The sequence below is a fragment of the Balaenoptera physalus genome, assembly GCF_965194825.1.
Source record: "Balaenoptera physalus genome assembly, chromosome: 9".
Classification (NCBI taxonomy): domain Eukaryota; kingdom Metazoa; phylum Chordata; class Mammalia; order Artiodactyla; family Balaenopteridae; genus Balaenoptera; species Balaenoptera physalus.
The window spans coordinates 57,766,909-58,862,661 of NC_138888.1; the positions used below are offsets into that span (position 1 = coordinate 57,766,909).

Here is a 1,095,753-nt window from a genome sequence, read left to right on the forward strand (position 1 = left end):
TGAAGAACGTGTATGTGTATCAGCCACACAGAGGGCATGAGCATCAGGTAGCTTTAGCCCCAGAATCACTGACCATCAACGGAAAGAACTAGGACCGCAGTGACAGAAAAGGAGAGTGTTCATCGTTTTGCCTCTCAATCCTCCACATCCTGGAGGAGCCAGGCCTTGAAGAGAGGAAGTGTCTAGAAGCAAACTATACCCTCAGAACCTGTGCTACTCCAAGACACCACGCACCCCTTCTCAAGTGTGCAGCGGGAAGTTGGTACAGGATGAAGTGGAAGTGAGCATTACAGTGGACTGACTCTAAAGAATTAAAGTGACTGGAAAGTTATGGAATCTATTCAAGGTATCATTAAAGGACGGAAAGGGAACACTCAATACTGAATGGTTAAAACAAGACCATTTTCGGTTTCATATCCCACCGTCTACTGAAGTCAGAGAGTTAAATGAACCTGCCTTTACAAATGTGTAACCTCACTGTTTTTGTACTTATCAATCAAGTCAGTTCTTTATAGGTAATAACAGAAATTCTATTTGGACAGTCTATTAACCTAAATGGGCCTCGTGAATTTACATCTTCTAGAAAGAAAAGAAAAAGAAATGATATCTATTTTAAATAATTTCCTTTGACTGGGTTGAGTCTTGCATTAAGGAGTGTGAGGAAGATAGTTGTCCTGTCTTGCATTCCAGTAACAGTTCTCCCTTTTTTTCATTTGCACATTGTTTCAATCTTATAAAAATGATAAATAGTATCCCATGTGTTAAAATAGTGTAGGACAGTGATCAACAAATCTGAAATCATAAGTTCCAGTAGTCTTGACTTAACCTTCTTATTTTCTCTGGTATGGGATTACAACCACAGAATATTCTAGTTGGTGGATGACCAAAGAACATATAGTAAACTTCTCACTCATGTAAGATCTTCCTTTCAACATTTCTGAAACAGGACTATCCAAACTTTATTTAAATATTTCCAATTATTGCGTTCCAATGGCAGCAATGTAACTGGAGCAGTCCTCTGGATACTCACTCCTCACCCCATGGGTCTGCATTCACTGTTGTTCAACAAAACGAATGCAAATGATTTGTGCTGGGGGGAGAGGTAGAGGGAAGGAGCAAGTGAGAAAAGATGGGGTTATTATGATATGGCACCTTATAACATATGAAGGTTTCTTCTCTTAATGGAATTTGGAACAGCATATTATCTAATTCTGCCGCTTGTTGGATTATTATGGTTCAAGGAGATCTCCTTGATTCTACCTGCAAAAGGTCTCTACCTTCTCCATTTCCTGTTACATTACATCAGGAACCAGTAAGGGCAGTTGTACAGAGGAATACATCCTAGTACCTGTTTCAAAAAGGAAAGGGGCTTCATACCTGTTTCCAAAGCAAACTAAAAACCACAGGAGGTAGCCATCCACCATTTAGAAGTTTTTTGTCTAGAACATTTTCAACATTTTTTTTTATTACTAAATAGAGATCTGCCTAGAATTTCCATTGTAGTTCACATGGATAGTAACTGAAATTTTTGGTCCAAGTAAAGCATACTATAAAAAGGTATGGAGTAAAAAAAGACTATAAAAAGTTATCTGGAATTAGAACTTAGAGTTGCATTTGATCTAGTCCTCCAATATAAACAGAAATTTTAAAACTGAATGTCTCCATATAAAGTTAAGCTTTAGTAGAGGAATAGAAATTGAAACTGAACTAATGGAAGGAATCTAGGGAAAAAGATGAGAAAGGATTATGGGAGCAGCACTTACTGGGGGCCCATATATGAAATAAGAATCTAGATTACTTTTCACTATAGGAGGTGCCATATGTATATTCAGTATGTAAACTAATGTATAGCATGAGGTTTATACATTTATATCTTACTATGTTGCTGAACTTGAATGATACAAAAAGGCAGGAATAGAGTAGATAGACATTTTTAAAATGTTATCATTCAGGGTAAAAATCTTTCCCTAGCGGTGTCCTACCAGGAATTTTTTCCCCTCTTTTTTTCCACTACACCGGGTAAGGGCAATATTAGGTAATAGGAGCTGGAGCCCTGATTTTGTCAACTAGTAAAAATACGGATGAAAGACTCTAGCTTGCCCTACTCGACATTTGAATCATTGTGCATTTTTACCAGGCTATACAGAGGCACTGAAAACCTTGTCTCTGATCCAAACCTTGAAAGCTTTTTATCTTTTATAAAATCTTTGATTATGTTAATAAAACACAATCTATAATTGGCCTATCTATGTTACTTTAGCATCTGGCAGTTTTACAGACTTGACTAAAGATATATGTTTAAAGCCCACTACTGTATAATTAAATGAAAGTCTGGCTTTATTCAAAAATGCAAATGAATTCTTGGCTTCTTCTCTTATACACTTTTCAATTATTTATATGTATTCCCCATTCATAGTGTTTTCTCTGGTCCAGAAACAATTCAATTTTAACACATTTCCAATTTGTTTAAAATTTTACAATAAAAGATGGCTTTAAATTATACAATAAAAGCATATTTCTATTGCTGGAAAAGGGTATAAAATACATCTTGTGATATGCAACTTGCCAAATCAGAAATGAATGAACAGACATTTCATTTTCTTGCATCATCTGACACAACTAGTATGTATGTATATTGGCAGGTGCTTAGATCAGATCTCAAAAGAAAGGAAATTATTTTTATAAGTTATTTGAAAGCAATAAATGAACACCTTTAAATTTCATCCATCCTTTAAATTCTAATCGGTCAAGAAGTAAATGTTTCCAATTCCACAGTCAACAGCAAGTAGCCAACAGAGAACATTTCTAGATTTCTACCTTCATCATCTGCAAGGGTTTTCTTCTAAACATCCTGAAAGCACATTCACTCTTTCAGAGTACACCAGAGCTTTTGCAGTTGCCTGAAATAGTTGATGCCTCCTTTGCTCTCCATAAAGGTTGACATCATGAGTTATTTATCTTTTGGAAAATGGACGAATGAAAGATGATAATATGTGTCATGACTAGTTGAGGCAATGAGGCAGATTTTATTTTTAAAATACTAATATTTTAAAATAACCAACAAAGATGTTTCCACTAACTCTAAATGGTTTTATTTATACAGCAACTGACTACTAATTGTGAAGTAACTGGACGCTACAAGCTGCAGCACCCAAGGAACTCCCTAGTGAGTTTTGGTCATTTTTAGCGCTGTTCAACTCATTGAAATGCTACTAACAATAATAGCGTGCTGATATTAAGCAAGTTATAAAAATACAGCACAACTTTCATACTAGTTGTTTTCCTTTTTATGCAAAATTAAATTAATAAAATAGAAGCATATTAATGAATACTGTATTAAATCTTATACATTTATAAAGTATAACTGTGCTTCTCTGAGGTAAACAGAATAAATTCAATAATAGGTCAGTTTAATTTCAATGGATAGATGAAGTTTGAAGAGTTTTCAAGGTGATGAAACCATGACCCAGAAAGACATAATTTGACAAATTAAGAACACTGGCAATGACAGAAGCAAATATTTTGGAAACAACTGAATAAGTGTGAACCATAACAGCCTAAAGTGTCAATGACAACAACATTGACTAGAGGCCAAGAATTAAATAAAACCTGTCTTTGATTTATAGTTGTTCTTGCTGTTCTTGTTTTTGAGCTCACTTGGGAAGATGATCTTACCTCATGCTTTTAGACATCGCTCCCTCTAGTCAAAAGAGCACTCAACCTCCATAAGACTTTAATTAATCTAATTTTATTCTCCAAATTGAGGATAATTTTCTTTCTGTGAAATGCTGTTAAATACTTGACCTGACTGCAACCTTAATATATCTGAATTTCTTTGATTTAAATAACCCAAGTATCCTGCTTGATATTCCTCAGATAGAGGAGGGATATTTTTATTATCACAAAGGTTTCAGGACAGTTTCCTCGGTGGTGGTCTGAGTGGTCCCTGGGCCTCCTACCTCAGAATCATACAGGTAGCTCATCAAAAATGGAGAGGCCTGGATCCTACTGCAGACCTAGTAGGTCAGACTGTCTAAATCTGGAGTCTGAGAATATGCTTTTATAATAAGTTCCCCAAGGAAAGCCAAAATCCGTTGCTTTCAGATATCACCTCCTTGGCCATTTTGCATTTCAGGACAATTAAACTGCTGCAGGTAATGAAATAGTGGAGAAAGAATTTAGGAGTCCTGTTATCAAGATTGGCTTACAAAGAACTATTGATCTAATACCCTATGTACTCCAACTCTGCCAAGTGTAAGCCCCTTAAAAGGCATATGTTGTTCTACCTTGAAGAATCCACCAAAAAGTCTTTTCATAAAAAAGTGTGGTAAAAATTTTAACACAGTTCAATGCAACTGCCTTTAACTATAGGCAAGGTTTATATCTGTTCCACTGAGATTATCTCCTGCCCAAGAAAAAACACAAAAAAATGTCTGAAATCTGGAGTAGTAAGTTGCTTCATTAATCAAGTTTTCTTCACCCTGCTTTATGCATCCATCCCCTTTACTGTACATCACTTACTGAACCCTATCATTACTAAGGACATTGACCTTCTCTTTAGGCTGACCTGATCTTGTGTAGGGTACCTCATCTTCCTGCTAGTCTGCTTTCTGCCTGTTGTCTTCCTTGACAGCTTCCAAACCTGTGCTGGTGCTCTGTTCCATGTGCACTCCTTTGCTAATCCTATCCACAGACACCCCACCTAAGTGGGTTCCCAGTAATAAAATATAAATACCCCCACAAAAAAGAGGGGGTGATATAATCAAGTACTTTTGTGAAACCTTGTATACCTTATATCTTACCTTCTCTGAGATATGTGCTCTACACATTAATGCTTTGAAGGAACTGAGAATTCTTACAGCAAGGAAAAGTCTATAACATAATCTAATCCAGTATTCCAGGTGAACCCTTTTTTGGATTAACACAACCATAGTCAGTGGGACTAGTGCTCCTCAGAACCAGCCTTAGGAAATACTGTTCTCTAGATATGTTGGAATCTCTTTGCCTTGTGCCCATGACCTGACTCTCTCCATATGGTGGAGGTTAGAACCCTGGAGTTGTTCTTGAATGGAGGCACATTCCTGGAGGCGCCTGCAAGAAAAGAACCTTCTTATCTCATGTGTATGTGAAGTGGTTCCCTGAGAAAGGGATATGGCATTTTAAACCATTCTCTCAAAATTGATTTTAAGAACTACTCCAAAAGACCAGGTAGCATATTCCCAGTGGAAACTGAGTTTTCTCATTTGATGTACAGACAAGCAATGTAGAACATGAAACACAATTTATATTCTTCCAATTTCAGTCCCATTCCAAACATTATGTCTGGCATCAAGACACTCTATAACTCTTAATTAGGAAAACCAAATGACTTTTTTCATCACAAATTTCTTTAAAAAAATAGTAGTAACCATCACAATCATAAGAAGGCACTTAGCAAGTAATATCATGATCAACAAATGCTACCCAAAGATATTCAGGAATAGATTATGGTTTCTTTTTTGTTTTTAATTCATACATTTTATGTGGCTTTTTACAGACTGTGGAGACTTTGTCTTTAAAACACTGCCTTTAAAATGTCCTTATTAAAAAAAAAAAAAAAAAGTCCTTATTTAAGTTACTAGATTATTTTAATAGTATCTGAAATGATGATTTGTCATAATGCTGTACTTCATTCAAATTTCAGACAAAACATTTCGATAGACAGTTTACCAAAAAGATAAATGTTTGCAATATTTAAAATGCCTAACTGCTAATCTATGGTGTTTTAATGGATCAGTAAAAAGGAAGGTATTTGCTTTTTTAACACAATAACCTTCAACATTATAAACTCTTGCTTATATAAGAGACTCCTTTCCTTAGGTAACACAGGTGTTCCAAGTTGCTAGAAGTCTTCTTCCCTGTAAGACCCACTTAGCAGTCCTCCCAGCCCATCCCCACCTTTCACTAACCATGCCTCCCATAGTTGTGGGAATCCCTGTGGGATATATGCATGGCTGTTAAATCAAGGCTGAATGTTAACTGTCCCCTTGGGCAGAAGCCCAGTCCAATCCTCTGCCCTGCTCTTCGGCACACAACCTCTCATTTCTCCATTCTGCTTGCACTTGGGCTATACCAGCTAACTTGCTCTTAACAAATTCCTTAAAAACACCGGCATGGGCCTGACTTTAACTCCCCAAAGCACAGATAAAAAGCAGACCAGAGTGCAAAATGAGACATTTCTCTAGTCTTTGGGAAATTTCAAATCACAAACAAAGATTAAAATTGGACTATAGATATGAAGGTCCTCAAGGTCTACAGGCTAAGACTCCAGCCATCTCCTTAGTCCCAGCCTGCCACGATGATGCACAAACTGGCTCTCCATTCCCCATGCCTGTCTTACTCCCATCCCAGCCACAAGCCCTTCACCATGGCTTTCTTTTCCCAAATTCTGGCTTTCTATTCACCCAGAGTCCCAGAAGAGACAACCTTTTTTTATTTCCTAACAGGAAAGATAATTTCTAATATGCACCTGTACCTGTACCTACAATTTAAAAAAAGAAAAATTATACTGTAAAGCAGAGAAATTTTGTTGCTCAATATCTTGAAGATCTGTATTTTAGAACAGCATTTTGACGTTACTTTTGCCAAAAGAAAAAGCCAAGTGACATTTTTTTTCTAAAAACAAAGGGACATTCTGCCCTTTTAGGTGAATTCAACCTTCTCCTGAGAAACAGAAAATATGCTGTCAACTTTAAAACAACAATTTCTCATGATTTTCTCCAACCAGCCATCAATTAAAAAAAAAAAAAAACTACTTGGATCCAGTTTCAGATACTGTTATATTAGAAAAAAAAAAAAAACATTAAATAAAGGGCTTTAGGGTTACTTGGTAACAATATATGGTTCTATGGTAATTATACATAACTCCTATACAGTGCTAGGTACTAATAATTCTAGCTGAACAATATATTAACATATTAACGTTAAACATCCCAAAATAGATACTATTAGTATCTCTATTTTATCTAAGTGAAGTTAGGCACAGAAAGGTTACATGATTTCCCATGATCACACAGCTAGTAAGTCAGAACTGAGATTCGAAACCAAACAGACTTGGGAAGCAATTTTCAGCCTCACACGTCTTGAGGACAGCTAAAATGTCAGGGAATATAACACTCTAATATGTTGGTTCTGTAGAAAAAGTATTAGAAGTTCAAAAGACTTGGGCTTTAGTACTTACAAAACTAAGTTTTCACTCAGTCCTTTTCTTTAGCTCAATTTAACCCAAACTGGTATTCTAATGCTAAAAGGTTTTTGGCAACTGACAACTATTAAGATCATTTTCTTCAGCATTGTGATAGTTAGAAAAAGAGCCTCCCAAAGATGTCTGTGTCTTTAACCCTTGAACCTGTGAATATGTTATGTTTCATGGCAAAAGGAACTTTGTAGATGTGATTAAGAGTGTGGACCAGGTGATGTGGAAGATTATCATGATCCTCCTGGTGGGCCCAGTCTAATGACACAGATCCTTAAAAGTTGAGAACTTTTCATGGCTGTGTCAGAAAAACACAATATGAAGACTTGATCAGTCATTATTGGCTTTGAAGATGGAGGAAGGAGGCTATGAGACAAGGAATGTGGTGGCACCTAGAACCTGGGAACAGCTATCAGCTGATAGCCAGCAAGTAAGCAGGATATCATTCCTACAACCACAAGGAACAGAATGGTGACAAGAACTGGGATAAGCAGGAAAAGGATTCTCTCCTAGAGCCTTGAAAAGAAATTCGGCCCTGTTGACACCTTAATTTTTGGTGAGACCCATAGCGGACTTCTGACCTACAGAACTGTAAGATAATGTGTTATGTCAGCAACAGAAAACCAATATAAGCACCCAGAGACAATATGTATGTGTCCACATGGCTTCATCTCCAGGATTTATGAACTGGGAAATGAGCTAACTCTTCTGCTTTAAAGTATATTAAAAGAGCTATCACTTCATCTCCACATTGTGTTATCCTGTTATATTTCTATGTCATATCATCCTGTTATATGTCTACAGTAATCCACACACAGTGGGCACACACACACCAGTACTAAAAGTACTACTGTTAAAAAAAAGTTATATGTCGCCTCTAACTCTCATCATAAAATGATTACCGACATAAACTTCATTACAAGGTGTCAATTTGTTGTAACACCAAAATAAAAAAGACAGATGACTTCTCATCAAAGTTAAAAAAAAAAAACAAAAACCTGACTTGTCGGGAATATCCTTGTGCTTTCCCTCAGGCTCCTAAGGACACTAAATCTGATCTTGGAGAACCCATATTTAATTCTTCCAGGTGTCCTTCAGAGAAAATGAAGGAATTGCATAGTGACAATCGAAGATTCTCTACATGGAGATAACCCGCTGCTGTTCAAAGATTAAATGCTAATTTCTCCAGGATGGGGTTGTAAATACCTCTCTCTCTAGATGAACTGGGCCAAAGCGTTGATGCACTGTATCATTCTTACTACATCAAAAAAGTAATCCAAACTGCAAAGGACTATTCTAGTTTATTTGCAACAGTTCCTGTCAGTGTTAGGAATGCTTGTTGCTACAAATTAGATTTTAAACTGGTGTTACATTACTAATATAATAAGTTTATTTTAGGATCTATTCTTCTACTCAAGAAGAAACAAACTTCAAGTTGAGGAATAACACCTATTCTCTACATTAGTTCTATCAGAATGTTCTATACTGGCTCTTAGGTCTATAAAATGGTTACTCTGGAAGAATGTCTCTTCTCCTTTGAACATGTGTCCATGTATAAACAGACCTAAAAGGCCCCAGGGACAGCACAGTGACACTCTGCTTTGGGGATATAAAGCTGGAGGGAAGCTAGGCAAGGCTTCAAAGAGGAGGCGATATTTTAACTATGGTTTCGAAATTGTCACGGCACATCTAGAAAACTGGGAGAGAAGGAAGTGACAGGAGAAATAGTAGGGGCAGAACGTGGAGGATGGCAGGTGAGGGTAAGAGCAAGCAGTATGCAATCTCCATGCTTCAAAGCAGAACACCCCTTAAAGTGTGAGAAAATGAGGCAGGCATTGAGGACACCCTGCAGGGAGCCTCTGTATTTTGGGACTTGCTCATTGGCCACCAGAAATGGTCCAATATAGTTGAAAAACTATTAATCTGAAATTTCCTATAAAGTTTATTTTTTGCATAGTTAAGATCCACCTGTAGGAATAATGATCACTATTAATGTCCAAATAAGCTATGCCTTCTAAAAAAGTGTTTAGTCTCTTTGTGAATAGAACTATAATGTGAATATACTAATGACAAAGATTGGGAAAGTTATTTCGATACAAGCATATCATAATGGATTTTCTTAAGCTGCATAGCAAAGGTATTTGTGCCTTCTAAATGGAAGACTAAATGGTTTCTTCCACATCAACAGAAATTATAATATATAATGTAATATATATGACATTACAAGTAAGTAAGTAACAGCTATTACTCTTTTTCCTCTTTGGACTGAGTCTCACATGCTTTAAAATGACAACATTAAAAGGTTCAATTTAGGTAATCATCAGAAATGTCAGCTGCCTTTCAAAGGACCCTTGGAGTCTGCCAAATTGGGCTAGAAATCATGCATGGATAGTTTTCATTACATGTGTGCTGACAGTTGCACTTCTGGTGAAGAAAAAAATCCATTCCTGCAAAGAAGGTGTAGCACGGGTGCCTTAGCCCCTACCCGAGAATAGCACAGAAGCAGAAGCCAGCAGACAAGGAAGGTTTTGTTTTTCCTATTATTAGGCCTCCAACTTTGAAAAAAATGACAACTTTGACACGTTGTACTTTTGTACTTTGTGAAAACTGGGGTTCGTAATCGCAAAAAAGATCCGGTTTAATATTTTAAACCAATGTCAACCATACTCTAGCTCTTCACGAGGCGTTCTCACCAGGAACTGGCAAAGGCCCCCCACTTTTTGCTTAAAGGCTCAGCCCAGTTACAGAGCAGAAGCGGGCCAGGTTTTACCAAGTGAACACCTGTGTGGGAGGCACAGAATACAGAGAAGGTCCTGGCCCTGATGGAGCTCTGTGTCCGCGCTGCCTAGAATCCAGGCCCATCAGCACTCAGAGAGCGTCACCTACATCACAGCCGCTCAACTGTGCACAGGTTGGGGGATGCCCCGAGGGAGGCAAAGGTGGCCCAAGTCCTGGGCCAGCAACCTTCACCTACCAGCATCCTCATCCTTCTGTCTACCCCACTCAGCCATAGGTAATCTGATCATTTTCTATGTGTATTAAAATGTGAAAAATATCAGGAACACTGAATTAAATGAATGAATAGTCCTATCAAGGAAGTATCTAACAAACCTGGCTAAAAAGAGATTGGTTCACAGCTTTTCACATGTTGTGATGGGATAAGTCAGTTGCATAATAACAATATGAACAATATATAGTGTTAATGTTAAGAATTTTCTGGAAAGTTTCTTTAAGAAAATTATATCTCCTCCCAGAAAGGAAAAAAATTATAGAATATAGGACAAAAATAAAATAATTTAATCTGATCATTTCAATAATATTCCTGTGTATTTAAATAACAGAAACCTATATTTTAATGTTTTAAAAACATACACAGTGTGTTTTTATGGAATACTTATTTTTCACAAAAGACTCTTTAAAATGATGGTTTAAGTGCTTTTGCATTTTGCCTTTCAAAACAAAATAATTTCGAAGTCTAACTATATTTTCATCATTTAAATAAAGGTATTATAGAAAGGTTTAATGATTTTAAACTTACTGTAAAACATTCTGCTCTCACATTGGATGCTCTTCACCTTTGCTTTCATTCAGAGTAGTTGCCACAGGATTCTGTGACATCCCAGGAGTTGCTGTTTAATCAAGCAAAGGAAATTATAATTTTCTAATTCCAGGTCAACTTTGTCGTATGGAAAGAAACATGCAAAGGAATAACCTTTTGTGAAGCACTAAAACCTTAAATATTAATGTAGTTGAAATTCTTAATTCAATAAAAGGGATGAAAGAACCCATTGGAGCATTTAGCAAGTAACCAACTAAAACTTGGCTATGTTCAGAGACCAAAGAATCTGTTCAGAGACCAAGATGGACACTTATTTCTAGAAGTTGAAAGGCAAAATGTTAATTAAGATAGGATTGGCAGCACAACTGGGGCACCTACCAGGCACCGGTGGGGGACCACGGACATCTAAGGGGATGGGAGGAACCCCCAGCGACCAGGTAGGATATGGGACATGGGGGGAGTGAAGGGGAAGGAGAAGTGGAGGTGGGATGGGACTGGCGTCCCTGAGGGGTGGCTGGGGGAGGGGAAGGGATCCTACGCCCGAAGGGGGAAATTGGGGAACCACTGGGAGGGCAGAGGATCAAAAGGGAGCATGGCCAAGTTTCCCCTGCCCACTTGGACCCCCAGGAACCTGCTGAGATCCTGGGCCTGACCCTCTGCCCACCAAGGCCCCCTCAAGCCATGCGGGTCCTGAGGGAGTGGGAGGAAGGGAAGGGGAAGCAAAAGTAAAGGCCGGACCTACAGGACCAGCACCCCTGAGGGGTGGCTGGGGGAGGGGAGGAGTTCCTACACCCAGTGTGACCCAGCCACGGTTGGGGGTCCAGCAGCAACCGGGGAGACCCTGGGGGAGACGGGGGTGGTGGCGAGGAGGAATGGAAGGGAAAGGGGCCAGCGCTTTCCCTGTCCACTTAGGCACCGGGGAGCCTGCTTGGCTCCCGGGCCTAATCCTCTGCCCTTGGATCCTCCCTCCTACTGTGCAGAGCCCAAGCCCTGCCCCTACGCCCCACCCAGGGCTCCACCTCTACACTCGGAGACCCCCTCCAATGTGCTGGGCCTAAGTTCCACCCACACACCCTCACTCAGGGCCCCACCTCCAAACTCCGGAACCCCACACTCCAGAGGCCCTCCTTTCCACGCGCTGCCTCTCCCCTTCTGTGCAGGTCCTAAGCAGAGGCCCCGCTCCATGCTTGAACGTCGCCCTGCCTAAGCCCCACCCCCAGGGCCTCTTCCGCTGTGTGGGTCCTGAGCCTAGGCCCCTACCCCACGCTCAAACGTCACCCCCCACCCTAAAACCCACCCCTGCCTAAGTTCCACACCCCCACCTAAACTCTGCCCCCATAGGCAAAGCTTTTATTTCTTTTTTCTTCTTTTAGATTGGGGTTCTGTTTTACCTTCGTGATTCATTTTTGTTGATTCATTTATATTTTTATTTTTTCTAATAAATCTTTCATTTACTAATTTTATTTTATTCTTTATACTTTGTTATTGTTCTCTCCTTTTGGCTTGTTCCCCACCCCACTTTTTTTTTCTTTTTTTTTCTGTTGTGGTTTTATTTTACCTTTTCTAGTTGTTTCAATTATATTTTAATTTTTCCTAATAGATTCTTTTATCTTTCTAATTTTATTTTGTTTTTTATTCTTTGTTATTGTACTACTCCTTTTTTTATTTTCCTTTTTTTTTTTTGCCGTGCCACGTGGCTTGTGGGATCTTGGTTACCAGGCCAGAGGTTGGGCCCGAGCTCCTGTGGTGGGAGCTCTGAGTCCAAACCACGGGACTTACAGAGAACCTCAGATCCCTGGGAATATTAATTGGAGTGAGGCCTCCCGGAGGTCCTCATCTCAGCCCAAGACCCGGCTCTATCCAACTGCCTGCAAAATCCAGTGCTGGATGCCTCAGGCCAAACAATCAGTAAGACAGGAATACAGTCCCACCATCAAAAAAAAAAAACAAAACTGAAATGACAAAAAAATATGTTACAGACAAGGGAGCAAGGTAAAAACCTACAAGACCAAATAAGTGAAGACAAAATAGTCAACCTACCTGAAAAAGAATTCAGAGTAATGATAGTAAATATGACCCAAAATCTCAGAAACAGAATGGAGAAAATACAAGAAACATTTAACAAGAATCTAGAAGAACTAAAGAGCAAACAAACAGTGATGAACAACATAATAACTGCAATTAAAAATACTCTAGAAGGAATCAATAGCAGAATAACTGAGGCAGAAGAACAGATAAGTGACCTGGAAGATAAAATGGTAGAAATAACCAAAAGGGAGCAGAATAAAGAAAAAAGAATGAAAAGAATTGAGGACAGTCTCAGAGACCTCTGGGACAACATTAAACACACCAGCATTCGAATTATAGGGGTCCCAGAAGAAGAAGAGAAAAAGAAAGAGCCTGAGAAAATATTTGAAGAGATTATAGTCAAAAACTTCCCTAACGTGGGAAAGGAAATGGTTAATCAAGTCCAGGAAGCACAGAGAGTCCCATACAGGAAAAACCCAAAGAGAAACACGCCAAGAAACTTATTAATTAATCAAACTATCAAAAATTAAATACAAAGAAAAAATGTTAAAAGTAGCAAGGGAAAAGTAACAAATAATATACAAGGGCATCCCCATAAGGTTAACAGCTGATCTTTCAGCAGAAACTCTGCAAACCAGAAGGGAGTGGCAGGACATATTTAAAGTGATGAAAGGGAAAAACCTACAAGCAATATTACTCTACCCAGCAAGGATCTCATTCAGATTCAATGGAGAAATCAAAAGCTTTACAGACAAGCAAAAGCTATGAGAATTCAGCACCACCAAACCAGCTTTACAACAAATGCTAAAGGAACTTCTCTAAGTGGGAAACAAGGGAAGAAAAAGACCCACAAAAACAAATCTAAATCAATTAAGAAAATGGTAATAGGAACATACATATTGATAATCACCTTGAATGTAAATGGATTAAATGCTCCAACCAAAAGACACAGACTGGCTGAATGGATACAAAAACAAGACCCTTATATGTGCTGTCTACAAGAAACCCACTTCAGACCTAGGGACACATACAGATTGAAAGTGAGGGGATGGAAAAAGATATTCCATGCAAAAGGAAATCACAAGAAAGCTGGAGATGCAAAACCCACATCACATAAAGAGACTTTAAAATAAAGACTGTTACAAAAGATAAGGAAGGACACTACATAATGATCAGGAATCAATCCAAGAAGAAGACATAACAATTATAAATATTTATGCACCCAACATAGGAGCACCTCAATATATAAGGCAAATGCTAACAGCCATAAAAGGAGAAATCGACAGTAACACAATAGTAGGGGACTTTAACACCCATTTACACCAATAGACAAATCATCCAGACAGAAAATAAATAAGGAAACACGAGCTTTAAATGACATAATAGACCAGATAGATTTAATTGATATTTTTAGGACATTCCATGCAAAAGTGGAAGAATACACTTTCTTCTCAAGTGCACATGGAACGTTCTCCAGAATAGATCACATTTTGGGTCACAAATTAACCTTGGAAAATTTTTAAAAATTGAAACCATATCAAGCATCTTTTCTGATGACAATGTTATGAGATTAGAAATAAACTACAGGAAAAGAAAAGTTAAAACAAAAATACATGGAGGCTAAACAGTGTGCTGCTAAATAACCAAGAGATCCCTGAAGAAATCAAAGAGGATATCAAAAATTACCTAGAAACAAATGACAGTGAAAACATGATGATCCAAAACCTATGGGATGCAGCAAAAGCATTACTAAGAGGGAAGTTCATAGGAATTCAAGCTCACTTCAAAAAATAAGAAAAATCTCAAATAACAATCTAACCTTACACCTAAAGCAAATAGAAAAAGAAGAACAAAGAAAACCCAAAATAAGAAGAAAGAAAGAAATCATAAAATCAGAGCAGAAATAAGTGAAATAGAAACAAATAAAACAATAGCAAAGATCAATAAAACTAAAAGCTGGTTCTTTGAGAAGATAAACAAAATTGATAAACCTTTAGCCAGACTCATCAGGAAAAAAAGGGAGAGGACTCAAATCAATAAAATTAGAAATGAAGAAAGAGAGCTTACAACTGAAACTGCAGAAATACAAAACATCATAAGAGACTACTACAAGCAACTATATGCCAATAAAATGGACAACCTGGAAGAAATGGACAAATTCTTGGAAAAGTACAACCTTCCAAGACTGAACCAGGAAGAATTAGAAGATATAAACAGACCAATCACAGGTAATGAAATCAAAACTGTAATTAAAAATCTTCCAACAAACAAAAGTCTAGGACCAGATGGCTTCACAGGTGAATTCTATCAAACATTTAGAGAAGAGCTAACACCCATCCTTCTCAAACTCTTACAAAAAGTTGTGGAGGAAGGAACACTCCCAAACTCATTCTATGAGGCCACCATCATCCTGATATCAAAACCAGACAAAGATGTCACAAAAAAAGAAAATTACAGACCAATATCACTGATGAATATAGATGCAAAAATCCTCAACAAAATACTAGCACACAGAATCCAACAACACATTAAAAGGATCATACACCATGATCAAGTGGGATTTATCCCAGGGCTGCACGGATTCTTCAATATACACAAATCAATCAATGTGATACACCATATTAACAAATTGAGGAATAAAAACCATATGATCATCTCAATAGATGCAGAAAAAGCTTTTGACAAAATTCAACACCCATTTCTGATAAAAACTCTCCAGAAAGTGGGCATAGAGGGAACCTACCTCAACATAATAAAGGCCATATATGACAAACCCACAGCAAACATCATTCTCAATGGTGAAGAATGGAAAGCATTTCCTCTAAGATCAGGAACAAGACAAGGATGTCCACTCTCACCACTATTTTCAACATAGGATTGGAAGCCACAGCAATCAGAGAAGAAAAAGTAACAAAAGGAATACAAATTGGAAAAGAAGTAAAACTGTCACTGCTTGCCCATGACATGATACTACACATTGAAAATCCTAAAGATGCCACCAGAAAACTATTAGAGGTAATCAATGAATCTGGTAAACTTTCAGGATACAAAATTAATGCACAGAAATCTCTTGCATTCCTATACACTAACAACAAAAGATCAGAAAGAGAAATTAAGGAAACAATCCCATTTACCATCACAACAAAAAGAGTAAAATACCTAGGAATAAACCTACCTAAGGAGGCAAAAGACCTGTACTCAGAAAACTATAAAACACTGATGAATGAAATCAAAGAAAACATAAATAGATGGAGAGATATACCATGCTCCTAGACTGGAAGAATCAATACTGTGAAAATGACTACACTACCCAAAGCAATCTACAGGTTCAATGTAATCCCTATCAAATTACCAATGGCATTTTTCACAGAACTAGAACAAGAAATTTTACAATTTGTATGGAAACACAAAGGATCCCGAACAGCCAAAGCAATCTTGAGAAAGAAAAACGGAGCTGGAGGAATCAGGCTCCCTGACTTCAGACTATACTACAAAGCTACAGTAATCAAGACAGTATGGTACTGGCACAAAAACAGAAATATAGGTCAATGGAACAAGATAGAAAGCCCAGAGATAAACCCATGCACATATGGTCACCTTATCTTTGACAAAGGAGGCAGAATATACAATGCAGACAAGACAGCCTCTTCAATAAGTGGTGCTGGGAAAACTGGACAGCTACATGTAAAAGAATGAAATTAGAACACTCCCTAACACCATACACAGAAATAAACTCAAAATGGATTAAAGACCTAAATGTAAGGCCAGACACTATCAAACTCTTAGAGGAAAACATAGGCAGAACACTCTATGACATAAATCACAGCAAGATATTTTTTGACCCACCTCCTAGAGTAAGGGAAATAAAAACAAAAATAAACAAATAGGACCTAATGAAACTTAAAAGCTTTTGCACAGCAAAGGAAACCATAAACAAGATGAAAAGACAACCCTCAGAATGGGAGAAAATATTTGCAAACGAAGCAACTGACAAAGGATTAGTCTCCAAAATATACAAGCAGCTCATGCAGCTCAATATCACAAAAACAAACAACCCAATCCAGAAATGGGTGGAAGACCTAAATAGACATTTCTCCAAAGAAGACATACAGATGGCCAACAAATGCGTGAAAAGATGCTCAACATCACTAATCATTAGAGAAATGCAAATCAAGACCACAATGAGGTATTACCTCACACCAGTCAGAATGGCCATCATCAAAACATCTACAAACAATAAATGCTGGAAAGGGTGTGGAGAAGAGGGAACCCTCTTGCACTGTTGGTGGGAATGTAAATTGATAGAGCCACTATGGAGAACAGTGTGGAGGTTCCTTAAAAAACTAAAAATAGAACTACTGTATGACCCAGCAATCCCACTACTGGGCATATACCCTGAGAAAACCATAATTCAAAAAGAGTCATGTACCACAATGTTCATTACAGCACTATTTACAATAGCCAGGATGTGGAAGCAACCTAAATGTCCATCAACAGATGACTGTATAAAGAAGATGTGGCACATATATACAATGGAATATTACTCAGCCATAAAAAGGAACAAAATTGAGTTATTTGTAGTGAGGTGGATGGACCTAGAATGTGTCATACAGAGTGAAGTAAGTCAGAAAGAGAAAAACAAATATCGTATGCTAACGCATATATGTGGAATTTTAAAAAGCGGTACTGATGAACCTAGTTGCAGGGCAGGAATAAAGATGCAGACGTAGAGAACGGACTTGAGGGCACAGCGGGGGAAGGGGAAGCTGGGATGAAGTGGGAGAGTAGCACTGACGTATATATACTACCAAATGTAAAATAGATCACTAGTGGGAAGCTGCTGTATAGCACAGGGAGATCAGCTGGGTGCTTTGTGATGACCTAGAGGGGTGGGATAGGGAGGGTGGGAGGGAGGCTCAAAAGGGAGAGGATATGGGGATATATGTATACATATAGCTGATTCAGCTTGTTGTACAGCAGAAACTAACACAACATTGTGAAGCATTTATACTCCAATAAAGATGTGGAAAAAAAAAAAAGACAGGATTGGCTATGAAAAAATTTAAATATCCTGTAAGAGTAAAATATGGGTAGACTATCTTAGCTAATAAAAATTATACACAGATTTATATAATATAAACATATAAATATTATATTTATATATATAAAAATATCAGGGGTGTTAAGTGCCATACTGTTAAGTTATATTACCATCCTGCCAGAATTTCTAAAAGCAATTTCTCCATTAAATATGCATTAAAGATATCAAGAATTTGTTTGTAATCAATAAGTGACTTCAAGAGGTACAAATTGATTAACATATGCTTATGCCTCACCAAGTTACCCATACCCTGTTACAATTACCTAGTTTATAATATTGATGCTGATATTAAAATTATGTACACAAGGAAAAAAACAGATATACACTCAGAATTTGCTCATAAGCTATACAATGGCTTAATTACTGGCAGTTCATATCTGCAGCTTAATAAGCATGTCATTTTACTCACTCACATACTTAGCTTCTCCTAAGCATACATACATACACAAACACCAGAATGTTCCCTTTAGAATTGTTTGGCAGTTAGTCCAACAATTCAGCTAAATCAAATGCCACATTTTTATCATAGCTTGCTTCAATGATGTGATTAACTTCACTATGCTTTGAGTATCCCCCAAATAATCCAGAAATAATCATCTAAACTCTGAATTTGTTCTCTAGCATTTTGTTTGTTTTGTTATATTTTATCTATGAAATTCATATTTTTTCTTGTCTGATTTAAAAACCTGAAAAAATGAAAAACTTTTAAGATTTAGATATAAAAGTATACATAACTGAAAATAAAACGTGTTAATAATGCAAGAACCCAAGATTTATGAAATAAGAACTATAGTAAGTAGCTTACATTCTTCTTTAACCTCTATTTTTTTTTTTTCCAAATTAAGGTTGTAGTCACACACAGATGCACACATGCACATACCAAATACACATTTGAAGTTGAATTATTATTTGCAATCTCTCAACAAAAATTTTGAGCAATTATTATGTGCCAAATACTGTTCTAGGCACGGTAGATACAGACAATGTTTATTTCAGATAATTACTGGTTATTTGACTAAACTTAACCACTCTGCTTTTTGGAATTTGATTTTCTGAACAACTCTAACTAAAGGATCCCATACGTCCCCTCCCCACACAGTCCCGCCACTGAGTAGCGTCCTGGACAAATAACATTCAGCCTAAGCAAGTTTGACCATAAATTTTTCCAAGAACAACATTCTATCTCAAACTGAAAATATTTCAATATCTAATTCTGGATTCTACTAAAGCAGCTCTGGTCCTAGGCATTCGTAATATCCTTTCCTATCAATTCAGGCTATATACAAACAAACATTATGATGCTAATGAAGTTTTCCTTTAGTGTTTCCTCAAACGTGCATGTACCTTTCAGCAATCCTCTTTTCCTTTTTAAAAATATGCCACTATTCCTGCCATTGCCCAACAAGCTAAAGGTATCTAGAGCCCCCAAGACCTGCTCTATTATAGAATTATCTTGTATTCCAGATCAAGTTCATGAATCAAACATGCCAAATTATCTCCTCTTTCAAATAATGGGAGTGTTTCTTAAGGGCCTGTTCTGTGTCAGGCCCCACACCAATACCCCTTTGGGACATCTCCGATGAATGGCAGCTCATCTGATAAACTGAGCTAATGTGTTAGTAGTTCCTAGTGGGATAATGGATTACTTTCACAATAATATATTACATGTTAATAACAGCTTCGTGGAGATAGTACCTTAATCCATAGAAATTACTGCAGTAGTTGAAATTTCAGGTACTAGGGCAAGCTTACATTTAAAGATCATTTCAGATCCAGAATGGACTTTCAAGACAGTCTAGTCAAACTCCATTTACAGAAACCCAAAAGTGTTACATGATCTCCCTAAAATCTGACATCTGGTTCCTAGAAAAATCAACATTTAACTTCCAGTTTTCTTGTACCCTAGCTTTAGAGTTTCACTTCTCTAAAGTCTTCACTTCTCAGGACAAACTACCAGCTTTTTAATTCAATTATATGTCGAGCAGACCCTGTGCTTATGGAGCTGTAATTCTGATTCTGATGAATCACATCCACCACCCAAAGTACTATAGTACAAGCAGATCACACACAGACATAAAACAAATTATCCTATCAAGTCATAAAGACCATTATTTTCTTTCCTACTAAACCCTTAATATATTTACATGGGACCACAAGATTAATGTGGGCTTAACATGTTTATATGAAGATGTTCAAATCAAACCATTATCTACCTGTATTATCCAGGTAGATGGACCACTAAACAAGAATTCAGAAAAATTATTGAGCCCTCAATCTCAATTTATAAGGATTCCACAAAATGTCCATATTCTATTGAAATTAACTTGGGAAGTATAAATTTAACCTAGGTCTAATTATTTTATGACATGGTACCTATAACACTGTTATAATAATAGACTGGCCCATGGTGTGCTAGAAGCAGGGAGACAGGAACAATTCAGCAGAGAATTGAGGCAATTAGAAAATACGTTAAAAAAAATAATAATAATAAGTATTAAAAACATGACTTCCCACTCCCAACCCCAATCTCCTGAGAATTTTGCCCGCATCCCATTCCAGTCATGCCAGAAGCACGTCTTGAATTATGGAATATTGTTTGGAAGAAGGGGGCTCAGCGTACAAAATACAACATATTGCTAAAATCATTGGAACCAATACAACCAGCTTTTCCAGACACATTATCTATCTTTTGTTTTTTCTTCTTTTTAGACATATAAAACACAGAGAGCAAAAACAAGCAATGAACCCACTTTACCAGAAAAAGTCTCTGCTCCCTTTTCTTACCCAAGCCTGCTACAACCTCACCAATCCCCTGCAGCCCATACACAACTCCCCAAAATAATAGCTCTATGCCTATTATCCCTAAATAAAGTATGGAAGACATTAATAAAATAGTCTTATGAAATTATTTCAAACAGCAATTAAAATTCAGAATTATATGAAAAAAATAAACATTAAAGAAACAACATTATTAAAAATAATACATTTATTGCATATAAAAGTTAGTGAATGCTCAGGTATGTCTGAAGAAATTCCAGGATCCTCAGCATAACTTGAAGTGTTTGTAAGAAAAGAATCTCCACAGTTTGAGTCTATGGAAAGTCTAAGAGAGTATAACTAAGCATAAAACAAGCCATTTAATTACTCAGACATCCTTGAGCATCCAGTGAATTCAGTAACTTCAATTTGCAGAAATAATTTTTAATATTAAAATATCAATGCCAGTTATCACTGGTACCTGCTCACTGATAGACTGGTGTATCTTGGGCTTCTCCCCCTTCATTTATTAGCTTTCTGTTAGCTTCTGCCCAGATACCTTCCTCATTCTTTTTTTTATGAAGAAAAAGAGGTTCCACAGTTAGAGCTAAATCTTAATCTTGGAGTGAATCCTGGACTTCTAATCATATGGAACCGACCATAAATTAAAGATAACTACAATATTTTTAACCTAAGAAATAAAAACAAAAACAAAACCCTAATGGCTTTAAAGATCTTGTAGTAACATGGGAAAATGTATATAATTTAATCTTATGTGAAAAAGCCAAATACAAAATTGTTTATGAAAAAATAAATGCATGAAAGAATTAGAAGAAAATAAAATAAATTTCTAATAATTATGTTAGGGGGTAAAGTTATAAGTGAGGATTTTTTTTCTTGTTTCTATTTTCCAAACTTTCTGTGATACCATTTCTATAATGAAAATGTTTAATTAGAAAAGTATATTGAATTATTAGTATATTATTAAAACCAAAATTTCCTTTAGGTCACCTTAAACTGATTATTATGTTTTACATAAAACACTATCCATTTAGTACAGAGTACTTTCATTCTGACTTAGCAATGTCAACATATTATTTTAAGAACAGAGAAATTGTTCACTCTATTTCACAAATGGGGTATGAGTTCATACCTTGAAAACATATTTTTTAATTTAAAGGGTTGAAAATAGTTCTGATGATTGGGCATTGTTGATCTGATTTTGAATCCTAAGGTAGAGCTAACACTGAATGTCAAAGAAATGTAGCTCTTATCAAATGAAGAATTATACAAATGTTCATAATCAATGTCTAAAAATGTTCAGACCCCACCAAATTTATACCAATAATACTAAATTCCTCCTTAGCTATCATCAAAAAGACCACAAATAACAAATGTTAGTGAGGATGTGAAAAAAGGGAACCCTCGTACACTGTTGGAGGGAATGTAAATTGGTGCAGCCACTGTTTTTTTGAGACATAGTATGGAGGTTTCTCAAAAAACTAAAAATAAAACTACCATAAAACCCAGCAATTCCACTCCCAAGTATTTATCCGAAAAAAACAAAAACACTAATTCAAAAATATACGTGCACCCCAATGTTCATAGCAGCATTATTTACAATTGTCAAGACATGGAAGCAACCTAAGTGTCCCTCAACAGATGAATGGATAAAGAAGATGCGGTATATATGTGTGTGTAAATATATATATACACACACACACACACACACGCACACATGCATACATACAGTGGAATACTACTTAGCCATAAAAAAGAATGAAATTTTGCCATTTCCAACAACATGGATGGACTTGGAGGGTTAATAAGTCAGATAGAGAAAGTCAAATACTGTATGATAGCACTTATTTGTAGAATCTAAAAAATAAAGCTAACTAGTGAATATAACAGAAAAGACTCACAGACACAGAGAACAAACTAGTGATTGTCAGTAGGAAAAGGGAAGGGGGAGGGCCAACTTAAGGGTAGGGGATTAAGAGGTACAAACTATTATGTATAAAATAAATAAGCTACAAAGATATATAGTGCAACACGGAATATAGCCAATATTTTATAATAATTATAAATGGAATATAACCTTTAAAAATTGTGAATCACTATGTTGTACACCTGAAAACTTATATAATATTTGTACATCAACTATACCTCAATTTTAAAAAATTTAAATTCATCCTCTTTGCGGAGCATTAAAACTGATGCTCTTATAATCCTCTCAAGCTCTGCCCAGTAGAGCTCAGGGAAGCAAATATAAATACCAGTGGTTCCTCCACAGAGAAATGTACTGGAACTTTTCAAGCACTACAACATACAGAGTGGAATTCAGTAAAAGCTAATGGTTGAATTGCACCCTCCAAGGGTTTAGTTTTCGAAATTCTAAAAAGAGCTCAGTATAGGGCACATTATACTAAGCAGTTTCATGGCTGGGCCCACAGCCGTAACTGGTTAGTCTCCTATTTTGAAATGTGAACATTTAAACAGAAGGCATAATACAGCACCAGTGGCTTGTCTGGGACAGCTGCACTAGCTTTCCCGGTCTCCCCTGCTGGGAAGAGCTGGCATGCTTGGCCATACTCATGTGAGGGCTACAGGTTGGACACTGGCAATCCTCACTGGTATCTCACGAATTTATATTAGGATCTCACAGAATGCTTTAAAAATGTTCCATCCCATATATCATAGATTATTCCACTGTCAATAAAATCCATGATTATAAACAAACAGCTTTCAGTATTCTGGAATTTTTAAAACTCTGTAGTGTTTCTTTGTCTTGAAGGCAAGTCAAAGGAACAAACCTGTTTTATATAAAATCAGATCCTTTAAATCTGCAGTTGGTAATGCTACCAATCTAAGAAGATGAAGGAGGAGAAGGGGAAGCGGGAGGAGACAGGAATGAAATACACCTGCTTGTGTCTGTCTGCAGTAGGAATAACTCAGTTTTGCCGCTCATACAAAGGTGAGTTCAGCTTCTCCGATTTTGCTTCCTTTATTGTTTCAAGTAACGATTATTTGGTGTTTAGCATTTCTTGATAATTTCCCTTTTGATGTCTTATGCTTTGTTCAAACAGTTGGGACTCCTCAAAGCCTGTTACTGGGAAGTAAGTTGATGTTTTATAGAAAATTTCTAAATTGTATATTTTTGAAGGAACATGTCAATGAAGCAAGAAGGGAATTTAATGCAATAAAATTTAACATATATGTGCTAAAGGGGTGCTTATAAAATCAAAGTATAGACATAGAGCACATGTACTGGAAGGGTCTACACATTTAATAACATAACCTTCTGGAGAGCATTCCCAATATGTATTTCTGATGAAAAAGATTACATTTGTATTGCTCTAGTGACTGGAAAATCACAAACAAATTAGACATTTTGAATGCATCATCACTAATAAGACTGTGGAAACCTTTCCTTATTAAATGAAGTTAACATTATCAATTTAAAGCACATTTCTGACAGTTCAAATACATTTTTTTGGCCATGTAACAGGTTTGCAAATATTAATTTCACATTTCTCTAAACCATAATAAGAACATAACATGAATATTTAAGAAGCTTAGCTTTGATTTAAATATATTTGCTCAGGATACGCCGGTAGCAACCGAAAATGCAGTGTAATACCCTCAAAGCTGGCAATTCCAAACTCATTTAAGAAAGCAGATAATATGGGTTGGCAGCATTAAAGCAAATAAAGTCAATTAATTTTTTTCTTAATTTGTTTCTTCTAGCTGGAAATTGCCAGGGATGGATAAATCTCAATCTTTTTAAATTGAGATGAATACAAAAAAGAAGTTACTGAGAAGGGACCAAAAACAAACAAACAAAAAGGATGAAAAAAGTCTAAAGCCGCTATTTTTTATTCTGATCTTAATAGGAGGTTACAGTTGAATAATAACGTTATCTACTGGAGGTCACTGAAATGTAGAGAGGGAAATCCATTTTGAAAACTTTAATATGTAGAAAGTCGGTACATCATTTCACAAGCAATACCCTAAACAGAAAGTTTTTTTAGCACTGTTATGTTAGAGAAAACCGCAATTTTATAGTAATTGAAAAATGCAAACTTACTGCAAAAATAAAACTGTCATTTTCTTTTATTACCGTTAATCATATGATTTGAAGTGTGATCCTTTGTTGAAGCTGAGACTATTAAGTGGTGAGATATTTCTACCAACCACACTCAGACAGTATTCTTAATGTTTCACCACCCTTCTTCAGCCCATTTTGGTTTACAATGGGACTGTAATACTGTTTTTCAGAAATAGGAAAGCAATAAAGAAGCACATTGAAATGGAATCCTAACTTGCTTTCCAATAAAAAAACAGTTTGCATTATTTAGTTTCTGCTTGAAGGCACTTCAATTTTTGATGCTTAGGTGACTCAACTTAGGTGTTGAGCAAACATATCTTTCATACTATGCCACCTTTTTAAGAAAAATAATCATAGAGTAAAGCTGTTTTGGAGGAACTTAAAAGCAATGTCTTATTTGATACTTTGAGAGCAATAGTTCTCAACCCCGACCACACATTGGAGAACTTAAAAAAAAAAACCCAAAACTCGGGTTTGCACTGCAACCCCAAATCAATTAAATAACAATGCCTTTGGGTGAGCCCTCAGGCATTAGAAGTTTGTTCAAAGTTCCCCAGGTGGTTGTAATATTTGGCCAGGCTTAAGAACCACTACTTAAAGAGTAAGTCATACTTAAAACATTAGTAAGGCTTTTTACTACTGCTAAATGAATGCCTCTAATCTTTAATTAAATCAGGGCATCATACCACACTGATTATCAATACTATAGCCATGTTTCTTGAAGAAAGTGTTTTAACATATGGAAATCTGTATGCTACACTTGCATATCCATATGCTCTGTTTCTATGTATATTTTTCAAAATACCATTTTATCCTTTGTGTCACTTTCACAAGAAACATGTCCTCCATATTTTATGAATTGATTAATAGGAGGGTATTTATTTCTATATACATAATGATTTAAAATTAATAAAAATATTATTTCAAGCTATAATTCACAGAAGACTATTTATTGAGATAAAGTATTGGATATTAGTTTGAATATTAGTGAATACTTGTTATACTTTAATAGGTAAAGTGGATATCAAGAGTGCCTCCATAGGAAGGTTAAACTAACATAAAACAAAATAAGCAGTGCAAAATAAAATTTCTAATATTTACTAAAAGAGTAATAAAAAGAAAACTGACGTTTGGAGGGCACATCCTCTGGCCAGTCACATTAAATATATTATTTCACCTTTCTTTTCTTTTTTTAAAAATTTATTTATTTATTTATTTATTTTTGGCTGCGTTGGGTCTTCGGTGCTGCGCGCGAGCTTTCTCTAGATGCGGCGAGCGGGGGCTACTCTTTGTTGTGGTGCGCAGGTTTCTCATTGCTGTGGCTTCTCTTGTTGCAGAGCACGGGGTCTAGGCACGAGGTCTGCAGTAGTTGTGGCACGTGGGCTCAGTAGTTGTGGCACACGGTCTTAGTTGCTCCGAGGCATGTGGGATCTTCCGGGACCAGGGCTCGAACCTGTGTCCCCAGCATTGGCAGGCAGATTCTTAACCACGGTGCCACCAGGGAAGTCCCTCACCTTTCTTTTTAAAAAAAAAATCCTAAGAGGTAGGTAGCACTCATCATCAGAGTTGAATAATGTGGTCTCAGAAAAATCAATAATTTATCCATGGTCACACAATAATTAAGTTCAAACATGGAGTGCAAATCCAGATTTTATTCTGTACTTTTTTCCTGCCACTCCATGCTATCTTCAAGAAAGGGAGCTTTGGTATGGCTAACTTCCATAAGACGACCGAAACAAATATCTCAAAAGAAATGCCATAATTAATTCAATTCCATTCAACTAATTTATTGACTGCCTAATATAATCAAGAGCTACTAGTAGCTATCAAAGATATAGGAGTGAAACTCATTTGACCCCTGCCTTCATATATATTACTACACAAATAATAATGGATGATAAAAATATATTAAGAGCTATGAGAGAACTATAAACCAGGAAGTACTATAGTAATGCAGACAGAGGAGAATTTTCCTGCATCAGGAATCAAGGAAGCAATGGGAATGACGATTGAGATCAACAATGAAGGTTAAGTAGAATTTCTGTAGGACAAAGGGGTGTGAAAAAAATGTGCAATGATTAATCTACAAAGGGAGATGGTTTAGAATGGTTTAGAGACTGGTAAGAAGTAGTGAAATCTGTCTGAAGTATAGAACACACAAAAAAATGGAGTGGGAGGGGAGACAGACATTGTCATGGTATCAAAACCAAAAGGTTTGAAAGCCACTTTAAAGATTATCAAGTAGTATATCCTCTCTTTTTACACTGAGGACACTGCAGCCCAGAGATGTTGAATGTTTCACCAAACATCACACCAGTAATAAGTGGTAGAGCTATACACAAAGATAAATCTCTTACTAGCCTTTTCTCTGTTCTCTACTCTATTCCATTTCATCCTCCCTCTCTTCTTCCCTCACTTTCTCCCTTGCTCCCTTTCTTCATTATTTTACATTTTTCTTTTTTCTTTCATTTTTTTTTCTTCTATTTTTAACAACACCATATATAAAGTACAGTAAATAGCATAATAAAAGGGTTGACCTAAATTATGTAGGCAACAATGAAAAGCCTGAGTAGTTACTGCCACACACATAGACGCCATTTACTTACTAGCAAAATAGTGTTTTCTCTTGTAGACACCACATCTTAAGCCAGCTACAGGCTGGATCAGAATCTCTGAAGCTGATCCTGAAATTACACTGACCCAGAATCACATCCTTGATGTGGTCTTGAGACCAACAGATCTCCGGCATATTCATTGGCTTTCAATCTGCCACTTTTTAAACTTCATGGAGTTAATAACAGCAACAAAGAAGAAATGTTACAATAACATATTACCATATCTTAATAAGGTTAATTCCCAAACTTACTGTGAATTCATTTAAACAAAGACTCCATAATGCCTCTTGTCTTTTTTTTACATTCACTCTCTAAATCTATTGCTACTAGAGCTGCAAAATTTCATGCCATCTGAATGACTTGTGATTTCCCAGATTTCTCTTATTTTCTGCATTAGAAGGCCATGAACTATACACTCTCCAAGTCATTACATACCTTACCTGAGTTCCAGAATGGCTTTCAATAGACTCAGTAATATTTTGGAGTCTATTAGTCAATGTACTGAACAGCAAATTTACTAGAGCAATTTATAAAGAACAAAGAGTGAAAGTTGGGACTTTCCTGGTGGTCCAGTGGTAAAGAATCTGCCTTACTACAATGCAGGAGATGTGGGTTTGACCCCTGGTCAGGGAACTAAGATCCCACATGCCACGGGGCAACTAAGCCCGCACACCACAACTACTGAGCTCACGCGCCTCAACTAGAGAGCCTGCGTGCTGCAAACTACAGAGCCCACGCACCCTGGAGGCTGCGCACCACAACTAGAGAAGAGAAAACCCACACGCCACAACTACAGAGAAGCCCGCACACCACAATGAAGAGCCCACATGCCTCAGCGGAAGACCCTGCGTGCCACAACTAAGATCCAACGCAGCCAAAAATAAATTAAATAATAAATAAAATCTAAAAAAAAAAACAAAAACAAAGAGTGAAAGTCATGATAATCATAATTTTCCTCATCATTTTTCCAAATTGGAAAATGTTCCCATTATTCAGCTTTTTTCCAAGTTTTATCTTTGTATTATTAGCCCCTGTCCTTCAAGAAAATCATGTTCACAATCTTCCTATCAGATAGTTCTTTTTTAAATTTTGAAATATTTAAAAAAGGCAACTGAAATATCTGGAAAGAATTATTTGATTAACAAATACAATATATACATTGTTCCACCACTGACACTAAGCAATATAAATTTTCAAACAAAAATACTTTAAAAGCCTCTCAGTTTAAATAATTCAACTAAAAAAGCTGTTATTTTCATGATTAATTGTATTTGCAGAAAATTTATTAGATATTTTGATTCATTCTAAAAATACTGATTAAAACAATTTATCCTAAATCTAAGTTATAATGATTGTTAATCAATAGCATAATTTCTTAAATGTCCTCACTTTGGCATTGTTGGTGTGCCAAACATCCAAGTAAAACAACAGAAATTCAGCTACTGAAGGACCTCAAAATATTCAAATGTGAGATATGTTGACAAAATATCTGCATACGTAATAAACCTTTTTTTGGCATAAGCATTGAAGTAAAATTAAGAAATTTTGAATATATTATATATAGATCATACACATACACACAAACACACATTCAGTACATAATTTCAAAATTGTTAAGTAAATTTTCACCATTTTGTTAGGAAATACATCTGTGTATGGCTGAATACAAATTCATAATATAGGACTAGACAGAATATGTCAAACTTTTCATAATCATAACACAATTAAAACCCCCTCAAATCTAAAACCCAAGCAAATTGATCTTCCTTCAATATCAGAATATCTATATTCCAGGCACTCACCAGAAGATCTACCCCTAAACTGATCATTATTTAATCTTTGTCAAAAGTGCTGCTGAGATAGTTGGCATGTCAAAGGGCCGGGCCAGCCACCAAAAATTAATATTGTCAGATAATTAATATTGCTCTCACAAAATCCCAACCACATTGCTTTTTAATATTAAGTCCTTGAATTATTAAAGGGAAAAAATCTAGAAATTACCAAAAGTGTTCCCAATAAAGCCATTGTTAAGGCTATTGTCCATTCTGTTGTTACTATTTCTTATAAACACCCTTTATACACATACGTATATACAAAAAAAGATGTCTTCATTTATCAGATTATTATATTACTGCTAAGTGTTTCATATTGCCCTGGCTTCCAGGATGCCTAGAACTAAATTATGTTTTGTGTTGATTTCAATTATAAAAAACATTAAAAATTATAGAGTAACATTAAACAAAAGGTAAACATCATTTTATACTCTTACAAACAAGGAATACACTCATTACCACTTTGTTAGTTAAATAACTATATTTTGTTTTTGTTATTGGCATTTATTTGCTTACTAATGAGATTTAAAATATTATAGTAAATCAATGTCATTTTTGTTTCTTATTAAGAGAATTTGTATTTCTTGGTATGGGAATTCACTTTCTTCATGTCCTTTGTCAATTTTTCTAATTACTATTTAAAGATTTTCTTTATAAACTTACAAGAACACTACACATAATGATATTTGATATATTTCTTTCAAATATTTTCTCTGCTTGCTTATCTTTTACCAGGCATTCAAATGTCCCATGAACAATTATTTAATAAGCAAGCTTCCCTTTTTCTCACCAAATGAATGATGCAACTTTTCTTACACATTAATTTTTTTCTAAAACTAAGATCGGTTTTGCTTTTATGTTCAGTTATGTTGATTTAGCAAAAATCAAATGTTTAATTGCCAAAACTATGTGAGCATGGATGATAGAATACTTATTTCTTTTATTTCCTAGACAAATTTTAATGTTTACTTTTATTTTTAAAAAGTTATTATAAGAAAGCCATTTAGGTAATTCAAATAAGTAAATTCATATTAAAATATTCTATTAAGATACAAATATTTCAATACATTTATCGCTATTATCATTGCTATTATTGTTGTCAAATCTTAGGTATTTTTTTGCCAAGAACTTTACAAGACTTTTTTTTTAATTAATTACTTCTCTCATATGGGAATTATGAGGCTGTTACTATATTAACGCATGAACCAGAAATAATAATTGAGAAGTTAATAATGAAAACAGACAATATTCATAACCTTTTATTTATATAAACTGACCTACTGTTTCAGTCTTTTTCTCTCTTATATCACGTACCTGAGTAAGGACTGTATATTTTAGAACTGGAAAGGACTTTAAATCATTTAGTCAAACTACCATTTTTCTGATGAGGACTTTGAGACATTGCAGTTGAAGTGGCCACTCTGGTAGAATAATCTCAGAACAAGAACCCACAATCTCTTTAGACTCAGTTTTCTCCCCACTCCACCATTAGCCCTGTCAATTCTACAAAAGAATAAAAAACACTGCAGTTCATGTGTTAAATTTCCAATTGAATCATTTAAATTGGCATTTTATATATATAATTTCTCTAACTGCTGATGTTGTATGAATTATGATTAACATCATTAATATAAAAATGTTATCTTTCTCAGCAAATAATTTTGATTCTTTGCATATCAAGAATAATATTTATTTCTACTACAGTAAGAAAAATATTAATGTGTCAGCAAACTACCTTAGCCTAGGAGATATATCTTTCAGGTTCAGTCAGTTGAACCCTGATTGTCAATGTCATGTATATGATATGCAGTTACTTATCCAAATTTGACATTATATTACATTTCAATTATTTTGTTTTTACCACTAGAAAGTAAATTCAATGAGAGCAGGGGATCAAAACATATCTGAGCTGTTTTCTATTGTAGTCTCAATAACTAGAAGAGTATATGGCACACAGTAGGTGCTCACTAAGTATTCATTGGATAAATCACTAGTACTTTGATTTTTTTCTCCTTGACTATAAGAAACATAATCTAATATATAATTTTATCAGTTGTCCTAAAAATCACTCATTTCTCTATTTCATTTGAACCTTATGAAATGCCTTTTTATATGTCAAAAATGGCCAAATATTAGTAATTACACATGGTTCAGTCTAATAGAAATAAGTCATGGAAAATTGGTTAAAATTTTTGGTATTCTTTATGTAAGCAAATATGTACCCATTTGTCAGCTATTTGAGGAATTAAGTATAAGTGAAAATCAAACAATTTCAAATCCGGTTTTTTTGTTGGTTTCTTGCTTTTGCCTTTGGGGTGTGTGTATATGTTAGAGAGACAGAGGGAAAGAGAGAAAAATAATCAGGGTTGATTACCTCCATAAATAAGAAAGCTATATATTTAAGACGTCCAAAGCTTTAACAAGCTTAAGTAAACTTCAATTCTTAGAAAATGCAACTTTAAAATAATAAATAAAATGTAAGCATTTGGATGGAAATATTTTCACAGTGTAGTTTCCACTGTGCATTGCACCTTGGTAACCTATTGACCCTAGCTCACCTTTTCTGCTTATTTGGAGCACTGAGGAGGAACCTGAGAGGGTGGACCGTACTATAAGCCAGGGATGGCCTCAGGGCCTCCTCAGATTATAAACAGCTTTCTAGCCTTCCACTGCTAGCTGAAGCCCAAGCTATTGAGTCTTACGTCTGTTTTTTAAATGAGTGCACAATTGTATGTTTTGGGGAAGGGGGCGAATTATGTCTGCTCCCTTTTCTCAGGCTATTTCTGTGACTTCCTGCCAATCTTTCTGTAGCTGTCTGTAGAACCTGCTTCTTCCCCTTCCCTTCACATACTTCAAATGGCTCATAAACCAGAAAAATCAGGCTTAATAAAGTAAATATGTTTTGGAAGTGTTTCTTTAATGTATAAATTTTGTGCCCAGCCATGTGATTACAGAGAAAAAGAAATTGAGGCCCAGAAAATGAACTTATTCCCCCAAGATTACTGCCTACTAACTTCTGGCTTAGTACACTTTTGGGGAAAGGATTGGTTCATGCAGTTTTTATTAACTAAATGTGGTTGATATTTAGCTCCTTTCTCATAAATCACTAAATAGTGCTTCAGCTCTCAGGCTTAGGTGTTCGTGCAAAATATAGTTATCAATTTATTTTGGTGCTGAGATATAAGGAAAATTTAATAGTTAAGATCAAAAATATATCTGATAAATAACTTATCATAAAATATAAAATACAAATTTTGGAAATAAAGAGATCAATGTCCAAACTCTTGTTAAGGAATTTGAGGATGACCTATGTAAAACAAAATAACCACAGCATATTCCATATCTGGTAGGCTAAATCTAAGCCATGCCTCTAGTTGACCTCAAATTCAATGAGCCAATGCTTGATCTGGCTTCCTAAAATAATTCAAGCCTGAAGTATAGTATATAAAGTCATGCTCACATCATGGTCACACTATACTTTGTGCCAGACTATTGGGTTCACTTCTAAGAACACATTTTTTTAATTGGGACATTGACAAAATATTCAAAGGAAAAAGAGAGGATGACAAGAGGTCTGGGAACTATTCTATCAAATGGTTTAATTAAAAAATCTTAAGTAATTAAAGAGAAATTATATTTAAACAGCTGTTCACATGCGATTGGGATTAGTCTTATTTGGCCAAATGTCAATTTGAGGATTTAGGGAAGGATTTTCTAACAATATGAATTGCCAATAAAGAATGGGCTCTAAAATAAGTAATGTCCCACCCATGTACAAGATGGACTTAAATGAAAATCTATCTGTGAAAGGTATTATAGAGAAGATATCAGAACTGAACTACATAGCAGGCAAGTTTCTTCTAATTTTGACATGCAGTCGATAGATTTCTAGAAATCTGTAAAACTTACTTACTACATATGTTAAAAAAAGATCCGAATATGTTAGGTACCCAATAACGAACCTAAACAAGTAAGATATATGACTACAGATCTCAAATTATCTATTTAAACTATTACTAATCAAAACTCCTGAGAGACCCATTGTTCCAAGAATATCAAGAAAGTAAATACAGAGCTCTTGGTAAACCTCTGTTTTGAAACAGATGTTATCTAAAGAGCAAAAAATTGGACTCTCTAAGAATTATTGGGTCAGATTGGTTCAAATATATTTAACTGGGAAGAGATCAAATTTATAACTTATAGTCTTCCATTGGAAATTTGTGTAAGGGGCACAACTTCCTTGGAGAACATATTTATAAACCTGAGAGGGCTTTTTCAAAGAATTTCCCTCCAAGTCTCTAAGATTCTGATTCTCCTTTGGCCCTCTCTTACAGCAATGAGAAATCACTGCTTCAAGAAGCTACTCTTCAGCAACGAAGACCCAAAAGTAAATAAATAAATTAAAAAAAAAAAAAAAGATCAGTAAGGAAGCTACTCTTATTGCAGGAAATGTGTTAGATCACTCAGTTGTGTTGAGGAAAGAATAAAAGTAGAGAACCACTGTGGCATACATATAAAGTCTTTTCCGTGTTCAATGTGTCATAGTTAAGAGCAAAGAGACAAAGTGATTGAAGTGATTCTAGTAAGGCATAGGTGGCATTTCCAAAAATTCCCCTACAAAACTACTAATACAGTCATATGTGTAGATTGTTTTTAAAATTGTTTTGACATTTAATCCAGTTGTCCTTCAAGGTTCAGGACTTTTAAGGACAATTTTGAAAATATACGGTTAGTTTAAATGAAGTTATTCTTCCAAAGAGGTAATGATAAAAGTGATCTATCCCTGTTTTCCTCTCCCAGTGTTTATTCAGAAATATGTCTTGCTAGCAAAAGCTTGATTACCTGATGTGATTAAGCTCCTTTACAAGACAGACCATCTTATGCTACTAAAACCATAAGATTCTTAGTGTACAAAAGAAAGATAAGGGGGCTTCCCTGGTGGCGCAGTGGTTGGGAATCTGCCTGCCAATGCAGGGGACACGGGTTCGAGCCCTGGTCTGGGAAGATCCCGCATGCCGCGGAGCAACTAGGCCCGTGAGCCACAATTGCTGAGCCTGCGCGTCTGGAGCCCGTGCTCCGCAACAAGAGAGGCCGCGATGGTGAGAGGCCCGCGCACCGCGATGAAGAGCGGCCCCCACTTGCCGCAACTAGAGAAAGCCCTCGCACAGAAACGAAGACCCAACACAGCCAAAAATAAATAAATAAATAAATAAATAAGACTTTCTCAAAAAAAAAAGAGTGACGGAAATATCCCTAAAAAAAAAAGTGACGTAAATATCCATTAAAAAAAAAAAAGATAATACCAATGAAGATGATAGGCATCAATGCCACTTTATATCTGTTTATAATAACACTGTATGATTTTACTCTATGTAAAAAGGATTTTATTCTTTGTAATGAAGTATAATAATGAACTGTATAGATAAACAGGATGAAAATTTCAGAAGTCCCATGAATAGCTCATAAACCCACAACCTTGTGCTATGAAGAGCATGCTTCTAAATTGGCAAAGTTTATCATTCATTTGAATTTGCATTCTGCCTAACTAGATACAGATCACTGGGTTAACTACTACAAAGGATACCAACACGATAGAATCTTGTAGGCCAGATCATCAGAGAGAAAGATTTACTCAGCAAAGCCAACAGAAACAAGCTGAGTGCTAAGTGGGAAGAGGTCACAAAGAAGAGACTAGTGTTTAAGTCTTGAAATTTGGAGAAGGAGATTACAGCCAGAGATCAGGATAAATGACACAGAGGAGGTGGTAAAGCATGAGATGTGACCATGGAATGACAATAATACTAAGATCTTACAAATGTAAAACAGTTTATACATATTATCTCAATAAGTCTTTACAATGTCCAGTAATTTAAAGAAGGAAAATATTTCGGCCTCATTCAGAGGCAAAAAATTACATAGCGATAGTTTCTATGTGCGCCATGACAGGAAAAATCCTGCAAGCCCTGAACCCTGGAGAGGTTTATCACAGCTACATTAGTGAATGATTCAGCTAGAGATGGGAAAAGTGGCTATGACCCAACTGCCATAAAATTGCAAGAATCTGTTGTAGAGTTAGTCAGTCAGCACTCATTTGGTTCCACAGCCCACATCAACTAAATTTTTTGGCCCATTACAAAAGAGGAAACAGACACAGGAGAAAAACTAGGGCTATGGAAAGATGAAAGAAAATTGGTAAAAGATCAAAGAAACAATGGATTCTAAAGTGGAAGCAAGTGCCCTTTTGAAATGGCTGTCCCTGGAGTACAAGCTGAACATTTAAGCAGATGAACCAGAATGAATAAGATGTAGAGGGCATATGAGAAGGACAGAAGGACTTGGGGGAGGAGATAAATAAGAAGTTCATTATGGGGGCACAAGGGGGAATGGAGAATGGAAAAGAGGATGGGATAAGATGTAGTGTTCACAGAAAGTATGTTCAAAGTTAGAGATCTTAAAAAATGATACTTTCAAGTAATGATAGAAAACGTAATCACAATGAAAGGCAGTTCAAACCGGCTGAAACGGAATAGAGACAAATGCTACTAGGTTTTAGGAGGTGAAAACAATGAAATACCAGGTTAGTCAAGGGTCATCAACGTGAGTACCATCTCCAAGGAAAATGGCAAGAGAAAGCCATTGAGGAAGACTAAACCAAATCCTTAAGTTACCGAGGAAGAGGAGAGCAAAACAGTAGAGATCAAGGATTATGCTGAGCCTGCTTCTTAGTTCTCAGATTTTTAGGGAACTGATGGAGAAGTAGGCTGCACTGGAAGGAATCCCAGGGATGTTGTCACATTTGGGGCAATTTAAAAAGGAGAAGGAAGAAATGTCTGAGAAGTTCAAGTCTGAGGATTAGTTTGTTCCCAACCGAATGAGACACACAGGTAGAAAAGTAGAGGCAACTGATAAATAGCAGATGGGGTGAAGGGATCCTGAGGGCTGATTGCAGAATGAGAAGACAAGAGGATATGGAAGTAAAACAGAGAAGCTTCATCCACAAGGGGCAATGCTTATGGTTCAGCAATAATACAGGGAGTGGTGAGTAGACAAAGTAGTTAATGAAGACTTTAGTACCATCAAACATGTGGGTCAAGTTTGTACCTTTTTTTAAAATCTGAAAATGTACAGATTTTCAACAAGAAAGAAGGACTGCAATTTCCAAATTGGAAATTCTTATTTAGTGAGCAAATTGTGTGGTTCCAATAACAAAATGCAATTAAGATAAACTTCACATGTAAATTGAAGGGATTTCGTAAATTTGTATCATTACCACCTTTACCACCAAAAGTCATCAGAAGCTAATATAAAACAATGTTTTCTTTTGTAATTCAGAAACCTTAGGGCTTCCCTGGTGGCGCAGTGGTTGAGAATCTGCCTGCCAATGCAGGGGACACGGGTTCGAGCCCTGGTCTGGGAAGATCCCTCATGCCGCAGAGCAACTAGGCCCGTGAGCCACAATTACTGAGCCTGCGCGTCTGGAGCCTGTGCTCCGCAACGGGAGACGCCGTGGCAGTGAGACGCCCGCGCACCGCGATGAAGAGTGGCCCCCGCTTGCCGCAACTGGAGAAAGCCCTAGCACGGAAACGAAGACCCAACACAGCCAAAAATAAATAAATAAATTAAAAAAAAAAAAAAAAAAGAAACCTTAATACATTTTATAAATACCCTGTAGTATTTTTTAAATCATATGGTCAAATTGCCAGGGTTTCATTAGCGATGAAATATTTTGACTAAATTGCATATATTACTTAATAGAAACCTACAATATTTCTAAATGAATAAAAACAAGTAAAACTTCCATCTAGACCTTATCTCAGAATATAGGATATGTTCTCCCTTGAGATGCAAATAAAGTAATTTAAAAATGAAAACATTTTCAAACTGAGATACTGAAAATTACACTGTAGTACAAATGGCTTCAGGTAGTAATCATATTTTTAGAGTAAGTAATCAAGAAAGAGAGAAAACTATTACCTGGCTTTAGTTTGGAGTTTTCCAAGTATATGCACATATTCAAAAGATTCATCCTATTAAAAGTTTCAGAAATAATTTTCATTGGTATATAATAAACAATAACCATTTTTAAAGTGATTTTCAAAAAACTTTCCTTGCATCCAAAATTTACTTGCCCATTTTAGCTTATTGTTGCCTCAGGAGATAAGGCTGAACAAAATTAAATTCTATGATTAAAACTCAGGAACATGTATCCACTCATTTGTTTTGAGGAATAATCACAATACAACCACATAATTTGTTTTGATATTTAATATATTTTGCTTTTTCCATTAATCACTGGATATTTTTAGTGCTTTTCTATATGATAGTATTCCTCTATGTAAATGGGAATTCAATTTAGTTTTTGAGATATATATTCTCCAAAATTTTTAGACACATTTTCCTCCTTTTATTTTCTCTTAAGTAAGCTGTTTGATTCTTGGGGGAAAAAAGCAATACTGCTGTTACTCACTTTTTAAACTCCACATAGGATGTTATTGGCTCCCCTTGTTCCTTAAGTACGTACATCTGTACCTTTTATTGAAGACCCCTTTCCTATTTTAGATGTTTATAAATGGGAATAGCCAATCTCAAACTGAACACTCTGTGATGCATTCTATTACACTGAAGAGTGATGAAAATGAAATAGTATAATGCAAAGAGAGGTAGTAGTAGAATCGAAAGCATTCATGTCTAATTCTTTTATAAACATTATAAGAAAAATAGTAAAACTGGAAAAATCTCATGTGTTGTTTCTTTGCTAGTTCACTCATGACTTGCTAACACCAGGCATGGTAAATATACTTAATCACAGAAATCCGGGAAAACAGTCTACACAGGAGGTGAAAACTATCACTCTCAGGCCAAATCTGTCCACTACTTGCTTTTGCAAATAGTTTTATTGAAACTCGGCTGTGCCTATTTATTTATGTATTGGCTGCTTTCATGGTACAAAGGTAGAGTTGAGTAGTTGCTACAAAAACCTTATGTCCTAAAAAGTTGAAAATATTTACTATCTGGCCCTTTACAGAAAAAGTTTGCCAACCCCAGGTTTAGGTTCAAAGGGTTCTCCATTAATCTGTCCTCTCATCACTCTTTTTGTCTTACACTTCCTTCTAAACCCAATGGTAGCATATAGAAAACATAAGTTTCTGGTATGTCTTTCAAGAAATCTGACAGCATGTCAAACGACTATCAAGCTTCAGGACATATCTGTGGCTAAAGCCAGGCTCCATGCTATATCCTTTCCTGCCATCTAGCAGACCTTGGAATCTCAGCCAAAGTTTCTTCCCTCTTTAAAATTATCCTCACCCACTCTTATCCCTTGAAGTTACCCCTCTCCCAAGAATTAGGAAAACTCTGCTCTGCTCATTCTTTTCTTGCATCTCCTAAAACACAAGTATTGACATCCTTTCACGACAAGAAGTTTCCCAAGTCGTTTTCTTGTACTCCGTAGTTTCAGCAACAAAATGAGGCCACAGAGACTTCTTACTTCATTAAGCTTTTCCCAGGCCTTAAAGCCAATCCAGGCAGAATTATTGGCCATCCACTGTTGCAGGAGGGTAGGTCACCTCCTAAAGTGGGTAACACCACGTTCTGGGTGGCACGGGCATTTCCAGTGTTAAAACGGAACAGAAACAAACTAATTGACAAATGAACCAAAAAAGATCCCGTTCTCTCACTAGAAAAATAACCTGGAGACCTTCTAGAAATACAGGAAACTGTGACCGCTTTATTTTTTCCTAATCTTATGGTACTGAAATAGAATCTGATTGACCAGACTTCCAGGAGGTACAGACTGGTTGGGCAGGGCCAATCCCCTCTAAAGCAGGAATCCACTAGAGGCAGGAGACAGACACTAGACTACACAGAAAGTGTCACTCAGTGAGAAGTGATATGTGGGGATACTGGTTTTTGGAAAGGGTTGAGCTTAGAGAACATCTCAAGGTATTAAGGTATGCAAAATGGAAGAGAGCTACAAGTCCTACCGTCTAACATTCTCCCTGCTGTGAATCTTCCAAAAAATTGAAAACAAAACCAAACAAAGAAACCAAACCACACCAAACCACAGCATTTCTTGTGGAACCTGGCAAAGAGGGTGAGTCTTTAGGTCTGAGTCTGATGAGGCCTGGGTTTTAAAGTTCCTTGCAGATTTGGGAGCGGGGGCCGGGGTGAAGTTTCCAGGGCAGACAACAGGAGGAAGTAATACATTGTAAATCTATGAAAAGGGCTTTGAGCTGCTCTAGGCCTTCAAACACAAATATGGGTAAATGTGTCAATATGTCCTACGGTAGAGAGGGGCCCCCAGTTGGAACCTGATCATGAATTTTAATTTCTTAAACTGAAAAGAGCTAGGAAATATAGTCGTTGGACAGCCTGCATGGGTTCAGGTTTTATTACACAGGCAGAAAGATATACGGCTTTCAGTTCTTCAGTCCAGTTACTTCCAACTGGGCATAATAATCTTCCTCAAATGATTTTCCTTCAAAGTTGACTGGTCTTAGAATTGGCTGATTAACCAGATTGACTTTGCAAGCATTTGTCCTAGGGCTCTTGTGGCTCCAAACCACTGGGTAAAGAAATAGAGAGTCAAGTGCCTCAGCAGGATTATTTTAATTACTGATTAATTTAATGCACTGAGCTAAATTGCAACTTTGTTCAGTTCTTCATAAAATCTAGTATTTCCCTCCAGTTTTTGTTGATATCAATTGGCCCCTGTCAAATAAGATTTGGTCCATGCTGTGCTTTGTACCTAATTCTGTTGAATTTCTCTGTATCTAATTTCACCTTGATTATTTCCTGTTGTTTTAGTAAAGTCTTTTTCAAGGACTTTTCCATGAAAAGGTCATCTTTATTTGATATTTTTTCTGCAGCTGTGTATGGGTGATTTTATATATATGTATTTCTTGGAAGTTATTTTTTCCACTGGCATCTACTAACATTTGTTCATTCCCTAGCATTTTCATAATCTCATTGAAATGTTCATTTTTCAATAACACCGTTATTGCCATAATTGTAGTTTTTAATCCCAGAGTCTCACTAATTGTCATGAACAAAATGAATATTCCCTCTCAGGAATCTTTTCAAGTATCTTCTTTACTCAGGACTCTATCTAAGGCAGAATGTTGCTTTTCTTTACAAATTGTATTTAAGTCAAGGTAACTAGGTATACCCATTTAACTCAAAATTTTAAACTAAATGTTCCTCTTAACATAATCTCATAACAGATAATGACCTATAATACCTACATCTCAGAGATTGTTTCTTGTTTTTGTTATTTCAAGTACTGTACATTGCATTTCCATTTTTAAATAAATGTTCAATATACATATTCACCTGTATAATGATGACTTTAACAAAGGAAGTTGAAAAGAAGAGAAATATTTATTAGAGTCAGAGTATAATGGAAAAAGCCCATGTGTTTGGAAATCAGAAAATCCTGGATTCAAATGCCTATTTGCATGAATTTAAGTAATCTCGCTTTAAAATTTAGTTTCTTGATCTAAAATTTGAGATTGGGGATAATTTTCCTATAGGGTTGTTGTGAGGATTAAATGACATATATGTATAATGGAGCCTATGAAGAATTAAGCGGCTGCCAGAACTATGGCTTCGTTCCAAGGCTAGAAGTCTCAAGATGTTCTTTCTGCATGAAGTTGTTACTTTGATCTATGGGTGTCCAGTGAAACCATCCCTGTTTTCTAGAACAAAATTAACTGGGCAAGGGATTGGTGGCCGAACTACAGACAAATATAAGTAAGCTTATCTCTGAGATGGGTTCCATGGAACAATGAATAGTAGGAATAATCCATATGATATAAACATATGTGAACCCAATAGGACCCACTTTCAGGAAGTAAACATGCTCACTGCAACTGGCGAAGTGGTTACCAAGCTCCACTGTATGCTGAAAGCAACTAAGCAATTGTTTAACATATAAATGGCCTATTTTACATCCCAGGCTTAGAAGTTCTGAGATAAAATTCAGACTCAAGGTAAATGAAACCAGGATGACTTAAAATACGCTAAACCTCATTAATTCTGTACACTTATCAACAACCTCAATAGTCATTGTTATTGTTGTCACAAAAATCAATAGAGCTACTGAAGTGTATACCGCCTTGTAAACATAGATGTGTCCTCTTTAGGCCATCGAATCTATTCCCAGGGATTCAATTTCTATCTGTATGGTGACAACTCCCAAAGTCCCCTTATTTGTGACTTTGTTGTAAAGCCTAATTTATTCTATCAGTTTACTGAGAAAAACACTAATAACACATGACATGTCACCTTTAAATGTTACTTTATATTTACTGGAAAGTAATGATGTCATACATCTATAAATTACAAATATGGACTCATTCTAAGAGTGTGCCAGGGACAAAAAAAGATGTTGATCACATGTTTGTTGATGGTGATCTCACAATGCGGGCTGCATTATTTTGGTTTTTCCAGAGGACCCTGTAATGGAAAGATCTATGTTCCATTCAGGAGTTCCTCAAAAACATTTATTTGTAAGTGCAATAACGTACCTATTCACAGGATACATTAGCCTTTGTAATTTTAAATCTCTCAAATAAAACTCATCTGAAGGACTAAAGCAATTAAATTAATGGCCAGTGTCACTTCAGAACAAATTGTTCTGATCAATTATGTCATTCCGTGAAAAATCAAAACCTTTCAGTTGGCTAAGATCAAAACAACAACAAATGAGTGCCTTCCCTTGAACTAACCAAACTGTAATCAACCTCTAAAGCTCACTTCACATCCCCCTTCTTCTATGATACCTTGCTAATCACTTACTTCAATCCGCGAGGACCACTAACTTTATTAGAATTACAATAAACCTTACTGCCTCTATAACAAATTTGGCACTTAATCAAAGAATACCCAGGTAAACCTTCATCTGATACATAAATGGAGACATGGAAAGACTTAGTGATCAAACCAAGGTCTTACAGCTGTTTGTGGCAAAATCAGAAAGAACTACTAGAGTTTATGGGGTTTCATGACGAGCTTTTTCCCCACTACATTGTATGTTCTCTGCCCACTGCTTTGTATTGTATTTCCTTTTCAGTATGTTTTTGTCTCTCACAATGAAAACATAAGTTATTTAGGGAAGAAGGATGGAGTGTGGAGGTGAGCTGGAAAGGAGATAAAGGGGGAAGTTTCAGGCATCTTGCTAGCTTCTTTACTCCTATTGTTTATTCTACTCACTACAGTATTCCTATAAATTATCTCTCCCTATTTTACAGGTAAGAATTTGAGGCTCAGAGAGATTATGCTAGTTGGCCAAAGCTACTCAGATGGCAAGGCGGACAGTATGGCCACTTTGGGAAAATGATTAGTGTTCTACTGTATGTACTGTAAAGAAATCACTGTCCTGTGCTTTCCCCATTCTCTCATATGTTAAGAACACATACCCATTTATTTATAGCACTCTCTTGTTCCTAAGAAATGTCCTATTAAATTACAATTTCCTAAAGGCATACTAACAGAAATAACAGAGAAATGGAGTAAGAAATTTTTAATCACAATATTTACTGTATAGCAACAAGGCATATAAAAGGGGGCTTTGAAATAAATGGAAATGGAACAGTCCTTTTTGTTCTAATTGGCACTGTTTTTGGCAGTTGTGAAGTACATTAGATGCTCACCACATTATAGTTCTATTATGTAGCTAGAGCATTATCAATAAAAGGCAAAAGAACATATTTGCTAAGATTTCCGTTAAGTAAATAGGCCTCATGAAGGAAGGCAAATGGACATTTTTGCTAATGCCTTTCCTTATGTGGGAATGGAATCAAACTGAAGATTTTTCTGAGAATGGAAATAAGCCAGTAATGTGGTCTGTTGACTCCTTACTATTGATAGCATCAAGTGACAGGAGTTGTATGCCTCTCCATCAGTCCTTGGTAAGTTTAGGGGATTTCTTTGCTAACTATTGGCTACAGTAAGGACACTGAGTTTTGTTTTTTTTTCATTTTGTTTACAAAATACAATATATATGTCCATACAGGTAGTTAAATCTGAAAGTATTTATATAATTACATGTACTATATTACACCATTATAAACTATATGAAAAATCTCTACTTTAAAACTACAAGATAGTCCATTTCTAATCTTAATTTAGAAGAAATTTACAATATAATTTTAAATCATCTGGGACTGTTTTACTTTAAATTATTATTGATTTTTACCCTGCCAAAAGCCCCTAATTATTAAAGAACAAGAAAAACTACAAGATCTTAAATTGGGTTATTTAGTTCTAGGAAAAGATTATACATGGTAAACCAAGAAGAATCTGAAAATTTGCAGAAGATACCAATTCCCCAAATTACATATTCTTTATCCAGACTAGTACTTGCTCCCACATAAAAATCTTGCTCCAGTAAGAGCAAGGGTAACATAAATCATCGGATCTAAATATGGAAGAAACCTAATTATTCACCACACACCCCCCCCTCTATTCAATCTTTGCCACAGAACATTTTTCTCAGAAGGCAAATGCTAAATGTCTCCATACATAGCCTTGCAGCTGGAAAAAAAAAAAAAAAGTACCAATGTCATTAAGAGTTCAGTACAGGAAAAAAAGCCATCATCATTTCAGTCAAGCCTTCTGTTTTGTAGAATATTCTAAGGTACTCAAAAAACATATTGTAGGAATATGACATACAAGAGCCTTCAAAAACACAGCTTGAAAAAATTTATCTCATAAAAACTAATACATAATTAGCAAAATGTAGCCATATAAATGTTTAAGTATTATATAAATACATCAACTTGTTCAAAAGTTTTACTCCTGAAGAATTCTGGGTAGAATCTATTAACAAATCTTATTTGACATGAACTAGGCAAGATCACACTTATAGCGACCCTTAAGTTGAATTTTGAAAAGGATAAACAATAGATCCTAATTTTTTAAAAAAATCAAGTGCACATTTTAATATCTCTATATGAAATAAAATAAGAATGGCAATAGACAAATTCGGAGCCCACTCTAATCATCCATGTGAGCAAAAATGATGAGTATCTAACTACGGATGTAAGAATAAACCAGATCCAGGAAACCCTGAGAATGAAGAGTCTTCAAGGCTTGGAAAATGTTTAGCCTTGAGAGGAGGGATAGGAAAAAATCAAAGACAAATCCAATATTCTGAGTCCAAGTAACTGGTGAATGTCAGTGGCATTAATAAAGGACATGGATTCTGGGAAAAAGAAAATGAATGCTGTTTGGGCACACGACTCGATGTGCCAGAGGAAATTTTGATGCCATGAAAAGAGGACAGGACTAGAGACAGATTTAGAAATCATGCATGTAAAGGAAATTGTTTGAGCCATTGGTAGAGAGGCAGTGGAAAAAGAAGGTAAAAAGAGAGGCCTAGAGGTGTCCCAGCACAGTGGGAGAGAAATGGTTTCCAGAACACAAGGAGAAAACTAGGAGAGTGGCTTAGTTGGGGTAGGGGTGGCCAGGCCATAGCTACATCCTGCTTTAAGGTATCGGTTTTAAACCCTCTCCTGTTGCAAAAAATAAATAAAAATCACTTGTGTGTCTTCATAATGTAGTTAATTGGAAATTGTCTAATTCTTGGCACAGTTCAAGCAGGATAGGTGGAGACTGAGTCCTGAAGGAAATGATCCCTGCTCTGAACAGCAGGAAGTGCCAGCATCAGACAAAGCTGAGTGGTCCCATGGCTCACAACAGCTACTGGGGACTTAAGCACAAGACAGCATTACCGCTGCCGAGTCACAGTATATTAAAAGAGAAAAAGAATAGAAAAGTACTTTCATGGTTCTGGATGAAAGCACTCAACAATCTGATCTAGAAACTGTTATACAGCAAAAAAAAAAAAAAAAAGAAAAGAAAAAAAATGGCACTGATAAAAAAGAAGAAACAATTTTAACTCTCTGAGACCTGGGACTATGTGATCTATTTTTTTATTTGAAAACGCAAGCTCAGTTTGAACAACCTAAATCTCTATGGACAGAATTTTCTTTTCTCCTCAGATTTCTCCTCAGGAGCTAAAATAGATTTGCCAAGTACGCAGGGTCCTCACAGCATAGTTGCATAGAGATAAGCAAGATATTGTCTCTGCCCTGTGGTTTTTGTTTTCCCTTCAGTGATCATGGTGACCAGCTGGGGAAAGATGTACCCCATTTGCCATGGTGCCTTCACTGACATGTCTGACAGACCCTCGAGAAAAAAGGGCAGCCCTCCACAAGGGATCAAGTATGTGATATATTAGATAATCACAGAGAGGTTAGGAAAATCCCCCTTCACCTATGAAAGGCTTTATCTCATTCCAAAAAGTGGTAGGAAAAGAATACGTTTTAAATCTCCATGTCCAGAAGGTGATGTTCAAACCATTAAGTTAAATTCAATAGAGCTATAAAATTTTACCCAAGATTCACAAACTTCTCAGAAAGGAAAATATATAAATGACTCAGCTTTTTCTTGTCTCTTCTCATAAAAAAAAAAAAAAATCAAATTAGTGAAAAACAAAAGTCTACATGTTAGCTCTTCTGTTCACAGAATCAGCCACCTACAAGGTACTTTAAAGTTTGAACTAGATGTCTGCTGATATTCAAAATCCCTTCAAGCTCTGATATTCTAGTATTCTGAGTTTGCCTGAGAAGAAGAAAACTTTTCTGAGAATCCATTTCTAGGGAGGTGTCCAGGGCCATGTCTCCCCTTAGGCCTGATTATAGGCATTCCCTCACAAATGATCCCAGGACATGTATTCCATTGCAACCTCTGGTTGGAGCTTTTGCTGAAGCCTCTAGAATTCTGCAGCCAGTGGGCCATCTCACGCACAGGAATAGGAAGCAAGCATGGAAGCCCCACTTTGTACTGTTTGCTTGCCATTGTCTAAAAAACCCCACAGCCAACTGTTATTCCATATTGAAGGGTGATCTATACAGCACATATATACCCCTGGATCAGTGGGCCACAGTAAAATGTAGGGCCACCATGTTGCTGTGACTGGTCACGCACTGTTTCTTCTAACATAGTAAAGAGGGACTTCTAATCTCTAGTCACTATTTTAAGATCTATTCCTGGCCTGCAACACTCATAAAGTGTTCCTTAAACTACTCCTGGGAGTAATTTGCATAGGCAACTGGTGATCATTAATTAGGTGACTGCAAACATAGGCGATAGAGGATAAATGAATGTAGAGCTTTCTCTTTTAATCACACCGCTCACCTCTAGATTCTGAGTGAAAAAGTTCTCATCCCCGTGGACCACCTGCTCTGTTGTGGAATTCTAAATAGAAAGCTGTATATCTTGTTCTTCAGCACACAGAAAACAGAGTTAAAACAATAAGAAAAAAAAAGTACCTGAGATAGGTAACTTTTGATGAAGAAAAAATTGAAGCTAAGTTTTAGACACATAGAAACATAGAAGAAACAAAAGTATAAATCTCTATTCTCAGGCATAATAAACATTTATTACACCCTTACCACATGCAAGTCACTGGGCTAAGCCCATTTTATACGTTGTCTCTTTTAATCCACATAACCATCCTACAAAGTAGTTGCTAATATTATCCTCATTTTATAGATGAGGAAATGGAAGCTAAAGAGGGTAAGCAAATTGCTCAGGCTCACACGGCCAGAAAAACAGCAAACCAGGACAGTCTGTATTCTTCTAGTCTTTTCAAACCTCGAGAAGTTAGATTGATTATTCAATCTTGCCAGAAGGCAAACCGGAAAGAAATGGAAACAACGTGTACTTCCCAAGTATTTTCTAGATGCCAGGTACTTTACTGGACACCTCACATACCTTTTTCACGTGACCCATACAACAGCCCCCAGGGTAGTTATTATTGTCTCCAATTTACAGAAAAGATCACTTGGGATTCCACCAGCCCCAAAGCCCTCCACAGCCTCTCTCAGGTCACCTTGTCCTGCCAGGAAAGACCCTCAGCTCTCAACTCAGTGTCTGTGCCTCAAACCTCAACCTCTGGCTCATTGTGCCGTCCAGGTTTCTCTCTCCTCCTCTTCCACCTCCTTAAAATCATAGAGGCTGGAAAGGGGGTGTCTTTTTTTCTTTCTCTGTTTCACATATTCTTCTTCTCTGGCTCTATAAAGACTTAATAGTGGAGAAGGTTCTACCCTCCTTTTGTTGATTTGCCAAATGGGAAGAAAAAGATATTTAGATCTCTTCTCAAGAAAATAGCCCAGTTTGTATAATTATTACTGCACTCTCTCATGCTACTCTTGAGTGACAGAAACTGAATATTTTCATGGTTTTTCTTAACAAATTCTAATCATCGCACCCTCCTATCACCCCAAGCAGATGGATGTTTTGATAGACCAGGATGAATTTGTTCCCAAAAAGGCAAAAGTGCACAATTATTTTTAAATGTCACCCTCAATACATAGGTACCAATCTCCTCTCCTAGAAGACCAGAATATGGAACCGAACCTTTTTCATCTTTGTATTCCTACACCATATTAGGTGTTGAATAAATGTTTACAGAGTGGATTGTTGTTGAGTGTTACCTGGGTAGGAAATATCACTTAGTCCAATGTCTGAAACTGATACCACAGTACAAATTAGTTTATCAGAATAATTAAAGAAAGATCCAAGAGATTAGGACAGTAGAATATAAACTCCATGAGAATGAGGAACTTATTTTTCTAGTAAGCACCTAGGACAGAGACAGGAATAGAGCAGGATCCTGGTAAATATTAGCTGAATGAATGCTTCATAAAGCAACTCTTCTTAGGGGAAGCAGAAGAGAAAAATCTAAAATATAATAAAATGCTGGAAGATAGGCCTGATTCAATCACGGGTAGGAAGCCCCAGAAGGCGGTTCTGAGGAAGTGGGGAGAAATATGAGAGCACATGGGGTGTCTGGAGAGAAGCAGGACAAGATCTAATGAGAAAAACAAAAATTACATAGACAAGATTCTTAATTGTGCAGAAGAGTTTTAATTTCTTTAACAATTGCTCACAATGAATTGTTAGCTTCCTGTATGTGGAAAGTAGAAGAGAATGAAGATCCTGCTTTTTTTATTTTAATTAACTGATTTATTTATTTTTGGCTGCATTGGGTCTTCTCTGCTGAGCGCAGGATTTCTCTAGTTTCGGCCAGCAGGGGCCACTATTCGTTGCGGTGCCCGGGCTTCTCACTGCAGTGGCTCCTCTTGTTTCGGAGCATGGGTTCTAGGCACATGGGCTTCAGTAGTTCTGACGCACGTGCTCAGTAGCTGTGACTCGTGGGCTCTAGAGTGCAGGCTCAGTAGTTGCGGCACATGGGCTTAGTTGCTGCACGGCATGTGGGATCTTCCCGGACCAGGGCTCGAACCCATGTCCCCTGCATTGGCAGGCGGATTCTTAACCACTGTGCCACCAGGGAAGTCCCTGGAGATCCTGCTTTTTAATAAGGAGTTATATTTTGTTGGGAATATGAACATGGCACGTTTACAGGACTCCTAGCACCAACTGTCCACATGTGAAGACAATGTGCATGGGATACACTAAACAGGCAGTGCTGTCATGTGCAGGAAACCTTATGCCCCTTAACCTAATTGAGTGCTGGAAATCTCTCCTCTTTACAAAGAATATTCAATCAATAATTATAATGTATCCATGGCAGGCCCAGTAACAAAGCAATGACATGTATTCTCATTTTTCAAATGGCCAAACTTATGTTACAGGCAACTTCGACTCTGGTAAATAATAACACAAGTTAAGTCTGTTTAGGTCAAACACTCTCCTCCACACATACACAAACACTCCAAGTACACACACATAAGATACAACCCTCCTTTCCTTGAGGAAGTCTGTTATCTTTTTCTCCCTTCTTTTTTTTTTTTTTTAATTTTTTTATTTATTTATTTTTGGCTGTGTTGGGTCTCCGTTTCTGTGCGAGGGCTTTCTCTAGTTGTGGCAAGCAGGGGCCACTCTTCATCACAGTGCATGGGCCTCTCACTATCGTGGCCTCTCTTGTTGCGGACCACAGGCTCCAGACGCACAGGCTCAGTAGTTGTGGCTCACGGGCCTAGTTGTTCCGCGGCATGTGGGATCTTCCCAGACCGGGGCTCGAACCCGTGTCCCCTGCATTAGCAGGCAGATTCTCAACCACTGCACCACCAGGGAAGCCCTTTTTCTCCCTTCTTATAGACCTGAGACCTTTTTATGGCTCCTGACCAAGAATTTTTCCAGGTTGCCACTGAGAGGAAAGATGTTAATTATCTACTTAGCACTTTCTTTTTAGACTCTCAGTAGTAAATGCTCTTCATTTCTCTGCCAAGGCAATTCTTGGTCTGTTATCAGAGCTCTAAGGTCCTTATGCCACCATTCTGACTTGCAGCTGTGAACTGCCCTGCTCAAAATACAAGGTAAGAAGGACAGCGCATACATAGTTAGGGTGGGCACTACGTCTCTCTTTAGTTAAGTGTTAATGAAATATTTTGGAGTGACAAGGGTATAATTTTTCCTGGTCCCATGTGAATTCTCTCTTTCATCTGCAGTACTGCTGTCTTCTTAACATGCCACTTACAAAAGCAAGGTTCTTGTATTAGAAATAACAGGCACATAACTAATTTTAAAGCATTTTGACTAAAAAAGATCTGATCCTGTTCACATGTGTCACTCCCACTGGATGCTGTTGGGGACAACAAGATCACCAAGACTTATACTGCTCCCAAGAGAACTTACAGTGAAATGACAACACACGCACAAAATTAGTATTTTAGACGTGGGGTGAGGTGCAAATATATATATGTTTAATTTTTGGTAAATAAGTCATTTGATTTTTCATAAGGCTTTATCTTAGAATTTCAATGTAGCAAACGCTAATAAGAAACCTAAGAATTTGAGAGGAGAAAGAAGAATCGTAAAGTAAATTTGAGAGAATGAGTTTGTGATGCAGTGGAAGAGCTGGGAGACATAGTCCAATGCAGACTAACGCTGGTCGGTGACTAACACTCACATTCCTTATGGGAGGAAATGATGGTATTGGATGTAATGGTTTCAACATTACACTCTGTTTTTAAACTCTATGGTTTTATGGATTCTCATTATATTTGCTTTTCGTAAAAAAACTAACTCATGGATTTTCATTCCTGCTTCGTTTTTTATAAAAGTGGAAGTTTTCAAATTGCTTGATCATGTTAATAATTTCCTTATGTAACTACAAGGAAGCTCTTTCAATTTCAATATACCTTCTTGTATTTTTTCAAAGCCACCATAGGCTTTTAAAAATCAAGAAATGGTAAAAAGTGATACTCTCATCTTACCAAGATTTAAAAAATTATTTTCCAAATGTTAATTTTTTGTAGTGACCCAAGCTTTAAGCTTTTTCTTTTGTGTTGACAACTGACTGACAAAAGGCATTCTCAGTTTTGCTCTTCTCATTTAATGCTGTAAAAATAGCTACCATCAGTGAAATGCATTTTCCTCACTTCAGAATGGAGGGAAACATTAAAACGCTGCATGTTAACAAGTGAAAGCTGTACTAAAGAATCTCAGGGCATAACTAGCCAACAGAGTTAACAACAAGGTAATCAGGCTCAAGAGAACCCTTGTTTTTTATTTTTTTTTAACATCAGTGATTCATGTTCAGAAATTATCATTGTGTGTTGGTTGGGTTCACATGAAAGAAAATCACTGACATTTTTGTTTATGGATGATCAAATGCAGACTATTACTTCCAACAGAAGTATTAATTCCTAATGAGCTAATTAAAGAAAAATGGATCATAGCAGAATGTATTGAGCAAAGGGTGTCTCCAAAACCACTTCTTAAGTAGGTAACCCAAAGGGTAAAAAATACTATATTTTGCCTCTGTGACCCATTAGATTACCCCAGAAATTTTACAACAATTTAAAGACCACCAATATCTTTTAATTACGAACTGTTGGCATTCACTGAATGAATGAATAAATGAATGATAGACAAATTGACTGCCTGACAGACTAAAGACAACCCACTAACAGACTGATCAATTCACTTAAATGAATCATTTAATTTTACAAAATATTTCAAATTTGTATTTCCTCACAGAATTCACAGGTAGAAAATACTACCATAACACAAACCTGGTCATTTATTTGCAATCAGTGTGCAAAAGTACTAGAAAGCTTAGGTATTTACATTCTTTTCCGGGGAAAAAAAAAAAATTGAATAGTGCTGGTTCAAAGTTATTCATTCAGCAAATACTGTCAGGCTGCCTACTAGGATAAGAGCACCAGGGTATGGAATCAGAGATGAAAAGCTTATGGTCTCTACCTTCAAGCAGGTTTTCTAGCTACTTAGAAAATCATACATAATTATATGTGTTCATGTTCAAAATAACTATAAAAAAGGCAGACAAATGTGTAACTTCCAAAATAGAGATATTTAGGAGGGCAATGGGATTTCAGAAAGGTAGAGCAATAAGAGTGAAGGTTGCATGTCATCTAGGTCTTCCTGAATACGCAGGAATTTCAACAAAAGCTCAATGAACAAGAGGAAGCAGAGTCGAGAGGTAGACACCTGGCCAGGGCTGACATTCTGTCCATATAATGCCTCAGTTTGAATATGGAAGTTGTTAAAATATTGAGATACTTCCATACTAGGTGGTAACTGGAAATATTTTCATTTCTCCATTTTTATTTTTTCACTACATATGTAATGACACATAACTTTACATAGATACATAAGTATCCTCATGTTGCTTCCTCCTTTTTTCCCCCCTTTTCCTTTTCTGTCTGATTCCTCCCTTTGGTCTTCCCATTCACATCCATATTTCCCACATATATCCATGCCTTTTCTCCTCCAGGCATTTGTGTTAACCAATCAACAGTCCTTCTCTGTATGCATATAATTTCATACAGAGCTATACCTAAAAATGCATGGGCACACATATACACATAGACTCATTCAGAACACACACACAGATATAACATGTGCACATATATTTACACATGGATTTTTGTCAGCTTTACAAAAAAAAGGAGGAAAATATTATGTATATATATTATACTTATTGTTTTCTCATTCAATAATATCTTTGGAAAACCCTCTAAGTCATCTGGTATAGTCCCAATTTACTCTTCTTAGTATAGATAAAATGTTACATGGCATGAATATATAATTTATTCAATGATTCTTTTTTTTAATTTAATTTATTTTTTTATACAGCAGGTTCTTACTAGTTATCTATTTTATACACATTAGTGTATATATGTCAATCCCAATCTCCCAATTCATCACACCACCACCACCCCCACCCGGCTTTACCCCCTTGGTGTCCATACGTTTGTTCTCTACATCTGTGTCTCTGTTTTTGCCTTGCAAACTGGTTCATCTGTACAATTTTTCTAGATTCCACATATATGCGTTAATATACGATATTTGTTTTTCTCTTTCTGACTTACTTCATACTGTATGGCAGTCTCTAGGTCCATCCACATCTCTACAAATGACCCAATTTTGTTCCATTCTATGGCTGAGTAATATTCCATTGTATATATGTACCACATCTTCTTTATCCATTCGTCTGTTGATGGGCACTTAGGTTGCTTCCATGACCTGGCTATTGTAAATAGTGCTGCAATGAACATTGGGGTGCATGTATCCTTTTGAATTATGATTTCCTCAGGGTATATGCCCAGTAGTGGGATTGTTTGGTCATATGGTAGTTCTATTTTTAGTTCTTTAAGGAACCTCCATACTGTTCTCCATAGTGGCTGTATCTATTTACATTCCCACCAACAGTGCAAGAGGGTTCCCTTTTCTCCACACCCTCTCCAGCATTTGTTGTTTGTAGATCTTGGGATGATGCCCATTCTAACTGGTGTGAGGTGATACCTCACTGTAGTTTTCATTTGCATTTCTCTAATAATTAGTGATGTAGAGTATCTTTTCATGTGACTCTTGGCCATCTGCATGTCTTCTCTGGAGAAATGTCTATTTAGGTCTTCTGCCCATTTTTGGATTGGGTTGCTTGTTTTTTTGATATTGAGCTGCATGAGCTGTTTGTTTATATATTTTGGAGGTTAATCCTTTGTCAGTTGATTCGTTGGCAAATATTTTCTCCCATTCTGAGGGTTGTCTTTTTCTCTTGTTTATAGTTTCCTTTGCAGTGCAAAATCTTTTTAAGTTTCATGAGGTCCCATTTGTTTATTTTTGTTTTTATTTCCCTTACTCTAGGAGGTGGGTCAAAAAGATCTTGCTGTGATTTATGTCAAAGAGTGTTCTGCCTATGTTTTCCTCTAAGAGTTTGATAGTGTCTGGCCTTACATTTAGGTCTCTAATCCATTTTGAGTTTATTTTTGTGTATGGTGTTAGGCAATATTCTAATTTCATCTTTTACATGTAGCTGTCCAGTATTCCCAGCACCACTTACTGAAGAGACTGCCTTTTCTCCATTGTATATCCTTGCCTCCTTTGTCATAGATTAGTTGACCACAGGAGCACGGGTTTATCTCTGGGCTTTCTATCCTGTTCCACTGATCTATATTTCTCTTTTTGTGCCAGTACCATATTGTCTTCATTACTGTAACTTTGTAGTATAGTCTGAAGTCAGAGAGTCTGATTCCTCCAGCTCCGTTTTTTTCCCTCAAGATTGCTTTGGCTATTTGGGATCTTTTGTGTCTCCATACAAATGTTAAGATTTTTTGTTCTGGTTCTGTAAAAAAATGCCACTGGTAATTTGATAGGGATTGCATTGAATCTGTAGATTGATTTGGGTAATATAGTCATTTTCACAATATTGATTCTTCCAATCCAAGAACATGGTATATCTGTTTGTGTCATCTTTGATTTCTTTCATCAGTGTCTTAGAGTTTTCTGAGTACAGGTCTTTTACCTCCTTAGGTAGGTTTATTCCTAGGTATTTTATTCTTTTTGTTGCAATGGTGAATGGTATTGTTTCCTTAATTTCTCTTTCTGATCTTTCACTGTTAGTGTATAGGAATGCAAGAGATTTCTGTGCATTAATTTTGTATCCTGCAGCTTTACCAAGTTCATTGATTAGCTCTAGTAGTTTTCTGGTGGCATCTTTAGGATTCTCGACGTATAGTATCATGTCATCTGCAAACAGTGACAATTTTACTTCTTCTTTGCCAATCTGTATTCCTTTTATTTCTTTCTCTTCTCTGATTGCTGTGGTTAGGACTTCCAAAACTATGTTGAATAATAGTGGTGAGAGTGGACATCCTTGTCTTGTTCCTGATCTTAGAGGAAATGCTTTCAGTTTTTCTCCATTGAGAATGAGGTTTGCTGTGCGTTTATCGTATTTTGCCTTTATTCTGTTGAGGTAGGTTCCCTCTATGCTCACTTTATGGGGAGTTTTTATCATAAATGCGTGTTGAATTTTGTCAAAAGCTTTTTCTGCATCTATTGAGATGATCATATGGTTTTTATTCTTCAGTTTGTTAATATGGTGTATCACATTGATTGATTTGCATACATTGAAGAATCCTTGCATCCCTGGGATAAATCCCACTTGATCATGGTGTATGATCCTTTTAATGTGTTGTTGGATTCTGTGTGCTAGTATTTTGTTGAGGATTTTTGTGTCTATGTTCATCAGTGATACTGGCCTGTAATTTTCTTTGTTTGTGATATCTTTGTCTGGTTTTGGTATCAGTGTGATGGTGGCCTCGTAGAATGAGTTTGGGAGTGTTCCTCTATATGCAATTTTTTGGAAGAGTTTGAGAAGGATAGGCGTTAACTCTTCTCTAAATGTTTGATAGAATTCACCTGTGAAGCCATCTGATCCTGGACTTTTGTTTGTTGGAAGATTTTTCATCAGAGTTTCAATTTAATTACCTGTGATTGGTCTGTTTATATTTTCTAATTCTTCCTGGTTCAATCTTGGAAGATTGTACTTTTCCAAGAATTTGTCCATTTCTTCCATGTTGTCCATTTTATTGGCATAGAGTTGCTTGTCTCTTATGATGCTTTGTATTTCTGCAGTGTCCATTGCTACTTCTTTTTCATTTCTAATTCTATTGATTTGAGTCCTCTTTCTTTTTTTCCTGATGAGTCTGGCTAAAGGTTTATCAATTTTGTTTATCGTCTCAAAGAACCAGTTTTCTTTGTCTCTATTTCATTTATTTCTGCTCTGATCTTTATGATTTCTTTCCTTCTACTAACTTTGGGTTTTGTTTGTTCTTCTTTCTCTAGTTCCTTTAGGTGTAAGGTTAGATTGTTTCTTGAGGTAGGATTGTATTGCTATAAACTTCCCTCTTAGAACTGCTTTTTCTGCATCTAATAGGTTTTGGATCATCGTGTTTTCATTATCATTTGTCTCTAGGTACTTTTTTATTTCCTCTTTGATTTCTTCAGTGATCTCTTGGTTATGTAGTAGTGTATTGTTTAGCCTCCATGTGTTTGTGTTTTTTACATTTTTTTTCCTGTAATTTATTTCTCATCTTATAGCGTTGTGGTTGGAAAAGATGCTCGATACGATTTCAATTTTCTTAAATTTACTGAGGCTTGATTTGTGACCCAAGATGTGATCTATCCTGGAGAATGTTCCATGTGCACTTGAGAAAAAAGTGTGATCTGCTGTTTTTGGATGGAATGTCTTATAAATATCAATTAAATCTATCTGGTCTATTGTGTCATTTAAAGCTTCTGTTTCCTTATTAATTTTCTGTCTCGATGATCTGTCCACTGGTGTAAGTGAGGTGTTAAAGTCCCCCACTATTATTGTGTTACTGTCAATTTCCTCTTTTATAGCTGTTAGCATTTGCTTTACATATTGAGGTGCTCCTACGTTGGGTGCATATATATTTATAATTGTTATATCTTCTTCTTGGATTGATCCCTTGATCATTATGTAGTGTCCTTCCTTGCCTCTTGTAACATTCTTTATTTTAAAGTCTATTTTATCTGATATGAGTTTTGCTACTCCAGCTTTCTTTTGATTTCCATTTGCATGGAATATCTTTTTCCATCCCCTCGCTTTCAGTCTGTATGTGTCCCTAGGTCTGAAGTGGGTCTCTTGTAGACAGCATTTATATGGGTCTTGTTTTTGTATCCATTCAGGAAGCCTGTGTCTTTTGGTTGGAGCATTTAATCCATTCACATTTAAGGTAATTATCAATATGTATGTTCCTATTACCATTTTCTTAATTGTTTTGGATTTGTTTCTGTAGGTCCTTTTCTTCTTGTGTTTCCCACCTAGAGAAGTTCCTTTAGCATTTGTTGTAGAGCTGGTTTGGTGGTGCTGAATTCTCTTAGCTTTTGCTTGTCTGTAAAGCTTTTGATTTCTCGATCAAATCTGAATGAGATCCTTGCCAGGTAGAGTAATTTTGGTTGTAGGTTCTTCCCTTTCATCACTTTAAATATATCGTGCCACTCCCTTCTGGCTTGTAGAGTTTCTACTGAGAAATCAGCTGTTAACCTTATGGGAGTTCCCTTGTATGTTATTTGTCGTTTTTCCCTTGTTGCTTTTAATAATTTTTGTTTGTCTTTAATTTTTGTTAGTTTGATTACTATTTGTCTTGGCATGTTTCTCCTTGGGTTTATCCTGCCTGGGACTCTCTGCGCTTCCTGGACTTGGGTGGCTATTTCCTTTCCCATGTTAGGGAAGTTTTCAACTATAATCTCTTCAAATATTTTCTCGGGTCCTTTCTTGCTGTCTTCTCCTTCTGGAGCCCCTATAATGTGAATGTTGGTGTGTTTAATGTTGTCCCAGAGGTCTCTTAAGCTGTCTTCATTTCTTTTCATTCTTTTTTCTTTATTCTGTTCCACGGCAGTGAATTCCACCATTCTGTCTTCCAGGCCACTTATCCGTTCTTCTGCCTCAGTTATTCTGCTATTGATTCCTTCTAGTGTAGTTTTCATTTCAGTTATTGTATTGTTCATCTCCGTTTGTTTGTTCTTTAATTCTTCTAGGTCTTTGTGAAACATTTCTTGCATCTTCTCGATCTTTGCCTCCATTCTTTTTCTGAGGTCCTGGATCATCTTCACTATCATTATTCTGAATTCTTTTTCTGGAAGGTTGCCTATCTCCACTTCATTTAGTTGTTTTTCTGGGGTTTTATCTTGTTCCTTCATCTGGTACATAGTCCTCTGCCTTTTCATTTTGTCTATCTTTTTGTGAATGTGGTTTTCGTTGCACAGGCTGCAGGATTGTAGCAATTATTCTCGCTCTTGCTGGCTGCCCTCTGGTGGATGAGACTATCTAAGAGGCTTGTGCAAGCTTCCTGAAGGGAGGGACCGGTGGTGCGTAGAGCTGGGTGTTGCTCTGCTGCGCAGAACTCAGTAAAACTTTAATCTGCTTGTCTGCTGATAGGTGGGGCTGAGTTCCCTCCCTGTTGGTTGTTTGGCCTGAGGCGAACCAGCACTGGAGGCTACCCAGCAATCTGGTGGGCTAATGGTGGATTCCAGGAGGGCTCAAGCCAAGGAATGCTTCCCAGAACCTCTGCTGCTATTGTCCTTGTCCCCGTGGTGAGCCACAGACACCCCCCCCACCTCTGCAGGAGACCCTCCAACACTAGCAGGTAGGTCTGGTTCAGTCTCCTATGGGGTCACTGCTCCTTCCCCCTGGGTCCTGATGCACACACTACTTTGTGTGTGCCCTCCAAGAGTGGAGTATCTGTTTCCCCCAGGCCTGTCAAAGTCCTGCAATCAAATCCCGCTAGCCTTCAAAGTCTGATTCTCCGGGAATTCCTCCTCCTATTGCCGGACCCCCAGGTTGGGAAGCCTGACGTGGGGCTCAGAACCTTCACTCCAGTGGGTGGACTTCTGTGGTATAAGTGTTCTCCAGTTTGTGAGTCATTCACCCAGCGGTTATGGAATTTGATTTTATTGTGATTGCGCCCCTCCCCACTGTCTCATTGTAGCTTCTCCTTTGTCTTTGGATGTGGGGTATCTTTTTTGGTGAGTTCCAGTGTCTTCCTGTTGATGACTGTTCAGCAGTTAGTTGTGATTCCAGAGCTCTCACAAGAGGGAGTGAGCGCAGGTCCTTCTATTCCACCATCTTGAACCAATCTCAATGATTTTCTTAATAGAAATTTACTGTATTTTCTTTCTTTGCCACAAAACACTGAAATAAAGAACCACTTACTTATGTCTTTACACATAGTGCATTTATTTATGTGGGATAGGTTCTTATGAGTATATTGCTTGTGTGTATATATTTAATTTTAATACATACTGCCAGATTGCTTTCCAAAAAGGCTGTAATGCTTCACATTTCCACCAGCAATGTATGAAAGTACCCTTTCCCCCACATCCTAGCCAGCAATATATGCAAAAGCTCTATTCTTTTTCTGCCAGACCGACGAGTGTGAAGTGATATACTGCTTATTTTCAATTTGCCTTTCCCTGACTGCTAGTAAACTTGAACATCTTTTCATACGCATATTGGCCAAGTGCCCTTAAAAATGAAGAAGCTCATTTTTTTCTTCTTTTTTAGGGATACCCCATAGGGCTTTTTAAAGTATACCTAAGAACAAGCTTATCTAGCCAACCCATGTGAGTAAAGTGGGATTTCCTCTAGATATTCAAAACTAAATCAGTCTGGAAAAGATACTCAGCTGTGTTCCATATAGAGTCATTGGGGATTTCCCTAGTTCCCACCTGAAGTATCTAAGTGTTCAATTTGGCCAAGGGTTTGTCTTGTGGGGTTGTGGACTGAGAGAAAGAGAGTAAGGCATGAAGACTGAAGTTCACCGGTGGAGTCAACCGGGTAGTCAGCACTGCCTTCAAACTTTTTATATTTAGCACGTGTAATAGTATATAAGCCCATCTGCTCTCTGGTAGGACACATCCCATGTGGTAATAAATTAAAACCAAGAGAGCACTGAGGTATTATGGCAGTATGAAAGTTCATATGAATTCCCATAAGAGCCATAAGAAAAAAAATCAAGGAAAATATAAAAAAGACTCTATACTGAGTTCTAAGAGGTGTCCACATATAGTCACACAATTGGTTTTCCTGGTCATGTTCTAATGTTGAAAAATTCAGGGAGGAATACACACATGACATTAAAATCATGTCATTTGATTTTTAATGGTAAAGAAGTATTTGTGGGCACTATATTGAGTTTATATTCAAAAGCGTCTTTTTTTTTTTTCTTTTTCTTTTGGTTTTTTACTAAGGAGTAGGGGTGGAGTAAATATGAAAAGCTGGGATTATTTCCTTCCAAGAATGTACTCGATGAAATTTTAAACTTGAATTGTTTCTCTAAAAGGACTGAAAAAGAAAGGAAGACTTCATCAGGTAGGACATAAAAGTGCTAAACATTGAGAAATCAGAGCCATAATGATGCTCCAAATTAGCTTCCCTGAGGAGGGGATTCTGGCCACAGCCCTTGTTAAGTGCTGTAATGTGTACTGAGTTAAATGAATTATTCATGTAATACTTGAACATACTCTGGGAATTTCTGACGACTCCAGGAGAAAAATATGATTTGTCTTTCAGGTGATAAGAAGAAACTGGATCCTGATTTCAAGCAAATAATACAATTCAAGAGCAGCTTGCACTGATTTCATAATCTTTAGAATCCACCCCCCTCCCCAGTAAAAGCAGAGAAAATATAATTTAATCAATTGGGTAAGAACCTGTGCTGATTATCTGAGCACTCTTCTGATATTCTCAGAGACGCGACTGCCATTCCTAATGCAGGATTTGTATTCAGCCTGCCTTTCTAAGTACACAACTGCTGTTATTTGTGTATGTGAATTATTTCTTCTATAACAAGGCTGGAATTACATTTGGGAATTTAATTCAAATTAAGTATTAATAATAGAAGCAACTTTTTTAATGTCATAAAAAGTGCCATTGGTACTTAAAACATAAATTGTCACAAAGCATCCTCCCTCTCCCTGCATACCTTCAGGTTCTAATCCCATCATTAAATTTTCTGTTAATTTATTTTCTAAGTTATTACCAATGGAATGAAGGGAATCCAAGTGAGAGTCAATGCTCATTTATTTGAAATTGCTTTAAAATTCTGTTTGTTTGTTTTTTTTTTAAAGAACATTCAGCTAATATTTACTCCCTTTTCTTTGGGAACCTGGTGGCACAAATGGCCTAAGGATGCTTTCAAAAAGAGCAGGGATTTATTCAAGCTGCATTACTTGTACTTAACTGCTATTTATTAAAAGTTGGCTAGTAAAGAATTAAGAAAATGAACCCAGGATGATAATAACTTCAAATAGTACTAAGCAAGGTAATGTTCTTTAAACTCTCAGGACTCATGCTTTGGTAAATGGAAGACTATTGGGAATGTCTCCCTTTGAGAGACAAAGAGTTAATGAACACATATTAAGGAGCTCCCCCATCCCACCCCCCGAACAATGGGAAGGTCCCAGTCACTGCTCTTCCTACCCACTGACCCTGCCTCCTCCTCTTCCCTCTGGGTGACTATTTCATAGACCCACCTCTAGGCTGCTAAGGGCAGAGCCATCCTTTATGTCATGCTGCACAGCTCACTGAAACGACACAGTTCTGGAATAAAGCACACCTTGCCATCTGCCCACAGAATGACACTCCTCAGAGCAAGAGGTAGCAGCAGATCAGTAGCTGGATGAACCAGCTGGCTGAAGGCTGACCAAGTCCTACCTTGAACATTCCTAGTTGTCTCATGCTGAAAAGTGGACTTTTGCACTCCTCCCACCGCCAGTAAGGTCTCAAAATGCAAGAGAGCCACCCCTAGAGGCAGGGTGAGGGGAGGGGCAGAGAAGGGGCCCAAGATGTCTGGATTCGATGGCACTGAGCACTGAGCACTGCCCCCCCCACCCGCCCCATTCCCACACACTCGTCCCTGGATCTGTGTTTGTTTCGCTTGGTCTTACCCACCCCTGTGATGGGAAGATAACCCTTTTTCCATTCTAATTTTGCCTCTGAAGACTCCTGTCTTTTGGCAGAGATTTAGAAAATCTAATAAAAATATAAATGTCACTAAAAAGAATAACTCAATATTTGTGAAAACTCTGTCCTTTCCAGTAAGGTATAAACTCTTTAAGGGCAGGAACAATGTCCATTTCTGTTCATGCTGTAAACCCAGTGGCTAAAACACAGCACCTGACACAAAGTAACCACTCAATAAATATATTAGGTTAACCAGTGGTTTTCAAATTTGCCTGGGTAAATTTGAAAACCACCTGGAGGTCTTGTTAAACCACAGGTTGCTAAGCCTCATCCTCAGTTTCTGATGCAATAGATCTGGGGTGGGATCTGAGAATTTGCATTTCTAATAAGTTCCCAGGTGGTAATGCTGCTGGTGGTTCAGAGACCACATTTTCAGAAACACTGCATTAAACCATATGAAATTATCATTTTTGTTGGTCCAAAAATGGCCAAATATTAACAATTTCACATGATTTAGTTTAGCATGTTTATGAGTTAATAGATATGAATAGATAGATAAATATAATGTAGGCATTTATATTCTTTCTTGAGCTTATTCCAGAAGCCAGCATAAACGCATACAGCAGGTTAGAGAGCATGGGCTCTGGAGCCAGAGAGACCTGCATTTAAATTCTCACTCTGACACTAGGTGTAATGCCCCAGATAACTCACTTATCTTCTTAGAACCTCAGTTTTCTTGTCTCTAAAATGGGGGTGATGGACTTGCAGTGAGGATTGAATGAGATAACATATGAAAAATACCTGCATTGTATCTGGCCTGTGGCAGATATTCAATAAAGAGTAACCATCATCATTATTAATTTCACCATTATTATTATTATCATCTTAACATTGGGCCACACTCTAGAAATTAGAATAACTCATGTTCTTCTATGCATTTTCTCTCTGTAAGAAGTAAACCAGAATTGGGAAAGGCTGCTTGAGGGTTATTTCAGAAGAGCAATGGTTCTTCATGCTGAGGAAAATATTCTTGTTATGGCATGCAATGCCTGCTCTAGGTTCGACAGTGGGCTTGGAGAATCCCACATCGCAATCATAGAGCAGCAAAATTCAACTAAATTCTACCAAAATTTATTGAAATGAAAGAATCAGAAGACTTACTATCAGAGTCTAACCCAGCTTCAAACTCCTCAATATCTGGAACATTTGGGAAAAGTTATTTAACTTTTCTCAGCCTGTTTCCTCATCTGTGAAAGGAGATTAAGAGCACCTACTTTTTAGGCTTATTATAGGAATTAAATAAATATTGTGTATGCAAATGCATACAAAATGCAAACCATTAAACAAGTATACTTGTGCAACATGCAATAAGACAGTCCAAGTTTCAACCACACTATCCCACTGTCCCTATAAGTCCACCTGTACGTGTCATACCTGTGTGTTGATTCAGAGTTTCTAAAATGTGGTCATTGTAGCTATACAATCTCTAATTATCTCAGGACCTCAGCCATCCTTCAATATTACCAGTGAGCCCAAATACCTCCACCACCACCCAACCCCACTGCACAGGCCCGTATGAGATTTTGGTAATTTAACTAAGCCACTAGTTACACAAAGAGTGAAAGAGATACACTGAAAATAGGATGATTATGAGTAAAAGGAAATGGAAGTGGGTCCTGCAAAGGTGGGAGGGTGATGGGAAAAGATCCTACACCCCTGTGAAGAATAGATCATATGATAGAACCAAGTAAAAGAAGTGAGTAAAACCAGCTTGCTGCCTAGGCTGAGGAAGACGAAAAAAGACAAGGCATTGGAGCTGTCACAGGGAAGGAATGAGTCAGAGAAAGGTAAGCAAGAGGGAAAACAATGTAAGTTGTATGAGAGGCTTTCTTCTTTCCTATCTTGGGTGCAGCTAACTCAGACATCTCTGCTCTTAAAGGCTAGGGAAATCATGTAGACATGACCACATTAAAAATAGCACATTCAAGACTTTCCAGTAAAGATTTGAAATCTCCTTGGCATGTCAGGGTGACCCTGCTACTGGAGCTCTCAAATAAATGAGAGGAAATGGATAATAACCTGGGTTTGGGGGCTCGTTCTCTTCTAGATCTCATGGCTGTCATTTTGCAGATGCTGTTTAGAGCAGCTATTTCTCATTCAATTGATGTTGAGGACATTGACATTTCCATTATAATAATTTAAGAAAAGAGGAACAAACGGTGATTGATGAGAGGGGATTAGCAGAGGGAACAAAGGCATCTCCTCTCCAACCCTCCCTCACCTGCCCAACCAGCACCCTCACAGAAAGCCTCAACCACCCCATCATGCTGCCTTGGAAAGACCACATGGACAGCTGCCTTTTTGGCCAACCAGTGTGAAATGAAACAACAAGAAAAGAAATGAAGCACAAGAGACAAGCATTTGCAACGCTTAGTCTCAGACTTTTGTAGGGTAGTATTTTGATTCATGGAAACTTGAATACAAAATTTTACAAACTTCAGTGGAAAAAGTATTTTCACCCACCCCTCCATATGTAGTCTGGTACCAGTCCATAAAAGGGTTGTTAAACTCTGCATGGACCACTTCATAAAAATAGGCTCTTTTATCTGCTGCCAGAGAGCAACAAAAGAGCTCTTGCGTGTCTGTGGAGATTCTAGGATGATGTTAGGATGGATAATAGAGAGACAAATACTTGCTAAAATACTGTCTGTTACTCCCAGAATCACTATAGCAATACCCAAGCCAAGCAGCTGAGAAAAGCCTTAACACACTATGCAATTCAAATGCAACCCATCACTGCTGCTGTAATTACAGGCGCCTGCCTTCCTCCTCTCAGATCTGTGGATAAAAGCCTAGGGCTGAATTTGTATCTCAGCTGCACAGAAGCCGAAGCTAGTAGTCAATAAACACAGAGGACTCTGCGTTTGACAGACAGGCTCTTGTAGGATAGACAGCTAACCTATTGTTCAACAGTTCGTCCACACTCAGATTATCAGGATGACAGAAAGGGAAGGGACGTTTTTGGATGCTCCCTAAATGCAAGGACTTTATTTCATTTAAGCCCCACAACAACCATAGAAGTGAGGTGTTATTATCCTTATTTTTTAAATAAGAAAAATGAGGCTCAAAGGTTGAGTCATTTGCCTCAGGTCGCACAGCTTTGTAAGGTGTGGAATTGGCCCTGGAATCCCGATCTTTCTGACCACATGTCCATGTCTTTTCCAGCTCAGTCTGGAATTGGGCTCCTGGCAATAGTAGGTTATTAGCAATGGGCTGTGGTGCTCATAACTTGTAAACTCTCAAAGGCTGACACATGGCAATTTTCAAATGATAATTCTGCACCTCCATCCTTTTAGGGGGAGGTAGAGTGATCAAGATTTAAGATTCCACTGTGGCTATATCCGTGTGCAGGCGGATCAGAAAATATTGAATGTAAGGGCAACCTAAAAGATTAAAAAGAGCACATCAGGGTTACTAGGGAAGGAATACTTAGGAAGGCACAGAGAGGCAAGACTTCGAATCTCTAGAATCTCTGTCTTCTTAAAATGGGACTGCAAACATTTGTGCTGAGGTTACACAGACTGTATTAGAGGATGGGGGAGAGTGCCCACCAGCCACGTGGAAATTTACCTTCGTACACAGATAAGTTATTCTCAGATTTTTGCTGTACTAACATTGAACCCACTTCCTTCTCTCTGAGCAGGCCAATTGGGATCTCCTTCCAGTGATGTAGGCTCCTCTCAAATATAGATCCCAGGAGAATCACCTCCAATTTCCCACTCTGTAGATCACAGCATCAGTCTATCTCAAAGGCTCCAGCCACATGTTTTTATACCATTTTACTAGGAATTTATGAAGCCTTAACATATCCAGTTTTTAAAAATATGATCTTAAATACATAGAAAAAAATAAATCTACTATTGAAAAATATGCCCTTTAAAGAAAAAATTGGGTAAAGCTAGCAACAAACCCTGAGGAATTACCCATTTCAAAATGTTGTTATGTGGAAGTGGCTTTGAAGTTCAATTTAATTTCCTGGAAGCCCCAAACAACTCTATTTCCCTACAGAAAATAACTAAGCATCAGGGATGATAATGTGATTAGTAAGTAAAACACCTGGAATTTGCTTAGCAAATCAGAAAGCAAAGAGAGGACTGCTGTGAAACTGCAGCAGTTCCTCCCCTGCCCAACCTCATCACCAGCGCTGAAGAGCCATCCTCATCTTCAGAAGTAGGCAGGGGGGTCAGGCCTGCCATTGTAGAGAAATACCCCACTATTTGTCACCTGCCTAAAGGCCTATTGGGTCCTGGTTGATCGTCTGGCCCCTCATGTTCCTGAAGGGCACCCCACTGGCCTGAAAAAAACCACATAGGACTTCTGGGGTGTGGAGGGTGTCCAATCATCCTCCTGAGAATAACATAATATGTAGACGCATCTGATCTAAATGAGCCTGAACCAATTACAGAAATGAATACTTTGTGTTGCAAAACTAATTAAATGATTGACCAATTGATTGATTATATTAACATTTAGGTTCTTATATGCCAGGCCCTTCACTAAGCACTATATGTGTTATCTCTTTTAATCCCAAGAATAACTTTATAAGGTGAATAATATTATCATCCCCATTTTATAAGTAAGGAAACTAAAGCTTAGGAAGATTCAGCAGCATGTTCCAATCATATAGCTCAAAAGCAGCAGAGCCAGGTTCAAATTCAGATATGTGTGAATCCAAAACCCAAGCTCATGACCTTATAATAGAAGAACTGGTTGATAATTAACAAACATCTATATAGTGGAAAGTTAAGACACTTAAAAAACCGTTACACAGGGCTTCCCTGGTGGCGCAGTGGTTGAGAATCTGCCTGCCAATGCAGGGGACACGGGTTCGAGCCCTGGTCTGGGAAGATCCCACATGCCGTGGAGCAACTAGGCCCGTGAGCCACAATTGCTGAGCCTGCGCGTCTGGAGCCTGTGCTCCGCAACAAGAGAGGCCGTGATAGTGAGAGGCCCGCGCACCGCGATGAAGAGTGGCCCCCACTTGCCGCAACTAGAGAAAGCCCTTGCACAGAAACGAAGACCCAACACAGCCATAAATTAATTAATTAATTAATTAATTTTAAAAAAAAGAAAACCGTTACACAAAAATACTTGAAAACAGAAAAATGTTCACAATAAAGTGTTAAGTGAAAATAAATTAACAAAACATGTATAGTACGAGTCAAGGATAAATCTCAAAATGACATTTATGGTGAAATAATGGGTGATTTTTAAATAATTTTTTATATATTTTCCATTTTCTACAATACCGTATTACTTTTTTTTTAATTTATTTGTTTATTTTTGGCTGTGTTTGGTCTTCCTTGCTGCACGCTGGCTTTCTGTAGTTGCGGCGAGCGGGGGCAACTCTTCGTTGTGGTGCACGTGCTTCTCATTGCGGTGGCTTCTCTTGTTGCCGAGCACGGGCTCTAGGCGTGTGGGCTTCAGTAGTTGTGGCTCACGGGCTCTAGAGCACAGGCTTAGTAGTTGTGGCGCATGGGCTTAGCTGCTCTGCGGCATGCGGGATCTTCCCGGACCAGGGATCAAACTTGTGTCCCCTGAACTGTCAGGCAGATTCTTAACCACTGCGCCACCAGGGAAGTCCCTACTATATTACTTTTATAATCAATCAAAATATTTTGTTTTAATTTTAAAAGGCTAGCAAATACAAACAAAATGATAACAGTGGTTTTAGTTGAATGGCACAATTATAAGAGGTTTTATTTTCCCTTTTACACTTTTCCATATTTTCCCAAATGTATCAGTACTACAGTGCATTACTTCATAACCACACACACACATAAAGTTAAAAACTCTAAAGAGCTGAGCTCCTTTCTAAAATGTTTAATTGGATGCCTGTGGCATAGACTACCAGTGGTCCTTCAATATTCATTCTCTATGTCTTCTACAGAAATAGACCCTGAGATTTTCAACTGGGCACATTTCCTGTAATAGGGCTTCAATTCCCAGCCTCCTGTTTGCCCAGGCGTAGCCATGTGCCTAAGTTCCTGTCAATAGGATATGAAGTAAAACGGTGTGTGCAACATCCAGGAGGTGTCCACCCTGCTGTTGGGAAGGTGCATGAGATCCCTAGAGCTCCACTTTAGACCATGAGAAAGTCCACACCAGATGCCAGATATAGACGCCAGAAGAGAGAGCTGGAAGCGGCATGGACCCCAGAAGGCTACAGATCCACCACACCATCCCTGACTTGTATGTGAGACAGAAGTACACATCTATCTTGTTTTGTTTTGTTTTTCTGGAAGGTGGGGTGATGTTTTTGTGATATGTTACTGAATCTACATCCTAACTAATACGGTACTTAAATACTTAAAATAATTTAGACTAGTTCTCTCTCTCTTTCTCTCGCGCTCTCTCTCTCTCTCTATATATATATACACACATACACACATACACATTTATGTACACACACGTGTGTGCAAGTGTTCATGAATATTTGTATATAAATATATGTGTGTGTGTATGTGAAATATATTAATGGCATCACTATGATTTGAGACAACAGGCCCAGCCCAGCTGAAGACTTCTGGAGTTAGAGCAGTGGAGAGAAGGAACACAGACAGCACAGCCATTCTAATAACTAATCTAACAACAAGAATGAAATGTCGGGACTTCCCTGGTGGTCCAGTGGCTGGGAATCTGCCTTCCAATGCAGGGGACACTGGTTCCATCCCTGGTCGGGGAACTAAGATCCCACATGCCACAGGGCAACTAAGCTCACACGCCACAACTAGAGAGAAGCACACACGCCACAACGAAAGATCCCGCATGCCACAACTAAGACCCGATGCAAACAAAAATAAATAAATAAAAAATAAAAAAAAAAAAAGAATGGAATGTCTGAGTAAAGGCCTCAGTAGATCACAAGTCTCAGAGAAAGATGCAAACAGCAGGCTTTAGAACTCTTTCCATGCAGATGCGGCTAGATGCCTCTCTTCATGTTAGAATAATTATTTACATGTTACTACTGTGTGCACTTGTCACACTGTTTTGCAATTTTCTTTTCTGTGGTTACCTATACCTGTAGATTATGAGATCCTGGATGCAGAGACCAGTTCTTTTTACTTTCAACTTCTTAGTGTCCTAGAGCCCAATACAGTGTCTGGCATAAGGTAAGCAGTTAAACATTTGTTAAATGAATGAACAAATAACACACTGGATTATTGGTTGCTTGTACAAACAGACCTAAATACTAAGGTATATATTACAAAGAAGCAACATATTACAAGGTATATATTAAAGTACAAACTCTAGATATTAGAGAAAGATCATCTCCAAGTATATATACATTTTGATAAGTTATATCAAACTAAAAGTGAATTTCAATATGGTGGATTCTTCAATTCTATCAAGGTTTTGAAATAAAATATTGAAACAGAGCCTATAGTATAGAACTGAAAAATATACATCTTACTGCCTATCAGAAAAAAAAACAGTATCATTAGGAACCTCTATATAATGTATTTTATAATAACCATATTTTGGGGAAATTTTCATATTTACTGAAATTTTAGTTATGTCTTGCTTTACAATTATTGTATTATGTCAATAATCAAAGAACTGGATCAGATACCAATGCTGAATAAATATTTGTTGAATTAAATGGAAATTTAAATCAAAAATGGAAGCAAAATTGAAAGAGTTGATAGGAGGCTTTTGGCATCCTCCCTACAACCACAGTATAAAGCATTACTTTATTTTCTGGTAAACAAATTTAGTTTTATCTCCCTTTCTTGAAGAATAGCACCAAAAGAGAGAGGGAGAGAGATTACTTATACTAAATACGGCTTTTGCTTATTAATACGTAGTGATCTTTTTATATTCGTTTAGTTCCCTTATAACATACGCAGCACAGGAGAATAAACAAATTTGAGCATTAAAATTCTCTCCACAGTTCACTTAGAAAATATGCTACTTTGAAATCTTAGCTAAGAGTCTATCCTTGTTTATATTAAAAATGCTGATGTAGTCTGGCCACCTGCTAGGCAATAAAAGATGTATAAAATTCAAAGAACTATGAGCAATTCACTTCCATTACCACTGCCTTGTGGCTGTCAAGTTTAGTGAAGTCAGAGACTCCGACCTAAAGCCAATAAATGAGTATCCTTGAATAAATGTAAATGTGTTAATAACATTATCTACTGTGTACATTTTTTCATATCCTATGCATATATTTAAATTTATCCTAAACAAATGGGAAGGTTAAAGGTATAATAATTCTAACTTATCACTGGATGAATATACAGGATTAAAACCTACTGTGAGTCTATCTCTGTTTTATAAATAATTTCATTTATATCATTTTTTTAAGATTCCACACGTAAGTAATATCATATGATATTTATTTACAAAACAGAAATAGACACACAGACATAGAAAACAAACTTATGGTTACCAAAGAGGAATCAGGGGAGGAATAAATTAGAAGTTTAGGTTTAACAAATACACACTAATATATATAAAATAGATAAACAACAAGGACCTACTGTATAGCACAGGGAACAATATTCAGTATCTTATAATAACCTATAATAGAAAATAATCTGAAAAAGAATAGATACATATACAAACGTATAACTGAATCACTTTGCTGTACACCTGAAACTAACACAACATTGTAAATCAATTATACTTAAATAAAATTCAGATAACAATTAAAAAAAAAAGCTTACTGTGAAATTCATGCCATAAAAAAGGATTTTTCATAATATGTCTTCCAGAGAACTGCACACCACCAGATACAATTTTTTGAAAGTACATATTTCCATGCTCTCAATCATTAAATCCCCTTTGAACTATTTTCATTAAAATAACTAACAATATTTAAACACATATTAGTAAACATAGTTGAGTCCCAATAAGAAAAATTCTGAGGAATAGTAAAGTTAACTCAATGAGCTTCTTCAATATTTATCTTAAAATTATCATTAGCACGTAATTATGATGATTTCAATACTTTAGAATCTCTAGGACTTTCCTGGTGGCGCAGTGGTTAAGAATCCACCTACTAAAGCAGGGGACATGGGTTCGAGCCCTGGTCCGGGAAGATCCCACATGCCGCGGAGCAAGGAAGCCCGTGCGCCACAACTACTGAGCCTGCACTCTAGAGCCCGCAAGCCACAACTACTGAAGCCTGTGTGCCTAGAGCCCGTGCTTAACAAGAGAAGCCACCGCAATGAGACGCCCGTGCACCACAATGAAGATTGGCCCCTGCTCGCCGCAACTAGAGAAAGCCCATGTGCAGCAACAAAGACCCAACGCAGCCAAAAATAAAATAAATAAAATTTAAAAAAAAAAAAAAGAATCTCTAACCAATCTATAATTGTGCCACTGTTAATGGAACCATCAATAAGGTGTCTCCTATACATAATTTTGTATAAAGTCTCCCAGATGGCAAGTTAAATTATAGGAATATACTTAATTAACTGATGTTTTACCTAATTGGCAATAAATATGGAAAACTCTTAGTTACCAATAATTTGGACAGATAAAGATATTATCAGTTTTAGTACTAAAGCAGCATATATAATTATTGACAATGTTCACCTGAAACAAATATACGAGCATTCTGGTTTCACTCCAAAAGTAGTGTCCAGATTTCAACCCTTGGCACCATGACCTAACAATGACCCAGATAGTATAGTCACAGCAATGGGCTGGGGGAAGGGTGGACACGGTTTAGTCGAAGGGGTTTCTAATGAACACCTAGGCTGGACTCTATTTTCAGCCCAGATTCTGGGCCATTCACACGTATTCATGGCAACTGAGTTGGGGTCTTCTTAACTAGAGCAGATGTCTGCTGGAATTTTTTTTTTTTTTTTGATAGATTTTGGGAAAACAACATTTTAAGATGATCTGTTAGGGGCGACTCTAGTAGGAGGTTGAGAGGGAAAGGTCCCACAACTATTCATCATCTTCGACATTATTTGTAAAACAACACCTGCTTAAGATTCCCTTGGGCGGTGGGGTCGGTTATGTGAGTGTAAATATTCTAAATGCTTAGGTTGTAAAGGATCAGTCAGCACATCAGGGGTATGCTGAGAGCCCAACATTGTGCGTGTTCTGAGAGGGATGATAAAATATCCAAGCCACAACCCTTATCTACAAAATTTACTCATTGTTTTACACAGCCTAGCCTTGATTATCAATTGCCAGTCCAGAAAGCTGATGCACCCACGCAGAGGAATTATAATTTTAAGGTCAAAAACTCCTTAGGATTAACTAGCTCAGTGATTGATTTTCAACCTGCCTGGGAGTTTTGTTTTGTTTCTTTTAAGTGCATTTCTTAAAGAGTTTTCTAAAAAAGTGAAGGCTCTACAACTATGCAGTTGTGGAACTACGCAGTTGTGAAAAATGAAACATTTTAAATCACAGAATCTCCAGGTTTGGGAATCAGGAATTTAAATTATTTAAAGCTCTTTCCATTCTGATGTGAAACAAGGTTTGGGAACCATTGATCTGATCAAACTTTCTTGCCAATGCTTGAATTTATTCTACAGAATCCCTATCGAAAATATACGTTTTGGAGGAGACAAAACAATCTAGATTTTTAAAAGGATAGTTGATGTATATGGAACAGTAAAAGGAAGAGAAATGCATCTTAGAGAACAAGCTGACGATGAGTCATTGAAACATCACCCGCAATCCCCAGGAAGGCTTCTTGAGGGATCAACCCAGAATCCTCAGGGAAAGATGACAGAATGGAATACTGCCCTGTCCTTCACCCACCGGAAGCAGGAACTCAACGGTAAGTTCACATACTCCAACATCAGTTCTGCTATGATGCAGAACTGCTTCCAGAAACCCCAAACCAGACTTAAGACAGGGAGTATTTTTCAACCTGCATTTAGGCCATTCATCCTTTGGATTATCATAAAAATTTGAGACTGCCTCTCCTTCATCCAACTCCTGAAAGTTAGAAATCAGTGCTCCAAAATCTCATTATCCTCAACATCCAGGAAATTTTCCTAATAAACTTCATATTCCGAAGTTTTAAGAACTTTTTAAAATTTTTCCAAATATACAAATGTATTATAAGCTGAATACACTTTCCAAATGGTCTGCTGGATGCTCTAATGTGGCACCACTGGTGTGGGGCTGAGGGGGTTCTTCATCTCTCTCTACTCACCTCTATGCTGCTTCCCCAACACTGGGTTAGAGCTTATAAAAAAAGAGCCGAAAGTAATTCAGAGGGGCCTTAAGGAAGAATGGTGAGGTGAGTGCTGTATGAGTGACACCAGAGTCTGTCGAGCCTTAAAGAGTAAGTCCCGGAAAGACTGCCTAGGACAGCTCCTTGATGAAGATGCCAACATCACCAGAGAAAAGTCCCCCTTTTCTATCCCAAACAACTGTAGTAAATCTGAGTGTTTGTGAAACTTTCCCGAATCAATACAGTCACTTGTGTACCTACAAAACTTGAATAATAGCTAAAAGTTCATAACAGGCAGATGGATGAAGAATTAAGTATATATAAAATCAGGCACAGCTTTTCAGAAAATGTTTTTAAACATAAATTAGAAAGACTATGCTGTTGTGAAAAAATCTTAAACCACCAGACTTAGCATGATTTCTTTGCTTATTATTTTGGCTTTTAGTTGTGATATGTTTCTTACTTATATTGTGGATATTTGATAATGCCAATTAAATTCCTGATATACAGAGAAGAAAAGGAAACTATGGACTTGCTCTTCTGTCAAACTACCAACTCAGAAGAAAGTTTGTTCTATTAGTCAATAATCCTTTTCAACATGTTCATAATCGCTTCAGGTGCAATCCAAGGAAGTCTATTCAAGAACAGTTTAGAAAAGACAGACTATTGCAAATGTTTATGCACATTTTAAGAAGCTGAATTAAATATACACAAGTGATAACAAATTTGACCTTGCTCTACACATACACAGTAAATGAACAACTACACCTTCAATCCCCAAAGTCCTTTTCTACCAATAAGCCCAGAGTTCTATGCATTTTCCTATTAATTCCAACATTATCCTTGGAAATTAGATAACAAGTAATACCCATTATACAGAAATAGACATCAAGACCTAATGAGATTTAATTATTTTTCCTAATTTACAGTCACTAGATGACAAAGTCAAGAGTAAAATTCCTAGCTCATACAGGTCTGGGGTCCTGAGTTCACGCAGAATTAGAAAATATCACTACAATGAATTCATTCTACTAAAATTGTTTTTAATTTTAATTTAATTTTAAATTCTGATTTGAAATAATTTTATTATATATTATATAAAATGATACAATTATATATATATATACACATACATATATATGTGTATATATATATATATATAGTTTCAGGTAATGGAACTCTCTTGGAATTAGACAAAAAACATTGAGGATGCCTTAGGGGGCAATATACTATATCCCTTAAGGAAGCTAAGGGTACTTTTAAATAGTCTTCCAATGCGTTCTCCTTTAGATTAACTGAAAACTTTTCCTTGCTTAATCATTTGATCTGGCCATGTGTTAAAAAGATATTCCTTTATTTCATTTAAGAATTTCACTTAAGAAGTATCCGTGATTCCATATTACTTAGTGGTAAAAAGAAATGAGCCATGAAGTCATGGAAGAACACAGAGAAACCTTAAATACCTATTACTAAGCTAAAGAAGCCGACTTATAAAGACTAGACACTGTATGATTCCACCTATATAACATTCTGGAAAAGGCAAAACTGTGGAGAGAGTGGAAGGATCTGTGGTTGTGCGGTGGCAGGGGGAGGGGGGGGGTGGGCGGGGAGATAAGGAGGGGCAAGTAGAGCACAAAGGATTTTTAGGACAGTGAAACTCTGTATGATACTCTGTATGGCACATACATGCCATCATCCATTTGCAAAACCCACGGAATGTACACCCAGAGTGGATCCCAGTGTAAACTATGGACTTTGAGTGATACTGATGTGTCAATGTAGGTTTACCAATTGTAACAAATATACCACTTGATAGTCGGGGAGGCTGCTGTCTGTTTAGGTGCAGGGGTCTATGGGAAGTCTCTATACATTCTGCTCAAATTTTGCTGTGAATCTAAAACTTCTCTAAAAAAAAAAAAAGTGTTTTTAAAAATCTGAAAAAAAGAAGTATCCGTGATTCCAGACCAAGAACTTCTTAAAGGTTTCAATGACCAAGGACAAGGGTGGGTCCTTTGCTTCCATTTCAATAACACAGAGAAAAGAGAGCCACTTATTCTTCATAAAATGTAAGCAGCAGACTGAGAAACCACTTGACTGCTTGTTGCAGCCCAAGTCAAGCCCATGCTTTCACTTTCAATTGCTTTCTAGGGGGTGACAAAAAGGAGAAGAAACCCTATAACCTAAATATTAAAGCTCTGAAAAAGCAAGGCCTTAACTATCCTCTGATAGGGCCGGTCCATTCCCTATCCCAAAGCTCACCTTCTTAACTTCTGCCTAAATTCCTTTTCTGGTTCTGAGTCTTCTGCCAATGATATATTTCCCTGTCTTCTTCCCTATCACACATTTTATTTTATTTTTTTACAGGTCCTAGCTGGAGTCTAATCTCGCCTATAAAAATGCAAACCCACAATAATCTCCTTTAAACAACATTGTATATATTTTCTGCACCACTCAATTTGTACTTTAATATGTATACGTCTTTTCTCTTTAATTGGATTACAAACTCCTTGAGGTCAGAATCTGGGTCTTAGAACTGTATTTGCCTGGCACACAATATGTATTCAATTACTATTTGCTGAATAAATGGATGTGGTCAAAGTTTTGGACACAGGGAGAAGAATACGCTGGCAGGCATGGGAGAGGGAGATGGAAGGAGCTACAGACAAAGGAGACAAAGAAAAGGGATAACCTATGGAATAATGTTCTATGAAAGAAAAGGTGGAAGAAACAAAGGAGGCAAATGTCTAGGGGAAGCTACCAGAACCAGTGACTCTTCCTAAAATTGATGCAAAGCACAGAGAATCAGAGGCTACCCTGGAAAAATAGCATAATTCACTGAGAAACATCACTCGACCAGCAGTCAGGATATTCATGTTTTGGTCTAAAATCTGACACTAACTAGCTGTGACCAGAAAAAGAGATTTAACTGCTCTTGGCAACTCATATCTAAACCTAGGATACTAGACTTGATCTCTAAAGGCCCCTTTGGCTCACATATTACATGATTCGATAGTTTTCCTTCATCTTGAAAGAGTTTTCATTTCATTTCTTCTGGGCAAGGAGGGGCCTGAATGCACTAAAAGGTATAATAAACAATACGGAGGCTTTCGTTGGTAAAAAGATGAGCAGGATTAAAAAGACAACATAAAATAAACCAAATGCCTATGATGATACCAAAGCAGAACATTTCTTTGATATTTGCATTGCTTATTTGATCATTTTAGCTGAGCAATATTCCCATTGTGATAGGTCAAGGACTCAGAGTGAGGCAGAGCTGGAGATAGAAGTGGGAATTAGAGGCAACACCTTTCAAACACTTGCTTTCCTTCAATGATGGAAAAGTACCTAGCTGATTTAAAAGGGTGTGAAAAGCATTTAAAGATCCTTTTGATTGGGAGGAGATATGTCAATGTAAGAATATCATTGACATCTGATTTCAAATCATCACATATGCTCAAAGACTTGGACTAATAGAAGCAAAAAGATCAATTTACAACGCATTGAAATGTCTGGCAGTAGAGCTAGAAAAGACTGTGTATCAAACAGCATTTGGCTTCCCTCTTTTTTCAGCCTCCCCTTCACATCAGTGCTAATCACTCAGCACTCCCTTAGTACCTGGAATTCTCTTTTGTATCTGAGCATCTCTATCACAGACAGAATCGACTGATCTAATAAACTTATCCTAACTTTACAGTCTAGGGACTATGTGCTCTCCCTTTCAGAATATACTTGTCTTAAAACAAGGCCCCGGAAGAGGGCAAATGCTAAACCAAAAAGAAAGACTGATAGAATTACATGTATCCGTGGGAAAAACATCTGAAAGCCACAACGTCCCCAGACCCTTTCAGATCTTTACACATAGCTCTGCTGTCCAGTGACCTGTCTCTACTAAAAGAATATTTAGTTTTTAATTAAGGAAGTGAAGGATTCAAGTCAATCAATAGGAAAATGCTATATTTGAATGCTGTGGTAAATGAAAAAGAGCCTCAAAGCTGAAATATAAAAATAAAATGGAAAATAAAAAATTCTGCAGAAAGATCTTAAGGGTCTTCTCTAACCTCCTATTCAGTTTTACCATATTAGTTTTATCCGATAAGCTAATTGTCACTTTGAAAATACAACAGTATAAAATGTTTGGCCCTAATGGTGTGAGGCAAGAGACAAAGAAGCCTACTTGTTCAGGGATCAATGAGGAGTGGGGACGTGGGGTGGGCTGGAGGGTGAAAACCGGTGACTTTGAGGCTACCTCCTAACCAGCTGAGTGCTTTCGATTTGGTCAACTTGTAATTTTTTAAACAATTTTTTAAATTATGTACAATCAAAATTGGGGAGATTTTTACATAAAAACTTGGGTTTGGGTTTTTTTTAGACTAATCAAAGGAACAGACAACTTCGAGAGGACAATTTCACAAGGCAAGAAGCAGTTGGAAGGAACCATCTCATAAGAGACTGAAGCTTGACTTTCACCATGTGAAAATGAGAACACTAAATGTGTTCTCAATGTGAAGCAAAGAATTGCCCTTTTTCCAGAGGCAGAAGGAACCTGAATGCACTAAAGTATGGTAACCTGAATGGATAAATTTCATTAAGGAAAAACAAGGGCGCGATTAAAAAGACAGCATAAAACCTAAGTCAGATACCTATGACTCTATTGAAACTGTAGAAGAACATTTTTTGAAATTATTTTTGCGGTTTCTCTAGTACAGATAAGCATTGCTTATAAGAAAAAATTGCCAAAAAGAAAACTTTTAAAGAAAAGTCAAATTTGTTCTTTTCAGTTACTGAAAAGAAACGATTCATCATCAACACTTACCCTCAATACCCTGGATCCTCTCAAAGAATTTTACATGTCTTTTGTTTTTGAAATAAGAAACATATGTAATTCCATTTATGAAGTGAGCTCTTAAAACTATTTCCTCTTTGAAACTTGGTCCTCAACCTAGGTTCACAGTATATGGTGAAGGTCTAAAGAAAGCTTATTTAACCTACATTAAATCTTGATAATGCATTAATGAGTCTTTTAAAGGGATAATTTTAATTCCCCAATCTTCAACCATAAAGACTATATAGTGCTAATCTGCCTTGCCCTTTCGATTAAACCTGTTAAGGGCGTTCTATTTAGTCAGCACCCGGAATGGGCCATTAAAATTCTTGTTCGGTAAGAGTTGTGTTCAGTGCTCTGTTGTTTTAAATTCCATTAAATCCAAATGCTCTTTATCGCCGCATGACCACCGTGACTTCAATCAGCCAATTTAATTACCTTACAAAATTGTCAGCAGAAGCAGCAAAGAAAAACAGGAAGCCCTATGACGTTATCAGATTGAAATCTTCCTCTTCAGTGTTTAATCTAGACCAATCAATAATGATGATGTGCACCTACTTCCTTCTCTTTCAGGGGCTTTTGACCTTACCTTTCATGCTAAGATTTAGGGTTTAAGATTCATTGGAAGCACTTCTAGTACCTTGATAACTGGATTACAAATTGAAAGTCCACAGAAGATAAAGCTTCACCACCCAAATGCAAAACAATCAACAATTCCATTTCAATACTTTAGACCATCCTACAGAGGAAAATTTTAGGATCTCCTGCAAACCCCAGGTATTATGGATGCAGTAGATTAAAGCCTTAAGGCTATTACAGTTGAAAGACAGTGAACTACTTTCTACTCTGATGTGTAAAAATGGACATCAACAATTTCCAGGGAATCAATGGAATTGGAGCTACAATAACACAGTAAAATCCTAAGAACAGAAAGAGAAAATAAATCCCTCTCACTTGAATTTCTACCACAAAAGAGCAAGACATTTATCAGAAATTTAGATAATTAAAAGAAAATCAAAGATTATGTCATCATTATCATAGGCAACCCTTTATTTAATGGTGAATAGACTTGAAAAGGCTCTGATAACCAATGATACATCCTGTGTTTGGTCTATGTTATGTTCCTCCTTTGTGTGGGAGCAATTCACATTAACTTTCCAGTGCTGAGTAAATGTTGAAACAGTGTCATTTGAGAATTCAGGACTGAACACACTGCAGTGATCACTTGAATTAAGCTAAAAAGCAAAAGGTGTCTATCTAAAGAAATGTCTACTGACATATAAACCCTTGTTCACTTCTTAAAGACAACCTCACAAAGCCAGAAAACATGTTGAGTCCCATGTGTCTTGGTGGAGAAGAGGTGCTATTTCTAGAGGACGAAAAGATCATTTTTAAGTCATTTTCTGAAACGAGTGTGCCTCCGTTGATGGATCACATCAGAGTTATTCTTTGAAGCTTTAAGAATAAGTGAGAACTTACGTGAAAAAACAGATCAGATTCTTTTTCTTTACGTTTCTTTTTTTTTTTTTTTTTTTTAGCGTGGCCGTTGTGTTGGCGATTCTTGGAAAGATTTCCCTCCCCTGCTTTCCAGAGCTCTGCTGAGCAGGTGTTCGGGCTTTATCTGTTTCAAACAGTAGCCGCTATTACTCCCGCACCCCCACCTCCCAAGAGCCAGTTTTCCAGCTTCCAGCTGTAACGCCACTCCCCCCCTCCCGCCCACCTCACCTCCTAAAGGAAGAAAAATCTCTTCCAAAGATCTTGTAGAGAGTGGCGGCTTCTAAGCCCAGCCAATTCATTCACACTCCTCGATATTGTAGCACATCTGCTACTAATGATTCTATCTGGGAGCACATGGGATAGCCAACAAACAGGGGGATTTCCATAGGCACACTTTGCGTCCCCTCTCACTCTGTGGGTTTTATAATCTGGGCTGTCCCTGAGCTGGCTGCCTTCACCTTTGGCTTGTGCGCAGGGAGGTGGCTAAGCGCTGTGCCATGGAGCCAGCGCACAGTGCCAAGGAGGTCCGAGCGCGTCTGGGGGTAGACCTCGCCTGGGAAGCCTTTTAGAAAAGCCGTCCTACTGGAACGCCGAAGAGAAAAGCTAGGTCGAAACATCTTAAGGGAATGAGTGGCCTACCACGATCTCAGCTCCTCTGAAAGGACTGTCTTGGAGAAGCTGCCCACGAGTTTGGGAGAAAGTTTGGGTTCCTGTCTTCGCTCTTGGCATTCTAACTGCCATTCCAGATAAGGAATTTGGAAAACCCGACCTCGAAGATCGTAAACAAGTGGTGGCTTGGGAAGTGATTGCTTAAAGAAGATGCCAAAGCCGCCCAACCCCCAAACTCCGAGACAGACTGCTAGCCCTGCGTGGAGCCCCGCCCGGAGCTGGCTTCTACCCCTTCCCACGCTTTCCCAGGAGCAGAGGTCGAGCGAGAAGAGAAGGGTGGCTAAAGTAGCAAAAGAAACGTTCAAGTACCTCGGAGCCACTGTGGTGCTGGGAGACCTTGGAACTGGGGCTCGCGCCTTCGCCCGTCCAGCCGCTAGCAGGGCCGGGCCGCAGCTGCGGGGAAACAAAGGTGCCTCATTTGCATTGCGCGGCGCCGCGGGCTGCCGGGCGGGAGCGCACGCGAGAGGCCCCGCGGGGGGCGTCGCAGGCTCCGCGCCTGAAAACGCCGGCCCCAGGACTTCTGACCTGACCTGGAGCGGGGAAACTGACCCTCTAAGTGTCCAAGATCCACCGTGTCCCCCGACAACGCGCCCGCTGGGTGGTCGCCCTGGAGAAGCCAAGCTGGGCCAAGCCAAGATCAAAGGCGGGGAAACTGCCACGACCCACCTACGGCGCGGCGCCGCCCGCCCGCGGGCGAGGAGCTGACCCTTGGCTGACCCTCAGGTCGCTCCCCCATCTCCCCAGGCTGCCTGCAAGCTTCGGGAAAGCTCCCTGGGGTCGGCGCTCGGGAAGACTTTCTCTAGGAGGTGTTTACAGAGCGGCTTCGGAGTAGCAGGCCCTAGTGGGCAGCCCCGAGGCCAGGCAGGGTGGGAGGGGGCGCCAGGACACCGGCGCTCGCGGATGCGACTGCAGGAAGTTTTCCTGGAGGCCAGAGAGGAGTCATTGTGCCAGAGTGTTGGACTTGCTTCGCTAGAGTGCTTTTGTCCGCGCGCGCGCGCGCGCGCGTGTGTGTGTGTGTGTGTGAGAGAGAGAGAGAGAGAGAGGAGAAAGGGAGAAAAAGATTGAGCACTCGGAAGATGGGCGGGGGTGGCGAGGGACTCGGCAAGTGTCAGCACCCTAGGCTGCTCCCCGATCCACACTCGTCGATAGGAGGACGCAGAGTCAAGTCACAGCCCTAGCAGGAGCGGGGGAAAGGCCAGCAGAGAGCCCGTGAAGGTGGTTTGCCACCACCTACGGGAAGAGGGCTTGGGGATGGGGCGGCCGCCGCGCGGGGCCCCGCGGTTGCCATAGCGCCGCCGCAGAGGCGCCCGGCGGCTGGCAGAGGCCAGCCACACCGGGGTCGGTGGGGAAGGGGCTGGATGCCACCTCCTCAGTAGAGGCGGCGGGTCTCGCCCGCACCCCAGGGGCAGCTGCTGCACCAACGATTCCAACCCCTTCCCGTCCAAGGCACTGGGCCAGGGAGGAGGCTCTGGTTCGCCTTTTCAGCTGAAGTTCAAAATAACCTTTCTCAAGAGTGGCTCATACGCGCGCAACCCATCTCCACCCCACTCAAAACATGTTCTTCCCAGAAGAAAATAAAACTCCTGCCATTGCACCAAAACATCCCCAAAAGGTAAATGTTCCAAAGATGATCATGTATACAGTCCTTCACCACAGCTCAGGTCAGAAATCAGAGAAAATGAATCTCCACGTGGAAGATGTTTGAAGTTAATGGAGAAAATAACAAGTTATCTAGAAACTGGGCTGCTGGTTTAAGGTAGCAAGGCACAGGTGGGAAGGTGTCTGCCTACTCCCCTATTTCTTACAGACATTCTTAGTAAGCACTGGTCTAGGAAAATGTATTTTTGTGTGTGTGTCAGCTCTTTTGGAAAGCTGCTACACACTCTGCTACAGTCGCCAAGATTTTTAATATGAAGATATGAAATGATCAGCGAATGTAACAATCTAATGATTCAGCACATATTATGCTGCAAGACCAGAGCAGCAATAATTAAATCTTTAGAGTATTGGTGGCAGTCTTCCGGCTCCCAGACTTCTTTTTTTTCCCCACCCAGTCCTCAAACACATTAAGACACACTCATTCACAAACACACTTCAGAAGACACCTCAGTATTCCAAATAAGTAGGTTGTACTACTCAAAATATTGGGCAAAACTACCAAACTGTAGCACTTACCATGCTTGAAGCAGAACAGCTGAACACACACACACATTTCCAGCGATACAGGGACCTGTTTAATCTCATCCAAAGAAACAAGCATTCCTGTGGACGCTTGTTGCTAAGAGCAACGTGCTTAAGTACCATCTAAAGGCATGAAGAAAGCAGGAAAACTACTACAGCAGGAATCCAGTTATAACTCATTGTCTTTTCTTGTCATTACCAGTCTTCTGGACTCCAGGTGTGTCTCTGTGTTGGTGGGGGAGGGAAGGTAGGGTTCCCTTTTTCAGTATGTGAAAGCATTCCTACCCTGGTTCCACAAAGCCTGAGATAGACGATGAATTTTATCATTATAGAAAAAGCATATGGGAAAAAGGCAAGAGAGAAGATACTGCTGACATAATAGGAAGTGCAGGCAATCACTCTTCGATTTAAATTTGACTGAGTGACTTAATGTATCTGCTTTTATCTCAAAGACATATACTCAGGATTATACGGTTTCCTGCACTCTTTGGTCTAAATCCACTCGAACTGTCAAAGGAGGCGCCCACAGTGGGAGCGTTTACCCTGCTGGCTTTCTCCTCTCTGGCTCTTATCTACTTAAGGGAACTTTCCCTGACTAGTTCTCCTACTGAAACTCCATTGGTCATCGAAAGCGGCTGAGCGTTGCCCACGCTTCATTTCCTCCAAGCAAATCTGACCAGCGTTTCCACCGGAGTCTCACGTTTAGCTTTTCCTTCGAGCCCCAAGGAAACCTGATTCCTTAGGAAAGCAATGGGTTCCCCTCATATAGAACTGCCACCTCGGCTTTTTTTTTATCATGCTACAAGTGAAATAAAGACGCAGACTCAGACTCCCATACACAGACTCCCTCCGCCCCAGTCACCACTGGTCATCATGTATTATTAGTCCAGGACGCGCAGTGAGAAACCTGTGAGAGGAGGGCTCACAAGTTTAAAACAAACAAAAACTCTCCCTCACGACGCTATTTCTCTCCAACAGCAGCCTCCCCTTGTTAAGCAGACCCTTCAACCTTACAACAATATCTTTAAAAGCTCCGCGTACCCATAAGGGGACCAGGGATTGAAAAACCGGTAGAATGAACCGAAAAGGCTCTCTGATGACAAATCAAAACGGTTAGCGCCTTTCACTTGCGGACCTGCCCAGGTCCCAGGCGGAAGCGGACAGACGCCAACTTGTCGAAGAGTTACCAGATATTAACTCAACAGCGGGGCCATCTGAGAGGCGTGTAGCCCCAGCGCGCACGTTCTTGGGGAAGGAGCAGCGGGCCGAGCCCGGGAGGCTCCCGGGGCGACAGGAGGGAGCGGCGGCGGTGGCCGTACCCCCAGCGTCATTACCGTCTCTGAGACTGGCTACCATGGGGACGTAACGCAGCCGCCACGACCACACACTGACACTCACTTCATCCTCCCGCGGCTGATTTTTTTTTTTTTTCAGTAAAGGGGTGGGGTGGGGAGAAAAGAAATGAAAAGCACAGCAGGTCCTTTCAAACCCTGGGAAGCGACCGGAGCAGTGAACAGGTCCAAATGCACCGAGCCCACCCGCCTAGAGGAGCGAACACGCCTGTTTACATCCGGCTGCCTCTGAGCCGGATACCAGGCGATGGAGAGGGATGGGGAATCTTACCAAATCTTAATACATGCGTGGTTCCTTGAGAATATCCAATCCACAGTAAGCAGAGCAGGAGTTTAATGGTGCGCCTGAAGACTGGATTACTTAGAATCGGGGAAATAATCTTCATGGTGTTTCTGTGTCCACACGCGCGGCACCCACTTCCCCGATCTAGCGTTAGGCTCCCGGTTCGGGTAGGAATGAGGATGCGTCGAGTGGTGGCCGCAGACACGATCACGGCATGGTCACAGAGAGAGGAAGGAGTCTCCGCTTCCCAAACCCATTAGCAATCGCTGCATGTTCTTCCCTCACTGCGCCAAGGAGCAACCTTCCACTGCAAGGGATGGTGGGACATCCATGTTAGTCGGGAAGCATCCGGGAGAAATCCAGCACGCACACCCCCAACGTCCGGCCGCGCGAGCCTGGGGAAGCAAAGGAGGAGGAAAATCAATAGGAAGCCCAGCCTTGGAAACCGCCGAGGCGTCGGTAGCGAGCCACAGTCCCAGCACAAAAGGCGCTTTGCTCTCAAAGGTTTTGCCAGGCCCTATTCTACTGCACTGCTGCACAGCTTCTGACGTGAAGCCAAGATTAAGTGAGAAAAATTGAGATAGCTGCTTGCCTCTTAAGGCTTCCTGCCAGTGAGCTTCCCAACATCTATTATGCAACCGATCTGGTCGCCCACCTTGAGCTGCAAGGAAGAAGTCGGATTTATTTGCGTGGAAAAAAAAGTGCTTTTATTTCCAGTAAGAGTCTTTACTAAGGTAGTGACTGATGTATGCAAGCGGACTTCCTACATCAACTGATGAATTTTAATAAATGACAAGCTAAGACAAAGTCACTTTGCCTAGGAGTTGTAAAAAAGGAAGTGGTCTAACACGGAGGAATTTACTGCAAATGTAAACTGTTTTTAGGCTGAAAGAGGGTCTTTTTATACTTTTAAAATTCTGCCCAGGAATTAATATAGATTGAAGTGCAATTGGAGAGGTGAAGATAGTCTTTAAAAACTTAAGTGGGATATTCCTTGATTACTACCCAGCAATAAAAACAGATTTCTGCAAGTGGCCTTTTAGGGGGGAAAATGTTGAATTAAAAGGAGGGAATCATATTTCCCACCCATTTTTACCTTATCTAAAGTAATTGTGCATATATTAAAAGACAATGCTATTTGAATGGGTGCAGCAAACTCCAAAGGCTTCAATAATTTATGCCCAAATTTCTTCTCACTTTGGTTTTCTGAATATCTGTTTCTTGAAGGGGTAAAATATGGAATCATAGCTTGAGCAACATTGAGTGGCACAGTTTTGTCTAAAAATACCTTATTATTTTCTAGTCTTCTGATCAGAATATTCAGAGTCCCCAGACAGTGACTGTCTTGGCTTTCACAAGTAGCAATTTATTCAAGAAAAAAAGTACAGAAATATATTCTCTTTTAACATAAAAATATATTTTATTATTGAAACAGGTAATATGCTGTCCTCCATGCATATAGATTAAAATACCCAGTCCTAATATTTTACATTAGTAAGTGAAACTAAGATGGATAGTGATAAATATATTACTATATATTAATATTTTTAAGTGATCAGGAAGCACAAAACGCAAATTGCTGGACGTGTATCTTAAAATTAATCTTTTTCATAACCAACTAGCAGGGCATAGGTTAATGCTTATGAAAAAATTATAAGATCATATCATATTTAAAGAATATCTAAATTTTAAGTAAGGAGCGATATGAGTACTATTTCTTCCAGATAGCAAAATTTTTAAAATCTATTTTAAATCTATTTTTTCTTAAGATATTATAAAATGCTGATTTGAAAATAAACCTACATTTTGCAAAGGCATCAAGTGGGCATTGATTTTTTTCTTTAAGATGGAGGCATAACTGCAGTGTCAAAAATAAGTATCATGAATGGCTAGTTCTGCAATGTAGCAGGCAATTCAATCAAATAATCTGACTATTTGAGCACTTTAAAAGGAACACCTTGTGCTAAAACCAAGGGTATCTAGCGACTCCTTCAGTCCATGTTTAAAATACCTCTTGTAAAGCATGTACAGCCCAACATGTCCTGTCTTGTATTTGCTGTCTCATTTATTCCATTCTATTTGTTCCTTTCCTTTTTGATCCTTGCAGAGATAATAAGGACTGCCAGGGCAACAATATTCTTATTTTTTCATCTGTCAATATAATTGATATCTACTACCAGAAAATAGCATGCTCTGTTGTGACTAATCAAAATACTGCAGTTTTGAAGTCTGGTTGGCATTTAACGGAACTTGAGAAAACAAAATGTACCATAACTCCTTGTTCATGTATTCTGTTAACATAATGGCATCTGACATTACAGTTGTAGCTTTTCTACTTAAAACTAGCATTCTAAACTATTTAGTTTTTGTGGGATTATTTATTGGGTGTCTAGTTGAAAAGTGAAAGATCAAGCTTCTAATTTCATGAAGTTCTTACACAGTAAATTAAGCAGTAAAAAGTCTATCACAAATTTTTCTTACTATTAATTGGTCCCCAAAGAACCAATTTTGCACATATGCTAAATTAGGCTCATTTACATCCATCAGCTAATCCAAAAGGCTTCAACACCACAGACAGCAACTCCACCTGTCCAACTGAACTTCTGCAAGACAGGAGACGACCTTTCTTCAGTACCGCGGACAGCGCTCCAGACGTCAATTTATTCTGGAGCAGTACCTTGAAAGTAGTACATTGAATGGGTAATGTGCCATTTGAAGTGACAATGTGCATATTTCTGCTGTACAGACTCTGGGAGTTTGAATTATTGCATTGTTCACATTGTCAGAAGGACTATTTTGTCAACTGTGTTGTGTGTATATTTCAGCGTGACTTAACTGGGATTGCTTAGCATACCCAGGATGTGCTAATAGCCATCCCTTTCCAGGGCATACTACTACAAAAGCCATTTACATTAACTGTGAGTTCCCTTATGAGCACTAAACTTCTTGTTTCTCAGTACAGAAAATTGCCTGAAAGACCACCAAAATTCAGAATACTGAATAATGCTGTCAATGTTCACTGGCTAAAGACATTTCTAAAATGTACAATTAGTTATTGCTTTAGAATTCTCCACCTCCAGATTTCCATCTGTTACAAGGGTTATCAGATTAATTCTCATTCTTTCTCATTAAACTTCACTCACTCCCAGGGCAAAAACAACAACAAAAACCCTAAAACTACCTCCCCAATACTTGAACAAAATGATTTGGTGGTGTAGAAGATGCCTTATAGTAAGGCAATTGTGAAGTTATTACAAGTTTCTCCACAATACTGGTACCATACATCATAGTTCTGGGGCAATATGAAGGATTGATAGAGTCATTATATAGTATTCACTGACCAGATTTAACTCATTTTTAAATTTGTCATTTGCTCCTTTCTCAAAGGAAAAAACAAACAAACAAACCCACTGTTTGATGTCAGACAATCGTATATATTTAGCAATAATGAGATTTACACACCTTATTCCATGGTTTCATTTGCTTTTTTTTCTCATTTTAACCATATGGCAACCTTTATTTCTAGAAGCCAAAGCTCTGTAGGTTCCAAGGTCAAAGCAGAGATGACAAACTGCAAATGCACACACATATGCATGCACACACAGGAGCTGTGTCTATAAGTAAGCCTCAAAAAAAAAAACAACAACAAAACCACATAGAAGGCTGACATGAAGAGATATCAAGCCTATGATAAATTAGCAAAGAACAAAATGCATTTCATGTTCATGCAGAGCTTGTTCCAACAACAACAGCAAAAAGCCATTAGCTTCATCTTGCACTCTATTTTTATATTTACTGACACTAATGACCTCTTATTCTTGGGCACCATTACTTGAGAAGCAATTTCAGTTTTCTATCCTCCCAGTGAAAATGAATCTTATTCTAGTTAGCTGCCACCTGCTGGGGCATGTACAAATGTGTAATAATCCTTACAGCACAATGTTTCAATAGACAATGCCTATACCTTTTGCAAGAAACAGCAATTACATATCCCAGGACAACTTGAATTTCAAAGATTCTTCCATGTTATATCTATATTTAAGTTTTTCACATGGAATTCTTTTTAAGAATTCCACTTGACTTGTCACTGAAGTCCTGCTGTTGTGTGACATTTGAGAAACCTCATCTTATAGTAACACCTGACCTATTCTTCCACACATGTGGCTTGTTGTATTGCAGCTAAGCTAAAATAAACAGCCTGTTCATCCATGGCATTAGAGGTGCCAGAGAATAATGTCAGAGCTCATATCAGTTAAAACCACACTGTTGCGTATTTGCACTTCACCCTTCCTAACTATGAATGCTATGCTATGCAATCCCTTGTGATTCTGAACACATTTCAGCTGTTCCACCAACATTCTGCTGCACTGATGATTAATGACATTTAGAGTTTTAATTAATTCTTAGATGCGAAAAGAAGTGTATCTTAATTAAGAAATTGAATTAGAATAGATTTACATGACCTGGAATCTTTTTTTATTTTTATTTTTTTTTAATTTCAGAGCTGTGCAATCTTAAACGGGTTTGAATAGAAGAAAACAAACAGGTAAGACTTCTAGCATCACTTATTTCTCTAACACCTTCCTCAGTGTGTTTCGTTTTGTTTGTTTAATTAATAAGTTCCTAGGGCCATTGGAAGCTGCCTTGGTGATTACAGGAATGGTTTCTATTAAAAGTTACAAGGTAATGAACTTAGACAAATCAAGATTGAAATTTCAGTGCCTGTCTTCCAGCAACTAAACTACAAACTAAGATTCAAATGAATCAATCATCTCGTGAAGTTAAAATAATCATTAATCCATAAGGTAATTTCTGATGACATAATACTTACAGCATGAAGATGAAGAAATGATAGAAGGTAATCTGTGCGTTACCAAAAGGATAGCAGTAGTAGTAAGTTGTCTAACATCCCTTAGTCCCTAAACGGGAAATCATTTTCTAAGAAGGCTCAGCTAGGTCCCCTTGTTTAGTAAAGAACTCCTTGAAGGTAAAAATACCGGAGGATGAGAGTCATTAAAAGTTCTTGACGTTTGTGATCCACCCTGGTGACACTTCTCCCCTCGCCCTAATGGGACGCCCTCCGAGTTTTTTCAGACGCTCTCAACACTGGCACCGGATAAAATGAATGTCTGTACTTCCTCAGCATGGAACTAGGGAGCATGGTTAATGGAAGAATGGGAGGATGGAAGGAAGGCTGGCTGGGGAGTTTGTCAGACCCGCAGGCAGACACACAGCTTCTTGCCATCTGTCTCTCTTAGCCTCGCGTGAGTCCCAGTAGCTGAGGCTACTTCCTGACCCGTCCACTTATTAAATTATTTTATGGGGAGAACGCGAGCGCCTGCAGGGGAATTGGCTGAAGCGAGCGGGACAAAGCCGCTCGCAGTGAACTGGTCCAGCGGGTGCCCCGAGCGCACCGGCTCCGCCGTGCCGCTGTTCGCCTTCTTCCTCTCCAGGCGGAAAATGCCCCTCGCCCACCCCGGGTCCCTCCTGTCCTCGTGGGAACAGACACCTCAGGAGGCAGCCCGGAGCGGAGCCCACCCGAGGGGAGCCCTTACCTTTCGCAGGGGGTGAGGTGGGCGGAGAGGGGGAGGGGTGGTCCTCGGGGAGGAGCAGCCGGAGGAGGTCGAGCTGGAAGTCTTCGACTCCCGGACGGAGCAGCGCAGCCGCGGGCGCCGAGCGCAAGTGACGGCGGCAGCTGAGACGGAGACCGTGAAGCAGCGGCGGCGGCGGCGGCGGCGGCGGCGGCTGAGGCGGCGGCGGAGACAGACACGCCTCCTGGCGGGGGTTCCTCGCCTCTTGCTTTAAAGGCGCCGCGCTCTTTTCCCCGCGGTCCGGGCACGCTCTGGGACGCCGCGGCCACCAGGGCGCAGCGCTCGCCCCTGGACCGCAGGAGCGAAAGTGCGAAAATTCTGGGCGCCCACACAGACCTGCACGTTATGAACTCCCCGGCCTGGACTTCATCCCCAGCGTACAGCCCTGCCTACTCTGAGATGGGGAGGCTGGGAATGTGATGCTTGGTTAGGGAGTGATGCAGATCGCCAAGGAATTTGCCTGGCCCTGGGTGGTTGGCAACACGTATAAGTAGCCCGAGCGCGTTTGGTTCTGAGTGGTGGCTTTCATACCTCTCCGAAACCATGGCAACGAAACTTCTCAGCTGCCAGGATTTGAGGAGCAGCTGGTAGTCTCCAAAGTGGCCCTTTTAGTCCAACTACTGCCATTTCCCTTTGAAGTCTACGGGAAAGAACTTGACCTGCGCCTCACCCCCACCTCTACCTCAAGTGCACCCTACCAATGCGCTTCCCCCTTGCTGCCTGTACCCCCTGAGACGTCTGAAGTCACGGCGCCCCTCTCCCTGCCTTCGTTTCTAAAAACAGAAAGGGACACTCCCGAGTGTAGGGGGCTGGGGGCGGGAGGGTCGGCGGACAGTCTCTGTGCCAGCCTGGCGCCTTAATGGCCGACGCCTCCTTTCTTCCCAGGTCCCTGACCTCCCAAATGAATTGCAGAAAGGAGTTGGGTTTGAGATCTGGTGGGCACCTAACAGGTTGGTCGCAGACTCAAAGGTTGGAGAAAGAAGCCTGGGGAGCATTCCAGGCCTGGCGGCCGCTGGTCTACATTCTACAGTCTAGAGGACTTCTTAAATAGGCCCGAGTTGGGGAAGGGCGCCTAAGTTCCCTAGTCTTGCCGCAACCCGGCTTCCAGGGAGGGGCCGCCGGAGGCGAGCACACCCGGCTCCCCGTGCTTCTCAGTAGAAACGATTAGCTTCTGCAAACAATCCCCGATCTCCGCTCCTCTGGGTCGGAAAAGTCAACATCTATTCAATACCGTTGCTATTTTATCCTCGGCCCTACACTATTATCTAGAGCAGAGACTTTGCAAGTTGCCCCCAGAGGAAGTTGGCGAGCAGCGATTCGCTGGGAGGTTTAAGTGAGGCTGAGCGGGAACAGGCCGGGCGCGCTCGGCCGGTAAACAATTTTCAACCGGGCTGTGTAAGGAAGGGGCCAGGTGAGATCCCGTGGCTCTCCTGAGTCCTCGAGCTGCCCTCATCCCTGGGGACACTGTAGTTTCTAATTCCCAAGGCCGCGGAAGTAGAGACACTCAGCGTCCCCAGGGACTGGTCGTCTGGGCTGGAGACAAGCGTTTGTCCTTTTGTTGCTTCTTCTCTGCAGGCCTGGTAGAGTTAAGCCCTCCTCCGCGCCTGACGCAGTATTGCCGCCCTCCACTCCCTGGGGCTAGCGCCTGACTCAGCCCAGCCCTGAAACTCGCAGAAACTCAGTCCTGACAAACCCTACCCGGCTCTCAAGCAAAACCACCAGTCTACCCTCTGAGTCACCAACTTCTGGCTCTCTTGCGCCCTACATGCCTATTGCGCCGGACCAGGTAGGGGAGACTCGGGTTTTAAAGAGGTTAAGGAGAGATGAGTTAGTGGCAGTGTAGAGTCCGCTAGTCATTTAAAGATCCCTGGGGTGGCAGGGAGGCTCCCGTAATTAAGTCAACAGCGGCCTTATTGTACGGAGTAAATAAATAGTCAATGACTCCATTGTACCTCGTGGAGCGGGCAGCCCAGACGCGTGACCGGCTCTGGGCGCCTGGGATCCAGCTGCTGTGACCTGCAGCCTAATGGGCCCTCCAGGCACAGCCAAGTTTGGGCCAGGCCCAGAAAAATACCCCATTCAATCCCATTCCCCCAGAGGAGTAATGAAGACAACTTGTCTACTGGCCAAAGACACTTTCCTTGTCATCATACAACTGGCCTCCCCACTTCCAGGGAGGGAGGAGCAAAACACTGGACACAGAGTAGATTCCAGTGCAAATCCCTGGGTGAAGGCATCCAGCTTTGTTTTGGTGTGACTCTGAGAGTGTGTCTCATTTGACTTTGTGATCAGCATAGGGTTTGGCATGTAGTAGGTGCTGAATGAAAGAATGAAGGGATTACTGGCTCCATCTCCCACCTTCCACCCTGTTGTCCCCATGACCACATTGTATCTGGGGAAGGAGATGCTTCAGACAACTTCCTCGAAGTGCTATGTGTGTGTTCTTAGAACCTTGTCATAAACTTGTTTTCCAACCTAGTCGTGAATTTCTTTTCCAGAGCAAACAAGACACACTTATAAAGAGAGAAATAATGGGCGCTAGCAAGAGCATGAGGTGCAGGAGGAGAGAGCTGGGAGGAAAGTGGAACAAATCAAAATTATGCATGTTGTTGACAAATTCATTTTCTAAATAAAATGTTATCTGGACCCTAATGAGAAAAGCAGACTAACAAGGGAGCTTTAGTCTATACACACCCATTTAAACCTTCAAAAAAAATTCTCCAACACTGTAAGATCTTTTCCATAATTTATTTCAGGATTTACGAGGAGTCAGATCCCAAGTCTCTTTGGAGGAGGCGGTGAATCTTTTTCTTCTCCATTTCCAGTCATCCTTAAGACCTGATCTCCCATATTTGAGAAGGTCACTGAGTCCCTCCTCTAGAATCGTATGCAGGAACCACCTCTCCATCTTCCCTCTCAGAGCGCTCTTAGAACATTAGCATGTCTGGGATTCTGACTCCTAAGGACCCAGCAGGGACCAGTGTGAATTCCCAAGCTTACTTACTACCAGGTTTTGTTTCTTACTGTTGGTCTGGTTTGTTTGAATTACCTGTATTCCTTCAATCGGAAAATACTATTGTGGATAACCTAGTCCAATGCCTTCATTTTACAAGCGATATAAACCAAAGTGAGAAAAGAGGAGTGACTTACTCAGGTTGTGGCAGAACTGAGACTGCATTCTAGCCGTGCAGACCAACATCAGCCTGTATCCTGCCATCCACTTTCAAAACTTAGAATCATATGAAGTTAGGACTATAAGTAACTTCAAGGACTTCTACTCCGTTTCAGGGTCACAGATCTTTCTATGAGGAAAAAAAAAACGTGCACGTGTGCACACAGCCTGAAAATTTTGCACACAACAATAGGAGATGCATGTAGCACCTGAAGCTCACTGTGGGCTGATGAGTCCCTCAACCCCAGGCTAAGAACCACCAACCTAGTCCAACAACATCATTTTACAGATGATGAAATCTAAACAAACAAACTTACTCAGAGTCCCACTGTGGGTTAAGGACAGTTCCAGGACTGGATACCTGGTGTCCAGACTAAAAGTTCCAAGGGGAACAGTGGAAAGGTTTTGGATTTGGAGATGTACATAGCAATCTGGAGATGAGAAGTGATACAGGATGACCTGGAAGACCCCAGGCTTCTTGTAAGGACTACGATAAATAGAGAGAAAAGGCAAGTTGGGGTTAAGCCTAAGGGTCTTCAAGGCATACGGTGGTGCCGGGTTCTATTATGTGTGGGGTGGCTGGGTGGGGTCATTCTTGGACCCTGTTTTTACTTCTGCTTGTGGAAGTGTGGGTCAGAGAAGGTCATGATTGCTGGACCTCAGAACCCTCGAGGCTTTTGCCTGCTATTTTTCCTAGAGGAGATGTCCCTCCATCCCCCAGGGAGGAAGGGGTGGCAGAAAGATACCTGGTACCTCCTCCAGTGCACTTTCTCCATCTCACCGGGCACCTAGGACATACGACTAATCCTCTTTATCCTGGATAAGACCGTATCCAGACTCAACAAGTCCATGAGACCTCCAAGTCACCTGAAATGAGTAAATCATTTGCTTTTATAAAATCAGTTCACTGTTTCACGTGTAAACCTGTTTTCATTTAGCATCTTCCACATTTAATGCATTCCAACTTTCTCAGCGTCAAAACTTACTCAGTCATTTCACTTTTGCCTGAACTCCTGAAATAATACCAAAAGCATAGTACTTCTCAAGTATTCTACTTGAATGACTTACAAATGTGTGAGCGTTCCAAAGATTCTCCCTCAACCTTCCTACTAATATAAGTTTTATTCTTGAGGTTACCTCGTACTGTCTCGCCTCCTCCTCCTCCTCACTACTATAGCCCCTTTCCCTCACCAATCTCTAAATGTCCAAGTCCTTCTTCAACCCTTAGCTAATTTATTTATTTTTTAGCAAGTATTTGTTAAATGCCTATTGTGTTTTAGGGAAAAAAACAACGAGGAAAAATGTAGGCAATATACTTTGTAAGATATTTCTTTTTATTTATTTATTTATTTATTTATTTTTGGCTGCGTTGGGTCTTCGTTGCTGTGCGCAGGCTTCCTCTAGTTGCGACAAGCGGGGGCTGCTCTTTGTTGTGGTGCACGGGCTTCTCATTGCGGTAGCTTCTCTTGTTGAGGAGCTCTAGGTGCGCAGGCTTCAGTAGTTGCGGCTCGCGGGCTCTAGAGTGCCAGCTCAGTAGTTGTGGTGCACGGGCTTAGTTGCTCTGCGACATGTGGGATCTTCCTGGACCAGGGCTCGAACCCGTGTCCCCTGCATTGGCAGGAGGATTGTTAACCACTGCGCCACCAGGGAAGTCCAATACTTTGTAAGATATTTCTAAAGACACATGGTAACTCCTATTAGCAAGACCATGATATTCCTGCTCCTCCTTTTGTAGAAAGCACTGATATAAAAGTAGGAGTGTATTGCACACAAGTGGCATCTTTTAGAGAGGTGTTGTACTAGAAAATATTTATTAGGCTCCCCGTCCCACCTGCACAAAGGAGGGAAGAAACCATACAAAGGCAATGAAGATCTTTAGGTGTATAGACACGTAGAGAGGGGTTCCCACTCTGGGTGAGATAAGGCACACAGGGACATGTTTCCTCAAAGCACAGGATCTAACTTGTCAGATCATGAAGGAACTGCCAAAGACATATCCTCAGGACCATTCCCCACCTACCCTTAGTCTCTACTCTTTCTTGGAAGCTTAATGCAAGGTTTCAGGGGAAGAAAACTGTTATTTATATAAGTCCTACTCTATTCTAGAACACTTTCATATAAAATATCACATATGACTCTTTGAATAGTCTTCTCAAATGTATAATTACTATTTTAAGGACGATAAAACTAAAACATAGAGAGGTATGTAACTCGCTTATGGACACACAGCTAGTGAAGGCAAAACTGGGATTCAAAACTTTGTAGTTTATTGTTCTTGCTGGCACATCAAAGGAGGCAGGCGGAATAAAGCAGTATGTGCCCCAGCTCTTTGTCTCTTATCCTGAGGGTTTCAAATGTTGTTATTAACTGTGAGGGATAAAGCCCAACAGTTTAGGCTGGGAATATGGAGGGCAGGAGAATATGGAGCAACTCGGGTTGAGCAGATTTGCTCCCTCAGAAACCCCTTGAGAAAAGGATTTGTCTGGAGCCAGAAATCAGAAGCAGTGGCCTCTCAGAGGGGAAGCCAGCTTAAAAGCAAGCAGAGGGCTCTTCCATTAGAGAGCCTTCGTTAGAGTCCAAGGAAACCCCCAGAACTTGATCTGCTCCCTTAAGGGTGTTCTCAACAGAAACTAAAGGATATCCTTTGCCAAGAGCGTAATTCTTGCAATAAGTGAAACTAAAGATAAAAACACTTCTGGTAATAACCATTCTTCCATAACAATAATACATAATACCTTCCTAGTTGTTCCTTCTATATGAGAATCTATACCTGCCAACTATTATACTAACTTTCTGACTGTATAGCTGTCCAGCACCCTCCAAGAACATTGTGTTCATGGGTTGTTCCAATGATAGGATAGAGTTCACCTGAATATGTGATAGGATTCAAGCAAACTTTGTAAACTGGTTCAGAATGTTGAATAGGACTCTATATTTAATTTTCATTCAGCACTGAAACATTCTGATTGATTGAGTATATCATAAAAGCAGTTGTCAGATACAGAATTAAGACTGTTTCCTTAATGGACCCTGCCTGGAGAGGTTATCCATGCTGTAGAAAGCTGTTATAGAGGGACTGACCAGGGTGCCAATAGGTTTTCCTCCTCTACTTTAATGTAGTGATGCTAATTAGTAGTTTTGAATCTCTTATTGCAGGTGAGCCCAGCTTCAAGGGCTGACATTCATTAAGGATATGGATACTGCTGACCTCCTACCTTTCACATACCTTCGGACCAAAGGATCACACGGGCTGCTGGATTAGGGCTGCCATGGGCTTGTTTGGACGTGCACTGTTGGAGAGCACGCAGCAGAGGTGATAGAATTCAATTATGGTTTTTAATTCTGTAAATTAAGCTTAAAATGAAAAGAAAATGACCAGTCAGTAGGCTAGCATGAAAATATAGGCCCAGACTCTGTACACAAAGGGAAAGTGTGTGCGAGTTGGAAAATAAACTTTTATTTTGCAATCTCTTGTCCCCACAAACTTTTAATATGTAATGTTTCGATCTGCTTCCAGATCAGTGTCCCTTTGTAAACACACGTGAAATTTGAGTACAAAGAGATGAACAGCAATGCATCACTTAGCTACATCAATATTTTATGCAGTTGATCATGTAAGAATCAGAAGCGGATTTAGCCTTCTCTGTGCACTGCAGGGACTAAGGGTCTGTTGACCACATTTCCTCTTCACAAACAGAGCTATCCAACCAAGACTTGTTTACAAACTGGAAATGTGCTCAAACACACTGTCCCTGATATTCTGTTTGCTCTTCTAGGCTAACAAATTGCTAACTTTAGAGTTATTTCTACAATACTAGATACATATATAATTAGGAAAATAGAAGAAACAAAGTCGTGATAGGGAAACACCTCTGATGATATCTGATCATTAGAAATTGCTATTTGGGGGGATAAAACACAAGAAATGTAGTAAGTTCTGTAATATTTTCCAATATTTACTAATTTTAAAGTAAGACATAGGTTTCATGTTTATATGCACTTCACTTTATTTATTTCACTATAATAAGGGACTTAGGAATCAAGATCCAAATGTCAGTAGCCAGAATTATTGAAAATGGTCTAAGTCAAAAGAGAGGAGAATCTGGGATTTGCAAATATTTTTTATTTATTTCTCCTCATTCTATACTTATAACAACCACTAAAGAGAGTCATGGGTTATATTCTCCTCACTTTATAAATAAGGAGCAAAAGTTTTAGAACAATCGTATGCATAGCAAAAACAACACTGCACTACGAGTTCCACCAACTGAACCTCTACTTAATTATAATGTCTTTGGTAATTCAGTTAATTCCTGTATGCTTCTGTTTTCTCATTTGTAAACTCTGGAGCAGGAATTTATTTTGAAATCTATGAGGTGCTGAAATTTTTTAAAAGTGATAGTTTCTTGACAGACCCAGGATCACATTATAGTCACTGGTGGAATGGGAGTAGTACCCAGCCTTCCAAAGTTTGACCATTATCCAGATGATGAAACATTTCTGAAATTAAAAGCTGAGCTGCAAAAAATATATAGTTCTTTGCTTTGATCTTTCATTCCCAGTCATCAGAAACATGCAAAACTCACAATCTAACTTGAAGACAAATAATTCTATAAAAAGAGACAAATTTTGTTCATTTAGCAAAAATCACTAAAAAAACTAATTTAATAATTCTTGGCTAAAGTTAATGTGTACAGGAAGTGGTACCCTAATAATTTTTTTATAAATATCACCCTGATCAAAACTCACTCAATATTTGGACCCAACTAATAAACATTTCTAGAGAAAATCATAGAACTGAGATATACTGAGTTGAATAGTGTCTCCCCAAAATTCATGTCTACCTAGAACCAGTGAATGTGGCCTTCTTTGCAAAGAGAGTCTCTGTACATGTAATCAAGTTAACATTTACTGATGAAGTCTTATTATCCCACAAGTATTATACAAAATGTAACTAATTTAATTACAAAGATTTTGTACTTTCTAACATGTAAAGCACCACATTATATAGTATATATCACATATTTTTGTGTCCATGCATAATTACTAGTTAAAATATTACAAAATTATTTCCCCAAACTTACAAACTTTACAACTGCTTTTTTTTTCAGAGATAGAGTTTGATAATTAGATACAAGGAATGATCACTGCAGACGGCTAAGTTTTATAAGTAAGCCTCTGTTTTGCTAGTGATTGGACAATTCCAGAAGATAGCAATTCCATCTGATTGTACCTAGAAGGGCTACGGCTTTTAGTGCATACACCAGCAGTACATTGCCCCCTTTGCTGTCGCTAAGACAAAATTATTGGAACATCCTTTATATTCTAATTATTTCTCCTTTTTCCCAAGATTACTCATTTGTCACCGTTTAAGGCTCTGGCAGGTGATCCATATTCAACTTTCTCCTATAAAATCTGATTGTGAAATTATAGTGTTACTTTTTTCTTGGTCCTTATACTCCTTTTAGGATTGAAAAAGGAACAGATCTTTGTTGAATAAATTACATGGAGACAGTCCACTAGGTGTTTTGCATATTTATCTCACTAAATCTTCCTAAAACAATCCTTCAAGGGAGGTATGGAGACTGACGTTGAGGGGTCTTCAGATCCTCAGTCTAGCCGTGATTGCTGAGCATAGTTCTGCTTACTTCTAAAGTTCAGATTCTTTTCACTCTACTCCCTAGGAATGGCTTTAATAACAAACAAACACCATTTTTTAAGTGAAACGTATTAGGTCAATAGGAGGCCTTCCCCTGGCTGAGTGTATACTTTGATAACATGCTTGGTTTCACATCAGTACTATCAGTCGATCTTCAAAATAGTGTTCTCCTATTTTCTATAAATGTGGTTTTATTCCAGAAGGACAACTCTCAACATTTTGAAAGTAAACTAATTTTCAGGGCTTTATCTCAGCATATTGTTGAAATGTCTTGTTTATATGTCAGTTTTCTTAGACTGCTTCATACAGAAAACAAAAAACAATTGTTGATTTTTTTTTTTCCTGGTTGACATACCCTTTAAACAGAAAGGAATACTAACTTTCAACTCCATTGACCCTATATAAACTCTTCAAGTTCAAAACTGATTTTAAGTTTGACACTTTCTATTGCCTGCAATAGAAAGGTGAGGGAAATCTAAGATTAGACCTTCAAGTGTGGGTAAGAAAGATGTAATTGATAGAAAACAGGAGATGTGTGCCCCCAGCTCACTTCTACTGCAAAATGAGAACTACCATTTTGGATAGAGATATTTTTAAAGACTGAAGAAAAAAATTCTAAGACTGTGATGAAAGTCCTCTTGTATATTTAACATGTTGATTAATTTATATACATCTATATATCCCTTAATGTAGAATTGGAACACATGATCTGAATATAAAACAAAATAATTGAAATCTGAAGTTTTCCAGAAAAATTTAAAGTTATATTTACAGAAGAATGCATAGTGTTTCCTAATTTAAGGAACAAGAATACTTCATAGTGTGGGAACTTGTTACAATTACATAATAATTTCTGCATTTACTCCTTAACCTTCTCTATCTCCCTTAAGAGTACACAGACATACAGTAATTTTTCTCTCTGTCGAAGAAGGTACTACAATTTCTAAAGCTGCCCATTGAGTGTTTCTGAGCCATAGTCAAAAGCTATTTCAAAATGAGGACAGATTTCTTTTCTCCCTGGGGACAGACAGCATGATGCTTCCTCAGCCCTGCATTCTAAGCCTTTTGTCCCTCAGATCTTGTTCATACTAGGCATAAAAAGATACTTCTTCCACTATTAAAATGCTGACAGCAATCAAGGTGGGAGTACCTCCATTTTTTATTCATTTCATGTTAAATTAAATCATCTGTAGTTCTGTAACAATGAATTTGGCCATACACTTAAAGAGAAACAAAATGAGTCCATTGGAAAAGAGACAACTACCAAATTGTTCTGATATGGGTCAAGAACAGGTCATTGTGAGTATAGTTGAATGTAATTATGACATACATACATAAAATCCTGGCATTGTCTCCACTCTCATCAAAGAGTGTGCAAAGAGGATGCTTTAGATACCAATGGTTACAGCCATCTCATCTGCCTGACCCATCACTGTGTTTTCTCAAGGCTGGCTTGAGAAAACCAGCTTCCCCTCCATCGTATTTGCATCTGTTAGAGTAAAACAACAATGCATTTAGTTATTGTTGCAGAGTTTTCCCAATATAGTGCCTTTTTCATATTCTCATAGAGCTTGAACAACCTGCAGATGAATTCTCACAACATCCCTTCAGACTTCCCATGTGGATTCAAACACAATATGCAATTATGTCATTTATATCAGTACAGAGAAACCAAGAAAGGTTAATGTTCCAATGCTTTTAACAGAGTTCTTTCTGCATCATACCATTTTATTTCTCTGTGAGAAAAAAAATGCAGTTATAGATGGTAATAAAAGAACTGAACCAAATAGGCCTGGATCATATTAGTGATACTGAGTCAAGCCTTGGCCCTCAGAAATATCCCTAACTTGCTACAATACAAGCACCCATGAAGCTACCAACATTCTTCTTCACTGTGTTTGGATTTTCTACCTATTTAACTTCCAGGATGGGATGGGGAGAGGGAGAAGGGAAAGTAATACATTTTGCATGCAAATCATTTGCTTTATAAAGAACAGCAGTGTTGATAAGTTTCAAAAATTTCTAATATTAATCCCATTTTGAAATGAAAATAAGAAAAAATATTTTAATAACTTATCTTAACTATTAGTGTTTTTGGTATGTGTCTATGTGTCTGTGTGTGAATTTTTTATTGGAGTCACATGGCCATTGTAGATTTCTCTCCCCAGGACCAAGATTCCAGTTTGTTGCTTAGAAAAGGCTTGAGTTTTGCCAAGAGCAAATGCATAAACATTCCTATAGCATTACTACTGTTCCCTGCCTGTCAACTGCCATACCAGGGCCCTGGCAAGGATAAGACTTCACACAAGGGAAGGCCAAGCAAACTTGTGGGTTTAGCAGAAGCCAGGGACTTACACAAGGACAGTTGTCAATGAGATACCAAGTTATGCAGCAGAAAGAAACATGGATCTAAGATGAGAGATGAAAATGGTACAGATGAACTTATTGGCAAAGCAGAAATAGAGTCACAGATGTAGAGAACAAACTTATGGTTACCAAGGGGGGAAGGGAGGGATGGGATGAATTGAGAGACTGGGATTGACATATATACACTACTATGTATAAAATAGATAACTAATGAGAACGTACTATTTAGCACAGGGAACCCTACTCAATGATCTGTGGTGACCTAAATGGGAAGGAAATCTAAAAAAGAGTAGATATATGTACACGTATAGCTGATTCACTTTGCTGTACAGCAGAAACTAATACAACATTGTAAAGCAACTAGTCTCCAATAAAAATTAATTTAAAAAATGAGAGATGAATGAGTAAAAGGAGGAGGGTTGACAGAACTCAAGTTCTGAGGATCAGGATCTCAATAAAGATGCAGATGTAGAGAATGGACTTGAGGACACGGGGTGGGGGGAAGGGTAAGCTGGGACAAAGTGAGAGAGTGGCATGGACTAATATATACTACCAAATGTAAAATAGATAGCTAGCGGGAAGCAGCCACATAGCACAGGGAGATCAGCTCCAGCTCGGTGCTTTGTGACCACCTAGAGGGGTGGGATAGGGACGGGGAGAGCGAGACTCAAGAGGGAGGAGATATGGGGATATATGTATATGTATAGCTGATTCACTTTGCTATAAAGCAGAAACTAACACACCATTGTAAAGCAATTATACTCCAATAAAGATGTTTTAAAAAAAAAAAAAAGATCTCAGCAGAAGAGATGGAGACACACACTTAGAGAACACTTGGGGCTATATCTAGGCACAGAGAGACTTGAAGTCAAGGGTAGGAATCCAGAAAATTAAAGATGGTACCCTCTTTAGCACAAAAAAGAAATGAACTATCTATGAAAAGACGTGGAGGAGTGGTGATTTTTTTGAAATGTATATAAAAAAATCACTGTGCTGTGTACCAGGAACTAACGGAGTGTTGTAGGTCAATTATACTTCGGAAACAAACAAACAAACTCACAGAAAAAGAGACTGGATTTGTGAGGTAGGGGGTAAAGGGAGAGGGAACTGGATGAAGGTGGTCAAAAGAGACAAAATCCCAGTTATAAGATAAGTAAGCACTAGGGATGTCATGTACAACGTGATAAATAGAATGAACACGGCTGTATGTTCTATATGACAGCTGTTAAGAGAGTAAATCCTAAGGGTTCTCATCACAAGGAAAAAGTCTTTTTTTCTATTTCTTTAATTATGCATCTATATGAGATGATGGAGGTTCACTAAACTTATTGTGGTCATCATTTCATGAGGTATATAAGTCAACTCATCGTGCTGTATACCTTAAACTTATACAGAGCTCTCTGTCGATTATATCGCAATAAAACTGGAAGGAAAAAAAAAAAAAAGACACCATTGAGAAAGTGAAAAGACCACTCAGAGAATGGGAGAAAACATGTGTAAGCCATATATTTGATAAGGGACTTATATCCAAGACATAAAAAAAAAAAACCTTACAACACAACAACAAAATGACAAATAACACAATTAAAAATGGGCAAATGATTTGAAGAGACATTTGTCCAAAGAAAATATACAAATAGCCAGTAAGCATGAAAAGATGCTAAACATTAGTCATTTGGGAAATGTAAACCAAAACCACAATGAGATACCACTTCACACCTACCATGATGGCTAAAATCAAAAAGTCAGATACTATATGTGTTGCTGAGGATGTGGAAAAACTGGAGCCTTCGTATATTACTGTTGTAAATGTAAAATCATGCAGCTGCTTTAGGAAACAGTTTGAGAATTCCTCAAAGATTAAATCCAGAGATACCATATGACCCAAAAATTTTACTCCCAAATATATATCACAAGAGAATTAAAAACGTCTTCACACAAAAACTTGTACAGAAGTGTTCATAGCAGTCTTACTCATAATAGCCAAAAAGCAGAAACAACCCAAATGTTCATCAACTGATGAATGGATAAAGAAATGTGGTAGAGCTACACATTAGAATATTATTCAGACATAGAAAGGAATGAACTTTTGATACATACTACAGCACAGAGGAACCATGAGAACGCTATGCTAAGTGAAAGAAGCCAGTCACAAAAGGTCACATATTTATTGACCCTTTGTATGAAATGTCCAGAATAGGCAAATCCATAGAGACTAAAAGGGAATTAGTGGTTGCCAGGGTCTGGGGGAAGGAAGATGGGGAGTGACTGCTAATCGGTACTGGGTTTCTTTTGGGGGTGATGTAAATGTTCTAGGATTAGATAGCGGTGATTGAGGCACAATTTTGTGAATATACTGAAAAAAATACTGAATTGTATGCCTTAAAAGGGTGAGCTTTATGATATGTGAATATTTCAATAAAGCTGTTTTGTTTATCAAATGGATTAAAGATCTAAATGTATTAAGACCTGAAACCATAAAACTCCTAGAAAAGAACATAGGCATGCGGAGCAACTAGGCCCATGAGCCACAAATACTGAGCCTGTGCGTCTGGAGCCTGTGCTCCGCAACAAGAGAGGCCGCGATAGTGAGAGGCCCGCGCACTGCGATGAAGAGTGGCCCCCGCTTGCCGCAACTGGAGAAAGCCCTCGCACAGAAACGAAGACCCAACACAGCCAAAAATAAATATAAATAAATAAAATAAATTAAAAACAAAGAACATAGGCACAACATTCTTTGACACAAATTGTAGCAATATTTATTTTTTTTGACCTGTCTCCTAAGGCAAAAGAAATAAAAGCAAAAATAAACAAATGGGACCTAATTAAACTTAAAACCTTTTGCACAGCAAAGGAAAACATCAACAAGATGAAAAGACAACCTATGGTTTGGGAGAAAATATTTGCAAAAAATATGATTGACCAGGGGTTAACATCCAAAATATGTAAACAGCTCGTACAAGTCCATACTAGAAAAAACAAACAACTTAATCAAAAAATGGGCAGAAGACCTGAATAGACATTTTTCCAAAGAAGACATACAGATGGCTACCAGGCACATGAAAAGATGTTGAACATCACTAACTATTAGAGAAATGCAAATCGAATCAACAATGAGATATTACCTCACATCTGTCATAATGGCCATAATTGAAAAGTCTACATATGTTGGCAAGGCTGTAGAGAAAAGGGAACCCTTGTACACAGTTGGGGGGGTATGTAAATTGGTGCAGCCACTATGGAAAATGGTATGGAAGTTCTTCAAAAAACTAAAAATAGAATTACCACATGATCTGGCAATTCCACTCCTGGGTATATATCTAGAGAAAACAAAACCACTAATTAGAAAAGATACATGCATCCCAACGTTCATAGCAGCACAATTCACAATAGCCAGGACACGGAAGCAACCTAAGTGCCCATCAACAGATGAATGGATAAAAAAATATGTTGTGTGTATATATATATATATATATATATATATATATATATATATATATATATATATATATATACACAATGGAATACTACTAAGCCATAAAAGAGAATGAAATTCTGCCATTTGCAGCAACATGGATGGACCTAGAAAATATTATGCTTAGTGAAATAAATCAGAGAAAGACAAATTCTGTATGATATCACTTATATGTACAATCTAAAAACGAATACAAATGAATGTATATGTAAAATAAAAACAGACTCAGAGATATAGAATACAAACTTGTGGTTACCAAAGGGGAGAGGGAAGGGAGGAGAGACTAATTAGGAGTATTGGGTTAATAGATACAAACTCTCCCTCTCTCTCTCTCCCTCTTTCTCTCTCTCTCTCTCTCTCATGTGAGGACACAGTGAGAAGGTGGCCATTTGAAAGCCAGGAAGAGAGCTTTCACCAGAACCCAACCATACTAGCACAGTGATCTCAGATTTCCAGCATCCAAAACAGTGAGAAAATAAATCTTCATTAAAGTCACCCAGTCTACGGTATTTTGTTATGGCAGCCTTAGCCAACAAAAACAGGTGATATCTTTCAGGTCCCACTTCTCCTGAATGAATGTTCCTAAAGACTAATCTAAATGGGGCAGGAGGTGGGGGAAACATAACCACTGCTTCCATTTAATCAGGTGTGTTTGTCCAATAGGCATCGCTATCCAGACAGAGAGCATAGTTTTTGTGAAGGGAGGGGGAGGACTAAGTGGTGGCTGAGTCAGGCGTAGGGGGTTCAATTCCGTGGTTAGGTTAGGATTTCCCTTCTTGGAGGGAAGTTCCATTACTTATAAGGTTATAACCGACTTTCTATTGAAAGTGTAGAAGGGTGGGAAATTAGGTAGGGAAACGCCCTAGATCTCCTGGTGTGGTGCTTCCCTTGCCTGGGGCTAAATGCCCTGACAAGCTCAGCATAAATGGATGGATAGCTCTACCTTAAAAGAAAAAGTTCTTGTTGTTTGGTCCCCCATTTATAACACAAAGCAAAGTAGTGTTTTTATATTTAAATGTAAAAACAAAAAAATTATATATATGGGTGTGCAAATAAATGTGTGTTTTTCCTCAGGGAGAAAAAAACATTCTGGTCATGGGGAGCCAAATTTGAGATGAGAGAACTGGTTAGAAATAAGGATCTCCTTTTGAGTGTGGGGAGGGGCTGGGAGAGGCGGTGCTTGACAAGTTGGTTGTTTGGGGCTGTTATTCCCTCACTACCGCTTCAGGGCTTCTCTGTGCCCTGCCCACACTTAAGGAGAGGCTGACACTGGTTAGTTCACAGGTGGAAGCCCGCGCTAGCAGTAGCAGTCACCTGAGCCCCAGAGCTTTGGTTTAAAAGACACACATGTGCACACAGCGGTTTGGAAATATGAGTTGGCTGGTCAACTTGAGCATGTTATTGGGGTTATTTTCTGGTGGGACTAGCATGTCACTAAAGCAGGCCTTTTGATAGATTAAAAAAAAGTTTTATTTAAAGCAAAACAAGTTTCGATTTTAATCATATTTGTAGGGTTTCTAAGTCTTTGTTTTACAGAATTGCCTGTTTACTTCAGCTGTCTCCTTCCCATCTCTGCTCTTGGAGGAAATGGGAACAGGAATGGAGTCAAAACACTTGTAATTTTGTATCCTGGTGTCTGTTCTCTGAGTGTGAAATATTCCCTTCCTTTGTTGAGATTCCTGAGGTGGTTTTTTTTTTTTTTTTTTCTTTTATAATAAAAACAAACCCCACCTTCGTCCCTACATTTCCCCTACTGTTTCTGGCTGGTTTTGTGTTGCTGCGGCAGGCGGGCTGTGGTTTTCTCTTACCATGGCAACTTCTAATTGCCATGTACAGTATGTTCAGAGTTAGGTAACGCCTTCCTTATTGTAAACAAACTGTGTTAAAAGCCCAGAGCAGCTCTTATAAATCAACCTAACATTTCATAAATAAATAAATTAAATTAAATTCCTATGTGGCAGATCTTGACCAAACTCTTCAATCACTGCTGAAGGCAAGAAAACGTATTTAGACATCTACAATCCAACTTGCTTTGGGAACAGGTACTATGTTACTCTGAATGAATACCTATTCTTCAGTATAAAAGATGTGAAAAATCTTTAAGAATATAAAAGTAACTAAGGTGGTGAGTGTACCCACAAGTCCCCTCGGCCCTTCTCTGTTAGGTGACAATGCAAAGGAAAATAGAGGAAATATGGATACATATGATGCTTTATTTGTTTTTAAAACCCTGTCATTAGAATCACTTCAAAGAAGAGTTGCCCTCCGGCTTTTCTATTCTTGTATTTGCTGAATAATTCCACACTCATCATAGCCATTTCCCACTTATTCTGACTCTTACTTCCAGAGTAACTCAGCCTCATCGTCAGTCTACATTCACAAGTTGCCCTAGTGGGTTTTTTTTTGCTCTTCCCTCAAGGGACGACGATCAGAATCTGGTGACGTGACCCAGGCAATTGCACGCGGAAGCTTAGTGAAGGGTCAGCGATAAAGGTTTCCCCAGCCCTTCCTGGCTCTACGGTCAGGGGCTGAGCGTGGAGGGTGGGCTCACGGTCCTGCCTCCGTGAAGCAACCTGTATGTACAAAGTAATAAGATCACTCCCTCTGCTTCTGCTAGTTGCAGTAAGAAAATGAAGCTCTGAAAATTCCTTTTGGATGTGATGCTGAGGATGCGAAGAACAATAATAGAAGCTAAAAAGTTCTATTTCAATTTCAATTAGAGGCGAATCTCGACATTCCCATAGGCATTAAAAGAAGTAAATCTGAGGACACCCTAGCAGAGAAGGAAGAGTGGGAAAAATAACATTCAGGGGCAAAGGCAGAAGTTAGAAATGATCTTGACCCCTAGGGTTAGCCTAATCTGGGGATCTCATGTTACTAAAGTGTCCCCACAGTGAAATGGCTGCCACGTCCTCCCAGCCCTGCATCAGCTTGCATTCTGTCTTCCCAAGATATCCTGTTCTAGAGGCAACCAGTCCTCCCCAGTGCTACAGTTCATTAGAATGACTACTTGTACTAGGGCCATGTATTGAGGGCCTACTAAGTGCTACACACATTCTCTCATTTAATACTTAGAGCAAACTTCAGAGAAGTCCTTACTCTGGCTTTTTCATTCAGGACATAGATTCTATGTATGTCGGCAACTAATTTGACTAAGGTCACAAGACCAGCAAGGATGAGAGATGGAATTTTACGCCACACTTCTAGAACTATAGCCCATTTAGCCAGAAGTATGTGGTGCTATGTTGGGATTATAACTAGTAAGCAATTTGACACATTATTTTATATTAAAATAAGCATGCATGGCTATCTTATATAACATAATGCCAATTTTATAAGGAGTTTAAGATAGGACGTGGGACTTCAAAGAAACTTCTAGGTGTATTAGACCACCATGGGCTCTGTCCCAGGTCCTCTTTCAGTTTCATTCTCCTATGTTGTTGGATTGAAAAGTATGGAGTACATTCCTTCCATGCGACTACTTTGACAGCAGAGTTTCAGCTTTTCTAAATAAATTTTCTGAGGAAAAATGGAAGAAAGCATGACAAATAAAAATGCAAAAGCTTAGACATAGGAGAATAATTTAAAATGTAGATCTTTTGTGTTTTGGCTGACATAAACTCCAAGTTCTCACTTCATTCCTGTCTCATTGGGCATAAGACTACCAGGCCGGCCAGCCTGATGTGGATTTGAGTTGCCATTGTGCTTATCTCGGAGGCTTTCTCAGGTTCTCCCCACAACCTCCTTCCTTGTCCCCTTTCAGGGATGAGCCCCACATCTGGCCCAGGCTCTGCTCCACTTCAGCTCCACAGCCATCCCGGCCCGAGGAAACACCAAATATCCCTACGACAAGCCACTGTACACTAACTCTACAGAGGACTTCGCCATCTGAAAGCCAGGGACACGGGCTTGCAGATTCCACCCCCATGATGCTTTCTTGTTACAGCTACCCCAGCACATAACTCACCCCTTTCCACCTTCTTCATTCCTTTGAACCATAACTATTAACCCCACCACTACTTGAAAATTAGCTCACCTTCCAATCTAAAAGAGCTCGAGAAGCTGGTCTCCTGAGCATTCCAATGGCTTCAAAGTCTGCTAACATCACCTAATCAGAGTCACTAACTCTTGACACTCTGGACCAGGCTATCACTACCTAGCAGGAGTGTTTTACCAAAGTAGGAAAATTTGGCAACTATAGCTGAGAAATCATAGGGCTTTACCCTAGGTTTTTATAATCGAGAAACCAAGTAAAAGCCTATCATATACAGTAGACATAGAGTTTTTAAAATGGAGACAAGATCTGGGAACACATGTCTGAGCCACGTGTCTCCAGAGGCACAGTCTCCTCTACCCCTTTTTCTGTTCTATCCACTGGGCTCCCATCAAAATCTCCAATCACTGAAACAGATCCTAAGGCAGTTTACGGGAAACGATGAATGAACAGTGAGCCCAAACGTCCTTCCCCAAATTAGAATTTACTAACTCAAATGAATCTCCTGTCGGTGAAGTAGGTGGAAGAGCTCCCCGTGCAGGCAGACAGGTTCTACTCCATTTCCATCACCACCTTGCAAACTAGTAAGGCCGGCAGCAAATTTCATGAAATCACATGGCCTAATGCCATTCACCTGCTGTTCTACCTTTTGAAAAAGGCTTCGTTCCCATCAGTAAAACAGTGAAAGCTGTCTTTCAGTAGCAAAGAATATATTTTTAAAACTATAGTGGAAAGTATCCAAATACAGAAGTTTTCTACCCCGCTTTTCCCTATTTTTGCTTTGCAGCAAATCCTATAATGAAAAACTGGAAAGAAATAACTCTTCATTGTCCCCATCCCTTTCCAAATGAATTTGCAAATCTTCTGGTCTGCCCTTCCGTCAAAAATTTTCTAGTTTGGAAAGCCTGCAAGATATGACCCAAATTCACCCCATTCTGCCTCCAATCACAAAAGCATAATACCCTTTCATTTTTTAAACGAACATGACTTTGGTGTAGAAGTTCTTTATGTTGATACAAATCTCATTCCGCAAGAAAACATGAATAGTCAATATTTCCTCATGTATCATGCTGTTCATCTACAATAACCAATTTATTCAGAGATTTATTATCTTACCCCAGTCCACTGCTTAGCACTGACAAAGCTGATAAGAAATTCACCGTATTTATGAAACTCCAACCCTTTGGGTTAGGTAAAAAAGGTACACATAAAGATGTGCAATAGCTATGTTTTTATATTACTGGAGATAGAATCACAGTGTGTTGAAACTGACAGAGCCACCTTACGGAGCCAAGTGTTGCCAAACCGGGCTGACGGTCTCCTGGGCTCCCACTTAGGAGCGCTTCTGTTAAACAGAAACTGTACGTACGAAAATGCTAAGTCCTTCATATTTTTGACAAGTATGTGTCAGTGTTAAGTTCCCATTAAATGCAAATTTGATCTTTTATAAAATCGTGCTTAAAGCTAATATCACAGAGCATCAATTAGACTTCTGTATGCTTTTAGGAGGCTGAATAATTGCATTCACTTCAAAGCTACCTTGTGATATGTATAAAACAGAAATTTCATCAAGTTTAACTAATCACAACACAAGTCAAATTCCATTCCCAATATGTAAATAAAGTCATCCCACTGTTGTTTACTTACTTGGTTCCTTTTTCCTCTGAAGAATTCTGGTCCCTGAAATCAATAGTAACTGATTTATTCTGCAGTCATGCTTTATTTACCAGGCATGAGAAACTTTGGAAAAAGGGAGGATTGCCCTTCTTTTAAACTATACTTTCAAACCTTAAAATTTTTTTAATAACATAATCTTACAAATATACTTTATACATTTCAGTTACTCAAAGAGCATGCATTATTCAATTAGATTTGAACCCTCTCCTCCTTCACTCTGCAAGGTTTGTAAAACAAGTATTTTCACTGAACAGAGGGGAAAAAATGAAAGCTCAAAGAAGTTAAATGACTTTCAAAGTCACTTATCTTGTAAGTGGAAGACACAATATCAGAATCTTCAGACTCCACAAAAAGTGTTCTTTTCGTCAATAAAGGCTTTTAAAAATATACTTAGCTCTCTACTTTATAAAATAGAAGTTTCTCAAAATATTTTTAAATTTTCTTGATGAATCAAAAATTTATGAACAACTGACAAACTGAACTATGCAGCAATATATTGCTATTTTCTGCTCTTTGAAGTATGAAAGATTGCTTTCCCCAACACTGTATAATTCCAGAATGCTGTGCTGTTCTAACTGGTGAGCTTTAGTCTTAAATTGGCACTAAGAATCCCTAGAGGGTTACTGAGTCATGCAGAACCTAACTTGCCCTTACACTAAGTGTCCTCAGAATACTGTAGTGTTTGAATGGGTATTTCTCTGTCTCTCCTCATTGTTATCTGGGGACACTCTCACCACTGATCACATGTCAGCAAGTTGTCCCACTACCATTTTAATACCCAAAGGTACTTCCAGTATCATCTTTTTCTGCTGTCCCTATTTTTCTCTGTCTCTGTCTTCTTTAGCCTTGCTAAGACTTAAGTCGTTACATTTAACATCCAGTAAGAGTGTTCCTTTCTTCAGTTTGATACATAATTACATTGCATTTCCTATTGCCTTTTTATCTTTGTATCTGTGACTCTTTTCAGCAATTTTTATCACTGTTCACACTTAGAATATATATATATATATATATATATATATATATATATATATTAATTTTGAGATTTGAATTTGTGCTTGCTTAAAATTGTGGTTACAAATAAGTGGAGATATTGTTGTTGTAAATAGAACAAATTATTCCAAACATATAATACTTAAATTGCTTTTGAATTAATAAAATGAAATAAAGTGATAACTCTCAGTGGTAGATAAAGTAACCCAAGAATATTTGTATCCATTTCGTTCCTGAGTGAAGACTGTGGAACATCGCTAGTGGAATAATGGGATCATGGAATGTTATGGTGTAGAGAGCTTTGGTGACCACCTGAATTAGGCCCTGAAGTTCTCAACCTCTTTTTCTGAATCCACAAATAAGATAATTCTCACAAATATTCCCAAGTTTATTCCTGGCACATAAGCTACACATCTATTCTTTTTCCCTCCTACTCAAAATTAGCATACAGGAATGAAAATTATTGTGAATGATATTATTCTAGGGATAGCTACCCTAAAATAAAATGTCAATCCGGGGCTTCCCTGGTGGCGCAGTGGTTGAGAGTCTGCCTGCCAGTGCAGGGGACACGGGTTCGAGCCCTGGTCTGGGAAGATTCCACGTGCCGTGGAGCAACTGGGCCCGTGAGCCACAATTACTGAGCCTGCGCGTCTGGAGCCTGTGCTCCGCAACAAGAGAGGCCGCGATAGTGAGAGGCCCGCGCACCGCGATAGTGAGCGGCCCGCGCACCGCGATGAAGAGTGGCCCCCGCTTGCCACAACTAGAGAAAGCCCTTGCACAGAAACGAAGACCCAACACAGCCATAAATAAATAAATAAACAAATACTTAAAAAAAAAAATGAGGGTTTGAAATGAACAAGACTTTCGCTTTGTATTGTATTTGATTTAAAAAAAAAATGTCAATCCTTGGCAAATTTGGCACTTTATGTACCATTAGAAACAAATTAATCTCAAAACACCTCACATAGACTTTGATATAGCAAAGTGTCGGAGATGAGAGTCCAAGTCTTTATGCAGAAACTGGGTTCCAGAGAGGGAGAGTGTCTTATCTAAGGTCACAAAGTAGGTGGTGGTAGTAGTGCTAAGGTTGGAGACCACCTCTTCTAGTCTACTGCTGTTCAGAACATATCATGCTGCCTCACAATTAAAATTTAAGACCATGATCTATTAAAACACCGAAGAAAGAAAACACTGAAGAAAGACAGTACAATGATTTTCAAACTGCACTATAATATTGGAGCAGAATATTATTTTTCTGCACAATGTAAGCCATAATAATTGTTTAAAAGTATTAATAGTGACAAGTTAACAGCCAGTGAAAAATTTTCACCATAGAAAAATTACCTAAAGGACAAAAAAAAAAAATTCCACAAAAAACTCTTAAAGTGCAACTAGTTAGCACATTTGCTATCATAAACATCCTATTTCTATGCCATATTAGCAAGAAAAGGTTCCAAAGCAAGAGCGTCATAATAATCAATAAATATGTATGTGATGAAGAGGTAATTTTGATACTGAACAAAGTTGTTTCCAGTAAGCTTGTATCTACATGCCCAAAGTAGCAGATGGAAAAGAAAACTGTCTTCTTGCAGACTGGTGCCTTCTTGCTGTAGACAGAGGGACAGGGACAGGGAGGGAGAGAGGTTGAGAGAGAGTGCACTCTGGGTCTCTTCTTATAAGGGCACTAATCACATCATGAGGACTCCCCACCCTCGTGACCTCGTCTAAACCTAATTACCTCCCAAGGGCCCCACCTCCTAACAGCATTACATTGGGGGTTAGAGCTTTGACATATGAATTTTGGGGGAACAAACATACAGTCCATAACAAGATCAAAGTGTTAGAGTTTGTGATTTAATGGCAGAAGTAGATTTTTATCACCAGCTAATAATCAGCATACTTACAGTACCTTTATATACATATATATATATATATATATATATATATATATAAAATACATATATATTCAAAAACACTACTTATAATTCAATAGAATGTGCCTTGCTTTTCCTTACAGGTGATTTTAATTCTGTTAGGCTATCTGCAGACAAACCGCTTGTCAGATACATGAAATATCTCATCTATTTCTCACACAGTTCACTTACCTGCAGTGATAAACCTTGTTCCACATATTCTTTGGGGGTGAAAAAATCACATTCTACTCTTCGCTTGATCCTGAAACACCTCCTCTATGCTCTGTTACCCTTTATGGGTGATGATGCAGATTATATATACATATATCACATCATAAAACAAGATACACTTGACTTGAAACCATTCTGGCATCAAAGCAGTGTTTAATGCTGCTCACTTATCTGCTCTTTTGACATAGGATAGACAAATCCTCTAAATAAGCCCAGCCCCCTTTTAAAGTGCAGCAAACCAGTACACCACTGGAAAACAATTAGGACAAATCAACAAAATTGGCGTTGCCAATAAGAATTGTGTGATTCATCTTGAACAAAGATCCTGAAGGGAAAAAAAAAAAATTGACAGAGTCACAGACTGCAATGGTGGTTTGAATTGCACCCTCACCTAGCAAAGAAAAAAACAATCTTTAGACATGCAAATAAACATTTTCTCCAAAAGTGAAAGGCAAATTTTGTAGAGATAGTTGAAGGTGAATGATTAAACAATTTTTGTAAAACCTGGAAAGCAGATTCATTTTTAGCAAGCTTTTTCTCTCGGTGCACATTAGGAAATTCAGAATGCATTTAGTATAAACAGATTTAAACGTAGTATGATTTGAAGTCTTAAATGTGCAGCTAAAATATTTAATGCTTCTATATATGTCAAGTACTTTGAACTTACAGACAACCATCAACAAATAATCATTAGCAATTCGTCTGGTGGAAAAAAAAGGAAAAGAAAGAAAAACATCTAGACTGTTCAATGTCTTAAAGACATGAATCTATTTTAGAAAGAGTTAAGTCTAATTGAGGCTGTTAAATAAATGGTAAGAAAATGTCTCAATTAAACTGTTTTGTTCTAAAGTTCAGCAGAATATATTTTATTCTTTATTAGCTTAGTATTCTATTAACTTGTGTTAATCTGATTACCAAAAAAAAAAAAAAAACCCTAACCACCCCTGCATAAAAGCCTGAGAAATTTAGTTATATTTACATAAAGTAATTTGAAGAATATTGACCAAAAAGGACATGTTAGAAAATAAATATTCCTTTATTCAAAACACCTTTGAATTCCAAATTCCAAACTTAATTTAAAAACTCAATACTTCAATAAAATTTGAGGAGTAGCAGTTCTAATATTTATTAGATATATATAATATTATATGTATAATACTCTAATAATATAGGGTATTTTAAAGGCATGAATTTTATAATTATTTTCAAATATATTCAACAAAACTAAAATATCAATTAACCCCATATTGAGTCTACTTTTAGTCATTAAATTCATTTCTTGTATATTATACTTAAGTTCATAAATTATTAATGTTTTATTTCTAAAACATTTAAGAAACTAATTTCAGAGTAGTTCAAAGTTCACTCAACTCCAGGTTTATTAATCTGTACCTTTAATAGGAGAATATTTCTAAGCAAAACAGGACAAACTTAGCCCCTGCCCACTTGTCTAAAATTAACTTAGATTTTAGGAATTGGTATTGGCGTGGTTTTATTTCCAAGAGTGTAAACTCCAAGAGGGTATTTTTGTCTGTTTTGCTCACTATTATATCTCTAGCATCTAGAATACTGTTGAGCACATGATGGGTACTAAAGTCTTTGTTGAATGTTGAATAAATATATTGTATTCCCAGCTCTACTCCTGGAGAGAGTCTGTTATTCTTTTCTCTGGAAGACAAAGGCGTGCAGGAGAGAAGTTCTGCAATTTGACTTTTTTCATATGGTCCAGACTTGTCTTGGTCTCAAAGTTAGTATTTTCTCCAGTAATTGCATGCTGTTATTTTCAGAAATAAGATTTTAGTATACGATGTTGCTTTTAATCACGTTGAATTGCAGGATCTTTTAGAATGCATGAAGTCACTTGGGTATACTTAAAGAAAAAAGCTCCTTGCTAAGCTTCCTCCTCAAGGAAGTTAACTGGCTAAGTGCAAATGTTCCAATTTATTCAGCGTAACCAGGAGACTGATGTGAGCTGGAAATTTTAAAAATGTTCCAAGGATTAGCATTTCAAAAAGACGTATTACTAAATCCTTTTTTTAACTCCTCATGCTCAATTTACTTTGAGAACATTTCTCAAACATTAGTAGAAATAAAATATTTCAAAAGATAAAATAAAGAAAATCACAAAGATTAGAAAGAGTCACTTTTTTTTTTTTAGCATATCCACTGACAGAAGTTAATAAGTAAAACACTGCTTGGAGTTCATCTCCTTTGAGACAATATATTTCAGAACTCATATAAGAGAGATCACATTGCACATTTTGTGATCTATTACCCAGAAATAATCCATCATTTTTTATTTCCCAGAAACTATGTTTAGAGATACTGTATACATTCTTTAGCCTGACTTGTAGTCCTGGATCTCTGTTAGATGACACCTAAAATAAGTTTCAGGAATGTCTTTACACTTACTGCTTCCTTTTAATCTTCTTAAAACTCAGTTTTGTGCTTTAAGAAAATTCATTCTCCTTGTTAAAAAATGCAAACATTAATGAAATATATGAGATAGAAATTGAAAATACCCAAGCCTCAAAATTTATAACTACTAACAGGTAATGAACATGCTTCCTAATTTCTTTTACTCCGCATATACTAAAATGTGTGTGTTGTGTGTTCAGACAGACAGCCATGTATGTATATTTTTACAAAAATGTAATCATACCAAATATATTGTGTACACACTATATTATGTACTATATTGTGTCCTTTTTGGCCTGACAACATATCTTGTAAACCTTCCCATGTCATTACAAGTGGATAAATCTCATTTTGTACAACAGCACCTACTATTTTATAATACTATAAAATATCAATATTTATTTAATACCAGACTGATATGTAAGTTTTCCTTTTTTTCCCCCTTCTTACAAGTGAACACTCTTTTTTTAAATATATATATATTTTAAATTAATTAATTAATTAATTTATGGCTGTGTTGCATCTTCGTTGCTGCACGCGGGCTTTCTCTAGTTGCGGCGAGTGGAGGCTACTCTTTGTTGCGGTGCACGGGCTTCTCATTGCAGTGGCTTCTCTTGTTGCAGAGCATGGGCTCCAGGCACGTGGGCTAGTTGTGGCTCACTGGCTCAGTAGTTGTGGCATGTGGGCTCAGTAGTTGTGGTGCACGGGCTTAGTTGCTCCGCAGCATGAGGGATCTTCCCGGACCAGGGCTCGAACCCGTGTCGCCTGCATTGGCAGGCGGATTCTTAACCACTGCACCACCAGGGAAGTCCCACAAGTGAACACTCCTGCATTTAGATCTTTCTTGTGTGTTTCTGTAAGATGAGTTTTCTAGAAATGGAATTTCTGGGTCAAAGGGTATATATAATAGCCAAATTTCTCTAGAAAAAGATGGTATCAAATGACTCTTTCACCAGTATGAATGAGAACATATTTCACTTCACATTTGCCAACATTAAGTATTAATATTTTTAATACTTGAAAATATTTTAGGTGATAAATATCTAATTTTAATTTGCATTTTAATTATTGCTAAAGTTACTGCATAGTTAATGTGGTTTATTACTTTCTGGATTATTTAAGTTGTTTATTTTCTAGTTTGGTTGTGAGATATATATATATATTGCCATAGAGATGGTCTGTGCCATGCTTAGTAAGACCTTCCTTATATACAAATATATACAACATAAATAGGTGGGAGAGTAGCCTCAAAATATTTAGCACTATCCCAACTTGAGTTTAGATTTATGCACTAAAATGGTAGAGACAGATGGATGATAGATAGATAAGAGATAATGCTATATATTCCATGTAACTGGTATGCCTATACTAGTATGTACAAACAATATCAATTCTGCACCTATGTTTTCTTTTATTTCTTTTATGGTTTAAATTTTTACATTTAAGTTTTTATCCACATGAAATGTATTTAGTATAAGGAGTGAGATAGGGACTATTAACCCGACCTCCCAAAAGGATAATTATTCTATTATCATTTATTAAATAATTCATTTTTATCCCGTGATATGAAATACATCTTTGTTTTGTATAAAGTGTACAGATATTTCAGGGTGAGAGTGTTTCAGAAAGACAAAGCAGCAGCAAGGAAGCCAGTGTGGTGGGAGAGGTGTCAGCTAGAGCAAGAGGAGCAGGAAATGGGAGGACTCATGCCATGTAGGGCCTCCTGAGCCACTCTGCATCTGAAGAATTTTTTACTGATTTCCTTTGCTTTGTTGGTTTATTTGCTTTGATAGCTAGGAATCGGTATAGATTTTTAAAAATCTCCCAGTTGATCTCATTCTTACTTGCTCATTTAATTGTCTTTTCTTTTCAGATCAATTTTGATCATTTATATTTTTAAAAAACACCTATTTTATCCAGGACTTTTCCCTAATTCATTAATATGGAAAGGTGCAAAGAAATCTCTTAACATTTGAAGTATTTCCCCTCAATTAATAGAATATTGTTTTTTTTTTTCATTCCTATTTATGCTTTGCTTTCCCTTTTTTTTCCTTCGTTGAGGTATCTAGTAGCTTAGCTTTTTCAGCAGGATTTTTTCATGAAGACAGCTCTTTGATTTATCCATGCCACTGCTTTCCTTTTTTTCTAATTTGTTAATTGATATTTTTATTTTAACAATTATTTTTCTCTGTATTCTTTGAGTATATTTTTATTTTCCTAATTTTTTGAGTTTGACATTTAAGGGATTCATTTTTACTGTTTTGTGTTTAATAAGTTAAATGTTTAATGCTTGGTATTTTCCTCTGAATACATTCTTAGCCATATCCTAGAGCTTATGATTTATAATGTAGTATCTTTATTTCCTAGAAATTCTACAATTGTTTTGTTTTGATATTTTCTTTATGTTTTGGTATTTTCTTTGATCTAAGAATTGAATTGTGAGCCAAACAGAAATTATTTTTCAAAATTAAAAAAAAAAAAAGAAATGAATTGTGCAGGAGGAGAAAGGTTTGGTTTTATGTCTGGGTTTTTTTTTTTTAATGTTTTCAGTTTTTCTTGGTTTCTTTTTTTTACTATAACCTCCTGTTTTATGGCTCTTTGTCAAAAATGTGGGTTTTTTAACTGCTTTTATTTCTTAAATCTTTAGTTTTTACATTTGTGGTCTGAGATTCTTTTAAAATTTTTAATAGGTACATTTACACTTAATAGTAAATCTGAATTTAATATTTAAAATTTATTCAAATACTTTTTCCCTGAACTGATAAAAATCATAGAATAAGCCAAAATCACTACTTTTCATTCATAAAATAAACTGAAATAACAACTTGACTTTAATGGATTGATCCGATCAATGCAATCAAATTCATTTACCCAATCCAACTGAGCCCCAACAATGTGTCAGGTATGGAAATGATTTTATGAATAAGAAAGTTGTAGGCAATTACCAAAAAAAAGAAGACAGAGGGGCACACACAAAGTCTGCTGAGAGAACACAGTAGGGAGAAATTAATTCTGAGAGAAGGATAAATGAAGGCAGTAGGGAATCATTGCCTTTCCTAACAGGATCTCCAATATATATTGCTCAACATGTCAGCCCACGACTGAGATCAGAAAAGACAAGGATTGCCTATATGTATATGCATGTATGTGTGTGTGTGTGTGTGTGTGTGTGTGTATATATATATATATATATATATATATATATAGTCTCAAAATATCATGTAGTCTGTGCTGTAGATGTCATGGTTTGGATCATAAACCCATGAAATATCTCATTACACATCTTCCAATGATGATTTTCTGGCAAGACATACTAATCTATTTCTCAGATAATAGCAACCCCCTACCCTGCTTCAACCCACACGACTGAAAAAGATATGTCTTAAGGGAATTTATATTTGAAAGTATGAATCTTTGAGGCCATACTAAAAGCTAGTATGAAAAAAAAGACCATCAGAAAGGGAAAATAGGTTTTATAAAACAAAATGGGACATTTCTCTTATTATTAAAACATGCCAACATGCCATGGAACTCTAGGGATTGTGGTGCTCAGGTGCAGAATAGCAAGCCTTGATTTGGCAATGGAAAATTCCATGAAGGGTCCAGTAATATGTTATGCTTCATTAATATAAGAATTTTTACATTTATACTGTGATTTTCACCCTTCATTATCCTAAAATGCTTTATTAACTGAAGCTACTATGAAGAAAATCTCACCACCACCTTGGGAGAAGCTCCTTGTGATATGTTTTTAAATTAAAATATCAAAAACAATTTTGTTTAAGGAAGGAAGAACAAAATGATACCTAAATAGAAATTTCATAAATACCTAAAGCCAGCAAATCTTAGCACCATCACATTTTAAGTTTAGACTTATACAGTCATTTATTTGCACTGAGAGTTAGGACAAAGGGCAGGACTGAGGTGATGGTTTAAGAGTGGATTTGGACATCTACCCTGCTGCTTGGCAAAATCCTTGAGTGACAATCTCTGGAAGACCAGATGTAAAAATGCTACATGACACTTCATACAATCTCTGTATGAGCAGAGTGATACAGAGTGATGAGCAACTCTAGTCTGCCCATTCCCCCGCCCCTGAGAAGTATGATTTAATTCTCCCCAGCCCCCTTCTCTTCTACCAAAGTTTTCTCTGATGCTCCTCACAGAAGAAATGTGGATAGATAACAGAGATAACAGCAGAGTCCTCTGCCTTCCCCTGGGCATGCTAGCAAAGGGGAGATCTCTCACCTCCAGCAGAAACATACACTCCATGAACTGAGGTTGCTCTTCCGTATTCTTGTTCTGAGCAGTCAGAGTTAGGGAGTCACACCAGTGCTCTTGGTTTAGGCTTCACTAAAGAACACATGGGCTATTTCCCAAGGTGTCTTCCCTGGGATAGAAGAAGCAGCCTCAGCCATAACAGGTTGTCAGGAAGCTGACGGCCGGTGGTTAGCAGTGGCAGGGGAAAGTGGTCAGAAGGAATGAATTGAGTCTCCTTGCCCTGACAGGGTCACTGTGATCACATCACCTCTCCAGGCTTCTCTTTTGAAGCAGGATAATATATAAAATGCTTTTTAGAGAAAGCAAATGTAAATTTTTATTCATCAAAAAAGCAGAAGATCAGACTTGATCTTAAAAGCCCTCTACTGCCACAGAACTCTAATTTTTCCAGACTTTGGGTGGGCTCTGTCCAGTGTGGTATCTAACACATACTTCCTCAGAACCAAAAACTATTTCCTATGTTGACTTTTCTAATAGCGTAGGAGTATGAGCTCTTAAGCTTATGAGTTGGGTGACCTTGGGCAAATTGCCTAATCACTTCTTGCCTACATGTCCCCACTTGTAAATGGGGAAAATAATCATACTTACTTCATAGGTTTACAAGGAAAGTGCTTAGAGTAGTAATTCATGTATGGAACGTACTTTACATAAACTGTTATTGTTAATGGTCAGGTTATACAAGGTATAATCAGATACACAGTTTTGAAAATACAAAGCAACAAACTATAAAAAATAATTACAAATCAAACTAACCACCCAGCAACGCTTTACAAATTTACATATTTAAAAGCAAGATGCCTGGCATTTTATTATAACCATTTCCCTTAATATAATGGGAGCCTTTTCTCCTATCATCATTAATATTTTCAACGATTTTATTACAGTCTTTCATATGAGGATATATTGTGATATAGTTAAATGCCCCTATTTAAGAAACAGACTGTTTCCAATCTACTATTTGAAAAACGCTAGGATAAATGCTCTTGTATACAAATATTGGACTAAATTATTGCTGTTTATTTACTCAGGATATAGTCTATGAATGAGATTTCTTGGTCAACAGAACTTATCATCCTCAGGGCTCTCTATACATAGCTCCCAATTGCTTTCCCAAAGGGCTGTCCTAATTTGGGGTGTGAGGGTCCTTATCAAACTGCACCCTATTCAGCATTGAATATTACCTTTACGTAATCTTTGTCAATTTGATAGATAAAAACTGTGTAAAACTAATATGTTAATTTGAATGTGTTTGCTTACAGTGAGATTAAACTTTGTCTTCTCATAGTTTTGTATTTCTTCTGTAAATTATCTGTTCATGTTTTTTGACCACCTTTTTTTATTATAGTATTTATGTTTTACTATGTATTGTTTTATTATATAACCCTTGGTCATATTTCCATAAAGTTTTCCTCACAATTGCTATTCACTCTTACTTTTTTAAAAAAAATTAATTAATTTATTTATTTATATTTATGGCTGTGTTGGGTCTTCGTTTCTGTGCGAGGGCTTTCTCTAGTTGCGGCAAGTGGGGGCCACTCTTCATTGCAGTGCGCAGGCCTCTCACTATCGCAGCCTCTCTTGTTGCGGAGCACAGGCTCCAGACGCGCAGGCTCAGTAGTTGTGGCTCACGGGCCCAGCTGCTCTGCGGCATGTGGGATCTTCCCAGACCAGGGCTCGAACCCGTGTCCCCTGCATTGGCAGGCAGATTCTCAATCACTGCGCCACCAGGGAAGCCCCACTCTTACTTTTGTTTCCAGTGATACTTCAGTTATTCAACAGGTATTTATTGAGTACCAACTATGTGCTGATCACTGCTCCCAGCTCTGGAGAAACAAGACAATATTTTCTACAAAGCAAATAGGATAGAGAAGTCCTTGATTTCACAGAACTTACAGTCTGGTCTGGGAAATAGATGTTAACCAAGAAAACAAGTGAGTAAATAATATAATAAATAATATTATAAAAGTGATGTTCAAATATCATGGGTCATTTTCACCTGCCAGAATACCACAATATAAGATATGTTATTCATTAATTATAAAGTCTAGGCAGTGTTTCTCAGAATAGAAAAACTAGAGGGGTTTTTCCTTGACAGTTTACAGGATAATAAATGCCTTCCTTTTCTTCCCAAAAGAGGGTTCTCAGCTCTAGCTGCACTTAGAAGCACCAGCCTTTTAAATTCCCATGCCTGCCCACCCCTCCTACCCCATAAATTGGTCTTGGGTGAGGGCTGGGCATTGCTGTTTTTTTTAAGCTTGCCAGGCAAGTCTAATGTGAATTCAGTGTTGAGAATAAAGGGTTGAGGAAGCACTTACTAGTGCCTTCCTGCTCTCTCAGCTTGAATACAAAGAGACCAAGACCTGGCTTTTATGTTAAAACTAAAGGCACTAAACTAGGTCACCTTGCGACAGTGCTGAGAGACACAACTCTCCTCATTCCTGAGTGAAATCCAGATGACTGGAAATCAGTCCTCAAATCGTCTGCTAATAGTTAAAGGGAAAGACTTTGAGAGTATGACTAATCCCATAACTGAAGATAAAACTAAGAGACATACAGGGCAGTGTGAAGGGAAAACTGAACAGCGAGGAGAGGTATATATACAGCACAGAAGGCTGTATTAGTCAGGATAGAAGTATATTACAGCATGATAACTAGAAATCCTAACTTTCAGTGGTTAAAAACCATAGAAGCTTATTTCTTGCTCAGGGTAAATTTCCTGCAAGAGTTGGCAAGGAGCTCTACTTCATAGTCACACTTAGAATTTTACGCTAACACATGAATTTAAACGCAAAGAAATAAAAGAAAATGAAAATCAAAGTACCATCTCTTTCCAAGTTGGGCCGATGCCAATAAGATTACTGCTTTTTGCTCTACATTCTCAAAAAGAATGGTAGCTTGTTGCTACTCTGGTACCTGAGTTGAAGTGCTCCTTATTTATTATTGTTAATGGTCAGATTATACCTCAAGGCAAAACTGGGCTTATTATTTCCTATCCAAAGCTGAATTCGGCAAGGGTAAATAAAGCTGAGTTAAACAACTTTTTATATATTTTGCCCCTGCTCATTAGGGCTATGGTTTAAGAATTTACCCATTCAATTAGCAACTCCTCGTCACATCTGGATGGCTGTAAGAGTGGTTGGTGGATGGAATTAAGAAAGAACTTGAAGGCACAAAGCCATTTACTCCTCCTACATAGTTCTTGACAATTATGAATAAGGAAGTAGCATGGAGTGTGTATTCTATTTTTCTAAACTGCTACTGTGTAGTGTATTATGTGGAAAAGACCAGACCCAACGAACTGTGTCACTCCTCCAAAAGAAAACATCAGGTAATACTGAAGAACATAGTTTTTAATATCATCATCTGATCTATGCTGACTCAAGTGGATGGTGTTGTATGGGGCATTAGTTCAACTGATTGAATGCCATGTTCCTGAAAAATCAGTCAATACCGTGATCCAAAGAAACCTCTTCCCCAAATCCATATGTGACTATCCACCCTTTGGAAATAAGAGCGGATGATATGAAAGAGGTTGGGTAGATTACTTCAAATACTTCCCCATTATCAGGAAAGGAAGTCAGAGTATGGACCTCTTCTAACTTTAAAAGCAACACTCCAGGAATAAAACAGTAGTCTTTCCCCAACTCCCACTGTGTTCTTGAAATACTCTGCGTGAAAAAATTTACTACTGAGGAATTTAAGACTATGTGGAAATGGGTTTAGGGAATTGATGACATGAGGGGACCTGTGAAAGCCCTATAAATATTTTTACATTAACCAAAATTAATATAGTGGATTAAACAGAATAGCAAGAACACACTGTATATCTTTCAATGAATAATAACTAACACTCTGCAATTAATTTCCATTTTCTTTTCCTTCCTTGCTGGAGTTATTTCAGGATATTCTGTCCCATTGTCTTATTGAGAAACTTATAATTGTCTTTGTTTTGTAGCAGCTTATAAAGTATACTGAAGAGGAGCCTGGACCCTCATAAAAAGTTCAACGTCTTTCTGCTCTTATGACCTACATTGTTGAGTTCTGCTTCCAGAAATCCAAGAAAACCAAAAGAATTTGTATACTGGACATATTGAGATGAAGGGGAAAAAAGCAGCAACAACAAAATTGTGGGCAATCTTGTAAGTTTTTCAATGTATTACAGAGGAGTAGATCTTATCAAGGCCTAACCCCTCCCCTGGAACATGCCAAAAGACCAGGAGACAAAGTTATTCAGGATTAGCTTCACCCATGAACCTAACCAATCACAGCATATTTTACCTACTTCCTACCTAACAGAGAAGGCTTAAGGCTATTTGCCTCATCTTCCTATACCTGTCTTAAGGCAACACTGCAAAACCCTCTACCATGCAGGGCTGGCTACCATTGTTTTATCTATCTCTATGTTAGAGAGATGAAAAAAATTCACTTCCTACAGTGTGGTGTTGGGTGCTTCCACAAGTGATGGACTAATCAATCTCTGTTTTTAACTTCTGCTTTAACCAAGAAATAAATATATGAACAAAAAGGAAAAAAAGAAAAAAAAGGAAAAATTACCGTCCGCTACCGAATGAATTGTGTCCCCAAGTTGAGATTCTTTCTCTCTCAATCTCTCTCCACTTGTCACGTGAGGACACAGCAAGAAGATGGCCATCTACAAGCCAGGAAGAAAGCCTTCACCAGGAATCAAACCAGCACCTTGATATTGGACTTCCCAGCCTCCAAAACTGTGAGAAATAAAGTTCTGTTGCTTAAGCCACCCAGTCCATGTTTTTGTTTTTTTTAAATGACAACTCAAGCAGACTGTCCCAGAATGATGATGTATCTTTCATAAATCTGTGGATAATTCTAGTATGTTTCTAAGGGTTACCATTTTTTTCTTCTTATTCAGAACCTGGGGCACGATACTGTGATACTGAGGAGAAGCAACAGAACTATCCTCCCCTCATGATTTCTCCCCTGCACCTCCCCTGGGGCTCCTTTTCTCTCCCAAGTCTCACCCTATTTTCTGCCACAAAATTGCTTCAACATCCACATCTCCTAAAACTGAAATTCTCCATTTGAGGAGGCACTTTTTAATTAATTAATTAATTTATTTATTTATTTATTTATGGCTGTGTTGGGTCTTCATTTCTGTGCGAGGGCTTTCTCTAGTTGTGGCAAGTGGGGGCCACTCTTCATCGCGATGCGCGGGCCTCTCACTATTGCGGCCTCTCTTGTTGCAGAGCACAGGCTCCAGACGCGCAGGCTCAGTAGTTGCGGCTCACAGGCCCAGCTGCTCCACTGCATGTGGGATCTTCCCAGACCAGGGCTCGAACCCGTGTCCCCTGCATTGGCAGGCAGATTCTCAACCACTGCGCCACCAGGGAAGCCCATTGAGGAGGCACTTTTTGAACCCAATTTTCAAGAGAAAGAAACTTGTATGGGGACAGACTAACTTAAGAAATTTCAACTCAAAAATCTGTTATGGTATTTTTTTGTATTATACATATGGTGCTATACATTAATAAGGTAAAATTTAATTTAACAGTATTTTCCTCAGATGGAAGCATTTGCTCTTTCCCTAACTTTAAGTAGACTTCAAAATTATGACTGATTCCTTTTTAATGTTATGTTTGAGAGGGTGAGGGCATAAAAATGATCTCACATTTTGATTTTAGAAGAAAAATTATTATTTTGTGTAGAAAGCCCTGTAGCCTGCATATCCAAGGCTTTCTCAGACACAGTCTGATGAACATGAACATGTTAAAGATATGATCTCCTTTGAGGCTGGACCTTGTTACTGACCCTAGGGAGAAACGGACTGTTTCAGGATACCCTTATGTGGTTCTGAGCTATGCTGCTACACTAACCTTGGTGGCTTAATTCTTCCTCTTCAAAGGAGAATTGGGGCCTCAAAGGAGAATTGAGGATTTCAGTGTTGCCCTCACACTTCATGGGTTCCTTGGGGTATATTATCCAAGCTGGACCTGTAATGGAATTCCTAGGGAAGCTTAGAGAAAGTCTGAAGCATGAGTTGGAGGCTCACAAAATTTAAAAATGCATTTATTGAAGACCTACTGTGTTTCCCTCACAATTTTTCTTCCCTTCTCTACTTGCAGGTAAATGCTCAGTTTATCAATTCATAGCTTCATTTTTCTTCAAAGGCAAATATTTTAATGAAATGATTTTGGTATCCTTCCTCTTCTAATAAGAAAAGGCAACATAATTTGAAACCTCTAATCCCCTTGCAAGAATCTAAGAAAATACTCAACTTATAAATCAACATTACTGCTAATCATTTCAAACTTTAAGGACTACCATTATGTTTGCTTCTGCATCTTCCTTTATGATTGTTTTCCATGTGTTTAAAGTGTTAATGACATTCATTGCTTTTGAGGTTTATCAGATTAGCACCACCATAACAGTTTATGGTGTTACATTTTATACGATTCACTTAATATAATTTTAATTATCACTGAAAAATGGCTTCTAGTCATAAAAGTGCTTTAAAAATTACAAGCTAAACCCACCCTAACTTAAAAGTCAGGGCTTGTGCTGTTAATAATTATTTTATAAAAGGAGAACATCACATGGCACAGTAGTTCGAAATTGAAATATTCATATTTTAAATAATAAAATACATTTAGAAATATAAAACTGCCAAATAAAATGGGGTCTTTGTGATAATGCTTTACGGCATTGTAGAAAATTACCGGTATGACAATTACAGGTTATTAGCAATGTGTATTATTTCAAGAAACAAGATTTAGTTTGGAATCTTGGCATTCAATCTCTATATGGTGCCTCCAAAATATTATAACATGATGGTGAAAACAGTGCAAGAATCAATTCTATGCTAAGCATTACGAGGATTGTACTTGCATAAAAGTTATACCTAATTTTGAATCGCCTACAAATAGAAACTCAATAAAAGCTTTAAATATTGACTCTGAGGAAACAATATTGCTAAGGATCTCCAAAAGATTTTGCCAATTTTTTAAATTCTAGAAGCTCATTTCAGAGGATATTATAAACAAAAGTATCAACTCTTTATTCCAATCAAAACCACTATATAAAATGGACATTTATTATTTCACATAACTGCTTCGACCTCCCTAAACTTGCTCTAGGATTACCTCTCTAATTTTCCTTAAATTACTTCCCCTACCTCTTACTAGTATGTTTTCCATTTCTCAATAACCCCCTATTACCCACCTCAATTTGCATTAGGTCTAATGCAAATTAATATATTTCAAGACTTTGTTCAAGTCTTGAACAAAACAAAACAAAAACAAAACAAAAACCCTCAAGATTACATATAATTCCTGTCTAGGGTTAGACAGTGCTGAGTCCTGAAAGGTTGGACAACAATGGCAGGGATTGAGGACATTAGTAACTTAGAATGTGAGATCGTGGGTCCAAAGGAAGATATGAAATTTGGAGATGAGCTAATCAAGGGGAAAGAACAGATAGGACCAAAATATGACTAGTCAAAGGTTCTAGACCTTACCTGAAATTCAAGACATCCATTCAAGCCGGGTGTTTGGCGACAGCAAAAGAGCGGGAAGACAAGTAGCCAGCATTTGAAAATCTGGGAACAGATATTGGAAAACCAGCTCTGGGAAGGTGGTTTAACAACAGAAAATTCACTCTCCTGGAGGTCTAGGGCAGGGATGGGGTGGCAGGTAGGGAGGGACTCATCCACAGAAGCCCCGTGGAAGCTTTATTATTGGGGACTTGAGGCATAAGAATTTACTTCCAGATTCACAAAACAGGAACTCAGATAACAGGTGCGGTACTGAGGCCAGAGTGGAGGCAAATACCCTAAGAACCAGAGTGGCCTAAGGCCTCGGGCAGGAGTCATCCTACACTGGGAGTTGGGAGACTCAGCCATAAACCGGAGAAAAGTTTTCCTTAGCCCAGTGAAGAGTTGACTCCCCACCAAAAAATAAGGACATAGAAACAAAAATTGCCATGCAATTTCAGAAGACCCCTGTTATTTCTGAAGTTCATCTGTGGATCCTTCGGTGGTACATGGATCCCTTTCGCAACAACTGGGTCTCAAGCTATGAGGTTGAAGCCTAGAAGACCATTGCCCTCCTTCCCTATGGAGCTTTCCACCTGCCCTAGTCTTGACTTCTGAACTCCTGTAGTAATTATTATTTCCCTCATTTATTCAACATTTAGAATATGCTACCAGTGTATAGTTTTTAAAATATATTCATGTTTATGAACTCCCTTTCCTCTGAAGTCCGAGACAATGTTTTAAATCTCTTTGCCCTTTATTTCCCAGGAGGCTGCCACACTGGGTATTGATAATAGTTTGCAGATGATGGTGAGTTTATAAGACAGGATGGGGAGAATTGGCAAATACATTGCCTTTGAAAATTCAAAATGTTCAACAACTTTGAGGGAAAGGGGTAAATGTATTTACCTTGAAAACTGGATATTGCTCCAGTGAGCTTCCAAATATCAGAGACACAGCTGTTCAGATTAACCAGATAAACTTTAAGTCATTGCCAAGAGAATCTCACAGTTCTCAATATTATGAGAGAGGGAGGAGGAGAGAGAGAAAGGGTGCAGTATGATTAACTTAAAATTATTTAAATGAGTAGAATTTTTATAATCATCTTTCAAACACATAGAAAAAGTGATTAAACACATTGAAAAGGGAAAATTTTAAGAGGCTTTAAAAGTGTATGATTAAGATGAAATGAATGGAAAGAAGAAAAAGGAAATGAGGCTCAAAATCAGGAAAGATTTTGGTAGCAGAGCCATTATCCTGAAGTATATAGAAGCGGAGAGCAGGATTAAAGATACTGTGAATAGACAAAACTTTTCATTGCCCCAGAGAACAGACTAGATTTCTGAGTTAATCTTTTCCCATCCAACTAGTGAGATGCTTTGTGAACTAATTGGTACTATTGTGGTTCTGAAAAACCTTGCTCTCATTTTGCTTGTAAGAGTGTCTGAAAGAATTGATGGTTTTCTATCTCAGGACCATATCTTCTTTTCTTTGGTGCTGGTGGCACCTCATATACTCACATTCATTCAACAAGCACACACGCACGTGCACGCACACACACACACACACACACACACACACACACAGCAGGAAAAGGAGTAATCTGTGTTCCATGTAGCTTCGAGATATGAACTTAGAGATACCTTATTTGCAACTTCTTGAGTACTGTCATGACTTACTTATGAGTCCTATTGATACTAAATGAAAAGACAGAGTCACCAGCCCCATAGTTAAGTTGTCTCACTAGTTGGCCTCGGTGACTGACGTATGTGTGCCCGGAGTACCGCCTGTGGACATGGAAGCTTCACTCACCTCATTTCCCCAACTGGGAAGGGGCAGATGTGTGACAATGGTAAGTTACTAAGGGCAAAGGGGAACAGGAGACACACTTGTAAAATGTACTGAAGTGTTACATAGTTGTATAATGTAGGCTGCAAGCAGCAGTCAAGGTAGATCTTAGAATGTAAATTCACAGGCTATTATGCTGGAAGGAACCTTGGGGCTCTCCCAGAACACCCTAACTTGCCCTCCTTAGATGAAGAATTTGAGGCCCAGTGAAGCAAAATCATTTGCCTGGGGTCACATGCCCTGGTCAGCAATGGTGCGTTGACTAACATTACAAACTTTTGGAGCCAAGGCTCTGAGAGACACGGTGTTAAAGGCAGTTTGCTAGCCAATCCCTGTAAAGATTTTCATGTAGAAAACAAGGGCAAGACTTTATGCAGGAATAATGGAAATATATGCTGGCTGCCAATACTTTTTTAAAACCCCTTTCAATTATATAGATATGCATTCTTCTTGGTAGTGACATCTTCAAAGAAGAGAGAGTATCACATAACGGTACATAAACTGAATAAGTATTATCGTCTTCACTCAAATCTCTCACTTAGCAACAGTGGCCCTACTAATTGAACTCAGCAGCTTTGCTCTACTCAGGGGAAGCCCCTGCAAATGCACGCTGCTTCCTGGTTTAAAATGCCACTTGCCCTCATTTCATTCCATTAGTCTCCTAAGCTCACATATATTCATTCATTCATTCACCCTCTCATTCAATAAACATTGTGTGTCTATGATGTTCCAGACACCATCCTACGTTATAGGAATAAGGAAGGTGACAAAATAGAAAAATCGCTTTCATCATTGGACTTAAATTCTGGTGGATACAATAAAATAGACAGAATATCACATGACTTTTATGAGGATGCACATTTACAGTTTAAACTATCTCTTACAAAAGGAAAGATTCACCTAAATGATTTTCTGCTGCCTTTTTTAGCCTTGTCATTTTATACCTGTCAGAGTAATTGCTAGATATTAGAAGTGTAATCATAACTGAGAATTTAAACATCCCCTATATTACAAACTCCCATTCAAAGAGCAAAACCATAATATCCAAATATGGTGCTTTTTCTCTTTTTTCACTGGGCAGTCCCATTTATATTTTCTATAAAGAATCACCATTTCTGCCTCTCACCTCAGAATAATAAATTATTTTAGGGAAAAGTGTAAAAAATTTTATTCAGCTATCTAGGAACCAGCCAATCCTAGCCAAGTTCAGGGTGATTTCAGTTCCTTTCTATCCCTCCCACCCTCCCTGCCTCTCATTCCTCCCAGCGCTTGTGTGATACCCAGGGCTCCATAGATGAAACTCTTGCTGTGACAGGGACAAGCAGTCACCTTCCCCTTGGTCCCTTCCCTGGAGCCCAGCAGATGGAAAATGTACCTTTTCTGTTTTCTGAAGATAATCAATAGAGATCCATACCCTGAATGTACCTCAGATCAGGTAGATGTGAAAAGAAATGAGAAAATATAATACTATAACCTCCAATACTCCAGTCCTTTTCATTTTGCTATAAGTGCTCTGGTGGACACAGATTTAACACAGAAGAAACTAAGATAAAACCTCGTGATATAATCAGTAAATAGGTTGCTTCACATTTATTAGCTTTGTTATTCTAATATACAATTACTAGTATTTTTCTATGTCCTCTAATTCCACTCTCCTAAACCTGATTTCCTGAGGAATATTAATATTAGATCACTGTGAAGTGGCGTATTATTCATAGGAAATGTAGTTGCCAACTAAACAACGTATCAAAATTCAAGTTTGATTTTTTAAAATTTCATGGTTTTATTGATTGCTCCTGAGATATGCTCGTGTGCCTCTGAAACCATAGAAAAGTGTAGGGGCCTGTGCTTTTCTTAATCAAAAAATATTTTTGTGGTAAATAGAATGCCTTTGGCCAAGAACTAGCATGTTGACTTGCATTCTGATGAAAATTTAAATAGCTGATTAAACTCCTCAAACACAGGATTTCTAATGGATGCCACTATCATTTTGCAAAGTAATTTAATGCATATTTAGTGCAATTATTATGTGCTCTCTTTTCAGAAGGAGACCCAGCTGTGATTCTGCAAGTGCAAGAAAGAGAGCAATTGGTATAAGGGCAGCAGTTTGTTGAGACTTGTGTGAAGAAGGTCTTCTGATCCTTGCTTCACTAGAGATATATAATTGTAGCTTTGAAAAAACCTCAATATGTTGCTACTAGATATTGTATGCATTTTGAGTAAAGCAGACAAACAAATGTAATATTCAATACTCAAGGACTGAAAAAATCTATCTGGAAGTTCCTATTGCTAATTAGATAAACACATCTAAATGAGCACACACCTATGGTGTAGCCCTTAGACTATGGAGGACCAAGTAAGCTAAAGATTTAGGATGGTTGGCAGAGTAATGCCTCATAACGCACGTGCGCACACACATGGAACAAATGAAGACTAACTGATGTCACTCTTTTTACCACTACGTGAATGAACCATAAACACATCTATCTTAATTAAGCCAAACAAAAATTCTTCTCCTAATTTCCAAAGATTTTGCTTTCCTCAGAAATTATCCCTGAACTCTCTTAAATTGAGTACTAATTTTAAAAAAATTTTATTATTATGAACTCTCACTTTATATTCTTCTAGTAGAATGTTCAGATCAGTTTTTGCAAAGAAACCATAGAAAACATGGTACTTCACAGAGAGAGAAACGGGAGATAGAGAGAAGCCAAAATAAAGGACGAGAAATATATTTTCAGATGAGAGTTAAAATGAACCTAACTAATGTTGTCTCGTAATTTATGTCAAGTTGACTGGAGTCTGCACCATGAACATATTCCAAGTTTGGTAGCCTTTTATGAAGAGAAAAAAAAAAAAAAGAGGCTTACTCCTTATATCATATTTTTCATGCTTTCTTTCTGTTGCTTTTAATGAAAATGTTATCAAATCTTTGCAGTGCATTTTGGCATCACTGACTCACAGCGCCTGGCCTGTGTGTGCACGCCTGAAGTAGCCTTCTTCCCATAAGCACCTGAAATCCGTTAGCACCAACTCCCCACCCAAGAAGCATAATAAATGCTTTGGTCCTCTGAACCTCACTTACATTGGCATGTTTAGAATACTAACTAAAACTATGCCAATTTCTTACCTCTCTTTAAATGAAATCCAAGATTAGCTATAGAAATGGAAAATAATTGGGAAAAACTGGTCTAGAAAATAATACTCTTCAACATAAATAATATTTGAGAAACATTAATATTTTGCAATAAAGGGAATGTAATAAAGGTGCCAGGTGCTATCTCTATCATTCCTTCAATCTGGTGCTTTACGGGGGAAAGACAGAGCTGGGAGGGAAGACAAGCTTCCCACTTTTTTTTTTTAAAAGGTTATTTTATTAACTAATTAATTAATTAATTAATTTTTATGGCTGTGTTGGGTCTTCGCTTCTGTGCGAGGGCTTTCTCTAGTTGCGGCAAGCGGGGGCCACTCTTCATCGCGGTGCACGGGCCTCTCACTATCGCAGCCTCTCTTGTTGCGGAGCACAGGCTCCAGACGCGCAGGCTCAGCAATTGTGGCTCAAGGGCCCAGCCGCTCCGCGGCATGTGGGATCTTCCCAGACCAGGGCTCGAACCCGTGTCCCCTGCACTGGCAGGCAGACTCTCAACCACTGCGCCACCAGGGAAGCCCTTCCCACTTTTTAAAATGGGAGAATAAGCAATAAAGAGCACCAAGATGTATATATATTTTTAAGTTGGGTTTACATTAGTATAAGAAAATGCACTAGGGCCTTGGGAACTTCTACAAGAGTTAGTCAGTTTAGTTGTTTGGATTTCTATGAATCAATCCTCTCAACCTACTGCTTGAAACCAAAAGGTAACCAGGGGCAGCCAAGAAAAAAAAATGTTGGTCCAGAGCTTCTATTTATCAGGTCTTTTCTTAACTAAATTCTCAGGGGATCTGCAACATTAAAACTTTGGAGTCTACATTTAATAACCACTGTTGACTTTTTCAGTGTTTATGTACTTGTTTATGCTTTTCAGCAGGAGCCTGGAGGGAAGAAAAGCATTCTTTCAGTAGCCCTCCAAGTAGCTCAGCTTTACTGGAAAGGAGAGTGGGAGCAATGGGGAGCAAAGAGGAGGGACAGACTTAAATGACTTTCCTTCCAGAGAAATCTGAGGCAGAATTTGGAGAGTTTTGCTCAAAGTACATCAACTTTAGAAATCCAACCTCAGCACTGAGAGGGAAAGAGAGAGGTTAAAGACTTAAAAGCACCGGGGTAAGAAACTGAAGTTGTTGTTTTTCAACTCCCTCTGAATTATGTTTTCACAGAATAATTTAATATGTGCTCTTGAAATGTATATATTGCAGAAGTGTCAGATACAGTCATATTCAGAACCAAAAATAACATTAAATTATTTGGCAGTCAATATTTGCGATTTTGCATTACAAGCTTCATTGCTCCATTTCACCAGTCAACTTCAATCCACAGTTTAGCAAGTATCTCTTGAAGCTCTACTGTCCATCTGGCCTTGAACTGTGAATGTAGGGGATGGATTAAAAAAAAACAACTGTGATCTGAGTTATGATCTACACCCTAGAGAAACCTACAGTTTAACTGAGATGTCTACATCCAGAGTTTTCCTACTGATTACGGGAAGGTTTGTCCCCTGTTCTGAGTGGACAGGAAATAGAGCTTCATCAAAGGGATTCTGTATGAAGAGTGCAATTCAGTGGCAGGCTGAACCAGTTCCACTGACTTTTCTAGTTTTTCATTCATGTTAATAAAGAGAGTTTTTATAGTTATCAAGAATTAGAGTAACAGGTTGTTCTGTGCTCTCTTGAGCTACAGGTCTTCCAGTGAGTCTTCTACAGCTTAACCCAAATTGAGTGAGTTCTACAACCGACATTATTTCTCTGCTGTTATCCCTGTTCCTGTCTTTCGTTTTGGTTTTTTTGGCAAGCAATTGTGATTGAACAAGGCAGTTAACCTGTGTGTCAGCAACACTGCTGGAAATGCTGTGTAGACACAAGGGAGGATTATCAAACTAGAACTTGTGATGCAAGTTTTAGAACAGCTTGAGGAATCTTCAAGAGAAAGGTCAAAGAAACAGGTAGTGAAAATCAACATGCATTCAGGGATTGGAGGAAGCCTCACTTACTAAGGGCACCATGTAATTATTGCAACTGGGGAGGACACACCAACAAATGCACCAACAGTAGCTGGAAGAAAGTATGGTTGGAGGTGCATCAGGATGTTGGGGATCTGAAGAGAAGAGTGATTACTAATGTGAGCTTCCGGGAACAAGACTCAGCAGAGCTGCACTACAGTAACCCTGTAGAGAGAGGATCTGATTTGAGTTCCCACTTCCAGGAATGCATCCCTCCCACCACCAGAGCCTGACTGCATCTTTTCTTAGGAGAACAGAGCAAGTTTCTGGTTAGGTATGCCCAATGGTAAAAGGGTTTTGAGCATGTACTCTGAATATGTGTAGATCTACATCTTCTTAACACAGAACACATTTAAAAGGATGACATAAAGATTAAATAAAAAATAATTATAAATATTCTCTTTAATTAATGGGACAAACATATTTTGCTCCTTATAATAAGTGTGGCAAAAGACGTTTGATCATTTTTTTAATTGGCTTAAACTTTGTGATTCATTTATTTGAAGGTCTGGTTTTTTAAGTCCAGTTTACCTGAATCCTTGATTTTATTTTCTATCAGAGTTGAAAAGATAGCTCAAAAATATATAGTTTGAAACAGAAGTGTATCACTAGCTGTGTTTACAAAATCACAAAACTCATTGCCATCTACCAAGTATATAAAAATTTTTTGCCAAAATTCAGAGCAAAATGTCCATCTTCCCTGATTTAATCAGATGTTCTTACATACAAATTGGAAGGCATTTTTCCTTATCTTTTAAAAACAAAGCAGTTCAAAATTCACTGAATAACTTCATTTGGAAGATTTTTTAAACCAGTTAGGGAATTCAGTTCCCCTGTTTTGTAAGTACATAGAGTTTGTAAATACAAGAGTTTTTATAGGTGACACATTATTTTCAGCAATAAAATCACACAGCAGTGGAAACATCTGCAAATATTCATTTTTGAAGGACTCTCGCTGTAGTGAGATTTTCTTTTTTAAGTAGCATATACTTTCTCACTTATTGTTTAAATGTCATCTTTACCTTTGAAAGGGACAGATTTGGTGGGATTTTTTTTTTTTATATCTCCTAGACAGCATACTGTTGAGAGCCATTTCCCTCACAAAAATATTTAGCAAATTTAAAATATTTATCTTTTCATAAAATAAAAATGTAGAACTTCTACACTTCAACAACTGTTTTAAATATTTTGCCACAAGATAAATGGCAAACCTCTGTGTGGAACATATTTTCAAAGTCATTCCACCTCTCACTGCAAAGCATTTAAAAATTATAACATTTTCGGGTCTTGCTTTTATGAAAATAATCACCTTGGTGGCAATATATGGCAAATAAACTACACTTTTGTCACGAGATAGTAAAGTCAAATGAGTGAGGGCAGCCCTGTCAACACCTCCATGTTGAGAAACTTCCATTTTTCCTTCAGGATGCCTCAAGGGCCTGGGTTACTGGCTGAGATGTCAAGGGTGTGGGATCCAGTGTGAACTCATATACGGATTATTAGAGAAGTTATACTTTTTATTTGAAAAGTAGTAAAGAGAAGCTCTAATTACTTTTTTCTCTGCTCTGATGAATGTCCTTGCACACTCCAGGGAGCAGAGCCACTATAAAGACCACTGTGCTGTGTGGTGCCTCTTTGCTGGAGTTTTCTGCACAACCATCAGCAGAGGAACTGTAGAAGAATAAGGGCAGGTTTGGGATTTGAACCCAGGGTGTTATAAGCTCCAGAACTCACCTTTAACCACCTCACACAGCCTTTGCAGTAGGGGGATGGGAATGACTGGCCTGCCCCACTTGCCCAGATGTATGTATGACAAGAGACAAAGTCAGAAGAGACCCACCTCCTAAGAACCCCGGTGTCAAAGAGGAAAGTGGACCGCTTGTTTCTGCCCCTGGACCGCAGAGACCTTACCATTCGTATAAGGACCAAGGAGCACACCAAACATTGACCAGAATATCAAGTTCTTCTTTCCTGGGTAGAAGGACTAAAAGGGGAGGTATATGAAGGAGTAAATAAGTCCCACTGACACTCTCCCAAATTGAAAGAATAAAGGGCAAAATCTCCCCTATGGGCTGAGCTTCCCTGTCACCTCTTGACAGTCAGGATAATTTCATGCAACCCCTTTGAGCCTGTGTCATCCCTCTGTAAAACAGAGATAGAATTCCCGCTGCCAGGGTGAAACGAACATGTTTAATGAAGTGCAAAATATTGTAACTATGGGGCTGGATCAGGTGGAAAGGAATGGAGAGGACCTTCACTGTCCTCAGTGGTTCCAGACACGGAAAACATCCAGTGCCTGCGCCTGACTGGTGGGTGAATCGAGGAAGAGAATACTTTCTAACTAAGGCAATCTCAAAGAAACTGGTTTTCAATTTACAGCTTGAGCGGGTACACCTGTTCCACCCACAGCCAGCTGTGCACAGAGAAAACCTAGTCCTGGATTGGGTGGCACCTGGGCTGCCTAGAAAGTTTGAGAAACAGTTCTATTTCTGGCCATCTCAAAACTCCCCAGGCACCCCTCCACAACCTGCAATTTACTCAGTGCTTTCCCTGGACTGCCTGCCTTCTCTTTATTAGTATTACATGTTATAAAGTTTTTAGAGATGCAAAGAATTCTCATTAACATCCCTTTTTGTCTTCCCAAAAGAGTTAACCAAAACATGACTCCCTTTCCTCAAGCTGTGGAAACCTCATTCAGCAAGGCATAAAAAAATGATACTCTTGTCTAAAAACTCTGTTTTTTTTCTATAAACCCCTGAACTTCACTCTTATAGAATTGCTTATGAAAGCTTCTTTCAGTTCAGTATTGCGTACAAATGATAAATGAAATGAATAGCATAATTCACAACGAGATATTTTGTAAGTCTTTTGCCTTTGCTAAGAGTCAGGACTCTGCTATGCCTCCCTTTATTAAAAGCTCCCAAATAACCCATCTTATTACAATTCTGGTGATCTGTATGTTATACATCTGAAAGGCAGATATTATGTAATGGATGTGAAAATAAACCAGATACAATTATGAATCAATTTTCTTTCTTCTAAAGCCACTACTCCGAGTTTCTCCTTCTCTTTACCATTATACGTCTGTGATGAGCAATGTCTCACTCTGTCATAGTCTGTAGCCTGCCTTCCTCTCTCATCACTGGACTGGAGCTGCTCTCTGGGAGATCATCAGCTGAAACTTCATCTATCTGAAAGTCATGGAACAGTTGACATTAACTCCTCTCCTAGAAATCCTCTCCTCCACTGATATCAAGCTCGTTTCTTCATTCCTTCTCACCCCTCCAGTGGCTTGTACACAGTTGCTTTTGCTGGCTCCTCTCCCTCAGCTCCAAGCCTTAGATGATCCACCCACAGGTCTCCCTTTGGCCTTGTTCCCTTGTGATCATTTTACAAATGCCCCCCTGGTTCGGCCCTTCTCATCTCTAACCTACAGTCCTTGTAGGTTGGGACTACCCTGTAGGGTAGACATAGTCCTTCATCTCTAACCTCGTCCTTCTGACTGGTCTGTCACTCTCAAGTTGTATTTTATTTTAATAACTTTTTCAGTTATTTCTCCCAAATATAGGCTAAATCACATCATTCACCTCCTTAAGAAACTCTGTGGCTTCCCAATACTTTTACAATAGTGTGTAAACCCCCTAGAGTGATGGCTCTCTCAAGACCTGATTCCAGCCATGCTTTCAGCCTCATTTCCCAGCCATTTCTGTGAGAATTCGTCTCTCAAGGGATGCCAGATGTCTTATTGTTCTCTGAGGGCACTGTGCAGTTTTCATATCTCTGTTCCCTAGAATGCTCCACCTGAAGAATGAATGGGATTTCAATAAAGCCCAACACAAATGGCCCCACCTCTGAGCAGCCTTTCCAAATGCTCAGTGAAAGTCCACCTATCCTGACTTTGGTCCTCCCCTCCCTCTACACACAGAGCATAGAGCCTGTCCTTTCTGCTAAAGCATTAGGTGACTGCAGCTTGTGTTAGTTGTCTACGTGCATGTTTAGCAAACGAGACTTTAAAATAGAAAATGCTCAATAAAATATCTAATACAGAATATTAGATTGTCTAATCTAATAATATCTAATCTAATCTAATCTAATTGTCTAATCTAATAATATCTAGATTAATTAGATATTAGACTTGCTGTAGGTTAGGGGGAAGGGGGGATAATTTTTTAAATTATATAAACTTCTAAAATAAAGGGCAAAAAATATTGTAACAAACACTAATGTACCATCCAGAAATAATAAATAACAAATGTTGACATTTTGTGTTATTTGCCACATTTTTAAAAAATTTAACAAAGCATTTCTGACACAGTGTAGTCCCCTTTATATATATCTATATATATATATATAGATTCACCTGAGTTCTTCATTTTTAATACTTCTTATATGCTCAATAATCCATAAGCAATGTTAGTATTGTATTATGCATTCTAAAAGTTTAAATAAATGGTAACACTATGTAACTTGCCTTTTCCACTCAGTATTATACTTTTGAGATCTGTCCATATTGGTGCGTATGGATCTAATTCATTCATTTGAATTGCTATGTATGTCATTTTATAAATATACCACAATTTATGTATTCATTCTGCTATTAATGGATATTAAATATTTCCCCAGCTTTCTGGTGGGGAAACAGTGTTGCAACGAGCATACTTGTATCTGTCTCCTCTGCATACATTCAAGTGTTTCTCTGGAGTATAGGCTTAGAGCAGAATTATTGGTTCACGAGTAAGGTTTGTTCATTTTCATTTCCAAATTTAATAAATATTGCCAACTTGATCCCCAAAATGGTGGTTGAAGATGGAGATATTTTAATGAAACTTGAATGTAACTGACAAAAGAAAGACTTATTTATGTCATCAATGATGTTCAGAGCTAACTAAAACACCAGGAAGTTGAGGAATACCCATAAATTTCAGGAATTGGCCTAATTTATAAAGGCACCAGTGTAAGCAGTTTCTGTGATCTTTCCTAGTATAAATTTTACCATTCTTTAACAAATATGAATCTTGATGAAAATCTCAAGTAAGCAAAAGCTGAGGCATTTCTCTTTTTTTCTTTAAATCAACTACATTTTGACGAATCTCTCTATTCTTCTTTTGCACCCACAACCCACCGAGATATGCAGAGCTTCCAGGAACCTACATAACATCAGGGCTCCCCATAGCCCTCTTCAGTGACTACTCTGGGCTCATCACTGAAACCCTTTGTCCCAGGGCGTGCAGGCCATTCAGAACTGGCAGCTTTGCTTCTCATGAGCCACGTGTGGAGCACAGGAATGTTTGTTGAAGCAGTGAGTCCCTGTGCGTAGGGTCCAGAGGACTCAGAAAACACTATGCAGGCTTCTGAGGCTTTTGCCCCCTCTGTGGGCCACTCTTAGGGAGTGAGAAGCACCTAATCTTGAGACTTTCCTGCTTTTGTCCTTTCCTCCAGTCTCCTGGAATCCAACACCTCTCTCTCTCTCTCTCTCTCTCTCTCTCACACACACACACACAATCTTTCTCCCTACCCATTTTCTTCAAAGGCATTTCTCTCTCTCTTCCTTCCACTCCAAAATCTTTAGAAAAATACCCATGGTTTATGATAACAAAGAACTTCTGTCCTATGCTCCGTGGGATTCTATAAATTTGAAACTTAAGTCCTACGTATTTCAGGGTCAACTGCCACTTTTTGTTGATTAACACAAAAGGTAATTAGGGATACCAATTATCCAGAAGCATTACTTTAATTAGATAAAGTAACTATTTTCTACAGGACTTGGAAGAAACATGAGTAAACCACTTCTTAAGCTACTGAGCAGTTTGGGGAGGACAGTTTTGGAATTACCAGTTCTCATTTCTTCCCAACTTTTCTCAAATACTTTGGGCACAGAGTGTTCAAGCTCAGAGTGAGCCCCCATGCAGGACAGTTACCAGCTAATACCAGTTGGCAATGCTCTACCAATTATAAAGAAATAAAAATTATTGGGGCTTAGACCTTACTATAGTTTTGTGAAAAACTGTTTCCAGACTATTAAACTGCTCAATTATTTAATTCTATTTTATTAATGAACAGTTGGGGAAAGTCAAGAAAATCAAGAGAAACCAACTATGTGATTTGATTCCCAGCCCAATTCACCTCCAGGTTTCCACATGTTCTTAGAGCTCTGGGTAGACACTAAGAACAGACTGTCAGGACCTGGTATATAACCCAGTGTGAGCCTTGCTGTAGCTTCTGCTGACCATACTCTACAATTTCCTTATGCACCCAGGTCCTAGCTTTGAGAGTTTCGAGATTGAGCTATACCAAGACAAAAAATAGGACTAAAGGCCAAAATCTTTTGTGAGCCCATCTGACTGAAAATGAAAGCCTGTGTTCTGCATACAAATTAGGACCTCTGGTGTTAAAAGTAGTCATCACTAACAAGGAACATGCATGTGGATGGCCATAATCTACTCACAATTTACATACCTGAGCCAAATTCTATATATCAAGTGGCAATAGTGGGTGACCATACCAGCTGACTATAAATTTCACTGCTTTATCTCACGCTAGGTCTCAACAAAAAATATGCAGGTGCGCTTTTCAGCTGCTTTGCTTACAGGCCATTAAAAATATTCTCTGGGGGTGAGGGGTCAGTAGAATTTGGGGGAGAATACAGCCCTGAAGGAATTATAACTCAGAATTGGCCTCAGCTCTCTTGCCAAGGCAGTGGCTTGGGTAACCATAAACATATGGCAGGTGACAGATCAATACCTCCTCTGTTGGTGAGGAATTCTGGAGGAACACCCAATAAATTGGTATTTAACTAAAGGAAGACCTTACTCTGAGAGAGTTATTTCTCAGCATATGGTATCTAATCAGGAGTGAAACTTTAAAAGCCTTTTTTGCAACAGGATGACTTGAGCTTGCTGGAATGAAGGAATCAAGATACTAGCCTTTTATTTTTTCTAAGATGACTCAAATAAAGAGATATCACTGAATTCTGTTAAAAATGACAGGGAAACGTACCTGTGAACAGAAGACACAATGAATCTAGTACATGACTTTTTTAGTACTTGACAAAAATATACCTCAGTTGCCCTTAAATACATACTTTGAAGATGGGAAAAGGGGTCAAGAGAACTGGGATCAGTGTTCAGTATTCAGCTAAGACAAAGAAAAAGTAAAGAGAGCCACCACTGCTTCTCACTCCACAGGATGGAATAAGTAACACTATGAGGCCAGAGTTAAGGCGGGGCGAGGTGCTAGAAGAGAAATCCACAGAAGTGGAAAATTCCTGGAAAGTTGGTAATAGTTGACCTCTGCAAGCCAACTTCTTATCCATTGGAAAGAAATCCTAGGACTGTTCCTATGTATATAAGAAAGAAGAGTGGGGCTGGGATTTAAAGTAGCCCACAGGAAAATATGCAGAGTAAGGGCAGAAAAGTTAGAAACCAGCAACCAAATAGAGAGTGAGGAGGGAAAGTCAAGCACTGAGGCAGAGCAGAAGATAGGAAAGTGTTTGTACATGAACACAAGTCTTTACACCTGTGCAAAACTGTTTAAACTGGAAAAACCACAAAGATGATTGGGAGACTGATGGGGGCAGAAGAGTTAGGACATCTAACTCTGTAGGGAGGAGAAACTGTCCAAGAGGAATAAACTTGAAGGAATAAGTGAATAGCAAGTACCAGGTGGAGAAAGATATTGGAAATAAAAAAGTAGCAACACTTAAATAGTTTATGAGCAAAAAAATAAAAATTGTAATGGAAATTAGACAATTCTTGGAAAAGAATGATAATAAACTTACACCATAGCAAAACTATGGTATGCAGGCTGAATATTCCTTAAAGGATGACTTATTGTCTTAACTGCTTAGAGAAAAAAGGTAGAATAAAAATTACTGAGTTAAGTGTTGTACTTATGAAGTTAGAAAAACAACAGTAGACTAAATTCAAACCATATGTAAAGAATAAAATAAATATGATACTAAACATTATAAAATAGAAAATAAAGATAAAATAGAAAGAATCAATGAATCTAAAATATGTTTTTTGAAAAGTCTAAGGAAGTTGACATAAGATTTATCAAGAAAAACAATATTAACAATGATAAAAGTCATAACTATAGAGAAAGTAAAAAAATTAAAAGAATATTATTAATGACTTTATGCTAATAAATGTGAAACTCTGAACAAAATAAACAGTTTTCTGAAAAAATAACTTAACAAAAATGAATCAAAATGAACGAGAAACATGAGTAAAACTAACCATTCAATCAGTCATTAAAAATCTATCAACTTCATCCCAGCTCGGTGCTTTGTGACCATCTAGAGGGGTGGGAGAGGGAGGGTGGGAGGGAGACACAAGAGGGAGGGGATATGGGGATACATGTATACGTATAGCTGACTCACTTTGTTATATAGCAGCAACTAACACAACAATGTAAAGCAATTATACTTCAATAAAAATGTTAAATAAATAAATAAAGTAGATAAGGAAAAATGCTATCAACTTTAATGCATTTTGAGTTTATTTTTGTATATGGTATTAGAGAATGTTTCATTCTTCATTCTTTTACGTGTGGCTGTCCAGTTTTCCCAGCACCACTTATTGAAGAGGCTGTCTTTTCTCCATTGAATATTCTTGCCTCCTTTATCACAGATTAATTGACCTTAAGTGCATAGGTTTATTTCTGGGCTTTCTATCCTGTTCCGTTGATCTATATGTCTGTTTTTGTGCCAGTACTATACTGTTTTGATTACTGTAGCTTGGTAGTATAGTCTGAAGGCAGGGAGCCTGATTCCTCCAGCTCCATTTTTCTTTCTCAAGATTGCTTTGGCCATTTGGGTTCTTCTGTGTTTCTATACAAATTTTACAATTTTTTGTTCTAGTTCTGTGAAAAATGCCATTGGTAATTTGATAGGGATTGCACTGAATCTATAGATTACCTTGGGTAGTATAGTCATTTTAACAATATTGATTCTTCCAATCCAAGAACATGGTGTATCTTTCCAGCTGTTTGTGTTGTCTTCAGTTTCTTTCATCAGCATCTTATAGTTTTTGGAATACAGGTCTTTTGCCTCCTTACATAGGTTTTTCCCTAGGTACTGTATGCTTTTTGATGTGATAGTAAATGGGATTGTTTTCTTAATTTCTTTTTCTGATCTTTCATTGTTATGGTCAATTGATTTTTGACAACTGCCATTACCATTCAATAGGGAAATAATGGTCTTTTCAACAAATGGTGGTGGGATAACTGGATATTAAACATATTAAAAAATGACTTTTGACCCCCTACCCCATACCATATACAAAAGTTAACTTAAAATAGCCTCCTTTCCCTGAGTTTTATTGACCTAAAGAGTTAATTTCCTTTATATTTTTTAAAGAAAATATTAAAAATCAACTCTCTCAAAAAAACAAAACAAAGAAACAAAAACCCTCAAAATAGATCAGATATCTAAATGTAAGAGCCTGAAGTATAAAACTCTTAGAAAACTTAGGTGTAAATCTTTGTAATCTTGGATTATCAACATTTCCTATGATTTGATAGGTCTATCAACGTTTTCAATCCTATTACATTCATTGCATTCTAACTTCAGAAACTATCCCTAATCCTGCCTATACCTCTGGTTCTTTGTCCCAGCACAGATTCATTTTGGACTATTATTCTTTGTCCTCAGACTTTACTGTGATAGTTATTTTCTAATTCTTGTCAATAATTAGACCTGTTCCAACCTTTCACTGAATACCACTCATGTCCCTCTCCCTTGAACCCCTAGGGCCCAGGGTCCACCATGAAATGTACATTCTGTTCCCACTCCAGAATATACTCTCTTCTAGCCCTCAGTTATATTTAAATATGTCTGACCATAGCTGATTGTTCATTACATTAAAAAAAAAAACAAAAACCCCAGACTTAAGTTAAGACACACAAATAGAATGTAAAATTAACTAAAAAGTTATCCTTTTAATTTTTCAAACTAGTGTTACTTAAGAAAAAAATAAACTACTTCATCTTTTAGGTGACTGATTTGTAAATTATAAAAGTAAATAAAAATTTTATTAAATATTTTCTAAAATTAAGAGCTGAACAATGGGGCTTCCATGCTGGTACAGTGGTTAAGAATCTGCCTGCCAATGCAGGGGACACGGTTCAAGGCCCTGGTTCGGGAAGATCCCACAAGCCGCGGAGCAACTAAGCCCTTGTGCCACAACTACTGAGCCTCAGCTCTAGAGCCCACAAGCCACAACTACTGAAGCCCACATGCCTAGAGCCAGTGCTCTGCAAAAAGAAAAGCCACCACAAGGAGAAGCCTGCACTCCGCAACGAAGAGTAGCCCCTGCTCACTGCAACTAGAGAAAGCCCGTGTGCAGCAACGAAGACCCAAAGCAGCCAAAAATAAATAAATTAAATAAATTTATAAAAATAATAAATTTTTAAAAAAGAGCTAAACAATGGAGAAAAATTGAATATTGACATTTTATTACATTTCCTCACTTATACATGAACTTTTTTTACCTTGTTTGTCATATTTCCTAGATTGAAAATTTGCAGTGTTTTCACCTTTTTCAATACGTATTGCAGTTTTAATAAGCTGCATTGAATATTTATAAACACAATTAAACATTCCCTATTGATTGGGAAATTAAGCCATGAAAGGAAGAATTAGAAATCGAATTCAGAGAGATAGTTATATATGTTTAGAATGCAAAGGTTTCTTTCATGAGTCAGACAGCCCATGAAACCAGTTGTAGATATTTCATATAAATTTTAGAGATCTCTCCTGGGCTAATGAGATCTAACAATAAATTTAAATTGTCTTTTTGGGAAAACAATCCATTAATTAAGCTATATATTAACACACATATCTTTAGTTTCATCTTTGGAAGTAAGAACTTAGTCTTTGACAGCTAAATCACCTACTCTTTCATTTTTAACATGAAGAAAATTTTAGGTTTCTAAGATGTAAACTGAGAGCTAACTGACTTACCAAGTTTGCATGGCAGGTAAGGTACAGAAAGAGGATTTAACATGAATCTTATAGATTTTGAATATCATACTTTCTCATGACATTATAAGGTTATAAAATATGGAAAATATTAATATTAATTTATACAGTGGAGCCAATGGCCTGAGAGTCAGGCTTAGTAGAAAATAAGAGGAACAAGTCCAAATGTAAGAGACCACAGAGGGATGATAAACAAGCTAAACAATACTATCTCTTTAGAAGACCAACAACCAAAACTACATTCTCCTTATGCTGAAGCAGTTTTAATATATCACAGAAGCTTCCAGCTCCAATTGCCTGACTCTAGTAATGAATATACAATCATTGTCTTTGTACTCATGAATCTATTTCTCTAAGAAAAAATACATCATTCAATCCAATTGCCTATTTAATAGATACTAGTAAGATATTACCCACTAAAAAATTGATCCTAATGGATTGTACTTCTATATAAATACATCAATCACTAACTCCTAAATCTAAGCAAGAAAACACCATATTCTGGGCAAAAGCAAATGACATAAAACACTCAACAATTACTGCTTCATAAGAAGGATTTGCCCCTAACTACACTTTCAAATCATTTATATGCTTTTGCTGTTCTAAAACCTGGTTACACATAAGAATCACCTGGAAAGCTTTTTTTTTTTTTTTTTTTTTTTTTAAAATAAAGCTTTTATTTATTTATTTATTTATGGCTGTGTTGGGTCTTCGTTGCTGTGCGAGGGCTTTCTCTAGTTGCGGCAAGCGGGGGCCACTCTTCATCGCGGTGCGCGGGCCTCTCACTATCGCGGCCTCTCTTGTTGCGGAGCACAGGCTCCAGATGCGCAGGCTCAGTAATTGTGGCTCACGGGCCCAGTTGCTCCGCGGCATGTGGGATCTTCCCAGACCAGGGCTCGAACCCGTGTCCCCTGCATTGGCAGGCAGATTCTCAACCACTGCGCCACCAGGGAAGCCCACCTGGAAAGCTTTTAAGAAAAATATTTATGCAAACACACCTTCAATAATGAATAGATCAGTCAGGCAGAAGTAAAGAAATAGAGGACGTGAACAACAGAAAAAACAAACAAACAAACCAAAAACAACTAGGTCTAGCAGACACATACAGAAGACTCCACCCAAATACAGCAGAATATACATTCCTCTCAAGTGCACATGGCACACTCTCCAGGATAGAACATAGGCTAGGCCACAAAACAAGTCTTAATAAATTTAAAAAGACTGAAGTCAGATAAAGTATCTTTTCGGACCACAAATGGAATGAAGTTAGAAATCATTAACTGAAGGAAAACAGGAAAATTCACAAAAATGAAGACTCAAACAATGCACTCTTAAACAACCAAAGGGTCAAAGAGAAAAAGGAAAAAAAAAGGAAAGTTAGAAAATACTAAGAAGCAAATGAAACCGAAAAACACAATATACCAAAACTTATGTGATTCAGAAAAAGCAGTACTCAGAGGGAAATTTACAGCTGTAAATGCTTACATTAAAAAAGAAGAAACATCTCAAATATATAACCTAACTTTACACCCTAAGGAACTAGAAAAAAAATTAGCAAACTAAATGCAAAACTAGTAAAAGGAAGGACATACTAAAGATAAGAGCAGAGATAAATGAAATAGAAAATAGGAAAATAATAAAGAAAAATCAATGAAACCAAAAGTTTATCAATAAAATTGACAAACTTTTAGGTAGAGTAACAGAGAACAAAAGAGAGAAGATACAAATAACTGAAATCAGAAATAAAAGTGGGGATATTACTACCAACCTTACAGAGATAAAAAGGATTATAGGATAATACTATGAATAACTGTACATCAACCAGTTAGATAACCTAGAAGAAAATGAAAAATTCCTTGAAACACAAAATTACCTAAACTGACTGAAGAAGAAATGAAAAATTTCAACATCTTTATAACAAGTAAAGAGATTGAATCAGCAATCAAAATCTACCCAAAAAATAAAAGTTCTGGACCAGAGAGTTTGACCAATAAATTCTATTAAATGTTTAAAGAAGAATTATCATAAATCCTTCTAAAACTCTTCCAAATTTGAAAAGGAAGGGAAAACTTCCTAATTCATTCCATGAAGCTAGCTAGCACTACTCCGATACAAAATCAGATAGGCATTACAAGAAAATTTCAGACCAATATCTCTTAAAAATATAAATACGAATCTCCTCAACAAAACATTAGTAAATCAAATCCAGTAGCATATTAAAAGAATTATTCACCATGACCAAGTGGGACTTAACCCAGAAATAAAAAGGTGTTTTAACACACGAAAGTCAATCTATGTAATACTACACATTAATAGAATGAAGCGGGGAAAAACACATAATCATCTCATTTGATACAGAGAAAGCATTTGACAAAATCCAACATCTTTTCACAATAAAAACTTTCAGAAATCTAAAAATAGAAGGAAGACTTCTCAACATGATAAAGTGTATTCATGAAAAACCCACAGTTTACATAATACTCAGTGGTAAAAGACTGAAAAGCATTCCCCTAAAATCAGAACAAGACAAGGATAAAGAATAAAGTCAGAAGACTCACATTTCTCAATTTTGAGCCTTAATTACAAAGTCACTACAATCAAGAGAGTATGGTACTGTCATGAGGACAGACATATAGACCAATATAGAATTGAACAGGGAGCCCAGAAAGAAACCCTTATGTATATGGTTAACTGATTTTGACGAGGGTGCCAAGAGCATTCAATGAGGAAAGGACAATCTTTTCAAAAAATGGTTCTGGCAAAACTGGATATCCACATGCAAAAGAAGGAAATCGGACCCTTAATTTACATCATTTACAAGAATTAACTCAAACTGGATCAAAGACCTGTACTTAAGAGCTAAAACTATAAAATTCTTATAACATTGGAGAAAATCTTCATGATGTTGTATTTGGCAATGACTTTAAGAATATAACACCAAAAGCACAGGCATGCAACAGAAAATATAGATAAACTGAATCTGTTCAAAATTAAGAATTTTTATATGTCAAAGGGTACTGCCAGGAAAGTGAAAGACAACTTACTGAATGGGAGAAAATATTTGTAAGTCATATTTGTAAAAAATACATACAAATAAAACTGTGTAAATTGTAAATCATATCTGATAAGACAATGATATCTGGAATGTAAACAACTCCTAAAACTCAACAACAAAAGAACAAAGAACTCAATTTAAAAATGGGTAAAGGGGATTGGAACCAAGATGGTGGAGTCGAAGGACGTGCTCTCAAACCGTCTTGCGAGAACACCAGAATCACTACTAGCTGCTGGACAATAATCAACAGGAAGACACTGGAACTCACCAAAAAAGATACCACACATCCAAAGACAAAGGAGAAGCCACAATGAGACGGTAGGAGGGGCGCAATCACAGTAAAATCAAATCCCGTAACTGCTGGGTGGGTGACTCACAGACTGGAGAACACTTATACTACAGAAGTCCAGCCGCTGGAGTGAAGGTTCTGAGCCCCACGTCAGGCTTCCCAACCTGGGGGTCCGGCAACAGGAGGAGGAATTCCTAGAGAATCAGACTTTGAAGAATACTGGGATTTGATTGCAGGACTTTGACAGAACTGAGGGAAGCAGAGACTCCACTCTTGGAGGACACACACAAAGTAGTGTGCGCATCGGGACCCAGGGGAAGGAACAGTGACCACAGGGGAGACTGAACCAGAAATACTTGCTAGTGTTGGGGGGTCTCCTGCAGAGGCAGGGGGTAGCTGTGGCTCACCGTGGGGACAAGGACACTGGCAGCAGAAGTTCTGGGAAGTACTCCTTGGCGTGAGCCCCCCCAGAGTCCACCATTAGCCCCACCAAAGAGCCCAGGTAGGCTCCAGTGTTGGGTTGCCTCAGGCCAAAAAACCAACAGGCAGGGAACCCAGCCCCACCCACCAGCAGACAAGTGGATTAAAGATTTACTGAGCTCTGCCTACCAGAGCAACAGTCAGCTCTATCCACCACCAGTCCCTCCCATCAGGAAACTTACATAAGCCTCTTAGATAGCCTCATCCACCAGAGGGCAGACAGCACAAGCGAGAAGAACTACAATCCTGCAGCCTGTGGAATAAAAACCACATTCACAGAAAGACAGATAAGATGAAAAGACAGAGGGCTATGTACCAGATGAAGGAACAAGATAAAACCCCAGAAAAACAACTAAATGAAGTGGAGATAGGCAACCTTCCAGAAAAAGAATTCAGAATAATGATAGTGAAGATGATCCAGGACCTTGGAAAAAGAATGGAGGCAAAGATCGAGAAGATGCAAGAAATATTTCACAAAGACCTAGAAGAATTAAAGAACAAACAAACAGAGATGAACAATACAATAACTGCAATGAAAACTACACTAGAAGGAATCGATAGCAGAATAACTGAGGCAGAAGAACAGATAAGTGACCTGGAAGACAGAATGGTGAAATTCACTGCTGCAGAACAGAAAAAAGAAAAAAGGATGAAAAGAAATGAAGACAGCTTAAGAGACCTCTGGGACAACATTAAACACACCAACATTCACATTATAGGGGCTCCAGAAGGAGAAGACAGCAAGAAAGGACCCGAGAAAATATTTGAAGAGATTATAGTTGAAAACTTCCCTAACATGGGAAAGGAAATAGCCACCCAAGTCCAGGAAGCGCAGAGAGTCCCAGGCAGGATAAACCCAAGGAGAAACATGGCAAGACAAATAGTAATCAAACTAACAAAAATTAAAGACAAAGAAAAATTATTAAAAGCAACAAGGGAAAAACGACAAATAACATACAAGGGAACTCCCATAAGGTTAACAGCTGATTTCTCAGTAGAAACTCTACAAGCCAGAAGGGAGTGGCACGATATATTTAAAGTGATGAAAGGGAAGAACCTACAACCAAGATTACTCTACCTGGCAAGGATCTCATTCAGATTCGATGGAGAAATCAAAAGCTTTACAGACAAGCAAAAGCTAAGAGAATTCAGCACCACCCAACCAGCTCTACAACAAATGCTAACGGAACTTCTCTAAGTGGGAAACACAAGAGAAGAAAAGGACCTACAAAAACAAACCCAAAACAATTAAGAAAATGGTCATAGGAACACACATATCGATAATTACCTTAAACGTGAATGGATTAAATGCTCCAACCAAAAGACAGAGACTTGCTGAATGGATACAAAAACAAGACCCATATATATGCTGTCTACAAGACACCCATTTCAGACCTAGGGACATATTCAGACTGAAAGTGAGGGGATTGAAAAAGATATTCCATGCAAATGGAAATCAAAAGAAAGCTGGAGTAGCAATACTCATATCAGATAAAATAGACTTTAAAATAAAGAATGTTACAAGAGACAAGGAAGGACACTACATAATGATCAAGGGATCAATCCAAGAAGAAGATATAACAATTATAAATATATATGCACCCAACATAGGAGCACCTCAATACATAAGGCAAGTGCTAACAGCTATAAAAGAGGAAATGAACAGTAACACAATAATAGTGGGGAACTTTAACACCTCACTTACACCAATGGACAGATCACCCAAAATGAAAATAAATAAGGAAACAGAAGCTTTAAATGACACAATAGACCAGATAGATTTAATTGATATATATAGGACATTCCATCCAAAAACAGCAGATTACACGTTCTTCTCAAGTGCGCATGGAACATTCTCCAGGATAGATCACATCTTGGGTCACAAATCAAGCCTCAGTAAATTTAAGAAAATTGAAATCATACCAAGCATCTTTTCTGACCACAACGTTATGAGATTAGAAATGAATTACAGGGAAAAAAACGTAAAAAAGACAAACACATGGAGGCTAAACAATACGTTACTAAATAATCAAGAGATCACTGAAGAAATCAAAGAGGAAATAAAAAAATACCTAGACACAAATGACAATGAAAACACGACAACCCAAAACCTATGGGATGCAGCGAAAGCAGTTCTAAGAGGGAAGTTTATAGCTATACAAGCCTACCTCAAGAAACAAGAAAAATCTCAAGTAAACAATCTAACCTTACACCTAAAGAAACTAGAGAAAGAAGAACAAACAAAACCCAAAGTTAGCAGAAGGAAAGAAATCATAAACGTCAGAGCAGAAATAAATGAAATAGAAACAAAGAAAACAATAGCAAAGATCAATAAAACTAAAAGCTGGTTCTTTGAGAAGATAAACAAAATTGATAAGCCATTAGCCAGACTCATCAAGAAAAAGAGGGAGAGGACTCAAATCAATAAAATCAGAAATGAAAAAGGAGAAGTTACAACAGACACCGCAGAAATACAAAGCATCCTAAGAGACTACTACAAGCAACTTTATGCCAATAAAATGGACAACCTGGAAGAAATGGACAAATTTTTAGAAAGGTATAAACTTCCAAGACTGAACCAGGAAGAAACAGAAAATATGAACAGACCAATCACAAGTAATGAAATTGAAACTGTGATTAAACATCTTCCAACAAACAAAAGTCCAGGACCAGATGGCTTCACAGGTGAATTCTATCAAACATTTAGAGAAGAGCTAACACCTATCCTTCTCAAACTCTTCCAAAAAATTGCAGAGGAAGGAACACTCCCAAACTCATTCTATGAGGCCACCATCACCCTGATACCAAAACCAGACAATGACACTACAAAAAAAGAAAATTACAGACCAATATCACTGATGAATATAGATGCAAAAATCCTCAACAAAATACTAGCAAACAGAATCCAACAACACATTAAAAGGATCATACACCACGATCAAGTGGGATTTATCCCAGGGATGCAAGGATTCTTCAATATACGCAAATCAATCAATGTGATACACCATATTAACAAACTGAAGAATAAGAACCATATGATCATCTCAATAGATGCAGAAAAAGCTTTTGACAAAATTCAACACCCATTTATGATAAAAACTCTCCAGAAAGTGGGCATAGAGGGAACCTACCTCAACATAATAAAGGCCATATATGACAAACCCACAGCAAACATCATTCTCAATGGTGAAAAACCGAAAGCATTTCCTCTAAGATCAGGAACGAGACAAGGATGTCCACTCTCACCACTATTATTCAACATAGTTCTGGAAGTCCTAGCCACGGCAATCAGAGAAGAAAAAGAAATAAAAGGAATACAAATTGGAAAAGAAGAAGTAAAACTGTCACTGTTTGCAGATGACATGATACTATACATAGAGAATCCTAAAACTGCCACCAGAAAACTGCTAGAGCTAATTAATGAATATGGTAAAGTTGCAGGATACAAAATTAATGCACAGAAATCTCTTGCATTCCTATACACTAATGATGAAAAATCTGAAAGAGAAATTATGGAAACACTCCCATTTACCATTGCAACAAAAAGAATAAAATACCTAGGAATAAACCTACCTAGGGAGACAAAAGACCTGTATGCAGAAAACTATAAGACACTGATGAAAGAAATTAAAGATGATACCAACAGATGGAGAGATATACCATGTTCTTGGATTGGAAGAATCAACATTGTGAAAATGAGTATACTACCCAAAGCAATCTACAGATTCAATGCAATCCCTATCAAATTACCAATGGCATTTTTTACGGAGCTAGAACAAATCATCTTAAAATTTGTATGGAGACACAAAAGACCCCGAATAGCCAAAGCAGTCTTGAGGCAAAAAAATGGAGCTGGAGGAATCAGACTCCCTGACTTCAGACTATACTACAAAGCTACAGTAATCAAGACAATATGGTACTGGCACAAAAACAGAAACATAGATCAATGGAACAAGATAGAAAGCCCAGAGATTAACCCACACACCTATGGTCAACTAATCTATGACAAAGGAGGCAAAGATATACAATGGAGAAAAGACAGTCTCTTCAATAAGTGGTGCTGGGAAAACTGGAAAGCTACATGTAAAAGAATGAAATTAGAATACTCCCTAACACCATACACAAAAATAAACTCAAAATGGATTAGGGACCTAAATATAAGACTGGACACTATAAAACTCTTAGAGGAAAACATAGGAAGAACACTCTTTGACATAAATCACAGCAAGATCTTTTTTGATTCACCTCCTAGAGTAATGGAAATAAAAACAAAAATAAACAAATGGGACCTAATGAAACTTCAAAGCTTTTGCACAGCAAAGGAAACCATAAACAAGACGAAAAGACAACCCTCAGAATGGGAGAAAATATTTGCAAACAAATCAACGGACAAAGGATTAATCTCCAAAATATATAAACAGCTCATTCAGGTCAATATTAAAGAAACAAACACCCCAATCCAAAAATGGGCAGAAGACCTCAATAGACATTTCTCCAAAGAAGACATACAGACGGCCACGAAGCACATGAAAAGATGCTCAACATCACTAATTATTAGAGAAATGCAAATCAAAACTACAATGAGGTATCACCTCACTCCTGTTAGAATGGGCATCATCAGAAAAATCTACAAACAACAAATGCTGGAGAGGGTGTGGAGAAAAGGGAACCCTCTTGCACTGTTGGTGGGAATGTAAATTGATACAGCCACTATGGAGAACAATATGGAGGTTCCTTAAAAAACTAAAAATACAATTACCATATGACCCAGCAATCCCACTAATAGGCATATACCCAGAGAAAACCATAATTCAAAAAGACACATGCACCCGAATGTTCATTGCAGCACTATTTACAATAGCCAGGTCATGGAAGCAACCTAAATGCCCATCAACAGAGGAATGGATAAAGAAGATGTGGTACATATATACAATGGAATATTACTCAGCCATAAAAAGGAACGAAATTGAGTCATTTGTTGAGAAGTGGATGGATCTAGAGACTGTCATACAGAGTAAAGTAAGTCAGAAAGAGAAAAACAAATATCGTATATTAATGCATGTATGTGGAACCTAGAAAAATGGTACAGATGAGCCGGTTTGCAGGGCAGAAGTTGAGACACAGATGTAGAGAATGGACATATGGACACCAAGGGGGGAAAACTGCGGTGGGGTGGGGATGGTGGTGTGCTGAATTGGGCGATTGGGATTGACATGTATACACTGATGTGTATAAAATTGATGCCTAATAAGAACCTGCAGTGTAAAAAAACAAACAAACAAAACAACTAATACTAAACTTTCATTGGGTTATTTGTATGGAAATATGTTAATATAAATGTTTCAGATATTACATGAAATTTCTAAAAATCTTATATTTGTATTTGTATGGAAATATGTATGGAAATATGTTAATATAAATGTTTCAGACATTATATGAAATTTCTAAAAATCTTATATTTGTATTTGTATGGAAATATGTATGGAAATATGTTAATATAAATGTTTCAGACATTACATGAAATTTCTAAAAATCTTATATGTTCTGGTATAATGTTATAAGTAATAATCCTAGTTATTACTTTAAAATGTATATCTCAGAAATAACTAATGTTCTTGTCAACTGCATTATTATGAACTTTCATCAAATCTTTAACAGTGGTCATTTTTAAGTCTTTTGTCATTTACAGACAGTTCTGGGTGTACTCTGATGCTTTTGCAAATATGTTCCTATAAAAGGCTTTCATCTTCAAGAAATTCATGGAAAAGACTCTGACAAGTACAGGTTTCTGGTAACTGACTGTACTGCTGAACTGAATGAATAAGCATTTTCAGAACTCTAATGAAAAACTGATGAACTCATAAAAGTGCTAACAAAAGATCAAGATGAAAAAAAAAATTAATTACATGGGACTGAGTGAACTGATGAGGATGAGTATAATTTTTGTGACTTTCTGTCTGAATTAAAAAAAAAAAATCCCACAAGGACTCAGAGGCAAAGAATATACAAATCAATTTTCACTGCAAAGTAAAGGAGCTGTTACAGTGGAGGATTACTGGACTGAATGTCAATATTATGACATAGTATGAGTGTGTTTCATGTTTGGTAATTGCAATCATTGTTGCTTTTGTTGTGGTCATCCATGTACAATGCTTGGTGTCAGTCTATTTATCTCTTGTAAAAATAAAATACAGTGTGTGTGTGTGAAAAAAAAAAAAAAAGAAAAGAAAAATTAGCCAGAAACAGAACAAATATTGTATGTAAAATGACAGAGTACACAGATGAGGTACCTATAACAGGCAAATTTATAGAGACAGAAAGTAGAATAGAGGTTGCCAGGTGCTGGGGAGAGGAGGATAGGGGAGGACTACTGTTCAATATGTACAGGGATTTTGTTGGGGATGGTGAAAATTTTTATAGATAGTGGTGATGGTCACACAACATTATGAATGTATTTAATTCCAATGACATGTACAGTTAATAATGGTTAATGTGATAAATATTATGATATGCATATTTTGCTACAATGAAAACGTATTATTGCAAAACCCAAACCAAAAACATTACATGAAAGGATAAGTATAGCCAAATATCTCTTATGAACAAAGATACAAAAATCCTCAATGATATGATAGCAAATCTAATCCTATAAAGTATAAAGAGAATTATGACCACAACCAAGTGGGATTTATTCCAGATTTGCAAGGCTGGCTCAACATTTAAAAATCAACTAGTGTAATCTACCACATCAACAGGCTAAAGAGGAAAAATTGCATGGTATACCAACTGATGTAGAAAAAGCATTTGACAAAATCCAACACCTATTTATGATTTTATGAGCAAGCTAAGAATGGAGGGAAATTTCTTCAACTTGGTAGAGAACATCTAAAAAATAAAAACAAAACCCAAAAACTAAAGCTAACATCATACTCAATTGTGAGAAACTGGATGGTTTCACTCCAAGATTAGGGAAAAAACAAAGAAATCCCTCACACCACTCTTATTTGCTATCATATTAGAAATCCTAGACAGTGAAATAAGATAAGAAAAAGAAATAAAAGGTATAAGGATTGAGAAAAAATAAAACTATCTTTGTTCACAAATGACATGACTGTCTATGTAGAAAATTCTAAAGAATCAACAAAAATATCCTGAAATTAATAAGTAATTCTAGTAAGGTCACAGAATACAAGGTAAATGCATAAATGTCAACTGCTTTCATTTATACCAGTAATGAATAATTGAAATCTGAAATTTAAAAGAATATCATTTGCATTAGCATCAGAAAGATTAACTATGTATGTATAAATTTTAAAAAAATGTACAGGGTCTATATGCACAAAACTACAAAACACTGATGAAATTGAAGAAGGTTTAAATAAATGGAGATATATTCTGTGTGTATGGGTTATAAGACTTAGTACTGTTAAGATGCCATTCTTTCCAACTTGATCCATAGATTCAATGCAATCTAGTCAAAATCCCAGTAAGTGATTTTGTCAAGATTGCTAAAGTGATTATAAAGTTTATATGGAAAGGCAAGAAATACAGAATAGGCAATACAACACTAAAGAAGAACACAGTTGGAGAATTGACATTACTGGACTTCAAAACATACTATAAAGCTACAATATTTGAGACAGTGTGGTATTGGTGTATTGGTGGGAAAAAAAAAAAAAAAAGACATCTTGAAAAGTGGAACAGAATAGAGAGTCCAGGAACAGACCCACACAATTATAGCCAACTAATCTCTGACAAAGGAGCAAAGGAAATTCAATGGAGAAAGGATAGTCTTTTCAATAAATGGTGCTGGAACAATTGGATACCTATATACAAAAAAGACACTAGACATAGCCCTTACACCTTTCACATAAATTAACTGAAAATAGATCATAGTCCTAAGTGTAAAATTAAAACTATAAAACATCTAGAGAAAAACATAGAAGAAATCTAGGTGACCTTGGGTTCAGTGATAAGTTTGCAGATACAGCGCCAAAAGTAGGATCCATTGAAAGAAAAATTGATGTCAGACATTATTAAAATTAAAAGCTTCTGCTCTGGAAAAGACATTGTTAAGATAATGAAAAGACAAGCCACAAACTAGGGGAAAATATTTGCAAAACACATTATCTGATAAAGGACTTCTACTCAAAATATACAAAGAACTCTTAAAACTCAGCAATAAGAAAACAAACAACCTAATTGAAAATGCTAAAAGGTTTGAATAGACACCTCAACATAGAAGATATTCAGATGAAAATAAACATATGAAAAGGTGACCAACATCATTTCTCATCAGGGAAATGCAAATTAAAACAACAATGAGATATCGCTACACATCTATTAGAATGGATAAGTTCAAAAATTGACAATACCAAATCCTAGTAAGGACATGGAGAAACAGAAACTCCCATTTACTGCTGGTGGGAATACAAACTGGTACAACCACTTTGGAGGACAGCTTGGCAGTTTCTTACAAAGTTAAACATAGTCTTATCATACAATCCAGCAATCAGGCTCCTAGGTATTTACACTATGAGTTGAAAACTTATGTTTACAAAAAAAAACCTGTACACGAATGTTTATAGCATATGTATTCATAATCACCAAAAATTGGAAGCAACCAAGATGTCTTTAAATAGGTAAATGTATAAACAAACTATGGTACAGTTATACAATGGAATATTATTCAGCAATAAAAAGAAATGAACTATCAAGCAATTAAAAGATGAGGAGAAAACTTGAGTGCATATTTCTAAGTGAAAAGTCTACAAACTATATGATTCCAACTATATGTCATTTTGGAAAAGGCAAAACTACAGAGATAGTAAAAAGATTATTGGTTACTAGTGGTTCGGGGGATGGGGGCAGGGATAAATTGGTGAAGCACAAAGGTGAAGCTTGTATTCTGCATGATACCATAATGGTGGATATTTGACATTGTGCATTTATCAAAACCAACAGAACTTTACACACAAAGAGTGAAGTTTAACATATGCAAATTTTAAAAACACATTTATATTGTTTTCAATAAAGACTCTAGATTATTGAAAATATTTTTTTAAATTCCATGCTTTCAGAGGTTTGCTAATTATTCCCAATGACATGGGAATTAAAAGTGATTGATGAGTATTCCTTATGAGGATTCAGATTTGGGGGCTGTGGTGGTAGGCAGAATGTCCCCCAAAGATGTCCACATCCTGATCCCTGGAACATGGGGAAATGTTACCTTGTATGGTAAAAAGGATTTAGATATAATTAAGGTTACAGAATTTAAAATAGGTAGATTATCCTGTATTATCTTGCTGGCATCAATCTAATCACATGAGCCCTTAAAAACAGAAAATTTTCTCTGGCTGAGGCAGAAGAGATGCAGCAGCAAACTCAGAGAGATTCAAAGTATGACAAGGACTCAACACGCTGGCTCGAAGATAGAGTGACAAGGAATGCAGGCAGCCTTAAGGGGGTAAGGGAAGCTCCAGCTGAAATTCAGCAAGGAAATGGGGACCTCAGTCCCAGCATTGCACGGACATGAATTCTGCCAACAACTTGAAGAAGTCTGAAAGCAGATTCTCTCCCAGAGCCTCTGGATAAGAGCTCAGGCTGCTGACACCTTCATTTCAGCTTTGTGAGACCCAGAGTAGAGGACTAAGCTGAACCCACTCAAGACATCTGGCTTACCCACCGTGAGATAATAAATCTGTTTTAAGCCACTAATTTTATGGTAATTTGTTACAGGAGCAAATTTTGATTTTGCCCGACTTGAAAAAAGCTTTTAGTTTAATAAAAGAAATGCTAAGAAACACTCAGAGTTTATACTCCTCACATAATGTAAAACAGAGCACCATGCAAGAAGATACCAGCGAAGAGAGGATTATATACATACTCCTAGACACTGCACTACCACTGCTATCCTGCTCTTGGGTATTAATTCATTCAATTCATTCATTCATTCAACAGATATTTTGAAATGGAAGATCCAAAAAGTCTTGAAAGAGAAAAACATGAAGAGAATAAAGCAATATAAATGTAAATGAAATAAGAAATCATCAGTCTTGATTCAAGAAGAAAAGAACAAAAGCATAGAGAAAGAACAATGAGAAAAGAAAAAATTCATGGTTATCTTACAGGTGGTTTAATAAAAATGTAACAGAAAAGAACAAACCTGACTCCATATTGGATCTATTCCCTTAGCTTTGTGCTCTAACCTTTGTGCTCTGTTGCCTGTGCTTAGTCATGCTGGCTTTGCACCTCTGTAAACGAATGTTGCCTAGAGCTTGAAATATACATGATAGCCCATTCTCAAGGCTCTGACCTTTAAAGATATAACACTTTTCCATTCATATAAAGATAAAAAGTTGCAGAACAGAAAATAACAATTGTTCTGTTGCAGATTTACAGGAACATTATGATCAGACCTACACGGACAGATGCAAGAACAAAGGATTCCAGCACCAAGAAGTTTGCAGCAACCTGCCACACCTCTCTCCCTTTTAGTATAAGAGAAGCTTGAATTCTAACTCAGGTAAGGTGGTTCTTTGGGACACTAGTCCACCATCTTTTCAGTCTGCTGGCTTTCCGAATAAAGTTGCTGTTTATTGCCCCAACACCTCATCTCTCTATTTATTCGCCTGTCACACGGCGAGCCTGGACCTGGTAACAAAAAGAGTGGTAGAGGTCTAAATTCTAGTTTCAGCTCTGCCTCTGGCTGGGACCAGAGCTTTAAACAACTTTATTAGTTTCACTGGCCCCTCGGTGAGCTGACAGAACTTTTCTAAATCCTTCCAGATTTCAAACTAATAAGAGAGAGAGAGAGAGAAGATAGTTGGGGAGTGCCTCTCTGGAAAAATATTCTTGTATTCATGAAGTCCTTCCCTCTGACATCATTACTATGGACTTTAAAGTATCTCAGAATAGTGTCATGACTTCCTGTGGGGGTGGGATGCACTTTGAAAAGGCAATTATGAAAAATCCAGAGAAAGCTAGGCTTTCTATGAAAACAGAAAGTGACTGTTTAAGACAAAATTCTTTTTAAGGGACTGAAGTGATACAAACGAAAACTAGACAATCATGAATATGATCTTTTTTCAGCAAAATGATAGCTCTCCGAAGACTTAAGAACTTAACAGACTATTGAAAATTGAGTTTAAATAGAAAGTTTCACCAGTTTGTTCTTCTGTACTGACATCTCATTCAATTACACTTTTAATTTAACTGTTATTGAGATAGTCTTATGCTAGCAAGTTGACAATTTAGTGGGGGTAATAAGGGGAATTCATTTCGGCCATTAACTACTCCCTAAAGGTTTCCATCTGAATGTTTCATCTCACTGAAACTGAAACTAAAGTTGTGTAAAAATTCCCTTAAGGGTAAACTGCAGGATTCTCTGTTTCTCTTTTTCTTTGAAAAGTTGGTTATGGCAACATTGGCAATGAGTGGGAAACACAATAAAGTCATTTACCTAATTACTATCATTACAAGCTTTAAATGAGAAACATGAGTGATTAAGACTTGATGTTGAAATCAAGGTTGTATAAGTTGTTGTCTGAGGACCTGCCAACTGCAGCGGAGAGGGTCTTCTCTCAGGCTGAGGAAGTGAGTTTTCTGCAACTATCTGAGTGTAAAAGGGTGACAAGGTCTTCATAGATCCATTATGCTAATGTAACCTGTGGTTGAATAAGACTGTAAACTGTATGCACATTATAACTTAAAAAATTCTGGCTTTCTTCATACAATTTGGATTTTTGAGAAATATTGAAGAGTTTAAGAAAAGAAAGCCCAGATCAAGGATACTAGGGAAATGGAATGAGTAAAGGGAAAGAAGTTGAAGTTATTTTTGTTTGTTGTCTTTGCTTTTTGTGTCAAATGCAGAAAATCATTGCCAGGATGGGTGTCAAGTTACTTACTTCCTATGCTTTCTTTTAGACATTTTACGGTTTCAGGTCTTATTTTGAGTCTTTAATCCATTTTGAGTTAATTCGTGCATGGTGCATGAGTGGTCCAGTTTCATTCTTCTGTGTGTGACTGTCCACTTTTCCCAACACAATTTTTTGAAGAGACTATCCTTTCCTCATTGTATATTCTTGGCTCCTTTGTCAAAAATTAACTGAGCTTATTCTGATGGGTTTATTTCTGGGCTCTCTATTCTGTTCAATTGATCTGTATGTCTATTTTTGTGCCAATACCATTACTGTTTTGATTACTACATCTTTGTAATATAGTTTGAAATCAGGAAGTGTGATGCCTCCAGCTTTGCTCTTCTTTCTTAAGACTGCATTGGCTATGCAGGGTCTTTTGAGGTTCTATATAAAACTTAGGATTTTTCTCTATATCCGTGAAAAAAATGCCATTGGAATTTTGATAGTGATTGCATTGAATATTACATATAAGTTTAATATTTCCTTGAGTTCTACATCTAATAATATTAGCATGTAAATCAGCAATAATAAAACCCTGAATGTATGTATCACTATGGTGTCTACAAAAAATTTTCATATACAATATATTATTTCATCTTCATAACAAAACTGTGAGATATTATAATGCTTACTTAACTAGTGGCCCATTAATTAACCATCTCAATTATTGAGAGTATGATCAAGCATCTGGAGAGAAGCAAAAAAACAAAACAAAACATTTTAATCAACTCAAATCAAGGTCTGAAAAGGCCACCTAATAAAATTTATCTACTCTACTATTAGGATAGCCCCTCAGTTTTACTCTGAACCTACCTATTATTACTTTGGGCACAACTCTAAGAAAATCGGGCACACCTGATTAGAAAACAACTAGAAGAGTTATGCAGCAAAGAAGCAACATGCTGCTATGATGTACACATTTTTTAAGGATAGTAATAACTGGTGTCTGATATTTGAAACACTGACACATTATTTTTATCTTAAAGCAGACTTATGACTGCAGGATGGGATCATTTATTGGAGGCACAAATGCCTCTGAGTTATTTTATCGAGTATAATACATTAATTCTAGCTATTCATATTTATTGACTTGTGCTGTTCAAACTACCTTATATATACATTATGAGGTAATGCTCACCATAGTACTATGACATGGGAACTGTTAGTATCCCCATTTTACAGATGACGAAACTGAGACACAGAGAATTTAAGTAACTCGTCCAAGGTCTTACAGCTAAGTTAGGATTCCTATCCAGATGGTCAAGCTCCAGAGCATATGTTTCTAACAGCTCTATTCTAATTCATATAATGACCCAACCAAAGGACAAATCTATTATATACAGTATACATGCTTTTAGAAAACAGGGAAATGGTTAGGTTTTTAAGAAACATTTTCTACAAAAATATTTTCACATTTTTAGTTTGTTTTTAAGTTTATACATTTGTTATTAAGAAATTAAAACTTCCACTCTTCAATAATACTAGGGGTTTTTGTTTGGTTGGTTGGTTGGCTGGTTGGTTGGTTTTACCGTATTTAAAATTTCTGGCTACCTACAGCCCAACTGTCCTGCTGGGAAGTTAAATAGCTAGAAAGACCCAAGTGAGAAACTATCTCTGACTACTTTATTAGGAGAATGGAAGAAAATAATAGGCAGTTCAGATTAATTTGAATTGATTGTCCTCTGTATGCTGGGTTTTACACATCAGGTGGCAGAGAGGAGAGTTTCCCCCAGCCCATGGAGAAGCTGGAGGTATACAGGTTCAGCTAAGGGTGGAAGTCCCAGCCCAGTCCCTCCTGGTGCCTGGAGATGTGGCTGGACTTCAGGAGTAAATGGCTGTATGAGGGTGACTACACAGTACCGTTCGCCTGGACAGGCCCCTTATAGGTCTGTTAAGTCAGTAGGGCCCCCGTTCACTCTCAAATGTATTGATTTGGATTACAAATTTGGTGTAGCTAGAAAGGTTGAATGCTAGGCACCAAGTTCCCAGGCCAGTCAGGTATCTTCGGCAACAGAAACAGAACAGTGGGCTTGGACCAGAAACATTTCACTGGCAACCAGTGCAGACTAGAGACCAGGAGCCTTCAGTGTCTATGAGGCCTCTGACCTTTAAGCTGGGGTGCTCGAGAATGTGGGCTTGTCTGTCATCTAGTAGAATGGGATTGGGGGAATCATTTTCATCTTAAAAGTAATAATAACATAATGTGAGATTTCTACACTCTGCACTTGAGAACAGGGCTGGCTTCACGGGCACGCACAAGGACCCATGGTCAGAAAGGCCTTGTGCTTGGTTTAGAGCTCTGTTGTTGCCATATTGAAATTCCTGGTTTTTGATAAAGGGACCCCACATTTTCATTTCATGTACTAGGCCCTGCAAATTATATAACTAGTCCTGTTCGTGAATATGCAGAGTTAAACTCACACCTACTACACAGTATTTTGGATACTTTTTATACCTCCACTCCACCTGACTTGAACCTTACAGCAAATAGTCAGTAAATCTTAAGAGCTGAGTTAAAATTACACACCAAATACAAATAAAATCTCACACCAAAGATAATTTTTCTTTTGTTTCACAATTTAATAATCTTGTTATCAGATTAAATTTTAGAGCACAAAACCTTCCAGGCAAAGTGGGTTAAAGAAATCCTTGTGGAAATGTGTATTTTTAAGCCAAATAATAATTGAATCCCTGCAGACTAAACAATATCACTTAGCAGCCTGCACAATGTGAAAGACTAAAAGCTTTTAATTAGACTTTTACTCAATAGGGGAGGAAAAAATAATTTAAAAGACTCAGGGCTAAAGCTGAATTGTTAGTTTTAACTTTGAACACAATGAAGAAACAATTTGACTAAATTAGTTTAGCTGTGCATTCATTAGCCTTTAATAGAAATGTGAATGAAAACTGACTCCAGATTATTGTACTTAGAGCCAGCTTTTTAATTAGTGATTGGCAAAATGTTTATCTAGTTTGTTGTCGGAATATTGAACCATCTACACAACAGGACTGTTGTAAACTTTCATGTAATCTTAATTGGATCTTTCAGGAGAACAAGATTTCATGTACATAAAATCACAAACTATAGTAATAAAGTTAGCTAATTTATATCAAAGTTGGTATTTAAAAAGAAGAAGTTGTGCTATATAGCTCACTGAGGTGGAGAAATGGTTAACAACTATTTAAACTTAGTTAAATGTGATGCTCAGTTGAACTTGGCCAAACCTTGGTTATGATTGGCTTTGAAGTTAGACAGACCTGGTTTCCAGGTGGCAAACGGGTTACTAATCCTATGATATTGGGCACATTAATTAGCCTTTCCGAGCCTCAGTTGCCTTATCTGTAGAATGGGTATTATGGTCTTAAACAGTCATTGTGAGCACTGAATATTCAAATGCTACAAAATTCAAAAGGTACAAAAGGGCATACAGAGAAAAGTCATCTCCCATTCACCATGAATAATGTGGCATTATGTGCATGGTTCAATAGGTTGCTAATATGTCATAATAATATTACATGATCATATAATAGTAATTTATCCTAGAGCTCATTCTATATCAATATACATAAAACTTCCTCATCCTTTTTAATGGCTACATGGATATACCATAATTAAAATAAGTAGTACCTTATTATCAGAAAATTAGCTTACATCCACCCTTTTGCAGCTATAAAGATCACTGAAGTTAATATCCTTAGGCATAGATTATTTTGACCCATGTGAGTATAGCTTGAGGATGAATTTCTAGAGGCAATATCGGTGGTGAAAGCATATGTGTATTTTTTTCATTTTGATAGATATTACAAATTGCCCTCCACAGAATTGTCACAATTTACATTTCTACCAATAACTGTAAGTGCTCATTTCCCTGCACGCTCACCTACACTGTATCATTTTTTTCAAAAATCTCTGCCAACGGGCTTCCCTGGTGGCACAGTGGTTGAGAATCTGCCTGCCAATGCAGGGGACACGGGTTCGAGCCCTGGTCTGGGAAGATCCCACATGCCACGGAGCAACTGGGCCCGTGAGCCACAATTACTGAGCCTGCGCGTCTGGAGGCTGTGCTCCGCAACAAGAGAGGCCGCGATAGTGAGAGGCCCGTGCACCGCGATGAAGAGTGGCCCCCGCTTGCCATAACTAGAGAAAGCCCTCGCACAGAAACGAAGACCCAACACAGCCATAAATAAATAAATAAATAAATAAATAATTAAAAAAAGAATTAAATCTTAAAAAAAAAAAAAAATCTCTGCCAATCTTACACATGAACATTTTCTCCTTATAGTTTCAATTTTCTTTTCTTTTATTGTGTGTGAAATTTAGGCCCTTTTTATATGTTTAAGAGTAATTCATATTTCCCCTTCTATATACTGTTTCTTCATGGTCTTGTCTCACATTTACTTTTTCTGAAATTTATTTTTTAGGAAAACTATATGTACTCAGAAAATCCACCCTTTGCCAATTGCATTTATTTTTATTCATTTAATCTTCTCATATTTCTTTTATTTTATGCAAAGTTATATAGCCTTTCTTTTATAGCTTAAATGTTTTATATTATCTCTAACAAACTGTCTCTTTCCAAGATTTTTTTAAAAGTCTTTCATGTTTCTTCCAGTATATTTCTGCTTTCACTTTTTATATTTAAATCTTTGAATTTGTTTTAGTTATCCACTTAGGTGCTCCAGCCTAATTTGTTGAATAATTCATCTGTTCACCATCAGAATACAATGTGATTTTGATCATATGCTAAAATCATTTATTAATAAATTGTATCTTTTTCTGGACTCTATTTAGTCTTACTGATGTATTTGCCTTGCCAACTGTTTTAAATTCTGTGGTATTTATACTATTCCATTATGTGTAACATAGCCAATTCATTACTACTCTTTTTTTCACATAAAGTTCAGAATCATATTATGCGTTCTAAAAAGATATTACTATTTTATTGAAATTAAGTAAATTTTCAGATTAAGTTAGAGAAAACAATACTCTTATGATTTTATGTCTTCCCACTCAAGAATAGAAAATGCCTTTTCTTTTTTCAGTTATAATTTTGGTATCTTATTAATATATTAGAGCTTTCTTTATATATGTCTTTCATATTTCTTATAAGTTTGTTACTAAATATTATGTTTTTTCTGTAACTGAATCTTTTTCTCAATTATATTTTCAAATTGGTGTTTATGTAACTACATAAAAATCTTATTAATTTTGGTTATTATTTTTATACAAAAACAGCCCTCAGTGATATTACTGGTTTTCTTACTGTTTGGAAATTATTTTGATTCTTTGGATTTTTCAGGTATGATATATCATCTATTGAGAAAAGGAATTATTTTATCTTTTGCTTTCCAGTTTTATATCTCTCATTTCTTTCTCTTATCTAATTGTTCAGCTTGAACCCTTCAGACTAAGTTAAATAATAGTGGTAAGAGTGGTTACCACTACACTAATGGACATGTTAATTATTTCACTGATTTGGAAGCTGAGATAGATTTATTTTATCAAGTTAAGAAATCATCTATCCAATCCTACTTTATTTTAAAAAATTAAATAAATATTGATTTTTTTCAACTGCATTTTTATTATCTTTATAAATAATCATATAATTTCTTTCACTGGAATTATTCATTTAGTGAATTTTATTGAATCATTCCTATGTCACAATATAACAATAGAAACTTTGGTCAAGGCCCTAAAGTGAGAGATAGCAACTACCTAAATGCGTGGTAAGACAGAACACTCAGAAGAACTTGCAAAAAAATTAGTAGCCTAGAACTAGCTACAGTAGAAAGACACCAGCCTCCTCCTCCTCATTGCTTACAAGTGTCTATCAGCAGTTATCTCTTCCTTGAGGAGAGAGGAATACAAGAAAATCAGAGTATCCATTTTACTTAAGCATGGACATTCTAATTGCTAAATTAATGCAATATTTTATTATTTCAGTGTGACCAGAAAAGTCATGGGACTGCTCCATGGACAGAGATTAAAAAAGAAAAAGCAGGCTCATTAAGCAAATTTCAGAGGACAGTAGCAGACAAGAGTAAACTTGCTTTGTGACTGAACCTTCAATTACAACTCTTCCTTTAGGCTGAGGAAGAGTCTGTAGCATTTTAAATTATCTTTATTTAATGACCCAATAGAATTCACCTCTGTTATATCTTGTCCTGGTGCATTTTGTCATGATGTTCTTTAATAACTTTCTCTCTTTCTACTATGGTAATTGGTTTGTTTAGAATTTCTGTCTTTCTAAATTCACTTTCAATAATTTATACTTATAAATTACATTTATATTTTCCTCCATTTATATTTTCAAATAGAGTCTCTGACTCATTATAGTCTCTTATGACTCTAATTTCCACCAAAGTCCTGGATATTTCTCTATTCTCACATAGTATTTGGATAAGCTATTGATAATAATTATTTTATTGTCTTCTTATTAATGCTATTGATATTGTCGCTTTTACTAAAACAGCTCTTGAGTTTTTGTTTAGCTATGGCACTTTTTGTTTTCTGATTTTAAGTCTTGTGTCTTTTTTCATTGTCAATTCCTTTCTTCTGTTCTCATTTAACCAATTTTTTCTTGGTTTTTTTTTTTTTTTTAAAGATAGCATTCCTTCTTTTTTTTTTTGGTATGTATGTATGTATGTATGTATGTATGTATGTATGTATGTATGTATTTATTTATTTATTTATGGCTGTGTTGGGTCTTCGTTTCTGTGCGAGGGCTTTCTCCAGTTGCGGCAAGTGGGGGCCACTCCTCATCGCTGTGCGCGGGCCTCTCACTATCGCGGCCTCTCTTGTTGCGGAGCACAGGCTCCAGACGCGCAGGCTCAGTAATTGTGGCTCACGGGCCTAGTTGCTCCACGGCATGTGGGATCCTCCCAGACCAGGGCTCGAACCCGTGTCCCCCGAATTGGCAGGCAGATTTTCAACCACTGCGCCACCAGGGAAGCCCTCTTGTTTTTATAACTTCTTGAGTTGGATGCTTTATTTTTATCCTTAATCTTTTAATTATATGGTTCTTAAGTGTATGTATTTTCTCTACGTACTATTTTAGCTGGATACAAATGGTTCTATTAGATAATGATATAATTATTATATTGAATAATTTTCTAGATATTCTGAATTTTTGATTGGGAGTTCCTTCAATCACAAGGGTTTTCTAAGTGAGTTTTAAATTTTCCAGTGATAGGATTTTTATTTTTTTAAAGAATTTATTATTTCTTTATTTCTTTATTAGCTGTGTTGGGTCTTCATTGCTGCACCCGGGCTTTCTCCAGTAGTGGCGAGCAGGGGCTACTCTTCGTTGCGGTGCGTGGGCTTCTCATTGCGGTGGCTTCTTTTGTTGCAGAGCACGGGCTCTAGGTGCATGGGCTTCAGTAGTTGTGGCTCACAGGCTCAGTAGTTGTGGTGCACGGGCTTAGTTGCTCCGAGGCATGTGGGATCTTCCTGGGCCAGGGCTCGAACCCATGTCCCCTGCATTGGCGGGCGGATTCTTAGCCACTGCAGCACCAGAGAAGCCCCTACTTTCTAGTTTTATTGTTTTATTGAACAGAAAATGTTGCCTTTATTCTTTCTACTTTTAGAAAGGTATTTAGTTTTTGACATGCATAATACATATTTTTAATATACTAGGAGGCTTTAAAAGAAGCTATAAGCTCTGTTTCTTTGAAGAGTGTGATATTTATTTATTTATACTCAATTAGACATAAATTATTGTTATTTGGTTCTTCTATGCCTCTACTTATTTTTCTTCTTTTTAATTGACACTTTTCTGAGAAATAAATTTAAATCTCCTGCTACCAATGAAATCCTGTCTGCATCACATTGTATTTTTATAATTTGAATCTTGTATTCAGTAAAATAAAAGGAATGAATAAATGGGAAAATCATAAAATCGAAAGCTGTTTTTTAAAAAACAATAAAATTGAGGAACTCTAGGTATATGAGACATACTGAGAGACATCTAAAAGAGAGAGAGGAAGAGACAGAGAGAACAAGGTTACCTCTACTGGATATGGAAGGGGGGCCATCACAACAGTTCCTAGAAATAATAAAAGAATAATAAACAGATATTAGGACTATATTTATGCCAATAGATTTGCCAACTTAATCAAGCAGACAAACTACTTGAAAGACAAAAAATTATCCAAAGTGATCCAAGAAAAAACAGAAATTCTGAGTAGCCATATACCTATTAAAGCATTTCAATTTACAGGTACAATAAGGAAAATCCCAGGCCCAATGGCTTCAATATGAATTCTATCGATCATTAAAGAAAGAAATAATACAAAAACTACATAAACTCTTTCAGGAAATAGAAGATATGGAAACACTTGCCAATTTATTTTATAAAGCTAGCTCTGCCTTGATACCAAGGTAAGACACAGATATTACAAGAATCTCTTATGAATATAGACATAAAAGCCCTCAGCAAAACATTATCAAGACAAATCCAACAATCTCTAAAAAGGTTACTACACCATGACCAACTACATTTTCCCCCAGGAATGCAAGGTTAGTTCAAGATCTGAAAATCAGTCAATGTAATTCAACATATTAACAAAGGAGAAAAACCACATGATTATCTCAATAGATGTTAAAAAAAAAAAAGCATTTAACAAAATTTGACATCCACTTATAAATTAGTAATAGAAATGAGCTTCTTTAATCTAATAAATGATGTCCACAAAAAGCCTTCAGCTACATCTTCAATGATTAAAAATTAAATTTTTTCCCTAATATTTAAAACAAGAAGGGAATGCTTGCTCATACCACTTTTATTCCACATTGCAAAGGAGATTATAGCCAGTGCAATAAGGCAAAAATAAAAAAAAAAAGAATAGGAACAAAAGGCATGGAGAAAGGTAAAAATATGTAAAAAAACCATTCTTACTCTAAGACAACATAATCCAGATTATGTACATTGAAAATCCTAAGGATCTACTAAAAACTACCAACATTATAATTCATAAGCAAATTAGCAAGTCCACAGGATACAAGGGGACTATAAAAAATCAATTGCAGTTGTATATGCTGACAATGAAAAACTAGAACTTGAAATTTTAATTATTACTATTTTCATTATATTTAAACATGAAATAATTAGGGGTAAATTTAATCAAAATACATGCCAGATTTGTACACTATAAACTGTAAACCATTATTGACAAAAACAAATGATCTAAATTGATGTAAAGCTATGCCATATTCATGGATCAGAAAGGCATAATATTGTTAAGATGTAATTTCTACTCATATTTCTACTCAGTCTATATATTCAACATAATCTCAATTAGAACTTCAGAAAGCTTTCTTGTAGAAATTGACAAGCTGATTCTAAAACTACACTGTAAAGAAGGGATCTACAAAAGCCAGACGAACATCCTGTTCAAAGTTAACTCTGGTAATCAAGAAGGGAATGGACTGGAGAGTGGCAGGTCTACACACAAAGAGAGGTTAGGGGACTATAAGTCCAAAGTAGAGGGCTTATTTTAAAAGTAGAGTAATTAAGACAGTGTGGTATTGGCATAAGAACAAACATACAGAATAAGGGAAGAGAGTACAGAAATAGATTCACTAATGTAACACCAAATCATTTGGAATAAAGGGGTCAAGGTAATTTAACAGGGGAATGGATACTTTTTAACAAATAGTAATGGAAAACTGGATTACCATACAGAAAAATACAAACCTCAATCTTACCTCACAACACACATGAAAATTAACTAAAATAGCTATAAATGTAGAAAACTATGTTTTAAAAAATTCTAGAAGAAAAAAATCTTTGTTCTCTTGGGATGGGAAAATATTTCTTAGGTCACAAAAGAAAAACTGATAACTGGATCATATAGAAATTTACAACTTTTGCTTTTCAAAAGACATTATTAAATATATATATTATATATATATGACCAAAGATTTGTACTCATATATTAGTAACTCTTACAACTTGTAAAATAATAAGAAATATATATTATATATTGGTCTCTGCCTCCTGTTCCTGCTAATATTTGATTTTTGATCCCAGTTTTCTGACACAGAGCTTCTAAATCCCTTGAAATTTCTAGGTTATAGAGACAACTTTTGTTCTAATGAGGTGACTCTTGGTGGGCTCCTGGATGGGGGCTTTAGAAAGACCAAGCCATGATTAGAAGCTTGGAACTTTCAGCTCTGCACCCCTTTCTCTGGAGACAGGAGAGGGGTTGGAAATTGAGTTAATTATTGATCATGCCTATATGATGAAGCCTCCATTAAAAATCCCAAAAGTACAGAGTTGGTGAACACACCCATGTGCCAGGAGGGTGGCACACCCCAACTCCACAAAGACAGAAGCTCCTGCATTCAGGACCCATCCAGACATCGTCCTATGTATCTCTTCATCTGGCTGTTCATTTGTATCCTTTGTAATAAATTGGCAATAGTAAGTAAACTCTTTACCTGGGTTCTATGAGCCACTCTAGCAAATTATCAAACCTAAGAAGAGGATCATGGGAACCTCTGATTTGTAGCCAAGCCAGACAGAAGATGCAGGTAACCTGGGACCCACTGCTTGTGATTGGCATCTGAAGTGGGGAGCAGTCTTGTGAGATTGAGCCCTTAAACTGTGGGGTATTCACTAACTCTGATTAGTGTCAGAATTGAGTTGAAATGTTAGGATACTAAGCAGGTGTCAGAGAATTGGTCAGTGTGGGGGAAAATCCACACATCTGGTATCAGAAATATTCTCAGTGGTGAGTAAAGACAATATTGCGGTGGCCAAAAAGTTCGTTCGGTTTTTTCCATACGATGGCTCTAGTAGCCCTTAGTTGTCTTTAACTTCATTTGAAACAATTTTGTTAGATTGTATTGTGACAGCTGTCATATCATTGTGCATTTAAAAAAAATCAAAATTGGTGAATTTTTGTGTAGCCATTTTAATATTGAAGATGGAAGAAAAAAAGCAACATTTTTGGCATATTATGCTTTATTATTTCAAGAAAGGTAAAAATGCAACTGAAATACAAAAAAAGATTTGTGCAGTGTATGGAGAAGGTGCTGTGACTGAACCAACGTGTCAAAAGTGGTCTGTGAAGTTTCAGGCTGGAGATTTTTTGCTGGATGACGCTCCACGGCCGGGTAGACCGGTTGAAGTTGATAGCGATCAAATCAAGACATTAATTGAGAACAATCAACATTATACCACGCTGGAGACAGCCGACATACTCAAAATATCCAAATCAAGTGCTGAAAATCATTTGCACCAGCTTGGTTATGTTAATTGCTTTGATATTTGGGTTCCACATAAAAAAAACCTTCTTGACCATACTTCCGCATGTGATTCTCTAACTTAAAGGTAACGAAAACGTTCCATTTTTTAAACAAATTGTGACAGTGATGAAAAGTGGATACTGTACAATAATGTGGAACAGAATAGATCGTGGGGCAAGTGAAATGAACCACCACCAACCACACCAAAGGCTGGTCTTCATCCAAAGAAGGTGATGTTGCGTATATGGTGAGATTGGAAGCGAGTCCTCTATTATGAGCTCCTTCCAGAAAACCAAACGATTAATTCCAACAAGTACTGCTCCCAAGTAGACCAACTGAAAGCGGCACTCGACAAAAAGCGTCCAGAATTAGTCAACAGAAAATGCATAATCTTCCATGAAGATAACTCAATACCTTATGTTTCTTTGATGACCAGGCAAAAACTGTTACAGCTTGGCTGGGAAGTTCTGATTCATCCGCCATATTCACCAGATGTTGCACCTTCAGATTTCCATTTATTTAGGTCTTTACAAAATTCTCTTAATGGAAAAAATTTCAATTCCCTGGAAGACATTTGGAACAGTTCTTCGCTCAAAAAGATAAAAAGTTTTGGGAAGATGGAATTATGAAGTTGCCTGAAAAATGGCAGAAGGTACTGAAACAAAACGGTGAATGCATTGTTCAATAAATTTCTTGGTGAAAATGAAAAACTGTGTTTTTTATTTTTACTTAAAAACCGAAGGAACTTTGTTGGCCAGCCCAATAAGTGTTGTCTTTACAACTTGATAAGAAAACAACCTGATAGACGGTAAATAAATAGCCAATAAGCACAGTAAAGATGCTCAACATCATTAATCATCAAGGAAATGAAAAATAAAGCTATAATGAAATCCAGTACATATCCACCAGGATGGCCAAAATTCAAAAGCATGATGCTATCAAGTCTTGAAGAGGAACTCATATAGAGTTACTGGGAATGCAAAATGATACACTACTTTAGAAAAGATTGAGAAGTTTCTCATAAAATTAAACATGCCATAAAACACAAAAATTCCATCTCTAGATATTTACCCAAGAGAAATTAAACACATGTTCATAAAAAATCTTGTTCAAGAATATTTACGCAGCTTTATTTGTAATAGCCAAAATATGGGAATAAACTAAATGTCCATCAATAGGTGAATGGGTAAGCATATTGTGGTATATCCCTACAATGGACTCAGCAAGAAAAAGAAACAAGCTACTGATATATGCAACAACAGAACTGAATCCCCAAAAGCAGTATGCTGAGCAAAAAAGCCAGATATAAAAGAATACTATATGATTCCATTTATATGAAAGTCTGAACACAGGAAATTTAGTGTATAGTGACAGAAATTATAGTGGTTGCTAGGGGCCAGGGTGGGAGGTGAGGACTGACAGGAAAGGGGCATAAGGAAACCTTTTGAGATGATGGAAATTTTCTATATCTTGATTGTGGTGATGGCTATATATGTCAAAACTCACGGAATGCTGCACTTATAATGGATCTTTTTTCACATAAATTATACATCAATGAAATTGCTATTTTGAAAAGTGAAAGCTGATTTTTTTATATTGGTGGTGAGACTGTATGTGAGTGATGGATGTTATATGAGGTGCTTGGTTTGCAGTGAGATTTTGTAGAGCAGATTCTAAGAGGAAATAGATTCTGGACTTTGGCTCTTATTAATTTCTTAACTTCCTCCTTTATTAGATAGGAATAATAGTATCATGTGAGGGAGAAACCACAGTGTTTGGGCAAATCAGTAAGGCTTCATGGAGTTAGTGACACTTAAACTTCTTTTATTCACAGGTAGGCTATCAACAGATGGGAGGAAGTATGCACCATTTGAAGCATAACACTGCCTTCAGCAAAGGAACAGAGATAAGAAATTACAGCCTATACTTGACAACTACTCCAGTTTGTATATGGAACGGCAAATTATTAGGAGAGATGTGGGAGATAAGACATCAAGAGGGTCTTGATTGCCAAAATACAGAATGTGGATAGTATAATTACTAATGGGGATAAATAAAAGTTCTTGACCCAGAGAGCGATTGATCAGAATTATACTTTAAGAAGAATATTCTGGTGATGAAAAGAATAATTGGAGTTTGAGAAAACAATTATCAAAATTCAAGAGAGTGGTAAATAGGAGTTTACAAAAAGTGGGACATCAAGTCGGATATAAGATACATCATTATTTTATGTACTATTCTGAAATAACAGAAAGCACTGCTAATTAAACTACAAAAGTCCTAATATACCATTAGTTGTAGGACACATTCTAGTTTCAGAGATGTTAACACTTGAACAAATACAGATGTCAGAATTGATGAAATATAATATAATGATTGTAATGAAAAGGAAGAAGAGATTAAAAGTTTTGGCAGAATATAACTGAATTACTAAAAGTAGAGTGGGAAAAGAAGGAATCAAACATGGAGCTAGATTTTTGGTTTTATTTCTTAATGCCAGTATCAAAAAATGGGAATGATTTCATTAGGGTGCCACTGGAACTTCTGGGGTGCTGTCAAAGAATTGGAAATGTGGACTAGAAATAGAAAGCGTGGTTGTTATTTGAGAGTGATATTTGAAAATCATGTACTTAGGGATAAGGTATTGAAGTCATGTGAATATGTGAGCTCACTAAGCAACAGAGAATATAGAAAGGAGAGAATAGGATTAGAGACACGAAGATACACTTTTGGAGGAGGAAAAAGGAACAAAGAAAACAGGGGAAAAAGAATTAGAGAATAGAAAAACAGTCATACTAGGATAGAGAACTCAGATCAGGGAAGAAAAAAGTTTCCAGAAGAATGAGTTGGTCATTGGTGTTAGTGGCTGTACAACAGTGAAGAAAGCTAACTACTGGAGAAAAAAACATGGTTCTGTTCCAACCAAAGTTAATCAAGTGAAGTTAAGGTTTTATTTCCTGAAAAATATTCTCAAAGAAACATGCTGAACAGATTTCATGTTCTTGCCTTTGTTTGAGAAACGTCCAGCATTTAAGAGGGACACATTTTGTTTTAAAAGCTAGTATATAGGTGTTAGAATCTGCCCCAAATTTTTAAAAGCGAATGCATGCACTTTACCAGTAATCTTCACTGAATCTGAAATATAGCTGTCATAATAACTTCTCTAGTTCTCAGTGCTGCAGATGGTCATTAGAATTTTCAAAGAGAAAAAAAATAAATGTAGCATCCAGAAATATAAAAACAAAGAGCAAAACATATCTCCAAATGAATAAATAAATATTAATATGAATCGTATTACAAGTACTTTCTAACAGAGGATAAAGATGTCTGGTGTATATTCTTCTGGAGCCATGAACTCTACCTGGTGACACCTTCTCAAAGGCAGCATATTTCCATTGGGAGGAAGCACCTCAACTTGTGCCAAGCTTCTCACTCACCCCCAAAACAACCTGCTTATGTCACATGAAGAAAGAGTGGGACTTTCTAGGTCCCTACATGTGCATGGACCTCTCTTCTTCCATGCCAGTTTTTTTTTTTTTTCCCAGCTTCTATTGTGTTTTTCAATGAGAAGAATAGCCAAGCATCCTAAGTCATCTTATTGCTGGACATTATGGCTTCTGAGGAAATGTTAAAGTTAAACCCATTTCTAGGACTATGCCTGGGAAAAGAACAGGAGGCTAGGGAGAAGCAAACCACTTTATTCAACTACCTCCACTCTGAATATTTCTATACTGGCAAAATCATAGTAAAATGAACATCAGGGGAAGCCTTGACGTAGAAAACGTAGCCTCAAAAAGTAGGGATGGAAACTAACATTTGTTGAGCATTTAAGTATGAGCCAGATCATCTGCTAGATGCTCTAGTGACATTTTAAAATTTTATTCTCTAAACTACACTGTGAGATGTGTATTATTGGTCCCATTTTACAGGTTCTCATACTGAAGACACAATAGGTTATTTATACCGTGTGACAAATCAAGATTTAAATTCAGGTCTGACTCCAAAATGTAGTTTGACTTTTCCCCCAACACAGTGTTGCCTGCTTGAATATGAGAGGAAGTGAGGACAGAGACCCGAAGCTATGTTTGGAGCATAGTTGACTGTGTATGTGAGGCCTCAGTCCTCTTTTTTGCCATCAGCTTAAGGGGGACATCATCTTCCTACCACATGCTTTCTGTGTCAGTGCTCTCCTGTCCACAGCAGAGAGGCACTGAACTTATCCGACCTAGAATTTAAACCAGTCCACACTTTAAATACTATATAAAGCACTGCTTTTATAAACTAGATAAACATACTTTGTTGTTACCTATTTCTATCTGCATGTAAATAAGACCCTAAAAGCCTTTTCAAATTATCTTTCTAATGGGATAAATGTGCCCCACCAGGCAATTTTTCTTGCTAGAAAGCCTCTGCTTTTTCTATTCTAATATGCTATATATTAACTTTTGACAAAGAACTGTAGAAATACAGCTGCTGTATCTCAAATTGCCTTAGGAAGGTGGGCCCCTAATGTGTGAAACAAGTATAACAATATCTACCTTCTAATATTGTTGTGAATATTAAGGATAATTTATTTATTCAAAAAATATTTGCTGAGCACCTGTTATGTACCAAGAACAGTTCTGGTTATGCAAGTCCACAGCACTATGCATGGCACATACCTGGTGCTGAATAAATAAGGGCACCGACCACATCTCATAGGATCACAAGAGAACAGAAAAGAAACTACGACTAAAAGGACAGTCCCTGACTTCTGAGAAGTGTCCTTTTTCCTTTGTGTGCTGGCAGCACAGTGATCACTGAAGAACAACTGCTATTTCATCAGTGGCTGCTGTGCCATGCTTTCTTTCCCTACGGCTACATACCTGGGTAACACACTGTTATATAAATGGGCCAAAGATGGCCTGTGCACATTGGCTTCTTTGTTGTTTACTTCCTCACAGCAGGCTAGGACTGTTATGCGAAAGCCTGCCAAACTCAAATTCTGACACATGCATTGGCTTTAAATACAGCCCCAATGAGCATATTTTTAGCCATACAGAGTCTGCCTGCTTTGCCCACCCCGTGACACTGCACCCAACATCTGCTAATCATAGATAAGTCACACTAAATATGCACAAACAACAACAAAAAACATGTGTAAGAAACTAGAGAATTGCTGTTCAATGGGTATAAAGTTTCGATTATACGGGATGAATTGGTTCTAGAGATCTGCTATACAACACTGCACCTGTGGTTAACAACACTGTACTATGTACTTAAAAGTTTGTTAAGAGGGTAGATCTTAAGTGTTCTTTCTAAAATTAAAAAAAAAAAAAATACAGGAAACTAGTCATAAGAAAAAAAATGCATGTTTCCAAAAACAGAATGATACCCTCCCTCACATACAAACACAAAATCTCTAATAAAGGACCATAGGCTAAATTTAAGCTTAAGACTAAAACAAATAAATTGAAAGAATTGGTACTTATTTTGCCACCTTACATACAAAGTTAACTCTACCTTATTAATATGCTAACTGTGGGCATTTGAGACACAGTAGCTGTATTTCCACAGTTCCTTGTCAAAAGTTAATACACAGCATATTAGAATAGAAAAAGTAGGGGGCTTTCTAGCAAGAAAAATTATGTGGTGGGGCACATTTAACCCATTAAAAATACCAGTTGAAAAGGTTTTAGGGTATTATTTACGTGCAAATAGAAATAGCTGATAATAAACTACATTTATCTAGCTTTTAGAAGCAATGTTTTATATAGTATTTTAAAATGTGGATTGGGTTTAAATTCCAGGTTGGCCACTTACTAGCTGTGCAGCTGGGCAAGTTATTTATCTTCTCTAGGCCTCAGTGTTTTGATCTGTAAAATAGAGAGAATAACATTTAGGATGGCCCATATGGAATTGCTGACATTCAACAGTTTTTGATCTATAAAGAGGGCAATTTCATGTGGTTTAATCTAATAATGAACTCTAATATGTATGCTGAGGGGATTATAGAGACAATATGTGAAGAGCATCTAGCCCACTTCCTGGAATATATTCAAGCCTCAGTAATGTTCCCTCACATTCCTCTCAATTCTCCATGGATGCTGCTGACCTTTACGTATAATCTGTCCTCAATTTTCCGTGTTAGTGAAGAGAGCCATGGGATGGAAAACCAAATATTACAAGTGATAATCATACACTCTAAGAGCTGAATTGGACCTTAGGTATAAATTGCTCCAGCCTGCTAATTTTTCAGATGAGGAATGTGAACTTAGTCGCTCACAAAGAACCCCATCACCATCCTAGTTTAGGCTCATGGTCTATAAAAGCCTGCAATTTTTCTAACAGAACCAGTCCATCAGGATATCACAGAATAGCTCTCAACCCAAAGTTCAAATGCCAAAACATCTGAAAGTGTCTCTTCATGATCATTTTAAAGTTTAAAACATAATCTAGCATCAGTGGCAATTTAGAGTGATATGAATATGCTAAACATTACAAACTGTAATCAGTTTGGTCACCAAGAACACTTATTAAAACACGTAGAGGGGGCTTCCCTGGTGGCGCAGTGGCTGAGAACCTGCCTGCCAATGCAGGGGACACGGGTTCGAGCCCTGGTCTGGGAAGATCCCACATGCCACGGAGCAGCTGGGCCCGTGAGCCACAACTACTGAGCCTGCAAGTCTGGAGCCTGTGCTCTGCAACAAGAGAGGCCCGCGCACCGCGATGAAGAGTGGCCCCCACTCGCCGCAACTAGAGAAAGCCCTCGCACAGAAACGAAGACCCAACACAGCCAAAAATAAATAAATAAATTAATTAATTAAAAAAAAATACGTAGAGAAAAAAAATCCCTAAAATAGAGCTAAAACATTAAATTAGCTCTAATTAAACAATATAGATTTAATATAGTTTCCATGCTACTTCCTCTGACTTTCTTTCCCTTATGTCAGCTATTCATATATCTTTGGGGCCTCCGAGGTTTACTTTTTCCATGCATACTTCAACATAATAATACAATATTCACAAAATTTTAAAAAAGAACAGGCCTCCTTGATTTTAGGCATGCTGTTGGTTTATATACTGTCACAGTGTATATACATGCTATATCTGAAATAAGAATACCAGCTGTTGGAAATAGTGGAGTGTCATGACCGCTTCAGTTAAGAAGTGTAGTCATTTGTTAGCTTAATTAAGACTGTAGGCTTTGATTCAGAAAAGTGTTGACTGGAGTTCAGTCTCAACTAGATTCCAAGCTGGCAAAAAGTAAACATATTAATATATGGTCACGAATGGCTGACAGTCTTGTAAAAGCCTGGGAAAAAAACAAGAAATTATTTTCTGGGTATGAAATATAAGCATATCATAATCCATTTTCCTTGCTTATACCCTGTCAGTGGTATTATTATATTACCTATGGAATTCAAATTGCAAAGCAATCTTTTTTTTGCTAATGTTGTACTACTGTGCCAGGTAGGACAACAACTCAGAAATATAAAACCACAACTACAGCGCATTTTCAATAAAGAGGAAATAATTGGCTAGGTTTTTATTTGGTGTATGTAGTAGGGTTGCTATCCATAGACAAGGGAAAATGTAAAGTGGAACAAATTAGAGGAAAAAAAAGAAAAAGTAAAAAATGGCCTCAAAGAGGACTCAGAGTTAACAAGGTCACCAAAGAGTCAGGATCACAGCACCTCTTTGTCATTTGTTTTCTCAAAGTGTAGTCAAAGGGTGCTTCTGGCTTTTGAGTTAAGACCCTGAAGCAATCCTAGCAGTACTTATCTCTGTACCAACTATGCTATGCTCACTCCCTAGCCTAGCTGGATATCAGTTCTTTTTTTTTTTTTTCTGATTAAATTTACAAGAATAATGCAAAAACAATTGCATTGTGAATTTTGCCTCTGATACCCTAGTCAACCAAATGTAAAAGTGGCATATGGCACAAAAGTAAGCTGCAGATGGCCCAACAGCAGCCGTGCACATCTGGCACATAGCTGTTTGATTTTGTATTTGCCAACTTGGAGAGAAGCCCAATAACAGAAATTCATTCATCTTCCTTCTTCTACAGGCTCAATGCTTCACAGCCACTCTTTTCACCCACATCAGTACAACCCCAAACAATCATGGTTCCCAGCCCTTCTAAAAGAAAAAAAAAAAAAATTACTCCGGCTCAGTTTGATGGTAAATAGTACCCAAGTTTTCTGATTTTACAACCTCTGTAACTAATTCAGAGCTTTATCTTTGGGAACTAGTTAGATAGCCTATAAAATGGAAGAACATTTGGTACAATGATTATATGGTGGTAAGAATACATTGATAGAAATTCAGAAATATCAATCTTCCTCCAAAAGCTTTGCAGCTAGATATTGGAATCAAGCTGCCAAGCTATTTTAAAGTTCACCCAATTTGACACTAGGGGTCCAATTGAAATAGAATGTGAAGAAATCACTCTTTGTTACAAAAATTATTTTATATGGTAGATAATTTATATGTTCTAGGGAAAGAGTGCATGCTCTCTTTAAGTATGAACTATCTGCGTAAGATGTCTGTGGTAGTTATTTTTGCTTATCTCCTTACATTTCCAGCTTTACCATACAATTTGCATTTACCTAAATATTCCATGATTCATCATATCTTCCTGTATTTGCATGTTTTTCACTCTACCTGAAATATTTGCTACTTAATACCATCTTATTCATCATTTAAAATTCAAAATATTACCATTTCTATAGATTTCTCTTCTTCCTTCTTTCCCCCAACTCCTAAAAATACCTCCTTTGTGTTTTCATCGTGCTTTGAGTACTTTTTAAAAAAATGCGCTCATCCTAGTTTATCACCTTTTTCAGTGTATTGGTTTGCTACAGCTGCCATAACAAAGTACCACAGACTGGGTAGTTTAAACAACAAAAATTTATATTCTCACAGTTCTAGAGGCTAGAAGTCAGAGATCAAGATATTAGCAGGGTTGATTTCTTCTAAGGTCTCTCTCCTGGGCTTTTAGATGACTGTCTTCTCCCTGTGTTCACATGGTTTTCCCTCTGTATATATCTGTGTCCTAACTGCTTCTTTTTATAAGTATACGAGCACAACCTCTAATGCATAACTTGAGAGAAAGATATCAAATCATTTCTTCTAGGAAAAATTAAACGGAGATGGAAGTTGAAGGTCAGTCCAAATCCATAGGTAGGAGAGGTCATAAAGAGGACATGTGAATAGCATGAGGGCACAGGATTAATCAATGACCTAGGGGCCTATGCAGTCATGCTGTCGTCCAGGCAAAGGATAATCATAAAAGGTAAAGAAGCTATTTTTACTGGGGATAGGGTAAAGTAGTGGATATTTTACCCTATTGTATTGGATAGCCACAAGTATTGGGAAACCAGGATACAAACCAGCAAATGTAGTTCCAGACAGAAAAAAGAATAAGTCAGGAATCCTAACACAGAAATGCAGGGCTATCACTGGTGCGAGCTTTTTAGTAGTCGTGCTCTGCATTAGTCAGTTATTACCACATGATGCTCAAAATTCATTGGCTTAAAACAGCAATCGTTACTCTTACTCAAGTATTTGTGGTTCGGCTAGGGGCTTACTCATCTGCTCTGGCTAAACTGGTCAGCTCCGCTTCAAGTTTTCCATGGGTCTAGGCTTATTTTCTCATTACAGGTTGGATCAGGGCAGCTCTGTGTATGTTCATTCTGGGACCATGCTGAATAGGCAGCATCTACCCAGGGGAGGTTCTTCTCATGGGGATAGCAAAAGTGCAAGAAGGCAAACTCAGTCATGCGAGTCCATTTCAAGCTTTTGCTTGCATATCTGCTAACAGCTCATTGGTTCAAGTAAGTCACAGGGTTAAGCAGAAAGTCAAGGTGGGAGTTCACTCTACCTTTAGTGGGAGGGACGGCAGTGTCACACAGCAAAAGCCACGGATACAGGGAGTAATGAACATTTGGGGCCAGGACTACAATCTACCATAAGCCTTTTGAGATCTTGAGGGTAGCTTTACAGGAGACAAAGAAGTTGCCTCTCAATCACTTCGTAAATTGTTTTATCTAAATAATTTTCTTTTAAAAATAACGTAATTCCTCAAATAATAAACAGAGAGATTTATGTTGTCATCACCACAGAATTATACAACCTGCCCTCAATTTCAGCTCCCTCCCAATACAACGCCTCACGTGCGGCTAAATTCTACTCCTCACCCAGCTCCCAGCATAGACACACTGTCTGTGTTAACATGCTGCTCTGTGCACTCACAGCGCTGTCAACTCTCTGGATCTTTGGAACTTCCGCACTTACTTTACCACGGACACGACCAGGTCTGGGCTATAACGTTAAGTGCTATTACTTGAACATCTAACACATCTGTGTACGACAGCACATAGTACGTACCAAGTAAATCTGTGTTGAATGAGAAGGAATGATGTCTTTGGCTTAGAGGCAGGCTTCTCAGATTTAAGGGGTAAGTCTAATCCTGGATGTCTAATGAGAATAACTTGAAGCTGGATTCATAAATTTTGATGAGAAAGTACTACTGGACCTTAGGAAGGCCCAAGAGTGGATCCTGCATCTCAGTGAATAGGACTTCTAAAGGACGGGTCACCAGGCCTCTGGATACAAAGTGAATGCAGTGACTGACCTCATTTTAGGTTCACATTTGGGCTCTTCTGGTCTACAGAATAATGTTTTTTTTCATCATTATACATCTTTACTAGAGCACCTAAGTGTTCCTTCAGGATAATTTTTTTTTGGTTTTGGATCCTTGGGATCAGAATATATAGGTTAAATTCACTTTGGGGAGGTCAGTGGAAAGTCTGAAACTGAATGCAAGTATATTGTTAACAACAGAAATCCTTCTGGCATTAGGAGTTAACTCAGGTCTATGCCTGTAGCTTGAGTGAAAACCCCAGATGATCTTCTGTATATCTGATAAATCAACAGAGGCAGTGGCAGACAGCTCCTATGGCCCAGGAGAAAGGTGTTGATGGTTCAGAGGAAGGTGGCTGAGGCATTGGGCCCCTTAGGAGAGATCAGCAGGGATCCTGAAAAACTTAATGTTCCTAAATTTGCTACGTTCTTATATGGTAGGTTATTGAAAGCACTAAAATAATGAAGGCCATATATTAAAACAACACTGGTATTCCAGTTTTCACCCTCCAAAAATATTGTTAAAGGCTTGTCTAAAGATAATACCCAGTTTGAGTGGCTTTTGAGGTGATCAAGCAGCAACTTAATTAGGCAGTTGGATAAAACCATCCAAACCCCTCAGCCCAGCTTTCAGGGCCTTGGCGATCTGCCCTCCCAGCCTCACCAGCCTCTTCTCATCCCAGAAGCATCCTTGTTCCCTGTGGTCTAGGTACTCCGGTATTGATTCTGAAGCTCTGAAACTCGAATATACCAAAGTCTTTCTCATCTCTCTGCTTTTATTTCTACCATTTCCTCTACTTGGAATTTTTTCCTAAAATATCTTCCCGTGGTGTCTCCATCTCCTCATGCAGGCCTCTGTTCAAATGCCATCTGCTGAGAAACGCCTTCCCTGACCATACTTCCCAGCAGTCTCCCCAACTCCACCCACCTTTGGTTCCTTCACTTGATTTTTCCTCATAGTCCTTATCATTCTCCAAAATTATCTGGCCTGTTAATATGTTTCTTGTTTATCATAATATTCTCTACTAGAATAGAATTCCCTCAAGAGCAGAGAGTCAATAAACATCTGTTGAATGAATAAATGCATGAATGGACAAAGTAATTCAAGCAGAACCTGCAGTAAGACTGATGCTGAACTTGAGACTATTGACAGAGGGTCCCGGCAGCCCTTGTTATAGGATTGATCCCAAAGTTTGATGTGGGACGGAATAATTAGAATTAGAATAATAATTATTAATAAATATCAATTCACATATATAGAACATTTACATGGGCCAGATACTGTCAAGCACGTTATATTCATTAACACTTAATCTTTAAATAGCCCTATTAGATAGGTACCATTTTTACCTCTGTTTTACAGGTAAAGAAACTGATAGTTACAATGGCTAAGCTACTTGTTGAAGGACTTTTGGAAAGTAAAGGGCACAGAGATAGTATCCAGAGATGTTTTATTTAAAGTGTAAGCCCAATGCTGCATCACCTTGCTACACACAGGCAACGCCTTTGCATTTCTAGCAATTATTCCACTAAGGTATGTATGTAATTACCTCATAGTTTTTCTTTTGGCTTCCTTCTCACTCCTTCTTTCCCTCATGCCACAGAGGACTTGAAATCTAGAATAAATCTTATTTCAACTCTCCCTTTCCATCCGGGGTCGTAAAGACCTTGCTGACCCACGAGGGTTCCGCAGATCTCTCCCTACGGGCCCCTAAGTCCTTGCAACATGGCCATTTCCTTTACTGTCTATTTTGGTTACTTCCTGGCAGTCATGCTTTCCTTGCCCATTACTCATGTCTACTGCTCTCTGTCACTGACTACTGAATGTCACAGAACATTCTAAAGAAATTTATAACCTCTTTAGTACATAAAATTAGATTGTCCACACATAAATTGGAAATTCCAACTTACTAGTGAATTTATTTTCTGTTTTGAGGACTTCAACATTCCCATCAGAGTCAGAGCATTTCAAATTGAAAGGAACATTTCCCAGGTAACCTCCAAGATTCTAATTTTTCATTTTGGTTCCTATACCTGGCATATACACAGACATTTAAATACCTAAATTCTACATGAGACAAGCATGTTTGTGATTATAGATTTGGGACTAAACTGTTTCTTCTTTTCAGCGTATCCACAAAAACAACAGAATGACGAGCAAAGAAATAACTGGGACACCAATTATCTAAGCAGAGACAGGGATTATACCTAGTGTCAATAGCAGCAGTGGTAAGGGCAACACTGGAAAACTGAGCTGAGGGTGGTCAAAACTAGGCTAGGTTCCTAGGAATTATTAATCCTGGCCTTGGAAGAGGGAACCATGGGATAGGGTTTTGTTTCAAGTGTCTACTAGTTCCAATCTATGTATTCTTTCTTCTAATTCACAACTCTAAATGTGGGCTTGTCCTTTTATTTTTGGTACATTTTCACATGGTTCCTTTAACGTAATATTTTTACATATGACTGGTTAAATATAAAGTGGCATGAAAATCAAAGTTAAATAAATAATAATCAAAAGAACAAAGCAAAAACAGTCCACATCAATAGGGCTTTGTAAGGAGGGGGCTTAGTGGTAATTGAGACATGTATTTGAGGATTGCTTCTGCAACCAAACATTGCTTCTCCAATGTTTCTCTGGAGAAACATCTATGTTCTAATCAGATTCTATCTTAATAGGAAATGCCATACATGAAATACCCATGTGTAAGAAGGTCTAAGGTGATGGCTCTGGAATTAATCCTATACTAAATCCACACATCAAACTCTGTGAACTTTAACTGAAGTTGGGAAAGACAATTTCAGAACCTGGCTGTAGGTGGGTAATTTATGATGTAGTGTGAAATAAAGAACTCTCTATACCTGAGCAACACAAAGGGATAAATTTACTGTCATCAATTACTCCTATACAACAGCAGGGTCAGCCTCTGCCCCCAATTACTCATGTGCAGAAACAGACCTGATAGCAAGAAAATCAACAGATCATCAGAGGTTGTAAAAGAAACCTGGAAGTGGACTGAGCAGATAACACTGGTCTCTCCATCCTCTGCCCTGGGCACCAGGAAAGCTCTGTGACCCTAAGAAACTCACAGTCAGGCTTTCTGAAATTCTGATTCTTAAAAAATGACTTGAGTTTGGTTCTCCTTATAGTATGTGTAAGGGTACAGACGAAGGAGATGCTGGAGCCTAATTGGAGTATCTTGCGCCTATCTTTTTTCTCCTGCGTTGACTGGAGCAGGTCAGGAGTGCTGTCTAGAAACCATAAACCTCTTGAATGAAGGCATTTTATGCAGCGGAAAAAGGTTTCACGCACCAGCTCAACAGGACTTAGCCTCTGCCTATACATGGTACACGCCAATTCTATCAAAGTGAATAAGACAAAAGATAGCTGTGGACTTGCCAAAGTTCAGGCCCAGTCTTCTCTCCATCCCCATGACCTATTTTCTTCCTACATGTTAGGAGTATGGGCCTGGACCAGGAGATATTGGTCACATCTTCTAACCTCTAAGTCAGTTATTTCCAACAGTGCTCCACTACCTAGGCTACCTCCTACTCCTTTGTTCAACCAGAGAATCTCTGAATTTATTAGAGTTGTAAAAATGGGATTCCAGGTAAGGCTTTATTAGAATAAAGTGTATGTGGCTAAAGACTTTGAAAATCACTGCAGAAGTGGGAGCTCAAATTTTTCTTTACTCCTCACTTCTACGTCTGAACTTCTCCTCTTGAAAAGATGAACAAAATGTAGTTCTAAGGAGACCATGAGGCCAGATTCTATGCAGGTACAGCTTTTAGTAAGTGGAATTATACATTGAACTTGAATAGAACCACTCTTTTGGAGGGACCTGTTTCCATTTTTCTCCACAGAGCTCTCCCCATTCACTCCCATTTAAGACGAGTTGAGGAAGTTAAGGAGGAGGGTGGAATAATAATACCTTTTAATAAGGAAGCCTTATGGGACCAGAGTGGTGTTAAAGGCAGGAGACACAAATGGGGCACTTCCACCAATGTGAGATGAAGTTCCCCTTTTCTTCTTTCCCAATTTTCTCTCCCTGTTTTTTGAGTGGAAACTAAGGGCAAAACCATATACGTATCTAGTGGAAGGAGAAAGCCTTTTTCTGCTTTTAGTCTGGCCCATTATAGAATGAAGGTAAAAATGTTCTTGAGGCTCACTTGTGATTTAGACCAGCTTCACTGGAGTAAAAGATAAGACAGGGGTTGGAGTTCAATGCTCTAGCTAGTGGTAATGTATATACACATTGCTTGGTGTCTTCTGAGGATATATTGCAAGGATGACAGAGCTATGATGAGTTCAAGATTTAGATTGAAGTTTCATGACCCCAGAGATTTTCCTTTAGAAGAAACATGAATAATAGAGTGGTCTAAGGGGCAGAGATCAACTTACAGAAGTGAGTTACACCCATTTAAAATGCCCACAGTGGCTAGAGACCTCTAGCCCGCTGGGACTAACTTGAAAAAATAGTCCCCAGGCAGACATAAATTTTCTGGAAAGATAGATAATCTAAATACTTTTTCTTGCCTTCAGCAATGTCTTCTGCCCCTAGTGAAAGGTTTAAATTCATCTGGTTATGGAGCAAAGATAAAAAGGCCTGATAGTTTGCAAGGATTGAAGAGTACAGTCAACATCTACTACATCCAAAGTCGAGGGTGGGCTTTGGGGATGTTGATTCAGGAGAAGTGGGACCTGGCAGGTTATCACCCGTCTTAGTCTGCTCAGGCTGCCATAACAAAATACCATAGACTGGGTGAGTTAAACAATAGAAATGCCTTTCTCACAGTTATGGAGGCTGGAAGTTGAGATCAGTGCGCCAGCATGGTGCGGTGTGAGTGAGAGTTTGCATTCTGGCTCGCAGACAGTCACCTTCTCCTGGTGTCCTCACATGGCGGGAGCGGGTGGGGACTCTGGTGTCTCTTCTTATAAGGATACTAATCCCATCATGAGGACCCTACCCTCATAACCTCATCTAAACCTAATTATCTCCCAAAGGTCTCACCTCCAAATGCCATCACATTGGGGGTTAGGGCTTCGATATATGCATTTGAGGGGGACACAATTCGGTCCATAGCATAGAGTTTCTAAATACTTATACTACTGTCATGTACCTATAAGCATGCAAAATACCAAAATTATTATGATGAAGCATTAAGAAGGAACAGGATTAAGAAGCCATCAGGAATAGAACTAAACCTTTAAGAGATGCAGCATGATTTAGTGAAATAAATATGGGCACTTGGAGCCGGGCAGATTTGTCTTGAAATTGTACTCCAGCACATGCTATCTCTGTGACAGTAGAACTCTGGACAAGGATAATACGAATTCCTTTCTAACAGAATTGCTGTGAATATTAGTGAAATAATGTATAAAACATCTAGCACCACGGCTGGTACTTAGTAACTACTCATAAATATTAATTTACCCTGTTGCCTTTTATCGTTAGGAGTGCTTTGAGCACAAATAATAGCAGCTTTGTCAGTAAACACAATTAATTGTCGCTCAAAATTAAGAAGTCTGGAAGTGTAAAGATCTAAGCCTGACACAGTAGCTCAACAATGCCCTCAAGGACTGTTGATATTTTTTCTCCACCACCTTAGCATTGTTTTATCAAACAAGAACATCATTAATTGATGGTCAAGAGAAACATGTGCATACTTGTACCCAGATAGCTTGTTATACATGTTTGTCACCTCATGGTCACCATGTGGCCAATGCAGCTCAAAGAATCATTCCTATATTCCATACAGGAAGGAAAAGCTCTGGGAATACCTGTTTATTTTATCAGGAAAGCAAAGGTTTCTCAGCTGCTTTCCAGTGAATCCCCTCTTAATGGTTCATTGGCCAGGTAAAATAGTTATCCTACCTGAAAGGGAGCCTGGAAAACCAGTGGCTTTCCAGCTTCTATAATGCATATGGTATGGGAAAAAGGAATTAGGAGTGACAGATAGGTTAGCCATCTGTGGCAGGCAGAATTCTAAGATGTCCCTCCAAATTCTCAACCTCTGTTGTACACACACCTTCTCTCAGTTACACAATCAAACTCTAATATAAGTACTGCAATGAAGGGATTTTTGCAGATGTAATTAAGGACCTGAATCAGTTGTCTTTAACAAAGGGAGATTATCTGGGTGGTTTTAAGCTAATCACATGGCCCTTAAATATGCCAAGAAGCCAAGGAGAGCTCAAGGCACCTTTCCTGGCTGGGTGATGGAGAAGGTCACAAGGCAAGGAAGGTAGCAACCTCAGGAGCTTAGAGTGCCCCCAGCTGACAGCAGGCAGGGACACGGGGACCTCCGACTATCACCTCAAGGAACTGAATTCTGCCAAGAAGAATGAGCTTGGAGGAAGATATTTTCCCCCAGACCCTCCAGGCAGGAACTCACTTCAGCTGATGTCTTGATTTCAGCCTGTGAGACCCTGAGCACAGCCATGCTGAGCTGGACGTCTAACCTATGGAATTCTGAGCTAATAAATGGGTATTGTGTCAAAGCCACTAAGTTTGTGGTAATTTGTTACACAGCATTAGAAAACTAATACACCATCCAGCACTGCCTACCACATCCACTGATTTTACTATTAAAATACTCTTATAAGAAGTATAACAAGTCATATTTATACAGTCAAAGTAATTTAGGAAAATAGTGCATAGGGAGGAGGTGAGAAATACTTTGAGGAAAAAGATGATACATTAAAGTCAGCAAAATGAAAAGAGGCAGAAACAAGGAGCAGTAGTGAGTTTTGACTGAAGTCTCTAGACTGGAACAATTTGAGCCTTAAACTTAAAAGTTCCAGGAAAATTAGACACTTAGCTAGTAAATCAAGTTTTCCTAAAATAAGGAAGCTTTAAAACTTAATCCAAAGGATGACAAAGTTAGCATTATTTTATAAAGCAATAACACCATCACTTGTCCCAAAAGAAACTCGGACATTAAACTAAGATATGAACTTGTCTATACTACGGTTTTACTAAAAAGGCCTATTCTACGCATCTTAAGAGGCACTATTATAAATTAAATTTACTTAGATTCTGAATAAAATAGAGCTTCAAAAGTCATAACTGATTACCCAACAAATATGCATTTAATCTAAATACATGTAACATCACTCCCCCTATATTCTAGTTATACGAATTAAAATACTGAGTGAAAAGCCACTAAGATAAACATGCAGTATCTATATCAATGTCAGATAAGTTGATCGCCATGGGAGCCTTTGACACATTTAGAAATGGAGAATCACTACTTGATTCCAAAGGGTCAACCAGAACCTTGACCCTGGGGCAGGTGAGAACTTACCAAACCTTCCCCTTTGCTGGAAAAAAGAAAACAAGCCAGCTGTGTCCACGATCCAATCAATCCCTGGCATCTTACAGAAAACACAGTCATTTGTCAGATTGACATCTGGATACTTTGAGGAGAGTGTGAACCCTAAATATCATTCAGCACATTAGGATTCTAGAAGAGAAAAGTAAAAATCACCCTGTCACTTGGTGGAACTGAAGGCTAGAAAAATTAAACTTCCTTGTGATTAATGTTAGTACCTTCAGCTTCCGCTCTGTCACCTACTTGTATGGAATCTGGGTTTACACTGTGGTCAGGAAGAAGGAGTTAAAGCACGCATCAAGGCAAAAACAGAGCAAGCTTTTAAAGAAAGATTGCTTTAACTCTTCAAAGAACCTCCCCTTTCACATACATCATGTCTCTTTCAGTGGCTGGCTCAGATCAGCGAGTATAATTAGACTGAATCTCTGGTGGCAGGGCAGGTGGCAGCTGAATGGCTAGAAAATTACACACTTTGCTGCTAGGCTGCCAGAAGCTCCCGTTTTCCTGTTTCTGATTTTGTTCTTTGAAAAAAATAAGTTTTTTTCAAAGAACAAATTGAAGTAAAGCTACATTCAGAATCATTATAAAATAGATAATTTTGTGGGAAGACAGTACATAAATATAAAATCTTGCTGAAAATGATCTGTAAGTTAATAAAATGTAATATTAATACCAACCAGACAGGGTAAAAAAGAAAAGTAGTGAGATCGATTATACACAACTATTTTTTTAAAATTATTTATTTATTTATTTATGGCTGTGTTGGGTCTTCGTTTCTGTGTGAGGGCTTTCTCTAGTTGCGGCAAGTGGGGGCCACTCTTCATCGCGGTGCGCAGGCCTCTCACTATCGCGGCCTCTCGTTGCGGAGCACAGGCTCCAGACGCGCAGGCTCAGCAATTGTGGCTCAAGGGCCCAGCCGCTCCGCGGCATGTGGGATCTTCCCAGACCAGGGCTCGAACCCGTGTCCCCTGCATTGGCAGGCAGAGTCTCAACAACTGCGCCACCAGGGAAGCCCTACACAACTATTTTAAGTTCATATAAAAATCTAATTGAACTTATTCCTTGCAAAAGTTGAAGGTAAGATCTTTACCCTTATAGTCTTTTTTTTTTTTTTTTAAACAGCTTTATTGGAGTATGATTGCTTTACAATGGTGTGTTAGTTTCTGCTTTATAACAAAGTGAATCAGTTATACATATACATATGTTCCCATACCTCTTCCCTCTTGCGTCTCCCTCCCTCCCACCCTCCCTATCCCACCCCTCTAGGTGGTCACAAAGCACAGAGCTGATCTCCCTGTGCTATGCGGCTGCTTCCCACTAGCTATCTATTTTACATTTGGTAGTGTATATATGTCCATGCCACTCTCTCACCCTGTCACATCTTACCCCTCCCCCGCCCCATATCCTCAAGTCCATTCTCTAGTAGGTCTGTGTCTTTATTCCCGTCTTGCCACTAGGTTCTTCATGACCTTTTTTTTTTTTTCCCCTTAGAATCCATATATATGTGTTAGCATACTGTATTTGTTTTTCTCTTTCTGACTTACTTCACTCTGTATGACAGACTCTAACTCCATCCACCTCACTACAAATACCTCCATTTCATTTCTTTTTATGGCTGAGTAATATTCCATTGTATATATGTGCCACATCTTCTTTATCCATTCATCCGATGATGGACACTTAGGTTGCTTCCATGTCCTGGCTATTGTAAATAGAGCTGCAATGAACATTGTGGTACATGACTCTTTTTGAATTATGGTTTTCTCAGGGTATATGCCCAGTAGTGGGATTGCTGGGTCATATGGTAGTTCTATTTTTAGTTTTTTAAGGAACCTCCATACTGTTCTCCATAGTGGCTGTATCAATTTACATTCCCACCAACAGTGCGAGAGTGTTCCCTTTTCTCCACACCCTCTCCAGCATTTAGTGTTTCTAGATTTTTTGATGATGGCCATTCTGACCGGTGTGAGATGATATCTCATTGTAGTTTTGATTTTCATTTCTCTAATGATTAATGATGTTGAGCATTCTTTCATGTGTCTGTTGGCAATCTGTATACCTTCTTTGGAGAAATGTCTATTTAGGTCTTCTGCCCATTTTTGGATTTACCCTTATAGTCTTAAGTAAGCATGTTTATTTTCATCCTGGAGACCTTTAAGAATTAGCTAAAATTATGAACCCTCTCCACATGATAAATATATGTGCACACATGGTGTAGTACCAGGACCTATAAATTCTAGAAACATTGGTTTCAAATCTTTTTCAATTAGAATTCTATTCATGATAGATGACAGATTTTAAAAATTCAAAAATATGAGAAAGATATACGAGTATGAAAGAACAGTCCATTCCTTCAAGAAGCGTACATCCCAAACTGGACAACTGTCCAAACGTGACAGTTCCTTTCTCAGAAGTAGTATCTAAGGTTGATGAAGGTGTGCTATGAGATAAATTAGGGAAGGCCTTCTTTCAAAGCAAGCTTTAAACTTAACAAGAGAGTAACAGAGACCAGTAAATTATTTAAGAAAAGGGATAGTGGGGAAAAATATTAGACAAGGCTTTACTAGATGAAGTAAGAAAAAGGAGGGGATGGTTACTTGAATGGAGGCAAGGGAAAGGACAGAGCATATATAAAGATGTACAGAAGGACACTGAAAGAGTGCTCTGAAACCAGGAAAGGACTCTGTTGCAAAGAGCAACAGATGGACATGTGAAAACTGTAAAGGGTGAGGATCGTTTTCAACGTGGTGTCAAAAGAAAGAAGCAAAGGAGTTAGAAGACATAAAGTTGATGGACAAGAAAGTTTATTACTTGACTAAAGAGATTAAGAAACACAAGGCATGGAATTCAAAAATAAATGACAAAGTTTAGAAATCATAAAAAGAAATGAGTGTCAGAGGCTTGAGGGTATGATAAATGAATAACTATTGTGACAATTTTTACAACTAAAGTCATTTCACTACTTGACTTATCTTTGCAAGGCTGTAGTCCAAACACGACCCAGGGGTTGTGGGATGGGAGGTGGAGAGACCCTTTACTGGTTGTTCTCACTTGCCTGGAAGAATCACCTTTCAATAGGACACTTTCAGGGATTTCCAGAAAATCTGCTTTGCATAGATATTCCCTAATATCCATGAGATATCCTTTGGTCTCTCAATTCATTCCCAAACAAGAATCCATGACCACACGAAGGGACGGATTCTTGCCCTCCTGAACCTCTTAATTTCTCTTCTTTATCTACTGGCTGTCTCTGATTGGAGTCAGCTTCAGTGATCTATGATCTCTCCCAAATCCATGTCTCCAGCTCTGTCTCTCTCTCAAGTTCTAGCTCTGTATTTGCAATTGTTTCAATTTGCCTATAGGAAGAGGTCAAGATCCCTCATCAGCATAGAGAAGATCTTCAGAATCACCTGTTGATCTCTCTGCCCTCATCACCTTCACCTCTTGCTCTGTATTCCACTTACAGCCAAACTCAACTTCCCCAAACACATGAGCAGTGTGCTCCTTCAGCCTGACCAGGAAAATCCTACTCGCTTTTTGCAGAGCTCAAATATGACTTCTCAGAAGCCCCTGCCCTCCCTATAGCACAGCTGTATATCTGCCTCGTCTAAGATGCTTTGAATCCCGAGACAAATACGATAACATGCTCACTTCTGCTTCTAATACAGGGCCTGCTATGCCTCATAAATTACTACAAATGCTGAAGCTTCAAATTCCTGTTTCAACCTACAGTTTTCCTTACGTACATTATTTTACCCAATGTACAGAGTATACATATGCCTCCAGAAAGAAATATGTTAGAATATAATAGGAAAGGATATTTGCCAGGTGCTTAGAAGTAGATAGGAGAGGAATTAGAAGCACGCATATTGTTTTGCCATATTATTTTCAGAGCAAATATCAAAATAATACTCTGGATATCGCATGACCTGCATTTTAAAAAATACAAATCCGTATGTAATCAAATGGATGGTTATCAAAGTCATGAAAGAACACAGAGGAAAATAAGGGCAGTTGGGATTTTCCTCCAATAATTAAACTAAGAAAGCAAATACAGTAGATATAAAGACATGGTCTTTGGCCAGCAAGAACTGACCATAACCTAATCAACATTATTGATATAACTGAGCTAAGAAAACGTCATTCAAAAAAAAAGATTGTGCAGCTATAAGAGCACAAAAAAAGATTGTCACAGAGGTAAACATCCACAATGGTAATACAAACACTTAAAGGAGAGAAGATACCTTTCCAGGCAGGCACAATCATAGACCTGACCCGGATGGAGTATTTCTGTTATATAGCTGGACACCATAAGCTCCTAAAGATGGTTGCTATTACACATCAAGTCCATTTAACTAATACCCCTCACTCTAATTATACCATCACTAATTCCAAGTAGCTGGTCTATAGAGAGACGGGGGCAAGTCATGCCAAGAGAAATACCTGATTTTTCTATTAGCTATATTTCTCATTTTAAATTAATAAGCTACATTCTTGTTTTTATACTGATCTTTTGTGAGGTCTGTTTGCATGATTGAACATGCCAGCATCTTATCACTTTGGAGTACAGATGAGATTGGATTTCTAACTTTACAAGGCTGTGTGCTAGGTTCACCAGTCATACCTAAGACACACCTTTTATAATTACATGCTTTCTTCCAACACAAATTACCCCAATAAAAAGAGGGAAATATAGAGCAATTGGTAGCAGTCTTAAGAAAACAATCTCCCAGAGAATGATGGTAACTGGGATAAGTTAAAGCAAAAAACCCTTAGACAAAGGTCAAAAGATCCATCTAAAATAAAAGAACAAGAATGGAGGAAAAAACTATTCCTCTGGATCCTGAGGTGTGATTTCAAGGAGGAAAAAGAAACAAAGGCAATGATGAACTCCAGAAGGATAAGTAATGAGATTATACACTTGGAATTGGTAATAAGGATGTGATTTTAATGGACCAGAAACTAGACTGCTGAGAATCTAAGAGAAAGCAAGACAAAGAAAAGGCAATAATATAAACCTTGTAATGCACAAGGAAAAGTGACACAGTAAGATTCACATCCACACAAATCTGAGAGCCTATATAAATCTGGGATTTTGTTCTCAGATCTACAGCAAACCATTTTGGTCACGTGACTGCAGACATGACGGTAAGCAGGAGATTTCGGAAAGGTAGTGGCCAAAAAAAGAAGATGGTGGTCAATGCTAATTATATAAAATAAGAACTAAAGTGGCTCTGCAATCCTTGTGTCTCACACCAAACCAGTTCCAAGAAGAAAAGATCAAAGTTTAGGTGGCAATACAGAGAATGTTGTATCCACTGTAGATAGCAACGCTAGGTTCCTGCTGATTTACTGCAATAAAATCAAGACTGTTGTGGCCTGTTTTGCACTCAAGTACAGATTTTGCCACCAATTTACGGGCAACTCAAGGAAGACTCTCAAACCCAAATTTAAAAGGTTAAGAAGCTTTTCTTTTACTGTAAATACTTGTGGATTCCTCTTACTGAGAGGGATGATGTTCACTGTTTTTGAAATGAAAATTTGAAGAGTAAGAGGATCAGTAACACATAGTTGGCAAAGACAATCTAAGATAATCTACTGACGTTGATCAGGATTGATCTAGCATTTAGTAACGCTTCATATTATAATTTAAATATAGAACTGGGATAAGCCCAAGCAGTTATTTGTTCTCTAAAATGGTCTCCTAAGGCAAGCAGTTCAACTTTAGTAATTTAATATTGCAAAGTTAAAGTGAAAATTATCTCCAGGTCTATTGAGAAGGTAATCCTTCATTGGCACAGGACCAGGCTGCCAAATGGGTCTTTTCCATCTTTTATTTCTTCATGGAGAGTGAAAATTCTGAGACCGTTCAACTCTTCTGGGATTAGACAAACATGAACAGTAAGCTTTCTAAAAGTTGATGAAACTCCCCTTAAAGCAAGGCCCTATGTTCTAACACATTAAAGCAGCTGAGCAAAGCTCAAGCTTTGTAGCACATTATGTGATGCTGAGCAGGGTCAGTGTTTTTATTTAGTTCCGCAGGGAGCTAGAGAAATGAGAAGAGAAGAAGATGAAACATACAACAAATATAAATTATAGTTATTTAACTACTTGCAAATATTAATAAATTGCTCATTCAACATTAAAAGTATATGGAGAAAAAATTGGAAACAATATTCCCAAGCATCAATTACCTACTTAACTACTTTTTCCTGAAGATCATGAGTCACTTTTAGACTTTCATGGCTCACTCCCTAGTAAAAGTCACAAACACACACACATAGACATACACAGACACACATATACAGAAACTGACACACCTCACAATACTGCAATGAATTTCACAGGCTTTATAGATCCATTGAAACAAAAACCACTGTATTTATCCTGGCTCTCTCCAAACCCCCTCCTATGATTAAATTGTGCTCTCTGTTCTTGCTATGTGTCAAACTTACTGGTAATTGCAGCCCATCAAGGTCTTACAAAACATAATGCAATTGTAGTTAGCAGAGGTCAAAACTCTGCCTGAGAATTTTCAAAATTCACAAAAAACATAGTTTCATTTAGTGAAAGCTAACGGTATATCACAATGAAATACCATTTCACACCTACTAAAACAGATGAAATTGAAAATACTAACAGCACAAAATTTTAGTAAGGATGTGGAGCAACTGGAACTGTCCTACATTGCTGGTGGAATTGTAAAATACTACAACTTTGGAAAACTCTTAGGCAGTTTCTTGTAAAGTTAAACATGCACCTATACTATGACCCAGTAATTCCATGCCTTGATATTTACTGAGGAGACATGAAAACATAAGTCCATACAGAGACTTGTTTAAAAAATGTTCATAACAGTTTTACTTTAAATGGCCAAAAAGTGGAAAACAGCCCAAATATTCACTGTTAGGAGAATGGATAAACTAAATGTACTATAGCCATAAAATGGAATATTACTCAGCAATAAAAAGAACAAACTATTTATACAATATGGATCCCTAAAAAACTACATTGGGTAAAAGAAGTCAGGCAGAAAAGAGTGCATATCATGTAATTCCCTTTATATTAAGAATAGAAAATAATCCATGGATAAAAGTCAGAACAGTATTTATCTCTTGGGGAAAGGATTGAATGAAAGGCAATCCAAGGGAATTTCCTGGAGTGTTAAAAATGTTTTATATTTTGAGTAGGGTGTGGGTTAAATGGAGGTTAAATATCTTTCAAATTCATCAAACTATATGTTTAAGATCTGTGCATTTCAGGGCTTCCCTGTTGGCACAGTGGTTAAGAATCTGCCTGCCAATGCAGGGGACACAGGTTTGAGCCCTGGTCGGGGAAGATCCCACATGCCACGGAGCAACTAAGCCCATGCACCACAACTACTGAGCCTCTGCTCTAGAGCCTGCGAGCCACAACTACTGAGCCCGCATGCCACAACTACTGAAGCCCGCATGCCTAGAGCCCATGCTCCACAACAAGAGAAGCCACCGGAATGAGAAGCCCATGCCCTGCAACGAAGAGTAGCCTCCGCTCGCCACAGCTAGAGAAAGCCCACATGCAGCAACAAAGACCCAATGCAGCCAAAAAAAAAAAAAAAAAAAAAAAGATCTGTGCATTTCACTGTGTATATATTATACCTTAATTTAAAATTTTTTTTTAAAATCTAAGGATAGACATCAAGCTTACTCTGAAACAAGAGAAACATTAAGAAAGAGGAAGAGCTTAGTGAAACCAGAAGGAAAGATCTAGAAGGAGGTAGCCAGGGACCTTACTGCAGGGACATTCTCCAGACAAATATAAGTCATAGAATCTGCATGTGGAACTCCGTCACGTATATTATCCAGCCTTAACCTATTTAGTTTTTTGTTTAATTAAAGTATAATTGACTTACAATATTATATTAGTTTCAGGTGTACAACATAGTGATTTGATATTTTCATACATGACAAAATGATCACAACAATAAGTCTAGTTACATCTGTCACCATACAAAGTTACTGCAATATTATTGGCTATATTCCCTATGCTTTTGCCTGTTTAATCTTAGATACTTCCTAGCACTTGCCTCTCTGGAACTTAATTCCTGGCTTTTAGCTCTGCCCAGTGGTACTCACAGATGATAATGAGTCCTTCCTCCAAGGGCTAGCATTTAAAATATTTATTGAGAGTCATCATGCCTCTTTAGTCTTCTCTCATCCAGTTCCTTACTTCAATTCATTTATATCCACCATGGAACCCAAGGCCCTTCTCCACTCAGATCCCTCTCTTCTTAACAGATCTCCATTTGCTAATGGGCTATGCTTTTATTAATTAATCTAAGTTTATATTTGCATTTTTGGAAGTCATGTCACTTTTTCAAATGCACTGCTACTAAGCCATGTTTCTCCTGTGCTATGCATGGGCAGCGGATCAAAATCACAGAATGTTAAAGGCAGAAGGTGCCTCAAGAATTGTCCAGTCCAGGGCTTCCCTGGTGGCGCAGTGGTTGAGAATCTGCCTGCCAATGCAGGGGACACTGGTTCGAGCCCTGGTCTGGGAAGATCCCACATGCCGCGGAGCAACTGGGCCCGTGAGCCACAACTACTGAGCCTGCGCGTGTGGAGCCCGTGCTCCGCAGCAAGAGAGGCCGCGATAGTGACAGGCCTGCGCACCGCGATGAAGAGTGGCCCGCGCTCGCCGCAACTGGAGAAAGCCCTCGCACAGAAACGAAGACCCAACACAGCCAAAAATAAATAAATAAATAAATAAATAATTAAAAAAAAAGATCAAAACAGAAGTAAACACTGGAATATTTAAATAATAAAAAAAAAAGAATTGTCCAGTCCAAACTACTCCTTAAACACCTGAAGAAACTGAGGTTCAAAGATTGATCAACCAGAAGTTTTCAGCAAGTTTATGAGGAAATCAGATCAACGTCCTGTCCTTGTTTCCCTATACTATAACATCTACTACTGCCACATGTGTAGTTTCAGTCTCTAATCTTTAGAACTTTTTGATCTTGCAAAACTGAAACTCTATACCCATTAAACAATTCCCCATTTTTCCCTCTCCCCAGCCCCTGATAACCACCATTCTACTTTGTTTCTATGAGTTTGACTATTCTAGACACCTCATATACATGGAACCAGACAGTATTTGTCTTTTGGGGACTGCCTGTTTCACTTAGCATAATGTCCTCAAGGTTCATCCATGTTACAATATGTGTCAGAAAGTCCTTCCTTTTTAAGGCTGAATAATATTCTATTGTATGAACATGCCACATTTTGTTTATCCATTCCTCTGTTGATGGACACTTGGGTTGCTTCCACCTTCTGGCTATTGTGAATAATGCTGCTATGAACGGGGGTGTGCTCAAATGAAAAAAAATTAATTATTTTTCTTCGTAGTTATAAATGATAATTATATCAGAAGTTAGCAAAACTAGAAGCCAATAAATCAAACATTATGCTCTTGGCAATAGACTAATAAAAGTTTCCATATAAAGTACAAACAGTCAATTTAACAGTCTTTACCAAGTTCAATATGAAAAACCCTGTACTTGCCAAATATATAATTAGAAGAAACTTTTAGAAAAAGAAAATAGTATGCTTCAGTTTTACATACATTATATATGTAAAGTTTCTAATTTTACTAAATTTGTTGAATAATTAAAAGCTAAAAGCAGATATAAAGCCATCACTTGAAAAGTATTCAATGTAATACAAGGAGTTATTTCCTTATTAATCACTGTAACTAAACTCCTTCAAAATAATTGTCCTGTGTTAATAAGAAAATATCTTGAGATTCATTCCACAGTGTTTTTGGAGAATAGCAGCTAAAGACTTTTTTTAAACTGTGTACACCGAATAAGAGAAATGATTTAAACATATGGCTAGTTCTGCAGCTATATCTTGGCAGATGGTTAATACTAAGTTTGAAAAACTGAAATGGAGTTTCTCACCATCTTAATATACCATGTGATGTTATGTACCTGTTTAATAACCTCTGTGTCTTTCTATGATATAGATTGTTTACATAATGGCTGTACGACACAGGATTATAGAAAATACGTGTTAAATATAAGAAAAGGAAGTGAAACAACCGTAACAATTTACCTCAAGAATAATAACACTCATTTACTCATAAAGTCTTTAAATAAAAGTATAGTAAACCTAATCACCTTATTATAAGTTCTGCTAAATCATGTCCCTCACATCCTACACATGTAACTCTTACTCTAAGGCAGGAAGCCTCTAACAGTAGTGTTAAGTGTTGTGGTTCTTCCACCCCTAGGTATATGATAGAGTTCTATGCCTCTAAAAATAATAAAACATCTACAAAGACCAGCCCCCTACCCAAGCCAGGCTCATGCGTTTACTAGAAAATTTTCCGGTTGGATTGTGATGTGGCCATAGAGAGGAAATTTTTAAATCTTTACCTATAGTCTGCATATTTTAATTTTTCATGCATCGAGTCTGAAAGTGTCCATTATTTCTGATTGTTCACACATGGAACAGACCAGAGTTGTACAAAAATTTGTTTAGGGAAATAAATATCTAATAGTTATAAAAAGGATTACTCACTGACATAAAGTAGCGAAGAAATTCCATTTGGTAGGAGACAAAAACACAAAGGTGATTAAATACATACAGCTGATTCTCACTATTTGCAGTAGTTATGTTCTATAAGGTTGCTACCAACGCTGAACTATTGCTCCAGGGAGAAATACAAGGTTAGGCTCCTATGAGCCTCTGGCCACAAAATTTTCATCAACCAAAACACCCCTTGCCATTATACAGGTTCATTTTCCAATGTATTTGTTAAACAAGCCAGTCTCATCTGTACTGAAAACCTGTTCTTCCACATAACCCTTTCTCTGTGTAACACTTCACAGGTATTTTTGAATTCTTTGGCAGCATCCTGATCTGCAGAACTTGCCTCACCTTCAGGTTTAACATTTTTCACACCATATCACCTTTTGAAAGGTGTGAGCCAGCCAGAACTAGCCAAGAAGGATTTAATATTTTCCTGACCCTGAGTAATATGACCATAAATTTCTTTGGCTTTCGGCATTTCAGCCTCACAACAATGCTATCCTCTGCATTTTGAAAATCAGTTGTCGTCTCATAAATCTACCAATATAGCCGCTTTTCCATAGCTTTATCACACACCATAGATGTTATTTTAGCACTGGAGCAGCCTCACACATGGATTGAAGAATTTCCTCTGGTTCCATCAGTCCCCAGACTGAGATCACCTAAGTCTAGCTACAGCCCCCAGGTTAAGTGTGATCCTGAGGCACTTGACCACTGTGGCCTTTATAATCTCCCTGACAGTAGGAGAAACTATTTCTGTTTTTTTCTCTCCCTATATAATCATAGACCAGAAATTCAAAGAAATAATTCCTAGAGGGGCTGATTTTTCTAATTTTCTAATTTTTTCAAGCAGCTGTATCACAGTAATAAAATAAACTGCACATATTTAAAGTGTATGGTTTGATAGGTTTTGACACATGGATAAACCCATGAAACCATCACTACAATCAAAATAATGAATATATACACACAAAAGTTACCTCGTATCCTTTTTTTTTTTAACTTTGGGTTTGTTTGTTTGTTTGTTTATTTATTTATGGCTGTGTTGGGTCTTCGTTTCTGTGTGAGGGCTTTCTCTAGTTGCGGCAAGTGGGGCCACTCTTCATCGCAGTGCGCGGCCTCTCATTATCGCGGCCTCTCTTGTTGCGGAGCACAGGCTCCAGACACGCAGGCTCAGTAGTTGTGGTTCACGGGCCTAGTTGCTCCACGGCATGTGGGATCCTCCCAGACCAGGGCTCGAACCCGTGTCCCCTGCATTGGCAGGCAGATTCTCAACCACTGCGCCACCAGGGAAGCCCCACCTCGTATCCTTTTATAATCCTTCCCTCCTACCCATCCCAGTCTCTCTCCCCATGCCTCCACTGATCTGCTTTTCATTACTATAAATTAATTTGCATTTTCTAGACTTACATATAAATGAAATCATCCAGTATGATTTTTTTCTTTGGTCTGGCGTTTTTTATTCAGCACAATTTTTTTTTTGAGATTCATCCATGTGGTTGTATATTTCAACAGTTCATAGCTTTTTTATTATTGAGTGGTATTCCATTGTGTGGGTATACCACAATTATTTGCTCATTGATCTGTTGCTGGACACTTGTACTGTGTCCAGTTTGGGGCTATGAGCATTCATCTACAAGTTGTATACGGACATTGTTGGGAAACAATGTTCAATGGACATTTCCACTTTTCTGTATGGGTCAGAGCTTTCTGAGCAAAGAACACTGGCATTTGTGTTAAGATATAACTGACTAGTATCCTTAAGGATAGAGACAACCAGAGAGATGTGAAGTCTTATCTCTCCCTAAAGACATTATTTATTTACATTTCAGAGGATAATGACCCTAGAGACTTTCTCTCCCCTCCCCACAGAGGCTTTGCTTACATTCAAACCTTGCTCTCTCTCTCTCTCTCTGGAAGGGAAAAAGGGACATATTTGCCAGCTGCTCTATATAAAATTCATAATTTTGGAATTCCTCTCCCGTGGTGAAAATCCCTCCCCACGCACAGGACCATTAGGCCCTCACTGTGTCAGTCGTGGATTATTGAGGCATGAAGAAATGGCACTAAGATGCTCTGTGAATAAATAATTGCTTTGTTCTCTGACCCAGCAACTTTGTGCTTCCTGTCAGGATAAATGAATAAAGATACAAAAACTTAACTGACATATGCTTTCATTTTTCTTGGATAAATAGCTAGGAGTGAAATAGCTAGATCATAAGGTAGGTGTATATTAAACTTTTAAAGAACCTTCCCAACTGTTTTATAAATTGGATGTACCACTTTACGTTCTCACAAGCAATATATGAGGACTCCCATTTCTTCTCATTCTCTCTAACACTTGATATTGTTGATCTTTTTTTACAGTAACCATTCTAGTAAACAGTTTCATCTCACTGTGGTTTTAATTTGCATTTCCCTAATGATTAATAATATGGAGTACCTTTTCATGTGCTTATTTGCTATCTGTAAATCTTCTTTGGTGATGTTTCTGTTCAAATTGTTGGCCCTGTTCAAATTTTTTCATTTTAATTGGGTGGTTTGTCTCATTACTGAGTTGAAAGATTTAGGTACATATTCTAGGATACAAGTCCTTTGTCAGATATGTGTTTGGCAAATAGTTTATCATGAAAGGGCTTGACTTCATGTTCATAACAGTGTCTTTTGAAGAGTAAAACATTTTAATTTAGAGTCCAACTTAGTAACTTTCTTTGATAGTTCATGATTTTTGTGCCCTGTTTAAAAAATCTTTGCCAAACCCAAGATCACTATTTTCTACTATACTTTATTCTAGAAGTTTTATATATTTACATTTTAAATTTAAGAATATGATCAATTGTAAGTTCATTTTTATATATGGTATAACATGTGGATCCAAGGTGCTTTTTTCTTTGCAAATGGATACTCAGTTATTCTAGCACCATTTCTTTCTCCATTGCATCTTTGTTAAATATAAGTTGTCCAACATGTGTGGGTCTATTTTTCAGCTCTCTCTTCTCTTCCATTAATCTAGTTGTCTATCTTTATTCAAATGCCACATCATCTTGATAACTGTGGCTTTACAACAGGCTTGAAATTAGTGTTAGCCCTTTAACTTTGATTTTTTCTGTCAAACTTGCTTTGCTTATTCTAGGTCCTTTGTAATTCCATACGAATTTTAGAAATAGCTTGTCATTTTAAAAGAGCTTACTGGTATTTTGACTGGGACTGCATTGGATCTATACACCAATTTGTGGAGAACTGGCATCTTAACAATATTGTGTCTTCTGACCCATCAACACACTATATCTCTACATTTTTTAGGTCTTTAATTTCTCTCATCAGTGCCTTTAGTTTTCAGTGTACAGACTGTACAACTCTTATTAGATTTATCTCTAAGTATTTTGTATTTTGATGCTATTATATTGTTTTCCAATTTCAACTTTGTCGCTAGTATATAGAAACACAATTGATGTTTGTATATCAGTTGCATATTCTGTAACCTTGATGAACATGCTCCTTTTTGACTAGTTACATTTGTGTGACTTTTTAGTTACTTTTATGTAGAGGCCATAGCTCACTGATACCCTTTCACTGTTTCCCATCTTTTCCTTGGTTTCATTTTGTATAGTTTCTATTGTGAAGTCTTCAAATTCATTCATCTTATCTTCTTTAGTGTCTAATCTGTGTATTTTTATCTCAGTGTTTTAATCATATACAGTGTATTTTTCATCTCAGACACTGTAGTTTTCATCTACAGAAATTTAATTTGGGTCTTTTAAAAAATATCTTCATGTTTCTACTTAAATTTTTGAAGATAAGGTCTACAGTTATAATTGTTCGGTGTCCTTGTCTGCTAATTCTAACATCTGTGTCATTTCTGAATCAGTTTCTATTGTTAATTTTTTCTCATTATGGGTTGTGTTTTCCTGCTTCTTTGCATGCCTGGTAATTTTTAATTGGATATCATACCTTGTTGGGTACAGGATATTTTTGTATTCATAAAAATATTATTAAGGTTTTTCCTTGATGCAGTTAAGTTGCTGGGCAACAGTTTGATTCTTTCAGGTCTTGCTTTTTAAGATTTGTAAGGAAGAGCTAGAGTCATATTTACTTTAAAGCTAATTATTTCCCTCTATTGAGTCAAGACTTCTGTGTACTCTATCCACTTCTCTGTGAATTCTAAGATTTTCTAGTCTGGCTTGTAGGTCTATTCCTAGTCCTGTAGTGAGCATTAGGTACTATTTCCTCTAATAACTTTGAATGGGTCTTTTCATAGCCTTAAATCCATTCCCTGTCACTGAAGTAAGGATACCCAATATGGTCCTGATTGAACTTGAGTGGCTTGGCATTAATCAGGTAACTATCCCGAGGCAATCATTGTGGCTTGGGAGATGCTGTGTTGTGTTTAGAACAGGGATTGAATCCCTGTCAATCCTAGGACCAGGGTGCACTCAACAGCGCCACACTACATGGGCTGAGAGTCAGGTAGAAGTGCCTCCCCAGGAGGTAATCAGGGCAGATGGGATGGCTAAGAGGAGAAAAATAGAACAAAACAAAACAAAACCAAAAATTGTACCTGTTATATGCTTATTATGAGAATTATGAGAAAGTCAGTAGAGAAAACTTTCTTTAGTCATTCAATTAAAAAGTTGTAGGTCTTTTTGTTTTCCTTCTTTGGTTTGTTTTGCTTCTGAGTCATTTTGTTAACAGTTATAGTTTCATAATAATTCAACTGAGATAAATTAATTATCTGGTTCAATATAATAAATGCTCTCTGTTCAAGATCATAAACAAAATACCCTTTTATTAATAAAATATTCCCAGTACAGAGAAAATACTAAGAAAATACTGAAAATAATAAGAAGCCTTGCCTTCATCATTAGTCTATAGTAAATTTTACGTCACTTTTTCAATTATTTAACTTTTCAAGATATATTTTTACAATTCTGTAAAATAAAGACTTTCATGATTTATTTTATACTAAGACCAGGAATATGCAAATGTATAGCCATTGTTAGTAAAGATTTCGAAAATTTATCTCGCCTTAAATTAATTTAAATAAGGTGACCTATCCCTTGTTGACGAGTGGATTTCACACTGCCTCTTGTCAACAGAGCAAATGAGGTGAAAGTACACATTTCTTCCCCCTTTATTTGTATTTCTAAATGATTTATGAGTAGGTAAACATATCCTAAGTAAGATAACAGCATTGTCATCAAAGCATATATTACTTATTTTTCAATGATCTTTTCTACATGTTCTAGAGTTTCTTTAAAAGTAGGATCACCATTAAAACATAATTAAAAAATGTTATTCAATATATCTTTCACTTTTTTTTATCATGAATGAGTAACAAGGAATCAAACAGTTTATATCAGAATCCTTTCTGTCTCCTAACTGCAGCTGTTTAAAGTATAAAATTCATTTAAAAACTTTCAAAAGTCGTGAACTAAGAGTTCTTTAAATCAAAATTCTGTGACATAAGTAAAGGTATATCTGCCTACCCTTCAGAATAATGCAATGCCTAACTAGGAAGTGCTAGCTGGAGTCACCTCTCTGGATGCATTTAATTTACACCTGACCTACTCCTCCTCACAAACCACCCCTAACTGCCAGTATAATTATATAAAGTTTGAATTACTTTTTTTTGCATGCATCAGTGCATCATTTCAGATACGCTTAAGCTTTCAATTTGTCCTCTATTATTTTTCTAAAATGTTAGTTCTTTGAAGAAAATGATATAGTAGCTCATCAAGTTAAATTGAATAATCCTTTTCATCCTATGGACTACATCAATGCAATCTATATGATTTTATTATTTATTTCTCATCTTAATGGATGGTGTTGATTTGCCTCTACTTACATTTTAAAACTACCTAAAACTCTTTTCAAAGCTATAAAAGAGTTTTTAATTATAGGACTCTTTCTGACTAAATTTACAAAAATAATGACTTAGAATGATAGTTGCTAAAACAATTAGCATTTTTTTCTGGTTTATTTTAGATGGCTACATAACGTGATTTTATTTTTCAAGATATTTTTACAAACTCTTCTTATTCACCTTATCTCACCACAGTGTCAACTGAGCTGAGTAGCAGCTACTCAGAAACTTACCACATAACCTTAAAAAGACTATTGATTTGTGACACAAACTCATCACCTAGCATGTTCTAAATGACCAGCTGTTAAAACATTAATAGATGATTATTTAATATATCCACTTAAAGATTAAGTATTCAGGCTCTGATATCAGAAACCCCAAACTTCCTTAAATGGATTAAATCTATATTTTGTTAAAGAGCAATCATAGAACTGACCAGGAATTCCAATTATGGCCAACATGAAAATATAGATACTGAATGTGAAAAAATTGAAACCATTAAAAACAGGTAGCAGGCAATGAAAGACAGTGATGCCTAAAAGACAGGAAACAAAGGAAGTAATTAAGCCTTACTATTGCTCCAAACCACTGTCTTGACAACATTTCCAGGCTGTGATCTAGGAAGGGGAACACAGGCAGAGCCTGGAAGAGTCGATAACTGAAGAGATAGAGCTGAGAGTTCATGGAGACCAGAGCAGATAGAGTTCTTAAGACAGAGTACCAGATATGAGAGAGCTACAAAGAAAAAGAGCCCCAGAGTTCTGAAAAGGGTTTCCCTCAACTATTCGAAGTACTGATCAGATCATGCATGCTAAGTACTGATCAGATCATGCATGCTAATTACCTGAGTCTAGAGAACGAATCATCTGAAAACAATAAAGTACCTCAGACAGGGCCAGAAAAAATGAATGATCCCACAAGTCAAGTTGGAATACTTCGTAATTCATGGGATATTTGGTAGAGTTACTTGAAGGGTATTGCCTCATTAGAGCAATGTTTGACCTCACATAACAAATCTTAAAAGCAAACCAAAAAAATCAAACTGTTCTCAAGTAACTTAACTACATTCTCGAACAAAGCTCAAGAATATTTATAATAATACAAAAATATTCAGTATAGATAATATTACAAGGTCTGGCATGCAATAAAAACTTACTAGATATGCAAAAGTATGGGAAAAAACAAGAAAACAAAATCTACCAAAATCAACCCATAACTGACATGGATGTTAGAATTAACAGACAAGAACATTAACAGAGTTATTAAAACTCTATTCCAGGGACTTCTCTGGTGGTGCAGTGGTTAATAATCCACCCTCCAATGCAGGGGACACAGGTTCGATCCCTGGTCCGGAAAGATCCCACAAACCACGGAGCAAGTAAGCCTGTGCGCAACAACTACTGAGCCTGTGCTCTAGACCCCATGCACCTAGAGCCCATGCTCCGCAACAAGAGAAGCCACTGCAATAAGAAGCCCATGCACTGCAATGAACAGTAGCCCCCACTTGCCGCAACTACAGAAAGCCCACGTGCAGCAACGAAGACCCAACACAGCCAAAAAATTAATTAATTAATTAAAAAAACCCTCTATTCCATATAAGAAGCTACAGAGAGATTTAGCTTTTCAAATAGAGACATAGAAGACATAAAAATTACAAATTAAATTCTAGAGGTAAAAACTACAACATATGACATGAAAAAATGCACTGGATGAGAATAACAGCAGACTAAACTTTTCAAAGAAAAATTAGAAGAAATAGCAATACAAACTATCCAAAATGAAAAAAAAAATGATAAAAAGACTCAAAAACAAATGAAGAGAGAATTAGTGACCTGTGGTACAATTTCAAGTGACCTAATATCTGTATAATTCAATTGTCCAAAGGTAAAGAGAGAGGAGAAAGGGCAGAAAATTAGTTGAGAAAATACTGGATAAAAAATTCCCAAAATTTATTAAATGTATAAACCCACACATCCAGAATATCTACAAAGTCCAAGTACATAAGAGACAAAGAAAACTACAGAAAGTCACATCACAATTAAACTTCTCTAAAAAGAGCATCACTATGGAAATAAATTAGAAATCAATAACAAAAGTATCTCTGTAAAATACCACCAATTTTTAAAAAGTAAATAATGCATCTAAGTAACCATGGGTCAAGAAGAAATCAAAAGGAAAATTATAAATAGTTGAAGTGAATGAAAATGAAAATATATAAAATTTGTGGGATGAAGATAAAGCAGTACTAGGTTAAGAAATTTACAGAACAAGGTGCCTTTATTAGAATAGGTGAAAAGGTTCAAATAAATCTCAGGTCTGTCTTATAAAACTAAGAAAGCAGAGTAAGCTCAACCTAAAGTAAGCAGAAGAAAAGATATAATAAATATTAAAGCAAAAAAAAAATCAATGAAATGAAAAATAGAAAAATAATAGAGAAAAACCAATAAAACAAAGAGCTAGTTCTTTGAGAAGATCAATACATTTAATCAAGTCCCTAGCCATAACGATCAATTAAAAAGGCCACAAGTTACCAATATTAATAATGAGAGATGTGCATCACTACATATTCTATGATATTAAGAGGATAATAAGGGGACATTATGAATAATTTTATGTTAATAAATTTGACAATTTTGATAAAATTGGACCAATTCTTTGAAAGAGACAAACTACCAAAGCTCTGTAATAGGACCTGAATATCCCTAAATCTATTAGAAAAATTGAATCTGTAGTTAAAAACATTCTTACAAAGAAAATTCCAATTTCAAGTGACCTCACTGGTGATTGTTTTCAGAAAACCAAAGGGAATACTTTCCAATTCATTCTATAAAGCCAACATTGACCTAAAAGCAAAATAAAGCATTACACAAAATTACAACTAGAGACCAATACCTCTCCTGAATATAGATGCAAAATTATTAACAAAATTTTAGCAAACAAAACTCAATAACATAAAAAAAGGGATAATACATTTTAATCAAGTGGCATGTAAACCAGAATGCAAAGTTTGTTTAACAACTGAAAATCAATAAATATAATCCATTATAATAGAAAACTAAAAGAAAAAAATCACATAATCATCATCCCTATTAACACAGAAAAATCATTTAACAAAATTCAACCACCATTCAACATTTTTTTAAATCCTTCAATAAACTAGGAATAGAAGGGAACTTCCTCAATATTGATAAAGAGTGTCTACAAATAATCCTACATGTAGCATCATACTCACTGGTGAAAAACTAAATGCTTTCTCCTTAATATCGGCTCTCTCAAGAAAAAGAAAGAAATGGTATTCGTATTTGAAAAAAAGAAGTAAAACTACCTTTATTCACAGATGACATTATCATCCATGTAAAAAAAATCCTATAGAGTCTAGAAAAAAAAAAAGAATTAATAAATGAGTTTATTAGGTTGGAAGATACAAAATAGATATGAAAAATATATTGTACACTAGCAGTGAACAATCAAAAATTGAAATTGGAAGAGATACAAGAAAGTTACTGTTTCTTCCCTCAGAAAATCTATGAACTTCTTTCTGGAGCATACATTTTACTCAAAATAATAAACATAGCTATTTTAATAGTTTAACTAAAGAGACACATTTTGGAAAAAATTTCGAAATTGGAAAGCAATACTGTAGAATCAAAAATGTGAAATAATTAGGGATGAATCTAACAAAAGATGTGCATGGTTTACACGCTGAAAACTAAAACACACTGCTATGAGAAGTCAAAGATCACCAAAATAAACAGAATGACAAACTGTGTTGATGAATCATAAAACCCCGTATTGCTAAGACAGCAATTTTCTGCAAATTGACATGTAGATTTGATGCCATCCCAATTTAAATCCCTGTATGCTTTGCTTTAGAAATTGACAACCTAATTTTAAAATCACATAGAAATACACAAGGACTTATAATAAGCAAAACAACTTTGATAATGAAAAGTTGGAGAACTAATACTACTTAATTTGAAGACTGACTTTAAAGCTGTAATAACGAAGGCAGTGTGATTCAGTGTACAGATAGAGAAATAGATGAATAGAACAGAATAGAATGCTATAATAGACCCACACATATATAAACAGCTAATTCTGGATAAACATTTAAAGACAAGTCATTAAACAATTATAATGATTTCTACAAATGGTGCTAGAACAATTCGATATCCATATGAAAAAAAATTGAACTTTGATCTATACCTTGCACTGTATACATAAGTTAGCTTAAAATGGATCATAGGGGACTTCCCTGGTGGTCCAGTGGTTAAGACTCTGCTTTCCAATGCAGGGGGCACAGGTTCCATCCCTGGTCGGGGAACTAAGGTCCCATATGCCATGGGGTATGGCCAAATTTTTTTAAAATAAATAATCTATTTGATGGCCTAAAATTGGTGTTTTAGGATCAATGGGTCAAAAAAAAAATGGATCATAGGCCTCACTGTAATACATTAAACCATAAAACTCTAGAATAAAACATAAGAGAGTATTTTTCTTAGATTAGGCAGAGACTTCTTAGATACAACAACAAAAGCATGATCCAGAAAAGAAAAATTGTTAAACTTGACTGCCTCAAAATTAAAAACTTCTGTTCCTTGAGAGACACTGAAATGAGAATGTAAAAACAAATCACAGACCAAGAGAAAATATTTAAAAACCTATATCTGATAAAGGACTTGTATCTACAATATATAAAGACCTCTCAAAACTCAATAATAAGAAAGCAGACGACCCAATTTTTTAAAAAAATGGGTCAAAAATTTGAACAGAGATTTTTTACCAAAGAAAATAAATCAATGGCAGGTAAGTATATGAAAATATGATCATCATTAAGCATTATGAAAATAAAAACTCAAATGAAAATGAGATGCTACTGCATATCTATTAGAGTGACTAAAACTAGAAACACCACACCAAGTATGATAAGTACACTGCTGGTGAAAATGTAAATTGGTACAACCACTTTGGAAAACAACTTGGCAGTTTATTAAGAAGTTAAAAGGATACCTATCCCATGATCCAGCTATTTCACTAATAAGCATTTACCTAAGAGAAATGAAAGCACATGTCCATACAAAATCTTGTGCATGAACGCTCATAGTAGCATTTTTTTTTTGCGATAGTCCAAAACTGGTAACGCCCAAGTGTCCATCAGTAAGTAAATGGATAAACAAACTATGGTGTATCCATACATGAGATTACTTACAGCAATAAAAAAGAATTGACACACACAACAGTATGGATGAATTTCAAAATAATTATGCTGAGTAAAAGGAACTACACAATACACACTGTCCAATTCCTTTTCAGTGAAAACTAATCTATAGTGACAGCAGGAAAGGAGTTGTCTGGGAATAGAAGGGGAGGGGCAGGATTACAAAGGAGCAAAAGGAAACTTTGGGGGATGATAGATATATTTACTGGGTATTTGCATGAGTCAAAATATATCGAACTGCACATTTTTGATATGTGCATTTCATGGTATGTCAATTTTATATTAATAAACTGTTTTAAAATTAAACAAAACTAAACAAACAAAAGACAAGTAGAGACCGGAAATTATCAGGTCTGTGTAGCACAGTGGATCTAGCTGGGCCTAAGGCGAGATCTGCCTCAGCACTTTGTAGTTCAGTGTGTGAATAAAAATCTCTGAGGAAGTTGTTTTAGGTTGGATTTACTGTCAATAGAAACAAAGGAAGTTTTAACTGATATAAAGTGTCTTTTTTATCTTATCCTCTGGGGTGAATTCTTAATCGTTCAAAATTATAACAATTACATTAAAAACTGAGATTTGACATAACCACTAAAACCCTACCTGGTCTCCCAAGGCCTTGCCTTCATATATGCTTCACTCCCAGGAACCACCAGGTAGAAATAAAGTGACTGCATTTCCTCTGCATCCCATGAGCTAGCAGTATCTACTGATGATAAATCATCACTGCTTTTATCCTAACTAGGTCTATTAGGGTTTAGCAAATAAAAATACAAAGATTGCATTGGACGTGCTTATACTAAAATATTATTTGTTGTTTATCTGAAATTCAAATTTAACTGGGCACTGTGTATTTTATCTGGAATCTCTAGGTGAGATAAATAATCCCAGATTTATATCTTTGACAGTTTATATCTATATATTTATATCTATATCCTGGAACTATTTCTGTTACCAAACAGAAATCATTTTAGGTATTTCAAGCAGAATGAGATTGAATAAAGAGAATTCTATACTTACAAATATGTTGGAAGGAAGAAAAATAAAGCTCAGAGAAGTTTCCTTCTATATCTCAAGTGTACAACTAGATTTTAGGAAATCTAGTGCTCGGGTCAGAAACTGCTAAAAACCAGTTCCACTGGTCATGGCTACCTAAAGGTAACTTATAGACTGGGAGAAAATATTTGCAAACCTCATATCTGATAAGGGGTTAATGTCGAAATCTCCAAAGAACTTATATGACTCATTAGCCAAAAAATAAATAACCCAATCTAAAAATGAGTAAAAGAAGCTGAACAGACATTTTTTCAAAGACATACAAATGGCCAACAGGTACATGAAGAGTGCTCAACATCACAAACCATTGGGGAAATGCAAATCTAAACCACAATGAGCTATCACCTCACACCTCTTAGAACGTCTATTATCAAAAAGATAAGAAATAACAAGTGCTGGTGAGGATGTAGAGAAAAGGGAATTCTTGTATACTGTTAGTGGAAATGTAAACTGGTATAGCCATTATAGAAAACAGTATAGAAAGTTCCTCAAGAAATTTAAAACAGAACTACCATATGATCCAGCAATCCCAGTTCTGGGTATTTATCCAAAGGAAATGAAACCAGGATCTTGAAGAGATATCTGTACTCCCATGTTCATTGCAGCACTATTCACAATAGCCAAACATTAGGTATGTAAACAACCTAAGTGTCTGTTGACGGATGGATGGATAAAGAAAATGTGAGATACACACACACACACACACACACACTATGGATATCACTCAGTCTTAAAAAAGAAGGAAATCCTGCCATTTACAACAACATGGATGAACATGGAGGGAATTATGCTAAGTAAAATAAGTCAGAGAAAGAAAAAGAAAAATAGTACATGATTTCCCTAACATGCACAATCTAAAAAAAAAAAAAAAATTGAACTCACAGAAACAGAGTAGAAAAGTGGTCGTCAAGGGCTGGCAGGGTGGAGTAATAGGGAGAGGTTGGTAAAATGTTACAAACTTTTAGCTATAAAATGAATAAGGTCTGAGGATCTAATGTATAACATGGTGACTACAGTTGATAATACTGTATTGTATAATTTAAATTTCCTAAGAAAGTAGAATTTAAGTGTTTTCACCAAAAAAAAAAGGTAAATATGTGAGGTGATGTATGACAATGTATACATATATCAAATCATCACATTATACACTTTAAATATATTATAATTCTGTTTGTCAATTATATTTCAATAAATCTGAGGGTGGGGAGAGCACATATTGTGTGCATCAATTTATATGAATTTCAAAAATAAGCAGAGATGATCTAAGGTGTTCGAAGTCAGAAGAGTGGTTACCTCTGTGGTTGGAGGGTGAGATTGATTGACATGTAACACGAAGGAGTATTCTTGGGTGCTGAAAATATTCTGTGTCTTTAACAGGGTGTTGATTACATAGATAAATACATACATAAATATTCATCAAGCTATAAATTTAATATTAATGCACTTTACAGGGCACATGTTCTACTCCAATTAAAAGGTTTTTTCAAAAGTCACTTGTGCTGAAGCCAACACATTTATTTATCACTACCAGAAGAAGAACAATATTCTCTACTTTCCTTACAACTTTCAAATTTCATCAAATGCCTCTCACTGATGAAAACTGGAGTCATACCAGTAAGAGATTCTGGGGAATTTAGTTCCCAGGATTCTGGGCTTACAAAACAGGGAATAGTATAAAAGGAAGTAAGAATAAGTGCTGAGAATCCCTAGCAATCCATTTATCTTGTGAGAACTTAATTAAAAGCAAAGAATAAAAAGTATTCTAGAATATGGCACTACGGATGATATTTTTAAAATATTCCTCTTGGAATATCCTAGGATTCATAATTAAAATCCAAGAGAGGTGCATGTGTGTGTGTGTGTGTGTGTGTGTGTGTATTTTAACCAGGATAGCAATATGAGGGAAACATGGTTACCTAGGAACTAGAGTATTAAAATTATGAGTCCCTATACAATTCCATGATTAAAATTTAAATGTTCTTGGAATGTAGGAATGACAATTTTAATTAGACTGTACTTTAACAGAACAAAACACAAGCATTGATTCTCTAACAAAAGAATTGTTATTGAAATGATAGAAAATGCAACAAAATTAAAATAACACATTTCAACAACTCTCTTAACATAACCCATGATATAAAAAATAAGTATACCTTATTTATGTTTTTATTTTCCTTGTTTTATTTACTTTGCTTAGAAACTTAATCTTTGAACGTACCACGTCTAGCTTCAAGCTTATCAATCCAGTTTTATGATTTTTTTAATTAGCACATTTTACTAGAAATATTTTGCATATTATAAAGTGTCTTGCCATTAATGGTGTACTTTTCAAGTTTTTTCCAAATTAAAAAAAACTGATTATACATGCCATAAACCAATAGTTCAATGTTTTATCGCACCATATTACAACTACAAAACCTATGTTGTTACAGAGAATCATAAGTTTGTAAGGCTTACAAAGAACAGTGAAAGTACTTTTTAAAGATTTGTTGCGTACTCCTCTGCGAATTTTCATCTTTAATGCTTTCCCCTTTGCTACAATTTGCCATGTGTTCTCGCCCATCTTCCTGCTACTGCCCAGACAATATCATCTGACATGTAAAGCCCATATAACTCTTTTTCATTCGGAAGCCTCCAATTGTAGTCTTACCTTGGTATAAATTTGACACGTCTCCTTATGAGGAGGAACATAGGGCTACCCACAAAATAAAGATACTTTGCCTCACTCCACCTGTCATTTGATCTTTTCCCACCTCTACTAAGAGTGGGAACCCTAGGTTCATTTGAATGTAGTGTCCTCACGTATCTCAGCATGGTCCTAAGGAGAAAAACACAGTCTCTCTAATGGAAAGTATTCTCCCTACCTTCCTCAAATAGCATATTTTGCAATTTCAAGTTGACTGATCATTTCCTTCTGATTTATCGTATACCACTGTGCTGCATGTGTCATCCAATAAGCTATTCATGAGAACATTTGCAGCAGGATTACTAGGAAAAAAAAAAAAAAGACAACTCAAAAACTACATTTACCAACATCAAGGTCCTCTCTCTTGCCGGTCCCTTTTTTCACTAACATTAGTACACCCTTATTTTAATATTGTAGTCATTTGACATTTTCCATACATCATTGAAGACTTCTGTCTGAGTTGTATGAGAACATTCTCAAACATCTAGAATTCAGCACCACATCTCTGACCCACCATAACATCTGTAACTTTTCTGTGAAAGCTTTTGTTTCTTCATCACTTCTTGGACTTCCATGTGCTATGTGGCATTCTTTCCCTAATTCTGTTTTCTTAGTGATCTCTGAACTTATTTTACAAAATACTTTGAATTCTTCCCCTCTTCTTTGTTACACTCATCTATTCAAGACTTTGCTTGAATATGTTTTAGTATATGTAAGTTGCACCTACTCTCCTGTTTGTTTTTGGGGTTTTTTTTTTTGCCTTTTCACCATCTCTTAACTATATTCTTTCTTTTAACTATTTATGTTTTAATTTACACTCTCACTTTTTTCCATCTATGCATACAAGAGGCCCCATTATACAATGGGAAGGCATTGGAGAGGCAAGAGATCTGGGGTTAATCCTGGCATATTAACTCTCTTTGACTCTAGGCAAAGCACTGCCCCTCTGTGGGCCTCACTTTCCTCACTGTAAATGAGAAAGCTGATTGGGACGCTCTGTGAAGTTATGCTAGTGCTGGGAATTCTGTAGTTCTAAGAATCAGTAACTATATCTATGTCTATAGGCTATATCTATACCTATCTATCTATTTCCCTGTTGCAGTCGATCTATTTCTTGGACAAAAGTAGAATCAAACTTTTTCTCCCAGTTTCCAGTTCTAAATTCTGCAATATATTACTTTTTTGGTTCCTTTTTACTTGAACTCCTACTTTATTTGTTGTCTACTTCTTCCTGTTTTGGGTCTGAACTCTAGAGAAATCAGACTGTAAAAGCTGTAAACATTCTGCTCTGTAAGTCTCAAACCTGGCAACATTTGTGAAGCTGCTCAGTTTGTGAACACATGTGCACATACACACACATACATACACACACACACACACACACACACACACTTTGCTGCTTCTGGAATCATACTGGTCTAAGTTCAAACCCTAGCTATACACTTCTCTCTCTAAGCCATAGTTTCCTCAAATGTGAAAAGAAAGTAATATCCCATAATATCTGTTATGAGAATTAACTAGGATAACGATGTATATATAGTGTTCCACACAGCGCCAGTACATAGTAGGTCTTAAGCTGTTCTCCTTCTCCTCCTTCTCATTATTTTAATATTATTTCACATATAAAATGTAACTCAGCTCCTTGAGGCAAGTCAACTTCCTTTGTCTTCCACACCAGGCACCAGAACTGTGACTCCAGTGGAAAGATGGGGTCCTTCAGATCCCTGGATCTACTTTTAATAACACTTAGAAGAGTTCTTTATTTAAAGATTTTCTGGCAATAATAAAAGGATTTGTTGGCAATGACTAAATCAACTCTCCATAAGGAAACTACATAAAGTTTATTCTAAGGCGTAAACGTCAGTTCCAGAACACCCCCTCTTCCCTGAGGAACTGGCACCTCACTAGGCCAGTGTAGTCAAGGTGATAACATTTGCCTTGGTCCTGCATGGAACCTCTTCCAGATTTTGTCACATGCAGATTCCTTCTTCTTTGCCCCACTAGGAACTCCTTTGTCTTCTCACCACGAAATCAATGACTCTAACTGCATCCTTACGCTTATTCTTTGCCTTCTCCTCCGTTATAGTGGAAGCCATGACTTGCCCACCCTCCACTTGTGCTCCAGATCCTGCTTCCATTCGCCTTCTTGGAGGCTTTTACTCCATGGTCACCTCTTTCTCTCCTGCATTACTGATTCCATCTCAACCATGCCATTCCTGTCTGCTCTCGACATGTTCTAGGATATACTCTCCTTAAAAAGGAAACTTTCTCCCTCAGTCCTAAATCCTCCGGTAGCTGACACTCCACCTCTGATCCCCCTTCACAGCAAAACTTCTCAAAAATCTGCTCTCCCCTTCATTTCCTCAACTTCCATTCATTCTTCAATCACTCTGGCTTCCTTCACGATTGAATCAGAACTTTTCTTTCTATGGTAACCAATAAACCATCATCTGGTCAAATCCAAGCCCATCTCTCTGGTCTTCTCTGCCTTGGCCTCTTAACAGCATTCACGGAGCACTCACTTTCTCTTAAAATATTTTCCCCTCCACTTCCATGTCGCCGCACAATCTGCCTTTCCTTTTATTCTACCCTCTATCTCCTTTGCTGGATCATCCTCTTTTCCAACAGCTAAATATTGGAGAACCTTGGGGCTCAGTCCTGAGAGGTTGGATCTTAATCTTTCTGAATTTAGTTTCTCCATCTGTAATCTCCTCCAGCTCCCTAAATAGAATTGCTGCTTTTCAATTGACTTCCAAAATCTTAACTCTATCACCAAGCTCCTCTCTTATATATCTTGTATTTCTACCTAGATATCCAATAGGCATCTTCTTGACATGTTCTCAATCAATCTCTTGATATAAGCCCCTCCGTTCTTCCAATCTTTCCCATCTCAGTAAATGGCACCATCATCTTTCCTGTTATTCAAGCTAAACACATAGCCTTACCCTTGACTCCTCTTTCCTCCTCTCCCCCAATTTAATCTAGTTAAGTCCTGCCTATTATTTCCAACTATGAAATATATCTCAAAATATCCGTTTTTCTTTGCCTCAGATGCCACAATGCCCAGTTAAGCCATCATCATGCTTTCATGTTACCTGGGCAGAGAACTTGGAGTGAAGGGGGATTAAATCATAATGCTGATATATTTACATGGCAAGGAGTTTCCCCAGTCTTCAGCTCTGTCTTTTCAAGAAGGAATTTTAATGGATAGGAGAGGCATACGACGTACACTTACTCCATTAGAAGAAGGACTGGAGTGAAGAAGAAATGTGATTACAAGTACAAAGAGCACATGGACCAAATGGATATGATATTCCTTTTTTGGAAGGTCCCTAAGTGTTGACTACTAGGAAAGCATAATGGTAATAGTTCAAAAATTAAATTAGAAATAAGTCCGTGCTTTGAATGTGTTAATCCAAAATGACTCCAAAATGCAACAGTTCTGTCTTTCTAATATGAATATGTTAAATCTGCAACTTCTTCTGAAGGCTCAAAATCGTTGTGTTTTCAATACGCTGTAGCAATAAATGAGATTTGGTAGAAAATATATCTTCATGTGTGAAGTTAGAACTTAAAATAATTCTCATTTATTCCTCTTGTATCCCCACATCCCCACCTCTCATACAGCCCAAAAAATAGTCATTTGGGACACTGCTATGTAATTCCTTCATGCTCTAAAGTAATAAATTACTGGCACATAAATGCATAATTTAATATTGACTCAGTTTTTATTGTGGGATCTAGCAAATACCTCTTGCAATTCGAGTTACCTTCCAATTCTCCTATTGGTTTCTTCACTTTGGGGAGCAGGGAGTTGCTAATTTTTTTATTTGCTTGTTTGCTTAGCTCTGTGCCACCTTTCTGAAGCCTAGCATAGGACAGATGAGGCAATGTAATGACGGAAAGATGGCCACCCTCTGTGAATCCTCTGTTTATATTTACCTCAATGGTTGGCTTTCCCTGCTCTCTAGAGAAGACAGAGTCTCTGCTCTGGTCTTTCAAAAATTTTTTTTTTTTTTTAATCATTCATTTATTTATTTATTTTATTTATCTATTTTTGGCTGTGTTGGGTCTTCGCTTCTGTGCGAGGGCTTTCTCCAGTTGGGGCGAGCGGGGGCCACTCTTCACCGCGGTGTGCGGGCCCCTCAGTGTCGCGGCCTCTCTTGCTGCGGAGCACAAGCTCCAGACCCGCAGGCTCAGTAATTGTGGCCCACAGGCCCAGCCGCTCCGCGGCATGTGGGATCTTCCCAGACCAGGGCTCGAACCCGTGTCCCCTGCATCGGCAGGCAGACTCCCAACCACTGCGCCACCAGGGAAGCCCTCAAATATTTTAAGAGAACTAAAATCTTAACTTTGGTTTCTCTCATTGCCATCTTTATTTTTCTAGCCTCTACCAAACAATAATTTTTCTCTTGTCCTCCACCTCCCAGATGACTTTATTCCCCTCAGCTATTCCTTTAAATCTTTCTCTGCCAATCAGAATTCCAATGCTACCCTACTCTATAGTATGTTCTCACTGTAATTTTGTGAAATACTGTGTGTTAGTTGACTCAAGACATCCTTTGAATTTCTCTCTTGCCCTACTGCCATTCTGACTGTATTTTTCAATTCTGTTTCTTTCCTATTCTATATTTCCACTTGTTATAGCTTCTATATTTTTACCTCTATCAAAGTCACAGTGTCTCTTAGCCACACCTTTTCTGAGCTTTACTTTATTGAGTGATCTTCATTATTCTTGGTTTATTCAGAGGAATCACTAAAATCATTCTGAAGTCCTGGCCTCTCTTCCTTCATGTATCCTCCAAAGTCTGATCCATTTATTTTCCCCACCAATATGAAGCTTACAGAAAATTCACTATTAACAAGGATTTTAATTATCTCAAACATGCCTCTTGTGTTCAATCCAACTGAGTTTCTAATCAGCGTTCCCTGGTTAAACAACTCTTCTCAGCCCCCTGTGGCAAGCCTTCACTGTGATTCTTCCCTCAAAGGCACCACCGGCAGCATCCTCCTAGAGCCTGAACAACATCTTTCAAGCTTACTCTCAAGCTCCTCCCCAAACTAGCCCTTATTTTAAAAAAACATCTAAGCCAACAAGGTGAGTTTGCTTTCCTTTTCCTCTCCCTTCTTTTGTTTCTCTTTTCCACACTAACTCATCTTCTCACTATCACTCCTCTCTTTGAAAGTCCCCATTTTCAGGGCACCTAGACACTGACACGGGCTTGGCTTGAGCTGAGGACCACCGCTGAGAGCTCGTCACAGGCAAGCATCACCTGGTGGGCACCCGCTGTGGCTCTCCTCTTCCACAAGGACCACAGTAGCCTGAACAAATGCTCACCTGTCGCTTTCCCCTGACTCCTCCAACACCTGAACCACCTGAGCTTTTAGATGCAGATTGAAAATTGGAAGCAGTGAAAATTGTTTTAGGAGTCCTGGGCCCTTTACTCCTAATATTTCCTGTAAATTAAACGTGGTTTGCTTTCCTCACTCTTTGCTCTTCCTTTACCCCTCATCCCAGGGACAGTCATGCTGCCTCATCAGAAATACAAGCCTCTCATACAGGTAAAAGAGGGTCCACAAACTAAATTTGATAGGAAAGCTATTTGAACTGTATTTGTTCTAGTATTTGTAATTACTTCTAACCTGGAAATTATAGGGGTCTGCTGTGATCTAGTCTGGCAGGGTGTCACAATCAAAGAAACATAGTCAAACAAACAAAAGTAAATAAAAATTATTTCAAATCTGCATTCATCCCTTAAGAGAGCCCAAAAGGCAGAGTAAAAGATCTTTAAAATCCTTTCTAGCCATCATTGCCACTCTCAATACTCTCCACACAGGCAGAGATCCTCATAAAAACTCAACCCATATTTTCTCTTTCTATAATTTATCTCTTATGTTAATGGCTAAAAATCACTCCTTCTTTAGCTCATGAATGCAGCTGCCTTGGTCTACACACTACTTTCCCATTTCCCTCCTTCATACTCATGCCATCACTTCATCCACCATGTCTTCCCCAGAAACCCAAGATCTCCACTTATCGAACATTCCAAAGCACAGAAGAAAGAGGTATAGTGAATCTGCTTCTCTCACAAGAATCAGCACATCAGCCAAACTCTATACAACAAAGGAGAGCCCATGAACTGACCCATCACTGAAGAATAGAATTCTCCCTCCTTTAAAGTGGGCACAGGAGTGAGAAAAACTATGAATATGGTGAGTAGCTTATTATATTTTCTTTTTACAACGTTCAAATCCATATTACTTGACTATCTCCTGTACAGAAAAGCTTACAGAGATATTTTCTGACTATACTCCTACCTCTATGATGTATTTAATGTACCCTTTCTACATAAAGGTCTAGAATTAAGCAATATATAGATCTAGTGTATACAGAACACTTCTGGAATACAGTAGTGAAAAGAACATTAGTCTAAGAGTTAGAAGACCTAGAAGTGAACTCTGCACTATCACTGGCTGAATGACACTTAACAAGTCACTTGCTGTCTTAGTTTGGGTTCTCCAGAAGCAGACCCTAATATAAATATTTAAGTACAATTAGCTGACATGACATGGACGATGACTCCAAGAAACATGAGTTATTGAGTAGCGAAGTGAGATAGGAAAAGGCAAGAAGTCAGTACCAGATGTATTATGCCCCATTGTGAGCAACTGGAACTTAATCCTGCTGGGAACTCTGAGAGACTGTATAGGAGATACCCTAGAAGTTATCCCCCTCCAGGATGAAGGAGACGGGATATTCAAATAGCAATTTCTATCAGACATTGGTTGAGGAGTTTTTTTGTGAGGGGAGGAGGTATTAATTCTAGTCTGCCCTTAGAACAGACAGAGTAGGATCTGTTGATCAGAATAAGCACTCAAAGAGTCACAAATCCTACCAGTTGGAAGATTTTACAGGGTACATGGAAATAGTAAATATCAAGGGGCTATGAGTAGTCCCTCCCATCAAGCCTCTTAGATAGCCTCATCCACCAGAGGGCAGACAGCACAAGCAAGAAGAACTGCAATCCTGCAGCCTGTTGAAAAGAAACCACATTCACAGAAAGATAGACAAGATGAAAAGGCAGAGGGCTATGTACCAGATGAAGGAACAAGATAAAACCCCAGAAAAACAACTAAATGAAGTGGAGATAGGCAACCTTCCAGAAAAAGAATTCAGGATAATGATAGTGAAGATGATCCAGGACCTCGGAATAAGAATGGAGGCAAAGATCGAGAAGATGCAAGAAATGTTTAACAAAGACCTAGAAGAATTAAAGAACAAACAGAGATGAACAATACAATAACTGAAAAGGGGTTATGAGTAGGACACTTGTAGTGTCTTGCTACATCCCTCCCCTTGCACCACTCAGATTCACTCATACCTCATGAAGGTCATTCCATCCTGTCACCAATTCACAATTTCTTTTGTAAAATTACCTTAGGAATGTTAGTGGAATAAGCTACAGTCCTCACTGCTTCAGCTGATTATGAGACCATAATTGATATGCACTATGTCCTTTCTTTATCACTCATGCTAGCTTTTTCTTCCTCCTCAACCAGTGCTTCAGCTTCTCTTGGTTGCTTGCCTGTTAAGGTACCCCAGCCTCTCATCCCTGAGGGGTCTGGGTCCTGGTTCTTGTACCCTTGTCAGAAGCGGCTGCTGCAGTGCACATTCAAAGTTATCAGGCATGGAAGCACCAAGAGGCACCTCACTGAATCCCCTGGGCTCCAGACAGGCTCTTTCCTTTCCCCATTAGGTGCCAGCAACTCTATCTCCTCTTGATAATCAGGGTCAGTTATCCTGCCAGTATGGTAACATCTTTCTTTGCCTGCTTGTCTACTATTATGAGAAGCATGAAATTACTAGATGATAGTCCTAGCTAAGATTTAATGGAACACTTATCATGTCTGTTGGCAAAAGACTTACTTCCCATTCTGGGACCCAAGACCTCTAATCCAGCAGAGTTTAAAGTTGTGGAAGGAGGAATCATAAATTCCCCCAATCAAACTGATGTTAAGATGAGCCACTCTGACTTCCATCCCTTGGTTCCTTTTCTATCATCAGGGACACAGAGCCATAAAATGGCAAGTAATTCAAGTATATAATACCTCTTGAAAGCAGCACCTCACCTCCTCAAAGCTTCATCCCCAGCTGGCTTCATAACCATGCCTTTAAGAACTAAATTACACAGCATTCCATCAGGCCAGCAGTTTCTGGGTGATGCATATAATGGCAGAATGGGTCCCTAGGTCATATGTTCATTGTTGAACCTCTAACCCTGTGAGTGCTTCCCTTGATCCAAGGAATGCCATGTGGAATTCCATTATGATAAATCAGACACTTTGTGGGCCCCTCTGATTGCGGTTGCTGGAAAGGCAAAAGGTCACATTTATTGTCAATTTTAAAGCAATCTGGCATGCACAGAAATGAGAAATGCCAAAGGGATATGGGTGGGGCACTGACATTATCTGCAAAGTGCCTGAATCTGTCTCCTCATCTATAAATTGGACCAAATAATAATATATCTCAAAGGATTTCTATGGGAACTTGCTTTGAAGTAGTATAGAAATGTAAGCTATAAATATTCAGTTTTTTGATAGAAGCTACAAAAGAAATAAATATCATACTCCAGCCCCCAGAAAATGAGAACCTGGAGTTTTCTTTTAGATTATATCTCATACTTAGCCACCTGTGGTTAATATGTGACTTTAAATCTAAGATATAAAAATGAGGCAACTAAAAAGAAAGGCCATCTTAACTTACAAATGAAAAACAGAAAATAAAGATTTCCATTTTCAAAAGGATTGTTGCTCTTAATAAAACATACGAAAGAAACTAAGAATAATTTTTTTTAAAGCGATCTTTCTCTGTTTCTTCCCAAGAGTTACCACTTTTTTTTTTTTTTAATTAATAGCTACTTTATTTATTTATTTATTTATTTATTTATTTATTTATTTAGCTGTGTTGGGTCTTTGTTTCGTGCGAGGGCTTTCTCTAGTTGCGGCAAGCGCGGGCCACTCTTCATCGCGGTGTGCGGGCCTCTCGCTATCGCGGCCCCTCCCGTTGCGGGGCACAGGCTCCAGACGCGCAGGCTCAGCAGTTGTGGCTCATGGGCCCAGTTGCTCCGTGGCATGTGGGATCTTCCCAGACCAGGGCTCGAACCCGTGTCCCCTGCATTAGCAGGCAGATTCTCAACCACTGCACCACCAGGGAAGCCCTAATTTTTTAAAATAAAGTCTGTAATTAAATATTTGGGCAGTTGATGGAGGACAAGGTCGTTTACTGGTTTATCTTAGAAAATATGATCACTGAATGATACCCTTGATTTCAAAAATTAATAAGAGTAATCATTAAAGTAGATTTTAAAATATTATTTCAAAACTTATTAAATTGCTTTAAATATATCAATGGTATTTTCTTTCTATGAGGATCAACTAAAACTATTTTATACTCAGTAAGTACATATTCATTTTTGTGAAAATCCAGTTTCTGTTAAGCTGTATTAATTTTTGCAGACTTTATAGGGAAAAATGATGGCATGGCCTTAGGAACATGAGGCTATATTGTGAAATGCAAGAGCCAGTCTTGTAGAAAGAAAAGTTGACTAGGAAAGAAAAGGTACTAGGCTGAGACTATAAAGAATAAGAAAGAAAGTTTAATGGTGCAGAGAGAGCATTTTTGTACCAAGAAGTTATTTTTAAGAGAAAGAACAGATCTGACCTAGTTGGTCCAAATATGAACGTTCATGAGTGAGAATAATCTCAGGGAGACATAAGAAGTTCTCTAAGAAGAATGAAAGTGTCAACTGTCAGATTTGGTAATCAATTAAATCTTTGAAAAATACTGTTATTTTTAAAGAGAGAGTTTCCATTTGCAGAAATTTTCTTTGTCTTTCTTTTGTCATTTGTTATTATGGTTAATTGTAATTGCTTTAACTAAAATATATATATCTTGTTATAAATAAATATCAACATTAACTTTTATGAGACCACTGTAAAATCTGCACATTCCTGAGGCTGTTCAGTTATTCTCTCATAACTAAGGAATATCTAGTATCTCTTCTCACCCAGTGCCAGTAACAAACGACTTAGCACAAAATCTTAGCTGCATCTGAGAAATCTAGGTAGATCTGTCTCAAACCTCAAAGTAATAAGAAAAATAATGGTCAAAGTCACACTCGGTAAAAAGACATGATGAGATCCCTTACATCTTTTCACAAAGGGCAAACATGAAAAGAAAAAATTCATTAATGACAACAAATGCCTGTCTCAAGGCTTCAGGCTGGACAAATCAGGATTTATAACTATACCAATATTCAAGATTAATGTTCTCTTTTGTTCACATGGAGGACCCAAGACATGATTAAAGGTCTGTCTCTTGACCACATCCCCTCTAGTAGTACTCTTTCTGCAAACAAAGAAATGCTTTCCTTCTCATCATCCTTAGAGACAGCTATACCATATTCTCATCCCCACACTCAGGAAAAATTTATATAATATTGTAAAGCAGATTGACTTTATGTATCTTACCACCTGTGGCATAAAAGCTGGTACATAGGTATATATGTATATATATATTCATATGCACATATGTATACATTTATAATATATATATTTTATATATGCAATAAGTTTTATTCTTAACTTCTTGATGAGTTACGCTTGTCTTCTATCAGCATAGAGGTACTCCCATGCAGTATTTAAAACTGGTGTTCTAGAGGAAATAATATTTTTGGCAATACCGGGGGGAGAGGAGTTTATTTTTTCCATTACAATGCACAAATGCAGAGAAGTTTGTTTCCTTTACACCTTCACACTTGGATGATATTTTAGATATTATCTTTCAAACTACCTTAAAAGAAATGTGCATCTCAAGGTATCTAATGATGAGTTCAATTCCCAAAAACCAGGATATATGCAAAAAGGAAAAAATGAAATGTTTAAGAAGAGAAAAAAGTTACATGATTGCCAGGACAGGAATTATTTTTAATTACAAGGTAATGATGAGAATCAGAATTCCAAGCCCCTGGTCTTACAGTTTATAGTAACATAATTTTCTATGAAATTTAAATATGTAAAAATTGGAATAAATTGTGTCAAAATGGAAAACTAGATCAAACATTTTGTCAAAAATGGATGCTCAATTCAACTTAAAAATTTTAAACTGACTGCCAGTTACATTATACAAACTGAAACAGTTTTGTTCTATTCAAAGGAGAATACAAAAGAGTTAAAAGACAGAGCTTCTGCTTTACAGTATCTGGAAGACTATTATTTTATATATTTATTCTTTTATGCTTTCTTGTTTAGCAATTTTATTTAGACTTAATTTGCATTACTGACAAGATATTCAACTAACCTGATCACCATACCACAACTCGAAATATTAAACAGATTCAAGACAAAGTTGATTTTCCCTATTTGCTTCAAACACATGGCTTTTCAAAGATAGAAAATTTTAATGCAAAGGAAATTCTGTGAACTAAAGATGCCACCTTTATGTAATACTGCTATTAAATGCTTACTACAATCATTTTATAAATTTACAACAACTGTCTTAGAACACTTCAATTAATGTATACTTAAGATGTTTAACAAAAAAATGTGGTTCTAATTTAAATTCAAATATATAAAACTATCTTAATAAGTAAACCTAATAAGTAAATGTATCTGAGTTCAACAGTAAGAATGTGCTCTGAATATTCTGAATTCTCCTCAAATGACTATACAAAAGAACATGAAAAAGAATGGAGAAAAGGATGGGAAAGGAACTAATATTTATTGAATGCTTTTCTCTGTGTTTTTACTGTTTTCAGTGTATTACATAGATCATCTTAAATAGCAATTGTCTTCCCTTCTGTACTCTGAATCATGGGTTGGCAATTTTTTTTTCTATGAAGAGCTAGATAGTAAATATTTTAGGCTTTGCCTGTCTCTGTCACAACTATTAACTGTCAACGTAGCATAAAAGCAGCCATGGACTGTACATAACTGAATGAAGCACCTGTGTTCCAATAAACCTTTATTTATTAAGACTGAAATTGGAGTTTCATAAAATTTTTATGTCAAAAATATTCTTCTTGTAAATTTTCTGAGCTATTTTTAAAGGTAAAAATTATTCTTAGCTTGCAAATTGTACAAACAGGTGTCAGACTGATTTTGACCCACAGGCTGGAGTTCACTAACCTCTGCTCTAAATTTATCTCAGTATGATCTATATTTTAACAAATTAAAGTATTGGTTTTCTACCAAATTCAATTAAATTGATGGTTTAATTAAAGATCTATTTACTTTTATTCATCTCTTATGCCTCTATGGATTACATTTCCTTTGTGTTTATTTTTCAGCACCCAAAACAATCCCATAAACTTGGGTAGAACTTGATAACTAAAGTCAAGGTGTTTATTGCAATATTAAAATTTTAAATTTCATTAATTTTAAAATGAAATCTAAAATTTAATGCCTAAGCTCTACAATGAATGCTAAGGTACTTTTTTTTTTTTTTTAACATCTTTATTGCCGTATAATTGTTTTACACTGGTGTGTTCATTTCTGCTGTATAACAAAGTGAATCAGCTATATGTATACATATATCCCCATATCCCCTCCCTCTTTCATCTCCCTCCCACCCTCCCTATCCCATACCTCTAGGGGGTCACAAAGCACCGAGCTGATCTCCCTGTGCTATGCAGCTGCCTCCCACTAGCTATCTATTTTACATTTAGTAGTATATATAAGTCCATGCCACTCTCTCACTTTGTCCCAGCTTACCCTTCCCCCTCCCCGTATCCTCAAGTCCATTCTCTACTTCTGCGTCTTTATTTCTGTCCTGCCCCTAGGTTCTTCATAACCTTTTTATTTTTAGATTCATATATATGTGTTAGCATATGGTATTTATTTTTCTCTTTCTGACTTACTTCACTCTGTATGACAGACTCTAGGTCCATCCACCTCACTACAAATAACTCAATTTCGTTTCTTTTTATGGCTGAGTAATATTCCATTGTATATATGTGCCACATCTTCTTTATCCATTCATCTGTCGATGGACACTTAGGTTGCTTCCATGTCCTGGCTATTGTAAATAGTGCTGCAATGAGCATTGTGCTACATGACTCTTTCTGAATTATGGTTTTCTCAGGGTATATGCCCAGTAGTGGGATTGCTGGATCATATGGTAATTCTATTTTTAGTTTTTGAAGGAACCTCCATACTGTTCTCCATAGTGGTTGTATCAAGTTACATTCCCACCAACAGTGGAAGAGGGTTCCCTTTTCTCCACACCCTCTCCAGCATTTACCTTTTGTAGATTTTTTGATGATGGCCATTCTGACTGGTGTGAGGCGATACCTCATTGTTCTGATTTGCATTTCTCTAATGATTAGTGATGTTGAGCATCCTTTCATGTGTTTGTTGGCAATCTGTATATCTTCTTTGGAGAAATGTCTATTTAGGTTTTCTGCCCATTTTTGGATTGGTTGTTTGTTTTTTTGATACTGAGCTGCATGAGCTGCTTGTAAATTTTGGAGATTAGTCCTTTGTCAGTTGCTTCATTTGCAAATATTTTCTCCCATTCAGAGGGTTGTCTTTTCAACTTGTTTATGGTTTCTTTTGCTGTGCAAAAGGTTTTAAGTTTCATTAGGTCCCATTTGTTTATATTTGTTTTTACTTCCATTTCTCTAGGAAGTGGGTCAAAAAGGATCTTGCTGCGATTTATGTCATAGAGTGTTCTGCCTGTGTTTTCCTCTAAGAGTTTTAGAGTGTCTGGCCTTACATTTAGGTCCTTAATCCACTTGGAGTTTATTTTTGTGTATGGTGTTAGGAAGTGTTCTACTTTCATTCTTTAACATGTAGCTGTCCAGTTTTCCCAGCACCACTTATTGAAGAGGCTGTCTTTTCTCCATTGTATATTCTTGCCTCCTTTATCAAAAATAATGTGACCATATATGTGTGGGTTTATCTCTGGGCTTTCTCTCCTGTTCCATTGATCTATATTTCTGTGTTTGTGCCAGTACCATAGTGTCTGGCACAAACACTGAAATATAGATCAATGGAACAGGAGAGAAAGTAACTGTAGCTTTGTAGTACAGTCTGAAGTTAGGGAGCCTGATTCCTCCAGCTCCGTTTTTCTTTCTCAAGATTGCTTTGGCTATTTGGGGTCTTTTGTGTTTCCATACAAATTGTGGAATTTTTTGTTCTACTTCTGTGAAAAACGCCATTTGTAGTTTGATCGGGATTGCACTGAATCTGTAGATTGCTTTGGGTAGTAGAGTCATTTTCACAATGTTGATTCTTCCAGTCCAAGAACATGGTATCTCTCTCCATCTGTTTGTATCATCTTTCATTTCTTTCATCAGTGTCTTATAGTTTTCTGCATACAGGTCTTTTGTCTCCTCAGGTAGGTTTATTCCTAGGTATTTCATTCTTTTTGTTGCAATGGTAAATGGAAGTGTTTTCTTAATTTCTCTTTCAGAGTTTTCATCATTAGTGTATAGGAATGCAAGACATTTCTGTGCATTAATTTTGTATCTTGCTACTTTACCAAATTCATTGATTAGCTCTAGTAGTTTTCTGGTAGCATCTTTACGATTCTCTATGTATAGTATCATGTCATTTGCAAACAGTGACAGTTTTACTTCTTCAATTCTGATTCAGATTCCTTTTCTTTTTCTTCTCTGATTGCTGTGGCTAAAACTTCCAAAATTATGTTGAATAATAGTGGTGAGAGTGGGCAACCTTGTCTTGTTCCTGATCTTAGTGGAAACGGTTTCAGTTTTTCACCATTGAGAACGATGTTGGCTGTGGGTTTGTCATATATGGCCTATATTATATTGAGGTTAGTTCCCTCTATGCCTACTTTCTGGAGGGTTTTTATCAGAAATGGGTGTTGAATTTTGTCAAAAGCTTTTTCTGCATCTATTGAGATGACCATATGGTGTTTCTCCTTCAATTTATTAATATGGTTTATCACATTGATTGATTTGCATACTGAAAAATCCTTGCATTCCTGGGATAAACCCCACTTGATCATGCTGTATGATCCTTTTAATGTGCTGTTGGATTCTGTTTGCTAGTATTTTGTTGAGGATTTTTGCATCTATGTTCATCAGTGATATTGGCCTGTAGTTTTCTTTCTTTGTGAAATCTTTGTCTGGTTTTGGTATCAGGGTGATGGTGGCCTCGTAGAATGAGTTGGGGAGTGTTCCTCCCTCTGCTATATTTTGGAAGAGTTTGAGAAGGATCAGGGTTAGCCCTTCTCTAAATGTTTGATAGAATTCACCTGTGAAGGCATCTGGTCCTGGGCTTTTGTTTGTTGGAAGATTTTTAATCACAGTCTCAATTTCAGTGCTTGTGATTGGTCTGTTCATATTTTCTATTTCTTCCTGGTTCAGTCTCAGAAGGTTGTTCTTTTCTAAGAATGTGCCCATTTGTTCCAGGTTGTCCATTTTATTGGCATATAGTTGCTTGTAGTAATTATTATTAAGTATGTTCCTATTACCATTTCCTTAATTGTTTTGGGTTTGTTATTGTTGGTCTTTTCCTTCTCTTGTGTTTCCTGCCTAGAGAAGTTTGTTTAGCATTTGTTGTAAAACTGGTTTGGTGGTGCTGAATTCTCTTAGCTTTTGCTTGTCTGTAAAGGTTTTAATTTCTCTGTCGAACCTGAATGAGATCCTTGCTGGGTAGAGTAATCTTGGTTGTAGGTTTTTCCCTTTCATCACTTTAAATATGTTCTGCCACTCTCTTCTGGCTTGCAGAGTTTCTGCTGAAAGATCAGCTGTTAACCTTATGGGTATTCCCTTGTATGTTATTTGTTGTTTTTCCCTTGCTCCTTTTAATATTTTTTCTATTTAATTTTTGACGGTTTGATTAATATGTGTCTTGGCATGCTTCTCCTTGGATTTATCCTGTATGGGACTCTCTGTGCTTCCTGGACTTGATTGACTATTTCTTTTCCCCTATTAGGGAAGTTTTCAACTATAATCTCTTCAAATATTTTCTCAGACCCTTTCTTTTTCTCTTCTTCTTTTGGGACCCTTATAATTCGAATGTTGGTGCCTTTAATGTTGTCCCAGAGGTCTCTAAGACTGTCCTCAATTCTTTTCATTCTCGTTTCTTTATTCTGCTCTGTGGGAGTTATTTCCACTATTTTATCTTCCAGGTCACTTATCCGTTCTTCTGCCTCAGTTATTCTACTATTGATTCCTTCTAGAGAATTTTTAATATCATTTTTTGTGTTGTTCATCATTGTTTGTTTGCTCTTTACTTCTTCTAGGTCCTTGTTAAACGTTTCTTGTATTTTCTCCACTCTATTTCCAAGATTTTGGATCATCTTCACTATCATTACTCTGAATTCTTTTTCAGGTAGACTGCCTATTTCCTCTTCATTTGTTTGGTCTGGTCGGTTTTTACCTTGCTCCTTCATCTGCTGTGTGTTTCTCTGTGTTCTCATTTTGCTTAATTTACTGTGTTTGGGGTTTCCTTTTCACAGGCTGCAGGTTCGTAGTTCCTGCTGTTTTTGGTGTCTGCCTCCAGTGGCTAAGGTTGGTTCAGTGGGTTGTGTAGGCTTCCTGGTGGAGAGGACTGGTGCCTGTGTTCTGGTGGATGAGGCTGGATCTTGTTTTTCTGGTGTGCAGGACCACGTCCAGTGGTGTGTTTTGGGGTGTCTGTGAACTTAGTATGATTTTAGGCAGCCTCTCTGCTAATGGGTGGGCTTGTGATCCTGTCTTGCTAGTTGTTTGGCATAGGGTGTAGCACTGTAGTTTGCTGGTGGTTGAGTGGAGCTGGGTATTAGCGTTGAGATGGAGATCTCTGGGAGAGCTTTTGCTGTTGGATATTATATGGAGCTGGGAGGTCTCTGGTGGACCAGTGTCCTGAACTTGGCTCTACCACCTCAGAGGCACAGGCCTGACACCCGGCCGGAGCACCAAGACCCTGTCAGCCACATGGCTTTTGGGAAGTCTGAGGTCTTCTGCAGGTGTTCAGTAGGTGTTCTGTAGGAGTTGTTCCACATGTAGATGTATTTCTGATGTATTTGTGGGGAGGAAGGTTATCTCCATGTCTTACTGCTCTGCCATCTTGAAGGTCTCCCCCCTAGGGTACTTTTTAAAACATAAACCTTTAAAAGATGGTTAATATAATAGTTTAAAACTATATTTCATAGTATCTAGGAAAGTATGTTCGCTTTGACAAATTGTGATAACAAATATGAATTCAAAAACATATAAACTAGGATTCAGACCAAGATGATGGAGCAGGAGGGCACAGAACTTACCCCTCTCCACGAACACATGAAAAATACATCTACATGTGGAGCAATTCTCACTGAAAACTAACCAGAGACTGGTAGAAAGACTCTTGTACAACCAAGACTGTAGAAAGATCCACACGGAATTGGGTAGGTAGGGAAGAGGAGAGATCAGGTCAGGACCTGTGCCCCTGAGAGGGGACTTAGAGGAAAGGGGAGAATACACAGGTGGAGATCCTCCCTGGGGAATGAGCAGTTTGAGCCACATATTGAGCACCCCAGCCTTGGGGTCCAACACAGGGAAGACAAGTCCCCCTAGGCTGGTTAGAAAACAAGTGAGACCAGCAAGAGGGCTGTAAGAAATCTAGGCTCCACTCCTGAAGAGCACACAGATGCTTGCTTACTCCTGAAACAAGGTGTAGAGAACAGACTGAAACTGCACGGGACTTCGGCCAGTTTCCCATTCCTGCTCTGGTGCACACCCCAGCCTGAGTCATGTGCTCACTCTGCCCCCCGCCCCTTGTTCTGCAACACAGCTCTACCCTAGGGCTGCCATGGGTGAGGGGAATGCTCAACTGAGAGGGATGGGAGCCAGTCCAGCCCAGAAATAGCATGTGAATGGGGGTGGAAGTAGGGCAGTCCTTACTGGCGATGGTAGAGGCAGTCCATCAGCAGCAGACCTGGACTCTGACTGCAGCCAAAACCAGCACAGCTTACTCCCAGACTGACACCAAGCCCCACTGCAGGCCTTCTTGCTCCAGCACTGCTCCCCTCTGGGGTGAGCACTGCTCACTGCTCCCCTCTGGGGGAAGAGCACACACTTAGAGGGAACAGAGCCAAGTTGGACCCGACTCTCAGGGCTTCTGTTCCAGCAACTTGGGACCCGACTCCACTCCCAGTAGGGTAGTGTTGGCCACTGAGCAGAGGAGAAGCCCTGGGTCACAATTTGCTCTGGTTCTAGCTCCTCCATCTCCAGCCCCACCTCCTACCAAGGTGATAGCTCATAGCACACCCTGGGGAAAGATGTGACTCATGCTCACATCAGATCCGGCTCTGACACCAAAGCCACTGGGCACACGCAGACTGTTTAGGGACACTCCCATATGTCTTGAAGGACATCCCTTCAAGATTGAAATAGGTAACTGATTTCACAAAGACAGAGAAAGTTAAGCAAAATAAGAAGACAGAGGAATTTGTTTCAACTGAAAGAACAAGAGAAAACTCCTGAAAAAAAACTAATGAAACAGAAATAAATAACTTGCCAGATAAGAGTTCAAAGTATTAGTAATAAGAGTGCTAACCGAATTAGGGGAAAGAAGAGATGAACACAGTGAGAATTGTAACAAGGAACTAGAAAATATACAAAAGAACCAGTCAGAGCTGAAGAATAAAATGACTGAAACGAAAAACACACTAGAAGGAATTAACAGCAGACTAGATGATACAGAAGAATGCAAAAGTGATCTGGAAGATAGAATGATGGAAATGACCGAACCAGACAGCAAAAAGAAAAACAAATTAAAAAAATAATAACAGTTTAAGGAACCTCTGGGACAACATCAAGCATACCAACAATTGCATTATAGGGGTCCCAGAAGGAGAAGACAAAGAGAAAGGGGTAGAAAATGTACTTGATGAAAGTTATGTCTGAAAACTTTCTGAATCAGAAGAAAGAAATAGATATCTAAGTATAAGAAGCACAGAGGGTCCCAAGCAAGAGGAACCCAAACAGACCCATACCAAGACATATCATAATTAAAGTAGAGAAAGTTAAAGATAGAGAATTCTAAAGGCAGCAAGAGAAAAACAAAGAGTCACATACAAGGGAACCTTCCATAAGGCTATCAGCTGATTTCTTCTGCAGAAACTTTGCAGGTCAGAAACTTGAAGCACTTTAATAAATTTAAAGTGCTTAAAGGAAAAGAACTTAGGGTATACCACCCAGCAATATTATTATTTAAAATTGAAGAGATAAAGAACTTCTCAGACAAGGAAGATCTAAAAGAGTTCATCAATACTAAACCTACCCTAAAAGAAATGTTAAAGGTTCTCCTCTAAGTGGAAAAGAAAAGCCTGAATTCTTGAATCAGAGGACAGACAAAAGCCACCAGGAAACCAAACTTCTATGTTTCTAAGCCAGTGAAATTTGGGGTTTAGTTGTTATGACAGCCAGCATTAGTCTAATGAATATAACATCTCATGTGCAAAGTAGAACTATACTCCCCGAAGACATTCCTCCCCCACTCTTCACCATCTCAATAAATGTGGCACCAACCACTCAGTTTCTCAAGAAGAAATCACCCCAACATCTATTTCTAAAACGTAAATCAGATTATGACAATCCCCTGCCTAAAACCCTTCAAAATTTTGTCCGTGAACTGAGACAAATATCCGAATTTCTTATTATAGGTCCTCCAGTATCTTTAACCTCATTTATTTGCCACAGACCCTCTCAGTCCTTGCATTCCAGCCGAACTGGCTTCTTTCAGCTCCTCAAATGTTCTAAACTCTTTCCTACTACAAGAAATCTGAGCTTGTGTTACTCTCATCCTGGAATGCTCTGCCCACCGTACTTGACCTGATTAATTCAGACCTCTGCTCAAATGCCACTTCCTCAGAATAGTCTTTCTGATCTCGCTGTGTAACTTAGATCTCCCTTTTCTTCTCTTCCCATAACATTATATTTTTCTTCACAGAATTCGTTATATTTATAAGTATACAAACATTTTTCCTTCTATTGATTCGATGTCTATCTCACCTACTAGGCAGAATTTCCCACATGGGTAGCAGGTGACACAAGCGATGCACCTGAGGTTCTATTATTAAAACTGATATTTATGTTTCTTTTAATCTCATCCCATCAAAATTTATTCTTGAGTTATTTTATGCACTTAGTATATTAGTGAAATAGTACATGCGTGCAATTTATAAATAAATATACATATGTTAATTGTTCCTTCTCAAATATTTTTCTATTAGAGCTATTCAATCAAACAAGTTTTAAAAACATTGCACTAGACCATAAACTCCACAAGAGGAGGGATTATGTCTGTCTCTGCACCCTTCAAATGGCCTTGCACATGATTACACCCAATAAATACTTGTTTAATAGGTAAATGAATAATAAGCATCTTCAGTTTACTGTCTTTAATAATTAGCTGGAATTATTATATGTATGCTAGAGTAACTAAAGCTGTATTTGTAAAAACAAATTATTCTAGGCTTGCTTTAATAAATAGACACAAATCAATTCATAAATAATAGCATGCATTTGCATATAAACAATGTTCTAGAGTCTTCTAAAATTATGTTGTCTCTTTCATAAAGGTTAAACACCACCATCTTCTTTAAGCTATTCACCTAGCCTAGTCAGTTAAAACTCTCTTCAAGATAACACAAATGGAAATGTCAGCCTTGGCAAATGATCACAAATTTCAAATTAAATAGAATCTGAATTAATGAGGCTTTATGGTATCTTCAAACCAGCAAAAATCATACTATGCTCAAGATCATTACTTCCATTTTTTAAATGATAAATTTAACTTTTAAGTAAATGTGTGCTCAATATTGATCCTCAAGCCCTATGGTACATTCATATCTTGCAATCATGTCTTGAGAAACATTAAAATAATTATTACTATTAAACTTCACATCTTTGGTATAATCAACACCATACTTTTACAACTTTTTCAAATCATATAGTTGCTTTACTATTTCCTAGACATATTAAAAACAGAAAAACTTCCTATTTTTAACATAATCTTTTGTATATAATAGTTTTTTGTTTAAAGCAATTTCAATTACCTGCCCCAGATTTCTTTTACTTCCTTTTCTCTACTTCCCTTTAAGCTACAAGAACCCACTACTAGTTCTTCCTACTAGTAAGCTATCAGAAAGTTTAGCAGGGCACTGATCTCTGATAACTACCAGTCTGTTTCTCTGCAATCAAAGCAGGAAGAATAAGTTGAGAATTCAATGTAAGAAGCTGGTGACAGACACTAATCTTCACCTACAATTACTAGTAGTATTTCCTCTCATTTGTTTACTCATTCAATAGTCAATATTTACAAAACACCCTTATATGCCACGTGTTATAGACTCATGGATGAACAAAACAGACTGAGACTCTGCCTTCATGGACTTCACTGTTCAGCACGAGAGTTTTACACCTGTGAAAAGATATATAAGTATATTCTTGCAAATTGTGATAAATGCTAAAAATCGAAAGAACAGCTACTTTAATCACAGTCTACCCACAAATTGGTGATTTGATAAATGCAATCGACCATAATAGAGAAAGGAACATTTTTTTAAAAATTCCATTCTGTATATTGGCAAATAGATGAGCATTAGCCGAGACTTTCCTCGTTAGAATTCAAACACTGCTGTGCTGATTCACTCTCAATATTGTAACCACATCAGGCCTTGCTTTTCCCTCCAGACTTTGTCTTGAATCTTTATTCTTGAATCTTTCATGGTTACTCTGTATAGGAAAGTTGAGAAGGGTAAGTTGGGAAGTGGGAGTTAGAGGAAGTCAGAACTTAATTTTTTTTAATATATGTGTAAAATAATAAAATGTCTACCATGGTAAACATTAAAGAACATTGAGATAAAGGAAGGGAAAAATAGAAGGCAATTAAAATGCTGACAATGCAATGGTCACTCTTACATACTAGCCAGAAAAAAATACATACATACAGCCTGATTGCATTTTGCCATGGACTATATATATATATATATATAAATGAATATAAGGAATACACATATATACACATGTTTGGCTACAGAGTATATGTATATAAACATATATATAACATATGTATATATATGTTTATATACGTACATTCCTAAGGAATATATTCCTTATAATATATATGTATATTTCTTAGCCAGATACAATCAGGCCAGTTCTAACTGAAATGGGTATCTTTTTCCAAGCACAGCCAGGTTGTGATGACCAACAAAATTCAACACACTCCTAACGTACTCACATTCCAAGCCAAAATAGCATTTTCAGTTGCCTGCACCAACATATTTAATATCATCTAAGGAATAGTCACTCTTCAGTTTCTGCTGTGGAATGTGCTTAACTATCTCTTTTTTTTCTGAGCTTCCAGAGAAAATATCAATGTAAACCTACAAGACAATGAGAACACAGTTTAATTATTACCATTTTTTGGTGTGCAAACTTGGGATTTTTCCTACTGAAATCTGAAACCGGCCCCCAAAACACCAAGGGCAAGGAGAGACCAAGGAAAGAGGCAGAGCACACCACATTGGTAGGTGGCGGGTTTAATAAGCAAGGGAACTTACTTAGGAGGCCTCTCTTGGGCAGCCACAAGGTGAGTTCATCTCCACACCAGCCCTTAGAAATCTAAAAAGTTTATATAGAGCCCTTAATGGGATTCAGTCATGTATTCAGTCCAGATCGTCTCAACATCACATTGCTATCTCAGGGCTACGTCCCTGAAAATGGCTCCCACTGTGGGAAAGGGGGGCAGAAGTTACATTCCAAGGAAAGGGGTGAGGAGCCTCGTATTGTCTGCGTCCAGCTCACCAGTGAACTGGCAGTCATATCCTCTCGATGACCTCCTCCAACACTATTAGTTCAGGAAATGCGTAGTAATTCACTGAGGAGGGGAAGCTCTAAATGAGAACATTCTGTGTGGAACGTCAGCATTCAGAAATGTACTTTCCTCTTCTTGATTATCTTTTCCTTTTTAATGGACATTCTTCTTGTTAATACTGTTATTATTTGAGGTTTCTTTTATCCAACACATAGGGAAGCAAAATATATATTCTTATATAAAAATACAGGTATACCAATAAATTATTTCTACTTGCCAGCTTTCTCAAGGTAAGGTTGCTAGGTCGTATTTAGGTGCATTTTTATTATAATGATTATTTGCTGATCTAATTAGCATTACAAAAGAATGCCATTTTCTCATATTTCTAGGCAGATTTTAATCTTTCCTATAATTCAATTTTGTGATGGTTTAAAAACATCATTTTTACTGGGCATACACACAGAGAAAACCATAATTCAAAGACACATGCACCCCAATGTTCATAGCAGCACTAGGACATGGAAGCAACCTAAATGTCCATCAACAGAGGAATGGATAAAGAAGATATGGTACATATATACAATGGAATATTACTCAGCCATAAAAAGGAACAAAATTGGGTCATTTGTAGAGGTGTGGATGGACCTAGAGAGTGGCATACAGAGTGAAGTAAGTCAGAAAGAGAAAAGCAAATATCATATATTAACACATATATGTAGAATCTAGAAAAATGGTATAGATGACCTTACTTGCAAAGCAGAAATAGAGACACAGACATAGAGAACAAATGTACGGATACCAAGGGGGAAAAGGGTGGGGTGGGAAGAATTGGGGATATTGGGATTGACACATATTCACTATTGATACTATGTATAAAATAGAAAACTGAAGGGAACATACTGTATATAGCACACAGAACTCTATAGACTTAATGCACTGTGGTGTCCTAAATGGGAGGGAAATCCAAAAAGGAGGGGATAAATGTATATGTATGGCTGATTCCTTTTTCTGTGCAGTAGAAGCTAACACGATGTTGTAAAGCAACTATACTCCAATAAAAATTAATTAAAATTTTTTTTAATTAAAAAAAACAACAAAAACAAAAAAAAGAGGTAGGGTCAGTAGTTCCTCCCCTTGTAATTACAGCAGAAGAGACACTATATGACCTCTGAGGTTAGGTCATAAAATGTGATATAGCTTCTACCTGGTCCTCTTAAAATACTTGCTCTTAGAATCCAGCTTCCATCCCTGTGTGGAAGCCCAAACTGGCCCCACATAAAAAACCATATGGAAAGCCCACACATAAATGCCAGCCCACAGCCCAGTTGAGGTCCCAGCCATGCTACACCATCAACTGCCAGATGTGAATGAAGATGTCTTCTGATGATTTCAAACCCCATCCTTCCAGTCTTTCTAGCTGAGGCCCTGACACCATGAAGCAGAGATTAGCTGTCCCACTGTTGTTACTTTATGCTTGCTGAGTTTGGGGATGCTTTGTTACTGAAAGAAGAGGGAATTGTTAAATATTAGAAGATAAAAGGATTTAATAGTTTCTGAAAACTATACCTTGAAGGTTTAAGACTCTGAGGTTGTAAAGGACAGGAGCCAGGAAAGCAAGGGATTTAAAGCAAATGTCTTCAAGTCTTTGTCAAGTTGAATTCCTAATAAAATGGCCCAAAGAGAAAACTGAGTAATTTGGTCTCCTTTAAAATATAAGAAATTACATTTAAAAATATTCATAGGGAAGAGATATGGGAACATATGTATAGGTATAACTGATTCACTTTGTTTTAGAGCAGAAACTAACACACCATTGTAAAGCAATTATACTTCAATAAAAATGTTTAAAAAATATTCATATATGTATCAATAAATCCCATTCCAATCTAAAAAAAAAATTATTTTTTCATGTATCTACAAATATCTGAATTTTAGATTTTTAGGACTGTTGCATTTCTTCTATCATGTAACTTCTAATCTGATATTCTGTACTCATTTATTTTCTTGTTGTTATTTATCTTTTACTTATGGGAGAGGATAATTTTAATTGCTAAAGATTTTAACTATTATGTGTTACATTCTATATATTGTTATAGATTTTTCATACATTTAAGGAGTGAAATACATTTAAGTTTCATGGCATCATGAATTTCAGTACAGTTAGGAAGATATTCTCTACTTCTGTAAGGTGAAATGGACATTTCTTTCCATTCTTCTTTTTTATCAGTTATTATTATTTTTTCCATTAAACTTTAAGCAAGCCCCCAGAATAGCTAACTAGCAGCAAATTCCTGAATGGACTGCTGCTGAATCCACAGCAATGTTTGAATGAATTAATGAATAAATAAATAACTAAATGTAACTGTGACCAAGTTCCCCACTCTTCTGCCAAGTCTAAGTGCAACACAAGATTCTTTCATCCTTTAAGAAAGAACTTTAGGCTGAGAATGAGGCCAAGACTTGATGTTGGCCATTCCTCTGAGGGGACACTTCAGTCCAAGAGGATGCCTGGGACAGCTCTCCCTCAGCCATCTTTACCCTGTTCCACAGCCTTAATAGTGATATTTTACAACTGACTGGGAACACAGAGCTTTCTTTCTAAAGCAAATTTTAACTGATTTCAAGAAAAATGTCATTTCTCCCCATCAGAAGAGGAAGGTGCAAGAGGAAGGAACCTTGAGGAAAGGAGAGATAGAGGAAAGAATAGGTAAGCTAGTAGCTTCATCTTTAAATGCAGAGAGCTAGTAATTCTGTCTAAAGTTGATAGAGCAAAAAAGAAAAAAAAAAAACTGAGTGAAACTGAAATTTTTATAGTAACAAATGTAAAAAAACAGATGAACTGAAAATAATAATATAACTATATTAGGAAGAGAGGAGGCATAAGATGGAGAGGTGGTATGAATGAGTTAAGGCCTTGTCTATTGAACTCCTGCTAGAATAGATTATGTCTAAAGTTGATAAATCAAGAAAGAAAAGTAAAAGCATATTATTTGGAGGGCCAGACGTAGTGACAAGAAGAATTAAAAATGGAAATTTGGAACTGGGAATAGTGGAGGGTAGAGCAGAAGTCAGGGAGGGTAGAGCCATATAAGCCTTTCTGCAATTTTATATTTAAATCATGTGCATGAACTACTGTGATAAAACCGAAATATATGCATAAAGAGGCAAAACAAACCCAATGATCAGTCTTAGCATTACCAACAGTTAGACAGTATCGTCTCATAATAAAATGCAGTAAGAATGAATTACTGACTATGAATTATTTTTGCCTTAAAAAGAACCTAAATGTAAGTGAACATTTATATTCTAACCACCAGTTTATTGGAAATACATGGAGTGAAAAAAAAATTTTTAAGCTAAACAAGTCAAGAAGGAAGCAATCAACCAAATTCCAAAATGTCGGACATACTAAACGACAAATGATCTAGTTTCTAACAAATCAATGGCAAATAAAAAGGGTGGGGGAGGAGACTATTACAGCATGAAAGGGACTTAAGAGACATAAAATACGAATACAATATGTGAAACACAATTGATTCCTGATTTGAATAAACCAACTGTAAGGATTCATCTTCAAGAAACAAGAAAATTTGAATATAGACTGGATATCAGATGACATTAAGGAATTACAATAAGGCATGATAATGACAGAATGAGTATGTTAAAAATGGCTTTGTGGTTACAAATGAATATGAAAGTATTTATAGGTAAAATGACATGATATCTTGAATTTGCTTTTAAAATGTCTCAGCAAGATAAAATGTTGGGGGTAGTAGTGATAAAAAATGATGAAAATAAATGATGATTTTTGTCTCCAGGTGATGAGTACATTGCAGTTCATTATACAGTACTATGTTCTCAATTTTTGTGTATATTTGAAAGTTTCTACAATAAAAAGATTTTTAAATTCTAAGAAGCAAATGGATTCAGGTGTACTGGGAGATTTTATTTAGTAATGTAGGATTGTGTAGAAAAATTAAAATACATAGATAAGCAAAATTAAGATTGAAATCATACAATGTCATTGTGATTGATACCACTCCACATCTTTTTCTAAGTATGTGTGTGGGTAAGATAGTGGTGGTTTCCACTTGAAGAAATATGATTTTTCCTGAGAGACAGGAACTAAGACCTGGACAAGAGTGCTGAGCTGATTCTAGGGTTGGTTTGTGACAACTTGTAAAACCCTCTGGACCCAGCTACCGTATACTTGCCTTGGAAACAGGGTTATGGGTGAACGTTAAAAGAACCATGACTTTGTGAGCACAGCCAACCTTCCTGTTGGTATTTCTGGCTGAAGAAAAGAACACTGAACAAAGAATTTTCCTCCCTCACACCCCAAGGATCATTGGGCTGGGCAGGAATGTGAGCCAGAAGAGGGGGCAGTGAAAGAGCAGGCTTGACCCTAACCATATCATTTCATGCTGACAAATCACACGGGCAACATCTGCCTTGTTGGAAACCTAGTAAAGCGACCAGCATTCAGTGCTATTGTACAGTCCTTCACCCTCAAGGAAGAGCTTCTCAATTCTAGCTCTTGCAACATGGCTAGGAAAAGTAGGATGGGTCCTTTCGACTTGAGAAAACAGCCCTAGGTATTCTTGGAAATATCAATGAGGAAGGAGCCCAAGGTGAGAAAAACATTTTACTAGTCCTTGTAGGAAGGTGCTCCACGGTCATGTAGTAAATGTTGGGAACTATTTATTGAAAAGCCATTATTGGCTCCCTAAACAGTTAAGGAGAGTATTTCAGTTAAATACGTATTTACATAAATATGATCATATGTACATACTCTTTGCTTTATTCCATTTAATAAATTGTGAACATGTCAATAAATAAACTATAATGTTATCTTGCTTGCAAGTATTCCATTACAGTACTACACTTCAGTTTGCTCAGTTTACCCTTTATATCTAGATATTTAGGTTGTTTCCCAATTTTTACTATTATAAAAAATGACACAGTGGATATTTTTATAGTTAAATCTTTGTGCTTATCCTTGTTTTCCTAGGATGAATTTCAAGAAGTAGAATTTCTGAGTCAATATGGTATTGCGAATGGACAAAACAAAATGAACTCCCCAGAACAGAGCTTAGTATATTTAAAGTATTAAATATATGATAAAGTAGACATTATGGATTAGTGTAGAATGGAATTATTTTACAATAAACGCTACTAAGCCAATTGCTTAGCCATTCATCAGGTTTATTTTTTATATCCCTCTTTGTTATGTAAATAGTTTAAGATGGCTTACTAAGATATGTATCAAACAGCATGATAAGGTAAATTTTAGATGGGAGAAACAAAGTAAGGAAAAAACAAACAAAAGGAGAGAGGTGTTTGTTTTAATGCATGCCTTGAAATACTATATATTTGCTGGACATAAGCCACAAACTTTAAATTTCTAGCATCAAATGAGAAGACAGAAAGTAGTTGTAGTTGTTTAATTCAAATAGATAATGAAATAAAGACAACCTAGTTGCTAAGAAGAAGCACAAATACTTGTCTGTAAACCCTGAAGGAAAATCTCCCTAGGCTTTCCTACAGAACAAGGTATAAAAGAAATGGACAACACCCTTAAAGTATGCATAGCAATGCATTTCATCAGGCTGTTTACTGCAACATCCTTCAACATAAGTTAATGGCATTGTGTTGAAGTGCAAATCAATACAAACTCTACAGGGGAAGGTGAGAAATAAAATGCAGCCCACACAGGCAGCAACCTATTGTATTGATTTCATCTAGGACAGAGTATCTAAAGGAGGATAAGGAGCATATTTTTTAACTCAGTCCCTCTTAAATACAGTTTCTCTCAACCAGAGTTCTGACAGATGTAGAGCATTAGTGAGTTCATACTTCTGAAATGTACAATGAGTACTGCCATGTTAAAAGTGGTGAACAGACCAATGAAATCCCTTACAAGTATACATAAACCTTGGTATAAGTCCATCTCATCTCTCTGAAGTGATCAGTGCAAGTAGCTTTAAACAGTTCAGATAGAATAACTGGTCAGTAAATGGGTCCATAATCTTTATATCATGGTTGTAATTAAACACTGATATAAAGATATATTTAATATGTAATATTCCTGCTAGACTGTAAGCTTCGAGGGCAGGAATATAGCTATCTCACTCACACAGAACTGAAATATCATAGTAATTTACAACCCACCACTACCACCTCTTTGCGTCTGGCATGGAATACTGACCTATAAATTCAGGCTTGTAATTTATAAGCCAAAGAGTGGCACACATGTTGGACAGAATGTTCATTAAGTTAATCATCTTAATGATTAAAAAATCTTAATAATTTGGGGGGGATAAAAAGACCTTCTGTTTTATGAAAAGGAATACACTAAAACTTGGGATCTCACATCATCAAATTCTACCCGTTGAGTTGAGGAACATGCAAGCAAGAGCTAAAGCCCAAAATTAAGACAGATTCTTGACAATGTTAATGTCAGGAATTCCTCCTCAGTTGCTTCATTTAGCTTAAAGCTTTAATCATACTCTATCTGGGTTCTGCAAAGTTTGAAGTGGGGACCTTTGGTTTACAAACTGGAAAAAGTAAATCTTCCAGGTAGTAATTTTCCAGAAGGATCGGACTCCATAAACAAACGAATCTCTAATTGATGGCCCTGTGGGCAGCTGTGGAGCTCATATTTCACAGCTTCCTTTCTTAGGATACACCCTGCCTGCTGGCAGATGAGGGCAGGGTCGGGGGTGGGGGAGAAACATAATAAACTTATGAGCCTTCTTCTCTTCATTCTTTGTCCTTGTTTACTTCATGTATGTTTTTCTAGCATGTAGGCCACTTTGTAACATGTCTTGTACTATGAGGCACTTGGATCCTACCTTGTATGTATTCCATATTTTTAAATGAATTGTTACGTATTTTTAAATTACCCAATAGCGTGTTTTTCCTAAATAAACTAGCAAAAAGTAACTCTCTGAGATTCTAAGCTCTCTCACTCATGAGGTATGAAGAGTCCAGAGAAAGGTCTGGTGATATCATAATGAATTCTATGCTTAGAATACTGACTCTATGAAAATGTTCTTATTTGTATTTTTGTTTTTGCTCTGGCAGAACATGTAAAAATAAGATATCTTATTAATACAGAAGTGAAACATGCATAGAAGTAGAAGTCTTATTTTTTCTACTATTACTTTAGATGATACGCATAGCATGGGACTTCCCTGGTGGCGCAATACTTAAGAATCCACCTGCCAAAACAGAGGACACAGGTTCAAGCCCTGGTCTGGGAAGATCACACGTGCCGCAGAGCGACTAAGCCCGTGCACCACAACTACTAAGCCTGCACTCTAGAGCCCGTGAGCCACAACTACTGAAGCCTGCACACCTAGAGCCTGTGTTCCACAATAAGAGAAGCCACCGCAATGAGAAGCCTGCGTGCCACAACGAAGAGAAGACCCCGCTCGCCACAACTAGAGAAAGCCCACGCGCACCAACAAACACCCAACACAGCCAAAAAAAATAAATAAATACATAAATAGAAGGGACCTACAAGATGGCAGAGGAGTAAGACATGGAGATCACCTTCCTCCCCACAAATAACATCAAAAATACATCTACATGTGGAACAACTCCTACAGAACACCTACTGAACGCTGGCAGAAGACCTCAGACTTCCCAAAAGGCAAGAAAATCCCCACGTACCTGGGTAGGGCAAAAGAAAAAAGAAAAAAACAGAGACAAAAGAATAGGGATGGGACGTGCACAAATGGGAGGGAGCTGTGAAGGAGGAAAAGTTTCCATACACTAGGAAGCCCCTTCACTGGCAGAGACAGGGTGTGGCGGGCGGGAAACTTCAGAGCCACAGAGGAGAGCGCAGCAACAGGGATGCAGAGGGCAAAGCAGAGAGACTCCCGCACAGAAGATCGGTGCCGACCAGCACTCACCAGCCTGAAAGGCTTGTCTGCTCACCCGCTGGTGTGGGTGGGGTCTGGGAGCTGAGGCTCAGGCTTTGGTGGGATCCCAGGGAGAGGACTGGGGTTGGCTGCGTGAACACAGCCTAAAGGGGGCTAGTGCACCACAGCTAGCTGGGAGGGAGTCGGGGCAAAATTCTGGACCTGCCTAAGAGACAAGAGACCACTGTTTCAGGGTGTGCGAGGAGAGGGGATTCAGAGCACTGCCTAAACGAGCTCCAGAGACAGGCACGAGCCGTGGTTATCAGCTCGGACCCCAGAGACGGGCATGAAACGCTAAGGCTGCTGCTGCTACTGCCACCAAGAAGCCTGTGTGCAAGCACAGGTCACTATCCACATCTCCGCTCCCGAGAGCCTGTGCAGTCCGCCACTACTGCTAGGGTCCTGTGATCCAGGAACAACTTCCCTGGGAAAACACACAGCATGCCTCAGGCTATTGCAACATCACACCAGCCTCTGCCGCCACAGGCTCTTCCCGCATTCCAATTGTAACTTCCATACCCCTCCCTCCCTGCAGCCTGAAAGAGCAAGAGCCCCCGAATCATCCCCTGCTTTAACCCTGTCCAGTCTGGGTGGGAACAGATGCCTGAGGGCGACCTACATGCAGACATGGGGTCAAAACCAAAGCTGAACACCAGAAGCTGTGGAAACAAAGAAGAGAAAGGGAAATTTCTCCGTGCAGCCTCAGGAGCAGTGGATTAAATCTCTACAATCAACTTGAGGTACTCTACATCTGTGGAATACCTGAACAGACAACGAATCATCCCAAAATTGAGGTGGTGGACTTTGGGAGCAACTGTAGACTTGGGGTTTGCTGTATGCGACTGACTAGTTTCTGATTTTTATGTTTATCTTAGTACAGTTTTTAGAGCTTGTTATCATTGGTGGATTTGTTTATTGGTTTGGTTGCTCTCTTTTTAAAAAATTTTTATTTTTTTATTTTAATAATTTTTTAAATTTTTATTTTTTCACTTATTTATTTTTTTCTTTCTTTTCTCCACCCTTTTCTTCTGAGCCATGTGGCTGACAGGGTTTTGGTGCTCCAGCCTGGTGTCAGGCCTGAGCCTCTGAGATGGGAGAGCCGAGATCAGGACACTGGACCACCACAGACAGCCTGGCCCCACATAATATCAATCAGCAAGAGCTCTCCCAGAGATCTCTGTCTTACTGCTAAGACTCAGCTCCACCCAATGGCCAGCAAGCTCCAGTGCTGGACACCCCATGCCAAACAACTAGCAAGAAAGGAACACAACCCCAACCATTAGCAGAGAGGCTCCCTAAAATCACACTAAGTTCACAGACACCCCAAAACACACCACCGGACATGGCCCTGCCCACCAGAAAGACAAGATCCAGCCTTATCCACCAGAACACAGGCACCAGTACCCTCCAACAGGAAACCTACACAAGCCACTGAACCAACCTCACCCAATGGGGACAGACACCAAAAACAACAGGAACTACGAACCTGTAGCCTGCAAAAAGGAGACCCCAAACACAGTAAGTTAAACAAAATGAGAAGACAGAAATATAGGCAGCTAATGAAGGAGCAAGGTAAAAACCCACCAGACCAAACAAATGAAGAGGAAATAGGTAGTCTACCTGAAAAAGAATTCAGAGTAATGATAGTAGAGATGATCCAAAATCTTGGAAATAGAATGGAGAAAATACAAGAAAGGTTTAACAAGGACCTAGAAGAACTAAAGAGCAAACAAACAATGATGAACAACACAACAAATGAAATTAAAAGTTCTCTAGAAGGAATCAATAGCAGAATAACTGAGGCAGAAGAACAGATAAGTGACCAGGAATATAAAATAGTGGAAATAACTCCCACAGAGCAGAGTAAAGAAAAAGGAATGAAAAGAACTGAGGACAGTCTCAGAGACTTCTGGACAACATAAGAGGCACCAACATTTGAATTATAGGGGTCCCAAAAGAAGAAGAGAAAAAGAAAGGGACTGAGAAAATATTTGAAGAGATTATGGTTGAAAATTTCCCTAATATGGGAAAGGAAATAGTCAATCAAGTCCAGGAAGCGCAGTGAGTCCCATACAGGATAAATCCAAGGAGAAACATGCCAAAACACATATTAATCAAACTATGAAAAATTAAATAGAAAGAAAAAATATTGAAAGCAGCAAGGGAAAAGCAACAAATAACATACAAGGGAATCCCCATGTAAGCTGATCTTTCAGCAGAAACTCTGCAAGCCAGAAGGGAGTGGCAGGACATATTTAAAGTGATGAAAGGGAAAAACCTACAAACAAAATTACTCTATCCAGCAAGGATCTCATTCAGATTTGACAGAGAAATTAAAACCTTTACAGACAAGCGAAAGCTAAGAGAATTCAGCACCACCAAACCAGTTTTACAACAAATGCTAAACAAACTTCTCTAGGCAGGAAACACAAGAGAAGGAAAAGACCTACAATAACAAACTCAAAACAATTAAGAAAATGGTAACAGGAACATATGTATCGATTAATTACCTTAAATGTAAATGGATTAAATGCTCCAACCAAAAGACATGGACTGACTTAATGGACACAAAAACAAGACCCATATATATGCTGTCTACAAGAGACCCACTTCAGACCTAGGGACACATACAGACTGAAAGTGAGGGGATGGAAAAATATATTCCATGCAAACGGAAATCAAAAGAAAGCTGGGGTAGCAATTCTCATATCAGACAAAACAGACTTTAAAATAAAGACTGTCATAAGAGACAAAGAAGGACACTGCATAATGATCAAGGGATCAATCCAAGAAGAAGATATAACAATTGTAAATATTTATGCACCCAACACAGAGCACCTCAATACATAAGGCAAATGCTAACAGCTATAAAAGGGGAAATCGACAGTAACACAATAACAGTAGGGGACTTTAACACACCACTTACACCAAAGAACAGATCATTCAAAATGAAAATAAATAAGGAAACACAAGCTTTAAATGACACATTAAACAAGATGGACTTAATTGATATTTATAGGACATTCCATCCAAAAACAACAGAGTACACTGTCTTCTCAAGTACTCATGGAACATTCTCCAGGACAGATCACATCTTGGGTCACAAATCAAGCCTTGGTAAATTTAAGAAAACTGAAAACATATCAAGTATCTTTTCCGACCAAAATGCTATGACACTAGATATCAATTACAGGAAAAAAACTGTAAAAATACAAACACATGGAGGCTAAACAATATGCTACTAAATAACCAAGAGATCACTGAAGAAATCAAAAAGGAAATAAAAAAGTACCTAGAAACAAATGACAATGAAAACACGACAACCCAAAACCTATGGGATGCAACAAAAATAGTTCTAAGAGGGAAGTCTATAGCAATACAATCCTACCTCAAGAAACAAGAAAAATCTCAAAAAAACAACCTAACCTTACGCCTAAAGCAATTAGAGAAAGAAGAACAACAACAAAAAAAACCCATAGTTAGCAGAAGGAAAGAAATCATAAAGATCAGATCAGAAATAAATGAAAAAGAAATGAAGGAAATTATAGCAAAGATCAATAAAGATAAAAGCTGGTTTTTTGAGAAGATAAACAAAATTGATAAACCATTAGCCAGACTCATCAAGAAAAAAAGGGAGAAGACTCAAATCAATAGAATTAGAAATGAAAAAGGAGAAGTAACAACTGACACTGCAGAAATACAAAGGATCATGAGAGATTACTACAAGCAAGTATACGCCAATAAAATGGACAACCTGGAAGAAATGGACACATTCTTAGAAAAGAACAACCTTCCGAAACTGAACCAGGAAGAAATAGAAAATGTAAACAGACCAATCACAAGCACTGAAATTGAGACTGTGATTAAAAATCTTCCAACAAACAAAAGCCCAGGACCAGATGCCTTCACAGGTGAATTCTATCAAACATTTAGAGAAGAGCTAATCCCAATCCTTCTCAAATTCTTCCAAAATATTGCAGAAGGAGGAACACTCTCAAACTCATTCTAGGAGACCACCATCACCCTGATACCAAAACCAGACAAAGATTTCACAAAGAAAGAAACCTACAGGCCAATATCACTGATGAACATAGATGCAAAAATCATCAACAAAATACTAGCAAACAGAATCCAACAGCACATTAAAAAGGATCACACACCATGATCAAGTGGGATTATCCCAGGAATGCAAGGATTCTTCAACACATGTACATCGATCAATGTGATACACCATAGTAAGAAATTGAAGGATAAAAACCATATGATAATCTCAACACATACAGAAAAAGCTTTCAAGAAAATTCAACACACATTTATGATAAAAACTCTGCAGAAAGTGGGCATAAAGGAAACCTACCTCAAAATAATAAAGGACATATATGACAAACCCACAGCCAACATCGTTCTCAATGGTGAAAAACTGAAACCATTTCCACTAAGATCAGGAACAAGACAAGGTTGCGCACTCTTACTGCTATTATTCAACATAGTTTTGGAAGTTCTAACCACAGCAAACAGAGAAGAAAAAGAAATAAAAGGAATCCAAATCAGAAAAGAAGAAGTAAAGCTGTCACTGTTTGCAGATGACATGATGCTGTACATAGAGAATCCTAAAGACGCTACCAGAAAACTACTAGAGCTAATCAATGATTTTGGTAAAGTAGCAGGATGCAAAATTAATGCACAGAAATCTCTTGCATTCCTATACACTAATGATGAAAACTCTGAAAGAGAAATTAAGGAAACACTCCCATTTACCATTGCAACAAAAAGAATGAAATACCTAGGAATAAACCTTCCTAAGGAGACAAAAGACCTGTATGTAGAAAATTATAAGACAGTGATGAAAGAGATGAAAGATGATACAAACAGATGGAGAGAGATACCATGTTCTTGGATTGGAAGAATCAACATTGTGAAAATGACTATACTACCCAAAGCAATCTACAGATTCAATGCAATCCCTATCAAACTACCAATGGCATTTTTCACAGAACTAGAACAAAAAATTTCACAATTTGTATGGAAACGCAAAAGACCCCAAACAGCCAAAGCAGTCTTGAGAAAGAAAAATTGAGCTGGAGGAATCAGGCTCTCTGACTTCCGACTATACTACAAAGCTACAGTAATCAAGACAGTATGGTACTGGCACAAAAACAGAAATATAGATCAAGGGAACAGGATAGAAAGACCAGAGATTAACCCACACACATATGGTCACCTTATTTTTGATAAAGGATGCAAGAATATACAGTGGAGAAAAGACAGCCTATTCAATAAGTGGTGCTGGGAAAACTGGACAGCTACATGTGAAAGAATGAAATTAGAATGTTCCCTAACACCGTATACAAAAATAAACTCCAAGTGGATTAAAGACCTAAATGTAAGGCCAGACCCTATAAAACCCTTAGAGGAAGACACTGGCAGAACTCTCTATGACATCAATCACAGCAAGATCCTTTTTGACCCACCTCCTAGAGAAATGGAAATAAAAACAAAAATAAACAAATGGGATCTAATGAAACTTAAAATCTTTTGCACAGCAAAGGAAACCATAAACAAGACGAAAGACAAGCCTTAGAATCGGAGAAAATTTTTGCAAATGAAGAAAGTGACAAAGGATTAATTTCCAAAATATACAAGCACCTCATGCAGCTCAATATCAAAAAAAAACACAGCTCAATCCAAAAATGGGCAGAAGACCTAAATAGACATTCCTCCAAAGAAGATATACAGATTGCCAACAAACATATCAAAGGATGCTCAACATCACTAATCATTGGAGAAATGCAAATCAAATCCACAATGAGGTATCACCTCACACTGGTCAGAATGGCCATCATCAAAAAATCTACAAACAATAAATGCTGGAGAGGGTGTGAAGAAAAGGGAACCCTCTTGCACTGCTGGTGGGAATGTAAATTGATACAGCCACTATGGAGAACAGTATGGAGGTTCCTTAAAAATCTAAAAATAGAACTACCATACAACCCAGCAATCCCACTAGTGGGCATATACCCTGAGAAAACCATAGTTCAAAAACAGTCATGTACCACAATGTTCACTGCAGCACTATTTACAAGAGCCAGGACATGGAAGCAACCTAGGTGTCCATTGACCAGATGAATGGATAAAGAAGATGTGGCACATATATACAGTGGAATATTACTCAGCCATAAAAAGAAATGAAATTGAGTTATTTGTAGTGAGGTGGATGGACCTAGGGTCTGTCATACAGAGTGAAGTAAGTCAGAAAGAGAAAAACAAATACCGTATGTTAACATGTATATATGGAATCTAAAAGAAAAACAAAATGGTTCTGATGAACCTAGGGGCAGGACAGGAATAAAAATGCAGAAGTAGAGAATGGACTTGAGGACATGGGGAGGGGGAAGGGTAAGCTGGGACGAAGTGAGAGAGTAGCATTGACATATATACACTACCAAATGTAAAATAGATAGCTAGTGGGAAGCAGCTGCATAGCACAGGGAGATCAGCTAGGTGCTTTGTGACCACCTAGAGGGGTGGGATAGGGAAGGTGGGAGGGAGATGCAAGAGGGAAGGGATATGGGGATATTTGTATACATATAGTTGAATCACTTTGTTATACAGTGAAACTAACACAACATTGTGAAGCAATTATACTCCAATAAAGTTGTTAAAAAAAAAGGAAGGGCAGATAAACCAGCTGAGGAATTTCCCAGCCAACCCACAGAAGCAGGGGAAAAAATTAATTGGTGGTGTTTTTAAAATAAATAAACAAACAAATAAATAAATAAATACAATTTATTTTAAAAAATATGCATAGCAAACCAAGAAGTTAAGTGAAATATTTAAATAGTTTTCATATGTATCCTCGATCTTAGTATTAGGGGAAAAAGTAAATTTCAATAATTATATTTGAATTTAACAAAGCTTGTATTTAATCCAAGAATCCAAACTCAGGTAATATTTCATTTGCCTGTAACCTCAATAATCAAGAAAAAAACAGTTTTTCTTGAAAATAGACAAAATGAAATTCATTATTGAAACAACAGTTTGCACAACTACTTGAAGTGAAAAACAGTAGAGCCCTATGCTGAATAAAACAAAGGGCAGGGTAGCATACATGTGCAATTATCCAGGAGCCTAAATCAATGCTACCTATCTGTGGAACATTGATGATTTGCTGGACTATCTCTGCAGAGAATTCTGAAGTAGAAGGGGGAGGGGGATATAGCGATGGAGCAGAAATTGAGAGGGAAAAGGGAGAATTAATGGTATGAGGCTTTAGGAGAGGCAGGCAGGGTCCCTGGGAGTTTGCTAGAGAGAAAGAAAGAGAATTGAATCAACAAACATGACTTGATCCACTGAGTCAACAAACGTCTGAATGCTTACAACATGCCAGACCATGGTCCAGGCATTAATGACATCAATTTCAAATACTTGAAATAATACCTTCCAAGACATAGAACTCAGTAGTCCTTGATAAAATATTATATAACTGAAGCAAAGTAAGAAATGTGAGTACCAAGAAATGCAGAGCAAATGGCAAGAGTCGACATGAGCAAATAAGCAGGACCGATAACTGCTGGGTGCGACTGTCACGACTAAAGCCTATTATCAGTTAAGGGATGCCAAAGCACTTGTGGTTCCTTTGTTTTTATTTTTCTCTTGGAGAAATATGCTTTTTACCAGCCTGTATATTAGAACATGACTTATATTTCATAATATAAAGAGTCAGTTTTAAGTTGATGACAGCAACAGTTCTTTTTTTTTTCTGATAGCATACATGGAACGTGTGGTCTCCTCTGAACCCCAACACACACACTCCTGATGTTCTTATTTGGATTTATTTGCAGCTTGGAGCAAGATTTATAACTGCAAAACTTCTAAACATAATGGTGACTAAAATTTTATTTGCTTGACAAAATTAACAGTGTTGTAGACCTAAGATCAACAGATCTATAAATCTAAGACAAAAGCTTACTTTGAAACATATAATAATTCAAGGCTCCAAAGCCATATATGTCCTTACAGTGTCAGCTACCTTCTTTTGACCCAACTCTATTTGAAAAACTGCTGTGGTGTCTTCTCTCCTAATCTGAGTTAAGTATCACATTTCTCCTCTGGTCTTGTCCTCACTGAGAGTCGCTTAAAGACAGGTGCCTTCCTTCTGTCAGCTGCTTGCTGCTCATCGCTCACTGAAATAATGAGACTCAGATAAAACCTTAGTCTGCTCTACCCCTATTCATCTGAGGGGAAACTTCTTAGGAAAATACCAGGTGCCGTGTATAATTTTATAAATGGTAACCCAGTTAAAAAACAAAAACTAAATGATTATTACTACAAACATCCAAAAGATACATTCTAACATCTTAAGCATAATAGAAATTCAATAAGTATTTGCTGAATCAGTGCACAGATGAATGATAAAGAAAATCAACCTGCTTTTTTATTCACTATAGAGTTGAATTATATACATCTAATGATATGATGTTCTATTTACTTGTTCTGCATAATATTTTCCATGATTTTATATTACTGTTCTCTTTCTAACCTATGAAATACTATATTCTGCAACTTGAATATATAAAAATTTTAATTACAAGTGGCACATTTGTAGACTGGGGTCTTTTCTCCTTAATAAAAACTATTTTTGACCCAGAAGATAACAGAGCCAAGACCACTTCCATCTATTTGGGCAATGATAACTGACCTAAAATGTCCTAAATTAGGTCATAGCACAAGACACCATACTGGCTGAAACAAGTCATTAGGCTGTTTCAACTTCTGACTTCTTTGGATTTTTCTAGATAATTATAAAAACATAATTTTTTTAAAAAAGGAGAAAAAATTAAAAAACACTTTTTATACCCTCATACAGACGTGACATTTAGACCTTCATAGTTCATAATTTCCACAAAAGCTAAATGACTATTGCCAGTCACCTAGAGCTGTCATAGATTATAAAGCAATTAAGACCTTTTTAAGAGCTCATAATGACTATTTTTTCTTAGAATACTATGGCAAGCAACAAATGACATTCAGCTGCAGTTAAGTCATTTTAATGGTTTTATTGGATCACATTTATCATTAGGATGAAAAACTCAGAAGGCACATTTTTCATAATCTGTACAAATTATTGCTGCACATGCATTACATAGACTCTTCTCAGTTCCTGGGTTCAAGGGCATAAAGGTAGTCTTGAAATTTTAGCTTTACCTCTATTACCTTGAGTTGGTGCATTAACACTAGACTGTATCCTCAGCATTTTATAGGAACTCTTTCTGTTGCCATAGGGCCTTCATGTCTACATATTTTTATGCAGGAGAAGATATATAGAGCTATGACCAGAAGAAAGTATTTCTGAAAGCAAGCCACAATCATAGATAAGTCTTTTAAATGATATGGAAGACAAGTGTAGTGAGCAAATCTGTGTACTGGTTGGAGTGACAGGTGCAGATAAAGTCAAGTTCTGGTTATCAAGAAAGGACAGAAAGAAGCTCAGTGCTTAAGAAAAGTGAATAGAAATGTGCTTGCCTGAACGCTCTGAAACAGACACTGAGGGCTGGATGACAGCTTCCATTCTCACTTACTGCTCACACAAGATTGATGACAAGTGGTAGACGAAGGAAAAAAGATCGTCCCAATCCTATATATACACAGCATCTTTCAGCAGTTTCCTTGGGAATATTAAAGTTATTGTTTTTAAATCCTAAACCCAGATATAGTTCTAAAGAGTAATCAAGAATCTAACCAAAATTACATTAACACACAGGATTTGAAAGCATGGAATAATGAAAGCTAAAAATACGTTTAAGAAGAGAGGTTTGAAATTTAAACTAGTCTTTCATAATATTCAATATATAATTGATCTGATGCATGCACTTAAATTTACAGGATGTAAAATAGCATTCAGTGACATTTTATTTTTACTAAACTTAGGTAACCACACTTTTTTGGAATGCCATCCATGAGTCATGGTACATGTTGAAATCATTCCTCTTTGGTAGCATGAATATATAGGCCTTTAATCAAACATGAATATATAGTCCTTTAACCAAACATATCTCCTATCATTTCTGAAACAGAGTAGATTCAAAGATAGAATCAGATAATAATGGTTTGCTGGTTTTGTATGTGTCAACTTCCTGGTGTATCATCCCTTTCTTCAGTCATAGTGTCAATTATCATCATCATTGTCATAATCATCATCATCCTCTAAAATGACAGAATGTTTGTAATAGAAGGAACATTAGAGATAAAGTGCCAAAGTGCTTAATTTTCAAGAAATTAAGGTCTAAAGAAGCTAAACAATACAGGACAACCTGGCAAAAGATCGGGAATTCAGGTATCACCACACATAAGCCAATACTTTGCTACTAATTTTGCGTGACTCTGAATGGCTGCTTCTATTATATTGTATTTCATTTCATTCATAGTAAGGCACTCTAAAGTATATGGCACATAATTATTTTATATACCATTTGAAAAACTGATAATGGACATTAAACTATGATACACTGTCAACTGTATGCCACATCTTCATTTCAACGATGTTAATTGTGAAAAAATAGGAGTCTTAGAACTGCTGAAATATGGTATCACATACTATACATGAAGGAAAGGATCACTTCTTGGACCAACCAAATTCATAATTAGATAACTGATGATTATCTAATTCATACAACTTTAACTTTATAAGCAATTGAGATCCGGAAGAGCAAGTGACTTTCCTTAAATCACATAGAGATCTGATATAAATATTAAGACTTAAACACAAATTTGGACCAGCTGTGATGGCAGCTTTCATAACTTTAATTCCTGTCTCAAACAGTAGGTCACTCTGTGACAGTGAGTGAGTCATATGGCCCTCTCTCTGGATCACTGGCTTAGGAAAAGAGGTCTGCAATAAGAAGGTAGCACCCAGTGATCTGTGCAAGTCCTTCCCGACCTAATGGTCTTTAATTATTATGCATGTATGCAATAGAATATTCTACCCACAATAAATCATGGTTCCTATTAATTACTTGCAAGAGAAATGCAAACATTTATTGACATCTTTTCTCCATCTTATACTGAATTCAGTAGAAAAGCTATAAAATAAAAATTCAAAATGTTTATGAAGGATCTGATTCTCACCATGTCTACTATAATCACCACTTTCTTTCCACTCTCCCATTTCATGAAAAAATTTATTGAAACTTCAGATATATGTTGGACATCAGTATCTTTGTGGTCATAATTTGTAGATTGTAGCAGAGTCTAATGTTCACTATTCACATCTAGACCCAACATATTAGGGTTTGTTAAGCATAAAACCCTGAGAATTCACCACTCATTACACTTGTAGGACGTGTTGCCCTTCCAGTCTCCTGAGACTGAAGGTTGAGACTAGACATAGGTCTGGACCCTGCTCGGACCAGACATCCTGGAGCAGGATCTTACAGTGATAATCTAGGCAGCCACCTGGGAGAGATACTACAAGGGGACTGAGGGACCAGCACAGAAGCCACATATAGGTTGGGGTACTGGAGGGGACACTTTGGTATCCCGTCCAGATCCCCCATTTAGGACTGACGCACTTATTCCTCCAGCTGCCAGGAGTGTTCACCAACAACGGTTCACAGCTGAGTCCCACTATAAGTAAGCATTGCCCTCAACCAAAGAGAGTCGCCTCACCCAAGCTTATGCCCTCCCCAGAGGCAACCTATATCCAATGAATGAGCAGTGTGGGGTACAAAAGCCCAATATCCTTGCCTCAAGTCAGGACAACTCTGAGAGTCCATACCAGCCCCAGAGACCCCCATGGGGTCCACTAAGCGTTGCAACTGCATGGTAATTCAGCTTCTCCCCCTGCCCAGTCCATTTTCCCTCTCTCCCTCACAGCTGTTTTTCCCAAAAGCACTCCCAATACATCACTTGCATGTAAATCTCTGTTCCAGAGTCTGATTTCCAGGGAAACCGACATAAGAAAGGAACTGTGGCCTTCTGCCCATACTACCTCCCCGTTTTTGGGAAAAGAAGTTAAATTTATATAAATTAGATAATCTTATGTTGAATAATATTTTTGTTGTGTTAAATAATTCTATAATAAACATAAGTATTTTGAAAATCTACCTTTGTCAGTGTCCACATCTTTACATTAAATCCACTTAATATAATGTTTTACACTGTGGGTTTTAGACCTGCAGTTGTTTTGTTACTTCCTTCATATATATTTGTAAACCAATTGTTGTATACTATTCAAATATATATAAATACTACAATCTATTTAGCTAAATCACTATCCATATATTTGTTTTTAGACTAGCTTTTATACAATGTATATAATTTCTGCATATGATAGAAAAAATAATAACTACACAAAAGAATATAAAATAAGTAACATCTCCCTTACACTTCTCCTTGACTTCTAGGTCCCAATGGTAACCACTTTATATTGTCTGTTTTTTTGGTTTTTGGGAGGACTGCCATTACAACTCTAAATAATATAATTGAACTCCTTTTTTCATAGTTTATAAATATAAATAGTATCTGTTGATACTTCTTATTAAAGATAAATTTATACTATATTTTATCACTCCTGCCACCTCTTCACTTTGTTTCACTATGTTATTATATGTAGTTCTTCTAATGGTTTCTCTTTTATGTTTAAACAGTACACTGAAGCTTCAAATTCTTGATTGACCATTGTGAGGCATTATTCATTACCTTCCCACTATTTATGATAATAGTAAGTAGTGAGACTGGGCCTAAAGTGAAATACTTATAATTCTCTTCCCCTTAAAAGAAAAGCAACCATGCATCTAGTTCTTCTGAATTCTCTTTTAATTTTTTCCTGAATTTCACCACTTTTCTTAGATATAATCACCTACCTTTACTTATTGTATCCTGTTCCATCTTTCTTTATTCATTTTATTGTTTTGGTCATTTTACTGAAATACTTACTCCCTGAGAATGATATTTTACACGTAGAGTGTATGAACAGTAAATGTTCCAAGTACTATTGTGTCCAATTTTTTTAATTTTTCTGATAACTTAGCTGGATATAAAATTCTGGGATTAAAACCCTCAAAAATTTGAAGAAATTGTTCCATGATCTTCTGATATCCATTGATGCCAGAGTAGTTCTCATCCCTTTGAAGTGACCTGTTTTTTCGCTTTTTCTCTCCAAAAGGCTTTAGAATTTTCTTTGTCCTATGGGTCTTAAATTTCACCAAATTGTATCTAGGTGTGGTTTGGGGGTTTTGTTCAGTTTTTATTTTTCTTTTTATTAAACACACTTGGCATTTGGCAGACCCTTTCCATTTAAAGACAATTTCTTCAGACCTGCATTGGCATTTTGTTTTTTGTATTTAATGGCTAATTAGTATCCTCGCCTCTCTCGACTTTATTTCTTTTTTTTTTTTTTGGCTGCACCTCATGGCATGCAGGATCCTAGTTCCCCAACCAGGGATCAAACCCATGCCCCCTGCAGTGAAGCACAGAATCCTAACCACTGCCAGGGAATTACCCCTTTATTTCCTATTTTTCAACTTCACATTAGAAGAATATTGCATCTCTTAAAATATTCATACATGTATTTTAGTTTTCCTCATTTTTTTAAACTTTTTATTGCCTAGCTCTGTGTTCTCAACTTTATCTTCCAAATAACAAGCTTGGTACTCACACAAATCTATTTTATTTCTCAGTCATCCACTGAATGGTGTTTATTTAAGGAAACATAATTTTAAGTTCTTTCTTTTTCTCTATTTCTTTTTCATTAAGGTTTATTCTTGATTTATGGGCACAATTCTTCTGAGGTTAATAATTAGATTTTTTTATATGTATTTCTTATTTAACTGAAATGTCTCCCTTTCTAACAGAGTTTTTGAGTCTTGATGGTGGATACTGTGGTGTGCTGCCCACATGCCCATACAGGAAGAGCTTGTTACCCTAACTGTGAGAGTCTTCTGCTGTCAGCCACATCAGTTGTAGAGAGCCCCATTCCACAAGGCCACGTCCCTTCCCAGGATTTCCCACATCTCATGAGGGCTTGACCTGGCCTAACCTGGGACAACTCTGAAGGGCCACTCCAGTCCAGAGCTCCCCTTATCATTGGCTGAGGCTCTCATTAGGCCTCCATCACAGCTCAACTTCTCTCTATGCCACGAGAAAGAAGGAAATATGGAATTTTATTCAGCCACGAGAAAGAAGGAAATCCTGCCACTTGCAACAATATGGATGTGCCTTGAGGGCATTATGCTAAGTGAGATAATCCAGACAAAGAAAGACAAATGCTGTATGATATTACTTACATGTGGAATCTAAAAAAGCTGAACTTATAGAAACAGAGATAGAATGGTGATTACCAGGGGCTGGGAGAAAAGGGGATTGGGGAGATCTTGTTTAAGGGTACAAACTTACAACTAACAAATTAGTTCTGGATATCTAATGCACAGTGTAGTGATTACAGCCAACCGTACTGTATCCTTCACACTGCTAAGAGCATAGTTCTTAATTGTTCTCCCCACCCAAAAAGAAATGAAAACTATGTGATGTGATAGAGGTGTTAGCTAATGCTTTGGTGGTAATCAGATTGCAATGTATAAATGTATCAAATCAATACTTTGTACACTCTAAACTTATACAATGTTATATGTCATATCTCAATTTAAAAAAAGAATGAATGTATCACTTCTGTTTCTTAACTGGAAAAAGGATTCAGAGAAGAGGTGAGATTTTATAGATGTCATAAAAGATGATGTTGACTTTGTCTCTAATCCATTCTGAAAATGTTGGATAATAGCAGATCTCCATACGTGTATACATCACAGCAACATTAAATGAAAGTAACAGTTCTACTTTCCCCCTTTAATACTTTATGCTACCAAGAAAATCTCTTTGACGAGAGTGGTTTTGAAATAAGTATTATTGACTGACAGAACCAGAAGAAATTTTAAATATTTTAAACCATTGCCTCATTTCCATTTTCAAAAACGAGAGCTCCTTGAGCTCCTCTGAAGTCAAAGCAGCTTGGAAAGTACGTGATAATTTGAGGGCAGGCCAACAACCTGATCCAAAACATTTCATATGCCTAGAATAGATGTAAAATGCATCTCAACACTATAAAGATATGGTTAATCCCATTCACATGGAGGGGGAAATGTGAGATCAAATTTACTATAAACTGATTATCTTCCTTCCTTCCCTGAATTCAAGTTTTCTAAATTTCAAGCTATGAGTAATGACAAAGAAATGGACTAAATCCTATGTTGTCTGAATCTAACCATCTGCTATTCAAAATTATGTTTAGAAAAGGACACAGAGGGACAAAGCAATCAGAATCTCTTCTATTGCAAACATTCTTTAAATTAAAAAAAAATTTTTTCCTTAAATAGCAAGAATCTCACAAGAAAATAAATCTTGAAAATTCAGTCATCCACTTGACCATGAAAAACAAAGCATCAAGACATTTTTAATAAAAATGTTATATCAGTTTCAGATTTGAATCTAGCACTTTAAAAATATAAAGTACTTAAAATTGCTTACAGTGTTATTTTTGTTTGTTTTAACAAGACTGATTCCATATATATAGCTTTTTTTTTTTTCTTTAAGCCAGCCATAGATAGTAAAAATTTGGTACTTCTAGTCTTTAAAACACACATACACACACACACACACACACAGAGTAACTTCACAGCTATATACAGATAAAAGTAAAATTTTAAATACATTATTTCTAGCACTTATCTCTTGTGAATATAGCAGATTATCTGGGTATTCCCATAATTATGTAGCTATGTTTTCTATGTCTAGTTTAATTAGTTCTTATTTTTCATATTAATGAAACAAATCACAATCATAGATAAACCAAAATAGTACACAACCTTCCTCCCACAAAAAAAAAAAAAAACAACACTTTTCATTGGAAAATAATTCTGTCTTTAAGTATCAAGAGGCAGAATGTGAAATGGCTAAAAATATGTGCTCAGAGTCAGATGTCCTAGGATGGATTCCCAGCCTCACTATGTATGACCCTGTGATTTTGAGCAGATTTTGCAATCTATCTAAGCCCTAGTATCCTCATCCACAAAACTGGAGTTGCTGATAACACCTACCTGGTAGAGTGATTGTGTAGATTAAATTAGTTGAAGCATATGAAGTTCTCTGAACAGCTTCTAGCAACTAAGTGACTAATAAATGTTAGCTGGTAGTAGTAGACATAGCAGTACTAGCATTCTGGAAATCCACTGCAAACAAAATTATAAAATCACAAAGGAGGTGATTTTATAACTTAGGAGGTTTTAGGATCCATTATTTACCATAAGTACATATCAGTGAAATTAAACTCACTATAATTTAAAAGTTGAACATCACAGGGCCTGACAGCTGAAAGGCTGCCTGCTGACAACACTCTCACAATTAGGGTAATAAGCTCTTCCTTGAGGGGGATCTGGGCAACACATCACAGGATCCAAAAAGAATCAAAGGCCCTGTTAGAAAGAGGGACATTTCAGTAAAATAAGATACATATATTATATAATTATTTATATATAATTATATATATATAATTATATAATTATATATATAATTTTATATATATATATATATATATATATATATATAATTATTATCCTCAGAGGAATTTGTACCTGTAAGCCAAAAATAAGCTTTAACGAAAAAGGAACAATCAGGGAAGCAGAACAAACTTTAAAAATATGCTTGCTTTAAAAAAAAAATTCAGTGGATCACTGGAAAGAAACCAAAGGAGCTGAGAGTTGTAAGAATGGGTATAAAATACTAAAAATCAAACAAATTTAGAGTTTAGAAGAAGCAATAATCTGGTTTAATGCTAAAGTATCTATTTCACTAAGAATCTAGAAAACCTAGAAGCCTAAACAGTGAAATCAAAGTGAGGAAAGAATGTCTATAACAACTTTAGCCCAGTTATTTTATCATTCCTGTGACTCTCCTTCCTTGGAAGATGAATCCAAGGAGTTTCAGCAATAGAAAGAGATGAGAGAGTCCCTGCATAATTTTTCTCCATCTTTCTAGCCTGACTTCACTTGGAAGTAGGAAATACTAAATGATAATGAGAAGCTAAAAGGTAGTTTGAAGACTCCCCTCAATATGTAATGAGCAATGGGCCAAACCTATGATGTCCCATCAGGGGCTGTTTCAAAGAACAGAACCTGAGGGTTGAAGTGACAGCTTCCTTCATAATGAGGCGGCAGTTCAGGGAGAAAGGCTGCAGGGATTCTAGGCCAACGCACTCAGCTGCCAAACAATGGCAGAGGTGCCCGCTGCAGATGACCCCCGAACACTTCAGCTCATAAGAGAAGTAGTTTCAGAATTAATGCCTCTAGCACCTAACTGAAAGACAGTGAGAATGAGTGGTACTGAAAAGACCTTGCATTGAGCCTAGTTTCTTGTTGCTTTCAACTCTTGTTCCTTGTATATGTCCATATTTATCAGCTTCATGTAGCAGTGTTTATTTTAATCATATTCATTCCATGAATTTTAATTCATTCATTCCAAAAAAATTTTTTTTTAATTTTATCTGTATCTGCTTTCATATGTTTCCAACTTTCTGCCTGTATGCCCCAGTCTGCACTCACCACCAAGTGCCTTCTCCGCCTTGTATCAGTTCCTTCAATTTGCAGAAACGAGCCTGAAGGCAGTAATGAGCCTAAGGGGGGCATGCCTTGCCAACATAATATGATTTTAGTGACAGCTCATAAGATTTGTACCCCTCATTTTAGGTAAGGACTCTGAAGCCAAAAAAGATTTGCAGAAAAAAAAAGTGTCCAAGATCATATGGCTGCTTCCGCCACCACCACCCGCCCTGTGCTGGGCTGGGCTATGTCAGCCTCTATTACACCCACTGGGGCAGGAGCTGCCACAGCTCCAGGCCCCAAGCCCAACCCAAGATTTTGGCTCCTCCCACTCTCCCATACTCAGATGAAGTGCCATGCCATGGGATGTAGGATCCATCTTTCAAGCGGCAAAACACGGAAGTATAGGAGAGGACGATGAGAAGATGCTGACAGATCCTTCTCCCTTCCTCCCTCTGTGAGACTGTTCTGAAGTGCAGTGGGCTCCACAGCTCACCTCATCCACAAATAGCTGTGGTTTTTCATCAAGTCATGCAAGCTTGGTAATGAACCACCTCACATGGACTGATTCTCCTCCCCTGCCTCTCCTTGCATTTCCCCTCATTACTGACACATGGGATTACACTTCCCAATAAGATACCACCACAAAAAGTTTTGCCTCGGGCTCTATTTTCTGGAGATCCCTAGCTAAGACTAAATATTCTGAGTCACTCCTCCAGGAAAGGTACTCCACAAACTGAAACACATGTGTGTGCTGTTTCACCACCTAAGGACTGTATTTCCATACATGAGTGGTCCTAATTTGTACCTGCAATAAAATAAAAATTTTTTAATGTTGCTCTACTAGTCTGGGTTCTTTTATAATTCTCAGATATGCATTCCACTAAAACTGTCTAAGTATACTTGAAAGTCTTTTTCTTCTAGTTATTTTACTCCACCAAGCTTTTCATAAGCTTTAATTTGAAAGTATATTGTTTAAGCTTGAAATATTTCCACACTTCAACAAAGCTTTTATAGTACAGATTTAAAATCTTTTTCTCAATTAAGTCAAAGTTTTAAAAGGGAGGAATGTTGTTCTTAAAATTGCAGAGCATGAGTATATATAAGAATAGAAGGCTTAATATTTTACCAATTCCTTCTCTATCTAAAGTGGACGTGTTAAGACACACATTTTTTGGAGGATACAATATAAAAAGAAGTGATAGTTCTTAAAATACTCTTCCATCACCTCTAGATTACTGAGTAAAGAAAAGGTCACACCATCAAAAGAAGAGAATTACTGCATTAGCAGGGAAGACTGAAAGGATATCAGATTATGCATACCTAATTTACAGGAAGTAAGGAGGTTTTGTTTGTTTCCATTGAATCAGTTGATTCAATTGAAGCTTTCATATATATGTACTAATTAAGCTCAATGATAGTGACACACTGGAGATGAATTATTTTCATAAATAAAATGTTCAAAGGATCCAGAGAGGCTGTACTAGGTCCTAAAGGGGGTTACTGTAGATAGTCAGTCCAACTTGAGGACAGGGCATTCAAACAGTGGCAGCTTGTCATAGGTCATTACAACCAAACAGAGTAAATGAAGAATTCACAACAGTACAGGCTCTCAAAGAAGGAAAATATTAGGCTCCCTTTCCTTTAAAAATAAATTTTCTATTGGATATTTTAAAGTTGTTTTCCCTGAGATACAGTGAAAGCTAAAGAACCTTAAAGCTTTCATTAAGCAGGTTCCAACGTAACACCACTCAGAGAATATCAACTGAAATCTCAGCACAGGGGTGGTGATGTCTTACCAACAACAAATAATAGACCTAAGACTGAGTGAGCAGATGTCTACCGTTTTAGGGAAGTAGCTACACATCCATCTTGTTTTCCTCTGTGGAAAGTTGTGTGGATTATGGCGTATGCTTCCTTTTCAGTTTCTGACACACTTGCCTTTGAGAAAGTCACCAAATCCCTGAGAACACGAATTTCCCTTCTGCCAATGCAGCCTTCATTTAAATGAGGCGGCCATAGGAGAAATTTATAAAACTCTTCTAAATATGATGGTGACTCCTTTGCTTGAATCACAGCTTACACATCTCACATATCTTTTTCAGAAAATTAGGTACCCCTGATCTATACAACTGGTGAATAGGGATGATAAAAAAAAGCACTTAGAAAATCATGCTTTTTAACTAAAATGTATTCATTATATTAAAAAATGTGTTTGAAACGGTAGGAAGAAAGAAGCAACTTTGAAATCAGTGGTCTACTCGCTTCAGTAAAGAAAACTTTACCTTTAGGAGCTAATGATTAGGAGGGAAAAGGAAGAGAGAAGGGATGAACCGAGTAGGGTGGTTGCCTTGGCCAGCATAAAAATAGAAATAGCCTGTGATAGAAGCTTGGAAACATATAACTATTGCTGATTGAAGGTTGGCATCACAGGGAGATAGGAGAGAAAAAGAGAGAGAAGGAATAGCTTATTTTCTATTTTTATCTGAAATAGGCAACATCAAGCAGTGGCCCTTCTAAGAAATGTACTATAAACTAGCCTCCTAGAGTGTGAGCTCCTGGAGAACAAGGTCTGTGTCTTCTTCATATCTTTATCTCCAGCCAGCACACAGTATGTGACACAGAGAAGGTGGGCGATAGATGTTTACTGAATGAATAAATGACCATGCAGCTCTTTAGTAAGAGGGAAGCACAACCAAGCAGGATACAGACACACAGGAAGTTAGCTCATGGAAGATATTATCTGTCAGTGACTACCACACACAAAGGAGCAGAGAAACATACACCCTGAGAAACCCCTTGTCTTTTAGCTACTGTCTCCACCATTCAAGTTTTATGAGATTCCTAAACAGAAGCCATTTTGTGCAAAGAGGTTGAAGGTATTTCATATTTTTTTTATATTTTAATCACTGCTGAAACCTAAAATTCCTTCTTGAACTATTACAGTATCTTCTTAAATGGTGCTATTAGAGGCTAGAGCATCCATACCTCAACCATGGTCTCATCTTCTTTGCCTATTTGCTCTACGGGCAGCTCAGTTTTACTTCTATATCAAAGACGTGCATATTCAGAATCACATTTACCTTACTTACTCGTGAAGCTCACAAATTCATGGCACCCATTTGATTGTGGAATGGCTTGAGAATATATTCTAGTCACATTTTATGTTTATAATTAAGAAAAATATTGGCTCAAATCCCAATCTGTAGATATAACTCCTCCTCATCAACCGCCAAATGTATTCCATGGCTATTTGTCTGGGAGGTTTTATGTCCCCAAACACCAATTCAAAACAGAGCACAGGGTAAGTCATTACTTAAAGCACAGCTACACTTTAAACTGAGTGTTTAAATGACATTGTGAATTTGTTTTTTCTAGGTGACATTCACATTGCTTATTATTTAACATACCAGTGTGTGATTCTCCTGAACACTAACATGAAAAAGCACTGCTTATACTACTGGACACTCCCCATGATGTCTCCTTATAGCAAGTGTGCCTGTCCCAGGAGCACAGGCCACTCAGCACATACGGGGGCATCCAGACCCACGTCCTCCTTGGGTGACTCTCACGAACTAGTTGACACCTTGGTCTGACACACAATCCTGTCAATCCTAGTTTTCTGACCTCAGCTATTTTCTTGTTATGGCTCCATCTCTCCATTTTGGCAAATGATCCCATAAACAAAGCACTTTTGTTTCTACCCAAACTAGAACTCTTGGACCCATATACCACCCCAGGGGGTAGTTTTCATCAGGTTTGTCCCCAAATTGCAGAAAGAATTTGTACAATATTTTGATCTAAATGGAATGTACCATACAAATCATGCATTATTATATGCACTAATAAATTATGTTTAACTATAGACTTCTCAGCATGACAAATAATCAATCAAATAGATAATATGAAGCTCATCCTTTCAACTCTCACCTTTTGCCAGCTTTGTCAACTAAATATTGTAGCCACAAAAATAAACACACCCACCTGTGACCACACCCATCCTGATTTACTGTTGTTCAAGGATTAGCAGACCTCACTTCAACCCAAGCAATGACCTCACAGCACAACTCCTTTGGTCAGATTCCACTCTTGAGCCTCACCTCCCTTGGAAATTCCCTTTTGCTCCATTTTGACCATCTGTGTCTCAGTATTCTATTGACATCTACTTATCCTCTCAAGGACAGACTTTCTCACTAAAACTAACACATACTAAGTTGCTAATGCTGGTAAAGCTTATTATGGAAAAGCTTATTAGAGTAGCTTCATTCTAGTGATGGACAATTGTTTACTAATGGTCAAATCGCAGTCATCAGCAACAAAATTACGAGGAGATATTCCAGGGAAGAAACCCTTCTCACAGGAAACTACTTACCTCCTCTCCATAAAATGGACTGACCTCCTACCCTCAGTCCTCAGTCTTCCAAAGTGTAAGTGATCAATAGGACTAAACTCTAAGCATCCATTGAATGACAGCCTCTCCTATCACTGCCAGTAATTAGATTTCCTATAGGTCCTTTTGTTTCCTGTTAACCAAATGTCAATTTCACTAATTTAATAAAAGAGATATAACATCATCTCAGGATGTACCTGATGAATTCTACAGTGTTCTTCATTCAATAAAATATCTTCTTGACCCCTAGAGGCAATTACTTCATAATGGAAATCCTGAGATTTAATTGAGCAATATTTAGCAAATTCCATTGCTAAGGGCTTTATTTATGTGCCACTACATGATCAGACCATGATATTAAACTAGAAGGTCTCTTTTCAGAGTTGACCTCCATACCGCAGGCCAGAAAATATCTCTCAAGATAAAAATAGTAAACCTTCTCCATTAAGGCAGAAAAGACAAAATTTGATTGTTAAGAGTGACTTAAGTGGAAAAACCTATGTTTATTTAGCAAGAGTATAGAATGTCTCAGTCTCAAAAGTAATTACCCTAAAAGTAATGGTGAATGAAATTGAGTTTAAAATTCAATCTTAAAATTGAAGGGCATTATCAGTTCTAAATCTGAGATAAAAATAAAAACAAAACTTGTTAGTTTTCACATCATGCCCATGTGTGATGATTCTATGCCTCTGTGCTAGCTCTTCCCTCCAACTGGAAATCACCACTCTCCTTAGAGAGAGTGGTGATTTAGAGCATTAGAAACTAATTATCTTAGTCTTTCAAGACTCTATTCAAATGCACCCTCTTCAATGAAGCCTTTCCAAATACGGTGGGACACTAGTGATGGGACAATTGGACATTATGTGCTTGCTGATATGGAGGTGATACATTAGGAAATATTCACCTCTACCTATAAAATATTCTTGCAAAAAAGTAGAACCTCTATCTAATAAAGCTCCTCAATTTAACAATCAGTTTATAGGAAACATATAAACAGAAGAACCAGTTAAATGATACACCAAATAAGCATCCCACAGAACATGGGATGTTCTCCAGTACAAATTAGTGAGATTTAAAAAAAAAAAAAAAAAAAAATTAGTGAGATTTAAAATGTTAGGGTCACTTTCACAGAATAAAACTTACAAAGAGACATAATAACCAAATGCAATAGGTGGATCTTATTTTGCTCCTGATTCCAACAAAATAACTCTAAAAAGATATTTTTGAGATAATTAGGCAAATTTGAATATGTACTGGGTATTAAATGATATTAAGGAATGGTAATTAATTAGGTATTATAATGAGGTGGCTCTTATATTAAAATATGTTTTTTCAGTTAGAGATTCATGTTAAGTGAAATGACATGGGATTTGCTTTCAAATACTTGAGCAAAAAAAAAAAAAAGAGTAGATAACAGTTGAAATAAGATTGGCAAAATGATGGAAATTTTTGAGGCTGGTGGTAGGTACATGAGAGTTCATTAAACAATATTCTCTACTTTTGTGTATCTTTGAAAATTTCCATAATAAAAAGTTTAAAAATGCTAAATGTCTACAGTGTGGAATAAAGCCACAGGGCATAAACATGATGGCCATCCTAGGGTCTGTCTGCTACCTGTATAAACAATATTTATACCATAATATTACCATAAATTAATTTGTTTTAATTTTTAGAATCAACTTACAAAGTATAGTTATTAATAGTCATTATAAAGTTCTTAACAGGAGAGATGGAAAATATTAAAAGATATGTTCTAAAGTAGGTAAATGAATAAATGAAGAGTATGCTATTTAAAGCCATAAAGGTAACCACTGGAAAAACTAAAAATAAGACATTAATGTAATAGATTCTTCACCTTTTATAAAGGGAGTCAATATTTTCTGGTAGTGAAACTAGAAATCAAGCCACAAGTATATTGTTTAAATGGTAATCACTGGAAGAAGTGAAAAACAGAAACCATTAATGCTTACTTGTGTGACACAGACCAGTGGTGGGAACACGGGGGAAAGGAGACTCTTAATTTTTCTTTAGACCCTTGTGTACTACTTGATTTCTTTTTCCCATCGCATTATTTTCGTATTATTTTTAAACTTTTTTTAAACATAAGACATTTTAAGGAATTGGGTGACAATATTTACATCAAATATAAAGGCCTGAAAGGAACATAAAGATTATAAACACCATACTCTCCTTTTTACAGCCACAGAAACTAAGTCATAGAGAAATCGCACTGTTTACTCCAGATCATCCTGCTGACTGTAGACAGAGCCATGAGTATAACCTTGGTCTTTTGATTCTAAAACCATTCCCCATCCCTGTATAACATACTGCTCAAACACATTTAGTCAAAAGGCAGGACCGCTGGGCTCTGGGTTCTGGGTTCCAGTCCTGGATCTGCCAATAATTTGTTTGGGGCAAGTCATTAATTGAACTTCAGTTTCCTCGTGTATAAACTTCACGGTCACATATAGATCGATGACTTTTAACCTTTTTTTTAAAGCAGCAAAATTTATTGTTCAAATGAAATATTGGAGTCTCAGATTTGACAGAAGCTTGACAGAAAGGGGAAAAAAGTCAGACCTGAGCTTCTCTGATTGAAGAGGGCAGAATGAACACTTCAGGCTCTCTACAGCCCTGACAGACCCTCTTTTCAGAGTCTATAAAGTTCTTTGGTCCAAGTATGTGAAAGCCATCATTAGATCCTAATTGAGAGGCTGGGTGGGTAGGAAGGCAGAGAGTCCACATTTCTAACAAGCCTCCAGGTGGTGCTAACGTTGCTGGCCTTTTAGCAAGTCACTAGATGATCTCAAGGTCTTTTCTAATGCCTAGGTGGATTTTATCTTTTCTTCATTTCACTACTCAACACTCATTTTTATGGGCCCATTGACGACAGACACCAATCTCAAAGAGCATGCTAGCTCTCTATTTACTAGTGAAGGAGCAGAACCATCTGAATCTGCATTGAGGCACCAGGGCACAGTGATGGACAACATACCCTCTGAATGTGACAGAACCAGACTCAGGTCTCAATTGTCCCACTTACTGTTTGGGTGACCTTGGCAATTAACTTCATCTCTGTGAGTGTTAGGTTTCTTATCTGTAAAACGGAGATAAAAGTAGCAGTCTTCAAGGTTGTTGGGAGGATTATAAGTGGTATTATTCTTTAAGGTCCTTAGCATGGTCTCTTGAATACAACAGGCATTCAATAAATGTTAGCTATTAAAGGGGCATAAAGGATATTTTAAAGAATTGTTTGCAAAACCTTAAGTCTAGTATCAAAGCACCTATGTATAAAGAATTCTAACCTGTGGCTGGTAGACTCAAATCAAAGGTACAATGTACAGAGCAGAAGCGCATGAAGGGTTAAGCAGCAGAAATAAACTACATTATTTCACCAGGGCCCTACTGACTATTTATAGCATATCAGGAGAATAGTGTCATGATTTCATTACAGTTACCCAATGCATCACCAGAAAGTATTGTTCATGTAATGTGTCTTTTTAAGAACAAGTTATAAATAAAATACAAATAAGAACAGATCTTTTCTGTTATAACTAATTAAATCTGTCCTGAAACATTGATTCCATCTCCTTAACTTTTCTGTCATTTTTTTCCTGCAAAAAACTCTACTATTACAAGAAAAAATACATATTTTATACTCATCCTCAAAACCAAGAGTTAACATTCTTTCCACTATATCAAAAATATTCCTTCTAATATTTCCCCCCAGCTCACCACACACAAATTACCAAAGTAAATTTTTTTGAAGATTCTACACTACAGACTTCTAGATTTAAACAGAGGAAGTTATGCCACATAACCGGGAAAAATACTCAAGAATGTTCTGGTTCTTTCTGATTTTCTTTGAAGTGGCACTTCCCATGACAATACAACTCACTGTATGGGGTAGCCGAGGAATTTAGTGATTTGAGGCTAAGGCATCATGCTAAATTTTGGCAGAATGTTGTGCAAAGATCCAACCTCCGTCAAAATGCAATTCCAGAAAGCTTAACTGTGAATAGACAGCTAATTTAGAAAATAATCAAGAAGTTTAATCTGTCAGTAGAACGTGAAAGAATAAAGAAAAAAATGCTAAACCTTCATCAAATGACTCTTGACTAAAAGCTGCACATATTTCCAAAAATAAAGCTTAATTTACTAGAAGCACATACATTGCAGAAGGGCAACAACGCAAGGCAAGAAAGGAATTGGTTGAGCCTTAGTGAGTTTCCCAGACAATACTAAAGAAAAGAAGGTGAGAGATGAAGCTCATCTACATGTTCCAGTAAAATGTACTTCGTTTTCTCACATTCAAGAAGTAATGTATTATCATTTTTATAACTTCTAGATTAAAAAGTGAATTGATTTCTTTCCCAGTTTTACCTCTAATGGGTTGTATGACCTAGGGCAAGTCATCCAATTTCTCTGAACTTAGACTTTTTAATTTATTCAATGATGGGATTGATCATTTCAATTATAATTTTATTATAAACATTATATTTATTCTAATATAAATATGCTTATTATTCATTTTATTAAAATATAAATATATAAAATAATATATAAATTTCTAATTTTTTATATTTGTTCTGTTTTTTTTTTAACATCTTTATTGGAGTGTGAGTGCCTTACAATGGTGTGTTAGTTTCTGCTGTATAACAAAGTGAATCAGCGACACGTATACATATATCCCCATATCCCCTCCCCCTTGCGTCTCCCTCCCACCCTCCCTATCCCACCCCTCTAAGGGGTCCCAAAGCACTGAGCTGATCTCCCTGTGCTATGCGGCTGCTTCCCACTAGCTAGCTATTTTACATTTGGTAGTGTATATATAATTTTTTATATTTGTCCTGTGCTTATTACTGTAACCCTTTCAATACCCATCTTTCACTTCGTTCCAACCTTTCAGAAACTTAGAGTAACAAATTTTTAAATGGTTAAAATAAATTGTATTTGAGAAGGAGAACTGTATATGTGAGAGAGACACAGAATTCACACCTGAAAGAATACATATGTTTTTAAGATAAATGAATATCTCTTTCTAAAACAAACCCAGGCTTTAGTTTTATTTGAATTGTGTATTTACACTGCTACTTCCTGAAGGAGAAGGAATCCTGCTTCAGAATGATTCTGCACAGGGCCTGTTACGGTCTCACAGGCACTTAGGGAGTTATGAGGCATCATGCCCAGTAGAATTGTTTCTTCCCTAAACAATTGTTCTCTTCCTTCTCTTCCATGACAGTTCTTATTTATTTCCCAAAAGGCACAGTGTCTTATATGTGGTGGCACTCAGTAAATGCTTGCGGAACGGAATTGAATGCTAGCCAATGCGAAAATAGAGCAAAAGGAGCAGTGTCTCCTTCTGAACTTCTTTCTCCGAGGTCTGTAGGTGCCTTTCTCTTACTTTGATGTCTCAGTGTCCATCCTACCAAGGAAGTCTGCCCTTTCTCTACTTCTCAGCCTGGAAACCTCCTGCAGCTCAGCCACCTGCTTCAGATAGAGTTAACCAGCATGCACCTCCCACGCCAGATGGCTCCCTTCCCCTGCCTTTGCTTGTCAAGAATTTATAAACATGTTTCCATGTGTTCAGACCAGGACATGCATGGACGCATTCAAGGGTCAAGATTCTGTGTAAACATCAGAAGAGGCCCAAACAGCCCAAATGAACTTGGAAGATCTGTACCACTATACCATTTTGCATTCTTTTTTGTTTGCACTGTTGGTGGTTTTTTTTTTTTTTTTTTTTTGGCATACAAATACTTTGTTCTAGAAGCTTTGCTTCCCCCATCCATCTTCAGAATTCCTCACAAATTTTTCAAGTTTCACTCAACAAAGCCGTATCAGAGAACTGAAAAGATTTCTTTAATCTCAGTTTCATATTTGACCTCACAATTTTGTGTAACCATCAGTCCCAACACCACCGGGATAGTGAGATAAAGGCTGGAGTGCTTCTGTAGTGCAGCTAGAATTAGAGGTTTGGGAGGGGAACGTGTGTGGAGGAGGCGGACTTTAGAAGTTGCCTGGAAACTAAACTGGCAGATAACTTGTACAGGCCAAAAAAGCAAATTTTTCTATCCACATTTCAGAGATGCCTATCACTTCTCTCCTTCTTTTGATTTAAATTGTTCAAAAGTGAACCCAGTTTTCAAAATGGGACTATAGACACTATAAAGTTGAAACTGAAAGAACTTTCTCTCCTTCTGGTCCATCTGTTATGGAGCTGAAGGAAGGAATCAAGTCTTACTTATACCTCAGGTCTTCCTACTATACTGTATAAACTAATGTAAAAAGGGAGCTGAAAGTAGAACAGAGCAGCCTTGGAAAAAACAGAAGCAATAATTTAATTCTCAATCTCTTTAACAAGTACCTTCCTTCACTAAAAATCAGTGACATGTCTGAGCCATTTAGCTCAGTTGGTTAGATCCATGGTCTCAAAATATAGGCAAGGACCGGTGAATCTTTAAGGTATACCAGGTAAACTCTGGGGTGGTCTTAAATCATGACATTTATGATATTGCTGAGCCTAAGCTAATAACTGTAGAGTAACTGAGTAATTTGTCTAAAAGTTTTAGTAGAAAACTTTTACTGATAACATTTAAAAACTGTCAACTTGCCCCCTCTGTCCAGTGAAGTTCCTTGGCTGGTCCACTTGGTTGGGAGGTTGGTTAAGGTAGAAGTCAAAACATGGTTTGAATGGTCCTTGGCTGTTTCTAGACATTATCAGGGCCACTGCATATATATTCCAACTATTACGTATTTACTAGCATGTCTCCCAACCTCACAAAATTATCCTCCCCCCACCTAGAGAAGGAAATGAGAAAATCAAAAAGGTGATGTCTTTGAATAATTTCCACTTTTACAAATATTTTTCTCTCCTTGAAAGAACAATCAAGGCAAAAGCTTTATCAGTTTCACAGCCAATGGGAGAGAGAAAATCTTGTACATCCATCATTTTCTTAAACATTTTCCTTTAGTTCAAAGAGATCCTTCCATTAAGGATAGTTGACACTGAGCCACACAGATGGTTAAAACAAAGACACAGTGAAGGTTCCGAATATCTATAGCTGCTTCACCCCTGCCCTCCCACTGTTGTTGTCTGTCTCCATTATTCCTCATTTGAACCAGTCTAGCATAATGCTCTACCTGTGGACCAAAGGTTCTGAAGCCAAAAGCCATAAGTTTGAAAAAAAGGAAAGTAATGAACATAAACATCACTTCTCAATCACTTTGCTTGCTTCCAAAAGCATTGGTGCATTCATTTTTATTGCTTTCCTAAAGACACTTTCCCTAAATTGCTCTCAAGAAATAGCTGAGGAAAGAAGTCAGGGAAGGAGGGAAGAAGAGAGAGAGAAATTAAGAAACCAAGGTTAAGGGCTGGCGTTCTGAGTAGGCACTGGGAGTGGCTGTCTACCTTGTGTCCTTTCAGAAAGGCTTCCTCGCCCCACAAATTTCCTGACCCCACCAGCTTTCTAAGGTTGAAAATGCCATCTTTAGACTTAGACAAGTTTGAATTAAAATGCTAGCTCCTATTAAAATACAATTGCAAACTCTGAGAAACCTTCAATGATTTATGAGATCCATTTATAAGACTAGATTTTGATAGCAGTAGTGGAGGACAAACATGAGAAACCTGAGGATATTAAAAAAAAAAAAAAGACCAAAAAAGAAAAAAAAGAGAAGAAAACATACAGAAAAATTATTGCCTGACATGCGACAGATAAACTGCTACTGCCTAACTTTGAGGTCAGCATTAGGTTTTTAGTAACAAGAAAGAGAATCGCAGGTTCTGGTAATACATTCACATTATTTGCCATCTCTCTCATAGAGCAGTGGTGAAATGTGCAGACTCTGGCATTAGAGTGCCTGCTTTGAAGCCTGGCTCTGCCACTTGCAATCTATGTAACTTTGGGCATATCACATAACCCCTTCCAGTTTCAACTTCCTTATCTGTGAAATGGGTATAATAACAGTGCCTGTGCATGTAAAGATTAGTGACATGTTGCACATAAAATGCTTCATTCAGTACTTGCTACATTTCAAAACCCTAAAAAGTATTTTCCATCATCATCATCATTATTATATGGGAAAACCATGAAGAAACATAGACATTGTGTAAGAAAATTAGATAGTAAAATGGTTAATTTAAAAACAATTCCAATTTCATACTAATATTCCCTATAAATGAAGCTCAGTGTCAAATTGCGGTTGGCTTATCTTGAATGATAATTGTCATCATTTATTGAGCAACTACTAAGTACAAGCACTATATTTACTATATACATCCACATTTAATCTAAGACATGATACCCCCTACAAAGTTTCAGTAACGCATAATGAATAAGCTCTGGACAACATAGGGCCTATAGTTAACAATATTGTATTGTATACTTAAAATTTTGCTAAGAAGGTAAATATTATGCTAAGTGATCTTACCACAAAAGAAAAAAATATTTTTTAAATAAATAACAGGGGCAGGAGCTAATTTTTAGAAGTGATGGATAAGTTTATGGCCTTGATAGTGATAGTTTCATGGGTGTATATTTATCTCCAAACTCATCAAGTATTAAACATTAAATATGTACAACGTTTTCTATGTCAACCATACCTCAACAAAATGGTTTTAAGAAAAAAAAAAAAAATAAGACACAGTACCCTGGAGAAAAGCCAATTTTTCCCAAATAAGCAGATTAAATTTTAAAATTTCTTTTCACACAGCAATTTACCTTCTAGAAATTTTCCTAGGGGAAACAATCAATTTATGCACAGAAGTTTATATACAATATAAACTTCTAGTTTATATAGAAGTTTATATACAATCCTTATTCATCCTTTTGATGAAATACGATTAAGCTATTTCGAAGAGAAATATTCAATGCCATGGGAAATTATTCAAAATATTTAAGTAAAAAAGTCATTTTACAAAACGTTATTTATAGTATTATTTCACCTGTATAAATATTGGTACAAAGTATCTAGCACAGAGCCTAAATCAAATGATATTTGTTAAATATATGTAAATCCAAAGAACAAAAACAGTAAGGATGTTTAATGCTACCAATGGTTATGTAGGGGTAGAGGGATTACAAGTGATCCTTGCATTCTTCTTTATAATTTTCTGAATTCTCCAAATTTTATATAATAAACAGATATTATTATTGTAATTCAAAAGAAAACTACAACAACAAAACCTCATTCTGACTATCTCAGAAAGTAAACAATTCTAAGAAGCTCAGCAGGGGGGGAGCATTTATAGGAAACAAGAATGAAAATCCTACAAGGCAGGTAAGTGAGGGCTTTAAAGATTGAGAGCAGGAAGCAGAACCTGGACAAATTTCCTTAGCGGGACAAAGGGGAGTTGCAGCTGTTATTATTACATGCAGCAGGCATGAACCAGGAAGTAGGTGTTAAAGGTTCCAATCCACCTCGACATTCATTAGTGTCAAAAAATTAATGGCTACTATAACTGCTTAAAGCATATAGACATGTTCCAGCAAGTTGTTCACTGTCCCCTACAGGAGACCCCATGTGACCAATTCTTCTTAGTTTAGTACCAAAAGGAATGTCTTCTTCTCTGAAAGAAGAAGTTTAGATGTACCCTCTTTAGCTCAGGTGTCTGCATATGGAAAATTAATGTTATAGTAGTAACTACGTCATGGGCTTTAATGAGGACTAAATGAGATACTACATGTGTGATTGAAATCACTCATTAATATTAGCTGTTTTTATTATTGCTATCAGATAATGAAGTATATATGTCAGACAGTCTTCCCCTATTTGCCTAGGCTTCCAGGGAGTCCTGAGTAAAATTTAACCTTCAATTATACTAACTAAATTACCCCTCGTGAATAGTCTATTTTCTTAGTTGGCTTTTACAAAATTTTACTTTTTTATTTTATGTTTAGACAGTATCAAATATTTAACATTTTTCACAAAATGACACAAATTATTTTCTAAAGGAAGTAACTATTTTTTTTAAAAAATCTCTCCATTCTACTTCTCTTTCTAACTCTCAGCCTATCTCATCTCCTTCACACTCAAACTTCTCCCAAGGATTTTCTATATTCACTGCCCAATTTCCTTTTTCCTCAAACCTCTGTAATATGATTGTGCTCTGTTGTGGCCCAATCACACCCCTGAAGAGCCTCCCTCCAAGGTCAGCAATGGCATCTGAGTAACTAAATTCACTGGATATTTTCAGGGCTCCTTTTACCTGACACTCAACAGTGCTTGTCATGGTGGGTTACTCCATTTTAGAAACATTCTCTTTCCTTGGCTTCCACGACACCCCTCACTTAATTTTCCTTCAAAAAATCTCTGGCCCTGCCTTCTCTGTCTTAACTCACTGGCTCCCTCTCCCCACGCTAGCCACTAAATGTGGATATTTTCAAGAGCCAGGCTTAGCGCCTCTCCCTGTAGAGGATGTATCTATTGATCTCCTTGGGGATTTCCCCTAACTCATGTCATAATCCATCCGATGATTCCCAAATGACTTCCAGCTCTAGGCCTGAATAACCAGCTGCCTACTAGATTTCTCCACTTAGATATCTCAAGGGATGTTTAAGTTGTTTTCTCAAATCCAAAGTCACAGTTTTCCCCCAATGGTTTGAATGGCTTCATAAACCAACAACAACAACAAAAATAACTCCCTTTCTCTAACCTCACACACGGTTTATTAATCCGTTTTACATAATTTACTTCTCTCTTCTCCCCTGAAACCAACTTGGCTCAAACTATCACCTCACACCCAGACTAGTGTAATAGCCTCTTAATCGGTTCCCCCAGGTCCATTTTGCCCAGCACAAGATCATTCTCCATGTATCTGTCAGAGTATTCACCTTAAGTTATAACCAAATGTCTCTCTGCTGTTTTTAAATCCTTTGTTTTTGGGCTAAAGCACAAAGGCTTAATCTGACCTCTGAGACCTTGAATGATCTGGCCTCATTTTGTGGCCTCGCTCTCCTTTCATACTGCTCTCTCTCTATTCCTCTGCTTCAACTTCATATGTCTCCGCCCAGTGGACTGAATGTAACAACAGTTTCTCTTTCACCTCGAGCTTTTGAATAAGCTGGTCCTTCTGCCTAGAATACTCTTCCCTCCCCCTCCCCATCTTTTACATGTCATTCTTACCCATCCTGATTTCATATCTAATATTACTTCCTCAGGGAATCCTTCCCTACGTCACAAGCTTGGGTCAGATCTCCTACTCCACGCTCTTCTAGCACCAAGTTTATTCCCTTCACAGCCCTGTGCTTGCAATTACATAATTATGCAATTATTTGAATAGTTTCTTGCCCACTACTATATCATATACCTTATGAAGGCAAAGACCATTCCTCTTTTGTTCACCAGGATTATTTCAGAACCTAGCAGAGTCCAGGGTATCCAGTTCATATTAATTGAATGAAAGCACAGCATAATTTATTCATCCACTTCTTTCCATTCCTACTGCCTCTGCAAAATCAGACCTGCATTATCACTTTCATAGGCTACTGCAATACTCCTTAACTAGACTTCCCACCTCCCAGTCTCTTCCCCCTTTAGCACATATTACAATTCACTGCCAGATTAATCTTCCAGAAGCATAGCCCTGATCATTTCATTCCCAGCTCAAGAATCTTGAGTAGTTTTCTGTTGCCCACAAAATAAATCCAAATTCCTTTTGGCCTCCAGCCAAACTTTCGAATCTTATTTCCCCACTAATCTTCACATGCCCTGTGTTCTAGTTAAAATGAACTGTTTGTGATCTGACACATTCTGTAACTTTTTTGCCACACATGGGATCCTTTTTTTTCCACGCTGTTTCCTACACCTAGAATATTTTACTAATGCCTCTACCATCTCCACATACTCAAATCTTTGTGATTTTCTGAATTTAGCAAAAATCTAATTCCTCCAAGGTCTTTTTGATTTCTTCCAACTAGAAATAATCTCTCTTGCTTCTGAATTCCCATCCTTCCTTTCCTGTACCTCTTGAATCAAGACTGTCATTTTCTACCATTCGTTAGAGCTATTTATCATGTGCAAGCTCTAGACTGCAAACTCTTTGGAGACGGGACTGGAACACCCAATCACTGCCTTGTGCTACACAAATATTCACTGAATTTTTGACTTGTGCAAGTATGTGAATTATTCTAGTAAGATGCTCAGTAAAGATTATTTCATAATTAGAAAGGGAGAAAATCTATCTACATTACCACTCCTTTGAGGAAAGAAGTTGGTTTTCATTGACCCAGTAGCTAATTTTCTTTGTTTACTTGCTTAATTTCTTCTAATCACTAAAGTGGCAAAAAATGATACAGGAGAAAATTACACTTTTAGCCATTTCCTTCCCTTTTGATGGTAACTTCAGGAAATGTCTGCTAGAGATCCTTTTAATAGAATATAATTATAATCTATAGTTTTTATCTGTTTCTTGTTAATTCCATTCAGGGGCTCCTGATGGCAATTGAAATTCTTAGTTTTTCTTTTTTAAATTTTTTAATTTATTATTTATTTATTATTTTTATTTTTGGCTGTGTTGGGTCTTCGTTTCTGTGTGAGGGCTTTCTCCAGTTGCGGCGAGTGGGGGCCACTCTTCATCGCGGTGCGCGGGCCTCTCACTGTCGCGGCCTCTCTTGTTGCTGAGCACAGGCTCCAGACGCGCAGGCTCAGTAGTTGTGGCTCACGGGCCCAGCCGCTCCGCGGCATGTGGGATCCTCCCAGACCAGGGCTCGAATCCGTGTCCCCCGCATTGGCAGGCAGACTCTCAACCACTGCGCCACCAGGGAAGCCCCTCACCTTTTCCAAATTTCCAAAATCTGATTTAAAATGCTGATCTTAGCAGTAGACAGACTGAGCCAATGGATATCAATTTGTGGTTGTCCTTATTACCTTACACAGTTCTTCCTTCAAGCTATATCTCAACACCTATTCACTTATCCTACCATCATTCATTCAATAGCATTTATTGAGCACATATTATATGGAAGGCAGTAGAGAATGCATTCGATGTAGAGAATACAAATTTGTGTTTGATTCTATCTTGGCTTTCAGGAGTTTACACTTCTGACAGAGGAGATAAAACATGTAGACAGGTAATACTGTCAGAGAGTGGTTCAGTGTCAACAAAAAACAGAGAAATTTTTTTTATCTGTGGAAGCTTTATTCTAAGAAAGTAACTTAGACATTCATGCTATCCCAGGAAGCTTAATGAAAGGATATTTTTTACTTTTCTCAGGAGCAGTTACGTACGTAAATGCTCAGAATCCTAGGCTAGCAGCATCTGTTAACTTTCTTCACATGTTTAAACAACATTCTTCTTTACCAAGACCAGGAGACCTCCTGAATCTAATCAAGGCCCTCCCAGACTGTGTTGTTGTTTCATTTTTAGGCATGAGACAATGATGTTTTTAATATGCCCAATATCACTGACTCCAGATGAAAATAGAACCCAATATGGCACTTTTAAGTGAAATAGGATGTTAGAAATCTTCTGATTCAAGCTCTTATTTTACAGATTTGGCAAACTGAAGCCCAAAGAAATTAGCCTGAGGTTCTATAAGTAACTAGTAACTAATCTATGACTGTCGCTCCTGCCAGGCCAGTGTCTGTTCTACTACACTTCAAAAGAATGCTTTGCACAGTTGGAAACCATAAACAAAATGAAAAGGCCACCTACTGAATGAAAGAAAACATTTGCAAATCATATATCTGATATGCGATTAATATCCAAAGTATATAAGAGTATAAAACTCATTAGTAAAAAAACCCAAACAATCCAATAAAAAATGGGCGAGGATCTGAATAAACATTTTTCCAAAGAAGACATACAGAGGGCCAACAGGTACATGAAAAGAGGCTCATCATAACTAGTCACCAGGGAAATGCAAATTAAAAGCACAGTGATGTATCATCTCACACCTGTTAGAATGGCTATTATCAAAAAGACAAGAAATAAAGTGTTGGTGAGCATGTGAAGAAAAGGGAACACTTGTGCACTGCTGGTAGGAATGTGAATTGGTGCAGCCACTATGGAGAACAGTATGGAGGTTCCTTGAAAAACTAAAAATAGAACTATCAGGTGATACAGTAATTCCACTTCTGAGTATTTATCCAAAGAAAATGAGAACAGTGACTCGAAAAGATATATGCACCCCCCATGTTCACTGCAGCATTATTTAAAATAACCAGGATATGTAAGCAATCTAACTGTCCATTGATGGATGAATGCAGAAAGAAGATGTGATTAAATATAATGGAATATTATTCAGTCATAGGAAAAGAAGGGAATCTTACTATTTGCGACAACACGGACAAAACCTGAGGGCATTATGCTAAGAGAAATAAGTCAGACACAGAAAGACAAATACCATATGATCTCATTTATATGTGGAATCTAAACAAACAAACAAACAAAACAGTCAAGTTCATAGATACACAGAACAGATTGGTAGTTGCTGGCAGTGGGGGTTGGAGGCTGGGCGAAATGGGTGAAGAGGGTCAAAGGGTACCAACTTGCAGTTATAAGATAAATAAGTCATGGGGATGTAATGTACAGCATGGTGACTAGAGTTAATAATACTGTATTACGTATTTGAAAGTTCGTTACAGAGTAAATCTTAAAAGTTCCCATCACAAGAAAAAAAATTGCAATTATACATGGTGATGAATGGTAATCATTTTGCAATACATACAAATATCCAATTATCATGTTGTACACATGAAGCTAATGTTCTATGTCAATTATATCTCAATTTAAATTTTCTTTTTAATTTAGAAGTTTTAAAAAGGACTTTGTCTTTCAGAGATGAAGATGCAGAAAGAAAAAATAAATCCCATGGAAGGATAAAAGCAGATCTGGGCTCCATGACCCTACCTATTTAAAGCTTCTCTTCCCTCAACACTGCCTCTGCCAATCACTGTGAAGAGAAGTGTGGTCCCAGAACAGACACTGAATTCCCATTCCTGAGACCAACACTCTGGTTCCACCTCCATTTAATTAACTCTGACCAGAAACATGTTGCCCTTTGCTGTAAAATTAGAAATCAAATTAGAAGAATTTTAAGACTCTTAGAGTTCCAAACCTCAGTGATATTTTTTCTTCTCTCACCTTCTTAACCCCATCCACAAATATAAACCTCAGCAATAACAGATGTGCTTTAGGTCTGCTCACTGGCTCTAGAATGGAATGCTAACAGTCTAGGCGGAAAATGCTTTCGCAGTGTGTTCACTCTCATCCCTCCCCTTGATCCTGAGGTAGAAGAGGCAAGCGTTGCTATTGAAGAAACCACACAGAAGAAGCATGTGTAGAGGGTAGATTCTTCCAACCCCAAATCAAATGTAATTATCTCCAAATTATTCCAAAAAGAAAAGTAAGAACTTTTCAGGTAAAATTCCAAATATCTCTAAGTTTTTATTCCCTGTTTCTTTTGCAATTCAACTCTCTTTTCAGTCAAAACTTACACTGTACTGAATCTTTTCCACAAAGATCCACAGATTGCTAGCGCACGAGGGCTAGTAGCATGAATTGAATCTCAGTGCCTAACGCATTGACTGGGCATAGAAGGCACTTAATTGTTTCTTAATATATCAATTAACAGCTTCAAACAAACAGATAATTGTCATTATTTCCAAATGATGCATGATAGTTGAGAGAAATCATCCACTTTTTAATTCATGTGTATGACTATGAGCTTGATATATTAATATTGACTTACCCAGAAATAACAGTGATATCACTATGCTCACCTTACAGTTAATTTTTCCATTTTTAGGATTTGATTCTCCTTTTCTCTGGATCCCAGCTATCCAGTTCCACCATGCCTGTGCTGGGTACTACATTAAATAATTGTAGATTCTCACTAAAAACAAAATATGCCAACACAAACCCTTTAAAAATTATTTTTGCTGAATAAATAATCTGGTTGCTTACAAAAGTTATCCATGTAGATAACTGAGAAGACTATGAGGTCAGGAGAAAATAACTTCAATTTTTATATTCTAAAACCTTTTACATTAACATCTTTGATCGAATTAATGCATTCCTTTGTCATGAAATGAATTTAGGGCCTACTACTTCAAAGAAGACATCATTTTCTTCTTTCCTTAAAATTTTAATTCTGCATTAAATTTGTCATAATCATTCGGACTTTCTTTGCATTTTCATTCTTCAATCATATATGAACGTTATTTGCTTGAAAAATTTGCTCTCACTTGACTCCTAACACTTCCCTCAAAATTCATCATAGATGAAAAGTTCTAAAGTAATACCGAGTTTTTCATTTTTAGCAATATGTAAGAATGACTTCATTCTTCCCCTGAAGAAGCTTTTTTTGAAGTTAGTATGAGATCTGCAATAGAAGAAACAGTAGGGAATTAAAAATCTAACTGTGAATGTATCTGTAAATGAACACAAAAATAAGATTAGAGATCTAGAAAACCTCAGACCTTTCAACTCCACAGCCACATCAGTTTTAACCCATGGATTGGTATGTCCAGAAGTGGGTGTGGAGAATATTCTATTTCTGTAATGAAAGAGTAGAGTGCTCTGAACATAGTCAGACGAATTGGTGAATTCTAGAGCACTGGACTTGCTACTTGGATACTGGGTCATTCTTTGTCCCCCTCTAATTCCACATTTATCTCAATGTTAAATAAGTTAATTAACATTTCTGGGTGTCATTTTCTGATTGTGCTGTGAGGATAATAAAAATGTGTCACTTTTCTACTTCACAAGTGCAAGTGGATGTTCGTTATCTACAATATGTCCCAAGTAGTCTAAGGACAGCACTATGTAGAACTACATAGAACTGAAGGGATTGCTAAAGAGAAACAGTAATGGAGAAAAAGAATGAGAAAATGTATGTACTGGCTGAATTGCAAGTTTTAAAAGATGATCAAGTTATTTATCCAATAATTTCTTTCATTTCAATGCATTTGATACAAAAAAAGTCACAAAATCATTACTAAGTGTTACATGGTAGACAGACGTGTTCTCTTGACAATATGGCAAAAGTTCATGAATGGAAGGCTAAGTGTTACTTGTGTTGGCGGGGATGCTAAAAAAAATATGGACACTTCCTATTTAAGGCAAACATTTCAAGAGCAGACCAGATTGCTCAGTTCTGATTTTTCAGCAAAGAGGAAGAACAGTGGGTGCTTTCATTTTTCCTCTGAGGAAGGGCCTTGGTCAGAGGGCTCCCATCATTCCTTATTTGCACAGGATCCTGCCTTATCTTTTGGCCTGAACTCTTAGATGCCACTGATTTCACAACAATTTACTATGATCACATTGTGAGTAATTGGCAATATCTCGATTTATATACTGTAAACTGAAAAATGAACATGGCACATGACAAAGCATCTAGAATTATGTCATCCATTTCCTTGGGGCAAAATCAGCAACAATGACGTGATAAAGATATTTTATTCTGGGACTTCCCCGGCAGTCCAATGGTTAAGACTCTGCCTTCCAATGCAGGAGGCGTGGGTTCAATACCTGGTTGGGAAACTAAGATCCCACATGCCGTGGGGTGTGGCCAAAAACTTAAAAAAAAAAAAAAAAGATATTTTACTCTAAGGCCCTTACAGAGAAGATATTTAATCTGACTCTAATATTCGCATTATGGAAAATAGTCATAATTCATCTAATATTTATATAGCAGCTTTCTCTAAGGAAAGTGTTTTCATGACATGAGTATTTTCAGAACAGTTAAAAGCAAGTTTGTTTTTTTTTTTAACAGAGAAGTTACATTGTATTTAACAGCATAGCTAGCACCAGAACCCAGGTTGCCTGTCTCTCTTATGCAGTATTCTATGCCACACTTCATTCATCCTTTCTTCAACCAGCTGATGAATAACTCCTACGTGTCAAACACAGTGATTGGTACTCTGAAAAGAGTACACAGCTTTGGAGTCTGAGGGTTGTGGTTTTGAAAATGAGTCTAATCATTACTAAATGCATGATCATGGGCAAGAGATTCATGAGCTCTTTGAAACTTTCTTTCATGGGTGATGCGGATATCTACCAGACTCCACTGCTTTGAAATGGGAATGCTCTGAGTGGGTGAAGTGTCTGGTATATTATAGATGCTCAAGACATGCAAAAGAGGGAGAAGAGAAGGAAGAGGAGAAGCGGGAGGACTACAAAGAAAACAGAATGAAATGGAGAAGTGAGGATATGATCATTCATTTTTGGCTTCAACTCCTTCACTTTAACCACCGTCATTGTTATTCTCTTTCCTATCTCCCCAAATCCAAAACACAACCATAATGGGAGATCTCATCAGCATGGATAAAGCCAACTGTTTACCCTAAACTGGCAAAGAGCCGGTGACAGTGTCTCTGCACGACCTTTCTTTAAAACGTTTTCTGCCTCAGGCTTCCTTTCTCCTCCCTAACGCCTGCTCTTTCCTTGATCCCCACCATTCTTTGCACCTGGTTTTGTTTCCTTCCACTCCTCCTACCTTCTTTGTTGTCTCCTCTTCATTCTCAGCTTCTAAATATAGCTTCCCCTGAAAGTTCTATCCTGTGAATTTATTCCTTCTTCCTGTATATTCTCCTTCCCCATGTCATTCACTCTCATAACTTCAGCAGTTCAAACCTCCTCCCCCTGAGCCCAACATTCCCACTGTGCTGCTCCAAATCTGCATCTTCAACTCTCTGCTTGGCATCTCAGCTAAAGTGCCCTGCATTCATCTCTAGCTACTCAGGATAGCTTTCCTCTGCCCTCCAGATCACTGTCCGTCCTGCTGTGTGCCCTGGAAGCTGACCCAAATGGAAGACCTTAACAGCCCTCTTGACCTCTGGCTTCAAGTTGTGCTTGGTCAGTGGGGGAGACCTCGCAAGAAAGTGTAAGTGGAGAGGAGAAGAAGCTCAGGATATTTACCCTGAAGTTGCTCTGGACCAGCTGCCTCTTTCTGCTACAGGCTTTCTGCTCCGCACAATTCTTTCCTGGGTTCTGATAACGCTTCTGTCCCACACCACGTCAGTCCCAGCAATGGTGATGGTCCCTGCTCTAACGAGTCCCAAAGAACTGCATTATCTATCCCTTATGGTTTCCCCCAAGCCAACAATCATACCTTTGAAAATAGTACTTTTATTAAACTCTCCTCCAATGACCCAAATTGAAGGTGCCATTGGTTTCCTAACTGGACTCTATGTAACACTTCTTACATTCTTACTAACTCTCCAATCCCTCTCAATAATCCAGGAGCTAGAGTATTGCAATAATGCACAACTCAGCTTCTCCCCTCTTATCTCTCTCTCCCCTCCTATCTGCCAGACCATATTTCTTGTACCATAGCATCAAACCTACTCTTCTTTTCCTCAAACCCTTTCAGTGGCTCCACATTTCCAATTAAATGAAGTCTGGGTATTTCACTTAATATTTAGGTCCTTCTGCAATAAGGCCACCCTGTCTTTCTAACTTCATTTCCTACCACTTCTCCAAGTATACCTTATATCCAGATGCATTCAACTACTCCAAAATAGTGAATATTCAAATATTCACTATTTCAAAACATAGACCACTTCCCCACTGGCACAGATCTGCTCATGCTCTTCTTTCTCCAATCCCTTTGCTCCCCACCAAATCTTATCCCTTCATGTCCATCCTAAATGTCATCCTTTTCAGGAATTTCAATTACATGAACTAGTTTCTGCTCTTCAATTCCACATGAATTATTTGTACTTTCCTTATTTGTTCTTAATTATAATTATTTGTGTTCTATCTTAGCTCCACTATTGAATTACGGGGCTTCTTAAAGACAAAGCCTGCATCTTGACCCCTTTTTTATATTTGATGTATACATAGTGCTCTGTTAAATAAATAACTGTTAATTGAAATGGAAGGTTAAACTTTTCATGATATTATCATATGTTACATGCATATTTTGATATATATATGAGCTACTAGCCAAAAATTATGAAAAATATGCCAGTTCTGGTTCTTGATACAACACATACCTCTTTGGCAGTTGTATAATTGTGTCATTCTTTATCTCTCTATTTGTAGTTTTGTATCTATGTATAGTAAAAAACAGAGGAATTTCCTCACCAATTCTATTATTGCATTTGCATGCAGTAAGGAATCATATGGGATTGGATTGGATTTTGTCCCACATGTCATGTAGGAAGCCAGGGGGAGAGTGCTGTCACGAAGACTGAGTTAAATGTCAAAAATCAAAAAATGCCAACTTTTATGGCTCAAGATGAAAGGGTAATATTTGCTGGCCTATTTGCTACCCCATGTATACTAGTTCATTGCTGCTCAGAATCAGGGCAGAGCGAGAATAGCACTTCCAAATTTCCAACAAGACAGGAGAAAGCTGCACTCAGCCCAACTCTAGTACAGCTCTTTCATTTTCACGTTAGCCATCTTGTCCAAAGTCAGGTTGTCGGTGGCGGGTTGAGCATAACAAAACAGAGTATTAGAGGATCTTAGAGCTAAGATGGTTAGCTTGTCTGTTTATTGGCACATTCACCAATTCATTCAGTTACTCATCGAATACAAATTTGTGGAGTGCCTACAACGTGCTAGCCATGGGGAATTAGCAAATACTAAAGAAAAAAAAAGTAATAAAAATTACAAAGAAATGCTTCAGGGAGCTCACAATCTGGTTGGGAAGGAATAGAGTTCAACTCTTTCCTTTTCAAAAAAAAGTCTAGGAGAAGGCTCTTTTTTTCCTCACCTCTATTACTTTTTGTTATAATAACCAAAATATTAAGGCACATATATGATATAAACATTCTTAGCACTTAATTTTTTAAATAGTATTGAAATAGAATTCTATTATGATAGAATAGAATAGAATATCATTTAGATATATCATTCTATTCTAAAATGATGCATGATATATATTTATAATATGTATCATTTAATATATTTGATATAATATATATCATTATACAAAATGAAAAATTCCTTGGGCAATTAAAATTTTAACTGTTAGGTGGAGAGTACTTTGCTATTTCACCATCCTGAAGCATCTCTATGGAGCCACTGTGTTCTCAAGAGCAGGATTTGAAACCTGTTCTACTTTTCCATGCACCTCTTTGACATCCTGTCAAGAGTAGGGAGGGGGGGGAATTCTTCTTCATGACTAGAGGAAGTCTTAATTAACCCTTAGTGGTTTCTGTTTTTCTTTAAACCAAGACACAGAAGCGAGTGAGGATCTTAAATAAAGAACCTCACAGTCCATTTCTACTGAGTCTATGTGAATGAGGAGTCAAATGATCCAGAAGAGTGTGAATTCAAGAAGCAGTGGTTAATTGTTTGATCTGGTCCTTAGAGAATGCTCACAGTACAGTGGGCTAGGTGCCACATCAAATTAAAAATTGCATGGTTCTTGTCCTCTAGGAAACTAAAGACCTGTTCTGGTCTTTGTTTAAAAACAGAATCCTCAAGGGGACCAGTTTTACACAGAAGCACTACTCAGCTTCCCTTTGCAGGGTGGACATCCTGAATGACCTGAATGAATGTCAGGAGCAATGACTCCCCAGAGAGAATTCTGTATCAGTTGAATGATCTTTAGTGACTTTCTGGCTGCCTGAGGACCAGACCTAAAACAGTGAAGGATCCTATTTGTGCCTAGTCTTAAAATAACTTACCTAAGCCCTCAGTTTTGATCTAACAGAGAAGGTAATCATTCCTGTCATTATAGTTACATTGTCACCAAAAGTAGAGTTCAGTTTCACCTGAAAAGTTCAAAAAGTCTGAAAGGAGCAAAAGAAAGAAAATATGCGCAGATAGATAGTATCAATGTACACAGTGAGAACATGGAGGAAATATTTTTTAACTAATTATTCTGAGTAAAATAAAATGACTAGAGCAACAGGAGCGTTTCTAAATAGTCTATGAAAAGAGAATTTTAAAAAGAGAAAATGTCTATTAAATTTTAGTAGACAAATAAGAGAGAATAAATAAAGTAAAATAAAAGCAGTGAAATAACACCCAGCACACTGACTGCAAAATGCCAACCAAAGCAGGGGCAGTAGAAGCTTAGTTGACATTTTATATCTAGCATGTGAGCTTTCCTACATTTCCTTTCCTATACATTTTCTTATCAAACCTTTGTAGTCAAGGACCAAAGCTACAACATGCTGTGAAAACAAGAGAGGAGAAAAGATTTCATGACCAGAAGCTAATAATAATAACTTCATGGAATGAATTTTGGACAAAGCAAACTGTTATAGTACAGAATAATCTTCTAAAGGTATAAGTTAATCTTTGTCATCATTTTATTGGAACAAAGGAAAAATTGAAACACAAGCATTAGCTACTAATCTTCTGTCATAAAGATCTGATCTGTCTCTGTAATTGCTTCAAGAACAGCTTAATTCAAAGAGAAACAGAAATAGGAATATAATATCACTAATGACAAAATCAGAGTTTCTTATTTGTTAAGCAGATATGATAACAAAAGTCTGAAGGCCTCCTCTTAACACTAAAATCAATGAAGTGGTCTTCTAAGCATTTGCCCAAAGAAAACAAAAACACTCATTTGAAAAGATATATGAACTCCTATGTTCACTACAGCATTATTTACAATAGCCACAATATGGAAGCAAACTGCGTCCATCGATAGACGAATGGATAAAGATGTGAGATAGAAAGAGAGAAAAAATGAAGAGCCATAAAAAAGAATGAAATCTTGCCATTTGTGACAACAGGGATGGACCTAGAGGGTATTATGCTAAGTGAAATAAAACAGAGAAAGACAAATAGCATATGATCTCTCTTACGCGTAGAATCTAAAAAACAAAACAAATGAACAAACAAACAAAACAGAAACAGACTCACAGATACAAAGAATAAACAAAGGGGAGATGGATGGGGAGTTAGGTGAAACTGGTGAAGGGGATTGAGAGATACAAACTTCCAGTTATAAAACAAGCAAGTCGTGGCGATGTAATACACAGCATAGGAAATATAGTCAATAATACTGTAATAATTTTGTATAGTGACATATGGTTACTAGATTTATCATGGTGATCATTTCATAATATATTTACATGTCTAATCACTAGGTGGTACACCTGAAACTAATATAATATTGCATGTTAACTATACTTCAATGAAAAATCAGCTCAACTCAAATGACATCAGATCAAATCAGTGGAGTCGTCTACTTCTAATGTTCTTTCCTTAGTTTTTACAATAGTCTGCAGCCATGCTATGAAAATCCTATGTCAGAAGAGCTGGCCAGCCTTCACTAAAACGTCTGTCTCCGACATCGAGTATGAATACAAGTGTATAGGTTGAATTGTGTCTCCCCCACAGAATTCATATGCTGAGGTCCCAACCCACAGTTCCTTAGAATGTGCCCTTATTTGGAAATAGGGCCATTGGAGACCTAACTAGATAAGATGAGATCATACTGGATTAGGGTGGGTCCTTAATCCAGCATGACTAGTATACTTATAAAAGGAGGAAATCTGCATACAGACATGCACACAGGGAGAACACCATGTGATGATTAGAGTTTTGCTGCCCCAAACCATGGCTACTACCAGAAGCTAGGAGACAGGTCTGGTACCTCTCCTGGATCCTTCCTTGGAGCCTTCAGAGGGGAGTGTGACCTTGCCAACACCTTGATCTTGGATTTCTAACCTCCAGAACTGTGAGACAATAAATTTCTTTTATTTATAACACTCAATTTGTGGTATTAGAAACTAATGCAACAGGGCTGTAAATACTCTATTAGATTAAGTAATTCCTATAGGTTGTTTACTGCCAGTCTCACTCCCATGGTAGGAAGGTCATGAGAACTGGTTAAGTTCATTATAAGGATAATTAGTCTCCACTTTAAATCGAAACCTATGGATGAAGAATTGTTCAAAGACCAAATCACTTAAAATGAAACTGAATTGCTGGATTAGAGTATTACGGGAGATACAGCTTTGTACAAGTCTTGAAATACCCTAAAATCATAGAAAAAGGAAAATCCAAGTTGCTTTAATCCTTAACTATTCTATAGGCACATGTACTTTTTTTTTCCTTGAGAAAGATTCAGCATTGGATCGCCAACTTTTAGAGTTGAAGAACTAAATAAAAAAGCCCAATCAGCTTCCACAGTGCCTTTCCATATCCCTGTATAACAATTGTGATTAAAAGATTCCACATGTGAACCACTAAAATTATGCCTCATGAATAAAACAGTGGAAGCAAAATAAATGGATGTGTATTCTCAAAGTGATAGACAGTGGACATACAGAATAAAGCATGTCTAATTTCATGGTTAATTTGAAATTATAAACCTTGAGAACCATGTGGAGCCATCATTATTGTTCAGATAGAGTAGACTACAGCAGATGATATCCATTAAAACATATTTACTGGAAATCTTATTCATATAAAAAGAGCTTTATATGCTACTGTATTAACAGTTCTTTAGTAAATATTATCTCTTCAAATATGAAGGTTGGTGGCATTACAAAAGGGAGGAAAAAAGCCGCATGAATTACATATATCAAATGTTTGGCCCTAAGGACAATACTTAGAAAATGAAGATGAAAAGTAGGATATGATGTGTATTTTATACTAAATTTTTTTGCAAATCTTGCCTTTAATTTTATAGATTGTTTATTGACTTCTTTTTTTCAGTCATATTTACTGATGCACAATTTACATTTATAACAAAATTCATACTTTTTAGTATTCAGTTCTATAAGCAGTTTTGTGAGTTCTGATAACTGCATAGAATTGTGTAAACCTCACCAAACCAACAAACAAAACAGGTCCATCACTCCATAAAATTCCCTTGTGTCTCTTTGTAGTTAAGTCCTTCCTGCTATAGACTGAATGTTTTTATCCTCCCAAAATTCATGTTGAAATGTAATACCCAATATGATGGGATTAGGAGGTGGGGTATTTGGGAGGTCTTAGGTACTGAGGGTATATTTTTCATTAATGGTATTAGTGCCCTTATGAAAGAGAACCCAGAGAACTCCCCAGCCACTACCACCATGTGAGAACGCAGAAAAAAGATTGCCATTTATAAACCAGGAAATGGGTCCTCACCAGACACTGAATCTGCCAGCACCTTGATCTTGAACTCCCCAGCCTCTAGAATTATGAAAAATAAATTTCTATTATTTTTAAGCAACCTAGTCTATGGCATTTTTGTTATGGCAGCCCCCAAAACTAAGACACTCCTTCTACTCCCATTATCTGACAACTACTGATCTATTATCTTTCTCATTATTTTGCTTTTTCCAGAATGCCATACAAATGGAATAATTCAGTATATAACCATTTGAAACTGGCTTCTTTCACCCAACACATTAATATTTTTGAGATTCATCCATGTCATTGCATGTATCAGTAGTCCATTTCATTTCATGGCTGAGTAGTATTCTATTTTATGGATGCACCACAGTTGATATATCCATTTATCAGGTGCTAGACATTTTGGTTATTACCGGTTTAGGAGCTATTACAAATAAAGCTGCTATACACACTAGTGTACAATTTTTTTTTTTATTTCTCCTAAATAAATTACCAAAGAGTGGTAATGCCAGACCTTATGGTAAGCATATGTTTAACTTCATAAGAAACTGGTGAACTGTTTTCCACAGTAGCTATACTATTTTCTATTCCCATCAGCAATACGTAAGAGTTCCAGGTGCTCCACATCCTTGCTAGTACTTGGTACTAGCAGTTTTGTTTTTGTATTTTAAGCATTCTAACAAGTGTGTAGTGGTATCTCATTGTCGGTTTGATTTGAATTTTCTTACAAATGCTTATTTGCCATCCATCCCTCTTCTTGGTAAAGTGTATATTCAAATCTTTTACTCACTTTTAAATCAGTTTTTTTTTTTTTTCAATTTTTTGTGATTGCGTTGTGAGAGTTCTTCTATATTCTGGATACCAGTTCTTTATAAAAGATGCATGTATTTGAAATATTTTTACTCATTCGCTGACTTGTCTTTTGATTTTTCTTAACTGTGCCTTATGGAGAACAGAAGTTTATAATCTTGATGAAATCAAATTTATCAAATTTTTCTTATATGGATCATGCTTTTGGTGTCATTTCTAAGAAAACTGCCTGACCTGAAATCACAAAGATTTTCTCCCATGTTTATTTCTAGAAGTTTTATAGTTTTAGGTTTTACATTGAGGTCTATGATCCATTTTGAGTTAATTTTTTAAATGGATGCAAGCAAGGTATGAATCAAGATCCTTTTTTGTTTCATATAGATGTCTAATTGTTCCAGCACCATTTGTTGAAAAACAATCCTGGATGTCTGGTTTCAGCTCCAACATGCAAAGAGCTTGGAAGTCATCACTCCCATCCTCACAACAAGAAAAATACTGAACAAACTGAAAATCAATGAATTTTCTTGGACCCAACAGAGAATTGAGGTTGCAGGGCAAACTGCCACACCTGAAACCTGGAGACAAGTGAATCTAGAGAATCACAGCAAGATCTTTTAACCTAAGAGTAGAAGCCACAAAAAAGTTGGAGCACTTAAGGGTAATTTTGACTAATTACTGGAAGTTGAGTGTGGATTAGCATGAAAGTAAGAAACTCCTCAGAATCACAGTCTTAGAAGGAGGGCTCCCAACCATGGTGGGATTTACCTCCAGAAATCCCACCAGGTTCTCAAAGTGAAGAGTCAGGAAAGAACAGAGCACTGGGGTTACAGGGCTTTGCTGAACATAGTACCTTTTCATCTTTACATCTTCTGGGATATTTTTTGCATTTCTGAAATTTGGGGTTGTATTATTTACTTTTGGACACATAGCTGTCTCTTATAGTTAAGGGTGCCAAATAATTGGAATGTTAACTGTACTTATTTGGTTGACAACTACAGGCCAAATATCTATCAGCAGTACAATTAAAATATTTGTGAAATATAAATGAGAAATGGAAATATAAATTACCATAGCCATTAGAATTTATCAAACAGTAAGCCACCTTTTAAAGGAATTTATTATTAAAAGTTAAATTGAAAATAATAACCTACTAATAATGAATTCAAATGTTTTTTTGAATTCAATTGTTTGTTTCTGAAATGTTCTATGTAAAGAAAAATTAGAATTCAGTAGATCAGGTAAGGTAAAGACTAGATAGGATAAATGCAGGAGCATATAAAAACTGTATAATAACAAATGAAAAATTGAATCACATTCACTGATAAAAACATCTTTCAATAATGTGGCTTGAAAACTTGGAAGGAGCTAGAAAAGGAATAGTACCACAATGTTACAAAACCAATAAGAATAACATATAAAAATGCACGAGGAGCAGCTTGATTGATAGAAGAAATGCCTGCCTCTTTCCAAATAGAAAAAGGAGCTAGGCAGAAAATAACTTAAGTGCTTCCTGATTGCAGAATTCATGAATAAGATCAAGAAATAGTGAAAAGAAGAATGGATGGGGCAAAAATGAGCAGTGGGGATTGGAGAAAAAATAAGCATGCAGGTACTGATAAGCCCAGATCACACATACAGAAATGAGGAAAAAAATTTAAGCAGAAATAAAATATTTGGAAAAGGTCATAAAGATAAGGGATATACCAAAAATAAAAATTAACAGAGGCAATGTGTTTCAAATATTGAAGCAAAGAAATAAATGCCAATTGCATGCCAAGAAAATAAAATAGAGAGGTTTAAATAATAAAATCTCACTTGAAATGACAGAGAAGACCCCAAAAAGCTAAACAGAATACCCAAAGGTCATGAAAGTATATAATCAAAAAGGATTAACCCATAATAAGTTACCACAATAGCTAGTTTCCAACATGTTTGTTTAAATCAGTTGTCCAATTTCTTTCATGGATTTGGAAAACACTAAAGATGGAAAACACTAAAGAAAGGCCAATGATCTGGAGTGTAATTATTTTTAAAATGACTACAATAAATAAACAATGTAAAAAATACAAAAAAGAAAAAGAATTAATGTTTATTTAGTGCTTATTATACACCTAAGCTATGTCATTTGATTTTCACAGCAACACTTTAAAGTATTAGTGTTCCCATTTTATAGCTAAAGAAACTAAACTCAAAGAGTTTAAGAAATCAACCATAGGAATATAGCTCTAAGCCAAGAAAAGGGATTTAAATACAGGCCTCTGAATGTAAAGCTCATATTCTTTACACTTTCTATGTTGCTTCCCTACTACAACTAAATCTAATGATGCACAAAATAGGGGGGAAAAATGACAATGTAGATTCTAGGAATCTACAGTAGAAATAGAGGCATTCACTGTAAAATTCATTCAACTTTGTTGTGTGTTTGAAAATTTTCAAAATAAAATGTTGCAGTCTGGGGTTGGAGAGATACCTGACAGTTTAAAAGATCTAATTATAAAGGAAACTAGACATTACTGTCTTACTTACAAAGACTATCAAAAGGCTTAAAGGCCCATTTCCTTAATGGGCACCTTTACTGGCATGCCAAAAAAACATTAACACCTCTTTTGGTTAAGACATTCATAGTTCTGTAAGCCTCCTGTCAAAACAGAGATATGTTGCCTTGACTGAGATCACACCGTAAACCATTTAAATCCATGACCACATTATGATAATGACATCATCTTAATACTTTAGAAATCAGAGAAGAGGGCTTTGGAATAATGGGACAAGAAACAGGTACACTTTGATACAGAAAACAGTAATAATAATAGTAGCTTCACACCTACACTGTGCTTGCTGTGTTACAGGCACTGTTCTAAATACATAACAAGTAATAACTCATTTAAACTTCTTAACAACCCAATAAAGTAGGTATCATTACTGTTATATGATAAAACTGATACCAGCAGTTTGATTCCAGAGGACACACCCTTAGCCCCTGTACTGCACTGTCTTCCTGAGGTCGATTGCTATCTCTTTGGAATACATGGAACCCCTGGATACCTGGGAAATGGTAGAAAACACTGAAAGAGATAATGGTCAAGGTCAGGGGATGGAGAGGGAGTTAATGGTGAAGGAGGATTGAAAATAAACAGAACTACATGACTTCACTTAGGTGCTAATTAGTGCATTTCTTATAATAGGATAAGAAAGGAAAACAAGATATATGCAAGATATTTTTGATAAAATAAGTAGGGAGAAACAGAATATAAATTCAAAAAGAAAAGAAGCAAAAAAAGAAAGGAAAAGAAAAAAAGGGATGCTTATGCACTGGAAGAAATAAAAGTTGAGCAAGAAGAGGGGAAAAGACGATAAACAGTGAAGAACACTTAAAAGTTTATTTTTAAGAAAGGAGAAAATTTCCAAGTCAACAGTAATAACATTGTAAATAGAAAAGTATCAGGATAGAGCATGGTGTGAGTCTGTTAGTGCAAATGCAAGGCATATGCAGTCATTACACTTTTCTATGCAAATGTATTTTCTTTTAAATGTTTCCAGTTGCATTATTTCATTTCATTGTTATGTTTTGCTACTCAGCATCCAAATACTTTCTTCTGGAGGAAAATCCCTCATTGTACCTTGTGAGTGAAGTCTCCCATTCTGATTCCCAGGAACTTCCTCTCCTCGCCCTCGGACAAAGGGAAGGTATATAATCTAAGGTCAGCCAACTGGTGTTTCCACTGGGGAATGGAAACCTTGCAGGTGTGATGCACATGCTCAGTGACTGAAATCTAATGTGGAATCTCAGATCAGAGCTATGCCAGCTCCAGTCAGCAAGCAGAGGCTGGAAGCCTCCAGCAGGACCCAAAGAGGCTACTCTGAGGCATGACCTCGGCTGCACTGCCTGTTGCAAGTGCCTTACTGATTGCCATTCCTAAACTTAATCCGTCAGTGTTTCCATCAATCCTATGAGCTATCTTCCAATAAATTCGTCTGCAGCTAAAATAGTCAGATTTGGTTTTGTTCCTTGTAACTAGAAAACTTGACAAACAAAAAAGTGTCCCCTGGAGGAGGCTGCAGCAATGAGGGCAAGATATGGAAGGCCACATGGCGAGAAAGAATTGTGAACGTCAAGACCTGCTGGTGACACCTCTCCCAGTGGCACTGAACAGATTAAAGAGAATGACAAGTTTTATCCCTAAATATTTGGCTTAAGAAACAAACTGATAACTAGAGACTGCCTCTGAAGAGAATAAAGAATTTCTTAAGTCTTGAAACTTCAGGGCTAAGGTGGCCAGAAACCTCACTTAAGGTTTGGGTGAGTAACTTGTTGAATTATGTCCACTGAAGTTTAGAGCCTCTTCAGGTTCCTTTTAGGTAAAAGTTACAGTATTGATGAAGAAAAGAGTAAGACCCTATAAACAGGGATAGGGATAAATAAAAGGCTTCAGGGGACACAAAGCATCCTGAACCCCAACCTTTCATTCTCACCTCCATGAGCCTCCCTTGTCAGCTACCAGCCCCTCACTGTCTGTGAGGCTGTTCCTCCTTAGCTCCTTACAAGAGGAGTCCATGTTGAAATCCCACCCCTCCTTGCCCCTTCTGCCTCAGTCCCAGCGTGCCTGGAAGGTCAAATGCATCAGTGCATGATTCAGTGTGCTGCCTTGAGCAGCTGGGAAGGATTATAACTGATTGCTCATCTGATCATTAGAAACTTGGAATCACTGGTGGACTACACAAAAATAAACATGACAAAAAGTCCTTGTTAGCTTCCATTAGGAAATCCTGTTAGCTCTACATTCAAAAGACACTCAGGGTAAAACACTTCTGACCATCTCAGGTTCCAACACTGTTCCCATCGTGGACTGAGCCACCATCATCTCCCACCAGGATTATTGCAAAAGCCTCCTAACAGGTTTCTGGGCTGCTACCCTTGCCTCCTCCACCTCCATCCTATAGACTATTCCTGGTTCAGCAGCCAGACGGATCTTGTAAAAACCTAAGTCATGCAATGTCCCTTTCTTCAAAACCTTGCCAAGGCTCTCCATTTCACACGGAGTAGATCCAAAAATCCTCATAATGGCCTGTAAACCTCTATGTGACACAGCTCCAGTTGGCCCTCTGAACCTTTCTTCTACCATCCTCCCCCTCACTCACTGCTTCAGCCACACTGGCCTCCCTGCGTGTCCCTGAGCTTGCCCAACACACTCCACCTTAGGGCTTTTTTGCACTTACTGCTTCTTCGACCTGGAACACTCCATCCCTACTGCTTCTTCGACCTGGAACACTCCATCCCCGGATGACTATGTGGTTGACTTCCTCACCTCTTTCCAGTCTTTGCTCACCTTCTCAATGAAACATGCCCTGAAATCCTGTCTAACTCTGCAACCTAATCTCTTCTTCCCATCTGGCAATTTCAGTCCCTCTTGGCTTGCTCTCTTTTTTTTTCTCCCTGTTGGCACTCATCATCTTCTAACATGATATGTAATAATTTACTTAATATGTTTACCGTTGACCATCTTTCTTCTTGTGGTAGAATATAAGCCCCTCTGGATTGGGCTTCCTGTGCCAGTTTTTGGCTCACCTATTTGCCCTCAGATTCCTTCTGAGCTCTTCCTTTGCTCAGCTCTGTATCTAAGAGGTGCTGACCTCCACAGGCTGCATTCTCCAGCTCCCAGGTCAGTCACTTTGGACCAAAGGGAACCAGGAAACCTGAAGTTGGTTGGTAAGGTAGATATTATATCTTTCACCCCCACTATACCATGGCCCTCCACAATCCTGATGCTTTTAGAAAAATCTTTAATGCTGTCAGTCTTCTAGGATTCTATTAATTGCAGTGAAGATGTGCAGTTTATTAAATAGTAACCTGAAGGCTATAAAGAGTTTATGTCACTTTAAAATAGGCTGAACATAATCAGGTCAAGTCTTCAGGACAGGGGAAGAAATGGGGTTTTGTTTAATTTGCTGAGATATTTGTTTTGCTTTGTACAGTTTTCCTCAAAATTCTAAAACTATTACATTCATTTGAAAAGGCATATCAGTTGAAAATTATTATAGAACACTTCTAAAGCTAATTTATCTTCTCTTGATTATTTTCCATAAATATTCCCTGGTATCTCCTTCTGTCTTTTATGTTTTTTGGAGTAGTTTTGAAGTGTCTGAGAAACAGTCATGGTGAGCTAGCTGCATGCGAGCGTTCCGAAGTCTGTTTCCATATTTCTACCCGACAGTAGGCTATTTGTTCTTGGATATGTCCTGAGGCAATCTTGACACAGAAATGCAAAGTAATCACAGTTATCTGGAATCTTTGATTAAAACTTACAGTGATAGCTTTGGCAGCCGAAATATTCTTATACACCAAGGTGTCATAAGGCTCATTTTTTAGACTGTGATTAGATAATGAATCTACATAATCCTGCAAAAGCACATTTAAATTAATTGCAAAGGCAACCATTTATTTAGCCCAGTTCTGTACTGGCCATTTTAAAAATATTATCTTTTCGAATTCTTACAACCCTGCTAATGCTATATTACTATTCCCATTTTACAGATGAAAAACTGAAACTTGAGTCATATAGCTGTAAGTGACAGTAGTGGGATTTCCACACAGCTCTCTCTGAATCCAAATTCTCAGATTTCCACTACTCTGTCATCTTGGGCTTTATAAAAGGCAGGATGGTAAGAGATAGGGGTACACAAATATCTACAAAATTTTTATGATCCCCAAGTTCATTTCAGGAGAGAAATCTTAGGAGATGAGGTATGTGCAAGCCAGCAGATCCAGTTGGAAAGGAAGCCAACTGGAAATAAACTGCTTATTGTCTTCTGTGGTGGTGGCACCGACATGTAACATATATAACAATAATTTCATTATTTCTAAATTAGTAAAGAAGTTGGATGATGAGTCATTGAAGAATCTAGGAAGAATATACAGTGAAAATTTTCTCTACTACTATTAAATAATAATAATAGATATATTTTTCATGGTTTAATATGTGCCAGTCACTGGGAGAAGTATGTAAATGTCCTTCAAACTCTTACTATCAACTACTATAGCTAACGAAATTCAGACAGAGAGGTTTAGAGTTTGTCTGATATTCAGCAAATGGCAGAGTTGGCAATTAAGGCTCATGTTTTTAACCAAAATTCTCCCAAGCACTGTAGAGCATTCATAGTACACTATCAAACTGTAATGCAGCTCCACTACATGTCCTCTACCCTCTTGCAAGGTCATGACATCTTAGGAAAACAATTTTAATTGTTTAGAATGCCATAGCACAGAACATTAAACAGAGTAACACTTGAAATCATCTACATATATCATCTATATATTTTATAAAGTTGTGAAACATACATTATGGATCATTTGTTCTGCAATAGTAAGAATCATCAACTTTTCAACATAACATTTTGGAGGGAGATCTTACCACCACAATAAAACCCCCAATGAATCACCCCTCTGGTGGCCACATCTTTGTGTAGTCTGCTTCCACACTGACTCTCAGTATGGCCATATGCCTTCCTTTGGCCAGTAAAACACAGCAAATACAACAGAGGCAGAGACTTAATAAGTACTAGAACAGTGGCACATGTTCTTTTGGAATACTCCCACCAAACTATCCTGCTGGAGAAACTACATGGAGGAGAACCAAGCAACCTGAGGCAAGAGCCCCAGGCATGCAAGGGATGTACTATGGACCCTCCAGCCACAACTGAACCCCCTGATGACCACAGATACAGGAGTGACTCCAAGCAAGATCAGCAGAAGAATCGCTAGCTGAACCTAGCCAAAATTAAAGAATCATTAGTATATAAGTGGTTGTTAATTTAATCCACTAGATTTTGGGGATAGTCTGTTAAGAACAGTAGACAACTGATACACTGCCATTTTTCTACACATGTGTAAGCACACACAAACACACATACACACTGTCTCCTGTCAGCGTACTTTCATACGTGACCTCTGTTCTTGACACTGAAAAATAAAATCTTATAAAATGTCTGGGTCATATTTCTCTACAATGGGGGAATCATTGATACTGCTGTCTTTTGGCTGTATTTTTATTGAGTTTATGAATACTTCACAAATACAAGTTTATTGCACTGTGGTATAATACTACCTAGCAAATATGATGCATACTAAAATACAAACTATTATTTCATTGAAACATTTACATATACAAGTATTTAGGCCCTACCTCCTTCTTCTAGTGATAAAACAATAAGAGATTCCAAGGGAGACCTTCAAGATGGCAGAGGAGTAAGACGTGGAGATCACCTTGCTCCCCACAAATACATCAGAAATACATCTCCATGTGGAACAACTCCTACAGAACACCTACTGAATGTTGGCAGAAGACCTCAGACTTCCCAAAATACAAGAAACTCCCCACGTACCTGGGTAGGGCAAAAGAAAAAAGAAAAAACAGAGACAAAAGAATAGGGATGGGACCTGCACCTCTGGGAAGGAGCTGTGAAGGAGGAAAAGTTTCCACACACTAGGAAGGCCCCTCACTGGTGGAGATAGGGGGTGGCGGGGGGAAGCTTCGGAGCCACGGAGGAGAGCGCAGCAACAGGGTGCGGAGGGCAAAGCGGAGAGATTCCCACACAGAAGACTGGTGCCGATCAGCATTCACCAGCCCGAGAGGCTTGTCTGTTCACAGGCTGGGGCAGATGGGGGCTGGGAGGTGAGGCTCGGGCTTCGGAGGTCAGATCCAGGGAGAGGACTGGGGTTGGCTACGTGAACACAGCCTGAAGGGGGCTAGTGCACCATAGCTAGCCAGGAGGGAGTCCGGGAAAAAGTCTGGAACTGCCTAAGAGGCGAAAGACCATTGTTTCGGGGTGTGCGAGGAGAGGGGATTTAGAGCACTGCCTAAACGAGCTCCAGAGATGGGCGCAAGCCGCGGCTATCAGCGCGGACACCAGAGACGGGCATGAAATGCTAAGGTTGCTGCTGCAGACAACAAGAAGCCTGTGTGCAAGCACAGGTCACTATCCACACCTCTGCTCCCAGGAGCCTGTGCAGCCTGCCAATGCCAGGGTCCCGTGATCCAGGGACAACCTCCCTGGGAGAACACACGGCGCGCCTCAGGCTGCTGCAACATTACGCTGCCCTCTGCCGCCGCAGGCTCACCCCACATTCCGTACCCCTCTCTCCTTCAAGATTGAGTGAGTCAGAGCCCCCTAATCAGCTGCTCCTTTAACCCCATCCTGTCTGGGTGGGGAACAGATGCCCTCAGGTGACCTACATGCAGAGGCAGGGCCAAATCCAAAGCTGAACCCCAGGAGCTGTGCGAACAAAGAAGAGAAAGGGAAATCTCTTCCAGCAGCTTCAGGAGCAGTGGATTAAATCTCCACAATGAATCTGATGTACCCAGCATCTCTGGAATATCTGAATAGACAATGAAAAATCCCAAAATTGAGGGGGCAGACTTTGGGAGCAACTGTAGACTTGGGGTTTGCTTTCTGCATCTAATTTGTTTCTGGTCTTATGTGTATCTTAGTTTACTATCTAGAGTATATCATCATTGATAGATTTGTTTATTGATTTGGTTACTCTCTTCTTTTGTTTTTCTTATATATAGATATATAATTTTTTTTTCCTTTTTCTCTTTTTGTGAGTGTGTATGTGTATGCTTCTTTGTGTGATTTTGTCTATATAGCTTTGCTTTTACCATTTGTCCTAGGTTTCTGTCTCTCCTTTCTTTTTTTCTTTTTTTTTTATTACTTTATAATTTTTTCCTAGTATTTTTTTTTATTTTTTATTTTAATAACCTTATTTTATTTTTTTCTTTCTTTCTTTCTTTTTTTCTCCCTTTTCTTCTGAGCCATGAGGCTGACATGTTCTTCATGCTCCAGCCAGGAGTCAGCCCTGTGCCTCTGAGTGGGGAAAGCCGAATTCAGGACATTGGTCCAACAAAGACCTCCCAGCTTCATGTAATATCAAACAGCAAAAGCTCTCCCAGAGATCTCCATCTCAACGCTAAGACCCAGCTCCACTCAACCACCAGCAAGCTACAGTGCTGGACAACCTATGCCAAACAACTAGCAAGACAGGAATACAACCCCACCCATTAGCAGAGAGGCTGCCTAAAATCATAATAAGGTCACAGACACCCCACAACACACCACCAGATGCGGTCCTGCCCACAGAAAGACAAGATCCAGCCTCATCCACGAGAACACAGGCACCAGTCCCCTCCACCAGGAAGCCTACACAACTCACTGAAACAACCTTACCCACTGGAGGCAAACACCAAAAACATCGGGAACTACAAACCTGCAACCTGCAAAAAGGAGACCCCAAACACAGTAAGTTAAGCAAAATGAGAAGACACAGAAACACAGCAGATGAATGAACAAGGTAAAAACTCACAATACCAAACAATGAAGAGGATATAGGCAGTCTACCTGAAAAAGAATTCAGAGTAATGACAGTAAAGATGATCTAAAATCTTGGAAATAGAATGGACAAAATACAAGAAACGTTTAACAAGGACTGAGAAGAACTAAAGAGCAAACAAACAATGATGAACACCACAATAAATGAAATTAAAAATTCTCTAGAAGGAAACAATAGCAGAATAACTGAGGCAGAAGAACGGATAAGTGACCTGGAAGATAAAATAGTGGAAACAACTACCACAGAGCAGAATAAAGAAACAAGAATGAAAAGGAATTGAGGACAGTCTCAGAGACCTCTGGGACAACATTAAACGAACCAACATTCGAATTATAGGGGTCCCAGAAGAAGAAGAGAAAAAGAAAGGGACTGAGAAAATATTTGAAGAGATTATGGTTGAAAATTTCCCTAATATGGGAAAGGAAATAGATAATCAAGTACAGGAAGTGCAGAGAGTCCCATACAGGATAAAACCAAGGAGAAACACGCCAAGAAACATATTAATCAAACTATCGAAAATTAAATACAAAGAACAAATATTAAAAGCAGCAAGGGAAAAGCAACAAATAATATACAAGGCAATCCCCATAAGATTAACAGCTGATCTTTCAGCAAAAACTCTGCAAGCCAGAAGGGAGTGGCAGGACATATTTAAAGTGATGAAAGGGAAAAACCTACAACCAAGATTACTCTACACAGCAAGGATCTCATTCAGATTCGACAGAGATATTAAAACCTTTACAGACAAGCTAAAGCTAAGAGAATTCAGCACCACCAAACCAGCTTTACAACAAATGTTAAAGGAACTTCTCTAGGCAGGAAACACAAGAGAAGGAAAAGGCCTACAATAACAAACCCAAAACAATTAAGAAAATGGTAATAGGAACATACATATCGATAATTACCTTCAATGTAAATGGATTAAAGGCTCCCACCAAAAGACACAGACTGGCTGAATGGATACAAAAACAAGACCCATATATATGTTGTCTATAAGAGACCCACTTCAGACCTAGGGACACATAGAGACTGAAAGTGAGGGGATGGCAATAGATATTCCATGCAAATGCAAATCAAAAGAAAGCTGGAGTAGCAATTCTCATATCAGACAAAATAGACTGTAAAATAAAGACTACTACAGGAGACAAAGAAGGACACTACATAATGATCAAGGGATCAATCCAAGAAGATATAACAGTTGTAAATACTTATGCACCCAACACAGGAGCACCTCAATACATAAGGCAAATGCTAACAGCCATAAAAGGGGAAATCGACAGTAACACAATCATAGTAGGGGACTTTAACACCCCACTTTCACCAAAGGACAGATCATCCAAAATGAAAATAAGGAAACACAAGCTTTAAATGACATTAAACTAGATGGACTTAATTGATATTTATAGGACATTCCATCCAAAAACGGCAGAATACACTTTCTTCTCAAGTGCTCATGGAACATTCTCCAGGATAGATAATATCTTGGGTCACAAATTAAGCCTTGGTAAATTTAAGAAAATTGAAATAGTATCAAATATCTTTTCCAACCACAACGCTATGAGATTAGATATCAATCATAGGAAAAGATCCGTAAAAAATACAAATAAATGGAGGTTAAACAATACACTACTAAATAACCAAGAGGTCACTGAAGAAATCAAAGAGGAAATCAAAAAGTACCTAGAAACAAATGACAATGAAAACACGACAAACCAAAACCTATGGGATGCAGCAAAAGCAGTTCTAAGAGGGAAGTTTAGAGCAATACAATCTCACCTCAAGAAACAAGAAACATCTCAAATAAACAACCTAAACTTACACCTAAAGCAATTACAGAAAGAAGAACAAAAAACCCCCAAAGTTAGCAGGTGTAAAGAAATCATAAAGATCAGATTGGAAATAAATGAAAAAGAAATGAAGGAAACAATAGCAAAGATCAATAAAACTAAAAACTGGTTCTTTGAGAAGATAAACAAAATTGATAACCCATTAGCCAGACTCATCAAGAAAAAAAGAAGATTCAAATCAACAGAATTAGAAATGAAAAAGGAGAAGTAACAACTGACACTGAAGAAATACATAGGATCATGAGAGATTACTACAAGCAATTCTATGCCAATAAAATGGATAACCTGGAAGAAATGGACAAATTCTTAGAAAAGCACAACCTTCCGACACTGAACCAGGAAGAAACAGAAAATATGAACAGACCAATCACAAGCACTGAAATTGAGACTGTGATTAAAAATCTTCCAACAAACAAGAGCCTAGGACCAGATGGATTCAGAGATGAACTTTATCAAACATTTAGAGAAGGGCTAACCCCTATCCTTCTCAAACTCTTCCAAAATATAGCAGAGGGAGGAACACTCCTCAGTTCATTCTACAAGGCCACCATCACCCTGACACCAAAACCAGACAAAGATGTCACAAAAAAAGAAAACTACAGGCCAATGTCACTGATGAACACAGATGCAAAAATCCCCAACAAATACTAGCAAACAAAATCCAGCAGCACATTAAAAGGATCATACACCATGATCAACTGGCATTTAGGAATGCAAGGATTGTTCAATATATGCAAATCAATCAATATGATAAACCATATTAACAGATTGAAGGAGAAAAACAATATGATAATCTCAATAGATGCAGAAAAAGCTTTCAACAAAATTGAACATCCATTTATGATAAAAACCCTCCAGAAAGTAGGCATAGAGGGAACTTACCTCAACATAACAAAGGCCATATATGACAAACCCACAGCCAACATCATTCTCACTGGTGAAAAACTGAAACCATTTCCTCTAAGATCAGGACCAAGACAAGGTTGCCCACTCTCACCACTATTATTCAACATAATTTTGGAAGTTTTAGCCACAGCAATCAGAGAAGAAAAAGAAATAAAAGGAATCGATAACGGAAAAGAAGAAGTAAAGCTGTTTGCAGATGACATGATAGTATACATAGAATTCCTAAAGATGCTACTAGAAAACTACTTGAGGTAATCAATGAATTCGGTAAAGTAGCAGGATACAAAATTAATGCACAGAAATCACTTGCATTCCTGTATAATAACGATGAAAAATCTGAAAGAGAAATTAAGGAAACACTCACATTTCCCAGAGCAACAAAAAGAATAAAATACCTAGGAATAAACCTACCTAAGGAGACAAAAGACCTGTATGCAGAAAACTATAAGACACTGATGAAAGAAATGAAAGATGATACAAACATATGGAGAGGGATACCATGTTCTTGGATTGGAAGAATCAACATTGTGAAAATGACTATACTACCCAAAGCAATCTACAGATTCAGTGCAATCCCAATCAAACTACAAATGGCGTTTTTCACAGAAATAGAACAAAAAAATTCACAATTTGTATGGAAACACAAAAGATCCCGAATAGTCAAAGCAATCTTGAGAAAGAAAAACGGAACTGGAGGAATCAGGCTCCCTGACTTCAGACTATACTACAAAGTAACAGTAATCAAGATAGTATGGTACTGGCACAAAAACAGAAATATAGATTAATAGAACAGGATAGAAAGCCCAGCGATAAACCCACACACATATGATCACCTTATCTTTGATAAAGGAGGCAAGAATATACAATGGAGAAAAGACAGCCTCTTCAATAAGTGGTGCTGGGAAAACTGGACAGCTCCATGTGAAAGAATGAAATTAGAACGCTCCCTAACACCGTATACAAAACTAAACTTGAAATGGATTAAAGATCTAAATGTAAGGCCGGACACCATAAAACTCTTAGAGGGAAACATAGGCAGAACACTCTGTGACATAAATCACAGCAAGATCCTTTCTGACCCACCTCCCAGAGAAACGGAAATAAAAACAAGAATAAATAAATGGGAACTAATGAAACTTAAAAGCTTTTGCACAGCAAAGGAAACCATAAACAAGATGAAAAGACAACCCTCAGAATGGGAGAAAATATTTGCAAATGAAGCAACTGACAAAAGATTAATCTCCAAAATTTACAAGCAGCTCATGCAGCTCAATATCAAAAAAACAAACAACCCAATCCAAAAATGGGCAGAAGAGCTAAATAGACATTTCTCCAAAGAAGATATACAGATTGCCAACAAACACATGAAAGGATGCTCAACATCACTAATCATTAGAGAAATGCAAATCAAAACTACAGTGTGGTATCACCTCACATCAGTCAAAATGGCCATCATCAAAAAATCTACAAACAATAAATGCTGGAGAGGGTGTGGAGAAAAGGGAACCCTCTTGCACTGTTGGTGGGAATGTAAATTGATACAGCCTCTATGGAGAACAGTATGGATGTTCCTTAAAAAACTAAAAATAGAACTACCATACAACCCAGTAATCTCACTACTGGGCATATACCCTGAGAAAACCGTAATTCAAAAAGAGTCATGTACCACAATGTTCACTGTAGCTCTATTTATAACAGCCAGGACATGGAAGCAACCTAAGTGTCCATCAACAGATGAATGGATAAAGAAGATGTGGCACATATATACAATGGAATACTACTCAGCCATGAAAAGAAACAAAATTGAGTTATCTGTAGTGAGGTGGATGGACGTAGAGACTGTCATACAGAGTGAAGTAAGTCAGAAAGAGAAAAACAAATACTGTATGCTAACACATATATATGGAATGTAAAAAGAAAAAAAAATGGTTCTAAAGAACCTAGGGGCAGGACAGGAATAAAGACGCAGATGTAGAAAATGGACTTGAGGACTCGGGGAGGGGGAAGGGTAAGCTGGGATGAAGTGCGAGAGTGGCATAGACTTATATGTAGTACCAAATGTAAAATAGATAGCTAGTGGGAAGAAGCTACATAGCACAGGGAGGTCAGCTCAGTGCTTTGTGACCACCTAGAGGGGTGGGATAGGGAGGGTGGGAGGGAGACAGAAGAGGGAGGAGATATGGGGATATATGTATATGTAAAGCTGATTCACTTTGTTATAAAGCAGAAACTAACACACCAGTGTAAAGCAATTATACCCCAGTAAAGATTTAAAAAAAAAAAAAAAAGAAAGATTCCAGCATGGTGGGAAAGAGTTTAACAGTAAATTGAGGAATACTTTTAAGTTAAGGAACATTGGCTTAAAGTCAATTTCTTGATAAGATATAAAGTACTGACATCTGTTTATGGGACCCTCAAAAATATTCTCCTCACCCACATTACCCATGGATGATAGAAACAGTAATAAGATATTAAATATTGTGGTACAGGGCTCTGTTCCAAGTCAAAATGTGAATCCTGGACTTCCCTGGTGGCGCAGTGGTGGTGAAGTGGTTAAGAATCTGACTGCCAATGCAGGGGACACAGGTTTGAGCCCTGGTCCAGGAAGATCCCATATGCTGCGGAGCAACTAAGCCCATGCGCCACAACTACTGAGCCTGCACTCTACAGCCTGTGAGCCACAACTACTGAGCCCACACACCACAACTACTGAAGCCCACGCACCTAGAGCCCGTGCTCCACAACAAAAGAAGCCACCTCAGTAAGAAGCCCACGCACCACAACGAAGAGTAGCCCCCACTCGCTGCAACTAGAGAAAGCCGGGGTGCTGCAACAAAGACCCAACGCAGCCAAATTAATTAATTAATTAATTAATTAATTAATTAATTAATTATTTTTTAAAAAGAGAAAAAAATGCAAATCCTTGGGAAGGGGAACATCTCTAGACTCCTCACTCATTAACAATTTAGTATAATGATATTTCTCCTTGAGTAGGGGTTTCCCAGGATATTAGGAAGAATGTGAAGAATCTAAGAACCAAAGGTGTTTGACTAACAAGAGAAAAGGGTGTGGGAGACACTCAAACCATTTCGTTGTTACTCTTGAGACTAGGATGGAATCAGCCTAGCTAGATCTGCTTTCAGGAAGGTAGGGAGGTACTAGCCACATGAGTCCCCAACTCCAGAGAGGATAGGCTTTCACAGACACAGGATTTTAATGATATATAGATGTCATTTACCTTAGGAGTCCCCACCTCCCCCAGTTTTCCACACAACATTGAGGTTTTTGTCCCCGTCCCTCCTAGAAACCTATACAACTGAGAAAGGGAGAGTCACATAGGCTTCTGTGAAATAAGAGAAAAAATTCTAGAAATATATTTAAAGCTCTGCTACTTTGACTTAAGTTCTCTTGGTCCATTCCTTCTGAAAAATGAGGATAATAAATCTTTTCTATGATTGTTTTAAGGCAAAGGTTAGCAAATTCTGGCCTATGGGCCAGATTTAGCCCATCCCCTGTTTTTGTGCAGCCTATAAGCTATCTCTAGTACAGCCTACAAGGGACACATCATAACCAGCCATGTGACAATTTTTTCTTCTCATTCTTACTAAAAATTTAACCCAATAATTCATGCCAAAGTTTAATAATTATAAAGATGTCTCTAATAACTACTGCTTTTAATAAACTCTGGAGAGCACAAAATATGTGTTTTTGTTAACTACTATGAAGGAAAAATAGTGTTTAGTACTTAGATGATGCTCATGAAAACTTCTAGATGAATGAATTCATTTAAACATTTTTATCCATTACTAACAGCTTAATTAGTTATCTTATTTGCTTATGTACAGGCAGCAAAATCCCCCCAAATTCAGAGAATATTGGGTAAATTAGACTAATACAGACAAGAAAACCAGTTTGCAAGATGGAGTTATTCAGACTGGCTGCCTTTACTGCTCTAATTACATAATAATAGCTCTGTTCCTGTCTGTTTTGACTTGTTTGTGTGGCCCTTGTCTTAAACAACAAAGTGCAGAATTTGAGGCTAAAGAAAGCAGAAGAGGGAATATTTCTAAGGGAAACAGAGGAATCCTGGGAGCAGATGGGCAGATTAGAGAAAGAACAGCAGAGCCGTGGCAGTAGCTGCACCTGTCAAAATTTGGCTGGAGAGTATGTTCCCAGTTGATCTGATTTTAGAGTAACAGGATGCGTCCATGAAATACTTATCCTGACACTTTAAAATTGTGGATTTTACGGTTTGCTGCTGCTCCTGCTGGGCTGCCTGTTCCAGTCAGCTATGCTGAATCCACATATCTGGAAATGGCACCTCTTGTCAGACTGAGGACTCCTTCTAAAAAGGCCAGTTTAGCCCAAAGACACCCAAGACTGGCAGTAAGTGCACACGGTATTATAAGGCTTGGAATGTAATAAAGAATAGAATATTGGGGAAAATACTGCAGCATTCCAGTAATCAGTGAAATTGATAAATCATACAAAGATTTATTACCTGGCTCTGAATCTTGAACAGAATAAAACTTGGTTTCAATGGGCTCTAAAAGGTCTTTAGTGTTTGAATCTTTAATTAATTTAATGTATTTGAATCTGTAATGAATAAAGATTAATATTGTATTGAATAGATACTGTGGCTATCATCTAAAAATAATCAACTAATCCAAGAGAAGGCAAGAACAGAAAAAAGAAGTACAGAAGAAGCATGGTAATCAAAAAGCACAAAATATGGTTGTAGAAATAAATTCAAATACTTTAATAATTACAATAAATATAAATGAAAAAAAATGTTCCACTTAAGACAAATATTATGACTAATTCCTTGGATTCCTATCATGGATTTCTTTTTAAACTCTCTTTACAAAAGATACATCTAAGATACAAAAAAAACTTACAGAATTCAGACATACTGAAAGAAAAATGATGGAAAAAGATATACAAATCAAACACTAACCAAAAGAAAGTGGTGTCACTCTCAGTATGAGACAAAATAGATTTTAAGGCAAAAAATAGTTATTAAAGATAAAAAAGTCACTACTTAACAGTAAAAGATTCAGAAATACATAAAAATCCAGAAAATATATTAAATATATTAAAATATATAATTATAAAATTTTAAATATTTAAAATATATAAAAATCCTGATAAAATAGTGGCATTGTCTTTAAATATAAATAGCAAAAATCAAGAGAATTACAGAATTACAGAAAAAATTAATCTAAGCAGACAAGTAAGTCTAAGTAAGTCTAGTAAAGATACTGAAAATTTCAATTTATGTAATTGACAAGCTTTATATACATAAACATATATAAATAACTAGATTCAGCAATTGCAGAATACATATTACTTTCAAGCTCACAGAGAACAATGACAAAATTCACCAAAAAAGTGTTTATAGTGCTAGTCTCAATAAATTTCAAAGGGCTGGGATTATAACCATTACATTTTCCATTCCAAACAAATTTAAAAGAACTCAGTAACAAAAAATAAATATTCACATTTGAAAATTGACATGTCCTTCTAAATAATCAAGGGGACAAAAAAGAAGTCATAAGAAAAATAAATAAATATTTTCAGCTGAAAATAGTGGAAATACTGTATATTCAATTGGGTAGAATGCATCTGAAATAGTATTTGCAACCTTAAACCTATATTAGTAAAGAAGAAAGTATAACAATTAATGAGGTAAGCATGCAACTGGCTTCAGTACTTACGGTCTGTGTGACTTTGAGCAAGCGACTTAACCTCTCTGTGCCTCAGTGTCTGTTTCCTCATCTACAAACTAGTAAAAACAATAGCGCTTAGTCAGGATTGCTGTGAAGATCAAATGGGTACGCTAGATATTTTACATTTGGTCCTTCAGATCTATCCTCCTGTCTTCCTCACCCTGATCTGTGTCTCAACAGGCTGACCTGTATGGACTACAACTACCAGGCATTCTTGCTCTCTGTGGGTTTCAAACACCAGCAGGAGACTGGTTGCTCAGAGGAAAAGAAAACGGTACTAATCATGTGCCTCCTCCACTCCAGGCCACAATTTCATAATAGCTGCATCCCTAAACCTAAGGACATCAGTCCTGTTTAGTGGTTTTCCTCACTAGGTTCCAGTAACCACTGTTTTTCCTGCACTTTAAGGCTTAGAGGTGGTAACAGCTTCCCACTTTGTTAGCCCCAGAGTGTTTCACCATCTACTGTTTGTTCCCTTTAATCTTAACAAGACCATCAAAAACAGTCCCTTCATTAAAGTGTTTTCAACTACCCACAATGTGCTTCCCCACCAGGACTCTGATACAATGCGTTAACATACAGAGCATTAATATACAATGCCTGGCACATAGCAAGCTTTATATAAGCATTAGTTATTACTAATATTGTTGTTTTTGTTGTTGTGTCAATACAGGCAGAAAAAAGCATTAGATAATTTAATACCCACTAACAGCTTTTTTAAAGCCTACTTACAAAGTGAGAATAAAAGGGAACTTTCTTAAATACAGTTGACAACTTTCAGGTCATACCTTACTTAGCCCTCTCAGGAATTCCGTTCCCCTAAGCACACTCTACCTTGAAACACTCCTAGTCCTTGGTCTCCATGTATCACATTGTCCTGATCTTCCTCCTAACTTTAAGACCTTTCTTTCTACTTTTATAGGCTCCTTTTCCTTTACTCATTCACAAAATACTGGCATTCCTAAGGTTCTTTCCTCTGTTTTCTTTTTTTTATTATACATATTCTCCTTGGATGATTTAATCTCAAACTTGTTGCTGATAATTCCCAAATCTCTACCCCTAATCCAGACCTCTCTCCTGAGTTTGGAACCCATACACAACTACTCTAAAATGACCTGTCACCCATGCTTTGCAGCCCAGGTCCCAGGTCCCCAGATCTGATGATTTTCCCAGCACAGAAACGGTTTTTAACTATAACAGGCTACAGTAGTTGTGTTTTATCAACAGGACGCCACAAAGGCCCTCAGCAAAACCAGACTGAACTAGGTAGATCCACAATACTGGGGGAAGTAGGCTAAAAGTCTCCCCTTTCCTTGCCTTGATTTAGCTCTATTTCCACACCAAACCCTGAGAGCTAAAGGACACCTGTCCTGATTTTTCTGTTTTTGTTTCAAAAGTAGCTGGTGTTTGGCAGAGATGCTTTGCAGCTGTACTTTGAGAGATGTACAGTGGTCAACCTCCCTGGAAGCAGCTCCAACTTGACCACAGGAAAGAGCCTGCACAGGTGAAACCTGGATGTATCTGAGAGCTATCTTTGCTTCATTACCATGCTAAGATCTCCACCCCGAGCCGTGGCTATCAGCACAAACACCAGAGACGGGCATGAAATGCTAATGCTGCTGGTGTTGCAGCCACCAAGAATCCTCAGTGCAAGCACAGGTCACTATCCATACCTCCCCTTCCGGGAGCCTGTGCAGCCCGCCACTGCCAGGGTCCTGTGATCCAAGGACAGCTTCCCCATGAGAAAACACAGTGCGCCTCAGGCTGTTGCAATGTCATGCTGGCTTCTGCTGCCACAGGCTTGCCCTGCATTCCGTAACCCTCCATCCCCCCAGACTGAGTGAGCCAGAGCCCCCTAATCAGCTGCTCCTTTAACCTCCTCCTGTCTGGGCGAAGAACAGACACCAGAAGGCGACCTACACGCAGAGGTGGGGCCAGAACCAAAGCTGAACCCCAGGAGCTGTGTGAACAAAGAAGAGAAAGGGAAATCTCTCCCAGCAGGCTCAGGAGCAGCAGATTAAATCTCCACAATCAACTTGATGTAACCCTGCATCTGCGGAATACCTGAACAGACAACAAATCATCCCAAACTTGAGGCGGTGGACTTTGGGAGCAACTGTAGACTTGGGGTTTGCTGTATGAGACTGACTAGTTTCTGATTTACATGGTTATCGAGGTTTACTTTTTAGCGCTTGTTCTCATTGGTGGATATGTACTGGTTTGATTGCCCTCTTCTTTTTTTTATTACTTTTTAATTTTTTTATTTTAATAATATTAAAAAAAATTTATTTTAACATTATTATTTTCTTTTCTTTTATCTTATTTTATTTTATTTTTCTTTCTTTCATTTTTTTCTCCCTTTTCTTCTGAGCCGTGTGGCTGACAGGGTGGTGGTACTCCGGCCAGGTGTCAGGCCTGAGCCTCTGAGGTGGGAGAGCTGAGTTCAGGACATTGGTCCACCAGAGACCTCCTGGCCCCAGGTAATATCAATCAGCAAGAGCTCTCCCAGAGATCCCATCTCAACGTTAAGACCCAGCTCCACTCAACGACCAGCAAGCTACACTGCTGGACACCCCATGCCAAACAACTAGCAAGACAGGAACACAACCCCACCCATTAGCAGACAGGCTGCCCATACTCAGTTCACAAACACCCCAAAACACACCATCTGACATGGTCCTGCCCACCAGAAAGACAAGATCCAGCCTCATCCACCAGAACACAGCCACCAGACCCTTCCACCAGGAAGTCTACACAACCCACTGAACCAGCCTCACTAACTGAGGGCAGACACCAAAAACAACAGGAACAACGAACCTGTAGCCTGCAAAAAGGAGACCCCAAACACAGTAATTTAAGCAAAATGAGAAGACACAGAAATACACAGCAGATAAAGGAGCAAGGTAAAAACCCACCAGACCAAACAAATGAAGAGGAAATACACAGTCTACCTGAAAAAGAATTCAGAGTAATGATAGTAAAGATGATCCAAAACTCTCGAAAATAGAATGGAGAAAATACAAGAAACATTTAACAAGGACCTAGAAGAACTAAAGAGCAAACAAACAATGATGAATACCACAATAAATGAAATTAAAAATTCTCTACGAGTAATCAATAGTGGAATAACTGAGGCAGAAGGAACAGATAAGTGACCTGAGAGATAAAATAGTGGAAATAACTACCACAGAGCAGAATAAAGAGAAAAGTATGAAAGGAATTGAGGACACGCTCAGAGACCTCTGGGACAACATTAAATGCAGCAACGTTCGAATTATAGTGGTCCCAGAAGAAGAAGAGAAAAAGAAAGGGACTGAGAAAATATTTTAAGAGATTATAGTTGAAAACTTCCCTAATATGGGAAAGGAAATAGTCAATCAAGTCCAGGAAGTGCAGAGAGTCCCATACAGGATAAATCCAAGGAGAAACATGCCAAAACACATATTAATCAAACTACCAAAATTAAATACAAAGAAAAAATATTAAAAGCAGCAAGGGAAAAGCAACAAATAATATACAAGGCAATCCCCATAAGATTAACAGCTGATCTTTCAGCAAAAACTCTGCAAGCCAGAAGGGAGTGGCAGGACATATTTAAAGTGATGAAAGGGAAAAGCCTACAACCAAGATTACTCTACCCAGCAAGGATCTCATTCAGATTTGAGGGAGAAATTAAAACCTTTACAGACAAGCAAAAGCTAAGAGAATTCAGCACCACCAAACCAGCTTTACAACAAATGCTAAACGAACTTCTCTAGGCAAGAAACACAAGAGAAGGAAAAGACCTACAAAAACAAACTCAAAACAATTAAGAAAATAGTAATAGGAACATCCATATCGATAATTACCTTCAATGTAAATGTATTAAATGCTTCAACCAAAAGACACAGACTGGCTCAATGGATACAAAAGCAAGACCCGTATATATGCTGTCTACAAGAAACCCACTTCAGACCTAGGGACACATACAGAATGAAAGTGAGGGGAGGGGTAAAGATATTACATGCAAATGGAAATCAAAAGAAAGCTGGAGTAGCAATTCTCTTATCAGACAAAACAGACTTTAAAATAAAGACCATTACAAGAGACAAAGAAGGACACTACATAATGATCAAGGGATCCATCCAAGAAGAAGATATGGCAATGGTAAATATTTATGCACCCAACATAGGAGCACCTCAATACATAAGGAAAATGCTAAGAGCCATGAAAGGGGTAATCGACAGTAACACAATAATAGTGGGGGACTTTAACATCCCACTTTCACCAATGGACAGATCAACCAAAGTGAAAATAAATAAGGAAACACAAGCTTTAAATGACACATTAAACAAGATGGACTTAATTGATATTTATAGGATATTCCATCCAAAAACAACAGAATACACTTTCTTTTGAAGTGCTCATGGACATTCTCCAGGATAGATCATATCTTGGGTCACAAATCTAGCCTAGGTAAATTTAAGAAAATTGAAATCGTATCAAGTATCTTTTCCAACCACAACACTTTGAGACTAGATATCAATTACAGGAAAAAAACTGTAAAAAATACAAACACATGGAGGCTAAACAATATGCTACTAAATAACCAAGAAATCACTGAAGAAATCAAAGAGGAAATAAAAAAATACCTAGAAACAAATGACAATGAAAATATGATGGTACAAAACCTATGTGATGCAGCAAAAGCAGTTCTAAGAGGGAAGTTTACAGCAATACAATCCTACTTCAAGAAACAAAAAAAATCTCAAATAAACAACGTAAACTTACAGCTAAAGCAATTAGAGAAAGAAGAACAACAACAAAAAATACCCCACAGTTAGCAGAAGGACAGAAATCATAAAGATCAGATCAGAAATAAATGAAAAAGAAATGAAGGAAATGATAAATAAATAAATAAAATTAAAAGCTGGTTCTTTGAGAAGATAAACAAAATTGATAAACCATTAGCCAGATTCATCAAGAAAAAACGGGAGAAGACTCAAATCAATAGAATTAGAAATGAAAAAGTAGAAGTAACAACTGACACTTCAGAAATACAAAGGATCATGAGAGATTACTACAAGCAACTCTATGCCAATAAAATGGACAACCTGGAAGAAATGGACAAATTCTTAGAAAAGCACAACCTTCTGAGACTGAACCAGGAAGAAAAAGAAAATGTAAGCAGACCAATCAAAAGCACTGAAATTGCAACTGTGATTAATAATCTTCCAACAAACAAAAGTCCAGGACCAGATGGATTCACAGGCAAATTCTATCAAACGTTTAGAGAAAAGCTAACACCTATCCTTCTCAAACTCTTCCAAAATATAGCAGAGGGAGAAAGACACCCAAACTCATTCTACGAGGCCGCCATCACCCTGATACCAAAACCAGACAAAGATGTCACAAAAAAAGAAAACTACAGGTCACTGTCACTGATAAACATAGTTGCAAAAATCCTCAACAAAATACTAGCAAACAGAATCCAGCAGCACATTAAAATGATCATACACCATGATCAAGTGGGGTTTATCCCAGGAATGCAAGGATTCTTCAGTATATGCAAATCAATCAATGTGATTCACCATATTAACAAATTGAATGATAAAACCACATGATAATCTCAATAGATGCAGAAAAAGCTTTCAACAAAATTCAACACTCATTCATGATAAAAACTCTCCAGAAAGTAGGCACAGAGGGAACTTAATTCAACATAATAAAGGCCATATATGACAAACCCACAGCCAACATTGTTCTCAATGGTGTAAAAGTGAAAACATTTCCACTAAGATCAGAAACAAGACAAGGTTGCCCACTCTCACCACTATTATTCAACATAGTTTTGGAAGTTTTAGCCATAGCAATCAGAGATGAGAAAGAAATAAAAGGAATCCAAATTGGAAAAGAAGAAGTAAAGCTGTCACTGTTTGCAGATGACATGATACTATATATACAGAATCCTAAAGATGCTACCAGGAAACTACTAGAGCTAATCAATGAATTTGGTAAAGTAGCAGGATACAAAATTAATGCACAGAAATCTCTTGCTTTCCTATACACTAATGATGAAAAATCTGAAAAAGAAATTAAGGAAACACTCTCATTTACCATTGCAACAGAAAGAATAAAATACCTAGGAATAAACCTGCCTAAGGAGACAAAAGACCTGTATGCAGAAAACTATAAGACACTGATGAAAGAAATGAAAGATGATACAAACAGATGGAGAGAGATACCATGTTCTTGGATTGGAAGAATCAACATTGTGAAAATGACTCTACTACTTAAAGCAATCTACAGATTAAATGCAATCCCTAACAAACTACAAATGGAATTTTTCACAGACATAGAACAAAAAATTTCACAATTTGTATGGAAACAGAAAAGACCCCGAATAGCCAAAGCAATCTTGAGAAAGAAAAGCGGAGCTGGAGAAGTCAGGCTGCCGGACCTCAGACTATACTATAAAGCTACAGTAATCGAGACAGTATGGTACTAGCACAAAAACAGAAATATAGATCAATTTAACAGGATAGAAAGCTCAGAGATTAACCCACACACATATGGTCACCTTATCTTTGATAAAGGAGGTATGAATATACAATGGAGAAAAGACAGCCTCTTCAATAAGTGGTCCCTGGAAAACTGGACAGCTACATGTAAAAGAATGAAATTAGAACACTCCCTAACACCATACTCAAAAATAAACTCAAAATGGACTAAAGACCTAAATGTAAGGCCAGGCACTATAAAACTCTTAAAGGAAAACATAGGGAGAACACTCTATGACATAAATCACAGCAAGATCCCTTTTGACCCACCTCCTAGAGAAATGAAAATAAAAACAAAAATAAATAAATGGGAATTAATGAAACTTAAAAGCTTTTGCACAGCAAAGGAAACATAAACAAGATGAAAAGACAACCCTCAGAATGGGAGAAAATATTTGCAAACGAAGCAACTGACAAAGGATTAATCTCAAAAATATACAAGCAGCTAATGAAGCTCAATAACAAAAAAACAAATAATCCAATCCAAAAACGGGCAGAAAACCTAAATAGACATTTCTCCAAAGAAGGTATACAGATTGCCAGCAAACACATGAAAGGATGCTCAACATCACTAATCATTAGAGAAATGCAAACAAAAACCACAATGAGGTATCACCTCACACCGGTCAGAATGGCCATCATCAAAAAATCTACAAACAATAAATGCTGGAGAAGGTGTGGAGAAAAGGGAACCCTCTTGCACTGTTGATGGGAATGTAACTTGATACAGCCACTACGGAGAACAGTATGGAGGTTCCTTAAAAAACTAAAAATAGAACTACCATATGACCCAGCAATCCCACTAGTGGGCATATACCCTGAGAAAACCATAATTCAAAAAGAGTCATGTAGCACAATGTTCACTGTAGCTCTATTTACAATAGCCAGGACATGGAAGCAACCTAAGTGCCCATTGCCAGATGAGTGGATAAAGAAGATATGGCACATATATACAATGGAATATTACTCAGCCATAAAAAGAAATGAAATTGAGTTATCTGTAGTTAGGTGGATGGACCTAGAGTCTGTCATACAGAGTGAAGTAAGTCAGAAAGAGAAAAACAAATACCATATGCTAACACATATATATGGAATCTAAAAAAAAAAAAAAAAGGTTCTGAATAACCTAGGGGCAGGACAGGAATAAAGACACAGACGTAGAGAATGGAATTGAGGACACAGGGAGGGGGAAGGGGAAGCTGGGACGAAGTGAGAGAGTGGCATGGACATATATACACTACCAAATGTAAAATAGGTAGCTAGTGGGAAGCAGCCACACAGCACAGGGAGATCAGCTCAGTGCTTTGTGACCACCTAGAGGGGTGGGATAGGGAGGATGGGAGGGAGAGGCAAGAGGGATGGGATATGGGGATATATGTATACATATAGCTGATTCACTGTTATACAGCAGCAAGTAACACAGCAATGTAAAGCAATTATACTCCAATAAAGATGTTTAAATAAAAAAGGCAAATGAGCCCCGAAGGGATAAATTGGGAGATTGGGATTGACATATACACATGACTATATATAAAATAGATAACTAATAAGAACCTGTTGTATAGCACAGGGAACTCTACTCAGTACTCTGTAATGGCCTATATGGGAAAAGAATCTAAAGAAAAAAGTAAAGAATTTGAAGCAAATTGACTTGTGCGGAAGGAACATAAAGAAAACACTGGGTAGTTTGGCAGAGCATAATTATAACGGGACATATTGACTACATTCTCTGGTTTTCAAAAGTTTGAATTGTAATAAAATTTTTGATACGCTATTTCAACTTTCAGTAGCAAATACACAAGTGTATGGAAGATCTAAGTAAAAAAAATAAAGGAAATTTGAGGTGGTGATACATTTAGTTTGTGCTTAATGAGATATATTTCTCTTTCTTAATTTTGTGAGGTTTATGGTTTCTGTCATCCTCTTTTTTTTTTTATTTTATTTATTTATTTTTGGCTGTGTTGGGTCTTCGTTGCTGCGCATGGGCTTTCTCTAGTTGTGGCGAGCGGGGGCTACTCTTCGTTGCAGTGCGCAGGCTTCTCATTGCGGTGGCTTCTTTCGTTGTGGAGAACGGGCTCTAAGTGCGCAGCCTTCAGTAGCTGTCGCATACAGGCTCAGTAGTCGTGGCTCACGGGCTCTAGAGCACAGGCTCAGTATTTGTGGTGCACGGGCTTAGTTGCTCTGCGGCATGTGGGATCTTCCCGGACCGGGGATCTAACCCGTGTCCCCTGCATTGGCAGGCAGATTCTCAACCACTGCACCACCAGGGAAGCCCTCTGTCATCTTCTTAAATTGTGTAACTTTGTGCTTTCTTTTCTGGTTTTAAGTAAATGTTTACTTTTGTACTTCAAAAAAAAAAAAAAAAAAAAGTAAATGAGCCCCTTTCTAGAGAAAAAAAAAAAAGATCTCTGCCCAAAGCGGGTGCTTGTGCTGTTAGGCACAATTTGCACCTTGTGCAAAGGAGCGTGGAAGACTGCGCATGCCCCAGCGGCCCCTTTGCTGCCTGGGGAATCTCCACCCCCTCCCTAGAGCTGGCTGACCTGTCTGCCTCCTAACCCTTAAGTTCCCTTACTCCCCTCCCTTCGGGGGGAAGGTGACTTTAGAGCATGAGTTCCCCTTCTCCATTCTCTGGCCATTGAATAAAAGTCTGTCTTGCTCGCACCAAACTCAGTTTTGTTAATGGCAGTGCAAACCTGAGCAGGAAAGAACTCCCTGGCTGAGCTGGGGGGCTTCGGTTCAGCTAGAACCCCAAGAGGGGGGCCTTGAATCTAATTCAGTAACAGACCTACAGGTACCTCAAACTTAGTCTTTCCAGAGAGCTCATCGTATTTTCCTCCAGGTTCACTCTTCATCTGATGTTCCTGATTTCAGTAAGTCCCCTCTATCCACCCATCCGTCCGAGCCTGAAACCTAGGAAATCGTCAGATGTCCCTTTTCTCCCACATCCGTCCTGTTTACTTCCCTAATATCTCTCAACGCCATCTGCCCTCCCTCTCACCTGCCTGCACTACTGCAACCCTCTGCTAACTAGTCTCAGAGTATCTCTCTTGGCTTCTTCAAACTCATTTTCAAGGCTGTACCGTTTCCTAGTAATCAGGTTACTCCTGCTTAGGATCTTTCAATGCCTTATTATTGCCCTAAGGATAAAGTCCAAATTTTTAATGTGGCTTTCAAGATTTCCTTTGCAAACTGACACCTCTAGCTTTGCCCCTTGTGTTCTTCCTCTCTCTATCCATATGGAATTTATTTCAATCCCTTGAAGATGGCATTCTCCCCTACCTCTAGATGGATATCTACGCATATTGTCTTCTCTACCAGAAATACTTCCCTCTTCACATGGCTAATTTTTAAACCTTGGAGTTTTTATTTTTTATTTAGCCTTTTATCTTTTTATTCAATTTTTATGGGAAATTGTAAAAAATACACAAAAGCAGACAAAGTAGTTTAATAAAGCCCTATTTCCTATCTCTCAGCCTCAAATATTAACTCACGCCAATCTTGTTCCATCCATACTTCTATCCACTTATGCTTTCCTACATTATTTTAACATCATGTCATTGCATTTGTAAAATCTGTGAAATCTTCAATATGTATCTCTAAATTGTAAGGACTTTTTTTTACCATAACTACATTACTATTTTCATATTTTAAAAAATTAATTAAAACCTTCAACTATCCAGGAGAGTTCAAACATCCAACTGCCTCATACATTCCGTATACATAAAATTATTTATACTTGTAATTTCTTTATGTGACTCAAGATCCACATAAGTTTACTACATTGTGGTTAATTGATATAGCTCTGAAGCCTCCTTTAATCTCAGATTCCTCTTCCATCCTCTGCAGTTTATTAATTGAAGAAAATGGATTGGATGCCCTGTAGAGTGCCCCATATCCTGGATAATTCAGATTGCATCTTTGTTGTGTCATTTAACATGTTCCTCTGGCTTCCATATTTGCTATAACTTGATAATTGGATTTAGAGACTTAATCCGAACTAGGTTTTTTTTTTTTTCCCCCAAGACTACATCATAGGTTGTGTTGTACTCTTCAATCAGGAGATATACATGGGCTTCCCTGGTGGCGCAGTGGTTGAGAATCTGCCTGCCAATGCAGGGGACAGGGGTTTGAGCCCTGGTCTGGGAAGATCCCACATGCTGCGGAGCAACTAGGCCCATGAGCCACAACTACTGAGCCTGCACGTCTGGAGCTTGTGCTCCGCAACAAGACAGGCCGCGATAGTGAGAGGCCCGTGCACCGTGATGAAGAGTGGCCCCCGCTCACCGCAACTAGAGAAAGCCCTCGCACAGAAACGAAGACCCAACACAGCCACAAATAAATAAATAAATTAATTAATTAAAAAAAAAAGAGATATATAATGTCTGCTTGCCTCTTTTATTGTAATGTGAGCAGTCCATGAAGATCGGTGCTCAAATCCACTAACTGATTAAAGGTTGGAAAATTTCCTGACTAATGTCTAAACATCTTATTTACCTTTCATGTCCGAATTTAATACACCCTTCTTTTGGGGAATTCTTCTGTGACTTTTCCCATCAGTCTCTATTTCCATACTAGACCATGTTCTTCTGATATGTATCTACTATCACACTCTTTACCTCACATTGTCATTACTTGTTAAATTGAGTATCTGCCCCACCAAAATGGAAGTCTAATGTGGTGGGGACCACATCTGCTTATTTACCATCAAATCCTTAAAACCTTGTACAATATCTGACACACAGTAAATGTATAAAAAGTGAAGAAAGAAAGAAAGGAAGGAAGGAAGGGAGGAAGGAAGGGAGGAAGGGAGGAAGGAAGGAAGCAGGGGGAGGGAGGAAGGGAGGAAAGGGGGAGAGAAAGAAAGGGAGAAAGAAAGACATTTTAAAAGGCTGGTGAGAGGAATGGATTTTAAAACATGTGACCATTGACAAAAGACTACAGTCGAACATAATGGAAGTAGAAAAGGGGAGCACATACAGGGTTACCTGGATTTATTTTTCTTGCTAGAATTAGGCCATTTAACAAGCACATTTCAGCAACTTTCAGACACAGATTGATGGATTTAAAGTTTTAAGTTCCCTCAGATGAGATAAGAATAGTACAGAAAATAATGTATTAAGAGGAAGCTGAGATTCTAAGAAATATTCTGGAAGCCCTATAGTGATTGAACTAAAAAAACAAAAACTGAATGGTGATGGGCAGAAATGTCAGAAATGTTTTGCCCAGTGTCCCTCCTGTACCCCACATTCTGCTGGCTTCCCTCTTTGATAAGTATTTTCAAAGTCAGTTTGGGGAAAACAATAAAAATAAAAAACTTCTCTCTTTTCCTATCCCTGCCTTATACCCTAAAACACAGAGATATTTGTGCTAGTCCTGAGAATTGAACATAACTAGGAGTCACTAGTAGTTTGTGTTTCTGTTGCTAAGAGGCTAACTCTATTTTCCCTGGGTATTGTGTGTTATTGAAAATGTGAACAAAGAATGGGTAAGTACAACAAATAAAATCTCCATCCTTATTTACACAGAATGAGGTAAAATGCCATGTTTTCACAAGAATCATCTTTGTTTATAAGAAACTTTGCCCTTATGATCCCTCAAATTTCATATGTACAGGAAGACTTTCTTAATCCTCAGGATGGACACAGGTCCCACCTCACCATTCTGACAGTACCTTGGGTATATCATCAACAAACTCCCTATTAAACTGAAATTTTCTGACAGCCTCATTTCATGCACTACTCTAGGGCAGTGATAAAGTTGCTTTCATCATTATATTCCTGTGCTGTAGCACATGAATGCATAATACATGTTACATATTTTTTGAACAGTGGCACCAAGGTGATCCCTTGTAAAATGACATATACATTCCCCTTCCTCTAATTATCAGCAAAAGTAGTCCTGCAACATGAGAGACAATATTTAATCTGCTGATACAGTAAAAGAATAAACCTAACAATCTTAATATAAACAAGAACATTTTCCTCAAGCAGGCTTTATCTCCACTAAAATTAAACTTCAACTGATGGCACTGATATGTAATGCCGATACCTCATACCAGGTAAAGTATCTGAAACAGGAAGACAGTGAATATGATTGTTCACATTCATCTTTAAATACAGATATCTGCTCTAAGTGCTGAGCTTTTATATACTCCTTCCCTTTCTTGGCAAGGTTATCTCATCTCCTCAAAACACTTTCAAACATTTAATTTAATAATGTAATATGACATAAGAGAATGCCCTCAAACAATCCCATGGTGTCTGAAAGACAGTATAACACAGTAAAAGAGTCCCTGAAACAACTTCAGGACTCCCTAATCGCCTAGGTACATAATTAAATATATCAAATATAATCTATTTGTCCTATGTGTTTGTTTCTCAGATTTCATGAGAGACTGATAACATCCCTATAAAAATATCCTGTTCTCATGAAGAATATTTTGTAGTAGAAAAATTAATTAATAATGTTTTTCTGTGAACTGATTTTTGCAGGGATTTTTTTAAACAAACGAGAGAGCGGGATGGTGGGCGTGTGGGCTTTTCTTTATCAATTCTGAGTGTTTAAAGTTTTACACAAGTTAAAAGAAATGAAGGAACTCATTCCAATATTGAAGTGGAAGTATGGGATCCAAACTAGAGAAGAAAGACTAACCGCATCTAGGTCAAGGGTGAAGCATATTAGGAAAATATAGGAAAGTACGCATCACTTCTTTTGTCCCATTCTACTGACACCTCTCAATGACATGGAATTTTGGTTATGTGTGGATCCCCATTGGATCCAATTTTTTTTGTTTAACATTTTAGAAAGCAATACAGCGCCTCTGATGGAATACTCTTTTTTTTTCCTACAAGGAAAGATCTCAAGTATGACCTCATCAGGACTTTTTCCATAGTCATGATTTTAAGAGCCCACCAAAACCTGAACCCTCTCCTTGCTGAGGTTGCCTATATGGGCTAAGTTCAACACTGAGCTCCAAATCTAATATCATGAAAGTCTGAACTTCAAGACTCTCTCTAATGATTATTACTGGGAGTTTATTGCAAGGCTGGAAATATCAATAACTTTATCATTTAAACTCTTTTCTGAGAGCCTCTCAAGCACTGTCTTAGGTGAGCAGGGTGTCTGAAAATTTAGAATGTTATTCCTGCCCTCAAGTAGCATAGAGTAAGACTTAGCATGGCTTTGAGTAGTCCATGAGCATTAAAGGAAGGAGAATACTCAAGGGCAGTAGAGCACATGGGGTTAAAGAGTGTAAACACTGAAGCCGAGGCAGGGTCCAAATGCTAAGTTGCTTATTCTCAAAGGAGTTTAGCTTCTTAAAGCCTCAGTTTTCTTAACTATAAAATGGAGCTAATGATACTTACCTCATGGGGCTATTGAGAGATCAAATTGGGTAAGGTATACAAAATGCTTAGCACAGTGACTGGCATGTGAGAAATAAAATAGGAGAGCTAATATAATGCCAAGAACCAATAACTAATTCGTGTGTGCAGAAAGAGTAAAATCTTTATTTTAAACTCTCTTTTACTTTCTTTCCAATGAAAACATTTTTTTTTTCTGAAATATCCATAGGTAAGAATTTCTTGGCTTGAATCTTTTACTTACTCTCTGTATACAGTAATCCTGTATACAGGATTTTTCTTCTCTAATTTGTACTATACTTTGATCCTTTTTCAAAGAAGGTCTATTTGAAGTTGACTCTTTGCATTCTCTGGTACAGCATACTTAGAAACTACAAAAATGAATTTAGGCTTGTATGTATGAGTTGAAATAAAGAGGACTGTGGGATCTTGTATAGTATGAATCCATTTTTCTTACTATCGCCTAAGTTTCATGTATTCTGCAATCGAGTGGGGCATAAATGATTTGTGAATTCAGTCTCACTGTGCCTAGATTATACTGAGTATCCCTGTTAGGACAAGATTAATGCTTGGTTGCTTTAAGTAGTTGTTTGTTTGTTTGTTTTGTTTTTTAATCCTATGATGCCTTGTGCTGACAGTTGCACTTTCCATAACATTTAGCAATGTTAATTTTATTTTGTCTATATTTTTAATAATACCATTTAATTCATTTTTAACAGATCCAATTTGACTAGCTTCTATCACATGAGGATAAAAATGCAGCATAATGACAGTAAACGTGCTACATTGAAGATTTCATGTGGCCTTTTGCATGTCCTCTGGTCTCTTTGCTTTTAAAGCTAGAGGGGTAAACACAAAAATTACTGTATGAATTAAAACTTTGCCACATCAATTTTATTGTGGTACTAATAGGTTGGCAGGGTACGTTTCATATTATGGTGATACAAATGCTTAATCTCTGAGCAAAATAATAAAATTCAAAAACATAACGTTCCTTTGTGGGGAGGAGTTGCTTTTGAATGAGCTCAATTAAAAAAAAAATGCCAACTGATTACTCCAATAACACTGAAAATTAGACATCGCCAGAAGGAACGTGTAAAAGGCTTTCTGATGTCTTTGATTAGAGACAACTGTTCCACAAAGCCTATCAGAGATAAATGAAATAAATGGAAGGAAGACGCAGACTCAGTCTTTGTTCCAATAACTGCCGAATGTCATACTGGAATTCTCAACACAAAACCAAATGGCTGGCAAGATCATCTGTATGCAAGTGACCCCTCCCAGATCAGTCGCTATTTTGAGATAATTGAAGTCTATACTATATAGGAAAGTAGTTTCTTTCCAGAACTACGTTGCCTTTTCAAGAGACCTGAAAAATTCTATGGGAGCCCTTAATGCCTAAAACTATGTTACTTTTATAGTTTAATAGACATGTGCCATTCCTGTAACTGTCCAGCATCTGAAACCCCTTCCTACCTGAAAGGGGAAAAGGGTTTCCTTTCCTTTTCCTTTCCATGAAAGGCAAAGCTTCATCTCTCTCTGAAAATCCTAATAGATCAAATGCTACCTCTCTCTGCAATAGACAGGTAGGACAGGTGACCCAGGCTTGGCCGATGTGATGATCCTGCCTGTCACTTTGAATTGTGAGCAAGTGAAAGAAAGAAGCAGCGACAGGTTACAATTCATTCCAAGAGGCGTCTCCCAGTGCCAGTAGCAGCATCCAGCGTCTAGGGTGGTGACCAGAGGAGGTGTGGTAGCAGCAGAGTTCAGTGAGGGATGTCCTTACCAGGCTATTTCTGCAAGATGACCTTGGCTGTGATTCCTCCTGCTTGAAACTGCCTGCGTTCCTGCCAGTTTACAGGGTCTCTAGGCTTCTCAGCAAACAAGTGAGCTTCCTGATACCCTGCCAGCAAATCTCTCTCCGCTGAAGTTAAAGAGAAGCAGCTTCCGATGCTTGCAACAAAGAACCCTAACTGATGCACGGACGGTTTACTTATTGTTAAGTGTTGTCAGCGGTGCTCCAATAAGTTTTGTTCTATGTATAAAAAGAACACTTGAGGAGAATATACCCAGTCTTTCATGTGACTATTTGTACAATAAAAAGCCACATAATTCTAAGTATCACCCATTTAAAATATCATTTCAGAGATAGATTAGTCGGAATTATTCAAGATTAATATTGTGGTCATGTTACTATACATCATATAATAAGTGTAACAAAGGATTGGTTACTAAAAATAATAGAAACATACTTCTAGCTCCTAAAAAGCTTTCTTTATAAAGAATAAACAGAAAAATTTACAATGTCCAACTCTGTATCAGTAAAAATGTCACTTTAGAAATATGTAACCAGCAGAAGACTTTGGGAGGCAGCATAGTATAATTACTAAGACCAGGGATCTGGGTTCCAATTCCAATTTGCCACTTACTAGCCATGTGATTTTAACCATTCTACATCACATCTTCCTCCTCTATACAATGTGTGTACTGATACCATTGAGTTCACAGGGCTAACATGAGAATTAATCCCAGAATCTGGGAGCACACTACGAACACATAAGAGTTTATAAATGACGGAGGCCTATATGCCAGCAAGTCCATTATCTGATGAGACATGTGTCCCCACTTATGTGTGTGGGTGCCCCACCCCGAAAGAAACACCACCACCACCACCACCAGCCTCTCTTATATCCCCACACGTAGCTTTGCAGGAATTTATGTTGGGAAGGTTAACACAGCTCCAACTAGCTCTCTCCCCGCTGGTCTCTCAGGAATTTCATCAAAAGACCCAATCCTCTCCCTAGGCTACAGCACCTGGAATCTGCCGGTGGGTGTGGTGCTGCCAGCATTGTCATTTTCTGGCCTCTGTCACATTGAATGAAAGGAAAAACAAAACACAAAACCTCAACTCTCTTGAGAACAATATCAGGAAGTTTGCTCTAGGATGAAACACCCTAATGATTTAGACAGGAGAGAAGCGATTGGAGAAACACCATTGAATTCTCCCTGGCTTCTTCCAGACAAGTTCCTCCTCCGTTTCCTCCTCCATAGCTGCCCTTCTCACTCCTCCCCCTATTCCTCACCTTAGACCTAGAATCGACTGATGAAAAAAGCATCCTGAAACTTCAAGTTACCGACTTGAAAGTAGGGTCGGTGATCCAAAGCTGCCCATTGCTAAAGGACTGATGCCAAATCTTTACCCTCACCACCCAGGCCTGACCCACTGCCATGTCCTCCGGCAGCTGCCCTTCCTAACTGATGCCCCCCTCCCTACTCAGCCCCCATCAGGTCTCTAGTCAACCTCCTGAACGACGTCTACTGCATCAGCTCACAGCTCCTCACCAAACATTCAGTCATCCACCTCTACATTTAGAATCAAATCTAAACCCCAGATATGTCCCCACAAGCTGACCCGTAGTCTGTACTTCAACCTCCACCTCTCTGTCCTCATCTGAAACCCTCTGCCCTTGCCCACTGCGTGCTGGCCCATCCAGCCTCCATTCCCTTCCCTGAACAAGCCACGGACTTCCCGACATGGGACCTCGGGGCCAGCTTTCCTGCAGCGCAAACACCTTCTTCCCCCCAGATCATTTCCTAGTTATATCCTATCAGTCAGGTCTCAGCTTAGCTGTCACAGCCACCCAAGGACTCTCAGTCCCGTCACTCTGCTTTATTTTCTGCAAAGCTGCTTTCTGAAACAATCTGGCATGCTTATTTCTCTCTCTCCCAGGTACCAATGGAATTAAGCTCCATGCAAGCAGGAACCAAGTCAGCTTTGTAGTGTGTCCCCAGTGCCTTAAGCCATATTTGACACATGGAAGTTACGCAGTAAATATTGGTTCCCTGACTGACTGAATGAAGGAATGAATGTTTGGTCTGCTTTTGAAATCCCCCAAAATAATGGTCTCTCCCATCTACCCCTCACTCCTCTTTCCTCTCATTTCTTAAATAGGATTCTGCCAGGAAGAAAGAAAATGGCTCCACAGCTGCCAGCAACTTCTGGTTCAGCTAATAAAAGGGGCTTACAAGTGTTTATAGCCCCTGCCAGTTTCCCAGATAACAGCCTGGACTTTCCGTTGCCAACAGGGTCTTCTGTGCTCCTTTCTGGACTAAGGAACTACCATCCGGTGCTGTCCCTCAGACCAGACCACAAACAGACACCCTCATGTGGTAACACCACACCCAAGGTCAGGTCAGGGAATTTCCTTACCACACGTCAAGGTATCAGAGGTACCTGAGGGCAATTTTATGGCAGGCTTCCAGCTCCCCACAACAGAGGGTGAGGAGGAAACTCATTAACCAAGTTTGAATTTAAGTGTAAAATGCCATATTTTCACAGGAGGAAGTAGATGTGTTTTCTGTAAAGAATTCCAGTCTGATTTCTCGCTTAGTCTTTTAATTCCTAAATTCAGGAAAAAAACTCAATAATAAGCCTCGTAGAATACATACAGAAGAAGCTCTGTTTAACCCTAAGCTATTTAACACCTCAGTGGTTTTATAAGCACCAGAGAGTCTCATTAAATCTGGTGTGTGTGTTTGTATGGGTAAGGTACAGGGTGGCCCCGGAGTGATCACTGCCACCCTGACCGTCACATTGAATAAGCTACGGAAGGGCTGAAATTAGGAGGCAAGCAACAGTGACATCTAGTGTGGGGAAGAAATGCCAATATATCACAGCAAACTCCCGCTCTTCCTGTAGCAAACGGGAGGACGTAACAGAAACAGATGGCAAATTAGCGTCAGAAAAATAATGTCGAGAGCAAACGTGAAACCAGAATGCAGATACAATAGATGACTATAGAAAAAGAATCTACTCACAAGACATTGTCACTGAATTCTCTCCCCAATTCTACATTGTTATGCACTTTCCGATACCACAAAGTCCCTAAGCTGATCCAGTCTCCCACCTGTTTCCCCCTCCTCATCCCAAACCCTCCCACTGTGGTCCCTGGAATCAGCAAGCCCCCTCATCCCCAGCCTCTTCTTGGAACACTCCTTCACCTCTTGTTAAAGAGCTCTGTTTGGAGACCACCTGCTCTGAACCCCTTTTGAGCAAAAGCTCTTTTGTTTGTTTATCTCACCCTGCATTCCCACCCGGCCACTCTTGCTTCGCCTCACCGATCTCTTCCTCCCTCTTACAAAAATCCCTGTTCCTTTGAGCTCCTGCTAACGGGATATATCACTCTATCCCCACACTGGTTGCAAGCATCTGCCAAAGCCCTGCTCAATCATTTGTTGACGAATTTAACTCCTGGCTCACAGTCTTCCCTGGACCGCACACTTACCATCATTTTCAGTGTCACCACTGACTTCACCTTCCATCAGTCCCCCCTTGGATTCACTGTCCTCCTATCCAGCCCATATACTCAAGGTCCAATATTTTATTCCCTGCCTTGCAAATGCTCTCAATTCCCTTACTCCTTTCTCCCTCCATTAAACTGATGGATAAGATGGCTTATCTATGCTTAAGGTTAAGCAGCTGAACATTCCTGAAGAAAAATTACTCAACCCAGCTGACCAGTTTCACTTTAAATTCATGACCACAAACCTTAGGTGTATGCCCACTAATGCCTGACAATCCTCCTATGTTTCTCTGCAGTAGTATTACTTCTAACTCACCATGAACTATTTTATACATACTTCTTCCTTAGTATAGAGGCCTCACCTCATGACTCCTTGAAAATAAGAAAGTCAATGATCTGCTTCATCTTCTCAGCTTCTGCACCCATTTTTCCTTCTTCCCTCCTCCTATCAAAGCCTGGTCCCTCCTTGTGTGATCAGGTTCCCACCTTCTGTCTCACCTTCTCACTGGTGGACGTCACTGCTTTAGTCAATTCCTCCCTGTTCTACGTTAGCAATTCCCCTCTGTATGAAAGCAGTTCTATCTTTATACAAATATGTTGCAGTATCGTGGATCTAAAAAAAAAAAAAAAAAAAAAAACAAAAAAACCAACACTCTCTCAATCCCAAAATATTCTGCTACCTCCTTCATAGCTAAATTCCTCAAAAGAAGCATTACGTGTGCTGCCTCCACTTTCTCACCTCCCATTCGCTCTTCAACCCACTTCAGTCTGGTTTCTGCCCCCACCATCCTGGTGAACACTTCTCTTTCCCAAAGATCTCAGGAGCGTTCATCAGAGTTGATACCTCCATCCTTCCGCTGAGCAAAGGCCCTACACTCTCTGCATTTTCTTCTACTTCCCTGGTCACTCCTTGTCAGTCTCCTTTTGAGGCTCCTTCTCCCCCAGATGAAATCTATAAGTGTTGGCGATTCTCCACGCTTAGTCTTGACCCAACTTTCCTTCTCACTTTATGGGATCTTATGCATTCTGACTGAAAATAATATTCATGTGTGTATCTCCTAGAAACTTACGTCTCCAGCATGAATCTTTACTGTGAACCCCAGGCTCACATATCCAGCTGCCATTTAATATCTTTACTTGGATATTTCACATACATCTCAGTCTCAACATGTCCAAAGCTAAACATTTATCCTCTCAACATCCTCCCTCCTTCATTCTTCCTGATCTCAATAAACAGCAATGTTACACAACCCATCATTCTTGATTCTTCCTTTCCTTCCCTCCCCACATCCAAGTATTAACAGCTGTGCTTGTATGCTTTCATCCTCGGGGTATACCTTTGAGTTAGAGCACTTCCTCCACTTTTTTCTGCCATTACCCTATTCATGGCCACCATTATCTCTCACGAGGTCTCTGGAAAAGCCTCCAGAATTAGTCAAGGTAAGTTAGGCAATGCTGTAGCAACAATCAATCATGAAATGTGAGTGACCAAGAAAGGAGAAGAACTAGAAATATTTGGCATTTGGCACTCATGACTACCAGAGGCTGCCCCTCTAGTATTCAAATATTCCATTCATCATCCTTCCCACAGGCCCCGTATCTACCTGCCATGCTACAGAAGCTACCCAACATTGCATCTGGCTGTGGTATCAAGCTCAATGTTCAGCATCTCCTGGTGATGTATAATAGGCTCTACAACACAAAAAAATTTAAAAATGAACTATCTTCCCTATACATTCCCTGAACACAATAGTGGAACAAACAGGATAACTGCAATAAACACTCCCATACAAACAACAAAAGAATGGGAATAAGAGACAAAATAGTCAATATTCCATGGTAATTGTGAAATCCCACCTGGGGCTGGAGAATGTTCTTTGATAGACCCAGATTCTTCTCCTGGAGAGGGCTTCCCCAATCTGCACCACCACCCCCGCTTTCCTTCACTAAAATTTTAGCTGGATGAAATCAGCAACTCTGACTTTATTATTTACTGCTGTATCTATAATAGCAAGCTCAGTGCCTGGGGTATGTATAGTAGGTACCAGTAAATAGTTGTTAAATGAATAATTAAATGAACCTTACCTAAGTTTCAATGATGATTCTGCTTTCAGCTCCACATTCTACTTCCCTTAATTTTCACTCTTTTTTCTTCTTATCTTTTCTTTGTAAAAATGCTATGGTCCAAGTCTAAGTGGCTTCTAATTCTAGTCTTCTATTTCCTTCACTGCACGTTCTCACTTTCCTCTCTCAAGTACCTTCTGGGTCCTGACAAGGTGCTAAATTCTAACTAATATTCTTCATCTGTTTTCCTAAGATATTATCTTAGCATTCTCTAAATCTAGAGCAGTGGTTTTCAATCTTGGCCACACAGTAGAATCAGCAGGAGAGCTTTTGAAACTCAGCTCACTAGCCACACACCATCAGTACTTTTCATAACTCCCCATGTTATCCCAATGTGCAGCCAAGATTGAGAACCACTGATCCAGAGCGAGCTTTCTCCCTATCTCCTTCTTTCCTCCATAACTCTGAACCCTAACACTGATTGCTCAACCTATGGATCTATCATCATTCCAAACAGCAAATCAACAAGTATTGAATTCCCTAAGTACTCACATCTGTGACTAATTTTACTTCCTCCTCACTCTTTTTCCCCCCTCCCAGCTGCATCTCTCCATCTCTATTCATGGCACTAAATTCTTGATTTTAACAATTGCACTTTAATTTCCTTTTAAATCTGTTCCCACGTCTTCTCTCCTCAACTGCAAAACTTTACTTAAGATTTCAACTAAATCTTCTACATTTTCTCATGCAGCACATGTGCTGATTCTCTCTTGCTTTCACTTATTCTCATCCACCTGTCTTTGTTTTGTTTTAATCATAAAAACGGGGTATACAGAGATTTTTAGTAACTCAGCTTGTCTTTGTTATGTGCCCTGTCCTCTAGTCTGTCGTGACTCTTGCTTCTTTGAGCACAACTGCTGATCATAACATCTTCTAAGTATGACATTCTACAAGAAGGACACATTGTTATTTACTGTCTCAATGTCTGCAAAAAAGTAGTAAGAATACAAACCACTATTTCATATGCTTTGGTATGGGCCTAGTGATTAACAAATAGAGTGTCTCTTAAAAGAGAATACAAGAATGGATGTTTGAAGATCCATAATTTTAAAACACACACATAAACCCAAAAATATATGGTGAAGAATGAAAACACCCTTCAACATTCCATCATCTTTCTTTATCATGGCAAACGGTCATGAATATGTGTGTGTAGAACATCAAACTCAAACAGCCCCCAAAGCTGGGGCTAAAAGGTGGTATTGCTGGCGAGCTGGCATTTAAGCTTCCTCTGCAGATTCTACCACACTCTAAATGCAACAGAGCAAGCCACTGGAAACCAGACTGCGGAAATGTTTCCAGTCCAGAGTACAGTTTGGGCAGGTCACAGGTACATGCAGTAGCTGAGTTCAATCCACACCCACCTGGAGGTGAGAGGCTACCAGTAGAAACAATCAGGATCAAACAAAGAAAGGATATTCACTGATCTGCTTAGCAAATGCTTGTTGATTTCCTAAACCTTCCCAGGCACAGGGCAAATCACTGGAATTAAGAAAATCAAGGACAAGTGTAGGAGGTAAACATGCTAAAACTATACTACAATTCAAAAATTGAGATGTACACTGAGTGGAAACTTGACACGAAAGAGTGTTTGAATAGGTCTCTAAATCCACTAAGAACCAGGAGCTAGAAATTACAGAATTAAAGTAATATGTAGGAAAATGTTGCAACAATTAATTGACAAAAAAAAGTCAGTGGGATGTTTTGAAAAGTAATGAGCTTCCTTCCCATCAAAAGGAGGCTGGTCACACCTGACAGAAATGCTGGAAATTCCTTCACCTAGAGGTGAAGACAACCAAGGTACCTTATTGAGTACCTACTTCCCTACTCTTCTCTCTGCAGCCCTGGAGTTCAGGATGGGAAGTTAAAAACAGAATCAGGTAGGTAGATAAAGATATTAGATATATAAAATGAGATCACACGCATGGGAGAGAAAGAAAGATATGAGAGGAAAAGACAATGTCTAGGGCACCTGCCAGCCACTGGTGGGGGGCCCTGATGCCCAAGGAGACAGGAGGACCCACAAGTGAACTGGTAAGATGTGGGGGGACTGAGAGGGGAGGAGAAGTGGACGCCAGACAGGATCGGCATCCCTGAGGCCGGGGAGACCAGGAGAGGCAGGCGGGAGGGGCCCTCAGGGAGGAGCAGGAGAGGAGTGGAGTGGAGGGTATCTGCCCTGCCCACTCAGGCCCAGGGAGGCTGTTGAGCTCCTAGGCCAGTCCCCTGCCCTCCAAGGGCCCCCCGCCCACCCCCTGCCACATTGGTCCTGGGAGCATAGGAAGGAGGCCAGGGGAGAAAAGGAGAGGTAGGCGGGAGGGGCCCTCCAGACCAGAGGAGCAGAAGAGGAGACGAGGGCATTTGCCCCACCCACTCAAGCCCAGGAAGCCTGCTAGGCTCCCAGGGGAGGTCCCTGCCCTCTGAGACAGGGGTGGGGGGCAGGCCTGGGCCCCTTCTATTCCTTGAGCCTAAGCCCCACCCCCCACAGCCCCCAGGGCCTTTTCCAGCCCTGTGGGTCCTGAGCATAGGCCCCACCCACCACCCAAACCTTGCCCTTGCTTAGACCCCGCCCTCCACAGCCAAGGATTCTCCCCCACTTTTTTTATTTTCTTCTTTTCCCTCCTCCTCTTTTTCACTACTGTGGTACTGTTGTACTTTCTGGTTGTTGATTCATCTATATTTCTTTTTTTATATTCGTTCTAACATATCTGTTAGTTTCCTACTCTAATTTTAGTTTTTACTTTGTTACTGTTTTTTTTTTTTTTTGCCACCCCATGTGGCAGGATCTTGGTTCATGAGCCGGGGGTCGGGCTGAAGCTCCTGCAGTGGGAGCTCTGAGTCCAAACCACTGGACTAACAGAGAACCTCAGACTCCAGGGATTATTCATCAGAGTGAGTCCTCACAGAGGTCCTCATCTCAGCACCAAGACCCAGCTCTACCCAAGAGCCTACAAACTCCAGTGTAGGAAGCCTTAGGCCAAACAACCAGTAAGACAGGAACACAACCCCACTCATAAAAAAAAAAAAAATGAGACAGCAAAAAATATGTTACAGATGAAGGAGCAAGGAAAAAACCTACAAGACCAAATAAATGAAGAGGAAATTGGCAATCTACCTGAAAAAGAATTCAGAGTAATGATAGTAAAGATGATCCAGAATCTCGGCAATAGAATGGAGGCACGGAGTGAGAAAACACAATAAATGATTAACAAAGATCTAGAAGAACAAAAGAACAAACAAGCAGAGATGAACAACACAATAACTGAAATGAAAAATACACTAGAAGAATCAATAACAGAACAACTGAGGCAGGAGAACAAAAAAGAGAGCTGGAAGACAAAAGGGTAGAAATAACTGCCGAGGAGCAGAATAAAGAAAAAAGAATGACAAGAATTGAAGACAATCTCAGAGAACTCTGGGACAACACTAAATGCACCAACATTCGAATTATAAGGGTCCCAGAAGAAGAAGAGAAAAGGAAGGGGTCTGAGAAAATATTTGAAGAGATTATAGTGGAAAAATTCCTTAACATGGGAAAGGAAATAGCCACCCAAGTCCAGGAAGCACAAAGAGTCCCATACATGATAAACCCTAGGAAAAACACACAAAGATACATAAAAATCAAACTAACAAAAATTAAATTCAAAGAAAAAATATCAAAAGCAGCAAGGGAAAAACAAAAAATAACATAAAAAGGAATCCCCATAAGATTATCAGCTGATTTTTCAGCAGAAACTGTGCAGGTCAGAAGGGAGTGGCAGGATATACTTAAAGTGATGAAACGGAAAAACCTACAACCAAGATTACTCTATGCAGCAAGGATCTCATTCAGATTCAACGGAGAAATCAAAAATTTTTCAGACAAGCAACAGCTAAGAGAATTCAGCACCACCAAACTAGCTTTACAACAAATGCTAAAGAAACTTCTCTAAGCGGGAAATGTAAGAGAAAGAAAAGACCTACAATAACAAACCCAAAACAATTAACAAAATGGTAATAGGAACATACATACCAATAATAACCTTGAATGTAAATGGATTAAATGCTCCAACCAAAAACACAGACTGGCTGAATGGATACAAAAACAAGACCCACATATATGCTGTCTAAAAGAGACCCACTTCATACCTAGGGACACATACAGACTGAAAGTGAGGGGATGGAGAAGATATTCCATGCAAATGGAAATCAAAAGAAAGCTGGATTAGCAATACTTGTATCAGATAAAATAGACTTTAAAATAAAGACTGTTACAAGAGATAAGGAGAGACACTACATAATGATCAAAGGATCAATCCAAGAAGAAGATATAACAATTATAAATGTTTATGCACCCAACATAGGAGCACCTCAATACATAAGGAAAATGCTAAGAGCCATAAAAGGGGTAATCGACAGTAACACAATAATAGTGGGGGACTTTAACATCCCATTTACACCAATGGATAGATCATCCAAACAGAAAATAAATAAGGAAACAAAAGCTTTAAGTGACACAATAGACAAGATAGATTTAATTGATATTTATGGAACATTCCACCCAAAAGTGGCAGAATACACTTTCTTCTCAAGTGCACACAGAACTTTCTCCAGGTTAGATCACATCTTGGGTCACAAATCAAGCCTCAGAAAATTTAAGAAAACTGAAATCGTATCAAGCATCATTTCTGACCACAACACTATGAAATTGAAAATCAATTACAAGAAAAAAACTGTAAAAAAAAAAAACAAATACCTGGAGGCTAAACAGTGCAATACTAAATAACAAAGAGATCACTGAAGAAATCAAAGAAGAAATTTTAAAAAACACAGAAACAAATGACAACGAAAACGCAATGACCCAAAACCTATGGGATGCAGCAAAAGCAGTTCTAAAAGGGAAGTTTAGAGCAATTCAATCTCACCTCAAGAAACAAGAAAAATCTCAAATAAACAATCTAACCCTACACTTAAAACAACTAGAGGAAGAAGAACAAAGAAAACCCAAAGTGAGTAGAGGAAAGAAATCATAAAGCTCAGAGCAGAAATAAATGAAAAAGAAATGAAGGAAACAACAGCAAAGATCAATAAAACTAAAATCTGGTTCTTTGAGAAGATAAACAAAATTGATAAACCCTTAGCCAGACTCATCAAGAAAAAAAAGGGAGAGGATGCAAATGAATAAAATTAGAACTGAAAAAGGAGAAACCACAACTGACACTGCAGAAATACAAAGGATTATAAGAGACTACTACAAACAACTCTATGCCAATAAAATGGACAACCACAAAGTAATGGAAAATTCTTGGAAACGGAAAATGTTCCAAGACTGAACCAGGAAGAATTAGAAAATATAAACAGATCTATCACAAGTAATGAAATTGAAACCGTAATTAAAAATTTCCAAAAACAAAAGTCCAGGACAAGATGGCTTCATAGGTGAATTCTATCAAAAATTTAGAGAAGAGTTAACACCCATCCTTCTCAAACTCTTCCAAAAAATTGCTGAGGGAGAAATACTCTGAAATTCATTCTACGAAGCCACCATCACCCTGATACGAAAACCAGAAAAAGATATCACAAAAAAAGAAAATTATAGACCAATATCACTGATGAACTTAGATGTAAAATTCCTGTACAAAATACTAGCAAACAGAATCCAACAACACATTAAAACACACACCATGATCAAGTGGGATTTATCCCAGGAATGCAAGGATTCTTCAATATATGCAAATCAATCAATGTGATACACCATATTAACAAATTGAAGAATAAAAACCATATGATCATCTCAATAGATGCAGAAAAAGCTTTTGACAAAATTCAACACCCATTTATGATAAAACCTCTCCAGAAAATGGGCATAGAGGGAACCTACCTCAACATAATAAAGCCCGTATATGACAAACCCACAGCAAGCATCATACTCAATGGTGGAAAAACTGAAAGCATTTTCACTAAGATCAGGAACAAGACAAGGATTTCCACTCTCACCACTCTTATTCAACATAGTTTTGGAAGTCCTAGCCATGGCAATCAGAGAAGAAGAAGAAATAAAAGGAACACAAATTGGAAAACAAGACGTAAAGCTGTCTCTGTTTGAAGACGACATGATGTTATACATAGAAAATCCTAAAGATGCCACCAGAAAACTACTAGAACTAATCAATGAATTTGGTAAGGTTGCAGGATACAAAATTAATGCACAGAAATCTATGGCATTCCTATACACCAACAACGAAAAATCAGAAAGAGAAATTAAGGAAACAATCCTATTTACCATCACAACAAAAAGAAAAAAATACCGAGGAACAAACCTGCCTAAGGAGGCTAAAGACTTGTACTCAGAAAACTATAAAAGAAAACTATACAACACTGATGAAAGAAATCAAAGATGACATAAACAGATGGAGGAATATATCATGTTCTTGGATTGGAAGAATCAATATTGTGAAAATGACTATACTACCTAAAGCAATCTATAGATTCAATGCAATCCCTATCAAACTACCAATGGCATTCCTCAGAGAATTAGAACAAAAAATTTTACAATGCGCATGGAAACACAAAAGACCCTGAATAGCCAAAGCAATCTTGAGAAAGAAAAATGGAGTTGGAGGAATCAGGCTCCCCGACTTCAAACTATACCACAAAGCTACAGTAATCAAGACAGTATGGTACTGGCACAAAAACAGAAAAATAAATCAATGGTGCAGGATAGAATGCCCAGCGATAAACCCATGCACATATGGTCACCTAATTTACAATAAAGGAGGCAAGAAGATACAATGGAGAAAAGATAGCCTCTTCAATAAGTTGTGTTGGGAAAACTGGACAGCTACATGTAAAAGAATGAAATTAGAACACCACCTAAACCATACACAAAAATAAACTACAAATGGATAAAAGACCTAAATGTAAGACCAGACACTATAAAACTCTTACAGGAAAACATAGGAAAAACACTCTTTGACATAAACCACAGCAAGATCTTTTTTGACCAACCTCCTAGAGTAACGGAAATAAAAACAAAAATAAGCAAATGGGACTTAATTACATTTAAAAGCGGAGGCTCTTCAGTGGGGCTAATGGCAGACTCCAGGGGGGTTCACACCAAGGAGTACTTCCCAGAACTTCTGCTCCCAGTGTCCTTGTCCCCGCGGTGAGCCACGGCCACCTCCCGGCTCTGCAGGAGACCCTCCAGCACTAGCAGAGTACATTAGTAAAAAGACAGTTCAAAATCTCACTTGGAATGAGGCAAGGATTAAGTAAATTAATGGAATAAAATCCCATGGTATATGTAGTGTAGATAACATTATCTAAATTATATAAAGTGCTAAACAGAGGGCAGATATCAGAAGCAAGTAGAACTACAATCCTGAAGCCTGTGGAACAAAAACCATACTCACAGAAAGATAGACAAGATGAAAAGGCAGAGGGCTATGTACCAGAAGAAATAACAAGATAAAACCCCAGAAAAACCACTAAACGAAGTGGAGATAGGCAACCTTCCAGAAAAAGAATTCAGAATAATGATAGTGAAGATGATCCAGGACCTCAGAAAAAGAATAGAGGCAAAGATCGAGAAGATGCAAGAAATGTTTAACAAAGACCTAGAAGAATTAAAGAACAAACAGAGATGAACAATACGATAACTGAAATGAAAACTACACTAGAAGGAATCAATAGCAGAATAACTGAGGCAGAAGAACAGATAAGAGACCTGAAAGACAAAATGGTGGAATTCACTGCTGTGGAACAGAATAAAGAAAAAATAATGAAGAGAAATGAAGACAGCCTAAGAGACCTCTGGGACAACATTAAACACAACAACATTCACATTATAGGGGTCCCAGAAGGAGAAGAGAGAGAGAAAGGATCTGAGAAAATATTTGAAGAGATTATAGTCGAAAACTTCCCTAATATAGGAAGGGAAATAGCCTCCCAAGTCCAGGAAGCACAGAGAGTCCCATACAGGATAAACCCAAGGAGAAACACGCCGAGACACATAGTAATCAAAGTGGCAAAAACTAAAGACAAAGAAAAATTATTGAAAGCAGCAAAGGAAAAATGACAAATAACATACAAGGGAACTCCCATAAGGTTAACAGCTGATTTCTCAGCAGAAACTCTACAAGCCAGAAGGGAGTGGCATGATATATTTAAAGTGATGAAAGGGAAGAACCTACAACCAAGATTACTCTACAGAGCAAGGATCTCATTCAGATTCGATGGAGATATTAAAACATTTACAGACAAGCAAAAGCTAAGAGAATTCAGCACCACCAAACCAGCTCTACAACAAAATGCTAAAGGAACTTCTCTAAGTGGGACACACAAGAGAAGAAAAGGACCTACAAAAACAAACCCAAAACAATTGAGAAAATGGTCATAGGAACACACATATTGATAATTACCTTAAACGTGAATGGATGAAATGCTCCAACCAAAAGACACAGGCTCACTGAATGGATACAAAAACACGACCCATGTATATGCTGTCTACAAGAGACCCACTTCAGACCTAGGGGCACATACAGATTGAAAGTGAGGGGATGGAAAAGATACTCCATGCAAATGGAAATCAAAAGAAAGCTGGAGTAGCAATACTCATATCATATAAAATAGACTTTAAAATAAACAATGTTACCAAAGACAAGGAAGGACACTCCATAATGATCAAGAGATGAAGCCATGGAGAAGATATAACAATTATAAATATATATGCACCCAACATAGGATCACCTCAATACATAAGGCAAGTGCTAACACCTATAAAAGAGGAAATAGGCAGTAACACAATAATAGTGGGGGACTTTAACACCTTACTTACACCAATGGACAGATCATCCAAAATGAAAATAAATAAGGAAACAGAAGCTTTAAATGACACAATAGAACAGATAGATTTAATTGATATTTATAAGACATTCCATCCAAAAACAGCAGGTTATACTTTCTTCTCAAGTGCCCACGGAACATTTTCCAGGATAGATCACATCTTGGGTCACAAATCAAGCCTCAGTAAATTTAACAAAATTGAAATCATATCAAGCATCTTTTCTGACCACAATGCTATGAGATTAGAAATGAATTACAGGGAAAAAAACGTAAAAAACACAAACACATGGAGGCTAAACAATATGTTACTAAATAACCAAAAGATCACTGAAGAAATCAAAGAGGAAATCAGAAAATACCTGGAGACAAATGACAATGAAAACATGATGATCCAAAACCTATGGGATGCAGCAAAAGCAGTTCTAAGAGGGAAGTTTATAGCTATACAAGCCTACTTCAAAAAACAATCTAACCTTACACCTAAATGAACTAGAGAAAGAAGAACAAACAAAACGCAAAGTTAGCAGAAGGAAAGAAATCATAAACGTCAGAGCAGAAATAAATGAAATAGAAACAAAGAAAACAATAGCAAAGATCAATAAAACTAAAAGCTGGTTCTTTGAGAAGATAAACAAAATTGATAAGCCATTAGCCAGACTCATCAAGAAAAAGAGGGAGAGGACTCAAATCAATAAATTTAGAAATGAAAAAGTAGAAGATACAACAGACACCACAGAAATACAAAGCATCCTAAGAGACTACTACAAGGACCTCTATGCCAACAAAATGGACAACCTGGAAGAAATCGACAAATTCTTAGAAAGGTATAAACTTCCAAGACTGAACCAGGAAGAAACAGAAAATATGAACAGACCAATCACAAGTAATGAAATTGAAACTGTGATTAAAAATCTTCCAACAAACAAAAGTCCAGGACCAGATGGCTTCACAGGTGAATTCTATCAAACATTTAGAGAAGAGCTAACACCCATCCTTCTCAAACTCTTACAAAAAGTTGTGGAGGAAGGAACACTCCCAAACTCATTCTATGAGGCCACCATCACCCTGATATCAAAACCAGACAAAGATGTCACAAAATAAGAAAATTACAGACCAATATCACTGATGAATATAGATGCAAAAATCCTCAACAAAATACTAGGAAACAGAATCCAACAACACATTAAAAGGATAATACACCATGATCAAGTGGGATTTATCCCAGGAATGCAAGGATTCTTCAATATACACAAATCAATCAATGTGATACACCATATTAACAAATTGAAGAATAAAAACCATATGATCATCTCAATAGATGCAGAAAAAGCTTTTGACAAAATTCAACACCCATTTCTGATAAAAACTCTCCAGAAAGTGGGCATAGAGGGAACCTACCTCAACATAATAAAGGCCATATATGACAAACCCACAGCAAACATCATTCTCAATGGTGAAAAACTGAAAGCACTTCCTCTAAGATCAGGAACGAGACAAGGATGTCCACTCTCACCACTATTATTCAACATAGTTCTGGAAGTCCTAGCCACGGCAATCAGAGAAGAAAAAGAAATAAAAGGAATACAAATTGGAAAAGAAGAAGTAAAACTGTCACTGTTTGCAGATGACATGATACTATACACAGAGAATCCTAAAGATGCTATCAGAAAACTACTAAAGCTAATCAATGAATTTGGTAAAGTTGCAGGATACAAAATTAATGCACAGAAATCTCTTGCATTCATATATACTAATGATGAAAAATCTGAATGAGAAATTACGGAAACACTCTCATTTACCATTGCAACAAAAAGAATAAAATACCTAGGAATAAACCTACCTGGGGACACAAAAGACCTGTATGCAGAAAACTATAAGACACTGATGAAAGAAATTAAAGATGATACCAACAGATAGAGAGATATACCATGTTTTTGGATTGGAAGAATCAATATTGTGAAAATGACTATACTACTCAAAGCAATCTACAGATTCAATGCAATCCCTATCAAATTACCAATGGCATTTTTTACAGAACTAGAACAAAAAATCTTAAAATTTGAATGGAGACACAAAAGACCCCGAATAGCCATAGCAGTCTTGAGGGAAAAAAGCAGAGCTGAAGGAATCAGACTCTCTGACTTCAGACTATACTACAAAGCTACAGTAATCAAGACAATATGGTATTGGCACAAAAATAGAAGTATAGATTAATGGAACAAGATAGAAAGCCCAGAGATAAACCCATGCACCTATGGTCAACTAATCTATGACAAAGGAGGCAAGGATATACAATGGAGAAAAGACAGTCTCTTCAATAAGTCGTGCTGGGAAAACTGGACAGCTACATGTAAAAGAATGAAATTAGAACACTCCCTAACATCATACACAAAAATAAACTCAAAATGGATTAGAGACCTAAATGTAAGACCAGGCACTATAAAACTCTTAGAGGAAAACATAGGCAGAACACTCTTTGACATAAATCACAGCAAGATCTTTTTTGATCCACCTCCTAGAGTAATGGAAATAAAAACAAAAATAAACAAATGGGACCTAATGAAACTTCAAAGCTTTTTCACAGCAAAGGAAACCATGAACAAGACGAAAAGACAACCCTCAGAATGGGAGAAAATATTTGCAAAGGAATAAACGGACAAAGGATTAATCTAGAAAATATACAAACAGCTCATGGAGCTCAATATCAAAAAGAAAATCCAATTAATAAATGGGCAGAAGACCTAAATAGACATTTCACCAAGGAAGACATATGGATGTCCAAGAGGCACATGAAAAGATGCTCAACATCACTAATTATTAGAGAAATGCAAATCAAAACTACAATGAGGTATCACCTCACACCAGTCAGAATGGCCATTATCAAAAAATCTACAAACAATAAATGCTGGAAAGGGTGTGGTGAAAAGGGAACCCTCCTGCACTGCTGGTGGGAATGTAAATTGATACAGCCACTATGGAAAACAGTATGAAAGTTACTTAAAAAACTAAAAATAGGGCTTCCCTGGTGGCGCAGTGGCTGAGAATCTGCTTGCCAATGCAGGGGACACGGGTTCGAGCCGTGGTCTGGGAAGATCCCACATGCTGCGGAGCGACTAGGCCTGTGAGCCACAATTGCTGAGCCTGCGCGTCTGGAGCCTGTGCTCCGCAACAAGAGAGGCCGCGATAGTGAGAGGCCCACGCACCGCGATGAAGAGTGGCCTCCACTTGCCGCAACTAGAGAAAGCCCTCACACAGAAACGAAGACCCAACACAGCCATAAATAAATAAATAAATAAATAAATAAATAAATAAATAAATAAATAAAATCTTTAAAAAAAAAAACAACTAAAAATAGAACTACCATATGACCCAGCAATCCCACTACTGGGCATATACCCTGAGAAAACCATAATTCAAAAAGATACATGTACCACAATGTTCATTGCAGCACTATTTACAATAGCCAGGACACGGAACCAACCCAGATATCTATCAACAGATGAACGGAGATCAGCTCAGTGCTTTGTGATGACCTAGAGGGGCGGGATAGGGAGGATGGGAGGGAGGGGATATGGGGACATATGTATGCATATGGTTGATTCACTTTGGTGTATAACAGAAACTAACACAGTATTGTAAAGCAATTTTACTCCAATAAAGATCTATTTAAAAAAATAAAGGAAAGACAGGCAATCAGAAAAAATAATGGACAAAAGATATGAGCAGGGGACACCAGTTTAAGGAGTTGATGCCAGAGCTTTGGACTTCTGAGGATCCCGAGAGTGGTAAAACTGTTATAACTTGTTAAATAAATGCTTATTCATTATTAAAAAAAAAAAAAAGGAAAAGATATGACAAACTCTGCTTAATACACACACTTGGAAATTTTATAATGAAGTCAAATGGAACAACGTCACTCACAAAATCTTACCAAATACGCTATCTTAAGACAAGTTGAAGACTCTCATGACTGAGACCCAGGGCTGACATACTAACTTATACAAACATTAGACATTTTCAATCATTTTGTGATAAACTGTATCATAGAGCAACCCAATCAGAGCAACCTTTCATCTCAGTACCTACATCACTTTATTATTCTAATCATTTTCCTACATGTCCTCTTCAGGCTACTTCCCATTGTACTGGTTTATACTCTGGGATCCCTATTTTATAGGCCTCCCTAAAGCTTCTCATCATTTTACAGGCTGTATCTCTAATAATGTCCGTGATTATGTTTTAAACACCTTAATCTACTCTATAGTATTGCATTGGTCACGTTAGCAGAATGTGATCAGAAAGCCAAATCTTGTAACACCGATGAAGAAGGGGTTAATGATTTTTCAGCTTCATTTCTTGCTGATGAATATGCCACGGATGAATATTTGCAAAATGAATATGAGCAGTTTTAGATGAGTGCTCCTTAAATGTCACTGTGTATTAGTCACGCAAGGATCATTAAGGGGTATGAGGGGTAGACTTGCATATTTCATCCGAGACATAGATTCTCGCTGTGGACTGTTACTGTCAGAGTTGCCAGGTTAGACTCTGCTGGTAATGATTATTAATGCAACTGAAGTGTTAAATGGTCCATTTTTCTCCATATACAACATTTCCAAAATATTCAGAAAAAAAGAAACAGTTTTCTGCATGAGTCCTTGAGGGGTGGGAAAGAATACCACATAAATAAACTGCTACAAAATGCAAAATAAATTGATAAAACAGAAAATATCTTCTATTAAAGTTTAACAGTGTATTAATGTGCCTATTTATAGGCAGAAAGCATATTTCTGCCAATGAACAACCTTAGTGGTTCCTTAGTTCTTTAGGAGAACGTAGATCGTTGAGTGTCTTAAATGATACTCACATCAGATACCAATCCCTGGTTTGTAAGTATACAAGTACCTATAACTAACCTTGAGATGACATCTGTGTCTCCTTAAATATTTATATGACAAATGGGAACTGCTTCACAATCTCTTTCCCAAACACACTGGGTGACCTATCATTTAGATTTTATCGGGATATCAAGTGCTTGAAAGAGTCTTGAGATTGATCAAGGAAGAGATCCTTTGAAACTCACCTGATTGCCCCTATAGTACATCTGGGCCAACGGCAATTTTCTGCAGAAAGGTGGGGTAGGTCTGGACCAATGGTCTGAGTCAAGCCCTAGAAGCCTTTCTAAGAAATAATACCTCTTCTCAATACCAGGTCGCACATAACCATTTCCTTTGACTGAGCAATCATTTACCTTCAGTTTCTCCACCCATAAAGTGAGAAGCAAACACCTCATGGGGATGACAAGGCTGCTTAAGGCTTTTAATAAGGTTCTTTGAAGAAAGCTAATACAATTTGCTTATAATTATAATACAGCAATTTGAATTTAAAGAATTTTTTTCTCCTGAGAGATTCCAGTTACTGAGCATTCTTTGTCAGTGTAGTAAATTATTCTAACTAGGTAAAGGTAGCCGACAAAGTGTGAAAAATTACTATCAGCATCTTAACTCTGCACAAAAAACAAGCTACCACTATAAAATAGCAGAGTCTTTTATCTGGCTGAAACATGAGTAAGGTAGCAAATAAATGTGATTTTAAGGCTCATTGTTAAACAATGAGTTTTTTTTTACTTTAATTTTTATTTTGTTTATTTATTTTTGGCTGTGTTGGGTCTTCACTGCTGTGTGTGGGCTTTCTCTAGGTGCGGCGAGTGGGGGCTACTCTTCGTTGTGGTGCGCAGGCTTCTCATTGTGTTGTTCTCTTATTGCACAGCACGGGCTCTAGGCACATGGGCTTCAGTAGTTGTGGCATGCAGGCTCAGTAGTTGTGGCTTGCGGGCTCTAGAGCACAGGCCCATTAGTTGTGGCACATGGGCTTAGTTGCTCCGAGGCATGTGGGATCTTCCCGGACCAGGTATCCAACCCGTGTCCCCTGCACTGGCAGGCAGATTCTTATCCACTGGGCCACCAGGGAAGCCCAACAATGAGTTCTTAAATTGAATAGAAATCCCTATGCAAGAAAGATAATTCAATGGTGTCTACTGTTATTCCTATGATGTTTTCAGAATCCAAAGCTTTGTATTAAAAACTATAATTAAATTTCTAAATGTTAAATCATATCATAAACAAAACTTCCTTTTTTTCTCAGTAGAATAAAAATGATTTTCATTTCCTGACAAAAATATGATTTCTCTGAGAGAGGTCTTTCTTGTCTATCTAACTCTATTTATCTCTCTCCTGTGCATAATCAAGTAAAAAGTCTTCAAAGGCAACTCAAATGATTCAATAAAGCAGCCCTACATATCACAACCTCATTAAATGAGCTTGAGGTAGAAGTAGCAGGACACACATGCATCTTAAATGTACTCAGGACAAACAGGAGGGGAAAACTATAACTTCCCTATCACTTCAGACAATTTTCACAAAACAATATGCTCCATTCCCATTCCCATTATTTTAAGTCCTGTATTATAATTGTGAACATAATCATCTAATTAATTAAGATGCTAGGGACCAAGAAAATTAAATGACAGGTCCAGGAATCTTAACAAATCAGAAAGACACACACACACAGAGGTTTGGGACCAGTCCCTCACTTGGTACTGTGGGCTTGCAGAGAACTATAAACATGGCTTCCCAGCATCCTTGCCTCAGTCAGTCCACCCTCCACACTCCAAGTATCATCAGGATGAAGCCCAAATGTCTTAGCAGCACCCGTACAGCCCTTCAGGCTTTTTCTTCTTTCTCCTAATCTCTTCAGTTCATTTCTTGCTACTCCTCTATGTACATTTCATACTCTTTCCCATCTTTCCCCGACATGCTATACACATATAAATGTACATATATGCTCACAACACACAGACTTTCCTATGTCTTCACATTACTCAGAACTCCTATTCATCCTTCAAAACCCCCTTTGAGGACCTCTCCTCCAGGAAGCCTTCCCTGGCATCAAATCCCAGTCTGTATTCCTATAGTACCCTATTTACTGTTGTCATAGTGCTTTTCATAGTCTGCCTTTTCTCTGTTTTCTCTATAAACTGTGTGCAGCTCAAGAACAAAGGCTCTGTCTGCTTTATTCCTGCAGCCTTGGGGCCTGGCACAGAGACTGAGACATACTGAGTATTTGGATCTGGGCTCTGCTAGTGCTAATAAGCTGGTCAAATACCTAAGACATGCATGTACAATGTGATGCAATTAAACAAAACATTAGGCCATGTCAAGCTTTGAAATATGGAATCTGGTGCTAATTGACATAAGAAGGTTTTTTAGAGAAACAAGAATTTAAACTGAGCCCACAGGAGCAAAGACATGGAGGTGAGCAAAACAGTATGACAACCAGGAAGCCAAAATGGGAGCCTAACAGCAGGGGAATGAAAACAAAGAGACAAATCCAAGCAATAGAAGAATAGAATATAATCATGTATTATGCACTTAAAAGCCTACTAAGAGGATAGATCTCTTATTAAGTTTTCTTACCAAAACAAAATAAAAGACCCGATGTCACTCTTATAAACTATTATTGGGAACGTTAAAGTTGTCCAAAAAAAAAAAAAGTTGTACAGCCTTTCTAAAAGGCAGCTTTTCACCACTAAAGCCTTAAAATATACATCCATCACCACTATCACCACACTCTTGACCTTATTCCTTTCTCTAGCTATTGATACAATAATTCTACCTCTAGCAACTTTCCTAAAGAAACAATTAAGAATATGTGAAAAGATACGTATATATAAAGCTGTTCATTAGAGTATTCTGAAAATTAGCCAAAAAAAGAAAATAGTTTCCCATTAATAGAGGACTCCTTAAATAAAGCAGCACATTCCATGTAATGAAATATCCAATTGATACTTGAATATTCATTTTCTGTTGTTATCATGATATAGTAATAATAGTTTTAAATGAAAATGCTAGAATGTTAAAGATATTGTAAGTTTATAAAAAGCATTTACATTGTTATTTTATTTTTAAATATACTGACAGGAAAACAACTGAAAATATAAGAACATGTTAACGATGGAGGAGTTATAGGAAGTTTTTTGTTTTACTTCTTTGCATTTTATATATTTTCTAAAAGAATAGTCTATTTTGTAGTAAGAAAAATAATAAATTCATCTCGATTGACATAAAATCTTTACTGCTTTAGGAAATGAAGGAGGAAGAATAAGTTAGGATAGGAAGATTATTTGGGGGGAAATGCTGAGGTTATTTTTGAATTATATCTTATAGAATGATTGATAGACTCCAATGAGATCAAATGAGAAAGAACTCTGAGAACTGGAAAGCATAGTGATTGCATTTCTTGAAACCTCTTCTCAGGAATGTTTACAGAGTCTATGTCAAAACATTGCATGGTATAATAAAGGTAGAATATTCTGAGTTAAGCAAAGTTAAGGGGATTTTCACTGCAGGACATATCAGAGCCTTTAATACGCTGGTTTTCGCTATGGAACTTTAAGAGGGCAATATAATATGCATTGTTTCCCAAGCATAATTGACCATTTTCTCATGGGAATATCTGATAGGACCTATGTTTCATAGAACACACCTTGGGGATATGTCTGCATTAAAAAATGCAATGTAATCACTTCATTTTGAAGTGATTACAAGCACCTATAAATACAGGACTGGCACAATCAATGTCAGAGTCATCACCATAGTCAGGTTTTCTCAACCTTGGCATTACTGATAATTGGGGGCAGATAATTCTTTGTTGTGGGGGACTGTCCAGTGCACTGTAGCATGTTTAGCAGCACCCCCGGACTCTACACACTAGGTTGCCAATAGCAACCACCACCTCCCTTCACCCAGCTGTACCAACCAAAAATGTCTGCAGACATTGTCAAATGTCCCCAGCAGTGACGAAGAACACTGATTTGAGGAGTTAAGCTAGGAAGCTTTGGCTGAGGTCAGAATTCCCAGGCCCAGTTCTTCAGTCTTTTTAAATATAAGCTGCCTTAACATTTGCAAAATGTCTGTCTGCTCTAGCAAATGCAGAATGTCATCATGTTACTTTTCTAAAACACTATGTCAAGAAGAACCATCTGTTAAAATGCTACATTTCACATCTTCATCATTTTATCTATATAACATTTTGATGAATGCTTAATTTAAAAAAACATTTAAAAAACAATTATGACTTTTACAAACAAATGAAAATATCCTCTTTTTTACGTTAACTGCAACAAATAGGTGTGCTATTGGGCAAATCAGTTACTCAGAGCCTTGGTTTCCTCACATACACACAAAAAAATGAGGCTTAGGTCATTGGCCAAGATAATTTCTAGAGTCCCTCCCAATGCTAAAAATTAATACAAGCTTTTATTTTTCATTTATGATATAAAACATTTTACACATCAAACTTACTTTTTGGTTGTTGCAACACTTTCAGTTGGGAAAATGGTACATTCAGACATTGAAATGAATTATATTCAAAAGAAACCAGGAGTATAACCAACCTTCTTTATACTTTGGAAACCCAATGAGCACCTGGGGAAATAAGCTATGAGTTTATAAAAAACAATAATACAAATATATGACATGAGGAATGAGAAGGGAGATTTAACTTCAGAAACAGGGATTTTTAAATTATGAGCAAATACTATGCTAATATTGAAATTAGAATTATTGATGAAAGAATTTTCTAGGGAAGAAAGATGAAAGAAATTGGACAAGCTGCCCAAAGAGAAGCCAAGCTCAGTTTTATGGCAGAATTCTTTCTTCAGTTTTTTAAGGAATGACCATATGACCCAGCAATCCCACTACTGGGCATATATCCTGAGAAAACCATAATTCAAAAAGAGTCATGTACCAAAATGTTCATTGCAGCTCTATTTACAACAGCCAGGACATGGAAGCAACCGAAGTGTCCATCAACAGATGAATAGATAAAGAAGATGTGGCACATATATACAATGGAATATTACTCAGTCATAAAAAGGAATGAAACTGAGTTATTTGTAGTGAGGTGGATGGACCTAGAGACTGTCATACAGAGTAAAGTAAGTCAGAAAGAGAAAAACAAATACCATATGCTAACACATATATATGGAATCTAAAAAAAAAAAAAGGTCATGAAGAACCTAGGGGCAAGACAGGAATAAAGATGAAGACCTACTAGAGAATGGACTTGAGGATATGGGGAGGGGGAAGGGTAAGCTGGGACAAAGTGAGAGAGTAGCATTGACATATATACACTACCAAATGTAAAATAGATAGCTAGTGGGAAGCAGCCGCATAGCACAGGGAGAGCAGCTCGGTGCTTTGTGACCACCTAGAGGGGTGGGATGGGGAGGGTGGGAGGGAGGGAGATGCGGGAGGGAGGAGATATGGGGACATATGTATATGTGTAGCTGATTCACTTTGAGGGAAGAGATATGGGGACATATGTATATGTGTAGCTGATTCACTTTGTTATAAAGCAGAAACTAACACACCATTGTAAAGCAATTACACTCCAATAAAGATGTTAAAAAAAAAAAGAATTCTTTCTTCAAAACACAGATCATTCTCTATGCTATTTTAACTCCTCCAGTGTAGAAAAATCTTGAAAACTTGTTGATTGTTTTTAAAAAGCTATCAAAATCCTGATACTAGAGCCAGAGTAATATATCACCCCCAAAAGAATATTAAAATAACAATCTCACTAACATAAATGCAAAAATCCTAAGCAAAATTTTAGAAAATCATATCCTGTAATGAATCAAAGGAAGTATCTGACATAATTAGATGGGATTCAATGCATCCATTAATCCATTCAACACATGCTTATTAAGTATCTATAGCACAAATCATAATTCTCAGTACTTGGGATATCTCATCGTTTAAAACAAAGATCTCTGCCTCATGGAAATTACTTTATAGCAGGGGACTAAACTGGCATCATTAAATTACACAGTAAGTTAGTGACAAGTGAGACAGGGAAAGAAAAATTAGAGTAGGGTAAGGGGATCGGGGTGATGAGAACAGGAGGTGAGCTGCAATTTTAAATAAGGTCAGGAATAGACCTCCAATGAGTTGATAGCATTCGAACAAAAACAGGAAGAACCCCTGGGAGTTAGTCTCGTGGATACTGTTAGGAATAGCATTCTAGGTAATGGATACAGCCAGAGCAAAGGCCCTAAAGGCCAGATTATGTCTGGCAGGTTCAAAGAACAACAGAGGCCAGTGGGGTTGGAGGAGAGCAAGGTATGGGAGGAGTAGGAGACTGGGGTCAGAGAAGTAACAGGGCCAGATCCTATAGGGCTGCCTTATAAAGGCTTTAGCTTTTACCCTGAGTAAAATGGGGAGACTTGGGGGATTTGAGCAGAGCAATAACATAGATGATCTATGTTGTAAAAGAATCACTCTGGCTGTTGTATTGAAAGTAGACGATAGTGGGAAAGGACGGGATCAGGGAAAACAGGAGATTATTGTATATTCCAGGCAAGTGGGTAGCTTAGACCAGTGTGGTACCTGGGAAGGTGGTAAGAAGCAGTTAGAGTCTGGATATATTTTGAAAATACAGCCATCAGGAATTGCTGATGCATTGGAGAGAGAGCAGGTGACAGTGACTCCATGGTTTTTATCCTCAATACTTGGAAAGATGAAGCCGCTATCAAGTGCAATTGGAAGGCTATAAGTTGGGGAAGTTTGAAGGAGCAAGATCAAAAAATGTTCTGAACATATTGTATGTAAGAGGAATTTAGACATCCAAGAGGAGACATCAAGTAGGTAGCTGGATAAACACGTTTGGAGCTTGAGAAAGAGTCTAAACCAGAGATATAAATTTATAAGTCTTCAGCATATAGCTAGTATTTAAAGCTATGAGACTCAATAATTTCAAGGGTAGAAAGCAATAAATGAAAGATTTATTTGTAGCACTTGAACATTAAGAGATTAGAGAGAAGAAATGAGCAAAAGAAACTGAGAGGGAGAGGAAAAAAAAGTAGGAAGCAAGCGAGAAGAGAATGGTGTTCTAGTAATGGCATTCAAGTCTGTCCAAGTTCAGTAAAGTAAGGATGGTTCAACATAAAAGAACCTATTAATATAATTATATTAACAGAATTATTTTGACGTAATTAATGAAATACTTATAGGTCAAAGAAGAAAAATTATATCATCATCTTAACAGCTGCTAGAATGTTATTTGATAGAATTAAAGGCTATTTAAAAAGATATGTGATCAACTAATAGCCAATATCCTACAAGTGTGAAACAGTGGTAACATTCTCACTGAAGACAGGAACAAAAGTAGCATGCCTACAAGTACCACCATAATCATCTTTTTTATTTTTGCAAACTTCCATGAATGAAATAAGAAATGTCCCTTTATAAGAAAAAAAAATGAAATAATGAGTTACGTATATTAGAATACAGGACAATATGATTACTTAAAAATCTTCTGAAAAATCAATTTTAAAACTTTGTAATTAATAAGAGAATTAAGTGAGATTAGTTACAAAGTAAATAAGAAAAAAATTATTTTTTTACTATAAAAAAATAACCAGTCAAAAAGTATAAAGTAAAGATCCTATTTTCAATAAGCGCCAAAAGATAAAATATCTAGAAGTAACAGGTGATACGATAAAAATGTGGCTACTGAAAGTGCCTGTTATAAAGCATGTAACTTTAGCCAAAAGGATGTAAGAGCACTAACCTATGTCATACAAGATATCAAGCAGAATGACCTGCATTACTCCTTTCCTCAGCATCTTTATAAGACCCATACCTGGAGTCACCTGCCTCCTCAGCTTTCTCTCAGGCTATGGGACCAATTTTATTTCTTGTTGGTGACATTTTGGTATCTCCAGCCCAGGCAGCAGTCATTTCTCTGATCAAACCAGATGCACATGATCGTCACCATTATTTCCCACCTGGAATATATTACTTTAGGACAATAAACATGCATTTTCAAAGCCACAAAGTTTCCTATCTCTTAGCTCCTTTCTATTTAGTATATATTTGCTATTCTGGAGAGAATAGAAAAAGGAAATTTTTAGGGCCATTGAAATTATAAGGAAGTTTTAATTTTGGTGCAATAAAATATAAAATCTCCAAGTAAACTTTACATGATAATAGGTCAGATTTGGAAGAGTGAGACATAGAGAGAGCATCAAAACTTTTATCTCAGACCCAAATAGATATTTGAACTTCTGAAAAGATTTCCAAAAATTGTGATTGAGGCCTGTCAGAATGCTGGACCTAGAGGGATGGTTTTTATTAGATCTCTTCCCCTTGAAGAATATGTCATAGTCATGTGTCAGATTTCAGAGAACAAACTGAGCATTCATGAGCAAAAGGCAATGCAGACAAAAAGGATTTATGCACCGTCCAAAATGGCTGGAAACCGGAATTTTAGCTCAACCTGCCTGTTCATCCTATGAATTCTAGTTCATACGTTATAGCTGTGTAGAACTTCAGCAAAGCAGCTTAATTTTCACATTAGGCATGTGAGGTCTCACATAGGCTTGTTTCAGAAGACAAAACCTAACTTCTTAGAGATTAAAAGACTTGCCCGAGGTCACAAAGACAGTGAGAATTAAAGCTCGAGGTTGAACTCAGGCCTGCTGACACCAAATCCAGGGTCTTACCACTACATCTGCATAGCCCTGGACCAACCAGATCTCTTCTCTAAAGACTCAGTTTCCTCATCTCTATAATATACAACCACTAAAGTTCCAGTCCTTCTGGGTCTAAATTCTTTGTGTTTTATAGACGTTTAAAAAGAGGTTTGAAGTAAATTTAAATGTATATTATAAATGGATATTTATATCCTATATATGGTCAGTGAAATTTTTTCATTGAATTTTTGTAATCTCATACACATCCCTTCTTAATTTTTGACACCACCAGCATAATCCTAATCCTCTAATTTCAATTTTTGAAACCTAGCTAGTTTTACTACTGGACCAATCATGTGGTATAGATGGTACCAATCATTACAACACTTGTCTGCTCAAGCACTTTTTAATATTTCATCACATTCTAAATCTTATCTCTTCTGTTTGGTGTTCAAGTTCTCTCTGATTTGGTCTTATCTCATTTATCTAATCTTATTTCCCACCTTGAACTGCCTTCACTTATGAGATCAGTGTCCTTGCCAACCAAAGAAGCCAGAGTTCAATTTCACATTTGTGTCTTTGGTTACACTGTTCCCTTACCTGGAATTATTTCCCTGACACTCCACATATTTTAGTGCTATGTCTCCTTAAAGACTGCTCACTTTCTGCTATCACCTCAAAACCTCTTATTGCTACAACACTGCTAACACCTCTTTGGCCAGCTTCTCCTCTAAAAGCCTCAAAATGCCCAGAGAACTCATGGTCTCCTCTTGAAGGTCCTAATTATATTTAGTACATAGATATTTTTCTGTTTATGACCACAGAGAATTGTTCATGCCCACCTATGTTCAAAGATAAAGAAAGATCTAGTTCTTTTGTGTTCAGTGAGCTACTACGTTATCACCAATACTTGAACTCTTAGTAAAACAATCATTCAGTATATTATAAACTATGCCCTCAAATTATTTTATAGAAATCCTATTATTTTATATTGTTCTGGATGAACTACCTTAGTTTTAATTGAGAAATATTTCCTCAAGCACAGAACTTAAAGGAAAACTAACCAAGTTGATTAACCAAATTTCTCATATATTGCTAGAGTCTAATGTACATAACTACTTTAATATAAAATATCATTTTAGTATAAAATTACAAGTATAAGACATATTGAAGCAATATAAAATTTATACATAAAATGTTAAAAATAGAGATTCTTAAGTTCTTTAATATTGCTACATTATGGGCAAGATGTAATATTCAAAATATTCTAATAGGTGAGGTATGAAATATACCTTACAGTTCTTGGAAAAGCTTAACTTTATACTTCCCTGAAGGCTTAAATCTGAGCAAGTTACTGGAAAAAAGAGTCAGTTGAATTTAATGAATATTCCTGCCTGAATAATTTTCTGCTGACTGTTGTAAGCATAGGTCTTTTTCCTTTAAATTTTTAAGTAGGGAGAAGACAGTCATGTTACCTGTGAAACAAACCAAGAAGACTGTACATCTATTTTAAAATGTAGTTAATTGTTAAAATAATAAGCATGGTAATTACTGTGATGCATGATACTTGGAGGGAAGAAGGACACGGTCCTTCTGGAAAAAGCACTGGCTTTGGACTCATAAGACCCAAGTTAAAGGACAGATTTTAACAACATAATAGTGGTGTGAACGTGTATATGAACTTTTATGAATAATCAGTTTTCACATCTGTAAAATAATCCCATATGACCTTCTATCATCTGACATGGTAAGAAGTTAGATGTACGTATTCCATGTAATAATGTATGTGAAAACATTTTGTATACTGTTAAGGTACTATATCATTTTTCAAAAACTTTTCTTGTGCTTATTTATGATTATAAAAAAGTTTGTCAAATAAAATAAGAAATGCAAACTTTATTTAAAACTTTAAAAATTTCAAATTACTAATAATTTTACCATACAGGAGTAATTATTACTGTTTTTCAGTGTGTAACTTTCTAGCTTTTCTTCCGTGAATATATATGTTCATATACATATATCTTTTAAAATTTTGCATTATGCTACACTTATTGCTTTAAAAGCTGCTTTTCTCATGTAAAAAATAGTACATAAATTTAAGTCACCATTAGGTATACATGACAATGAGGACACATAAATGTGGAAAAAAAGTTTTCCCCAATCGAAACCAGTATTGGGGGACTCAGGTAAATAAAACAAAGATAAAAAGTGTGTAGTGAGCAGGCAACTTGACATTGAAAATCTCTCCGGGAACCCCTGAATGTATAACACAAAGGACCCTCAAGATTAGAGTCTCCCTGATTTTCCAGTGAGGGCTACCCCGAACGTCCTCCAGCTGGGAGCCCTATATTTTCACAGGCAAGGGCAGCTCACACCTCAGACTTCATACTGGAACCAGATGGAGGAAGAGAAAGTAGGCGGGTGCTATGGTGCTCTGACTAGATCCTCTCTTCAGATCAGAGGCACCCATGCCCTGGATGCTGGGGTCGTCACTGTTGGTGCATAGCTGCCTGCTTGCTTGGAATGTCCTTGGCTGGGAACTGCCTCACCCAGAGGTGGCTCCCAGCCATTGACTCCTGATGCAGGGATCAGGGTTTGTCCTGTTGCCTCAACTGAGAGCAAGCCTATAGGGCCTTCCTCACTTTCTTACAGGGGTATCTCCAGAGAGTTTCCCCATAAACCAGCTTTCTCCCAGTATACTCAGTCTCAGAGTCTGTTTGCAGAGCACCCATGACAACTTTTCCAGGAAGAAAAAAACAGAACAACAAACCCTGAAAAGGGCTCAGTTACAGAAAGGAAAAAATTAAGTTTTATAGCAAGAAAGAGAAGGTTGAAATCCAGAGCCACTTTAAATAAAATACCATTACTGGATAGCACTTTGCCAGTCACTAAAGACTTTCACATATATTCCCATTTGATCCTTACGATAGCCTGGTGAGATGTGTTTTATTATCTCCATTTTATAACTTAAGCATCTGAGAAAAGTAGACTGAATAGTATGATTTATGGAGAAATAGTCCTACTCAAAGATCCCTCCTCTAACCCACTGACTCTGAAACTCTAAGATTTATCAGATACCTATAGAAGAGTTAAGGGAATGTCTTTAATTTCTTTAATGTTAATTGTATTCCTTTCTCCACAGTTTCTGAGATGTAGTTTTAATGGAAATTTTTGGGAGATGAAATGATGGAGTAATAAAGGTAATCTTAGAGGATAATCCTCTCTCCTCAACCCCCATACCTCATACAGTGGCACATCCTACATTTTCAGTCTCAATCTCCCACTGTTCCCTGTCTCACGGCACATCCTCTAGCTAAGCTTAAACTCTGTTCTTCAAGCAGGTCCAACTCCTCCACATTTTACACAGGAGTCTGGTTTTCTCTGCCTGGCATGCACTTCATACCCCTTTGTGCTTAGAAAAGTCCTATTCACCCTTCAAGATCCATTTCAAGTTCTTTAGAGTACTTTTTCGGATAGAGTTGATCTCTTATTTCACTACTCCACATTCTTTCTTTTACGTCTCTGTTCCCTTGTTCATGATCTTGGAAAAATGGTCTTGTAATTATCTGCTTACATGTCTAATTCAACCATTAGACTCTGAGGGGGCAGAACTGTATCTAATTCATCTTTGAGTTCCCAGGGCTTTATTCATTTTCTGGTAGGTCATGGGCTCTCAATAAATGTTTACAGAACACATGAATGAATAGGGACTGGGCTGGGTAAAAAGTCACAGAAGGATTGCATGGAGGCAGTTTAAATGATTAAAGTGAGTTTTGAAAGGTAAGTAGGAATGTTAGGGTGACTTAGATAATTTTTATCACGTGGTTTATATTACCACATTTTACTTTATTAATTTTAATAGTTTTGAAGTTGTGTATTAAAAAATATAATGGATCTGAATTTCATAAAGTAGACAGGAGAAAGAAAGGGGGATCTGGAATGCCAAGTCAGACAACAGCAGAAGGTACTTCTGTCAATAGGGCTACAGAAGCTCCATCTTATATACCCATAGCCAGACAGCAGTAGTGACTGGTTTACAAGAAATTACCTTATATAAGAGTGATTGTTCTGAAAAGTTTACCATAAATTTGACTATTTATGATTACAAGAAGTTAGAAACATACAATGTTCAAAATTGACTTCAGAGAGAAAAAATTGGTCGTGCCCAAAGGAGAGTAAAAAAAAAAAAAACTAAATAAATCTTGTAGGAGAGATTTATAATGGTTTCCTCTTGGATTCAAAGCAAAAAGAAAACAAAATTACCATTAACTCTAAAGACATAAAATTATGCTTTTGATACTTTTAAAAAGCATTTAAAAGTGTTTTTATACTGCTGGATTCTATACACAAAAAAGAAGTTTTATATTTTAATATATAACATGTATATGCAATTCCCTGAAATACCTGAATTGTGTGTGCAATGTTTTTCTATTCTGTAAATCAACCTGTTCAGAAAATACTAGAGAAATTCAACAACTGACAGTTATTATTTTCTCCTGAATCTTGCTATAAGTGTTGCTTGGATAATACTCTATTTTATGAATATTTTAGTAATCAAATTATTACTTATTATTCATATTGAAAACATAAAAGCTAAGTAAAACATCAATTTGCTGCTATAAATGAACGGTTTCTAAGTAACACAATTTGAAGTTCTAAAATTAAATTACAGAAGGAATGTGTTCAATAATTAAAGAAACACTTTAAAAGTAACTATTAGTCTAATTCCCTTGAGCATAGCACCCACTCATTTCTATAATCTAAGATTTGTCCCTTTGTTTTATCACATTTTGCCAACTATTGGGTTGGCCAAAAAGTTCGTTCAGGTTTTTATACGAGCCTATGGAAGAACCCGAACGAACTTTTTGGCCAACCCACTACAACTTAAGACTGCCACTATCTATACATGAGCCAAACCAAAATGAATTTTCTGCACAACACTGCATAATGATTGAGGCATGGCAAACAAAGCTATTGACCTTGGGAATGGTACAGGAGGGTGGTGTAGACACATGTACCTATAACACTTTATCTTAGCTAGTGTTAGTATAACCCAGATTACCTAACCCCTGACCCACTAAATCTGAGGAGCTTGGTATGAGTTTACCCCCAAAATACTATGGTTTTTAAGTTAAAAATCACAGTGACTCATGAGAACTGAGGATCATTAACGAATCATGTACTATTCTATTGGGTGTGTAAAGTACAATTGAGTTGTCTTTAGGACGTTATTCTAAAATACAGTTGACCCTTGAACAACTCGGGTTTGAATTACAGGGGTCCATGCAGAATTTTTAATAGCAAATACTACAGTGCTACACGACCCACAGTTAGTTGAATCCAAGGATGAGGAACTGAAGATATGAAGGGCCAACTGTAAATTACACGTTGATTTTGATTGCAAGGAGGGTGGGTGCCCCTAACCCCAGCATTGTTCAAGGTCCAACTGTAGTTCCAAAATTGTTTCGGCAAGTTAATATGAAGCCATCTGCATTTGAAATATGTAATCTTGTCAAGTTCACCTTATTTAGTTCATGGAAACACTAAAGAACCACAACTACCTTTCTACTGTCTCAAAATTTATGGTCAAATTCTAAATGTGGTGCTGAATCTCCTCCATTTGCTCTCCCCTCCCCAGATATGTTCTCCATCCTTCTCCACCATGCTCTGTGCCCGGGAGGCTGACCTCTATGCCTTGCCTTCTGGATTCTGCTTGGGTTTGGCCAATGAGAAGCACCAGTAGCCGATCAGAGGGTGGAAGGAAAGAGAGATGGGGGTATTTATTTCCCTGGCCCCCTTTCTGCCAGGAGCACGTTAGCAGTGGCTACATTTCTCTATCTAAGCCCACAGCTCCTGCCAGTCCCCCTCTGCTTCAGCTACAGCTCTCTCGGGATTCTGGTAACCCATCCTTCCCCTACGGATCCCCTGTGGTTGTTAGCCTTGTTGAGTTACCTTAATTCTGCCCTCACGTTACAAATAGTCTGTTCATTAAATGAGCCTAACTACCAGAGTGGAGGGTGCCATTTGTTTCTTGCCAGGACCCTAAGTGATACAAGTAATAAAACAGAATATGTACTATTTTAGAAAAAAGAAATATTTTCTTCCCTGCTTCTTTCCTGCTAAACTGAATTATCCCTTTAGATACTATTTCAGTTTATCAGGGAAAAACAGTTATTTTGAGAAGAAACTATATATCTCAAACATAGGGGACCATGAATTCTATTTATATGGTACCCACCAAGCATCACAGTCCCGATTCCTAGAGTATAGTAATGTGCATCTATTAGGCAATCAGCAAATGGTCATTGGTTTCAAACACTGAAATCTAACCAAAATAATTTCTATAGGTGATTATTTTATGATCCCAACTACCTCAGTAATGTTACCTGGGACAAAACTAATAATTTAGCAAAATCGAACAGACAAACAAAAAAACTTATCAATCAAATAGGAAAGAGCACATAGTAGTTTCAAACTCAAAAACTTTTGAAATTTTTAGGAGCACCTTTGGGAATTGTCAGTGAAATTGAATAAGGCAGGTGGATAGGAAAGGGATAACAGTTTTTAATCAAATACAAATCTAGTAGCTGCATATGTTTACTGATGGACAGAATTTAGTTTTTACTTAAGGTGTGAATTAACTTTATATGTATTTTTAAGAAAATTTCTTAAGAAGCAGGTGGATCTAATTAAAAGACTTTCCGTCTCCTGAATTTTCGTTATCATTACAAAATTACACATGGCCATCTTATAATATTTCAGTAATTACAACAGATAAATTGGAAGGGAAATAATACATAAATAAGGCAAATAATGTTATTCCACAGCAGATTCAAATAAACATTGAAGTGTTTTTCTTATTCCTCATTCTTACCAAGTAGGTTATAAAAAGTTATTTGCACAACCTAAAAATAGAAAATTTGTAGAAATTGAATCTTGCAGAAATTTATTTAACTTTTCATTATGTAAATCGAAGAAGCAGAGCACCCACAGCTTTGACAAATGAAGACTGAGTACCCTATTTGTTTTGGGTAGTTCACTCTCTTTCACAAGCCACAGTCCTACAAGTGAGAAGGGCCCCATTCCAGGTGGAAAAACAAAGGCTTTTAAGTCCAGAACAAGCTAATCTGCCCATCTACAACCTTGTCTCACTGAGGAAGACCAAGAGACAAAGGAATCAGTAAGTCTAGGCAATGAGGACATGTGTTACCCCAGACACATTTGAGAAAGTCAAGGACATAAACCTTCTGAGACTATGCAGATAGTTCGTAACATGCTCTGTGCACAATCAGAAGTTATACTTAATCACTTTATGACAAAATACTGAAGGCTCAGCAGCTTAGAAATGTGATGCTCTAGCTTACAAATATTGTGCCATGAAAAGTAAATATAACAATAAAATCTTCAGAATGATGAACATTGTTCATTTTGGAGCCACTAAAAAAGTAGTTTTCCCTACTTAGTGAAATCTAACTCATCATACAAAAAACAGTAATTTCTTACACAAAAAGGTATCATAATTCTTAAAATTCTACAATATAAACTTTAAAGGTAATTATAATACTAAAGTTCATGAATATTAATGTAGAGAAACATTTCAAATATCAAATTGGAAAAGCATTTATTCTAAGAGAATGTTTTTTAAAACCTTCTAATTACAATACATTGTTCTCTTTTTCTCAATCTGTGATCCTGAAAAGCAAAGTTCTTGGTTCTTTTCCTCTTAGCAGTTCAAGAGAGTCATTGAAATTGTTTTATGGTGGCATTTTAAAGTAATATTTATTTTGTGATAAAGTAAATTTTTTATCTTAAAATACAGAAAAATGTAAAGAGGAAAAAATCATCTATAATAAGCCAACCAAAGACAGCCATTGTTTACATTCCAGTACTGACTATGCCATTTGATTCCTGTCTTATCTATTTAACATCATATCATCAGTATTTTCCTGTGAGTTAGATGTATCATAATTTAGCTATTATAAATAACACCTTAATTTGAACACCTTTTTAATTAAAGTTTTGTCTGAATCTTGAAAATCTCTTTAGGATTGAGTTATAATACTGAGAGAAGGAAAATTAACATTTCTGAGATACTTGATATAGATGGTGGTTAATGTTCTCAAAAGAAACACTCCCTGTTGTTTAAGACTATTATTTTTTATGTGATTTCAGATTTCAAAATCCATAGAAAAAGAAATAAAATACACTCAAGATGCTGAACACCCACCATAAGAACAAAGTTTATAGGATAACTAGTGATTAAAAAGCACTTTTATTTGAAAATCATTTCTGAATTATATATACTGGCTACCCTTGGCAAAGAAAAATTACACTGGAGGAGTTAAACAGGCAAGGAAGACTTCATTCAAGACTAATGCAATATGGGTGAGAGGTTGAATTCAACTCCCCTGGTACAAAAGTCAGGAGAGTTTTTAAGTGCTGGGATGAGCTAGTGGAAAAGTACTGAAGGATATCAGGGGTGAGGTGGTCAATGAGATTAGGCCATCTGTGTCTGCCAGTTGGAACTTAACAGAAGTTAGGCTCCTACCCTCTCATAGAGACTGAGATCTAGGGCATCATCTTTTTCGATAATTTCATTTCAGAGGGATGGTGCCCAGGTCCTTGAGAAAGGCAGTCTTGAGTTATAGATTTACATCTCAAGGAGGCAGAAAAATAATTTACAATTACAAGTTTTCTAATGTAAGCGCTCTAAGAAAAGGAAGGTCAGGAGCCTGGAGTCAGGAAGAAGGCTGTGTAAAGCTAAGTCAAGCTGAGGGGAATCTTAAGGCCTTCTTGGTCACTATCACCAATGAGGACACTGCCCCATTGTATCGGATGGCTGGTTTTATGGACATGAAAACCAGAGAAGAAATATCTGTCTTGAGGAATATCATTTCCTATTAGTTTTTCTTATGACTAAATAATAAGAAAGGACACTCAATAGCTGCTGCTGACTGAATCCTTCTAAAGACGTGTAAATACACCAAGTACCAAGCATTTAGCCCATTTATTCCTGGTGATCTCAAAAATCTCAGCTACATGGGATAAAATTCCCATAGGCCACCACTGGCCTGTGATGTGAATGAGAAATAAACCTTTAGTGCAATAAGCTCTAAATATTTGGGGGGATTTTGTTACTAAGTAATTGCCTCCCTCCACCCCCAACTAATTCAACCTGGAAGAATTAGTAGGAATTCAAAAGGTGAACAAGAATGAAAAGCATCCTCTAAACCTCAAGGCAAATTTCCAGTAAAATTTTCAACTATAAGGACCATAGATTATTTCTAAATTTAATTATTTAACCTAATAATATTCAAAATCTAGAACAAAATGCCTATTTTCGACAGCTGGTAACTAGCCATATCTTAGAGAGTAGATCATTATCACGGGCATACCACTCTAGTTAATGAAACATAAAAGCCGTTGTACAGACGAATGAATGTTGGGGGGAGGGGAGATAAAACATTCAATTTATATTCAGAGCCAATATGTAAGTATATCACTTGAAATTTCTCTAATTATTTAAGGACTCATATTTGTGTGAGTAAAATTTATTTTTCTTAACATAGGCTGATTAGTGGCAATTCTAAGAACTATCAAATTTAACTGCTTGCGTTTTCTATATATTAAAGTGTGAATAAAGTCTCTTGAAGTCTTTTGAAAAAATTAGGAACTTTGTCCAAACGTCTATTCCTATAACAGACAATCCTCTTAGAAAATGCCCATCTAACCACATTTTACCAAACAGTTCACCCTTTTCCCCTTCTTTATGACTTGAGCTCTACGTAAAACGTATGTAGTTGTTTGCAGAATTCAGCTTTAATAGAGTAAAAACACGCTACAAAGAATTGGGTAGTAGCATACAGATCTAGTCTTTCAGAAAGCCATTTCTTTTGTAAATCCCTTTAATGGTTTTTGGTATCTTTTTCAAAGCATACTTTGATTTATTATTACAACATGGCTTCTAAGAGTTAAACCTTACCTTTTTTTTTTTTTTTTTTTTAAACTATGCTTTTTAATGATCTGGGAATGGTAATCCTCTAAGTACAAAACCATGGTAACCCAATGTAAAGTCTTAATTATACCTCAAACTCCGGTGCCCTCATCATCTTCTACCCAAAAGCCTATTTTTTGGCTGTATCCCCATCTTTAAAAATAGTATTGCCGATATTTCTGTAATAATCATAGCTGTATAAAAATGATATAGTTATATGTATAAAAACTTTAAGAGAACTCACATAAATAATTTTTAAAGGCCAAAAAAATGGCACGTCATTCTTCCAGTTATCCTGCCTTTCAACCTCAGCTACTCTGCTATCACCTTCTCATATCCGAGGTCCAAGTCCTATTAGGTCTGTATCCATTATGTTGTCTTCCAGTGCAATCCATATTACTACAAGAGTTATCTCTCTTTAAAAAAAATACAAATTGAAAGCACAGTGAGATATAACTCTAGACCCCTAGAAAGACAAAAACAAAAAAGACAAAATATACCAAGTGTGTCAATGATGTCTAAAAGCCAGAACTTATACAAAAGCAGGTTGGGAGTATAAATTGATGCAATGAGTTTGGAAGTCAGTTTGTAAGGTGTACTACAGCTGAGTAGGTGCACACCCAGCCACTTCACTCCTAAGAATATTCCCCAAGTGGCAGGGAATGTGTTCACAATGTAACTTTCTTTGTTCTATTCGATCAGAATTAACAGAAGAAGAGAAGTAGCCATTTTTAACTAGACTACTAACTAGACATAGGAACATACTTTTTATTTCTTCAACATACTCATGACTGTAATACAATTAATAAAATATTATGGTTAGATTCAACTATAACAAACTGCATTAAATATGCAACAAATCATATATATTCAATTTAATTTAACAATAAGGGCATTAACCAATAACTGTCTTTTAGTGCCCTTCTGCACTTCCTGCTGGCTCTCTGGCAGCTGTTCAGGCCATTATGACTGCATTCCTTGTGTTCACCACTCTATTTTACTGCTTTTGTTCGTGTTGGGTTTTTCTTTCCTGCCTGAAATTCATCTATTTACCAATTGTTTTGTACAGTTTCCTTTTATACCAACATAATTTATTTGTACATTAAGGTAGAATATAAAGTTAAAGTGGCTCTTTATTTTTGTTGGAAATTTTAAAAATAATTTAAAAGGTAAGGCCAGATTCAGAGAAAAACTAATAAAGTAAATGTTATACTGTAAGCAAAACTTTTATTTCTATTCTGAATAGATTAAAAACTTGCTTTTTTGCAAACAAGAATCAGTATTTGTCATTTTGATTGGTGTAGCTTCCACTTTATTCATATGAATATAAAAATTATTCCTATGACATCTTTTAGCATTTAGTCTTAGCTCTAATCCTCATAAAATAAGGTGAATCAATATACAGAAGATTGCTGCCCCAGAGGCAGATGCCTATAAATAACCTGTTTGCCTTTTTTTTACTTTTAACGTGAAGCACAAAGCATCTTTCATGGCTGGAATAATTATCATTTTCGCTGTCTTAACATACTTACTCATTAGTTTGAACTACTTGTGTTGAGAGTAAGTTGAACAGGGGGTGAGGGGAAAAAAATTAAGTTGAATAACGTTATATGTATCAATTCCCCTAATTGTGACAGGAAATCAAATAACATATGCTTTATTGTGGGGGGATAATCCAGGATAATTTTTTTGTCAACACATCCACTGCAAAGAATGGATTCCAGTTATAGTACTTTATCTGACTGCTTTTGTTTGTAATGAATCATTTTGAAAGTGGCATGACATTTTGCTCTGTCAGATAATTAATCTGTACTTTTCCTTAGTACTCACTGCAACTCTATGATCATGTCATGGCTAATAAAGGATATTGTGTAACAAAAAGCATGAACTCTGTGAAGGTTTGTGGCAAATGCATTTTGGAACTAAGGGCATATGTTCAGCAGGCTTCCCTCAGGCTTCCTCTGTGCACCAGGGATGGTGCTGGTGCTATAAGGGAAAAATGAAAGAGGAGAAACAACAGTCTCTGTTCTTAAAGAGCTGACATCCTAAGTAAACAATAATAATGAATTACAAAGCAATGAAAATGTTCTCTAAGAATTACTTGCTGGGGGGCCCCAGAGCAAAGAGTGACTAACTTGGGAGACTTGAGAACTCACTGGAGATAACCTATGCGGTGAATCCTACAGGACTGGCAAGTTTCCTTGGACTAAGTCCTCTCTTGGTACCAAGAGAGGAATGGAGATTCCAGGCAGTGAAAAGACAGGCTGGACCCGCAAAACATGGAATCTCCAGATAAGAATAGGGTTATCTTGTTCTAACACCAAATAGCCCACAAAGGACAACGCTCTTTTCGGTTTGTAAATCAAATAATGGCAGCAGGGCACTCCAGTAATTCTGCATTTATTTGGATTGGAGAATTCTGAAGGAATTTTTCTGCTGCCAGAAAACTGAATTTATTATTAAAGCCATTAAGGCGAGGCATTTAAGCAGAACAACTGCAAAGTGTGTCTGTCAGTGCCTTTTGAAAGCTGCTGAAGGGCCTTTTTCTCTGAGTTTAATAATCCAATTCAAGGCTACAGAGTTAGACCCTATGGAAGGAAGAAATACTTCTTTTTGTTCCAACTTTTTTTCTCTTGTCCCACACTGCTATTTCAAGTCCATTTATGTTGGACGCAGCATGGTCTTAAGTCTCTTCCACTGTGTGATAGCCGGCCTAAGAGTGAGATGAAGGTGAGAGAGAGATGGGGGTGGGGGGTGGGGAAGGGAAGCTATTTCCAGTAACATTGCATTAGCTATTTTTATTTAGGCTGAATTATTTCTTTAAAAAAAAAAAAGTAGCAAATGTTAATATTAAGAGCAAGTTGTCAGTAATCTTCAATGGTTTGGGTTCACAACAGGATATCTTCGAATCCTTAGCATATCATGCCCAATAGCATATCATGCCTGATAACATCTCCTCCAGTGAGATTTCAGCAATGACTACAAAATGTTTGGTATGTGTTGTTGTACAGTATTAGTATAACAAAGGACTGGGTTATTTACCCAATATGGTGTACTCAGAATACTTCTTTACTGTTCTTAAATCTAAAATTATTTTTAAATTCTAGAAATCAGAATGTCCATGATGATAAATTTTTAATATAGCTTTTACATATGTTCACAAAGAGAATACCCCTAAATCTAACATTATCTCCTCTTCCTGGGAATCCTTATGCAGGAAATACTTATACGTATGGGGGTGCTCAAACCAGCACATCAGACACGACCTGCTGCAGTACTGTTTCCCTGATTGGAACTTGAAACACGCCCACCTGCCTCCCCTGACCAGCTCCAACATTATCTCATAAGACTATGTCCCTTATTCAGTCTCACAGCTCTTCTTTCTGACTCTTGAACACACTGAATAATTCCCACCTCAGGACACTTGTACTTGCTGTTTCCTCTACCTAGAATAATCTAATAATCTTTCATCAAATCTCTCTCTCTCTCTCTTTGTGTGTATGTGTGAGTGTGTGTCAGGCGGCTCCTCTTGGAACTCAGCTGCCATATGGAACAAAGTGTTCCTGTCAACAGCCCCAGCAAAGGTCTCAGCCAACAGCCAGCAACAACTGCCAGACATGAGAGCAAGCCTCCAGATGATTCTACTTCTTAGCCTAAGAGCCACTCCAGCTGATTCCAATTTGAGCAGAGATTAAACTATCTCTGCCAACCCCTCCCCAAATTGTGAGCAAACTATATGTTGTAATCATATTAAGCCACAAAGTTTTGGGGTAATTTGTTATGCAGCCATAGTAACTAGATTTTTGGTACATACATTGTACAGAAAATATATATATATATATACACACACACAAACACATATATGTACTGTCTATATATACAGTATACACACAGAGCCACACACACACGTATGGCTAGGTGTGTGTACAAAATAATTAAACCGCACAAGAAATACATGATTGTTTTTGTGCTTTCATAAACAATACTGTTTTTTCCCGTCAATATTCATATACTCATATATTTTCCTCTTCCAGTGTTCTGTATTTTTTCCTGCAGCTTCATGCTTCCATCTATGATCATTTCTTTTGCTTAAAGAACACCCCTTAGTATTCTCTAGTTTGGGTTTGCTGGTGACAACTTTTGTCACTTTTTGTTTAAAAATGTATTAATTTTGCCTTTTTTTGAAGGACATTTGTGTAGAGAATTATAGATTGGAAGTTATTTTCTTTTGGCACTTTGAAGAGACCATCCCGTTGTCAGTCTAATTATTGCTCTGTTGAAGATAATACGCCTGTTTTTCCTAACCGCTTACAATATTGCCTCTTTGTCTTTGGCAGTTTAATTACATCATCTCTAAGTACAGCTTTCTTTGTATTCATCCAGTTTTAGGGCTGATTGAGTCTTCCTGAATGTGGTTTAAAGCTTTTTTTAGCAATTATCTGTTCAAGTGTAGTTTTTGCCACATCCTGTTCCTCTCTGCTCATTCTGGGACTGTAATTACACATATGTTGACACTTTTCACCATGTCCTATATAACATATATATTCTGTGTTTTCTATTCTTTTACCTTTCTATGCCTCAGTCTGAATATTTCCTTCTGACCCATCTTCCAGTTCACCAATTCTCTTTTCTGCTGTGACTAATCTGATGATAAACCATTCATTGAATTCTTAATTTCAGTTACTGTCTTTTCAGACAAGAATTTCTAGAAATTCTACCTATCATTTTTCTTATAATTTCCACTTCTCTATCAAAATACTCACTTTTATATTTAACTTATAAAGCATATTAATCATATTACTTTAAATTGCAAGTTTGATAATTTCATATTAATAATTTCAATATCTGAACCTTCTATAGGTATGTTTTGTTGTCCAGGATTTTTTTCTCTTGGCTTTCATTCAGTTCTTATCTTTTTATACATCTAGTTACTTTAGAATGAATGCTAAATACTGTGAAATCTCTGAATGATGTTATCTTCCATCAGAGAGGATTTACAATTGTTTTTGGCAAGCAACTAGGCTAGTAAGAGATCACCATAATGTAATCAGGCACTGAGCTAATTCGAAAATGGGTCTCCATTATTTTGAGGGGTGGTTTATTACTAGCATACCCTTTCTCCTAGATATTAGCCCTTTGAGGTTCCAACTAAAAACTTCAGGTGTTTACCAGGGCCTCTCCTCCTTAGAGAGGTCCAAATTCTAGCAGCACTCAGAGACTGCTAAAATCTCTTCTCAGTTTATCCTCTAAGCCAAGGTTTTAACTTCAGTTTCTCAGCTGCCACTTCTGAATCAGCAAATGCCTCAAGGGGAAAACTGATGACAAATATTGGATTCATTTCTAGGTATTTCCTTACACATCTTCACTATCTTGCTATCTCTCTGATGCCATCAAATATATTGTTTTTATTTATTCCAGCTTTATAGTTATTCCCAGTGGGTGGGGTGGTAGAAAACAAATTAGTCAGTTATTACTGAAAATTGATCTCTGGATGGCTTATTCTTAAGCATTAGATGACTACAAAAATATTATTTTGTTCAGAAAGGACTTATTTCACCATGGATTGACGAAATCATCCCAATTCCCACTTTTACTTTCCTTCATATTATCTTGTTTATTTCCTTTATGCCATTTATCACAATCTGAAATTATCCTGTTTAATTGTGTATTTATTAATGATTTTTAAATGATATTTCTCCCAACTAGAAAACAAATTCCATAATAACAGGAACATGACTTTCTTGATTATTACTATCCCCCAATGCCCAGCACTATGCCTAAAACACTGAATAAATATTATTTGAATGAATAAATAAATGAATAAATTGCTTCAACATCAGCCAGGAGATTCAAAATGTGCTTTGTACAGAGATAACTAAATAAAAACTAAAATGTCATAGGTAACATACTATTAGTTGCAGTGAACAATTTACCTATTTTTTTTTATTAGTGCAAAGAGTAAGAAGGTTTCTCATATTGGGGTTGATAAAGTTTAGAGAAATTATATTCTGAATTCTGTCAACCATGTAACAAGTATTTGCTGAGTAGCTATTAACACTCCGTGCTAAAAACATCCTTTCTCTGCAAATTATGAGAAGCCATGGGAGCATTTGAAAACAAGCACCCTTTCATGTTCCTTCTTAAATCAGTAAGTATTATGGCCACCGCTATTTCTCTCTTTAGAGTACTCTACAATTAAAACTACTACTACAATTGCAAAATAATTTTCTTTTTCCAGCATTTCTTTCCTCCATCTTTCTACTGTATACCTCTAAAAGTGTTTCTTATGGAATCCATTTTTAAAATTTATTTCTTTTGAAAAATCTCTCTTACTGTCAGAGCTATTGTGTGTGTGCATATGTGTGCATGTATGTATGTGAGGGACAAGGAGAGGGATAGAGAGAACTAAATGGCAGAGACTCTGAAATATATTGTTAATGAATTCACCCTAAATAAGCTGGGTATTCAATCTGCCTGAATCTCTGAACCATGCTCAAGAGGACAAGGACATTTAAATAGAAGTTTGTTTTTACCTCTTCTAACACTCAGGGAGAAAAATGTCCTGTAGCTAACCTGAAACCTTGTGTGTGTGAAAAACATGAAGAGCCAGTTCTTGGAGTCTGCTTACAAGATCCATGTCAGGGTGGGCTGTGACAGCTGGTGATAAAGCACTGCAAGTTTGTGCCGGGTCGGTGCCTCAGTGAACATCTTCTCCATACCAAAGGGGAGGTGACCTTTAAGTACACCACAGCTACAATAATTCTTTCTAGGTACTAGCCACAGACAGGTCTTCCAGAATGGGTATGTTTTACTTACTTTTCCAGAAGACTTAGCTCTGTCCTATTACATCTGGATGAGTAATTAAAAGGAAAGATGTTGGAACCAATCTAATATGTACTGATTACTATAGTAAGGCTGATGGAGGAAATAAGAGACATAAAACATCTCATCCTTCCTTCATTTTCTTTTAGTCACAAAATTCAGCCTCAAACCTATTAAAGGTAAAGCTTGAGCTAGTGATTGAACATAGGCCAGAAATCAAACTTTTAGAATAGAGGTCATAAACTGGCAAACTATGGACTGAATTGACCCACATGTATGTTATGTTCGGGTGGCACAGTATTCTTAAAAATTTGAATGTAATGCCTTTGGATTGGAAATGTGTCCTTCACTCTGCCAAATCTCTCATACTGCCTAGTATTTTACACCAAGCACAAGTCACTCAAGCATGCTGCATGCCTGGCCTCTACAGACATTTCAGATCACAACCTCAATTTCAGAATGTGTGTATTCAGGTTTTTAAAATAAATGAAATTATCTTTAAAAAATGAAATGCACTAAATTAGTTTGCAAAGTCTTTAAGGATATTGAATAATGATTATTATAATTTTTATTCCAACGGAAATATTCAATATATTCAATCACTTAGATGCCAGAATAGCTAGAAATGCACAATCTGGAGTTAGAAGACGGAACACTTGGGTTCCACTTTGTTTTATTTCATTGGATTGCCCAAAGTCCTCCAAAATCATAAAAGTTATATATCATTATAATTTTCCTTCTAATTTAGCTTTACAATTCATCCATAAAATAGGAATAACAAATAACCACAAAACCTCAGTGGCATACACTAAGAAACATTTGTGCTCAAGAGTCTATGGGTTGGCTGGCTGATTCTGCTGATTTGAGCTGGGCTCAGTGGGGCTCAACCACGTTTCTGCTGGCAAGTCAAATGGGGATAGGCTGGTCTAAGATAATCTTAGTTAAGACAACTGGTCTCTCACATGCCAGCACACTAATATCTGGTAGCAGAGTCCCCAAAGAGAGAAGAGAACAGCACAAGCCTTCTTGAGGTCTAGGCTTAGAGCTGGATACCATCACATCATGAAATTGGCTGAAATAAGCCACAAGGCCAGGCCAGATTCAAGGGGTGGAGAACTAGACTTCATCCTTTGATGTAACGTCACATCTCAAAAGTCACGTTACAGGGAGGGGTGGAAAATTGAGGCCATTTAAAAAAAAGTCAATCTACCAAAGTAGTCTTTTCTAAATCTCTTTTTTCAATATACCAAAAGATCCTTAGAAATAAATAATGCCCTCAGCTCATTTCTTGGGAACATTTTCACGTTTAATAGCACAGGATTTTAATGTTGCTGTGGAATCAAAGAATTCATGTTTTAAGAATATGTTTGAGATTTATGATTTTGAATATCACATAATATAAAAACTAGAGAGGCTAAGAAAAACAAAATAACTTAATGGCAGAACCACAACCAGGTATTTCCTCAACTACCACTCTGATTTTCCTTAAACCTTGTTGGTTTTGTGTCTGTGTATGTGTGTGTATGTGAAGGTCATCTTCCATCTGGAGTATAATAATAATTCCTAAGAGCTTCTTCTGCTTCCAATCTGGGAACCCCTCCAATGCATCTTGCACACAGCTGCCAAAATGACCCTTAAAATGATATGATTACACAACTCCACTCTGTAAACCCTTCAACGATTCCTATGCCCTCAGGATAAAGTCCGAATCCTTGGTTCAGCATCACACATGAGCACACACCTCACACCACCCAGAACCATCTGGTTTTTCCCCATATCTAACCTCATCTCTTGCCACCTCCACACGCTCCTTTTGCTCTAACTGCACCTCAACGTTCTAAGACTATGCTGTGTGGTATCAAATCTTTGAGCCTTTGTGATGCTGTTCTCAGTTGTTGCCTATGAAATTGATAAAAACTTTTAAAGTGGCTAAGGTGCAGAGAAACAGATACTTAAATATACCTGTTGGTAAAAGTCTAAATTATTACCAACTTTCTGGAAAATAATTTGGCAATATCCAAATCTTTATATTAAAATACAAGATATTTCCATTTTAGGGGGAAAAGCACATTAAACCTCGATATTCCTGCTTCAATTTCTATTCTAAAACTAAATATTAGAATAAGAATGAGAACAGTGAAGTGAAATTTAACTGAAATTTACTGGTAAGAAACATTGTTAAATAAGTAAGATTCTAAGTAATTAATAAGTATCATATAGCCAAAAAGTCCAGAAATACACATTTTTAACCACTGAAAATTTAAGTCTTATTCCTAAAAGTATAGGAGATTTTTTTTTCAGCATCTCTTCCAAGCATCAGAACATATAATATATTAAAAGAAAAATAAAACCTTGTAACCTATATGAGCAAGAAATGACCCTAAAAAGCCAAGCTATTACTAGAGATGGCCTTCAAGCAATCTTGTGCCTCCTTGGGCCCTCATTAAAGTTTATTTTTTATAAGATCCACAGTGAAGATCAGTCTGCTATTCTGAGTAAACTGAATGTGGATGCCCCTTTCCATCTGGGTGTGAGATGGACTGGGACCAACCCCCAAAATAAAACAACTTCACAGTTGTTGAGAGTGGAAGGAACATTGCTAGCATCTTAGTGAGGTTTGCAGTTTTGCTGCTGAGTACCATCTGATGAGTCAGGTGGACGGCCTGAGCTGGAAAAGGGTGAGTGATGGGCAGATGACGGACTAACATGACCAGAGTGTACAGAGAGACGGTGAGGCATCTGCTGACCCCCTGGCTCAGTACATATGAATCCACGTGTCGTCAGCTAAATGGGGAGAGAAGGAGCTGACTCTGCCTACTTTCTGAAACTGACCTCACACACCCTCACTCACCCCCCCACCCCATGGGGTGACCTACTTAACCAACCCTTAAAACATGTCTCTTCAATGAAACCTTTGGATGATAGACTAACAAAAAAATATTTTTGATCAAGGACATACACACAAGGACATATCCACACATACAAGGACATATTTTTACGAGACATACACATTCCAAAGTTTATTCAGATCAAATAGAAACAAATTGCAGACCTACAGTTGGCACTGATTTTTTTCTATACTTTCATGGTTTTATAAAGCACTTTTCATAAATATAAATAAACAATTCCCTTCAGCATATAGTCTATGAAGTGAGGGCATTTGAGGCAGTTACTTACTGATAAATAATTCACTTTTTACTATTAGCCAATGTGTTCCATAGAGTTGAAAACTAGAAGTTAATAGCTTAGGAAACAGGTGTAAGTAGCAAATTTCTTAAACTAGAACCTAACTTCAGATATGCCCATACAGAAAACCATATACTAATTATATGGCAAAGTATTAGTAATAGTATTATAAAGAGATATCAAAAGAGGGGAAAGAAACTCCTTTCTACTCTCAGAGAAAAATGCACCAGGATTTATAGACACTGGCCTAAAACAGGATTAATGTTCAAAATCACTAAATGGTGTTTGGGAGGAAAAAACCTAAAATCTACTCCTTTTATGCATATTCTATCACCATTTCTATTTTTCAGGATCAAATAGATTTTTCATTACCAATTGCATTACCATGCAATCACATGATTTAGGAGTCATGTGATTTTTTAACTTGGAGGATAATCTATTATGTATTTAACTGGAGTTGGAAACAGAGCCATCCCCAAAGCCTTAACAATACTCCAGAAAAGCTGGCCCAATGTAGGAGCCCAGCTCACTAAATCTGCCTGCAGGACTGTTTTCTCCATTTCTGAGTTAGGGCTATGTCTTAATCTCATATAAGAAAAATCTATCATTTAAACTTATTCTAAGAGCAACCTAAGTGTCCATCAACAGAGGAATGAAGAAGATGTGGTACATATATACAAAGGAATATTACTCAGCCATAAAATGAATGAAATAATGCCATTTGCTGCAACATGGATGGACCTAGAGATTATCATACTAAGCGAAGTAAGTCAGACGGAGAAAGACAAATATCATATATCACTTACATGTGGAATCTAAAAAAATGATACAAATGAACTTATTTACAAAACAGAAACAGACTCACAGACTTCAGAAACAAACTTATGGTTACTAAAGGGGAAAGGTGCAGGGGGAAGGGATAAATTAGGAGCTTGGGATTAACATATACACACTACTATGTATAAAATAGATAACCAACAAGGACCTACTGTATAGCACAGGGAACTCTACTCAATATTCTGTAATAACCTACATGGGAAAGGAATCTGAAAAAGAATGGATATATGTGTATGTATAACTGAATCACTTTGCCGTACACCTGAAACTAACACATTGTAAATCAACTATACTCCAATATAAAACTAAAATTAAATAAAATAAAATAATTCTAAGAGGAAAAACTTACAAACTAAACTAGGAAAATATTTTTTTTCCATATGATAAGTTTGCTATTTTCAGTATTTTAACACAAAGGGACTCTCCTATTCCCCAGTGTGGAAGGCAGAATTCCAAGATGATCCCTAAGACTCCCATCCCCTGGTATGTAACACCCTGTATAATCTCTCCCTTTGAGTGGGAGTAGGACCTGCAAATTTGATAGGATATCACTCCTGTAACTAGGTTACATTATATGGAAAAGGTAAAAGGATTTTGCACATGTAATTAGGGTCCCTAATCAGGTTAAATTCATTAAAAGGGAGATCATCCAAGGTGGGTCTGACCTAATCAGATGAACCTGCTATTTTAGAAAAAGAGAGTCTAGAGATCTGAGACAGGAGAAGTCAGAGAGACTCTCCAGCTGGCCTTGGAGAAACAGTCAGTCATGATGTGAACTGCATTTGGACAGAGACGCCCTCTGGAAGCTGTCTTCAGTCCTATGGCTGCAAGTCATTCAATTCTGCCAGCAACCTGAATGAGCTTGGAAGAGGACTCCAAAATGTAGATGAGATTACAGCCCCAGCTGACACCTTGATTTTAACTGGGTGAGGCCCTAAACAGAGCTGATTCATACCTTGGATCCTAACTCACAGAAACTGTAAAATTATAATGTATGTTGTTCTAAGCTATTAAGTTTGCAAGTAATTTATTGTAGAGTAGTGATAACTAATACACCCAGTAGGTTGTTGGTTGAGTTCCATGGTATTTTCTTGAGTGGAAAGGACATTAGAAGTCTAATTTTTCATCCAATTAGTTATGTAAATACTTTCCTGATTGGAGAATTAACTTCTCTTTGTTTCCTTGACTACATCCTTTATAATACATGGAAGGACTGCATATAGCTTTAAGGAACAGTTCCCATAGTCCATTCATTTCCTCAGCTTACACACGTGGCTGGAACCAACGTGGGCAGAGAGCAATGGTGGCACAAAGTGGTCCACTTCGCAATGCACAGGACTACATGGTGCTTAGTTACAGTTAGCTGGTCCAAAAGTAGGTCTGAGATTTAACCATCCAATTTAGCTCATGAGGATGTGTGCCACTGGCCAGGATCGAAACAATGGATATGGACACATTCTAGACATTCAATTCTAAATAGAAGGTAATTTACAAATTTGTATAACTTTGAAATGGGAGTCTGAAGATTTAGGTGCAGATTCTACCTCGGCCACTAATTCATTGTGTCATCTTAGGCAAGCCCTGAATCTCTATACATAATTTGTATAGTTATGTTAATTATTAGAGAAAACTTTCCAATGGCCCTGCTAGTGCAAATGATCTAAGATTGTTAGTTCATACCTACTTTTTAAAAGTAGTGCTGAGCCTATGCTAGCTCAGATGATTGCTTTGATCTACCCCCTAGAAATACTGTTTTTATTTTATCTAAATGAAGAGCAGCAATGATTTAAACAACCCATAAAAGTGCTATTATGACCTCTTTGGCATCTACCCAGCTAGCGTCCCAGGTCATAGCAGAAGAAAATACGGGCGGCTAAGGAGGATAGGAACGTAAAGCACCAAGAAGAAAGAGGAAATAGGGATAAGAAGAACACAGGCTGTGAGACAGAAATTATAAATGTAAAGGGCAATGACTACCGACTTCCCCAGCCTCATTTCCTTTCAGAGAAAGAATTCCAGAAATGAAATTATTCAAGAGACCAATATAGAGAGGCCTTTATGTAGAACCCAGTACATAAGAAACCTATGAACAGGCCTCTAGCCTACCTACAACATGAATTCAGAATGTCCCTAGAAACAGCTGTAGAATCTTAAAGGAAACTCAGATTTCACTTACAAGATTCTACCACATTAGAGAAGAATTAGTCTCTAAGTGACGTCCTGAAATGACAATATTACTAAGATCCTAGAAGGCAGAGTCAATGTTTAATAATTTTTTTTTGCATTGTCTAGAACACTATTGCATGAATATTAGCTCCTACTAAATGCTTTTCAAAATCCTACTGCAGACAACGTATGGTTTAATGAGAGATCTGTAAATAATACCACCCAGGAAAGAACAATTCAACCACCTGTCCCTTTGAAACATCAGTGAGCACATCTTTAAGAGTCTTAAAAGAAGTTGACAGTGAATGCCTTGGGGACTTAGGGTGACCATGATGTCCCATAAAGAAATCTAACTCCCAGGATCCCTGTAAATCTCAGGGTGTGTAAACCAGAAACAAACTACCTAGAACTTTCACAAGCATCAATTTCAAATGACCTGGTAACTAAAAGGGAAATTACTGTATTCTTCTTAACAAATGTTTCAATACAAAGTCCATGGAAGATATAATTCACACGATCTATGTCTGTAGGATTCTTGTTGAGGTAAAGAATAGGCAAAGGGGAGGAGGGATGTCTAAGGCACAGATACTAACAATATTATGAAGAACTAAGACAAAAATTTTGAACTTCATAGTGCCAATCAAAAATATAATTCAATAGAGGGAAAGCTGTTATTTCCCCCGGATTTCAGCCTAGCTTTCTATAGTAGATAAAAGTAAATGCTATATTGAGAATCTCTTTTGTGGAGGAAGGTGTTAAGTCTCCAATTACATCTCAGAAAGGAAAAAAAAAAAAAACTCAATAGTTACTCATCATAGAAAATGGCATATATTTTGAGATCAAGAGTCAGCCACCTGCCTGGGACATAGAGTGAGAGAAAGATAAAAACAAATCTATCTCACAGTCTGTGATAACATAAGTTTGATAAGAAAAATGACAGAGAAGATTAATACATAGCATAGCTGCATGGTCACAGCTAAAATTAATGGCCTTCAGAGTTCTTTTCCGACTCTCTCATGAGTGTCCAAAAAAGTCCTTTTGAAATCTACAAAGTTTCACGTTGCATTTTGGGGTCACGAGGCAAAAAAATCAATTATGAAATAATTTTGCAAGTCATTTTAAATGTTATGTATGTGTGTACACAGATATATGTGTGCATGCATAAGTGTATGTATACATAAATAATTTTCTACAGAATTCTTACCTTTCATACCCCACTCTTTTCATCTTTATGGTTAAGCTTTGAATATCATGATAACTAATAATTTAGAGTTCTACCTGTGAAATATTTCCTTCTCAGATAGAGACAACGAAATCCAGGTGACAAAGATAAACTGCAGGCAAGCTAGAGAAAGAAAACTGTTTTGAAAGCAAAATTTAAAGAAGCCCACAGACACTATAAAGGGAGAGAGAATGATCATTATAAATATTGGGCAGGTGTAAAAAGAAGATGATACATGCTTATAAAGAATCTATACTCTTAGAAAAATGCAGAGAAATTTGGGGACTGAATGGCAAGGATTAGCTGTTCTTGATATACACTTTCTTGCTAGTAGAGAGCCATCTTTAAATTAATAGAATAATTAATGAGTCACAGCACATTATAAATTGAAAGTTTATAAATTTAAACACTTAAATTGAAGCTTATTTTAAGTACAAGGAAATAGTTTTGTGATTTATCACAAAGCCCACTCTACACCTGCACAAGTGTACAGTTGCTCCTCCTTTGCAAGATAAGTATGTTCATTCTTTTGATACTCATCAAATAAATACCGTATTTATTTACTATTTACAAGATATTTGTAAATTTGTAAATATTTACCTATTTACAAAAGGTAGTGACTTGGAATGTTACTTAAGAAAAATTCAGTGGGAAGGAAAAGGTTAGGAGTAAAGCATAGAATATACTCCTCTTTGTGGAAAGGAAGCAGAGCATATGATGAAATGTGCCCAGACTATCCCAGGAAGGATTCATGAAAAACTAGTTGCCTCCTGGGAGGGGATCTAGGGAATTAGAGATAAAAGTTACAGGGAGACTTACTTTAACTGTATACACTTTAGATTCTGGTCTAATGTTGTGCCATAAGTATATATTACTTTTTCAAACAAATAAAAATACATAAAAACGGCAGGTACTTGCCATTTCTTACCTGTAGTGGGGATTAGGAAGAAAGCAGTGTATACAGCCACCCCACATACAACTGTATAATCACATCTTTCATCCGGAAGTCCAGGTGCCCACAGACCTCAGGTCCATAGACCCAGCCCGCATCCCCAAAGTGAACAAGGTGGAAAGGGCCTCTGGATTTGGTTATAGCTTCACCGTAACTAGCCACCAGATCACGACGTCCTCACCTGTGCCTTGTCAGCAGACATTACCTACCTCATTCTCACAACGACCCTACAAGCTGGGTATTCTTTTCTGTCTTTTAAACGGAGGTTTGGTGAGGTAAAGACAGTGCCCCAAGGTTTCACAGATCCCAAGCGGCAGAATGAAAAACCCCTCCGGATATCCGGCCCTGAAACCCCACGCTCCCCGGCTGCTCAGGAGTTGGGGGCGCAGGTATTAGGAACAGCATACTAGCTAAAGCAAGGATGGCAGCCAATAGACTGGAGAGGAGAAAGAGAACGACTTCGACTTCAGAACTGTAGCATCCTTTAGAGGTCTAAGGAGGACCCAGAGTTAATGCTCTTAGGAAAAAACAAACACTGAAGTATGTTACACTGTGTTAGTTTCCCTACTGCTGCTGTAACAAATTACCACAAACTTGGCAGCTTAAATCAACACAAAGGTATTATCTTTCTGGAAGTCAGAGTCCAAAATGAGTCTCACCAGGCTGAAATCCAGGTAGCAGGGCTATGTTCCTTCTGGAGGCTCTCGGGGAGAATCCATTTTCTTCCGTGACTTGCAGACCCCTTCCATCTCCAAAGCCAGCCACGGTCGCTGGAGTCTTGCTTGTGCTGCATCGCTCTGACTCAACTCTTCTGCCTCCTACTTCCTCTCATGATTATATTGAGCCCACCTGGATAATCCAGGATAATCTCCTTATCTTAAAGTCAGCTGTTTGGCAACCTTAATTCCATCAGCAACCTTATTTCTCCCTTGCTACCATACGTAACATACTCATAGGTTCCAGGGATTAGAACGTGAACAGCTTTGAGGGGCCGTTATTTCGCCGACCACATAACTTTTTAGGGAAAAAAAAAATTCATCAATAATGTTAAAATGAAGTAGCTTTCAGCATTTTAATGATCTGGAAAATTTCTATATGATTCCTTGATGTTGCTGGTGGGGGAAAAAGGCATTCTTGAAAGTTAGTTTATTGTGAAAAAGGAAAGCTATATTGTCTCCAACAGTACTTACACATTTAGAAGCCTGGGTAAATTATATAAATCATTATAAACAATACTATGTGACTATATTATAAATTTTTAGAACCACATTTTCCTGCTGTTTCAGCATCCCCACAAACACCTGTGAGCACCTCATGCAGGGGACCAGGTGCACTAAGTGTGATAGGCTGGCCCCTGCCCCAAGTTCCCCTTTCTGCCCTCTCCTGACTATGACCTAGTGACATTCAAACAGACCAGTGAAATCCCTCGTGCCTTTTACTTGTGTACTCCACCTCAACCCACAGTAAAGGCACTTGCCCACGGGCGTTCACTCTCTCGCAACTCCCCACCTCCCTGGCTGAGCCTGCTCCCTTGGCCTCTCCCCATGGGGCCCCCTGTGTATGGCACGTGTGCCTCCCTCTTCTAGGACCTGTGAGTATAATAAATCCTTTAATTTCACACGCCTCTCCACGTGTAACTCCCATGGATATGACAGAGTGATCTGTAAAGATCTCATGGGGGACTTACTTCCCATTTACAGCACAGTGACTCTAATATGCTTATAACATCCATAATAATCAGTCGAAGAATTCACTTTATTAAATAACCAGCACTGACGTTGTAACTTTCTACATAATTTTACCTCTCTGTGTTACATCAGACATATTCACGTGCTTGAGAAGTCCCTTCCAGGTTCACCCAAAAATGAAGGCCTCCATAGGCACACAGCTGTCATCTATGTATATCTCTGACCCTACACCATCCCTCTAGGACTTACCTTCTAACATCCCCAAACCCTTACTAGACCCAACAAATCCAACATTTTTCACATAGCAGTAAAGGAGATCAAATATTTTAAGGGCCCAACTGGCCTGTAGTTCTATATTTAGTTAATTGACCATCTGCCCTTATAGCCATCTGCTGGAAAACCAAATGGCACCAAAGATAAAAGAAGAATTTGACTAACATAGTTGAAAAATTATAGAATTTTTAAAGCATCTAGATTCTATTAAGGATAATAGTTGAAAATATTTTTAAACATGTAATAAAATCATCCAAATTTATATTTTTCTAGCTAAAAACATCATTGGCTAAAGAGATGGCAGATGGGGACTTCCCTGGTGGTGCAGTGGTTAAGAATCCGCCTGCCAATGCAGGAGACATGGATTCAAGCCCTGGTCTGGGAAGATCCCACATGCTGCAGAACAACTAAGCCCATGCACCACAACTACTGAGCCTGCGATCTAGAGCCCACGAGCCACAACGACTGAGCTTGTGTCCCACAACTACTGAAGCCCGCGCGCCTAGAGCCCATGCTCCTAACAAGAGAAGCCACCACAATGAGAAGCCTGTGCACCGCAATGAAGAGTAGACCCCGCCCGCCGCAACCAGAGAAAACCCCGCGTGCAGCAACGAAGACCCAACGCAGCCAAAAATAAAATAAGTAAAATAAAATAAATTTATTAAAAAAAAAGAGATGGCAGATGATTGATACCAAGACAATTGAAAGAAAAGATCCAATGTGAGAATTTAGTATATATATATGTGTGTGTATGTGTGTTCCAGTTACAGCAAGTTTGCCCAAATACTAAGTTACGCAGCAAATCACAATTTGTCAGGTGTGGCACTGGGTAGCTTACAGTCGTTAGTTTTGGTTCAGTGCTGGTAGCCTTAGGAACAAAGGCGTTACATTTTATGCACATTTAAAAAGCAATTTCACAAGCTTAAAATGCCAACAGTTTCTCATAAATGTTGCTGTAATTATTTTAAATCACCTAATAATATTCCAGGAAATAAGTGAATTAACTGTGTTAAGCCCAAGTCCATTTCACAGAAAACATCAGCATGGCCCACAGCTGGGATATTTTTTTCTTTGTTTTGTTTTTGGTTTTGTTTTTTAATCAAGGTGTCTGTCGCAGATCAATTATTATTATGGTTTCCAATAAGCCATCTCTAGGCAGGCATAAAATATGATTCAGTTGATTTAAAGAATACTGACTAATGTGGAAGATTAATAGACTGGGGAGATACACAAAAAGCTCCTTTTGTGGGCTAAAAATCTCCAACTGATCCTTATCTACCAGCATGGGAAAATCATAAGAGATTATTTTACATTCAAATCAGTTACCATTTCATTGTTAGCCTGTATACCGCTTCCTTCAGGAATCCTGTTTTCACAAGTGACAATAATGAGAAAATATGATCTATGCAAATATGAAGAAAGTCTAAAATAATGATCTGCTAAAGGTTTTTTTCATAAAAGCATCAGAACTTCTGAATAAGCAAACATATTTTCCTCTCCAAACAATCAAGTTTTTTGTTGGTTTATATTTTGTTCTTTATGAAGCATTCTTATTACCTGGGTCTATGTGACAGGGGATGAAATGTATTTGGATAGCTTTTCTTTTGTGCTGTGCAGCAGGATCTTATCTACAACAATTCTCTGTACTTTCCATAACCAGTCATATTCATAGGTACTGGCCATGATACTTGGGTTTGTAGGGTTCAGGAGGCCAAAGAACAAACCACTTCAGCACCCAGCCTAAGCTCACCGGGTCATGTACTAGGTAAGCAAAATGAAATTGCTGTTTCATAGTTAAGAAACAATTAAATACTATTCCCTTAAAAATTTTCAAATTTTACCATATATTTGAAATTTTTCATGACAAAATGTTGGAGAGAAAAAGGTCAAATATAAGCACATTCATATAGTTAACCTAATAGTATTTCCTAATTCTATACATTGAATTTCTGAAAATAGACTCCTCAACCTTCTGTGCCGTGATCCCTAAGTTCTAGCTACTTCTACTTTATTAACCAAAGTCCCAGATCCTGCCTGGTGGCATCTAGCATGCTGCCACCCAAAACCTGTGTAAAGCACAGCAGTGAAGTTGAATGGATAGTGTCTCCTCATGCCTTCAGGAAAACATCCTTCCAATTGCCTTCCTACATTTCTGAAAACAGGCCACCTAAGTTTCCTGTGCTCAAGCTGCCCCTAGCCATCAGTACAGAGGCCATCCAGGCTTTTGTTCCTAAGTGCCAGCTCCTCTGGGAGTGCCTTCACGCAATCTTCTAAATGTGTTGTATCTATCTGGGTCTCGGTGTGCACTTCCTCTTCAGCTTACCACCTACACTCTGTGCAGTCCCTACAGCATCAACCTCCAAACTTTTCCCAGTTCAGTCTTTCCTTTTGAAGTAGCACCAGTTTCAAGATCCTATCAGATATGTCTGTTGATTATGAGGACTTGCTCAATGCATCACTGCATGTAGAGTTTAAATAGTCATATCACCTATTTTGAATGGTTGCAGCCCATAGTTTCAAAATGATTGCACCACTTGGAGAAAAGGAAGATCTTCCTTCCACAAGGAAGACAAGCCAACTGGACTGTTTATTAAACATTCAACCAATATTTACTGAAAAAAAACAAAAAAACAACTAGCTTCTCCTCACAAGCTTATAATGATTCTCAGTGAATTCCAATATAAAGATTTCTTTTAAAGTACAAAGTTCAGTTTGTAATGTTGAATTGTTTCTGTTATTTTTATCCAAGTACCATTCACATAGCTTTAAAAGTCTAATAGTACTATGAGCCTTCTAATAAACAGTTGCAGTACCCCAACTCAATACATTCCCCTCTTAAAATTTCCAACAAAAAGAGGAAATATCTGTCAACTCTCTTAGCTGATTATTTTGTAATTTAAGAATACATTGTTGGGACTTCCCTGGTGGCACAGTGGTTAAGAATCCGCCTGCCAATGCAGGGGACACAGGTTCGATCCCTGGTCCGGGAAGATCCCACATGCTGTGGAGCAAGTAAGCCCGTGCACCACAACTACTGAGCCTGCGCTCTAGAGCCCGAGCCACAACTACTGAAGTCCGCACGCCTAGAGTCGATGCTCCGCAACAAGAGAAGCCACCACAATGAGAAGTCCACACACCACAATGAGGAGTAGCCCCCGCTGGCCGCAACTAGAGAAAGCCAGTGTGCAGCAACAAAGACCCAAGGCAGCCCCGCCCCAAAAACTTAATTAATTAAAAAAAGAATACATTGTTTATTTTAGTGAACAACTGCTTTCATGGTGCTTACTACATGACAAGAGCTTTCTAAGTACTTTACAATATTAACTCATTGATTCCTCATAATAACTTACAAGGCAGTTATTCCTACTTTCTAGCTAGGAAATTGATGCAGAGAAAGGTCAAGTAACTTTTGCCCAAGGTCACATAGACAGTAAGTCATGGAGCCAGGATTCTAACCCAAGCAAGTCTGGTTCAAGCCCACAATTATAACCACAACAATGCATATATATTTCTAAGTAGTAATCTTAAACTACTATTTATTAATTTAAAAATTTTTGACAATATTGATTTTCTATGATGAAAAATCAGGATAATTTTCCACATAAAATGCACACACAAAACACAAATCACACACTCACACACACAAACATCCCCTCCCCATTCTCCCAATATACGTATTATATTTTTGTTAAATTACCATCTAGTTTACATTTTTGTAAAAGCTGACTCATGCAGTGCACATTGATTACATCTTTCTTGTACAGATTTTGGTTTTTAAGATTTTATTTTCAAGAAAATTCATGGATTTTCCACATCACACCTTGAGCTATTTGATCTGTTTGTTGTGTTACTCATTTGAAGTAGACCATATCCCTGTGATCTTAATAGGTTTAAATCAACCCTATTTCTGAAACAAAATAATTTGTAGAATATTGGCTAACTGCACATGAAGACGAGCTTAACCTTCCAGGCTCTCCTAGATTGTAATTGGCACACACAACACTGGTAAAGAACATAGACTTAACTGAAGGACTATATCCATTGCTATATTTATGTGCATATTTCCTCCCTCTTATCAGTAGATATTTTATTGCTAAACTTACTGAATTGAAATGATGCATATTTCTCTGACTAATGCTGACCAGACATCTAGAAAACTCTAGAATTTCCACAATTCTAGTTTGAAGAAGATTCCCACTCCCACCCCCGATCCCACATAGAGCAGCCCCAGGATGCTATGAAAGAACAACTGAAGAGCAATTACCAGTGCTCCTTTCACTTTTACAGAAATAAAAAAAAGTCACATCAAAATTATTTCATAGCTCTTATCAAGCTTTGAATGTCACAGAAACATACAAAAAGAGAATTATGGAGGGGAGATCAGATGTTTAGTTCAAAACTTATGGATGATAACACATAAGGAAATATGGCACTATTAAAATTAGAGGTAGGGAATTCCCTGGCTGTTCAGTGGTTAGGACTATGTGCTTCCATTGCAGGGGGCATGGGTTTGATCCCTGGTTGGGGAAATAAGATCCTGCCTGCCACATGGCATGGTCAAAAAAAAAAAAAAAAAAAAAGTGCTCTCAAGTTGGTAGTGCAAGGTGACTACAAAAACAAAATAAAATTAGAGGTACATTAACAATTAAATGTATAGTATTTCTAAAAGAATTTCCAAATTTGTTGAAAGTTAACTTGACTATTTTAAACATATATCATTTGAACTGGGTTTAACCTGTTGACAAATGAATAAACATATCTTTGAATGCAAACTAATAATTATAAAACAAATCTGCAAATTTCTTGAAAAAATCCTTTGTAAATAAAGTTTCCCTTACTTATGTTATTTCCTTAAAAACTTATGTCTCAAATAATGTGAAAATAAACTTCCATCTAGCCTGCTTCCTAATAAACACAAATCCTGAATAAGTGAAGTCTATATTCATGACACTAAATTAAACTAACTACAGGGTTTTAAAATAAAATATTTTAACATGCTCACACATCAACTATTCAGTCTTCCCCCTTTCTCAAAATCACCTTTCAATTTTCAGACATAAAGTCAGTCTTAAATACATATTGATAAGAACGAAGTTCGAAATTACAATATATTTCCATTTAGGTCAGAAGTTATCAGAACTACAAATCCCAACATTTTATTTATAGATAATTTTTTCTTGACCATGTTAATGTAAGTACCTCATCCACTGTGGAAAAGTTCAGTAGAATTTAATCTTGTATTCAAAACCCAATCTTCCTGTGGTGCAAGCTTTGAAAATATTAACATTTTTCCCCAGTATCACCTCAACACAGTAGGAGAAAATAAACCACAGGGCATAATTCATTCTGTCAGGAAGAAATCCATCAAGTCATCCTAGACAGCAGAGACTCAGCAACAGGGCATAAGTAATGGATCAGGCTCAAGAACTTACAAAAAAGGTTCAAATCACAGTATACATAGCAAAGTGGCATTTAAAAAAAAAACGCAGCCATCTGACAAGTACCCCATGTATACATGCATTCTGCATCCTTTGTACAGACTAGAACTTTTAGACAGAGTAAAGATGGTAAATTTAACAAATTTATCAAAAAGAAAAAGAAAGAAAGAAAATCAGAGGATTTGATTCAATAAGTCTTTAACAACTAAAATTATTTTAAAGTTTAGTCATCAACTCTAGTTTCCTCACAACTATCTAATCCTGATCCCTAAAACTAAATTCATTAGTAAGTTTCATAAGGCTTCACTGGCAGACCCAGGCCTTTGCCAGTCCTATATCTAATCTGAAAAGAGCAGGAAATATATCTTGTGAGGCTGGCACACTTGATGGAGATACAATTCCAAGTTCAGATCCAGTGACCCAACAACAGCTATAAGACTTCTGGTCACCTTGTTGCCCTAGTTCTGCCCCACTACCAAGTTCAGTTTTATTTTTGGATAAGAGACCTGGTATCTGGGCCTGCATCTGAGTGAGGCTGCTCTTCTGAAATGTTCCCTGCATGCCAGTGGGTGGGAGTCTGACAAGTCCTATGGTCCTATGTTGCCAAGTTCCAATTTGGCAATAAATGGAAGAAGCAACAGTTCAAATGATCATTCTTAGGAATTTGATGCAATTACCCTGAATATGTATATATTTCTTTAAAAAGAGGAACTGTATATAACTTACAAAAACTTATATAAAATATAAAGATAGATAAAGAATTTTACTGAGCACCTACTATGTGTCAGTGATAATGTGTCTCTCATCATCCAGCAACATAGCCTGGGCTTGTTCATGCGTGGTGGCAGGGGACCAATAGGACCAGTGGACGCAATCAAGACCCCTTGAAGCCTATGCTTGAAACTGACACAATCTCAGCACATTATCCAGCCAAAGCAAGGCACAGCACCTACCCACTTTAAAGAGATGAGGAAATAGACTCAGTGTTACCAGAGTAACACTGCTTCTATATCCATATTGAAAACTTCCATTGGAAATGGACTGTTGGGATAAACACAGGATGAAGGTGATTGTAAATTGTAGTTTAAAGGTAGAAACTGGTCTAGTCTCAAGAGTTCATGATGTTCTCTGTTGGGGTGGGATTTGTATTCCCCAAGGGTTCCACTGGCTGACCCTGCCCCGTGGCTTCACTGAGCGTTAGACTCGTCCTTTGAAACCAAGGTGGAGACAGGTGCCCTCCCCACCCCATCACACTCTGGGCTTGTGGTGACAGTGGCAGCCCTGATAATCTCTGAAGCACCTTTGGGGCCCTTCTTCCCATGCCTTGAAGAATAGTACAAGTTCACAACTGAATGATTCTGTGGTCTGGTCCTGCAGGGTCTTTTTCCGTCCTGTTTTCTCCGTTTCCTTCAGTTCCAGCTGGCAATGTTTCTGCTGTTATAGTCTCATCTCTATTCCTGCCTTTTGTTGAGGTGGTTGATTAAATCCTTGGGTCATACCCACACTAATCTCCTGTCCAGTCTATCACACCCTTAATGTTCTCTTCTGAATAGCTTTCTCATTTTTCATAATATGGACAGGCTGAGAATCTTCAAATCTTTAAGTATCTAGTTCCTTTTTGCTTAACCATGTCATCTTTAGTTATTTCTCTCCTCTCACATTTTACTATAAGTAGTCAAGAGGAACCAAGCTGCTCCTTCAACACTTTCCTTAGAAATCTCCTTTGCTATATATTTAATTTCATCACTTGCAAGTTCTACCTTCCACAAAACACTAAAAAATGAATACAATGCAGCCAAGTTCTTTGCCACTTTATAACAGGGATTGCCTTTCCTCCAGTTTCCAATGACATGTCCCTCATTTCTGTTTCAGATTTCATCAGAGTGGCCTTTACTGTCCGTATTTCTACCAACATTCTGTTCGTGGTTGCTTAGGTACTCTCTAAGAAGATGGAAGCCCTCTCTACAGCTCTCCTCTTCTCTTGCTGAGCTCTCACCAGAATTATCTTTAAAAATCTGTTCGTGGCGATTCAGGCTTTTTCTAGCATGCAGCTCAAAATTCCTCCAGCTTCTACCCATTATCCAGTTCCAAAGCCATGTCCACATGTTTACAGCAGCACTCCTACTTCTGGGTACCAATTTCCATCTTAGTCCACTCAGGCTGCTCTAACAGAGTACCATAGACTGGGTGTCTTATAAACAACAGAAATTTATTTCTCACAGTTCTGGAGGCTGCAAGTCTGAGACCATGGTCGGGTTCTGGTGAGAGCCCTCCTTTCGGTTGTAGACTGGAGTTTCTCACTGTACCCTTGCTTGGCAAAAAGAAATCTCTGGGGTTTCTTTTATAAAAGCATTAATTCCATTCATAAGGGCTCCACCTTCATAACCTAATCATCTTCCTAAAGCCCCACCACCTAATACCATCACATTGGGGGTTAGGATTTCAACATATGAATTTGAAGGTGTGGGGAGGGGACACAGACATTCAGTCCACAACACCACTGAATTGTTTTCCCCATCTCTAGTAGTAGAGAAATTTCTATATCTTATGAGATCCTGTAATGATCAGTATGGAAATTATGATAAAAATTCCCTATGCTAGAGGAATGAAAATATGTTTTTCTAATGTAGTATAGGAGCAGTTTTGCTATAGTCTTATTAAAACTTGCAGATTTGTGTGGAATTGCTTAAACTTCAAAATATACCAGAATACAGTCCTAATATATGGCGATACCAAGGTACATGATTCCTGGAACATATCATGTGTAAGATGTTAGACGATTTGATTGGGCACTAAACAGACTAAGGGCCAATTTCTGATAGGAAAATTTGTCTTCCATTTATTTCTCCTCCAATATCCAGAAGAAGTTGTCAGTTTGTAACACTCTGAGATAAATAGACTAAAATAGAGGATTGTCCCAAAGATCTGAAATTGGAAAGACAAGGAGTGACGATTTGAATGCTAACAGCATTAAGAGCCCAATAATTACTACATAAATGAAACATCATTTTAAAACTCATCGCTTGCTCGGTGAAATACTCTTAAGAGTAGTTTTCTACACTGCTCATATTTGAACCTATCTGTGTAGGGAAGCAAAATTTGCCACTCCAAAATGTGTCTCTTTGCCACAAATATTAATTTAGGCTGATTATTTTTAAGAAACAGAAGACTCAGGAAGTCTTCCTTTTTACCTCCCCCTTAGCTGCTTAAAGAATTCAGATAAAGGGTCCATTCCAGGAACAAAGCCATCACCAGAGATACCTGCAAAGAACATGGGCCAGGTGTGGTGGGAGAAATTCAGATCCGAGTCTACTCTGTGTCCCATGTCTCTGTGCCGCCCAGCACATACAGGTTTACCAAACAGTTGCTTTTCCAGTTCCATGTCAATTGTTTTTCTCCCCTTGGAAATGCCAAATCACTACCCCCAACATCCTCTTTTGTCTTTAGCTGAAGATAGTTTCTAAGGTGAGGGTTTCAACCGTTTGGTGAGTTACTCAATTTTCCTGGGTCTCTCCCATGTATACATGTTACTCAACTTTTGTTTGATTTTCTCCTGTTAATCTGCACTATGTCATTTTAATTCTTAGACCAGCTAGAAGAACCTAGAAGGGTAGAGGAAAATTTCTTCCTCCCTGGCACCTGCATCATATGTGGACCTCCTCTGACAGTGCTTCTCACCTATACAGGCAGAGTTAGTCACTGATGCTAGTCTAAAGACATTTTGTTTTGAAAACTGAGGTGCCATTTTGAATATCACTTGCATTTAGAAACAGAACAAATTGAAATGAAATCAAATGCCTGAATTTGAAAAACAAACTACTCACCTTCCAACTTTGATGAAGGAATTAGAAATCATTTGCAAACCAATTACCATACTAGGCAATTTCAAAATGGGAAAATTAATATATACTTCATATCAAACTAACTGAATATATAGTCAAATATACTTTATATACAAGAGATTCTCTCTGGCAGTTGTTAGCCAGAGAGTTGGGGGAGAGATGTCCATTTTAGTCAGTCTTATCCTATGATAATGTATGTAACAAGATGGGACTCAATCCCATTTTTTTGCTGATTTACCGCCACTCACAAGGCTGACAGAACATTGCACCCGAGGCATCAATATTAATCATTCCACAGCTGTTCTCAATTTAACTCTCGAGCTTCCCAAATGTTAATAGCATATACTGGTCCAGAATGGCAAAAAGAAAAGTTTTGAGTAAAGGTTTAAATAGTTATTAGGAAAGATATATATATAGAGATGACATTATAAGTCATCTTATTATATCTGACATTATAAGTTACAAATCGAAGCAAATATGGCCTTATATATGAAAAAGGGACTTGTAAAACAATTCTGTTTTAACATTTGTCATAAACTACATGTAGAACTACAATGTTTAAACAGCATTCCTGTATGTTTCAGATGCTGCTTATATGAATTTGTATAAGCATGTCCACAAGACCTAGGAAATTCTTTGACAATTAAATGTCACAAGAATAGTTTTTCCAAACAAGTGACTTTATTATCGGACAGGTTAAGAAAAAAACAGCTTGGTTTGTGGGTTTAGACTTTTCCGATGTACAAGCAGTCAAGAAGGAAAATGGAAAATTACTCTTTTTTTTAAAGAAAATGAGATAGTTTGCCACTATTTCCATTTGTTTGCCTATCTAAATTTTCTTTTAGAAATGGTAGATAAGTTAAAAGAATAATTTTAACCTTAATTCCCTGAATAAAGACTGGGAAAGAAAATTCAACACTGACCACTCTCTCTTTCTATTCTGCTGAGAGTTTACAGGGCCCCCAAATTAATTTTAGATGCAAAAATTAATTCTCTTCTAAAGTGGCTTTAAAAAGGCTGGAGGAAAATAAAACCTTGGATGGTAGATAGCTCACTTAATCTGTCTCTGAACTTTTTTATTTTCCACATTTATAAAAAAAAATAATGTTATCCTCATAAGAGTTGCTGTAAGGATTAAATATGATAATATACATTTTTAAAACGGGACGAATAATAGTCAATTTTTCTGGAATAAAAAGTATGGGGCTGGAAAGAAGAGTAACTCCTAACAAGAAAGTGTATAATGATAGTCTGCTTTCTTTGCTGGCTGGCTGCTGACTGAGGGAATAAATGCTACAATCTCACTCTTCTCACCACTTCTGACTGCCTGCTGGGCTCCCATTGCCCAACCAGAAGTCAATGGACAGGCAGGTCCATGGATGTGATCCATATTAGATCAGCCTCATGCAAAAGAGAGGATAGAGAAGGATAAAGAGTGAATTTGAAAGGACAGATGGAAGATACTTGGCACATGATATTTTTCATTGATGTTTCTTGAACACCTTGAAGGTGAGATACAGCTCATGACAACTTTTATACAACTCTTTATTCTCTCTCCCATTGACTTCTTACACCACACTTCCTACCACACTACCCTCTCCCAAACTACCACAAAAAAGGACTTGGAAATCCTGCCTAACCACATTAGCCTTTCCCTCTTCTCCCTCTTCTCCTTCTTCTGCCTCACAACAGCCCAGAAGGAGTCCAACACTGGCAGAAATCTTCCCAGAGGAGATGTGCAGAGAAGAAAATAAGTAGACAAGGTGGATATCCTCTTCCCAGATTAAGGGGGGTTGAGGAAAGACTCAGAATATTCATATGATAACTTTTCCCAGTACAATGGCAAAAGTCTTCTCAAAGCTATTCTTGCCTTTTTCTGTTCTACCTCCTTTCCATTTTCCCTACTGCTGTTAGAGTAACTACTCTAAATACAAATTTGATCCTACCATTCACTCCAAAACATTTAAATAGTTCCTGCTGTAAATTGCAAAATAAATAAATTTTAAAAAATGGCCACAATTCTCCACTATTCCCTATACCCAGGCCTCTTTGCAATGGTGATGTGACTGGTCCTCCTATCAAGAGGTACAGTCTAGTTCCTCTCACTCTTGGGAAACTTGCCATCTGTGAACAAGCCTAAGCTGCCCTGATGGATGATGAGAGATACTTGGCCCAATAACCTCTGTCATCCCACCTAAAAGCCAGCCAACCACCAGACATGTAAGTAAGGCCATCCCACCCAGCCAACCACAGACCAATGAGCAAGTCTAGTCAAGTTCAGCAGAGCCTGGCCCAGATCAGTATTACCAGCCAGCAAAACCTTTGGCTTGTAATTAATAAATGGTTATAATTTTAAGGCATAAAGTTTTGAGATTGCTTGTTATATAACAATTGATAACTGATAAACTCCCCATTGCATATAATTTTTTAATATAAATTTATTTATTAATTAATTTTTGGCTGCATTGGGTCTTTGTTGCTGTGCACGGGCTTTCTCTAGTTGCGGCAAGTGGGGGCTACTCTTCGTTGCAGTGCGCGGGCTTCTCATTGCGGTGGCTTTTCTTGTTGCAGAGCACGGGCTCTAGACGCGGGCTTCAGTAGTTGTGGCTCACAGGCTCTAGAGTGCAGGCTCTTTTTTTTTTAAAATTTATTTATTTTTGGCTGTGTTGGGTCTTCGTTGCTGCGCGCGGGCTTTCTCTAGTTGCGACGACCGGGGGCTGCTCTTAGTTGTGCTGCACGGGCTTCTCATCGCAGTGGCTTCTCTTGTTGTGGAGCACAGGCTCTAGGCACACGAGCTTCAGTAGTTGTGGCACTCAGGCTCAGTAGTTGTGGCTTGCAGGCTCTAAAGCGCAGGCTCAGTAGTTGTGGCACACGGGCTTAGCTGCTCCATGGTGTGCGGGATCTTCCAGGACCAGGGATCAAACCCGTGTCCCCTGCATTGGCAGGTGGATTCTTAACCACTGTGCCACCAGGGAAGTCCCCCCATTGCATATAATATTAAAACTTCTTGAACTTCTTATATAATAATCAGATCCTTCATAAAACCTAATATAAATGTTCAGCTTTATACTCCAAACTCTAAGCCTATCTATATTACAGTTTAACCCTTAGAGTTTGATCAGTATTCTGCAAACAAGTGTACACCTTCATATCTCTGTGCTTTGCACATGAGTTGGAGGACAAACAGGAAAGGAGATTGAGACTAACATGTAGAGAATAACTACAACGTCCCAAGATTTTTACATGTGCTTGCTAATTATACCTTCACAATTAACCCTGTAAAGTTGCAGTCATCCCCATTTTATAGATTGGAACACTGGCACAAAGAGGTTAGATTTCTCAAGGCTATAAAACTAACAAGTCATAGATCTGTATGATTTCAAAGTTCGTGATCTTCTTATTGCAAAACTGGTTCTCAGTTTGGTGACTAGGTGGGGAATAAGCTGCAGTAGATATTCAGAATTATCTTGATAATGCTTTCAAAAATTATGTGATTACTCTAGTTATTCTGTTGGACACATAAGAATTTTATCAGGGATGGAAATGGACTCCTCCAATACAGCTCTCCCTCTTCCATACTCCCCTCTTTGAAAACTACCATACTTACTTTTTGTATATTATTATCTCTGTCTGGAAAATTTTTCCTCCTTTTCTGTCTGGTAAATCATACACATCCTTCAAGGCCCAGCTAAAAAAATCTAATCTTCTCAATGAAGATTAGATAGAAATATTACAGATAGAAATAAATGTTCACTCCTCTGTGCTTTAAAACCACTTTGCCAATGTCTTTATCATAGTGCATTGTACTTAGTTGTGTACCTTTCCCTTCTTCCTTGTGAGCTAATTGAGGACAAGAACCACGTTTTACTCATTTGTGTTCCTGAACCTATACCTGGTGTATAGCAAGTGCTCACTAAATATTTGTGGAATTATGGTGAATAGTTTTCCATGCGCTTAACAAGAGATGGAGGAAATATGTTTCTTTTTTAAAGCTTAGGGTAAAAGAGCTGGTTTGTGCTAAATAAGAGATATTCGCTGAAACCCCAAATTCTGTTGCTATTCCTAAATAAGAAAATTTGTTCAAATTTCTCTTATTAAGTAATTTACAATATAATTAATACTAAGAATTAAAACATGAAGCCCTCTAGAGAAGAAAAATAATGACAGCAGTGTCTGGGGTAATTGGGGAATGTAATTGTGAATTTGCACAATAGACAAATAGAACTCCTGAAGAAATCCATCCTGTTAAATGTAGTTATTAGCAAAGCACATATTAATCTTCTCGTGCCAGATAAAATTTTGTACTTAAACTTTTACCTAGTTGATTACTTAGCTGACAAAGCTGTAATTACGGCTGCAAATTTTAAAAGAAATGTCAAGATATTGAAGTAGCCTGGTCTAGAAGTGTGAAAGTTATTTGTGTTAAGCCATTTTGGTAGATAATGCCTTTTTTAGAGAAAAGGAATGACAATGAGAAGAGTACCTCTTATAACTAAATTTCTGTACTCTTTTCAAATATCCCCTCAACCCACATCCAATCTTCCAAACGGAAGGGCCACTAATTGTTATACCTTGACACTAGGCACTCTAAGGAATTGGGGCTCCCTAATGATTTAGCCCCATTTTAACATGGCAATATATATTTCAGGGTTCAATGATTCTATTTTAAATTCTCAGATTAAGTTTGACCTTTGCCCCCTGTTCATTTCAGTGACTCTCATACCACCACCATCGTCAGAAGTGCAGGATCAACTTTGGTAATTATTGCCTGTAAGGAGATATGAAGATTATTTCCTATGTCTTCAATGTCTATTTTTATACAAATGTCAATTGTTTAGAGTAATAAAATAGGCTTATTTTATAAGTACACTGATTGATGACCACAGTAAGGTGTGTTGAATCATACATCTGAATCTGGCTACATGGAAAATTTGTATGAGCATAAAGACATATAACAGCACACACAAAAAGGGAGAAATCCTATAGGTGAAATGATTTAGGCAGCAAATTGATCACAGATTATGAGAAAATGATCACCTGCTCATAAACAACAGAGCCGAGGATGCACATGAATTCATTAATTAGTGAGATGCAGGATTAAGGGTATACGAGTGCAGGCTCCAAAAAAGGCTCCTCCAGGTGTACAATCAGTCAGTTATAAGGCAGGGTAGCTGCTGGCTCCCTGGGAACACGTTAGTCACAGTTCTAGCTTTAGACAACACTGGCTTATTGTAAATGCATGAGTGGGAAAGGGAACTGCCACTTGGACTAACCATGAAAATCTCCAAAATTTAAACTTCAGCTGTCTAGGGCAGTTATAGGTTTATATATACAGCTATGGATTGGTTCATTTTTTAAAAAGCAAAAATACGAAACAACATCATCTTCAAAATTATTTTGTTAACATTAGTGAAGTTTAAATCAGAAGAGAGCAGCTGATAAATAAACAGAATCTCTAAAAATAAAAATGTCATAGTAAAGGTGAAAAAGTTCATCCCAAACCATATATTTTTATATGTCTCTAAAGAATGATGATGGCTCATGGGGAAACATAATTGAAATATAATTTTGAAATATAATTGAAAACTTGAGACAAATTCTATATGTTTTCTTGTATTTTTTTCCCCACTAAAGATTTTGGTTTGAGTTCTATTTCCTTTGCTACTTTCCCCTTCCTGAAGTCATAATCTTCCAACTGTAACATAAAAAATCTTTTTTGTAACAACCAACTGTGATACCTCAAACAGAGGACTACTCTCTGAGATTTGAAAAGGCAGCAGGAAATGACTGTCAAAAGTTTTTGTTGTTGTTGTTGTTTTTTTAAATCCCAGCAAAGAATTAAGCAAGAGAAATTCAGAGAACATAATGTAGAAACAGAAATGACCTTCCAGAGAACGTCTAATTTTCCCCAGAGATTTCATGGGTTCTGTTAGGCCACTTTCACAAGATACAAGGATTCATCTTGAAAATAATGACAAAGCTTCAGAATACAGAGAATTTAAAACTCACAGTTCTAAAAAATCTCACTGTTCCAAATAGAAATGTCCCAGAATTAATTTCTTAAAAATGACCGAGTAAATATTAGTAAGTCAAACTCTAAGATAAATATAAAGGAAATAGACTACCAACAATAGAAATGTTATAACCTTCCACTAAGTTATGCTGCCTCTATCTATTGAAAGAATTTTTAACAGTTATAGAATTGGCAGACCAGGAGACAAAAAACTGAACCATGAAATAATTCTGAAATGAAGAAGCATTTAAATTATGTTGCTTGAAAGACACAATTAAATCATTTTTTAAAATCCCAAATTAACAACTACATGATATCTATTGCTCAAAAATGATACCACCCAAACTATTCAGAAGACCAAGATCACTGGAACACTAAAAAAAAAAAAAAAAAAAATCTAGATTGTTGGGAGAATTAAAAGAGATAATACACATGAAAGAACTTTATAAATATGAAACATTATTCAAATAAAATGAATTGTAGTAATCATTTTGGGGTTGTTGACACAAGTGATCATACAGCAGATTCTAGGGTATTTCACACAATCACGTGATTTTGACTCTTTCAATCCAAATGTATTACTCTCTTTTTCTGATTGTCTCAGGAAACATTTTCTTTTTACCTTTAACACTCTATCTCTTGGTAATATTTTAAGGATGTTATACTAGAGGGGGTAAGATCTAGTAGCTTCTTATCTTCTAAAGGCTTGTAACTCTCTTAGTTTGGATTTCCCTGAAAACAGAGTCTGAGATGAGCACCTGTATGCAGGAGAGTTTATTGTGGAGACAAAGTGAAACAGGGAAGGATCAGTTACAGAGACGGTGGCTGCTGAGGTCACTGATATAGGCACCCCAGCACTTCTGGGAAACAGAGATGACTGCTTGAAGAGCTATGGAACTTTTATCTACTGACTCTAGTCTCCGATAAGTTAGTGGTTCCTTCGGAGCACTACATCCCTCATACTTCCAACCTGTGATTGAATAGGGCCAAAGAAGCTTCCATTGCACTGGAGAAGACCCTGGGGTAGAAAGAGCATGGACACACAGTGCACCCTGGAAGGAGGATGCCGGCCCAGTGAGAGGTGAGTCTGGGCTTACACAGAACTACGTGCAGCAGTTAAGGCTATGTAGTATTAGTTTTCTATTGCTGTGTAATAAATTACCGCGAACAGAGGCTTAAAATAACACCCATGAATTCATCCATAATTTCTGAAGGTCAGAAGTCCAGGCATAACTTGATTCTCTGCTCAAGGCCTCGCTGGACTGAAATGAAGGTGTTGGCTGGGGCTGTGGTTCTCATCTGGACTCAGGGTCCTCTTCCAAGCTCACCGGTCATTAGCAGAATGCACTTCCTTGTAGTTGTAGGACTGTGGTCCCTGTTTTCCTGCTAGCTGTCAGCTGGAGACTGTTCTTGGGTACAAGAGCCTGCCCACATTTCCTTCCACGTGGACCCTCCCCAGGCAGGCAGTTCACAAGATGCATGTTTGCTTTCTTCCAAACCAGTAGGAGCACATCTCTCTGACTTCCTTTTCTGCCACCAGTGGAGAAAATTCTGTTTTCAAAAGGTTCATGTGATGAAGTTGGATAATATCCCTATTTTAAGGTCAACTGATCAGGACTTTAACTGCATCTGCAAAATCCCCTCACAGCAGCATCTAGGTTAGGGTTTGACTGAATAATTGGGAAAAGGTGTGCACACCAGGGGCCAGGACCTTGGGGAGCATGTTACAGTTCTGCCCACCCCAGACTGAACTATCAGATCGGCTGAGAGGATATGACATGGGACACCAAAAAACATCTGCTGTAGCAATTTTTAAAAGTGAGTTTGTTTTTTGCTTAACAATTTAAGTAAAGGAGCAGCCAAAGTCTAGCAAGATGGGTCTGAATTAAGAAGCATCTCCTGAAGTTTGGTTTAGGGAATTAATTGATCATATTTTTCTGATACATAAATAAAGAACCAAATAGAGTAGATCTCAACACCCATCATGACCTAGGTTTTCAGTTGTTTTCTATGATATCTTCTACATGGGGTGCTTAAATAAGTATACCTGTTAAATAAGAACTATGCCATAAAACTGATTGCTCTGAAGACCTGTGCAACTACTAAAGAAGGTAAAGTGGAAGATTTTTGAATATTTAGTGAGCATTATTTGAATGGATTACAATGGACTCAAATTTTTTCATACAGAATTGTTACATTGTATCTAGCCTATTAAATCTAACATTTAAATTAAAAAACCCAGTTAATATAAATTAAATATCTGCCAATTTTATGGCTATGAGCACACGCTAATCTTCTTGCTGGAAGATGAGCCATGTAGATTGTGAGAAACCAAGCTATATTTAGAAGCACATTACTAGAGCTCGGTATTTCAATTCGAGCTCTGTTAGATCTTGTATGATGTTCTTTTCCATTTTGTAAAAAGTATGTTCAACAGTTCTTCTAATTGTATAATTTAACTACTGGGAGCCTAAGTGGCATTCCCTAATTCTAAGCGGATAATAGCAGTGTTGCGTTTGTGGTTACTGCACACAAATGCAGCCCTCTGATTTTTCTGAATTCATTTCCTGCTCTAGGGGCATCTCTGGTAATCTCTGCTGTGGCTTCCTGAGCAGCTCGCTGAGGTAGTACGAACAAGTGGGAAGCAAAGGGAAATATAAACCATAGGGGGCTCCATCTTTACTCTCCGTGCACCCTGCTTCTTGGCTTGAAAGAGGGTGTATCACGCATATGTGTGAACCCTTACTATATGCCAAGCACTGTGCTGAGAACTTGATTTGTATGCTTTATCCTCATTTAATCTCCATAAAAACTTTAGGAAATAGGCACTAGTGATATCCTCATTACAGATGAGGTTACAGAAAACCTTATGGGACTTGCATATGGCTAACAAGGTTGCATAGCTAATAATAAGCTAATAAGGATTCAAACCCAGGCAGCCTAACTCCACAGCCAGTGTTCTGAACTGTTATGCTATACCATCAATAAGGTGGTGAATACATTAATTTTCTAAAAATGCTGCTCAAGATCCAAAGAAATTAGTAAATTTTCCCTCGGGTCCTTAAAACCAAGATAACTGGAGGATACAGATTCATAAAGTACTATAAAATGCCGCAAGTAAATATGCCACCAAGTACACTTTAATATGAAGCGTTTGAAGATCCCAAGGCTTCTTTTCCTCTTATACAACATGCCGTTTATTGAGGCATAGACAGAACTTTTATTATCAAATGTTGATTTCCCAAATGGAACAATGACTATAGAATTATTTTTACTTTAAAATAAAAAAATGTGACTACCAGAGCAACTATCTCAAGATCAGAATTTATATTCTATTCATTTTTTTCTTTAAATGTCAGTCACTTTTGAAAAATAGGGCAAAAATTGTCTCATGTCCCATATACTCATACGTGACAAGTACTCAGAACTCTAAGTCCTTTTTCCCCAAACTCACCAGCCAGTTCTCATTGCTTTCACTCAGGCAGGATTCATGATGGGTTTTAAGGGTAATCATTTACAAAGGCAAAATGACAGAAAACTACTAACATGCATTTACTATTATTTGTCAGAGAAATTTTCCTCTTGAAGGTTGCTTCTTATTTGGAGGGAACAAAGTGTCCCCTAGAATTATAAGACTACCAAATGGTGATTCATAGTCCAAATGTCTTGATTCACATACTCTAAAAACAGAATGTTAAGCTAAGTCTTTAAATTGCCCATATGGACTATGTAGGCTAAATGAGATTCGGGACTGAACCACAAAATGCATCAGGGATAAATTTCAGCAAGTGAATTGCTTCCAAATTTAGTGTTATAAACTTCCAATCCATATCTTATAGGATTTTGTCTAACATTGGGGAACCAATATTTGAGCTCATGCATTTCTTTATCCTTTAAAGGGTCCTGATATCCTGGAACTGGAAGGGAATGTTCCAAAGCTGTAGATGATCACCCATATTCCACTAAGCCATTCAGTTCAACCCTCACTGAGTTCTCAGAGCTTCTCACAAAGTTTGAAATCATTCATTTCCTCTCTCCCATTGCACTGGATAAGTTTTACTCAGTATAGATATATTTGGGGGTTTAGTATTATTATACAGTCACAGTGTAAGAATAAAACTACTGGGTTTTTTTCCCAGTGTGAGTAAAACATTTATATATTCAAAATAAAAATTATAGGATCAGTGAAAGAAATACAGTATTTTTAAGATACTTGCAAATTAAATGCTTAGCCTGAGTGATCTGCATTATTAGCAGAAAACATTATGCACATAATTTGTGCAAGTTCCTTTTATAGGTTCTACTGGGAAATGATGAGTATAAGCTCTCTTAAAGTATATGATCTTTTAAAGAGATTATAATCTACAGGTAAATCATTAATACCATAGTTCCATGAGAGTTATATATAATAAAATTACCTCTTTAAATGAAGCAGAAAAGTTGTTTTATTTAATTTTTTACTGTATTTTTTCTTTAGAGTAGCAATTAATTCAAAGTACAAATTCAAAAATATTATGTCCTCAGGTATTATAGTGAAATGACAAACAAACATATATCAAATTTTAAATCATAGAGAGATGTCTGATATACCATAATTTGTTGCATTTTGGATAGAGCAAAAGTCTTTTTCTGTAAAAGATAATTGATGAATGGTTTTCTCATTTGGCTTAATATTTGTACATTAAGTATAATTCTGATACCTTTATTATTTGGTGCCATATTAATCCTTATTTAATCATTTTGCTGGAGAGCCCTGAATCATGAAGGAGTCATACTTCTGATTCAAGCTCCCATTCAGAAACCAAGGAAACAGCCCAGCAAGCAAGTCTAAGTTGGAATGTAAAATAAAAATTAAATAGATATAAAAAATAAATAGATATAATATATATTTAGATAATTGTGTTTATATATTATATAAAACTAATAAAAAGAAAATGCAACAGATATTATATTTTCTTCACTGGGCAGATAGCCCAGGGAGGTGGGAGGTGTAGTGTTTGTGACCTTGGCCTTAGATGACAGGCCTATGTTTTAAAAGAGCTCTTATTAACTGAATGACTCATGAGCCTAACCTCCTTCCCATAAATGAAAGTAACACCATAGATCATTGGTTTGTTGTGAAATAATACATATCAAGCAGTGAATGGAATAAAATACATTTTTGAAACAGTAATTGAAATAGAGCTATTTATTTAATCCTTACAAAAACCAAACACTATTTCCTCATTTTTTTTTAGGTCGACATCGAGGCTCAGAGAAGCTGAATAACTTGCTCAAGGATGCCTACCCAGAACACAAGAATGCCAAGTTTCAAACACAGATCTGTCTGATTTTTCATTTATACCACACGGCCAACTATATGCTACAATTCCCAAAATCCCCCAAGGGGGGACTTTTATTTGTATTTTAGCTTTAGTTTTCTCATTGTCATTTATAGTCCCTGCCTTAGTTTGCTAGGACTGCTGTGACAAAGTACCAAAAACTGGGTGCCTTAGAATAACAGAAATTTACTATCTCATAGTTCTGGAGGCTAGAAGTCCTAGATCAAGGTGTCATTAGGGTTAGTTCCTTCTGGAGCCTGTGAGGGAGAATCTGTTCCATTCCTCTCTTTTCACTTCCGGTGCTTTGCTGGCAATCTTTGGTGTTCCTTGGCTTTTGCTGCATCACCCTGACCTTAACCTTCATCTTTACATGGCATTTTTCCTGCATGTGAGTCTTGTCCAAATTTCTCCTTTTTATAAGGACACCAATCATTTTGGATATGGGGTGAACCCTACTCCAGTATGACCTCATCTTAACTAATTACATCTGCAATGACCCTATTTCCAAATACGATCACATTCTGAGGTATAGGCAGTAGGACTTCAACATATGAATTTGGGGGGAGACAATTCAACCTATAACAGTTCCCAAAGGGAAAAAAATCTTTTCAAGCAGGCAGGTGTGAAGTCTTGTAATGCCACACTTCCTCATAGGATTCGCCCACACAGTGCTTGGTGTATTGGCGTGGTCATTTTGCTGCTACGTTGTCTGCTGGCTTGGGCTGCTCAATGCATTTATTGTGTATTCAACTCTGGCACCCAAAGCTAACTTTCTCATGTTATGTCTCCCCCTAGCCAGCATCCTTTGATCGTTCAAGGCTCCCACCATCCGTTATGAGTACCTAGATATTCCACTGTAAAGCAAGGAAGATCTGACCCAGTGATCAGCTCTCGGGCTGCCCGTGCAGCTCTAGCAATCACTACTTCTTGCTGACACTTCCACAGCCTATTTTAGAGTTCAACAACTTCTGCTTTAGAGTAACCTAGAAACAGAATTTTCTGTTTTTCTGAGTGGCAAATTCTCCTCACCTTTGAGTTTTTCATCACTGAAGATTGTTCACTCACATTTCTACTCTCAGGGATTACTTGCCATTACCAAGGTGACATTTTCCTGCTCCAGGATGTTTATGTGTTTATCCTGCTTTTCACAGCATCATCCCTGACTGACTTTCCAGCCAGTCAGTTGACCAAAGCCTTACTTATCCCATCCTGGAAGATGATGAGGCATTTTTCCTGCAAATTGCCACACTTTTCTTTCCAGGTGCCACTAAACTAACTCAGTTTGTTCTTAGTTTCTGAGATCCATAAAAAAACAGCAACAATGAACATGCATTACATATGTGTTAGACTTCTCTTGCTATTAAAGGGGCAAGATGTTGGGGCCTGGAATGTCATGATTTCTGTTTGTTTATGGAGATACCCTGTTATTCAGACATAGAAAATTCAAAATCTGATATTATAGCATTTATTAGAATATATATACAACTCATATATATATATAACTCATATATATATAAAAAACTATATATAACTATATATAACTATATATAACTATATATATATATATATATATATATATATATAAAACTCCTAGAGTTCCATGGTTCCATGGGTTCCCTCAATAATTAGTTCCAGTTAATATGGATTCTCAAGGGGAAGCAGGATGGAAGAAAATTTCAGTGCTTAGGCTACAGGGTCTGGTAAGGCCAAGTTCAGGTCCCATTTCTGCCACACCCCAGTTCTGTGACCTTGAGCAAGTTAATTAACTTCAATAACCTCGTGTGTAAAATGGGGAATAAAAATAGCTCCTACACATAAAGTTGTATTTGTGTAAAGCAGGGTTTTCAAAACTTGCCTAGTGATAAAAATCATCTGGAACATAGTAAAAACACAGATTCCAAGACCCTTTTTCTGGAGAATTGGATTCAGAAGGTCTGGGTGAGGGATCCCAAATCAACATTTTTAGTAAGTACCTCAAATGATCGGTATCAGGCAAGTGTTGGAAATATTTCTGTGTTGCACAGTTCATGTCCCACTCAGGAAATGTTAGTGCTTTTCTGTTTATCAAAATTGATTTCCTAGAGACCCACAGGGAGGAAGCTGGCGAAGCTGCTCACAGGTCAGTTTCCTCTTCCAGGTCCCACTGCTAAACTACATTCCAAGATCTCCTTGCTTCTCGGCGACCCCATGAGATTAGTCAGAATAGTTTGTCTGAAATCAGCAGAAATAGTTTGTCTCTTCTCTCTCTTCATCTTCCTCCCTCCAGTGTGATAGTTGTGTATACTCTAAGGTAACCTTGAAACCACAAGTTAAAGATGGTAAACCTGCAGTTTACAAATTACATGGGTTTGTAAGTGATTTTGTAGCATTAAGTGCCCTACTCGCCTATACTGACCACAACATGAAGAGGAATAAAGCTTTACTGTGTTAAGCCACTGCCTTTTGGAGCTGTTGCACAACCCGCATCACATAACACATCTACATTACATCATCTAAGCTTACTGAAACTGGGCTCACTTCCTTCATTCAGGCTTCTCTCAATTCAGCTTGCATACCATTGCCTGACGCTAATCTTAAAACCACATTTTCCTCACTTCACTTACCTATACAAACACATATTAATGACTTCTTTCTTTTTTTTTTTTTTTGGTCACACCACATGGCATGCACAATCTTAGTTCCCTGACCAGGGATTGAACCCGTGCCCCCTGCAGTGGAAGCTCAGAGTCCTAACCACTGGACCACCAGGGAGTTCCCATTAATGACTTCTTTTATTTATCTCATCAGGTCAAAATTCTTCATCTTTGTTTTAAAAACCCTGAATATCCCATCCTAACTATCTAAACTTTATTTCTAGAGGATGGAAAAAATAAAATGCCTAAGAGAAGTGTAAAGAACTAGGGAGCTAAAAAGATCATTCTTCCTTCGTGGAAATCTTGTTTCACTTGGTGTCAGAACCACACAACATAGCGTACCATTTTTCTGTTATTTTTTCTAAGACAGCTCTATCTCCTCCCCTGGATGATGCCATTGAACATAGGGTCCATGTCTCACACTTCCTCTTAATCCAATTTCATCTCTGGCGCCATGCTAAACACACAGCAGGAATTCAATAAAACCTTGCTCCTTGATTGCTGAGCTGAGTTCATACGGTTTTACATCTCCTTTCTTAGTTGAAACTGTTTATTTCTGAAATGTAGTACCTTACACAAAGGGTTGGGATAATGTGAGCAACCAGACAAAGTATTCTATTGCATGGCAGGCCGCAGAGTAACTAAAAGCTGCGTGGTTTCCTGGATTGTAGAAGCATGTTGAGAGCTGGTCTGCCCCACAAGACACATTGCAGTTCCATGTGTTCTGAGAAGTAGTTGTTTGTTGCCAGTTACTTAGAAGTTTTGGTACAAATACAGAAATTACCCAAATCCTTAGATTTTTAAAAAATGGATTTTAGAGGAGAAAAGAACCATAAAAATTATCTAGTCCATCCCCTTCATTTTTATAGACAGGAAAACGGCATGGTGGAAAAAAGGTTTGACCAAAGCCACACATCCATGTCTGGTTTCCGTCCCACATGTATGGTTTGAGCAAGACACTCAGTTTCCCCCAGCCTCAATTCCTCATCTAAAAATTCAGGGAACACGATGATACTTAAGGCCCCTTCTTGCTCTGGGATTCTAATAGTTCTACATGCTTATTAAGTACTTTTTTAAGAAAATGTTAATTTATAAACCTACATAAATAATATGATTACTCTATTTATACAATAGACTTTGAAAAAGTCTTGATACAAAGATTTGAAAAATTCATACAAGATGCTGGGTTAATAAATATACTCTGATATTCTACTTAGCAAAAATATAGCAAAACTAAGTTAATGAGCCCTTAGTTTCAATCAATATAAAAGAATTACAACCAAAACTAAAACTATGGACTGTTCTTTTAGTATCTGCAGTAATAGATTTTTTTCCTGTACTGCTTTATTTAAATCTTTCTTTGAGCATATAATGGGTGAGCTCTCCCCAGCACCTAGGTTATGACATGGACATCAATTAGGCACATAAAGAAAATGAACTTTTGCAAGCTATCACATTACTACTTAGTGCACAGAGGAAATAAAATTACTAAATGATACCCACAAGATTTGGGGAAAAAAAAGAATGCTAGGCCCATTCTTATTCACTATAAACTATATTTAACATGAAATCCTCTACCCTTTGAGCTCCAAGTAAAATTGTCCCCAAATCCCCTCCCCTGATTCTACAGCCTATACAAGCCCAAATCCCTCCTGAGGTTTTCTGTGAACAAAATCATGCATCCTCTGCCTTCTCACAGGTAGAATCTCTTTCACTCCTCAGCAAATCAAATATGAAATTCAACAGCCATTCCATCCATTTCCACAAAAGCTACATCAAAGCACTAATGAGAGCTGAACACCTTCCTGAAGATCAGGGAACATGAGGAGGAATCACACAGCAATTTTAAGATTTTTACTAGACATTCCTTTCCCCAAGGACCCTTCAACCACCCTGTCACCAAGGGTCCTCTCTTGGCATTTCCCTGATGTAGCATACTTCTGTCATCTCTCTTCATACTAAAGAGCCACAGAACAAAAAATATATATATTTTCTCATCCCACAGAGAGCATCTCAGCCTCCTTTTCTAAAACTTTCTTTAATTCTCAGAGCCTTGGGGTCTTATCTTTTATGCCTAGAGCCCATTAAGATATCTTTAAGACAGGAGTCTTTACGTTGGAAGTTACTGAAAGCAACAAATTAGCTTAAGCCACAAAGGGAGATTTATTAGCTCATGTAACTGGGAAGTTGGGGGTGGATTCTAGGACTTAAGTGCCATTTAGACTTTCTCACTGAGTCTCTTGCTTTTCTCTGGATGCTGGCTCTATTCTCTCTTACCTGTCCATGTTGTAGGAGACTTGGCAACTGGCAGCTAGAGGTCATTTCATTAGACCTCACAATTCAAGAGGACCAAGAGACCCACTTCATCTGTTATTGCCATTCTTCAGAGGCAGAATGGCTCCTTACCCAAAGTTTGAATCAGGTGTCAAGACTGAGGAAACACACACACACACACACACACACACACACACACACACACACCATGAGAGTATGAAAAAGGCTTATTACTTACATAATGAGGCTTTCTGGAGAGAGTGGGGCAGACTTTCGACGCTGGTCAGAAAATGGCCTGAGAGAACAAAGAAAGCAGACTGGCTTGAGGCTTTTATTGTGATTAATAAGTGGGGCTAGAGTGAGGGTTCCCATGCTTGCGCAGGTGCTTGCCTGGTTTGAATCTCCCATCAGCACCCAAGGAGAAGCCCTGGCCTTGCTTATCATCTTGCCCAGATGTGAGGCAGAAGGGATGAGGAAGGGGTAGGCTGAAAAGCTTCTCAGCAGTCAAACACCAAAATATGGAGTCAGACTATTTATCACAATACCTCAACTTAAGACACATGTCCAACAATCAGAATTATCACTGCATCTGAAACGATACAATCCTATAATAGATCTTATGCTCACATGTGTGGCCATGGGGCCTGGCCATGGGGCCTGGCCATGGGGCCAAGATGCTGAAATTGGCAGCCCCACCAAATCCAGTGTAATGGGTGGTGAAAAAAGAGCAGATCCTCAAAGAAAAGATATATGCTCTTGCTAAAAAAAGTTGAGGTAGCAGTCTAAGCAGAAAAAATAAAATAAAATAAAAATTAAAATAATTCCATACCCCAATAAAGAGATTATAGAGCTACCTGATAAGATTTTTTAAAGTCCCCATCTTGTTATGTGTGATTGGTAGCACAAATAATCGGCAGAGTGCATAATACAATTGCACTGAAGTTTGGATCAGAATGAACTAGTTAGGAATGTAAAACCATTCACTAGCTCTGGGGACTTGGGCAAAAGTAAAATAAGAAAAGGAAAAAGGTAAAAAGGAGAAAATAAAGATTTTTAGAACATGCTTAGTAAGTGCCAAGTAACATGCTAACTGCTTTACATGGATTCTCATTTAATCTCCCATAAGAACCCTATGATTGGGATGCTGTTATAACTTCCACTTTATACATATGAAACTGAAAGTTTAAAAAGTTAAATAACTTCCTCAAGTCCTACTGCTAGGAAGTTTGGGTTCCTGAACTGAACTCAAGTGCAAAACCTGCATGATTAACCACCATGGCTTAACTTCTCTAACCCTTAGTTCATTCCCTTGTAAAATGAATAATGAATAAATTTAAAAAATAGCTCTGAAATCTTTGGTCCTCAGCAGTCCTTTAAATTTTAAAGAGCAACTTTAATTTAAAATTTTTTTATTGTATTATGTAAAATAGATTCCACCTCTTCTTCATCCTTATTGCCAGCTTCAGACTGGTTCCCAAAGATCTCACCTTCAAGCCCAAACACCTCTCAAAGTATTTTTTCAAATTAAGATAATTCCCTCCCTGAGAACTGTGCTTAAAATTTTTCTATCTCACGAAATTTATTTTTATCAAAATAAAAATGATAAAAAACAACAATGGCATTACTATTTCACTATCTCACAAGTGACAATGAAATCAATTTTTACCATGGGGTTCAGCAAAAATCAAGTAGTCAAAATTGCCCTTAAAAATCCATCCGAGCCCCCACTTGAGACCGCCATTTAATTTGTAATTTAGTAAGTCCAGCTCAGCCAGATATTCCCCCAGCAGTGAAGAATACCACTCTTTTTGATTGAGCCTGGTGGAATATTGGGCTTGTGTTTAAAAAGTCATGTATAAAAAATACATACCTTAGTCACTAAAATTACATTAAGCACAGCAAGAAACTCACAGCATGAGAGGTGTGAAGAAATTAAGATTAGTTGTAGTAAGAGTAGATTCAACGTGCCTTGGAATAAACATGAAAGAGATGAGATCGTATTGGCATTTGAGAAAGATTATTGTTTCAATGTGGAAAACAATTGAGAAGAAAGAGACCAGCAGGAAGACTATTACAGGACTACACATAGAAAGATACTGGTAGTGCAAACTCAGGTAGCAGCAGTAGGGGTGGAGAGAAGGAACTGATTCAAGTGTTCTTAAGGAGGTAGACGTAATACAACTTGGTATTTGATTGGATGTAGAGGTTTAAGGAAAGGAAAGAGTTGAGGAGGAAGACTGGATATTGAGATGATTTATGTATGACACTACCAACACAGAAAACACTGAAACAATTACTATTTATCATGTGGGATACTGCCCTTCCATTAAAGCAGCATGATTGCTCTTTAAATATCATGCTAATCTTTTAACCAATTAAATCCCCAGGTCATTTTTTTTTTTTACAAAAACTTCTGCCAAGCTAATGTCCCCCAATCCTTTATTTGGTACACAATTTTTTAACCTTCTGTTCCAGTATGTGGCAGTTCTCAATTTTGATGCTTTCATTGAAAATGTGTGAACTATAAATATGAGAAGCATGGTTAAATCTAGGGATACATTAAAAACTTTATAGTCAGTTCTTTTTTTCCCTTTACTAGCTATGAGGTAAGTCCAACTGTCATGTGGATGAGGGAATAGAAATGTCTACATGACTTCATGGGATAGAAACAAGACTCTGACTATGAGCTACAGGAAGATCAATTTTAGCTCTATATAAGGACAACCATTCTAGTATTTGTAGCTATTCAGAAATGGAATGAGAGAGTAAATGCTCTGTCTCTGATGGTGTTTAAGAGGATTCAAGCATTATTGGAAGAATTAGACCAGATGATCTTTCCAAAAGAAATAATGATGATGATGATGATGATGATAATTAACAATATTATACTGAAGCCAAAATATATGCTATCATTAAGGTGTGAAAAAAAGAAAGTGTTTGTTTACTATAATTTGAACTTATCTTGCTCTAGAGCTCAAATCTTGATGACGGCAGTAGAGAACATAGTTTCTTTCAGTTTAATAGAAATATCTTCTGTCAGGTTCTTAACCTCTTTCAAAAAGATTCACAGTTTTCTTCACTTTCCTAAGGTTATGTGTGGGGATACAGTTGAGCATAAGAATACACAGGGCAGCAGGGTAGGGAGCTGCTGCTTCTTGTGCTGTTCTCCCAATTCTCACTGGCCTATGTGAAGGCGTCCCCATTCCTGTCTGGATTCCAGGTGTCCACAGTAACCATCTACTGATACGTGGGTAACCCCTTCTGGCTTGGGGAGCCATTGTACTGAAGCCTGAAATCTATGGTTTCTGTCATATTCTCCTGTCATTCTGAAATTTTTTATTCTTGCCCTAGGCATCTTCATGTCCACCAGTTCTATCCTGGAACATATGGAAATTCTGGATACCCTACATGTCACATTCAATCTCAGGATGGCTTAAATAGCAATCTTAGAACCATCTAACTTGCACCTCCTTCCACTGATGCTACTTTATTGCTCCTGCACTATGTTGGATGCTACACTACACTAGAAAGAAAATTTCTCTGACAGGCTTGCAAACTTCCTAGGATACACATGAGAAAGTGAAGCATTAGTCTAAATTTTGGGATTCACACAAATATACCTGGCATTTTTTACCTGCCTCTCCCCATTCCCAGGGTTTCTCTCCCAGAGAAAAGAATGGTCAAGACCTTGCCTCTTATCCTTGCTCTTCTTATGACTTCTTTCTCTTTGGCTCTTTTTATCAGTCATCTATTGCCACAGTAATGCTGTGAACAAATCATTTCAATAACTAAGTGGCTTAAAACAACCACCATATGTTTTCATTCATGCATCTGTGGGCTAAGAGTTGGGGATTGCTGAACCTAGGCAGGCTTGGTTGGCTTAGCTCCAAGCTGAAGATTAGATCCAAATCACCATCTCCTGTTTCTCATCCTCATTGGCCCAGTAGACTACTCAGGTCACATTATTCTCATGACCAGAGGTTGCAAGAGCTCAAGCCCAACCACAGGGACACAGTTCAAACTTGTGCTTATGCCATATCGGTTGGCCTTTGCATCAGTCAAAGTACTTTCCACCTACTGTGAGGCCAAATCAAGTCACATGACCAAATCCAACATGAATGAGGTAGTGATGTAAACTCCATCCATGGTGGTGAGGAAAAGGTATGTGAATATATGTGAACAATAATCTAATAGACTACACTCCTCCTTCCAGCACCAGAAGAGTTCTCTATTTCCTCTTTCTGCCAGAAAGAGACAGAAAGAGAACAAATCATGTAACATTGACCCTCCCATTTACTGTCCCATGGAATAATCCCACTAGATTATTGAGAAGAAAAAAAAATTGGGTAATATTTCAAATATAATATCCCCAAAGCAATTGCTAATATCAGTTGGTCCAGGTCTTTGGTAAGCCCTTTACTACTTCAGATTATTTAATTATTACCACAACCTAGTGTAACAATTTGTTAGTCTTTATTTTACAACTATGGACCATGATAAAGTTCAGAAACTTGACCAAGGTTATCCAGATAAGTGAAAGAGACAAACCTCAAACCAAATTCTATATGACTCAGTAATTTACTACCAGCAAGAATTCAAGTTCAGCAGGGAAAGCTAGCAAAATACTTTGTAAACCCTGCAAGTATACCTGTAAGAGAACTCTAAGTTTGTTAGACTTGAATAGCTAAATCTTTTTTTCTTTTTTTTTAAATTTTTATTTATTTATTTATTTATTTATGGCTGTGCTGGGTCTTCGTTTCTGTGCGAGGGCTTTCTCCAGTTGTGGCAAGTGGGGGCCACTCTTCATTGCAGTGCGCGGGCCTCTCACTATCGCGGCCTCCCTTGTTGCAGAGCATAGGCTCCAGACGCGCAGGCTCAGTGATTGTGGCTCACGGGCCCAGCTGCTCTGCGGCATGTGGGATCTTCCGGGACCAGGGCCTGAACCCGTGTTCCCTGCATTGGCAGGCGGACTCTCAACCACTGCGCCACCAGGGAAGCCCCTGAATAGCTAAATCTTAACATTTCTTATAGACTTATTGTTTCAATGTCTATCCATTCATCATATTGTCTTAGTGGTCATCAGAATGCCAGTAATTTGTTTTGCATAGTGACCTCATATTTTGCTCAAAAATTCATGGTTCACAAGTCAGAAACTAGGACACTTTTTTATTTAGCATCATCTAGTCTCCAGATATCAGGCATTGCTATCTGTCATGGTAACTTTATATCTTAATTTAGGAAAATCAATAGGAGCAATAGGGGCAGAAGTTCTGGCAGTAACAGAGATCAGGAATCAAAATGTACTTGTGTGAAACAAATAACAAAAGGGCTACCTGCAAGACACACACACAAACCATAAAATACCGGAAGCCCCCAAATCAGCCACCATAAGTTATTACCATCACAAGGTGTGAAATCAGTAATGACAACAGCAATGATTCAAGTTAATTGAATTCTGAGCTCTCTTATTGTTATCTTCACACCCCAATAGGTGCTCAGGCCTCTTTCTCTGACTGAAATCATCTGTATAATACTTTCCACTCTCTCCTTTAATGTGCATAATACGTAAGAAATAAAACCAAATCTCTCTTTCTCTAAGCAGTTCACAAAATGATTGAATGAGTCTTGTGCCCTTTGCTCACTTTTTCTACAAAACCATCATCCTCAGTTTAAAATAATAGTATTTTTCGTGTTATGTACTAGACATTGACCGGTGAATGAGAGAAACAGGTCATTGCTTTGCACAGTTCATATTCTGGAAAAGAAATATATGCAATAAACAAATGAAAGATAGTTTCATGTGGTGATAATTGCTATATCTTATGTGATGATGGTTGAGAAGGGAGGAGGAACTTTAGATTGCATAGAAAGAAAGATGTTCTATGAATGAATATCCACCAAGATAGCCAATATTCTTCTGGGGTAAGAAATGACCCCAAAATCTCAGCAGGGTTGAGAAATCTCTGCTCCAAGTCAGAACAACCCTCCAGGGTAACTGATATTTTTACAGTGATTCAACAACACAGGCTAGTGGGGTCTCAACTTTCCTAACTGCACCATCTGAAAGAGCCCATTTCTTCACTTGATATGACAGGGAAACAAAGACTGGAAAGCAGCACAGTCAATGGCTTTTCACTGTCACCCTCCTTTACAGCCCATTGGCCAGAACCAGTCACCGAGCCCTGCCCAATGCCAACCATCACTGGTACTCTACCCTCAAGATGTACCCTTTAACTTGGTACTCAAGGACCATCTTGACCTATGAACCGCCTTGTTTATATCCCCAACCTCTGCCCTTCCTAAAGCAGAGTGGGGCATGTTCACATAACATTTACTTCCAATTCCTGAAAAATTCTTCCTGTCACCATTCACCTCCCTTGCTTTTCTCTGGGATAATCTTTATTTGTGTTTCATAACCCAGCATGCTTGTCCTCTCCTCTGGAGAATCTTCTGTGACTCCCCCTAGCTGGGTTAGTGTCCTTGTCTGTGCTCCTCCTACCCTACACTCACCTCTGTATTTGTCACTTTATTACTCATTTCTCTCCCTGACTTTCTACCAGACTGAAAATTTATGATGAGCTTAACTGTGTCCTCCTAATTATTATACCCCAACATAGTTTCCTAAAAACATAGGAGTTAGGGGCTTCCCTGGTGGCGCAGTGGTTGAGAATCTGCCTGCCAATGCAGGGGACATGGGTTCGAGTCCTGGTCTGGGAAGATCCCACATGCCGCAGAGCAACTAGGCCCGTGAGCCACAATTACTGAGCCTGCGTATCTGGAGCCTGTGCTCCGCAACAAGAGAGGCCTCGATAATGAGGACCGCGCACCACGATGAAGAGTGGCCCCCACTTGCCACAACTAGAGAAAGCCCTCGCACAGAAACGAAGACCCAACACAGCCATAAATAAATAAATAAATAAATAAAAATTAAACTTAAAAAAAAAATAGGAGTTAGTTGAATAGTTGTTGAAGGAAAAAAATGGGGAGAAAAATAGAAACTAGAGGAAAGATGCTGGATTGTTAAAAGTGTAGTTGATTCACAATATAGTCTCATTCACACACACACACAAAAAATAGAGAGAATCATGAGAATAAGCATGTTTGATTCAAGAAAGAGAACCGGAATTTTTTGTGAGAGTCTATCATATACTAAGTACCAAGCCAGAAGTATTATGGATGTTCAGTTAAGGTTTGAACATAATGAATTTGAGATGCTATTAGAATAATCATTAGAACATGTCCAAAAGATAGTTGAGATTGAAGTCCAGTTGTCATGAATAAAGACATGTAGACTTGAGACTCATCCACAGGTGATAATGGGATCCATCCAGTGTGGATCCCTGAATCTCAAACTCTGTGATAGAAATAAAGTCTGGTCAAGTCAATAGCCCGCAAGCATTGGGGGAAGGAGCAGTTATACAGATATGGAGTATAATGGTATATTTGGTATATACCAAACGGAGCAGTTATACAGATGTGGAGTATTATGGTATACTTCTAGTGATAATTTCCAAATGTATTAAATAAAGGAAGGAGCCAGGAGAAGAGCAAGAGAAGAGGGAAAGCCAATAGGAATAAATGTAAACTAGTTATTACTTGCTTAATGATGAAAGAAAAATTTTTCAATTTACAATTAGCCACTGGGAATTCTCTGAAAAAAAATTGTTTTATTTACCAGCTGAAATGCCATTTGCATCTGATTTTACTTCTCATATCATTAATCTTTGATGCAAGAACTAGTTAATTGTCCACACAAATCTGGGAAATGCCACATATTGGCTGGGGCTGCCTGACTGCCAAAGAATCATGTGGGACTGAAACAGTCAGTTCAATATATATTTTTTAGCTCATGACGACAAGTTCTTGAGATCAGTGTTTGAAACCTTCCTTTTTCACGCCATTTGTGGAGTTATGTAGATAGACTGTAGTAAACTGGAAGCAAGAAATCTTTTGTCCATGCCAGCCCAACTCCAGTCCTGTAAATATTGCTATAATGGAGTTGCCCTTTGAGCCTCTTTGACTTTGATATCACTCATCCAGAATTTGTAATACATTTAATCATTCTGGATGAAGTTTTTTTTCCCTAAAACCTAAAAACTCTCTTTTTCATTTCTAGAAAGAATCTAACCAGATTATTTTTGAAGAGCATTCTGCAGAGTAAATATTCAGGTTTTTTTAAAAAGTGTTAAACTCAGGAATAAGCAAAGTTGAACAGCTTTATTTCCTATGAAATTTCTAAGATTTTTTAATACATCAGTGCCGATTGTGATTTTCTTAAAGGCAGATATACTATGACATGCTGCCAAAAGTTATTTGACCTTGGAACACTTTTTCCTGGAACACATTTTGGGAAATATTAACCTACCTTAAAGCATGCCAGCGTAGATTTCATTTATTTTGAGAGCGTCTACTACGTGACAGGCATTGTGCTAGCATAGTCTAAGGAAGCAGACCTAATTTCTGTCTGGGTAAGACAGACATTAAGTTATAATTAATTTAAAAATTCTGAGTGTGCAAATCACTGAGAGAAAAATGCAGGGAAATCTAACCTTGCCTGGGAGGTTAAGGAAGGCTTCTCTGTGAAATATAGCTTAAGTTAAGGCCTGCAAAATGTGTGTGAGTGAGTTAAATGAAGAGAGGCAACAGAGTATTCTAGGTAGAGGAAACAGCAAATGCAATGGCTCTGAGGCAGGAGAAAGTACAGCCAATCCGAACAATTGTTAACAATACAGCAGAGCTGAAGTGCAGGAGACACCCCCTCGTGGAGCATAATTTTTAGTTGGTAAGAAAGACATGCTCTATACTTTACCCTTCTAATTCCAAACCATGAGGAATCACCTTTTCCAGCAAATGATGAACTAGTTATTCAGGACGGATACACCACTGAGAATAACCTGAAGAGCAGGAAGAAGCATGAAAATCATCTCTGAAGACACTGGAGAGCTACCAAAGTAAACATCTAAGGGAATGCAATTCCAAAAATAAGGGAAGCTTGGAGAGGTGAAGCAAATGTTGGGAACCTCTCTTCACCTGAAGGCATTAGTCAGCTTGGAAGCTTCAGCTGAAAGCTTGAGAAGCTTAGCAGGGCAGTCAGCAGTTTTACAGAGTTTGGGTGACAAAAATGATGTCCAGGGTGTACCAAGGAGAAGGAACAGTTTAAAACACTGAAGGTCTTCATTTGAGAAAACCAAAAGACTACAACCTATGTCTGAAGTGAGTATTCACAAAGGCTAAATCTCAGCTTCAAATCAGCTCAATCTCTATTTAGATAAAAGTGGTCCACCATACCATAACTGTGCAACAGAAACAAAAGTAAATTCCCTCAGGAGGAAGAGATCATCATTCCAAGCCTCAAATTATCTCTACAAATGGTAATTCACAATGGAAGGCACTAAAGGTCAGAAGAAAACACCGGACTAAAGAAGAAAAAGGAAGAGGACTTCCCTTGTAGCGCAGTGGTTAAGAATCCACCTGCCAATGCAGGGGACACGGATTCGAGCTCTGGTTCGGGAAGATCCCACATGCCGCGGAACAACTAAGCCCGTGTGCCACAACTACTGAGCCTGCACTCTAGAGCCCACAAGCCACAAATACTGAGCCTGCATGCCACAACTACTGAAGCCAGTGTGCCTAGAGCCCATGCTCCACAACAAGAGAAGCCACCGCAATGAGAAGCCTGCACACCGCAACGAAGAGTTAGCCCTCACTCGCCACAACTAGAGGAAGTCTGTGAGCAGCAACAAAAGCCCAATGCAGATAAAAATAAATGAATAAATAAATTTTAAAAAAAGAAGAAAAAGGAAACAAATATGGAACACTGCTTAAGAAACATTTGTGGTTTGGTAAAACCTTGGCTAACTTATCTTGAAGTTCCAGCACAAAAGGAGTGAGAAAGGGAGCAAAAGGTCCCATTTCAACAGCTAATGACCAATAACTTTCTAAAACTAATGAAAAACTACTAAGCCACAGATATAAGATGCACTGAATTCCCAAGCAGAATAAATGAAAGGCACATCTAGACATATTGTATCATAGCAAAATGGTAGAAAATAAAAGACATATATCCAATCTTAAAAACAGCAAGAGAGAACAGGACACATTACCTCCAAAGAATCAACAATAAGATTGAAAGCTGACTTTTCAACAAAAAAAGTAGAAGCCAAAATATACTTCAAAATATTGAAAGAAAAGAACTGCCAAACTAGAATTCTATATCCAGACAAATATTTACTCAAAAATAAAGGTGAAATAAACATATGTTCAAATAAATAAAAGCTGAGGGACTTACACTCCAGTAGATTTATACTAAAAAGATACCAACATTGGATTTTCAGACAGAAGAATAATAATCATAGGTGGAAGCATGGAAATGACAAAAGGAAAAAAGGAATGAGGACTAATGGAAAGGATAAGTATATAGGTAAAACTGAATAAAACTTGATTGTTTTAAACAAAAATTAAGTCTTGAGGTCAACTCTCTCTATATACATATATACGTAGAGAGAGAGAGAGGATAAAAAAACAGAGGAAAAAACAGCACAAAAGTTTGAGGGAGGCTAAATATAAATAAAATGTTCTAAATTTCTTGCATTGCCCAAGAAGTAATAAAACAGTACATTTACACAACACTTTATAAGTCAAGGATGCATGTCACAGGATGTATGGTAACTAAAGAAAAATAAAAGAATAGATAACTAACAATTGACAAGGAAATATGGAATTAAAATTCTTCTTTTTTAACTTTAAATTTTTTATACAATTTTTAAAGGTTACGCTCTACTTACAGTTATTACAAAATATTGGCTATATTCCCTGTGCTGTATAATACATCCTTGTAGCCTATCTTACACCCAATAATTTGTACCTCCCACTACCCTACCTCTACTCATTGGTAACCACTAGTTTGTTCTCTGATTCTGTTTCTTTGTTGTTATATTCACTAGTTTGTTGTATTTTTTAGATCCCATATATAAGTGATATCAAACAGTATTTGTCTTTCTTTGACAATTTCACTTAGCATAACGCTCTCCAAGTCCATCCATGTTGCTGCAAATGGCAAAATTTCATTCCTTTAGATGGCTAAGTAGTATTTCATTGTATATATACCACATCTTCTTGATCCATTCACCTGCTGATGGACACTTACGTTGCTTCCATATCTTGGCAATTGTAAATAATGATGCTATGAACTTCAGGGTACACATATCTTTTCGAATTAGTGTTTTGGGGATTTTTTGGATATACACCCAGGAGTGGAATTGCTGGATCATATGGTAGTTCTATTTATAGGCTTTGGAGAAACCTCCATACTGTTTTCCACAGTGGCTGCACCAATTTACATTCCCACCAACAACGTACGAGGGTTCCCTTTTCTCCACATTCTCGCCAGCATTTATTTGTGTTCTTTTCGAAGACAGCCATCTTAACAGATGTGAGGTGATATCTCATGGTTTTGTAAATTAAAATTCTTAATTGAATTTCTGATTCTACCATAACGGATTAGGTAAGGAACTTGCCCTACCACCATAATCAACTAGAAAACTGGACAAATGATAGGAAACGGCTGTTTTAAGACACAGGAATAAAGGCAGCAGATGACTGTGATCCCAAAGAAAAGCAAAACAAGTGAGGTAGGACCTACTACTGCCAAGGCTTTCCAGATGGAGTTATTTTCAAGAATACAACACAGGAAGGGTTTAACCAAACAGAGCATGGATGTCTTGCCGACTTAAGGAACTAGAAAACAGAGTGTGCAGAGACTGAAGTGGCTGCAATTTGTGGGACAAACTACCATTAAGAAGGAAGATATGCAGAAAAAGAGACCCAGATCTGCATAGGGATCTCTTGAGTCAGCTGCTAACAATAAGCTGCGCGTGGATAGACTCGACAATGACAGGCAAAAAGCTATCAAGATCCATCTGAACAATCCTAAGGCTCATGTAGGACTAGGAGACATTCTAATTCCAACCAGTCAGTGTGAAGAAGCTTTTATTCATTCATTTATTTTTGGCCACACTGCAGGGCATGTGGGATCTTAGTTCCCCAACCAGGGATCAACCTGTGCCCCCTGCAGTGGAAGCATGGAGTCTTAACCACTGGACCACCAGGGAAGTCCCAGAAGAAGTTTTTTAAATATCCAAAGCATTCAGTAAGATCCCAGATGGGACATGTCTCAGCAATAGAGCTAAACTGACCCTAGAATAAAGGCTACTTTATCTACTCTCTTTTTTTAAAAAAAGATGAAAAAAAATGGGGGGAGGAGAGGAGAGGAAACCTTGAAAGAATCAAGTTGATCCACAAAGCTCAACACAAGAAGAGAAGGCTTACATAAAAAGAAACGAAATTGAGTTATTTGTAGCAAGGTGGATGGACCTAGAGACTGTCATACAGAGTGAAGTAAGTCAGAAAGAAAAACAAATACCGTATGCTAACACATATATATGGAATCTAAAAAAAAAAAAAAAAAATGGTTCTGAAGAACCTAGGGGCAGGACAGGAATAAAGATGCAGATGTACAGAATGGACCTGAGGACACGGGGAGGGGGAAGGGTAAACTGGGACGAAGTGAGAGAGTGACATGGACATATATACACTACCAAATGTAAAATATATAGCTAGTGGGAAGCAGCTGCATAGCACAGGGAGATCAGCTCAGTGCTTTGTGACCACCTAGAGGGGTGGGATATGGAGGGTGGGAGGGAGACGCAAGAGGGAAGAGATATGGGGATATATGTATATGTATAGCTGATTCACTTTGTTATACAGCAGAAACTAACACACCATTGTGAAGCAATTATACTCCAATAAAGATGTTAAAAAAAAAAAAAAGAAGAGAAGGCATGAATCCCACTCAGTCATGGCAACACTAAGGCCCTCTGCTGGACATGCACTGTAGGTCCTTCTTCTAGGACAAGGTAAGAACAATACTATTGGTGGGAAAAGAAAAATAAAGAGATAGCTTAGAGCATCACTGTCCAATAGAATTTTTAAAAAATTTTCTTTTATTTATTTTTTTATACAGCAGGTTCTTATTAGTCATCAATTTTATACACATCAGTGTATACATGTCAATCCCAATCGCCCAATTCAGCACACCACCACCACCACCCCCCTGCTGCTCTCCCCCCCTTGGTGTCCATACGTTTGTTCTCTACGTCTGTGTCTCAGTTTCTGCCCTGCAAACCGGTTCATCTGTACCATTTTTCTAGGTTCCACATATATGCATTAATATGCGATATTTGTTTTTCTCTTTCTGACTTACTTCACTCTGTATGACAGTCTCTAAATTCATCCACGTCTCTACAAATGATCCAATTTCGTTCCTTTTTATGGCTGAGTAATATTCCATTGTATATATGTACCACAACTTCTTTATCCATTCGTCTGTCGATGGGCATTTAGGTTGCTTCCATGACCTGGCTATTGTAAATAGTGCTGCAATAAACATTGGGGTGCATGTGTCTTTTTGAATTACAGTTTTCTCTGGGTATATGCCCAGTAGTGGGATTGCTGGGTCATATGGTAATTCTTGCCCACTAGAATTTAATGCATGCTACATAGATAATTTAAATTGTCAAGTAGCCACATTTTTAAAGATGGATAAGATTAATTTTAATGTCTATTTTATTTAACTTGATATATCTAAAATATTATCATTTCAGTGAGTAACTAGTGGAAAATAAATTATTATTGAGATATTTTACATTTTTTTCATGCAAAGACTTTGAAATACAGTGTGTATTTTATGCTTTCAGCAATCTCAATTCAGACTTGCCTCATTTCAAGTGCTTTACAGCCATATGTGGCTGGTGGCTACCGCAGGGAACAGCACAGGCCTAAAGCTAGGGAGTCTGGCTTTGTCAGTTATGTATAAGAGTCGTCTAGGAAAGCCAGCATCTCGGGACCTTGAGCTAATAAGAAGTTGCAGCCCCTCCAGCTGGAGATAGGAAGTCATCATTCCCTTAGGAAAGTAACCATAGAAGCTGAGTTTGGGTGCAGCCCCTTGTGATCCTCCAGGGTTATTTTTGGACAATTCTGTTTGTCACACCACAGAATGATATTGTTAATATCCAAAATATTTAATTAATGTGTCTGCCTCCTGTCATTAAAATAACGTACCTCTTCCAAAAGCTTAATTAGACCATGAGATAAATAGGAGTGACCCACTACAAGAATGTTCAATCCTTCAGAGTCATTGACTGCCAGATGTCAGCAAGGAGAATCATATGCAAACTGATAAAGATCATTTCCATAATAGACCAATCATATTTAATAAAGCCATGCCGTTTACTAGAAATAATCCATCTACTTTACTACTACAGACAGCAGCAAAACAGTAGTCTATCTACAAACTATAAATAGACAATGAAATGGAGTAGCTCCTGGGTATAAAACTGCTTGTTGGGAAAGCCCACTAGTCCCATAGGGTATGCTGGTATGTATATCTAGACCTTATACATGTAGGAAACCATGTCACTTGTTTATGATTATAGATTTTTCATGTTACTCAGTGACATAAAATACCTAGTTTTCCCACATATTTTGCACAGTATAAAAACAATGTAATTCATAGATCTGAGTCACAAAAGGGAAATAGGTCTCCTTTGGCCTTTTAAACAGTATTTGGCCACGTTTCAGCTAAAAGCCATAAAACTAGAAATACTCAGAAGGCTTGTTTGGGGGGAGTACAAGGTAGATTTTGTCTGGTTCAGTGATGAGAAGGTCCTGAAGACCTCATATGGTTGAGTCTCACCTGGCAAACGTACTTAGTCTCTGAATATCTCGTTTCAGTTTAACTTTCAGGCCTTCTCTGGTAACTTTCAGATTCCTTGCTTCTGGAATCTGTCTATTTTAGGAGTGGGTAAAAAAACAAAACAGTGTATATTTTTTTAAGGGACATCTGAAACCTCTCCTGTGACTCTCACAGGATTCTTCCCTGTAGCCAAGATTCTCAGCTGGAGTCTGTGGCAAACGCGCCATTCTAAATGACTTCCCTGTTGGGAAACTCAGGCAGCTGAAAACCTGAGCACACCCCCAAATAGAACTATGTAACTCTGAGCTGGGGACTTGATATCCTTTTAGAATAAACCCATTGAGGGAATTTCTGCAAGGCTATTAACCACAATGACAACAACAGTACTGATATCCAATCTCTCTTTTTTAAAATATTTATTTATTTATTTTGGCTGCGCCGGGTCTTAGCTGTGGCATGTGGGATTTTCAGTTGCGGCATGCGAACTCTTAGTTGCGGCATGCGTGTGGGATCTAGTTCCCCAACCAGGGATTGAACTTGGGCCCCCTGCATTGGGAGCGCAGAGTCTTACCCACTGGATCACCAGGGAAGTCCCTATCCAATATCTCTTGAATGCTTATTACATGCAGGCGTCAAGCTAAGCATGTCACATGGTCCCCTAATTCTATTTGTACAACAATTTTTGAAGGAGGTCCTCTGATTTTCCCCTGAGGGAATATTAGGGAGAAAAGTAAACTATCCAAACTCACCCTGCTAGTAATGGTGGAGCTGGGGTTTGAACCCAGACAGTCTAATTTCAGATTTCATGCAGTTCCTGCTGCATATACTGACTCTCACTTGTGAGGGAGCTAAATCCACTTACAGTTCAAAATCAATTCAGACTCAACCAATAACCCTATCTGCACCCCATTCTGGATCTAAAACTCAGCTAAGTATCCCTCTTCTTTGTTTTCTGAAAACACGTTTTCATTCCCTATTCCCCATCTTTGCATTATTTAAATTATCAATTTCTCAGTGTCTCCCGCTAGACTTAAATTTCTTTAAGGCAATAGTTTTAAGCTGGAAGTGATTCTGCCCCCCAGGGCACACTTGGCAATGTCTGGGGACACTTTTGCTTGTCACTATTGGCGGAGGGGTTCTACTGGCATTTAGTGAGTAAAGGCCTGTGATGCTGCTAAACATTTAACATGCACAGGACAGCCTCCCACTAGAAAGAAATATCCAGCCCAAAATGCCAATAGTGTTGAGGTTGAGAACCCTTCTGTAAGGCAAGACCAACTATATGTTATTAATCTTTGTATTCAGCACCCAATATAATATCTGATATATAATAGGTGCTTCTTGAACAGGACTCAACTGATATTGTAGGTTAGAAAATTATGCTCCATTTTCTATTCATTTGAAAATGACTTCCCTAAACTTCTCAGGATGAGTTGGCCCTCCATTCTCCACAAGCTATTATTACCTTAAGTCACCTACCAGGCTGAAGAAAAATCTCTCTGTTTTTACATACGTGTTAGATGGTAACGTCCTATCAGTTTTAGATATCTTAGCATCTCGGTCCCTGCTTCTACAAAGCAGTTTTTAAAGATACTAAAAAAGACTATGTAGAGAAAGACTTACCGTAATTAGGTGACATGTTGGCATCTGCCTCCCCAGAATGCGTAGCCCAATCTGAGTCCCAAATTCTACAGGGCACGCAGCCACAAGGGGACCACAAGGAGTCAGCAGAAGGCAAAATCATCTGGGTGGGATGAAGGCTGGCCCTGTTGTGCATTACTCTTTTTTATTTTCTGTTTTTCTATTATGTAACCTGTAATCTCCCATTATATATAAGCTGTAACAGCTGGCCTTACTCAAGTTTCTCTCAAACTTACATTGCTCTCCATTGAGGTTGTGATTTTATTTCTATCTGTTTTTCACAGGTCTGAAAAAGCATGTCGCCGAAACTGGCGTCAGGACATTCTGCAGTCGGGACTTTCTTGCTTTTCTTGCAGAGGTAGCAGAGTATAAGCAAGCATTCCCATGAGAACTCGCTACAGAAAAAGCTGATTTTTCTCATTGGAAACAGGTGAAATAGGACAAAGGGCCATAATGGGTAGCTCCTATTCAAGAGCAAGGAAGTGTTTCTTACAAAAGGCATTGAAAAGTGTCTGTTAAATCTCATTGGGTTATTAATATAACCTACTCAGACTCTTTTCATCAATGTTTTGTTTGATAGCAGTCTAATATTCTAATATTGGTAGATAATGGTAATTTCATGTCCCTCTTATTTTTGATGAATTATGACTTAGCTTAATATCTTTCCTTAGCTTAATATCTCAGTCTTTCTTAGGCTGCCCAGTCCTCCTTTCTGGTCTAAGATTTAATTACGTTGCTACTCTGGTGTTTTTAAAGCACTAGATAAATAATCATCTGTCATTAGATCATTCTTTACAGAGAAGGAAATGCCATTAAAACTCCCACTTTTAGCTATGACAAAGTAACTACTGGCAGGTCAAAACTCACACCAAAAACAACCAGAAAAGCTGAAGAAAGTACAAAACAAAACAAAAAGATTTTGGAGGTACTGGAGAGCTTCAAAACAGCCAGAATTTGAGGGGTCAAGCACTCAAAGAAACAAGACGCTTATTGGAATGAGCTCGACACCTGTGTGCCAGTTTTCCCCTTTGGGGTATTTTTCAAATCTTTAGGCCTCTGGAGCAAGAAATATGAGGCTGGTCAGTAAAGAAGTAGAAATTAGCTGGTAAGTAGCACTTTGTGTGGCTGTAAGAAGCTGTGGGAATAAAACCTGAGTTCCTGCCTGACAAGGAAGCCAGGACTTGAGGGACCAAGAACTTGTATTGAGGAAAGGATAATGTTTAATAAATGATACTGGGACTGTAGCAAACCTACACGAGAAAAACAAGAGAGAGAGAGAGAATCTTGACCTTTATTTTATGTCATACCATTTAAAAAATCCCTTCCAGATGTATTTTAGGTTTAAATGTAAAATTTAAAATCAAAAGCTTCTAAAAGATAACATAGGAAACTACATTAAGGATGGAAAAAAGAATTTTAAGCACCTCAAAGGCACTAACTATAAAAGAAAAGATTAATCAGTTGGACTACATTAAAATTAAGAACTTCTGTTTTTTTCAAAAGACACCTTTAACAGAGTGAAAAAGGTAAGTCACAGGGTAAAAGAAATGATTTTCAATTCATATATTCAACAAAGGACTTGTATCTAGAAAATATAAACAGCTCCTACAAATCAGTAAGAAAAAAATAGACAACCCAACTGAAAAAATGAACAAAAGACTTACACAGGCACCCGATAGCAAGATGATATCAAATGGACAATAAACATGAATATGTATCAAAATCATTACTTATCATGGAAATGCAAAGTAAAACTACAGTAACACAATAATGGCTAATAATATTTTAAAAGAATAGCACCAATTGTTCACGAGATTGTGAATAACTCAAACTCTTACACACTGTTCTAAAAATGGGAATTGGTGCATCCACTGTTTGGCAATATATGCTAACATTAAATATATTCATAACATGACCAAGCACTTCTACTCCTATGTATACACACTATAGAGATGCAAAAATATGTTCATCAAATGACACTCATGATAACATTCATTGTAACACTATTTGTAATACTCCCAAACAGGAAACAACACAAAGGCCTTTTAACAGTAGAATTGATTAATAAATCATAGTATATTCAGACAAGGTGATATTAAATAAGAATGAAATACTGTAATATTAATAGTTATAGCAATAAGAATGAAATACACACAGCAACACTGATAATCTTAATGAAGGAAAGAAAGCAGATACAAGGGAATACAGACTATGCAACTTCATTTATTTAAAGTTTAAACACATATAGAATTAGTTGGTGGCAAAGATGTCAAAACAGCAGTTGCCTTTGGGAGGGATGTTAGGGACTGGAAAGAGTATGAGAGAGGATTCTGGGCTGTTGGTAACATTCTGTTTCTTGACCTGAGTAGTAGTAGTGTACCCACTAATGAAAAAAGTTCACTGAGCTGTACACTTATGATGTGGGCACTCTTCCTCTGTATGTTATACTTTAGCACAAAGTTTACGCTCTAAAAATTCCGTTACAAATCATGACAAAACAATGTTCACTTCTTAGGAAAAGCCCATAGAGAAAGTATTATATGGTCAACTTGCGAAAAGAAATTCTGACCTCAATATATTATTTTTGATTAAGACAAAATCTTAATTTCTTCTACCACATATTTTCACCACTTGACATTACATTGTATACTAACTTATTTATTGCCTGTTCCCCCCTGCCTAGCATGTACTACGTGAAGGCAAAGAGTTTATCTATTTTATTCACTGCTGTATACTCAGCATCTAAAATAGTACATAAAAATCCCTTAATACATCTTCACTGAATGAATGAATGAATCAAACTCCTTATGGTCATAACTGGTCATTAATGCTTTTATTTAAATTTAATTTGAGTTTCACACACATGAAACCTTACAGAAAGCCTTCAATAATTCCAGGTCTTAAGCAACTTGCATGAGGTGGGCAATAAGTAAGATAACGCCTTAATCCACTTCATAGCTACAATGAAAACATGATAGGAAGAAGCCAGAAAGCATTATAAAGTATTCTTTTGGTTCAAGGGAGTTTCTTGCCAACCAGATTCTTCTCTACAAAATTTTTAGTTTTTTAAAGGGAGAAAATAGTTCTTCCTGTCATTTAGACAAGAAGAAGGAGGAAAATATAGCTCAATGACTACGGATGATGTAATGACTGGACTAGTGTCCAGAGTGATGTGACCATCTGCTGCTGACTGATATACATCCCTACCTAAACCACACTGGGAAGGTGAAGTAATGGTGAAAAACTAAATAAGAACAGCCCCTTTATGAAACAGGTGATACAAGCCCTTTCCTTACAGGCCAGTGGCCGCAGAGGATGTGACCTCTGGGCTCAGATAAGCAGCACAGAGAGGAAGCCAGAGAGCTCAGAGAAAGTCTATACAGCTATTTCATAAATTCAGTTAATACTTCATTTTTAAAGCTAATTTTAAAGAAAATTAGTAAGTCTCCAAAAAGATTTCCAAAAGATCACTAGTTTATATTTTTTAAATTACCAAATTGTGGAGGGCTGATGTCCAGTAAGCCTCTACATGACAGAGACATGTACCCTCCCTACCCAGCAGAGAGGAAATGGGAGTGTTACATGGCAAATTCCCTAAATAAGGGTGGTTTGAGGGATGTCCGTGATCAAGATTGAGTTTGAAGGATATCCTTCACTACCCAAGTAGAGTAAAACCTGACACACCAATCTGCTTCATTTGAACCCTGAGTCCATGCAGTTTGGGTTTGGTCTTTCTTCATAGCATAAATATGGCTCAAAGTCAGTACTGAAAATTTTATTGGAAAAAGAAAACAGAAATTTTATTGGGTCAGTAGACACTGCTAAGAATTCAGAATTAAAACTAATACTAGAACCTGTTAGAGGCTTCCTTTTTTTAAATGCAGGCTCACGGAAAACATACCCTAGGTAGGTTATTAAAGCTCTAAACTGAAATATCTTTTTTTCCAAAGAACTTAAAATGTTAATGAAATGTCATTACCAGGGGCAAGGGAAAGGAAAGGATTAAACAAACTCCTGTTGTGTAACTCCAACTTAAGGGACAATATCCATGATGAACCTATTATCTCTTTTTCCAGGCAAGATATTTACTGAATCCACTTTTTAAACCAGCCAAAATTGCAAAATGCAATTCATTCTTTAAATAATTGGAAATAAGTATTGTGAATGGATTTTGATTGCTAGAACAAAATGTTAGCTTTTTCTTATTAGCAAAGCACAGCTGAAAATGAAGATGGAAGACAAATAAAATATGGACTTGTTAATGGACCCTGGAAAAATAAATGAGGTTTTCTTAATTTCTTAGCGACTGGGGAGAGAGTGTTTATGTCACATTGAAAAAGACAGCTCTGTCAAAACTCTGAAAAGTAAGTAGGAAGCATATAAAAATAGGTATTACATTAGGTTATTTTTTTTCTCCCTAGCAACTTTTTGAAAAGGACTTTTAAAAATTAAAAACACTAAATAAATCACTTATTCAGATTTGGTTTTTCTTGTACTGGTCAAAATCTTAAATATTCAGGAAATATACAGGCTCATTGATTCCAGAACAGAATAGACTTTCAAGTTTTGTAATTTGGTATAATGAGCTGAGTCTTAAATCTGGAAATAGATCAAAAGAAAGGGCTCTGCTCCAAAATCATCCTTTAACTGTATATATAGATTGGTGTTGGTTCCTTAACTTCTGAGAGTTCATTTACTCATTTGTAAAGTGGAGAAAATAATACCATCCAGCTCAATACTCACTGTGAAGATGAAATTAGATAACAGAAGGAATAGGCTGTTGAAAGTGATTTTTCCTGTTTCTAGCGTCTCATTCACTAGCTAAGCATTTGCTGACTTGCAGAGGCTTGTATGCCCACTACTGACTGGGCTGCCCGCTGAGTGAAGAATGATGGGGCTGTGTATTAGTCAGGCTTCTCCAGAAAAACAGAACCAATAGATCTATCCATCTACCATCTATCTATCTATCCATCTATCCATCTATCTATCTATCTACCTTTATATACATAAAGGGAGATTTATTATGAGGAATTGGCTCGCACAATTGTGGAGGCTGAGAATCCCATGATCTGCCATCTGCAAGCTAAAGAGCCAGGAAAGCCAGTGGTGTAAATCTCAGCCTAAGGGCAGGAGAAGATGAGACGAGATGTCCTAGCTCAATCAGTGAAACAGAGAACAAGGGACAAATTCCTCCTTCCTCCGCCGTTTTGTCCAGTCAGGCCCTCAAGTTGGGAGGGTGCTCCTGCTTTCCTGAGTCCACCAAGTCAAATGCTAATCGCACCTGGAAACACCCTTATAGACGCACCCAGAAACAATGTTTAATCTGGGAATCTGCAGCCCATACAAGTTGACACATAAAATTAACCATCACAGGCTGATACTGAAAGGACTTGGCAATAGTCCCCCAAGAGACTGGGACATAGTTAAACACAGAGACAGGTGCCTGCTTCCTGCTTGGAGAACTGTGGATACAAAAGTCTGGCTGGAGTACCATAATGTCAAGGCAAGAAAGAAAGCCACTATGGGCAGCTTCCTGTAAACCAAGTGAACACCACAAAGGTTTTCAGACTTAACCGTTCTCTAAGTGACACCCTCCCAAGAGGGTGGCCAGGATTAAGGTGCTGTGGAGTACTGTCCAAGGCTGGAGCTTGGGGTCAAGAAAATGCTTCACAAAAGGTCAGCTAGGGAATTCATCTCAGCTTCAGAGAATGATACTGCCTTAGTCCATTCAGCCTGCTATAACAAAAACAACCTCCCCCCCCAAAAAAAACAAAAAAACAAAAAACATTGAGTGGCTTATAAACAACAGAAATATATTTTTCACAATTCTGGAGGTTAGAAGTCCAAGATCAAGGTGCCAACAGATTCAGAGTCTGGTATTTGCCTACTTCCTGGTTCACACATGGACATCTTTTCACCATGTCCGCACATAGTAGAAGAAATGAGGAAGGTCTCTGGTCTCTTTTATAAAGGCACTAATCCCATTCATGAGAGCTCCACTCATGATCTAATCACCTCTCAAAGGCCTCACCTCCTAACACCATTACACTGGGCATTAGGATTTTAATATATGAATTTGGAGAGGACACAAACATTCATCTGTAGCAGATACAATCAAATATGCCTCATCCACAACACACACAAATGAACAATGAAAATGCCCACGTTTGGTTGCTTACCACGCAGAGGACGTTCACAACCTGACTGCAACAGTCCTAGGGATGTAAGAAATTTGACGATTTTCCACTTATCTGCTCTTCTCTCGCTGAAGGAACAAGAGTAGGAAGAGGAGAAGGTGGAGGAAGAAGAGTGAAAGAACAAACCAACCTTCCTGCCGCCCCTGCCCACCACTGCAGAATCTCTACCGAACAATCAGGCCTGGGCTAAAAAAAAAAAGAAACATTTTGAATAGGATGTGAAATTAAAGTTTTTATTTGGACTACATTGGACCAGAAACCTTTGGAATCTGCTAATGATAGCGTCAGGTATCAGGAAAGGGAAATCTAGTATAAAGAGAGGGATTGGAAAAAAAAAAAAAGGACCAGTTCTAATGTATACCCCATTGAATGTGCTGGTTCAGTAAACTGGTTCCATAGATTATAAACATATGTTCAATATTTAAAGCAATATAGAAATATTAGGGCTTATGTTTATTGTGTTTGTAGTTGTTATCACCAAATCATAAACACAGGTAAAACATGTGTTTACTTTTTTCTTTCTTTAGTTTTAGAAAGACAACTACTATCAGTAAGCAATATTTACCATTTCAATCTTGTCATTCATCTTCAAAATTCTTAAGTGGATTTTCACGTATATAAAATTTGAATAAGTTACTTGTTATTTAAAGATGAAACACTGGGCAACATCTTACATCTTCTCACTTATTAAATTCTTTCTTTAACATTGATATCATTAAATATAATTGCTGCACTTCATGTGCTTTAGACTTCTTTAAGAAATAGCTTTCCCTGGACCTGACTCCTCACACCTTTCCCTCTTCCTTTCCACAGAGTGAGTTTCTTAGAGGTTTCTTTGTGGGTGTTTTAGCATCTTTATACCTGGAAAGTTTTTTCTCTTTGCCATTCATTCCCTTAACAGAGTTCTTGGAACATATATATATATATATTTCTGAATATTTTCTCACATTTTGTCATTAGTAAATGAAAAGTAAGACCTCCTTTGTTTTACAATTAATTTTTTCTGGCCTTTCTTGATTAATGACATAAACCTCCTTCATAAAAATACCCTTATCGTCATTCAGTGATTAAATCTCAGTGATGCCTGGAATCATAACCTATAGATATACACGCTTCCTTTTACCACCCAGGACTGTCTCTAGACACAGGGAAGAAGGGCCACTGATCTGAAACCTGCAAATGTCTCTTTCCCAGCTCCATCCTCCTGAGGGTAGATTGTCCTGCAGTTGTGCACATAATACACTGAGAAGTAGCCAAGGTTGGCTGATTGTAGGAGGTGTGCTAAGAGCTTGGATGATGGGTCAAGTTGACCGCAGGTGTGGGTGTAAGTCCCTCAGAGAGTCAAAGGTAAGAAGAGAAGAAGGTGGGTCATCTCATTGCAGTGCAGAACTTCCTGGAGTCTGAAATTTCTAACTTTAAATTTAGCTTTCCAAATCAGTACGAAGGTCCATTTGTCAAAGGAAGAGGCTAGGAATCATTTTATATAACAGTTTGTTGGCTTGATTTGTAAATTTAAATATTTAGATATTTGGCCTCCATTTTCACTCTTGCCAGGGCCACGTGATGTTAGGGGCAAGAAGGACTGACATCATCCTCCAAGTCATGTGCCAGAAGTAAAGCTAAGGGGGGCTTCCCTGGTGGCACAGTGGTTAAGAATCCGCCTGCCAATGCAGCAGACACAGGTTCGAGCCCTGGTCCAGGAAGATCCCACATGCAGCGGAACAACGAAGCCCATGCGCCACAACTACTGAGGCTGCACTCTAGAGCTCGTGAGCCACAACTACTGAAGCCCGCATGCCTAGAGCCCATGCTCCACAACAAAAGAAGCCACCGCAATGAGAAGCCTGCACACTGCAACGAAGAGTAGCTCCCGCTCACCGCAAGTAGAGAAAGCCGCACACAGCAACAAAAACCCAATGCAGCCAAAAATAAATAATAAATAAATTAATTAATTAAAAAAAAGAAGTAAAGCTGAGGGGACATACAGAAAGGCCCACTGAGAAGCAATGCTTCTTTTTCTTCTTTTTTTAAAGATTTAGTTTTCTCCTACATTCTTGAATAAGCCAAGCAAATCCAAGTATGTATCATTCAATTTCACATAACAACAACTAAAAGGGATAAGTGAATTCAAGAATTAACTGTCCTTCATGTTTTTTCCTCTATTCCTTGAACCTTCTATTTTACTGCTGGGCTCTTTCACATCTCTAAGGAAATTCCTGTTCTAATGCCATGATATCTTGTTTCAGATCTCAGAGAAGCAAGGGTAAATTATAGCATATTCTCATTGTCTTGAATTTATTTCCTTTTCAGAGTGTTGGCTAACCCCAATTTAGGTAATTGATAGTATCTAATTAAACTACCTATGTGGGTTTAATTTGTTATGGCATTTTTCAATGTTCCTACTCACCCAGAGTTGGATGAAATATTTTCTAAGTCTATCATTTTGTAAAGCTCTCCAGAGTGAAACACAAGATTAGTATAAGGTCATAATCGTGATGATAAAAACATAGTCTTAAATTTATGTTCGAAGTTTCTATAATTATTTGAGAAAAAACTTTTGTCATTATAAATTGTGATCAGTGGAAATGTATGTCATTCAAATTTTAAAACTAAATTGATTAGGAGATTGCTTAATTGATATTCTCTGCTTTGATTTTACAATGCTTCTGTCAAATTTTCAAGCCCATCTCCAAAACAGATCGACCAGGCACTTGCTAATCAATTTCCCTGCCAGTGAATGCCTGTTCTAAGAAATGGGGGCCCCACAGCCCCTACTGAGTGGGCAGGGGGCCATCTGACCCTTCCCCTTGGCCTAGCTGAATGAATGATGATCACCTGACTTGAGCTGAACCAGTTGGGATTTCTTTCAAAAATAGGTTCAAGGAGGGACTTACCTGGTGGAGCAGTGGTTAAGACTCTGTGCTCCCAATGCAGGGGGTGCGGGTTCCATCCCTGGTCAGGGAACTAGATCCCACATGTGTGCCGCAACTAAGAGTTTGCATGCCACAACTAAGGGGCCCACGTGCCACAACTAAGGAGCCTGAAAACCACAACTAAGGAGCCCGCCTGACGCAACTAAGACCCAGTGCAACCAAATAAATAAATAAATATTTTAAAAAATAGGTTCAATGACTCAAGAATTCTTGTCAGTCTCTGTTGGGCACTTGATCTGATACAGGGTGCAATACCAAGGTGAGGGTAGCTATGTTAGTTATGAGCAAATGGAGCAGAGGAAGTCTGTCTGCAAATGGAATCATAAAGCAGACACATACACAGAGATCTTAGCAGAGAGCCCTTACAGCCCACAAGACAGAAAGAGAAAAAGAGAGAGAGAGACACTGCCTTGACTTCTGCTACTTTCCTGATCCTGCTTCCAGACCAAGTGACTGACAGCTGCATTAGCTCCTTTGGGTTCTAAAAAGATGTCCTTGTATATTTATAATACATTAGATATTTTACTTATACTAATTTAAGGGGTATCTAAAAGCAATCATCTTTCAATAAGGAATAAATAGATTTTACCATCTCAAATTCTGTAATTCTGTGATGACATTTTGTATACAACCCACATGCAGAAATGAAGTTAAACCTCATAAGGATCCTATAATATAGGTACTATTAGAATCACCACTTTACAAATGAGAAAACTGAGGCACAGAGAAGTTACGCAACTTGTCCAATGTCATTCAACTAGTATTTGAGGTCATTCGGTTAAGAATCAAAAACAGACTGTCGCTCCAGGATCCACACTCTAAAGAACTATCTAATTCACAGCATATCAATCATTTTTCTATGATTCAAATAATCATATTTCAGAGAAGGCTGATAGTAACTCATAATTTATTTAGTAACTGCATTAAGCAAAGTAAATAAAACAATACAACCATTAGAAGGAGCTTGAGAAAACCATTAGCATTTGGAATTATGAGTCTGATACGCAGATTAAAGTCATAAAACCTTTAACCTTCCTTTTCAGAATGCCTCATTGACCATCCTTTCTCAGAGGAGTTACAAAGAAGATTGATATACGATAAAATCATTATGAAAATAAGGGTATTTAACTTTCCAATGAATAAGCAAACATGAACTAGAGAGTAATAAGACCAAATATTTATTAAGCACTCAAGAGAGCTTGAGTAACAGTTCTTAACAAGAGAGCTTGAGTAACAGCTGAGAATCTCTTTCCAGTTAAAATAATTTTTGTATATAGCCTTCTTTCTGTTATATCATATGTTTCCTTAACATGAGACATAAGAAGCTAAGACTACTGTGGGATTATATTGAAATTTTTAAAGTTTGGGGGTTTGGGTTTTTTTACTAAAATTGATACCATTTTAAGATAAAGCCAAATACAATCTCTAAAAGTAAGTTTTAAAACGTTAATAACCAAGAACATAACAATAATAAACAATGCTATGTTTTGGATCATTAAGAATTAGACAATACTAATCTGCTGTTTATACTCTGAGCCCAATTCTCTGAGGTACAGGAGAAATACAGGGCAAAATTCCTGCCAGTAAGAGTGTACAATCTGGCTTGGAAAACAAAAGGAACCTACATGAAACAAGCGCAGACTGGTAAATGAGGGTATGTTTTGTTATTTATTTATACTCCCAACCCATTAAAAAAATATCTGGTCAACTTCAAATAGCAGTATATAATCCAGCTATACATTGTGGGGATACAAAATAGACATCTAACAGAGAAGGGCAAGAATGGGGATGCAATAGTCAAGGATGATATTTTGTAGCAGGAAAGTAAGACTCTCTTTACCTTATCTTCCAAGATGAGAAGTATTTCAATAAGCAGAAACAAGGGAAGAATTCATTTAACTCCAGAAAAGCAGCATAAACATAAGCTTGGAGACAGGCAGTACTATACTGTGATTGTCATTCCAACATCCATTCTTGCCGGTAGGTTAGAAGATAATGTACCCAATTCCAGGAACGAACCGGGCCCCAGGCAATCAGGGCAAATCCATTTTTTTATCCACGTCACTGGTCCAGATTATCCAGGCCTAAACCAATCAGTAAATGGTATCCACTGGTCTGAGTGGTTCAAAGGAGGGCTCAATTTTGTTGTGGGAAGGGACGCTTTCTCACATTGGCCATAGTGAAGCTTATATTCTTCACAAGTATTCTTAAGTATTGAAACATGAAAAGTGTGATTCTTCATACTCGTGGGAAATAGAGATGCTTTCTACTGAAGAAAGGCTGTCAGCTTGTAATACCACTGATTTGTGATTCTATTCACAGTCTTTAAAATGTGACATCTATAAACAGGAGTTTTGTGTTCTGGTCGTATAATATTCTCATTGATAACATATATCAAGAATGAAGATTTGCAAAACATTTCTACTGTGTATGATACTGACCAATCTACTTGACTTCAATGATTATCACTTCATTAAAAGGGAAATACAATGCTTTTATCCCTCTGTCTCACAGAGATAGTTTGAGAGTCATTGTCTATAAAAGCAGGATGTTGTGGTGATGCACAATAAGCTTTTAAGAAGAATACAAGCATAATTGCACTAAAACGAAAATCACTACTAAGCCAAATTTATATTCTTTTTTAATAAATAAGTTTCGTTAATGTGTTCTAGCTTCTAAAACACCCAGAACACTAGCCATAAGGCTTCTTTAATCAGAGTTCTTCTGAATCATTTTCTTTTCCAACATAGTTGAAACATTTGGAATGACCCAACATAGAGTAAAAACAGTAACTTTATATAACTCCCACTTCAAATAAGGAAAAGTACAATGCAACTAATCCATATTCTTTGGAATGAAAGTCAGTTACAGTATTACTTCAAACAGCTGAATTTCTTATTTTTCTCTTGAAATCTAAACAGTCCTTTCATAACTTGCAGGCAGTGATTTTTAACTGCAATTTAGGTCACCCAACTGTCCTCTTTTTTTCCCCTATTCTAGTTTCCAAATCTCTAAGTTTCATCAATTCATTTTCTGTCAGCACAATATATAAATACACAAAATCAATACTCAATCTGATAGATACAGGACTAATTTTAACAAACTATTTCAATCAAACCTTTTTCCAGATGTTATCTTTATTTTAAATGCCCTATATTACTTAGTGTTTTAAAGTTATTTTCATTTCACTCTCAACACCTCTCTCTTCACACTGTCAACAATAGCTTGTCTATTTTCTCTTATTTTCAATTTGGAAATTTTTGCCATTGAAGAAGGAGCAGGAATTGATTCCTTTTTCACCTCAATTACATCTTTCAAAACAATTTTAATGTACAGAAATAACGTCTTACCTCCTGAAAAGAATACTAATTAACCCTCATAGACCAACAGTTCTGGTTTATTAGACGTCCATAATATACTTAGATTTGAGGCAAATTTTAAAAGAAAAAAAATTTAAGTCAATAATAATTTCTTTCACTCTCTAAAAAATTAGTATTCTAAACTCCTAATCACCTCAACAGAAGCATGAAATTAAAACTTTACAAGAAACAGAAATCCTATTTTTGTCAAAAGGTATTTGTGTATTATCTTGCTGAACCCCCCAAAATATCACCCAACAACCTGTTAATAAAGCCAAACCAAGTTCATTTGGACTCACTGCACTAAGGGAGAATACCACCTCAACAGAGTGTTAGCAGTATCTCAGAAGAAGGATGTCAGAGTGAAATATTTATAAGACTTTGGAGTTTGAGCTTAAGTGGTTAAAGATGAGTCTTTCAAGGCAGGGAATTAATTAAGATTCAGTAAAAATTTGTGATACAATAGCTTAGGATTGGTAGACATTGCAAAGTGAGGGTCTTGAAGAGACTCTTGGAAAGTAAACCTCTGTTTGAAAAGTGAGCAGTTTGCCCAGGTGAGCAGATTATATTGTTTCCAATAAATTGATCTATAGGAAATTCCTGAAGCAAACACTGAAGTTGTTTATTGGTTTATAGCTGTATCTCTCCCAGGCAAAATTTTCTTGGAACAAACAACTAAGTCAGGTTGACAATGTTGGTCTAAAATCTTACTGAAGTCCTGTTGATATAGATGGTCGTTCTCAGTCTTTCCTTTTGATCATCCTTTAACCTGACCTGGAGTATAGATGGTTATCATAAGGGGAAATGATTAAAGAGATGTTTGTAGAGCCATCATTAAATATCAGGGTCTGTTGTGCGTCATTTCAACAATTACACACATCAGGTTTTCTTGTTTTCTGTTGGATTATCGTTTGATGGAACAGTGCCTATGAAAGGCACTTAAGATTCTAAGGGTTACATATTTGAACATTATAACACAAATACTTAGAATACTATGATCAGATTCTATAGTCCACATCTAAGTCAGAAGCTAAGGGTGGTCTAATTAAACCGAAAGAACAGATTGCATCCATAAAAAAACCTCAGACTAGATATGGGTATATTAGCCAAACTGCCTAATCTCATAATTTTCTTTATTTGTTTCCTGGACCTTCTTAGTAATATTAAAATTCTCAGAAGTATCTATAGGAATGGAAATGCAGTATTCTTTTCCTAAAGTGGTATTTGTAATACCTCTGCAGTTCAGTTAGGTCTGGGGCTTCTTCTTTTTTTTCCTGTTTTTGGCTGCACCGCACAGCATGTGGAATCTTACTTCTCCGACCAGGGATCAAACCCGAGCCCCCTGCTGTGGAAGCACGAAGTCTTAACCAGTGGACCCACAGGGAATTCCCTAGGGCTTATTTTTTGAACTGAGAAGGAGTTCTATGGATTTCTGACATTATCTAACTCTCCTTTCAATCTCTGAATAATGGCATGTTAAGATTTTCTTCACCATCCATGCCTCTAGTAGAGTGATATAAAGAGGCTTAAGGACAGAAGAAAATCATCCCTAATTTCCCTTGAGTAGTTAAGTTTTCAGATCTCAAGAGAAGTTCAGTTTCTTTTTCTCCAGCTTGAAACAAGCTATGTAATTATCTCCTTTCCTGAGAGTGTCAAATAGTGGACCAAAATGTAGACTCAGTAGTATCATAGACTCCCGACTACCCTGAAACAGGCATCAACTCACTAAGATAAGAAGTAGCTGTCTGATTTGTTGGTAGTAGTCAGTAGGCTTGTGTGTCACAAATTCAATACCTATGGTAGGGGGCTGCCCAATGACAAGTTCTTAGGCAAAATACCCATGGGTGGATGCCAAGTCTTATATAGTTTCAGCAGTATTCAAAAGTATTAGGTACTAGGTGGGAGAATATATAGTAAAGATGTCATGAAATAGATGAAATGTTCTGCTTATAGGCAATCCAAAGATTTCCTACATGGTAAACCTTGTTTGGAAGGGCTATAAACATGAGACAGGTGTTAAATAAATGATACAGGTTCCCTTTCTGAGTCTTACCTCTGTAAAAGTTCAGTTATACAGAGATGTGCTCCTACAAATGATACCTGGGTATTGCATAATCCTCCCTTTCTATCTTCCTAGGTATGACATAACAGGGTGTTTTAGTTTTTGGTTATCTGCTTGATGTGCTATCCTCCCCAAAAAACAAATAACAACAAAAACCACACATTAGTAATTGAGTCATATGATTGATGAAACCGCATTTTATTGTAAGGAACTGGAACTAAACGGAGCTAGTTGACATGGAGAAAATGGTTACAAGTTCAGCCATTGGTTCAATTGTATGTTTTACCCAAATCCAAATCATGAACAAATTGCATCCAGATATTGGACTTATATTTAGGTGTGAATAAGATGGAAGAAAGCAATGTTGATCACAGAGAACTCATAAGTAACATAGTTAAAAAATAACAAGTGTGTTTCTTTAAAATTCAGATTTTTAACCAGAAATAAAGGGGGAAATGGCTAAAAAATTAAATAACAAAAGCATGCAGATTAAAGAATGACAATCTGTGGCTCCAGTCCTTTAGAATCTGTTCCATAGCTCTGAAGTAGAAGCTATCCATGTCATGCAGCCATCTTCTTCATTCAAAACTCTTCGTGGAAGCTGTCTCCTTTCAAAGACCATCTGCTGCTAAGGATTCTAAGAAACCTCAGTTTTATAATGGACATTAGAATGGCACTTCAGGTATCAGTGGGTATTGTTGCCTACCACTTCTTGGTATTCACACCTTGTATAGTCCCACATTGTACCAAGTTTGGTCTGTGTGATTAATAGACTATGGCAGAAGTGATAGTATGTCACTTATGAGATTAAATGATAAAACACACTGGCTTCCTTCTTGGTTGTGTTCTCTCTCTCTCCCTCTCTTCCTCTCTCTCTCTCTTCTTCTGTCTCTCTCTTCCTCTCTTTCTCTCTTGTCTCCGATCATTTTTGCTCTGGAGAAAGCCAGTTGCCATGTCGCATGCAACCATATAGAGAGGTCCACTGATGAGATACTGAGGGCTCCTAGCCGATAGTCATGTGAATAATCTTGGAAATGGATAGTCTAGTCCAGTCAGGACTTCAGATGATTGCAGCCCCAGCTGATAGCTTGACTGGAACCTCATGAGAGACCCTGATCCAAAATCACCAGCTATGTTATTCTCAATTCTTGACCCTCAGAAATTATGTGGAACAACAAATGTTTACTGTTTTAAGTCACCAAATCTGGGGGTCATTTGTTGAATAATTTGTTCCTCAGTGATAGATAACTAATACAGAGGGTGAAATCCTGTGTCTTTTTAACTAGAAGACATAAATCTAGGGATCTAGACTGTAGAGTTTAACTGCCGTTAGAGTGGCTGGAAGTATCTGATAAAGTTCTTTCCAACATGCCTCCTGACAGTTTTGTTTTCCCCTCTTGTGTATTTTTCCTAAAGAGGAAGTCTCCAGGTTTTAGCCCATGTACAGTTGCTTAGGAGGATGTAAAGGAAAGACAACTTGAATCTGTTGCAATAAGAATGAATATATAGCATGAATGGTTTGCAGTAATTTGCCATGTATGTCTGAAGTAGAGTCCAAAATCAGGGAAGCAATGTCATAGGGTAACTTGTAACAAGTTCACGTGGTAAGAATTGATGAGTGCCAGAGGGTGTGAACCTCAGGATCTTGAGAGTCAGAGGAAGCCCAAAAGTGTCAGTTTTGCTAGTTTCAGTTTTAAAATATCATTAATTCTGTCTCATTTTCTTGAGGTTCAAGGAGATGAGAACAATGAAGTTTCTGAATAAGTTCAAGGCTTTACAAAATTTTCTAACAGTCTCATTAAAATGAGTGCCTCTATCACTGGAGAGACTGATTGGACCTCCCCAGGTTGAGAACATAAAATCAACAATGTGTTTGCTACTGTCAGAACATAGCTCTCCTGAAAGGAAATGTTTCATCCACTCTAAGAATAAGCAAACAATGATCAGAAGGACATATTAAAAACCCATAGAAGGAGGCAGTTATTTGAACTCCTTCAAAAATGTCCATGGGGACCTAGAAGCCTGGGCTCTTGTCCATGTCCATCCCTACACACACGTACAATCTTAGTAAAAATTTCCCCATAAATGTTGACTGACTATAGTAGTCAATTTGTACTTCTTATGGTAGGTAATTTTATGTGAAATTTTTGGCAAGGTTCTAGTTAAAGTCCTCGAGTGACACCGAGTATCCACTTTGAAGTGTCAGAGATTATCTTCATGTAATTTACAATTGGAATTTTTCCAATAACTCTCCATATTCTGGCCAATCACTGCCATTCCATAAAAGCTTCCTTCAACCTCTCAAAAGAATTGGCTTCTAGGAACATCATGGGAGCCAGAACCTTAGTGAGGCCTGCCTGCCATATTGATTATCTAGGCTTTTTTTTTGTTCCTCCATGCTGTTTTTTGCATGGCTTCAACCTTTATGACAGCCAACTCCTTAGGAAGTACTAGAGCATTTAAAAGTTACTTTATCTGTTAATCATTTTTAACTGAGTTAACTGCTAAGGTGAAAAACCTTTATTGTTAATACTTCACACTCCTTAGGATGGATATTATTAAAAATATGGAAAATAACAAGTGCTAGCAAGGATGTGAAGAAATTGGAACCCTCATGCATTACTAGCAGGAATGTAAGGTGTTGCAGCCACTGTGGAAAATGATTTATGTTTATATTAATATATTTACCTTAATGTTATGTTATGCTAAGTGAGGTAAGCCAGACACAAAAGAAAAAAACATTCTATGATTCTGCTTATATGAGGTACCTAGAATACGAAAATTCATAGAGACAGAAAGTAGAACAGAGGTTACCAGGGCTGAGAAGAGTGGGCAGTGAGGAGGCACTGTTTAATGGGGATATAATTTCTGTTTGGGATGATGAAAAAGTCCTGGTAATAGATCATGGTGATGGTTATAGGCACCTTGAACTTGGACTTCCCAGCCTCCAGAACTGTGAGAAATAAATGTTTGTTGTTTAAGCCACCCAGTCTATGGTATTTTTGTTATAGCAGCCCAAATGGACTAAGATATATATGTGTGTCTACATAGATACATAACCATAATTTTTAAAAATCTCCTTTGTTTCCAAAGCATTCCAAAATCATGGACCACTCCAACAGCCTACCTTCTATAAGTGTATATATTAACTCTTGTCTCTTATCAATTGGCAAGTTCTGGCAAGTTCAAAAAAATTTGACCATCTGGGCTAAATTTACTTCAGATAAAGGGTCATATCCTAAGAGTGAAATGAGATACGTCATGACATATCTTGCCTAATATTTCCCAGTTTCAGAAGTAAGAGTTGACTCATCAACAAACAATACTAAGCCAGGATTTTCTATGGATGTTTATAACAAATCCGTTCAAGGCATAGTCAGTTCTTGAACAGACTCTAGACAGCCATGGGATTCCCTTTCTGGGGTAATAAAGAAGATTAGTAGAACTTAAAATACTACAATGATGGATACAATGTGGAAGGAAAAGCAATAAAATTTCATTGGAAGTAAGCCCGCTTGCTGAATAATGTCATCTATTTTCAGCAAGTAGTAAAGATTACACAGTATGAGATACCATCATGTTTAAGGAAGATCCTGAAACCAAGTCAGTATAATGTTCTACTTGTTTGGCTGCTGCTGCTTAGACGAGGAGATATGGGTCTAGGAAAAGGCTGAAATAAACACTTGGTCTGTGATGGTTCCCATGGGTTTGCATCAGAACATTAAGAGAGTATCCCAGGGCATTGATGTAGAAATAGGTAGAAAGTTTTGTCGTTCAGAAGACCCAGAATATAAGGCTTTTGAAGAAGTCACAAAACAGCTGCTAATATTTAGATTCTCAGGAAAGAGTTTCAGTTACCAAGGACTAAGCAAGTTATACAGAGATGTGACTCACAGTAGCCAGTGAAAACCAGAAAATCTGTTAATTGTCTCTTAGTAATCTGTCTAGGAAAGTTTTCAATGGCTTGTAATCTGTCAAGCATGAAAAATTTACTCTCCTTAGAATAAATTATATTCTGGACAATGGACTCTGTTCTGAGGAAATTGTAATTTTTCTTTGGAAATGATATAACCTTTAAAAGTTAAAATAGTAAGTATACAGAAGCTAATCTTTAAGCCCACCTCATCTTGAAAACATAGCAAAAGGTCACCCACATATTAGATAAGAAAAATTTACAGTACTGAAGGTCCTAAATAAGAAGCTGTGGAAAATAGGAGGGTGCTTCAATAAATCCCCAAGGCATAACTTCCCAATAAATTGTTGAACTTCCAGTTTTTTTGGGGGGGGGGCAGGGGTTGACTTTTTCAATCTAAAGAAAAGCAGAACACATGCTTATAATGTTGGCACTGAACATAAAGTAGTATTGGGGTTTGGTACCACAGGGAAGCAGAGATAATATGTTTATTTGGGCTTAAGTTCCTAAACAATTCTATATCTTCACTCACTGATTTCTTTGACTAGAAGAATTGGAGTATCACAAAGACCATTATAAGGTATGACCAATATTCTTTGTCTACTTGACTTTCAACTATTGACTTGCCTTTTTTAGCTTCTGGTTTTAAAGGATATCATGAAAGCTTAGGATATTATGAAATCTGAGCCTTGATGAGTTCATTTCCAATAATTCTGCCAATATCACTACAATTTTTTGCCCACAAAGAACCTGGCATCATGTAGTGATTTTCAATCAAGGCTTGATTTAAACAAAAAAAATACTCGAAAGCCAAAGTTTAATTTAGCTGGGCAGCTATGATTTGATAACCATAGAAATTCTGAGAGATGTGAAAAAAAGACTATCAAGAGAGGTTTTAATTTAGCAATGCCACTGCTTTTCTAAATCTTTCTGGGTTCCTGTGCAATTCAGAGTCTTCTTAAGTAACTGTATGCAAAATGCATCATTCACTGCATTTGTGCATTTTCCACCAAAAGGGTCCATATCTTTCCTCAAATGAAATTATATAACAACCATTACCCTTTTCTTGTTCCTTTTGATGAATACCCATTATGTGCAATCTTTTTTTTTAAACATCTTTATTGGAGTATAATTCCTTTACAATGGTGTGTTAGTTTCTGCTTTATAAAAAGGTGAATCACTTGTACATATACATATGTCCCCATATCTCTTCCCTCTTGCGTCTCCCTCCCTCCCACCCTCCCTATCCCACCTCTCTAGGTAGTCACAAAGCACCGAGCTGATCTCCCTGTACTATGCGGCTGCTTCCCACTAGCTATCTATTTTACATTTGGTAGTGTATATATGCCCATGCCACTCTCTCACTTTGTCCCAGCTTACCCTTCCCCCTCCCTGTATCCTCAAGTCCATTCTCTAGTAAGTCTGTGTCTTTATTCTCGTCTTTCCCCTAGGTTCTTCATGACCTTTTTTAAATTTTTTTTAGATTCCATATATATATGTTAGCATATGGTATTTGTTTTTCTCTTTCTGACTTACTTCACTCTGTATGACAGACTCTAGGTCCATCCACCTCACTACAAATAACTCAATTTCGTTTCTTTTTATGGCTGAGTAATATTCCATTGTATATATGCACGACATCTTCTTTATCCATTCATCTGTTGATGGACATTTAGGTTGCTTCCATATCCTGGCTATTGTAAATAGAGCTGCAATGAACGTTTTGGTACATGACTCTTTTTGAATTATGGTTTTCTCAGGGTATATGCCCAGTAGTGGGATTGCTGGGTCGTATGGTAGTTCTATTTTCAGTTTTTTTTAAGGAACTTCCATACTGTTCTCCATAGTGGCTGTATCAATTTACATTCCCACCAACAGTGCGAGAGGGTTCCTTTTTCTCCACACCCTCTCCAGCATTTATTGTTTGTAGATTTTTTGATGATGGCCATTCTGACCGGTGTGAGATGATATCTCATTGTAGTTTTGATTTGCATTTCTCTAATGATTAATGATGTTGAGCATTCTTTCATGTGTTTGTGGGCAATCTGTATATCTTCTTTGGAGAAATGTCTATTTAGGTCTTCTGCCCATTTTTGGATTGGGTTGTTTGTTTTTCTGATATTGAGCTGCATGAGCTGCCTGTATATTTTGGAGATTAATCCTTTGTCAGTTGCTTCATTTGCAAATATTTTCTCCTATTCTGAGGGCTGTCTTTTCGTCTTGTTTATGGTTTCCTTTGCTGTGCAAAAGCTTTTAAGTTTCATTAGGTACCATTTGTTTTTGTTTTTATTTCCATTTCTCTAGGAGGTGGGTCAGAAAGGATCTTGCTGTGATTTATGTCATAGAGTGTTCTGCCTATGTTTTCCTCTAAGAGTTTGATAGTGTCTGGCCTTACATTTAGGTCTTTAATCCATTTTGAGTTTATTTTTGTGTATGGGGTTAGGGAGTGTTCTAATTTCATTCTTTTACATGTAGCTGTCCAGATTTCCCAGTACCACTTTTTGAAGAGGCTGTCTTTTCTCCACTGTATATTCTTGCCTCCTGTATCAAAGATAAGGTGACCATATGTGCGTGGGTTTATCTCTGGGCTTTCTATCCTGTTCCATTGATCTATATTTCTGTTTTTGTGCCAATACCATACTGTCTTGATTACTGTAGCTTTGTAGTATAGTCTGAAGTCAGGGAGCCTGCTTCCTCCAGCTCCGTTTCTCTTTCTCAGGATTGCTTTGGCTATTCGAGGTCTTTGTGTTTCCATACAAATTGTGAAATTTTTTGTTCTAGTTCTGTGAAAAATGCCAGTGGTAGTTTGATAGGGATTGCATTGAACCTGTAGATTGCTTTGGGTAGTAGAGTCATTTTCACAATGTTGATTTTTCCAATCCAAGAACATGGTATCTCTCTCCATCTGTTTGTATCGTCTTTAATTTTTTTCATCAGTGTCTTATAGTTTTCTGCATACAGGTCTTTTGTCTCCTTAGGTAGGTTTATTCCTAGTTATTTTATTCTTTTTGTTGCAATGGTAAATGGGAGTGTTTTCTTAATTTCACTTTCAGATTTTTCATCATTAGTGTATAGGAATACAAGAGATTTCTGTGCATTAATTTTGTATCCTGCTACTTTACCAAATTCATTGATTAGCTCTAGTAGTTTTCTGGTAGCATCTTTAGGATTCTGTATGTATAGTATCATGTCATCTGCAAACAGTGACAGCTTTACTTCCTCTTTTCCGATTTGGATTCCTTTTATTTCTTTTTCTTCTCTGATTGCTGTGGCTAAAACTTCCAAAACTATGTTGAATAATAGTGGTGAGAGTGGGCAACCTTGTCCATTATGTGCAATCTTGGTGAAAATATCAAAATGTCATCTTTCCCTAGACAACAGTTGAGCACATAACCTAAAGCAACCAGTTTTCTTCTCTCTCGTCTCTCTTCTCTCTCTTTCTCCCTCTTCTTTCTGCTTTTAATTTTAACTAAAGTGATACAAAGGCATCAAATATTAGCATAGTAATAAGGCTCTTCAAAAGATACTGTTAAGAAAATGTAAAGAAAAGCTACAAACTGAGAAAACACAAATCACATACTTGATAAAGGATCTGGATTCAGAATATATAAGGAACTCTCAAAACTTAATAAAAAAAAAAAGCAACCCAATTTTTAAAAATAGGGAAAACATATAAAACTATAACCAAAGAAGTACAGAATATAATTACAATAAAATAATATTTTCACCTATCAAAATGACAAATTACTTGTTCCGTACTTGCAAGAAAATGTGAGGACAAACATTCATACTTTTGTAGGAATGTAAACTGGTAAAACTTTTCTAGAAGGAAATTTTGATGCTATTTATTCTAGAGTTTTAACTGTGTTCATATTTTTTGACCCATATGTTCCCTTTTGTGTAGGGAAACTAAGGAAATAATTATATACATAGTCAAAGATACATTCAGCATAGGAAACCATCAGCACTGAAAGGCAGAAAGATGTTATCTCTTGTCATTTATAAAATACAGGTTTCTGGATATATATATTTTTTTAGATTGTGGATAACTTTGTCTCCCTTATACTTTACAATATTTTGTACAATAAACATGTATTTCCTTTATACGGAAAAACAGATTGTTTTCTGTCATTTATTTTAGGTTGTAGAGCAATCATTCAAGTGTCGGTTTTCAGGTATTGATTTATCACAGGGGACAATGAAGTTGAAACACAGATCTGGCCTTGTGTTAATTTTTTTATTTTTAAAACACAGATTAAGAATAATAAACTCAATCAGCATGTTCTTCAAGAAAGCTAAATCAAGTGACAATTTTCAAAGTTTTATGTGAATACATTTTTTTTTTAATATTTATTGAAGGCCAACTATAGTTTTCTTTTTTTAATTCATTCATTTATTTTTGGTGCGTTGCGTCTTCATTGCTGTGGTGAGCAGGGGCTACTCTTCATTACGGTGCATGGGCTTCTCATTGCGCTGGCTTCTACTGCTGCACAGCACGGGCTCTAGGCGCGCGGGCATCAGTAGTTGTGGCTTGTGGGCTCTAGAGCACAGGTTCAGTAGTTGTGGCACACGGGCTTAAGTTGCTCTGCGGCATATGGGATCCTTCTGGACCAGGGTTCGAACCCGTGTCCCCTGCATTGGCAGGCGGATTCTTAACCACTGTGCCACCAGGGAAGTCCCTTATGTGAATACATTTTTAAGGCTGAGTTTGAGAGTGGAGGGCAGAAAGTAGAGTGGATCAATGATCTTTCCTTTGACATTGCGAGATGGACAGAAAACGTATCGCTAGGTAATGGGTTGACTAATAGCTTTTTATAAGAAAAATAAATAGAGATTGTTTTGTTCAACCTTCTCACTTTATAGATCGAGCATCTGAGACCTTACTACAATCCCCATGTTTAAAAATCTACTAATACTAGCTAGTTACTATTTTCTATCTCCAGATTCAAAGTGCCTACCACTACTCAGAATTTCATTGAGACTTGGGACATCAGTTACCCTTCCTATTTGTTGTGGTAAAAGACATAAAGGGATGCAAAGGCGACCAGTACAATAATAAATGATGGTGAAAAATGTGGCCCAAAATATGTCAGAATGAGCTTCTGCTAGTTTTATTGCTAGAAATCATCTCCCTTTCAAACTGTGCCTGAGTGATTTCAGACAATTTTCCAGTGTGCTACCTCCCATGTGCTCTCATGTCCTATCATCAGCTGCTCCCTCAGGCCAGCACTGCTACTTTGATGCTGATGACCCTCCTAAGATTGCTTTACCATTGGTTATAGCTGCCCTCATCCAGTGGCCACCTCCACTATCATCATCTGGCCTCAGAGAAAGAACTCTGCCCATTCATTGTCTACTTTGTCATAAATGTTGACCAGGTACTTCTCTTTAATTCCCCATAGCACACCATCAACACTTCATTACATGGGAAATTGAAATTTGTGACATGTCTTTAGTGAAGGATCAGGGATAACAGAAAGGAAACAAGGAAACCTACAACCCCCCATGACCATCATTTGAGTAAATCACACAAAAGTAGTGCCAATAGATTTACACCACAAAAAGGGGGTGGGGGTGGGGGGAGGGCTGTTAATCACACAATTCTATCTCCCTACACCACTGTGTCCTCTAGTAAGCAAATAAGCCATGCTCTTTCCAAATGTCCAGAGTCTTATTTTTTCTTAGATGGCCATTTCCTTGTCAACGATACATCTAAATCTTAAAATCCCTTTAAACCTGAGATAAAAATGCTTTTCCCATCACTAGGTTTCACTACTGTGGCTCCCCTTCATATTTGCCATTTCTGAATTGTTTGAATATTTACATTTGTAACTCTGAAGGATAGGTATTATATTGCAAGTTCTTACCTTACATTTGTTTCATTTATCTAAATTCCATCTCCACAGCTAAATGGCTAACATTTCAAGGACAGGAACTACTATTTCTTTTTCACTTTCCATAATACTTTGTACAATACCAGACACAGAGTAGGCTTTTGATACTCAAAGACTTCACTGAATTTGACTTATAGCACTAGGATAATTTGAGATTTGAGATACGATGGCAATGGTCTTTCTTCAAATGTTTATTTTCTTTCTTTGGTGATTGAATTTAAGTGCCTTTGCCCTAAATATAAGAGTGAACATAAATCATTGTAAACACTACCAGGAAACAATAAGGAGTTAAATCCAGGATTAAAAAGGAAATAACTATGTATACATATGATTAATTATTTGAATTTTACAATCCTGTGTTATTTTCTTTCTTTATGTAGCTTGCTTAAGCTTTTAATGACAAAAATCTTATTTGAAAAATGTATTCTATTTTATTATCAATCCAAGAAAACACACGGCTCAGTAGTATCCTAAGCACATTAACCTGCTGACTAGGGATTATCTTAAAAAACAACAAATCTAACATTCATTCACTGGAACAAGGACAAATAGAATAGAAAAATTGTTCACCTCCAGACTCAGGCAATTAGTTTTAAATATGTCTAGATGAGTGCTGCTACGAGAAATAAATGCACTGAATAGTAACTATGAAAAAAGATAAATTGCAAAAGAAGCCAAGGTATAAGTAAATATCCTAACAGAAGGCACTTGAAAATAAATCCTCACCACTATTGGAGGTTTCAGAATATAAAGATCTATTAAGTTTTATTTTTGAACTTCTATAACTGCCCCCACGGTAACAGTCCAGGACAATTCAGATGGAAAATTTAAATTAAGAACCGTAGTTTGGACAGAAAGCACAAATGTCCACAAATTGCTAACCTAATTGAGAAAATGAATTCTAGCATTCATTTTTTTTAAATAGCCATAGGCCTTCTGTCATGATCAGGAGATGGGGTAATCTGAAGACAATCCAATAATACTTTGTTTAAAAATGTAACCATAAAAATACAATGTGGCAAAAATTCTGAAGATAATATTTATCCTTCCCCAGAATGGCAGATATTCCTTTCTAAGTAAAAAGGCTTTTATTTTGCTCTTATTGTAAGAGTAATAGGTGTACATAGAAACAAAAATTTTAAAAATACAGAGGGGTTTAAAATGAAAAGCAAGTCTTTCTTCCTGCCTCCCACTCCCAATTCCATTCCCCATAGACGACATTTTTTTATACAATTTCTGGCTTTAGTTCTTCTATAGATTACCTTCGTTATCCCCTTAATAACAAGGATTATCTAGATTCTAGGTTATCTTCTCAAGGTTATCTATATAAGCATATAACAATATTGCTGATACCACTACACCTCTATTTCTTTTATTGATTGTTGTCTCTAGCAGAAAAAATGAGAAATTAGCTCATGTTTTCTGCACCTCCCCCTCCCCATTCAGTCTTTATTATATTTTTATTTTAGTAGGTTTACTTGAAAATTTTAAGTAATCAGCTTAAACGTCTCGTTCTTTAATTTACATTCCTTAACCCCTTTGCTATAAATATGAAAAATATTAGTACTTCTGTAGCTCATTCCACTTCTCCAAAACTCAGTCAGATATACCATTATTTTACTGTCAAGGTCTATAGAATTTGCATCTTATTCTCTAAGATAAATTTTTTCACTTTGTCTATATGTTGATTCTGAAAACTGAAAACCAATAGAAAGCATTTCCATTATCATTCATTACAGAATGACGTTTCATGATTGGATTTAGAGAAAGAAATCTAATCTACAAAACTGAACCTTATAAATAAATATTCCAAGAGCATGGGTCAAAAGGATTCTCAGTATTTACTTGGCTGCTTCTCAAAGCCTTTGACTAGGAAGGAATATCTGAAGAAATAATGAAGTTATATTTTCCAGAATTTTTTTTTAAAGGTGAAATACTTCAGATTGAAAAGGTCCTTAAAGTGTCAAAGAGAAGAAACAGGGAAAATCCACCTTGAGACACACCAGAGTGATGTTTATGAGCCTCAAAGACAAAGAGAACATTTTAAAAGCTTACAAAGAGGGGCTTCCCTGGTGGTGCAGTGGTTAAGAATCTGCCTGCCAATGCAGGGGACACAGGTTCAAGCCCTGGTCCAGGAAAATCCCACATGCCGTGGAGCAACTAAGCCCGTGTGCCACAACTACTGAGCCTGTGCTGTAGAGCTCATGAGTCACAACTACTGAGTCCGTGCACCCAGAGCCCGTGCTCCACAACAAGAGAAGCCACCGCAATGAGAAGCCCGTGCACCGCAACGAAGAGTAGCCCCTGCTTGCTGCAACTAGAGAAAGCCTGCACGCAGCAACGAAGACCCAATGCAGCCAAAAAAATAAATAAAAATAAATAAATTAAGTAATTTTAAAAAATAAAGGTTACAAAGAGAAAGAACAGAGAATATACAAAGGAATAAGAATTAGACTGACTTCAGATTTTTCAGTAGCAACACTGGATGAAAGAAGACAATGTAGAAGAGTCTCCAAAGTATTAAAGAACAAGAATTTAGAATCTAGAGTTTTCTATGTAGCCATTAAAATGTGAAGGCATGATAAGGTATTCTCAGATCTGTAAGACCTCGGAAGCTTTGCTGCAATAGAATTTTTCTTGAATTCTCAATTCTTACCACAATGGCTGACACAAGGTAGGCACTTAATGAATACACAATAAAGAAAGGAAGGAACAGTGGGAGGGAGGACAAAAGGAAATGAGAGAGGAAGAAAGAAAGAAAATCCAAAAGTAAACTCAGTCCTGAATTTTATGAAAACACAGAGACACTATGTCCTATGTAGTTGAACAGTATTTGCTACATAAAGACCTACATTAAAAACAATTTTGGATACTTAAATAAGAGGAGAGAAATTCAAAAGATGTTGCGAGAGAAATTTGAACTAAAGGTGATAAAATATTTTGGTAAAATTTATTGTTGCCTTTTAAAAAATCACTGAAACTAATTATTCAGCCTTGGACAAAATCTATGCTACACACAAGAGAAGCTTGAGGACATTATGCTAAGTGAAATAAGCCAGTCACAGAAGGACAAATACGGCATGAATTCACTTATGTCAGATATCTAAAATTGTTAAACTCTTAGAAAGTATCAATAGAATTGTGGTGCCAGGGGCTGGGGGGAGGGAGAAAGGGGATTGTTGTTCGATGGGAATAGAGTTTCAGTTTTGCAAGATAAAAATTTTTCTAGAGGTCGCTTGTTCAACAACATGCATACAGATAACAATACTACACTGTACACCTAAAAATGGTAAAAAAGTAAATTTTATGTTATGTATTTTTTACCACAATTTAAAAAATAGCTGAAACTAGAGCTTGTGTCTCTGCAATTCACTAGCAACATAGAATAGCTGTCTTTCGAGTTCCTTAGGGAAGACATATCAGCTATCAGGTTTTTAAATAACTAACACTTTTTCTCCTATCTTCTGCTGGGTATTGATTCCACTTTCCTCACTATTTTGACTTCTGTGACCGTGAGCCTAAACTAAGCCAGTGAGACTCCCTTTCTCAGTGTTATGGACTGAATTGTGTCCCCTGCTTCCACCACCACCAAGTTCATATGTTGAAGCCCTAACTGCCAGTTCCTCAGAATGATTCTATATGGAAACAGGGTCTTTAAAGAGGTAATTAAGTTAAAATGAGACCATGAGGATGGGATCCTAATCTGATACAACTGGTGCTTTTATAAAAGAAAGGTACTCCAGGGGTGCACATGCACAGAGAAAAGGCCATGTGAGGACACAGCCAGAAGGTGGCCACTCGCAAGCCAAGGGGAGAGGCCTCAGGAGAAACTAAACCTGTCAACACCTTGATCTTGGACTTCTAGCCTCCAGAATACTGAGAAAATAAATTTCTTCTGTTTAAGCCACCCAGCCTGTAGTATTTTGTTATGACAGCCCTAGCAAACGAATATACTCAGAAACCTTATTTTGAACAGAGCCACCAAAGACTCAAGTTAGTTGGTGTGATAGAGCAGCTAACATTCTGGGGCAGGGGTGGGAGGTAGAGGGAAAGATAATACACACAAATAAAACTCAGTGTCAAGAAGCAATCAGTCTGGGACTTCCCTGGTGGCGCAGTGGTTGGGAATCCGCCTGCCAATGCAGGGGACACGGGTTCGATCCCTGGTCTGGGAAGATCCCACATGCCAGAGCAACTATGCTCGTGGGCCACAGCTACTGAGCCTACATGCCACAACTACTGAAGCCCACGCACCTAGAGCCCGTGCTCCGCAACAAGAGAGGCCACCACAATGAGAACCCTGCACGCTGCAATGAAGAGTAGCCCCCGCTCGGCGTAACTAGAGAAAGCCCGTGTGCAGCAATGAAGACCCAACGCAGCCAAAAATAAATAAAGTTCAAAAATATAAAAGTAAATAAAATAAAATATATATATAAAAAAAGAAGCAATCAGTCCTATGAAAAAAATTACATGAGAATAAGGGAATATAGTAATGGAGGGTGAGGGCCTATTTTAAGGTAGTTAGGGAAGAAAATATCGAGAATTTTTGTTCATTACATGTTTTTTTACAAAGTCTCAAAGGAAAAAAATCTCCCTAGTATCAGCAAGAGTTTTCTTTACCTTTAGGAGCAACTGGTTCATTGTCACCATGTTAAAACCACAACACTTGTAACTGTTCACATTACCCATGTAACATTTGTGATTTACCCTTATCACAGGGTTACCAACAAAGGAAAGACAACTGGACGGACAGCTGACAACAGCAACAATGGAAGACAGAAAACATAAGGAAAATATTTTCAAAGTGATGAGAGAAGATACCATCATGAGATTGTTTGAAGTCATATTTTAAATGTAAACCACCTGGGTCTAATAGCAGGTGTGTCCTTGTTATGGAGATGGCTACTGATGTTGAACATTTGAATCAGGATAATAGCCGATAAAAATATCTTCTACCTACAATACACATACAATCTCTAATCCTCAAAGCAACCCTAAAAATAGACATTATTACCTGTATTTTATAAAACAGAACCAGAGACTCAGGGAAGTTAAATTACATAAAACCATACAACTAATCGAAACATCTACTGTTACATTTCATAGCCCATATTCTATACATTAAATCATTGGCCTTTCCAAATTTGCTCTAAATTTATGTTCATCAAGCAAACTTCATAATATTTATGCTTATATAAATTTTCTCTTCAGGGAAAAAATTGCATACTGATTATTCATAAAATTCATGTCAGAAATAGATTTGAAATATTAGGGAATTTACATAAATTTTATTTACACAAATCTTTAGAAGCATGTCTATGATCAAAATCTTTACAAGCATGTCTATGATAAAATGTATTTAGATTTACAGAGGTAAATCTTACAAAACCCATTTTTTCTAATTATATTCGTAACCTACCATCTTTAATAGATAAAGTGCTAACCTATCATCAGAAGGACATAAAGACTGGGATTTTTCTCAGTAGAAATGAAATATTAGTACTACTCTAACTTGCTTTCTTACTTGATTTTATTTATGCCTCTTCCACCCCCCAGTTGCAAGATGGTCATGATTAAGTGTTTAACTCAGCCATAGAACATTCTGACCCACAAAGAAATCAAATTCATGTCCTTGGCCTTATTAGAACAGTTTCACGAATCACCATTATCCAAATTTATGTTTTAAAAATTCCAATAGTAATTATTGTCTGTAGAATCCATTTGGTAATTAATCATGTACTGCTTTGTGACAAACCTATTGTTCTCTTGAACTGTTACTTAACTATTCTGTTATTTATCTTAATGCTACAGTCCCTCTTTTATACTGTCACAAAATTATCTTCCTAAAGCACAGATATTATGGTCATGTTATTGCCCTGCTCAAAAACTATGAAAGGCACAGTCTCAGGATTCCCTCTGGCTTTCAAGCCCCTTGCTTCCACTGGATTGGTGCATTTTACAGATCATGACACTGTTCTACCTGTACTTTCTGTTCTTCCCCACAGGGCAGAGTAATAGACCCCCCAAAATGTACACACACTAATTCCCAGAACCTGTGAATATATTAGCTTGCGTGGCAAAAGGGACTTTGCAATTGTGATTAAGGATCTTTGTGAGACAGTGTGTGTGTGTGTGTGTGTGTGTGTGTGTGTGTGTGTGTGTGTGTGTGTGTGTGATTAAGAATCTTGAGATGGGGACTTCCCTGGCAGTCCAGTGCTTAAGACTCCATGCTCCCTATGCATGCTCCCAGGCAAGGGTTTGATCCCTGGTCAGGGAACTAAGATCCCACATGCCACATGGTGCGGCCAAAAAAAAAAAAGAAGAAGAAAGGAAAGAAAAGAAAACCAAAACATCATATAAGAAATTTTTAAAAAAGAGAGAATCTTGAGATGGAGAGGTAAACCTGAATTATGTAGGTGGGGCCAATGTGGTCACAAGGGTCCTTATAATGGAAAGAGGACAAGAGAGTCAGAGTCAGAGAAGAGGTGACAACACAAGCCAAGATCAGAGGGAGAAATTTGAAGATGTGATGCTGTTATCTTGGAAGGGGGAGGAAAGGGCCACGAGCCGAAGAATATGGGAAGCCTCTACAACCTGGAAAAGATGGAACAGATTTTCCCCTAGAGCCTCCAGAAGAAATCAGCCCTACTGATACCTTTGTTTTAGCCCTATGGGGCCCATTTTTGGACTTCTGACCTCCAGAACTATAAGATAATAAATTTGTGTTATTTTAAGCCACTAAACTTACATTAATCTGTCATAGTAGCAATAAGAAACTAATACAAACCCAGTTGAGGAAATCAGTCCCTTCTCTCAATTTGTAAAACAGGACTCCCAAAACTTTACTGCAGATTTGGGGAGCTTGAGCAGGGAGTTCACATTTCAGAATAAGGAATATTAGACATCTCTGCTTTTAAAATACTCACCTATAATTTTTTCTCTCCCTCTCTGTTGTACTCTTCCCCCTTTTCTCAAATTATTGTATATCATAAATAGAAGTTAAGCTTTCCCCTTTGTTTGACTCCTGATAATCCATGCCCTTAGGATCTCATTTTCCAGGTCAAGTGATTTTTATCTAAGCATTTCCTCAGTAAATTCAAAAGGAACTCTGAAACCAGCTGTTACTATAACTGTACAAACTACATGAGACAGAAATCTTATATATATTATTTTTACCTCTCCAGGTCCTTTCTTATGGTAGATGTTCAGCACGTTTTTCTTTAAATTTACTTGATCAGAAGTGCTATTATCTGAATCCAGCATTTAAGTTTTATCCACATACATAGTTAGATAACCTTCTGCAGAAATCTCCTGGAATTGCCTTTGAATTTCCTGTCAGGAAGAGGTCAATGGACCTAAACTTAGCAGGACATTACTTTTATTTGCTTTCCTTTAGTGCTGATAGTTTACACAGAATTACATGCAACCTCTTCAAATACTCTCTGTGACTAATGGTATATATTTTTGAAATGTTTGCCCATAATTTTTTTTTTCTCTGCTCTGTTTTCCTCATAACCTGAAACAAACAGAGGTCTCTGAATTAGAATTATGACCATGACTTAGGGTTTTTTTCAGAGAAAGAGATATACCTGAGACCAAGAGATTTATATTAGACTATACTAACAAATAGGTCTAGGAACACAGACAAAAGAAAGCCAGCAACAAGGCAGGTGGTCAAAAGTCAAGCACAAATATTGACAAAGAAGTACAAGGAATACTACAGGATACTATTATTAAGCCAATTTCTTGTCCTTATTTCCTAACTTTGTAGAAAGTTAATAGCAAAATCATTGAATGTGGTCAATATGAGGTAAGTCTAGGCTGCCTGGAGTTTTTATCTTTTGTATTTACAAGAAAAGTGTCTAATTGGTTTGACAGGAAGGAGTCAAAAAATGTTATATGTACTACTATATAAAGGAGTTAATTTTATAAACAGCATTCTCCAACTCAAGGTAAGGAAACTACAGCACATAAGCCAAAGTCTGCATTTGATTTTATATTACCTGAGTGGGAACATATTACATCCAAAGAAGGTTTTCTGGTATTTGATGCTAGCATACCCCATTCAGAATGGAGTTGTATTTTTGAGATTTAAAGATCAGAACAGCTGAAGCATGACTAATAGTGGTTAATTAGATACTCACAATTTCAAAGGGCAGAGATATTTGATCATTTACTTAAAATCCTATAGTTCAGGTAAATAGTAGAATGTGACAGAAAATTATTTATTTCCAATTCACTTCCACCATGGGAGACTCAAATTACTTATAAAGGGCATCAGTCTTTTAAAGCTCTTCCTTGAAAAACTAAAGTCTCAACTCCCCACCAATTCCTCACATCTAAGTTCAATGGACACAATATAGAAACATGAGATTATTATTAAAATAAAAGGAAAGCCAAAAACACAGATAATATTCAACAGACATATGACAGTAGATCAAATGCTTGCAGATGAGCACATCTCAGTGTCACGCATTGTTTTGTGTGAAAATATGCTAGACAGCATGTCCCAGCCTCAGTTACACGGCCCTCCCCTCGCACTCTCCGCTGAAGTAATCATTCTCCTGTGACTGCTAACAACCTTCTTTGGCATAAGCTGCTTTCAAAAGGTTTTGTTGTTGTTTTTTGTTTTGTTTTGTTTTGAATTGTCTTCTACACTACTGTCTTCTATGTTTACCCCTGCTGGAGAAGCAGATATCACCAAGTGTAATTCCAAGTGTATTGCTGAGGAGTATTCTACTGTAAGATATTCCATAATTTACTTATTCATTCACCTTTTGATAGGCATTCGAGCAGTATCCAAGTTTTAGCTATTGCGAATAATATTGCTATGAACACTTGCGTACATGTCTTTGTGTGGAAACCTGTTTTAATTTCTTTTGGTAAATTCCTAGAAATGAAATTACTGGATCATACAGAAAGTGTATATTTACTTTCTTCAGAACTGGCAAGCTGTCGTTAAAAGTGGTTGTACCATTTTTATAAACCCGGGAACGGTGTATGAGAATTCCATTTTCTAAACACCTTCACCAAAAGGTGGGCAGTCCGGTGGGCTTGGTTGGCCCCCAGTCTGGTTGGTTGCCAGGCCCCGCCTTGTACGGATGCTGCTGGCTGCTGTTTACTGGGGCCTGGTCACGAGGCGGCTGGTCGCTGGCTCACCGGTGGACAGAATCAGGGTCCTGAAGACTCTGGGGCTGTTGCCTACTCACTGGCGGTGAAGACAGATCCTGGGGTTAGTGCTGGACTACTGACAGCAGAGCTGGTTCCTGGAGGCTAGCTGCAGGGCCCAGGGATCCCAGAGCTCATTTCAGATCGTTAGTGGGAAGGGCCCGGTCCCTGACACAGTTGGGTATAGGGTCGGGAGTGTCCTGAAGGTTGCATTGGTCTAGTAGGCAGGGCCAGGGCCCTGCTGGCCCCAGGGTAGGGTCTGGCCTGTGTCTGGTGTCTGCCCTCTGGTGGTGAGGCTGGTCTGGAGGCTTGTGGAGGCTTCCTGGTGTGAGAGGCCAGTGCCTGCCCACTGGTGGGTGGAGCTGGGTCTTGGCCCTCTGGTGGGCAGGGCTGTGTCTAGGGGCGTGTCCAGAGGTGGCTGTGGGCTCTTTAGTCTTTAGGCAGCCAGTCTGCTGATGGGTGGGGCTATGTCCTCCAAACCCCGCCCCCCAGTTAGTTGTCTGGCCTGAGACATCCCAGCACTGGCACCTCTAGGCTGTTGGGTAGGGCCAGGTCTTGGTGCTAACAAACCACCAGTGACAGCAGTGTTCACATGGCAGAGTGTTTTCCCTTATGCATGTTTTCCCTTATGAAATGTTTATTGTTCTTTTAGGCTATAATTTGTTACACAGCAAGACATAACTAATATAATGGAGTGCATTCCTTTCACTCACATTTCATTTAGTTACTTCGACCACACATAACCAAAAGAGTCTAGGAAATATAGTCTATCTATATACCCAGTAAGAAAGGGAGAACAGCTTTTGGTGGAGAGCTGGCATTCTCTGCAAAACACATTCTAGTATCTAGACATTATTTGACCTGTGCTTCAGTTTCTCCAACCATATTGTGAAAATGGAAACCCAAATTTTAGTGACAATTAGCTATTTCTGCCATAGCTGACTTGTGTTAAATGCACGCACTTGAACCAAAGAATGGAGGCCAAGAAACTGGATTAACAACTACTACTATGACAGCTGTCATGGTATACAACTGGAGACAAAGGGAGTAGTTCTCAGAAGATCCATGGACGGGAACACTAGGAAGACAATTGCATAGATACACACTACATTTCTCAATAAATATCTTTAGAATGAATTAATTAAATTGGACTTTTCTACAAAAGAATGTTTAAAATATAAGACTGTTAATGGGCATGAGACAGACGTATATACCATGACATGGAAAGAGATCTGTGATATACTGTTAAGTGATAAAAGCAGATTATAGAATAGTCTGTATAAAATGACCCCACTTATAAAAGCAAACAAACGAATACGAATAAATATATATGCATGAAACAGCCTTGGAAAAAAAATGTAACTCAAACTGTTAGCAATTGTTGCCCCTAAGGACATTCACTTTCTTTTTACTGTTTGCTATTGTTTGAATTTTTCTACTATTTTATACACACTGCATTATTTAAATTGTTTACAATAAATATCTATTACTTTTATAGGGATATGTAGTAATAAAAAGCAAAAAGAGCAATAAAAATAAATATACTCTTTGGGGAAAAAAAAAATCTTTCTCTCTAAAATGCTTCACAAATCTGCCTTTTTCTCTCCATTGCATGCTACTTCCTTAGTTTAGTCTTTACGGTTTATTAACTAAACCAGGATTCAGCAAACATTTCCTGTTACGGGCCATATAGTAAATACTTTGGCATGCAGACTATATGTTCTCATTCACATCTACTCAGTTCTGTTGTAATAGCTTAAAAGCAGCTGAAAATGATACCTAAACTAGTGAGTGTGGCTGTGTTCCAATAAAACTTTATTTACTAAAACAACTAACTGGTGAGCTAGCACATGGGCCATAGTTTGCTGACCACTCACTTAGACTACTTCAAATTATATCTCTGACTCTAATCCTCCCCTCCTCCCTCTCCCATATCTTACACTGTTCCTACATATGTCACATAATTTCTTCACATCCCATGTTTTTACTTAAGTCTCATCTGTCTGGAAAATTCTTAGATTTCTGGTGATATCTAGATCATTTTTTAAGACCCAAAGTGCCCTCATGACCCCGGTAAATAAAATTGACTGTTTTCCTTCTGTGCTGCCACAATCTTTGCACGTACCTTGACTGACACCTTGTATTGTGATGATTTCCTTATGTGCCTTTCAGTCAGACACAGGAGGGCTGAGACTATGCTTCTGAATTCCTGGAACCTAACAGAAGACAGAGCAGAGAACAGGGATTCAGAAATGCTTGCTGAGTGAATAAAGACACAGAGAGAGGTATCTCTTTGGCCTTTTAGACTTTCAAATTAGGTGCAGAAAATTCCTCCTTCCAGCAGTCCTTTTTCCCTCCACAATCAGAGCAATCAATACCTGTCAGCTTGGATCTTTCTTCTTTCCTTCCTTTTTATATCTCTGCATGCTTTAATGCCCAGAGCAAATAAAACCATATAGATAATATCAACTTTTTTTTTTCAAATTTATTTATTATTTATTTATTTATTTATTTATTTATTTATGCTGTGTTGGGTCTTCATTTCTATGCGAGGGCTTTTTCTAGTTGCGGTGAGTGGGGGCCACTCTTCATTGCGGTGCGCGGGCCTCTCACTGTCGCGGCCTCTCTTTTTGCGGAGCACAGGCTCCAGACACGCAGGCTCAGTAGTTGTGGCTCACGGGCCTAGTTGCTCCGCGGCATGCGGGATTTTCCCAGACCAGGGCTCGAAACCGTGCCCCCTGCATTGGCAGGCAGATTCTCAACCACTGCGCCACCAGAGAAGCCCCAATATCAACTTTTGAATCGAATTTGTCATCTGATCCAAAACAATACACCAAGCATTTACAAGTTACATCATTCAGGGGGATGGTTCGTATTTGCCTTCTAGTCCGATTTATAAGGATTTTCCCCCAACCCAGGTTCACCAGATGGTGAGCCACTTGACTATGGGGAGTATATTTTTGAAAAGCTGAAAAATATTTAGGGCATAAATGAATGGCTCCCTAGGTCACAGCCTGCCAAGTTCAGAATGTGCCCCAGGTATGCTTAGGACCTTTTCACAGGGCTTGTACATAGGAAAAATATTACTTATATGCAATAAACTATCAAAAAGCCCATTACATTATTTAGCTTAATCCTCCCTCAGCCCTTCAAATGGCTATTATCACCAATTTGCTGATGAGGAAACTGAGGCTCGTGGTTGTTAATTATCTAGTCCACTGTCATAGTGAACAAGGAGGGGGTCCTTCAGATTTTAAATCCTGTGTCCTTTTCTCATACGTGACTTACTCTCATCTTCCCTTGACTCTTAACACTTGGATGATAACCTTTTGCATATCATTTAAAATGAGTTATTAAACTATCCTGTCCAGTACTAGAGCTTTTGCAGCTGACTTTCTGCTTAATAGTATGGTTAATTATGCAAACTATTGTTAAAAGGGGTTCCAAAGGTTTGCCTGTTGAATAGTTTTTAAATGTTTAAAACAGATAATTGAGCTTTCCTGGTGGCGCAGTGGTTGAGAATCTGCCTGCCAATGCAGGGGACATGGGTTCGAGCCCTGGTCTGGGAAGATCCCACATGCCGCGGAACAACTAGGCCCGTGAGCCACAATTACTGAGCCTGCGCATCTGAAGCCTGTGCTCCACAACAAGGGAGGCCACGATAGTGAGAGGCCCGTGCACCGCGATGAAGAGTGGCCCCCACGTGCCGCAACAAGAGAAAGCCCTCGCACAGAAACGAAGACCCAATGCAGCCATAAATAAATAAATAAATAAAAAATTAAAAAAAAAAAAAACAGATAATTAACATGGTTTTAAGCACCACTCTATACTCAGCTTTGTTGAGCTGTCCCTAGGTTTTGGCGGGCAGTGAGATGGACTGGACTGAGATGACCCGCATCTGAAGACTCAATAAATATCCATCCACAGGCAAGGCAGGTGAGCTGCTAGACCTGAGCAGCCCGAAATGGTCAGGAAAGGTTAATGTCAGTTATAGTACTGGAAAATTCAACAGTAGATGGGAACTCCAGTACATGTACAGAATATAATAACAAAAGATCTAGAGATCTACCCATCATCCAAAAGATCCTGAAGCTAATAATAGAAATCTACTCTTATGGGTAGAACTGAATCAACAAAAAACCGGGAAGAAGCCCAGCCCCATAGGAGCTAGCATACCTGTCTTAGGACACAAGGCTGAGACTCATGCACAGGGGAACCAGACAACACATCAGGGGCAAGAAGGAGGCTGCAAAGTTAAAGTGACAGCAGCTGACTTGACTTAGGGCCTTCCCATTCTCTCCTCCCAAAAGGCAGAAATGTACCAAGCAGTTATATAGGTTGAATTCTATGGGTGATGGATACAGTCTTCCAGCTAAGAAGAGACAGGAAAAACAGCAGAGATTACAGTGCACCCATCTCCACTTCACTCTTGTCTGCCTTCCTTTATTCCTTTCTCCTCAATGTTCAAAGGTTTTAAGTAACCAAAGTATACTTTGGAGTATTTGTCTTAATTATTAAGTAATGTTTATTTTTCTTGTTCTGAATTTTTAAAATAATTGAATATTTTGTATTTCACTATGAAAAAAATATAATATCCAATTGATTTTTCCCCCTTTGTGTCAACAGTCCTCTGTAGAATCCCTAACCTTGTTTTAACCAACTCTTTATTCACCAAACTGAAAATTGCAATTAATTCAAACTCACAGATTAGATTTATGTTTTTAAAAATTCTCCACACTGGGAATTCCCTGGTGGTCCAGTGGTTAGGACACTGCGCTTCCACTGCCAGGGGTGCAGGTTCGATCCCTGGTCAGGGAACTAAGATCCCACATGCCGTGTGGCGCAGCCAATAAAATAAAATTAAATTAAATTAAAAATCATTACACTACAAAAAAATTAAGGGTATACATGCCTCTTAAATAGTCACAACTGATGAAAGGGTTAATTATTGTGCTTTCTCGTGATGAAATATTATGCACTGACTGAAATGATACTTTAGAATGCCAAGAAACCAAGTACAAAAATGCTTATATTTAAAAAATTAAAGGGCTTCCCTGGTGGCGCAGTGGTTGAGAATCTGCCTGCCAATGCAGGGGACATGGGTTCGAGTCCTGGTCTGGGAAGATCCCACATGCCGCGGAGCAACTAGGCCCGTGAGCCACAACTACTGAGCCTGCGCGTCTGGAGCCCGTGCTCCGCAACAAGAGAGGCAGCGATAGTGAGAGGCCCGCGCACCGCGATGAAGAATGGCCCCCGCTTGCCACAACTGGAGAAAGCCCTCGCACAGAAACGAAGACCCAACACAGCTAAAAATAAATAAATAAATAAATAAATGTATTAAAAAAAAAAAATTAAAATCTGAATCCATAACTACAACTAGATAAAAGTTTTATACGTGGGCAAAAATGATAAGAGAATACTGAAAAAACAAAAATGTGGTTTTATAGAGAGGCAGAAAGAAACACTAACAATGAATTATATTTTATTTTTTGGTGTTATAATGTTTGGGCAATTAATCATATTTCTTAAAATGAAATGTATATCCCTCACCTATTTTTTTTTATATTTAACTTTTAATTAATTGAGATGAGTTCATGAGCTTACATAACATATAGTTTCACAGAACCACTGCCCTAAAAATGCTCAGCTGTTCCATTGTGATACACCTAAAACAAAGCAATTCAAAGAATCTAGTATCTTTGGGAAATGGAGCTGTAACTTCATGTATCTAAAAAAAAAAAAAAAGTCTTTCCATGCTAGACATGATAAAGGAAGGTGTCATTCAACACAGTTTAGAATAGAGTGTCATTCAACACAGCTTAGAATAGAGTGTGTTCCAGGGAAATCTCTCTGTGACCTCCTAATCACCTCCATCCCCTAACTCTATCCCTCCCCATCCTCCTGCAGTTTTCATTTGTGATTTGAAATTTTTCTCTAATCCTCAGTGTTCTCACACAGAATGCTAAAAGACTTTGCCCTTCTGCTTTTTGATATGCCATTTTTGGTTTCTAATTTGAAGCACTTAAATCCTGCACAAAATTAAACTCTGATTATGCATTCACTTACCTTTTATTCCTTAAATGTAGTTTTCCTTCCCCTGAGTTCATAGTGGCAGGCTGATAAAGGCCTGCTTACATGGGCAATTTTATTAAATTAATACACATTCAGTGGAAACATTCAGATATGATTATTTTACTATTCATAATACATAATTTGTTTCCTTTGAGAAATCGTTTATTCTTCCAACAAATAACTTCAATAAAATACAATAACATAAGACTGAATGCATGGATAGACCTTTTTCATTGCGAGGAAATATTAAAAATATGGTCTTTTCCCAAAAGAACTTCTTAAATATCAGTGCTAAAAAGATGAAGTAAAATGAATTTTTATAATAGTATTAAAATTTGTGGCAGCTTAAATGAAAGAAGATTCTAATATGAAAATGGTTATTTTTTATTGTTTATATCTTCAGATTTATTGCCACTATATTGTTTTGGCTGCTAGCTGTGACCTAGTTTTCATTTGCTTATATTTTTCATTTGCTTTATTTTTAAAATCTTCCGGCAAAATAAAAAATACTGAAAGTTTCTTTTAAATAACATTGAAGATTTTTATATCAACCATACTACAAAACAATCTGAGCATTAATTAATATAAATTTGGAGTGGTGATTCTGAGGCAGGAACTTGCTTAGAATATTCAACAACAGCAAGGAGGCAGGATGACTGAAGCAAAGAGAGGGAAGAAGGGGAATGTAGAAGGTAACATCAAAAAGGTAACTAAAGAGCAAGACATTGGGCCATCGAGGTCTTTAGATATTATTATACATGCAGTGGGAAGCCACTGCATTGAACAGCATAGTGACATGACCTTCTTTAACTTTGAATGACTTTGACTTTGAAAAGTCAAAGGCTCACTCAGGCTGCTGTGTGGTGAGTAGACTGTGGAATGAGCAAGAGTAGAATTAGGGTAATGAGGACGGTGGCTTTGAGGTAGCTTGTTTTTGTACTGTGTGGTAAGGTGTGGTTAGATTTTGGAGATACAGAAACCTACAGATATACCCATTACCAGGTTCACCTGTTGCTAATATTATATCCCATGTGCTTTATCATTTCTCTCTCTCTCTCTCTCTGTGTGTGTGTGTGTCTCTCTCAGTCTCTCTCTCTTTCTCCCAGGCCTCATTCAAATAGTTCCTCTGAACTAAGTTATACTCATCATATATCATGGTCCTTTACTTCTAAATTCTTCCATGTGCATTTCACAAATTCAACTTCAGTAAATTTAACATTGACACAGTATCTAATTTTATCTAATTTACCATTTGTATTCCAATCTTGTAAGTTGACTTAGTAATGTCCTTTATAGCACTGCTCCCTTCCAGTACAGGATCCAGTATTACCGTTAGTTGTCATGTCTCTTTAGGCTCCTTTAATATGGAACATTTCAGCAAACTCTGTCTCTTATGAATATATCTTTAACGTAGAGTCAGCTGACAGGGCTGAACATTTATACAGATGGATTTGATGTGGGCTTTGAGGAAGCTGAGGATGACCCCCAAATTTTTAGCTTGAGAAACTGAATAAATGTCATTTATTGTGATAACCAATACAACAAAGATGGAGGGGGGCAGGTGGTAGGAATAGAAACGACTAAGGAGGTGCCTCTTTGTGAAAGAGACTTATAGTTCTCACTCATGTCTTATTCTCCTCTCCTGGACACACTGCAGGATTTTACTTCCCCACCACCTTACACCTACCTGGGGCTACATGATCAGTTCTAATAGGTTGTGTAAAAAATTAATAAACAGAAACCTCAATTAGAGTTGGGACTCTCATGCCCTGTGATGATAGCAGAGCCCAACAGGAAGAAGAAAGACCTCTCTCCTTTTCTAGCAAGGATTTAGCCAATGAAAAGTCAAACTCTGTTTACTGTAGCCCTCCCAACTTCCTTTTCCTCTATATAAAAGCGTCCTCCTTCCCTTGCCGTGTATCCGGGAACTTGAGCACGGCTCTCTGTGGTTGCAGATCTTGAATTGCAATTCTCTGCTAATCCCAAATAAACCCATTTTTGCTGGAGAAATATCTGGCAGCCTATTTGTTCTGGGTCAACAGTTGTAAACTGAAGTGATATTATCACACCCCACGTGAAGCATTCTGTTCTCCTGTCTCACTGCTCAAGGAGGCTGCATGTTTCAAGTGGTGCAGCTGCAGGATGGTGGAGGCTCCATCATTCTGGATTATTGAGTTGTCACATGAAGAACATTTGCCCTGGAGAATTGCCCAGACACACAGCAGACTTTGTATGAGCAAATAAACATTTGTTATGTTAATCCACTGAAATTTGGGGGTTGACTGCTACCTCGCCTGTCATGACTAAGTCACTATTAGACACGCAAGTGAAAATGCTAAATAGACATTTGGATATAAGATTTTGGAGTAGGGATCGGGTCAGGTCTAGGAAAGTTTGGCAACCACCAACATGAAAATGATGGTTAGAGGCATGAGATTCCCCCATCTAGAGAGTGTAGGCATGGAAAATTGATTAATAGGTGATTGACTGATTGACACATACATACAGACATGATGGCCTAGCCCTCTACCACCTGCCATAAATGATCATTCCAGGAAAGAGCATCTGACCAAAGTCAGCCACTCAAAGTCTTTTTGAAGGATTTTTCAAACTAGAACTAAGAGAATCAGTCTCTCTTATGTGGTGGGAGTCAGAGATCACAGTCTATAAGGGTCAAGAAGTTATGCTCCAAGCCATGTGTATGAAACTAGAAACAGTGGGTGAGAGGAAAGTAGAAGCAGAGAGAAAAGAAGAAGTAAGAGGGAGTCCCAACACCATTCAGTTCCCTAGTTCTCATTGTTCTTGAGGCCATTTCCTTCATGTCTATTGGATGGTTTGGTCATTCAACAAAACCATTAATTACAAGAACCAGTAATTCCCATATTCTCCTAAGATAGTTTGAATTAGATTTCCATGACCTAAAGCCCAAGAATGCTGGATAGTAAATGAACGTTACCAAGTTAATAAAATATAAACTTCTAACTTAAAAAGTCATGATTGGCTTCTCCTGTTTTTACACAGAGCTCTAAGTGAAAGTCATCATTTACTTCCTATCCCTTCCCCATTTAAGATCCTATTCCAGTTATCTATTGATGCATAAGAAACCACTCCAACACTCAGTGGTTTAAAGTGACAATCAATCTGCAATTTGGGCAGGGCTCTGTGGGGAAGGCTCATCTCTGCTCCACATGGTGTCAGCTGGAAGACCTGAGCAAGAATATTTTAGTACAAAGTGACCACTGGCCATGCCTGGGGTTGGGGGTGGTGGTGAGTAGGTGTAACCTCCCAGGTATGGCAACTCCACTTAAGTGGGGGCCATTCTCCAAAGGCTGCAGTTGTGAGTGCTTAGCATCCAAAACTCACAGTAGCTGGGATGGATATACCCACCCAAGAAAGAAGTTCTGAGCAGGGCAACAGCATGTTCGCTACACATCTTCTCTTGAATGTTTTACTAGAAGTTGTATATATCAACCTGATATCTAGGCATAAACTGAAAAGAAAATTTGACTAGCCCTTAACTAGATACAGAGTGAATAGCAAGTCTTACCATTGTCTGTTGAGTAGAACTCTCCTTGTTTGAAGATGAAGGTAAAAAAATCAACATAGTATCTATGAGAGGGACTTCAAGAAATTTAAGAAAAAAACATTAAATTCAACAAAAGTGGATCACTGGGACTTCCCTGGTGGCGCAGTGGTTAAGAATCCGCCTGCGAGTGCAGGGGACACGGGTTCGAGCCCTGGTCTGGGAAGATCCCACATGCCGTGGGGCAACTAAGCCCGTGCGCCACAACTACTGAGCCTGTGCTCTACAGCCCGTGAGCCACAACTACTGGAGCCCACGCGCCTAGAGCCCGTGCTCCGCAACAAGAGAAGCCACCGCAACAAGAAGCCCGCACACCGCAACGAAGAGTAGCCCCGGCTCACCACGACTAGAGAAAGCCTGCGCGCAGCAACAAAAACCCAACGCACCAAAAATAAATAAATACATGAGTTAATTTTTAAAAATATATTTAAAAAAACAAAAAAGTGGATCACTGAAAATTATTTATTATATACAAAAGAATTGGGTGATTTTAATAGTTTTGTTAAAATACAATTTATATATCATAAAATTAATTGATTGAAATAATTGAATGAATAAATGTTTTACGTTTACATATACAACCATCACTACAATCTAATTTTAGAACATTTCCATCATTATTAAAAAATCACATGCCCATATATAGTCATTTCCTAAGCCCATCCCTCTGCCCCCAGCCCTGGGCAAGCATGTTGTATCATGTATCAGCACATCTTTGTTCTTTTTATTGCCTGTTACTACTGAAGAGTATTCCATTGTATTTTGTTTACACATTTACCAGTTGATGAACATTTGAGTTGCTTCCATTTTTTGGCTATTGTGAATAATGCTGTTATGAACGTTCATGTACAAGTCTTTATGTGGACATTTTTACTTTTCATTTCTCTTAGGTAGATATCTAGGAGTGGAATTCTTGGATCATATGTTAAAGCAATGCTTAACTTTTTGAGGAACTGCCAAACTGTTTCCAAAGCAGCTGCACCATTTTACATTCCCACTAGCAGTGTATGAAGGTTCCAATTTCTCCACATCTTCTAATACTTGTTATTATCTTACTTTTTTGTTGTGGCCATTCTAGTGGACGAGAAATGACATCTCATTGTCATTTTGATTTGCATTTCCCTGATAGCTAATGATTTTTTTCATGTGTTTATTGGCCATTTGTGCAACTTCTTTGGAGAAATATCTATTCTGATCCTTTGCCCATTTTAATTAGATTATCTATCTTTTTAGTATTGATTTGTAAGATTGTAAGAGTTCTTTATCTATTCTGGATATAAATCTCTTATTGGATATATGATTTGCAAATATTTTCTCCCATTCTATGAATTGCTTGTTTACTTTCTTGATGGCATCTTTTGAAATGTAGAAGTTTTTAGTTTTAAGTCCAATTTATCAATTTTTCTTTTATCCCTTGTATTTTTCTGTCACATCCAAGAATCACAAAGATTTTCCCCTATGCTTTCTTCTAAGAGTTTCATAATATTAGTTTTTACATATAGGTGAGGTCTGTGATCCATTTTAAGTTCATTTTTGTGTATAGTGTGACATAGGAGTTGTGTCATTTTTTGCATGTGGATATTCAATTGTCCTAGCATTATTTGCTGAAAAGACTCTTTCCTATTGAATTTTCTTGGCACCTTCATCAAGAAAACTGAATGATTTTAGAAAAGCAGTAGACACATTCAGTCTGACAAGTCCCTGACCTATATCAAAGAAGAGTAGACCATTAGGAGAAAACAGTGTGACATTAAAACAAGAAGAGAATAAGATGAAATGGGTAAAATAAAGAAATAATGCAAAGGAATAAATAATATAACAGAAGTATTAACATGCACAGTACAGAGCAGAAAAGGAACTACTGAATGTCTAACCTCTTCCAGCTATATACATATATATGCACATATAAATAGATGGATAGATTTTTTAAAAACTGTAAAGCAGAAGTTGATAAAAATGACAGACAGAATAAAAATGCAATATAAGAACTTTAGATGTTTTTCAATTAAGAAATTAGAATAATTTGAATAATAATTAAAGACATAGCTGAAGAAAGAATCCCTTAAGTAAAGATGTGAGTATATCGATGAGAAATGCTCAGAGCTTCCCTAGAAAAAAAATCCAAAAGAAATATCCACATAAATTTATTATAGAAAAAATGTATTAAAGGAAAATTCCTTTATAATCTAATTAAAATGGGCAAAAATGTATGAGGAAAAATGCTTTCTTTGCATGAAAGGGGCAATGGGATTTCTCCAGTTTCCTCTACTAAACAATAAATGTTAGAAGACAGGGGAAACATTTTAAGTTTTGAGTAAACAGAACTTTTTTTGTTTTTTTTTTTTAAACCAAAGACTTTAAAACCTGGGAATGTTGTCTTTCATTTGAAAGCAACCAAAAAACATCTTAGAAATTCAAGGGTTATAGGGGATTCCCTGGTGGCGCACAGGTTGAGAATCTGCCTGCCAATGCAGGGGACACGGGTTCAAGCCCTGGTCTGGGAAGATCCCACATGCCGCGGAGCAAAGGGGCCCGTGAGCCACAATTACTGAGCCTGTGCGTCTGGAGCCTGTGCTCCGCAACAAGAGAGGCCGCGATAGTGACAGGCCCGTGCACCGTGATGAAGAGTGGCCCCCGCTTGCCAAACTAGAGGAAGCCCTCGCACAGAAACGAAGACCCAACACAGCCATAAATAAATAAATAAATAAATAAAATTAGAAATTCAAGGGTTTGCTCTCCACCAATTTATCTGAATAATAATAACGATAATAATCATAATAATCACGATAATAACAGATAACACTTATTAATGTGCCAGGCATTGTTCCAAGCACTTTACATATATATATATTAACTCATTTAATTCTCACAACAACTCTATGAGATGGATACTGTTGTTATCCCCATTTTACAGGTGAGAAACTGAGGCACAGAGCACTCGAGGAACTTGCTCAAGGTGACATGATTAATAGGAGGCAGATTTGGGTATGAACCCAGGCAGTACGGCACTGGAGGTCATGTTCTTAACCACCAAGATAGGCTTCCTCCACTACAGATGGTATATATTTTTCTATATTCACAGCTCCTAACGTCAATGAAAGGCACTAGAAGTAGTTTAGAGGTTAAAAGAAAGTATTCAACTTTTAAAAACCTGAATTGTGTATTATGTACTAGTCATAATGCTAGTCATGGGGATACAGAGAAAAAGACAGACTCAGCAACAAAGAGCTCCCCACAGTCTAGCACAAGAAGCAGATGAGTCAGCAAAGGCAGTCCATGAACGTAGCAGGGGGATGCAGAGTGCACAGGCAGAAGAGGCACTGAACTGGCAACCTGGGGGCTCAACACAGTATTCCTAATTTCACTCTGCGACTAAACTCTGAGTTGGACCAAAAGCCCGTAGTATTAGGCACCCACAGCTGGGCCCACCAGTCTTGAGTCAACTAAAGATAGAAGTTTTGCAAGTTCAAAAAGCAGCAGCAACAATTCTTTTTCCCTTTCCTTCCTCCTAAACAATGACTGGTTGTTGCCCTTTGATTCTCTTGTGCCTAATTAGACGCTGAAGAAGCTAGCCAGGCTTCCGTTAAACTTGACTGGAATGATGAGTTTTACAGAATCTTGCAGACATGAAAAGTGAATTGGTACCCACTTTCAGGTTTGACTCTGTTCAGCAACTGTCCAAGGCAATGGACAATGGAAGCTATGGGAGGCTGAGCAGTTAAGACTGTAATTCTGTTTCTTCCATAAAAACCATGGTCAAATAGCCCAGAAATAGACCCCCATAAATGCAGTCAACTGATCTTTGACAAAGGAGCAAAGGCAATACAATGGGACAAAGATAGTGTTTCAACAGATGGAGCTGGAACAACTGGACATCCACACGTGAAAAAATGAACCTCAGCTCAGACCTTACACCATCACAAAAGTTAGCTCAAAATGGATCACAGACCTAAATGTAAAATGCAAAACTATAAAACTCCTAGAAGATAACAAAGGAGGAAATCTACATGATGTTGGGTGTGGTGATGCCTTTTTAGATACAACACCAAAGACAACTCATGAAAGAAATAATTAACAAGCTGGACTTCACTAAAATTAAAGACTTCTGTGAAAGACAATGTCAAGAGAATGAGAAGTCACAGACTGGGAGAAAATATTTGCAAAAGACACATCTGGTAAAGGACAGTTACCCAAAATATACAAAGAACTGTTAAAACTCAACAGTAAAAAAACAAACAACTTGATTAAAAAATGGGCCAGAAATCTTAATAGACATCTCACCAAAGAAGATACACAGATGGTAAATAAGCGTGTGAAAAGTTGCTCCACAGCATGTCATCAGGGAAATGCAAATTGAAACAACAATGGGATACCATTACACACCTATTAGAATGGCCAAAATCCTGAACACTGACAACAAAGGCTGGTGAGGATGTGGAGCAACAGGAACTCTGGTAACGTTACTGGTGGGAATGCAAAGTGGTACAGCCACTTTGGAAGACAGTTTGGTGGTTTCTTACAAAACTAAATACACTCTTACCACACGATCTGACAATCTCGCTCCTTGGTATTTACCCAAAGGAATTGAAAATTTATGTCCACACAAGAACCTGATATGCATGGTTTTTATAGCAGCTTTATTCATAATTGCCAAAATTTGGAAGCAACCAAGATGTCCTTCAGTAGGTAAATGAATAAATAAACTATGGTACATCCAGACAATAGAATATTATTCAGCATTAAAAAGAAATGAGGGCTTCCCTGGTGGCGCAGTGGTTGAGAATCTGCCTGCCAATGCAGGGGACACGGGTTCAAGCCCTGATCTGGGAGGATCCCACATGCCGCGGAGCAACTAGGCCCATGAGCCACAACTACTGAGCCTGCGCGTCGGGAGCCTGTCCTCCGCAACAAGACAGGCCGTGATAGTGAGAGGCCTGCGCACCGCGATGAAGAGTGGCCCCCACTTGCCGCAACTAGAGAAAGCCCTCACACAGAAACAAAGACCCAACACAGCCAAAAATAAATATAAAAAATAAATTAATTAATTAAAAAATAAAAATGTTATAAAAAAGAAATGAGCTATCAAGCTCATGAAAAGACATGAAAGAAACTTGAATGCATATTACTAAATAAGCCAATCTGGAAAGCCTATATACTATGATTCCGACCACGTGACACTCTGGAAAAGGCAAAACTATGGAGACAGTAAAAAAGATCAGTGGTTGTAAGGGCATAGCAGGAAGAGAGATGAATAGGTAGAGCACAGAGGATTGTTAGGGCAGTGAAAATACTCTGTATGATATTATCATGATAGATATACATCATTATACTATTGTCCAAACCTGTAGAATGTACACCAAGAGTGAACTCTAAGGTAAACTATGGACTTTGGGTGATTGTGATGTGTCAGTGGAGGTTCATTCTTGGTAAAAAAATTTTACTTTCTCATGAGTGATGTTGATCATGAGGAAGGCTATGAATGCGTGGGGTCAGGAGGTCTATGGGAAATCTCCATAGCTTCCTCTTAATTTTGTTGTAAACCTATAATTGCTCTTAAAAAATAAAATATTTTGGGGCTTCCCTGGTGGCGCAGTGGTTGAGAGTCTGCCTGCCAATGCAGGGGACACAGATTCGAGCCCTGGTCTGGGAAGATCCCACATGCCGCGGAGCAACTAGGCCCGTGAGCCACAACTGCTGAGCCTGCGCGTCTGGAGCCTGTGCTCCGCAACGAGAGAGGCCGCGATGGTGAGAGGCCCGCGCACTGCGATGAAGAGTGGCCCCCGCTCGCCACAACCAGAGAAAACCCTCGCACAGAAACGAAGACCCAACACAGCCAAAAATAAATAAATAAATAAGTAAATAAAAAAAAATAAATAAATAAAAAAAAAATAAAATATTTTTTAAAGGGTCAAAAAAAAACGAAATTCAAGGGTTCAGAAAATATGACATCCATGTACCTTACTGGTATATTACTGTATGGGAAGGTGTGATGGTCTGCCCATACTCTTTCTGAACCCCAAAGGAGGAAATATAATTAGATCTGGTTTTCAGGTTGGTGGAGGAAGGAATGTGCAGGTGGGAAGAGTTTGAACCTGTGATGCTTCACTCAGCTGTTTCATCAGGTTCTTTCTTAATGAAATGTGTTATTTCTTGAGTTATGACCTATAGTCCACAATTTAGGAGGCCTCACACTGTGAATTTAGTGCTTATTTTTCTCCTGTGGAGGGAGTAATTTATTGAAAAATATCGTTTCCTTATCCAGACCATGTGAGCAGAGCTCTTCTGCAGACCCACCTCCCTGACGGTAATTTGCTAATGAGAAAAGATATGGGAAAAGAGAGTGAGTGCCCTTTGGATATAGCCTCTTTTGGAGTGAAGGTCATTCAAAAATGCAACTAGCACAGAGGTCCAAACTCTGAGATTAACTGAAGTTTCACTTAGATTTAATACCATACAAGCATGATACATTTCAAGATTTCCAAGTACCTCACAACCTGTAAGTTTTCTATCTTGATTCCTTCAAAATCGTACAGCTAATGCACTTAACCTTCACTTGGAAGTTCATTTCCACCTCAGGTACTGAAAGCAGTTTTCAATGAACAGTGTTAGGAAGAGCCCTAAGTCAATTTGGTTTAACTTAACACACTTACTTTTATACTTGCCCTGAACTTGGCACTATGCAAGTTACTGATGACAAGATAAATAACCACAAAGAGAAATCAACCACAGGCTTTATTCTTTAAGTGACTGCATAAGAACTGCCCGAGAGGTTGTTAAAAATGTAGGACCTGGCCCAGTTCCCGGAGGTTCTGATTCATTAGTTCTTCTAGGGGATCCAGAGTGAGCGATTCCTCTTTGGAAACATTTGTCTAGAAGCCAAGCACAGAATAGATATCTCAATACGATGTCAAAATTAACCATTATTTTAAATAATGGTTAAAATCATAGACTTTGGCACCAGAAAATCTGGATTGGAATCTAGTACTACTACTTACTACTATATGACATTAGGTAAGTTATTATTATATCTCTATAAAATCTTACCTCCTAGGGTTGTTGTTGATGATTATAATAAATGAAGGAATTTAAGTCTAAAGAAATGAATTAAAGCTTATAGCTTTAATAATTCTGTTTTACTGAGGGGTACTGTAACAAAATGTCCCATTACAATAAAGGGACTTGGGAATCAGTGTAGGCAAAGAGAGAGATGAAGACAAGATCTAGAGTCTGTATGGATGAAGAATGAGATTTTGAAATGAGAGATGAACAGAGATATCTAATTAAGAAGATTGCTTAAAGTTTGCTCTGTTGTGTGCAAGGTACATTTCCCAAAGAAAACTTCATAACATTTACATTACTAGCCAATGTTTTTGAAGTTGGACTTGCTTTTGCAGGGAATGCCAGAAGAAGTTGAGTCTGTTCTCAGAGTGGGCTGGGTGCAAGAGAAAAGGCTGCTCAAAGGGTATAGTCATATTTTTATTACATAAGTAAAATGCTACTAGTCTGACACATAACAAACCTCCAATACAGCTATGATTCACAGGGTGCCATGTGCTCTAAAAAGAGGCATGTAGTAGGTTGAATAGAGACTCCCCAAAGAGACATGTCCACACCCTAACCCTCAGAACCTGGGGATACTGTCTTATACGGCAAAAGATGTGATTAAATTAAGGATTTAGGGCTCATGCATAAAATACCTGCATGGGCCCTAAATGCAATCACATGCATTCCTATAGATATGAGGAAGAGAGGGTTTTGAGACCTAAGAGGGGGAGGCAATGAGATTGGAGCCATGAGGCTGCAAGCCAAGGAACTCCTGGAGCCACCAGCAGGTGGAAGAGACAAGGAACTGATTTTCCCTCAAAGCTTTTGGAGGGAGCAGAGCCCTGTTGACAGCTTGATTTCAGATTTCTGGCCCCCAGAACTGTGAGAGAAAAAAAACATCTGTTGTTTTAAGTCACCCAGTTTGTGGTAATTTGTTACAGCAGCCATCAGACAGGAAACAACAATTTTTTCTGAGAAATATAAATGGTGGCCATACGGAGAGATAAGAAATAAAATCAGGTACGTTCAGTTAGGTCTTTGAATGGCACAACTAAGAAGCCAAAACTCTAAGGCCTTGGTACTCAAAGTGTGGTTTTTGGAGAAGCAGCAGCATTACCTCAGAGCTTTTTAAAAATGCAGAAGTGGGGGCCACATTCCAAACCTACTCAATTAGAATCTGCATTTTAACAAGATCCACGGATCATTTGTATGCACACTAATATTTGAGAAGCATGCTTCTAGGGCAAGGCTACTGGAAGATTTTGAAAGATTTAATGCAGATCAGTGACAAGGTAATACTTGCATTTTAGGTCAAACAATCTGGTGGTATTATGAAGAAGAGATTTGACAGGGGTAAAACCCAAGGCAGAGACAAGTGACTGCAACAGTACTAGTAAGAGATTATGAAGTTTTGAACAGAGATGGTGGTAATAGAGATGAGGAAAAAACAACACAAATTTAAGAAATATTCAGACCCTGGTCTGATGTGTACTAATGCTGCTCACACCTAGGTTCTATAACGTGTCCTTATTCTTTGCGCTTCTATTTCTAAGAGGATCTCAAAATGGGATTCTTTCTGGCATAGTTTCTACTGAAGCACCAACAGATGACAGGATACCCAAGTGAGTATGAGATACCTTCTCCTCTCCATAGGCAGGTTTACAAAGGAAATGTGTTCAAGAAACTATTACACGGGACTCTCTCTCTGAGTCTGCCCGTGTATCTATCCACATGTACTGTACTTTTTTCTCCTAATAAATACTTGTTAAAAAAACAAAAAAATGAAACTATTACATGATTCTCTGAGCCTTCAACCAGATTTAGGATATACACAAGTGTCACAGAAAGTAAAGAAGCTTCTTCAGAGAACTGCCAACTATGTTGTAGGCACCTACCCCCCCGCAGCGAATAGAGTATGACCTTCCAATCTCACGTCTAGTGGGGTTACTGACAGGGGACCAGAGGAGAGCTTTGAAATGTGTTTTCTGCACTTGGAAAATGCAGAGAACTAGTGTACTGATGTCCCCAAATGCTTAAGTGTACTGTACACTGAGATGTGATTCCACTTCCACCCCAGGAAATTTAGAGGCTAAGAGCATGACTGACTACTTGGTGGAGCCAGAAGAGTGCCGCTGCTTTAAGACTGGCCTTCACTCCCAAAACTTATCAGGGCAAGGGGCGTAAGCCAGGGAGAAGAGAGCTAGAGTGGGTCATCTTGGGGTCTGTCCAATAAAGCCATCTGGAGGAGAAAGAGGTTCCCCTCAAAAAGAAAGTATAGGTGCACAGCGGGCTTCCCAGGGCCTGAGGAAGGAAAGATGCATCAGTCAGGGGACTGCAGGAGTTGGGAGCATCTAGTTGAGAACCTTCAGAGTCCTCAAAAGTGCCCCCCAACAGAAAGAGCCTGCTTTAATCATTTAATCATTTAATCAGGACCTGCCAGGGTCCCTGCTTTTAGAATCAGAGAGGGAAACCACCAGGCTCTGCAGCCAAGCAAGAAATTTCCTCCATCTCCTGACCTCCTTTCAACCCCCAGCTTGTAAGGAATGTGTGTGTCCTTGGAAATGACAGCGCTAAGTGGGGTGGGAGGATGTTGCCATACGGAGAAAGGAGAGAGAAGGCCCACCCCACTTCTTCAGTTCAGGCCTTCGGCTCCAAGTAGGCTTAAATAAGCTGGTGGAAGGGAGAAAAATTTACACTAAATCCAATTCTTCACTTTCATTTTTATACTCTAGTGAATAGTCTAGTATTAAATAGTCTACTGAATCACAATAGCATTTGTGATCTAAAATGACAGTGGAAAGTTACATTATCTAAAAGTAAACAACAACAACAACAATAAAACTATAATCTCATGGGAGTTTTCCTCCGGGAACAAGTAATCCATTCCAATAAAATTTAAATGAACTGTGAGAGAAAAAAAGGTTTCATTTTGGCTATGTCAAAAGCTATGCTTGCTCCAGTATGCAGATTAAATTAGAATTTTAGTAAATATTGCTCTTCACCCCTCAGGTCAAGAATCTAGTAAAGTGACAGATGCCCTTCCAGAGCCTGAACCTCCAGAAGCGATGCCGGCCTCAGAAGGCGAAGAGGAGGAAGGGGCCCTGTAGGCCATGCTGGCTGTGCATTGCAGGTGGGGCCATCCCGTTGGGCCCCTGGCTCTTCTCACCGCCCTCCATGCACACGCCTCTGAAGCCTCACTTGCGCTGCACCTCTATGATGAGGCATCACATTCTGGAGGAGTTCTTTGCTAATTATCTCTTCACTCTTTGCAGCGGTTTTGAGATCTCATCTTCAGGAGTATAAACAAAAGGATCTTTCGCGGGGCTGGGCAACGAAGTCCATCTTCTTGCAAAGCACTTCTGAGAATGGATTTGATTGCCTGCATATTGAGGACTATGTACATTTTTTGGTCTTTAAAACACATAAATGAATTTTATATAAATGGGTTTCAATAAATTTCTGCGTTAACACTTTAAAAACATAACTAAATAAATAAAAATAATACCCTAGATGTTGGCTTCCTCAGAGGAGTGTGGGAAGTTGAATTGGTTCATTTAGGTTAGAAGATGGCTAAACAGAAAAAGATGGCTTCTGGCACTTGTGTCAGTTGTGGGCATTAGTAACCCCCATTCATGTCTGCAGGATGTGGTCTCAACACACTTAGGATATGGTTGTCTATTTCCAGAGTTTCAAACTATGAGAGGATATTTTACTCTTTGTGCTTTTATAAAAGGAAACACTATAATTGGTGCTACACACTTAATAAAAAATTGTTGTTTATAATTGTTTTGCTTATATATGTATTTATAATTTCTTGCTGTGTCTCTGTGAAAGTTTAACAAGAGAAATTCTCCCATAGAGCGTATATGTCAGAATTTATTTTGTAAAATTCACTTTAGGGGTTGTTAAATAACCAGGTCTGTTCAGAGATGTGTAAATCTGAGGCTTTATGTTCAAGCAGACAATTTTTATCATTGTACATTGATTGTACCTAGATTTTAAATTTTCAAATGACTCAATTGATGAAATCCATATCACATTTTAAACGAAGAACTTATTTTTAAGCAACCTTCGATATATATTTTAAGTACTAATACTAAAATTAATTATCTGTCCCTATTTTTCTATCTTTCTTCTGCATAATAGCAACATAAACACCAACAGACAGAGCTGTAACCAAAATGAGTCCCTTCTTCTGGTCTAGAAAATACTAGGATTCTAGATGATAAACCATTCAATAAAGAAGGGAATGAGGTAACCCCTGACACCTTTGTCATCAGTCCCCAGGTCAAGTCCTCCTTTATGAAATTCCACATCTTGCCAAAAGATGGGGCTCTTGTATCCAGCACAGAAACTGAAAGTGATAGAGAAGAGAAGGCTATGCAACCCGCGAGGGCCTTTTGCTAGCAAGAAAGTTCAGCTTTGGAGGATGCGCCAAGAGGCCTTTAGACACATTCTTTCAGTCAGATTGTCAACCTCTTAGAGACTCAATTTCCTTACCTGTGAAATCTAGATAATAAAAGTGAGAATAATAGAGTTCTGGAAGAAGTGCTTATTAGCACAATGCCTGGCAAAAGAGCAGATAGGTGGGCAATGAATGTTAGCTGTCATCCCTAAAAGCCAAGTGTTTGTCTTCTCTGCTATTGTGTCTGCTGACCCATAGTAGGTATTCAATACACAATATATCACTTGAATGAAAGGCTGAATGAACCTTTGAATCAACCTATAGAGTTAGCTAAACATAGCTTTTAGTCTGAGCCTCTTGAGCCTTTGAAATCGGAATCTTATGCATGACTTGAACCTTGCCCTTCCTGACCAATGACTCTATAATATCTGCCTGCCCGACCTGTGATTTGATTGACTTTAACTGTTCTGGTCCTGCTAAGGTGGTGTTTCAGTTTTCAGCCTGTTTCAGTTTGTTTTGTATCTTACTATATCTTAACAAGAACAAAAAAAATCACAACTCATTTTAAACTAGGAAGAGAGCTAAACCTATCAAAATAGTAATAAAAATTATTTTAAACAGAAATTTGACATAAACAATAAGTGGCACCTTAACTCTTTAAATCTTTTAATTTCATTTTAAGCCATAATGGCATTAGTTCCTCAGAGACAATTCCTCAACACATTCATGTAAAGAAAAAATGTTCAAAATATAGGGACGATTTTAGACAATTTCACCCTTCTTTATGGAGGTTTTTGGGAGTTTACACTCTTTCTAGGGGAGTCTTACCCAATCCCCAAGCCTCAAAATCACTGAAATGTTGCTAACTCAGCCTTGTGTTTTAGTATTGTCAGTTCTGGTATTATTGCTCCTGGAAAACTCTCAGTTTTATTGTGTAGCTGTTGACCAACTTTCAAAAGTACAAGTCCGTAATCTTGGTAGAATCCTCGTATTTATATATATAGGACAATTAGGGAGGAAGAAAATGTTAGTGCTCTTGCGCCAATCTTAACTCTCTTGTCAAATATGCTGAGATGCTTCATAATAATTCAGAATCCTTAAAAATACAAACTCATGAAATTAATCATTGAGAAAAAATATTCTGAAGAAACAATTTAACTTCAGGTTTCAGAAACAACAAATTCTCCAGTGAGAGAAGTGAAGATTTAGGGGTTACGTAGTAAAGAATTGGGGCTCACCCAAACAGAAGGCCTGGCCTTTGCCCTCAGCCTTACAGTACCTGCCGTTTGCCTGAGGGCCTTGGGGCCTACTGGGTTGCCTAACAATATGATCTAGGGTGGGGACTAGCCACACCCATACAGTCTTAGGTTGGGGGCTGGCCCTTCCAAAGGTCCAACTGTGTGAGTTAGGGTGGGGGCTTTGAGTCACAAAGTATCCATAGACCTGGAAACTGGGATTAAACAACTGGGCGATCAATCAAGCCTACATAATAAGGCCCCCCCCAGAACCTCTGGACACCAACCTCAGGTGAGCCTCCCTGATTGGCAGTACACTGTGCATGTTGTCACACATCAGTGTTGGAACAGTACCATGTCCTGACTCCATGGCTAGAAGACAACTGAAACTCTGCATTTGAAACCCTCCTGGACTCTGCTCTATGTGTATCTGCTTTTGACTAATCTTAATCTGTATCCTTTCCCTTTTATAAAACACAACCATGAGTATAACAGCTTTCAGTGAGTTTTATGAGTCTTTCTAGCAAATTATTGAAACTGAGGTAGTTTGGAGACCCCCCCCACCCATACCCCTGCAAACTTGCAGTTGGTGTCAGAAGTGAGAGTGGTTTTGTATAAGGACGGTGCCTCTAACTTTGTAGTTGACCTAAACTTCTCATAAGGGATTTCCAGATTTGTCTGAGTAAAAAAGTCACAGCAAGTTAATTTGACTGTCATTTTGGAACTACCAAGCTGTACTATAATAGTGCAGGATGGAGTTACGCTGGCCTTGTCTACACTTAAAGTAAGCACAACCTGTCTTTGAAGTTCAAAGACCAATGACAACTCTAATGTATATTACTACCTAATAAACACCTTTTCCATACTTTTCCAGGGTTTTCCCATAAGAAAAGACTTTAAAATGGAGGGTGGAAATCTCTCTTTCAAATACCAACAAGCCTCACAAATTAAGACCAAGGTAGCAAAAACCTGAAAAAATGTTGTGTGATATATTATTTTATTTATATGAATTTTAAAACTAGGAATATAATCTATGTTGATAGATATCAGAATAGTGGCTTCTTTGGGGTGGCTGCGGTGGGGTGAGGGGATTTGAGTGCTGACTGGGAGGGTCATAAGAATATCTGGGAGAGTTAGAAATGTTCTATAACTTGATTTGGGTAGTAGTTACATGAGGTGGTATATGGCACTGTACAGTTAAGATTTGTACACTGGTACATTTCAATTTTTTAAAAAAGCTATACCTCAATAGAAAAATGTTAAGTCCTTTGTCACATAATAAAAGAAACACTGAGGGTAAAAGAAAAATTGTATTTATTTAACAGATACTTGGGGTCTAATATGTGTCAGGCATTCTGTTAGTATTTGTGGATACAACATAAAGCAAAAAACAGAAATGGCACTTGTTAATAGATGACCAAATCAGTCATTCTTAGCCTTTAGGCTACCATCAGCAACAGCTTGCACTTTAAAATTCAGTATGTGTTTATTCTCTAGGATTAATCCTACAAATAAACCTTTTATAATTTTGCATATGAAACATTTTGTTCTACCTATTCTTATATGCCCAGTTCAGTTTTCACTATTTCCACAAAGGTTTTTAATGTCTTGTATCCAGAGGTGGCCTACCTTTACTTTGAATTCCTTTTGCACCCATAAAGTTAAGTATCACGAAACTCCGCACTTAATTGTTCTTGAAGAGTCTTGAGTGCTAAATTTGTCTTCTACCCAAACTGTAAATTCCTCTAAGTTCCTTGAGACTAGAGATCATATCACGTTTTTCTTTGGAATGTTTCACACTGCTTAGCAAAGTGTGGACTTTGTGGTATATGCTTAATTTCTTGTGGGTAGAATGAATGAAAACTTCACTTTGACCACATTGAACATGCTTAAGAATAGGTTACACTTCAGGAAAAATTAATCCTTAAAGTAATTACTATTCAGGATTTCATTTTGCCATTTTTTACTAGCTCACTTTTTATGTGTTAGAAAGAGATAAAAGTTATTCTTGACATCCTCTTCTGTTCCCTTTGGCTCAGTTCTGATAAGAAGGGAAGAGAGGCTATTCTTTTTTTTTTTTTTTTTTTAATTATTTATTTATTTTTATTTATGGCTGTGTTGGGTCTTCGTTTCTGCACAAGGGCTTTCTCTAGTTGCGGCAAGTGGGGGCCACTCTTCATCGCGGTGCGCGGGCCTCTCACTATCGCGGCCTCACTTGTTGCGGAGCACAGGCTCCAGACGCGCAGGCTCAGTAATTGTGGCTCACGGGCCTAGTTGCTCCACGGCATGTGGGATCTTCCCAGACCAGGGCTCGAACCCGTGTCCCCTGCATTGGCAGGCAGATTCTCAACCACTGCACCACCAGGGAGAGAGGCTATTCTTATCTGTTTAATACCAGTATATTTGCTTTAATTGAGAAGGAAAAGCATTCTGGGTGAAACATTTGTCTCCAAATATTTCCTACCTCCTGATTATTTAACTTAGTACAGGGTTGCCTGAAATAAATACTACATTTCCCATCTTCCCTTGCAACTCAGTATGGCCATGTGACTGTGAGTGAAAGGTATACTTTCAGTTTCCCAAGGGATGCCCTTTGGTTCCTCCTCTTCCTTAGGACTGCTACTTGGAATATGGTCATGACTGTGAGTCATCTTGGACTATTAAATGAGGACAACACCCTAGAAATGGCAGAGCAATGAGAAGGTGCATGTGTCCCTGGATGAATAAATCGAGAAAGAAAGTACAACATTCTAGGATCACCCATGCATCCTGTATATGAGATGACTATTGTTTAAGCTACTGTTATTCTGGGTCTCATTATATAGAGCTTAACCAATTTCCCACCTTATCCATGGGGGTAATCATAGAATGGCAACAGTTAGCACAGAATGATTCTTCCCTTCCCACACAGTACTTTAAGGAATAAACATGTTTCAGCCCCAAACTTTGGGTGGATCATTTGCTTGTATAAGACAACCAGACCTAGCTTCTGCTATCAAAAGACTAGTTAAAAATTAGTTTTGAAGCTAACTGCCTCTAATCTTCTTTCCCCAAGGTCCCATTCACACACACAAACATATACTCAAATGCATTCTCACACTGACCACGGGGTATCACCTGGCATTTGGGCAACCAATCAGATATCAAGTTAAAACAGCCAATAAGAACTGGGTGAATAGTAGTTTTCATTGCATATTTTATATTGACTTTGAGTGGTGTTGCTTTTTAATACCTAACCTTGACTGCATCCTTGAAATTGGCTTTTGTCTGTATTTTGTAATATTTTATGAAAATTTAATGTATCTTATTATCTTATAAGAAATAGTTAAAAATATTCATGCACTGAACAATTCATAATTTCAAGGCTGCTAAAAGATGCATAACTTCCATTTCGTATGTTCAACTTGGAAATTATTATAGCTATACATACCACAATACCTTGAGCTTACTCTTGTATATTCAAGCATCTTCTACTTCTTCTGTCCTATCTCACAGAAAAACATCCTTCTACCAAAATAAAGAAAAACCTCACCCATGGTCTTCAGTGCATCCTTGTCTGCCTTTACCTCCTTATTTCCTTACTTAGCTAATCTCTTTCTTATAGGTTCTTTCCCTTTATCAATCCTTGCCCCTCCTCTTCTATCTTAAAAACACACACAGACAAAAGTCTCTCTCAGACCCTAATATTTCTTCATGTATTGCCTTGCTTTTTTAGACAAAAATGATTATCATCAGTGTTTTCATTTTCCCACTTCTCATTTACTCGCTTACATTTCCATATGATTCCATCTTTATCAGGTAACTAAAAGTGATTCCAATTCATCAGTCACCTAAATCTCCAAGGACATTTATTCAGTCTCTACTCTCCTTGACTTTGAGCAGGAATTAACCTTGTTGATGACTTTAAAAAAAAAAATAATTCTATATATCTTTGCTTATCACTTATCTCTTTGATCACTCTTCTCCTTTGCTAGCTCTCTTTCTTCCTCCCAATCCTAGGTATAATGGATACAGTTTGTTTTGATCCTTTTCCTGATAATACCTTTTCCGAATTTCTTTTAAGGAACTACCCCTGTCTACATTTTATCCTTGCACCGTTTGATTTACTACAACTTCATTTTTTTCAAACCCCCTGCCTTACCATCTATTCTACTGAATGCCCCCTCTACCCACCCCTGCCGCCACCCCAGCATTTCCTCCTCTAAGACTTGCTCCTTGAACCTTTCAGCTTTGTGCTCCCATCTACACTGCTTCCTCTCTAGACGATGCACAGCCCTCTTCCATGATTTTTTCTTTGCCTTTTTCTAGGATTGATACACCTTTTCCAGAATTCCATGGTTTCCTCTTGGTTTTTGCCCTTATTTTGCTGGAGTATATGGTCAAGTAACTTTCTAAAAGATCATACTGGAGGAAAGTGTTCTGTGGTTCTCCATCCTTGCTGAGTGAAAATATCTTTACTTTGCTCTTGTAGTTAATTGATAATTTGAATGAGTACAGAACTCTAGACTGAAAAATATCTACCATTAAAACTTTGAAAATATTCTGTAATTGTCTTCTAGATCCAGTGCTGCTGAGTAGGTCTTATTTTTATTCCTTTGCTGGTAAAATGTTTTTTTATGTTTGGAAAATTTGCAGGTTTATTATTATTATTATTCATAGTTTTTATTCTTGATTTTTTTTTTCTCACTTAAAAAAAATCTCTTTCTCTTCTACTGATTGAATTGGCTGGTTGGATTGGCTCTCCATGACTTTTATCTTTTTTCATATTTTCTGTTTATGTCTTTATATCTTATGTTCTAGATTTCCTCGATTTTTATCTCCAATACTTCCAATGAATTTTTTATTTAAGTAATCATGTTTTTAGTGTCTCGGAACTCTATTCTATTCTTTGGTTGCTCTTTTTTCAGAATATTTGGTTTGTATCTTATAAATCCAATATATTCTGAATACTGGAGTATATAAATGGAGTGCTTTTAAAAAATGTCCTTTTTTATTTAATGAATTTTAATGGCTTCCTTCGGAGTTAGTTACTCTGTTTTTCTTTGTCTTTCTCTTTCAGAATGGTGATTTTCCTGATTTGCCTGTTGATTCTTCATTGTATGTTCCTACATAAAAAGAGCTGGTCATTGATGTGGTTTTCCTTTGCTTTTAGTAAGTAGGATGTCTTCCAGTTCTTTCTCCTGTGTGGAAATTGTGAATAAATGGCCAGGGCAGGGCCAGAAATGCCAAATATCAGGTTTCACTTTAGGATGGGTAGGCAAGTAGCTAGCTGGCTCTCTGAATGCTGGCTCTGAATGCCAGAACAATAGTGGTTTTGCTCTGTGTTGTCAACATAAAAGTTTTCACTTCTTCTCTACTATTTGTGCAATTAACTTGGAGGAGACTTTGGGGTCTTTTTGGTTTCTGTTTTTGTCTGGTGGCTGATGTGTCTTTGTCTGCTGTCAGTGTGCATGGATGAGAGAAGGAAATGTGTATTGTGACTGATTCACTTGTACCATATTTAGAACGTTATCTCCATTTCCAGCCCTTATTCTCACTTCTGCCCTCTGCCATGCTCCCAACCAACTCTTTGGTAGCGTCTTCACTATATTTTTTTGGGCATTGGTTTTGGGTTATTGGTTATTACTAGTCAAATCACTACTATTAGCTTTGTTATCCAGGAAATTGTTGAAATTTCATTTACTTTTCTCCCCTTTTCTACCTACTGTCCTCTCCTTAACATAAGCACATACATAAAAACACACATATCTTTATTCTTTTATTTATTCTTTGGTTTTTCTACTTCTACATTTTTATTTCAGTAGTGTCTAGGAAAGAATAGTTGGCAGATGATATGCCAAGTTCACCATCTTGAACAGAAACCCAAGAACAACTCACTATATTTTATAAGCATATATTTTGCCATTTGAATAAAACATATTGCAGAATCCTCCCTAGCTGACTATCCCTTGGACATGTGACCACCTCTACAACATTCTTATTCAAACGGAAATAGAATTACTACCAGGGTAATGGGAGGAGCTCACATTTCTTTAGTTCTTTGGAACTCTAACAAATTCATTTTATTAAGTGAGGAAGAGGACAAAAATGGTTGGGTAGGCAACCAACAGTCTGCCATGGTAGTGATCTTTTTTTCCTTCCCAACTCAGTTCATTAAAAAGTTTAGGGAGGCTTATTTTACAATTGAGTCTTTTATTATTCGGTTTCCCCCAGCAGTTAAGTGTCAGCTCCAGGTAAGGAACTGCACTGGGGTCCATCAAAGATGGACTTTTAAGACCCAATGTTGCAAGCAGGGGTAGGGAAGATGGCAGGACATTGGACTGAGAATAGGTAAAACCAAAAAAGGCCTATAAGCTAAGGCTGTGGGACACTAATGAGCTGGGCAGACCTAGGGGTCTTACATACTGAGATACTAAGAGACTGATGGGCTGGAAATGAGTCTGGAGCTTATTAACCCATCCCAACAACCCATGAGGTGACAAAGGCTGAGACTGAAAGGCTAATTTGCTAATATGATGGAACACAGACATGAAAGAGCCAAAAACATGGATGATTTTGTTGAGCCACTGAAAATACCCCACCCTGAGATTTTGTTTTTGAGACAATTTTGGAATAATTAAGGTACTTTTAGTCAAATGATCTAGTTACATACACATACATATATAACTTTTCATATATGGGGTCATATTGTATATATATTGTTTTGTAAACTATTTACTCAATTGTATATCTTGATATGTTTCCACATCAATTGATTCCACTTTACAGATGTGCTATAATTTATTTAAATCAACCCTCTCTGGAACATTTTTTGGTATAATACATTTTTAAGTACAATGAGTTTTAATTGGTTGCCCAACCACCCATTAATTTCAACCCACTATACTCCGTATTGCCAAGATAATCTTACAATCCCAGTTGGTAACTGCCAAATCCCGATTGCCTATAGAACTAAATTCAAAATTGAGTCTCTCCTTACAGACCAGTTTCTAGCCAATTTTGACTTGTCACTACCTTCTAATAAGAACCTTCCACTATAGACAAACAGGTTACTCACCACAGAATGCATCTGCAGTCTTGTTTCCTTGTCTTTGCTCATGGCATATTTTATGGACAGTCTTCCTTCTTTTCATGAGGAATCTTGTCATCAGACTGTCCTTCCATTAACGTTTTGGAAAATCCCCCAAGGACTACAAAGGGTACAAAGATAATTCTTAGAGTTCAATGAAGTATATTCCCTTCTAGGTCAGGACCATCTAATAGAACAAGATACAACGACTTATGTAATTTAAAATTTTTCTAGTAGCCAAATTAAAAAAGTGAAAATAAGTGAAATTAATTTTAATATACTAACCCAATATCTACCAAATATTTCAACATGTCATCAATATAAGAATTAAGCTATTTTACATTTTTTCTTTGTACTAAGTCTTTGAAATCTGGTGTGTTATTTCACACTTACTGCATGTCTCAGTTTGGACCAGGCACATTTCAAGTATAAATATTCATATTTGGCTAGTGGCTACCCTACTAGACAGGGCAGTTCTAAGCAGTCTATTTTCGATTTCCTTCTTGTCCCCTAAGTCTCTGAAACTGTGATGAGAACAATCTGTCATGTAAACTCCTAGAACTTATTGTTAGTACCTCTCATTATCATACAGCCTCCTTGCATTTTTTACCTTTTGATGCATTTGACTTGTCTCATAGCTAACCTGTAAATTCTAAGGCTGGAACCATGAACTGATTGACTCTCAAGGTTGTAAACACCTTTAACAAAACCATCAACTAATTCTTCTCTTGATGCCTGGCTCCCCTGCACCTAGTTCCTATTAAGTAAGCCTTCAGAATCTACTTAAAGTCAAAACCAGGGGTCAAGGCATCCATGTAACCTAAAGCAGACACCTTCTCTGGCGAGTGCTAGAAGGGGATCTTCTTTTCAGGATCTGAAATCTGTTTCTCTCAAGTCTGCATCTCTTGAGACCACATGAAACAAATCTATGTTACGTGATGAGTTTTTACATATTTGGAGACAGTCCCAGTAGCTTTCTCTCTTCTGTGAGAATCTTCCCAAGTTCAAAGAGTACTTCTTCATTTGTCATGCTTTTGAGCACTCTTCATCATTTTGCTCTTTGAAATAATTCCAACTTCTTTGAGGTCTTCTTAAAGTGCTTGATCTAGAACTGAACGCAGAACTACAGAAGTAGTTTGGGCAGAGAAGTGTATAATTGGATCACTATTGGCTGCCTCTCTATAAAACACGGTTCTATGAGGTGTCAAGACACATTTCTTACGAGAGGGGTATGGAAGCGAAAAAAGGAGCCACAACACATTATTAACTCATACCGCCTTTGCATGCCCGGCTTTTAGCCTAGAACTGTACACATACAGCACATTCTTGAGGTTAATTTTCCTTAATGTCATCTTCCTGATTCAATTGAGCCAGGGAATCTTCAGGCATTTTGTTTTTGGTGGGGTTCGTCCGACAAAAGGACCGACTAGAAGAGGTAACTTTAAGAGAACTAAACTGAGAATCCAGAAAGCTTAAGGAAGGCGGGACTTGAGAGGAGGGAACCGTATATAAAGTGACCAGAAGCCAGGATTTCTGTACTCAGGGCTCCTCTCTCCTTTACCTGTAATAGGAATTACCTCCTCCAGGTCTTCACCTTACAGAGAAGGGCGGGCGGGGAGAAGATGGAGCCGACTCAAGGAACTGCAGGGAAAGATGGTCAGGTAGCGACCTGGAGGTGGCAGGCCCGGCCTCGCGAGGGCACCCCACAGACCCTGAGTTCCAGGAACGCGCGCGCCCGCGCCCACGCCCGCCCGGGGACGCGACCTCGCCGCAGGCCCGGTCCCACTCAGCGCTGGGCGGGCGGCAGGCGGGGCGGCGGCGCGCGCACGCGGGGGGGTGGGGCTGGGGGAGCCGACGTGCAGACGTTGGCGCCGCTGCGGGCGGGTGACGTGTAGGCCCGCGCTTGCTCCGCCCCCTCCCTCCTCTCCGGGTCTGTGGGTCTGTCCGGCTGTCGGGTTGTCTTCGCGTACCCTGCCCCGTGGCTGGGCGGGACCCGGCAAGCCCGGCGTGGGGTGCGGACGAGGACGCGGCGGGGCAGCTGCCCCTGGCATCCTCTGCACTGCCCTCCGCCCCTCACCCGGAGTGGGAAGTAAAGATCAAACCGAAATGGAGGGAGGCGCGGAGGCAGGAGCTGGCGGAGTGATGGGAAGCGCATGAACCGGGGCCGAGAGGTGAGGAGAAGGAAGTGGGAGAAGGAGAAGGGGCGCTGCGGCCCTGAGAAGCCGGTAGGAGGCGGGGCCGGGGTGCCCCTTGGACGATTCCCGTTCGGCCCCGGAGGCAAGCCCGGACCTGTCATCCCTCTCGGGGCCGGAGACTTGTCTGTGGTCTCGGGTAGTCTCGTCCTGCTCTTGGAATTTGTAGGGTGGGGGTGGGAATCAAAAAATGAAACAAGAGTCACATGTTGCCAAGGTGCTAGGCTACAACCCAATTAACGTGGGTAATTTTTGTTTTATTTTTCCTGTGCGTGGGTAATTTGTTTTCATTAGGTTTTATGTTTGTTTGTTTTCCCGTTACAAAAATGTAGTAACTTTTTCGTTTTCTTCACGTGGACTTGGGAGAGAAATCAGCTTCCTTGTATTTTTTTACCTCCACACTGAAAAGTAAATAAAGTGGGTGGGGAGTGGACCATGGTGAATTTAGCAATCGAGGAGTCTAGAATGTTACTTCGAAATAAGTGTTGTATGTGCGAGCGTGCTGAGGTGTTGTGGGTACGTGGGTAGTTCTTTTAAATAGGCTTCTTATCACACATGAACTCATTCATTGACTGCAGTGTGTTCGTGTATTTTGCTGTTTAGTTTAAAAGAAACATTTTAGCGGTAGCTAAAAATTTTATATGAATGGTATCACATGTATAGTTCAAACTGGTAATCATATTTTCTGTCTTTCTTTCCCGAAGTAAGATTAGATTGAAGAGCGGTCACCATCACCAGATTTCATGTTTCATAGATTGAAATCACTTTTCTGATTTTCAGAGTGTTCTCAGAAGTTGAGAATTCAGCTTTTGATTCCACTCTGGATTGTGCTTCTCTTCATGTATCTTTCATTTTTAATGATAATTATAATAATATTCTTGCATAAGAAAAATGCTCCTTAGAGATACCAGTTAAGTGTAAGCTAAATAATATTATTTAAGTGAATTAATTTTTCATGGCTTAGGTTGTGATCCCTGCTGAATAGTTTTAGTTTTTATTCATTCGTCATTCACTTATTTATGTCTTCATATGTACCAGGCACTATGCTAGGCTTAGGAAATCAAGAGACATAGGATGTCGGTACTTATGGAACTTTCTGTAGTCCAGCGCCCTTTTAGTAGAGAATCTGGACTAGGGCTCCTCCTCGTGTCATGGATCTCTAGTTGACCTAAGCAAGGCTTTTTGCAAGAATAAGTTATTGTCAGTGTTTATATGTAAGTGGCATTGAAAGAGGAGCAGATTGTTTTACTTGCACAGCATGACTTGATTTTGCCTTTGATCAAAAAGATGGTATGCATGCTAGTGTTTTGCCAGTTAAGAGGAGTAAGTTTTCTTTTTGCAAAGTTGGCTTAGTTGTAAAATTCACAATTGGAAATCAGTTTCTACCTGAAAAATAATACTTTATTTTTCCAGTTTTTACATTGGTCTGAGTGATCTATGTATTAAGAACTTGTAATTCATAAGCATTCTATACACAAAGCATATTCATCAGGAAAATGTATAGTACTTGTTGAATGAAGTAAATTTATTGCCCCATAGTACCTTCCATGGGGAGGTAGTTAACATGAGCCCTTTTAGTACAGAATAATCTTGATGTAACGTGGCACAGTTTTCAACTTTGAGCAGATATCTACCTGAAACTGAAATTACAGCAAAGACATTTATGGAAAGAAAAAGTGCATAATTACCAAGGAGGAGAGAGTAAGGTATCTAATATGTGTTTAGTAATCATCCAAAGGGAGGCATTATGTGTTATACTCTGAAGTTACTTAAAGTAGGGACTGGATCTTATTTCTCATTTCTTTTGCCTGGTTCACTTAGCACATAGTTGACAGACCCATATAGATGTTCATTAAATCAATATGTACCATCTCATTTGAGTATTTTGCATGTAGATGAGCAAGTATGTTTGAGTGAGTTTGTCTATTGTTTGTTCATTTTCCAGCTCTGCATTGGCTGTGATAGTCTTTTTTTTTTTTTAACACCATGTGTTTATATTTTAATGATTTTTTTTTTAATATATAATTTATTTATTTATTTTTGGCTGTGTTGGGTCTTCGTTTCTGTGCGAGGGCTTTCTCCAGTTGTGGCAAGCGGGGGCCACTCTTCATCGTGGTGCGCGGGCTTCTCACTATCGCGGCCTCTCTTGTTGCAGAGCACAGGCTCCAGACGCGCAGGCTCAGTAGTTGTGGCTCACGGGCCTAGTTGCTCCGCGGCATGTGGGATCTTCCCAGACCAGGGCTCGAACCCGTGTCCCCTGCATTGGCAGGCAGACTCTCAACCACTGCGCCACCAGGGAAATCCCTGTGATAATGTCTTATAGGTTGTCCTAATTTATTTCTGAAACTGTCTCTGTGATTCAGAGTTAATGCAATTCAACTCATGTTTGAGTATTCTGATTTTAATCAGATCATTCAGCCTGAAAGCGGCATAAAAAATCATTTTGTAATTCCTCTTCATTTTATTGATCAGAAAATTGATATCCTGAGAAGTTAGCTGATTTTCTACCATCAAACAAAAATTGGCATCTGAACTAATGTCTTTTTATTTTTATTCTACTTCTTCCTACTACAGTCTGTCTCTCCTCATTGTTATTTGAATAGAATAACTCTTGGAGACCTTTGTAAATTAAGATAGATTCCCATTTTATCTTCCTGGTTTTGGAGTTTTTCGCTAGTTTTCCTCCACTTCTGTGAGTCCCTCTTTAAAGAGAATTCTTAGGAATTGCATTCATTATCAAAGGTTTGAACTGACATGGAAAATTAGGGTGCAATTTTGAGAGGTACCTGATTTAAAGATATAATATGTAAGACATTTACCGGTAACAGTAAGCATTCTCAGGATATGTTTTAATAAGATAATTGGCAAGAAATATTTATAGTTGAAGAAAAGAAAGTTCATACCTAGTTATTTAATGACTAAACCAAAGATTGTCAAACTGCTGAATCATAGTCTTGGGGGGGGTGTCTAGAAATGTCTATTTTCAAGCAACTCCCCAGTGATTCCAGTGCCACCAATTCATATTGTTGAAGAACTTCTACATTAAAGCATATGAATTCAAGAGCCTCTTAATTTTGGATAATATCTATTCTATTACACCAGAACTTCAAAAGAAGGAAGTTAGTTTATCTCAGGATTATGGAGTAGTCAGGGAGGCAGTTGCTAATGTTTTCCAGCATTTTCAAAGACTTGCTAGATCATTTTCAAACGAAGTCAGTAACTAGCAAGTTACTCAGTTGTGTGTAGCTAAGAAACATGGCATATGAATTTGATAAAGGAAAACTTATATTCCATTCCAAGTGAGGAAATCCTTGCTTACCGATGAGACAACTTGTCCTTGTAGAAAAATTCTTGAAAGTGAATAAAATGTCCAACAAGCCAATCAAATAGAACAACGTAAAAATGATGAATTCTACTCTTATTTATAAATATTGATAGATATATGTCTTAATCTTGATTTGAGAAACTTAATTATAAAAGTCTACATAAATGATTTATAAGAATAAATTAATAACAGTACACAATCTGCAAAAATAATTTCAGTGCATCTTTTCCCAGTGCACATATATTTTCTAAAATGAGACCTGCTTTAAGTAGTACCTCTAACACCAGGGAGGCTCACTAAACGTTCTTTTTGAGCATTCTTTAAGGAGTGAAGGAAGCTTTGCAAAAATATTAGCAATGCTTTTACTCTGGAGATTGGTGTGGTAAGGAATACCCTAAAAATCAATTCTGGAAAGCTTCACAGTAATACTCTGAGTACACATCATTGAACAAATATTTATTGAGTTCCTTGGCACAGACCAAGAACCATACAGGGTACCAGGGAAAAGAAGACATACATCACTTTTGCACTCTTGAAGATTATAGTCAAGATGTTGGCTTTGGGAGACTGTTCAATGAAATTCCTTAAGGCAAGGAAAGATACTAATGTATGGCCATTGAATGCCCTTTTAGCCAACCTGAAGTTAGCAAAGTAGAGGCTTTGTCACTGATTAAAAAAGTGAAAAAGCTTGTATCCTAAGTCACTGATTTTGGCCATCAGCTTGGAAAAAAATGAGTGTGTTTTAGAGAGTTTGAAGGGTGGCTTGGCTTAACACCAAGTTTTGAAAACTCTGTTTGTATTTATTAGAAACAGAACGCTGGAAGAACATAGCTAAAATTCTATATCCAGTGGACATTTTACCACATGTCTTGACAGCGTTTGACATGGTTGACCATACCTCTTCCTTAAAACTTATCCTTTCCTTGGTTTCAGAGACACCACCCTGGCCTTATTTGGCCTCCTGTTGTTCAGAATCTCCTTTATAGACCTTTCTACCCATTTATTCTGTAAAGTCTCGTGTTTCTCCAGCTTCTGCTGTCTTGTCTTCTTAGTCTTCACACAAATCCATGGGTGATTTTTATCTATTCCCATGATACTCCTTATGATTCTCATGTTTGTATCCAGACCTCTCTCCTGAACTTCACATCTGAATATTCAGTCCCTACTGACCGTTTCTACTTGAATGTCATACAGACATCTCAGACTCAACTCATCTGAGATTGAACTCATGATATTCCTAACTGCCCCCCCCCACCCAAGAAAAACTCTGAGCCCTAATTCAGTGAATTCTGTCATCAACCTGATCTATAAACGTGGAGGTCAGCTGAGGTCCTCTCCTCCTTCCCCACCACAGATAGAAATAATCAGAGTAAGCCAAATAAATTTAATTGAATTACCTGATTCCTCCACTTTTCTCTAAATCACTACCACTACTTCGTTTCAGGAACCCATCATCTCCTCATCTTCATCTCTTCATCTGGATTACTGCAGCAACCTCCTAGTATCTTTCTGCTTCAGGTCTTGCCTTCCTGTGGTCCATTTCCTTAACTGCAGTCATAGTAATGTCTATTAAACACAGCTCAAGTCAAAAACTCTTCTGAAGATTTCTTTTACTATTAGAACAATTTCTAAACAACATAACTTATGAGGCCCTTCATGACCTCGTTCCTACCTATCTCCAGCTCCATCTCTTGCCACATTACATACTCTTTGACCACTATGCTCTGGTCATCTTTTCAGTTCCTTGAGTGTGAAATGTTCTCACCCCTCATCTGGAATATGTTGCCCTTTTTACCTAACTCTTCATCCTTGAAGTCTCAAGTAAGAAAGCTGCTTTTCCTTCCCAACCTCCTTTCTTGCTAGGCTAGATGCACCTGCTTTGTGTTCCGATAACATTCATTACTGCCCCCTTTTATAGATAGCAGTCTTAGTTTGTATTGAGATAGCTTATTTAATTGGGTTGTCTTCCCCCAAGGCTGTGAGCTTCGCAAGGGCAGGTAGCAGATTGATTTTGCTCACTGTGGTTCCCCCAGCCTGGTGTCCAGCATGTAGTGGAAATACTAGTTAAGAAATATCAATTGAGTGAAAGTTGTTCCTGCATTCTTCTACCAAGATTTTCCTGCTGAGCCCACTCCTACCCTAGAGTTTCTAGCAACTGTTGACTATCCTTTTACCCTTGCTTTTGCTTTTCTACTTTATTGGCTTGAGATTTTGAAAATAACTTACCCCAAAAATTAGAATTAAATTTCTGCATATATAAGTTCTTTGAAAAGAATGGCATCATGAGTTGAATAAATCACATTAGCTTTTGATTTCTTTTGTGTTTGAGTAAACTTCCTTGTTTGTAAGACCTCTTTTCTTAGGGACTGAAATAAGTTAATCAAATAATTAAGCTAATTTCTGTGAAACTATATTTTTGAGGTCTTGAAATAAAGATGATAGAAGCTTCAAAAAATAAATGTATAGGAATCCAGACCTGTAAATTCTGCCTCTTTTTTTGTGGCAGCTTTGGCCTCCCTTTATTCTTCCTGTCAGTCCATCCATCCAGCCATTATACAAATATTTACTGAGACTGCACAAGGCCCCAGGCACTGTTTAGGTGCTTTGGATACTGCAGTGAACAAAGCAAAGTCCCCACCCTTGTGGGGATCTTACTGTATTTGATGAAGCTGACAACAAGCACAGTGATAAGTGCCTGGAAGTAAAGTGGGTTGGGTGCACGAGAAGGATGAAGGAAAGGGTGCTGTTTTAGATAGGGTGGTCCGGGAAGGCTCTCTGGTAAAGAGATGTTTGAGCAGCAACCTGAAGGAAATGAGGGACCTACCTTTGTGGCATCTGGGGGAAGAGTGCTCATCCAGAGGGATCTGCTTGGTATGGTTATATCACTGCACCAAGGCCAGTGTGGATGCCCCAAAATGAGCAAGGAGGAGAGTTACAGGGGATAGAATCAAAAAGTAGGAGAAAGCCAGATGCCTTGGGAGTTTTGACGTTTACTTAGAGATATGGGAAACCTTTGGGGGGTTTTGAGCAGAGGAGAACCAGAATGTTACTTGTTTTAGAAAAGAATCATTCTTATTTATATGTGGAAATTAGATTGTTAGGGAGTAAGGGTGAAAACAGGGAGACTAGACAGGCCATTGCAGTAAACTGGGGAAGAGATGGTAATGATGAGAAGTGGTCAGATTCTGGATATATTTTGAAGGTAGAGTTGGGAGACTTTACTGATAAAGTGGATGGAGTAAAGCATAACTCCAAGTTTTTTGGCCTGAGCAGCAGGCAGAGTGGAGTTGTGATTTATTAAAGTGAGGTAGACCACAAGAGGAGGTTTGCATGGGAGATCAATTTTGACATTTTTAAGTTTGAGCTAGCCATTAGACATCTAAGTGGAGATGTGGAAGAGGCATGGGTAGACAAATCCGGAGTATAGGTGAGATGCACAGGATAGAGATAAGAATTTGGTGTTAGAATATAAATGATACTTAAAGCCTTGAGACTGAATGGGATCACCTGGGGAATGACTGTAGCTAAAGAAAAGGTCTGAACTCTGAGCTTAGGGGCATAGCAGTGTTAAAGGATAGGAGGATGAGGAGGAACCAACAAGAGTGGAAAGAGCCAAGAGATAATGTAGGAGAAAAAACAAGACATATTGGTGTCCTAGATGCCAAGTGAAGCAACTATCCAGAAGGGCTGGGTCAAAATCTCCTGACAAGGATCAAACAAGGACTGAGAAGTAACATTGAATTTGGCAATGTTGAGCTTATTTGTGACCTTTATAGCTCTTTTGGTGGAATAGTAGAGGTAAAAGCCTGATAGGACTGGAGTGTCTGCTGTAGATAGCGATCAAAAAAGTGGGGTGTTAATTGAAAAGGGTTGTAGAGTTTTTAAATATGGGAGCAGCTACAGCATATTTGGGGGTTTTGGAAATCATCCAATAGAGAAGAAAATATTACTAACAAGGAGAGAGGGGACTTTCACTTCAGCAACTTTATCACTGTGTCCCCACTGAATGTTTTTCTTGAATGAATGAATTAATGGATGGGTAGAAGTATTTTCACCAGATGCAGTATAATTTTTTTTTAATCAATGCTGAATAAAAAGTGGAATAAAGAACACTTCAGTTAACACCTCCTCTTCCCGATCGTTGTGGGAATTTTTAGGTTTCAGTCTTCTTTGGTTAGATTACCATCTTGAAGTTTACTTTTTCACCCTGGTGAACCTGGTGTTTCTCAGGTCTTTGCAGCTGCCCTCACAAATGATCTATTAAAGTGTGTCACCACTACAGACTTGTCTAATCTTTTACTTTTTGTTCATTTTTCTCATTTGAACTTTTAAAGAGTTGGTACCTATTTCAAAAATTTTGAGACCTCTTGTTAACTATTATTCTTGACTTAAGAAGATACAATATTTGCCAGAAGAGTGAAGGAATACAGATTTTTGAATGTTCAGAGTAGGGTTGCCAAATAAAATACAAGATGCAGAGTTAAATTCGAATTTCAGGTAACAACAAGTAATTTTTTTAGTATAAGTATATCCCAAATATTGCATGGGACATATTATACTAAAAAATTAATTGAAATTCAAATTTAACTTTGACTTTATATTTTTATCTGCTAATCTGGCAACTGTAATTTAGAAAAAAGGTTTGTATGATTCTTAGTCTGAGAGTATAAACACAAAGGTAGATCTTCAGAGTCTGGGTCTCTGGAAAATGTAATCCTGATGGTGTATTCATACATAACTATGATGATCAAGAAGAGAGAGGTATCTCAAGAAACTGATGTTGCTGTGCCTGAATATTTTTTAAAAATATAAATTGAACGTGGAGAAGGAGTACACGGACTAAGAATGAATTAAAGAAAAGAGAGTTTGTGGGACCTGTGATGTGTATCCTTGAAGAAACATTAAGGTTAGCAAAAACAGTTTTTAAGCTACATTCAACAGTGTGTTTGTTGGGGCAGTTACTAGGATGTTAAAAGAGAATATAGATTTCATTAACTACTTGATCTCTTCTTTCTTTTACGCTAAGGAGAATGGAGAATGGACTCTGGATTGAAAATGGCAGAATTGATTTGGGTTAAATGGAACTGAAGCACATTATGTGTAGCAATATTAAAAGAGCACCCAGATGTTCAACGTTCAGTCTCTCATAAGCCTGAGCATTTTCAGTAGTGCTTTCAGAACCTGCGATTTGGCAGACATTCAGTTTGATGCTTTCACAACTCTTATCTCTCTTATTAGGCTTCTGTGTTTACTTAAAACTTAATTAAAACTTTTAATTGTGGAGTATTTCAAGAATATGGAAGATTATCAGAAAATAATGTAATACACTCCTATACTTGCCATGCAGATTTAACAAGTAGTAATTTTTGCCTTATTTGCTTCAGTTCTTCTCTTTTGAAAAGTATTGCTAATTTTTTTTCCCTCTTTTGTCACTTCTCTGCTGCCTCTCAATCCATTACCTTGAAGCTGGTGTATATAGTTCTCATGCATGTTTCTACATATTTCTGTGTGACAGGATATAAACCAAGGCTTAATGAGGGAGATTGATGGAAAGAAATGGGATTGATTAGCTTGGTGAAGAGAAAACTTAAAGTAGGATGACAGGTTCCTTCAACTATCTAGAAGTCACTCATGTGAAAAGAGTACTTAACTTTGATAACTTATTGACATTAGGCAGTACAGATAATTTTTTTAAAGTACTTTTAAGATCAGAAAGCAACATGTAGTACTTAGTGACCTAATTATTTTATGGTCTATACTTACATGGAAATTTTTATAAAACATTGAAAAAATCAATGTTCAACCTATACAGATGTCATTTCTAAAAAAAATGAATAACAATCATGATTTTCCTAATGTCTTTACTGTAAAAATGGTTAACCAGCAATCTTAAGAGGAATGACTATATTACTATTTAAAAATTTGTTAAGGGCACACATCCTGAAATATTTAAGACATCAGAGAAAATGAAGTTTTAAAAAATGTTCTTCATGTTTTAATGCTTTTTGAAGCATGGTGTTTCTTTCAGTAATTACATTCTAAAAAAGGTGGGAGGTATCATTGACAAAATCTGTTTTTTCTCTGAACTGTACTATATATAATATGTTGGTAAGAAAAATGGCTTAGAAGTTAGAATGTAAGAAAGAATGAGAGATATGGGTCTGACCCTTTCAGACATCTTTCAGTTTAGGAAACTGTGAATAGCAGAGGATGGAGTCGATAGGGAAGTGAGAGTTCAGCTCAGAACAAGGCACAGAGAAAACATTCTTATGGACTATATTTGCCAGGGCACATTTCTGACTAATACAAAGTGAAAGAAAGTACCCTGTTTTTGTAAGTAATTACGTTTTTATTCATAAAGATTGAAACAAACAGTTCAGACCAGAATGTTAAATAATGGTCATGGCAATACATTCTTTCAGAAAGATTAATAAAGCATACATGACATGTAATATATTAGCACAATAAAATTCTTAGCATGTGTTTGTTCTAATTCATAATGCCCAATGAGTTAGTAATTTACTTTTCTGTTTTTATATTTCTTGTTTACCACATAAATTCATCTGAGTCCTGATTTTAGTGTCTAGTTTTTCTCTACTTGAGAGAGAGGGGTAGAGATTTCATTCTGCTATTACGAGGTATGTGCCAACTTCTTTTACACAGTGTCAGTGTTAGGGTGATTTAAGAATTTCCTCTACACCGACCTTCAAGATGGCAGAGGAGTAAGACGTGGAGATCACCTTCCTCCCCACAAATACATCAAAAATACATCAACATGTGGAACAACTCCTACAGAACACCTACTAAATGCTGGCAGAAGACCTCAGACCTCCCAAAAGACAAGAAACTCCCCACGTACCTGGGTAGGGCAAAAGAAAAAAGAAGAAACAGACAAAAGAATAGGGACGGGACCCGCACATCTGGGAGGGAGCTGTGAAGGAGGAAAGGTTTCCACACACTAGGAAGCCCCTTCACTGGCGGAGATGGGGAGTGGCGGGGGGTGGAAGCTTAGGAGCCACGGAGGAAAGCGCAGCAAAAGGGGTGCAGAGGGCAAAGCGGAGAGATTCCTACACAGATGATCGGTGCCGACCAGCACTCACCAGCCCGAGAGGCTTGTCTGCTCACCCACCGGGGCGGGCGGGGGCTGGGAGCTGAGGCTTGGGCTTTGGAGGTCGGATCCCAGTGAGAGGACTGGGGTTGGCTGTGTGAACACAGCTGGAAGGGGGCTAGTGCACCACAGCTAGCCGGGAGGGGGTCCAGGAAAAAGTCTGGACCTGCATAAGAGTCAAGAGACCATTGTTTTAGGGTGCGCGAGGAGAGGGGATTCAGAGCACCGCCTAAAGGAGCTCCAGAGATGGGTGTGAGCCGTGGCTATCAGCGCGGACCCCAGAGACGGGCATGAGACGCTAAGGCTGCTGCTGCCACCACCAAGAAGCCTGTGTGCAAGCACAGGTCACTCTCCACACCTCCCCTCCCAGGAGCCTGTGCAGCCCGCCACTGCCAGGGTCCTGTGATCCAGGGACAACTTCCCCAGGAGAACACACGGCGCGCCTCAGGCTGATGCAACGTCATGCTGGCCTCTGCTGCCGCAGGCTCACCCTGCATTCCATACCCCTCCCTCCTCCCAGCCTGAGTGAGCCAGAGCCCCCGAATGAGCTGCTTTTTAACCCCCGCCTGTCTGGGTGAGGAACAGAAGCCAGAGGGCGACCCACATGCAGAGATAGGGCCACACCCAAAGCTGAACCCCAGGAGCTGTGCAAACAAAGAACAGAAAAGGGAAATCTATCTGTGCAACCTCAGGAGCAGTGGATTAAATCTCCACAATCAACTTGATGTACCCTTCACCTGTGGAATATCTCAATAGACAGTGAATCATCCCAAAACTGAGGCGGTGGACTTCGAGAGCAACTGTAGACTTGGGGTTTGCTTTCTGTGTCTAATTTGTTTCTAGTTTTATGTTTATCTTAGTTTACTATTTAGAGCTCATTATCATTGGTGGATTTGTTTATTGATTTGGTTGCTCTCTTCCTTTTATATGTATATATATATATATTTTTTTCCTTTTTCTTTTTGTGAGTGTGTATGTGTATGCTTATTTGTGTGATTTGGTCTGTATAGGTTTGCTTTAACCATTTGTCCTAGGGTTCTGTCTGTCTTTTTTTTTTTTTTTAATTAATTTATTTGTTTGTTTATTTATTTTGGCTGTGTTGGGTCTTCGTTTCTGTGCGAGGGTTTTCTCCAGTTGCGGCGAGCGGGGGCCACTCTTCATCGCGGTGCGCGGGCCTCTCACTATCGCGGCCTCTCCCGTTGCGGAGCACAGTCTCCAGACGCGCAGGCTCAGTAGTTGTGGCTCACGGGCCTAGCCGCTCCGCGGCATGTGGGATCTTCCTGGACCGGGGCACGAACCCGTGTCCCCTGCATTGGCAGGCAGATTCTCAACCACTGCGCCACCAGGGAAGCCCTGTCTTTTTTTTTTTAGTATAGTTTTTAGTGCTTGTTATCATTGGTGGATTTGTTTATTGGTTTGGTTGCTCTCTTCTTTTTTTAATTAATTACTTTATTATTTTATTTTAATAATATATTTTTTAATTTTAATAACTTTATTTTTTTAAAATTTTTTCTTTCTTTCTTTTTTTTTCTTTTCTCCCTCTTCTTCTGAGCCGTGTGGCGGACAGGGTCTTGGTGCTCCGGCTGGGTGTCAGCCCTGAGCCTCTGAGGTGGGAGAGCCGAGTTCAAGACATTGGTCCACCAGACATCTCCCGACCCCTCGTAATATCAATCAGCGAGAGCTCTCCTAGAGATCTCCCTCTCAACACTAAGACCCAGCTCCACTCAATGACCAGCAAGCTCCAGTGCTGGACACCCCATTGCAAACAACTAGCAAGTCAGGAACACAACCCCACCCTTTAGCAGAGAGGTTGCCTAAAATCATAATACGGTCACAGACACCCCAAAACACAACACCATATATGGCCCTGCCCACCAGAAAGGCAAGATCCAGCCTCATCCACCAGAACACTGGCACCAGTCCCCTCCACCAGGAAGCCTAAACAACACACTGAACCAACCTTAGCCACTGGGGGCAGACACCAAAAAAAACGGGAACTATGAACCTACAGCCTGTGAAAAGGAGACCCCAAACACAGTAAGTTAACCAAAGCTTTTGTTGAAAAGCTTTCATCAAAATTCAACACCCATTTATGATAAAAACCCTCCAGAAAGTAGTCATAGAGGAAACTTACCTCAACATAACAAAGGCCACATATGGCAAACCCACAGCCAACATCCTTCTCAGTGGTGAAAAACTGACACCATTTTCACTAAGATCAGGAGCAAGACAAGGTTGCCCACTCTCACCACTGTTATTCAACATCGTTTTGGAAGTTTTAGCCACAGCAATCAGAGATGAAAAAGAAATAAATCCAAATCGGAAAAGAAGAAATAAAACTGTCACTGTTTGCAGATCACATGATACTATACGTAGAGAATCCTAAAGATGCTACCAGAAAACTACTAGAGCTAATCGATGAATTTGGTAAAGTAGCAGGATACAAAAGTAATGCACAGAAAACTCTTGCATTCCCATATACTAATGATAACAAATCTGAAAGAGAAATTAAGAAATTTACCATTGCAACAAAAAGAATAAAATACCTAGGAATAAACCTACCTAAGGAGACAAAAGACCTGTATGCAGAAAACTATAAGACACTGATGAAAGAAATTAAAGATGATACAAACAGATGGAGAGATATACCATTTTCTTGGATTGGAAAAATCAACATTGTGAAAATGATTGTACTACCCAAAGCAATTGACAGATTCAGTGTAATCCCTATCAAACTACCAATGGCATTTTTCACAGAAGTAGAAAAAAAAATTTCACAATTTGTATGGAGATACAAAAGACCCCCAATAGCCAAAGCAACCTTGAGAAAGAAAAACGGAGCTGGAGGAATCAGGCTCCCTGACTTCAGACTATACTACAAAGGTATGGTAATCAAGACAGTATGGTACTGGCACAAAAACAGAAATATAGATCAATGGAACAGGATAGAAAGCCCAGAGATAAACCCATGCACCTATGGTTACCTCATCTTTGATAAAGGAGTCAAGAATAAACAATGGAGAAAAGAAAGCCTTTTCAATAAGTGGTGCTGGGAAAACTGGACAGCTACATGTAAAAGAATGAAATTAGTACACTCCCTAACACCATACACAAAAATAAACTCAAAATGGATTAAAGACCTAAATGTAAGGCCAGACACTATCAAACTCTTAGAGGAAAACAGGCAGAATACTCATGATATAAATCACAGCAAGATCCTTTTTCACCCACCTCCTAGAGAGAGGGAAATAAAAACAAAAATAAACAAATGAGACCTAATGAAATTTAAAAGCTTTTGCACAGCAAAGGAAACCATAAACAAGACGAAAAGACAACCCTCAGAATGGGAGAAAATATTTGTAAATGAAGCAACTGACAAAGGATTAATCTCCAAAATATACAAGCAGCTCATGCAGCTCAATATCAAAAAAAAAAAACCAATCCAAAAATGGGCAGAAGACTAAATAGACATTTCTCCAAAGAAGATATACAGATTGCCATCAAACACATGAAAGGATACTCAACATCACTAATCATTAGAGAAGTGCAAATCAAAACTACAATGAGGTATCACCTCACACTGGTCAGAATGGCCATCATCAGAAAGTCTACAAACAGTAAATGCTGGAGAGAGTGTGGAGAAAAGGAAACCCTCTCGCACAGTTGGTGGGAATGTAAATTGATACAGCCACTATGGAGAACAGTATGGAGGTTCCTTAAAAAACTAAAAATAGAGCTACCATACGACCCAGCAATCCCAGTACTGGGCATATACCCTGAGAAAACCATAATTCAAGAAGGGTCATGTACCACAATGTTCATTGCAGCACCATTTACAATAGCCAGGACATGGAAGCAACCTAAGTGTCCATTGAGTGATGAATGGATAAAGAAGATGTGGCACATATACACAATGGAATATTACTCAGCCATAAATAGAAATGAAATTGAGTTATTTGTAGTGAGGTGGATGAACCTAGAGTCTGTCATACAGAGTGAAGTAAGTCAGACAGAGAAAAACATTTACTGTATGCTAATACATATATATAGAATCCAAAAAAAAAAGTAGTTCTGAAGAACCTAGGGACAGGACAGGAATAAAGACAGAGACAGAGAATGGACTTGAGGACATGGGGAGGGGGAAGGGTAAACTGGGTTGAAATGAGAGAGTTGCATGGACATATATACACTACCAAATGTAAAATAGATAGCTAGTGGGAAGCAGCCACATAGCACAGGGAGATCAGCTCGGTGTTTTGTGACCACCTAGAGGGGTGGGATAGGAAGTGTGGGAGGGAGTCGCAACAGGGAGGGGATATGGGGATATATGTATACATATAGCTGATTCACTTTGTTATACAGCAGGAACTAACACACGATTGTAAAGCTATTATACTCCAATAAAGATGTTAAAAAAAAAAAAGAATTTCCTCTACTCTGCATAAAACAGTAAGTAAAGATCAAAGCCATCATATCCTTTGATAAATGCTTTTTTGGATTTGGAGTGCATAATCCTAGTTGTTGGAGTATAAAAACTTGCATCAGATTTCTAAAAGGTCACCAGAGCTCATATTCGGGAATGTAGTGGTGTTCCTTATAATTGTGGTACAGAGGAACAAGTAAGTGTACAAGGTCATGATAATTCTTTCTCTAAACAGCTAAGGCTTGCTCCAGAGCATCACTTGAGTTTTGGTTTGGTGTATGAGGGTACCTCCTGAGAGGTTTCAATTCAAATTAATCTTTTCAGGGCTTATTAGGGGACAGGCACAAATTCCTTTGGTCTGTCTTTAAGAGGCCCATAGATTGGGATGGAATGAGAATATTGCCTTTCTCAGCTAATCTGGCCCCACACCTTTTTCACTGGAATGAAAATAGGTACTGCCTCGTATGTTGTGGGTCTTCTCCATGTGTTCTCTACCATATTGTGTGCTTGTTTGTTCCTTGTGGGGTGTTCTTTCTGACTGTTCTTGTTCTCATCTGTGCTGATACGTTATTCTAGCCACTTATTTTCCCAAGAACATTTAAAAGAAAACTTTTCTTATCCTTTGTTAAAAGTAAAATTAATATAACCGTGGGGGTCTTCTGTAGACTCTGGTTTATAGTTATGAGCCTGGCTAGGTTTTCTCCCCCACCTTTGGATGGAAAACCTGGAGTTAATATAAGTAAGTAATTGGAGGGAAAAGTTAGAGAACAACAATCTCATTTATATAAATTTTATTCTTTTTTTTTCCATTTATTTATTCATTCATTTATGGCTGTGTTGGGTCTTCGTTTCTGTGCGAGGGCTTTCCTAGTTGCGGCAAGTGGGGGCCACTCTTCATCGCAGTGCGCGGGCCTCTCACTGTAGCGGCCTCTCTTGTTGCGGAGCACAGGCTCCAGACGCGCAGGCTCAGCAATTGTGGCTCACGGGCCTAGTTGCTCCGCGGCATGTGGGATCCTCCCAGACCAGGGCTCAAACCCGTGTCCCCTGCATTGGCAGGCAGATTCTCAACCACTGCGCCACCAGGGAAGCCCTAAATTTTATTCTTAACAAGCCATTATAGATTTTGATTTATATAAAAAGTATATATGTATATACTTAATCATCTTTCCCTTGCTTTCTCTGTTCTCCATGCTCTGAGTGTGTTTTCTAATTTTATTGGAAACTATTCAAGAGCAGTTGCTTCTTGCTTAAGAATGAATTAGGATCTAAAGTGAACTTGTTGGCTGGAAACTATAAATAGTTAAAATTTCCCTTGAAAATTCTTTAGGAGGACACCAGGTTGTCACAACATACTGTCTCTCAATATGTTGTATGCAGCCACGTTTTTCCTCCAAACTTGGAACATATCACAGTTTCTGAGAGTGCACCAGATGAAAAAGTTGGCTTGTGTTTAATGGCCATGTTGTATATTATTTTAAAAGGGAACTTAGGTTTAAACATTGGAGTCATGCAGTGCAGCAAGATTCTCAGTTTGATATGCATGTAGTGATTGAAACAGATTAAGAGAGCATCATATCCTTGTTGCTCACCCCATTCACTCTAGAGCATGTATTGAGTACATGAAATAGTGGGCAGAATCTCTAATATTACTGTTTATGTCTGTCTATGCCTTATATTTGGCCTCTTGTGTTTGATTGATTCAAATAATTAAATGCACCTGTAATGTGACTCCACTACATTAACCAATTGGTGGCCATAAGGTACAATAAAAGTAAGGAATACAAGTTCAATACAATTAAGTTAAAATTTTCTTTAGGATTTACCATGAAAAAAGCCACCCCCTTTTGAAATGGTATAATAGAGGATTATATATATAATGTTTTACATATATTAAGGCTATTAAGGCTGATGTTTTCTGAATTCTGATCTAAACAGTGTAAACTATATCACAACTTGATTTTTTAAACTTATTAAAAATAAATTTATTTTATTTATTTATTTTTGGCTGTGTTGGGTCTTCGTTGCTGCACGCGGGCTTTCTCTAGTTGTGGCGAGCGGGGGCCACTCTTCGTTGCGGTGCACGGGTTTCTCATTGTGGAGGCTTCTCTTGTTGCGGAGCATGGGCTGTAGGTGCGTGGGCTTCAGTAGTTGTGGCGAGCGGGCTCTAGAGCACAGGCTCAGTAGTTGTGGTGCTCGGGCTTAGTTGCCCCGTGGCATGTGGGATCTTCCCGGACCAGGGCTCGAACCCATGTCGCCTGCACTGGCAGGCAGATTCCCAACCACTGCGCCACCAGTGAAGCCCACGACTCGATTTTTTAAACTGGTGAATTAAAATATAAATATTTTAGCTTACTTTTTTTAACGATATGGTTTGTGGGCATATAATTCTATTTTAAGTATTGAAATTTTAAATTCTAATTTTTACTCCATTCATAGGCTACTCCGTCTTTTCAGTGTTTTTATTCCTTACCTACATTATATCCCTTTTACTTTTTTTTTTCTTCCTAATAATTACCTGGTATCCATGATCATCAACAAGTAATTGCTTGGCTTTATACTCATTAGGAAATATGGTTTGTCTCTTCTGGAATTTTTGTTAATTTTTTATAATTAAAAATACTGTAATTATATTTTCCTAAAGTTGCTATCAATCTGTTAGACCCTTTTTAGAGTTGAGAAACACAGGTTTGGAATATGAAGAATAAATCTTACAATTTTTTATGTGATACTTCAAAATAATGTGTACTAGAATTCTAGCTTACTCATTATTGGTTAATATCATTTCACAAAGAGAAATGTATTACTGTCAAATTTTTATCTTCCCTATTTGAATGTTAAAAAAGGCAGTTAACTTCTTCGAGACAGTTCCTTTTTATCTGTACATATATCTAATCAACACTGTAAAGATTCATTCAGATAACCATAGTGGGGGGTACTTCAGGCCAACAGGAAAAAATTGACTTTTAGGGTTTCAATCTTTTAGCAATTATATTTGTTCTGAGGGATTTTTTATGTGTACATTTGTCATTTAGTAGGCCATACTAAATGTGGAATAAAAATTACTGTGGTAACAATTGCTTTGCAGGCCAGTTTATCTTGATGAGCATTCACTGTGTCTCATATATAAGAAATTTTAACCATAAACATTATGACCTTGTATCTTTAAGACCTCCTAGGTGAATGTTTTTTCCTTTCCTTTGGATCTCAAATCCAGCACTTAATCATTCGCATTATTTAGGCTCCACTGTCCTCCTACTGTCCCTGTGTTATAAAGCCTTAACCCTCTATAATACCAACCTTCATTCCTTTGCCAGATTGTTGCCATTCTAAATTTATGGTTTCCGGTATGAGATGAGCATTCATGTGCCACCTGAAAAATCCTTTTATGGTTTATTAATCAATTTCCTCTCATTTTTGGTGGTAAGGTTAAACTTTTGCCTCTGTCTTTAAAAATTCCATCTCATCTTCTTTTGAATAGTCTTGGCAGATCTCAAAGAAAATAGGAGTCATTTTGGTGGAACTCTCTTTTACCATATTTTTTCTCCCCCATTCACCTTCTGCTTCCCATATTACAAACATATCTGCACTTTGACTCATCCATCCCTCCATGCTCATCCTTCCATCCAAGTCTTATCTCTAGAACCATGATTCTCTCTCCTGCATTCTCAGGGAGCCTACTCCCCTAAATCAGTCTTTCTTCTGGTTATTCAACCTCTCTCTCTTTCTCTATTGGCTCTCCTCTGATTATAGAATTGTGCTCAACTCTCTCCTGTATTTCTAAAAACTCTCAACCGCATGCATTTCGCTATTTCTTGCCTCTTCTCCTTTTCTTTTCAACCAGGTTCCTTGAAAGAGTAGCTAGTACCCATTTTATTTCCCCATTTCCTCCCTTTCTGTTTATCTTTTCTTTAAATAAATTTATTTATTTTTATTTTTATTTTTGGCTGCGTTGGGTCTTTGTTGCTGCGCGTGGCTTTCTCTAGTTGTGGCGAGCAGGGGCTACTCTTCTTGTGGTGCACGGGCCTCTCATTGTGGTGGCTTCTCTTGTTGTGGAGCACGGGTTCTAGGTGCGCGGGCTTCAGTAGTTGTGGCTCGCGGGCTCTAGAGTGCAGGCTCAGTAGTTGTGGCTTACGGGCTTAGTTGCCCTGCAGCATGGGGGATCTTCCCGGACCAGGGCTCGAACCCATGTCCCCTTCGTTGGCAGGCGGATTCTTAACCACTGTGCCACCAGGGAAGCCCTCCATTTATCTTTCACCCACTGAAATTTTCTTTCTCTGACCATTTTTTTTGAAACTATGTGTACTAAAGTCATCTAAGACTTGAGAGTGGCTAAGTAACTGGACCCCGTAGCATAACATTTGAAACTTTCTTTTTTCATGTGATACCACTTTCTTCATATGACAGCTCTTTGCTGATCTCTTAGGACTCTGTCCTTGACCCTGTACTGTCTACTCTCAAGAGGTTTTTCGGGGTACATGGATAGGTTTCATGGCATTCATGCAGCCTCTGAAATGAATTACAAAATGTTTATATGTGTATATGTCTATTTTCCTAGGGAGAGGGTCCACAGGTTTATATATATAAATAATTTGACTTAAAGGAATATGTTCATCCATGCTTTTAACTACGTTGAAGTGATAACACTAACTTCTGTACTTCCAGCCCAGACCTGTGATAGGAAACCCCAAACTGTATTTCCCACTTGATGGCCCATGATCAAAACTTTCCAAAGCAGAATTAATCATCTTTCGTCTTCCAGTATGCCCTCTATACCCATACACTCTGCTGTTCTGCTTCTCCTGAACCAGAAATATGGGTGTCCTGCCCCTTTCCCCTTGATCTTCACATCCTGCCCCGTGAATTTATTCTATCTCCCAAATATAAGTATCTCTCAGATCCATCCTTTTCTGCCTTTCCCTGCCTCAGTTGTATCCTCTGTCTCTCACCTGGTTTCTTGAAAAAACTTTCCAACTGGTTTGCTTGTCTTCAATTTGACCCCACCTTTCATCTGTTCACTACACTTAAATTTGAGTCATTTTTGTACGATATGTTAAATTTTTTTATCAGGATAAAAAATGCTTAAATTGAGACATGTTGTTGGATCTCTGCTTACGTCTTTAGTCTTATTTCATGAGTCTCCAAATGCACTATTATATAGGGATTTTTTAAGCAATAATCTGTTATTTTAGTTTTCTTCTTTATATGTCTACCTTGGAATAACCTTTTCTTCCCCACCAGGCCAGCTCATTCAAGTCCTTTAAATCTCAATTTCCTTCCTTCTTATCTACCTTCCTTCTCACCCTCTTAGGTGTTTTCTCCCTTGTCTTCCTGCAGTTGTATCTGCACAATTATTGCAACTATTTTTCTTTCTTTTCAACCATACTGTAAACTTGTTATTTAGGGCAGCTGCAGTCATACCAAAAATGTTTTTCTTTTAATCTCTAGATCCTTGCAGTGTATCTAATATATTGTAGGTGATCTATAGATATTTGCTGATTAAATGAATAACCAAAGATTTAAAATTGGCTTTCTCATTTTGACCTTTATACATTTCAGGTACCCTTAAATGTTGGTGATCTTTTTACTGGTACAGAATACAGTGAGTTTTGAAGAATAGAGTTCTGTAAGCCTTATTTATACTCAGTGCCTAGCACAGTTCCTACTAGATAGGAGATACTCAAGTATTTGTGAATAAATGATTTATAGGTGACTATGAGGAAATGAGCTGTTACAGTTTACAGTGTTGGTCATTTAACTGGAGGAAGAAAATAGATAAAACCAAATTAGAAAACCAAGTAATGTGCTTTACTTCATTATTTTGACAAGTATAATTCATACTGATTATTTTGATGAGCCCTCAGGAAGCTTTAGAGTTTCCTGTTAGTGCAGTGTATAACAGTGTGACCTCATTACCAGACCCCATTGTTAGAACTCTTCTTAGAGTTTCAGTGTGAGTGGTATCTTGTTTTTTTAAGGTTTGTTAGGTTTGTGAATTAGAGTAAAAATCAATGAAATCTTACTGCCTGCTTTTTAAAGAGAGGGACAGGACATTCAGATTATTGTGAGATATGTCAAAATGATGAAAGTAGTGGTCCCAAATACTTGTTAATGCTTAAGACCTTGCCTGAGGCAGAATAGTCCATATATCCCGTGTCTCTTGTTCTGATTCTACATTTTGAAAGCACTAACGTGTGTGGTTAAAAAGTAGGGTCCGAGGCAGAATACTGTTCAGTTTAGTGTCAAGACCTTTCTTTAAAGACTTCTGACTTAATGTCAGCCATCATGAATAGCGTTCTTGTCTTTGAATAGAATTCTCTCAATCTAGGTAGAGAATTTAAACTCCAGTGCCCTAAGGCATACATTGTATGCTTTACTTCTCAATGGATGATATTAACTATGTTCCATCTGTAGGATAATTGAGAAAAAAGTCATTCAGTTCACTTTCAGTAAGACCTTGTTGAGAAAGACTGCTGAGAAGCAGATTGTGCAACCTAACTCAAGCCACCAAATTCTTAATATAGATGGAAACTCCTTGGTTACTATTGATTTGAGACAAAATTGAATGGTGACTTCAGAATAAAAGATACTATCTCTAAAACTGGTTCTCAAAGTATGGTCCTTGACCTGCTGCATCACTGCAGAATTTGTTGGAAATATAAAATTTTTGTGCCCCATCTCAGTGCCATCTGATCTGCTGAATCAGAAACTTGGAGGTGAAGAATAGGGAGGTGGGGCTTAGCAATTTGAGAAGCCCTCCGGTGACTTTTTTTTTTTTTTTAATTTTGTTTATTTATTTATTTTTGGCAACGTTGGGTCTTTGTTGCTGTGTGCGGGCTTTCTCTAGTTGCGGCGAGCGGGGGCTACTCTTCATTGCGGTGTGCAGGCTTCTCATTGCGGTGGCTTCACTTGTTACGAAGCATGGGCTCTAGGCAGGCGGGCTTCAGTAGTTGTGGAACACGGGCTCAGTAGTTGTGGCTCGCGGGCTCTAGAGCGCAGGCTCAGTAGTTGTGGTGCACGGACTTAGTTGCTCCGCGGCATGTGGGATCTTCCCGGACCAGGGCTCGAACCCGTGTACCCTGCATTGGCAGGCGGATTCTCAACCACTGCACCACCAGGGAAGCCCCCTCCGGTGACATTGATGCACACTAAACTTTGAGAGTCTCTTTGCTGTCCACTGACTCCTGCTTTCATTTCTTCTTCCAAATGCTCCAGAAAGTGTGTTACCTAGTGTTAGAAAAATCCAGATGTGGTTCTCTGAATCATCTCGTTTCCAGAAATGCTCTCCTAAATTCATTCCCAATGGATACTTGAAATTTAAAGTCAGCTAGCTAGGGAGTTTATTTGCAAATTGGATCATTTTACTTTTCTGATTAAAGTTCTTCAGTGTGGTGTGGATAATCCATCCGTTTTTTTGCCCCAGCCATTCTCATACCATTTCCTTACAGATTTGTAATGCAATCATCTATGTTTTTTAATCTTTTGTGTTTCTGATTTCTAATCTAATTGTATTTTGCTCAGAAAATATGAGCTATATCAGGGGTCAGCAGACTAATTTGGTCACACTGAGCCCAAGAATGGTGTTTTCTTGTTTGTTTGTTTTGTTTTTTTAAAGAAAAGAAAAAAAGCAAAGATTATACAGCAGAGACTGCGTGTGGCCTGCCAAACCTAAGTATTTACTCTCTTTCTGCAAAGTTTGTTGACCCCTGATCTATATGATACTTATTTTTTGAAATTTGTTGAGATTTACTTTATGGCCTCGCATACATAGACCATTTAAAATTGTTACAAGTGTACTTGAAAAGAATATATATTTTCATATATGTTAGGTTAAATTTACTAATTTCACGGCTCAAGTTCCCTATTTTTTGTTGAATTTTTGTTGATTTGACCTATCAATAGTTGATCAATTATTGAACTTTCACTTTGATGTTGGACTTGTTACTTTCTTTTGGAGGTCTATTTGTTTTAATTATTTTGAGGCTATTCCATCAGGGCATGCAAATTCAAAAGTTTTATACCTTCTCAGTGAGCTGTATCTTTTATTATTATGTAGAGAAGTGTTTTGTGTTTTTTCCCCCCATCCCTAATAATACCTTTCGTTTTTAGAGTCTATTTTGTCTGATCTGGTACTATTGATATAGCCACCAGATACTTTTGGTTATTATTTACAGGAGGTTCTTATTCTATCTCTTAACTTTCAACTTTTCTCTGTCCTATTTTAGGTGTAGCTCTAGTGTTTACTTGATTGCTGTTTAGTAATTCAGTCTGTCAATCTTTTGGGTGTTAAGATTAATTCATTTACATTTATTGTGAGTATCGATATATTTGGACTTGTTTCTCTTTGATCTACTTAATGTATACTTTGTCTAGTTGTAACAGCATACTGGGTTATTTCTTCAGATCTCTCTTTCAGATCACCACTTTTCACTGTATTTAATCTATTGTTTAACTCATATATTGATTGTTTTTAATTTAACAAGTATATATTTTTATTTTTAAAAGTTATATTTTCAAATTTGCTAGTCATTTTATTATTCATTATTTTTAAATTCTCTCTTATTTTGTTAAACGTTTCATACAGTTATTTTATATCTAATTACACTAATATAGGAGCCAGAGATTTTTCCAAGTATTAAGCTTTGTAATAACTTCAAAGGGTATATGCAATCAAGAAGAGCAGAAACAGGGAGTGGCCTGAGACATCCTATATGTCCCCCTAGTTGTTCGTTCTTTCAGTCTCACAATGGACACATGCTCTTTGGCCCAAACAATTAGTGAGGTCTCTTAATTGAGTTTTGTTGGTCTTTTCACACTGTGAGAAGTGTTTGGGTTATAGAACATCTCTATTTTAGACTCTAGAGTAGGTTTTTATATGCTCTGCACTATTGACATTTGGGGCTAGACAATGCTTTGCTGTGAGGAGGCTGTCCTGTGCCTTCTAGTATGTTTAGCAGCATCACTGGCCTCTACCCACCAGGAAACAGTAGTACCCTCCCAACCCCCCAGATGTGATGTCCCAGAGTGTCACCAGATATTGCCAAATGTCCCAACGGGGGCAAAATCATCCCTATTTGAGAACTGTCCTAGGGACTTACATAGCTTATGTGACATTCTCCAGGGAGCCATGCCTTATAAACACTGTAGTTTTGTTGTAATAAGCTATCTTAAACCAGGATAACCCTCTAAGAGTATTCCATAGATGAGGACTCCCCTCATAGTAAATATAATTAGTCTATTTGCCAAAAGATTAGTTGTTTAGTTGTTAGCATATAAACAAGGAGATTAGATCAGATTACCTGACTTCTTTCTTTCCCTGGGAATTCTCCCCTTCCTCAGCTGCTCTAATTCTTTTCTCGTTCTTCAGTCTCCCTGTTACCATGGTCTCCTTTTCTCCATTTTTCTTCCTTTTATTATTAACCAAATAATTACTGAGTGCCAAAAATATTTTAGTACTGTTCTGTTTGCTAGGGGAGATCAGTGAAATGAAGGTCTTTTTTGTCATGAAGCGGGGAGATCAGTGAAATGAAGGTCTTTTTTGTCATGAAGCTTACTCTTTGTGGGGTAAGACAATATATAAATAAGTAAATAAAAGAATGTCAAATATTAATTAGTGCCTATAAAAATAATTGAAATTTTGTACTGTGATAGACAGTAACTGGGTAGCTGCCCTGTCTAAGATTGAGTGGTCAAGAAAGGCCCCATCTCAGGAGGTGTCTTTTAAGCCAAGACTTTTGTGTCAAGGAGTCAGCTGTATGAGGATCAGAAGAGCATTCCAAGTAATGCAAATGCAAGTAGGTGGAAACATGCTTGATACTTTAAGAAGAGAAAAAGCCAGTGAGACTGAAAGTAAGGGATAATGTGAAATGAAATCAGTGAGTGTAAAATGAAATTGGAGAAAAGATGGGCAGGTGCTTTTATCTCTCTCAATATTTTTGGCTGTAGTAATACAGTATTTGACGCCTGTACTTAGGAATCAGTAGAATTCATTTGAAGGAATGTTATGGTAGTACCCACAAACAAGGGGGGGGGTTTTGTCTGTTTCTTTCTCACCTATAAGCCAATGCATTATTAAATAAACTACTTGGGTAGAAAATGTGTCAGGAGAATTTTTCAACATTGGTAGCAATTGCTTTTTAACTAATTGGTTTCTTTTTTTCTTATACAAGCTAATTTGTTGAATTTGATTACCTCGCCCACCTCTCTCTACAGATAAATATCATCTTGTTTTGTTTCAGTTTCAGGTTTCTTGTTGTATGGATCACTGATTGAATAATAGATGGCTTTACCTCGTCTCACAGGAGCCTTGCGCTCCTTTTCAAATGTCACCAAGCAAGATAATTATAATGAAGAAGTGACTGACTTACAGGTAAACTTTTTAGATGAAAACCATTATAAACATAAGATACGGGCAAATATTTGGCATTCTTTTTTTTTTTTAAAGATTTATTTATTTGATTGATTGATTGATTGATTGCTATGTTGGGTCTTCGTTTCTGTGCGAGGGCTTTCTCTAGTTGTGGCAAGTGGGGGCCACTCTTCATCGCGGCGCGCGGGCCTCTCACCATTGTGGCCTCTCTTGTTGCGGAGCACAGGCTCAGTAGTTGTGGCTCACGGGCCTAGCCGCTCCACGGCATGTGGGATCTTCCCAGACCAGGGCTCGAACCCGTGTCCCCTGCATTAGCAGGCAGATTCTCAACCACTGCGCCACCAGGGAAGCCCTGGCATTCTTTTTCTCAATTCTGTGTGCTTTTTTTTGTTTGTTTTTGGCTGCATTGGGTCTTTGTTTTGGCGCGCGGGCTTCTCTCGTGGCGCGCAGGCTCAGTAGTTTGGAGCGTGGGCTCTCCAGTTGTGTTGCGCAGGCTTAGTTGCCCCGCAGCATGCGGGATCTTAGTTCCCCGACCAGGGATCTAACCCGCGTCCCCTGCATTGGAAGGCTGATTCTTAACCACTGGACCACCAGCGAAGTCCTTGTGTGCATTTTTAAAAATGGCAAGTTTTATCTTTTTTGGTGTTATACCAAGAAGGGGAATGGGCATATTGATGTTTGCTATGGGAATACTTATCTTAAGCACTTATAAGTGTATTGTCAAAGAGGACAAACAGAACTATGATATTGAATCCTTTGTTAACTTTTCCGTTCCTAAGATATCTGCCTCAATTAATTTTGTAATTTAATCCATTAATTTACCTCTAGATCATCTGAGTAAGTTTTCAGATCTCTGGTCAAATTCTTATCAAATGTGAATATTAATCTCTTAAACTCTGTAGCTGGTCTCATAATTCACTTCTGTCTTGTCCTTATAATTGGTTGTGGATGTAATAGGCCTAAAGGTCCATGAACTGTGCATATGAAGGAATGAGCCATTTAATATAGTATATGAAGGAACTGGCCCTATGCTGTTTTTTAAAAAACAGCAGTCACTTTTCTGACTCCTTATTTGACTCTTGTAGAATATTAACATTGTTTCCTAGTAGGTTGGAATTTTATTGCTTAAAGCCCTTATGCAGTTTTACAATTAATAGCTTCACTGAAAGATTGATACTAGGAAAAAAAAGATTTGTAACAGTCTTTAGGTAGATTTTTCCTCTAATGATGATACAGAATTTTGCTACAGGCAAAACAGTTAACCTTCTTTATGATGGGAGCTATTTTGCATTTTCACAGCAATTAAAATAAGGATATATTCTATACAGTTAATTAATATTGCTATCTTAAACTTGAATCGCCTAACCAAGGCCCTTTACAAGTTATTTTATATAAGAGATGCAACAGGAGATTTTAAAATTTGAAAGTTACAAGGACTGCATGCTCATCCCATGTCATTTAATTTATTCTTGTAGGCTTTTAAACACTTTTTCCCCCTCTGAGGAAAGAAAGTGGCAGATATAATGAGCCTCATTTTAATGTAATTTTTTATCTTGGGAAATATCCAACATATACAAAAGAGACAGAAAAGTAACGTGAAACTTTGTGTACCTATGACCCATTATAACAGCTTAATTCAATTTAGGGCCAGTCTTATTTCATCTCTACAGTTGCCTGTTTTCCTCCCCCTAAACCCAGATTAATTAGCTCCATTTCAGTTTAGAAAACTGAGGCAGGGAAGTAATAGTGAATTATGAAAGTAATAGGAACATTGTCAATAGAACCAAGAGGAAAATTACAGTTTTCTGTCAGACCCGCTACTTTTCATTTGGTCACAAGACGTCATGAAGTTTAATCCATGGATCAAGTCCAATGATATGAAGTAAAATTTTTATTGCTTTCTGTGTCAGTTCTTGAGAATGGAAAGATTTATAGTCTCAAGGAAAGTGTGTGTATAGATAAGAATCTCCTGGATGCCTAACTTGTTCTAGGATCAGACTTAGGAAAGCAATACTGATTTGAATATATTGAACCTGTCATAGGAGTCTTATTTTCTTTAAATGCCTTTCATCAAAAAGCGTGACATAAAGTTCTTATACACAGTATGGTTTAAGCTATGTTAAAAACGAGCAGGAAAATGGAAAAGAGGTATGTGGGGTGTTACCGACTGTTATCTGGATGTTGGACTTTTTGCTTTTTACTTTGCCGTATGGAAATTATTTCTTAATGAGTATTCATTGTGATTAAACTGTAAAAAAAGGAAGCTTTTTTAAAACATATCTTTAAACAAATGAGATTCTTTTAAATCACATTTAAATAAAGCTCCTTCTGGGAGCTGTAAATTTGGATGTGAGTAGATACAATTTTGAATTCTTGTGGGTAGTGCCAAGTTCTATAATGTAATGCAAAATATATGTAATAAATGATAGATTTGAGAAAACCTTTAATCAGTATGTTTCTGTATTATTCTGTCTGTTTCAGTTGAAGCGGTCTAAACTTCATGAACAAATTGTAGGTTTGGACCTGACATGGATGAAGATTGTAAAATTTTTGAATGAAAAGCTGGAGAAGAGTGAAATGCAAAGTGTAAATGAAGACTTAAAAGATATATTGCAGGCTGCAAAACAAATAGGTATAGTTTTGTTATTTTTTTTAAACCACTAAAGTTCAAAAATAGATTCCTTTTAAACTATATACTATAGAGTGAAAGGTTAAATTTGCAGGGAAGTATTCATAATTATGAGACAGTCTTATCTATCAAGGAGCTTAGGATTCAGGGAGGCAGAAGTAAACTAGTAATTATAATACAGTCAACTTGAGGGATTTATAGGAATTTAGGGTTTAAACCACTGTCTTTATTGAAATAAGGATTAGGGTAAATTAAAAATTTTATGTAGTTGGAAGGAACCTTAAGATGCCCACCTAACACACAGTGAGGGCCAGTACTGAAGCTGAACTTTTCTTCAGTTCCTGATGCACACTAATATTTACATCATTTGATTACATTTGAAGGAGATTGTAGTTAGAGATTGTAACACTCTGGGCTTAACACGGGTTACTTTCCCAAGATTGAAGACAGAGTAAAACAAATCAAGTGACTCTTTGGTAAAACATCTGAGTTTGTTCATGGAAATTCATTGTCCCGTTCCAGACTCCGATAATTAAAAAGCATAGTTAACACTACTGTAGTTCTAACTGCAAATTCAGGTTTCTACCTATGAAAAGTTCAGACTGATAACTTTGGCTCTGTATGATCTGGCCTTCACCTTTCTCTCTGACCTTGAGTCATCCTTGTTTTCACTAACTGTGCTTCAGACACATGGCCTTTTCTTACTTCTGCAAACTCACCAGGTTGGTGCCTATTTGAGGATTGTTGTACATGCTGTTTCCTGTGCTGAGAATGTTCTTCTGTCCTAATATTAGAGTGGGTAGATCCTTTCTTGTTATTCTGAGCTCACCTAAAAATTATTTCCTTAATGAGGCCTTCGCTGATCATCTAATCTCAAGTGTTTACCTAGTCATTCTTTATCTTGTAACCCTCGGTAACATTTTCTCCATAACATTTATTATCTGATATTTTGCTTGTTTGTTTATTGCCTGTGTTTTGCTACTAGGATGTAAGTTTCATGAGAATAGAATCTTATTTTTCTTGTTCAACACACTCCATCCCCAGTGCTTAGAATAGTGCTTGGTATATTTTAGGGTCTTAATAAAATTTCACTTGATAAATAAATGAAAAAGTTTTCTCAGGTGATTTCTTAGTAGAAGGAAAATTTAGATCCTAACTTCACCATATGCTGGTTGGCAGTTTTCTTCCCTTCACCAACTTTGGAAGGTGTTTCTATTATATCTTGTATACTTGAAGACTTTTTATTTATGATCATCAAATCTTTGAATTTATTATTCAAATATTTTGACTTTGATGTATTATTTAATTATCGTTGGTTTGTAGTATAGTATAATATGGAATTTAATGCCCTCATAATTTAAGTTGTGAAAGTACAAAATGAATGTCATGTATGTTTTTGCAGTTAGATGATCTTTTGAAGTTCAAGGGCTTTGGTAAGAATTGAGATTACTTACTAAGCCTAGGGAAAACAGAGCACACTGATGTGATTTGTGACAGCATTTGACATAGACTCAGACTTTATGTTTTAAGAATATTGAGGCAGTTAGGTTCATTAGAAAATAGTAGCAAAAATGCAAAGTCTCCAATCTACCTAGATTACCTTGAGTAGGATCTTAACCCTTCTGGGCTTCACTGTCTTCATTTCTAAGATGTTAGAATTATTTGTCGGGGGGGTGGTCTGACTTAAGTAGTTTTCAAAAACTGTAATATCCTTCCTTTAATTTTATTATGAAAATACCTCAGAATACTTAGCAAAAACAGTATAAAATATTGAGCTTATTCAGTACCATGACTAAATTTTTCTTTATTAAATGATGTGGAAATTAAGGTTATTAAAAAATAAGTTATTCTTTAGACTACTTTCCCCAAATATCTCTGAAAAGTCTAAACTTATTGTTTTAAATAGCCGATCATTAAACATAATTCTAGGAGTTTTGCCTTTTAGCAAAGCATCTGATTCATACTCAGGAGCTAATCTATTGACTGATGTGTTTAAGGAATTGATTATTTTGAGATGTCATGTCTCAAAAGAATATTTTCATGACAGATAAAATCTTAGGGTTGTATTTAGGAAAATGCTCTGTTATATATACTTTCTAATGGTGTGTTTAAGTTGAAAAACTATTAGTGAAACTAGTAGTTGACTAGTAGTCATCCACTCTGTTTGAATGAAAATACTGCTGATACTGGAAATGTAATTAAAACTAGCAGCATTGAAATGATTAGTCTTATGGAAAACATGTCTTTGTGTCTTCTCTTATATCATCCTTTTAGCACAGGTAATTTTGGTGTAATTGTGTTAAAAACGTGGAGCAAGAGAATAAAGTAAAAAGAACAATCACTTATATTTCAGTTGAGCATAGTAGTGTGAGGTACATGTGTATTGACCAGTCAGAGTAATAGGTATTTGAAGCTGGAGGGGACATCAGGGAACATCTTGTCCAATCCCTTCATGTTGTATGTGAAGAAACAGGGTCCTTGAAGGTTAAGTGAACCCCGTGGTTGATTTGTGGCACAGGTAGGCCTAGACCAAAATTCTGAAATGGAAACATGATGGAAATCCTAAATTCTTTCCTTTCCTTGTAGTTAGAGATCATGTTCTCTCAAAGTCTACTTTTCAGCTATTCTCAAATTGACTCCCTCTACATATTTGCCCTAGTTTAGGCTTTTACCATAGCATGTCTGAACTACTGCAGTAGCTTATTGCCTCACCCTTCCTTTCTTATTCAACTTCTTCACAGTCACTAGACTTATCTTTTTTTTTTTTTTTTAGACTGATTGTTATAAGAAGCAAAGCTCATTTTTATTCCCAGCTTGCTCTTTAGACCAAATTCCTTAGAATGGGAAAGGAAAAGTTCCTTTATGAATTGAAATAATTTACCTTTTCATCTCCTTGCCATTCTGTCACATGCAACCTTTGTTCCTAACATATATAATGTTTACTATCTTACTTTCCTAAGCAGTCTCTCTGTCATTGTGTGTTAGCATAACTTTCCCCATTGTGATCATCTGGTAAAATGCTTCTCATCTCTGAAGAAATGGCTTAGGCTTCATCCATGTCCTTTGTTATTCCTTTCCAGTGTTAGTAGATAGTGTTCCATTAGAATGGCATCTATTCTATATTTTTTAGAGTACTTTCTCATTATTTGATATTTACCTCTGTCCTCTCCCTCATGGACTGTGAATGCCTTGATGATACAGGGATTCTAGGAATCAGAGTGTCTTCGTACTCCAGTGCCTAATGTGGTGCAAGGGATACACAGATGTTCAATAAGTAAATGAAGTATTGAGAATCCAACTAAAAGTCAACCATGGTCTCTACTACCTCTGATGCTGACAATGTCTTACAAGTGGTAGCTTTTTAAAAATTTTTGTAATTTTAAAGTACTTTTTCCTCTCAGATTTATATTTGATATATTCTTATACCTTTTTACGATTTCATTCTCCCCACAAAGAGTATTTTAATAATAAAACTTAGCTTGAGGGAGAAAATACTATAAATTATTTAAAAATAGTATTCTTGGCACTTAATCTTAGTTTATTTAATTACTCATTGTAGATATAGCTATCTCCTCCATGGATTTTGAAGGATAAGCATAGTTGTATTAACCTATATTCTGCTCGTAATGAAACTTTGTCAATATATTTTATGTGCTCTAAGTAAAAACATTTTTGAAAATAAAGAGGTCAAAATTGAGAATGACATTCAGTAAAATGCATTATGTATTAGGCATGTATTTCTGTTATTTAGAGTTTTAAATGATCATTTCAGGAGGCTAAGATTTTCACAGAGTACACAGAAAGTAGGATGGGGGTCAAGAATGGTGGAAAGATCAGTAGGAAGACCCAGCAGTTCCCTAATCAGCTTTGTAAGTGAATCTCTCTCCTAAGGCCAAACAGAATGATCTAGTAATTTTACTCTGAATCCTGAATACAAATCAGGACTCAGCCAGAACTGAACTAGTTTTGTTTTTTTTCAGTGTTCAAGTTATTTTGCCATACACAGACACGTTTGTTTTGCCTTCTTTAATTTATAACCCCTGCTTTATTTGGATTTTGGTGTTTTTATGCATTTTACTTTTAATAACTTTATCTTTGAGAAAAGCATGAACCAAAAGGTAGGACAGGAGTAACTTACAAAGTGTGGTTTAGGGAATTTGGGAATTCATTATGTTTTTTGAGTTGTCAAGGAAATAAGATTTTACTATAAAAAAGTGAGGAATCAAAACTGAGAGTGGAAAGCAGTTTATAAAGTAATGACTGGAAAAAGGAAGTATAAGAAGGTATTAGCAGGATCTGGCAATTCTGTCTATGGAAGCAAGGGTAGGCATTTAGAATAATAAAGGCCTGTTGTGTATGGGATATGGCAGGAGGTTTTGCAGAAGTATTTGTGAAAAATAGCTATCTTGAAAATTGTGGATTCCAAAAAAGTTGAGTTCTACTTCTCATAGATTGGCAGACAAGGTAATTTGGAACAACTCTTCTGCTGAGAATAACTAGAAAAACTATAAAACATAAAATTTGTTTGACTGCATCAGCATACTACCAAAGCATTGAAGAATTATGGGGCCAAGATCTAGAAGCAGAAATAAACCCCGAAAGCATGACCCTGGTTTGGGCCACTTTTTCCTAAAGGTGACTGTCCATTCTGGAAGAGGAGGCCAGATGGAGAAGAAGAAGATGAGACAATGAGCAAAGCTTTTGACAGATTCAAAGGACCAAGATGACAAAAATGACTAAAATGGACAAAAGAGGAAATAGAAAATATGAATATATGACTATTAAAGAAATTGAATCTGTAATTAAAAACCTTCAGACAAAGAAATCTATGTGCCTTTTTGGCTTTACTGGGCAAGGTCATTTAATGTCATTTAAAAAGGAGGGTATTGTTGATTAAAGGAGGTTACAGGCACATAATAATCAAATGTAATATACTATCCTTGATTTAATGCTAAACCAGAAAAAAAGTATAAAGATATATTTGGGGCCATTGTAGAAATTTGAATATGTGTTGGGTATCATTAGATAATATTAGATAAGATCTTAGGTGAGATAGGTGGTGTGGCTATGTAAGATATCCTAAATCTCAGTGTCATGAAGACTGCAACATACTGTCAAATGGATCAGTTAAAGAAATACACGTGAGAGAGAGGGTGCAAGTGCATGTGAGTGCACAAAATGTTAATTATTAAATTATTAAATGGGAAAAATAGTGTGATTCATGTAAAGAATAAAGGTTTAAAAGTCATATGATTATTTAGTAGATGAAGAAAAAGCATTTTATGAATATCTAAAATCCAATTGCGATTTTAAAAAATACTTAGCTAACTAGGAATGGAAAGGAACTTCCTTAATTTGCTAACGGGTGTCTATAAAAAACCCTAGATCAAACGTTATATTTAATGTTACAGTGTTGAAAAATATTCTCTTTTGAGATAGCGAATTAGAGAAGAATGCCTATCATCATTTCTGTTTCTCACTGTACTAAAGGTCCTTGCTAATGTAATAAAGCAAGAAAAAGAAAGAGTATAAAGATTGAAAAAAACTGCCATTAGTCATATGACTGTGTTGTTAGAAAATGAATTTAGCAAGGTCAGTATAAAAATCAATTTTATTTCTACTTACGAGCAGCAAATTTTCAAAAATTCCATTTTCAAAAGTATTAAAAATCATCAGATACCTAGAAGTAAATTTAACAAAAGATGAGCGGGGTTTCCTCTTGGAAAACTAAAATATTATAGAGAGAAATTAAAGATGCCCTAAATAAATGGAGGGATATACAAAGGATTGAAACACTCACTACTGTAAAGATATCATTTTTACCCAAATTGATCTACAGATTCAATGTGATCCCAGTCAAAATCTCAGCAGGTTTGTGTTTGTGGGTATGTGTTTGAATGTAGAAATTGACAAGATAATCTGAAAGTTACATGGAAATTCAAAGGTGAAGGACAGCCAAGTCATCCTTGAGAAACAAAGAGGGAGAGCTTACTCTCTGGATATTGACTTATTATAAAGATCAGTAATTTAGACAGTGAAGTATTGTTCCAAAGATAGACGAATAAACCAGATGGAAGAGAGTCCAAAAACTGGCCCACAGGTATTAAGGATACTTGATTTATCATGAAGGACTTCAAGTAGTGAGACATGGCTGAATGTCTCACTACTTGAAGTCCTTTTGGGGGAATAAACTTCAGTTATTTAACCTTTCTATATCTGTGTTTCTCTGTAAAATGAGGAGAATGCTTGTAAGGTTCATGTGACAACTTTAGATGATATACTTGTTAGAAAAAAAGTACATTAACAGGCAGCAGACACAAATATGTAAGAGGGAAAAAATGAAGAGAGTATGGGATAGTTATGTTTAACTTGAATCATTTTTGTACTTTTTTATATATAATGCTGTCCTAGGAAAGTTGCTGGTACAAGTATTTTACATATTTGTAAAATAAATTGTCATAACAATCAGTTAGCTAATCTCTATTCAAATATAAAATGTTTATAGCCACTTGCCTGCCTTGCTGTTTTTTTTTTTTAACACAACTATTTTTTTTTTAATCAGTCATCAATTTTATACACATCAGTGTATACATGTCAATCCCAATCGCCCAATTCAACACACCACCATCCCCACCCCACTGTGGTTTTCCCCCTTTGGTGTCCATACATTTGTTCTCTACATCTGTGTCTCAACTTCTGCCCTGCAAACCGGTTCATCTGTACCATTTTTCTAGGTTCCACATACATGCGTTAATATACGATATTTGTTTTTCTCTTTCTGACTTACTTCACTCTGTATGACAGTCTCTAGATCCATCCACGTCTCAACAAATGACTCAATTTTGTTCCTTTTTATGGCTGAGTAATATTCCATTGTATATATGTACCACAACTTCTTTATCCATTCGTCTGTCAATGGGCATTTAGGTTGATTCCATGACCTGGCTATTGTAAATAGTGCTGCAATGAACATTGGGGTGCATGTGTCTTTTTGAATTACGGTTTTCTCTGGGTATATGCCCAGTAGTGGGATTGCTGGATCATATGGTAATTCTATTTTTAGTTTTTTTAAGGAACCTCCATATTGTTCTCCATAGTGGCTGTATCAATTTACATTCCCACCAACAGTGCAAGAGGGTTCCCTTTTCTCCACACCCTCTCCAGCATTTGTTGTTTGTAGATTTTCTGATGATGCCCATTCTAACAGGAGTGAGGTGATACCTCATTGTAGTTTTGATTTGCATTTCTCTAATAATTAGTGATGTTGAGCATCTTTTCATGTGCTTCGTGGCCGTCTGTATGTCTTCTTTGGAGAAATGTCTATTTAGGTCTTCTGCCCATTTTTGGATTGGGGTGTTTGTTTCTTTAATATTGACCTGAATGAGCTGTTTATATATTTTGGAGATTAATCCTTTGTCCGTTGATTCGTTTGCAAATATTTTCTCCCATTCTGAGGGTTGTCTTTTCGTCTTGTTTATGGTTTCCTTTGCTGTGCAAAAGCTTTGAAGTTTCATTAGGTCCCATTTGGTTTTTTTTGTTTTTATTTCCATTACTCTAGGAGGTGGATCAAAAAAGATCTTGCTGTGATTTATGTCGAAGAGTGTTCTTCCTATGTTTTCCTCTAAGAGTTTATAGTGTCTAGTCTTACATTTAGGTCTCTAATCCATTTTGAGTTTATTTTTGTGTATGGTGTTAGGGAGTATTCTAATTTCATTCTTTTACATGTAGCTTTCCAGTTTTCCCAGCACCACTTATTGAAGAGACTGTCTTTTCTCCATTGTATATCTTTGCCTCCTTTGTCATAGATTAGTTGACCATAGGTGCGTGGGTTTATCTCTGGGCTTTCTATCTTGTTCCATTGATATATGTTTCTGTTTTTGTGCCAGTACCATATTGTCTTGATTACTGTAGCTTTGTAATATAGTCTGAAGTCAGGGAGTCTGATTCCTCCAGCTCTGTTTTTTTCCCTCAAGACTGCTTTGGCTATTCGGGGTCTTTTGTGTCTCCATACAAATTTTAAGATGATTTGTTCTATTTCCACAAAAAATGCCATTGGTAATTTGATAGGGATTGCATTGAATCTGTAGATTGCTTTGGGTAGTAGAGTCATTTTCACAATATTGATTCTTCCAATCCAAGAACATGGTATATCTCTCCATCTGCTGGTATCATCTTTAATTTCTTTCATCAGTGTCTTATAGTTTTCTGCATACAGGTCTTTTGTCTCCCTAGGTAGGTTTATGCCTAGATATTTTATTCTTTTTGTTGCAATGGTAAATGGGAGTGTTTCCATAATTTCTCTTTCAGATTTTTCATCATTAGTGTATAGGAATGCAAGAGATTTCTGTGCATTAATTTTGTGTCCTGCAACTTTACTAAATCATTGATTAGCTCTAGTAGTTTTCTGGTGGCATTTTTAGGGTTCTCTATGTATAGTATCATGTCATCTGCAAACAGTGACAGTTTTACTTCTTCTTTTCCAATTTGTATTCCTTTTATTTCTTTTTCTTCTCTGATTGCCGTGGCTAGGTCTTCCAAAACTATGTTGAATATGGTGAGAGTGGACATCCTTGTCTCATTCCTGATCTCAGAGGAAATGCTTTCAGTTTTTCACCATTGAGAATGATGTTTGCTGTGGGTTTGTCATATATGGCCTTTATTATGTTGAGGTAGGTTCCCTCTGTGCCCACTCTCTGGAGAGTTTTTATCATAAATGGGTGTTGAATTTTGTCAAAAGCTTTTTCTTTATCTATTGAGATGATCATATGGTTTTTATTCTTCAGTTTGTTAATATGGTGTATCACGTTGATTGATTTGCGTATATTGAAGAATCCTTGCATCCCTGGGATAAATCCCACTTGATCGTGGTGTATGATCCTTTTAATGTGTTGTTGGATTCTGTTTGCTAGTATTTTGTTGAGGATTTTTGCATCTGTATTCATCAGTGATATTGGTCTGTAATTTTCTTTTTTTGTAGGATCTTTGTCTGGTTTTGGTATCAGGGTGATGGTGGCCTCATAGAATGAGTTTGGGAGTGTTCCTTCCTCTGCAATTTTTTGGAAGAGTTTGAGAAGGATGGGTGTTAGCTCTTCTCTAAATGTTTGATAGAATTCACCTGTGAAGCCATCTGGTCCTGGACTTTTGTTTGTTGGAAGATTTTTAATCACAGTTTCAATTTCATTACTTGTGATTGGTCTGTTCATATTTTCTGTTTCTTCCTGGTTCAGTCTTGGAAGGCTATACCTTTCTAAGAATTTGTCCATTTCTTCCAGGTTGTCCATTTTGTTGGCATAGAGTTGCTTGTAGTAGTCTCTTAGGATGCTTTGTATTTCTGTGGTGTCTGTTGTAACTTCTCCTTTTTCATTTCTGATTTTATTGATTTGAGTCCTCTCCCTCTTTTTCTTGATGAGTCTGGCTAATGGCTTATCAATTTTGTTTATCTTCTCAAAGAACCAGCTTTTAGTTTTATTGATCTTTGCTGTTGTTTTCTTTGTTTCTATTTCATTTATTTCCACTCTGATCTTTATGATTTCTTTCCTTCTGCTAACTTTGGGTTTTGTTTGTTCTTCTTTCTCTAGTTCCTTTAGGTGTAAGGTTAGATTGTTTACTTGAGATTTTTCTTGTTTCTTTAGGTAGGCTTGTATAACTATAAACTTCCCTCTTAGAACTGCTTTTGCTGCATCCCATAGGTTTTGGATCGTCGTGTTTTCATTGTCATTTGTCTCTAGGTATTTTTTGGTTTCCTCTTTGATTTCTTCAGTGATCTCTTGGTTATTTAGTAACATATTGTTTAGCCTCCATGTGTTTGTGCTTTTCACGTTTTTTTCCCTGTAATTCATTTCTAATCTCATAGCATTGTGGTCAGAAAAGATGCTTGATATGATTTCAATTTTCTTAAATTTACTGAGGCTTGATTTGTGACCCAAGATGTGATCTATCCTGGAGAATGTTCCTTGCGCACTTGAGAAGAAAGTGTAAACTGCTGTTTTGGGATGGAATGTCCTGTAAATATCAATTAAATCTATCTGGTCTATTGTGTCATTTAAAGCTTCTGTTTCCTTATTTATTTTCATTTTGGATGATCTGTCCATTGGTGTAAGTGAGGTGTTAAAGTCCCCCACTATTATTGTGTTACTGTCAATTTCCTCTTTTATAGCTTTTCTTCCTTGCTGGTATTTTTAACAAAGGGAATGAGCTTAAGTTAATAATGTGATGCAGGGTTATAATATATTGGTATTTACAGTTACAGATCAAATGTCAGGGGTAAAATGGACATTTAAAGTTTGGCCATAACATGAAAAAATAAATTTGTAAAATACGTCCTCCTACACATTGAAGAATTACTTAGTCAAGGAACTCATTTGTTGACAACTTCTTAATTGAATATTTAGCAATTAAGGATGTAAACAGTTGATGGATATTTTTATTCATTTTTCAATTAAAATTTCCTACTCATCCTTTTTAAAGAATTCCTCAACTATGAAGGTAGGCAACTAAAAAGTTATAATTTACAACCTTTTAATTCTTAATATTTTGCAATCAAAAGAAAAATATATAAGTAAATTGTGTGTTGAGGATGATTTGATTGTCATCACTCAACTCTAATTTTACAAATTTGTTTTATGTTACAGTAATCAGTTACTAATTATATCTTTACACTTTTACATTTCACATACACCTCATTTGCTCTCAATATAACTGTAAAGCAGGCAGGGCAATAATAATTTATTATTAATAAAAAGTATTCTAGTGACCTTTTAAGCACATCTCTTTAAATGTATTGCAGTTGCAGTGCTAGGTGCATAGAGCCAGTTTTCTGGGCTACAGCACCAGTGTTTTATGTATAGAAAATTAGATGTTCAAGTGGTAGGTAACTAGACTAGCTTCCATAAAGGTTTGGAGATCTTAAGTTGGAGATCTTTATTTTGAGGACAAAACTAATTTCCTAAAATCCCTGTTCCTCTCAGAAAGATTAGCACTGTCAGTGGTGTAATTGACCAAAGAGTTTCAGCCTAATAATCATTTAAAAGATTACTTGTTACTAAATTGTACTTAAAATGTAAAGGGAAATGGGCGAGGGGAAAGAGGTTATTTGTGAACAAGATCATGGTTAATCTAACAAGTTCCATTTTTGGATATAGTGTGTGAGAAAGCAAGAACACGGCTACTTATTCTAAATTTCTACTCTGGAAGTGTACCACGCACATTTTCCCAGCGCCCCCCCTCCCCCCTTTCAATGTGGTCAGTAATTTGTGTGCTGGTTCAGCCGGCTTGTGGAGAAGGGGAGCAGCAGAGAAGCGTTTAGGTTCCTGTAGATTTCCCTTTTGATTCCATTTTGTTGAGAGGAGGGTGGGGCCTGCCAGACCTTTGACAAGTCAGACATGTGATTGCATTCATTCCCTTCAGATCTTTTCTCTGTTTTACAGACACCCCTCACATATTTCAGTTAGCAAAAGACCGCTTGATGGGGGAGCTGTACTAGCAAATTGGGGGGGGTCGCCTTTGTCGCTGCCCTCCTTGGGCCCACAGTTCTCTGCTCCATCCTGAGCTGCCTTCTTATCGGGGGTCCTCTGACAGCCGCTCCCCTATGGTGATACGTCATCGCGTGCGGATGGCACGCCGCAACCATGTCTTGGCTCCAGGCTGGAAGACGCGTGTGCGATCGCCATTATGCGGCGCCATCGAAGTCGTCACTTTGCCGTTAAGTTTCAAAATGTGATCGTCTCTTTCTTTGTTGGAGAGCCAGCCATGGCAACAAATGCTGTTTGCTAATGCTTCTCAAAAACTGGAACTCCCAGACTCTCAAGTAGCACGCTACAGAGATTCAGTTTTGAGAAACCCCTTTGTGGTGTGGACACGTGTCCGTTCTTAGCAGCCCAACTCACAGATGGGGTGGAGTAGGTTGTGCAGAAGAATTAGTAGTTAGGCAAGGATATTAACATGTATGAACCACCCTTACCGAACTAGGCTTAAGAGTTTAAAGTATTTGTTATTTTTGAAATTTTGTAGATTACAAAAGGGCTCAAATTAAAAATTTGAATCCTTGAGAAAATTGGTTTTGATCTTTGTAGATGTTTTATGAATCTGCAGTTATTTTTTTTCTTTAAAAGTGAACTCATAACTCACTTTTTTTTTTCTCACTTAATGTATTGTGGAGGTTATTTTACGGCAAGATATATGGATCCACTGTATTATGTTTAATGAATGTAATGTATGGCTGTAACATAATTTAACTGGTGACCTAATGATAGGTATTTAAGTTAATTCCACTTTTGGTAATAAATTTACTATTCTCAAATTTATTTATTTCCTACGGTGGTGATTATTTGTTTGTTTATTAAATGAGAATTAGAGATAAATCTACTTTCTAGAAGTGTAGTGTAGTAGAAAGAACTTTTTTTAGGAGTTAGAAGATTTCTTTGAATCTTGTTTAATAACTAAATAGCTGTTTGATCTCTCCCAAATTTAATTCTGAGTCTCCATTTTAGCATCTAAAAGATGGAGATAATTTTGTTAGGAAGAATTGAGATAATTTAATGTAAAAGTTTTTAGTAAGTTGTTTAAGGAAAATCCCAAGATGCAAAATGATACTCTCTTTACCAAAGAGTAACATTTACAATGTTAGATAAAGAACGAATTTGTAAATGTGAATTCCAGTTTCCGTCAGACTTCGGTAGTCCCAAACCTGTTGAATTATCTGTAGAGTTATCACAATCCCTAAGTTATCCAAAACCTAAGTTTTCCAAACCTCATATATAGACTGAATAAGTAAAATATACACAAATCCTATTCAATTAATTAGTTCAAAAGCATTATTTAATTTCTAGAAGATTTTTGTCATGTATTCTCCTGAATACTAAAAGAATAATTATATGTCAGATGGTGTTTTATAAATTCTTTATAATCGTAAAAGTAGACTTCATACTTAAAGAATTAAATAATGGACATACATTGTAAAATTGCTTATCTTCACTTACATAAACTTAGTCTTCTACACACATTTGTAAACATCAAATAAAATAAAACAATAAAAAGTAACAATAAAAAGTTACTCAGGCAATGTGGTATAATGTAGTAACACTAGTTTGGTGTCATTGAGGCCTGGATTCACTTCAATTCAACAGTTTAAATCTCTGCTGAGACACCTATTTTTGGCTAGGTAACAGTGAGGGAATACAGCAATGTTCACAGTATTATCCTCACTTTGAAAGAGGCAATTGAGCTGGATTCTGAAACATGGGTAGTATTTGAATAATCAGAGGCCTTGGGGAAGATTAAAATAAAGGCATAGGAAATAGGCATAGAATAGAACAGGACCTGGGTTTTGGATGTTAAGAAATTCTTGTTGGCTGGAGCAGGAAATGTATAATAGCCAGTAAAGCTGGAAAAAAAGAATGGGGTCAGTTCCTGGCATGACTTGAAAACAAAGTATAGGAGTTTGGGTTGAATTTCTGAGCTGTATCATAAGCTGCTCAAGATTTGTGATTAATGTGATTGGAGCCATGGTTTCAGGAAGATGATGGTATTAATTATATTATTATTAACTTCACCAATATTACTTTAGGTAAGTCCCATTGACTTTTGGGGCCTTTTCAAGATTGAAGTTCCTTTTTTCTGCTCTTAGAATTTCTTTGAATTCTATGACACAGTTACAGGTTCTTATTTTATTTGAGAGAATCAGATATGAGATATTAATGCCTTAAAGAAATTAGGGGATGCTCCTTTTTACTTCCTCTTACTTTAGTAAGAATTTACTTCTGGCCTCTTCTCAAGAGCAGAATTTAAAAGAAAATGTGTAATATGGCTGACTTTATTTTAAAAGATTCTTTTTATGTTCATCCTTGACCTTTCTACCCTTGTAGAAAAGGTATTAAATGTTTTTAAAACTTTTTTTATTGAAGTGTAGTTGATTTGCATATTAAATATTTTTGAATGAAAACTATGTAAATTTATTTCTTGCCATCTCAGATGTATAGTACGTGGAAAGAAAGTTATGGATTTGTGAGGCTTCCTTCCAGCTCCAAAAGTCTATAATTCAGACTTTTTTTGCACCTTACTTATTTAACTAGCTCATCAAATCAGTTTTTAAAATTTGGTTTTAAGTAAGATTTAGCTAATGCTTCAAATTGTTTTTAGAAAGAGGTAAGGGGTTGTTGTAGGTAATTACTTTGATATAACACTGATAATGGGTTATTTACCTAATACAATTCTTTGGGAATTTGGGAATGGACTTAAAGGGATTTTCCTGTTCCTGAATTGGTTATCTTTATCTATCTATAGCAGAATGTCAGTCTGTTTTCACTGTTGGATTTACTCAGAGGAAGATTTGTAGTAGTTCTTTGAAAATGGAAACTTCAACCATGATCCATTTGAGCTAATGCTGTTTCCTTTGTCTGAATAGTTGGAACGGATAATGGGAAAGAAGCAGTTGAAAGTGCGGCTGCATTTCTCTTCAAGACATTTCACTTGAAGGACTCTGTTGGTCACAAGGAGACAAAGGCTATCAAACAGATGTTTGGTCCCTTTCCCTCATCATCTGCCACTGCAGCTTGTAATGCTACTAATCGAATTACTTCTCGTTTTTGTAAAGACAGTCTTACTGCTCTCGTCCAGATGACAACAGATGAATATGGTGATAGAGTTTTATTTGGTAAAAATTTAGCATTTTCATTTGACATGCATGATTTGGACTACTTTGACGAGCTGCCAATAAATGGTGAATCCCAGAAAACTATAAGTTTGGATTACAAGAAGTTTCTGACTGACCATTTTCAGGAGCATTCCACCCCGGACCTCAAGCCTGCGGAAAAAGCAAACGACTCCTTTTTGTGGTGTGAAGTTGAGAAGTACTTAAATGCAACTTTAAATGAAATGGCTGAAGCAACAAGAATAGAAGATCTTTGCTGTACTTTATATGATATGCTTGCTTCTGTTAAAAGTGGTGATGAACTTCAGGATGAGGTATAGTTGAAGTTATTGCAGTTTTATCTTAATGTGAATTATCTTAATGAAATAGCCTTTTAAAATATGGGTGGCTGGCAAAGAAAGTATTTCTTTAATATTGTGCTACAGTGGTCAAATGTGTAGCCAAATGGTTTTACATAGTAGGCATGCGTATCTTTCCACTACGTAGTTGTAGGAGGACTGTGGGTGTAATGAATAGCAGAAGAGTCTAGGGCAATAGTTAGGGTGTCCACAAGTCCCGGTTACTGGGACAGTTCTGGTTAAACCTGTTGTTACATTGTAATAATTAGTAGTGTCTCTTCTTCAAAAAGTATATAGGTTTGAATGATAAATTATATGGTTAATCTAGTAATAACTGTTTACATTTGTATAGCATTATATATTTCTATGAGTTCTTTGATGAAAATATAATAAACTTCAAAACATTAGAAATTTTATCTATATACTGAATGACTTACTGATTTAGAAAAATATTTTTGACTAGTTTCTATGATTGAAAGAGTAAGCTTTGAAAAACAGACTGATCTAGAAGTAATTGGACTGTTTTATACTACTTGTTCAATAAAGAATTGTGTCTTTATAAGTTTTTTATATCACACAAAGGAAACATTATTTTAATTCCTTTCTATGCCACCATTTGGTTATGTTATTCAAAATGATGAATTACTCTTAACGTCACATGAAAAGTTCAGTTTTGCTCTCAATTACTGGCATTATATTCATTATCTGATATAAATTTAAAATAATGTCAGCCCAGTTTTAATACTGGATGAATAACATATTTGATGAAGGATTAAGAGAGGTGGCATATTGTTGTAGAAAGGGCAGAGACTGAAATCAGAAGTCTTTCCCACATTTTGGTAGTGAGAGTTCAGGTAATTGAATCCCCTAGAGACTTTTTTTGCTGGGTTCTCTCAGGATAAAAAGGATGTGTAGATTATAGAATTGGTATAAGCCTTAAATGAGATACCATGTGTGAGATGATAAGTGGCATTTAATAAGTACTCATTACATGGTAGCTGTGATTATTTTTGTTATTGTTGTTATTACTGAAATTAAGAATTTTAAAATCACATGGAGTATCAGGAATGTAGAAAAAAATCTAGCTTCCCCCCCCCGCCAGAGGAGAATTAATTTAGAGAATTAGCTATTTCCATATATCAAAGTTTTATTAGAGTGTATACCTGATAGATCAGTAAATAAATTTTTATCTATGCCTTGTTATATATAGATGTTTCAAGTAATTAATAAAATGATCCTTGGAGGCTGGGTCTTAATTCAGAGAATTATTATTTTTACTGCTATTTTTTTTTTTTCTCTTTTGCTTTTTTAAGTCTCACTATTCTAAGGAAAATCTTTTGAATTCAGTTTTTGAAGTGAGTTCTGATTTTAAAAGTCTTTGGTAAAATAGAAAAGGTGTTAATAGAAAAATACTTGGGAATATTGGAGATGGAATATACATATCTCTTGGTATTATTTCAATATTAAATGCTATTAGCAGTTATTAATATTGATGTAAATATTGATAGAGTTGTGTAACAAGTTCTTTGGAAAAGTGAATTTTGAGTTATTGATATTATCATAGTTCATGGTTGTACAGCTGGGGTTCATTCTTTATAATATTTCTAATTTTACATTTGCTATTAGCATTATTTCTTGACTCTATGCAGATGGTGTTATTGACCCATGTGAGTTCAGTCCTGAACCTAGCCCTGTTCCAGATATGTGCCTGATCCTAAAAATTAGGACTTACTTGGTTAGAATGTCTTCTGAGGGAAGACTATTTTTTTAGTACTTATTTGCATTATAGATGATTCCAACAGCCTTTGAAATTTTGATGTAATTAGCATGGTTTAATACAGTAGTTCCCAAACTTTGTTCTCAAAACTCCTTTATGCTCTTAAAAATTACAGAGGATCTCATAGAGTTTTTCTTATGTTGTTTATCAATATGTTCTATTGATATTTACTGTATTAAAAATTAAAACAAATTTTAATATATTATTAAATATTGTATTTATTAAAATAATACTAAATATATAAAATAATACTAAATCTATTGCATTAATATAAGTAACTAAATCTATTACATTAATACTAGTAACACTAAATCTGTTACATTAATATAAGTACCATTTTTATGAAAAGTAACTTTTCTAAAATAAAAAATATAGTATGAAGAATGGCATTGTATGACATTTTTTCAAATCAATTCAATGTCTAGCTTAATATAAGACAGCTAGATTCCCATATGTGTTTCTGCATGCAGTCTGTTCTGCATTCTTCATAATTCTCTACATTATGTAACCTCTGGAAATCTCCACTCACTTTATACTCGTGGGAGGATGAGGATGAACGAGGCGATTACTATTTTAGTGTTATTATGAAAATAGTTTTGGCTTCATGGACCTCCTGAAAGGATCCTGGAGATTCTAGACCAGACTTTGAGAATCACTGATTTAATGTATATACTACAGTTTGATAAGGAGGCTGTCGTGATGTTTTTGGTACCCAGAGTAGGAAATCTAATATTATCATGCTGAATTATTAACATTAATGTTTCATGAAAAGGTTTTATATCTATTAGGTATTGTACATTCTTTCTGGTAGTCTTAGCCCTGCTAAAATGTAAGGACACCAACATTAACCAGGTTGACATTAAAATAATGTCTCTTCAACTGTGAAGACAAAATATGTGCTGCTTTTTCTGTCGTCTTTCCACCAAATAATCAGAAGAGCCCTTCCCCTGCCCAGAGTCTGAATAGAGAGCTACCATTGGGTAAAATTATACTTAGAGAATATTTAGAATCATAGAATTCCCCCACCCAATGTATTATTTGTGTGTCTAGCATTCTATCCAAGTTGGTGCCCATATAATAAGGGCTGCTTACTCTAATGGAGAGTTTCTTTTTTTCAAAAGGCATCTTATCCCTTGCTTGAGTAGTCCTCATGTAACTTACTTGTTTTAATGACTGATAACTGCTCCTATTATGTCTGCCATTTAATCTTGTATCTGTACAGGGGCAGTAAAGTTGTAGATGTCTACTCTTTTGTATGACTGTGTTTTAGACATGTGATGGCAGTTAAATTTTTCCCTTCCTTAGCTTTTTTTTTTTAAGTGTAAAACTCCTTCAGTTTTCCTCTACATTAATCCATTATATCAACACAATCTGTGTACAGTTCTTCAGTGCTCCATAGATCTAACAGTATTGACCTGTAGAATGCTTTCATCATCTCGTCTTCAAAGATATCAAACTTTCAGTTGCTTATCCAATCTAAGAACAAGTAACCTAATAATCTCATAAGAAAAAGAATTAAGACTATTTTGCCATGATTTTACTTGTGAATTCTGTTCTTCTGTTACATTTCCACGTGTTGATATTTAGGTTAAATAATTTTCACAACCCATCATTTTTATCATTTCTTTTTTAAATTGGGGAATTTTGCCTTCATCTGGCACTTCTGTTTTCCTTTGTTATTTCTCAGAGATAGCAATGACTCTGACCTCAACTCTGTAAGCAGTTCTTGAACCTTGGCATATGATTCATCAAGGTCTGAACACCTGAACTTATTTATTTGAAGAAGTTAGGTGATTCCTTACTACTTTCTCCATAAGGTAGAACTCAATATTTCTCCATGGGTAGCATTCAATATTTATGGTATTTGTTCTGCTCTTTCCTGTCTTAAGCTAATATTCTCTGTAGGAGAAGATGCATGCAAAGTGAGAATGGACTTGCTTCTCCCATCTTCCCCAGGGAAGAACATATGTCCTGGTTTTATTTCCTTGCTTCAAGCTTGGTAAAAGAACTCTCTTTGTTATTTCTCTCGTTTTTACGTGCCTAGATATTTTTAGAGGTTTAACCTTATAGACACTACTATAATAGGTTTTAAAAACATATATGTAATTATGTTAGTTTTTATTGTGATTTTGCTACCATATTGTCTCTCATGTCCCTCTAATATTTTTCAGTTTATAGTTACTGCGTAGCCATAGTGTTTTATTAAAATCCAATTTTTTCTCTTGTTTTTTTCAGGATTGTGGTGGAAATTCTAGTCTTTTATGCCATTTCATTTTTTAATGCCAACTGTTCTTTGCACAACTTTTTTTTTCTAATTTAAAACAAAGTATCAGTGTAGAAAATTTAGAACATAAAATATAGGAACGAAATCATCTGTAAGATTCTCACTACTTTCTAGTGTTGGCCACTGCAAATATTTTAGAGTATATATTTTTAAAAATATGAATACTTAAGAAAATGGGTCTTATAGTATATGTAATGCTTTTTTGTTACTTAACACTTCTATGCATGTTTTTATGACAATAAAACATGCAATATATTATCTATTATATTTTTTTTTAGTTGAAGTATAGTTGATTTACAATGTGATTAGTTTCAGATATATAACATGGTGATTTGGTTAATGTATAATAACTTTTAATGGCTGCATAGTATACATTTATCATATCCTAGTTTATTAAATTAATACTCTGCTATTGAAGATTTAAGTTAAATCTAGCTTTTCCCTATTATAAATAACATTGCAATAAAAACTCTTATGCTAAATATTTGCTAATACATATTTTTCCCTTGAATATATTACTAGTACTGAAAATTTTGCATCCAAAAGTACTGACAAAATTCTTTCCTGAAAGAATCTACCAGTGTACATTTCTGCCTATAGTGTATAAGAGTATCCTTGTACTTACATCCTTGCCAACCCTGTTTATTAAGGAGGTAATTATATCTCACTGTTTTAATTACATTTCTTATTACTACCGAGGTTAAAGATTTTTTTCCCCATATATTTATAGGCCGCTTACTGCTTTCTAGTGAGAATTGCCAATTTTTCATTTGATGAAGTTCAATTACTCTTTATAATTTATAAGAGAATTTATAATGAGATTAAAAGATTTTTTTTGTGATGTTTTGAGTGTACAAATAGGCAAGTCTATTCATCTTTTCATTTAGGAATCTTTTTTTGGTATTATGCTTAGAAAGGTGATTCCAAAGACATGATTGAACCTCCCATCTTTTTTGAACTTTTTTCTTTTTAGTCTCACTGGTTTTAGTCAGAATGTTATTTGGATCAGATGTATCTTTGTATTTAATTTGTAGGTACATATTTGAATATGTCCATATTGCATACTCTAAAGTGATCTAGCCATTTTCTCCCAAGGTTCTTATTACTTCCACATTGTCTGCCATTTTAGGTTATTCATTCCTACTTTTACTTTTTAAGGGATGAAATTTTCAGGAGGAAAATTCATGTTCTACTTTTAGCTGAATGTAAAATTTAGGAAAGGTCAAGATGGTTGAAGTGTTACCTGCTGTAACAGGTCTCTTAAGTTTTATGGTCTATATTGGGAAAGCACTGGCTGTATTTTTTTATTAATCTTGTTTGAATGTCGCTTTTATCTCCTTCTTTGTGGCTCAAATTGTTAGAATGATGAGCTGAATATGACATGATAAAATAGATAAATATAAGTTCATATACTTGTAACCAGGAACACTGTTAATTATAGATAGAAGATCTAGTTCAGCAGCTTTCTCTAGTTGCAGTGAGCAGGAGCTACTCTTCGTTGCAGTGTGAGGGCTTCTCATTGCGGTGGCTTCTCTAGTTGCAGAGCAGGGCTCTAGGCGTGCGGGCTTCAGTATTTGTGGCATGCGGGCTCAGTAGTTGCAGCTCGCGGGCTCTAGAGAGCAGACTCAGTAGTTGTGGCGCACGGGCTTAGTTGCTCTGGGGCATGTGGGATCTTTGCGGACCAGGGCTCGAACCCGTGTCCCCTGCCTTGGCAGGCAGATTGTTAACCACTGCGCCACCTGGGAAGTCCCGAAAAGGTATTATTAATATGTTAACTTAAACTCACAATGAGGACTTAAAAATACTTGCTTGTTTCCAATTTGGTGGCAGTAACAGATTCCAAACTATTTTGCTTATAGTTGGAATGGTTGTTCAAGGAGTAAGACCTTTTACCAAATTTCGTACATGTAGTCTTATTCTTCTCTGTTTGGCGCTGTCCATTCACTCGTTTATTCATTCATTCTCAGCTGTGTGTCAAGTACTCTTAGGTTTTGGGAGACAAAAAGGAAAGGTAACAAAGTTCAATCAACCCACTCCCATTATCTTGCTTTCTTAAGTCTCCTCTTGGAATTTTCATACATATATTTAAAAGGAGAATGGGCATGAAAATTATGTTTGATATAATGAATGTTATGACTAATTTGGAAGAGCATATGGATTTTATAAGTTGAGAAATATCTGTAATGTGTCGATATGGGAAAGAAATAAGATAAATACAGTTTATTAGAATAAAGAATAAATTTCTGTGTTTTAATAGTGTTTGAGATGAGTAAAAAACATTCTGGATAATGTTTATCCAGTTGATAAACATATATAAGTATGCCTATTAGATTTAGAAATTGCTGTAAGCATTTTTAAAATATTTAAAATTTAATACATTATTTGTTCAGCTTTATATGTACATGTGCACATACGTACATACATACATATGATGGCTGTAAATTTGTTTTCACTAAGGCAATTAAAAATCAGCATATTTTGTTTTTAAGAATCAAGGAAGCTATCAATTTGCCGTGTGCATGAAAATGTAAAGTAAGCTTTTAAATATACAATGGTACCTAGCTTTAACCTTACTTACTATACATCTAATTAATTATAGTATGTGAGGAATAAATAGTATTTACATTCCAAGTAGTTTTAACAAAGTGGTAAGTGACCTTGGTTTTAGCTTTGTTAAGTTGTTGTGTTAGATTAATTACTTGTAAATAATGAACATTAGTTTTTCTGAAAATATAGTTTATCTCATTCTCTGCAGTGCAACAACAATTTGCATAGCACATTTTTCTTGAGAGATAAATAAATGCTAAATAAATGCTGTCCTAATTTTCACGGTCATTTTCTTTTGTTGTTTAAGACTTTATTTTGGAATGTATGAATACTTAATAATTTTTTATGCCACAAACCAAACTAAGAATAATTTACAATGTTATAAATAACATACTCTGCTTTATGTAATTATTCTGACACTGAGTTCCATAGGGACTGTTAATTCAAAACTTTTTTCAGAATTACTCAGTTAACATTTTCTTTTATCATACTTCATTATTCTTTGTTTTCAATATGCACACCATTTCATGTGCTAATCTAAAATTGCTTGTTATCTCACAGGAAGACATTCCCTAAATTGAGTATAGTTTTTGTTTGGATACCATGTTTACTACAGTGTATAATGTATGCTGTTTATACAGTAGAGGTGTAGATACAACTCTAAGTTTTAAAATGCCTCCCTTTATAATTAAGAAAGGAAATACATGGATTTGCCTTAGTTTAATTTATGAGATGCAGAATGCCTCCTCTTTTTCTTGGGGCTTTATTGGATAGTCACTGGTGCATCACATGGTTTTCCAATCCTTCTACTATTCTTAGAATCCCAGCCTGAGTAGAGAATTTGTAAATTACCCTGTTTTAATACTAATACCTAAGGTTATTCTGACTTCATAAAATAAACTTCTGGAGCTTTCTTTATCTGTTTTTTGAAAGGTTTCTATAAGAAAGCGATTATTTCTTTCATGAAAGTTTGAAGCAAGTATGCTTCTAAAACTGTGTTGCCTGGTGTCTTTTTGTAGGGCAGACATTAATTAGCAATTCAGATTTTCCAGTCATTGTTGGTTTATTCAAATTTTCTATTTCTTCTTAAATCAAATTTGATAATTATATTTTTCTATGAAATTAGCTATTTCACTAGCCAAGTATTCAAGCTTTTTGCTCTAAAGTTATTCATAATGTTTTCTTATTTAAAAAACAATTTTTTTTTACACTAGCTTTTGGTTATGTTGCCCCTGTATTTCTGTCCTCTACTTTCTAATTTTTGTTAGAGGAATGTTTGTTTTCAGAGAACCAGCTTTTAATTTTGTTGCTCTTCTCTTTATTTTTTTTTCCCCACATATGTTTTAGCTTTTATTCATATCGCAGATATTAGTTTTAAATAATAAGACATCTGGCAGTTTCCCAATCTTTAGATACAAAGGAGTTGGGACAAGCCTGATGTCCTTGTAGTTACATCCAGTTATAGCAGATGTATTTGTTTCACGGTGGAAATGGGTTTCTTCTTTAAAAATTTTAATCTGTTTATAACTACTTGTTTTCTTGCGCAATCAGTAATAATGATGATAACATTTGAAATACTCTAAAAATATAAAGTGACATCAAGGACGTTTATTGTATCTGAAAAATAAAGTAGATTCCAATGAGAATGTTAAAAGAGATGTATATTTTATGACCTGATAACTAATGCTGATAGAAAATGACCTCATACTGATCATTAATTACCTCTTTTCATTACTTACTCATTTTCTTCACAAAGATTTGTTAGGCATCTTTTTTATATTTTACTAGGTAGTTTTTGTTTAAACCACAAGTGTATGATCATTTAACTTTACAAATATTTATCAGCAGTAGGAGAATAATCACCTTGATTGATAATGATTTAAAATTCTTTTTTCCTTTAATCATTTATCATCTTTTTTTAATTAATAAACTTTTTAAATAGCAGCCTTAAGTTTACAGAAAAATTGAGCAAAAAGGATAGAATGTTCCAATATACCCTCTTTTGTTTTGTTTCATAAATTCTTTTAATGAAGGCAACTGCTTTGTTACCTCTTGGAGCTTTGTAATAGTATTTGAAATAGTATTTATTTGAAAGTCTTTATCACAAATAAATAAATAGTATTTATTTGAAAGTCTTTATCACATTGTTCCATATTACCTTCTTCTGGAGTGAACTTAAGTTCCATTGTTGATTTTGTTGACTGTCATTTTTAGTTTAAGATTTCTTCATATGATTTAGAATTTTAATTATGCTGATGGTGATGTTGATTTGTAGCTTCTTCCCTCCACATTCCCCCTCCTCCCCATCTTAGATTGCTATAGAGTTGTGGCCCCAAGTCTCATTTTGGTAGTAGTTCTTTCCAGCCCCTTCTCATAAACAGGGGAACCCCATGCCCAGGCTCTGGCCTCAGCTAAGCCTTGTTCTGCTTTGCACATTGTTTACAAGGAGCACTTTTTTTTTTTTTCTTACATTTTGGCCATGCCGCAGCATGTGGGATCTTAGTTCCCCTACCAAGGATTGAACCCGCGCCCCCTGTGGTGGAATCGTGAAGTCTTAACCATTGGACTGCCAGGGAAGTCCCCAAAGAGCACTTTTCATCTAGGTTATCTCACAGGAGCCAGACTCCTGGCCTTGCTGTCTAGAACTGGAGCTCAGCTTGTTACTTTAGCCCTACTCGGTGTTTTACTTTTTTTGGCTCAATTTCTGGTCCAGGGAGATATTTTTCTTCTTTTTAAGTTTGAAGTGTCTTTTAGGTTTTTCTCTTTTTCAGTTTTACCAGAAGAGGTGCATTCAAGTGTGAATTTTGTGCCATACCTTCTTTTTCATCTTAATCGCTAATACTTGTTATCAGAAGTCAGCCTCCTTCACATGTTAAGCATAAAAGGGAAGGGAGTTTTATCACGATAGTTTTAGGAAGAAATTTAAAAGTAAAATATATTTTAGTTTAATTTTTTTTAAGAGAAATGACTGTGATTATCCTTATAGGATCATCATATTTTTTATTGTGACAAGCTGCTTAAGGGTTTTGTTATTTAGAAATACTCTAAAACTTGAAAATAGTAGAATAACTAAATTCAGTATATAGAATGTCGATTGTGCTGTCAGAATCAGTGACCAATAAACACTTATTCAGCTATTCTTTCTACTTAGGGTTAAAATTGAAATCTTAAGTTTGCTCAAGGCAATGGAAAATTAATCATGACGGTTATATTGTTTTAATAAGAATAAGTTAACTATAGACTTTACAGGTATTTTGATAATTTCAACAACAAAAAAACCCAAACCAGGAGCTCATTGTTACTTATATTATTATTAAGCCTAATATATTTTTTGCTTTATTTTGGTATTTTTAACCCTGTCTCTTGTTTTATATGAGTACCTAGTTATCATAACTTCATTGCTTATGCATTTTATGTATCAACTGATACCCAGAAAAAGTGATGTGTGGTATAATATTCCTGGAGATTCAATTTCTGTGTAGAGAGTTAAGTGTCTTGCAAATCCCCCAAATAGAAAGATCCCCTAATAAATGTGATTTTTATTGTCTATACCAATAAGGAAAGAGGCTAAACATTATTCCTTGCATATTATCAGTCTACCATGAAACATAATAAATCTCATAACAATAGTAAATGTGTATTTGAAGAGTTACAAGTATTGCTTTCTTTGAAAAATGTTAATTTTCTTTTGATATACAATTAAATAAGCTTACTTGGAGAGTAATACTTTACCCACTTGCTCCATTTCGTAAATCTGGCCATATAGATGCTCAAGCAAATTTTTCATTTCTGTTTGTAAGCTGCTCTTCCTTTCCCTAACCAGCTTAGTTCAAAGTGCCATCCATGGCTCTTCTACTTGGAAAGAATATAGTGGACATTCTGCACTTATTGCATCTCTTAAGTAGTTCAGTTAGATATTAGGATAAGGGATTTGCTTATTACCTCAAATGATTAAATTGTTAAAACACCTATTTTATTGCTATTATGCACTAATAATAATTATATTATTAAAATTACTGAAATCGTTTTTCAGTGATCAGACTTTTTAGAAAATAGTGTATGTTAGCGTGATTCCTATGTGGTTACATTGTGCTTGATAAAAAAAAGGTTTTTCATTTGAAAAATAAGATTTGGTAGAGGAAATAAAGTTTAAATTATTCATTGGTCCTTGTACTATTAGTTATCAGCTGATTTGTCTACATGATAAGGGATTTTTTTGGTTTATGTAATTTGTGTTCATTCCGAATATGGCAATTTGTCAAAACCTATTTTATTTATTAAGTTAGTGATGCTTTGTGTCCTTAGCGGACAAAAAGTTAAAAAAATTGGTAAATCAGAATCTGGTTTGTATTATTTTTATTTATTTATTTAAAAAATAAATTATTTATTTATTTTTGGCTGCATTGGGTCTTCGTTGCTGTGCGCGGGCTTTCTCTAGTTGTGGCGAGCAGGGGCTACTGTTGCGTTGCGGTGCGCAGGCTTCTCATTGCTGTGGCTTCTCTTGTTGCGGAGCATGGGCTCTAGGTGCGCTGGCTTCAGTAGTTGTGGCTCATGGGCTCAGTAGTTGTGGCTCGCGGGCTCTAGAGCGCAGGCTCAGTAGTTGTGGTGCATGGGCTTAGTTACTCCGTGGCATATGGGATCTTCCTGGACCAGGGCTTGAACCCATGTCCCCTTCATTGGAAGGCGGATTCTTAACCACTGTGCCACCAGGGAAGCCCTGATTTGTATTATTTGTTAAAAAAATAAAACCTCTTCTGATTAAACAGTATGTGTTCATTGTAGAAAATTTGGAAAAGAAAAAAAATGAAAAGTGTGAAATTTAGTGATATTCTTTCAGCATTTCTCTGTATAGGACTTGCTTGCATATTTTTATGGATGAGATAATTTGAGTAAAAAACAGAATTTAATGAAATAAAAAATAAAGACAACTGGCAAAAGCAAACAAGATATTCTTCAGTAGGGAAATGGATAAACTATGGTATATCCATATGATGGAATATTATTCAGTGATAAAAGAAAATGAGCCAGCAAGCCATGAAAAGAAGAACCTTAAATGATTATTGCTAAGTGAAAGAAGTCAATCTGAAAAGGGTACACACTATATGATTCCAACTATGTGACATTCTGTAAAAGGCAAAACTTTGGAGATAGTCAAAAGATAAGTGGTTACCAGGGGTTGGGGAGAAGGGAGAAAGGGGTGAATTGGTGGAGCATAGGGGATTTGTAGGGCAGTGAATCTCTTCTGTATGATATTGTAATGATAGATACATGTCATTGTGGTCATCACACATTTGCCAAAACTTGTAGAATATACAACACAAAGAGTAAATAAACTCTAATGTAAACTATGAGCTTTTTAGAAAAACCCTAATTTGGTGGTCAGTGTGATAAACTTGACAGATAGATTTTGCTGTGTAAACATATTCTATCTAGATCTAAGCAGTGTTTTACAGTACAATCAAAATATCTCCTAGACCAGTGCTGTGTTTTTGTGATGACTGAAATATTTTGTTTGCTCTTCAACACAGTAGTCACTAGCCACATGTGGCTGCTGATCTCTTGAAACGTGGTTAAATGTAACTGAGGAATTGTATTTCAAATTTTGTTTAATCGTAATTACTTGACATGCAAATAGCCTTGTGTGACTAGTGGCTACAATACTAGATAGTGAAGAATCTAAATTAGACAAGATATATCGAGAAATGTCAGCAGTGATTAATACAGTTAAATGGAGTTAATAGTTGATTGAAAAACCTTATTGTAAATATTGGTTCATTGCCAATTTGGAATCAGGTTTCCATTCTTCTTCCTGTAGTTTTTTACTTTTGTCCTGTCCTCAGTACTTTAATCAATAATTTGTATAAAGGCACAGTTATTGAACTTGTGTTCCGGACTGGTTCAACACTGATAGTGTTTACTGATATAATAGATTGCCGGAATCCAGATTTAAAAAGCTCTCTAAAGACTAAAAAAACAAAACAAAAAAAAAAGAAGAAAATGAAATTTATAAGGGATCTATTTGAAATTTTGGGCTTAAAAATTATTATATAAAGTACAGGATATGGGAATCTGCCTACTAGGAATTTATGTGGAAAAAAACTAAAACCAAATACTTTTGCTTGGCTACACATTCAATTTGAGCCAATAGTGTGATATTGTTACCAATTTAAGCTGTGTTTAGAAAAGTTTAACATCTAGTCCAGAGTTGTTTTAATCTCTGTGATCTGCCCCAATCAAATTATATTTGAAATGTTAAGCTCAGTTTTGGATGCCATTAAAAGTAAAAGGCTCAGTAAAAGGTAGATTTCTAAACGAACCTGGATAAAGAATCATCAAGAAACCAAGTTATATGACTAATAGTAAGGAATTGATGTATGTTTACCTGGGAAGGAAAGAATTTACGAGTGAAGTGTGCCTAATACTTTACTTGGCCTTATCTTTAAATTTTTGAAGGGCTGTCTTGTAGAAATATTATTAAGATCATTCTCTGTAACCCCAGAGGGCACAGCCAGTGTTAGGTGAAAGCTATAGTGAGTCTGATTGGGCTCAATGTATGGAAGGATTTTTTGACATTAAGCATCCTCTAGTAGTGGCATGAGTTTCCTTATGAGGTAGTCTACTGCTGGTGGAAGTATGCTGGGTGTTCATTAGCCAGAAAAAAAAAAAATGTCAATAACAGCAGTAAGTATGTATAGAGCACCTGTTGTCAGATACCATGCTAATTTCTTTTAACAGACAGGAAAGCTGAGGCGCAGAGAGCTTAAGAAAGTTGCCCATAGTCATATAAGTAGGAATTTACAAAATTGATAAACTTAGTTCTGAGTCCAAGCCCGTGTTCTCAGCTGTCCTGTTTTTCTGCCTCCTTTGGCAGTAATTATTGTTTTTTGAGAGCTTTGTTTAGATGTCCCCCAAGGTCCCTTCCAAACTGAGCTTAGATGAGATGACCCCATTGTAGTTTCTACAATGTATGGGTGTATGTGAAAGCTGACTGTGAGGGAGATTCATCTGGTTCTTGTATTTAACAGACTGAAATGGAGGAGACATACTGGTGGTTGTCAGGAAGGTTAAGGAAGCTGTGATCTAACCAGTGATTAAAGTTTTAGTTGAAGCAATGGTTTCAAATCTATCGCTGCTTTTTATAGAACACTAGGATATACTGTATTTAGTTTCACCATTGAACCAAGAATAATTTTACTAGCAGAAGTTGGAGTTAGAATATATGCATGCACATATTTACAATCATGAGCACACTTTCTTGTGAAAAAAAGCTGAAGTAAATATGCATGTCAGATATTTGTGTTAATATTTGTTGTATGTTCATTTATTCCCTAACAAGTGATAGTTGATTATTACATACTTTTATAGTATTTTCTTTGAATTATTATTCTATCATGATTGCTTTTAAATGATAAATGCATTAGTATTATGTATATTTAGCAAAGATTCACTGAATATTTCTTCAGATGAAGACTGTGAAAATATTTGCTTTAGACGTAAAGCACTTAATTACTTGCCTGGGACATAACTAGTGTACAAATGTTAGGTTTCGTTATCATTTTCACTGTGATACAAATTATTTTGTGTACTTTTCTTACTCCCTTATTTGATTATGATTCGTTTATTTTGGTAATACTAAATACCTGATGTTAATTACTTATTATATGCAAGGCACTGTGTCATATATACAGACAAGATCCTACTGTCTAGCACATATTTACAGACATTATTTAGTTCACATCACAACCCTGTGAAGGGCATGTATGTACTCTTATTCCCACTCTACAAATGAGAAAAGGAGACTCAGAGCAGATGTCTAAGCTCCTAAAGCCAATGAGCAGCAGGCTTGTGATTTGAGCCCTGACTGACTTTCTCCTAACCTAAACTGCTGTGTGTTACTAGTGTTCATAAGCTTGGTAAATTATTAAATTAAGTTGACTGGCAGGGGGTAATATAAAGTAAAAACCGAGTTGCTGACTTAGAATGCACTTACACAGAAGTTTTGAAAATATGAGCAGCAGTGGTATCAGTGGGCTGTACCTAATCTGTATTTCCTTACATTCTATAAAGCACTGACCATTTTCAGAAACACCATTCACGTAAGAACATTTTCAGAAAAAATATTATTATTAACTATAAATATTGGTTATAAGACATATCCAAATAAGAAAACTTACATTGTGAAAAACTTTCATAACAGAATGATACTTTAAAGCATTGGTCTCCAAACTTTTTTGATTATACTTTCTAACCACATTTGATCATGTATCCCTGATATAAATGTAGTTATTTAATTTTAAACTGTATATGATATACAATATAATTTTAAATTATGCTATGATACCTTACGCTCATTATAAAACATACATAGAAATGGAGAATTAAAAATGATGCTGTTTTAAAAAGAGTGTTTAACTTTATTAATGATATTAAAATTCTTTCCAGTCAGAGCAATGTAATTGAATATACATCAGTATTTTTGACTCTTAGTTTAGCACTTTGTGATGTTTTGAGGTTCTGGTTCTGTGTTCAGTTCAATTCAGTACTTCATCCTGAGAACAATGGAGAGCAATTGGAAGTTTGTTGGCAAGGGTTGGAGGGAAGGTAGCATACGTTGATCAGACCTACATTTCCTGAAATCTTCTGTCATTGCTATGTGGATAATGGATTAGAATGTGTTTTGGATAGATGTGCAGAAACCATTTAGGAAGCCCTTGCATGGTACAGGCAATAACTGTTTGGGAGCTTAAAACAGACAAGGAGAAAGGCTTGAAATCTGTTTAGTAGTTGAGATCGAGAGAACTTAAGAGTGAATTGGATGACGGGGTAGGATTGGGTGCGATGCATAAAGAGGTGGTAAGGGTGCATTTTAGGCTTTTGTGTAACTAGAAGGATGGAAATGCCATTCATGGAAATAAAGAATACTTATAAAAGAGTGAAGTGGGTGGAAAACCAAGAGATGGTTTTGGGCGTATGTGGAATTGCGAGAGGCCTTAAGACCTCCAAGTGAAGATGATAACTGGACAATTTGATAAATGAAGCTCAGAGTAGAGATCTGGGAAGGATGTGTGATTTTATGAGTTTTCAGTATATGCTTGCTAATGGGAGCTGAGGGCTTGCATGTGAACAGCTAAGGAGAGAACATGGAGTGGAAGTAAGAGAAAGCCTGGGATTAAACCTTAAGGAACTCCAACATTTAATAGTCAAAGGGAGCCTAAAGAAGAAATAGGAATGTACCAGCCAGAGTGGTAGGATACATATCAAAAGAATGGCATGTCTAGAGAACAGACTTGTGGTTGCCAAGGGGGAGAAGGGGAGGGAGAGGGATAGACTGCGAGTTTGGGGTTGGTAGATGCAAACTATTACATTTAGAATGGATAAACGACAAGGTCCTACTGTCTAGCACAGGGAACTATACTCAATATCCTGTGATAAACCATAGTGGCAAAGAATATAAAAAAAGAGTGTCTCTATGTGTATAACTGAGTCACTTTGCTGCACAGCAGAGATTGGCACAGCATTGTAAATCAACTCCAATAAAATAAAATAAAATAACTTAAAAAAAAAAAGAATGGTGTGTCAAGGATATCAGAGGAAAAGTATGTTTCAAGAAGGGTGAGGGGTATTTAGCAATGTGGAGTGATGCATGCAGGATGATCCAGGAAGATGGGACCAGAATAATATTCATTATCTTTAGCAAATCTACGAATGAGTATCCTTCAAACAGAATGGATAATAGTAACAGATCTGCTATCCTTCCAACAGAATGCATAATAATAACAGTTTGCATAGGTATATCTTATTTTTACTTTCTTTTTCATGTTCTTTTCTTTAGTTTTTTTTTGTAACCTTCTTAAAAAGTATAGATTAGAATTGAACTCAGCCCTCTAAATATGGTTCAATCAGTGTAGTATCCTTTGAGACGCTAAATGGGGTTTTGGAGATACAGTATTGCTATTACTACATTAAATTTTTCCCTAGCCTTTATTACATTATTTATTCATATTGAACCTGTAAATAACCAACCCCCTACCCTTTCAGGATTTTTCTTAGGAATTTATTTGTGGGATAAGGTTTCCTCATCTTGTACAAGTACACGTGAGTTTTTTAAACCTAATTGTGGGGTTTTATTTTTACCTCTATTGCTTCTCCTTAGGTCTGGCCAGATTATATCAGACTATTTAGAAAATTTAAAATTTTGATTCTATCATGAACTAAATTAACACCTTTAACAAATTTAATTTAATATCTTCTAGTTTATATATATATAATTGATAAAATTTTGAACAAGACAGAGCCATGACCAATCTTTAAAGAACAACTTTAGTGGGTGATCTCCATATTGAGAATAATCCCATAATCCACTTAACTGTATTGCCCAAAAGGACACCTAATTCACATCAAGATATTATGCCTACTGTGCATCACTAGCTGTTTTTCAGAATGCCCGTTGACTATTTGATAGGGAGAATGGTTGGTCTCTTTTGAAAGAGGTCTTTTCGGAACTTCAGATAGACTTATTTTTGACTTTCAATGAATTCTTTAACATTGACTCAATGGAAACAGAATGGAACTGACAAACCTTTTATAAATATGAATTTTATTATCTTTAAAGCCTGTTTTAGTGATTAAATACTTTGTTCAACATGTTTTGACTAACCTGAGAAATAGGGTTCAAACAGGACATTAACAGGACCAGAATTGCCTTTTACTTGGAAATAATGTTTTGCCTCTAAATCTTTGAGTAAACCTGTAATGCAAGTATGTTTGTCATGTTTATTCTGTGGTTTCACAAACCCTCAGCATATCTGCATACCCCAGCTCTTGAACAGATTTATAGTTCTTACTTAGGCCCATTATAACTTTTTGTTACCAATTTTCCTAAAATTTATAGTATAATTTTCTGTGGTATATTATTTAAAGGTTTTCATTACTTTATATTTTGCTTTTATGATGATGTAATGTCTGTGATTCATTTTGATACTGTGTTGGGGATATAGCATCCACTAGAGCATCGTTCCTATTGGAATAAAAATGATATAACACAGAATACAGTGGAAAGTGGGGATTACCTTTCCTGAGAGATTCACAAACTACATTCATCTGTTACAAGTGTAAGAAATAAGGAAGTAATGCTGCTTTAAAGTTAGTCTGTTCAGGGACTTCCCTGGTGGTCCAGTGGTTAAGACTCTGTGCTTTCACGATGGAGGGACTGGGTTCGATCCCTGGTCGAGGAACTAAGATCCCACATGCTGTGCAGTGTGGCCAAAAAAATTAAAAAAAAAAAAAAAAGTTTAAAAGGTCTGTGCATGTTCTGCGATAATTTTTTTTTTTGGTATCTCAGGAACATAGTCTGTTGGTTAATTTTTTTACTTTAATGAAGAATACTTTAATTTGATAATTTAATTTAATGAAAAAGGAATTATAATAACAATGAGAACCCTGAGCACCTTTGTCTGTTGAGAAGTTCCTTAATAGATAATAGTGGCTTTAGCAAAATCTACCAGGAAAAGGATATTACCTGTCTATTCCTATTGTGTTTCCTTTAGATCTGATATCCTTAATTTATAGCCAGAGTAGTAAAACTTGCCTTTTTATTGTTTTGAGAGCTGCATTTTTGTTTTTTTAAACTCTGTAGTTGATGCCTGTTTCTCTGCCCAGAGCTAACCTTTCCCTCCTTTTTTTTTCAATTTGATAGCTTCTGGAACTTGTGTCAGAGTATAGAGCAATGATCCAGACAGTTGTACCTTTACAGACAGTCACTCTCAGTGCCAAATTAGTTTGTAGTGCAAATCTTGAATGAGAACTGCACCTGCTCTCAGTGTAGATGAAAATGGCAAATGTTAGGGAAAGCGTAATTTGGGATTGCTTTAAATCTGATGGCAGCTGATCTCGGAATTCTGCTGGGGATTCTTCACTTTGGGTTATGGAAGTCCTGCTATTCAGAGCAAAACAGCCTTCTTGTCTCTTTTGCTAGGTCTTAGGTGTATTATTTTTAAGAAATAACATGCTCTTTGTGCTGTGATTCTGTATCTGAGATGTTTTATCTAGAAGTTATCTTCCAAATACATTGGTGGTTTCCTAAAATTATGTTGGACTAAAAGTTTCTGAATCTCTAATTTATCATATGTCAACATTATATTTCAAATATGCAAGGGTAACTGCCACAATAAATCACATTCTTATGGAGGAAATGGTCTCAGTTTAAGAACTAACATGTTCTTTGAAAGTTGATAGGATATAAAAGGCATTTCATGCTGTATGTAGAGAGCATTTCCTACTACAATTTGTTTGGAGTATGGGGGGAGAAAGTAGCTTTGTAGGTATGTATTACATTTATCTTTTATGAAATTTGCTTGTTCTTTAATATCACCCTTACCTTAAGCATGGGGCTTGTGTCTAAAAGCAATTCAAAACACTCACTTAAAATGCTTATCAGGAAAATTGTATTTAATCTTTATCTTTCAACCCTCAACAGTTTATTGGTTACTTTTAATATCTTAAGTCATTTTGGTTCATAGTTTTAAAAAATACCTAAAAAAAAAAAAAACCTTCATTGATATATAGTTCACATACTGCACAGTTCACCCACTTAAAATGTTATAAATCAGTGTTTTTTAGTATATTCATAGATATGTGCAACCATCACCACAGTCAATTTTAGAGCATTTTACAAAACCTCAAAAAGAAATCCTAAGCCTTTAGCTATTATTCCCCTACTCCCCCCGCCCCCTTCTCCCAACCCCCAAGCCCTAAACAACCACTAGCCTACTTTCTGTCTCTAGCAATATCCTTATTTAGGACATTTCACATAAATGGAATCATAATACGTGGCCTCCTGTGACTAGCTTCTTTCACTTAGCAAAATGTTTTGAAGGTTCATCCATGTTGTACACTACTTCATTCCTTTTTTTTTTTAAATAAATTTATTTATTTTATTTATTTTTGTCTGTGTTGGGTCTTTGTTGCTGCGTGCGGGCTTTCTCTAGTTGCAGTGAGCAGGGGCTACTCTTCGTTGCAGTGCGTGTGCTTCTTATTGCTCTGGCTTCTCTTGCTGCGGAGCACGGGCTCTAGGTGCATGGGCTTCAGTAGTTGCAGCACATGGGCTCAGTAGTTGTGGCCCACAGGCTCTAGAGCACAGGCTCAGTAGTTGTGGCGCACAGGCTTAGTTGCTCCGTGGCATGTGGGATCTTCCCTGACCAGGGTTTGAACCTGTGTCCCCGGCATTGGCAGGCGGATTCTCAACCACTGTGCCACCAGGGAAGCCCTACTTCATTCCTTTTTGTGGCTTAGTAATATTCTGTGGTGTGGATGTATACCACATTTTGTTTATCCATGCATGAGTTGATGGACATTTGGGTTGTTTCTACCTTTTGGCTGTGTTAATAGCCCTATTTGTGCAAGTTTTTTTTTGGACACATGTTTTAAATTCTTCTGGGTATATACCTAGGAATGGAATTGCTGGGTCATATTGTAATTCTGTGTTTAACTTACTGAGGAACCAGAAAACTGTTTTTCACAATGGCTACACAACTTTGTATTCCTGCACTGTATGAGAATTCCAGTTTTCTCCACATTCTTGCCAGCACTTATATTTTCCATTAAAAAAATAGTTGTTCCAGTGGTTCTTCTTTGAATTTCTTTGATGACGAATGATGTTGAGCATCTTTTCACATGCTCATTGGCTATTTATATATTTTCCTTGGATAAATTCAGATCCTTTGCTCATTTTTTTCATTGGTTGTCTTTTTATTATTAGTAAGAATTCTTTATATATTATGGATACAAGTCCTTTAACAGATATATGATTTGCAAATATTTTCTCCCATTCTGTGAGTTGTTTTATTCACTTTCTTGATGGTGTCCTTTGAAGCAGATGTTTCTTATTTTGATGAAGTCCAAATTATCTGTGTTTTCTTTTGTTGCTCATGCTGTTGGTGTCATATTTAAGAATCCCTTACCAAATCTGAGCCCATTAAACTTACTTCTGTAAAGAGTTTTATAAGTTTATATGTTAAATGTAGATCACTGATCCATTTCGATTTGATTTTTGTATATGGTATAATGGTCCAACTTCAATTTATTTCATGTGGCTAGCCAGTTGTCCCATCATTTATTGAAAAGACTGATCTTTTCTAACTGAGTGGTCTTGGCACACTTTTTGAAAACTTTACTTATTTATTAGTTCTAATAGTATTTTAGTACATTCTTTAGTATTTTCCACATAGAAGATCATAGTGATCTATAAATAGAAATAGTTTTACCTCTTCCTTTTCAATCTGGATGCTTTTCATTTCTTTTTTCTTACCTAATTGCCCTGACTTGAACCTCCAGTACAATGTTCAGTACAAGTCACAAATGCACACTTTTTTGTCTTGTTTCTGTTCTTAGTGGAAAACTAATCCAGTGTTTCACCATTAAGTATGATGTTAACTGTGGGATTTTCATAGATGCCCTTTATCAGGTATTAGAAGTTCCTTTCTAGTCCTAACTTGTTGAATGTTTTTACCATGAGAGGATGTTGGGTTTTATCAAATGGTTCTTCTGCATCTGTTAAGCTGATCTTGTGATTTTTGCTTTTTATTCTATTGCTATAATATATAAATTGATTGTCTTATGTTGAACTAACCTGATATTCCTGACATAAGTCTCACATTGTCATGGTATATAATTCTTTTTTATAAATTGCTGGATTTGATCTGGTTTGCTTGTATTTCACTGAGGAGTTTTGTGTCCATATTCCTAAGAAATACTGGTCTATAGTTTTCTTATGACATATTTATTTGTCTGGTTGTGGGGTCAGAGTAATATTGACCTCATAAAATGAGTTGAGAAATATTCTTTCCTCTTGTTTTTTGGAAGTGTTTGTGAGGAATTGGTTTTAACTTAAAATGCTTTGTAGAATTCACCATTGAAGCCATATGGACCTGGGCTTTTCTTTGTGGGTGGTTTTTGATTATTAATTTAATCTTTCACTTGTTTTAGGTCTATTCAGGTTGTCTGTCTTGAGTTAGTTTTGGTAGCTTGTGTCTTTCTAGGAATTTGTCCATTTCATCTAGTCTACCACCTCCAGGGCTTGTTACTGTCATTTGCTTGTTTATTTGTTTAGTGACCTGCTGGATTATTTTAGTGCAAACAGTTCCTCCTACCCTCACTCCACAGTGTTGAGCTTCTGATGTCGTTCCCCAGGGAGCTGCCCCTGTGAGTATACCCATAGTAACTTTGGGATGAAGGTAGTGTTAGCACAAACAACCCTTTTCTACGCTTCCCCTGACTCCATTCAGCTGTTCAGATCGGGACTTGAACCCACGTGTGATCTTTATTAATTCCCAGCTGACCATTCTGATGTTTACAAAAATGCCCCTGGGACATAAATTGCTCCATAAACTAATCCAATAAATTTGTGACCCCTTTGAAGGAGTAATTCCAAAGGTCAGTGTTGATATATAGTCTCACCCCAAGAGGGTCGTCCCAGTTGTCTCTCCCCTCAGTTCTCTCTTGTAACTTAGTTGTTGAGTCTGTGAATGTTCTCCTAATTGTGGTTCACCACAACCTCTGCTGTTTCTGAGATAGCCCTTTGGCTTCAACTTCATGGCCTGGTTGCAGATGTGGTCTATTTCTTTGGAAGAGATTGGGATCTTTCTGTTTTATGGCTTGGTTCTACCCTCAGGCAAGATTTCTGAGGCAGAACTCTGGAGCTAGGAGTGGGGACAATGGAAGGCTTCTTTCTGAGTGACACCCCTGCTTTAGAAGCTGAGTACCTGATGGAAGGGGTAGGCTGTAGCCTAAATTCTAGGCTTGCCTCTCCTTGTGTGGAATCACTGCCCTATCAGCCAGAGTGAGAGTGATTGGATCACCAGTATTTTCCTTGATGTTTTGCCCAAAGATAAGGCCTGTCCACATTTGGGGACAGAGTGGAAGACAGGTGGCCTTGTGTTTAGATAGTGTCAGTCAAATGAACAGCAAAAGGAAAATAGTTACTAAATATTGAATGCCTTATATATACTCAACATAAATTCCTACTTTTAATGATATTTTTATTTGTGTGGATCCTCTAAGAACAGTTAGAATTTGTTTAATATAAAATCTTCACATGTAGAATTAAAGTATAACATTTCTGGACAGGAAAAATATATATACCCCCAAACCACATATGAGAAAATCTAAAGGCTTTCTGGCACAGTTATTTCATACAGTTACGTAATTGAAAGTCTCTGAATCCTAAAACTGGTTCTCTGACTCTGGAATCAACTTAATCTTTGGCAATTACTCTGCATAGGAGAGTAGGATATGCATAAAAACTTTTAATAAAGTTACAGAAAGCACTTGCAGTACTGTGTTTCAGATTTCACATATATTAAGCATTGAAAAGTATTGATACTTATTAATTAAGCATTAATAAAATAATAAAAATACACTTTAACAAAAAAATACAATTAATTGTTTTTTAAGCACTAAAAATTTGGCATGTCCTGATTTATTAAAACATTCTAATGATTTTTTAACTCTAAAATGATAGCTCTTATTAGTAAGTTGTAAGAAATATGGTACTCTGCACTCTATTTGGGAAAACCAGAATGGTATGTTAAAAAGCAAATTAATTTTAGAATTTCACTTGGTTATACCAAGAAAAAACCAAGTGTCAGAATTTTTTATTCTGTGATTTAGAGTTTTATATTTAAATCATAATTATTTTAACAGTTGGATCATGCTCTTTACTTATATAATTGCAGATAGCCTTATGAAGCCGAAAGCTCCTTAGCAACGTGAAGCAATGTAACTTTCCTAAGTTATTATTTTTTTACGATTCTTTTCTAAGTACTTTTTAGGTTCTTCTGTGTTAGTTTAGCTTCATAGCTGTGTTGAATAGGGTGTTAATAACTTGAAAAAATAATTAATTTTGAGGTAACAGTTTGTTTTGATTTTCCTCTTATAAGCTCTTTGAACTGCTGGGACCTGATGGACTTGAACTTATTGAGAAACTCCTCCAGAACAGAATTACAATTGTGGACAGATTTCTTAATTCTTCAAATGACCATAAGTTGCAAGCTCTTCAAGGTAAGAAAGTATTCAGTGGTAATTCTACTTTAAAGGAAAAATTCATTGTTTAGCAGTCTATTTAATACAATTATACTTTTAATATTCTTTGGTTGATTATATAGCTTACTGATACCATTCTCTTAAGTAGATTTTAGGTGTGGCAGATTATGAAACAAGTGTCAATGCCCTAAATAGGGTATTATGTCAGAGATTCTGTTTATGTTTAGGTATAGCAGAAGATTTGGAAAGACAAAAAAAAAAAATTTAAGGAAATACATATAGTGCTTACAATGGGTCAAGTAGAGTTATAATTTATAACCACTTTTATTTTGAAAACTTTCAAACCTTAGTAGTGGTGCAAGGATAGTGTAATGAATACTCACATACACTTCATGTAGATTCACCATCATTAACATTTTGCTTCCACCCCCCCATTATCATTCTCTACACATAAACACACACACGCACACACACACACACACAGGCATATGCACACATAGACACACACATATACACATTTAAAATTTTTGCCGAACAATGACTAGAAGTTGCAGACATTATAATACTTCAGATATAAAATTTCAACATGCAATAAGAGTCTCTTGGTTACCTGCAATACAGTTATCACACCCAGCAAGTTGAACATACATATAGCTATGTATTACATATGTTTGAAAACCCCAGAAGAATTAGAAAGAGTTGTCAAGGAAGCTAAATTTTTTTTTTTTTTTAAAAAAGCCTGACTTAACTATGAGACAACAGATGCCAAACTCAGGTTTTAGGTGGTAAGGAGGAAAACTGAGTTTCTTACCTTTACCCAAATGTCTTTGCTTTATAAATAGTTCGGAATTTTTAAAAAGTGCATGGGCATAAGAAATTAGACCCCCTTCTTCAAACTAGTCAACATTCACCCTTCTTTTATGTAAGTGATGTCACTTTTTCTTTATGAGTGTGACACTGAAAGGAAATTACAAAAAGAACCTTGATTTAAATCCAAAATTTCTTATGGGTTTTCTTTATCCTACACTTTGATTACTGATAGTTGCCTTGGAGTTACTTTGAGATTTCTAAAAACTTTGAAGATTGGAGTTTAGCCACTTTGTCTTTCTGCAAGTCTCTTGGTTCTTTAAGTATACTGAACACTTATAAACTACCTTGCTGTAAGAGGACTTTCACTTGTTAAATAGTGCTTAGTCAGACATTGCAATAAGCCAGCAGAACTTAGGAGCGTTTAAAATGGGAATCTGCCAGAAGAAAAGGAATGAATTTAAATATCTGGTCTTGCGATGTAATTTCTGAGAATTTGATGTTCATTTTGTCAGCCTTTTAAGTGCTGATACGTACTGATTCCACCCTTTATTAGTGCTAATTTATTAACGAAAAGTTCAAAATGAGTTCAGCTTCACATATTTTTTTAAGAAAGCAGTGGATGATGAGTTAATGTTTTGTAGTTTCATTATGTCCATTTTTGTTTAACATTTACACACAAATTTTATTCTACTAGGATAACTTTAGGAAGCAACACACTTTTTAAACTAAAACCAAATATTAAATTTGAATTATTAAAAATTTTTGAACCATCAGTCTGCCCTGAAATATTTTCTACTCTTCTCAGTCGGCTTTTACTCTTTTAGTCTATGCTAGATTGTTACTAATGTTGCTACTATTTAAGAATAATAGTTATACCATAGAAAATTGGGGGCATTTAAACAAACTTCTTCTAAGGACTGTGGTAAAAGAAGCTGACAATGAACATATTAGGTTTTTTGTGTATATGCATTAAAGATGATTTTCCTTATTTTTGGGGGGAGGGAGAAAGAAATACTCTTGAAGAAAAGAATCATTAGACTCTGTTACTTTATCACTGTTCTCACCCATTTATGTCTTTTGATATAAATTTTATGTTAACGATCCTTCAAAATTCTCTTAGAGAATACAAATACTAAGCTACCTTAGTAAGACAGCTGAATCCTACTCTTCTCTATTCCACAAAATCATGGTCGTAGAGAGCAATAGCTTCCTGCCATTTAGCATTTTCTATCTTTCATACTGATTTTCTTTGAATCCTTTTATCCAGATATATATACATCCACCCTACTTCATCTCTATTCTTATAACCAGGAAATGTAAGGTAGGTGAGAAGTGGGTGGGTATAGTGTACTCACTGCTAAATTGAGGATAGTTGTGAATTAAATTCTGTTTTGGGGATGGTTGTAGAGAATGTTTAGTACGAGGTGTATCATAAAATAAAAATTAAGTTAGCTCGTGCTGTCAAATGACAGTGTTTTGAGTAGTTATACAAGACTTTTTCTGTCATAATAACATTTTAAAAGGATACAAGCTCTACGTGTTCTTCAGTAAAATTTTGTGTTAGAATTGCTGTTAAGCTTAATCATTTCATTTCTGCTTGTCAGTCTCTACGGTTAACTGAACCCAACAAGGAGAATCATGCACTTAAGCATTTGTGCTTTATAACTTGATTTTTAAAATCACCTATTATGTTCAGTCTTATGGGATTTCGGTATATTCTGATTGAAGCCTTATAAAGCTATCAATGAGGTAGACATATTTTCTTCTTATAATTTTAATTTCCTTATTTTGATGATCACAAATGTGTCCAGTAGTATTTTGTTACTGTCACATTTGTTTAAAATGTTAATGTCATTAGCATAAAATATAGTATGTCACCCAAAGTATTTAGTTTCACATACAAAATCTTTAACATTCATTTATAGTAATAAGTACATGGCATTATTCACATTTTTTAAAATCCTGCTTAATATCTCTGTCGTTGAATGTGTGACTTTGCAAACAGGTTAATTTTTTTCATAGTTCAGAGTACATTTGAAAAATGCCAGTATGTTGCTTTCTTTCCCTAACACTGAGAGTTAGTTGGTTATAAATTCAATCATTATAATAGTACATAAGATTTACTTACAAAGTAAAACATATAAGACTTACGTAGAAAAATACTTTTGAGCTATAAAATGTAGTTCTAATATAGATGGAATTATATCTTATTTCATAATTTTGAGATGTAATAAATCTTTATTTCTCACTTTCCTTTTTGCGACTTACAGAGCCATTATACGGAGGGGTTATTTCATGTGATTGAGAGTTAAAATGACTTATTCAAAATCATGTAATGAGATAGTGACAAATGTCTGAGAGTTGTGAAGATTTGACTTAGAATTAGAAAGCTAATTTCCCCCTCTTGATGCTATGCTTAATTCCTTCCTTGTTCTGTATTGGATCTTGGAAGTTGATAAAATAACTCACACTGTGCTCCAGAATATGGACCAATTCCATTCTTCATTGTCTTCCTAGCCTAGCAGCAGTGCCTGGCACCAAATAGGTCCTTAACACATTAACAGTATTGACTTGGTTTGCTTTCAGTGACATTCCTATCAGTTCTTTTAGGGCTGCAGTGAGCCAAGATACTACTACTTGGAAAGATTGAATTAAACACAGAAAGTAATCCTGTTAGAAGAAAATTTTTCCTGTATGTTGAGTTGACCAACCACAGGTTTAAATTGTACCTTGTAAACACTGAGCTTTGATTGACCTGATTCCTCTTAGTGGTTCTAGACTTCTTCCATTTTTAAAAAAACTGCATTTCCCAAATCAAAACTACAATGAGGTATCACCTCACACCAGTCAGAATGGCCATCGTTAAAAAGTCTACACATAATAAATTCTGGAGAGGATGTGGAGAAAAGGGAACCCTCTTGCACCTTTGGTGGGAATGGAAATTGATAGAGCCACTATGAAGAACAGTATGGAGGTTCCTTAAAAAACTAAAAATAGAACTACCATCTGACCCAGCGATCCCACTACTGGGCATATACCCTGAGAAAACCATAATTCAAAGAGTCATGTACCAATATGGAGGTTCCTTAATAAACTAAAAATAGGGAATTCCCTGGTGGTCCGCTGGTTAGGACTCTGCGCTTCCACTGTAGGGGCCTGTGTTCGATCCCTGGTCAGGGAACTAAGATCCCACAAGCCATGTGGCACGACCAAAAAAAAAAAAAAGAAAAACCAAACTGAAAATAGATTCACCATATGATCCTGCAATCCCACTCCTGGGCATATATCTGGAGAAAACTAATTTGAAAGGACACATGCACTCCAGTGTTCATAGCAGCCCTATTTACAACAGCCAAGACATGGAAGCAACCTAAGTGTCCATTGACAGATGAATGGATAAAGAAGATGTGGTATATGTATGCAATGGAATATTACTCTGCCGTAGAAAAGAATGATATAATCCCATGTGCCTCAACATGGAGGGACCTAGAGATTATTATATTATGTGAAGTAAGTCAGACAGAGAAAGACAAATATCATATTATGTCACTTATATGTGAAATCTAAAAAAAAGATACAAATGAACTTATTTACAAAACAGAAGTAAATAAGCTCACATAGAAACAAACTTATGTTTACCAAAGGGGATGGGGAGGGGCGATAAATTAGGAGTTTGGGATTAACATATACACACTACTATATATAAAATAGATAAACAACAAGGACCTACTGTATAGCACAGGGAACCATATTCAATATCTTGTAATAACCTAAAATGGAAAAGAATCTGAAAAAGAATATATATATATGTAGCTGAATCACTTTGCTGTACGTCTGAAATTAACACATTATAAATTAACTATACTTCAATTAAAAAAATGGTTAAAAACCCTGCATTTCCATGAAAAGGTGGATCATACTGTTTCTTTATTTGCTTTAGTCATCTTATAAATATATCCTGAGCTGTATTTTAGTTTTATTTTATTTTATTTCATGTATAAATTAGCAGTGACATATAGACAATTTAACAGAGTAAGGCCTATTACATAGGGAAAAGTATCTTATACGTAAAGAATATCTTTATTTTATTATTATGTTAACAGTAAATGCTAATTAGTTTTGATAATTATTATATTTATTGAAATTATATAAACAGATTATTTCAAAATTGTGAAATAGAAGTTTTAGGTTCCTGATGTTATATCCAAGAATTTATAACATTAAACTATTTAGTCTGTAAGAATAAAATATCTGCTGACTTTTCCAAAACCAGTATACCATTTAGAAATTGTGATTTAGAAAAACTCTCCTTAAAACATATAATTGAATGTGTCAGTTAAAAAAAAAAAAGAATTCTTAGAGCATTGTGCTATCTTATGTTTTGGTGAGAAGGAAAACAATGGTTTTCATAAAGGTTAAGCTTGTAAAATATGATCTTAAATTTGCTTTGCAGACAATTGCAAAAAAATTTTAGGAGAAAATGCTAAACCTAATTACGGTTGTCAAGTCACTATTCAGTCTGAACAAGAGAAGCAGTTAATGAAACAATATCGCCGGGAAGAAAAAAGAATTGCCAGACGAGAAAAAAAGGCTGGAGAAGATGGAGAAATTGCAGAAGGACTCCTGTGCTTTGATCCTAAGGAACTGCGGATACACAGGTAATAAAAACCAGAAGCTGAAAAATGCTTGTGTTGTAATTGCTACTTTAACGTATCATTATCATTATTTAGTTTAGTTTTAACAACTTAGATGATTCTTATTTCTAGTCACGTTTTCTTACAAGAATAGAATTTTATTGTATGAAAACCTAATTTTCTGGGATAAAAAAGCAGTGATCCGCTTAATTAGAATATTCTTGGTTGCATCAACGTAGGTGAGAGATTTTGGTGCTGTGCACACACCACTAGGTTAAACTTCATGAAGTGTACACAAATTTATTTTGAGAGTTTTTTCTTTCCTACCTTAATGAATACTTTTTCCCATATTGTTATCAAGAAGTAGAAAGGAGAAAAATGAAATAAAGGCATTATTATACACGGTGTTTAAATATTGAAACCCATTTAAAAAAAGGAATTTACTCTTTGTTAAATATCTTTGGATTGTGACGAAGAAAATTATAAATAAAAAAACATTAAGTCAAACTTATCAGATGATGTTATCTAAAAATAGTACCTGAAAATGTGTTGATGCTTATATGGTTACACAGAAAATTTCAGGATTGCTAATAACTTCCTTTGTGTACTTTAATTTCTTCTCTTTTATAGTGGAAGGCTGCATGAAATAGTTATAATGACTTTGTTTTAGTATATGCTTTCCTTTGCAAGATAAAAATTACAGATTTAGCCTATTATTTTTGTATTTACAGAGAGCAGGCACTTATGAACGCTAGAAACGTTCCAATTCTGAGCAGGCAGAGAGACATGGATGTTGAAAAAATACGTTATCCACATGTTTATGATTCCCAGGCTGAAGCCATGAGAACATCTGCATTCATTGCTGGTGCAAAGGTATGCATTGGTATATGACCATTTTTGGATAACATGTCTGTTCTGAGGAAATGACACATTGATTTTCCCTGTTTCTTTTGTGATTCTAGTACAGGTTGACTCTGCTATGCTAAATTGTATTTTTAAATATTGAGGAAAATGAGATAGTGCAGTTTATGTAAAATTCTTAGCGCATGGTAGGTATTCAAAACATATTTGTTCTCCTCCCTTTCATTATTTATGCAGCTTGTGTTTTTGAGTTTTAGCAGTTGCATCACTTTTTGCCTAAACTTTACACTGTGTGTTGCACATTTTCCCTGGCTACATGACTACATTTGTCTTCAGGAATACCATCTAATTAATGTACACTTAAAATTCATCAACATAATATGGTTCATGTGTTATATGAGATATCTGATTCATGAATGCTTTGTGTGTATGTGTGGTTTTTTGTTTGTTTTTGTTTTGTTTTTTCTTGTTTTCCTTTAAATTAGCTAAATTTATTTACCAGTGCTATGTCATAAAACCAATAGTGTTTTTTTTTCTCTCTTTACTTAAAGAATCTTTACCAAAGTAATTGTTCTGTTTGGTATTATTATTGGATTTTAATTTTTGATGTTTATAGATGATTTTACCAGAAGGACTCCAAAGAGAGAACAACAAGATATATGAAGAAGTAAAGATTCCTTATAGTGAACCAATGCCAGTTGGGTTTGAGGAAAAACCAGTTTATATCCAAGACTTAGATGAGGTAAGATTATCATTTTATAAAGTTGGTATTTTTGATGCTTGGTATGTTTTTGAATACATTTGTATTGGAAAAATTATTTTTAAAAGTTAGTTGGTTAATACAGTAAAGAGATACACGCAGTTGGTTACTAATGAAGTAGGGGAGTTTAAATTTAAAAAAATATATATACATATATTTCTTTACACATTGAACATATTTATGTATATTTTGTGTATGTATTTCTATAATTATGTGTTTATTTTGGTTATTTTAGCTAATATTTGGTTTAACCTACGTAAGCTGACTTAAGTAAACTGTTTTAAAGGATTCATGTATTGATAGGTCAAATGTTCAACCTATAATAAAATAGAATATTATTTGGGGCCAGGACCAAATTCCAAACTATTTAATTAACTTTCCCTCAGCTTTTAAATTTTGAATAATTTCAGTCCTATGGAAAAGATGCATGAATAGTACTATTCTTATACCCTTTTGTCTTGATTCACCATTTGTTAAAATTTTGCCATATTTGCTTTATCTCAAAGTAAAATATTTCTTCATTTAGTTTAAAGTATGTACATTATTTAAGGTTAACATTTTCCTCACCAAAATGAAGTTGCTTTATTTTCATATAACTCATATGAAGTCATTCAGAAATATCAAATAATATAGGCAAGCAAAAGGAGCAGCAAAAAGAATAACTACAGCCAACCAAAATTGACTCCATTCTATACATGTGTGTGCATGTTTGTTTTGTTTTTACAAAAATAGAATTATATCACACATTTTGTTCTATGTTTGTATATATACTTATATACATCTTTCTATGTCAGTAGACATATTTCTACTGACAGCATCATTTTAAATCACTATACAGTATTCCATTTTATGTCTTTATTAGTTTTAAACCAATTTGTTATTATTACAATTTTAAGTTGTTTCCTGCAATAAGTTTTTATAATAGACTAAAATTGTAATTAAATCTTATATTAATGGGTTTCATCCTGTGCATCAGAATTAACCTGTAGAACTTTTTCAAAATCCAAATGCCTTGGTCCCTGTTACATCATAATCTCTTGGGAGGGGCCCACATATCTATATTTTGAATATGATTTTCAGAGCTCTATAGTTGATTCTGAAATGCAGCCAGGGCTGAGAGCCTATAGGATTAAATAATTATATATATAATTCTTGTTAAACCTTACCAATCCCTATAAGGATTAGCATCATGAAGATTTATTTAATTTTATATATTAAATATTTACATTTTTTCATATAAAAGCATCATTGACATTCATTGTCTATGTAGTGAATGAACCAGGCTTCTTAGTTTTTTTCATACTTATTTCAAATAAATACTTTGTTCATTTTAATTTAGATTATAGGAGTCAAAGAGATTTCTGAATGGGTTAATTCCATCTGCAGCCTTAATGTCTCTTTGCCATGTAACCTAATACACTTATAGGTTCCGTGGATTAGGATGTGAACATCATTGGGCATCATTATTCTCCCTGCCACACATGATATGGATGACCACAGTTTAGCTATTAACCTGTTGAAGGACATCTGTGTTATTTACAGTTTTTGGCTGTTATGAATTTTATGAGTCTGTTTGGGCTGCCGTAACCACAGCCTAGGTGGCTTAAACAACAGACATTTATTGTTTCGCAGTCCTGGAGGCTAGAAGTCCCAGATCAAGGTACCGACAGATACGTTTTCTGGTGAGGACTCTTTTCCTGGATTGCAGCCAGGTGTTTTCTCTCTGTGTCCTCATGGCCTCTTCTCTGTGTGTGTACACAGAGAGACCTCTGGTGTCTTTTCCGCTTCTTATAAGGACACCAACCCTATCGGATTAGGGCCCCATTCAGATGACCTCATATAACCTTAATTACTTCCCTGAAGGTCCTGTCTCCAAATATGGTCACTTTGGGAGTTAGGGCTTTAATTTATGAAACTTGGGGGGGACATAATTGCATCTATAACATGGTTAAAGCTGCTCTAGACATTGTGGTACAGGTTTTTGTGTGAACATAAGTTTTCATTTCTCTGGGATAAATGCCCAAGAGTGCAATTACTCGGTCATATTGTAGTTGTGTGTTTAGTTTTCTAAGAAACTACCACAGTTTTTTTCTAGAGTAGCATTTTATATGCCCATCAGCAATCCAGTGTGGTCTAGTTTCTCTATGTATTTGCCAGCATTTGGTGATATCACAATTTTTAATTTTTATTTTAACCATTTTAATTCATATTTTTATATATTATTTATATTTTTATTTTAACCATTCTGATAGCGTGTAGAGAGTTCTCATTGTGGTTTAAATGTGCACATTCATAAGGGGCAATAATTGGGGAATAATACATTCAAATGCAATGTGTCATTATAAGTACATAAGTAAACTCTTTGCCGTGTTAGCAATGTAGATAATGATCCCACTAGATGTCATTAACCATGGATATTAATATAGAGCTCAGGAGAAAAATATAGATGTTACCAGAATGTGAGTTTAGTTAGATGCTTCTGTTGGTTTGGATCTTTTTTATGCAAGGCAGGATCTTTCTGTATCAGGAAAAGTGCTCTTGAATATGGTATCTTTCTCTTTTCACTAAGATCATAATTGCATGCCATTCCTGACAGTCCTATGGAACTATAGATAAAACGATTTTATGTCCTCTCACTGACTGAATGTCGCATCAGATAAATTTGTCCTCTCTTCTTAAATTACTTCTATAATTTGATTAAAAAGGTAAGGAGAATTTTAAAATTCTAAAATGATGTGCAAAATTTCTGTTAATGCTGTTAAATGGGTTTTATACTTTCTTGGAGAGGGAATAATCTAAAAAAAAAAAAAATTGATGGGTTTCTGTATTAGGACTCACTCAGTTGGAAGTTAGAGAAACGAAACTGAAATCAGGTTTTAGCAATGAAGGCAGAATGTTGGCTTTTCTAACCAGAATGTGCAGGAGTAAAGCTGCCTATGTGTCCAGATGGATATATAGGTTCACATGATGTCATCAGATCTTTTCCTCTGTCTTCGTCTCTTTCTGTTTCTCCATCTCTTTATTTCCTTCTCTTCTCTTTCCTTTCCCCCTTATCTCCTCCTCCCTCTCTTTTACCCCTTCTCCCCCTCCTTTTATTTCTCTGGTTCTTTTCATCCCGACTTCCAGATATGCTTTCTCCGTATAATCAGGGAAGAACATAGGACGGCAACTCCAAGCATATCCTCTTCCCCCTCCCCTAATTCTAAAAGCAAGAGGGTTTTCCACACAGAAAACCCCTGGGATGCCATCAAGAGTCAAGGAGGAGTTTACCAAAGAAAGATGAGTGCTGTTATTACCTCAAAAAGGAGAAGGAGAAAGATGCTAAGCAGACGGAACTATGTCTTTGATATTTTGGTGAAAGAGTGAGGTTTGCTTTTTTGTTGGTGTTAAGTAAGTTAACTGCTATCTATTTCCACAGTTGGGAGTTATATTTTTTAAATAGCCAATAGAGTGTTATTCAGCAGAATTGAAATACTGATCCAAATATACTGTTTAGTTTGGAAAGGTAATATAAAAGATGCATATAATGTTTCATTTGAGAAGTTAAGAAAGTTGAGTCCTATGAAGTCTGAATGTAGAGAATTTGAGATTTTCTGTTACCCCAGGTTATTGAATTCCATACTTAACAGGCTAGGTTCTGGGGGAAATGATGAATAGGGTATTATCCCTGATCTTAAGTTACTCTGTGTAGTGTATCTGCCCCACACCATTTCCATGGAAATAACTAATACAGTAGGGTATGTTGTACAAATTTCTATGGCAGCACAGAGAAGGCAGACTAAGTTCACAGAAGAACCCGTCATGAAGGTGAATGAGGGCACAGGATTTTGCCAGATGGACAAAGAGGGTGGGGGGTGTAGATGATGGATGCTCCATGAAACAGTTTGTGACCTTTTGTAGACAAGTATTTCAGTATTATTAGCATGTAAGCTACATGTGGAGAGTGGCAGCAAATTAGTCTAAAAAGAGACTTAATAGTGCACATGAAGGGCTTCGAAAACCATAGTAGGTTTAGACTCAATATTGTGGGAAATGCTACTTCTTAAAAATAAAAGTAAATGATCAAGTTTTTTCACTTCCAGAATTACTCTGGTTGCAGTAAAAAGCTGATGATTGAGAGTAGAGCTGCTGCAGTAGTTCAAGGGAGAAATGCTATGTGCCTGAATGAAGAAAGTGGAGCCTATATAGAAAGTGGGACAGTGGAGAAGAGTTTAGCTGCTAGTACATGTAACGTCTGATGACTGGTTTAAGTGACAGGAGATGAAGCAGAGAGAAGAAACTGGGGTGACATCCAGGGTAACATGGGCGAGTGCCAGTATCATTTATTAAGATGAGGAATAGGAGAAAAGGAAAAGGTTTGTGCATGTTCAGTTCGGGAGGCATGATGTTGGTGAAGAGCAGGACCTGTGAATCCAAGCTGACTGAGCTTGAATCTTGGCTCCCCACATTCTAGCTGCGAGACTTGGGACAAGTTACTCTCTGAGACCCACTGTTTCACTTGTAAAATTGGGATGATAGTACCTACCTCATAGTTTTATTGTGATGATTAAATGAGTTAATATATGTAAAACACTTTTAAGTGTGTTGAGTACTTAAGACATTTTAGGTAAAATGTTGCTTAAAATGATAAATGTAAACTGACACTGTGAGATCAATCATAGTATGGATAAAATGAAAAGACTTATTGTTTCTTTGGAAATTATATTTATTAAATAAATTACTTCTGTGTTCATTTATGCTCCTCAGCTATTCTGTCATTCCAAATACATAAATCACTCTATGAAGACATAGGGTAGTTTTCAGTTAATAGAAACTAAAGAAACCAGTCATTATAATTACTAACATTTGTGGTTATCTCAAGACTTAAAGTTTGGGAAAAGGGAAATAGAAGAAGTATAAAAAATGTTACTTTTCCTTTGGTTTTACTTTGTTCTCTGAGCCTGAGTGCATCCTAAAGCTAAAGAGTTTAATGACACAGTTTGATTCAATGAAATTACAAAGGCAAGAAAGCTAAAGAAGCATCCAGAAAAACACTTCAGAATGTGAATCTTTTTTATGAGATCAATTTGAACAAGATAAAATGTCACTAAAATCTGGACATAGGCCCAAATAAAAAGCCTTTCCCTGAAGCATCCCACAGCCCGCTTATTATACTGTCAAGCATATCATCAGTTTCATCAGAACATGACCTTGAATCACTCGCTGCCTTTTTAAGAGGTGGTATCAAGAAATAATAACAAAATATAAAGTTTAAAACTGAAAAGTGAGTTTGCAATGTTTTTCACGCTGACAGGGATCTTAGCAAAGATTTCATAAATTTCATGATGAAGGAAACAATGTGGCAAAAATTAAATTTCTAATCATTTTAACAAATTTGAATTTCCCTTGATACATGCATAGCCTCACCTGGCAATTAAAGCCATGAGTATTCTGATAATATTTGCTGCCATATTTGTTTGTCAGATTTTTCACCACTTATTACCACCAAAACAAATAAAACATGTAGATGTCGACTCCTTCTACATCTATTGTAAACTCCACAATACATTGTTATTCTTTTTGCCTTAACAGTCTTTTAAAGGTATCATTTAATATATCTAAATAATAACCAGGAAAAGTTTTTATACTTGTGCACCTATCTGGCACCTTTATGCCTTTGTGTAGGTAGATTCAGATTTCATTCAGGTATTCATTTCTTGTAGTGTAGGTCTGCTGGTGATAAATTTTTTCAGCTTTGTATGTCTGAAAAAAACCTTTTTTTTTTTTCTGTCTTTGTTCTTGAAAGATATTTCATTTGTTATGGAATTCTAGGTTGACAATTTTTTTTCTAGTACTTACAGATGTAGCTGCATTGTCTTCTTGTTTACATTGTGTCTGATAAGCATGCCCTCATTCTTAATCTTCCTCTCTATGTAATATGTCTTTTTCTTTCAGGTTGATTTTTAAGATTTTCTTTGTATCACTGGTTTTAGGCAGTTTGATTATGATGTGACTTTGTATTAGTTTTCTGTTATTGTATAAGAAATTACCAGAATACTAGAGAATTAAAATATCCATTTATTATCTCAGAGTTCTAGAGGTCCAATTTGGGTGGGCTTGACTGGGTTCTCTGTTCAGGATTTCACAAGGCCCAAATCATGGTATTGGCTAGACTGAACTCTTACCTGGAAGCTCTGGAGAAGGATTCCCTTTCAGATTCATTCGAGTTGTTGGCCAAATCTATATCCTTGCAGTTGTGGAACTGAGGTCCCCATTTCCTTGCTGTCTGTTATTCTTAGCTCCTAAAGGCTGCCCACATTCTTTGGCATGTGGCTCACTCCGTCTTCAAAGTCAGCAAATGCTAGCTCTAATCTCTTGTGTGCTTCAAATATCTGACTTCTCCTGGCAACTGAAAAAACTCTCTGCCTGTCACTACCATGGTGTGGTTTTCTTCAGGTTTTTTTTGTTTTTGTTTTTTGTGCTTGGCATTGGTTAAGCATCTTGGATCTGTGGGTTTATAAAAGTTTTCATCAAATGTGGGAAATTTTCAGCCATTATTTTTTCAAAAATTGTCTGCCCCCTTCCCTCCTTTCAGGAACTCTTACCAGAGGTATGTTAGGGTTCCTGAAGTTGTCACACAGCTTAATGATGTTCTATTAACTTTAATTTTGTTTTGTTTTGTATTTTTCTTTTTTTATGTTTTATTTTGGGTAGTTTTTACTGCCTTGTCTTCAAATTTAGCATTCTTTCCTTCTGCAGTGTCTAAAGTGCTGTTAATCCCATCCATTGTGTTTTTCATCTCAGTCATTGTAGTTTTATCTCTAAAAGTTTCATTTGAGTTCTTTTAATATCTTTTATGTCTCTACTTACACAATCATTTCTAGAGCTTAGGGGGTCATCAAACTTTTTCTGTAAAGGAACAGACTAATTATTTTAGGCTTTGTGGACCATATAGGGTCTCTGTTCCATATTTACTATTGTTTTTTTATTAAGATACCCTTTCAAAATATAATAACTATTCTTAGGTTATAGGCCGTACAAAACAAAACAAAACAAATGAAAACAGGCCTCAGGCAGATTTGGTCCACAGGCCATAATTTGCTGAATCTTGCTCTAGTTTCTTGAACAGTCTGTCATTTATGTTATTTCTGGATTGATTTTAATCAGTTTTTCTTATTTCTTATGATAATTTTTTTTCTGCTTTTTAGTTTGTTTGATCCTTTTTGACTGAATCCCAGAGACTGTTATTTTACCTTGTTGAGTACTGGATATTTTTCTTATAAATATTCTTGAGTTTTTTCCCTGGGACATAGTTAAGTTACTTTGGATCAGTTTGATTATTTCTGGTCTTGCTTTTAAAATTTCTTAGGTGGACCAGAACAGCATTTTAGTCCAGGGCTAATTTTGCCCCACAGCTGAGACAAAGTCTTCTGAGTACTCTACCTAATTCTTAGTTAATTAGAAGATTTGCTGCTGTGGCTGGTGAGAACAAGAACTATTCCAGACACTGTGTGGTCAGGTTTGAATTTGCTTCCTCTAATTCATTCAGATGGTTCTTTCCCTGTACCTTGGGTAGTTTTCTCATATATGTGTGCTGTTTAGTACTCACATAAACACTTGAGGGAGACTCTCTGTAGATCTCTGTAGCTATCAATTCTCTCTGATTATTTTTTTATAATAAAAATATCTTCCCCAAAAGGAGAAACTCAGCTCTAAGGGAATAAAGTAGGACATAAAGCTGATGGAATAGAACGTGAAGCTATGTTTTAACAGAATCTTCAGTGTTTATCTGTGGATTTTATTTTTCTTTCTGAACCAAAAGCAGCAGACAAATCTGGAAATTGGGAATTACAGTCAGCCTTCGTATCTGGGGGTTCTGAATTCGTGGATTCAACCAACTGTGGATTGAAAATAGTCAGAAAAAAAATTCCAGAAAGTAAAACTTGAATTTGCCACCAACTATTTATATAGCATTTACCTTGCATTAGGTTTTACAGTAATCTAGAGATTACTTAAAATATACAGGAGCTGTGTGCAGGTTACATGTAAATACTACACCATTTTATATAAGGGACTCGAGCATCTGCATATTTTTTTTATCTGCTGGAGTCCTGGAACAACCCTCTCAGACACTGAGGGACGACTGTATAGCAAGACAAAAAAAGGTATGTTTTCCCACCTCTCTCTGAAGGAGGCTAATGGCTAATGCATTCCAAGATAAGTTGCTATCAAAGGAAGGAAAAAGTCTTCTTCTCACGGTTAAATTATGAAAAGTAAGGTCTGTACTTTCAAGTAAGGTTTTAAGTTAAATGAGAAAGGAAAAAGGAGTTGACCCCACCCCACCTTTTCCATTCTTTACCTACAATAGCGGTTCTCATTCGGCATTTTGCCACCTCCCACATCCTCCTCAGGAGACGTTTGGCAATGTCTGGAGACACTTGTCTGTCACATCTAGGAGGATGCTACTGACATCTAGTAAATAAAAGCCAGGATGCTGCTAAACATTATACAGTGCATATGACAGCCTCTCACAACAAAGAGTTACCAAAATGTCAATAATGCCAAGATTGAGACGCCCCTAAAGAACAGAGCTGTCCGTCAGAACTTTATGCCGTCCATAGTTGGATATCTGGAAACTTGGTTCTTTTCTCTTCTTCTTCTTCTCCTCCTCCTCTTCTTCTTCTGTTTTTTTTTTTTTTTTTTTTTTGTCTCTTTTAAGCATTGAGCAGATCTAAAACTATTACAAAATAAGTTTGTTAAAACTTTTAAACTTCATTCACTTCCTTCCTAACTTCTTTGATGTTGTCGTCATGTACTTTAGTTCTATCTTGTTTTAGTTTTTACACCAGATACTATTATCGTTATTATTATTCTATAGTCAATAGTTATTTGGATTTCCTATATATTTTGCTCATTGTTTTTTAATTTTATCTAGTGCTTTCATGTTCTGTGACTTTTCATTGCCTAAATTTTCTTAAGTGGGAATCTGGTGGGGGCAGATTAAGTTTCTTTTAACTTTTGTTACTCTAAAATACCTTTATTTTACCATTACTCTCAAAAGATATTTTAGCTGGTAATTGAATTCTAAGTTCACAGTTATTTTCTCTTAGCATATTAAAGATATTACTGTATCATCTGCTTTTCATTTTTGCTTTTGCAAAGTCTGCGATCAACCTAGCTGTGATTTGTTTTAAGGTAAGATTTCTCTCTGGATGCTTTTCAGATCTTCCCTTTGCCCTTGGAATTTTCTAGTTTTACCATCATATTTCTAGATAAAGCTTTCTTTTTAACTTCTTACTCATTTTCTCATTCTTTTGTCTGCTTAACATCAGCAAACAAAGCAGAAGGAAAAAGGACTTTACATTTTTTATGCACCTAAAACGTGGCAAACATCGGTAGATAGTATTTGTAAAAAATCAGCAAGATGTTTCCCCTGTCTTCAGTGAGCTTGCAGCATAGTTGGGGGCATAAGATGGCATCTCTGTTGAGTATTTACCAACAGTATACTGTGGAATGTACTAAGTATGAAATCAGTAGTTTGGATTTAATGTAATCTTAAATAGAAGGCAGAGGGATCAGTGCAGGTTATAGCTGTTAATGAAGATTTTTTGGAGAACTTGAGACTTGAGTTGTTTCTCGACTGCTGTGATCTGGGGGATTGGGCTTTTTCTGAAGAGTGATAATGAACTTAACAATGTTTTTCATAACACAGCTGATGTGGGGTGTATAGAGAAAGGAACAGTTCCTGATTTTGTGTTGAAAACTTTGTGTAGACCTTGTATAGAATATTGGAGATTATGTCTTGTCCGTATTACTTTGTATACAGAAACTTTAAAATGGTATTTTTATTATAAAAAGTTGGTCATTGTCAGGTGGGCCATTATGTTATGTATTCAAGTATTATTTAAAGTATTACTATGGAAACTGTAAGGAAAATCTTTAAAATTTCTCAGCTTACTCTGAAAAGTAATTGGGATTGGATTTTGATGCACTCAGTCTGCTTTGTGTGAAAGTATGCTTTTGATAATATATTGTCTTCTGTTTTAGGGGTCAATAAATGTTCAATATGTAAAAATTTGTTCCATTAGATAAGCTTTCCTATAAATAAGAGATTTTTATATATTTTTTACTCTCAGCAAGTATTTAAATTATATGATTAAAAAGTAATGTTTAGTTGCTATGAAAGTTCACTGTAGTTCAAATATATGAAGTAGCTAGGTCTCTCATTTGAAGGGAAGTGCTATTTATATTTTCTTTTCTAAAAAAGAATTAATTCTGTCTGTATGCCCTGAACTTTTTCAGGATTGCAGTACCATAAAGTCTACTGGGAACACTTGCAAACAGCTAACTAGGAAAAGGGCACCAGCTGCTTGAAGAATACCTGCTAAACTAAGGAGAGTTATAACTAGCATCTGCCTCTAGCTAGTAGTAATCGAACAAAATAACTTTCTTTACAACCTATACTTTATTGATTTTATGGGGAGGGAAATTAGAAGAGAGAACATTAAAAGCATAATGGCATATTGAGCTATCCCAGAATGATAATTTTAGAACTCAGATGAATTCAGAAGTCTGAAAAGGAGATGAATTTAGCTAGTAATGTGGGAATTTCAAGTTGCTTTAGAAATGGACTTAGTCCATATCTTCCAACATATCTATGTATTGTGGTTACACAGGCCTATCATAAATAAACAGAAATATTGGGTATGATTGTATTGCTACTCACAGGTTTTCATTATTTGTCTCTGAAAATATGTACGGATTGGTTATCAGTCATCAGCAGTCATTTCTTGAACTCTTGATTGATGCAAGGCACTGTGCTATGGTGGGTACCAAAAGATTTAGAATTATGATCGTGCCTTTGAGGAACTTACTATCCGGTTAGTCATGTAGAACTGATGTTGAATTCTCAGCTTCACCATTCGCACATTTTGTGGTATGGATCAAGTTACATAGCACCTCTAAGTTTGTTTCCTCATCAGACTATTTATTCTGAAAAGATTACATGAGTCAGCACACAGAATATGTGTAGCACTATCTGTGATATATTTTGGGAGATTAGCCACCCAAATTGCAGTATGATATTGCAATCCTGAAAAAGTTCAGGGCATACTTTGGATCTTTCTGTTAAGAGAAATTGATAGGTGGAATTATTTTGGTATAAATAACTTTAAAATTCCTCAAAGATGAATACGGAAGGTAACGTAGAAGACAGCTTTAAATTAATGAAGATAAAGCAAAGGAACTTGCATTTTTTTAGTTAATACTATGCATTTCTTTAGGTACCTTATATCACATTATTTAACTTAATCCCCTTGTATAAACACTGAAAACAAGAGGTTTTGGAGAGGACAAGTTTAAATTTGATCCAGTGGTGCAAATATCAAGGAGTGACTAAATAAACATAGGTAGGTCACCTTGCTTTTTGTATTCTCAGCGAGCTCTTACATTCTTGATAAATTTCAGAGTTGTATGAAAATAATAATTGTAATTTTGGGTAATTTTAAATGTATCAGAGGAAATCAATATATAAAGAAATCTTAATGAATTCTTAAGCAGTCTGCATAATATCATGTTTTATTGCATATCTTTCATGATTTCTTTCTTTAAATGTTTTGTTTATCCTTTAAATCTTTACATATTACACAAGAAGTTCAAGTAAAGCATTTATCTTACAGGGGGTCCCCCTACCTAACTTCTCCCTTCTAATTTGATACACGTTTAAACAGAAGTTTTTCTGAGTAAAATGTACTTTGTTCTTTCCAGAGTAGGTTGTGTTAAATCATGAAAAAATCAGATGACTAAGAAAACCTTAATCACTGTGTTGGGTGTGGGTAGGGAAGGTTAAGCTAACAGTTCTCAATCTTGTTTGTACTTGATAATCACCTGGGAGGACTTAAGAAATGTCCAGGTTACTGTTCCCCACGTTAGCAAATAAATGAAGATCTCAAGGGTTGAGTCCTGAAAAATCTGTCATTTTTCAAAGCACCAATACCCCCTACCCCAAGTATGAAGAACCTGTTCTCAAAGCATCAGCCGCCTCAGCACACCCTCAGCCGAGCTCCTCCCTAGCAGTCTTTGACTAGGTCCTTACCCCACTATTTTGAGTGGTGGGTTCAGTGTATTTGTAACGCCTCTTTTTTTTTTTTTTTTTTTTAAATACTAATTTATTTATTTGGCCGTGCCGGGTCTTAGTTGCGGCACGTGGGATCTTCATTGCCGCATGAGGGATCTTTTAGTTGAGGCATGCGGGATCTTTAGTTGTGGCATGTGGGATCTATTTCCCTGACCAGGGATCGAACCCAGGCCCCCTGCATTGGGAGCCTGGAGCCTTAGCCACTGGACCACCAGGGAAGTCCCTGGAGCCCTTCTGTGTGAGCTTCAGATCTCATGAGGGGAATGAGCAGTAAATTTCAATTTAAGGAAGCCATTTATAAGTCCAGTTTACTGCTTGTTTCCCCAGTAAAGAAAATTCTGAGATCATCTCTTTTATGGAAATGAGTTAATGACATTAAATTGTGTTTTTAAAATATTGGAAAATTTAAACGGTACCAATTTAAATAGGCATTTATAAATTTTTGTTCTTCAGGAAGTCAATACCAAGTATGTTATTAAGCATTGGAATATTTGAATACACACGTGTGTGCACATTTGTATATTGAACTGACTTCTAAATAAGTCATTAATACTTTCACTTATATAATACATTCTTGCTATATTATTATTATCTTATATTAAATGGATTCTTGGCTTAAAATCTAACTAATCTGTTAGAATAGCTAGTAAAAATAGGCTCTTATCCTTCAAAACAATTCATTTGATGAGGATTCTGTTAATATGAAATTTTCTTGTTTAAGGAGATATATATTTAAAATGACATCCTTGCTTTATTTAATTAGTTTTGGAAAGTTTAAAGTCATTTGTACTGTAAAAACATTTTAAATTAAGAAATTACCTATAATTTAACAACTGTAACATTTTGTGAGCTTGACCACATGAGTGCCCAGATACTTTACCCTCTTCAAAGATTTCAAGCAAGCTAGTGAAAGTAATTTACAAGTTAAGGTCAGAGCTGAATCCGGTTATTACTGTAAATATCAGCCAAGAAACTGAAAACGACATTTTCTTTGTGGGACTTAACAGACTTTGACAGAGACTCTTTTGCTTCTGTTTTATTGCCATGGTTAGAAGTGCGGCTGTTTATTAGAAGGCAGGTCCCACAATTTGGGTCAAAAAGACTATAATACCAATTAAATAATAGTGTCTTACATTTTTAAGATCTAACACTTAAAGTGACATCCTGGAAGGATATTTATAATATATACATGTCAGGATAAGTTTATCTTCCTTATGAAAATAATTTATTAACTTAGTAGAAAATGCCAGATTCTTTATCTCTAATTTTACTTCCGCTTTAAGCATCTGAAGTTTGTATATGTAATTGTAATACTGGTTTTGTGAATCCAGCCCTCGCTTATTCTGATGGTTCTGTCTAAACACAAGCAAACCAAACCTAGCCAAATCAAACTCATAAATGAGGTTCAGTCATGTCTTTTACTGTCTTCTTGTGCATTGGGAATGTGACTCTCGGCATAGCACGTTGGTGAAGGTGTTTCAGAAGGACATCTGACCTGCTGACTTGTTAAGAGTGTGCTGGTAGAAACCCACATGTGCAATCTCGATGGTTCATCAGTGGACTTTGTTATTGTGCAGCCAGAATCTTGTTTGTCTTTTAAAATTCCCTCTTGAGATTTTTTCTTCAGTTTTCTCAGCAGTTAAGCCTTAGCTCAAACCTGGGAATGAGGAGCGTACCTTACCCTTCCAAGGAGAGGTTGGTGCTCCTTTCTAACACCCATTATGCCTTAAGTCCTCAATTAAATCTAGCAGTGTTGCTATTATTTGTTTTTCTCTCCTTGTTTTTTTCTCTTCAAGGCCAGTAATATCTACTTATTTATCATTTTGTCATCAGGGAGTACAATATATTTAGAAGTCCCATTTGGTTGTTGTGAAATGGACTATTTTCAGGATGAGAGAATTTTTAGGAATTGACACTTAAGGGCATATTGAGTATTTTTGGTTACTCTTTTAAATGGTGTAAATGCATTCCTTTAAATAATATGAAAGGATTTTGAATTATGCATTGTGATTTCTTACTGCTTTTTTGTATGTAATGAAAATTGGCTCAGTTTCATTTTAGACAGTAACTAACTTACCTGTTTTTCACAAAATCTTACAATCTCATTTCCTTCAAAGACTTAATAGTAGATTACTCTCCTGAGGTCTTTTGTTGCTAAGACTTAATTTCCTCTACCCAGATTGTCTGGTTCAAAATGAATTAATATCATGAAACATTAAAACACATAACTGGGGGCTTCCCTGGTGGCGCAGTGGTTGAGAGTCTGCCTGCCAATGCAGGGGACACGGGTTCAAGCCCTGGTCTGGGAAGATCCCACATGCCGCGGAGCAACTGGGCCCGTGAGCCACAATTGCTGAGCCTGCGCATCTGGAGCCTGTGCTCCGCAACAAGAGAGGCCGCGATAGTGAGAGGCCCGCGCACCGCGATGAAGAGTGGCCCCCGCTCGCCGCAACTGGAGAAAGCCCTCGCACAGAAACGAAGACCCAACACAGCCATACATACATACATACATACATACATACATACATACATAAATAAAACAACACACACACACAACTGTTCAGTAAAGAGGAACTAATAGTGGCCATACACTGTCTTTCTTATCTCTTTTTTTCTTTTTTTAATCTCTTAATTAACAGAATACAGTAATATTTCAGTGTGTTTTCAAGTGGGAGTACAGATTGGAAATTTGGGGTTTGGTAAAGATGTAGAACTCTTTATATGACATAATGAAAAACAGGGTGAATCAGTTACTTTATATTGACATAAAAACATTAGGTATTTATATCTGTCAAGAAAGAAATTATTATTATTTTTAATACATGAAGACAACATAGAGTAGGTCTTCCCCTTTTGTTTTTCCTTAAGATAAATATTTTTTTTTATGTAAAGAGTAAAGCATTTTTGTGAAGCTGATTATAAAATCTGTTCTATAAAAAAAAGTAATATCTAAACTTATATAACAGAAGGTAAAACTTCCTTTATAATCCCAGATCCAATGGAACAGTTTGATGTATAGCTTTCCATAATTTTTTTGTATTAACAGATTATATTTAATTATGTTACTGTTCTGTGGCATGTTATAAGCATATATATCTTCCTCATCCTATTTAACTACTGTAATTCATAAAGAATGCATCATGAATTACTGATCTCAGTCTCCTATTTATGGACATTCAACTTGTATTAGTTTTTTTATTATAAATGATATTTTAGCAGACATCTTTTTGCTTATTTATCTGGCATTCTTGTTCAGTTAGTTTAACTTGGATACATTTTTGGAAGTGGAATTTTTAGGTTAAATGATGTGCAAATTTATTAATGTTCATCATTTGAAAGCAATGTGTATGATGCATATGAAGATGTAAACATTACCAAGAATAATCAGTTTTTAAAAAATCTTAAACACCCAGATTAAAAAGCACTCTGACTTTATTTTGCATTTATTTGATTATTAGTATGCTCAGTATTTTCATGGACTTTATATTTTTATATTTATTTTTATTTTTATAAAATTAAGTTACTTTGTTTAAAAATCAGCATAAGGAATAAAAGTGTAAAATAATGAAATCAGTAAGCTTTACAAGTTTTTAACTTGGACTTTAAAATTTGAACTTTTGTTCCAGTCCTTGCTTGACTACTTATTGGCCATTTATCCTAGGGCAAACTCTCTAATCTCTCCGTGCCAAGTTTCCCCATCTTTAAAATAAAGATAATAAAAAAGACCTACTTCGTGGGTTTTCTTTCGATGTTGAGAGAAATAATCCCCTTAAAGCATTTAAAGCAAAGCCTACTGTGTAGTATGTGCTCAATTAGAAATGGTAGCTAACTGGTACTGTTATCATTAAATGGATTAGTGAACAACTTACCTGCCAACTTAAATAATAAGGAATATATTATCTTATGTGTTTATCTACAATTAAGAGCATTAAAGATAACATTTTAGTTTTTGTTTTTATAATGTATTAGTCTACTGATCTGGTCACAGATCATCAGTTTGGGGTTGGCCATCAGTGAAGTAGCGTGCCAGGTCTTCCCTGGTTCCGTTCCTTTAAAGGTTAGGGTGTGGAGGTGTGTGGTAGCAGAGGTATAGTAACAGACTCCTGGTGGTCCAGATTCACTTGCTTCGTCTTTAGCTCTTGAGGACAGGGAGTAAGTCCTCACAGCTTGGCACTTGGTAGGCAGAGTTCAGTGTACGATGAACGAATGGGAGGGTACATTTTAGATAATGGCCAGGTGTAGTTTAGGCTTTGCATTTAATAACAGGTCTGTACTTTTGTTGAAACCATAGAGTCCTAGGTGAGGTCCCAGCTCTAATGCTACAGGTATTGGATGTAGGAAGAGAACCTGCTGTTTCTTCTATTCCTAAACTTTTAATTGAGAGAAACCTTTGAGGAACTCGGCCTATTAAGACCAAAAAAGAGAATGCTGAGGAGGACAGCGAGTGGAGGGACATATGACTTAAATTGAATTACTCTTCTGAAGGTTTTTTAAATTACCTTTTTGTCTACTGAGGGTAAAACTCTAGGAATAATAAGAAGAACTTTTTTTTTTTATAAATTTATTTTATTTTTATTTATTTTTGCCTGCAGTGGGTCTTCTCCGCTGCGAGTGGGCAGTGAGCAGGGGCTACTCTTCGCTGCAGTGCGCGGGCCTCTCATTGTGGTGTCTTCTCTTGTTGAGGAGCACAGGCTCCAGTAGTCATGGCACGCAGGCTCCATAGCGCAGCCTCAGCAGTCATGGCACATGGGCCCAGCTGCTCCACGGCATGTGGGATCCTCCCAGACCAGGGCTCGAACCCATATCCCCTGCACTGGCAGGCGGACTCTCAACCACTGCACCACCAGGGAAGCCCTAAGAAGAACTTTTTAATATGAAATATTTTTGCAATACTTGAGAGCTCATTTAGGCATCTCCACTTAATCAGACACATCTTTAGTTTTTCTGTTTTTTTAAGGAAGTCAGTTGTATATCTTTGTGTGTGTGTTTTATCTTTTTGCATAGGTATTATCACATTTAAAAAACTAGAAATCTTTAAATAGTGAAAAGTCTCGTAATTTATCCTTGTCCCCTGTCTGTCCAGATCCTTGTTTCAGTCTATTAAAAATCACAGTATTAGATTTTATGTATTCTCCCAGAATGTCTACAAGCAAATATAAACATATTTTAGTGTTAACTGTTAAATATATACAAACAGCAGATTCTTATTCCCTACTCCCCACCCCCACCATCTTTGAGAAAAGTAGCATATTATAATATGGGTATGCATCTTGCTTTTTTCACATAACAAGATCTTTCCATCTTAGTGAGTAGACTACCTTCCATGGCTGTTAAGTAGTTTGTGGTGTGGAACATGGTCTGTGGGAAGCATTAGAGTGGTGGATTCCAGCATACAGAGCTTGGGCTGCCTGTACTGAGTTGTGATCATCTCTGATTCTGAAATTTTGAACCTAAGGCACATGCTATCTAGAGCTAGAGGAAACTTAAACTGTGAAAATTATATAATGAATGTCTTTGGTATCTATATGATTTTTCCTAAATACATGCTGAAATTGATGTTTGCTGTTAGAATATTTAAAACTTAAGCTTATGATACATATACTAACTTGGAAGGGATGACATGATCCTGGCTTCATCTTAGATACCCAGTTAATGCATTTTAACTGACCGGCAGTATAAGTACCTACATTTGATTATTATAAACAGTTAGTGCAGTATGTGTAGTGTACATTTTTTTTTAATTTAATGTATTTTATTTATGGCTGTGTTGGGTCTTCGTTTCTGTGCGAGGGCTTTCTCTAATTGCGGCAAGTGGGGGGCCACTCTTCATCGCGGTGCGCGGGCCTCTCACTATCACGGCCTCTCTTGTTGTGGAGCACAGCCTCCAGACGCTCAGGCTCAGTAATTGTGGCTCATGGGCCTAGTTGCTCCGCGGCATGTGGGATCTTCCCAGACCAGGGCTCGAACCCGCGTCCCCTGCATTGGCATGCAAACTCTCAACCACTGCGCCACCAGGGAAGCCCCGTGTAGTGTACATTTTAAAAATAAATTTATTTATTTATTTTTGGCTGTGTTGGGTCTTTGTTGCTGCGCGCGGGCTTTCTCTAGTTGTGGCGAGCGGGGGCTACTCTCTGTTGCGGCTTCTCATTGCAATGGCTTCTCTTGTCACAGAGCACGGGCTCTAGGCGCACGGACTTCAGTAGTTGTGGCACACGGGCTCAGTAGTTGTGGCTTGCGGGCTCTAGAGCACAGCCTCAGTAGTTGTGGCACATGGGCTTAGTTGCTTCGTAGCATGTGGGATCTTCCTGGACCAGGGATCGAACCCGTGTCCCCTGGATTGGCAGGTGGATTCTTAACCACTGCGCCACCTGGGAAGCCCCTAGTGTACATTTTTGTTCTTCCAGGTAAATAGTATCATCCAGATTATTTTTTTTAAATACAGCGTGCATTTGGTAGCAGCCTGTGTAGCTAGTGTTTGATAAAGTATATTAGAAACATATATTTTCTATGGGATTGCATATATGAGTCATGTCATTTCTGTAAGATTAGTAGTCTGATGAATCCAAAATATACATAGACAAGTGGATTTAGGATGAAACATGTAACATTTTCATCTACTGATTATGATGTTTTGAAAATGCTTAGTTAAAACTAATTAAAAGGGGAAATGGTGCATATTTAGAATGACTCTGTGCTAAACATAAAGCCTTTATGATAAATTAGCCATGATACTCAGTTTTCTATTTAAGAACAAATATTAAGATACTAAGAAAAATAATTGCAGTTCAATTTTGTATATTCATTCATGTATAAAATGAACACCTGTGTTTCTTCTAAGTTAGAAGAATATTAAATATTTGGAAGCAATGATTGTTAGTGCCATTTAATTAGACATTAGTGTATGTATGAAATATAAATGAAACAATGAATATTATTACTACATAGTTCTAAATTTAAGTAAAATAGAGTTTTGATATAGCCACACTTTTTCTTCCTCTTTAATCTTTTGATTTCTTAAGATATTTGTGAATATAATTTGAATATTATTTCAATAAAAGAAATTCCTTATGCTCAGTAAACTTTAACTTAATTATCTCATGTTCTAGTAGCTCACAAACATAACTTGAAACATACTGAATCCTCTAGTGATATTTTTTAATACTGTTACAGTTGCTGCCTGTACACATTCCTTTTTTTTTTTTTACCAACAAGTTTATTTTGAAAATTATTTCATCCATTTTTCTAAATTTAAAATGAAAAACAAAAAGAAACTTTGGGGGGAGGGGGCAGAATATGGGCTGTGGAAGTAATTTATAAATTTTTGTAGGGGTTTGCTTTTTTTTTGGTATCTTCTCGACAGCATGTTCTGTTGCTAGTAAAGACTGTATATATGCAACAGTAATTTAAGGAGTCTTTTGCAGTGGTTTTTAAATGAATGTTGAAACTTAATTGGCAAACTGAATCATTGTATGATAGTATTTTAGATGGTATATTTGGTGATAATTTGTGTTTGGAGCTAAGACAAACTCAGTTCAGGTCTCATCTCTTCCACAATTTATTAGCAGTGTGGACTTGGGTGAGTTGTTTAACTTCTTTAGGCCTTAGTTTCCTCCACTACCCTATATTCTTTCAGGAAAATCTTTAGAGGTAGGTGAGTCTCTATGGTAGTCCAGTCTTCAGAGTCTGTTCATAACCTACTATTCCATCTTCATTATCTCTGCTTCCCCTTCCTCCCATCTCTGTCACACAACTACTAACTTTTAACTAGTTCCAGGTGTTTTTGTAATACTCAGTTCCTTCTACCTGAAAGAGCATTCTTCTTAGTGACTCTCTCTCCCCTCAGATACCTCAGCACCTAGTCCATATCTTTATTGTAGACAACTGAAATGGCGTAATATAATTTTATCACCTTTTTTTCCCTTTAAACCACAAGCTAAATATTCTAAGGATCATTTTAGACACTCTCTTACTTTTGTTAAGAGAAGAAATATTTATACTGACATAAGTCCTTAGTATAGTAATATTTATGCAAGTGATCGGTAAATGATTGTTGAATTGAATATAATGTTATAAACCTCCATGTGTAATAGGTTTGTTTGTGAGTATATTCTTCTAATGCCTTAGTTTACTTCTTGATTGAACTGTAACCTTTAAGAACAAAAGAAATGTTTCTTATTCAAGATTGAATATAGGTTTTTTCTGGAACTGCTATATATTTTGCTTAGATCCAGTTTACTCTTCCTTTGGAAGATATTGTGAATGAAGTGTGTATCTTTTTAAGATTTTTTAAGACTTTTCCCCTCATTTATTCAACTGATTTATCAATCAGTAAAAATTTATTTAGAGGTCTATTATGTTCCTGGCAATTGGTTAGGTACTATGGTAATGCAGAGAGTAGTAAAACTGAATCCTTAGTTTAAATCCAGTGGGCCGGATATACATATAAACAAATCATTTCAGTGTTTGTGGTTAAGGGCCATAATGACAATATATATATAAAGGGGGTGGTGTGAATGTCCAGCTGCTGAGAGAAATGGGAGTTCCTTAAATCTTTTGAAATACGGCAGAGTATAAATGCATAAATATAATAATTGTGTATGGAATTGAAGGGGACCAGAGATTACATTTGAACTTGAACTTGAATGATAATGAAGAGTTTCTCAATGTTGGGAAAGGTATTATAGGTGGTGCAAAGGCACAAAGAATGTCCAGAAAATAGTATGTATAGATAGCAGTAGTGGAAGATAATAACAAGGGTTCACATTTTGAAGGGTTCTATTTGCTATACCTTCTGTGCCTTGAAAGATCTTGTATGCTACCTACCCTGTATAGTTAAAATGGATAGTGAGAAGTCTCAGAAAATCTTCAAGCTGGAATGTGACATGATCAGATTTGTAGTTTAGGAATAGTGGACTTTTGTCATGAGTCTATGAAGACTGGAAATTGTAGCATTCACTTACCATAGTATTTTAGAAGCTTCATATAAAAAACAAAGATGATATATGACAGTGATGATAATAGATGTTATTAATTTATTTCAACACAGTTGCAAGTACCTACACTGTGTATGGTTTATACTATATGGTTTATAAACATTAGCAATTAAAGACTGTGATTCTGAAGTTACACTATCTTCGAATCCTAACTCCACCATTTATAGCTGTGTGAACTTAAGTCTTTTGAAGTCTCTGTTTCCCCATCTGTAAAATAATCTGGTATGGTTATTACAAATAATTAGGATATTCATATGAAGGATTTACCCTGTGATTGGCTCATAATAAGAACTCTGTAATTGTTGGCTATTTTTATTATTTTTATAATTTCCTTGGGTGATAGTATAACTAACCTTATTTTACAGATGAGGAAATAGAACTCAGAGGTGTTAATTATGTTCAAAGTTACATTGCAAATACAAAGCCAATCTTTTAACCTGGGCCTCTGACCCTAAGCCTCGTGTCCTGAAAAATGTGCTGCACTGCCAGTCCCAGGCTGAGTCATCAGCAGAGATCGATGAGAAAGTATCGCTGGTACTTTCAGGTGTTTAATCGGTCTGCCCAAGAGTTTCTAGGCCCTAGAGATACTACTCTGATATCTTCAAAGTGTGTGTGTGTCCAAATGAAAGCATAAGTGGATATAATAGATAAGTCTATAAAATTATTTTTCATTTTAAAAAGACAGTATTCTTGAGGTATACTTGACATACAATAAACCATATATATTTAAAGTGAAAATTTGATAAGTTAGCATATGTAAACACATGTGAAACCATCACCACAATCAAGATAGTGAACATAATGGTCACTTTCAAAAGGTGTTTCGTGCCCCCTGCAAGCCCTCCTATCTCTCCCTCCACCCACCTCCCTACCCCCAAGCATCAACTAATCTGCTTTCTGTCACTATAGATTAGTTTGTATTTTCTAGATTTCTCTATAAATGTAACCATGCAGTATGTATTCCAGTCATTTTGAGATTCATCCTTATTTTACATGTTTCAATGATTCATTCCTTTTTATCACTGAGTAGTATCCCATTGTATGAATGTGCTACATTGTATTTATCCATTCATCTTTTGATGGACATATGAGTTGTTTCTGGTCTTAGCCTATTACAGATAAAGCTGCTATGAACACTTGTTTACAAGTTTTTGTATATACATATACTTTTGTTTTTCTCTTGGGTAAAACCTAGAAGTGGTATGGCTGGATCACGTTAAGTGTATGTTTAACTTTTTAAAAATTAAGTGCCAGTTCCTCCACATCCCCACCAACACTTGCAATGGGCATTTAAAAATTTTTGAGGGATTTTAATAGGTGTATAGTGTTATCTCATTGTGGTTTTAACTTTCAATTCCCTAATGACTCACGGTGTTGAGCATCTTTTTTGTGTGTTTATTGCCATCCGCATACTTTCTTTGGTGAAGTGACTGTTCAAATCTTTTGACCATTTAAAAAATTGGATTGTTTGTTTTCTTATCATTGTGTTTGGAGAATTCTTTATATATTCTGGATGCAAGTCCTTTATCACCTGTAAGCTTCACAGAGATATTCTCCCGTGCTGTGGCTTCTTCTTTCATTTTCTTAACATTATCTTGAAGACTGTAAGTTTTTCGTCTTGCTTAAGTCCAGCTTATCAATTTGTTTGTTTATAGATTATGCTGTGTTTAAGAAATCTTGGCCTAACTCAGGACCACAGAAAATTTATCTTTTATTTTCTTGAACACGTTTTATAGTTTTAAGTTTCGTTTTAGGTCAGTGATCCATTTTGAGTTAACTTTTGTATATGGTAGGAGGTATGGATCCAAGTTCATTTTCTGCGTGTGGCTATCCATTTATTCAGCATCATTTATTGAAAATGCTATCCTTTGTCATTTGCATTGCCTTTGAGCCTTCGTCAAAAATCAGCCATCCGTATATGTGAGGGTTTCTTTGTGGATTCCTTATTCTGTTCTTCGATCTGTTTATCTTTATGCCAATACCATGCTGTTTTGACTTCTCTAGTTTTTTAATAATCCTTGAAATCAGGGAGTTTTAGCTCTCTTACATTGTTCTTTTGTTTCACAGTTGTTTTGTCTCTTCTAGTAGATCCTGTGTGTTTCCATATGGATTTTAGAACCAGCTTGTTAATTTCTATAGAAAAGCCTGCTGAGATACTGAATTGGATTTGCATTGAATCTATATATCAATTTGGGAAGAATTGACATCTTTCATAGATTGTTTTTCATTCTGTTAGCAAAATTACATAGTTTTTAGTACATAAGTGTTTCCTATCTCTTAAAATTTTTATAATTTCGATGCTATTGTAATTGATTTTTAAAAATTTTTTACTTTCAGATTTTTCATTGATAGTAAACAGAAATATAATTTTAAAAACATGCTGGTCATATATCCTCCAACCATCTTAAATTAACTTATTAGTGTTAGGAGATTTTTTGTAGATTCCATCAGATTTTTGCCTAGGAAATCATGTCATCTCTAAATAAAGACAGTTTTTCTTCTTCCTTTCCTAAATGAATGCCTTTATTTTTAAATTAAAAATAATTTTTTTTCCTGGATTGCACTGACTGGAACCTATAGTACTATGATAAGTGGTGAGCATAACATATAGTATGGCGTTAAGTGGTGAGTGTAGTATCTTGTTCTTGACTTTAAGGGAAAGCATTTAGTCTTTCACCATTAAGTATAGTATGAGCTGTAGGGTTTTTGTAGATATCCTTTGGCAGTTTGAGGAATTCCCTTCTATTTCTAGTTTGCTGAGACATTTTGTTTTTTTTTTTTTTGGTTGGGAATGGATGTAGGATTTTGTCAAATTATTTTTCTACATCTATTGAGATGATCATATGGTTTTTCCATTATAGTGTATTATTATGGTGAATTACATTGAGTTTGAATGTTAAACTAACCCTGCATTCCTGTGATAATCCCCACTTGGTAATGATATAGTATTATGTTGTAGAATTCAATATACTAAAGTTTTGTTTATAATTTTTTTCTATGTTCATAAGGGATATTGGTCTGCAATTTTATTTTGTCTGGTTTTGGTATTAGGGGAAAGCTTGCCTCATAGAATGATTTGAAAAGTATTCTCTCCTCTGCAGTTTTTCTGAACAATCTAAAACTCCATGAAAAATTGGTATTATTTCCTCATTAAATGTTAGGTAGAATTTACCAGTGAAACTGTTTGGGCCTGGAGTTTTCTTTGTGGGAAGGATTTTAACTTCAGCCTTAATTTCTGTAACAGATATAGAGTTATTTAAGTTGTATATTTCTTCATGAATGAGCTTTGGTAATTTGTGTCTTTTAAGAAAATTGTCCATTTGATCTAAATGGTCAAATTTATTGGCATAAAGTCGTTTATAATATTCCCTTATATTATTTTAATATCCGCAGCATCTGTAGTGATGCCATCCTTCTCATTCTTGACATTAGTAATTTGTGTCTTCTCTCTCTTTTTTTTTTTTTTTTTTTGCCACACCACGTAGCTTGTGGGATCTTAGTTCCCCAACCAGGGATTGAACCCAGGACCTTGGCAGTGAGAGTGTAGAGTCCTAACCACTGGACTGCTAGGGAATTCCCTGTCTTCTCCCTTTTTTTCCTATCAGTTTGGCTAGAGATTAATCAATTTTATTGATCTCAAAGAATAAGCTTTTCTGTTTTCATTTCATTGATATCTACTTTGATCTTTATTATTTCTTTTATTCTGTTTTACTTTGGTTTTAATTTTTCCTTTTTCTAATATCTTATTTTGAAAGATGAAGTCATTCATTTGAAACCTTTCCTCTTTTTTCATATAGGTGGCTAGTGCTGTATATTTTTCCTTGAATAGTGCTTTAGCAACATCCACAAATTCTCATATGTTGAGTTTTCATTTTCTTCAGTTAAGAATAGTTAATTTCCCTTTTGAGTTCTTCTTTCATCATGGGTTATTTTAGGAAGAACGTTATTTAGTTCCAAATATTTGTATATTTTCTAAGGATATTTCTAGTAAGGATTTCTAATTTAATTCCATTGTGATCAGGGAATATATTTTGTATGTATTGCTTCCTTTTCAATTTATTGAGACTTGTTTTATGGCCCAGAATATGGTATATATATATCTTGTTAAATGTTCCATGAACAATTGAGGAGAATTATTGTTAGATGAATAAATGTCAGTCAGGTCAAATTGGTTGATAGTGCTGTTCAAATCTATTGTAGCCTTGCTGATTTTCATGCCTACTTGACTTATCAGTTCTTGGAGAGGGATGTTGAAATCTCTGACTGAAATTGCAGATTTGCCTATTTCCCTTTGCATGTCTATCAGTTTTTGCTTCATGTGCTTTGAAGATCTGTTATTGGGTATATAAACATTTAGGATTGTTATGCCCTAATGATTAATCATCTTCTTCATGAAATGACTGGGTCTCTATTCCTGGTAATATGCTTGGCTTTTAAATCAATTTTTTTCTGGCATTAATATAGCAATTCCAGTTTCCTGCCATTAATTTCATCCAATGTTTTGTTTACTCTCAGACATTGTAGTTTTCATCTCTAAAGACTTTTTGTATAGAAGATTTTAGGAAAAATTAATTAACCACTCTGCATCTTTAATTTCTTCTCTATTAAAAGGACATAATAATGGTACCTATACTATAGAATTGTTTTGAGGATTAAATAAATAAATATATGAAAGTGCTTACAATTGCATGTGTCACAGTGTAAGTTCTGAACAAACATAATCTGTAGCTATTATTCCTACTATTAAGGCTGCCTTTTCAAAAAAGTATCTTTAAAAATTCATAACATATTGAAACAGAATTTCTTATTGATTTATATCCCCAGGAATTTTCTTATTTGCACTTTCATTAGTCATCCTCAATCTAAATAAACTAGGCTATCATCATATGAAATCAAAAGATACCTGTTTAATTTTGTTTCATTACATTATTATCATTGTTTTGTACTTAGGATTGTGTACAAAGATACAGATATAGTCTCATTATCATATTTTTCAAATGTAGTGGGTTACAATTCCCAAATGCATTAGAATTGTACAATATTGTGAGTTGTCAACTGCGCACACTTAGTTTAAATACAGGACACATTGAGAGACTAAACAAATTAGTCATTTGTTTTTTTACCACAAAAAATTTGTATTTAATGTTTTGTATGAGACCTTCACGTTATTATCATTTATAGTGGGTCATGTCATTTTTAGATTGGACAGCTGGCTTTTAAAGGAATGAGAAGACTCAATAGAATCCAGTCAATTGTGTTTGAGACTGCCTACAACACCAATGAGAACATGCTGATTTGTGCCCCTACTGGAGCTGGAAAGACCAACATTGCAATGCTTACAGTTTTGCATGAAATTCGCCAGCATTTTCAACAAGGTGTTATCAGAAAGAATGAATTTAAGGTAGGAAATTTACAAGTCCGACAACAGCTTTTTAAATTGTAAATTTTAAAATCATTTTGCAGTTGTACATGTTACATGAGATCTGGAAGTTTTTAAGGATATTATATATGAAGTCATGTAAAGAATGCTGCATGATTCACTTCATTACTTTTAGGCAATCCCTATTTGTGTTATGAAAATCCCACTACCCCTGTGAAAGCTATGAAAATGCACTTAGCTTTGAAGCACCAGTTTTCAAAGTGATAAGGCTATATAAACAAATTCCATTGTCCTGTAAACAGCTGCACACTTACGCAACAAAGATAAGTACTTTTCATATATCACTATTAAGATTTTTCACCCTAAGTGGCTAGAATCATATTTTACAATAAATAGTGACGTGTATTGACGTTGTAGTTTTTGCTCATTCATCAAGCTAGTGTTTCTTTGGCGCAGATTGTATATGTTGCTCCAATGAAAGCGTTGGCAGCTGAAATGACAAATTACTTCAGCAGACGTCTAGAGCCACTGGGCATCACTGTGAAAGAATTGACTGGTGATATGCAGTTGTCAAAAAATGAAATTTTACGAACTCAGGTATGTTGTATACTTAGATTTTTGTTGTTGTTGTTTAATACCATTCTTTTTATTTTTTTTCCAAGCAATTGTTAAACAACTATACCTTAAGTAACTATAAAACATAATGCGAATGTAACATGGTGAACTTCTTTATTTGTAACCACAGCCTATCCTCTACAGAAGAGGTTTCTGCTGGTGCTTTGTTCTATTATAGCCCTTCTAAATTCCATGATTCTTGCCGTATCTTGAATATTGTTAGATTCCTGATGTAGATTTTAAGTCATTGACAGTAAATGTTGATCTTTTAAAACAATAGGCAATGAGGATTTTCATAAGACCAGACTTCAGTTTTAAGAGCAGGAAAATGTATCTTTATATTTTATATGTTGTAGATGTTTAAAGGATCCCACTAGCATTCTAAAGTATTCCATAAGGATGGTTTAACGTATATAAAAAAGTTTTTAGTCATTCTGTATTTTAGCAAATAGGAAGCTACTAAATCTTGCACTGTATATATAGCACTATATTAGGTGAAATGTATGACAAGCAGGGCATTTAAGATACCGTTCCTGCCTTCAAGGATCTTATATTATGACTGAGTAGACAAAAACTACATTAGAACTACAACTAGATTATCATTAATGGATGCAGCGTGTAAGTAGGTGATGTTCATAGTGCTTGTAAAAAATAAAATAATGTATAACCAAATAGTAATGGGACAATTCAGGGGAGTTTAATGGGAAATAGATGATGTAGCTTTTGAAACAGTGAATAGACATTGATTTAAAATGTGATTTGAGGGTATCTTCATTTCCTAGGGCTGCCATAACAAATTATCACAAGGTTTGTGGTTTAAAATAACAGACACTTAATTCTCTCACAGTTCTGGAGGTCAGAAATCTGAAATCAGGGTGGCGGTAGGATTTAGTTGCTTCTGGAAGCTCTGATGGAGTATCCTTTTTGCGTCTCTCTCCTAGTTTTTGGTGGCTGCTGGCAGTCTGTGGCATTCGGTGGCCTGTACACACATCACCCCAGTCTCTGCCTCAGTCCTCACATGGACTTTTTCCCTGCATTGTCCTTTCCCCTACTTTTTCTAAGAACACTATTTTTAGATTTAGGATCCACCCTAATACATGTGATCTTATCTGAAGCTCCTTACCTTAATTATGTCTGTAAAGATCCTTTTTCCAAATAAGGTTACAGTCACAATTTCTGGGTAGACATATGTTTTGGTATGCCACCATTCAACCCATGACAATGGGTATGCCAGGTATACTGAACCACATAGCAAAGAAAAAAAATCAGGTTCCAGTTAAATGTATTTTGGACTTGATAAGGATAGAGTGCATTATAATAAACATTTCAGTCAGTTTTACCAGTTATTCTTAAGTTTGCCTTTCATAGACACTCTTTTTATTTTTTTTCATAGATACTCTTGAAAAAATCAAATCTTAATATTTATATACAGGCATGTTCATTGTAGTATTTTTTAAAAATATATAACAGAAAGAGTAAGAAGAAATTAAATATCTATGAATAGAAGACTAGTAAACAATATGATATTTCACTTGATAAAATAAAATATTCCTTAAAATGATGTTTTCTGAGAATTTTTTATTGGCCTTAGAAAGTAAAGTTTAGAAAAAAATACAGGAACAACTCTTTATGTTAATACAGTTATGTATTCTATGCAATAACCAAAACACTATCGGGAGGAATAATTATAGTAGTTATGTCTGGTGGTAGGATTATGGAAGATTTTTTCCCCACTTTTTCTACTGTAAGAATGTGTTAATGTTATAATCTAAAAAATAAGCATAATTTTTATTTTTTATTTTAATCTAGTTTAGGTATCATTGTTTTATTCAACATAATTATTTTTCTTCTGCATAGTTGTTTCATAACCTATCACCCAATTACCTAATTTTTTGGTAAAGGCTAGGGAAAGGAAACTAAAATTTATGGGGCACCAGCTAGCATGATGCTCTTGTCACTATGCTAGTTGCCCTACAGACATAACAATGCAGTTCTGTTGAGGAGAGTAAGGCTTATTGAGGTAACAGGTCTTGCCTGGGCTCCCATTTCCAGTAAATCATGTAGATAGGATTGGATTCCAAGTCTTCAAATTTCAAAGTTTGTGATAAATTTCTACTAAAATATGTCACTTTTGCCCATCTTTTATATCTACAGTTTGTTGTTTTAGGTGGTGATGGTGGTGGTTTAAACCACCAAGATACTGAAGGAGCTTGGTAGTATTTGAAAGAAAATCAGTAAAATGAGGGTTTGTCATGTGAGGGAAAAAATGCATATCTATAGATGTTTAGTTTTCAAGTCAATTCAATATAATATGTATAGCAAATAAGTGAAATAATTAATTTGTAAAGTTACTGAAGATAACAAAATTACCTTATTTAGAGATCAAAAGTTGGGAAAGTAAAGGTGTGTTAACTTAATTTTTTAAAGAAATTCCAAAATGCCACCATTTTAGGACTTAGTGATTAATAATGAAGGCTCTAGTTAAGAGTACTTTTAGAAGTTTGGAAAATTTCCCAAAATGTAGAGATAGTGAAGGCTTTAGTTCACTGAAGTATTTTCGTATTAATAGCTTTAGCTTTTGGAATGCTAAAATTAAAAAAATTTTAAACTCATCTCTAAATTGTAAAATAGAATTTTGTCATATCAGTGGTGACAGTATTTGTTACTATTCTTTTAGTTTGTGAAGGACTGATATTCAGCTGCTCTCAGGGTATATGACAGTACCAGTTGTTAAAATATTGAAATATTTTTTAGCTCGTTGGGAAATGGATACTGCTAAGAGCCCTCCAAGTGCAGCTCCTACCAACTCATAATCCAGCAATTAAAGGGTTAGTACCTGGACCAGCAGAAGGCCTCTAGGATGTAGTTTTAGCCCTAGGGCAGCTGTTCCTATTAGTTGATTTTCTTGCAGTTAATCACCCTATTTCCTCCTTTCCTGTACCAATGCTGACTTCCCCAGGCCTCAGTGCTGGTCTGGGGTGGGAATGAAAGAATACCTTTGCCTGTCAGCCTGGCATCCTTACCACCCCACCTTTCTGGTGGACAGTTGTCCATTCATACTGGTTGTTAAATATTTTAAATATTATACGTGATTTTTAATTAATACTACTAGAGTTTAAAGATTTATTAGTGAAGACCAGTATCTATTTCAGTAAAGGTTAGTAGATAAGAGCAATGATCAAGGATGTAGCTCTGGTTATTAATGACAGTTTCTTTCAATTAAAAAAAATTCTTTTACCATATTTATAGTAGCCTCTTTAAAGTCATTGCTGAACACAGCATGTGGCCCATTACGAGTCAGGTTTTATTGACTGCCTTTTTTTTCTGTGAATGAGTCACATCACCCTGTTGCATATCTAGTAATTTGGGGTTGAAAATAAAAAGTTTTAGCAACTCTAGATTCTATTCATCCAGCCTTTTCCTTGAAACATTTTAAATTTGATTTTGTTAAAAAATCTAGGAATTATCACCTAATAACAAGAATAACAATTATATTTATATATAGTCACTTTAGCTAATAAATTTTTATTCTTTTTATATAATTTGTATACTTAGCACAATGAACTGAATCATGTTTAAAATATTAAGTTTATACAATAAAGAGAAAGGATTTTTACAGATTTGTGTAACAGTACAATGTTATGTACAGTTTCTATATTTATGGACACATTTATAGAAATAGTGTTATGTATAATAGCTTTCAGGGCTAGCTGAACATATAATTGCAGAAATCATTATCTTAAAACCACATCAAGACACATAGACTGATAGATATTTTTTTAGTGTGTGATTTTTACTTTCATAATGTCTTATGAAGTCATACAAATTAGATAAAAATCTGACACATAACCAACTGTCTTTATTAAAAATAAAATTTCCCGAAACTGGAACCATTCTAGAGCATCTGAGACCATACCTATGATATAGCCTACCTAAAGAAATGAGTTTTGTATCCTGGTGGGTACAATGAAATTAAGGGAAGAAATTAAGTCAGTTTGTTCCTCTTTTATTACTTGCAAGCCCAGACTTATGAAATTTTCTGTAAATGTTAAGTTTGGCTTTGGTAATCTTACCTCACTGCTATGCCGTATCCAGGGTTCTTCTTCTGTATCTTTCTGTTTTAGTCTTTCTGCATACCATTAACAGACCGGTTAAGAAAATGAGAAAACAGAACAGACCAAAAACCCCCTGCACTGACCTACTAGAGAATGGACTTGAGGATACGGGGAGGGGGAAGGGTAAGCTGGGACAAAGTGAGAGAGTGGCATGGACATATATACACTACCAAACATAAAATAGATAGCTAGTGGGAAGCAGCCGCATAGCACAGAGAGATCAGCTCGGTGCTTTGTGACCACCTAGAGGGGTGGGATAGGGAGGGTAGGAGGGAGGGAGCTGCAAGAGAGAAGAGATATGGGGACATATGTATATGTATAACTGATTCACTTTGTTATAGAGCAGAAACTGACACACCATTGTAAAGCAATTTTACTCTAATAAAGATGTTAAAAAATTTAAACAAAACAAAAACAAAAAACCCCTGCATTGATTTGGTCTTTTGCGTTGCTATAGAGAGGCAACTCTCAAAATTGATATGGGGACACCCAGAGTTTGCTAAGGCTCTTCAGGGGATTAGCGAAGTTAAAACCAGTTTTTGTAATAATATTATGATGTTATTTTCTCTTACTCTCATTTTCTCACAAGAATAGAGTTGAGTTTTCCAGAGGCTACATAATGTGTGATGTCATCATCACTGACAACTAATGGAACAAGTACTTTGTATTTTTGTGTTGTAAAAATTTCTTAGTTTCAATTTCTCATGTAAGAAGTATTGATAGATATAACCCAGAAAAAGAAAAGCTGTTTGGGGCCTCAGTAATTTTTAAGAGTGCAAAGGAGTCCCAAAGGCAAAACGTTTTGAGAACTACTATTATAGGGGAAAGCTCCTTATATATGACATTGGATTCTCTTCATAATCTACATCCAGCCTGATTTTTAGCCTAATGTTCCCAGCTGCTTTCCAATATAAACTTCAGCCAGACCATTTTTGCTTTTTCTAAAATAACATGACTCAGCATTTTCTCCAATGAACTTTGCTAATTAGTAAGTTTACTTACTTACTATGTGTCACTTTTTCTGACCTCCAGGGTCTCCAAAGAAATATTCACTGCCATTCAAATTACTGTTCCCCTACAGGTAATTTGTTTTTTCTTTCTCTTGATCACCTTTCAACTTGATCATCTTTTTCATGATGTCTTCCTTTATTCATTGACATTTCTCTAAATCTTACCCATTCTACTAAACTCAGTTTGAACTCTGTAAGTACTTTATTTCCTCTTGCCTGAGTCCAACAGCACCATTCATTTATATTCATGAAATAATACCTTGTCCACAAAGAACATGCTTTTGGATCTGGTGTGGTCTTAGAAATCTGGGCAATCTCAAATAAAATTTTGATTGCTCTTATAACATATTCAGTTGTGTTAATGAACTGATGCTAGTGAAAGAGTATTTATGGAAAGAAAAGGCAGGTAACATTTGAATTCAAATTATGGGCCAGTCACTATGCTAAGTGCGTATATACCTCCTCAATAAGTCATTACAGAAACCTTATTGAGTAGTGTCTCCATTTCACACCTACAGGAAGCAAAACTCATTAAAATCTATCTGGATTTATATATTGTATTTTCAGAAGGTTGATGAGCATCTCTTTGTCTCTCATTTGCTCGTCTCTGTACTTCCCTAGGTCTGGGTGGGGACCATGTGCTTGGCCTCTGTAATGGTTCATAAGTGGGACCTCGTACTTTGTGCTTGCTCTTTATTCTCCTCCCATGTACCCCTACTGTCCATGATGGTCATTTCTGTAGACCTGAAACTATATAGTTATCAACCTCTTCACACTATCCTTCTACCTAGTCTCACATGCTCACAGATTAATAGACTGTGCTGCTATAACTGCCTTTGAGATTGGGCTGTAGAGAGAGCAAAGCAGGGATATTGCAGGGCATGCGGGAGTACAGACATACTCAACTTTTATTTTTGAATTTTTAATTTCCTGCTTTCCCTACTTTTTCCACTTTTATAATTCTTAATAGCTTTTTAATGATTCCCATTGTATATTTCCTTTGGTAAGTAAATTTCCTAATAATTAACACAATTAAATATAATCTTAAATTTTCCCTGTCTTTTTTTTTTTTTGCTTTTTCATATTTTACTACAGAGGTACTTCTGATGTATTATTAGTTAATATGTAATTTGTAAACTGCTACGTCATATCCTACACATACAAAATCATTTTACAAAAATGTTCTAAAAACTAGTAGATAAAACGTGTTCTCTGCAGGGCTGTTACTGGAAGGTGTCATTCCCTGTCATTTTTAAATATGTTTTCAGTGTTGTTTGTTTATCTTTTTTTTTTTTTTTTTAGTATGGGAAGCCAAATTAATCTCATTTGCAAATTCTCTGTCATGCTCTTCTGATCATATTATTTCCTTGCTCATAAATTTTCATTGGCTCTTTACTGCTTACTGAATTAAGTACAACTACCTAGCTTGTTAAGAATCTTGTATAAATTAAGTATAATGCGGGATGTGATCTGTTTTGTGGTTCGCTAGGGATTGTCAGGTCTAGCGGCAGTTATGATTTTATTGAGGTTTGATATAAAATTTCCTTTTACAAGAGAGAATTATATAATTCTAAGATTTATTGTCAGAAGAAATAGTCTGTGTAGGCAACAGATACCTCTTTGGTGTTCAACTGAGAAGCAACTTTGAACAATTTAGTAAATTTGTCATCAGTGAAAACATCAATCTACTTTTCCAACCTTATTTTTCACTATTCTACATCTACTGTTAATTTCAAACGTCTCCCCCTAAATGTACTCTTTATCAAGAATTGCTACTTTAAAATATTCATTTTGCTTTTCAGTGGTTCCATTGAGCAGTTGAGCTTTTTCTTATACTCTTTCCTCAACTCAGATTATCCCTTCTACATTCTTTCCTAGTATCATAGATGCAGTATTCTTTTAAATCTCAGTGAAAATACTGGTCAGAAATTTTAGAAAAGGTTTCTCCTCTCCTGGCGGTAACTGTATCAAAGCAAGGCATTTGCTCTGAGTTCTGAAATCATTATCCTTTTTAAAAATTTTGTTTGCTCATGCTTATCCTGGGCGGAGTTTATCTGTGCAGTTTTGGAAGTTGAGATGGGTTATTTCAGGTTTTGTTTTTGTTTCCATTTTGGCTGGGGATGAAGGGAGCTTTGTCAAATCTGTTAGGCCCAGGCAACAGCAAAGGGAACCCTGAATTTCTGTTGTATTATTCTGCCAGCTCAGAGCTCATCCAGCAACCTTAGTTGGGAGGGTGTGTGTGGTGTGCATATATGCACGTGCTTATGTCACATTCAGTGTTCCTGCCCCAATTTACTCTTCTCTCAAGGGGATTCTTCCTCTGGCATATATTTTATTGGTTATTTCACTGAAAATGTGTATATACTTAAGGGTGGAGGGGAGGAAAAAAGAGGAGGAAAAATGGTTAGAAATTACACATGCTCAGGTTACAGTTTTATCTGGATATCTGTGTATATGTTTCATTTAATGTTGCTATCTTTCTGTATAAAATTGGAAGATATCTTTATTGCATCTCCAGTTTAAAGGGTATTTTTGCTGGATATAGATTTGTAGGTTATAAGTTCTTTTCTTCCACCACTTGAAAAATGTATCACTTTTTCTGACCTCCAAGGTCTCCAAAGAAATATTCACTGCCATTCAAATTACTGTTCCCCTACAGGTAATTTGTTTTTTCTTTCTCTTGATCACCTTTCAAGATTCTTTGGTTCGTGTCTATAGATTTATGTCTTTTGTCAGGTTTGGGAAATTTTTATCCTTTATTTCTTCAGCCCTTTACTCTTTCTCCTTTCTTTGTAGGACTGCACTGATGGGAATGTTAGTTCTTTTGTTATTGTCCCACAGGACCCTGAGATCTGGTTTTCTTTTTCTTTTCTTTCAATATGTTTTCTCTGTTGTTCAGATTGGATAATTATGATCCATCTTTGAGTCCACTGATTCTTTCATCTGTTGTCTGAATTCTTGCTATTGAGCCCTACCAGTGAGTTTTTAATTTAGGTTGTATTTTTTAGTTCTAAACTTTTTTTTGGTTTTGCTTTATGTTTCTTTGCTGAGACTTTGTTTCATTCGTTTTGAGTGTGTTTGAAACGGTTCTTTAAAGAATTTTTATGATAGTTGCTTTAAAAGTCTTGTCAGATAATTCCATCATCTTTGTCATCTCAGTGTTAGAATCTGTTGCATGTCTTTTCTCATTTGAGTTGAGATTTTCCTGGTTTTTATGTTATTTTCAGTCATATCCTGTACATTTTGGGTATGGTGTTATGAGACTCTGGTTCCTACTTAAATCTTGTTACCTGTTACTGTCTGGCTGGGATAGTTGTCAGGACTTTTTCCACACGTGTCCCCCAACCCTCAGTGCCAGTCTCATTACACAATGAGGTTGGGGAGGAACAATTTTTTTTTTCCATGCTGTTTGGCTGGTGTAGTCAAAACGTTTCTGTTTATGGGACTTCCCTGGTGGTGCAGTGGTTAAGAATCCACCTGCCAATGCAGGGGACACAGGTTTGAGCCCTGGTCTGGGAAGATCCCACATGCCGCGGAGCACCTAAGCCCACGTGCCGCAACTACTGAGCCTGCACTCTAGAGCCCGCAAGCCACAACTACTGAGCCCACATGCCACAACTACTGAAGCCCGTGTGCCCTAGGGCCGCGTGCCGCAACTACTGAGCCTGCATGTTGCAACTACTGAAGCCCGCATGCCTAGAGCCCGTTCTCCACCATAACAAGAAAAGCCACCGCAATGAGAAGCCCGTGCACCACAACAAAGAGTAGCCCCCACTCGCCGCAACTAGAGAAAGCCCGTGTACAGCAACAGAGACCCAATGCAGCCAATAAAAATAAAAAAAAAAAAAGTTTCTGTTCATCAGGGCTGCTCTCCATCAGTACTTTGTTTAGAGAAACTTCATGTATCTTGGGTGTTTTGTTTTATTTTGTTTCGTGGGTGGGTTCTGTACCCTTTCACTTTCCTAGTTTTGAGCTTCTTCAGCACCTGATTGGGATATATAGGAGTCAAAGAAAGAAAGAAAGGAACTCACTGCCAGGTTATTCCTTGAATCCTGAGATCCCTATGCAGTCTCACTTCTTATTTCCAATTTTTAGAGTCTTCTGATGTCTGTTTCATGTATTTTGTCTAGGTTTTTTAGATGTAATAAATAGGGTAAGATGAAATGTGTCTACTCTGTTTTGCCCAGCCATACAGACTTAAAATTATAATTCAGTCAAATTTATCAACATCCTCTATGGTTTGTGCCTTTTTTGTTTGTTATATTTTCTTGGAAATATTTGGAGATATTGCTGGTTTGGTTCCAGACGACCACAGTAAAGCGTATATTGCAGTAAAGCGAGTCACATGAATTTTTTGGTTTCCCAATTCATATGAAAGTTATATTTATACCATACTGTAGTATATTAAGTGTGCAGTAGCACTGTGTCTTAAAAAATAATGTAATACCTTAATTTAAAAATACTTTATTGCTAAAAAATGCTCACCATCATCTGATAGTGAAGGGTTGCCACAACCTTCAGTTTGTGAAAAACACACTATCTGCAAAGCACAACAAGGTGAAGTGCAATAAAACGAGGAATGCCTATACTATGACCCAAGTTTATGAGATCCTTTTCCTATATTTTTCTTCTAATAGATTTAAAGTTTTGTTTTTCACATTTAAGTCTTGAATCTCTCTGAATTTTAGTTGTTATTTTGGTGAGGGCAGGGTTCTAATTTTATTTTTTTACCTAAGGAAAGCCAACTGTTTCATAATCATTTTCTCTCTATACTTTCCTGGTAAATTTGAAATGCTATCTTTATGATATTCTAAATTCTACTGTTGTCTTATGGGTATTATGGAGCTTTTTGTTGTTACATTGTTGTATATGTCTGGCCTGGCCTTGGGACTATGCTGTTTTAATTACTATTATTTCAGAATAAGTCTTGAACGTAGAGCAAGTTCCACCTCCTTATTTTATTCTCATTTTTCAGAATAACCTTAGCTATTCTTCAGCCTTTACTTGAGCATTTTCATTTTGAAATCAGACTCTAATTTCATTACATCAGAGGACCTGTTGAGATTTTATAAGAATTGCAATGAGTTTATGGAATACTTCGGGGGAGAATTGACACTTGTATCATGTCATCTCTCCATCCGTGACCATTGTATATTTTCCACTTTTTAGGTCCTTTTTGACCTTCAAAAATGTGTTATAATTTTCATCATGGGTCTTATATATCTTTTTTAAGATTTGTTTCTGGGGATCTTATATTATTTGTTGCTGTCTTTTAAAATTTCTCTTATGTAATGGTTATCATTGGAGTTTAAGAACACTATTAATTTTTGTATGTTTATATTTTATCCCACAATCCTGCTAAATGCTCTTATTAATACTAATAGCTTATCTATAAATATCTTTGGTTGTCTATATACATGGTGATATAGTCTACAAATTACAGCAGTTTGGTCTCAATAACTTTGAGAGTAGTCCAGCCTTAGACTCTGATGTCTTTGGCTTTTCTATCTTAGTGTATGTGTGTTTGTGTTGTCTTACATATTTCCTCTTATATGTTTTTGAACTAGAGAGGGGAGTTTACATCAGCTCATTCTGCTTTATTGAGTGAAAGTTACAAAATTCACTGTTCTCATGCTAATGGACAGCAAACAATTAAAATGATCACAGAATAATGACTAAGCTATATGTGTGGGATTACTAAGAAAGTTTTTTTTTGTTTTGGAAGTCTGGAACTTCTAAATATTTTACTATTTAGAATTACTATTTTATTGAATTAAAAGTTGAAAGCAGAGAACCATATAGTTAGCTCTGAGAAGAAAAAATTTCATAAACAGAAATGTAAAAGTAGTATAAAGTTCAGAAGTGCAAAAGCATTCAGCTTATATTTTTTACTTGTGAAAAAGAGGCTTAACTATATTTGAAAACATCATTTGTCATTTTAAGTTTGGCTAATTGAATAGAAATATCCACTCAAAGCAAGTTTTAAAGTACTAGTGCTTCTTTGATTAATAACAGTTCCAGACCTCATTTTAAGGGGAAAAATCCTGATAAATTACTTTTGTGTCCTATTCTTAAAAAAAAAAAAAAAAAGATTCTTTAAATGTATGAATCTTAAACCTCTTAATGACATCTGTAACCCTAAAATATTTTATTTTGCATTCTTTTCCAGGTAGACACATAACTGAAAAAAGTAGAGACTACTTTTAGTAACTTCACATCTAAAAAATTCATATGTGTTCGATTTATAATAAAGATAAATTAACTCTTCTGACTGAATTAACCAGATCATTTTATAAAATTATCACTCGACCTAGTACTTTTAGGTAGGAAATGTAAAATGTTTTGCAAAAGAATCCTAGAATTGAGTTGTAACACGGTTGATGTTTTAAGGGACACATTTGAAGTATATGAAAAACCATCATTAAGTAGCTATTTGCTGAATTATGAACTTTTATCTCTAAAAGTGTCTTAATCCTATATGCTTCTAAAGGGCTAATTTGTTGTGCCTCATTAGTAACTTGGAAAGTATCAGAGTATTAGTTTGTCTTAGCTGATTTTAAATGGGTCTGACTGGTCTGTGTAGAAGATGAGAGAGAATAAATAGCTCTTGGTGGATTGTGGCTGTGGGCATGAGGTGTCAAGAAGATGTACAGTGGGCAGACAGATGCTAATTGTGGAGAGAGCTACCCTGAAGTTTTGTGTGTGCCGAAGAAAAATTTTGCTGCACACTTTTTCAATATTCAGTACGAGGGTTTTATGTTAAAGCTAAAACTAGGAACTTACTAACTTTGTGATTTCATTAGTTCTTTGTTTTATTTATTATTGCTTAGGGAGCAAAAATGAAAATTACAGAAATAATTAATAATTTTAACTTTTATTATACTCAAGAACAGATTGTCCCAGTATATGTGTGGCAGTACAATATTTTGGGGAGCTGCTGAGTGAATGACAGAGTTCTATGGTCAGATAGGTAGTCTGATCCATGTGAGAGACTGATAATCCTATGAGTATAAGAAAAACTAAGATGCCTTGCAGTGAACTTAATTTATTTAACTTTAACTTAACATTTTCCAAACTTAATTGAATATAGATCATTTCTTTCACAGAAAAATGATTACTAGAACTTGCTCTGAGAAATGCTACCCTGGAACATTTTCACGGATTTAGTGAAGTCATGTTCCAGGGGGAATAGTTAGTCTTACTTTTGATAGTTTTAAGAAATCAACCTCAGGTAAGTGTTCTATGTTGCTGTGGTCTTTGATATAATGTATTTGGTTGTGACCAAATCTGAATATATTAAAAGTACTTTGTTTTAAACCAAACTTTCTTTTCAACGCTTACAACTCCTTAAAATATTTTATGGATAATTAATGCTTTTAAAATTTTGTAGTGTTGATATAGGTATTCAAGAAAATTCTATTTGTTGTTAGTAGTGGCTTGCAAAGCATTTTTTTCGTAAATAACTCAAATACATTAACTATAAAAGGAGTGTGAATTTTCAGCACAGTTACTGAATGGTTGAATATTTGGACTTTAATCATGGTCTAAAACTAATGATAAACTAACTCTTCAGGTCTTTCCGAGAATACTCAGAAATTGCAATATCAAATAGTGTACAGATTAAAGATTATATTTTTCTAGACAGTGTTGTTCTGTGCCAAAATAAGATCTCAAAAATATGTTGTCTTTTTTAACATAGTGTCTTCTTCATTGATGTCAGATTTCTCTTTTAGAAATGTCAAGATATTCTTAGAGTAATGAAACTTTCTCCTCTAGGTAGAAGGCATTTTTTTATTTGTCCATTTTTCCATGCTCTTTTATGGCATTTAACGCAACCTCCTTCCACATCATATCGATTTAATTCTGATTCTGGTATTTTAGGACAGCCGATAGCCATTTTTATTGTGAGAAAATACAGTTTTTTGCTGTTGAATATTTTAGCAACAAACTACTTATCAGAGATCTTGGTCAATTTCTGTCAAATTTAAGATATTAATTAAAATTTTTACTTCTTTCTCTAATTTTCAATTTCAACTTACAAGAAATTTAAATATCACCAACTTTATTTTGTTTATGTTACTTGGCACTTATGTGTATATTAGGGTACAAATTGAATAGGATGTCACCTTCAAAATGTTAGGTTGCTAAAAACTTTGATCAAAAACCTTAGATCAGAATGATTGATTGGTAAAGCCCAGATCCAAGCTTTAGAGACCCTCCCACGTCTGTGTTCTGAAGAAGGCCCTTTCATTTCTTATGTATTTCCTATAGAAGGAGAACAAGCAGGAAAAATAGCTTGATGGGTGTATTTTTAATTTTGTGCTTATTAGATTGTTTACTTTCATTTTTCTCATACTTAACTTCACATTTTCCCACATTTGAGAGTTTTGCACTTAAACTGGTATTCTGGATTTCAAAAGAAACAATAATGTAAAAAAAAAATACTACACTTAAGCATATTCTGAACATCTTATGTACAGAACCTTGAACTGTTTGTTGCATAAGTCATACAGTTTGGTCAAAATCTATGCAGTGGTCATCGTATAACTTTTGGTTGGCTCGTGTAAATAGAATTTGGTCCATTTAACATTCTGGACATAGTTCTGACAGGTTGGAGGGTAAATGGATGTAATATACCAAAATAACATTTTCCTAGCAGACAGTTTTGAACCTGAATACATGGTAGGACAAAATAACTTCTTATAATAATAGTAAGTTTGGTTTTAAATATGTAGATCATGAAAAGATGTCTGGAGTTATAAACAAAACTGAGTTGGAAGGGCAAACAAGTCCAAAAAGACTCTGGTAACATTTCTGGAATAAGTTAGAAATATAATGCCACTTGGGTTTTCACATGTAATTCCTAATAGATTGGTGAAACGGGCCAAATGCTCTGTACTTGGGGGTTAGGATTTCCTGAATCTTATAACTTTGCCCTTCCAGTTCCATAAAAGATTTAATCTCTCTTACATGGGCATATTTAAACAAACAAACAAACAAACACAAAACAGCAAGATAATATAGACTAAAGGTAGTAGAGAAAGGCAAAGGAAAATATGGACCAGGTTAAAAGGAGGAGCCCAGAACAATACTAATGCACTAATGTATATAACATTATGGAGAGAGGGCTGACCTGGTTTATAAATCACAGTGACCCTTTGCCCAGGAAAAGCTATTCTTGAGATAAGAAGCAAAAATGTTTCCCAAGGACTCTTAAAAAGAGAACGATAAGTGATCTGATGAAACAAAATGTCAACAACATCTCTCCAGTAGATTCAATGATAGGTTTTAGGGACCTTTTAAAAAAACAATAGGTCTGGCATGTAGGAATCTGTGGGTCTCGTGGAAGGGTAATCTGTGTTTCCTTTTCATTTAGGGAATTACAAATATGCCCTATGTCCCCATGTTCAAGTGTTCAGTATCGATGACTGCCATATATTTGCTGGGGTTCTCACTGCTTGCTTTGCTTGATAGTGCAGGACTGTGAAAATCACCATGCAAACTGAAACCATGTAACATGATCTTCGTAATGGAGAAATGTTTCCAGAGGGGTTTTGGGCAGCAATCTGTAGTCAAACACATTCATGTTTTTACTGCAAAACTTTCCACACCAAGTGTAAATTTACATATCAGTACAGGTCAGGTTTTGCCAGGAAAGATTAAAAAACTACTTTGTCTCTCAGAGTTGGGTTTTTTTTTTTTTAAATCTTAGAATTGGAGGTACAATTATGGACCTGCATTAGGTGTCTGTGGGAAAATGCATTCACATTAACAAATTTGGCCAGAAATATGTAGCACTGCCTTTGGTTAGTTTTGGAAGCATTGGTAGGGGCCTGGGGCCCCTTTCCTAGTTTGTGACCTTCATTTCATCCTGTATCAGAAATTCAGAAGCCTGGATAAGGAACTCCTATAGGATAAGATTTAGGTGTAAGGTAGGAAATAGTATAATTGTGTTGCATCCTAAGATTTGAAGCAAACTTATGATAGGCATTTAACTTTTATTTTCTATAACTGAATTAATGCCCAGCTATAGAGCAACAAAGTGGATCAATTTTACTATTAAAGATGATTTTCAGTTTTTAAAATATTTCATATAATTATAATTGAAAAAATCTGCTTTGCTTCATTTTATGTAATTTAAATGGAAAACTGGGGTATTAATATTTTTATTGGTCATACAAATGAGTCTCTCCATCTTGAGGCAAATTTTAATGTGTAAACCTAGATTTATATTGGAAATGAGCATGAGGGAATGACCTAAGGGCACTGTTCTCAGACATGTTTGGATCATAGACCAGTGAAAATCTGATGAAAGCAGTGGACCCTGTCCCCTGGAGTTTGGATTGGTGGAGCAAATATACACATATATATGCAGTTCTGCACAGTATATTCTAACGGTTCACTCATTTCAGGCAAGGCAACCCTTGTAACCATTCTTTCATAAAGCAGAGGGTGCCATGACTTGGGAATTATAATCCTAGAGTACCTTGGTTGGGCACAGCATTCACTGGAATCCATACAAACTTGCATGGCCCTTAGTTTTAGTAGGACACTACAGATTTTAGCTGTGCTGTGCTGGTTGTTTTCCTGTATTGGGGATCAAATGTTTTATATAAGAGTGGTGGCATATATATATATATTGTTAGGTAACTACAGTAATACCATTATTGTGTTAGCGATGACATAAAAGCACCTGAAAAGTTTTTAAACCTTATTCTATAAAAAGTGTGCAGTTATAAAAAAACATAGATTTGGTTAGTGAGCTTCCTATTTTATAAAAGTTAGATGTGATACATATATGCAATGGAATATTACTCAGCCGTAAAAAAGAATGAAATAGTGCCATTTTCTGCAACATGGATTTACCTAGAGATTGTCATAGTGAGTGAAGTTAAGTCAGAGAAGGACAAATATTGTATGATATCACTTATATGTGGAATCTAAAAAAAAGGTACAAAACAGAAATAGAGTTACAGATGTAGAAAACAATCTTATGGTTACCAGGGGAGAAAGGTGGGAGGGATAAATTGGGAGATTGGGATTGACATATTCACACTACTGCATATAAAATAGATAACTAATAAGGACCTACTGTATAGCACAGGGAACTCTACTCAATACTCTGTAATGACCTATATGGGAAAAAACTCTAAAAAAAGACCGGATATATGTGTATGTATAACTGATTCACTTTGCTGTACAGCAGAAAGTAACACAACATTGTAAATCAACTACAATCCAATAAAATTTTTTTTTTAAAAGATTGATTCTTGAAGACTCTAGGGCAAATACACTTCATGAGTCTTAATGATACAGCATGAATTTTTCAGATATTGGTATATAGCCAGTAACATATGATAGTTCCAGGGAAGCTGTACTGTCTTGGCAGGCATAATTTACTCTTTGAACAGTCAGTTCCTCTAAAACTGAGCTGCCTTGAGTAGGACAGGGACTTTATAATTCAAGCATATCTTCAAGTTTCTTCCCCCAAGGCATCCACAGAAACATAAGAGCATTCTATATACTCATTAGTATCTGAGATATTTTTTGAGATTTTGAATTTAGTCTTATAACTTACCTCTGGAATTAAAAAAAAAAAAAATCTCTGCTTAAAGGATCTGATGAATGAGAACATTCTATGTTTATCTGAATTCTTGTGCTTTCTTGAACAATACCAAATGCTTATGCTTTCTTCAGAAATTTCTAGTTTAATATGGTGTGATGTCAGTGAGAAAATACAGTCTTATAATATCCTGAGAGCTTGATAGGTCGGGGCAATTTTTTTAGTTCTTGATTTGAAAGCAAGTTTTCTGTTGTTGGGGGTGCTTTGGTCACTCTTCAAGGAAATCGTTTTCAAAAAGGCTCGTCTCATAAACACTGCAGCAGAACTACAAAGTTGCTATAAACCTAAAATGCAAGTCCAGAGCTGGCTAATTTTAGGATTTGTAGGGAGCTGTGCTTTCTGTAATTTCTATGACTGATCTAAATAGCTTCTCTTAGATGTATAGTTTTCATTTTCACATTATTGTAAAAAAAAGTTTTTTCATGTATCAAAACTAGAAATATATGAAATCTTATTTTTGCAAAGCTTTGTGCCACTACAGCCATAAATAATTTTCCTCAAGGATACTAATTGTACTTGGATTCATCATTGATTTGAACTTTTGTTAAATTCATTACATAGAAATATTTACTGCCTATTGTTCTTGGATAATCAAAGTCATCACAATGTTAGAGGGCACGCCTATTCATATTATGATAAATTTTATTAGATCACATATTTTAAACCATTTTGTATCCTACAGGTCATTTTCTGTGTATTTTGTTGTGTAGTTTTACATTTCTAACTGGAGCTTTGTGGCACTTTTAAAAATCAGTGTGAATTAAAAGTTAATTTTATCTTGAGAATTTCTGTATGCCACATTTTTTTTTTATTCCAAAGGATAACATGCTCATTGTAGGAAAGTTTTAAAAATACAGAAAATTACAGAGTTTAGTACATATCCTCTTAATCTTTTTTTGAGGCAAGGATGTATAACATTAAAAAATGAAAGTTGATTGTTCATTATTAAATTTTTCCAGTAAATATTTTTACATATTATTAAGGATTAGTTTGTATTGCATGACATTTGATGGCTGCAGAGTATTCCCTTTACTGGATATAATATGTTTACTGTGCACTTCTGATGACTTTTACTTAAAAATAACATTTATTTACTTATTCATAGCAGATTGAATATTGAGGGAAAAGAGCTAAATAGGATATTTCAGAAACTAATTTGATATAGTGGAGAAAAAAATTTTCTCTTCTAGTTTTTAAGTTGATTCTTCATGAACTGCCGGTTAAGGGGTTTCCTTTACATTCCCATTTATCAATCACATTACCATAAGCATAGACTTCAGTTTCTTTAAGTCCAGGGATTCATTGGGTCTAGTTCCCTTGAAAGGGAACTAGAAAGGGTTCTTTGTCTTTTCTGTTGATGGGTGATAGTTATATATATGATGCACTCCCCTAGGCTTACTCATAGGATGGGCCATGGGTTATCTACTTCCTGGTGTTCCAGTTATAATTTTTTTTTTTTTTTAACAAATTTATTTATTTATTTATTTTTGGCTGCATTGGGTCTTCGTTGCTGTGTGCGGGCTTTCTCTAGTTGCAGCTAGCAGGGGCTACTCTTTCATTGCGGTGCACGGGCTTCTTGTTGCAGTGGCTTCTCTTGTTGTGGAGCACGGGCTCCAGGCGCGCGGGCTTCAGTACTTGCTCCGCGTGCACGGGCTTAGTTGGTCCACGGCATGTGGAATCCTCCCAGACCAGGACTCAAACCCATGTCCCCTGCATTGGCAGGTAGATTCTTAACCACTGCACCACCAGGGAAGCCCCAGTTGTAATACTTTTTTTCTGCATTATTCAGAGCGCCTCTGAATGCAAGCTAATTTTGGATCTGTTATATTTTAAAAATAAACAAAAATTATTTTCTTCGGTACTTTAAAATGGTACCTTAATTCTCATTGCTGTCTAATTTATATGTTGTAAATATTTCTTTTATCTTAAAGAAATATTAGGCACCTTATCTATAGCGTGTAAGGCATAGTACTTGTGTTGAGGAGTCAATCGTGTTTAAGGCAGGGCCAAGCCTCAAAAGCTAATAGTCTAAAAGAATAATATCTGTGGTCTTTCCTGTTTGCCTTAAAAACATTTTCATTGTATAGTGCTTTCTTCCCTCAAGTTATAGAAGACTAAAATATTTTAAGTGTCTTACTGTTGTTACTTGATATAACATATAAAAGGTCTTTTGGAATTAGAACTTTGCACGTAGTTGTCCTTCAACAAATGTTAGTTTCTCTCTGCATCTTCATTGGGTTCTTCATTCTTCTCCTAACCCACTGTACTTCATGAGAAGTAACCCCAGGGTATATACTTGATTTATGCTACACTGACACTTTGAACTATACCTGGCTGTTTCAGTCCAGGAGAAAAGAAAAAATTGATGGCTTTCCCCTCAGTTTTAGAAGCAACAGTGTAGTTAAGTGTGAGTGGCACTTATTTGGTACTAAGTAGAGTATCCTTTTGACTTATCCCTTTTGGCAGAACAATAATCTGTGGAATTGATTAAGGAGAAAACCTTTTGAGAAGGCTTGTTAAAAGAAGGCTTTTATGTTAAATTTGATCTTCTTTTTTGTAAGAGAATTAAAGCTATTGATTCATTCCTACATTTGGGACTTTTCTTACTAGAACGGAAAATAATAATCAATTATATTCTAAGGAAAGCACTAGATACTACTACATGTTATATTTAATGCAGGCGTGCTAGTTGATCTCTAAACATTTTATTTCAGGTTTATTGAGGTATAACTAATGTGCAAAAAACATATTTAAAGAACACAATTTAATGAGTTTTGACATATGTGCATACCAGTGAAACCATCACCACAATCAAAATAATGAACATATTCATCAGCCCTAAAAGTTTCCTCACATCCCTTTGTAATCCATCTCTCACCATCTGCCACTCTCATCCCCAGGCAACCACTGAAATGCTTTCTGTCATTAAAATAAAAGTTTGTTTACAATAAAAAAAAATTATGTAAGTAGAATAATACAGTGTATGCTTTTTTAAAATCTGGCTTTTTTCACTCTATAATTATTTTGATATTTATCCATGTTGTTGCATGTGTTAATGGTTTATTCCTTTGTACTGCTAAGTAATATTGTGTCGCATGGGTATGCCATGAATTGCTTATCCATTCAGTTTTGATGGATATGTGCCTTGGTTTCAGTTTTTGGCTATTACAAGTAACACTGCTATGAACATTCTTTTGCAATCATTTTTGTGGACATAGGGCTTTCATTTCTGGGTAAGTACCTAGGAGTAGAGTTGCTGGGGATATGGTAGATGCATATTAAACTTTTTAAGAAACTACCAAACTGTTTCCAAAGTGGCTGAAATGCTTTACATTCCTACCAGCCGTGTATGAAAATTCCAGTTCTTTCACATCCTCTTTAATACTTCAACTCTTTAATTTTAGCTATTCTAGTGGGTGTGTAGTAACATCTCATTGTGATTTTAATTTGCATTTCCCTAATGACTAATGATGGTTGAGCATCTTTTCATATGTCTCTTTGGCATCTGTATATCTTCTTTGGTGATGTAGCTTTTCAAGTCGTTTGCCTTGTTTAAAGTATTTTAAGTGGGTGGTTTGTCTTACTATTGAGTTATAAGACAAGTCCTGTGTTGGATATGTGCTTTGCAGATATTCTCTTACCGTTAGTAGGCTTGCCTTTTCATGTTTGTAATAGTGTCTTTTGAAAGTAAACACTTTAAATTTTAATAGAGTCCTAATTATTGACTTTCTCTTTCATAGTGCATACTTTTTGTGTCCTGTTTTAAAAATATTTACCAACCCAAGAGAAGTAAGATTTTTTCCTTATGTTTTCTTCTAGAAATTTTATAGCTTTAGTTCTTAGTTTTAGGCTGTGATCTATTTTGAGTTAATTTTTGTGTAAGAGGTAGGGGTTGAGGTTCATTTTTTTTTTTTGAATATGAATATCTGTTGTTCTGACATCATTTGTTGAAAAGGTTATCTTTTTTCCATTGAATTACCTTGGCCCCAATACTGAAAACGAATTGACCATATATGTGACTATTTCTGAATTCTATTCTGTTTCATTGATTTGTATGTTTATCTTTATGCCTGTACCACACTATCTTGATGACTGTAACTATATAATATGTCTTGAAATCAGGTAGTATAAGGCCTCCAAGTTTGTTCTTTTTCAGAGTTGTTTTGATTATTCCAGGTCTTCTCTTTTCCATATAAATTCTATATATTGTGGTTGATTTTTGATAACTTTTTTCCATCTATTACTATGCAATTTTACCTAGTAACCATAGAGAGAGAACATGTTATAAACATGTGAATTGGGGGATTATAGCTGTTTATTTTTAATTATTTTGCAAAACTTGAACCTCCTGAATACATTGCTTTAATGGCAATGGAAGCCGAAGTGACTGAAAGAGATTAGAAATATTTTGAAAAGTAGGGAAAGATATCTACAACACCCTAGGATTATAGATCTTTTTAAAGTATTTAATTATTTTTAATACTTTTAAGTTTTAATTGTTTCTCTTCTCTTTTCAAAGCACATTCTTTCATTGCAGAAAAATTTTAAAATAGGCAAACAAAAACATGTCCAATTGTAAGTTATTGTAAGTGTATACTTTCTACTTCTCATTTTTGTGCCAATATATATACATGTATTTAATGAATGGTAGTATGGCATAGTGGTATGTGGAAGTTAATTCATTTTATACATGTGAAGTGTTTAGAATGGTGCTTGGCAATAATAAATTCTTAATAAGCAATAGCTATCGTTTAATAAAACCATACAAACAAGCTGCTCTGTATTCTGCCTTTTTTATTATTTAACAAGGTACCATGAACAGCTAACCATCCATGTCAATAGGTATATGTGTACGACAATTTTAATGTTAGCTAATTGAACAAGCAGATTACTGATTGTTGCAAAAGGACCACCCAACACAAACCTGCCATGTATTCCTCATTTATTAAACTGTGAACATAGAGCAGTGCTGTTCAGTACAGTAGCAACTAGCCACATGTGACTATTTAAATTAAAATTTAATAAAATTAAAAGTTTTTTTCCTCATTTGTACTAAGCTCATTTCAGCCGCTCAGTAGTCCCCAGTGGTTACCAAATTAGATAATGAAGTTATAGAACATTACTACCATCACAGAAAATTCTACTGGATAATGACAGTATAGTGCTTAAGGAAGCGTTGTGGTAGTATAGAGAGCAGAAGCTGAGGCAGTGTACATGCATGCACATGCAGTTTCTTTTGTTATGGGGCATGCAGTGTTCCAGTATACAAAAGGGTCCTGGGACAGTTGAAAAAGAAGCCAAGTGTCACTCAGCCATTCCCCTGTTGTAGAATTCAGACTTACAGTCTCTGGGCCTCAGTTTAAGGGAATGTTTACAAACATCAGCCTTTTCCGGTTCTGAACCAATTTTGATTCAATTCTCAATTGTACAGTTGAGAATTCCCTGCTTCTAGATTCCCAGGGTCCTACAGAGCCCTCTCCTCATAGTAGTACACAGCATTGTATGGGTATTTTATGTTTTATTTAATTCTTGCTTGGATGTTTGTTTACAGTGTTTTCAAACTTTTCCTGTTAGAGAAATCAGAAAGCGTGCATGATTGGTTGAAGGTTGCGAACAGCCCTGTAGAGCACCAACATTTTAACACATTCGAGTTAGTAATTGGAAATAGCTTTTTCATCAATTTGTCATTTCAAACGTTGTCATTACAAAATTATTCTTGATGCTATCCTTTTTTATTATTATCTATAGTCATATTAGAAACCAGCTTAATTTCCAGTCCTTGTCTTTTTATATTACATATCTAGGCATTGAATTTCCATATTGCTATGTTGATTATATTTTGCTCTGGAAAATACAACAGCACAGTTTTACAGCTTACTTATAATAATCACCATCCCTCCCCCACCTTCCTCTCCCACCCAGTGCTATATTTTGTATGAGGAGCTAAAAAGAAAATAACATAAATTTAAATCGTTTGATAAAATATGGAATAAAAAACTAAGAGGAAGTGAAACTGAGGCACAATAAAAATTTTATCAGCACAAAAGAATTTATTTCAACTTCTGGATGTTGTACAGATCTGAACTTCTGCCATGTATAACTAAGGACATACAGGATAAAAATCATTGATCTAGCTCATTAAAACACTATGTATCTTTTTAATCAGTGAAGAAAGCTAATCATTTAAAATCACTATTTACTAAGCTACTTAAGCATAGTTTTAAACCAGTTGAAAAACCCAGAGTCTTAATGGTGAAATCTAAATATTATAGGTATTGATTTAGTTTAGAAATTAGTGTGGTATTTATATTTGTTATAGTGTTGCTTCTTATTTCTCTAGCTGTCTTCTTTGTTTGGTTTTGGGATTGGTTTTTTTAATATTATTGGTTTTTTAATATTACTGGTTTAAAAGACAATAACAATATTCTTTTGTATTTTGAAGGCGATTCTTGACTGTTTAAGCTTAATTTTTCAAGTGACTGCACAAGCGTAATTAGTGTGTTTTTGATGGCAGTAATGATTTTTCAGTCCTTCATAAATCTAAACATTTTGCTTTTTCTAGTTTTTTAAATTTGTATTTCAAATTTTATCGAATTAAGCAACTAATAACCAAAATGAATTTTTAAACCTCCTTTTATTAAGAGACATATCAAAAAATGGGAATAGAACCTGAAATGTGAAAGTTTTGATCTCTAAGAGAACAGATAGTTTTAAAAGGCTTAACCATATGTTTATACAAATGGAATTAGAAGGCTACCACTTTCAAAATCTCTTGATGAAGTGTAAATATTATTTGCCAGGATAACTATTTCCTGCATTAAAGGCATGCTATTAAGAAGTAATGAGAGTTCTATTTTGAAGAATGTCTCATTACTTTTATTAGTAAGTAAGCTATAGATTACTTGGAAGCTTTATGGAGTTCTTAGTGTTAGTTATTATTTTTACTTTTGCAAGGTTTAATAGCTACTCATAAAATACATTAAAATTCTTTGAGTAAAAAAGCCCATTTCTATATATAAACTACTGTTTTCAACTCTTTTGTTCTTCTTAATATACTTGGGTTGGAGGGGGTAGTGAGAGTGCTATAATTTTTGATGCATAAAAATCTGTCTAGCGAATGCGAATTATTACGTGAGATTCTTTTCTTAGAGAATAATTTAAAAGCACTCAGGAATCGAACTACCTTTGCTTTCACTGAAAACTTTTAGAACAACTTTGCCTATTCCGTAACTTTGCCTAATATTTTCTGCAAAGGTATTCTTTTGCAGAAAAATAGCTTGTTTCATAGTATTAGAGGAATGAAGAGAGGAGTGAGAGTTATATTCTATTAATGTCTTTTTTCTTCTGTTGTATTTGTTTTACATCAACATTTAGTTACTTTTTTATCATGTGATTATTTCATATTCTTATAGACATTAACTAAATAAAAGTAGCAAAGTAATTAGAAAATTTATTTTTAAATTAGTTCAAGACCCCTGCTTGCAAAGTATATCATGCTAACTTACTGAAATACAGATCAAAAGCCAATAGAAAGTTTATTGTTTTCTTATTACCAAAGTGAAAAATCAGAATTTCTTCTATTGCAAAATTATACTACAATACATAGCATCCTTAGAAGCAATCTAGTTTCCCTATAAACAAGGACCTAAAAATAAAAGGAAAAGTCAAGATAACTATGGTGCTCATCCCAAGTATTCTAATTACTTATTAAATTTCAGAAAAATCCTGCCACCATTAAGTGGTAAGATGGGAACTCACTAACCACAAATATTAGTATCATTTTGAAAAAATTACTTCTCTTTCTCAGGAATATGACATACATGTATTAAATATTAAAGGGTAGATTACCTATGTGGTCTTTCATGATTGCAAATTCCTTAACCTAAGTATTTTTCTTTAGTTCTCAAAGACTATCTAATGAAATCTGAGAAATATTTAAAATTTTTGGAAGGTTAATTATTGTCAATAAATAATAGGCCTCAGCTTCTAGAATTCCTTTATATCTTGTTTTTTGTTTGTTTTTCTTTTAAGCTCTTAACTTATCTTACAGCTATTGGGGTTGAATCTGTAAAAAGGAGTTTGACACATAAGTAAAAGTGCTGGCAGCTAATGACCTAGAAAAGATAGATGAAGAGGCTAGCCAACTTTAATTTTCTTCTACTATATTATCAAATCAAGTCAGAAAATTTTTCTCAGAGGGTAACTTGTAGCTGTGTTGAGTATTTCTTAATGTTTTATTTGTGATTCTCTCATCCTGAGCAAGGAGATTAGTAAGGAGAAGTAAAATACCTGGCACATGGGAAATTTTCTGCAGCATGTGTTTTTATATTATATATATATTTTAGAAAAAGTCATTGACTATATTTAGCTTAAATATTTAAATATAAGGTAAATATAGTCAATCCAGCACCAATTTCTATTGATTATTGATTTTATCTCCTGAATATTTCTTACATTTATCCATGTCCTCTCCATCTTCACCAGGACATCTGCCTAGTCTGAGCCTCCAATCATCTTTCACCTTGATTACTTTTATAGTATTCTAACTGGGGTACCAGCATCCAGTTTGCCCCCTCCAATTCTTTCTCCACAGATAATCAGAAAAGCAACCTGGTCAGTTTCACTCCTTCCCTTCCTACTCCCATAACTCTGTCCCATGAAAAACAACAGCAATCAAAAAAAAGCCACTCATAGTTTTCCAGGCTACTGTAAGGAGTGGTAAGAATTCAACTTCTGGAGGTGGCTAAAAGGCTGAGTAGTCTGCGGCTGCCCATCTTATTTCCACTAGTCTCCAGTCTTCTCATCCTCTTTGCTCCAGCTACACACTGCCTCTCTTCAGTCTCTCCCATCCGTTTTTCTCCCACATGCATGCTCTATGCCTGTAACTGCTTCTGCCTATTACTCTCTTTTTTTTTTTCCTTCACCTAATTAATTCCCTTTCATCCTATAGATGTTAAGTCAAATGTCACTTTCTTATTAAAGGCTTTTCTGATTTCTCTGGTTAGGTCAAATTTTCCTATTATAAATTGTTTTAACACTGCATAGCTTATTCTCAGTAGCTTATCACAAGTAAAATTTTGTATTCTATGGCTTTTTGATTAATGCGTATTGCCACTCAACCTTCACTACAATGTAAGCCCTATGAGATCAAGGGCTGTCTGCCTTTATCTTTCCTCACCATTGCATAGTGCATGGCATCATGCCTGGCGCATTGCGATGAGGAGGAAGAGAATGATGCTGATGATCTTAGAAAACCTAATTGATCCCTATTTTATGTCAGGCATTATTCTAAACATTTTATTGTATTAATCTGTTTCATTTTCGTTATAACTCTATGATATGTATGTACTGTGTTTTGTTTTTTTTTAATTTATGGAGGAAACTAAGATTTGTAGTAGTAGAGATAATAAATATCTGATAAATGCATGAATTAAAGATACTGAATGTGTTTTTATTGAGCATTCATGATATATTAGAGATAATGTACTGATACATGAGACATGGCTATAAGAATACTTAGAAGTGTTGATAAATTTGATTATAGAAATATAGGTTTCAGTCCATGGTTATAGGACTACCCACTCTGCTTTGCTTTGGAGGAAATTAAGGTGGGAGTCCTCAGCTATTGCCTGTGAGACATAAGGAAGTGAAAAGCTGGCGTGTTCTGATGTGAAAGACCTGGGAGGTGGAGGGAGAGAGGCAGGATAGGAACATTATAAAAAATCTCTAAGTCCTGATTGCAGAATGTTCAAGTTATATTCATTCCTCTTTGCATGATACTCTGAGATACAATTGTGCTCTTCCCGAAAAGATGAGGATACAGGCCACTTAGCTTCCTTAGCTTACTCCATAAGGAGCCATCAAGATCCCACCTTTCCTCAACAACATTCACCCTAAGTGAAGTAACATCTAGATACCAGAAACCTGGAGTATCACCCCCCGAGGCCACAGGGCGGGCAGTGGGGGTACCAGTGCCTTCTTTGTCCAGGACTCAGTAAATGGGCCTCTTTCTTGTATAAGCTTTCAGATTTTTCAGTTTGGTAAATTTACGTGAACAGAGTAGGGAAGAGAGCATTTCCCTGGCTAATTCACAAAATCCATTATGTGACAGTATCTTAAGTATAACTTTCTAAACCTAAATATCTATGTGGTAGAACACAGGTTGTGTAAATCCTGCTATTAAATGTAGAAGTATTTGTTCTACTTTTTTTTTTTTAACATCTTTATTGGAGTATAATTGCTTTACTACTTTCTTATTAGGCAAGGATAGTTACCACCAATATTGTGGAGTTAATAATTACTATCTGCTAAAATATGTAATCCATCAACAGTTCTTGAGTATGTACCATGCAGCAGACCACTTGAAGACATTGTAGATACAATAGCTGTCGAGAGAGTCACTGCCCCTGCCTTGTCTGTGCCTGTGGTTTATTAAGGGAGACAAATATTTAAGCAAGCAATACAGTGTACTAGATGCTGACAGAGAAAATATGAGCACATATTTTCTGTGTGTGAGATGCTGCAGAAGCCTATGTAAAGGAAATAGAGTATTGTGGTTTAAAAAAAGCCTTCTAAACACTTCAGCTCAGGAGCTGAGAATGTAGAGAAAAATGTGGATATGTGGTTTTTGTTTTAGTTTAATAATAATGGGATCATATTTATGTACATATGTGTATGTGTTTGTATAAAATGCATAATATTTTGCCTTTTCACACTTAATATCAGTGCGTATAGATCTACATTATTGCCTTCTAAAGAACTTCATGCATGTCTGTCTGTATGTGTTTATTCTTGGGTAGAACTTTGGAAGTGAGATTGCTGGACCTAGGGTTTGTGCATTTAAAATTTTGATAGATTTTGCCAGTTTGCCATCCAAAATGGATCCACTAGTTATACTTAATATCTCTATTAAAGGGTGAGTTTATGCAAATTGATGATGTAAACCCAAACACTGAATACAAAAATGGACTCTTACTACAAGGGAAAAATGCAAAGTTTCATAAAGTAAGATGTTAAACATCACTAACAATCAAATAAATGCTAAATTAAAATACAAAGCTGTTTCTCCATGATAAATTAGTAAAGGTAATGAAAATGCCCCACACAGACAAAACTACACTGTAATTTCAGCTCTCAGCCATTGCAGATAGTGTGGTAAAATCTTTTTGGTGACTGATTTGCTTAAAAGAAATCTATACAGTATAGTGAAAAACAGTTTACTTAACTGAATAGAGAATGGATATTGGAGTCCTGGGGTCCTGGAAATTTGACAGATTTAGCATTTTCCTACTACACACACCAGTATTCTTTTTTGGTAGTAGACATCCTAACAGGTGTGAGGTGAAAGATCATTGTGGTTTTGATTTGCATTGCCTGATTATTAGTGATTTGAGCACCTTTTCAGGTATCAGGTGCGGGTTCATGGGAGCCTGCTGGTAGGTGCTGTGGATGCTGCCTGAGGCTGTGGGAGCCGCCCTGCCTTGGGCTGCTGGAGCTGGTAGGTGCTGGGGGTAAGCCGGGGGCCTGGGTTTGAGAGAGCCTGCAATGGGACACCTAGGACCTTGGGGTTGGCCTGATTCTGGGACCGGCCAGCTCTGGGACTGAGGTGAAGTTGGGCACTCGCTTTACTTTCGTTCTCCAATGGGGAAGGTATCTCTCTCTGTGCCGGGTTGCCTGGGCTTAGAGGAGGAGCGATGGGGGTAATGTGAATCTATCTTTCCTACCTTCTTACTGTGTCTTTTCTTATTTCTGTGGTTTCCCTATATGCCGTAATCTCTCACCTGGAATCCTTAGCCCTTGCGAAGCAATCTTTGTGTGCAGATAGTTCTTCAAATTAATGTTTCTAATTGGAGGGAATGAACACTAGAAATTCCCATGCCGCCATTTTGCTGACGTAGCTCCCAGTTTTTCTTTTTCAATTAGGTGTTAAGAAAGCTTAGAGCTGGGTTTTATACTTAATCACGGATATTATATTAGCTAATTCTTTGGGCATATTTGCTTTTCTCCTTCTTTATCACTTTTCTAAGCCTTGTTTTTATTGAATATGAGTTTCTGTTAAACCACTTCAGCACCAATAACAAATAATTGTTGTTTGCTCTTTTTCTGTGCTGTAAGTTTCTTGGATTGTAGGAAATGGAAAGGAATGGAGGAAAAAAATGCATAAAAATGTATAATTTCACTCGGTTCTGCAGTGTAGTGATTTTGGTGCTGTATGTGTAGCTTATACGTGTAGTTGTGGGCAGACTCAGTGGCAGTTGCTTGAACAAGGTTAACTACCCCCTCAGAGGTGACCTTTGCATTTCATAACATTGTATGAGAGAGCTTAGACCACATTTTACTTCTTTGCTGTGTTTTCACCTTGAAGTATAAGCTTCTAAATTTCTTGCCTTTATCTTTGTGTTCTTCACCCTAGACAAATGCCTGAAGACATTGAGTTGAGTGAGTTAATCACAAACTTTTATTGAGAAGTTCTTTCGATACCCATAAATTATGATTAAATAGTACACATGTCCTGCCTTTTTAAAAAAAATAAAATAGGAAGGATCCAAATAATGGAAGTAGCTTAACAATAAAGACAACTAATTTCCTTAATTGCAGTCATTTTCGGCAGTTTATGTCCTGCCATAATTTCTTCATAAGATTTTAGAATCCTCCCTTCATCCGTCTCTTCTTTCTGATAATAGACCCCAAACAAACTTTTGATTAATTGTTCTTGAATTAGTAAAATCTCTTAGTATTGAATGTATCGAATTAGTTTGAAGAGATGAAACTGGTATTATCTTGGTATTATCATGTTTGTGAAGAGCTGCAGGATACATTTGTTTTAGCTCATCACATGGGAGGTTTTAAGTTTGATATTACAATGTGATATTTAAAAGTGTTTCATTTTAGTAAGAAATTGGTCCTCAAACTGAGCTCTTCACATGCAGCAGGAAAGAGGTGGTGACTATCAAATGTTCAAAGTCATAGGAGACAGGATTTTTTTCCCCCGCTTTTAAAGGACACATACACCAATTTGATTTGGGGAAAAAAAAAAAACTGCTTTATAATAAACCAAGGAAACCTATTCACTATGAGCCCTATCCCAATTGTACAGGATAGAATTTACAACAGGGCAGGTTTCTACCACAAATTAGTCATACTCAAGAACTATCTTTTATGAGTGAGCAGAATAGGAATCATTGTTAAGTTGTATCAGACCCTTGCTCTATGAGACTTTAATGGAACGAAATCCTGGGGTATTATGGACAAGCAGTTAGAATGATGAAAGCAAGGTCTTTATGGCTTATACACACTGCAATATAAACAATTTTTGTGTTTTTCTCTATTATGTGTAATTGCTTAAGTTTTAGGGTAACCAAGCACTGTATTCTTTATACACTTATGTTGATGAGGCTACAGTTCAGTATATAATGTTCTGAGATTGTTGGAAAGTGTTTTAAATCAACAAAAAGAACTGCAAAGATAAATCTACTACAGTTATAAACACAGTTCTACTACAGTTATAAACACAGAACAAAGTATTTTCTTAAACGTTCAATTTTGAATTATATATTACAAGAGCTTTTTCTCCCTTACCCCCAGCACTCCATGCTCTGTTCCTTCAAAAGTATTAGGTTTTCATATTGAATTATACTTTGTTTCTTTATTTAGTAAATCTTTACCTTTGAACTTTTAACTAAAAGTAGTATCATACAGATTTTTTTTTCCCTAACATCAAAATGCCAAGATACATGTCAGATTACATTCTTCATGATTTTGCTTGACCGTATCTGTACTTTCAACAAGAATATGCATAAGAATACATTTGTACTTGAAGATTTTCTGATTAACTTTTATATTTTCATTTTATAATTGAAAGCTGTGGTCCTTGACATTAAATAAGTATAGCTAGATACTTCAGAAGACTTTGTGCTTTATATGTGTGAGTGTGCGCTCATGCGTGTGAATTGGTGGGAGAGGAGGGAACATAAAAAAAGTAGAAAAGGAGTAGTTGGAACTAACTGATTTGTTGTAGTGTCCCAAGGGGCAGGTATAATCTGCAAGCTGTCAGGTTCTATTACAGGGGCTGTTGCCATCAATCAGAGCTGACATTTGTATAGCAGAGGTTAGTATAACTGTAATTATATGTGTGTTTATGGAATTTAAACCATGTGACATTTTAGATTTTATCCTTAAATTAAAACATTCATATAATTTTAAGCTTGTTGGTCAAATAAGTATGGGATTATGTATTTTAAAAAGGAAGATAGACTTCCTAAATCCTGCAAACTGTTGCCCGGTCTACATCTATAGCATTATAATGTGATTTGTAACAACTCCCGGCTGACCGTCTTCAACACAGAAAATGTATTAAGCAAGCGTTCTTGAATATTGTCCTTTAGCTTAGTTAATAGATCCCTAACATTTTCAACTAAATGTACAATATTTCATCAATTGTAAGACATTTAAATACTTTATTTGGTAGTCTTTTTTTAACTTCTTAGTGACACATAAAATGAAGGTGTGGCTTAAAATTAATAGCTCTTGAGATTTGATGAATTATAGTAATATACTCTTGGATTTTAATGACTGTATTTTGGTATTTTACCTTTCTGGCTTTTAAAAAAAGTCATTTATGTAATGGGTTTAGACAATTAAAAAATTTTTCTATAGTCTGAATACCAAAAATTTCAAAATCAATTTTAAATATTATACAGGTAAGAAATTCTACTTTCATTTTCTTAATTTCTTGTATTCCTTTAACATTTTAAATCTAGTTTTAATTTATAGCCGTCTGCCTCAAAGAAGAATACAACAGTCAAAATGTTTTAAAAACAAATGTTTAAAATTCAGTAGGATATCAGTGTGACTTGTATAACTTTAACTAGATAAAACAGGATTTGTTAAACATAAAACAGACTGCTTTTAGACATCACAAACATTCTCTGTGTCTCAATGTTTATTGCAGCTCTATTTACAATAGCCAGGACATGGAAGCAACCTAAATGTCCATCGACAGATGAATGGATAAAGAAGATGTGGCACATATATACAATGGAATATTACTCAGCCATAAAGAGAAACGAAATTGAGTTATTTGTAGTGAGGTGGATGGACCTAGAGTCTGTCATACAGAGTGAAGTAAGTCAGAAAGAGAAAAACAAATACTGTATGCTAACACATATATATGGAATCTAAAAAAAAAAAAAAAAAAGTTCTGAAGAACCTAGGGGCAGGACAAGGATAAAGACACAGACGTAGAGAATGGACTTGAGGACACGGGGAGGGGGAAGGGTAAGCTGGGACGAAGTGAGAGAATAGCATGGACTTATATATACTACCAAATGTAAAATAGATAGCTAGTGGGAAGCAGCTGCATAGCACAGGGAAATCAGCTCGGTGCTTTGTGACCACCTAGAGGGGTGGGATAGGGAGGGTGGGAGGGAGACGCAAGAGGGAGGAGATGTGGGGATATATGTATATGTATAGCTGATTCACTTGGTTATAAAGCAGAAACTAACACACCATTGTAAAGCAGTTATACTCCAGTAAAGATGTTAAAAAAAAAAAATTCTCTGTGTCTTAGGCTGGATATGTATTGCTGTTAGTAATACAATTTCAAGACTGTTTTTCTGTATAATGAATTCATTTATTAGAATTAGAAGGTTTTATGGACTGGCCTATCTTTGAAAAATATGAATATGGAAAGACAAGAATAGATTTTTTTTTAATAGACAGCAACAACAATAACATTAAGGAAATACGGATATTAGGATTTCTAAATTAGGTGTCTAATTTCTCTTCTTGGTTCAAAGAGTTTCCATAAATATGTTGAACTTTCTTATCTTTTTGCTTTTGGTACTTATAGAGGTCTCTGGTTGAGAAGAAGATTGATAAGTGGGCAGGAAATTGGCCTAAATTTAAAAGTTGTCATCTGTATTAAAAAAAAAAAAAATCCAATCAGTAGGCTGAGGAACTTGGACTTCCATGTAAAAATTTCATATTTGGTACCTTCCTCAAGATGCTTGCAGCATACATAGAAAGATCACGCAAGAGATGATATGTGGTTCGTGCATATTAGAAGCACAAAGAACAAATTTTGCTTATTTTTTCTTCTTAGCCTGGAATATCCTTCTTTCTTTCTTTGTCTGGCAAACTCTTATTCACCTTTTACCTGTTCAGTCCAGGTATCCCTTCTTGCCATTTAACTTTCGTTTTTAATTGTAAGTTATATGTAATTATAAGAGCATGTATATGCATAGCTCACTGTTACTGAGTAAAATACACAGTCAGAATAGTACAGAAATTGTAAGTGAACAGCTTGATAAAATTTTTGTAAAGTGAATACACTGATATAAGCACCACCCTGATCAAGATAAAAATATTACCACACCTCGGAATCTGTCCTCATTCCTCTCCCATTTGCTGTGTCCTTTTTACTTCCCAGAGGTGACTCCTATCCTAGCTTCTAACACCTTACATTAGTTTCACCTGTTTTAAAACTTTACATATATGAAATTATATACTATGTAACTGGATTCTTTCATTAACAAGATTTTCAGGTTTTTACCATGTTACTGCATATGGTAAATAAAGTTCATTTTCATTCTTTTATAATTGTTTCATCGTATAACTATGTTACAAGTTATTTGTCCATATTATTGTTGATGGAAATTTGGCTTACTTCTAATTTTGAAGTATTATAAATAGTACAGCTATTAAAATTCTAATGTACATCTTTAGTTTCAAATAGGTGTACATTTCTGTTCAGTACATAATATACTAGGAATGGAATTGCTGGGTCACAAGGCTTGCATATGTTCAACTTTAGTAGGTAATACCAAGCAGCTTTTCAAAATGGTTGTGTGAGTTTGTATTTCCACCGTTATTTCACGAGAGTTCTAGATTCTCTACATCCTGTCTAAACACATGGCATTTTATGCCTTTTATTTTAAATTTTCTGATAGTTGTGTAGTAAATAGTATTTCTCACTCTCTTCCTCTCGCACTCTACTAGTTTAATCTAGTAATTATATGGGAAAAAAAAGGTAAAATGTGTGTGTGTGTATATATATATATATATATATATATATATATATATATATATATATACACACTACCAAATGTAAAATTGATAGCTAGTGGGAAGCAGCCACGTAGCACAGGGAGATCAGCTCGGTGCTTTTTGACCACCTAGAGGGGTGGGATAGGGAGGGTGGGAGGGAGGGAGACATAAGAGGGAAGAGATCTGGGGATATATGTATATGTATAGCTGACTCACTTTGTTAATAAAGCAGAAACTAACACACCATTGTAAAGCAATTATACTCCAATAAAGATGTTAAAATAAATAGATAAATAAATTGTTTTTAAAAATGTAAAATGCACAATTGAACATGTTCCTCTTGCACTCTTACAGGTATGTTGAGGAGAGCCTTTGTGATCTCTTTAGTAATTCTTACTTTGAAATTCAAAGAATTCTATTTGGGACAAGTCTGTAAAACTTGGATTCAAGCATGACATTCTTCCTTCTGTGAAACACCACCTCTCTGGTGTGTTTTGATAAAGGGTTGCTGTAGTGTCCAATTAGTGGATTATGGAAATAATTACAAAAAATTCAGCTTAAAAATTTTACTGTTTTTCTCCCCTCTTACCCTCCCCAAGGAGGAATATATTTCACTTAGAGAAAAAAAGTATTTGAGTAGTCATGAAACAATCACAGAAAACTAAACATTGTAAATTTACTGTTTACAGATGTAAGAAAAGTTTTTAATAATAAGGTTTAAGTGCTTATGGGATGTAGCGAAAGCAGTTTTAAGCTGGAAGTTTATAGTTATACATTAAGAAAAAAGAAAATTCACAAATAAACAACCTTACTCTACAGCTCAAGGAACTAGAAAAAGAATACAAATTAAGCCCAAAATTAGCAGGACAGAAATAACAAAGATCAGAGCAGAAACAAATGAAATAGAAACTAGAAAACAGAAGAAAAGATCAATGAAACTAAGAGGTGGTTTTTTTAAAGACAAAAAGTATTAGCAAACCCTTAGCTAGACTGACTAAGGAAAAGAAAGAGAAGATTGAAATAAATAAAATCAGAAATGAAAGGGGAGACATTACAAAAAATACAAAGGATCGTAAGAGATTACTGTGAATAATTATATACCAACAAATTGGATAACCTAGAGGAAATGGATAAATTTTTAGAAACATACAACCTACCAAGACTGAATGATGAAGAAATAGAAAATCTGAACAGGCTTAATACATCACTAATACATTAATAGAATGAAAGATAAAAATCACATGATCCTCTTAATAGACGCAGAAAAATCAGTTGACGGTATTCAACATCCTTTCATCATAAAAACTCTCAACAAATTGGGTATAGAAAGACTGTTCTTCAACATAATGAGGGCCATATATGACAAACCTACAACTAACATCACACTCAACAGTGAAAGGCTGAAAGCTTTCCCGCTAAGATCAGGAACAAGACAAGGGTGCCCACTCTCACTACTCCTATTCAACATAGTACTGGAAGTCCTAGCCAGAGTAATTAAGGAAAAGAAATAAAGTTCTTCTAAATCATAAAGGAAGATGTAATATGGTCTCCGTTTGCAGATGATATGATCTTATATATAGGAAACCCTAAAGACTCCAGCAAAAAACTTTTACAACTAATAAACAACTTCAGTAAAGTTGCAGGATACAAAATCAGCATGCAGAAGTCAGTTGCATGTCTATACACTAACAATAAACTATCTGAAAAAGAAATAAAGAAAATAATCCCATATACAATAGCATCAAAAACAATGAAATACTTAGGAATAAATTTAACCAAGGAAATGAAAGATCTATACACCAAAAACTGTAAGATGCTGAGGAAAGAAATTGAAAAAGACACAGATAAATGGAAAGATAGCTCATGTTCATGCATTGGAAGAGTTAATATTATGAAAATGTCCATAATATCAAAACAATCTATGGATTCAGTGCATCCCTATCAAAATTCCATTATCATTTTTCACAGAAATAGAAAAAAACGATTCTAAAATTGTTTTTAGAATTGGAACCACAAAAGACCCCAAATAGCCAAAGCAATCCTGAGAATGAACAAAGCTTGAAGGCATCACACTTCCTAATTTTAAACTATATTATAAAACTATAGTAATCAAAAAGTATGGTACTGGCATAAAAACAGACACATAGACAAATGGAACAGTATAGAGAGCCCAGAAATTAACCCACACATATACCATCAACTAATACTTGACAATTGAGCCCAAAGCACTCAATTGGGAAAGGATATTCTCTTTGATAAATGTATGGGGAAAAGTGGATAACCATATGCAAAAGAATGAAAATGGCCACCTATTTTATACTGCTTACAAAAAATTAACTTGAAATGGATTAAAGGCTTAAATGTAAGACCTGAAACTATAAAAATACTTTAAGAAAACAGAGAGAAAAAGCTCCTTGACATTGGTCTTGGGAATGATTTTTGGATATGACACCAAAAGCACATGAAACAAAAGCAAAAATAAGCTTCTGCACAGCAAAAGAAACAGCGAAATAAAAAGGCAACCTATAGAAGGGGAGAAACTATTTTGCAAACCATCTATCTGATAAGGGGTTAATATCCATACAACTCAATAGCAAAAGAAAAAAAAAATTAAAAAGTGGACAGAGGACTTGAATAGACATTTTTCCAAAGAAGACATACAAAGGGCCACCAAGTACATGAAAAGGTGCTCAACATCACTAATCATCAGGGAAATGCAAGTCATAACCACAATGAGATATCACCTTACAGCTATTAGAATGACTTTTTACCAGAAGGACAAAAGACGGCAAATATTTGCGAGGTTGTGGAGAAAAGAGAACCCTTGTGCACTGTTGGTGGGAATGTAAATTGGTACTGCCACTATGGAAAACAGTTTGAAGGTTTCCCAAAAAGTTAAAAATAGAACTACCATATGATCCAGCCATTCTACTTCAGGGTATATATCAGAAGGAAGTGAAATCGCTATCTTGAAGAGATATTTGCTCTCCCATGTTCTTTGCAGCATTATTCACAATAGCTAAGACATGGAAACAACCTCAGCGTTCACCAAGAAATGAATGGATAAGGAAAATGTGATATATACATAGAATGGAATGTTATTCAGCCATAAAGCGGTGGAAATTCAGCCTTCTCCCACAATATGGATGGACCTTGAGGTCATTATGCTAAGTGAAATAAGTCAGACAGAGAAAGACAAATACTGTATGTTCTCACTTATGTATGGAATATTAAAAAAAAAAAAAAAACACCTCAAAGAAACAGAGAGTAGAATGGTGGTTGCCAGGCACTTAGGGGCAGGGGAAATGGGGAAATGTTGGTCAAAGTGTACAAACTTCCAGCTATAAGATCGATGTGTTCTGGGGATCTGATGTACAGCGCGGCGAGTATAATTAACATTCCTGTGTTATGAACTTGAAAGTTGTTAAGAGAGTAGACCTTAAACGTTATCACCACACACACACACACACACACACACACACACACACACACACACACAGTAATATTATGTAAGGGAATGGAAGTGTTAACTAACCTCATTGTGGTAATCATTTTGCAATATATATGTATATCAAATCGTCACATTGTGCACCTTAAGTTTATATATGTTACATGTCAATAATAACTCAGTAGAGCTGGACAAAAAGGAAGGAGAGATAAAGTGATTTCCCCTAGGTCACAGTGTTTTATAAGGCAAAATATAATATTATTAATGTTTAAGTTAATTACCAGATGAGGTGGTTCTAGCAAGTCGTAGGTCCTTTGGTTTTGCTGTCAAACAGACGAAGCATTTTAACAGATTTTTTTTTTAACACTATTTATTTATTTTATTCATTTATGGCTGTGTTGGGTCTTCGTTTCTGTGCGAGAGCTTTCTCTAGTTGTGGTGAGTGGGGGCCACTCTTCATCGCGGTGCGCGGGCCTCTCACTATCGCGGCCTCTCTTGTTGGGGAGCACAGGCTCCAGACGCGCAGGCTCAGTAATTGTGGCTCACGGGCCTAGCTGCTCCGCGGCATGTGGGATCTTCCCAGACCAGGGCTCGAACCCGTGTCCCCTGCATTGGCAGGCAGATTCTCAACCAGTGCGCCACCAGGGAAGCCCCAGATGAAGCATTTTAAAATTGAATACACCAAATTGTTGGCACAGTAGTGGTGTATAGCATCTCAACTCTGCCATTTTCCCAGTGGTCAGGCTAAAATTGGAACAGTTTGGAATAATGATTTTCATACTCCTGAGGGAATAAGTACATGTATTGAGAGAAATTTGAGTTGACAGTAAAAATATTGACAGTTAACCCATGCCCTAATTCAAGAGCAGATGGAAATGTCTTGCATGAGTTACAATTCATTAAGCAAATGTGACACTTTATTTTCTAGCCATTTTCGTTCAGGGGATTAGAGTAATGAAATGGTAATATAAATGAAGCCACTTCTCACTGTGCTGAAAGTAAGGTATAGAAAACCAAATGCTAAAATGGATTTTTAAGGTTTGGTAGTATAGTTTTCTGATATCTGAAAAATTTTACTTTACAATTTAATCATTACCACATTATTATCTTTGTAGTGTACTTTGTAGCTTTCTTAACATTTATTAATAGTAAGCTTTCTTATTTTATATTTTAATGTGACATGAATTTACAGTTTAGGAGAATTGCTGTTTTTGAAATCACATGGGCATGTTTTTTAGGACTTTTAGTGAAAGGGTTGTTAGTAAGTGATCCCTGGGTATATTTATAATGATATATCTTGGGTTATTTTAAATTTGTTTTTTTTCAAAGTGGAAGTTCTGTTTAAGTTATTGGAATATAAAAGAGATGTTAATTAATGCATACTGAATGTTTCAACCCATTTTAGATCTTAAAATTCATTATACATCTGTTTATACTTAATTCCAAAGCATTTTTTTAAATGTAAAATTTGATGTGATCTCAACATTGCCATTTGGCTTTAGCAAATTAACTAAGTAGCTTTGGATTTGTAGTATTTCACACCTTAGATATGAATGCCTTAATCTATTTCATTATAGTTCACTAATTAATGTTACGTCAAAGTACAACTGCTAAATTTTGTGGTTGATATAGTTCATTTCAAAATGATAGCAGTGATATCTCTAATAATGCAACAGGTTATATTGACAAACTTGGATTATGCATTTGTTAAGAATTATACATCATTTGCAATCTAAAAAAATAAGATTATCATCATTGCCATAAGCGACTTCAAAAACAGACCTGAGATAACACAACAAAAATGTTGAGAACAATCTGACCCCCTTAACCTCTTCACTCTTCAAAGCATAGTGAGTTTTGATTGTCATCAGTCTCTATAAGCTGATATACTGGATAAGAAAAGCTTTGGTTTTGATTTGTTACCTCATATGTTCTTTGAGTTATATAAGGGCTTATTTCCTAGTTCAATATTACTGTAGTAGAAGTTTATTAAGCTTTTCTTTTTCTCTGCGATAGTATGCTTTTAGGGGACGGAAACGATTCAATATGTAGAAAGCAAATAGATTTATAATCACAGCTCATGTCAAATGGTCTCTTCTAAGAACTTTACATAAGTACCCTGCGCTTACCTCCTGCTCTTAGTACCCTGGATCTCCGGTGACTCATTGTTTGTGTTGCTATTTTGTGCCAGTTATGCTGTAGTATATGTGTTGTTTTTTAGTATAAAGTTCTGCATATACTAGTTGATATTAAAGGGTAGTTTTTAAAAACTGTGTGTCAATAGTAAAGCTTCCTCCAAATTTGGAAAAGTGTAAACAGGTAACCATTCCTAGAGTGGATCCTTGGTTTCCTTTTCATTTCCTTTTAGTGCTTAATTCACTTATTTTTGTCCCTTTTCAAGTAAAAGCCATTATCAGTACCAACTTGTTTAAAAGATAGTGTCATTTGGTTTCTTACACTGTAAGACACATTTTAAGTAAGCTTGTGTATTTTGTACACTTCACACTACAATTTACTGACAGACTACCTTTACTGAGTTTTAATGAGTAACTGCTTAATATTACAACTTAAAGAGAAGTGACTGTTGTCTACAGTGAATCAGATATCATTCTGGGATATTTGTAACACTTTATTTGATCTGTGTCTAGGTGGTCAATCATATTTCTTTTTGAATAACACAGTGGAAGTTTAAATAATATGTGACCTCTTTCCCCTTTTTAATTTATCTTTTCTTGTCTTATAGATGCTTGTGACCACACCAGAAAAATGGGATGTAGTGACAAGAAAGAGTGTTGGGGACGTAGCTCTTTCCCAAATTGTAAAGCTTCTTATTCTTGATGAAGTTCATTTACTTCATGAAGATAGAGGACCAGTATTAGAAAGCATAGTGGCACGTACTTTACGTCAGGTAAGGGGAAGTTATTTGTAAGCTTATTTTGAGGGATAAGTTTTTAAACTTAAATGTAACATTCAAAGAAATATTAGTATGTATTGTTCATGGGGATAAAGATAATTTTCGTAGGGAGAAACCTTCAGCTATTTCATTTTTATGTTATTGAAGTCTCTTTAAATTAACCAAAATAAATACAGGAAAACTTCTATTCGCAACCTGTGTTTTAAAGCTAAATGTAACTTTGACTAAGCAGTATTAAAATGTGGTAGAACATAGGAGAATATTAATTATTCATCCATTTCTCTCCATGCCTGACCTCTCCCCCCATTGAAAAAAATCTGAAAATGATTTATATTTTCCTTAATATACTAGATAAAATGAAATATCTCCTCATGTGCATAATCTTAATTGTTATTTTTTAAAAGGGACGTGTACTTGTTGTCTCTAGTTTTGGACCTTTGTGGTTACTCATAAATTGTCCAAATCAAAATTGGTAAATTCATCGATGATCTGTGATTGTTTTCTGTCACCCCTCTTTTCATTAAGTGAAAAGATATCTTAAAGTACCCGTGACTATTAAAATGATGTTTGTTGGTAGATTGTACATGTAAAGACAGTAGATGAACACTAGTTTTTTAACGTAATCAAGAACTCTAATTCCTTGACTTCGCATCTGTTATTGTCTCTGATCCATATTCTCCTGGCTTTATTTTCGTTCTGAAATAGCCAAGACTCCATGACCAGTTTTTTCTTTTGTCAATAGCCTTAACTTATTTATCCCCTGACTCCCTGGCAAAATTCCAATCATGAGTCAACTGAACAGTATGTTTCCCTCCAGTCAGATTGCTAAACACTAGCTGAGATCACACAGGGATGGTGGAGACTAAGGTCACTACACATTCGTAGACTCTGAATTCACCTGAATCATTGGGATTTATCCTGTAACTTCGGAGCAGCTTTCCTTCTTTTTTCCAAGCTTCACCAGACTCCTCCCTCCTTTCCCACCCTGTCGTGCCTCATTCTTAGAAGACAGTACTTTTTACTGAGTGGAAACACAGGCCTTCGTGGTTGAACTCCCTCAGTTTGCATCCAGAAAAAACCTCCCCACCACCCAGCAAAAGCCTCAAACCCCTTCCCAAATCTATCCTCATCCTTCCATCCCTCATCCTTTAGTTAGAGGCCCGCTGTCCCCTTGTCTTGGACTCCATTCCTTTCACTCTGTAAGTTATCCCTTTTCTTTTTCCTGGGTCTTTGACTTCTCCTTCTCTGTGAGCACTGTGCCTTCAGCTTTAAAGAATTGCAAAGTCCCACCCATCTTTACTAAAACACCTCCCTCAAACTATCCTGCTCCAATAACTTCTGCTTAGTAAAGCTGTTTTTACCACTCAGCTTCTGTAAATATTAATCTGTATTCAGTTTCCCTTTTGATTTCCAAACAACTGTGGTCTGGTTATTGCTCCAGCATAGGTCATAAAAAGTTTTTTTTTGTTATTGTTTTTTGTTTTTTAACTAGTATATAACTCATTATTTCTTCAGAATTGAAACTCTTTTCTCTTGGACTCCATGATGCCACCCTGCCTTGATTTTCTTTACTTGATTTTTTTGTCACCTACTTAGCTGCTCTTTCTCAGGCTCCCTTGCTCTCTCCTTTTCTCACCCTTGAAATGTTTACGTTCTCCACGATGTTGGTTTGCAAATTGGCTTTGTACACAGAGGGCAAGGAGAGAACTGAAAAAAGAGGCAGACCACTCCAGATTGGTAGGTGGCAGTTTTAATAAGCAAGGGAACTTACTTTTGAGGCTTGTCTTGGGCAACTGCAAGATCACTCGACCTCTACACCTGCCTTAACTGTATATAGAGGCCTTAACTGACTTCAGTCACATGTACTGTCCAGATGGTCTCAACACCACATTGCTGTCTCAAGGCTGCGTCCTCGGGGAAGCTTCTAGCTCAGGGAAGGCAAGCGGAATGCATATTCCTAGGACAGCAAAGGGGGCGAGGATCCTCTGATTGACAAGGTCCAGCTTGCGGGTTAATTGACGGTCACATCCTCTCAGTGACCTCTTCCAACACAGGACTCTGGTCACTTGCCATCTTCTTTTTTTTATTCTAAATATTTACCCTGGGAAAATAACACTTCTGTGCCTGTGTCACTTAAATCTCTGCATGTAGTCCAAATCTCCCCGCTGACTTCTACTCCTATCCAAACACAGTTATATGTTTCTACTTTGATATCCCATAGACATCTCTTGCTTTAACACGTCAGAAACTCTGCCATCTTCCCTCCCTATTTATATATGGTATCACAGTCTATTTGATTCTCAAGCCCAAATTGAGTGTGTGGGAGTCACACTCAATTGTTCCTTCTTCCTTAACACTCACCTTCACCCCAATGACTAGTTAGGTGTCAGTTCTTTTATATTTCGTATCCTGAATAGCTCTCATCCAGAACTAGGTATGGGAATTTAATATGAAGGGAGTACAAAATTTGAGGAAGTTCATATTGCATTTTCAAATGTTTTAAAATAATGTGCTTTCATCTGGTAAATCCAACATAAAATTCTGGATGAATTAATGATTTAGCTATACCAAACAAAACTCAGTGCATTAAAGAAAATATAAAAGAGCATTTAAAAAATAACCTTGAGGTGGAGAAGCTCTAAGCAATATGCAAAACTCCAAAGGTTACAAAGGAAACATGTGGCGCATTTGGATATGTAACTATTAAAAACTTCTTTTTTTTTTTTTTTTTTTTTTTTTTTTTAAATTTATTTATTTATTTTTGGCTGTGTTGGGTCTTCGTTTCTGTGCGAGGGCTTTCTCTAGTTGCGGCGAGCGGGGGCCACTCTTCATCGCCGTGCGCGGGCCTCTCACTGTCGCGGCCTCTCTTGTTGCGGAGCACAGGCTCCAGACGCGCAGGCTCAGTAGTTGTGGCTCACGGGCCCAGTTGCTCCGCGGCATGTGGGATCTTCCCAGACCAGGGCTCGAACCCGTGTTCCCTGCATTGGCAGGCAGATTCTCAACCACTGCGCCACCAGGGAAGCCCTATTAAAAACTTCTGACCAGTAAAGATACCTCCAAAAAGTTCAAATGTAAGACAAAATAATAGAAATTATTTGTAGCACATAAAATAAAGCTTAAATGTCCTTTAAAATTAAAAGGTTATTGTAAACTAGTAAGAAATATGTTTTTTAATAATTTGGAAAAAGCACTTTACAGTAGAAATAAAAATTCTGAAAATCATAGAAAAGATGCTTAAAAGGAATCCAAATCAACATGAGACATTTCTCTTACATAGATTGGCAAAAGTGAAAAAGACTGTAATTTGAAAATGCTCACTAAACTGTGTTTTTACTTCTAGAAATCTAACCTATGGAAATAATAGCACAGACACATAGATATAGTAACACCAGTATTCACTGACGCTTTCTTGTTAGTGCAAAATATGTTGGAAACAACCCAACTGTCCAACAAAAGAAGAAATGGTTTAATAAATTCCATTAATTCATAAAATAAAATGCCACTATGCAGTCTTTAAAAAAGAACGAGGTAGAGCTATATGAACCGGGTTTAAAAGATATCCATGTTATATTCTCATTGAAAAGACACAGTATACAGCACAATCCCATTTGTGTAAAGAAAAAAAATGCAATATATTTATATTCTCATTCACTCATTTAGTGAACATTTATTAGCTACCTGCTATGTGCCGGCTACACAGTTCTAGGTGCAGTGGATATAGTTAACAAATAAAGTTCTTGCTTACATTTAGATTTTTAAGCTGAGGTAGAGTAGGGTGCATAGATGTGGAAGCATATGCAACAAGCTGTAGAAGTGGTTTTATAGTAGGGATGGAATTAGAGGACTCTTTAGGACATGTTCACTTTTTACCATATAAAAATATGTGCATGCACATGCACAGATGCACATACATAAAACACAAAGCATTGAAATATTCAAAGTAGACACACAGAAATCAGAGGTTTTAGCTAATACCCAACTTAAGAATAATGTCAATAATACATGTAGTTGTGAGACAAAGGTGAAGCATGGAGAAGTCTGCCACTGCCATCACTGTTCTCCTTTCTTGCCACGATGGATCTGCTCTGGCACAGTTTTTACTTGTGAGGTCTCGAAAAGAAGCATGCAGGGCATCATTTACACAAAAGAGACCTATTTTGATCATGGGATTTTTAAAAAAAAATTTTAACAGCTTTATCGAGGTAGAATTGATATACAAAACAGTGCATATGATTAGTGTATTGGGTAAAGTGAGATTCGTGGTTAACAAAAGGTACTGTTTCCCAAGGTGATACTTCCCAATCATGAGATGTTTTGATTTGATACCTTGATACGTACATAGCTTAGTGATCTTTTCAGGGAGCCAGGCCACATAAGTCCATACATTCCTGGTTTGTTTGCATTGAGCCACCTAGAGAGACCATGTCCATCAGCTAAAAGCATTACAAAGATAAAGCTTTCCTGCAACTATAGAACATTGGGGGTCAAGTAAATACCATTAGTACATTTGCCAGGAGGTCTGTCATTAGCATGTTTACAAGGGGATTTAACCAGGGCATCTTTCTTTCTTGAGCATTCCCAGTTGAGAGAGAAAATAGATTGCAGGCCTGCTGCTGATGCTTTCTGTACATATGTACACAGACACACACACATTATGTACCATATATACTTTGAAGCATTCGTTATAAATTTATAAATATTTTGTAAATTATGAATGTATAATAGTATAATTTTCTATATATAGTTTATAAACTATGTGGAGTAAAATATATAAAAATTATATATTATAGGTTTGTTTATTACATATGTAGTATAATTATAAACATATCATGTTAACATATGATATAGGAATATATAATACATTGTATGTAATATGGATATATAATATGTAAATATGTATTAATTCATCCTGCACATTGGCTTCTTCATAATATAGCCAAATTCCAATTGTATAGTTTATCACTTACTATACTTATAAACCTTTGATGACTTGGTGTTTGTTATCTTAAGAAAAATGTTTAAATACTTTAGCTGGACGTTAAACACTACTGAAGCCCTGACCTATTTATCTAATTTTAACTTCTCCATCATATTCCTTAGCTGATGTAGGTTCCAGCCACACAAAACCATTTATTCCTTTCCCACTTCTTTTCCAATGCCATTGGCCCTCTTTCAGAGGTAAAACTAATCTTACTTACGTCAGAGTGTATTGTTAGTTATGAGATGAAGGGTTGTAAATGCAAAATTACATATTATTGCTCCACACGTCCATCTGTTGAAAACTTACTATTCTTTTGAGTCTGCCAAATATCACTTCTTCTATGAAGTGTTTCCTAGTTTACCACTCAGAATGAATTACACCTTTTCTGTGTTCCCTCTGTACTCCCTTTCTTTGCACGTTTTTAGCACTCATCACAGTCTTCCTTATAATTTCACAACTTAACTATAAGTAATTCTGTCTTTATCTGTGTCTCTCACTAGATTTTAATCTCCTTAACAGAATGATCTATATGATTCTTCTCATATTTCCAGTGTATTAGCTTAGTGCAGTGCTCATAAATATTTTTAGAAAAAGCAAAGTTCCTTTTTGTTTGTTCCTTGTGATTACCAGACATTCCCAGTAGATGGCAGTGCTTTACATGGCACTTCAACAATTTGTAACTAACATAGACACACCATAGGTAGCTATTCTAATGCAGTGTAGATTCTGTTCAGGTTCTGAAGTTGCATGGTGGTACTAGGGACTAAATTCACAACATACTTGGCATGAGTGAAAGAAATTTGGAAAATAAAAAAGTGTAATGAAGCCCTAATCTGTTATATTTAACAACATTGAACTAACATTAGTTGTCATAACTAAATTTACTTTCAGTGAATAGACTTTGTCCAAACTTAGATTTCATGTGAGGGAAAACGCTATAAAAATTTACTGCCTAGTTTTTGGGCTAATGATAAAGAAGAAACTGTAAAATGTTAATTTTTTATAGCTTTCAACTATTAATATTTTCAGATAACTGCATAGTGTATAGAGTTTCGAGATGTGGTTTAAGACATAAATTTCCAAATTATCCATATTTAAAAGAATATATTTCTCATACAGGCTTATCTGTGTTGAGAATGATGTGATTTTTTTTAGATTAAAAAATACAGATGTTTTAAAATGGGGCTTTAGCAGAAAAATATCTCTAGTGTTTGCAAGGTATCATGTATTTAACATCAAAAGTCCTTAAAAATATACTCAATGACTTTTGTGTTGAATGATTTTAAAACTAAAAATCACCTTCATATCTTTTCACATCACCACCAATAGGAAATAGAACTATGGTATAATTAAAAGTATCATTCTAATTACTGTAAAGGATTCTAATCATAGCATGTAAAGGAGATTTCTTAAATAAGATGTCGGGTCATCAGTTCCCCTTATTTAGGGTTCCCTTGTTTGGGTTGGGTTTGGTTTGGGAGCCATATGTATATCTCATAGGTAGTGTTTTATTTAGTCCTCAAAGAAGCCCAGATAGAACCCATAACAGTGAGTAAGCAGATTCATTTTTGTCCTACTTACAGAATGAGTTTGGAAGGCACAGGGCCTCTCTAAGTGCCTGTAAATAATATTTGTGTGAGGGAGTGAACTCAGGCTCTTGGACTTTCCCAGCCCATATATGCACTGTATAGAAATATCCAAGGAGAAATCCGACATTGGGAGCTGCTCACTTAGGTATAATAACTTGAAGATACCAGCATGGTGCAAGCAAATTTTGACTACAATTAGATGTAAATAAGAGAGAAATAAAAACTGAAAAAATAGTTAAAATATTTGCCCAAGTAAATATATCCCGTGAATCCCCTTATTTTACTTATGATAGCAAGAAGGTGAGAATTACTTAAAAGTTCCTATATTTAAAAAAAAATAATATTGTATAGTCTTTTGTTAAAGATTGAGAATTTTTTTATATGCATTCTCTCATAAAGGAATTTGGTCGAAGGTTAATTAACTTACCAAATTCATTCCAAGTCTTGTGTACTTTTAAAAATCACATCAGAGGTTTTCAAACTTTTTCCCAGGTAAGAAACGCTTTTTTAAATCAAACTTTTACATGAAAGCCTAGTATAGAAAAATATGAAAGCATGTGGGATTTGAAAACCCAGATAGAAGGGATATTATAGGCGCATGGGGCTGCAGAATGCCCCCATACTTCTGCAGGACCCCTAGGGCTTAGCTGTGAATGGTCCTGGACTGTTCCCTTTAGCAACATTTGGCATCTTAATTTAAAATGGGAAGTTTTTATGTGATGAAAGTAATACTTTCTCTTGGCAAATGCTTAACTTCCTGTATTGTAAATATAAAATATAGAGAATTTGAATAATATAATTAATGTCATAAAGTGGTCAAGCACAAAGAATTGTATACCCTAAAAATAGATAAATTATGTTCATCTTAGGTCTCCATGGGACATTTTCTCAAAGCAGAAATTGAAAAGATCATAGTCTTTACAAAATACAGTAGAAATTTAGAAATAAATTCTATATGGTATAACAAAACTATATACACTCATACATACATATCTATATATGCATATGTATATACAAACACATATATATGTACATACATTCTACACTTTTGTATTTGATAAATTGAAGATATAAAACCCAACCACTTGAAAGAATAGTCTTCTGACACTGAGAGCTCAGTAAGTGATCATGAAAGGAAGGAAGGGAAAGAGAGAGTGACAACACTATTATTAGAAAATAATGGAAGTTTATTAAGTACAGACAGTTTATAATTCAGAGTTTGAATTATACTCAAATGAAACAGGAATGTTGGGACTATAGTAAGTTAATTATTAAATTTTAAATGTTGGGTAATTTTAAACAGAATGTTCTAAAAAATGGAAAAATAATGCAGTTGAAAAAAAATTAAATACAAACTAGGAAACCAATAGAATTAGATTTATTAGCTAGAATCCTTCTATATTTTTAAAAAAGTAAAAGCTAGGTTTTAAAAAAGTAAAATAAAGAAACATAACAAATCCAATCACAAATAAGTAGAAAACCTATGAGTAAACAAAATTAAAAAGGATAAAGATATTTTAAAAACGTTTAGAAATGGAAAACGATGAGAATACTATCAGCTATCATCATAAAAACGTAATTGAAAGAGAATGGAATAGTGTCGTGTGCTCATCAGCAGTAAAATGGGGAAACTCCTTGGCATGCGAGATTTCTCACAATCATTTCTACACTTCTGCATTTCTAGCTCGTGCCGTTAGTGTTGCTAAGTACAGTACCTTAAACACCATTCTTCCTGGCCTACCTGGCAGGTCCTAGCCGCTCTCTTAGAGCACCAACAACTGTCACCTCTGCGTGCCTTCCCTGACTTACCCTAGCTCGATTAGTGATCTCTCTTCATTGTTCTCACAGTTTTTAGAAGGTGCTACTATTAATGGGACACATTACAGTGTTTTATTGTAAGTTTTACAGACTCTTAAACCCCTGCTCTCCTAGCTTTGTGCCCGTCATTAAAAGCTTACTAAATGATTGGCGAACAAATTAATTGATGTTTTCAACAGAGTTCAGCAACAAAATTAGAATATTACACCCCAGCAGTAAACACAAATAATGCAGCTTAGGACATTCTTTGAGTAGTTTGTGATTTTCTTCCCCCAAGTTTTGGCTGTTGTTCCACACAAACTCTCCCTTATACAGTATATCATTTTAAATTTAAATTTGTGAAACACTAGAAGAATCTGCCTTAATTATTTCAGACTTCTGTGTTTTTGTGTTTAAAATGAATTTGAAATTATTGAACTTGAGAATAAAGAGCATATACTTTTAACACCTGAAATTATCAAGTGGTAAAGCTTACACTAAAACCTAACACATGTCATTTGCCTTGTTAAATTTTTAGGGGGGAAAAAAAGAAAACAGAAGAAACCATTTAACTAATAGAATTTTCCAGTTCAGAAAATATACGAAAATTACACTTTTAATCACTTTATGTCATTCCGCATGCCAGATTTAGGCCAGTTTTTTTTTTTTTCACATTTTCTGTCTTTTAGACTATGTGTTGTTATTCTCAGTTTCTTCAGTGATCTTATTTTATTGTGACTATTTCATCCTTTATACTACTAAAACTTATTTTAAACTTAGTACAAATCCAGATGGGTTGAATCTATCTCATTTGTTAATAAAAATAACCCCTATAGGTTGAATCCACACAGAGTATGATAAGAATTCTTGGACTCTCTGCAACCTTACCCAACTACCTTGATGTTGCTACGTTTTTACACGTTAATCCCTGCATTGGACTTTTCTACTTTGATGGCCGCTTTCGACCTGTTCCTCTTGGACAGACATTTCTGGGGGTTAAAAGTGCAAATAAGGTAAACATTTGTTTTAAAACCTATACTTTTCTTTTCCAGAAATATTTTTGTTGATGTATTGTTTAATACTTGTTTGAGGTTAGAGACCCCAGAAGACCATTTCAGTCACATTACAAATATCACAGCCTAGAAAAAAAAATCAAGCACACTTCCTCAGCTATATGTAGTAGAATGTCTCCTGCTCTAAAAAGCTGCTTGTAGTAGTTTGCATTGCTATTATCAGTGTATATTTTGTATTCTCAGCTAAGAACACAAGTTATATATAAGAATATGTTTCAAAAAGTTAATTTGATAGGGTTGAAGGCCAATGCGAAATAATGAAAGACTTTAGTTAAGTCAGTAATATATATCATGATATAATATTATTAATCTAAAATAAGTAATACCTTATATGCAATAGAAAAATAATTTCATGATAGCAACTATTAAAAGAGGGGCGCTATTTAACTTATATTGTATAACTATCATATTAATTATATACATAAGTGGCATTTCTGAAATTCTTTGCAATGTTTTAAAAAGTCTGTTTATCTAATTCCTTAAATAGTATTACCATGTACCATTTGCATTATCAGGGTGCTTATTTTAGGCTTTTATAATGTCATGAAGGAATATTTTGCTTAAAATTTACATGTTTATCATTCTGTTTAATGACACTTTTTCCCCCCTGTGGAAGAAATAGTTTTAGGAGAAGATTCACGGGCCATATGACCTCTTTATAAAAGAAAACAGGATAGAATCATGTGTTACTATGTCAACCTTTGTCTTTAGTGTATTACATTACTTTTGTCTAAAAACAATTTTATTAGTAAAACAGGATCATTTTTAGGCTACAGTATTATAAATAAAATACTCAGCTTAGAAAATACTAGAAGCCAATGTCACTGCAACAGTTAATATGCTCCATCTGCATTGCATAAAAGTAAGGTATGTTTAGAATTGTGGGGAGCCATTTCAGATGTATACATAGAAGGACAGCTCATGATATGGTAATAGTTATGATATGCATCTTTTACCTTCATTGTTTCAAGGGCTTTTCAGTGTTACTTGCTGCTTGTTTTTTTCAGCCATATCTTAATATATATCTGATTATTTAGTTTATTTTAATGTATCATTAGAACAGATGTAGAGCTGTTTATAACATTAGATTGTTCTTTCAACTTATAATTTAAATGATAGCAGATGGTTCTCACAGAAAGATAAAGAGAAGAAAGTGTTTTCAGATGCTTGTCAGGGGTCTTAAAACTTATTTTCTTTTAATTTCATCATAGAAGTTGGTAAATCACTTAAAGCTAATTAACTTCAATGTACTTATCACCACAATATGTTAGCATTGTAATCGCAAAAGGAATAGTGCAAGATGTTGAACTGTCCTAATTATTTTGAAGGTTTAAAAATTTGGCAAAATTTAAAAAATATTTTTACAAATCTTACACAGTGTAAATAGTAAATTAATTATATATATTAGTTATAAATATGCATTTTTGTCTTACTAAAATGTATTAGTTTTACACTCAGCTGACATACACAGTGGATAACAAGAATTTCCCCAGGGTGTTGTTTAATATTCTAACCTTTGTTAATTTGTCATTTCTTATAGTAAGAAATCCTTGTAGATTTCTGAGAGTTTCATTGAGAAACTCATGATGTGATTCAGTTGTTGTGGAAGAACACAAAATAGGAAAATGGTGTCCATGACACATCTAATTTGAAATAATGGCTTTGACCAGAGCTCAATCCAAAATTCACCAAAAAAATTACTGAGAGTTTTGTTCGGAGGAGTTTTTGTTTTTTGTTTTTTGTTTTCCAATCATTAATGGAGAGTAAATTGTCTTGCAATTATCTCATCTTACTTAATCACTATAAGTCATAAGAGTTCCAGAATGTTAAAGTGTTTCCTTTATTAAAACAAAAAATCTAAATTATAGTCATTTCAGATGTGTAACATTTTCATCCCCTCCAGACTCTTAATAAATGTTAAATAGAGAGATGCAGGCTGTGTCACATGTCTACTCTTTGAGGTAACTACCTTACCTTTTTGGTTGGAAGCTGTCTCATCATTAATAGGGAAAATGAGACCTTTTTTAAATTCATTAATTTGATATTAAATTTCCAATTAATCTGGAAAATGTTTCTGTAGAAAAATATCTACCGAACTCCATATACATTACAGAAATAGTATGTTTCCTTACATTTTAGCTTTATATGCCATGATATTCTACTGGTAATATTCCGGTGATTTTGAGAATTACACAGGAAAGCTCTATGTATAGTTTTATAGACTGAAATAGAAGAAAAACAGTCTGAAGAATGGGCTTCTCTGGGGAAAGCAGTGAAAAGAACTTTAAAATTATTTTAAGATATCTCTAACTAGAATATTATTCTTAAACTTAGTCTTTAAAAAACCTGCATTCTTATAAAGCTAGTATGCTGAAAGTATTGCATGAGATATTTTATTTGTATTTTTTAATTATATTGTGTCTATTTCCGATTGGGTTATTATATATCAGGTGTTGATATTGCATTTGTTGTTTCTGCATTCTGGCTAGTCTGAAAGTAAAAGGAGATGCGTCAAAGTTTCCTTTGTGGTTAAGAAGTTTATAATTGCTTCATTTGTTATTTTTCATGTTTTAAAAACTTTAAGGTGCAACAGTTGAATAACATGGATGAAGTATGTTATGAAAGTGTTTTGAAGCAAGTAAAGGCTGGACACCAGGTACATTTTATTTTATCCTGTTTTTAGAGAACGCTTAATGATTAAAATTATTAATTTTTATGCTCTTAAAAATGTTCTTCAATTCTGAGGTAATGATTCACAGGTTTTATTTCTTAGTAATTTTTTAGCCCACTGGGTAGCCATATAAGTCATAAAATATTCATAGGTAATATTATCATTCCACTATTGATAGATCATGCTGTTTTGTTTGCCACTTTTATTAAATAGATAAGAGAAAGAAGAATTTCATCCTTTACATTTCAGGTTGCTTCTTTATTTATTTTAAAGCACCAACCTTCCCTCACACATCAAAAATTTAATTTACTTACATAATGTAAAACATTTAAATGTTATATTATACTGTTTTCTTGAAGTAGTAGCAATTGAAATATATATAATAAATTTTCATATTGTTTGGATAGTAAGCACTTTTAAACTTCAAAGTTCAAGATGCTCCAATCAAGATTGTTAAAAAAAAAAAGTGGAATGATGTGTGTAGCCTTTTCAGATTGGTTTCTTTCACAATGTGTATTTGAGGTACCTCCCTGTCTTTTCATGGCTTGATAGCTTATTCTTTTTAGCACTGAATAATATTCCATTGTCTGGATGTACCACAGTTTATGTGTACATAACAGCTGTGGACAGGTTTTATGTGGACATACGTTTTCTGTTCCTTTGAGTAAATACCAAGGAGTGTAATTGCAATATCAGTATTTATTAAACTACTCAGCCTTTCTCCATATAATCTTATGTTATAAACTATGTCTTTAAAAAATGGAATGCATCCTTATTCCTGAATGTTGGGAAATGTAACAGTTGTATATTGTAATGTAGGTAGGTAAAAGTCCAAGAAAATGTAATTTAAAGAATCCTAGGAAGATTATATCCTCTTCCTCTTCTGGCATAGTTCATTCTCTCACTGTTACAGGGGCTAACATGTCCCACTAGAAATCATGGTTTACAAAGTTCAGATGCTGGCTGGGGGTGTTTGGTCAGTAGAGATTAGATCTCACTGCCAGCCCTTTCATTCTTAGTGTGAATCCATCCATTGCATTACTTTTCGAAATGAAAACTGCCATAGGGCAGGCACTTGTAGTAGTAAATTCAGACCAAAGTTGAGATGGAGAGCTAGGTTCACAGTGCTGGTTCCTGTTTAGAAAGGACAGACTAGGTTGGGAAACGCCAGGGGAGGCTTCAGGCGGTCGGGGGCCGGCTGCTGTAGGGCAGGAGGAACCCGGAAATGAAGAGTGTGCAAAGATGAGGCAGAAGTTGCACACAGGCATTACCTCCCACCTTTTGTGTGCATGTCATGGTATCCACCAGTGCCAGCCTTTTAAGGACCACCAAGCTGTCTCCTTCCCCTACACTTTGTCTGGCTAAAAATGCACTGTGGGTGACTCTGTAAAGTGTGGTTACAGTTTAAGAACCCACTGAAACACTTCGGTATCAGAATTCCTGTCTAGATCCGGGCTTACATCCCTCTCCCGAAACAAGAATGGAGCAGGATAAGCATGGTCGTTTTCAGGTTCTCTGCCATAAGAAGTAGGGTTTAGGTGGCAGGTCTCCCAGTTTCTCTTTCAGTGATTAGTGATGATGTTTGTTTTCCATAAAAGTAGGACTTTCTTCAGTTCTCTAGACATACCTACATATCTATTTACTTTTTTTAATGGTAAAAATAAAATAACAATATTAAGGAAAATTTTCATAGTTCCACTATTATTTTACCATTTCAACATTATTATTGTAATTTTTATACATGTCCTGCTGGTCTTTTTTTTTTTTAATCCATTTGCACATGTAGCTTTTAATTTTGCTCATTCAAACTTAATTTTAATTACTAGCTACAGTCCATTGCTAAATTATAATTACACTGTATATACAGTTTTATATTCACTGTTTTCCTTAATGAATACTAAAGATTTTTCATTGTTTCTACCTGGTCTTCACAATTTTAATGTCTGTGATAGAGAGAAGGGAGTTTTTATTCAGGTTCTAAGTTTCAGATGCCATGTAAGTCACTTCGGACTTTTAATCTTCACAGTCTTCTGACATAAGCATTAAATCTCCTTTTGTTAAAAGAGAACATGAACCTACGACATGTTAAGCAGCTTCTCAAGGTCATACAGCTAGTAAAAGGTCGCACCAGGATTGCAATACAAGTCCATGTTGATAAAAGCCCACAGCATCTTCAGAACTTTACACTGCCACTTTGCCATTAAGTTGACATTTGCTGTTCCTTTTATTATTGGTTATTCCTCCATTACTGAGTGCTTTAAATGTTTGCAACTTTCTGTGATTAAAAATAGTGCTGCTATAATGATCATCTTCCTGCCTATTATTTTTTCTGTTGAAACATTTACTTGGGGTAAATTCCCTAAAATAGGATTATGGCTCAAATGGCCATATTTCGTGGTCTTACCACATGATTCTATAATGCATTCCGAATGGGTTATAACATCTCGTCGTCACAGCAGACCTGCAAAGGATTTTATTAAATGTATGCCATGTTCTTCTGAATAGCATCAAGTATTGTGATGTAAGGTTATGATCTGATGTGTGTTTGCCATTTTGAATTTGTTTTACAATTTTAAGCTATATAAGACACAGTGGTGTTTTACCAGTGAAATTTTTTTCTTAGGTAGCAACAATTACCTCTAAATCATGATTACAAAAACTCATGTTTTACATACCATATTGTTCATGCTTTGCTTTGGGTATGCACTTAACTTTCAATTAGAAAAACCCGTTCTTCCCAGTGCTTTTGCTTCATATGTGATCCTGTGATCTTTAGCCTCTGTAATTGTATCTTTAAAATGTTTAATATAAAATACGATTAGTATAAAAGAGGGTGACCAATAAAAGAGTGTAAACAAATTTAACACTTGGGTACACCAAAAAACGAAAATGAGGGGAAAAAAAATCACTGAATTCTATCACTCAGAGAGAGTTTCTGTTGGTGTATGTCCTTCCATTTCTTAAAATGCATTTTACTCCCTTAATTTTCTATCCTTTTTTCTCCATTATCCCTATAGTTTCTCTATTTTCCCTACCTCAAAATATGACAGAACCATACGTAGAAGCAATAACATGTAAATTAACATCTTAGCTTAAAGATGTTATAATTTAAAATTTTGTGTTCTACGCAGTGTTGTTTTTTTAGGCTTTGTGTACCAGTAGAACAGGTCGTACTACGTAAGATTGGGTTGTAAGGAAATACTGTTGGTTAAGTTCCTAGTATAGTGTCATGTACGTGGGGAGTCTGGTAAATAGAATCTCACTGTGAAGAATTGCTCATCTTCAGAGATCCTTAGTGAGTCGGGGCTGTTGGAAAATATGAAATGCATCAGGACCATGGCCCATTAGTTGGTATTTGCCTCTAGTATTGCTAGTACTACAAATGCCCAGGCCAGTGCCTGCAGATTATAAGTACTAGGTTAAGGCAGCATCTTAGTCTTTTACATTAATGTAATCATCTCAAGTAAAAAACTCTTTTACAACATAATTTGAGAACAAACCTCTCTCTTTTTCATTTCTTTAAATTATCTGTATTATGTATGTAACTTTGGGAAAGTTGCCCAAAACTAAAATCTTTTTCTGTTTTAGTCTTTTCAAAGGGATCGCTCTGTCTGTTTAAATCTTCTGTTAGCAAGTTGCTCTGCCAAGTACTATTTGGCTTATAAGTTCAGTTAGCTTGATAAGTGGCAGCTTCTGCTGATTGTCTTTGTAATATGTCCAGAACTGGAATTGCAGTGTGCATACTTGGAAAAGAGGACTGTTATACATTTTGATTTTGGAAGCTGAGGTAGATACCTGTTTCAACAAGGCTAGCAATCTTTGATTTAATCCATCACACAAGAATTGCTACTTCACAGTAGTCTTTGATTACTGAGGCTCATGTGGAAGTTTGTTTCCGGGGGCTTAGAACCTCTCACTGGATTATTTTTCTCTTTTTATCACCTTGAAGAAATACCTTCTCTAAGCTGTGGTCCTCTGCTTTTATTAGAAGGTTAACAAAGAACTCCACAATAGAATAGAGTTTCTGAGTTTTGTTTTTTCCCTTGTAATTGAGGTTGAATATAATGTTATACTAGTCACTAGTTGTCTTTGTATAAGGTTCCAAGTGATAAATTTCAACAAACGAATTTGTATGTATCCATCTGTCAGAAGATGAAAAATAGGTAATTCAACAGTCTTTTACCTTATTATCTAAAAAACTGACAGCCAATTTAACTCTTCAGTTACATTATTCTGCCTGACTCCAATGACTAAAAGGTCTAACTGTATGTGCTTCATTCTAAGAGACTCTTATGTATAAATGTTTTGTTGTACATATAAAAGTACAGTAAATTGTGTGTGTGTGTGTGTGTGTGTATGTACACAGAGAGACAGATACAAAAACAGAGAGAGAGACAGGAGACAGAGAGAAACAGAGCTTTGCTCTGGAATTCAGTTATAGTTGTAACTAACTGGACATTAGTGCATTGTTATTAAGCAGCCAGCTATGTATTTGATCAATGTGCTTTTCCTTAGTAATAAGGGAACATAAGTTATTTCTTGTAGCGCTGTGTACCTAACAAACTTTAGCTTTATTTTGTTGTCTTTTAAATGTATCTTAGCAGTTAGTATATAGGAGTAAGAAATTGTAAGTCAGTCTATTCTAATCCAGGAAAACAAATTGAATTTTCCTTGCGACTACCTCATGTCCCCCTCTCTTTTTGCCAGCTTGTTAAAAATTCTTTCAGTGAATACTCCTTGATTCTATTTGTTTGCCTTCAGATTGTTTAGTATTTTGGATTTTCTCTCTAGTTGTGGTTTCCCTAAATAATTTTATTAGCGCAACTACTTTTCAGACCATTATTAAGAAGACTAAAAATATGTGTCCATTAAAAAAAGAACTATAACTCTAAGGCAAATAAATACTTCTCATGCTAAAAATTAACAGTTTCCTCTTAAATATATAGACGAATTAATTTTGTTTCTCTCCACTTAGATTAAATTAGAATAGAGCAAATTTCATGTTCAAAAGCCATGCTGATGTTCTCTGATTATAGTATTCCATGGGTTTCAGTATACCAGTCATCTACGCTCGTGTGTTCGCGTCCTTAATAGATTTCATGTGCAGCTTTGTCTTAAAAGTATTAAAAGCAGTAGGAGGCAGTTGTGTTCCACTCAAGCATGTGTGATGACAGATGGAGAAGATCTTTTCAGGTTGACTTTTCAACAGTCGTACTCCGCAAGACTTCAAGCTCTTCTTGGCTATCGGGAAATTAAAAGTTGGCGATTCAGCCTTTAATTTTGATCCATCTGCTCAAACTAATGAGACGTCTCATTTGTAAGCTTCTCTTTGCGTTACCAAATGCAAGTACAGCTTTATCATTCCTGTTAATAATTCCCCTCCTCCGGTGTAACTCGCGGAATGGGAAAATATGATGCCTTAACCCTATTGAGATTTTTCTTGTTATACAAATTTTGTTACAGTGATAGGAAAAGAAATTAGAAACTGCCTCAGAGATTACGGCATATTTTGTAAGTTAACTTGTTCTTTTTTCACATTATCAAAATGTTAAGATCCTTAATCAGTAACTTCTTACTCAAGATCTACCTCCAGTTTCAAGAATAAAAGGTTTTGCAGTGTTAAGGGGAAAAAAATCATCTTCAACCTTGGATTAAGGCTAAACATCAGCTTTTCCTGATTCACATATGTGTCTTCTCTTTCTTCATTGTTTATAAGTTTTTCGTAGATGTTGCTGTCTCTAATAAGAAACCACCTTTAAAAATTGGCCGATAATTATGGATTAATTTAATTTATTACTATCTAAAGGGAATTCTTTTTGTTTCCTAGTGTTGCTTTTTAGTTTATATAAAAGTAATTATGTACAATAGAAAGAAATTTTACTATGCTAACTTTAATAATGGAACTTTTCCTTTGGCCCTTTTGCCTAAAAAGTTTTCTTCCTCCAGGTACAAGCATCTCTAATTCTTGGTACTAATGTTTCTGTCGTATCAAATTTGTCTAACATGAACTTTATTGGTAAATTATTTGAGAGCTTCTTTCTTTTCTGCCTTCTTTGCTTCCCTCCTCCCCCAAATTGAGACATAATCCCAAAGGAATATAACAGCAAAATTCTTAAGAAGGAGACATTTGAACAATTATGAGAACAAGAATTAAAGACATTTATCCTTCATCTTTGCTGTTAAAGATGGTACTACTAAAGAAATATTTCAGGTGTTTTTTTACTGTAAGAAAATCTAAAGGAAGCATTCACTAAACCTCTACCTTTGGAAACAGAAAATCCTCCCCACTTACCAGAAAAAAGCTCTCATGAGTCTTCTATCAAATTGAGATTTCCTATCCCTCCTTATTTTACAGGCAAAAACTAGTTTTTGGTACTCTTGAGTTCTGTATTTTAGTTTTTAATTAGTATTACTAGTGTTTACTCAGAATTTTTTTCTTCTCTCTGTATGATTTCTATAGTATATCTGTGTACAACATTTGGTTAAAGTGAAGGCCAAAACAGAATATCATCATCAGAGAAGGAATTTCTGGTATGACATAATGAAAATTCATTAAAGAAAATTTAATTATATATTTAGCAGTCAAAATTTTTACATTAGTATAGTTCAGGAGCAATAATTTCTTATCACTGTCAGCTGCAAGCTTGATCCTGTGATCACTGTACTGCATATTTTGGTCATGCCTAATTCAGGAACATGGAAAACGATGTCATTCTAGGCATTCTGCTGTTTCCCCTGCCAAAGGCCAAAGCCAAAGAGGGTTTCAACTAACTATTAAGTCAAAACAAAGCTTGACACATCCTTAATAAAAGTTTACTTTTTTTTTTTAAGGCAAAATTCCCTTATGACAGTAGCTCATAGTTGAGAATAAAATAATCAAAGGATTACAGAGAGGTTGTAGAAGTGGAAGTAGTTGGAAAATGCCAATTTTTTTTTTGTGCCTTTCTTTTCTGGCTCTTGTGATACAAAGCTCTCCTTGCTTTTCTCTGTCTTCTAACCTTTTGAGTCATCCTTTTTCTTTCTTTGTAGCCTTTTCCTTCTCTACCTGGCTCTTTCTTAGACCCTTTTTTAATTTAGCACTCTCTCTTGTATCATTCCATCCCAGTTATAACCTTTGTAGAAATAACTCATATATTTATATTCCTAACCCAGATCTCTTCCCTAAGCTGTAGACCCATGTGATTGTGGCTGGCCTCTCCTCTTGGGTATCACAAATGTAGTGTGTCCAAACCAAGTACATAATTTCCCCTCTAAACCAGTGGTATTTCATCCATTATTCCTTGGTTCAGTGAATGACATGACTATAGATTTAGTTCTGTAGAACAGAAACCTAAAAGTCACCCTTTTCAACTCTCTCTCCTGTGTTCTCATTTCTGATCCCTCGTGAGGGCCTGTCCATTTGACCTAAGTGTCTCTCAGATTTGCCCGTTTCTTTCCATTCCCTCCTCCTTCTGCACCGTCATCTCCACCACCTAATCCAGGTACCCATCATGTCATCCAGGACACCTCTTAGCTGCTCTACCTCTCTTAACTGTCCTATGTCCATTCTGGCCTTGCTCTAGCTGTTCTGTATACTGCAGCTAGCTAGAATGATCCTTTCAAAATAAAGCTCCAGAGTGACACATGAATACTTAAAGCTCCTTTAAAATGGCCCAGGGGTTCCTATAGTGTTGGGCCATTACCTCCCTCCTTTCTTCTTCATCACATACATGTCTCTCCCTCATTTCCTACCTCCCTGCTTCCTGGCGTTCTTTCAGACCCTCATCATAGAGATGCTCTTTCACTTACCTCTGACCTTTTGCGTAACTTGTTCCCTCTGCCTCACACATTCTTCTTTATTCTCTGCTTAGTTGTCCTCTACTAAATCCTTTAGATTTCATCTTTCTTAGAGAAGCCTTTTTTTTACCTCCCTCTCTCACCTCCCTATTATGAACTATATAATAACACGGCCTATGTCTTCCTCCTATTTCTTGCTGTAGTTTTACATTTTTCCGGGCTGTTTTTGATTAATACCACTTTTCAGTAGAAGATCATAAGTCCCATAGGAAAGGGGCTATCTCTGGTTTTGCTCTTCATTGTATTATCATGGCCTCACCAGTACCTGGCACACAGTTGGTGCTCACATAGTGTGTGATGAATAAGTGAACAGAAGATGTGGTAGTCTTCGTAAGTCTGAACTTACTCTTAAAGGATTAGGGAGCAACAAACTTCAAAGAAAATCAAGAAAATAATAATTAGATCCACAGTAAGCTGAACATCCAGGCTGAGGAGAGAACAACCTGGAGAAGTGGAACGACATCAAAGATCACTTAGATTACTTTCTTAAGGAATTTTTTTCTCCCTGTAGTCTGTAAAGATCAACGAAAGAATGTTGGTATTCTCCTTAAAAATGTTTCATCCCATACAGTTACTCTTAATATTATTTCATCTAGTTATAGTCTTTTCTGTTAGAAGTTAGAAGTATTAAATTATCCCATTTTCTCCTAAAATAAAATATCCATCTGACTTAGCTATTTTCAGTGATATAAATATCATTCATGCCACCAGTTATTTTGTTAATATATTCTTTCTTTCTTTTATTTCTATTCATTAAGCCCTAGAGGGGTAACCTTTGAACCCTTTTAAAATTTCACATTTTTAAGGGAACAGAGGAAAGTTCCATTTTTCTGAACTATAGCTTACCATAAGAGTACTCAATTATATTCTTGAGATTTTATATATAGCAGTTTCTTTGTTAACCTTGTAATGTTCTCTTCATTTGCAAAGGGAATACTTTTTGATGAGGAATATTATTATTGCGTTTTTCCTTCATTGTTCTTGACATTACTTTTTTCCTAAGTCTTTGAGGATTTTTATTACTGAAATAACACATTCTTATAACAAGTGAATCAACACAAACGTGTAAAGAAAAGACTAATGAATTACTTTCTCCTCACTTCACCTCACGCCCAGTACCCTTGCCCCTGAGTGTATTCAGTTTTCTCCTGGCATGTATAACCATATACAAGTATGTCCACGTTTTTAGGCATTTGAGCTTTTTAAAATTGGTTATCAGTGGTTTCTGGAATTACAACACAAATCGAGCACATGAAACAGTTTCTCTCAGAATGATGTTTAGAAACTTTCAGGTATAAACTAAATTTTGATCTGTCCTTGTACAGTTTACAGATCTTCAGCCAAAAGATCAAAAGAAAAAAAAAATGCTGTGCCTAATCTTGGAATAAAATTGGAAGCAATACAAGTGGTTTTATTTTCCTGAAACTGGTTCTCTTTATATTATATACATTGTTGAACCCAAGGAACATATATAATGATTCAGACCTGGAAGGCAAACACCATAGAAAATTCTTTGGACAGCTATTCAGAATATTTTACGTTAAATTGTCAGAAGTTAATTTGACAGCTGTTTATTTCACTTTAGAAAATGATATATTGAATCTCTATTAGCTGGTTTCCAGCTGATGTTTGGACTTAGAAGCAGTTGGTAGGTATATTTAATAAGTTTAGTTACCACCACAAGCATTTGTTGATTACATTTTTGTAGCCATATTTTGATAAAATTGAACAAACAGTATTTTTATTAAAGCTAAGTATAATATTTTGTGTCCCAAGGAAATCTGATACAACTATTCCTGTACCTGCTCAAAGTGCAAAAAAGGGAGTCGAATATTTAAACTCAGTGAACCATTGCAAACGTTTACTGTCTTTTCTGTAACTAGGGTTTTTATCAATTTTTCTTGTTGTCATAGCAGCATATTTAAGTGAGAAGGGGTGGAAATGAAGGAACTATGTCTCTCTAGTTAATATTGTAAAATATGATTCTCTCTGTTTTTAAGAGAGTAGTATAATAGTCTCAGATCTTATCTTACTTTTTTCTTGGTTTTATGAATGAGTAGATGGGAAATGCAGCTCTAACTATATTATGGCAAATAAAGTGGGCATTTCCAACCTGTACAGCATTCATCAAGTTAGTGGCTGCTCTCGAAATATGGTCAGAGACTTACGTCTTGTGAAGGGTCTAAGATATTCATGCTAGCTTGCCACAGGCTAACTTCATTGTATAACACACACACACACACACACACACAAATGCACACGCGCGTAGGCGAAAACAAGAGACACCTGGGTAGGGAACCGACCTTATATTTATTCACAGAGCAGAGTGTTGGTTGCCCCGCTCTAGCTTTACAGGGTAACATGGTAAGAGCCAGCTACCTCTGCGCGCATGGGTGGCCCCATAGGGGTGCTCCAAAATTATGAAACTCGAAGCGTATACAGTTGTTGCTGGCACATCCTCCCTTCTGGTGGGCGGAGGAGAGGGTGTAAGGAGAAAGGGGAGGGAGAGGGAGAAAGAAGGGAGGAAGAAAGGAGACAAAGAAGTAGACCAACTGACCTGCTCAAGGACCTTTCTCTTTCACTCTGGAATATAAACAGATTCTCTCTTGAGGAGGGAAGGGGCGGCCTGTACCCTGGAATATAAGCAGTTGTCTCTTGGAGTGATAAGAAAGGAGCCCCTAGGCTTTATTACCTATAGCATGGGAAAAAATGGCTCTGGGGAAGTGGAGGCATTCTCTACCATTAAAGCCCTTCAGTTTCCACTGCTCTGAAGGCCCTGACCATGTAGGATCACCAGGAATTTCAGGGAGGATTGTTTTCCAACAAGACCTAAAGGTGTCTTGAAAGGACATGTACTCTACTAAACTATCCCAGTAAGATAGTTTGCTACCACTGTCTGCTTTATAAAAATCTTTCTAACCTTACCTAGATTGCATAGTCTCTCCGGTGGTCCTTTGTTATGTTCTCCATGGACTTTGGTCTCATTTTTTTTTTTTTACTATGGTATTTTATTTGCTCTGTCTTGTAGCTGTGTTTTTTGAAATCATATGAAGAAAGGCCAAATGCATGGCTTAATGGATGGTCAGATGGCAGTGTACCTTTTTTTAAGTGCAGTGTAAGATCTCAACTTGGGTTTGTAGATAAATCTTTTTTTTTTCTTGTTTTTTTCCTTTCTCTTACTTTTTTTTCTTATTAAAGAGGGTCAATTGAAGAGTACAATACAGATTTATGGAAAACCGAGGTGTTTTTCATTCTGTAAGCACAAACATGAGAGCAGCCTCAAAAAAATGGGGACAGTTAAGAGCCAATCTAAGAGGAATTACAACTTTGTGATTTTTCCCTTTATAGCAGTACAGTTTTAATTAGTCTAGCTAGCAAATTTTATTGAGAGTATATTGCCTTAGTGGGATTTCTTCTGCTCAAGTAAGTTTAAAAAAAAAAGCGTATTCTTTTTAGGGAGAATCTATTCAAGTGTGTCACTTGAGAATATTAAATGCACAGTTGGATGTTTAGAATTATAAGTAGTGATTATTGTCTAAGGAAATAAATGAAAAATACTGATAGAAATCTTAAAAATACATTTTTATGTTGTTATTTTACTGAAATTAGATTCAGTCCAGAACATCTTATAATGTTGAATAATAATAGAACTTCAAGTCCAGCAGCATCTTTAGAAATGAAATTGTTAGCTCACTAATGAATTTTATTTGCATAGTAATAGACTAGCTGGTCTTGCTTAATTTGCTCTACAGAATAGATGTTGCTATTTTGGGGCTGTCAATAACAAATGTCAATGCAATTTGGATTATCATGGAGGTCAGTAAAGTATTTTTCTGTGTGTGATGCTACAATGTATTAAAGTATTCTTTATTCTGTCTTATCAGTCTTTAGCGGATTAACCTAGGTTTACCAGTGAATTAAGTTGACCCACAGTTGTACTATGGGGACTAACTAAGAACAGTGAAATTTGGGTCAGATTTTAGTCATATTTGAAAACATCTTCGATGAAGCATGAATTCAGAGTGGTTGGATTTTTAGAACTTCATTAAATTCCTTCATTATTAAACTAATCATTACAAGTAGGTCAGCTTCAACATAATGTTTCTTAAAAGTTTTGCTTATGTGTGTCTATATGAACATTTTATAATTAGTAATGCTTATAATCTTTTAATACTTATAATGTAGGCTGAAATTTAAAATGGAAAGAGAATTCTAGACTTTTGAAGCTTGTAAATTACTGAGAATGGTTCATAATTTGGGATCTTTTTCTGTAGTCTATTTGCCATGTTAAGGTAAGAGTTACAGTGGGTAGAGTGCCAAATATAGAAACTGCTACACTTTTCTTGTAGTGTATGAACTATATCTGAGTCATCAACCTTAATTCTAGGTATTGAACAGGATGGAGATAGATGGTGTTTAAGACTAAACCAAGGCAATACTGTTAATATTCAGCAAGTATTTATTGAATAGCCAGTGTGTGCCAGAGATTGTGCTAAAGACAGAAAACAGAAAGATACACTCTGCATTAGTGTTGCTTATAATCTGATGAGAACCAAAGGTTAATCAAATAATTATGCATAAAATGTAAATGTACAGATTTCACAATAAACTTTCACCCACTCGTTTTAGCACTTACTGGTGATTTTCTAACTCCCATCCTTCCTTTCATTCCATTGTATGTAAGGAAGAGCTTTCCCCCTTCCCATTTATTCATTTATTTCTCTGTCAACTCAAATTCTTATTGTATTCAAAAGGTTATAATCCATTATTACATTATTACAAGATGACCATATTAGCCCAAATTTGGCAATCGGGAACCCCTTCAAGTTGCCTTCTTTATCCTTTTGACATGCCCACATCCCAGAATTGGAATTAATCATTTCTGATTAATCATTTCTGCAAGCAAACCTGGTAAGAGAATGGTATTTAGAAACCAGTGAAAGTATTTTATTTCTTAAATGAATATTTCCACTTATTTCTTTCCCCAAAATATTATCCAGAAGAATGAAAGAGATTTGGGGTTTTCAGAATTTTCAAGGAAATACAATGTTGAGTTGTTCCTTTCCCCTAGTAGAGTTCCTCTCACAGCTGTTATTTTCAGACTGCTCTGGCGTGCTCCGAGGGGCCACGGGCATTGCTGGCATGAGGGTGGGAGAGGTGTGCTGTTTGGGAGGAAGAAGTGAGATACGAGATTTGGATCTCTCAGGACCACTCAGGTAGCTTAATCTTTTTTTAATATATATATATAGAGAGAGAGAGAGAGAGAGTGAGCTCCTACAAAAGAGTTTAGTGAAAGAAAGAATTACACAGCCAAAATGAGTTTTTAAACCACTGTTCTGTGGCATTAACTTTTCATAATTTCCATAGGATGAATAGTTTCTGTTCTTGTGGTGGTGATACCAAGTGGACTGATACTTGTGGTGATAACCAGTGGACTGATCTTTTCCGTCTTCAGTATCAATTTAGCTTTTCAGTAGAGGTGGAATTTTGTCTTCCACTTTGTCATGTATACATTGGACTAAGCAAACCAGTAGTTTTTCCCTTCTGGGCCTTGAAAACCAGGTGGAATACGAATGGTACATACTGGCTGAATGCAGTAGCCTGGAAGTTTTTATGTGTAGTGTCAGTAGTCACAGGCAACTGTGACTCCTCTGTTGCTCAAATCAGGTACAAAGTAATGTATTTGCATATATGGTAAGACAGACCTGTAGCTGAAAATGCTGTACCACCCCTACAAACTAGGGCTGAGCCAGAAAGTATAGTTTTCCACAGCCCCTTAATGCTTAAGAAAATGTTTTTAATTATGTTAAAAAGTTTATAGCAAAGGGAAAATGCATTCAAAATACTTACTATTTTAAAATTATGTTTTAAAAGCTCTACATTCTTTCTCTATTTTTTGTGGTCTTAATATTTTAGAGACCATACTGAAATATAACTATCTTATGCTTCAAGTGTATTGTACTATGTCCTGATATATGCAAATTGATTGTAAGATAATACTTTTTACAGTGGGCTTAGCTCTGATGTTATATATTTTTGCTGTAATGGTACATATGGACACTAAGTCGTCCAACTTTTTTTTTAATTATTATACATTTTAATAACGAGTATCTTTTAGGGTTTAGAAGATGTAAAGTATTGTGGATTTCTTTTAACCAACTTTAGCAGTTAAAGCTCTATACAACTGAAATATAAAAGCTGATAAATATTAAAATGATTCCTTTAGAGAAATTGATGAAGAATATATTTCACATTCAGGGTAATGCCCTAAAATGTAATTCAGTAATGATAACCTGAATCTGTTTATCACTTAAAAAGCTTAGGTTTCTTGAGAAGAACTGCATATTCTCAGCATGAGAGCCCAGAGGTGGCTCTGAACTGCTGAGTGTAGATCTAATTACACAGCTTGGAGCTGTGGAACCACTTCTCTCTCTACCTCCAGATTACTTTCGTTGGTTTATTTGCATAATTTAATGCATGAAAACTAGTCAGTGAATTATACAGTTTTCTGAGACAGCTAAGACAAGATAAATTAACCCTATTTGATGTAGTTTGTATATGTGATAAACCTTTCACCAGGTCTTTTTAAACTAAAAATTATGCTTTAGTAATGCAGTTCATTGGCAGGAATATCTGATAATAAATGCTAGTTATTACACTCGTGATTTAAATTTTATTAAGAGAAGTTTAAAACTTATTATTTTAGCCCTATTTTTAGTAATAGTAGTTTTATTGATGTAATCCAAATATAGTAGTGTTAAATTTTCTACCATAATAAAACATAAAAATGCTTTCTTTATTCATGTCCATCAGTAAGACATTATTTTGGTTAATGGATCTGAGTAATTTGATTCATTGTAAATGTAAGTAGCTTTGATTTAGGAACTGTCTTTGACTTTAAAGTCGAGAATTTTTTTTTTTAAGATGCTCTTAGACTAGCTCATTTTATAAATTGTTTCTTTTTAAAATCCAAATTTTTAACTTTGCAATGGCATTAAAATGTACAGTTGACCCTTGAACAACGTGGGTGTTGGGGGCACGCCAACCCTCCATACAGTCAAAAATACACCTATACCTTATCATCAGCCCTTAGTATACGTGGTCCCTTCATACACGTGGTTCCTCCAGATCAGCGATTCTGCATGGGATTCAACCAACAGTGGGTCGTGTAGTTCTGTAGGATTTACTATTGAAAAAAATCTGCAAATAAGTGGACCTGCCCATTTCAAACTCATGTTGTTCAGTGGTCAACTGTATACACATAGCTTTACAACAGTATCAAAAGACTAATAGTGACTATTTTAGTTATTAATTATCAGTGGAATGTTTGCTAGTAAATTTAAATAAAACTATCCAGGAAAATTAATTATCTAGTTGAATAATTGGAAGTTAGCTTTATACCCCATATTCTAATAAAAGGTATCAGTGAAAGTGTTAACTCAGCCTACATCCTATTATTATTTATAAACTTTTAAATTCATATCTCTGCTCAAAAATGTGCTAAAAATAAATGTTTTTTGTGAAAGTTGACCATTTTTAACATTGGAATTTCAGCATTTATGAGTGCCCACTGATTTGGTGATAGCAGGGAGAGTGGTATGGGGGATGACAAGGAGACCTCAAAATTAGTAAGGTGTAAACGTGCCCTCAGGCAACACCCAAAGAGGGAATATAACTTGGTGGAAAGAAAATAGGCTTTGGACTATCAAATCTGAGGATAATTCCCAGTTCTGCTCTTGAATGAGTAGAAAGTTATTAAAACTCTGAGCTTCAGTTTTCTCATCTGTAAAATTCTAATAGAATTACCTACCTAATTGTGTTGTTAATAGTAAAGTAAATAACTATGCCTGGCACCTAGTACTGGGCCTAGCACATAGTAAGCACTTAGTAAATCATATCTTTTATTATTAGTCCTAGTAATTGTGACAACAGTGGAGAGACCTATATACATCTCAAGATTACACAAGGCACAAGTATGAACAAAGTGCTGTGGGAGTGATAGCTTTCCCTGGAGAGATTGGAGAAGAGTCATTAGAACTGGGCCTTAAAGGTTTGTAGAATTTCCCCAGAGGAAGTTGGCAGGAGAACTAAGTAAAGTAAAACATGGGTAAAGGCCTAGAAATATACAAATGCATGGAGGCTTTGAACACAGGAAGGATTTAGAGAGATGACACCCTAAGGCCAATAATGAAGAAACCTGGAATGTCATCACCTTTAAATCAAGGAATTTACTAATTTTGAGAGAGGACCCCAATTAACTTCTAGATTATGCTTTTATTTCTTCTTCTTCTTCTTTTTTTTTTAAATCTGCATCTTCTTCCAGTAGTTGTTCATGTAATGAATGGCAGCTTCTGTGTTCACCATTTCCCAGACTCCAATCATGCATCATAGTAACTAGATATAAGCTCCATAAGCACAGGGACACGTGCCGGCCTTGCCCACTGTTATATCCCCAATACCTGTCATGTAATTGTTGGATGATCACGGACTCACAGAGGAGCTAAATCAAGCACAAAAATAGTTCAAAATAAATTATAGTCAGTGATAAATGCTTAAGAGAGGGGCCTGCGAATTCTTTGGATGCTCAAAAGAATGAAGTATCACTTGTACCTGGAATCGTCAGGGAAAATTTTATTATTTTAATTTAACCATAATAGTAGCATCATCTCCCCCCATGTAGGTATAAGGGTTTCTTCTTTTCTTTCTTTCTTTTTTCTTTTTTTAAATGACTTTTATAAATTTGTACCAATGTTTCAGGTAGCTTATTGGCTACAAAGCTATATTTTAAAATGTTTAAATCAGAGTTCTTTTTATAAGATCTGTCTCAATCACACTAACTCTTTCTCAGGGAGACCTCCCTAAGTGCCTTCTCGCTCATCTTCACTCTTCATAAAAAACAGGGCCACCTTTTTTCTTTTAATAACCCCAGCCTTTTAAAATTGTCCTGTCCATTGTTCTATCAGTTTACATTCCAAAATCGTCTTTAGGTTTTTCCTATGTTTTATCCACCTTTTTCTTTTACACTTCCTTGAGTCATAATTTTTTTTATCATCATGTAATGTATATTCCTTTACAAAAATTCATGTTTTTTCATGATGATGGCATTCTATTTAACTGCTCAGTTTAAAATCTTTGTCTAACATAAAAATAATTTTTCAAGCATTGCTTTTAGTGGTACCATTTTTTTCTGAGTCTTGAGTGAATTTTCTCTAAGTATACGTTTTATAATGAGGTTGTATTTTGCCTTTCCAGCTATTACTGCTCCTCTGTCTACATGTCCATTTCTGCCTAGAGCCAGTATTCACCAAATCCATATGGATTGGCTGTCTTCTCTGTGCCTTTGACCTCTGTATACTTTACCAGGAAGTACTATTTATTTTCTTCTGCTAGACCATGTCTCTTTTTTCTTCTTAAAGCATTTCCAGGTGAACTAAAACAAGATAAATGTGTCTCTTCGATCGAAAGTACCGCTACCACCCTTCTAAGTTCATTGTTAAATACGTGTTCTTTAAGTTTTTCCTTTGACACCGTAAATCCCTTAGCAATAAAATAGTCACATCAAATATGGTAGTACAATAGTATATTATAAATATACTATTACAACCTCATCACTGATCATTTCTCCTGTTTAATATAATTTATATATTCATAAAACTATTAAGGCTTGTTTCAATAGGTAAGATAAGCAATATAAGATATACAGAGAACACATTATCTTTTTATACTCCCCATCCCATTTTCATTTGTGGGGTAATTACTTTGGTGGGTTTCCATCCATATCTCCTATTTTTAAACACACACACACACCCCCTTTATAATATACTCAGAATAATACTATGGAAATTGTTCTTCAACTTGATATTTTTTTACGTGGTACTATATTATGGATATCTTTGTAGATATCTTTGCAGATAGATACGTGTGTGTGTGCGTGCAGATAGATAGCTGTGTGTGTGCGTGTACAAGAGCAAAATCCAGCTCCGCTTGTGCCCACCATTGGATTTCCAGAGCCACAGAGTGCTACTGAAGTTTAGCACCTTTTCGTATGTTTATGACTATTTTCACTTTCTTGCCTATGAATTTCCCAGAAGTCATAGAGAAAAATCCTGGCAGATTTGAAGAAAAATTAACTATTTCCATACTGAATAAGATATCATAAATAAAGTCAAAAGATAAAGCATAGACTAGAACAAAATATTTGCAATATAGAAAAAGACAAAACATACTATCTTCTGTATTGTAAGAACACCTACAAATTTATAAGAAAAAAATGCCCAATAATAAAACAAACAATATTCAGAATAGGGACATAGTTCAATGGTCATATATACTTTGACCCAACAATTTCACTTCTATGAAAATATCCACAAAATTGTGAAATGACTTGTATACAGAGTTATTTATTACAGCATTGCTTTAAGTAAGAAAGGATTAGGAACAACATAAATGTCCATTAAACAAGGACTGGTTAAGTAAATTGTGGTATTTCTAAGTAAAGGAATACTATGCAAATGAAAAAATAAATGAGGAAACTGGGTACTGGTGTGAAAAGATCTTCAGATGACCTAAGTGTCTTTAGCTGGTCAGTATTGGCAGGCCTAAAATGAGAACTGATTCACAGCAATCAGAATGAAGCCTTTTAAAATTGCATTTACTTAATATCACAGAGAGGGTAATATAATCACAGCAATAAAAACTATTTTGTTGCCTACATGCCCTTGTGGTATATAAATCTGAAATACACCTGCAGCGGCACTCCTCATTCAGACTATAGAACATGGAAAATGATTTGGCTATTTTCTCCAGTCTCCCAAAGACAGTACTTAAAGAACCATTTTAAATGCACAGAGGACAGGTTTGGGGGGTTTTGTTTTTGTTTTGTTTTTTTACATACAATGGATGCCATTTCACTGGGCTCTCAAATTTTAACATTCATCGTATTAATGGCTTATTAAACCAGATTGCTGGGTCCCAGCCTCAGAGTTTTTGGCTCAGATGTGGGGTGACACTATTAATTTGTAGTTGTAACAAGTTTTCAGAGGATGCTCTTGGTCTGGGGACACACTTTAGAGTCACTATTTGTTTAGGTCATTGGGGCTTAATTCTCTTGAGGATCCTGGGTTAAGAAAGTTGGGAAGAATTGAGAACAAAACAAATAAATGGCTGTGCTGGTTAGAGTGAAAACATAAACACCATAACATAAACTTGCTCATCCTCAAGACTCATTCTTTAACCATTGCAATAGACAATACCATAAATTATAAAACATTATTTCTCAGCCGCATTTCCTGTGGGACATCTATCTGCCATGTTGTATTTTTTCCAGGTATTTCGATTCTTATTCTTCCTTCTTAGTGGAAATTTCTAGGGAAGAGAATTTGATTCAAGATTCCACAATCTTTGGCCTCCTCCCTCCAGTTCTAAAATAATCCCAAGCTTAAATATTTCTACTAACTGTTTTATCCCTAGTTCATCTGGCACAACACCCTTACAAATGTTGTTAAAGGATAACTGTTCTTTTAAATTGTTTTTTGTGGTGTTAGATATACACACACACTTGCATAAGCGAGGAATAAATGTTTATATAGGTGTCAATTTATAATATTCATTCACTGATCTAACCACTTAGTCTTTTAGGTCAAGTTAATTTTCTTAATGTTTATTACCCTTATCATGGTGTTAATACTTACCAGCTCTGGAAGTCTCCAAGTTCCTGTACAAAGAGTTTTAGCATCTCCTTTGAACTTGTTAGAAATGCAAATTCTTGTCTTGCCTCAGACCTACTTAAGGAGCAGCAGTTTGTAACAAGCCTGCCAGGTGATTTTGATGCATCCTAAAATTTGAGAGCTGTTGTTTTACTAAACGCAGTGTTTCACTTACACGATACCCTTTAATCCTTATCGTAATCCTATAACTCTAGTAACTATCTATGTACTAGAGGAAATAAAGATCAAAGAGGTTAAATAATTTGTTCTAAATCACACTGCTATTTAACAATATTTCAAAGTAGAATTTTTGGTCTTTTTAAAATAATGTGTCCTTCTCTCCTTTGAATACACTGAAACAATATCAGTTACTTTGGCATTTTGGTTTTCTGAATGATCATTATCTGAGCTTTTACTTTTCATTAATTTTAATCAGCATCTCATTTGAAGGACACTTTCTTTGATAAGTCAAATAACAGGACCAGAACTCAGATTCTCATACTTTCTTTCCCAGTCCAGGACTGATTCCATGATACATTTTTTAACTAAATGGCTTTTTAAACCAAAAATAAGTGTATAAAATATTTTTAATTGCATTAACCTAACAAACCTCGAGTAAAAATATAAACAGTTTTACAAAACAGTCAAAATTTACCAACATTATTGAGTTGAATCTACTGTTCTAATCTTATTTTAGACACACGCCCATTTAACTGCTGTTTGGTTACGAACAGCGTTTCTAAGATTAATTTGGGGTTATTTCTGCCATATGAAACAGTGCTGTCCTCTCTGTTATAATTTTTATATGAGTCTATTTAAATTAATTAACCAAATTAACAAACCATAAAATCAAGTATGTTTATAGAGACCCAAAACCTTGTAATGGCCTCTGTTGGAGCCTCTAGACAGAAAATTCTTGATAAGAAAAAGAGTTTATTTTACTGAACAAGACATGATGGATTCTTTAATAAAAAGAAATTGCTACTTTAGTTGTAACTAATATTTCTCTTGGCTGCAGTAGAAAATAATTTGCAAAGTAATAAGTTGACAAGTCAGACTTAAATAATTAATGAAGATTTAGGGTCATATTTTATTTTCCCTTATGTTCTCCATATCTGTTATTTTAACAGGATTTACATAATGTGGCATTTGAATTATGGAGAATAGAAATCTGGTTGTATTATAAAACCCTAGCCCATCTGGAGAATGATCTTGGGGCTATAGTGGTTATATAAAATATCTTAATAATCCCTGATGTTTCGTATGTATAGGTAAATAAAGATGGGTTATTAGGGAATCTTTGTAGTGGTGGTATTACATATGTTTTATTTATGTTTCCTTTTGAACTTCTTTTAACTTAGAAGAAGAAAACTAAGCTGGTGGTAACCATTACCTAATTTCACACAGTAGTACAGTGGAGATCTCAACAGTCGTTAATAATTCAATTTTTAGACCCCACTGCTAGATATTTTTACTCAGTTGGTTTTAGGGGAGGACTCAGAAATCTATTTCAACAAGCCCCAGCAGTAATTCTGATGAAGTGGTCCCTGGGCCTCAGTGTAAGAAACTTTGAACGAAAACGTACTTCTTCAAGCTAACACACTAAAATTACCAAGGATGAATACTCTAGACTAGTGTATGTAGCCTCCTCCATGCAGACTGCATCCTGCTTCTACAGCCAGCTAGGGCTGATTCCTAGTGATTCTCTCTTGCCGTAACAGTAGAGTTCCAATTTGGTGCCTTGGAACATGTTCATCATGGTATCCCCGGTGCTTTGGCCACTGTTTGGCATGCAGGAGGTATGTGTAAATGTCGTGGCACGGATGAATGAAGGAGACCAGCTGTCTCCATGTTTAGCATTCCTGTGTTATCCGCACTCCATCCGTCTTTTGGATCAGCTCCCTAAATTATGTCTAGTTTTATCTCCCTCCTTAAATTGTATAGAAGAAGGGACCATGTCTTATCCATTTCATATCTCTCCTGCTAACAGTATTTTACACACACACATGTCCAATAAATATATTTTAAGTAAAAGTTATTTTGTGCATATTTAATCCATCATACAAGATTCCCATCTCCATGAGGGCAGGGACCTTGTCTCTCTTTTTCACAGCAGTTTTCTCAGGGCTTGGTAGCGACTGCATGCTCAGAAACATTTGAATGAATAAATAAATTAATAAAATAATAAGTAAATTCATTTTAATTGAGATTTTTCTTACAATTTAATGTTGGGGGTAAATGAGGTTTTGTGTGTGATCAAATTTATTTTTATATAAAAGAAAATAATCTGCCTTCCCCTTTAAAAAGAAACTCGTAGTTGAAATGTCCCTACCTTGTAGAAAGACAGGATGGTAGAATTTGACAGATTCTGAATTGGTGAAGCTTCAGCAAGGCATTATGGTTAATAGAATCTTCCATCTAACTTAGTATTAAATAGCTGATGTCAGGAATTATGAAAATATCATCACAGTGAACTTAAATGGCAGTCTCTTGACATCCTGTGAGGTAAAGATGATTCCCCAGAAAGCTAGAGAGCCTGTGAAAAGCAGATTTGGTTTTTGGCAGGGGTGGGAGGTTGAAAATACGGAAAACAAAAAATTTTCTAAGTATCCACGAAACTTTCTGAAATAAATTTTAGTAGCGTACTCTTTAGAAAATATTCTTTTGATCATATTTCTTTTCAAATCACATTGGTATCAGAAAATAAGTTAGAGCTCTGATAAAGTGTGAAGTCTCAAGCTTTATGTCCTTGAAGGCTGTGATTAACTTATGTTAAATTTCTCCAGATGACTTGCAGTGCTTGTTTTACTTTCTCTAAACACTTTGGGAGATTTTCATTGAGGAACTTCTGGTCTTCTCCAGATTATTTTCTCTCCTTTACTTTGAATACACCCTAAAAGAATATTAGTTAAGTATTCCAGTTTCTTGAATGATGGTTATCTGAGGTTTTACTCTACTATGAATTTTATCAGATCCTATATGTGGAACATTGCCTTTGGCAAGTTTACTGTGGGCTAATTATAAGATTACTATGGGTTAATTATACAGCATGTGCTCTAGATCTTTGTCATTCTGTCTCCTTTCTGGTCAAAGCCCAGGCCTCCTTCCCTTTTTCACTTTTGTTTGTCCTCAAAATGATCTTCTCTTACTCAGGTCAACTCTCATGAACCTATTAATTCCCTGACTAAAAACAATGTTGTGTGTCCTTCTAAGTGTGTAACCTGCAAATAACACCAAAGTTCCAGCTTCTGGGAAAACAATTGACAGAAGAACATGGAGAGACACTGGGAAGACAGGCAAGAATTAGGAATTAGTTATGGCTCTTTGGGAAGGCTGGGGCTGAGCTATGGAGGGAGGGGACAGGGAGGTGGAAGCCAAAGAAGAAACATCACAGAGGAGAGAAGGCAGGCCCTGAGAGGCAGCAAATGCAGACTGCTAGTCACTTCCTGATTTTATTCTCTTCATTTGCCTTCACATTCTTCCTGACTACTGTCCCTGGAAGGACTTTTTTTCCACTTCTTCTTGACAAAGCATCCAGACACTCACCTTCCCCCTAATTCAGATTTCCACAGTCGCTTTGTGAATAATTCCACAGGAAGGTCTGCCACAACAGAAAATTCCAAGTACCTCTCTAGAAGCTTTTGCATCTCCAGCAGTCCCCTAAACTCTATTCTGAATGGTTGTTCTTAGACATGATTTTGTCCAAGGAAGAGTGGTCTTTATTGTTTCCAGTTTCTTTAAACATCTTTATGATACTGGCAATTTCATTGACTGTGGCGAAATAAGGCTCTATTATACTCTGTCCTCGTAAGATATGATTGTGCTAATGAATCATGTCTTCAGAAGAGAAATGCACAAATTAAGTTCCACATTTTATATAATCCATTAATTTCATTCTGACTTCTGCCAATTATAGGCTAATAATAAACAAAGCTATGTTATTGAATTTTACTTAACTTGCCTTTATCCTATATATACTTTGTTCTAAACTAAGCAAATGTTGAAGTATTCATAAACTGGGGGTTTATTTTGAAAAATTAATAGTCATTTATATAGGGTGACTTCCAGACTAGTATTAAGCCATCTTTTAATGAATTTGAGTATTAAATAAACTGCTTTCCTTTATTTTAGGTGATGGTGTTTGTACATGCTCGAAATGCCACAGTAAGAACGGCCATGTCTCTAATAGAAAGAGCCAAGAATAATGGCCAGATTTCCTACTTTTTACCTACTCAAGGACCTGAATATGGACATGCAGAAAAACAGGTAGGGAACAAATGACAGCACAATACAAGAACTAAAGCACGTAATGTGCCAGATATACCAGATATTTTATATATGAAAGATCCATGGTTTCCAGTTTCCAATAAGTTAATTTTACAGATTTATCATGTGATAATTTTGACATTTTTTCTTGACTTTCAAAGGATCCGAATGCATGTTGTGTCCAATTATCACTTTTTTCTATATGATTATAATTGTGTTTAGTCCCATAGTTAAAGCATAAAATACAGTTACATTTTATAAAATACATTAACATCTAATGGATTATTGTTCTTTTAAAGATATAATAGATAATTTTTTTTTTAATTTCTAAGGTTAACATGGACAGATGTAATTTACATAAACAGAAGCTCTTTTTGAGAGTGAAAGTTTGTGACCAAAAAGGTTCAGAACAGCTGCCTTGCCACTCACTATATGCTCAAAGGACCTAAAAAGTCTGGGTCCTCATTAGAAACACAGAACCTCAGGCCTCACCTGAGACTTACCACATCATAATCTGCATTTCTACTTGATCCCCAAATGATTTATGCACATTACAGTTTGAGAGGCACATCTCTAGGTAATTTGAGTATCGATAGTATTCTAAGATTTATAAAAGGTTTTATTTAATTGTATCAAGTAATGATTTAGATCAAGAGTGGGCAATCTACAGCCCGAGGACCAAAGGTGGCAACCTGTTTTTGTAATTAGTTTTATTAGAAAACAGTCAGAGCCCTTCCTTTGTCTTCTATGGCTGCTTCTTTACACACAAGGGAAGAATTGAGTACTTGCTGCAGGGATGATATGGCTCACAAAGCCTAAAGTACTTGGAGTATAAAGTACTCCAAGGGAAGTATAAAGTACTTTATACTCTGTCCCTTTGCAGAAAATGTTGCCCTGATTTAAAGCTATAAAAATAAATTTTTAAATAAAAAAAACTATAGGCATAAAATGATAGTATCTTCAAAGTATTTTATATGCATAACTTAAGATTTAACTGATATTTGCTGAACAGCTGCCAGGCATTGTGCTCTGCACCTTCACATTTACCATCTTAGTAAAATGTATTTAGTTATTAGGATTGTGCTCTAAATTTTACCATTTTATATTGATATTTTAAATTCTGACTGATAATCTGATGCAGGTTGTTTTGAATGTCAGATTCTCTTTCAGTGTAACTACAAAATTTATTCATTTTTTTTCTTTTTTTTTGCTTTATAAAGTTTTCTATTACATACCACTTATTATGCAGCTTTGTATTCTTCCAGTTATTTATTAATTATGAATTTATGAGAGTCTTTGAAAAGTCAGGTCGGCATTCATAATGGTGAATTATGAAAGGTCTTATTTCATTTCTTTGGAAATACAAAGCAGCTCTATTGTGTTTAAAAGCCAAGCCTTGAGAGCCACCTTGTGGATTTCTGGTTATTTTTTATACCTCTCAGTTCTGAGAGTTATTGCTATTCTAAATCATGCAGGTTTATTGTTTCATTGTTATAATAATAATATTCAATATTTATCAGAGTTTACTTGGGCCAGGCATTGTTTTCATTGCTTTCTATAACTCATTCAATGTTCACAACAACCTATGATGTAGGTTTGTACTATTATTATCTCTTGATATGGCATTTGTGTATAAGTAATTCAAATATAGCATGAAATACTCTAAAGCATATAGAAATAATTTATGTAGAGGAATTTTCAAATGATATTTACTTAAGACCATGTCACCAAATGTATAATGACAGATCACTATGCTGAAAAAAAACGTGGAGACTTGAAAGTCCCTAGTCATTTTATTATACCTTTTTTTTTTTTTGATATTTTCATTATACTTGATTTTTATCCTGACCCACCTGTTATTATTGTTTTTTTTTTTAACAAGAATGGATTCCACAGACATTATTAATAAGTACATGTTTTCAAGGAACGCTGTCCTATTCACCATTATACTCTTTAATATAGCATTTGGCTGATAGTAGGTACCCCAAAATTACTTTTTTTTTCTGCCTTTGTTTCTTGGAGGCAGACATTATTAAGAGATGTTCTCACTTTAGTTTTCTCATTTGATCTCTACCACTATTCTGTCCTTTAAAGATTCTTATCCCCGTTTTACAGATAAGGAAACTGAGAAAAGAGAATAATTTTCCCAGAGACTCCCATGTAATAAGTGAAGCTATGATTTGATTCAGACAGACTCCAAAGTCTACCCTTTTCACTACAGTGCATCCTGTTTGTTCAAAAGCAAACAGAACATATCCAACCTGTGACTTTCTAAAGCCTTTAGAGCTTTGAGTCTTTTTTTTTTCCTTTAATAAAATGGAAGAACATTTCTTCAGCTCAGCTATATCCCTCATTTCTCCGAAAGAGAGAGATTCAAAACAGTTGGCCCCTCCACAGTGAAAATTATTTATAACAAAAGATAAGGTAATCTTTCTGGATGTTTTCTTGAAGCTCCAGAATTTTAGATTATTCTTCTAAATTTAAAGTTGAATGTTTGTTCCTATTTCTTGAAGTGCCTTTTAAACTTGAATGGTATTAACTTACTAGCAATTCTAAGGATGCTATTACATGATGATGGCAGGAGATATTTCTTCTGATGTTTTTGAAAAATAGGAAATTAAGTACTCAGAACATTAAAATAAAATTAGAAGGTAAGTTTGCTATGGTGGTACATAGAAATTTAGCCTCCTGACTCCTGTTAATGGAAATACAACTAAATCCCTACCGTGCCACAGTGATCCTTTATCCCTAAGTGTTTAAAGTAACCATCTCAATTCCTGACTCAGCAAGTATGGTTTTTAAAAACGTTTCTTCACAGTTTTATTCAACACACTGTAACTTTATTTGTATAAATAATAAATAAAACTCCATTAAGGATTCTTTTTCTCTGTGTGTATGGGGCAGGGTGGGGAGGGCAGTGTGTGTACATACTGAGGCTGTGTCTGTGCCTTAGCCACAGCTGAAGATGAGTCATTTCTTTCCAGTAAGTAACGGTTATACTTCACGACCCCTCGTAGCATTCCTATCTTTGATATCAAATTTACTCCCAGCTGAAAAAGCAACTATATTTCCAAATTGTCCACTGAAACAGGAAAATAGGGAAAGGAAAGTGAAATACCCCAAGGGTAGATTAAGCTACAGAGATGGAGCTTGCAGTTCTCCCCGGGGAAGGGAGTGTCTGAGGAATTACAAACGAGGCCCAAAGTAAGAGGACACATTAGCAAAAAGCTCTGGCTGTGACTTCACCTCTAGAAGCCCTGTGGCCTTAAACACCTAAACATTTCTTAAAGGTACTTTTTCTTCTATCAAATGGAGTAATAATGGGGTAAATAACACCTATTCTAGTAGTTTACTATGAGAAACAAATGAAATGATATATGAAATTATTTTGGACACTAGCTGAAGAGTGATAAAACATTGCATATGATATTCTGGAAATCTACTTCTAGAACTTTACTTTGCATATTACTTTTCGCCTTCTCCGACAAAGAAACTCTCTTAAGAAACCACTGTTTTCTGTAAGATAGAACATACCTTAGGGAATAGTAGCAGCTTGCATTTATACATAGAAATATATCATTAGGGATACAGACATTTTCATTATTAAGCCATTATTTGTTTGTTTGTTTTAAGATTTATTTTATTTTTGGCTGCGTTGGGTCTTAGTTGCACCACGCAGGATCTTTGTTGAGGCATGCGGGATCTTTCGTTGTGGCATGCGGGCTTCTCTCTAGTTGTGGCGCACAGGTTCCAGGGCAGGTGGGCTCTGTAGTTGTGGCGCCCGTGTTCCAGAGCGCATGGGCTCTGTAGTTTGCGGCACGTGGGCTCTAGTTGAGACACATGAGCTCAGTAGTTATGGCGTGTGGGCTTAGTTGCCCTGTGGCATGTGGGATCTTAGTTCCCCAATCAGGGATCGAACCCGCGTTCCCTGCATTGGAAGGCGGATTCTTTACCACTGGACCACCAGGGAAGTTCCCGTTGTTTTTAATTATAATTTTAATTTTAAGTTGAATGAATTATTCCAATTAGAATCTTCAGATTCTGTTTCATTCTCCATCTCAGTCAAATAAATTCTTTCCTTTAGGGACAAAACTTTTAACAGGCTTTAAATATTCTAGTACTAGGATGGATATTCCCACCCACCCTGTACAGTATTTCTCTGATTAATAGGCACTGATGTTGTTTGATTTTTTACATATATTAGTGATATTAAAAGTTTTCCTTATAGGTAGATACGGTCTATCATGCAGCAAGCCTCATGAATGTAGTGATTAGGAATATCTGTTAAACAAATCAGAACACTAGGAAAAATCGAGTAATAATATGTACCCTCAAGCTACCTTAAAGTATCATTTTATGACTTTTTATTATTATCTAGATCTACCAACCATTGCCTGCTTTCATAGGTTAGCTTTAGCCTTTGCCTAAATTATAGGAATTTGGCTTTGATGTAAGTAACCTGATACTTAATATTGATAGCTTTAATTATTTCTGGTTTAGCAGCTTTCCAGTGTCAGTATAAACAAATAAAATTAGAATTTCCTTTTCCTGGAATAGATGATATCTGTTAGCTGAAGAGAGTAGCAGGTACCTAAGAGCCCCCTTTCTCTTGTTTTTTTACTTTAAATAAGTGTAAACTGTTGTCTCAGAGTTTATTCTTTCCTCAGGCATATCAACCTCCTTTCCTTTAGGAGGCTAATATATTAATTCTACTGTCTGTTTGTAACCACATAGAAAGAATGTTATAAGTATATTATTTTTTTTAAGTAAAATGAAAGAAAATTAATAAAAAATAGATTTGAGTGTTTAATTGGATTTTTTCATTTTCAAAGGGAAATAGGCTCTTTAGAATAAAGATTTTGAACCCAGGCAAACCTTGAAGGCCCATGCGTATTGTAGCAAATGGTAGGATTTCCTCATTTTTTTATGGATGGCTGAATAATAATCCACTGTGTGTGTATGTGTGTGTGTGTGTGTGTGTGTGTTTGTATCACAAATTTGTTATTCATTCATTCATTGCTGGATACTTAGGTCATTTCCATGTCTTGGCTATTGTAAATAATGCTGCTATGAACATGGGGGTTTAGGTATCTTTCCAACTGTTTCTGTTTCCTTTGGATATCTTCCCAGAAGTGGAATTGCTGGATCATATGGTAGTTCTATTTTTAATTTTTTATGAACCTCCATACTGTTTTTCATAGTGACTGTACCAATTTACATTCCCACCAACAGTGAGTTCACAAGAGTTCCCTTTTCTCCACATCTTCACTGGCATTTGTTATCTCTTCTCTTTTTGATGACAGCCATTCTGACATTCTGACAAGTGTGAGATGATATGTCATCGTGCTTTTAATTTGCATTTCCCCAAAGACTGACTAGTGATGTTGAGCTTCTTTTTATGTGCCTGTTGGCCATGGCCATCTTCTTTGGAAAAATGTCTCTTTAGGCCCTTTGCCCATTTTTAATTAGATTATTTGGTTATTTGCTATTGAGTTTAATGAGTTCTTTATATACTTTGGTTATTAACTCCTTATCAGATATATGGTTTGCAAATATTTTTTCCCATTCTATAGGTTGTCTTTTCACTTTGTCGATTTCTTTTGCTGGGTGAAAGCTTTTTAGTTTGATGTAGTCCCCCTTGTTTATTTTTTATTTTGTTGCTTGTGCTTTAGGTGTGATTTTCAAAAAATTATTACCATGACCCATGTCAAGGAGCTTCTTTAGTGAGACCCTTTTTAAGAAACACAGAAAGTAGCATTGGAATTTTATCTTTATTTAAGTAGCCTTGATTGCAGCTATTTTTCTTCCTATGCTTTAAGATGTATTTTAGAAACATACAATAAATTTCTTAAAACAAGTTTATACATCTTGTTAAAGAACCTTGCTGTTTCGGAAAAGTAGGTATATTAGAATATTGTTGCTCTCTCATTTGAAAATACTTTAGTAGGAAAACCATTTTAAAAACATATAGATGATGTAAGTAAAGATTTCTAATCCCTAATGGTACAGAGATTTGTATTGATAAAATTTAAAGATCAAAATCACATTTCACAGTGATTTTTTTTTTTAATTTTTTATTTCAGCATTTATTTTAAAATGGCCAAATGGGTATGAAGAATACAGTTTTAGAGGAGATTTCTCTTCTACTGACTAGGGTGCTCTCTCTAGAATGCTAACTTGTGTCTGTGTAATTGGGTTGTAGTTAATACCAGGGTAGCTCATATGGGAACCAAGACCATCTTTCAAGGGTTATAACATGGAACAGGGGACACGGTACTTCTTTCTCCCCAGTTAAAGTACATAATTCGCACAGCTAGAATGACATATGGAAATTGGTTATGGGAATTAGGCTAGTCTGTGTCATTGTGAATTGACTGTATACACATGAACCTCAAACTGTTCTTAGTGGTATAGTCACTCAGTGAATATTTACTGAGCTACCTACCAGTCACTATGGTAGATCAATAGGTATCAAGATAGATAAACTCTGCTGTCAACCTGTTTAAAGTGGATTGAGAAAGTTGTGTTGTATCAATCAGGATTCATTAGAGGAAACAAACCATTGTACGTATATTTTAAATAGAAAATAATTTTGTGAAAAGAAGTTAGGTAATTCCTAGAATGTTGGTAAGATTGGAGGAGTAGAAGTCAGGCAACTACCACTGGAACTGTTGAGTTTAAGAACCAGCAGCCATACCATGGTGGTGATCCAGCATGCAGAAGCTACACCTGCTACTAGATACCTTTCATCGTTCACGAACATGCTGGAAAACCAAATTTTGAATATACAGTACATCCATTATAACTTTTAAGCCTCATTTCTGCAAGATTTTGCTTGCCAGCAAAAGAAAACAGCAGAAAATGGTTTCCTCTTCACTTCCATTGCCTAGATCTTGCATGAGTGCATTTAATAAGCAGAATGGATTTTTGTATCCAATACCCTGACTACAAGAGATCTGGGAAGTACAGATTTTACCTTCTGGCTCATGCAATACAAGAAGGCCTCATTGAAGGAGGTGGGGCTTGCATGCTGATTAACATTCTTTGCGTTAATTGGGAATGGAAATATATTTTGGAAGAAAAAAAGTAGCTGCCCATTTATTTTTATGGAGCTTATGTTCTGGCTGAACAGATTAACAACTAATTAAATAATTGATTTTAATTACGTTGTATTAAATAATAAAGAGGGATTAAGTGCTAAAAGAAAGTAAAATTGGGAGGACGCTTAGCTAACACAGTGACATTTAAGGTGAGATATGTATACAAAGCAAAGGACAGCAGAAGAATGTTCTAGGAAAAGTCTCTGACACCAGAAAAGCAATAGCACATTGAAGGATGTGGATAAAATCAGAATGACTAAGAAACGTAGAGAATGATGGGGAGTGGTAGATGCCATGTTTATAGCATGAGTCTAATGTTGTAGGCAAGGACCAGATTGTGAGGGCCTTGTTTATCATGTTACAGATTAGGTATTTTATCTTAAAAGAAATGGGTTATGATTAGGGAAGTTTGAGGAAGGGAGTGGCATGTCATTAACTATATTCCCCTCAACTAATAATATAAAAATAAAATGACAATTTGAGCACACAAAACAAGTAATTTTCCTAACAGGGTTGTGCTTTTAAGAAAGATCACTACACACAGGCAGGGCAGGAGAGAATGGGAATACCAGTTAGAGATGTGGATTCATTGGGGCATATTTAGGAAATAGAATTGATTGACTTGGTAGTTAATGGGGTATGAAGGGTTGAGGAAGAGAGATCTGGAAGTTTTCTGGCTTCTAAAAGATGTCTGGCTTAATATTGTTGAGTGGTTAGTTGGGTCATTTATGAGGAAAAAGAGTAGTAGAGAAGGATTACTTTGGAGGGAAGGGTCCATTTGGACGTGCTGAGATGAGGTGCCTGGGACACTTAGAGATGTAGAGTAAGCATCTGGATGGATATGTAAGTCTAATGTATCAGAAGCTCAGTCTGTTTTGGAGTGGGAAAACCATGGGAGTGGATATGAGTGGTAAAAGAGCCTAAGACCAAGTCTTGAGGAATTCTGATATTTAATTAGAGGAGAATGAGCCAGCAGAGGAGCCTCCAAACACTGGAGTATACCCCGGAGTAAATGTCATAGAGGCCGAGGAAAAGAGCATTTCAAAGAGAAGAAAGAGATCATCTATACTGACTGCTGCACTGAGTGGTCAAGTAATGTGAGGGCTGCAAAATACACTGTACTTAGCCACGTGGAGGATATTGGTGACCTTATTCAGGGCCTTTTCACCCCCAGAGTGGAGAGCAAAAATTAGATTAAGCTGGCTGATGAATGTAGATTAAAGTGTAAACATCAATTTTGAGAACTTAATTTATATACAAAAGGAAAATGGATAGTATCTAGAAAATATGAAATAGTACTCAGAAAGGTAGACATACTATTTTTCTTTTCAAGGTGGAAGTGATATGCTTATATTCTATGGAAACTATCCGAGAGAGAGTGAAAAAGGATTGAAATTGATTGATTGTTCATATAGGAAAGGAAAGAGACCACAGATAACCTATTAGAGTCCTGAGAATTTTCAAGAGGCATGGGATCCAAAGAAGAAGTAGAGATTTTCCTTAGATAGGAGTTAGGGCACTACTGTTAAAACAGAAGAGAAAGTTAGAAAGATGGGTTCTGATGCAAATAGGTTTTAGGTGTATGGCAGGAAGATAAGGGAGCTTCCTCTGATGTATTGTATTTTCCTTGTGAAGTAGTTGTTAAGGTCATTCTCTAAGAGTCAAGGATAACAAGGTGGTGAGAAGTTTGTGGAGAGCCAATCAATGTGTAATGTAGACATTGTTAGACATGCGACAACAAACTGACCATAAAGACATCACAGAATTGCTGTCCAATGTTAAGGGCTTGTTGAGATTGTGATCATGGATTTAGAGTGGTCTCCAGTTGCCCTTGTATATAATTTTTCTTAAGCATTAGCTACCTTGGGTCATCTGAGTTTGACATTCTACCAGTCTTATATGGCAAAAGGGCAGATGAGTTTAAGAAATTGGCAGGAATGTGATTAAAATCTTGGACTGTGTTATCTGCACTGGAGAAAGAACCAGAATAAAGACTGGGGCAGGGATGGAGAGGGCGTGCTGCTGATGAATATTAAGAAAGTAGAGGAATTGTGATCTCGAAGTATCATTAATGATAAAGAAAGAGCTTAGAAAAAATTAGTTGGGCATGCTTGACATATAGGAATCTTTGGTCAGAAATTGAGGTGTTTGTACTAGCGATTTTGGTTTTGGAAGTAGTACAGTTGTGGGTTGATGACAGGCCTAGAATACAATCGTTGGTATGGCTAAGATGGGACAGAGGAGATGTCAGTGGAAATGAGGGTGTCAGGGAATTGAAGAGCGAGGGTTTTAGATGTCCACATGGAAAATACTGTCACCAAGGATCATGATAGGAAATGGGATAGACAGAAAGACTAGGAGCCATACGTATGGAGTCTTCATTGGATAAGGTAGGGTAACAGGTGACATAGCAGATATACTGAACCTTAAAGGAACAGAGGTTTTTGTTAAAAGTTAGTACAGGCTGACCTGGAAATGGTGAGAGGGAAGAGAGAGATCATCCCCCACCACTTGAAAGATATGCATGGAAAACAAGAGTCCATGGAAAAGAGTCAAGTTTCAGTTAAGGCAGGGTGGGAGATGAGGTTGATATAGTTTGCTTATTACTGAGTGGCAATTCCGGAGAATAGAGTGAAGAATTTCATACCCTAAGGTGGAGAAATAGTAGAGGAAGTAGGGAACTGACTCAAGAGCGAAGAAATACCAAGTATTATGGGAAAAATAGTATAATAGGGCATTGGTTCCCCATTACCTGTTTCCATGCCAGCTGTCAGAATCAGAGTATCTGGAACTAAGACCCTAAAATTTTAACATGATCCTCAGAAGTTCTGATCATAGCTAGATTTTGTTGATCGTGTGAACAGCCAGCTAATAGGCCTTATCCTGAGAACAGGGTGGGAGGTATGATGTGTTTCCTTCTGAAAGACTCGTGGAAGACAGAGCATTGCCGTTCTTGGCTCTCTTGGTGTGGACGCCAGAGGAGCGATTTCAGATGTCTCGGTGATAAGGGTTTAAAGTAGAATAAGAGCTTTGAAAGAGAGAAAGAGAAAGGGTGGGGAAAGATGATATTCCTTAGATCTCTAAACTCCCTTGTCAAAAGGTAAGCCAGGTATTGGTTTATGCTCCTAACAATGTAAGCAGCTCCACTGATTAACTTTATAACTTTATTGAATGATAAAAATTGCACATACCAAAGATGAAGAGTCTATAATATTTTTTCCAATATTGATAAGGCATACTCACTAGTAATTGTGAAAAAAGAATGGTATCATTTGGGAGAAACTATTTGCCTCCCTCTGGTTAAATTTTAGTTTTTATAATGACTGTTATTTCTTCTTAATGGATTTGAAATAATCCACATTAAAGCATACCTTACCAAGATAAATTACCTCAGAAGGCTTACAATGGTCACTAAATTATTTATGCCATTTCTTATTGTTGTTTCGTGCAGGGTTTGTAACTGAGCTGAAGGTCTTGTGTTACTTCTGTATATTTTTTTGTCTTATGGAGGAAAAAAACCTAATTTGTTTTCTTTTAATATCTTCAGTTACTTGCTGTCAGTCTTCGTTCTTTAATCATGTATTTGTGTTAGTTTGGAAGTCAACTTTGGGAAGTGGTTACATTTTAAAAAGTACTCATACTGATTTTCTGTGTCATAGGTAGGAAAAAGATATGTAAAGTCATGGAAGGAAGCTTGGGGCATGCTTTCACTAGGGGAAAAAAATTTAGTATCCTCTGGCTGCTAATGGATTCTTAGCATTTGTCCGTTCTATTCTAATTTTACTGACAATAAAGCCCTGTATGGGAAGTTCACTTGTGACAAGTGGAAATATAAAGACTGAGGAAAACAAGTTTACACAATTCTTCTGCTACACACCTGACTCCCTTTACCTTTCACAGCTGGTGTTCTTTTGTGCTGAATTTCCATGTATAGAGATACTTTATCCAGTGAGTATAGTATTGGATCTCAAATGGCTTTCTCGGAGAATCCGATGCTCTGTTCAGACAATGTGAACAGGGTGAATTATTCCCCTCCAGTCCTTCTGAGGCTAGCAAAACCCGGACTCCAGGTAGAGCTCACCCTGAAAAATCAGGTGGAAAACAACAACTGTCCTGATAGTTGAGGAAGCAGCAGGCATCTTGTAATAAGTTTAGCTCCGTAACTCATGGTCTTAACCATCTTTCTCCATTGATTTCTCCAAATAAAACTCCTATTAAAAACCTTCTTCCATTTATGTTTCTTTCAAGGGAAGGTTTTATACAAACTGCCATTGTGTGTGTCTGCATGTGAGTTTCAGTATGAAAAAATTGGATCGTGTTAGGCACACTTTTATGTCTCATACTTTTTTCACTTAGTAATACATCATGGAAATCTTTCCAGATCAACCCTGAAAGATCTGATTCATTCTTTTAACAACTGCGTAGTAGGCCCCAGTGTGGACATTATCTTAATTCATTTACCCAGTCTGTCTCGATGGATACTTTTGTTCTTTCTAATTATGTCGTATTGTAAACAGTGCTGCAGTACACATTCTCGCTCACACTCTTGGCACTTGCAGTGATGTCCACTGGGAAAATTCCTGGCAGTGGAATTTAGTTATCAACACGGTACATGCATTTAAAATTTTGGTGAATGAGTGGTCCTGAGCTGCCCACTGAAGAGATTGTTCCAACTTACATTTCCTGGGACAGTAACTTCCTCCCGCCTAACTTTGCCAGCACTGAACAGCGTTAGAGTTTTTGAGATTATGACAGATTAATAGGCCAAAAATGGTACTTCATTATTATTTTGACTGGCATTTCTTTATGAGTGAAGCTGAGCGTTTTTCATATTTGCCATTTGAATTTCTTTTTCTATAAATTGCATGTACTGTTATATGTGTTACAAACATTTTTCCTACTTAATCTTTGATTTTGATTTTTATTAATTTATGAATATTTTTACCATAATGAGATTTTTTTCAGTTTATTTACAGTATTTGGGCTTTGTCTTGCTTATAAAGATCACACTCACTTCATCATGATTTCCTCCAGCCCTTTTTAAGTTAAGTTTTAAATTTTCATTATTAAATCTTTGATCCGTCTAGAACTTATTGCATATAGTAATGGTGTTGGTTTGCAGTCTCCTCGGGACCTTTCTGGGTGTAATGTGAAACCGGCCCCAAAACACAGAGGACAAGGAAAGACTTAAGAAAGAGACAGACCACTCCAGATTGGTGGGTGGCAGGTTTAATAATTGAGGGAACTTACATACAAGTAGATCTCCGCACCCACCTGCCACAATCTTAAAAGTTTATATAGAGGCTTTAACGGGGTTTAGTCATGTGCACAGACAGCACCGCATTTCTGTCTAAGGGCTGTGTCCTTGGGCAGCCTCTAAGTGAAGGCAAGCAGAGTGCACATTCCAAGGACGGGAGAAGGGATGAGGAGCCTCTGATTGCCTGGGCCCAGCCTGTGGGTCAAGCTGGTGGTCACATCTTCTTGATGACCTCCCCCGGCAAATGCATTTCTGAATACTTCCTGTTTATTCTGTTGTTTTAAAACTTTAATATAACATACAAAATTCTCACATTTGCCTGAGTCAGTTTCTGAACTTTGTCTTCTATTTACTTGATCTTATTGTCTCTTCTCTGGTATCAAACTATTTTACTTCTTTGTTTTTTTTAACGTCTTTATTGGAGTATTATTGCTTTACAATACTTATTTGTTTTTTTAATATTTTTGATATGTGATTGGGATAAGCATCCTGATTATTCTTCAATTTTAGAATTTTTCCTGGATATACAGGTTTACTTTGAAGGATGAACTTTAGTATCACTTCCAAGAAATAATGTTTATCTTTTAGTTGAGTTAATGCATTGATTTACAGATTAAGTTAGTGAGAATTGGTATTTTTACCAAATCAAATTTTCCCATCTCAAAAGCAAAGCATATCATTTCATTTCTTGAATGTCCTTCGGCAGTATAATAATGCTTTTTCTTCATGTAGGTGCTACCCATTTCTTGTTTTTTCTGTTTTTGACCGCTTTTATAAATGTGCTATTTTCTTCCCTTTTATTTTCTAACAAGTTATTGTATATATACAGAAAGACTTTTTTAAAATATTGATTTGGGGGACTGTCACCTTTCTGAAATCAATCATTATTTTAGTAGTTTTTTTTTTTTTAAGATTTAATTCTTTTTAATTATTTATTTATTTATTTATTTATGGCTGTGTTGGGTCTTCGTTTCTGTGCGAGGGCTTCCTCTAGTTGCGGCAAGCGGGGGCCACTCTTCATCGCGGTGCGCGGGCCTCTCACTATCACGGCCTCTCTTGTTGCGGAGCACAAGACGCGCAGGCTCAGTAATTGTGGCTCACGGACCCAGTTGCTCCGCGGCATGTGGGATCTTCCCAGACCAGGGCTGCAACCCCTGTCCCCTGCATTGGCAGGCAGACTCTCAACCACTGCGCCACCAGGGAAGCCCAGTAGTTTTTAATTAATCCTCAGTTTTCTAAATAAATGTTTATTTCATCTGCAACTAATAATTGCTTTGACCTCTTCCGTTCCAGTATTTCTACTTTTTATTATCTTCTCATGTCTAATTCCATTGTCTAGGACATTGGTAAGCTGATTGTAAACATCTTTGCCTTGTTCCTAACTTTAATTGATATACGCCTAATGTTTTATGATTCAGTGTGGTTTGAAATCGATGTTTTGTCACCTCTGCTCATCGAGATTGAATGTGGTCTTTTGTGAGATTTCAGTGCCTGGAGATGATCATATGTTTTTTCTCCTTTGACTTATTAATAAATATGTTAATATATTTATAGGTATAGTGCCCTTGCATTCTGGGGTTTAATTTACTTAGTTGTGGTATATTGTTTTAATGCACTGGTGCATTCTGTTTTCTAAAACTCTTTACTATTTGGATTAATATTCTTAAGAGAGATTTCTCTATTGTATTCTGTTTTCTGCTGCTTTGTCAGGTTTTAATATCAGTGCTATTACACTGCCTCTGTAAGATTAATTTTTAGACTTCTATTTCTGTGCTCTAGGGCCTCTTAGTAACATTAGAATTAATTTGTCTTTAAAAAGTATGAAAGCCTAGATATTAGATAGCCTTTACATTTTCTTCCATTGCTTTTATTATAATTTTCTATCACTTTTAATATAAATGTTAGTAACATTTTCCTAGAAAATCATCTGTTCCAAACATTTTTAATAATGGAATGTATTGAATTTTTCAGAATACTCTTCTCATTCTTTAAAATTGTGATGTATTTCTGAACACTTCTTTTTCACATTACTAATTTTGTGTCTTTGTGCTTGTGCTGTTGTGCTTGTTTTCCACTGTGTATCTCCTTTTACTTAAAGGCTAGACAGTAAATATTTTAAGCCTGCGAACATATGGTGTCTGTCACACTCCTCAACTCCCCTATTGTAGCTCAAAATCAGCCATAGACAATATGTAAACAAACTGATATGGCTGTGTTTCAATAAAACTTTATTTACAAAACAGGCAGTTGGCACATAATTTGCCAACTCCTGCTGCCCAGTAATAGACATTGTCTATTTTTATCTTTTAAAATTAGAGTTTTTATGTTTACTTATCAATTTCACATCTTAAAAATCAGATTCTATTTTAACTTCATTAGGGCATTTCTCCGTTTTTCCTTGGCTTTGTTATATTTTTTATTTTTATAAATTTCTGAATTAGATGCTTGATTTACTTATTTATTATATTCTTATTTAGTTATATAAGTATTTCAGGTATGATGTTTTCTGAGAGCACAACTTTACTCCATCCTATAAGTTAGGGATGGGGAACAGATCAGGGGGTGCCAAGAGTTATAAGTGGGGAGGGTTTAACTATAAAGGAATAACAAGAGAATTTAAGGAGGGTAAAGGAACTGTTTTGTATCCTGATTATTATGGTGGTTACACAATTTGAACATATGCCAAAATTCGTAGGACTGTACACCAAAGTGGAAAGAGAATTTTACTGTATGATAATTTTTTAAATAAGATTTTAAAACGCACTCATTCCTGGGCCTCCTCCCCAGGATTTCTTGTTTATTTGTCCTGTGAACTAGGCTAGATCACAAATGGCAGATTCAGATTCAAAGACAGTTGAGAATGAACAACCCAGTCTTATTTTAAGATTGTTGTCACTTCATGTCTCTAATGAATCAATAAAAAAGCAATGCACAGAATATGAGCAGGAATAGAGACAAAGGCGAAGTGACCCCAGGTACTTCTTGGTTGCTTACAGAGAACAAGCTGGTTGAACCCACCTGGTCAGAGTTGGAGGTGATGTGTCAGCACCCCATGATCTACCTGCTACCTTATAAGAATATTTTTCACCGCAGTTACATATTTCCTGCGTTCAGCTTCTTACTGTGTCATTGGTGTCACAAGCCAAGTCTTACCTCAACTGGATGTTGACTGAGAATCTGCATTTATAACAAGCACATCAGGATATTCCAGTGCCAGGGGTCCATGGACAGCAGATTCACCCAAAACAAAGAGCCATCCAGCAGCATGATTTTTTTGTGACTGTCTCCAAGCAGTATTTTTCAGTTTCCTCTGTTAGCTCTGAATGTTCACTCATGAATATTAGCGAAGAAATGAAGTAGGTGAAGTGTTTTTCCTTCTTCTACCTTGACCCCACGAGGGAGCTCTGTTATATACTGGCAAATACTCCATAACGTGGAGCCCGTATTTGTGAGACTGACAATAACACACGTCTGAAAAGATGGAAGTTAAGGCAATATGATCCAAATGTAGTTAATAATAAAGTGTATTTATACAATTATTTCTAAGAGGCTGACCACACGGCACAAAAATGAAATAATACCCTCCCCTTGAAACTTAATGAAGATAACATTTTTATGTGCATGTGTATTTTGCTTGGGACTCAACAAGGCTCAAAATTCTAAGTTGTTATTTACTTGGCTGGCCACTAGGTGGTGGGGTTTGTTAATGTTTTCCCTTCCATTTTATATCTGTAGCAGATTTCATGGAGTACAGTTTTCTTAGATCATTTTCTTAGTTAATTATTATTAATTTAGAAGTTTAAAATTTTAAGTGACCTTAGAGATAATCAGTGTGACTGTACTAGAACCCCATTCCCTGCCAGTGTAGTGCCCCTTACGTGAAAACTATGGAAAACGCTGTTTCAAAAGAAGCTATCAAGATGTTGATCATGAAATTTTCAGAGCAGTAGCAAATAAGCACAGGATGTGATGCTCAAACAGAAGCTTTGACTACATGAACACTTTTGTTAATCCGTAGTCTTTAATTTTGCGGAAAAAATTTCCCCGTTGTACAGTGAGTCGTCAGTGAATTTTGTAAGATCTGCTGTGGCACTTATACAGATTGCAGATAAGTGGACCATATCCCACATCTGAGGTCAGACCAAGCCAAAGAACAGACCTCAGAAGCGAAGTTAGAATATTCAGGGCAGATGTAAAGTTGAGGAGCTAAGACAGGTGGCCGGTGCCCTCCTGTCAGAGATCAGCAAGAACACAGGTGTCGGGGAAGCACAGTTGGGTTTATAGGCTCATTACTATGAGAAGGAGCGCATGCCCCGCGGAACCAGGGGCATCTCAGTAAGGGGGAAAGGCTCCCAAGGCAGTGGGTCTGGAACAGAAAGTGTAAAGACCCTGAGGCAGGTGTGGATTTGTCAAAAAAAAAAAAGGTTGTGGGGCACTTAGAGAAAAAGCCAGCTCTTGTGTCTGGCCTGAGTAAGTAAGTGAGGTTCAGGAATGGGAATGATTTCTGTAGATCTTGCATCCTACAGACTCTGGCCTTTACTCTGAATGAGTTGGAAGCCACTGAGATTTATGCTTACTTTTAGTAGAGGTTTTTTGGAAGGCTAGGAAACAGGTAATACTGATTGATTGCAAGAAGAGGACACCTGAGAGAAAGAGACACTTGCTTTTAACTTCTTTCCTTTTGGATTTTGTGCCATGTTCAGGGTTACCTATTTTTTAAGATAGAGGAAATCTAATTTTTAATGATTTTGTATAAAGCATTATATACTAAGACTTAGTAAGACCTTAAGTTGCTTAAAAATAATTCTGTGCTCTCTTTGATAAACTCATTCAAGAGATGATAAATAACAATTGCTTTTAAATGCTAAATAACACTTTTATGTTTTGTTGATATCTACTCTAGGTGCAAAAGTCAAGAAATAAACAAGTACGAGAATTATTTCCAGATGGTTTTAGTATTCATCATGCAGGAATGCTTCGGCAGGACAGAAATTTGGTTGAAAGCTTGTTTTTTAATGGGCATATCAAAGTCCTAGTCTGTACAGCTACATTAGCCTGGGGTGTCAATCTTCCTGCTCACGCTGTTATTATTAAGGTGAGAGCTTACCTTCCTTTGCGCATGGATTTGTGGTATCTTAAAACAAACCTGTGGATTGATTTATTTGAAAATATTGTGATTTGGCTGCTTCAGTGACTTCGAATGTTATTTATATAAGGTCAGAATTATATTCTCCAAAAGAATCTAGTTTATATTATGAAAATTTAACGCTATCACAGATGATGAAAGGATTAGTTAAAGTACACTTTTGAGATCTTGCCATATTTGCCTAATTTCAGTATTCAGCTCATCAGGATTATATTTGTGTGTGTTTATGTAAATTTTTATTAACTTTTCCTCATCTAGGGAACACAAATATATGCTGCAAAAAGAGGCTCCTTTGTTGACCTTGGAATTTTAGATGTCATGCAGATATTTGGTCGAGCTGGAAGACCACAATTTGACAAATTTGGAGAAGGAATCATCATAACAACCCATGATAAACTCAGCCATTACCTCTCTTTACTCACTCAACAAAACCCAATTGAGAGTCAGTTTCTGGAAAGCCTTGCAGATAACCTAAATGCAGAGGTAAGATCTAATGAGTTAAAGGTTGGAATAGAATCACCAGCTTCAAGAATGACCAAGAAAAATAAAGTTTGAGTTGATTACTATTTCATGATATTTAATAATACAGTTTATTTCATATGCAGTCATAAGACACAAGAGGTAGAATGGCAATATTATTGATTAGTTCAGAACAATATAGAATGCAAATGATAACTGATAAGAACTCATTGCTTAAAGACTATACGTTTAAATCATTATAAATTATAGGACAGAAATCTAACCAAAACTATACAAACTAGGGAAACAGAAATAGCAATAACAACAACTATATTTGTACTGCACTTTTATAAAGTTTATTATGAAGTATTTTATAAAGTTTTTATAAGGTTAATAATGCTCTTCTGTCTTAGATCATTTGATTAACTTTGTTATAGAAAATATGATTGCTTAAATTGAGCTACAGTATTATAGTTTATTTCATGTGTGATGTGTGTTTGTGTTGATTTTTTTTTTTTTTACTCAAGATTACTTTTATTATTTTTATTCTAGAATTTTCAACCATAACAACAATTCACAAATAGTTATAGGTTAGCTTTACATATAAAACCTTCCAGTAAATACTCTGGAGACGAGCAAGCACATATGACTTTAGTCCCTATACTTTAAGATCTTAAAATAAAATTATCACAATAACTTATGTTGACCATCTTTCTGCCATTGTAAAATAATATTTTTGTTATACTTTTCATTTTCAGGAGAAGTATGTCTTTACAGGCCAAATTTTACTGGACCCTATCAGAATTCTGAGTGACATCACATGTTAGGAATTCAGTTAGGCTGAAACATTTACATTAAAAAGCCGCAGTCAAGATAAACCTTGACATTTTAATAGACTGCTAAAAAAGAAAATTATTTCCTTTTCTTGGAGGTACAAACATAACACTTTCACTAATAAGACTCCATAGATAAGAAATTAATGTCACCTATGAGAGAACAGTTTCACAGGTGACTTGTATAGTCACCATTATTGGTCAAGATTTAAATAGCAGACCCTGGAAGCCTAGATAACATCTTAACTGGTAAAGAGGATGAACATTCTTAAGAGTCTGTGTGTCAAAAAATCAAATGAGGCTTTGCTGTTTTCACCGCATTTTTAATTGTTGCTCTGTCATCCAGTACTTTCCTACTTCTATATCCCTTCTTACCATTAAAGTTGACTCAATTTTTGAAAGTAGGTGGGATATAACTATTAAATAAATGAATAAGTGAAATATTTGAACTGAGATATTACAGAAATTTCACTTATATTCTATTCATGTTATTTAGAAGTCTTTTTAGAGGATGAAAAACACACTCAGTATGCAGTTTCCTCTGTTAAGGAGTATATAGTCCAAAAGGGGAGAAAAAGACACAAAAACACAGTGCAATAATGTTGGTGAGTAATAAGTTCTAAAGAAGGATTCAGTAGAAGGAGAAAATCCTTTTGGCCCCAGCTTATCAGGAAGGGCTTTGTTCATGAAGGTGGTAAATCTGGGTTCAGAAGGTTAGGTAAGGTTTAAAAGATCTAGTTGGAAGTTAGAAAAAAATCATGAAAGATGCTGGTTTCTATTAGCATAATTACAAGAAAGTGAAAAAGATTAGGAAATGAATTATGATATTAGGAATATCTCCAAAGGAAATATATCTCAGTTTCAATCCTCATTACCTACTATGATGGCATGGTTTAAATAATTAGATCTTGGTCATGGGTCACCAGTATCTATGATGGAATAGTCTAATGTACGAAGATAGTAATAGTAGCAGTGTACTGAGGACATGTAAACCTGCTGGGTGCTTTTTGTATATTCTCTCAGTACTGCTACTAAGGAGATATTATTGTCCTCAGAGAGATAGGTAATTGACCAAAGGTCATTCAAGTACTAAGTTTTGGAGCTAGTATTCAAACGCAGGTCTGTTTAACTACAAACTTAGTCTTCTTATTATAGCCTAGATTTCTGATATATAAAATATAGTAACTTAAAGGTGAATACATTTCTCTATATTAATCAACCTACCATTTGCCTTCTTCTAAGACCAGGACTAAATATTTTCCAAAATGGTAGTAATAATTTCTCTGACTTACAATAAAAAGCAAGGCTGTTTTATACAATTTTTCTAGAAAAGCATATCAAGAAAGACTACATCTTTGTAAACTTAGAATTATTTTCCTTGACAGCTTTTTGTAAGTGGTAAATTAAACACAAAATGGTGATGTTTTTATGCAGAAGACACAGGTGAGTAAAATACTTCTCTGGTCTTCAAGAAATTCTTTTTCCTAGGGACTATAATAAAATAAATGAAACTATTTGGTCAAGCCCTGAGAAATTAAAAATCAATTGTAGCCCATAGATTCAAATCATATTCATAAAATACTTATTAGGGTTTGTCATTTTCAGAAATGTCAACTAACTATAACGATAATTCCATTTAATGCCATAAATGGCATTCAACTAATGAAACATATACCTTGAAATTTTTAGGTAATATGGTGAAGTATAGCCATTGCTAAAATTTATTTATCATATTTTTTCTACTAGACGAGCTCCCATTTAAAGTAAATTTTCTTCTTAAGGAAACAAACTCCCTTAAATTATAGTTGAGTGTGAAATTAAATTTGGTAATCTGTGGAAGCCAAGTGTGAAATTAGTTTATAAAATGAATGTGTGCTGTGCTCTTAAGGTAATGGATTTTTAAGTCTTTAGACTCCGAAAATCTTTGCAAGACTGTACAGCGGCAGTGATCAACATCAAGGTCACGTTAGATTAGGAATGTTGCCCATACTAATATCTTTGATAACACTAGTTTAGAAGAACTGGAGAAAGTATCATATTAAGCTATCATTTTAATGCAGACATTTTATGAGACATCTTTGCTGATGGATGCCTAATGGGGCTGACTCCCGAATACTAATTAATGCCAAATCTCACAAGTCCCAGCCCTGTATAAAGCTTCTCAATTTTGCACTGAGAGAAACACTGAAGCATATTTGAGGCTTATTAAAATTTATTCAGCAGACATTACTGGGTATTGTTTCACAGTTTCACCTGTGAAACTGTTCTCTCATAGGTGACATTAATTTCTTATCTATTCTGTGCCAGTCCCCTATGGTCCATACTTTAAAATGTATTAATCTTTCTATAATCTTACGTACATTCTTTATTCAGAGTTCCTCCCATCTCCGCAGGGCATAGTACAAACACTTGGTCCTTGGATTTAAGGCCTCAGCAGTCTGACACCTTCCCAGTTCTGGCTCTGGTTACTTTCCAGCACAGGTCTTCTGCTCTAGACAGTCCCTTACTCTACTCATGTCACCTATAAAGTGCCAATCTTCCCATGTATAAAATAGGAATAATATCACTAGATTGTTGTGAAAATTTAACAAACACCTGTGCCAAGTTGTTATTCGGTACAGAATTGTAGCAGTTACATTATCTCATAGTCCCTTATCCTCAGCCCCAATCATACTTACTACCCGCACTCAAATTTTAGTGGAATAAATAAATGAATGGTGGCATAAATGGTGTTTTCATACATGTACTAAAGGGGTTTGTGTATACATATGTATTTATATACATATGATTATTATATTTGCTTGTTTAGTTTTATATGATTTCAACAAACTTTTTAAAAAACACATGCAAATAAACAATTAAGATAACCTTAATGACTAAAGTTTAAATAGGTAAATTAGATACAAAGTGATACTTTGAGCCTTACTTCTAAATTACCAGATTTGGGGTAGTTTTTTTTCCCCCTCTTTTACTTAGAGCATAAAGCTGTATTACACTGTATACTAATGGCACTTTTACAAGTTTCACATGTTAGGTGTTTTTCTTTCAAAGCATGTTTGAATATGTATTATGTCCTAGGCACTGTGGATAATGGTTTCATAGATGTCATCTTAATTAGTTACGTGTATCTCACCTATAAGACTACAGACTTCTTGAGACCAGGAACCGTGCTCTATTTATTGCCATATCCATTGTACTTTATACTTTACATAGTGCAGTCTTGTTACTGACTTCCTATATGATTATTGAGATGAAGGAATAAATTTCAGAGAGATACTGTGAAAAATACTTGTTTTATAAAAGGCTCTTGTACTAAGTAGCCACTAGACCACAAATATTTGCAAGTAAATTTTTGTTTTTGTCACTAGGTGGCATCCAAAGATTAATCTCACAATATAATGTACCATTATAAATTTACGTTCATTTTTCTGAGTAGTCTTTTCCTTCTTGGTGAACATTTGGGAGACTTGCATTACTTGATCCAGTTTTTGGTACCTACTTCATCTTTTCCTTTATTCTTCTCACTACCTAGCAATAGGTAATTATTTATTATTGTTAATTTACTGAGTCTGATTTTGAAAGTATAATAATAACAAGCTTATTTTATCCTTTATAAAATTTTCTACTCTTAGGAGTTGTGTGGTGTTATTTTAAAATATCTGTAAGTCATAAGGGGATTAACACAATTTGGCTGTCAAATAATAGGATCACAAATGGAGGACGCTGTTGGATTTTTAGCCATATCATCAAACTAGTTTCCTTTGCCTACGCAGACTAGAAAATGTTTAACTGTGTTACTTGCAAATATTTAGGAAGTGCTGTAGAACTAACTCCTTAGCTAAATTTTAGTTCTTGTTACTCTTTATTTTGTGGAAACTCTTACAGTTCACATTTTAGGAAGTGTATGTTTACTTATATTGTGGATGGTTTAATCATTTGTAAATACATTAATGTATTTACTTATATTGTGGTTTATGAAGATATAATTGACATATGACATTGTAAGTTTAAGTTGTACAATGCAATAATTTGACACACATATGTATTTGTGAAATGTTTACCACAGTAAAGTTAGTAAACACATCCTTCACCTCACATAATAACCATTTTGTTTTGTTGTTATGATGAGAGCACTAAAGCTCTACTCTTATGTCAACTTTCAAGTACACAGTACAGTATGATTAACTGCAGTCACCATGCTGTACATTAGATCCCCAGAACTTACTCATCTTATGCCTAAAAGTTTGTACCCTTTAACCAACATCTCCTCATGCCCCTTACCCCTTAACTCCTGGCTACCTCCATTCTGTTCTTTGTTTCTTTGAGTTTGATGTTTTTAGATTATTTGTATAAGGGAGATCATACAGTATTTGTCTTTCTCTGTCTGATGTATTTCAAGATAGTGTAATTTTTAAAGTAGATAGAATCTGCCTTACCATTTATTTACTTTTGGCCTTTTTTTTTTAAGGATAAATAGTATGGTGTAATATTGCTATATGTCATCTTCAACTAACTAAAGATATCTAAGCATTCGCATACCTATTATACAAAATTAGTTACACAGAATTTAAATTATAACATGGGAATAAAGCAAACATTAAGGTTTATAGTTTCTTTACTATTTAGTACTAAAATAAGAGGATTTATTTTTCCTTCTTTTCTCCTAAAATTTGGTTATTTAGGTAGGGATCATCACTTCTCCTTTGATTAAAGTATTAAGAGGTTAAAAAAAATTTTTCAGTTACAGATTCAGGAAAAATTATTCAACTGTGAAGTTTCACAACTTGGATAAATTTGTTAATTAAAATGAACACTCTAAGTATAAAAGCACAATGACTACATATAGATCCAGTGGCTAAAGAAATGTATTTTTAAGAAAACTTTTCACTGCAATTGTGGCTTAAGGTCATTTTCTAACAATTCCCTTTATTACACAGATTTTATATGTTATTGTTGTGTTTTAAAATTATTAACCTTTGGTTTCATTAAATTAACATGCTATAAAGCTACATTAAAATGCTATGTTAAAAATTATATTTTCTTTCAGAATATAATCTAAAGAATTACCCAGTGTTTATTATAATTCAAAAGTACAAATATCTGTTTTTTCCATAGGTTGTTTTAAGTTTACCAATAAAAAATTAAAACCACTCCCTGTTCTTGTATGATCTTTTTAAAGTGTATGTATTATTAATATGTATAAATCCCAATAAAATATGATTTTGTTTTATGCAAAAATTACTGCATTTACCATTGTATTTATATTATATATTTATACTAGCTATGCTGCAAATGGGTATCTTTAGAGGAAAAAACTACTAATGTGTTGCCCTTTGTGATTTTGGTAATGACAGTATACAAAATCACAACAAAGAGGGATAGAATCAGCAATATTATGTTGTTTTGATTGTGGTGCAGTCACATTTAAAACTGTCAGTAATGTTGTCACATAAAATGAAACCAAAATTTAAAAGAAGCAAAAAGAAGAAGAAAAACTAATGAATACCAAAATGTTTATAATACTATATGGAATTAAATTCAAATGGGAAAACTAATCAAATGCCATAATAATAAGTAAAGTTTTGGAAGATAACATTTCTAATGTACTGTTCTCAATTAAATGAGGCAGGACTGATTTTTAATTAATTGGAGAAACATCATGTCCAATAATTGTGCTTACCTTCTTTTAAATACAGCATAATGATGTATTTTAAAAACTTAACTTTCAACAAAATGGTCTTTGATGTAATGTTTATATTCAACTTTAATGCATTAGTTTAACTTTTGTTATATTTTTGATTTGCAGATTGCTCTGGGAACAGTTACTAATGTGGAAGAAGCAGTGAAGTGGATAAGTTACACTTATCTTTATGTACGGATGAGAGCAAATCCATTAGTGTATGGCATCAGTCACAAGGCTTATCAGGTAGAAAACTCATTTACTAAAAAAAAAGTCAGACCTCCTTTTTAGTTCTGTAATCCTTTCATGATATGAGGATAAATATTTGCTACTTCTGCTCATCTGAGAAGATTTAGGTACCTGGAAGAAAAACAAAGAGCTTTAATCTTTTTTAGAAAATACTAAGGAAAATTAAATTTGTCCCTGGTAATTATTTCACTTTCTTTATATATCTTTTCCACTGATCTTTATGTTATTATCAATTTACTGCTCAGATAACTTTCCATTTGATATTAGTATTTTGCTATGTTTTTTTAACTATATTTTTTAAATTTAGTTTTTAGAATAAACCAGACATGAGGAAACTTACAAACCACTTTTAATGATAGGCTTATGTTATATACAGTATATTCTTCTTATCAAGTCCTTCTAAGCCTTTGTTCCTAAATTAAAAGATAGCATTAATGAGTTACTATCTTAACAGTTTGGAGGCTGGATCAGTTCTGCTGTGCACATAGACTGAGAATCAGATGCATGTGGTCACAGCTCTTCCTATAAACTTCACAGTTGTGTGGTCCACATAGCTTACAGATTCTGTGAGATCTTGTCTTTTCTTTAGAACTCTGCTTTATACCCTGTAAATGCTTCCTAATTACAGATAAAATGCAGTTGTTGTCTAATGAAAGTACAATTTCACCACCATCATATCAATATTCATTAGTGTTAAATCAAAATTAGCAAAGAAGTTGAATTTAACTTGGAACTATAGTTTTCCTCTATTTACTAATAATGATAATTTTGTGTGTGTGTGTGTGTGTGTGTGTGTGTGTGTGTGTGTGTTCCATTTTGTATCAAAGCAGTTGCCTATCTTTTTTTTATCTTTCCTTTTCATATACAGTAACTTTGACCATGGGAAAATTGAAACTTACGATTTAGGAGGGAAAAAAAGAGAAGAAAAATAGCAGCAGCAACTAGTTATGAAGCTGTTCATCTGAAATCATTTGATTTTTATACTTAGGTTTACTGTAGATGGGGGATTCAACTACCTTTATTCTTCTTCTCAGTTGAAATCTGTGCTAATCTTCAAATGGATATCTTTTACAACCAGATAGCTCTCAGTTATAAAATGTAGGTGTATTGTAACCTGTACCTTTATAAATTTTAAAGAATAAGGCACTAGCTATTCTTATTACAAATGTGGGCTTTGTGAAAAGAGTCAATGGTACTATGAAAATATTCTGAAGGGGTAAAGGAAGACCAAACACAACATGTATTTTTTCATGGGCTAAGGGATCTCAAATCTTGGGACAAGATAAACACATCAATTGATTTTTGTTTAAGTACCAGGTTAATATCAGAAGTCATTTTTATATAATTTTCTAGTATAAAAAGTGGGTTTTTTTCCTTTCTGAGATACAAAGTTTTACAACCTTCACAGTTCAGAGAATCTTACCTTTTTATTTTTTTGACCTAAGTGTTTTTATTTTATTACTCAGTAGGAATGTGTAGCCACAAAACTCATGTGAACTAACACAGATCATGTAGTTTAATTCTTTTTAATGGTTTAGTAATATGTGATTAATAAAATGCTGTCATAAGATGAGCCTGAAATATACAGTATGTTACCTACAGAAAATATGTAAGACTTTGTATTTGCTAATGTGACTGGATTCCATCTTACTTCCCTACAGTTGATTTTCCTTTGCCTCATTATGATTTGTTCATTTATTTTAGCTATATTTGATACATGAATAAGCTGCCATAAAAATCTAAATTAGAACAAGTGGTAGGAGTATTAACTCATTAATTGATTTCTAAAGTATTTTATACTTCCCCCTCCCCCCCCTTTAAAGGTCATACTTCACTTTATAGCTTGTGACCAGACCACGATCTTCAGGACTTGATGTGTGTGAATGTATGTGTGTATATATACATGTATTTATACACACACACACATCATAGTGACAGGAATGTTTGTTAATATCTTGTGTTAAATGTCCTTTCTGCTTAGAAAAATACTGTAATAATTTCTAAACTATTCAGAAATTCATTGTCAAATTGATTTTACTCTTTGCTTCTATTATCATTATAGGCAGAATGGGTTTTCCCATCAACAGTTATAAAAACTGCTAGAACACTAAAACCATGCTTTTGAAAGGATAACTTTTCATTTATTTTTGTATACCTTTATTTGAACAGAGGAGAGCATTCTCACTATCATTTCTCTAAATAGGACTGTGGTTTGATATTTTAAAATTCTTATTTATTTTAATGTGGGAGGGAGAAAGCAGTGATTTTTTTTCATGTATCTAATTCCTAATCCTTATTAATCTTAAAGATTATAAGACTATACAGGAATTTTAGATTCTAAAATATTACTATCTGAAGATAATATACAGATTGATAATTTTAATTAATTTCAAATCTTTATTTAATGGAATAAAGTATTTTCTAATTATGTCCTATCTTTTAAAAAATGCATTCTTTTAAAATTATAATAAAAAATTTATACTAACTAAAGCATCAACAGAAAAACTTAATTTCCATAACAGGTATACATTTGCAAATGATGACTCTCTGAAGAATTATTCAAGTGTTTTTTTGTTCCTATAGATTGACCCAACATTAGCAAAGCATCGAGAACAGTTGGTCATTGAAGTTGGACGGAAACTAGACAAAGCTCGGATGATTCGTTTTGAGGAACGAACTGGATATTTTTCCTCAACTGATTTGGGTAGAACTGCCAGCCACTACTATATTAAATACAACACTATTGAGGTATTATACTGAGTGAAACAAACAGAATAATATGTTTGTCTTTAGATGCAAATACTTTCTAGACTTCAAAATAGAGTATTCATGCAAAATAACAAAAGCTACTAATAGAACAAAATGCATTTGACTTTTATGAATTCAACAACATACACTCAGTAAAGATAAGAAAAAAAATAGAACTATAAATATTCAGGACCCTCTTGCCGTCCCGTTCAATGAGTATATCCCAAGAAGTAGACGCACCCAAGCCTAAAACCATTGAGCATATTGGTGAGACCTATGGAATGAGTGCCTGAATGATTTAAAGTGGGGGCTGATGGCTTAATGATATCCATGAATAAAAAGTTGAAAAATTAATTGCAAGTTATTGAGAAACACTGACTAAAAAGAATTATAAAAACTAATGAAAATATCAGGGCACTGAGCTGTACTGTTTGGATAATTGAAGAGATTTTTCAAAGGTAATTTTTACTACACAGTTGTATCCTTGCCTGTTACCTTTTAATGTAATCTTATGTAAGGTAGGGTGCCACTATAATATCTACATTTTAAAGAATACATACTTGTCTTCGTGTGTATTTCTGTACCTACATATGTACCTTCACATGTTAATACATGGGAAAACTTAATAGTGATTACCTGTGAGGAGAGGACTTAAATTTGAAAGGAGTTGGATTAAGGTGAATTTTTACTCTTTACTCTTTTTATAGAGAGAAAGTTTGATTTTTTTTTATGTTCATTTTTATTTTTGTTCTTAAAATTGTTTTTTAAATGAAAAAGTAATAGAAATCACTAAGGTGAAGTTTCTTCAGAAATATGAACACCAAGGCCTATATGAAATCTAAGTTTTGTACTTATTTAACATGTGCTTATTATGCAGATAACATGTTTCAGAAAACATTTTCATGGGCATGATAGCTTTTCCTCATCTTGCCGCACATAAATCTTGTGTTTGTATAGCACTTTAGGTTTCTTCAAAGTCTTTTAACATATATTACTCACAACCGTGATATGGTAGTTCCTCAACCCAAAACCTTTTCCCTCGCCCTCTATTGCTGCTATCACCTACTCATGTTCACTCATTTTGTTCATTAAGTTACCTTTCTCATTTGTCCACTTGGTAGCGTGTTGCTGCCGAACTACATCTTAAGCCTGTTTGCTGCTCTCTTTCAGGGACTGTAGCCTTTCTTCTTTCCAGTTTCCTGAATTTCTGTATGCCCTAACTAGCAATGTTGTGATATATTTGCCGGAATCTTAAGTTACATATTTTTAGTTATTCCTCTCTGAATTTTATGTGATATATGATCAGCTTTAAGTTGATGAATGGTGCAGATTTACATATGCCCATGCTGAAAATGAGCCAAGACAAGAATGTTATGCTGAACATTGTTTTAGATATCTGTTGTACGTTTCATTAACTGATTTTATAGATCTTTTTGCTTCTAAAGGTCTTCTCTAGCTAATTTTGTTTGGGGAATGTTTTTTAGTCTTTGATAAATTTGACAATGTTTAAAATGATGATTTTGGAACAGTATGCTACAGACATTATAACTCTGCATATTCTAGGGCTCAGATGTTCTCTTAGAATGTGTGATTTATAGTTGCATTTTTAATTTAAAATATTTTACTGGACCTTCTATTTTAATCAAATATAACACTTACTTTGGTAGACCTTCAATGAACTCTTTGATGCTCACAAAACAGAAAGTGATATTTTTGCTATAGTCTCCAAAGCTGAAGAATTTGATCAAATCAAGGTAAGATTACTTGAAGCTTGAATCAAATGCATATAACGCATATGGTGTTGATTCATTTATAAAAGTTCATAATTTATTGTTATTCCTGATACAATATAAGCTGTATGACACTTCACATTTTGAGTACCAGCAATGTTCTTCCATTTATCAACAATGTCCACTATCCTAGATTTTGATAGTATGTCATACCTGACCTCGTTCTTTGCTCTCTACTGCAAATCAAACATAATTTAAATAGGTTTTGCAGTAATGAAACTGTCAGAGAATATAGTGTGTAGATTTTGGTTTATCTGCAATATAAGGTTCGCTGAAGAAAATATAAAGGACATGCATGATTCAAACTTAGATATGAATATTTCTGTACCCATATTATAATTTAATCTTATTAACAGTGAAAACTTTAATACTTTGAATCATAGTACTTCACAGCTTTAAGCTATGAATGCGTTATACCATATAAAAATATATGACTGTAATGAATGCGTTTGAAGATAATTCAAGTTTGCCCTAATCCATTTGGGCAGAGGTTTTACTCTGGTCAAATAAAAAATGAAATCTCATCAGTTGAAAGATGGTGAGGTCAGAAGACTTAATTTTTGTGACATATCAAATTTGTATATGTCAATGGCAATTTTAATATTGGTGATGAATAATAAAATGTAATCTTATCAGCATCAAGATAGTTTTTCATTGTATTTTATTAGCTACCTATGAAAAAATTGCTATTATTTTAGTATACAAAAGGAAACTCTTGAGTTATCACAGATGGAAACTTTTAGAAAACATGCAATGTGGTTTAATTTCAATATAAAAAATTTAAATAAATCAGCCCAAATAATCCTATAAAAACATTGATTCTTCCAGGTCAGAGAAGAGGAAATAGAGGAGTTAGATGCCTTATTAAACAGCTTCTGTGAACTCTCAGCTCCTGGAGGTGTAGAGAACAGTTATGGGAAAATAAACATCCTACTACAAACTTATATCAGCCGAGGGGAGGTGGACAGTTTCTCCCTTATATCAGATTCTGCATACGTTGCCCAGGTAAGAATATTACTCCCTTCCTGTTTTCTCTTCCTTGGTTACTTTTGGAGATTCAAGGAATTAATTCATGCTATACTATGAATGTATTGCATTGTGACATGCTGTCAAATTACCATTTTATCTTAGAACTGGTTCTGTTTAATTTGTACATCTTTTATGCCGTCTCTGCTGTTAGATCAGGAACAGGGGTGGGATTTGGTGGTTGGCTTGGCTTTTTTTGATGTTGCTATTATTTACATTTTAGAGTTTAAAATTATCAGTATCTGATTTTTTTCTGTTTTAAATGATAAAGTTCACTTTTACTTAGGAAGGGCAATAGTACAATAATATTTCAAGTGAAAAGAAAAGATTGTGGAACCTTTGTAGCATTCCCCAGATGTTAGAAATGTAAACAATTGTTTTTAACCATTAAACAAGGCTTAATAAATATACCCCATACCATATATTAAGTATGATATATCTTTTATAAAAAAGGTAATCTTTCTTTCCTACTGTTGATACTTAACAAATTGAGTACTGAAGGAAAATTAATCCATAAATTACAGCTCATTAAATGTTTAAGTTTGTAAAATTACCATAGTATAAAATGTTGTAATATTTATGTTTTTAATATTCAAGCCCTCATATGATATAAAGTAGATTTTGTTTGCAGTATTTACCTTTCAAATGAGAGGTTTCCCTTCTAGGCATACTTTTTTAAAAGATATTTTTTATTTCTCAAGAATACTTTTTAAATTATTTTTATTGAGTAATACCTCCTCTAGGTTAAGGAGAAATAAAAGGTTAATCTTATTTTAAATATAGAAAATATTCCACTATGTATTTTGTGTTTGTAATTTTGCTCAAAGACTTAATATAGAAAGAGTATGTTTGTGTTAAATGAATTATTATTAACAGCTATGAATACCCCAGAGTGCTTTGAAATAACTGTAAACATGAAATATTTACAAACATAAACCAAGATATATTGGTAAACAGTTTGAATGAATGCAGTAATTTAATCAAAGTAACCAAGAGACCAGGTGATGATTTCATATATTATATAAAGTAAATGTGGATGTGGTAAAAACATACTCTTTTTATTTTTTATTTTGGAACATATATGTTTCTGCCATAGAAAAACACATATAGTCTCAAAAACCTAAAGCCTCTATACGGAACCATTGTTTTTAAAGTCTTTTGTTTTATCTGTTTTTCTGAAAAATAATATAATATTGTCATTTTATTTTCTCTAATGATTTTATATTGCAATAGTTAATGATTTAACTGAAACGTAAAGCTTTACTGGGTTCTGGATGAATAATCTGACCATATTTCTGCTTGCTTCAAGATTATGAAGATATCATCAGAGACTGATTTACGAATTGCTTTACAGTATAAAACTTACGGTTTCTTCATGATTGGTACCCAGAAAGTCAGTCTCAAAAGATTGAGGATATATCTCTAAGAATCCCTTTAAAAAAAAAAAAAAAAAACTATTATGGGTTTATCATTCTTGAATATGTTAGATAAATTATTGTTGGTTTTTTGGGGGGTTTTTTTGGTTTTGTTTTGTTTTTGTGTGTATTTTTTTTTTTAGTTTAAGCCATCAGTAGTTCCACAAGCACTCTCTCAGCTCTGTAAAATAGTACTTCCTTGTATATTTCTGAAACTTTATTCTCCCAGCCCTTAAGATAAATCCTTAGCTCAGATATTCTATGATTTTATAAAGGGGCCTATATTTATCTTCTACATGTTAGAGATTTTGATCATTATTCCCATGCAATTTATATCATTTCAGATTAAAATGTCCTGTTGGTATCTTCTCACATGGGATTTCTCTTTCCATTTCTTTTAGCTTTTAGGGAACAACTATAGGTTCTGAAATATAAAAACATACTTTCAAACACAGTTGAGAAAATTAGCCTGGGAATTTTTTTAGAAGAGCAACTGAGCATGCTGTAGGAAGACCTATTTGATAGCTATAAAAATCAAAATATTCATTTTACTGATCATTTTCTGGGCCTAATAAGAGATATCCTGTCAATTTTTAACGGGTGTTACAGCTATCCTCATACTTCTAAATACCATTTGTTCTTAAATTTCTAATACTGAAACAAAGTAGTCGAATTTATCAAAAGATGAATAACACTTTTTATATAAAATATAAAACCAAAATCCTTAATTCTTATGATCATTTTTCACCTCATAATTTCAAGCCAGATCATCTGTTTGCTATTTAAAATCTTACTCTTTTCTATCTCTTTTTATGATTTTGATCAGATTTAACATTCTTCGTTTTCAAATACAGATGTCATTAGATATTGTAAGGTGTCTCTAAGCTCATGATTTTAAAAATAATCTTCCATAAAACAGTCTGCAAAGTTAATGATAGAGGGAAGGAAGAAAAACAAACTACAGAGATGTGAATAAAGGCTTCAATCATTGTAACTTTCTGTATGTCTACTAATGAAGTTATCCTCAGATCACTGAATTTAGAATCTTGGAGTTAAGTTTGGCATTGTTTAGATCTGGCTTTCAATAGATACTCTGACATCAACTCTCCTGGTCAAATTATTAACCTCACCAAACTTTAGTATCTTCATCTATAAAATCATAATATCAAGACCAGTCAAATGACCTGTTGTCATAAAAATTAAATGAGATAATATATGCAAAGCGGTAAGCATACTGCTTGGTTTATACAGGAGCCATTAATATGGGTTAGTTGCACTCCTCAGTATTTCTTTGTTGCTCTTCTCTCACTAATTGTTCTCTCTGACTGGATCCGAAAGTCTTCCTTATTTCTCTAAATAGCTTTATAAATTTAATCATTCCACTATATACCCAAGGGCATCCTTGGCTGTCTCTTAGATTCTAAAATGGCCTCAGCACCCTCCCAAATACTTTGTATTTTTTTTTGTCTCTTCCTACTTCATTCCTGTTTAGGGGCTGTGAGGTGGAGCTTCCTAAGGACTGGGAAATAAAGCTACTCTTGGAGAGTGAAACAGGATAACATCCACATATAAAGGATGTGATTATTCTTGTGTAGAAGTAATAAAGATAATTAGGGTTATATGAGGATAGATGTTGCCCACAATTAAAGGATGCAGCTAGACATACTTTTGAAACTGAGTCTGAATAATAACTTTATTGACAAATTTAAAATTATATTGGACCTAACCACCAATCCCCCTTTTCATTCTTCAGAACGCAGCTAGAATTGTCCGCGCTCTTTTTGAAATTGCTCTGAGGAAACGTTGGCCTGCCATGACCTATAGGCTCCTGAATCTTAGTAAAGTCATCGACAAGAGGCTCTGGGGTTGGGCTAGCCCTTTGAGACAATTTTCAGTGTTACCACCACACATTCTAACAAGATTAGAAGAAAAAAAACTTACTGTGGATAAGCTGAAAGACATGAGGAAAGATGAAATAGGTAAGAAGGAAGCAAAAATGTTTTAATGTACTGTTTCATGCAGTTAAAATATTTCACTTGATGTAAAAAAAAAAAGTATTGTGAATTTCCACATTACTAAAGATAAACTTCTACCATTTTTATGAAATTTCTTTTACATTGATCTAAACTCAGGCAAAAGTCTCTCTAAATTTTATTAAGTTACTCAATAGAATTAGCAGTTAAAATGGAGTTTAGATTGTCACACCCTTGAGTATTTTACAGATAGAATCTTAGCTACAAATGATGAGAATTAGTCAATGAGGCTTATTCTCAAGTTATTTCTTTTGTTCATTTCATTTCATCGTCTTTTGTTATGTATATCAGCAGTATTACAGCAAAAAAGTATGTCAACATTAAACCCTACATTTCTTCAGTTTCTAAATGAGCTTCATCATTACACATGTATAGATCTTTAAACACAGTTGGTATCGGTGTGTAAATAGCATTTGGTCTTCTATGTTTTTCACATAATATTGAAAAATTATCCCTACATACATTGCCATGTACCTTAACATTCTGTTGGACAAACATTGATTAGGTAATATTTCAGATTCTGAATAGAATACACATTACACATGAAGGGAGTCAGGCTGAGGAGAAATAGAGGGACCTGGCAAAAAAGGTCCATAGATGTGTAGAGAGGCTGAGACAGTTATTTCCCTTGTATAATAAGAAGAATACTTCTCAGATGGAATGGAAAAGGGGAGGTATCAATAAAAATAGAAATTGAGAATACAAACTAGGAAGTTGAGATTACTCACCTTGGGTAACATAAATATTTTATTAAAATAAGGAAAATCACTTTAGATTTTCAAACTTTGGTGAACATAAAACATTTTGATTTACTTGTAAATATGCTTTAAAAAAATTATATTATGAAGCACCAAGACATACAAGAAATATTGATACTATAAGATAGAATCTATTTCCGCTTAGTCGCTTGGCCTGGAGTAGGAAAATGTTTAAAGTTAGTCACATCTATTTGTGACCCTCACCCCCACCCTGGTGCCTCCATTTGTATCTGTATTTCAGAATCTGATCATTTACGAAAATATGTATAAGTGGTTAATTTTGTGCTGGACTGGCCATATTTTATATTTTTATCTTTGTTTTCTGGAAATGGGTATGGATAGGTTAGTTGTGTTTGATTAGTAAAGCATTTTCCATCATGGTTATAGAGTTCTGAAATAGGCCTTGAATAAGTTAATGACTGTTTTCACAAAATACTGAATATTTCTATAATGAGTCTTAAATTGGCTAGGAGAAAAGTGGAACTGTTTATAGTAGTTTAAACACTATCAAGTCTCAGTAATTTTAAGAACCCTATTAATAGCTGAAAAAACCTTGATACTGGTTTACAGAGCTATGAATTGCTAATTCAAGTTAACTATTACAAAATATTCAAACATGCCAGGTCAAGAATGTCAGCTATTCTACATAGCAAATCATAAAACAAGCAATAAAAGCACCTTCTCTGAAATCCCATTTACAAGTCAGATTATATTGCTTTTTTTCTGTCTGGACACATTTCTTCTAAGTGACATTTTCCCTGCAGGTCACATTCTGCATCATGTGAATATTGGGCTCAAGGTCAAACAATGTGTTCATCAGATTCCTTCTGTTACAATGGAAGCGTCCATTCAGCCCATCACACGGACTGTCCTCCGAGTGACGCTCAGCGTCTGTCCTGATTTCACTTGGAATGATCAGGTAGAAATGGAAAACACCTATATCTACATTAAGGAAAAATGTCTGTACTGCAGGTTCAACTACACCTCCTTACGTCTGTCCTCAAGGCATATAGAAAAACCTTTAAAAAGAATATATATCGAAGAATCATTTAAAACATTGTATCAATAGTATTATTTACTCTCATCCTCAAGATAAGCATGTGGTATAATATATTAATAATATGTCAACCAGTGAGACCCCTTCAGAACATTTTAGGAAACCTAAAATTTCACATTGTATAATGGTTTAGTGGATTCAGCTCCATAGGGACTTTGCTTTATTCTATCTTCTTTCATTTTTCTCTATGTGATCTTCTTTTTTCCAGCTCTTCTTACTCTGTCATTTTAACCTACTCAAAATTCAAGATTCTTCATGCTAAAAGGGCCCTTTTAAAATCCTGAGGTTTCTCAAACTATCATTCTCTCCTTTACCATTAGACTTGTAGAAAGAGTAATCTGCATTTTCCTCCTGGTCACCTGTTTCCTGCTGAGACTACTTCAGTGATCACCAAAGACTGACTGATTACCATAATAAATGGCTTTTTCTTAGTTATTTTGTTTACTTCTCTGAACATTCAGTCCTATACATTGTCCTTGAAAATGTCCTTCTTTGGCTCCCATCACTTTTCTGTTTCTGTTTTTACCCCTACTTCTGTTCTTTCTTCCAGACCTTAGCTGTTACTGTATACTCTGGGTCCTCTTCTTATTCAGTCAATAATTCTTAAGGTCTGTCTTTGCACCAGTTACTGAGCAAAGAGTAGAGTAGAAAAGAGATTGTACATACAGGCGAGTACATGTCAGTCCTTTCATTCAAGAAGCCAGTGGGGGAAGACAGGTAAATCAGTAAATGTAGTATAGCAATGCTTACTTTACATGGTAATTGTAAGGTTCTAGTTAAGTGTAAGTGAATATCTTCTGCATTACCTGACATTAGTACATCTTTAAAGTGAATGCATTTTATTCTGCAATGTTACGCAACCATAGTCCTAACCCAAATCTACCGTTGGTCTTAAAGTGTCCTTAAAGTGTCCTAACCATTCATTCCTTCAGTTTCCTCATCTGTAAACATGTATAATAATAATAATTATCTTTCTCATAGAATTTCTGTGAGGACAAGATGATATAAAATTTTATTTAATATTTTAATAAATATAGAATTTTACATAAAGTATAAAATTACAAGTAGCCATAAACTCATTTCAAGTTTTTATATTTTCAAATACATAAAAGTTTTATGTTTTTTTTACCCTGTTTTCTTGTATCAAGATCCATAATAGGAATTCCCTGGCAGTCCCGTGGTTAGGGCTCCACACTTCCACTGTTGGGTGCCCAGGTTTAATCCCTGGTCGGGGAACTAACATCCCACAAGCCACCCAGTGCGACCAAAAATAAAATAAAATAAAAAGGATCCATAATAAATCTCCCACAATTTGGTTTAATTCATTGTTAGAATGGATTACTTAATTGTTCATAGTTGCTTCTATAAGTTAGAATGCTGTTGGCTGCAAGAATAGCAAATATGACTTGTCTCAAACTGACTTAAGCAGAAGAAGATATATCATCTTACATAATGATAGGTCCACAGGTAGAATAGGCCCTGAAGATGATTGAGTCTTCTGTTTAATGATACTCTTCCGGACCCAGGATCTTTCCATCTTTTTGCTCTGCTGATATTGTTGGCTACTTCCCAAATGTTTTCATGCTTCCTTGTTCACATTTAACAGAGAGAGGGAAAAATACCCCACCTGCAGCAGCCCAGAGCATGGGCCAGAACACCTTTTCTTCAGCCTAACTGGGCCGGTATTGGGCACATGCCTATCCCTCACCACAACCTGTTGTAAGGGGGATACCATAAGCTGATTAGTGTATGCTAACCAAAATTATCCTGGGAGGTGGGGTTACCTTCTGAATTACATGAGAGAGGTGTGAATACTAAACAAGACTAGGCTTTGTTAGGAATAAAAAAAGAAAGAGCAATGAGTATACAAAATACAGTATATCTATCCAATGGAATATCATTTGTTAATAAGAAGGAATGAAGGACTGATGCACACTATGACATGAACGAAAACATTATGGTAAATGAAAGAAGCCAGTCGCAAAATCATTTCATATACATGATTCCATTTATATGAAGTGTTCCAAATAGGTAAATCTATAGAGAAAGAAAGTAGATTGTGGTTGTCCAGGGTTGGAGGTTGGGAGGATGGGGGGAAGATAGGTAGGGTACAAGGTTTTTTTGGGGGATGATAAAAATGTTCTAAAATTAGATTATGAAGATGGTCACAAAACTTTGTAAATGTATTAAAACTATTGAACTGTATATGTTAAATGAGTAAACTTTGTTATGTAAATTACATATCAATAAATCTGTCAAAAAGAGAGAGAGGAATGGGTGCTGGGAATACAAACAACAGTATCCCTTATTTGAGTTACAGTATATAGTATTAGGATACTATTTTTCTTCTAGGTCCATGGGACAGTAGGAGAACCCTGGTGGATTTGGGTAGAAGATCCTACAAATGATCATATTTATCATTCAGAGTATTTCCTAGTTCTAAAAAAACAGGTAAATATGTATATATGGCTCTATCCTTATTATGTTGCTGTCATTAGGAAGAAAATGTAAACTAAATAATTTCTATTTTTACCTATTTCTCTATAATTTCATAGTGCCATTAAAGCTTTATGTATTATTTTTTATATTTCTGTTTGGTTTTAAAAGAAAATAGTAATTAAATGTTATAGTATTCATATATTCAAAGTGATTTTCATTTGAGAAATTTAATTATAATCATTCTAATGGTTTAAGGCATGTCTTCCAGAGGGGTGGGTGGGATAAATAATATTTTTAAAAATTAAATAAATAAAAAATAATAACTTTAGGTGTTACATAAGCACAGTACTAAAGAATATTGAATCACATTGTATAAAAGATACTGTTTTTTAAATTCTCTGTAAATTTCAAGAGAAAGACTCAATTTGATGAAAGCTGTCTTTAACTGTGATGCTTCATTCCTAATTTCTCTTTTTATCAAAGAGAAAGCAAGCTAGCTTTAGGCTTGAGTGGACACCCATAGAATTTTATAGCAATATTTTATTTTTATTGCATTTGTGTTCATGATTATCTTCTATTTATGTCAAGTGTTCTGTTATTCCACTTATGGTAGTCAAAGAATTTAAAGAAAACCATTAAGTAAATAATTTGGTAAAAATTAATGAAGTAAAGTACTTGAGTGAGTGAATTTTGGAAAATTCTGATAATGAGTCAAATTGATAACCTGTTAATACATGATGATATGCATATGTAAATAATATAAACTGAGTGTATGTTTTTCCTTCTGTAATATCACGTATCCTCAGAAGGGAACCACCTACAAGTTTCTGAAGTATCTGAATATTTCAGCTATTTAGAAATCCAAGATATTTCTTTTATCTTTAGTACATACTGCTATAGATATGATTGTTTTTACAAGAGACTAATAAAGCCTTTATGCTACTAGAATAGCCATATTCATTTTAGACTTTATTTCACATTAGGTCATTAGTAAAGAAGCTCAACTGCTGGTGTTTACAATCCCTATTTTTGAGCCTTTGCCTTCTCAATATTACATCCGAGCAGTGTCTGATCGATGGTTGGGAGCTGAGGCTGTATGTATTATTAACTTTCAACATCTGATTCTACCAGAGAGACATCCTCCCCATACAGGTATGGAATAGTATGGAATAGTAACTTGAATCATTGATTTTTCCAAAATTGTTGTTTTAGCTCATGTTGAAAAGTGTCTGTGCTTTAAAGTTGCCTGAATATGAATAAAAATCCAACTTATTTGTCAATACAGTTTGAAAAGAGACTTTTCAAAATCAGATCAAATGGCAGGCCTTAATTTTTTTTTATTTGAGATCCAAAAACATTAAGACTAGTTCAATTTTTATAATCTGACAAGCATGAGACTCACTGTTTCTGTATTACTATGCCTTGATCTCTATTTTTACATTATAATTTCTCCACATCTCCTTCCTTTTTCATTGCAAGTGTTGTCATTTTATCTGTGCTCTCTGTGAAACTTTTGAGATATCATTTTTTCCTTGCATTTATTACTGTTAAACTTACTTCTACTATGTTAATTTAATTAAAGTGAATTGTAGGGTTCTTTCCTCCATATAGTGTGCTTCTACACCAAAAAGTGCTAATACTAAGGAGTCAGGTTATGGTATTACTACAGAATGGATTCACGTATACTTCGAGTCAGTTTGTGTCTTACAAACAACATATACTCTTTATATTGGTTCTTTTCTTCCACACTAACATTATAAAAGGGTATGCGGTGATCTGCAGTATCATGTAACAGTGTTTTTCATTGTTTTCATTGTTTGATAGTTGACAAAAATCCATTTTAAATTTTTTGTTTTGTTTTGTTTTTTTAATTTTTGGCTGTGTTGGGTCTTCGTTTCTGTGCGAGGGCTTTCTCTAGTTGCGGCAAGTGGGGACCACTCTTCATCGCGGTGCGCGGGCCTCTCACTGTTGCGGCCTCTCTTGTTGCGGAGCACAGGCTCCAGACGCACAGGCTCAGTAGTTGTGGCTCACGGGCCTAGTTGCTCCGCGGCATGTGGGATCTTCCCAGACCAGGACTCGAACCCGTGTCCCCTGCATCGGCAGGCAGATTCTCAACCACTGCGCCACCAAGGAAGCCCCCATTTAAAATTTTTATAACATGATTGACTGCCTTTCTATTTTGACTTGTTAAAGAAGCAAATTTTCATGAATAAATATTTATAATGATACTTTTAAGTAGCCTATAAAATATTCTATTTCAAAAATATCTTGAGGCTAATCTATTAACTAATTAGTATATTGTTTATTTCTTCTCATTGAGAATTCATAATGGATGAGTAAAGATTTCAAGAGGCCCTTAATTTATAGCAAAATGAAAGTCAATTTCTCTTTTCCATATAAGTCTTCCGAAGACAAACTCTGTTTTTTCAAAATAAAAATAGTAGTTTTTACTGCTTTCAGTGAACACATTATTTGACAATCTTTTGGGAAAGTAAAGTAGGCATTAATGTGACTTTAATCTTTGTCATTTTTGTACTTTGTTCATTATCTTAGCATATCTTAAAGAGAGATACTTTAAACTACAGCTTAGTACCACTTTGATATCTTGACAGAGCAAAACTAAAAAATTGTCAACCTAGAAAAATAATGAGATTGCAGTATCTACTAATCTACTCATTGAAGAGGACCTTTCTGGTTTTCTTTTATCAAATATGCTTTGTGATATCTGGAATCTCAAAATAAAATACATAAAAATGTTTGGTGCTTTCATTTAAAACGTATGCTACCAACATCACTACTGGGTCTCTCTGGCTGCAGTACCTGATTTTAACATATATTAACATCATATTTTAATGCTCATTTAATCACTTCTTTGTTGAGTGACCAAGCACGTCACCTTATTTATATAATTGGCTGATTTTCTGACTACATTTTTAAAAGAAATAAATGTACCACCATGACATACCAATTGATATTAAAAATGCATGATGTGGGACTTCCCTGGTGGTGCAGTGGTTGAAAATCCGCCTGCCAATGCAGGGGACACAGGTTCAAGCTCTGGTCTGGGAAGATCCCACATGCCGCGTAGCAACTAAGCCCATGCACCACAACTACTGAGCCTGCACTCTAGAGCCTGTGAACCACAACTACTGAGCCCACGTGCCACAACTACTGAAGCCTGCGCGCCTGGAGCCAGTGCTCCACAACAAGGGAAGCCACTGCAGTGAGAAGCCCGCGCACCGCAACGAAGAGTAGCCCCTGCTCGCCGCAACTAGAGAAAGCCCACGCACAGCAACGAAAACCCAACGCAGCCATAAATAAATTAATTAATTAAATTTTTTAAAAATGCATGATGTAACCTCAATGATGGCTAGTTCTGTTTGGCTCCAAGTATACATATAGGCATCCCACTGATCTCAAATCAGTCAGGAAAAAATCTTCATCTTTCACAGAAGTAAAGCATCTTAATTTAGCATTGTCAATAAATGCCAAAATATTTATTTTTTTAGTCTTTATTAAGAATATGTCTATGCTTTGATTAGCATTGCAAGTTAAGACTTCCTCCCTTCTTGATTTTCAGGGCTACAAAAAATATAGGATATTGTAATCTGGTATAAGAAACATACAGTTAGTTCTCAATTACCTGTGTAATAGAGTAGAGCAGTGGAGCAATGGTAATATTTTTAAAATTAGCTTTTTTACTTTTAAATACATTTTCTGAGGAGAGAATTCTGCATACTTTCCCATCTGAAACTGTACGATGAAGATCTAACTCAAGATACAAACCACCATGTCCCTTCACTGATATTTTTTCCCTTCTTACTCAAACTTCAAATGAGTAGAGTCATCTTCCAGGAAGTAATCCTGAGAGTAGCCAACTGATACCTCTCTGGATTATACGAAAATGAAATGACTATCAAGTTCAAGGGTATCTAGGTATAAGTTTATTTCTCAAAATCATTTTTATTTTCTAATCTCCTAGACCTCTAGTCTACATAATGATTTACAATTAAATCTAGTTTCTTTCAGTGTTTTCCCAGCACAGTTCTTATTTACCCAGTCATGCTATGATTTAAAACTCCCACCTAAGTTTCTTCTTGGAATTATTTTAAGTTCATGTTAGTTTGCGTTGGCTAGAACAGCAGTTCACGCGACCACTCTGTTTTGTCAATTGTCTAACAGATGAACAGTAACTTGTTATTAGTAACCATTCTACTACTGAAGTTTGCAAATGGTTTTCCTTCTTCTACAGATTGGTATAGATTTAGTTTTCTTCTAAAACATGCATATTTTCATTTACCTGTCATTCAAATCACTTTCCTGATTGGAAGAGAAAGATGTATCATTAGCACTGTCTTAGAGGTAGCTACCCCAGAAAAGTTTCCAACATGTCAATATTATAAATGTCCTAACAGAAAAAAAGATTGATAACTAGTATGTAAGAATTTGTTAATCCTTTTTTCCCTCTAAAGAATTAAGGATTATTATAATTTATTTCTAAGAGACAGTATTTAATATTGTGCATATTTTCCAGTTATTGTATGTACCTGTTGAATCTTTTCAGAATTACTGGATCTTCAGCCTTTACCAATCACAGCTTTGGGATGTGAAGCATATGAAGCACTATACAATTTTAGCCACTTTAACCCTGTGCAGACACAAATATTTCATACGCTGTATCACACAGACTGTAATGTCCTACTTGGAGCGCCCACTGGATCAGGAAAGACTGTTGCAGCTGAATTAGCCATTTTCAGAGTCTTCAACAGGTACCCTACTTCAAAGGTCAGTTGGAAACAATCACCTGCTTACATTCAATTAGAAAGCATAGTTTATAATCTGTAAACTAGCCAGTTCTAAATATACTGGCAGGACTCGATGAATAGATTTGTCACTCCTGGTGAATTTTCCAGGGGAACCCAGATCAGTATTAGAATAACCAGCCACAAGAAAATTTATATTAAACTTTGGAGTTGGGGCTTCCCTGGTGGCGCAGTGGTTGAGAATCTGCCTGCCAATGCAGGGGACACGGGTTCAAGCCCTGGCCTGGGAAGATCCCACATGCCACAGAGCAACTAAGCCCGTGCGCCACAACTACTGAGCCTGCGCTCTAGAGCCCGTGAGCCACAACTACTGAGCCCATGTGCTGCAACTACGGAAGCCCACATGCCTACAGCCTGTGCTCCACAACGAGACAAGCCACTGCAATGAGAAGCCCACGCACTGCAACGAAGAGTAGCCCCCGCTCTCTGCAACTAGAGAAAGCCCACGCGCAGCAACGAACACCCAACACAACCAAAAATAAATAAATAAAATAAATAAATTTATAAAAAATATTAAAAAAATAAAAAAACAAAAAAACTTTGGAGTCCTTTAGTTAGATTTCCAATGTACATATCGGTGCTCACATGTCCTTTCCTCATTGTAAGATACCTAATTCATAGCCATATTTGTAAGAAATATAATGATTCATAATCATTAATCATAATCAAATCCTTTGGCTATGAAGGAAATGCTGATACTTTAACAAATACAGCTTGATTACACAAGGAAATACAGAGGCAGCTTTTATTCCCCATTTCTCCAAATGGCCATGATATCATTAATGTAAAATAATGTGGCAAGTCAAATAAGTGTTGATTTTAAGCTTTCTTGAAATGTGAAGTACTCTCACTTTAGAAACATTATTTTCCAAGAAAGCTAATTCATATGTTGTGATTAGAATTATGTGATTTTTTTCCTCATCAGTTATAATTTTAGAAATGTTTTAACTTCCTTTTTCAGTGATTTCCATTTAGTAGCTGTTCTTCCCTACTTAGCTTTACATTTTCCTACTCCTCAGTTTATTATGTGGCTAGTGATTCATTAGGAGACATACTAACACAACAGTAGAGCTCTGTTCTAAGTTTGAAACATTTTATAAAGGAAAGAATTTTTTTTCAGTGAATAACCTGAAAAAAAATGTAAGTTCGGATTATTGTAAGTATGTAAGTTTGGATTATTAAAGATCGGGAGGGGGGGTTGTTTATTTTTGTTTTTTAAAAGGTAGAACACCTAAAATGTATGACTGGCATTGGTGTCTTCCATAAAATATGCATTAAAATTTAAACAACCAGATTATTTATCTTTAGAATTTCAAAATTAGTAACTTTTTTCATGAAAGAATTATAAATCAGGTAACTCTTGATCATAAAAACTTTTATTTTCAGTAGAAACTTAATTTTCTCTAGGTAATGTATTATCTCATAGTTTTTTTTAATTTTTCACATTATGTTAAAAGATAATTTCATTATAAACTACCTAAATAAAATGCAAATGGTGCTTTTAAAAAAAATACTTAAAATGTTCTATGTCGGTATTTTTAGGATGTGCTGTATTCATATCTTACTTTGGATAAGTGTTAAGTTAATGACTTTTTTCTGTTAATTTAAAATTTTAAGTCTTTCATTATTAAAAGATATATTTTTTAAACCACAGTTATATTTTGATAAATTCTATCGAGTTTAGCTTTATTTGAAAATGATGTCACTATTTTCATGAGATCTTTTTGCACCCCCGTTTTAGGCAGTATATATTGCACCCTTAAAAGCCCTAGTACGTGAAAGAATGGATGATTGGAAAGTTAGAATAGAAGAAAAACTTGGTAAAAAGTAAGTTCTTACTTTTTCAGATGATATGCGTTGAATAATTTAAAAGGATCAACCAATAAAAGATTTGCATAAAACTGTTGAATGCTTTTACAGTGATTTTCATAGTCTTTTTATTTAAAGGTATGGTAGTTAAAATATTATCAATATTCTCATTTGTTTTAAGATTGCAAGTAAATTAAGGGCTTTCATTTTTCACTTTTATTTGGCAAGATAATTTTCTCAAAATTTCTAGATTCAAAAGCAAAAGAAAAATAAGATACATCTCTTTATTTTTCTTTCATATCTTTCAGGGTAACTTCCAAAAACCGCTTAGAAGGCATTTTGCGTGTAAATAATTTACCAAAAATTAAAAAATCATTGAAGAACATGACTTAAAAAAATTTTACTGTTGACAAGGTTATTTATTATAGTACTGTTTTTAATAGCAAGATTGCATTGTAACCTGAGTGACCAATAGAGCATCACTAAATAAGTTATGGCACATTCACACAATGCAAAATATTGTATGACTCTATTAAAAAATGTACTCTATATACTGAAGAAATGATCTTCAGAGATAGTTAAAAAAATGTTTTTAAGTTAAGTACCCCTCTTTTGTTTTTAAAAAATGGTAAAGAATATAAATATGTGGTTGTTTTAGAATGAGAACTGGGTGACTGGAGAATATCCATGTTACAGAGACTATTTACTATATATTCTTTGAACCATATGAATGTATTACCTAGAATGTAAAAATAAATGAATAAAACTAAGTAAAAGCTTTGGGAATGCTGTACTTGGAGGAACTAATCTTGACTTTTTTCTGTTTTTCGAATCAAAACAGATATAAAAATGACTTAATGATTTCCTAAAATTTGGAGTTAGTCTTCAGATTTCTGTCTTTCACACTCTAAGTCTGAGATCCTCTCAGAATGGGGTGGCACATATTTGCCCCAGGTTATCTTGTTTGTGTCCTAATATGTTTGAATTTGCCTATAATATCTACAAAATTTCAACCTAAGAAAAGAAATGAAGTTCACACATAATCATATTCTTGTTGTTTTTTTTTTTTAAACATCTCTATTGGAGTATAATCGCTTTACAGTGGTGTGTTACTTTCTGCTTTATAACAAAGTGAATCAGTTATACATATACATATATCCCCATATCTCTTCCCTCTTGCATCTCCCTCCCTCCCACCCTCCCTATCCCACCCCTCTAGGTGGTCATAAAGCACCCAACTGATCTCCCTGTGCTATGTGGCTGCTTCCCACTAGCTATCTATTTTACACCTGATAGTGTATATATGTTCATGCCACTCTCTCACTTTGTCCCAGCTTACCCTTCCTCCTCCCCATATCCTCAAGTCCATTCTCTAGTAGGTCTGCGACTTTATTCCCGTCTTGCCCCTAGGTTCTTCATGACCTTTTTTTTTTTTTCTTTTTAGATTCCATATATATATGTGTTAGCATACTGTATTTGTTTTTCTCTTTCTGACTTACTTCACTCTGTATGACAAACTCTAGGTCCATCCACCTCACTACAAATAACTCAATTTCATTCCTTTTTATGGCTGAGTAATATTCCATTGTATATATGTGCCACATCTTCTTTATCCATTCATCTGTCGATGGACACTCAGGTTGCTCCCATGTCCTGGCTATTGTAGATAGAGCTGCAATGAATATTGTGGTACATGACTCTTTTTGAATTATGGTTTTCTCAGGGTATATGAGCAGTAGTGGGATTCCTGTGTCATATGGTAGTTGTATTTTTAGTTTTTTAAGGAACCTCCATACTGTTCTCCATAGTGGCTATATCAATTTACATTCCCACCAACAGTGTATGAGGGTCCCATTTTCTCCACACCCTCTCCAGTATTTATTGTTTGTAGATTTTTTGATGATGGCCATTCTGACCAGTGTAAGATGATATCACATTGTAGTTTTGATTTGCATTTCTCTAATGATTAATGAGGTTGAGAATTCTTTCATGTGTGTGTTGGCAATCTGTATATCTTCTTTGGAGAAATGTCTATTTAAGTCTTCTGCCCATTTTTTGATTGGGTTGTTTGTTTTTTTGATATTGAGCTGCATGAGCTGCTTGTATATTTTGGAGACTAATCCTTTGTCAGTTGATTCATTTGCAAATATTTTCTCCCATTCTGAGGGTTGTCTTTTCGTCTTGTTTATGTTTTCCTTTGCTGTGCAAAAGCTTTTAAGTTTCATTAGGTCCCATTTGTTTATTTTTGTTTTTATTTCCATTTCTCTAGGAGGTGGGTCAAAAAGGATCTTGCTGTGATGTATGTCATAGAGTGTTCTACCTATGTTTTCCTCTAAGAGTTTAATAGTGTCTGGCCTTACATTTAGGTCTTGAATCCATTTTGAGTTTATTTTTGTGAATGGTGTTAGGGAGTGTTCTAATTTCATTATTTTACATGTAGCTGTCCAGTTTTCCCAGCACCAATTATTGAAGAGGCTGTCTTTTCTCTACTGTATATTCTTGCCTCCTTTATCAAAGATAAGGTGACCGTATGTGTGTGGGTTTATCTCTGGGCTTTCTATCCTGTTCCATTGATCTATATTTCTGTTTTTTGTGCCAGTACCATACTGTCTTGATTACTGTAGCTTTGTAGTATAGTCTGAAGTCAGGGAGCCTCATTCCTCCAGCTCCGTTTTTCTTTCTCAAGATTGCTTTGCCTATTCGCGGACTTTTGTGTTTCCATACAAATTGTGAAATTTTTGTTCTACTTCTGTGAAAAATGCCATTGGTACTATGATAGGGATTGCCTTGAATCTGTAGATTGCTTTGGGTAGTATAGTCATTTTCACAGTGTTGATTCTTCCAATCCAAGAACGTGGTATATCTCTCCATCTGTTTGTATCATCTTTAATTTCGTTCATGAGTGTCTTATTCTTTTCTGCATACAGGTCTTTTGTCTCCTCAGGTAGGTTTATTCCTAGGTATTTTATTCTTTTTGTTGCAGTGGTAAATGGGAGTGTTTCCTTAATTTCTCTTTAAGATTTTTCATCATTAGTGTATAGGAATGCAAGGGATTTCTGTGCATTAATTTTGTATCCTGCTACTTTACCAAATTCATTGATTAGCTCGAGTAGTTTTCTGGTAGCATCTTTAGGATTCTCTATGTGTGGTATCATGTCATCTACAAACAGTGACAGTTTTACTTCTTCTTTTCTGATTTGGATTCCTTTTATTTCTTTATCTTCTCTTATTTCTGTGGCTAAAACTTCCAAAACTGTGTTGAATAACAGTGGTGAGAGTCGGCAACCTTGTCTTGTTCCTGATCTTAGTGGAAATGGTTTCAGTTTTTCACCATTGAGGACGATGTTGGCTGTGGGTTTGTCATATATGGCCTTTATTATGTTGAGGAAAGTTCCCTCTGTGCCTACTTTCTGGAAGTTTTTTATCATAAATGAGTGTTGCTTTTGTCGAAAGCTTTTTCTGCATCTATTGAGATGATCATATGGTTTTTCTCCTTCAATTTGTTAATATGGTGTTTCACATTGATTGATTTGCGTATATTGAAGAATCCTTGCATTCCTGGTATAAACCCCACTTGATCGTGGTGTATGATCCTTTTAATGTGCTGTTGGATTCTGTTTGCTAGTATTTTGTTGAGGATTTTTGCATCTATGTTCATCAGTGATATTGGCCTGTAGTTTTCTTTCATTGTGACATCTTTGTCTGGTTTTGGTATCAGGGTGACGGTGGTCTCATAGTATGAGTGTGGGAGTGTTCCTCCCTCTGCTATATTTTGGAAGAGTTTGAGAAGGATAGATGTTAGCTCTTCTCTAAATGTTTGATAGACATAATCATATTCTTAGTGAATGTCTCCTTTTGTCTTAATAAGTTAACACTTTCCCTCATTAGAAAGGTGTTTATTCCAACATATGGAGGAGGTGTGAGTTCAACTCTATAAAATCACATAGGGCAGAGACTTTGTAAACATAAAGCAAAGTTTGACACCCTTGCATGTCTGCATAAAAGTTAGATTTCAGTGATTTGCTTTTATACATTCTTCATTTTATGGAAAGAAATCATCTTAGAATCATTAAGAAACATCTGTTTTGGACTCAAGTCAGAAAATTTCAGAAATCAAAGGGAGATAAAGTAGTTTTAAGCATAATAAAATTTTATTTTGAAAGACATATTTTTGCTTTTCCAAGCTCATGTGTTACCTGAAAAATTAAAGGGATCATTTTTATTCTTCTCCAGAGTTATTGAACTAACAGGGGATGTAACTCCTGATATGAAATCCATTGCCAAGGCTGACCTTATCGTCACCACACCAGAGAAGTGGGATGGAGTCAGCAGAAGCTGGCAAAATCGGAACTATGTAAAGCAAGTCACTATTCTCATCATAGATGAGATCCATCTGCTCGGTGGGTGCCACTATATCTGAATCCAGTTTGCAAACTTCAACTCTTCATACTTGCAGCAGCCAGCATCAGGACTTGTGTTAAATGATTAACATACATTATTCCTATTTCTTAGGGGAGGAAAGAGGCCCTGTTCTAGAAGTCATTGTATCTCGAACGAATTTCATCTCATCTCACACAGAAAAGCCTGTTAGAGTAGTTGGACTATCTACTGCATTGGCTAATGCCAGAGACCTTGCTGACTGGCTCAACATTCGTCAGGTATGTGGAAGATTGATAAATCAGGCATTTAATAGTATGGCTCAAGGCCATATTAAAGAGGTGCTATAACACTATAAACTAAAGTATAAAAACTGGAAATGGTTTCTCTCTCATTTTTACTCTAGATGGGCTTGTTCAACTTCCGACCATCAGTGCGTCCAGTTCCACTGGAAGTTCACATTCAGGGTTTCCCAGGTCAACATTACTGTCCTCGTATGGCTAGTATGAATAAGCCTACATTTCAGGGTAAGCTTCAGATTCTTGGAATGAAATACCAACCATTTTGTATGGTAGCCTTTAAATGCATTCTAAATGATGTGGGTTTCTTTGAAAGGGTGGTACTGCTCCAACTTCTACAAATATCTACAACTATTTACCTTAACTGTTAAGGAATATAAATATATGTTGAATTAACTATTGACAATTAGATTTCATAAGTGATAATGTCTTTATAGTAGAATAAATGTATGTAACTTTTAAAAATAATCAAATTAGTCTTAAAAATAATTTATTAAGGTACTATGGTAGTAGCTTGAGTAAATGATAAATAGAGGGTACAAGTTTTAAAAACTCACATAATACTGATTTTTATCAGAAATCATCTTAAAAATTTCAGTACTTTTTTTGGCAATGCATCTGTTTATATGTTTTGTTTTGTTTTTTGTTTTTCCCTTTCTAACAAATTAGGCAAGCAAGAGAGATTTGAGAATAACACTCCTATCTTACTAAAACATGTTTTCATGTTTAGGCTGCATAAGGAATATTTATTATATCAATTAAAAATAACCTCCAAAATAAATTCTCTAACGTGAACCGCTGTTGTTTGTGAGTTGACAGTTGTGAGGTGGCTTTTTAGCTGCTGTAATTAGCCTTATGACAGAAGCAAAGTATTGATTGTGAGCTAGAGACCAATCTTGGCAGTTCAGATTATTTACACCTCCACAGAAGCATTGTACAAAATCACTAATGAACAATAAATCTGTCGTGAGCTGTTCAGCCACACCTGTTCTTGCAGCAGCAAAAATCCATTAAATGTTGAGGTTTAAAAAAGAGGCAAATTCATTCACGGTTATGTGTACAAATGATACCAATATTGTACTAATATGTGTATTTTAAACGTTGTATCTCTAATATGATTTATCAGAGCATTACCATTTGCATTCTATAAATTCTGATAAACTGTGAGTGTGTTCATTTTTCATAGTATGTATTGTAGATTGCTTATATTTATTTAAGGAATGGCTGATTGCAAACCAGTGATTGAAATGAAGCATTTTGTGTTATGTAAATCAATAGTAAATAACCTATACCTGCACTTCTCTAGATATGGCATAAGTACAGTAGCTGTCCTTGTAAACTATTTATTATACCTGTAGTGGATCACTATATTTCTTTCAGTTTAGATTTATGATTTTATGATAGCTTTATTTCTCACTCTTAGGGTATAAATGTAGTCAAAGTTATGTCAACATTTCCATTTATGAACCTTGTTTTTTAGCCCATAAAAAGAAATTCTGCAGCTCACATTTCAAACAAGAAATTACAAGGAGGTTGAACTTTTTATATAAAATAAAAGTTTTTAATAACTCTGTTTTAAGACACCTGTGTACACATAAGTATAAATTCTACTTGTGCCATCTTATCAGCATTTTGGAGACTATGCATAGCAAAGAAACCTCAACTCCAATTAGGTCAAATGATTTATGTGGCTCTTTAAGTAATTGTTTTTCAGTCTTATTACTACTCATCTTCTGTGTGTCTACTCCCTATGTGCCGTCACTCAGATATAGATTCAAGTGTGGTATTCTTTTCAGCTCTCTTCTACATTCTCTTATCTTCCCTCTTGAAATCTTACACATATGTTTTTAGAAAAACAGAAGGAAAACATTCTTCTGACTTATTTCTGACTAATTTATTGATACAAACTCTCTTAATTTTTCTATCTACTGGCAACAGGACAAAAATAAAAGGAATTTTTTGTGGCTTTTCTTCACCATCCCCCCCAGGACTTGACTCTCTCTCCAGACCCCAGGACCAATTAACTGTGGAATATCACTGCTCAGGCAAGCAGAAGCACAACTCAGAAATAGAAAACCCCACCTAAGATTTAGTATCCATATACAGCTATGAATGGAGAGTCTCTGCTTTTAAGTCTCCTTCCTTGGCAGTTCAGAACAGAACCGGGAGTGGAGATAGTTCAGTCTTCCCTGTCCTAGGCAGAATACTCCCCTGAGCCAGCTACCTTTCCTTTCCTATCATTTCTCCAATATGCTGTCAGATCCAGGTAGTAGCTCAAGTAATGCTATACTTCATGACCAAATTATGAATTCAATTAAATCATTTACACCATTAGTTTTCATGTGTCCATTTGATATCCTAATGAAATTCGGATTCTGGTATAAGTGGCTTACCATTTTATTTTCCACAACTTTTCAACAGCAATTAGAAGCCATTCTCCAGCCAAACCTGTTCTGATATTTGTCTCATCAAGACGTCAAACCCGTCTTACTGCTTTGGAATTGATAGCCTTTCTGGCCTCTGAAGAAGATCCAAAGCAGTGGTTGAATATGGATGAAAGAGAGGTAAGCAACATATTTTATTTCTACTTCTTATACATGTCAAATTAGTTTGTATCGTAGTATAATGGAAATTACCTATATAATTATGTTTAGTTTTAATCTATATTAAAAGTTTTGTATAACATTACAGAAATATGGGGAAAAGATGGAGAAAATGCATAAATACTGCCACCTTAAAACTATTAATATTTGGATGGATTTTCTTCCAGTATTTTTCCACTAAATATTTATTTTTTTACGTCATATTTATTCTTGTATTTTTCCCTTTAACATCATCACCTATGCATATTTTAATATTCAGCTAAGATTTCTCTAATATTTGAGCATTCACTGCCCTCATGGAATTTATAATCAATTTTGCAAAATTAACTTTTTATAAACTATATAACATGGCCATTTTTGAAAATTTAGAAAACACTGATAAGTATGTGAAAATTAAAAACCTGTTGTTATCCTTTAACTAAGTAATAACCGTCATTAAATTCTTTTATGTCTACATAATAATATTCTATTATGTGGCTATTCCATTGTATTTTTCTCCTATAATTAAATAATTATGCATCTTTATTATTATAGGTTTTTCTTTGTTAGAATTATTTCCTCAGTATAAAGTTCTAAATTTAGAATCAATGGGTCGGATAATGTGGACATTCTTATAGCTTTTCATATACACTGATAATTACTTTCCAAAAGGGCAATAGTCATTGTGGTTATCACTATTGATGTATGAATTGTCAGCAGTATATGAGAGTAACAGTTTCACTACATCCTCATTTGTCGTAATTTATTGTTATATCATACATAAAATGTTTCTTGTTTTAGTGTTTATGTGTTCCTTAATTTTTTTGTGGTTGAACATTTTTTAATATATATTTGTTTAATTTTTTTCTTTTTTGTCCCTTCATTCCTTTGGGCTTTTATCTGTTGCAGTACAACAATTTTTCTTATAGATTTGTGTGGGAGCCTTACCAAATTAAAATACCACACAGACACAGACACACACACACACACACACACACACACACACACACACACACACTCCCCTAAAACTATACAAGCATACTTTGGAGATATTGTAGATTGGGCTCCAAACCATTGCAATAAAGCAAACCTTGCAATAAAGCAAATCACACGAAATTTTTGGTTTCCTAGATCATGACAAAAGTTATATTTGCACTATACTATAGTCAGTTAAGTGTGCAATAGCATTATGTCTTAAAAGAATGTACATACCTTAATGTAAAAAGACTGTATTGCTAAAAAACACTAACCATCATCTGAGCCTTCAGTAGTCGTAGTAGTGACATCAAACATCACTGATCACAGCTCATTGTAACAAATATAATAATGATGAAAAAGTTTGAAACATTGAGAGAACTTCCAAAACGTGACACAGAGACATGAAGTGAGCAAATGTTGTTGAAAAAACGGTGTTCATGGACTTGCTCAATGTAGAGTCACCAAAAACCTTCAATTTGTAAAAAAACACAGTATCTGCAAAACACAATAAAATGAGGTACGCCTTATGATGTCACTTTTTTCCATGTATATGTATTGATTATATATACGTATTAATCTTTCATCTACTTTATTAGTAAATTTTGGTAGTTCACTGAATGTCATTTATCTTAGTTGTTTTTTCAAATAGCAGTTTTTGCATTTTACGTGATACAATCTGTTTATATGGGCTTTGTGATTCCTTCTAATACTTCTAAACGTAGGTATACCTCCTCCCCGCCATAGATTTGTAGACAGAGATTTTTCTTTTCTCATCCTTTCCAGTTTTTTAAAATATGTTCCTAGTTGGAGTTATGATGAAAAAATAGATGATATCGGTAATAAAACTGTTGCATTGTCCTCCTTCTCCCTGCACATCTCCCCTTTCTCATCTCACGCAGCCTGAAGAACAGTAAACATGCTGCTCCTAGCCCGCTAGTGTCAATGTCAACAGTCACATATTTCTCCCCTTCCACATCTTACGATTCATTTAGGGTTAGTACCCCTATTGGATGGTACCATGTATATTATGGTCATACATTAACTAATATTAGTTAACTAATAATAGTTAATATTTCAAAGTATTCTTGCATAGGACCACAGATGACCCCAAAATTAGCTTCATATAAAAGGTATCACATGACTCCATGAAGTAGAGTGAAAGTTATCATTTTATCTTTTAAGTTTCATCATTACTTCCTTAATGTGACTTGTAGGCATATACAAGCTGTATAATTCAAGATGATTTCAAATCAAAATAATTTTGTCAAAAGTTCCTTGTCCTGTGTTATTTAATTATTGTGCCCAAATAATCACCCTGTTTTGTCTAAACAGTATCTTGACTTAGAAGGCAAATGCTGAAAAATAGTTGTATGGAATATTGACAGTTTAGTTTATGTGCAGCATCTATCTAAGCTTAGTTTTGTTTTTTGTTTTTGTTTTTGTTTTCTTCTTGTGTCTTATCCCTAACAGTGTTCCTAATGGAGACTTTTCTTAGAAGTCAAGGTGCAAGGTACCTACTTATTGGACCCATTTTGGGATGTTTGCTCATATATATAAGAGCTGTGCCTTTAGCACATACGTGACTCACATGAACCTCAAATGTGAGCCTCATGTGCTCTCCCCAACTATAGTACGACTCTACTATGCTTTATTTTTTTATTTTAAGGTATGAGACCTAAGGAATTCTGGACAGCTCAGCCATTATATGGAACTACCTCTCTGTTTTGTTTTGTTTTGTTTTGTTTTTATTTAACCCAAAAATCTATCACCAAGGCTCGTTAGAAACCATAGAATTTACTTGCATGGTTTCTCCTGTTTCATAGACTTTCATTGCTAAGATAGGACAGTTAGAAATTGTCATTTCTGCACATTTTGTTTCACTAAGCCCATCTCAAGAATAAGACAGCCCAGGCTTTGTTTTTATTCCTGCCTCTAAAAGCAATCACCTTTAAAATCAAAATTTCTTAGGGTTTATAACCAATTATTATGCAAATTCATTCTGATTATACCAAAACCTCCTCTAAAGCAGGTGTTTCCGTGCGTTGTTGAATCCCCTAAATAATTGAATTAGGAGGACTTTTTAACACTTTAATTTTGTAAGAGTTATTTTCTGTAGTATCCGGGGCTAGACACTTGGTGATGATTCCTATTGCTGCTCCTTGGACAGTGTCAGGTCGGTGTTCTGTGGTAGGTCATGAGTGCTCTGGTTAGGACTCTAGTGTTGACAACTTGAGCATTCAAGGAGGCAGAGTAAGCGCGGGAGCAGTTATCCTGGCAGCTGTGATGCAGAGTGCTTGTGGAAGAGGGTAGCATCAAAGTCATTCTGAAACTGAATGGTGTGAAGTCAGAAAGTGTCCCTAGATGTGGAGGTGGGAGGGGAGAGGTTCAGTGGAGGGAGTAAAGAAAGCTAGGGCAAATCTGAAGAGGCTGGAGAGAGAGAATGTGACCAAGGAAGAATATATGTGTTGTATTTTGTTTCTCAGCAAAGACAAAAGGAGTTGTCCATCTAACTTTTTAACCCAGTAAAGTCTCTTTACTTTACCTAAAGTAAAGTATTAGAAAGCAGATCCTCTTCAAGTGGATCACTGATATGAAATCATACTGCAGAATGAGAAAACCCCAAAAGTAATGCCCTTTCATATTTGCCATCATGAAGACTTCTTGCACTGATTTCAAAAGTTTGTGGGCATGTGCTGCCCCGTCTCTTGAATTCTCACTTGGACAGCCACCACTTCCACCATTAACCTCAAACTATTGTTGGGCTTTTGCCTCACTCTCTCAAGCTTCAATTTCAAGACAGAAACATCTGAATGCCTGAACTTCAATCTCTAGCATGCAGGACTAAGGAATATCTTCTTCTCTTTGACCTCTGCTGAGGGATTTTCAGATACTGGCTGTCTATAAACAGTGTAGGTACAAGCAGTAAAGGTTCACTATAGTCTATTATCTGTCCAAACTCATGGATACACAGTCTCTCCAAACCTACACGTAAAAAAAAAAATTTCTTCTAACAATGCAGTTCTCCCTCATATAACCAAAATCCACTCATCCCTCCCCAAGGGGGGGCAACTGAAAATTTCATCATTAAATCCATTAATCCTAGATCTCTTGATTATATCCAGTCACCCTCTGGTTCTTTGGCAATCCTCTCTCAATATTCTCTAGCCAATGGACTAAGTGATAAAGTTACCCACAATTAACACATGCTATATTCAACAGTAGAGGATAGGGAGAGGAAAGAGAAGTGAAATTAGTTAAAATATGTTAGTGCAGGGCTTCCCTGGTGGCGCAGTGGTTAAGAATCCGCCTGCCAATGCAGGGGACACGGGTTCGAGCCCTGGTCCGGGAAGATCCCACATGCCGCGGAGCAGCTAAGCCCATGCGCCACAACTACTGAGCCTGTGCTCTAGAGCCCGTGAGCCACAACTACTGAAGCCCGCGCTCCTAGAGCCCGTGCTCCGCAACAAGAGAAGCCACTGCAATGAGAAGTCCATGCACTGCAACAAAGAGTAGCCCCCGCTCGCCACAACTAGAGAAAGCCCACGCAGAGCAATGAAGACCCAATGCAGCCAAAAAAATAAAATAAATACATTTTAAAATAAATAAATAAATAAAATATGTTAGTACATATATGAGATAGCAAGGGTAGAGACCACAGTATTCGTTTCTGCAACTGATTGGGGAGCTAACAAGATATTTGTGATTTATTTTCCCTGCTATCCATCACCTGTACACTTCTTCAACCAGCCCCTAAGCTAATTAAGATTCTTTATCCAGTGGAGTTACCAAAACCCACATTACTGAGACACTGGAAAATGGATGTTCATGTATGCTTAATATATAGGGTTTTTTAGAACTTTGATTTATTTTCCAAATGTGAGAAGATTTCTCTGAGGTCCATTCAAAGTTTTCCCTCCCCTTATTGTGTAACAGTAGCCCAGTTTTTCCATCAGGGTCAGTCACCTAAACTACACCAGGACCATATTTTGCTTGCTCACCCTGTAGCATAAGGGCCTCAAATGGCCCTGTGGCTGTTTCAGCTTCCAAGTAAATTGTTACATCCCTTGGATATTAAGTCTGTAAACTAGAAGAGCTAGAGGTATAGGGAAAGGAAACAAAAAATTTCCAAGTGGTTTATTAGCTACGTTTGCAGGAGACATCGGCACACACTGACTACTTGGTTCCTGGAACTGTATGTTCTGGCAGTGAGAGAAGTAGTATCACTTAATGATTACTTAGTTCAGAGCATACACCTTATCCTACAAAACAGCACCCCAACCTTGGCAAAGTAATGTCTCTCAGCTGCCACTCTGAGTCATTAATCTATAAAACCTGCTCTTCCTGGGTAATGAGAGACATAATAGGAACAGTGGATCCCATGGCATCCATTGTCTTAATCTTTCTCTATGATGTGAGCTCTTCAGTCAGAAACATTATCATACAGGATATCATGAAGATGTATAAAGCATTCAGTAATCCTACCACTGAAGCCACTAGCAGGACATGATGGGCAGGATAGGAGAATCAAAATCTATAGTGTCCATTCTAGACATCATCTCAAATAGATGTCCCCTCTGTGATAGAAAGGGTCCAGTATAATTCCCTTACCACCAGATAGCTGTCTGTTCCAATGGCGAAGGTTCTTATAATGGGCCCAGGGTTGTCTGCGTTGGCGGCATATGGGGCACTGAGCAGTGGAAGTAGTGGGTCGGCCTGAGGAAGTGGAAGTCCGTGTTTAGCCCAGGCAGAGTTTCATCTCTTCCACCATGGAGCCACTTAGTACATGGAACCATTGCACAAAGACCTGGGGCCTGGGAGGGAAGCTGCTGGGTACCCTCAGATGCCCACTTGACTGTTAACAGCATTTTCCACACTGCTGTTAACTTTTTGGTAAACATCTTCGTGGGATATAGGTAGCTGTTTATTCTAGCACCATTCTAAAAGTTCATCTACGTAAAACTTCTGCCTTTCTTGCCACTTGTCCTCCAATAGCACTCTTGCCAAGCTCCTGACCATTTGGCTTATCCAGTAACTACAGAGCAAAGGATGGGTCATCAATTTGCATCATCTCTACTTTGTAGTAAAGTGACAGGGAGATACATGACACTCAACTTTTACTCCTTTCCTTAGAGTCATCCATGAAAGGACCATAATACCACATCAGTGTACTTCTTATGGTGCCACAATCTTGTTCAAAGCCATTTGGAATTTGGAATTTTTTTCCCCCTCAGTCAATTTGACATAAGAAATACCCCATGGGGCCTAGGTACATAGGTTGAAGTAGGGATAGTATGGCAGGAATAGGCACACACATGGAGGGTTCAGGGATCACCTTTCATGATATTCTTCCATCAGCTCCTTTTATTTCTAATAATGATGAGTGCTGCTAGGTGCACCCAAATATATAGCTAGATAGCTCAGATAACATCCAGTTCGTGATCAGCAGCTTCAGTTGCAAGGTTACCTGGTATTACATAGTCAGGAATTCTTTCTCTCCCCCCTCAAAAATATCCGTTAAATAATCCTCTAACTTAAATCAATAGGTAGCTCTTAAGAGAATTTGTAAAGTATTCATTTATTTAACATATATTTATTGAATGTCTACAACTTACCAAGCACTGTGTGTTAGCCTTACTGATCCCAAATCTCAAAGAGCTTAAGTGAAGAAAATAGAAATTTAAAAATATATGCATGATTAAATAAATAAGTTGATATCAAATTATGAAAATTGTATGGAAGAAACCAATAAGAAATGAAATAGAATAGGGGAATGGGAGGCTTCTTTAAATGGATTAGTCAGAGAAGACTTCTCTAAAGAGATGACATTTAAGCTGAGCACCAGAGCTTAAGAACCCAAAGGGAGAAGATAACAGCGTTTCAGGTGAAGGGACAGCGTGTTAAAGGAACAGTGAGAAGATCAGTTCAGCTGGAGCCGAATAAGCAGAGGAGGGTGGCACAAGTCACATTTGAGAGACGGGCAGGAGCCAGCTCATGCAAGGCCATAGACCCATGGTCAAGGAGCTTGGATTGTTACTCTAAGTACTATGGGAAGACAGTCATTTTTTCATTTATTAGACCAACATTTATTGAGCTCCTTCTGTGTGTCAGGTAAAGTTCCTGCCCTACGGAATTAACATTCTAGTGGGAGTGATAGCTAATAAGCAAGTATGTCAGGTTGTAATAATTCACGTGGGGGGAAAAAAATAAGCAAGTTAAAGGGAATAGGGAATGCCAAAGATGGTAGTGGAATGTTGTACGTTAACACAAGTTGAGAAGGCCTCCCTGATGAAGGTACCTTTGAACAAAGAACTGAAGGAAGCAAGGAAGCAAACTAAGCACATATCTGAGGGAGGAGTGTTCCAGGGCATTAAAGGGTTTTAAGCTAAACAAATTACATACCCCAATTTACATTTTAAGATCACTTTTGCTGCTTAGTGGAAAATGGATGGAAGTGGAAGTAAGCATGGAATTAACGATGGTGGTGACCTAGGGGCCACCTAGAGTGGTAACAGTGGGAATGAAAAAATATATTTGGGGCTAGATGCAATAGGACTTTCTAATAGATGAGAAATGGAGATTCAAAAACTGAAAAGAATCAAGAATGGTGCCCCAGTTATTAACCCTAAACCTCTGAGTAAATAATAGTGTCATTTATTGAAATGGGGAGAGCCGAGACTGTAGGATAGAGAGGAAGGAGGAGACAGATTTAGGATGGAGAGAGAAAGACAGAGAAGACAGATCTGAGCTTAAAAAAAAAAAAGGAAAGAAAAAAAAGTTATATTTTGGACATGTTAATTTGTATCTCCAAGACTTTCAAGTGGAGATTTCAAGGCAGTTAAATGTAGGAGGTCTGTAAAACCCACAGAGGATGTGAGATATATGAACTTGGGAGCATCTGCATAGAAGCAGCCTTTAAACCCAGGTGAGCACCTGAGACTCTCGGATAGAGAGTGTGGAGATCAGAAAGCAGGCCTGGGGGACTCTCTCGTTGTGAGCTTAGGTAGAAAATGAGGAGCTGGCAACGAACCCTGAGAAAGCAGTGCCAGTGAGGAAACACAGTGTCCTAGAACACTGTAGACAGGAGGGGTTCGTGAAGGAAGGAGTGCTTGACTACATCAGATGTTCATGGGAGCGGAGTGAGATGAGAGCAGAGAAACACCTGTGGGATTTAGCACTTGGACATCTTGGACGAACTTGGCAAGTAGGGTCAGTGACATGTTGTGAACATAAGCCAGTTTGGAAGGAGTTGAGGAATAAATGGGTGGGAGGGGAAGGAAATGGAAGCAAATAGCGTATACAACTCCTTCTAGAAGCTTTTCTATGTAATTTAATTAGTTATAATTTAGTGCCTAACAAGTGCAGTTCGTTGGCTTCTGCCAAATACTCTGCAATCTGGTTTGACGTGCAAGGGTGAATGGTGCTGGGATCTGGATAGTTGCCAACCTGCTTGGAAAGATAAAACAGCAGAGGGAACACCCTTTCTTCTGAGCGGGTTTGCTGATTGAAGGCTCAGAATACTGTGCTTATTTCATCACTCACACCCTGGATGAGATGCATATCTGGGATGGGAAAGCAGAACCCTGGCTGAAGATTAGACTTTATTCTTCAGTCTTGCTTATATTCTCCTCCTCAACTCCTCTGTGTGTCTGTCCAATTAGCAGCAGGGCTAACCCTTTCTGCTTCCACACTGTTAAATAAGGTCCAGGTAGCTAAAAGAAAAGCACATCAAAGACAACTAGCTTTTTTTTTTTTTCCCCCTTACATCCTTACAAGTAGGAATGAATTAAACAGAATCCTACAAGGCTTTTTGCCCTGAAGGTCCTGGACCACAATGTTTGAGTTGTGTTCTAAAGTCTGCGGTACCACCAGAAGGTAGATGCTGGGAAATAATCTGAAGCAGGAAAGGGGATAGCTTTCTGATTGAAGCACGATACGAAAAGAATCCAGATGTGGATAACACGAAAATCGGAGGAGTATGGAAGACAAGAATTCCTTGGAACATAGTATTGTTAAACCTTGTTAATTCAAATTAATTGGCTAGAAGACTCACACAGATGACACTGAATATAATTAAGGAAATGTGCTAATTATAAATTTACACAATGCTTCGAAGTGAATTCGTGAAAAACTGTAGCATAGGTGCACAGGAGGAGCACATTCATGAAAAGTAGAATTGGTGTTATTTCCACATGCTTAATACTGAAGGAATTTTTTGATGCTTGAAAATTTTTTCATTTTAAGCTAAACATAACTCACTCAACCTCATTACAAGTAAAACCTTCATAGACGTACAAAGATGAACTATAGCCTAGCTTTACACAAAATGATCACAAGTTCAGATTTGGTGGAGTTTCTACTACTGACATTTTACATATTACATTTTACATTCTACAAGCTACTGACATAGCTTTCTTTGATTCATTTGCTTTTTCATTCAACATATATACATATTGACCTCTTCCTATAGGCAAGAAGTTAGTACCAGGCTTTTAAAATGGACTTGGAGATTGTTAAAAATCAGAAATTAAGTTGAGTTTAATGTAGGGTAACCACATTTTCAACTTGAACAATCTGTTTTATCAAACTAAAATAGATTTAGCTCCTGATACAAAACTCCCACCCCAAGTGCTTTCTATTTTGATCAAGCTTCAGACCTCTTAATGACTACCCAATGAAGAAAACTATTAGGCTCAGAATATTAGATGTCAAAACAGACATTATCTACAGATTTGCTGAACATTGGACATTGAACTGAGTTGGGTCTCATGGAACATTTGTGTAATTAAGAGCAGCTTCAAGATAGGAGACTGTTCTTTTTTATTTTGTCTTAGTTGATATCATATATGTCCTATTGACTAAAGAGGCAAAGCTCTTATTATGCTTAGTAATAATTGCTATATTTATCAAGTACTTTATAGTTCACTAAAGACTTATCCCATTTAATCATGAACTCTGGGAGGGTTGTTCCTGTTATCCCAATTTTACAGATGCAGAAACTGAAACTTAGAAGAATTAAGTGACTTGCCCAATAGCACAAAGCAAGTAAGCGGAGCGTGGGAGCTCAAAACCATAGTGGCTGTCTCAGAGTCATGTTCTTTTACTGTCCCGCACAGTAATGGTATCATGGACAACATACTGTCTAGAGAAGATGGAAAAGTCAAAGTAAGGGTGTGTGTCATTTGACGGGTACGGAAGTCAGTAGCTAAAATATCAAATGCAAGCAACGAACAAGAGCTGTGCCGTTCTCAATCGTAAGAGGTGATATCTTAGTTTAGAAAAGAATGTTATTTTAGGTATTCTTCATTTTGAGGCATAGGAGTAGAAATACTCAAATGATAAAGGAGAAATAGATTTGCAAATCATCTGCGTAGCATTCCCCAGCTGTGTGAGTCTAGGACATTACTCATTATTTCAAATCTTATCTGCTTTTTGTATACCGTTTAAAACAACGTGGTCCAGCCCTAAGTCAAGTGGATGATGTCATTACTTCAAGTAGTTATTTGAAATATCCCTCATTCATGTGATGATTAGAGGGTGGCATTGTGGTTGAGAGCATGGACTAGAGCCAGGCTTCCTGGGTTCCGTACTGACTGCCCACTGCAAGTGGGATGTTTCACTTCTGAGCCTCATCCTTTAATCTGTGAAAGGATGATAATCTACCCCCACAAGAATCTTGTGAGGATGAAATGTATTAGTACATTTAATGTACATAGAACAGGCCTGGAACAGAGTTAAATATTCAATAAATGTTATTACATTGAATAACATCTTTTAAACAGATAGGTTCTTTTTGCTGAAAGCTCTGGTAAAATTTGGTCATATATTTATAATCTTTTGCTTGTGGTCCTTCACAAATTTAATTCATATTAATATAGTATTTGTTCATTTAAAATTGTGCTACTTTAGAAAATCAATTCTATAATGTCCCTTTTATTAGCTTTCTCTGCATTTTAAAAGCAGAGATGTATGAAAATGTTCTCCAAGAATGTTTTAGAATTTGAACTCACCGGAAATTGAAATAAGCATAAAATGTATACTCAAAAATTACCAATAGCATAGTGAATTAAGTTGGAAACATTAATAAGGAAAAAATTTTTAATATCTCAGCCCTATATAGCCCAGTTTTGATATTGCTATTATTAAGAATCAGGCTAAACTAAAAGCAGACATTGAAAATAGTATTGTGTTTATTTAGCAGACAATAGCAAAGATTTACATGTTATTGTTTAGATTTCATTTATATATTTACTTCTCATATAATTGTATTTTTAATCATTTATAAATGTATTTATATATTAACAGTATCATAAATTACTTTGAGGTGTGCTTGTTTTGGGTTTCAGAGGGGGCAGCAAGAGAATATGTTCTGAGGTGTATTGGTAAAGTTTGGAAACTTACTACCTTTAATTAATTTTATTTTTTTCCTATTAGTAGATCAAAAGAATGTTCTAAAGTGTTTCTTTCATTTTAGTTTTTCCCCTTCAGTCTGTAGGGTTTATCATAAAAAGTGTATTTTAAGAATAAAAGTAATTATGAGGAAATGTTTTAACTTCATTTAACATCTGTACCAGATGTGATATATTTAATTATTTTTTTAAAAAAGAAAGTCTTTGTAACTTTCATTATTCTTCTGTATGGTACATCTTTTATTGAGTGTTTTATACAATTGATAAGCATTATTCAGTGGCATATGGTCTGAGTCTGATGTGCTTTGAAAAGAGTACAGAGTTCTGATAATGAGGATTCTGTGAAAATGGGAAAACCAGCACAACAGATACGCTTTGAGAAAGTATGGGTTTTTAGCATCTTGAAACAATATATCACACTCAAAGGGACAGAACTGGGCTGCACAATCTGTTAGCTCATTCTTGTCCAATCTGGTCTCCTCCTTTCTTTTGGAGCCAGCATTGTCATCAACTCACTGAATTATATTCTGACTGGAATGTATTTCAGGCACAGAGTAATGTATCTACTTAAATGGAATCCTATCTTTCTACAAAAGCTTTTTGAGTATAATAAATTTAAAATATAAAAAAAATTTCTATTAAGTTAAAGTAATTGGTTCAACAGTTTACATATGTGCCTTCTCCCCCACACCCTAAAGAAAGACCACTGCTTGGAGGAGCATAGGTCTGTTTTTATTTATAATACGGAAAAAAGTTTTTGGTTTAACTAACATACAGTCAGACGTATTTCAAGGACGGTTTATCGGAAAGATACCTGCACATTACAGCAGTTGTTCCTTGAACAGAAATGAACTATGGAATTAAAACTTCCTCTATCAAAGTGTTTTACTTACATGATTATTCTTTTTAAAATTCTATAGCAGCCTTTCTTAACAAGAATTAAGCCTTCATGTCCTAAGACATCCAATGAATGTAATAAATGAACTTTTCGCCTAACCATCTAGAATGGTACTAACTATCCTTGGAAAAATTAAGAAGATGGTAATTCAGATATTTTTTTGTGAGGCTCAATTCTCTCAGGGAACCAGAATTGAGAAAGACTACTATATAGTACTCAAGGCCACTGAGTCTTTTAACTTGAAGCATAGTGTGTTGTATAAAAGAATTAGGTGTTACTTTAGGGCTATATTTATGTAAAGGATTCAGTGTGATAATCTTTGTAAAGTGATAAGCACAATGCTTGACACATAATAAGTACTCAACAAATAATATCTATTATCATGTTTTAAGCTTTCATTATCCTAAATTCCTGAAAAATTTTGCTTGTGTTACGTTGTTTTGATTCACATGAAACCTATTTTAAGTGTAGGGATGAAGATGCATATAATCTAATCAAAAATTATATTTTCAAATTTAAACAGACTGTCCTAGTAATATTTTATGCTTAATGATTGAGTAACATTACTATAAATTTTGCTTTTTTTATGATGTACAAATAACTCAGAATTCATCCACAGTAGCCGTGTAATAAATGAAGTTGTTTTCTGTGATTGTCCTCATGAGGATTTTAGGTCATTACCAGTTTAGATAGGCAAATAGTTCTTTTTAATGCATTGATTTATGTGAAAGTGGGGGAAGGGAATGAGAAACAGCCAGCCTTCCCTGATGCGAAAGGACGAGATATTACTGCCTCACCAAACCTCCTGCCACAGGATTCCTTAGCTTTCCTATGGTAAATGGTATGGATATGATTGGCATTGCCATTCATGGATATGATTGGCATTGCCATTCATGGGTATGATTGGCATTGCCATTCATGGATATGATTGGCATTTTTGGATATGATTGGCATTGCCATGGAACACTGCAAATTATACAAGTTATACATACACACTGCTATTTAAGTTGTGAAACTGAAAAATCCCGAAACTAATTGTCAGAGTAAGAATAATGAATTATTCTTGATAGTGTAAATTGAAGATATTTTATGCAGTGAACTATTGAACGAAAAAAGGATGATAGGCTGTCACTTGAGAATAGCTAACATAATTTATGAGACAGGACAGTACCTTTCTTTATAGCATGCATTTGTAGTCAGCATTTATATTAATACATTTCCATATTCTTGCTAAACAGATTGTAAAAAAAATAATGCAGGAATATCAGGTGACTGTACTGTGACTATGAAACAGAATGAATTCTTTATACATTGCATTCAATTTAGGAAAGTGGGTAAATAAGATTTCTGATGTGTATGTTATTAAAATATTACCTAGTCTATGCAATGCTTTTTATACACTAATAATTATTATAAAGCCAAACTCCATCTTTCTTTTTTTTTTTTTGATTATTGGAGTAAAACAACTTTTTGCCACATAAAAACTTGGAAAACTTTTCCAACCATTGAAAATAAAATTAGTAAGAATGAAAACAGTTGGAATGCTTCATTATATGAATATGTTTGTCTTTTTTTTTTATTGGGGTATAATTGATTTACAATGTTGTGTTAGTTTCAGATGTACAGCAAAGTGAATCTGTTATACAAATACATATATCTACTCTTTTTTTAGATCCTTTTCCCATATAGGCCATTACAGAGTATTGAGTAGAGTTCCCTGTGCTATACAATAGGCCCTTGTTAGTTATCTATTTTATATATAGTAGTGTGTATGTATCAATCCCTATCTTCCAATTTACCCCTCCCCCCTGAATATGTTTGTCTTATGCATTTTTACCAAATGGCAGCAGCCACCTGAAGTTTCTCTAGATGGAGATTTCGTGAGCTGTTTACTGGTTATGCAGAGCCAGGAGCATAAGTGTATTGCAGGTATACTTGTGTATATTCGAGGTGATTAATAGTAGAAGGCAAAAAGGAAATGAAGTCCGAAAGTAATGTCAGTCTTCCAACTTCTATCTCAGTCTTAAGGTATATAATAGTTATACATGTATTGATGCCTACTTCCAAGTTCCTTCTCCACTGTTGTTTACTGATGTGGTCATGAAGCTGTAGACATAACTAAAACATGTCCTTCTTCTGAATGCTCATATATTCTCAAACCACTTGGGCTCTGCATTACTGCCCTCAGGGAGTTGCCCAAAAAGATGCCCAGGCTGCACCTAGTGTCATCTTCTTCTTTAAGGACAAGTAGAGGTCTATCATTAAACAGAAAGAGATTGGGTTTTCTGTTTAGTTCTTTACAGGAAGTAAGTTTTGTAAGAAAATAAGATTTGCTGCTTGTTGCCATAAAATCTGTGTTGCATTAAGAATTTTCCATGTAGAATGGAAAGTGATAGAATATTCTGAGAGTATATATAGAATATGAGTTTCAGAAACTGTTTACACATATAAAATTCAGTGAGCTAAACTGAGGCTGGAAATGCAATCTGTTTTAAAATGCAAAAAAACTGGAATGTATAAGAATTCTGAATATAGTAAAGTTAGCATTTAAAATAAGTTAAGGTAAGGAATTACTTAACCAATATTGCTAGAATAATTAACTATTTAGGAAAAATAAACTTAGATTTCTACCATACTTTCTATTACAAAATAAATTACAAGTTAATTATTTAAATGTAAAAAATAAAACTATAACAGAAGTTAAAGGAATAGTAGGCAAATATGTATTTGATCTCAAGATGAGGAAAAGTTTTCTAAGCAAAAAAATATAAGGGACCAATTTAAAATTTTAAGTCCATAAAGTAAAACAATTAAATAAATAAAATGAGGTACTTATAAAACTGGATGAAAGTTTATACCATGTGATAGACAAGGGGTTGATACCCTTAATACATAAAGAGCTATCACAAACCAATAAGAAAAAAGGCTATTCAATAAACGGAAAGATAATTTACCAAAAAATCAAACAGTAAATATGAAAAGTATTTAACTGAACTGTTGATTAAAGAAATGAGAAGTAAGCAAAAATATATACCAGTTTGATTTTTTAAATGAAGAAACTGAGGCTCAGAGAGGGTATGTGACTTGCCCCCGGGTCACATACCTAAATTTGAATGATTACTCTTTGGTAGGATTATGACTGATTTTTTCCATTAATTTTTTGTCCATACTTTCTAAATTTTTATCACTGAGCCAAAAAATAGAGGTCTTTTCTATAACAAGACGAACACAGACACTGAAACGTTTTAGGCAATATTACAGCCTTTTAGTAGTTGTTACTCATTAAGGGGTAATGAGTACAGATTTTTTTCCTTGATGCATAAAAATAAAAGGGATAACATTTACATTTTAATTAATTTAGAGTATGCATTCTCACTAAGTAGATATTCTTTTCAACTAATTTAACTTTAATCATAACTGCTGATGGGACCTAATATTTTTATGCCCATATAGCATAAGAATTAAAAAAACAAAATGAAAAATATAAAGCTAATGCACCTACATCTTGTAATTGTGTTTTTATTTGCAGATGGAGAATATCATTGGAACAGTAAGAGATTCCAACCTGAAGCTGACACTTGCTTTCGGAATAGGAATGCATCATGCCGGACTACATGAGAGGGACCGAAAAACAGTAGAGGAACTATTTGTAAATTGTAAAGTTCAGGTAATTTTTTTCCATGAACAGATATTTAAAAGTAACTTAAAAGTTGTATTTTAGTTAGATGTAAGATATTATCTTTTATTTTTTAGGTTCTTATTGCTACAAGTACATTAGCCTGGGGTGTAAACTTTCCAGCTCATTTAGTAATTATTAAAGGAACAGAATATTATGATGGAAAAACAAGACGATATGTGGATTTTCCCATTACAGGTAATATTTTTAAATTTACAAATACATTAAACGTCTATTTTAGCCTTAATAATTTGAATTTGCATGAATTAAATTTTAGAGAATTGGTCACATGTCAGTGATGAACAAATTGTAAATTTTTTGTTTCCAGTAAAACTATTACTCCAAAGTATTAAGCCATTTTATTTACTTTTACTTATCCAATGTGTTAATGAATGTCAAAGGCACAAGTAATTGTTTTAAATTTATAAATAGATAAAAGTACTGATTAGTAAGAATTAGTGACTTAATAAGTTATAATTAAACATTATGTTTAATTTTAAATCTCCCTCACTAGACATGATATTTCCTATAGGACTTCTAGAACCAAAGCACTTGTTGCTATAACTTGTACATGAACAGTCTATTAACATATTTTAAAACTTGATAAAAGAATTTTCAGTGAGTTTTGAACAGGAAAATATGCCAAATGTGTATTTCAACTCAATGAATGCATGTAAAATCTGTATCATTTCTCAATCATTATTTACCTCAGAGACTCCTGCAGTATAAAAGAAAAATTTTATACAGTGGATGGGAAGAAGAGGAGGCCTAAGTGGATCCATTATTCATGGGGAAAAATAAGCAAATGACTCTGCTGAAGAGGTTTTCCTATATAAGAGTTATATAGTTATAACTCTTAAATAGCATTTTTAAACATTTACCTAAAGGAATCTTTGATCTTTCTTACTTATACACACTGTAAGACTCTTTTGGGGACTGAATTTTCTATCATAGTGAATTAATTATTTAATTATTAGGGAACTCAGTAGTAGGCATCAGAGAGAGCATCCCTGGTCTTAAAATACTCTACTCCCTTTTATTTTGTTGTGTTGTAGAAACATGCCATAATCCATCAGTATTTCTTGTGCTACATGCCACACTGCAGAATACCTCTTGTTCTCTTTCTTATAGATGTTCTCCAGATGATGGGGCGTGCTGGGAGGCCTCAGTTTGATGACCAAGGCAAAGCTGTAATTCTGGTTCATGACATAAAGAAAGACTTTTACAAAAAATTTCTTTATGAACCTTTCCCTGTAGAGTCAAGGTAAATTTTGCTGTAAATTAATTTAAATGGATTATGTCATAGCAGGTTGATATTCTTGTGCTGACATTGTATTAGATGAAAATCAGTAAAACTTCTAGTTCAAAAGAATTATTTGAAGTGAAACAATATATTTATCACAATAAGACAACATTAAATTATAATTTTCACTATAAAAGAAAAACACACTGTTTAAAAGAAGCAGTGAAGGGACTTCCCTGGTGGCGCGGTGGTTAAGAATCCACCTGCCAATGCAGAGGGCACAGGTTCAAGCCCTGGTCCAGGAAGATCCCACGTGCCACAGGGCAACTAAGCCCAGTGCACCACAACTACTGAGCCTGCACTCTAGAGCTCGCGAGCCACAACTGTGGAGCCCGTGTGCCACAACTACTGAAGCCCACATGCCTAGAGCCCATGCTCTGCAACAAGAGAAGCCACTGCAATGAGAAGCCAGCGCACCGCAACAAAGAGTAGCACCCACTCGCCGCAACTAGAGAAAGCCTGCACGCAGCAACAAAGATCCGACGCAGCCAAAAATAAATTACTTAATTAATTTATTTATTTAAAAAAAAAGAAGCAGTGAAGTACATTGTTCAGTCACATTGACTCCGGAGCAAGACAACCTGGGTTCATATTTGAGCTCTCCACCACTTACTTGCTTGATCTTGAACAAGTTATTTAAATCCTCAATGCCTTAGTGCACTGTCTGTAAGATGGAGATAGCAGCAATACTGGCCGTCTTGTAGGGTACTTGTACTGATCAAATGTATCGTGCTTGGAACTGTGTCTGGCACATAGTAAGCATTTAATAAAGTGTTAGTTTGGTGTGTATTTTTGTAGAATAGTCTATAAATAAATATCCAAAATAAAGGGGTTGGTAATGAATAATTTAAGCTAGTGGCCAGTTTCAGAATTATCACATACTTCTTTGTGGATCCAGTAACTACCACCCCTTTGACGAAGTCTTTCCTCATTTTCTCAGCTGAAAATAATCTTTTGTCTGTCAGATTTATACATTTTTCATTCCTAACATTTATCACTTGCTACCTTTTATCATAGTCTTCTTTAATATACTGAATAGCCTTTACCATATTCTAACTGCAAAGGACAAAATATATTTCTAATTTATACTGTAAATAGTTTTTGAGTTTTTTACTGTGTTAGAAGTTCTAATGTTCCTTTTTTTTTTAATTTGGAAAATATAAAAACATTTAATATTGTGGGAGATAGCTAACATTGTACTAAGAGAAAATTTATGACCATAAATATACGTATTTTAAAAGAAAGAGTGAAAAAAAAAAAAAAGAAAGAAAGAGTGAAGGGCTTTCCGGGTGGCGCAGTGGTTAAGAATCCGCCTGCCAGCGCAGGGGACACGGGATTGATCCCTAGCCCAGGAAGATCCCACATGCCGCAGAGCAACTAAGCCCGTGCACCACAACAACTGAGCCTGCGCTCTAGAGCCCACGAGCCACAACTACTGATCCCACATGCCAAGAGCCTGTGCTCCGCAACAAGAGAAGCCACGACAATGAGAAGCCCACGCACCACAACAGAGAGTAGCCCCCGCTTGCCACAACTAGAGAAAGCCTGCGCACAACAACAAAGACCCAACACAGCCAAAAATAAAAACAAATAAATAAATAAATAATTTTTTAAAAATAAAATAAAAGAAAGAGTGAAAAATGAATTATATGAATATGCATCTCAAGAATTTGAAAAAAAATTAGCAAATTGAACTCAAAGAAAGGAGAAGATAGAAAGATAAGAGAAAGAATTAATGAATTGAAACCAAACATGCATTAGAAAAAAATCAACAAAGCGAAAAGTTGGTTCTTTGAAAAGAAGAATAATATTGATAAACCTTTAAGTCTGGTCAAGAGAAAAGAGAGAAGGAACAACACAATATCAGGATACAAAAGAAATCTAAAAGGTAATAAGATATTATGAAGAAATTTATACAAATAATTTTTAAATTTTAGATCAAATGGTAGAATGCTTTTTTTAAAAAATTACCAAAACTGACACAAAAAGAAATGGAAAATTTAAATAGCCTCTTATCTATCAAAGCAATTGTATCTGAAATTTAAAATCTTTCCACAAAGAAATTTTCTGACCCAGACGTTCCACTAGTGAATTCTTTATAACATTTAAGGAAGAAATTGAACTCATGAAATTGAACACGAACGCTTCATGTAATAGTCGAAAAGATAGGACTATTTGCCAACTTATTTTATGAGAGTAGAATAACCTTGATACCAAAACCTGATAAATTTACAAGAAAGGAATGTAACAGAGCTGTGTCTCTCATGAATATAGATGTAGAAATCCTAAATAAAACATGAGTAAATCAAATCTAACAATGTATAAAAAGATAACATATTACAACTAATTACAATATCAGTGCAAAGATGACTTATTACTTGAAAATAAATGAATATAATTCACCACATTAGCAGGAAAAAATGAGAAAAATTATATGATTATCTCATAGATATAAAAAAAAGCGTTTGGTGAAATTCCATACCCATTAATAATAAAAACTCTTAGCCAACAGGAATATAAGGGAATGTTCTTAATCTGATAAAGAGTCTCTACTAAAAATCTATTGCAAACATCATGATTAATGATTCAATATTGAAAGCTTTCCCTTTGAGATAGGAAATGATACAGGGATGTTGTTTTCACCACTGCCAGTAAGCATTGTGCTAGAGATCCAAGCCACTGCATTAAGGTAAAGAAAAGAAACAAAAGTCAAAATATCCTTTTGAGCAAGAGGAGTGACTAAACATAAAAGGAAGAATTCTGGGGCACTGGTAATGCTTGATCTTGGTGGTGGTTACACAGATGTGTTCACATTGTATTACTTGAGTTGTACATGTTTAATTTATGTATTTTTTTCTATGTGTACTTCAGTAAAAAGTTAATTAAAAATTTAAATGTGTACCTTGATATGACTACTATTAATATTTTATTTCTACAGAGTACATATACAGAAGTTATATGTTAACTTCTCTGTTAATGGGCATTTAGAGAGTTTCTAGTTTTTAACTCTTACATATATTGCTGCAGTGAAGTATTTTGCTTCCCTATCCTAACCTATAAATGTTTCCCTATCAGGTGATATGAAAAAGTGAAATTGCTGGGTCACGGTGATTGTTCAAATAGATATTGTCAAATTGCCCTCCAAATTAGCTATACGGATTTATACTCAGCCACTGGTGACTGGAGAGTAATATCGCAACTTTTTTTTTCATTCAATTTATTATGGCCATTTTCTCAAATCCTTAAAAACATCCTTTGCAAAAACTGTTTTTTAATACATATTGTTCCATGTATCATAATTTACATGGCCTTTTCTTTTGTTGGACATTGCTTCCCTTTTTTGTAATTTATGTAAGAAACTGAAATGAACATTTTGTTATGCCAGTCTTTCATCACATCTGATCATCTCTGTATATTCCACAACACCTAGCACATTTATGTCTTATATGACTGAACTTAATATTCACTGAATGAATGAAGGGAATATCCTTGCTCTATCCTAACCATCCCCCCTTTCTTACCAACTCTCCTTTCATCTGCCTCAGTAACTCTTCTCTGCTCTCCAAGGTGTATCGTCCCTTGTCTGCTCTTACCTCGGCTCTCATCTTCCCCTCCTGAAAGTTATTAGCTCCCTTCCTGTCAGCCTGTGTTTATTTCCACCTAGCAATTTACTTCCCCAAAATTATGTACAAAAGATACAAATTACACAAAGCATTTGTTCTGTATCCTGGAACATCAAATCTGAGTCTTGACTGTGTGAGGTAAATTGTTTTTCATTTAATGTTCATGTATGTTTCCCATGTCTTGTTCACTCTGTAGCTTATTAGAAGTGCTCTCTGACCATCTAAATGCAGAGATTGCTGGTGGTACAATAACATCTAAGCAAGATGCAATGGATTATATCACCTGGACTTACTTTTTCCGACGTCTTATCATGAACCCCAGGTAAGTGCGGGGCAAGTATTTTTCTGTTTCGCACTAAAAGAAAATATGTTTGAAGGTAATCATCTCTAAATTCAGGTACATAACAAAAATGCCAGAACATTGGACATCCTAGGTATAGGAATTTGCCCAGAGAATCAGATAATATCTCTGCTATGTTCACAGTATATTGTGATATATTAGAAAATAATTGTGTGCATTTTATTAGCTTATTTTAATTAACTTAGAATGTTCTCAAGGAGCTCGCTCTGTAGTTAGGGAGACAAGACACCTGATGTCATTAAGAAATGTGCTCAGTTAAATTACATGGTAGTGGGTGACTTGGGTGCAGTTGGAATTCAGAGAAGAATACGGCCTGTGAAATTGTAGGGGGAAGAATTTGTGAGGCATTTGTAAAGGTTAATAAGAACTCTGCAAGATGAAATAAAATTGGGGGAGTTGTGATGGAGTATCTTTTTACTCCAGGCAGGATAGATTGTATCTTCATTCAGCACCTGTTTATCAAATATTATACTAGACATTGAAGCATGAGGATGAGTGTATATCATCCCTTATCTTCAAGGGCTGATCTTGTAATGTGGAGATGGACATAAATGATTACAGTGTAAATCATAAGTGCTCTAACAGACTGTATTTAAGCCTGTGAGAGTGAAAGCTTCACAGACGAAGTGATACTTCACCCAGAACTCGAATCTGGAACAGAAGTGGAAAAGGTGGAAGGCACAAAAATACTAGATGGGCGGAGGCCCTCAGTGCTTGAAAGAGTCTCTAGAGAACGCCAAAAGTTAGATGTAAAGCTTAGAGTATGAGGCAAGAAGATTTTCTTGCCTAGAAAGTGGACCAAGCACCAGAGAGTAAAGGGCCTGTATGCCATGCTAAGGGGTTTGCATCTGATCCTATTGGCTGTGGTTGGAAGTTTTTAAATATAGTTTAGCAACACCAAATTAGGTTTTTGTTATTGTTGTTTTCTTTGTACCTTTTGAGCCCTTCACCCATTTCTCCTTCCCCCACCCCCACCTCTGGCAACTACCAGTCTGTTCTTTGGTATTTTGTTTTGTTTTGTTTTTAGATTCCATGCATAAGAGAAATCATATGCTATTTGTCTTTCTCTGTTTGACTTATTTCACTTAGCATAATATCCTAGCGGTCCATCCATGTTGTTTCCAAGGCATGATTACATTTTTAAAATTTATTTATTTATTTATTTATTTTTGGCCGCGTTGGGTCTTCGTTGCTGCACGCAGGCTTTCTCTAGTTGCGGTGAGCAGGGGTTACTCTTCATTGCGGTGCGTGGGCTTCTCATTGTGGTGGCTTCTCTTGTTGTGGACCATGGGCTCTAGGCATGCAGGCTTCAGTAGTTGCAGCACACGGGCTCAGCAGTTGCGGCTCACAGGCTCTAGAGCACAGGCTCAGTAGTTGAGGTGCACGGGCTTAGTTGCTCAGCGGCATGTGGGATCTTCCCAGACCAGGGCTCAAACCCGTGTCCCCTGCATTGGCAGGTGGATTCTTAACCACTGTGCCACCAGGGAAGTCCCTACATTTTTTTATGGCTGAGTAATATTCCATTCTTTGTCTATACCACAATTTCTTTATTCATTCATCCATTCATGGACACTTAGGTTGTTTCCATATTCTGGCTATTGTAAACAATGCTGCAATGAACATGGGGGTGCATGTATCTTTTCAAATTAGTGTTTTTGTTTTCTTCTAATAAATACTGGCTTTGTTTCAGTACTTGCAGCACTGTGGTAGGGAATGAGCTAGAATGGGGAAATATTTATAGCAGGGAGACCAGTTAAGATGCTTTTTAACAATAGGGCAAAGACACATAGGACCTTAACAGATGCAGGGGGAATGGAAGGAGGCCAAAGGTGAGGGACATTCCTGATATGAGTAAGAAGAAATATTAAACCATTGTTAAGATCTTGAACAGAGAGATCATGATTAAAATGATGAAATGAATTTACTAAATCTTACTAGTTGGTACTTTAAGAAGTTTGTTTCTCTTCAGCCAACATTTCCACTTACATAGGTAGGAGTTTGAGAATATGGTGATGTTTTGCTCAGCTCCACAACTGTATTAGGCCTCTGTATTAGGTACAAAATTTCATTTGGGAAAATGACTACAAAATTAATGAGATAGTCTTACAGTACCACAAATTTTCCATAGTAAACAGATCACAGATTACCATTGTGGAATCGTACAATGGGATAGACTTTACATGTACTCTAGTCCAACCTTCTTGTTTGGTATTGAAGAAATGGAGGCTGGAAACTTAAAGTGACTTGTCCTGGATCCAATAACTACTTTGTGATAAAGCCAGAACTTAAAAACGTAAGTTTTGTGAATTACTACTCTTTATGTTTTTGGAGGGAGAAGAATCATGGTGTATAACTGTAGATATATTCATTTTTCTTATATCACAAGAATGGAGGCAATTAATAGAAAGTGAGTAATAGCCTACTTCCTTCACAGGGTCATGTTGGGAATCAAGTACACGAATTAAAGCCTCTCTAAGTTTTGTATTAATTATGAAAAACTTAATGTTGATTAGTGAGCTCTTATTCTTGTACTCCTTTCCAGTTTCTTTACTGGTCTATACCATCCTAAAGACTCTAGTCTAGGGCATTTTCTGGCGGTCCAGTGGTTAGGACTGCACGTTTTCACTGCCAAGAGTGCGAGTTGAATCCCTGGTCAGGGAACTAAGATCCCACAAGCTGCATGGCCCAGCCAAAAAAAAAAAAAGACTCTAGTTTAGAGATTTAGGACCTAATCATTTCTGTCAGCTTGTCTGATCAGCAAACAAGGGAATGATTCTCTGAGGCAAATTGAGTTCTTTAGCAAATTATAGTTCTTTATTGAATCCACAGATACACTGAATTTTGTGTGTGCATCTTCTTTTCTTAATTAAAAATTTTTTTAACTTTTCATTTTCAAACAATTTGAGATTTTTTTTTAATTGCAAGAATAGTACAAACAGGCACTGCATACCCTTCATCCAGCTTCCTCAAGTGTTAACATCTTATATGACTATAGTACAGTTATCCAAACCAGGAACTTTACATTTATGCAATACTGTTAAGTAATCTACAGGCTTCATTCACATTTCATCAGTATTTCCACTAATGTCCCTTTCCTGCTGAAGACCCAATTTAATAGTATCCTGCATTCCATTTAGTTGTTCTGCCTCCTAATTCATTTCAATCTGTGACATTTCCTCAGTCTTTCTTTGTCTATCATAACCTTGACACTTTAGAGGAACCCTGGCCAATTATTTTGTAGAACATCCTTCAATTTGGGTTTGTCTGAAGTTTTCTCATCCCTGAATTCAAGTTCTGCCTTTTGGGGCAAGAAGACTGTAGAAGTGATGCTGTGCTCTTTTCAGTGCATAATATTAGGAAGTTCTTCTCTAGAGATCCCTTCTGTATTTAAAATATCACTTGTCTGTGAAAGACCCAAAATAAGTTACTCCAGCTGTTCCCCATCCCAAGTTACAGTCTCATTTCTCCACCTGCCTTCTGAATGTTGCCACATGGACTTCCCACCATCATTTCAAATTCAGCGTGTCTAAAACTGAATTAATCAGATATCAAAATTTTACTCTAATATCACTTTCTTACCTTTGTTAATGTTATCACTCTGCATCTACTAATGTTGACTTCAAATCTCAAATTTGCTTTTTAATTTTTCTCCTCCCTTAATTTCCTTAGTTCTTTACCTGCTTAATCTTCTTTCAGTCTATCCTCAATCTAGCCTAATTTGCAAACTGTCTGAGAATATTGATCAGAAATTAAATGTATTGGAGACGGGAACTAGATAAGTTGTGCTTAGTAGACATAGAATAAGTGTTGACACCTGAACAAAGACTTGAAAGAAGTAAGAAGGTTGACCACATGAATATCTAGCAAACAACATTTCAGGCCAAGGGAACGGGAGAAGTTCTAAAGCAGGCACGTCTGGTGTGTTGAAGGCGCAACAAGAAGAAGGTGTAGCTGAAGTGGAATAAGCGTGGGGAGGAGAGCAGTAGGAGATAAAGCTAGGGATGTGGGCGGTCAGTGGTCATACTGGTGATGTGGTAGCTTAGACACCATGGTAGGGACTTTGATTTTTATTCTGGGTGAAATGAGAACCATTGTAGGTTTTCAATCAGAGGGCTGACAGGATCTATTCATACCGTTAAAAAGGCCAATTATAATCATAAATGTTATAAATAATTTAAACTTCCCTATTGAAAGACAGAAATTCTCAGATTTATATTTTTAAATCCCACTAAAAATGATTTATAAGCAACATATCAAATCAAAATGATATCGAAAAGTAGAAAACTGGGCATTGAAAGAAGACCTGAAGGAGAGTACCAAAGAGAAACCAATAGCTACAGAATTAAAATCAGACAAAATGAAATTCAAGGCAATAAAGATTAAAAAGGACAATGAAGAATGGTTATATTGATAACAAGTACAATCACTAAAAGTTATAGTAGATTATAAATTTTTAGATAACTAGAAATATAGCATCAAAATATATAAAGCAAAACCAATAGAAATCTAAGATGTTAACCAAATTTTAGTCATGTTGAAAGACTTTAACACACATCCCTCAAAAATCAGCATGTCAAAGAGATATAAAGTATTTCATAAAATAAAAGATTTGAATAACAATATCCTTGAATATGTGTATGTGTTCGTAGTACCCCCAAAAAAGAATATGCCATACTTAAAAATACTAATGGAATTTTAGTTATAAAAATATACCATGTACTAGACTACAAAGAGCAACTCACTGTATTTCAGAATGTAGAGATCATAAGGCTACATTCTCACAGTGTAATGCAATAAAACCAGAAATAAACAAGAGAAAGGATGGCAAAAAAATCTAACTGCTTGGCATTTAACTACTTTTATTCTAGTGAAAGATGAAATTTTTTTTTTAAATAGGTATAGGCTAGAACTATACAAAAATAAAAATGTTTTAGAACAAAACCTATGAATTTTAATCAATGCAGAGTTCCAAGGAACGTTCGTATCTTTAGGGCACCTACAGGAAAGCGTGAACGCTTGAAAATAATTAAATATCCATCTCGAGAAACTAGAAGCACATTAGCAAAAACAAATACAAGAAGAATATATAAAAATAAAAATTGAAGTTAATAAAATGGGAAACAAAAACTACACTAATATTATTTGTTATTGTGTCTACGGTATTTGAGATGCTGTTTCAGGAGCCTAACTCATTTAGTACTGTTATGACCCCCATTTTATAAATGAAGAAACTGAAGCACAGGGAGATTAAGCAGCTTGCCTACAATCAGGCAGGTCTGAGTGACAGAGGCAGAACTACTGATAGAATCCAGGCATTCTAGTTCCAGAGGCCACATTCTTCATCCCTGGGCCCATTATCAGGTCCAGAATTCAAATATCCATACTTTCTATCCAGATCTCTTTTCAGTGCTGTGATGGAAAATGTGTTCTCTTTGGAAACCATACCATACTAGTTCTGAATGTGTAATACTTTTGTTCATTTGATGCAAAAAAAAAAAAACTGTCATTTTTAATATCTATACCTTTACATCTGGATAAAAATGGGAAAACGTGCCTAAATAAAGTTTAACAAGTTACATATTTTACTTAGTCTGCTATAGCATGCCCTGCAGTTTTCTTTCTGATTGGCCCTTATATCTTTTTATTATTGTCTGTGTTAAAATCACCTATACACAAAGCTAGAAGCAAAGAAAGGCACAGGAAATTGGTACACTTTTTCTACTTATTTGTAGATCTAGTAAAAGTTTTAAGAAACCTAAAATCATTGTCTCAAATGAAGAGCTTGTGTTATATGTAGTTTTAATATATACTTCATGCTTCCTGTCATTCAGTGCCATAAATTGAGATTTGACTTTTCTTTGGGTGGGAGGGGCTTGTATACACACATATGTGCATGCATGTATGTGTAACAAGGAAAAAACTGAAGTTTATTTAAAATAGAAAGGGCAAAGACCACTCTCAAAATACAGTCACATATAGGTAAATAAATATGACCCAATTCTCCAACCCCCTTCATTTAATCATATTACTGTAAAGTGTCCCCCCAACGCCACCACCAAAAATAAAATTAATGTTGAGAAAGATTTCAGTTCCTGGTTGTTCTCTGTATGTCTGTGTATATCCTTAAGTTTTTGATATGCATGTATATGCAAATATATATATGCTTATAAAGATACATATTTATATGTGTAAATATATATGTAGACACACATACATATATACATTAGTTCATTCAAATATATATAAACACATGTATTGGTGCATCATGAAATCTAATATATTTCAAATTGAGTTCTGGATTCAATTTGTATGTTCAATTTTACTCTCTGTTTTCCCCTGAGAAAGCTTCTAAATAATTCTAGGGCAAAAAAATGTTGTGGTAGTTTCAGCTGTCCCTGCAACCACTTTCATTATTTGTGTCATTATTACTGCTGCATAATCTGAACATAAAAAAACATGGTGCTGTAACAAATGACTTCCCAGTACTGACAGTTATAGCAGCAGCATTTCAATACTGATGAAAAATTTCCCAGCGAGGTCTCTGGCCAGGTTTACATAAACCAAACAGGAAATAGCTGCCACTATTCACATTAAATCCAAACTGTTTGGTGTAACTTTATCTATGTTTTACATTACAATAAAATCTCTTTCATTTTCAGCTGGTGAAATTGTGTCCTTATTAACATTGGAAAAAGATAACTTGAAGTTTCATGTGTGGTATTCTTGTTTGTCCTTTGATAAGATCTTTTAAAGATAATTTTTTAGAAGTTGTTTTACTTTTTGACTGTTTAAATTTAATGAACTTTGTAAAATTTTATGATAGGGAGAGGTTTGTTTATAATTTCTTCCCAATGGACTGCTAATAGAAGTTAGCTTGTCTAGCCCATGTGCTAGATGCTGTCAGTATCAAACTGCCTTTGACTTTCACACCTCTCAGGGGACTAGTAATTGTTGTGTTCAAACAGCCTGTAATTGTGATCCCGCTGGCTTTCTCAGTATGCTTCTGGCTATTAGAATCATTAAACAACTCAGCACCTGTTAACAGCATTGTAAATATTCAACCCTGCTTGTGTGCAGGTTGAATCCAATATAGAGAAATCTTACAGAGCTCAGCCTCATAAATTAGAGCCTCTGACAAGTCAATTATTGTGAAACTGGGTTTCTCTGTGAAATAAATGAAATAGCATGCTGACAAAAAGGTAGGCTGTCTGTTTATGGCAAAGAGAAGATAATGACTTGACGATTCAATGCAGTGAGTGTGAAACTACATTGTATCCTTTATCCATAATTAAACAGTTGTATAATATTTCTGTTTTAATAACCAGTAAATTATAAATTTTCTACTGTGGAGAATGCAACATGAAAACAGACCTTTTTACTTAGCAGTTGCATGCTTTTTTCAGGTTAGTAAAGTGATTATTGAAATTAAATGATATGTATAAGCTAAATGCTTATAATTATTTAGGCTAGAAATTGCACAGTGACTGAAAAGTTTACATGTTAGAAGCGAAGGCCATATAATGCTACTAATGAAGATCATGTAAATATAAACTCCATTCTTTATTCACAAAAAAAGTGTTAGAATATATTCTCTCTCAAAATTTTATGGGACCTAAAAAATAATTCCATTTACACTTAGTTTTATTACTTTATAGTGTCTTGTAAACTATACATCTAATTAAGATGTAGCAGTATACTTTCTTAAGGATTTGAAAATATTTATGTAACCTTAGAATCTCAGTTCAGATATTAACAAAGAATAATATTTGGTATAAATCAGTGAAGTCATACCACTAACAAAAATAGATGCATTTTAGTATTTGTGTTGGCTGCATAGGAGAAAAGTTTTTTAATGATTGAGATTTTACTATTATATTCAAGAATGTAATATTTTAACTAGCCCTCTCTATTTTTAAAGTTGTCGCTTCTAAAAAATAAATAAAGTTATCACATATGCCAGAATATCTGAAGAAAACAATTTTAGGGATTTTTAAAATTCTAGATTACCCCCCCCCCAGGTGTAATAAGGATAAAAGTTTTGATATTGAATAAATTGAATGTCAATTCGATTACTTAAATTGAGTTTTTCATTTCTCATATGCAAGTCAGTAAGAATGTTGGTGAGCATATTGGAAAAGAACAACTGTATTAAGAAATAATCAATGGAAGTTTTTAAAGTTATCCTGCTCAAAAAATGCATTAATTTTTAGCAAGTTAGATTATGATATTTTAGTGTAGTCATCAGAGAATTTGTTGCAGTCTCAGAGCCATAATTTTACTTGATTTTTTTTTTCTTTTTTACAACTCACTGTAAATGTTTAAAAAATATTTACCCTGACTGTACTTTCTCTGGATAAAAGCCACAAAGTAGTCTAAAAATTTTTCCAATAGATGTAAATGAACAAACTTCAGAAGGGATATTAGCCCATCAAAATATATCTTGTAAATACGTAAAACAGTGAGTAAAATAATTATTAAAAAAAAGAACCTATAATTTTTGGAGAAAAGTTTTTATCATTAATGGTTTTAAGTATTATTTGTAAGTGTACCAAATTATTCAGTTAAGCATAATATGGTAGTGTTGGCATTCCAGTTATATTTATATGGGAATGGCTTGTGGTGAGCCATAGCGGCAACCATGAGATTTTTTGTTTTCAAATGGCCTAAGAAATTTATAGATAAAAATGGAATCATAACTTTTTGTTTTTCACTGTAATATTATTTTCGTAATGTCTTCCTTCTGTAATTTTAATTGCATAAAGAATAGCTTGATTCTTGCTCTGCAAATAGTACTACTTATTCAGTGTCCTGGGCACATTTTCACTGTTTTTTTTCCATTTAGATATAACTTTATCAACCATATATTAGTCCAGACAGCTGAAAATCGTGTTGGAAAATTTATAGGCTTAGCAAGCCAAAAGAATGTGAAATATAAAGTAAGCACTTACGTTGCAGAAAGTTTGGCTGATACATTTCATTTGTTGGGGGAAAAAAATGAAAGACAAAAAAATATTGTTAATAATTTGAAACAGCTTTGGGGATCTGTCTCTTTTATGGAGGCTTGAATGTTCAGAATTTTTATTTTCACCCCTAATGCAGAATAAATTATTCTAACTATATACTCCTTCTCAGTCACAATTCAGGATAAAGGAAATATCTTCTAATGGTTAATAATGCTGGTTTTTCACCTTCACATATGCCTGGTTGATAAAAGTCTGTGCATTTTGTTTAAAGTAACAACAGCACTGATCTGTCTAATATTTGTCTGTTCATTGATAAATATTGCTCTATTTTGGTTTATGAAAAGAACTTTTCCAGGAAGGGCAATAATTTCTCTACAGACTAAAATTTAAAGTAACTAATTCTCTTTTATGAGAATTAAAATCCTCAGCATATAACTATGATTTACAGTTATATTCCCAAATAAATAATCTATTATTAATCCATACTCAGTGGAAACTCGTATATTTGGTTGTACCTAGACTTTTGGGCTAACTTCTCTTTCTAGTGAAAATATATCCTGCCATGATTTAAGTCCTGCTTTTTCTGTTTTTAAATAAATTTTTATAGTATTGACCCCAAATCTTTCCCTTGGAAGAAAGAAGGAAAAAAAAAAAAAAATCACCATGCTTGGGAGGCCTTTAGACCTCTCCCATCTGAGATTGTTAACACTTTCTTCCTCAGGCTGTGACCACCCCCTTCCTAGTCCTGTATAGATATAAAACCCTCGTGCTGGGTTTCGGTGATGAGAGTCTGTTCTCTGAGGCCACTTTCCACTCCTGCTCCTTGACTTGGGTAGAGGTAGGGCATGTAAATTCTCCATGCTGACTAGTGGGCAGGGTTCACACAACAGGAATTAGCAGTCTGCCATGACTGTGGAGGCAGTCCCTCACCTCTTGGATCTTTTCCCAGACACGGATTCCTAGTGATCTTAGGGATTTGCCAAAAATCTCTTGGAGTTACAGGGAGGAGCATTCAGGTGAATTGCATGTCCTTAGGTTTTTTACTCAGAAGATATATAGAGCTGAACCTATGTGTTTTCTGTATAGGTAAGCTTACTTACAATGCTTATTTTGTTAGCCTGATGATGTTCCTTCTAATCTTTAGAATATTTACTCCTTAAGCATTAGGGGAACAATTGACTAAATTTCCTAAAAGAACTCATCTGCCACCCAAATCAATTGTTCTTTGAGTTTTTTATTGTTACTGAGGATGAGTTTTTACATAAAAAAGGGAATTATATATTTATATATAATATGCTTCTCACCTTTTCTAAATCTAGTATATAAGTTTAGTTTGCTGTAGATGTGTAAACTGAAATAATGTAAGTTTTAACACTGGAAAATTAGTATCTTTTTAATGTGCTGCTGAATTTTATCTGCTTATCTTACATATTTTTAACATATTGCCATTGTTCATCAGTGTCAATAAACCTTAGTATGGGGATTTTGATCTGTAAAATGGAAATGGTAATTGCAATTGCTTTATTCCTTTGATTTGCTATAAATGGAATTTTTTTTTTGAAATTCTGAAAAGAACGAGGTGAAATTGAAGTGATGGTTTTAATAGGAAATATTTTGAAACAAATAATGACCTTGCTTGTTTTCTAGCTACTACAATTTGAGTGATGTGAGCCATGATTCTGTGAACAAGTTTCTGTCCAATCTGGTTGAGAAGTCCCTGGTTGAATTGGAACATTCCTACTGTATTGAGGTGGGAGAGGTACGACTCGGTCATATACATTCCAATTGAAAAGATGGCCCAGCTTTTTAACAACAGAGCTTTTGCTTCTAATGATAACCAAAAATTGTAATGAAACAGTTGGAACAGCAACCTACAGTATGAATTATTAATTTTATGAATATATACACTTCTATTGTACTTTTTATTTATGTTATTTTATATTTCTTTTCAAACAGGATAATCGGAGCATTGAACCACTGACATATGGCCGGATTGCCTCTTATTACTATTTAAAGCACCAAACAGTTAAAATGTTCAAGGAGCGTTTGAAACCTGAATGTGGTACTGAAGAATTGCTTTCAATTCTGAGTGTGAGTTTCATGATATTATTGCACTGTTTTTAATACAAAAAGATTATATTTTATATATTTCATACCTTCACTTTTAATTTGGGTCTTAATTTGTTGCCATCTAGTTCCTCTTGAAATTTGGCAGAAACTGTTTATGAAGTTCTTTCTTCTGTCAAACACGATCACTACAAAGTAAATCTGGACTAAATTCCCCATAGATAAGATGACCGTGTAATTTATCATCCAAACTTGGGTCAGTCTGAGAATGGAATGGGGCACTATTGATATTTAAGCCAGGATAATAGGTATAAACTGGGCTCTCCTCAGCAGCCAGGTGATCTCCCTAGCCTTCAGTGTAATAACCTCTCTGAATTATAGTTGAAAGCTTTTCTTATTGCTTTTTTTGGGTAATTCTTGTTGGAACTATGATGTTGCTGATGTTTCTTAACATAAGGATCCACTTGATTAAGTTCTCTTAGAATTAATGCCAGAAAAGTTAACTCCTCCCATTCCCCCTTCCAAAAAAAATATACAATTAGATTTATCACATGGTAAAAAACTATACTATGTTCATTTTGCTTTTTTGCCGAGAAGCTAAGAGCTAAATTTAATATTGAAGTTAACATTACTATTAGGAGTATCTTCTCCACTTCCTTCCTGCATATTATATATGCATTATTTTGTTGTTGTTGTTGACTTTAAGTGTAATAATTTACCATAAAACTTTGTGGGCACATTAATCAGGATATATGTTATAAGTAAATACTGTATTTTATTTTACCCCTCAGGTGTGTTGGTACTTTTTAAAAAAGTTAAGACCCATTGGGCTATAATGTCTTTAAGGTCCTTCTCTTATAAATTCACTGATTCTGCTGTAGTTCACTTACTTATTAGTTTTTTTCCTACCTCTCCTATTGCTTTATCATTCTCAATAGACATCAGTATCCCATTCACAGTTTTCCAATTTTTCAGTGTTTTCCCTTTGAGAAACTAGTGTAGAGATTTTGTGTATGGCGTAGGGCCAAATACATTGTAATGAGTCAGAAAATATTTGTTCATGAATTGATGGATGGGTGGATGGATCCTGTATAAATCAGTTTTCTATTGTTTGCTCTATGGAAATGAGTAGAGGATTAAAGTATATGAGGCAGCTTTCAAGAAAATGATTTTGCTGTCAAATTAACAATTCATTTCTGAGGTAAGAATATTTTTTAAAAATTAAGAATCTCTTTTAGATTTCTAAGAATGAGGTTTTTATCATTTCCTAGGCAGATATTCATAAAAACAGGATTTTTCTGGGGGGAAGACAGTAAGATAACGGTTAGTTAATTTCAGCAAGCATCTTAAACTAGTATCTGTTAGATTTAAGAATATAATGTTTCTTTCATATTTACCTACCTTGATATATTTACCTAATTTAGTATTTTAAAGTACTTGGGAACACATAATAACAGCTAATACCTTTGAGCACTTTTCATGTGACAGGCACTATTCTAGGAACTTTACATTGATAAACTCATTTAATCCCAACAAAGCCACTCATTTGATATTGATAACATCCCATTATTATTCCTATTTTAAAGAGTAACCAACTCGTCCAAGGTTGCACATCAAGTGAGTAGTTTGCAGTCTAGCACCTTAGTATGCGCTCTTAACCACACCGCACTGTGCTGCCTCTCATGCCCCTCCCTCTCTCTCTCTCTCTCTCTCTCTCTCTCTCTCTCTGTCTCTCTGTCTCTCTCTCTCACACACACACACACACACACACACACACACACAGAGTGAGCTGGAAAATACCGAGTTGGGAGGTTCAAAGTACGTCTAGACTAGATGCACATTGTTCGTAAAAGTTTGTGAAAACCATATGCCTATTCCACCCTACTAAAAAAAAAACCCAAATGTATATAGTACCAAGGGAATTCAATCATTTTTCTCTTCAGTCTTTTCCATAAGAAGGCACTGATAGAGCAAGAGGTCTGTTCACATCCTTTCAGCAGCCTGTTTCTTTCCAGCATCACACTGCCTAAAACCAGTTAATACTGATCTAACGGTATATCTTTACTAAAATAAAGTCAACTCTTTTGTGAATAATAAACAGAACGACTCGTCTGCAGATACACAGAAGGTAAACTACAGTATATTCACATAGATACTGTTCTGCATACTCCCTTAATGATTGCTACAGCAACAATGATATAATCTCTTCATCCTATGGTGTCTAGTCCATGAGACTCTCAGCTTTTGCTAGGTAGTGTCTAAGTCTGTAATATCTAAGTGAGACCTCTTTTTGAGGGAGGACACTGGGACATTAGAAGTATAGGACTCATATGGATAAGGAGATCTGCAGGTACCACGGTTTTGCTAATTTCTAATCTAGAAATTATTCTCTATGTACTAGAGAACATATGTGTCACTAACAGAGAAGCATTAAATAATAAAGCGGGATTGTGTTTGAAGTAATTATAGTACAACTTCTAGAAATCATTCTTTCACTGAAAAGTGTTTTTAAATATTATTTTGTGATCACACCAGAGAGTCCTAAATGACTCACATAGCTTCATTATCTTCTCTGCTCTAACCTCCAAAACTGCATATTAATCTCCTTGTGGTTTTGAAACAAGGAGATACAACTGGTCAAGCAGGAGCTATAGAGAAGAGGATGACAGCACAACAGGGCAAAGAAAAGCAGTGTGTGTGAAAGACCTCGTTCCACTACCATTGCTTTTGTTTCTATAATGTTGAATAATGTCACATTATGTTTTCGAACAATGCAGTATTATAACTTATTTACTATCAGCATCTCCTTTTACTAAGATACAGTGACTGATGTTTCTGAAGTCATTTTCAAACTTTTTTATTTTTATAATTTATTAATTATTTTTAAGAGGAATTTTTAGTATTCCCGAAAACATCACAACTGAAAAGCTTCTAATCTCTTGAGTATTATTTTGAATTCACTATAATATTTCATCAACTTAATTTTGGCAGTGAATAAAGTTTTCTCATTATTTCTTAGGCTACATATTGTATTTAACTTTTGGTATTTGTTGTCTTTGGTATTAGTGATAGTGTAGAAATTATGTTCATTAAGATTTTTATTGTAGGTGTTCTGAATATGTTGCAGTGTGATTATTGTTGGCACAGAGAAAACAAACTAGAAGGTAACCACAGAATGAAAAAAGGAATATTAAAATATTCATTGACTTTCATCAAGCATTTAAAAATACATAAACTTTTAAGTAGGGATACAATTTTATTGCCTTTAGTTTTTCTTTCAAAACTAAAAAGAGAAAGTCATATAATCAGGTCATTTCATGGTATGCTTCCTTTCACGGTGTTTTTTGGCCCTTCAGGCTTCCCTCTTCCACAGTGTTCCGTAGCAGAAGGTTGTCAGGTTTGGTTAAAAAAAAATTCCATACATTAGGTACATGTATACCCTAATTTTTGAATTCTATCCTTTTTGTTCTTTTCCTCTGTCAGTAGGCTTGTTGGGGTCAGCCTGGTATTTTGCAGAATAGTATTTACTATATTGACAGTATCACCCTTTTGACAAAGGATGGAGGCAACAGGAAATTTCTGAGTTTAATATAAAGATGAAAACTAAACTCTTCCAAATAGTAAGGAGCTAAGCTAAATGGAGTTGTCTTAAGAAATATCTTAAACATATGATGAAGTATGTATAATTTAGATGTTTTATCCTTGATATGTTATTCTGCATGTGTCCATATTAAATTCCATCGGTCACATTTCTACCCACAGACCATATATTGATTCATCCAAAAAATATTTACTTTGTGCCTACAATGTGTAAGGCTCATTCTAGGGACATGAGATAGAATAGTGAACATTAGTGGCAAACTGTGTGTGTGTGTGAGTGTGTGTGTGTGTCTGTGTTAATGCACAGATAATCTATGGGCCATGGTAATAAACTATGAAAGACTTGGGTGTTGCTCCTTACTGAGGTCATCAGCACAGTGTGACGCTCCAAGAATCATAGAATGTTGCCCACCATCAAAAAGAGTCTCTAAAAACAAAACAGGATATAGTATTCTTCCTTCGTGTTAGTCTTCCCTGTGCACGAGGTTTGCTATATACATTTCTGCTGACCCCACATCAAAAGAACATCATGGAGAAAGTTTGAATGGGCCCAAGGGAGCCGCTCAAATGATGGGAGGTATGTGATTGGGGCATTGCAGTCTGCAGAGGCAGAGGATATGAATCAGGTAACAGATATTAAAATCATGAACCTTATGAATGGAGGCCCTCTTTAGATCATGAACACAAGTAACCTTTTTAATTAATAGGAAGTTCCATCTGATCCTGCAAGTAATAAACTCAGAGAATTTATTACTTCACTTGATGAATATAATGTAGGCCAAAAATATATAGATTCAAAAAGGGCTAGAAAGAATTTATGAATGATAAAACTACTAATGAATTGTGCGTGTCATATTTGGTGTGGTAGATGCTGATCATTCTGTTACAGACCAAGGAGACAGGAATGAGGATTAGATGAAAGTGTGTCATCTGTATGGTATTTTTCTCTTGGTCCACTAGATACTTGGAATATTTTTTTTTAACATCTCTATTGGAATATAATTGCTTTAGAACGTTGTGTTAGTTTCTGCTGTATAACAAAGTGAATCAGCTATATGTATACATATATCCCCATATCCCCTCCCTCTTGCGTCTCCCTCCCTCCCACCCTCCCTATCCCACGTCTCTAGGTGGTCACAAAGCACCGAGCTGATCTCCCTGTGCTATGTGGCTGCTTCCCACTAGCTATCTGTTTTACATTTGGTAGTGTGTATATATATGTCCATGCCACTCTCTCACTTCGTCCCAGCTTACCCTTTCCCCTCCCCGTGTCCTCAAGTCCATTCTCTACTTCTGCGTCTTTATTCCTGTCCTGCCCCTAGGTTCATCAGAACCATTTTTTTTTTTCAGATGATACTTGGAACATTTTTTATCCTTCAGAATATAGGGAGTGGGGGGGTGTTATTTGATTTTCTAAATGTGACAGTCTATTATACTTCCAGGAACTAATTCCTGTTGATTATTACTCCATTATATGTAAATCTTTATTTCAGTCAACACCAAAAAAGAAAACACACTTCCACTAATTTTTTTTTTCTCTGCTAACACCTCTTTTGAGATTTCCGTTTTCACTTACTCATCTTCTTCTTAAGAAACTGAGCTGTTTCTGGCTTACATTTTTAGATGTTATTGTCTTTAAATGATAGTAAAGTACTCTATTCTAGGTGTAAGACTGAAGATTGTATTAAAACTATTTCTCTTCAGTTATTCTATGACAGCAACCCATTTATTTAAATCTAGTCTTTTCAATATATTCATTAAAAAATAATAATAACTACCTTTTATGGAGCACCTACTACATGCCAGGCACTTAATATACATTATTTATAATCCTCAAACAACACTTCATGGTAAATGTTAATATATAGAAAATGAAACTGAGGTTTGATGAGGTTATTTAAGTTTTCCCAGGTTCCATACGAAGTAGCTCTTGAGAACTCTCTTCCCTATTCCTTACTTCCTCTCCTAGACATATTTATCCTTATCCTATGATTTAATTCCAAATGGAAAAAATTTTTAAAGTATTGAAATGTAATGGTATATACTTTTTAAAAGTCAGTTAAGAAGCAGAGTTGCTTTTAAAATTATGTGTGACCTTGTGACTTAGAATTACAGGTTTTAAATACATATGTTAATTACTGGCAAAATAGTTATTTCAACCTTCCTTATGGAAAACATAGATTTTAAGTTTTAAGCAATATCATGCTATTTGAAAAGGTTAGATATTTTATAAGAACTCTTGCCAAGTTTTTTTTTCAACACCATGAATTAATAAGCTTCATAATTAAGGCAGCTGCTTCACACTTCTATTGTTAACCAGTGACATTACATCTGTCTTGCTCCATTGATGCCCTCCTCCTACTTATTGAAGCATTTAGCAGTTTTGGCAACAGGGATTACATGGCATGGAGTAAGTAGTCTAATTAGATGTAAGTGAAAATCCTGAGGGAAAAGGATATTTAAAAAGTAATTTGAAGAATCTCTTAATGATGTTGGCACTGAAAGCCAAGTCTCAAGTAGAAGGTGCCGGTCATCGTGACAAACAAGGATTATGATTTGATATGTTCAGTGGACTTTTAGAAGGTAGTCTAAGAGTAATAGAAATAAAAAGATTTCAAAGTTGGGGAAATTTATTTGAATGAATTTTTCATAATATGCTTACCATAGTATTAATAGCTTTGAAAGAAAGCAAAATATGCCCCAAATGTATTTTGTCTCTAAATGAAACAAATGAACTTATTTACAAAACAGAAACAGACTTACAGATATCAAAAACAAGCTTATGGATACCACAGGGGAAACATGGTGGCGGGATGGGGATAAATCAGGAGCTTGGGATGAACATACACACACTACTATATATGAGATAGATAACCAACAAGGAACACAGGGAACTCCACTCAATATTCTGGGATAACCTATATGAGAAAAGAATCTAAAAAAGAATGAATATCTGTATATCTATAACTGAATCACTTTGCTGTGCACCTGAAACTAACACAACATTGTAAATTTTCAATAGATTTTTTAAGAAAATATACTCAGTTGATAAGGTTCTTGTGACTACACAGAAACATGAGTTTATATATCAAATATCCAATTTGAAAAGTTGTGAAATTCTTATTTTTCCACAAAACCTTCGATATTGACTAAAAGTATGGGTTTCATTTGTTAACATAAAATAGAACCATTCCAAATTTAGAAAAGTACCATAAAAATTTAGATTTTTATATATTAATAAATTTCTGGGGACTTCCCTGGTGGCACAGTGGTTAAGAATCCGCCTGCCAATTCAGGGAACACAGGTTCAATCCCTGGTCCAGGAAGATCCCACATGCCGCGGAGCAACTAAGCCCGTGCACCACAACTAATGAACCTGCGCTCTAGAGATCACGAGCCACAACTGCTGAGCTCACCCGCGCACCTAGAGCCCGTGCTCCGCAACAAGAGAAGCCACGGCAAACGAAAAGCCTGTGCACCGCAACGAAGAGTAGCCCCCGCTCGCCGCAACTAGAGAAAGCCCACGCGCAGCAACAAAGACCCAACGCAGCCATAAATAAATAAATAAATAAATTTGTTTGTTTATTTATTTATTTATCTATTTCCAGGTTCAATAGTTCTCTGCACTGCTTTATTTAAAAGCATACTGGTTCTTTCTTTGCTCTGCCCATATAGACGACATTTTCAGTGATATAGCATTTTTAATGCTTGAATTTTATCCTCTTTGGGACACAACCACAAATCTCTTGGTTGAAAATTACAAACGTATCTTTCTTAAACATAGGCTTGGAAAAATAAGCAAGAGGTTTTTTTAAGAGAGAAATTTTAAATGGAGTAAATAAAAAGGACAAGCCAGATACGAATACCGTTGGTAGGGGACCCCACATGTAAAATTAAAGAGTTCATTAAAGGAAAAATGAAAGGAAGGAAAGGTTAACCGAGTAACGGTGAACATCACCATCCTCATGGCCTTCCATTTCCAAATAACCTCGTGACAATTGCAGGATCCCATCTGCTACTCTTTATCATCCTACTGAGGAAACCTAATGGGATATCTTCCAGGGTTCATGAGAAAGAGCTTCCTAACCCTTAGTCTGGGGAGCTGCTTGGCATCTTTTGGAGAGGCACAGATGGCAAATGTCTCGAAAAAAAAGTATCTTTCTACTTCTCTTGGTCTCTTTCCCTTGAGACCTTCCCTATTCTCCATTATTTCCTAGTTTCTTCCTAGCTTTCTGCACTTACAAGCTTTTCTTAGCACAGAGAAAAGTGAAATATTTTCCTGGTGAAAACCTTCATTCTCAGATCTGTTGTGATTTAGTAGATTTCTCTAAAGATTTTTAAGCTAATTGTGTTCTCATGAGCATAAAATGTATTTTTAATATTACCTGAAATTTGTCCTGTTTTAAATTTTTGATACTTTTTAAAAAATTACTTTTGGCTTCCTAAACTGTCCCACAGAATAACTGTCAATTACTGGGATTCTAAATGTTGGTGATTAAATAGGGTTGTTAATTAAGAAATAAGTTTAGATACCAAAGTGTGACTATCCTTAATATTTCTTTCATTATTACCTAGTTTAACTTTCTCATTTTTTCAAAAAACAAAGACCCAGTTTTGCCCAAGATGACACAAACCGGTATGGAAAAATAATACAGAAACTCAGCTCCCAAAGGGCAGAGTTGAAATTAGAATTCATATCCCGCAGCAACCTTTTAAATGCTCTTCTCTTTTTTTTTCCCCTTTGCTATTTTGTACTTTTCTTTTTCCTCTTCTTGCATCTTATTTTGCCCTTTTATTTAAATAAAACTTACAAAACATGGTATATAAAAAGGATATACCATTAACCTTCTCAGCCTAAGTTATAAGATTTGCTAAGTGTTCTATCCACTACTCAGTGCTCCTGGGGGAATACCAAGGAAATAATAGATAGACCTGTATCTTTTAAGGAGATTTGTCCTAGAGGCCAAAGAACCTAATAAAAACAAAGGAGTAGGCTTGTGTCGAGTCTATCTGTCTCTTCTGCTGTTGCTGCTTCATATATTTCTGCCTCTGCACGGGAAGTGTTCAGTCCTGCTTATGGCATTCAAGGCAGGAGTGTTGCTGATGCTGTCCTCAAAAGTCAGAGTCACCAGCCTGGCCTACGGGCAGGATTGGATCACCAGACTCCTGGGGGTCACGTTAAAAGCATTTGCAAAAGGAGACTCCATTTAGACATTTTAAAACTACAAATAAAATCTTGAGTGGTTTCATATAAATTAAGTCATATTTGTAAAACTCCAGGGTCGTCTGCTTTTCAGGGAACCCTATCATGAATCACTTGGCAAAGTAAATCATTGTTAATTTGGTTTTGGATATATTTTTGTTTGTCATTGGTAGTAACTCTCTGCTTAACTTAATGATACCATAACTATTTAGAATTGTCAGTACCCATGCAATCACATTGGGGAAATAAAAATGTAATGAAAATAAGTTTGAAGATTATTATCTTTGTGGGAGTAAAATCTCTTCCCTAAATTCTAACCATTTGTCACTTCATTCTACTTTGAATAAGCAGAGCATTGTTTAGACTATAAAAATAAGTGGAAAATAAAAACGTTAATAGTGGATAAAGCATTTTAAAATATAATTTTCATATGCTAGAAATTGGTTTCTGCTCAGAATGTTTCTAATTTCATCCCGATAAAATTTAAGTACTCTAAAATTATTGTTAGGGTTTCATTGGTCCAGCAGGTGGAGCAGTTCAGAAATCAATGCTAGCTCACTCCTCAATTAATAACGGTGGTTAGAAGTATTCCAAAAGGTTCATGGTTCCTGTCCTAAATATCTTCCCAATAGAAATCATGCCAAAACATTGCCTTGTATTTTAACAAAGCAGCCAAGTAGATAAATAAGTGTGACCATTCCCAATACTTAAAGCCAACTAAATCTACTTCAATATCATTTTCTGTGTAATAAAGCAAAAGAAAAATTAAACATCCTAAAAGAAAAATTAAATATCCTTCCCAACCCCCTATTGGTATAAGCAGAGTCCTTCAGCATTACATTGTTTTGGAAACATGCAATTAAAAAAAAATAACCATAGAAATACTCCTTGGTGCTGAGAGATACACAGCCCTTTAGGTTAACTAACATGCCAGACTTTTTCTCTATATAATAATGTATAGAAACACTATGTGCTCTAAAAAAAATTTTTTTAACTGTATTGACACAGTTTCAGGTAAAATTTTTATAAATTCTCTACAATAAAGTGTGTTAAAGTGTATCCTAATATGTGTTTAAGGACAAGATATTATAGTTAGCCATCTTCTTGTTTTATTGAATCTTGTTTTACAGATAATACTGCTTTTATAAGTTTGGAGGGGGTTTAATGAAAGCAGTACAATTACCCTTTTTTAATTTGTTTGTTATTCCTGGCTATATTTCCTTATACTTAATAAATACTGGATTGTTCTCTCACCTCACTGGTTGTTACCAGACCACCACTAGTCCTCATATATGAGCCATTATTTCGATTGTGTAGGAATTTATATCTCCTGGTCAGTTTCTCACAAGACAGTTTCTCGTCCATTAATACTTCTGAGTTGTTCTTTTTATAGTCATTGTGTTTTAAAGAAAAGAGCCTATAGTCCAAATGAAGAATGATTCCGTAACTATGGCTTTTGTGATATTACCACCATAAGTATCTCATGGACTTATTGGGGAGATTAAATTAGTTAATAGAGGCAAATCACAGAGCAGTGGTCATTTGCTCATTTGTAGTACTTAGTTAATGTTAGCTCTTCTTATATTTAGTAATATTTATTGAGCACACACTATGTTCCAGGCATGGAATACACTGCAGCACGCTAGGCTGATGAAGTTCCAGTACTCATGGATCTTATCTTCATAATGGGGTTGGCAAACAAACAAGTTAACAAATAAACATGTAATATAACTTCAAATGTATATAAGATTTTTTTTTTTTTTTTTAAATAAGGCAGGAGTCTGAAGGTAACTAGAGAAGCCTGTTCTTCACAGAACAGTTCAGGAGAGCTTTTCTGAGGACATGATATTTGAACAGAGAACTGAGTGACATGAAAGAGCAACTCATGAGGAAGCCTCAGGGAAGAAATTCTAGGCAGAGGGAACAGCAAATGCAAAGGCCATGGAGCAGGAGCTACTTGTCAGAGGTTCAAGGAATGACAAGAAAGCCTGTGTGGCTAGAGTGGAATAAGCACTTAGCGGGCATGGTGGGCAGGGCCAAGGTCGTCTTTGGCCTGGCTGAGGAGTTTGGATTTTATCCAAAGTGTTTAGAGAAGCCATTGGAGGAATTTAGATCAAAAGAGCGATGTGGTATTCTTAATTCCAAAAAGACTGCCTCCTTAGTAGAGAAATGATTATTGCAGAAATCATTTATCATTCGGGATGTTTTGACGGTTGAACCAACAGTAATTAGTTGATTGATTGATTATAAGTAAACAGAGTAAACAGAAAAAATAAAGATGATGCCTAGGTTTGGGGCTGGAACAATTCAATAAGAGAGAAAACCATTTATTGCAGTGAAGAAGCCTGAGTTAAGAGCAAAGTCTCTTGTTTGTTTTGAGGGCCGCTGGTGACAGGCCACATGGATAGTATTCAAAATTTCAGAGTCCAGAGGTGGGTTGAGATCATCTGGGCAGTGAGTATTGAGCAGAGGTCTGCAGCTTGCACTCTGGGAACTCTAGCTTATTGAGGTTGGCGGAGGAGGTGGGTCAGCAGAAAACCGAGAGTGAAGGATGATAAACAAGAAGGAAAACTTGCAGGAGAGTGCACTGATCTGAGCTAAGGGAAAAAGGAATCTCAACAAGGGGGTGGTGATCAACTGAGTTAAAACTGTTGATACGGAATGGATGAGAGCAGAGATTAAACACTAGACTTGATACGATAGAGCTCCTAGATGTCTTTTTTTTTTTAAACACCATTATTGGAGTATAATTGTTTTACAATGGTGTGTTAGTTGCTGCTGTAAAACAAAGTGAATCAGCTATACGTATACATATATCCCCATATCCCCTCCCTCTTGCATCTCCCTCCCACCCTCCCTATCCCACCCCTCTAGGTGGTCACAAAGCACCGAGCTGATCTCCCTGTGCTAAGTGGCTGCTTCCCACTAGCTATCTATTTTACATTTGGTAGTGTATATATCTCACTGCCACTCTCTCACTTCGTCCCAGCTCACCCTTCCCCTCCCCATGTCTTCAAGTCCATTCTGTAGTAGGTCTACGTCTTTATTCCCGTCCTGCCCCTAGGTGCTAAATGACCTTTTTTTTTTTTTCCCTAGATTCCATATATATGTGTTAGCGTACAGTATTTGTTTTTCTCTTTCTGACTTACTTCACCCTGTATGACAGACTCTAGGTCCATCCACCTCACTACAAATAACTCAATTTCGTTTCTTTTTATGGCTGAGTAATATTCCATTGTATATATGTGCCACATCTTCTTTATCCATTCATCCGATGATGGACACTTAGGTCGCTTCCATGTCCTGGCTATTGTAAATAGCGCTACAGTGAACATTGTGGTACATCACTCTTTTTGAATTATGGTTTTCTCAGGGTATATGACCAGTAGTGGGATTGCTGGGTCGTATGGTAGTTCTATTTTTAGTTTTTTAAGGAACCTCCATACCGTTCTCCTTAGTGGCTGTATCAATTTACATTCCCACCACAGTGCAAGAGGGTTCCCTTTTCGCCACACCCTCTCCAAAATTTATTGTTTGTAGATTTTTTGATGATGGCCATGCTGACCGGTGTGAGGTAATACCTCATTGTAGTTTTGATTTGCATTTCTCTAATGATTAGTGAAATTGAGCATCCTTTCATGTGTTTGTTGGCAACCTGTATATCTTCTTTGGAGAAATGTCTATTTAGGTCTTCTGCCCATTTTTGGATTGGGTTGTTTTTTTGATATTGAGCTGCATGAGCTGCTTGTATATTTTGGAGATTCATCCTTTGTCAGTTGCTTCGTTTGCAAATATTTTCTCCCATTCTGGGGGTTGTCTTTTCATGTTCTTTATGGTTTCCATTGCTGTGCAAAAGCTTTTAAATTTCATTAGGTCCCATTTGTTTATTTTTGCTTTTATTTCCATTTCTCTAGGAGGTGGGTCAAAAAGGATCTTGCTGTGATTTATGTCACAGAGTGTTCTGCCTATGTTTTCCGCTAAGAGTTTTATAGTGTCTGGCCTTACATTTAAGTCTTTAATCCATTTGAGTTTATTTTTGTGAATGGTGTTAGGGAGTGTTCTAATTTCATTATTTTACATGTAGCTGTCCAGTTTTCCCAGGACCATTTATTGAAGAGGCTGTCTTTTCTCCATTGTATATTCTTGCCTCCTTTATCAAAGGTTAGGTGACCATATGTGTGTGGGTTTATCTCTGGGCTTTCTATCCTGTTCCATTGATCTATATTTCTGTTTTTTGTGCCAATACCATACTGTCTTGATTACTGTAGCTTTGTAGTATAGTCTGAAGTCAGGGAGCCTCATTCCTCCAGCTCCGTTTTTCTTTCTCAAGATTGCTTTGCCTATTCGCGGACTTTTGTGTTTCCATACAAATTGTGAAATTTTTGTTCTACTTCTGTGAAAAATGCCATTGGTAGTATGATAGGGATTGCCTTGAATCTGTAGATTGCTTTGGGTAGTGTAGTCATTTTCACAATGTTGATTCTTCCAATCCAAGAACGTGGTATATCTCTCCATCTCTTTGTATCATCTTTAATTTCGTTCATGAGTGTCTTATTCTTTTCTGCATACAGGTCTTTTGTCTCCTCAGGTAGGTTTATTCCTAGGTATTTTATTCTTTTTGTTGCAGTGGTAAATGGGAGTGTTTCCTTAATTTCTCTTTAAGATTTTTCATCATTAGTGTATAGGAATGCAAGGGATTTCTGTGCATTAATTTTGTATCCTGCTACTTTACCAAATTCATTGATTAGCTCGAGTAGTTTTCTGGTAGCATCTTTAGGATTCTCTATGTGTGGTATCATGTCATCTACAAACAGTGACAGTTTTACTTCTTCTTTTCTGATTTGGATTCCTTTTATTTCTTTATCTTCTCTTATTTCTGTGGCTAAAACTTCCAAAACTGTGTTAAATAACAGTGGTGACAGTCGGCAACCTTGTCTTGTTCCTGATCTTAGTGGAAATGCTTTCAGTTTTTCACCATTGAGGACGATGTTGGCTGTGGGTTTGTCATATATGGCCTTTATTATGTTGAGGAAAGTTCCCTCTGTGCCTACTTTCTGGAAGTTTTTTATCATAAATGAGTGTTGAATTTTGTCGAAAGCTTTTTCTGCATCTATTGAGATGATCATATGGTTTTTCTCCTTCAATTTGTTAAAATGGTTTATCACATTGATTGATTTGTGTATATTGAAGAATCTTTGCATTCCTGGTATAAACCCCACTTGATCATGGTGTATGATCCTTTTAATGTGCTGTTGGATTCTGTTTGCCAGTATTTTGTTGAGGATTTTTGCATCTATGTTCATCAGTGATATTCCCTATAGTTTTCTTTTTTGGTGACATCTTTGTCTGGTTTTGGAATCAGAGTGATGTTGGCCTCGTAGAATGAGTTTGCGGGTGTTCCTCCCTCTGCTATGTATTGAAAGAGTTTGAGAAGGATAGATGTTAGCTCTTCTCTAAATGTTTGATGGAATTCACCTGTGAAGCCATCTGGTCCTGGGCTTTTGTTTGTTGGAAGATTTTAAATCACAGTTTCAATTTCAGTGCTTGTGATTGGTCTGTTCACGTTTTCTATTTCTTCCTGGTTCAGTCTCAGAAGGTTGTGCTCTTCTAAGAATTTCTCCATTTCTTCCAGGTTGTCCGTTTTATTGGCATATAGCTTCTTGTAGTAATCTCTCATGATCCTTTGTATTTCTGCAGTGTCAGTTGTTACTTCTCCTTTTTCATTTCTAATTCTATCGATTTGAGTCTTCTCCCTTTTTTTCTTGATGAGTCTGGCTAACGGTTTATCAGTTTTGTTTATCTTCTCAAAGAACCATCTTTTAGTTTTATTGCTCTTTGCTATTGTTTCCTTCATTTCTTTTTCATTTATTTCTGATCTGATCTTTATGATTTCTTTCCTTCTGCTAACTGTGGGGTTTTTTTGTTCTTCTTTCTCTAATTGCTTTAGGTATAAGGTTAGGTTGTTTATTTGAGATTATCGATATGTATGTTCCTATTACCATTTTCTTAATTGTTTTGGGTTTGTTATTGTAGGTCTTTTCCTTCTCTTGTGTTTCCTGCCTAGAGAAGTTCCTTCAGTATTTGTTGTAGAACTGGTTTGGTGGTGCTGAATTCTCTTAGCTTTTGCTTGTATGTAAAGGTTTTAATTTCTCGGTCAAATTTGAATGAGATCCTTGCTGTGTAGAGTAATCTTGGTTGTAGGTTTTTCCCTTTTCATCTTTTTAAATATGTCCTGCCTCACCCTTCTGGCTTGCAGACTTTCTGCTGAAAGATCACCTGTTAACCTTATGGGGGTTCCCTTGTATGTTATGTGTTGCTTTTCCCTTTCTGCTCTTAATATTTTTTCTTTGTATTTAATTTTTGATAGTTTGATTAATATGTGTCTTGGCGTGTTTCTCCTTGGATTTCTCCTGTATGGGAGTCTCTGTGCTTCCTGGACTTGACTGACTATTTCCTTTCCCATATTAGGGAAGTTTTCGACTATAATCTCTTCAAATATATTCTCAGTCCCTTTCTTTTTCTCTTCATCTTCTTGGACCCCTATAATTTGAATGTTGGTGCATTTAATGTTGTCCCAGTGGTCTCCGAGACTGTCCTCAATCCTTTTCATTCGTTTTTCTTTATTCTGATGTTCAATAGTTATTTCCACTATTTTGTCTTCCAGGTCACTTTTCCATTCTTCTGCCTCAGCTATTCTGCTATTGTTTACTTGTAGAGAATTTTTAATTTCATTTATTGTGTTGTTCATCATTGTTTGTTTGCCCTGTAGTTCTTCTAGATCCTTGATAAATGTTTCTTGTATTTTCTCCATTCTATTTCCAAGATTTTGGATCATCTTTACTATCATTACTCTGCATTCTTTTTCAGGTAGACTGCCTATTTCCTCTTCATTTGTTTGGTCTTGTGGGTTTTTACCTGCTCCTTCATCTGCTGTGTATTTCTCTGTCTTCTCATTTTGCTTAACTTATTGTGTTTGGGGTCTCCTTTTTGCAGGCTGCAGGTTCGTAGTTCCCATTGTTTTTGGTGTCTGTCCCCAGTGGGTAAGGTTGGTTCAGTGGCTTGTGTAGGCTTCCTGGTGGAGGAGAGTGGTGCCTGTGTTCTGGTGGATGAGGCTGGATCTTGTCTTTCTGGTGGGCAGGACCGCATCCGGTGGTGTGTTTTGGGGTGTCTGTGAACTTATTATGATTTTAGGCAGCCGCTCTGCTAATGGGTGGGGTGGTGTTCCTGTCTTGCTAGTTGTTTGGCATGGGGTGCCCAGCACTGGAGCTTGCTGGTCATTGAGTGGTGCTGGGTCTTAGCGTTGAGATGGAGATCTCTGGAAGAGCCCTCACCGATTGATATTATGCGGGGCTGGGAGGTCTCTGTTGGACCAATGTCCTGAACTTGGCTCTCCCTCCTCAGAGGCTCAGTCCAGACACCCAGCCGGAGCACCAAGACCCTGTCAGCCACACGGCTCAGAAGAAAAGGGAGAAAAAAAGGAAAGAAAGAAAAGTAAAATAATAAAATAAAGTTATTAAAATAAAAAATAAATTAAAATATTATTAAAAATAAAAAAATTAAGAAGTAATTTAAAAAAAGAAAGAAAGAAGAGAGCAACCAAACCAATAAACAAATCCACCAATGATAACAAGCGCTAAAAACTATACTAAAAAAAGAAAAAAAAACGGACAGACAGAACCCTAGGACAAATGGTAAAAGCAAACCTATACAGGCAAAATCACACAAAGAAGCATACACATACACACTCACAAAAAGAGAAACAGGAACAATATATACATATATATGAAAGAGAGCAACCAAATCAATAAACAAATCTACCAATGATAATAAACTCTGAATACTAAATTACGATAAACATACAACCAGAAACAAATTAGATGCAGGAAGCTAACCCCAAATCTACAGTTGCTCCCAAAGTCCACCGCCTCAGTTTTGGGATGATTCGTTGTCTATTCAGGTATTCCAGAGATGCAGGGTACATCAAGTTGATTGTGGAGATTTAATCCGCTGCTCCTGAGGCTGCTTGGAGAAATTTTCCTTTCTCTTCTTTGTTTGCACAGCTCCTGTTGTTCAGCTTTGGATTTGGCCCTGCCTCTGCGTGTAGGTCACCTGAGGGCGCCTGTTCTTTTCTCAGACAGGACGGGGTTAAAGGAGCAGTTGATTAGGGGGCTCTGGCTCACTCAGGCCGGGGGTAGGGAGGGGTACAGATGCGGGGTGAGCCTGCGGCGGGAGAGGCCAGCGTGACGTTGCAGCAGCCTGAGGCGCGCCGTGTGTTCTCCTGGGAAAGTTGTCCCTGGATCACAGGACCCTGGCAGTGGTGAGCTGCACAGGCTCCCGGGAGGGGAGGTGTAGGTGGTGACCTGTGCTTGCACACAGGCTTCTTGGTGGCTGCAGCAGCAGCCTTAGCGTCTCATGCCCGTCTCTGGTGTCCACGCCGATAGCCACAGCTCACGCCCATCTCTGGAGCTCGTTTAGGCGGTGCTCTGAGTCCTCTCTCCTCGTGCACCCCGAAACAATGGTCTCTTGCCTCTTCGGCAGCTCCAGACTTTTTCCCAGACTCCCTCCCAGCTAGCTGTGGCACACTAGCCCCCTTCAGGCTGTGTTCACACAGCCAACTCCAGTCCTCTCCCTGGAATCCGACTGAAGCCCAAGCCTCAGCTCCCAGCCCCCACCCGCCCCGGTGGGTGAGCAGACAAGCCTCTCGGGCTGGTGAGTGCTGGTCGGCACTGATCCTCTGTGCGGGAATCTCTCCACTTTGCCCTCCGCACCCCTGTTGCTGCGCTCTCCTCCGTGGCTCCGAAGCTTCCCCCCGCCACCCACCATCTCTGCCAGTGAAGGGCCTTCCTAGTATGTGGAAACTTTTCCTCCTTCACAGCTCCTTCCCAGAGGTGCAGGTCCCATCCCTATTCTTTTGTCTCTGTTTTTTCTTTTTTCTTTTGCCCTACCCAGGTACGTGGGGAGTTTCTTGCCTTTTGGGAAGTCTGAGGTCTTCTGCCAGCGTTCAGTAGGTGTTCTGTAGGAGTTGTTCCACATGTAGATGTATTTGTGATGTATTTGTGGGGAGGAAGGTGATCTCCACTTCTTATACTCCTCTGCCATCTTGAAGGTCCCCTCCTAGATGTCTTTAATGAGTAATTTCAGTCGAGTCACAGGAGATAAAAGCCTTATGTGAGAGGACGCGAGAGAATGAGTTTTAAGAAAGCAGAGACAGCAAATACAGCTAATTCTTGCTTGGAGCTCGGGAGGGGAGATGATATGAAATCAATTTCCTTTCTTTTTTTAAAGATTTTATAGCATATTTATATGCTGATAGAAATGAGCCTACAGAAGGGGAAAAAATGATATAAGAAAGAGAAAAAATCCTTAAGAAAATGAAGGGGAAATAGGAATCACTGCATAAGTGGAAGAATTGGCCTCTGGTAGAAGAAGAGACAATCCATTGTAACAGGAGACTAGACAGTGTTAGGGCATAGGTGTCAGGAGGTTGGTAAGAGATGGTAAGATACTGAGGAAATTCCCTTGTTTTTGCTTTGATTTTTTTCATGATTATCAGCTGAAACTGAGGAGGTTGAGAAAGACCTATTAATGTGGGTGATGGCCATTAATAGACTGAGGTGGCTATAGTGTGGGGGAATGAATATGGTATTTGCATTTAGGAAACAGGGGTTCAAATCTCACAATGGCCAGTTTAAGTCTTTGTATAAGTGGCAAATCATTTCATCTCTCTAAACCTCAGTTTCCCCATTCATTAAAAGATGTGCAATCAGACCTGCCCTACTTATAATCACAGAATTAGTGTGAACAGCTAAGGTATAAGATACGTATTGGAACATATCTTGATCTAGATAGATGTTTTGTTTTGTGTTACATTTTAGTTTGGGTTTATTATTTGTGTTTTACTTTTGTTTTACATTCAAAACTGCCTTACACTAAATACCTTTACATTTCGTAGGGGTTCAGAACACTTAGTCACTGTCAGAAAGGCTGGCCTTATTGGACTTACTCAGAAACTTTTTATTTCATTATTAATATTTGGAGGGATAAAGAAGAGTACAGTCTGGGTTTCCTTATGATCTCTAAGAAAACTTTGCCCTCACCCTAGCATGTATCCTTTAGTGAGTTTTATTTTAGTATTGCTTTTTTTTTTCCCTCCTAAAGAACATATGGTAACTTCATTTGAGAGATCTTGGTATTCTTTTTTTTTTTTTTTTGAATTTTAGAATTTTATTTTATTTTTTTATACAGCAGGTTCTTCTTAGTTACCCATTTTATACATATTAGTGTATACATGTCAATCCCAATCTCCCAATTCATCCCACCACCACCCCCACCCCGCCAGTTCCCCCCCTTGGTGTCCATACGTTTGTTCTCTACATCTGTGTCTCAGTTTCTGCTCTACAAACCGGTTCATCTGTACCGTTTTTCTAGGTTCCACATATATGTGTTAATATACGACATTTGTTTTTCTCTTTCTGACTTACTTCACTCTGTATGACAGTCTCTAGATCCATCCACATCTCTACAAATGACCCAATTTCGTTCCTTTTTATGGCTGAGTAATATTCCATTGTATATATGTACCACATCTTCTTTATCCATTCATCTGTCGATGGGTATTTAGGTTGGTTCCATGACCTGGTTATTGTAAATAGTGCTGCAATAAACATTGGGGTGCATGTGTCTTTTTTTTTTTTTTTTTTTTTTTTTTAAGACATAAATCTTTTTTTTTTTTAAAGACTTTTTTTTTTTTTAAAGGAATTCCTTTATTTTTATTATTTATTTATTTATTTATTTATTTTTGGCTGTGTTGGGTCTTCGTTTCTGTGCGAGGGCTTTCTCTAGTTGCGGCAAGCGGGTGCCACTCTTCATCGCGGTGCGCGGGCCTCTCACCATCGCGGCCTCTCTTGTTGCGGAGCACAAGCTCCAGATGCGCAGGCTCAGTAGTTGTGGCTCACGGGCCCAGTTGCTCCTTGGCATGTGGGATCTTCCCAGACCAGGGCTCGAACCCGTGTCCCCTGCATTAGCAGGCAGACCCCCAACCACTGTGCCACCAGGGAAGCCCGCATGTGTCTTTTTGAATTATGGTTTTCTCTGGGTATATGCCCAGTAGTGGGATTGCTGGGTCATATGGTAATTCTATTTTTAGTTTTTTAAGGAACATCCATACTGTTCTCCATAGTGGCTGTATCAATTTACATTCCCACCAACACTGCAAGAGGGTTCCCTTTTCTCCACACCCTCTCCAGCATTTGTTGTTTGTAGATTTTCTGATGATGCCCATTCTAACTGGTGTGAAGTGATACCTCATTGTAGTTTTGATTTGCATTTCTCTAATAATTAGTGATGCTGAGCAGCTTTTCATGTGCTTCTTGGCCATCTGTATGTCTTCTTTGGAGAAATGTCTATTTAGGTCTTCTGCCCATTTTTGGATTGGGTTGTTTGTTTTTATAATATTGAGCTGCATGAGCTGTTTATGCATTTTGGAGATTAATCCTTTGTCCATTGATTCATTTGCAGTATTTTCTCCCATTCTGAGGGTTGTCTTTTTGTCTTGTTTGTAGTTTCCTTTGCTTTGCAAAAGCTTTTAAGTTTCATTAGATCCCATTTGTTTATTTTTGTTTTTATTTCCATTACTCTAGGAGGTGGATCAAAAAAGATCTTGCTATGATTTATGTCAAAGTGTGTTCTTCCCATGTTTTCCTCTGAGAGTTTTATAGTGTCCGGTCATACATTTAGGTCTCTAATCCATTTTGAGTTTATTTTTGTGTATGGTGTTATGGAGTGTTCTAATTTCATTCTTTTACATGTAGCTGTCCAGTTTTCCCAGCACCATTTATTGAAGGGACTGTCTTTTCTCCATTGTATATCCTTGCCTCCTCTGTCATAGATTAGTTGACCATAGGTGTGTGGGTTTATCTCTGGGCTTTCTATCCTGTTCCATTGATGTATATTTCTGTTTTGGTGCCAGTACCATATTGTCTTGATTACTGTAGCTTTGTAGTATAGTCTGAAGTCACGGAGTCTGATTCCTCCAGCTCCGTTCTTTTCCCTCAAGACCGCTTTAGCTATTTGGGGTCTTTTGTGTCTCCATACAAATTTTAAGATTTTTTGTTCTAGTTCTGTAAAAAAATGCCATTGGTAATTTGATAGGGATTGCATTGAATCTTTAGATTGCTTTGGGTAGTATAGTCATTTTCACAAAATTGATTCTTCCAATCCAAGACCATGGTATATCTCTCCAGAGAGATCTTGGTATTCTTGATCACACTGTCATTTTTCTGAGTTTTCTCTCTTAGGTTGTTCTGCTCTTATTCCCTTATTGCCTCTGCCTTTCTCCCCAGGTTAATATTTTACTGGAGACCATGGTTCTGGGTTTTAGCATACCACGGGGGAGTGACAAAGTCTGTTAAAGTAATGATTCCCCACTGCCACATTATCCTACCTCCAAATAAAAAAGCACTACGACTCTTTAATGAGACATTACCCTGACTTCCAGACCAATGTCTGTGCTCCTAAGAGTGCTCATCTATTTATAGTTGTTAAAAACCACTTAGTAATTAGAAGAAATCATAAAGTAATTATGATTTGTGATAGTGATTATGGCTGGGTGATTACTCCTTCACTAAGATGCTTTGCAAATAGATTAGCACTTCTTTGAATTAGGAACTTGGACTTGAAATCTATGAGGAAGCTATATTAGTAAGAAAAATGTTCTTTCTTTTGGAACTAAGTAGAAAGCTGTAAAACAGCCAGGAAGCCATTGGAACCTGCCTGACAGAAAAATCAGGCAAATCAAATTGGCCATTTTATTAGGCATATATTCATCTGGAAAAATTCTCTTCATTCAATTGCAGTTAAAGCGTTGGTCAATTTAATATAGTTCATTAGTAATGCCAGCTCTAAGTTGGACTGTGATATAATAGTTTCTCTTCCTGAACAATTAGGTAAACATTACATTGCTTAATATGAAGCTTGGGGGAGGGGGCCATATTTAAAGTCTAGGTACTTGCTAAATATAGCTTTTCAAAAATTAGCATTTTTGATACACAAATAATACATTGCTTCATTTTAATTTTTAACGGGGAAGTAAATGACCGTACCTTTTTTTCCCGCACTTCTCTAATCGCTTCCTTCCTCTACTTAAGTTTCTTCTTTGCACCCCTTACGAGTTACACTTTGTCTTGCTTGTCTGTCATTTTCTCTTATTTGGAAGCTTATCATCTGTTCTATACCTATATCACTATCCTACAGACATTCTTAAACACACATCTTCAACAGGCCAGGAAGTACTTATTTAGCACCTACTGTGTTAGGTGCAAGAGGACAAAGATAATTAAGATACGGTCCCTGCCTTCAAGGAGGGAAAAGGCCTATGTCTAAGAAGTAATTATAGTTTGATATTAACTATTTCAAAAGTGTAAGTTGTACCAGCATGTCTAGAGTATGCTGAAGGTCTAGTTATTAAGAACATGGGCTTTAGAGTCACACAGACCTGACTCTGTCATTTTCTAGCTATGTGACCTTGGGTTAGTCACTTAATCTCTCCAAGCTCCATGCTCCTCTATAAAATAAAGGGGAAGATTAAATAAAAGAATGTGTGTAAAGCCTCAATACATTACCATATGATAATCATTCATATCTGTTCTTACTAGTTTTTATTAATAGTAATATTTTAACGTTGATAAAAACTTCTAGTAGTTGATTTATTATAATTTATATAAATCATACCAACATAGGACAAATATCATTATCCTCTTCTATTGAAAAACACCTCATAACATAAATTCTGACTCCTTGGCATGCCATATGAGACTGTTCTGAGCCAGCTCCATGATAGGCTAGAGTAAAAGCAGCCTCCCTCTTCCACTGCTCTTCCCGTTTTGCATCTCTGTGGAGCTCCTTCTGCTCCATAGGCCAGGAATGCCTCCTTTCCCACCTCAGCCAGGATTGTTTTCACACATTGGTCAAGACCTATCTCACTTAATCTGTGTGACGCACTAACCAAATAAAAGGAAAACATCATAAAATCATTGGTTTGGTTAAGGGGTAGTTTATTCAATGGATATTGTTGGGTAAATTCTGTAACATTTTGGAAAAATATTCGTTAGAGTCTAATTTCATAGCATATACCAGAATAAAATTCAGTCAGGTTAAGGATCAAAGCCAAGAAGAATGTTTAAATTTCAAGGGAGAGGGGAAGATACAAAAAGCATAAAGGAATTGAAGAAATTATAAAAGGAAATGAATGAATTTGCCTACATAAAAATATAAAATATATGCATGTCTCTATATATAAAATTTTTAAAGCATTAATATTTGTCATTATTATTTTTAATTATATCAAAAGGGTAATATATTTTAATTTTTTAAATCAAAAAATTGAGAAAACAACCACTATGACTCCAATGATAAAATGAAAAGAAGGCATTGAATAACAACTTACAGAAAAACAAATTCATTTTTAACAAACATAAAAAATAAACCCTCAGACTTCTCAGTAATCAAGGAAATATTAACTGAAACAAAAAAATAGCAATCATTTTAGCCTGTTAAATTGTTGGAAATTCAAAAAGGATAATATCCATTGATGGTGCGTGTGCTGTGAGTTGCAACATTCCCAGACTCTGCTAAATAGAGTCTTTGTTGACCCAAACTTTCTAGAAAGAAATTCGACAATATCTATCAAAGTTTAAAGAAAGAAAGAAAGAAAGCTTTAAAAAATTTCTGCTCCATGGCATTGTAATTCCATTTCTAGGAATCTGTCCTGAGGAAACAAGTCAAGATATATGTACACAGATGTTCATCCCAGCATTACTTATAATAGAAAAAAAAAACACTGGAAAACTTTTCTTACAAGACCAATATCTCTTTAAGAATAATTTATAATCACTTAAACTTAAGTTTTTGAAAGTGAATCAGTGGGGAAAGTGGTTTTTGATTTGATATGTTTTCATATAGCCCTATATGTGAATTCTACTACTGAGATATTTATAAAGCTTGCCTTGTTAGACAATAGAGGATAACTTACTAATTAACTGAATAGTTTTGAAAAGCTCGTTCAAGAAAAAGATCTAAATAGTGATTAATAATTCTTAGCAAACTATAGTCTTCCCACTGTGAGAAGGGCTAAAATGAATACTCTTATGCCGAGCCGTATACATATGGCAGAAACCGAAAGGAATTTCCTCTCCAGAGATACATTAAAAGCTGAATATCTTTTGATTTCTCAACCCAAAGAAATGGATGTGCCCCATTCTCATGTGTACATGTATTCTAAAAATTCGTGTTGTTACTACCAAATAAAATACATCGAGATGGTCTTTATTACAGTAGTATTATTCACACCATCTGCATTTTATTTTTACGTTCTCCTAAAAAAGAACTCCACTTATTTTACAATGTTTTCCAGCTGACAATCCAATAGAATTTAAGCATGTCTCAGAGGTTTGATTATGTCAGAAAGTTAGAACTTACCTTGCTTTAAAAACAAAAAAAACACGAAACAAAAAAATCTGGAAGGTAAGAAGGATTTACAAATGTCATTCTCCTCAGATGCATAAATTCTACACATACTTATGTTCTAGTCATTATTTTGTATGTAGTTCGGAAGGATAATACACTTTGGCAGAAGCACTATAATCTGTTTTAAGGATTTTAAAGATTTCCATTGGCAACAGAGAATTCTTCTATATACAGTCGCTTCAACTTACTAAAACGTAGGTCCTCCATTCCATCTCTGTAGGTATTTTCTGTTATTTATTAAACAGTGTCAGCAAATTTGTAAGACAAATGCCAGACAGGTGTCATCTTCTACTGACAAATGAACAAATAAACTGTCTTGCAGAACCGGTGACTGAGCTGGCAATGTATTGCTCAGCTGGGCTGAGAGCACAGAAAGGGTTGTAACGTTGAACTACTTTTACTTTTTTTGTCAGTGAAGGAGGAAGAGAAGTGGGAAAGGAAAGAATCAGTAAGACATCGAAATAACCAGTGAATTGCAAGTAAAACCAGAGAAAAAGGAAAGATGAATTAATTGTCACTTGGGTCCCACACCAAAGTCATGTGGGTAATACCAGACTAGCTTAAAAGCAGCATGGGCTTTTTTCTTTTCTTTTTTTATTATAGAATGGAAATAAGCTGTGATAATTATTTAAAATATTTTTGTTAATAAAATTTCTGAATATATGTCTTATATGGATTTCAGAATTCAAAGAACTTTAATGCTATAGAATACTCTTAGAACTGTGCTGAAAAAATTTTTCTTTGATCATTCAGAAGACCCATAAAGATCTTGCAGAGTCTTGAAGCTACCATTATAAACATCAATTATCATTACATTATGGGTATATTAAAATGCTAGAGGCCTCATTAAAAAAAGAGCTGACAGAGTCCTGATAAACTGAATTTTGCTATTTACAGACGAAAAGCAATGGTTCTTTCAGTTTTAGAGCAGGCAAATGTCCACAGGTACCCACTACATCAGTGTGTCAGTACAATAAAGCCAAGTGAAATCAAAGGTTTCTCTGTGTAACGCTTTGTCAGAAACTGATTTTACAGCATTATTTTTCTTTTTGAAACAAGTAGTTGGTTGCTACATCTGAGAATCTGGAAAAGTGTATATGCCTAATGTATTCTCATATTGCACTCTAAAAGTTTAATTTTGAGTTAATCAGCCCCATATGATTACCGAACTTAAGACCTATACTTTATAAACTCTGAACCTGTACTCTATTTTCCAACATTTCAAGCACCAAGGAAATGCAAACTAAATTGAGGAATTGGGTTAATTTAGCTTACAGTATGTGATTGCCTGTGATCGAGTAGGTAGGTAGGTAGGTAGATATAAATACAGATATTCCTACAGGATGTTATGGGATTTGAATATGACTTTAGCCATAAGAATGCATGTTTGCTTTCTTTTGATTCACACAGAGCAGATGGATGCTTGACTGCCTGCTAATCCACAGCTGGAATGGTTTCAGCGGTTTCCACGTTGCCGGGTTAGAGTGGCTTTTCTAGTGGACTGAGAGGGCAGCAAAAGAGGGATATCATTATTCATCAGTATCCCAGTGGGAGCGCTGCCAGCAGAGATTAATTTTTTCTGTTATGCTTGTAAAACAAGCTCAGGTGGAGTCTCTAATCCTCAGGGCACGGGTGGCAGATCAAGGAAGATGCTACAAAGCTAGTTAATTTTCTGATTCTGGGAGAAACAGAAGCTCTGTTAGATGTATAAATACATGATTGCAAATTTAAGTAGCTCAAATCCAAATGGGATCTTCCCAGACATCTGGTACTGAAAATCTCTGTTTTTCTTTGTTGTCTTTAAATATAACTTCTTAGAAGTTTGCCCTGGAGCCAAAATATTGGTAACTCTAAATATGAGGAAGTAATTACTTTTATGAGTTAATAACAAAATATTTAATTTTTACAAACGTGAACAAAAGCAAAATCTTTCTGCCTAAACAGACTCAAAGTTAGATGCCTAAAGTACCCACTTAAGTATATTACCAGAAAGTTATGACACTAGCTATCTGATTGGCAGGATTGGTTTTTTGTTTTTTTGTTTTTTTTGAATGTATATCCAGTCTATTTTTTAATGGTTTTATTTTTATTCTCTCAATGTATGATTTCTATGTGACACCTGTTCCCTGTATCTTATTATATGATCCATCAGTATGTTCATAGTTTTGAGCAATTAATATAGGCTTCAAGATAAAGTTAGGTGACTTTTTTAAAAACAGAACTTATACATCCAGTAGCTATTGTCTTCTTAAGATTATTTATCTATAAAAGATATTTACTACATTTATTACAAAAAAATATGTACTTCTTCCAGGCCCATGGCACGTTCTGTTGATTATATTGAGTACAAGTAGACATTCATTAACGGTACTTTTTTGTTTGGATGCTTGCTTCTGTTTTGAGAAAATGACAGGCAGTTATTGGAAGCCTAGTCAGAAGACTAAATTTGATTGATGAAGTCAGAGAGTATAATTTTTGGTTGTAAAATTGGTTGTGACTACAAGATAATGTGTAGTTCCTAAAGTCATTCTGACTGCAGTGCCAAAAAAGAAGTTTCAAAATGTTTTGAGTGACAAAAGCCTTATTGAAAGGAATTTATACCCTGTCAGGATATTTATTTTGCGTAGCATGACCTACCTATGTTCTGGGATATTTATTTAAAATCAGTCCCTCCTGTGACTCTAGTCACACCTTACACACCTTTCTTTTGGTTAACTTTTGGATTTTTGTTAATAATGAGTCCCAATCTTGTTTTACCAAGACCATTTTGTAGTCCAAGAGGAGATATACATTTTAAAAAGCACTAAGTAGAATGCAAAAACCAGTACTTCATGGAAGAGGGTCCTACAAAATGCAGGATTTGTGCGGGTCAGGAAGGCTTTCCAGTCATGAAGAAATAGCCAGAGGACATAACATGGAATGAGAGTTAAGCAAGTCTCAGAGGGACTAGAGAACTAACTGAGGAGTTAGGATGAAGCCCAGAGCCATTTGTTAATAATTTTTGAAGTAGTAATGACTGCTAATAACTTTAAGTAATTGTTCCCCCAACCTGTACCAAATAAGCCAGCTCTTGTTGTCAGCTACCTGTCCCACTCAGAAAAAAATATAATAATTTAAATACTATACCTAGCCTAAACAAGAAACTCAAAATCCCACAAATTTTTAGCTTCTTCATTTGTCCTTTTCAGACAGGCCTTGCGAATCATGTGATTAATTCTGTAGTGTCATTTGACTCTCTCCATAAGGAACATTGTTTCAAGAGAGAATAGAAATTGTCTGTTGAATCAGTCCTTAATTGTAAGCAGTACATTTTTGAATCCAAGCAGAAAATTGGAATACTTACCAAAATTTTTTGGAAATTTTAGGGATATCTACATTTTTCTTCCTAATCAATGCAGACTTTGCTTCTTGATGGAATAGTTCATATATACACTAAAGTATGCAAGCTACCATTTCAGTAAGTATCCTCTGAGAATCTAGATTTTTGCATTTCAAATAAATCCGAAGTTCCCTTAGACTATTTAAATAGATTTTAGAAAAGGAACTTTCTACTTAGTGAATAAAAAACAATAAAATCTAATACATTTGGAGAAATACCCTAAGCTGTTTCTCCAGTACCAGTAGGAGCCATCCAGTCAGTATGGCTGACTTTCTATCACTCTAGGTGCTATGGCACAGGTGTCTCTTCTTCCAAACTCTGGACATCATCAATGAGTTTGTTGATTAGACATCTAGGAAGAGAAATTTTTTTTTTTTTTTGAAACTTACAAGGCTGTGTTTGTGCACTGACCTATTTCACAAGTTTTACTATTACTGTTACATGTGTTCTTTGTAGCTTTTAGTTTCTTGATATTGGTAAACTATCCTGAGGAGCAACCATTTATAAAAATTAAATTTTATATTTGTATTAATAATGATAATACTGTCTAGATAGAATTCTATGATGCATTTAATATATTCACCATATGTTCAAATATGCAGATCTACATACCCCGTTGTAGCTTGAAATTCAGATTTTTACCAGTGGTGTCATGTTCTCCCTCTTGGTAAACTGTGTTAAGACTTTCAGGCCATTGAAACAGAGATTTAGCGTAACATTTTTATACAAATATATAGAATTACTCACTTGATTGTGAACTGGGTGATTTGTACATAATCGTATTTTTATTAAAGCACAGAATTTATACCACATTCAAAATCTAATTAATTGGGAGCCTTGTTACACCATTGCACTAAGATGGAAAGAGTCAAAGAAGAGGCAGTACTAGAAAACTGAGGATACTAGTCTGTAGAAAAAGCCACTAAAATTTAATCTACTTAAAAGAAAGCCTAATATTTTATAGTAAGTGGGGAGAAGGAAGACCATTTAATTGAAGAAAACAAATTTTATCTTAAAAAATGAAACTAAAAGCTGTGGAGAAAAGTTCATTTTCTTTTATATTCAACAGAATTTGAACTTATATCTCAACTAACATATCTTTGCTAACTCTTAAAGGCTGAATCAAATTTATTTTGTTTGTGGTGATTTTTTGCGGCACACTTTCAAAATGACACAATTTTCGAAAGACACAGTTTTTCTAACATAATTATATATCAGGGTATAACGCTTTTTACTTTGGGTTTAACTATTAGCATACAATATTTTTTTTTTAAGTTTTTGATGTGAACCTTTTTTTTAAGTCTTTACTGAATTGGTTACAATATTTCTTCTGTTTTATATTTTGGTTTTTTGGCCGCGAGTCATGTGGGATCTTAGCTCCCCGACCAGGGATCAAACCCTCACCCCCTGAACTGGAACGTGAAGTCTTAACCACTGGACCGCCAGGGAAGTCCCCTAATATACAATCTTAAAGAAAACAATTTTTTCCAAAAATACACTTAAAGACATCATCAGTTTTCCCAATTACCTATCTCAGTACTTTGATATTGAAATCATTTGCTTTTGAGCACTTATGGTATCATCATTCATATGTATTTTTCTTCTTCAGTTGTTAATCAGCCTAACTCTTCCTGATTCTCATTTGCCAATGGATTGTATGTTATTCAGACAGTTTCTCTAGCATCACTTTCATTGACTTAATGAAATAATGCATCTTTACCAAGATGTTTAGTTTTACTTTGCAGTCATTTTTTAAATTTGTTTTGCATTGTATTGTTGAATTGATTTTAGACAGAGACTGACAAAATTGTTGACTGATGGCTAGGGATAAATGATAATGTTCAATCAGGAAGAATGCTAAAATGACTAATTTTTAATTGGTTGAAATATTTAAGAATAGTTGGGGACTTCCCTAGCAGTCCAGTGGTTAAGAATCCACACTTCCACTACAGGGTGCACAGGTTCGATCCCTGGTCAGAGAACTAAGATCCTGCATGCCGCGTGGTGTGACCAAAAAAAAAAAAAAAGAATAGTTATGACTCTTGCTTGCTTGCACAACTTTGTAGCAGACTTAGATAATGAATACTCAGATGACAAAAACCCCTACATAATAGAAAGAACATGACTTTGGAAATTTATACTTGAAAATGCCTGTATTAAAGAATACCTGAAATCAATAACCTAACCTAATTTAAGGAGCTGGAAAAGGAAGAACAAGCTAAAGGAAGCATAGAATAAAGATTAGCATTGAAATAAATGTAATAGAGAATATAAAATCAGTAGAGAAAGTCAATAAAACCAAAAGTTTATTCTTTTAAAAGATCAACAAAAATGACAAATCTCTACCTAAACTCATCAAGAGAAATAGAACATTCAAGTCACTATAACCAGTAATGAAACAGAGGTCATTACTAGTGACTTCACAAAAGTAAAAAGGATTATAAGGGAACACTATAAACAACTATATGCCAAAAATTTGTATAATGTAGATGAAATGGACAAATTCCTAAAAAGACACAAGCTTCCAAAATTTATTCAAGAAGAAATAGAACATCTAAATTTGACCTATAACAAGAAAGAGATTGAATTAGTAACTTCAAAACTTCCCACTAAGAAAAGTCCAAGCTCAGATGACTTTATTGATGAATTCCACCAAACATTGTAAGAGTTAATATCAATTCTATATAAATTCTTTCAAAAATATGAGAGTACACCTCCCAACTCATTTTAGGAAGCCAGTGTTACCCTGACACCAAAACCAGACAAGGATATCACAAGAAGACTTCAGACTAATGTCCCTTGTGACTATAGATAAAAAATGCTCTACAAAATACTAGCAAACCAAATCCAGCAGCTGAGTAAAAAGATTATACACCATGACCAAATGGGATCTATTCCAGGAATACAAGATTGTTTTAACATCCAAAAGGCAATTAATGTAATTCACATTTTAATAGAAAGGGAAAAAAAACACATGATCATGTCAATAGACAGAGAAAAAAACATTTGACAAAATCTAACACCCTTTCACGATGAAAACACTCAACAAAAAGGAATAGAATTGAACTTCCTCAACCTGACAAAGGGCATCAACAAAAAATCCTCAGCTAACATCATGCTGAATGATGAAAAACTAGATGCTTTCTTCCTAAGATCAGGAACAAGATGAAGATGTCCATTCTCACCATTTTATTTAACATTGTATTGGAGACTCTAGCTAGGGCAATGAGAGAAGAAAAAGATATTAAAGGCATCCAAATTGGAAAAGAAGAAGTAAAACTATTTCCAATTCCAGAAGACATGATCTTGTATATAGAAAAGCCTTAAGGAATTCACCAAAATACTAATAGAGTTAATAAAAATGTTTAGCAAGATTTTAGGATACAAGATCAATATACAGAAATCAATTATATTGCTCTATGCTAGAAATGAACAATATGAAGTAAAATCAAGAAAACAATTTCATTTATAACAGCATCAAAAAGTAAAATATTTAGGATTAAATTTAACCAAGGAAGTGTAAGTCCTGTACACTGAAAACTATAAAACACTGTTGAAAGTAATTAAAGATCTAAATAAATGAAGAGATATCCCATGTTCATGAATCAGAAGACTTAATGTTGTTAAGATGGCAATACTCTTCATATTCATCTACAGGTTCAACACAATTCCTATCAAAATCCCAGCTTTTTTCAGAAATTGAGAAGCTGATACTATAGTTCACATGGAAATGCAAGGCAAATAGCCAAACAATCTTGAAAAAGAAGAGCAAAGTTGGAAGACTCACACTTCTTGATTGAAAACTTACTACAAAGCTAGTCTGATCAAAATAGTATGGCAAAAGCATAGTCATATAGATCAATGAGATAGAATCGAGAGTCCAGAAATAAACTGTTACAGTTATGGTCAGTTGATTTTCTACCAGGGTGCCAAGTCAATAAAATGGAGAAAGAATGGTCTTTTCAGCAAATGCTACTGAGATAACTAGATATATACATACAAAAGAATAAAATTGGATCCCTTAAAAAAAAAAAATTGGATCCCTCCCTCACACCATACACAAAAATTAACTCTAAATTGATCATAGACCTAAATATAGTAGCTAAAACTATAATATTCTTAGAAGAAAACATAGGTGTAAATTTTCCTCACCTTCGGTTACGTAATGGCTTTTTAGATAAAACACCAAAAGTGCAAGTAACAAAAGAAAAAAAGTGGATAAATTGGACTTCATCAAAAAAAGTTCCTGTGCTGCAAGTGTTACCAACAAGGAAGTGGAAAGAAAGTATTTCACTTTCACCAAATGGAAGAAAGTATTTGCCAATCATATAGCTGATAAAAGACTTGCATCCAGAATATATAAACAACTTTTAAATTTCAATAATAAAAAGATAAATGGCTCAATTAAAAAGGATCTGAGTAGACATTTCTCCAAAGCAGATACACAAATGGCTAAAAAGCACATAAAAAGATGCTTAGTATCAGTAATTATTAGAAAAATGCAAATTAAAACCACAATGAGATACCACTTCATACTCACTAGGATGGTTATAATCAAAGAGACAGACAATAACAAATGTTGGCGAGGATATGGAGAAACTGGAACTCTCATACATTGCTGGTGGGAATGTAAAATGGTGTGGCCACTTTGGAAAAGAGTTTGGCTGTTCCTCAAAACGTTGAGCAGAATTACCATATGGTGTATCAGTTTCACTCCTAGGTATATACCCAAAGGGATTAAAACATGTTCAGACAAAAACTTGTACACAAATGTTCATAGGAGCATTATTCATAGTAGCCAAAAAGTGGGAACAACACAAACTATGAATAAACAAAATGCGGTATATTCTTAAAATAGATAACAGTTGATTCTCACAAGCTGGCTCTAGTACTCCACTGGTTCTCACGCTCATAACTTTTTTGTTGTATAATTTTCTCAGTAGGTCTCTTGATGTTGTTTCTTATAAACTTTAAAACAACTTTTTTAACTTAACAAGGTGTACTTCTAAACATGTATAGGTCACCCTTAGTCTGGGGAGAAGAAGAAACCTCTTTATTTGGTTTTAACATCCTCCTTGAATAATTACCATCTTATTTTCTTTCTCCCATTCGGTACAAAATAAAAAATGAAATTTCAACTTTCCATTTCTTTTCAATCCATTTATTCATAGCTTCCTATAATATGGATTGCTATTATTCAAATTTTTCAGAGGCCCCAGTGCCCTCGTAATTATTCAGTGCTATTGTCTTTTTCTAGTGCTCATTCTCTTTGATCTTTTTATAGCATTTGACATGAGTTACTTCTTGATACTCTCTTCATCCTTAAAAATGCACTTTCACATCTTATCCAGTTCTTTTTCTTACGATTTGACATTGGCTCCTCTTCCTGTGTCTAACTCTAGTTGTTCTCAATTTTTTTTTTTTTTTTTGCTTTCCCATGTACTCACTTTCTCAGGCCACACCACAATTACAGTTTTAAGTGTTACCTTTAAACGGGTGAATCTCATAGCATAGTCACCAGTCTCGACCTCTCTTATGAACTCCAGTTCCAACTTCTGCTTGTTCAGTGGACATTCCCATTTCATTGTCCCTCTGTGACCCAAACCAGAATGTCTCAATCTTGCTCTTCATTATTCCCAGAATTCCTGTCCTTGTTTTGTCTGTCAGTTGTATTTGCATTCTTTCATACCCCCAAGATGAATTCCTTCAAGTAATCCATGACTCCTACTTTTCTCCTCCCCAATTCCACGTATTAAACCAGTTACCAAGACAGTTCCTTCATAATTTTTTTGTTTCTCCCTTTTTTAAAGAACGTTCACTGTTCAGCTCCTATCTGGGTTCCCATCACCCCATTTCTAAACAATTGTGCTAACCAGTCTCCTAAATGATCTTACTACTTTAGTTTCTCTCTCTCTCTAATCCACCCAACTCATCCCTGCCAATTTACAATGATGTTTTAAAACGTCATTTGTGGGCTTCCCTGGTGGCGCAGTGGTTGAGAATCTGCCTGCCAATGCAGGGGACACGGGTTCGAGCCCTGGTCCGGGAAGATCCCACATGCCATGGAGCAACTAAGCCCGTGCACCACAACTACTGAGCCTGCACCCTAGAGCCCATGAGCCACAACTACTGAGCCCACGTGTCACAACTACTGAAGCTCGCACGCCTAGAGCCCAGGCGCTGCAACAAGAGAAGCCACCGCAATGAGAAGCCCGCACACCACAACAAAGAGTAGCCCTGCTTGCTGCAACTAGAGAAAGCCCGTGCGCAGCAACGAAGACTCAACGCAGCCAAAAATAAAATAAATAAATTTATTTTTAAAAAAAGAAAAAAACATCATTTGCATCATTTCTCCCCTCAAAAATCTAAAGTTATGCATATAATACAGCATTACTTCCTTAACCTGGGTATCAAGGCTCTCCACAACCATCCTTTTTTACCTGAACCTTCTCTCACCTTTAAACATGCTATATATATGCTCAACTTCACACCTTTGCCTATGATTCCCACCTGGACAATGTATCTAACATTCATCCATGCATCTTGGCTCAGCTCCCTCTTAAAATATTCCCTTATTCGGATGCAGTGGTTGCTACTTTTTCTAAATTCATGACACCAGTGTCTGTTTCATTCATTCATCAATCACTCCTGTATTATCTTGTGATATTTCTTGTATATTGGCCTATTTTGATATTTCACTTTTAGATTTATTTTACTTTTTGTATATGTATATCTTAACTCCTGGAAGAAAGATACTCAGTGGATAATAAGTAGATTAGAAGTGTTTTAATGTTTCCACTTTGGTTTTTATCTTTTAGTTTTTTGCTTGTTTTTTATTTGATATTATCTCATAGCCTATAGAAATGCAAATTATAAAGAAAGTCACCCTAATAAAAATATGAAGTTTTAAAGACAGAAGCAAGGTGGTTAAAAAAAAAACAAAACTTTGTTTAGCTTTTAAAGATAGATTGCAAAGTGTGACATTTAACCACACATAATTATTATGTATTACTGTTAATCTCAGTTATTCCCTTTTAGGATTCAAACCTGATAGCCTTAAGAGGAAAATATCTAAACATTGTTAAGCTGTAAGGCATTTTTATTATATCCTTGAAAACTGAGGAATTTTTTTTTAAGTTTCATCAAAGAACAATTTTTTAAGGACTTAGCTATAAATCCTGGGAAATAGAAGTTTCTGATGGAATTCTTACCACTGAAATTATTTTAACCACAACAGACCTGCTGGTACTCACTATTGTAAGATCCCTTAAAATCCAGCTGTCAACCAGGTGGTCATTCTTACACTGGAAAGAGTAAGGTATTATTTCTTGTGCATATTTATTTTTGGCAAATGATTCTGTGCTTGCCCTAACTGGTTGAAGGCCAAACATATGTCCATAAGTTTAAGACATTGATACAAATCAGACACATATTCTCATATAAGCCCTGACAGGAAACACACATAGATCTATGAGTAATTATAATTACATCTGTCAGTGTTTTCATGTTTGCCATCTGCATATAATAAAATTATTTTGATATTTCATTTTAGTGAAGCAAATTGTATGCATATTGGACAAATATTTTATTGCTTAACTAGATCTTAGTTTTATCATTTTCCAATAAATGTTTTATAACCAAGGGCTCTTTTTTTACTTTTTTTTTTAACTTGTAATCTTATTAAGTTCATTCCTAGTATACCTTTCACTGCATTTTGAGGTTATTGTAAGTTCCATGTAAGTCTAGTTTATAGCAGTCTTTTATTTTAGAGATATACTTTATTCATATGATTTATTTACTTTGAATAGATAATTTGAATAAAAGTAAGAATCATAAGTGCTAGAAACCATACTAATTATATACATAGATTTGATTTTAAAAACAAGTTATGTCAGTTTTTTCATAGATTAATGATTGAATAAAAGGTAATCTAAAATAATAAAGATAAAAATATGAGGCATATTTTTTTATCCCTTAATATATCTGGACCTGGCTTGGTAAATGCCAGATTATTTTTCAAATATTATTATAAAATATATAATATACAATTAATTTAATACTTCAGAGAGGCACAGAAATTAAACAGGGTTCCTATCAGGGAAATTTACTGAAATGCTTTTTCTACAGCTTCAGTGGCCAAAAGACAGCACTGGAATGTGAGAAAATAATTTTGGTTTGTTTTAACGCCTCAGAATGTTACAAATTAATCAAGTGCTACTTAAAGTCTAGAACTCATTAACTTTATAAGTTTTGCTTTTCCCATGACAGAGATTAAGTTATAGCATAAAGCTTCTTTAGTCCCTCACTTGATCAGGTTACCATCCCCACTGTTCAAGTGCCCTCTTACCAGCTACTTAGTGAGTTCAGCGTAGGCAGTGCTGAGTCCAGCGACATAAAAGTACTAGTTTACTGTTACGTAATGCTTACACGAAACCACACATGAATCCATTCTGGCTGTTTCTTACCTCAGTAATTTGCTTAGGTAAAGCAGACTCATATAGTTACTGCACCTAGAATAAACACAGTCACACATACACAGTCAAACAGAATTCACTTGTTTACACACGCTCACTAAAGAGAAAAAGCAAAGTAGATTTTAAGTATTTGATAAGCTTCTTATTAACGAATGTAAAAAGTAAGCTGTACAATCAGTGGATTTAAGGGCCACAAGGACATGTAAGAGTTACATATTGAATAATGCTACGAGAGTCCTCACTAAACCCAAGTGCCAGCTAATCACTAAAAGACATACCTCAGCAGTGTAGATTTGCCAGATTGTGCTTCAGAGAACAAGCAAATAAGTTAGTGATACAGTGGTGTGAACAAACCATTACGTAAGAGTGTGTATCCTCAGTAAACTAAAATCAGTGTGAATATACAAGCAAAATGTAGTGGCATACATACATATGTTTGCGGGGTTTTTTTAATTTTTTACTTTATGTGGAGTAGCTGAGTTTATGACATTTGTAGAACAGATTGAGGTTTGTGATGAAAAGGGAAACAAAAGGAAAACTATTGAGTGAACAGCAGGGCCCATTTGATGTGATTATGAAAGATGTTTCTTTATTCTGATTTCTCTTTTGCAATCTGAAGACAGTAGCAGGGGTTGCAAGCAGAGTTTATCATAGGTTGTCAATCACTGTCATTCAGCATTTGCAGGGAAAATGTCTTCATTCAAGGACAGCTGAGCAAATCAGAGACATAGATTTGCAGTTAGTAGCCTGTCCAGACAACACTAAATAAACAAGGACAGGGTAGACAAACCAGCCTCTCACATAAAAATATAATGGACTCCACTGACCTCGCTGCCCTCCATTCAGCTTCAATCCCAGTTGCATAAAAGCTTCACTGCCCACTTTCAATTTCCTTTAATTACCTACATGATGTAGATAAGAAAATGAACCTCACTTATAGTCTCAGTGATCACACACAGGAAATTAACTAGACAAGTTGTTTAAAATGAGAGGAGTAATTTGGAGGTAAATAGAGTGTCCTACTGAGGAAGAAGTAGCTAGAAAGGGTTTTTGTTTGCTTGTTTATTTTTAAGCAGGGATTTTATTATTTTACTAGCTCTCTCCGCTGATCCTGGGTTTGCGGCTTTCCTAATCAATCTAAGTAAAAAATCTCCATTGCAAGTATTCTGAAACACCCAGAATAAAATACCTTGAAGGAGGTAAGAGCTAAGTAAAGTAGTGAAGCAAGCACACCACATTCGAAAGAGCTTAGAAAAATTGTGAACTGGAATCCCAGGAATAAGTGATCATGGTTTTCACAGGAGGGTCTGGCGGAGTAGTTGAGGGTTAAATAGCACTGAAGTGTCTTCAGTGAGTCTTCATTTTAAATTGCTTCCCGAGTCCGTAATCAAACCACGAAAAATTAAATTGAAAATGCTGATAATATTTTTATGTATTCTAATTGATCTAAAAATCAATATTTTCTGTTTCATTCTTGTGGTTCACAGCACTTAAATTTTAATTAGAAAACACTCCAGGGTTTCAGGGTACTATAACTGTACATAATACTTTGTCTTCAGAAAAGTTGGAGCAAGTGTCTAATATAAATGATTCTTCCTCTTCCCTGTCTCTTCATACTATTTTGAGTTAGGTCACTGAAGAACACTAAGAAGAGCATCTTTCCTCATCACACACTGATGTGCTTTTGTGAACATTTAATTAATATGAATTTAAAAGAAACCTAATTGGAGATTGGAAACTAAAGCCTGCAGTATCAAACCTATAGTTCAAGAGGATATAATTTCTCAATATTTTATCTTTAATTTGGCTTTCTCTTGTATTGAGAATATTGTCTTTCAAAGAACGAATATTTTCTGTAACACAGTTACATAAAAATTGTATGATTATTTGGATAAAATGTATGTGCCACTACTAGTAGAGCATTGGTAAAAAGTAATAGTAATCTTGTTTATTTGAATAATATTTAAGAATCATGATATTTTTACAAGTGAGTTAATGAAATGTCATTTTAGATGGGGAAGTATTTTTACATAATTGTAAACAAAGGTTTACAACTGAAAGCTGTACAACAAAACTCAAGTAATTGAATCTTAAGCCTCAGTTAACATTCTGAATGTGATCAGATGTGGGGATGATTATTATAGTAATAATGCCTGACATTATACCAAGTCTTACAGCTTTCAAGTGTTTCATAAACACTATCACATTGAATCCTCACACCAAATCCCAATTTAAGACAAGGAATTTGGGACTTAGGGAAGTTCAGTTAGTCTCAGAAGATCACATAGCTTGTAAACGGCAGAGCTGCAAACCAACCTGTTGTATCAGTTCCCAGACCCAGTGTTCTCTCTACCACCTCACACCATGCATACCACCCTCGTGATCTGTAACATCTCTAAGGGGATGAATTACTTACTACATTCTTTGGATTCCCCTTTAATTCAAACACTGGAAACAGAAAAGGAGGGATCCTCAAAGGAAGTAATAGCTTTTGATGAGACCTCATTTAATTATGGATAATTTTTAACTACAGAAACTATTATTGATTTGATATTTTATAAACATAAATCTAATGTCAACTCTTTGAAGATCTCAAAAACATTGCCTGGGTAAAATTTAATAACGAAAAAGACATTACTTCTCAAAAGAATATATTAAATAATAAAATCTACATAGGCATTCTAAAGAGTGTTTTCCTATAATAAGATTCCATGTCCCTCTTTTCCACCTCAAGTTTGAAGTTTATCCTATCACTTTTCCCTTTTTTAGGTAAAAAAAATACGTTTTACTGTCTTTCAGCTCAGTTGAAACCTCCCCAAAGATACCTTCCCTGACCCACTGTTATTATTTGTACTCCTCCTTCCTTATACTTATCCACTTGTTTACATTTATTCATGGTCAATTTTGATTGAGATCTGGCTCCCCCACTTGACTGTAAAGCTTCATGAGAGTAGGGGATCGATCGTTTGTTTTTGTGCATCGCTGTGTACCCAGCAGTAGTATATGCTGAATAAATATTTGGTAAACAAGTGACTCAGCACACCAAGACCTTGTCCATTGTGGTTATTAAAATGCTTTTCATTATTATTATTAAAGTGTGTAGATTTTGCCAAGAAATTAAGGAACCCTTAGCTTAATTAATAAAGGAACCCTTTGATTGCTTTTCTGCACCAAGAGAAGGCATCACTAAATTAAGCTTTTCACTTAGATCACTGTCTTTGGGTAATCTACATTAAAGATCTGATTGCTCCCCTAATCAACCTAGAAGGATCTCTCTACTGCAGAGCATTTTTTCTGACCTAAAATATACTCAGCTCTTAGCAGACTCATCTGATACTGATACTGCTGGCAGTGAGCAGATTCACAATCCTGGTGAAGCAGGGGATAAAAGCAATAAATCAGGGGTAATTCAAGCAGAATTGGCATGGTTTGGAGAACAGTGGAGTCACATCTTACATGGAGTTTAGATTCTAAAGCAAGCAAATACAATAAAAATCGCTAATGATAAAATTTACCTGAAAATAACCCCAAAAGTAGAATAAGCATAATTTTGAGTAGTCAGTCTTGTTCAAATACACTGGTTCTCAGTGAGTTCAACACTACTAGTTTTCCCTTTAGTGTTGGAGCAGATCATTGTTTCTTTAGTTTAGCACCAAATGAAGTAGTTGGCTTGCATTTAGAAGTCATAAGTCATACTTTATGAAAAAACGTGCATCTTTGGATACTAGAATCATACGTCACAGAAGAATGTTCACACTTTCAGAGGTATTTGGGAACTAAGACTGGGAAATACGTAGTTTATATTCTTGCCTCCCAATCAATCAATATCTAATCAATCTCTCTCTCTGTCTCTCACTCAAACACACACATACACACACACACACACACACACAGTGTGGGGAAGAGGGGTGTGTAAGGTATATAATCAGATTTGAACAGGATTGTACAGAGGGAAGTGGATTACTTAGATAACACTATTAATTAGTGCTTTCAGCCAAATTCTTACTTTCCATATAATTTGATTTTAATTTAACTTTTCATATAATTTGTAAGTCTAAACCTATTTCCTACATAGCTAAAACCTGGAGGACCAATACAGTTTACAGTATTAAAATAACTATTCGATTTTCTTCTGGAAAAAGATCAGAGGAAGTTGTATTTTATGAACAGTAGAAAGAAATCTAAGTATGAATAAATTTTAAACTGTGAAACAGATTTAAAGCTGATTTCTTCTCCCTCCGCCTCCACCCAACTATCTGGATTGTGGTCCTCTCGTTAAGTGTACTTTGCACGCTTAACAGAAAGCTCCTGCTCACTGAGTGTTCCCAACCTCTCTTCTATTAATAGCATCATCATTCTCCTCATCCCGGAGGCTTAAACCTTAGACCCCTCCTTATCTGTTTTTATGGATCTACTCGTACTATTTTCTGTGCCTGGAATGCAAGGAATCTTTCTCCCTCTCTCCTCTTCTACAAACTGTTCTAAGCCTAGAACAAACAGTATCTCTTTTAGGAAACTTTCCAACACATCCAATTCACTTCAGTGCTCTTCTCTGAATAACAGTATTTTATTCTGCAGTTAGAATAATTATTTATATAAATTGTTTTCTGTGATATCATTTTAATTTCCTTTAAATAAAAGGTCATGTTTTAGATTTCTGAACCATCTTTTTCCTTATCTGCTGTTACATTTTTCTTAAGCCATTTGGCAAGGCTAGGATGGACAGGTGTTGATGGGGTTTTGGATGGAGCCCAGATATTAGGTTGAGCTGTGTTAGTTGTCGGGTGACAATGCTTCAGTCCTGAAATACACCTGAAATCAAAAATAACAGCACTGCCATATATAACTGGTCCCTCTTTAGCAGGTGACTTCAGAGAGAGCAGGAAAGAACATAAATGGCATATGAAAAGAAAACCAAAATGACACACAGGGGCAAAACATTATTAACTGCTAATGTGTCAGCATATACTTCTTACATAAAACAGCACAAAGTGGTAAAGACAGTGTTCAACATAGTGTAAAGTGCTGTGATATTTTTGACTATTGCAAAACAAAGACGAGACAATTCATGAATGAAAGAAAATGTACTGATTATTTTAATATTCCTATTAAATATGTTTAACTGAATATAATAAAATTTTATTTGTTTATTTATTCAGTTCAGTTAAACAATGTTCCAAGTATTCACTTAGGATGTTTTTTCAGATGTTACATCAGCTGAAATTATTTTTAGACAACATTTTTCAGTCTCTTGGACTTACCATTTTCCCTCCCATTATAGGGCCTTTGCATATACTACATACTGTTCCTAGAACACTCTTCACATCTCTGTTCATCTAGTTACCATCTGCTCATCCTCTGTACCATAGCATATCTGCCTTTTCCTTCAGGAAATTTTTATGACCTTCCTAACTTGGTCAGATTTCTTTGCTAAACTCTCATGCTTTTATGTATTTCTTCTTCATAGAATTTGTCACCATATCAAATTGAATAATGTCTGTCTCCCTCATAGGGTGGATATTCAACAAATATTTCTTACTGTTTCCTATTTGTTGCCCTTGTTCTGTGTTCCTGTTTTTGTCTTCTACTTTCTCTGTCTTTTGTGGTCTTAATTGAGCTGTTTATATGATTCCATTTTCTCCTTTCTTAGCATATCAGCTGTACTTCTTTTTTTGCTTTTCTTAGTGGTTGCCCTAGAGTTTACAATGTACATTTACAAGTAATCAAATTCCACTTTCAAATAATACTATACTACCTAATGGGTATGGAATCTTATAATAATAAAATAATCATAATTCCTTCCTTCCATCTCTTGTATCATTGCTGTCATTCATATCACTTATATATAAGACATATATGTCATGTACCTAAACATATAACATATACATAAGCATACATAATTGTTCAAAAATATTATTTTGAACAAAGTGTTGTCTGTTAGATCAATTAACAATAAAAAAAATAAAAGTTTTTATTTTACCTTCACTTATTCTTTCTTCAGGGTTCTTCCTTTCTTTATATAGATCCAAATTTCTGACCTATATTATTTTCCTTCTCTCCAAAGAACTTATATTTCTTGCAAGGCAGGTCTCCTGGTCTGCTGGCAACAAATTAACTCAATTTTTATTTGTCTGAGAAAGTTGTATTTCTCTTTCACTTTTGAAGGATAATTTCACAGGATATAGAATTCTAAGTTGGTGGGGTTTTTTCCTCAACACTTTAAACATTTCACGCCACTCTCCTTTTGCTTGCATGGTTTCTGAAGAGAGTAATTCAGAAGTAATACTTACCTTTGTTGCTGTACAGGTAAGGTGTTTTTTCTCTCTGGTTTCTATCAGGGATTCTTCTTTATCTTTGATTTTTAGTAGTTTGAAGATAATATGCTTAGGTGTAACTTTTTTTTTTTTTTTTTTTTTTTTGCTGTTTATTCTGTTCAGTGTTCTCTGAGCTTCCTGGATCTGTGGTTTGGTGTCTGACATTAATTGGAGAGGAGGGGAATTCTCAATCATTATTGTTTCAAATATTTCTTCTCTTACTTTCTCTCTACTCCTTCTGGTATTCCCATCATACATATGTTACACCTTTTGTCATTGTCCCACAGTCCTTGGATATTCTCTTGTGTTTTTTTCAGTCTTTGTTCTCTTTGCTTTTCAGTTTTCAGAGATTTCATTGATATATCCTCTAGCTCAGAAATTCTTTCCTCAACCATGTCCAGTCTACCAATAAGCTCACCAAAGGCATTCTTCATTTCTGTTAGTGTTTTTGTATTCGCCATTTCCTTTTGATTCTGTTTTAGGATTTCCATCTGTCTGATTCCATTGTTCATGTGTTCTTACATGCTGTCTATTTTATCTGTCAGAACCGTTAGCATATAAATCATAGTTTTAAATTCCTAATCTGATAATTCTAACATCCCTGCCATGTCTGGTTCTGATGATAGCTCTATTTCTTCAAGTTGTGTTTTTAGCCTTTTGGTATACCTTGTAATTTTCTTGATAGCTGGACATTATGTACTGGGTAAAAGGAACTGCTATAAATAGACCTTTAGTAATGTGGTGAGGTGGGGCATGGCGGTGTAGGGGGAATATTCTCTGGTCCAATGATCAGGTCCCAAGTCTTCAGTGAGTCTGTGCCTCTGTGCTGTGAACTTCACAGCCATTTCTACCCTCACCCCTTAGGTGGGACAGAATGGCTAGAGTGAGCTGGAGTGGGGTATTTCCCTTCTCCCACACGCAGAGCTTGAGCTGGTCACAGTGGGTACTTCCATTCCCCAGGTCAGTTAGGTTCTCGTAATATATCCCAGCAGGGTTAGGCTCCAGTTAACTAGTTTCTCCTGAGAGCAGACCTTGTTAAGAAGGACAGAGTGCTCTAGCGTATTTCAGGATGGTCCTTTTCCCCTCCCCTTGCTAGAAGCCCAAGGCGATTTTTCTCTGATATTTACTGTAGGAATCTGGTCGAGCTCCTAAAGGTAAATCTCACAGTATTGTGGGGGCCCCCTATGACTGGGTCCCCCTGGAGTTTTCAGCTCTTGGAGTTGTCTGCACTGAACCTCCCACAATTCATCAGTTACAGTTCAGGTTTTCTTACCTCGACACTGATTGCCGAGGCATTTTCTGCTTGTGAGCCTCTGCTCATGACTCTTAGCCGTGACTACCTGCATTTGCCTGCGTTTCCAATCTTGGAGGCAGCGGTTTGCCCTGTGTTCTGCCTTCTCATGGATTCAAGACGAGTTGTTGGTTTTTTCAACCTGTTCAGCTTTTTACTTGTTAGAATGGAGTGGTGGCTTCTAAGCTCCTTGCATGTGGAACCGGAAACCCCCAATTTTGAACAATTTTATTTTAATCTAATTTATTACAGTAAGTCTTAAGTTAATGATCCCGGTCTTCACCCTTTTCTTATCTCACCAACCCTATCCTCATCCCCCTTTCTCCCAGCCCTGCCTTATTTCTTCCACTCATTCTATAGATCCTCACTTAAATACCTCTTATTCCGAGACGCTTTCCCTGACCTTCAAAAATAACTGAGTCCCCAAACTGAATATCCCTTCAGCACTCTGTGCTTACCATATCATAACATTCATTTCCACTTTTAGGACTGGTTTTTCCCTGATGAACTCTCAGTTTCTGGTTCATTGCCTGGGTCCACTGTCAAGCATAACATTTGATGCTTACTAGGATCTGTATTGTTTTTGTTGACTGTATAAATACGAAGAGCATTCATGAATTTCAGATGTATTATACATTACTAGCTTTTGCTTAATATTAATAGTAGTACTGACCAAAGCAGAATTTTAAGGGATATGGTTGTCTTACAGTTTTTCTAAAGCATGTTTTAAATGTCAGTAGTTAAAGCTAAGAAGGACATTAAATATTATACTTTTGATACAGTACATTTATATATATATTATATATATATGGGTTTGTTTGTTTTTTCAGGATGCAGAAGAATACACAGATTTGCCAGTAAGACACAATGAAGATCATATGAATAGCGAACTGGCAAAATGTCTTCCGTTGGAATCAAATCCTCATTCATTTGACAGCCCTCACACCAAAGCTCATCTCCTACTGCAGGCGCATCTCAGCCGAACCATGCTGCCCTGCCCAGATTATGACACTGATACCAAAACAGTGTTGGACCAAGCTCTCAGAGTATGTCAGGTACGAAAGTCATTTCTAATTACCTACATTTTCTCCCATTCTTTCTGTTTTTTTTCTTTTTAGAATAAAATATACTTGCATTTAAAGATATTTATTGTAGCATTGTCGAGAAAAAAATCTGGTGACTCAAGTTAAGGATTTTTGAAGGAAAAGCAAATATAAATGCAATAAGATAACAATTTTAGTCATCCATTCAATCTAAATTTACTGAAGGTAAACTCAGTGCCAGGTACTTTGCTAGGTTCTGAGCATACAGCAGTGAACAAGACAGACGAGAACCTGCTGTAATGGGCTTTCACTAGAGATGGCGAAGACGGACAATTAAAAATATAAGTCAAGTGGTGATCACTACTATTTTAAAATAATAATAAAGCATAATAAAGGATATATGGAGAAAGATGGAGGGTGTCATTTTGTACTATTTTTTAATGTGGTATTCTGGGACTGTCTTTCTTATGAGGTGACATTTAAGAAACAAAGGAAGGGAGTGAGCTGTGGGGTTATTCCAAACACTAAGAAGAGCTAGTGCCAGGATTCACGTAGGAACTTACTAGGTATATTCAAGAAAAACCAAGGCGGCCATTGTAAAAAAAGATGAAAAGGGGTGGGTAGAAATGAGGTCAGAGAGGGGTGGGAGTGGAGAGTATAGATAAAATGGGGTCAGGTCACGTAGGGAGTTTGTAAAACCATGGTAAGGATTTTGGATTTTACTCTGAATGAGAGCGAAGCTGTAGAGCAGTGGTTCACTAATGGTTACGGTGGCTATATCTATGAGTATTTACCATATTTATGAAAGTGGAAACATTCTCAAATATTTATTACTTCATTTAAAAATAACACTAATATACCCATTATTATGTAATGATTTTTCATGAAAAATAACTATTTTCCAAAACAATTAGTGAGAACTGTAATAGCGTTTTACATTTTTGCAAGTATCTTTCATGTCTAGCTTAATAGAAGTCAGCTAAATTCGTTTAACACCTTTTGCAAGCAGTCTGTTACATATATGGTGTTTTAATTGAAGTATATGAAGGAAATCCAGCCTCACTGAGATATGTAAAGAAGGAAGAGTATTTTTATAGCCTTTTCAAAAAATTGTAGATATTCTCTGATACTATACAAAACCTTGACATGTTATATTCCTTAGTTAGTTGCAATGTGGAATCTGAAACCATATCAATAAACTTTATACCTTGAATGCTGTAAGGCTAGGCAAGAAATGATGGTGGCTGGACCAGGTTGGTATGGGTGAGACTGGTGAAAATTGGTTGGGTCCTGTATATTTTTTTAAGGAGGCTCTGCTAATGGATTGGACAAGGGTTTTTAGGGAGAACGAGGAGCCAAAGATGATTCCAAAGCTTTTCTCCAGAGCAAGTGGAAAGCTGGAGCTGCCATTTGCTGGGAGATGACTGGGAGAGGAGCAGGGTGGGAGAAGCACAACTAAAGGATTGAGCTTATAAGAGATTTTGATTTTCTACATTATGGCTTTTTGGACATTTATATATAAAAAACAATTTTTAAGATTTTCAGAAGACTGGTGTTTTTAAAGGTAGAATAAATGAGTCCTGTGAAGATTTGTGTATAGGCATTTGCAAAATTAAAGACTTAGAAATAACCCAAGCATCTTTCAGGTTATACAACACTGCCAAATATTACAATTCCATTTATTAATTCTGTATCTGTGTAGAATATCTACATAAATATATGAAAATATATCTAGAGAGAAGATCCAGAGTAGTATTGACCAAAAGATTAAGTAGCCGTCTCTGTGTAGCAGCATTTGGGGTGATTTTTAATTTCTTCTTTATGCTTTTCTGAAATGTTTGAATGTTTTCAAATGAGCTGCTAACAATTTTATGATCAGGAAAAAAAAAAACCTTAATTTTATTATTTAAAAGAATAGGCCTGTTTCATAAAATAGAGTATGCACAAACTATCCGGAATTAGAAGGGAAATAAGGCTATAATAAACAAGTAAATTATTTTTACACCATTTTTGTAACTAACATTTGGTTTATCTCTCTAGGAAGATGGTTTGCCACTCTTTATTAGTCACACTTTATAAACGAAGGTTAAAGTTCCTAAAGTTTTAGCTGTGGCCCTGGATAATCATTTGTGTTTCCTCTAGCTATTTTTTCCCCCTCAAACACTGACCTGTTAATGAACTCAGGGGTCAGGAAGGGTTGGAGAGATGTTGCAGGAGGAATTAAATTTTTATACTTACAGGTATACTTAATAGGTGTACATATTTATATCATATATGAAAGTTACAATGTATATCAACTCATTCATACCTTTTCACCACTCAGTTAATAATGATTCAAAGGCTATATAATAATAGAAATTAGCGGTTTCACAAGGAGTCTATTTCTAAATTTACTGTAAGGGAAAAGGATTCAATCAGGTACTTTTAGCCTCTATTTCGATATTATGTACAGTTTCGTGGATATTTATATTTCGTGATATTATTTTACTCCTTCTAAATAACGTCTAAAGAGAAATAGTTTTCTCTTTAATTATAAAAGTAATACACTTCATTGTAGAAATTTGGAAAAACAGTGTATTAAAATTAAAGTCATTCATAGTAATTATATCTTCACCGCCATCAATATGAGGCTCTTTTTTTGTTAATGAATTTATTTTAATTCAAAAAATTTTTTTTAATTTTTTCATTTTGAAATAACTTCAGACTTATAAAAAGTTTGTAAAAATAGTACAATGAAATTTCCATATGTTTTTCACCCAGCTTCCCCTAATGTTAACATCTTGCCTCAGTACTGATCCAATCCTGTTAACTAATCTACAGACCTCATTCCAGTTTTGTCCGTTTGGATTTTATCCCACTAATGCCTTTCTCTGTTCCAGGATCCAGTCCAGGATCCCACATTGCATTTAGTTGTCATGTCCGCTTTAGTCTCCTTGACTTTCAGGACGTTGACACTTGCGAGGAGTATTGGCCAGGTATCTGATAGAGCTAACTCTCAGTTTGGGTTTGCCTGATATCCCCTCATAGTTACATTGAAGTTATATATTACTGGCAAGAATACCATAGAAGTGATGTTTTGTCCTCTCGGTGTATCATATCGGGAGACTTGTGACATGGATGTGTGTTATTACCAGGGATGTTAACTTTGTACACTTGAGGTGGTGTCTGCCAGGTTTCTCCACTGTAAAATTACTTTTTTTCCTTTTGTAACTAATATGTTGTGGTGATATACTTTGAGATTATGCAGTTATCCTGTTTCTCGTCATATTTTCCTACATTATTTTCATCATCCATTGGTGACTTTTGCCTGAAACAATTATTACTACTTTGATTTTTCTATTTTCCATCATTCCCAGAATTTCCATTTTCCCCCATTTATTTATTTACTTTATTCATTTATTTATTTATTTATAAGTATAGGCTCACGAGTGTTTGTTTTTATTAGAGAGTGGTTTTAGAGACTAAAATCTGGGTGCTTGTTGACTCCATCACTATCTGGGTATTATTGCCTCTGGCCCCCTCAGTGGGCAAAGCTAGGAAATATAAGTATGTATACATAGATCTATTTGTATATCTACTTAGGTGTGTGTGTGTGTGTGTGTGTGTGTGTGTGTGTGTGTGTTTGGGTATGTGAAAAACATTTGTATTCATAAAACCATGAGTTCATTCTAATACCTCCAATTCCAGTTTAACACCAAGGGTTCATTTTAGCCTTCCCCTTTTTTAAATTGTAACTCTTTTCTCCACCCGTGAGAAACTTGGCTCTCACTAATCAAAATATGTTTACTTAATTCCTCCATTCTAGCATACTCCTGATGTAGTTTTAGAATGACTAATGCTTACTCCTGCAAAAAAACAAGTTTACTAACTAGAGTACAGTAGTTGTGTATAGTTCTTTTTTGGCTTTGGAGGCTCAGAGTTTCTTTTTCTTTTTGCATTTACACAAATACACACTTGCTCTCTCACTTTCTTCCTTTGCACATTTTTATCATGTTATTTTATAACCTTTTTTAACTTAATAATTTACAACATTAAATATTCTTCTCAAGCATAATTTCTAATGGCTGCACTATATTTCTTCATAAGAAGGTCATAATTTACTTAATTAGTTCCCTGTTGTCAGACATTGTGTGTACAGTTTTCCTTTAGTGTAAATTATAACATTAGTTATGCTTATAAATATGGATTTGGCTTTTCAGAAGCCACCTGGAAAGAAACTTAGTTGTAAAGAGATGGCAACCAGCTTCATATCCTAAATCCTCTCATTCCTGCAGTTTCTTTGTAAGATTGTGATGAAAGTAACAAGTCAGGAAGAGGAAAGAATATTAGGGTTGCTAATGGAAAATTCGGGGGGAAGTCATGACTTGATAAAATTTTCCATGACTGAGTGACAGTTTTCATTATTGTACCCTATTGTTCTCATTTGATACATGGATACTGTTGGCCTAGAAAGCATTGGTTCAAGCAGTTTTCCAAGCTGCAGTCCTGCTGGCTGATTGAAAATTATACTACTGCCCTCATGGGACATCAGCATGACCTTGTGTTCTGTGTATGGGACTCGGTGCCACCAGCTCTTACTATAAATTCAGCTCTGCTCCTTAGAGCCTTAGTATAAGGCCTTAGGCAAGTCACTGAACTCCTGCTGTCTGAGTAAAAATTACACCTTACAAGAGTGGGACATTAGTTAATATTTATAAGGTAAACAATGATTTGAGGACTCGAGGAACTACGTCTATCTTGGTCTCCTCATTCTTAGTAATTCTTTTACTTCCTTGCTTTTTCATGGTCATTTAACTCTAAATTTTTTATTCCCTTTAATTTATAGAAATATACCTTTTACATGAGCTACCATTTAGATTATGAAAACTCTGTATGACTACCCGTGTCCTGGGGAATCTTTTACAAAAGAAAAACATAGTTGTTGTAGTAGTATTCACCCTGGCTTGAGGTCAGAATGCACAGTATAGCCTGCCTTCTCTTCTTGTACCCATTTGAAATTATGTATCAAGGTCTTTTTGTGTCATTTTTGGGTTTAAGGTGTTTTTGTCATGGTTCTTAATATTTTACTGTTACTAGCATTTCCATCTCCATCCCACCCAACAAAAATAAGAGTAAAAATTTCTGTACGGATCTCAAATTTTTTAAACCTGCTTAAAATACACTAGTTTATAAATTGAGCAGTTATGGAATTGATTATTCTTGCCATTAGTCTTTGAGATCCTCTTCTTGATTATGTTAACTCTAAAATATATTTGTAATATGTAGTAAATGATGTGACATATTTTGTGTGCCAGATGTACCCAAGAAAAACTTTATGTTAGTTTTATGGGAAGATGATAAATAAGAAATACCAAAAATTAAAGTGACTTGCCTAAATTTTTCAAATTTGATGGCAAAGTCAGAACGGATGAAAAGTATCTGGTGTTTTGATTAGCCCCACACTGTTTTTTTTTTATCAAGGGACAAAGAAATTGGTTTTCAAAGAAGTCAAATAACTTAGTTAAAAGGTGATCTGTTGAGGCAGTCCATGCTGAAACCAAATGGAGATAGCAGGACTTTAAATCCTGCTCTAGTAGCTCTGATCTTTTCTAAGAAGTGCCCTAAGTCTTTACGTTAAAATCATCTTCATTTAAGTGAAAAATAACTAAATACCAAGCCAAATAGTATAAGAGTACAGGTTTATATCTTAGCCACGCCCACTACCTCCTCTGTGGTATCTACAGCAAAACTGCCCAGTAACTGGACACTTTCAGATGTTTAAGGAAAAAAGGGAAACCATGGCTCAAGGAGTTGACTCAGTGAGCTGAGGACCAAAGGGCTGTGTGATTCAAAGTGTAATTGTGCTGTCAGTTTGCTGGGTTAATTCTGGAAAGTTGCTTTCAGATATAGTAGAGGCCATATTTACCCTTCAGCTAATGCTATCTACCCTGCAGCCTAAGTTTAACAGATCAAAACATCTGTGTGCACAGTAATACTCTTAACGACTACAAGATACACCTCATGAAAGGAGAACACACACACACACACACACACACACACACACACAGAAATATGACAGTGTAGATTGATTAGAAAGATCTCTGGAAACCTATGCTTCCAAATTGAAATTGGAATTAATGTATATTAAATACCAAATTCAACCAGAATATTTGGAGAACTGCATACCATCCCTGTACCCCACACCAAAAAGTTGCTATTTAATGATGGTCCATAAGGCAGGCCATCATTAACAGTGACGCTGGTGAACATTTATTGAGGATTTTCTTTGTACCAGGCTCTGTTCTACTTGCCTCGCATTGCATAGACTCATTTGCCCTAATAATCCAAGGAAGTAGTATAATTATTATCCTTATTTTACAGATGAAGACTAAGTAACTTTCCCAAGATCATAGCAGAAAGAAAAACAGTTTTCAGCATAGGTTGGATATATAATAAAAATTTATCTTACTGGGTTCCCTTTGCCCTGTAAAGATGGATCTAAAAATTGTACTCATGGCCTAGTCAGGATTTATTTTAAAATGTGAGAACTTCACAGGAATTTCTACATTGTTTTAGACCAAGAATTCCCACTAGAACATGAATAATATTTTTTAATTAATCCCTTCTTTTCAATGTATACTCAAGTCACCTCCCTTTAATTACTCTAGTTCCCTTTCAACAGACTGCCTATAATTACTTTAACCACTTTCCAAGAGGGACTTGTTAATATGACTGATATTTGTAATTGCTTTATTATATCACTCTATAGTGTCCAGTTGATATGTGTTTTGTTTCAGCTGCTTATGATCCTTCTCGAGGTTTTTATATCATGCTAGGTAACTCAGTGAATTAGCCATTTACTTCCTCAGAGTCTCCCCTAAAACTACAGTAATTGGAAGTAATGGGGGAAAGATCAGATTGCTGATACAACCACAGGAAGGAAGAGGAATGCCATAATAATTATAAGATACTCCTAATAATAAGTAGTGATGCACACTATAATTACTATGCTTAGGTTTACTATTACAACACACATACACACATTTTATGTTCCTCTTTCATTCTTCACCGTTTGCCTTCTCTGCTTAGGTTAGGTTCTTGGCTTCTTTCACTGGGTAACCACCACCACCACCACTAGCGGGGCTCCCCTGGAGGCAGCTTTTGTCCATCCCCCCGGTCCTTTTTGAAAAACTTCAAACGTCTAGTAACAATAGGCAATCTCAGAGATTTCCTGTCCCAAGATACAGAACTACCAATTCCTCCAAAAGATAACAGACATCTCCTCTTTACTATTGAGGGAGTGTGAAGTTCTGTATTCTGTATACCAAGGCACATGTTTCTATAGATTGAATTCATGTTCCATTGCACTAATGGAAGTAGGCAAAAAGGTAAACCAGGAGACTGGCTTTGAAAATAATTTAGGTGATTCAGTGCCTGAAAGGAAGACCTTTAAGGAGCTATGTTCTGGTGGGTAAGTTTCCATTGTTTCATAAATTCTTGCATCTGACTTTAATATAGGAGCTGTCATTTTACGTCATTTTCTTTAAGGCCCAAGTTTTTTTGAACAACTAAGTTTCCAGCCTTTCTCCTCTTTCACACGAGATAATATGTAACTCATATACCACTCAGATTAATGTTATCATGTTCCAATAGGACTTATCAATTGTCACAAAAGGTGCTTGTCAAAAAATAACTTTAATAAGCTGCATAAATAGAGAAAGGGGGGAAATGTATGAACTGGTATGCTTTCCCCTATTCAGAAAACCCTCTTAAATTTGCAAAACCGAATCCCTAAAAGTTTATTGGTAGGGTTGTTGTTTAGCCCAAACTTCAAAACAATATTTTGACCTCTTTATCGCTCTAACAGTTTCTGATAAACTTAAAGTGCATTACATTTCAAATAACTAGTATCATATATTTTCTATAACCCACAGCTATTCTGAAAACACACTGTGTCTTCAAACTATTTTTTTAAGTATTTTAATCAATAAACTTAAGATATGAATGTATGCATATATTAGAGTCTGAGAATAGAAAAGAATAGGATAAGGGAAGCAAAAGAAGATACAATGATATGAATATTTTTTATTGATCTGGTTATTTTAACTGAGAGATACTTTGACTATAGCTGGGTCTATATTTCTATTAACAAATGATCCCCATTTTTAGTAGATTAAAAAGCTAGAAATATTTGATGATACCAGGAGATAGAACTGCCATGGAGCAAGGCTAACATAACCTTTGAGGAGTATTTACCTATGGATGCACTAAGCACAGGCTCAGTGGGCTATAAATGTACTGAAGAATGTCAGTGTCAATTAAATGAACAAGTTCTAAAATCATAGAGTCAAATACAGTTAGCAGTGAAAATAGTCCAGGTGGTGCCGAGCTTAACAAAAGAAGTACTTGGTCAAATCCTTAATCCAATACTTGTAAGAAATGTTTTGATGTAGCAATGGTAGATAAAATCTCCTGTATATTCTTAGTAGAATCCTTTCACATTTTTTAAGTGCTTATAATTATTATGATTAGATCAAATGAAAAGCTTATCTTTAAGTGGACAGTACAGCACAATAGGCTTCAGAAAGCTTCTTCAAATCATTTTGAGAAAAAGATGGATGGATGATAAATAAATAATTTTTAGACTTCCAAAATTGGATTATACATACTTAGTAATCTACAAAGAGTTCATTTCTGCAACTGAAGTCTTTAAAGGATCCTAAGATGAAAATTACACTATTAAGTTTTAAATATATCTTTTATATTTTTATGGGTATGTTTCAAGGAATATTAATACTATGAGCATACATTTGGAGGATTCTGATTCATATTCAAAATATGCTGGAACCTTATCAATAACTATTTATAGTGTCACTGACTGTTAAGGTGACTTGAGCATAATTCTTGGCACATAATAGTTCTCAATATATCATGGGTGAATGGAATGAAAAAATATTTCACTTTTTCCTTTCTAGTTCTTTCTTAAGAGAGGATTGAAAAGGGAGATTTACTGTGTGTGGATTCTCACAATGTTTTTAAAATTATCTGCCAAATCTGAATTGTCTACTAACAAATATAGTCTGTTTGTTGTGAACATTCATGTGACCTTATCAAATTCATAGAGACAGGGAAGTCTAATTCAGGCTGCTTTCCTGGCAAGACTGCCAGGAGCTCATATCTTGCCATAGAAGCCTAGTGTGGTTTCATTAATGGATGTCTCTTTCAAAACAAATAATTTTAAATGAACTTAATCCTGAGTGATTATTCTTCCAGATGCCAAGATCCGCACTATGGTGCAGAATCATCATCCAGCTAGTGCTTATTTTATCCTGTATCAAAGTTACATTTTAATTCCACAATAGAACACCCAAAACACCACCTAAAACAAAGCACCATTCCCCACTACAGACGCAACACAGAGCTAATGCATTTAGCATTTCCAAAACTAACACAAATGTGTGGATTTTGAGGTGTAAAACACCTTCACTTACTCTTGTGGATTTACAGGTGATCTCCCTTCAAGGACTATAATATAATTTGGAAGGCTATTTCCCCCTGGATGACTCTACCTGTAAGCCTTTGAATGACAATTTGGTGCTGGTTTATTGATGATATGATGCTATTATGAAGGATCCTTCTACCTCCAGCTCTTCTCCTCATACCCACATAACAACCCTTTTCCCGGTTGGGGCTGTAGGAAATGAGTAATGCTTAACCCATTTGTGTGATCAATTCACTTAAGCAGCTACTGTGAAATGTTAATCACAACTTTAATTTGTACTGCATTAGCATTTTGATTAACTTGTAGGCTTGCTAGCACACTTGAAGCGCTTTTACTCATAGTTACAGCTCGGAAATGACTTTTTGATTAATTAAGTTTGTTAGACAGCAGCTGAGCTTCCTGAATGCTAACCTTCTGGGGGTAAAAGTTCAGGAGAAAGTTACTGTGAACAACTGTTGCTATTGAAAAAGATTCTTATAAATGTACTTATAGCATTTTAATTATTGACAAAATATTGTATCATTACTTGCAGCTGACCTGAACCTTTAAAGGAGTGTGCCTTTCTGTCAAGAAAGCTTTTCTTCAGGTTTTCCCATCATTGTAAAACTTCTGGGAGCTCTTGAACTAAATAGCGCAGTTTCTAGCAAATGTCTAACAACTAATGTTTTAACAGACTGCCTAGGATGAATTTCCATAGTTTCTTTTTCAAGTAAACTTTGTATTTTAGAATAGTTTTAGACTTAGAGAAAAGTTACAAAGATAGTACAGAGATTTCCTGTATATCCCACACTCAGTTTTCCTCTGTAATTAACATCTCACATTAATATGGTACATTTGTCACAATTAATGAACCTTTATTGATATATTATGATTAACTAAAGTCCATACTTATACAGAATTCTTTAGTTTACTTAATGTCCTTTTTCTATTCTAGGATTCCGTTCAGGACACCACATTACATTTAGTTGTCATGTCTCCTTAGGCTCCTCTTGGCTGTGAGTTTCTCACACTTTCATTGTTTTTGATGATCTTTCCATGGTATTTTGCACTTTCATGATGTTCCATAAGTAACAACTTGTTTTCTATAAATTAATGAAATTTTTTTTTCTCATTCTGGACTAAATAAGTCTTTCTCTTCAACTCTGACCACGTATTATGTTTATGTCATTTCATTTGAACAGATGTAGCAACATTTTCTAGCCATTTCAACCTTCTTCATGACCTTATTTTCATGTGGTTTTTGCAATCCCTACATTATCACTAGATACGTTAGGATGACTATCAGGAGATGTGAGGAAAAGGAGAAAGTTTCCTTGAAGAGGAGAAAGGATAAAGGGAGGAAGAAGAGAGAATGCAGGTCATCAGAATGCTGAGAGGGAGTAGAGAGGCTGGAGCATCTCTGTCCGCTCCATATGTTCACCCTACAGCCACAGCTAGAAGACACTGAGGACTAAATTCACAGACTTTGCAAACTGAAGTTTAGAAAGTTTTTAACAATGGATCTTAAAGCTACATCTCATTATGCATCTGTTAACATGCCTCTTGATGTACATTGAAAATGATAGTTTTTCTTTTAGTGACCTAAGTCAGTGTTGCTATTTCCTTGCAATGAAGTTGACTTAATTCAGTCACAGTAACTTGGATTATTTAAACCCAGAATTCAATCATGTTTCAAAAGATATTTAATGCCTGCATATCAAATATTAAGATGTAGCTTCATAACCAACTGGTGGATTAAAATTTATTTTGAAATTTTAGGTTTTCAAAAATCCTGTTGACAATATTTGTTCAGAGACAATAATCAGTTAAATGCATAATAATTTTGTCTGGAGTCTGCATTTTTCTGTTAGGTAGGGAAAAAAAGGATAGATGTAAACCACTTTAAATCCTCCTTGAAATAAGACAGGGTATATGTAAATCATTCAGAGGTTGTGGAATATAGTGTGATGAGCACAGAAAATGAAATTAGAAAACCAAGATCAAGTCTTAACTTACCACTTTTCACCATTGCAATTACAGTCACTGGACTTATGTGAGTTTCAGTTTTCCCATCTGTGAAAATGAGACAGTACTAATGTCTGCCTCATACTTGGTATTAAGAGCTATTTACAAAAGTATTTTAGAGTCTACACACTACTGTACAAATATTTTCATCACACTACATGTGCATACATACTGTCTGTACAGTTTGTATATATTTCACTGCTACTTTTCACAATAATTGAATGAAATGTATTTGATACAGAACACAGATACGTTGTCAAGCTTGCATTTTTAAGTATAATCTATAGTAGCAGAAAACGAGGGACAATATCTGTAGATTTGGATAAATCTATCCTTTGCAGGAATAGTTAACATCACTATGAAATGTGGTTGAATTTAAGTGCCAAGACCAAGCTTGGTATGCTTAGGGAATTCTTGAAATCGATTCAAAATAAGTATTGAGGACATGAGGTGTATTCAAGTCAAAAAGCATGCCGTTGGCTTTAGGACCCTTACAGCCTAAAAAATTCTCTTCCAGAGAGTGTCCATTCTCTGAACTCTAGTTCATTTTGATTGTGGGGATGAGGGGCAGGTTGTTTCTGGTGGGGGTAGTGGTGGTGGTTTTACCTTTGCACAAAGCCAGGTTCTTGAGTTTAACCTGTGACGTCCACACGAGGATGAGGTCTGGGCTGTGTACAGTATGTGTACCCCTCTTTGTTTTTGCCTCTCCCTCTCTCCTCACCCATCTCGTCTCTCCTTTCTTTCTCTCTCCCTCCCTCTGTTGCTCTCAGTCAGACTTAGGCAGACACAAACACCACCTCATTTCTACATTCCCTGTGAAACTCCTGAGCTGACTCATTCTTCCTGTTTTTCCAATAATCAAAGTCTACCTCCTCAGAGCTCTCCAATCTTTCTTCTCAGATTCCTCCTTCTTTTACCCCTGTATATTTTACTTTGTGTCTGTAAGATTCCTTTTTCAACCGTGTTCCTAAGTCTGGATCTCTTTCCCCACCTTCCTCAAACCCCAGTTCACAGCCTTCAGCTCCATTCCAGCTCCTGCGGTCACCAGAGTCGCTTCAGCAGATGACCTTTTCAACACTGTAATCGCATGCATCCCAAACTCCTCTGCTCTAATAATTACTCTATCCACACCACTTTTGCCATCACCTCCATGGTATCACCCTCTGACTCTCCTCTCTCACCTCACTTCTTTACCCATCAGCTTGACTGAACGTTTCTGTTACTCACCAGCCAGGCATCTCTCCTCCCCTTCCTGATCCCTCGGTCCAGTCCTCAGTCCCCTATGACTTCACTTGTCACTGGCCCTAGAGTTGTCCATTTCAACAGTGATGTCACCAGTAACCTAAAATCTCAACGTCCGAATTCTCTGCTTTCACACCCAAATTAATCCTACTCATTATTGTCGGAAACAATCACAAAACATTTCTAATTATTTCTACAATTTCTACTTGTTTCTTATAATTTCTATAATTATTATTTCAAAGTCATGCTGTTGAGACTCAACACTGCTCTGGTTTTTATTCACATCATTAATTCCCCCAGTACTTACTCCAAACCTTTTCATGCTCCTTTACAGTGCTTTTTCCCAGGAGGAGGCATCACCTCCAACTCACAGAGGTGACTGAGACCCTGTGATACGAGTGCTATCAATTTCCATTCTCTTCCTTCAGAGCTTCCCTCTCTCCAGTGACCTTGTGTGAGGTCTCAGTGACCTGCTGAGGCCTCTCTTCTCTGTGAGGCCCTTGCTCACACGCCCCGGCAGTGGAACCCTCTTCTGATCCCAAGAGGGTCTTTTCTCTCTGCATCTTACTCTGTGCCTACTGTAGACTGCCTTCTTTTTTGACTTAGGCTTTTCTGCCCCTAACTCCAAGGGTGTTACAGTCCGTCTGGAAAGATAGAAAGTGAACTTTATAAAAACAAGCAACACTATAGTGTGAGTATATTGGCATTTTATTGATGAAAGATTAAAGCTTACAGAAGATAGACACAAGCCTAATCAAACTCCTTGGTTTTTAAAATTTTTTAGATGAGAAAAACAAATACCATTAAGTCATTTGCCTCAGGTCTTACGGTTAATTTAAAGGCACAAGCCTCTAACCTCTGAGGCCAAGCCTCTTTCTAGTATACCACACCATCTTCAAACCAGTATCAAGAGTTCATGAATTATACATCTGTTTATACTTCATCCAGACTTATTGTTTGCTTTAAACATTGTCTTGTCGGGAAACCTTCTCAAAGTCTCATTTTATCTCGTAGCACATTCATCAAGGAATATTCTGTTCTAATCTAGGACCCGATGGAATTCCACACACTTTCCTCTCATCCTAAACTTTATAGGCAGCGTCCTATACTGGTTAAAAGCAAGCACTTTGGAGTCAAGCTCCCCAGAATTTGAATCCCAGCTGTACCAATTAACCAGAGCTATGCAGCTTTAGGTATATTTCTTTCCCTCTCTGAGCTACAATGTCTTCATCTGTACAATGGGTTTTCGTTCAGTAACTTTCATAAGATGGTTATCAGAGTATCTGACAAATAGTACATGCTTAACAAACAACCACTGTAAGCAGTTACTTCAGTAGTGCCCTTACGAGTCCCTTGCATGCTCTTACCCCTTTGTTCTTTCCTGTGTTTCCTCATCTTATCTCCAGGTAACTGCCGCTCTGCTATCCTCACCTCTGCCCCAAAGATGCTCATTTTAACTATTCTGGCTGCCCACTTTGTGCCCAGGATTTCTGAGTCCACATCCCTAGCCCATACTCTCTCTCCAGAGCTCATTTATACCTGGGCTTCTCACCTGGCTTCATAGTGGCACCTCGGTTAAAATGCGTTCAAAACCACACTCATTGCCTGCTTTCCTATAAATAAATGACAACCCCACAGTTTCTGTAATTATGGTAAGGTTTTATTTGTGGTGTAACTTTATAATATAATCAGTGCAATGCTAGGAATCATATTTGCACTCTCACAGCTGGAAATGACAAAGAATTCTGAGTCAGCAATCAATTGAAGTTGATTTCAACTTAGTAGGAGAAATTCTCATGCATGGAGCCGACCTCCACCCATTTTTTCCCATAGACTTAGAATCATCCTAGCTGTGTCTGATAGGTAGCATGCCCAGTAGAAGATGGGTAAGAGGTAAAGGGGGATTCAACATTTGCCTAACGTTAATGCTAAGGTGGAAGAATGTGCAGAGTTTTTTCTCCTTGGTGTACTAAACCAACCTTTTGTTGTTTGAGTATTAAATCTCTGTAAGGAACTTTGAGGTGTCTTGGGGAACTGAGCCATGATCTCCAGCTGTTACCAAAGCCAGCCCCATTCTAAGGAGGAGCATATACCTATTAGTCCTTTTTTTTTTAATACAATTTTTAAAGGTTACACTGCATTTACAGTTATTACAAAATGTTGTCTGTATTCCCCGTGTTGTACAATATATCCTGGTAGCCTGTCTCACACCCAGTAGTTTGTACCTCCCACTCTCCCACCCCTGTATCGCCCGCCCCCACTGGTAACCACTAGTTTGTTCTCTATATGGGTGAGTCTGCTTCCTTTTGGTTATATTCACTAGATTGTTATATTTTTTAGATTCCACATATAAGTGATATCATACAGTATTTGTCTTTCTCTGACTTATTTTCATTAGCATAATGCCCTCCAAGTGCATCCATCTCACTGCAAATGGCAAAATTTCATTCTTTTTTATGGCTGAGTAGTATTCCATTGTGTATATATACACCACATCTTCCTTACCTGTTCATCTGTCGATGGACACTTAGGTCACTTCTATATCTTGGCAGTTGTACATAATGCTGCTATGAACATTGGGGTGTATGTATCTTCCAAATTAGTGTTTTCATTTTCTTTGGATATATACCCAGGAGTGGGATTGCAGGATCATACATTAGTTCTATTTTCAGTTTTTTGAGGAACCTCCATACTGTTTTCCACAGGGGCTGCACCAATTTACAGTCTCACCAACAGTGTACGAGGGTTCCCTTTTCTCCACATTCTCGCCAACATCTATTTGTGGTCTTTTTGATGATAGCCATTTTGACAGGTGTGAGGTGATACCTCATTGTGGTTTTGATTTGCGTTTCCCTGATGATTAGAGATGTTGAGCATCCTCTTATGTGCCGCTTGGCCCTCTGCATTTCCTTTTTGGAAAAGTATCCATTCAGTTCTTCTGACCATTTTTTAATTGGTTGTTTCTTTTTTTGATGATGAGTTGCATGAGCTCTTTCTGTATGTTGGATGTTAACCCCTTATTGGTCACATCATTTCCAAATATCTCCTCCCATTCAGTAGCTTGTCTTTTCATTTTGTCAGTGGTTTCCTTTGCTGTGCAAAAGCTTTTAAGTTTAATTAGCTCCCATTTGTTTATTTTTGCTTTTATTTCCTTCAGGAGGTGGATCCAAAAAAATATTGCTGCGATTTATGTCAAGGTGTTCTGCCAGTGTTTTTTTTCTAGGAGTTTTATAGTATCCGGTCTTACATTTAGGTCTTTAATACATTTTGAGTTTATTTTTGTATATGGTGTTAGAGAATGTTCAAATTTCATTCTTTTACATGTAGCTGTCCAGTTTTCCCAGCACCACTTATTGAAGAAACTGTCTTTTCTCCATTGTATATTCTTCCCCCCTTTGTCGTAGATAAATTGACCATAAATTCATGGGTTTATTTCTGGGTTCTCTATCCTGTTCCATTGATCTGTGTGTCTGGTTTTGTGCCAGTACCATACTGTCCCACCTGTTCGTTCTCATCTACCAGGAAGACTTCTGTAAAAGACAGTGAGACACAGGGAGTCCATCCTAGGCTCAGTCATGCAGAGGTATGTCAGGGTGACCTGCCAGACCCTCAAACCCATTTACCTGGACCATCCCTTAGCCTTAGCCCCTTCAGGTACCTACCTGCATGGTGACACGGACTTGTCCACTAAAACTGAGGACGAGGCCCATGTCCTCCAGTTTGGCCTGGGCTGCAGGGTCTGTCTTTGGCCTTATATGTCCCCTGACTTTCTTGCAGTTGCTCACCTCTGCTGATGAACAGTTCTGCCCATTCCATGCATTTGCTCCCCATCTTACATGCCCTGCTCCTCGAATCCCTGTACTACTCAGTGCAGAAATCAACCCCCAAAAGTCCAAAGGAAGTCCCTCTGAGAAAGAATGAGTTGTTTTAGGGTGTTCTTTTCATCTCATCATAGAGGAACGTTAAAATAGGTACCTGTTTACTGAGATCTAATATTGAGGCCTAATAGATCTATACTGTTCCAGGGAGTATAGTAGATATCTTACATCATACATCATCTCATTTTACCCTCATCACACCCCTATATGGACATATAACACCCTTCTATCAGTGAGTAATCTAGCGGTCATAGGGTTAAGTGATTTCCCAAAATTTACACATAGTAAGTGGGACAAAATTAGGGTTGAAACCTATGTCTGACATCAAAGCTTGTAATGTTTTCCTACGCTGTGCTGCCTTTGGCAGATGTGCAGTAACTTAGGTAGAATGTTTGTTATAATTATTGTAATTGGATGTTTACCAGTATTCTTTAATAAATTGAATATTTCTTGAGTGCTCTGTGCTAGGGCTACAGTTCCAAAGACTACTTCCAGAACCTTGCCATCAAGGAGTCTATATTTAACGGGCACATGTGTAAACAAAGATTCACAATAGGGTAGTGGTGGCATGTGTCAAGATTAGCAGATACATAGGAAAAGAAGTGCCTACAGTCCATCAAGTAGCCTTCACAGGAAGAAGTAACATTTGAGCTCAACTTGAAGGATGAATAGGAATTTCCCAGGTAGACATGGTAGAGGGAGCAGGATTTGTAAAAAGAGAACCTGAAGAGAAGCGTTAGCTTTTGTCCTCTACACAGCGTGGAGCCATTGAAGAAATTTAAGCAGAGGAATGACATGATCAGTTTTACCTCTGTAAAAATGTACTGTGGTAACAATATAAAATATGGATTGAAGAAAAATTAGATGAGAATGAGGATAAAGGGATATTTATAATATTGCAGGTAAGAGTTGATGAGGGTCTGTGCTATGGCCGTGGTAGGAGGGGGCAGAGAAAACAGGACCCACAAGGGAGTGGTTGGGCAGAGCTGTGTGGCAACATTTTGTTCAGCACATTTGGGTAGTCACAACCTTCTCTCATCCTGGATTCTTGGTCTCCCTACCTGCCTTTTCTTGAAATTAAAACAAGATAAATAATAGTTTTCAATTCATGATACAGCCTTTTCATTTACTTCATGTAAGCAATCACTTTGCATGATTTTTTACGTTGCACATCTGGATCATACAAAGAAAGATTGTGGGGAACTCTCATAAATTTTATGAAATCTTTCAACTTCATCATGAAAACTTCAAAGTTAAAAACATATGGTCCGTCCATCCAGCTCTTCTAGTATGTGAGCTTGTGGTCTGGAATTTATTTCCAGTCAAGTTGTAATGTAAAAATCACAAGTAAAATCACCATAGTTACTCCACATTACAACTTCTGACATCATCATGATACTGCATTACTCATGAGGTATAATTACTCATTTCTCTTCCCTTACAGAGTTCGCAAGTTGTGACTTGTGAACTAATACTTTTATTTTTGTCTGAGTAGCGTTCCTCATGACCAGCTTGTCTCGTATACTTCAAAGACAAAGTGTTTAAATCAGTTGTGCAGAGAAATAGGAAGAACGGAAGTGGACTTTCCCTAGATTTATAAACATATACCTTTGCACATGTACACACTTTCATATGCACATACACATATACATACGTGTAAGTATATCTATTATACCAACCATTAGGCTTTATGATGTACAATTAGTAGGCTCATGGGTGCTAAAGACCAATTTGACCATTCCGTCACGCTAACCATGGCATCCAGAGACGTGGATCCATTTCCCTGTAATGTGTGTAAAAAGACCACAGATTGGTTTAGCCAGATGTTTTTTAAACTATTTTACTTTTCGTAAATTAGAGAACCCAGAATAGGAAATTCAAAACTTAGAAGGAAGATATGTCTGATTCAGTAGCACTAAGTAGTATGGCAAATCAATTTTACTAACATAATAGACCTTTAAGAACCATTTCTAAAAATGTACTAATAGATTTTGTACAACATTTTATAAATATTTTACCATCAGTGAAACGGTAAAGTATCATTTTAGGCATTTACGAGGTACATCTGATTTCTCTTACCCTCATCTCTTCATTTCCCAAAACAAGAGAGTACACTCCTAAAACTGTATAAAGTAGCTGCCTCAGATCATGATATTAACTTATGTGTCTTTAAGTCAGCATTCACCAGAATCTAATTTAATTGAAATAGCTTTGCCTGTGTAAACTTCTCCTTTGTTTAAATAAGATTTCACTGTTTAGTTTTGCCTTAAGCAAATGCAGCCGTTTGTTTGTCCATAAAACATTGGATTAAATGTATAGACTAATATGAATAGCTTCTCATCCTTCCACATGTACCACTGGTCCTTCCCGCTTTTAGTGTGTGGTATAGTATTTTCATTGAAAACCAGGGCTCTGCCTTTAGCCTGCTCTCTGGGGAAAATTAATTTTTGGCAAGAAGACTTCCTATCACCTTGCCATTATTGCTTTTAAATTTGGAAAAGACTACCTGAGATTTATGCTTTAAACGCGGCAACTAGTGCTCTTGATACAGTGAATTATAAAGGTATTTGCTCTCAAAGTACACTGAGTTTTTCTCTTTGTTTTATTACTAGGTGCCAATATTATCTGCTTATCTTTGCTGACCTAAAAAAGTTAAATATTTGGCGCTTTGTACGAAGTAGTGTGCAAAAAATGCTGTGAGAGGTTCAGTGTGTTCCCTCCAATCCAACTGTAGTTTATTTTTTGGTTTCTATTTTAATTAATAGTAATTTAGAGGTATAATGCTTGGGGGGTTTTGTTTGTTTTTTGTTAAGACTGTTTGTTTTTTGTCATCAGACCCGCCACGGAGGGGGCAGGTGCCATGATATAACATATGCGTTCTCCCTGTTCAGGCAATGCTGGACGTAGCTGCACACCAGGGCTGGCTGGTGACTGTCCTGAATATCACCAACCTGGTGCAGATGGTGATCCAGGGGCGGTGGTTGAAAGACTCTTCGCTTCTTACGATACCACACATAGAAAACCACCATCTTCATATTTTCAGGTAAGTATTTTAATTTTCGATGTAATAGGGTTTTATTATTTCAAAAAATTATCTCCTTTACATGTATGGTCACTTGAATTTCATGTGGTGCCTAGAATACTGATTCTTTACAGTGAAAATGCCCGTGTTCCCCAGAGGGAGACATGGCCTAGCGACATAGCGTTCCCACTTGGAATTAAACCATCGGTCCCAAGCTGAACCACAGTTCATTTTAACCTTCTATTAAGTTGTTTTCCATTTGCAACATCGAATGCATTTTCATTTTAACTGTGTTTATTCCTTTACAATATCAGCCTTCATTTTAAAAGATGTTATTAAAGTGCTTTGTGACCTAGAGCAAAATAAATTACCAATTTCTGTTATTGCAGAATAGATTTGAGGGATCAGAAATCTGTTGTCAAAAGTAAACTGTGCATCTGCAAAATGTCCAAACTGAGCAGCTATATATACTAGCAGCTCAAGATATAACCTGCATTTAAAAGAAGAGTTTATATTCCTGATAAAATTTTTCAATTCCTAGGTCCTATGTACATGGCTACATATATTTTAGCAAAGGAAAGAACAGTACGTATTACAAGCAAGGTTGGCAGTGTTCAAATGAAAATGTTTCTTTCACACCAGTTGAGAGATACTTTGCAGCCAAAATATTGGTTCACAGTTGTGTAAACAAGCAAAACAGTCTGGCTGTGCTTGCCGTCATGCACCCTCTCCCTCTCGTCAGCTGGACGAGGCGTGGCAGCCGTTTGAGGCATCTAGAGACATACGCCAGCCAGAACCTCAGGCACACATGGGGTCTCCTCAGGGAAGTCCCTCCATTTGACTGAAGTATGCTGGATTCCAGGGCAGGTGTTTCCACGGTGCTTGAGTCCCCACCACGGTTTGTCCCTGGTAACTAAAAGTCAGAGAGTGGGCCACACCAGCAGCAGGTGGCGGCGGGGGGAAGAGCAGATACCTCATGTGTCTGCAGCTCAGTTTCAGGAACCCTTCCAATATGGTACTAAAACTTACGGGAGTTGGATTACAGCAGAAAAGGAGACACATGAGGGTACTAACCCGACAGTACACGGGTCTGTTAGGGAAGCTGGTTGGGGCCTAGGAGATTTGATCCAGTTCTTTACTGTTACCCAGAAAAGTGCTGTATTTGTCTAATTTCAGTGATATTGTTCATCTTGCTATATAAACAGGAAATAGAGAGATTTAGGTAGGTTCCATTCCTGGTGATCCAGCACTATTTATGCTATATATCTCAAATATTCCCAAAATGCACTTTTAATTGTATGATCTCAACAACCTACAATGAAAACTTTATTCAAGTACTTATATTAGAGACATTTGCCTGCATCCATTAAAAACATGTCAGGGCTCCGCCAGTTCCGTACTTTATCCACATGGAAGCATTATCACACTTTAGTGCCTTCCTATAGAAATCACCAACTGTCTGTCAACCCTAATTATCTACTGAGCTCACATATGATTTACACATTTTATGTCGTGATAGCCAAACTGCCTTGGATTGATGAGAATGCTGTCTGATTTTGAAGCTTAACAACAGTGGCCTTGGCATGGACATATATACACTACCAAATGTAAAATAGATAGCTAGTGGGAAGCAGCTGCATAGCACAGGGAGATCAGCTCGGGGCTTTGTGACCACCTAGAGGGGTGGGATAGGGAGGGTGGGAGGGAGACGCAAGAGGGAGGGGATATGGGGTTATATGTATACATATAGGTGATTCACTTTGTTATACAGCAGAAACTAACACACCACTGTAAAGCAATTGTACTCCAATAAAGATGTTAAAAAAAATTAAAAAGTTATATAGTAACTTTAATTTCTAAACTGTTCTAATCATATAAACCATCATTGTCAGAAAATCTCATTTGTGCTATGAAAGAATCATTTGGTTGGTGTTATTCTTTCTCAGGAAATGGAGCCCAGGTATAAAGGGCCCACGTGCCGGGCACCCTGGCCCCATCGAGTGCCTCCCTGAACTGATCCACGCCTGTGGAGGGAAGGACCACGGATTCAGCTCCATGATAGAAAAAGAGCTACCGGCCCCAAAAATGAAGCAGGTAAGGCCATCACTTCCATGTTTCGACACTCCCTCACTCTGGGAAGTTGTACCAAGAGTTTTCTAACTTAGAGTGCTGCTTTCAGAGTCAGACTCTCCTGGGTTTAAGTTCCACCCACCATTTACTAACCCTGATTATGAACGTGAAAACATTATACCCGTCTCCTGAAGTATTTGGGAAGATCAAGCAGGATGTTATTATGTAAACTGCTCTATGTAGTTCCTGGTACAGAATAAGAGCTCAACAGATGGTATTAAATAATGACAGTAACAATAATTAGAAGTAGCGTCTGCGTCATTAGAAGGTTGTTTCAGTATAATGCTGTTAAGCCGGCTGAGAACGGCCTACTATGATTTGCCCATCACTAGGCTGCATTGCTCAAGAGCCCTTCTAATCCATTCTTCAGAGTGGGTTTTGTTTTGTTTTTATGCTTGGGTATATTTTCGTGCAGTTCCCTCAATTACTTTTTTATGCCCCCACCCCATTTTAATCACTTTATTGTTTCTAGATTCTAAAGTAGTCCTTCAAAGAAACTCCTTATTTGTATACCCTATAGTTTAGATATAAATCTAAATCTATGTTGTGAAAGACAACATAGGTCGTTGCTCCAAACTATCTTTGGAAAGACCAAAAACATGAATGAACAATGCCAGAAATATTTGGCATATATAGACTTTTAACCCTTAAGCAACTTCACCCTAAACATGTCAAAGTAAATGTTCACGATTTATAACATAATTAACATATTGACTTGCAAATGCAGATATTAAAATAAAGAAACTTCTAAACCATGTCATTTTTTTTTTTCCAGTGGAACTTATTGTCGAGCAGGACTTGGAAAAAGTATTACAGGCATCAAAGTCTGATTGTTCAATTTCTGTTGAACCCAAAATTGGCACCAAAAGCTACTTAAATATTCATAATAAGTGCCTACCTTTCTAACTAAATTATCATCAAAATTATGAATAAAAACAATATATTTAAAATGAAAACAAGGCTTCTATTAGCAACAACAGATTTCTAACATAACATACAGCGATTTCAAGCCAAGTTTTAGATGTGATAAAAAATTAGAACATTGTTGTAATTAGTGCAGGGAGAACTCAGAAGTAAACTTACTTAATTTATTTGCATAAATTGCCATTCTGTTATCTTTAAAACCAAATGCAAATTGGCTCAGTCTGATATGATGATGGTTATTTGGCTCAAAAGTGCTTCAATTTGCAGAGCAATCTGGTGTCGGCTCTGCAGTGAGGCGATCCCAGGTAACATACAAATCCTGAATTATTCCAGAAATTAGTATGTTTAAAGCATCAATTTAAGTGCTAATTGCAGTAGTAATGAGAAAAAGCAGTACGACTGTGAGATTTGCATCTTCTACCCCATCAGTATGCCTGGAACGGCTGCTGACTGGCAGAGGATTTGGCTGCTAATTAAATAATTGTATGCATGGCAGTGCTCTTGCCTGATTCAATAGATGAAGATTAATCCTCAGATAAATATGTTTGGCTGGTGTTGAAATGTCTTAGCAATTTCTTTAAAAACAGCTCATGTTTTATATACGTATATGTGAGTGTGTGTGTATGTATGTATGTTTGTGTGTATATATATATGTACAAATATATACACATACAACAAACATATGTATATACATTGAAGATTGAAAATAATAATATCAAGTGCTGCAAAAGATTACAAATATATAAAAGTCAGATCTGACTTTGGGGAGCTTTGTGAAATAAAATTCCAACGAGTTGCTAATACTTAAAATATTATATTGGTAACTCATTTAAAGGTACAAGTGAAGAAACATACGAAGTCTTGCTTCATGTGGTAAATGTTACCTGTGTTGTCTCACGAAGTTAAATGCTTTACAGAAATGGTGTATTTGTGTCTTCACTCTGGCCAGTCTTAAGAGAACATCCAGTGGTACAGCTTCCAGACTCGGTGACTGTTGGTTCTAGCAGGGGATAAGCCATCATTTGTACCTTGAAGCACAGGGTAGACCATTCTGTGGCTTGACTATTTCAAGATCTATTCCAAACGTAATTTCAGATTCACAAGACAAGTTATAGGATTGGAGTTGAATTGAAAATTTGCATTGGATTTACATTTTTTGAATTCCTAAGGGATAGTTTGAGTCATCAGAGCTTCTTCATTTCAATTAGGTGGTATACTCAACAGCAATAAAGTCTTAGCAAACAGGAAATCAAAGCCTATCAGGAAACCTGTAGTATATATTAAAGAAATACAAGGAAAACCAAAATTAAAGTATTCATGTACTTTTAAAAACTAACTTAGAAGGTAACAACGGATAAAACAGCCAATATATATAGAGAGAAGTTTTCTTGACTGATAGTGATATTTGCCACATATTTATAAATGTTAGAAAAAGATGACAATTAATTATCTGAGGACATTAGGTTTATTTTTTTACATTTTTCCATAGACTTAGGAATTCATTCATTTATTCATTCATTCAACAATGATAGGGACTTCCCCGGTGGTCCAGTGGTAAAGAATCCACCTTCCAATGGAAGGGATCCCTGGTCGGGGAACTAGGATCCCACATGCCCCGGGGCAACTAAGCCCACACACCACAGCTACTGAGCTCACGTGCCTCAACAAGGGAGAGAGAGAAAACCCGCAAGCCACAACTAGAGAGAAGCCACGTGCGTCAACGAAGATCCTGTGTGCCACAACTAAGACCCGACACAGCCAAAACAATAAGGAAAATTTAAAAAAAAAAAAAACAATGATAAGCACTTACCATCTGCATTTTGATTTCTCACAAATATTTTCAATTAAAAGAGCAGGAATGGGCTTCCCTGGTGGCGCAGTGGTTGAGAATCTGCCTGCCAATGCAGGGGACACGGGTTCGAGCCCTGGTCTGGGAGGATCCCACATGCCGCGGAGCGACTGGGCCCGTGAGCCACAACTACTGAGCCTGCGCGTCTGGAGCCTGTGCTCCGCAACAAGAGAGGCCGCGATAGTGAGAGGCCCGCGCACCGCGATGAAGAGTGGCCCCCGCTTGCCACAACTAGAGAAAGCCCTCGCACAGAAACGAAGACCCAACACAGCCATAAATAAATAAACAAATAAATAAATAAAAATAAAAAAAAAAAAAAAAAAAAAGAGCAGGAATGAAATTGGTGAAATATTTTCTACCCCTTTAATATGTGTCATTTAAATTGGTATTCTCAATATGATAATGCCAAAAAAAACCATATTTCTTTCTAGAAAGAACCCTAGACTTAAGAGGGTTCCTTATGATATACAAATCATATAGAAATGTTTTCCTTTCAGAATAATTTGGACTCTGAGCAAAAGAAAAACCCGTTTTGTACAATAAATGATCAATGAATGACGCTGACTGACATCAACAATTGCATCACAACATTTTTCAAGTTGCTTTTATATCCCCAAGTAATGCTGTCTGCCTTAGAAGTCACATAAATGCTATACTAGATGCTTCTCTAAAACTAACCAATTCAACAACAGTTATTTTAAAACTTATTTTTTAGTGTAGTCAGTAGTCACTCAATGTCCAGAAGGGATTTACAAGAAAGGGGTCACAAGTTTAGGTAATGATTAATACTTCTTTAGGAGTTTTTAAAGGGACTTTACAAAGATTAAAAGCACACTATTTTTACACACAAATAAATGAGTACAAGAAAAACTAGGACATCTGAACAAGATCTGTGGCTTGTATCACTGGGATTAATATTGTACTTTAGTTCTGAAAAATGCTACCCTTGGGGGAAACTGGGGAAATGGTGCACAGGATCTCTCTGCTTTATTTCTTACAACTGCATTGAATCCAGAATTAATCTCAAAACAAAGAGGTTGATTTTTTAAAAGCTCACTGTTTCTTAGTTGCTCACTACATTTTGCATTAACCACTCCTTATCTTTTCTTTCTTTTTTTATTCAGGCGTGGAGTTTCTTATCTCATTTGCCTGTGATAGATGTTGGCTTAAGTGTTAAAGGCTGGTGGGATGACTCAGCGGAAGGACACGATGAGCTCTCTATCTCAACCGTGACTTCAGACAAACGCAACGACAACAGATGGGTCAGATTGCATGCTGATCAAGAGTATGTGCTTCAAGTCAGCTTGCAGAGAGTCAGCCTTGGGTTCCACAAGGTATAGTGTTTGGTTTCCATTCTCAGATGCTTCACACCAGATCCCAGCACGCACCAGCTCACATGTCTTTTATATTACTAATGCGTCCGTGCCCTTCACCAATCCCGCTTCCTCAACTGGCCTTAAGCAGCAAGAGTCAGTCTTCTGCAATTAGTCAGTTCTCCTCATGTGCCATTTTTCAACCCCAGAATACCCACGTGACATAATAATATAATGCCTGGAGTCCTGGTCTCCAAGTATGGGCTACAGGCTCAGCAGAATTTTCTGGAGTACCTTAAAGAGTGCAGATTCTTTGGCCCTACACCAGGCCGCCTGCACCAGAAACTCAGGACTCTGAAGGGATCTCAAACTCTAGACTTTTACCCAGCACCCCAAATGAAGAAGACGCTAGCCAAGCTTTTCTGTGGCTCACTTGCCCCATCTGCCTGCTTCCTTCATTAGAATGCATATGAGGGAGCTTTGTCAACGTTCGTACAGGCCAAAAATTTACAGTATTTTTATTTTAAATTACTGTGCTCTTTTCTGTTGCCTGTGACACCAAAAATAATTATTGGGCCCTCTAAGAATATTAGTACACAGCATGTGGGCAGATTGGTTTTTAGCCCATAATAATCGAAATAAGAATGTGCCTTTTCGTTAGCTCAGCGGAGTCAGGGGCTTTCCCATATGTAGAACTAGCCCTCAGGAGCGAGGCTGTAGTTCATTAATACTGTCCCCTCTGTTTTCACACACGAAATGGTCAGTAACTTCCTCTTGGTACAATGTCTTTTCAATACTGTGCCTCTAAGTCCCATTTCATTTGATTTCTAATTCTAAACATCAATCAGTGTAAGTATGAACTGATTGGCCTCTGGCATTTCAGAGGCTTTAATACGAGCATTTTTAGATGACAATATATCCCAACTTACAAAAGAAAAGGCAGTAGTAATCATACCGATAAAATCATGAGGAAAAAAAACTACGATTTTTTTTTTTATAGCTGGCGTGTGAGGCGTAAAATTCCCCATTTTACAGAATAATGGAACTTGGGGAGTATAGGAATTTGCCAAGGTCCTAGAGTCAGAAAATACGAGAGCAGGCTGGGAGCACAGAGTTCTCTGATTCCAATCCCTGTTCTCTTCGTGCCTGCCATGTGCAGACACGCTGACAGAAGCGAGGCCTGTCCCAAATAGCTAAACAATGTACCCCAGCCTCAGGGGGCTCACAGCCTCGACAAAGAGATGCTCAAGCAGCTTATCATAGTGCCTGGATAAACAGCGTACTGAGGTGTATCTAAGGTATGTTGAGAGCGCTAATTAGAGAGAACTTTATTTTGAGGCCTTTGCAAACATTTCTGACAATATTGTAGTATAAGATTTTTTTTTACTATAGTATTAGTACTTAAACACTGGATTTAACTGTGCTAGAAAAACTCTGAAATTTTGTTTCTAAGTGCTGTAAAAATACATTGCTCTCTGACCTCTCTTTTAAAATGCCTTAAATGAAACATCTCTCTCTAGAATATTGAGTGAAGTCTGATTGAGAGCATGTCGTTATTAGTACGTTTTACACCATAAATCGTTGTCTTAAGGAATCTCTCAAATAATCTTGGATTTTGTAAAAATCAATCTAAAATAAAGACTTCAAGTGTTGTCATTATGGTGATAGTTAATCTTGGATGGTGGTGATTAATATATTTTATAAATTGCTTGGCTTACAATTTCCCATTCCTCAGAGAAAGGACTTTTTATAACACCGTATTAGAATATGTGCTTCTTCATGTGAGCTTTATTCTTGGGTGATGGGGGAAGATGTCTATGTGACAGAGTGCTTGTTCTCTTAAGATCCAGAGTCTAGCCTGGGTTGACTTTCTTCCCTAAGTATCAATTTCTTGCAAATAAGACTTTGGAAGACTTGGGTAATATGGTTGTATCTCAGTTTGTTCATCTGCAAGTGGGGAATTAATTTCATTTATAAGAATATGGTGTGAGAATTTATTTTGATGTCAAGATTCGAGGGCTTTCTGTTCTCATGGAGCCACAAAGCAGTGTGGCTATTGTGTGCTTCGAGAATCTTGAAAAAAGGTAGATGATAGCATATCAAACACACCAAACCTGAAAATTAAACACATCCCAGATACTTAGATTTATGGCCTTTTAAGCACAGCCAAGTGGTATAGAAAATCTAGCCATTAGTAATGCTCTGCCTTTCCTTTTTTTCTGGTTTACAGGGAAAGCAAGACAGGCATGCAATCACCCCTCGATTTCCCAAATCAAAAGATGAAGGATGGTTTTTGATATTAGGAGAAGTGGATAAGAGAGAACTTATCGCTTTGAAAAGAGTGGGATACGTCCGAAATCATCATGTTGTCTCCATCTCTTTTTATACTCCTGAAGTACCTGGAAGGTAAGCAGAGTCTTACCCCACCAGAGTTCCGAAAGAATTAACCGCGACGGTGATGAGAACGGTGGTTTTACCTTTTCGTTGCTTTTTTATATTCTAGGTATATCTACACACTGTATTTCATGAGCGACTGCTACCTTGGCCTGGACCAGCAGTACGACATCCACCTGCACGTCACACCGGCCAGTGTTTCCGCGCAGGCCGACGAGATCTCTGATGCCCTGACTGACCTCGAAGTGAAGTAACCCGACCCGAACAACCCATCTGAAAGAAGTGGTTGAGAAGCCTGACTGTTCAGTCATCTGGACAAAGTCGAATTACTTGACGTTTGCCTTGGAGGAATCAACTTCCAACCTCAAGGCACTGCGGAAATTGGCGGCGGCTGCAGCTCTGACTCGAGCAATGCGGAGTCAGCCGCGGGGGCCTTTTAACAAATGTCGCCTTTTATAACGCTGTCTTCTTGGGTCTCTTGATGTGTAAAATGACTACGCCCGTAGGAGAATCTTTCAATTTGTGTATATTGAGATGATATCTAGGAATTATCAAATCTTACATTTCACAGTGTACTGTTTACAAGAACATGGGCTTCTCTTTTTTTAAGGAAAACTAACTGCACAGGGGCGTGACAGTGTTAAGATTTGTTATAACACATTTCTAACCCTGCAGCATAAAATATATAAGATAAATCTGTACAGTGACAGACACACTGTGTTTTGTTCACAAAATTTATACTTTGATCACATATGGAAGTAATTTCAAGAATTTCTTATTGTCACAAATGTTAATAATATATGATGTAAAATTACCTTACAGAGCCCAATGATGATTTAAAAGAAAACAGAATATACTGATCTTAGAAAATGTAGATACTGTAACTGGTGGAAATAAAATATTTAGAGTGCCACTTCAACACAGCCTGACTCACTTACTCCCTCTGCCTCCTTTCCATTATAGCCCCTCTTACTCTTCTGTTCTTTTTTTCTTTTCCTTCTCTGTCCAGACTTCACTTCCATTCTCTTAATACTTATTTACACAAGGAGAGAAGTATAGTCTAATTCATACAGGCCACGTAGTACAAGTCTTTGTCTCTGTGCTCTTCAGGGCGGGCCTGAGGCAAACCTAGAAAATTTTCAGCCCCTGCAGGTGGGTTTTCACCTGTGATTCAGGAAATTTCCCTATATGTCCAAACAGTTTCCATCTTGAAAAATACTTTTTTTCCAACTAAAATGTTGTTGGAGTCCATGTCCATATAACATACATTTTCTAGTGAAATGAAATTCTGTTCTTTGCAAAGAAATTTCAGTTATTCCTGGTCCTGTGATCAGTTATTTCAAAATACTTTCCAGTGTAACCACCGCAAGTACTGGAATTTAAAACTTTTTCTGAAACTGGACTGTATTGCTTGTGTGTACCTCCTTTTCCATACCAAAGAAAAAGGTGGGAGAAGGAGGAATAAAAGTAGGATGGGGAGAACCAGGCGTTCACTTCCCAAAATTAAATCTAAATAACGAATGTGAATGCACCGAGTGCAGCGGGCATGAGGTGTCCAAAGGGCTGTAGTCTCAGAAGTTTACTTCATATAAAGAGGTCTTTCTGCCTTTCCTTTGGCAGTTTATTACCTAATTGCAGTTCATACCTAAGCACTGTTTGAGTGAAATTAAAAGAAAAGGAAGATGATATATAGACAGACAATTACCAGTCCAAACAGGAACCTGAAGAGAAACAACTCATTGTCTTCATGTTTATCAGCATCGTTCTTTTTTCTTTTCTTTTTTTTTAAAGAGAGCAGGCAACTTTGGGAAGGTGGGAGAGATCTACTTCACTGGACATGCAGCAGAGGACATAGGAGCAATTAGAAAGAATTTCTGTTATATCCGTTGAGAGAAAAAGCATGACTAATTAAAATTAATTTTAAAATTGAAAGTGATTAGTTCACAATAAGCTGCAGAAGACACTGGTAAGGCAAGGTGTGCTTGGATGGAAAAGTTCATCTTATTCCGATGAGTAACCAATGCTGTTTGTCTACGGCGTTACCCTCACTCTTTACCTGACCAAAATTTTAGTGTTAAGTGTGCACTGTAATATAGGGCACGTGCCAACACAATCAGATCAATTCCATATTTCATTTGTAATTCCATATTCCATTTCATAGTCCCCTGGATTTTATCAACTCCAAATAATGGAAATGCCAGTCAGATATTCATTCTAGGTATGATGTGGATATCCACATGAATCAGAAACATGTCCTTCCTCTTAGACAAGGCGGCCTGGTGACGAAAAGAAGATGTAGATAACTATAATAAAAGGAAGTCATTGCAGCAATGAAATATTTGGAAAATTCGTGAAGGGACATTTAGGCTGAGTTTTGAAGATGGTTATGAAGATGGTCAGACGTCAAAGAAGAGCCTTCTGGGTAGAACAGCATTAACAAAGGTTCTGAGATAACCTAGGGTGTCCAGTTGGTCTGCATTTTCAGAGACATGAAAGGGACTGAACAAACAGACAAGAAGGATGGAAAGGTATGTAAATTCTCACCTTGAATTACAGGGTAAGAACTGCAAATCTTAAGCGAATGCAGTGGAATTCCTTGGGAAGGCACCAGAGGAGATGAGAAGGAATTCTGAGATTAGAACAGAGAACCAGTGGAGATGGGAGGGTTTGCAACCATGCCTATGGTGGGAAACAGGTACTAAATACCAACAAGACTGAGACTCTCCCTTGGATTTTTGACCTTCCCTTCTAATGAAGTAATCCAGTAGCCTTAGAAAACTACACATACTTCCCAAACACACACTTCACAGTTTCCTCCAGTTGCTCAGAGGAAAGACCTTGGAGTCATCCTTGACTCCCGTCTCCCCGCCAGCCACAGTGGTCACCATGCTGCTTGGTGAACATCCCATGGTCCTTGGCTCATGCTACTCCATCAGCCTGGCTTTTTCTCCAGATGCCCAAAGGTCTAGCCATCTTAGTTTAAATGTCAACCCACCCAAGCTCACCTATCCCCCCATCCCCCTTTCCTGTATTTTCTCCATTGTTCTTATCACCACTATAAAAATATTCGTTTATGGGAATTCTCTAGCAGTCCAATAGTTAGGACTCGGCATTTTCACTGCCATGGCCCGGGTTCGATCCCTGGTCAGGGAACTGAGATCCCGTAAGCCACAAAACACAGCCAAAAAATATATATATATATATACTTGTTTATTATTAGTCTCTCCTAACTAAGCTTCCTGATTAAGCCTCAGGAAGGGTTTTTTATCACTTGTGTTCAGGGCTACATAACCAAGACCTACAACATAGCCTGGCACATGGTAGCTGCTTGATAAATCCTTGTGGAATGACTGTTTGAACACAGAGACACCCATGGATTCTAAAATACCACACACCTGCTTCAGTTGACACCTCCTCTTCTAGAAGTGGCATCTACTCTCAGACTCACCAAGAGCAAGTACTTGCCTGGTCCTCATGTCACCTGTCAACAGAGGAGAGGTATACTTAAGCTAATTGGTAGCTTTATGATGACGATGACTGTGGAATATTTTTATATAACAGTGGATCTTGGGTATTACGGGTATTTTAAAACTTCAAATTATCATAAAACCTTTTTAGCCTGAAGTTTTAGCTCCCCCTTCTCTCACCAGACCCCTTTCTTTCCTCCATCACCGCTGCTAACTATTCACAGTGAAAGGATCCCCAAACAAGAACTCCATACATTTAAAGAATATGAACAGATAACTTCTCTCTTTCAGAAATAATTCCAAATGAGTAGGCAAACATTATTTCATGAACTAGCTTCTTACAAAGAAAAACCTGCATTAAGTTTTAAATCTTTCAACTGAGTATTACCAAAATAGAACTTGGCTTCAAAGATATATATTGAGCCTCTAGATTAGCTTTCTTTCTCTGCTTTCAGAAATCTAATTTCTAAATCTAAGAGACACAAGAAGATAAAATTTTTGAATTTAATGAGTTCTAATTATGTTATTTTAAGATCCTCAAAAATGCTCAGAATGGTAGCTGATTCCAGGTTGTCCTGAAAGCCTGTTGTTTTGGTAATGGAGGATGGCTACAGAGACTTCTGGAAAGAGTTATTTCCACAGTTTCAAGCTCAGTTCTTTCACTTTTCCTTATGGAGCATTCCATCCTATTTCTGAAAAATAAAGTTCTTCAAATTTGAGGACTTTAAATGAGATTTCAAAGATTCTTCTTTGAACCTTCTTCTGAAGTCTTTTTTTTTTTTTTAGGTGGAATATATATATTTTGGTAAAAAGTAAAGCATCAACACTTATTATCTTTATACATTGCAGAATGTCTCCCCCACTCACCCCCCTCTTCCTGAACCTCTTCCCCCTTCTTTTTATTTTTAACATCTTTATTACAGTATAATTGCAATGGTGTGTCAGTTTCTGCTTTATAACAAAGTGAATCAGTTACACATATACATATATCCCCATATCTCTTCCCTCTTGCATCTCCCTCCCATCCTCCCTATCCCACCCTTCTAGGTGGTCACAAAGCACTGAGCTGATCTCCCTGTGCTATGCGGCTGCTTCCCACTAGCTATCTATTTTACATTTAGTAGTGTATATATGTCCATGCCACTCTCTCACTTTGTCCCAGCTTACCCTTCCCCCTCCCCATGTCCTCAAGTCCATTCTCTAGTAGGTCTGCATCTTAATTCCCATCTTGCCCCTAGGTTGTTCTGACCTTCTTTTTTTTTTTTTTTAGATTCCATATATATGTGTTAGCATACGGTATTTGTTTTTCTCTTTCTGACTTACTTCACTCTGTATGACAGTCTCTAGGTCCATCCACCTCACTACAAATAACTCAGTTTCGTTCCTTTTTGTGGCTGAGTAATATTCCATTGTATATATGTGTCACATCTTCTTTATCCATTCATCTGTCGATGGACACTTAGGTTGTTCCATGTCCTGGCTATTGTAAATAGTGCTGCAGTGAACATTGTGGTACATGACTCTTTTTGAATTATGGTTTTCTCAGGGTATATGCCCAGTAGTGGGATTGCTGGGTCATATGGTAATCCTATCTTTAGTTTTTTAAGGAACCTCCATACTGTTCTCCATAGTGGCTGTATCAATTTATATTCCCACCAACAGTGCAAGAGGGTTCCCTTTTCTCCACACCCTCTCCAGCATTTATTGTTTGTAGATTTTTTGATGATGGCCATTCTGACTGGTGTGAGATGATATCTCATTGTAGTTTTGATTTGCATTTCTCTAATGATTAATGATGTTGAGCATTCTTTCATGTGTTTGTTGGCAATCTGTATATCTTCTTTGGAGGAATGTCTATTTAGGTCTTCTGCCCATTTTTGGATTGAGTTGTTTGTTTTTTTGATATTGAGCTGCATGAGTTGCTTTCCCAAGTCTTTTGCATGCCAATTTGAGAAAGATCTTGGGGTGCTAGTCAGATGTTGGGTCTAGTCCCACCCAAGGTCAAGCTTTGGGCCCTGACAGCCACATCTGAATAGATGCTTAAATTTTTATTGTTACTCTTCAACTGGCCTGCAATTCAGAGAATATTTTTTAAATGCACCTGATTGAATTTTCACGGGTAATACTGTGTCTCTAATATTAAGCAGTTCCTTATGGAGACTTCCTGGAGAACATAATGGACTGTAAATCAATCCACGTTTGGTTAAGAAGAATTAGAGCACCTCCTTCTAATTAAAAGTTCTTTGAATCCCCAAACCCATGTTTCCTTACTTACTAAGTTTATTATTTGTCTGTTCTTGATTTTATTTGCACTTGTTAAATAAATCCCATAGATGCCATGCCCATCCATTGAAAGCAAGTATAATCAACTTGAATGATTGTACCCTTTGATTCCAGTTATATTGGAAGCAGTTTTTAATGATTTGAAGATCACAGGGCTGATCTAAGATGAATTTTATTTCTGAACTTTCATCCAAGTACAGCTGGCTCTTGACATCAAAATACTGCACCTTGCAGGATGTGGATTGCTCTCGCCAATTCTGGAACTCCCTACAGCCAATGGCCCATTTTCCCAAATAGCCTTGAAGGTGCCAACATTTCAGAGGAGAATGGAACTTCTGAAATACCAAATAATTCCTGCAAGTGAGATGGCTTGTAACACTGAGTAATGCTGACTGCCATAAAAGTGAAACACCAAAGACAGAAAAGGGAGATTCTGCAAAAGTTTTTCATGGCAATACATCAGAATTGGTGCATATTCTCTAAAAGTAACCATCTACAGGGAAAAAATTCATTTGGGTGTGTCAGTTCTAACCAAAGTGGACCAGCAAAACATAAAATCGACTTAAATTACAGAAGGGAAAGTTTGAATTGGAGCAACAACAACAAAACTTCACAGCGCGTTTATGAAACAATGTATAGCCAGGCTACCAACGGAGATCTTCATTAACCAAACATTATCTGCCTCAACATCATAGCTGTCTCTCTACCCAACTCCGCACTAGAGACAGGTCACTGCATACTTCTTTAAGTATCTGAAATTGAATCCACATGAAAATGTCTGATAGTCATTCTGACAAAGAATGCCAATATCTTCAACTGAGCTTTCAAATAAGCTCATCTAATTACAATACAGAAATGGCCTAATTGTGGGCAGTATACCAGGAATGTGCATCTTTACCTATGTTATTTAGCTGGGTATCGTCAGAAAATATGCTCTATTTCCTATCACAACACAGTTTTACCAGAGATCTGGGAGGAATAGATATGGGTTAGAAAGAAAACTGCATTTGCTGTATCAAGAGAAGCAGTTTGGGTTTGGGGGTTTTTGTTGTTATTTTCCTTTCATTACCTCTCACCCCTGTATTATATTTGGTGATCCAACCCCATATTGGAAGATTTTAGGACAATATATCTGATCAGCTCTCTTCTGTTCCCATTTCCTCACCTACAGAACAGAGGTCATACCTGCCTGTGCTTCCTCTCAGAGTACTTGGCTCCATCATAAGAAAGACAGCCATCTTCATCGCTGTGGCACAGCAAGTGTTTTACCAATTTTGTTGAACTAATCATTTATGTGAAAGTGCTTAGAAAATGATAAGGCACTATAAAGAGGAAATGAGATGTAAATGAAAGTCTAAGGTGATGATAAATTATAAATCACCTCGTCTGCAGGATTGATTTTATATGTCAATGAACAATAGGCTAAGAGCCCACCTCATCATTGCTACTCCCACCAGAAACAATAAAATCTTTGTGCCCAGAGAAGGATGTGCTTGTGTTCCATTCCTTTGTGCTACAGTATTTCCACCTCTCCAAACGCAAATGCATGCACGCTTTCAGTTGTAGCTCAGCACACTTAGGGGAATGGGTATTAACTACTTCAGTGGAACTTTTCTGAGGATGCTTCGTGAGAACATGTTTTGACAGATAGTGAAGGGGAGACAGAAGCCTCAGACAGTGGAGGAGAAGTCTGACTGCCTCATTTCTGCCCCTTCTAGCTTCTGAGGACAAACTTCACGACTTCACAACCTTGCCAGGGCAAGGTTCCAAATAAGCAGAAACAGGGACCATTCTGGAAGCAGAACAGCTTCTGAGAGCAAGAGCTGTGGGCACCTCACACTTTGACCAAGAGTTTGGGTTGCAAGACATATTGCACCCAGAGTGATATGATATTTTCAAGTAAGTTCTAAAATTTCCTTAACAGCATTTATGTACTTTCCTTAATATTGCAAGCAATACCCACTCGTCCAATTTCCCTGGGAGTCGCGTTGCTCCCATGCTTGTATAAGGGCGAAAATCAATTTAAATATATTCAGTAAAAACCTAAACCTTTTCCTTTTAAAAGCAAATATTTGATTTTTCTTTCAGAAGTAACTATTTTTATACCATTTTGTCCAACTTCTGAAACCTAACTCTAGCCAAAAAATAAAGAGGAGAAAAATGCAGCTGGCTTCTAATACAGTATATTAGAAACAGTGAGCATCATACAGACATCTCAATAAAACTTCAATCTTATTTTCTGATACTTTAGAAAATGCATTCCTCTAAAAACACATTACCCTTCAAGTGGCCTTTGGAGAAACTGAAACATTGACGAAATCCTCGGATTGCAGTAAAGAACATTCTCCATGGACTATTCTAATCAATTATAGAAACAAAACTGTACCCAGATCATATAACACACCAGTGATGATCCTGGCTTCTGTCCATCTTATAAAATGCAGCAACTCACAAACATCGGTCCTACTGCTAGTTGCAGCTCTCCAACCCAGAAAGATTTACTCTCAACTGATTGTTACTTTGCATGCTGAAAATGATTGTACATCTGCATCTTCTATTTCAGTTTTGTCATTTCGTTGTCTTTGCCCACTGTGTTAATTATTTTTGGATGCTTCAATCCTATCTCCAGACAATATATTTGAAACTCTCATGAGGATGCATTGCATAAATATTGAATGTGTTAAAGACAGAGTCTGAGGTAATTCAGAATGAATTTAAGTAAATTGATTGGAATCAGTTTTTATTTAGGAAATCTTCTAGGGACAATTCCGACATATTTAAAATAACTAACTGTTCACAGAGATGCAATCTGCATATGCATTCCAATAAATCCATGAATCAGCAATCAAAACAGAAATACATGCCTTTAAGATGCCGGAAAACAGCTAAAAAGTGATACCAATTACAGTAATAAAATAGCTGGGAATATTCTTCAGAACAAAAATGCTTTAATAAAATCAGATAAAGATAATGTAACAGTGGTGAGGTGTTAAAATAAAAAGGGGAAATGTAATTTACACCCAAGCTGTAATTACATATGTGTTTTATAGGTTCAGTAGACAGAAAAATGAGATCTGTTCCACCCTGGTGAACGGTGAGGGAAAGAGAAGTGGCAACTGTAATTAAGAGTCAAATGTCTTGGGATTTCCCTGCTGGTCCAGCAGTTAAGACTCTGTGCTTCCAATGCAAGGGGCCGGGGTTTGATCCCTGGTCAGGGAACTAGATCCTGCATGCTGCAACTTAAGAGCCTGCATAACGCAACTAAAGATCCCACACACCGCAATGAAGACCCGGTACAGCCAAATAAATAAATATTTTTTTAAAAAAATCAAATGTGTTGCATTGGGTTTGGCTATGATTTCTTGGGTATGACACCAAGGGCACAGGCAACAAAAGAAAAAATAGACAAATTGAGCTTCATAAAAGTAGTGCAGCAAAAGACACTATGTATTAGCAATAAAAAGGCAACCCACAGAATACGGAGAGAAGATATTTTCGAATTATATGCCTGATAAAGGATTAATATTCACAATATATAGAAAACTCATAAAACTCAAAAACAACAAAAAAACCAACCTGATTCAAAAATGGGTGTTGGGCTGCACCCCACAGGCTTACAAGCCCTGTACTTGCCCAGCTTCAAGACCAAAGAGCCTGGAGTCAGCAACAGAAACATCAGTGGTTTAATGGATGGGCGAGCTTACAGGTCTGAGGCAAGGCTCTGGACGGCGGACAGGACTTGGCGGCAGTCTTTGCTCCCAGGGGGAAGGGGAGATTACCACTTATAAGGGAATTGACATCAGGTGGGCTCATTAGTTACCAGGGAAACCAGTAGAGGGGCATGCCCCTCACCACCCCTTTGATAAGAACAATCACCAGCTGGGGCCTGGAGCAAGTACATAGGAAGGTCAGTCGTGTGCATAAGATATAGACGAAGCAAGCACTGGTCGGGCAGGGGATGTACAGAGAGCAAGAGAACAGCCCTCTTGAGTGGCCTGACCATACAATGGGGAATAGATAAGCCCCCCCCAAGAAATAGATAAGTCTCAAAAAAAGATATACAAGTAGCCAATGGTCATATGAAAAGATGCTCAACATCACTAATCACTAGAGAAATGCAAATCAAAACCACAATGAGATATCACCTCACACCAATTAGATGAAAAAAAAAACCCAGAAAATAACAAGTGTTGATGAGGAAGTGGAGAAATTGAACCCTTTTGCACTGTTGCTGGAAATGTAAAATGATACAACCACTGTGGGAAAAGAGTATGGCAGATCCCCAAAAAATTAAAAATCGAATTACCATATGTTGGGCTGCCCCCCACAGGCCTACAAGTCCTGTACTTGCCCAGCTTCAAGACTGAAGAAAGAGCCCAGAGTCAGCAACAGAGACATCAGTGGTTTAATGGATGGGGGAGCTTACATGTCTGAAGCAAGGTCCTGGAGCGACACCCCACCGTGTGCCGCGGACGGCAGACAGGACACAGTGTCGGCCTTCGCTCCCTCCCAGGGGGGAATGGGAGATTACCAGTTATAAGAGAATTGATGTCAGGTGGGCTCAGTAGTTACCAGGGAAACCAGTAGAGGAGCACACCCCCCTCACGACCCCTTTGATAAGCTATCACTCGCTGGGGCCGGGGGCAAGTACATAGGAAGGTCAGCCATGTGAGCAGGGTGTAGGTGAAGCAGGCCCTGGTCAGGCAGGGGATGTACAGAGAGCAAGAGAACAGCCATCTTGACTGGCCTGACCATACACCGTATGATCAAGCAATTTCATTTCTGGGTATATATCCAAAAGAACTGAAAGCAGGGTCTTGAAGAAATATTTGTACACCCATGTTCATAGCAGCATTATTCACAGTGGCTAAAACAAGTGTCCATCAACAGATGAACGGATAAGCAAAATGTGGTATATACATGTAATGGAATATTATGCAGCCTTCAAAAGGAAAGAAATTCTGACATATGCTGCAACATGGATGAACTCTGAGGACATAATGTAAAGTTAAATAAGACAGTAACAAAAAGACAAATACTATATGATTTCACTTATATGAGGTACCCAGAATAGTCAAATTCATAGAGACAGAAAGTAAAACAGTGGTTACCAGGGGCTGGGGGAAGGGAGCATGGGGAATTAATAGGTAGTTTCAGTTTTGCAAAATAAAATTTAGGAGATAGATGGTGGTAACAACTGCGTAACAATATCAATATACTTAATACCACTGAACTGTATACTTAAAAATGGTTAAGATGGTAAATTCTATATGTGTATTTCACAATAATAAAAAAGATGTTATTATTATTATTTTTTCTGGCCACGCTGTGCGGCTTGTGGGAGCTCAGTTCCCTGACCAGGGATTGAACCCAGGCCATGGCAGTAAAAGCCCAGAATCCTAACCACTAGACCACCAGGGAACTCCCCCAAAAAAGGCGTTATTTTCTTTAAAGTCAGATGTCTTGGATCGAATGTGAAGAAAAATAAGAAAACCAAATGACACTCAAAATGTTTATTAAAAGTTCAGGACAATGCACTTATGTAGTCAGAATACTTGTACAGGCAAAAGTAAACATTCCACATGGAAAACTTACCAGACCACTTTGCCAGGTCCATTGAAAATATATTTCAGAAACCTGTCAAACCGTTGTTTCTAGATATTAAAAAAAAAAAAAAAGAAGAAGAGTGAAGCAACTAATTTCCATTCATGCATCCTTCCCTACTCCTTCCGTGCCAGAATCCATACCCTTGAATCAGGTCAGAGTCAGGTCTTCTCAGACCGAGCGCGTATGTCAGCACCCCCAGCACTTAGCCCCAGACTTTGTACCTATGACGCACTGAAAACTTATCGGTCGGTTGAAGGGTGGTCCCTTAGTGACACCCACCCCTCCAGTAATGTGAACCTGGTAACCAAGAAGTCAGGCCTTATTCCCTCTCCCTCATCTCCCACACCTATGCCTGTGAGGGTTTTGAATCCCACTCTTTGAGCCCACAGAGAATAGAATGAAAAGCTTTTAATTATTTGTATTTTACCCATTCCTTTTTATTATGAAATATTCCAAACATAAAAAATGTAGAAACTAATATAATGAATATCCCTGCACTGTCTCCCAAATTTATTGAAGGATAACATTTTTCATACTTACTTTTTATTTATTTTTATTTTTTTGGCTGTGCTAGGTCTTCGTCTCTGTGCGTGGGCTCTCTCCAGTTGCGGCAAGCAGGGGCCACTCTTCATCGCAGTGCGCGGGCCTCTCACTATCGCGGCCTCTCTTGTTGCGGAGCACAGGCTCCAGACGCGCAGGCTCAGTAATTGTGGCTCACGGGCCCAGTTGCTCCGCGGCATATGGGATCTTCCCAGACCAGGGCTCGAACCCGTGTCCCCTGCATTGGCAGGCAGATTCTCAACCACTGCGCCACCAGGGAAGCCCCATACTTACTTTTTAAGAGAGAAATACAACGTTAAGTGTATAGTTGGTGTCCTGGACACCCTTTCGCTCCTTCCGGTCCAGAGCTAATCCCTACCTTGAATTATTATCTTTCATGTACATGTTTTTATACTCTTACTGATATAACTACCTACTTTTACCACCTGTTTTTACACTATTTTCACATACATGCAAAAGAGATATAGCAGATGCGGTCAACAGCCTCCAAGATGGCCCCCCATGACCCTGCCTCCTGGTATTCACACCCTGGGCAATTCCCTCCCCTTGAACATTGTCTGGACTTAAAGATTAACTTCTAATGAACAGAATATGGTAGAAGTGATGGGATATCACTTCCAAGATTAGAATATAAAAATTCACTGTTTTTGAGGGACTTCCTTGGTGATCTAGTGGTTAAGAATACACCTTCCAATGCTAGGGGACGAAGGTTCTATCCCTGGTCAGGGATATCAAAATATCACAGTTTATTTATTCATTTTTAAGTTGATGGGCTTTTATATTTGTTCCCAATATATGCTACCAAAAATAATTGCTGCAACCAATACTTGTCCCACTTCTTTTCTTGTTGTTGTTGGGCTGCAAGGCTTGTGGGATCTTAGTTCCCTGACCAGGGATTGAACCCGGCCCCTTGGCAGTGAGAGTGCAGAGTCCTAACCACTGGACCACCAAGAAATTCCCTAGTTTTCCCCTTTCTTAGTGAATTATCTTTCATTTCATAAAAATGCACATAGCTCAATAATATTCAAGTTAAGATTTTAGTTCAGGAATCAAAAGAGACTAGACACAAAGAATTTATGATTTGACTAGACTAGTATGACGTGTTTATATTTTTAGGGCAAAATGTAATCTGCCGTGTATTTCTCCACAGAAACATATCTAAGTAGGTGAATACAATAAAGGCAGCCATGGAACCATGTTGTAGAAATTGTAGAATACAATAAAGGCAGCCATGGAACCATATTCCAGGCCAAGGCTGATGCAACACGGGCAGCCATGGTCTCATGATTCCCTGATTACGTACAAACTGAACTAGTTAGCATGCATTTTCCTTTTCTGCTGTTCTTTTAAGCTTAGACTGAACTGCAGAATTTCCCAATGGATGCTTCTTTTGTGCCTCAGTGGGCGATGTCCTCAGGTGGATTCTCTAGGCGTCGCCTGAAGAAAAGAGTCAGGGAGCAGAGCCCCAGTTTTCAGCGCTCTGCTGAGTGGGGATTCAGCAGGCTCGGTCTGGGGGCTGCAGGCCCTTACCCTTCCCGTACCACAGGAGCTAAACCGAAGTTGTCAACTTCCTAAGAAATGGGAATATGCCCTGTCATCATGTCTCCTGGCAAAATAAGACTGGTTAAAATGTCATCATGAATTAACAAGCATGCCTGCGTGCTTCATGGTGTGACAAAGGTCTTAAAAGGCTCGCTTCTGTTTTTGATTTGCAGACTTTTAAAGCTGGCATTAAAAATATTCCTTCCATACAGCGTATTTGGTCAGATGCTCTCACATTTTTGGATAAGCTTGGTTATTCGTATTAAATCTATTTCTTTACATTTCCTATCACATGTGATAAGAAAGGAGAATCCTGCAGACACTTGCCTCCCAGTTTTAGCCAAAGCTAGAGCAGCAAGCTACCCCCAACACCATCGCGCTCATGAAGACACAAAAGTACTAAATAGAGAAAAGCCGGCTTTGATGGTGAGATGCAAATATAGTAACAGCCCTCCGTGCATTGCCTTGAATGGCTGTTGTCCTAATGCACGCTGAAGGGGTGATCTATTTAAAGGGATGTCAGACATTTCAAAGAACTTGAGTTACCATTTCACCACAACCTAAGATTTATTCAAGAAGAAAAAAAAAGATCACATTAAAAAAATTCCTTCATGGGGACTTCCCTGGCCGTCCAGTGGTTAAGACTTCGCCTTCCAATGTAGGGGTTGCGGGTTCAATCCCTGGTCGGGGAACTAAGATCCTACATGCCTCCAAAAAACCAAAATATAAAACAGAAGCAATGCTGTAACAAATTCAATAAAGACTGTAAAAATGGTCCACATCAAAAAAATCTTAAAAAAAAAATTCCTTCATTATTTGAATCATTTTCAGAAGCGATCTGTATCTCTCTCAGAGTATATATATTTTATCTCCTGAGCGTCCACTGAAGAAATACATACTAAGCACAAACTTCAACCAAAACTGAGCTATGCAGATGCTTCAGAACACAAGAAGCAACAAAAATCGGCCACTGCCAGTCTCCCCAGCCTTCTGGTCCTGAGCCTGTCCTCCTTTCCTGACCCCAGAGCCGCAGCCTCTCTCCTGGGCACTAACCAGTTCACCTTAAACCCTCACCTGCAGAGCCCACCGCCTCATATAGAGGAAGCGCTTGAGAAACACCTGTGGCACAAATACAGTTTTAAAATAATAGATTGGAGGACTGTCTCATATAGACCATGAAGCTAACAGAGGAAACTGAAGGTAATAAAGCTTCTGTAGCACCCACAACGCCCACTGTCCTCTCTCAAAGGGATGGGGTGAGGTGTCTCCAGTGAGGGTCAGCAGAACAAAGTGAGGTTACAGAATATCCTTCCTGCTTGCAGGTCATTAGGCAGACAAATGCCTTCCTGTGCTGGGAAAGATGATCTGAAAGAGAACCAAGTAAGCGCGGAATTTAGGAAATTAAAGGTATTTTTCAGGCAGTGGGTCCAGTAGTAAATGCCCCTGATGTCTAACCCCCAGTGGAGAATATCTTACAGCCTCCACTGCAGATTGCTATTCACTTAACATGTTCCCAACCAAATGTGCAATGCCTTAAGAACTCAGCGCTCGCCATAGAATAATTCTGGAAGGATATACGAGGAATTTATGAGCAGTGGCTTCTGAGGGGGGCCCTGGAAGGAGAGGCTTAATATGTAATGTTTTGCACTATTTGATTTTTTTTACCTTTTGCTCACACAGTATTTTTCCATTGAAAATAGTGGGCTTAAAATGTTTGATAAAAGAAAAAAAAATCTCTCAAAAGTATAACCTGCTTCAAAAAAACTGAACCAAACCAAAAGATTGTGCTTGGTATTTCCTTTACAAACTGATTGACTAGTTGTGCCCTGGAGGGGACAGGGGTTCCATGTCAGGTTAAGAAAAAAAAAACAAAAAAACAAAAACCCTTTAATTTCCTGTTGAGGACAAGTTTGGGAGAAAGAGGGTGATTGCTGGTTCACGCCGGGGAAGGGACCCCCCTGAGAGTGGGCATGGGTCCTCTGATGTGTTTGCTGTGTGTGAAAATGGAACGGGCTGTGCGGAAGCCCTCAGCTCCTCCACGAGGCACTGTGAACCTGAGTGGATTGTCACTAGGGATGATTCTCTATTAAAGGGCAATTAAAACAAGGGAAGATTCGGTGTTTTATTTAGGGAAGAAAACTGAAGATTTTCTGGGGAAGGGGTTTTAGTTTTGTGCTTTTTGTCCTTCAAAAAATCGCAAGGTGCTTTCCCTCCTTTCATCCCTATTATGGGTTGAATTGTGTCCCCTGCCCAAAAAAGATATGTTCAAGTCCTAGCCCCCAGTACCTCAGAATGTGACTGAGTTTGCACGCAGGGTCTTTACAGAGGTCATCAAGTTAAAATTAGGGCCTTGGGGTGGGCCCTCATCCACTCTGACTGGTGTCCTTATTAAAAGGGAAATTTGAACACAGAGACAGACATGAATGTGAAGAGGATGTGAAGTGACACAGGGAAAGAAGGGGGCAGATGTGGGAGTCAAGGACCGTGTGGGACGGCCAGAAGCTGGACGAGGCAAGGATAGATCCTTCCCCTACAGGTTTCAGAGGGAGCGCGGCCCTGCAGATGCCCGGCTTTCAGACTTCTAGCCGATGCAACTGTGAGACAATGGATTCCTGTTTTTCCTAAGCCTGCTAGTATTGGGTACTTTGTTATGGCAGCCCTAGGACACTAATACAAAGCTTTCCTGTAACTTCCGGGCATACAGGCCCTCAGTGACCTCTGCCAGGTCTCAGTCCCTGTGGCCTTTTGCCTCAAATCCGAAGCCTTGTGTTTTGCCTCATTGCTTTCAGTTCTTTCGTGCTGCCGGCACCTCCAGGCCTTAGGCCAGGTGGTCTCCAAGCTTGGAAGGACTTCGGGGGCTTGGGGGCCTTCGTGGCTGTCCACCTCTCACTCATCCTCGAGTCTCAGCCCGGAAGCATCTCCTCGAGGTGGTGAAGCTTCCATTCCCAGCCCTACCGTTCCTTGCCCCTCCTTCATTGCTGCGCCTGCCCACGATGCTGCAAGTGTCTGTCTGTGGGTCTGTCTGGCCTGTGAGAATAACTCTTTCCAGGGCAGGGACCGTGCCGTCTTCAGCTTTTACTCCCAAGCCTGCCACAGTGTGTCCGACGCACAGATGCTCAGTGAATCGTTCCTGAGATGAGCTGCCCTCTGAGTACGTACTGTTGGTGGAACCCTGTCAGGAGACGCTCTGTCATTCCAACCGCCTCCCTGTAAGAGCCAATGCCCAGAATCTAAGCAGCCTGTGGCGGCCTAGAGAGGAGGCACATCATGACAAGGAGAAACAGGGCATCTGGTCTGTTTCTAGCACTTCTGTAACTCTCACTTGTGCTCACTCAGAGGCCCCGTGAGACAAGAGCCCAGAGCAACAAACGGGGTCCCAGGAGAAGCATCCAGCCTGGGTTATAAATCTGCACCGTCTGGGGTATTTCTCCCCCATTATCTCTCACTTGTCTACTTGCGCATCTGCCTTGATTGCATTTGGGGCTGTAACCTCCTCTTCTGAGAGGGGCCTCTGGGAACTGAAGAAATGATGGCTGGATGGAAACTGCTAAACTGGGAGACTGAACAAATGGGTGGATCTGAACGAAGGCTCTGGAAGAAGTGGATGGTCTCATTCCCCCCACTTGTTTATTATAAGACCAAAGGAACATGTTTGAAGGACTAATGATTTAGAAGGAAAAAAAAAAAAAGTGGGAAATGAAAGCCATATTTTTCTAAGGAAAGAACATTTTTATCTTGATCATCCACAAATTATAAGACGACATACATCAGCATGCTATTTCATTAACAAATTACAGTCTCTTCTCCACAGCGGAGGAATAAAGAAAAAGTTCACCTAATAAGAGAGGTTAGCCCCTAATTAGGATCAGGCTGTAGAATTTGCTGGGTGTAATTTTCCACTGCAAATTGTTCTCGGGTTGACCTTGGCTGGTATTAAGGACATGGGTTTGAAAACACATCTTTCCTTTGCCAGCACGTCCCCACAAAGCCCTAGTGCCTTCCACAGACCATTACTGAGTCTGTCTCCACCCCCCAGCCTCCTGCTCCCCAATTGGCCTCCCTCCCTCCCTCCAGCTTTAAGGGATCTTTTTGAAGAGAAATTACCATTTACTGAGTACCTGCGGGGTAGCAGAAAAAACACAGGACTTGGAGTCAGACAGTCCCAGCACTGAATCACGTCTCCACTCTGTAGCTTCCCTGAACCTGGGTTCCCAGCTGAATGTTGAAATGATGACACCTGCTTTCAGAGTTGTTTCAGGGCTTAAGGGTGGTGTGAAGGTATAAGGCAAGCGCTCACACGTGTTATTTTCCTTCTGTTTCAAGTCCTGTCAGCAGCTCTGTAAGCCTGGCATTCCTCCTCGTTCCGCAGCTAAGACACCCGGAGAGGCCAAGTCAGTCTCTCACGGACACGCAGCCCAGATACGGTGAGGGCAAGATTTGAACCTCTGACCCCAAAGGGTCCAACTCAGCCGCTTTGTCCACCCAGACACAGTGACCTTGAAGATTGGCTGCTCAAGATCATACATGGGGTGCGGGCCCCAAAAAATATAGGCACTAAGCATAGTGGCTGTTCATGTCTTTCCACCCTCTGGGGCTCAGAATGTGAGTCTGGGATGGCCAAGGCGGCCCTGGGCGTGGATCTCCTCCTTTCCCCCAGCCCCGTCCCCTCGCCAGCCTGTCACAGGGGAGCGCCTGCTCACCTTGCTACCCCGGTGGCTTCTAAAGAGATTGTGTAAAAGTCTTGAGAGGTGAGTGCTCTTTATTTCCAAGAAACCCTCACTACCTACCCTCTCACCCCATCTCACCTCCTCCCCGCAAATACCCTGTGAGGCCCCAGGTGTGCTGGATCTGTGAGTAGCTGAGGTGGTGATTTCATAATGAGGCAAGGATCAGAGTTGTATACAGTCATTTCATCCATATTGATTGCTTCACCACATGCACAGGAGACCTGTGGAAAAGTTCTATAAATGCACAGCAAGCAATCCAGCTCCTTAGGTCAGCACTTTGGAAAACTTTGGGGTTTTGAAAATTTTCCAACGGTTCCAGAGATGTCAGCGTGACCTTCAGAGGCAGGACAATTGCAGGAGGGGAGGGAGGAGAGAATGATTTTGAGTTCAGGTGAATTGTGCTCTCATATTACTACAATGAATAGGTACCTGGGAATTAGAATTAATTAATTAATTCTATTAATCTAGAATTAATAGAATCTCCTCAGACTTCAGACTTTCCTTGATTCCTTTTAGGGTTTGTTATCTCTGTCTGCCCTAAACGGTCCCCACCTTGAGCTGCCTGAGAACTATCGTCAAGAAAGGAATTTCAAGAAAAACAAAATCAGTTAAAATCTCCAAACTTTAGAGATTAAAGATTGCCATAGGTTGTGGAAGACGGAGGGGTAGAAAGAATGAAAAATAAGAATGGGAAAATAATTCTTCTTAGCCAGTACTTATGGCAGGTGATACAAGGTCTTTTCATAAACACAAGAACCGAAAAGCAGAGTTCTTAACAGGCCCGTACGTTTTAAAGGGGAAGAGAAAAGATTTGTCTTTTCCTCTTGTGTCTTAAAAGGAATTGTACAAATTTCAACCATCTTCCTTTGGTTAAAAATGACTTTTATGAATTTGGTTATATAAATACTCAAAATTACAGCAATTGGAAATTTGGAAAGCAGTCTGACTTTTAGCAAATCCCCAAAATGGCCCCTGAATGGGTATTATTTACTTCAAAGTCATCATCTCGGCAGATTGTGCTTATTTCAACAAGGCAGTTATATCCCACAAGTGTTTGAAACTCCCTTTCTGAACTCCCTTCAGAACCCAAGGTGCATTTCTCCTCAGTGTTGGCAAACATTGGTTCTCTGAGAGATACTTTGATTTTTGGAAATGACCAAAAACGAACACAATCAATCTAGGTGAAAACAGCTTGAGTCGAAAGCAAAATGAGACTATGATTCTGGAGTAATTGACTTTGAAACCAGTTCCCCAAGAGGAGTTTGAAAAAGTGTTTTCCCCAATGGCAGCCTGTTGGAAGTAGGAGTTTGTCCTCCCAAGATGGATGTTCACTCAGCTGTATGAAAAGTCATTCTCTATTTTTCTGGAGCCTAAATCCCAGTAATGAGTTTTTTTCTAGCTGTTTTTCTCAAAGTTTTAATCAGACATTTACAACTTGATGATACTATTTCTCCTTTCACCTGGGATCAGTGATTTTTTTTTTTTTTTTCATTTCTGATGTAGAAAATTAGTTCTCTTAGAACCCACAGAACTAATTAGCTAGTGGAGGGGCCACTGTGGATTTGCTCAATTGATTTATTCTTCAGTTAACAACATTTTCTGGCATTCATAAGCTATTAAGATTAGTGCTAAGTTGTAGCTTTACCATGTTTCTGATGCCAATAGCATGCGGAGGTGAGCTGGGCCTCCTCTCCTCTCTAATTTAGAAGCTCATCAGGAGACATTTATTTACTTCAAAAGTGCGTGACCATCAAGGTTATCAAGTGCTAATCTCTGCCATCTCAGCAAAGGACTGAGGGACGAAACCTTTCTACACCCACAGTGTTTATAAAGGCCTTTTGCCCAGTTCCTGTGGCAACTTCTCCATATTCTGGGGAAAGATCAAGGGTAGCACCTATGGGAAGAAAAAGGATAAAGTCGTTTCTAAATGATGCTCTCTCTGCACCCACTTGAGGCGTCTGTGTACTTCCTTGTGGTCCAAGTCTGCTTCTTTCATCCAACCGAAAGTAAAGCACCTGAGCAGCTTCCCTTTTCCATTAAATGCTGAGGCTCGGCCACAGGGGCTGAGATGGAATCCTGGTGTTTGGGAAAACAGTGGCGTCACCCAGGCTACCAGGGGTGCCTGTTCCACAGAGGTCAGCTGTCATGAGCCCATCTGAAGTTGGCATCAGGCTAAAACAGGGTGTGTGTTCCCTTGGGCCATATCAGAGGCGAGTGCTTAGAGGAGGAGCTCCAGGCATCTTAGAAAACTCCAAGTCAAGCGGCGCAGGGACCTGCCTGCAAAGAGCCTTTCAGATGGCAGCTCCGAAAAGCAGATGTTCCGCCTACTGACCCACCCTGATATTTTGGGGCTGGGGGGTCCGGGTTTTCCCTCCCCTGGATAAGAAGGAGGATGAAGGACTTCATGCCGGTCTATTATCAATGTGAGTGTTTACCTTTGTCACTGATGTTCACCTGGGGATTTTTATTTGATTAATATAACGTAATGTCATATATGTAAGCTGAGCTCTGATGTATATATTCTTTTATTTAAATAATCAAATCTTTGTGACTCTAGATTAGAGAAAGGTGCCATATTTATTCCTTTTAAGTGGTTGTTTAGAATTACTAAACACCCAAGATGGCTTCCCAAAATGGAAAGTGAAGACAGGTGATTCTTCTAAACTAGTATCAGGTGAATTCTTTGCTCAGGAAGACGAAGAATGTAAAGTTAGATTCTGAATCGAATCCCGAAGTTTGCAATAATGTTTCTCTAGGGTACATTCTAATGACAAATTTGCTGCCACTTTAAAATACACAGAATCTGCTTTGGAAACTGGGTTTTGCCTAGAGTCAATGTTTTCCTGTAGGAGCACATGGCCAGTCTCAGGTGGTTGGCTGCCTAAGAGGTAAAGACAGAGAAAGGACCAGAGAAAATTAGGGATAAACTAGAAAGGTTATACCCTATGGTCCTTCCCTCCTCTGCCCCCCTGTTGCTTTATTTCTCAATCGTCACTTGCGAAGCTGGCAATAACTTAAATATATGTTGTTTGTATAGATAACTCTAATAATTTGTCACGGTATTGTCAGCACAGAGCAAGTTTTATTGAGAGAAATCTGCTTGCAAAATACCTTTCCTCCCACTCTGCCCACAGGTCAAACTACCCCCTGTTTTTGACACATATGAATGTGACTTTAATAAGGGAATAAAATACAGACTCACCAAGCATTCCCTCTCCTTTGTTTCCTCAGCCTCTGTCTCTATGTCTCTGTCTCTCTGTCTCTCTCTCTCTCTTCACTTTTTATTTTTGAATTTGCTTGTTTGTTGGGGAAGAGAAGGGGTGGGTAAGTGCTATGCGGAGACAGTAGTGATGAAAATCTCTAGCCCCTGAGTGACACAGGTCAAATTTCTCTGTATGCTGGCAAAGGAACCCACAGTCGCTGCCAAAACCACAGAGTAAAGTCTTCTAAAAATCCCCTCAGACATCGATGTTTTAAGAGTTAAGCCTTTTCATTTATATTTGGACAACCACCTGTTGACTTCTACTGGCGCTTGTCAAGGGCGGATAGATGGCGGGAACCTGCAGCAGAATTAGTCCATTCAGAGGGCTTGATGCTCCCCTTTGAAGACCTTGCCATTGTTTTCAGTGGAGCCTAGTCAAGGCTCATAAGATCAAAACATGAAAAACAAAAAGGAAAGAGTTTACTTGGGGCAGGGTCTCACTCTCCTCTTGTGATTATCACGGCATCCGCAGGCCATCCTTTTAAATCCGGGAATCGATCAGGGCAGTCTTTACAACGCGTTTCCCAGTCCTGAAATGCGGTGGGCGAGAGCCAGGGAAAAGACAAGGGAGAAAGTCCACGACGGCAGGGCCTTCCCCATGGCTCCTGCTCTGCCTGAGCATTTTCCAGGGCAAGTTCTGCTCCTGCCACGAAGAAAGAGGGGAAGATGAAGGCAAAGTAAAGCCAGAGGAAAGGGAACACAGGGCAAAGTGTGGTTCAGCTAAGAAAGTCTCATTTAAACCCAATCTCAAATTTGTGATGGGAAAGTCGACCACCATAGGATGGCATCTTTGGCAAGGCGCAGACAGTTCTAGGCACTGACAGAGATGCCTAATTCTCCAGCCTGCCTTGATCAAGCCACTTCACAAGTGTTCTGTGAACGTTTCCTATACCCTAGGCCTTATGGCAACTCAACGGTGAACCCACCACGGATCCTGCCCAGATGAAAATGTACGTTATCAGTTACCCTTAACAACCCCTAAAAGAGATCAGAAGACAAAACTCAGAACCATAGGTCTGTTTTTGCTGAATAAAATATTCCAAAGTCTCATTTTGGAAACAATTCCTTGGCCAATTCAACAGCATGAACAGCAGATGGGGGCCTTTATTTACCAACATGCCACTTATTGTGTACATCGCAGATCCAGAATTATGCGAAGGACAAAGAGCTGTAGAGGCAGCTGGGGTAAGAAAGCCAGCCTTGCCCTCCTCCTGGGAGGGCTGTGACGTCTTGACAAGGGTGCACCTAGCTCCGCCAGCTTCCTCCTATGGTTCCCCTTCCCCTCCCACAAGCCACTCACTTCAAAGCCACTTCTTCCCCCACCTGCCACAGACACGGGCTCTGCCACAGCCTAGAGTTCATGGCCCTTCACTCTCATCCATACCGACACCAGCCAGCCCCTCAACTCAGAGCAGCAGCAGGGTACGCAGACTCTCGGCTGGGCACTGGGGAACCAAGGCTGAACCCAGGTGGTTTGTCCCTGCCCTCAAAGTCAACACCGTCAGTCCTAAATTGGGGTGTCTGTGAAGTGCTATGGGAACCTAGAGGGTCTGCATTGGATTTTGCCAAGAGAGAAACAAAGGCTTCTGTAGTCCCGATTAAATCCAGCATCAACTGCAACCAGACCTGAGGCAGGGCTCAAGCAGGCAAAGCAGGATTAGGGCTTCTATGGCGCTATGGTTGCTCATCAGATGCTCAGTTCCCCGGATTTATCTTTCGATTCCCCAGACAGGCATCTAAAAGCGGCATTTGGTTTTCAAAGCATGCAATGAACACGCGTGTCATCTCCACAGTGTAGCCAGGAGCAGAGGTAGGCACTCCGCACAGCAAAAGAAAGGGAGTTTCCAACTGCATTCCTTCCCACCCTTGCGTCACTGCCCCTTCTATCCCAGGCCCTCACCTACCCCTTCTCTCCAGATGAATCCCATCCGTCTATCCACCTTGAGGGCCACTGCCAGACTGTTCTTCCCCAAAGGCCATGTGCACCTTGTCCTGGCAGATTCTAATAGAAACAGACAGGCACACTGACAGGGTGGAAGTGAGAAAAGTTTAATGAAGGGACTGTGCAGAGTGGTACAGGGTTTTGGGTGCCACCAAAGGATGATGGAGCACCTAGAAACTAGCAAGAGTAAGAAGCCCTTACCGCCTCCGGGTCTAAGAGGGCGAGGAGAGAGAGAGCTGCAGCTGTACAGGAGGGGCTGTCCACCAGGGCTGGAGCCTAGAGGAGTATGCCCACCGCCAAGGTTATGGCAGGAAGAGGACAGAACAGTAAACAGTCCAGCCTTTCCGTCTCCCATTCTCCAATGGCTGCCCACTGGTGGAATTCAATCAGAAGCTGAAGGGAGCCCAGCTTCCCCTTGGGACCCTCTGAAGAGGTTCGGTGTTGGGGAGCAGAGAGCAGGGTCAAAAGGGCAGAGACTGGATCTGTCGGGGGAGGGGCAAATAGAAAACAACCAGCACACAGCTACTATGAGATTGTTCAGAAACCTTCAATCTAATGGACACTTATTCACTCCCAAGGATACACATTGCCATGATATTACTTCTCATTCACACCAGACCCCTGAACCCTGTGGGCTTCAAGCCATGAGCTGCAATGGGACAGACAAGCCTCTAAAGTAAGCAGCTGCTGGGTGGGTGTGTCAGCACACAATGTGGATGCAAATCTGGAAAGCATCTGGAGGTCTCAAAGCCAAGAAGAAACACTGATAGCCATGGGAATGGGATGATGGTTGACACCTTCGGGTAAAAAACACTTGGGGAGCTTGCTGGGCAAAGATGAGACAAGGACCGAGGCAGGGCCTTCCAAGACCCTTGCACTGAGCAGTTCCTCCTGACTTGAAGGGAATTTCGTATTGCCTAGCACAGCACACAAGGCCTTCCTCCCCTGGGCTCCACACACTTCAACATTCATTCTCGCTGATTCCAGAGACAAACCCTCATCTCTGGTCCAACCTGCCTCCACTTTTCTACCCCTTCCTCCTTTCCCATGCTCTGTGCCTTGTCTCGTTCACGCCCTGCTCCTCCTTCACAAACGCTTTGGTCTGGCAGATGGCTCCCTTTCTTGACCCTCGGTAGTTCCCACATCTCCACCACACAGCACATGCTGTCTTATAGGGCCTGGGTCTTTTGTCTCCACCCCATATGGAGAATTAGGCGCTCCATGTGTGTTGGATGTAGATGGATCCAAAAACAGTTGATTCAATCACTTGCTTATTTTGGAGGCAGCCAAACATCTTTGCAGCCAAAGGCCAACTTTCTTGTTTGTGTCACATTAGCCCAACAGTGTAGACTAATTTGTTATTCCTAAAACAGCACTCCAAAAATAGTAGTGGTAGTATCACTGGACTATATGGGTAGACTTCCAAAGGGACTATGCAAAAAGGACAGTACTTATTTGGAAATATATTACAGTGGCTAAAGGCATGGTAGGCTCAGGAATCAGAAATCCATGTTCAAATTTTGCCCCTAGCACTCAATTCCTTGCAATCTGGGGCAAGTTACTTAATCCTTCTGTTTTCTTATTTGTAATAGTGGTACTTATTTCATAGGTTTGTCAGGCAGATCAAATAAGAGAGTGCTTGGCCCAGGGCCTGACAGGTAGTAAGGCCTTAACAAATGTTAGAGATCACTGTTATAATTACTTTTAGCCCCTAGAGTGTAGTTCATTAAAGCTAGAAGGAGCCACACGGAAATTCTAGTCCAATCACTTCATTCACAGATGTGGAAATGGATGCTCCCAGCTCAGGCCATGATGAGGCAGAGCTCAGCTATCATAAAACAAGGCCCGTGTTCTTTCCTTACTGACCAGCATTATTCAAGGGAATGCATAATGGTTCAGACCTGTACGGGTCCACGCTTTCACTCATATTACAAGCAGTGGGGCAGAGTGATCTGGATCTGCTTTTTGTTTTTAATTTTCCCTGAAGATTGCTGGTGATCCTTATAGGAACACTGAAAGCAAACGTGGAGAGTATAGCTGGAGTAGAAGTCATGGGGGTGTTTTGTGCACGACACTTTTTTTTTTTTTTTAAACATCTTTATTGGAGTATAATTGCTTTACAATGGTGTGTTAGTTTCTGCTTTATCACAAAGTGAATCAGTTATACATATACATATGTTCCCATATCTCTTCCCTCTTGCATCTCCCTCCCTCCCACCCTCCCTATCTCACCCCTCTAGGTGGTCACAAAGCACCGAGCTGATCTCCCTGTGCTATGCGGTTGCTTCCCACTAGCTATTTTACATTTGGTAGTGTATATATGTCCATGCCACTCTCTCACTTTGTCACATCTTACCCTTCCCCCTCCCCGTATCCTCAAGTCCATTCTCTAGTAGGTCTGTGTCTTTAGTCCCGTCTTGCCACTAGGTTCTTCATGACCTTTATTTTCCCTTAGATTCCATACATATGTGTTAGCATACTGTATTTGTTTTTCTCTTTCTGACACTTTTTTGTTTTTGTTTTAGACTAGTCTCGGTCACAGGCAAACACTTGTAATGAAAATGTCCACCTATAGGTGGCAAACTTACACTGCTGGCATTCTGTCCTTGGGTGCCCTTGCAAACAAATGCCACTGGGGATGGAGATGAAAGTGAATTTTAAAGAAAGAAAACAAGAAACCTAAATGCATCCAGAAATAACATTCTCACACAAATGTACAATGAAAAAACACCCACATAATTTCACAAAATACTTAGTCTGATTCGTTGGCAAAAACACCTCGTGGAATTGCACCAAATGCATTTATTTGAAATACATTTCCAGAGGCCCTACAACATAGCACTCCCTGGCTTGCAGTGAAAAAGACATATTTCACTGCCTTCCGAGCCCTGACAGTCCAGTGGGTGGCCTTCCACACACAAAGCACTTCCAGCAACAGCTCTCACTTGGTCACAGCCGTTGTTCCCGATTTCCCAGACGAGGAAACAGAAGCTCAGAGACACCGAGGGCAGTAGCAGCGGAGACTAGAGCCCAGCACTTTGGATTGCAAGTCCTGTCTCTGTCTGCCACTGTCTGCTGCCTCCAACACAAGGCAGAAAGGGACGAAATGATCCAGGATTGGGAATAGGACTAATTCTGTTGGGGTTTATCACTCACAAAGGAGCCCCAGCTGGTTCTTCCAGAGTTTTTCTGAATAGAGTGTCCTCAGCTGCCCCAGCTAACCCAGACTCGCTCTCTAACCATGGGGGGTAGGGCTGTTTCCCAGAGTACAGGTCTGGACCTCCTGGGACCTCTAAGGAAGGTAATGAAGAATCTAATTTATCAACAAGAAAAAAATCCTTCCACACTACTTAAAAAAAATCTTATAATTCAGGTTTTTTTAAATGTCTTTAATTAGAACAATATTAAATGACTGTTTAAACACAGAGAGTAAACTCACTCCTTGCTCCTTTCATGAGTTTCCTACGTATTATCCCAGACCTATGGCTGTGTATTTACAGAGATGGGGGTACGTAAGTGTGCAGATAGAGTTTTCTTTACCCACTTCATGCATCATTCTGCCACTTGCTTTTTTCATTTAACGGTGTATCTTGGAGAGCTTCCTGTAGATATATGTCCCTCGGTTTAATGTGGCATGGTGATTTATAGTTTGGATGTACCATAGTATATAAAACATTCCCCTACTGGTGGGTATTTAGGTTGTTTCTGCTTTTCACTATTACAAACAGTTCTGTAGTGAAATCCTTTTACACATAACTGTGCACATGGGCAAGTAGCCCTGAAGGATAAATCCTAAAAAGGAAAAATTGTTGGAACAAAGCACATATATATTTTAATAAATACTGTTAAATTGCCCCCCGAAGAAGGCTGAACTCACATTTCTGTTGACTCTTTCCATCGTTTTTTTTCCTTTCTCTCTTACTGACTTTCTATTCTCATCCAATTCTCTGGGTCACTTTTATCCCATGTTCTAACTTTAACCTCCAAGTCTTCCTTCTCCCTCCTTCTCCCACATCCAGTTCATCAGAAAGCCCTGTTGTATATACCTTCAAATATGTCCAAAGTCCAAGCCCTTCTCACCATCTCCACTGCTAGCACCTGGTGGAAGCCACTGTCATCTCTGTCCTGGATCCGGTGTCGCCTCCTACACATCTCCCTGCTTCTGCTCCTGGCCTCCTTCAAACTATCGTCAACACAGCAGCCAGAGTGACCCTGCTAACACCAAGTCAGATGGTGTGGCTCCCGCCGTCACTCAGTGACGTCCTCATGATGGCCTCCGCGGCCCCCGTGATCTGCCCCTCTTGCTGCTTATCCTCTATTCTCCCCTCCGCACCCCATTCTGCTCCAGACACCGACCTCCTGCTATTCCATGAGCATGCCCCCCACTTTGGGTCTTCGCTCCAGCAGTCCCCTCCCTCCAGACATCGCTGGACTTACTCCTTCACCCCCCTTCAAGTCAGCTCAGGTTGCGCCCTGACACTCTTACTTGATCCTGCAAACTCTCCCTCTGGATCCCTGTCCTCTTTGCTCCTTTTTCTTTTCCCTCAGCACTTAAAACCTCTTATCTGCGATGTGACTTTTTATCATGTTCATTGTCTATCTCCCCCCATCTGAATGGAACTGCCCCATAGGTGGGGATCTTTGCTATTTTGTTCACTGAAAAATCCCGAGTACACAGAGCAGTAGCTGCTACACAAGAGATGCTTAATAAATATCTGTGGAATTGGAATTGCCATTCATCCCCCTGTTGCAATTATGAAACAGCTTCACAGAGGTGTGGTTTTGACACTGAGGCTCCCTAATGGATGATGTTGTGCTGTGGATTTAAAAATAAGTTTCAAAAAGAAAAGGTGGAAATATTGGACATCATCAAAATCTAAAATTTTGCTATGTGAAAGACCCTAGAAAGGGGAGGAAAAGACAATTTGGGGAGAAAATATTTGCAAATCACATATCCAACAAAGGGTTTATATACATAGAATACATACAGAAACTCTCAAAACTAACAGTAAGACAGCATAGAATCCAAGTGGAAAATGCACAAAGGACATCAACAGACATTTCATCAGAAGGGAGATAAAGATAGCAAACAAGCACATGATAAAATGCTCAACATCATTAACCATTAGGGAGATGCAAATTAACAGCATAATGATATCAGACCTATCACAATGACTAAAATAAAAAATAATGATAACACCAAATGATGGCAAGGAGATGGAGAAACTGGATCACTCATACACTGTTGGTGGGAATGTAAAATGGTCCACTCTCTCTGGAAATTAGTTTGGCAGGTTCTTTTAAAACTTAAAAATGGACTTCCCACACAACCCAGAAGTTGTACCCTTGGGCATCTATCCCAGAGAAATGAAAACACATGTTTGCATAAAAATTTGTATCCAAATGTTCATAGTGGTTTTGTACATAACATCCCAAAACTGGAAACCACTGGAATGCCCTTCAGTGGGTGAATGGTTAAACAATCTATGGTAGCTTCATAGCATGGAATATTATTCAGCAATAAAAAGGAATGAACTATCGGTGCATGTGACCACTTGGATCAACCTCAAGGGAGTTATGCTGAGCAAAGGCGCCAATCTCAAAATTTACATATTATAGGGTTCCATTTTTATAACATTCTTGAAATAACAAAATTATAGAGATAGAAAACAGATTATTGGTTGCCAGGGTTTAAGAATGGGAGCAGGGGAAAGGGACAGGTGTGGCTGTAAAGGGCAGTGTGAGGGAACCTTGCAGCGATGTTATAGTTCTGTGTCTTGATGTTATACTAAGCTACACATGTGACAAAACTGCATATGACTACAGACACACATACACACACACACACACACACACACGCAAGTGCATACATAACTGGGGGAACCTGAATAAGCTCTGTTAACATTGGGGCAGGCTGGGTGAGAGTGAGAGGGGTGTGCTGAACTTCCCTGTACATTTCTTTGAAACTTCCTATAAGTCTATAATTAGTTCAAAATGAACAGTTAAGAAAAATTTCAAGAAGAAATCCAGGCCAGCTAGTAAGCTCCTCTTCTTTCAGCCCAGAGATGCTTCTGCTTCCTTGACTTCGTGGGGATATTTGTCCCTTGGGTTACTCTCTTTATCTTTAATACACGTCACCCCTTTTTACTTGATCGTGATCTAAAAGTTTCAATCACTTTTCGAAAGAAAATCTGGAAATACTTACTCCAGTGAACATTATTCCTGTGGGGTTCTGGGGAAGTTACTCAGATTTCTGTTCTTCAGCCTTCCCTTTGGAAACTTGGAGAGATGTCACCTGTCCCCTTCCTCACAGGAATGCTGAGGATTACAAATTCACAGAAGTTCCAGTGAAGCCCTGAAATCATGGAGTGAATGAGAATCCCCTCCACTGAGCGCCCTTCACATTCTCCTCACTGCACAGGTGCTTCCTTTGCACTGTCTCCTTGGTCAGGTGTCAGCTCATTCTAGAAAGATGTGAAGGTTCCGTATGAGCTATGGCACTGCTGACCATTGGATAACTGGTGGTGAATAACACTATTAAACATTCTGGGCCTGTGGTGATTTATACCCTTCCTCAAATTTCAAATTACTCAAAACGAGTGTGATTTTTCAAAAGTTACCTTAAAATGCGTAAACGTATTGTTGAGTAAATAGAGTTTTTAAAATAAACACATTCAGTTACTTTAAAGCATCTTCCCCCTGAATTTGGCCAATAGATTTTCAAAATTTTTTGTGCATGTCGATGTCAACACTTTTGACAAACTCTCCCCACAATGCTTCCCACCTGCACAAGTTCCCCTCTTTCTCTTCATCACAGTAACCTTTCTTTTTCACTCCCCTACTTTGCCTGGAACATGCCCTCACTAAACAAATTTGCTGTGTCACTTCTATTCTTATACTCCCCTGGAGTAAACCATTATTTGCTGGTTGCTCTGACCAGCACTGGCAACTGGGGTTAACCACTGAAACCCCGGCATGATGATTTGCAAGGGTCGTAATAAACATTCCTTGACATGTGTCACACAGCCTAGAATCACCAAGGAGGGCAGTGTTAGCCCAAGTGAGAGCTACTCCACATAGCGCCTTTGTGCAACTTAGAAAAAGGTATCCTCCCTGGGTAGGACATAGGACTGAGTCCTGGCTGAGTTTCAATCTTGACCTGCCCAGGTGGGGCACAAGCTTTGCGACTGGACTCAGAAGCTCTAGACCAAGCTCAGGTACACAAGCTCAGCTCCTTCTGACCTTTGCAATGACTCCATCATTGACTTGCAGTGTTTCTAAGAGCAATCACCTGACCCATTTGTGACACAATTTTTTTTTCCTGGGTCACAGTAAAAATTATAAAACACTTAGGCACAAGGTATTACAAACCCATCCTGTTACAAGTTTCTTTTTTTTGTCACTGTGACAGTGGTGCCAGTACTCACTGGGAGATCAGCGGATCAGTCAGCTCTAGGACAAGCTCAGACCATTTTGGTTTCCTTCAACGAGGAGGGGGAAACTCTGGCTATTTTTGTCCTTGTTTAGTTTTCCTTTTTCAGTGCAGTGGTCTGTGACGCACAGTCCAACATTCATGACTTGCTGTCGGGGGCCTGAGGCACACATTCTCTCAAGCTGAATGAGAACATTTGACCCTCTCTGTCAATTTGCAGTAGAACACACCTCGTAGATTCTCCACACTATGGGATACCAGCTCTGGACATTTCTCATTCAGTGTTCATCTCTGTCAGCTAGTCTGAAAATTGGAACCAGAAACACTTGACAAATCACTGGCCACATTATGGTTACAGGTGGTGACATATTGCTGCTGCTGCTTATTCATGAAACTGGAGGTTAAGACCCCATTTCTGAGATGTAGAGTAGGGAAAACCCCACATAAAACACCAGCGTTGGACACAATATCACATAGACAGTTTCCAACTGAAATGCCGGTTATTAGAAGTCGTGTGGAGTCAGGAGTTGCCATGGAATCCATTTGTTTCTAAACCAGCTCCTCCTGCTGGAATAGTTTTTCATTATCATGTCTTTCTTACGGGGGGAAGGGGGAAGAGGGGCAGAGAGAGACAGACAGACACACAGACAGATGGATGGGGGGGTGTAATTTGATATAAAACTATGTTATAATTCTTATATACCCAAGCCCTAAAATTAATCAGAAATTTACAAATTGAAGGAGGGTTAATATCAGCTTTAACACACATTCATATTGCTGTCTGGTTTGGAGGAAAACAGTCACATTGCCATCACGTGACTTCTGATTATTCAGGGAGAATATACAGTGGCTTATCATATGACATTTATCTTCACAAACAAGTTATCTGATCTCTGGGAGTGAAAATAAACATCCAAGCAGATCTAAACTACGGTAGGCTGCACACTTGCAGCACACTGGTTTTTCCTGTTTCTCCTATGTATCATTTTTATTTAGATTCTTAACCAGATCATTACAAGTTTTTCCTCTGAAACTACTGCCAGGATCCGTCTATCCCCTTGTTCCTCCAAGTTATTTGCTTAAACCTTGAGGTGTGATTGGCTGGCGTATGTTCACGCTTGAGTTGTTTTTGTGGTAAAGTCTCCATGTGTTTGTAGGTAAAATACAAAAACAGTTGGTTCAAATATCAACTTGGGACCACTGAATTTCAAAACATACAGAATCCATAAATTAACCACTATTTTAACATATGTACAACACAATTGAAGGTCACTAGTCAGGAGATCAGTTGGATGAAGACACATTAACATTATATTTGCATATTTATCTTCTGTGTTTTGCACTAAAGAATATTTCATATGGGGGTAGGGGGAAGTGTCGGTAGATGACTCCGGAACCTTGAATCTGTATTTCTGACTGTCTCCACTTCCCAGAGTTCTGGTGAGCTCTCTCCCAGGGGTTCAAGAAACCCTCACCTCCATTAAAAGCCAGGTCCCAGCTTTTCCTTCAGCCCAGGGCCCTTAACCCTGTCCAGAGCCAAGAGGGCCCCATCCTCACATGTTTCTGGAAAGACAATTCAAGAGGAGAGAAACTTGAAAAGCCCTTAGGCATATGAAAAGATATTCAACCTCTATAATTAAAGAAAAAGAAATTAAAAGTAGACTGATTTTTTTCCACCTATCAGATTGGCCAAAAAAAAAAGTTATAATGCCCTTCATTGCAAGGCTGTGGAGAAACAGCCCCCCTCGTGCACTGCTGGTGGGAGTGTCAATGGGCACAACTGCTGTGGAGGGCAAGGTGGCAATATCTATTAGGAGGACAAATGCACATACCCTTGATCTAGCAAGGGAAGTCTAGGGGAGTCTGTCCGGTGGTTACATGGGTACACAGGTAACCGACATGTATACAGTGTTCATTGCTGCACTGCTTGTAATAGCAATGATGGGGAACAACCTAAATGCCCTCAGTGGGTGACAGGTTAAATAAATTATACTGATATAGTCTTAAAATAGAATGCTTACAGATGTTTAGGAAAGAAAGGATGAGGAAGTTGTCATGGAAAAAAATCAAGGTGCAGGACAGTGTGTAAAAGTATCAATCCTAACGTCTGCTTGAATACACATAAAACAACTCTAGAAATATTATAAGAAATTAAATATTGTTGCATAGTAGTGGACACCGATTGACAACCAAACGATGCATTTGCTTGGTTTGCAAAGCATTTTAAAATTGGATTTCACTTAATAATCTGATATCCAGGTGAGGAAAAAACGTGAAGCAGGCCAGGTGTTAAGATAAGAAAGGGTGCTGGTAACCTAATCTGTTTGGATTTTCCACCAAGCTTTAGGGTCATACCTCAGACACAACTAAAGCAGGGTGGAGGGACTCTGCAGTGTGAGCACGGAGGAGTTGACCGGTTTTACACCAGGAGTGGGGCTGTGACTCACAGATAAATATCCTGGTCCCAAACCTCTCTCCAGGTTTCCAGGCTTAGGAGTCGCAGCCAGAAGGCATACCTAGTATCCCCATCCTCCCAGGTGTGCCAGGAGCAGCATTTGTCACAACAGGTACAGGGCCTAGGGCCCATGATAGTTTCAGGAGCCCACAGAATGTTTTCATTTTAATCTATTTTACAAAAGAGAAGAAAAGAATAAATATAAGATTAATGAATATATGATGATGAATTCAGCCAGAATTACACTAGTCTTTGCACCAATCCAATTGTAAAATATAATCTTTAGTATTTTTTATGGAGGAAGGGGCCCATAAAAACATGACAAAAGCATCCAAAGACTGACAAAGTCATACTGTCCCAACGTGGCCCTGTACAAGAGGGAGCACGTGCCACTGAAGAGGAGGCTATGGGGCCCGGCCAGGGCCTCTTCCTCCAGGGACAGTTCCCCTGCACCAACACCACACGCATCTTGGGTCCTTCATGCCCAAGGACTCTGGCAAAATTAGGGAATGATTTCAAGGCCAAAAGGAGAATCAATAGCTTATCTGCTATTTTTCCAACGTGTCCTACCCGAGGTGGATTGGTCCAAGCCCTCCGGACTGTTCCAGCGAGAACCGTGGAACTCTGGAACCTTCTGGGGGTGCTCTGAGCACTTCCCTGACCTTTGGAGGCCAACCCCCCCCGCCCCCCGCAAAGGCTGGCCTGGCTGGGTTCCCCCGCCTCCTCTCCCTCATTGTGAGGCCACCATCCTCTTTCTTAAGGAGGTCGGAAGGACCCATCTTCACAGCCGTGAGCCTCACCCCTGGACCTCAACTAGACAGTCATATTATTTTATGCCATATGCCCAAGCTCCTACAGTAGGACTCTCACTTTAAATCTTTTCCCTCCTGACTGTCTTCCCCAAAGACAAGCTGAGAAAAGGCAGGCTGAAGCAACGGTTCTCAAAGTGTGGTTCCCTCACCGGCAGCATCAGTATCTTCTGGGAACTTGGCAGAAAGGCAAATTATTGGGTCCCATTCCAGATCTGCTGAATCATAAACTCTGGGAGTAAGGACCAGCAATCTGTGTTTTCACAGGCCTCTCCAGGCAATTCCCATTCAGGCTCAATTTCCAAAACCACCAGCTAGGAGCAAGGATGCCCAGACTTTCAAGGGCAGATTCCCAAGTCCTAGGACGCAGAGGTGATGAGGCTAGCTAGAGAGGGACTCCAGTGTGCCCCAGACGCCAGAGGCACTTGGTCCCCGTCCCAGAACACAGAGGTACAATACTTCGCCGGGATCCTGCGGTGACGCCGGAGGGCAGGAACGGGCGGCAGCTCTTCCAAATTTCAGTCTGGCGGCGCCCCAGCCGAGTTAGGCCGCAGAATCGGGGGAGGGGGAGGGCGGGGAGGGAGGTCCGGGCGGCCTTCACCGCGCAGTGGGAGGCGGCGCCCGCACCCCTCTCTCAGAGCTTGTCCTCACCCCTGCTTCTGCGGCTCGCGGAGCTGCCTGGCGCTCGGACCACCCCCGCCCCTCCCATACCTTACGAATGCCAACTCCAGAGTTCAACAGGGATTTCCGATTCCTAAATCAGAATGGAGCCCGAGGTCCATATTTTAAAGCTGCGCTTCGCTGAAAACTGCACCCTAAGGGACCCCGGCGCTCAGCCAGGTCTGGAAGCCCCGTCGTCTGTTTACGGATTAGAAGCATTCCCGAGAATGCCTTACCCACTCCGCCTAGAGAGTGCAGGGCTAGGGGGTCCTTTTCAGGCACTCGCGGCACAGTCCCGGGGCACACTGATCCCAGGAGCTAGACTCAAAGTTGGGTCTCAGGGAAGGGGAAACTCTCCAGAAACCTAATCCAAAGGCTCTCAAAGCAGGACAGTGAAGCACAAGCCCTCTGGATCCACCCAGTTCTGACGCCCCTCACCCGTTTCGAGGCCGCGGACGCCTCTCCGCCCCCTTCCGGCCACCTCGCCTCCTCACCCCCGCCCCCCGTGCGTCCCGGCCACCCACTCGCGCGCCAGGGCCTGGCGTGCGCTCCAGCAGCGCACCGAGAGCATGATTTGGCCTGAAGATCGGAAACCGATTTCGGAATCAAAGTGTCTTTCAACCCCAAGTCGCAAACCAACGTTCATCTTCAGTTTTTTGCACACCCCGATTTGTGCTCCTGGGCCCTGCTTTGCTGAATTATACACACACACCATCCACAGCTCTATTTCTAGAAAGGAAAAGTGTAAAATGTGCCGGCGGTCTGAGCCGCAGGCACCCACCCGCTCCTGTCCTCAGAATGCGCAGGGTCAGAGTTTTTCAGCTACTGTTAATGTTTGAATCATTCAGTTCTTTAAAAGTGTGCACAGTTTAAGAAGCACTGTTGTTTTTCAGCGACCAATTCAAGGTTATATTAGACTACAATTTCAAAATCTGGGTGGAAAATATTATCCAGAATATTTAGAGAAACTATATAAAATCTTTACTTGCCTTTCTTTGCCACTCTCATTTTTCAAGTTGGTACATTTTCCTTTCCTTCCTTCCTTCTTCCTTCTCTCTCTCTCTTTCTTCCTTTCTGCCTCCCTCCCTTTCTTTTTTCAGTGTGTAACCACTGAAGCTAATTTTTTGGACATGTTAATGGTCAATTCAGACAGGCACCTGAGAAGTAGTACCTCAGAAGAGAGCTGTTTTGTTTTGTCATAAAATAATGTATACTTTCCCAAACCTCCTAATCAAACAAGTAATATTTACAGTAATTTAAAAAATATTAAATACGCCCCTAGCCTTTGTTTTCTAGCAGACTCGCCCGGGTTAAAGTTATAAGGGACCCTTGTTTCTGCCTCAACATCACAACGTCTAAATGTGGTAATAAAATGGGGCTAGAACAGGATTCACTTACATGGAAGAAGAAAAATGTTAGTATTTCCCTAGACATTAATGTTTCCCTAGGTAAATTCTCCTTTCCACTGGCAGAGAGTGAACATCTGGATATAACACACAGAGATATTTAAGTGACCACCTTCAGATTTTGCATCTTGAATATAAATACATCCGTCATCCTGACATTGGCCATTGAATAAAATCTGTGCCTGTGTGCTTTGTACAATTGTGTATATGTGATATGCAAGAGTGTAAAAGTGCATGTGTGCGTCCCTAGCAGTCTGTTTTTGTTTTTGTTTTTTTAAGTGTTAACGGGTCGGGGGCGACGTGGGAGACAGATCACTCTAGTTTTAAAGCAGCAGGGCTCAGGGAGGAGTTACCAGAGGCAGGATAGAGGTCTGTGCCCGAAGCAGGGGTCGGGGCCTCTGTGCTGAAACCGGCTCCCTGATTTGCACCGGAATTCCGCTGGGCGTTCACTCGTTCTTTCACAACCCAACGCAGCTTCTCTAGACTGCGACGTTGGGAGCGGACGGGCGGCCCTCAGAGGACCCTCCTTTTCGTTCTGGGCGCTCACAGCGCGCGGGACTCCGCACGCACAGGCGTGTAGGTTCTCGGCTCCGCCACGGTGGGCACGCTTTGCCCCCCCCCCCCGCGAGCTTGAGCCCTGGACCTCTGCACGTCTTGGCGCCCAGGCCCGCTGAGGGCGGGGTCCATGCGGGCAGCACCCAGGGTCGTCTCGGAGGAGGAAGAGACTCCCAAGTGCGCGATGTCGCGGCCTCTCTGGGCTGTTTACTCTCCTGGGGAAGGGGGTGTGTGGCGGAGGAAGGAAGAAGATGTTTGTTTATAGATCGGCTCCGGTTTCTTCCCGCGTTAGGACCGCGTAGACAGTGCCCGATCGCCAGAGGGCTGCAGTTTGAGGCACCCGCGCGAGGAGGCGACGGCCTAGCTTCTCCTAGGGTTCCTGTTTGGTGTTGGTGGGTCGCGTGTGCCCGTCTTTTTCCTTTCTGGGGCTTTTCCCCTTACATTGGCAAAGAGGTGGGAAGGATTAGCCTAATAAGCCTCAAGAAACTGGTTTAAAATTTCTCCTGCTAGAGGCAAAAGGCGATTCTTGGAGCACGTGGGAGGCTCCCGAGGTCCCCGGTCCAGCCCCTGCAGGCGTGGTGCGCGCGGGGCCGCGGGCGGGGTCGCCGGGAGGGTGCGAGGCCGGGGCCGGCACCGGGCGGGGGAGTGCCGGAGCCGCGTTCCCGCTCCAGCCGGGGTTCAAAGATTAGAAAAACAGGTGTTACGTCGCCATGCTAATTCACTCTCTCGGTAAACGCGGCTCAGACAGTTGTGTGCGGAGGACTTAGTGAGGGGGCCGTCACCACTTGGCCGTACATTCACTTTGTTTATTAAAGGACACATTCTCAGTTCGTCGACTACTGAGCTTCACTGGGACACTGGAGCAGCCCTCCTGGCCCCCAACCCCAGGACGTCGTCTTTGGTGTGAAGACTTCCATACTCGTCTTGCTGCTGAAGGCAAAATACTACATTTCTTCGGCGCAAAAGGTACCCTGTAATGGGAGGCGTGCACTGCCTGATCCCCCAGAGTCCCTGCGACGGCCAAGGGTTTCAGCCCGCAGCAAAGCGCCAACACACCTGCACGTTGTTTGAAGTAGAGATAGGGTTTACAGTAACCGCCGACTTAAGTGACATCCTTTCTAGAACAGTCGGAATAGAAAACTGCTTCTTACCCCTGAAGTGTCATTGCTTCGCCTGGCCGCTCCATATTACCCCTAAGTTCTGTCCAGGTTGGGGGCGGGGAAAGTGGGGAGAAAGAAGGATCTCAAGGAAGGTTCTTTCAACCTTTCCAAACAACCGACCCCACTCTTTTCTTGTAGGGGTCAACTTGATCTTATCTGGTCTTTCTGCAATCTTGTGTATAAGGGAGCCACAGTACATCTCTCTCTCTATTCCTACTCATCTCTTGTTAAGGGTGAGTTACTTGGTGGTGGAACCGCCCAGAGCCAGGTCTCTAAGTGGCTACGGCCTCTGGGGAAATGACTCCTCCTCCTAGATTAGAGCCCATTTGCTGGATTCCAGTTTTGGAACACCTATCACATCTCTATATTTAGTTCTTTTTCAAAAAAGTTTTTTTTTCTGTCCGGAATGTTCACCACCTCCTCCTGCCAGGTGTTTCCCAGATGTGTAAATACCCCGAGGACGCTCCCATTGTCGTTCTTCGAGCGTACTGCCATCGGGCGGCAAGGAGGTGGCAGATGTGTGTATTTTTGAACAAACACTCTTAAAGTTGTTCCGAATATCAGCAAGATAGCACACACCCCTCTTCAGAGTACGTGTTTTCTTGGAGGCAGTCAGCGCCACCAAACGAGAAGACGAGTGCAACGTGACTGGTGTTCTCACTCTTTTACCGCTGATGAAACAACTGCCTCCGAGTCGACCTCCAAGAGCAGAATCGTAGTCACCAGCAGCACCAAAACCGAGCAGGGAATCGCATCTGTAGGGAGTGATTCGCAAGCAGCAATAATTGTCTTCCGGGACGAGTGAACTTCTTCCCGTCGCTATCTGTTTTCTATCCTCAGATGACAGGGAAGGCGATTCAAATGAGAGGTTCTCTTAAATATAACTTGTCAGCAATAGTACTTACAAGCGTTTGTTTAAACGGCTCCTGTAAGGGATCGTAAATGCTGTAGATTCATTCGTGCAGACTGTATCCCTTCTGTAAGGAATATTCATGTTGGACTTTTGTTTCCTGAAACAAAACCCAACAAAAACTCTTCGCTCACGTTTAAGATAACGGATTATTGTGAGATACTTTATATCAACGACTCTAACTCTATTTTGGCCTGAAATGTAACCTCTTTTCCCCTAGTGTCCCCTGTCTGCTCCCCATAGAAAACTCCATGACTGAGCTTTCTACCGTGAACAAATCAGCCCCTAGATTCGACCCATTTCGAAAAAGACGCTCCTCTTTGGGATTAATTTAAAGACGGGTGTATTTATCCTCTCTGGAGATGAATTCGGTGTCGCCGTGGTTTCAGAGAAATGCGAAAAAGAAAATATAACCCAAAGAAAATATAACCCACCGGCCCCGTGCACTCTGTGGGCCCCGCGACTTGCCCGCGGGAAGGGAGCGGCCTCCCGGTCGGCCTTTGGGCGAACATCGCCCGCAGCCTGGGCTACTCCTGCCTCGCCTGCCGGGCGACCCAGCCCCCGGGCCCGACCTTTGCGGCCAGGGGCCGCTGCCCACCGCTTTGGGGCGCCCCTAGCACTGCGGGCGCTCGGGGCTGAGTGCACAGACACTCAACCCCCGGGGTCGCGGGGAGCGCGGGTCCTGCACGTCGCCCTCAAGGCCCGGGAGGCCGAAAGCAGGAGCTGCTAGCGGGGCAGCGCAGACACCGGTGCCCCCGGCTCGTGAGGAGCGCTGCGGCCGCGCGGGTAGCAAGGCAGCGAGCCGGGAGCCGGGGTGCGCGCCGGGGGGAGGCGCGGGGCGTGCACGCGTCATTCAGCTCGGTCGGCCAATGAGCGCCGCGGCCCGGGACGCGCCGGGCCAATCAGAAACGAGGAGGTTTGTGAGTGGCATTAGGGGAGGGCGGGAGAGAGGGAACCCGGGAGTGAAGTTGAAGCTAAACCCCGTAAGCCATTAAGAAGTTAGGGGGGCGTTTTCGGCTTCCAGTCAGGAATAATACTGGCTTCGTAGCAACTACCGAGGAGGAGGATTCTAAAACCACCTCACCCGTCCCAAAGCCCGCATCCCCCTCCTTCTGCCACGCACCCCTCCCCCAATTCATGACCAAGAAAAGAAGAGAGAGCCAGGGCACGCTCTGCTGCTCTCTGCGGGTGGGAAGCAGAGAGGCCCGCGGAGAGGCTTAGTTGGACGGTAGGCATGAGTACAATTAAGAGGTGGGCGCCTCCGCACGCTTTGCTGCCAGCGGGGACTGAAGGTAGGTGAAGCGGACACGCCCTGCGCCCGCCCATCGGCGCCCGCAGCTCTACGGCGGAGGGGGAGAGGCCGGGCGCCTCCCGCCCCCCGGTGCCTGCGAGGGGCTGTCGCGAATGTGCCACCTGTTAACCTGGCGCAGCCGTGCCCGGCGTGTTGCCGCCCCTGCTGGGCAGGGAGAGCGCTGGGTCGCCTCCTCGGCAGTCCTGAGGGACTTGATGTGTAAGTGCTACATTTTGAGGAATCCCCGAGACTTGAGACCCAAGTTAGAGAGCCAAGTTGCGGACCTGCCAAAGTGGGGGGACGGAAAGGTGCCCGAGCGCTGTGGAGGAATTCTGATTTGCGGAAACCTGCCTTCCTGGGACTTGCGCCTGTCCTGGGCGGGGCCGCGGGGACCGGCGGCTGAGGGGCTCCTAAGGGTCTTGCAAAATCTGCCTTTCGTTGTTTGGGCAACTTCCCAGGGGGCTGGAGAATGTGTCTGACGGGGGTGAGAGAATGGGAGCGTTATTTGCAGGGGACTCAGTCTCGCTGCTGATTTCTCCAAATCTTAACCAACCAACCAACCAGCCAACCAAAACACTGAGCCCGGCGAGGAAAGCTGAGGCGCGCTGAGGCCCTTCCCGGCCATTTTTCAGAATTGGGGCGAGCGCGCGAGTGATTGTGGAGCCGCAGACCTCTTACGCTCTGATGCTGTTGTCTTCACAGTGGCCTGAAAGAGTTGCCCGGCATTCCTGTTCTTCCCAAAGCGGCTCGGAGCCACCCCAAGGGCCGCGGGACTGAAAGCAAACGTCGGGGATTATTATGTCGATTTCCCGAGAACCGGGGTTCGCAGCGCGGAACCGAAGGAAAGGCTAGCTCCTCGGAGGTCCCGCCGGCATTTGATACCCAGCGACGCCTAGGATTGCCCAGATCGCCTGCGGTGGATCAGCAACTTTCCTCTACTCGCATCCCATATTTTTAAAGAAAAAATTTTCTGTTCGCCGCGTTGGTCTTTTACTGCCATCAAAACACTGAAGCAAAGACTTCAGTCTCGTCATTCAAAGTATGCTTTATATTTTTGCCAAATATGATCTCTAATTGAAAGTTTATTTTTGGTTTTGGATGAATCTGTGGAACTTATGTTATAAGAAGAAAGGGGGAACGAGACACGATGAAAGAGAAGTCCAAAAATGCTGCCCGGACTAGGAGGGAGAAGGAAAACAGTGAATTTTATGAACTGGCTAAATTACTGCCTTTGCCCTCGGCTATCACCTCGCAGCTGGACAAAGCATCCATAATCAGGCTCACCACCAGCTATCTCAAAATGAGAGTAGTGTTCCCAGAAGGTAAGTGACTTTGCCCAGATGGAATTTCAAAGGCAGAAGGGGCACGGGATCTGCCAGTGAATGAGCCTACGCCGCCACTGGGCAGAGAAGTACATTCATACTTACACACACACTCTCTGCGAAGGGAAGTTTAGCATGGCTGCTTAACTAAGGACCTCTCTGCATTTAGAATTTCTGTTGCCTTTCCGTGGCTCTTTCTACTTCTCCATTAATACTTTCTCTTCAGTCCATCAGATATGTTTGATTGGGAAGCACCTCAACGGTGCTTTTGTCAACACTTAGATACTGAGCTCAGTTGAAAGTACTACTAATCCAAACATGACTTTCTTTTTTTATTCCTCTTGTTAGAATTGTATCTAGCAGAGAGCAGGAACATCTCTAACTTCCTGTAATTTTGTTATGTCTAGATAGACCCATGTACATGGAGCTAGCTAAGGCAGATAATAACTTCTCTATGTCAGTAATCCTGCAGATGAGGAGCAGACGTATTCATGAACAAATATGTCCTGAATTTACCCCGTCTCTTGACTGCTTCTAGCAAATTTATTCTGAGTTGTTGAGATGTTCACAGATTCTGAAACTAACTCTGGGACTTGGTGATTTGCAACTCTGGGCTTGATATTTTCTCTAAGATATAAGATTGAATTAAGATCGCTAGTCCGCTTAGAAAGTATCTTCTAGGTGGTAGGTTGGCAAATGGATCCCTGGGAAAATTGTCTCATAAGGCCTAGAAGTTAGAATAGCTGAGCTTTTGACATGGTTTAAAATGTGTATTTAGATGATCAAGATTCATTGTGTGAGGACAGAGTAGCCTTGATAGAACACTGTCCTGTATAAAACCATTTATACTCCCTAGGGGAAGTATATTTCTCTTCTATTTCCCCATCCTTTCCTTTACCCACATTCAAATAACACATAAACAGATTAAAAAAAATATTTTAGATATGTCTTTGCTGGGAGAGGAGGATTTGGAAATGTAGAGAATACTAAACAAACAAAAATTCAAGAGAAGGAACCCTGTGTACTTACAAACCGGAAACTCTTATGTGACAAAGAGAGGTTTATGTTATTGTTGATTTTGGATGTTTGGAGTTTGTTGTTTTCTTTGAAGGAAATGGGGGGGGGGGAAATCATCATTATTGGGCTTTGAGTTTCACTTTGCTTCATCTTGACTAAAAGTTATTATCTGAATCAAAATCTTGCAAAACATGCCCCCAAATTAGTCAGGGGCACTAAAGGAAAACTTTCAAATTATAGTTTGGTTTTACCCCAAAACTATAAATAGTAGTATGGTCATTTTGTCTTAAAGCAGTTCCTTGAGCAATCTCATCTGAGCCTTGAAACCACAGGAAGAGAGGAATCAAAACTTAACATACCTGAAAAGTTTTAAAAAAGAGAAAGAAAAAAAGGAGGGGGAACATATATTAAAAACCGTATTTCCCATTCAAACTGTGCTGAGAATTGCTGGTGGGAAAATTACTATTATGCTACATTGCCTTCTGTTTAAAAAAGAGATCTCGTTGTCTTTATACTGTCAGCGCCTACTTTATAAAAATAAAGCTATTGCGAACTCCGCTGGCCGCTCTGTTCCTAACAGGATTATTAGCAGTGATTTGTCAGCCCCTGCGGTCTCAGTGGGCTCCCTTTCTGCGTGATTTCTAGCGGGTCTCGTCAATTATCGGTGCCGATGTCGCTCGCTGTTTGATCAGAAGAAGCATATGGTGCTGCTTGTGAGGCTGCGAGTAATCGCGGAGGAAGAGAATAGAGGGTCGGCTTGCCCGGGGGGCGCAGAGAGGGACAGAGCGCCCGGGGAGTCGCCAGGCCAGGGGCTCGTTTGTGTCGTGCAGACCCCGGGCAGGCGCGGCCGGAGGGAATAGGGCTGCTTCTTGTTGTTTTGGTTTTGTTTTAAAGAGAGCAAGATTTCTTGTTTAATTAAGTGCTAACCCCACAAATTATAAATTGCGTGATAAATAAATAGGAAAAGTAAACTCTCTTAGCCAACTTCTCGTTATTTTTAAAAAAAGCGCCGGTGAAGACTCCGGCTGGAGTCCCCTTGGTGGCCAGGCCGGTCCCCTGTGGCTACTTTAAAGGCGACTGTGCTTTCTGCAGCCCCACTCACCTTCCTTCGGAGCTCTGGGCCCGGGGCCCCTCCTTCCTCTCCCTTCTTCTGTGGATGCGTGTGGGTTTATGGGGAGGAGGGGATGGACGATGTGTGAACTCTGGGCACATCATTTATTTCCCCAGCTACTGTTGAGCTCATAACTCACCCGTAGACTCCACCGGGTGAGTTAGACAGGGTCATCCGGACAGCTGGTTCCTAGGGATGAGGTTTTAATTTTGAGGACAGATTAGCTTCAAAAGTCCAAAACCCCAGACACAGCCCTTTAAAATATTAAAGGACAGCAACAAACAGTAAAACCAACAGCTTGCAAAAGGAGTGAAATAATCACAAGCCCGCAGAACCAAGCACAACCTGCAGAGGGTGTGAAATCTGGGTTCAGCTGTTGACTGCCAGCAGAAGGGGGGACAAGAGTGGGTCCCTGGCAGTGGGGGAAACTGAGCACTTTATATGGGGGTAAACTTTTTTAGTGCTGAGAAATGGGAAAGAAGTTGTTTGAAATGAAGTTCATTTTCATATCTGTCTTAATACCATCTTAGCACATAGTAGGTCTTCAGTAAAATTTTAAGGGTGGGATGAAAGTAGCTATTTCATCATGGTAAGCCTGCTATCACATGTAACATGGACTATGCAAGGTATATAATCTAAAATACTTCTAAATCTGGTGACATCTTAGTTATAGGCATAAAAATGACTGTAAAACTCCACTGCTTTTGCTCATATTACATTTTATTTTTAAAACCCTGTAATTCTAAAAGACTTAAAACAGAAATCTTTCCATATTTATATGTGAAAAAATTTAAAAATCCTTAATTCTCTCCCCCCTCATTTGCTGAATACAGTTTCCCCCCCCCCCCAAGATAGCAGATTCCTTGTCTGGGAGCAAACTTCAGCTTTTATTTATCTGAGTAGATAAAATTGAGCTGTTGAGGGAAAAATGAGAGAGAGAGAGAGAGGGGAACAGATGAATGGGCTATGGGTGCTCGGAATAATTAAGAATAAAGCATTAGATTGGAGATTTCATAGTAAAAACAAAAACAAAAACTCTGGTACAATTACTGTCATTAGAAATCATTAGAACTGCATATCTCCCAAGTGGTAACATATTCTATTCTAAAACAGCCTTGCAAGGAAAACATTGGCACATCTAGATATGTATGTCTTTGGTGTTATCAAAACCAAAAAGGCAGGATAAAAAAAGAGATGATGTGACTTTATTTGTGTGCCAAAAAGGATAAATTCAACTAAAAATATATATTTGTTGTTTAGATATAATATAGTTTTGACTGGGGGCATAGTGGCTTGCAGAATAACCTTTGAAACGATCAGATGTTTTCAAATCTATGGCCATTCGGAATCTTGGTAACATCACTACTATTTCATTGTCAAGGTGTCTTGGGAAGATTAAAATAATAATAGAGTTGAAATTAGTAGCTGTGTAGGAAAGAGAGTTTCTACAAAGGCTGGAAGGACAAGGATGGTTAAACAAACCTCCACAGACACTTTCTGTAATAGTCACCTCAAGATTGAAATCCTTAATCGCCTTATATTTTTTTGAGGCCAAGAACTGAAAGAGAAAACGAGGTCCCATTTCCCACGTGGATGGGTGATTTAAAGCTGTTTTTCTTGCTGCTTGGGGAAATGATTGAGCATTAGGTTTCCATGTTTATTTTCTTACAGAAGTTTTTCTCATTTAAACGCCTTCAAGCACAGTTTACGCTCCACGCTGGTTTTCTCTCTTTAATTCCAGTTTTGATGTTGACTTAAAATGTAGAGTGCAGAACTAAACTCCGTGCAGAGCATTTGCAAGGCAGATTTATGTGCTAGAAATTATAGATCAGATCAATGAAAAAAGTACTTTTTTTTGAAAAGGGAGTGATCACTAATAAAACCAATAACAACAACAACAACAGCAACGAAACTACAGAAACAAGGTATGATAAGATATGGCAGGGTACAATCACCCGTCTGAAGCTAAAATCAGGTTAAATTTCCAGAGGACAAATCCGATTTCTAGGGGAGTTATTTTTCAATCCTCGGGAAATCTTGGCAGCTTCCAGCTTTTGCAGATACAAACGTGGACACAGAATTCGAACCTATGGATTCTCGCCTCATTTCTCTATCTGTCGGCTCAGGTATTTCTCAAGAGAATGAGGTTCAGACCCAACTAAAACCTTATGATTTTAGCTGTTCACCCAGTGCCAGTCTCTGATCCACGAATTTTAAATTTTTCGTGCGGACGGGGAATCCTCAATTATTTCGCGGTGGGCCTGCGAATCAGAAAACACTAAAACAGTGTCTGAGAATTGCGGAGCAAAGCTTCTTCCCAGGGTAGCGCCCTCGGGCAGGCGGCTCCTGCGCGGAGTCCCTCGGCCTCGGTGGCTCGGACCAGCCCAGGGACAGCGACCTCGTCGAAGCCCCCGCCGCGCCTCCCGCAGGGCCCGCCGCGGCCGGCCGGCCAGGTCGGCGCCGTGCGGCCCATTCTCTCCCCGCGGTGGTGGCCCGCGACCCGCCCGCCTTCCCCCGCGTGGCCGCAGCCGAGGGTGAGCCTGCTCGCGGCCTCCTCACGGTGTCTCGTCACTCCCCGCGCGCGCCCAGGTCTCTGCCCTCCCCGGGCGCGAGGGCTTCTGCGCCCGTGCGCCCGCCGTCCCTCGTGCTGCGCGGGCCACTGCCCCGAGGCCCGGTCCTCGTCTAAAACTTAAGCCAAGATCCCGCCCGAGGGGCCGCCGTGCGTCTGTCGAGTCCCGACCGCCGAGTGGAACAAAAGCGGGATAGGCCCGCGCCGCGGGGCAGACCCGTCCGCCTCGCCCGCGCCGGCCTTCGGACGCCCCGCCAGGCTACCCTCGAAGGCCCGGAGTCTTGAGTAGACACCGCCGGACGCTCTCAGCCGCCTCGCAGCACTACCGTCAACCCCTCAGGCGTGTTCGTCCCACGGGTTAGTTGGGACCTGGCCGAACCTTGCCTGTCCCTCGTTCCTGCAGTTCGTGTTCTCTCGGGGCTAGGCCCCGCCCGGGAAGCCCTAGCTTCGGGGCCGGAGCACGACGAGGGCGCAGAGAGAGAGAGTCAGCGCTGCGACCGTCGGTCTCCACCCCAAATTCATACTAACTTCAGCCGATCCCCCGCCGCCCCCCCGGCGCGGCTGGGGTTCTCAGAGGCAGGCAGGGGAGGGCAGGGTACACACGCGTGGTGGGGGCCAGGCCGCTGCACGGAATAAAGCCCGGCCCCGCGCGGCCACCGACGCCCTCGGAAGGTCGGCCACACCCGCCAGGTGGCCCAGAAGGCCGCGCCGGGCGTCCGAGGTAGGGGTGGGTGCGCCTCGGTGCGCGAAGCGGCCTCCTGCCCAGGGACCGCTCCAGGCGCTCGGCCTCGGCTAAGCGCGCCCGACCTTCCCCAAGGAGCCCAGCCGCCGAGGCTCCCGGACCCCTACCACGAAGGCCGCTTGCTTGTGGGCTGGGAGGTTTGGACAGTGCGCTCTCAGTGAGGACGCGCAGGCCCTGTGGAAAAACCAGGTGGCTGAGACAAGTTCCCCCCGCCCCCGGGACCAGAAGTTAGGAGCGCGGTCTCGGAGGGCTTTGCGCGTCTCAGTCACCAAGTTGTGGCCAGGTCATGGGACAGCTCCCCCAGCAACCCCATACTGGCTAAAGGGCACATCGCGATCCATCCAAGAGAAGGTTCCCAGGAACGACAGCAAGGAGGACACCTTTCTATTCACGTATAGTGTTTATTTATTAAAGGAAAAACAAAAAACAAAACAGTAGAACAAGCCCTCCTCCTCCTCCTCTTGCTGTCTGAGTGAAGGAGGCGATGATGCCAGGTCTGTAATCTACATTTTGTCAAGGGTATGAAATTCATTCCGAAGGAAAAGCTCGATCAATTTATTTTTGCTGCTTGCAATAACACAGCTGGATGATGCTTTGAGCTCACGCTAGACTGGGGCTCATCATTCATTCGCCAAGAACGGGCCTAAATTGTGCCTGTGGGATTAGGTCAATTTTAGTGGATCTACTTCGCCTCATTTGGTTACTAATTGGTTTCTTGTTTTATAAATCGAAATCTCATTTTCAGGAAATTACAAAACCCGTGCAGTCAGTCCATTGAGGTAATCCTTGGGTCAGGGGGTATTTAAATGGAAATGGCTCAACCGAGCACTGAGGGTAAAGCAACAGTGAAACTTCGCCCGGGGTTTCACGTGAAATGTGAGCTAGCCCTTTAGATCCAGGATAGATACATCCCTTCTGATACTACTTATGTAAATATGATAAACCAGACTTTAAGGGAAGAGGGGGGCGGGGAGAAGCAAAATTTATCTGCTAAGTTTAATGTGGCATATCTTGGAAATCTTCCAAAATAGATTATGTTTTCTTTTGTCTTTGGCCACTTTAGCTGGGGAAAATCCTTTCGTCTAAAACCCGATTTAGTTATCGCCTCCCTCCCAGAGCTCCTTTTCTCCTTTGCAAAACCCCGTTCTCTCAGCCTCACGGAATTACAAGAGAATCTTTAGATCTTCTTCCCACTGTAATCCTGCCGCAAAGGGAGTTGGTTTCCTCCTCATTTTAAACAGACAATCAAAGGATTTGCGAGTTTTCTGCGGTAGGTCAAGTGCAGAAATGAAATCTCAGCTTACCCCCCTCGCCAACTGAAATGGGGTGCGGGAGCGCGTCACTGCAGGCAGAAGGTGAGGGGGTCCAGGGAGAGGGGTCTCTGGCCCACTCCGGGCTTTTCGGGAGGTGAAACCCATGAGCAGGGCTTCGAAGGTGTCCTGGGCAGGCTGACGGGAGAGCTCAGCCCTGATATTAGGTCAGGAAAGCTCGGCAAGTAGACGAGGGCAGCCAGTCCCTTATAAAACATTAACCCAGGCATAACCAACCGTGTGACGGAGCTTTCAACCGGGAACAGAAGAGAAGGCGATGCTCGGTGAAAGCAAAAAGTTCCTTAAAAGGTGGTGGTGGGGGGGTGTGTGTGAGGGCGGGGTACAGGAAAGGGCGACGGAGGCCCCTGTCACCCTGCGCCCGGCCCGGCTGCTTATTAACCTGCCGGTAAGTCTTATTTTTCCCTTGTAGGCGCATACTAATGAGGCCGCAGCCCGAGACCGCAACCAGCCAAGGCTGGCGCCGGGAGTTCGGAACCAGTACTTAACCCCGAGCCCAGCTCGGGGGATTTTCAGATGATTCGGGTCGGGAGGCGGCTCCCCGGCGTCCCCAGCCGCTTTGGGGGGACCTTCATAATTTTAGAATAAAGACCTGTGTTGGCTGCAGGCGCAGGCTTCGCACTCTTCCGGGAGCGGAGGAAGACGGGATTCCATACGCAAGGCGGCCGCGACCAGCTCCCTGCACGCCCGAGCGTCCGACCCCGCGCCCCAGCGAAGCGCTGGGCTTTCAGGCCTCGGCTGGGCCCGCGGTGTCCTAGGGTCAGCGCCATGCTGGTCCCGGGCTCTCCCGGCAAGATCCTTTCCCCTTTCCCCGTGCGGCCTCCCCGGCTAACCCCTCCCCCCCCACTTCTTCTGGGTGTGTAGGTGTGATCCGGGATGAAAACATGAACAGGTCGTGCCAGAAACCAAGGAGGATAGCTTGACTGAGACGGGAGGAGCGAAGGGAAGGTGACAAGGCGAAGGGGTGTGTACAGGCGGCTGTGGCGGAGGACCTCCCGCACGGTCCAGGAGGGCCACAGGGATCAGGGCAGTGGAGTCACTCTGGGGAGGAAAACTGGGGCGGGCTAAAGAATCAGGAGGGGTTGCCGAGACGCGAGGGAGGGAGAGGAGTCCGGGCGAGGGGGGGCGGGGAACCTCAGTGTTTGCAGAGCGGTGGGGAGATCGTTAGATTTATTTAAATGTGCAAACACCCAGAAAGACCCGATTCGAGCTTAAGGGGCGCTCACGGTTACTCGTTACCAGGGTTTTGATCGCTAGCTTCGGAAGCAGCTCCTGGCCAACACATTTCAGGAGTCCAACTCTGTGTTTTATTCTGAAAGATCCGCCTCCACCCCCATATTACAATGCGAGTGTTTGTCATTGGGTACTTCATAGTGATTTGTCCCGTAATGCAGTAAATCATCCCCCCCCCATTTTTTGTCATGTTTAACCTTGTTTAATCGTGTAAGCACAAAAAAATTTAACTACCTAGTTACACTAATTTCAGCAGCAACATTGTTAAAAGATATTTCCCATAAGGAGTGTAACCTCGGTCTTGGCAAGTTTCTTCTGCCTTATTTTTCATTTTCTTCCTGAAAACAGGTACTATAGCAGACTCCATATTAATTTTTTAAAAATCAGCCACGGGCATACAGGGAGTTTTATTTTTTAGGCATCACCGGAGAAATGATTTGTGGCAAAGCCTGGAAAGATCTTAACGTGGTAGCATCAAGGAGAGGAAGGGGCAGTCTTTGTTAATAGATGATACCTGGGAAGTAGAGAAGAGGAATGATTATCTACGTCCAAAAGGGAACGAAAATATTGTAAGACGGTGTTAGCACCTGAAAATAAGTGACTTTCAGAGAGCTTTTTCTTGGAGTGGGGAGGGAGCTGAGGTTAGGACGTGGAAAGGAAAGGAAAGGCAGAGGCAGGACTGCGGAGGGTAGCTGGTACTGGAAGCCATCCACAAGCAAACGGATTTTTCCGAAGGGGATTAAAGTCAGAGGCCAGGGAAGGAAAATGGCTGGAGAGCCCCGCAGCCAATCAGAAAGCTCACCAGGACGAGCTGGACTTGGCTCCGCAGTCTCAGGTCGTTCCAGGCGGGCAGCGGTATGGTATTCGCTGGATGTGTGGACACCCTCGGCCTCTTGATAAGGGTGATGAAACTTGGGGTGGGAAATAGTGTCCCTCGCCCTTCTAAGCACACCAGTGAACCTACGCCAAAGTTATCGCTCTGGTGCGGTGTCCGGGCCCCTTCTGGGCACAGACTGTCCCCAAACTCGGCCACTTGTGGTCCTCCCCGGGGCGGGGTGGGTAGGGGCGCTCAGCCAGGACCCTGCCCTTCCTGAGAAGCCCGGGCTGGTCGAGCAGAGGGAGAGGGAGCCTCACTTCTGTTAAACCCGTTAGAAGCTGAGCGGGCAGAGCCGTCATTTACCCTCTCGCGTCCCTGCGGTCTAGGTGGGGAGGGAGCCCGGGTGGTATCAGGTCGTGTGTGCAAGCCTGCCTGGGTGACAAAACCGCGAAGCTAGTCTCACACCGCCAGCCTGGTCGGAGTGCGTCTTTTAAGGGTGTCTCTGTGTCTCCACAGGGCTCGGCGAAGCGTGGGGCCACTCGAGCAGGACCAGCCCCCTGGACAACGTAGGCCGCGAACTGGGCTCCCACTTGCTCCAGGTACTGACTTGGGCCTCCCGGCGGCGCACGTGCTTCGAGGGCCCGGGTGCCGGTCCCCGAGCCAGGATTCTTGTTTTTCGGAAAATGGGATCCCGTCCGGAGGTGGCCGTTTCGCAGCCCCTACGACTCCTTGTAGAGTTAAAATGTTTAGCTCTTAACCTCGCTGGGTGTGGAAGGCGCCTCTCGAGGTGACGGTCGGCGCGTTGGGTTTGGAAGGGAGCCCGGTAAGGCCCGAATCAGGACGGCTGAACGGAGGGAGGGGGCGCCATCTGACGCCATTCAGCGGAGGGAACCGGAGGCCAAGCTGCCGAGGCCGGGCTGCAAAACCGTCCCAAATGAAGAATTTAACCAGGAAATAACGGGAATCTGGTAGAAATGCCCGTCAGGGCTTTAAGTCCACACGTCCCGGATCCAGCTGCGTACGCAACTCGTTTCACCTCCTCCCTGTAGCCCCCGGGATCCCTCCTGTCTCTCCACGCGACCTCACCCCAGGCCTGCCCTGGCCGTGTGCGGACCCTCGCGCGTACACACATACACCTCCCTGAGTAATGAGTTTATCCAGTGTGGAGGCGCCCATTACCGCGCTGTTTGCAGTGTACACCGTTTTAAATTGCCCGTTGCCCGCGTAAGTCGCCTAGCAAATATTTAAAATAGTAAAACTCCCGGGGGCATTTTTAGGCTTGACACTTTTATCCCACCCTGCACCCCCTTATTCTTATTATTCAAGTCCACCACGGGCTTCTCCCGTGGGAGCCTCCAACCCGAGCAGCATCGGATTGGGGACTCTGTGCCGGTTCTCCCTGGACCAGACATGAGCAGCATCTCATGGCAGGAGTGCCGTGGCCTTTCCTGTCCCATCACTACCCTGTGCCTCCTTCAATCCCAGAGGCCAAAAGAGATTTCAGTTTCGTAGAGCAAAGAGAGGCCCTGTGTGAGCATTCCCTCCCAGGCCTGGCCTCCACGCCTCCGAATTTAACTAAAAAGATTCTGTCTCTCCCCTTTCTCAGGAGAGAGAAAGTTGTCTTTCATCAGTTATCTCTCAACAACTGACCCCCACCCAAAGCTCTCCATATTCCCAGCTAACTTTCCTCATCAGCATAAACAAGAGAGCAAAACCCAAACAGTCCCTCACCCCTTCTAGTTCTTGCCCAGTCTTTTTCCTAGTGTTCATCCCAAACTCCTTGTAGGACTTAATGATCCTCCCAATTTCCATTGCTTACTCTGCCCCCATCACTCCCACACCGCTTGCACTCTGGCATCTCTCACAGCTGGTGTGCTCTGCACAGACTTCACTATATTTTGATATCCAGCATAAGATGCTCAACTCTTATCACACCTGACCTTGTTCATTCCACAAACATAGGAGGCCCAACTGTATGCCAGACAGAAAGCCCTGCCCTCATGGAGCTGACATTCTAAGGAGAGCAGCCTTGCAAACCCACACAGGTGCACAGCATGGTATGACAGGTGGTGTAGGTGCCATGGAGAAAAAGAAGAAGGTGAAGGAGGCGAGCTGTGTTTGAGTGGTGCCATTTTAAATGGGGACGGTTGCAGAGGGCCTCACTGGGAAGGTGACATTTGGGCAAAGACTGGATGGAGGTGACACTGCTTACTTGACATTCTGCCTCTCCCTGGGTCTCTAAAGTAGCACAGTTTCCTGGATTCTTCTCCCTCTCTGCCTGCTCTTCTAGGTTTTCCCACTACTGACTGGTTGTAAATGCTGGCATTCCCCCCAAGGTTCCAGCTCTGTTTCTCCTCTCACAGCTTCAGGGCTTGCTGGGGTATCTCAACCAACACCACCACTTCAACTCCTTTCCTCACATTTGCATGACCCCACTGGTTTCTTGTCTAGACACCCCTCCTGAGAGCCAGACCTTTATTTCCTACTGCCAACTGGACACATCCAAATGGAAATCTGCATATACCTGAAGTTTAGCATACCTAAGACAAGAATTCATTATCTCCTTCTTCCAGAATTCCACTCATACAAAAACCCACCAGGCCTCCCTAAATTTTCAATGATCTTGAAGTCAGTCTCAGCTTCTCTTTCTGCCACCACAAATTCCACAATAGCCAGAACCACCTTTGACTTAGACTCTTCCCCCACCTCATCTTCCTTGTGACCACCCAAGTTCAGCTTTGACCATCTCTGATCTCCTCATTTCCACTCTGTCCTCCTATAGATCACTGTTCACATTCTGCCAGGAGGAAAAAAAATAAAAAATAAAGAAAACACATCTAAGCATTCTACTTCCCTGCTTAGAAACCTCTGTTGGAATCTGATGCCTGCAGGAGCATCTCCCAATTCCACAGACTGAAATCTCAAACTCTGCAAAAATCCAGCACCAGTGTAGTTCCTCAGCCTCATCTCTGGTACACCAAACTCATCAAACCTGAATACACCAGATCCAACCTCCACCCACAGTCCCTGCTTTCCCTACGCCATTCCTTCTGCCTAGGGTGCCCTTCTTCCCTTCTCACGTTCAAGCTTCCTTTTCAAGGCTCTGCTCAAACAGCTCTCCTAAAGCCACTCTGGTTCTCCCCCAGGCCTCTGGCCACTCAGTCTCCAGGCCCTCACAGCACTGTCTATTCAGCTGTATGTTCATTATATCTGTCTTTAGGCCAGTTGTCCCTTTTGGACTTCCAGATCCTTGAGAGCAGGATCTGACTCATCCTTATGCTTCACTGCCTGGACTGAAGCCTCATTCACAGAGATAAAGGAACAGTGAAAATCGAAGACTTTTCTTCATGGAGAGCCTGCCAGTTTGATGCATCAATGTAAACACACACATACACACTGTAGCACCACTCTATGGGCTTGCTGCCAGGAAAGCCTCCCATCTCCTAAATCCCCCTCTCCTGGACTCTTTCCAGAGCCACTGGCCAGCTGCCTTCTATCTACAAACTTTTCAAACTGCCAGCCCTTCCACATCTCCCAGTGCCTACTATTTCCCAAACCCTGCTAGCACTCTTTCCATTATAGAATGTCCCACTATGAAACTCTCCCAGACTGACACAGGAAACTTCTGGTTTGCTCGGTGACCATCACCCCAAGAACCTAACCCACCTCTTATCACAGGCTGTGATGTTTTTCCCCCCAGAATGTTTGTGTATGTTCCAGATATGTCTGCTTTGTCCATTTTGGTGAATCCTCAGTCTTGGAGGGCAGTAGCCTTGTCCAACACTTCCTAGGGTGTCGCATGTCCCATGCTTACAAATTTGGAATGAACAAAAGAGAGACTCTTGTGGCTGGTTTTCTTTGCCCTATTTCCTGCCAGGCCCTGTCTACTCCATCACTCTGCACTTCTGGCAGAACATCTCTAACTTCTGTACCCCCACCCCCAATTTCTCTCGATGGCCCAGAGGGCTCTCCATTCAATGGTTTCTGTCTCCCCAGACCTTGGATGGCTTCATCTTTGTGGTGGCCCCAGATGGGAAGATCATGTACATCTCGGAGACAGCCTCAGTCCACCTGGGTCTTTCTCAGGTAGGTGAGTGGTCCACACCTCCAGCCTTCAGCGTTTATAGCCAGGGCTGGAGGCTGGAGGTAGGGTCGGGGTGGGGCTTTCCCAAAGCTTTTATACGTGTTTCTGGGACTGGAAACATCTCAGCTGGCAGGAGGTCTGGATCTCCCTCTTCCTCTACTTATCCTTTAGCATCCGCCCCAAGCCCAAACAATGGCTACCTTTTTGAGCTGCTACCATAAGCCAAAGACCATGGGAGGTGGTTACATACTCAGGTCGTGATGTCTTCACCAGAACATTGCCAGTAAGCTACTACTATTACTACTTCAATTACCATTATTATTCTTTCCTCTCATAGATAAGGAAACTGAGGCTTAGATGGGTTGCAATAAGTAGCAGGCAGCAGAACTGGAATTAGAACTCAGGACCGACTCTAGCGCTGTGGCTCCTGTCCTCATAGCCCTGCGGACCCCCGGCTCAATCTTCCAGCCCCTCCGTGGGGCATCCCACCTCCTCGGAGACGGTGATACCCCCCTCTTTACAGGTAGAGCTGACCGGGAACAGCATTTACGAATACATCCACCCTGCGGACCACGACGAGATGACGGCGGTGCTCACGGCTCACCAGCCCTACCACTCTCACTTCGTCCAGGGTAAGGCGGACGCGCGCCGGCGGCACTCCGGCCCATCGCAGTCCCTGGTAGCTCTTCCTCCGTTAGCCGTGGCAGGGACATGGCGCCGCGCCGCCGGCCTCACGCCCTGCGCCTCCCTCCGCTCCTCTCTCCAGAGTACGAGATCGAGCGCTCCTTCTTCCTGAGGATGAAGTGCGTCTTGGCCAAGAGGAACGCGGGCCTCACCTGCGGCGGCTACAAGGTGCGTGGCTGAGAGGGGAGATCCACGCCCCGTGGCGGCCGCGGCCACCGAGCCTGGTGCAGGTGAACGGGGCAGGACCACAGGCGCGTGCGGCGGCCTGGGAGGGAGGTTCCGGCCGCCGGGACCACAGTGCCCCGCACGTGTCACAGCGCCGGGCGCACCGCCAGGGCCATTAAACTTCGCGAACACCTGGGGACTACGTTTTAAGATTGCGTACGTCTCACTGGGTCCGGGTACTGCCTGGCCGCTGGGGGTCTTAACCTGGGGCACGCAATGGGCCTTAGGGATGTGTAAAGCGTCTGAAACGGTCGGTAACTCCGGTAGATTCTTAGAGTTTACTCACAGCGTCAGATGTTGCCCCCTCCCCTGCCAGAGGTTAAGAACCAGCGCTTTAGCTGGCATCCAAGTTTTTCTTGTTTAACAGCACGAAACATGATCAGAATGCAGGTTCCAGGGCCCCACTTCGCGATCCGGATGCATTAGGGTTGGCCGGCCTCAGGCCTCTGCATTTTCCTCAGCTCCCAAGTGAGCTCACTGGGGCAGTACAGTCGTACAACTTGAGACACGTTGGAGCCCCAATAACTTCGGACACTTCAATGCGCGGGCCTGGCCCACAGGCGTTTGTGGCCGAGGAGAGTCTCCAAATGTTTCAGTCCCTTCGCCCCCTTTTTGGATGTTTCCTGGCTGTGGCTGAGTCTCCCACCCTCACCGTCCGCCTCAGGTCATTCACTGCAGCGGATACCTGAAGATCCGCCAGTACAGCCTGGACATGTCCCCCTTCGACGGCTGCTACCAGAACGTGGGCCTGGTGGCCGTGGGCCACTCGCTGCCTCCCAGCGCCGTCACGGAGATCAAGCTGCACAGCAACATGTTCATGTTCCGCGCCAGCCTGGACATGAAGCTCATCTTCCTGGACTCCAGGTGGGCGCCCGATCAGGGCGGGAAGGGGTCACCCCTAGCGGGAGGGCGGCCCCCGCTCAGTCACTGAGAGCTCCTCGTCTACCTTGTGAGCCCATTTTGCAGATGAGGCGACTGACGGGGCCCTGCGAAGTGAGGGTGGGCACTCAGCGCTGAGGCGGCTGTCGAGGGTGGGGGCGGCCCAGCAGCCCGCGCTCATCCCGCTGGGGTTGCTCTCCGCAGAGTGGCGGAGCTGACGGGATACGAGCCTCAGGACCTGATTGAGAAGACCCTGTACCACCACGTGCACGGCTGCGACACCTTCCACCTGCGCTGCGCCCACCACCTGCGTAAGGCGCCACGCTGCCCGGCCCGGGGCGGAGGACGGTGGGGGGACGGGAGGGGGGTGGTAGGAGAGGCCCTGCGGGCCCCTGTCCCAGCACCGGCCCCACCTCATTTCCCTCCTCATCCGCGGGCCCTCACACAGGCCGAGGGAGAGCTTCTGAGTTTCTGGGTGAAGTTCTCCCAGGAGGGGTCTTGTTCTCCTATTGATAGCCGCTCCCCTCCCCCACCAAGATGGAAACGGAAACCGAGGCTCGGCCACTTGGCTCACGCGCGTTGACTCGCTTCAGCTTTGGATACAGCTTTGCTTTGAGTTTAATCTCCCAGAAAGGGAACGTGAGCATCGGAGTTGAGCGACCCAGACCCTCCCTTCCGTAGGTAGAACATCGAGTGCCGGGAATCCTCCAACTTTAAGTGTTGCCCTCTTTGCTAACCGTGAGGGACCGGAGCACTCGCTGCAAATGAACAGGACAGTCGGTTCATTTGGGAACGTTCTGGTTGTCTCTTCCTCCTGCCCTGGGAGCAGTTATTAGGGCTCACGGGGGACCCGCCCTCCCACCGCCAGGGATTACATTTGGACCGGTTCAGGAGCGAGTCCGTTCCCCATCAGCTGCCTTGTGTCTCTCCATCAGTGCTGGTAAAGGGGCAGGTGACCACCAAATACTACCGGTTCCTGGCGAAGCACGGCGGCTGGGTGTGGGTGCAGAGCTATGCGACCATCGTGCACAACAGCCGCTCGTCCAGGCCGCACTGTATCGTCAGCGTCAACTATGTCCTCACGTGAGTGCAAGTCCGGGACCCCTTTGCCCACTGCAGGCGACCCTGGTTTCCACGAGGGTGCAGGTGGTGGGCACGGCCGGGTTAGGCGAGACTGGGGTCCGCGGGGGACGCCGGTTTTGACCCTGAGCGCTGGCTGAGGGGCAGCTCCAGCACTTTCGCCGTTATGAAGAGACTCTCTTACGTTCTAGAGAAAGATTTAGGACTTTTCCCATCCACAGTCCATATTTGCTTTCTACTCTCTCTCTTTTAACCTTTTAATCTAACTCTGCATTAAATAAAACAATGCGGCAGGAAAGAGAGAGAGAGAGAGGAGGGTCCCACGTACGGAGCCGTTTATAGTTAATAAACAGGACATCTGTTTCACTTTTTCAAAGCTGGGTTTGAAGTTCTTAATTTTAACCAGAGTCTCCAATCAAAGTTAAGAGTTCTGAGAGAGTGATTCCTTCCCTGAACCACAAAGGGGGTTTAAGTGACCAGGAGGGTCTAACTTTAACCTCCAGAAAGCAAAGGAACCCGACCTGAGCTAAGACTGCAAGTCTTGGCGGGCGCCCAGGCCCGGCTTGTCGTGCAGTATCCTCGCTGCGTGAGGAGCCGGCCTCGCGGGGCCACCTGTGGGCGCGGCTGGCTGGGCGGCCTTGGTGGCTGCATTGGAGCCTTACTCTTTCCAGAAACAATAATCATTTCTGGTTAGCGGTGTGGCCCTGCAGGCTGATCACGTGTCCTGGTGTGCCCCTCTTGAAGAAAGCACGTTCTGCATAATGTTTGTGAAAATAGAATTGCTTGGGGTTGAAGCCTTTAGGAAGAACCCTTTTGTGTGCAGAGTTACCTTTTTTTTTTTTTTTTCCTTTTTTCTTTTTGGTAGAGGTTGAAATTCTTGTGATTTTAGGTTACCTCAGCAGTTATTTACTTTGGAAGCGCTGACACACCAGGGCACTTAGTAGAAATGCTATTTTGACATTAGGAAGTTGGTTAAAGGGTGTTATTTGGAATCAGACTGTACTATTGGCCATGAGGAGCAGATTCATTTCACGTTCTTTTAAATTAACAAATTAAAAATGTAGTAGATGGAAATATTATGCTTGGCAATAAGATTATTTACTCTGTGCCCTGTTTAATAAGAAAATTTAATTCAGTAGGCTTGGAAAATGAATTTGGTTTAAATGAGGATTCAGTATTCAAGAATAATAGCTGGTTATTAAGAAGAACCTTTTTATTTCTTTCCTTTTAGTAAATGGTATTAAAACAAATACTGTTAGGTTCTTGTAATAGCAAGAGAGCTGCGGATTTTAACAGAGAGCAGAAAACATACCAGTATTTGGAGTACCATGAGACAAAACCATCTATTTTATGAATGCAGTTTTTCATATTGTTTAAATAAACGTAAGAGAAAATGGCAAAACATAATTCATAAAATAAGCTACTTTGTGGAGTAGAAGTATTAAAGAGTGAAAAATTATGTCTGCTCACCATGGAAAGGAAACAGACATTCTTTAAGAAGGTGCTTTGTATGTCTGAGACACCACGAGCGTTATACATACACTCTGTTCTGTGGTGGGTGCCTGTGGTTATAATCATTTTTTATCAAACAGCGGGTATATAGTCACACAGCCCCATATAAATGATCAGAATGCAAGTTAGACCTCCCAATGGGTAAACTTAATTTATGTTTAGAGTCATTTTGAAATATTCTGCTCTGTTTTCCAGGGGATAAGTGTACTTTCTTTCTTCTGTTGACTCTGTCATTCTTCACTCTACACACTTCTTCAGAGCTGCAGGATTAGGCTCCCAACTCTACATCAGATTAAAAAGATGTAATGAGGATAAATGATTTACAGAGGGAAAAATAACATCGCACACATTTTTCTGAATGTTTTATACCTCTGAATGAAAGTAGAAATAAACACACAGAAGCACACAAGATGAAAAGCTGAAATTGATTACCCTTTTATGAGGCTCAGCTCCAATTCTTTGTATAAAAATTCTTAGGACAATTTTTATAGCTGCAAATGTGGAAACTGCCTTAGATGGAATGTCATCAAGTGGCTCTGTGTGTGTTGACAAGGTTTTCATAATGAACAGGTTGCAGTTTGTTTGATGTGTATGTCACACATCTGGCTGGAAGTTACTAATTTACATTGTCTTAGCAAATTAAATAGATGGCTATTGATTCTCTATGGTAGCAGTGAACTACCACATACATTTGTTTTCAGGGCTAGTTCTCTATGAAGCCTGAGAATGATAAGTGAATTCTTTCCAAATACACCACCTCAAACAATATACTTAAAACCACAAGCCCCCCAAATAACTTGACAGGCCAGATGTTTTCCAAATTTAGACAGTTTAATAGCATACTTTGTGAAGGGGTTTTCATGTCATGAAAGTAGAGAGAATTTTAAGTAGTCATTGGTCAAATGAAGGTGTGGCATTTTGGTGGAAGCTACAGTCATCAGAAACTCATTTTTTTTTTTAATTGGGCAAATCTGGGAATTTGTTTGAAGTATTTTTTAAAAAATTCATTTTGAAATAATTTTATACTTTTGGAAAAGATGTAAGAAAGTATAAAGCACCCCTGTATAGCCTTCACCCAGATTTTTACCAGTGGTTAGCATTCTGCCACTATGCTTTGTCATTCCCAATCTCTCCCTTCCTTCCCTTCCCCCTCCAGATATATACACATGTACATATACGTGCACAAATATTTCTTTTTATGAACTATTTGAGAGTAAGTACAGCCATCATGCTCTTTTACCCCTAAAAGCTGAAGTGTGTGCTTCCTAAGAACAAGGACATTCACTCATATAACCACAGTAGAATTATGAAAAGCAAGAACTTTAACACAAATACAATACTATTATCCAATATACAGACCTTATTCAAATTTCTCCAGTTGTCTCAATAATGTCCTTTGTAGGAAACCTTCTATTATTTTTTTAACGTCCAGGATCCAATCCAGGATCACACATTGCATTCAGCTTTCTGTTTCTCGAAGTCTCTTTTAGCTAGAACATTTCCTCATGCCATTTTTGTTTTTCATGAAAGTGACCATTTTAAAGGGCACAGGCCCACTATTCTATACACAGTCCCAGAAACTCATTTGTCTAATTTCCTGGTGGTAAATTTATTGTTGAAGTTAAAATATGCCTAGAAAAATTAGTCATTATTATCTAACAAAAGCAATGATGAATAGAAATGTTCAGTAACCTTGTTTTAATAAGCGGCTGCGACAGTGACTGTAGGAATTTTAGAGGCAGGTGGTGTTTTTACTGGCTTTTGTCTGACCAGTGTACAAAATGTTGGTGTTCTGGAAATCTGGAGAAGAAAGGGAGAAGACATCATGATTAAATTTAAAATGTTTTCTTAGTTTTTCTCTGGGTCCTTGAGGTTCCCTGAAGCTTGTATAGCTCTTCATTAAAACTGGCCCCCCCCCAAAAAAACCCCAAAACAGGAAAAAAAAAAGCTGACCAGCTTGTGACTTTCTATAAGACACACATACCCTGTTAGCTTAAAAAAAAAAATCTTTCTTATAAACTTTGAGTGCCCACGGGGTTTGAAATAAGTGTTAAGTATGACAGGCCCTGCTCCCTGATTATTTTCAAGAGGAGAGGTGAATGCCGCTAGTGTCTAGTAACAGTGAATGTGGGGAAAGTCCAGACAGAAAGTATGGAGAGTGAAAAAGAGCATACTGTGTAAAACCAAAGTAATTTTCTTGAATTTGTATTTCCTCGAGTTTGTTTAATTAGTAGTGTTAGTTATTCATAGACAGTTCAGATGGAAAACATTAGTACTTAATGTGAAGAAAATTGAAAATGTGGAACGCCCAATAAACTGTGAAAAGTAATTTCTAGAAAAATGAACAGTCTTGATTCTCTTTATGTTTTAAAAATTAAACTTTTTAAATCTACTTTTAAGGATCAACCAGTAAGGTGTAACCATCTCATTTTAAAATATTTTAAAATGTAAATTTTTCAAACATACAAAAAAGTTGAAAGAATAGTACAATGAATATCCACATACACATCATCTATAATACAAGCCATATTTGCTTTCTGTCTCTCTCTTCCTATATGTATGTCTATTTGTATATACATTTTTTTCTCCACTGAATCATCTTAAAGTAAGCTACAGACATCATGATGCATCATCCTTAAATAACATTCTCCTACATAGCCACTGTACATTTATTATGGTACATTTGAAGTGTTCAAATTACTGTGTGTAGAAGGTTGCAAAAATACACATGAGATCTAGTTTACCAATGCCATTAAAGACAATCCGCCACTGAAATTCATCAAGTACTCACTGATGTGTGACCTCATTTAGGATGACTGATAGACAATATTTTGTGAGGCAACTTCTGTAGGATATAGTAGTAAATGTTAGTGTATTTTAAACTAGACTTCTAATGAGACTTGTAAGCTAATACAATTCTGATATTTTGCTTGGAAAGTAAGAGAGAAGATTTTCAGAGTAATTTGGTAATTTTGGAATCAGATACATTTAATATCTTCAACCATTTTTTTGTTGTTATTGTTGTTGGTAAAGAAGCCTTCTCTGTTTATTTCCTAAGTTTAGAATAGAACAGTGTTTCAGTGGAAAATCTCACATGCTGTTTTAGAGTGATTCACTGAACATAGAGAAGAAAGTAATTTTCTGTCTTACAGTTTCTATCTCAGTGTTACAGAAAGCAGAACAAATAGAGACAATTTACATTAGTGGTCTATGTAACACTTGCTATCTACCGAATAATCCTTTGAATTTGTAGAAAAGTTAGGGCAAATGCCAAAGGAGACATACTTTCTTCATAGAAAAAAAAAAAAAAAAAGACGGTGTCTACACTGTAATTATTGCAGGTCCCATAATTTTTGTTCTTCTTTGCATAAAACCACTGTAGTTCTCACAATTAAAAAGGGTTTTTAAGTGTTAACATATTCTGTGACTATAAACCCTTACGTATCCTTACCATAAAGCAGCAGACATTAAAATATGCTCATATTAGTTTGCCTTTCAAGTGTGTTAATAGTGCTGAGCTAATTTGAGCACTTAAATTTTAAAAAATTTTTAATTAATTTAAAGGCCCAGTGACATTACTGCTATTACTAGTAGGAAATTTTAGAAAATGCTTTTTAAAAACTTGACCAATAATTTGAGTAGTTATAAAAATGGAATTTATTTTTCTGGCTTTTGTAGCAAAACCACCCTTTTCTATTACAAGTAGTGTCAAATGAAGCACCTTTTGACTTAGCAATCTACACCAAAATATGAAATAATTTATTCTTGTGCCTCAGATCGATGGAGCACTCATTGCATAGGTTTAATGTTTTTGATCATGAAAAATAATAATCATGTACGAATGTATACCCATAAATTAGGTTTGATCCCTAATTGTGTTGAATTATTATTAGGATAATATTGAACATCAAAGCCCCTTTTGTCCTTTTCAAATGATCTTTTATGTAACTGAATGGTCATAGAAACAAATTGAAAACACATTTGTATAGATAGTAATTTATAACAACCAAAGCTATTAATAGTAATTAATAATAATTTTATAACTACCAAAACACTTTATTAAAGGAAAGGGCTGGGACATTTAGTCTGTTTTACAGTACCTAATACCAGTACTCACTTAAATAACCTTATCTTTCATACACTTTTAACTAATTGTAATTTTTTTAATCAAAATGATCTATTTAGTTTTGAATTTCTCATTTATACTCAACATTTTCCCCCCATGCTGAATACATATTTCTTTTAAAGCGCTGCCACATTCATTACTTAATTTGCTCTTTTGACATCTCCGTACAGTGGTTGGGGCCGGGATCACACTCCCCATTTTCTAGTTGAGGAAGCTGAGGTCAGACCTGCTGAGTAAGTAGTGAAGCCAGGGTTAAAGCCTGGAATGTCACCTGTATCCCCCAGTTCTCTGTACGGTGATGGTGGGGGAGAAAATGTCTGGGAGAGAGGAATGGCTTTAAATGAGTAAGGGCTGTAGTGTCAGGCCACCCAACTTCTGGATAGGCTTTCATCTGGTCTCATGATGGAACATGAAAGTGCTGCCTCTGTGTTGCTGCTTCACAAGTATGTGCAGGTATTGACAATTGAGGGGGTTAAATTAGCAGTGCTACCTTCTCAACGACATTCAGTTAAGAATGTATCTTTTTTTTTTTCCTTTAAGGGCATTTTCACTGTGTAAGAAAAAATGTGGCCTGCAAACATTTTAGTTTTTTATTGAATTGCTTGCCTTTAGATTACACAGATACAATATTGCTATTACTAATTATTTCTTTTCTGCAATCAGATTTAACATTTTTTTTCCCACACACACACACACTGTATTTTATTTTATTTTATTTTATTTTATTTTTTTTTTAAAATAAGTTTATTTATTTATTTTTGGCTACATTGGATCTTCGTTGCTGCACATGGGTTTTTCTCTAGTTGCGGCAAGCAGGGCTACTCTTTGTTGAGGTACACAGGCCTCTCATTGCGGTGGGTTCTCTTGTTGCGGAGCACAGCCTCTAGGTGCATGGGCTTCAGTAGTTGTGGCATGTGGGCTCAGTAGTTGTGGCCTGTGGGCTCTAGAGTGCAGGCTCAGTAGTTGTGGCACACGGGCTTAGTTGCTCCGCGGCATGTGGGATCTTCCCAGACCAGGGCTCAAACCCGTGTCCCCTGCATTGGCAGGCAGATTCTTAACCACTGCGCCACCGGGGAAGTCCCCTGTATTTTATTTTTACAAGAGATAAATAGACTGACACCAAGCATTGTACATGGATGACCACAACAAAAGCAACAATGATTGCAATTACCAAACATGAAACACACTCATACTATGTCATAATATTGCCATTCAGTCCAGTAATCCTCCACTGTAACAGCTCCTTTACTTTGCAGTGAAAATTGATTTGTATATTCCCTGCCTCTGAGTCCTTGTGGGATTTTTTTTTTTTTTTAAATTCAGACAGAAAGTCACAAAAATTATACTCATCCTCATCAGTTCACTCAGTCCCATGTAATTAATTGTTGTTTTTTTTTTCATCTTGATCTTTTGTTAGCACTTTTATGAGTTCATCAGTTTTTCATCAGAGTTCTGAAAATGCTTATTCATTCAGTTCAGCAGTACAGTCAGTTACCAGAAACCTGTACTTGTCAGAGTCTTTTCCATGAATTTCTTGAAGATGAAACCCTTTTATAGGAACATATTTGCAAAATCATCAGAGTACACCCAGAACTGTCTGTAAATGACAAAAGACTTAAAAATGACCACGGTAAAAGATTTGATGAAAGTTCATAATAATGCAGTTGACAAGAAAATTAGTTATTTCTGAGATATACATTTTAAAGTAATAACTAGGATTATGACTTATAACATTATACCAGAACATATAAGATTTTTAGAAATTTCATGTAATGTCTGAAACATTTATATTAACATATTTCCATACATATTTCCATACAAATACAAATATAAGATTTTTAGAAATTTCATGTAACGTCTGAAACATTTATATTAACATATTTCCATACATATTTCCATACAAATACAAATATAAGATTTTTAGAAATTTCATGTAACGTCTGAAACATTTATATTAACATATTTCCATACATATTTCCATACAAATACAAATATAAGATTTTTAGAAATTTCATGTAATGTCTGAAACATTTATATTAACATATTTCCATACAAATAACCCAATGAAAGTTTAGTATTAGTTGTTTTGTTTGTTTTTTTATACTGCAGGTTCTTATTAGGCATCAATTTTATACACATCAGTGTATACATGTCAATCCCAATCGCCCAATTCAGCACACCACCATCCCCACCTCACTGCAGTTTTCCCCCCTTGGTGTCCATATGTCCATTCTCTACATCTGTGTCTCAACTTCTGCCCTGCAAACCGGCTCATCTGTACCATTTTTCTAGGTTCCACATACATGCATTAATATACGATATTTGTTTTTCTCTTTCTGACTTACTTCACTCTGTATGACAGTCTCTAGATCCATCCACGTCTCAACAAATGACTCAATTTCGTTCCTTTTTATGGCTGAGTAATATTCCATTGTATATATGTACCACATCTTCTTTATCCATTCCTCTGTTGATGGGCATTTAGGTTGCTTCCATGACCTGGCTATTGTAAATAGTGCTGCAATGAACATTCGGGTGCATGTGTCTTTTTGAATTACGGTTTTCTCTGGGTATATGCCCAGTAGTGGGATTGCTGGGTCATATGGTAATTCTATTTTTAGTTTTTTAAGGAACCTCCATATTGTTCTCCAGAGTGGCTGTATCAATTTACATTCCCACCAACAGTGCAAGAGGGTTCCCTTTTCTCCACACCCTCTCCAGCATTTGTTGTTTGTAGATTTTCTGATGATGCCCATTCTAACAGGAGTGAGGTGATACCTCATTGTAGTTTTGATTTGCATTTCTCTAATAATTAGTGATGTTGAGCAGCTTTTCATGTGCTTCGTGGCCGTCTGTATGTCTTCTTTGGAGAAATGTCTATTTAGGTCTTCTGCCCATTTTTGGATTGGGGTGTTTGTTTCTTTGATATTGAGCTGAATGAGCTGTTTATATATTTTGGAGATTAATCCTTTGTCTGTTGATTCGTTTGCAAATATTTTCTCCCATTCTGAGGGTTGTCTTTTCGTCTTGTTTATGGTTTCCTTTGCTGTGCAAAAGCTTTGAAGTTTCATTAGGTCCCACTTGTTTATTTTTGTTTTTATTTCCATTACTCTAGAGATTTAACATTTTATGTTCTTTTTTTTTTTTTTTAATTTATTTATTTATTTATTTTTGGGTGTGTTGGGTCTTCGTTTCTGTGCGAGGGCTTTCTCCAGTTCCGGCGAGCGGGGGCCACTCTTCATCGCGGTGCGCGGGCCTCTCACTATCATGGCCTCTCTTGTTGCGGAGCACAGGCTCCAGACGCGCAGGCTCAGTAGTTGTGGCTCACGGGCCTAGTTGCTCCGCGGCATGTGGGATCTTCCCAGACCAGGGCTCGAGCCCGTGTGCCCTGCATTGGCAGGCAGATTCTTAACCACTGCGCCACCAGGGAAGCCCCACATTTTATGTTCTTGTTAAACAAAAGTCAGTGAATTGGCAAACCAAGTCATCCTTTTTTTATCACATGAGACACCAAATTACCTCCTGTGGTGGCAGGCTATTTCCGAGAGAGAGAGACAGAGAGAGAGAGTGTTTCCGGGCGTCAGCACTGGCCCTTTTCTGTTTTTGAAGGATAATGGCAGAAAAGGTCATCCCCTGGGGACTCTGTTCAGGGGCTGGGGATGGAGAGCTTCCCAGCATGCTCTGGGCAGATGCGTCATCCTCTGGCCCTTTGGCAGTGCCGCTGCCTGGCCTCTTCCCCTTCCGCAGGCCCCTCTGGCTTCCACTCCTTCCTTTGCTGTTACCCTGACCTGGATGGCACTGACTCACAGGACCTCCCCTTTACTTCCTGGGTGGAGGCCGCTTGGTGCTTACTAAATGACCAGCCTGACCACTCTTCTCTGGCTGTTGGGAGGAGAAGGGTTCTGATCTTTGAGTCACATCGTGGAAAAACATGGATCGTTACATCTGAAGGCAGGGATTCATCCATGTAATTATGAATGGATGGACAAATTCAAATAAGGCTTGACTGGAACTCCAGAGAAACATGTTTTTGTCTTTTGACTTAGTGTAGTCATGAGGCAAACGCTGTTATGTTTGGTACAAGATGTGTGTGTGCGGAGGTGGGTGGATTATGCATACCTTTTTTCATTTAATTGAAGGATAGTTGATTTACTTTTTTTGGATTATGCATATCTTGATAATTTAGTAAAAGGCTGCTACTTCCTTCCCCTTATCCAGTGCTTTCCTCTCTGTTTTCTGTTCTCATTGGCTTGTGACATCTTTCCAGATGAGCAGACAGTGATAGAAAACTCATTTGGGTTGAAGTGCTGATGTCTGTGTTTAAGCCATCATGCCAAAAGGATAGGTTGGAGTTTAGATGGAACCTGGAAATACTCGAGTGCCTATGAGTGGAGGGATTTAACATTCTGCCTTGTCTGAAGGAGTAACTTCCCATCTCCTTTCCCCCTGCTGCAGGCATCCCAAGGTCCAGAGAGCTGGCAGTGGGGAGAGGTGGTCCATGGTGAGGGCAGGGCTAAGGGCCATGAGAGAGGAACTTGCTTTTGTCGGGCACTGACAACATTTGGGGTCTGGCTGAGTCTGGGCCATCTGTTTACCATCTGTGACTTTTACTCTGGGAAGTTATATTGCACTAGGATCATGATTTTGTTTTTTTAAAAGCACAGTATCATTCGAAGCAACCTGCAAGGGAAAGGCGTGGGCTTTGGTGTCAGATGGATCCAGGTTCGAATATGCGTTGCTGCATAATAGCTGTGAGACTTTGAGCACAGCTCTACTCCTTTGACCCTCTGTTTTCCCATCTGTGAAATGGAGACATTTGCACACACTTTTTAAGGACCGAGGGGGATTAAATGAGATAATGTACGTATAGCACAGTACCTGGCAGAAAGCAGATGCTCAAAATATCTTAACTGTTGTTGTTAGCTCTTGCCAATTATGTGAGGTCAACTGAAATACTTTGGAAGGAGATGAAAAATTCCCTCTTTAACTTGGATTTCAAAATCCTCGAATCCACAAATTTAAGTGTTTATTTTCTTTCCCTTCCCCAGTCCTTCCATTCACACCCCTCCAAGCATTGTGCTCTTTGTGTGTGGTGGCTTCTATAGTTTGATTAAGCTCACCCTGTTTTTTCACTGGTGTCACTGTATGCTCTAGAGGGAGCTGAGATTTCTGCTTGGATGGAGGTAAGCCAGCCTTTACCAAGTGCCTTATTTGTGCCAGGCAAGGTAGAAGGTGCCTTACATGGTGAAATGGTGTTTACAAGGAAAAAGAGGGTTCTAAGAAACTAAGCTTTTATCAAATTTCTGAGGTTAATTTAGTTGGAACCAGTGTTTTGTCAATTTTACCAAGTCAGTAATTATAATTTAAAGGGAATAAAACCTGCGACAGTGGCATTTTTGATGATCAGTGGAGGCTTTTGTATGTTCCCTATCTCTCTACATGGACTGGGTATGGCTATCTCACCAGTGTTTTACAGAGGATGGCAGATTGCAATGATTTATTGCGTGTATGCATGAAGCAGAAGTCTTGGCTTCTCTTGAGTAGTTTACAATTTAGTTGACAAAATAAAAGAGTTTCATTTAAATATTTAAGAACTCAGATTAGTCTAGTTTGAAATGATATGGTACACTTGCACTATTTGCTAAGGGCACAGAATTCAAAGGAGCTTGAAATGAAGGTGGAGGTGTCAGGGAAGGAGTAGAATTTTAAGGGTTGGACAGAGTGGGATCTTTTGAGATGAAACAATGACTTCCACACATTTGTCCCATTGTTCTTTTTCCATAACTATTTCTGTGACAGTTAGTCACTCTTCAAATTCGATTCAGCTGTGCTTGTCTCACTGCTCTTGTCTAAGCTGGGTTTCTTTCTGTCTCTACCTTTTTACCTGAACTTTTTTTGTTGGAACTGAGCGTGTTGCATCAGGATTGGAAACTATTTTCCGCAAAGCTCTTACCTTTCCCAAATGAGTACTAGTATATCTTCAACATGTTCATCTGACTTTAATAATAAATATATATACTTTTAGCATCCAGGCATAGGGCATAGTTTTTAAAGTTTTAAGGGATGCCAGTATTCTGAATTGAACTTAAAATCTTATTGAAATGAATACACAGTGGCACCACAGTGGTATAATGGTTGTATTTAAAAAATTATTTGTAGGAAGTAAATGTGAGATATACATTAGGACAACAAACAGAACCAGAATGGAAGAGAGGGAGGTGTAAAGAAGCTACCGGAAGGCCTCCCCAGTGCTGCGTTTGACATTGTAATCCTACTATTAGAATATGATGCAGCCTAACCCCTAGGCTTCTTACTGAGATGTTTCAAACTCTGATAACCATAGGGATGTTTTACAAGATATTTGAAAAATGTGTTATGAAATGAGATATCACTACATTTTATTATGCAATATAGCATATTAGTTAAGGATTTGGGCTCTGGGTCTGTTGCCTATTTAAATCCCAGCGCTACCACTAACTCTGTGATTGTGGGCAAATTGCCTAACTTCACTGTCTTTTTTTTCATCTGTAAAATGCGGGTAATAATTATATCTACCTCATAGAGTCGTTGTGAACATTAAATGGATAATGTGTGAGGTTCTTGGCACTGTGCCTGATTACAAAGTAACATGGGCTAAGTGTGAATTATTAGGGTGATTATTTCAGTGAAATTAAATAGAATAATTTTTGGCCTGCCAGTAAACGCAGAATAAACGTCTGTGAGTCTTTGGGCTGAAGGAGGGAAAGCACAAGTCTTCGGAAGACCGAGGGCTGCCCAAGAATGAGAAGTCACCAAACATTCTGATGCATCTGGAAAGGACTGTGAGACTATCCTTCAGTTGGTTAGTGCTAATAGGTCTTTAAGCATTTATAAATGATTTATTGAGCGCCTATTATGTGTCAGGCACAGTGCTAGGTTCTGAGGACATAAAATGAACAAGACAATATCTGCAGGAAAAAGAAATAAGCGCAAGTCCAAGCTATAGCCTACCTTGATTTCTCCATAGGTTTGCTGATGACTGAGATTCCTTCCTGGAGGGAAGTGCTTCCATCCACAATTAGAAGGAAGAGGGCCCAAAGTACCTTGGGACTGTTAGACTTGGGAGTCAGACTCCCCTCTGGTTAGATGGTGGGGAGGGAGTGGATGCAGTGGGAGGAGCCGGGCCCCTGGAGAGAGGGGTGTGTGTGTGTGTGTGTGTGTGTGTGTGTGTGTGTGTGTGTGTGTATGGAGATCATGATTGGCAGCAAGGTAACTGATTGCAGGCTAAGAAGTCCAATTTTAATTCTCACAAGGACATTGCCCAGGGCAGGTCCTGTGTATCTCATTACCTGAGCCAGAGAGAGAGAGAGCAGTTGTGCCCAGGTTGACTTTTGTCCTGTTGGAATGATGTTGAGTAGATTTTTGTTCTGCTTTGAATGTGATTTTTGAATATTTTGTGGGGCTGACTTCTAATAGGATTATGCATCTCAGCAAATTTTAAATTGAAGAATCTGTCTAGAGTCAAAATAGTCTTTGCCGATTTATTGCATTTTTAGGAAGTGTTGCTAATTATTTTAGGTTAATATAATTAAACTTTTCTTTTATAAAGGGAAATTCCCAGGCATTGCTGCTGCCTTGCCCTGGAGAGACTGGAAGATGATTGTCAGCTCCAAGCTGAAGGAGGGGTGGGAAGGTGCTCTTGTTTGTTGCCAAGCTTAGAAAGGTTGGGGAATAAGAAGGACTCGCATTTGAGGGGCGGTTAGTTTGTGCCAGAGGCTCAGAGAGGCCAAGTGACTTAGCCAATATAACACAGCTCAAGAGTGAGCATACCAACCCAGGGTCCAGACTCCAGAACCCATCCAATTTCCTCTTTGGTATGCTGTTTTTAAGCTGGTAACATTGTACTAGGGTGAACCATATGAAATTGCCATTTCTGTATATTGAAATTGTCCAAAATTGGCAATTTTACATGATTCCACCTATTGCTCAGGAGGTAATAGGATGTTTCGCAGAGATTTTACCAAGGTCTATGGATAGTTCACTCTCTTGTTCAATATGGGGTCTCCACTGCTTGCCAGAACCAGCCAGCTGCCATGCAGTATGCTGACTTCCAGGCCCCAGCCCATCTCCCCTCCACTAGTTTAAGCACCAACAGTCATGACATGTTCACAAAACAGCAGTCCAGAAGCATCACCTGTAGACCATTATTTTATTTAGAACATCTAATATTTTACCAGGATTCAAATGCAAGCTGCTGTCTTTACTAGAAGGATATCTTTCCTTTGATTGATTGCTAAATAGATAGAGCTTGTGAAAGGATCTCTTTTTTTTTTTCCCTGGGATTTCTTGTTCAAACAGAATTTGTTGTATCCACATCAGTAAAGCCGTGCTAATGTGGGCTGCTGGCCAGATCGTGGAAATAGCCTCATTATGTTGAACTGGATGTCATAATGGTACCCATTAAAGTGGGATTCTCTCTGTGTTTGTACTTTTAAATCCAAGTCCCTTGCCACTTTTTACATCTCTCTGAGAATAGCAACATTCTCTAGTAATGCAATCTGAGAATGTGCTGGCTCTCTCCTTCTCCCACTGAAAACCACGATAAAAATAGAATCCTGGTTTCAGAGCATTTTTAGGGGTTTGTGGCTTGCTTCTGCTCCTCGGTCATTCATTTCACTCTCTGCGCTTGTGATGACTGTAATGTGTTCTGGTGGCTGAAGGTAAGGACCCACGAGATTTACTTCTTTCAACACTCCCATTAATTAATATCGGTGTCCAAATATATGACAGGAAAAGAGCAGCATATTTTTTCCTCCAGAACTAACCAAATGCAACACAAGAGTTTTCATTTTAATTTTTAAAAAGCCGTTAAGAGACTAGTAACGTCACAGCATTTCTGTTAGCTGTTGAAATCTTGCTACAGTCCTGGCAAAGTGAAGTATTTGTTGTGCTGGATTTGGGTAATGGACCCCTGCAGGGTTACAGCTCAGAAATGCTGGAAGGATGAAGCCCACAAAAGGGAGGGCAGAGTGGGTGTCAATCTCATTCCTGCAATTAAAGCAGTTAAAGAAATAGCAAAGTGCAGGGTGGTATTTATTGTGAGGGTTAATTGAAAACCAGGGGAAAATATTTAGAGATGCTACATGGCATTTCACATTGTAATCTCTTTTCTATTTGTGTCTCATCTTGTTGACTCAGTAGGACCTTCATTATAAACAAATTTCTATCCTTAGAATCAGCTTAATTTCTGTGACTGTAATTAAGAGGATGGTAAGAAATGCTGTAGAGCATAGTCCTCTCTACTGAAAACTAGGCATGTTTCTTGCATTCACTCCGCAAGTATTTCCCCAGTGTCTACCACATGCCAAGCTCTGTGGTAGGACTCTGGTATGACCAAGACAGACAAGGTTCCTACCCTCATGGAGCATAAATTTTAGTGGGAAGAAAACGATAGTACTTACAAACAAGTAAATATGTTGTATAATGTCAGGAAATGAGGGGGACAAAAAATTAAGGGACAAAGAGATGGAAGTGGTCAGGGAAGTCCTCTCTGAGGACTCTTAAATGAAGGGAGGGAGGTAGCCATACCAAGACCTGCAGGGAGAACATTTCCAGCAGTGGGAAGCAAGTGCAAAGGTCCTGAGGTGGCAATCAGCTTGACAAGTTGACAAATGGAGGAGGTCACTATGGCTGGAGCAGAGAGAGAGAGAGGGGAAGAGCAGAAAAAGAGGATGCTAGAATAGGCAGAGTCAGATCGTATTGGGTCTCAAAGGCTTTGGGAAGCCAGTGGAGAGTTTTGAGCCAAAGGCATGGCATGAAGTAATTTCAGCTTTGAAAGGATCGTCTGGCTGATGTGGAGAATAGGCTTTGGGGTGGGTGATGGGAAGAGGCAGGGAGACCAGTTAGGAAATGATTGTAATTGCCTAGATGAGGGAAGATGATGGCTTGAAAGAGGGAGGTTGTGGTGAAGGATCAGATTCAGGACGTTCTGAAGGTAGGCCAATGGGGTTTGCAGATGGACTGGATATGAGTTGTGAAAAAAATAGGAGTCAAGAGCAGCACGTAGGTTTTTAGTCTGAGCAACTTGAGTGAATCATGGGAAGAAGCAGATTTGTAGGAAAGGGCAGCCATCAAGGGTTGTGTGTGGACATGTTTAGTTTGAGATGCCTGTCGTTCATCAGAGTGGAAACACCAGGTAGGCAGTTGGATCTGGGTGTCTTGGAGTGGGGAGGTCTGAGCTGAAGATGAGGGTCATCAGCATATGGAATTTAAAGCCAGTGGAGGGGCTGAGATCACTAGGCAGTGGGTGTTACTAGAGAAGCAGCCTGAAGACCAAGCCCTACAGCTCTGAGTGGTTTAGAGTCTGCAGGAATAGGAAGTGCCCAAGAGGAGCCTGAAAGGAAGCAAACAGTCAGGGATGGGAGTAGTTTGGTGAAATATATGCAGTCAGGGCAGGCCCTGCGGAAAGTGTGAATTTTGTCTTTGGAATGTTCCCTCCCTTTTCAGTGGTTTTCCATCTTCTCTGTGGTGCCCTTTCTTTCAACTGATTCTTTTAGTTTCTCTCATCCCTGATAACAACTGCTCTAGTTCTCAAAGTGTGGTCCCCTGACTGGCAACATCAGCACCATCCAGGAGCTTGTTAAAAATGCAAATTGTGGGCTCTACCCTAGACCTACAAATGAGAAACTCTGAAGAGTGGAGCCCAGCAAGCTGTGGTTTAATACATTTTTCATGTGCTTCTGATGCATGCTGAAATTTGAGAATCACTGCTCTAGAGAAAGAAGCTGATAAACTGAATCAATGAAAGATAATAGATGAGGCTTACCCTATTATCCTTTTCTGAGCCATCTGTCTAAAGCCAAAGAAATAAATGTCTAACAACAGATATTGAGCATCAACCTCTAGACCATTCTTGAGACATCTTCATGGGAGCCAAGGAAACATCTCCAGCCCTAAAGATAATAAAAGCAGGCAGCTGCCTATCCTGTCTTTAGTAGTGGGCTCTATTTATAACTATATATTCTGTATAGTATTATACAAGCTCTCTGACTCCAAATATGGCGACAATGAAAAATTTGGCATTTCAGTGGGCAATTCAAAATCTCTAGCAACAATTCAGAACTTATTTTGTTAAAACACAACTTATTTACCAGGCAATTTAAAATATCTGAATACCAAGGCACATAATAATAATAATGATAATGATAATAAAACATTTGTTGAATTGTGAATTCTTATTCATAAAATACATCTCAAATTTATTTTAGCTGTTTAAATAATAGAGTTTAATGTATATTTAGTTAAGCATTACAGTAGTAAGGACTTAAGGAGATTAGAAATAAATGAATCCAATTAAAGAACACGCCTGTGAGATTTGATATGTCCTAGGTATGAATGAACTGTTTGCACAGCAACTGTAAAGAAACCGTTAAATGATTAACTATCTAGAAGAGGTTTAATCAAGAATAAATGCTATAGGACATATTTTAAAATATTTAAGTTAAACAGATGAAGACTTTGTGCATTTGAAAACATCGCATCATGCCATCATTTTTTGCTGCATCTTTTCCCAGGGAGTTCGAAGACTGAGGTTCAACTTTTCTGTGATCTGCAGACATGCCAGGGCCTTGTGTTGTGTAGAAAAGGGCAGAGCTTCCAACAGTGCCATGAGGTTTGACCTGTGGGGCCTCCTCACACACTGGGGGAACTGGGGGACCCTGAGATCTTGAGGATAGGATTCAAATTTCCCAGTGTTGGGGAAAGATTATTTCTGCACGATTACGGGTATCTTTTCTGTTCCTGGAGTTTGTGTGGAGTTGAAAACAGGAGGTGTGCTCTTTCACCCTCTCTGCCAGAGGATTTTAGGGTTTAGGAATCAGCTTTGTAAGGGTCAGAAGAACTAGGTGAGAAAGCTATTCCTGTGAGAATAGAACCTCAGCCAAATATAAGGTGTTAGGTGATGGATTCCCCCATTACCTATCTATCTTAGATATTGGAAGAATTCTAAAGAGAACATATATTTGAAAAACATCAGCTTAATAATTGACAGCGAAGGTGAGAGGGAAGGACAGAGAGGGTGGGGAGGTGAGACAGAATGCAAAGAGATGGAAAAGAGGGGACCAGAATAATATGTGTGCATTTTATTTTCTATTTGTGAAAATTTTTAAATGTAAGAAAAACTTGGTTGATATTAATATCATTTTTTTTTTATATTTGGCTTTTTTTTTCCCTCCAGAAGTGGGCTAAAATTAGGGATTCTCCTGGGAAAGGAGACCGACCATTTTTAATTTACGCCTTTGATGAAAGAGGCAGCACATTTTGCATTTAATTTATTCGAATCTAACTTTTAAAGTCCACCTCAAGAAAATAAGAAACAGCACAGCTATAAGATCAATAGGATTTGGAACTTAGACCAGGAAGATTCACAAACATACCTAAAACTTTAGTAGCTAGATATAGAATGAATTCTGAACGTAAAAAATTAAGTTCCTCAGAACAAGAAATGTGGCCCCAAAGTAGGGTTTATGCCATTTAAACAATGACAAATATGTCATCTATAACTCATATGAAACTAAATTGTTTTAAGAAACTCCGTGACAAGACTTTCTTTTTTTCAGTCATAAGTAATATTTTAAGTTATAGTCTCCAAAGAAGGAAACATAAAGTCCTATAGTACACTTGAAAGCCTTCAGAGACAGATAATTCTGTAAGGTAGGAAGGGTGGAAAATAGATCAGAAAGTGAGTGAAATATATAGGCACCAAGAGAGCATAAGGTCATTTGGACATTTAAAAATTATTAAAGGTGTGCATGAGAAGTTGAACCTATGGGAAAATAAGTTTAGTAGTGCTTTCTCTCTTTTGTAATTTAACATTCACAAAGAAGAAACCCTGGATATATAAGGAAAAGAAACTGGGGAACCATTTCACCGTGAGGTAGGAGTGCCTGAAATTTGCCTCAATTAGTGTTTCTTTTTCAATAAATTTTTTTCTGATTATAAAAGTCATTCATGTTTATTATAGAAAAAACTAAGATAATGTGGAATGGTATAAAGAGAACGTAAAGAACATCGTTAATCTATTTTCCAGATCTCCTCTGTTAACATTTTAGTTTTTTGCCTCCCACTATGGTACATGCATATACATGCCTATACAGTACATGTTGATTTAAAAAGAGAAAATTTTTCACATTATCAATAGTATTTTTCACGTTATTAGAGTAAAAAAAAAATGAATGACTGCATAATATTTTATCACATTGGTAGGCCATAATTAAGTAATGCTTTTATTGTTGGTTCTTCCTATTTGTTTATTTATAATTAAATACAAGAAATTATGCTGACAAACACCCTTGTATATAGACTTTTTTTTTTTTTTAAACTAAGTGCTAAACTTCTTTTTTTAATAAATTTATTTATTTATTTATTTATTTATGGCTGTGTTGGGTCTTCGTTTTCTGTGCGAGGGCTTTCTCTAGCTGTGGCAAGCGGGGGCCACTCTTCATCGCGGTGCGCGGGCCTCTCACTATCGCAGCCTCTCTTATTGCGGAGCACAGGCTCCAGACGCGCAGGCTCAGTAGTCGTGGCTCACGGGCCTAGCCGCTCCGTGGCACGTGGGATCTTCCTGGACCGGGGCACGAACCCGTGCCCCTGCATTGGCAGGCGGATTCCCAACCACTGCGCCACCAGGGAAGCCCTGTATATAGACTTTTGATACTCATCTCTGATTATTTTCGTAAGATATATTTCTAGAGGTGGAATTACTGGATTTAAGGTATGAACACTCCTAAGACTCTTGATAAACATTGCTAGTTCACTGTCTTACCAGTAGTATATAGAAATACCCATTTATTTCACCTTGCCTTCGTTGAGACTTATTGTCATTTAAAAAATCTTTGCCAATTTGAAAGGCAAGAATGACATCTGGTAGCTGCCTTAATTCACACAGGTTAGTAGTAGTGAGGCAAAACCTTTAAAAACTTATTTCTCAGCAATCTGTGCACTGCTTACATCCTTTTCATATTTTTCTATTGCAGAGATATTGTATTCATTAGTGATTTTTAGAAGTGTTTCTCTGGATGTTTAAAGCACTATTCCTACTCACCCCTTCATTATAACTGTAATGCTTCCAAAGACATGGTTGAGGATGAAATTAACTTAGTATTCTAGTTTGCCTAAATATCACATATGCCATGCCTGAATTATAACTTGATAAAAAAATAAGTGCATTTAATTAATATACATACCACTAAAACGGTAGCATATGATTTGTTTCTTTGACTTAAGATCTCACAGGATTTCAGAATGATCATTATTAATTATAATATGGGAATTTAAGAATCCCTCACATAAACTTGCCTACTTAGCAGATATTTCTTTCTTATTTATGTAGAAAAGTTTGCCAGTTTTTTGAATTTTTGGTCATTCGGATTGGAGAAGAATAACAGTTTATTGCCATGAGAATTATTTTGTTAATCACTTGCAAGTGAGCGTCTGTTCTCTGTAAGATATTTGTGCTAGACAGTAAACAGAGACTATTAGAAGAGAAGGAATTTAAGATATGCCATTCACTGTGAGACAGATTTACAAGTGCCAAATGAGCGGTGGGACAGTAGTAGAGGAGCTCAGAGGAGGGAGCAGGGAGAGATCACTGTGGCCAATGGAGAGAAGGAAACAAAGTCAGATGCAGTATGGTGACAGGTCTGGATTTAACTATATTTCAACTTGTGTCGTGGGTTTGTATGAAGGTGTTACACTATCCCTGTTGTGAGGATGGTTGGTCTTGCCATATCTTACATTATAGTTTTTGACTTACTTTTTGGTGGTTGTTGTTTGTTTACAGCCCTGTCTTTCCTTCTTGAAATCACAATGTGATAGTAAACCTCATTCACCCTCATGTAATACTTACTCTCACATACGAGAAGAGAAGGGTAAGTCATCCCTTACCCTTGTGAGGCCATCCACTCCATAGCATGTTGGATGAAACCTACAGAATGGAGGAGAAAGAGGTTTCTAGGCAATGTTTATGGAAAACCCAAGACTTTTGGGGAACTACTAAAATCACCAAATCAAATGGAGAAAACCACAAGGAGCAAACACAGATCCACTTATTAGTATGAGACTATTACATTTCCGAGGGTGCCTTAGCCTAATTTCCCAGCAGATTGTCTAAGTCTGTGAGCCCCTCACAGTATGGAATCCTCCTTATCAGCTATCTCTGCTGGGCTCCGTGGGAGCCTGAAAATGAAACAGAAAGTAGGTCTCTCTGCTGCAGAGGTTTACCCAGTGGCCAGGCAGTAACTCTGCCAGGATATAAAGAAGGTCATGCACTTCGTGTAACAGTGACTCTAGAATCCAATTAAAAAGTTTCGCATAAGGCACAGTCATTCCTACTTAATCCGATCACGGTTTAATGCAATCCTTTTCTTATTTCAGTCAGCGCCTTTGGAGCCAAATCAATTGTATGTCTTTGTTTCCACGTTTTCCTCGGTAATTTGATCACCTTCAGCCGTTAAAAAAAAAAAAAAAAAACAAGCTCAATTGGGAAATCTGGCAACATCTTTTACGAATTGCCACATAACATAAAGTCAACAAACTCCAGAAGGGCCAGCTCCAAAACTGACATGACAGAAACAAAAATTCAGTGGAAACAAAAGCAGAAAAGGGTAAGGCAGAGTCGAAGAGGGAAATTCTTGCAAAGAACCTTGACTCAGCATGAGCTGATCAAATTCTGTTGATTACTTCTCTGTATACTCATTCCCACTCGCTTGAAGGTCGTACATATGTTGGTGCTGCTGTTGGCATCGTGGATGCCAGTCTCCCAGTCGAGATGATAGACATAATATTGATGCCTTTCTCTGAAGCTGACAGTACCTTTCAGCAGCGAAGACACCTTTCATTTGCTTTGCAAGGGCATCACAGTGAGCTTCCCATATGGCAATTTGGCATTTACCTTGTGAGTGGTCGTGGAATATTGCTTAAGGAAAGGCTGAGAAGGCCAGTGATGCAAAAATAGCCCCTTTTATTCTATTGGAATTTGAGTAATTCCAAATATGTACATGACTATTATAAAGTTTAGAGTAGACTCAGATGGTTAATTCTGCAAATTGAATGATTTCTGACTGTCCATAATGGAATAAGAGGATTACTTTGGTCTGTGTAAATATGGGTGAGATTGACAAGCTGCAAGTCCTAGTGATTGCAAATTACCCATTTCACATTGCTTTCAGAGCCTAGGTACCTGAGGATGTCTATGGCGCTGGTACAAGTCATTAAAAAGAGAACAAAAAAAAAGTAAATTGAAAAATACGCCAAGTGGCATATGTCACAGTTCCTCTTTCAATATGCCAATCATATCTGGGAGAACAGCATGAGCTGCCCTTGAGAGGGTTACCTATGGGGTCCTTAGCATGGTCTATGAGGCACTTCTCAAGAAAGCTTGAGCAGGGCTGAGTCCTTCCTTTATTAAAGTCAGCTAAGTCAAGCTCCTCACCATACTCATTTCAGAGTCTAAGTTCTGTGCACCCACGTATTTTATTTTGTCCCACTCCACAGGGGAGCACTGAACGGCTTTACTAGGCATACACCTAACTCTGAGGATGTGTGTGTATACCAGAATACACCTCACTAGGGGAAGGGGGAGAGGTAGAGCCAGACTCTTCTTTGTGTCTGAGTTTGGAGGAGGGAAATGGAACTCAGTAATGTGATTCCCATCAGCATCTAGACCTTTAATCTATACAAATGAAATACTCTATTTAATAGAATTCTAAAAGTAAAACAAATGCTTTGTTCTCAGTGAATCTGCCATGCAGAGTTGCTCTTGGCAGTACATCAACCGTACTTGAAATGTCTTTAAGTGGGTATTTTTTTATTGTGCTTTTCATCCTAACACATCTTTTGAGCTGTTAGAGTCTCGAACAGAGAAACAGGAAGGCCGAGCTCCTCTCCGAATGCCAGGTCTGTCTTGCTCTATGGTCTTCATTTGCTGACTTAGCAATAAAGAACTTAATGAACTTAATAAATATGTTGGCCACACTACAATAGAGTTTAGAAGCTAAAAAGGAACAGAGCAAACGAAAATGAGTTTGGGATAGAAAGGAAAGAAATACAGCATAGGGAAGTGTTTGTAATGAAATGTATTACAGTTGCTACCAAAGTGGAACTATCGCTTTGGGGAAATCAGGTGCCAAAAAGTGCCATCGAGGGTGGAAGTGAAGAAATAATACTATTTATTGAGCATTTACTATGTTCTAGGTACTGTGCTATAAGCTTTCCACATAATATTTCATCTGAACCTCAGCACACCCCTATGAACTTTAAAGAGGAAATTAAAGTCTAGACAGGTTGTCACACAGTAAGAGGCTCAAACTGTGATCTACCTGACTTCATGATCTTCTGCTTAATTTTGGCAGATGCGTTTTTGTATTTTTTGGTGCACCAGAACATTAATATTTTAACTGGTGTATCCAAAGTATAACTCTTTTTATATTTATTAGCTTTTTCATGTGTATATGTAGAATTTAAAAGCATTTACTGGCTTTCAAATTTTATTTAAGCCTCTTTAATTTGGAGTATTTTCTTCATTGGAAACTATGCAAAAATTTTGGAGAGACTTTTTCAGTAGTTGAGATGCATACTCTGGGGTCTGATAGTGTGCAAGAGAAAAGTGAATCCTTGTTTACTCTCTGCTTGTAGCCATGAAGTCTCTGTGCTGAAATGTTGCATTAAGAATGAGTTGACAAAAATGATTTGGCCAGTTTTCAGGGGTGCATGATTTTTGCTGTCAGTCGTAGGGACTGAATGGATACTCTGCTGCCCAGCAGACAGAAGTACATTTGACACAGAAGATGGTCAAGGATGGGGGCTCTACCTCCTGTCAGAGCCTAGCTTGCTCACTGGCACATGCATGTGACCTCAGGGCCAGGTGGGTCTGGGAACTCACAGCCCACAGGGGTCTTTTTCCACAGAGAAAGGCTGTTGGGTTCCAAGTTATTAGTAGTCATTGAAGAAAACAGTCCTATTTTAGTTGCATCCTTACCTTCTTCCTCTTCCATCTGTGTGAACTATTGTGCAAAATGCCATTGGAATAGACAGAGTAGGTCTTGACTCTAATCTTCTAGGAACTTAGAATCCACTGGGAAAAATAGGACATAATCTCTTGAAAAATAAGATTAGAGGAGGAAAGAGATAAGCTTCTGGTTCCTTCCCCACTTCCCTCAGGAACTGGCCCTGGGGCCTCGGTCATGAGGGTAGTGACTTAGTCCTTTTGTTCATTGCTGTGTCACCACAGCCACCACAAAGACACTTAGTAAACACATACTGAAGGAATGGATGGGCTTAGCAGCTGCGAAGGGCTTCCTAGAGGCGAATGGGATCTAAGATAGTTCTCTATAAGAGGGGTTTTATAAGTATGTGTTGGAGCAGAGAGAAAATCAGGAAAGTAAAAGGTCAGTTTGGGGAGAACTATTTTGGATGAAGTGAGGGGCTAATGAAGGAAAATTCTGAGATATTGACAGAAAAATAGGTGGGCACCACATTTTGGCAGGCATTGAGGTTCTGACCAGGGAATGCTCAGAGTCTGTGCCGTGTGTTGTCCTTGGGAGTCGATTAGAGCTTAGAGTGTATAGCAAACCAGTGATGTGATCAGACTCCCCAAGCCCAGGAGACAAATCCCATGCCCACCTTCTAAATTTTTTTTTTTTTTGGCCGTGTGGCATGTGGTATCTTAGTTCCCCGACCACGGATCAAACCCATGCCCCCTGCCATAGAGCGCGGAGTCTTAACCACTGGACCGCCAGGGAAGTCCCTACTTTCTAAATTTTTGTTACTCACATAGGAGAATTTTTTTTTTTTTACTTTCACTGAGTAGATGGACTGTTTGATAAGAAGCCATTGCAATTTGATGACATCTATCACTACACTCCAGTTAGTTGCAGTGATATTATTGGACCTGTTTTAACTGGTTTCTATTCCTGGTCACTTGAGGAGGAACTCCTTGCCTGAATTATACTTTTGCTTTTGCCGGATCTCTCTGTAGAAGAATAGGTAGGGAAAAGGAAAAGAAGGTTAATGAATATTCGCTGAACCATGGACACCTGCCAGTCACTTTTACATATATAATTTTATCAATTTGTTACACTGAATATAGCTATCTTAATCTGAAGAGCATTGAAAATGCACGGAAAATGTTTGAAAAGGTGAACCCATTAGAGAAAGGAAAAATAAGATAAGAAAAAAATAAAGGAAGCCGTGGAGTTTGTTGCACAAAATGCCTGACCTGAGGACTTGTATACTTGCTAGAGGTGGTGACACATCAGACTTAGGCTCAGGGCTTTTTGACTTCATTGCAAAGAGGGAAACATGATGAATGATATGATTCACAATGCTTGTGAGATAAAAAGAAATCAATTACTCAGGAGCAGTTCAGCTAGTTCTGGAACCTGAGAGAAAATGCTCCCACGAGTCCTCATAAAGAAGACTCTGAAACATTTTAGTCTGGCTGCCAGTGGGAAGGGGTGAGGAGTGAGCTGAGACTCCCCGCTGCCTGGGAGCAGGCTGAGGTGGTAGCTGGGGGCAGGGCCAAGCTGTCATCTGTAGTCCCTCAATTCCTCAGCAATACCTTTGTAACGAACTTTCTGAGATGCACTCTTTATCCCGGTCATATCACAGTCTGCAGTTATTATGTTTATTTGTTTATTATTTCTTCTCCCCAATAGATTGTAATCTGCACAGGGGCAGGGACTCTAAATGCCTTATCTATCCTTGCATCTCCATATAGCACAAAGTCTGGTATATATTAGGAGCCTAATAAATATTTACTGAATGAAGGAGTAAGAAGAACTGGTGGGAAAGTGTACCCTAAGGTAACTGAATTAGTTAGCCTGTTGAAAGGGATTTTTTTTTTTTTTTTTTTTTTTTAATTTATGGCTGTGTTGGGTCTTCGTTTCTGTGCGAGGGCTTTCTCTAGTTGTGGCAAGCGGGGGCCACTCGTCATCGCGGTGCGCGGGCCTCTCAGTATCGCAGCCCCTCTTGTTGCGGAGCACAGGCTCCAGACGCGCAGGCTCAGTAACTGTGGTTCACGGGCCTAGTTGCTCTGCGGCATGTGGGATCTTCCCAGACCTGGGCTCGAACCCGGGTCCCCTGCATTGGCAGGCAGATTCTCAACCACTGCGCCACCAGGGAAGCCCTGAAAGGGATTTTTTTTTAAACTATAATTTAATTAATTAATTTGTTTATTTATTTTTGGCTGCTTTGGGTCTTCATTGCTGCACGCAGGCTTTCTCTAGTTGCAGCGAGCGGGGGCTACTCTTCATTGTGGTGCACAGGCTTCTTATTGTGGTGGCTTTTCTTGTTGTGGAGCACGGGCTCTAGGCGAGTGCGGGCTTCAGTAGTTGTGGCACGTGGGCTCGGTAGTTGTGGTTTGCGGGCTCTAGAGCACAGGCTCAGTAGTTGTGGCGCACAGGCTTAGTTGCTTTGTGGCATATGGGATCTTCCTGGACCAGGGCTCGAACCCGTGTCCCCTGCATTGGCAGGTGGATTCTTAACCACTGCGCCACGAGGGAAGTCCCAAAAGGGATTTTTAACTAATAAGCTAGATACACTAGTTTGCTAGCCATACGAATATCTGGAATGTTTACCCAGAATGATTGATCTAGGAGCAGCTGATAGAAGACATTCTTCTTGCCAGTGATCAGATAGCATCAGATGGTCAGTTGTCTATGGCGCTCACCCCACACAGAAAATTTTTAGAGTAGGTTTTATAATCCATATCTTACCAGTGAGGACACAGAAGCTCAGAGAATTTGAATTATAGATTTATTTTCTACTTATATAAAAATAATGAAAAATGTATTTTTTAATCAAGACATCTTCATGAGCATATCATATAATTTAGCTGTGGTACCTGGGGCAGCTACATTCACAGGCATCAGTTAAATGTTAGGCACTTCTAAAATAATCAAGGTGTTTGTGGAAACCAGTTACATGGCTAACTTTTTCTTGCTTCCTTTTTGAATATGAATGGCTGTCATTTCTGATAAGAGAACATGTGTATCCATTTCCTGTGGTGGCCGATTAAGGGCTGTGTCTTCCCACCCTGCAGAGACACGGAATACAAAGGGCTGCAGCTCTCCCTGGATCAGATCTCAGCCTCCAAACCAGCCTTCTCCTATGCAGGCAGCTCCACTCCTGCCATGACTGACAGCAGAAAGGGGGCCAAGTCCAGGCTTTCCAGCTCAAAGTCTAAGTCCAGGACTTCCCCATACCCTCAGGTAGGTGCACGGCCATTTGGCAACTTCCTGTTTTTGTGACTTGGTTTGGTCTCACAGTAGAGGAAGTATTAAAGCTGTTTGGAATTAATTATCTGGCTTTAGTACATTTAAAACTTCTATAAATCTGGAAAGCTTTCTAAAAATATCTTCTTCCTTTAAAATAACTGTGCTAGTAAAAATTTGAAGTGATCTTGTGGTTTACTGCTTTTATATGAAGGTTGTGAGAGGCTTAGTGGTAGTCAGAACCATAACTTTATTTCAAGGAGATTGGTCCTAAATTTTTTCCTCTACACTGATTAACCAGAAAGAAGTAGCCAGCATAGAAAAATATGGAAAACAAGAGCCTGATGTAGAAAAATTGAATCTTAGGACAGGAACTGAAGTCAAAGGATAAGTTAAGAGGTGGAGGCGAAAGATCAAGGATACATTTCACCATGAGATTTGAGCACAGATGGACTATTTATGGGGAGGAATGAAACAAAGAGGGTCTTCCAGATGGCAGGAGTGGTAGAAAAAGCAACCCTCTTCTCATCTTTGCAAGGTGGTGAGCTGATGAGACCCAGAGGAGGTATTCCAGAAACACTGCAAGGTACAAAGATGAGTCCTGATGCTGAGAAGGAAAAAAAGAATGTCTTTCTTCATTAGCCACTGAGATATAGAAACTTGTCTGTGTCAAGGTGTAGGGACAACTCTCTCCTGGCCCGAAGGAAGTGGGACAGAACTGAGGATTTCCCACTCTCCATACCCCGTGACCACCTCCACCTTTAAGGGTGCCACATCCAAATTCCTGCAGTTCATTAGAGTAACTCAGGAGATGATTCCTGGGCTAGTATTAAACCAAACTGAATTCGGAGGCATTTCATCAAGGTGGTCTTTATCATTTATGTTTCTAAATATATTTTTTAAAGTAAAAATGGCAAACCAGTGGGTCCAGAAACTATTATTTTCTTACTTATTAGAGCTATACTATTCTGTTGACTTCTACAAGTGGGTACTGCTTGAGGAAATGTCATTCATTGAACTAATGGTCACTAAAAAGCTACTATTTGCTAGATTATTTTAGCAGCTTGCTGTGCAAAGGTGAGAAGATCATGGGCCCCAAGGGACTGATGTCTGGTGCCACAGAGACCAGATTTCTTTACCCTGACAAAAGGGAGGGGAGTAGATGTGTGATGCCTGGACATTTTTCAGTGTACACCTTCTGTTATGAGGACTGAGCACGTTACTTATAAAGTGCATTTTAGTTCAAGTCACTGTGGAGGAGGAGTTGCTTCTTTTTATTGAGTATCTGAGCAGCTTTTCTTATTACTATCTTGTACCTTGGGAAAAGAGTTTTACTGTGTCTTTTTATTACTTGGAAGGATGAATTACTCCTTTGGGTAATTCTATCCTTATATGGATAGCAGTGCTGGACACTTAGATGAAAGGAGAATTTAAATTAGGAAATACTAAGTTAAGAAGGAGTTTGTCCATTGTTATATAGAAATTAAGCCACAAAAACAAAATCTCCCCACTGGACTTCCAAAACCTCATTGCCTATGTTTTCTTTCATGCTCAGCTCTTAAGTCTAAAATTTCTTTAGTTTACTCTAATTGTAGACTACCTACACATTTAAAAAAAAATGTTTTAACTGCCATTAGACTGCTCCTTGGGTTTATGTGGGGAGGAGTTAATTTGAAAGTTGTACATGTTTCATAGTTTTAAAAAAAAGCAATACAGAAGAGTGGAAAGTAGAAAATCACCCACTGTTTCCTCCTTTTCCCTCTCCAAAATGGTGGTTTCTTCTAGAAATATTCTATGATGTATCTATAAAAATCAGTCACATGCGCACACATATATCAACATAGGGTTTCTCTTGACTTTTTTGTGTTCATTTTTGTGATTAATACTTATATAAATGTAATCCTTAGAATTTTGGCCCTATGTCTCATTTGAAATCTCAGTCATGAATTAGGTTCACTTAACATTTATGTGCCTAGTAAAGGTTATGCTTTAATTATGTTTGCTTTAGATAATCATGGTGCTAGGTCAATCATTGACTGAGTTTCTAGTACATGGGCTACTAATATGTAGAAATCAGAAATGGAACACAGTCTTTGCTTTCAAGGAGCCACTTGTGTAGACAGAAAAAGGAACAGTCTTTGCAGTGAATTGTCATGCGGTGAGCAGAGGGTCCTCTGGGGACACAGTGGAAAAGCATGACATCCAGGGCAAACTCATCTGTTTCTGCTGGAAGAAAACAACTCAGTACCATCTTGGATTCTAAATCCTCAGAAATTTTAAAGAAAGAAAATAATTTAGCTTCTCAAAAGTCTTATTTGGTCCAAATTGCCCTTATATTATTAAGGAGTACTTATTCTTCAGTTTTCTTGCATCATTGCTCTTATGTGTCTTAGACTCAGTAAATGCTAGCTGAGTGCCTACATCAGAAAGATGCTACACTGGCCATTGTGATGAATGAGGGTAGAGGGTAGGTGTTGGGTAGAAGGTGATAGAATATAAAGAAGTGGTATAAGAAATGCCCTTCCTTAAGTGTTGCAGTACAGTTGGAATGATAAGTTATATACTAGGATAAGGAGTGTATAGAAGATGATGTATACAAAAGGCTTTAGGAGTGGTGTCAGCCTGGATGACCGGGGAGGGTGTTGACCTGGGTTTGAGGGTAGAATTCAGGTATATGCACATAAGGGAAAGCAGAGGACACTTCAGAAAGACCAAGATTCTGAAGAGATGCAGGAACACACTGTTAGTGTTGACTGGGCCTGCGGGTGAAGTGGGGTAGGGTAGGTCCCTATGGATAAGGCCAAGGGGTTATATGTTTGGAAGCATTCGTTGATTAGTGCCAATATCTACTAAGCCAAGGAGTTTAGATTTTTGCTGTGTGGAAAACCAGTAAAGGTTTTGAACAGGAAATGAGAGCATTAAGGTGGCGGAAGCAAGGCAGACTACTCGGGATACTCATTTTAGTAGTCTTGATGTGAGTCTAGGAAGGTCTGAGCTGAAGTTCTCAGCTGAAGTAAAAAGCATTGTAAAGGAAGGATGAATAAAATTATTTTTATCCTTGGTTGCTTGTTCTTCTTCTCATCGTAGATGTATTTTGATCGTTATAGATTTATTTTGAAATTATATTTTAAAGCTTATATTTTTTAGTTAATGACACACTTACACTGAATTTCCCTTTATATTTTAACAGACCCATAATAAATACATTTCTATTCACTGAATGGTCAAGCTTTGCATGGTATTTAATTTTAAATGCTTTTGCCTCTTCTCAAAAATAAAAGAGAAAATCTTTTATTTTTTGTTATTTCCATGTTTACATGTTTTTACCATGCAAATTCTCCTCAGATTTTTCAAGAGGCCATTTCCAGAGCAAAACTGAGCTTGTAGGGTAACATCTTATGCCTTTTATTAGTTATGAAATGGTGATTTAATGATTCTATCAATATTACTTATTAGGCTCTTTGCTCTATTATGTATTAGGCGTATCTAGAAATTTCTAACAGACGTTCAAAGCATGGCAAACAGCAACATTGCTTTTTGGAATTATCTAGGTACCCTTATTTGAAGACGTGAGACATGCACAGATTGTAATGCACTGCCACCACCAAGTTTGTCTGCAGTAGTAGATGAACTTTCAGGTCCCCTCCTGGTATGAGATGCCCTTGGGAATAACTTGATTATATTATAGTCACTTAATGAAAGACTGAATCACCTTTGTACCCCTATGTATTACTCGGGACAAGAGAGGTCAAAATAGAATTGTTTTGAATGGTTTTGGAAAAATTGTTGTAAGAAATATTATAGATAACTTCCAAAGATTCTGCAGCTAGCTACTGTGCTGCTGTAGAGCTATCTTACCACTATGACAGTTGTATTTTATTGTTATTGGGTTTATATTCATGAAAATAGCAACTTATTTTTTCACAGTTCTGTTGAATTAGAAATATTGAGCTTATAGAATTTATTTTTCAGATCTTATCTCTAGCAATTGTTAGCAGCAATTGCTAGAGTCTTTTTCACCTGTTTTTATGGAACTAGTCATGGCTACTCTAATACAGTTGGAAGTTATTTTGCCATAGTTTAGCCATGTCAATCATGAATAAATTGCCTCCTGATTCCAGTTTCCTTTTAAACTTCTCCTCTTGGCATGTTTATAGTTGTTACGTTTATTAGAGACAGTGCGTGCCCTCCGGTTTTATTGCATCATTCTGCCCTCCTCTTGCTTTTTCCCTAGTCAGTAATAAGCAATACACTATATAATTCAGTAATAACAGTGCATGCATAAAACTGTGTATGCTTCTGAAATCTGAAAATATTTAATCTCTTGTTACAGATACACTGTAACACTTGCAGGTTTAACTTCACATCTGTTACCTTAAATAATCCCACAGAACCCTCTTAATTTTCACTGCCAGCAATCTGGTTTCCTTTTGGTGAAGGTAGAAACTCTCTCCCTGCAAAGGGTCTTTCTGACCTCAAAAAAATACATCAGTGACTGCTATGCTGACTTTTTAGGCTACAGAGAAAAGAAGGACCAAGGATTTCTTAAGTGTAGTTTTCCCTTACACATAGTAATTTTATCTCTACCAGGATAGATGTCCCTTCATTTCATGTTTTATATGTTACATGAAAACATGTAATCCTTGACCATTAACAACGACAAAAACTTTAATGCATCATGCAAAAAAAAAAAAAAAAAAAAAGAGGTTATCTTCTCTGAACTTCTTACACTACAGGCTTGTTTATATTTTCTGGCCATGTCTAAACTTCAGATATCTTCTCTTCCATAGAAATATCAGGAGATTATTAAAGTGGACCGTTATGGTCTTTTTAGATTGTCTTCATAAATAAACCTCTAAGTATTATTTTAGAAGGCACTTCACTCAGCAAGGTGAGACCTCTGTGTTACAGATTTGTACTTTGATTTTTACCAACTCTTGCATTTAGTTAAATATTTATTATGTGCACTAAAATGCTAAAGGTGGGCCCTTAAGGAACCATGTCCATGGTCTCACTGGGGAGGCAAGACCAACATTTTAGACAGGAATTGTAAGATGTGGTTGGTCATGGGACCTCCAGGCCCCTGCGTCTGCCTTTTCATTCCCTTGGCACATGGTTGGGGGAGGGGCAGACTCCCCATTAATCAGCCGCCTTATACCCCCAAATTTACCTTCCACTACCCTGCTTCTCTCTCTTCACTCAGCCACATGGGTTTCAGGAGGAACCTGGGGCCTTGTTTGAAATAGGCCAGTGAAGTCTGCTAAAAAGCACACACAAATTTGCTGAGGGGATGTGCAAGGTAAAGGAATGGTCTGATTAAGGGAGTCTGCAGAGAAAGGTGACATTTTAGGAGGTGTGATGGATAGAAAGGGTGATGAGATGGAAGGAAATAACAATGGGACCGGGCAAAAGTGATTGTTTCTAGGACAGCCTACCTGCCATTACAGGGAACTTCTTTGTCCTTCACCTTGCTTGGGAGCACGATAGTATAAATATTGGTAAAGGTAAGGTAACTATTTATGGTAGATAACTAGGTATATAGGATTTGAAATAGGACCAAAAGATGATATACTTTCTTGCTAAATAATTTACTCAAGGAGGCAGATATCGCAAACAATAGTTTCATTGGTGTTTACTGAAACATACAATATATAATGATACGTGTTGTGTAAAATGCATTCCCAATAGTGAGAATCCAATGATGACAAATCTCACACAAATTTAAATGAACAGATGGCTGTATTTAGTCATATTAGATTTATATGTTAGGCAGCAGGACTTCATTGAATAAGAAAAGACCAATGAGAAGAAAAAAATGAAAAAAAGTGGCATGAATGAGACTTTGCAAAAATTAGAAGATGAAAGGAAGAAAATTTGGAGGCAGTAAATGGAGACTTTAAGATCCTTGAGGACAGGAGATGTTGCCCTTGATAACAAGATTGCCTTGGGCACCCAAAAGCCCTTAGGACATATTGAGTGAGTGGGTAAATGGACTGACGGATGAGCCCACCAAGGTGAAGTTGATAAGATAGGTGGATAAAGAAACAGAGGAGAGATGAGATGACCTGGGTATACAGCCCTTTCCACAGAGGCTTACAGATTCAGTGGGGGAGATAAAAATGTAAACGGATAATTTAAACACAGCATAGTACGTATGTGATAAAGGTGTGTGATGGCAGTGGCGTAGCTATGGTGGTGTGTGTTGGGGGCTCACCAGTCCTTCCAGCAGTGAACTGGAGGAGGGAGTTGGGGGGCTGACAGTGAGAGAACCAATAGCCTCTAAGCTTAGAGACCTTCATGCCATGGGGAGTTTCCAGCAGGTTCAAATTTATTCCTATTTGCAAGGTTTGCAGTGAGCTGCAGGTTGACAGTTAATAAAGCCCTGAATCCCTTGGGTGCCCCCTCAAGGACCAGACTCATGCTCCAGCTCTAGCTGTGCTTTCCCCCCCTCACCCATTTACCCTTCTTCTCCCATTGCCTGTGTCCCAGGAGCTCCCTCACTCTGGAGGAGTGCAGCACATCTTAATTTTCTCTCCACTTTGGGAAATTTTCCTCTCCAGTCTTCCCTGCTTCTCAGATTGACCATAAAAGACCACACTGATCAGTGTTTGGAGACTTGCCACAGTCCTAGCTGTCACTCAAGGTCACCTATAGTTGGATCCTAAATTACCTGCACCCTCTGATCTGGCCAGACTTCTCTGCTCACTAGTTGCTGAACACCTTGTCCTTTCCTGCTTCCATGCTTGTGCTTATGCATTTATTTCTGCCTGCATGGCCTCTATTTTCTCAAAATTCTGACTATCTTCTAAGGCCTGGATTGAATGCTGCCTCTTTCATGAAATATAACTGAGTTATATTTCTCCTTTGTGCCTCCATTTATAACAATCTATCTTCTACTGCATTCTAGATATGTCAGATCTCCTCTCTTGGACTATAATATCTTTGAAAGTAGTTAACCATGTCCACTTCATACCCACCCCCAACCTTGCCCCAGCATCTAGTACGGTGTCCTCCACATATTCACTCGCTAAATGTTAATGAAATGAATGAATGGATAAGTAAATACATTAAAAAATTATGCAGATACTTAGCTGGCTGCCTATAGAGACATAAAAACCCCAAGTAGGGAAAATATTCTGCTACTATGGAATTTATAACCTATGTAAAGAGGCAAAAGATACACATGAAAAACAACCTAAGAATGGTTTCACAAATGCAAAATCTTGCAGTACAAATCAAACACCTACCAGCTGAGGGGGAATTACATGTGGTAGAATCTAGAGGCTCTTTCAAGAGTAAAACTTTGAATGAGCACTCTTTGGCTCACATTCTAGGGAAGAGAACCATCCACATCCTGTCCTGAAGTGGACTTTCTAGTCTCCATGTCTCCATTGTGATCTCCATTGCAACAATGGAGAGAGGTGACAACTGATATTAGCTCTGTGTGTGTATGTGTGTGTTTTGGTTACAAAATAATTGCCCTGAGGTGAGTGTCTATACAGGAAATGCCATTTGGCTCTGTCTTCCATCTCAAGAACCTGTCTTTGTTTATGGGCTCAGCCCTAGTTCCAGGGCCCACTTCCATGATCAGTAGACACTTTCTAGATCACTCTCTTATTCTTTTAATAATGTATGTGCATTTTCAGTGCTACACCTTTATATCTAGGAGGGATAGATTTCTTCCATAAGAAAGGGAAAAGTCTTAAATTTTTGGTTTCTTTGTTTAGTTGGTTTGGTTTTTGACCTTTGAACACAAAAGACCTTGTGGGGGTCAAGTTCCTTCATGGTGTGTCTTGACCCTTAGCTCCTCCTCTACCCCACTGTCTTTGTCCCGTCCCAGGCTCTTCAGAACAGGACATCACATTTAGACTACTTCATCCCTCCTTATTGTCCTTTCAGTCTCTGAGCATTCCTGCCAGAGTAAGCTTCCTGAAATATCATTTCCATCGTGTACCTCCCACCCCCAACCCCAAGCCCTACTTAAAAACCTACAGAGGCTCAGTGTTGGTTATAGTATGAAGTCTGATCTCCACAATCGGCCCAGGCTACGTCTTTGCCTCTTCCAGCCACCTCTAGCCCCACCACATCAATTCTCCATTCTAGCTGTGTACTCGCCCTAAGGACACCTTTCCTGTTGAGCTTCTTAAATCCTACCCACCCACCAAAGCACAGCTGCAGCCCACCTCTCATCCCCCCCAGATCCCTGGCTATAAGGCGTAATTCATGTTAAACACATCTCCGTTTCATAATGTAGGATGGTTTGGATCTAGGGGAGAGTTAGTGTCCAAAACGACATTGAGCAATGGGCGAAGCAGCTGTGCTAAATCAAATGGAACGCCTCTGCTTCTGGCTTAATGGCAATGAAGGCTGGAATTTGTGATTCTGCTCCGCAGCTGAACAGAGGAGAAGGGGGGAATGGCTGAATCCACCATCAAAATGTGCCTGGGGAAATTTATTTTAACAAAACCTATAAAATCAAATTTTATTAAAACTGAATAGTGAAATTAAAGAGAGCAATGCCTTATTTGACAGTGCTTGGTGGGATCTAACCCACTCATAATGGGAACTTTGTAGAGTTAAGGAAGTTGGATTTGGATATCTTTGTCTAAGAAATTGAGATTTCTTTAATTCTTCCATCTTTCACAGATTTTTAGGAAACTTCTTTAAGCATATTGTAGCGCACTGAATTGCAGTGTTTTCCTGGAAGGTCAAGGTCTGGATGTATATTATTTAATAGATAGTTTATGCTCTTTTAGTTTTCCTTATTATCTTACTGTGCTTGGCTTAGAAGATGAGAAGGTAGATCCATCCTTCCATTTACAGACACCAGTTTGAAATTGATTAACTCGGTAGAGGGCCTTTGAGCTTCAATTTCTTTTTACAAAATTACAAATCTGATAGATCTCCTCTTTCAGTACGCAGAAGGCCGGTGATACGCATGCCAATCTGTTGGCCCAGTTCTAGGACACTGCCAAGAGCAGCTTGGGCAGCCGTCCTTTGTCCAAACTCAGAATAAACCAATGGAAGGCCAAATAAAGCAGCAGTAAGGGGTTGGAGCAGGTGGCACCACCTGCATCCATCTAATTCAAGCCCATCTAATCTGCCACTTATATGTGAAAAATCAGAGAGTGAGTCAGAGTATCAGTGAAAAGATGGATGTGGTTCTGGCTTATGCTCAAAGCCCATCATGGAAGATTACCATTAAAACTAGTGCTACTGGTCCTGGAAACCCAGGATTTATCCAATGGGCTAGAGCCATTTCTGTATAACCTATGCAAGTTGGGATATTCTTGATCATTTACAGCTGTGTGTGCCAGGACAAAAAGGGCCTAATTAAATGTTTATTACCTGTTTAAAATCTTCAGGGCAATGAAGATGCCTGCCAGCCTTTAGGACTTTACCTTCGGATTTATAAGAGGATGTGGATTGTGGATTTCATGGTTGGGAACAGCTCTCTCCATATGGAACCCTATAGGAGAGTCCTTATAGAGTTACACTGGAGGAAAACTGGCCTCTGGTTCCGAGTGCTGATTCCCTTCCAGCTGCATGTCACCCTGACAGCCAATGAGATGTCGACTATGCTTACTTTTCTGTGAGAAAAATGAGTGAACCAAATCCCAGGAACATTTTTGTAACTGTGGGGGGGTGGATTAAGAGAAGCCCTAAGACATTTCAAACCACACTTGAGGCATATTAAAAAACTTCTCATGTTTCTACTTCATGAAATATATCAGGAACTTACAGGTATGAAAGATTTCTCACCAGAATATTCTTTGAGCTAAAAATAACTAAAATGTGGATTAAAGGTAAAAACAACATCACAATAAATCACAGATTATACTATAAGTGGAGCAAATCATAACAATAATGAGTGAAAATCTTGTGAACCATTCTTAAAAATTGATTTTGAGAAGATGACAATTTATACCATTTTCTAAAATGAGGGAAGAAATGGCCAAAATATTTAAAATTTTTAATAATTGAATTTTGAATCAGTATTTGCTTTCTAATTATTTATAGTGTAAATGGAAATATTTATTGCTCCATTCCTCTAGTGAAGCCATCCTTGACTCTGGAATGTGACTCAAGATTGATATTTTTTTCTTTTAAAATGCATTCTCTAATTTTTCTTGAAGGTTTCCTTCCTTACAATTTCTAGGTAGTAAAATTTTTCAAGTTAGAAATGGAATCTATTATCTGACTGCTGTTGAGTTACAGTATCACAGGCAAATGTTTTCAGTCAGCCTCCCAGATTAGCAAAATAATTTGCATAATTGTCATTTTAAAATGCATTTGATTTTGACATTAGTTTTTCTCTTACCCTTATGTTTATTGTTGAGAAGACCCCCGGCAATTTCCAATGTGTGTAAGCCAAAGCTGTTCTTTACGGTAAACACGACTCCTGTTCAAGGGAAGCATCCCCAGCAGTGGGGGTTATTTTAATGGACATGCTGTATTACTTTAATCTAACCCTTTTACCATCTGTTCTTCCCATAACAGTGAATGAAAAAAAAAAAAAAAAGGACATATTTTATGTTTCAGGGTTACATTAGTAAAAAGTAAGATAAAAGTGATTTAAAAGCATGCATATGTTCTTAGTACAATGCAGTCTGCATCTGTGATGTTTTTTCTCATGGTTCAGATACAAATCAAGAGGGAAGCTGCTCATGCCTGATAGAGTGAAAGTTTTTCATGGAAAACAGGACTTTACCATAAGAGGGTCTCTCTCTATATTTTACAGCTAAAAATGATAAAAATAAAAAACTCAGTGAGCTGCCAGAATAAAAATAGATAACTGTAGCATCTATTGTTGGAACATCTGGCATTTTTCCTGAGTTGGCTTGCTGCTGCCACATCCAGATGAATGCAGAGCACCTGTCTGTAACATGCTCTTGAGGTAGGAATGAATTTCATGACTGTTTTCAAAAGGGGAATATCTGTGCTGTAGTTGTGGTGGAAGAACTCTTCAGTGCTATGAGGACGTAACCGAGGCTGTGTGGTGTTGGTCTACTGGAGTGTAGAGGTTGGAGAGAACCCCCTTCGTAAGAACATGCTTGGGGACCTGGGATCCATTCCTGCATAGAGGGTAGGACACTGCTGTCTTTGTTATCTAGGTACCTAAGTCTAGATGAGTCCAGGATTCTGGAAGGAGTAAGGGTTCTGGAATTGCATCTCTCCTCTTAAACTTCCTAATCATGTGAACTTGGGCAGTTCTGTTTTTTGGTGTGTTTTTTTTGAGCTTCATTTGCTGCATCAGTAAAGGGATTAATGATACTTTTAAAATGTTGTGAGCATTTAATGAGATAATGTCTGTGGGATCTCAGTATAGTGACCAGAGCATAGCAAGTATTTGATAAGGGTGGCTATTGTTATTGTCATGGGCATTAGTTAGCATAGGCAAATCATATGGTTAATTACCTCTTAGTCATAGTTCATTTTCCCTTCCCAAGCAGCTACAGCGTTAAAAGAGAGTAATAACTCCCTTCTTTGAACTCCTAAACGGTACTGTCTTTTCCTTTGTTCAGGCCCTTGCCATTTTTTAACTTGTATTAATGTTATGTTCTGTGGGTTATTTATACCCCTCCTAATATGAACATCTTGAAGGTGGGGCTGTATTTCTCACATCACTTGGCACACTGCCTTGCAAATACTAGGTAATCAATAAATATTAGAATGTATCATAGAATGAATTATTATAAATAGTTCCCATTGAATGCATATAAAACCCCAGCTGATGGCTCAGACCTTTAACCGGATGAGGTATCAGTCTCTTCTAGAAAGAATGATTCTTTCATGAGCCCTGAATCTCAGAGAGGAGCTGGGGGATGCGGCTGGCATCTGACATCCATTTCTGGCAGGCATCCAAGCTCTTTGCCGGTCAGCGTTAGCCCACCTTTGGTGGGTGGCATTTGGTTTCATAGTTATTAGAACCAGGGCATCCTTCATCTAACTCTTTTTTTTTTTTTTTTTTTTTTTTTGGCTGTTCGTCATGTGGGATCTTAGTTCCCTGAGCAGGGATGGAACCCGCGCCCCCCGCAGTGGAAGTGCGGAGTCTTAACCACTGGACTGCCAGGGAAGTCCCCTGACTCATTTTTTTTTTTTAATTTATTTTTTTAATTTTTTTTAAACATCTTTATTGAAGTATAATTGCTTTACAATGGTGTGTTAGTTTCTGCTTTATAACAAAGTGAATCAGTTATACATATACAAATGTTCCCATATCTCTTCCCTCTTGCATCTCCCTCCCTCCCACCCTCCCCATCCCACCCCTCTAGGTGGCCCTGACTCATTTTTAAATTTACCAACATGAAAGCGTGTTTTGAAAATTAAATTTTAAATAAGAAATAGGGGTAAATTAAGGTGCAGAGTATTCATAATAGTAACAACTTTTCTAAGAAAGAGAAACAGAGGTTTCCGCAAAATTAACCAAAAATTAGTTTCAGTGAACTTTCTTTGTTGATGTAACCTAATTAAAATAGGGAATTGAATCATTCAGTTTCTTAGCTTTAAACAGAGGAGGAAGTGTTGTTACCTTTTCAAAAGAAGAAGAGCAGATATTCTATAGCTCCTAAAATGTGATTTTGTTTTACCTGAAAGTAGTCTAGATATCAACAATTGCTAGGAGAACCAACCACAGGTTCCAGCTAGCTAATCGATCATGAGTGTCACTCTCTCTCCACCCTTAAAACAGATCTGTGGGCTTTTAGTCAAAGTTTAAGTGATAAGAATCGTTGGTACCAAAGAGCAGTTCAACTTTGAAAATCAGAGCATTTGGAAGAAAAGGCCCTAATGTTTAAGTGATTGGCCAGTGGCCTGATTTCTTTTTGCAGCTGGGATGTTGATTTCCTTTTTAAAATTTTTATATTGAAGTATAGTTGATTCACAATATTGTGTTGGTTTCAGATGTACAGCAATTGTGATTCAGTTATATGTGTATATATTTCAGATTATTTCCATTATAGTTTATTATAAGATTTTGAATATAGTTCCCTGTGCTATACAGTAAATCCTTGTTGCTTATCTATTTTATGTATAGTAGTTTGTATCTGTTAATCCCATACTCCTAATTTATCCCCCCCCCCCCCCCCGCCTTTTCCCTTCGGTAACCATAAGTTTGTTTTTTATGTCTGTGAGTTTGTTTCTGTTTTGTATATAGATTCATTTGCATTATTTTTTAGATTCCACATATAGGTGATATCATATAATATTTGTCTTTGTCTGAGTTACTTCACTTAGTATGATATTTTCTCGGTCCATCCATGTTGCTGTAAATGTCAATATTTCATTATTTCTTATGACTGAGTAATATTCCATTGTAAATATACACCACATCTTCTTAAACAGATCATCTGTTCATGGGCACTTGGGTTGTTTCCATGTCTTGGCCTATTGTAAATAATGCTGCCATGAACATTGGGGTGCAAGTATCTTTTCAAATTAGAGTTTCTATTTTTCCCAGATGTGTACTCAGGAGTGGAATTGCTGGATCATATGGTAGTTCTATTTTTCATTTTTTAAGGGACCTCCATACTGTTTTCCATAGTAGCTGCACCAATTTACATTCCCACCAACAGTGTACAAGGGTTCCCTTTTCTTCAGAAGAGATGTGGATTTCTTTATCCTTTAACATATATGTTTTATCTCTGGCGTGCCTGTAGGATGGGACTGAAAATATGGCCTCTAGATCAGCGGCCCCCAACCTCTTTGGCACCAGGGACCGGTTTCGTGGAAGACAGTTTTTCTGCGGACGAGGGTGCCTGGGGCGGGGGATGGTTCAGGCGGTAATGCGAGCGGTGGGGAGCAGAGGTGAAGCTTCACTCGCTCGCCCGCTGCTCACCTCCTGCTGTGCGGCCGGTTCCTAACAGGCCCTGGACTGGTACCGGTCCGCGGCCTGGGGGTTGGGGAGCCCTGCTCTAGATAATACAGTCTAGGGAAAAAAATCATTTTTACAAGATGGTGATATAGCTATTCCTGTCTACCAAAGTGAAAGTCGTTAATCAAGCACCTTAACATGATACACACATAACTGTAACATTTGCATTTTTAAGAGTACTTTTTAAAAAAAATTTATTTATGTCTGTGTTTGGTCTTCATTTCTGTGCGAGGGCTTTCTCTAGTTGCGGCAAGTGGGGGCCACTCTTCATCGCGGTGCGCGGGCCTCTCACTATCGCGGCCTCTCTTGTTGTGGAGCACAGGCTCCAGACGCGCAGGCTCAGTAGTTGTGGCTCACGGGCCTAGTTGCTCCGTGGCATGTGGGATCTTCCCAGACCAGGGCTCAAACCTGTGTCCCCTGCATTGGCAGGCAGATTCTCAACCACTGCGCCACCAGGGAAGCCCTAAGAGTACTTTGATACATATTATTTATTTGATCTTCCCTGTAATCATATAATGCAGGGAGTCTGTTCCTATTCTGCAGATGGAAAAATCAAAGCCCACAGGAGGTGATCTTTTGTACAAGTCATGTTGGATGTAATAGATCAGGGTCCTCCCATATTTGAGTTCAGTGCTGTTTCTACTGGAATCCCTAGTTGATAACTTAAAATTACATTTTTTATGCACAAAATATCAATCATCAGTAATGAAAACAAAGATACGTAATTAAATTATAGCTTTATCAGAGCATGTCTCTATTTCTTCAGAAAAAAATGTTTTTACAAAAATAGCCTTTTCCCTAATCATTCTATAAAAATAAGATATGTTTGCTATGTAGGATTTTTTATTTTAAAACACGTACTTTGAGGGAATTCCTTGGCATTCCAGTGGTTGGGACTTGGTGCTTTCACTGCCAGGGCCTGGGTTCCATCCCTGGTTGGGGAACTAAGATCCTGCAAGCCATGTGGCACGGCCAAGAAAAAAAAAAAGATTTTATACATAAAGAAAAGTTGCAAGAACAATAAAGTATTTTTGCCTACTAAACCTAGGTTCATCAGGGCTTAACATTTTGCCATATTTGCTTTATCATATTCTCTGTGTCTTTTCCCATCTGCCCTCATTATTTATTTCTTCTGAACCATCTTATAATAGGTTCCATGTATGATGCCTCTTTAACGACACCTTACTACTTCCATGTAGATTGCCTGGTGTAATGGTTTCTTAGAAGCGGGAAACTGCCATTTTTGTTAGCTGTTGCCAAATTCCCCTCCATAGCGGCTGTATCAGTTTTCATTTCCACCACCGATGCATGGGAGGGAGTACCTCGTTCTCCACACTCTGCCAAACAACATGTTGTCGAGCTTTTGAATGTGTGCTAATCTGATGGTTAAGAAATAGTATCTCAGTGTTTTAATTTGCATTTATCTTATTCAAAAGTTAAACATCTTTTCATATGTTTAAGGCTATTTTAATATTTTTTGTGAATCGTCTGTTTATGTCTTTTGACCATTTTTCCTTGTGCTTTCTTTTAGTTTCTTTTGCTATTTTTCTAGCTTTTGAATGAGAATTGAATTTAGTTTTATTCTTTCATTTTTATTGATTTAGGTATCTAAAGCTATATATCCCATAAATCCAGATATATAGTATTTTCATTATCCTTTTCCTGGAAATTCTGTAGTTTATGGTTTATTTGCCTATTTTCCCCAGAAGTTAATAGTTTTGTTTTTTTTCAGGTGGAAGGGTTTTTTGGGTTTTTTTGTTTATTTAATTGTTCTTAATTTCTATTTGTTATTCATTGTGGTCAGAGAGTGTTGTTTATAATATTTCTACTTGGTGAAATTTACTGAAATTTTCTTTGTAACCTAATATTTGATCAATTTTGATGATTAGTCATGTATGCTGAGGTTTATTCTTTATTATTATTCTTTATTATATTTATATATCAAGTTTGATATATAGCCATAACATTTATGATTTTGTTTTTTAAGTCTTCTGTAGCTTTTTTTGTTTTCTGTTTTTTGTTTTTTTAACCTACTTTATTTGTCTTATACTGAGACTGGTGTCTTAGTCTCTTATTATTAGGATATTTCTCCTTGTATCTCCTATAGTTTCAGCTTTATGTAGGTGGTATCGCCATGCTATTTGATGCATAGACAGAAAGACAGAAAAAAAGAAGAAAGTTTTTAAGCAAGAGAATGACATGATTAGATGAGAGTTTCAGAAAGATCTCTGAGGTGGTTAGGTTCTGGAAACCCCCAACACCAAGCCAGGTTGGAGGTTCGTGGGGCTCGTTTGTTTTTCCTCTGTCAGGAAGACATCAGCATCAGAAGGACAGAAAGCAGCTTGGTGGTTTCTAGGTGCTGGAGAAAATGGGGAGTTATTGTTTAACGAGTAGAGAGTCAGTTTTGCAAGATAAAGAGTTTTGGAGATGGGTGGTGGTGATGGTTGCACAGGAATGTGGATATACTTAATGCCACAAAAATGGGTAAGATTGAAAGTTTTATGTTATGTGTATTTTACCACAATTAAAAATAATTTTGGGCTTCCCTGGTGGCGCAATGGTTAAGAACCCGCCTGCCAATGCAGGGGACACAGGTTCGAGCCCTTGTCCGGGAAGATCCCACATGCCGTGGAGCAACTAAGCCTGTGCGCCACAACTACTGAGCCTGTGCTCTAGAGCCCACAAGCCACAACTACTGAGCCAGTGTGCCACAACTACTGAAACCCGTGCACCTAGAGCCCATGCTCCACAGCAAGAGAAGCCACTGTAATAAGAAGCCCGCGCACCACAACAAAGAGTAGCCCCCACTCGCCACAACTAGAGAAAGCCCACGCTCAGCACAAGACCCAATGCAACCAAAAATAAATAATAAATAAATAAATAATAATAATAATAATAATTTTAAAAAGAAAGGGAACAGTTAAAGAGGACCTGGAAGTGGGAATACATGTTGTTATAGACATTCATGTATAGGTTTTTGTTTTTTTTTTAATAAATTTATTTATTTATTTATTTATTTATTTATTTATTTTTGGCTGTGTTGGGTCTTCGTTGCTGCACGTGGGTTTTCTCTAGTTGTGGCGAGCGGGGGCTACTCTTCATTGCCGTGCGTGAGCTCCTCACTGCGGTGGCTTCTCTTGTTGCAGAGCACAGGCTCTAGGTGCACAGGCTTCAGTAGTTGTGGCTCGCGGGCTCTAGAGCGCAGGCTCAGTAGTTGTGGCGCACGGGCTTCATTGCTCCACGGCATGTGGGATGTTCCCAGACCAGGGCTCGAACCCGTGTCCCCTGCATTGGCAGGCAGATTCTTAACCACTGCGCCACCAGGGAAGTCCCTATAGGTTTTTATATGAGTATAATTTTCATTTCTCTGGAAAAAGTTTCCAGGATTGCATACAGTAGTTGCACATTTAGGTTTTTTAGAAAGTGCTAAGCTGTTTTCCAGAGGGGCTATGCCATTTTACGTTCCTACCAGCAACGCATGAGTGAGCCAGTTTTCCTTCATCATTGTCAGTACTTGGTATTGTCACTATTTTTTATTTTAGCCAGTTTAATAGGTATGTGGTGATATTTCATTGTGGTTTGAATTTTCCATTTCCCTAATTGCTAATGATGTTGAGCATCTTTTCATGTGGCTATTTGTCATCTCTTTACCTATTGGGTGAAATGTGTCTTCATGTCTTGTGCACATTTTAGTTTTTTATTGTTGAGTTTGGGGAGTTCTTTATACATTCTAGATGCTAGTCTTCTTTTATGGAAATGACACTTGTCTGAGGCTGCCACTTTGGATTTTGCTTGATTTTGAGTCCCTTTCCTGTGGCCAGTACTATGAGCCAGTAAATATTGGCTTGTCTTCATATTTTGGCATTCACTTGTGCTTTTTCTTTCTGAGGATGACTGTCTTCATTTTGCCTATGTCCTAATCTCTCTCTCTCTTTTTCACATAGTCTCTTAAACATCTCGGTACCCTACTCTCTGTACCCACAGGCTCATAGAAGCTGCTGTTGGACTTTCTTTTTTCTTTTTTTTTAACTTATAAGTAATTTGAACTTTGGCATATTCCCTGCCTCCTAGTAATGCTGATAACATGAGTCACGTGTGATTTAATCAGTGCTCCGTGATGAACTTAGTGTTTCTTGGGGGAAGATGTGTGAAGAGATTCAGATTCAAATGGATGCCATTATCCTTCCTGCTCAGAAGCCTCTAGAATGGAATGATTTATTGACCAAAAGACCTCATAATCCCTATAAAACTTGTGTCATAATGGGATACTTGGGGGAAAATTGACATTATAGTAAAATTATAACTGACATCATAACCTTTCTCTTATAATCATGACAATAAAAATTCTTGGTCTTGGATTATAGTTCTAACTAATTATCTACTTTAAATAAGTGCAATATAGGGATAGGCATAGGGATCATATGTTTCAACACTAGAAAGGATAACAATTATTATATCATATAGAATATTAGAGCTGAAAGAAAAGTTCAAGAAGGACTAATCTAACCCTCTATGTCATTCTACAGCTGAGGCTAAGAAAGGTAAAGCAATTTTCCTGAGGTTTCCCTGAGAGTTACTAGCAAGGATGGCCCTGGAACCAAGTCCTCTTGGCTCCCTGTCCCTTGTGCCTCTTCCATTAAATGGTCCCAACTCTGGTTCAGGCTTTGGTAGGTTAAGTATCATCATGACCATTTTCCTGTTGGGACAAAAGAAATTAAATCACTGGCCCACGACTGTACATGTCGTTAAGTAGCAAACGCAGGTGCAAGGGAGACCGGGAGGCTTCACATGCAGCATTCATTCACACGCTGCATATATTGCCTGGCTGCCTTCCTTCCTTTCTGCCCTCTCTCATTTCTCAAATACTTAATGAACACTTGAACTATTTCAGGTCAAATTATGAGGTGGTAGTGTTAACAGAGTGTGGTCTGTTTTAAAGGGTGGACGTGGCCCATAGGTTTGTTTTTTGTTTTTTTGTTTTGGCTGTGCCATGTGGCATGTAGGATCTTAGTTCCCTGACCAAGGATCAAACCCATGCCCCCTGCAATGGAAACACGGAGTCTTAACCACTGGACCGCCGGGGAAGTCCGCAGCTCACAGTTTTGATGGTGCACACAGGTTCAGGTTTACAGGCCTTCTCTTAAAAAACAAAGGTTTACGGCTAGGCTTTTCCTCCGTACCTCTAAAGCAGAGGGAGGGCTTGGTCTAACTGAACCACCCAACTTCTGCCCGCTTGAAGGGCAGTGCCCTTGCTGCTGTGGTTTCCTGATTATCGACAGGAGGCTTATCTGTCAAATTCTTCTTTGCATGCTCTTGAAATGTGTACCTCAGGTACGCCAGGGTTGCCTCATGTTGAATTTTCTTTGTCAGCGAAGGACAGAATGTTCTTCTCTGCTGCGCCAATAGCGCTCTCCCATGTACACTCAGGGAAGGCTTTTCCCCCTCTCAACAGGGCTCAAAAGTCTTGACTGGAGTACTTCAGAAATAGGTCTGGTTTATACTTGTATAAAAACAAGCAGAGTCTGGGCAATTCCTAGCGTGGAATAGCACTGATGATCTGAATTTTTCCTAGGCAAGCACATGGATGGTGCTACCAAAAGGGCAAATGGATAGCACTTCGGTCCCCACTCAATAAGGAGAGAGGGTGGCAACCCCCGCTTGGTGAAAGTGAAGGTGGCATCTTATGAAAAGAGAGGCTGGTGTTCACGGAGAGAAAAGGCAGATGGCAGGTGGAGGTGTGAGGTGGAGAAATGGAGCTTGGGGTGCCTCGATGCGTCCATCCTACAGGCCTGCGGGAAAGAAGTTATATTTTCTGGGTTTTTTTCTTGATGCAATATGCTGATAGTCCATACGTACATTTGGAAAATAATTAAAGCAATATTAGAAATGGTCGTGGAAAAGTCTTGAACCTGGAATTGACTGGAACTCTGTCCTGAGCATGCTGTATTTATCAGTGTACTTTGGAGTTGCCCCAGAGGAACCTTGTACCTCATCTCCCTGGCTGCAAGGGACCCTCGGAGGAGCTGCCTGTTTGCACTGAGTTGGGCAGAGCTGGGGATTCTTCCTCCTGTTCAGGGTGGGGCTAGTAGGAAGGGGAGAGTTTGCCTTGTCCTGTGACGGTCTCATCATGGGTCAAATTTGCTCAACTAGTGTGTGACAGGTGAAGAACAATGGAGCCTGGGAATTTCTCCTCTCCCTCCTCCCTTTCTCACCACCACATGTGCCTGTCCCTCTTTCTTCTTGGGGGTAAGAAAGAGAATGTAGAATGGATTTGGATTTATATTTTGGTTCCTGAGACTGTAAAGCAGTTCCTGCCACTTTTCTGGAAATCTCTCTAATGTTGACACTTTTTTTTCTCCTCTCTTCCTTACCAGTATTTTCTCTCAAGTGTAAAACTGTGGTTTAGAGTGCAGGCTTTGAGACCAGATAGACTGTGGGATGGCTGTGGCATCTTATTAAAACTCAGTGATGCAGTGTCCTCATCTATAAAATGGAGCTATGTTACTGTCCAGATGGTTATAAGGATTCATTGATATAATATACAGTGAGTAGTTGGCATATTGCTGGGCACACAGTAAGTTCCCAATAAATGACATCTATTATTATTATAGCAGGTAAACTCTCTATGGTACCTAGAATTGTGTTTGGCATTGAGTAACCAAAAACTGGTAGAAATGATTATATTACTGATTTTAGTGGCTCTTGAGGAACTTCAAACTGAGCGTACCTCCTAGGGAGGTCCTCAGAGCCTTTTATGTTTTCTTTCAAGCACCTGACCAAATACTCTGGCAACAGGTGAGCAGCATGATTCCAACAACAGCCTGCAGCTGTGTTGTCCTGACAAACCTGTGCATATTTGAAGTTTCACTTTAGAAAGCGAGAAACACATCCTAGTGAACATGCCTAGCTTATATGGGGCAAGACTTTTCCAAAGTCACACTGAGACTGAATTAAGTTAAGCATTTATTCACTACCTTGCCATGTATCCAGCATGGCCCTCAGAGAGCTAACGGTCCAGTGCGAAGCCTTCAATCTTATTTTTGTATTGCTTTTTAAGTAAGAAAAAATGTGAAAAGTCAGTAGGAATAAAATATGGTGCTCTCTTGGACTCTCCCTTTGGCAGTACCATTTGTGTAGTGATGGAGAACTTGGGTTTGAATCGTTGCTCTGCCACCTGCTCACCCTGTGGTCTTGGGCAAATCATCTCTGCTCTTAGGGCCTTAGCTTGCCTATCCATATAATGGGTTACTAATATCTCCACTTAAGCGCTTGTAAGAATTATGCGGAGTAATTCACAGGAAGTACCTCCAACAGTGCCTGGCATTTAGTTCAGTGCATGTTTGTTATTATTAGTTTTATCTCCTCCTTCCAGCAGCCACAAGGATTATCTTTTTCAGTACCATGATTGACTAGGTGATCCAAGTCAGGGGTGTCCAGCGTGGTGCTAGAGTCTTATTTTGGTGCCTTAAGCCCAATATGACCTTAAGGGTGCTTTCAGACCTTGGGGCCTTTTTCTTTCTTTCTTTCTTTTGAAATGTACTTTTCTCACCCTCTCGGTTTCAGTACTCGGGATTTCCCGCGGAAAGATCTGAATCTGATCACGACAGCCAGTGGGGCGGCAGTCCGCTGACAGACGCGGCCTCCCCGCAGCTGCTGGACCCCGCGGACCGGCCGGGCTCTCAGCACGACGCGTCGTGCGCCTACAGGCAGTTCTCGGAACGCGGCTCTCTCTGCTACGGCTTCGCGCTCGACCCCTCCAGGCTGGTGGAGGAGAGGCATTTCCACACCCAGGCCTGCGAGGGCGGCCGCTGTGAGGCAGGCAGGTACTTCCTGGGAGCGCCGCAGGCGGGGAGGGAGCCCTGGTGGGGCTCTCGCGCAGCCTTGCCCCTGACCAAGGCCTCCCCGGAAAGCAGAGAAGCCTATGAGAGCAGCATGCCTCACATCGCCTCGGTCCACAGGATCCACGGTAAGGGCGGCTCCAGCGACCCCAGCGTTGCGCCCCTGGGCAGGTTTATCATAGTCTAGCTTTGACCCTGGAGTGATCCCCCCACCCAATGGTTTTCTTCTTGAATTTACAAATCAGAAACTCTAACCAATGGGATTTTAAGAACCAAATCCACTCTTTTGAAGTGTATTAATGTTGCTAAATACATTTGTTTTGGACAGGCGAGTAAACATGATTCACATTTTAACATCAAGAAAAAAGAAAGTAAAGAAATTAAAGTGAATTGTTAAGTCTATTGAACTTGTAGTATGTATGCATTTAAATTTCTTGTGTATTATTTTCTTCTGCATTCTCACCCTTCAAATGTGGACCGGAGTAGTTTGGGGCTCATCTAGCAGGGTTTCTCAATGAGGGCACTATTGGCGTGTTGGGGAGGCCTGCCTTTGTTCCATGGCCGATCACTCATGTCACAGGTGTTTTAACCTCCCTGGTCCTCTGGGCATTAAATGCCAGTAACTGTCCCCTTCTCCCATCATATGGCAACCCACAGTATCCTCTTTGAGTTGAGGATGGAGTGAGGTGTGGGACCCATGGGGATTTTCACCTTGGGATTATTACACGGCTCTACAAACACACAGAAATGGGCGCTGCAGTTAAAGCCTCTAGTGTTATTAATGCTCTTCTTTGTCCATTTCAATGTAAACTGGTCAAGGAGAGCTCATTCTGTCCATTCCAAGCTTAGGTCCAGGCAGGTCTTGGAAACCCTTCCCATTTTCTTAAAAGTCAGTGACACTAAGATTGATCCAATGGCTGTGCTATTACTCTTCTTGCTGTGTCTCTAGGATAAGAAATGTGCTAGACGCTGTTGTTCTCACACGTAGAAGTCTCCTGCACATACCACCTAGGCACTTACTGTTTTCTGTGAATGGTTGTGCTTTGTTTCCGTTTTTGCTTTCTATTTTTCTGCCTTTATTTTGAATTTCTCTAGTTTGGTAGCCTGGGAATGAAAACCCAGGGCAAAGGGCAATTGCTTACCCAAGAATGGAGTGAAGTGAAAATCCTGCCTTAACCCACATGGTCAGGAGGAAGATATTAGAAATAAAGTGAGAAGAAAAGGGAAAAGGAAAGCAATGACTAGTGTGATCCCGGGCTTCTCTGTTGCATTAAGCAGTTTACAGCTTTCATATGTCCCTTTCTGTTTCTCTTCTCTCTTTTTATATTGACTTCAGACTGTTTTGAGAATAACGTAATTTATGGAATAATATTTTAGATGCACTTTGCCTCCATATTAGATCTCTCTCCTTGGTTCAGAACAAGTTGTTATTAACATTTAAAATATTTATTCTTATTTCAGAAGCAATATCAGGGTTACTGTACGATTATGTGTGAAACAGATTTTTTTAACCACTGGATTTGAGAAGGCAATATTTATATTTTTAATTGGAACTATATATAAATATATATATATATATATCTCCATGCACACATATACACACACACATATATATATGAACATGTATACATATTTTAAACCTTCAAATAGTTTAATAACTAATGTAGAGCTTTATTGTAACTCTACTTAAGAAACATGTAGCAATTTTAACATTTTAGGTGATTTAGTTGGAATTGAGAAACTAGTCCAGCCTATATCATCATCTTCCTCAAACCCAATGGAAAGCATTATCTAAGCATCACTTCAACATAACACTTCTCTAGACAATAACATAAACCAAATCCTATGTATTTTTCTTTTATTATTTACAGTCAGACACGTCCAGGGATGTGCATCCGTGGACAAGTATAAACATACTTTACTGTCTTGCTAATTGGCATTCACAACCCACGAACAAGGTTTACCTTCTAGAACACTTGTTATAAACTTCATCTGCACTTGAAAGCCACTGAGAACTATGAATTCCAGGACAATATGTTGACACTCTGTCATGTGAGCCTGTGTCTGTTTCAAATATCGGTGCATATATTAAAATTGAAAAATATAAGGTTCTTTTAATAGGAAAAAGAAATACACTTACAGTACTGGGGGTGATTTTTGAGACCACTTACTTTTTACTTTTTCTAATTTCTAGGGCGAGGTCATTGGGATGAAGATAGTGTGGTCAGTTCTCCAGACCCTGGGTCTGCCAGCGAATCAGGTGACCGATATCGCACTGAGCAGTATCAAAGTAGCCCACATGAACCTAGCAAAATCGAAACTCTGATCAGAGCCACCCAGCAAATGATTAAAGAAGAAGAGAACAGGTTGCAGCTGAGGAAAGCCCCCCCAGACCAACTGGCTTCCATTAATGGAGCTGGGAAAAAACACTCCCTCTGTTTTGCAAACTACCAGCAGCCCCCAACGACAGGCGAAGTCTGCCACAGCTCTGCTCTTGCCAACACTTCACCATGTGACCACATCCAGCAGAGAGAGGGAAAGATGCTGAGCCCCCGCGAAAATGACTACGACAACAGTCCCACAGCACTGTCGCGGATAAGTAGTCCCAATTCGGATCGCATTTCCAAATCCAGTTTGATCCTAGCTAAAGACTACCTACATTCGGATATGTCTCCTCATCAGACGGCAGGAGACCATCCTGCCATCTCTCCAAACTGCTTTGGCTCTCACCGGCAGTATTTTGATAAGCATGCTTACACATTAACTGGATACGCCCTGGAGCACTTATATGATAGCGAAACCATTAGAAACTATTCCTTGGGCTGTAATGGCTCACACTTTGATGTAACTTCCCATCTAAGGATGCAGCCGGATCCAGCACAAGGACACAAGGGAACATCTGTTATAATAACCAATGGAAGCTGATGTTTTTTCTAAAATATTTTGTTCTTTAAGGATCTCTGAAACATATTTATCATTTAATGCCCCATTACCAACATTTACAATGCCACAGATTGTTAGAGTGGATAATTTAAGTTACTGGGTATTTGACATGTGTTCTTGTGAAATCAAAGATAACAGCACTGGCATTCAGGGTTATACACAGATAATGGAGCTAAAGTGAATACACAAATTGCCCCTCTATTTATATGGGAACCAGAATAGATAAATTTTGAATTGAAAAATACTTGTGTAGATTACGTGAGCATATATATCACATGAAAGGACCGATGGATGACAACAATCATTATGATGATACAGTGAACTTCATACACACAGACCACTATCCACAAACTGCTATATATACTTTACGTATGGAAATATAGACTATATACCATAAATATACCCCAAATGGGTAAGTTTCCTTAACCCTAGCACATTAAGCATCTTAAAGAAATTTCCATTCCCAAAATAACTAAGAAAGAGATATATCTTGTAAACTGGTTTCTTCTTTGTGGTTTCAACCATCCAGCTCATTTGGTTCAGGCATAAATTAGGGAAATGGTTCTGGATATGATACAAGAATGAGTTTTCACATGGCATCCATTATAAGAAATCAGGAAGTGGTGATTTTTCACCTTACTTTTGAGTTAGACAAAGAACAGGATCACACTGACATAGCAGTAAGGGTTTTTCTAAGTAAAAACACTGGGATATTGGGACACACATCAAAAGCCTGGTGTGCCCAACTGGAAATAGATTAGTAGAGATGGAAAGGCCAGAGGCAGAGAAAAATGAAATGATATCTCAAAACAAATCATTTCAGGGTCAGCATATGTAATCAACATACTTGGGGCTTGTAAAACTAACCAAATAAAAATTCAAACTAATTCACCAGGAAAAAAAGGCTGATAAGTGCAAAAAAAAAACCACAAAAAAAAAAAACTAAGGGAAACCAGTGAAGTGCTACATGACAGCAGTGTAAGTGTTTGAACACATTTCAAAGCACAGATGTGCAAATGTGACATGTGGAAAGCCTCAGGAGAGAGTCTAAGATAAAAGCCTAGGCTGACAGACAAGTGGTTAGAAGGGTACGAGTAGTACTCTGACTGAAGGAACAGGCAAAGCGTTCATTTTTCCATATCGTTTGTAAACAGCAAAAACAAACTTGGTCTTAAGTTCATGTGATACAGTAGAAAGACCAGCAGACTAGATGCCGAGATCTCTGAGTTCCAGTTTGACCCTGCCTGTAACTTATTTTGGGAGCACTGATGTATCACTGACCACACCTGGGCCCCAATTTCTTTATCCGTATGGCAGCTCTAAAGTTCCAAGGTTCTGTGGTTCGTTCATGCAGCAGTACTGAACTTGTTAACCAGTTATCTCTCTGCTGTGAGTTGTCAAGGCTCATCATTCTGGCTTACCGGCACTCATACAGAGGTCTAGATGCTTTGAAACTTAAGCAGGTGCATGGGCTCTTTTAGGCATATTATAGTTACAATCAACTTTCTAGTTCAGCCGAGATATAGATGGTAGAAACTGATGAGGGAGAAGAAAAATATGTAATATTTATTTAATGCATCATTCTCCAGTAATCAAAGCAAAGTGACATAAGTGATTAGAGAAATTTTATAGAAAATATTTCCTAGGAGTCCCATGCCTGAAACTCTTGCCATAGGGAAGGGGGGAGGGAGGTATTAGAACTTACATTTTGAAGACAGAACATGACATTGAACACTCAGGGATTGGTTCTATATTTTCATCATTTAACACAATTATTTGGCAGTCCAGAGGCAGGTGACAATCTGAATGATGGTAATCTGAGAGATGAATACTGGGTTGATTGTCTGTGAGAAAGGAGGCTACATAAAATTAAGTAAATAGCTCTTGGGTATGACAGCAACATTTGTGCTATAAATGAAAAAGGTGCACGTGAGTGAGAAAGTTAGTGGTTATCATATATACTTTCAAAAATGTTAAAAGAACAATAAAAACTAAAATTTGAACTATACAAGCAAAAGTATTTATGGAAAACCCTGGGACACTTAAAATGGATTTTTGATCAATTTGCAACATGAAGTAAGGTTTTAGGAATGCTAAAGTTTTTGCAGAATTCTGTAGATGGACAAATGGTTCAAAGGCACAGATATCTCAAGAATATGGTGCATTTTGGAAAGGAAATCTACACAGATGGGTTTTACTAATGGATACACATTCTACCAAAAATGTCAAGGACAGATGGTATAAAAGAAATGGAATCTTAAGGATCAAGAAAATGAATTGATATGAAAGAAAACACTGTCAAAGTAATTTCAGTGGGATTTTTCTATGGAAGATAGTTAACTGATGAAAGAAATAAATTATGAACTCTACAATTAGGGAGTAGTCAGAAGGAATAATGCTCTTTAAAATGGTATGACCAATATTTTTAAGTGAAGACAGAATTAACTGAATTAATTGATTCATCTTGATTAAATTTTTGGTAGATTGATCCAGTTTCAAACACAACCTATTTAATTTATGTGTCAATAATTTTATGGTAGCAGCTTTATTACATTACATATAATGCCTATATATGTATATGTATGTTCCCATTTAAAATTAAACTTAAATTGGCTTTAGTTTTAATACTTGATTTCCATAACTTTGCTAAATGCTGAGAATTGACTGAAATAGAGAAGTATGATTTTTATATCACTTTGGGGATTCATAAAAATGTGTTATATCCAATTATTAGAACAATGTGTAACCATTCATTAGATGATGCAAACCTCATGCTTTCTAGTAATAGTAGGAGTATCTTTGTTTCCCATTTTACCTGTCTGCCCTACCTAATTTAAAAATTTGGATGACCAAAGAAATAAATGAATATTTCCCCATCTTCCTTGGGAAAATTTAGTTAAAACTATTATTGAGAATATACAGATTTGATGTATTATTTTTGGATGCATAATATTAATGTCACAATCACTACAGTTCGGACATTTAGGTGTGTCACACAGGTTTTTTGACATACTGTGCTGAATATAATGGGCTAGCTTTTTCTAAACTGTAATTGCCTGATTTAGGATAATACAACACAGGGCTGGTGTGACATTCAGTATGAGACAGGATGCAATAAATGATTTGCCTTCAGTATTATACATAAAACTCATTTATTCTTTTTTGATTATATTTTATAGGACTAGAATATTTCCATGGGGTGCTATTCTTAATTCTCTGTACACCCTGCTGCCACATGCTGCTTCTGGGCAGAGAATCCCACTTAAACTAGGCTTTAATGGGCTCTTCTAAAAAAAGGATAATATGCTTCATTTTCTTGTCTTTTGAATGGGGGATGAGGATCAATTCAATAAAAGATCATTTGGAAAATATGCATAGATATTTTAAAATGAAACGAAAAGATTTTTTTCCCAAGACCTAGACCAAATAAGTTTGATAGAAGACACTACAGCTAAAGAGACCTTCTGAATACAGATATATTTTACAGCTCTCTTGCTTTCTTTTAAGAGCTGGTTGTTACTAAACTATTCAGTGCAATTCTAATTAGTACTGGTAGTATTTGGAAATGACAGTCAATGCTGATTGGAAAACTGAGGATTTGGCCATTTTGGGGTCACTTACCTTGCCCAGCAGAATAGCTTATGCTTCAATGTACTCTGATTTAAAAAGTTTGAGTGCCCAGATTTGGTTCCTTCATTCACTCAAATTACAGGACAGAAAGACACATCCTGTTTTCTGAATGACTTAATAATGAATGTGAATCCTCTGGTTCTCCAAATAAGTGATTCAACTTTCATGTCAGTGTCAGCTTTTGTGAATAGGAATTTGACTATAAGACAGCAAAATCAATTGGTTAGTCCTTCCTGGGAAATGCATTGTGGATAAAACATTCATTTTCATTCTAAACCTCAGATGAATGACAGAACAGCTATGGACACATGCCTAGAAAATATTCTTGGGAGAAATTTCTGTGTGGGGCTCATTTCTTGTGCACAAGAGTTGTACGGGTAATGCTGAACTCAAAAAGTGAGATTGTGCTCATATCCAAATAGGGTTTGCTCAGAGTTCCTTTTCTAGGACGGTATGCAGAAAGGCTGTGTGTATGTCTAGTATACACACACACACACACACACACATGCACACACACACAAGCAATTGTAAAACAAGTAACAAAGTTCTATTCTGCTGTGCTCCTTAAAAACTGATGGTTCACATAAGAAATCCTAATTGATAATTTAAACCAAACATTTATCATTTTATTTATTACAGTTTTGCTGCATGGGAATTTGCTTTCATAAGCCTATATAGTTTGTCCTAATTTGCTGATCCGGAGCACATTTAATCACAGTTGCATTTGCACCCAACAACCCTGGTGTGTTTACGTTTCAAAAGAAATGAAATTGGCATGGAAAAAATTTTAGAAGTACTGTAACTTTTCTCCAATATTTTTCCCCAAAGGGAAATATTTCAAAAAACGAAACATACGAGTAGGCACTTCAAAAAAAGATAAAATATTTTATGTTTGTTTTTTGACTGACATGTTATAAAAGGATTATATTTGTGAAAGAAGATACTGATTGCCAATATTTCAAATACCATCTTGCAATGTATAGTTTTTAGTGATATCATAGTATAAATCTGTAATTTGAACTTTTACTTTGGAATGTAAAGTAGAAAATATTAGCTATGTCAATGATATCTTGCAAAGTGTTCCCATTTATAATTATTTATATTGTAAATAGCTTTCTGAAGTAAATTCGAAGTTAATGTGCATAAAATGTATTTATTATGTGAGGAATTTTTTGGTTTAAAATATAGTTACCAATATGCAGTTTGAGTCTGAATTATTCATTGAAAGGAAAATTTCTATAGGACAAAGACTGTCAACTAGAAGACTAGCAATGTAAAGAAATAAGGGTTGTTTTAGCTCTAGATTCTCTTGAAATGAGTAACACACACACACACACACACACACACATTTTAAGAGACCTAGTAATAGAAGCTTACACATATGCACAGTAAGTATTAGGTAACGGATCTGATTTTCATTAGACACTGGAGAATGGTTTCTCACTTTTTTATTAGAACATCTTAAGCAGAACTTCTTTGGTCTCCACTTTGCTAAAATAAAGTGAGAAATTTGAAAGTATAGATTACATGTTTAATGTCCAAGGGGGGGAAATAAAACCTATAATATTGAGATTACCTAATTTGAATATCTAAAACTAGTTTTAGATAGTCTAAATTGTCTCATTTATATGGATAGGGCCAAATCCATATAAATTGTCTAATTTAGACTATCTAAATTAGATAGTCTATTGATTATCTAGTTTTGAATATCTAAAAACATATTAAAAACATAGCTTGAATAATTTTTATTTTGGAATCCAAGGTATTTTTAAAATTTAGAAATTAGGAATTAAGGTCAAACAAAAAATAGATTGCCAGGTGGTTCTCTCTTTTTTCATTTTCATAGCCCCCAACATGGTTTTTTTCTGCCTCCGGGGATTTCTGATTTACCTCGATGTATTCCAGAAATTGTCAACCATTAGCCAATTCAACAAGCCTACACAATATAGTTTTAATTCATTGGAAATGTTATTTGTATTTCATTAAGCTTTTTGACAAAGCTGCACAAAATATTGTCATTAATATTACAGCATTTATCAGATATTTTCCTACATGATTCTTTAAATACTTGTTTTAGTGCTTTCATTTCTGAAAATAAAATTGTTTTCACCTACTTTACACTTCAAAATAACTGCACTTCCAAATTAATTCACAACATTTATGGAATTCATATTATATGCCCCACATGGGATAGACACCAGAATCTTTCTCATTGTAGGACATTATAGGAAAGCACATACAGAGGGTCTTTGATTTTCCTGATGTGCTTTGAAAGTGCAAATTCTTTAGATAATCATAACAATGACAAGCATTTATTGAATCATCATGTGCCAGGCATTGAACCAAGCTCAGATTATCATTGAAATCTGGATAGAGACCATCACAGAGGGAAGTACCAATATGCTCTATTTCATTGAGGAGGAAAGGGAGACGGAGTGATTAAGTAACTTAGCGACACAGCTAAGTGGTGGAGATGAAAGATGAACCCAGGCAGGTTTACTCCAAAACACTACCTTACCTAATTCTGCTTTCTTTATATAAATAAATAAACAAACAAACAAACAAACAAATAAATCAAGGAAGTGAAAGAAAATATTGTCTAAATGGTTGCAGAAAACAAATCCCTCAATCCAGTCAGTGGTGGTTCCAGTAGCTCAATGCGTGGACTTTGGGCTGGGCTAGCTCATTCTCCATTATCACACTGACACATGATGACCGGTCCAAAGAAGACAGAGGCCGAGACTGCTGCTTCCTTGCATGATAGCTTGCCTTCCTGCTGAATGAGTGTTCTGATGTTTCTCTTAAATGTGATCCCAAGAAAAGTCTAGGGCTTAAATAAGCTACAGGCAAATTATCCTCACAGGAGCCCCGTGATATTTGAAAAAAAAATTTTGAGTCTTTCTCAATTAACAAAATACAAGTGGGTTAAATAGTAAGTAAAAACTATACATTTTTTTCATCCAATATTTTCAGGATGTGAGCCAGAAAAAAAGTAGTACTTTTTCATGATTGTCATTAAATACTGTTTTGTTTCACGGAAAATTTTCCTTCCTCTTTGGATAAAGACCAACCAAAGCCCACTCTACCAGGAACCAATGTGTGTCAGTATTACCTGTAGTATTTCACGACCTGGTTTCAAGGGTACTCTGCAGGGAGAGCTTTAGAGGGCTGTTACAACTACCACCTTATATATTTTCTTCACATGAAGGGAAACTGCCCAAAAGTTATCTGACAGAAAGACTGCCCCTCAGATCACAGACGATTCCTGTAAGGTGTCCTTAAGCAATGGTATGAGCTTGCAGGCATCGGTCTGTCTCTGGCTCCCTCTGTGATGGTTGTAACTCCTGGGTGCCAGCAACCCAGGCAGAGCCTGTCCAGCCATCCCTGGTCCCTGGTCTCCGCCTCACAGTATCAGGAGGGTCGGTCCTCTGTAGCACTTTTTGGCCTTTTCATAATTATGCTTTATAACTTAATATGTGCTGTATTTACCAATGGAATTAGATCCAGGGTGGGAGAAATGTAAAACAGCCCCTGCTTTGGGGGTTTGTAAATAATCTCCTCTTTGTTCAGCTTCCCCCAGGTCAGGCTCCTGTGTGGGGAGTAATTCCATATGGGAATCTGACTTGAGTGCCATCTAAGTAAAGCTTAAAGGGAATCTTGGCAGCATCTCCCAAGCCATAAGGAAATCATTCTCAGTAACTGGTGAGGATTTTCTGATAGCTTTGTATTTTATATATATATATATGTATTTTTTAAAAAATTGAACCTGAAGACTCTTTCTATGGTTAAGATCTCCAGAGTTCACTTAGGAATGGGGAATTGAGATCTAATGTGAGAAGAATCATCCAGAAAATAACTGAGGTTCATTATTCAGTGAATTTCTACATTTCTAATTTCAAATTTCAGCCCTTGTGTTAGTCACATGCCCTGTTAATTTGGCAAGATGGGGTTTGTCCATGGTGCCATGCTAAACCTATTTTTAAATTTAAAAGTTCAGAGACACCTTTTTAATAAACATTTACAATTCTGTTACAAAATTAAAGGTTATCAATAGCTAAGAAATTTTTTTTTTTCCGCAGGGTGGAGAGGAGATGTGGTGGGAAGGTTAGCAAGTCTTCATACTACTTAAATATGTCTTTCAGTTACCTGTGAACCTTGTTAATACCCACATCTGCTATGTAATTACTCCTGATGTTTTTTCTGCATAAAGGTAAAATATGTAGAAAGTGTCTTTTAATGTAAGAGATAGAATGTTTTATTGTTGAAATTCATTTTTCTTTCATGGACACTGCTGTTACTCCATTTAAAGTCCCCAAAAGGAAATAAGACAGAGAATTCTATCCCTTTTTCGTATCCCCTTTGGTTGGTTTACAGCCAAGTCTCCTTTTTTAGAGACTGTATGTCATACTGTATTGCTCCAAATTTTTATTCTTTTCTCAAGTTCCCCTCATCCTGCAGACGTCATGTCATTTTACTTCAGTGACCATGACTAAATGAGGACTTAAAAAATATGTATATATAACTCTCGCACCTACAACAATTAACAGTAACTTCTTGCCGCTCAGTATGTGGCATTTTGTAAAAGGAAGAGATTGAGATCGGGCATGAAAATTTGTCCTTGTGTCTCAAAGTCCTGAGGCCTCTCTTTGGACACTCCCAGCCTTCAGCCCTTCCATAGCTCTCTTCATCGCCTTGCCCTCATCTTTTTCCTCTCTCTTTTGACTCCTCTCAGCACCTCCTGGGGATGTTTAAGTGTGCTAGTGTTCATCTGACACATACTTAGGTACATATCTACACACACATGCACACACGGTCTCCCAGATGAGGCCAGCCTTCAGTTCATCAGGCCTCTTTACTGCTCAGCTACTCTTAACCCTCACAGCTGCTGCTTTAAATCCTGAGAGTGGCTTAAATTCCACTCTGAGTTGAAGACTAGGTGCTCTGTAGTCCTTGCTTTCCTGAAACATCTCAGTATCTCTTCCCAATATCTCAAAATAGATCTGTGTCTTTGCCTTTTTATCTCATGAACCAGGTGACTTTCCTGTGTCAAATGAGAATGCTGGGGCTCCGTATCTCAAAAAGCTGTGGTGGACATTCAATGAAGCAATGACCGTGGAGCCCTCCATGGACAGCAAGTGCACGATAGAAGTCGGCATATACTGTTATGGGCCTCTGAGAATACGATCATGCAGTTTTCCACATCTCCTTCATTTGTCATCCAGTCAGCTTCCAACTAACATGCGCCCAGTGCCTCCACGGATGATATTAACTCGCTACCGGCAATACAGACAAAACACGTGTGGCCGCAGAGTCAAGAGGTCTGCAGTCAGGGGAAGAGGTGAGGGATAGCCCAGATGCCCTTCTACTCCTCCTCCACTTCCCCCTGTGCTGCCCCTCCTCGGATGCCCACCTCTCGTGGCCTCCCCTTGACTGACCCATCCCCCGATGGATCGGGACTCGCTTTTCTCCTGAACTCCCCGTGTTGATGTGCTCAGCCAGCTTGGCAGCTGCTCCCTCACGTTCTCTAGTGTGTTTATCTGGGCTCTTTCATTAGCAGCAAAGACCCTCATCGCAGGGACCGTTCCCTATCCTTCTGCGCCCTGCAGCCCCGCCCCCAGCACGGTACCTGCACATGATAGAAACAAGATGAGTTTCTGTTGGATGAGTGACTGCACGCTCCCTCACCAATGATGGTGATGTATTTCAGGTTATTTCATCTTGTTCTACAGTCAGTATTATAAAACTTCCTGTGGCTTGTGCTACCCATAATAACATTCTGGATTCTATAAACATTATAGTTGCTTCATGATTTATTTTTTTAAATATTTTATTTACTTATTTATCTATCTATCTATCTATCTATATTTATCATTTTGGCTGCGCCGGGTCTTAGTTGCGGCAGGTGGGATCTTCCTTGCGGCGTGCAGGCTTATTAGTTGTGGCATGCAGGATCTAGTTCCCCAACCAGGGATCAAACCCAGGCCCCCTGCATTGGGAGCCTCGAGTCTAACCCACTGGACCACCAGTGAAGTCCCGCTTCATGTTTTCTTTATGGGGGAAGTGTTGCAACTTGCTTTCAGTCTTCTGATTTTGAGACCTGAAGTCTCATCCGTGTAAATGATGTTCCCCTGTTGCTTGAATACTGAAGGAGGTGATGTGTATATGACACGCTGGGGGCAGTTTCTGGCTTCTGTGGGTATGAGCACCATGCCTCCCACCTCTGCTCACCTCTCATATCCACCTTGCCTCCTAATTTGCCCAGGGCCTCTTTCTGCACTTCTGATGTATATTCCATATTTCTAAGTTATATTACATGACTTAGATCCATTTTAAGAATACTTTTCCCAAATCTTACCCTGTCATTGTGTGAGATACTACCACAAATTCAACTTTCGTCTTTTCTTCCCCAAAACCCCCTCTTTCCCCTCAAACTTTCCTCCATCATTCTATACATCTCCCCCGCTCTTGACAGGGTCTTCTTCCAGAATTTATGCTGTTCATGTACTTAAAAAGGCCCTTTGTGTCTTATTGAGGCTGAGGGAAATGTAAATTCCTGAGCTTGTTACATTAGCTGCTTCACAACTGAGCCCCAAACTACCTTCTCGGTCTTTTCTCCATCTGTTCCCCCAGAAACCCTAGGTTTCTGCTGCACTGGGTTTTTCAGTCTTCCTGGAATGCACCATGCCTTTCGCTCTCCTAGTCTTGGCATGGGCTGTTCTCTGTGTGGAATGCTCCACAGCCATTCTTTATTAAGAAAGTTCCTCTTCATCCTTCATGGCACAGAGTTCTCAAGTGATGCCTGAAGTCCAACTCCCTTTGGGAACGTTTTACACTTCCTTTCTGGGCTCTCACTGTACTTGGTTCATACTTCTCTTATCATGTTTATCAAGTGTTCAGTGAGTTGTAGTCATGTTTTTTTAATTACAAAAGCAATAGGTGAGTTAAGAAAATGGACACAATACAGAAATGTGTACAGTAAGAAAGAATGCACACAATTTTTCGATCTTTTTCATTTAACAATGTATCATGGGCATTCTTCTACGTCAGTTTCTATATATCTCTTGCTCTCTTTAATGTATACTATATTTTATAGTATGGATGTGCCATGGTTTACTTACCTATTCCCCTTTTGATAGATATCTATTTCTTTCCAATTTTTATTTATTATTTTACATTACATACATACATACATACATACATACAATAAACATCTTTGCAAATAGATCCTTTTGCATCTGTGACTGAATTTCAGTAGAATAGTTTCCTAGAAGTAAAATTGCTGGGTTGAAGAGTATCTTCAGTTTTGAGAAGGACTACCCAGCTGCCTTCCAAAGACACTGTAAAAGTGGACTCTTCCCCCAATAGTATATGAGACTAGATTCTTGTCCTTTAACAGTTTCCTACCTTGTTTCATGTAGTCTTGTATATTTCTTGACTTTATTCCCAGGTACTCAATAATTTTGTGAACTATTAACATGTGGACCTTTTTCTATAACTTTTTTTTCTAATTTGGAATTGATAGTGTATAGGAAAGTGCTAATTTTTGTGTATATATCTTGTACCACTTATCTTTTATTTACTTGTATGTCTAATAGTATTTAGTTGACCCCTTTGGATTTTCTGTATAAACAATAATATTTCTTTTCTAATATTTGCAATTCTTTCTTTTTATTTCTATATTAATACATTTTTAAACATCAATAACAGATATTTAATTTTATCAAGTGTCTTTTTGGCACTCAAGATGATAGTACATTTCTTTCTAATTCCCTAATTTGAAATATTCTTTCCAAATGTTGAAACATCTTCGCATTCCTGGCCCAAACCTGCTTTAGCGAATTATTCTTTTAATATACTTCTGTTTTCAGTATGCTAATGTTTAACCTTAGACCTTTTCCTCTATTTTTTCAGTTGTAGTCATTTTCTTGTATTTGCCTCTATTTGAATATGGGCTCTTTGAGGACAGGAACCATATATTGTTCAACTGTAAATGCCCCTCATCTCACATAACACCTGGTACATCGTAGATGCTAAAACTATGCCTGTATTTGTGTTCTGAAGTCCTGGATTCAAATCCCGATTCTGCCTCTTACTAATGATGTGGACCAGTTACTTAATATCAGTCTGTTTCACCATTTGCAAAATGTGGTATTACTTCCTTAAAGGGTCTATGTAAAGATTAAACGAAAGAACGTGTGTAAAGTATATATTACAGTGTTTAGAGAATAAAAAGTAATTAGATTTCTCTCCTTTTGTTTTCCCCCTGCTATAGAAAAACAATCTGAATTTATTTGTCATGGGAGGGTTATCAGGGCAATCCAAGAATTTTTAACCGATAAGATTATGGGTGACTCTGAACCTCCACATTCTCACTGCAAAATGAACGGATGGGTGTCAGCCATTTTTGATCCCTGTCATCAAATAAACACTCGTTAGGCAGCTCATAATTACAGCTTGAGAAAAACTGAATATCATATAGATGGCAGGAGCCAATTAGTAAAAAATTTACATTGGAATTATAGTTCATCATTTCATGTTTCCTACTTTAACAACATGTGTGCACACTTGCCACACATCTTTTTTTTTTTTCATCTTTATTGGAGTATAATTGCTTTACAATGTTGTTTTAGTTTCTGCTGTATAACAAAGTGAATCAGCTTTATGTATACATATATCCCCATATCCCCTCCCTCTTGAGCCTCCCTCCCACCCTCCCTATCCCACCCCTCTAGGTGGCCACAAAGCACCGAGCTGATCTCCCTGTGCTATGCGGCTGCTTCCCACTAGCTATCTATTTTACATTTGGTAGTGTATATATGTCAGTGCTACTCCCTCACTTCGTCCCAGCCTCCCCTTCCCCCCCGTGTCCTCAAGTCTGTTCTCTATGTCTGCGTCTTTATTCCTGCCCTGCCATTAGGTCTATCAGTACTATTTTTCTAGATTCCATATATATGTGTTAGCATACTGTATTTGTTTTTCTCTTTCTGACTTACTTCACTCTGTATGACAGACTCTAGGTCCATCCACCGCACTACAAATAACTCAATTTCGTTCCTTTTTGCCACACATCTTTAAAATTTTTTTTTTTTAGTCTATCCCTGTTAGAACCTGAAAGGATAGAATTGATGTTGACTGATTTAAGTCACCAGTTCAGCAGTAAGCATGGAATTTTGTGATGAGATTGGTCTAATTTGAGGTTTTTATTTCTTCAAAAAGAGAAAAAAAAGTGACTAGACTGTATAAACCTGAAACCTCCCTCCCCCACACTGAAGTATCAATGTTTTCTCATATACAGGAGAATAAATTCGATTGCCTATGCATGAAGTTGAATCAATGCCTCTGGTGTCATTTCGCTGAATGGTTTCAAATAGGAATACAAAGCCCAAATGAAACGAAGATGAGATGGTAGAAATTGTGACAGGGCTATTTTTGAAATGATGCTCTTAGGAAAAGCTGCTGATTGAAATCGATACCTCAAGACCTGGAATTTGAAAAGACCATTTCTGAGACCTGAGAGGGTCACTGAAGAGAAGTGTCAGTTGATGGTATTCAGACCATGCAATTGCTTTCACCAAGGTGCCTCTGTGTTTACTTAAGTGACTTGTGGTAGCTGATGGCTGAGCAAACATTGAGAGGGTCTCCCTCCATTCAGGCTCAGGGGACGAGGAGACTAGAGAGGACATTGTCTGGGGTCTACATGGGTAAGTCCTAGTGTGCTATATTGGAAGAAATGAAATCGAACTGCATTTTCCTTTTCATTTATCCCCTGGAAAGAAGATTCTGTGAAGGATATGAAGAATATAAACCTTTTAAATATTAAAAAAAAAATCAGTGCACCCCAAACATTGCAATATTTATTTCAGACCATATCCTATTTAATAAATTATAATTGATCAGAAAAAATCATTTGTACAGATCTCTGCTAAGAGTCATTTCCTTTTTGTTAAGTGTGAGATTTGTGTGTGTGTGGTGATGGCCTGGGGTGTGGCATAACACAGAGGCAGTTCACACAATTCAAATTGCTTTATATAGATGTTACCAGATTGCTTAATTACACTAAGATTGGAGATGATGGTGTGGGGAGAAATGTAGTTTAATGAAGCTATTAACCTTGTAGGTTTTTTTATTTTTATTTTTTTTTAATAGCATTAGCTTTTAAAATTTAAATTACAGGGAAATCTGATTTGCCTTTTTTTGTATGTCAAAGTGAGTAAATCACATTTTAGTGTCTCTAGCACATGGGGTGTATCTTAATTATTAATTTTGTTCACTAAATTGGAGATTGTTCGTTTGAATGAAACTGAACATTTCAAGTACTCTGAACCCAGCCCTCCACTTTCCCATCAACTCATGGGACCGTCCCAGATTCATGTGCGCATCACAGGTGCAGGTGACCATCACAGGCATGGGAGTAACAATCCTCACCCCCCCAGCCAGACTCTGTCACACAGCTGCAGAGCTGGACACACTCTTCAGAACCATAAACATGGCCAAACTGGATGTAAATTAAGCTTTGGAATCTGAATCAATGTTTTAAAATGTCAGAAGAACAGTTTGGAATGCCACACTGCCCCATCAGCTGCCTTGGTTTTGTAAGAACATGTTTAAAAGGGGGAGCCTATTGTTGCCGCCCCTGTTCTGAGAAACTCTCCCAGTGGACAAGCTCTGAACACCGTGGCAGGATGTGAGGTAAGGTGGGGCTGGATGGCTGGGAGCATTAGGAGGAAAACCAGCCTCAGAGGTTGTAGGTGTCCAACTGTGTCCTGGGGACTAACACGTCTGACCTGGAATCAGAGCCTGATTCTTGGACATTTACATTACATGGTTACTATAGCTACTGAAACCCTGCCTACAAGACCCACCAATGTAAGTTTGTCTACTAGGTCCTTTTAAAGAAAAAATAAATAAAAAGGGTTGATGAGATAGGTTAAGCCTAACTGGAGAAATTTTCTGCCATTTCTGGCAGAAAACTCATAAAACCAAGCGTTTTAAGAACTCATAAAACCAAACATTTTAAATGTGACCTCAAAGCCAAAATCTTGCTAATCTGCATTCTATTATACCAGCAATATGACCTTGAGCAAAGAACTTGATCTCTCTAAGTCTCAGTATCTTTGACCATAAAATGGGGATAAGAAGAGTCCCTATTTTATAGGATTGATGAAAGGATTAAAAGAGTAATGTCTTCAAAGCATAGAAGCATCATACCTAGGACATAACTAGCTCAGAACTCAAATATTATTCGTTATGATTAGTACTATGATTATTATAATCATTATTGTTTTGATATTGTTCTTTGAGCTAAATTCTGTAATTTTTGTTTCTAGGATTAAACGGAAATCAGAATTAATATTTATGGATTTTTTTTATTCAGGGATTCTTTTCCAAAGGATGTTGCATCTCATCAAAAGCATTCTTCATAAAAAGAAAAAAAAAACTGTTGGAATGTATGTGATAGTTTTATGTTTACTGCAGTTATTTAGTGGAATTCCAATATTATTCAGCATGTTTTATGCTTACAGAATTATTTAGGGTATAATCAAGAATACCATAATACTGTCTTCATACATGGGCACTGTTTTAAAAACTAGGCATAATTAGCAGGAAGATATTCATAGTGTAGGTCTGACATTATTATGACTTCAATATAAATTCCACGAGGTGGAGAAGACCCAAGAAAGAAGGCTACAGATTTATCATGGTATGATGCATTTGCAATATGGGTTGTACTTATCTTTTTATTTGCCACAGACAATGTAAATTAGGAACATCTGAACGAAGATTCAAATAACTTAGCATCTGTAGCCCACTATAAAATATGCTGTTCTGATGCCTAGAGTAGAAACAGAAATTTACTATTTTCTTACTCTACTGATATGATGATTTGGTTTTGGGTCCCAGAGGTAGCCTCCTACCAGTGATGAACAGGGAGACATCCTGAAGGAAAGGTAGGGAAATGGCAGTGGATCACTTATCATTATTTCCTCCTCTTCTCTCTTTAGTGTTTTAAAGAAATTTTGCTCTTTGGTCAAGATGTTATCGATGAATAAAACCCTTTGAGGGGGTGAAGTTTGGGGTAACAATGTCTTTAACCCATTTTCCATCTCAATGTTATTTATTCTATTGGTAAAATTATAAGATTTAAGAAAGGTAAATGAGCTATTGAACATTTAAGTTCATATAAATATGTGCGAATTTGGGGGTGGCCTTAATGGCTCTAAATATTTCTGGTTGGATAACTTTCCCAGCATGTATGAAGAACTCCATGGTGTTCAGGGCATGAAATTAATCACGAGGGCAATAGACAAAGGGCAGAGGGCCTGCCACAAGCTGGGACCTCATCATGGGATTTTCATGTTTGCTCTTCCCCCAAACCTTATTATCCTCATTTAACAGATGAGGAACCTGAGGCTCCGAGATTTCTCTATGAATACGCTAGGTCACTTGAGTCACAAGTCAGACTTTACAAAGCTTTCGTTTTGTAAAAACTAAAATATCATAATTTGGTGGAGGGTAAAGCTGTGGACATATAGCAGAGTAGTGGGCCTTTGCCCCTTGAATGCACTGGGAAATCCTAGACTGCTGTGAGCCTGGGAGCAAATCTTAGCTGTGAAACTGCCATGATGAGGACACGGGTGGCCAGAGAGTTTTGAGGGAGAGAGTAGAGGCAGGAGAGAGAACGAGAAGGGGTTGTGTCTCATCGTGGCGCTTAACTCTGCTCAGCTTTCGGGCATGACAATGAGGAAGAGCAAGGGAAGATGTGTGTCCTTCATTCACTCTGAATGGCTGGGTGCGTTTTTTTTAAATTAATTTTTATAGGAGTATAGTTGCTTTACAATGTTGTGTTAGTTTCTGCTGTACAGCAAAGTGAACCAGCTATACGTATACATATATCCCCTCTTTTTTGGGTTTCCTTCCCATTTAGGTCACCACAGAGAACGGAGTAGAGTTCCCTGTGCTATACAGTAGGTTCTCATTAGTTATTTGCTTTATACATAGTAGTGTATATATGTCAATCCCAATCTCCCAATTCATCCCACCTTCCCTTCCCCGCCTTGGCATCCATATGTTGTTCTCTACCCCTGTGTCTCTATTTCTGCTTTGCAAATAAGTTCATCTGTATCATTTTTCTGGATTCCACATATAAGCAATATCATACTATAGTTGTTTTTCTCTTTCTGACTTACTTCGCTCTGTATGACAGTCTCTAAGTCCATCCACGTACCTGCAAATGGCACAATTTCATTACTTTTTATGGCTGAGTAATATTCCATTGTATATATTTGCCACATCTTCTTTATCCATTCATCTGTCGATGGACATTTAGGTTGCTTCCGTGTCCTGGCTATTGTAAATAGTGCTGCAGTGAACATTGGGGTGCGTGTGTCTTTTTGAATTGTGGCTGGGTGCATTTCTGAAGGGTTCTCAAGTTTTCTCATTAGACGATAATTTGGAAAGTTTGTGTAAAAGTGGCAGACTCTCTGAGAGGGCTCCTCAGTCTTGTCTAACCTGCAGTCTAACTGAGGCATTTTTCCCACTGGGGATAAGAGGGGCTTCTCTGTGTGGTACCCATTTAGCAACAAACAACAGCTGGGTAGTTTTGATCCAGTTATAGCTACTAATTTGCAAGTTGTTCTAAGCAGATCTGAGCTATCCCACAACTTTCTCTGAGCTGTGTGCCTTGAGTTCAGAAAGTGGAAACATGATGTGCCTCTGCCTCCCAGGCTACCATGAGAGCCTCAGCTTAATGCGGAACTGATTTCATTCTTTGAGCAGTAATAGCACAGCGAGCACTTCAAAAAGACCAATCCATCTCCTCTCCATAAAACGTTAATACCCTTCACTGTACCAAAAAAAAAACCTCCCAAAACAAAACAAAACAAAAAACCCAACAGGCTTTCACCCTTTGCATGGCAAACACCAACTGAAAAAAGCAAACAGGATCAAGAACATTTGAGTATCTTCTTTTGCAATCCATCCGTTATCCATTATCCCATATTGTAAAAATTGGAGAAAATACATCCTCTCTGTGGCTTGCTGTAAGCTTGAGCTTTGCTTATTCATGGGGAGGGGAGAGGGACAGCATTCTCCGTGGAATAACCCCCAGCCCTCTCCAGGAGGCTGGCTGTGTGGGGCTCCTGCTCCTAGGTGTTGGCTTGTGTGACTTCACATCAAAGCCACCTTCCTCAATTGGAATTGGGACCAGGGATCCGGGCAAGGAAATTCAGTCCTCAAGATGCACAGGAACATGAACTACTGAAGAGCCCGTGGCTCTGTCATCCTGGCCCACCTAAACCCCGTTGGGAGATAACACCATGGAGTTCTTGGTTTCTCTTTGCCCTCATCAAATTTCCATACTGTCCAGAGTCAGTCTGATGCTTGGAGCACACAGTCACTTTCAGGGAGAGGTGTTTTTGGTGGAGAGTGGGGACAGGAGGAAACTAGTAAACAGTTTCCTTAGTTGCATCACGTTTCCACCTATATTCAGGACTAGGGATCAGCCATTGGCTTGGAATACCAAGTAGTTATTTTTCTACACAGAAATGGCATGAGAAATATTTAACACATTGCATCGAGTATCAGTTTTAGAGAGTTTGTCACCCCTTAGTTTTTAATGACTGGTTGTGGTTAAGAACTTGGACTCTGGACCAAGATTCTCTATTCAAATTCTAGCTTTGCCCCAAACCAGCACCATCACCTTAGACAAGTTACTTAAATTCTCCGGGTCTCTATTTTCCCATCTGTAAAATGGGGTTAGTAATAGAACCTACCTCAAAGTATCCAGACCACCATCTGGTAAATACTCAGAATATGTTAGTTGGTGTTGTCTTATCACAGGTATTAGGAAGGTAATTCAATTTTATTTTGTGATTCCATTTTGTCAACATTATATAGGTAGCTTATTCTTCTTGCTGGAAAGTGATTGAAACAAACTCTCCTAGACTCAAAAGGTAAAATTTTTACAAAAACCAACTAGTGCTTTTTGAAGGGATTTTTTTCCCCATTGATAACGATAGCATCTATAAAATAAACATAATTCCTGACACATTTCTGAGTTAACTCTTATAGGGTATCATCATGGAAGAAATAAATATGCTGGTGTATTTCAACGGCCTGACAGATAAAAGTCACCTCTAGATTTGAATCACATAATATTTTCTTTCTGTTTAACAGGTCTATGTTTGTGAAGGTTGGTTGGTATATTACTCTTTGAAATGATACTCTATTTAATTGGGTTTCTAGGACCTTCTGCAAAAGAAAGTGGAATTCTAGATCATTTTAAAGTGAGAGCTATGAGACAGAGAAACTGAGGAGATCATGTTCTTGATGGATAATACAACAGTGTTATCAGGTCACATAAAATACCTTCGCACTATTATTCTTTTCCACTCTGAGGACTCTCAGAAAAATAACTAAGAGAAGCCGAGATGAGGACTAGGAGAAATAAGGAGCAGGATTATTACAAAATATGGAATTTAATGTTACTTTAGGGCTTTGGTTTTATCCTTTTATTGCAAAGGATATTCTGTTTTTCTCATAGTCAAGTAAAGGGACAGTACGAAACATATACATAGGTTTTGAAAGATCTGTGGAAAGGATGTTGTACGGTCTCACACAGGCTATTTGGTGTACAATGTGCCTGAGATTTGTAAATTCATATACAACAATTAATGAAATAACTAAAAATTTTTGAGCACCTACTATGGGCCAAGCCATTTAGTGCTCGTAAAATATCACATCATAAATATGCCATTGTTTTGATAGACTGTAAAGACATTGCTTTCTCTTTTCATCTTTACATCTCAAGTAACCTGCCTATGAATGCCCTTTGTGCCAAGGATGACTAGTAAGAAGGAGGATGTCTTCTCAGAACCTTGTTCCCCTCTCTTCTGGGCATGCTGCTAGATTATATCCTCCAGTCTCTTTGCATCTAGGTGGGGCCATATGATTAAATGCTGGCCAAGAAAAAGTGGTGGAAGTGATGCAGGCTACTTCTGCACTCTCTTGAGCTTCCTTTCTGTAGGCTGGATGGAGAAGATCCAGGGATGGATTCCAAGGCCATAGAATATGGAGAAGGTACTAGACAGGAGGAGTCTGGGTCCCACACTGGTGAGCAGAACTACCCTTACATTGGTCAGTTAGAGGCAGCTGTGGACGGAATTGGAACCTCTGACTTCGGTGTGGTCATGTTTTTCCAGTATTACCTCAAAGAGCAGGGGGACCGGGTCTATACGGTGAAGAAACTTGACCCTATGGGACAACAGACCTGCTCCACCCATCCCGTTCACTTCTCCCCAGATGACAAATATTCTCGACACCAAATCACCATCAATAAACGCTTCAAGGTGCTCATGACCCAGCAACCGCGCCCCATTCTCTGAGGATGTCTTAAAATTTCATGTCTCTTTTGCTGCCTGCTAGCCCTTAAGAGACTTTCTGAAACCAAGCTCTTCAATCTGTGAGCCCTGAAGCCTTCCTATGACCCTTGTTCTTTGGAATCCGGTCTCATCATTGCCTTTGATCATGCTTGTTGTGAGGCAATCGTAATAGCATCCTTTTTAAAGGGAAGAAGTTTAAATCTTCTTTTCATACTTTGAATCACTGCCAGGTTATTAAAATGATTTGAAAGAATAAAAGTACTACCCTTACACCTCATCCTGTAACGTGAACAGAAAACACTCTTGTTGAACTAAGCTCACTGAAATTTTGGAGTTGTTTGTTATACAAGCTAACATTGCTTACCCTGACTAAAACAGTATGAATGCTTCTTTACTAACATAGAAATGACTCAAAATAGTAAGAGTAGCTAATATCTGTTCAATATTAACTAAATGCAAGGACTGAAGCTTAGAGAGGATAAGTTACTAGACCAAGGTCATGAGCTAATGAGTGACAGAACCAGCATTGAAAGCAGGGCAGAATGACCTTGAAGTCATGCACTTAACCATTTTGTTTTGATATTTTCCTATGAAATATAACATTTATTATAACTGTTTTTGTATTAGAGAAGTAAATCATGGGGTGAAGTTTGCTTCAACTGTTTTTGCTCTAATCATCATAAAATAATCTTGTGATAAGTAGCTATAAGTAACTATAATTTTCATAGCTGAAAATCTCTGTCCTTAGGTCACCGGGTACTCATTTCAGCACTTGAAACAATGTAAATAGATAGGTATCATCTTTACGGTTTTCTTCCCCAGCTGGGCCAGGATACTTCAACTGAGACATAACACAACAGGTCCACCCACTTTTCTGTTTTTGATTTGGCAGGATTACTTTTTATTCCCATTAGTTCCACATCACCCATGTTACTCTGTGCATTCCAACGGTCAAAGGAGTATGGCCTGTGAGTCCCAATGGCCACAATCCTAGTGGTGATGGTGGAGGTGGTCCGTGTGAGTTTGGGTGGGCGGGGGCTAGGAGAAATGCCAGATAAGTGGCAAGATGGGTCTGGTAACCCACTACATTTTTGTTCCATGGGAATCCATTCTTTGTATTTCTTGTTTGCTGGAGCATCCTGAAGAACATTATTTTTCTATCTCCTAAGTAAAATGTACACACTCAAACTTCATTGACCTTAAGGAATTTTAAGTATGACTATATGGGTTCCTTGTAGAAGAACCACTTTTAAAGTGTAAAAAAAAAAAAAAAAAAAAAAAAAAGGTTTTTTTTAAACCTAAATTAGAAACAAAAAGATCTGAAAACTCTGGAACCTATACATATAGAAATAGTTTTTTGGGGGCCATATGTTCCTCTTTGTAATACAAATGTGTCGAAAGAGCAAATATCTGCAAAAATCAACTACAAAGAATACCATGTGAGTTAATGCATATCAAGCCATTCAGTCACGAAAAAAATTTGGAGTAACCAGCAGTGGGTCCGTCCAGACTCACTCTCTGCAGTGGTGATAAAATCCCAGATGCTGTGCCAGCCGCGTGTGGAGGCTCCAGGTCGGAGGCACCCCTGGGATGTGTGTGCCTGGGGAGAGAGCAAGACCAGCTCAGCCTCGTCATTTGAAAGCTTTGAACAGTCTGTTTGGAATGCTAATGGGTTGTGCTTTCTGCTGGTAGAGAAGGATGATTTTTTCTGCAAAGCATTAAATCATCCCCCACCCCCAGGTCTTTCCAGTAGTAGTGCTATCAAATTCTATCAAACAACTCTCTCTGAACTGATTTTTACATTCAACTTTGGAGAAGATACGCCGCAATCCAGAGGGACATAAGAAAGGCGGAATAAGGAAAGCAGGCCAAGTGAAAAAGGGGTAAAATGGGAAGGTCCTCAAAGGGTTCCTGGAGAAGAGGAAGGGGGAGAGAGGGGTGAGCGGGGGAGGGAATGTGGACCTAGTTACTGTGCACGTTGTCTGTGCAAGGCTGAAACCTGGAGCTCCTGAACACGTAATGGACCTTTGCCTAATCATATGGCAATGTCAATATTAGATGTGGTTTTGACTCCAGTTATAATATATTAATTTACAGAGAGGACACATCGCAAACAGGGAGGACTGGTTTTTTTTTTTTTTTTTAGCTTTTTTTTTTTAACAGCTTTATTGGAGTATAATTGCTTAGAATCTGTCATACAGAGTGAAGTAAGTCAGAAAGAGAAAAACAAATACAGTATGCTAACACATATATATGGAATCTAAGGAAAAAAAAAAAAAAAGGTCATGAAGAACCTAGTGGTAAGATGGGAATAAAGACACAGACCTACTGGAGAATGGAGAGCTGGTTTTTAATCTGACAGACCGTCGAAGGGAATTGTGTTAACTAGCAATTTCACACATCTTTAGCTGAATGATAAATGGTGGAAAATGATGTTGTGCCTGAAGCAGAATGAGATCCTCCAGGGCCTCCCACACCACTGAGGGGCAGATAAGTTTATTCCATGTAACGCAGTGAGCGTAACGTTTTGCGTTCCTATCTTTGGAAACTAATGACCCATATGTATAACGTCTATATGGTAACTGGACTTAATTTTATTAACCAGGACATTTCATTTCTAATAAGGATGTGAATAGTTTATACTCAATGAACTCTGAGTTTCTCTAATTCATATTCCTTCTCGTCTTGAAGTGGAGCTTTTCAGGGTACTTAGCTGTGGTCTCTGGGGTTGAAGCTGAGGCTCATTTGCTGGGGACCAGAGAGGAAAATTGCATTTAAGGCTTCCCACGGTGCATTGTGCATCCTCATATTCCAGTCAGGCTCTTTCCTTAGGAAGCCTGTGGTAATCATATTCAGGTTTCTGCTCTTACCTGATGTGCTCCTGTTCAGTCCTACGGAACTCGCCTTGAATTTGTTTCCAACTTTAGTTTCTCTTAATCGTGCAACTTTTTTTTCCCCGCCCCAGCCGTTGAAACTTTCGTTGCCTTCATGGTTCCATCAACAGGACTGTCGAGTTAAGAGCAAACTCACCTCTTTGAAAATTATTGTATTGATTGACAACATCGGCCTTGCTTGAGAACAACATAAGGCCAACCGTAAGCGAGCACACCCAGGTCACCTGGCAGTGTGTCCAGAAGTTGCAACCATGACTACGAAAAACAGGGAGAACTTTCCTCGTACGCCTCTCTCCTTTCCAACTGAAGCTAGAAGAAAACTGACAATCGAGTATCTCCTAACTGCTGATTCCTAAAAGGCGGGTACCATACCAGACCTGACTGGTGTACAGAACAATTCTCAACCATATGCCCCTGGTTTGGAAAATCTCTGGCTCCTACAGTGTCTATCAGACTTGGCACCAAGCTGCTATCACACAACTGAAACATTTTATTTTTCATGACAATTTTATATCACTTCCAGACTTTAAAACTTTTTCCATTTTATTGAAAATTCTTGGTTTACTTGTTGGCAGATCAAACGCTGTTCTTAAGTGCACATATTTAAAAATTAACTGTCCTTTAACTCCAGCGAACAAACCTGGTTAGAAAGCTTTTTTACCCCAACACGAACTCCTTTAATTTCTTCCTCAATTCCTATGAACTAAGGAAATAATTTAATTCCCGGGACCTGTGGATTGAGTGTCTCTCTACATATGGTATACAGGATGTGTGCCTGACTGCCTTCTGAGGCAATAATTTTTAGTCTTGGTTGCTAGTAAATTTTGTGTGATCCCTAGCCTTTGTTAGCACACTGATTTAAATTGCATCTTTAAATTGGAATATATTTATTTTATCTCATGAGAAAGGTGGGTCATATCTAGACTACCGTCGAGGTGGTGCTGGGTCACTTGGGTCCGGGCACACCAGTTTCCCTCTCTCCTGGACTCTGGATTGGACAGACTGACTACTCTGAGGGTCCACCGTGACGCCTTTGGTTGAAAAGCTGGCTCTGCCATTTACTAGCTCTGTGACCTTTGAAAATTTACTTAACCTTTCTGAGCCTCAGTTTCATATCATAGTTTGTAAAGTGGGGATGAAACTAGTACCTAATTGTAAGGTTGTCCAGACTATTAATTGAATTATTTCACTTAAAAAACCTAGAACAGTGTCTCAGAAAATGTTAACAATTATTAAGTGGGACCACATCTAAAAGATCGTCTTCAAGGTGTTGTCCTTATTAAAAAATTAGTTCTTGTAGTCAGACAAGAGGGGAAAAGGACTCTCATTACATCGCCTCCTCTGAAGTGAGATTCTGATATTCTATAAACCACTGCAGTTCTGCTCTATTAATTTGCTCCTTGGGCCTTTCCATTATTAGTGTTAGTTTTGGCATTTTCCAATCTTCCTATATCTGTGGGACTGTAAAGCCTGTCTGTTTTCTCAGGACACAAATTGCTAAACCATAGTCACAGTATCAGCAGTGGATACTTTTGAAGAGTCCTCTTAACCCCTGTGCTATCTATGGCTCCCTGGGAACTGCCTCTCAGCTCCACAAGGTGGGTGCTTGGCAGTCCCATATTTATATGCTGTTACCTGTCTCTTTAGTCACGGCTGTCAGGATACCTGTCCTGAAATGAACCAATCACATTCTTTCTCCCAATAATTTGGCTTTGGGCCTGAGACCTCTAGTTGCTGCATGTGGCTGGTACTCTCATATGGAAATCTGGAAGCTGTAGGGCTGTCATGTTGGGCCATTGGTGCAGAGAAGTACAGAAAGCCTGTCTGCAGCCAGAGAAAAGAATGGAGCAGATGAGAGAAGCCAAGATATGATTCAGAGAGATTTAAAGGGAGCTGACCTATAGGATTCCTGGGGGCTTGGCAGACCCAGCTGCATTCTTGCCCTTCAATTTCATGAAGAATTCTCTGCCTACATAATTCTCTGTTTTTACTTAAGGTACCTGAGTAGCAACCTTAAAGACTCTTGGTTCCGTGATGATTTGACATGAAGTTCATAAGTCCATTGCCATCCACCCGCGGGCCCCCATCACTCACCTATGACCTCTGTCGTTCTATTGTTATTTGTTTTTTGTGCAGCAGAACTTGGTATCCATGTGTTTTTCAAACAGTTAATTTTTTTTAAGCTCTTGGAACACAGAACATTTCTGGTTTAGTTATGTAAATTTGGAACAGTCTAATTTTATAATTGTGCTGAAAGTTTGACATGATTGTTAATTAAATCCATTTATTTCTAACCCAGTTTTAATTTTAAAGGTGCCTAAAGAATATTTGTAATAGTTAGTGCTAACTCGTGTTTAAGAAAGAAACTGTGTAATGCTTCCGGTATCAGTGGAAGTTGAGTCTCAGAGCAGAAACATCCCCACTTTGGTCCAGCCCAGGACTTGGTGCCGGAGGGTGGCCCTCAGCAGAGCTTCCCAAAGTGTATTCCTTGTTTTCAGTTATGTTAACGAGAGTAATGAATTAAGGGGTTCCACGTACACATATGCTGTGAAATACTGACATTTAAACACAGTTCAGTTCCTTATTAAAGGTTTATGAAAAGATTTTATACAGTGCTACCCATTGTGATTCTCCAATTGGTGTATAGTTGCAGTCATTCTTAAAGTATTTGACCATGGAATCCTTCTTCTGTAGAGAACATCTTTTGAGACAAGTGTTCCATGGAACATATTTTGGATGTATTGTCCTAAGGGAAGTATTTGGGGAAAGTTGGTGTTGCCTGGCATGGTGTGGCTTGCCCTGCTTTCTTATTGCTTACATACAGTTCTTTCATTTATAAACGATGCCCAAATCCCTTTGGAAATATAGGGTTTGTTTTTTTTTTTAACAATACCAGATTTTAGGTGACATTGGCACAAATGAAAAAACAGTACGAATGGCACATAGACTATCCCGACTAGATTACAAAACCCTTGAAGTGAAGTGTCTTATTCATCTTGGGATCTCTCTGACAGGGCCAGTTCTTGCCAATCATATTGGTTGAATTGAATTATTAATTTGCTGAAGAGATAGAATTAAATGTTATTTTTTCAACAGTTAGGAAACTGCACATCTCTTTTTCCACAATAGCCTCCTTTAAAACATTTATTTTAATGTATCAATGCTATAACTGAACTGGCTACCTCACGTGGCACCATTTTAACTCTTGGGGATAAATTGCCAGCAAGTGCTTTACTCTTTTACAAGTTTCTTTCAAATTTAGTGAAATATCTGTTGTACTTTTGCTAAAGGAAAGAATGGTAAATCTTTATTAGTTGGGGAAATCAAAATTTTGTTCAGGCCTTAAGTAACAGATCATCAGTATGATAATTTAATAAAAGTATAAGAGAATGTGATGGAGAACAGTTCACTGTAAGATTCTGTTGTTCTTATATCATTAATGGAATTGACTCTGGCAGTATGAAAACAAGCTGGGCAAAGTTAAGATGCTTTAGATTACATGACTATTCATACTTATAATGCATATAACATACGCACTGCATTTTAATTTATGAGCTTAAGGGAACAGTGATTAAGTAGGAGAGAGAAGAGCTTTTTAAACACCTCCTGGGGAGTGATTTCTATTCTTTGCTGTCACATCTCCAATTATTCTTTCTCTTCAAATACTTATTCTCTTTCTTTGAGTTTTCCTGGTACAGGTGGCTGCCATTTGTAGAGCTATCAATTTTGCTGCCCCCTTTTAAGGCCCCTTTTAAGGCTGCCCCCTTTTATTATTTATGCCAGTTCCTGCTTATCCTTCTTTTGATTCGTTTAGACAAGAACAGCTACAAAACATTTTAAACAGCTTGAGAAAAAGGTTAACTTTAGGGATCACATGTTATCATGCATAGCCTGCAAATAAAATGTTTAATCTGCTCCAGCACAACTCTCAGGGATTGTGACTTTAACATGCTTTTAATTTGAGCCACTCTTTTAGACGCCAGAAATGTGGGGATCAACGCCATCCTAGCAGTGTAATGCCAGCAAAGCTATCCCATGTAGTGGCCGAAAACATAAGCTCTGTTGGAGAAAAGTTTTTTTGTCTTTGAAAGACTGTGAAACTTGTGTCATCCGGAAGAGTTGCTTTCCTTCTGTTAATTGCTGCTGTATATTTCACTCTTCCAAATCATTTGGTTTAAAGTTTGTTATGTTAGAATTAATGGCAGGTTTTGTAGTCTGTTAAACCATAAATTACCACTCCTTGTCTTGGTACTGAAAGAGATTACTTAGCCATTCACAATTTTCCATGGGATGTTCTCCAGATGTGTGCCATCTGAAGTCTCCTGACGCCTCACTCCAGTGGACTAAGCTGGCCTCTTGTTGAGGAAACAAAGAACTGGAAAATATATACATCAATGTTAAAACATGCAGGTCCTCAGACAATGTTAAGATGCCTTCACACTTTCACTGAGTCCATTTGCGTTTCCTAACAATGCCCCTACTGTGGCGGGCAAGTGCCACGGCTGTACTTACTCTCCTTTATGTATAATTTTATGCTAATCCCTGAATTGTTCAAGGAGCCTTTAACAGTCAGCTGCCTTTCGCTGTCTTTTGGGGTATCAAATGATGTTACAACTTGGAAATCCCATAGACGTGGGCAATTGTGTCTTTAAACAATTCTGGCCCATTGGGTTTTCTAATATATTATGTGTTAAGGGCATGGTTCTCTCCAGTCCATCCTGAAATGCTGCGGGGGATTCTCTATTTCAAAGTGGCCCAAAGGAGATAGCCATTAAGACAACGTTACCTCTAATCCAATTTCCCATAATCTCAAACGCTATGCAAAAGCAAATGTTGAACCTGTCGCTGAAGCCAGTCTTTTGAATACCAAACCAAGACCCATAATGTATTATCTTAACTATTTTGGGGAGAAGCTGATTGTTTGCAAAATATCTTTGGGTTGCCATTAGTTAGCGTTTAATCCTTTAGAAATATTCAGCACGCAGGCCTATTCAAGCCAGCGAGTCTGGGCTCCTCCAGCCCTTCGGTGCGGCCTGTGCGATTGCTTGTGTACTTAGCCCCCACTTATTTTGTTCAGGTTCACGATCAGGCGAGACAGCGCTGTCAATTCAAAAAGACATTCTTTTTTCAAACTATTGATCTCCGTTGCTCTTGCAAATCCTTTAGTATTGGCTCTCAGGATTACTATAATGCTATAATCATTCTGTTAAGGATTCAGATTTGTGGTGGGCTAAAAGATGGGAACATCAAAAGGACTGAAATGCCCTTGAAGCAATCAATTTTTGTTCATCAAATACAAATGCTGAGAGGCTGCTTTTGGCTAATAATTTATAACTGAATTAATGACACATGGCTTCCTTCGGTCTTTTTTCCTTGAATTGTTCCCTACACCCCCCTACCTCTTAAATGATCTGATTTTATATTCTGGCAAGTGAATTTGAATTGCATCGTGTTCTAAACAAGAAGAATGCTTTGGGAAGTAAAAAGCTTGCTTCACTTGCTTTCAAACTGCTAAGGCAGTAGAAATTTTTTCTCTTTCTTTGGGCTGTAAAAGAAGGTAAATCCGAACACGGTATCTATTCTACTTCCTCTGGCAGATAAACATGCATGTGTGGTTTATGTGTGGGTAACATCCTGGCAGAAGCCTCGATCAGCAAAATAATTTCTGTTAAAATCACAAATGGCCTGCTGTGTCTCAATCACTTTTATACCAAACAGTTCCAACAAACAAAAGTTTATTAATAATAAGATAATGATGTTATAGGACAGGATTTTTCTTTTGTATTGATAAACATGTTACAGATCTCTGTTAACATAATGATTAAAACCACTAAGCATTTTAAAACTTCTGAAGGCATTAAGTTATTTTCAATTGCATTCCTCACTTTTTTTATTTTTCAAAGTGAGAATGCTGATGTTTATATTTTGGACAGTGAGGAGATCTTGCGATGGGAGCCCTGGATGTCTGTACGCTTCTCATGTGTCCAGTGAGCTTCACAGTGAATCATGAAGACACCTAAGGAGAAAGTTCTAAATGTGATGTGAGCCCAGTTGAACAGCAGAATGTAGAAGAGCTGCAGAAACCCAACAAAACTTTTGAATTTGGTCTCCACCCAGGTAGAAATTTTGATTACTTAGCTAGAAACAGTTGAAAATTTCCTTTACTCAGTCACCTATAAGACAGTAAAAGTTAATAGTGTGGAAAAAATGGGGGAGGAGTAAAATGGTTGAGAAAAAACATGTTTCTTGAATATATTAGAAGCATTTATGTACCCGTAAAAGCAGAGTCCCTAATCATGTGCAATATCTGTTTAATTTTGTTAACAGTTCATTTTGTAAGCTCAGTTTGAGTTACTATCACATTCGAAAATAATGCAACCTTTTTTTTTTTGTCTGCAATGAAGACGTTTACTAACTCACAACATCTCTTACCCCATTTCGTTCCCATTTTGGTTCAAATAACTGGCAACAAATACATCACGAATGCCTCCTCTACCATCTCTGAGGGGCCAGTGCCCAGCATCGAGCCTGGCATATGGTACACACTCAGAAAACATGTGTTGAAAGAATGAAAGCCATATTTTGTGTATGTTTTTGGTGTAAATTAAAACATTGCAAGATTTTGAGTCAAATTAATATTTTAGACTTCTTGGTCAATACAGATTCAAGAAGAGAATCATCTCTAAATGTTCTGAAAATGTTGTTCTTATAAGAGGAGGTGAAAATGCATAGAAATACTGTTATATCACCTTGTCTTTGGGCGAGAAGGAAAGTGAAAGCTGGGGAGCGTCCTCTGGAACACTGTGTATATGTGTGGGACCCCAAGTAATGCTTTTCAGACCTTAATAAAAATCATTTTGCATGTGGATAGCATTTTTAACTTTCCAAAGTTTGTGACCCTGTGTTAACTTCTATTTTCACAGCAACCTGTGAGGGAGATAGGGCAGATTTGACATATAATCACCTCCCCCCTCCTTTTTTTTTTTAAACAGAGGAGAGGATTCTGTTCCATAGACGTCAGAAACCTTGACTGTAGTCACACAGTCAGTTGAGGCAAAGCTGGAGCTGAAACCCAGGGGCCCTGACTCCCAACATTGGATTTTCCCCCCTTATGCCATACTCACAGTCTTCGGGCTCCAGCAAAAGTATTCTTCTCACCTTTTTTTCACTTCATTATGCATTTACATTCCATTAAATATTATACATGTGGTAACAGAAATTGTGGATGTACATCTGGTATAAAAGGAAATTTTGGTGAAAATGGGTTTCAATAGTTATACTTTGATGGTTACTTTGGGGATTCCAACATAAAAATAGATGTATTTTTACTTAAAGAATAGCTCTTAAGATCTCCTGTTCTCTTCCATATTCCAGTTGAAAGCTATCCTGAGGAAATAACAATATAATTTTCACCAAAGTGTAAATAATGTTTTCCTCGGGGACATAGGCCTTTTGATGAGAGACAAACTATAACCCACAGAAATAAAGCTGCAACGGAGGAACTTATCAACAAGGGAGGTCCTTTTAGGCAGCAATGTCCCTGAAATCTTACCAGTCTTTACTGTTAATCTTACGTGCTCCTGCCAATTTCACATCCTTTTAAAGACTGATCTCAGTGGTACAGTGTCGAAATACACATCTCATTGTCTGAGTCAAAATCCACTTCCAGAGATGTCTAATTTAACACTGATAGTTGTACTAGGATTCTCTACAAGTTATTTTTGCAAAACTTTTGACATTTGCTTTTTTTTTTTTTTTAATTTCCCACTGTTTTTCACACTGTTGGGAGGAAGTCACATGTTAAGTTAGTTGCTTGCCCGAGTTTCTCAGTGTTGTCTACCTTAATCTCTGTAAACTCATATCTATCGGAGGTCACGGCAGAATGTTTGTTATCCCTCACGTCATGTGATATTTATCTAGCTGCAGTAGTAATACTATTGGTATTTGGAAATAAATACCAGCCCACTTGTTTTAAAAAACCCTGGCATTTATGCAGGTGTTGAGGGTAATGGAGAGCCTCCTATCTTGGAATAACTGAGTTATCATCTTTTAAACAGAGATTGTGTTTTCTACTAATGGCACTTAGGAGCTTACTACACGCAGGTGTGAGCATGGGGGGTGAGGAAAAGAGATACTCTGCCTGCTGTTGTGGGATCAGACAGAAAACTAAGTGGCAACAACATTTATAGATTAATCAGGAGAGATGTTTTTTCTTCCTTTAAAGCAAGAACCATTGCTTCCCAATTTGTCATTCACACAGTCCAAATACACGTGCAACCAGCCGGAACAGAAGAAAAATATACACAAGGGTCATAGAACTTTTAGCCACAAGAAGGAGTCTATTCTCTTTATATTTGTTTGTTTATATATTTTTAATATATTTCCCTGCAGTGGCAGCAGAGCACTGAGGGTGACTTTAAAGTGAAACATGGATTCACAAAATAGGAGCTGATGCGCTCATCCTAACACAATTCCAGAGAGTGGGTTGTGTTGGGAAAGAAACATTCACCCTGTAAACCACTGGATATCAAGCCCCATGTTCCAGGTCTGCTGGAACCTTGTGACTGGCCCCAGCATGCTACAAGCACCCTCTAGACTTAGTAATTTTAGCAGCACTGTAGTGTACATATAAATAGTAAATAAAATGTGATATGTTTTAAATGAAAATCTAAAGTGACCTAAATGGACCTGAACAATCTGTTAAACGCACAGACCTCGTGTACTTGGTTCATTTATGGCCAACGCCGTGTTGCTCTGTTGGCTGCGAGTATTTTGATTTAACGAGGGTGGGGAGGAGAGAGGAAGCAGAAAGCACTTTCTCTTTCCAAGTTTGAAGGCTTTTCTTTCCTTCCATAGTTGAAAACAGAATTCTGTTCAGGACAATAAAACCTTTTCTTCCCAGTATTGAAGCATTTGATATTGATTATTTTTTGCTGTCTCTTTCTCAGTGATAAGAGATTGGATTTTTCTGATTAATCCAGAGAGAGTTTAATAGCATTTCACTTCATGGAATCAGTGTGTTGGCTCTCTCAGGAGGGGAGAAACAGGAGTGTGTTCCGGACCTCAGGTCGTGGAATCGACTCTAAGTGTCAATGGGAAAGTGAAGAGGCCCGGAAGCTGTCCAGGATTGAAGAGCCTGACCTCAGCGAGGACTGGGGCATTTTCTAGGATAAGATGGCAACTCTGTCCGTTGAACTTGCCCGTGACTCCACCTTTGCCCTTTACTTTTCTAGCTGCTCTCTTTCCTGCTTCACCAATAACTCCTCTCACAATATATCTCTTGGGATCTTCAACAGTTGGCGAGGTACCATCCAGTGTGGTGCACATCTGGGGGTGTTTTTCCCTCTGCCAGAGGATTTGGTGGGCTGCAGGGCTCCAGATCTAACCAGGGCTGCCCAGGGTGGCAGGGTCACAGGGGATAAAGCAAGCAAGGCAGCTTCCACCAGGAAGAGTGGATGTGAAAGTGCGTCCTAATGTATAAACCTCTATAAGTGTATTATGTACTACATACCTACTTGTTATATACTATATAATATACATCCTATATAACTACATCTTATATAATATATCTTATATGTTTTTGAATGTAATCATTTAATTGTGCCTGGCACATAAAAGCTTTCAATACATGTTGCTGAAATTTGCAGAGGAGTCTATAGTAAGTCTATGAGTTTATCATGCTCATGGCCCTGTAAGAGCAAAGAGTACCTCACAGTAATTGGGGTGATAATACACACTTTCCCAGCTCTGTAGAATTGTCATAAGGCTCAGATCAGTTACTGTGTGTGAAAGCGAGAATTAGCACTACACACATCTAAGGAATTATTATTAGCTATGTGTTCAAAGCCAGATTTAGGAAAATTGTAAAAGAGGAAAAATCATACTTTGGGAAATGTGTGTCCGTGTTATTGGACATTTGTGTGTATGTTTTGGAAAACTTGTGTTTTGTAGGTGCCTGGACAGTATGAGTAGCACCATCTTCTCAATGTATTCCAATATATAAGCATATATCTCAGACTTAGTAATTTTAAGTCAATAGCTCAGAATAACTAATGTATTGGTTCCTTTAGAGTGAAATCCTTTATGCAGGCCAGAATAGAAAAAGACTAAATCCTGTGTCCACTGGAAAGAGTGAGGACTTCATAAAGATAAAAGGGTGGGCAAGATGGAGAGGAATAAAAAGAGGGCAGGGACACAGATAGCAGTTTTGAAGGAATCAGAGAGGGTTTGGGGGTAGCAGGTGGCTTCCTGTGTGGAGTCCATGGAGAGTAGCAGAAATGGGGAGAGAGGAGTTTTAAGATGTTCTATTGTGTAATATTATCCCTTCCCCACCTCCCACCTGATCCATATATCTTCTGTAGATATTAAATGAAAATTATATTTAAAAAAAATCAACACATCAGAGGATGGGCTCCAGGGCGACCCATATTATTTGAACTGTACCTTTAAAACACTTACTCTCTGAATAAAAAATATTTATTGAGCACCTACTGTATTCTAGGAACTATGTTTGATCCTTTCACATTATCTTGCAGGATTCAAACAGCAACACAGCAGAAGTGGGTATTATCTCCATTTTATAAATGAGGAAACTGAGGCTCAGAAAGAAAAACTGCCCACACTTGGTGTTCTCAAACTTTAGTTCTTCAAAATCACCTGGAGGACTCATTAAAACTCAGATTGCTGGGCCCTGACCCCAGAAGTTTCTGATTCAGTAGGTCTAGGGTGGAGCTGAAGAATTTGCAATTCTAATATGTTCCCAGGGGATGCTGGGCTACCATACCTTAACAATCATTGACTTAAGATCATTTCTTTTTAAAGCACAGCAGCCAGGATTTGAACAAGTTTGACCACAGAACTGGTTTCCTCCCCTTCAACGCCCATGCCTCTCCAGGCTAAGGTGGTGGCTCTCAACCTCAACTGTGAGTTAGAAGCACCTCGGGATGCCCAGGACACAGCTCAGGACTAAAACCTCTCAGGTATTTTCAATGGGCTGCTAAGGATAATACTCACTGTTATAAGGTAAGAAAGCGTGGAATACGGCTTAAATGTTCCTGGGGTCCCAGAGTCTCTGTGTGTGTGTGTGTCTGTGTGTGTGTGCATGTGTGTGCACATGTGTGCACACACACGTGCGTGTGTGCACGTGTGTGTTTACACATGTGTGTGAGGATCTACATGCATCCTCTCTAGAGAACCAAAGCCTGAAGAAGTTATGTTCTTACCTTATTTGCATTTTCTCCGGTGATCCAAACATGGAATAAGCACAGTCATTGGAAGCTGACCACCTGGGGCTAAATCCTCTTTAGGCCGCTTTGTAGCTGTGTAATCCAAGGCAAGTTCCTTTATTGGTGCTGATATGTTGTTTATGTGGAATGAATGTGATATAGTCCATAAAATACAAGCAGGGAGGACCCCCTTCCCTTATTGTGTTCCTTTAGAGAGAGATTGGTTTCGTGGCTTTATTTATTTATTTTATTATTGTTTTAAGCCACTACGTTTTTTTTTTTTTTATTTATTTATTTTCATTTGACTGCATCTGGTCTCTGTTGTGATGCGCGGGCTTCTCTCTAGTTGTGGCGTGTGGGTTTTCTCTCTCTAGTTGTGGCGCGTGGGCTCCAGAACACGTGGGCTCTGTAGTTGTGGCACGTGGGCTTAGTTGCCCCGCAGCATGTGGGATCTTAGTTCCCTGACCAGGGATCGAGCCCACGTCCCCTGCATTGGAAGGCGTATTCTTTACCACTGGACCACCAGGGAAGTCCCTTGGTTTGGCAGCTTTATATCTAAAACCAACATTTCCCAAAGTGTGGGAGTCTTACTGCTGGTGGCACAAGAGATGTTGTTTGTGCCCCAACATGGATGAAATAAAACTGAATCATATTATGAGACGATTTTTTCCTTTTCAAATTTTTTCAATTCTTCTGATTATATCAAAGGAAAGTTTCAGTGCTGTGCTAGCATGCCTTTACAGCGCCTCAAAACTTGCTTCCTAATAATCCATATATATATGAGTTTCATGTATATGTTTATAAGTTATATAGAAGTTTCAGGTGTACGGCATTATCATTTGACATTTGCATACACTATAAAGTAATCACCACCACAAGTCTAGTTGCCATCCATCACCATATTGTTGATGCTCTTCACCCATTTTGCCCACCCCCACATCCCCTTCCCCTCTGGTAACCACTAATTTGTTCTCTGAATCTATGAGTTTGTTTTTGTTTTATTTTGTTTCTACATTTGTTTTGCTTTTTTTTTCAATTCCACATATGAGTGAAATCATATGGTATTTGTCTTTCACCATCTGACTTATTTCACTTAGCATAATACCTCCAAGGTCCATCCATGTTGTTGCAAATGGTAGTATTTCATCCTTTTTCATGGCTGAGTAGCATCCCAATAGATGTATATACCACATCTTCACATACCACATCTTCTTTATCAATTCATCCATCATTGGATGCTTAGGATGTTACCATATCTTGGCTATTGTAAATAGTGCTACAATGAACATAGGGGTGCATACATCTTTTTGAATTAGTGTTTTCATGTCCTTTGAATATATACCCAGATGTGGAATAGCTGGATCACATGGTAGTTCTAGTCTTAATTTTTTGAGGAATCTCTGTACTGTTTTCCATAGTGGCTGCACCAATTTACATTCCCACCAACAATGTATGAGGGTTCCCTTTCCTCTACATCTTCTCCAACATTTGTTATTTTTTGTCTTTTTGATAATAACCATTCTAACAGGTGTAAGGTGGTATCTCATTGTGGTTTTGATTTGCATTTCCCTAATAATTAGTGATGTTGAACATCTTTTCATGTGCCCGTTGGCAACATACACCACTAAATATGATGTTAGCAGTGAGTTTGTCATATATGGTCTTTAATTACATTGAGATACATTCCCTCTATAGCCACTTTGTTGAGATTTTATCATAAATGGATGTTGAATTTTGTCAAATGCTTTTTTTGCATCTATTGAGATGATCATAGGATTTTTATCCTTCATTTTGTTAATGTGATATATCACATGGATTGACTTACAGATGTTGAACCATCCTTGCATCCCTGGAATAAATCCCACTTGATTGTGGTGCATGATCTTTTAATGTATGGTTGGATTTTGTTTGCTAATATTTTGTTGAGGATTTTTGCATCTACGTTTGTCCAAGATATTGGCCTGTAAGTTTCTTTTTTGTGGTGTCATTGTCTGGTTTTTGTGTCAGGGTTATGCTGGCTTTGTAAAATGTGTTTGGAAGGCTTCCCTCGTCTTCAGTTTTTTGGAAGAGTTTGAGAAGGATAGGTATTAAATCTTCTTTGAATGTTTTATTGAATTTGTCAGTGAAGCCATCTGGTCCTGGGCTTTTGTTTGTTGGGAGATTTTTGATTACTCTTTCAATCCCCTTACTAGTAATTGGTCTAATCAGATATTCTACATCTTCACGATTCAGTCTTGGAAGACTGTTGAATTTATCTATTTATTCTAGATTGTCCAATTTGTTGGTGTATTGTTGAGAGTAGTCTCTTATGATCCTTCACATTGCTGTGGTATCAGTTGTAACTTCTTTTTCATCTGTGATTTTATTTGAGTCTTCTCTCTTTTTTTTTGCGGTTAGTCTAGCTAAAGGTTTTTTGATTTTGTTTCTTTTTTTCAAAGAACCAGTTTAGTTTCTGATCTTTTCTATTTTTCATTTATTTCCACTCTGATCTTAATTATTTCCTTCCTTCTACTAATTTTGGGTTTCATTTGTTCTTCTTTTTCTAGTCCCTTCACGTGTAAATTTAGGTTGTTTATTTGGAATTGTCCTGGTTTCTTGAGGTAGGCCAATAGTGCTGTGAACTTACCTCTTAGAACTGCTTTTGCTTCCACTCACAGATTTTGGTATGTCATATTTCTGTTTTCATTTGTCTCTAGGTACTTTTTAATTTCTACTTTGATTTCCTTGATGGCCCATTGGTTGTTCAGTAACATGTTGTTTAATCTCAACATTTTTGTGGTTTTTCCCATTTTTTCTTGTGACTGATTGATTTCTAGTTTCATATCATTGTGGTTGCAGAAGATGCTTGGTATGATTTTAATCTTCTTGAATTTGTTGAGACTTGCTTTGTGGTCTAACATATGATCTATCCTAGAGAATGTTCCATGTACACTTGAGAAGAATGGGTATTCTTTTGGATGGATGAATATATCTATTAAGTCCTCTAGTATATTGTGTGTTTAAGTCTCCTTTGCTAATAATCGTTTTCAATAAAATGAAGATTGGGCCTTAGGCTCAGAGCCTTGACAGATCATGTTATCTAGCTAGAATTCCATGACATTTAACACTTTTATGAATACTTTCTTTTTATTGTACTGATTTTTATTTTTACAGTGTTACATAGTGTTTTATTAAAATATTTATTTATTTTTAAATAAATAGTTTCTTTGAAAATGTATCAAGTTTTCTTTAAAACAAGTATATTTAACTTTTAGATAGTGAGTTTCATACTATCATGAAAAACAATAACTTGTGTTGTCTGTGGTATTCTGAGTTTTGAAAAAGGCATCTTGAACCATGGAGTGTAAGATATCTGATAGATTGTTTTCCACAGACTGCATAATTTCAGAAGTCAAAGTTCCCAGCATCACTGGCAGTATATATATCTGTTATACCCCTACATGTTGTTTTTCATCCCAGCTCTCATATTGCTCTCCGGCTTCTCAATCTCATCTCTGGTGGTGGTGATGAGGGTACCGGTGGCACCTATCTTGAACCTGGCCAGCATCACACTTTTCCCATTCCAGGCTTGTAGTCCACTGAGGGGGAATGGAGGGGCTCCAGGGTAAAGTAGGTTTGAATCACACCTATCCCCAGGGGACTCATTTTGCAATCCAGCATGTGGTTTCATCTCAAATATAGACTTTCAACAGAAGAATTAAGGGGCAAAAGACATCCTGGACAGAGAAGAGCCTTTTCAGAATCCCTGTGCCAGGCCCAGGGACAGACTCTGGTGTTGGTGGAGTTGGGGTGTGATAGGCTGAATAATGGTCCCCCAAAGATGTCTACATTGCAGTCACTGGGACCTGTGAATATGTTACCTTACATGGCAAAAGAAACTTTTTTTCTAATGTGATTAAGTTAAAGATCTTGAGATGGGAAGATTACGCTGGATTAGCTGAGTGGGCCCAAAGGTCCTTATAAGAGGGAGGCAGGAGGATGAAAGACAAAGAAGACAATGTAAAGATGGAATCACAAGTTGTGCTTTGAAGATGGAGGAGGGACCATAAGTCAAGGAATGCAGGGAGCCTGTAGAAAAAGCAAGGGACTGGATTCTCTCATGAAGCCTCTGTCAACGCATTATAGACTTATCTCCAGAACTGTAAGTTAATAAATTTGTGTTGTTTTGAGCCACTAAGCTTGTGGTAATTTGTTATGGCATCAATAGGAAACTAATACATGGCTCATGGAGGGGCCCCATGACAGATAGGCATCTCAGGCTCCAGGAGGAGCCATTGTTGAAATACAGGAAGAACAGCCAGGGTGTCTGGGCCCTTTATCAAATCTGCTTGGTGCTGCTATATACCATGTTGTGTGGTTCACCGTGCCTGTGATTGGTGGGTCCAAGATCCAGCCAGGCCCAACTAAAGAGGAGGTCCTATAAGCCTTGGGGAGGGAGGTTAGGTTTGGGTGTGGTCAGAAGGTACAACCAAAGCAGACAGCTTTGGTTACCAATCTGATTTCTGTTTTCTCTTTTCCCCACCTAAACAGAAACTTAATTTTATTCTGATTCCTCCTACCCCCACTCAGTGATGTTCTCCTGGGGAAACTGACCCCATCTACAAGTTCCATTTTAGTACATCTCTCATCTTAGTACTGGTTACTAAGCCATTCAGCACATGGCATTTCCTGATGACTGTTATCTGTCCAGAGATGGACACATGACCCTACAAGCCCAACAGGCCTGAAACAAAGCTTCACTCTACACATGGAGAAGAATTTTACTCTCTCTTGTGAACAGGGAGGCATAGCCCTGACTATCACAGGCAGCCATCTTTTGACCACAAAGGGAAACCAGTTTTAGGAAGAAGTTGTCACTGAGGACAGAAGAGCAGATGCATAGAAAGAAACTGAGTCCTCGATAACATAACTGACATAACATAGCTGATCTAACATCCTGGACTTCTATGTGAGGAACTTTATTATTTAAAGTCAGTTTATGTTTGCTGTTACTTGCAGCCTGAATGATTCTATTAAAGTGCTTTCTCGTGTCTGAGTCCTTCTTGATCCACATCTTTCTTGGGAGATAGTAAATGTGGTTTTAACTAGAATGAACTGACTGATATCTGCTGCTAACACTCTCATCTTGGGCAAGAGATATGGTCACCTATATGACCTTGATTTTCCCAATTTAAAGGGAAGATTATAATAATGTCTATATTACAGCATTAGTTTAAGAATTTATTAAGGCCATGCTCATAAAATCATTTTGGAAATTCTGAACTGGTGAAGAGGTAAAGGATAAGAAATTAAAAAGCTGTCTTCCTGTTGCTATTTCTCAAATATGGAGCCTATAGAGTAGCTTATGATGCTTTTAGGACACATAGCAGGCTCTCCTGGGTCATCTAGCATTTATTTGTAACTTGTTCTAAAAACATCATGGTAACATGAACAGAAATAAGTAAACAGCCTCCCATGATATTAGTACCTCTACAAATACAACTATTTATTTTCCCATGTTTCCCTTTGATTCTTATCCACACTATGAACAAAATAGTTTAGATATGTATTGCACAAACACAATTTTGTATTCTTTAACATTACATGATAAACACGTTTTTCATGTAACTACATGGTCTTCACAGTTATTTTTAATCATTGAATAATATCTTATTGAGCTGTGTTAAAATTTCCATAATCATTTTTCCTATTGGTTGGGCATTTAGGTGATTCTTTTTTAAAGTTTTTACTTCTGCTGCTAAAAATAACATTTTTGCTAACAAATTTAACATTTTCCTACATATGAATTTTTTTAATGATCGCATGATGTTCTTAGGATGTGTTTCCAGAAGTAGAATAATTGCCTCAAAGATATAAACATTTCTTTGGGTCTAATTGCTTCCCTCAAATTTTGCCGATGTACATCCCCTCCATCAGTGTGAGTTGATGTTTATGTATTTATTTCAGAGTCCTCTTGCCAGATTTAAAAATTCTTTTAAAATATTTAAATATTTATTTTTTTAAGAATCAGCTTTATGAAGATATAGTTACATCTGGTGAAATGCAACCATGTAAATTCAATAGATCTTGGTAATTGTATACATCTATGTAACCACCACTACAATCAAGCTATAAAACATTTACATTGCTCCTCAGAATTTTCCTGTACCCCTTAGCAGTCAACCCACCTCCTATTCTGGCTCCATGCAACCATTGATCTACTTTCAGGAATTAGTTTTGCTAGGCTTACTAGAATTTTGTATAAATGGAATCATGCAGTCTATACTTTTTTATGTCTGCCTGATTTTGTTCAGCATAATATTTTTGAGATTTACCCATGTTGTATATATCAGTAGTTTGATTTTTTTATTACTGAGTAGGATTTCACTGTATGAATATACCACAATTTGTTTAATAATTGACTTATCTGTTGTTGAATGTGTGGGTTAATTCTAGTGTTGGGGTGTTATGAATTAAGCTGATTTAAACATTTGCATACAGTCTTTGTGTGGACATACGTTTTCATTTCTCTTGGGTAAACACCTAGGAGTAGGATTGTTGGGTCATAACAAAAAGCACATATTTAACTTTGTAGAAAACTACCAAATTATTTTTCAAAATGGTTTTACCAGTTTACATTCTCACTAGACATGATGGGAGCTCCAATTGCTCCATATCTCTGACAACACTTGATATGGTCAGTCTTTTTAATATTAACTATACTAGTAGGTGTGAACTGGTATCTCATTGTCATTGGTCATTTAATTTTCATATGATCTTTACCTACAGTTTTGGGGTAAAAATGAGGTCATAATGTTGAATTTCTACTATTATATTGAAAATAAGGGAAATGGAATAAAGGTATAATAAAAGTTTAATTTCTGGAATTGTAATGAAAATAAGGGGAAATGAAAGAAGCTGGAAAAGAACATAATTTGTAGAGGAAATAAAAAGACATTAAATAGATTTTATCACATAAGATGATTTCACAAAGTATGGCTATATGGATTTGTTTAAAGTGAACAGACCCCCAATACATCATCAGAAGGGGCAATGGAGGCAAAGACAGCATTGTGAGCTGCTGGAGAAGGCTTGAGACAGGCAGAGTGCCTGCAGTTCACCTGTAGAAGCAGGCAAACATTCCTGAGAAAGTGCCCTGAGGCTGAATGAGTCCTTTTCTCATGGTCCTGATAGAGGTTGCGTTAATAAGAAGTGTAAAATGCCACTTTCCAGTTGACCCACTCTTTTACCTCCTAAACCGAAGAAAAATGAGGATGAAGTTGAATATTTGCCATTGTTGGGCAATGATCTCCCCTTCAATTTCTGCCCAGGCTTTGGTGTACTGGGAAACCATTTGGACTCAGTCTGTGGGAGTAGAAAGGACAAAACCAGTCTATTGGTTAACCTGAGCAGGCTTAACGGACCTTAAGGAAAAAGTCGATACTCCTGAGTCAGCAGTGATCATGCCCAAAGCCCTCAGTCTCCAGTGTGTTTGTTTCATGGACGTCAGAGGCTTTTTCCCCAGTCTAAAGGCTTCGTGAAGTTAATCTCCGATACCCTAGAAATTAAACTTATTGCTTATGCAGAACTTGGTAAAATGTGTAGAGACATATGGGGGATATAATTTCAATCCAGTGATCTTTTAAAAGATAAGCACAAGATGATAAAAATGACAACATTCAATTTAGAAATTCTCACAAAGCCAGTAATACTCCCATTCTCTGAAATACCACTGATGCTTATGTGTGTACTGGCACATTTTGTCCTAATGGGATATCAGAAAGCTAACAATCTGAGAGAGATTCTCAAAGAAGAGTGATTTTGAGCAATTCATCATTTGTGATGGGGAACCAGTGACAGCCAGAGTGGATGAAATTGCTGCTCAGAATTATTTGGAACAACATTGTCATCACTACCCACTAATATATTTTTTTCATTGACATTTGTTTATATCTTTACCAAAAAGGAATTTGGGGGGGACAACCTTGAGGGGTCTTGGTCTATGTGAGGGTTATAATCAAAGCACACAGATTTAATACTGATCCATCCTCTGTTGCTATTGGGACCAGATTTTCAAAATTCAATCCAATGAATAGTGCACTGTACTATTATTTTCCATTTTTTGAGACATGTCCTTTTCCAAGTCATGTAAATAAAGACTTACAAGGCCACTTTATCTTTTTTTGCCCAAAGTATGGTTTTTAAATTTCAATGCTGGGCATGTAATACTATAAACTAATTAATTGTCTTAAAAATATGCAAAGTGTGAAGTCATTGTGAGGTTACTGTTGCCACCAAACATATAACTTGAAACTTATGCCTCCAAGCGATGAGTACTTCAGAGAAGACTCCAGAGAGAATTAGACCCAGAATTCTGTTATGGAGCTTTGATACATTTCAAACACTACTAATGAAAAGGAATAGCATATTGAAAATGGAGATCATATGTATGGTGTAGCCTTTCTCAGGAATTCCTTAAAACAGAAAAAAAATTGGCAATAAAGTACTGTTCCTTCAAGCTGAGAAATGGTGCCATGATGCATCAATAGGGACCTGGGTTAAATCCAATATGGTCCATCCTTAGTAAAGAATACTACTCAGCTATTGAAAAGAAAGAGGTAGGTTTACACATATTGACTTGGCAAGATCTCTAAAACATATTTTTAAGTGAAAAATGCAAGAACAATAATATTGTATAATCCCATTTATAGAAAAAAGAAATGAAGTATAATTGAGATATGAACACACATGTATATAAAGGCATGACATGCATACCAAGCTATTTACAGCTATTCCTACTGACAGGCACAATTGAAGACAGTTCTGGAATTGGTTCTATATTGCCAAAACAATTAGTTGAAGATGGAAATAAATACAGACACAATCCAGGGATAAGTGGTAAAGGTCTATAGACGGTCTTGTTCTCCATTCTATCCCTCATACCTAACACAGATCCCAGCAGAAAGCAAAGGGTGCAGTAAATATTAGTTGGATGAGTGTTTTCAGTCTGTTGGAAGCATATATTTTTATGACTTAAAATGCAAACATGGAACAAATGATAGTATTTAGCATATTAGAGACAGTATGAATTTTACTACCTGGATTAATTCAGTTTCCTTAGCAAAGACCGTCACATCAAGAACATTAGCTGCTAGGGTTTTGTGAAAACAGAAGACTGCAAGAAACCAACATGGCATCCAGCTCCATACCAGATGGAAGTTCTCCAGATGATGGTAGTGTCCAGCCTTCCCTAGATGTCACATCTGGCTTCTTGAGCCATTCCTTCAGCAGTATCCACCAGCAGTACATAACATGAAACGAGAAGCAGGCTCACCCACAGCATGCTACTGGATCTCAGCCAGGCTGCCTACCCTGTGGTAAAGCTGTCTGCCACACAAGATCTTTGGGAAGGACATATGTGGAGAATGGATGGCAGTGCGGGCTCTGCACCGGGCTGAAACGGGATTGCCACGAGCAGGGTGGGCAGAAGAAACACCGCGAATATCAAATGATAGGCTGCGGAGGTGGACTTCTGGGAAATCCTATGCAACGGAAAAATTCCTTTCAGGCCAAGAGGCCCGCTGGGGAAGGGGAAGAGAATAAAGAATGAAAGAAAAATTTTTTGAAGTTTTAGCTTTGACTGAAGGCATATTATTAGTGGACGGGTGGAATATAAAATAGTCTGCCTACCAATGGCTGTCTTCAGTATGGTCATAACAGTGTTATTAGTTTTAAGCACAAGGGATTTTGTACAGTTAATCCAGGATATGTCGATAAGTGTTACATTTATGTGGAAAAAGTGTTTTCACATAGTCATGGTGTTTACCTAGGTTTGAGATTTGCAACCGTGTCACATTTTAAAACTTTGGAAAAATAAGTCTATGTTCATAATTTCCAATGTAAAATGAAAACACAGACCATCTGGAAATTATCAAAATGCTGTGTAAAGGCAATGATGCCATTTACTGTATAGAATCAATTTAGCACACCAATAAAAACACACACACGTATAAACCTCGAAAAAGCAGGCTGTTTTTTTTCCATAGAACTTTTCATTTAAATTCCGTAGCCATTGTTGTGCAGTAAATTTCGTTGTCACACAGCTATAGCTAAAGAGCTTTTTATTTGATGTAATCCTACAGCATCATTAAAATATCAGTATTTTTTATGTTTTGTAAATATTTGTGGACACCATTAAGAAACACGAAACCTAGTGCAGTAACAAATGTCCATTTTATGGCCACTGTCAGACTATATATTGTACAATGCCCCAATATTATCAGCAATCTAGACCTAAATTATCACAACCCTAAGTCCATGAAACACAAGACACATATATAATCTCCCTTAGTCCATGTATTGAAATGTTAGAATTGAAAGCTTGGGCTATCAATTCAGGCAGAAAATGTTGTTTTCCAGAGGAATTTTTCACTCAGGACAAAAAAAGAGAAAAGGCAAAGGAATGAAGCTAAGGACTGATTTTTGAGAATGGCTCTAAACCCGAGAGAAGATTTTTTTAAAAATTAATTAATTTATTTATTTATTTATTTATTTTTGGCTGTGTTGGGTCTTCGTTGCTGCACGCGGGCTTTCTCTAGTTGTGGTGAGCGGAGGCTACTCTTCATTGCGGTGTGCGGGCTTCTCATTGTGGTGGTTTCTCTCGTTGTGGAGCACGGGTTCTAGGCACACGGGCTTCAGTAGTTGTGGCTCACAGGCTCTGGAGTGCAGGCTCAGTTGTTGTGGTGCACGGGCTTAGTTGCTCCGCGGCATGTGGGATCTTCCCGGACCAGGGATCGATCCCGTCTCCCTTGCATTGGCAAGTGGATTCTCCACCACTGCGCCACCAGGGAAGCCCCTTGGAGAGAAGATTTTTACGTCCCCAGAGAAGAAACAGAGGTGAGAGGGGAAGTAAATGGAGAAGTGGGAAAGTTTTTTTTTTTTTTAAATCACTGTGCTTTATTACTATTAATTAACAAAGACATTCAGATTATCAGTAAACAATGTTGGTTTATGGGGTTAGAGATTTCCTCTCAACTCACAATTCTTCTTGAGAGAAACCAAGGAGATTGATGTTTTAAACTATGATGACAAATTACCCGTAACATGGTTTATGGCAAATACAAAGCAAATAGTCTCTAAGTTGCTCAGGAATGCAACCAGCTAAGGTGCAGCAGGGAATCTGTACAAGACTGGGTCAAAACTGGAAATACTATGTCATGTAATTAGGCAGAATTAGTGTGGGACTTAACACCTGGTGATTCAATTTGCCCTGTGACAGAAGCCCCCTAACTTACTGATAAATATTTCCTTTCTTCTGCTCAATTTCTTTATCACTTCTGTAAATCATAAAAGACAAATCACCCCTCACTTCCCACACATCCTATGGTCTTCTTTTTTTGTAGAGCTTTGAAGGTGGTGAAAGAATCGATTTCATTGACTACAAATGACAGTATTAATCAAAAGAGGCTGCCGGGACTCATAACGGTGAATTTGTCAAGAAGGGTCGAACTGGTAGACTACTTTGGCCTCTTGCATTTCCCTTCTTCAATGTGGTCCTCCATGGCAGCACTTGGAGGAAGCTGCTGGATCTGGCTGCCAGAGAGACAAGGCAACGGAGAGGAAAAGTTATCAGTTTGAAAAACAAGTGTTCTGACTTTCAGCCGGGCTTGTATTCAAACCTCAAGGGCATTTTGACAGAAGGCAAGCCATTACTAATCATGAGAGAGATTTCAAAATCTTTTTCTGAATTATGCAGGCCAAATGCACATAATCTGCTTCCCGAAACTATTCTGCAACACGGGGCTTTTATTTTTAATTGTCTGTTTATTATGAATTTCACAGTATCTCTTCCAACTGAAGAGTTGTATCTTCCTCTGACAGAAGTTATCTCATTCATCAGATGATCAGTTTGAATGGTAACTTCCTCCCCAAGCGTTTCTTAATATGAGAGCCAATTTAGAAGTTGGATTTTCACTCCATCGTGAGTCGTTACTGATATTGACAAGATTTGCAACAGGGTTATCAGATGGCTTGATCAATAATTCTGAGTTAATTAAAAAATTACAGCTTTACTTGGAGAGTGTTTTTCTCATATGAGATAAATTATGTTGTAGAAGAACTAGAAGGGAATTGTATTTTTTATATCTCTAATTAAAAAGGAAGTTTTCAATAGATAATTCTATTTCAGGTCAGAATATGCTGAGGTGAAGAAATAGTTCCTTATTCGTGTCAATGAACAAAATTGGGATTTAAAAATCTTTTTTAAAATTTTTAATTTATTTTTATTTTTTACAGTACGTCCTTGTTGATTATCTATTTTAAATATAGCAGTGTGTACATGTCAATCCCAAACGCCCCTCCCCTTCCCCCTCCCCTCTTGCTAACCATAAATTCATTCTCTAAGTCTGTGAGTTTGTTTCTGTTTTGTAAATAAGCTCATTTATAATTGTTTTTTAAGATTCCACATATACGCGATATCATGATATTTGTCTTTCTCAAAACTGGGATTTTTTTGAGGACTTAAAAATAAAGAACTAAAAAAATAAAAAATAAAGAACTGAACTGAATTACTTTAATTAAAATATTCAAAATATGTTCAAATATAGTAGACTAGCGTTAAAGTTACAATTTGATGAGATTTCAAAACAAATTGTAAAATTGAGACATTTTTCTAATTTTAGCTGCCTTTTGAAAGATCTAAATGTAACTTTTTGGAGTGTTTTACTTATTTTCATACACTTACGAAATAAAATAGGTGTGAATGTTAGAATATACATTTTTTAAAATATCTGCATCTCTTACCTAAATTTCTGTATTTTTTTATGTTCAATCTAAGCAATGGCAGATGAAGTTAGGCTTTTTTAGATCGCTTTAAGTAGCAGTTTACAAAAGAAATTTTATATCCTACAAATTAGCTTAGGTTTTTTCCTGACTTGTTTCTCTTTTAGGGTTTTTGATTTTTTTAAATGTGAGTATTTGAAAGTTTTCTGTTTGTTTTTTGATTTCATTTTCTTTTGGGACTACATAGAATTGTGTGGATAATTCTCCCTATCACTTGTAGTGTAGGTTTGGATGTATTGTATATGATGAGTCATTAGAACTAGTTACAGGGACTAGAAACAACATGAAACAAACCACATACAATTGATGAATTTATGTTAAAATCATGTTTCTTACAAAATATAGTGGAGTATGTAAAAAGATAGTGTTTATGCTTTTCTACACCAGTATTTTAATGATTAAGGCAGAATAGTTTTCCCATTTGTGTTTTAAAATGGAAGAACATTATAAAAATATTTGTACAATGGTAGGTGAGTATATGTAAATGTGGGTACAAATATAAACATACATTTCTGGATGGATATATTAAAAAGTTTTAAACAATTTTAGAAGAGACAGGGGTAGGTGGTTGTGAGAGAAGTGGGGAGATTTTTACTTTCCGTTTTATGCCCTTCTGAACAGTTGGAATTTTCTAACTCTGTGTGTTTTACTTTTATTTTTTAAAGTCAATGATTACAATAAATATGCTAAATGGAATTACGTGCTATTTCTTTTTTCTTTATATTTTCCTGTGTAAAAATTTTTTGGCTAATAATTTTTTTTAAATAAGCAGGATTTAAGTATATTTTTTAAAAAGATGAAGCAGCTTTATTACTTTGCTTTTAGGAATAGGCTAAATAGGCTCACCCCCCGGGTTGGGCTCTGTCCCCACTCAGGCGGGTTGGCAATGTTGTCAGTTCAGTGTTGGAAGGATTTCTTTTCAAATTATCATAATTCCTCCTGTGGTTGTTCTGAAAGAACCCTGCCTCACCTAGTGTGTTTTCTAATAAATCCTAATAGGTTATTTTGATGGAAAAAAATACACATGGTCAAAAATATCTTTTAAATTAATTTTGTTGTTTGCTTTTGTTCCACTTCTTGCTACAAAGTTTCACATCTGAATATTCCGATGATCATAGCTTTGCTTGATTTGGAGTTAGTTGCTTTTCTGTTGATTTTCTATAGCAAAAAAATCAATACTGAGATCTTTCTGTGTGACATTGCCTAGTTGCCACTCACAGGTTTGGGAACCATTGCCAGGCGGAAGTGGAATGTCCTGTATAAATCTGTAGGGATTGCCTGTAATCAGTGTTCTTTAAAGTGATAGGATTTTCTCTATCAACCTTTGGAATTTTATGTTTGCTTGGCATATCATTCTGGTCTGACTTTGCATGCAATATGATAGGTCTTCAGTGGACAGTAGAGTGTCTTTCAGTTCTAAACATCCATTTGGGTGTAATTAAATAATGTCTACTATTATTCCTTGTCTTCTCCATTTCATAGTTATAGTTTTAGTATCTGGAAGAAATAATTAATTTTGCCCTACACGGAAATAGGATTTTTTTAAAAAATATTTTATTTATTTATTTATTTTTGGTTGCATTGGGTCTTCATTGCTGCGTGCAGGCTTTCTCTAGTTGCAGCAAGCAGGGGTTACTCTTCGTTGCAGTGCACGGGCTTCTCATTGTGGTGACTTCTTTTGCTGTGGAGCACGGGCTCTAGGCACGCTGGCTTCAGTAGTTGTGCACGTGGGCTCAATAGTTGTGGCTCGCAGTCTCTAGAGCACAGGTTCAGTAGTTGTGGCACATGGGCTTAGTTGCTCTGGGGCATGTGGGATCTTCCCGGACCAGGGATCGAACCCGTGTCCCCTGTATTGGCAGGCGGATTCTTAACCACTGCACCACCAGGGAAGTCCCTGAAATAGGATTTTTAAGATTAAAAGCAATGTCAACTTTCAAAGATAATACTCATCTACTCCTATAATTAGAACTATATACATGTGAGGTAATAATTCATTCAGTTCCAAGATATATTCTGCTGTTGGCAAAAAAAGGACAGAATTATGTAGTTCTAGCTTATGTCTAAAAGATGTCAAAACAGTAAGTTTAGTAACAAAATCATTTGAAACAAGTGTCAGAAAATTTTTAGCAAAAACAACTGGCCAGTTGAATATTTCAGTTTTTAAGGAGTGTTTCTGATATCACATCGAAGCAAAAATAAAACAAAAAATAATGACATGTTTCTATATTAAATCTATACTACAAAATAAATTAAAATAATATTATTATTTCTGTCTCAAAATGCAGAAAACAATTAGTGAAAAAATTTCGCATCATATAGATAACGAGGATGTGGTAAAAATTGTTACCTGGATTTAAAGGCAGAAGATTTGTTTTTAAGTTTATAGATATCATGTGGACTTCCAAGATTCAATATATATCTTTTACTCAATTTTTTGTATTGTCATAAAAGGACCTGCTGGAAATGGTAATGAGATTATTGGCCTTTGAAATTTTTATTCAGTGTGGAGACACAGTGTTTAGTACTAAGTACAGGAAGAAAAGGTATCTATGATTCAGGATTTAGAAAGTTATTTTATTTATAGATCATTTTAATTAAGCACCATATAAATTAATTTTTAAAATAAAATAATGGTTTATTCTTAAAAAAGAGTCAAACTCTTGAAGCAGCATTTTCATCATCATCTTACTTTCAAATCAATATGGATTTCATACTTTCTAAGACTTTGATAATATTGAGAAAGCAACTTAGTGACTTAAAATATGTTATTCAAAGATCCATAGTGTCAATTTATCTTCATCTTTTTAAAAAACATAAGTTAGTATTTTTGAGATATGTGTAGTTTGCTTTGCATAATTTCTATGACAGTGATTCAATACTTTTTACGCAGATGTCTAAGTTATGGTTTGGTTGATGGTTTTTTTTTTTTTTTTTTTTTTTTTTTTGCCTTATAGCCACAAATTTCTGTCATATAATTTTTTAGAATATTTCCATTTTATAAAAAGACATTTGCCTAAATTACTGCCACTTCTGTTGCTATTATTACTTCCAATAGATAGTATCAAACACTTAAATTTTTCCAGGCACTATGCTTAATGCATTACATGTATCACCCCATTTAATCCTTAAAACACTGCATGAGACAGAGACACTTACTTTACAGATGGAGAAACTGAGGCACAGAGAGGTTAAGTAACTTGGTCATTGTTTCGTAACTAGCTAATGACGGCCCTGGGATTTGGAACCCAGGCAGTCTGATGCCAGAGTCCATGCCTTAAATTCCATAGACATGGGATTTGAATCAATTCGAAAGTTTGAATTTCCATTTTATGTTTTGGTCATATAATAACACAATTTTATGAGCAAAAAAATGTAAAATGGTTTGTTGTTAAATATTTTTTCTGTCTATGGGTGTTGGACAGAGCAGCTTGGCTCTTCATGTGTCCACCTTCTTACCTATCCACCTGTGGCTTTCTTTTCCCCTGTTCTAGCTGACTCTCCATGTCCATAAGTGTTTAAGTACGGTGGTAAATGTTCTAATCTCAGAACCATTTGCGAGTTGCGTAGTGTGGTAGAATTAAAGGCGAACATGAGCCTGCTTCTGTTACCTCCAAGCAGTAATGGGACTGCTGCTGAAGTATCACCAGGTCCTTTCAGTCTTCACAATGGAGAACTCTTGACCAAAGGTTTTTGGGGGGAGGGGGAGGAAGTCAGCTGTCTGCTTAAAGTTAATACCAGATGGTGCCCCTCATCAGTGTCCTTTTAAAAAATATATACTATAGTTCAGTAAGATAGCAACTGTACAAAATGGCTAAAATAGATTTTAGAATCATACCGTGTGTATCTTGGTTCATCTTCAAAATCAGACTGATCTTTGAAACTAGCGGGTTTTAATCAAAGCTGGCTTTTTAGGAGGAGTATAATGTATGCACTTCTGTTTTAAAACAGTGTGAGTGTGTGCGTGTGTGTTTTTGTACGATTGAGCCCATTCATCGTAAGTCTAAACTCGTTAGAAATAATGTACCCATGTAGACTAACAAAATAGTATGTAGATGTGATCTCAGTTGTAAATAGAAAAATCTAATTCAATAAACTCTGTATCACCCCTTCAAAAAATATATAATATAATAACACAATTTTATGAGCAAAAAAATGAAAAATGGTTTGTTGTTGTTAAATTTTTTGTGTCTATGTGTAGGCTTTAGATTTACAGAAAAAATAAATTGTGTGGCCTCTTCAGATTCAAGAAAGAAGCTGCAGATAACTAATTGGGGCATGACTGAGCAAATGGAGAAGAATAATTTTTTTTTTAATTGCTGGCTTTATGTTGTCTATTGATATCTAGAAGTAAGGGCACGACTCCTGCTCTCAATTCCTTACAGTTTGGTTGGGGAATCAGTTGAGTAAATAGATAATCAGATGCAGTATGAGCAGGGCTAGATCAGAGGCAAATCTAAGTTCACAGAAAAGGATCACCTACCTTCCTTAGTTTGAGGGAGAGTGGGAAGGCTTCCTGGAGGATGTGATCCTTGAGCTGCATACGTTAGAAGGATGTGTAAAAGTTTTTGAGGCAGAGAAGGAGTGGAGTTGGAGGGCCTTGAAAGCAGAGAAACACCAAACTTAAAGGTACAGAGACATATAGCAGGGCTTGATTTGGAAACTTCATGGCTAGAGCATGGAGCGTAGGAAATGAAGCTGGAGAAATAAAGTCTGTAAAATAAACTGCTTTGTATACTGTTCTAAGGACCTAGGATTTTATCTTGAAGGTCATGGAGAACCATTTAAAGATTTAAGTAGGGGAGAAAACATAATTAGATTTGTGTTTTAGAAAGATTGCTTCAGACACATAATGAAGGTTTTAATGCAGTGGGGCAAGACCAAAGTTAGGAGATGATTGTAAATGATTCTAGTAATCCTGGTGAGATATAATTAGAACTTGAATTAAAGCAATGGAAATGGAAACGGAGAAGAGCGGGTAAGTTTAAAAGCTACTTAGGAGATGACTAAATGATCAGTTAGATATCTTCCAAAGGTAACAATTATTCTGATTTCTGTTACTAGAGGTTAGTTTTGGTTGTTTTTGAATTTTATATAAAATCATACAGTATTCTTTTTTTGGTCTGGTTTCTTTTCCTCAACATTTATGTTATTGCACATAGCAGTAGATTATTCTTTATTCACTGTTATAATTGTATTCCTTTGTGTGACTATATCACAATGTATTTCGCCTATCTATTGTTGAGTGATCCCTGGGTTGTCTTTATTTTTGTGTTAATTTAATTAGTGATGCATAAATATTCTTCTACATGTTATTTTGGTGCACATATATATATACATTTCTATTAAAATTGTATAGATACAGAGAACAAACTAGTTATTGCAAGAGGGAAGAAGATGGGGGATGGGCGAAATAAGTGAAGGAGATTAAGAGATACAAATAATTAGTTATAAAAAAAATAAGTCACTGAGATGGAATGTACAACACAGGGAAAATAGTCAATAATATTGTAATAACTTTGTATGGTGTGTAATGTATAAAAATATCGAATCACTAAATTTTATACCTGAAACTAACAACTAGTATAATATTGTAAGTCAACTACACTTCAATAAAAAAACACAAAAAAGAAATTCTGGTTAATGGGTTGTATGTTCAGCCTTAGTAGATATATCAAATACTGATAGTTTCCCAAAGTGATTGTACCAAGTTCACACTCTTCAACACTAATCAAGGGATTCAGGTACGCTATACTCTCACCAGTAGTTGGCATTTTCAGATTAAAAAATTTCACAATCTGAGGGTTGTGTTGTGGGATGCTGTAGTTCTATTTCACGTTTTCTGGTGACTAATGATGCTCACCACCTTTTCATATGCTTGCTGGTCATTTGGATATCAAACCTTACCGGCCATTTGTAAAATACGTTATATCTCTTGCCCATTAAAAAATGTTATCTGTCTTTTGCTTATTGATTGCTGAGAATTGATTTTATATGCTAGATATAAGTCCCTTGTTGGAAAATACTTTTTTTTTAAATTGATTAGTTAATTTTTTGACTGTGTTGGGTCTTCGTTGCTGTGCGCGTGCTTTCTCTAGTTGTGGCGAGCGGGGACTACTCTTTGTTGCTGAGCGCGGGCTTCTCATTGCAGTGGCTTCTCTTGTTGCGGAGCACAGGCACTAGAGCACGTGGGCTTCAGTAGTTGTGGTGCGTGGGCTAGGTAGTTGTGGCTCGCGGGCTCTAGAACGCAGGCTTGGTAGTTGCGGAGCATGGGCTTAGTTGCTCAGCAGCATGTGGGATCTTCCCGGACCAGGGCTCGAACCCCTGTCCCCTGCATTGGCAGGCAGATTCTTAACCACTGCACCACCAGGGAAGTCCCCAAAATACTTTTTTTGACCTATTTGGGAATATCTTCTCCTGATCTGTGGCTTGCCTTTCATTCTCTTAATGTCTTTTGAATAACAGAAGTTTTAAATTTAGTAAAATCTACTTTATTAATCTTTTCCTTTGTGGTTAGTGCTTTTCGTGTTCTGTTTAAAAAATACTTGCCTCTCTCAAGCAAGAAGACATTTTTCCATCTTTCTTTTATAAACTTCATCTATGATAATCTGGAATTGATTTTTCTCTATATTGTAAGGTAGGGGTCAAACTGCATTTTAAAAATTCACATATGTCTAACCAGTGGACCCGGCAGCATTTACTGAAAATACTATCCCTTCCCCATCGCACTGCAGTGGCACTTTTATAATAGATCAAATAACCGTACATGTGTAGGTCTGTTTTCTTGACCATTTTGTTCCACTAGTCTATTCATATATCTTTGTTCTAATACCACACTATTTTATTATTGTAGACTTATGATGTCTTTATATTTAATAGTGTATATCCTCCAAATTTTCTTCTTCTTGATTGTTATCTCTGTATTTGCATTTCCATATAAAATTTGTCATCATTTTTAAGTTTTCCCAAACCTACTATTACTAATATAGTATGTTGCCTATTCATAATGGAAATAACTATTCTTTTTCAGTTTGGGATTAATAGAAATAAAGTTGTATGTTTTCCCTTTCCATTTTTTGGATCTCCTGAATTTTAGTCCTTGATTAAGAATGCAGGGGCTTCCCTGGTGGTGCAGTGGTTGAGAATCTGCCTGCCAATGCAGGGGACACGGGTTTGAGCCCTGGTCTGGGAAGATCCCACATGCCGCGGAGCAACTAGGCCCGTGAGCCACAATTACCGAGCCTGCGCGTCTGGAGCCTGTGCTCCGCAACAAGAGAGGCCGCGATGGTGAGAGGCCCGCGCACCGCGATGAAGAGTGGTCCCCACTTGCCGCAACTAGAGAAAGCCCTAGCACAGAAACGAAGACCCAACACAGCCATAAATAAATAAATAAATAAATAAATAAATAAATAAATAAATAAAAAAGAATGCCTTATATCTAAAGGCACAGCTTTAGCTGCTTTCTTCAAGTTTCTTATAATAGAATGCATTTTCATTATATTCAGGTTAAAGTATTTTCTAACTTTTATTGTGATTTCTCCTTTAATCATTATTATTTAGAAGAATACTGTTTAAGTTCTAAACATGTATTATTGTTAGTCTGATAGCATACTCTGTATTTCAATACTATTTATTTATTTACTTATTGAGGTATAGTTGATTTACAATATTATATTAGTTTCAAGTATACAATATAGTGATACAATTTTTTATAGATTATACTTCATTTACAGTTATTATAAAATATTGGCTATATTCCCTGTGCTGCACATTACAGCTTTGCCTCTTTTTTATTTTATACCTGGTAGTTTGTACCTCTTAATCCCCTTCCCCTGTCTTGCCCCTTCCTCCACCCTTCTCCCCACTGGTAACCACTAGTTTGTTCTTTGTATCTGTGAGTTTTGTTTCTGTTTTTTTATATTCATTTGTTTGTTTTATTTTTTAGATTCCACGTATAAGTGAGAAAATGTTTTAATTTCATTCTTATGCATGTAGCTGTCCAGTTTTTCCAGTACATTTACTGAAGAGACTGTCTTTTCCACATTGTATTTTCTTGCCTCCTTTGTCATAGATTAATTGAGTATATGTGCATGGGTTTATTTCTGGACTCTCTATTCTGTTCCATTGAACTATGTGTCTATTTTTTGTGCCATTATGGTTTTGATTACTGTAGCTTTGTAGTATAGTCTGAAGTCAAGGAGCATGATACCTCCAGCTTTGTTCTTTTTTCTCAAGACTGCTTTGGTTGTATTTCAGTGCTTGGAAAGTCACTGGACTTTATGGCCTAGTATATGCTCTATTCTGGTAAATACTTCCTGTGCACTTTACAAGTCAATGAGGTCTATTTGGTTAATCATATTGTTCAAATCTTCTACAGCTTTAGTGATTTTTTTTTTCTGTTTCTTCTATAAATCACTGAAAGCCATGTTAAATATCTCATGTTGGTCATGGGTTTATTTTTTCCTTTAGTGTTAATTTTTACTTTACATGTTTTGATGTCATTAGGCGTATATAAATTTTGGATTGCTATGTCTTCTTGTTAAATTGACCCTTTTGTCATTATAAAATATCCTTCTTTATCTCTAGTAATACTTAATAATACTTGTTGCCCTAGAGCTCATTTGTTTGATATTATTATAGTATGGAAGCTTTATTTTGATTGATACTTGCATGGTATGTCATTTTTAATCTATACACTGAAAGTTTTTGTGTCATTGTATTTAAAGTATGACTCTTGTGAGTATAATATATATATTATATATATTTGTGTGCGTGTGAACACACACACAATTATTGCCTTTTAATTAGGGTATTTATTTGATTTACAGTTAATGTAATTACTAGCATATATTGGTTTAAATCTTCCATTTTTATATACATTTTCCATTTGTCTCCTCTGTTACTTTTTTCTCTTTTTTTGCATAAGGTCAGTTATGTTAATTATAAGATTAACATAACTTAATCTTATAAATTCAACATAAGTTTGTATAGCAGAAATAAAGTGGAGATGAAGGAAGAACCAGAACATTAACAGAACTGGGAAGACTGGGTCTTCAACATATCATCTAAATTGCCATTATATTCGTCTACAATTGCCATTATATTCATCCAGGATAATAGTGGGGCTTCACCCCCAGATGATGTCACACATTTTGAAGGGTCTTTTTCTGCCAGGTGGCAGATGGGATGCAGACTTTGAAAGCTCAGTACAGTAGCATGAGATCTTTGCTGAGAGAAGTTGGGAGCAGTCTTTTATTTATTTATTTATTTTTGGCAGAGAGAAGGCTTGGGAATCAGGAGTGCTTGGAATTAAGACGAAGGTGTTAAAGATACAATGGTTATTGCATATGCTCAGTCTGATGGTGGTCAGCGCTGAGCTGGAGCAGATGGCAAGGAAAAAGGGACTGCAAATAACAATTCATGTCACACTTTTCTCTAGAATTTGATGTCTTGGGATCAGTTGGGCTCAGTTGCTCTGCTGTGATCTCCATGACACATCTCTATACTTGTAAAAGCATCCCACCTGGAAGCTGCTGATGCTACTAGTAGAGAAAGAAGCAGAAGAAGATGGGAAGTGGACAACTTTGTTAGGATAGGATCCCAAATCTGCTTTATTCCATTGAGTAATCCACACATAAAGTTACTTCCCAGCCTGGGGTAGTGGTAAAGGCACTATGCCATACAGTGTACCTTGGTATTTGAAAATTGAATTTACCAGGCAGTTTGGCAAACCAAACAGCTCAAGTTTGTCATTATGATTACAAAGCAACATAGGAACAACAGGGCCGGCAATCCTGAAGAAGGTTTATTCCAGGCGGATACCGTGGAATCCCGCAGAGTTACAGCTCTTTCACTCCTGCCGGTTTTATGTTGCCCTTGAATCTTTCTTCTCTCAGTTCAGGCAAGTTACATTACAAGTTGGATATTTTATGTCTCTACAGTGGCAATTTTCTTGACTATACACCAATGAATCCATGATTTCTTCCTGACTGAAAATAAAGCAAAATAAAAACAGTTGTGTGCCCCCATTTAGAGAATTTGGACATGTTCTATTAATTCATTTTCCCAGTGAACAGAGCCGTTTCTCATCTGGTTGCTTGGCTAGAATCTAAACTTTATAGTTTGGTGAAAGCTGTTTTGCTTAAACTCTTTGAAATAATCTTTGTCTCTGGGTATCTCTCTTTTCAAGAAAAGAAATCTGAAGTTTTGCTACCATAATAGATAGAGGATTACATGTATATTTAGTCTTACTACTGTCTTAGATTATAGGTGTGATTTTTTTTTTATGCAACCAGTACATCTTTCTCACACTTTTTGGGGTGGCTGTGCCTTTTACTTCTTTGCTAGAAATATCCTTGTATAATGCATTGGGATGGAATTTCCAAAAGCACAGTTAAAGCTCTTAATATTTTCCTTCTTAACACATAAGATTTCCCCCAGCATCCCTTAGAAACAAAAAGCCAAAATCGTCTTTAGAAGATTGTTTTTTTCCTCCCCTCACTGCTCTGTCAACGCATCTGACTGTGGTGACCCCCACCCATCTTCCTCAAAGAACCAGGCTTCTGTCTTCACAAGCGGTTTTTAACGTAGCACAGTAGGTAATTTTCTCTCTGGACATTATCTTAATCCTTAATTTGTACTTAATGTTTTTAGTTAATGTCGGTTTGCAAGGCAGAAATAGAGACACAGATGTAGAGAACAAACGTATGGACACCAAGGGGGGAAAGTGGTGGAGGGAAGGGAGGGTGGGATGAATTGGGATATTGGGATTGACATGTATACACTAATATGTGTAAAATAGATAACTAATAAGAACCTGCTGTATAAAAAAATAAATTAAATTAAAAAAAGGAAAATAATTTTTTAGTTAATGTCTTTATCAACATTACAAGTAGTATCTAGAGGTTAAATTGTAATATATATGAATATATCTAATTTGACAAATAATCTTTTATTTATAAACTTCACCTACAGCAATCCATACTCATTAAAACATTTCCACAGCAAATCTATCAGGTACACAGTCATTACCAAGTCGTGTGGCTAAAGAAAAAGTGTGTGTCTGTGTGTGGAGGAGCGTCTCCTACCCAGTTCTCTACTTAACATATCTTCCTCTTTTACTTGTTTTTTGGCATGCCTTTAACTAAAAGCTAGGAAACGCTATGAGTGGCTGGTACCATGCACTAATGAGTAATTTCGTGAGGAAGGATTTGTGAATTGTTTAAGTGAATAAGTCATGTGGCTGCAAGTAAAACATGCACAGAAAGGGTTTGCACTGGGTAATAACCAGGGAAGTTCCAGATTTCTTCCATCTTTGGAAGGTAGCCAAATGAAGTCAATGGAAGATAAAGTATTCCATGGTAGGAAGGGTTTGATCCCAGTCTGAACACTCAAGACTTGGCTGAGGAAGGTGGGCTGGGCAGTGGAAGAAGTGATTGGAGGAACACGAGTTCGAAAGCGTGGAGAACACTTTAGCGGTGCTTTTTCTGACAAGATCCCTCTCTCTAGGGGTCTAAGGTGGTTGTAGAGGTTCCTTGTTGGTTAAAGGCAGTGGTTAAGGCTTTGGGGCCAAGGGCATGTATCACATGGCCTCCTGGCCTCTTCTCATTGCTATGATCACCTTTTTAGACTTTACTGTGAAGAGGGCATTTAATTAGAAACCACAGACACATCCTACATGCTGTCCATAGCTCTGGGACTTTGTAGTGGGGCAGTCTCATTCTGCTTATCTTCAGCTTTAGGAGAGTTTGCTGTTCAGTGAGCTAGAGGGTAAAGTTCCTAAGGACAGGAATGCAAACACAACCCTCACTGAATTGCTTTATAAAGAACAGAGCACAGGGCTCTGTACCTCACTGATGACATTCACTGAGCCTCCATAAACTCCCTGTGACGTAGGTACCCTTCTTCTCTCCATTTTACAGATGAAAAGCTGAGGCCTAGAGGCAATAACTTACCTGAGTTAGCAAATGGCAGGGCTGGAGTTCAAACCTGGAAGTCTCCCTCCAGAGACCATATGCCTAACTACTGTGAGATTTGTTGAATTAATTTTAAATGCTTTGATAAAAGAGGAAACTGTTGCGGGGGGAAGAGGAAATGCTGTCTCTAGGATTGTCCTTAGAGTTCTAAGTATAGCCAGAAAACCTAGGGTTTCTCCCAGTGGAGGTGCATACTTGAGATAATTTTATTATCTATTTATTTTTAATTTTTAAAAACATTTTTATTGTGAAATGTAACACACTTACAGAAAAGTAAAACTGCTATGTAGTCACCATGCCTATGTAGGTAACACCATAGAACACTGCCAACCCCCAGAAGAACTTGCATTCACCTTCCTGATAAACACTCCCTAGGAAACCACTCTCCTGGCACCTACAGGAATCATTTCTTCACTTTTATTCATAGCTCTATCAACTACATACTTGAGATAATTTTTATGATCCTTATGAGGATGATTGGAAGTGTGGCTAAAATTTGAAACAATAAGCAGGAAAAGTTAAGTAATTTGTTATTGATTCAAATGGTAAATTTGAAAAGTTTCTGATGAAAGCACCCCTCCTCCTGCAAGCTCAAAAAACAAGCAAATGAAAAACCATAGAGTTTCTGAATTCCTTTTATTTTCTCTTTCCCACAATGCAACCAACAATTTGAATTCTTCTAAAGATTTTGAGTTAATTAATAGACATTTATATGTAGCCTTCAAGCACAGAGTACATGCTATTTGCTGGAGACTAAAAAATAAAGATGAAATAAAGTCCTGGCACTGAGGGGCTGCCGTTCTGGTAGGATGAGAATAGGAGACAAGGCCAGTCCTTTATGGGACTGGTGTGGGAGTGCAGAGAACATGATGGAAATGGATACAAAGAGGAATCAGAGAGCATTTCCTGGAGGAGTAAGCCTTGAGTGCCAATTTAAAGCAGGGATTAATTGTGACTTGGCAGAACCAAACCTAATTTTGTTATTCTGGAACCCAATGGAGATGGGAAAAGGTATACTGAATATTGACCTAACAGAACAAATAATATCAAATTAGGAAGGAAAAAGAGCAGTGGTGCATGAGCCAATGGTTCTTTTAGAGTTACATGTAGAATCTATTAAAAGAAAAATAAATGCGTTTTTAGGGTATAGTTTTAACATAGGAATTATTTTGGTAGCAAGTGATAACTTAATTCAAAATGGCTTAAATAAATCAGAAAAAAAAAGTGGGGAGGGAAAGAGGAATTTATTGATTCACTTAACTGAAGTTTGACATATCTAGAGTTAGGAGCTCAGATGACTTGGTCTCTCTCCATAGCTCACTCTGCTTGTCTTTGTATGGGCTTGTTTAGGCAGACTCTGTCTAGAAGGTGGGAACGTGGCCCCAGAAACCTCATACTAACCCCATGAGCTCTCAGCAGCCCTGGGTGACTCAGGTTCACTTGTTTGAGTCACAATCCTATCACTGAGCATTCTGGAGGGATGGGACACTCTGATGGGCCAGATCTTGACCCAGTGAAGTAGGGTGTGGTACATTCAGACCCACCAAGCTACGGGGACTGAAGTAGGGGAGGTACCTTAAAGGATATATACGGTCCTATTATGACAAGGCAGGGCAAAAAACAACAGATGTTCACAGCAATAGTGCCTTTACTTTCTGGAATGTTCCCATATAGTATTATATTCTAACACAATATAATAAGTACAGTTGTGTGTGTGTGTGTGTGTGTTCTTAAAATAGTTTTAAAGACCCCCGAGCCCTTCACATATGCTCTTTCCCCTGCCTGTAATGTCCCTTCTATGTTGACCTCCCGCTATAAGCTGGTTGATGTTCATTCATCCTTTGTGTCACTTTTTCAGGAAAGTTGACCTAGCAAACAGGCTAGTGCCTCTTTTAAATGCAGCCCTCAGTGCTTTGTTTTTGTGCACTTACTGTAAGTCTCGTTAGTTAATTTTCCACTAACATTTACTTAACTTTTTGTCTCCCTGACCGTTTTCAAGCTCCATGAGGACAGGAATGTAACTATGGCATTTATTGTTCATTGCCAGTGCTTAGCACCGTGCCTGGCAAAAGTGGGCACAAAAAGATTTGTTGAATGAATGATAACCCAAATTAAACCTTAAAAGTCTGAAGTATTTGGCTAAAATTTAGAATAAAATTCACTAAGTTTTCTCCTTTATTATTATTATTATTATTACTATTTTTGTCAAAAGCGTATCTGTCTAACAAATGAGCACCCCAAGGTTCTGGTACCCAAAAGACCTGAACTTCTGTTGCGAGTTACAGTAGTTCACTTTTATTTATAGATATTCCACATTTTATAACTAATCACACTTTTCTTATTTACTGGATTTCTAGGAAGGTAAAGAGCCAAATTTTGAGTTCTTTTAAATATTTTATCCTCTACTTCGGTAAACTTAACTCAAATACCCTTCAAGCACAAGTGAGGTATATGTAAATAAACAATAAGAAGTGATAGTTTTCACTCTGAAATTAAATTTAAAATTAGAACAGATAATTTGTTCCCCACAATTATCTTTGTTAAACCCACGGTAGACATTTGAGAAAAGCTGAGAGTTAAATTCTTTCATATGACCTCTTCCTACACTGGAACTTGAGAAATTATAAAGCTATATAGTTCTAATTACCAGAAGCAAAGCTGAGTTCATTTATGGTGGATTAACCTCTGTTGAGATCACCTCCCCTTTGCTTTCAGAATATTTGCTACTAGGAGATTTATTTCGCTTAATTTGGCTCACATCTGCCTCACATCAAAGTCTTGGATGCTGATAAAGCCATGAGGAATCTAAGAAAGGGGTTCTCCAAGAAAGTGTGAATAACAGCACAGCTGGCTGACCATCTCCTCTTTCCCCTAGGGCCCCCTTAGTTAGCCACATTTCCAGAACACTTATGTGAAACGGAGGTAAAGAAGGTGTGTCTCATGGATGTACATACCAAAATTTCCCCCACTGTAGGGTGATGTGGTAGCAATGCACTTCTTCAAGAGCTGGGGTCCCAAACATATACTATCAGAATCAAGCATGATTGATTCTAATAATCACTAAATTTCTCTAAATCTGCCTCAGAACTTTGAGGAGTAAGAGCAGGGAAAGTGTTTCTGGAAGATTCTGACTAATCATGAAGTCTTTCATGAAAGCATCATATTGAAACAATGTGCTTCTTGCTCTGTGTTTATGGAGAAGCCTTATACACAAAATTTTCCTAATTCTATTTCTGTACTATTTTTTTTTTTTGGAAATCTTAAATTTTATTTATTTATTTATTTATTTATTTATTTATTTATGGCTGTGTTGGGTCTTCGTTTCTGTGTGAGGGCTTTCTCTAGTGAAGAGTGGCAAGTGGGGGCCACTCTTCATCGCGGTGCGCGGGCCTCTCACTATCGCGGCCTCACTTGTTGCAGAGCACAGGCTCCAGACGTGCAGGCTCAGTAGTTGTGGCTCACGGGCCTAGTCGCTCCGCGGCATGTGGGATCTTCCCAGACCAGGGCTCGAACCCGTGTCCCCTGCATTGGCAGGCAGATTCTCAACCACTGCGCCACCAGGGAAGCCCCAATTTCTGTACTATTTTTAAATTATAATGTTAAATTAAGTCAATCAGTTTTATTGAGACACTTTTTGCCTTGATGATTATTCTGGCTAGCAAACCAGTTTGTTTAGTTTTGTGAAGAATAAAATAGTTCTGTACAGAGTAGATGGACAGTAGTGTTCAGGGTTAGTTAAGGAAGAAAGAGGTTTTTCTCCCTACCACACCTCTTTTTAACCCATGGTGTAAAAGTTGAATACATTTAAAAGACTCAAGCAAGACTTGACCTCAAATAATCTTTACGATGTCTTTAATAAGATAAGTATAAGTGAATGGAAACATGTGGAATAAATTTTCAAGAAAATAGATCTTGATTCTAAATTAAGAGTGGAGTATTTGAAAAAATACATCCTAGATTTCAACAGGTTTAAAATGGCTGGGAGCAAGTACAAGATGTTTCCTGAACTAGAATCCCTTTCCTACTTTTGATTATACCGAGTATGCCTTCTCTCACCCTCCTTGTCTATTGCCCAAATTTCAAAGGAAAGAATGGACAATATGATGGGGCAAGACTGTGTCAACATAGTATCTAAGCAATGGGATGAAACCAGTGAGAAATTTGTAAAAGCTTTTCTGGCATTTTAAAGAGATAAAACAAATTAAAGAAGCTGGTGGTGGTGGTTTAGTACTGGGATGGGATTTCTAAGTGCTTGTCTGTTTCTTGGGTTCTGAGTCTGCTGCTTAACTTCTCTTTGTTTCATGGAAGCCAAAGGACTTTTTTAATTTGGATAAATTCCATGGGAAGAGAAGATGATAATTGGCTTTCCCTGTTGTTTGGCTTCAGAGAAAATAGTAATAGAAGCTTTACAGATGGGAACCATAACCCAAGAAATTTTAAAACAATAAAAAACCCTTATTAATGGTAAGCTTCTTTATAGAATATAACAGGCTGTACTCCTTACTACTTTCTAAAATATTGTCATTGATTATCCCCATCTGCCACAGTTGCTGCTCCTAGTCAATTTACCAAATTGTCTTTATAATTTCTCCTCTTTCCTAGATGGTTTCTTATTTGATGTAAGATGTGAAGAAATACTACAGTTAGCCGCAAATTCTGATAACAACTTGGGAAATTATTTATTTATTTATTTAGTATTATTTTTTAACATCTTTATTGGAGTATAATTGCTTTACAATGGTGTAATAGTTTCTGCTGTATAACAAGGTGAATCACCTATACATATACATATATCCCCATATCTCCTCCCTCTTGCATCTCCCTCTAACAATCCCTATCCCACTCCTCTAGGTGGACACAAAGCACCGAGCTGATCTCCCTGTGCTATGTGGCTGCTTCCCACTAGCTATCTATTTTACATTTGGTAGTGTATATATGTCCATGCAACTCTCTCATTTCATCCCAGCTTACCTTTCCCCGTCCCCATGTCCTCAAGTCCATTCTCTACATCTGTGTCTTTATTCCTGTCCTGCCCCTAGTTTCTTCATAACCATTTTATTTTTTAGATTCCATATATATGTGTTAGCATACAGTATTTGTTTTACTCTTTCTGACTTACTTTACTCTGTATGACAGTCTCTAGGTCCATCCACGTCACTACAAATAACTCAATTTCATTTCTCTTTATGGCTGAGTAATATTCCATTCTATATGCATGTCACATCTTCTTTATCCATTCATCTATCGATGGACACTTAGGTTGGTTCCAGGTCCTGGCTATTGTAAATAGTGCTGCAATGAACATTGTGGTACCTGACTCTTTTTGAATTATGGTTTTCTCAGAGTATATGCCCAGTAGTGGGATTGCTAGGGCATATGGTAGTTCTATTTTTAGTTTTTTAAGGAACCTCCATACTGTTCTCCAGAGTGGCTGTATCAATTTACATTCCCACCAACAGTGCAAGAGGGTTCCCTTTTCTCCACACCCTCTCCAGCATTTATTGTTTCCAGATTTTTTGATGATGGCCTTTCTGACCGGTGTGAGGTGATACCTCACTGTAGTTTTGATTTGCATTTCCCTGATGATTAGTGATGTTGAGCATCCTTTCATGCGTTTGTTGGCAATCTGTATATCTTCTTTGGAGAGATGTCTGTTTAGGTCTTCTGCCCATTTTTGGATTGGGTTCTTTGTTTTTTTGATATTAAGCTGCATGAGCTGCTTGTATATTTTGGAGATTAATCCTTTGTCAGTTGCTTCATTTGCAAATATTTTCTCCCATTCTGAGGGTTGTCTTTTCGTCTTGTTTATGGTTTCCTTTGCTGTGCAAAAGCTTTGAAGTTTCATTAGGTCCCATTTGTTTATTTTTGTTTTTATTTCAATTTCTCTAGAAGGTGGGTCAAAAAGGATCTTGCTGTGATTTATGTCATAGAGTGTTCTGCCTATGTTTTCCTCTAAGAGTTTATAGTGTCTGGACTTACATTAAGGTCTTGAATCCATTTTGAGTTTATTTTTGTTTATGGTATTAAGGAGTGTTCTAATTTCATTCTTTTACATGTAGCTGTCCAGTTTTCCCAGCACCAATTAATGAAGAGGCTGTCTTTTCTCCATTGTATATTTTTGCCTCCTTTATCAAAGATAAGGTGACCATATGTGTGTGGATTTATCTCTGGCTTTCTATCCTGTTCCATATATTTCTGTTTTTGTGCAAGTACCATACTGTCTTGATTACTGTAACTTTGTAGTATAGTCTGAAGTCAGGGAGCCTGATTCCTCCAGCTCCATTTTTCTTTCTCAAGATTGCTTTGGCTATTTGGGGTCTTTTTTGTTTCCATACAAATTGTGAAATTTTTTGTTCTAGTTCTGTGAAAAAATGCCATTGGTAGTTTGATAGGGATTGCATTGAATCTGTAGATTGTTTTGGGTAGTATAGTCATTTTCACAATGTTCATTCTTCCAATCCAAGAACAGGTATCTCTCTCCATCTGTTTGTATCATCTTTCGTGTCTTTCATCAGTGTCTTATAGTTTTCTGCATACAGGTCTTTTGTCTCCTTAGGTAGGTTTATTCCTAGGTATTTTATTCTTTTCGTTGCAGTGGTAAATGGGAGTGTTTCCTTAAATTCTCTTTCAGATTTTTCATCATTAGTGTATAGGAATGCAAGAAATTTCTGTGCATTAATTTTGTATCCTGTTACTTTACCAAATTCATTGATTAGCTCTAGTAGTTTTCTGGTAGCATCTTTAGGCTTCTCTATGTATAGTAACATGTCATCTGCAAACAGTGACAGTTTTACTTCTTCTTTTCCAATTTGGATTCTTTTTATTTCTTTTTCTTCTCTGATTGCTGTGGCTAAAACTTCCAAAACTATGTTGAATAATAGTGGTGAGAGTGGGCAACCTTGTCTTGTTCCTGATCTTAGAGGAAATGGTTTCAGTTTTTCACCATTGAGAACGATGTGGGCTGTGGGTTTGTCATATATGGCCTTTATTATGTTGAGGTAAGTTCCCTCTATGCCTTTCTGGAAGGTTTTTATCATAAATCGGTGTTGAATTTTGTCAAAAGCTTTTTCTGCATCTATTGAGATGATCATATGGTTTTTCTCCTTCAATTTGTTAATATGGTTTATCACATTGATTGATTTGCGTATATGGAAGAATCCTTGCATTCCTGGGATAAACCCCATCTTGGTCATGGTGTTTGAGCCTTTTAGTGTGCTGTTGGAGTCTGTTTGCTAGTATTTTGTTGAGGATTTTTGCATCTATGTTCATCAGAGATACTGGCCTGTAGTTTTCTTTTTTTGTGACATCTTTGTCTGTATTTAGTATCAGGGTGATGGTGGCCTCGTAGAATGAGTTTGGGAGTGTTCCTCCCTCTGCTATATTTTGGAAGAGTTTAAGAAGGATAGCTGTTAGCTCGTCTCTAAATGTTTGATAGAATTCACCTGTGAAGACATCTGGTCCTGGGCTTTTGTTTGTTGGAAGATTTTTAATCACAGTTTCGATTTCAGTGCTTGTGATTGGTCTGTATATATTTTCTATTTCTTCCTGGTTCACTCTCAGAAGGTTGTGCTTTTCTAAGAATTTGTCCATTTTATTGGCATAGAGTTGCTTGTAGTTATCTCATGATCCTTTGTATTTCTGCAGTGTCAGTTGTTACTTCTCCTTTTTCATTTCTAATTCTATTGATTTGAGTCTTCTCCCTTTTTTTCTTGATGAGTCTGGCTAATGGTTTATCAATTTTGTTTATCTTCTCAAAGAACCAGCTTTTAGTTTTATTGATCTTTGCTATAGTTTCCTTCATTTCATTTTCATGTATTTCTGAGCTGATCTTTATGATTTCTTTCCTTCTGCTCACTTTGGGGATTTTTGTTCTTCTTTCTCTAATTGCTTTAAGTGTAAGTTTAGGTTGTTTATTTGAGATGTTTCTTGTTTCTTGAGGTAGGATTGTATTGCTGTAAACTTCCCTCTTAGAACTGCTTTTGCTGCATCCCATGGGTTTTGAGTCATTTTGTTTTCATTGTCATTTGTTTCTAGGTATTTTTTAATTTCCTCTTTGATTTCTTCAGTGATCTCTTGGTTATTTAGTAGTGTATTGTTTAGCCTTCATTTGTTTTTATTTTTTACAGATTTTTTTTCCTGTAACTGATATCTAGTCTCATAGCATTGTGGTCAGAAGAGATACTTGATACGATTTCAATTTTCTTAAATTTACCAAAGCTTGATTTGTGACCCAAGATATGAGCTATCCTGGAGAATGTTCCATGAGCACTTGAGAAGAAAGTGTATTCTGTTGTTTTTGGATGGAATGTCCTATAAATATCAATTAAGTCCATCCTGTTTAATGTATCATTCAAAACTTGTGTTTCCTAATTTATTTTCATTTTGTATGATCTGTCCGTTGGTGAAAGTGGGATGTTAAAGTCCGTTACTATGATTGTTTTACTGGTTTTATTTTCCCCATCGAATCTGAATGAGATCCTTGCTGGGTAGAGTAATCTTGGTTGTAGGTTTTTCCCTTTCATCACTTTAAATATGTTTTGCCACTCCCTTCTGGCTTGCAGAGTTTCTGCTGAAAGATCAGCTTTTAACCTTATGGGGATTCCCTTGAAAGTTATTTGTTGCTTTTCCCTTGCTGTTTTTAATATTTTTTCTTTGTATTTAATTTTTGATAGTTTGATTAATATGTGCCTTGGCATGTTTCTCCTTGGATTTCTCCTGTATGGGACTCTCTGCACTTCCTGGACTTGATTGACTATTTCCTTTCCCATATTAGAGAAGTTTTCCAGTATAATCTCTTCAAATATTTTCTCAGCCCCTTTTTTTTTCTCTTCTACTTCTGGGGCCCCTATAATTTGAATGTTGGTGCGTTTAATGTTGTCCCAGAAGTCTCTGAGACTCCATTCTTTTTTCTTTATTCTGGTCTGTGGAAGTTATTTCCACTATTTTATCTTCCCAGTCACTTATCCATTCTTCTGCCTCAGTTATTCTGCTATTGATTCCTTCTAGAGAATTTTTAATTTCATTTATTGTGCTGTTCATCATTGTTTGTTTGCTCTTTAGTTCTTCTAGGTCCTTGTTAAATGTTTCTTGTATTTTCTTCATTCTATTTCCAAGATTTTGGATCATCTTCACTATCATTACTCTGAATTCTTTTTCAGGTAGACTGCCTATTTCTTCTTCATTTGTGTGGTCTGCTGGGTTTTTACCTTGTTCCCTCATCTGCTGTGTATTTCTCTGTCCTCTCATTTTGCTTAACTTAATGTGTTTGGGGTCTCCTTTTCACAGGCTGCAGGTTCGTAATTCCCGTTGTTTCTGGTGTCTGCTCCCCGTGGGTAAGGTTGGTTCAGTGGGTTGTGTAGGCTTCCTGGTGGAGGGGACTGGTGCCTGTGTTCTGTTGAATGAGGCTGGATCTTGTCTTTCTGGTGGGCAGGACCACGTACAGTGCTGTGTTTTGGGGTGTCTGTGAACTTATTATGATTTTAGGCAGCCTCTCTGCTAATGGGTGGGGTTGTGTTCCTGTCTTGCTAGTTGTTTGGCATAGGGTATCCAGCACTGTAGCTTGCTGGTTGTTGAGGGAGCTGGGTCTTGATGTTGAGATGGAGATCTCTGAGAGAGCTTTCACCATTTGACATTACATGGGGCAAGGAGGTCTCTGGTGGACCAATGTCCTGAACTCGGCTCTCCCTCAGAGGGAGAGCCTGACACCCAGCCGGAGCACCAAGACCTTGTCTGCCACACGGCTCAGAAGAAAAGAGAAAAGAAAGAGAGAAAGAAAGAAAGAAAGAAAGAGAGAGAGAGAGAAAGAAAGAAAGAAAGAAAGAAAGAAAGAAAGAAAGAAAGAAAGAAAGAAAGAAAGAAAGAAAGAAAGAAAGAAAGAAAGAAAGAAGAAAGAAAGAGAGAGAGAAAGAAAGAAAGGGAAGAAAGGAAGAAAGAAAGGAAGAAAAGAAATAGTTATTAAAATAAAAAATTTTAAAATATTATTAAAAATAAAAAAATAATAAAATAAAAGAAAGAAGGAAGAGAACAACCAAACCAAAAAACAAATCCATCAATGATAACAAGTGCTAAAAACTATATTGAAAACAACAACAACAAAAAAAAACAGACAGACAAAACCCTAGGACAAATGGTAAAAGCAAAGTTATACAGACAAGATCACACAAAGAAGCATACACATACACACTCACAAAAAAAGAAAAAGGAAGATATATATGTAAATAAAAATAAAAAGGAAGCGAACAACCAAATCTACCAATGGTAATAAGCTCTAAATACTAAACTAAGATAAACATAAAACCAGAAACAAATTAGGTGCAGGAAGCAAACCCCAAGTCTACAGTTGCTCCCAAAGTCCACCACCTCAATTTTGGGATGATTTGTTGTCTATTCAAGTATTCCAGAGATGCAGGGTACATCAAGTTGATTGTGGAGATTTAATCCACTGGTCCTGAGGCTGCATGGAGAAATTTCCCTTTCTTTTCTTTGTTCACATAGCTCCTGGGGTTCAGCTTTGGATTTGGCCATGCCTCTGCATGTAGCTCACCCTCTTGCATCTGTTCTTCACCCAGACAGGACAGGGTTAAAGTAGCAGCTGATTAGGGGGCTCTGGCTCACTCAGTCCAGGGGGAGGGAGGGGTACAGAATGTGGTGCGAGCCTGTGGCGGCAGAGGCTGGCATGACGTTGCAACAGCCTGAGGCACACCATGTGTTCTCCCAGGAAAGTTGTCCCTGGATCACGGGACCCTGGCAGTGGCGGGCTGCACAGGCTCCCAGGGGAGGGGAGGTGTGGATAGTGACCTGTGCTTGCACACAGGCTTCTTGGTGGCTGCAGCAGCAGCGGTAGCGTTTCATGTCCGTCTCTTGTGTCTGCACTGATAGCCGTGGCTCGCACCCATTACTGGAGCTCATTTAGGCGCTGTTCTGAATCCCCTCTCCTCACGCACCCCAAAACAATGGTTTCTTGCCTCCTAGGCAGGTCCAGACTTTTTCCTGGACTCCCTCCTGGCTAGCTGTGGCACACTAGCCCCCTTCAGGCTGTGTTCACGCAGCCAACCCTAGTCCTCTCCCTGGGATCTGACCTCCGAAGCCTGAGCCTCAGCTCCCAGCCCCCACCTGCCCCGGCAGGTGAGCAGACAAGGCTCTCAGGCTGGTGAGTGCTGGTTGGCACCAATCCTCTGTGCAGGAATCTCTCTGCTTTGCCCTCTGCACCCTTGTTGCTGCACTCTCCTCCGTGGCTCCAAAGCTTCCCCCCCTGCCCATCCCCTCTCTCCACCAATGAAGGGGCTTCCTAGTGTGTGGAAACTTTTCCTCCTTCACAGCTCCTTCCCAGAGGTGCAGGTCCTGTTCCTATTCTTTTGTCTGTTTTTCCTTTGCCCTACCCAGGTACATGGGGGTTTTCTTGCCTTTTGGGAAGTCTGAGGTCTTCTGCCAGCGTTCAGTAGGTGTTCTGTAGGAGCTGTTCCACATGTAGATGTATTTTTGATGTATTTGTGGAGAGGAAGGTGATTTCCACATCTCACTCCTCCACCAGCTTGAAGGTCCCCATGAACTTGGGAATTTTAAAACTGAAATTTAAATTAACTATAATGATCAATTGTCAATGACTATAAGCACATTCTTCACCGGAGGATTTTGTATATTCAGCTTGAAAATTTGGGCATCAGGTGAAATTAGGTAGCTGTAGCAGACATACTCTAAGGTGACCCCCATTGAGGTCACAATGACCTCCTTGTATAATATAATCCCCTCCCACTGAATGCAGAGGGAACTTGTTATTTGCTTGCAACCAGTGACAAAGGTAATTGATGTCACTCCCATAATATGTTTAGTTGGATAAGACTCTGTCTCAGCAGCCTGAGTAAGTGAGATTCTCCTGCTGGGCTTGAAAAAGTAAGATGTCATGTTGTCTGAGGAGATGTAAGAGGGCTACATGGGAGAGAATGTGAGTGGCCTCTAGGATCTGAGGGAAACCTCCTGTCAGCAACTTGTAAGAAGCTGAGGCCTTTAGTCACAGTGCAAGAAAATGAATTATGCCAACAATCTGAGTGAGCTTGAAGGTGGAATCTTCCCAAGTTGAGCCTCCAGATGAGAACACAGCCCAACATTGAATTGGAGCCTTGTGAGATGCTGAGCAGTGGAGCCAGTGAAGCTGTGCTTGGAATCCTGCCCACAGCAACTGTGATATAAGTGTCTGTTGTTCAAAGCCACTATGTTGATGGAAATTTGTTATGCAGGATAGAAACTAATATCGCAGTTGACTTGCTCTAGCTACTCCTTCCCAGGGTAGGCTGTTCTACTCTCTCTCCCTTAATGGTCCCAGATGATCTCACCACCTCCTTGGAAAGGTGCAAAAAATAGAGAGGTAGCAAAAGAGAAATGAATAACTCAGCAAATTAGCTTGCCACAAATAGAAGTAATACTGTTAGCAGGATTTTCTTGAAAGTGGAACAGACATTTAATAAGAGAAATTCCTTAAGAAGCTGTGAAATAACTAAGGTATATTGACTTTAGGTAATGAAGTTTGGGATAAATGCTAGAAGTCAGTTGCCTGAGAAATTAAGATTTGGAAAGTTAAAACATTTTTGGAAAATCAATATATACTCTATGTGGGGGAAGTTATAAGCCCAATTAAATATACTAACACCCAGTACATGATGGTTCTCAGTGATGAGGACTATTTTTCTTTCATAAATCACCTTCTTACTCTTCTAACCACAGAGTATTTATTTCATGGGTATCCATGGAGCACAGGTGACTGCTGATTACATTTTAAAATCTGTTGAGTTTGACTTTGGTTCCCTTGGAGTCAGCTTTCTGTATTCTACTTTATTTTAATCAACCTTTGAAAGCCTTTTTACATTCTCCTTTCCCTTCCCACCAAACTCAGCTCTGATAATGTTTTCTGGTATCAGTCATCCAGGTCTTTAAGTCAATGTTTATATTTCTCAGGACAATTTGCACTTTAAGCTTTCTCTAATTCATTCATTCAATCATCTGATGCATATTTTATTGAATAATTTCTACATGTCAATCAGTATATGAGATGCTTGAAACACATAATGGTGGCAAAAGAGACTTTGTTCTTGTTTTGTTTGCCACCTAGTAAGGAATAGGGACATTAATCAAACAATCCCAGGAAATCTAGCCACAAACCAGCCAGGGTTAGTGTATTTTTGAGGTTAGTCTTGTCTGCAACATTGATATTCTAACATCTCTTGGCCAAGAGATAGCTACTCTTGCTCCAAAGAGACCTAGTTTTGGAAAGATACACATATATTGCAATGACTTCATGATTAGTGGGTACTTAAAAAGAGACAACTTTTCTTTCTAGAACCCTTGCATCTACTTTCTGAGCATTTCAGAAATATTAGCAATGAAAACATGCTTTATCTGTTACAGGGAACAGGTGTTGAGCAGCAGAAAACGGGAGCTAACTTGATAGCTCTATGTTAAGAGAGTGAGCAGCAACCCCTTTGGTATCGACATGAGCCCAGTTCTATTGGAAGGAAATGTTCTTGGGGGCAGGCTAGGTTGCTCATTGGTTAATGATGTCTGAAATCTGTTTTGAAAAGAGTAAAGGAATCTGACAACGACCAGAGCTTGGGGCACAGTGATGATGAGAAGAAGAAGGGAAATGAAAATAGTATCTATAGCTTATCTACAGAGCCCAAGATGTGTAAGAAAATTATTGGGAGGATGAGGGTCTGACATGTCCCATATTTCTCTTCATATTTTTTATTTTCTTTTAACACCTTTACATTTCCATTCCCACTCTCTCACAAATGCCTTCATTATATCTCTATATGTTTTTGCTCTTTTTTTCCCCTTACTTCCTCTTTTAATACCTTTGGGATAGTCTGTTCACAAACTGAAGTTAGTGGATAATTGAACAACTAACCTACTGAATCCAGGGCTCTTTGGTGTGTAAAAAGTGTGGGAAATTCTGAAGATGCATCATCAGACACTTTTTTGACATGCTTTTAAAAGAATACATAAGAAGTAAAAGTGAAATAATTACCCTACACATAACTCATTCTCTATCCCATACTGTTTATGTTTGAACTATTTGTCCAACTTGTATTTCTATGCCACTGGAAAAGAGCACAACACAATGTTTAATACACAGAAACACATTTAATACAGAGGAATTCAAGTTTTTTGAATATTTACTGTGTGAAAGGTGATAGGTACCTTTCTCGTAAGTAAAATCAATTATTATGTTTCAAAATCTTCTTAGGAGAAAATTCTTAGAGGAAAAGTAGTCTATTTTTAAATTCAAATGACACATATAACTGTGGAAATGTTAGAGGTAGAAAGTGATATTATATTTCAAGGTGCTCCCTTTTAAAGTTCATTGGAATCTTGAATCTGAGAAACACAATAGAATTTTTAAAATCTATAACCTAGATTCAGTCAACCAGTATTTATATGCTTTGCAACAAGAAAGTCACAGACACATACTCTGTGGTGGGTAGGGTGAGAAGGCACCATTTGTGCTCCCTTGGAAGTCACAGTTCACTAGAGCTGATGGGACTGACGTATGGAAAAGTAAACTGCAAGGCAGAATATGATAAACGCTACAAGAAAGGTACAAATTGAGTGCTGGAAGTCCCAACAAAAGAGAACTTCCTTCTACTTATAGTGTCTGAACAGAGGAAGCATCTGAGCCTGGACTTGAATAGTGAATAGGCAGAGATGTGTATGCAGAGAGCCTACCAGCAGTCATGGAGAACGTGAGTGTGGATCTCTTTGGGGAAAAGAGAATATTCCAAGCTTCCATGAGAGGCTGAGGCCAGGTCACTGAAGACCTCCTTGAATGCCAGGGTACAGAGGTTGGGTTTTGTTTGCTACACCGTACAGATTCAACGCAGGTCATCAGCGGAATGGTAGGGCAAGAGCTGTGACTGAGAAATGTGATAGTGGAAGCCACATTGATGACAGGAGCAGGGAAGAAACGTGGGGATAGGAGGCCAGTTAGGAGGCAACTACCAGAGTCAGGGAGAGAGTTGACATGGTGACAGCAATGATGGAGAGAGTGGATGCAACACAAATGAACTTATTTGCAAAACAGAAACAGACTCACAGCCGCAGAAAACAAATTTAAGTTTACCAAAGGGGGAGAAGAGGGGGAAGGGATAAATTAGGAGTTTGGGATTAACATATACACAGTTCTATATATAAAATAGACAACAAACAAGGACCTACTATATAGCACAGGGAACTGTATCAATCTCTTGTTATAATCTACAGTGAAAAAGAATCTGAAAAAGAATATATATATGTATATATACATATATATATAAATGAATTATTTGCTCTACACATGAAACTAACACAATATTGTAAATCAACTATGGTTAAAAAAAAGAGAGCTCTGGGAAAAGAGATCCACAGGACTTGGCACCTGAGGGGATTGAGGAAGAAGACTGAAGGAGTTGAGGGTGGTCAATAAAAGAAGTGTATCTATAGGGTACGTGATTTCAGTTTTGGTTAATAAAATAATTGGATTTTATTTTTTTTAGGAAAATATATATTTTTATTATGATTAAAAAAGAGATAGGATAACATTACATCCCTAATGTTTCACTTACAGAAGAAAGTGCCAAAGTAGAATTCCACAATAAGCACTGTGGGTGATGTCATGATATGTTTATTTATGAGACACCTAGAAATCAAGCAGAATGCCATTTTTTTGGGGGTCCCCTCCCTGAACCAGCTGGCTCCCCTCCATCCTTTAGATCTCAGTTCAAAGGGCTCGTCCTCAGAGACTGCCTCATCCAAGTGGATCTGACTGTTTTTGAGGTGTAGCTTCATTCCTGCACCTGTAATTTCTTTTATGGAACTTGTCATGCTTTGTATTATATGTATACATAGTTATATGCTTATTATCTAACTTTCTACTAAATGCTTTAGAGCAAGAACTTTAATTATTCTTTAACTAATTATTTTTAAAAGTATCACCAATATATGCTCAAAACATATCTTATGCTAGCACAGAGTAGAAAAACTGAATACTAAGTAGGTGTGGTCATACTAACCAAGGAAACATTTGCAGCTTATTGAAAGTTTCATACAACAGGGGGAATCAGGTGGGTATTGCCAGATAACTAGAGAGGGAACATGAAGAAGAGTGTTTCATGTTCATGAGAGTGTTGACCAAAATATTTTTTTCTGGCATCTGCTCCCGTTCGACCTCACTGCATATAGATTGTTCTTTTATTGACTCAAATGAAATTCTTCTAGTGAGTGAATGATCTCTCACTCTTTTTCCTTCCCCACGCTTCAAAGAGAGTAGGGAAACCATGACATTGCTCAGTATCAGTTCTTGCCAAGGTTGGGACAAAGAAGAGTTCTTCACCGGTGGGCAGAAGACTCTGAGGAACTGTGGAGCTATTGAAAGAGGCTGCGACCCACATACACCCTCAGGATTGTCTGCACACCATATGCATTCAATAATATGTACCCATTAGCAGATGTTGTGGTTAATAAATTAAAACACATGTAAAATATCTTCTCAATCAAGAGGTATTTTAAAAGACTGGCCCAGGCACTGCATCATACCACTTAGGGTGAATTTTGACTTTGTGACTTTGGGCAGTTATTTAAAATTCAGCTTTATGAGAAAAATGCCAAATTATTCTCCAAAGTGGTTGCACCTGTTTACCACCCCCAGCAGTGAACGAGAGCTCCCCTTGCTCCTCATCTGTTCAGTCTTTTTAAATTTTTGCTAAACCTGTGTGTGCAAAATGGTATCTTACTGTGGCTTTAATTCTAATGAATTTGTAATATATTTCATTATGTATTTTTATATATTTTGTATATTTATTAGACATCTAGATTTTCTCACCTGTGAAATGCCTGTTTGTGACTTGGGCCTATTTTCAACTGAGTTATTTATTTCTTACTGATTTTTATGCATTTGAAAATATTTTTGGCATATATCTTTCTCTCTTCTGCTTGGTTGTACATGTTGTACAACACATTGAGAAAACTTTTCTCAATTTACTGCTGTTTTTTTTTTTTTTTCCACTCTATTTGTGGTGTCTTTTGATGAAAAAAGGTTGTTAATTTTTCCTTGGCCCAATTCATCAAACTTTTCCTCTACATATTTTGAGTGTTAAGAAATCTTTTCTCTCCCCAGGTCATAAATGTATTCTCCTTTTTTTTTTTCCTTCTAAAAATTTGAAACATTTGCCTTCCATATTTAACTTTTAATGATTCTAACAGAATAAGTTTTGTATACTTACCTTTATCATCACAGTGTTTTGACACTTATGCAGCAGGCACCCTGTAGCTCCCAGTTGCCATCGTTTAAGTTGAGGTACATTACAACAGATCTGCCCAAATATGGTAACTGTACAAGTCAGAACTACCAACTTTTCATCCTGGAATAGACTTGCAAGCTCAGTCCCAAAATGCAACTGTGTGACTTCTTAGAAAGCGCCAACTCAGTTTTTCAAGTATTTTAAAAGTTGCATGCTAATTTTGTATTTCAAACTACAGTCTCAAAATTGTGAATGTTTTCAGTCCCTAGGTAGCTAACTTGATCTTCTCTGAGCTGGAAGAAAATGCTTTGTGACCATGTGGGATACAGGGACTGACTAGGGGCAATGCCATGAAAAACATCATTTGGAAACGTTAGACATCAGTAAAAGTAGCCAATGTTGCTGATGAGCAGTACCTTCTGTTTAAAAGATTTACTGTTAGGTTGTTCTTAGTGACTTTAAAAATTTTAGCAAATCCAACTTCTAGGGGTCTCATTTTATATATTAAAAATCTCTGTGTGCATAACGTAAGAAGAAATATATTCATAAAAAATATCTGAAATTTTATGTCTTTCTTCTCCCCAAAATGCCTAGCTAAGAAATTCTCAATCCTTTTTCCCTCAAAGATATCAGGACAATTTTTTACAAATGTCTAGTCTCAATGGAAAACTCTGGAAAATGGCTTTAATTTTTTTCCAATATAATTTTTCTGTAAGGAACAGTTAAATATATGATTTTTTTCTGTCATTTTCTTAGGGAATAAAAGAAGATCTAAATCATATTGACCAATACTAGTATCCCTTGGATTAAATTGGAATGAAATTATTCAAATCATGTATAGGTGTTGGTCTCTCATGTCATACCTGTGTAAAATTAAATGATAAAATGGCATCACAGCAGAAACCTGCCCCTATGAAGATCTAGGACAATCTCATGGAGAATTAATGATTCGATTTCCAGAAGTGGATTTAAGGTAGACTGGATATTAAAGCAGTTTGAGAGAGTGCCTTTGTTATTTTCTTAGGCATTTAGAACTATGGTTTGGAGATAGCAATAGAGTCTGGTTGAATCAATAAGGGGTAGTAAATATTTAAGTATGTCCGAATGAAAAGAGGTAAAGTAGTTAAGCTTAATCCTGGGTAATAACCATCGGGACCACTGGCCTGCTTTTGAACTGAGAACACACCTGCTTCCCTTTGCATCCTTTGCCAGAATGTGTGTAACTCTTCGAGCTGGGATTTCAAGGACAGTCAATACAGATTACTGCAGAATCTCATTTATACGACACCCTGGGTGTTCTGAGAAGAACCTGGGAAACCTATGCTACAGTTTATGGACCAACAGGACTTCCATATTAGGCTTTGCCTTGGCTCCGGCCATGACATGAGCCCCTGTTGCATAATCCCTTTTGATGGAGGGGTACCTCTTGCAATGAAAGTCAAATGTATTATTTTGGCTATTCAGTCTTCCCAGCTGCCACATATTTTATGTCAAATAGGCAGCTGGTTACAGCTGCCTGGAGATGGTTTTATCCATTAGAGTCTTTTGGTGAAGGCTGGTGCTTCTCGAAACGTAGATCACGTGTGGTAGGTGTCCCCACAATGATGCTGATGAGAGAGCCTGAGCAGCTTTGGGGCTTAGAGAGGATTCCTCTGACGCAGGGGGATTCTGAAGCCTCAGGTTCCAATCCTCACCCCAAATACTGTGTTTTGTGGACTATTCATCCTCTTCTGAACTGTATTTTTCCTTTTCACATTGCTTTTGGTCATCCTGCCTCCACCTCTGAATCCTTAAAAATGGATAGAAGTATCGATATGGGGGAAAGACACAGGATGGTCTTTCAGGGTGTCCTTCCTGCTGAAGGAGCAGTATTTTAGGGCTACTAAGAGAGTTTGAACTCTTGAAAGATATTGTTACAACTTTTGTTGCAAACTTGTGCAGGAGCTCCAGTAACCATCTGGGACCAGAAGCTGGAAAATGCTTTGTGGATGTCAGAGCAACAGGTGAGAAGGAGCGAGCAAAGCAGGTCTAGATGCGCACGCACGCGCGCGCGCGTGTGTGTGTGTGTGTGTGTGTGTGTGCTGTGTTTGTTAGAGAAGTCACATCAAACCTGCATGCTAATTCATTTTTGTGCTCTCTTTCCCTTATGAGGAACCTGCACTTACTGATATCTGGAGTGTTTTGTGGTCTAGATATGCAGAGATGCTGATTGGTCATGAAACATTAGAATAGAATGCAGAACGGATCTACCGACGAATGGAGAAATTTCTTTTACAACTGTTGTTGTAAAATGTTGGGAGACTTCCATCACACTGCTTGGGAGACATTCCGTTCCATAGGTGGACAACATGAATTATAGTTGGAAATGTAAAGACACATCCTATTCTTTTATACACATATTTACTTTCAAACTTTATTGAGTTCTTCCTTCTCTTGAATTTACCTCTGTCTCTTTGTAAACCCCTTTATTGGTCCTAGTTTTGCCTTTTGTAGGTACATAGCAGATTCCACACCTCCTTCCACAGAATACATGAAGAAAGAGTGTGTTCTCTTAATAATAAGGAATATTAATTGAAGACCAACTACATGCCAGGCTCCATTCTTTACTTCCGTCTATGGCCGCATCCAATCACTGTAATCTTATCAGACAAGTCCTATTAGTGCCCTCAGTAATTGCGTCTTAGAATAATTGGGTGACTTGCCCATGGCCACACAGCTAGTAGGAGGCTGAGTCGGGGTTTGAGCTCAGGCAGTTCCAGGAGAGAGCCTAAACTGTAACCACTTCTCTTACTTTACTCTTTTTCTTTTTTTTCCCCCTCTCGGTCCAATATCCCCTCCTGCCAGTGATTACCCCATAACAGAGCTTTCATCACTTCTTCCCAGCTCTTCTCTGTCATCTATGGTCATTGTTGTTTGTCTGGCTTGAAGCCCTTCCCCTCCATGTTGGTCACATTGGTGACACACTCAGTCAGGTTGTGGCTGAACGGGGTGAGCAGGACAAAGTCAAGCCTATGCCTCCTGCTGCTGTGCACAACATAAAAAAGCCACAAGTTAGCCTTTTTGGACGCTCCCCTCTCTATCTCCCTCACTGAGCACGCCTTTGTCAAATGCTCTGCTGATTCAGAGGTATAGCTTTCTTCTCCCTCCGTAATCAGGGAAAGTAGATTACATTTTAGAACAAGTTCTAGATACTATTTCCCCTAATCTCTCACACATGTTTTAGCATACATGCTTTGAGAGAAAGCCCTTGGGTCTGTTAAGGGCTTTAAGGAGGGAAACATCCTAGGAATTGTTATGATGTGTTAAACCTAGAAAGGACAACCAACTGCAAACTCCAGAAAACGAATAATTATTCTAAGCAGCTTTAATAACTGGAATAATAATGGTACATTTGAATGCTTTCATGGGTTTTTTTTTCTCCTTTCCATTTATATTGTAAACTCATAGGCAGTGTACTAGATACACATATTAAGACCATTTCATCAAAAGTGAAACTAGGAATATTAAGACTATTTCATCAAAAGTGGAACTAGGGAAAGCACATCTGATTTGACTCATAAGCTGACTATTCTCACATTATGTGTGATATTCATTCTTGGATTAAATCTCTGCTTCTGCTCTACATCACTGTAACTAGATATCCATTTCAATTCACAGAGATAAAGGAAGCATTAGTCAATGCTGGTAAAAGTTCAAATGTCGTGTGGACCAAATCAGGTTGAAATTAGCCAGTGGAACTAAAATATTATATTTTTACTATGTTCACATTGGACTTTGCATTTTGTAGGAACTCTAGAATTCGGAAATAAAATAATGATTTGGTTGTTGGTCTCACTGATTAGATTCCAGGTGTACCCTAGGCAAGGAAATACATGTTGGGTATTATGGCACCTGCTGTATGAAGTTGCAATGCCCTTTTATATCACGTGACTCATTGCATAAGGGAAGGAGAAAGAGAAAGAGAGGTATGGGGAGAGAGGAGGGCTGTTGGATGGGCCACTCCTCCTCCATCTTACATTGAGGTCCCAATCATGTTTAGAACCAATAAGACTTTAGAACCTCTGGAAGGGAAATAAACGCCAACAAATAAAATAATGCGGATACTCTTAGTTTTCTTATCAGCACCTGATGTTTGGACTATTCACGGCTTAGAAAAATTTTTTTCTTCACTGTAATTCTGATAGGCAGGAAAAATTGTTCTAAGGAAGCTTCTTTCCAATGTCTCTGTGGCATTAGTGTTGAAAGATACCTTGTACAGAAGCATTCAGAAGGCAATCCTGGTTTAAACAAAATTAAGCAGTTTTCTTTACTTTGGAATTTCTCAAAGCCTTTCTATGCCAATGTGCACTGAAAATTTGCAGGGGAAGAGGGGGCAGAGGTCAGCAGTTCCCCAAACTTATTTGACCGTGGAATTTTTTTTTCCACAGAATGCCACTCAGATATTAGTATTGCTCTACTGAAGACTTGTTGGATAGTTGCAATATTAAAATCAAATTATAGTGAAGTAAGTTCAAATTGGGAGTTGAAAATAGGATTAGGACCCACTCACATTAATAATGACATAAGCTGTCAATCCTTGCTGAATATTTTATAAATGATGTTAAAAACTCTTGAGTGTCAACCGTAAGTCTGAGGGACTCTCCTGGTGGCTTATAATTTCACTGTGATAGCATCTACTAATAATAACATTTTAAACATCCTTTTGCTTATAAGAAATACGTTTGGTTGACAGGCCATAAACCTTCCCTCCCTTTCTGGTCCTTCATATATTTCATGTCCTCTGAAAACCTTTTTAGTTTCTATTGAGTTTTTTAAAGTAATGTGTCAGGTTCTAATGTTCCTGCTGGTTTAAGGAAAAATGCTCTCACTAATAAATTATAATGAATTGTCAGTCTCAACAGGCCTGTGACCTTCAGTCGGTGGTGGGGTTGGAGCTAAACTCCACTTCCCCCTCTTCTTGCTGGAGCCACTTTTCTTGTTCTAGCCTGTCCTCTTAATTGATGGGTGGGCTTCCCACAGGACAACTCACCTGCAAAAATAGTTCCTGCTGTGGTGTTTATTATACTAAGTAGGTTTCATGCTGACTGAGAGTTTTTACAAGGGGATGGAGTTGCTGTCAAGATCTTCCATCATCTGAGCAAAGCTGGCCCTCAAATTCTCTCATATTTCAGCGTATTAAATTTAGTGGGGTGGGAGTAGGATGGATGGGAGTGAGATGGGACACAGTGGTGTGAAACTGGCTTAAATGCCTTGCTCCAGGACCTCTGTAAGTCTGACTTCAGTAAAATGTGTCAGTAGGACAGCAAAATAAAAAGACGTGTTAGAAACAGTAAAATGGTGCTCTACTAGCAAAAGGTAATGAAAAATCTCTGTGGTCTACGTGAAGGAATGCTAAGATAAGTAGCTTTAAGCTGATTTTTTTTGGTGAGTTGAGTGAATACTCACTGGATATATTTTCTTTATTCTCTAATTATTAGTAAGTATTCCTGGCTTATTCAACAAATATGTTCTCCTTATAGAGAATTTGGAAAGAATAAAATACAATAACAAAAAAAAGAGGAAAAAAATCCTGCCACTCTCTCTTAGGGGCAATTTTTTTTTTTTTTTTTAACAATATACAGTTTTATTCCCAGTCTCTACCCTTTCCCAAATGATGTTAGTTCTATATCCACCAGGATTCTTTTTCTTTTTTTTTTTTTTAAATTATCATTTATTTTTTATTTATTTTTGGCTGTGTTGGGTCTTCGTTTCTGTGTGAGGGCTTTCTCCAGTTGCGGCAAGCGGGGGCCACTCTTCATCGCGGTGCGCAGGCCTCCAAACGCGCAGGCTCAGTAGTTGTGGCTCACGGGCCTAGTTGCTCCGCGGCATGTGGGATCTTCCCAGACCAGGGCTCGAACCCGTGTCCCCTGCATCGGCAGGCAGATTCTCAACCACTGCGCCACAACTCTGTGCCTTCTGTTTTGCCTAACATTGTATCATTAGCATTTCCCATATTACTAAAAACACTTTGCAAATGTACATCATTTCTAATGCTAAACAATGTGTTACAGCAGGCGTGTATTATTTAGTCATTCTCCTACTGTGGAATCACCTTAACATGGATGGGTCACATGGACTTTTCTTTTTTCTTTTCTTTCTTTCTCTCTCCTCCCTTTCTTCCTCCCTGTCTTTCTTTCTTTTTTTTTTTTTTTTTTTTTTTTTTTTTTTGCAATTATTCAAGTTCCTTCCTGGAACTCAGGGCCTTTACACTGCCTTCTCCGTGAATCAGTTGGTGCTTCTTTATCTTGAAACATTTTTGAAGTAACATATACAAATTTAACTATTGTTATTATTGAAGTTAAAATGATTTAAATGTCTTCATAAGTTTTTAAAAATATGTGACTTAGTCCTCCTAAAACATGAACAAATTAATTTTGGTGTTTTACTGACTGCTGATTAGCATATGAGAGTACATCTTGGAATATTAGTGAAGGCCTTGCAAAAATTTTTTAAACAAGTTTTAATATTAAAATTAAAAAGCTACAAACTACTATATATAAAATAGATAAGCAACAGGGATTTACTGTATAGCACAGGGAATTATATTCAATATCTTTTAATAACCTATAATGGAATATAATCAGAAAAAATATAACTGAATCACTTTGCTGTACACCTGAAACTAACACAATATCGTAAATCAACTATCCTTCAATTAAAAAAGAAAAAGAAATGACACTCTAAAAAAAAAAAAAAAAAAAAACTTTGGTATAAGGAAAATGCCAAAGTTAAAAAGACAAGATTGAAAGAAAATATAATGATGTATAATACAAAGATTTAATATCCAGAATATAGGAAGTACTTTTATGAATCAATAAAAAAGACAAATAGTCAAACAAGAAAATAGGCAAAAGTTAGGAATAGGCAATTCATAGAAGAAAAAATGAAAATGACTAATGAAAAAATGAAATATGCTCAGTTATAAATAATTAAGGAAATGCAATTTAAGACAGAAATATATTTTACCTTCATCAGTTTAACAAGGATTAAAAAAATTTTTTAACTGTGAATTTGGACAGCTATTTTTGGAAAGCACTTTTTGTAATCCTTCTATGTGAATTAAAAATTAATATATATTTCACACTAACAATTTTATTTTATTTCTAGATTTTTAGATTGTAAAACTACTTAGATATGTAACCAAAGAGACATTTTAAATATCTTTTAAAGGATGTTTAAAGATTTATTTATAACTCTGAACTATTTGGTTGCAACCTAAATTTCCATCAATGAGGAAGCAGCTAAACAAGTGTGATGAGACTCTCTTATGAAATACCACTCAGCAGTTAAAAAGAATGAGATAATGGCATCCTGGCATGGAGAGAATGTCAAGACATCGTTAAGTAAGAAAGGTGTGGATTAGCTACTCAGTATAAACTCATTCACATCTACACTCTAGTCACAGTACAGTGCTCTATGGTTCTGGATTCTACCTATTGTCTATCACCTCTCTATCTATCATCTATCTATCTACCTATCATCAATCAGTTAAAAAGCATGTAAGTATACAGGGAAAAAGTGTGGAATGACAGATACCATAGCAATGATAATAGACTTCATAGGAGAAGAGAATGGGGGTTGGGTGAAGCAAAGGCAGATTTCTGCTTTTTCCTTTTGTTTTCAAATGCAGATTTTAGATAGGGGTGGCATTTAGTTAGTTGTGTACATATATATGTACTGTTTGTATTCATATATATATGGATGTATTGGGTTGATTTCTAATTTTGGCTATTACAAATCAATGCTGCAATAAAAAGTCTTGAAAATACATTGTATTGTTCAATCATTCATTTATATAAGTAACTTCAAACATACTTTCATTAAAAAGTCAAATTATATCAAAGCATATGGAGGGAAAAAATCAGTTATGGATTTAAGGTGTGTCAAAAACACATGGTATAATCTCCTCTGCCTGCACCAAATTCATATAAATGATAGTAAATATAAAAGACATGAAAACAGAATAGGAATGAATGTATAATTGAATGAAAGACTAGGTAGCAACATTAGAAAACTAGAAGAAGAATGGGGTGTGTGTGTGTGTGTGTTTGACACCAAACGCATGCTGTTTTTCCACACCAAGAATAACCAATTCTCTAAGACCAACTGAGTGTCCAACAATTCAATTCAATTCTGACATTAACTAACTGGAGTTAGCACAGACTCCACAGGTTAGGGTCCCAGTCCCATATGACCAGCTCCACTTCAGATGCCAGCTGCCAATGGGATGCCCAGGTTAGCCACACTACCCCCCAGCTGACTATAAATCTGACCCCACAATCCACTCCTTGGATAATTCCCTAGAACAACTCACAGGACCGAGAAAAACATTTTACTTACATTTACTGGTTTATTTTAAAGGATGCACTCAGGAACAATCAAATGGAAGAGATTTAAATGCAATGAAATTAATTTATTGAATTAACTCTTTTTAAACTCAATTTTTAAAAACGTCATTTCAAACACCCTGAAACAAATTTCTCCCTGCGTTTAAGGTAATTATTTTTGACCGTACACATGCAGGTTTTGTTTTGTTTTAATACAGATTTTAAACAATGCACTAAGGTTGCCAGATGTGTGGAGCTTCTCAGTGAAGTGGAGTGCGGGGGGTGGGGGGCGGATATTTTGAAAATTTAACATATTGAAAAATTATTTTAAATACACTCACATGGAGCAGTGGTTCCATCATAGAAATATGATAGACCTGTTTTAACCTGCTATCGCCATGTTAATATTTGTTTATTGTATTTTGACTACTAAGATGATATGACAAGTAAAATAACATTCTATCTTAAGTTGAACATTGTATATTGAGCACAGGCTATATCTGTGACTTTGTAGAGGTCAGATGCTATGGATGTGAAATATTCTATGAATGTGACATAGCTAATGCTTTCACAACAAAATACTATGGCCTTGTATTTTCTCTCACACTTTTAATATTTTATATTAATAAAATAGTTTACCAGAAACATACATTGGCTTTATATATCAGCAAAGGCAAAATGACAAATATGCTTGACATCTACACATTTTGTAACTTATAATTAGTATTCCAAATCCTGAGGCAATATAGAAAATATTTATCCCTGAGAAGAGTATTTCCCACCAAGTTAATTTATTCAGATTAAAGTAACCCCTTTTCCTAATTTCCTTGACTTGGCTGAATTTCTGTTTACAGACAAGATATCAGGGGCATTACCAGGGGCCCAATGTCTCAACTTTCCAGATGGAAAATGTATTTCCTTTCTGCTGGGACAAGGGACCTCAGGACTCAGTGACTGGTTTTATCCGAAGTATGATTTCATCTGGATCTCATGGCTAGTATTTTTTGATTGCTGATATGATAATGCAGAAAATCTTTTCCACCAATTTTCATGTTTATTTTGCTCAGGTTAATGTATCTGAGTAGTAGAAAATCAGTAGAGAAGGCAATTCCAGTGTTTAAGAATTTTAATAAGAACTCTAGAGTTTTATATCCAACTATATACTCAACACTGCCACTTGGAAGTCTAATAGGCATTGTAGATTTAGCATACCCAAAAGAGACCTGATTCTCCGCCGACCCCAGTACCACCTGCAACAAATGTTTTGACACTCGTCAAAAACTGAACATTTCTACTCTCCCTATGCTTCCTGAACATAAACGGCATCTTTGGCCACCTAATTCTCAATCCCAAGTCCCAGTAAACATCTCTGATTCCTCTCTTTCTCTCCTCATTCACATCCAATCCATTAGCAAGGCAGTGGACAATTTTCTGCACTATTTCATGATCTAGACTCTGACTTTCCTCCTCTGACTTTCCATTGTATGACTCCTTGTTCCTCGTACCCTAGCCACACTCACCTTCAGTCTGTTCCTGGAATTTGATAAGCCCCTTCTTGCCTTAAGGACTTTGTACCACTGTTTCCTTGACTTGGATGATTGTCATATCATCACATAGTTGACTCCTTCTTGCTATTTAGATCTCAGCTCAAATTTCACATCCTCAACCACCCAATCTAAAATAGCTGGTTTGGTCACTAAACATTCTGTTTTGTTTTATCTCTCTCTCTCTCTTTTTTAATTGAAGTATAGTTGATTTACAATGTTGTGTTTGTTTCAGGTATTCAGCAAAGTGATTCAATTATATATATATATTCTTTTTCTGACTCTTTTTCCATTACAGGTTATTACAAGATATTGAGTATAGTTCCCTGTGTTGTACTGTAGGTCCTTGTTGTTTATGTTTTGTTTTATCTTAATAGAATGTAACAGATATTTTCTTGTGTATTCACAAGTTTCAAAAGAAAGATACTTTATTTTGTTTGATACAGTGTAACTCATGCCTGGAAGAGGGCCTGATACATAGTAGGTGTTCACTGAGTGAGTGATTGAATGCATGATGATAACATTCTGGAATCTATGGTCCTAGCGGATTGAAGCTTGTAATTTATACTTCACAACCTACTGAAACTATCTGTCTTCTCTCTCCCCTAGTGACTACTTTACTTTTTGCTTCTCCTTTTCCCTTTGTCTTTCTTCCTCCATCTGCATTTTACTTTCCTCTTTATGTAGCTTCTTCCCCCTTCTAACGTTATTCTCTACTATCACTTCCCCCCTTACTCTTTGATCCAAACGACATAAAATGGACCTGAGAGATTTTTAAAAAATATTTGTTTTACTTGTTGAATAAATCTTGTTTCTCTGTCCTTAATTTAAAAAGCAGACGAGCTGAATCTTTTATATTTTTCTAAGAAAAAGATATATAAATTAATTTTTAAAAATATTTCTGGGCTTCCCTGGTGGCGCAGTGGTTGGGAATCCGCCTGCCAATGCAGGGAACATGGGTTCGAGCCCTGGTCCCGGAGGATCCCACATGCCACGGAGCAGCTGGGCCCGTGAGCCACAATTACTGAGCCTGCGCGTCTGGAGCATGTGCTCCGCAACAAGAGAGGCCGCGATAGTGAGAGGCCCGCGCACCGCGATGAAGAGTGGCCCCCACTTGCCACAACTGGAGAAAGCCCTCGCACAGAAACGAAGACGGAACACAGCCATAAATAAATATAAATAAATAAATTAAAAAAAAAAAAAAAAAAAAGATTGTTTAAAAAAAAAAAAAAAAAAAATATTTCTATATGTCAGTGACTCTGGAGAGGTGGGGCAAATCTTCCCTGCTCCTGCTCCTGTTTTAATGGTCCAAAGACTGTTGAACATCAGTCTGGATGCTTAATCTGGAAGAGTCTGGAGCTTAACTGGAAGAGTCATTCCCAGAGAAAGAGAGGAATTGATGCACATTAAAAGTAATGTAGAAATCAAGAAAAAGAAAACTTGGAGTCCTCTACCTGAGAAGCTGGAAAACACTCAGGAGACACCTACATGACAGAGAACTGTACTCCAACGACTCAAATCCCACATGGTCACACCACCTATGACCAAGTGCCAAACACCTCACTGACAAGGCAGGCTCCTTGGTATTACTACAGTATAGTTTTGATGATTTGCCACTGGCACGGAGATGATTCTTCTAGTTTGAAAACAGTATTGCTAATGATCTCACCAGGAAAAGTGTATATCCTGGGTTGCTTTGTCTGGGTATGGAGTTCTGAGGGAATAGTGGCTCTGTAGACATGAGAAGCTACTTAATGAGGTTATGTTTTGAGTATTCAAGAGTTAGTTCAAGAGAACAAAGAACTAAAATTAAAGGAACAGTAGATTGCTATAAAATAGCCAGAATGTGTGTGTGTGTGTGTGTGTGTGTGTGTGTGTGTGTGTGTGTGTATGAGAGAGAGAGAGAGATCAAATGAGTAGAGAAGAGAGCTTCAAGTTTTCACCTTGTATACTTTTAAAAATAATGAAGGTATAACTGAGTTTTACTTTCTTATGGTTTTTTTCCCTCCTGTTTTCCTTAGTAGTTTTCAAACAAAATATTGCTCACCTCCCCTAAAAACATCTACAGTGAGTCGTGGATCACCACAGTGGTATTGGGTGAGGGAGTGACCTGGGAAGTCAGTTCATTACAAAGCATTTCTTAAGCCTACTGGAACTTAGAACCCATTTTTCTTGTTGTATCACTCAGGATTGGACATTTTTGGAAACTTTATTCTAAACCAGTAAAGCTTATTTGGTTATTATACCTATCAAGTAATAAATCTTCAAGAAATAAGCTGTTTTAACTGAATGTGGAATTCATAGTGGAGCAATATGGAAGGTCACTTAGAATTATTTACTAAAGACCTATACAAGTAATTTAACTTATTCACTTAGTCAACACCTGCTTGCTTGGTTCTGTTAAGCCTCATCATTCATAAAATACTTGCTCTCATCTCAACTTTTGCATTGGCCTCATCCAATTCTCCTTATCTCTTCTAACCACTCTTTTGGAAGATTCAAGCTTCTCCATTCAGCTAAGAAATGTGCTCATATATTAATTAGTGGTCTCCCTCATTGCCTCCTTGCTTCTTTTACTTCAAAACATTCAAACTAGTCTATATAATACATGCAAGAAAAAAAATAGAGAGAGAAATTGAAAGAGAGGGAGGGAAAGAGAGAGAGAGGGAAGGGTCATAGAGAAAGAGCAACCAAATTAAACCAAATAATTTCTTTGGTTATGGTCTCAAAATATAGTAACAGTAGTATCAGAATATAAGAACACCAAACTCAATGTTTTCTTGTATTTATAAAGTGGGTAAGAGGGCTTGAAAATTATTTAACATCCATTGTATTTTTAAATTCTTCATTAAAATGTGAAATGTGTTGGAATATTAGGAGTGCCTAAACAGATTACAAAAGATACTATTAAACCTGCACTGAAATTGCTAAGATAAATCAATTTGTTTAATGAAGAAAATATTTCAGTTAAAGGGGAGGCTTCATTATGAATGCTCATAGCTCTCCAGTTTAAACACAGATGTGAATTCTAAGATGTTTTGACAATAAAAAAAATTATGACATGTAAAAACTAAGAAAAGTTGTTTATTTATCTGAGATGGGAGAAAGAAAATTCCTCAAGTGGTTTGCATTCTTTCATGCCAATCAGGGTATTCACATTCAAACAGCCTAGGTCTTGGGAGGGAAGGGGAAGAAGAAGAAAAGACAAGACAAGAAAATATTTTAAAATTTGGGTGCATCAAGGATAAAAACCTGAGAATATATTTGCTTCCACCCAGACTGTCACAAATCTGAAAAGCAAGATTGAGGCCCAATTAAGAATTTGGCCCAAGATGTAATGTTATCTAATACTTGCAGACAATGTGTAACTTACAGATTTTAGCTGTACAGCTGTGAAGACACCTGCCAGTGCCCTCCCGCCTCAGATTTCTTGCCTCTGCCTTGTTGAAAGACCCTATCTGATTTCCATGAGGGTATTTCTCCTTGTAGGTTTAGGATATGGTGACTGCAAATGTATTATTTGGGTCTCATGTGCCTTCATTTTAATGCTTCTTTTGTTAGAGGAATAAATTACTAAGCACTCATTCAGATATTTGAAACACAAAGCCACTTACAATAACTCCTAATTGTCTAGGTAGTTCATCAGCCCCTTCATTTATGATTATTCATTTATGATTATTATGTATGATGATCAGAATACAATGTGCTTTTAAATTGAGAGGACCTGTGTTATACCCTTCATCAATGTGGCTTTCCTTCAGAACAAGGGAATTCTCTCTGAAGTTACCTGAAAAAAGGTATTACATGCAAATAGAAACAAAAAGAAAGAGAAAGCTGGAGTAGTAATACTTTTATCAGAAAAATTAGACTTTAAAACAAAGACTGTAATGAGAGACAAAGAAGGACATTACATAATGATAAAGGGATTGATCCAACAAGAAGATATAATAATTGTAAATATAAATGCATGCAAAATAGAAGCACCTAATACCTAAAGCAAATATCAATAAACATAACTAGACTGTAACAAAATAATAGTAAGGGATTTTAACACCCTACTTATATATGTTCTATATATAGAACATTTTATCCCAAAGCAGCTGAATACATGTTCTTTTTAAGTGCACATGGAGCATTCCCCAGAATAGATCACATGCTAGACCACAAAACAAGTCTCAGTAAATTTAAGATTGAAATCATGTCAAAAATCTTTTCTGATCACAATGCTATGAGACTAGAAATCTACTATAAAGAAATATTGCAAAAAACACAAACATGTGGAGGCTAAAAAATATGCTACTAAACAACCAATGAGTCACTGAAGAAATGAAAGAGAAATCAAAAACTACCTAGAGAAACATGAAAATGGAAACAATGATCCAAAATCTATGGGACACAACAAAAGCAGTATAAGTGGGAAGTGGGAAGTATATAGAGATAAAATCTACCTTAGGAAAGAAGAAAAATTTCAAATAAACAACCTAACCTTACATCTAAAGGAACTAGAAAAAGAAGAACAAACAAAATCCAAAGTTAGTAGGAAAAAAAAAAAGAAATAATACAGATTTGAGCAGAAATAAATGAAAAAGAGACCAAAAAAATAGAAAAGATCAATAAAACTGAGAGCTAGTTCTTTGAAAAGATAAACAAAGTCAAGAAACATTTATCCAGACTCATCAAGATAAAAAGAGATGACCCAAATAAATAAAATCAGGAATGAAAAAGGAGATGTTACAAGTGACACCCCAGAAATACAAAGTATCATAAGAGATGACTACAAACAGTTAAACATCAATAAATTGAACAACCTAGAAGACATGGACAAATTCCCAGAAATGTACAATCTCCCAAGACTAAATCAGGAAGAAATAGAAAATATGAACAGACCAATTACCAGTAACAAAATTGAATCAGTAATTTAAAAACTCCCAACAAACAGAAGTCCAGGACCAGACAGCTTCACAGGTGAATTCTACCAAGCATTTAAAGAAGAATTAATGCCTATCTTTCTCAAGCTATTCCAAAAAAACTGAAGAGGAAAAAACACTTCTAAACTCATTCCACCAGAATGGCATCACATCATAAAAAAGAAAACTATGGGCCAATATCACTGATGAACATAGATGCAAAAATCCTCAACAAAATACTAGCAAACCAAATTCAATGATACATTAAAAGAATCATACACCATGATCAAGTAGGATTTATCCCAGGGATGCATGAGTGGTTCAACGTCCACAAATCAATCAATGTGATACACCACCTTAACAAAGGAAGAATTTTAAAAAATCATATGATCATCTCAATAGAAGCAGAAAAAACTTTTGACAAAATTCAGCATTCATTTATTGACCAGAATCCCATTCTAGTGCCATCCCAAACATGACCATGGCAAGTCAGACCACTCTGCTTCACTTGTGAAATGGGAGAAGGACCCCTACACAGGTCCCTTGTGGAGCTGCTCTAAGGTGATGATCCCAAGACAGAGGCAGTGCTTGGAGATGGAAGCAGCATAAACAAAATAGAAGACTGTGTCATGGGGGCAGACTAAATGTTTTGCATTCTCTATGTAACAATAAAATCATCATTTCATTTATAAAACTCTCAACAAAGTGGATACATAGAGAACATACCTCAACATAATAAGGGCTATATATGACAAACCTACAGCTAACATCATACTCAATGGTGAAAACCTGAAAACATTTCCTCTAAGATCAAGAACAAGACAAGGATGTCTACTCTTGCCACTTTTATTCAACACAGTATTGGAAGTCCTAGCCACAGCAATAAAACAGTAAAGAAATAAAAGGAATCCAAATTGGAATAAAAACTGTAACTGCAGATGACATGATACTATATACAGAAAATCCTAATGACACCACCAAAAAACTATTCGAACTAATAAATGAATTTAGTAAATTTGCAGGATACAAAATTAATACACGGAAACCTATACACTAACAATGAACTATCAGAAAGAGAAATTTAGAAAACAATCCCATTTACAATTGGATGAAAAAGAATAAAATATCTAGGAATGTATCTAAATAAGGAGGTAAAAGACCTGTATTTGAAAAACTGTAAGACATTGTTGAAAGAAATTGAAGACAACAGAAATACATGGAAAGATACACTATACTCATGTACTGGAATAATTAACATTGGTAAAAAGACCATACTATCCAAGGCAATCTACAGATTCAATGAAATCCCTATAAAAATTCCAATGGCACTTTTCACAGAAATAAAACAAATAATTCTAAAATTTGTATGGGCCCCCAAAGGACCTTGAATAACCAAAATAATCTTGAGAAAGCAGAACGAAACTGGAAATATAATGCTCCCTGATTTCAAACAATACTACAAAGTTACAGTCATCAAAACAGTATAGTACTGGCACAAAAACCAAAAGATCAATGGAACAGATTAGACAGCCCAGAAATGACATCACTTATATGGTCAATTAATCTATGACAAAACAGGCAAGAATTTACAATGAGGGAAAAAGCAGCCTCTTCAATAAATGGTACTGGGAAAACTGGACAGCTACATGCAAAAGAATCAAACTGAACTACTTTCCCATACCATATGCAAAAATAAAACCAAAATGGATTAGTCTTAAATGTAAGACCTGAAACCATAAAACCCCTGGAATAAAACACAGGCAGTACAATCTTTAACACTGGCCTTAATAATATTTTATAATATGTCTCCTGAGGCAAAGCAGACAAAAGCAAAAATAAACAAATGAAATTACATCAAACTAAAATATTTTTGCATAGCAAAAGAAACCGTCAACAAAACAAAAAGGTCTCTTACTGAATGGGAGAATATATCTGCAAAGGGTATATCTGACATGGGGTTAATGTCCAAAATATACAAAGAACTCATACGACTCAATATAAAAAAAAAAAAAGACGTACAGATGACCAACAGACACATGAAAAGATGCTCAGCATCACTAAGCATCAGGAAAATGCAAATCAAAACCACAATGAGGTATTACCTCACATCTGTCAGAGTAGCTATTATAAAAATGACAACAAATAACAAGTGTTGGTGAGGATGTGGAGAAAAGGAACACTTGTGCATTCTTGGTAGAAATGTAAAATGGTGCAGTAACTGTGGGAAACAGTATGGAGGTTCCTCACAAATTTAAAATAGAACTACCATACGATCCAGCAATTTCACTGTTGGGTATTTTTCCAAAGAAAACAAAAACACTAATTTGAAAAGATATATGCACCTCTAAGTTCACTGAAGTATTATTCACAATAGCCAATATATGGAAGCAAACTAAGTGCCCATCTATAGATATATATTACTCAGCCATAAAAAAAGAATGAAAGCTTGCCATTTGTGACAACATGGATGGACCCAAGGGCATTATGCTAAGTGAAATAATTCACAGAAAGACAAACACTGTATGATTTCACTTATATCTGGCATCGAGAAAACAAAGCAAATGAACAAATAGAACAAAACAAAAAAGAGTCATAGATACAGAGAACCAACAGGTGGTTGCCAGAGAGGAAGTAGGTGGGAATATGAGTGAAATAGGTGAGGGAAATTAAGAGGTACAATTTCCAGTTACAAGATAAATACTTCACAGCGATGAAATGTACAAGAGTGGGGAATATAGACTGTAATAGTGTAATATCTTTGTATGGTGGCAATGGTAAGTAGACTTACTGTGGTGGTCATTTTGTAATGTATAGAAATACTGAATCACTATTTGTGCACCAAGAACTATCACAGGGTTGTAAGTCAATTATACTTTAAAAAACAAACAAACAAATTCATAAGAAAAGAGATCAGATTTGTGGTTATGAGAGGCAAGGGGTAGGGGGAGGGGGAATGGCTTGAAGGTGGTCAAAAGGTACAAACTTCTAGTTATAAGATAAATCAGCACTAAGGGACTTCCCTAGTGGCATAGTGGTTAAGAATCCGCCTGCCAATGCAGGGAATACAGGTTCGAGCCCTGGTCCGGGAAGATCCCACATGCCACGGAGCAGCTAAGCCCGTGCGCCACAACTACTGAGCCTGCTTTCTAGAGCCCGCAAGCCACAACTACTGAGCCCACGTGTCACAACTACTGAAGCCCGTGTGCCTAGAGTCCGTGCTCCGCAACAAGGGAAGCCACCACAATGAGAAGCCCATGCACCGCAATGAAGACCCAACACAGCCAAAAATAAAAGCAATTAAAAGAATAATAATGCTAATAATAAAAGATAAATAAGCCCTAGGGATGTCATGACAACGTGATAAACAGAATGAACATGGCTGTATGTTCTATATGACAGTTGTTGAGAGAGTAAATCGTAAGGGTTATCATAACAAGGAAAAATATTTTTTTCTTTTTCTTTTATTTGTGTCTATACGAGATGATGAATGATCACTAAACTTACTGTGGTAATCATTTCATGATGTATGTAAGTGAAATCACTGTGCTGTACACCTTAAACTTATAGAGTGGTGTCTGTCAATTACATCTCAATAAAACTGGGAGGAAAAAAATAAGTAAAAGGGAAACCCAATACTCAGCATCATCAGATTTGTTACCCGGTTGTTGTAATGCTGGGCCGTTGTTGCCAGATCTTCCCATTTTTTATCTGGATAAGCCTGAAATTTAATGCATTTTAGTGTCAAATCTCTGAGTTTTAGAACGTTGGTAAGCAAGTCAAATTAAACAAAAACACCGTGCATGACAAGCAAACCACATCTGTAGTTCATAGTCAGCTGGGAAGTTTCCCATTTAGGCTTCTAACGTTGATAGGAGATTTAAAGATGCTCACATCTTCACACAATTACAGTTTGGAACCTGAGCTATCTACTTTTTATACAACCCTGCGCATAAATATCACCACTTCCTTGAGAAATTGGTGCGTACATGTTTGCCCCCCTAGAGAGCAAATGCCTTTGAAGAGAAGAATTGGGTTGTCTTGATCTCTGTATCCCTCAAGTACCTATCCCAAAGCTTTACACGTGTGAGGCACAGACACATGTTTGTTCAATGAAAAGAACAATAAATACCACAGGATTGTTATCCACTGGTCCTGTTTTAAGCATTCTGGGTTACAATATTATGGTAAAAATGAAGCAAATTAAGTGTAAAAATTAGTCTCTGTGGGAGAGTTATTTGATTAAGTCGGTGCCAAAGGGCTTTTTAATAAAACACTCTTACTCTGATTTAAACCTGGAAATCAGAACTGGTTTTCTACTACTGTTACTTAAAGTATGGTTATACTTTGGTAATATAAAGGCCTAAAGAGTAAGGCTGTGGAGCCTCTGCCTGTGTTTGCCATTTATAAGTTTTCACCTGCAGTATCTCATTTGCTAGAGGTATCATGTGATATAAAGCTAGTGAGATTATTTGCAAAAAAATAATTTTTATTTACAACATTAGGTTCTATATTGCACGTAGTTGATTAGATTATACAATCAGGTGCTTAGTAAAATTCTTAGCAAATCAATTAAGGAGCAAAAGGTTAAAAAATACCCTCTGAATACTATTAGAAAAAGCAGAGTAGAATATTTAGAATCCAAAAGAAGAATCTTTAGAATCCAAAAGAAGAATCTTAGTGGGGAGGATATTTCTCAGCAAGACATGAGACCCAGAAATCATAAAAGAAAAGAGTGGTGGTTTTGATAATTTAAAAATTAAAAACATCTGTATGGGAAAGGGACAAATAAATACATCTTATAAAAGTGATCGTGAGAAAATGTTCTCTCTTTTTTTCTACCTATATCATCCATATATCTATGTATCTATGCCTCTATGTCTATCTATGCATTTCTCTATGTCTATCGATCTAATCTATATTTCAGAGTGTTAGCAACAATAATAAGCTAAGAGGTGCTAGCAGTCAATAAGAAAGAATTAAGCCACTCAGAAAATGGGAGAGAATTCCCTGGCGGTTCAGTGGTTAGGACTCCACGCTTTCACTGCCGAAGGTGCGGTTTCAATCCCTGGTTGGGGAACTAAGATCCCTCATGCCACAGGGCGCGGCCAAAATAAATAAAAATATTTAAAAGAAAATGGGAAAGGAGATGAGTTGGCAATTCACCGAATAATACTAAATAAGCTTCAAACAATTAAAAAGATGTTTAATCTCAATAGTGATCATGCAAATTAAAATGATAATGCAGTTTTGTGTTATTTATCAAATTAACAAAATTTAAAAATCTTGATGATACTGAGTATTGGCTTATATTTAGGCAAACAAGAATTCATACATTGTTTCAAGGAATATAAATTGGTACAAAACTTTTTACGTGGCAATTTGAGGGTACCGGTAAAAATAAAAACATATACACCCTTTGATATGCAGTTGTAAATATAGAAATTTGTCATACAAAATGATGCTTGTAAGTGTTCAGAGATGTCCATACATGGATGCAGCATTCTTTGTAGCAGCAAGACATTAAAAGTACCTACATGTCTGTCAGTGGCAGATTGTTTAGGTACACTCTGATTCTGCTATCCTACAAATAATGGAGATCTATCTACCTCTCTACATGCACCAATATGAAGAGACATCTACAACATGGTGAATGAAGACATGTAAGGTACAGGAAAAAAAATGTTCAAATTTTGTAAAGTTATAATGTATGTTTTATATACATTAACATTTAAAAGATTTTAAAAGCATAGGAAACATTCAGAAAGAGAAATATCCTAATAGTGGTAAACTCTAGAAAATGAGATAGAGAGGAGAAATTTTTTATTTTATACTCTTCCATAATTTTTATTATTTTTAACAACAAATACTCTGCTTTTTCATTGTATGCGCCTAGTAAAAATGCTGCTTTATGAAACAAATCCTTAGCATGTAAACTCATTTTCCATTATGACTTTCATGTCACAGACATCGAGTTTTTTTTTTTAATTAAAGGTGTCAAAGATTTAAGAGCTCAATATAGGTATAATTTGTTCAATAGATACCTCATCTGAAATGATCTGCTTTAATGGAATTAATATAGAACATATGATAATATCTTAGTGCCCACCTTAGTACAATACATTATCCCCACTTGATATAGGTAGAAGCCTCTGGCCCAAGATGTGGTCAGTGCCCTGTGTCTGAGATTTATGTGTTAGTTTGCTTATGGAGGATATGGCTGAAGCATTTTAGAATATGGTCCATTGTTGCATGAATTTATCTCCACTAAGGATTCAATTATTACTCTTCAAATCTCACTATGTACAATAAAGCCTAGATGAGCTCTGTCATGCATTTTAGCACTGAAATATTTTATAAAGGACAATAAACACTATTGTGTTAGGACTTCCCTGGTTTCAACAAAACTTTGAGGGATTGGTATTATTTTTTGTTCATTTACAAATGAGAAAATTGTATGCTATTTAAGGCTATGCAAGCAGTAATGAATAGAGTCAGGATTTGAATCTAATATTTTAGTGAGGCAATGTGGTACAGCAGAAAGGGCCTAGACTTTCAGATAAAAAGCAATGAAAATTCTGCCTGATGATAACACAATAAACTATGAAACTAAGGAAGTATCACCTAGGATGTTGTGGGTTAGGAGATCAGGTAACAAAATGTGGCTATATTAGTGCCTCTTCCTTCTGCAAGTGTGAACTGGTCAGGTCATAAACACTGTACTTTATGGACAAACCCAATAATAACAAACTTAATACAGCAGTGGAATTTACTGATGTACTCTGCCACTAAGGCTGTCCTAACCCAGGAACATATGCAGAGATGATAAATTCGTGAGTGCGTCTGGTAGAAGAGCTGAAACAGATGTGCAGAGTGAGAGACATCAAAGTTAAAACAATTACCATCTCAACAAATGGGTAATTCTCCCAGATACAAGCTTAGCATTTTTAAAAGACCTGGGCTATCGGCAAATCAGAGGTGGTATATTCAGATGTGAAGCATATGTAAATCATTAAAATAAAGCAAAACAAGAATGAATGGCCACTAGTTGCTTTAAAAGATACTGCCTTTTGGCAGCAAATGTCGCGGCATACATTTGAATCATCTGGAGGAACAGCCTTATTTTTCTCCTGCCACCACCCCCCGGCCCTCGCCAGAGGCTTCCCCAATATGGACACATCTGTCTTTGATGCCTTCACAAGCCTGCGAGTTGGGACCAGAAAGGAGACCAGCTACCTTCTACTGCCAGGTGATACTGACAAGGGGGAACACGGTGAGTAAAGGCTGTGGAAATAGAGAGAGACATGGATGAATGCAGAGCAGGGGTCTTCTCTGGACAGTAATGCTGAAGTCATCACCATGTGGATATTTCCTTCAGATGCTGAGGGTTACAAATGGTTTGAAAAGAACAATCATTCAGTGTGCTGTTTTGCCTACCTCACATGTAAAGGAATTTTAGAAGATTTTTCTATTAAGTGATTATTATATGTTTTACTCTATTTGTTATAATAAGTAAGACCCAGATTTAACAAATTAATAAGTAAATGAACTATGGTCTTTTTGACTTTATGTATAGATATTTTTTATTTTGAATAGAAATGGGCCAAAACATAATTTAAAAAAAAATTACATTTTCATTATCTGTGGCTTCATTATCTTACCTTGAAAACATCAATAACTGAAAAGGCTTGCCCCTGTGGATATTTCAAAGGGTGCTTTGCCTGAAAATGGTATTTATTTGATAATTTAGTAGCTTTTATATTCTCATGCTCCTGTTTAATAGTCTCTAAGAAAATGTAAACCACTTGTCTGTATTTCTGACAAATGATAAATTACCTAGATAGAAAAATAGCATTATAATGAATTAATGGCTGATGACTGTTCAATATCAGATCTGAAGACTCTGCTTTTTCATCGTATGCCCCTAGTGAAAATGCTGTTTTATGAAAATGACACCTCAGCATGCAAACTCATACTCCATTAGACTTCCATGTCATAGTTTACCAGTTCAAAAAAAAAAAAAAAAAAAAACTGTTGCTATGCACTATGCTACTGGAATTGAATTAAATTATTAAACACAAGCTGCCAAAGAAATAACAGTGCAGCTGAATATTTTTGTGGATTTGTTGGTGAGTCTGTGTGTTCTTTAGTGTTTAGTTGTAATTATAGGACTTCTCCAAGAGGGATGACTGCAGTTTTTAATTGCTGCCTCCAAGAATAGAGAAGATGTTGTGTAGCAAGGGGAATAAATAACATTTGACTCTCATTTCTAAAAATAGACACAAATACAATTTAGTAGGTATATTTAGAAATTGTTCCTTTAATTTAAAAGGATTCTGGGAGTATATAATTAAGTGGTTTTGGTGCCATATGGAATAAAACCACAGTGGCAGAGTTTCTGACCTAAGTGGTCATGTACTGGACTGAAGCAATCGCCAGTTTGCCAATTACACTTATCTTGCCAGTGCTTTCTTATATCTGACAAATTCCACGTGTGAATCATCCATCTGAAAACAGACCAGCATACTGTAGCTGTGCTCTCTAAATTCCTCTTTTATGTATGCCTTACAAATAAGCTAAGATACTTAATACATTGATTAAAAGGCATATAGAATTGTGTTGAGATCATGGACAAATAAAAGAGTGGAGTTAGAATCTGTAGCCCCACCCACCATTGTTCTGTTCTGAACTTGAAATATTTTATCCAAAGCAGGCTGTGTAGAGTCCTGAGGGACCAACCTAGGACACAAATTTAGCATGCACTTTAAACTTTGGTTGTTCTATCTTCCAAGCTAAATTTAAATCTCATTAATTTTTAGTGAAAGAACAATAGTTAAATATCTTGCAGATGTAGCTTGTGTATTTAAAATTCCTTAGAAGGTTTCCATTTAGGGTTTTTACTACATTAGTTTGATCTACTGTGCATGACAATATGGCATGTGCATTTCTCTCAGGATGTGCAATTTGATTTCATACTGTGGAAAAATCCAGAGCGTAAAATATTAGCATGAACAGTGTCAAGTGTCGATGCTAATTCTTTTATTACTGTGACATTATTTAAGGACAACAATCATTCAACCATTTTAAATGATAGATATCAGAGCTTGAAAAATAGCTATGTGATCAGCTAAGACATGTCCTTGGAGAGGAGAAAGTTCTAGAAAGTGCTAGGAAGACATATATATCCAATCATAGATTTCTCCTTCTTGTATAAGATTACAGAGGATGCAGCTGTTAACACCAGTGAATAAAATTAGAATGTAACATTTTAGTATTGTTGTATGTATGTCACCGAATTTGGTCACTTTGGTGATCACAGGCTAAGGACATTTATTTCCAAAGAAACATAGTTACCTTCGTTCTTTAGCAGAACCATATATTTTAGCACAAATGGTGATACCTTGCAAGATGAGCAAAAAAATTTTTCAATATTAATTTTGGGGACTTCTAAGAAATTAGTGTTGAATTCTTCGGTTAAAAATGAAAATTATTTAAAATAAAAATATCCTGATTTGCATTGTTTATCTTTAGAAGCTATGTTAAATTAAAACTTCACAGAGAAAATTCAGTTTGAATAGAAGAAAATTCCCTACAACTGGTTTTCTCTTGGATTTGCCTTTCTTATCCTGAATTTTGGAATAGAACCACAGGTCTCTTCTCCAAGTAGTTGTGGAAAAGCTATACTGTATTCGGTGGAGGGATACACTAGTAATATCTTACTTTATTTTAGTGCTCTCATAGTTGACAGAGTACTATCACCTATATTATTTATATTTCTAATATGCATTTATTACGAAGGTGTTTTATCAGAGAGGGGGGAGTTTGGTGTATGCAGGGAGGCTTCAAGGAGGAGACTGATGGTGAGCAGAGACCCGAAGGACTTGGAAGCATTGATTAGCAGGCAGGCAAGGGGATGGCAGGTTAGACAGGGAATCTAAGGGAAGACAAAGGCAGAGCTGTGAGCAAAGGTGGCATGCTGGGCACTGCACAAGGGGCATTATGGCTGGAGCACAGAGTTTGATGTGAGGGGAGACTATGGTTGAAGCTGGGATCAAATCATGCAGAATCTTGTATGCTTTGCAAGGCGATTAGATTAAATCTTCCAGGTAAGTGAGAGCACTGGATTTTGAGCAGGGGAGTAACATTCTCAGATTTGAATGTTTCATTAGGGCACCTGTTTGGGGAATGCCTGGGAGGAAAACATCTTGGATAGCTCTTGGGTTCTGGATCAGGTTGATTCTGGTGCCATTCCCTGAGTTTAGGAAGGGAGCAGCGTCAAAGAGTGGGGATGGGGAAGACTGAAGGAGACAGTGAGGTCAATTTGAATGTGCTGAGACTGACAGGAGTTAGAAAGGTCAGGTTTCTAGTAGGCAATTATATGTAGTGGTCAGTACTCAGTATGGAGCTAGACTGAAATGCTAATGAATATAAATGGGTGAGTCATGAAGCTCACCATGACTGGAGAAGCTGTAGGCCACCATGACATCTCAGTCATTCTGAGCAGGGAGTTGGACCGTGAGGAGAGAGGCAGCAAAGTGTGTGTGTGGAGACTCTGGAACCAGACTGTCTGGATTTGGATCCTAGCTCTCCGATTTAACAGCTCTATGACCTAAAGCAGCTCCATGACCTTGGCAGATTAGTTTCTGTGCCTCAGTTTCTTCAACTGTGAAATGTAAGAATAGGATTATTGTGAGGGTTAAATAAGTTTCCAAAACTTTCATGTTTTATTTATATGTAAAGTATATGGGACATATAAGTGATATTATTATCGTTATTATTAATTATCTTTATTATTCCTCTCACGAGCTTTCATGCTGGAATGGCTCTGTGGTCTACTGGGTTAGAATGTGGCGGTTCAGTTTTATTCTGGTTGGACCTGAGGGATCTGATAAGAGAAATGGTTAGCCATGGTGATGGAGGTCCTAGTAGAAGAATGGAATACTCTAGTCTTCAACTCAAAACTCTTTCATTTTCTTTGAAAACATGTGCTAGCAGCCAGGTCAGCTTGAGGGAAACTTGTAGGTGCCTTTGGGAATGTAGAATCAGCTTGGTGGAGCCCTTCTGATTGGAAGGACCGGAGTTTCCCTACAGAATTGGCTGAAAAGAAAATGGGGGAGATGGGAGTGACACAGAGACTTGTGACAGTTCCAGCAGAGGCTATTGGAAGCTGAGTGAATGGTAACTCAGCTTGTGCTTTAGAGCCTTTGGCGCCCTTTGGTGAGAAATGGCCAGAACTTTGAGTGTCCCCAGGGTGTTCCACCTTGATGACCCACCATTCTAGGCACATTCTGTGGGAATCTGAATTACAGTCATGATTTAATATTTTATTTATTTGAATGTCACCTACCCTTCAAGAGTCAGTTCAAACCCCACTTCCTCTATAAATCCTTCCTTGGAGATCCCAAACTAACATAATCTCTCCCTTCTAGCAAATATTATCATTGTGCAAAATGTTGCAACAATGAATGGGACAAAAACTAAGATTTACTTAAAGCTTGCTATGTACCAGGCACAATTTAAGCACTTTGCATTCATAATTTCGTTTAATTCAGACCATAGTATAGTCTTACAAGTAATCACTTATTACTTGTGTTTTTTTTTGCTATCTTCCATCATTTCTTTTATAGGTTATATCTTATTTATGTAACAAATTTTGCATTTTTTATTCATATATTTTCCATGAGCTTGTTCCTACAGTATAACAACCAGAGAGCAGGGAGCTCATGTTTTCTCTTTCATAACTTAGTTGTATGTTGATTTGATCTAATAGGATTAGGACCGCCGTGTTGCACAACTCAAGGGTATCTATTCAACTGGTGGTCAGTGTGAATGGCGCCCCCTGCAGCTGTGCAGTGCACAGATAAGTTGTCCATACACATTGGCCCTGGATAGGCGCAGCTGGATATATTATTGAACTTGAAAACAACCTTACACAAAAACTGATGAATTACTTTCCTATTGGTCTGTTTCCCTCTGGCGGATTCCGAGCTCTTGGCAAGCAGGGCCCAGGTGACTCTGTTCCTGCCCTGTCTTCCATACCACCTAACACAAGGCTTTGCAGAAAAAATATGTGCAAATGGTAATTATTTGAGAATAGGACAGGGGATTAGGGCAAGGTGATTCGGCCACCCCATCTGTACTCTTCTTTTCTTCTGCTCTTAATAGTAGAATTAATGGCTTTCTTGCACCACAAAGTGAAAGAAATATCACTAAACACATTTACGAGTAGGTAAATTAGAAAATGGACTTCATGGATGTTACAGCATGCCTGTCACTCACATATTATGGATAAGGCTAGGCAGGCCAGAGAGGTAGTGACTTGCCCAAGGTTACACAGGTCTCTGGCAGTGGAGCCAGGTCTAGCTCCTTGGTCTCTGACTCCCAGTTCAGTGCTTCTCCCATTACACACTTTCAGAAAGAATGTCATGTAATGATTTGTTTTAAAGGAAAGGAAATCCCAATTGGAATTTGCAGACTTTCCAAATAAATAGATTTAAAATTTCTGAAATTAACCTACTGTCTATTTAACAAAAGCCCTCCCAACTCCAACTGTGTCCTAACACCTACTGAGTTGTGTCTCTATGTATCTACATATGGATATATATTTCTCAGCCCTTATATTTCTGATCAAAAGTTACCCTAACACATTATGCTGAACCGATTTAGAATACTTGCCTTTGTTGAAACAAAAGCAGTTCCTTTCATTCACATCAATAACATGTAATTGTATGTACAGTGAGCCGCGCTCACCCGGGCTAATGAATATTCAACCAGTAGTGAGCGAAGGGCGCCCTTGGAATGATTACGAGGGTCCCTTTCAGATTTAGCATCGCACCCAAGTGTCAGACAAGGACAACATCGCTTTCTCTCCCCCGTTCGATCGCCGGGGCCTGTGGCTCCGCCCACCCTGACGCAGAGGCCCGCCTGTCTGATTTGGGGGCTCTGGCAAAAAGCCTGAGCCCATTGATTACAGATCGCTGTTAATAAAGAGCATTTGTAATGCAGCAGCGGCGAGGCGGTCTCCGCACGCCGGTTCATGATGGCCCTTCAGGCTCCACAATTAAGTCGTCCAGCAGGCATGCCCCCTGTTGCAGCTGCTCTGTCAATCTCATTTTGAAGCACAAATGATCTTAGACCCAGTGTTTGACATGGGGTTTTAACACCAAAGAAGGCAATTCTGCAACTTCAAATGAGCCTAATTGGCTGAGCGCTCGGGCGTTCACTCAAGCTGCTTCAGTCCATCAGAGAGAGATTTCCCGCTAATTGAACTGCTCAGAAGGAAAAGGACCACGAGGAATCACGAGGTGCCGAACCATTGGAGAGGGTGGTATATATATTTTTCATGATAGCAAACTTAAAGATACATCCCTACTCTTTAATCAGCCACCTGTCAACATAAAAAAGGTAGCTATCGTTGCAGATGCTCACCGAGTTGCGATCTAAAATTTTGTTCCTTTTCGGAGTGTAAATGTGCGTGTGTTGCTAACAAAGGACATTTCAAAACACTTGGTCCGGACAGCATTTTTCTGCATCACTCTGAAGGCTGCCCGAAATAAAGACATGCAAATCCAGGCTGTGTGGAGAAGGAGGAGGAAACTAGAGGTGCCTCAGAGGGAGTCACTGTGTATTCATCCATCACTTTATCCATCCACCAAGGCACGTCCATCACCTGTGCCTTGGTTCTCCCTCTGTTAAAGGGCAATCATATAAGAAGACGTGTGATATCGATATCTGTATCTATATCCATATCTGTATCCCTATCTTTATCTATATAGCTGATATATCCATATCCACATCCATATCTATATATCTGATATTCCTTACGTGACCCAGAATAAAATATTTTATGGAAAATAACAATCTATACAGCAATATTAAAGAGTATTTAATTGAGAAATTGATATAGTCATGTATCAGACAGCATCTTGGAACTAAGGGAGCTGATCTGATGTGAGTTTTTCTAAACCAAAGCACTGCTTAAAAATTATGACTTAACTTGTTTTTTGGTGTCAAATTCTCCACACATGTATCTAATTTACACAAAAGTGGTTTTACGTGACATGGTGATTGAAAAATAATTAGGGGGAAGGATAAAGAAGTGAGAAGAAGATACATACAAAGATTTAGGACTGGCTCAATTTTATTTAGATATTTTATTTTAGATACGAAGAGGATCCAGAAAACATTCCACTACATATTTTAAGATATGCAGGAAGTGAGTGAAATATGCTCGGCATCAGCTACTTTTCAGCCTGGGAGCACGTGGTGTACATTTTATGGTGCCCAAGCTTGAGGAGGGTAGTTGCATTCAGGGAGCTGTACTTTAACATCTTCAGAGTTGTTCATCTGAGCTCTGCCTCTGCTTTACTTTATGACCTTAGGTAAACTGTTCACCTTCCCTAGGTCCCAGTTTTTCATCTTCAAAGACAGCAGACCAAGGACGATCCACCAGCAGCAACATCCTGAGATGCTTAATGAAAAGGAGGAAACAGTTTTTTCACATATTTAATCTCTTTATTGGCTGGACCTGCTTGATTTTGTACATGTAACATTTCTATTCAAAATCCAAAAGAGATCAGATCTTCCTCAATTCCCCACTCAAGGCAGATTTAGCAAATAATCCTGGTTTGGAATTCGCCTCCCTGGGCTGAGTCAGTTTTGGAATCAGCACTGTGACACCTGCATGCTGAGGGTCTTGGGCCAGCATTGAGTGATATTGCTGCTTCTCTCCCAGGTGAAGGCTCCAGCCAGGGTGATTCCTTACAGGCTGAACTGGCAGTAAAAACCAAACTTATCTTAGATATAGTTTTTATTTTTATTAAAGTAATAAATGCATATGGTTAAAAGAGCAGAAGATAGCACTAAAAAGCTTGTACTAACAGTTACAACTTCTACCCCATCCCATCCTCTCATAATTCCTGCTTTCCAGAGGAAACCACTTGCTATTCTTAGAGCTTCTTCAGCATAGTTACCTTCCATTTCTAACTAATATGCTTATTTCTCTAATATTTCTTGATTTGTCCACTTTAGGTCCAATCTATTATTAATTTCTTGTTACAGAAGATGAGGAACTATCTTCTACCTCTCTTAACTTCCCCATCCCAACCCTCCATTCTACTAGTATATCAACATTTGTGGTTAAATCAATAATATACATTATGGCAGCTATGCAAATTCATCCATGTCATGTGATACAATTATTTTTGCTCTCATGAACACCTTTCTTTCCTTGGCATCAGGATTTGCCTGATTTTCCCATTTATTTATTTGTTTTTAATAGGGTTATTGAAATATAACACAAAGTCCACAAAGTGTATAATTTAATGGAATTTAATGGTTTTTAGTATATTTACAGCATTTTGCAATCATGTCCCTAATCTAATGTTAGAATATTTTCATTACTCCCAAAAAGAGACCTAGAACTCACTAGCAGTCACTCATCATTCTCCCTTCTCACCCCCTCCAGCCCTAGGCTAACACTAATCTGTATCTATCTCTACAGATTTGCCTATTCTGGACATATCATAAAAATGGAATCATACAATATGTGGCCTTTTGTGTCTGACTGCTTTCACTTGATATTTTCAAGGTTCATTCAGGTTGTAGCATGTATCAGTACCTCATTCCTTTCTATTGTCCAGTAATATTTCATTGTATGGATAGACATAGATATCCATTCATCAGCTGACAGACATTTAGATTATCTCCACGTTTTGGCTATTATAGATAATGCTGCTATGAACATTCATGCATCCTCCATTTATTTTTATTTGTATAGTTTCCTCTTTGACCATCCTTAGTAATTTTTTTTCCTATCTGTTCCTTCAGATCCAATACACACTATTAGGGATTTTTTTCTCCAGTGCACTAATACATCAGATAAAGTTTTTCCCCTTTCTTCAGGAAAACTCCCTTCTGAGCTTTCTTTCCCCCTGCTCTAATCTGGATGGTTACCCTCAAATCTACAGCATAGCTTTTTTACTGGAAGATTCCTTCAGTGTACCCCTGTGTCAGAACCCCTATTTCCTGAATCCCGTGCCATTCTCTTTCTCAGTTGATTCCCCTGTTTGGCTGAAGCTTTGTAAGGAGTGGGAGGGCACCGTGGGTCCAACTGTCGGTGTACGTCAGACTTTCAATTGACGTCTCTCATCCCACCTCCACCCCCAGAACATCCTGAGGTGCCCGGGTGAATTAGCTCACTTCTTATTAGTATCCCCTCTGCTCTGCTCCAAATATGTGTGAAATCCCTTGTGTACAGAAGACTCCTTGTGTACAGAAGTTCTCTTTGTCCTTAAGAGTTTATACTGTCCTTGTCCCTTTAGATCATTGAAGAAACGTCTCTGGAGAGAGAATGGAGGTAAATGTGGGGAATGAATGTTTGGGGGGTGGGAGCTCAGGTCTTGATTTCAATGATTTGGAGTGGTTCCTCAAAACCACTCTTTCCCATATGGCTTTTTCCTTCCTCTGGGATTGAAATTTTAAATTCCTTTTAAGAAAAAATAATTGTCAATCTTATTTTATCTTACTTATTTATACTTGCAAAACCTACATGTTGCAAAAATTATGAAAACAAAAATGAACTACCAATGGTTCATAAATGGCTCAGTATGGACCAAGCCCAAGAGGTGCTGGAATCAATTAGAATGGGAAGGGAGATTAAGGCCATGAGGCCTAACTCAGTCCCATAGGAACGAGGAAACAGGCTCAGTGAGGCCACCTGTCATGCTCTGGGTCCCACAGCTAGTAGGCGGGTCACAAGGAGGACCCACGTCTCTGGACTCAGTCCAGGAGCATGTTCTCTCCAACCACCGCCTCCCTTATTGCTGTTTGACTTTTGCTAGCCTGTGAAGCCCTCAAGGAGGGATCCTTCAGCCTCTGCAGAGGCATTTTCCAGTACCCAGGGATCCCCACAGAAATTTGTTTATATCTATGATAGGACCAACCCCCTCTGGATCACAACTGAAGACTTTTTTTTTTTTTTTTTTACCATGTTTCCTTAGGTGGGATGTAGAGTCTCTGCTTAATTAGTTTTGATAAGTATGAAGTCTTTCTTCATTTTCTCTTTCTTCATGACTGTATAGTACCCACCTCTCAAGGCTGTGAGGATGAAATAGAGTAACATGTGAGAGTGCCTGAAATAAAGTCAGGCACCCTATAAATGCCAGGGCCCATGCTTTATTTTTCTTTAAAGTAAAACTGTCATATGAAACATCGCATTGATATGAGGCGGGTATCTGATATATCTATGATCATTATTTGCTTACTATAGGAATTGTTATGGAATTATTCAATACTTTGAATAACTCTAACGTACAGACATTTTGTCAGTTAGCTTTCGAGTCAAGTTCACCTCTAAGAGTCTGGTTAGAATAGGATATGAGAGGTGAATTTCAATGGGGCCTCTCAGGGTGGGCTCAGTGCCGCTTCCCCAAACCCTGCACTGAGTCGTACCTTCCTCCACCATGTTTGTGATATTTCCCATCATCATGAATTGCTATAATAACCAACTGCCTCTGTATGACATCTCATTCTTCCAAGGAAACTCTTGTTTGGGAAAACTGTGTTCTAAGATTGTCATCTCCTCTTTATTCTTGAGTAACTTGTCCTTGATTTTTTGCAATTCTTTTTGTAGTTTTTATCCCTTTTGTGATATATGCTTAAGTAAATTATACTATACCAGTTTGGAGATCCATAAAACTAAAAACAACTACCGACATCAGTTAGCCTGTAGTTTACAGACAAGGGAACTAAGGCCCAGAGACGGGGAGTAACTTGCCCCAAATTCCACAGCTTATTTATGGCCCAGGGCTCCTGATCTCCAGTCTTCCCACTTCTTCTTAACTGCCTCTTGCTCAGCTATGCTCCATTTGTTCCAAACTATTATTCTTGCATATCTAGGCCACTTAAAATTCTGTCTTCAAGATTCACATAGATTATTAATAAAGTGAGCATTTTTTTCATTCTTAAAAGCTCATTTCAAATTCATTGTATTAGAGTCATACAAGCTTGCATGTCAGGGTGACTGGTGGGCCTGTGGGTCGTGATCTCTCTCCTCTGTTCTGAGAAGGCACCACAGACAGTAGCAGGCTCTGTCTTTGCAGTGGATCATGTGTGCGATAGCTAAGAGCTTTCTTGCAAATAGTCCAAGTTCCAATGCTTTAACCTCTCAGAAGAGACTATTAAAAGTAGAGATAAATGCTCTTAAAACTTCCCACAAAATATAGAGAAATCTTTACAGGAAAAGGAATTTGAAAATTACACGGTGCCTTCCAATACCACACTTTGGGGAAGATAAGCAGGAATAATGGTGGTGGTGAATCACAGTTACAAGTGCTAAGTCAGAGATCAGATAGAAAGTCGACATTGAAATGTACTCTAGGATGATATCATGCCCTTACAAAGTACTCACGGTGCTCCCTCTGTGTCTCTGTCTGACCCAGCCCCGCCCAGACCCCATCCTGGCCCGGTCCTGGCTTGCTCATCTTTGCCTCCCTGTGGTTCCTTCAAAGAACACAAGGAGCGCTTTCACGATGGCCTTTGCCTTCTCTGTTTCTTTTGAACCCTGTAATGTCTTGCCCCAGATATCCACATCCACAAAGCCAACTCCCTCAACATCCTCAAGTCTTTGTTCAGATACCTCCTCAATGAGCCTACGCTGACCATCTTACTTCAAATTTCAGCAGCACCAACTAACCCCCATCCACCATGTCCTGCATTCCAGATCTCCTTGTCCTGTTCTTTTTTTTTTTTTTCCATAGACCTTATTACTTTCTCACATATCTATAATTGCTTTTCTTATTGTGTTTATTTATTTATTTATTTATTTATTTATTTTTGGCTGTGTTGGGTCTTTGTTTCTGTGCGAGGGCTTTCTCTAGTTGCGGCAAGCGGGGGCCACTCTTCATCGCGGTGCGCAGGCCTCTCACTATAGCGGCCTCTCTTGTTGCGGAGCACAGGCTCCAGACGCGCAGGCTCAGTAGTTGTGGCTCACGGGCCCAGTTGCTCCGTGGCATGTAGGATCTTCCCAGACCAGGGCTCGAACCCGTGTCCCCTGCATTGGCAGGCAGATTCTCAACCACTGCACCACCAGGGAAGCCGTGTTCATTTTTTATTTTTGCTTTTGCACTAGAATGTAAACTTCATGAGAGCTTGTGTCCATTTTGCTCCTTGATGCTTCAATACAGTTTGTTGATTGGATGAATGACTGTGAGCATGCATCCTATGCCTGACTAAAGTAGTACCTTCACATTAAAAGCTTTAAAATTTTTTTGATTGGTATTTCTTATTGTAAAAGTAACATATGCTTATAGTAGCAAGATCAAACAAAACAGAAGTGTATAAAATAAGAAGAGAACGTCTGTCTCTCCCCCTCACACATCCCTGGAGATAGTCACTGGAAATAGTTTGATATGCCTTCCTCCTGATGTTTCTATTTGATTACTCAGATATATATTTGAATATCTGTATAAGTATATGAATATCACTTAACATAGCTTGTTCATCTTTCCAAGTCAGCATATTGGTTTTTCTTCTTAATAAATGCATATTTTTGATTCTGTGTGCTATCGTCTGTTGACGGGCACTTATGATATTTCAAAATTTTCTCCTACTGTGATGCAATGAATACCTTGTACGTAGGAATGTGGGTATTCACGCTAGTATTTCTATAGATACATTAGAGCTCTTTAAAGATATGTACATTTAAATTTTTTAAATCATCTGCCAACATGTCCTCCAAAAAGTTGTACCCATTTCCACTACTTCTAACATTCAGACCCTGCCTGTTTCTCCACACCTTTGCAAGTACTAGATGGTTCACTCTTTGCCAATTTTATCAGGAAAAATAGTTTTTCTCTTTACTTAGCATTCCCTGATTGGTAGTTAAATTGAGTACTTTTACACATGATTACAGTTATATATATTTATTCTACAAAATGTTTATTTGAGAATTTTCCCATTTTTTCTAATGGGTTTTTTTCTTTTTCTTGAGTTTTTATGTACTGGATAGCGTTCCTTTGCTGGTTAAATGGGTTGCAAAATTTTTCTATCATTTGTCTTTTAGCTTGTTTATAGTACTTTTCACTATACAGTGGCTTAAAATAGTTATGTTATTAAATCTGTCAGTCTTTTCCTTAATGACTTCTAGGACTTGGGTCTTTCCTAACTCCAAACAGTATCAAAATCTGTTAAAGTTTTATCTTTTAGAGCATTCTTAGATATATTTTTTTGACAATTTAACTAGAATTTATTTTGTGTACCTTTTTGAGGGAGGGATTTACATTTATCTATTTCTTTTCAATAAACAACCATAATTCTAACTCAAATAATTAAATAAATTAATATATTCCCATATTTTAAAATGCCACTTTTATATTTATAAGTTCACATATATTCAAGAGTCTTTTTCTGGGCTCCCAATACTGGTCCATTGATATATTTGTCTTTCTGTGCCAGTATCACACTTCTAATTATAGTAATTTTATAGTATATTTTGATACCAAGTAGAGCAAGTTCAGAAGAAAAAAAATTTTGAATATTTTTATTTTTCTTTCTTCTTACATTGCCCTTTTCCAACCTAACTGCAGCCTCTCTGGTTTGCTATGGCTGCACTGATTTCTGTGTTTATCTTGGCTCTTCAAGATCTCATACTTTGCATTCTTATGTACTACAGACATTTTCCTCCTCCGTTGAGGCTAGACCTCCATTTGGGAAGAGCAGTGTTGTGATTAAGATTCAGAAGATTTTAAACTGCATCTTTACATGCCAAGTGAGGTAGATTTTGAAGGACAAATTTGGGTAATTTGATAATTTCCAGCTCATTTGGCCAAAAGGTAAAACAACTCCCAGGCTCCTCCAACCTTATTCTCCCAAATTATCCCATTTATATTTACCCACTTGGACATGTCAAATTCTCAGTCTATGCTGAAAACAAAGAAAACTTATAATCTGACAGCTGTTCCACTCATTTTCACTATTTAAAAGAATTGCTTGGTATAACTATATGATCATTTGGCCAGGTTAAAATCAGTGATATGTTCGTGGAGAACAAGAATTAAATTGCACATTGTAATACTGTCAGCTTTCTTGATAATAATAATAATAGTAACAATAATAATAAATAATTATATTTGTAATGCACTTTAAAATTTCCTAAGTGCTTCCATTCGTAATGTTAGTCCAACTGACCCTTCAAAACAGGATTTCATGTGACATAGAATGGGTATGTGTCTAAATATAGGTATTTTAAGTGAACTATATCATTGAACATCGAATATGAATTAAAACCTTGGAATGCTGAATACTAATTAAAATTAAATTTAATTAAATTTTATAATGAAACATTAGAAGAAAATAATTTTTTATTTTATTTCCAAAGTTAAAGTGGAGTTTTGATTTCTTTTTTTTTTTTCCTTTTTTTATTTTTATTGGAGTCTTGATTTCTGAATTTTGCTGAAATAACATGATGGTTTGGGCTATAATTCTTCCATTTTTCATACAATGTTTTAAATCTAACATGGAATGTCTCCCCTCGTCCAATCCTATATCCAAGAGTGATCGGTGGATGCTGGCTCCCTTAACAGTGGGGCTGGCTGTGAACTCTAGGCTCCCCTGCTGTTGAACATAACAAACAAGCTGACCATGAGATTCCAGATGTTTCTACTTCTTTTTGTTTAAGACTATTGGACCTCCCAGGAGCAAATGTCAGCATGGTTGAGTGGGAGACCCTGTCCCCTTCAGGTTGGGAACAAATGTTAACCTTGTGGCATTGCCAAAAATTTAAACTTGGGTCCCTCAGAGCAGGAAGGTCTCACAGACCCAGAGCATCAACTTGCACCACTAGCGACACCAGTCAGAAATATAAGTCCATTTAGAAAACATAGCCTAGGTTGAAAGACAGCTGTCCTGATTTGATGCTGTAATCGGGTCACACGGATTTTTACACCGACCTCTGACTGATGAACACACGGGGAGTATTCTAGCTGTGGTTTTAAAAATCGGTTGGGGAGGAGAAGGAGGTTATGGAGAGACTGAAGTAGAAAATTGATGCCACCTAATTGGGTTAAAGAGGACTCATAATAGAGCCTCTGCTGGGAGAGAAGGGGGAAGGCTGGTAGAAAGAGTCATCAGGTGTTGGGTTTGATGAAGCTCATTGTTTATCTCATTCACTCTGCTTATCATTCCAAATGTGCATTTGTGCATCAGTCAGCAAGGGCTGGTTTTAAAATGAGAAAACCTACTTAAAAACCCATTGACAGAATCAGAACTTTTGAAAAACAATCCTTTCACAGACTCATCACATTTTAGTGGTATGTGGGCCTCGAGGTCAATGCCATGGAATGAATTAATCTCCTCAAGTACACACTGGCTTACATCTGAGCTTAATGTGGTTGTTTTAGACTGATGGCTTATTAATCCACGACTGTTTTCATAATTTTATTTTTTTGGTCTTGAAACGAACAGTCCTTTCTAACAAGCCCTCTAAATTTCTACTTAAGATTCCACAAAAACCACACTGAAGCAATTAGTGAGAGGAATCGAGAATTATAAATGTTCCTCACAGTGGTTGTTTGGCATTGGGGCTTTTAAGGGATGGAAGGTGTGCTGCTTGGGTTATTTTTGGGGTTGCAACTGGAAAGACACACAGAACCATTCACGATGCTAATTTTAAAAGTCAGTCAGTAAGATGAATTAAACTGAGCAGTAAAATAAAGCTCAAGGGGGTTTCGCACAGAGAAGCGTACACCAAACAATGGGAAAGGGCAAGAAGAAAGAAGTAAAACACTCCTTCATTGTTAGAATATTTCCAGGCCAAAGGCAAATTTTCCCTAGTGTGCAGCTGTGGTGCTTTTGATTTTCTGAAGAAGTGATATCCTGTACCTCCACCCCTGCCTCCCCCTAGCCTGCCTGCTCACTATTAAAGTTGAGTTTTCACTGGGCTGAAAACTGCTTGTACGTTGGCCATTTGACTTGCCAGCATTCTGCTCTCCTGTGGAAAACGTGGATCTTCAGTCACATAATGTCTTTCCATTAGCGATGGCGGCTCTCCAAAGTAGGGCTGTGGTTTAAACACAAATGGGCAGTGTGGGCCAGAATGAATGCAATTGTGAGTCTACTATCTTTAAAAGGTGGATCTGGAGGCAATTTAGTGAGTGTAAATTACAATTGACTTTGGAAGAAATAACTCATACACTTGAACCTCCTCAGATGTGTAGCCAATAGGGGGTAGCCAGGCTAACATGAAATTTTACACATCCATCAGCTAAAGAAGAGATGCAAATATAAAAATCTAGCTATCATATGGATTCGTAACACCCCCTGGAGGACTCGCGGCCCACAAATCAATGAATGGTTTATGCTGAGCCAAAAATTTACTTTCACAGCGCTTCTCATTTTCCTTAACCATTTCAGAACACCATATGGGAGAGGCCCAGCAGCCCAGGAATTGCTTGTGCAGAAGGCAGAGCAGGGTACCCCTATGCAGAGAGGGGTACCCTTCGAGGTAGCCAGGGACAGGTTGTTGGCCAGCTCCTTGGCTCTGACAAGAAATGGTATTGAGTTACCTTTAAAACTCAAGCCCGAGGGGCATTTTCTGCCATACAGGTGTTTTGGTCTTTGGTATTCTAGAAGCCATCCATCGTGCTACTTACTACCACTGACTCTTCACGGTAACGCTACTCATCAGTGATGGATTAAAACAATCTGATTTTGGTTACTGTCTTGCTCTCTTCTCTTGTGTTTGCTGAGACCTGTTCATCTTTACTTGACGTCCACAGCCAGAAATGTGGACGCATACACAGGGTTTTCTCTCTCTCTGTGCCTTCCCGATTTAAGGTTACGGAATAGAAATGTATTTAATGGTAGTTCTGCCTATGGGTAAAAAGGACATTTTTCGGTAGTTAAATTTTTAAAGCATTAGTAACTAAATTACAAACAGTGAGAACATATAATATAACGTTATATAAAATAATATAACGATTAAGTGAATAAAATGCAGGTCATTTCTTTTCGGATAATGCTGTTGTCTAAGGTGATATAATTGATAAATACTTTTGCATTCTTTGAAAAAGAGGACTGATGTTTATGTTTCTTGAGTGCCAACATTTTTCCACTTAGCACACTTTAATGACAACATCTTACTTCTCTGCCTGCATTAAAAAATTGTCAACTAGGACCTCCCTGGTGGTGCAGTGGTTAAGAATCTGCCTGCCAATGCAGGGGACACGTGTTTGAGCCCTGGTCTGGGAAGATCCCACATCCCGCGGAGCAACTAAGCCCATGCGCCACAACTACTGAGCCGGCGCTCTAGAGCCCGCGAGCCACAACTACTGATCCCGTGTGCCACAACTACTGAAGCCCGCGCCTAGAGCCCGCGCTCCGCAACAAGAGAAGCCACCGCAATGAGAAGCCCGCTCACCACAACAAAGAGTAGCCCCTGCTCGCCGCAACTAGAGGAAGCCCACGCTCAGCAACAAAGACCCAATGCAGCCAAAAATAAATAAATGAATAAATAAATTAAAAAAAAAAATTTGTCAACTAAAATGTTCAAAACAAAGGCTTATGTAGATTCTATATATGTGGAGGATTCTAAACAAGTAGGTATGGAAGAAAATGTTTTTCATTTACTGTAATATGTGACTTGGAATTCCAAGTTTTCACTGCATTTTATGTTTGCTTTTATTAAATATATATTGTTGTCATTGTTACCTAGCATTTCAGTTAGGAATTGCATCCAGCCACTTGTACAGAGATCTGAACAAAACAGTGGCTTAAGCAAATTCAGATTTTTTTTCTGTCATGTAGAAGAATTCCTTAGGTTGGAAGTTCAAGGCTAGCATGATGGCCCCACGGTGTCACCAATGATCCAGAATCCTTCTAGCTTTCTGTTCTGCCATCCTTAGGGTAGGGAGTGTGACCCTTTCCCCATATGCTCAGAATGGCTGCCAGTGCTCCAGCCTCACAGATGAGTTTCAGGCGTGAATATAGAGGTCAAGAAAAGGAGCTTTCCCACTGAGTCAGCCCCTTTAAAGTGCTTTCCCAGCAGCCTCACCCAGAGACATCCACTTAGATCTCATTGACAAGAACTTTGTGATAGGACCTCCTGCAGAGGAGACTGGGAAAAATAGATTTTGAGCTGGACACATTGAAGCCCCAAATAATATCAGTGCAGAAGGGAAATATATATTGAATAAGCAAGTAGTACTATTTGCCACAGATGTGGTTTGCAAGGCAGAAATGACAGGTATAGTGCCAAACCCATAGGGCAATGTATTATGCAAATAGAGATGTCTTTAAGGTAATTTAAACTTCTCATGAGGACGCACTAGGAAACATAATGACTACCCAATGCACACCTTCCCAGAGACCGCTGCTCTTTCTGTTCCCTTTGCCTAGAAAACTTTTCTGAGGGATTTGCAGAGCTTTATGCTTTATTCAGGTCTCTGCTTAAATTTTATCTCCTCAATGAAGTCTTCCCTGATGCCTGGAAATTAATCCAGGTTTTTCAGGGTCTGAAGCTTACACAATTTGGGAGGCCCCTTTAAGAAACAGAAAAAAAACCCAATAATATCAAATTGGATACTTACATATGAAAGTGAGTATTGATTTAGAATGAGAAACCAAAAGTTATACAATTAAGAAACTTCTAACTACTACAAATATCACAAAATCTAGAAGAATAATATAAGTTTTATTAACTGGGTAGACACGACTCTTTAATGCTTCCTCACCCTCCACCATTTTTTAATTGTATATCCTTTGATCCTCTCTACATGTGATAACAATTTTATAATATTTTCTATAAAGAGAATAGAAAAATATCCTCTAGTATGGTTTATAAAAACATTTTTTTTTTGTTATCATTGAGAGTTTAGGAAAGTTCCTTTCAGCTTCTAAAAACCTGTGATTGGTAATATCATGTAAAATTTTAGGATTATCGTCAAATTTGGGAAAACCTCTATCAAGTTTTTTGGTATATGAACTTTAAGATTTTAGGGAATATTACATTTTCTTAAGCATTGACTAATCTTATATATCCTTTGATTGCAACATTCATTAACTTGCTTGTCATTGATGGCTTCTCTGTAGTGGCATATTATGTATAGTTTATATTATCTTTGTTGATATCAGTTTTTTGTGTCCAATTATCAAGTAGATAATAATGGCAAGACCATTTTAGATTGAGAGAAAATCATGGGAAGAGGTGGGGTCCAGTAAAGGCAGGAAGTCCAGTTTGGGGGAGTGCAGTGTACAGGCAGAGCCACACAGGTGATAAGACTGGAAACGTGTATTGGAACCAGTGGGACAATCGTCAGATACTGGTATGTGACTGGGGAATATTTTAAGTTATGATTCCTTTAAGTGAAGAAATGGAAGGCTTCTTAATAGAAAATTAAGCATAAGAAAAGCGATAAAGCATTATGCTGAAGTTGGTATTAGGGTTGGACAAATCCTCAATTCAAATCCTAGCTCTGGTGCTTACTGGTCTGTGAGAACTCTTCCTACCTAGTAGCACAGCAAGCGGAAGAGACAGTGAACTGCATAACTAGATCTCGCTAAACCCAAACCCGAAGCATCTCTAGCTCAGCTTCCCCTTAGCTGTGTCCTAAGCAGGCCCAAGGCCTCCCCAGCACCACTACACAAGGAAAAGTATGATGGAGGGGAAGTTGGAATGGGAAAAAATAGCAGCATAACCGGTTTCAGTTAAAGCCTCATACGTTTGCAAATTACAAAAGTATATTGGGAAGGGGGCATAGAGTGGGGGGCCCTGACACTTCAGCAACATTGGCTTCACAGTAAATCCAGCTCGATGATCACCTCTTTCAAAGCTACTGACCTCTCCCCTACTACCCATGGCTCTCCCAATTTTCCTTGCCCTTCTTAAGTTTCTCCACAGCACTTGTTACATATTATATAATTGTAATATTGTCTATTGACTTGTTTACTGTTTGTTGTTTAATTCACCTCACTAGGATATAAATTTCCAATGTGAGGACTCTTTTGCTGTGAGTGTCTCCCCAGCGTGAGAAAAGTATATGGCACGTAAAAATTTGTTGAATGAATAAATGATTCACTGGTTTCACTGTTTTGCGTTGTATTTTTTGCATCTAAATCATATTTGGTTTATTCCGTGGAAGTAAACAAACTGGTCAAATGATTGTTTCTATACTGTAGTTTTGACTTTCAGAAAGCAAAATGGGAAAACCTGGGGAGGTGGAGAGTGATGGAGATGAGGGTGAAGAGCCTCCAAGGACAAGGAGAAAATTCAGTCATAATTAAAGAGTGAGCAAATGAAGTCCCGTAAGAGTTAGGCCATCTCAAAGATCCCACAGGTTAGCCAGGCTACGTTTCTGACTTTCCAAGGCAATTTAAAAACTGGTTTTGATAAATGTGTCCTTTGAATCCTAAGGTGAATTTATTTATGTTGCAATTGAATATTTCAGACCTCCTGCTTCTGCTTGGTTCTCCCATCCAACATCTATCTGCTAACCGCTGCTCCACAGCCCCGGGGAGACGCGGTGTTATATATGAGTCCCATAAGGTCTCAGCAAAGACTGAAATCTGATGCTAGTATTGATGTTGTCTTGAGACTGAGAAGCCTGACGCCATGTGTAGATACTAATCATGCACTTTGGTCCCCTACCCAATAGAATTACTAAATAAAAAGTCGAAAGGGACTTAAATGTTACTTTTCCATCTTTTCTATACATTAATACAGCGTTGAGGGAGGTAGAGTGGTCTGCACAAACCAGAACTAGAATTCTGCTGTTCTACTTTTTAGCCCACATTCTTTTAACTGTAATGCAGGGATAGTTTAAAGCATAGCTTTCAGGTAAGAATGTAAAATGGTGCAGTCACTATGGAAAAGAGTGTGGAAAGTTTTCAAAAAACAAGTAAAAATCGGACTACCATATGGTCCAGCAATCCTACTTCTGGGTATGTATCCAAAGGTGATGAAAACAGGACATGGAAAAGGTATCTGCATTCCCATGGTCATCGCAATAGTATTCATGACTGCCAAAAGGTGGAAGCCTATCAGTGGATGAATGGATAGAGAAAATGTGCTATATACATACAATGGACTATTATTTAGCCTTCACAAAGAAGGCAATCCTGTGACATGCTACAGCATGGCTGAACCTTGAGGACATCATGTTAAGCGAAATAAACCAGACACGAAAAGACGGATGCTGCACTATTCCACCTATGTGAGGTATCTAGAGTAGTCAGAGCCATGGAGACAGAAAGGAGAATGGTGGTTGCCAGGGGCTGAGGTAAAGGGGAATTGTTGTTTAAAGGGTATAGGGTTTCAGTTCTGCAAAATGGAAAAGGTCTAGACATCGTTGCACAATAATGTGCATAGGGTTCACACTATTGTGCTACGCATTAAAGATGGTTAAGATGGTAAATTTTTTGTTATCTGTTTTTATCCACAATTTTAAAATTTCAGGATGACATTTCCTTCTTTTAAGCAGGGATGGGGTACAATGTATGACATTGGAGTGCTCAGACCTTCCTCTCCTTGTTCCTGGGCTCAGTCTCTTCCCATTCTCTTACCCTCCCAAGAGGGAGGGTAGCCTTGGATCTTGGGATTTTTTCCTGAAGAATCAGAAGGAAGAGGGGAGGTGAGTAATGCAACAAGGGGCCTAAGAGATGAAGGATGGAGCTGCTTCTCGAGGGTTTCTGGAGAGAGAAGAAAGAGGAAAGAAAGAAACTGGCATGGGAAAATCAGGGCCAGCGCTAGCCTATCCAGAGTCTTTGCATGGATGAGAAAAAAGGGCCACTCTCAGTGAATGAAGCCCACCTGCTCCAAGGCTGGCACCTTTGTTTGAAGATACAGAGCCCCTTCCTCCAACAAGTGGAGTCCCATCAGAGCCATCTCTAGACGTGTGAGTGTAGGCTAGATTCTGCTTCCCTTGGCCTTTGTGCACAAAACTATTCAGACACTCTCTGGGAAAGGCAATGTATGGGAGAGGAAAAGAGGTTTTTAAAAAATATATAAGTAAACCTGGAAATTGTGTCCCCTTCATAAGTTTAATAAGTTTTTTTAAAAAGGACTTAAGATATTTTAAATTTTTTATTTATTTAATTTATTTATTTTTGGCTGCATTGGGTCTTCGTTGCTGTGCACGGGCTCTCTCTAGTTGTGGCGAGCGGGGCCTACTCTGTTGTGGTGAGCGGGCTTCTCATTGCAGTGGCTTCTCTTTGTTGCAGAGCACGGGCTCTAGGTGCACGGGCTTCAGTAGCTGTGGCACGCGGACTCAGTGGTTGTGGCTCACGGGCTCTAGAGAGCAGGCTCAGTAGTTGTGGCGCATGGGCTTAGCTGCTCCGCGGCATGTGGGATCTTCCCAGGCCAGGGCTCGAACCCATGTCCCCTGCATTGGCAGGCAGATTCTTAACCACTGAGCCATCAGGGAAGCCCGAGGACTTAAGATTTTAAATAAATCGTGAAATAGTTAAAAACATAAATCAATATATATAATAATATAACAGACCCTATGCATAGCACCACGATTGAACATGGATCAACATGCTGTTGCCTTATTTTCTTTAGATACAGTAATTGCTTTACAGTGGTGTGCTGGTTTCTGCTGTGTAACAAAGTGAATCAGCTATACATATACATATACCCCCTATCTCCTCCCTCTTGCGTCTCCCTCCCACCCTCCCTATGATTCTTCCATTTTGCAGAAAGATTGTCCAGAAGGAAATGATGTCCTTGAGTTTGAGTCCAGACTGAAATTTAGCCTGAAGATCTTTGAAATCTTGATGACAAGGGTAAAAAGAGAAGAAAATATTATTTAAAAGCTTCAGTTTTCTCTCTTCCCAGGAGTGAAATGGAGACTTGAATAGAGGTGGGAGTGGACTCACTCTTTATCTGGGACAAGATTTTGAATGAGACCTTTAGTTTTGCAAACTTAAAGTAGAGGCTACAACCAGACCTGATGCTTGCATCAGTGGCACCAAGGAGGTCCAGATAAAAATATAGCCTATTGTCTAAAGGTAAGCAAAGTCGCATCTCTGTGAATATTGTTTCTGGGGCGGATTTTATTTTCTAAGGAGGACTGAGACTATTTTGTCCCTGAATACTGTGGTTACTACTTGTGGAAATGGATAATTAAACAAACAAACAAAATGGGTACTGCTGGAGCTTAGGTATAGACACTGAACCCTGGCCAGTGCAGGGCTACTTTGGGGCATGGTTGCCAAAAAATTATTTGTTGAATAAATGAAAGCAGGCTAGGAGTTGGGATGCAGGACATTCTTTCCACCTCCTCATGGACTCTGGGGTCCTGTGGAGAGATCCATTAACAGGAGCAATAGTAAGGAGTCCTTGTGGCTTGTGAGCAGAACAGGGGGACCCAGAAAAACAGAAAAAGAGGGCAGAGGGGAACCTTTGGGTAGCTCATGTGATCACCTCTTTGGGGACTTCCAGAAAAAAACTGGGAGACATTTTATGGGGGCACAGAAATCAATCAGGTGAAGAGACATAGGAATTTGAACAATTGAGCATGAATACAACCTCATTGATATTCACAGGCTGCTGAAGAACTCACGCTGGTGAAGGATGGAGGCTGTACAGTTGTTTTCCTTTTCTTTTGGAGGAGCAGTGCTAAGAAGAAATGGCTGTGTTTCTTTCTGTCTATATGCACAGAAATCCTTTGGAAAGCGGCAAGTTTTGCAGGGAGTATATTAGGCTTGAAAAGGAGGCAATTACAGAATAGAAAAGTGAAAATATTTTTAGCTAGCAATCCCTGACAATTTGACTTATAAATGTACTTCCTATATATTTTGGATTTAATTCCCTACCTTTTTGTCTAGCCTGAATGTTAAGAGTTAGGGGGACAAAATCGTCAAATTCAAACAACCTTTCCACCATCTGAGACTGAGGTTTCACACTGATTTTTATGACATTTTAATCTATGTATATACTTTAAAAGAATTCCTGGGATAATTTTCTTCTCTGATAACTAATTATTAATTGGACTGAGATGGTACATTTTCCTTTTGACTAAGTTTCTCAAATACATTTGGCATGTATAGGTAATGAATGTTCAGTATTTCTACCCTTGAGGGCTAGGAGACACCTCATTACTTGTCTGGATCACTTAGGACTTTAAAGTCCTAATTTTTAAAGATATTGGTTTGTTGTTGCTTTTAATTTCATTTTGAATTATAAAGCTCTCTGAGACCTCGCCAAAGAGGGCTGTATGAATCTATTATACTTTTCTTATTACTGGTCATACATTATCCACGCAGTATTAATGGAAAAACCAGGAGAGATAAGGTAAGGTTTTAAAGCAAAACTCATTTATAAGAACCAAACCTTAGAGCTTTTTCTCTTTCCTTTTTTTTTTTTTTCAGTTTCATCGTTTTTCTGCCTCTGCCTTGTTCGGTTAGCTTGTTAACGGTATAGTTTCTATAGCAACACCTATTGGTTGTTGTGATAATGAAAGCCACAGCAAGATCGCCTGCAGAGAAATCCTTGATGCTGACAAGATCAGCTCATATTTTCTTTGTCCGATGTTTTCTATTTCTTCTTGGAATGACCCTTTCAGCAGAATATAAAAGATCTCTACTAACTACTTGTGAAATAAACAGCTGAAGTCAGGTAGCCCTGACAACACATCAGTTATTAGCTTTATTCCAGCGATGGTGAGATACTGCCTGAAGGAACAAGCCAATTTCTCTAGCTATAAATTTTACTAGCCAGCACTGTTAACATGACGTAAAATGAAGGTCAGTCGACTTCTTCCAATTTGAGTTAAAAGGTTTTATTTAGAGAAAATTTCCCATGTACTCAGGTTTTAGCACTTCATCAAAATAGCAAAAGTAAATGTCTGATGTTATTTGGATGTATGATTTACAGCAATCAATTAAAAATAAAAATTAATTCTGATAAGATAACCATTTAGACAGCCACTAGACTAAATCCTCTGCTTTGTCTCTATTTTGGGAGCTCTAAGGTGCCAATTTTTCTATCGAATATTCCTTTCCTGAATCATTCAGATACTGCACTGCTTCTCCATTTTGCTTTATGTGACATAATCATAATTGTTAATTTGAAATGGGAGGAATTAAGAAGTTACGGGTTTTCTTTACTGCAAATTTACCCACTGTGCATCATTAACCAAAAATAAGTAGGGACTTCCCTGGTGTCGCAGTGGTTATGAATCCGCCTGCCAGTGCAGGGGACACGGGTTTGAGCCCTGGTCCGGGAAGATCCCACATGACGCGGAGCAACTAAGTCCATGCGCCACAACTACTGAGCCTGCGCTCTAGAGCCCACGAGCCACAACTACTGAGCCCGTGTGCCACAGCTACGGAAGCCTGTGTGCCTAGAGCCTGTGCTCTGCAACAGGAGAAGCCACCACAATGAGAAGCCCATGCACTGCACTGCAATGAAGAGTAGCCCCTGCTCACCACAACTAGAGAAAGCCCGTGCACAGCAACGAAGACCCAACACAGCCAAAGATAAATAAATAAATAAAAATAAAAATAAATTTAAAAAATAAAATATTATTGTTTTACATACTGCTTAATGCTTAATTCCAAGTCCTTGATCTGTTGAGGGTCTCTGGCTTTATTTCCTATCTGTTCCAGTTTCCTTGTAGGGTCATTCTGATTTCCATGTGAACTCATCAATTTACTTTTGTTTTAATGGTATCTTCCTTTTCTTCTCATGAACAACAACAAAACATTAGCATTAATTTGGACTCTTGACAATCTACTTTAATTCTTTCTGGTCACTAGCCATCTATTCCAAAATTTAAATAATTTTCTAAGGATTTTAAACAGTTTATCCATCTTCCAATAGTTTAAACAGTAAATATTATTAAAAGTCTTAATGCTTAGGAATCAAAAGCAATACTGGGATACCGAGCCTTTTGATTTCCATTCGGGATGTCTACTATTTATGCAAAGGATTTAATTAAATTAAAACCCAGAAATTGACAAACCAAGAGAAATATCTTGTAATAACTATAATGGAAGAGAATGTAAAAAAAGAATATATATATGTATAACTAAATCACTTTACTGTACACCTGAAACTGACACAACATTGCAAATCAACTATATTTCAACAAAAATTTTTAAAAAAGAGAGAACAAGGGCTGAAATTCTTGTTTCCCTTTCCAATTTCTTTCATATCTTTGTATTTAGAGGAGGTTCTCATGTCTACCAAGGAAACTGCCACAATTTTCCAAAACTGTCATCTCTTTAAAATATGTAAACACACATACACACATACATATACAGCAAAATATGAGTAATGTTGAGTGGGCTTTTTGCGATGGATTTAAAGAAGAGGTTTTTTTCTTCTTAATGCATTTCTGTATTTTTTTCCAAAATTTATTCATCGAGAGTACCTTATTTTTATAATTAGAAAAAGTTAAGGAAAAACTTCTTGGTAAAGTTAATTATGGTTAAATGCCTTCCTACTAGGTTTCATAAATTCTGGTCAGCCTCTGGGTGTTATTTCATCCTGAAAAATCTGTAAATCTCATCTCTAGCAGAAGAAGTGGTTAATGCCAGAGATAATAAGAAAAACGTGTTAAGGGCTTTGCCACCTGAATCTCAATGAAAACTATCTTGAACCCTACAGATCCCTTACTTAAGGTACAAAGGTACCCAGATTCAAAATCCCGTACATCGTCTAGCATGTGTCTGAAAAGTACTTCACCGCACACTCTTTGTAAGAGTGGTCTCAGATGTAACCTTAGGCTATGTCTGCTATTCTGATTCATCAGGGTCTCTCTAGAGCACTTGTTTATTATTCCCTTCCTTAATCACAGCCTTCAAATGCAGGTGTTTCTTAGGGTTTGGAAACCCAACTGGCCGGATCATCAGCTGATGATGGCTCCAACTCCATAATCTTGAATGAATGTTTCCATGACCACAACCTGCATGTTCCCAACTTTCAGAGCTATTAAACCTTCTCTCCATCTGCAACAAGCCTCCAGTTATTTGATTCCTCCAACTTTACTCAACCAGTCACCACTGTCTCCCTTGGAGCCCACTTTTGTCTACAAGCCACAGTCAGGGACTTCAGTGCTTTTGCCTTCTCCTTCCTTGACTTTCTCATCCACTGACCAGCTGGCATGGCGTAGCACTAACCTAGGTCATTGCTGGCATGTTTTATGCATAGCTCCTTCCCCTTTCTTTATAGTATACATGTGTCTTCACATCTTTAAAAAAAAAAATCAAAGTCAATAAACAAAACAAAACAAAACAAATTTCCTGTGCACCGTTATATGTTTAATCAGTATCCAATTGACTTCTTCAATTTTGTGTCAAGCTCTCTAGTGAGTGATCCAAACCCTCTGCCTTCCACTTTGGTACCATTTCATCCACTCCCTAATTCCATGTAGAAGCAAGTTTCTCCCTCCGTTATTCTTTTAAAACTAGTTTCTCAAAAATCACCAGTGAGCTCCTAGACAAACATAGAGTCTCTCTTTCAGTCCCCATTCTCCTGGGGTTTTCTGTAGTGTCCGTCAGGGTTGACACTCCTCTTTCTAAATGCCCATCTCCCTTGGTTATCATGAATACCGTTGTTTCCTGGTTTTACGTGTCTTTTTTTTTTTTAACTTAAACCTCAAACTACTCACTGGCTCTCCTCTTATTTTCCCTTTCCTTACCTGGGGGCATCACCCAAACCCCAGAGCCAGGCTTATGCCTTTGTCTCCTTATACTTTCTCCCTTGAAGAAACACCAATTTTTGAAACTACGATCCCCACAGCGATCACCTTTTTACATTCTAGCCCTTACTCTTTGCCCCAATGTCGTATGCCAACTCACTCCAGGCACAGAAACTAGGAAATAACCTATGATTTCTCAAGGTCCCTCATTTGGATATTTTACTCTCTGAAGCCATGCCACATATTGGTTCCCAGTAGGATTTACTTGAGGTAGGGTGAAGCCTGGTGGTGGTGGTGAGCAGGGAGCTTTACCGAATTTTGTTGGCCAGATCCTATCCCCAGGGGCTGACCAAGTGCAGAGTGGGTGGGAGTGGTTTGCCCTGGGGACAGGCAGGCAGTAAGAGCGTGCGTTTTCCGTGTAGAATTAAAAAACAATAAAACTGACTAGAAGTTGATCTGCCTTTTATTATCACCATGTGCCAGCAATTCTAAAAAGTCAGTGAGAAATTCCTCCTCCTCCAAAAATTTCCTTTGTTGATCTCCATTCTAAACAACTGCTGTGATTACCGTTGCTATGTAACTATATATACAATCTTTAAATTAGGACATTTTAATTACTTGTCCTTTAATAAACATTGTAGTCTACATGAAAGCTGATTTGAAGAACGTCCCTTATATACAGTCAACCCAACACATGGGAACTCAGCTACTATACATGTTCCTTTCAAGAATAAGTTCAAAATTGTTCCGATTCTTTTGAGCTCATCTCAGGAGCAGTTCTTGTCACCAATCCCTGTTGTGCTACACATTCCACATATTCTTGCATTTAAATGGAAGAGTCAAAATTAGCCAGTGATTGTAAGACAGAACTTGAGTTACTTCAATTCTGTCATGCTAAATGATCACTTGGAGTTTTTATTTGAGTTTAAAACTTAAAAGAGTACAATGTTGTGTGAAAATTTTAGCTCATGCAATATTTTACCAAATTTTAAAATATATTTAAATTTTAAATTTATTCTTTTAAAAGTATTTGTTGGCTTTAAAATCAAAGAACAACTCAAAAAATAATGATTACATAATAATAAATGATTACATAAATACATTACATAAATAATGATTACTGATTATTACATAATTATTACTCAAAATAATTTTGTTTTATAGATGAGGTGGTTAGCAGATCACAACAAATGTGTACTCCATAGTTTCTTGGATTTTTATTTATTATTTATTCAGCACTTTTATAGGCATCAATGCTTGGTGTTTCCTGGTACTATACATAATACAATATTCATATCACATATTTTAAAACTTCCACACTCATAAAGATTAAATGACAACAGTACAAGAAGCTGACTCCCAAGCAGTATCTTTATTTTCCTTTGTCTATGAATGAAATTTTCTGTGCTCATCTTCTCAGTTTATTTTCTAACATCTGGAAGGTCATTTGGTTCCAAGACATTTTAATGGAACAATGGAGATATGCGTGTGTGCGTGTGTGTGTGTGTGTGTGTGTGTCTTAGTCCATTCAGGCTACTATAACAAAATACCACTGACTTGGTGGCTTATAAGCAACAGAAAGTTATTTCTCACTTCTGGAGGCTGAGAAGTCCAAGATCAAGATGCCGGAAAATTCAGTGTCTGGTGAGGGTCCACTTCCTACTTCCTAGATGGCTGTCTTTTCACTGAGTCCTCACATGACAGAGAGCAGGAAGAGGAAGCAAGCTCTCTTGTGACTCTTATATGGGCACTAATCCCATTCATGATGGCTCCACCCTCATGACCTCATTTAATCCTAATTACCTTCTTAAAGCTCTACCTCCTAATACCATCAGAGTAGGTATGCTTTCAACATAGGTATTTGTGGAGGGACACAAACATTCAGTCCATAACTGTGTGTACATATATCTCTATGTTAATAATATCTACTTATCTCTGTATATATGCATGCACAGTCATACACTTTCTTTCTTGAAATCTCTGTGACATTTGAAATATTGACCACTCTTTTTTTCTCTCTTTCATTAACTTCTCTGATATCCTTTTCTTGACTTTTACTGACCTTCCTTAACTTGCCCTTTGAATGCAGGATTCCCTAAAGCTGAGTTCTGGGTCTTTTCGCTTTTCATCCTCTTCCAGGGCTTTTAACTACCACTCATGAGCCCAGGACTCCAAAACAGATTTCTACCTTAGGACACTTGCCTTTGCTTCAGGTCCATATTTCCAAGTGGATATGCCACAGGACTTCAATCTTAGCATATGCAAAGCATATTATCTTCTTCCCTCAAACCAGCTCCTACTCACTTTGGTTAATGGCACCAGAAATCTTGGAATCATTGAAAGGTTAAACCTAAAAATCATCCTAGACATCCTTCATCACCCCCATTTCCAAATCCTGTCCTTTCTACCTCCTACATGACTCTCTAATCTATTCCCTCCTCTCTATTCTCATTCCCAGCATCTTAATTTGGGTCTTCCTAAAGATTTAGTAAACTAAATTCCTCAAATTAGGCTCCTTTCCTCTCTTTTTATCCCCCGCTTCCTCATCCTTATCCAGTTTTTAGAGGGTTTGTTCTAAAACATTCATCAAACGGTGTCACGTCCTTGTCTAAAATCCTTTATTGGGATTCCTAATACCTTCATGACAAAGTTCAGACTCTTTAGAATGTGAAATACAGTCTGTAATAATTTGATGCTTCTTTATCTTCCCCAGAATATCTCTAGTATCTCCTCAAATGTTCCTTTTTCTTCAGCCCTGCTGGACTAGTTTGAGTTGGCAAATCTTCCCAAGCCCTCTAATTCATATTGCTCATCTCTACCTGAAGTTTTCTTCCTCCTTCCCTACTCCTCACCAGACCAATACTTCTAAGTGAAGCCAATCGTTTCCATTTTATTTTGGTGTGGAATCTGCCAGAATGATGTTTTCAAATGCGAAATGATATTTCTTTCCTATAGTGATTGGTCTGTCAGGCAAATTTCTTTCCTAGATCTGATTTTGTTCAATCTTCTGTTTCATGTGAAACAGTGTTATAAAGAATAAAGGCATAAAGATCAGACTAACGTCAGACACATAAGTAAACTGATAATTCACATCTAGCTGTGGGATGTGTGGAATACTATGTTTACCTTTTTTTTCTTCCTCTCATTTTAGTGAGTTTTATTCTAATCACTGATTTTGAACTATAAATTTATTATCTGTGAGAATTGAGTTGAATTCCTTTGTTATTTCTAGCTCCAAATTAAAACCTAGAGCCTCTCTCCTATCACCCCAGCCCCTGAAAGTATGACTTACATGATGTTTTTAAAATGTAACAACTCATTTTTATAATCCCCACACCATGCTTTGCTAGGGCAATTGAGGACTGTATAATAATTCAAACATTTTTTTTGATAAGGTTATCAGTACCGATACCTCTTCAATACTCATATGAATTGTGTAAGCTTGGCAATTTCTGTAGAAGGGGCCAACTCAAAGCTTGTTCTCTGGTGTCCAGATCTTTCCTAAAGCGGCCCCACTCACTGCTCTCACCCTGTGTGACAAGGTGTGCTCTGCCTGCTAACACCCTCCTTCAGGAAACAAGCCTGAAGGGGTGGACAGAGGGAAAAGCAATTTAAGGATGTAATAAACTTTTAGATAATTTAGAAACCATCCAATATGGTCACAAGCAGATTTCTGTAAGCAGTTTTAAAACAAAACTTTTGCAGTTTTTCTAAGAAAAATATGCCCAGCTCTTTCTATTTCTAAAAAAAAAAAAAAGAAGCAGTAGCATGAAGGGAGTTACTGAATCAAGAATAAAAAAGGAAAAATAGATTTGAGACTTTTAGTTAATTAATGAAATGTTTAATCTCAGTATAGAAATGATCCCATGCTGTGCATTCCACAAAATCCAGACTTGTGTGCTATTTGGGCTCGATTACGTATTCAAATTCATTCAGATTTAACTGAGAAATCACTTACTCACGCATGAAAACATGGACCACCCTTTTAACATTTTCAAGTGAGGTTGTCAACTCCATTTTACCCTATGTGAAATGTATGCGCTCAGATGATTTGGTTTGTAAATCATCTATATTCCTGTAATTGATTGGAGCCAAGTAAAATGGAACTGACTGTGAGCGGTCATCTGAGCTCAGTAGAATCTGGCGACAGCTTTATGAAATGGAAAATTGTAAGGTGGAGATAATAGCACAGATGTGAAGGAACTAAACATAAAACAATAATTTGTCTCTCTTTCAAAGTTCTAAAATTCATTTGAAGGAAATTTTGGAGTTTTATTGTCACAGTCTAAATAAAAGGACTATGCGGCCTAAGAAAAAAATTCAAAAAGGGACAAGAGTTGTTTGCTTGAGATGTTCTTTGTAGTTTTATCTATAAGAATAAAAAAAAAAAATTGAAGGCATCCTAATTGGCAAGTTTAGAGGGGATTTGAATAGTATATTATGGTACATAAATGAGACAGAATGTTATTGAGCTACCAAAAAAGGATGAAACATAATGATATTAAATAATATTTAGTAATGGAAAAAAACAGAATGCAAATTGAAGCTGTGTTTTGATTTCAGTTGTGTTGAATTATGTGGGTTTGTAATTATGTGTATTTGGATGATGGGAATGTGGAATTTCCCCTTTTATTTCCTTTATTGCAGTAAAAAAAAATGATTTGTGCATTAAATAAAAATTAGGCAATAAAGATAACAGCGCCATTCCTAATATAAAAATATTACGCAACTGTTTTCCATTTTTTCTGGTTCTGCTTCTGTTGAACTTGATTCTTATAAAGACAGTGAGCTTGACTTCAGTGATTTTGTTGTTCACCAGATAGTCCCAGGATAACTGCATTTTACTGCTGAAACACCATCTGGACTTTGTTCAAAATCCTCCTTAGCATGAATTGTGGTTGGCTAATGTCTCTCCCTGTATAAACACTATAAATTATCTACTCTCAATAGGGACCTCTATCACTTTATAATTTAGGTTATTTCAACCTTTCAAGACACAGCTACAAGAACTTCTCAATATCTCACACTATTTTTTGACTATTTTTACACTTAGTATGTTTTTTAAAGAAGCATTATATTGAGAGTTTTTTTTTTTTTTTTTACATGCTCAGATTCAGGCATTATATATTTATATATTAGGTACTTCCCATCTTCAAAAGTTGGAAATTATTTTAAAAAACAATCAGACAAACCCAAAATATGTGGGACACACTTAGAATAAGAGTAGCAAGGAACCATTTCAGCATTTTCTCTTACTTTAGCTGACAGAGGTGTGGAAGTCATTTTAATTTTCTCATCCAACCGTCTCACATTCCTTCCTGTGATCGTCTTGTTCCTTGTCATCCGGGGAGGTTCCTGCTCCTCAAGCAGCCAGCAGCTGTTGGAGGTGATAAGGATGTGATAATAATCACCTCGAGGTGATTCTTTGTGTTGACAAAAGGCAAACACTCCAGCCCCAAGAGATAGGGAAGAGAGATTGACCTCCTGTCCCTTAACTGGAGAAACTAGAAAGAAGACTTCACGTTGAATCTTCAGAAACACAGTGGCTGCCTTTTCATCTCTTTTGGGCTGATAGGCCTGCCTTTGCCTCTCTCCACCTGCCACATTTTTTTTGTCCCACAGATACAATGAATCACCTTGTGGGTACTCAGTAGGGACATTGTCATTTTGACCCCAGAAGAGCATTAAACCCATCCCCACTGCCCTGCTTTCCGGGTGTGGTAGTGACCTAACAGCCTATTAGATTCAGGCATTAGGTTCACTTTGGAAGAACTGAGAGACTATTCTAGCAGTCATGGAACAGCCCACCTAAATCTGAGATAAAATACAGACAGGAAGGTTTTGAAGTCACTGTGCTCTTCTTAAGTAATTATGCCAGAACTGGAGCACACAAGTGGGCCTGATGGAATTCCGGTCTTTGCAATTGGCCTCCTATAACACCCCAGTGAGTAACCCATGGGGCAACGTCACAGACAACGTCACAAACAGAGAGCAGTGGATTGCTAAAAGGGGTACAATGAAGCACCAAGATGTGCCATCCTTATCTACCCACTGAAATGACCCATTCAGTTGTATTCTCTCCAAAATAGGGTGTCCCAGGGTGAGCCCTTCAGGAGCCAAGTAACCCAACTATGAAGACCAAGTAAGGGAACGTGGGAGTAGGGAAAAGGAATATTGTGCGCCTGCTCTGTACCATGCACTGGGCTAGGTGTTTTACATATGCTCATCCTCAGAGAAGCCCCGTGAGTGACACTATCACCCTTGTTTTCCAGATGAGGAAACCACAGCTCATAATGGTAAATTGTGGAGATTATATTTGAACTTCATCTGAATCCATGGCCATCCTTCTACCACGTGCTGTCTCTCATAGAATGTCTAACCCTAAAATAACTTCTTGGGTTTTGGGCTTACTATATGGAGACTTTACTGAAAATAGGCAGAGTGGGAGAGAAACCGATGGGGGTGGCAGCCAGAGGATTTCAGGGTGACAATAGGAAAGAGCAGCCACCGTGCTGTTTTCAGGTATTGGATGTTTACTAGAGAAATGGTGATCACTAACAGTATGCCTTTATATTTAAAACCTCCAAAGAGCTTTCCCCTCCATTTTATCTGCCAAACTTCACCATTTACATTGAGGCCACAGCTGGCCAAACTAGACATTTGTTGAACTGCAAGGGTGAGGACGTGCATGCAGGAGGGCTGAACTTGAGTAGAGAATTTTATACTCAGGGTAGAATAAGACCCCGAGAGTAGGGAATACAAGTCAAGTCAAAGTCCATAGGAAGAGGTCAAAGGTCACATCCAGGGAGACCACGTATAAACATCAAGTCCACAGTGCCAAAGGTAGGATTGAGGGCAGGGTCAGAGATCAAGAGTTTGAGACCAGATGGGGATGAGATTGGAGCAAAGGCAGGCCAAGGGCAAGCGGGTTAAGACTGAGGGCTGGAGGCGAGGCTTAGGATGAGTCCTTAGAACTGTAGCGGAGGTCTGCACTTGTGTCCTGGAGGTGGGCTCATAGTGTGTGGATGGGTTAGGGCCGGCTTAAAGCTGGAAACACTGTTAACACTGGCATTCCATTCTCAGGATGATTCGATATATAATGCTATCTATAGTTGTCAAATAAGAAAACTGAGACCAAGTGAGACTGCCTGAAGCTAGTCACACATCATGGGAGTGATGGAGCAGGGGGTTGGACTTATACGAAAGACAAAGAAGAAGTGAACACACCAGCACTATTCATGGGAATGGCACAGAAACAGGCAGAACCCGGGCACACCAACTGCAGCTGTCCAGATGACAGTCCAGCAGGTTAACACAGGGGTGGAGAGACAAAACTCAGTCCACAAACTCAAATGTCCATGAAAGGCTACCTTTATTATTTTAAAGAATAAGAGTATTTTAAAATTTTCTGTGATGATCTTCTGCCCCATGACCAAACATCTCAGTCAATTCAGGGACAACACCTTTCCTCCCAGAGTTGTATCAAATTGCAGGTGGTGTGATAGTACCTGGGCCCATGGAAGGAGAAGGGTGGGGCCGGGAATCTGGGGCGGGTCTGTCTGTCTACAACGGCACCTACTGACTTATCCTCAGTCTGGTCTGTTCTCCAGAGTTGGTCCCTTGATTTCTGCAGGGCTATTTCTTATTCCCAAGTACAAGGTTCCTGCAGCTGCCACCGATGTCCTCAGAGGGCATGGACTCATTTGCTGTTATACTGGGGTGAATCTTGGGGGTGGTGTTGGTGGGGATCTCTGGTCTCAGGTACAAAAGAATTGTTCTCTTGTTGGAAAACTCACCCTTGCACCTTTCATTATTTCCACAAATCTCGGTCCCCCACTCCATCCCACCACTGATACGGACAATTGGCACTTCCTCAATCTAATGTGAATTGCGCGCAATGTTGCCCCTAAGTCCTCTTGCATGGAAATTCTGGAGCTGCCCTTGCTGGCTCCCCTAATAAAGCAACAAGACTCCATGGGGTGCTGGGCAAGATGCAGAATGCAGTGAGTTTCTCTGGATCATCCTGCCCAGTGTTTATCTAGCTGCCTTCACTTTCCTTAGTGACCAAAAAAGATTGCCAAGTATCTAAATGACAAGGTATGATTCTGGCTCCTTCACCAGAAATTATAGCTAAGGCCAGGTCAGTCTGACACGAAGAGAAGTCAATTGCTGGCGGCTGACCTCATCTCTGGCTGATATTCTTTTGTAAAACATGAATAACCTTACATGTTTTAGGAACATTTGATGAATGCTGATAGAATATTCTGCTAATATTCATCTATTAAAGATACTCTTCTTTTTATTATAATAACTACATGAATATTTTTACAGTTGATTGATTAGAATAGCTTTTCTCTAATTCGCACTGTTTTTTTTTGTTTATGTCCTAGTGTCATATACCAATGTAGTGGTGTGAGGGGTGAATGTTATAGAATTTCTGGCATGAGACTGTGAATCATTTAAGCTAATTGTGTTGCTATAAAATTTAACTTATTCCAGAGATAATTCTATCACATAGGTAAGTGGAGCCTTTATAGGCTGTTGCATTTTTCTTTCTTTTTTTTTTTTAATTTTTAATTTAATTTAATTTATTTTTTATACAGCAGGTTCTTGTTAGTTACCTATTTTATGCATATTAGTGTATATATGCTGCTTTTTTCTTCATCCACAAATAGAGAGGCTGTGGGTACCATGAAATGGAATTGGATCAGACAGATTGGGTTTGAATCCTGGCTCTGTAGTAATGTGTCATTTTGAGTCAGTCACTTAAATTCTCTGAGTCTTGGTTTCTTCCTCTGCAAAATGGGTCAAAGTACCTGCTTTGTGAGGACTGTCCCTAACGCTGCACACCTGTTCCAATGTATCCCGCCACACCCTCTTCAGCTACTTAGCAGTTATTTATCTTAATAAAAATTGAAAATACAATAATAAGTCAAGAGATGTTATTAAAGCAGAAAGACCTTGTCATTACTTCAGCTGAGGCTAGAGGGGTAGCAGAAAGAGTGCAGGTGTCAGAAGACCTGGTTTCAAATCTTGCCTCTGTTATTTCTGAGCTATTGGCAAATAATTTCTCTGAGCCTCGGTTGTAAAAAAAAGAAAAAAAGAAATAGTAACTCAACTTCAAAGAGTTGTAGGAGGGCTTCCCTGGTGGCGCAGTGGTTGAGAATCTGCCTGCCAATGCAGGGGACCATGGGTTCGAGCTCTGGTCTGGGAAGATCCCACATGCCACGGAGCAACTAGGCCCGTGAGCCACAACTACTGAGCCTGCGTGTCTGGAACCTGTGCTCTGCAACAAGAGAGGCCGCGATAATGAGAGGCCCGCGCACCGCGATGAAGAGTGGCCCCCGCTTGCCGCAACTAGAGAAAGCCCTCTCACAGAAACGAAGACCCACCACAGCCATAAATAAATAAATAAATTAATTAATTAATTAATTTAAAAAAAAAGAGTTGTAGGATCCTAAATGAGATAACACACGTGAACAATTAGAATGATGCTTGACCTTTATTAAGTGTGCAATAAATGTTTGTTGTTGAATCAAAACACTAAGCTTTTTGAGAGTTAATTATTTGAATTGAACTTCCATAGAGATAGCTTTGTATTATGGAACATCCCATAGTTTGTTCTAAGTAAATATATCCAAAAATATGACACTAGAAAATAACCTTTCATAGACTAGCTTTTTCTCCCACAAAAATTAATGCTGATAACAATTTCATTTACATACAGAGAATCCCTATGATAATGTATCCCGTGTTAGTACACATTTGGCTTTGACACAACTGGTAATGGGGTCTTATTCTCCACAGCAGCCTTATCCTGATCAGTTCTTTGATCTTGCAATAATGACACTAAAGTTTAAATGATTGGATTTTTTTCAGACCCCATTTATAGTATTATGGCGAAGTTAACAACAATTCTATCCCTGTAGCACCACTATTATGTTTGCTTAAATACGTTCGTGGACTGTATTAGTTGTTACTATATTGCAGAAGAGGAAATTGAGCAGATAGATGGTCATCAACTGACGCAAGAAGGGACAAGAGCAGAAGTGGATAGGGCCTAATCGAGGAAAATTTTGAGACAGTTTGTCTTCAGTGCTCTCCTACTTACCCTCCTTCATTGCTAACAGCATTGTTTCTTTGTTTCAGTTCCCAACTGTTCATGGTTAATGTATAGAAATACAATTGATTTTTACATTGACCCCGTGGGAACTTACTAAATTTCATTTATTAGTTTTAATACATTTTGGCAATTTCTTTAGCATTTTCTACCTAGACAACCAAGTCATCTGCAAATGCAGAAAAAGAAATAAAGTTTTAATGATGGAATTTCAGACATAAAAGAAACATCGGGAAGGCGCCTCACAGGTATGACTTGCGAAAGTAGATACTATAATCTGTGCATGAACCTGACTTCAGACCTTGTGGGAAAAAACAAAAACAAAAGCAAAACCCTTAAATCCCCTTCCACAGATGTGTGTCCTAAATCTTAATTGTAGGGCTTCTCTGGACTTACCCTTAAAGTTAATCAGCATAATTTGTGCTAAAGGTTAAATTAAATGCAGCCATTTAGTGACTTCTCAAGGGGGCTGAAATAATTAGGATTTGAATTAAACTTTTAAGCAAAGGGACTACAATCACATCCTGAAGAGGTGCAGGAAAATCATGTTACCATCATTCTTGCAAGTCAATTCGATTAAGCCTGAACAACTGTAATTAAGAAGCAGATACAAATATATTACTTATCAATTATATTCTCCTCTTTCAAGGTTAAAATAAAAATAACTTTATGGTTAAATATTTGTTGATAAAGGGTCACAATATTTTATTCATTTAATTTTGAATATCATCCAGCTCTCTCTCATTCTTGCCAGCTCTGGCCATTTCATCATGTTTGTGGTTAATTTATATTCTATTGAAGGAATAACTTCCAGAAGAATATGCTTGTCTGGTTAAAAGCTATGGAGTATTAAAGACCATAAGTCTTTCAAAATTTCAGAAGGTTGCTGAACCTTTTTAATCAGAGAATATACTCATAATGCTTTTATAGATAGTTCATTTTTAAATAATGCTAATCTTACATTATATTGATGTTGACTTCTCTCAAATGCATATAGAGCTTTAAAATGTGCATCACTTTTTTAAATGGTCAGTTTTATTCTCCCTAAAGGTTGATGTACTCAAAATAGATTTTTTTCCCTCTGAGACTGCATTCCAGTCTATATGTAAATTGAAACACACTCAGATTAAATTAAAATAGCTGTGAATTATTGGACAGTTTCCTCACATGAAGTCTTTTCTTACTTAACCTTTCTACATGAAAGAGAGAATCTGTATTTGGTGTCTACTGAACCTGTTTGACATTCCAGGGATGTCAGAATCCTGAAGAATACATCTTAGCTGGTCTGGGTAATGCTTTTGTTGCATAAAAGAACTAAGCTGGAGAGGGATTTGTGATTTTTCAATTCTAGAAATAGTATGATGAAAAAACTAATGATCCCACACAGAGTTCAGTGTTTGTGCAATGTTTATTCAGCCAAACAGAGAGCTGTTTTTCTCTGCTATTAATCTTCAGCTTTTCTTAGACTCTGTCATAAAGTATTGGTGGAAAGCAATGTTTTAGTAGCCTGTTACATTTCATTAAATAAATGTGAGCATATGAGTGAATCACACAACTCTTTTTGAAGTCAAGCACATTTCTAAACCTAAGAATTTAACTCTTTAATTTGTATTCATTTTTACTTTATAGAAAATTATATACTTTCACCCCTTCTCCCTTTACCTTGCAAATTAGTGAGAATAATTTAATGTGAAATCCAAAAATCTTTTCATAGGATCATTTAAAATGTCCCAAAGTAAAAAAAGATTTTTGTGTGTGTGAATGACACATATTATGCATTCCCTTAAATTTGTCTTCACTTTTTCTCCAAGTCACTCTGAACGTATCTTATGAACACATTTGGAATGACTTGTTTCAATAAGAATTCAAATTCCACTGCATGCTTTCCTCAAATCTCTTTAGTCTTTGCATTTTCCCAATAACATGCCAAACCTGATGAGATTACCCTGTTAGCTTCCTAGAATCACTTATGCATCCTTTTGTGAAGTAGTTTTGGATCAGTTGTTGTAAAAGCCTAAGTATGGAGGCAAAGAGTAGAGCTGAAGTAGGTGAGAGAGACAGAGAGGGTAGGGAGGGAGAGGATCATCTGGAATCTTAATGAAGTTCAACCAAATTGCAAATCTTACTTGGCATTTATTGAACACTTACTACATAGTAGGCACTGCAAAAACTGTCTTCCATAATTTGTCTCACTTAATAACGACTTCCTATGAAGTAAGAGAAATCAAGGAATACAGAAATTAAGTGGCTTTTCCAAGGTTACACAACTAATAAATAGCAGAAATGTGACATGAACTAAGGTTTGCCTGGCTCCGATGTGTACGGCAAATCCATATTGCCACCACCTCGGTTAGGAGCATAAATTTTCGAAAGGGCTTGTTTTCTTCTGAAATTACTCAGAATGAGGCCAAGCCTGGTGTTTTGGGTTTTATGTTCCTTTGACAACTTGCAGCCAGACCCTCACTTCCCCCCAAAACAACTTTGAAATCTTATTCTAAGTTTTTTGTGTAAATTTCTCTGTAAATAAAAAAATGCAATGGAAACAGAGAGGTATTAAGTTCAAGCCAGCATGAAATCTGCCCTCTGTTAGTCCGCCAAACCCTGCTGATGGCCCCAGAGGGGCTTGCTTGAGTCAGGGCAGCATTGTGAGAAGGATCTGGAAACTGTGCTGGGCTCTCCCAGCCGAGCCCCACCCCGGTGCCTGCAGACACCCTGCTTTGACCGTGGCTGCATCTCATTACCGAGCAAGGATCAACTTCCCAGCACTTTGTCTTTTACAAACTGGATTAGCTGTGGTTAAAGATGTAGAAATTTTATTTAAAATAGGAAAATCTATGATAGTGTGATCTCACTCTTGTTCTCCCATCCCTCCTTCTTATCCCTATCCCCAGATTTATGGCCATCCCTGATCTTCTGTTTCAGAAAGGACAAAATGTTTTGTGCCCTGATTTCAACTGCATTTGATTTAATAAATAATGACTTCTATGTAACAGAAGGTATCAGAAGGGGCTGCCCAGTGCCCCCTCTTTCTAAACCTGGCTTATAACTGAAGTCCCAGTACAGCGCTGAAGGAAAGGATGCCAGCAGTATTTTCTTCCGCCCAGAGTTAGCAGCACTTGTATAATATTTACAAAGCATTTTGTCCTTTTATGTAGGGGGATGCTATATGACAGTTAAATTCTCGCTAAGATAATTATACTCCAGCTGCTGCAACTTTTCACTTCTTTTAAAGTATTCCAGTTGCGGTAAGTATTCTTTCTTCTAATATCGTTCTATTGAGCTCTAAAGCCACCAAGTCTTGTTTAGAAGGGATGGTTGAGGAAGAGGGCCTTCTGGTTGAGCCAATATCCTGATTAATTTAGATTTAATGCGAAAGTCCTTTTGGTTAAGTCTTAGAACAACATTTAAAAAATGATTTGTAAACGTAGCAAATGGAATGTTACCCGATCGTTGATGGCTGACACGTACTCAGGATCTGGGTTCATTATCTGAATGCAGATCCTGGACAGAACTCTGCAAAGCGGCCGCTGGTGGACCCTCCACTCATCCTCTCTGAGCCCTTTCTTACTTGGGTTCGAATCCCAGTTTCTTTAGGTACTATTTGATCTTGGGCAAGTTCTTTATTTTATCTTAGCCTCAGTCTTATCATCTATGTAAAGAATAGTAACTACCTCAAAGGGAGGCTGTGAAGACTAAATAAGTTAATTCATATCAATGTCTTAGCACAATGCCTAGCCTGGCGAGTGCAAGTGCTAAGTCTTAGCCGTCATTAACACACCTTTAACTTTTAGTGTTTTCTGATCTCAACACCTACTTTGAAAATTGCTTTCCTTTAGGTAAATACCACATAAATAGTTTTCTTGCCATTTGCTTCTTTCTTTTGAAAAGAGAATTTAGTTGTAGCGGAGGGAAAACTACTGTAGCCGACTGGCTCTGGGTTGGGGGGCACATAAAATGTTTTGTGTAACTTAACAGATGTAATAGTTATTTTATAGAGAGTGAAAATAACTTGGTGAAGTTTGATGAATGCATATGTAAACGTAAGACTGGTTGGTTGACTCAGGAAGACGAATTTCAAATTCCTATTTTTTTGATTAACAAAAATCTTTAGTAATCTGCATTGTTACTTTGATGGCTTTCCACAATGAAGTGGCTGATGACCAAAGTTTGCACCTAATTAGACCCCCTGTTTGTCCCTCTTTTCCTTCTTTCCCGCTCTTCCTTCCCCTAGATGGGCATGACAAAGGGAAATAGGAAAAAGCTTGTTTGTTCACTCTCTCATCCCTCTCTTTGACTATACTCTCCATGGTGGAAGGCCGGTGAACAAAGGTCACCATCCAGGGCCCCTACATTAAACACTCTGACCTCACTGCCAAATCACTTTTCCAGAAAGTGTCACCAGATCAAGTGTCACTTTTATGAACTTTTGGTCTGGCAAACCTGATGTTGTGTGTCACCTCCTTCTTGGTTAAAATGTGTGCTCTTTAAAAGCAAACACAATGGATGGATACAAGTTTGTTTCCAGCCTCATTTCAAGAACTTTCTTTACTTCTTTCTTAAAAATTGAAAGTATATTTGAAATACAGTACCACAGCAGGAACCTAGAATTTACAGGTTAACGCCTTATTAGCATATTATATCTAAATAAGGCACTAAAACAAGGTTACAATTAATGAAACATTCATTGTAATGAACTCATTTAGGAAGTGTGTTTGAATTTCACTGATTGGAAGACGTCTGCAATTTGATCAAAGAGTTGATTGGTATAAACATCAAGTGTATGTTTTGCTCATTTAAACCAGCTTTCATTGCTTTGAAAGTGTTTGCTTTAATATTATTAAATACACAATGGTATATTGCTTACAATTTTGGCTTCACTAAAATGAGTAAATATATTTTACATTTAACTTTTGAAACATTTATTTCTTTTGAATGTTTATTTCTTTATGTTTTAATTAATAGTTTAAAATACTCTTCCATCCTTTAACCTCCAAAGCTAATTCATTAACAATAAAACAAAACAAATCACCTCCTCTCCCTGCCCCACCCAAAATCAAACCAGGCATTAAAGCATTTTTTAGTTGTTAATATACACATAGATCTCATGATTTACTTTTCATTTGTATTTATGGAGGAGAAAGACATTCACACTCTTAATTTTTTTAAATGATTAGAGTTATCATGTGAAAACTGGTATCTATGTGCATTTTATACATTCTTATAATTACTATTTTGTTCAATGCTACAATTATTCTTAAGTAGACTGAATATATATGCTTCACATCTGCTAATTATATCATTCTAAAAGAAATATTTGCACAAAATGTAATAATTTTTGACATTGGGATTACAACTACTTATTAATATTTTTTAAATGTACACTCTCGTCAAGTCTATTGATTTCTCTTGAGTGCATTTAAGTGATTGCCTACATTTAAAACTAACCAAATTAATTAAAAATTTTCAGTAGTTATATTCCAAAACAACTAACTCCAATTTAGAAACGGTAACAAAAATCCTGTATATTTATTTTATGTTTAAAACAACAGTTGAGAACTCACAATATATTTGGTGATTTCAAATCAGAAAAACAGATTTTCATGATCCTGCTAGCTCTGATAGGTTCACTAAAGTTTGTTGATATTTTTATACATAACTGGCAGTTCTTATATTCTAGAAGATTACAGCCAATGGGAATGTTATTTACATGTGAGGGAAATAATGTATAGTTTACCAAAGGATCAGCAACTATTTCCAGCGGTAGACAGGTTATGATTATTTTACAAGATGAGACACCCTTATAAATTTACTTATTGCTAGTGCTCGGTGATTAAATGTTGTAAATAGTAGTAAGAGATAGTGTGCTTTCTTTCTTTCTTTTTTTTTTTCCTAGCTTGAATTCACCAGTGCAGTGAATGAAAAACTGGAAAAATAAAACTTGAAATGACAGAACCACAGACTTACAGCAGAGGGGGAAACTCTCTAGAAACAAATCTTTCAGGCACATTGTAGCTATGCAAGTACCCAAAGGTAGTGCTCTGTCCTATTTTTACAGCTTCCCACAGAAGGATATTACATAATTTAATCTTTTTAGTTACACTGATAGTGTTAAGAAGACATAATTATATATGACTTGCTTATGTCCATTTTCATTTCAGTGTGGGAGAAACTAGGTGCAAAACCATCCCTGGCTCATTTAAAGAGCAACACCTCAGATGCAAGCTCACAAGACTGTCTTTTCCACCTGGTTGTCCCAGTCCGGGCAAAGTACAGCAATCTGCCCATAAGACTACTTTTGGAGGAGTGAATATCCATCACTTTCTTCCATCCATTACCTTCTCTTCACTCCCAACAAAATCTCCAGTAGTTGGCCATCTTTCATGGGGGCACAGCATTGAGACGAGCAAGGCAATCCAGTCTGCTAAGTTCACTCACTAGCTGTCTCCAACTAGCTCCCCATGTCCCCACCTAGTACACTGATGTCAAATTTGACCCGCTGACAATGCTCAGGTTTGAGACCAGACGTTGAATAGTTGAATCCATAGAGTTAAATTTGGAAATGTGAAGGGACTTTACTCTTGCCTCTGAGCAATTTATTTTTAAATACAAATAACCCTGGATGGGATGACAAGTTGAACTGTTGTAGGTCATCTTTTCTTTACCTGCAAAGGTATGTATTAGATTTCTTTCTTCCGCGTCCTACTGCTTAAGGTGGAGTTTCTGAGATAAACTGTCAGATAATTTGAAACCTGTGGGTGGTACTGGATGGGGATGATCTGTCTTGAGGGGGTCCTGAGCTGGGTAACATGAGGGGTTTGAGAAACAGCAAGAGGGGATCATAGTGGCCAGAAGAACCAGAGTTTCTAAAGTGCTTACCAGGTGCCAGGTATGGTCCTAAGGCCTTTTATATATACTGATTCATTTAATTCTCATAAAAGTATTATGAAGTAGATTCTACAATTATCCCCCTTCTGCAGACAATAAAACTGAGGTAAAGAGAAGTTAAATAATCCCAAGGTCCCAGTAAATGACACAGTAAATGACAGCGTGGGAATTTGAACCCAGCTAGCCTAGCTCTAGAGCTTAAGCAATACTGTCTATTCACCTGGTTCCATATGGAGAATGGTAAAGACCTGGGGGGGAGAACCTATGAGGGGAAAAGAGCCCAGAAAAGGAGTGTAGGAGCCCCACCAGCTACCTCACACACTTCAGTTTTGCTTCAGATCAGTTTTACAATCTGTTCGGGGAAGGAGATAGTTTTGATCCCATGATCTCTCCCAGAGGTAGAATCTGTGTTTTATCTCAGCTCTGCTAAGTCATGCTACTTTGGATAAATTTATCTTTTCTCTACATCTCAGATTAATTTACAAATAAATAAATTGGTTCTACAGAAGAAAATAAATGAGCATAGGTATTTTTAAATGTGAAGTCATCATTCTATATGGTAGTACATGTCATTGGTTTTGATAACTTTTTTGTTTAACATGGAAACAAACAAAAGAGCAAGTAGCCCAAACAAAACAACTCGAAATAAAAAGCACTTGGAGAATAAAATTTTAAAAAGCCTTTAAAAACAGGTAAACTTTAATTTTTATTGTATACATAGATCTTATCTCCAATGCAAGGTGAAAAGTTGGTGAAATTGTCTAGGTGATTCCTAAGGAAAGATTACTTGTGTCCATATGCCCTGACAAGGAGAAGAACAGTTAGTCTTCCCTACCATGTATGTAGGTTTCTCTGACTGATGATTGATTGATTGATTTTTGTCCTTAAATCCATTGTTCTCCTAAATCCATAGGAAAATTTGTCATGAGTATATAAGTCAACTGTGGTATCTGGAAAATTGCTTTTCTTTTTTAAATTGAAAGACATTTGGTAAATTCTCTGTTCTAAAATGGGCAGTTTGGGCAGGAACATTCTGGGATTGATTTTGGAATCATGCTTCAGTTGTATCTACCTTCACGTTGCCAATAGACATTTGTCACTCTCCACCAGCCTGGTGCTGTGCTTTGGAACTTGGAACTTCCCATCATTGGGGGTCATTATCACACACTGCTCAGGAAAATTAACTGTGTAGCTGTTGGTAGTTTCCAGGAAAGCCATTCTTCTCACTTTCCTGCTCTGAATCAATAAACAGGTCTGTTATTACGCAGACCCCTGGGCAAATATCTCTGTGATGAGGTCCAGCCGGGGGGGTAAGGAAATTGGGAAATAGGGTTCGGCCCAGGGGAGTGGATAGTTTTTAGAGTCATGTGAAAGGATCAGCCAAATCATCTCAAATATTGCTTTCATTTTAAAGTTTAAGGTAGCATAAATTGTTTCAGAAGGGTCAGGGTTTTTTGATGCAACTGGAAACTTGTTATTCAGTCCAGCTTCCCTTGAAGGAATTGGTCCTCTGAATGATGGCATGGAGGCACATGATCAAGTTAATAGTAGCAGGGTGAATAGCAGGAAGCTGAATTCAGCCCATTCGGATGAGTAAAGATCTAATCAAGTGCTGTATCAGCAGAGTAAAGCGAAAGAGCATTTGGAAAGAACCACCAATGCCAAGGTTTCCTTGCATGAAATATAGCACAAGTTCAGGCTTCTAAACTCTACATACCTCCGACCTTTGGCTCTTTTATGTCTCTATTTTTCTGGCCTGACAGACCACATGCCAATGTGCAACCCAGAATCCCTCACCCTCGTGATTTATGGCTTACAGCTGCTTCAGTGTCTCAGCCATGGCAGCTGCTTTTCAGATGTCTTCAAACCGGAGGGAGAGTGTTAATGTGAACTTGAGTGGCTGCAGAAGAGAAGAAGAAAAGTTGATGAAAAAATCATCTGAATTCAGCCCCAAAGCTTTCCATTGATCTTTGCCTTCGGGGCCAAGCAAAATGTTTGGTTTATTTCATAAGCTAATTAGGTGTGTGAAAGGCTACTTGGCATCTGCTATTGACTGAACCCAACAAAAGTGATCACCAGGCTGGGTAATCAATAAGGGATCAATAACAAGCGTGTGATTGGATTAGCCATTTGATCAATGCTGTGTGCTAATATATTAACAAGCAAATTACAGAGCAGCCCTTAAGAGCAGAATGCTGACGCTGATTGCATTACAAACTAGTGAGATCTAATGATCCGCCAAGTGCAAGGGGTTAGTTATACAAATCAAGATCTGAAGGTATTTTTTTTCCTTGAAGATTTCTTCCCCCGCCAAAGAAAATGCTTTCTTAAGTGAGATTCAAATTAAATTACAATTAGCAAGTAGTTGCACTGGGACACCCAATTTCCAAGCAAGTATCATTCATGAGGAAGAGGGCTTGCGAAGTCCAGAAAAAATAGCCTGGAGAACTTTTAGGAAAACCCAGGTAAATATCAGAAAGGGCAAACACGAAGAATGCCAGAATAGTCACTAATATTTCTCCAATAAAATTTTGGTAAATGGATTCCTAGTTTGGATATATAGAGCTCTTTCATGACAGAATCTAAGGGTGCTTGATCTTTATCAGAACCATAGATGTCTTCCCAACTTACATTTTTGTTTTAAGGTAAGCTACTATCTTAACTAATTCAGCCTCAAAATGGGTCAGTAATGAGAGACATCTGTGTGCGTGTGTGCATGTGTGCATGTACTAAATGCACAGCGTGAAGGATTGTGGCCAACAGCAGAAGTGCACTTTCAAAAAAGAAAGAGAGAAAATTACATGACATAGGACGTGGAGGAATGAAGGAAATGACTTCCACTTCCTAACCCTTCAGAACTTATTTCTATTACATGATTCTATAAGTGACCTCACAAGAGTAAAAAGCCACAAAGCAGAGCTTTTCTCCTCCCTGCTTTCCCCATGATTAGGTGAACCATTTATTCAATTGACTGTGCTCTTTCTGATTCCCTAAGTGGAGACCCGGCAAGGCTTTGCTCACTTTCTCTGAATCCTTTTCCTTTTAAGAAATCTTTTTTCCCCTTTGCCTGAGGGAAGCTGAACCGATTAGTCTGAATTCTCCAGTGTTATTTGCAGACTCGAAAGGTCTCCCAGGGCCCGGATGCAGAGTGGCAGCGGAGCCTTGGTGAGGTGAGGCAGGCGGCAGCTGACAAAACAGGCGGCCTGGCCCAGGGAGCTGAGGGCCGGGAGGGGAGAGGCTGTCAATCAGCATAAAAGAAGCACAGGCAGGGGATGTAATATCTGATGGAGCCCTGTCAGTGCCAAGGTGAACCAAGGTTGATTTGCCTGAGGCTGAAACGCTAGGACCTCAGGACTGCTGCAGGCAGATTTTCCCACTTGCCATGCATTTGGTGAGTTTCAATGTTTATACCTTCCTATGTTCGTTTTTGTACCCAAGTTCAATGCCATCAAGAATACCTAATGATGTTTCTATGAGAACTATTGTTCCTTTTGAATAAATCTGCTGATAGTCAATGATCACAGGGATGACAGTCCTCTCAGACCCATTCCTCTGTGGTGGTGCCTTGTGTGACAAGCCCTGTCTGTGTTTTTAAATACCTTTTTTCTGTGCCTACCAAAGCATAACGTACAGGAAGCTAGCAATATACAGTGGAAGAGCTTAACTCCATTTAAATATGGCAGTACATGAAACTACGAAGTCATCACATTTATTGTTGGTAGAATCTACCCACCACTTTACCATTGGTGAGATTTTGTAAATAAATGACAGATCTTTGGGATCTCATGCAGCCTAAACTACAGTGGCACATGGTGTAATGATATAATAGTCTATGCTACAAGATTAATTCTTTCAGTCATCAGTGATTACATTCATGATAAGAAGCAACGTACTTTGAACCTGCAGTAAAAGCCACTCTAATTAATCACATGTTCACCAAAAACCTTAAACAGAGTTAAAGAATATTCTGCATCTCATAAATGTAAGACAGGTGACTATAGTGCTATAAAACCCTTATTGCGATGTTACTGGTTAACGCCTCTGACATGATTCTACTCTCCTTCTGTAGTGTTATTAATTTGAAGCTTTAAGTAATGTCATAAATATTTCTCTAAGAAGAACCAGCTGCGTGGCTCTGGGTGATAATGATTATAATTATTTAAGATAGAAAGCATTGGAGGACAAGGTCCTTGCTTGTCACTGTGTCTGATTCTGTAATATGTTCTTTTGCAGGAAGAACTGAGAATGAAGGGAGAATGACAACAGGCAAAAAAGAAATTCGCCAATGGTCAATAATTCGTTTGGGAATTTGTGATTGTTTTGCTTGGGGAAGAAAACAACATCTTAAGTGACTTGATAAATGTAATCATTAGAATCTATTACAGCCTGCACATCATCTAAAGTATATATATCTTCTAAGTAATACTTTTCTTTAAAATAAAAATAACTGTTTGTTTTCTAAACTGTCTCACTTTACCTCTTGCTTGTTAGGTTGAATGACAGTGAACACTGAAGATTTAATGTGATACTTCTCATCAGTTTGAAGATAGTTGTGTTTCAGAATCTGTTTCCTTTGCCTTTAGCTAAACCTTATACAGCCTGATGTGGCCCACATCAGTATGAGCATGAAAGCCATGCTCCTTTGTCTGCTTTCATCTTCATGAGAAGATTCATCTTCCCCAAAGTGCTTACATTCTCGAAAGCTCCAGTGAGCTGGATTATGACTTGGTTCCAGTAGATAGCTCAAGTGTTATCCTGTGCAGGACTGATGATTAATCAAGACAAAAAGGTAGGGATGAGTGGTTAGCTGAAGCACGTATGCGTGACGTGGCTTACAGGAAGGGAAGTGGCTCTGATAAGAAAAACACTACAAAATATTAATACTAGGTGGGGGTCTTCACATCCATTAGGATGGCTACTATTAAAGATATAGAAAATAAGTGTTGGCAAGTATGTGGAGAAACTGGAACCCTTGTACACTGCTGGTGGGAGTGTAAAATGGTATAGTCACTATGGAATATAGGATGATGGTTCTTCAAAAATTAAAAATAGGATTAACACATGATCCAGCAATCCCACTTCTGGGTATAGATCCAAAAGAATTGAAAGCAGAGACTTGAGCAGATATTTGTACACCCATATTCATAGCAGCGTTATTCACAATAGCCGAAAGGTATAAGCAACTCAAGTATCCATCGATGAATGAATGGATAAACAAAATATGGTATATAATACAATGGGATATTATTCAGTCTTAAGAAAGGAACTCTGAGGCAGGCTGCAACATGGGTGAACCTTGAGGACATTATGCTAAGTGAAATAAGCCAATCACAAAAGACAAACATTGTATGATTCTAAATACTTATATGAGGTGTCCGGAGCAAATTCATAGATACAGAAAGTAAAATGGTGGCGCCTGAGGTTGGGAGAAGGGGGAAATGGGGAATTATTGTCTAAGGGGTACAGAGTTTCCTCTTGGGAATATGAAAAGAAGTTCTAGAGATGGATGGTGGTGATAGTTGCACAACAGTGTGAATGTTCTTATTGTCACTGAACTGTACGCTTAAAAATGGTTAAAATGGTAAATTTTATGTTATCCAGAGTTTACCACAATTTTAAAAAGTAAGGAATAACCCACAGAGATATCTCTGACCTTCGTACGTCTCCTTCAGGCTTTTTGAGCAGAGGAAGGAAGCAGTCACCGGCCAAAGTGCATGTTGCATTTTTCCTCCTTCTTTTGGGGGTCAGGCTGGAGGAAATTATTTTTCATTCCCATGCTTCCCATGGCTGCCTGGGAGTGAGGTTTGAAGGGAATGCTGAATAAGAACTTGAACTAGTCATGCTGACCTCAGTCGGCTTTCCTGAGTTCACAGAGATGTACTCTGCCTACTAGAAACTTCTCCTACTGCATTGGGAGGCCACAGTAAGAGGAATTACAACTTTCCCTTTTTAACCTTAATTCAGTAAATATTTACTGAGTAATTATGTGCCGGGCTCTATGATTGGTCTCATTTTACTCAAAACCAAGCCTCACATCCTCAGTAGAAGTTGTGGTTATTTCAGCCCTTGATCAATGACTATCTACATAGGCTGCCATGATAATGGTTAATGTCTGTCTCAGGGGTTAGGGCTGTTATCCCAACAAACCAGTGTCCTTTAAAGACATGCCATTGGTCAGTTAGTTCTGAGTTTTCTAATGTTTTTGAATCCCATTTATACTTTTTGCCATGGCCTTTTAGGGGAGCAAGAGTTTCATGAATATATGAATATTATTGAATGATTGTGATAAATACCGTTTCTTTGAAGCAGATAGCACCTGCAGTTTATATAGCAGTTTTACTTACTACCCTAAACTGACCATCCTGTAGTCTTACATTTTAAGATTTATTTTTCTTATTTGTATATTTTAACCAAGACACTGAAAGCTTAAGTGTCTGTCAAAAGTCGCATTCTTAAATAAACTTGGAGAAAAACTTTGTGATGTTTTCCCTCTCGGGCTAGTAGCAGTGCTTTTTTCCACACTACACTTCACTATGTACTGCATCCCTAATCTGTCTTGGACATGTCTCTGTAGAATCAGACAGAACCTGGGGATGACCCACTGAATCAATTTTTTTTTCTGTAGTCTTTCCAGAATTTGGTCTAGCCCCAGATTGAATTGGCTAAAATAAATGTTGGATCCATTCAACTTGGTTTTATGGAATCGAAAAAACCTTTAAGATATCACTCTTTTTTTTTTTTTTTTTGACACAACAGCATGAAATCCGGTAGGGTTATATAGTTTGAAAACCAGGGAAGAGAAATTACAAAAATATTCTCATTATCCAAAAAAGTGAATAGTAATTACTGTGTCACTTTCAAATAAATAATTTATAATGTTATTCATAGTAATACATTGTTGGTAATTACAGTTTCTTAGTAAGTACAAACTTTGGTGAAACATTATATTTGAAGTATAGAATAGTAATACCTATAAAAAAGTTAAATAAAAAACTCAAGTGATGCCCCAAAAAACAACTTGCATTTTGTTTTACTTAATTAGAGTTAAGTAGGGAGAGCTATAAATTTCTTTTATAGCTTTCATGAACTATTAAGAATCTTTGATAATATGCCAGGAAAAAGAATATGTACTTCATATAGAAGGTGTTATCTATCTATAAAACTTTATGTTATCCTAGCTGAGTTATGGAATTTTATATTGAAAATGTTATAAATATTACTGCTTTCCTGCTTTCCCTTCCTTCCTTCCTCACTCCCTCCCTTCCTTCCTTCCTTCCTTGCCATACCATGCAGCTTGCAGGATCTCAGATCCCTGACCAGGGATTGAACCCAGGCCACGGCAGTGAAAGCCCAGAATCCTAACCACTAGGCAATCAGGGAACTCCCACTGCTTACTATTTCTATGCATTAGAAGGAAGAAATGATTTTTTACTCATGCATTTACGTATGCATTTAGTGTTGATAGTGCAAAATGTACCCTTGGATGTACCTTCAAGCAACCTAAAACCAGCCTCTTCAGAAAAGTTAAGGATGCTTAGCTTTCACCCCTAACTGCAGTCAACATGCCATCATGCACTCTGGCCATGACATTGCAAATCAGACGTCGCCAAGGGAGAGCATCAAAAATGGGCACACTGTGGATGGCAGAGATCCAAAGGCACCTGAGTGGTGTTGTCCTCTGTAGCTGGATTCTGTTTTCACACCAAAAGGATTTTAATGAAATCTGGCCACCAGTGGCTTCATCCAGGCATAAAAATACAAAACTATTCATAAGGAAATGTTTGTATGCATAAAGTGTATATTAACTCATGGAAACCAAAGATATAGATAAAGGGTAAGATTAATAGCCATCAAGAGATAAAACCTATTAATATTAGTAAATACATATTTTTGCTCAAGTGTATTCACCTTTAATAATTATTTCAATGTAATTTCAATAGCTCAGCTTACTATATACTCCAGTCAATATGAAAGACAGAGTGCTCTACCAACAACCCATTTTTTTCTTTGATTTAGCTTTTATTTATCTTCCTTTTTTAGTATATAAAATATATACATTTTAACATTTATATAATGTCATCAATAAAATACCAGTTTTATCTTCATTCCTGGGTATGAATACTCCTTGACTCATTTAAGGAAATGAATTATACAAGCCACGGACTCTTTCTTCCCTATTACATAGGATGCTGGCTTGCCTTTCGTATTTGCAATCTGTATGCTGAATAAATTGGTGTGTTTCTTTCCCTCCAAGAGGCTACATATTTCATACATATGTGGCAGTTGTAGGTACATATGTCTGCTGTAGGTACAGCTTACACTCATTGCAAGTAATTACATAGAAAGGGTTATAGTGAGCAAAGTGAGTTGATAAAAATGATAATGCGAGACTCTATATTTATTCATTTGCAATGATTTCCACATCAACTTCACTCAGTTTATAAATCTAAACATTAGTTCTCTTGCTGTCAGCACTTCAGACTCCACCTGGGATCAGTCAGCCAAGCTGTGCTTTCTGCCTCCTAGAATCATCATGCAAAATAAAGATTCTGCGTTTGGAATGTAGCTGACAGGTTAGTTGATGATGCACCAGACAAAAAGGAATGCAGTTTTCCTCCTCAGCTGCATAAGCTCCCTTGTTCCACGGGCTTATTTCTTTAGTAAGAAAAGCAGATGTGACTTAAGTAGCAGGGACAAGGAGGTGGTAGGGAAAGAGCTATCCTTTCATAAGCACATCTGAAATTGCAACACATTTTTTTGTCTTATAAAGCAGCGGTCCCCAACCTTTTTGACACCAGGCACCTTTTCTGTGGAAGACAATTTTTTCACAGACCGGGGGTGCGGCGGGGTGGAGGGATGGTTCAGGCAGTAATGCGAGCGTAGATGGGGAGTGATGAGGAGTGGTACCAGTCTGTGGTCCCGGGGGTTGGAGACCCCTGTTATAAAGTACGTAAGTACGTAAAATTTCCTGGCGCTCAATAGCTAATTATGTCTGCTATCTTTATTCCTGAAAGAAAAAATTATATGGAAGTTTTGCATATTTAAATGAAGGATGCCATAACAGATTTGCCAAAGAATCAATTTTGTCCAGCTTATAATTCTTTTGCTTCGGAATTTCACTTCTTTTTACATTAGAATTTTTTTCCTGTAACACTAATTGTGGTGGAATTTATCAAGCTGCTTCTCTTAAACAGGCTAGTCATGTGTTATCTATCTCTGGGGGATAGAATATTAAATTCTTTTCTACTTGAGGCTTTGACTACCATTCATTCATACATTTCTTCTTTTCTATCATATGCTTATATTTCACAAAAATAATTATTATTAAAACGTGGCATTTCTCTTGTACTAGTAAAACCTGATATCTTGAAAAAAATAACTTCAGAAGTCAAGAAATACTCAGAATTAGATTGCTAATCACTTCTATGCCGAAGAGGCAGACTTTGTTAAACAGAAATCCAGCCTAAAGTGGATTTTGTTGGGTATCTGTAATTGTTGTGACAGATATCACGTCAGTAAATTGATTACATGCACAGCAGCTAGAAACTTACCATATTGAATTTTAGTATTTTTGCACATGAGCTTTGGCAAAGCTATGAATAGAAATGTTTTCATAAAGGAACTATCCCATTTGTATGTTTGAAGCTTACTTTTGAATCATTCTCTCTGCTTTTTCTCCATCTCCTCTTTTCTCAAGTACGAGTTAATCTGTTTATTTAGATTAGACAGCAGATCAAATAAAGTGCCAAATAAGAGTCTGAGTAGCTGAGGAGAGCTGAAAGTTACTCTGCTGTCCAAGATGGGAAAATAGACTAATAAGAGTGATACCTCAGCAAGATGTAATTATATTTCCTTTGGTACTTTACTTACTGTACCAAACATAAAATCATCCTGGATACTTCATATTATTCTTTAACTTAGTAAATTTATTATTAAAGTAGTATTTACCTATGTAATTTTTACCTTGCTAATGAGAATAGGTTTATAAAATTTTGTTAAATCTAAAAGAATTCTTTTTCAACCTTTCTTCCCCTTACTCAAGAAAGATGTCTTCATTTCAAAGTGGAATGAAATGTATGTCTCTAAATGTCTTACAGGGCCTCCTGCACTTGTACTGACCCTTTGAAAAGTCAGTTCATTAAACAATTATTCTGGGCTATGTTCTGAGCTTCTAATGGAGCAAATTTAAAGAATCTAAAGCAAAGATAATACTCTGACACAGAGTCAATGGCTTGTGCCCTGGGAGAGGTCCGTTGGCTGGGAGTTGTCATGAGTTATCTCCACTGCTGGTTTCTCATGCCATCTGGGTTCATATGACAGCACCATGGGGAGACTTTTTCATTCTTTCTTTCTTTCCTTTCAAACAGCTAAGATTAGGGATACGTTTGTGGCTGCTTCTGACAAATGCACGCTGACAGAATCCAAAAACTGATCTTTCCTTGGAAACCCAGCATTAATGAAAAGCAAAACAAAATAAAAACAAATCCTGACTGCTTTGCTGAAACAATTAGGGATTGGTGATGGATGGGGTGGCTTGGAACAATGCCTGGTACAAAATTTGTACTCAATAAATAAGTGTTGAATTAAGTGGAGGAAGAAATACTTAACTACCAATAACTTAAGCAACTTTTAGGAGTGGCCCCGTGATTCATATTTTATCCCCAAAGGGGCTATTTAGTCATTCAACAATTATTTACTAGGCACCCATCCCATGTAAAGCTGTAATAGCCACTCCAGGGGATACTAAAGTGGATAAATCATAATATAAAACATACTGATAACTGAATTATCATAATATTTGCGTAATTACTAATGCTAAGTGGAATGAAAATACTATGAAAGAGATCCAGATAAAGTAAGTGCGAAGATAATTGTTAGTTATTCCCTGTTGTGGCTAATGCACGTCTCCCACAGATACATTAAGGTCCATACACCCTCTTAATAAAAGCTACTACTTATTTACTACCATCACGAAGTGCCTTGTAGATGCCAGGTACTTGGCTTCTATTATTTCTAATTTACTCAACAATCCAGCGAGGATTGTTAACATCATTGTTCTTATTTTATAGTTGAGGAAATGAATGTTCAGAGAGAATAAGAAGGAAATTTTCTCAAAGCCACATAGCTAACCAACTCCAGATCCACAGTCTCACATTGCTGCAAGAGAAAGACCTACCAAATTCTTGCCTGTGCCTCTGCCTCTCTTCTCTTTCTACAACCCAGGCCTCTTCCTTCTTAAAGGTTCAGCCTGGCCCCTCCAACCCTACCCAATCCCTCTCTCTAGAAAGAGGAGATTTAAGATACTCTAGAATGGCACTCTGAAACTTGGCTCCCAGTTACCTCCAATGCTTGTCTGGGAGAACGAGAGACTTCTGGGTTTCTCCCTTGTGCCTAAAACCAGTGCTCTTGTGATAATTTTCACCCTCTTGTTCCAAGGGCCCAAGTTCTGCCTGGATTGTCTAGCAATCTAGTCCTTCTAGGACTGGGGCCCTGGCTTGTCCTGGTCATCCCTTTCTCTGGACTGGAATCCTTCCCTTGAACTCCAGCCAGAAGTCCAAGGCATAGCCACCCAAGGATAGAGTTCACAGTGGATCTCCTGGCAGTGTCTGCTTGGATGCGTCCGTGCTGAAGATTCCCTGACATGGTATATGAGGCCTTTGAGGATGGGGTTCCCGCTCCCCTCTCCAGCCTCATCCTCATACCCCAAACCTCGGTCATACTGAACTACTTGCAAATCTCTGAATTTGGCCTGTCCATTTTTCCCCAGAGGACCTGGCATAAATTGTTCCCTCTACTTTTCTTCACTCTTCTCCTGTTTTCTAGGTCTGCCCTTATTTAGATAACACCTCCTCCAGGAAGCTGTCCTTTGCCTTCCTGAGTCACTCTGGGTTTACTCCTCAGTCTCCTTACTGGGCTAAGAGCAATTTGAGGACATCATTATTTTATCTCCAGAAACTAAGCCAGGACCTAGCACATTGCAGACACTTAACAAATGTTTTTTCATTGGTATAAAATTACTTACAAGGCAATTTACAAGGACCATAAAAATCAAACAAGCAGTACTTGGATGACACTGATCTCCAGTTCCCTGATACAGTAATTTCCCCCTTGATGCAATATTCTAATATACTAGCTGACTCTCATGAATCTTGTAGGCAACCATGAGAGTTTGAGTTCCAGCATGTGAGAATCCCAAGTCCCTCCTGCTGGGAAAATTATTTTAACTCATTGTTATTGCAAGGACTTACAGGGCACATTATTGTGATTTGCAGATGAGGAAACTGGGACCGACACAAGTGTCAGACGATGTTATGGTGAGCCTTGGTTAATGGAAGATTTGAATTTATGTTTGGTTCACATTTCTACTGAGATAGAATGCCAACATTTGGGATATGTTGCTAATTAAGATGATTCTGTCTGTAAATCTTATGAATGACAAAGCATTTTTTAGAAATTTAAAAGATTATTTACATAGATTTGTTCCTAGGAAAACATTTGTCTTCTGCAAATGGAAATAATAAAACCCACTAAATTACACTAATGCAAAATCTGGAAGGTGGCAGATTTATAGCTACTACTGTTGACAGGTCACCTGCCACCCTTCCTTGTCCACCTTGTGGGCTATCAGTTTGCCATGTCTCTGAGCAATGCCATTTTGAGAAAGGAGAGAATCTTCATCTGCGGGTGTTGTGGCTAACCCAGAAGATGCAGTTAGTATCTCATGTGGAACGGAGGCATTGCAAAAGGCCTAGAACACTGCCTGAAATGTGGCAGGAGTTTTCTGGCCACATTCTCAAATGATTAGGAACATGCTGTCCTTTTATGCTTTGTGGAAGTCTACTGTGTAGTTATCATTCTTTAAATAAAATTGTCTCTCTCAGTGAAAGGAAAGGATTTCACTGTTTATTGAATTTGTGTTCCTTGAGGCTGAATTTGCATACACAGAGAGGTGTTTTAAATAAACAATTCCTGACAGTATTATTGGAAGAAAACAAAAGGAGAGCAAGGTCAAGCTTTCTGGTACACATAAATTGGCACTAATGTTCATTCATTCAGCAAAGTTTTAGAAAGCTAGATTATGCCAGGCACTGTGCTGGGCATGGAAGTACTGGAGATACCGGAGTAAGTAGTGAGCAAGGCACCATCGCCGCTTCCAAAGGGCCTTCGAGCTCTGGGAGAGGGGGCTGGAAGGGATTGGATGCCATTAACCAGGGTGAGATATTCCTTTTGACCCAAGTCTTCCTTTCTGGGTCCAGAGGCAAAATGGCCCATAAACAACAATGCAAGGAACAAAATCCTTTCTTTCACCTAGCTCTCTAATTTTCTTAAGAAAACTGATAACTCTCAGCTGGAATCTGCAGCTTCCTGACCGTTAGTGAGAGGAGATTAATAAATTGCCACCCTGCCAGGGAAACTTGGGCAGGTGTGAATACTTCCCACTCTGTTTGCATTCCCCGCGAGAGCTCTGTGCTTGTATGAATACACGCATAGAGCAGAGAGACATTTCATTCTTGGATGAACTCAGGAGAGGTGAATTAGCCTCCACATTTTAGACAGTTGAATTATTCTTTCATCTTCTTTAAACTGCAAAGGGAAATACATTTCATCCCATGCAAATACATATTCAACCTCTTTTATATAATTGAGTTCATGAGTCAGTCTCCTATTCTATTTTTATTTACTTATTTGGTAGTTTTGAGGAAATTTCTCCATTTTACTAACCACTTTAAAATCCTTCTCCAGATTAAGATCAACATCTGAGGCTAGAATTTAAACCCCAGAAAAGGTAGCAAGTAAAGAAATCTTTAATTTATGAAAGTGAACAAGTTGACTTATCCAAACATCTCTAGGGCTTTAATGGGGGATATCTATAATTCTCTGAATTGTATTCCTTTCACAGTGATATTTTGTAATTCCATTCTATTACCCTTGCTTAACATTAATGAGATAAAAAGATCACATTATGGCGATTGATGTTCTTCAAATTGAATGCACGTTTCCATGTACAAAGCTGTCTGCTAATTTAAAAAACATAGCATGTAACATAGAATCATGACCATGGTCATCACTCAGCTGGGACCAGATAGCATTTTTTATCTATTCATTGGATTTAACAAGGCATGAGATGGAAGCAGAATACAAAGTGTGGGTAGATTATCCCATATCCCTCCTTTTGGCCAGTTCTTGGCAGTCTCAGCAAGGAAACTGAGGCTTCATGTTTCCATGGAAATAAACCTCAAGGTCAAAGGGGCATATGGAAGGTCAGACAATGACAAAGGAACATCTGAGAGGCCATCTGGATGAGTGACCTGACATAATTAGTCATTAATCCCACTCTGGGGAACAATAGAGCTGGCAGAGAGTGTGTTTGGGCTTTGATCGTGGTCTGGGTGATCTCATGGGGAAGAGGGAAAAAAGCCCCACTTGGTAACTAAGCAGATTACCCCGGCATGCTGTTAACTAAAGACGGGGTGGCCGAGGAGGCCAGTGGGATACGCATTTTACATATTAGACTACATTTCCCTTAACTTACCCCAGGCCCCTCTAGGGCCATGTGGCTTTCGGATTAGCTTCTGGGTAGCATTTTTTACAGTTTACAATGGAAGGAGAGCAAGAGTCCCAAAATACGTTGCTTAAAATTCTCAGGCAACAGATGGGAAGATAGCTGGAGAGCCAACGGCATTAGCCAGCTTGGTTTACAGGTGTCAATATTTACTAAGCAAAGTTTGCCAGGGTGTCTTTTGGGAAAAAGCAGAGAGAATAGTTCATCAGTAAAACAACAGCAATGAGTCCATTGTCTGTTTTTAGCAGAATGGTTAGAATTCTAAGTTGTCTAAAATGGTAAGAAGTACTCATCAGCATCTGTCTTTCTCTTGGGCTCTTCTTATTCATGTTTATTAGTCTTAGCTGACTTTGATTAGCTACCCCTCACACGTAGCTAGAATCCTTCTATTTGAAGGGCTGGTGTTGTTCTGAGATTGACTGTGTGCACTTTTGTAGGGTGTGAACGTGCTAGCAGTCTTTATAAATGCATGTATTTCGCCAACTGCTGAAATCATCATCTGCCCCCCAGGGATAACTGATTATACTTGCTGTGTAAAGAATGGTGGCCAGCTGAGGTAGTAAATATATTGGACCAAAGTCTCTTTGTTAGAATAGCTTTCTGAATAATGACATTTAAAAGTCATTGTGAGCTCTTAAATTTTGAAACCAGAATCTGATTAGTCATTTGGGTGGCATATTCTGGCAAACTACAGGTGGAGCTGTAGAAAGAGCACTGGCTGAGAGTGGGCAGGTGAGACATACTGTTGCCCTAACTCTGCCACAAATTTGCTGTACAATCCCTTTGTGAGCATTTCTTTATCTGTAAAAAGATAGGTTGTGCTCATCCCAAATAGCAAATATACTTCTTCTTATAATGCCAACTATGAGAGATTGATAGTGGATGCCTACACATCTACTGAAAATTGAGAAAGACTCTGAGGGGAATCTATGCTTAGTAAGAAGGATTGATTAGTAATGTCTGCCTTTGGTGTGGGAAGAGAAATGGCAGCATGAGTGTTAAATGTGTATGTCTCCAGATTTGGTTATCTTATATATCACTTCCAGTTCTATTTTGGAGAATTGAGGGGGGGAGATTATTTACATAAATACTTTAAAAACTAAAGTTGTGACATACATTAACTGTTAGTACTAGTAGTAGCAGCAGCAACAACACAGGACTCTTGCATCAGACATGGTCTAGAAGTTATGGTGATGGGAAAACCAAAGTAGCTTGGTTACCAATATTTAACTACATTACCTCAAGTAGAATGTGGACACCTAAGTCACAGGGTCTACTGAAAAATTAAGATGTCAAATCCTCCAAGGAGGATTTTGTCCCCCCCTCCTTGTCCCTTCAATCTGTTATATCAGGAGTCTGCTTCTCTGCCATGACATGTTAATTCACACGAGTGATTTACTCAAGCATTCTCGCTGATGCAAAAAATTTCTGAAATCCCTTCTATGGTTAAAAAGTACCTAAAATCAGTGTGAAATATTCCTTGTGTTATATTATCATAATAACTTGAGTTACTCAAGGGGGTATCCTTAGCATCTTTTATTTATGAAATGTCTACATGTGAGAATTTTACAAAGGGAGTTTCAGGTGTTTTGAAAAACTTTGATACTAATTTCTGCTAAAACTTTGTTTATTCTTATGAGCTCACCAAATCATCTCACTTTTGGGGTCTATGAGTTCCAGGGAGCTAAGAAGTTGTCTGAAAACATCCACATTTAGAGAAGTGCTGAATTTTGCTTCTTTGGCCCACACTTCCTGGTGTGCAGCTGCTTCAACAATTTACTAGAGAAGTTTGCAAGTAGGTAGCAACATGCCTCACGTTCTTCTTATTTTTTCAGCTTTATTGAGGTATAATTGTAAGATATTTAAAGTGTACATCTTGGTGATTTGATATAACTATACATCGTGAGAGGATTTCTGCCATCTAGTTAATTCACACATCCATAACCTCACATAGTTATTTATTTATTTTTGGTTATTTATTTATTTATTTTTTTGGCTTAAGAACACTTAAGTTCTACTCTATTAGCAAATTTCAATTGTATAATACAGTGTTATCAACTATAGTCACCATATTTTACATTAGATCCTCAGACCTTATTCACCTTATAGCTGAAAGTTTGTACTCATTTACCAACCTCTGCTTATTTCCACCATCCCCCAGCCTCTAGCAATCACTTTGCTACTCTTTTTTCCATGAGGCTGATTTTTTTCTTTGAATTCCCCATTGAAGTGATACCATGCAGTATTGTCTTTCTTGGTCTGGCTTATTACACTTAGCATAATGTTTTCAAGGTTCATTCATGTAGTTGCAAAGGGTAGAATTTCCTTCTTTCTCATGGCTGAGTAATATTCCATTTTATATATATGGATACCCATATTAAACACATACTGTGTATATATCTCACATCTGCTTTATCCATTCATCCATTAATGGACACCTAGGTTGTTTCCACAACTTGACTCTTGTGAATAATGTTGCAGTGGACATAACAGTGCAGATATTTTGTTGATATCCTGTTTTTATTTCCTTTGAATATATTCTCAGAAGTGGAATTGCTGGATCATATGGTAATTCTATTTTTAATTTTTTGAGGAACCCCCATACTGTTTTCCATAGCAGCTGTACCAAATTGCATTCCCACCAACAATGCACAGGTATTCCCCCTTTTTCCACATCCTTGTCAACACTTGTTATTTCTTGTCTTTTTTATGATAGCCATCTTAACAGATGTGAGGTGGTATCTCATGGTGGTTTTGATTTGCTTTTCCATAATGACTAGTGGTGTTGAGGACTTTTCAAGTAACTGTTGGCCATTTATATGTCTTCTTTGCAAAAATGTCTATTCAATTCCTTTGCCCATTTTTAGTTTGGTGTAGTCCCACCTGATTATTTTTGTTTTCGTTGTGTTGCTTTTGATGTCAAATCCAAAAATTCATTGTTAAAACCAATGTCAAGGAGCTTACCACCTATCTTTTCTTCTAGGAATTTTATGGTTTCAGGTCTTACATTCAGGTCTTTAATGCATTTTGAGTTGATTTTTGTCTATGGCATAAGATAGGGGTCCAGTTTCATACTTTTGCATGTGGTTGCCCAGTTTTCCCAACACCATTTATTAAAGAAACTATCCCTTCCTTATTGCGTATTCTTGGCTCCTTTGTCATGAATTAATTGAACATATATGCATGGGTCTATATCTGGGCTCTCTATTCTGTTCCATTGCTCTATGTGCATGTGTTTATGTAAATACCGTACTGTTTTTATTACTATAGCTTTGTAATATAGTTTGAAATACTGACGAGTGATGCCTCCAGCTTTGTTCTTCTTTCTCAAGATTGCTTTGACTATTCAGGGATTTTTTGGTGGAGAATTGTTGGTTCCACCCTGTTCTTTGTGCCATACTGTCCATTACCACTACCTTTCTCATGGCATTTTTATAAGGTATGACAGTTATTTATTTTTCTTTTTACAATCATTTTAAAAAATTTCCCAAGTTTTTATTTCAAATAATTCAAACCTATGAAAAGCTTACCAAATGGCCTCATGGATAACCATATACTCTCCTCCTAGATCCATGGATTGTTAGCACTTTGCCATATTTGCTTTCTGTCTCCCTCCACCCTCATTTTTATAACTGTCATTTGAGAATTCTCGGTAAACATCACTATGTTTCACCCCTAGGTACTTCAATGTGCATCTCCTAATGATAAGTACATTTTCCTTCACAACCACAACCAGAAAATTTAATATTGACACAACATTGTTATCTAATATGCATGCTCCTATACAAATATTCCCCCATTGCCCAATTATTTCTTAAATGGCTTTTTTGGTTTTTTTGGATTCAGGATCCAATCAACAGTCACTTGTTCTATTTAGTTGTTATATCTCTGTTTTCTTCTTTAATCTAGAACAGTTTCCTAGTCTTTTGAGGAGGATGGGGGTAGATAAAGAGGGAGCTTTTGTGTTGTTGACGTTTTTTTAGAATCCTGGACAGTTGTTTTCAGAATGTCCCTCCATTTGAATTTGTCAGCTTGAATGTTTCTTTATGATTAATTTAGGTTAATTATTTTTGGCAAGAATATTACATAGATGATGTTGTATATCCTTTACTGAATCATATCAAAGGCACCTGATGCCAGTCTTTGCTATTAGTGTTGTTAAATTTGGTAATCTAGTAAATAGTGTCTCTCAACTCACTTTCTCCATATACTGCTCCCAACACGCTTTCATCCAATAATTCTAGCATCCAAGGATGATCCTAACTGAGCAAATTTTTTTTATAGTGCTAGAAAAAGGATGACTTTCTGTTTTTATCTTTCCTTCTACATTCATTAGCGGGCTTTTTAAAATTTTAATAAAGAAAGCTTCTCCTTTTCTCCATCTCTCTCTTAAAAAATAAAGGTTCTAAAGTATCATTTTGCATTTGTGAACTTTCAAGAAATATTTAATGTGTTATTCCCTATTCTTGTCCTTCTTCATTTTGATGCTCAAAGGTAATTGTTTATTTACAAGCAGTCTCCATTAGACTGTGAGCCTCTTGAATATGGGTCATAGAGTCACGTCTTGTGGATGTTTTCCATTGCCTAACACACATATATCATCCTATACATTTTTATCAAATGAATAAATGGATATAACCACCAAATTATCATCCAATTTGTTCATAGTTTTTAGCAACTAAAGCAATGAGATACTATTTATTATTTATCAATTTGACAAATATTAAAACATGTTAATACTCATTTTTTGTATTAACACATTCTGGATTTTAAAAGGACATTCATCATATGCTACTGGAGGATAATTTAGTAAAGGTATTAAACGTCTTTAAGGAATAATGGCTGAGATGAAGATGAAAATGGTTAGAGTTAAAATATTGCCAAGTTTATAAGGAATAGATAAAACATGTATTTCCTTTGACTCAACAATTCTACTTCTAGTGGTATGAGGGTTGCATTTTGTGACACATTAAGCCTATGTGCTCTGTGGCAGCCCCTTTTTAGAGTTGTTTGGCAGCTGTTCCGCCCAGTGGATCAGTGGAATTCATTGCCATGGGGAAGTGGGGAGGGAGGCTGCCAAAAAAAGGGAATCATTGCCCAACTTTAAATTTCAAAACAGGGAATATTGAATCCACTCTAAATTAATAGCCTAAAAGCGAGTTCTTTTGATTTTTCAAAAGCCAGACTTTAATGAGAAACGGGAAAAGTGTGTACGTTTCAATGAGTCAGAACTTCAAGGCCTGACCACAGAATAGATGATAAAGCAGGGAAAAATCTAGAATATTATGTAAGCCTTTCCTGGGGCTAAAGAGGAGAAGCCACAGAGGAAGGGAGAGAAGGCAAGGAGTCAAAGGCAAATGTTCTTGTTTCCACCCTTCCCATCTGAACATCACAGAAAGGGAGTGTTTTGAATGGGAAGCCAAAGCATGTCCTCTGTTTTTCATTTGCTACCCTTTCAGGACACTTGCAGAGTGTCCTGTGCCAGTGGGAGAGTAGGAATGGCAACACGAGTAGCTTAAAGTAGAAAGGGGCGGGTCTCCATGGGCTGTACATAGCTAGAAAGAAAGCAGCGATTGTCAAAGGCCCGGGGAAGAATTCTGTACACAACTGAGAATTAAAGTGGTGCATCTTTCAAGCATGGTAGCCGGTGAAGGGGCAACCTGAAGGTGGGCACCAGTGCGCTGAGGGTGGGGCATGGATAAGCTCCCAGACCAGTCTCTGGGAATGGCCCAGGCCAGAGAGTAGAGCAAGGGATTTATTTTCCCGCAGACTCCGCTTATGGGGCTACAGGACTTCAGGCTGGTGCCCAGGGACCAGTAGAATAAGACCTTCCCCCACAGAACTATTCCCATTTACAAGCTACCCCTGCACCCAGATGGCGTCCTGGGGAGGAGGAGGCAAAGTTTAAAAACCTCAAGAGACAAGGTACACGTACACACCACTATATTTAAAATGGATAACCAATAAGGACCTACTGCTTAGCACAGGGAACTCTGCACAATATTGTGTAACAACCTAAATGGGAACAGAGTTTGAGAAGGAAAAGATACATTTAT

At 37.5% G+C, this 1,095,753-nt stretch overlaps 3 protein-coding genes, 4 long non-coding RNA genes and 1 pseudogene across 33 annotated transcripts in view; 3 read left to right on the forward strand and 5 right to left on the reverse strand.

The window, feature by feature from the left end:
- GRIK2 (glutamate ionotropic receptor kainate type subunit 2) overlaps positions 1–89,160 on the reverse strand; it is a 642,913-nt gene extending 553,753 nt beyond the window's left edge. For 2 of the 10 annotated variants that reach the window (XM_082475143.1, XM_082475138.1), the window contains exons 1-2: positions 88,571–89,147; positions 83,004–83,410 (exon numbers count right to left, since the gene is read on the reverse strand). In XM_082475143.1, coding sequence (XP_082331269.1) covers positions 83,004–83,118 — 115 coding nt within the window. In that variant the 5' untranslated portion in view covers positions 83,119–83,410; positions 88,571–89,147. Of the gene's footprint in view, positions 1–37,208; positions 43,065–83,003; positions 88,533–88,570 lie in introns of those variants that run through there. The other 8 variants (XM_082475145.1, XM_082475146.1, XR_014267496.1 and 5 more) reach the window with 7 other exon arrangements.
- Positions 89,161–104,906: 15,746 nt separating this feature from the next.
- On the reverse strand, positions 104,907–489,487 carry LOC309667160. Of its 6 annotated transcripts, XR_014267564.1 has the most exons (9): positions 489,224–489,419; positions 487,651–487,783; positions 460,380–460,470; positions 408,574–408,630; positions 311,979–312,046; positions 168,019–168,056; positions 126,276–126,356; positions 108,921–108,953; positions 104,907–106,798 (listed from the first exon to the last, which is right to left on the reverse strand). It is a non-coding gene; the product is annotated as an uncharacterized lncRNA (long non-coding RNA). The 6 variants fall into 6 exon arrangements; XR_014267563.1 differs by lacking the exon at positions 408,574–408,630; XR_014267565.1 differs by lacking the exons at positions 104,907–106,798; positions 108,921–108,953; positions 126,276–126,356 and adding an exon at positions 111,234–112,412 and having other exon boundaries at positions 489,224–489,487.
- LOC309667235 lies at positions 292,100–301,678 on the reverse strand. Its single transcript, XR_014267647.1, has 2 exons — positions 298,386–301,678; positions 292,100–298,353 (listed from the first exon to the last, which is right to left on the reverse strand). It is a non-coding gene; the product is annotated as an uncharacterized lncRNA (long non-coding RNA).
- Positions 489,488–489,583: 96 nt separating the features above from the next.
- On the forward strand, positions 489,584–824,714 carry ASCC3 (activating signal cointegrator 1 complex subunit 3). 4 transcript variants are annotated; one of them, XM_082475077.1, is made up of 42 exons: positions 489,585–489,833; positions 514,946–515,076; positions 517,558–517,708; positions 532,107–532,666; positions 556,233–556,353; positions 561,599–561,803; positions 562,511–562,652; positions 563,257–563,382; positions 589,709–589,909; positions 590,345–590,485; positions 630,489–630,653; positions 639,863–640,039; positions 642,684–642,755; positions 666,443–666,577; positions 683,838–684,029; positions 684,339–684,563; positions 691,179–691,298; positions 693,885–694,049; positions 695,717–695,803; positions 696,668–696,844; positions 700,034–700,259; positions 701,836–701,990; positions 704,481–704,579; positions 705,551–705,719; positions 709,132–709,352; positions 711,132–711,217; positions 715,433–715,599; positions 715,712–715,857; positions 715,983–716,103; positions 718,297–718,439; positions 734,269–734,406; positions 734,493–734,613; positions 735,547–735,679; positions 739,538–739,663; positions 750,313–750,424; positions 750,622–750,756; positions 795,346–795,570; positions 815,055–815,206; positions 817,132–817,279; positions 821,213–821,422; positions 823,632–823,807; positions 823,905–824,714. In XM_082475077.1, the coding sequence occupies exons 2-42, from the start codon at positions 514,987–514,989 to the stop codon at positions 824,047–824,049; spliced, it is 6,606 nt and encodes a 2,201-aa protein (XP_082331203.1). In that variant the 5' UTR covers positions 489,585–489,833; positions 514,946–514,986; the 3' UTR covers positions 824,050–824,714. The 4 variants fall into 4 exon arrangements, with proteins under 4 accessions (XP_082331206.1, XP_082331203.1, XP_082331205.1 ...); XM_082475078.1 differs by lacking the exons at positions 489,585–489,833; positions 514,946–515,076; positions 532,107–532,666 and having other exon boundaries at positions 517,588–517,708; XM_082475079.1 differs by lacking the exons at positions 709,132–709,352; positions 711,132–711,217; positions 715,433–715,599; ... (13 more) ...; positions 823,632–823,807; positions 823,905–824,714 and adding an exon at positions 708,412–709,109 and having other exon boundaries at positions 489,588–489,833; positions 705,551–705,729.
- A 17,739-nt stretch (positions 824,715–842,453) lies between these two features.
- On the forward strand, positions 842,454–937,224 carry SIM1 (SIM bHLH transcription factor 1). 9 transcript variants are annotated; one of them, XM_082475186.1, is made up of 14 exons: positions 860,837–860,895; positions 861,319–861,469; positions 862,094–863,865; positions 864,567–865,186; positions 874,520–874,602; positions 878,000–878,089; positions 878,611–878,719; positions 878,854–878,939; positions 879,661–879,860; positions 880,080–880,186; positions 880,811–880,958; positions 907,670–907,838; positions 929,278–929,680; positions 931,747–937,223. In XM_082475186.1, the coding sequence occupies exons 4-14, from the start codon at positions 865,012–865,014 to the stop codon at positions 932,475–932,477; spliced, it is 2,301 nt and encodes a 766-aa protein (XP_082331312.1). In that variant the 5' UTR covers positions 860,837–860,895; positions 861,319–861,469; positions 862,094–863,865; positions 864,567–865,011; the 3' UTR covers positions 932,478–937,223. The 9 variants fall into 9 exon arrangements, with proteins under 9 accessions (XP_082331318.1, XP_082331312.1, XP_082331316.1 ...); XM_082475190.1 differs by lacking the exon at positions 862,094–863,865; XM_082475187.1 differs by lacking the exon at positions 860,837–860,895 and having other exon boundaries at positions 861,169–861,469.
- LOC309667188 lies at positions 852,463–860,426 on the reverse strand. Its single transcript, XR_014267601.1, has 2 exons — positions 857,066–860,426; positions 852,463–856,181 (listed from the first exon to the last, which is right to left on the reverse strand). It is a non-coding gene; the product is annotated as an uncharacterized lncRNA (long non-coding RNA).
- Positions 871,007–872,252, reverse strand: LOC309667233. The gene is made up of 2 exons (XR_014267645.1): positions 871,930–872,252; positions 871,007–871,279 (listed from the first exon to the last, which is right to left on the reverse strand). It is a non-coding gene; the product is annotated as an uncharacterized lncRNA (long non-coding RNA).
- A 9,975-nt stretch (positions 937,225–947,199) lies between the features above and the next one.
- Positions 947,200–1,089,885, forward strand: LOC309667159 (H/ACA ribonucleoprotein complex subunit 3 pseudogene; annotated as a pseudogene). Its single transcript, XR_014268487.1, has 2 exons — positions 947,200–966,420; positions 1,079,368–1,089,885. The product of XR_014268487.1 is annotated as an H/ACA ribonucleoprotein complex subunit 3 pseudogene (transcript).
- The last annotated feature ends 5,868 nt before the right edge of the window (positions 1,089,886–1,095,753 follow it).

Excerpts from the sequence above, each read along its gene's own strand:
- SIM1 (XM_082475192.1), top strand. The coding sequence starts at position 865,012 with ATGAAAGAGAAGTCCAAAAATGCTGCCCGGACTAGGAGGGAGAAGGAA. Across the intron at positions 874,603-877,999 it reads TGGGCTCCCACTTGCTCCAG|ACCTTGGATGGCTTCATCTT; the intron begins GTACTGACTTGG and ends CTGTCTCCCCAG. Across the intron at positions 880,187-880,810 it reads GCGCTGCGCCCACCACCTGC|TGCTGGTAAAGGGGCAGGTG; the intron begins GTAAGGCGCCAC and ends TCTCTCCATCAG.
- ASCC3 (XM_082475077.1), top strand. The coding sequence starts at position 514,987 with ATGGCTTTACCTCGTCTCACAGGAGCCTTGCGCTCCTTTTCAAATGTC. Across the intron at positions 561,804-562,510 it reads AAGGAACTGCGGATACACAG|AGAGCAGGCACTTATGAACG; the intron begins GTAATAAAAACC and ends TTGTATTTACAG. Across the intron at positions 735,680-739,537 it reads CCTTTCCCTGTAGAGTCAAG|CTTATTAGAAGTGCTCTCTG; the intron begins GTAAATTTTGCT and ends TTCACTCTGTAG.